At 35.1% G+C, this 1,046,862-nt stretch overlaps 1 protein-coding gene, 2 long non-coding RNA genes and 1 pseudogene across 5 annotated transcripts; 2 read left to right on the top strand and 2 right to left on the bottom strand.

Moving 5' to 3' along the window:
• The first annotated feature begins 220,859 nt into the window (after positions 1-220,859).
• LOC105499099 (leucine zipper protein 2) lies at positions 220,860-809,324 on the top strand. 3 transcript variants are annotated; one of them, XM_011771566.3, is made up of 12 exons: positions 220,860-221,789; positions 476,540-476,657; positions 478,633-478,703; positions 484,737-484,818; positions 509,645-509,707; positions 643,994-644,056; positions 653,859-653,921; positions 707,317-707,391; positions 712,744-712,911; positions 774,516-774,608; positions 799,997-800,074; positions 800,900-809,324. In XM_011771566.3, the coding sequence occupies exons 1-12, from the start codon at positions 221,344-221,346 to the stop codon at positions 801,002-801,004; spliced, it is 1,425 nt and encodes a 474-aa protein (XP_011769868.3). In that variant the 5' UTR covers positions 220,860-221,343; the 3' UTR covers positions 801,005-809,324. The 3 variants fall into 3 exon arrangements, with proteins under 3 accessions (XP_011769868.3, XP_070931057.1, XP_011769871.1); XM_011771569.3 differs by having other exon boundaries at positions 221,472-221,789; positions 476,544-476,657; XM_071074956.1 differs by lacking the exon at positions 509,645-509,707 and having other exon boundaries at positions 800,900-801,856.
• Positions 287,488-317,959, bottom strand: LOC139357489 (uncharacterized). The gene is made up of 3 exons (XR_011610754.1): positions 317,894-317,959; positions 313,257-313,454; positions 287,488-287,717 (listed from the first exon to the last, which is right to left on the bottom strand). It is a non-coding gene; the product is annotated as an uncharacterized lncRNA (long non-coding RNA).
• A 60,055-nt stretch (positions 809,325-869,379) lies between the features above and the next one.
• On the bottom strand, positions 869,380-871,088 carry LOC105499104 (N-acylneuraminate-9-phosphatase pseudogene; annotated as a pseudogene).
• Positions 871,089-951,488: 80,400 nt separating this feature from the next.
• LOC105499098 (uncharacterized) lies at positions 951,489-957,040 on the top strand. Its single transcript, XR_011610299.1, has 3 exons — positions 951,489-951,716; positions 956,230-956,286; positions 956,883-957,040. It is a non-coding gene; the product is annotated as an uncharacterized lncRNA (long non-coding RNA).
• Positions 957,041-1,046,862: the final 89,822 nt, after the last annotated feature.

Below are 1,046,862 nucleotides of genomic sequence, written 5' to 3'. Positions count from 1 at the left end.
GTGTATACATTTTTGAAAATATACCAAGCTACATAATTAAGCTTTGTGCATTTTCAGAAATTATTTAAAAATAAGTCAGCCAGGCACAGGGGTTCACGTCTGCGATCCCAGCACTTTGGGAGGCTGTGACAGGCAGATATCTTGAGCCAAGAGTTCAAGACCAGTCTGAGCAATATGGCAAAACTGTGTCTCCACCAAAAAAAGAAAAATTAGCCAGACATGGTGGCACATGCCTGTAGTCCTAGATACTCAGGAGACTGAAGGGGGAGGATGACTTATCCCTGACGGCGGAGGTTGCAGTGAGCTGAAATCATGCTGCTGAACTTCATGCTGGGTGGCAGAGCCAGACCCTGTCTCAAAAAAAAAAAAAAAAAGAAAAAAGAAAAAAAAAGTTTAATACATAAAGTTTTAAAAGTATAAATTTTCAATATGAAAACTTTTCTCAGTGCATTCAACAAACTTAACAAATAAGAGATGCATAAAAATTTGTGAAGCAAACAGAGGAGAAGCAAGTGTAAATGATTGGTAGAAAGTCATACTCTAGAAAAATTATTCTTCATATTGCTTCACAGAGCATTTATTTGCAGCAGAGCAAATATTATGTCTATGGTTTATGAAATAACTTCAGAACATCATTTATTAGAACCTAGTTCAAGTACCATTTACTGATATTGGAATACATATTTATCTGTTTAATATATTTTATTTCAGACATGTATGTCACTTTAAAATTATTTCTCGCTTATATAATTTTTCATTAACCCACAAACTTTCTGCAGTGATAGTATTAAAATGAGAACCTTTTTAGTATATATACTAACATAATTCCATTAATATGTATCAGAAAAATTCACTTAAAAAGTCTGACAGCATTTGTGCTAAGTGACAGTGAGGATGTAAATATAAAGTTAGATCCTTAAACTCTTCGTTCCTATGCTTTATTCCTTTTCAAAATTGATCTGATAACTTTAAGGAGGTCAGGATTGAGATATAGGATACAACTGGCCAATTCTATTAAATATATTTTGAAAACTCAATATTTATTCAAGTATATTTAATAAAGTAAACCTGGCTTTATTTAAAAATGTTACTTGTTAAGTGAGTTATTCAGTAAAACTTTTAAATAAGAAATTAATTTAAAATTTTTACAAGTGTAAATATAAAGCTGTGAAACAAGACAAAAATGGTAATGGTTAACTAAGATGATGCAATACATTCTAATGTGGAAAAAAATGATTTTCTTTTATTCCAGGGTTATGAATTAGAGGCCTTTAGCATGCATCAGTCACTTGGAAATAGCAAGATAGTGCATAAAGATTAATTATATGAAAAGGAAAAAGGGAACCCACCAGAATTGTTGCAGGGAAGCACAAAGAGATCCAAGAAAAGGTTAAAAATGAACACAAAGAGATTTCTAAAGCAATTCAGGAAATGACAGAAGAAATAAACATCTTAACAGAAAAGATGAGCTTCTGGAATTAAAAAGTCAGAGCTTTCTAAACTCACTTAAGAAATTTCAAAATACAAATGAAAGCTTTATCAATAGACTAGGACAGGCAGAGGAAAGAATTGCAGAGCTTGAAGATTAATCTTTCAAACTAATCTAGTTAGGGAAATATAAAGAAAAAAGCATTTTAAAAAATTAAAGTCATTGAGAAATATGAGATTATGTAAAATGAACAAATCTATGAATTACTGGCATTTCTGACAGGAGGAGGAAATTGTAAAAAAATTAGAAAACATATTTGAGGGAATCATTCAAAAAAAAAAATCTTGTTAGACAAGTATACATCCAGATACAAAAAAATCCAGAGAACACCTTTGAGATATTATATATGATGAACATCACCAAGGAATATGATCACCAGGCTGTCCAAGGTCAACACTGAAAAAAAAAATTTAAAGACATATATCAGATGATGCAAACTTTAAACCAACAATAGTAAAAAGGAACAGAGAAAGGTATTACATAATAATAAAATATTCAATTAAACAGGAAGACTTAACTATCTTAATACATACTTACCAAACACTGGAGAACCTAGATTCATAAAACAAGTACTTCTAGACCCCAGAAAAACTTAGAAAGCCATACAATAATAGTGAGGGATCTCAACACACTGATAGTGTTAAACATATTACTGAGGAAGAAAACTAACGACAAAACTCTAGACTTAAACTCAACACATGGCCAATTGCACATAATAAACATCTACAGAATACTTAACCCGTCAACTGCAGAATATATATCTTCTCATCTGCACATGGAACATACTCCAAGGTCGACCACATGGACCATAAAATAAGTCTCAATAAATTTAAAACATTGAAATTTTACCATTATATGCTCAGATCATAATGGAATTTAAATAGAAATCAATGCCAAGAAGATCTCTCAAAATCACACAATTACATGGAAATTAAACAACTTGCTTCAGAGTGACTTTTGTGTGAACAACACATTTAAGGAAGAAATACAAAAAGATTTTGAAATAAGTGAAAATAGAGAAACAACATACCAAAATCTCTGGGTTGTAGTCATAGCAGTGTTAAGAAGAAAGTTTATAGTAGTAAATACCTGTTGCAAAAAATTAGAAAGATCTCAAATTAATGATCTAAGATTGTTATGTAGAGAAACTAAAAATCAAAGATAAACCAACTCCAACGTTAGCAGAAGGAAATAAAAAAACTAAAATTAGAGAATAAGATAATGTAATTAAGACCAAAAATCCATACAAAGAGCCAATGAAATCAAAATTTCTTTTTTAAAAAGGATAAATTGACAGATCATTAGACACATTAACAAATAAAGAAGAGCCAAATAAGCACAATCAGAAACAACAAAGGTGACATTAAAACCAATCCCACAGAAATATAAAAGATCTTCAGATACTATTAACAACACCTCTATTCACACAAACTAGAAAATCTGGAGAAAAGTAAATAAATTTCTAAGATGGATTCAGATCCAAATTTTACAAGATACACACACACAAAAGAGCTGGTAACAATTCTAGTGAAACTATTTCAAAAAATTAAGGAGGAAGTATTCCTCCCAAACTCATTCTATGAAGCCAGCATCACTCTGATATGAAAACCTGGAAGAGAAATGACAAAAATAAGAAAAAAAAAAAACAAAACTAGAGCTCAATATCTCCAATGAATATGGACACGAAAATCCTCAACAAAATACTAGCAAATCAAATCCAGTAGCACATCAAAAATTATTTCAAAACAAATAGACTTTATGCCTACGGTGTAAGGTTAGTTCAACATACACAAATCAATAAATATGAGTCACCACATAAACAGAATTAATGCAAACCATGTTATCATCTCAATAGATGTGGAAAAACCTTTTGATTGAATCCAACATTTCTTGATGTTAAAAACTCTCAACAAACTAGACGTTGAAGGAACATACACCAAAATAATAAAAGCCATTTATGACAGACCCATAGCCAATATCATATTGAATGGGCAAAAGCTGGAAGCATTCCCCTCATTCACTGGAATAAGACAAGTATGTTTAATTTCACCACTTCTATTCAACACACTACTAGAATTCCTTGCCACAGCAGTCAGTCAAGAGAAATAAATAAAAGGCAACCAAATAGGAAAAGAATTCAAACTATGTTCTTCACTGATGATATGATTTAATACATAGAAAATCCTACAATCTTCACCAAAGGCTCCTGGAACTGATAAAAGACTTCAGTAAAGTTTCTGGATAAAAAATCAATGTAAAACATCAGTTCTGTATAGGAATAACTTTCAAGCTAGGAACCAAATAAAGACACACACACACACACACACACACACACACACACACACACAAAAAAAAAAAAAAAAACCTGGAAATATATCTAACCAAGGATCTACAAGAAGAGCTACAAAACACTGCTGAAAGAGATAATAGATTACACAAATAAATGGAAAAATTTTTCATGCTCATGGATTGGGAGAATCAATATCATTAAAAGGGTCATACTTTCCAAAGCAATCTACAGATTCAATTCTATTCATATCAAATTACCGATGTCATTTTTATACAATTAGGAAAAAACTATTCTAAACTTCATGTGGAATCAAAAAGAGCTCGAATAACCAAAGCCTAAGGAAAACGAACAAAACTGGAGGCTATAATATCCAAAACAGCATGGTACTGGTCCAAAAACACATCAACCAATGAAACAAAATAGAGAATCTAGAAATAAAGTTGCACACCTACAGCCATCTGATCTTCCAGAAAGTCAACAAAAATAAGCTATGTGGAAAGAGTTCTCTATTGAATAAATGATACTGGGAGAGCTGGCCCAGCTGTATACAGAAAAATGAAGCTGGATTCTTACATTTTACCGTATACAAAAATTAATTCAAGGTGGAGTAAAGATTTAAATGTAAGACCTTAAACTGTAAGAATCCTAGAAGAGAACCTAGGAAACACCATTCTGGGTATTGGCCTTGGGAAATAGGGCTAAGTTTTCAGAAGCAACTGCTATAAAGCAAGAATTGACCAGCGAAACCAAGTTAAACTAAAGAGCTTCTGCACATCAGAAGAAACAGAGCAAATAGACAATTTACAGAATGGGAGAAAATATTCACAAATTATGCATATGACAAGCGTCTAATATCCAGAATTTATTTATAAGGAACTTAAACAATTAAACAAGAAAAAAATCAACCCCATTAATTTGTGGGCAAAAGACATAAGCAGACACTTTTCAAAAGAAGACATACAAGTGACTGACAAACATATGAAGAAATTCTCCACATCACTAATCATTAGAGAAATGCAAATCAAAACCACAATGAGATAGCACCTCCTACCCATCAGAACATCTAAACCGTCAAAAAACACCAGATGCTGGCAAGGCTACAAAAGAAATGGAATGCTTATAAACTTCTGGTGGGAATGTAAATTAGCCTCTGTGGAAAGCAATTTGGAGATTTCTAAAAGAGCTTAAAATAGAACTATCACTGAACCCAGCAATCCCATTATTGAGTATATATATATATATATATATATATATATATATATATATATGAAAATAAATTATTCTACCAAAAGGACACTTGCACCCATATGTTTCTAACGGCACTGTTCACAATAGCAAAGACATGTAAACAACCTTGGTATCCACCAAAGGTGGACTCGATGAAGAAAATGTGTTTCATAACACCATGGAACACCATGCAGCCATAAAGAGAATGAAATCATGTTCTTTGCATCAACATGGATGCAGCTACAGGCCATTATCCTAAGTGTATTAACACAGGAACAGAAAACCAAATACCACATATGTTCACTTATAAGTGGGAGCTGAACATTGGGTTCTCGTGGACATAAAGTTGCTAACAATAGCCACGAGGGAGCACTAGTAGGGAGAGAAGGAAAGGACAAGGGCTTAAAAACTTCCTATCTGGTACTGTGCTCACTCCTCAGCATCACACAATATACCCATGTCAAGTGTTCCCTTTTAGTCAATGATTTATCATTCTGGGGCTTGTCAATAGAATGTGTTCACGCTTAGAATGTTGCATAATTCTGGCAGTTGCCTTATTGTGGATGCAATAACTTGAGTAATATACTAAATAAAGATCCAGAATAATAAAATTTTGGAGGATCATATAAAATATATAAGAATACACTTGTTTTCATCATTCCATAGAATTCATTTATCCTCATTAAGCTATTTTCTATCTTCGTTTATTCTCTTTGCCACCTACAAGTTTCTGCAGCAGTATGTGTCTTTTTGCTAGATAATAGTTTCAATTTTCTTTGTTCTTAACTTTAATTAGAAATTTCATTGAGATAGTTAAATGTCATTTTTTTTGCCAATTTTCCCCTGAATTCAGCTAGCCTCTACGAAGCGATACACAGAAGGATAAAGCACTTGATAATTTCCTCAATATAAGAACTGTGATCTGCTAAATACTGATAGCTATAGTGAAAATGGTAAAGACCTGTAGGACTGATTTTCAGACTTTGATGTGCGTCAGAATGCTTGAGAAGACTGAATGTTAGTTTTAGTTCTCCAAAACATCCATCCATACATCCTGTTTTCTTGCACCATTCCTTGCATTACTTGGGTTAATTAGGGTTTTCCAGTGAACTGATGTTAAAATGAAATTATAGGTACAAGATAGACATTGAAGGAAAGGGCTGTACAGATGAAGAACAGAGAGTCAAAGAGGGGCGGAAGCATTCAGACTAAGATGTAAGAGTGACCCCAGTGAGGGGTAGAGGTGAAGTATTTGATATGAAGAGTCTCAGACTGCAGCACAGTTCTAAAAATGCTTTGGCCAAAGTATTACAGTGGGCCAAAATTGCCTGTTAAAGGTCTTGCATCTTGCAGAAATCTGCCTCCTTTAGTACACCTGCTCTACTCAGTCATTGGGTAGGAGTATCTTTACGCAAAAGTGAGTCTGGATGAAAAAGCAGAACAGTTGAGGCCATCAGTTAACCTTGCTCCTACAGCAGGAGATCTGAGTGGAACATTTCCTTGGCCAACACAGCTTGTCAAAACACACATTTCTGGGCTCCACTCTGAAGAGTTCCTGATTTAGTAAGTCTGGAGGTGGGCCTTGGGATTTGCATTTTTAACAAATTGCATGTACCGCAGATCCAGAGACCATATTATGTTCAATGATTATAAAAAAAACATTCATTTGCTAAACTTACTTCTTAGGATATCTTGGGGTTGAGACTTTAATCTATATGCTAAAATAAAGTCTTTTTTGTACATAAAGTTTTTCTGGAGCTTGACCTCAGTAAAATATTGAATAGTTCAATGAGTGTGATTGTTAGTTTAGAAAAATGCATAAGTTCTGCTGAGATGAAACTGCTTTAACAGCATTTGTCTGGTGCAAAAGAAAAAACCTGGGACTCTTTTCTTGCTTTGACTTACTTCTCAGAAAAGAAAATCCAGGTTTTCTTTGTTACATTTTAATAGTTAACATCCTGTATATTGAAACAATACACTGAAAATTCAAAATGCATACAGGAACCATGGGTTGGAGTGAGATTATGCTTGGGGAAAAATTATTTAATTAATAAAATCTGCTAATCATGCAGACGAAAATTCCAATGTGTTGTGTTCACAGTTGGTAATAAATAAATAAATAAATAAAATAAAAATAAAACTCACAAGGATTCTCTTGCATAACAAAGAATTATAGGGAATAATTCAGATAATCAGTTATTATATTTAGGACTTTGGCAATAGGCAATGTAATTTTAGTCAGCAATATTGGGGTAGGAAAAATAAAGACCTAGCATCTGAGACAAGAGTGAGAACAAACAGGTTGTAAAACAATGAAACTTACCACCTATTAGGCAACACAGGTACTCAATGCTCCTCAACAGAAGATCAAGTCTCTTCTTACTGCTTAAACAAATGGAATATTAAAGCAAGTGTGCAGTCCATCCCCAGAATCAGTGGGGCACCCAGGTCCAGTAGAAGGTCCAGTAGAAGGACTTATGCTAAGAGTACTATCTCAGAACTAGAATTGAGGGAAAGAGGGAAGGAAATGTGCTAGTAACATTAATTCAACCCTGTTAACAAGCAAATCAGACAGTAAACAACGAGCAGAGGAGAAAAATCACCTGTAGAAAGTGGGCTCTTAAAAGCTTTCACTAGAAGCAAATACATAAGCAATAACTGAGACTATCCTACAATTAAGAAAAGGTTCCTAAGACTAGCAGAAAATATAATAACAAAAAGATAACCAAAAAGTACAAATTTTATTCAAGGAAAAGATGAAGCATCAACCAGATTTTATTCTATAATCACACAGTTTAAGGCTTATCATAAGATGATATTTTAATACAGAAATATAAACAAAGTAAATTCAACTGAACTCTCACCATAAAGTTTTTTAAATATTTAAATTATGAAAAGCCAAAGGCTGCTAGGAGCCATGAGTAGCTGAAGAGGAAACAGAGGATTCTTCCATAGGACTTACAGAAGGAGCTTGGCCATGCTGACACCTTGACTTAAGACTTCTAGTCTACCCTAATGTAACAGAATACACCTTTATTGTCTCAAACAATTTACTTTGTGGTACTTTGTTATGGAAACCCCAAGCAACAAATACAGATTTTGGTACCAGTCATGGGTACTATTGTAACAAATACCTAAACATGGTTAATTGGTTCTGGCATTTTGTAATAGCAAAGACTGAAAGAATTTTGAGATGCATGCTGGAAAAAGTATATATTGCCTTAAAGAAATTACTGTCAGAAATATAAGCATTGATTTATATGAACAATATATATATGAATAATATAATTTATATGAATAATATAACCAGCAATTTTGATGAGGCCTCAGTTGGAAGTGAAGATAGTAAGGAAAGCTCCGATTTTCTTAGGAACTACATACATCATCAAGAACAGTATGTCTGTAGAAATACGAACATTAAGGATGCTTCTGGTGAGTTCTCAGAAAGAAATGAGTAGCATGTTATTGGACATCGGAGAAGAGGCAATCCTTGTTAAAAACTTTCAGAAAACTTGGCAGAATTAATAGACAGTTTTGGGTAAAAATTAAAATTTGAATATTTAGTTGACAAGATTTCCAAGCAATCTGTGAAAAATATGTTCTGTTTTCTCTTTGCTGCTATTAGTAAAATGTGAGCAGAAAGAGTCAAATTGAGGAACACACTATTTTAAATAAAAAGAAACAAGAATTTGATGATTTGAAAAATCTCCAGCCTATCCATATTACAAAAGATGTTAAAGCATACTCTACAGAGAATGCCTAGAACCTTCAGAGAGAGCATAATCCTGTTACAACTTTCTTTCAGACTTAGTCCCTAACATTTAAGTCTTTAATCCATCTTGAATTAATTTTTGTATAAAGTTTAAGGAAGGGATCCAGTTTCAGCTTTCTACATATGGCTAGCCAATTTTCCCAACATCATTTATTAAATAGGGAATCCTTTCCCCATTTCTTGTTTTTGTCAGGTTTGTCAAAGATCAGATAGTTGTAGATGTGTGGTATTATTTCTGAGGGTTCTGTTCTGTTCCACTGGTCTATATCTCTGTTTTGGTACCAGTACCATGCTGTTTTGGTTACTGTAGCCTTGAAGTCAGATAGCATGATGCCTCCAGCTTTGATCTTTTGGCTTAGGATTGTCTTGGCAATGCAGGCCCTTTTTTTGGTTCCATATGAACTTTGAAGTAGCTTTTTCCAATTCTGTGAAGAAAGTCATTGGTAGTTTAATGGGGATAGCATTGAATCTATAAATTACCTTGGGCACTATGGCCATTTTCATGATACTGATTCTTCCTATCTGTGAGCATGGAATGTTCTTCCATTTGTTTTTGTCCTCTTTTATTTCTTTGAGCAGTGGTTTGTAGTTCTCCTTGAAGAGGCCCTTCATGTCCCTTGTAAGTTGGATTCCTAGGTATTTTATTCTCTTTGAAGCAATTGTGAATAGGAGTTCACTCATGATTTGGCTCTCTGTTTGTCTGTTATTGGTGTATAGGAATGCTTCAGATTTTTGCACATTAATGCCAGAAAGTAGAACAAATTATGCAACAAAATTTTCACTGTAGAAAACGTTAAGCAATCTCCAGAAAATAAGGATTAACTAAAGGAGCATACACAAACTTTTACTCTTGAAAACAAATGGCACTAACATTCTTACTAATGGTCAGCGTTAACTCTGGAGATTATTTCCTTAATCGTTGCCAAGACGCTAACAATGAGGACTATGGACTTAGAAAAAAATATGCATTGATTAATAGGACTGAAGAGAGTTTGGAAAGCATTTAGTACACAAACATTTCTCCTCTTATATTGTATATGAAAAAGCAGAAGTTTAGAAACAGTAAGTGACATATCCAAGATGCAACAGTGAATTAGGGGCATGGCAAGAAAGAAACTGAAATCCATGACTTCAAGTGAGGCCTTTCCTTTTGAATAATATACTACATTTGGAAGAACAAAAGCTTTGGAGAAAGTTGCTATCATGGGAATAGCCATCTAACATTCATAAAATAAAATGAGTATAATACTGGAGTTGAATATGACTGATTAAGAAATTAGTAATGTTTGACTAATAATAGCACTACTGCCTCTATATACAACTTTATTTCAAAGATGCCTCACATATATTCAAAGAGCTATATTTAAAATAGCAAAAACATATTTATAGAAACTTTTAGGTACATAATTGTCAACAGTATTTTAATAAGAAAATCTTGTAGAATATTTCTCTACGCCAATTTATGTGATCAAGAAAACTAACAATCTTTATTTGCATGTGGTATGCAAACAAATTTGAAATTTTACTTCATATTTGCATATGGTATGTGAATGACATAAATTGAACAAATTCTAATGAATCAAGTTAAAAATAGCCTTTAATTATGTGATACACACTACTTCCTTTGACTAGCCCATGCATGAAAAATTAAAATTTACAATAGCATTGTAAATGTCTCATTCAATGGAGTAAAATAAACAACAGTTGAATTATATAAACTGGAATCATTTCTGGAATAGAAACATATTATCATTGAAAGTTTAGGTAGAGCTAGGTAATCTATGAATGAATTTCTAGTCTGCATTGTGAGTCAAAATGATTTGGGAATCTAGAATTTCATTCGCTTTTGTCTCTTCTGGCACAATATTGAGATTCATTTTTTAACCCAAAATTTCATCCAATAAACATTTAAATATATTCAAATCTCTACTAAATTAAACATACCCTGTATAGATGCAAATGCAGGCATACAGATCTTTCTCTTGAATGTGGTTTCTGCTCGATCTCTCTCAACAGGTGGAAAGGGTGTTCATTTTATTTCCTAACTCGGTGGTAATTTGAACCTTTTTCATGGCTTTGATTGTCATCTTATATAGTAATTACTCATAAATTTGATTTCCAGAATTTACCTCTGAGTTCCACAACCAGCCATCCAAAGATTCAATTGATATTTCCACTCCAGCATCAAATATTTCCACTTCAAAGGCATGTAAATCAAATGTTGTTTAACTAAACCACCTCCGTGAAAACCTGGTTCTCTTTCACTGTTTTATGTATCACTCAATGCCACTGTACAAATTAAAAGGCCAGGAGTCGACTTTGAAATCTCCATATCTAACGCACCATAAAATATCAGATACTTTAATTATTAAACATCTATCTGATTTTTTACTCCACTACCTCATTATTTTTTTTCATTTTTTTCATCAGTTTTACAAGATTTATAGAATACTCCACTACTTTAATACAAGAACTTGTCACCTCTCACCTGGATCATGGTACTATCATATTAAATAGTCTCACTCTTTTACTCTACAGCCTAATCAGCACAATTTCCACAGCGTTGCCAGCAATTTTTTTCTTTTCACTTAATAATTGCTGTTTTTAAAAAATGTGTAAACATATATGTAATTTTATTTTAATGTGTAATTACACCATATGATTTGATGTCTATTTTTCTTTCTTCTTTGCTTTTCTGCATACTCCCTCTCTTATTACATCGAAATCCACATCATTCCACTCTACTCATGTAGCCTATGTTAAAAAAGTAGTACATATTGCACCCTTCCATGTCATTTTCCAGCAAAAGTAAATATCTATACACACAAACATTCATGCATACTTTGTAAGTATTTATATTTAATTTTAGTGTTCTTTTAAAATTTACCATATTAAATTATTTATTACATTTTTGCATTTTCCTAAATAACATGTAGGTGTTGCTACAAATTAATTCATACATCTCTAATTCATTATTCTCAATGACTACAAAACATTTCCTAGGTTAAGTGAGCAGAAATTTATTCAGGCTTTTTTATTGACACATCTTCATGTTTTTCTACTTATTATCTACATTGTGATTTTTTCAAACCTGAACCCAATTATATCTACCTGAACTCAACCTCTGACCCCCAAAACGCAAGGCCTGTGTGTTTTACCTCTACCTACCTCTGAAGCCTCATTGACTCCTATATACCTTTGTACACTTTGAGTTACAGACACACACGTGCCTACACAATTCATTCGGTATCTTCCCTTCCTAAGAATTCAGCTTTTTGTTACATATCAAGGGATCTTTTGCTTCATTTTTCTAAATAACATATTATCTAGTTAAATGTCCCCCAGAGCACCAAACATCAGAGTATTGCAATTATTATTACTTATTATTAATGTAATATTACATTAACTTGTGGTTTTTGTCATTGTCAGTCTCCTTGATAAAACTAATTTTCACAAGTCCAGGAATTTTTTTCTGCCTTTTAGTTTTACATTTATTTCAATTTCTTTGTTTGCTTTTTTTTTTTTTTTTTTGAGACAAAGTCTCACTCTGTCATCCAGCCTGGAGTGCAGTGGTGTGATCTCAGCTCACTGCAATCTCCCCTTCTTGAGTTCAAGCAATTCTCATGCTACAGTCTCCTGAGTAGCTGGGACTACAGGTGTGTGCCACCACACCCGGCTAATTTTTGTATTTTTGGTACAGATGGGTTTTCACCATGTTGGCCAGGCTGGCCCCAAACTCCTGAACTCAGGTGTTCTGCCCAACTCAGCCTCCCAAAGTCCTGGGATTACAGGCATGAGTTGCTGCGCTGGGTCCATTTTAATTTCTTTACATCTCTAGGACTTAGTACAAAACACTGAATATACTAGCAGTCAGTATATTTGATGAATAAATTATAATAAATACGGAAAATAAACACAAAATAAGAATTAAAATATGACTACTGAAAATATAAATTAATATTTGAAGAAAAGTTAGAAGAAATAGATTAGTTTCAATATTATATTGAATATTATAAGCATTTGCAATTACTAAACATAAATTAGATTTTGAAGTTTCTTAATAAAAAAGAAGCAGCTTGAAAAAAAAAATTAGTTCTTTAGACTAACCAGAGTGAACTTTGTATTATAGTACTTAGATGTAAAATAAATGTTTCTATTTCGTACTTAATGAGTTACAATTTTCTTGAAATTTTTTAACACTCTTTTGAAATTAATATCCCTTGGAAATCATGACAATAATCATAATTACAACACTTATGAATTCCTACTTGATGGCTAATATTGTTTTATGCACTTCACATATATTATATTATAAACTCTTTACATACCTCAAGGGACAAGTCTATTATTTTCATTTCAATGATAGTGATATGATGGTACATAGAAATTAATGTGGCCAACTTCCTAGAGCTAACAACTAGAGAAGGCAAAATGTTTAATCTTCCATTTAATAAAATTTTTTAAAAATTAATAATAGCATAGAAAAATCTAAAGATGATTCTCAAATGGTTTATGCTCTATTTCAAATCTCCTCACTGCATATTTATTTTTCTGCTAAGGAGTTTAAGACACTGTTTCAGTATCTACTGCTGAATCATAGATCTTCCAAAACTTAATGGCATAAAACAAAACTATTTCTCATGATTTTATGCAATGACTATGGATAGCTGAGTGGTCCTCAGTTCCTTGCTTCATCAGATGGGGTTATTAATTCAGCTGCATTAAGGTGATGGCTAGACCAGACTGAAAGGTCCAAGAAGGCTTCACTTGCAGAGCTATTCCACCTGGCCTTTCTACATGGGCGCTTTGTTTCTTTACAGCTTGTTGGTCTCAGGAAAGTTGAAGTTCTTATGTGGCAGTTGGTTTCAAAAAAAGACCAAAAGTGAAAGCTGCCAGTCCTTGTAAGAGCTGAGCATGGACCTGAAGTTTCTATTGGATGAACCGCATCACAAGGTCGGTCTGGACTGCAGGCGAAGCCAGTCCAGATCCCAGGGAAGGGAAAATGAAATTTTCCACTCGATGAAAGTGGCAATGGTTGCGTGTGGAGAGGAAGATAACTGTGTATGGCTGTCTTCGGGGACTATAGCTCAGTTATACACCTATACTTTGTAATTATTTTTCACATATTTGTTTTCCTGCTCTTTTGTGGTAGAATTGGAAATAGTAGAATGTGAAAAAGAAAGTATTATGAAAGAACAGAAGTACACGGGAGGCTGTGTACCCAAACATTAGTATTTTAATGTGGAATTTGAAATGACCCTGAAAATCCTTATTTTTCTTTAGGTTTATACAAGGGCAAGGAAGATTGAGCAACTTATGCCATAGACTAGGGGCAAGAAAGAGGAATCTATGATTTTAGAGTACTGCTTGTAAATCAATAAAGCTAAAAATAAAACAAATCAAAACAAAACAGAATCCAAGGTGCTTGATGAATATATGCAGGACAAGAATGGAAAGAAAAGGGAGGGACAAAATGTAAAGGACGTTGAATGACAGGCTGAGGATCTAAACTAGACATTTTTTGCCCAGAGCAAGCACTGGGCTTATTATATTAAACTAGTAGAGACAATATAACTAAGGGGGAATCATCCAGAGGTTACTTTGACTCACTCAGCGATGCCCAAATTTTGTCAAATGTTTAATTGTTTTTTAAACACATGTTTTTCTAACCTTGAAATATTATGACAAATGTTTTAGGCAAGGATGTTATTGATAGTGCCAGACAAAATATCTTAGTTTAAATGTTTAGAAAAGTGTCATGCTCAGGGAAAGGGATTAAATGATTTTTCTAAGACTTCTAAAAATATGTATCATTCAGTTAAAATAATATATGTAAAAATCTCTACAGAATAAATGTTATTAGTATCATTAACTAATAAAACTAATTTAGAGCCTAATATCTCTTACATGAAATCAGGATGAAACAATATTGTCCCATCCCCTATAAACACACTCAGTCAACCTAATCCTGAATAATAGCAGCAGTACATACGTCACTAAAACCAGAGAATTTGAAAGGTGAGGAATTGACTAACTTATTTGACCCAATTTTAAACTTGTTTTTCATTGCCACCTTCAAACATCTGCAGCTTCCTTACCTCTTTCAGTCTTCATAGAATTGAAGAGAGTTAGAGAGCCTTACTCTGGATTAGGCTTTGGAATGAGGGAAAGTCATTTATTAAAATTCTTATTTTTAAATTTTCATTTTTACCCTTTTAAACTTTATTTCTCTTTTGGTTGCTTATAGTCTTTTGGTATGAATGTGTGGTTATTATTATTCCCTTTTAATGAGGTCTTGTTTATTTAAATTTATTAATATATTGTAGTTAACTGTAATGTATGTATTGATATTAACTGTTTAATGTGTGATGTGACATTTTAAAAATATATTAGTTTCCATATTTATATACATATGCTATAGCACATATATTTTATGTTTTCTATATTTGTAATATGGTGTCCATATGCTTTATGATAAAATTTGTTTTGTTTTGTTTTTTTAATTCCATCCTCCCCAATTATTTTGGAGAGTAGTACATTGGTCTTTTTCATTCAACCAATGCTTACTTTTACTTGAAAGAAAGAAGAAAAAATAGAGAAATAATAAAATGGAGAAAGGCAGGTAGATAAAGAAGGAGATAAACAGGGAAAATGGAAAAGAAAGATGTTATGTTTAATACATAAACTTCTATTATTCAATTAATAAAATTAAGAAATATAACAAAATATTTTACTCCCCTCTGTAAAATTCTAGATACATCTTAATATTTAAAAATTCATAATATTTTATCAGAACTAGAATAATTATCTTCTTTTATAAACATTTGCTTAAGATGTTCTCATTTTTTCAGTCCTACATATTTGGCACAAATTATTTTTGTGACATATATCAACCTTCTTTTTACTCTCAAATGATTATTTTCTTGCTAATATTGTTTTATGTAATAGAAAATTGAAAAGGCAGCATATAGTTTCCTGGATCCCCACAGTCCACAGCTGGTATCCATCATGCTCTGGATCCCCAAGTTGAATAATTGATGATATGTGGCCTATTTGATTTTGAGGAAATTATATTCTACCTGTGGCCTATTTGCTTTTGCTTTAATCAAGCAAAGGGGGAATGTACTACAGTTTATTTGAGTTATTTGAAATATATAACTTGAATTTCTACTTATCATAATCTCTTAAAATGTATGTGTAGCCAGGCAATTTAAGCATTACCATCAATGGAGAACAGGCCTTGAATTTTAAATATCTCTAAAGGCACTATACTAAAGTTTTGTTATTATTTTGGGGTTCAGAAATCATATACCTGACAAAGAGTATCTTTAGATTTCAGAGGGTCGAAATGCAGATACTGATAAATAGGTATGATTATGAAAAGCCTAGAAATTGCCACCCACTGTGTTGAGCTAAAATTAAACAAAAGACAAATAAATCCTACTGGTCGTTGGCTAGCACAATAACATAAATTGATCATTTCAGTGATGCATGCTTTTATATAAGCATAAGAGTGACATAAGCATTTTTAAACAGCTCAAATTATTTGTCAACTGTTGAGAAATTTCAGCTAGAATTTAAAGGAGCACAACATAAGCAAATCACGGTACAGCCACACATTGGTGACAAACTGCAAATTAAATTAGCCTGGCAAAGAATTGCTTAAAATTGTTAAGTCATCAAATCATCAAATCTCTTCCCAGCAGGGATTTGCTCTGAATAACCCCATGCTTGCTATTCATTCTTCCTATTCGTAATTCTATCATTTCCTCTTTATCCTACTCCACTATCAAAAATAATTTCTACCTAGAGCACATGTATGGAAATCCATAACAAAGCAAGCAAGACACAGGGCAAAAACACAAAGCATTTTAAATTTATTCTGATTGCTCTTCTGATTACAAAGCCCATGTATCTAGTCACATTTTCATAACTATATTTAAAAGCTTTTAAAACCTTGTGTTGATATCTGAGAGTTACTTATAAATGAATCATATGTAAAAAGTTAAAATTAAAATGGCATTCTCTGGTTGTAGAAGGCAAGGAGGCCATTTTCTCTTCTCTCTTCTCACAAGGGTTTTCTTAGAGGCATAATGAATCCGAGTCCACATTTTAACATTTGGAATAGAGATACACTTCTCTAGGGACAGGGCCCATCATCAGTTTTTACAATGTAGAGATATCACTAAGGTCCAGGCCAGATGACTTCTAAAAATGTAAAAATGGACCTCTGGAATTAACTCATGAGATATACAAGTGACTGTCAACAAGGTGCAGTTCTCTGTCTCAAGAAGATAAGAAAAGTTGTGCTTTGCTTTATAAAACGTTCGGTTTTGGCTGAATTTCATAATCAGTTTCTCATACTAACTTACGTGCACATAAATCTGTTAATGCTTACTTTATCATAATTTTTGTTCTTTCTCTCTTCCATATTGGTACAGAGAGCTTTGTGTGTGGGTGTGTGTGTCTGTTGACAAGACTGTTTTATTTCCTCTGCATAGCCAAAGATGACATGACTCACAGAATTCCACATCAGTTAATTTTAAAAGTTGAACTTGGCTAGGCACGGTGGCTCACACCTGTAATCCCAGCATTTTGGGAAGCTGAAGGGGACTGATCACCTGAGGTCGGGAGTTCGAGACCAGCCTGACCAACATGGAAAACCCCATCTCTACTAAAAATACCAAAAAAATTAGCTGGGCGTGGTAGCACATGCCTGTAACCCCAGCTACTCGGGACGTTGAGGCATGAGAATTGCCTGAACCTAGGAGGCAGAGGTTGCAGTGAGTCGAAATGGCACCATTGCACTCCAGCCTGGGCAACAAGAGCAAAACTCCATCTCAAAAAAAAAAAAAAAAAAAAAAAAAAAGGTTGAACTTAAAGTTGGGTAGTACAGCAAGTCCTCAGAAATTCTTTTTTTTTTTTTTTTTTTTTTTTTTGAGACGGAGTCTCGCTGTGTCTCCCAGGCTGGAGTGCAGTGGCGTGATCTCGGCTCATTGCAAGCTCCGCCTCCCGGGTTCACGCCATTCTCCGGCCTCAGCCTCCCAAGTAGCTGAGACTACAGGCGCCCGCCACCACGCCCGGCTAGTTTTTTTGTATTTTTAGTAGAGACGGGGTTTCACCATGTTAGCCAGGATAGTCTCGATCTCCTGACCTCGTGATCCACCCGCCTCGGCCTCCCAAAGTGCTGGGATTACAGGCTTGAGCCACCGCGCCCGGCAGAAATTCTTACACAAACAATTCTGATAGATATATTGGTAGGACGCTTAGCTATAAATACATTCTAAAATAAGTCAGTAAGAAGACTATACAATCAGTCAAAACTTCAGATGGAGATTCAACATATTAAGAACATACATTCTTAAAGGCAGTTTACCTAGATGATCTGTAATCTACATTCTTACCTTCCATAATCTACTTTCTAGGAAATTTTCTCCTGAACTATGCAGCACTGTCCACAATTATTTATTGGAATTATTTATTCCTGTAACTGTCTCTTCTACATGATTCTAAAGTAGTGAAAGCCAAAATCTGTCTACCTCTACCCTCTGGATACTGAGAACCAAAACCATGCCATACTGTACATTAACATGACTTTGCTCTTCCACCATCTCCATTGACATGTCTTTGCTCTTTCCGGACTGTCCTAGTAAAGCAAGTAGTTTGGTTGTTTATTACGGGAACTTCATGAAAGGGCCGCCATCTCTTCAATGGTAAACATTAATATACAGTTTGTTTTCCACAATTCTTTGAATTGCCTCAAGATCCTTACTTTATGGTTTCCATTAATCCTGGACTGTTGTATCATAATTCTGAATCAATCCCAATCAAGCCTTTACTTTGAAAGATCCCCATTGAATGAAACTTTTTTACCTCCAATTTGCAGCTAACTTTTGACCTTACAGTTTTCTTTCCCCATGAGACGTATTGTCAAAGCTTTGTGAGATACTGTTCTCAATCTATATATCTATATCTATATTTAGATATTATATTCCTTTTCATCTGTTAAAATACATATTTGAATGGCTAGCATATCACGTTATCAAAAATGTGCATTGAACAATTTTATGCTTCATAAATGTACAATGATGATAATTATAACTATTCTGAGATCTTTCTGTTAAGTATCATGGGACAGCTGAGAAAACTACAAAAGGAACGCTTTTTTGTAGTTTCATAGTAACGTAGTAAACTTCACTATCATAGACAAGTGAAGAGTTTCTTCAAGGAAGAGCAATGTGAGTACTAAACTCATATTTACATGAGTTATAAATATATTTACATGAATTACAAATATTTTTCCAATGTAAAGGAGGAGGGACAGATCTGACTCTGACCTGAGGGGCAGGTTTGATTCAAGAACAAGTTACTTTTGTAATATAGATTTTATCAATTTTACTTCATATATGAAATGCATGTGTATTGTTGTCTTAGGTTATTTTACAATGCTCTAGAAATTATAACTGAATAAAACTGAAAGTAAAGCAAACACATTCTATATATAGATATTTAAATTCTGCCCATTAGAAATTTAATTGATACCCAACCCAAGAAAAAGTCAGTTATATGCCTATTTGCAAATTCATTTTAAAATTAAAATAAATTTAAAATTTAAGGATATTTATATACAAATATAATATAAATTATATAATGTATCGATATATCTCATATTTATATGGATATTAAATATCTATATAGTTGAGGCCGGGCGCGGTGGCTCAAGCCTGTAATCCCAGCACTTTGGGAGGCCGAGGCGGGCGGATCACAAGGTCGGGAGATCGAGACCACAGTGAAACCCCGTCTCTACTAAAAATACAAAAAATTAGCCGGGCGCGGTGGCGGGCGCCTGTAGTCCTAGCTACTCAGGAGGCTGAGGCAGGAGAATGGCGTGAACCCAGGAGGCGGAGCTTGCAGTGAGCCAAGATCGCGCCACTGCACTCCAGCCTGGGCAACAGCGTGAGACTCCGTCTCAAAAAAAAAAAAAAAAATATATATATATATATATCTATATAGTTGAATATCTAATATTAAATATAATTTTTATATAATTAGACATATCACTATATCTATATATTTATCCAATTACATCTAATGTCTAAATTTTATATCAAATATAAATTTATATAGCATGTATAAATATATAAGGATATGTATAACAATTTATATGTTATATAAACATATAACATGTTTATATGTATTATATATGCTTATATATGTAAAATTAGATCTTAGTAGATATAATTAACTTGTAATTCTCAGTTTCTGCATAAAACTCTAAGAAGTTAATTTGTCAAGATTCATTAATTAGGCTAAAAATGGAAATATCTAGGACCTACAAATGTTTTCTATATTGCCTTATTATATATAATAAATATTACATTTAGTAGTATATCTGAATGAATTGCTGCAGCATTACCAAAAATATTTATCATAAAATGTTTTCATTATATATCTATTAAACTCCATGGGCCGGGCGCGGTGGCTCAAGCCTGTAATCCCAGCACTTTGGGAGGCCGAGGCGGGCAGATCACGAGGTCAGGAGATCGAGACCATCCTGGCTGACACGGTGAAACCCCGTCTCTACTAAAAAATACAAAAAACTAGCCGGGCGAGGTGGCGGGCGTCTGTAGTCCCAGCTACTCGGGAGGCTGAGACAGGAGAATGGCGTAAACCCGGGAGGTGGAGCTTGCAGTGAGCTGAGATTCGGCCACTGCACTCCAGCCTGCGCTACAGAGCGAGACTCCGTCTCAAAAAAAAAAAAAAAAAAAAAAAAAAAAAAAAATCCCATCAAGAAACTTATGAATGTCTTATTTTTCTGCATTAGTTGTTTTGTATTCCTCATATATTTCTCAGGTTCTACAGTTATTCAGATAACTCATCTTGTTATGCAAGTATGTATACCATATACTAAATCCATCCAAGATAAAAATTATCAATAAATATCTCTCAATCTACAATCCAAGTATTTTATAATTATTGGATTCATTATCTAAAACTAAAAATATAACTATTTGAGGATATAAATTATATTTGATAAATGTTTCATTTCGTGTTTCCAAGTCAAAATTATGATAAATAAACTTGAGTTATTAAGAGAACATTCCTAGTTGAAAACTTCAGGAAAAAATTAGGAAAGACTTTTCTTCTTCTAGAACCTTGATGTACTATCTGAAGCTCGTAATTCTGATTTTCTTCATTATTTAGTAACAGAAATATTACCATAATTTTGACTAATGCCTGATATTGAGTGTTAACATTAAGTTGTATGACTATTTTTCTGTGATAGATGAATTGTCTGTGTTGTGTAGAAAAATACACATACCAGGAAGCATGTATATTGGTCCCATTGGAGCCCCTTTTGTTGGAGAGAATTCACATCTTTTCCCCATTGACCCATCATTTGGGAGCAGTATATAGTGATTGGTAGAGACAGAATCTAGAGAGGGGGCCTCATTCTTTATTTGTAGAACGTAACTGGGGAAGCATCAGCACATGCCATGATGTGGTAATAGCCATGATAAAACAGCAACGTGACATGACAGAACACTGGCTACAGCCTTAGCTGTTAACCTCAGCATTTACAATTGAAAACAGAGTCAGATTCTCTCTGGAATAATTAGGAGACAGAAAACCAAGCCTTGTGTTTGACCAAAATTGATTGCCTTAGGCATGGAGCCTGTTTTAATTAACCTTTTTAATAAGCCAAATTTTTGTTTTCTGGGAAGCCAATCTTTAGGGGACTATTCTTGGATAATTTAAATGTACCACTCCACTCAGAAATATACGTAACATGTAATGTTCATCCATTTAGAATATTTTAGAGTACCCTTTGCACAGAGTCAAATGTTTCACTTGGTATCAAATCATATTTCATTATATTAATTTAGTGACTAGTAGATTAAGCTGGCAAACTACTTCAGTTTACGGCCAAATAGTCATCTTTCACAGTGGTTACCATGCTTAAAAATTTGATGATGAGGAGAATCTTTCCACTTTTGTTTTATTCTTCTTGCAATAGGCCATTTTTGTTATAAATACCCCAAGTATTTTACAGACTGCAACCAGAGGTTCTATGTTCTATTCCTCTGGAATATATAATTGACTTAGTACTTACTAGTTCTCTTTAGCTATTGTGAATATACCTATTTATTCTTTAGTCCCTAATAACACAGAAAACAAATCTGGCAATAAGAAAGTTGAGGACTACGTTTATTTTATCTTACTGTATTTTTTTGTTCTTTTTAGTTCTCAGATATCTGTTCTTGTATTGCTAGTACACAGAAAGAAACTTTGAGCCTCTCTAAGCAGCATGTTCACTCTTTTGTTACCTCCTGAAGTGCCTCCAATTCATCATGTATATTCTGGGCCAAGTCTGTGTATAAAAAAAGATAGGAGATGGTATCAGGAAGAACAAATCACAATTCTGTAATTTATTGGTTGTGTGACATTAAATGAGTCCCTTCACCATTCTGAGCCATGGTTTTCTTACCTAAAAAGTAAAAATAAGATCTACCTCTTGGGGTTTATGTGACAATTACATAAAGTTTGTGTGTGTCTGTGAATTTCTGAGTGGAATGACTGACAGTGCTACAGTACCTTGGTGATACCAAGAAGAGTGCTTTTTTTGTTTTGTTTTGTTGTTGTTGTTGTTTCATGTATCACAAGTGCTTTTTTAATCATTTTTTTCAAGGTACCTCATATAAAGGTATAGAATTAGGGATTTTTCAGGTAAAGTAAGAAATGCAACAGCCATTATGGGAAAAAAATCCATATGCCCACTTTTCATTTTTAGCTCAGGCACATCAGAACTGACTACATTTCTAATTAAACTTCAAGAAATAATGTTCACATTAAATAAATCCATAAAACCAAAGCACTGGAAGATTGTTTAAAATATTATTCATAATACTATATTCAAAATGAAAATGTATAAGGCCAATATTTATTGTATTTTCTAAATAATGTTTTCAGGGACAGGATTTGTGCTCCTTTCATTTTGTTTTCGGGGTGAATATATTTGGAAAAATAACATGGTTTCTTATATCTAATATTTACAAACTGATAGAAATGAAAATCAAATGATTTCCCAACCAGTTGTCAATATTCTTAGAAAGTCCCTTTAAATGTATTATAAAATAAATTTTACAAGATATAAAAATATATTGTGAAATATATTTTTAATCTTCTGAATGTTCATAATACTGATAAGCTAAATAGTATATAATTGTCAAAAACATTCAAGGATATAAATTTGATTTTTTTTTTTTTTTTACTTTTCCTGCTCCATTGTAGTTAATCAAGAACCATTGAATCAAGACATATAGACACAGTACTCTAGTTTCCTGTGATTCTTAGAATATCTTCTTCAATAATTATTTGAAGTCTCTTTCTATTCTGTCTCTAACTTATTCTAGCCAAAATCCACATATAGTCACCAAAACACTCTATACTCTCATCTAGTCACCAAAACACTCTATACTCTCATCTATGTTATTATTCTATAAACTTGTTAAAATCCATGCTATTGTTTAATAATCCAAAAAGATGATAATTGCCGAGTGCAATGGCTCACACCTATAATCCCAGCACTTTGGAAGGCTGAGGCAGGAGGATCACATTGAGACCATGAGTTCCATCTGGACCAGCTTGGACAACATAGTAAGACCTTGACTTTACAAAAAAAATAATAATTATTAAGATATTAACCAGGCATAGTAGTGTACACCTGTAGCCCCAGCTTCTTGGAAGGCTGATGTGGAGGATCACGTGAGCTCAGAAGGTTGAAGCGTAAGAGAGCTATTATCATGCCACTGCACTCGACTCTTTAATTCTAATCCCCACATATCAAGTGAGGGACCTGGAGGCAGGTGACTGCATCATGGGGGTGGTTTCCCCCATGCTGTTCTTGTGGTAGTGAACGAATTCTCACAAGATCTGATAGTTTTAAAAGTGGCAGTTTACCCTGTGTTCTCTTCCTCCTGGCTCCTTGTGAAGAAGGTGCTTGCTTCCCCTTCATCTTTTGCAATGATTGTAAGTTTCCTAAGGTCTCTCTAGCCATGTGGATCTGTGAGTCAATTAAACCTCCTTTGTTATAAATTATCCAGTCCCAGGTAGTATCTTTATAGCAGTGTGAAAATTAACTAATACAGAGAATTGGTACCTGGAGTAAGATACTGCTATGAAGACAAACCAAAAATATAGAATCAATTTTGGAACTGGGTAACAGGCAGAGTTTGGAAGAGTTTGGAGGGCTTATAAGAGCATAGAAAGATGTGGGAAAGTTTGGAACTTCCTAGAGTTTTGTTAAATGGTTTTGAGCAAAATGCTGACGGTGATATGGACAGTGAAGTCCAGGCCGAGGTGGTCTCAGATGGAGATGAGGGAACTTATTGGGATCTGGAGCAAATTTCACCCTTGCTATGCTTTAGCAAAGAGACTGATCGTGCCCTAGAGATCTGTGGAATTTTGAACTTGAGAGAGATGATTTAGGATATCTGGCAGAAAAAAATGTCTAAGCAGCAAAGCATTCAAGAGGTAACCTGACTTATTCTGAAGGCATTCAGTTATATGCATGCACAAATAGGTGGTTTAAAATCAGAACTTAAGTTTAAAAGGGAAGCAGAGAATGAAAGTTTGGAAAATTTACAGCCTGGTCATGTAGTAGAAAAAAAACCCATATTTTCTGGTGAGGAATTCAAGCAGGCTGCAGAAATTTGCATAAGTAATGAGGAGCTGAATGTTAATAACCACGACTGGGGAAATTTGTGATATTTGCAAATACCAGAGATATTTGCAGCAGCTCCTCCCATCACAGGCCCAGAGGTCTAAGAGAAAAATGGTTTCGTGAGGAGGGCCCAGGGCCTCACTGCTCTGTGCACCCCTAGGACATGGTGCCCTGCATCCTAGCTGCACCAGCTGTGGCTAAAAGACGTCAAGGTACAGCTTGGGCCATTGCCTTAGAGGGTGCAAGCCCAAAACCTTGGTGGTTTCTATGTGGTGTTGGTTCTGTGGGTGCGCAGATGAGAGTTGAGCTTTTGGAACCTCCACCTAGATTTCAGAGGATGTATGGAAACACCTGGATGTCCAGGCAGAAGTCAGTTGCAGGGGTGGAGCCCTCATGGACAACCTCTACTAGAGCAGTGCGGAGAGGAAATGTGGGGTTGGAACCCACACATAGAGTCCCCACTGGGGCACTGCCTGGTGGAGCTGCAAGAAGAGGGCCACCATCCTACAGACTGCAGAAAGGTAGACCCACCGACAGCTTGTAACATATACCTGGAAAAGTCACAGGCACTCAATACCAGCCCTTGAAAGCAGTCTCAGGGACTGTACCCTGCAGAGCCACAGAAACAAATCTGCCTAAGGCCATGGGAGCCCACTACTTGCAACAGCGTGACCTGTAAAACAGGGAGTCAGAGCAAATTTGGGAGTTTGAAATTTTAATGACTCCCCAGCATATTTCAGACTTGCATGGGGCCTGTAGCCCCTTTGCTTTGGCCAATTTATCCCATTTTGAATGGGAACATTTACCTAATACTTATACCCCCATTTTATTGTGTCTGGAATTGGTTCCTTCAGTGGGTTCTTGGTCTCGCTGACTTCACGAATTAAGCCGCTGACCCTCGCGGTGAGTGTTACAGTTCTTAAAGATGGTGTGTCCAGAGTTTGTTCCTTCAGATGTTCAGATGTGTCTGGAGTTTCTTCCTTCTGGTGGGTTCGTGGTCTTGCCTGACTTCAGGAGTGAAGCTGCAGACCTTCACAGTGAGTGTTACAGCTCTTAAATGTGGCATGTCTGGAGCTGTTTGTTCCTCCAGGTGGGTCCGTGGTCTCGCTGACCTCAGGAGTGAAGTCACAGACCTTCGCAGTGAGTGTTAGAGCTCTTAAAAGTAGTGCGGACCCAAAGAGTGAGCAGCAGCAAGATTTATTGTGAAGAGCAAAAGAACAAAGCTTCCACAGCATAGAAGGGGACCCCAGCAGGTTGCCGCTGCTGGCTCAGGTGGCCAGCTTTATTCCCTTATTTGTCCCCCCACCCCACATCCTGCTGATTAGTCCATTTTACAGATTGCTGATTTGTCCGTTTTTACAGAGCGCTGATGGTACATTTACAAACCTTTAACTAGACACAGAGCGCTGATTGGTGCGTTTTCACAGAGTCCTGATTGCTGCGTTTACAAACTTTTAGCTAGACACAGAATGCTGATTGGTGTGTTTACAATCCTTTACCTAGACAGAAAAGTTCTCCAAGTCTCCACCCGACCCAGAAGCCCAACCAGCTTCACCTCTCAGTATATTGGAAGTAACTCATTTGTTTTTGATTCTTCAGACTCATAGGCAGAAGAAACTTGCCTTGTCTCAGATGATGCTTGGGACTTGGACTTTTGGGTTAATAGTGGAATGAGTAAAGACACTGGGGGACTGTTGCGAAGGCATGATTGGTTTTGAAATAGAAAAAGGACATGAGATTTTGGGCAAGGGATAGAATGATATGGTTTTGTCTGTGTTCCCACCAAAATCTAATCTCAAATTTTAATCCCCCTGTGTCAAGGTAAGGACCAGGAGGGTGGTGATTGGATCACAGGAGCAGTTTCCCCCATGCTGTTCTGGTGATAGTGAGGGAGAGCTCAGGAGACTTGATGGTTTTAAAAGTGGGAGTTTCCTCTGCACTCTCTGTCTCTTCTGGCCCCTTGTGAAGAAGTTGTTTGCCTCCCCTTCATCTTCTGCCATGATTGTAAGTTTCCTGAGGCCTCTGCTACCATGTGGAACTGGATTCAATTAAAGCTCCTTGGTTTATAAATTATCTAGTATCAGATAGTATCTTTATAGCAATGTGAAAATGGACTAATATACTTATTCACTGATTTCTCAAATATTTATCAAGTTCTTGATATGTATCAGCCTCCATGACAAGCACTATATATATATATATATATATATATATATATTCTTATTTAATCCTTATGAGAGTTCTAGAAACTGAGTTCTATTATTACTTCCTAGCATGTGCAAATTTCTCCACAGTCAGACTATTATTAAGGAAAGAAACCTTGATTTAATCAGCTGTATTTAATTATAAATCAGGAACATAAATTATGATATTGTGTTCTTAATTTACTGTTAAAAACTTGCATTATTTCACAACTGATATTCTTGCCTAAAGAAAAATAACACTAAATTTATAAAATAAATTAATGCAATCAATTTTTCATATAGCAAGATGCTTATTAAGTCTCTATATCTTGGTTAAGAGAGTAGACACTAATCTATCTTTTAACTCAAATTTTAAACTAAAGTGGCTTGGAGTCTTTCTTCCTCTCCCATTTTTTTCATCAATTGATTAATATTTAAGCTTTGTCCTAGCTCTGTTGCCACTTTCCTCTAATTAGTTGACATATACTATGTGACAGGTATCATAAAGATATGTTTTTATTTATATTTTTATTGAGTGTTCATGCAATTTTGAAAGTGCGCTATAAATCCCCATTTTTAGATGTAGGAAAAAACTGAAGCTCAGAAAATGCTAAGTGTACTTTATGCAAATTAATAAATAATGAATCTATAATTCAAATTTGTATTTCTAAAGGTCCTGGATTCCCCCACGGGACTGTGCCACAGTTGAAAATAATCACGTTATTAATAACCATTTACTATTCAAATTCTGCCCTACTAAAATCTTCTTCATATCACAGCCAATAGTTTTCATACTCAGCAGAGAACAGTGGCTATTAATCATATGTTATTCTGCCATGTATTGCACAGTATGTTATATGTGCTAACGCCAGAACAAATGCTCTTTTTAAATAAATTCTAGAGAAGAGATAATTGTCACAAAGGTTCATAAGAATTCATGTCCTTAATGTCAACTAAGGAAAATAAACTCTGTCAGATTATCTGTACTCAGAGTCAATTCCATCCCCTTTAGTTTTCTCCATTCTATCACAGGGTCGGAACTATGTTTTTCAAAATCTCTCTGCAGAGAGTTTCAAGTTAGAGTGCACCAATGATAGGCAATTTCACAAGGAAACGTGGGAAGCAGAAGTATTTCCTTTAGCAATAGCAGGCAGCCATGGGCTCTATCAGGCATGTGATTGTGGACCAGCTTCTGGGCCTTCCATGTGAATTTCATTTTCTGCAGTGTTTCAGATCACTGTGAACACTGTGGACAGCTTCTCCACCTATAACAGAAGCAACTTCCTGATTCTGTTACCAAGTTTGAGCTAGTGGTGAGATACCTTGACCACTCATCCAGCATTTTCAGTTGTTTTGCAAGTAGCTCATTTCCTGTGTGAAATCTCTCACAGTTTAGACATTCCAGAGAGGCTTTTGTTTTCCTCAGTGTACTCTGACTGATATAGGAAGACAACAAAAGTGGCAAAATATAATATGTTAGTTTCCACTTATAAGAAGAAGTTTCAAGTCTAGAGAAAGAAACGTTTAACAATATTTTTATTTATTCAGTGGGCATTATCAACTGAGAAATGCTTCCCTCATGCATTCTGAGGTGGGACTCAACCTCTCTCCACACTAGACAAAATTATGTAAATGTAACACCACCCACCATGACTTCATACCAGGACCACACAACTTAACTACTTTCTAGACTCTCCATCAATTCTTCAAAAGTTCTGTCCTCCAAGAGGTGGCAATTGTACTTTTCTTTGAATTTTTGTCACCTCTATAAATGCTACATTGAAAAAAAGAAGAAAAACATCATGTTTTAACATCACTATCTCCTGCCATTTTCTTCTCATATTTGCTTCCTTATTTTCAATTATTTACCAACAATTGCCCAGCTTATATGATAAAACATACATTCAAGGAGTAGGATACAATTATCTAAGGGCTTATCAAACTATTTATATAAAATCTCAATAAAAGACATTTGTATCAGGATAGATAAAGTGAAGAACTGTCACATTTCCCCCCAAATCTTCAAAAAGTCATTTCCAAATAATAGACATGATATATTAATTTTATTGAAGTAAATGTTTTTCTTCTAGTTATTCCTTTTTTTTTTTTTTTTTTTTTTTTTTTGAGACGGAGTCTCGCTCTGTCGCCCAGGCTGGAGTGCATTGGCCTGATCTCAGCTCACTGCAAGCTCCGCCTCCCGGGTTCACACCATTCTCCTGCCCCAGCCTCTCGAGTAGCTGGGACTACAGGCGCCCGCCACCTCGCCCGGCTAGTTTTTTGTATTTTTTAGTAGAGATGGGGTTTCACTGTGTTAGCCAGCATGGTCTTGATCTCCTGACCTCGTGATCTTTCCGTCCCGGCCTCCTAAAGTGCTGGGATTACACGCTTGAGTCACCACGCCCAGCCTCTTCTAGTTATTTCTTAAGTGAGACAGGACTTTTGGTGGTACTAATAGACAGTTCCCAGGTTTCAATATTAACTTAAAGCACTTGTAATCTGCTATTATATTATTAGTTGTTACTATCGTTATCTTTATTCTAAGGGATGTGTTTTTAATCCATTTCTAACGAAGGTTATTCTTATTCATTTTTAACTTTGAAAGAGCTTTTATAAAATAATATGCTTTGTATAGGAAAATCCAATTCAGTAGATCCTTTTCACTCTTTAATGTGATGCACTTAATTTTGATTTAATGTTGTGGAGCTTTCTATTATTTTCTCCTTACCTTCTGGGGGTAAAAACCAGGTCTGGAACTGGAAAAAATGTAGATATCTGATTACTTCTATATATTTCAAAGGAACAAGTAGGGTTACTTCTAAAGTTGCTGATGAAGGTTGTTCTGGCAAATAAGCTCTGACAGTTAATGGAACTAATGTACAAGTAAAGAGATGTGAGAAATAAATTGTTCCATATAGGAACTTTAAAATATTGGTGTCATGGAGGTGAACATCTAAAATTACTCTATCTTCATATTAGAAAATAGCCATTCAGAAAATATCATTTCTTTAAAGCTTAAGAAAAACATGTTCTATTCCTCATATAAGACTAATGGGGATGGGGAAAGAACATAATCTACTAGACTCTCCTTTGTATATCCAAGTACCTAGACAACTAGAATTCATTTAATCATATAAGCACAAAATTTAAATACCATCCTAGACATAAGGAAATAAGCAAATATGTCTGACTTGGGAATTTATTCATTGATCATATCTGTTATCTTCTTGAAATACCTTTGTTAATGGGGTTATGGGTTTATGAAAATGATAAGCAGTATTAAATAACCAAAAATGTATATTAAGGCAAGAGCCACACTTCAAGATGTCAACCTATCTAGAAATTATGAATTGAACCAAAATATATTTTGTTTCCTTCTATTTCTCTATATCCATTAAGATTGAGATTTCCAATGATTAGAACAGGGATGTTGATGATTCTAAGAAATACACTGTGAAATTATTTTTGAAAACAATTAAGTTACTGTTGGGAAGTAAAATCTCATTTAAGAAATATAAAGAAGTCCCATGTTCTATTCGCAGGATAACACAATATTAAAGAACTCCTGAAAATGGACTAAGAAGACTATGTAGTAATTTTGAAAGCTAATTTACTTATTAGATTCCTTAGTTTTTTTTTTTTTTTTTTCTTTTGAGACAAAGTCTTTCTCTGTTGCCTAGGCTAGAGTGCAGTCGTGCGATTTTGGCTCACTGCAGTCTCCACCTCCTGGGTTCAAGCTATTATCCTAACCTACCAAGTAGCTACCTACTGGAGTAACTGGGACTACTTGAGTAGTTAGGAGTCGCCTACCGAGTAGCTGGGACTACAGGCGCCCACAACCAAGCCCGGATAATTTTTGTAATTTTAATAGAGATGGGATTGGGCCATGTTGGCCAGGTTGGTCTCGAAGTGCTGACCTCAGGTGATCCGCCCCCTTCGGCCTCCCAATGTGTTGGGATTACAGGCATAAGCCATAGCACTCAGCCAAATATTTGTTAATAGGATACTTTTATCCAGTGTACTCAAAAAATTTCCAAAGGAAACTGTCTATCCACAATTGGACATACTTATCTGAAATTAATTTGATCTGATCCTCCCAAAATGATAGTATATATAAAGAGAATAAAGAGCATAAACTTGAATTTTCAAAAATATTAATGTTTTTGAAAAAATGAAATATTTTTTAATTTTAAGCACATTTTAAAGTATTCATTATTGTTATTATTGTATCTAAGTAAGTATAGATTAGTTGACCAATCTGTGGCTATTTTCTAAATTATGCAAATTTATATTTAACACCCTCCCAAAACACTTTGTTTCAATGCATTTTATGTTTAATAGCATTTATGGCACTGCTTAACACACAGATATTCTTATTCTCTGTAAATTTATATTGAAAACGATTTTGTAGAGCTATTAAAGTATTTTGTAAAAATATCTGTTGAAAAAATAGTGAGCTCTTATCATAAGAATTCAAAAACATGGTAGCCAATGACTTCTCTGAGGCACTGTAATGATGATTGGGTTGGCAGATTGAGTTCCTGAAATGGTATCCTATGCTGGCAATACATTAGAGTTATCTGGTAAGCATCTAACAAATAAATATGTCTTTCAACTCAGATCTGATGAATACAAATATGTAGGGTGCAGGTTCCACGCATATGTATTGGTAATAAACTTTTTAGCGATCTGATCTACCTGGTTTAAAAACAATACTTAAGTATCACAGGATTCAATTTTTTAAAAGACACATACGCATCAGATAGCTTTTACTCAGGTAAACAATCTACATCGAATAACTCAAGTTTCAGATGCATCACTGAGTTGCAGAATCCTGAACTGTTAAGATTAATAGGAAATATAGTCTTTCCATTTCAGCCTAGTTCTCTATAAGCTGATGAAGTGATTTGAATTCTAGCCCTTCACAAAAAAAATGAGCTCTATAGTTTCATTCTCACAATCCGATTTTCATATCTACATTCATTAAAAGTTTACTGAACACCTTCTGGGGTAAGGCAATAGTCTCTTGAACTCCTTGACAACTTAGAGTTGTTGCTCTTAAAATTCTGTCCACTACTCCTAGAATCCCCTCTACTCATCTCTTTTCTTGGCACTAAGCCTTTCAAAGAACTGATTACTTCAAGCTACCCATTTAATTTCAAAATTCCATGTTCAATGATGTGAGTTGCGGAGGAGGACAAATACACACAGGTAGCAGTTCTGCCTCTGTGAGACATCTTTTAGCATGACCTGTGACCTGGGACCTGTCCAATCACTGCACAACAGAATGCAACAAAAAACAATAGCTATTCTCAGGCTTTTTTAAAAAATAATAATATTTAATTTTTATTGAACATAGTAGGTATGTATATTTATGAGACATTTTCATACAAGCATAAATGCATAATAATCACATAAAAGGAAATAGGGTATCCAACAACTCAAGCATTTACCCTTTCTTGTGTTATAAAAAATTCAATTATGTTCTTTTAGTTATTTCTCAATTCACAATTAAAGTATTGCCTACTGTAGTCACCTTGCTTTGCTATCAAATATTAGATTTTATTTATTATATCTAATGATATTTTCATTAACCATCCCCCACTTATACCCACCCTCACCCCCAGTACTCTTCACAGCCTCTGGCAGCCATCACTCTACTCTCTAAATCCATGAGTTCAATTGTTTTAATTTTTAGCTCCCACAAATAAGTGAGAAAATGTGAAATTTGTGTTTCAGTACCTGGCTTATTTCACTTAACATAATGGACTCCAGTTACATTCATGTTGTTGCAATTGACAGAATTGCATTCTTTTTTATGGCTGAATAGTAATCCATTGTGTATGTGTACCACATTTTCTTTATCCATTCATCTGTTTATGGACACTTAGGTTGCTTCTAAATCTTATAATGAATTCTTGCTAATATGAATAGTGCTGCAATAAATACAGAAGTACAGCAATCTCTTCAGGATACTGATTTACTTTCTTTTGGGTACATAACTAACAGTGGAATATCTGTTAGTTTCTGTTAGGATCATATGGAAACTCTATTTTTAGCTTTCTGGTGAAACTGCAAATTGCTCTCCATAATGGTTGTACTAATTTGTATTTTTCGATTTGATGTTACCATAAAGGTTACAAATATATTATAACCCTTATTTTAAACTGATGGTAACATAACATTGATTGCATAAACAAAGAATTAAAGTAACAAGCAAAACTAAAACTAACAAAAACTCTACACTTTAATTCCATCCAAACCCCTGCTTTTTCCCTTTTTGTTGTTTCTACTTATATCTTATTATACTATGTCTTGAAAACTTGTATTTATTTTTGATTAGTTTATCTTTTAGCCTTTCCACCCAAGATATGAATAGTTTATATACCGCTATTACAGTGCTATAATATTCTGTGTTTTTCCATGGATTTACTATTAGCAGTGAGATTTGTACCTTCATGTTATTTTTATTGCTCATTAATACACATTTCTTTCAGATTGAATAACTCCTTTTAGTATTTATTGTGGGACAGGTCTGGGGTTGATGAAATCCTTCAGTTTTTGTTTGTCTGGTAAAGTTTTTACTTCTCTTTTGTGTTTGAAGAATATTTTGGCTGAATATGCTACTCTAGGATTAAAGTTTCTTGATTTTGTTTCTGTTTTTGTTTTTGTTTTCTCTTTCTTTGGTCCTTTAAATATGTCTTGCCACTCTCTTCTGGCCTGTAAGGTGTCACGGATATTTCTGCTGCCAAACATGTTAGACTTCCATTGTATGTTATTTATTTATTTTTTCTCTTGCTGCTTTTAGGATCCTTTCTTCTTCCTTGACCTTTGAGTGTCTGTAAAAGTTTTGAGGTAGTCATCTTTGGGTAAAATCTGCTTGGTGTTCTATTGCATTCTTATAATTGAATACTGACATATTTCTCTAGGTTTAGAAAGCTCTGTTATTATCCCTTTGAATAAGTCCCTGTCTTTCTCTACCTCCTCTTTTAGGCCAATAATGCTTAAATTTGCCCTTTTGAGGCTATTTCTAGATTTTTATAGGCTTTTTTATCTTTTATTTTTTATCTTTTATTCTTTTTTCTTTTGTCTCCTCTTACTGTTTATTTTCAAATAACCTGTCTTCAAGCTTAATAATTCTTTCATGTGTTTGATTAATTCTGCTACTAAGGGATTCTAATGCATTCTTTAGTATGTCAATCGCATTTTTCAGCTCCAGAATTTTGGTTTGATTCTAATTATTTTACTCTCTTTGGTAAATTTATCTGATAGAATTCTGAGTTCCTTCTCTGTGTTATCTTAAATTTTATTTTGTTTCCTCAAAACAGCTATTTTAAATTATCTTTCTGAAAGGTCGCATATCTCTGTTTCCCTATGATTAGTCCCTGGTGGCTTATTTAGTTCATCTGGTGAGATCATGTTTTCCTGGATGGTCTTGATGCTTGTGGATGTTTGTCAGTATCTAGGCATTGAAGAGTTAGGTATTCAATATAGTCTTCACAGTCTAGTCTTATTTGTACCTATCCTTCTTGGGATGGCTTTCTAGGTATTTGAAGGGACTTACGGGTTGTGATCTAAGATTTTGGTCACTGCAGCTATATCTTCCTAAGAGGTCCCCCAGGCCCAGTAATAATGTGGCTATTACAGACTGTTATAGATATCCTGGTGGTCTTGGATAAAATTCAGCAGAATTCTCTGGATTATCAGGTAGAGACTCTTGTTTTCTTCCCTTATTTTCTCCCAAACAAATGGATATATCTTTCTCTTTTTGTTAAGATGCCTGTAGCTGGGGGAGGGCTGACCAAAACATTCCCTTGGCTGCCCTGGTTGGTGTCTAACTGGGTTACATGCACCCCAAGTCCACTGGCTTCAAGCCCAGCATAGCACCATGACTTTCCCAGGAATTGAAGTCCTTGTGACTTAGACTGGCTTTTGGGATAATTTAGGACCCCAGTGCACTTAATAGCACAGTAGTAAGGCTTTCCAGAACTCAGTTTCCAACTGCTGACATGGGCAATTCCCCTCTAGCTAGGGCTTGTCTAAATGCTGCCTCTGGTGGGCACTGGCTGAATTCTGCCCAGTATTACCTTCCACTGTGACAGAGTAGCACTAAGTTCCAATGCAAAATCCCACAATCCTTGCACTCTCCCTTCCTCAAGTGCACAGATTGTCTCTCTGTGCCATGCAGCCCCTCCTGGGGGATGAAGGAGAGTGATGTCAGCAGTTCAATTCTCAATTGACTCTTTCAGTAACATAAAATTAAAACTAGGTACTATAATTACTATTCTAATTTTTGGCCTTATAAAAATGTGTGTGTGTGTGTGTGTGTGTGTGTGTGAGAGAGAGAATAGTTTTTCAATTTGGCATTCCTATGGGGAGGACAATCAGTGAAGGCTTCTATTTAGCCATCTTGCTCCACCTCCTTCTTTTCTCAGTCTCAGTTCAGTACTGCATCTACCTGACTTTAATGAATCTATGAAAACCATTTCCAGGTTCTTTACAGTTAGGAATATTTATGAGAAAAAAAAAATCAGAAGCATGCCAAACTACAGAGATGCTAAATCAACTAGAGAGCATTCACAATGGTTTGGTTCAGCTTCTGAGAGAAAAAAAAAAAAAAAAAAATGAAGATATGCAAAACTTAATTGAATGCTTCCTTTGTATAAATATGGTAAACCACTTTTCATTTAATCATCTTTGCCCCAACATGTTTATTATAAAACCTGCATTTTAAACAGGATTTTCTCGATTTACTAAGACTTGAGTTTATGGTAACGAAAATGAGTTCTCATAACTACCTCAACCTGGGAAAGGGAAGGTTAGAAAATCTTCGTGGAGGAGCATTGGCCTTAGTGTTTAGAGTCTGTGGAAGCTGCTATGTTCATATTTAATATGTGGTGCCTTTGGAACATCCAGATGTATGTGGCAATTAATCATTTTCTGACAGGGTAGATCTACATTTTGAGAAGCCCACTTAAAGGGAAAAATATATTACTCTGATTACAAAATTAGATACACAGGGAATACTTATAAAGAACTGTAAAAAAAGGAATAATACATTGTCAAATTTAAAGATCTGGCAAGTGTCCGATTATTTTAAAATCCCCCAAAGTAACTTTTTCTTTCTTTCTTTCTTTATTAGTATTATTATACTTTAAGTTCCAGGGTACATGTTAACAACATGCAGGTTTGTTACATATGTATACATGTGCCATGTTGGTGTGCTACACCCATTAACTCGTCTTTTACATGAGGTATATCTCCTAATGCTATCCCTTCCCCCTCCCCACCCCCACAATAGGCCCCAGTGTGTGATGTTCCCCTTCCTGAGTCCAAGTGATCTCATTGTTCAATTCCCACCTATGAGTGAGAACATGGGATGTTTGGTTTTCTGTTCTTTTGATACTTTGCTGAGAATAATGGTTTTGAGCTGCATCCATATCCCTACAAAGGACACAAACTCATCCTTTTTTAGGGCTGCATAGTATTCCATGGTGTATATGTGCCACATTTTCTTAATCTAGTCTGTCATTAATGGACATTTAGGTTGGTTCCAAGTCTTTGCTATTGTGAATACTGCCGCAATAAACATACGTGTGCATGTGTCTTTATAGCAGCATGATTTAGAATCCTTTGGGTATATACCCAGTAATGGGATGGCTGGGTCATATGGTACATCTAGTTCTAGATCCTTGAGGAATCGCCATACTGTTTTCCATAATGTTTGAACTAGTTTACAATCCCACCAACAGTGTAAAAGTGTTCCTATTTCTCCACATCCTCTCCAGCACCTGTTGTTTCCTGACTTTTGAATGATAGCCATTCTAATTGGTGTGAGATGGTATCTCATTGTGGTTTTGATTTGCATTTCTCTGATGGCCAGTGATGATGAGCATTTTTTCATGTGTCTGTTGGCTGTATGAATGTCTTCTTTTGAGAAATGTCTGTTCATATCCTTTGCCCACTTTTTGATGGGGTTGTTTGTTTTTTTCTTGTAAATTTGTTTGAGTTCTCTGTAGGTTCTGGATATTAGTCCTTTGTCAGATGAGTAGATTGCAAAAATGTTCTCCCATTCTGTAGGTTGCCTGTTCACTCTGATGGTAGTTTCTTTTGCTGTGCAGAAGCTCTTTAGTTTAATTAGATCCCATTGGTCAATTTTGGCTTTTGTTGCCATTGCTTTTGGCGTTTTAGACATGAAGTCCTTGCCCATGCCTATATCCTGAATGGTATTCCCTAGGTTTTCTACTAGGGTTTTTATAGTTTTAGGTCCAACATTTAAGTCTCTAATCCATCTTGAATTAATTTTCGTATAAGGAGTAAGGAAAGGATCCAGTTTCAGCTTTCTACTTATGACTAACCAATTTTCCCAGCACTATTTATTAAATAGGGAATCCTATCCCCATTTCTTTTTCTTTCTTTTTTTGTCAGATTTGTCAAATATCAGATGGCTGTAGATGTGTGGTATTATTTCTGAGGACTCTGTTCTGTTCCATTGGTCGATATCTCTGATTTGGTACCAGTACCATGCTGTTTTGGTTACTGTAGCCTTGTAGTATAGTTTGAAGTCAGGTAGCATGAAGCCTCCAGCTTTGCTCTTTTGGCTTAGGAATGTCTTGGCAATGCGGGATCTTTTTTGGTTACATATGGACTTTAAAGCAGTTTTTTCCAGTTCTGTGAAGAAACTCATTGGTCGCTTAATGGGGATGGCATTGAATCTATAAATTACCTTGGGCAGTATGGCCATTTTCACGATATTGATTCTTCCTATCCATGAGCATGGTATGTTCTTCCATTTGTTTGTGTCTTCTTTTATTTCACTGATTTGTAGTTCTCCTTGAAGAGGTCCTTTACATCCCTTGTAAGTTGGATTCCTAGGTATTTTATTCTCTTTGAAGCTATTGTGAATGGGAGTTCATTCGTGATTTGGCTCTCTGTTTGTCTGTTACTGGTGTATAAGAATGCTTGTGATTTTTTCACATTGATTTTGTATCCTGAGACTTTGCTGAAGTTGCTTATCAGCTTTAGGAGATTTTGGGCTGAGACTATGGGGTTTTCTAAATATTACAGTCATGTCATCTGCAAACAGGGACAATTTGACTTCTTCTTTTCCTAACTGAATACCCTTGATTTCTTTCTCTTGCCTGATTGCCCTAGCCAGAACTTCCAACACTATGTTGAATAGGAGTGGTGAGAGAGGGCATCCCTGTCTTGTGCCAGTTTTCAAAGGGAATGCTTCCAGTTTTTGCCCATTCAGTATGATATTGACTGTGGGTTTGTCATAAATAGCTCTTATTATTTTGAGATACATTCCATCAATACCAAATTTATTGAGAGCTTTTAGCATGAAGGGCTGTTGAATTTTGTCAGAGGCCTTTTCTGCATCTATTGAGATAATCATGTGGTTTTTGTCTTTGGTTCTATTTATATGTTGGATTATGTGTATTGATTGGCGTATGTTGAACCAGCCTTGCATCCCAGGGATGAAGCCCACTTGATCATGGTGGAGAAGCTTTTTGATGTGCTGCTGGATTTGATTTGCCAGTATTTTATTGAGGATTTTTGCATCGATGTTCATCAGGGATATTGGTCTAAAATTCTCTTTTTTTGTTGTGTCTCTGCCAGTTAGGGAGGATTCTCTCTTTTTCTATTGATCAGAATAGTTTCAGAAAGAATGGTGTCAGCTCCTCCTTTTACCTCTGGTAGAATTCAGCTGTGAATATGTCTGGTCCTGGACTTTTTTTGGTTGGTTGGCTATTAACTATTGCCTCAATTTCAGAGCCTGCTATTGGTCTATTCAGGGATTCAACTTCTTCCTGGATTCAACTTACTTACACTTCTCTTGGGAGAGTGTAAGTGTCCAGGAAATTATCCATTTCTTTTAGGTTTTCTAGTTTATTTGAGTAGAGGTGTTTATAGTATCCTCTGACGGTAGTTTGTATTCCTGTGGGGTCGGTGATGATATCCCATTTATCATTTTTTTATTGCATCTATTTGATTCTTCTCTCTTTTCTTCTTTATTAGTCTTGCTAGTGGTCTATCACTTTTGTTGATCTTCAAAAACCAGCTCCTGGATTCATTGATTTTTTGAAGGGTCTGTGTCTCTATCTCCTTCAGTTCTTCTCAGATCTTAGTTATTTCTTGCCTTCTGCTAGCTTTTGAATGTGTTTGCTCTTGCTTCTCTAGTTCTTTTAATTGTGATGTTAGGGTGTCAATTTTAGATCTTTCCTGCTTTCTCTTGTGGGCATTTAGTACTAAAGGTTTCCCTCTACAGACTGCTTTAAATGTGTCCCAGAGATTCTGGTACGTTGTGTCTTTGTTCTCATTTGTTTCAAAGAACATCTTTACTTCTGCCTTCATTTCGTTATGTACCCACTCGTCATTCAGTATCAGGTTGTTCCGTTTCCATGTAGTTCAGTGGTTTTGATTGAGTTTCTTTATCCTGAGTTCTAATTTAATTTCACTGTGGTCTGAGAGACAGTTTATTATAATTTCTATTCTTTTACATTTGCTGAGGAGTGCCTTACCTCCAACTAGGTGGTCAATTTTGGAATAAGTGGGAAGTGGTGCTGAGAAGAATGTATATTCTGTTGATTGGGGGTGTAGAGTCCTGTAGATGTCTATTAGGTTCGCTTGGTGCAGAGTGAGTTCTATTCCTGGATATCCTTGTTAACTTTCTGTCTCGTTGATCTGTCTAATGTTGACAGTGGGGTGTTAAAGTCTGCCATTATTATTGTATGGGAGTGTAAGTCTCTTTGTAAGTCTCTAAGGACTTGCTTTATGAATCTGGGTGCTCCTGTATTGGGCGCATATATATTTAGGATAGTTAGCTCTTCCTGATTAATTGATCCCTTTACCATTATGTAATGGCCTTCTTTGTCTCTTTTGATCTTTGATGGTTTAAAGTCTGTTTTATCAGAGACTAGTATTGCAACCCCCGCTTTTTTTTGTTCTCCATTTGCTTGGTAAATCTTCCTCCATCCCTTTATTTTGAGCCTATGTATGTCTCTGCATGTGAGATGGGTCTCCTGAATACAGCAGACTGATGGGTCTTGACTCTATCCAGTTTACCAGTCTGTGTCTTTTAATTGGAGCATTTAGTCCATTTACATTTAAGGTTAATATTGTTATATGTGAACTTGATCCTGTCATTATGATATTAGCTGGTTATTTTGCTCACTAGTTGATGCAGTTTCTTCCTAGCATTGATGGACTTTACATTTTGGCATGTTTTTGCAATGGCTGGTACCGGTTGTTCCTTTCCATGTTTAGTGCTTCCTTCAGGGTCTCTTGTAGGGCAGGCCTAGTGGTGACAAAATCTCTCAGCATTTGCTTGTCTGTAAAGGATTTTATTTCTCCTTCACTTATGAAACTTAGTTTGGCTGGATATGAAAATTCTTTTCTTTAAGAATGTTGAATATTGGCCCCCACTCTCTTCTGGCTTGTAGAGTTTCTGCCAAGAGATCTGCTGTTAGTCTGATGGGCTTCCCTTTGTGGGTAACCTGACTTTTCTCTCTGGCTGCCCTTAACAGTTTTTCCCTCATTTCACCTTTGGTGAATCTGACAATTATGTGTCTTGGAGTTGCTCTTCTCAAGGAGTATCTTTGTGGCATTCTCTGTATTTCCTGAATTTGAATGTTGGCCTGCCTTACTAGGTTGGGGAAGTTCTCCTGGATGATATCCTGCAGAGTGTTTTCCAACTTGGTTCCATTCTCCCCATCACTTTCAGGCACACCAATCAGATGTAGGTTTGGTCTTTTCACATAATCTCATATTCATTGGAGGCTTTGTTCATTTCTTTTTCTTCTTTTTTCTTTTGGTTTCTCTTCTCGCTTCATTTCATTCATTTGATCTTCAATCACTGATACTCTTTCTTCCAGCTGATCGAGTCAGTTACTGAAGCTTGTGCATTTGTCACATAGTTCTCGTGTCATGGTTTTCATCTTTATCAGTTCTTTCATGGTCTTCTCTGCACTGATTATTCTAGTTATCCATTCATCCATTCTTTTTTCAAGATTTTTAGTTTTTTTGTGCTGGGTACGTAGTTCCTCCTTTAGCTCTGAGAAGTTTGATCAACCGAAGCCGCCTTCTCTCAACTTGTCAAAGTCGTTCTCCATCCAGCTTTGTTCCATTGCCGGCGATGAGCTGCATTCCTTTGGAGGGGGAGATGTGCTCTGATTTTTTTAATTTCCAGCTTTTCTGCACTGCTTTTTCCCCATCTTTGTGGTTTTATTTGCCTTTGGTCTTTGATGGTGGTGCTGTCCTGATGGGGTTTTGGTGTGGGTGTCCTTTCTGTTTGTTAGTTTTCCTTCTAACAGTCAGGACCCTCAGCTGCAGGTCTGTTGGAGATTGCTTGAGGTCCACTCCAGACACTGTTTGCCTGGGTATCAGCAGCTGAGCCTGCAGAAGATAGAATATTGCTGAACAGCGAGTGTTGCTGTCTGATTCTTGCTCTGGAAGCTTCGTCTCAGAGGTGTACCCAGCCGTGTAAGGTGTGATGTGTTGGACTGCATCTAGTGGGGAAGTCTCCCAGTTAGGCTACTAAGGGGTCAGGGACCCACTTGAACAGGCAGTGTGTCCGTTCTCAGATCTCAACCTCCATGCTGGTAGAACCACTGCTCTCTTCAAACCTGTCAGACAGGGACATTTACATCTGCAGAGGTTTCTGCTCCTTTTTGTTTAGCTATACCCTGTCCCCAGAGGTGGAGTCTACAGAGGCAGGCAGGCCTCCTTGAGCTGCGGTGGGGTCCACCCAATTTGAGCTTCCCAGGAACTTTGTTTACCTACTTAAGCCTCAGCAATGGCAAGCACCCCTCCACCAGCCTTGCTGCCGCCTTGCAGTTAGATCTCAGACTGCTGTGCTAGCAATGAGGGAGGCTCTGTGGGCATGGGACCCTCCGGGCCAGGTGTGGGATATAATCACCTTGTGTGCCATTTGCTAAGACCCTTGGTAAAGTGCAGTATTAGAGTGGGAGTTACCCAATTTTCCAGGTGTTGAGTGTCTCAGTTTCCTTTGACTAGGAAAAGGAATTCCCTTCCCCCTTGCACTTCCCAGGTGAGGCAATGCCTCACCCTGCTTCAGCTCTCACTGGTCAGACTGCATCAGCTGATCAGCTCCGACTGTCCTACACAGCCCAGTGAGATGAACCCAGTACCTCAGTTGAAAATGCAGAAATCACCTATCTTCTGTGTCACTCACACTGGGGGCTGGAGGCTAGAGCTGCTCCTACTTGGCCGTCTTGGGCACCTTCCTCCCCCAAAGTAACTTAATTGAAGCATTTAATTAGAGGAATGACTTACCTCTATAACACTGTTTGGCTTACATTTTTAGTGGTATATTGTTAGGCCACCTCACTCACAACAATTCTGTGATAAGATTCTCTATGGAGAAGAAAGAAAGATGATCCAGTCTTTCCTCTAAGTAGTTGATTGAAATTTAATTTTTATCATTATAGTTTAGAAAAGTTGTTTTCCAAGTTCACAACCTTTTATTGAAAACTTGTCCATAGTTGTCTTTGTAGTTTCTAATGCAGGTTGTGCTTCTTGCCCAGGGAAATGTCTATGGAGCACTAGCCTTTTCTTTTCTTTTCTTTTCTTTTCTTTTTTTTTTTTTTTTTTTTTGAGAAGGAATCTCACTCTGTGGCCCAGGCTGGAGTGCAGTGGTGTGATCTCAGCTCACTGCAACCTCTGCCTCATGGGTTTAAACAATTCTCCTGCCTCAGCCTCCTGAGTAGCTGGGACTACAGGTGCTCACCACCATGCCCGGCCAATTTTTATTTTTAGTAGAGATGGGGTTTCACCATGTTGGCCAGGATGGTCTAGATCTCCTGACCTCATGATCCACCTATCTCAGCCTCCCAAAGTGCTGAGATTACAGGTGTAAGCCACCACACCCACCCAATTCTAGCCTTTTCAATTCACTTGGAATGATTCTCATTTGGCTAAACCAGAACTCCCCCACTTTTATTCTATTTCCTGAACTCCTAGAGCATGTGGAGTATAGAAAAGCAGGTCATGATGCCTGGGTTTAGTGGCTTTCAAACAGAGAGTAGAGCAGTGTCTAACATAAGCCTTTTCTGTAAGTTCAAATGTAGGTTTCAGAAGATTGATGAGATGGAATGAGGCAAGTTTTTACTGGAGCAAGGAGGGGACTGGGTGAGCAAGATTATAACAAAGATAATGCTGCCAGCTCATTAACCTTACCACAGCTGCAAAATAAGGGTAAAGAGAGAGAAGGTCTCTAGCACTCTACGTCTCTAGCATGGGGTTTGTCTAATTTTTTTTTGTTTGTTTTTCCATAAAGAACCAAATAGTAAATGTAATTTGTTTTGGTGGCCATATGATCTTTGTTGTAACTACTGAACTCTGCCAGCAACAAAGCAGCCATAGAATCAGTAAACAAATAGATGTGAGTGTGTTCCAATAAAACTTTATGAAAAAAAGAAGCATTCAACAAGATTTCACACATGAAATGTGATTTCCCAGCCCATGTTTCAGCCTGTGATTGGAGCTGGAATACTTGGCAGAGGCCCAAGCAAGAACAAGGTCTTCTAGTGGACTCTGGATCTAAGAATAGGGATGACTACTTTCCATATATGTCATATGATTCTGTTTTAGAAGAGTTGACAAGCTCATTGGGAGTATTACATACAATAACCAAATGCATATTTGCTGAGGCAGGAAGTTATACATTTTAAAAGAAAGTCACAGAGAGCATATGCTATAGAAAGGAGCAAGATATTATTATTTTATATCTAGCGGTAAAGGAAGACTATGGAGTAGATGAGGTTTTACCAATATCTTAAATCACAAATAGAATTTGTGTAAATGTAGGGAGTGAAAAATCACTTCAAGTGTGAAAAAATGTGAGCAAAGATGTGAAATTTTGAATCTAGTACCATTATTCCAAGGGACTAATAAAAAATTGGCTATTGGATGTAGTCACTGTTTATGAGGAAATTGTCTTCTAGACTACAGTTGTATAGGAAATAGAATCTGTTAAACTTTTATCTCCAAGACAAGTAGAAATGAAGGATCCTTTTTCCCTGGTGATCTATTCTGCAGACACTATAATTTACAGAATCAGAAGAAATAAGTACAAAGTCAAGTTTCCCTCTAATAAATCTGCTTGGACTATGTTGGCAGTGAAAGTTAGCACTGTTTTGTAGTGGACAGGATTTGTAACCTCCATCCCCTAAGACATTCTGCAAAATAGAGACAATTCTGCACATCCCTTGTGGGACTTTGCAATGTTGGCAGTGAAAGTTAGCACTGTTTTGTAGTGGACAGGATTTGTAACCTCCATCCCCTAAGACATTCTGCAAAATAGAGACAATTCTGCACATCCCTTGTGGGACTTTGCAATGATAATGAAGAAGAAAAAAAGTAATGTTTTGCCTCCTGCATGCCTAGCTAGATTATAAAATAAAACCCAGAGCTGCATTCACTCCCTTATCTGTATTTTCAAGCTGTTCACAAATGGTAGGCTGAATTATGCTAGGTTTGCACATTCAGTGCAGTTGTATTGAAACAGGAATAATAGTTAGCTATTCAAATATATAGTGACTATGTTCTCTCAAAACATAATTCTCTAGTAATAAGCAAAACAAAACAAAATTAACGACATTTTTTTTTTGGAAAATAAATAGCAGAATAAGTTCCAGCATAAGATTTATTCTATAAACACTGTAACTCTATCACATCATCCACAACTTTACTGGCAAGTTTTATATTCCTTCCCCATTCATTTTAAGTGATGTTTAAGTGAGAAATGTAATCTATCTCAAAGGGAAAGAATCTGTGCAGGTTGTTTTAATAGTCCAACATCTTCTCCCTAAGGACCAAAAATTTAAATATAGAACTGCTACTCAACCCAAATTCATCTAAGTCTGTCAATCTACAGTTTCTCTCTCCTATACTCTTCTTACTCTGACTGCATTGTCTAGAGAAAGAAGAACTGATCAAGAGGGCTGATATGGCTGCACTACAATTTTACCTTGATGTGTTAAAAAAAATTCTTCTGTGTTCTTTACAATAATTCAAAGGATAAACCATAAAGCAATACATTTCTGCCAAATAACCCATTTAAAGTGTTTACTTCAGCTACAACAGTAAATTTTAGCCCCTCATATGACGTAAACTTTCTTAACAGTTGCTTTTTATGAAGTGTATATCTGGACAGAGCTTTTCTTGCGTAATAAACTTTCTTCTTATACTAATTACAGCTAAGTACTAGTTGCACTTGTTATGTCAGATATTTTGCTACATTCTATATGCTTTAATTTGTCTAATTGAAATAACAACCATATGTACTACATGTTAATTTGTTCTATGTTTTATTAAACTGAAGTACGAGGAGTCTTAACAATTCAAAACCAATCCATCTGACATCAGAGCTTATGCTCTTAAACATTATTATTTTTATATACTTTTATGTACATGAATATGTTTGTTGACATCATGTATATATGAAGATATTTGTTGCACAGCATATGTTCATTAAATTGAATTATTTAAGTAAATTGAACATTTGTACTGGAAAATCAGTTCCTTGTAGAAAAGTAATTTTTCAAGTTTTTAGGAAATATTTAACCATTGATTCCATTTTCATCTCCAAAAAAACAAAAACACTAGTATTTAATCAAGTAATACTTACTAAATGCCAACTAAATGCAAATAATTTTGTAATAGGAAACCTTGGATCCCATGATTTCTGGAGGAAATAGACCCAGAACACTTAAGAGGCCCCGTGTGTGGGCTCAAAGTGGGTCAGGAACTGCCTGAAATTGCACGGAAAGTTTTGAGTGGCTACGTGTGCTTTTCTAAGTTGGGAATTCAGGCTTTTATCACATTTTCAAAGAGACATTGACAACCAAAATTAATCACCACTGTTCTGAAGGAAATGCACTAAGGGGGTCCACTTTTGAACTAGGCACTTAAGATGCCCAAGAGTCAAGAAAAATCCTCCACACATACCCGAAGAACTCACTAAAACCTGTGGTTCACACAAGAATGGAACTTTCAAATTCTATTGTGCTGCAAATAACAAGTTTTCCCATAGTCTCTGTAATATAAATGAGTATTCTAGAACCTGGGTACAACCACCTCTTTAACTCTTTCCACCTTAAAGACTCCACTAACCCAACAACTACTTGACCACGAATCACGGAGTAACAGGAAAACCACTGCCATCAACACAATTAGCACTGATATTAACTATCCTCCCTGAACCTTGTGATAAAGATTCTTCCTTCTCTACTAAAAATAATAATTAAAAAAGTTAACTGGGCATGGTGGCACGAATCTGTAGTCCCAGCTACTTGTGAGGCTGTGGCAGGAGAATCACTTGAACCCAGGAGGCAGAGGTTGCAGTGAGCCAAGATCATGCCACTGCGCTCCAGCTTGGCGACAGAGTGAGACGCCATCTCAAATATATATATATGTATGTGTGTGTGTTTGTGTGTGTGTGTGTGTGTGTGTTATTGTGGTTAAAAAGTCAAAACAATACCTATTGGATGAAAAGTTAATGAAAAATTGGAGTTTTTGGCCTCTCAATTAAATGAGTTTCTCTTCCCTCCCCCTCACAACCTTAGGTACAGCAGTTTTAAGACAAATCGATGTTAATGTGTTTGGCATTCTCTTTAAGATATTCCTTCATTTGTCATCATTCTCATGTTTATTTAGTCTGTGATTCACAGTGTGGATGAACAAGTATTCGGAAAAAAAAAAAAATTCTGCAGTTTCAGCCTGCATTCTTCACGGGTAGATGAAAAACAAAAGGATAATGCCATTTGAAAACCAGGCTTCTACATTCCACTTCCAGGTCCTAGTTCGAATGCTCTTCCCATTTCCTTCCTCCTGCTCTTTTTATGACACGGTGATCAAAGGATTTCCAGAGCAGTGGTGGTGTAAGCTTTAGCTTAAAGATATGCAAATCTTATTTAAAGGAAGTCTATTACTCCTATTGTTTGAAATGTCTCATTAGCAGCATTAAATTCACAGTTTAGCAGAATTATTTCAGGTACTTGAAGTACATGGAGTATTACACATGGCAAATGGTTGTGTACATTTTATTTAGTTGCTTGACAATTCTATTATACAGTACTTTAATACATGAAGTCTTTTGAAGAAGGTTGATAATATAAGTATTATATTGCTTTTCCTTGTAAGAAAAAGTATTCCTATTCATGTTTTGCCCTAATTTATAGCTATGTTAAAAGTAAAAATGCATATATAATATTCACTTCTTCAATAATTCATTTTAGTTTGCAAGATAATGTTCAAATTATGATAATTATAAGGCCATGGGTCCATTGCTTTGGAGGGCATCATTCCAGCTCTCTTCTGGTTACATCCTTACCCAAGTGATGAGAAATCTGTGTGGCAAAGGAGCTATAGTTTAGGAATATGTATGCGGCACCTGTTTTAGGGAGGTATGGTTTGGCTTGTGGGCCAGGGTGGCTGCAGGCATCAGTGACAGGTTTTTTATTGTGCAAGGCTGAGCTAGGTATGGCAAAAGAGGAGAGGCAGACCAAGAGGCCAGCTGTCTTCTTACTGGCATTCTGGTAAAGAAGTTTAAGAAGTTTTCTAAATTTGAGTCTATCCTGCCAGACAATTATAAAGGTATATGTCATGTCATTAACAGTTTAATTTATAACTTCTAAAACTTTAGATGTAAAGCATATAGGCATTCATGTGTCCTGTGCATGGGTAACATTTAAGAATAGGCCCACTTCCTGATCTAACATTTGACTTTATGTAGCTTCATTGCTTCCATTGTGATGGTAATTGAAAACATAAATTACTACACATAGCTTTGTGTTTCAACTTTTCGTCTTTCATCTGCCTTTCTACTTAGGCATTTCCTTTTGTACAAGGTTTTCTCCATTTACCCTGTGACCCTGTACTTTACTCTGCCTTGTCTAAAAAGCAAATACTCTTTCAAAATATAGCTCGGACGTTATGTCTTTGGTGAGTTCTTTGCTATAATGTCCCTGTCCTCCTACTCTCGCTCTCCCAGGTGATCCTTCCTTTGTGACTCCACTTGCACTGTATCTTCACGTGTGAGACTCTATTCCTGTTGTTAGTTGATAAAGATAGCTACCTTTTCTTTTTTCTGAGATATCGTTTATAACATTTCAATCTCACTCTTGCTCAACATTCCTAGGTTGATAAGTATTTCAGCTTTATGTACTAAACACAACACGTATGCATTAGTAACTATTAGGACACAGAGAATTAAAATAACAACACCCATTGAGGGGGAAAGGATAGCAGTGAATCAAGGAAAGGTTTGCTGTTAAAGTCTGTGAACCAAGTCCAGTGCCAAATAAGTTCTTGTTATACTTACTTGAGTCTTATGTTGATGCATTTAAAAAACATATTTTATATTCTTTATCATAGTGCAAGGGATAAACCACAAAAGGAAACCAATACGTGGGGGTTGACATAGGAATATATGATCTAAATTAAACAAAGTAATATTTATTTTGTGACTACCAAAGAGGTAATGTTTAAAAATATATTAATGTAGAAAGTGTTGTCTATATTCATTCTAGAATGTTGTATGTTCTCTTTAGAAAACCTACAAGCTTATTCCTTCATACTCAGCCATTACAGCATAAGCATGCTGAGACAGATCAATATAGATAAACTACATATTTAACTAGATATGACATTACTGAAACAAATAATGCTGCAAATAAAAAACATATTACTGTAGGTGAATAGATAAGTAAACAGTGTTATATCCAGATAATGGAATATTAGTCAGTGCTAGAAAGAAATGAGCTACCTACCATGTCATGGAAAGACATGGAGAGACCTTAAATAGACACTACTAAATGAAAAAAAAAAATCTGAAAAGCTGGCATACTGTATGATTCCAACTATATGACACTCTGGAGAAGGCAAAACAGTGGAGACAATGAAAAAAAATTAGTGATTGCCAGTGGATGAGAGAGAAAAGGAGGGATATATAGGCAGAACCAGAGGATTTTTAGTGTAGTGAAAATATACTGTGTGATACTATAATAATGGGTTCATGTCATTATACACTCATCCAAGGCAATAGAATCTACGACACCAACAGTGAACTCAAATATTAAACTATAGACTTTTAGTGATTATGGTGTGTCAATGTAGGTTCATCATTTGTATTATAACAAATGTGCCATTCTGTTGGGTACATGTTGATAATAGGGAAGGCTACGTATTTGTGAAATTAGGGAGTATATGGAAAATCTCTGAACCTTCCTCTAAATTTTGGTGTGAAACAAAACTGCTCTAAAAATTACCTTAACACAAGTATCAGTTTGTGCCTTATATAGTCAAAGATATAAGCATCTAATACCTAATTTTAATTGATAGAACAATGCATACAAAATTTAATCCTCTGTAAATGGTGTATTGTATAAATTTATTATCAAGTTTACAGAAAGAAAGGAATGCGGTTTCAGTCCAGGAGCTCACTAAATATATTGTGTTACCTACATATTTTTTTTCATTTTACTGCAGCAAGAGTGAAGAAATAGACAATTATATGTTATACAAGTACACTCTAAGAGTTAGATGGGAAAGTGAAGAGGTTCAAAAGGAAGATAAGCTGGATACAGTTTATTACTTTTAAATAAGTAATTTTACTACTTTTAAGTAGTAAAATGGTAACACCTGTAGGGTATGACATCTGTATATTTTATCATGCACACACACAGAGAGAGTAATCACTAAGAAATCTATAGAAGGAATATATACATCAATTGAAATGGTACTCCAAAAAATGTTCAAGTAATCCACAAGAAGCCAAAGAAAAATAAGCAGTGCAATAAGCAATAGAAGACGAAAGATAAAATAGATAATAAAATGCCAGTTTTAATCTGTAACTTATGATTACATTAAATGGTAATTATATATATTATGTATAATTACATTAGTCTAAAAACACCATTTGCAAGGTAGAGATTTCATAGAGTGGATAAAAACAGAACCCAATTCCATAATGTGTACAAAAATTAAATTCAAACATAAAAATATAGGTGGGTTGAAAGGAAAAGAAAATAGAAAAATGACAAACATTATCAAAACAATCATGAGAAGCTGTATTTATGTTACATAATGTGGGCTGCAGGCAAAGAAAATTGCAACAGACAAAAAGGTACATTACATGATGATAAAAGGATCAATACACCAAAAATCTCATTAGTTTTAAATGTCTATGCAGCAAACAACAGCTTCAAAATAAAGCAAAAATGTATAGAAATCAAAGAAGAAATAGATCCACATTTATTTTTGGCTACTTCAAAACTAGTTTTAGCAACTGACAGAACTACTAGACAGAAATGCCACAATGTTATAAAAAAATTAAATAACAAACAGGTGCTAACTGTCACTTATGGAACACTCCAACTAACAAAAATGGAATACATGTCCATTTGAAGCACTCACAGAACGTTCACCAAAATAGAGCAGAAAACCTTAACAAACTGAAAAGAATAAAAATCATACAGAGTATATTTTCTGAACATGATAGTTAGTATATGTCGGAAACAGTTAGTCAGTAGGACTGTGTTGTTCAATTTTCAAGAAGGGCTTGTTTTCATCACTGGCCTTTGGCTGGCACTTGGAACTAAACTCTTGTAATATTGTAATAATAGTGGTTTGCATACTGAGGGTCTTGACCACTCTGTACTAGTTTGTCTGAATAGTTCATATGTCCTACAGCCATATCACACTGAATCCATCCAATCTTGTCTGAATAGTTCATATGCTGCAATTTATGGTGAAAACCTCCTTTCCTTATTAGAGTCTGGAGCTTGAGCAACTGTTTTAGTGCTATGTACCTACAAGCCTAAAAACAACTACCATGAAAGTTCCTAGTAGAAAACATTTATCGGGTGTTGTCATGATTTGTTGCTGGAAGAAGTAAGTTTTTCCAAATGACTGTACTGGTGAAGACTTGGGAGTTTATGCTGGTTTCTCCTGAATCTGAGGCCACGTTTCTCATCACTGCAAATAATTTTTTAGGGAATTTTATTTTATTTTATACTTGTTTTATCAATCTCTAGCCTCATTATCATCATGTTTATGGGAACTCTGCTGGTATTGGAACAGAGGTTGGGGTCAGTAGTGGCTTTAGGAGCAATATGTAGGTTGTCATGGAGCCTAATTTTTGGAACCACATAGAATGTGTTCTGAACAGATTAAAAACTCATCTCTGAAGCAACCACCACCACCAAATTCTGGTTTGTAGTACTCACAAATGCCTGTAGTTTAAATACAGCAACCAGGACTAATTTCAGCTACCAATGTGACATCAGCGAATGTGGGTTTGGGAAGAAACATGCAGTAGCACATCATTTTAAGCTGTGCTTACATACAGATACAGATACAAAAGACATAAACAACCTCAAGAGCATATATGATGGAATCATAGATTAAAATAATTAGAAAGGGATATCTCAAGTAGTTATCTTTGCTTTTATTATATTTTATTGTAAGTTTTTGTAAAATAATAGTAACAGCTGTTCTTTTTTTTTTTTTTTATAATTGTCTCACAAAATTCCTAAAAATTGAACAATTTCCTCCTCTGGACCAGTATGAGCCAGTTCTAACATGCACCATTGTAGAATCTCATTTCATTTCTACAGAGTTGTAATTTCCAAACATTTCATTAAAGTAACACTAAAGGAATGAGAGGAGAGTAAATTAGTACTCAGTGGGTCTATAATAAAGCCCAAAGAGGTGTGCTGCAATGAGGAGCATGGGGTACAGGTCCCTGCCCTCCTGTCCCCTGCCCTTCCCCCTCCTTCCCCTTCCCTCTCCCCTCCCTCCCTCCCTCCCTCTCTCTCTCTCTTTCTTCTTTCTTTCTTTCTTTCTTTCTTTCTTTCTTTCTTTCTTTCTTTCTTTCTTTCTTTCTTTCTTTCTTTCTTTCTTTCTTTCTTTCTTTCTTTCTTTTTCTTTCTTTCTTTCTTTCTTTTTTCTTTCTTTCTTTCTTTCTTTCTTTCTTTCTTTCTTTCTTTCTTTCTTTCTTTCTTTCTTTCTTCTTTCTTTCCTTCCTTCCCTCCCTCCCTCCCTCCCTCCCTCCCTCCCTCCCTCCCTCCCTCTCTCTCTCTCTCTCTCTTTCTTTCTTTCTTTCTTTCTTTCTTTCTTTCTTTCTTTCTTTCTTTCTTTCTTTCTTTCTTTTTCTTTCTTTCTTTCTTTCTTTCTTTCTTTCTCTTTCTCTTTCTTTCTTTTTTTTCTTTTCTTTCTTTCTTCTCTCTTCCTCTTCTCCCCTTCTTTCCTTCCTTCTTTCCTTCCTTGCCGTTGCTGTCTCCTCCTCCTCCTTCTTTTTCTTCTTCTTCCTCTTCTTTTCCTTCTCCTTCTCCTTCTCCTTCTTCTTCTCCTCCTTCTCCTTCTCACTCTTTCTTTCTCTTTCCCTTCCTCCCTTACCTCCTTCCCTCCCTCCTTCCCTTCCTCACCCTTGCCTTGCCTTGCCTTACCTTGCCTTGCCTTTCTTCTGCCTCAGCTTCTTGAATAGTTGGCATAAAAGGAGTGTGCCACCACCCCAAGCTAATTTTTGTATTTTGAGTAGAGACAGGGATTCATCATGTTGACCAGGCTTGTCTCAAACTTTTGATCTCAAGTGGTCTGCCCACCTCAGCCTCGCAAATTGCTGAGAATTACAGGGATGAGCCCCCATACCTGGCCAGTATCTTAATTTATTTTGATTTTCATTCTCCCTCCCTGTCTTCCTCTTTACTGTCATTCTCGCTGTCTCCCTCCTTTCTTTCTCTCTCTAACATTCTTATAATTTTACATACTCATTCCATAATATCAATGTTGATGTTTATTTTAATGAGGAATTGCTTTATTAAAAGACAATATTTCAAATTTGCACGTCATTTTCTTGAGTGTCTTTTTAAACCAACCTTGAGAAGCACACTTTTCAATGGTCTAAAGTTTATCTATAAAATAATCAAACCATCTGAGAATTATACATTAAAACATGCATTGTTTTGCTCTTTTATATAATAGAATTGACTTAGCTGGACCCCCTGAATTGTTTTCTCTTAAGAAACAACTAGGAAATTTATTAATGTCTTTACTGTATTTATTAAGGATCGATTCCAAAACAACTCATTATGTCCACTTTTATTTTAATAACAATTAAGATTCCTCAGGTTTCAATATCAAGAATGTTTGTCATCCTCTTTATCTAACACTGAAATTATTGACAACAATTCCCCTTTGCTCTGGCAAGAAAAAAATACAAAAGCAAAAGCAAAAACAAAACAAAGAAACAACTCTGCATTTCTTTTGCTTTAGAGAAAAACAAAAACAAAACACCTGCAGTCTTGCCTTCTTCAAGACTTATACAAGCTTTTATACAGGAATTACACAATAGCATGTGTCTCACGTATATATTTTATGAGTTCATCCTTTTATACGTTATTTTTTTAGAATTTAACTTTTAATACTGTTGTATTAGATACAAACAAATCGTTTCAAATTATTTTTTAATTGAGGTAGAATTCCACACATTGGTTTTCCTAAAGTCATGCAACTAAGTACGTGCTTCCTAAACAGTTTTAAAGGGTATACGTGGTCAGAGATAAAAATAAAAACAAGTCTCTATAATAAAGTTGGAATCTCCAACACAAATATCACCATGATATAAAAAAGAATTCTGATTTTTGGAAAGCAGTGTTTCCGGTGTCAATAATGTAGGTCTGTATATTCTCTTCTTCAGATGACAGTAGAAGTTACAGAATGTTTAAAAGATAGTATGGCAATATAAACTTAGTAACACAGAGGTATCTCCAAATTGCTATCTGTTTTCCTTTTTTTTTTTTTTTCCATTTTTCACATTATTTCTTAGGAAACAAAACACTGAAGTCATCACAGAATGATTTGTTTTCAAGAAAATTGAAATAAGATAACATAAAAGGGTAGTGTTTTGTAAAAGTTTGTATTATATGCAAAATACCTACTCTAAAATTTAGTAAAATGGAAAACGGATGACAATGAACTAGTATGAATACAGGAATTTTGTTTGTAATATGGGGGTTAGTGGTTAAGTGCAAGGTTAATAGTGCCAAGGCAAAGGCATTTTCCTTCTAGATTTTACTTGCAAAGTGAAGCCACCTCTGTGGAGTCCCTCACTTCAGAGCCAGTCACAGCACTAACCAAATTAGCTTCTGCATGAATTAGTGGATAATAGACATACTAATGGTTGACACTGGATAGAACCAATAACCAAAATGAAAGATATTTTTTGCTAAAGATTTTCATCTAGAAATAGTTACTATTGAAATATTTTCTCACTATAATTAGGAATGTGCCTGTGGTGCTCACTCATACATCATAAAAAGATAATCTGTGTCTAGGAGGATTCATGCTTTCTTCCTCACCTCCCTTGCCCTTTTATTGTTAGTTGATAGTAGTAATTGTACATATTTATGGGCTAGAGAGTGGTATTTCAGTATGTGTACACAATGTATAATGATCAAATTAGCATAATTGGTATAACCATCACCTCAAACATTTATCATTTCTTTGTGCTGTGAACACTCAAAATTCTTTCTTCTAGCTCTTTGGAAGTATATAATAAATTATAGTTAACCATAGTCATCCTACAGTTCTGCAAAACATCAGACTTCATTCCTCCTATCTAGCACAATTTTTTTTTTTTTTTTTTTTTTTTTTTTTTTTTTTTTTTTTTTTTTTTGAGACATAGTCTAGCTGTCACCCAGGCTGGAGTGCAGTAGCGCAATCTCAGCTCACTGCAACCTCCTCCTCCTGGGTCCAAGCAATTCACGTGCCTCAGTCTCCCAACTATATGGGACCACAGGAATGCACCACCACACCCAGCTAATTTTTGTATTTTTTGGCGGGAGAGATGGGTTTTTATCCTATTGGCAAGGCTGGTCTCAAACTCCAGACTTGAAGTGATCTACCTGCCTCAGTCTCCCAAAGTACTAGGATTATAGGCATGAGCCACAGTGCCCAATCCTAGTGATACAGGACTAGCTGGTTTGCCTAGGCCGACTAAGAATTCCTAAGCCTAGCTGGGGAAGGTGACTCCACTTTTAAACAGGGGGCTTGTAACTCAGCTCACACCTGACCAATCAGGTAGTAAAGAGGGCGCATTAAAATACCAATTAGGCTAAAGACAGGAGGTAAAGAAACAGTCAAATCATCTATCACCTGAGAGCATAGGGGAGGGACAGTGATTGGGATATAAACCCAGGAATGTAAGCGGGCAGTGGCAACCCCTTTTGAGTCCCCTCCCATTGTATGGGAGCTCTGTTTTCACTCTATTAAATCTTGCAACTGCACACTCCTCTGGTCCATGTTTGTTCTGGCTGGAGCTGAGCTATCCCTAGCAGTCCACCACTGCTGATTGCTGCCATCGCACACCTGCCACTGACTTCCACCCTTTTGAACCCAGCAGGGTGTCTGCTGAGCTCCTGATCCAGGGAGGCGCCCATTGCCGCTCCTGATTGGGCTAGAGGCTTGCCATTGTTCCTGAGTGGCTAAGTGCCTGGGTTCGTTCCTAATGGAGCTGAACACTAGTCGCTGGGTTCCATGGTTCTCTTCTGTGACCCACTGCTTCTAATAGAGCTATACACTCACCACATGACCCAAAGTTACATTCCTTGAACTCCCTGAGGCCAAGAACCCCAGATCAGAGAACAAAGGGCTTGCCACCATCTTGTGAGAGGCCCGCCCCATCTTGGGAGCTCTAAGATGTCACTCATATGTGGGAACTCAAAAACAGTTTGGCTTCACAAAAGCAGAGAGCAGAACTGTGGGTATTAGAGACTGGGAAGGGGTAGCAGAGAGGGTAGGATACATTAGTTAGCATATCTGTTTTTCTAATCAGTTTTCATCTGCCTATATTTTACTTAAATCCTGAAAACAATTTATTTCATTTTGGTTCTATATCTTTTTTATGTATTATGAATAGTAATTGTGAAATATTTGTTCTACTTACTTCAAATGATTGCTGCATCTGAAAACCGTGTATCAGTTAGGAACCTTGAAAAAGTTATAAACATTTATAAAGCATCATTTCTGTTCTCAGATCATTAAGCTTGGTTAGCTTCCCCACCACTTCATAAAACAGCCATTATTGATTCCTGGCAATTTGTAAATCATCCTTCTAGTTCATGCCTGACCATCACCATGAAACTCAACCTTCTCAAAGCCAGATTCCTTACTGCAGATACTCAAATTATTTTGTTCTTCAGGCATCCATCAAATTATTTGCTCTCAAAATCCACTTATGAAGTTCATTTTTTTTTTCCCCTACACTTAGAAAGGGGAAGTAGGATTGCTATGTATTAAATTGGATTTGGAAGTTTTTTTAATAATAGTTTTTGTGGAAAATTTCCTATTCTGATTCTTGACTCTGCACATTTTGGGACCAGCACCCTCCAGTAAAAGTAGGGACTATGGAGAGAGATTCAGATATCAGGGAGGAAGAATTTAACAAATTCTTAAGAGAATAGAACTATTAAATTCATTTGTATGTATCTCATATTTCTCATCACCTCTTCATTTGTTCATTCTTTATTTTTAAAATGTATTTGAGTAAAAATTGGACTCAATAAAAATGTACACATTTAAAGTATAGAATTCACCAAGTTTTGAAAGGTGAATGCACTCAAGCAATCACCATCCTAATCAAGATACAACACATTTTCATCACTCTAAAATGTTCTGTCATAGCCCTTTGCTGCTTTTCCTCACCCACTAAATAAAAAAATTATTGCTCTCATTTCTGTTATTAATATCTCCTGTTGTGGAATATCATGTGAAAATGCCGTACAACGTATACTTTTTGAGTTCATCTTCCTTGGCACAGAACATTGTTTTTATTAAACAAACTATTTTGAGATACAAACATTTTGTTGCATTAAAATATCTTATTCTTTTATTTGCCGTGCCATATTCCATTGTTTGAAAGTGCCCATATTAGTCAGGGTTCTCTAAAGGGACAGAACTAATAGAATAGATGTATATAGGAAGGGGAGTTTATTGATGAGTATTGACTCACATGATCACAAGGTGAAGTGCCACAATGGGCCATCTGCAAGCTGAGGATCAGGGAAGCCAGCCCGAGTTCCAAAACCTCAAAAGTAGGGATCCCCACAGTGCTCCCTTCAGTCTGTGACCAAATACCCAAGCATCCCTGGAAAACCACTGTTGTAAGTCCAAGAATCCAAAAGCTGAAGCACTTGGAGTCTGATGTTCAAGGGCAGAAAGCGTCCAGCATGGGAGAAAGATGAAGGCTGGAAGATTCAGCAAGTCGAGTCCTTCCAAGTTCTTCTGCCTGCTTATATTCTGGCCGTGCTGGCAGCTGATTAGATGGTGTCCACCGAGATTGAGGGTGGGTCTGCCTCTTCCAGTCCACCAACTCAAATGTCAATCTCCTTTGGTAACACCCTCACAGACACACCTAGGAACAAAACTTTGCATCCTTCTATCCAATCAAGTTGACACTCAATATTAACCATCACGGTACCTAAACTTGCATATTTATTCATTTGATGATGATAATGTAGTTTGTTTCTAATATTAGATTTTTACAAATTAAAGCGCTATATTTTTGCGAAAGCATTTTGATGAAAATATATTTTTGTAGATGAATAAGACTAAGTCATGTAGTCAGTGTATGTTTAACTCCAAAAGAAACAAATTTTATCCACAGTATTCGTACAATTTTAACTCTGATAGGCAATGTATTAGACATTCCTGTTGCTTCTTAATTGTGGTTTTATTCTGTATTTCCTTAATAACTAACTGTCTTATTATCCATTTTTATGTATTCTTTTAAAAAAGACCTGTTCAAGTTTTTAAAATTATTTTTAGTTTTTGACTGGTATGTTTATCTTCTTAGATTATTCGAGTTGTAATTTTTAAATGTATTCTGGATACAAATAGCTTTTAAAATATATATACAGCAAGTGTTTTTATGACTTTGGGATTTTCATTTTATTTGCAATTACTTTGAAGATGAAGTTTTTAAAAATAAAGTTCTCATCCAGGCGCAGTGGCTCACACCTGTAATCCCAGCACTTTGTGAGGCCAAGGCAGGCTGATCATGAGGTCAGGGGTCAAAACCAGTCTGGCCCATATGGTGAAATCCCATCTCTACTAAAAATGCAAAAATTAGCCAGGTGCGGTGGTGTGTGCCTGTAATCCCAGCTACTCGAGAGGCTGATGCAGAAGAATCATTTGAATCCAGGAGGCAGAGGTGGCAGTGAGCCGAGACTACGCCACTGCGCTCCAGCCTGGGAAATAGAATGAAACTCCTTCTCAAAATAAATAAATAAATAAAGTTCTCAATCATTTTAATTATACACTTATTGATTTTGTTTGCCTTCCCCAAAATCACAATTTTTTTTCTTTTTTTTCCTAGAAAGTGTAAAATGTTACCTTTATATTGTGTTTACAGTAGATTTAGAATTTTTTTATGGCACGAGTCAAGATTTATTCCATTCACATGGATATTTAATTATCCTAGTACTATTTGTTAAACAGACTTTTCTTTTTCCACTTAATTACTTTGGCATTGTACAGTAGAGAATTAAGTACAACAGAGAAAAGGTTTCTTCTTGCCCAAAGACTCAAGGGTAACCACTAAGCACTTGGTATATACTACCAATGATAGTATCTTTGTTTACCTAGGGATACTACCTTTGTTTACCTGCAGAACTTAGATCATGCCAGATAGTCCATACAATGTGATTTATGGTGGAAGTCTTGGGACACATGATATCAAGTAGACCTTTAAAGTAATTGAAGACTAAAATCAGTCCTGCCGGTGGTCAGTCATGTATGCATAAAAAGACCTCTAATAAAATAAAATTTGTGGACATGAAGGCTTGGCTGAGCTTTTCTGTTTGACAAAACTTCATCCTGATAGAAGTAAACACAGTCTCTGTGTCTCCATTGGAAGAAGATCATGGAAAGCTTGCACTTGGAACTCTCTTGGACCCTGCCCTGTGTACCTTTTCCCATTGCTGATTTAAATCTGTGTCCTTTCATTGTCATAAACCATATTCCAATGTATAACAGTTTTGCTGGGTTCTATGGGTCCATGTAGCAAATTATTATATCTGAAGGCAGACTTGGGATCCACCCAAACTGTAAGGCACTTACTATAAATTTGGAAATTAATTGACCATAAATGCTGTCAATTGGCTTCTTTATTTTTATTGATATATTTTTTCTGTCTTCAGCTCATATTGTTTTAAGTATTATAGGATAATCTACTTTTATACCAGTAATTATAAGCCTTACATGTTTGCCTTATAAAATAGTCTTAGGTAGTCAAGCTATTTTGCATTTCCATACATATCATTATCTAGTAAAAAATCCTGCTGATATATTGAATGGGATTATGTTAAACCTAAAACCAATTTGAAGAAAATAGATATCTTAAAAATACTGAAATTTCTCATTCATGAACATGGATATCCTTCTATTTATCTAGGTCTTTTTCACTTTTTCTCACCACTATATTCTCACTTCAGACTCTTTCTAAATATGTGTCTTTCTCTTTTTAATGAAGAAGCCACCATGAGTGCTCAAACTGTATGAATACCAGACTTCTGTTGCCAGGACAAAAGAGCTCAGAACTCAGGCTAAAGGCCTGATTGATCCACTGACCAGACAAATGGGTGCCTCTGTCCAAATCCAAAGTAATTTCTCAATATAAAATTTTTTGTTAACCCCCCAGTAACCATTAAATATTAGGAAGAAGAAGAAAGAGAAACAGGAAAGGAAGAAAGGAAAGAAATCAAGAAAGAAAATGCATTTTCTCTGCCACTTCACTATAATCTTTTAGGGAATAGAGTCTGTGTGTTTTACTATTCTGTGTCAAATACAATTACACACACACACACACACACACACATACACACACACTATAAACACTCCGGAGCTATTAAATACAATCTGAAGTGAAATCACTAGTATATGTATAACTTTTATTTGTACCCTTTATTTGTCATTTGCCAGGTTTTCAGTATATTTAATATTTATATTTTTAAAGTGCTACAATCATAGCTTCAAATCATGTAACAATTTAATGTAAGTTATAGCAACGGTTACAACTCCAAGACTATGTAAAAAACATACAGAGAATGCTGAAACTGGATCCTTTCCTTACTCCTTATATGAAAATTAATTCAAGATGGATTAGAGACTTTAATGTTAGGCCTAAAACCATAAAAATCCTAGAAGAAAACCTAGGGAATACCATTCAGGACATAGGCATGGGCAAGGACTTCATGTCTAAAACGCCAAAAGCAATGGCAACAAAAGCCAAAATTGACAAATGGGATCTAATTAAACTAAAGAGCTTCTGCACAGCAAAAGAAGCTACCATCAGAATGAACAGGCAACCTACAGAATGGGAGAAAATTTTTGCACTCTACTCATCTGACAAAGGGCTAATATCCAGAACCTACAAGGAACTCAAACAGATTTACAAGAAGAAAACAACCCCATTAAAAAGTGGGCAAAGGATATGAATAGACACTTCTCAAAAGAAGACATGCATACAGCCAACAGACACATGAAAAAATGCTCATCATCACTGGCCATCAGAGAAATGCAAATCAAAACCACAATGAGATACCATCTCACACCAGTTAGAATGGCAATCATTAAAAAGTCAGGAAACAACAGGTGCTGGAGAGGATGTGGAGAAATAGGAACACTTTTACACTGTTGGTGGGATTGTAAACTAGTTCAACCATTATGGAAAACAGTGTGGCGATTCCTCAAGGATCTAGAACTAGATGTACCATATGACCCAGCCATCCCATTACTGAGTATATACCCAAAGGATTATAAATCATGCTGCTATAAAGACACATGCACATGTATGTTTATTGCAGCACTATTCACAATAGCAAAGACTTGGAATCAACCCAAATGTCCATCAGTGACAGACTGGATTAAGAAAATGTGGCACATATACACCATGGGATACTATGCAGCCATAAAAAAGGATGAGTTCATGTCCTTTGTAGGGACATGGATGAAGCTGGAAACCATCATTCTCAGCAAACTATTGTAAGAACAGAAAATGAAACACCGCATGTTCTCACTTATAGGTGGGAATTGAACAATGACATCACTTGGACACAGGAAGGGGAACATCACACACCAGGGCCTATTGTGGGGGTGGGGAGGGGGAAGGGATAGCATTAGGAGATATACCTAATGTAAAAGACTAGTTAATGGGTGCAGCACACCAACACGGCACATGTATACATATGTAACAAATCTGCACGTTGTGCACATGTACCCTAGAACATAAAGTATAATGATAATAAGGAAAAAGCTCTAGTCAGTGAAGGGCCATTGTCTAGAGAAGGAAGGACACTGGGAGCCATCAGAAGCTGACAGCAACTGGGGAATGGGCAGTGGCCGGATTTCAGCTCACTGCAAGCTCCGCCTCCCCGGTTCAGGCCATTCTCCTGCCTCAGCCTCTCGAGTAGCTGGGACTACAGGCGCCCGCCACCTCGTCCTGCTAATTTTTTTGTATTTTTAGTAGAGACAGGGTTTCACCGTGTTAGCCAGAATGGTCTCGATCTCCTGACCTCGTGATCCGCCTGCCTCAGCCTCCCAATGTGCTGGGATTACAGGCGTGAACCACCGCGCCCGGCCCAAAAGCACATTTTTAACAAATCCACCCTTATGAGCAAAGTAGGTCAAAAACATCAAGTCTATATTAAAACTTACTCTAAAAATTATCTGAGTTCTATTATATAGAAATTCATAATTTTCATTGTACTCGATAATTTTCTGACAACTGCCTGTAATGATTATCTTTTCAGAAATGAAATTTATATAAAGTATTTCATAAGATTGATAATTACATGTTAATTCAAAACACGGATTGCAAATATTTTCTAAAGCCAAAATGTTTAGTCTTATTTCTTCCCCAGAGCACCCTTCTGTTTAGTATTGTATTATCATATTTACTGTAATTATTAAAGTGAAAAATTTGAAAATAAGATTAGTTTTAGTATTAAAACTTGAGATTTTAACCATAAATGTTTAAAACACCAGTGTGTTTCTATAGACTCTTTGGGTAGGGTTGGAGACCTTGAAAACTCAGAGAAATGTTTTTCAATTTCTCCATCTCTTCCTCTACAATAACTTTCTGTTCCCTGAGTAAAGTACCACAGTAGGTCGGATAGGCAGATACAAATTATCCTGGCTGTGATTTTTTTTCTGTTGCACCATATGGCGTAAAATGGTATCTGTGAGACAGAGTGTGCACAAAAGATTCAGCTGCTATTTAATCAAATAGTTCACAGTGCAGGCCAATTAGGAGGATATTCAAAGCAATTCTGTCTACTCGGTCCACAGCATTAAAATCAGGACTTAAAGAAAATACAGTTGAGCAAAGCCAAACAAATTTTAAAACTTGTATAAGTTGAAGTCAGTGCATCCATTGGTGCATTCAGAACTGGTAATTGCACACACAAGTAGCTATTCTGTACCAATGAGCATATGCTTGCAGAAGAAAATGTTCTAGTTAATGGAAAATAAAATTGCAGAGAAATGGCAACATCTGTCAATGAAGATTTAGCTCCCAGAATTAATATAGAATAAGCCTTTTAAAACTTTCCACTGCAACCTAAGCATATTTTCTGTGTCCCAAAAATGTCCCCTACATTAAAATCTAAGTAAGAATAGCCAGGGACATGTATTATTGAGCATCTACTATAGTCTTATTTCACAGGAATGTACCTGAAGACGGTATGTATATATTTATATGTATTGTCCACCCTAAGAAAGTAACATTAGAAAGGCAAATGTATATTTATAACAATAATAAACAGATAATGAAGAGTGTTTTAGGGCAAAGGGCTCTAATGAAACGATGAGATGACTTAGAATTAGACAATCTAGGTTTGAACCTCATATTATTAGCAGTAACAAGGTAAACTCAGACACATTCTATAGACCCTCTCATGATCAGTTTCCTCACCTGTATGTTAAGCAGATAATATTACCATATTCACAAATGTCTATCAAGCATCCCTGTTGAGGGAAGTACATGAGTGAAGATCTCAGGGCTCAGAGAGACACAAATACTCCATTTATTGCAGTATGAACTTCTACCATGTCCTCTGTTTAGGAAGTATAACTGTTGTAGGGATGAAAACTCAAACCTATATCCATATGAGAAGCAAGCTCAACTACGTTATGGTTTGGCTTCCTTGCCTTCCCCAGCTTCCTAGCTATTGTGTAAGTTACAGGAGGTCAGGAATCTTTGTCTATTTTGTTCACTGAAAAGAACCAAGAACTTGACACATAGTATTATTATTTCTTAAAGGAATGGATAAAAGTGTTAGCTGATGTTAAACAGAAACCCTGTTTATCATCTTGGGCAGATTTTAGAAGTAAAGACCACACCATAGAATATTGTTTGAAACTATAATATGTTTGCAGTTTGGGAATGCAACTTATAAAACCAGGTCCGATAGGACTATTCAGGGATCCCCAAAACGAAAGGAACAGAGCTACTGCTAGATATATAAGCCTTATCGGAATGAGTAAGAATGTTGGATCCCCAGAGTAGAACTTAGGAAATACATAACAAGAGCACTGACTGTTCATCCAAAATAGGTTACTGTTGGATCAAGTAGAAGTCACATAGGGTTCAAAGTGATTAAACTGAAATTATTTGTCGTTGTTATATGTTAATTGGAATAGTACAAATCTCAAACTTTATCAGAATCCAGAAGAAGCCTAAGATTTTGGTTAGAGTTTGGATGGATAGAAGAGAAGAAAAAAAGGTTCTGATCATTTTATAACTAACAAGTCTGACTGAAGACAAAAGCCAGGATAAGCTTGATAATTTGTAAGAAACTGTAGGTAGAGCAAAAGAAGGCTGTCTCATAGCTTCTCTCCTTTACTCTGTTACTTGTGTGCTGCAGTAAAGTCTACAAAGGTGTTCTGGGCCAAATTCAGACAACGATATGGGAATGGAATTAGTGTTGGAAAAATCATTCCACAAAAGGATTGCCTTCCACAAGGGAAGTGGATACATGTGAATTAACTGAAATATCTTTATCCAGGCCCACAAATTCATAATTATTAACTGAAAACATAACTAGGCATTGAGCCATTAGGAACCACAGTGCTACTGAGGGTCATTGATCAGGGAAGTAAAATTACAAAAGCAATGTTTGATGAAGTTTAATTGATGGCGATACCCAGCAGAAACACAATAAGTTGAAGAAAATGGGGATTTAGAGAAATAAGGCATAAAGATAGGAAGGCTAGATACTCCAGGTCTGAAGAATTTAATCAAGCTGGGAGCAATAAAAAAAAATAGAATATTATGAATATAGATAGGTTTAAGAAAACACCACTACTTTCGTTATGTGACTAAATATGAAAGAAAAAAAGTATGAAAATAACTCCATTATTTTGGTTCTGAATAAAAAGAGGGTACATTTCCACTAAAGAAATTCAGAATTGAGAGAGCTGACATCCGTTACACATCTATCATCTACATGGCATTAAAGAAAACATTTTGCATTCATTGATTCATTGTTTTACTTAATACCTACAGCAGCTCTTTGAGGCACACAATTTCCCTGTTACAGATAAAGAAACAGGCTTTTAGAGTTTGGATAATTGGGCCATTTTTTAATAAGAAATACGTTTGGAGTGGCAGGATTGAAGCTCGTATCAGTCTAACTCTAAAACCCATATTTTTCTCTAATATCATGCTACAAGATATCTTTTACTACAAAAACTTAATGTAAAAAAAAGGAAAAATAATAGTCAAGTTTGAGAAAGAATATTGGCAAAGGTTATTAAACTTTTTGAAGATACAAAGTTTTCAATGTAGAATCTCATATTAAATAAGTGGGAGTTAATATACATACATATATAATAAAGTGGCAATTTGGTGGGCTGAAATTAATGGTCCTCCTACCTATCATAACATAGAGGTTGTACCAGTTAACATTCCCACCAGCAGCGTATAAGCATTCCCTTTTCACCGTATACACACCAACATCTATCATATTTTGACTATTTAATAATTACAATTCTGGCAGGAGTAAGGTGGTATCTCATTGTGGCTTTAATTTGAATTTCTCTGATGATGAGTGCTGTGGAGTATTTTTTTGTATGTTTGTTGGCCATTTGTATATCTTCTCTGGGAAATGTCTATTCATGTCATTTGCCCACTTTTTGATGGGATTTTTTTTTCTTGCTGACTTGCATTTTTTTATAGATTCCGGATATTAGTTCTGTGTCAGATTTATAGCTTGCAAATATTTTCTCCTATTCTGTGAGTTGTCTGTTTATTCTGATGATTATTTCTTTTGCTATGCAGGAGTTTTTTAAGTTTAATTAGGTCCCATTGATTTTTTGTTTCTGTTGCACTTGCTTTTGGGGTCTTAGTCATAAATTGTTTGCCTAGACCATTATCCATAGAGCTTTTCCTACGTTTTCTTCTAGAATTTATATGGTTTCAGGTCATAGATTTAAGTATTTCATTTATTGAGATGATTTTTGCAAGGTGAAATGTAGGAATCCGGGTTCATTTTTCTACATGTGGCTATCCAGTTTTCCCAGCACCATTTATTGATTCTATTGTTAACTCACAAATATTTCAGAAACAAGTTGTTTAATTTACATGTATTTCTATAGTTTTGATGATTCCTTTTTGCAATAGATTTCTAGTTGTATTTCACTATGATCTGAGAAGATATGTTATATGATTTTGATTTTTTTTTTAATGTATTGAGACTTGTTTTGTGGTCTATTATATGGCTTATCTTAGACAACATTCCATGTGCTGATCTGAAGAATGTATATTCTGCAGTAGAGTATATTCTTGGATAGAATATTTTGTAAATATCTTTTAAGTTTAAATTGTTCTAGAATACAGTTTACAGCCATTGTTTTTTTGCTGACTTTCTGCCTCGGTGATCTGTCTAGTGATACCAGTGAAGTGTTGAAGTCTCTCACTATTATTGTGTTGCTGCCTATACCTTTCTTAGGACTAGTAGTTATTTTTTATTGAATCTGGAAGCTCCAGAGTTAGGTGCACATATATTTAGGATTGTAATATATTCTTGATGGATTGATCTTTTTATTATGTAATGACCTTCTATGTCCTTTTACTTTATAATGTTTTTGCTTTAAAGTCTGGTTTATCTGATAAAAGAATAGTTACTACTGCTTGCTTTTGGTATCCATTTGCATGGTACATCATTTTCTAGTTCTGTACCTTGAGTCTGTACAAATCCCTACATGTTAGGTAAGTATGTTGAAGACAGCAGATTTTGTTTTGTGATTATTTTAATCATTTCTGTAATTCTGTATCTTTTAATTGAAGCGTGTAGATCATTTATATTCAACATTCATATTGAGATGTGAAGTACTGTTCTAGCCATTATGATGATTGCTACCTAAAAACTTTATTTTCTTCATTGTGTTATAGTTTTATCATTCCTGTGAGTTTTATTATTTCAAGATGTTCTATTCTGGTGCATATCAACCTTTTATTTTAAGATTTAGAACTTTTAAAACCATTTCTTATAATGCTAGTCTGGTAGTAACAATAACCTTCAGCATTTGCTTTTCTGAAAAATACTTTATTTTTTCTTCATTTATGAAACTTAGTATTGCTGGATACAAAATTGTTGGTTGACAGTTATTCTGCTTAAGAAGGCCAAAGATAGAACCCCAGTCCCTTCTGAGGTTGTAAAGTTTGTAAGGTTTCTGCTGAGAAATCTTCTGTTAATCTGATAGGTTTTCCTTTATATGTTACCAGATGTTTTTGTCTCACTGCTCTTAGAATTCTTTTCTTCAGGTTGACTTTAGATAGTTCAATATACTATATTGTGATGTCCTTGGAGATGTCTTTTTGCAATGAATTTCCCAGGACTTCTTTGAGTTTGTTGTATTTGGATGTCTAAATCTTGCAAGACCAGGGAAGTTTTCCTCCATTATTATCTCAGATGAGTTTTCCAAACTTTTTTTCTTTTAGGAACAGCAATGGTTCTATGGTTTGGCCATGTAACATAATCCCATGTTTTTTGGAGGCTTTGTTCATTTATTTTAATTAATTCTTTTTTCATTTTTATCTGAGTAGGTTAATTCAAAAGCCTTGTCTTTGAGCTGCGATATTCTTTCTTCTACTTTGTCTAGTGTGTTGTTCAAATTTTCCACTGCATTTTGTAACTTACTAAATGTGCCTTCCACTGTCAAGAGTTATAATTAGTTTTCCTTTAAAATATTTATCTCTTTAGAAAATTTTTTATTCATATCCTAAATTATTTTTAATTTTTTTAAGGTTGGTTTTCATACTTCTCTTGTATCTCTTTGAATAACTTAATAATCAACCTTCTGAATTCTTTATGTGGTATTACAAAGACTCCATTTTGATTTGGATCCATTGCTGGCAATCTGGTGAGATTTTTGGGGGGTGTTAGAAAACCTTGTTTTGTCATATTTTTCAAATTAATTTTCTGATTTATTCTCATTTGGATAGGCTATTTTAATTATTTTTTAATTTATTTGTGATTCATTATTTCCATTTTTTTTTCTCTTGAGGAAATGACTTTAATGTTTACTGTTTATTGTACCCTGATTTGGCTCTGGATATTTTCATAGGTGAAGACTCTGTATGAGTTCCTTCATTATAGAGAATCTTGGTATGATGGCTTTCTCAGATGATAATTGTAGTAGCAACGTGCTCAGTGTGTGAGCAGGTTCACTGTCTCCTGTGGAGTTTGACTGGCAGAAGTGTCCTGAAGCTTATCTCATTCCTCAGTGCTATGCACATTTTTATTTACTTATTTTTCCTCCAGTATTTAATTTACTAGGTTGAACAGTTCAGGATTTAGGCCGGTAAGGAAGGTGTCTACAGGTAAAGGCCAGCTGTGGCTAAAGCAGGTAGGTGGCTGAGTGCAGTGGCTCATGGTTGTAATCCTAGCACTTTGGGAGGCCAAGGCAGGCAGCTCACCTAAGGTCAGGAGTTTGAGACCAGCCTGGCCAACATGGTGAAACCCCATCACTACTAAAAATACAAAAATTAGCTGGGCATGGTGGTGAGTGCCTATAATCCCAGCTACTTGGGAGGCTGAGGCAGGAGAATTGCTTGAATCCAGGAGGCGGAGGTTGCAGTGAGCCGAGATCGTGGCACTGCACTTCGCCTGGGCGACAGAGCGAGACTCCATCTCAAAAAAAAAAAAAAAGTAGGTAAATGCAACGCTCACTGGTGGGCAGGGGTCTCATCCCTGACAGATGTGGCTTGGAAGCTCTCAGTGAAATACACTGAAGTCTTTTCAGGGAGAAGGGAGGCAACTACTACAGCTGACCTGCCAGGCCAGCAGGAAAGTGATCCACCTTCCAGTCACAGTCTTGACTCAGTGTTCCAGCCATTCAGGTTAGACAGGCACCTCTTTCCCTCTACAAGAATGCTAATGCTTGATGTAGCACTGAAACTCTACCTCTTGTACAAGCCTGAATCAGGAGGGCCCTCCTCCTGTGGGGATTCAGTCCCACTGAAGTGTTCCAGTAAGGCTGTCTACAGGTGCACCCATGCCAAGTTCCTGTGGGAGAAGTCCCAGCTCTGTCTGTACTGGTGAGTGAGGGGAAGAATAAATCCCCTTCTCCAAGACCCTTTACAAGCCTGCTTGACTGTTGGGGTAGAGCAGCAGATTTCCCTGCTGAGACTGGCACTGCACTATGCCTCTGCTGAAAGAAACCTCCCACAAGCAGAAAGTTTTGGGACTCGAGACCACACACCTGGATTCTTTGATGTGGTGCATTCCATTTTCCTTAGGAGTAGGAGTACCTGAGGGCCAGAGTACTCTGAATCCTGCTGCTCCTCTAGGTTTAGCCAGCTAGTGAAACTGCCACACTCCAGGCTGCTCCTGAGGAATGTCTCTAAGGGGTCCAGTTATGTGACTTGTCATCAAGACTCCCAGCAGTGGATACGAGCACCAGCTGTGATGGGGGTAGCAGAGGAGTAAAATAGACTCTGTGTTTCCTTGGTATAAACAGCCTTAGTGTGTGGGCTCTCTTAAATGCCAGTTATAGTAATAATGAACTATTCATGCGGACAGACTCAGGACCTCCTGGTTAGGCAGGGCGATGCAGGCAATGGTGATAGCTGAGATCATGAAAAAGTTTTCTCCTTCCTGAGCACTGTGTTATTCTGCCTGCAGATGTTGTAATGCAGTGGTCCCAACCTTTTTGGCACCAGGGACCTGTTTTATGGAAGACAACTTTTCCACAGACTGGGGACATGAATGGTTTCAGGATGAAACTATTCTGCCTCTGATCATGAGGCATTAGCTTCTCATAAGAGCATGCAACTGAGATCCCTCACATGCACAGCTCACAGTGGTGTCCGTGCTCCTGTGAGAATCTAATGCCACCACTGATCTGATAGGAGCTGGAGCTCAGGCAATAATACTTGCTCACCTCCTTCTGTGAAGTCTGGTTCCTAACAGGCCAGGGACCTGTACCAGTCCATGTCCTGGGGGTTGGGGATCTCTGTTGTAATAGACCTCATCAGTTGGACTCCATCTAGGAGGTGATGCTTCCAATAAAGCACCAGCTGTGGCGGTAGTAATGGGATTTCCGCTTGCTTTATATTACCCAAGGAAGGTGCTCTGGCGTCTCAGCCAATGAGTGGGGCCACAGAGCTCCCAGAAACTTCTGTCCTTTGTGTTTAGCTACCAGGGTGAGTAGAGGAGCGAAAGTAGGTGGGGCCTGAGCCAGGCAAGACTTTTCTCTGGCTCTTCATGTGTGGCACAAGCAGTGGCTCCAGTGGGGATTGGTGGGCAGTTCTCTGCCCACTGAGGTAATGTTTCAGAGAGGAGCAGCTCTGCCTCCGCTGAAGCAGAAGAGTCTGCATGGGTAGTAGGGGATCACAGGGGGCAGTTAGCCTCACCCAGCTTCCACACACTTGGCAAGGCAGGTGTGACATTCATCGTGTTTCACTAGCAGCACCTAGCTAAGTTCCGGGCATTCTGTAGTCAGAACTCAAAACTGCCACAGACCATAGATTTTCTTGCAGAGACAGAAACCATGGCTTTCAGGCCATGCCCCTCCCAGTCTACCAGTGAAGCAGGGGCACCCAGCTCCTGTGCCCTTGACTACAGCACACTTCTTACTTGCCCTTGAGTTCTGGCCAAGGGGGTTTGTCCCTACTCAAAATTATATTGCAAATGTTAGTTGGAAGTTTTTTTCAACCTTTGACAGCTGCCTGAGTTAGTTGGCAGACTTCTGTGAGCCCCCTGTGAGGTAAGATTGGGAGTGACTTCCTTCTATGCCTGCTGGAAACTGGGTTTGCATACAGAACATGCCCCAATGACACTCCTTCTCATATACTTCCTACCGCTAACTCAATCAACTCCAGCACTAGGTAGGGTTAAGGCCTGGATTGCCAGGTTCCCCAGTGGCAGTGTATACCCTGGAGGCAGTTTATTCCCTTCTCACATTCTGGAGTCTTACAGTTTTCTGCCTGGTTCACAGCGTAGGCTTCAGCCTATCACTTCTTTCAAAACATCTATGGTTTCCTTTGGTTTTCCTGTTGATTTTCTATGTCACTTCTTAGAAAAATGTTCACAGCATGAATCTCTACACACTATTTTGCCCTTCTAACTGGGAAAGGCATACTCACAATGTCTCCAATCCACTGTCTTGGAAAAAAACAATCAATCAACTGAACAAACAAAAACTCTGACCTTTGTTTTAACCACACTATGTGTAAAGGTTTTTCTTTCTGAGTTTTCTTTTTTTTTTTTTTTAAGTTTAGTGTGATCAGTTCAATTATCTACTTGCATTTCTATTGCATTTCTACCAATAGTAGAATCTTCCCCAGAACAATTATTGTCCCTTATACTATTATAGTCTTTCCCAATCACTGTGATAATCTTTCTAGTATATTCTTTTGTCTGTTTATAAAAATATCATTACTTTTCAAATTACTACCCCTAAATCATGGATATAACTTTTGTTATCACTGTTTATTTTTATTTTCACAGGTATTGACCTGTACTCAGGAAAACTATTAGGCCATCTTTATGTAGCTCACTAACAATCATTTTCATTTAACAGTACGTTTTTACCTTAAAATATCCTGTTGGGAGGCCAAAGCGGGCAGATGATTTGAGGTCAAGAGTTTGAAACCATCCTGGCCAACATGGTGAAACCTCATCTCTACTGAAAAAAAACAAAAATTAGCTGGGTGTGGTGGCACACGCCTGTAATCCCAGCTACTCAGAAGGCTGAGGCAGAAGACTCGCTTGAGCCCAGGAGGTGGAGGTTGTAGTGAGCAGAGACTGTGCCATTGCACTCCTGCTTGGGCAACAGACCAAAACTCCATCTCAAAAAATAAAAAATAAAATAAAAATAAAATATCCTGAGGGGTTTTTTTTTCAATGCCAATAAAACTCAACGCCTTTCTTCGTCTTCCTGGACACACAGCTAAATTCCATTACGCATCCTCTTCTGCAGTTCGGTATGGCAATGTGATTGAATTCTAAACAGTGGACTATGAGAACATTGATTGAGGCACTTACAGCCCTGGCTGGTGAAAACTTCCAAAATTGTCATATTATTCCCAATCACTAATTTAATACAAACTTATACTTTAAGAGTATAAGCCACTTAAAGACAGTGACATGACAAATTGCAGAATTGCTAGCTGAAGAATCATTTCTATTTTCTGTGAGTAAAAAATGCACATTCATGACATTTAAGTTATTATATATCTGGGGGTTGTTTTTACAGATACTGGCATTATCTTAATAGGCAACTATTATTTTACATTAAAAATAAAGCAGGCATCTTTCTTTGAAAATGAGCAGACATTTTCTTTATTATCATTATTATTATTATTATACTTTAAGTTCTAGGGTACATGTGCACAACGTGCAGGTTTGTTACATATGTACACAGGTGCCATGTTGGTGTGCTGTACCCATTAACTCGTCATTTACGTTAGGTATATCTCTCAATGCTATCCCTTCCCCTTCCCCCCACCCCATAACAGGCCCTGGTGTGTGATGTTCCCCTTCCTGTTTCTAAACAATGATAGTGTAAGTTTTATACGAATCAAGATTTAATTGGGAGACTATTTCTGTTTCATATGTTTGTGTGCACATATAAATTATGTATTCTGAATATTTATAATATATATTATATGCAGAACATATCTAATATATAATGAAGAATATAACATAATATAGTAATATATTCTGCATCATATTTTATATGTGTGATATGTGGGTATCTATATATTTTGTATATATTTTGCTAGATCTTATATGTATATGTATCTATATACAATTAAATTTTTTTTCATTAAGAAAGAGAAAGACAGAGAGAGAGAAAGCACAAGCATATGAGTACTTAAACATTGAGAAAAGGTGGTTCTACTAGAAAGTGGACAGATTAGAAGGAGTAGAGGGAATTAGCATTTTATTTAGGCATGTATTAGGTTTGGGTGTTTTAAACTTTTATATTTAATTGGTATAAGATATATTGTAGAAATATTGCAATCATATTTTGCCAATGAGAAATGCGACACTTAACATTTTTTCTTACCTGTGTGATACCACATTTTATTGATAAAATTATATTTAGAAATACTAGACAATCAGATATTAGAGAGCTGTTTAAGTCTCAAAGTAACTAAAAGTTTAAAAGATTGTTTTAATATTTTCCTGAAACCCTTGAAGATTAACTTTTTATAAAGTACTATATTGAGATCCAAACAAATCCGTATTTGTCAAACACAGATCTTTCGTCTCAAATTTATCTTTGTCACTTTAGAGGTCTTTATATTTCAATTGTTATTCATGTGCTTTTTGATAAATGACATTCAAAGGAAGTTGAAGTTTGCTCTATGTACAGGTTCCATATCAGGGACAAGGTTATAAGGGTCTTAAGAAATCGTTTGGCATCAAGACTACTATACTGTGAATAGTTAGAAAATACTTTAAGTGTAAAAGCATAGTCATATTTATATAGATCCCCAATGAATAATTTAAACAAGCTTACTAATAATTTACAGAGCTGAATCATTTAAACACATCAGAAACCATTGGACATATGCATAACTCATTTTTATGGTTATGCTTTGTTAAAAAATATCTTTTAAGTGGGAATATAATACCTCTATCTCTGTCAAATAAATTATGTATTTTAATTTAATCTTAAGATTTTCAGTAATGTGAGTATATTTCCAAAATCACATGTATCTTTACAAATTATATTATGAATATTCATTTTAAAATGAACAGAAAATGTTGAAAGTTTTCAGGTGACTGATTGCCATCTTCTGTTGTATTAGATTGGTGCAAAAATAATTTTGGTTTTTGTCATTACTTTTAAAGGTGGAAACCACAATTGCATTATGTTTGCAGCAACTGATATGGTTTGGCTGTGTCCCCACCCAAATCTCATCTTGAATTGTAACTCCCACAATTCCCACTTGCCACGGGAAGAACATAGTGGGGGTGTTTGAATTATGGGGGCACGTCTTTCCTGCGCTATTCTTCTTAGGGTGAATGAGTCTCTCAAGGTATAATGGTTTTAAAAATGGGAGTTTCCCTGCACAAGCTCTCTCTTTTCCTGCTGCCATTCATGTAAGATGTGACTTGCTCCTCCTTGCCTTCCTTCATGATTGTAAGGGCTCTCCAGTCATATGGAACTATAAGTCCAATGAACCTCAAACCTCTTTCTTTGTAAATTGCCCAGTCTCATGTATATCCTTATCAGCAGCATGAAAACAGACTAATACACCAATCTAACATTAAATCTGGGATAATTTCTCTTCAGTTTTAATACAATAAATAAATACATAAAACAAGAAACTTATTCATTTTCAAGTTCTAATCTAAAGTAACTTTCAGGAAAATACAGTAGACATGTACTTTAATATATTACTTTAACATGACTTACATTTATTTTATGAAGATAACATTAATTAATTACATATTTGTCACTCTGACTAGAATGTTGCTTCAGACAAAAATACAAGTCTTAATGAACAACTTTATGCAAAAAAAAAGGAAAATCTAAAGAAAGTAAATAAAGTATGGAAATATACAATCTACCAAAATTGAATCAAAAAGACATAGAAAACCTGAACAGATGTATAGTTAGTAACGAATTGAATCAGTAATAACTCCCCAACCCCCACAAGAAGTCCAGGATGGACCCACTGGATCCACAAGACAGGTTGAGTTCATTGCTAAATTCTACTAAACTTTCAAAGAAGCACTAGAATCAGTTCTCAAACCTTACCACAAAATTGAAAGTGAAGGGATTATTCCAAGCTCATTCTATGAGGCCATCAATGCCCTAATACCCACACCAGATAAGGATGTAATAACAACAACAAAATACAGCCAATATGCTAATGAACACAGATGAAAAATTAACAAACTACTAGCAAACCACTTCCAAAAGCACATCTAAAGTATTGATGTAATAACAACAACAAAATACAGCCAATATGTTGATGAACATAGGTGAAAAAATTAACAAGATACTAACAAACCACTTCCAACAGCACATCAAAAATATTATAAACCATAATCAAGTGGGATTTATCCCAGAGATACAAGGATGGTTTAATATATGCAGAACAATAAACATGATGCGTCACATCAATAGAATGAAGGAAAAACATATGATCATTTCAATAGATGCAGAAAAAACATTTGACAAAATTCAACATCCCTTTATAAATAACATTTTCAGTTAAGTATATATAAAAGAAACATACCTCAACACAATAAAAACCATAGATGACAAACCCACAGCTAACATCATACTGGATAGGGAAAAGCTAAAAGTTTTTACTAAAAGCTAGAACAATACAAGTATGCCTAATCTCATGACTCTTAGGCAACATGATACTAGATGTTGTAGCCAGAGCAATTAAGCAAGAAAAAGAAATAAATGGCTTCAAAGAGAAAAGGAGAAAGTCAAATTTTCTCTGTTTGCAGATGACATGATTTTTATATTTAAAAAACCTAGCCACCCCCAAAAATACTCATAGAAATGATCATTTACTAAAGTTACAAAATACAAAATCAACATTCAAAAATCAGTCATAATAATAATGAGCTAACTGAAAAAGAAATCAGAAAAGCAATTCTATCTCCACTGACTACAAAAAAAATCTAAGAATAAATTTAACAAACAAGATAAAATATTTCTACCAGGAAAACTATAAAACACTGGTAAAATAAATTGAAACAGACAAGAAAAATGGAAAGACATCTCTTGTTCATAAATTGGATGAATTAATATTGTTAAAATGACCATGCTACCCTAAGTGATCTATGGATTCAATGCCATATCTGTCAAAGTAAAAATGATATTTATCACAAGAAGAGACAAAAAGAATCTAAAATATGTTTGAAACTACAAAAAAACTGTGAATAGCCAAAACAATTTTTCATAGCAAAGGGAACAGACTGGAAAAAAAAAAAAAAAAAAAAAAAAAACTTGGGAGAAAACATTTCGAAACCTTTCATCTGAATAGACAAGAAACTCAAACAGCTCAACAGCAAAAAATCAAATAACCTAATTGAAAATGGACATATGTTCTGAATAGACAACTCTCAAAAGAAGACATGGCCAGCAGTTACATGAAAAAATGCTCAGCATCACTAATCATCATAGAAATGCAAATCAAAGTAACAATGAGATATCATCTTAACCCAGTTAGAATGGCAATTATCAAAAAGACAGAAAGTTACAAATGTAGGTTAGAATGTGGAGAAAGGAGAACTCTTAAACACCATTAGTGGAATTGTAAATCAGTAGAGTCATGATGGTATGGAGGTTCCTCGCAAAACTAAAGATAGAACTGTCATATGATTCAGAAATCCCACGAACGAGTACATATCCAAAGGAAATCAGTGTATTGAAGAGATATTTGCACTGCCATGTTTATTGTAGCACTATTCACAATACCCAAGATATGGAATCAACCTAAATGTTCATCAATAGATGAAGGGTAAAGAAAATGTGACATATATCATAATGCCAAACTGTTAGCCAAGGAAATAATGAAATCCTGTCATTCATGGAAACATGAATGATTCTGAAGGAAGTTAAGTGAAATAATTCAGGCACAGAAATATAAACAGCACATGTTCTTACTCATATGTCTGTGGAAGCTAAAACAGTTGATCTTATAGGAGTAGAGAGTAGAATAGTGCTTACTAAAGGCTGGGAAAAATATGGGGAAGAAGATAGAAAGAGGTTGGTTCATGGAAACAAAATTACAGCTAGACAGGAGGAATAAGTTCTAGTGTTCCAAAGCACTGTAGGGTGGCTATGGTTAACAATTTATAGTATATTTTCAAATAGCTAGAAGTGAGTATCTTGAATGTCACCAATACAAAGAAATGATAAATGTTTGAGGTGATGAATTTGCTAATTACGTTTATTTTATTACATGGTGTACACATGAATCAAAATACCATTTTGATGAAAGGCCAGGTGCGGTGATTCATGCCTTTAATCCCAGCATATTGGAAGCCTGAGGCAGGAGGATCACTTTAGCTCAGGAGTTCAAGACCAGACTGTTCAACATAAAGAAACCCCATTTATAAAAAATAAAATAAAATAAAAATAGCTGGGAACTGTGGCATGGGCTTGTAGTACCAGCTACTTGGGAGGCTGAGGTGAGAGAATTGCTTGAGCCAGGAGTTTGAGGCTGCAATGAACTATGATCACATCACTCCAGCCTGGGAAACAGCATGAGACCTTGTTTCTAAGAACTATTTATTAATACATATCTGTTTATTGATATATATCACACCATACCTCATAGATATGTATAATTATTATGTTTGCATTAATAAAAATTAAAATCAATTTAAAAAATCTGACTCATATATTTAACTTGTGCTATTCTAAACTTCATCATACCTTTGCCCTAATTTGAATATATGCTAAATGTTCACACTGAATAAGTGGATTGGATTCCAGTGAAAAGATTAATAAGGGCTTCCCATTCACTCAGATTAATGTTCAAGAAAAACAATATAAATTAAGTATAAGGAAAGTATCACATCTTGTAACTTACCAGCAAGCCCAAGGTAAAGTGCAGTATCATTGACTATTAAAGTAATAAATCAATATACAATTAAGCTACACAACAGTAAAAATATTAAAAAAAACCTATGATTTTTATTCTTATAATGCATATTTTATGTACAGTGTTTTATTTACTTTTAATCTTTGGAACTATCTCAAGAGAAATATAAGATTATGTTCAGGTATAAAACTTTTTTTTAAACAAATACTTATAATGCTATTGTGTACAAGTCACTATTTGTGCACTTCATAAATATGATTTTAATCTTATTGCAACCTTCTATGTAAATGTGATTGTCAACCACTTCTTGTAGATGGAATCTGAAGCTAAGGGAAAAAAAAATGCTCAAACTTTCACCATTTTAAGTGGTGGAGTAAGAATTCAAATGCAATCATCCTGGCTTTAAAGTAGGTATCAGAATGGTTAAGACATTAACCAAGGACAAGCAGTTAATAATTTAAAATAAAGAAATACTAATATGAGGTCTATTTGTAATATTGCCCTCAGACTCAGTCAAGAAAGTACCCTGTCCTGACTTCCAAATTTCACAAGGTTCTCTTATGACCCTGCTTCCGTTGTATTCTTCTCCATGGATAAATAAATCCATAGAGTAAAGGGCACATTTCACCTAGGAGCCATGCCCAAACCTCATGGATCCCCCACACCGGTACTCAGACTTACAAGGTTCTGCACACAAGGTTCATGCCTGCTTATATAGCCTGCTCAAGCCTATTCCCCAGCTCCCAAAAGTTGATCACACCTATGGTGTGCAAAACCTTAGGCCCAAGGAAATACCAAAGCTGGCTTTTGAGGGTATGCAAGTTGAACTTGAATATGCAAGCTGAAAGACTTACAAATGTCCTCTTGAGGCCATTCCCGGTCAGTATGGAATAGACAACTAGGAAGAAATGGATGGGCCATGGCTTAGAGGACTGCAATCAATTTTTCTGTTTTTCACCATGACCCTGGGAAGAACACTATGGTTTCCAGGAACTGATCATTAAAACCCAGGTCATTATGAAGACATTTGTCATGGTAGAAGGAAAGACAACATTTTATTTATTGTCTTTTCTTGCCCTGTACTTGGAAATATTGGGGGTTCATCATTTTTGACAAACACATTTCTATCCTTTATGATATACTATTTCTATAAATACAGTATAAAGTATATGGATTAAAATAACAGAACACACAATTTTAGCATTAATATAGCTGAGGAAATAAATGCTTTATCTTATCCCCTCAACTATATTTTATTTGTATTTTATTGTACAGGTATTTTATGAGTTAACGTCACGCAGGAGAGTCTCAAAGCTGATAATGGAGATGCAAGCTCATGATCAAAGAATGATGAGGTAACTCTTGTGTCATTTAGCTGGTAGTGCATCTAAAATCAGTAGATCTAACTGTAATTGACTTCTGGTTTCTCAGCCTTTCTTCACCTACTACCATTGTCTCAAACCTTTTGTTAAATGTAAGGAAACACATTGATACAAGTTTCTTTGGAAGTTTTTAATTATTGATTTGAAACTTTTCCTTCTGAAATACCCTCCATATATTTTTTGGTTTCATTATATTTTTATAAAAGGAAGCAAAAGTTTTTCTAGTGATGCCACCAGGTTAGAAATTTCTCTTATACTGTGTCTCACAGTGAAGAAACAATATAACGATTGGGCCAAAAATGCTTCCAACTTCAAAATAAGCATAACTGTTAACAAATCAATATTATATTAGTTTTTATGTTAGCAGGCAGATATGAAGACTAGGAAACAAATATACTACACTAAGACTAACCTGAAAAAATAAGAAGGAAGATGCAATCATAAAAATCATAATTTCTTACCAAAAGTAGAACTTCCAATACAAAAATAATTATTTTTTAATTAAAAGTTAAAATACTTCCATTTTAAAAACTGAGTTTTGAAAATCCTCATCATGCATGAGTATAAACAGTGTACTACTTTACAGATCCAACCAGAAGATGAATGCTGTATGCCTTGGGAAGAGGAAAAGCTAATACAGAAAAAAATTAGCAGCCTTTTATATTCCATTAAAAACTTTGCTATGTGATAATTTCTGATAGCTTTTTTATTTGAAAATCATTATTTTATAACAGTGAAATTGAAGCACTTGTCATAGCTAGCTAAGTCTCTTAAAAACATCCCAATCGTCTAGGGAGAAGCCAGACTGGAATGCTTAATCAGAATTCAACTTTTTGTGCCTTTTAAGTGCGCTTTTCAGCAAGTTGTTATTACAAGGTTCAGCTCAGCTGTCTAGTTAGAGACCACCGCATTGACATGCAAGGACACCTGTCTTCTTAAATCTCAATCTTTGTAACTCATCCTTTCTAGTAGGTCAGAAGATATTTAATTGATGATATATCTCCTCAAAAAACTCTCTGTTTTTTATCAAAAACAGGCAATGAATATTTATTGCCATTTGGCACTGCAAACAAAAAAAGAAGTAGAAAACCAACAACGGTACCTAAATAAAAATAAACTTCTGTAGGGGAAAGGGGAAACACAGTCTATCACTTCATGGCATGTGCATACAGTCCCTAGAATGAGGATGTTTAGATAAACAGAAGATGATCTGTATGTTTCAGTTTTATGTCAAGTAAAAGATGAAAGAGAACAATATATGTGGGCCATATTCAGTTATTCAAAGAAACATTTAGGAAAACAGAGAGTTGTAGAATTTTAACATCAATTTCTGAAATTCTTCTTATTTATATTGTTTTATTGTGTAAGCTGTGATTAATGGCAGAAACAATTACAAAGTAAAAAATTTCAACAAATATTTGATTTGTTGGATATAACGGTATGACTAATGTTTCACCACCACCATTACCCACCAAATGAATAAATTTGGAAACTTACTAGTTTCATCACAGCAACCTCAAAACTGATGTGGCTAAATGCTAATCAAAAGACCATTTTTGAAATGTTTGTTTTCAGTGGTCAAAATAGATTTTTCTTCCAGTGTGAGATATTACACTTCGTAGTACCATGAACACAATTTGATGGCAACATTTAGAAGGTCTATTTATATACTTGAAAAGAGAAGAATAGTTAACAGTATCAAATTTGTTTCTATAATTTTGTCAAAAATTCATTTAAAGTTTTTTGTTGTTTTTGTTGTTGTTTTGTTTTGTTTTTTTTTAGCTTCAAACAAAACTTTGATCCCATATTGGGATTTGCTAAATCTGACTCTTAAGAGAAAATGCAGTAAGAGTGCAATTTAGACAAGCTTCAAAGAGCAATTTATCAAGGAAAAAATAGGAAAAAATTAGAAATAAATGTACAAAGCAACACACTTCAAGAATCTGTATATCCTTTTTTTTTCTGGGCTATTTAGCCTTTTGGCCAATTCTTGCTAGATAGCATATTTATGAATATTAATGTCTTATTTATGTCTACACCATTCAACAAATGATATCAGGGTACACTTTCTATGAGAATGCAAATAGATATGAGAATTGATGGTGCTGGATACTGAGATAAAACAGTAAGTATAGCATAACTTATTTCTTTCCAGAAATTAACAATTTTATCTTTATATTGATGCTGTTTTGATAGAGAAACAAGTATGGGGGCACAGGATATCACCATTAAATGATACGGACTCTGTTGTGTAGGAAATATTCAGATTATGGGTTAGAGAGTCATCTCTGGACCAGGCCCATATATTTCGGTGATTTTACCTAATCACACTCAGTAAAGTTAACAATTTTATCATGGTTTCCCTTATAAGTGTGCCAACTAAGAAGATTAACAGTTGTTTTGGGTTAATTTGATGTTAGTATCAAGATTACAGAAGTGGAAAGCAGATTTTGTTCATATCTATATGTTTCTAATTCATTAGTTAACATCATCTGGTATCTTCACCTTGAGTCCAGAATTTCTAAATCTAAATGTATATTCTGTAATAATTCTTAATGTTCCATATTCTTAATTTTAATACTCATTTTGAAAAATAGCATTTATACAAGGTTTATACTGTATAACATACTGCTCTCAAAATTTGTCCCATGTTAAGTTATTAAATCCTTGTAAGATTTTATATTCTATGAGGCAGGTAGTATAATTATGTACCAATTTACAGGTGAGGTCTTTATTATTGGATTAATAAATCCCCACTTAGTTGATTATATCATTTCCTTATCTATAAATGTTTAGTATCCATTATGTTCTAGGCATTAAAATGGACAAGAGGGCACAACCCCCAATAAACCATTCTCTCTTTTCACAGAGCTTATACTCCAGTAATGTAGCAGTGAAATTAACCAACAGCTACATTGTAGTTAGTTGTAATAAGTGTATGTAGAGAGTACCTTCAGGTCACCAAAAGGGGCCATCTAAGATGACAGTGATGGTCTTGAAACACTATCTAGTGTATGGACCTCTGGTGGTTGATTGTATGTGTCAACTTCATTTTGTCATGAGATTCTCAGTTTAAATATTATTTCTGCATGTGTCTGTGAGAGTGTTTCTAAATTAGATCAGCATTTGAATCAGTGGACTCAGTAGATTGCCTTCGCCAATATGAGTAAACATCATCCAATCTGTGGAGGCCAGGAATAGAACTGAAAGGCCAAGAAAGCAGGAATTTAACTCTTCTTTCTGACTGCCTGCTTGAGCTGAGACATCAGTCTTCTGCCCTTGGACTGTAATTTACACTGTTCACTCACCTGGTTCTCAGGCCTTCAGAATCAGATTGAATCACACCACAGGCTTTCCTCCATCTCCAGCTAGCAGATTGCAGACTGTGGGACTTTTTGTCCTTTTTAATTGTGTGAGCCAATTTCTCATAATTAAATCTTTATATCTAAAATAGGATTTATACATATCTCCTCAATGAAGTAGTAGCTGTGTTGAAAAGGGTTTATTTGGGGAGCAAAAGTCATTCCAGGCAAAAGGAATACTTTCTATGAACATAATTTGATTATTTGCAAGCAGTCTTTGCCTGTAGCCATTTGAATTTTTTATTTCATTTTATTTTAATTTCTAGAACATATGTGCAGGATGTGCAGATTTGTTACATAAGTAAATGTGTGCCATGATGCTTTACAGTACCTATCAACCCATCACATAGGTATTAAGCCCAGCCTGCATTAGCTGTTTATCCTGATGCCCTCCCTCCCTCTGCTCTCACCTACAGGCTCCAGTGTGTGTTGCTCCCCTCCCTGTGTCCATGCATTCTCATTATTCAGCTCCCACTTATAAGTGAGAACATGCTGTATTTGGTTTTCTGTTTCTGTGTTAGTTTGCTGAGGATAACGGCTTCCAGATCCATCCATGTGCCTGCAAAGGACATAATTTCCATTCCTTTTTGTAGCTGCATATTATTCCATGGGGTGTATATACCATATTTTCTTTATTCAATCTATCATTGTTGGGCATTTCGGTTGATTGCATGTCTTTGCTATTGTGAATAGTGCTGCAGTGAACATATGTGTGCATGTATCATTATAATAAAATAACTTATATTCCTTTGGGATATACCCAGTAATGGGATTGCTAGGTCAAATGGTATTTCTGATTCTAGGTCTTTGAGGAATTGCCACACTTTCTTCCACAATGGTTGAACTAATTTATATTCCTACCAACAGTAAAAGCATTCCCATTTCTCCACAGCCTCACCAGCATCTGTTGATTCTTGACTTTTTAATAATCACCATTCTGACTGGTGTGAGATGTTACCTCATTGTGGTTTCAATTTGCATTTCTCTAATAATCAGTGATGAGCTTTTTCTCACATTTGTTGGCTGCATGAATGTCTTCTTCTAAGAAGTGTCTGGTTTTGTCCTTTGCACACTTTTTGATGGGATTGTTTGTTTTATCCTTGTAAATTTTCTTAAATTCTTTATAGAGTCTGGATATCAGACTTTTGTCAGTTGAATAGATTGCCAAAATTTTCTCCCATTCTGTAGGTTGTCTGTTCACTTGGATGATAGTTCCTTTTGCTGTGCAGAAGCTCTTTAGATTAATTAGAACCCATTTGTTAATTTTACTTTTGCTGGGATTGCTTTTGATATTTTCATCATGAAATATTAGCCTGTGTCTATGTCCTGAATGATATTGCCTAGATTTTCTTCTAGAAATTTTATAGCTTTGGGTTTTACATTTAAGTCTTTAATCCATCTTGAGTTAATTTTTGTATAAAGTGTAAAGAAGGGGTACAGTTTCAATTTTCTGCATATGGCTAGTCAGTTTTCCCAGCACCATTTATTAAATAAGGAATCCGCTCCCCATTACTTGTTTTTGTCAGGTTTATTAAAGATTAGATGGTTGTAGATGGGCAGTCTTATTTCTGAGTTCTCTATTCTGTTCCATTAATCTGTGTCTTTTTTGTACCAGTACTAAGCTGTTTTTCACTGTAGGCTTGTAGTATAGTTTGAAGTCAGGAAGCATGATGCCTACAGTTTTGTTCTTTTTGCTTAGGATTGTCTTGGCTATACAGACTTTTAGTTTCACATAGATTTTAAAGTAGTTTTCTTTTGTTGTTGTTGTTGTTAGTGTTTGTTTTTGAGACAAGGTGTCACTCTTGTCTCCCAGGCTATAGTGCAATGGTGTGTTCTCAGCACACTGCAACCTCCACCCTCCAGGCTCAAGTGATCCTCCCACCTCAGCCTCCTGAGTAGCAGGGATTACAGATGTGTGCTACCATGCCCAGCTAATTTTTGTATTTTAGTAGCAACTAATTTTCATATTTTAGTAGAGATGAGGTTTCACCATGTTGGACAGGCTGGAAACTTAGTCTTTTTCTAATTCAGTGAAGAATGTCAGTGGTAGTTTAATGGGAATAGCATTGAATATTTAAATTACTTTGGGAAGTATGGACATTTCCACGATATTAATTCTTCCTATCCATGAGCATGGAATGTTTTTCCAATTGTTTGTTTCTGCTCTGATTTCTGTGAGCAGTGGTTTGTAGTTCTCCTTGAAAGTGTCCTTTACTTCCCCCTTTAGCTGTATTCCTATTTTATTTTCCTCATAGCAATTGTGCATGGGAGTTTATTTATGATTTGGCTCTCTGCTTGTCTATTGTTGGTGTATAGAAATGTTTGTGACTCTTGTACATTGATTTTGTATCCTGAGACCTTGATGAAGTTGCTTATCAGCTTAAGAAGCTTTTGGGCTAAGGTGATGGGGTTTTCTAGATATAGAATTATGTCATCTGCAAACAGAGATAGTTTGACTTTGTCTCCTTCTATTTGAATTCCTCTGATTTCTTTCTCTTGCTTAATTGTTCTGCCAGAACTTCCAATATTATATTGAATAGGAGTGGTGAGAGAGGGCATCTTTGTCTTGTGTTGTTCTCTAAGGGGAACACTTCCAGTTTTTGCTTATTCAGTATGATATTGGCTATGGGTTTGTCACAAATGACTCATTATTTTGGGGTATATTCCATCAAGACCTCGTTTATTGAGAGTTTTTAATATGAACGGATGTTAAATTTTATTGAAGGCCTTTACTGCCTTTACTGAGATAATCATGTGGTTTTTGTCTTTAGTTCTGTTTATGTGATTAATTACATTTATTGATTTGGGTATGTTGAACCAGCCTTACATTCCAGGGATAAGCCAACTTGATTGTGGCAGATAAGCTTTTTGACGTGCTGCTGGATTCAGTTCGTCAGTATTTTATTGAGGATTTTGCATCAATATTCATCAGAGATATCGGCCTAAAGTTTGTTGTTGTTGTTGTTGTATCTCTGCAAAGTTTTGGTATCAGGATAATGCTGGCTTACAGAGGAGTCCCACCTTTTCAATCATTTGAAATAGTTTCAGAAGAAATGGTACTAGCTGTTTTTTGAACCTCTGGTAGAATTCAACTGTAAATTTGTCTGGTTCTGGGCTTTTTTTAGTTGGTAAGCTATTTACTACTGCCTCAATTTCAGAACTTGTTATTCGTTTATTCAGGGATTCAACTTCTTCGTGGTTCAGTCAAGGAAGGGTGTAGTGTCCAGGAATTTATCCATTTCTTTTAGATTTTCTCATTTATTTGCATAAAGGTGTTAATAGTATCCTTTAATGGTTTTTTTTTTTTTAATCTGGAGTCAGTGGTGATACATCCTTTATCATTTCTGTGTATCTATCTGATTCTTCTCTCTTTTCTTCATTAGTCTAGCTTGCAGTCTATCTATTTCATTAATTTAAAAAAAACAGCTCATGGATTTATTGATTTATTAATTTTTTTTATATCTCTATCTCCTTCAGTTCTGCTCTGATCTTAGTTGTTTCTTGTCTTCTGCTAGCTTTGGGGTTTGCTTGCTCTTGGTTTTCTAGTTCAATTTCAGATCTTTCTGGCTTTTTGGTGTGAGCATTCAGTGCTACAAATTTCCCTCTTAACACTACTTTAGCTAGATCCTAGAGATTCTGGTACATTGTCTCTTTGTTCTCATTGGTTTCAAAAAACTTATTGATTTCTACCTTAATTTCATTATTTACCCAGGAGTCATTCAGGAGCAGGTTGTTCAATTTTCATGTAGTTGTGTTGTTATGAGTGATTGTCTTAATTTTGAGTTCTAGTTTGATTCTGCTGTGGTCTGAGAGACTGTTATAATTTCAGTTACTTTGCAATGCTGAGGAGTGTTTTACTTCCAATTACGTGATCAATTGTGGAATAAGTGCCATGTGGCACTGAAGATTTCTGTAGATATCAGGTCCACTTGATCCAGAGCTGAGTTCAAGTCCTATATATCTTTGTTAATTTTCTGTCTTGATGATCTAATATTTAATGTAAGGTATTAAAATCTCCCACTATTATACTGTGAGAGTCTAAGTCTCTTTACAGGTCTCTAAGAACTTGTTTTATGAATCTGTGTTTTCCTGTATTGGAGGCATATATATTTAGAATAGTTAGCTCTTCTTGTTGAATTGAACCCTTTCCCATTAGGTAATGCCCTCCTTTGTCTTTTGTTAATCTCTGCTGGTTTAAAATCTGTTTTGTCAGAAACTAAGATTGCAACCCCTGCTTTTTTCTGCTTTTCATTTGCTTGGTAAATATTCCTCCATCCTTTTATTTTGAGCCTACGTGTGTCTTTACATGTGAAATGGGTCTCCTGAATACAGCACATGGGTGGATCTTGACTCTTTATTCAATTTGCAAGTCTGTGTATTTTAATTGGGGCATTTAGCCCATTTACTTTTAAGGTTATATTGTTATGTGTGGATTTAATCCTGTCATCATGATGCTGGCTGGCTATTTTGCAGACTTGTTGATGTAGTTCCTTTCTATTAGCATTGGTCTCTGTACTTCACTATGCTTCTGTAGTGGCTAGTAATGGTTTTTCCTACTAGTTAGTGCTTCCTTCAGGAGCTCTTTCAAGGAAGACCTGGTGGTGATAAATTCCCCTTAGCATTTGTTTATCTGGAAAGGATTTTATTTCTCCCTCACTCGTGAATCTTAGTTTGGCTGAATATGAAATTCTGGATTGAAAATTATTTTCTTCACGAATATTGAATATTGGCCCCAGTCTTTTCTGGCTTGTAGATTTTCTGCTGAGTGGTCCACTCTTAGCCTAATGGGCTTCACTTTGTAGGACCCTTCCTTTCTTTTTGGCTGCATTTAATATTTTTTCCTTCATTTCAACCTTGGGGAATCTGATGATTATGTGTCTTGGGGTTGATCTTCCTATGGAATATCTTACTGGCATTCTCTGGATTTTCTGAATTTGAATGTTGGCCTGTCTTGCTAGGTTGGGTAAGTTCTGGATGATATCCTGAAGTAAGTTTTCCCACTTGATTCCTTTCCCTCCATCTCTTTCAGTTACCCCAATCAGTCATAGGTTCAGTCTTTTTACATAATCCCAAGGTCTCAGAGGTTTTGTTTGTTCCTTTGCATTTGTTTTCATCTAATCTTCTCGGCCTGTCTAATTTGAGCAAGATAGTCTTCAAGTTTTCAATTCTGTTCTCTATTTTGTCTGTTCAGCTATTGATACTTGTGGTTGCATTGTAAAGTTGTCATGTTGTGTTTTACATCTCCATTGTCTCATTTATGTTCCTAAACTGGATTTTCCAGTTAACAATTCCAGTAATGTTTTATCTTAATTCTTAGTTTCTTTACATTTGGTTAGAAAGATGCTCCTTTACCTCAGTTAAGTTCATTATTACCCAACTTTGAAATCTATTTCTATCAGTTCATCCATCTCAGCCTCAGCCCAGTTCTGTGCCCTTTCTGGAGAGGTGTTGCAATCATTTGGAGGAGAAGAGGCACTCTGGCTTTTTGAGTTTTCAGCATTTTTTCATTTATTTTTTTTGTGATTTTGTGAGTTTATCTAGCTTCAATCTTTGAAGGTGTTGACTTTGAATGTGGTTTTTATGGGGACATTTTTGTTGATGCTGTTGTTGTTGCTTTCTGTTTGTTTTTCTTTTAACAGTCACTCCCTCTTCTGTAGAGCTGTTGCAGTTTGCTGGGGGTCCACTCAAGACCCTACTCACCTTGGTCCTTTCCATACCTGCAGTTGTCACCAGTGGAGGCTGCAGAAGAGCAAATGTGGCTGTCTGCCCCTTCCTCTGGGAGCTCTATCTCCAAAGGGCACTGACCTGATGCCAGCGGGAATGCTCCTGTATAAAGTGTCTGGAGACCCCTGTTGGGGGTCTTACCTAGTCAGGAGGCACTGGATCAGGGACCCCATTAATGAAGCACTCTGGCTGCTCCTTGGCAGAGGGGGTGTGCTGTGCTGGAGGGGAATGCCACTGGTCCGGACTGTAGAGACTCCTCACAGCCAGCAGGGGGAAAGACTAAGTCTGCTGATCTGCAGAGACCATGGCTGCTCCTCTCCGCAGGGGCTCTGTCCCTGGGAAATCAGAGTTCTGTCCATAAACCCCTAGCTCTAGGGAGTTGCTGAAATTCCTGTAGGGAGACCCCACACAGTGAGTAGAGATGGCTCTGGGTCTGGCCTAAAGAGGCAGTCTGGCAATGATCTGCCACAGCTGCTGTGCTGTGCTGTGGGGAATTCCTCCTGGGTCCAAACTTCTCAGTCTCCCTGACACCAGCAGGGGAAAATGGCAGACTGAAGCTGCAGTGATGGCAGCCAGTACTCTCCCCAGGAGCTAAGTCATCTTAGGCATCAGGCAGCCACCGTAATGGCTGCCACCCATTCTCTAGGGAGCACAGTCATCTTACCCAGCAGGCAGCTGCAGTGATGGCAGCCACCCCTCACCCTGGGAAGTCAGTAGTGTTAGGCTGTCTCCAGCATAGCATCCACTGAGAATATGCACAGCATTGTGCTTAGGACCCACGGCCTTTGTGGCATGGGCTCACGAGGGGATCTCCTGATCTGTGGGTTGCACAGATCCAAGGAAAAAGCATGGCTTCCCAAGCAGGGTAGCACAATCACTCTCTGCCTCCCTTGGTTAGAGGTGGAAACTCCTCTTGCCCCATGCAGCTCCTGGGTGGGCTCTTGTGCCACCTTGCTTTTCCTCTCTCTCTGGGGGTCACGCCAACCACCCAGTCAGTACCAGTGAGAGAACCTAGATACCTGAGTTGCCAGTGCAGGATTCTCTCACTGTTTTTGTTCTTCTCAGGGGGAGCCTCTGAGCATAGCTGTTTTTAATCAGCCATCTTGGCCAAGCCCAACCATAATTTGAATTTTTGATGAGTTAGGCATTTTAATCATATGCTCTAAAGATGGTAGAGGGAGTGGATCTTTAAACAATGAGACAGCCTAGGTAAATGACCAGCAACCAGATTTGAAAGATTTTATTTCCTGTTTAATTCACAGCAAATCTCATGACCTGATAAAAACTGTGTCTGCTTATTTTTTAAAAAAAGATATAATTAAACTTCTGTGTAAGTATATAATATTTAATTTTTGAGGGGAGAAAGAGGAAATTAGATCCTAAAGAAAGCTGGAAACACTGTAAAATGTCTCTATCAAAAAGGTCTTGCAAAATTCCCATGTTGATTGTACTCTAAACTGTTAATTTTGTAGCTTAATCCAGCTCTGTGTACATGTATGTCAATTCCCCCAAATGTCTCTTACTACTAAAATTGTTACAAATATGCTACCGAAGTTTAACAGACAGAACATGTTGTTTTGATTATGAATTTACATAATTTATTTGTGTAGTTTAATCTGTCCATGATCTTAACATTGTTTCACACCCAACACTTCAAATAGGCAAGATAGCATAGCATTTAGAGTGCTAAATCTGGAGGCAGACAAACCTTGCCTTCTCTAATTCAGGCAATGCAGGTAATCCTAACACAGCCTTACTTTCTAGGAACTATTACTAAAATGTTTGCCTTCTTGATTTATCAGGGCTGAAGGTAAATCAAGTTCCTGTTTTCATTTTTTTTCAGATGTGTGTCAGTCATCAGTTCTTGTGAGTCTCACTGTAGGAAACACATTTTACATATCTGAACTCCTTACTTCTTTAAGCCTTGTCACTAAACTTGTGGCCAGCTCCTTTATGACTCTTCCTCTTTAGAGACTTACAGCACAAAAACAGCTTTTTTTTTTTTTTTTTTGAGACTGAGTCTTGCTCTGTCGCCCAGGCTGGAGTGCAGTGGCCGGATCTCAGCTCACTGCAAGCTCCGCCTCCCGGGTTTACGCCATTCTCCTGCCTCAGCCTCCGGAGTAGCTGGGACCACAGGCGCCCGCCGCCTCACCTGGCTAGTTTTTTGTATTTTTTAGTAGAGACGGGGTTTCACCGTGTTAGCCAGGATGGTCTCGATCTCCTGACCTTGTGATCCGCCCGTCTCAGCCTCCCAAAGTGCTGGGATTACAGGCTTGAGCCACCGTGCCCGGCTAAAAACAGCTTTCTAAATAAATCTCTCACTACTATCCTTGTCTTCTGTCTTAATCCATTAATATTGTAGAAGTCGATCAAAGGATTCAAGTGGTACAAAACAGATACCCCTTCATTCTCTTTATGAAATATATATGGGGTCAGAGATTCATTGTTTTACTTTCACTTTTATATTCATAAAAAATGCAAAATGGTGGCCAGAACACCGTTCTAACATATTACCTGAGGGTTTGAAATTAAATTCAATCTCTTCAGTAGTTCTTTTGTAATATATGTTTTACATATAATTTAAAAAGTGGAAAACTAAAAGCTTTGAACCCACTTTCAAAGATTGGGATTTGTAAATATGATTCTAAAAAGATAAATTAGGTAAGAGCAAAATTTTAACAAACACTTCTGTAGCTTTCTAATATGCTAACAGTGAGCCAGAGTCTCAGATTATATATATGAACAAAATGATTTTTATATGCTCTTGATATCTCCAGCATTATATAAGTTTTTAAAGATACTATTTGAATTAATGTAATCTCTTAAGAAAAAAATTAGAAAATATTCAGCCAAGCCATGTGGACACATACTATTATTGGTTCTGGATTTTGTATTTTGGTGTATGAGTATGAAATGTGCTGCAAGTTTATTATAAGCTTATTTTTCAATACAAAACAATGATAAACAGGTATACATATTAATAGGAAACAACATAAATAAATAAGAGAATGGCATAATGAATTACGGAATATCAATAAAGAAAAATACAATATTAAAAATTACAGTTTCACAGACACAGAGGAAAGTCTTATTCATTTTATAAAACAGAAATATACAAAGTGGCTACAAATATGTAAATAGCATATGCATATGCATGTGTGTGTCTGTTTTCTATTGCTATTGTAAAACATTACCACAATGTAAGTCATCTAAAACAATATAAATTTATTACTTCCCAGTTCTGAATATCAGAATTTCTACACCAGTCTCATTGGTTTAAAAGCATGAAACCACAGGACTGTTTTCCTTACTGACATCTCTAGAGAGCATCAGCATTTCAGCTCATTCAAATTGTTGGCTGAAAACAGTTCCACATGGTTCTAGGACTAAGGTCCTCATTTCCTTGCATGCTGTTTTCTGGAGATTGTTTTCAGTCTCCAGAAGCCATCGACATTCCTTGGTTCATTGTCTCTTCTTCTCTCTTCAAAAGCAGAAACATTAATAGAGTCTTTCTCATTAACCAGAATTATAATATCTTTTAAAGCCCTATAACATTATCTGGTCAAGAGTGTATTTTATAGCTAAACAAAATAGTGAATGAAATCTTATCCAGGCAAAGAAATAAAGAGCAAGGTACTGTTTAACTACTTTCGTCTAAACTCTAATGTTCTATAAACTCTGAGAGATTAACTATAATCCTGTCACAAAACTTTGTGAAGCAACACTTACGTATGCAGAAGCGCAAAATAAAGTTCAGAGATTATGTAACATTTGTGAAAAAAACAAGGAAATCAATGAAATATAATAATGTATTTAGAAACTCATAAAGTAAAACCCTAAAGTCCCAGTGAAACTCAAAATCATATCTGGATGTCTAGTCATACTCAATGTTTCTTCCTGTATTATTTCTGCAGTTGCTAAAAAAGGTTTATTGCTATGGATGTATTTAGCATATTTTGGAAATTTTTTATCCCCAGAGGTTGTACTAGCCACACAAACCATAATTTCTAGAACTTAAATAATATAGTCCACAGATAAAAGTAAACTACCGTCTCCTAGTTAATTATGTTTTGGTGTGAGACATCCTAACAACAGATCTGTTTAAATTATCTAGTCTGAAGCCCTTTGTAAATGAGGGAGAGAGAGATTACTTCAGGGAGAGATGAGAAGTAATTGTTTACCTGAGCACATGTGACCAGACACAAAAGAGAATAAGTCAACTAGCATAGTTAATTAATTACTGTAAGACAAGATGTGAGCTGGTTAATGCAGAGTTCTTGGGCCGAAGATATAGGAGAGATTTATGTATTTTATTAAAAATGTATATATTTCTTCCCCAAAACATGCTCACAGAAAAATGAGTGGCAAGAATCCTAAGCACATATACCCCTACAACAGAGGGAAACAGCAATCACTGAAGGGGCACACAGTCCTGCTTAGATTTTTTGTTTTGTTTTGTTTTGTTTTGTTTTGTTTTGTTTTGTTTTGTTTTAAACTGTGGACCAAAGCTTCATTGTGGGATGAGAATACAGTTAGGAAAGCCAAAATCAACAGCTGATGCTGACAAGTTGGGTGTTCAGCAGTGACAATAGATAGATCAGTTTGGATGAGAGGGGTTCCGTGCAGTTGAGATAATGTATCACCTCTGTATTTGCCACCAGGACAGCCTCATTCATTATCCCATTGCACAATTACAGAATCTCCCATACTAAATTGGCTGATGTCAACTGGAGGAGTAATCTTTTCCACTTAATTATGTGGTAACTTTGCCACAATGGATGTTCTCTACTAGGAAGAGTTATGATCCAAAGATGCACATCCTTTTGGCCAACTCTCATAGATCCATTCATATGCCTCTTTCACCAGCGTTTTTGTCCCTAATCTAACTTTCCTTCTCTTTGGCTCTAGAACAATCAACAAAATCATTTTTTCCCATCCATGAATTCATATTATATCATGAACTTTAGCTACTTTTTTTCTACATGAGGTGTACAATCAATTACAGTAAACAAGTATGTCTATAGGAAGACTTTTTCCTTATTATCTTCTTTAGTATCATCCACAGTAAGAGTTTAGTGATACAGCAGCTCATTTTGGGACTTGTACCTTCGTATGGTAGATAATTCATGTCTGAACCAACTTTGGGATTTACTTCTGAAAGAGAATTATAAGAAACATCTTATTATAAAATAGGTAAGAGCTGAGGAAGAGACGTTGACCCCGGGGTTATAGGTGACATAGGGAACTGAGCAACTTGTTCATGGAACTTCCTTATGACTTGAAGATCCGTTCAAGCTCAATTTCATATGTACCACTTTTATTTTACAATCTGCTGCAGTAGGGCTGTTTAGACCTTATGAGTTGGTGGTAACAAAAGCCAGCTCATAATGGCCTATTCAGACTACATAGTCATTTGAGGTGTTAGGACAGGCACTCAATCTCTATCAAAGTACAGTCTCATACAAGAGCAACAATCCTTTTTTTCTACCTACATTTTTCCTAGATCCATTATTTTCTCCATATTTTATTAACAATCTCCAAAAAACCCTGTGGCTGAGGATACTTGGCTGCCATTCTGATCTTGCTGAATATTGCATTAATTGTACCCCATATAATGCAGTAGCTTACCGGATATAAAACTACCTAAGAGTTGAATATTCTCAAGTTTCTCTGTACACATTCTCCACCATCTGAAGTTTCAAGGTCCCACTATTTCCCTACTACTTTTCTGATTTTGCCATCTTGTATATGCCCCAACTAAGAATCCATCTTTGATACCTTGACAATCTTCCATGAGGTTGTGTTTCTGGGTTTTTAGATCTATCTTATCTGAAGCTGAAGAAGATGAGTGTGTCTTTAAATGTTACAGATGAGGCTCTCCAATTCTCACACTTTACTTTAAATTGTGAATCAGCAGGGCTGAGACTCTCATTTTCTCTTCAGTGAATTAATTGCACTTATTAAGAATCACTAAATCCTAGACTACATCATAGTTACGAATTCTCCCTTGCTTCTCAGTTTCCAGGGACAATAGCTAACCAGGCATTCCCTTAACTCTTTATATGATCTAAGCTCACTACAGGTAAACATCTTGGCAAATACATTGCTATAGCTTTCCAGGGACTTACAAAACTCCATTTACTGCCAATAATGATACCCTCATTACCACTGTTTGTTGAATGATTTACTTATTTGATCTTATCCTTAGAATCTGTTTCATGGGGCCACAAGTGGCATCAACTCTTTTATAATAAAGTTCCTAGAGACAGAGGTAAAGATCAGATTTTTTTAAAAGTTCTTTATAAATAGAGGTATCTGGGGGGTGGGAGGATTGAAAAAGAAAACCATAAGTTAGAGAGCAAAACAAAACAAGAAAGTAAAACAAACAACAACAGCAAAGAAAAAATGCTGGGAAACAATACAATGTCAGGAAATGCTTACCTTTGTCTTAATTCGCAGGGGGAGACATCTGTAAATAAATTAACCACCAGTATTGTTCTCTTTGAAGGCATGGAAGTCCCCTTTATGTACCTGTAGCAATCAATCACTGGCTCTGGGTCATTCAAAGAAAGGAGGACATTGTAACTTCCAGGGTTAGAAGCAAGAGCAAACACATTCAAAAGCTAGCAGAAGGCAAGAAATAACTAAGATCAGAACAGAACTGAAGGAGATAAAGACACAAAAAATCCTTCAAAAAATCAATGTACCCAGGAGCTGCTTTTGAAAAGAACAACAAAATTGATAGACCGCTAACAAGACCAGTAAAGAAGAAAAGAGAGAAGAATCAAATACATGCAATATAAAAAGTGATAAAGGGGATATCACCACCGATCCTACAGAAATACAAACTACCATCACAGAATACTATAAACACCTCTATGCAAATAAACTAGAAAATCTAGGAGAAATGGGTAAATTCCTGGACACATACACCCTCCCAAGATTAAACCAGGCAGAAGTTGAATCCCTGAATAGACCAATAGCAGGCTCTGAAATTGAGGCAATAGTTAATAGCCTACCAACTAAAGAAAGTCCAGGACCAGACGGATTCACAGCCGAATCGTACCAGAGGTACAAAGAGGAGCTGGTACCATTCCTTCTGAAACTATTCCAATCAATAGAAAAAGAGGAAACCCTCCCTAACTCATTTTATGAGGCCAGCATCATCCTGATACCAAAGCCTGGCGGAGACACAACAAAAAAAGAGAATTTTAGACCAATATCCCTGATGAACATCAATGTAAAAATCCTCAATAAAATACTGGCAAACCAAATCCAGCAGCACATCAAAAAGCTTATACACCATGATCAAGAGAGTTTCATCCCTGGGATGCAAGGCTGGTTCAACAAACGCAAATCAATAAACATAATCCAACATATAAATAGAACCAAAGACAAAAACCACATGATTATCTCAATAGAGTAGAAAAGGCCTTTGACAAAATTCCACAGTCCTTCATGCTAAAAACTCTCAATAAATTAGGTACTGACGGGATGTATCTCAAAATAATAAGAGCTATTTATGACAGACCCACAGCCGATATCATACTGAATGGGAAAAAAGGGAAGCATTCCTTTTGAAAACTGGCACAAGACAGGGATGCCCTCTGTCACCACTCCTATTCAACATAGTGTTGGAAGCTCTGGCCAGGGCAATCAGGCAAGAAAAAGAAATAAAGAGTATTCAATTAGAAAAAGAGGAATTCAAATTGTTCCTGTTTGCAGATGTCATGACTGTATATTTAGAAAACCCCATCATCTCAGCCCCAAATCCCCTTAAGCTGATAAGCAACTTCAGCAAAGTCTCAGGATACAAAATCAATGTGCAAGAATCGCAAGCGTTCTTATACACTAATAACAGACAGAGAGCCAAATCATGAATGAACTCTCATTCACAATAGCTTCAAAGAGAATAAAATACCTAGGAATCCAACTTACAAGGGATGTGAAGGATCTCTTCAAGGGGAACTGCAAACCACTGCTCAACAAAATAAAAGAGGACACAAACAAATGGAAGAACCTTCCATGCTCATGGATAGGAAGAATCAATATTGTGAAAATGGCCATACTGCCCAAGGTAATTTATAGATTCAATGCCTTCCCCATCAAGCTACTAATGACTTTCTTCACAGAATTGGAAAAAACTACTTTACAGTTCGTATGGAACCAAAAAAGGGCCCGCATTGCCAAATCAATCCTAAGGCAAAAGAACAAAGCTAAAGGCATCATGCTACCTGACTTCAAACTATACTACAAGACTATAGTAACCAAAACATCATGGTACTGGTACCAAAACAGAGATATAGACCAATGGAACAGAACAGAGCCGTCAGAAATAATACCACACATTTACAACCAACTGATTTTTGACAAACTTGACAAAAACAAGAAATGGGGAAAGGATTCCCTATTTAATAAATGGTGCTGGGAAAATTGGCTAGCCATTGTAGAAAGCTGAAACTGGATCCCTTCCTTACACCTTATACAAAAATTAATTCAAGATGGATTAAAGACTTAAATGTTAGACCTAAAACCACAAAAACCCTAGAAGAAAATCTAGGCAATACCATTCAGGACATAGGCATGGGCAAGGATTTCATGTCTAAAACACCAAAAGCAATAGCAACAAAAGCCAAAATTGACAAATGGGATCTAATTGAACTAAAGAGCTTCTGTACAGCAAAAGAAACTACCATCAGAGTGAACAGGCAACCTACAGAATGGGAAAAAATTTTTGCAATCTACTCATCTGATAAAGGGCTAATATCCAGGATCTACAAAGAACTCAAACAAATTTACAAGAAAAAAACAAACAACCCCATCAAAAAGTGAACAAAGGATATGAACAGACACTTCTCAAAAGAAGCCATTTATGCAGCCAACAGGCATATGATAAAATGCTCATCATCACTGGCCATCAGAGAAATGCAAATCAAAACCACAATGAGATACCATCTCACACCAGTTAGAATGGCAATCATTAAAAAGTCAGGAAACAACAGGTGCTGAAGAGGATGTGGAGAAATAGGAACAGTTTTACACTGTTGGTGGGACTGTAAACTAGTTCAACCATTGTGGAAGACAGTCTGGCGATTCCTCAAGGATCTAGAAGTAGAAATACCATTTGACCCAGCCATCCCCGTACTGGGTACATACCCAAAGGATTATAAATCATGCTGCTATAAAGACACATGCACACATATGTTTATTGCAGCACTAATCACAATAGCAAAGACTTGGAACCAACCCAAATGTCCATAAATGATAGACTGGATTAAGAAAATGCACATATACACCATGGAATACTATGCAGCCATAAAAAGGATGAGTTCTTGTCCTTTGTAGGGACATGGCTGAAACTGGAAACCATCATTCTCAGCAACCTATTGCAAGGACAAAAAAACAAACACCGCATGTTCTCACTCATAGGTGGGAATTGAACAATGAGAACACTTCGGCACAGGAAGGGGAACATCACACACCAGGGTCTGTCATGGGGTGGGGGTAGGGGAGAAGGATAGCTTTAGAAGATAAACCTAATGTAAAGGATGAGTTAATGGGTGCAGCACACCAACATGGCACATGTATACATATGTAACAAACCTGCACGTTTGTGCACATGTACCCTAGAACTTAAAGTATAACAATAATAATAATAATAATAATAATAATAATAATAATGATGAAGAAAAAGCTCTAGTCAGTGAAGGGCCATTGTCTAGAGAAGGAAGGACACTGTGAGCCATCAGAAGCTGACAGCAACTGGGGAATGGGCATGGACATGCCAGCCAGGAAGGGGACAGTTTTAGCACAGGGGTATACGTGGGCAGTATGTCTCTCTCTCTCTCTTTCTCTCTCTCTCTCTCTCTTTTTCTCTCTTTCTCTTTCTCTCTCTGTCCCTCTCTATCTCTACCCTACCCTTTTATGAAAACCGTTCACACACACACCCACAGTCTTGCTTCTTGTTTTGAATAAGAGCCAGCTATTCTTGAGGCAGTGACAAATAAAATATAAATAAAATGACAAGAACTCACTGATATACCAACTTAGTGGTTATTAAATTTTGAAGTGTCTAGGAGACAAGTTCTAAAAGTGATATAGAGAAAGACACAAGGATAAGTTTTGAAGGAAGTACAAATTTGACCTTATCCTGCCCTCACAGTGATTGACTGTCAAGAAGACTGGATCAGACAATTTAATAGACCATCTTAAACTTAATTATTAACTCTGTCTGAGAGTTCTGTGCCAGATCTCCAACAAATAAACAACAGTTCGAGGAAATCCACATAGATAAATTCCCAGTACATCCATGAGGCATTCTCGCATAAAATGGATATTTCAAAATATAGCAGTGGTGAGTTAATCACTGAAAGTAAAATGAAAGATGAGATAGATTTATCCACATAGACTAGATGCCCGTAGTCACCAAAAAGTTTAATGCTCTACTATAGGAGTCAGCAAATTACAACCATAGGTTAAGTTCAGCTCATGACCTGGTTTGTTTTTGCTTTTTTTTTCTTTTGACAGCACATGAGATAAGAATGATTTTTTACATTTCAAAAGGTCATGAAAGAAGAAACTCAATACACTGTCTAGGACAGGACTGTATATGGCTTTCAAAGCCTAAAGTATTTACTATCTGGCCTTCATAGAGAACATGTTTTGAAGCTGGTTCTGTAATTCAGGTATGATTCAGGTCTCTGTAAAAATTTCTTTCACCAAAATTTCTTTCACTGTAAGAAAGCAGAGCAAAAAACACTCTTTAGTAGCAGAACATAATCCATATCCTCAGCTTCTACTGATATTGCTTTTGGACCATGAGTAGTGAGAATAAATACTTTTGTATGTTATTCCTTCTTGAATCTGTTATGGCCACAAATGCTCAATAAAATATTACAAAAAATGTGTTACCCATAATTTCTGTATAGTTCATTGTTTGTCACACTTCTGAATGCAAAAGAATCACCTGGAATTTTTATTAAAATGTGGATTTCTAAATTATATCCCAAGAAATTTCAAATGTGTTATATATTATGTAGGTCACAAATATTGACATTTTAAGCACACCCTGGTTATCCTAATGCAGCTGGATCATAAACCACAATTTGAAGACTACACACAGAATAGAAAGAACATAGGTTTTCAAGTCAGAAAGATTTATATTTAATAGTTTACTCGTTAAGTAAAACAATAATTTGAGCCTATTGAATACTTAAACATTATGTTTCAGCTACTCTTGTAAGTGTTGAGCACTGAACAAATCCAAACAAAAAAATCTCTACTCTCATTTCACTTATATGTCAATTGGTATAAACAGATTAAAAGCACTTAAGTAAAATATATAGAATGTCAGTTAGATGAGTGCTCTGGAGTAGAATTAATCAAAGAAATGTAAAAGGAACTGCTGGGGATGAGGCTGGGGAGGGAGATCTCAGTAAATTCTCATTCTGGCAAAGGCCTGAAGAAGGTGAGAGAAACAAACATCATAGAAATACCTGGGACAAGTAAGATCCCAGGTGAGAAAATAGCCAATATGGAGTTTGGCACATTCAAGAAATAAAATGGTAAAGAAGCACTGAGGATACAAAGGAACCTCAGACTGCTGTGTGAAGAATAAACTGTAGGGACTCTGTAAGCAGAATAATGCCCCCCCACACACGTGTTACCTTAAATGGAAAAAAAAAAAATTAAAGATGCAATTAAGTTAAAGATCTTCAGATGTGGAGATTAGCCTGGATTACCCAGGTGTGTCCAATGTAATCATAAGGGTACTTATAAGTGAATGGTGGAGGCAGGAGGGTAGGAATCAAAGAGATCTGAAGATGCTATGCTGTTGGCTTTGAGAATGGAGGAGGGAGCCACAGACAAAACATGCAGGTGACATTTAGAAGTTTAAAAAGGCAAGGAACAGATTCTTCCGTAGAGCACCAGGAGAAACTGTGAGACCTGCCGATGCCATGATTTTAGCCCACTTAGACCTATTTTGACTTCTGGCCTTCAGACATGTAGGATTAAAAATTTATGTTTGTGTAAACCATGAAGTATGTGACAGTTTGCTACAGCAGCCACCGGAAGCTGGTGCAGGAAGTAAAGACATTAACATGGAAGACAAGTTTGGAGGTTATCGCATTACTTCAAAAAATAAGGATTGACACTTAACATGATAATAAACAATTGATATAACGTTATTGAATTGTAGATACTCTGCTAATTTGAATGAAGGATCAAAACGATTTGCAAATGAATTTCATGTTAGTTGTAAGAGAGAAAGATGAAGGTCAATGATGACACTGAGTAAGATACTGGAAAGAAGTTGTTGCCAATTATTGAAATGGAGAAAATGTGCAAGAAGCAGGTGGAGGACATGCCTATTAGACATCCAAATGAGTATGTCAAATAACCATTCAAATCTGTGATTGTAGGGATGATATCTGGGCTTGACAGACAAATTTGTAACCATTTTAAATAGCATTTAAGGCCAGGACAGTGAAGAAAACCATGAAATGGAGTGAGTGAAGATAGAAATGAGATCCAAAACCTGAGGTCTGGGTCATTCCAACTTTTGGATATTGTAAAAGTAGCAAAGAACTGGCGAAGTAAACTAAGAAGCAGCAACACAGGAGGTAAGATTAATGAAACAGGTGACTGTGATGACAAGCCTGGTGAAGGATCTCAGACAGCAAAAGTGAACAAGTGCATGGAATGTTCATGAGAAGTCAATGTGGGGACTGAGAATTCAATATTGGTTTTAGCAATGTGTGGGTCAATGGACCTTGGCAACGTTAATTCCCGTGAAATGTTAGAGAAAAAAAATCTGATGAGAGTGGGTGTGAGCAGCTCTTTGCTAATTTTAAACCCATGGACACATTTTTTAACCTCTATAAATGTCAGCTTCCTCCTCCATAATATGAGATAATTATTCATATGTTAAAACAATTTCTGTGAAGATTAAATGATGTAGTGCTTATAAAGTATGTCTTAAAACTTCTGGCACATAGTGCTAAAAACATGCTAGCTATTTTCCTTTCCTTTCTGTCCTCCTACTGTATTCCAGTGAAATAAATATCTTTTTTATTATGTATATTTCATAAAATGAATATGGAATAAACTGCAAATATGTATAACCCAGATAAGAGGTATATTTACTCTACACTTTAAGACATCAACATACTCAACTTATCTTCCATTGCTTGGTTTTGGAAAGTCCAGTGACCACTGAGGAATTTCTATAAATTTCCATGAGTTCACGTTTTCAGAGTTACCACTGGTCTGAATATTTAGCTGTCTCTTGATCAACTCATCCTATGGATAGTCATTCTCTGTATCAGGTATGGATGTGCTCAGCTGCTGCAGATACCTTAAAATCCAACAACTAGTATCTTAACATTAAAAAAAAAAATGTTTAACTCTCTTTTTGAGAAAATCAAGGGTAAGGAGTCTAGCCCAGTAAAGAAGTACAGTCATGACATAGGGAACCAAAGAAAAGCACACTAGACTTTAGCCTTATCATGCAGGTTTTCATTTTCAAGATTTTTACCTCATAATCACAAAATGACTGTTGTGCCTCCAGAGCCAGATATTACACAGACAGGAGAAAGCAGAGGAAAAAAGGAAAAATGAGCCTGTCAGCTGAATTTAGTATGTTTTTTACTGTTTCTTTTTATTTTTATTTGACATATAATAATTGTACATACATATTTATGGGTACAAAGTAATATTTTGATATGTATAATGTAAAGCGATTAGATCAGGATAATTAGCATATCCATCATCTCAAATATTTATCATTTCTTTGTGTTGAGAACATTCAGTATACTCCTCTGAAAATACATAGTATTATTACTGCTAACTGTAGTCATCCTGCAGTGGTATAGAACACCAGAACTTACTCCTCCAATCTAGTTTTAATTTTGCATCTTTTAAGAAAACCTCTCCCTAAAAGAACATTCTTGTAAGTAGATTTTTTTTTCCTTTCCTTTAATAACAGTTTTTCTTAAAGCTATTACCAGGGCATATAGTGCATGATGCCACAGATTGGACCAATGTTTACTAAGATGTGTTGGATGTACAACTGGGTATAAAAAAGAGATGGTTTTGCTTTTTTTATCCAACTTGCTACTCTGTGCCTTTTAGTTGAGGACCATAACTGACATATCAAATAATTATACTATGAATATGACTGCTTAAGCCTAAGCTATATAAAACCATTCATTTTAAAGACTAGTTAGTAAATAATAGTTTGAGTGGTATTTTGTAACGTTTAAACTATAAAGTTAACATGAGAATGGCTAAATCTGAGGAATATTAGGACATTCTAGATCTCCCTGGAGTCATAAGGGTGCAACCTCAGAGGTACCCTGGCCCTTACCAAGTAGGAAAGACCAGGTCTTGCAGATCCACAAAAGGGTTTACATAAGAATATGGCAGAAATGTGGAATTGAAGAAAGTGACCTGAGAATTCAGCAAAGAAGATGTAAGCTACATAACTGTTCATGGGATCCAGGGTAAAGCTTAAGTAGGGTCCCCTCTGTCCTCCCCCCAAATCCTCTGCTTCCTTCTTTTTGCACTTTTTTGAAAGATCAGTCCATCTGTGGTCAAAGGATTTCTTTCTTGTCTCTGACTAGGTATCGTGCTATTGGTTTAAAAAGCAGGGTCATGTTCTCTTTGGACCAGAATCAGGAGAGATGTCCATATAACCTGAGAGCTTGGACTTTGGTCTGGGAGGCAGAACAAAAAGTTATTTCTCCCTTCAAAAGCATCCCGGGGCTTGGTTTCAAGAACATCAATACCCTACATGCCACAGCCACTTCAAACTACTATGTTGTTCCAGACATCTTCAAATATAGTGCAATACTGGATATTAGACTTTTCTAATAATCCACTTGATAATGTCAAAAAACTTCAATGACAGTGAAATAAAATTTATTTTATTTTTTTGTATTTTATTTTTGAGACAGAGACTTACTCTGTCAACCAGGCTGGAGTGCAGTGGCACAATCTCAGCTCACTGCAGCCTCTACCTCCTGGGTTCAAGCAATTCTCATACCTCAGCCTCCCACGTGGCTGGGACGATAGGCATGCACAATCACACCCAGCGAATTTTTGTATTTTTAGTAAAGATGGGGTTTCACCATGTTTGCCATGCTGGTCTCGAACTCCTGGCCTCAAGTTATCTGCCTGCCTCAGCCTCCCAAAGTGCTGGGATTATAGGCATGAGCCACTGCATCTGGCCCAGAATTTGTTTTTAATGATGACTTCTGAAATGATGGCTCCCTTGACTAAAACCTTATATTTTCAGCTCCAAAACAAATGAGCATACATATATGTATATACATAAATATCAATATTCATGTATACACAACACAGACATACATGCACACACACACATGCACACAAACACACATGCACACACACACACATGCACACATCTTTATGTGATATCCAGAATAAAATTAATGTCGTTATTGTTTTCGACGTAGGGATTATGTAGTTGAACATACTTGGAAGCATATTGAAATTAACCAGGCTAATTGTTTTGTATAACATTCAATACAATTGTTATACAAATAAACTCATTTAGTATACTGATACTGTTTGGCTCTGTGTCCCCTCTCAGATCTCATCCCGAATTGTAATCCCCACGTGTCAAGTGAGGGACCCAGTGGGATGTGATTAGACCATAAGGATGGTTGTTCCCATGCTGTTCTTACGATAGTGAGGGAGTTATCATGCAGTCTGATGATTTTAAAAGCAGCAGTTTCCCCTGCGCTCTCTCTCTCTTCTGGGCACCTTGCGAAGAAGGTGCTTGCTGCTTCTTTGCCTTCTGCACGATTGTAAATTTCTTGAGGCCTCCCCAGTCATGCAGAACTGTGACTCAATTAAACCTCTTTCCTTTATAAATTATTCAGTCCCTGGTAGTATCTTTATAGCTGTGTGAAAACGGACTAATACATATACTCATGTAAATGTGTTGAAAGGAATATACCCTGTCTATGTTTAGAAAACAAAACAAACCAGGCATCTCTGGAAGCCTAGACTGAAGGTTTAGTTCTGTAGTTTTCCATAAGGCACAATGAAGCCCTCCACCAACTGGGGACATTTGAGAATCTCTGGAGACATACTGGTCATCACAACTGAACAGGTGTGAGGCACCACTGACGTCCAAAGGGTAGAGGCCAGGGCTTCTGTTCCCATTGTACAATGTGCAGGAACGTTTCAACAACCAAGAACTAACCTACCCAAAATATCAACAGTGTGGAAGTTAAGAAACTGCTCTAGAAGGATATTTTGGTTTTGGTCATTCAATTCAGCATCTTAGCCCCTGCGACTGCTGGCTCTAAGCAGACTTTTACAGAAAGTGATTTTGTTAAGGCTTTTGTTCTAACATCTCTTCTGATACTGTCTTTTCCAAAGTCAAACATTACAGAAATAAATTAGCTTAGTTTTCTATTTTTGATTTTCATTTTGTTTTGTTTTATATCTCATTGGCTCACAACTGAAGTCATCGCTATGGAACTAAAATGCAAATGAACCATTGCTTTGCCTAATTCAGCTTTTTGTTATTGACAGAAAATTTACTTGTTGCATTCAAGGAATCGCAACTCGGCCTGGGTGGGCTTTGAACATGTTTCTGGCGTATGTGTGTGCGTGTATGCCAGTATCTTCTGCTTGCGGATTTGGATCTGCCTCCACACTTTGCTGCCTCCCTCTCTGCCCTGGTGTGCTGATTTGCATCAATACATTCAGATTTTCTTGGAATTTCACCAATGGGATCCAAAAATGAAGTCTGTAAGGAGAAAGAGGAGTAAGGTTAATGTATTTCTTCTCCAACTCCTTCTGTATAAAGTAAACCTTCTTGAGTTACATTACTTTGAGTGTCTCATCTCTTTCCTGATAGAGGTCAGAGGAATTCAGATTTTGAGTATCTGTGTATCTTTGTGTATAGAGTGCATAGCTTTTCCTTTATATTATGCCCATCTAAATGTTCTAACATCACCACAAGAAGTAGTCCCAAAGAGAAAAAAAGAAATAAAAATACAAACAACAGTTCAAACACAATACAGCAAGAAAGATAACAGTGCATACAATCAGTTGTATAACTCTTGTAATGCAATTCTCAATTATCCTTATTGTGTTAACATGTAAGCATTTGCAATATTTTTTCAAGTTAGAAAACTAAAATTAAACACAAACTATGAATATCCCCTTGTGGTAAAATTCAGCGCTGCTATATCAAATTGCCCTTTTGTCCTATCATATACTTGGCATATGTCTCCTCCAGTCTTTTTGCACCCTGCATCTGGAATAGCAGTAGCCTTCTAATTCATGACCCAATCTTCAACATTTCCATACTATCATATTCAGCAGTAAGTTGCTATTCTAAAACATCTAGTGGATTATATATCTTCCCTGATAAAAATATTTTTTTTTCATGTTTTCCTACTGAGTACTGTAATCTCCTCAATCTGATCAGCAAGGTTTTGTGTAATCTGACCTCAAACTTCCTTTCCTTTCTTTGTCTGACACATACATGTATCTTTAGGAATATACTCTACCCACATTAGACATGACACAGTCAGTTTATAATACCTTGAGTCATGTCCACTGAACATTCAATTCTTTTTTGTTGTTGTTGAGAGGGAGTCTCATTCTGTTGTCCAGGCTGGAGTGCAGTGGTGTGATCTTGGTTCACTGCAATCTCTGCCTCCCAGGTTCAAGCAATTCTCCTGGCTCAGCCTCCCTAGTAGCTAAGACTGCAGGTGTGTGTCATCATGCTCTGCTAAGTTTTTGTATTTTTAGTAAAGACAGCGTTTCCCTGTGTTAGCCAGGCTGGTCTTGACCTGCTGACCTCGTGATCCACCCACCTCGGCCTCCCAAAGTGCTGGTGTTATAGATGTGAGCCATCGCACCCAGCCACATTCAATTTTTAATAATCATAGTTATCTGTTAATGTTTTTTTCAAGTAAAAATGTTGTGAATTTTTAGCAAGAAAATGTGGCTAGTCCAACTGGATATGTTTCCATCATAGCCTGATTTGTAATAGAAGTATTTTTTGCATACTTTGTATTTTAATACACAAGTATATATAAAAGAGTCAAGAATTAATAGGATTAATATTTTTACTGCTTCTTAAGCAAAGCATAAGTGAAGTATACCATGACTGTTAGTATAATCTGGTGCCATTATCTTGACTGAAGCTGAAGCACCAACAGTTTCCCCATTATTATATTTATATCATCAGTGGAAATATAAGCATGGACAAAAAGGTAAATAACATCTTAATATTACCAAGGAAAATTGTTTTAACTTAAAGGCCCCCTTACAAGATTCTCAGGGGTCTATTAACCATTTTTTTTAAACCCTGCTCTAAAAGCTAAATAGATATTTGATTCTTCAAGCTGCTTCCTACTGTCTCCAAAATCATGGATGGTTTCTAACAAAACATAAGAAGTTACTAGTTGAGGAAAATAAAAGTAAAACCATAAACCTTATGTTCTGGTCTTCCACCTTGTTTGCTCAGGGTTTTCATTGTGTGTCTTCAATTCCATGTGTGCATGTGGAAGTGGAGCCAAGATGTTGCTGCTCTCTGGAGCTTTAAGTTTTCCATCTGTGTTCACACAGTGTTTTACATGACATATGTGAGTTTCTGTCACACTGATTACAGCTATGCATTTGCATGTCTTTCTCCTTTGGTAGAAAGTGAGCTCCTGAAAGATAGGAAGTTTGTTTGATTCATACTTTCACCCCAATACCTAGAATTGGCACGCAGTAGATGTACAAAAATAAATAAGCAAACAAAATGTACAAAAAGATGTACAAAAATAAATAAGCAAACAAAAAATGAATTAAAAAGTTCCGAAGCATTGGGGTTTACGGCTGTGATTATGTTCTCATTGTAATTACTACAGAATGGAATAATAAAGGTAGAAATCTTCTATTGAGGACTTACTATATTTCAAGCATGGTCCTAGGTCTTTGCATGGATGTCACTTAATCTCTACATGAATTCTTTGCATTCATAAATTGTTATTCCCAAATGCTCCCCATCTGCATTTTGTAGAAACTAAAGCTGAGAATTAAAAGGTGAAGTGATTTTTTTTAAAATCATTCATTCACCCAATATTGGAGTCAGTATTCAGTGATATGGTATCTTAATGTCACAGATTTCACATGTAAGAAGAAAAGCATGCTTCTGTGTCTTCACTTGTTGGTAGATGACATCATCATGCATGTTGATCTGATAGCATTAGGTGATTTCATTCCATGCTGGCAGGGGACTGCTAAACATTAGACAGCTGTAAGTTGATTTTCATGATTTTTCTATGGCTCTGACTTGTGCTCTTGTGATTTTTATTGAAATGTGTATATATATATATATATATGTGTGTGTGTGTGTGTGTGTGTGTGTGTGTGTGTGTGTGTGTATCTGTATGAAACCACCTTTTTCCTGATCCTTTTACCCTCTTTCTGGAAAGCATGTCTAAACTTGTATCATGTAGCCTGTCTTGTAATGTTTTGTTTGGGGATCTTACAGAGTAACAGTCAGTGACCAGGGTTGAGGAAGAGAGAGAAAAAAAAACCCTAAGTGTAGCATCTCAGCTGATTAATGGGAATTACAACCTGAATGAGCTTCTCCTGCTCAGAAACTATGATGTTCTTATTCTCCACATGCAATACATTATCTTCTAGTAGTAGACTTCCCCAAAGTAAACTCATCAGAGAAACAAATAAGCCAGGATTCCACTTTTTGCTAACTGTAATGGGAATCATTCCTTCTTAATAATCATAAAATCTGAGGCCCTGATGCAGGCCATATCTTTTCATGAGGGAGATACTTAAGTGGGCAGATTTTCTATCAGACATGTATTCAGTAACCCCAAGTTATAATGGTTTGGGAATAATATTTCTCCTAAGGTCAAAGAGAATCAATCATCTTCTAGTAGACTGGCACAGAATTCCTTGCTAGCCTACAGAATACTGAGGGTTATTTGTTTGTTTGTATATTTATTAGTTTTGCTTCTTTGTTTTTTTTCCAAAAACGATATTCTCCTTACTAGAGTATTGGATTCCATGACAAAGTTTATTCTTTCTACACTACTGTCCTAAGATGACCACTCCCTCTATGTTCCCCTCACCCTACTCAGCTGAAGCAATGCTGAGGGAATATTGTATGTTGTTGAGAGTATATCTCACTAGCTTTCAAACCATACAATGGCTTTTTGACCATGGCCCACAGTATGATATACATTGTACCTCATGACCCATTTAAAACAAACTTTCACAAAGAAACTTTCTCTCTTACTAAAAGTAGTATGTTCTGGCATTCTCATCTGTGTTCTTTCTGTGGGTCCATCGAATTGATTTTGTGATTCACGAATAAGTCCTGGCTCTCAATTTGAGACAATGATCTATTCTAGGGTTGTGGCTCTCACAGTGTGGGAATTTTAATTAATAATCTAATATTCCTGAACAACAACAAAAAAACATATTTACTGTAAGAAAACCAAGAATTCAATGGTTCTAAAACTTTGTTATGCATCAGAATAACCTGGAAGACTTAAAACCCAGATTACTGGATTCTACCGCCAGAGATTTGATTCAGTATATCCTCTGAGCAACTCAATAATTTTTACTTTAAACAAGTTTTCAGGTAGTGCCGGTGCTGCTTGTTCTGGGGATACCCTTTGGGAACCACCGGTCTAAAGGGAAAAGCTTGGATTTCCTCCCACTAAGAGTTAATTTTATTAGATCATTTCTTAGAGTTCTAAGGATGCCCCCTTGTGGAAATCTAAGGTAAAAGTTAGGAAGACAATCCTCCCAAAATACCACTGAGAGACAAAGGCAGTAGATACAACACTCAAATTTGAGACATTCCCTCCATGTCCCTTAGGACAAAGAACAATGATGGTTGGCTAGCAGTAAACCATGGTGGTTAAAAGGTCAGAACTTAAAGACAGATGAACCTGGGTTCAAAGCTACCACTTTTGCGTATAATGTTGGGCCTGTTACTGAACTTCTCTAATTTAAAGCTTCATCATCTGTAAAGCAATATAATAATAGTACTTTATGCATCACATAAAATTTTAGTGAAAATTAAGTACATTATACATGAAGACTGAAACATCTGACTTATAATTTAGGATGTGAATAGCAGTCTTCTGTTTAACATTCTGAAGTGCAGCACTTGAAACCACTCAAACTCACACCCACATTGTTAGCCCTTTCACCTAGTGCATCTTTCCCTAGATTATTCAAAGATAAGTGCTTATTCATGAAAAAGAACCAGTATTGACTCAGAACTCAAATATGTCCCTTTACTATGCAGGTTTCTAAAACTTCTCCTGCCACCTGAATTTGTTTTTTTTCCGGAAAAAAACACTATGCTACATAGACCCTGACTAGTGACAGAAGCAAAGGTTGCATGAAACAGCTGCCACCACGATATTCCAAGGGATTTTATTCTACTGCTGCAGAAATGTCTGAAGTATGTAGTTAGAACTAAGTCTTGTGCCTTGGGATCTGCCACTTTCATAAATGCAGGTGCCTGCTCCAGGCTGTAAGGGTCATTGAGATTTGAGATTAAAACCACTTTCCTCTCAGTGCCGTGTTCAGCCACAGCTACATATCAGCAAGATGGGCCTGTGTCCACAGCATGCAACTCTTTAGATGCATTCAGCCAATATATTTCAGATTCACGGGAAATTGAACCAAAAACAGCCATTCAATAAAATCCAAAACTAAAAGCCACCAGAAACCAAACCAAGATAAAATCATTTTTTAAAAAATCAGTGCATATATCTTTAATTAGTAATGATTTATCCACTTTCTCACTCTCTGAAAATAATGAAAGGAAATTAAAATAGTCATTTTTTTGCCTCAAGGTGCTCACTGAGGAGATAAACATGTATTAAATGTTTTGAATTTAAGAATAGTCATTCTTTTCCACATTTGAATATTTCTAAAATCTAAATGAGATTTTCAGTGTAGTAATGTTTATTTTCTCTGAAAGTAAAACCTGTTAATAAATCAGTGCTGTTTTTACAGCTTGTGGCATATTGGAATCAAAACAAAGACAAAATTTATCATGCAATATGAGGGCTTATGTAAAGGTATGGTTGGATATTTTTAGGTTATGTATCTAATGGAAGATAATTTTGAAAAATATAAATCTTGGGAATTAAAAATGTAAAATACTTCTGTTCAAACACACACACATACAAACATGCATATTTTCAAGCATACCCAATACCACCACCATTATTACTGACACCACCACCAGCACTGTTAGCATTCAAAACTATGGGTCTTAAAGTGTTTTGATGTGGATGGTGTCTATTTTTCATCTCTAAGAACCAATCTCTTTCAAAAGTATTGTTAATAAACATAGAATAATCTTTTAAGTATTTTGAAATAGGAATATGACAATAAATCTCAGCAAAATGCTTATAAATTCTAAAATGCAACATTAAGCATGTTGAGAAAATATAAAACTTGACTCTGTACTTTTCAATATTCTGTTTCTTGATACAAATAAATAAACATCACTAACATGTGAAGTTTCAAAACTGAATTTTGAAATTTTAATTGCAGAACTGAAAATGAAAAAAAAGAGTATATATTTGGTTAGACTGAGAAGGCGAGAAAAACCAACTAAAAAGAAAAGCAAAACTTTACAAATAAGCCTTCATTTGCCTAAAAAATGATAGCAAAAAATGAATGATACTGTCTGAAAAACTCTGTCATTTGTGTACAAAGGCTGGCATCTGGACTTGCTTTCAATCAGGCAGCTCTGAACCATGCAAACTGTAGTCTTCTGTTGTGGTTTCAAATATCCATTTTCAAATGCATGCATGCTTTTAGAAATTTGCAATGATTCTCTGAAATAGATGCCCTAAATTTATCCATACATTTTCAAATCTGTTACATCTATCAGAAAAAAAATAAAACTTTGTCAGTAGAAGCATTTTCCTTTACAATGTATCTATTATTTCTATCACAATCACATTTGTGATATTAAAAATGCTTGTGAATGATGCTCAGTTTTCTATCAGAATAACTCATTCAATGTACATAAGATGCAAAATGCATTAGACCTATTTACAGAAATACAACAACGAAGAAATATAGTACAGACTGAGACTTTAGGTGTGGCATTATGAGAGCTGAGTAGGATGAGTATCACTTATTTGTGCGACTTTGCGAAATCACTTAAACCATGTAAGCCTTGGTTTTTCATCTTGAAACTGGAGATAATATCTACCTCATTAGATATTGAAAGTGTATAATTAATAATCTACGCAATATGTTGTGTATGGCACCTGTTAAAACTCAACAACTTGTAACTACAACCCTTATTATAAATATGAAAAGTGTTGTAAAAGATAGACATAGTATAAATTATGTTTTGCTTATTTTAAAAATTATGTACATAAAAATCTCTATAAATTTAAATTGCAAATGCCCAAGGAGAGTGAATCAGAAAATGATCCTTATCACTTTACAAAGTAATGCACTAAAGAATTTTTTTTTTTTTTGAGACAAAGTCTTGCTTTATCACCCAGGTTGGAGTGCAGTGGTGTGATCTCGGCTCACTGCAACATCTGCCTCCAGGATTCAAGCAATTATCCTGCCTCGGCCTGTAGCTGGGATTACAGGCACCCGCCAACACACCCAGCTAATTTTTGTATTTTTAGTAGAGATGGGATTTCACCATGTTGGCCAGGTTGGTCTTGAACTCCTGACCTCGTGATCCACCCGTCTCGACCTCTCAAAGTGCTGGGATTACAGGCGTGAACACATTTCTTGAATTCACTTCAAACCAGATTTGTAAAATTTTGCTTCGTGTGGAACTTTGCCAGAGCACACATCATATGTGTCTCTTCAAGATGCCAAAATTAGTATGTGCTATAGACCCATAAATTAAAAGTTATCTTCTAGTCTAAAAATTTCTGTGTTTTAGAAAAATTGGTTATTTTATGTAATAAAAATTGTACAGAAAATATCTATGAGATAAGTGAAATCTAGGCAAATAAGTAGCCATGTAAATGACATATATATATACACACACACATACGTTATTTATATATGTATACACACATGTATATTTGTCATTTTATATATGTATGTGTCTGTGTGTGTGTTTCTGTGTGTATATATATAGTATACGTATATATGTGTACTATATTATAAATATTAAAGTATAGTAAAAGATACACATAGTATAAATTATGTTTTGCTTATTTTAAAAATTATGTACATAAAAATCTCTATAAATTTAAATTGCAAATGCCCAAGGAGAGTGTATTAGAAAATGATCCTTATCATTTTCCAAAGAAATATATGTACTCTATATATAGTACACATATATAATATACATAATACATAATATATATTCTATAGAGAGAGTACACATATCTAATCTTGACTGTGACTGTGGGCCTGACGAGGGAGGCAGAGAAGAGAACCAGAGTGAAGAAAGCTCCCTGTCTTCTACAGATCTGCAGCATATCAGGGAATTTATAGAACTCTGGCTGGCTGAGTCTTCTGAGGGTTTCTTAGTAAGAGATACCAGGGAGATACTGAGAGTTTAAAAATATGCTTTTAATCTTATACATCATATAAGCTTTGGCCAAAACTGGAGTTGATGTGAGAGAAGAGCATGATTTTTGCAGACTCAAGAGAATCTGTTGTTTTCACTATTTTCTAGTTCTTCCTGATTTTCCTCCCCACCATTTTCCCCATCCAAGAACTTATGTCAGTGTGATCTATATGAGGAAGAGAGACACAGGGAAAGGGAGCATTAAATACATTGCTAATATATCAGTACAATAACGTGAACACAAAACCTCCTGCCTTGGGAGTCTCCTACAGACGTGTCACAGCCAGCTTTGTGTGGAAGAGCACACGTTCCACACTCAGAAGGACCTGCAACTTGATTCATTGCTCTGTCATTGCCATCTTGAAACTTTCAGTACAACTTTCTTTGAATTTGTATTTTTTTTCCCTGAAGTAGGATGAAGCAATAGGACATGCACGTGGGCAGAGGAGATATGCACGATATGTGTGACCCCCTGCCCTACTTTCTTGTTGCTTTCCTTTGCCTATGTAATTCATGATGCTCATAAGCCCGGAATTATACAAGATCCACAAGTTTTTGGGTGATACCCGAAGCCAGTTCAAAGTAAATGTGTTATGTTATACTTATGTAAGGAGTGGGGAAACTTGCTTCAAACCCAGGAAGAAAGCAATGTCATTCAAAGAAATAAGAATGACCAAATAACCCTGTCATAGCTATTTCTACTTACCTTCTTCTCCTGCATTAGACAATTAGTGGCGGAGAAATGATGACGGAAAAAGAAAAGAGAAAGATTGGGCAAAATGTGGTCTATTTTCTTTTCAGTACTTCTTTATTCATTAGTGAGCTGAAGGTAGACAGTATTGGCAAATGTGCCTTTATTGAGAATTAAAATAAAAACAGCCTAGTTAAATTTGTGCATTTCTGCTGTTCTGGTAAGAAAAAAATACATATTCATGCAGGAGCTATGAAATATCAGTTATGTAATTTCACTGATTCTGCATATAAGGTAATTGTTCTTATTTAAAACTAGTATTTGAATTTTTAACATTAAAATATCTAAAATTAAATGTAAGGCACTTAAAACTGACATTGTACAATATAAGAGTTAATGGTAAATTTCAGTACTATAATTTAAAATTTTAGTTTTTCTTTAATTAGAATACAACTAAATAGAAATTTAAAAGTGAGGGGAAAGAGAGACAATACAGAAAGAAAAACATTCCATATTTTAATATAATTAGCCACACATTTTCCTTGCTTTGTGAACTCAGAGCCCTGCATTTTCATTTTGCACCGTCTCCAACAAGTTATGTAGCCAACCCTGTACAGAATTAGTGTAAGATGTAAAGAAGAGAGAAGAGAGGGGGCATTTTACTTACATCAGCAAAGCGAGAAAAGGAGTACTATGCCATAACCAAAAACACTGTGAGAAAGCCTTTCTTATTACACCCTGGTTTAGAAAGTCTCTGGCTACTCTTACATATGGGTTCTCAAATGCAGTCTTCTGGACTATCTCATAACCTCTTCTACCTCTCACTGACATTGATTGACCTAATGGATTTCCATATCTTACTGCAGTGGTATCCCATTCTGAATGTCACTGCTGCTTCAGTCCCTGGTCTGGAGAAACACAACCTACCCTATAATGATAAGCTATTCCTTCTACTCAACTCATTACTATCAGCTGCATGTGAATCTCTGGCTGGGGTTCTTCTGGAAGAGGGCTGAGAAATTAGCTGGAGGAAAGAAATCTAGATTTAGTATCCACTTAACTCATCCTGTTATCAGTGTGAGGTTAACAAACTTAGGATACAGGTTCATTGCCTATTTGTTGTATATTATATCTAGGCCTTATTCATTATCATAATCAGTAATCTTAAATGTGTTTCTTAAATTTCAAATGTCATAAAAGGCAATGTGGAAATAACATAAGTTTGGAGGCCTCCCATCAATTGGAATCAAGATTCTACTGCTTATTGAATAAATTAACCACCCTCTGAATATGTTTCCTTATTAATACTCAGTTGGTTATATCAAATTTATATATTCATGTTATTTTTTTTTTTAAAAAGACAAAATTTGAATTGAAACAAATAATCAACAATGATGGAACAATGACAATAAAAGGAAGTAGAAAAGATAATCAACTGCTATATGGTATTTGCCATTCTTTTGGCCATCCAATCTGAGTTTCAATCCAGAATTGGATTTCTTTGTGACATATAGGAAATAGTCTAACACAAAGCCCTCTATTAAAATATGAAACATCAGATATTCACTCTCCTGGTATCCCTGGGAATAAAACCAATTAATATAACCCAGGGTCCCCCAGTCACATGTCTCCACCTCAAAATTTGAATAATATGCTGTTGATGCAAATAATTAAGAACTATCCAGAATCTTTTCTGCTGAGTCTGACATCAGCAGCCCTAGCTTTATTGGGTTCCAGAAGCAAAAGTTGTGACCATTCCAAGGGTGGCATCATGGTCTACATCAGTAGAGTTAAGTGCCGGTGTGCATGCCCAGTGGCAACAATAGTGGTGTCTACAATGGGGCCACACTGAACCATAATTTGGAGCTTTGTTCCTCTGCTGCATTTTTTCCTACCTTGGTTCTATGTCCTTCATAGAGATTCTGAGAGCTGCCTGATACCCTTTGAATAAATGTTCTATTTATATTAGCTAGAGTTGTTTCCTGTTGCTTAAACTAATAACCCTGGCTGATGCAGCAGTTAATGTATATGTTAAGCTATTCCAAGGGGTCTTGAAAAAAATGTAGAGATATTATTAATATATTTCTGAGAGAAGACTTTAATGCTTTACTTTGGAAAGGCCAACCAAACTTTAATAATGACTACACTCTGAAAAAAAAAAAAGATAGAAGTTTATTTCATATCAAGTAAAAGATACAACTAGTGAATCTGAATGTACAAAATCATCTTTAAAGGGATAAGGAGCCTAAGGGAAAGAGTGTCCTTTACTTCACATCTGTATGGATTATATAAAAATAAACATAAACTATAACATTGTTATTCCGTAAAGATGGTAACAAATCTAGGGCTAAGCTCATAGAAGACTCTCAGGAAAGATTTTTTTTTTTTTAACTCAACTCTCTAAAGCCAAGAGGAATTAAAAGGATGGTGGGATTTTAGAATATGAATTCACCATATCTCTTAATCTGTGCATCTAAAGCAGATTTATTTTAATGATACCAGGCTTGAGCATCCTAGCCATTTTGTGGAATTCATGTAACTTTCTTTCGTGCCTCCTGCTCTGGCATCTCCTCTTCTTTCAGGATGTTTCCTGAGATTTTTTGTCTCAGAATATTAGTTGGCTTGGGCTGCTATAACCAAATATTTTAGTCTCGGTAATGTATAAAAGCAGGAATTTATTGCTCATAATTCTGAAGGATGGGAAGTCTAAAATGAAGTCCCCAGCATAGTGGGTGTCTGATGAGAGCCCATTCCTCAAAGGTGGCACCTTCTGTGGCAGAGGCAAAAAGGCTTCCTGAAATCTCATTTATAAGAGCACCAATCTCATTCATGACCCAATTCACCCTCATGACTTAATTACCTCCTAAAGCTCTTAATTGTACCACAATTGGGATGAAGTTTCAACATCAGTTGTGGAGGGGACACAGTAATTCAGATTATACCACAGAGTATATGAAAATATCATTGGTATATTCTTGGTATCATATTTTGCACATCAAGAAGGCTGATTTGGCTGATTTTCTTAGAAAATAAATCAGAAAATGACATATTTGGAGCTATCAGTGCTTATAAGTCCCTCTCTAACACAAGATGATGTGTGTAGCATGGAACTTGGGCAAAAAGGCATAGAAATGATGGTGGGATTTTAAAAACAAGCCCACCCATAGCTCTTAATCCGGGCTTTTAAGGCAGATTGATTCTAAAAACACTAGGTATGAGCACCCTAGCCACTTCATGGCATTTGTTTAACCTTCTTACTTGACCCTTGTTCTGGGAGTCTTTTGGGAGGTTCTCTGAGGTTCTTTGGTTTGCCTCTTATACATAGACTCAAATGTACCCTTTGGACTTTAAGACATAGTTTTCCCTTTGCTTACAATTTTGAAATTTCTATGATTTAAGATGACACTTATTTTCCAATAATGTTTTTCTGACTTTTGCACTTTAGATTTTCACTTATTCCTCACTCAGCACTTTCTGACTAAGCTACGTATCAATCCACAGCCAATTCCCCTTTCCTTTACAAAGTACAAGGAGGGAGGGAACCAGATCCCATACTTACCAGCAAAAACCATTCAGCTGCAAGGAATACAATCTCCAACTAAAACAGTCCTGAAAAATAGATACTATATTATTGAATATGAAATCTGTATGTAGTGCATTCAGCTTCAAGGAATACAATCTCCAACTAAAATAGCCTGAAAAATAGGTGCTATATTATTGAATATGAAATCTGTATGCAGAATGTTTCAGATTTTGTGCAGTCAACTAACAGTATCAGGAATAAACTAGATACATCATATCTATCCACAGTGTGGAAAGAAGGTTGGCAATATCTTTTCTCATAATTCCAATATTTCAGTCCTATCTCCAGGCATTACAGCCTCACACGGACAGAATATCAAATAGGAAATAAGAGAACAGGGATTAAATGGACTTCTCTTTGTATGACTCTCCATTGCAAACAGGAAAGGAAATCTTTCTTAGATGTCTTAAGAAGATGTTCCTTCATCTCACTTTGTGTCCCACCCCCTCTAGAAAAATCACTAGTAAATGCCGTGGAACTGACCTCTTGGAACCCAAACGAGATCTGTATTTATTTAGCAAGAAAGACAGTGCTGATTTAAAAAAGAAGAAGAAGAAGAAGAAAGAAGAAGAAGAGGAAGAAGAAGAAGAAGAAGAAGAAGAAGAAGAAGAAGAAGAAGAAGAAGAAGAAGAAGAAGAAGAAGAAGAAGAAAGACAGAAAGACAGTGCTTATTATCTTTTGGATAGGTAGCATGACTTCCTTAAGGTTGAGAGAAGCAAATTCTTTCCAAAACAGTGCCAGAAATAGTGATAAAAGTTTGGGAACATAATTCAAATTTCAGAAAATAGGTTATATTTATTGTGACTAATGACATAAATTGTAATGATTCAATCTTGAAGGTAAAGCTCTTTAATATCTGAGATAAATGTCTTTGGTCCTGCTTCTTTTCATCATATTCAGTCCATAATATGAGGCAGGGGTTATCACAGCAGCAGCAGAGCTGAGACATCCACATGAAGGAGATGAATCATACCAGTGTATTTTTCTGCAGGCTTTTGGATCATGGCGGGTAAAGGGGTGGGCACACATGTGGAAACGAATGAGCCAAAGGCAAATATAAATGTTGCTTTGTCTGGGCCACTTTGCACTGACGAGCCTGTGGAGATGTGGCCCACAGTAATAAATGTTAAAGAAAAAGAAAGAGGGATTCAGCTGAAAACTATTCTGACTGAAACATGGAAAGTGCTGCTGACTTGCTGGGATATCTGCTAAAATAGATGGCTTCAGGATAACATCTAAAATGGAATTTACCACAGTGCAGGAAGTCCTCAGTCAATACCAATGCCCATAACATAGTTTGTAACTCATTACTTGGCAAATGGGATTGGTTGGACAGAAGTAATTCCTACCCAGTGGAAACTTCTTCGTGATATTTTACCCTTCTGGCATATTATCTGCTGCAAGAAATAATCTTAAACTTGAGTTACCAATCTTATTTTGTCTTTAATAAATACATTTGAAAAAATGTCAATGTAAAATCAACCAGCAATGTTAGTAGCAATCGATTTTTAGCAAGTATATCTGTAGCAGTATTAATAAAACACAAGAAAATATTTCATTGACATTTTATTTTCTTAACTGGGTGAAATGGCTAATAATAATATTGATCATTTTTTAACCTTGTGCTAAGGACTTTATCTCCCATGCATTACCTTTAATTTCATAAATAACTGAACTGAGGCTTATTTTACTCAGGGCTATGCTACTAGTGAGTGAGAGAGCTGGTCTTCAAATTCTGATCTGTTTCATTTAAAATAGAGTACTTTAGAGAATACAATCCCTTCATACCTATTACACTATGGGAAAATAAAAGATAGATTTTTTTTTTTCAGGATTACAGGCATACTAAAGAGGAAAGAAACAGGTATAATGATAGAATTACTACCCCTGTCCCAAATGAAGGGCAAAGAAAGAACTTGGCTTAAGGTTAATAAAATATTTCCGGGGCAGAGCAAGATGGCCGAATAGGAACAGCTCCAGTCTCCAACTCCCAGTGCGAGCGACACAGAAGACCGGTGATTTCTGCATTTTCTTTTTTTTTTTTTTTTTTTTTTGAGACGGAGTCTCACTCTGTCGCCCAGGCTGGAGTGCAGTGGCCGGATCTCACCTCACTGCAAGCTCCGCCACCCGGGTTCACGCCATTCTCCTGCCTCAGCCTCCCGAGTAGCTGGGACTACAGGCGCCCACCACCTCGCCCGGCTATTTTTTTGTATTTTTTTTTAGTAGAGACGGGGTTTCACCGTGTTAGCCAGGATGGTCTCGATCTCCTGACCTCGTGATCCACCCGTCTCGGCGTCCCAAAGTGCTGGGATTACAGGCTTGAGCCAGATTTCTGCATTTTCAACTGAGGTACTGGGTTCATCTCACTGGGGAGTGCCGGACGATCGGTGCTGGTCAGCTGCTGCAGCCCGACCAGCGAGAGCTGAAGCAGGCGAGGCATTGCCTCACCTGGGAAGCTCAAGGGGGAAGGGAATCCCTTTTCCTAGCCAGGGGAACTGAGACACACAACACCTGGAAAATCGGGTAACTCCCACCCCAATACTGCGCTTTAAGCAAACAGGCACACCAGGAGAGCATATCCCACTCCTGGCCGGGAGGGTCCCACACCCATGGAGCCTCCCTCCTTGCTAGCACAGCAGTCTGTGATCTACCGGCAAGGCAGCAACGAGGCTGGGGGAGGGGCGCCCGCCATTGCTGAGGCTTAAGTAGGTAAACAAAGCCGCAGGGAAGCTCGAACTGGGTGGAGCTCACAGCAGCTCAAGGAAACCTGCCTGTCTCTGTAGACTCCACCTCTGGGGACAGGGCACAGTAAACTATAACAAACGCAGCAGAAAACTCTGCAGACGCAAACGACTCTGTCTGACAGCTTTGAAGAGAGCAGTGGATCTCCCAACATGGAGGCTGAGATCTGAGAAGGGACAGACCCCCTGCTCAAGTGGGTCCCTGACCCCTGAGCAGCCTAACTGGGAGACATCCCCCACTAGGGGCAGTCTGACATCCCACACCTCACAGGGTGGAGTACACCCCTGAGAGGAAGCTTCCAAAGCAAGAATCAGACAGGTACACTCGCTGTTCAGAAATATTCTATCTTCTGCAGCCTCTGCTGCTGATGCCCAGGCAAACAGGGTCTGGAGTGGACCTCAAGCAATCTCCAACAGACCTACAGCTGAGGGTCCTGACTGTTAGAAGGAAAACTATCAAACAGGAAGGACACCTACACCAAAACCCCATCAGTACATCACCATCATCAAAGACCAGAGGCAGATAAAACCACAAAGATGGGGAAAAAGCAGGGCAGAAAAGCTGGAAATTCAAAAAATAAGAGCGCATCTCCCCCGGCAAAGGAGAGCAGCTCATCGTCAGCAGCGGATCAAAGCTGGACGGAGAATGACTTTGACGAGATGAGAGAAGAAGGCTTCAGTCCATCAAATTTCTCAGAGTTAAAGGAGGAATTACGTACCCAGTGCAAAGAAACTAAAAATCTTGAAAAAAAAGTGGAAGAATTGATGGCTAGAGTAATTAATGCAGAGAAGGTCATAAACGAAATGAAAGAGATGAAAACCATGACACGAGAAATACGTGACAAATGCACAAGCTTCAGTAACCGACTCGATCAACTGGAAGAAAGAGTATCAGCGATTGAGGATCAAATGAATGAAATGAAGCGGGAAGAGAAACCAAAAGAAAAAAGAAGAAAAAGAAATGAACAAAGCCTGCAAGAAGTATGGGATTATGTAAAAAGACCAAATCTACGTCTGATTGGGGTGCCTGAAAGTGAGGGGGAAAATGGAACCAAGTTGGAAAACACTCTTCAGGATATCATCCAGGAGAACTTCCCCAACCTAGTAGGGCAGGCCAACATTCAAATCCAGGAAATACAGAGAACGCCACAAAGATACTCCTCGAGAAGAGCAACTCCAAGACACATAATTGTCAGATTCACCAAAGTTGAAATGAAGGAAAAAATCTTAAGGGCAGCCAGAGAGAAAGGTCGGGTTACCCACAAAGAGAAGCCCATCAGACTAACAGCAGATCTCTCGGCAGAAATTCTCCAAGCCAGAAGAGAGTGGGGGCCAATATTCAACATTCTTAAAGAAAAGAATTTTAAACCCAGAATTTCATATCCAGCCAAACTAAGTTTCATAAGTGAAGGAGAAATAAAATCCTTTACAGATAAGCAAATGCTTAGAGATTTTGTCACCACTAGGCCTGCCTTACAAGAGATCCTGAAGGAAGCACTAAACATGGAAAGGAACAACCGGTACCAGCCATTGCAAAAACATGCCAAAATGTAAAGACCATCGAGGCTAGGAAGAAACTGCATCAACTAACGAGCAAAATAACCAGTTAATATCATAATGGCAGGATCAAGTTCACACATAACAATCTTAACCTTAAATGTAAATGGACTAAATGCTCCAATGAAAAGACACAGACTGGCAAACTGGATAAAGAGTCAAGACCCATCAGTCTGCTGTATTCAGGAGACCCATCTCACACGCAGAGACATACATAGGCTCAAAATAAAGGGATGGAGGAAGATTTACCAAGCAAATGGAGAACAAAAAAAAGCGGGGGTTGCAATACTAGTCTCTGATAAAACAGACTTTAAACCATCCAAGTTCAAAAGAGACAAAGAAGGCCATTACATAATGGTAAAGGGATCAATTCAACAGGAAGAGCTAACTATCCTAAATATATATGCACCCAATACAGGAGCACCCAGATTCATAAAGCAAGTCCTTAGAGACTTACAAAGACATTAGACTCCCATACAATAATAATGGGAGACTTCAACACTCCACTGTCAACATTAGACAGATCTACGAGACAGAAAGTTAACAAGGATATCCAGGAATTGAACTCATCTCTGCAGCAAGCAGACCTAATAGACATCTATAGAACTCTCCACCCCAAATCAACAGAATATACATTCTTCTCAGCACCACATCATACTTACTCCAAAATTGACCACATAATTGGAAGTAAAGCACTCCTCAGCAAATGTACAAGAACAGAAATTATAACAAACTGTCTCTCAGACCACAGTGCAATCAAACTAGAACTCAGGACTAAGAAACTCAATCAAAACTGCTCAACTACATGGAAACTGAACAACCTGCTCCTAAATGACTACTGGGTACATAACGAAATGAAGGCAGAAATAAAGATGTTCTTTGAAACCAATGAGAACAAAGATACAACGTACCAGAATCTCTGGGACACATTTAAAGCAGTGTGTAGAGGGAAATTTATAGCACTAAATGCCCACAAGAGAAAGCAGGAAAGATCTAAAATTGACACTCTAACATCGCAATTAAAAGAACTAGAGAAGCAAGAGCAAACACATTAGAAAGCTAGCAAAAGGCAAGAAATAACTAAGATCAGAGCAGAACTGAAGGAGATAGAAACACAAAAAACCCTCCAAAAAATCAATGAATCCAGGAGTTGGTTTTTTGAAAAGATCAACAAAATTGACAGACCGCTAGCAAGACTAATAAAGAAGAAAAGAGAGAAGAATCAAATCGACGCAATTAAAAATGATAAAGGGGATATCACCAGCGACCCCACAGAAATACAAACTACCATCAGAGAATACTATAAACACCTCTACGCAAATAAACTGGAAAATCTAGAAGAAATGGATAATTTCCTGGACACTTACACACTTCCAAGACTAAACCAGGAAGAAGTTGAATCCCTGAATAGACCAATAGCAGGCTCTGAAATTGAGGCAATAATTAATAGCCTACCAACCAAAAAAAGTCCAGGACCAGATGGATTCACAGCTGAATTCTACCAGAGGTACAAGGAGGAGTTGGTACCATTCCTTCTGAAACTATTCCAATCAATAGAAAAAGAGGGAATCCTCCCTAACTCATTTTATGAGGCCAACATCATCCTGATACCAAAGCCTGGCAGAGACACAACAAAAAAAAGAGAATTTTAGACCAATATCCCTGATGAACATCGATGCAAAAATCCTCAATAAAGTACTGGCAAACCGGATTCAGCAACACATCAAAAAGCTTATCCACCATGATCAAGTGGGCTCCATCCCTGGGATGCAAGGCTGGTTCAACATTCGCAAATCAATAAACATAATCCAGCATATAAACAGAACCAAAGACAAGAACCACATGATTATCTCAATAGATGCAGAAAAGGCTTTTGACAAAATTCAAAAGCCCTTCATGCTAAAAACGCTCAATAAATTCGGTATTGATGGAACGTACCTCAAAATCATAAGAGCTATTTATGACAAACCCACAGCCAATATCATACTGAATGGGCAAAAACTGGAAAAATTCCCTTTGAAAACTGGCACTAGACAGGGATGCCCTCTCTCACCACTCCTATTCAACATAGTGTTGGAAGTTCTGGCTAGGGCAATTAGGCAAGAGAAAGAAATCAAGGGTATTCAGTTAGGAAAAGAAGAAGTCAAATTGTCCCTGTTTGCAGATGACATGATTGTATATTTAGAAAACCCCATTGTCTTAGCCCCAAATCTCCTTAAGCTGATAAGCAACTTCAGCAAAGTCTCAGGATACAAAATTAATGTGCAAAAATCACAAGCATTCTTATACACCAGTAACAGACAAACAGAGAGCCAAATCAGGAATGAACTTCCATTCACAATTGCTTCAAAGAGAATCAAATACCTAGGAATCCAACTTACAAGGGATGTAAAGGACCTCTTCAAGGAGAACTACAAACCACTGCTCAGTGAAATAAAAGAGGACACAAACAAATGGAAGAACATACCATGCTCATGGATAGGAAGAATCAATATCGTGAAAATGGCCATACTGCCCAAGGTAATTTATAGATTCAATGCCATCCCCATCAAGCTACCAACGAGTTTCTTCACAGAATTGGAAAAAACTGCTTTAAAGTTCATATGGAACCAAAAAAGAGCCTGCATTGCCAAGACAATTCTAAGTCAAAAGAACAAAGCTGGAGGCATCACGCTACCTTACTTCAAACTATACTACAAGGCTACAGTAACCAAAACAGCATGGTACTGGTACCAAACAGAGATATAGACCAATGGAACAGAACAGAGTCCTCAGAAATAATACCACACATCTACAGCCATCTGATCTTTGACAAACCTGAGAGAAACAAGAAATGGGGAAAGGATTCCCTATTTAATAAATGGTGCAGGGAAAATTGGCTAGCCATAAGTAGAAAGCTGAAACTGGATCCTTTCCTTACTCCTTATACGAAAATTAATTCAAGATGGATTAGAGACTTAAATGTTAGACCTAATACCATAAAAACCCTAGAGGAAAACCTAGGTAGTACCATTCAGGACATAGGCATGGGCAAAGACTTCATGTCTAAAACACCAAAAGCAACGGCAGCAAAAGCCAAAATTGACAAATGGGATCTCATTAAACTAAAGAGCTTCTGCACAGCAAAAGAAACTACCATCAGAGTGAACAGGCAACCTACAGAATGGGAGAAAATTTTTGCAATCTACTCATCTGACAAAGGACTAATATCCAGAACCTACAAAGAACTCAAACAAATTTACAAGAAAAAAACAAACAACCCCATCAAAAAGTGGGCAAAGGATATGAACAGACATTTCTCAAAAGAAGACATGCATACAGCCAACAGACACATGAAAAAATGCTCATCATCACTGGCCATCAGAGAAATGCAAATCAAAACCACAATGAGATACCATCTCACACCAGTTAGAATGGCGATCATTCAAAAGTCAGGAAACAACAGGTGCTGGAGAGGATGTGGAGAAATAGGAACACTTTTACACTGTTGGTGGGATTGTAAACTAGTTCAACCATTATGGAAAACAGTATGGCGATTCCTCAAGGATCTAGAACTAGATGTACCATATGACCCAGCCATCCTATTACTGGGTATATACCCAAAGGATTATAAATTATGCTGCTATAAAGACACATGCACACGTATATTTATTGCGGCACTATTCACAATAGCAAAGTCTTGGAATCAACCCAAATGTCCATCAGTGACAGATTGGATTAAGAAAATGTGGCACATATGCACCATGGAATACTATGCAGCCATCAAAAAGGATGAGTTTGTGTCCTTTGTAGGGACATGGATGCAGCTGGAAACCATCATTCTTAGGAAACTATCACAAGAACAGAAAACCAAACACCACATGTTCTCACTCATAGGTGGGAACTGAACAATGAGATCACTTGGACTCAGGAAGGGGAACATCACACACCGGGGCCTATCATGGGGAGGGGGGAGGGGGGAGGGTGGAGGGATTGCATTGGGAGTTATACCTGATGTAAATGACGAGTTGATGGGTGCAGCACACCAACAAGGCACAAGTATACATATGTAACAAACCTGCACGTTATGCACATGTACCCTACAACTTAAAGTATATTAATAATAAATAAATTAAAAAAAAAAGAAATGGGCAGTTATCTAAAATCACAGAAATTCATAATTAAATAAATAAAATGCAGGATCACAATTCAAAAAGAAAAATAAAATAAAATATAATATTTCCTCCACAGCAGGTGTATTTCTCAGAGTTCTCCAGAGAAAAACAGAATCACTGGGATCTATCTATCTACCTACATAGACAGAAAGAGATAGATTTTAAGGGATTGGCTCCTGTGATGTGGAGGCTGGCAAATCCAAACTCTACAAGTCAGGTGGATAGACTGGAGACCCATGAAGAGTTGATGCTGCAGCTCCAGTCTGAAGGTAGTCTAGAAGCAGACATTTTTCTTTCTCAGGGACCTCAGTCTTTTTCACTGAAGGCCTTCAATGGATTGGTTGAGGCCTACATACATTATAGAGGGAAACGTTCTTTTCTCAAAGTCCAGGATTTAAATGTTTATCATATTTTTAAAAATACCTTCACGGTAACATCTAGATGTGTTTGTCCAAAAATTGGGTACCATGAGTACCATAACCTAGACAAACTGAGTCATAAAATTAACCATCACAGCAGGGAAGTGGCAACTGAAAAATGCTGCACAGAACAATGGGAAACTATAAACCAAATAAAATTAAATTATCACCTAATATTTTATTTTGCTACTAAGTCTTAATATTGGCTACTTTCACAATACTAATCCTTATCATTACATAGAGTAACATGTTCCCTCAATCAAGTTAATGTATGAAACTATCTCAGGAATATCTTTTTAGTCATCATGTATCTATTAGACATCTAACATATTCCATGCAATGTTCAAGCACATAGGCCAAAAAGAGAAAAGAAACATAGTCTCTGTCTTTGAGGGGCTTACAGTTTGATGAGGGGTGTAGGGAAACAGAGTGCTTGTATCAAAACAATTAGATTTTTGTTGTACTACTAGCTCAATTGTCAATATCAGTGCTGTCACAATATTTCTTAGAGCTGGGAAAGTCAGTCTTACCTGATATGTTGATAAAGGTAAGCATTTCACTTCCAAGAATATGTCTTCTGGTCACAGATAATTTTCTAGCACAAAAAGGAATATTATCCAAGTTTTCAGATCAAAAATGACAACTTGTTGGAATTACAGTGTGTGCTCATTAGGTATAAAGGAAATATATAATGCATTGATTTAAGAAATAGTTTCAATGGAAGTTATTATACTAATTATTTACATTAAACTTTTTAATATTAAAATTTCACTTAGGTACTACTAAAAATAATATGAACAGGGCCCTGTGTAGTGAATTAAAGTTGGTGAGCTGCTTCCATGTTCAGTGGGAAAGCAGGTACTTTTGATTCAGACCTGAGTTCAAGAAACTGTTGTCACTACCAATTGTGACCTCAGGAAATGTACTTACACTGCAGAGCTTTACATTGTTTTTCTTGGTAATAATATTAACTGGTTTTTAGATTTATAAAGAGAGTAGCAGACTCTCTTTAAGGACTATTTCCTTATTTGTATTAGATTCAAAACTTATGAGAACATGAGAGAATAGCTCATCACCTTATGATTTTATGAGACTATCTGTTGTATTTTGCATCACTCATATCAATTATTTGGTACATACATTTCTAATGTCTTGCCAAATATTACTGTTTTTGCTCTCCCTCTGCATAATTGCTGCTGACATACAGAGATATGGGCACAAGCATATGTATACACACCCACATATATCCCTCTCAGTAAAATGTGACATGCAATTCTACACTATGAAATTATCGGCCGGGCATGGTGGCTCATGCCTGTAACCCAGCACTTTGGGAGGCTGAGGTGGGTGGATCACCTGAGGTCAGGAGTTTGAGACTAGCCTTGCCAACATTGTGAAACCCCCTCTCTACTAATAATACAAAAAATTAGCTGGGCATTGTGGCGCATGTCTGTAATCCCAGCTACTTGGGAGGCTGAGTCACAAGAATCACTTGAACCCGGGAGGCAGAGGTTGTAGTGAGCCGAGATCATGTCACTGAACTCCAGCCTGAGGGACAGAGCAATACTGTGTCTCAAAAAAGAAAAAGAAAAAGGAAAAAAAGAAAGAAAGAAAGACATGATCATGGTTAGAGATGCCTACAATGATGTCTTGCTCTAACTGAAAGTTGTCTCACGTTATGCAAAAGGCAAAGTATGACTGAAATACAGTGCCTTGCACAGGAATAACTAGTAGGCCCATATATATATATTTTATATATATATAATATATACATTTTATATATATATATATGATGCTATTGAAAATACGAGACTAAGAAGATGAAGGGAATAAACATAGACATGAATTGTGAGCCTGACCTTTGCTCTAGTCACTCTCTGGCTATTCAATTTCTCCAGCTAATGAACTAAAGAAGACATTTACATCAGTACGAAATGTGGTTGGAGAACATTATGTCACCTGGAGCTATGCAATGATGGTATTTGGTTCCTTCTGGAAAGCAGGGCTTAAACATTGATAAATATTTCCATAAAACATTGCATCAACATGCAGAGAGAGTGAAAGACCGAATATCAAATTGGGAACTTTTCCAGCATACAACATAAAACTTTAGAAATGAACGAACTCTATTACCCAACTTTCTGTTTTTAAAAATATAATAATTGGAAGTCAGAGAACTTGAGTTATTTCTGAAATCAAACTGTTTTCAGAGCTAAAAGCTTAATTCTGTGTCTTTACATCTGCTGTTCATTTTATTAATTATTAATAAAGAAATTACAACTTTGCTTTTAGAAGAAATATAAAGATAAATAGTTTTGAAAGTAAAAACTGAAGCATGTAAAAAGGAAGCATGTTTTTTCATATGTACAGTACATTTTTGTGATTTCTTACTTTTTTTGTTGTTACATGGTCAAAAATCTCCAATACATAGAAATTAAGCTTCTCTTTAATTTTATGACACTGAAACACAAGTAATATTGATAAATAAAAGGTTAATTTAGATGTAATTTTTGAGCCTCCAGATTAGAAATTTCCTGAGCAAATGTATATGTCATTAAAGTATCTTTTCATTATTATAGTGTGTATTGATGCACAGATAATTTTTGATCATGTTTTAATTTTATGTATATAATTTGTTACCTTTAATTATAAAATATTATCAAAATAATATATTTACTAAGAAAACAAATTGCATCGGTGTCACTTACATATATATAAAAATATGCATAGCTATACATAATTGATACATGTTATAATTAAAAAGGCATTTGTGAGCCACTACCTAATTTAAGAAAGAATATTCCAAAAAGCACCCTGATCCCATCTTGTCCTATTGACTTCTTCATTCAGAAAGTAGTCATTATCCTGAATTTGCTTTTCACTTTTTTAATAAATCTTTTTTCTACTTAAAACAGATTTACTATACATATATGTCCATGAAAACTAAAAATCTTTTTTTCTTATTTTTAAGTCTGTACATAAACGGTTCTATATTGTATATATGAGTAGTTGTGCCTTGACGTTGTTACTCAACATTACCTGCAGTATGTTTTTAAAATTCCTCTGCAGGGATATGTTACATGATACTAAAATGTAACTTGATTAACAGCAGCACTCTTTGGTATATTTGCCAGCCAGAAGAAAAATATTTTATGAGTAATATTTTCTCTATGAAAACTAAATAAAAATCTCCAGTGTCTACTATTTCCATCTTTGTGTACATGTTTACTCATTGTTTAGCTCCCACTTATAAGTAAGTATATGTGGTATTTGGTTTTCTGCTTCTGAGTTAGTTCACTCAGGATGTTTGCCTCCAGCTCCATTTATGCTGCTTTAAAATACATGATTTCATTTTCTTTTATGGCTGTGCAGTATTTCATGGTGTATATATACCACATTTTTTTATCCAGTCAAACATTCACAAATACTTTGCTTGATTCCGTGACTTTGCTATTGTGAGTAGTGCTGCAATGAATGCACAATTGCAGGTGTCTTTCTTTCTTTCTTTCTTTCTTTCTTTCTTTCTTTCTTTCTTTCTTTCTTTCTTTCTTTCTTTCTCTCTCTCTCTCTTTCTCTCTTTCTCTCTTTCTCTCTTTCTCTCTTTCTCTCTTTCTCTCTTTCTTTCTTGCAGGTGTCTTTTTAATATAATGATTTCTTTTCTTTGGGTACATACCTAGTAAGAAGATTACTGAGTTAAATGGTAGTTATATTTTTAGTTCTTTGAGAAATCTCCATACTCTTTTCCATAGAGGTTGAACTAGTTTACATTCCAATCAACAATGTATAAGTATTTCCTTTTCTCCATATCCATACCAGTATCTGTTGTTTTATGACTCTTTAGTAATAGCCATTCTGACTGGAGCAAGGCAATATCTCATTGTGGCTTTGATATGCATTTCTCTGATGATTAGTGATGTTGAGCATTTTTCATGTGCTTCTTAGCCACTTGTATTTCTTCTTTTGAGAAATATCTGTTTATGTCATTTGTCCAGTTTTTAATAGGATTTTTTTTCTTGTTGTGTTGTTTTAGTTCTTTGTAGATTTGGTGTGTTATTCCTTTGACAGAGGCATAATTATTTTTATTATGACACCAAATGTGTGGGCAGGAAAAGTAAAAACAACAACAACAAAATTAAAAACAAAACCAGAAACAAGTGAGGCTACATCAAATTTAACTTTCATACCACAAAGGAAAGAGTAAACAAGATGAAAAGGCTACCTATGAAATGCGAGAAGCTATTTGCAAAGCATATATTATATATCTATTAAGGGGTAAAATCCCAAATATGTAGGGAATTCATAAAACTTAACAGCAAACAAAGCCAATAACCAGAATAAAAAACGAGCAAAGGATCTCAATAGACATTTTTCCAAGGAAGATTTTAAAATAGTCAATAGATATATTAAAAGGTACTCAACATCACTAATCAATGGGAAAATAAAAATCAAAACCACAACATGCATAGATATAACTCACACCTGTTATTATGGCTGTTATCAAAGAGATAAAAGATAACAAATATTGGTGAGGGTATGGAGAAAAGAGATCCCTTGCACGCTTTTGGTGGGAATGTAAATTGTTAAAACCTTTATGGAAAATAGCCTAAAAAGCTAAAAATAGAACTATCATGTCATCCAGAAATCTCATTACTTGTCATATAGACAAAGAAAGAAATCATTATCTCAAGATATATCTGAACTCCCATGTTCAATCTGGCATTATTTACAATACCCACGATATGAAAACAATGTTAAGCATCTGTTTACAGACAAATGAATAAAGGAATGGTTATTCTTACACAAAGAAATAGTATTTTGTCTTAAAAAGTAAAGGGAATTCTGTCACTTGTGACAAAATGAATGAGCCTGGAGGACATAACATGTTGTATTAAATGAAACAAAACAAACACAGAAAGACAAATACTGTATACTCTGACTGATATAAGGAATCTTAAAAAATTCAACTCAAAGAAGCAGAGAGTAGAACGATGATTTCCAGGAACTGGAGCTGGAGGAAATGGGGTAATATTGAACAAAGAGTACAGACATTCAGTTGTAAGAGGAATAAGTTCTGGGGATTCAACTTGACGCATGGTGATTATAACAAATGATACTATATTGCATACTTGAAATTTGCTAAGAGAGTAGCTCATAAGTGTTCTCAACACACACGCACACGATGTGAAGTGGTGGGTGTGTTGATTAACTTGATTTTGGTAATCATTTCACAATGTACACATGTATCAAATTATCATATTGTATACCTTTGATATATACAATATTTGTCAGTTATACCTCAATAAAGCTGAAAAATAAGTAAGCAGAAAACAATAACAATAACAGCAACAAAACAAAAAAGATGAATGATACCAAAGAATCTGAAATTGAAACACAAAAGTATGAATATCTGCTGGCAGCAAGCAGGGCTAAGATCCAGGGAGAAGATTTTTTAAATGTTTTCCAAATTTGGAAATGTTCTCTTTAGTTTCATGTGATTTGGGTCAAAAATTATATTTATTCTAAACTTTAGAATAATTTTATTTTATCACATATATACTGTGCATGCATAGAAAGTGAAGAAAATAATTGAAGCAATTTCCAAATGATTGATCTAAAAAGTTTTTTCCTGAAAACAATTAGACATTTCAAAGATTGTTATGCATGAATAGTCACTTACAAACTTCACTCTTTATTATTGTGATGCTACACTAACTAAATTTCATTCTCACTTTTGCTCTAACTACTTCACAACAACACACCTTATATTCTGATTGCCTTTTAGGTGTCAGGCACCATTATTGGAGTAAGGAATAAGCAATAATGAAGAAGGCAGAATCATCAACTGCCATTGCCCAAAATCAAGGAGATACTGGCTTACCTGGGTTTCACTGGAACTAGAAAGTTTTATCCTCAGTTTACCTAAACATTAATAAAGGATAATCTATAGTTAGATTTTTAAGCTTGAAATATAAGCCTAATAGGCAAGCCACTAGTCCTTTTGGTCTTCCTTAAAATTATACTTTTGAAAATGTGTATATGATTTATAAGCAAACGGCACACTATGTTGGGATGGTAGAGGGCATATGCTCCAGTGAAAGCCCATTGCAGGCAGAACTTAAACTACTCTTCTCTTGTCCTGAGTAATTCACCTCAGACTCCAAAATTGAAGGCCAAGAACTTATTATTTTTTTCAAAAAGTTACAATTAACCAGGCTGGCCCTCTTTTTTTTTTATTTTTCTTAATAATGTTAAACCTCTTTATACATATTGTTTAATTATCACTGTATGAGGTTGGTTCAAACTAACTGTGGTTTTTGCATTGTTGAAATTTGCCATTTGATATTGGAATACATTCTTAAATAAATGTGGTTATGTTATTCATTTTAGTGGGCATTTCCAGCTTTATGTTTCTGAGAATTACATTTTACTTGCTGTTTATTTTATGTTTATTTTAGATAATGGAAATGATGTTAGACAAAAAGCAAATTGAAGTGATTTTCTTATTCAAGGGTCGTAAAGCACCGGAGTCAACTCGCAACATCAACAACACATTTGACTCAGGAACCACTAAGGAACATACAATACAGTGGTGATTCAATAAGTTTTGCAAAGGAGATGAGAGCCTTGAAGATGAGTAGGATAGTGGCTGGCGATTGGAAGTTGACAAGGACCAAATGATATGGGAGGGGGACAGGGAAGTGCTGGGTAGGAAAAGGGGGGGGTTCCCGACCTGTTATCATGCCCAAGTGTTGCATTTTTCAAGACCACCTTGGCCCGGCATAACTCCATCCTGTGCCTATAAAAATCCCAAGACCCTAGAGGGCACAGACACAAGTGGCTGGATGTCGAGAGGAACACACCGGCAGAAGAGCACACAGGCGGCTGGACATCGAGAGGAATGGAAGAGCAGAAGGGCACACTGACAGGCCCCAGCAGACACCAGCAGGCCATCTACCAGTGGGACGATGTGGATGCCAAGAGGAACTGGCCAAGGCAGTCAGAAAAGATCCCGGCAACTAAGTGTCCCAACTGCAGAGAAAAACCAACTTCCTCCTTAATCCCCCTCTGGCTCTTCATCCATCTACTGAGAGCTCCTTCCACCATGCAATAAAACCTCACACTCATTCTCCAAGCCCATGTGCGATCCAGGTTTTCCAGCACACTAGGGGAAGAACCAGGGATACAGAAAACCCTTTGTCCTTGCTATAAAAGAGAGGGTCTAATTAAACTGATGAATACAAACTGCCTACAGAGAGCAAAAGTAAAAGAGCACACTGTAACAAACTCCCTCTGGGGCTCTAAACATTCACCCCTAGACACTGTCCTGGGGTTGGAGCCTGCAACCACAACCTGCCCGTCTGCATGCTCCCACCAGAGGTTTTAGCAGCAGGGCACCTAAGAAGCAAGCCACACCCCCACTGCATGAGCTGTGAGGGAGATAAGGGAACTTTTCCTGTTTCACAGTGGAGAGCAATTATGGAAGCTGATCCTCTTACAACTACACGAGAAGTTGCGAAGAACTCAACGTCGTCCATTCTATGGTCATTCAGCATTTGAAGCAAATTGGTAAGGTGAAAATGCTTAATAAGTGGGTGCCTCATAAGCTGAGAGAAAATCCAAAACATTGTCCTTTTGAAGTGTCAACTTCTCTTATTCTATGCAACAACAACGAACCATTTCTCAATCAGACTGTGTTGTGTGACTTAAAGTGGATTCTATACAACAACCAGCGACAGCCAGCACAGTGGTTGGACCAACAAGAAGCTCCAAAGCACTTCCCAAAGCCAAAATTACACCAAAAAATGTGGTCACTTTTTGGTGGTCAGCTGCTGGTCTCATCCACTACAGTTTTCTGAATTCCAGCAAAACCATTACATCTGAGAAGTATGTTCAGCACATCAATGAGATGCACTGAAATCTGCAATGCCTGCAGGCAGCATTGGTCAACAGAAAGGGCCCAATTCTCCTCTACAACAATGCCCGACTGCACATCCCACAACCAGTGTTTCAAAACTTGAACATATTGGGCTATGAAGTTTTCCTCATTGCCATATTCACCTGACCTCTCACCAACCTACTACTACTTCTTCAAGTATCTCTGCAACTTTTTTTGCAGGGAAAACGCTTCCACAACCAATGGATGCAGACAATGCTTTCCAAGAGTTTGTCGAGTCCCGAAGCAAGGATTTTTATGCTACAGGAATAAACAAACATTTCTTGGTGGCAAAAATGCAATGATTGTAATATTTTTATTTTCATTAATAAATATTTGAACCTATTTATAATGATTTAAAATTCATAACCTGAAGCCATAGTTACATTTGAACCAACCTAATATTATTAAGTGCAAGGCAAACATTTATTTGGATTTTTGCACTGTACTTTACCAGGCAGTTTCCACTTGGAGTGTCTATAATGTTCCTTTATTTTTCTTTTCTATTGGGCATTCAATTCATGTAATAGCAAGGATGGGCCATCTCTATTGCCCTAGACTGCCCTTTGAGCCTAAAAAGTGTGGTACAGACAGCAAACAGAATGAACTGCAGATAAAAATGAAGATACTCTGTATTTAAAGCTTGCTATTAAGAGACCAGTAAATGGTTCGAGGGACTAGTAATCTAGGCTTCAATAATACGGGCGGCTCTGTAACATAAATTCTCTTCAGAGCCAGGCTAATGCAGAGTGTGGCAGAACAAAGTCATCACATCTGTAGCTCATCAGGTTAGCACAGGGTGTGAAAACAATAAAACAAACAGGTGTCATCCGAGACCAGAAAGTGTTTATGAGGTTCCAAAAATGCAGATAACTTCTAAAAAAGAGGATAGCAATTATAGGAAACTATTCCAAATAAACTTCTCCCTGAGTTACTTCCCCAAGTAACAAATACCATTTTAAGAGATAACATTTAAAAATATGATTAATATTACTGCTATTATCAACCACTATTACAAACAATACCTTACTACCTGCATTCTTTAAGGTCCTAATATGTACCAACCTACAATGCTGACCTCCCACATGCTATTTTTTTCTAATCCATAGAACTAGTTCACAAAGTAGGTATTATTATTCCAAATTTACAGGGAAAGAAACATAATCATTTTGTTCAGTTCATAGAGCTGACTTCACATCATTCAGATATTATCTCAAAAGAAATCTGCCTTTACTCAATGACACACATTTTATGTGCGGTTCCATTATATTGTCTCATATGCTGCCTACCCAATTTTCTATATATTGCTTCCTTCCACCACATGCATCAATGTCTATCACATTATCATTTGTATTCAAAATTATTATTTTCTGAAATTATTTTTAAACTGCTCGTTATCTATCGTTTTTACACCAGAATGTAAGCTCCTTGAAGGCAAAGAGTATGTCAGTTTTGTTTGTTACTTCATGTCTACAAAATAGAGTGGCACATGGCACTTAGTTGGCCTTCAGGAAATATTTGGTGAATGAATGAACAAGTGAATATCTAATGATAATCTGGTAAGTGGCAGAACCAGGATATAAGCAAACCCAGGTTTTCAGCAGCCCACACTTACATGTTATTTCTAGTACATCTCATAACCTCTTATATCAAAGTCATCAGGTTGTACACACCAAGGCATCGAATTCCCCAATTATTACAAAGTCTTGTCTGATTGTAACAAACCCAGGCCTCCAGCTGCGAGGGAATTGCTAATAACTTCTGGCTTTTATGTTGAAGGTACAGTCACATCATTTAGGTGAGTTTTATTCTTGGCAAGCAGGGAACTTATGACCTCTTTGAAATCTATGAGTTTGTATCCCAGATTAGACAGTGCTGGAAACACAGCAAAGACACCAGTCTCCCCATTGACACTTGCAATGCAATAATTCTTGAACACTTAAGATTGGAGCTGATCAGTGATTGGCAAGTATCACCTTAAAGAGAAATATTAAAGTCATTAATGTTGTGCTGTAATTGATTATAAGCTTAATATAATTGAAAGGATAATGTAGTTATCAAAGTGGCTAACATAATTATCAGTTGCATTTAAAAAAAAAACTGTACACTTCAGAATGTTGACAACTTTCTACAGTTTGCAGAAAACATCTGGGCCACCAGACTCATTCAGTCATGTGTTCTTTCATTTCTCAAATATTTATTGAGCAAATACTATGTATTTCATAACACTCTGAACTATGTACAGTTACAAGGACCACATATCAGAAGAAATGTTAATTAATCCATATGAAAAATTTGTTTTAATTTTCTGTCCCACATAGAATTATAAGAATCACCAAACAGTCCATATTAACAAAGTACTTGCATTGTGCATTTTAGTAACTCTTTATAAGGTATCCTTTGTGTCTAATTTTGTGCGGTCGTTTATCCATGACACTGTTTGAAAGACTGACCAAAATTTCTTCCACTCTGGTTTACTGGTTTGCATATTTTTCATTTAGTTACAGAATGTAACTTAAGTCTAATTGCCCATAGCTGTTTTCTAGGCTTGGAGTTTTCCATTTAAATCTACTTGTTCAACTTCAATAACAATTTTCCAGTAGAATGGACTAAGGAATCTGGAGAAAGTTAGTCTGGCCTCACTTATTTCTAAGGTCTTTTTTATTAACCTATCTCATCTGCTCTGTAAATATAATCCCTGAGGTCCTGAATTACAATGTCACCAACAATTTGGGCTTGACCTCAACACTATCTTTACTTCTATTCTCTCCCATTATCCCCACGTATAAAAAATGTCCATTATCAAAATCAACTCAAATCCTGTCCTTTATTTCTCTTATGAGTATTAAATTAGTATTTCTAGAATTGACCTGAAGCAAGGCACCCGAGACCCTTCACAACCTGGCTCCAACGTAACTTCTCAGTTCTTTTGATGCTTTCAAAAGAAAGCATCAGTTCCTTCTTTTGATGCTTTGAAGCATACATGTGCACAGGCACACATACACAAACACACAGTTTGTGCTATCCTTAACGTGTCATTCATTTTTATCTCTCCTTAACATCATTGCCATTTTGCTTGCTTAGGACTGTCTAATGATCTCTTATTCATGCATCAAGCTTGGCACAGATGTTTCCTCAGTGAAGGGACTTTTTCTAAACTAAGTATTCTTGCGGCAATCTGTGCACTTATCTATTACAAAAGTTATCACGTTTATCATAATTGCATTTTATTTTTCCTTTGTCTTTTTTATGATACAATGTGTTTCTTTTTCTCATTCTAACTCTATAATAATTAGAAGATAGACTTGTATATATCAGACAAGAAATGTCACACAAGTGAATTAGATTTTAACACAATAATGCCATAGTTCTTTCAACTACACATTGCTTTAAAGGAATTCAATGTGAAATGAATTTTAACGTAACAGCTATCACAAATATCAAAGGGTAAATGATTTAATTTTCTTAACATACCGTCTTTGTCTTGTTTTATATTGGCAGCCAGAATAGATATTTTATTTTGGGATATTTCACCACAGAAATATCTATGTTTACCAATAAAACTTTACTTTCATATGTATCCTGTTGCTTAATAAAAAGTAAGTGCTTACTGTATGCTTATATCCAAAACAGGATTTGTTTTCAAAATCTTTGTGATAAATATATGAAGAAAAATCTATCTATCTCCATGAAGATTAATCAAATCAATGAACAGAAACAAACCATATGCCCTAGAATTTTAAAGGCTTAAATTTACAATTAAACTGTGAAAAGTAGTATAAAATTGTGAACTGATAAAGCACTCTAGATAAAGTTCCAAAGAACTTTTTGGAACAATTTGGAACTCCAGGCAAATTATAAATTTATATAACTCCATATCTATCCATGCATTTCACTAGAGAGATAAAATTGGTTTGATTGTGCTGTCCACATACTTCAAGTAAATGGTGTTCGGCGTTTGAGGCTAGACGCAGTAGCTACTCTTGCCCACCCTTAAATTCACTATAGATATACTTTTCTTCACACAATATTTGATCCTGTCACTTTCCTGATTATAGTTGCTCAGTGCCTCCTCATCAGCATATAGACATAAATGAAAACTCCTTAATGTGATATAGGAAGCCTTTCAAAAAAAGAATTCCTATCACCTATCTAAAGTCATGTCCTAGCCATCTACGACTCACATGTTATGCGTCAGCCATGTTCCACGGCATGTAGTGGCACAACTCACTATTATTTCAGACCTTCATTCCTTGGTACATGCTCTTATACCTACTAGGCCTTGCTTGTCTTCCAGCAAATCAAATTTCATATTGATCTTCTATTCCACATGAATACTTTTCTATTAAATTTATTTTAAAGTTTCACTCAAATAATAATCATTATTTTTCATTAGTTTCCACATACTACTTTTTAAAAATGAAAACCTTCTACATGCTAGCCATGACACTAGAAATAAGGGAAACAGTGATGAATAAAACGTATTCATTTATGGCCCTTGATCTTAAGACGTTCATTAGTAATTCCAGATGAACATGTGCTACATCAGGTAATGTCCCTCTAGTCGGGTTTATGAACAGGTTTGTGCACATTACTAAAGCAAACACTTCTGAGTGATTCTTTTCCACTTAGGTAATAATTTGAGAAAAGAAACTTCCATTTTTGCCTATAGAAAAAGCAGTCACTTGTGGCATCTGCCTTATAAATGTCGAGACACTGAAAAGCACCCATCTGAAAGCCAGATCATGATCATCCTTTTAGTCCTCAACGTGGCAGAATTTCTTTTAATGTTTTTTGTGACAGATGACTCTATTTTGTCAATCTATGTGGTAGAAAATGGAGCCAGCATCAGTTTAGACAGTTAAGTTTTAAACATTGGAGAGCTTTTGAATCAAACATTTTAGTATGGTCTCAGTGTGTCCCATGTCTGCCATTCACTAAAGCACTAACTCAGTGAGAGTTTATAATCTGTAAATGGGGACCAAAAATACAATGATAAATTGAATTATCCACACATTTGCAAAAATGAGCTGGAAGATGTATCCACTATCCACGAAAAGTTTTACAAAGTGTATCCAGCAGCTCTCTGGAATTGGATAAACAACCACTGAAGTAATTGTTATATATTCGTTAATTTTCTTTGCATAGCAATAGCCTTTACTACATTGTACTCTGTATCCCTAAATCACAGGGATAAAGAATACTTTATACTACCAATGACTTTTCTTTTTTAGTAATGGCGTATACCTGTTTTACTTGCAGCAAACTCAAACAAAGTTACAATCCCTCACTTCATGGCAAGCCACATTTTATCAATCTCAGATTAAGAAGTCCAGAAAAATGAAAATAGTTCAGCTTTTCGGTTTCTTAAATTAGCCACTCTACTTCTAGCTTTTATTTATAATCCCAATTTTTCTTACATAACACATTTCCTCTAAAAAAAAAATGATAAGATAAAAAAGAACAAACTTGACTTTAACTTAAACTTTGCTTGTGAAGTGTCTCAACCCTTGCAGGAAACTATAGTGAAAATCATCACTATGAAGATCAAAGCACTGTGTCCAAGCCCCTTTACATAAGAGACTAGAAAGGTGTTGCAAAAAGATCCAGAAAGAAGTTGCTATTGCAAATATCTGCAGACTTTAGTAGTAACAATCCCTTCAGTGGATACACCAATTGTATGCCAATATAGTGCATTGTAGACTAGGAACATGGACACTATCCTCAGTCTATTTCGGGAACAATTTCCAGAAGGTAATCTGTTCTGGTAGTACAAAGTTCTGGGTATCATATCCAAAGGTATAATAATACACAGTTCAATGGATGACAATAAACATTTAATTATATTTTATTGTTTCCCACATCAAGAGTGCACTGCAATATCTAAGAATGACTCTCCTGTCTACCCTACAGTCTATAGGCCTGTACATGGACAAATGCCAGTGTTTAATGACAAGACATCAGGGCACTCCAATGGCGTGCTCTGAACTTAGTCTTTTCTCTTATCAGAAGCCATTGCCACATAGCTTTGACAGATTTATCTTTCCATGTATCAAAGTTTATATTGAGAGGAACAGCATGAAATAGGCAACAGAGCAAAGGTTTTAAGTTTAAGCAGTGGGAATGTAATTCTTATTTAACCTTGGGCAACTCACTTAATTTGTTTGTGCCTTAGTTGCTACCTCTATAAATGGGAATCATAATGCCTAAGATCCCTTGAATTACAGAGAGAGTTTTATATGGTATAAAATATTTAAAATCATGACATTTGTTGATTTTACAAAATATTAAATCCCTTATCTTTTTATTACAAACCACAGTCAGAAAATGAGATCATCTGCTAATATTAGGCAAGCTCTCTGTGAAAAAGTCTTCAAATCAAATGAGAGGAATTGTGTGTGAATAGATACATTAAGATAACCATTTTTATAACTTATCTGTATGATGCACTTACTCAATTCCAGATTCCAAAGGAAAGTCCAATTCATCACTTGTGAATGTTGAGGGTAAAGGACTTTAAAGATACCCTTAAAAATCAACTTTTAAAATTATAGATAAAGAGAAAACAGCTTTGGGGAAACATGACCTCTGCTTTTAATTTTTGAATGAAAAGTGAAACTAAAAGATTGCACTTTTGATACATTTAAAAAGGCAATGACCAAAAATATATAAACTGTGAAATTATTATTTTTCAACCTTTTTATTCCAAATGTTGCTTGAATTAAGGTAGATCTGCTAAACTGGCTTTCTCCTGACTGAATTATTCTAGACTAATTATTCAAGATTTGCCATAACCATGAGAGAAACTATATCCTGATTTGCTATTACTTTAAACACACTAAATACATTTTAAATTTTTAAATATATTGATTGTTTAAAAATGTATTTTGCCAGTCTCCCGGAATTTCAAAGCAATCAGTGGTTACATTAATTGAAATACCAATATTCTTAAATGCAGTCATTCTTAAGACAATTTGAGGCTGCAGTAAATAACTTCTTTGAGCAGGAATACTTATGTGTCACATAAAATATCTCACAACTTAAAGCCAAGTCCCATAATTATCAGTCATTGACTTGATACATTAACTGTAGCAAAAATGGAAAATCAGGTTATTCAAAAGATGTTTGCCAGACTTTTCTACTCTTGTGGTGAGTAAAATTCATGACTAGCCTCTGATTTTGCTTTCTACAATCTCATTTCCCTCCATGACTTTTTACTACTAGTTGTGAGAATTTTTTCCTATCACCTTTCTCTACCTTGCCCACCTATAAAGCAGACATTTAAAAACAAAACTCTCTCTGAGAAGCAGTGCAATCTTCTCAGCTTGTCTTTCTTGCTTAAAGAAAATTTGGGACTGAAGAGTCTGTTTTGTCTAAGTGAGTTCCCAGAGTTTTTATTATGGACTCGTGATTTTTTTTTAACATAAAACTAAGTGGGTTTTGTTTGTTTATTTGTTTGTTTTTACTTTTTTTCTTGCCTTTTTACCTTGTAATTCTCTCCCCTTCTCTTATTTATTAGAGAGATGCTTTAAGACTGTCTGACATCTGTTGAACGGTTACACCCTTAATTTAATCTTTGTCTTGAGACTTCTTGACTCTCAGTTCCTCTCCATTTGATCATCTTTTAAGGGTTGCTAAGTGTCCTCATGGAAGGGTAGCCAGCTTTTCCAAAAACAAGCTGTCCAAAAGTCAAAGACAGAAAGTGCTATTGCTTTTATGGCCTCTGAAGTCACACAGCATCATTTTTGCTGTATTATAATGGTAACACATGCTGCTTCTGATTTAATGTTGGAGAGTGTGAGTACTAGATGATATGGTTTAGCTTTGTGTCCTTACCCAAATCTCATCTCAAATTGTAATCTCTGTGTGTCATGTGAGGGACCTGTAATCTCCATGTGTAGAGGGAAGGAAGTGATTGGATCATGGGAGTGGTTTCCTCCATGCTATTCTCATGATACTGAGTGAGTTCTCACCAGATCTGATGGTTTTATGAACATATAGTATTTCTCCTGCTTGAACTTCTCTCTCCTGCTGCCATGTGAAGAGGTCCTTGCTTCCTCTTTGCTTTCTGCCCTGATTGTAAGTTTCCTGAGGCCTCCTCAGCCATGTGGAAGTGTGAGTCAATTAAATCTCTTTTCTTTATAAATTACCCTATCTCAAGCAGTGTGAGAATTGACTAACCCACTAGGAGACAAGGATTATTTATGACCATTTTGTTGGCTATCATAAGGACTGATCTTGATGCTGGAAGAGTCTATTTCAAGACTGTGTCACTACAGACATAGTTTCTTTGGCAAGGTTGTTCTGCTTCAGGAACATTAGATGAGAAGGGCTCATCAAGAGTGATTTCGAAGTCAAATGTGGACAGGACTGTACCATATGCAGGAATCCACACAAGCATATCATCATCAGTAGAGTAGAAAGTGCTGGCATTAGGCATTGAATGTATCAACATGACTCAAAGTGGCAAAAACAAAGTGGGATGGAGTTACTATCAAGAACCTGGTATTTGAAGGAAAAGAGATGAGAAAGGGTAACAGCTTACTGTCCACATATAGAGAAGATGATTGTCTTGAAACCTTGACAGTTTTATAGCCAAGGACTAAGGGAATTCTAAGGGCACACATAATTAGAGTCTTTCAATTTATGTTAGTTCTGAGACATCTGCCTTTTATTAAGAAACCTGAGATTTGATAACATTTTTTATACAAATAGATTTTATACAACAGCATAGTAAAGTTCTGTATTCTCTTGATTTTATGCTTATTATAGGTGCAATGTTATAGAAAAAAATAAACTTAAATTTGTATATTTCTAGAATTATATGTTCCTACGTGAGGTAATAGAGTTGATATAATTATTAGTAACATAAGTGTCATGATGGTCACCAAAATATCATCGATCTGAGTATGATTTAAACTTTATATGAGTTGCCAATTGAGTGCTAAATGTTGGATTACTTTTTAATTCTTTATTTTAAATTCAAACAATTTTCACTGAAAGAAAGGCCTTCTGTAGAACCCATTCATAGGCAAATGGCCTGAAGCTACTGATTTCAGAAATAATTTATCTCTTATACCAAAATAAGAGGTGATAATGTGATATCAGATTATTTGTATTTTATTCTGATTCTGAGTAAAATAAAAAGTGTAAGACATATATTTTTGAAGTTCCAAACTTATAGAATTTCTAGGACACTTTCAGGATTCATGGAGAAATAGGAGAGCTATTTAAGACGGGAGATTTACCACAGAATTAAAGATATATGATGGTAGTATACTTAGAAAGAGTATTGTTGTGAAGTATCAAAATCCCATAATCATTATGATTTTATATTTATTTCAAAATATTTTAAACAAAAAATTGTAACTACTTTTAATGTCTTGAAATACATATGGGAAGTGTGTTTCTCAGATAATACAAAACATTATTTAAATACCACTTCACAGTGGTATTTGTCTTGTGATAGTTACCTCTCCAGTGACTAAAGGTGTAAGGTTTGGACACGGTGTGGAATGGGCAGAGGAACTTGGACTCCCTTGTGTACAATGTGAAAACAGTGGGCATTCATTAACAGAACAGAGAGAAAAGAATCCCAAGTTCATGGCTTTTATATCCTATCATATAATAGATCTGAAGGGCTTATTTTTTGGAGACAACTGAGAGACATCAGTGACTGTGACTGGTAGTAGAGAACACTACAAATGTACAGAATTGATTATTTACATATTACCCTGGAAAAATTATCAGAATATATTTTATTATGATAATACAGAGTGACATATTTGGTTTGGTATTTATTGAGCTATATGGCAGATGGGATATGCATTTTTGTTCCCAGACTGCACTTTTCCTTTCCCAAAAGTAACTAACACATGCTGTGACACCATTTTCTAAATACTGGCTTCTGATTACTTCCAAAAATCATGAAATATTTTTGTGTTTAAGTTATTAAAAGAAGTAATGGTATTTTTCCAAGATATGTTTTTGTAACGATTCATAATCTAGTCATTTAAGGATATTTTGTTGAAAATAGAAACTCTTCGAAGACCCCAAATGTTTCTAACATAGAGATCAGATCTGAGTACGGATTATTTATTTTAGTTAACAATTGAGCATTCAAAACCTACCTCAAATGTAGTGGCTTCATAAACCATCATTGTTGTTTTGCTTATGAGTCTTAGTTTTGAGCTGGATTCAGTGGACATAGTTTATCAGTTCTCTATGCTGTATCATTTGGGGTGGCCCAACTAGCCTAGAAGATCTCGTTCTAAGATCACTTACTCACATGACTGGTAAATCAGTGCTGGGTGTTGATTTCTTTCCATCTAAGTATCTCCCTAGATTGGATTTCTCATAGTATTGTAGACAGGTTCCAAGAGAGATTGTCCCAAAATACAGGAAAAAGAAACTACCAGTTTCATAAGAGCTTGGCCAAGAAATTGCCCTAGAATCAGTTTTATCATATTCTATTGATCAAGCAATCATACAGCCAAGGCAATAGGGGAGAAGATATAGTCCCATCTCACAATGAGAGCAATTTCAAAGAATTTGGGGGCCATAGTGTAATGCTACCACATGACTCCTTCATTTACACACTAAATTTATCATGACTATCCAGTGAATTAGTTTTTAAATATTATATAAAGCTTAATACTTCTTATTCTTAGAGTGTCTTAAAATTAATATCTCTTTGGGACCATTGGTTGAATATAGGAAGAAAAATAAAGCCTGCTATTGTATTCAACAAAATAACAGTAAATTTTGTAATAATAATTTGGCAAATTTATATCAGGATGACTCTATTCGTTTCTTATTGCTGAAAACAATGCAAGTTTTATATTTCAGAGCTCTGAAGGCCAGAAGTCAAAATCAGTCTCACTGAGCTAAAATTAAGGTATCAAGAGAGCCGCATTCCTTTTTAATGAATCTGAGAAAGAATCTGCCTCCATAACTTTGCAGCTCCTAGACGTTGCCTATATTCCCTGCCTACTACAAGGCAGAAATGTAGCAACTTCCATTCTCTCTTTGACTCTCTCTCTATGACCCCTGCTTCTGTCATCTCCAGTCCTTTTTTGACTTTGACCCTCTTGTTTTCCCTTAAAAAGACTCTTGTGATTACATTAGTTCCCTCAGTAGAATCCCCCATGCCAAGGTCTTCAACCTAATCAGATCTACAAAAATCCAATTTGCCATATAAGTTAGTACAGTGAAAGGATTTGGGGTCAAAACATGGACATTCTGTTGGGGTGGGGAGGTTAATTATACAGTCTAGCATATTGTTTTGCCCAAAACAAGTCATTAATGTAATCAGATAAAAATTATTTTAGCATATCAAACACTGAAATTAAAAGTAGAAAATAAAGATTATGTTTTATTTACTCTTAAAATTTTTTATATACAAACTTCTAATTTTTTTTTATTGTTGAGAAACATTCACAACTAAAGCCTGAAGGGAAAGGATAGCACACATAAAATATCTCAACTTTGGGATACTTTATCAAATCAGTATCAAAACACACAAAATACTAAATAAAATTAACTCATTTATTATTTTAACCAAAGTATGAAAAATGTTCAAACATAAGTCAATGTTATAGAAGATATTTGGGTCTATTTTTTATTATTCAAAATTTTGATTCTATTGAAATTTTATATTTTAATTGCTCAGTAAAACTCTCACAAATAAGCTCCTTTTAATGACATGTCTTTCATAAGTCAACAAATATTCGAACATGTATAGGCAGTCACAATTCTACACATTTTTATTTTTAATTTTATTACCAGCTTGTCTGTTGCTAAAATAAAGTTTTGGCAGAAATCAGAATGTGATATTTCCTTCTTTTATTAATTCACCTTATAGGAAGCAAATGTGGCTTTTATTTGATCTTCAGGTATTTGTATTACAATATTTTCAAAGAAATTCTAAGATCTCCAGTTGATACCAAACCTTATATTTACTATTTATTCTCCAATGCATACATACCTACGATAAAGTTTAATTTATAAATTAGACACAGTAAGAAGTTAATACAAATTAATAATAAAACAGAACAATTGTGACAATATGCTGTAAAAAATTATGTGAACATGGATCCCCTCTCTCTCTCAAAAAGTTATATGATTGTGTTATCCTTCTCTTTCTTTCAAAATATGTTATTGGTGTTTACTCACCTTTCTTCTTCTTGTTATTTGTCAATCTGATAACCAAGAGGTCTCCTAAATGACTAACAGGCAGGTAGCAACTACAGTGTGGATAGGCTGAACCAAGGGATGACTACATTGCCAGAAGAAGAGATTGGACAGTGTGAGATTTCATCGTGTTACTCAGAATAGCATGCAACTTACAACTTATGAACTGTCTATATCTGAAATTTTCCATTTAATATTTTTAGATCATAGTTGACTTTAGGTAACTGAAACTACAGAAAACAAAACCACTGATAACAAGGGAGCTACTGCACTGTCTGTCCCTAGAAAGATCTTTATCGAATTATTAATGTAGTTCATTCTAGATCATTGTCTATGAACTTGTCTGTACTCTACTTGAAATTGCTGTGTATCTGAGTACATCTATGCAGATTGAATACATGTTTCAATTAAGGCAAAATGATAATGTAGGCAGTTTTTTAATCTGCGCTACCCTCCTGACATTCTCTATCAATTTTCTTCAGAGTCCTCTGCACCCTAAAGTGTGAAAAAATCCAAGAGCTCAAATTTACATTTCTTAGATGTATTTGTGTTTTAAGATGAATCAAAAGATATCCTCTGTGGATTTTAGTAAGACAAGCAAGCACCAGCCCAACGATGTGTTAGAATGTAAGAAGTAGAGATCGGAAAGTTCTGGGTGTGAGCAGAACCCCAGTCAAGATCCAGTGCTCTTAAATCATCTTAAAGGGATTAAGACTTTAAAAAAAAGGACTCAGGCATGAGTGAATACAGTGGTTATTTTTTTCTTTCTCTTTTCTTTTCTTTTTTTTTTTTTTTTTTTTTTTTTTTTTGAGACGGAGTCTCGCTCTGTCGCCGGGGCTGGAGCGCAGTGGCCGGATCTCAGCTCACTGCAAGCTCCGCCTCCCGGGTTTACGCCATTCTCCTGCCTCAGCCTCCTGTGTAGCTGGGACTACAGGCGCCCGCCACCTCGCCCGGCTAGTTTTTTGTATTTTTTTAGTAGAGACGGGGTTTCACCGTGTTCGCCAGGATGGTCTCGATCTCCTGACCTCGTGATCCGCCCCTCTCGGCCTCCCAAAGTGCTGGGATTACAGGCTTGAGCCACCGCGCCCGGCCCTTTCTCTTTTCTTACTGTCTTTTTCGGTAGACAGGCCCAAATTTGAAGGCAGGCCCAAATTTCATAGTTGCGCAGTTGTGTGGGCAGTGAAATCTTCAAGACAAACCTTCCTTTTCTCAGCAGTAGACAGGAGAGTAAGTTCTGTAAAGCTGGAGGTGGTGGGAGAAATTCTAGTAGAAAAAAAGACTGAATAAAGAAACCCCCAGTTCTGAGTATCAGCCAGCACAAAAGCTTGGCTTACCCTTAGTTATGTCGTGGGTAGGGGACAGAGAGACCCTGAGCAGCATAGCAAATAATCCAGGACTTGTCAATGCAAAACACTTCCCATGAGTCAGAGTAAATCCTGAGTCACGTATGTGCTGGTTTGTTACCTGCTGAACAAGCAAAACAAAAAAGAAAACATAGTATATTCCAAAAGTATTAGCATACTGTAAACAGTGTCTCATGACAAAATAAAGCATCTAAGATCAAATTAAAAATTAATAGACATTTAAAAAAGTGACCAATTCTCTAAGGAATAGGAAATGAACATATCATTATCCTTAGATGATCTGAATGATAAGATTATTAGGCAAAATTTTAAAATTGCTATTATGATGTAGAAATAATAAAATAACAAATATAAGTATTTATTGTATTTTAATTCAATCATTTATTATTATTAAATATAGTAAGATAGTAAACACACTTTAAATGAGTGAAAATATAGAAGTGTTAAAAAGTGAAATATAAGAACAAACCAAATGTAACTGTAGGAATAATAAAATTACAATATCTGGGGAAAAAAATCACTGCATGTACTCATAGCAGAATAAAGATCAAAAAGTAAAAATGAAATAAAATGTAGATAAATAAAAATTATTCAATCTTATAAAGAGAAAACAACAAAGATTGAAAAGAATGTACACAGACAGCCTCGGGGATAAGTGAACCAGGTCTGGTATTTATGGTATGGCTATCGCAGATGGAGACAATAAAGAAATTGGTGCAGAAAAAACATTTGAAGTAGAAACAAAAATTTCCCCAAATCTGTAAAGTCCTATAAACTTAGGAATTCCAGAAGCTCAGGGATTCTCAAATAGGATAAATGAACACACAAAAAAATCCTAGATACATCGTAATAAACTACTGAAAACAAAAAAGAAAGGAAAATAAAACAAATCATGTAAGTATTTATGGAAAATAACATATTACATGTAGGAAAACAATGATTGAAATGACTGTCAGTTTCTCACCAGAGATGGTTGGATGTAGAAGATAGTGCTATGTCATCTTTAAAGTACTTAAAAAATATAACTTTTAATTCAGAACTCTATAACAAAAATATACTTCAGAAATTAAACTGAATAAATTTTTTTGATGAATGGAAAATAAAATAATTCTTCATCGCCAGTCCTATTGTAAAAGAAATACTAAAGGTACTTATTCAAGCAAAGGAAAATAATATCATAAGGTCTTATAGGCAGCATGGAATTGGATTTTGTATTTTCTTATTTCATTCAGTCACCCTGTTTTTTTGATTAAATAATGTAATTAATTTACATTCAAAGTAACTGTTGATGTATAAGGATTGACTAACGACATTCTGTTAATTATTTCTGTTTTTTGTCGTATCCTTCATTCCTTTGTTCCTCTTTTTCATCTTTGTGATTGGTTATTTTCCATACTGCTACTTTGGTGTCCTGCTCTTTAACATTTGTGTATCTCCTGTAGATTGTTTGCTTTGTGGTTATTATGAGGAATAAAAAGTGATGAATGAATCAAAAGCAGAGAATAGGAAAATGATATACCATGTGATTACTAACCAGAGGAAGGCTGGAGTGTCTATATTAATATCAGACAAAATAAGCTTCAAAAGAAGAAATATTGCAAGGAATGAAGAAGGCCATAATATGATGATGAAACAGATAATTCACAGAGGACATTATGATCTTAAATATGAATGCATCTAACAACAATGATTCAAAATAGATGAAAAAAATTGATAGACTTGGATGAAGAAATAGCAAAATTCACAGTATCCAACCAAATTCCCGTAAGAAAATTATATGTAAATTATGTTATATGGATATATGTTAAGTAGACATTAACGACCTAATTCAAAACTGCCTGTGGAAGAGCCATAAAGTGACACTAGACAACTTCGAAAAGAAAAAAAAAAAACTAATTTGGAAGATAAATGGAACACACTATAGAATCTACAAATAGAAGAACACAATAGATTTAATTAATTTTTGACACAGACGCAAAGGCAGTTCAATGGATAAAGGACAATTTTTTCAACAATGAAATGATGTTGAAACATTTGAATACGTTTATTCAAAAAACAACAAACCCCAACCTAAATATTGTACCTTATATTGAAATAGTAACTCAAAATAGATCATAGACATAAGTGAACAATGAACAACTGAAAAACACCTGGGAGGATACATAGAAAAAATCTTTGTGACCTTGACTCAGGCAAAAAGTTCTTAGATAAAACATCTAAATCCACTAAATTAAAAAAAAACTGATAAAGTGAACTTTATCAAAATCAAAAGCTTCTAATTTTTAAGAGACACTGTTAAGAAAAGTAAAAGACATGTAACAGACTTAGGGAAATATTGGCAAGTAAAAAGTCTCAACAAATATTTGTATCCAAAATATATAAGGAACCCACAAAGCTCAATAAGAAAACAAACAATTTAGTAAAAATTTGCAAAATATTTGACTATATAACCATACAGATAGCAAATAAGCATATGAATATATATAACTACATACCTAATAGAGTAGTTAATAAAACAAAACAAAAGAAAAAACTGGATAAACAAGTGTTGACAAGGATATGTATGTTGATGTGGGGAATAAAAAAAAAAAATCATACAGGTATCCTGAGAAACAGTTTGGTAGTTTCTTACACCGTTAAACATATACTTACCACACTTCCAAGTAATCCTATTTAGAGGTATTTACTTAATAGAATTGAAAATGTATGTTCACCCAAAAACATGGACATGAAAGTTTATATGTGTATAGATACTATATTCAAAATTACCCCAAACTGGAAACAAGCCAAATGTCACTCACTAGGGAATAGGCAAACAAAATGAGGTATATCAATAAAATAAAAGACATTTGAACTGTTTGATCCATTACACAGCAATCAAAAAGAAGAAACCATTGATGTATGCAATGGCATAGGTGGATCTCAATCATATTTTGCTAAATAAAATAAGCCAAATTCAGCGGGCTGCATGCTATATGCTTTCATTTCTATGAAATTTTGGGGAAAAAAATGATGAAATTGTGGAGAGGCAGAATCAAAAAACAGAAAATAATCAGTGGCTGCTTGGTTAAATGTGGAGGGGAGTAGTTGATTACAAAGGGGTAGCATTAGAGACTATTATTGGAAGGTGATGAAATATCTTTTTGGTTGTTTTTGGATACCAGTAGGGGTTTTTTTTCCTAGATAAAGAAAAACCTATACACTAAAAAGAGTAAATTATACTGCATGCAATTTTTTTAACTGGAAAAAATACTATGTAGGTATCTTTGGAGATAATAACATGATACTGCAACCCACATTCACTCAATCACTTCTATCCTTACCTGATCATTGCAATCACAGCCTAAAACTTAAGGGGCAAAGCAGGAATGCTTACTCTAAGTAAAGAATGACAAAGGAGGAGAATGATTAGTCCTGGGTATCAGATACTGAAAATATGGTTCCATAGATTAGAATTGGCCATAAGAAACAAACTGGGAAGGGTGAGATTCAAGTCTTTCTTAAATGATAGAGTTATCTAGGGCTTACGTATATATCTTCCAAAGTTTCTCAAACCTTGCCTTTTCAAGTTGTTATGATTCTCCTATATGCAGATTGCATTCTGACTCATATGTGCATCACTGCTTAGATTTGACATCTGTTTACTTGATTATTAAAAGCTTATTACATTTCAATTTTAAAGATCCAAATTTATGTCCTGTAATCTGACATTCTGAAATTTTGCGGTCCCAATTTTATGTTGATAGGTCCAAGAGTGCCATTTGAAACACAAGGCACTTCTGCTTTTATTTACCTTTAACCTGTTTGTGATGGGTTATGTCCTCAGCTGCCTGCTTCACTTACTCATTTTGTCCAGCCCAGTAAAGTTTATTTGTGTATTTTCTTTTAAACATGACCAAGTATGCATTTCACTAGCTTCGATCAATCATTTTGTCATTAATTCAAACTACTGTCCTCTGTTTTGGGTGGTAATTTTCAGGCTGACAACTGTCTTGGGACAAAGGTATTTTCAGCTCTGATCTATGAGAGTGATTGGCAGGAACTGAAGTCTTGCATATCTCTGTTCCTTAATCACAGCACAAGGTGCACTTGGGAATGTCATCACCATCTACAGCAATCTTATTTGAGAAAGACTGCTGCTTAGCATGTCTTGTAATGCAAAGAGTCTGAAGAAAAAAATCAATAACAAGGTACATGGTTAAATAAAGTCAATAAAACAACAGAGAACACTCCATTTTTATAAATTAAATACCTTCTGACTATAAATTAGACTATGTTTTTCTTGCCTTTGTACACAAGAGAAAGCAAATTTTTTAAGCAGAGAGGTAATATAATGTTAGAATTTAACTCTTCTTTAAGTTCTAAATAAAAGTAAATGCAACAGAAAGAGGCTTAAACAATAGAGAAAACTAACTAGTCCATGTGACTTGCATATTTAGAAGTATGATTACTGTCAGCATCAGTATGATCCAGAACTGGTGACATTTAAGAACCCAGTTTCATTCTTTCTACTGCTCTGCTTTCTTCATTGTCAGCTTGTTCCTTTTTGCTTCCATTGACAGCTCACATCAGCTGGGACAGGACATTGTTCTCTGTTCATATTCTGAGAAATTGAAAGAATCTCTTTCTTGAACAGTAAATGAAGAGTCCTGACTCCCACCCTCACTGAACAACGTAGGTGACTACTCTTAGGCCAGTCACTGTGGCAATTGATTGACTGGAGCCAGAGTTAGAAGCCCTTCCCTGAAGGACGAACAATCAAAAGGGAGAAGAGATTTTGCTGATTGGAAAGGCCAATCAGTACAATTACTGGAGCTAGGCGTAGGTTCAGCGCCACCACTTACGTTTGCTACAAAAAAAAGGTGGGTAGATGAATTGACAACTAATTGTTTACCACATCCGACGTGCACATAGTAGGTGTTAGGCAATTTTTTTTTTGTTGTTAGATGAATGAATTATTGATTATAAATTAAAGGCAATTCTAGGCTTGTCAGTGGTAACATTATGGGCAAAACTCACTACTCGACTTCTATTTCCTAATCTATAATGCAAATATATTAACTTCCATATAGAGTTGTTATGAGAATTGGAAGAGTTAATATATGCAAAAGTCCTTAGCCAAACAAAAGTACTTATTTATTTATTTATTTATTTTTATTTTTAGGGATAGGGCTTGCTATGATGCCTAGTTCTGGCTTCAAACTTCTGGGCTCAAGTCATACTTCTGTCTCAATTCAAGAATTAACTCCTATAATTCTTGAATTACAGAAATTACGGGCACACGCCATACAACTTTTGAAAGTATTTTTTTAAGTATCACATGTTTTAAGTATCAAGATACCATTTAAAAAGATAATTTTCAATATAACACAGCTTCAAATTTTGTTAAAATTGAAACATTTTCATTCAACGGATTTTACTTCTTATGACAAAACTTTTAGATCTCAATACTTGAAAGCCAAATGCTATAAAATAGAACAAAATATCAAATTAATTTTTAGAGATTTTCTCCTCAAGTACCTGGTGCACCAAAAATTCAAGAAAGTTATGGCAAGCTCTGTATATTTTTTTTTTTGTTAGAGATAAATAATTCTGGAGAAACACATCAAGAACAAATAGATCATTGTTTTTTAAAAAAATTATTGAAACTTGTATAAAATAAGCCCTTATTAAGTATTTTATTGACTCTTTCTTTGTTCTTCTAGCTAACTTTTCTTTAATTTCTAAATTCTAGATCTTAACTAAAAGTTACAACTTGCAAAAAAAAATCCTGGAAAATAAATGGTTATCTCAGATCATAGGCAAACCATTATTGTAATGGTCATTTATATTTTTTACCAGTTTAAATAATCTTTGACTACTGTACCACTGAAAATAGATGAGGTAAGATTTACTTCTACATACACTCTGTGTGTGTGTATGTGTGTATATATATATGCACACACACATATATGAGTTAACATATATAAATTATATGAGTTAATATACATAAATACAAGTGAGTTGTATATATTTCAGTTATAAATACATGTTATATAGATTTGTTATATATGACAGCTTTGTATTTGTGTGTATCCATATACATATAGAGAGATTTAAACAATCTTTAGCTAGTATTTCTTTCATCTCATCTTTTAAAAAGGATACAGCTTAATTCATTTGCTCTTTTAGAATTGTGAGAGAGCACAATGTACCACCTCACAATATGAAGTTGAGTTAAAGGCAATTTAGAAGAAGCAGCAGGTGCAGAAAAGCTCTTTGCCTTTTGTACATAGCTTTACAAGGACAAAAGGTACTCTGCCTTCATTCTCTACCAGGGAGAACAAAGGTTAACCACTGAAGACAACTGTTAGACCCTTATTGGCCTGGGGAGTTGTACCAGAGCAATCTACATGAACAATCTTTACCACCTCCTATTTCTCTGCCATTTATTTACCTTCCCACAACTTGCCGCCCCTAGAGATTTAAAGTCCATTTCCTTTGTCTTGTCACTTTTCTAAAAATGTACCTTTTTTTGTTACTATATAAATTGGAATTCAAAGCCACCTTTCTGAGAACTACTTATTTCCTGTTTCCCATTTATGTATGAAACAAACATGTTAATAAACTTCTATTTGTTTTTCTCTTGTTGATCTGTCTTTGTTTCGGGGTCTGTTACAACTTAGAACATATAAGGATTGAAAAAAAGATTTTTCTTCTGCTACAAAATCAGTTTCAAAGAAAAAAGTTGCCGTGCATATAAATCATGATATTTCAGAATGAATAGGCAATTTATTAGGTTGCTTATCCAGATAGGTTTTCCTTCAACCAACCAACCAAACAAATAAGAGTGCACTGAATATACAATAATTAAAAGCATGCTGATGTTCATTTCTCATAATTAGAATTCTAAGTTTAATTTCGCAAGAGCAGTGATTACAAATGGCTTTGAGAATAAACTTGATGAGAACGGCAGAAGCCTGATTAATTAACAAATACGGAAGTTTTTTGTTTTTTTTTTTTCCTGTGATGATGTCTGAGATACTTGAACCACTGGATAGAAAAAAAGAAAAACATGCTTTGAGAGTCCAAGAAAAAAATACTCTTGGAGGCCAAGGCTGGTGGATCATTTGAGGCCAGGAGTTTGAAACCAGCCTGGCCAACATGATGAAGCCCTGTCTCTATTAAAAATACAAAAATTAACTGGTCATGGTGGCAGGTGCCTATAATCCCAGCTACTTGGGTGCCTGAAGCATCAGCTGAGGCAGAAGAATTGCTTGAGCCCAGGAGGCGGAGGTTGCAGTGAGCAGAGATGCCACCATTGCCCTCCATCCTGAGCGACAGAGAGAGACTCTATTTGAAAAAAAAAAAGAATACAAGAAGAAATGATGTATGAAACTTAAGATAGCAAGTATATAGTAGCTCATAACTTGAAAATCCAATACTTTTGCTTTTTTAAAAAATAAAAGTATTTAAAATATCAGCAAACAACTGTATAACTGAGAACTCTTCTATTTAGCGTGATGATTGTCAAATTAATAAAGAAAAAGTTTACATCTCAGCACTAACTCTTACTAGCTATGTGAACTAGGGAAATGTGCTACTTAACCTACCTGCATTTCTGTTTTCTTGCCTAAAAATTAAAAAAAAAATCATACCTGCCCCATAACTTTGGCAGGAAAATTATATAGCATCTATAAATAATTTTGTAACTCAGGCCCTGGAATATCCTGGGTGCTTACACAAGTAGTTGTTACAATTTTAATGTTACATTAATAAACACAAATAGCAAAGTATCTTTTGGCTAAAAATTCAGAAAATCTTTAGGAAAAGGACCAAAAGAAAAAATGATCTTGCAATATCTATACCACAAGGTACGGTTCCTTAGTACATAAAAATTTCATGCTTTTTGAACTTCTGTTATGCATCAAGGCTATAGACAGTAATGGGCAATTTGAAAAGTAGTAGCGAAAAACCTCCTCCCTCAAAGCACTCAATGTAATCTATAAACTAGATTTGTTTAATATCAATATTCTAATTCACAATAATTGAAGTATTTGGTATGGAAAAATTAATTCTGATTGGAAAATTTGGTATACAAATGCTTTCAAAGCACTTAACCAGCTGGTTGAAGGGTATTTGTGATTGAACCACTCCTGTACTAAGCGCTGTGCTTTATTTACGAGAAAAATCAATACAAGAAGGCAAGTCTGTTCTTTTAAACCATTATCAAAGCTTCAGTCATCGTATTATTTAATGAGAAATATTTGTGGTAGCTTTGACTACATTTTCTATTCAACAGGGGAAAAGTACAGGAACATAGAAGACAGTTTATAACTCCAGTAAGTCCAGGCAGAACTTTAGTCTCATTCATATTATTTAAAACATTCGATCTAATTATGCTTTGAAGATATCCCATGTGGAGACGTAGCTCTTACCAATGTTGGTACGACGCATCATCTGCTGGTGCGAACACAAATTTGAAAATGCTATTTGATGTTCAGAGAAGTTGCAACACTCACATTTTATTCCAAATGTACATGATGCTGATTTCCGGAGCAAAATATTATGATTTTTGAAATAAGTACACGCTTTAAAATGACAGCAAACAAATCTTGGAAGATTAGGTAATAATTTTAGTACTTTATAGTACCAGAATGTATAGAGGTTGACATGTTTTATATATTTCAATATGAGTTTCATTTATAAGAATTACAATCATCGAATTATTCAAGTCATTCATTTTCAATCATGTGTGGCCTTGGACAAATACCAGTCTTCTTTCTATGTGTCAGTGATTCACTTATAAAATGAGGAAAATTTTGTTTTGTCTTCCTCCCTTGTGGAAGTTTTATAAAAATCAGAAGAAACTTTTGCATTAAATCAAGGTTTTCTACTGCAAATATTGTCCTCTCTTGAGTCCCAAAGTCCTGAAGAAAGTTTTCCAAGGAGATGAGTGAAAATGGAGCCTATCAATTCAGAATTTTATTATTATTTTTCTTTACTTTTTTTGTGCCACCTCAATATGATCGAAATTTTCAAAAACATTTTCTTGTAAAAGTTGAGAAGTTTTGTTCATCATATTTAGCTTATATAAGTTCTGGGATTTATTTATGAATGCTGTGTGATAGAGATGTAATTTTCCATCATGTTTTCTATTGACAAATAATTTTACTAGCACTGTTTATTAAAGTGCATTCTCTTCTGATTTGTAAGGCTACCACTTTCCTATACAAGATTCCTTATATACTAGGCTTTTTTCTAGGCTTCCTCTTCAGTTTCATCATTAAATTACTCTGTCTTTGTGCCTACCCTCATACCCTTTTAACTCTTCTAGTTTTATAATTATTCTTTTTTTTTTTTTTTTTTTTTTTTTTTTTTTTTTTTTTTGAGACGGAGTCTCGCTCTGTCACCCGGGCTGGAGTGCAGTGGCCGGATCTCAGCTCACTGCAAGCTCCGCCTCCCGGGTTCACGCCATTCTCCTGCCTCAGCCTCCCGAGTAGCTGGGACTACAGGCGCCAGCCACCTCGCCCGGCTAGCTTTTTGTATTTTTTAGTAGAGACGGGGTTTCACCGTGTTAGCCAGGATGGTCTCGATCTCCTGACCTTGTGATCCGCCCGTCTCAGCCTCCCAAAGTGCTGGGATTACAGGCTTGAGCCACCGCGCCCGGCGTTTTATAATTATTCTTAATGTTAAGCGCTGAGTCTTCTTTTTAATCTTCATTAAAACTGGTGTGGCTTTTTGGTCTTTTAAACATTTCTATGAATTCTAGAAGCAACTAGGTAAAATTTTTACTTAGAATTCCATTGAATTATTGATGAATTTGGGGAAAATCAGTTTCTTTGCCACATTAATTTATCACACATATGAAAGTTGTATATCTTTCCATTTGTTCAGATCTTTTATTTTCTCTACTCATATTTTGAACTTTTCCGCCACAAAGTTCTCTTGTATTGCTATTGACAGTGACGTATTTGCATCTTGAATATGTAATAACATATAGTTCAACAATTTATTCTGGATTTTTCCAGAACATATTATGTTCTTCACTTTTCAGTAACCATATTTATTTTGAGATTTTGGCTTCTATTAGTATATGTCAGAAATTGCTGAGATTATATCATGGCATTTAGCTTCTTTTATAATGCATTTATTTTAAATAGATAATATTTACAAAGAGTAACATAGCCATAAAACTGATAAAAGGCAAGCCATAGAGAATAAGTTTTCCTCTGATTCTGTTTTACAAGGTTGGTTTTGTTATTATTCAGTTATGGTGAGTCTACAGAACAGGAGATGACCCATATTAAAAGGCTAGTTCGTTTCTCACAGTTCTCAAGAGGAGAGGGCACATCACACCAGAAAGACTCACACAGGGAAACACCAGGGTAGGTCAAGAGGCAGAGGGAACAGGAGTAATGCATAGGCAAGAACCTTTATTGTGATTTCCATGGGAAGGAGGTGGGGTAAGCAGGTTTAGGATGGACTAGTTTGAATAATTTCGGGGGACTTTTGTGAATAAAAATTGCCCCGATTGTCCTGTACTTAACCTTGGACTACTTAGGGTAAGGGAATAGTGGCCAAGAGTATAAAAGCCCCCAAGATAAAGTAGGTAGTTGGGGCATAGGCTCTGGATTGGTTGGTTTGCATATGAAAGATGGGCTCACAGGCAAATCATTTACTGGCTCTAGGAATTAGATAGCCTTAGGAGGGGCTGTCTTTCCAGAGTCTGCAAAACCCTACATGGCAAAGCATTAGAAATACAGAAAATATAAAGGCACCATTAATATTCTATCTCCCTTCTCTAACCACACATTTCTCTTCTCAAGAGGTGAAAATTAATAATTTTACTTTCAGAAGTAATCTATACATTTTCAAGTATATGTAACTGTACGTGCATTTGCACAGTTGCATACTGTACATAATAATGCATTTCACCTTTTAGTAAACAATATATATTGAGATTTTTAAAATAGTGGTAAATCTAAATTAACTTATTCATTTTACTAGTTCTTCAGAATTCCATTAGATTGCTATATTACAATTTACTTGACCTTGATTTTTGCTGAAGAACATATAGCTTATTTAAATATTTTATCATAAATAATCCTGCTTTATTTATTTTTTGTTTATTTCATGTAATTAACACCTCTATAAGTCTTTATTGGAAAAGAGATAAAAATGCTTATTGAAGGGGTGATGCATTTGGAATAATGATATTTATTGACAAACTGTCCTCCATAAAGATTGCTCCAATTTATACTCCTAGGATGTTTGAGAATGGCAGTTTCTCTCACTATCAGGGTCCCTAAAAAGTATTTATCAAATTCTTTTTGTGTGTGTATGTATTCATAGATACAGAACACATATACATATATTAATTTCATGATAGTTATTTCCTGGGTATTTTATTTAGAATTTTTGTAATTATTATCAAAATATTTTCTATAATGTCTCTTCATCATAGTCTCCTTTTATGGTTTTGATATCAATATTCTAATCATTTCCTAAAATAGTTTTGGAAATCTCTCTTTTACATTTTTTGGAATATATAATATGAATTATTTGTTTCTTGAATATGTTGTAGAATTTGACTTAAACATTTTTGTAGCTTTTTTCTTAAATGTACAAATTAGGATTCGTAGATCTCACCTCTAATTTTTATCTATACAATTCTGCTTGTAGTGTGACTTCACAAAAGTTGTAATGATGTTGAAAGTTTAGAATTATCTAAGCAGCCAATTCATTGTATTTGTGATTTTTTAAAAAGGTGTTTAAATTAGAGAAATAAGTTCCCAATTAGAAATAGAGTGTAATTGCTTTAAAAAACAAACCTACAATCTCTTAGGTTTTTACACAAAAAATAAAGAAGATTTTGGCATTGCAAATATACTCATGGCATTAACTTCGACCTCCTAAGCATATTTTTCTTGGTGTATTCTTTCAATCTTTTTCCATTAATTTATTGGTCTTTGAGAGACGGATGACACAACTAGGGTATAGCCTCAGTCTGTTAGAAATATCTACAAGATATCAAAGAATACAACATTACAAGTAAGCATATTCTCTTTTTTTACTTTTTTTTTTTTTCTTGTTGTTGGTTGTTTTCTTTTTGAGATGGCGTCTTGCTCTGTCGCCCAGGCTGGAGTGCAGTGGTGAGATCTCGGCTCACTTCCACCTCCGCCTGCCGGGTTCAAGCAATTCTCCTGCCTCAGCCTCCTGAGTAGCTGGGACTATAGACACCCGCCACCAAGCCCAGCTAATTTTTGTATTTTTAGTGGAGATGGGGTTTTGCCATATTGCCCAGGCTGGTCTCTAATTCCTGACCTCAGGTGATCTGCCCGTCTTGGCCTCCCAAAGTGCAGGGAAGGCATACTCCTCTTAATATAGAAAAATAACTTTATAACCCTCCCTAGCTTGCTTTGGTTACTGACCTTTTTCCATTTCACCAGGGCTCAAGAGGAGCAACAAGCACCCGCATGGAATGTATTCTTTACCTCCGTTCTGTTTTGTTTTTAAACGTGAGTCCTAAATTTTGTTAATAAATGAGGGAGAAAAAAAAAAAAAAAACCCCTTTCTGCAGATGACTGAGAGCAGGAATGACGGATGTGATCCTTCATGTAACACTTTGTTCCCTGTCTTAAGTTAGCCTTCTCTTTGATACAGGTGCATTCACATAGCAATAGCTTTAACCCATAAAGCTGTCACAGAGCTTTCAAAATATTTTACACTAGATCAAAAGAAGAAAGTTTCAGGAATTGCAACAAAAAAATCTCTTAAATAATAATTTTAAAATGCCTGTACTTGCACTGTTGATATCTATTATAGTGTGATTACCAGAAGGTTAAACATTATTTGTTCTTTTAATTTTTATTTAACTTTCTTCAGATAATAATATGAGACTCCAAACGGTTTACAATGATACCATTTAAAGACTGTGCACTTTTTGACCACCATAGCAGATATTCTTCTGAGTACACCACAGTTGTGTTGGCATTATTGAACTTTTCCCCACGTGTAAGAAAACAGGGTGCTTAGCTGCATTCATAATCAAACATCAGCTGCAAAAAATGTTCTCGTTTCTGACAGTTCCATCATGAATATTACCTATGCAAACCAAGACCAGTCAAAAGGATAGCGAGAATACATCAGATATGATTAAGCTTCATATTTGAATACCTTTTTCTCAAGACTCGTTCCAGAGCATGACACTATATTTGTGGAAAGTTAATAGATACAAATTTATATTTAATGTGACATGTCATAGTTTATTTATTCTTTGATCCTGAAATTATTTTCCCTAGACAGTGTGAATTTAGTAAGATATGAAAAGCAAGCATTGGCCTTCTTTTGGAATTTAAATGGATTTAATGTGTGGTTAAACAGCGAATTAATTATATAACAATTCCAGAGATCATTAATGAATGCATTGCTAGTGTGGGAATTTTTAAAAAAGAAAAGTGCTATAGTAGTGCCAGTCAGATTTACTTAGTTTGATTTCAAAAGCTAAGTTTCAAAATAGTTTGGCCACCAAATGTTGTCTTTATGAGAACATTCTTCTGTTTGCAATTGTTTTCAGATGCCAAATTTCAAGGACTGTTTGCAGGCTCAATTTAGGGGTCAAGTACTTAATACCCAGTCTGGTTAATTGCACCCATTGTTACTTAGCCAATGAAATTATAGTAGCGTATCCGAATAAGAAAGCACTACTGAAACTGAGTCCTCATAAATTTCTCCTAGGACCTCCTACATTGAAAATGACATTACTTTTATTTTAATAAGTGGGATAAGTGGGAATTAGAATAATCTTTTCATTTTCTTCATTTCTATTAGCACAAAGATTTTTTTTTTAATGTCACAAGTAGAAGGAGCCATTTGGCTCCAATTTCAGTACCATGGGAGACCACTTCAGTGGCTTTTAACACAGAATTGGCTAGACCAGAATGAGCGAAAATGTCAATGTATTCAGATCCACTGAGCCATGAAACCAAATGTGGTGCCACTTTGCTATTAGATTACAAGGGAAAAAAAAACAAACTTTCAAATTTGTCCTTCTTTTAAAAGATTTGGTTAATATATGTTTGTAAATAACAGTTTACGTAAGTAAAAGCAAGTATTAATACTGGCTCAGAGTTTCTTAAATAAGCTACGAATATAGCATAAATTTATGTAATTTCTATTGAACAGAAATATATCTTTATAACCATTGAATCCAAACCATTTGCTTTAGAGAAATAGAAAATGAGGCTTAGAGATAGGAAGGCACTTGCCCGTTGTCAAACAACTGAGACTCTACAAGTCTCAAGTTTTGCTGCATCCTGTTTTCTGATGCTGCAGTGCAGGCCTTTGAATTCCGTCTGTAACTGCCATGCAGTTCCGTATACCTAGAGCTCACCATGTCCCTTGCACCATTGCTTTCAAATATCCTTTTAAAGGAAATTTTTCCTACCTCTACTCTAATAACAAAATGATATAATCTTTCCTTGCTCCATATTCCCATAACCCATTGTTATCGAACCTTCAGGATCTAAAATAGATTTACTTTTCTTATTGTTATATATGTGCTTGCCTTAACCCTTTTTTTTCCTACCTTCATTATGCCACAAGTTTTTTCGAGAGCTGAACATTATTTTACTTAACTTTGGTAGTCTATATAGTATTTAATATGTAATCCAGCGTGGGTGACAGAGTGAGACTCTGTCTCAAACAATAACATCAACAACAAAATTCAAATCTAAAAAGCTAAAGATCTGGAGCCTGTAGTCAGAAAGAATGCTGTCTAAAGTTGAGTCAATCTGATGGGAATATTAAGGCTATTTAATCCCCATTTAGTATATTATATTTACTCTGATACTGTATCATGTATAATGCTGTTGATTGCAAGTAATGGAAAACATATTAAAATAGCTTATTAATAAAGACATTTTATTATTTAAACAGAATTTTCTAGGCAGTGTCGTTTCATGGTTATTTAACTGAGTAGCTCAATAAGCCATTTAAAATTGCTGTTTTCCAATGTACTATTTTGCCATTCCCTTTACACTGTCCTCATGGTTGCAAAATTGGAACTGTATTTTCAGGCACTTCTTACAAAAATAACAATATATGCCAGCAAATTGAGTCTATTAATCATCAATTCTTAAAAAAGTTCTCTCACCTTTCATTGGCTAGTATTCTATCATATGCTCCTTTTAGTCTATACCTACAATGATGAATCAGAATCTTTTGGTTTGCTTAACTTTAACAGGATTTATTCCTGAATTCCTTGAGGAAAAATTGGGAATTTTTTTGCAAGAAAAAAATAAAAATAATTATTGAGAAGACAATCAACAATGTTAGAGAAAATACTAAAAACAAAACAAAACAAAACAAAACAAAAAAGCTGTTAAGGGATAAAACTTTTTATCGTAATATTCACATTTTATTATCATCAAATAATTGATTAGAATAATTCAATTTATAAGTTCTATAAGCATGTTAAACTACATATTCTTCCTAAATTTATGAGTCTTTCAAAACATATGTCCAATAATAATCTAGTTTCTACATTTAGTGAAGAGAAGACTAAGCAGTTAGGAATCTGAGAGGAAAAATCATACTCAAAAAGTTCTTTTTTGTCTTTCCTCACTCAACAGCAATTAACGCAGAAGACTTCTAGAACCAAATATGTGAAAGTTTCTCCCCATCAAAAAGCAAGCAATCAATTCTGCAGTGAACACAGCAACTGGGTATCCTTCCATTCAATTATGACCCTATCTACCTGGAGCTGGCAGCATCATATCCCACAGGCTGAGGGCTCCATCCTTCAAGATCATCTCTCACTTCTGATTCCAATCGCAAGTCCCAAGTTGGTTTATATGTGCTTCTGACCTACTGGATATAAATCTAGAATCACATGAACCCCTGTTCAGGTTTGATTAATTTGTAAGAGTGGCTCATGGAACTCAGGGAAACACGTACTTATGTTTTCTAGTTTATTGCAAAGGATATTACAAAGGATATACATAAAGATATACATAGGACTGGATTATGGAGAAGAGTGGGGAGTTTCTGTATCCACCCTGGGTGTGCTACCCTCCAGGAACCTTCACATACATGTTCAGCTATCTGGAAGCTCTCCCTGCCCTGTCCTTTTGGGGACATATGAAGGCTTTATTACTGAGGTACAATTGACAACCATGTAGAAATGTGACTAGACAAAAAGGGTACAATCGAATACTAATTGACTGAGTGGGGGAAACCCAGCAAGGCCTGTCTGTTCAGATACTTCTTTGCCACTCTGTATAGCATATCATTCTCCAGGGTTGGGGGCAGAACTTCTTCTGAAACGGAAGTCTTATGACATACAATCAGACAAGGCAGGTCAGGGAATTTGTTTATGACCAGCTCCAAGACAGAAAGGTATAAAAAGAGTCCTGCTTTGAGGACAAAAAGGAACTGGTAAAAGGCAGGCAGGAGAAGGTCAGAGAGAAGCATTCTATTTTCTGAGGCCTGATTTTCAGGTCGGAGGTACCTTAACATTATAACAAAAGACTGTAACAAGGGCTGTGGGACACTGCCCTCGTTACAAGCAAGAAACTGCATGCAAAAACTGCATGCAAAAATCAATACAAGGGGTCTTCAACAAGTTCATGGAATATGTGCCATATGAAAAAACTGCATGAATTTTATTTTTTTTTTTTTACTGCCATATAAACTCATAGTCATTTGCTATATCTGAAGAGGATCTAGTTTGAGGCACTAAAAAGCATGAGACATTAGTTTGAAAAGAGACTTTATCAGTGTATTAGTCAATTTTCACACTACTGAAAAAGACATACCTGAGACTGGGTAATTTATAAGGAAAAAGAGGACTCACATGGGGAGGCCTCACAATCACGGTGAAAGGTGAAAGGCACATCTTACATAGCGGTGGACAAAAGAGAATAAGAGAGATCCGAAAGCAGAAACCCCTTATAAAACCATCAGATCTTGTGAGACTAATCCACTACCAGGAAAACAGTATGGGGGAAACTGCCCTTATGATTCAATTATCTCCCATCAGGTTCCTCCCACAACATGTGGGAATTATGGGAGGTACAATTCAAGATGAGATTTGGGTGGGGACAAACAGCAAAACCATATCACATATTTCTGTTGCTCACACAAATCCTTTAAAATGGAAGCAAGAGCATACATAAAATTCATGGTGAAGCTTGGATGGAAGAATGGTGAAATCATTGATGCTTTACAAAAAGTGTATAAGGATAACGACCCAATGAAATCAACAGTTTACAAATGAATAACTCATCTTAAGAAGGGGAAAGACTATATCAAAGATGAAGTCCATAGCATCAGATCATCCACATCAATTTTCAAAGACAAAAAAAAATCTTGTTTATTCCCTAATTGTAGTGGACCAATGATTAATGGCACAAATCAGTTTCACACAAGAGAAGTTTCAATGGCAAATTTCAGTGAGTGGGATCAAGCTCCTGAAGTACTTCTTCAAATAATGTAATAAGACATGCAACATGACTCTAACAGTATGATCCTGAAGACAAAGCACAGTCAAAGCAATGGCTTCCAAGAGATGGAAATAATCCAGCAAAAGCAAGAGCAGAAGAGTCAAGAACAAAGGTAATGGCAACAGTTTTGGGAGGATGCTCAAGGAATTTTGCTTATTGATTTTCTGGAGGGCCAAAGAACAATAAAATCTGTTTATGAGAGTGTTTGAGAAAGTTAGCCAAAGCTTTAGCAGAAAAACATCCAAGAAAGCTTTAGTCTTCCTCCAGTACAACAATGTTCCTACTCATTAATCTCTCATCAAACAAAGGCATTTTGGTGAGATTTTTGATGGGAAATCATTAAGCTTCTATCTTACATTCTGATTTGGCTCTGACTCCTTTTCATTTCCTAATCTTAGAAAGTCTTTAAAGGGCTTCCATTTCTCTTCAGTTAGTAACGTAAAAAGATAGTATTAACATGTTTAAATTTATAGGGCCCTCAGCTCTTTAGGGCCAGACTAAATGGCTGTTGTCATCACTTAAAATTGTGTCTTGATCTTATGGAGCTTGTGTTGAAAAATATTTTTATTTTATTTAAAATATTTATTTTAATCTTTTCATTTCAATTTTCCTTGAAATCCACTAGTGTGTGTATGTATGTGTACATAAAATATTACAAGAATAATTCAGCACCCCTCCTCAACAATGACATACTTCTCTTTCCCATACCTTTCTTACCCATACCTTGTCTTTATTAGTTTGCTATACGTGCATTTCTCTGACTGTGTTATATATAATTACTTAATATATTTTCCTTTTTTTCAGATGAACTATTATATGATGTATGTTTTTGTAGTCTGCTATTTTCTTAAATAATTTTCTTAGTTCAGTTATGTTAATACATTTTATCCATGTTAATTGGTTGTTAATCCATCTGGAATTGTTATTTGTGGATAGTAAATATAAGAGTTACATTATTTTTTATGACTGATTTTCTCAAACTATTTATTAAATAAATTTTAATAATCTTAATTGTATTCCTTTGATATGTATTATTTCTCTACAGTATATAATGATAGCCATATCATATAGTATACCCATATCTACAAGAGTATTTTTAAGAACTCCCTGTTGTATTGATTTCTCCATCTCAGAGATGGTAATTTTTCAATTCATGTAGCTTTAGAATAAATCTCAATATTGACAAACAAAAGTGACTCACCTTGATTTTCTTCAAAACTGTCCTCAAGAACTAGGAAAATCAATAATTCGGTCTTCTGTAATGCCTCTGATTAATATTTAAATATTTCTTCAAAATAGTCATCCACATGTTAAATTTATTTCTAAGGATTGCATTTTTCATTGTTATTATAAACAATATATTTTATATATTTTTTTGTTTTCTTTTTTTGCTGATATAAAGTATGTAGCTGATCTGTGTGTTAATTTCACACACGGAAACTTTAAGAACTCAATAATGAATTCTAATCACTTTTCTATGGATTTTCTTATTCTATGCTATCATAGCTTCTTCACATACAGTTTTACTTGTTTTCCAATCTTTAGATATTTTGGCTCTTTTCTTGTATTACTGACCTGCTTACATCTTTGATTCATTGTTGCATTGAATCGGTGATACTGGGCTTCCTCTTTTTATTCCTGATCTAAAAGTGAAAATTTTGACTCTGTAGTTTGCATTGTTTTTTTTTTAGGATAATTCTTATGAAGTTAAGGTAGTTTCCTTTTTCTAAAAGTATTTATTATTAGTCTTAATTGATTTAAAGTTTTAAAGTTTTTATTTTACTAATTTTTTATTGAATTATGAAATTCATTTTTTAATGAATTACCACATTCATGCAATCATCACCTAAATCAAGAAACAGAACATTTAGCAATACCCATAAAAGAACCCCTTGTACTCTCTTTCCGTCACTTTATCTTTCCTTTCCCTCCTATAAAATAAAAGGTGACTATTGTAATTTTCTAAAATCATAAATCAATAATGCCTGTTTTTAATCTTTATATAAATGGTAATAATTTTTTGAATGTTTATTATATAAATATTACTATTAAATATATTTAATAATATATTAAATATATAATTAATTAATATATAATATATAAATAGGAATATGCCAGAGGTACTCTTTTGTCTTAGACTTCTGGTGCTCAGAATATATTTATGATAGCCACGTTGTTATGTGTGGTTGTAATTACTCTAATTTCATTGATAAATAATATTCAGTGTTTTAAATACTATAAATTTATCCATTCTAGTGCTGATGGATGTTTGTGATTTTCTGATTTTGCATATCATGAATAATATTCCTCTGAATACCGGTGTACTTGTATTGTTGAGAACATGTGTGCACTTGTATTGGACACATTTCTTTTTCCTTTTTTTTTTTTTTTTTTTGTTTTGAGATAGAGTCTTACTCTTGTAACCCAGCCTGTAGTGCAATGGTGTGATCATGGCTCACTTTAGCCTCAACCTCCTGGACTCAAGTGATTCTCCTGCCTCAGCCTCCCAAGTAGCCAGGAGTACAGATGAGTGCCACCATGCCCCATTAATCAATACAGTCCTAAGAATGAAAATGTTGAAACATAAAGTATGCATATTCTCAGCTTCAGTAGATATTGACAAATAATTTTTCAAAGTGGTTGCACCAAGTTACTAATCCATCAGCTCTCTATGAGAGTAAAGATTGCTCTGAATTTTCACAAAAGTTAGTATCTACGTCTGCCCAGTTATGATATTTACTGAAGATTCCTTATGCCTAAGTAATGCTTCCAGGGGAAAAGTGACTTCAGATGATCAGTTGATTTCTGTGGTACAACTCTCTCTAGACTCTAGCTCTTAGTATTTAAACTTAGAAATTCAACAGTTTTCTGATTCTGTTAAACAGAAGAGTTTAGTATTTTATCTGGCTTTTGTAGTTGTCTGCTCTCCATTCTATGTGAAAGTGGATATGGCATATTGGATTTTATACAATTATTTATGTAAATATATTTAAAAGAGCATGTGATTTTTCTTCCTTAATCTAGAGTTTCTAATGCCAAAATATATTTTTGTTACTTCAATAAACCCATTTTGATCATCATTATTATTATTTTCTTTTGAAATGGAGTCTCGCTCTGTTAGTGGTGCGATCTTGGCTCACTGCAACCTCCGACTCCCACGTTCAAGCAATACTCCTGCCTCAGCCTCCATAGTAGCTGGGATTACAGGCATGTGCCACCATGCCCAGCTAATTTTTGTATTTTTAGCAGACAGGGGTTTTCACCATGTTGGCCAGGATGGTCTTGATCTCCTGACCTCGTAATCTATCTGCCTTGGCTTCCCAAAGTGCTGGGATTACAGATGTGAGCCACTGCACCAGGCCTATCATTAATTTTTAATAAAATTTATCTTTATTTCTTCTATAATTTCTTCTATTATTTCTTCTATATTGTTTTAATTGTTTAACTTAGAATTTTGGTTGGCTAATATTTAGCTTTTCTTTCTTTCAAATATAAATATTTATATATACAAGTTTAGCTATAATCACCATTCATGTATCTCAAAGTATTAAAACTGAGTATTTGAATTAACTACAATGTTAATATTTTAATATGTATTTGAATATCTATTGTGAATAATTTTTTCAACTCACAATATTTAGAATTGTGTTTATAACTTTGAAAATATATGGGGTGTTTTGTGTATGATATTATTGAATTCTAACAAAATTGAATCATGCTTAAAAACAAGATCTTTATAATACAAGTTGTGTGAATTCTTCTGAAGTTTGTTTTTGACCTAATATTTGGTTCATTGTTTAAAAAATATTTCTTATGTGCTTGAGAAGAATATAGACTCTATATTTTGGATATGAATTTCTATATATTTCTTGCTTTGCAAATAGTGGTATTATTTAAGTCTTCCATACCTTATTATTTGTTACTCCTGAAGGCTGATTTTTTCTTTTTTTTAAATTTTCTTTGTGAGTTTGTGCTTGTTATGCTTTGTCTCTGTGTCCTCACCCAAATCTCATCTGGAATTATAATCCCTATGTGTCAGAGGAGGGGTCTGCTAGGAAGTGATTGGATCATGGGGGTGGATTTCCCCCTTGCTTGTGCTCATGATAGTGAGTGAATTCTTACAAAATCTGATTGTTTTTAAAGTGTAGCACTTCCTGCTTTACTCTCTGTCTCTCCTCTCCTGCCCCCATATAAGATGAGCCTTGCTTACCCTTTGCCTTTCACCATGATTGTAAGTTTCCTGAGGCCTCCCCAGTAATGCAGAACTGTGAATCATTTAAACTTCTTTTCTTCATAAATCACCTAGTATTGGGTAGTTCTTTATAGCAGTGTGAGAATGAACTAATACATAAAATTGGTGCCAGGAGTACGGCACTGCTATAAAGATACCTGAAAACGTGAAAGCAACTTTGGAACCAGGTAACAAACAGAGGCTGGAACAGTTTGGAGGGCTCAGAAGAAGACAGGAAGATATGGGAAAGTTTGGAACTTCCTAGAGATTTGTTGAATGGTTTTGACAATGAAGTCCAGGCTGATGGAGTCTCAAATGGAGATGAGGAACTTATTGGAAACTGGAGCAAAGGTCACTGTTGCTATGCTTTGACCAAGACTGGTGACATTGTGTACCTCCTCTTAGGATCTGTGGAAGTTTTAACTTGAGAGAGATGATTTAGGGTATCTGGTGGAAGAAATTTCTAAGCAGCCAAGCATTCAAGATATTGCCTGACTGCTCCTAACAGTGTACAGCCATATGCATTTGAAAGAAATGATCTGAAATTGGAATTTATGTTTAAAAGGGAAGCAGAGCATAAAAGTTTAGAAAATTTGCAGCCTGACCATGTGGTAGAAAAGAAAATCCCATTTTCTGTGGAGAAATTAAAACTGGTTGCAGAAATTTGTATAAGTAAAGAGGAGCCAAATATTAATATTCAAGGCAATGGGGGAAAATGACTCCAGGAAATTTCAGAGAGCTTCACAGCAACGTCTCCCATCACAGATTCAGAGACCTAGGAGGGAAAAGTGGTTTCCTGGGCTGGGCCCAGGACCCTGCTTTTCTGTGCAGCCTTGGGACATAGCACCCTGTGTCCCAGTTCTCCAACTTAAGCCATGGTTAAAAGGGGCCAAGGTACAGCTCAGGCCATTGCTTCATAGAATGCAAGCCCCAAGCCTTGTTGGCTTCCATGTGGTGTTGAGCCTTCAGGTGCACAGAAGGCAAGAGTTTGGGAACCTCTGCCTAGATTTCAGATGATGTATAGAAATGCCTGAATATCCAGACAGAACTCTGCTGCAGGGATGGAGCCCTTATGGGGAATCTGTATTAGGACAGAACAGAGGAAAAACATGGTGTTGGAGTACCCATACAGATTCCCTACTGGGACACTACCTAGTGGAGGTGTGAGAAGAGGGCCAGCATCCTCCCAGCTCTAGAATGGTAGATCCACTGACAGCTTGCACAATGCACCTGGAAAAGCCACAATCACTCAACATCAGCTTGTGAATGCAGCCACAGGAGCTGCACCCTGCAGAGCCACAGTGGTAGAGCTGCCCAAGGTCATGGGAGGTTACCCTTGCATCAGCTTTCCCTGGATATGAGACATGGAGTCAAATGAGATTACTTTGGAGCTTTAAGATTCAATGACTGCCTTGTTGGGTTTCAGACTTGCATGGTTTCTGTAGCCTTTTTGTTTTGGCCAATTTCTTCCATTTGGAATGGGAATATTTATCCACTGCCTATACCCACATTGTATCTTGGAAGAAACTAACTTTTTTTTTTTATTTTACAGGTTTCATGGATGGAAGGGGCTTGTCTTGTATCAGATGAGACTTTGGGCTTGTCTTGTATCAGATGAGACTTTTAAGTTAATGTTAGAATGAGTTAATATTTTGGGAGACTGTTGGGAAGGCATGATTAATTTTGAAGTGTGCAAGTGACATGAGATTTGAGAGGGGCAAGGGAGAGGATGATATGATTTGGCACTGTGTGCCCACTCAAATCCCATTTTAAATTACAATCCCCATGCGTCTTAGGAGGGACCTGAGGGGAGGTGATTGGATCATGGGAGCAGATTTCCCCCTTGCTGTTCTTGTAATAGTGAGTAAGTTCTCATGAGATCGGATGGTTTTAAAGTGTGGCACTTCCCACCTCACTCTCTCTGTCTCCTGCTGCCAGGTAAGACATGCCTTGCATCCCCTTTGCCTTCTGCCATGACTGTCAGATTTCTGAGGCCTCTCCAGCTGTGTGGAGCTGTGAATCAATTAAACCCCTTTTCTTTATAAATTACCCAATCTCAGGCAGTTTTTTACAGAAGTGTGAAAATAGACGAATATAGTGTTGGTCTGAGCTTTCACTGTGAGAATTTTGTAAATATAAGGTCTTATCTGAGGGTTTGTCTTTTCATACAGGGTGTGGACTGGCTTCTTTCAGAATTCAAAATGTTACTGTCAATCTGATCTTAAATTTCCAACTAAATTATTTGTATGAGACTGCATTTTTTATATTTTGCTCTGTAGCAAATTACCATCAATCAGCAATTCTAAGCAAAAAATATTTATTATAATTTATTATAACATTTGTAAATGTTGAGGTTTGTTTCTTTGTTGTGTGTCATAAATTTAGGAGCCCCTTAGCTAGGTGGTTCTGGCTCAGGATCTCTCATGAGGTTATAGATAAGCCTTTGGTCAAAGATGTAGTCTTCCAAAGGCCTTAGTGGGGCAGGATGATCTGCTTCCCTCAAATTGCTGTAAGGAGAAGACCTTGAATCCTTGCTAGCTGTTGGCAGGATGCTTCAGTTTGTCTTCATATGGACCTTTCCACAGGACTGTTTGATGTGTCCTAACAACATAGCAGGAGATTTCCCCATGATGAATGACTATGAAGAGAGAGAACAAGAAGGAAGCTGAAATGAATTTTGTGACCTAGCCTCAAAAGCCACGCCTTGCACTTCTGATATATCCTGTTCATTATGAGTGAGTCAGTAAGCCTAGCCCACAGGCAAATGAAGAGCATTAACTGCAGCTTCTAAAAAGAAGCAATATCCAATATTAGAGAGCCTATTTTAAATCCACCCCAGCAATTTTTACAGAATTTACACAGTATATAAATTAAACTTTGATGACTAATTAGGGGAGATATTTAAAAATATTTCTTAGGGGAAACTTTTTTTTCCTACTCAGCCTCAGGGTACAGACAATCTATCTTTTCTCCCTCTATAGAGGTGCAAGTATTTTATTACTTCACCCTTTTCATTGAGACCTTCAAGGAGGAGGCTATATGAAGAAACGTCAGTTCCAAATCTCCTTTATGTAACTACAAGGCTATGATTTATTCTATCCACAAGGCTTATCCAGTAAAACTAAAGCTGTTTGATCACTAAGACTGCCACATGGATTTAGGCCACCCAGCGCATTTTTGCTCTAAGTTTTAGCCTATTTTTTACATTTTATCCTCTGGGAATTTTCCTTACTTTTTTGAAAACAAAAGTATAAACTTAGAGATCTGTTTACTTTACATTAAACAGAATTTTTAGAATTTTGTTTTAAAAGATAGTACAGAGCAATCATTTACTCCTAGAAATGGAAATCTCTGAAAAGAGATTTACAGTGCAGACGTGCACTACGTTTCAACTGGATTGCTAGGTACTACCAATGTACAATAAGCTTTCACCCACCCCTCTGGTGGTGATTCTCAAAACCAATTCTATCCATTGATTCCTTTCAAGAATACGTTTCTCCTGATCTCTCTTTTGTTAATTATATTTACCTTTGGTGATGCACCTTGTTCTTTCACTGGCTTCATACTTTCTGATGCTGGCTGACTCAAGCCTTCTTATCCCACCTTGTACCCACAAAACACTTCAAGTTGTCTTCTTAAACAAACTTTCCTCATTCTCAAAGAGAAATTCTGGTGAAAGCTATTAATATAATATTTCCACTTATATAAATACATGAATTTCAGGTATCTATCAATCCATCTTTTTAGTTATTATCATTCTGATAATAAAACATTATTTCTGTTACTATTCAGCAAAACAACTTTAACTCATTAATAATTATCTGATTTTTAATATTAACTAAGCATTAAATTAGGCACTGGAAGAATAAATATAGAAAATAATCCAGCTCTGTTTTTCACAGAGCTCAAATCAGAAACAAAAACATAATAGAAAAAGACTATTGGGGGCACAATGCACTAGAATAAACATGTGAATGGAATAATGAGAAGAGGGAATGTTTTATGTAAATTGAAAAGGGAGAGGATAATTAAGAGAGAATGCTTAGTAGACACAAACTTTGAGCTAGGCCTTGAATAATGAAAAGAAGCTCTTCAGCTGAAAATGTGAGCTGGTAGTGGCAAGAGGGATGTGTGAAATGAAGCAAAGGAAAATATAGACAGAAAGGGAAAGTCTCTAGGCAGAGAAATATGAGCAAGGATGTGGAGACACACGAGCACAAGAAACATTCAGACAACAGCTGAGATTCAGATGGTTGGAATGTAGGGTGCACAGTGGTAGAATGGCAGACTGGTTTGCGATTTTAAGCTGGCTTTTATTATAGAAGGGCAGAGATAAAAAAAATACTCAAAATAGTTCTTGCATAAATTATTTTGTATTAAATAAATTCATGAAAGATCCAGAAGTTTGATTGCACAACTGATTTCTCAGCAAGGCTTTTAACTATTTCACTAGATTCATGAGTTTCCCCTCTAAATTCTAGGAAAAGAAAGTTTCTGAAATAGGATTTCTTAGACATATATCACTCTGTGAGTAAGAATTCCTATAACAAGATGTTTGTTTTTATATGGAAAGTGTCCTTGGTGTGACTCCTCTGAGGATCAATTTTTCTCTTAACTCTATCCATCTTAGTAAACTTAGCAAAGTCTACGTTGACTAAACAAAAGAAACATTCAATTGATAAGAAATAATTTCCTGACTCCAGACATTCTCCCAAGCCATGTAGTATTCATCTCTTAAGCAATCGTAAATAAAACTTCATACTTAAATTCAATTTCTTGGATCTCCCAAGAGAGCAAATGAAAGGGAGAAACAGGCTCTCATTCACATGAGTCTCAAATAATGAGAATTTGAGATATGAACTTCACATCAACTTTGTTTTAGTTTTTTCCTTTGCCATTTACTAATGCTGAAATCTTATATAAGACATTTAAATTATTTGTGCTTCAATTGCTTCACCTTATAATAAGGATGAGGGCAGGACACTTGCTTTGATTTGTTCACTGTTGTAGCTTCAACAACTAGGGCAGTATATGTTGTATAAGACCAATAATATTGAATGGATGAATGAATAATCTAACATGGTTGATTCTAGGATTGAGTGAAACAATGTGTATAAATTTGTCTTCATGCAGTAAAGTTATATTTCAGTAAAATAATAAAGCAACTGCAAAAACAGAAAACAAGTGAGAAGCCTTATAATTAGTGAATATGTAAAAACCACAGTTTGAACAGCAGCAGTAAATCTGGATGTGGGATTGTAGGAGTCTTTGAAACAGGAATTTTAAATAAAAAATGCCTCTTCTAAATCTGTTTTCTCTGAATGTTGTCTTCGTTCTATCAGACAAAATTCTCCATTATGTAAGAGAGCTGGCTGCCTAATCCCAGACATAGATAGCTGCATGATCAGAGAGGGAAAAGGTTTTTTTCTGTCAGCTCCAATATAAAATAAAAATTTAAAAAATGCTGGGGAAGTATTTTGATTGGAATGAAGGCATACATTTTTTATTATCTTAAGGAGGGCAAAGATTTTTCTGCAAAAAACAAAAAGTAAAACATTAGCCAAAAAAAAAAAAAAGAACCCCTTAAAGCAATGCTTGACACATATCAAATATTCAATATATATTAGATTATATTGCCATTGTTTCTAGTTAGCAGTGAGAACAATACAGGTTTTTGGAACTGGTAGTCAGAAAGTGTAAATTTAAATTCCAATTCTCATGGTAGAAAAACGTCCTCTGGTAAGCTGATTTTTCCCTCTGAGTCACAAATTCTTTATGTATGAGCTAAGTATGGACAACACTAGCCCCCGGGCTTTTGCTTTGGTAAAATGAGATAAAATTTGTTTCTAGTATTTACCACAGTGGCTGACTTATGGTAGATAGCCAATAAATGCCTGTTTCCTCCCCTGTCTTCTACATAAGACTATAGTTTTCTGCCAAATTCTGACATTCGCTGTTAGACCTTAGAGATTAAGGAATCCTCTCTGTAGCTCAGTTCCCCATTCATCACCTATCAAAGGTGATGACTAATTCCTTTCTGGTAAAACTGGTTTTGTTTGTTTGTTTGTTTGTTTGTTTGTTTGTTTGTTTTTTGGAGAAGAAATAAAACACTATAAATGATAAAACTCTGAGAAGTTATATTTAATATTTAGACATAGGGGATTATTAGGCTAAATTTGAAAAACATTGCGACATTTTAAAAGTTAACGATAACTCACCTATTGCCTGGGAAAAACAAAGTGAAAAAAAAAAGCATCCTAATGTCATATAACTAAGTATTATCTGACTATATTTGAAATTGATAACAAATTTTAATGTTATTATATAAATTACTTATGTTGCATAAGCCAATGGTTATCACGGTGATAGCTACTTGGTGAAGAATAAAAGTAACTAGAAGTAAGTATATCTTAAAGAAAGTCAACTGTTGCTACTTCTGCTGGACTCAGGAAAATTTGTCTCCTCAAAGTGAGATGTGTTAGTAGGTTTTTGAGTATAATCAAGTCCTTCATCCCCCTCAATGTTTCTATTCATATGGTAGATTCTTAATATGTTTCTTTTTATATGTGTATGCATGCAACTTTGAAGAATTATTCTTTCCTTAGGCTAAAAGAAAAAAAGAGCCCCCTTTTCAAAAACAAAGAATGTCCCAACTGTCACAATAAGGGGAGGTCTAGAGACAGATTAATTGAACAGTACTTGGGGTGAGGTGGGATGGGAGAATTTAACACTTTTTGTCAGAAAGAAGATCCAATTACACCCACTAAAACTTCCAGGAACTCTTACTTCTAGTCTATGACATTCCTTTTTTTATTTTATTTTATTTTATTTTATTTTATTTTATTTTATTTTATTTTATTTTTTGAGATAGAGTCTTGCTCTTGTCACCCAGGCTAGAGTGCAGTGACGTGATCTCGGCTCACTGCAACCTCTGCCTCCCGGGTTCAAATAATTCTCCTGCCTCGGCCTCCCCAGTAGCTGGAATTACAGGCGCATGCCACCATGTCCGGCTAATTTTTATATTTTTCGTGGAGATAAGATTTTACCATGTTGGCCAGGCTGTTCTTGAACTCCTGACCTCAGGTGATCTGTCTGCCTCAGCCTCCCAGAGAGCTGGGATTACAGGTGTGAGCCACTGCATCCTACCTAGTTAATGAGATTCTTAAGGTAAAATGTTTATGATCACATGTCATGATGAAGTGTTACTGAATGAGACTGTTAGTGATTTGGGATTTTGAGAATATTCTGGAAGGTGAATGAGATGCTGAAGTTCTTATTGGATGAATGATGAGACTTTGGAAAGCAACTGATACTTCACACAAAAATTTATATCCTAATTTGGTAAACCGTGGCAGAAAAATAAGGTGCATACTTTAGGTTGGATGGTTTGATTTATGATGTATTCATCCAGCCAGTTATTGCTACGCAATGACCCAATATGTCACACCACATGCCAAGCACATCACTGTTTCTGTGTGTTCGCCAGTTATGTCCCTCTACCTGGGATGCATTTCATCCCTGATTTTTGTTTTAAAGTGACTTACCCTTCAAGATTTTATTTCCCCTTCCTGTGGATCACTAAAGGACAGAAGGTCTGTCCAAATTTGGTAATAAATTCATTCTTTGCATTTCTATTTTATTTATTTGATAACTTTCTTATTTATGTTGTTTTGTAGTACTTTTGCATGGTATTTGTTTTAATTAAAATTTTTATTTTGAGATTACTGTAGATTCACATGAAGTTTTAATAAATAATGCAATGAAATTGTGTGTACCATTATCCTAGTTTCTTCCAAAAGGCAACTTCTTGAAAAACTACAACATGAAAAAGTACAATATAAAGACTAAAATACTGATATTAATACAGCAAAGATTCAGAACATTTCCATCACCAGAAAAATTCCTCGTGTTGCTCTTTGATAGCCACACTCACTTTCCTCCCACCTGCGACCCTGGAAAGCCCTTGGCAACGATAAATCTGTTCTCCATTTTGATAATCTTGTTATTTCAGTAATGTTATGTAAATAGAATCATACAACCTTTTGAAATTTGCTCTTTTCACTGTGCACTTTTTTGCAGGTTTATTCAAGATATTGTGTATATGAATATTTTTTTATACTGAGTAGTATTCCATGGTGTAGATCTTCCACAGTTTAAACATTTATCTCTTGAAAAATATCTGGTTTGTTGCCAGTTAAGTCTATTAAGAAGAAAACCCTTTCTTAAACACGTGTGCACAAGTTTTTATGTGAACATAAGTCTTCATTTATCTGGAATAAATGTCTAGAATAAATGCAACTTCTGGGCCATACAGTAGTTGAACATTGAGTTTTTTAACAACCTGCCAACTGTTTTCTAGACTCGCTATACCATTTCACATTCTCACCAGCCTGCGGTTCATGAGTGATTCATATTCTTTAAATCCTGCTAAGGGATGGTCTGAGTGCAGAGGTTTTTACAACTAACTGATCACAACCAGTTACAGATTTCTTTGTCTTTCTCCACTCCCACTGCTTCATCTGACTAGCCTTAAAGTAAAATTAGAAATACAAGTAAATATATCCTGCTAGGATTAGATTTTTGTACTTAAAAAAATTTCAACAATTCTTATACATATGTAGTAATATTTCATTATGTTTTCATTTGCATTTCTGTAATAGCCAATAATGTTGAGCATTTTTTATGTGCTTATTTGCTATCCATATATTCTAGTGGAAAAAAGGTATTTTCCTGTCTCTGGTCAATTTTCTAATTGATTTTTTTTATTGTTGAGTTTTGAGAGATCTTTAAATATACTAGATGCTAATTTGTTGTGGTACTTGCTCTGCAAATATTTTCTTGCAGTCTGTATCTTGTCTTTTCATCTTCTTAACAAAAATTTCATAAAGCAAAACTTGAAACAAAATTTTTACAAAGTCAAATTAGCCAATTTTTCATTGTATATATCATGTTATTGATTTCAAGTCTAAGAGCTCTTGACTAAATCTTAAATCCTAAAGATTTCCTATTTTTTTCAAAAAGTTCCATAGATTGTTTTATATTGAAGTCCATCATCCATTTTTAGTTAATTCTTGTGTGAGTTTTGAGACTTTGACAAGGTTTACTTTGTGTCAATAGATGCCTAATTATACCTGCATCATTTGCTGAAAAGGGTATCTTTTCAATAATTATTTAATTTTGTCAAAAATAAGTTGGGCATATTTGTGTGCATCTATGTCTGCTAAATCCATTCTGTTTTTTCAAGCTATACATTTAACTCTTCACCAACACCACACAGTCTTTATTGCTATTGCTGTATAATGAATTTTAACAACAGGTAGACGCAGTCCACCCTTTGTTGTTGTCTTTCAAAAACCTTTTAGTTCTTCTACTTTATTTACTTTTTAAATTAAATTTTTTAATAATTTTGTCTATATCTATAGAAAGCTTGCTTAGATTCTAATAGCCATTGTGTTAAACTTGAATATTAGTTTGGAAATAATTTACATCTTCACTAGATTGTGTCTTCTAGTTCCTGAACACAATATATCTTTCTATTTACTTGTATCTTCTTTGATCTGTTTCATTTCTGTTTTGTAGGTTTACGTTTTGTAGTTGAGATCTGAACTTGGGTGCTGTGGTGCAACCATCAGTTCTTAAGTACCTATACGTATATGTAATTTAAAACATAGGAAAACCAAGAAAAAAAAATCCAGAAACCCACAAAAGAGAAACACTTCACTAAAAAGGGAAAAACTATTTAAATGAAAGTGAATTTCTCATGAGAAGTTATAGCGACCTGAAAGAAGTAGAACAATATTTTTCAAGGGCTGAAATAATATCAGTGTGAACCCAGAAACTTGTATCTAGAGAAAGTACCCTTCAGAATCAAAGAGGAAATAAGGACATTCTGAAATGAAGAAAAATGAAAATTTCCTTTGCTGGTGAAATGACTAAAAGAAGCTCTTTAAATGTAAAGGAAACAATAAAGAATAGGTCTTGAAACCTTAGAAAAAAACAAAACATGCTCAACAATAATATGAATAAAAAAATAGACTCCCTTCTCCTCTTGTGTTTTCTAATTTATATTTGACAGTTGAAGCAAGATTATATCACTGTTCATGTTTCAAAATGTGGGTACAGAAAATGTTTAAGAAAATTATATATGTATGGAGAGATAGTCCTTAGTGTTACTCCTCTAAGGATCAGTTTTCTCCCTGATTCTATTCATCTTAATATTAGCAATGTCTAATTTTTTTTTTTCTCTTGTGAGGCTGCCCCTTCCTAGTCTTGTTAGGCCTTTTCCCCCTATGGTTATTGGCATTTGTGGGTTACCAACTTCTCCTGTTCCAAGTGTAGAATAAATTAGACAAAAAGAAAACCCACTGCACTCGCCAGCCAATTGTTCCTTGGGTTCTCAGGTCCCTGGTTAGTTTGCCTTCTTCTCTCCACTTTTCAGATCCTTCTTATATTTGTTTTATGTCTAATGTCTAAAATTTTTAGTTATACTTAGAGCAATAGTAAAAAAAGTATATTTTACTAATTTTTTTCAGGATAAGTGAATGGTACTTCAAATTATGTATATATATATAGGTTTTTGGAAACTGATAGTTACACCACAGCCCCTGAGTTCATTGTTGTGAAGATCTTACTGGTTTTGACAGTTTTGCCTTGCCCCTTGAGGACTGTTGACAAAGGTGTCCCTCTACAGTCACACCATTGCTGCCAGATACTGTTTGTCTAATGATGAGTAGACACCTCACTCAAGCTGGTTCATTTGAAGTCCAGTCTCTGAGAGATTTAAATAAAAGACAGGGGTATGTAAAGGGGATGAGGCCAAAGATTTACAGACAGGGATTAAAAAATGTAAAAAGATGGTTATGATCTCCTTGCATAATAAGAACTCTTTAGAACTGAGTGTGGCTATATTCTCCCATGTAGGCTGAAGAGACTGGCCATTTATCTTTCTTCTGCTTCTCTCTTGTCTCTTACTTTGTACTGACAACAGAAGAGTAGCAGAGTTATGGGTGGAGTGCTAGAAGGAGAATATTTTAGTATATTTTTCCCACAACTTTGACTCTCTAGACTGAGAATATGCTTATAAACCTGGACCACTTCTGGGAATGGCTAACAGAAAACAATACATTAAAAGGTATCCATTACTTAAAAGCAGTCGAAGAAGATTACTGTTCGTTCAGTCTGACAATAGTATTTGTCATTCACTTAAGAGTGCAATAATACTGTAGATCCTTTACAGCTATAAAATATTTACACAGAAAGGTTTCTAACTCATACTTTTAAATAGCTGCACCAGATATGTTTTGAAGGAATTTTGACATTTAGATTTTTATCATTATTTACTTCATTCAGAGAAGAGAGGTTAAAGGTGCCTTTTGAAAGTTGCAAGAAAGGGTGCTTATTCCTGCAAGTGTGATGGCTCTGTAAGATGAGAAATTGCTCTTCTGACAAAAGATTTGGGAAGAATATAGATACCAAGATCCTGGAAGTTGTAGGTAAAATAAGATTCTTAGTTAATGTGAACTTAAGTTGTTTCTTAAAATAAGAAAGTTAATTGAGCAGAGGTGCTTTTAAAGCCTGTTTAGAAAATTATCCCTGCTTCTTTTTATTGTTTTTCTCCATTTTTAACACCTCCTTAACACTTCCAGCTACATGACTAACTTACTAAAATCAATAGTGATAATATTACTGCCCTGAAAACATTCAGAAAATTAAAGCTGAGAGGTAAAAAGAATAAAACAAAACATAGGGCAAACATTATGGAACATAACTTCATTGACTCTCTATACTTTGGTTACTGTGATTTGATTTCCTTATGAAATATAGTAGGATTGGCAGAGTATTTGAAAAAGGTTTAGAAAAAATGCCTTTATCTAGAAATAAAATTGAGCGGCACTTAAAATTGTAATCCTAATGACAATACATGTCATAGATCTCGTTTATTTTAAATAAGTTCACAAGACAAAGGATATACAGATATAACTGATAGAAAAACAATAATTTATAGAATAGTAACTATGTGACTATACCGGAAAATGAGTTCTCCATATTCACTGTCTCCCCTAATCCCACCGACACCAATTGAACGTGCTAATCAGTTCATTTATGGGGCATCTAGGGGTTTGAAAGAGATTTGGTGACTTGTCCAGTTCCATATTCAGCAAGCAGCACAGTCAAGATCTGAACTCAGATCCAACAGTGAAATCTGTTTTATTAATCAAAATACTATATTGTATCTCCCTGCTTCCCCCCATTCTTAATTTTCATTCTCAACAAAGAGGGTTTTAGGAGTTAATAGGAGGGTCACTTGTTCTTTTGTTTCTCTTTAATTCCAGTATTCTGAAATTCCCTCATTGTCTTTTAGGGAAAAAAAAAAAAATTGAAGAATCAACAAAGGATAAGAAATGAGTCTAGTTGATCTTAAGTATTGATCAAGAATAAGGAGCTGAATTTATCCATAACATTTAAGCCACCATGCCATTTAAATAACTGAATCTATATATTTCTTCCTCACCCAAACTGTAATTTTTAATCATAAATGTTGAACTTCAAAAGATGCCTTCTTTACAAACCTTGTATTTTGCTTGGCTATGTAAGATATGGTAATGAAGTTAGTCCAGCTGATTGGAAAGTAAACAGTATGATTTTGCCACCTTGTTCCAGGGAAATAATTTTAACAAAGTCAATAGAAACACACTCAATTCAATTGAACACATATTAAATTTGCAAATAATATTTGTGTAACCCAAAGAAGAAAAAGACCCAGTGTATTAGTCTGTTCTCACACTGCTATAAAAAAATACCTAAGACTGAGTAGTTTATAAAGAAAAGAGATTTAATTGACTCACAGTTCTGCAGGCTGTACAGAAAGCATAGCTGCCTCTGCTTCTGTGGAAGCCTCAGGAAACTTACAGTCATGGTGGAAAGTGAAGGGGAAGCAGGCACATCTTACATGGCCAGAACAGGAGGAAGACAGAGAGCAGGGAGGTACTACTCTTTTTAAACAACCAGATCTCATGAGAACCCACTTACTATATAGTGACAAAGGGGGATGGTGCTAAACCATTCATGAGAACTCCATCCCCATGATCCAGTCACCTTCCACCAGGTCCCATCTCCAACAGTGGATATTACAATTTGACATGAGATCTGGTGATGACACAGATCCAAACCATATCACCCAGGCCTTGTCTTCCACAAGAAAAAATTCATATAGTAAATTGGGATTACATGCTATTACACCAAGTGTTACAAATAAGAAATTACCAGATTTCATAACTGAGTAAGCTCACATCTGGTGGGAAGATTGAGGAGGAAGCAAGAACGCTCCATTTAGCAGATAATCTGATGTGAGACTTGAAAAATGACTGTTTTAGTCTGTTTGAGCTGTTGTAGCAAAATACTATATACTGGGTGGTTTAAACTACAGACATTTATTTTCTCACAATTCTGGAGGCTGGAAGTCCAAGATTAGGATGCCAGTATGGTTGGGTTCGGGTAAGGACTTTTTTTAGAGTTGTAGAGTGCCAATTTCTCATTGTATCCTCACATGGCCTTTCCTCTGTGTGTGTGCATGGAGAAAGAGAGAGAAAGAAAGAGATTGCTCTTCCTCCTCTAATAAGGGCATCACACCCATTTTGAGTGTCTTGTCTTTGTGATCTAATCTAAATCTAGTTTTCTCTCAAAAGATGAACTTCCAAATACCATCACATTGTGTGTAAGGGCTTCGGCGTGTGAATTTGGGGGTGATACAAATATTCAGTTCAAAACAATGGTTGTGGTTTTAGCAAAAGTACAAGGGTTCATGGGATAATAGAAGACATTCTTGGCAGTGGGATAAACACAAGCAAAGACAGAGATATAGGAGAGGCTCCAAAATGAGGCATTGTTGACTATAGGTCTAGAGCAGGTGAACATGATGATTAGTGTGAAGTAAGGCTATGATGAATGTGAGACTGAAGTTTTTGGGTATAATTTTTCAGAAAGTGTTGAGGAATGTCTTTGGCTTTTTGTTAGTTTGGAGATGGAGTAGCTCAACATTAAAAAAGTACAGAGTCATTTCTATAGAATAAACAACACTAAACCAAGTGGGAATAATGCAACATTTTCTAGGTCCATAAAACATCAAAGAAGGTATGGTGTCTGGGGTGACACACGAGGTTCTTTGTCTTACGGCCACGGAGATCAAGTATGCAGACACACAAAGGGTGAGGTTAAGAGCAGAGAATTAATTGGTGAAAGAAAGAGAATAGCACTCTACTACAGAGAGAGGTCCCAGAAAAATGGGTTGCCGATCTGAGGTGAAATGCAGGGGTTTTTACCGATGAGCTAGTGGGGAGGAAATGCCTGATCTACATAGGGTGCAAAAAACTGGATAGGACCAGAAGTGCTATCTGCACAGGGCACAAATCTCTGCCAGTTCCCACCCCAATCTTGTATTATGCAGGCGGGTAGCTACACTATGTTGATTATTTCTTTCTTATTGTACACATGCTAACAACAACAAAAAGGAATGAGAATCCCCCATGGTGGACGTGCCTGGCACCCAGGTAGCCCTTTTCTATTGGCGCAGCTGCCAGGATCTCCCCGTGCAAGCTTCCAACTTCCTTATCTATGTTTGCTGTTCAATCTTTCAGGCTGCTCTTTGTTAGAAAAGAGATGTTTTCTTGGGCTGCTTCTTGTCAGAAGGGAAGTTCTGCCAAGGACTCTTTTGCCCTCATTATCTGCTTAAATAATTTTTTTCCATGTCCTGTATCAGCATGACCTTGACATTGATGTGGAGGGGTAAGGTATTAGGAAGAATCAATGTCAAACATTTAGGCAGCAGACAGTGAGTATCTGATTAGAGTTTATCTCAACAGAAGTGGAAAAAAGGGATATGTTCTGGAAATACTATGACGTTAGAGTCTTCAGTCTTGACAAACGATTATATGGAGAAGACAGAGTAACTAGGTGCATTCATCAGCACTCTAAAAAAGCCATGAAAAGAAAACAGTATGTGTGAAGAACCTGTTGTTCTTAGATTTTCTCCTGCAATTGAAGGTTTATCATAATAATATACAGGATGGTAAGAAAGTTTGCAATCTAACAAATCCTTTTTGATCAGGCTGGAGTGCAGTGGTGCTATCACAGCTCACAAGAAACTCAAAGTGATTCTACTGCCCGACTAACTTATTTTTTATTTCTATTTTTATTTTTTTTTAGAGACAGAGTCTTCCTATGTTGCCCAGGCTACCCTTAAACTCTTGACCTCACGTGATCCTCCCTCCTCAGCCTCTAACACACCAGGACTACAAGTGTTTGCTACCTTGTCCGTCCGAGGAACTAACATCTAACAAGACTCCAGGTATTTTCATACTTTCAGGTTTTATCAAAACCGGAATATTCACGATCCAATGCTGTGCATCAGCATTGGACCTGATGCATCAGGAAGTTGTTGATACTCATTTTAGGACTCTGATTTAACATGACACAGACATTATGTTATTGCATGTCTTAGTGCAGCTTTTATTACAGTTGCTACTGCAAGCCAATGATCCTCCGCCCAAAATTACACCAGAAAATGAGGGAATCATTTTGTACTTCACCATCTTTGCTGTCACTTTTGCCTCCCAGGCAACTAGCCAATAATATTTGTTAGATTAATTTTAGACTGAGAATAGTAGAGTCTCAAAAAATGATGACCTGAGGTAGAAATTTATTTATTTCCTGTTAAAGACATTGGGGGTAAAACAGTCTAGAAAATGTTCTAAGGAAGCGGTACTTCTCTCAGTGTGGCTTCTTTTTCCAGGGTCACATCATGGTTTTAATACTTCAGCTATTGTGTTTAAATTCCAGCCGTCAGAGGGAAGACATAAAAAAGCAATGTTTAGAAGTTTTATGAATTTTTTTTCTTCTTTTTGTTAGCCAGTACTTAGTAACTTAGTAGTGATGCTAAACTGCAAAAGAAATGTAATCATTTAATAGGGTAACAAGGTTCCTAGTTAAAAATTGAGGTTTTTTCTTTTCTTTTCTTTTTTTTCTTTTTTTAATATATGAAGGAAGAAACATAACAGATATTGGGAGGCAAATAGTACATGCTGGCTAAATTTTATAATAGCTTGGTCATCATTGTGTTAAATGTCCTCCACTGGTCCAAGATGTCGTATTTGTTGTTAAGAGGTAAGTCAGCAAAAGATGTGTATGTGCTATTCCCTCACCTAGGGATATGGCCTGGAAATTTTCCTCTGAAAAAAACTGCAGGCAAAACCGGCATCGTGATTGGTCCTCCCAGGACAGAAAGTTATTAAAGAGCAGCTTTTGGATATAGTGAGCTGAGTAGTGATGGTAAATTGATGAGATCAATTTTGTCCTCATTAAGATTTTACTGATGGTGAGGAACAACTGCCCATAATACGGTTTCTGCAGGCCAAATAAAATTACTGCAAACTAGGCTGTAATAAATATTATAATAGAAACTTGAAGATTTTGCAATCATAGTCTATTTCCCAAAGGGGACAGATGGCCTACTATGATATGTGTAGGCACAGAATTATTTGCACTTTTATTCTAGCCATAGGCCTTTCCTGCACTTTCACCCCTGAAATCATCTTTAACAAGAATCCCACATTTACTTAAAAATGGCAAATGGTATTCAGTCAGAGGGTTTTAGCCTTGTTGCTTTCCAATGCATATTTCCACTTCACAAATAATGTGATAGTGGTCAAGACCATAGCTCATCTGTGTCTTCAAATGAGCTAACAAGGAAAATGAGTTTCCTAGAGAAGAATTCAGAAGCCATTTGTTTATTTTTTATCTAGGAGCTCCTGTCAGAGAGGCTAATAATCAAGGCCTCCTAGAGTGGAGAGGTACCATCTTCTCCCATAAGATTCTCTTGGAATATGTCAAAACTTGGAAACATCATCTCCAACAAATGAGTTGGGTGAGTGCATTAGGCTATACCCAGAAAGACACAGGAGCACTTGGAAGGAATTTCAGAATATCCTGGCAGATTTACACTTGAGGATTTTTGTTTGGAATTTTATCTTTTTAATATAAATGTTACACTGTTTTTATGTTACACACACATACACACACACACACACACACAGTACATATTCATTGTGCCTTCCAAACTTCCAAACTTCTATTCATTCTGAACACAAACTATTCACTGCAGTAAGAGTGTCCAGTGATTACCATAAATGGCAACTCCTTTGTGCTTATGTTTAGGTTTATATCTATCAAATGAATAACTCAGCATGGGAATTCCTCATCTTAATTGTCAGTTAATCCAAAATCTACCCAACCTCTTGTTTTCAAAGCTCTACTTCTTTACTTTGCTGAATTTGACTTGTTGATATGTTAATTTCTTCTTGGTATTCTTATCTCTCTTATTATAAACTTTGCATGATTTACATTTTTCTTAATCTAGAGCAGGCACTTCCATACACCGGGAATATTCTCTAGTACAAATGATTCTTATTATGAATGGAAAAATTATTTTCAGTAATTTTGACAAGAAATATGATGCATTACATCTCAGCCTAAGAAATTCAAACACTTCTTTTGTAAATAGAATAATGTAACAAGCACACAATAAAAAAAGTTTATATGGGGAATAATATTACTTTATCAATATGGACAGTTGTAAAGAAGATGCAGTATAATGGAGTATAAATATTTTATTGCTCAAGAAGGAAGAAGAGAATGTGTCATTGGTGGTAGAAGCAGAATTGAGGGATAATCTATGGAATGGGCATTTTTTAATGAACAATTTTCTTTACCTGTTTTTTAAACTTGTTAGAACTAAAAATTATAATGCATTCAGACTACACTTAAAAAGAGTCATTGCATAGAAAACATTTTAGGAAAAAACAAAGGCTAAGTACAATTACACCCTTACTAATTAATTATTTACACAATAAAGTATCCAAAAAAGCTATTTCATCATCTTTGTACCTTTGTGTATGTGTACAAAGTAAACAACTTTGATTTCACCCAAACATGGTACACTTTAAATTGTTTCCACATAATGTTCTGTGACTAGACATTGCTGGGTCAGGTAGATGAATGAATATATTTTACCTAAAACTATGTCAACATACCAATTCTTACAGTATAATTATTTACTGTGTTTTGGGGTGGTTGACTTTCTTTTGATTGCCAAGACTCAACCATTCTCCATCTTCCCAGTGATTTACTGGATTCTTAGTCTTGTGTCAGAGAAGTTGGATTTAAGGTAATGAGCTAGCAGACAATGTTCTGTGCATCACAACCAGATTCTCCTAATTAAATAGTATCTCTGTTTCATTAGTCCTCTCAGGTATTGAGGTATAATTGACAAATAAAAATTGTATGTATTCAAAGTACACAATGTGATGATATGATTATACATATACACTGTATAATGATTACCATAATCAAGTCAATTAACACAGCATGACCATTCATAGTTGCTATTTGTGCATGTGTGTTTGTGTGTGAGTCTGTGTGTGGTGAAGACACTTAAAATCTCACTTATCAAATGTCAAGCAAGCAATACAGTACTGTTAACTAAAGTCACCATGCTGTACATTAGCTCTCTAGAACATATCTTGTAACTAATGCTTGCACCTTTTAACCTACATCCCCTCATTTCCATTACCCCAGCCTCTGGTAACCACCATTCTACTCTCTGTTTGTATGAGTTTGATTTTTAATATTCCATCTACAGATAAGTTTGAATTCTTAGTCTTGTGTCATGGAAGTTAGATTTAAGGTAATGAGCTGACAGACAATGATCTGTGCATCACAACCAGATTCTCCTAATTAAATAGTATCTCTGTTTCATACAAAGTATTTGCCTTTCTGTGTTTGGCTTATTTCTCTTAGCATAATGTCCTCCACATTCGTTTACATTGTCACAAAGGGTAAGATTTCCTTTTTTAATTGTGGAATCATACTATTTTGTGCACACACACACACGCACACATAAATATACCACTACACCATATTTTCTTTAACAATTTGACAGCTAGGTGTTTCCATATATTGACTATTGTGAATAATGCTGCAACAAACATGAGAGTACAGATATGTCGTCAAGATACTTACTTCAATTTCTTTGGATGTATACCTGGAAATGAGATTGCTGGGCTGCATGGTTGTTCTATTTTTAATTTTTGAGGAATCTCCATACTATTTTCCATCATGCCTGTATCTATTTACATTTCTACTAACATTGTACAAAGGTTCCATTTATCCATACTTTTACTAACACCAACTAGTGTTGGTAAAATTTCCATTGTGAAAAGGTTCCATTTCTCCACACCTTTACTAACACCTTTTCAATGTACAAAGGTTCATACATCAATGTATAAAGGTTTATATATCATGTTTAATGTACAATGTACAATCCATTTTCTTTTGGATAATAGCTATTGTAACTAGTATGAGGTAATATCTCCTTGTGATTTTAATTTGCATTTCCCTGATGATTTGTGATGTTAACCCCTTTTCACGTACCTGTTGGCCATTTTTATATTTTCTTCTGAAAATATCTTTTCAGGCCTTTGGAGCACATTTAATTGAGTTATTTGGTTTAATGTTTATTTTGTTTATTTGCTGTGCAGATGTTTTTTTTTTGTTGTTGTTGTTGTTGTTGTTGTTGTTTTAGTTTGATGCAGTATCACTTGTATATTTTGCTTTTGCTGGCTGTACATTTGTTGTTATAGCCAATAAAATATTGCCAAGACCAATATGAAGGTGTTTTTCTCTGTTTTCTGTTAGGAGTTTTATGTTTTCAGACCTTATATTTAAGTCTTTGAAGTTAATTATTGTATACAATATTAGACAAGGATTCAGTTTTATTCTTGTGCATGTGGATATTCAGTTTCCCCAGCACAATTTATTGAGAAGATTATCCTTTTCTTGTGTGTACTCTTTGTGCCCTTCTGAAAGATTAGCTGACCATATATGCGTGTATATATTTCTTAGCTCTCTACTCAGTTCCATTGAATGTGTATCATTTTTGTGCAAATACAATACAGTTTTGATTACTGTAACTTTGTAACATACTTTGAAATTAGAAAGGGTAATATCTCTAGCTTTGTTTTTCTTAAGATTACTTTCAATATTGTGTTTCATTCAACTTTTATTATTTTTAAAATTATTTCTGTAGAAACTGTTATTGGAATTTTAATAGGGATTGCATTAATGCTATGAATTGCTCCGTGCTATATGGACATTTTAAAAATATTAATTTTCCAATCTATGAACATGGGATATCTTTCCATTTATGTCTCTTCTTCATCTTTTTTCTTTGACAGCTTTCAGTGTACAGATCTTTCACCTTATTGGCTATCTGTATTCCCAATTTTTTATTATTTTGTTATTGTAAATTAGATTGCTTTCTTAATTCATTTTTTGGAAAGTTTGTTGTCAATAAAGAGAAACAAAACTGAGTTCTGTATACTGATTTTGTATCCTGCAAGCTTACTGAATCTTTTTTTTTTTTCCATTCTAACAGTTTTTTGGTGTAGTCTTTAGGGTTTTCCATAGATAAGATTATGCTATCTGCAAACAGAGGCAGTTTAAATTCTTCCTTTCCAATTTGGATGCCTTTTCTTGCTCTTTCCTTGTCTAATTGCTCAGGCTAGGACTTCCAATCCTATATAGAGGAGTAGAAATGGTGAGAGTGGGCACTCTGGTTTTGTTCTTGAACTTTGAGAAAAAGGTTGTAGCTTTGCACTGTTGAGTGTGATATCAGCTGTGGACTTTTCAAATATAATTTTTATTATATTGAAATACAGTCATGCTGTATGTAGTTTGTTAAGAAGTTTTAGCAGGAAAAAATTTGAATTTTATTAAATGCTTTTCTGCATCCATTGAAATGATCATATTATTTAAATATTTCATTCTGTTAATGTAGTGTTGTGTATCTTATTTATTGATTTGCATGTGTTGAAACATTCTTGCATCCCAAGGATAAATCCTACTTGATCATGGTAAGTGATTCTTTCATGTGCTGTTGAATTTGGTTTGCTAGTATTTTGTTGAGAATTTTTGCATTGATGTTCATCAGAGATAGTACCCTGTAATTTCCTTTGCTTACAGTGTTCTTATCCAACTTTGGTTTTAGAATAATTCTGGTCGCATAAAATGAGTTTTGATTTTTTCTTTCTCTTCAATTTTTTGAATAGTTTGAAAAAGATTGGTGTAAAATATTGTTTAAATGCTTGGCAAAATTTACCAGAAAAGCCATCTCGTCTCCAGCTTTACTTGTTTGGAGGATTTTAATTACTGATTCAATCTTCTTATGCATTATTGGTCTGTATAGATTTTCTATTTATTCATAATACAATCTTTCAAGTAGTATGTTTCTAGGACTCTATACATTTCTTTTATAATATTTGTTGGCATATAATTTTTATAGTATTCTTGAATGATGCTTTGTATTTCTGTAGGATTAGTTGAAATGTCTCTTTTCCCATTTTATTTATTTGAATCCTCTCTCTTGTATTCATGATTAGTCTAGGTAAAGGTCTATCTGTCCATTTTGGTTATATTTTTATAAAAACAGCTTTGAGTTGTTATTATATTTTCAATTATCTTTCTAATTTCTAGTTCATTTATTTCTGATCTTCATTACTTTCTTTAGTCTGCTGACTTTGGAGTTAATTTGTTTCTCTTTTCCTTGTTGCTTGAGGTGTGATTTTAGGTTGTTTATTTGAGATTTTAGTTTTTTCTTCTTTTTATTTTAATGTAGCATTCATTGCTATAAACTTTCCTCCTAGAACAGCCTTTGCTACATTTCATAAATTTTGGCATGTTATGTTTGTTTGCCTCAAAATACAGTTTTCATTTTCTATTTAAACTTTTAACCACAGGTTTTTCAGGAGTGTGCTGTTTAATTTCCACACAATTGGAAATCTCCCAGTACTCCTCTTGTTATTGATTTCTAGTTTTATACCATTATGGTCAGAAAAGATATTGAGATGATGTCTATCTTCTTAAATTTGTTAATACTTGTTTTGTGGCCCAACATGTGATTTATTCTGAAGAGTGTTCTGTGTGCACTTGAGAAAAATGTGAGTCTGCTGCTGTTGAAATAAATTTTCTGTACATCTGTTAGGTACATTTGGTCTGTGGCATTCTACAAGTCTGCTGTTTTCATTTTTATTTTCTGTCTGGATAACTATTCACTTGTGAATATGCTTCAGTGTCTCTGCTTAGTTTTTTGTTTTTGTTTTTTGAGACAGATTCTTGCTCTGTTGACAGGCTGTTCCCAAACCCCTGTCCTCAGTTAGTCCTCCTGCCTCCTGCTTCAGCCTCCCAACATGCTGGGATTATGGTTTCTGCTTAATTTTAACCCTCCCCATAGTTTTATCTATTTCTCTATTTGCCAGGCACCAAATGTAAGTGGCCCATCCTGATCAATCATTCTCATTCAGCCATGTCTAACGTAAAATATTATCTCTCTGTGTTAAAATTTAGAATAACGAATATGCATAATATATTTGGTTGGGGTCCACCCCATTGCAGTTAACAATGAGGAAGAGGATTTAAGGGTGCAGATCCAAGTATTCCAATATATAAGCCGTCCCCTTCTGAAGCCATGGAGGGAACTAAGAAGGAGAGATGGAGATGAGAAAGAAAGATCGAAATTGATTCATGAAACATTTTGTTTAGAGGTCATCTTATTTGTCAGGCTTTTGTGAGTCTAAAATCCAATAGATGTTTAATGTTTGTGTTGCATTGTGTAATGGTAGTGGCAGTTACAAATGCACTGGACTAGTGATAAAAAGGCACTGCTATTAGGTGAATTTCTGCCAATGAATAGTTCTGTGACCTTGAGCAAATCAGCTGTTCACTCAGAAACCCACTTGTCTTATCCATAAAATAGGAACATTGAGTTGAATAAAAGCTTTAAGTCTCTTCTTCATCTAAAATTCAGTAAGCTTCTTTGTGTGATATTATTCATTGGTAAAACGAGAAGGTTTGCAAGGGTGGCATACTTCACTGATGGTAAAAATATGTTTTTCAAATATATTGAGTGTTATGTAAATGCAAAGCAGTTACAGGCAAGTTTAGACAACGTTTAGTGCTTTGCTGTTAGCTTTCATAAAACCACTACAACATTTGAGTGTTATTTTTTTGCCCTATGCATATATATTATTTTTTTAAAGAACTTGGTTTATGAGCATGTGTTTCGTAGAACAGGTCTGAAACATTTGTTCACTTTTCCTGGAAATAAAGACTTTTAAAATGTAAATAAAAAGCTGATGATATGTGTCGTTCTTCTTTTAAACTTATTTCTTTTCATTTTTCTCTTTGATTTCCTGCTACCCTACTAAAGTCCTGAGGAAACATAAGACTTGCTTTTTACTTTGTGGTAGAAGCCTTCCTACCATCTAGACACTGACTTTATCGCTGCTCTTGAAAAGTTTTCTATCTCTCTTCCTTTCCATCTGCACTCTTGGTTTCAGTTCATTAGTGATATTGGAGCCCTTGAGTTGTACTTATAGGGAATAGTAAAATGGACTAAAAATTCATGGGAAACAAAATTGCAGAATTGAAAAGTTTTTTTTTTTTTTTTTTTTTTTGCAATGGTCTTGGGTTTTGGCCTAGGAATATCTAGTATTTACTGCAATATCCACCAGTAACTTCCTGTGTGATTAGACAGTTTCACAACATTTCTGAATTTCAAAGATCATGTAAGAAAAATATTTTAAACATTTACTATGTTTTTCTAAAGTTTAATAAAATAGTTATTACCTAGATTACTTGGTATATTATGTATGTGATCAATAAATATGAAGTTGTACATTAGTTCCTTCAGTCTCATGCCCCTTGTCATATTTTACTTTCACTATCAATTATTTTATACATGAGGTAAATATATATGACATATATATTTGTTTACTTTCATTTGTTGGATTCTTTCATTGAGTTTCTAGGAACATAGATATGTCTTGTTCATTGACAACATTCTAGCGTTGAGGACAGTGAATAGAGCAAACTATGATCTAGATGTACATGTTTTAAGGGAAAGCATGATCTATATTTGTATTGCAGTTATAGTTTATCAAGACTATTGCAGAAAATATCTAAATGTTAGAGTTTATGCTGACCTACATACATAAAGCAAACACACAAAAATAATGAGGATCAGAAAAAGGCACTGCTAGTTCTTGAAACACAAGCATCCCATACTCACTGGTGTTTTAAATTATAGGCCAGTTTTAGAGTTGCAATGCAGAGAAAAATCAAACTAAAATTAAAAATAGAAATATAGAGGAACAAGGCTCTTTTCCAGTTTTCCACTAGTTTTCCTCTCTAACTGTACCGATATGTAAAATTAATGAACTGTTGCATTTCATGACTGGTAGGAACCAGGAAATCTTCAAGCCGTTACAATTTTTATCAATACTGCTGAAGATTCATTTCTTGATTGAGCACTTACATCTAGTTAAACGAAGCTTGTCATAGAAAGACTGTCTCGTCTTTGTCCTCTTTCAGTTTGCACTATTATGACACACATATTTAAACATTCATTTAACTTGTGTTCATTGTGTGGTTAAAAGTCTCTTTGGGGCCGGGCTAAGTGGCTCACGCCTGTAATCCCAGCACTTTGGGAGGCTGAGGCGGGCAGATCACGAGGTGAGGAGATCGACACCATCCTGGCTAACGCGGTGCATGGTGAAACCCTGTCTCTACTAAAAATACAAAAAAATTAGCCGAGCAAGGTGGCGGGTGCCTGTAGTCCCAGCTACTCGGGACGCTGAGGCGAGAGAATGGCGTGAACCCGGGAGGAGGAGCTTGCAGTGAGCCGAGAATGCGCCACAGCACTCCAGCCTGGGAGACAGAGCAAAACTCCGTCTCAAAAGCAAGCAAACAAACAAACAAAAGTCTCTTTGGTGCCAGATATCTTGATATATGTTTGAAACATAGAGAAAGAGTTCCCAATCTGGAGGAAGTTCCAAATATGTGAACTAGCAATTATTATACAGTTTAATATAAACTATAAAAAGATACATACAAAATAATACGGAGGCAGGAATAAAGGATGCGTTTATCAGCAAAGGCATAATGGATGATATAATACATGAGCTTAATCTTTTTTTTATTATTATTATACTTTAAGTTCTAGGGTATATGTGCATAACGTGCAAGTTTGTTACATATGTATAGTTGTGCCATGTTGATGTGCTGCACCCATCAACTCATCAGCACCCATCAACTCATCATTTACATCAGGTATAACTCCCAGTGCAATCCCTCCCCCATCCCCCCTGCCCATAATAGGCCCTGGGGTGTGATGTTCCCCTTCCTGAGTCCAAGTGATCTCATTGTTCAGTTCCCACCTATTAGTGAGAACATGCAGTGTTTGGTTTTCTGTTCTTGCGATGGTTTTCTGTTCTTGCGATAGTTTTCTGAGAATGATGGTTTCCAGCTGCATCCATGTCCCTACAAAGGACACAAACTCATCCTTTTTTATGGCTGCATAGTATTCCATGGTGTATATGTGCCACATTTTCTTAATCCAGTCTGTCACTGATGGACATTTGGGTTGATTCCAAGTCTTTGCTATTGTGAATAGTGCCACAATAAACATACGTGTGCATGTGTCTTTATAGAAGCATGATTTATAATCCTTTGGGTATATACCCAGTAAAGGGATGGCTGGGTCATGTGGTACTTCTAGTTCTAGATCATTGAGGAATCGCCATACTGTTTTCCATAATGGTTGAACTAGTTTACAATCCCACCAACAGTGTAAATGTGTTCCTATTTCTCCAGCACCTGTTGTTTCCTGACTTTTTAATGATTGCCATTCTAGCTGGTGTGAGATAGTATCTCATTGTGGTTTTGATTTGCATTTCTCTGATGGCAAGTGATGACGAGTATTTTTTCATGTGTCTGTTGCCTGTATGCATGTCTTCTTTTTTGAAATGTCTGTTCATATCCTTTGCCCACTTTTTGATGGGGTTGTTTGTTTTTTTTCTTGTAAATTTGTTTGAGTTCATTGTAGGTTCTGGATATTAGCCCTTTGTCAGATGAGTAGATTGCAAAAATATTCTCCCATTCTGTAGGTTGCCTGTTCACTATGATGGTAGTTTCTTTTGCTGTGCAGAAGCTCTTTAGTTTAATTAGATCCTATTTGTCAATTTTGGCTTTTTTGCTGTTGCTTTTGGTATTTTAGACATGAAGTCCTTGCCCATGCCTATGTCCTGAATGGTATTATCTAGATTTTCTTCTAGGGTTTTTATGGTATTAGGTCTAACATTTAAGTCTCTAATCCATCTTGAATTAATTTTCATATAAGGAGTAAGGAAAGGATCCAGTTTCAGCTTTCTACTTATAGCTAGCCAATTTTCCCAGCACTATTTATTAAATAGAGAATCCTTTCCCCATTTCTTGTTTCTCTCAGGTTTGTCAAAAATCAGATGGTTGTAGATGTGTGGTATTATTTCTGAGGACTCTGTTCTGTTGCATTGGTCTATATCTCTGTTATGGTACCAGTACCATGCTGTTTTGGTTACTGTAGCCTTGTAGTATAGTTTGAAGTAAGGTAGCATGATGCCTCCAGCTTTGTTCTTTTGACTTAGGATTGTCTTGGCAATGCGGGCTCTTTTTTAGTTCCATATGAACTTTAAAGCGGTTTTTTCCAATTCTGTGAAGAAACTCATTGGTAACTTGATGGGGATGGCATTGAATCTATAAATTACCTTGGGCAGTATGGCCATTTTCACGATATTGATTCTTCCTATCCATGAGCATGGTGTGTTCTTCCATTTGTTTGTGTCCTCTTTTATTTCACTGAGCAGTGGTTTGTAGTTCTCCTTGAAGAGGTCCTTTACATCCCTTGTAAGTTGGGTTTCCAAGTATTTTATTCTTTTTGAAGCAATTGTGAATGGAAGTTCATTCATGATTTGGCTCTCTGTTTGTCTGTTACTGGTGTATAAGAATGCTTGTGATTTTTGCAATTAATTTAGTATCCTGAGACTTTGCTGAAGTTGCTTATCAGCTTAAGGAGATTTTGGGCTGAGACAATGGGATTTTCTAAATATACAATCATGTCATCTGCAAACAGGGACAATTTGACTTTTCTTTTCCTAACTGAATACCCTTGATTTCTTTCTCTTGCTTGATTTCCCTAGCCAAAACTTCCAACACTATGTTGAATAGGAGTGGTGAGAGAGGGCACCCCTGTCTTGTGCCAGTTTTCAAAGGGAATGCTTCCAGTTTTTGCTCATTCAGTATGATATTGGCTGTAGGTTTGTCATAAATAGCTCTTATGATTTTGAGATACGTTCCATCAGTACCGAATTTATTCAGAGTTTTTAGCATGAAGGGCTGTTGAATTTTGTCAAAGGCCTTTTCTGCATCTATTGAGATAATCATGTGGTTTTTGTCTTTGGTTCTGTTTATATGCTGGATTACGTTTATTGATTTGCATATGTTGAACCAGCCTTGCATCCCAGGGATGAAGCCCACTTGATCATGGTGGATAAGCTTTTTGATGTGCTGCTGGATCCGGTTTGCAGTATTTTATTGAGGATTTTTGCATCGATGTTCATCAGGGATATTGGTCTAAAATTCTCTTTTTTTGTTGTGTCTCTGCCAGGCTTTGGTATCTGGATGATGTTGGCCTCATAAATTGAGTTAGGGAGGATTCCCTCTTTTTCTACTGATTGGAATAGTTTCAGAAGGAATGGTACCAGCTCCTCCTTGTACCTCTGGTAGAATTCAGCTGTGAATCCATCTGGTCCTGGACATTTTTTGGTTGGTAGGCTATTATTTATTGCTTCAATTTCAGAGCCTGCTATTGGTATATTCAGGGATTCCCCTTCTTCCTGGATTAGTCTTGGGAGAGTGTAAGTGTCCAGGAAATTATCCATTTCTTCTAGATTTTCTAGTTTATTTGCGTAGAGGTGTTTATAGTATTCTATGGTGGTAGTTTGTATTTCTCTGGGGTCGGTGGTGATATCCCCTTTATCATTTTTTATTGCATCTCTTTGATTCTTCTCTCTTTTCTTCTTTATTAGTCTTGCTAGAGGTCTATCAATTTTGTTGATCTTTTCAAAAAACCAACTCCTGGATTCATTGATTTTTTGGAGGGTTTTTTGTGTCTCTATCTCCTTCAGTTCTGCTCTGATCTTAGTTATTTCTTGCCTTCTGCTAGCTTTTGAATGTGTTTGCTCTTGCTTCTCTAATTCTTTTAATTGTGATGTTAGAGTGTCCACTTTAGATCTTTCCAGCTTTCTCTTGTGGGCATTTAGTGCTATAAATTTCCCTCTACACACTGCTTTAAATGTGTCCCAGAGATTATGGTATGTTGTATCTTTGTTCTCATTGGTTTCAAAGAACATCTTTATTTCTGCCTTCATTTCGTTATGTACCCAGTAGTCATTCAGGAGCAGGTTGTTCAGTTTCCATGTAGTTGAGCGGTTTTGATTGAGTTTCTTAGTCCTGAGTTCTAGTTTGATTGCACTGTGGTCTGAGAGACAGTTTGTTATAATTTCTGTTCTTGTACATTTGCTGAGGAGTGCTTTACTTCCAATTATGTGGTCAGTTTTGGAATAAGTGTGATGTGGTGCTGAGAAGAATGTATATTCTGTTGATTTGGGGTGGAGAGTTCTGTAGATGTCTATTAGGTCTGCTTGCTGCAGAGCTGAGTTCAATTCCTGGATATCCTTGTTAACTTTCTGTCTCGTAGATCTGTCTAATGTTGACAGTGGAGTGTTGAAGTCTCCCATTATTATTGTATGGGAGTCTAAGTCTCTTTGTAAGTCTCTAAGGACTTGCTTTATGAATCTGGGTGCTCCTGTATTGGGTGCATATATATTTAGGATAGTTAGCTCTTCCTGTTGAATTGATCCCTTTACCATTATGTAATGGCCTTCTTTGTCTCTTTTGATCTTTGATGGTTTAAAGTCTGTTTTATCAGAGACTAGTATTGCAACCCCTGCTTTTTTTTGTTCTCCATTTGCTTGGTAGATCTTCCTCCATCCCTTTATTTTGAGCCTATGTGTGTCTCTGCATGTGAGATGGGTTTCCTGAATACAGCAAACTGATGGGTCTTGACTCTTTATCCAGTTTGCCAGTCTGTGTCTTTTAATTGGACCATTTAGCCCTTTTACATTTAAGGTTAATATTGTTATGTGTGAACTTGATCCTGTCATTATGATATTAACTGGTTATTTTGCTCGTTAGTTGATGCAGTTTCTTCCTAGCCTCGATGGTCTACATTTTGGCATGTTTTTGCAATGGCTGGTACCGGTTGTTCCTTTCCATGTTTAGTGCTTCCTTCAGGGTCTCTTGTAAGGAGGCCTGGTGGTGACAAATCTCTAAGCATTTGCTTATCTGTAAAGGATTTTATTTCTCCTTCACTTATGAAACTTAGTTTGGCTGGATATGAAATTCTGGGTTTAAAATTCTTTTCTTTAAGAATGTTGAATATTGGCCTCCACTCTCTTCTGGCTTGTAGAGTTTCTGCTGAGAGATATGCTGTTAATCTGATGGGCTTCCCTTTGTGGGTAACCTGACCTTTCTCTCTGGCTGCCCTTAAGATTTTTTCCTTCATTTCAACTTTGGAAAATCTGACAATTATGTGTCTTGGAGTTGCTCTTCTCGAGGAGTATCTTTGTGGCGTTCTCTGTATTTCCTGAATTTGAATGTTGGCTTGCCCTACTAGGTTGGGGAATTCTCCTGGATGATATCCTGAAGAGTGTTTTCCAACTTGGTTCCATTTTCCCCCTCACTTTCAGGCACCGTAATTAGATGTAGATTTGGTCTTTTTACATAATCCCATACTTCTTGAAGGCTTTGTTCATTTCTTTTTCTTCTTTTTTGTTTAGACTTCTCTTCTTGCTTCATTTCATTCATTTGATCCTCAATTGCTGATACTCTCTCTTCCAGTTGATCAAGTCGGTTACTGAAGCTTGTGCATTTGTCATGTATTTCTCGTGTCATGGTTTTCATCTCTGTCAGTTCATTTAAGGCCTTCTCTGCATTAATTTTTCTAGTTATCAATTCTTCCACTCTTTTTTCAAGATTTTTAGTTTCTTTGCGCAGAGTATGTAATTCTTCCTTTAGCTCTGAGAAATTTGATGGACTGAAGCCTTCTTCTCTCATCTTGTCAAAGTCATTCTCCATCCAGCTTTGATCCGTTGCTGGTGATGAGCTGTGTTCCTTTGGAGGAGGAGATGTGCTCTTACTTTTTGAATTTCCAGCTTTTCTGCCCTGCTTTTTCACCATCTTTGTGGTTTTATCTGCCTCTGGTCTTTGATGATGGTGATGTACTGATGGGGTTTTGGTGCAGGTGTCCTTCCTGTTTGTTAGTTTTCCTTCTAACAGTCAGGACCCTCAGCTGTAGGTCTGTTGGAGATTGCTTGAGGTCCACTCCAGACCCTGTTTGCCTGGGTATCAGCAGCAGAGGCTGCAGAAGATAGAGTACTGCTGAACAGCTAGTGTACCTGTCTAATTCTTGCTTTGGAAGCTTCCTCTCAGGGGTGTACCCCACCGTGTGAGGTGTGGGGTGTCGGTCTGCCCCTAGTGGGTGATGTCTCCCAGTTAGGCTACTCTGGGGTTGGGACCCACTTGAACAGGCAGTCTGTCCCTTCTCAGATCTCAACCTCCGTGTTGGGAGATCCACTGCTCTCTTCAAAGCTGTCAGACAGAGTCGTTTGCGTCTGCATAGGTTTCTGATGCTTTTTGTTGTTGTTGTTGTTTAGCTCTGCCCTGTCCCCAGAGGTGGAGTCTACTGAGACAGGCAGGCCTCCTTGAGCTGCTGTGGGCTCCACCCATTTCGAGCTTCCCAGCGGCTTTGTTTACCTACTTAAGCCTGAGCAATGGTGGGCACCCCTCCCCCAGCCTGGCTGCTGCCTTGCAGTTAGATTGCAGACTGCTGTGCTAGCAATGAGGGAGGCTCCGTGGGCATGGGACCCTCCTGGCCAGGTGTGGGATGTAATCTCCTGGTGTGCCTGTTTGCTAAGACCCTTGGTAAAGAGCAGTATTGGGGTGGGAGTTACCCGATTTTCCAGGTGTTGTGTGCCTCAGTTCCCCTGGCTAGGAAAAGGGATTCTCTTCCCCCTTGCCCTTCCCAGGTGAGGCGATGCCTCGCCCTGCTTCAGCTCTTGCTGGTCGGGCTGCAGCAGCTGACCAGCACCGATTGTCCAGCACTCCCTGGTGAGATGAACCCAGTACCTCAGTTGAAAATGCAGAAATCACCTGTCTTCTGTGTCACTTGCGCTGAGAGCTGGAGACTGGAGCTGTTCCTATTCGGCCATCTTGCTCTGCAAAAAATCCCATGAGCTTAATCTTAACATATATGTAAGATTTAATTAGGCTGCAAAAAAGAGAAGTGGTCAGTCAGAGAAACCTGAATATGTGAAGACAGAAAAGTTAGAGTACACATGTTGTGTTTCATGATCCACAAGTAGTTCTGTAGACCTGAGAGATATTTCATCCTGAGAGGACAGGTCATGAAGCTATAAAGGAGGACAAGATTAATAGTTTCAAGCATACAAGGTGCCAGGCTGAACTCCAGGTTTATATTTCAGACTGAGGACATGTAGGTGATAATATGATAAAACAATATAGGGGATAGAATGAAGAAGGGAAAGGCAAGTCGTTACTGGGCTAGATTTTGACAGAACGAGTAGATAATTCAAAAACTAAAACAACAGATGAAAGAACATTTACAATTGAACATAAAAATTTCAAAGACTCCATCTTGGAAGTACAATATAAACATGGTAAATGATATAATATGTTGCCAAGATCCACCTTCCAAAATGAAGATGGGTCATGACAGCTATTTGGAGCGTTGCTGGCTGACAGCTCTCAGTTGTCAACCCCCTTAGGGATTGCTCTAGTTCTGAAGTAAGCCGCTACCTTGGCTAAGATCAGGTTCCCTATCCTATGTGTCCTGCATGCAAAGACTGATTGATAGGTAGTGTATAAAAGACTCTCCTCACTCAATATTGAAAAAAGCCCTGAAAAATTTTGAAGGATCATACTATCTGTGTTTGTCTGTTTGTATTGGTATAAAGAAGTACCTTGGTATAAAGAAGCTCGGTAATTTATAAAGAAAAAAGGGTAATTTGTCTCATTGTTCTGCTAACTGTACACAAAGCATAGTGACAGCATCTGCTTCTAGTGAGGGTCCTAGAAAATTTACAATCATGGTAGAAGCTGAAGGGAGCCAGTGTGTCACATGTGAGATAGGGAGTAAGACAGCAAGCGGGGAGGTGGCAGGCCCTTTAAACACCTAAATCTCACGTGAATGCACAGAGCAAGAACTCACTTATTATCCCAGGATAGCACAAAGCCATTCAAAAGTAATTAGTCCCTATGACAAAAACACCTCCTACTAGGTCCACCTCCAACACTGAAGTCAAATTTCAACATGGGATTTGCATGGAAGAAAACATCCAAACTATATTATTTCATCCCTGCCCCCTGCCCAAATCTCATACTTTTTCTCACATTGCAGGATATAATTATCCCTTCCTAATATTTCCCAAAAGTCTTAACTCATTCCAGCGTCACTCAAAATTCTAAAGTCCAAAGTCTTATCTGACATTCAAGGCAATTTTCTTCCACCCATGAGCCTGCGAAATCAAATCAAGTTATTTACTTTCAAGATATAGTGGCAATAGAAGCACTAGGTATATATTACCTTTCCAAATAGAGAAATCAGTCAAAAGAAAGAGGCAAAAGCCCTCAGGCAAGTCCAAAACCCAGGAGCGAAGTCATTAAATTTTAAAGCTCTACGGTAATCTTGTTTGACTCCATGTCCCATATCCAGGGCACACTGGGTCAAGGGGTGAGCTTAAAAGGCATTGGGCAGCTCTGTGCTGTGGCTTTATAGGGTACAGCCACCATAGCTACTCTCACAGGTTGAAGTTGAGTGCCTGCAGCTTTTCCAGGTGCAGAGTACAAGCTGTTTCCTATTTTCAAATCTGGAAGTCAATGGCCCCATTCCCACGACTCCACTAGGCAGTGCCCTATGGGGACTCTGTATGGAGGCTCCAATTATACATTTCCCCTTGGTACTGTCTTAGGAGCATCTCACAGGGGAGGCACCCTTGTAGCAGCCTTCTGCCTGGGTGCCCAGGCTTTCTGATACATCCACTTAAATCTAGGTAGAAGTTGCCAAGAACCTCCTTTAATCTTGCATTCTGCACACCTGCAGACTTAACAGCATATGGAAATCATCAAAGCTTATAGCTTGTACCCTCAAGAACAGTGGGGCAGGCTGTACTCATGGCCCTTTGAGCCATGGTTAGAGTTGAAGTGGTGGGGATGCAGGGAGCAGTGTCTTGATGCTGTGTAGTGCAGTGAGGCCCAAGGCCTGTTCCTCAAACCATTTCTTCCTCCTAGGCCTCTGGGAAATGTGATGAGAAGTGCTGTTCTGAAGACTTCTGACATTATTTCAAAGCACTATTCTCATTGTCTTGGATATTAGCACTTGGTTCCTTTTCGTCACACAAATCTCTCTAGCAAGTGATTACTCCACAGCTCCCTGGAATTTCTCTCCTGAAAATATGTTTTCTTTCTCTACCATATGTCCATGCTGCAAATTTTTCAGATATTTACACTCTGCTTTTCTTGTTTATATAAGTTCCAACTTCAAAGTCATTTCTTTTTGCCCACATTTGATCATAAGCTGTTGTTAGAAGCAGCCATGCCATATCTTGAATGGTTTGCTGCTTAGAAATTTCCTCTGACATACACTGTAAGTAATAATTCTTCAGTTCACTCTTCCACAAAGTGCTGGGATATGGACACAATGTAGCGAAACTCTTTCCTAGGGCATAATAGAGATGACATTTACTCCAGTTCTGAATAAATTCATCATTTTCTTCTAATATTTTATCAGCCAGCCTTCACTATTCATATGTCAATCATCATTATGGTCACAACTACTTTACAAGTCTCTAAGAAGTTCCAAACTTTCTCTTATCTTCCGATGTCATCTCCTGAGACCCCCAAGCTCTTTCAACCTCTGACTCTTACCTAGTTCCAAAGCTGCTCCCATATTTTCAAGTATCTTTATAGCAACACTTCACCCCTTAGTACCAATTTTCTATGTTAGTTTGTGTTGTTATAAAGAAGTACCTGAGGGTGGGTAATTTATTAAACATTTTAAAAAGGGGTTTATTTGGCTCATGGTTATGCAAGTTGTACATGAAACATACTGCCAGCATCTGCTTCTGGTGAAGGCCTCAGGAAGCTTACAGTTATGCCAGAAGGTGAAGGGAAGCTGGTGTGTCACATTGTGAGAGGGAGTAAGAGAGCAGGGGAGGAGCTGCCAGGCTTTTTTAAACAACCAGATCTAGGCCAGGCGGGTGACTCCTGCCTGTAATCCTAGCATTTTAGGAGGCCAAAGCAGGCAGATCACCTGAGGTCAGGAGTTTTGAGACCAATCTAGCCAACACAGTGAAAACCCTTCTCAATGAAAAATACAAAAATTAGCTTGGCATGGTGGTACGTGCCTGTAATCCCAGCTACTTGAGGGGCTGAGGCAGGAGAATTGCCTGAACCCAGGAGGCGGAGGCTGTGGTGAGCCGAGATCACACCACTGCAATCCAGAGGGAAACTCTGTCTCAAAACAAACAAGCAAACAAACAAACAAACAAAACAGAAAAAAAAAAAAAAAAAAAACACAAAAACCCAACAGATCTAGTGTAAACTCACAGAGTGAGAATTTACTCACTACCATGAGGACAGTACCAAGTCATTCATGAGGGATCCACCTCAATGACCCAAACACTTCCCAGTAGGCCCACTTCCAGCACGAGAGGTCTCATTTCAACATGAGATTTGGAGGAGACAAAACATCCAAACCACGTCGGTATCTTCAAAACTCCCCACAGGGTTCCATTAAACTGCATCATGGCTCTACTTCTCCCCCTGCTGAACCATGCTCTCTCCCTTTCCTTTCATAATTTTAATTCTGAGCATACTTTTTAATCAATCTCTTGCACCCTAACTTCCATCTCAACGTTTGTATTTGGTGGTCATTTTGCTACAGTAACTTAGCATGTACCTCACATAAATCCAAACTTTGAGTTTAGGAAGCTTAAGCCCTAAAGAAAAATAAAGAATTAGTCAAGTGATTCTGAAGTAAAGCCAGAAATAAAGAGTTTATTGAAAAACTGTCATTAAGGATCTAGAATGGCATCTGTGTCTAACACCCTACTGGGTAAGGACATGTTGGTTCTCTTAGATTTTTCAATCACTGAAGGCATCTAATGAATTCCTATGTAGTATAGTATGGTGTTCTCACCTATGTACTAGGGAGAACTGAACTAGCAGTACCATTATATTAGCTATTAGAGAAAATGCTGTATAAAGAGACTCAAGCAATTTTTGCTTTTTTAGTGTATTTCAGTGTTATATATATATATATATATATATATATATATATATATATATGATTTAAGATAAATTAGATTAATGCTAAGGTTGAGAAGAATTGAAAAAATTCCTGAAAGAATTGAGGAAGACAGACTGGGCACATATATATATATATATATATATATATATTTTTTTTTTTTATATAGATAAATTAGATTAATGCTAAGGTTTAGGATAAGTACTAGGATTACTTTGATATATATATATTCTAATTTATATATATAATCTGTATATAATATATAATCTAATTTATATATATAAATATATATATATAATCTAATTTATCTATATAAATCTAATTTATCTATATAAATTAGATTAATGCTAAGGTTTAGGATAATTGCTCCCTAGGATTACTTTCCCTAGAAACAGATCTTAATTTGTTGAAGAATTTAGGCAGTAGTTCTCATTTGCTTCTGGCATCATCATAGTTTTCTAGTACAATTTTCTGTGTGGAATTTATTTATTTCTTTTGAAAGAGATAGCTACTATAGATCAGAAGGAATATGGTTCTTGTCTTGAAAATGTCTAGTTTTGTGAGAAACTAAGTGGTATCTTTAAGTCAACTTTTGACAGAAGTTTACATAAATATATGAGGTACATTAAATACTGCTTCAGATGACAGATAAGGCCCAGTAGATCTAAGCCATGACCCTGCGCTAGCCATCTGATTGCATTAGTTGTATTGAAATCATGGGTGCCTGCTTTGACCATGACTTCTAGACATCATTTGGGCAGGCTCTTCATGAGAGAAACTGATATTTCCTTTCATAATACTGTATCTTGACTCTGTTGCAGTATTGTGCAACCCTCTTCTGTCTTGAAAATATTACGCTATTTGTCGAAGGCTGTTTGACCTTTGTCAACTTTCAGACCCCATGAGGCTACATGTAATAAGAATCACTAACATACAGTAAGTAATTTTTATATGTGCAAGAGTTTTAATTATTTTATTTAACCCCCACCTCTTTATAAAGTTTATGATATTATTGTTCCTATTTTACCAATAAAGAAACAAAGGCAAAGAGAAAGGGGTGAGTAATTTACTCAAGGTTACATGGCTAATATATTTTAGAGCCAGAGTTTGATAGCAATTGGCACCAAATTGTGAGCTTTTAGCTATAATTCTATGTTTATATTGCAACTATAAAATAAGCTACAAATACAAAGTCTTTATGATCAGTGCAGTTTCTCTTTATGTACTTCCAGCTTACATGGGTGCTTAGTCAAAACTGCTCTACGAGTTTTTAGAAAGGGCCAGAGATTGTGTTACTTGACTATGCAGAAAAAGTCAAGAAAATTAATATAATACCTTGATTTTATTTTCTACACTTAGGTGTTCTGACTGAGCAGCCAACTTATACTATTTTTTGCTAAATAAATAACAGTGACATCATGCCTTTTTTTCATGTGACATCTTTTATCAAAGACTCTCAAAGAGTTCCACAAATGTTATACCATTAACTATCTCAGCACCTCTTTATTATACAATCTGGGACTGCAGTAGATAGCAAATAATTAAAGTTCAGTAGGGTTAGGTGACTTATGCAAGGTCGCAGACCCAGCCCATCATAGATCTCCCTCTCTCTCTCTCTCTCTCTCTCTCTCTCTCTCTCACACACACACACACACGCACAGATTTGAGTTAATTTATTTTCAGTTTTCTTGCCATATGATTTTATATCAGACAAGATCCCTTCTCAATTACTGTCCTTGAACCAGGGTTGTACTCTCATTTAAACAAGTCCTAAGACAAAAAGTTAGGTCCTAGTTTGGCACCTTTCTGTGTGATACAGTAATGACCAGAAAAATACTTTATAATTATGCTGTTGTTAGTAACAATTTGGTCACTTATATTGCATCATTTGATCTCCCAGAAGTCTAGAAGGTAGTATAATTATTCTCATCTTTCAAGTAAATGTACTGAGACTTAGAATAATGATTAATAGCTTAATTTAGTATTTAATACAGGAATTTTTAAAATTTGTATCTCTTTATTTCTAAAAATGAAGTAAAAAACCTTCAGGTATTAGGAACTAATAGTATCCCCATTCTACAGATCAGGAAACTGTGACTCAAGTAGTTTGCTGCAATTACAGGCAGCCTGTGTTTTCCAATACTATGCATTTAATTCCCATGCTGTGTGACCTGGGATCCTTGATAGGAATTAGTGGAGGTAACTTTAGAGTAAGTTTCATCACATCACACACACAACACTATTATCATCATTATCAGTGTCTTAGAATTCCTGAAAACAGACCCTGAGACAAAGTGTTGCATGTAGGTTTATTGGAAAGAGCTCTCAGAAGATATACCTGAAAGAATTGAGGAAGACAGACTGGGCAGGAAGAGAAGGTGACCTGCAATGCAGCTGAAGCTGAAGCCTCAGCAGGTCTTTTGGTGGGCTTTGTTGTTAAGAGATGGACCTTCAGGGTTTTCCAATTAAGTAAGAAGGTAGAGCCTTTGTATATGCACATGAGCCTCTCATTAAGAAAAACACAATCCCTAGAATGGGGAATAACTTTGCACAAGGCAGTTCTCTGTAGTAGAGGGGAGTTCCACCTGAAAGAAATCATCATCAGACAGTGGCAACTGACGTTTCCAGCAGAGATGGTGAATACGTGGGCCTTGATGAAGGGTTCTCAGCAAAGCACGCTAGCGTCCAATACCATCAATAACATTCATTAGGCATGTACCCTGTATCAGGAACTACACTTGGTACTTTACATGTATCCTCCCATTCAGCCGCTGAAACTTTAAGAGGTGAATATTAATATTGACCTCATTTTGTAATTGATTAATTTGAGTATATTTGCCCATGACTACACAAGTGTCACTTGCATTCCATCACCGTTCTATATTGCCTGTCTACACTCAACTTCCTATTCCCAAGATGAGTAAAATTGGACAAGTACCTTAATTTCTCTGAAACTTTACAGATGTAGCCTCATCTTCAAATTGGCTGTTGGACAGAATACAGAAAGCTAACTGCAACATTAAATATAGAGAATTTTATATACTGCCTGATGCATTGAATGCAGTTTATTTTTATAGTTGTCTAACTCAAAGAGATTAGTTCTAGCTGTGCCTCCTTAAAACATAGTATTTTCTTTCTAAAAAATGTAAAATGAAGATCTCCAATCAATTTAAAACAAAAAAGTGATACTCTATTAAATCAGTGACTTTGGGCATACTTCATGTTGTCTAAAACTACCAGATTACCTTTCATGCCTGAGATATAATTCTGGAAGAGGGCTTATGAATAGTAAATAGCCATTTCTCCTTTCCTAGCCTTTCTATCCTGTATAAAACTGAAATTATCTCATCCTGTATGAGCAAATAACCTAAACTCAAATTCTTTAGCACCCCTTATCCTACATTAAGAACTTTCAATGTCACTTTGAGAAAAGGATTTTTTTCTGTTATTATCAGAAGATTCTGAAATCCATTGCTTAAAATAATGTGCTATTTCTTAAATTGAAATAGAGGATGAGAGACTTTTCAACAAAGTAGGCAACTTTATTTTTCAGTTTTTTTTTTAAATGGTACTCAATACACATTAAAATTAGCAAAGGAAGAAAACAAGCAAGAGATTCTAGGCTCCATCTAGCATATGAGATGCTACGTCTTATCAATCCTTGGATTCTTCACCATACCCAACAAAATGCCTAGCAGAGCCAGTTCTCAATTACAAATAACTGGGGGATGACAATAAAAATTAGGATAATAGACTGGTATTTTATGTCCTGTATCAAAAATTCCAGATAGTTTATTAGCATCCAGGGTGACCTTGGATGTCACTTACCTCCCTGTGCTTCATTTCTTTATTCACTATAATAGTACTACTTGTTTTTATTTCTTCCATGCTTTGAGAGTTTCAGAGCACTACAACAACCAAGTTTTATTATCCAATTACATTTTTATGCAATTGTAACCAAAAACTTATGCAATCAGTTTCTTTCAAAAAGGTACATTCTCCATTTGAATCTGATTGATTTTGCAGTGAATGACTGAGATCTCAGCATAAATCCATGTTGCTGTTTATTGAGCAGCCTGATTTCCACAGACAACAGGAGAATGAAGTACAGTGGATGTGAGCTTAAGATAAATTATTAAATGAAAAAGAGAGACCTGAACCAAATACAGACTTAAATGTTACATGGATTTTACAAGTTACCTTAACATTCAGAAGCTGACGTGCTAAAATACAGGGAAGGAAAATATGCCTCAGATAATTCCAATGAGGCAATGCATAGCACAGAAATCTCAATTTTTCTAACCTTAAAACAAAAAGCAAGAAAACATAAGTGAAAGTTTAGGGAGCCAGTATGGCAAATAAATTTTAAGAGCTGTTGAAAGTGAATGTAAACAAGATCTTCCACAAAAGATGTGTCAAACCATTTGCTAACAGCAGAGGGGAACCACAACGAAATTGGCAATAACCATTACTTTTGAATGTCACAGAAGGCAGAAAAATAAAGTAAAATAAATGTTAAAATGTAGTCTGGAAAGACTAAAAAACTGATGTTTGAAATAGGCTGGTCTGTTATAAATTTATATACATGGTGTCTTTGTACTCATTATAGCCCATCCTGAAGCCAACGTTGTGATCAGAGTAAAGAATATGCTAGTTAGCAGCCTTGAGGTGCGCGCTCACTTCTGAAACTAGGACATAGTATCAGCCCAATTTATACCAAAACTGAGAAAAGACAGGTGTTTCTCCAAAGGAAAATCAATGTGTATTTACAGCAGTAGGAAAATGGAGGCAGAGCAGGCAGGCAAAACAGTAAATGTCCACTAAGTATGAAAATGATTCCAAAATTGAAATATGAATATATAATATAAACATATATATAAAATATATATAGAGACACATATATATACACACATGTATGTATCTTCACATATGGATTTATGTTTGTCTTTACATATGAATTTACATATAAACATATATGTATTATACACTCTTATATATTGCATACTTTATTTAATGAATGTAATATCTACAGTCACTTATTTCCTATTCAGAAAAAGTATTGGAGCAACACTATTTGATGGTCATTAACTCTACTCAAAATCACGTTCAGTTCAGAATTTTTGTTTTTAATTTTTGTTTTGAGATGAAGTGTCACTGTGTTGCCCAGGCTAGAGTGCAGTGGCTAGTCAAAATAGCGATCATAGCTCACTGCAGCCTCAAACTCTTCGCCTCAAGCAATCCTCCCCATCTTTACCTCCAGAGTAGCTGGAACACATGCCACTGTACCCTACCAGTGAGGTTTTAAAATGAAATTCATATTTGATTTCAGTAGTATGTAATGAGGCCTATTGTCTATCTGATTTGATGAGATGTCATATTTAGCCAAAATGACTGAGAACTGATAAAAGATTTGGTCTAGCTTTTTGGGGAAAAAAATGCCATAAACAATGGTAAAGTTCACGACTAAAAGAGTCTTATGGAAAAGAAACAAGAAAGACTGAGACAAGTAGGAAACAGGAAATTGGGAACTTCCTAGCAATAGGAAGATAAAATAGCATGCAATTTCAATACTTTGGGTTTTTCACCACTATATTTTCCCCCCAAATCATCCAAAATAGTCAGTTTTAATAAAATTGATAACAGACAGAATGGAGAAAATGCTCTGTGAATGTTTTTCACTGCAAACATTTTAATTTAGACACATTTAAATTAATTTATGACAATCAAAGCTTTTATGATACTGATTCTTCCTACCTTTCCAGTCTTATATCTCACATCCTATCACCCACTTAAACATGTTCTTCTAACCACTACTACAGTATTCTTCACTTTAGAACATAAAGTATTCATTGTTTCTTAATTATAATAGTATAATAAAGACAAAATCATTCCATTATTATCACATCTAATATTTATTGAGCACTTCCTATGTCCTTTTGTGTGAAGAAATTTAATCTTCATGGTAATTCTATGATACAGGTACTATTATTTTGTAGAGAATCATGTTAGTGTTTAAGGTCTTAAGATGGAAAAGAATAAACAGCAGTTATGGTTACTCAATCCTTGCCTGCTTCGAGGGCAAACTAGAATCATGATTTACCCTTGGCTGATGCTTGTGAATGTGGTCCTCAAATTTTCTTTATGTTGGTGATTGATGATATTATATTCTATGCCTGGGTAACAATGGGACCCGATGTACCTGCTTGTCAGGAGTGCTTAGCAAGACTTATGATGTACATCTGGCATCTAAGCTAAGGTCCTGAGTTTCACTAATCATGGCTGACTGCATAATGAAAAAAGTGCCTATATGACCAGTCTACCATAAAAGCCTTAACCCTTGAGACTCAGTGCACTTCAATAGGCAAAGATTTCTCACTTGTATTTTGTAGTTCTCTACTAGAGAGAAAGTGGGTCCTATGGGACTCTGGAGAGGGAAGGAATTGAAAGCCTTCACCTTACCCATTTTAACTTTCATCAATAAATATGTTTTTCCTGTTGCTATTACTTTTTGTTATTTGCTGTAATAAATCTTAGCCATGAATACGTAATCTACTGTGGAGGTCTGTGAGTCCTGGCAAATCAGTGAACTTGAAAATAGTCATAGAATGGACCACCAAAACAATATTTAATCCTCCTAGTTATTAAATAGTGTAAGTACTACTATTTTCCAGAAAATCAGTTGCTTCCCAAAGTCTTAGAACGAATGACAGGAAATGTGCTATTCAAATAGAAGCAGTTTGTTTCTAGAACCAGAGCTCTATTTTGTCCATGAATCAATGCTGACAGTCTATTTAGCCTAGTAAACACCCTCTTGTGTTATTTGATACATACATGTGTTACTTTTGCCAAGAAGGTCCCTTAAATCCAAAAGTGGAATAGTATCTTTCACTTGCCCTTTCATAGTAAATATACAATTATTTTGTAATATCCTGTTTACATCAATTTTAGCTTCACTAGAATCCTCTTATCATCAGTGATTAATGGAAGACAGAACAAGACCTTGTGTCTAAGAAGAAAGAAAACCAATGAAATTTTCTGAACTATTATTTAAATTACTTTGGTAGGACTATATGCATTTTATAGTTCCTCTTGGGTTATTTTTGGTAAGTTATATTTTTATTTTTTCATGAATTATTACATTTAATCCAAGTTGTCAAATATATTAGTGTAATATACCCCTACCATGTATTTAATATCTGTGAGATCTATATTACTGTCTATTATTCATGATATTGGTATTACATATTTTCTATTTTGTATCCTTAAACTTGCTATGGATTTATCAATATTATTAAATTTTCCAAAGAGCCATTTTTGGCTGTGTTTATTTTCTTTCTTTGTTTCTATTTTCTATGTTATTGATTTTTCTCTTACTCTTATTATTTCCTTCCCTGCAATTACTTTCAGTCCATTTTGCTCCTGTTTTCCAGCTTCTTATGATAAATATTAGATAAATCTTTTTAAATATCTATTATTTCTAATATAAACATTTATCTTTTAATCATCACTCTAATTGTATCATAGTTATTTACCTATTATATTGTCATTATCATCCAATTAGAAATCATTTCCAATTTCATTATGATTTCTTCTTTGATTCATTGGTTATTTAAAATATCAGGAAATTTAGACATAAAATTTTTAATATAATTCTGCTTAGGACAGAGTAAATATTTTGGAAGTTGAAATTTTTTTAAATGCATTGAGAGTTATATTATAAACATTTTATCTGTTGTAGTTAATGTTCCACTTACAACTAGAAAAATGTGTTTACTGAATTTTGGGTGAGTTAGTTTATAAATGTTAATTATATCAGATTAGTTAATAGTATTTTTCAAATATTTTATATTCTAACTATTTTGTATAATTATATATTAATTATGAAAATAACATTTTGAAATATTCATCTATGACTGCATTTATTTTTATTATTTTAATGGTCCCAAATAGTTTATTTATTATGTATTTTGAATTTTTGTGGGCATATAGTAGGTGTATATATTTATGTGGCACATGAGATGTCTTGATATAGGCATGCAATGTGAAATAAGCACATCATAGAGAATGAGGTATCCATCCCCTCAAGCATTTGTCATTTGAGTTACAAACAATCTAATTACTCTCTTTATTTAAAAATGTACAATTATCATTGACTGTAGTCACCTTGTTGTTCTGTCAGACAGTAGGTCTTATGCATTCTTTCTGCCTTTTCTTTTTTCACCCATTAACCATTCTCACCTTTCCCCACCAACCTTCCCACTACCCTACCCAGTCTCTGATAAGCATCCTTCTACTCTCTATTTCCATGAGTTTAATTATTTTGATTTTTAGATCCAACAAATAAGTGAGAACGTGCTGTGTTTGTGTTTCTGGCTGGCTTATTTCACTTAACACAATGATCTCCAGTTCCATACATGCTGTTGCAAATGACTAGATATTCTTTTGTATGACTGAGTGTAGCTATATTATGTATATCCACCACATTTTCTTTATCCAATCGTCTGTTGATGGACACTTAAGTGGCTTCCAAAACTTAGCTTTTGTAAACAGTGCTGAAATAAACATAGGAGTGCAGACATCTCTTCAATATACTGGTTTCCTTTTCATTGAATTCTCTGAGGATTTTCTTTTAAAATTTTGTTTTTAAGTATATAGACAGTTAAGATTGTATGGCTTTCTGATAATTTAACATTTTTGTCATTATAAAATGTCCCTTTTTATCACAAGTAACATTGTGTCATGAAATCTTTTTTCCACTTATAATTTATCCATTCAATCTTTCTTATGGAAAGCTGCCTTGCTTGTTTTCATATGTAAAATATATCTCATGTAGATAGACTTTAGTTGCATATTTACCTAATCTGACAGTCTCTCATTTATAATTGACACTTTAGGTTCATTTAATTTAATTATTGATATGGTTCATTTATATCTACTATTTTACCATTCACCTTCTATTTTCTTTATTCTGTTGTTCTGCTGTTCCTCTTTTCTTAGTTTGGATCAATGTGGTTTTTTTTAAATTCTTTTTTTTTCCCCTCCACTTTGGAATATTTGCTGTATGATTTTTGCAATTTGTTTTAGTGTTTACTCTAGTGAATATATTACACATTCACATTTTTCATATTCTGCCTAGGGTTCATGTTTTACAACTGTAACAGAGCAAAGATTATTTCAAGCATAATTCAATTTATTCCTATCCTTTGTGCTACTGCTGTCCTATATTAATTCTACATATTTAGTACCAATAATATAAAGTTTCTTTTTTACTTTTGTCTTTAAAAAAAGGAAAAAAGATGGCCAATATGTACTACTTTTTGAACTCCTTATTTTATTCTAGAAATTTGCATTGTCATCTATGTATCACTCGTCTTCAGCTTGAACATTAGCTATCATCTGTGCCAGGGCAAATTTGCTGTTAATAAATTCTTTCAGACTTTATTTATTGGAAATATATTTATTTTATCCTTATTCTTGGAGAATATATTTCATCAATATAAACTTCTGGATTAACAGTTTCACATTACTTTAAATATTCTATTTTATTGTCTTTTGTACTTTCTTGTTTCTGTTGAGAATCTAGTTGTCATGAAGATTGAAAGCCCCCAGTATATAATATCCTTAGTTAAGATTTTCACTTTGTCTTTTATTTTCAGCAGTTTGAGTATGATATGTTTAACTTTGAATCTGTTGTGTTCATTCCTGCTTAAGTTGGTGGAACTTCTTGAAAATGAAAATTTTTGTGTTTTAAGCATATTTGGTGTTTTTCTCAATGTTTCTTTTTATAATTTGTAAGTCCTCATATTTTCCTCTTATCCCCCTGGAAATTCAGACATGTGCTTATTAGATAAATTTATATGATATCATAGTTGATTAAATCCCTATCTATATATTTCCTCAATTATTTTCTTTTTCCTTAAGATAGGATTATTTATATTTGTTTGTCTTTAACTTCATTCTTCAGTATTCAAGCTGGGCATTTTTAATTTCATATATTGTACTCTCCAGTTCTAGAATTTTCATTTGTTTATTTTTTTCTAGTTTCAATTTCTCAGTGGTCTTTGTCTGCTAATTTAAAACTCTGTGTTACTTTGGGTTCTATTGTCATTAACTTTTTTTTAATTGATTATGAGTATAATCCATTCTTCATGTGTCTCATACTTTGATTGCATGCTTGACATTGTGCTGGGTACACTGCAGATATTTGAATATACCACTGTCTTTTAATGAATGTTGAATTCTCTTCTGTAGGCAGTTAAAATACTGAAACTTTTTTGATGTTGTCAGACTTTAAAAATAAATATTTTTATGATAAGTCTATATCATTTGTAAGCTTAGTTCTAAGATACATCTCTTACATTAAAGCATAGCTCTTATTCTAAAAGCCTGAGTTATCTCTTTTCAGTCTCAGCCAAATGCTTGAGGTGTTTGCAAAGTGTTCTTGCGGCTACTCTACTCTAGCTAAATGAGAATAACAGTATTTCATAGTAGTGGAAGAACTCTGGTACCGCTACTCTACTCTCAGCCTCACTGCAACCACAGGTTGACCAAACTAAGTCTTTCAGAGTCTTCCTTTCTGTATAGTGCAGTCTTCGGCCAGGGACTCATAGTGAACGCCCATGCATGTGTTTGTGGGGTTTCTGGAAAGTTTCTTCTTCTCTGTTACCTTTTCCCACAAATCCTGGGCACTCTAGCAGTTCAAACTTCAGACTTCTGCCTCCTCAACTCAGGAAGACTATGGTTTGCTTTGGGCTTTACTGTCTAGTACCATGGTAGTCAATAATGGTCCTGTTTAGAAAGTTGGTATAATGTATAATGTATACAAAAAAAAGCATGAGATTTTTTTCTTTTTTTTCCCCTATGACCCTGTTATTTTTATTCCCCAATTTTTGAAAACAGTCACCATTTTTTTTTCAAAATTTTTGTTTATAGAAAAAGGGCAAATCTGGCACTAATTGTTTTTATTCATGCTCAGAAACAGAAATTTTATTACTAATTATATTTGGAGCTGAATATAATGGTGGATAAGAAGTGGTCTTCGAAAATCATATGTCTAATGTCAGGTATAGTGAGCAAGAAGCAGCTATGCACTAAAAATTTTGGTTTAGTTGTAGTCCTATAATGATAAATAATTATAGAAGAGGGACTAATTTGGGTCTTAAATTTTTGTGCCAATAGATTCACTGAGATACAAACATATGTGGCAAAGGGAAGCCTACACTAAATCCCAGAAAAAAAAGAGATGTCATTAAGTTTAGAAGTTAGGTGGAATTTAACTGATCCAGTGAATGAATCAGTTGGACAGACCGGATTCGTTTGTAAATATACTGAAAAGTATGAAAATACTAAGAATGGAAAAAGAAAGGCTTGAAAACACAGGTATAAAATGATTCACTGAAATTTCAATACCCTGGTGGGTTCCCGGTATGAATGTTCTCTGAAAGCATATTTACAATGTATCTTCTGCCTCTGGATAAAAAGAAGGAGAACAATTTGTATGAAATGTCAAGAATAAGGCAAATCCATACAGATATTGCTATGTTTGCCTATTTCTTTTTCCAAGAGAATAGACCCAGTTGCAGGATACCTGACACATGATGATGTTAACAAAGAAAGAACGTAGAACTCTTTCCCCAGTAATATGTATTAAAAAAAAAAAAAAAAAAAGAGCGAGATCTTTTAGCCTATATTTCTTCCTAAAAAAGTCCCGTCCCAGAGATCTTGCATAAACTTCTAACCATCATGTAAACAGGTAGCATGACTTACAAAGAAGGTAGTAGGGAATTTAATGGGTCAAATTCTTTCAATGGAGAGAGCTCAGCTCAAAATAATTAGTGAGTACCATGTTCATGAGATCACATTTTTGTATTTCATATGTGAGTAAGAACACATTATATTTGTCCTTCTGTCCCTGGCTTATTTTACTTAACATAGTGTCCTCCAGTTTCACCTATGTTACAGAAAATGACAGGATTTTATTCATTTTTATTGCTGAATGTGTGTGTGTATCACATTTATTTTATGCATTCATCTTTTGATTGAACTTTAGTTTGATTCCATATCTTGGCTATTCTGAATAGTGCTGCAGTAAAATGGAGTTGCAGACATCTCTTCATTGAGAAAACATGAATGGAAAAGGGTTTGATTAATGTATACAAAAATACAGTTAAATGGAAGGGATAAGTTAAAGTATTAAACAGTATAATGGAGAAATTATAGTTAACAATAATTTATTTCATGTTTCAAAATAGCCAGAAGAGAAGATCTGGAATCTTCCCAATACGAAGAAATGATAAATGTTTGAGGTGATGGACATCCCAATCATCCTGCTTTGGTCATTACACATTACATGCTTATATCAAAATATTACATTTATCCCATAAATATGTACAGCTATTATTTATTAATTAAAATTAAAAATTAAAAAACCTGGAAGGTATTTTGTTTAACATTTTTTTACTTTCGTATGAAGCACAGTTACTAGTATTAGTCTATATTTATCTTTTTTCTTTTAGGAGGCAGCTGTCTTTTAAATAATGAATAATTGGCCTTACTAGAAGAAACAACCTCGTAAATAGTTTTAACCGGCAATGAGCAAACAGTGAGTATGAAAAAAGGAAACACATTTTTAACAAATCACATAAATTATCTTTTTCTGTTCTTATTCTTTAATGCCTAGATCTATAGGTATCTGAATAAAATTAATAATTATCCTAGGAAATATATAAATAAGAATATAATTTTAAATAATACCCTTACTATCTTTAGCACAAAGAAAAGTAAAAAATATCTATAGTGTGGTGGAAAACAAAAATTTACTTGCAATATAATGTTATCAGTGCAACTCAAGGCAATCCACCACAGGTCATGAAATTCAGAAAAGAAAGATCTCACCAAGTTTGTGGTGGCAGATGGACTCAAGAAAGCATTCTAGAAAGAAGTGATGTCCTTGATGAGTCTTAAATGATTAAAGTAAATATCTGACTATATTGAGTAAGACAACACTTCATAAAGAAGGAATAACATGAAAAATTATAAAGACACACCAAGGGAAACTTCCATTAATGTGTTTACAGTGCAACATGAAAGTTAAACAGAGAAAAAAGGAGGCATGTATTCGTTTTCTTATTTGAGAGTAATTTTCTAGGAGATTTAAGGTTATAAAGATATTTGCAGTTTAGATAGATTATACAAGGGGGATGGTTTTTAGGAAAATCCATCTTAAAGTAAAAAGTACACTCGGAATCAAGAGATGGTTACCTGTAATTAAAGCCCAGGTGACAGGTGTCATATAGAGGTGGGACAATTGTTATAAATAAATACTTAGTAAGTAAAATCTCTAGGACATGGTGATTGACTATATGTGGGAGAAGCTGGAGGTGAAAGTAATAAACAACTGTCAGGTTTAAACTTGTGTGACTGAGCTAATGGAAGTATAAGGAGATATACCGAAGAATGGTCAGACAGAGGAAGAATGAAGAAGTGTTCAGTGTGATTGAATTTGACTTTGAGGTATTCATATAGAACTCAGGTAAAGTCTCAGTGAGGAAGTCTAGGCTGGGGTAAATTTTAAGATTCCTACCATACTGAAGATTGTAAACACCATAAAAATAATAAGTTTAGCTTGGGAAGAAAATACAGAATTTTAAAAGAGGAGGATCAAGGATGAAACTCTAGGGGACATGAGAGTTTAGCATATGAGGGCAGAAAAGAAACAGAAATAAGAAAAAATGTATTACTGTGTGAGGAATGAAATAGGAGGGCCATTAAATTATGGAAACATAACCTTTCTAACAAATATTGCTAGGAGAACTTGATACCCACATGCAAACAATGGAGCTGAGCCCCTCCTTCACAAATATGCGAAAGTTGGATCACAGACCTATCTTTAAGATCTAAAACAGTGAAAATCTTAGAAGAAAACAAAGGCATACATATTCATAACCTAGTGTGAGGCAAAGCTGTCTTGGATACAACCTCAGGAGCATAATCCTAAAATTAAAAGGAGGTGAATTGACCTTTATCAAAATTAAAAATATTTGTGTTGCAAATGACACCAACAGGAAAGTAAAAAGACAATCCATGGATTAGGAAACATTTGCAAATCACATATCTAAGCGGGATTTATACCCATTATATAGACAGAACTCTTACTATACAAAAATAAAACTCAAAAATTAATTGAAAAAAACAATTTAATAAATGTATCTTCAAAAATGTATTTGAATAGCTGGTACACACATGAAAATATGTTGATCATGATTATCAGATAGATGCAAATAAAAACAATAAGACTTCATATCAGCTAAGATGACTATAATAATAAAATGATAGATAAATAATTGTAACTAACAAGCTTAAGGTTGTAAAGAAATCAATACTTTCATATATTACTAATGAAAATGTAGAATGGTGCAACTATCTTGAAGAAGAGTTTGGCAGTTTCTCAAAATGTTAAACATAGAGTTATTGTATGATCCAGGAATTCCACTTCTAGGTATATACCTACGAGAATTGAAAACAGATGTTCACACAGAAACTTTTATGTGAATGATCATAGCAGAGTTTTTCATAATAGCAAAAGTATGAAAACAACCATAATATACATTAACTGATGGATGGATAAACAAAATGTTGAATATCCATACAACGGAATATTATTCAGCAATAAAAAGAAATGAAGTAAAGATATATGCTATAATACAGATGAATTTTAAAATATGAATGTGAAAGAGAGTAGTCATATGAAACCAGATACAGTATGATTTAATTTATATGAAATGTCAAGATTTGGGTCCATCCATAAAGAGAGAAATTAGATTGGTGTCTGCGGAGGGTCAGGAGAAGGGATAAAGTGGGGACGAGTGAGTGATTACTCTTAGGTACAGGATTTCTTCTGGGGATGATGAAAATGTTCTGGAATTATACAATGATGATGATTTCATAATCTGTGGATGTGTATAAAAACACTAAATTACACACTTTAAAATGGTGAAGTTTTTAGTACCTGAATTAAATATAAATAAAGCTGTTTTTAAAATAGCTTCTATATCTGCTAATCCTAGCACTTTATAGAGACTCGGCACAACTGCTTGGCTTTTCTTGATATTCTTTATCAGACTTGGGTACAGTTACTACAAACAATGTTTGCTGACTCCAGTGGTAGGGCTCAGCATAGGATAAGTAGTTTAAGATAAAGAGAATAGCTCTCCGTACTGCTGTATCTTTAAAATTCATTTACCAATTCTCCAAAGCCACAAAATTTATTCTGAATTTAAGCTTTTATGTGACAATGTGGACAGAATGTCATGGGTGATGGAGATTCCTAGTGTGTAAGTTTCCTAGAAGAAAAGACTTCTGCTGAGAGACACATCTGTACTTGAATTCAAAATAATACTTCAGTTCTCTAAATCTGTGGGAGTTTCCAGAATCTCAGTTATGCTCACCTTTAAAGATGTACTTCCCTACTATATTACTCTCATGCCCTTCCAAGTTAGATGTCTTTTGGGGAGATTTTTTTTCCTTTGTGGCTTGCAGTAAATGCACAAAGGTCAACAAACTTTGTGGTTCTTTACAGATATACAATATAGATACAGTGTAAAGAAAGTTCATTCTGATTTTTAAGAAAGTTCATTCTGATTTTTTTTCATTGATATTAGGTAATTTGATTGTTTTATGCTATATGTCTAGTTGAAAGTAATAAAACTTAGGTTGGGGAAAGTTTTTTCTTACAGGTGTATAATATTTTTTTTTCTCAAATAAGAATACATTTTGAAGTACTGTAGACTGAATTTGAATGCCATCACCACTATATAAGTCTCTGAGTGACCTTGAGCAAGTTACTTAACCCCTCTGGACCTATCACCTTAACTGGAAAAGATAAAAATAATAGAAATAACTACCACGTTTGGTTTCTATGATTAGGACATAAGATAATGGTGCAAAGTTGTTATATAAAAATGTGTTCTACAAATATGAGTGTTATTTCCTGTTGTACACAGTTAAAAAAAAAAGTACCAAGTAGCCTTATGTCTTTGTTGAGTGTACAACTCAAGTAATCTCCTTCAAAGTGAGCAGGGAATCTATTGTTAGAAAACCCTGGCAGGAGCAAACTAGAGTTTACATTTTACTTGGAATCAGAGTTCTGTTTTAGAAAAGTGTGGTGTCGTTTTTTTTCTTTGTAAATGATATGCAATTCACATGTTAGTTTATTTGTATATGCCTATTTATTAGGCATATACAAGATCCAGAATGTTGTGGATCTTATTATTATTGCCCAAGGGGCTAATATTCACTTTTCAAAACTTATTACTCATCTAGTTTAGCAGCTCAAGATTTTGAAGCAAATCTATATTATATGCATGTGTTAACCTTCAATCCCATTAAAAAAAAAAAACAGTAAACTAGATGGTTAACCTTTTAGATTTGCATCCTCTTTAAAATAAAGCTTTACAGCAAACGCATTTTTCCTACAGATGTCTTCGAAAATGAGATTGAAGAGGATGTATCATCTAAATTTTTCTATAAAGAACTTGCCCCTGAAATAATTGGAATATGATCTGAACCCTTTGGATAGGAATTCCTGGACACAGCTGTCCATTATCTTTTGGGACTTTGGTGCACCTCACCCTTTACTGAACACGACTTTGTGTCAAACACCGGGCTAGGAGTGCTAGGTGTGATGTTTGAGGCATTTTTTCTTAGGACTTAGTAGAACCAATTCTTTGTTTTTGTTTTTATATATAGAGAGTCAGATTTTGATGATATTCAGTCTGCTCATATCTATAATAGTGATATTAACATCTATTTCACTAGGATGGCTCTTGTGAAGATTAAATTAAATAATGTATGAAGATTGCTTTATACACAGTTATATAACCAGGATAATATCCCGATGGAATTCTCATTCTCTCTCTCTATCTCTCTCTCTCTCTCTCTCACACACACACACACACACACACACATGCAATATCATGTTATAAAGATCCTAGAATTGAATATCTCAGTAGCAGAGATAGTAGTTCTATTTCTCAGAATTGCTTTTGCAAAATGGTTTTTTGGATTAGAATTGTGCTATTTAATTTTTCTAATTAAATTTTCTAAATAGAGCCTATTAAATATTGGATGTTTATGCTAGAACGTTTAAAAATATAGAAAACAAAATGACCTACAAAACCTCTACCTTCCAGAACCATCATTCCGAGTTGATTATTGTTAACATTTTAATGATTTTTGTCCGCTAGGTCTCCTTGATGAGTTTCACCTGAGGAAAAGGACTCCTTCAGGTGTGTGAACTTGAGCCACTAGGTCCAACCCCATTGGCAGTTGCTGGCACAGACGACTGAAATCAGAGGAAGATCAGAAATCTTCAAAACCCAGAGCAGCAGATGTCTTAACGGTCCCGAAACGTTCTTAGGTTCTTTGCAGTCAACATTCACGGGTTAAGAAGCTTGCAATGCCATGACGGGCTGAGGGTGCATTTCTGGACGCTGCTTACTCCCTCTTCCTTCCATCTGTTTCAGGCAAATCATTATGCAGTTCTAATTAGAACAATCTTCTAAACACTCTCTCCAGAGCGACATTCTTCCAAACACGGTTTAAGCAGGCGAGAGACACCTGCCTAGGACCCTAAGCGTCTGGAAGTCTCTCCCAGTGAATTGGGTCTCATCTCCTGCCGAGTACGCAAGTTCAATTATTGGCAGATTTGGTTTCTACTCTCCGCGCCCCGCCCCGCGCCATCCTGGGGAGCAGCGGGAATAAATGATCCGCCCCTGGCCGGTGCTCACCCGACTGGCCAGAGCGCAGCGCGGTGACCGAAGCGCGCGGGGCGATCGCGAGGCGCCCCCTCCCTCTCCCCGCGCCGCCTCCAGCGCGAGTGACAGCGCGCCCTCCGGGCTCCGGAGCGGCGACGCCGAACAATCCCGGGCAGGGCTCGCCTCGCCGGTGACATCACTCCTGAAGATACTCCTCGCTCCCAGCGCCTGCCTTCCCCAGGCGTCGTCCGTGTGTCCGTCTCCGCCTTTTCGCTGCCGAAGAGCGCTCATCACTGGCTGGGGACAGAGCCGGGCACCGAGGAGCGACAGGATCCCGAGGAGGAGAGAGAGCGAAGGCAGCGAGGGAAGGAGGACCCCGGCAGGCAGCAGCATGAAATTCAGCCCAGCGCACTACCTGCTGCCTCTCCTGCCCGCGCTGGTCCTCAGCACCAGGTGAGTCCAGGAGCGTGAGTGACCCGAGCCCAGGGGCGCTGCCGGGGCGAGGTTGGTCATACTGTGGGTCACCAGTGGGAGCTAAGGCACTTCAGCTGTTTGCATCTCCCGCCTAAGCAAGAGGGACGCTGTATGGTTTGGGCTCTGACATCCTTCTGAGAGAGCAGAGCCCTTTTCTAGTTATCTCAGCCCCTGGAGAAAGTCTTAGGATTGCTCTCAGTAAGGGATCAAAAGCTTTCTCTTCAGAAGGAGAGAAAAGACATTTTACCCTCCGGTCCTATTAGTAGCCAACAGATAACACGCGGTAAAAGAACAAAATAAAGAACGGAGATAGACAAGGAGGGAATTGCCACCAGGCAGTGTCTTTACATTGAAGTTGTCTTAATAGCCATAGAGCTTCTCCCTTCCCCCAAGTGTGCCTGATTTAAGGAAGTGGAAACCAGAGAAAACAGGTTAATCCTGAAAGATGCTAAGACTTGTACAAAAGTTCCTGGACTCCTAAAATGGCCTGTTTCAACGTCTTAGATAAGCCTAGTGATAGGCGTTTTCTTTTGACTGTCTTGTGAACAGGTCTAATTAAAGAGCACAGAAGGCGATTAAAAGTTAGAAGACACTCTCAGAGTGCTGATGCAGAGACCCTAGTCAGAAACAATTAAGTACTGTACTCCGTCACTGGGCATGGATGGGACTTTAAGCCCCATTACAGAGGAGCTATTTTTAGTGGAGATTTAAAATGCAGAGATTGAGAAGAGTTTTGTGACTCCCCACTGTTGATCAAGTCCCAAAGTTGTGATGGGTTTGCTTTTTTCTTCCACAAGCGCAGCACAACGGTGGACTGTTTAGTTGCCCAGGACTGAGTCTTTATTCTGCACGCCCTTAGCATCATATTGGCAGCAACCTCTTTCCCTTGGCTACTATAAAATAAAATAACGCACACAGGATGAAGATCCTTTCAAATCTACATGAATAGAAACATTATTTGATTGTGCATCTGATGGCAAATAACGTGGTCATATAGGGTTGTTTCTAATTCTGAAATGGAAAAGGATGAAGAAAACTTTCTCTTACAAACCAAGTCTGTAAAATTCTTGATTCCATTCCTCATCTACGCACCTTCTTTCAGGCCTGTGTAACCAAACTTTCCTTTTAATGTAGAGCCTAATTCATTTACCCTCAATAATTGATAAATTTAGTCTTTCCTTGCAAACAAAGCCCAGGTGACTTTTTCAGATTAAAATGAAATGTGAGCTTGATTCTTCATTTTCTCTAAGGTTTGCTTGTCACTTCAAGTCATGAAGTGCAGATGGTTTTAAAGAAAGCCAGTTTGTTCCCCAGTATTATGATTAGTTGCTCTAAATACAGAGCCCATTTTAATATTTGTGGTTAGCTCTCAACAGTTCAATACAAATTATGCATCACAGTTATTTAAATTCTTGCTATTCACTCTTACGTTTTGATTTAGTCTTCCAGAGAAAGGAAATTTTCTAACTTTGGACACTTAAGTCAATGCCGGTCAACATATGCATAAAACAGTAAATATTTAAACAATAAAAATCCAGCCCACAGTGATTTTAGACTGTGAACATCGCTAGAGTTCCAAAAGTACATTTGCTTTTTTAGGATACTATAATTATGAAAAAGCTATATAGTCTCTAGCTTCCAAAGTTTTCATGTTCATTATCTAATGCGGGGTCAAAAAGCCATTATCTTTTCCTTGCATGAAAGTGTTGATTTCGATAGGGATAAATTTCTTTAAAAATAGTTAACACACTTATTACAACAAAACCTGGAATAATCATCTAGTTCACTTTAGTTTTGAAACTTCTGCAATGCTTGTGGTATGTGAAAACTATGACTGGTTATTAAATTTTACCAGAAGAGAATGCTGGGTTTGAAAAAAGTGAAATGTTCATAATAAGTAGCATATCTTATTAGTGTGATTACTCTGTAGCAATTCATTTTACTGGATACCCAGAGTACCCTGTGATATTGAACAAATCTGAAAAGGAATACGATACTATCAGTGTCATTTTGCAAAGAAGAGAATATGTTTTAAAGATCTCTAACAGAAGGTCATTCTCTGTATAATTTATCAGTTCTTATAGGCACATGGTTAAAGTGTAGATTAGAATCTAAACTGAGCAGCTTTGCAAGGACAGTTGTGTTAGTAGGGATGAGCTTATTGTCCTGCTGGGAAAAGCTGAGTGGTTCAGCCATGGCCACCTGTGACAGTGGGTTTTCTCGCCAAAGACTTCTGTTAACTTCGTTTCTTAGTCAGTAGTCGTGTATGTGAAGCAAATGGTTTTTCACAGGTTTAGATCATGCTGGACGCATTAGCAGGGGGTGGCAATTGCTAGTTTTTCCTATAGCTTTTGAGTAATCTCACCTGCCTTTTATTGTCAAACTCTTTCCAAAGTGTAGGTAATACAGAGCAGAGACTCTTAATGCAAAAAAAGAGATTTGTTTCATTCTATCTTTCTCTGATTGTATTGCCTTAATACTTTGCTACCTTATTTCCAATAGGTCTGAAGTTCAGTTGTATTTTAAAGTAACCTGTTCACTGAAACTAACGCTGCAGGTGAAAAGGTAGTCTTTTGACTGTGTTGTGAACAGGTCTAATGGTATCTAGCCCACAGCAACTATCCTGTCTTTTAAATCGACATTTTTGAATAGAAAATAATCCTGCCTTTTTAATAGACATTTTTGAATAGCTTTCTCTTTTTCTTTGTTCCTCCTCCTCACCTTTTCTGAAGCAACTTTAGATGCTGAAGCACAAATCCCATAATTTAATCACAGCAAACATCAATGGCCCCCAATCAGACTTAATGTATTTGTCCTGAAAGAAAACGAAATGTTCACTTTACACAAAAGCCAAGTATTTTTCTCTGTTTTACTGGTAAACCCCATAGAGTTTAAAAAAGCAAAGAAAAAGAGCTGTTTAATTTCCTGGCATATGGTCTCTCCTGTTTAGAAAGTGCATATAAATTACAAAAAAATCAAGTTAATGATATGAATAATGTAACTAATACAGAAACTCATTTAAACTGTACACAAATAAATGTGGTCAAAGAAAGCAAACATGTTGGTTTAATAGCTTTGGAGAAGAATGACTGTACTTTTAAGATAGCCTTGTTGTATAGCATTAAATTGCTATTCCAAGATAGCCAGTAATTCACTTCAGAAAGAAGTAGTATAGGTATTGAAAGTAATGGTAGGGTGAAAAATTCTTTAGAAGTTCTTGGTGAAAAGGAACCCATGGAGTGCTGGAGAAGGTTTGTGCTTTATTCTGCTGAACCTCTGTTCCTTTATGCTGTGGTTATACTCTCGATGCCTTTGGATTGTTAACTTTTAAATGACTTAATAGGGAGAGAGACATGGCAGGGGAGGAGTGAAGGTCTACTGACTTCTGGTGGTTTTCCGTGAAGCAAGGACTTTGAGCAGATGATCGGTTATAGTCCTCCCAATAGGAGTCACCTTAAAGGTCTCTCCTGGGCCCTCTGATCAGCAGTCACACTACATGTTTATTTTGGAATCTTTTTAGATGACACTATATATTGAAGATGCCCCAGACTATTTGTTCCATGAATTAAACTATCCTCAAGATCAACTTGATTTGTAGAATAAAGGACAAGAATCACAATAAACACAATGAGAACACACAACAAATATTTCTACCCAAATAAATTTGATGCAAGAAGCAGTCTTACCTTAACCCTCCTGAAGTAGTTTGAGACAATATGAGTTTGTTTCCTAAGTCCTGTACACAGTGTCTGCCACACATGACATTTTATAGGATGCTACCTACATTTCTTTATTTGTGATAAAAATTGTACCTTCCATGTAAATGAGATAGAGGAATGGCTTTCTTAAGAAGATATTAACACACAAATATTCTGACTTCCCAAGTTGCAGTTTTGGACCTTAGTTGCCTATTTCCAATAGCAGTTTTAAAAAATGACTTATCTGGTTGTTATCTTTGTGGATTGAATTTTCTCCATGATTAATGATAGGGACACCTCAAATATTTGATTTGTCTGTACAGTTGTACTTAACCAAACTCCATGTAATTGAAAGGAAGAACTTGACCTTCTAACCAGGAAGTAAAGATCACTGAAACCACTGAGGAATGCGTGATTCTAATGAAATAATGTTTTCTCATGTGTGTTATAAGAAACTATGTGTGCAGCTGTTTCTCAGTGACTTCTAGAAGATTTGCTAAAATCCCTTTTACAAATGGTGCTAAATCATTTAAGTAACCTGATTAAATAGGTACTGTTTAAAATTATGGTTCCTTTTCTGAGAAATCCAAAAAGACTCTCTGAACTTGTCTTCATCCCTGTAAACATGTCTTTGATGTTTCATTATCATGCATTAAGAATGTGTCTGCTATCAGTCAGTTATCGCATGAACCATCAGGGCAACAAAACAATAGATTAGTTGTATATATCCATAATCTAGTCATATACACAAATCATTGTATGTAAAACAAAATTGGGTAAATAAAATTTTACACAAATTTCTAAGTGTGAATGAAGGAAAGAGTAATTAATGCCAATTAAGGGGTGTCCAAGGCAACTTCTACTTTCCAAGGATATTGAGAAGAAAAATATTTTGTAATCAACCTCAATATCCTGCCACACTTACTATATGTTATTAGGTAAGCTTCTTATCCTCTCTATCCAGTTTTCTGATGTAGAGCACAGACCTTCTCATAACATCTACTTGAGAAGGTAACAGCCTTCAATTGTAAGGACTGAATGAGTTCATCCATGGAAAGAGTTTAGCATATTCCCCGGAACACAGTAAATACTCAAGAGAGGTTAGCCTGTACAGTTATTATGGTGCTATTAATATTCATGAACTCTTTGTTTTTGATTTGGCCATAGCAGAAAAAAGAAAAAAATATATAGTTACAAATCAATTAGGTGACATGAAATTAACAAGAAGCATAGTCATCATCCAAAAAAAAAAAAAAAAAAGAATGATTGGTAGAGAAGAGAGGAAGTCAGAGGTGTAATGGGGGTTATTTGATTATTAGGCTAGTTCTTCTCCACAGTGTTTGTTTGTTTGTTTGTTTGTTTGTTTGTTTTTGAGATGGAGTCTTGCTCTGTCACCAGGCTGGAGTGCAGTGGCATGATCTCAGCTCACTGCAATCTCCACCTCCTGGGCTCAAGCAGTTCTCTGCCTCAACCTCCTGAGTAGCTGGGATTGCAGGCACCTACCACCATGCCCAACTGATTTTTTTGTATTTTCAGTAAAGATGGGGTTTCACCGTCTTGGCCAGACTGGTCTGGAACCCATGATCCACCCTCCTTGGCCTCCCAAAGTGCTAGGATTACAGGCATAAGCCACCATGCCTGTTCCCTCCAAAGTGTTTTTGATGGTGCTGTGCACTTTGGTGAACACCATGAAGATCTGGAATATTTAACTTAATGACTTAGAATGAGATTTAGCATAAAAGTGAATGTTTGTCCATTTGTATACCTAATTAAAATGTAATTGCTATAAATTTTGATATGAAATCCAACCTATGAGTACAAGTGTCAATGAATAAAAGTGGAAATTTTCAAACTATATAGGTAGGGTAGATTTGAAAGTTTTTATGACTTTATGTTCTACTTCTTCATTGATTTCATCATTTACCAGCAACATTTAAAAAGTACAAATGTTTAGAAAAAAATAAAGGAATAAAAGATAGTATTGACATTTTTTTCTACTATAGAGAACAAATTAAGAACCACTGATACAGAGGAAGCCCAGCTATTATAGTTTTTGAAATGACCATATTAAAGGGACCTTATACTAAGTCAGTTTTTAAATAGCTTTAGTGGTTGTTGAGCATCAACTTGTTGGTACATACATTATCATAAACTTTTCACAGTTATGTAATAAAATTCTGGCTATTACATGAAAAATATATTTCTCTTTGTTTTGCTATAGATTACTGTGTGAATGTGAATATGTTGACAATGACATCTATCAACTGAGTGGATCATAGAAAAGAGTGTACTTTACCGCTAAGAGTAGATGAAAGGTACAGATCATGTCAAGCTTGCATCAGAGAAAGTGCAAATATTTACTAAGACTTCTAAGAACTTTGCTTCATGAGTATGAAGACACAAGGTGAAGGTCACCCAAGTAAACAGTGTACTCTTAGGATTCTTTCATAAACCCTAGGAGACATAATTATGCCGTAGGTAGTGATTGCATTGCAATTATGTCTGAATTGTTTGGTGTTGCTTTCTAGTGTTTTAATCTCTTTAAGTGTACTTTAAAAAGCCTACTATTGGGAAACATACTGTGAACACAAGATTGTGTTCTAGTGCAAAGCCTTACAATTTAGAGGTGAGAAAACTGAAACCCAGGGTCACTGAGACATGCCCAAGGTCGTAAAGGGAAACAAACTAGAACCCAGAACTTTCCACTATATTCATTCTGTTCTGTTATGTGAATGTTCTCATGATATAGCTCTTCTGTAATTAAGCAACATGTGTCTAGTTGGTACCTACAAAGCATCCAGAAGTATTCTAGTTATTATGGAGTATAAAGTAACTTAAAAATAAATTACCTCACCACATACAATCATCATAGAACAACAGGCCATAAGACAAAGGGAATTACAGTAATAAGAAGTTGAACATCTTGTATTCAGTAGATTTTTGAAGAATAAGCTGGCCTAAATAAGATTCCAGGTCATTTTCAAAACTCAAAGCAGAGTCATTAATGAGTTCTCATCATTGCACATAATTTACCTCCCAAAAGATACATCTATCATGGTTCCTGCTGACCTTTCAGTTGTATTGTAAGGTGATATTTTTGGTGCCTTTTGAGATCTTTCCATTGAAAGTATTTCCTATAACTATAGTTCTCAGACATTTGCTCATATAAATCTCACTTGTTAAATCTATGCTGAAACTGTGCTATTTCTCAATGGGCAGTGTGCTAACTATCTTGGAAAGATGTGTTCCTTAATATGTTCATACCCAGCTTTAATATAAGATGACATTACATTTTCTTTGGTTTACATTTCTCTACAATTTTGTCATAGCTTATGTGAGGACGATATAGTTATAGCTATATAATATTTTTAGGTTCAGATGGTTGTAGATTATTCTACCTGCATATGTTATAAGCTCTTCAACTTTGCATATGTTCTTTAACCATTCTGAAACTTAATTTTCTCCTCTATAAAAAGTAAAATAATAACATGTAATATTTAGGGCCATTAAGATTAAATCAATTGTATTTAAGTTGTGTCTCAGGGTACATAACTGCCTTGTAGTCCCTCAGAAAATTCTAAGACATGTTTGTTGTAACTATACATAGATATGACAATTTATTTACTTTATATAGAATACCTCAAGCAATCAACATGTAATTTAATAATTGTATTAAAATTCAAAATAAATGAAGTTCTTTAATTTCATAGTTCTAGACTAATATAGCCAAAATTATAAAAGTATAATTTTGTTCTAATAAGATTCTCCTGGGGCCAGGGCAAGTAGGGAACTAACCCAATGAATGACTTTCATGAAGATGTGAAACATTACCCATTTCTGTGACAGAATGCACTTTAGAGAGTACCAAAAGAGAAAATGCTTTACTCTAATTTCTAATCCTTGCTGATAATTAAATAAGTGAAGGTCATAAGCATTTGGCATCTCATCTTCAGTTTCCTCTTTTCATTTTTCCCTTTCTTGTTTAGAAAATAAATGAGACTAAAAGTGTGCAGTGACTCACTGTCTTCCAAACTAGTTCTCAGAGACGAGTTAAGGTATCGGTAAGGGCTAAATTAGGTCCTGGGACATTCATCTCATGTCCCCTGTGAAGGATGTGACTTCTTCTGACTTCCTCCTGCCTGTCCTCCAGAGGGTTATGATGTTTCTGGCCATCAGATTCTGATTCATAACATATTACTACCATCTAGAATCACTTACTCAGTGAGTGCTGATAAATGGAGTCAGGGAGTGTAGGGGAGGAATGGAGATGACAAGAGGTGTTTGTCGTGTTGCATGAGGTTAATTCCAAAAGAATGTGAGCTTAAATGGAGACTCTGAATCAGACTTACTTGTTATATGCATTTAGAAATGTCAGTGAACATCTTTTAGCCATATTTAACAGTGCCTCCCTTATAGAAACGTCAAGAGGATTGAATAAGCTAATGTATAAAGAGTAGCATCCAGCACAGAGAAATACAGCTCACTATATTGACAGTCTTACATTATCTAATTAAAGTTTTACCCTATCAGATTGTACATGCATGTCAGCAAGAGAGATCATTGAGAAAAGCTCATGTGGCATAGGCAAGTTAGAATTGTTGATGAAGAGATTGTGGAGCTCACTCCTAACCTCCTTTATGACAAACTGAAAAACCAAATAAAATGGTGTTTTTCCTTCAAGAACATGCAGCTAATTTGGGGCTAATGTGGAAGCCAATTCTCTATTATCTTAACCAATTCCAGTTGGGAACACTAATTTAAACACCTGTAACACTTCTAAGAGAAAAAAATAAGGAAAGTCAGTATTACCTGACCTGGTTTCTATCTGGTGCCTGAAGCTCCAAATTATGTTGCTAATATGGTTAAATATTAAATATAGGTATAAAATAATTATTACAATTATATTTCCATATTCATTATTTTAAAGAGGGTTCATTGTTCAAGTTTACCTACAGGTGGCAGGACTAAATGTATAAATCATAAAACAAGGGCAGCATAACATTAACAAGACAATTGACAAGTTGAAGCTCCTGGACTTCTAAAATTAAGTAATCCTACAATGGGGTAAGTCTGGTCATGACCTGCAGAGAATGGTCCAGAAGAGGGAATAGGATGGTAGAAGGGAAGGAGACACTTAGCACGCTTGAGCTACTGGAATGTAGTGTGCTTGGAAAGAGACTATAAGAGTGGAAGGAAAAGCCCCACTCACTAGCCTTCCTGCTTGTACTTTATATATAATTTTCTCTTTTTTTAACACTTGCAGTCATTTATTGCTGGCCTTTGCAGTAAACTAAGCATTGGGCAGGAAAAGGTGGGAAAGTCTCTGAATTATAAAAGAAACAAGAAAATGTATGAAAAATTGGAGTAACATCTTAGGAAGACACAGATATGGGCTGCAACTTTATATTGTAGTTTTAGCCTTCAGATGCCACAGAGAAAACTGTGAGCTACTTCTGCATGTAAGTTCACATAAAAAGTGAGGGGAATTTTTTTTTTCTTTTTCTGACATGACAGTTTAGAAAGATATTGAAATATATCAAATCTCTTTTGTGTGTTCTCTATATATCTTTATTTCAGTTGGCCATTTTATGGAATTCCACAGGTTAGACCAAGATTTCTGAAGACTGAGCATGTCTCTAGAAGTGCTAGCTACTTTCTCTTTGTCACTTAATCCTTACCTATGACAACATATTATATTCATATATGACTCATCACTAGGGACATCTAAATTTTGCACTAATTAAATGACTATCCCATATTCCCCCAGCTAGAAATTAGTCAGATGCTAGGTTATTATTCTGAGAATGGCTTTATGAATGAAACTATAGGGCTGCCTATATAGAATCTAATCTCTGTATAAAGGTACAGGGAAGAAAAGTAATAATCAGTACTACAAATAAGAAAGCAGAAGCTAAACCATACTGGCAAATGGCTGCATATTTTCAATAGGTGAGACAGAGTACATTAAACATTTTCTTAAAATAAATCAGCTAAAATATTCATTAGTTTGAAGACCAGCCAAGTAAAGCCTTTATTATAAATACAAAAGTTTGACAGGTGATACATGTTCTCAATTTAGAGTTTCTCCAAGTATGCTCCTCATTCTAATTGAATGAGAATTACCTGTGAGGATCCTTAAAAAGACAGGTTTCAGTTCCTACCCTAGACATTGAATTTTCACTTTAATATGGAACTTGGGGTGCTTCCTATGTATATAAGAGCTTAGAAACCACAGCTCTAGTATTTCAGAACTATAAAGTCTAGTATACTTTCATCTCTTTGCCATTTACTCAACATGCAAACTGTAGCTGAAGTCAGGAGAATGGGAAGACGCTGATGTTTTGGCAAAAGTCACACTTGTACACATGTGTATAACTACGTTTAGTAAATGAGGATATCACTGTGCACCAGGCTGCTTTTATCAGTCAATTTAAACGAAAATAAATATCTGCCTCACATACCTTTCTTTAAAAGGCTGAGAAAATGCTCAAATAAATTGTGTAAAATATTTACATGGATTTATCAGGGGGCATACTGTATTTAGAAAATATATAACAAAAGGTGAAATGTCTGAGATAAACTACAAATAATTCAAACCACTTTATCTCCCTCCTTAGCTTTCATCACTGCAAGTTGTATAATAAACAGGCAAAAAAACGAGAGCTACACATGAAGCCAAATAAATGTTTGTTCTAGTCTACTTAGGACGGGAAATCTGAACTTTCAAAATGAGGAGAAGTAATATTTACCTGGCAAAAATTAAAGTTTTGATCATCTTCTCTCTACTCCCCATAAATGGTGGCTAGTTTTGCATGATGTTAAACTTTTTTTTCAGAGAAAGGTGTGCATTAAATAGAATATGCAACTATGCCAGTCACATTTCCCTAGTGACTAACCTCTGTATCATTAGTTAATTCTCCTAGAGTGAAAAAAGGCTCAAAAGGTAATATAAATAATAATATAATATTTATAATAATATAAATGAATAATACTTAGCAATTATATAATACCATCAACCAGGTTAATCTTTACAATAAACCTTGAGGTGATGATTGATGTTGCCCTAATTTTATAGCTGTAGAAACTAAGGCATATGAGATTAGATTACTTGGCCAACATTATAAATGGTAAGCAGTGGAGTCTAAATTCAAAGGCCAAGTGGCCCTAGAACATTCATTCTTAATCACTGTACTACAGTGCCTCCTACGATGTAAAGTGAAGTTCTGGAATGGCCTTAAATTTTGGTGTTGGCTTCATTTATGGGTTCTAGTTGCATGCCTTTCCACAAATAAATAAGTAGCCAACATTTTATATACAGTTAAAGAAGGAAGGCAAAATATTACTTTTTTTCAGGTAAGCTCACAACTAAAGGTGACAGAAGATCCTTTCTTTAAAGTTCTAAGTAAAATGTTTATTTTGTTTTTGTTATAAAAGAAAAATAATCATATATTAGCGTGTTAATATCTTTATGTGTGGAGGTTGTTTTCTAAAAAAATACCAGTGAACTACAGTTTTCTACTGCCTGGCTCCAGATGTCTTCCAACTGTTAATTGTGGGGCTTAGGAACAAGTGTATAGAATCAGGCTGACCTGTGGTCTAATTATAGCTTGGTATCTTCTACTTGTGTCATTCCAGGTAGCTGTCTCAATTCCTCAGACTCATAATTTAATTTTTAAAAATAATTTATAACAGTAGCTAAAAGTTACTGCTTGTTTTCCATGTGGAAGAATTGTACTACGAATTTGTCTAAGTTTACTTTATTTAATGCTTTTCAGTGCCCAATGAAGTGCTTGCCTTACAGAATGAAACATTAAGGATTACAGAAGTTAACATATCTAAGGTCATAAAATTAAAAAGGGGTAGAGATGAGACTTGAGCCCATGATTTAATAGACATAAGACTCAGAATTCTAATTCCAGATCAGAATCCTGAGACAATAAATGTTAGCAATAAAATTTTTGATGGCCAGACATTTGGGAAGTAACTCAGAAACTAAGGAGCTATTGGGACTACGTGTAGACTGATGGGACAAAAAATTTGTGTCATACACGCGTGATGTGTGCCATGAGTTCAGGGTACAGTGCACGGTAGGTTCTTGCCCCCTGTTTGCATGCTGACTGTCAAGACGTTCCATGTAGGTAACAGTATCATCTTTGGTTTTAGAGATGTGAAAAGCAACAAATTCAACATTCACATTTGGTCTGTCCTGAGAGCCTCACCATATAATAATAACACCCAGATTTTTCTTAGGAAGTTGTTTGGCTGGAACTGTTCTTCCACTGGTAATCAGAAGATGGCACTGTGAAGTATAGTATAGTCATAACTGTTCTAGAATTAACTTATTCATAGACTGATACATTCACCTTGAAATTTGTATCTAAAAAGAGTATATAATATGTACTACATGATATATATAGTATATATAACATATGGTATATATTGTATATGTGGTATAGTATATATTATGTAGTGTATATAGTATATATAATATATAGTATATATGTATTATGTAGCATATATTATATGCATATTTTAATAAATACATTTAGTACTCATAGACATCTTACATTTTTCTGAATACTTATCCTTAAAAATAGGGTTACATATAACATTTTATATGTTATATATGCATAATATATACATATATTCTGTAGTATATATAGTATGCATATTTTAATAAATATTTTAAACATATTGCTCATAGATATCTTGCATTTTTCTGAATACTTATCCTTGAAAGTAGGCTTATTTGATGACACACTATCATTAGCTTGTTCCAGTAATCACTACAGTGTTTCCTCTATGTCTACCTTTTTCTCGAAGGAGCATAGACTTGCAAGTTTAATAATGTATACATTTCCCCTATATATTCTTTTACTCAAGTGACATAACATTAAGTTAATTCTCAAAGACGGCCTTGACAGGTAGTGGGCAATGTGTGAGGGAGACATAATATCTGGCATTTTTATAGTATTTTAATTTTAATTGTTATTCATGCTCATAACTCCTCACAACATCTTATGTAGCAATTCGTAATAACCTCGTTTTATAGATGAAAAGAATTTTAGTAATGGCAGCCAGGTAGCTTAATCCCAGGGCTCTGAATTCCACATTCACAAGACCAAAGTTGCTTTGGAACCTTAAAAGTTGGGGTGCAAAGGAGGCAAAGTTACCCGATGGCTAACTCTTATGCCTTAAAGAAATAAAAGGAAAGAGCAGAGTGTACTGAGGATTCAAATTGTGATGCTACCCATTTATATATTTGGAAGATGAAGCCACAGTTACCAGCCTGGCAGGACTAAACAAGATAGTGCCTATGCAATGTTTGGCATGTTTTGCCATGTTGGCTTTGGTTCTATATTGGCTTGGGTGCATTTCAGAAGTTCCTGTAAGAAACTACCTGTAACCCTTGCCACCTTAATCAGCTGAGATTCAGGTTTTTTGGTATGCATGACAAAATCCCAAATTACAATGCCTTAAACAAGATATAAATTTATTTCTCTCACACACAAGGTATATAACAGGCAGGAAATCCAGGACTGGCTGGTTCTCCACGGTCAGCAAGTGAGCAAACAGAGCTGCATTCTAACTTTCATGGGCTTCAGGTATTTTAAACTTCATCAACCCTTACTCTGTTAAATATATATACATATACCACATCTATATTATATAACATATTGTTTTGTGACTGTGTTGATGTAAAGATTAAAATATTAATATTACATATCTACTTCAAGCTAAAATTCATTTTTTAGTTCTAATTTTAAAAAAATAAATATTTGTGGGCCAAAAAATGTATTGTAGACCATTGGCCATTGACTCTGTGCTGCTGTGCCAAGTGGATAAATCAGCCATGTCAGCAAGGACCCCAGCTCCTTCCAGCTTGTTGCTCAGTTGAGGTCTTTGCCCTCATGATCCAAGGTGGCCACGAGATCTCAAATCATCCTTCTAAAGAGCAGCATGGAGGAAGGGCACACTGCTTTCCTTTTATGAACACTCCCCGTTTGCTAGTCTTAGTAGAGTAGCTATTCCCATATAAAAGGGCGTCTGGGACTTGTAACCTTCTTACCTCTGCCGTATATTCAGTTAAGAATATATTGGAAGCTCTGTCATACGGTCTGTGCCTTCTCTTCTGATTGTTTATGTAATTCTCTGCTATGTAATTCGATTCAATTGCTCCAAAAGAAGTTGTCTTTTTTGTGTATAGTAAGTCCTTATTGAATGTCTTTCATAGATTTTTGGAAACTGTAACTTATGTGAAATGATGTGTAGCAAGTTTCCTCCAAAGTCCTTTCTGATGTTGGTGAGAAAAAATATCATTTTGTTCTACATGACAACTTACTGTACAGTGATGTGAAAGCTGGTGCCTGTCACTAGAACTTTTTAAAATAATTAAAAAATAAACAGAAAACAATACAATGGCAAGTTTTTTGGATTAGAATCATTATTTTAGCTTACAAGGATGGTAAAAGTTTGTATCAGTTGAATATTTGATAGGAGATAGGGACAGATAGGGACAGAGCTAGGGAATAGCACTTAAAAGGAGTATTTATAAGTAATAATCTTTATGTGACTAGATATTTACCAATGATAAAATAGTATCAGTAAGTGGTTAAATGTTGAACTTAGGGCATGCTTTCTGGAGGTGACTAAAGGCAAAGTTCATATGTATTTTATGATTTATATTGTGGTTTAGACATATGAAGTGCTTAACTATGTGCTTAAATATTTACCAAAGATTAAATCATACATTTTGCTTTGTTGTTCTTTCTTGACATTTTTCTGATGAGTGAAAAGAAAATACTTAAATAATACGATATAGATGATTTTTAAGAATTTAAGCGAATTATGCAAAGTCTTAGCGAAGTGTGTCTGTTATTTAGGCTAACCTCAGAATCGCACTGTGATAATATTCACTAGCATCCACATATATTTAGGTTTGGATCTTATATTATCAGAGACTAGCATTTTCCAAAATACTCTTCCTTGGAAGGAAACGTCTGTCAGGGGGATAGTGAATAAAGAAAGTTGAAGGAATTTCTCCGTATATTTTTGTCCAACTGGGAGAGGGATGCCATGATTATGATAACAGAGTGATTAATAGATGATGTATATTAGGCTGACCAGGGGAAGAAGTGAAACCGAGGTGGTGCTGGAGGCAAAGGAAGAAGTGAAGGGGCTGAAGAATGTGGTGGTGGTCACAGGCTGAAAAAACAAAAACAAATAGCGGTGGTGGTAGAATATTGGTAGTAAACCTTAAGAACGATCTTAGAATTCTAACATTTCAGATCTCAGTAAGTCTTTAATATCTACTCCAAACCTTCATTTTTTTTTTTAATAAATTGAGGCTCATAGATGTCAGATAACTCATCAAAGTGATACAAATATTTAATAGGACAACCAAGACAAGGGATAAAAAGCAAATATAATAATACATTACATGTTTTATTGCTGAAGCAGCGTCAGTCTTTCATAAAAACGGAGAGAACTTCATCACAATCAGGAAGTTACCTAACTATGTAAAACCTTTTGGAAAAATTACAAATGAAAAATTATGATGGTTTTCATTTCAAATATCTAAATCATTCTTAATGTAAATTTAAATGTTAAAGGAGTGGTTTTTTTTTCATATTTCTGAACCTAATTCCTCTTCTTTATTTTTTTATTTTTTTAATTATACTTTATGTTCTAGGGTACATGTGCACAACGTGCAGGTTTGTTACATATGTATACATGTGCCATGTTGGTGTGCTGCAGCCATGATTTTACATTGTTATTTGATCCCTAACACTTAATACAAAGTTCAACATTACTTTTTGTATACGAAATATAGTTTGGCTTGTTGAAATAGGTCTTTTAATCTCTGAATTTAATGTTTTTTTTCTTTCTTTCTTCTTTTTTTTTGGAGGCGGAGTCTTGCTGTGTCGCCCAGGCTGGAGTGCAGTGGCACAATCTCAGCTCACTGCAACCTTCTCCTCCTGTGTTCAAACACTTCTCCTTGATATTTTAATGTTTTCATAATATCTGAAAATCAGCCTCCCTCGTAGCTGGGACTACAGGCGCACACCACCACGCCCAGCTAATTTTGTTGTTGTTGTATTTTTTGTAGAGACCAGGTTTCACCATGTTGGCTAGACTGGTCTCGAACTCCTGACCTCAGGTGATCCACTTGCCTTGGCCTCCCAAAATGCTAGGATTACAGGCATGAACCATCGCACCTGGCAAATTATTTTTTTCTATATGAAAGTAAAAACATAGTTTTACTTTCAGTCTCTGTTTTTTAATTACTATTATTTTAAGAAAATAAATGGTATTGATGTTTTCAAATTATGTTTCTCTCAAATCATGGAAACAAGCTAATATCACAAATTTCTCCTAAAAATAAAATAATTAAAATTATATTTGCTAACATGCAAAATAGCTAAAAATTAAGTCCCCTTTGCCTGTTTTTGGATTCACAAAAGACTCGATCATATCTCCGCTAAAAAATCTATATTTGAAAGAAAAGCTACAGAGTCATATGATTGTTAGCCTTCATCCTTTAGCAGTCATTGGTAAGGATTTATTTCATTTTTATAATCAGTGAAGCAAGAGAATGATATAGATGAGATTTGTCGTGGGAAAATTACTATGTCTTAAACTATTTTCAGATATTATAAAAATATTAAAATATCAATAGCCACTTTAAAATTGTGTTACTATTTTGACTGTCTCTCTAAATAATTAGGAGGGTAAGTATTATTCTTTTTGAATATTCTTAGGATCTATATGATACATGATTCATATGGTTTTTCCTGTGTCTACTTTCTGACTGTCATTACTTATAGCTATAGCAAGTTTAAAGGTCATGCTTTGGGCGCTATACTCTGATTCTAAAGGCTGGGTGTACCATGGAAGATCAGTCAATGAATTCCATTAACAGCAAGCAATCACTAAATGCTGGTAGAAATGAATAAATTACTCTTTTGGGAGATCACCACCTTTTGTCTCCCTTTGACCTTTCAGAGGCTGAATGTAGACAGTCTTTATCTCAAAGAAGTGATGAAAGGTGATAGGCTGGGAAAATAGGAGTTGCCAAACAGAATGCTAAGTGGAGGACCACATAAGCATGGAACTGATTTAATGTTTTGAAGTGTCCAAGTGTAGTGCATTCTGCTAGCATAGTTAGGATTCCCTGGCTATGTTCTGTAAGAAGAAGCTGATCTGGCTGGGGACACAAGCAGACCTTTGGAAAATAAAATGTTTTAAAGATGAGTAGCGCCCCCTAAACAGTGCCCATAAACAGACACATGTGACATATGCCTGGCATTTGGCAAGGGGCTGTGGAAGAGCAGTCTTACTTGGTACATCCTCCACTGAATGCGGAGGGTAACTAGTTTGTTTTGTGTGTGTGTGTGTGTGTGTGTGTGTGTATGTGTGTTTCCTTTCTCGCAATAAAAAATTTCAAGACAAAATGGCACAGAGAAAAAGAGAGAGAGAGAGAGAGAAATAGATGGTGATGATCAGTCTTTGGTTCCTCATCCATGATGAAACTGAGAGCATTCTAGCATAAGAATGGTTTCAGAATAAGTAATTTGCTTTACAACTCAGTGACCCTGAAAAAATAAGCTGTATTCACTCTCAGAGCAGCTGAGAAGGAGAGTATCCCTGAGGGATTATAGCAAGGAATGAGGAAGGTATATTGTAGTATTAAGGGAAAACACATAATAAGATCGTGCCTCTCCTTCTGTCAAGCCTACTTGTCAATGGAATGATTATAAATTTCACTTTATGGGGAATTGCAGGGTACCATCTTCATATACAACCAACCGAATGTATGTTCTTTGTTCATGTAAATAAACTTTATTAACATAATTTTCTTAATTTATTAGTTTTTTTTTTCTTTTTGATATTTCCAAGTATGACGAAAGAAGGTTATGACAACACAGCAATAAGATTATATGAATCTATTTATCAGGGCAATTGTTAAAAGAATTCTCCCCATTGGTGTTGAGGAAAGAAATCTAGTAAGAATTAGTCCTTGAGGTGAGGGCTGTTCTGTAAAAGGGGCCTAGTTCAAGGAAAGCTAAATTCGCAAAACTGCTGGTTGATAGAGAATCAAGCTCTTTAGGGTAGGTGACTTTTTACGTGACTTTAGGTCAGCGGTCCTAACGAGCAGAGTAAATGAATTATTGTGAGTAAGACCAAAGGCTGTGATGAACAATCATTGACATTAAAACCTCTGCTGATTTGAGCTCTTAGTGTTTGCAAGTGAAGGACGCTAGAAGGTCTATTATTTACCATTTCCCCAATTTCAGGGCAGAGATTAGAACCAGAAAATTCATAATAACTTCTTGGAAATTAACCAAGTCCTCTGTCGTAGGAGTTACACATTCATCTAGAATGTTATTTTTATTTTTTCCTAAGGCAGATTATAAAACCATATACTGTGCCTAGCATGTGTGAAGTAAGTAAGAGGAGGGAAGTGGCATTCTAGGGAGACTACACATCCGCTGCGACTTACTCCCTTCCTACAGAAGTTTAGTCTCCTGAGCTGAAAGATCCCATCCTGAGCTGAAAGATCCCATCCTGAGCTGAAAGAAAAGTGTAAATAACACTTTTTACAACCAGCAAGAAGGATAACTTGGCAATTGGTTGGTTTATAGCAATTAAGGACATATACATTAATTCAATTAATATTCACTAAAAACTTGATATCTATCAGGAAATATGCCAAGAAATAATGTTAAGTGCTTGGTAGCCCAGATGCATTAATAAAATATATCCTTCATAGAAGGAGAGGTAGACAGAAGATGCAAAGAGTAAAGTTTCCCAGCTCTGGGAATAGCTGTGTAAGGTGTCACAGAAGTAATGACTTTCCTATGGGTTTCAAAACGTAGAGGGAATTTTTTAGCCAAAAATTTTTGCTTGGGAAAACAAATTCCAGGAAGAGAATAGCAATGTGAAAGGTGCTAAAATAAAATAATAATGACAGACCTAACCAGAAGTGAACAAGTACTGGCTAATATGCATGTAAAAACAGCAGGCTCTGTGCCTCAGGGTGGGTTTACCTCTGGGGTACAACCTGTGTTCCAGAGCTCCCCTAGGGACAGGGTAAAGCTATTCTTCTGCTGGGACCACTTCCTTGCTGAACTTTTTGGTTCTATCATGTTTTTTTCCCTTTCTTATGAAAGTTCTCATTTATCCCTGATAAATCAACTTTCCAAAGGAGGCCCTGATTATGCTCTGCTTCTGTGAAAACTGACCTGAGACAGAGGCTGATCCACCTGCATTTGAATCCCAGTCTTCCACATGACTATGTGATCTTGGATGGGCTGTTGAAAATTTCTTATAGTAGATAGCTTTTTTCAGTTTAATTGGGAAAATAATCAATCTTGAAGTCCTGTTTTAAAGATTAACAGATAACAGACTTTAAAGACCTGACACTTATACTTGATTAATATATGCTATTTTTCTTTACTGTTAATTTATGGAAATGAATGTAAAACCTAAAATTATTTGTATGGGTTTTGAGTAGGTCTTACATGAATATGAAATTCTATGACCACTTGTCAATCAGAAATAATTGAAATAATCAGAATCCAGTTTTAATTAGTTCATTCAAGTAAAAGTCTGGGAATAGCCACCCAGATTACAGGGACTCCAGAGAAATGGGATAAGTGCTCCGAAGCTAAAGGTTAAAGTTGTGCTTACGTAGGAAGAAAACAAAGATATAAAACAGGATTACAGCATTTTCGACACAAGGCTGATTTACGAGTAACAACAATTTAGTTGGTTAAAGTTTGTTTTCTTTTTTGTGTGGCTTGTTCTCTTTACAATTTAAAAGTGTACATTTAACATTCCATCTTAAGACAATATGACAGCATGAAGTTTTTGCGTGAAAAGGTAAGAGGGAAGTTAATCTAAAATGAAGATCAACGGTGAAGAGGAAAGAGGTCTTTCCTGGTGCTGTTTAGTCATTTGCAATATTTTACAAAACAATGTAGGTAAGGAAGAAGGCAAATCTATAATCAGAGAAACAAAAATTACAGCTTCCTAGGTTACAGCTGCCTAGGTAACAGCTGCCTGTTTATGTGACTTATGTCCCATAATCACATTCTCTTAAGGCTATAACATTTAGTTTTAACAGCTTAGATTGTGAGTTACTTATTTTTACATACCCAAGGAATAAACTCTGTGATGCAATCTATGTGCCAAGCTCTGTGTGTGGCTTTATTTCCAGGTTCGATAATTTCTTATTACCATCTGTTATTTTTCTTTTAACCTTTCCTAATACAAAATGTGAAGATTTTTATCATATTTTTTGTGTTCTAAATGGAAACATATGCATGAAAACTTATTTGAGATCTTAATTGAAGTATGAATAAGATAATCTTATATGACCTGTCCAAGAAACTACTACTAAAGGTTAAGAATATTGTAGGTACATATTAAATTTTATATAAATTTTTTATATTTAAAAAATGTTCTATTTTTTTTCCATATATCTAAATAATGACTCCAAAAACATTAATCACTTCAGTGAGGGCATCAGTCACATCACTGATTATGGTAAATTGTGGAGCCAATATCCATAATTTGCTTTCTTAAAAATCTATTTTAGAAGGTTGAATTTATCAGGTAGTCTGAAGTGTTAAATGAGAGTATAATCTTGACTTATTGAAAAATGACATCATTTTGCTTCCCATGGTTATTTTTATATTATGTCTGAAGAAAGAAAAATACTTTGGTTTCTAATGTTTATGGTATATAACAGACTCTTTTTAATTATAGAAAATTCCTGTCTTTTAATCACTGAGAAAATAATTTTCCTCCCATAAAATAATACATTTTTTCATTATTTGATTTTTAAAATGACATATTCCAGGGATTATTTTTGAAATATTGGATGCTCATCTAACACTATCCATTAAGTTTCTATTCATGTGGAAAATGAAATGGAAATGTAGGAGAAATTATTTTTTGAGAGGGAGAGGCTAAAAGGCCTATAATTCATCAGCTGTTACTAATGAATAAAATAATGTTGAATTCATACAAATAAAAAAAAATAGTTCTTATGTGTTAGGTATGACCTCAATTAAGTTAGATAATTTATATAAATGAGATAATTTAACTTATTTAAAGCTTAGCTAAGAGACTTGCTTCATCTAATCCATGAGCCAATGGTGAAATCAGAATTTAAGCTCAGAGCTGCATGAAACTAACATCTAGGTTCTTATAACATTAGCCATGTTTGTTAATCTTTGATTTTTTTTTTTTTTTAATCTGATATGCCTATTTTCCCCTTGTAGCATTGTATATTTACAGTCTGGACTAACAAGATAACTAGCTATCTGAGGGTGTATTATTCTTTCTATAAATGTTAAATGAGAAATCTCTTCCTCCTCCTTAAAACAAATGGAAGAGAAACTGTTACAAATTATTAAGGAGTATAGTTACTGAGTGTCCTTAATATATAAAGAGTTTTTAGAATGTTAAGATGATGGCTGAAATATCAGAAGATGATAGTGGGTTTTTATGCACATTTATTAGGGTTGTTTTCTTCTTGTTTTTTTTCACTGTTTGTGCCTAATTCAAAGTTAGTCAATAAGCAGAACATGTCTTTGTGACCAAAAGTTCTCTGAAAAAGAATTTGGAGGAAAGAGACTTTATTCTGGTCAACAGTTTGCAAACTGGAAGACTGCATAAAACAAAAGGGCATTCCAGAGAGCAAAGAGGGTTTGGTTTTTACAGATAAAGTTTCTATTCAAGTTCCCAATCAAGCCTGTTTATGCAAATGAAGGATTCAAACTTGCTTAGTGCTGATTGACTGACACAGCTGAGTTCCGATTATTTTGATGCAGGTAACAGTCTATTCAGTGGTTCAGGTGACGTGAACAAGGACGGTCAGCTATGAAAGTCCCAAGTTAAGTAGACATGTGGGTTTTCTGGAACTGAGTACATGTGTGAGCGCTAGGTAGCAAATGGCCTTTGGGCTCTATTTTAAACTTAGACACTGTTATCCACTCAGGATTCATGTTGAGGGATTGACTCTTTCAGGTTTACAGTTTCATTAACCAGTTTGCTCTCACAGTCATACCATCCTCCTTGTATTTTGACTACAAACCTTATTTTCTACTTTGACTTCCGACCATTAGGATTGTATGTAAGGACTTGTAACAGTACCCCTCAACCCAACTTTATCTAGAATGAGTCTTGAGCTTTGGAGACTCCTGTACATGAATGGAGAATACAGCAGGCCATCTGGAACTATCTGGGAAACTGAATGTAGTTTTAGGGAGAAGGACAGAGTTTTGAATGTAAGATTCATTCCTTGAGATTTTATTGTTTAGTTATATTTATAATATTTTGTGCTTAACTCAATTAAACAATTGAAGAAAAGAAGTATAAGATCTCCAGAAATGAAATTGTATTGTGAACACATTAGAAGAGCAGATCTACTATATCTTCCTCCAAAACTATCTTAGTGAATAGTCCTTGGGAAAGAGTTTTGCCAGTCATCCAGGATACAGCTTCAGTGAGGCAGTTCTACACATGTACTGGAATTTGCTGTCTTCTCATGTCTTGGTTAACTTGGATGTCATTTTATTTACTATTTTGATGTGAAAAATTGCACTACAGATTTTAGTAAATTATTGCCATCTCAACATAGTTGCATTCTAATGATAATATGCATTTTTTTTAAAAAAGCCTTTTTTCCAAATAATTTTGCTTCATGATTAATTTGTGATTGCACATAATTTTCATAATTTTAGTTCAGACAATCTTTAGATGTGAAGATACTTGTTGACAGCACAGTACCTTCGTTTCTCTCTAGTAACTCAGTATAACAACATCAGCAAATATTGGTATGAGTTACTATTATAAATGATTTATTTTCATTATCTGATTTCTTTTATTTCATTAGTTTCCTTGGGTTTTTATCTGATTTCAGACGCTACATAGTTTTGTGATTTTAAAATAGCATAATAAAGCATAAAATCCCTAAGACCTTTAATTTTGGAGAATTTTGAATGGGAGGATTTTGAAGATTGACCTGTGTACTCTTAAAAGGGGAAATCAGGTAGAAAGACAGCTGTCAAGATGCAATGGAATTATTACCAACAGAATTGAATAACGCACATTTTATAATAAAAGTTAATATCTACTCTAAAACTCAATAGTTGATGACCAAAAAGCAATATTTGGAAATTGAACTGTTATCAACATGAAAAACAGGGAAGGATTTAAAAAATGACTGGAATAAATACTTATATCTATAATTGCATTTGGACATCATTTTAAAGGAACCCCTTCCATAGAAACCAGATGTGATTTCTGTTTTTCTGTCTGGAGAAAGCACACATATAATAAAAAGGTTGTATAATTATTGCATTTGTACAGAAGAATCTTCTCATGTAAATTTAAATTTCAATAAGTTGCTGAATTAAACTTTAGCAACGGAAAGGAAATTGTAAAATGTGGTCTTTCATTCCCATGTTTGTGTTAGTATGTTAATTATCCTTTTTGGGGGCAGGAGAAGTACAATGATGCATAGGCCAGCATAATTGCTACTTACACAGGAATCAATACCCGAGCCAGAGTAGGCTTAGGAAACCTTAATGGTACATTTACATAGACAATTGCCATAGCAGTGAAACAGTGGAAACTTATTTTTTGTCAGTGCAAAACAGGTTTACTGATTACCAGTCCCAAGAGAGGACTCCCATTGCATGGGGAATAGCAAGGATCATCCTTAGGCCAACCACTAAAAACTCAACCAACTGTTTTCCAGGGTTGCAGTCAAGTCAAGAGAGTGGATGTGATGCCTCAGTCTGCACCATCATTAGCTCCAGAGGGAAATAGGACAATGCTTGTTTTTAGTTCCCTAGATATGTGTTTCTATACTTAAATATTTCTGTGAATGGGTGTTGCCATTTGGTGTAATCTTTTAGGAAAACAAATTGTGTGGCTGGGCGTGGTGGCTGACGCCTGTAATCCCAACACTTTGGGAGGCTGAGGCGGGCGGATCACCTGAGGTCAGAAGTTCGCGACCAGCCTGGCCAACATGGTAAAACCCCGTCTCTACTAGAAATGCAAAAATTAGTCGGGCATAGTGGCACATGCCTGTAATTCCAGCTGCTAGGGAGACTGAAGCAGGAGAATTGCTTGAACCTGGGAGGTGGAGATTGCAGTGAGCCAAGATCACACCATTGCACTTCAACCTCAGTGACAGAGCGAGACTCCATCTCAAAAAAAAAAAAAAAAAAAAAAAAAAACCTGGTAGGGGGAGAAAACAGATTGTTTTATAGTAATATAATTGTATCTGATGACCCCAGAGGAATAAAAAGAAGCAGGACTGAGTCCCTAAAGCAATGTTTCTTAGGGAGAAACATTTTAAAGACCTAGCATTTCAAGGTTAAGGAAAAAAAAACTTGGTTACAAGCTTTGTAGACTTATAGAATACCTACTTCATGAATCAATATGGCATTGCCCACTTTACTTTTCACAGGGTAATGAGACAACTTTCATAGAAGTTACCACATTTAGCTTAATTAAGAGAAAATATATTTGGGATTAGAAGTTTAATAACTAGATACAGTGAAGCAGATCACAGTAAAGGGGCAGCTCCTTTGCAATTCAAAACAGATGGTGCCTTTTTTTTTCCATTTAGATTTCCTGTTTTGAAAAAAGGCATATCCATTGAATACCAGCAATGCTATGACGTTAAGACTTCTATGTCATAAAACATGTTTATGGAGGAATGATGTTAGAAATGTTTCATAGCAAACATGCATTTTTTTCTTTGACCACTGATTTGTAACCATCACCAAGTGAAATCCTGGAAATATATATATATACATTTCTTTTGAATCAGTGGAAAGAATTAGAAACTATAGGGAAACCTGTTTTGAATAGCTTAACATTTGGTAATAACTGACCAGGAGATTCTCTAACAAATAAAAATGGATACCTTTCATAAAAGGATATATTGAGAACATACGGAGAGAAACTTAAATAAAGTACTATGGTAGAAAGCTATAGAACCGATTTGGTGTCCCTGATGCTTTTGCAGTAGGATTTACCTTCTTTGTGTCTTTTTCTTTAAATTCATAACAATATTTAGCATCTTGTGTCAGAAGACAGGCATTTGGCATAAATAGTCACATAATTTCTGAAACTAATTCTAAAAGCTACCTCTTTTTTAAGTTTCTGTCTTAGATTGCTGGTTTTTTTTCTTTTCTTTTCTTTTTGTTTTTTTGCTTTTTTGGGCATATTTTCCTGAAAGAAGCAAAATCTGTTTCATTCATCGAATTATGCAATGCAAAGATATGAATATAGCTTTGGAGTCTAAGTGCATCTGTAAGCAAGTCTTACATGTGTGAACAAACAGAGGCTTCTCAGTTAGTCTGAAAGTCCTTTGAGGACAGGATGTGAGTCTCAGGCTTCTTAGTATCCTGCATAGCTCATTGTCAAAAGCTCAGGCCATGTGCTGAATCAGTATGTAGTTTGATAAATTGTCAGGTTTTCTGCATGTGAGGTGACCTTAAAATCTTATTGCCAATCCTAAAGCACCCTATATTGGCTTTGACATAATCCACTCAGAAAAAGTGTGAAATTAAATATACAATCATCTTTTTGACAATAAGAAACCTGGTATTTTATATCAGATTTGGGGTATTGATGTTACTCAGAATGACTATGAATAAAAAAAGATTTACATAGTAAAGATATTCTATATTTATGATTTGAAGTAGTCAGTAAAAACCCTTTAAAACGTTTAATCTTTCTACTTCCAATATCTACATTCAAAAAAAAAAATACTGTTCTAACACGAACTACCCTAAACTTTTGTACCTTACCTTGTTCACTTACCCATATGGTAATAGTAATGTGAAAATCTTTCCTTAAATTTCTCTCCATGAATTCACATTTGTTGTTTCAACAATTATTTTATCTCATGGTCTCAAAAAAATAATCCTTGACAAGTTATTCCAAGATAAACCTTCCCTGACTTGCTTTCTGTTGGCATCTGGTTCTACAGTGAGAATTCTTCTGGAATGTGCTTTTATTATATCCTACCATTTAATTGTTTTTCAGGATAAGAAATCTAAATATTCTTCACATTCTTTGTCTTTATATACAATGCTTAATTTTGCCCAGTCTGCTCAAATTTGGGACTCAAAGAAGTAGCTTATTTTTATGTAAAGTTTAATGTAAAAAGAAAAATATTTATAGACAATGTAGAAAATGTTAAAAAAAATGCAAAGAAAAATCCTCTACTCAATTATACCTTTAACATTTTTGGTAAATTCTTTTTTTAAAATTATTATACTTTAAGTTCTAGGGTACATGTGCACAACGTGCAGGTTTGTTACATATGTATACATGTGCCATGTTGGTGTGCTGCACCCGTTAACTCGTCATTTACATTAGTTATATCTCCTAATGCTATCCCTCCCCCCTGCCCCCGTCCCACAACAGGCCCCGGTGTGTGATGTTCCCCTTCCTGTGTCTAAGTGTTGTCATTGTTCAGTTCTCATCTATGAGTGAGAACATGCAGTGTTTTTTTTTTTTTTTTTTTTTTTTGTCCTTGGGATAGTTTTAGTTTGTGGAGAATGATGGTTTCCAGCTTCATCCATGTCCCTGTAAAGGACATGAACTCATCCTTTTTTATGGCTGCATAGTATTCCATGGTGTATATGTGCCACATTTTCTTAATCCAGTCTATCATTGATGGACATTTGGGTTGATTCCAAGTCTTTACTATTGTGAATAGTGCCACAATAAACGTATGCGTGCATGTGTCTTTATAGCAGCATGATTTATAATCCTTTATATGTCAGAGATCATGTATAGTAAGTTTTAATTGTGTTTAGTGAATAAACTAATCCATGCTAATTCACTTAAAATATCAAGATTTTTTTTTTTACAAAAAAAGAATACTTAGTTGATTTTCTTAATTCACAAATAAGAATCTATTATATATATATTTGATAAATATATACATTGGTAATGGTTCTCATTTTGTCAGGTAGCACATTTAGATTGAATATTTAGCTCTAATCAAGATCCCAATAACAATAATCAAAGGTAAATGAACCATAGGAGATAACAATCTTATTTTAATTGAGGTCCTACCTAATCTCTCTGGATAGGTAAGGATTCTATGATCTTGGCTTTTATTACAAGCCCGCATCATTATGTTGTAATATATTAATTTTGATCCCAACAAATTATCTTTAATCTTAGGCCTTAGAGGCATTGGGGCATGAAGCATTAGATAAAAGTGAAAATGTTATTTTTATATTTAAATAAGGAGAAAATAAGGATATCTTATTATATTCTTTCTGTGTCCAGACTCTGTGAAAAACTTGAGGTCAGGTGAGGCCTAAGGGCAGTGAAAGGTTGAATTGATCTTCCCATTCATTTATCTCCTGAATGAGTCTGAGTTTAATTTACCTTAAACTAGGATGTTGAATGGATACTTGATATGGAATAAGAGTCTAGTCTTCAAATTAATTTTTTTGGATACTGGAAGTGTTTCAGAAATTGAGCTGGCCAGTTTTATCATTTTCTGATAGATGATAAAGAAGTTAAATGTTGTATTTCACTACAGAAAATAATGTATTAAAATATTTTTAATAAAATAGTTTTTATTGCCTACACATTGTAATTCAAGTCATAATCAACTGCTAGCCTCTTGCACTGGTTATCTAAAGGTGGTAAAATGTGACTAAAGTAAGAATGAATGGTCTAATTATAGGAATGACATATCCTCATGAGAATGTAAGTTTTGGTAAAACATGCTGACTGAAAATGCTTTCCTTTTTAAATAAGTGCTCTTCTTTACAAATATTCCATTACATTGACTCTGAGGCATGTAGTTGAAAAAGTTATTTTTCTTCTAATTCAGAGCTCACATTTCTTAGAGAAAGTTTAGGTAAAGACAAACCTTTCCCTGAAGTCTTTTGAAAACCGTAGAAAATTTTACTGAGCAAGAGCATCATTGTTTATAATTTAGTCCATTAACTCTTTTAGATCCCTTGACACAGTGTCTGTGACAGAAGCAACCAATAGTACAGTTCTAATGAGGTGAAATGAATCACTTAATTATGAGATATTGAATAGCAATTTTTTAAAATGAGAATAGTGTGCTAGGACACTGAGACATATTTGAATGTTCTGTCCTTGAACGTCATCTCATTTAAATTCATTCCAAATCAACTTACAGGACCAAAATCTCAGTCATTACTATTTCCACTTCCTCTCTCTAAGTTATGAATGAGGCTTAAGGGGAATGTACTACAGACGAAATGACAGAACAGTGGGACTTGGTCAGACTCTCTATCACAATCACTGCCTAAGACAGACTGTGAGTAGAAAATGCAGGGAGGGAACTGGGAAAAGAATTAGAGAAACTTAAAGAAAGTGAACAAACATATTTGCCACTAATGGATTTCTCTTTCATCAATGTTCAGGACTATGATTCTCCAATTTTTCAGATATTGTCTTGTCTCAGGGCTGGCTCTGCCTGTTGAATATTTTTCTTCACCATTATTGAGCATTTTGCTTTATTTATCATTTCTCATTATGTCCTGCTCTGTCTGAAATACTCATTTTCCATATACATATTTTTCCCTATATTTATTTTTTAAAATAGTGCCAATGGGTTAAATGCTTCATGGAGAAAAGCGTTAGGCACGTATGAAAATGATGCCACATTTTGTTTACAAAGGTACAGAAATTGCCTACTTCCCATAATCCTAGAAGGTATGTAGCAGGCTTACTTGAAAAATCTAATTTCATAATAGTTTTGTTTGAATGTATTTTTGCAGACATGACTTTAACTCTGAGCTAACTTCCAGGGAGAGAGATCAGTTTGTAACAACATTGGCTTTCATGTCTGGAAGCAAAATTAAGTTCAAATTGCTGTAGCATGAAAAAAATGTATGTTGTCACAGGGGTAGGATCAGATTAGAGGTCCTTCAATGTGATGCAGAGAAACTGGAATTTAGGTTGGTATTAGTGAAACCAGGGACAGATAATAACAATAGATTTTAATACACTGCTTTTGTATGATTTTCACACAATTAGAATAAGATTTTCTTCTGCAAATTCTCTAATATGTTCTGTATATATACACAGATATATGCACACACAGTCCTCCTAAGCATAAGATGTGTATTTGAGAAAGGCCTTTAGAAAATCCTATTTATGTTATCTTTTTTGTGACTATATTAGTTGAACATGTACAAAGTAAAAACTTGGATTTAAAAAGGAAGGAAGTGGTTGGAATACAAGCATGTAAGGGAGATGCTTTGAAACTATGAAAGCCAGTCTTACTCTTTAATTTTGCTTTTGTGATACATCTATAGAATATTCTTCTTCTTTTTTGTGATGCTATTTATTACAAATTTGGTTACTTTGATTAGTGTCGTAGAGCCACAAGGTTTAAACAAGGTAACTGAAACAGGAGATAAGACAGTGTACAAATCAGTATATATAGGGTCATTGAAGTTTATCACTGTATTTTCAACAATTCTCTTAGTGTCCAGAAAATAGCAGTTATTATAGATATTGAATATGTACAAATGAATAAGATAGGGCACTTAAACTATTTAGACTTCAGCTACAAAACCATTACTGGGGTCATGATGCATTGTTAATGGTATTAGGAGGCCCCTGTTATGATGTCTTAATACAGACAAAAATCAAAAGAAATGTTCATCACAGCACTATTTATAATAGTAAAGACATGGAATCAACCTAAATGCCTATCATTAATAGAATGGATAAAGGAAATGTTCTAGATAGATAGATAGATAGATAGATAGATAGATAGATAGATAGATAGATCTATAGAATATTCTTCTTATAATCCATGATTTTAGTGAAGAAACCAGACCAAAATAGCATACATTACCAAATACTGAGGTCATTTCAATATTTTCTACTTAAAATTTGCTTTCTTTGTTCATTCACTCTTTCTGCAGAGTATGAATGACATTTTAAGATAAATGTCTGTCTGTTATTATCTGTTTCTCTTTCTGTTTGCTAAAGCAATCATTCTGCTATGAAGTACTCCGCTATCTGCAGGGCTCCAAAGTTAATAAATCAATTAGCACCAATTAATCATTTATATAACTCATGACACTAGGGGGCAAAAAAACAAAACAAAACAAAAGCTCAAGAGTGCATGTTACTTCTGGTACTGACAAAGCATTTCTAACTGAAACCTAATTCATTCAAATTTTATTCAGTTGTGATTTATTGACCAAATGTTATGATTTTGGCACAGTTAATGATTGAAGTACAGGATCAAACTTTGGATTTGGGATGCAATTTTAATCCTACGCCCTACTCTTGTTTTTATATATCTAATGTAGTATAATGTGGAAAGGCAACTGAGATATCAATTATAATTATCAATGTTTATTTAGTCTGGATCTACGATCACAAAATTATGTTTCTTTTCATTTAAGCATGTTCCATGGGACGTTGTTAAAACATCTGATGCTTTAAGAGCATTCAGCCAGATTATTATAATATGTGCTAGTGCTTGACAGTTACTATAATATATTAAATGCTCATTTTTAACCTGAGTTTTATTTCTATTTAAGAACCTGTCAAAATTAAGTACACTATTCATTTTTTCTGTGCTAGACCTTTCTTTGATCTTGTTTTGGTCCTATTGATGCAGAAGTTTCCTTTCCACAAGGAAATTGGACCAGTCTAGAGTTTACTCTGTCCCATTGCTCTCATGACCAAGCAGAAATATTCAGAAAATGCAGAGTTCATACTCTCTGTTTGAAGGTGGTGTACTAATAGGTCTTAAACACGAACTATCCTAGCTTACTTGAAGAAGAGGGAGGTAATCCCAGAGATTTTTGCCCATAGTTAAACTCTGTGAGGAATCCAATTTTGATGCTTTTTATTATCTTTATTCCAATCCAAACAGTGAGTCAGTGGTGACCCTCCATTATAACTCATCACATTTGGGATTCTTTTAGCCAAGTTTCTTTTCTTTGACACTGGGAAGAACTAGCATAATTGCCATTCAGATAGGCTTTTAGCAATATATTTTGAAGATATTTCTTTTTTTTTCCTTTCTCAATATGGTTTATCTTCTTAAAAGAGGCACATATGTTGATGAAAAAGAACAGACAATAGTGGGAACTTTTCTGATTGTCTCCATAAATGTATAGATTGTAATGAATTTCTATAAGGGAAGTCAAAATGGCACTGATTTTGTTTGTTATAAATAGTTCAAAAGTAATTTTATTTATTAAAATATTGCAGTTCTAAGAGTCAAGAGTAAAGACATACAATCACTTTCTCTCTGACAAGTAGTTGTACATCTGGATAATGTTTTTAAATATTTCAGGCCATAGTAAGTTAATGCTAACTAAAGTGTGAGAATCTCCTTTTGGTATTGTTAAATAAGAATCTCTCTCTGTCACACACACACACACACACACACACACACACACACACACACACACAGAGTTTATTTTTTGGCATCTTCTAGTGTTCTTTCAATTTTTTTATTCTTTAGTTCCATCCCTGCTTCCCATACACAAACCCCACTTAATCCAGCCTTGAGAAAATCAGACTTTACACGGAGCATGTTCTTTCTTATAAATTGGGTCACTCAACAGTCAGCTTCTGGGCCATCGCCTCATTTTCTTTGCAAATGCTTTACTCTCCTTTAAAGCTTAAAAATTTCCCAGAGAAGTGTCCTAAAAATCTTTCAAACCCAAAGCTCAGGATACAAATGGAGCTGAATAGAGTGCGATTTATAATTGGTAGTGCTAAAGGATTTGGTTTTGTGACCATAGACATCAGCATCCTAACAAGGAGGAAACTGCAAATTCACAGGGCTGGACATCCGTTCCTGGTTAGATGTCTTTGCAGAGGTCTTTCCAAATGACTATTTTTGATAATATGGCTCAATCCTCTATTCATAGTAGATGTAGGCATTTTTTTGATGAAGTATAAAAGTTCCCTTTGATAAAATTTCATGGATAATTGAAAATACAAAAGGAAGTAAATAATTATTTATAATCAAAAGCAGATTTCCCATCATGTTTCAAGGGATACTGGGTTCAGTAGACATTAATAGGCAATCAACAAACAAAATGATCCTCTTGGGAGAAGCACTGGCTTTAAAAAAAGTTAAACAAGTTTCCTTACTGCAGGAATTTCTATAATCTTGGATATACTCATGTATAAGAGTGGATAAATTTACAAAAATCACCAAATTTGTCACCAAAGAACATCTCAGGGGAGCAGGATTATTTGGATTATATTGGATTATATTTTAGAAAGTGCTGATGTAAATGCTGATGGCACAGATACTTTTTAAAATGGTGATTCTCACCAGGAGAAGCATCTCTTTTCTGGACATAGGTAGTGACTTGTCTGAGGACATGCTCACTCTTCATTAATCCTCATCAAAATATTCCGGTTCATTTGCCTTTACCAGCTGATCATTTTCTATGGAGTGGCCATAACAAAGGAACTTGGAGATTCTTCTATTCTACAGAGACAAACTAAAATTTGTTGAGGACATCACCCACTTATTCAAACCCCTAAATGCTGACAAATTATCTTACAAGGCTTTTCTGGTTGTGCTTCTCTAGCTGCTTAAAATCATTAATTCATAATTGCTGTCAGTATAAAATCCTGAAAGATAGAAGTGTTATCTCATATTAATAATATTCTCTTTATTGAGTTTAGTGTTATTTATATATATATGTGTGTGTGTGTGTGTATATATATATATATATATGTATATATATATAGGTGATCAGTTGGTAGAATGCTGGGTTAAATCTAAATTAAGCTTCAGAACATCCTAACCAGTCTTCTTAGATTTAGCACAAAATCTATCCTCTGTCTCTTCCCTTCCAAACTTGCAATGCAAATCAGGCATTTTCTGTCCTTTTCTTTAATCATAACATAGTCATCCTCCACATCATAGAACTTATTCCAGTCTCTAAGTGTGTATTTGTTTATTGATGTGCTTCCCATCACCCTCTATTGGACAGTAAGTTGCATAAGACAGAGTCTATGTCTGTTTTGATCATTTTATCCTTATACAAAAAAACCTGGCACAGTAACAGGTGCATTGTAGCTATCAAATCATGAAAATTAATGAATAAATACATGTATCCATGTACATATTGTCTTAATCCGGGTATGTCATTCATGAGATCAACCATGTAGCAACAAACCCATGATGTATTTGTTTTCCAAGGGGAAAACGTAAGTACTAATCATGAGTACTAATCATGGTCCTCCTGAAAGTGTATGCTATAGAGAAAAAAATCTGTAAGTAGGTATTTCTGAGAAAGAGTCACATTAGAGTATAAAGACAAATATTTAGCATTCATCATTAGGAAGATATGTTATTTCTGACAATAAATTGCTTTCTTCAAACAAATGCTAATATGTACATGATCAGGGTTAGGAATCAATAAGAATAAGACATTTAAATACCTAATATTAAATTATAAGCAAATAAAAATATTTTGTTTAAGATCACTGGTGACACTCTAGCATTTCTCCCTAAGTAGTGAAATTTTCCCCCATTTAATAGAGCAAAAGAATATGATTGTTTTATTAAGTTAGCCTATAATACAAAATTAGATGTCAATCATTAAATATAGATATCCTGTCAAAAACTATATAAACAAAATTTATCAAACATTTTAAAGTTTTGGATTTTTTATCTTCTTTTTAATAATTAACAATATTTGTTTGCATATATCTAACAGGTAATATAGGTTATTAATAGACATCTCTATTTTATGTTATAACTAACAATCCCCAAAGTATTTAGGGAAGAGAAGCCAAATTTGAAGTTTTAAAGTTTGCCCTGAAAAGAAAATAAACACTTTGTTTTTAGGTTAGACTTTAGTTATTGTGGAGGCTTTGGTGGAAATGTCCTATAAAACTTGGGTATTAACATTCTTTATTTTTTGTGTTTTTCATTTCCATGTTCTGGTTGCAAATTTTCATACTAATACCTTTATTTAATTCAATCAAAAGCATTCTGTTCCTAATATTAAAATATCCAAAAATTTTTAATGCGATGTACATGATTATGAATTCACTGAGGAGATTTACATTATTCTCATTACTTTGGGGATTCAGGGAAAGTTAAATGCATAACTTCAATATTAGCATATTTGACTTGACAATTTTCTGCTTGACATCTGTAATAATTGTTAAGTTCACAATTTGATTTTTGATTAAATTATCAGAAATATGCTAAGCTGCAGACTGATCATCATATATACATATACCCACACACACTTATATATACACCTATGTATACATATATGAAATCTACATGTTTTATTATCTGTAGTAAATATAAACACCCTGCTTTAATCTCAACAGTCTGTGTAGCTATTGTCACCATTTTACAACACTAAAAATTATTGTTAAAAATGAGAATCTGTATTTGATCTTATAAACTGTATCTCTCCTTTCTTTTCTACCAACTCCAATATGGCTTGTCTCACTTTCATTATATACAATTTTCTGTTTTCAAGTTTGTCAGTTGTTTACATTTTGCCTTTTTATTTTCATTTTTTGATCTTCATATTGACATGTATCTCAGCAGTAGTTAACCTATTTGACTGATTCCTTCTTTTTCCTTTTTTTTTTTTTTTTTGGTGGAGTTTGGGGTTGACTTTCATGACTCCACACTCTCCTGGTTTTGCCCCTAAATGTCTGGCTCCTCTCGTTTCACTGCTGGTTCCTCCTTTTTCATTTGGTCTTTCAATGTCTCAGCATTTTTCTTAGTTGAATTAATCCAATGAATCCAATTACATGTCCCTTTATAACATCTGTGTTCTAATTATTTCCAAATTTAATTTTACCTGAAACTTTCCCTTAGCCACAGATGGCTTATCACCTTAGCCTCTTTTATTATTATTGTTATTATTTTGCCAATGAAATTAACTTTAATATTACCATAAAAGAGCAACTTCATAATGCAGTGTGTTTCACATTACCCTTGTTTCTCTCTCTATAAGATGAAGGGCAGTATTCACAATTTTAAAATATGATAACCTGGTAATGAAGCCTAAACAATGTGCATTCTGGTAATTGAAGTCTAATTTTATAGTTGGTCTAAAGTATGTCACTTTTATGTTAATTTTTAAGATATTTTATTATAATTATTTTAATTCACACATAAAAATTCTACATATCTGAGTACAGTGTGATATTTCAATATATGTATATAACATGTAAATAGCAAATCAAGATAATTAGCAAATATATCATCTCAAACACATCGTTTATTTGTGCTGACAACATTCAAAATTCATTCTCCTAGTTTTGAAGATATATAATAAATTGTTGTTTATCGTAGTCACCCTATAGTGCTATAGAGAACGAGAATGCATTTCTCCTATTCAGCTGTACTTGTGTCTCTATTAGCCCACCTCTGGCTAACCTCCCTTCCCTCTCACTTTCCAACTTCTAGTAATCACCATCCTACTCTTTACCTCTGTGAGTAGAACTTTTCAGCTCTCACACATGAGTGAGAACATGCAGTATGTATCTTTCTATGCTGGCTTATTTCATTTAACATACCACAACTTCTTAACATCTCAACTTGGATGCCCACAAGAAATTTCAAAATTATCATGGCCAAAATAGTGGTCCTTTCAGTAAATTGAAATGACATGTACAGATGAGCTTAAGACAAAAACTTGGAAGTCATCCTTGGTAACTTTCTTTGCCTCATTCTCACCTTTATATTTAATCCATAAATAAATCTCTTTAACCTAACTCCCCAAAATCACTCCAATACATATAGTTCTCTTAATTCCATCTGCTACCACCCTAATCCAAGCCACTGCAATTTTGTTAACTGAAGAATTCTGTTTTTAATATTGATTATGAACACTATCAAAAAATCATATCTGGAGAGAAAATAATATAATTCATTATGACCACCATTCTTTTTAATCATTATTAATATTTAGCATTTTTTAAATTTTTTCCATCATTTTCTGTGTACTACCCTTTCTTCCCCACTGCAATATTTTATACTAAAATCTAGACATACTATGATTCTAACCATTAACACTTCAGAACTTCAACAAAGCATACTGTAATTACTAATTAAAAAAAATTAACAATAATTCATTTATATTATTTAATATATGATCTGTGTTTAAGTTCCTTGATTGTCTGAGAAATATCACTAATGATTTATTTAAATCAAAGTCTAAACATTAAAATTAGCTAACATTTGTCACATATTCTTTAAACTGTAAGAGTTCCACCACAGCTCTTGGGTTTTCATAAAGATAAGCTATTGAAGAAATAACTGCCAGTGAGATGCTAAGATCCTAAAAACAATCTCAATTATATGCACCATGAACCCTTTTTCCCTCACTTCCATCCTTCATCAAAACCAAAAAAGTCACTACAACTAGTATATAGTTCTATTGCTGTATTTATATTTTATTATAACTTCTTTGCTTACATAGTAATTTTCTATAATATAGTATAAATTGCTTAGAAGGCAATTAAGGTGGGGTGGTACTTGCATGACAGGCAGTTAAAATGTAATAACTGATCTCCTATAGTTTCAAGATGAATAATAGGAGACATGACTCTGTTCTAGAAGTTAAAATAGTAAAGTTTCCTAATTATATAAATACTTCAGATTATTAAATCATGCCTTTGAATTTTTAACTATAATTATATTATCAAGTAAATTATATGATAAAACCTTTTGTCAAGAAACAACATCAGACAAATTTTGATAAATGTATATCTTAATATAGTCTTAATTATGCTGACATTTTACTTTCTTAATAAAACTATTTTCCTGAGAGCTACGTTTTCTAGTCAATTTGTTCTGTATATCTAACTTGAAAAATACTAACATCACCAGACAGAAAAGACAGTGCTATATAATCAGAGCTTTCCAGTTTAAATTCCAGAGTTCATATTACCTGTATGTGTAGAATATGTATACTCAAAGATTTTCTCCTGTCTGTGAATTTCCACTGGATACCGCCTCCCTCACACACACCAAAAGCAAGATTTTTCCCTATGGCCTTGCCAGGTTGTTAATTGTCTTTTAAGAAGCTTGATTCAATTCTGCACGTGGGAAGTTCCTCATATTTTTCTCTTGTCTTCTCAGGCATTGATCAGCCACTCTAAAAGTATTGAATCTTTTATAACTTTGCACTAAAGAGGTATATCTTACCCATTCAATTCCCTTTACTTTGCTGTAAAATTGATATTTTCATATTCACTTATTTATTTACCAAAGTAATACTTGCATGGTTGTCTTATCCTTGATTTCGCTTAAACATGGAACCTCCAAGGTCCTAAATCATTTTATTTGCCTTTCAAACTGCTTTCTTATATTGTTTTTCTGATGTACTTTCAAAAGAATATGCTTGGAATTGAAAATATTTTGTTCTCCTGATATAAAGGATGTGAAAGTAAAACTTGTCCTCGCTACTTCTGTTATATATCCTATTTATCTATTCCCTCCTTTATTCTCTTAGGGCCCCTTGCAAGAGTCTCTTTTAATACTTTGTAAAACAGTAATAATTTGCTTTTGTATGAGTTCTTGTGCTGCCACTTACCAGCTATTTGGGACAATTTATTTTAAATTATTTGTCTCATTCCCCGTGTGCACACATAAAAAATCTAGCATAATATCTTCTCTGCTGAATATTAGGATTTATTGAATAATAGATATATAACCCAGTCATTTAACATATCTGTGCCCCTCTTCTCTATCTCCCCAACATGAACCCTGTATCTTTCTGCTGCACTGTGTTGTGAAAGCCACAAGGACCATAATCACTCCTTAGGCTCCTTTAAAATAGGCACTTATTCAGATAAAATACAGCAATAAATCTTCTCTAAGTCTAAATAAATAAGCTCTGTGGAAATGATAAATAAATTGTTTCCCTTTGTATTTACAATTTGTTGAATCCAGGTCTCCAAATCTTTTCAGTGTCTTAATGCCAGGCGAGTGTTGGAGTTTTAACATCAAGTTGATGTTTAGAATAGATATATTCCTGTTTTTCCACCACTTTCTTGAACACTTCTGAGATGAAAAACAAATTAAACTATGTATACATATACATGCATATAAAGAGAGATATATATGCATAAATATGCATACATAGAGGGCACAAAAATTCATGTATATTTCCATATATAGAGAGAGCAACAAACTCTCTCTATATATGGAAATATACATGTATTTTTGTAACATATAGAAAGATTACATATACATTTCTCTACATATAGAAAGATTACATATACATTTCTCTACATATAGAAAGATTACATATACATTTCTCTAGAACGATAGAGCATAAGATATTATGTAGGTATGTACATATATAGAAAGCATATACATATAGAAAGCATGTCTATAGAGAGATGTATGTAAATATATAGAAGGCATATATAGAGAGAGTGTAAAGACTTTTAAAAGGATAAAGTAAATAGTGTCCAGTAAGAAGATAATTTAATATTGAATATGTTTCTAAAGTTTCTTGCATGTAGGAAAAATAGAGACTCCACCTAAATTCCTTAGCAGAATTACCAAAAGGAGGAACACATCATTCTCTGAAGAGGAAGAGAATTTTCTACAGCATTTAGTTAGAAAAACAATTGTCATATAAGACTTTCTTTAGTTGTTTTGAATGATGCCGTGCACAACGTCCTTAAAAAAATATTTACAATGATAATGTGACTATTTTATGGTCCTTGGCAATGCAGGTCCTTTGTTGAAACTTTTAAAACTTGAATTTCCAAGAGCCCATTTAGAAATTTTCCACCATAAACATAGAGGCCTGTCTTGGAGATATTGTGGGCTGGGTTCAGACCACTTCAATAAAATGAATATTGACATAAAGTAAATCACATGAACATTTTACTTTCCCACTACATATAGAACTTGTATTAATGCTCTACTATAGTCTATTAAGTCTGCAATATTATTATGTCTAAAATGTCTACGCTTAATTAAGAAATACTTCATTGCTAAAAAAAAAAAAAAGAAAAAGAAAAAAAAGGTAGTGATCATCTAGACTTTAGCAATTCCTAAATCCTGTTTTGCTAGTGGAAAGTTTTGCCTCAATGTTGATGGCTGTTGACTCATCAGGGTGGTGGTTGCTAAAGGTTGAGGTAGCTGTGACAATTTCTTAAAATAAAAGAACAGTAAAGTTTGTTTTGTCAGTTTACCGTTGATGTAATAAAAGATTTCTCTTTAACATGAAGTGTTATTTTATAGCATTTTACCCATAGTAAAGACTCTTTCAAAATTAGTTAACTCTCAAACTCTGCCTCTTCGTTATCAACTAAGTTATGTAATATTCTAAATCATTTACCATCATCTCAAAATACTCATAATATCTTTAACAGGAGTAGATTCCACCTCAAGAAATGGCTTGCTTTGCTCATGTATTAGAAGCAACTCTTCATTCATTCAAATTTTATCATAAAGATGCAAATTCAGTTGCATCTTTAGGCTCCACTTCTAATTTTAGTTTTCTTGCAATTTCCACCACATCTGACACATCTTCTTTCATTAAATCTCAAATTCCTCAAAGACATCCCTGAGGGTTGGAATAAACTTCTCCCAAACTCCTGTATATTTTGTATTTTACAGAATTCCTGATAATTTGACCTCCCCACTGTGAATTATAAATGTTCTTAAAGGCATCCAGAATAGTGAATCCTTTCAAGGTTTAAAATTTCCTTTGCTCATATCTATCAGAGGAATCACTGTCTATGGCAATTATAGTCTTATAAAATGTATTTATTAACTAATAAGACTCAAAAGTCAAAATTACCCCCTTGATCCATGGGTTACAGAATGAATGTTGTGTTAGCAGACATAAAAGCTATGTTAATCTCCTTGTCCATCTCCATCAGAGTTCTTGGGTGACTAAGCAGTAATATTTTGCTAGAAACCTTTTGTTCTGAACAGTAGTTCACAACGCAAGTCTTAACATATTCAGGAAATCATTCTATAAAGAGATGTGCTGTCATTTGTGTTTTATTGTTGTATTTTTAGAATGCAGGCAGAGTAGACTTAGCATACTTCTTAAGGGCCATACGATTTTTGAAAAGGTCAGTGAACACTGGCTTCAACTTAAAGTCACGTAATGTGTTATTTAGTGTAGCCACATTCATCAATGGTCTTACTTAGATCTTATGGATAACTTCCGCACCTACTCAAACAGCACTTGCTGCTTCACCTTGCACTTTTATGATAATGAAGATGGCTTCTTTCCTTAAACCTTATGAACCAACCTCTGCTAGCTTTCCTCTGAAGCTTCAGCACCTCTCTCAGCTTTCATAGAATTGAAGACAGTGGGCATTGCTATGAATTAGATTTAGATTTAATAGAACATTGTGACTGGTTTGATCTTCTCTCCAGATCATTAAAACTTTTTCCATATCAGCAATAAGGTTGTTTCACTTTCTTATCATTAGTGTATTCACTGGAGTAGCACTTTTAATTTCCTTCAAGAACATTTCTTTTGCATTCACAACTTTGCTATCTCTTTGACACAAGTAGCCTTTCAGTCTAACTAGGCTTTTGACATGCCTTCCTCACTAAGCTTGCTTATGTTTAGGTTTCAATTTAAAGTGAGATACATGGGACACTTCCTTTCATTTGAACATTTAGATGCTTTTGTTGGATTACTAGTTGGTCTAATTTCAATATTATTGCTTCTGAGGGAATAGGAAGGCTCAAGGAGGGAGAGAAAGACAAGGGAACAGCTAGTTGATCAAACAGTCAGAAACCCACGTTAGTTGATTTCGCATTCAGTTTCCTATGGTGTGGTTTGCAGCAACCCAAAATAATTACAATAGTAACATCAAAGATCACTGACTACAGATCACTATAATGGATGTAATAATCATGAATAAATTTGAAATATTGTGAGAATTAACCAAAGTGTGACACAAACAGAAGTGAGCATATACTCTTGGTAAAATGGCACTGATAGGCTTGCTTGATGCATAGTTGCTATAAACTTTCAATTTTTAAAAAATGCAACACTTGTGAAGTACAATAAAGCAAAATGAAATAAAATGAGGTTTGCCTGTATTTGAGAATAAAACTGGTATCTTTGTACAAAGCTTCTTCAAACAAGTTAATATGTTGACATATACAAGTCTACTATTTTAAATACAATAAAACACTTGAATCTCATAAGAATGTTTAGAAATTCTTGTAGTGTTTTCTAAACAAACTTGAAACTATATAATGAACTGAATTCAAGATTTCTATACTAAAATGTATGTGCTACATTTAAATAAAACACATATGTATTCAAATCAAAGGTTCTTTTATCTTTTAGAACTATAGACTAGGAATGACTAGTAGAGACCCCCTTTTTATGGCTTTTTACCATTTATGAAGCAAAACATGTGTTAAATTTTGTAAAGTTAATTTTAGAAATTAGTTTCAGTCTAGCCTGTGAAACTAAAAAGGCTTTTACACATTTTTACAGATACTTTTTGCATATATTAATTATCATGACATTTTAATGCAAGAATCTGGATATTTGCTATGACAAAAACTACCAAAAAGAGCTTTATATTTAAATAAATGTTTTACCTTTTTATGTACATATGCTATATTTTACCATCTTGCTTTCATAAAAAAAGTAAATAGGCCAAGCTCTGTTAGCTGGCAGAGTCACAGTATTGAGCTATTTGTGTTGCTTGTTTTTCTTAAGACTAATTACTTATAATCAATGAGGTTTTTATAGGGCCACTTCTTTGAAGAGAAGGTCTTTGAAGAGAAGGAACTAGTACATTTCCTCCATGAGCTCAAACTTTACACAAACACACATGCACACACCACAAGACATGAATAGGCAATTCATAGACGAAGATATTAAAGATGAAATTAAACTTATATACATAAACTTATTCAATCTATATTGACCAAATGAAAGGAATAAGGTCATAATTTTTCAACTATTAAGGTGAGAAAATTAAAATAGTAATAATGGACTACTAGATACATACCTATAAAAGAATGGATTTGGCCTATATAACACTATATTGAAAATTAGCTCCAAATGTTAATAAGCATAAATATAAGTGATAAAACTATAAAATTATAAGAAGAAAACATGGAAATAAATCTTCACGACCTTGGGTTAGGTACTGGTTTCTTAGCACATAAAAAGCATAAGTGAGAGTGACTGCTATTTGAAATGTACTTTCTTCCTGGGTGATAAAAGTTTTCTAAATATTACTATACTAATTGTATACTTTAAAAATGATACTTTTTGATATGTATATTTTATTTTAATAAAGTTGTTTGGTACGCTAAAATGAACTATTCTACAAAATTTTGAGGGACCAGAAATAAGTATGACATGGAGGGGGTAGTTTGCTAATTGATAATGTATCTTTATGTTTTATGTGTGTGTATATATATGTATTTATGTGTGTTTTATATATATGTGGGTGTATGTGTATATATATATATATAAATGTATATATATATACATGTATATATATATAAATGTATAAATATATATATACACATAAAACTTTAAAGAAATAAGTCCACTTCTGATAATTTATTTTGTAAAAGTAATTGTGAGAAAGCAAAATCACATAAGTAAAAGATTTCACAGCACTTTTAGCAAACGAAAAGAAATAGATTAAATATTCATCAGTGGAAATTGATTAAATACATGGTGTTGTTCACTTTCAAAGGACATAACAATTTCACAAAATCAGTAACTCTAAAGGTTCTCACCTAGATGGTGTTCAGGATACATATTAAAGAAAAAACAATTTGAAGATTATATATAATTTTTCATTAAAAATGAATGTATACAGTAGACATATAGACACGCACTTACCCATAATATCCAGAAGTATATGCCATAGTCTGTTAATGGCATTTATCTCAGTATAATATTAGTTTTATGAGGGGAAAATATTTTACTTTTTATGTTATATGTTCTATACATTTATGTTTTAAATGTGCACATATCTGCTTTTGTATAATTTTAAAACATTGAATCAGGAACAAAAAATGTTCTTCTCTTGTTAGAACACAAGTCTTTGCTGTTCTAGAATTGATTACTCATTTCTACCTGTAAGTCTTTTATTCCAATTATTTGTGATAATAGAACAGAGCTTTAACGGTGCTAATAACTCCTCATTGCCACAGATAATTTGAATTTATATGTGCTATCTGTTATAATTATGAATAACTCTCCATTTCACTCTCAAAATTATTTTAGTTTTGATAGTAAATTACATGGTAATGCTAATTATAATAACTAAAATCCACATCCTATCTGATCTTCTCTAAGTGCAGATGTATGAGGCAGGAGGATCAGATAGTTTAAGCAGTATCAAATCAAGCGTATGCTTTGCTTTTGTAAGTACTCTCCTCCTCCCCTTACCAATTGTGAGGAAAATATTGGCCAGGAAGTAAATATTCCTGCATCACTCTCAAAAACTCATTGAATATTATTTAAACTATCTACGGACATAAGGGGAAAAACAAGTAATCAATAGTGACAAAAGTATATATATATAGGAAGCAAGTCAATATATTTAATAGCCTACAATGCCTTTTGCTGTTACTTAAGCCACCATTTTGGGGGATAAATGATTACTTTGATCACCAGCTAAATGCCTAAACATTTAGAAACTACCTTCTGAAAATTGCTCAATTCAGATTCATTCATATAAATATGTTAAAAGCTGTATCTGACACATATTAAATGAATCAATAAATACTAGTTTCTGCTGTCACTTTCTTTCATTGTCTCAGCTTCATCTTCATCACCATTAGTATGACATGTATATATACATGTGTGTACATAGACAACATATATATATACATACATATATATATATATAAAATCATTACATGAATTCTTTAACATTTCCCAAGTTAGGGTGATGTGTATGGTTTAAAATAACTATTTAGAAAAATTTAATAGAAACCTACCATAAGTCTGAAAGTTTTATTAATATTACCATGTGTAACTTGCATTGTGGGGAAAAATATACCATTTTGGATTTTCATATTTTTAAAGGAAACATAAAAGCATATCACAGCACAAAACTAATTAAACCATGTCTCTCTTTACAATTATGACTCTTCAGATACATTAGAAGCCCACAAGTAGGGGGGTGAAATGTTATGGATTGAATGTTTGTTATGTCCCTCTCAAATTTACTTACTGAAACTCTATCCCTTTGATATGATGGTATTCGGAGATGGGACTTTTGGGAGGCAATTAGGGTTAGATAAGGTCATTAGAGGGGAATCTCTCATGATAGGATTGATACCCTAATAAGAATAGACTTTGGAGAGATCGCTTGCTCTCTCTCTGTCTGCCATGTGCAGATGCAGCAAGAACCAAGACTAAGACGCCAACAAACCAGGAAGTGCGCTCTCGCCTGGAACCAAATCAGCCTGCAGCTTGATCCTGGACCTCCCAGCATCCAGAGTTGTGAGAAAATAAATTTCTGTTGTTTGAACCACTCAATAAAATAAAATAAAATAATAGTATTTTATTATGGTAGCTTGAGCAGACTAATATAGCGTGCCAACGGTCCTTTAGAAGAATCCTAAAATAATTTTTACCTTGGTACTAATTTAACTCAGGAAAGATGGAAAATGGAGGAGGATATGCTTGCAGATTAAAATTATTCAGCCACCAGCAGTATCTTTTATATGCTGATACTTATGGAATAATGGTTATTGATAATGGATGCAGTTATGACAGACTTTTAATATAATCATATCCCTAAATAACACAAAACAAAAAAAAAATTGAAACAAAATAAACAAAACATAATTTAAATAATTGCTTAGCTATTCCAAGGAGTTAAACATGACACTTTAAGAGGTGAGGTGATGGCCGGCTGAGCGCGGTGGCTCACCTCTGTAATCCCAGAACTTTGGGAGGCTGAGGCGGGTGGATCACCTGAGGTCAGGAGTTTGAGACCAGCCTGGCCAACACGGTGAAATCCCATCTCTACTAAAAATACAAAAATTAGCCGGGTGTGGTGGCAGGCGCTGTAATCCCAGCTACTCGGGAGACTGAGGCAGGAAAATTGCTTGAACCCAGGAGGCAGAGGTTGCAGAGAGCGGAGACTGCACCTTTGCACTCCAGCCTGGGGGACAAGAGATAGACTTTGTCTCAAAAAAGAAAAAAAAAAAAAAAAAAAGTGAAGTGATGGCATCCGCCTACAGCTTCTTCAGCACAAAGGATTAGATATCACATCATTGCTGGCTGCTTGAAGGAGAAATATTAAGTAAGTACATCTTAATCATAATTTGGCACTGTGTCCCTGACAGTTAACCTGGTGACAGTTGGCATCCTATATTCTATTTAGAAACTTAATTTAGATCCACTGCGAGAACATCCTTGGGGCTGAGAAAAAGAAGTAGTCACTTTCCCATCTTTTACCATCTTCATTTTCAGTCTAAACTTTATGTTTAATGTGTCTGGGTGTTTTGTTTAATTCTCAGCTTGAGGTTTCCACATGCCTATATATTTGTTCACAAACAATTGATGTTGATTACTGAAGACATGGAAACTATGCTTTGGATGCAGGTTCGGGGGAGACTATTAAGACTAAAAGCAAAACATTTATTATTCAAATGCTTCCTTATGCCACGTAATATCAGATGTCAAGTGATCACTGATACTACAGTGACAAGAATAAGGATAAGAACTATGCTTTCAGGAAGGCAAAGCATGAAGATAAGTAAAGCCTCAAATTCCAAAAATTCTAAAATTAAGCAACATAACCACCCTTGGCATAACTTTTTACTTCTGTTTATATAAGAAAAAAACACCTGTTAGTTTGGTGCCATAATAAGAATTTCTGTTATTTGTAATCACATATTTCTGAGACAGAGTGGATTTATGTTTTATGGAATTAATAGTGTACCAAAAAGATGAATTTCTATTGAGCTTAGTGTCATAAACATGTCAGATGTCCATGCCAAAAAAATGTGTTCCTCACAGTGATGTATATTGGAAAGAGAGTCTACTAGGAAACTAGAGATAACCTGAACATAAATTAAAATTAATAAGGGAAAGAGTGAGGACAGAGAAAATTAAAGATGAGATAGAGCAAAGGAACTACAGTATTACCATCCCCACCCCCCATACACACACTGAGTGTTCTCTTTGGTAGAAGAGAAAGGTTCTGAGTTACATTTCAGAATCATGGAGGAGCCCAGCACACATCAGAGAAAGGAACATATATGACAGTCACTGCTGGATTTCAGAAGTCATGAGGTCATGAGGTTATGCCCACACCTGATGCTTTAGACAAGATCAGCCCTTAAGACACAAGAAAAAGGCAAAGAATGTCTTCAGGAATTAATTTTTTTTTGTATAACATATACCCAACTTAGTTATTACTGAATATTAAATGAATTTGGGGAATTTTCCAGTGTGTGAAAAAAAAAAAAAAAGCTACTTCTTCCTATTGTGAGGAGTATATTGGGGCAGAGACAGTAGAGTAGACCTTCAATTGTCATAATCAATGAAACAAAATAATATGGGTGAAAACTGGGGAAAAGTCTTTATTTGAATGCTAGCCATAATTACATAGACGATTTTGGCAGTATGCTAGTTTGCTAGTTTAAAAATAAATGACAATCACTTTTATTCAGAAAAATAGATGTTCTTTTATGCTTATGAATGACTGTCACTTTTTTGGTGACAATCAATGCAAAAGACTACATTTATTTATCAATGACACTCCAGAAAGTAAATCTGTAGGTATAGTTTCCAAAGTATTATGGGATTTATTTTCTTTGAAATAATGAATAAAAGAACAGTGCACACACACACACACACACACACACACAAAAAAAAAACTAGAAAAATTTAGAATGGAATTGAAGGTGAAATGAGGACATTTGAAGCACCAAGGTTTACTACAAATAAATTAAAATAAATAAAAGAAGGAATTTCTATTACCAGTGTGTTCATAACACTTTGGGGAAAATATTACGTTAAATATTGGGGGAGATTTGGTTTATTTATTTTCAGATGTGCATATGTTTAATTGCAGGATAGATAATTATAGTAGGTGGTTTCGATTTGTATATAAGAAAATGGATACTTTAAGAACCAGAAAATGTGTTTGGTGTATTTAAAATATAAATAATGCATCTGTGAAAGGTATACCTTGACTTACTCCAGATAACTCAGCAACCCTGTGATATTTCTATGGGAGAACAATTATAGAACATAGGTTCCTTGAAAGAATACTGTGCCATTTTTAAAACTGAATGCAATTTTAATTTATTCTCAAATTGGTATGATTGTGTCTATGTGACCTGCTCTCTGAAAAAAGCTGTCTCAGACTCTGTGCATTATCCCAAAACTTTATGGTGGCTTCCCAAAAGATGCAGGGCTTCTCAACATTCCATTTGAAATATGGCCATGAGCCTTACAGATAGTTTGTATTGCTATGAGCGAGCACATAGAGACAAATGGAATCAATGCCCTGCACTTTGCGAGGCTGAGGCGGACAGATCACCTGAGGTCAGGAGTTCAAGGCCCGCCTGGTCAGCATAGTGAAATTCCATCTCTACTAAAAATACAAAAATTAGCCAGGCATGGTGGGGTGTGACTGTAATCCCAGCTACTCAGTAGGCTGAGCCAGGAGAATCTCTTGAACTAAGGAGGTGGAGGTTTGCATGAGCCGAGATCGCACCATTGCACTCCAGCCTAGGTGACAGAGTAAGACTCTGTCTCAAAAAAAAAAAAAAAAAAAAAAAAAAAAAAAAAAAAAAAAAAGGATCAAGAGACTGCAATATTTCTAGGTAGCTATACTTTGGTATTGTTAAAGTGTTTCACATAAAGATGAAGATACGTCATGAGAAGTGCATCATTAAGCAGTTTGGTCATTGTATAACTGGCTCAAGTCTGACTGCTTGCCGCTCAGAGACTGAAAACCCAAGAAGTGAGGTGTGATGGAAAAAATGCAACCTTAGCCAACTGGTAGCAGTTGAGATATGGCCAGGCTCATGCCTTTAAAAGATAATTCCAACTTTTGGTGCTGAGGGAAGGGATCTAAGAAGGAAAATTTGGTGTGAGAAACAACTTGGGGTGATACAGGAGTGTACAGGTCTGTGTGTCTTGTTCCGATGACCATCTTCAGTAATTGCTTGTCTGGAAGTCCAGTTTGCATCATCCTGATTTCAGCCTGATAGTGATGGGCTAACATTCTAAATAAAAATAAACCTTTATGCTAAGTTTAGAGGTACATGTACAGGTTTGTTATGTAGGTAAACTTGTGTCATGGGGGTATGTTGTACAGATTATTTCATCACTCAGATATAATTAAGCCTAGTGCCCATTAGTCACTTTTCCTGATCCACTCTCTTCTTCCACACTCCACCTTCCAGTAGGTCCCAGCATCTGTTGTACCCTACTATGTGTCCATGAGTTCTCATCATTTAGCTCCCTAGTATAAGTAAGAATATGTGGAATTTGGTTATCTGTTCTTACGTTAATTTGCTAAGGAAAATGGCCTCCAGTTCCATCCATGTCCCTGCAAAGGACATGATCTCACTTTTTATGGCTGTGCAGTAATCGATGGTAAATACATACCATATTTCCTTTATCTAGTCTACCTCTGATAAGCATTAAGTTTGATTCCATGTCTTTGCTATTGTGAATAGTGCTGCAATAAGCACTATATTCCTGCATGTGTCTTTATGGTAGAACAATTTATATTCCTTTGGATATATAACCAGTAATGGGATTGCTAGGTCAAATGGTAGTCCTGTTTTTTAGGTCTTTAAGGAATCACCGCACTGTTTTCCTCAATGGCTGAACTAATTTACACTCCCACTAACAGTGTATAAGCGTCCCCTTTTCTCTGCAAACCCAACAGCACCTGTTATTTTTTGGCTTTTTGATAGTAGTAATTCTGACTGGTGTGAGATGATATCTCATGGTGGTTTTGATTTGCATTTCTCTAATGATCAGTGATGCTCAACATTTTTATGACTTTTGGACACATGTATGTCTTCTTTTGAAAAACGTCTTTTCATGTCCTTTGCCCACTCTAATGTTTCATTTTTTTTTTCTTGCTGATGTAAGTTTCTAATACAAGTTGGATACTAGATTAGGTCTTTGCCACGTGCATACTTTGCAAATTTTTTCTCACATTCTGTAGGTTGTCTGTTTACTCTCTTGACAGTTTCTTTTGCTGTGCAGAAGCTCTTTAATTAGATACCATTTGTCAATTTTTGCTTTTGTTGCAATTGCTTTTGAAACCTTTATCGTGAATTATTTGCTCATTTTTATTTCTGGAATGGTATTGCGTAGGTTGTCTTCCAGGGTTTCTTTGGTTTTGGTTTTACATTTAAATATTTAATCTATCTTGAGTTGATGCTTGTTTAATATGTGGTGTAAGAAAGGGGTCCAGTTTCAATCTTCTGCATATGGCTAGCCAGCAATCCCAGCATTATTTACTGAATGGGGAGTCCTTTCCTTGTTGCTTGTCTTTTTGTTTGTTTTTTTTTTTGTTTTTTTGACAGCTTTGTAAAAGATCAGATAGGTGTGCAATCTTATTTCTGGGTTCTCTATTCTGTTCCATTGTCTACATGTCTGTTTTTGTATCAGTACCATGCTGTTTTGGTTGCTGTAGCACCATAGTACAGTTTGAAGTTGGGTAGTGTAATGCATCTACTTTGTTGTTATTACTTAGGATTGCCTTTGTTATTAGGGCTCTTGTTTGGTTTCTTATGAACTTTAAAATAGTTATTTCTAATTCTATGAAGAATGTCATTGGTAGTTTGACAATGAATTAATTAGCAGTGAATTAATAAACTGCTATAGGCAGTATGATCATATTAATTGACTCTTCCTATCCATGAGCATAGATTTTTCATTTGTTTGTGTTACTTCTGATTTCTTTGAGCAGTGTTTTGCAGTTCTCCTTGTAGAGATTTTTCACGTCCCTGGTTAGCTGTACATCTAGGTATTTTATGCTTTTTGTTCAATTGTGAAATGGAACTGCATTCATGATTTGACTCTTGGCTTGACTGTTGTTGGTGTATAGGAATGTTATGATTTTTTTTTACATTAATTTTGTATCTTTAGACTTTTCTGAAGTTGTTTATCAGCTTAAGGAGCTTTTGGTCCAAGACTATGGGGTTTCTTAGATGTAGGATTATATTGTCTACAAATAAGGATAGTTTGACTTCTTCTCTTCCTACTTGGATGCCCTTTATTTCTTTATCCTGCCTGATTGCTCTGGCCAAAACTTACCAACACAATGTTGAATAAGAATGGTGAGAGAAAGAATCCTTGTCTGGTGCCAGTTTTCAAGGAAAATGCTTCCAGCTCTTCCCTGTTTAGTATGAGGATGACTGTGGGTTTGCCATAAATGACACCTATTATTTTGAAATGTGTTCCTTTTGATGACTAGTTTCTTGAGGGTTTTTAACATAAAAAAAATTGTATTTTATCAAAAGCTTTTTTTTTTTTTGCACCTATTAACATGATCTTGTGGGTTTTGTTTTTAGCTCTGTTTATGTGGTGTGAATCACATTTATTGATTTGCTTATGTTGAACCAACTTTGCATCCCAGGGATAAAGCCTACTTTACTGTGGTGAATAAGCTTTTGATATGTTGCTGGATTCAGTTTGCCAGTATTTTGTTGAAGATTTTTACGTCAATGTTCATCGAAGATATTGGCCAGAAGTTTCCTATTATTGTTGTGTCTTTGCCAGGTTTTTGTATCAGAATGATGCTGGCCTCATAGAAAGAGTTAGGGAGGAGTGTTTCCTCCTCAATTTTTTAAAATAGTTTCAGTAGGAATGGTATCTGCTCTTCTTTGTACATCTGGTATACTATTCAGTTGTGAATCTGTCTGGTCCTGTTTGTTTGTTTGTGTTTTTGTTGTTGTTGTTTTTGGTTGGTAGGCTACTTACTGCTTATTCAATTCCAGAACTCAGAATTGGTCTGTTCGGGGATTCTTCAGTTTCTTTCTTTCTTGTTCAGTCTTCAGAGAGTGTATGTGCCCAGGAATTAATCAGTTTCTTCTAGATTTCCTCCTGTGTGTTCCTAAATGTGTTCATAAGATTATCTGGTTATTTATATTTCTGTTCAAAAACATTCTTTACAGAATTAGGGGAAAAAAAAAAAACTACCCTAAAATTCACTTGGAACTAAAAAAGAGTACAAATTGCCAAAGTCCAAAATGTCAAAACAATCCTAAACAAAAAGAACAAAGCTGGAGACACTACACTACCTGACTGTACTACAAGGTAGCAGTAACTAAAACAACAAGGTACTGGTGCAAAAACAGACACATAGACCAACTGAACAGGTTAGAGAACCCAGAAATAAAGCTTTACACCTACAAACAGCTGATCTTTGACAAATCCAACAATAACAAGCAATGGGTAAAGGATTATTTATTCAATAAATGATGATGAGATAACTAGTTAGTCATATGTAAAAGATTGAAATGGGACCCCTTCCTTTTACCATATATAATACAAAAATCTACTCAAGGTGGATTAAATACTTAAATGTAAAGCCTAAAACTATTAAAAACCCTAGAAGAAAACATAGGAAATATCATTCTGGACATAGACCCTGGTAAAGCCTTCACGATAATTTCAAAAGCAATTGCAACAAAAGCAAACATTTACAAGAGAGGCCTAATTAAACTAAAGACCATTGCACAGCAAAAGAAACTATCAACAGAGTAAACTGACAACCTACAAAGCGGGAGTAAATATTTGCAAACTATGTATTTGATAAAGGTCTAATATTCAGAATCTAAAGTAACTTAAATCAATAAGCAAAAGAATAAGCTACCTTATTAAAAAATCGACAGACCCTTTTTAATAGAAGACATCTGTGTGGCCAATAAGCATATTTAAAGATTCTCAACATCACTAATCATTGGAGAAGTGCAAATTAATACCACAATGAGATATCATCTCACATAAGTCGAAAGGGCAATTATTAAAAGATCAAAAAATAATACATGCTGGCAAGGTTGCAGACAAAGGGGAATGCATATTCATTGCTGGTGGAAATGTAAATTAACTCAGCCACTGTGAAAAGCAGCCTGGAGGTTTCACAAGGAACTTAAAATAGAACTACCATTTGACCCAGCGATTTCATTACCAAGTATATCCCCAGAAGATTATAAATCATTCTACCATAAAGACACACACATGTATATGTTCATTGCAGCACTGTTCATAATAACAAATACATGGAATCAACCTAAGTGCCTATCAATAGTGGGCTGGATAAAGAAAATGTGATACATACATACCATGGAATACTATGCGGCCAACAAAAAAATGAGATCATGTCCTTTGCAGCAATGTGGATGGCACTGGAATTAATGGATGAAGAGAATTAATGCAGGAAGAGAAAACCAAGTAACACATGTTCTCACTTATAAGTGGGAGCTAAACATTGAGTACACAGGAACACAAAGAAGGGAACAATAGACATAGGTGACTACTTGAGGGTGGGAGGTGCGAGGACAGTGAGAACTGAAAAACTACCTGTCAGGTATTATGCTTATTATCTGGGTGACAAAATTATCCTAGTGCCGAACTCACAGGACACACAATTTATTCATGTAACAAACTTGACCAGTTATCCCCTCAGCCAAAAATAAAAGTAGAAATAAAAAATAAAATAAAATAAAAATAAGAAAACAACATGAAAGGAGAAGTCTTTAAAATATACTAAAATGTCTGTTAAAATTTTGTAAAATATAAAAACATGGAAAATGCCCAAAATTAAATATCAAATGATACGAGAGGTGTTTCATATTCTAGAACTAGATTTTTGCTAATTGGTTAATTTATTGTATATATTTCATGGTAAATATTTTTCTTCTCAGTTTTAAAGGCCTAAAACATTAATGTATACTGCTATATACTTTACCAGTACTTAGTACAGTACTTGTAAAGTCTATAGCAGTATATATTAAATTTATTACAAACTTTGTTCTTTGATAAGAAATTAACCTGACTTACTGTGACTTTTTTTACTGTAAACACTTTTAATTTTAATTTTTTGATTCTTTTGTTATAAAATTTAGCTTAAAACGCAACTATATTTTACAGCTGTACAGAAATTTTTTATATCCCTTATTTTATAACCTTTTCCCATTTTAAAATTTATTATGTATTACTTACATTTTAAAATTTTAAATTAAAAACAAAGACACTAACACAGCATTGGCCTAGACCCTCACTGTGTGAGGATTATCAATATCACTGTCTTGCATCTTTACGTCTTGTCCTACTGGAAGGTCTCCATGGGTGTCAGCACACACGGAGCTCCTATGATAACAATGCCTTCTTCTGGAATACCTACTGAAGGGCCTGCCTGAGGTCATTTTACTTTTGACTATTTTTTAAAAGTAAGTCTACGGAGCACAGTATAAAATAACACTAACAAGTATAATGTAGCAAATACATAAACTAGCAGCATAGTCATTTATTATCAAGTATTATGTACTATACATAACTGTACGTGCAATACTTTTATACAAGTAGAAGCAAGCAGGTGTGTTTATACCAGCCTCACCACAAACATGTAAATAATGTGTTACACCGTGAAGTTACAAAGGCTACATTTTCTCTAGACAATAGGAATTATTCAGCTCCATTGTAATCTTATGAGACCACCATCATACATTCCATCTGTTATTGGCTAAAATGTCATTTTGTTGTGAATGACTATAGATAATTTTGAATGAGACAAATTGTATAAATTTAAATATCCCCAACTTTAACTAAAGCCACCAAAATGTTCATGTTGCTTTCTATGGTCCTTTATGGACATGAATTGGAAAATTCAGTAAAATGTAAAGAAACAAAACCACTGCTCTTTAGAATGGAGAAATGAGAGGCGGCCATCATGTCCTAGGCTAGAAAAACCTTGTTAGTACATATAAACAGGAAAAAACCCACCACCCTCTTCTGAAATGGGATTCTAAAAATATGTCCTGAGTGATTATTCTTAGAAATATTCCTACAATTATGTGAAATCTTTACATGGCTTGAGATTTGAGAACATTTATGAATCTGTTATACTATTGTATAGAGTAACATGTCAATCTCACTATAATGACTCAAATGTGCTAGCTCTTCTGATACTAATTGCTATAAATGACAGTGTGTTAGAAATATTTTAAAATAGAAGCTGCCACATTTATGTATTAAAAACATAAAACTAAGGCATAATTTGAAGAATAATTTTGAAGTTTCATTTTGAACTTGAAACTATTTCAAGTTTGACTAATACAATTATAAAAGAGAGACTCTATTAACTGGATTGGTTGTTAGAACTGCTTAACAAAATATTATATTCTACAACGGTAAAAGTAATTAAATATCTTAGAGTTCAAATTTCCACCTGTTTTTTGAAGTATTTTAATGTATACCAGATGACCAGGCAGACCAATCACTTATAGAGGCGGGAAATATATTCTATTATTGAAAACTTCCAGATATTAGCAACTTGAATCTTTCTAATGGGTTAAAACAGGTCACCACTGTAGATGTCCTTCCTTAATGGACCTATTTTTGTCTTTTGGAACAGGAATGGATGTACCTTATTCTCAATGTAACATTCTTTTTTTTGTCGTTGTCTAAATGTTTACAATTGAAAGGAACATTGACCTTCCAAATGATTTAACTCTCTGCCAAAAATGCATAGTACTTGTCCAGGAACAGTGGTTTATTCCTATAATCCCAACAGTTTGAGAGGCCGAGGTAGGAGAATCAATTGAGCCCAAGAGTTCAAGGCTGCAGTGAGTTATGATAGATGGGGCCACTGCACTCCATTCTGGGCAAGACAGCAAGATCCTGTCTCAAAAACAGACAAACACACACACACACACACACAATGTATGTTTTTTATACTTTAATTACAGAATAACAGGTATGCTTGTATGTAAATTTGGAGGTCAATAAAATTTATACATTTAGAATAGAGGAAAAATATCTTCATGTACATTCAAATATTACATATGAGTATACATTTATTCCTAAGAAAACAGTGTTTTAAGCCTGTGTTTGGAAACTATAACATACGTTAAATAACTTTTAGATAAAATAAAAGTCATAAAAATTTGAAATTTTAAAACTAAATGATAAACTGTAATATATACATACTACAAAATATTATTTGTTAATTTAGAGAATAAAATACTAACGTATATTACAACATGGATGAACCTGAACACATTATGCTAAGTGAAAGAAGCTAGTAATAGAAGACAATATATTGTATTACTCATTTTTGAAAATATCTACAATAGCCAAGTCCATAAAAATATAAAAAGATGATTTGTTCAGCAGCAGTGGCTTGAGTGGGGGAAGGAGAATGGGGAATAACTGTTTAAGGGGACAGGGTATCTTTTAGTGGTGTTGAAAATATTATATCATTAGATTATGGTAATGATTGTGCAACTCTGATTATGCTAAATACTACCATTATACTTCAAATGAGTGAATACAATGGTGTGTTAAATGTATTTCAAAAATCTTTTTAAAAACCCAAATGACAAGGACAACAAAAGCAATATATATCAAAATTTGACACAGTCATAGTAACACATCATTGGAAATATATAGGAAAATCAAAGAAACAAACCTAAAATATAAAATAGTCTGGAAGAAATAAAGTAGGTAATAGCAACAACAAAATAGGTTATTTTTTTAAATTGCTAAGTTCCTACAAAAACATGCAATACTAGAATTAGCTCAAAGAGAATTAAAAATCTTGAATAAATACATTTGTAATTTTTAAAATAGGAATCACATGTGTCACCTCCCCATACCCATTAAACACACACACATACACACACACAAACAGAACAACTACGACATAAACAAAATTCAGACAACAGGCCCAACTGGCTCTACACATAAATTCTATAATACTATAGAAAAGTAATTCTTATATAAGCCCCTCCAGAGAATAGAAAAAACACAAAAACTAATCAGTTTAATTTTTGAGGCTAGTGTGATATGGTGAACAAAACATGATATAGAGACCTGAAGAAAGAAAAACCGTGGCCTATTTTCTTCCAAATGTAGATGCAGTATCTTGAATAATACATCAGCTAAACTTATAAAAAATGAGAAAGTATCACAATCCAATTAGTGTTTAACCTAGATATGTGAAACTATTTTGTCATGTAAGTATATATCATGTGCAGAAACATAATTTGATACATCTCAAAAATGTTTTAATGATAAAAATTCTCACAAAATTAAGAATAGAGGAACACTTCCTTAATTTGATAAAACTTTGTCAAAACATTCTAATAAGCATTAAATAAGCAAATATATAAGGTCACCATCATGGCTACTGTTTTATATAGCTTTAGAAGATACAGTCAAAGCTATAAATAAACAATATTATCTAGACTTTCAGTACTTTAAGAGAAGAAGCAAAGCTGTCATTATTTGCAGCTGAAAAGATCATCTACCTATAAATTCTAAAGCAATAAACTATAAGAACTACTAAATGCATTCAGCAAAGTTCGCATATACAACATCAGCTGGATATAAGAGCAATTCTCTGTAACAGCAAACATAAAATGCAATAGAAATAATAAACTGCTCTCAATGGCAACATAAACTATAATGTCTAGGAAATAAACAATCAAATAAAACAAACAAGAAAACAAAGCCTTCTGGGTAAACATTTAAATCCCTGACAAGGACCATAAATGATCTATATGCTGTCAGATAATATGACAGATGAAAAAGCCTTTTATACTAATATTCTATAAATTATATGAAATACCAATACATATGTCATTGTATTTTGAAAATTAATACTTTATTTTAAATTATAAATAAATATGAAAATGAAGAAAAATATTTTAAATTATATATAAAAGAAAAATACTTAGTTAAAATATCTAGCTACATTAAAGAAATGTGCCTTAACAGACACTAAGACATACACATACTGTAGACCTTGAAGTCACAATAATAACTGTTATGTTATTTTCACAAAGACAATTGAGTCAATGGGAAATAAGAGAGAATTTAGACAGTGTATCTGTATATATAATTATATGTATATATGTGTATGTATACACACACATTTCTGTGTGTGTTAAATAATTCAAAATACAAGAAGGGGCCAAAAACAATGTGAAAGTGATATTCTTTATAAGTTTGTTAGAAAAAGTAGCTTCCGTGAAGATAAATAACACTGAATTCCTTTCTAATACAACATAATAATTCAGAACCTACATGGATTAAAAACTAATGGGTAAAAGGTAAATGTAGAGGAGTATTTTGTAATGTAAGAGCATAAAATATTTCTTTTTTTTTAAATTTATTTATTATTATTATACTTTAAGTTGTAGGGTACATGTGCATAACGCGCAGGTTTTTTACATATGTATACTTGTGCCATGTTGGTGTGCTGCACCCATCAACTCGTCATTTACATCAGGTATAACTCCCAATGCAATCCCTCCCCCCTCCCCCCTCCCCATGATAGGCCCCGGTGTGTGATGTTCCCCTTCCTGAGTCCAAGTGATCTCATTGTTCAGTTCCCACCTATGAGTGAGAACATGCGGTGTTTGGTTTTCTGTTCTTGTGATAGTTTGCTAAGAATGATGGTTTCCAGCTGCATCCATGTCCCTACAAAGGACACAAACTCATCCTTTTTGATGGCTGCATAGTATTCCATGGTGTATATGTGCCACATTTTCTTAATCCAATCTGTCACTGATGGACATTTGGGTTGATTCCAAGTCTTTGCTATTGTGAATAGTGCTGCAATAAACATACGTGTGCATGTGTCTTTATAGCAGCATAATTTATAATCCTTTGGGTATATACCCAGTAATGGGATGGCTGGGTCATATAGTACTTCTAGTTCTAGATCCTTGAGGAATCGCCATACTGTTTTCCATAATGGTTGAACTAGTTTACAATCCCACCAACAGTGTAAAAGTGTTCCTATTTCTCCACATCCTCTCCAGCACCTGTTGTTTCCTGACTTTTGAATGATCGCCATTCTAACTGGTGTGAGATGGTATCTCATTGTGGTTTTGATTTGCATTTCTGGCGATAAAATATTTCTTTAAGAAAAGCTGAAAAAAGGCTAAACCAGTTATGAGTATTTGACAGCTGATAGAATGGAAAAAGGTATTTTGAATGTTCAAAATCAATTAGAAATGTATATCTGGAATAGAAGGGTACATATTGAATATACATTGTCAAATTAGATAAATCATAGCCACAGGACCTATGAGGAAGAATCCATATAAAGCCACTTCTCAAATGATAAGCTGATGTGTAAAATAGGACCCTTCTCTCTTCCTTCTTGAGGGTTCAATTTTTCCCTTGGAGTGAGTTTTGTTATAGACCAGAGACGCAGGAGAAAAAGCTCACTCTTGAGCCAAGCTATGGTACATATCTGTGCCCACATCATCTTTGGCATGCGTTTTTCCCTTGTATTTTTGTAATTAAAATTTTATTTTCATACATGCTTTCCATGGGCAGGACAATCTTTTTAGAGGCAACTTCCCTATTTGTGAGAAAAGACGACTAAAACGGCCATTTTCACGAGTGTCCTCGGGCTTTCTTGGAGCTAAAAAGACTTTAAAAGTATTTATCTCTAGAGTTCCGAGAAAGAATGCCTTTGTGCAGCCTACGCGAGGGCCAGGAAACGGATTTTCCTCCTGGCACATTTTCTCTCTGCTGTAAGGAAGACTGGGAGTTTGATGTTTGCTTTTCTTTGTAAATGTGAAGCTGAAAAGCCGATGGCTGAGTTTTAGCTTCCGTATCCATCTCTGGTGCTAAGAGAGAAGATGTGAAAAGCATAATTTGAAAATTGCAACTTCAGAAAACTGAAATCTCCTAGGTAGACACATTCTGATTTTCTAAGGAGCTGCTTTCTTACCTCGTTGTTCTGAGAATACATGTATGATATGATTTTAAACCTGTAGGGTACATTGCTGAACTAAAGAGAATATTGTCTTATGTGTTCAGAATAAAATGTGTAATTTTATTAAGTGTCTTTAGCATGAAAGTAATAAAATGTTAGTTTTCATATTTATACATGCTAATATTTAACATGACTTTCTGAAATATACTATGAGTTGTACCTATAATTTTAAAACTTCAATTTCGATTTTATAACATAATTATAAGAAAATTAATTTTTCCCCACTTTCAATGCAGCTCGTTGTAAAATTCTTTGCAAATAATATGTAATCTCTAGATGTTCTCTCTATCTGATAAAATTCTCAACCTTTTTGTTAAAATGTATTTCATGAGTGAATGGTCATTATTGATTAATTATATGAAACCCCACTAAGACATATGTGGTTGTATGGTAGAAGGCAGTAGACTTATCCTTGATTATTTAAGTTTTGTTTTGTTTTGTTTGGTAAGGACTACCAGATTAAAACCTAGAAAGTGTACAACAGTCTATATTGAAAATGGGCCAATTGTAAAGTTATCCCTAAAGTTTATTTCATTCAAGTCCTGTAATGGTGGTGTAAACAGTAACTCAATTAGAAAATTGGGAAGATGCAACTTTGCAAGTGGAAGGTTAGAGGAACCATCCTTATAATCTTAGTCATAAATGTAGTAAGATATCAATACAATTTGGTTTCCCAAAAAGCTGCTATGGTGTCATGAGGCATGAAGACATGAAGTACTACATTCATGTCAAGGGAAATAAAACCCCTACTTGCCTGGCCATCTATCACTGATGCACTATGTAGATCTGACTGCTTGTTTGTAAGGCTGATAACCCAAAATCGAGCCCAGTGAAGACCACCAGGCAATTTTAAACAGCTTATTTTGAGAAATATTTGATGAAAAAGTTGAGCATGTTTAGCCTAGAATATGGAAGATTTAGAAGTGATATGGAAGAAAGCTGCAAGTATTAGAAGATAGTATGCAGAAGTGGATTTTTCTCATCTGCAGAAGTGGAATAGTAAAGATACATAATTCAGGGCTTCTGTATGAAAGAAGAATGACATAAAACACTTAAAGGGTTATCATGGAATAAATCCTCAATACATACTCTTATTGTTTCTGGCTTTTATAACAAACGTACAATTTCATGAAGGAAAAATCTCTAGCAAATTTCTGCAACACCTATCAGCCATCTTTATTATACAAATATGCTGTGTTCACATTGCAGATGAAGTAATAAGCAGAAGTTTTAGAGAACTGAGCTGAACCTCTCTCTGATACCTCTGCTAACTGTCATGGACTAGTTTAGTTCTTAGCGTGTAATTACACAGAAGGACCAAACTCAGAGACATTGCATGAAATCAATACACTCAGTCCAAAGATATTCATTCAAATAACTGGCTTCAATCATTGTTCTAAGAAGTAAATGCTATCCAAGGCTGGGCATGGTGGCTTATACCTGTAATCCCAGCATGTTGGGAGGCCAGGTGGGAAGATCGCTTGAGTACAGGAGTTCAAGACCAGCTTGGGCAACGTAGTGAGACCCTGTCTCTACAAATAAAGAATAATAATTAAAAAATTAGCTGGGCATAATGGTGTATGCCTGTAGTCCCAGCTACTCAGGAGGCTAACTGGGAGGACTGCTTGAGCACAGGAGATCAAGTCTTTAGTGAGCCATGATTGTGCCACTGCACTCCAGTGTGGGCAACAGAGCAAGCTCCTGTCTCAAAAAAAAAAAAAAAAAAAAAAGCTCTCTGAATTTAGTTTCCACTACCCCCTTCTGATCCTGTTTTTATGGTTGATTCACCTACCAGTTAGTATAATGTTTTTTAGTCTCTACATGAGTGACTGATGATGCTTTTTCAACTGAAAAACATCTGTATTGTAGTTTCAGTGGCATCAGCTAAATACTAAAAATTTTGTGGATATACTTCCACTCTGCCAACTCAGACAGGATTGAAAATTGGGGAAACAATACTTCATTGTGTATATGTTTTTATTATGTTGAAAGTTTTGTGAAGAACCATGCCATTCACTTTCTTAATTTTCCATTGTGGCATATAATACTCTTACATTTAACAACTTAATGAAACTGTGTCATAAAGGATGCTAAAATTATTATCTAATTACTTTCCCTCAAAGATCTGGTCCAGTGAGAGAAGCTAGGTTTACAAATATCTGTATGTCAAGGAAGATTCTGACATATTATGTCAGTGGAAAATAACATTATAGAGATTTAGAAAAAGGAGAAACTGTATTTACTTAGTGATGAAAAAAAAAAAAAGACTTCCTGAAGGATGTGGTATATGTGAAGAAAAGAAATCAAGGAAGGTGTGGAGTAAGGCAGAGCATGAGAGGTCATTCCAGAAAGGTAGAAGAGTATATAGTATTCCCACCAAATGTTCTTCCTTGAGTAGACTACAGGTCATTTATTTGCCTGGAAAATGAATAGCACAGTGGCAATTATCAGATCTCTTCAATAATATTTAGATCATGATCATCTCTGTCCTATACATATTTTCCAAAGCCCAGAAGGGTTTTTCTCCAACCCTATTTTTTACCTCTTTTTTTCTTGCACCCTCAACACTAACATACCCAGAAACATTCAAGCATACATGACACACACATAGGCTCTTTGGCCATTGGTACTAATTTCACTTCCCTAAATCTTCCAAGATCATTTTGGCCTCTGGGCTTTTCGATGGGTTAATCTGTTACCCTGAAATGTTCAGTATTTCATCCAGGCCGTGCACTCTACCATTTATTAATTAATTTCCTCTCTTTCCATGTCTTATTCTAGCTACCACTTCTCTCAAAAAGCCTTCTCTCATGTCCTACCTAACGAATCTTCAAGTATTTCCATACTATCCTGAATTTCCACAATAGCACATTGACTCCATTGTGTTACAGTTGACTTGTCTTTATTTGCCTTCATACTGTAGGTGCTGTGATAACCTGAGTCCCATCTCTCTTGCCTCCAGAATTCAGCATTATGGTTGCTAAAAAACTAATAATAATATACATTATTGAATCAATGAATAGAAGAGTTAATATGTAATAGAGATGTCAGCATCTTGCCAAAATGTGAATTAATAGAATGTAAATATATCCTATTCAAGACCAGTGGCATAGGAGCAGGATAATTATGGTTTTGAGTAATATTATTGCCATATGTAAAGCAGTTGCTCGGTTATGATTATGCTTAGATTGACTGAATAGACATCTCTTATGAATTTCAGTCAAATAGAAGCAAATAGAAGGCAAAAATAAGTGGACAAACAATAAGTAAGTAATGCAAATGGTAGGGAAAGAGTTATTTTGTTATTTTGTATTAATAACTCTTTATTATTTTGTAAGAGTTATTTTGTATTAATAACTCGGCATAATATAATTCCGAATCTTGATCAGAAAAAGTCAAAATCAAAACCTGAGAAGAAAACAAGGCTGTCACTTTATTTTATTCCATTAGGGTATCAAATTATAACGTCTATGTCTAAGTTACATCTGATATTTATAAGTAAATTTTCAAATAAATCTGTTGCATTTTTCATGGTAGTTTGTACTGCATATTTAGATAGTGCAAGGGGTGAATCTGAATGTCAACCTTATGGGATTAGGGATATTCAGATAGCTAATAAAACACTATTATGCTTGATTCTTCAGTATGTTCTGAGCCCGTTTCTCTTCTACTGAAAGGAAAACCCAAGGCGTTTGACATTTCATTCAAATAATTAAGCTGCCCCATGTGTGTTTGTGATGGTGTTTGCAGAGGAGATTGGTGTGTGAGTTGGTAAACTTAGTGGGGGAAAATCTTCCCTCAATATGCATAGGAAACATTCAAACAGCTGGGAGTCAAGAGAACAAAAAAGCAGAGGAAGGGTGAATTGTTGCTCTCTCTTCTGGAACAGGAGTATCCTTCTCCTGCTCTTGGATGTCAAAACTCCAGGTTCGCCACCTGTTAGACTCTGGGGCTCACACCAGTGGCTCCTAGGATTCTAGGGATTTCAGCTTCAGACTGAGCCTAACACTGTCAGCTTGCTTGGTTCTGAGGCCTTTGGACTTGAGCTGAGCCATGCTATTGGCTAAGTTACCTACAAGTGATTTTTTTTTTTTATGATAAATTGCCATGATAACCTACAGTACATAAAATAGGTTTAAATACATGAGAGAAGCTATGCAATTATCTTGTGACTTTTCTGAAAAATGAATATGGAAAGTCAAAATTTTCTCCTTAGAGCAGAATAAATAAAAAGCAGAGTTACAGTGTAAGATGATAGTTGAATTTAGTGTGAGCAATGTTATGTCTCTAAACTTATGGGAAGGGATAAACATTTGGATTTTACTGTGTAAGTCACTACAAAATGCTTGGGAAACAGTGAAGAATGAGATATAGTAGTTATTTCCAAGACCAGTGTTTTTTTCAGAGAGGTAGACCAATTAGACTGACTCTTTAGGGAGGTAGATACATCACACACTGGGGCCTGTTGGGGGTGGCAGGATAGGGTACGGGTAGCATTAGGAGAAATAGCTAATATAGATCATGGGTTGATGGATGCAGCAAACCACCATGGCACGTGTATACCTATGTAATAAACCTTCCTGTTCTGCACATGCCCCCCAGTGTGATGAGTGCTATGATTAACTCTATGCAGACAGTCCTGCTGGACTACATAAAAGAAGCTCTTAACCTGGTATAGGATGATGGGCCATAGTGAAGGATGGTACAGCAGTTAGTCAAGAAATAGTTTCTGTGTTGAGTTACAATGGATGAAAAGGTTGTATGGAGGTCCAGAGAAGTGATCCAATAAAATAAGCAAAATTTCTGATTATGATTCTACTTTTAAAACATATTGTATAAAGCGAATACAAATGACGCTTGATGTGAAGGGTTAAGCTGGGGCCAAACAATTAAATATGTGACATATCATGATTTATTTTGAGAGCAAAGAACCCCATTAAAAGAATATAGAAGGAGACAAGGTGAGCTTTATACTATAGAAAACTCACTATGGTTGTGTAAAGAAAACATGAGAGGCAAGAAAAACAGGCAGCACGACAAGTCAGATTCAACTTTAGGTGCACTAAAGAACACATAGGTAGTTTGAAAAATATAGAGTTCTTCGCCCCATCCCCGGAGACTCGCTTTTAAATTGTTTGGTATAGGGTTATCTTTTAAATAGTTTGGTGTAGGATTCTGGAATAGGTATAATGAAAAGGTCTCCCATATGTTTCTCAAGCATAGCCACAGCTGAAAAATACTAATTTAAGGGAGTATTACAACAGTCTTGTTGAAAAACTGATGGTGTCCTGAACTAAGGTAACTGTAGTTAAGCTGGAGAGATCAAGACCAGTTAAGATATAGTTTGCAGCTTAATTGGTTATTGAGGATAGCATAGGAATGGAGTCCAGGATGCTAGCTTGGGCACATCTATAACTGGTAAGAGTATTCCCTGAATCACAGAAAATAGGAAGAGTGTAGAGTTGGGATATGAGCTTATTAGAACTATCTGGAGTAGAGTCATTTTTCCAAAGGAAAAAATAAACTGCACCACTCTAAAGGAAATACATTCACTTCAAATGTGACAAACAATGTTGAAAAATTCTAAAACCTTTTGTTGAAAGCCTATTATATATTTCAGGTACTGTGCTAGATTCTGGAGATATTCAGAATGATAACACACATTCCCTGACTTGAAAAGCTTATAACATTATTAGGAAAGCAGACATTAAATTAGGTCATTTTAATATGTCATGTTAATTGACAATAATTATTGCAGGTATCATATCAAAGATATTTTAAAAACTGCATTAGAGCCACAAGTTGACAAGTTTCCTTTTTTGTCCACAGTGTTCTAATAACTTATGAGAAATATTTTATTAATCATTTTATACAATTTTTATGAAATTGATATTAGAATCTCATTTCACATATAAGGAAACTGAAGCCCAGCATCTCAGTACAAGAACAGAATTCAAACTCTGCTCCTTTTCGCTCTTCTTAAGAATTACAAGTTCATGTCCTTTTCAGGGACATGGATAAAGCTGGAAACCATCATTCTCAGCAAACTAACACAAGAACAGAAAACCAAACACTGCATGTTCTCATGTTCTCACTTATAACTGGGAGTTGAACAATGAGAACACATGGACATGGGGAGAGGAACATCACACACTGGAGCCTGTCAAGGGGTGGTGGGATAGGGGAGGGATAGCATTAGGAGAAATACCTAATGTAGATGACAGGTTAATGGCTGCAGCAAACCACCATGGCACTTGTATACATATGTAACAAACCTGCATGTTCTGCACATGCACCCCAGAACTTAAAATATAACAACAACAACAACAACAACAATAATAATAATAATAAAGAATTACGCTAAGGAAAGCACTAGATGCAGATAAAAGCACTTAAAAAAATCTTAATTTTGTTTTGGAAGATGCATAAAATTTGTCAAATGAAGACAGATAGGAAAGGCAACCTAGAAGATGCAAGAAAGTAGATTTTTTTATATGAACTAATTTGAACTATGTGTGGCTGGAAAGCAATGTAAGTGGGACAATGCTCGAAAATGATGACTGGAGATGTGAGGGAATGTTAGGCGATGAAGACTTTATGTGAGGTATCTACGTTAGTTTTTGACAATGAATAATGGAAAAAGGTTTAAAAATGCAAAGATTAACAGAGTGGTACCAGAAAAAATTAAAAATATGGACAATAAATATTTTCTTGTAAGCCTTTTGAAACGCAAAGAGACATTGCCCTTATATATGTACGTTGGAAGGGCTTCCTTTATACCACAATGTAAAATATGGTAAAGAACAGAGAATTGAAACTGTAACATCTTGTCTTATGGGTCAAGATTCTAGACTGTAACTTAATGATAATTTCTGAATGAAAGTATTACTTGTTTGATAAGAAAGGCACCCCAAGAAATACAGTTCACTCTAATTTTTATTTCAATAGTAGATTCTGTTCCCAAAAATGAGTCCTAGGGAAAAAAAAAAAAAAAGAAAACCCAGGTATAAGAGAATTTCAAGACAGATGTAAGTGTATCAGGGCAAGGACCCATTAAATAGGGGCAATACAGAAAGTTTATAGGCCGGGCACGGTGGCTCATGTCTGTAATCCCAGCACTTTGGGAGGCCGAGGTGAGCAGATCACGACGTCAGCAGATCGAGACCATCCTGGTTAACACAGTGAAACCTGGTCTCTGCAAAAGAAAACAAACAAACAAACTTCAGCCAGGCATGGTGGCGGGCACCTGTAGTCACAGCTACTCGGGAGGCAGAGGCAGTAGAATGACGGGAACCCGGGAGGCAGAACTTGCAGTGAGTCGAGATCCTGCCACTAAACTCCAGCCTGGGTAACAGGACGAGACTACATCTCAAAAAAAAAAAAAAAAAGAGAAAGTTTATAATTGCTAACTGGGTCATGAGATAAGGAATGATGAAAGGATAAGATTGTAGGGCCTAGGAAGTAGGTAAGCAACTAGGCTTCTTGCATTCCTGCAAATTACTTGCAAAAATGGCTTGAATAGAAGGCGGACATATTGACTGTAGCTGATGAATCAGCTTTGAATAAAACATTTGTGTTTGGAAAAGTGAAATGTGATGAAACTACATATGCAAATGAACTAGCTTCACCCATGCAGAGGACAAGGCATTTGGAAGCTACGAACAAGAATGGGTCTAACAATTTCCTCTTTCTATTTGAAACTGGGAATCATTGACAAGTCAGAATAGCAAGTGAAGAATGTATAGCGACCACCAAAACACAATTTATAAAACATGCATTATATTAAGAACCAAGCAGTTTATTTCCATGAAAGAGGACAAAATGTTGGCTTATGTTTTATGGCATTGAGAATTTTCATGTAAAATCAATTTATTAAATATATATTAATTGATTATTACTATTTGCAAGGGTTTTTAAATTCAAAATTTAATACAAAGGCAACCTTAAGAGACCCTGCTTTCATAGATCTTGCATGTTAGTATGTTTTCATTTCCTCTATTGTTAATTAAGAATAAAATTACTATGTTATTGGATATATTAGGTAGGATTCTGTCAGATTTCGTATAGTTTAGTTACATCATGCTTTCTTTATTTTGTAGTCCCTTCTATCCTTTTGATTGTCGACACAGTCAAATGTTAACATGGATTCCTGGTAGTTATTTGATCTCAACCACAATTTTAGAGAAACTAATTCATCTTTCTTAGCATAGGAAAGTGGGAGAAGATGAGGAAAAAAAAAAATAGTATGTGAACATACAAACATTAAAAAAAAAACTAGCATAGTAATCAAGGCAAATCACTCCTGCTATATAATTTTGCTTTTCATTTTATGTCATTTTATTTTATTTTTATCACTTTATTATGTGTTTTGTAACTACACTGTAATTAGAGGGATTTTTGAAGCAGAGTAATAATTAAATGAAATACATCTTAGTCTCAAATCAACTCTACTTTTTTCTCAGAAGTTAAAATTAAAACCTAGGAAATGTAAGTTAGCTGCCTAAGGTCAGAGTTACAGTTAAAGCCAAGAAATATTTCAGTTAACTTGTCTCTTAGTTCACTGAAGTGCCCCATTACCTGCTTGACACTCTTGTGATTTTACTGCATGATTTTAAAGTGTATGGGCTTGATGTTGTTTGACTATATAATCTTCCTTCTCAAACACATGTATTCAAATAAAAACCAAGCTTTGTATTCTAGCTGTGAACTCCTTGCCATGCACTCTGAAGACTTTAAAATACAAATATCTCGGTTCTGAAAGTTTTTTTTCTACCTCTTTTATTTATTTATTTATTTTTTCTGGATAGAAATATCAAGATTTACTTATTTATTTTTTGTAAATTACTTTTTTTTAAAATTTATTTATTATTATTATACTTTAAGTTGTAAGGTACATGTGCATAACGTGCAGGTTTGTTACATATGTATACTTGTGCCATGTTGGTGTGCTGCACCCATCAACTCATCATTTACATCAGGTATAACTCCCAATGCAATCCCACCCCCTCCCCCCTCCCCATGATAGGCCCCTGTGTGTGACGTTCCCCTTCCTGAGTCCAAGTGATCTCATTGTTCAGTTCCCACCTATGAGTGAGAACATGCGGTGTTTGGTTTTCTGTTCTTGTGATAGTTTGCTAAGAATGATGGTTTCCAGCTGCATCCATGTCCCTACAAAGGACGCAAACTCATCCTTTTTGATGGCTGCATAGTATTCCATGGTGTATATGTGCCACATTTTCTTAATCCAATCTGTCACTGATGGACATTTGGGTTGATTCCAAGTCTTTGCTATTGTGAATAGTGCTGCAATAAACATACGTGTGCATGTGTCTTTATAGCAGCATAATTTATAATCCTTTGGGTATATACCCAGTAATGGGATGGCTGGGTCATATGGTACATCTAGTTCTAGATCCTTGAGGAATCGCCATACTGTTTTCCACAATGGTTGAACTAGTTTACAATCCCACCAACAGTGTAAAAGTGTTCCTATTTCTCCACATCCTCTCCAGCACCTGTTGTTTCCTGGCTTTTTAATGATCACCATTCTAACTGGTGTGAGATGGTATCTCATTGTGGTTTTGATTTGCATTTCTCTGATGGCCAGTGATGATGAGCATTTTTTCATGTGTCTGTTGGCTGTATGAATGTCTTCTTTTGAGAAATGTCTGTTCATATCCTTTGCCCACTTTTTGATGGGGTTGTTTGTTTTTTTCTTGTAAATTTGTTTGAGTTCTTTGTAGGTTCTGGATATTAGCCCTTTGTCAGATGAGTAGATTGCAAAAATTTTCTCCCATTCTGTAGGTTGCCTGTTCACTCTGATGGTAGTTTCTTTTGCTGGGCAGAAGCTCTTTAATTTAATGAGATCCCATTTGTCAATTTTGGCTTTTGCTGCCATTGCTTTTGGTGTTTTAGACATGAAGTCTTTGCCCATGCCTATGTCCTGAATGATACTACCTAGGTTTTCCTCTAGGATTTTTATGGTATTAGGTCTAACATTTAAGTCTCTAATCCATCTTGAATTAATTTTCGTATAAGGAGTAAGGAAAGGATCCAGTTTCAGCTTTCTACTTATGGCTAGCCAATTTTCCCAGCACCATTTATTAAATAGGGAATCCTTTCCCCATTTCTTGTTTCTCTCAGGTTTGTCAAAGATCAGATGGCTGTAGATGTGTAGTATTATTTCTGAGGACTCTGTTCTGTTCCATTGGTCTATATCTCTGTTTTGGTACCAGTACCATGCTGTTTTGGTTACTGTAGCCTTGTAGTATAGTTTGAAGTCAGGTAGCGTGATGCCTCCAGCTTTGTTCTTTTGACTTAGGATTGTCTTGGAGATGCGGGCTCTTTTTTGGTTCCATATGAACTTTAAAGCAGTTTTTTCCAATTCTGTGAAGAAACTCATTGGTAGCTTGATGGGGATGGCATTGAATCTATAAATTACCTTGGGCAGTATGGCCATTTTCACGATATTGATTCTTCCTATCCATGAGCATGGTATGTTCTTCCATTTGTTTGTGTCCTCTTTTATTTCACTGAGCAGTGGTTTGTAGTTCTCCTTGAAGAGGTCCTTTACATCCCTTGTAAGTTGGATTCCTAGGTATTTGATTCTCTTTGAAGCAATTGTGAATGGAAGTTCATTCCTGATTTGGCTCTCTGTTTGTCTGTTACTGGTGTATAAGAATGCTTGTGATTTTTGCACATTAATTTTGTATCCTGAGACTTTGCTGAAGTTGCTTATCAGCTTAAGGAGATTTTGGGCTGAGACAATGGGGTTTTCTAAATATACAATCATGTCATCTACAAACAGGGACAGTTTGACTTCTTCTTTTCCTAACTGAATACCCTTGATTTCTTTCTCTTGCCTAATTGCCCTAGCCAGAACTTCCAACACTATGTTGAATAGGAGTGGTGAGAGAGGGCATCCCTGTCTTGTGCCAGTTTTCAAAGGGAATTTTTCCAGTTTTTGCCCATTCAGTATGATATTGGCTGTGGGTTTGTCATAAATAGCTCTTATTATTTTGAGGTACGTTCCATCAATACCGAATTTATTGAGCGTTTTTAGCATGAAGGGCTGTTGAATTTTGTCAAAAGCCTTTTCTGCATCTATTGAGATAATCATGTGGTTCTTGTCTTTGGTTCTGTTTATATGCTGGATTATGTTTATTGATTTGCGAATGTTGAACCAGCCTTGCATCCCAGGGATGAAGCCCACTTGATCATGGTGGATAAGCTTTTTGATGTGTTGCTGAATCCGGTTTGCCAGTATTTTATTGAGGATTTTTGCATCGATGTTCATCAGGGATATTGGTCTAAAATTCTCTTTTTTTGTTGTGTCTCTGCCAGGCTTTGGTATCAGGATGATGTTGGCCTCATAAAATGAGTTAGGGAGGATTCCCTCTTTTTCTACTGATTGGAATAGTTTCAGAAGGAATGGTACCAACTCCTCCTTGTACCTCTGGTAGAATTCAGCTGTGAATCCATCTGGTCCTGGACTTTTTTTGGTTGGTAGGCTATTAATTATTGCCTCAATTTCAGAGCCTGCTATTGGTCTATTCAGGGATTCAACTTCTTCCTGGTTTAGTCTTGGAAGAGTGTAAGTGTCCAGGAAATTATCCATTTCTTCTAGATTTTCCAGTTTATTTGCGTAGAGGTGTTTATAGTATTCTCTGATGGTAGTTTGTATTTCTCTGGGGTCGGTGGTGATATCCCCTTTATCATTTTTAATTGCGTCGATTTGATTCTTCTCTCTTTTCTTCTTTATTAGTCTTGCTAGTGGTCTGTCAATTTTGTTGATCTTTTCAAAAAACCAACTCCTGGATTCATTGATTTTTTGGAGAGTTTTTTGTGTCTCTATCTCCTTCAGTTCTGCTCTGATCTTAGTTATTTCTAGCCTTCTGCTAGCTTTCGAATGTGTTTGCTCTTGCTTCTCTAGTTCTTTTAATTGAGATGTTAGAGTGTCAATTTTAGATCTTTCCTGCTTTCTCTTGTGGGCATTTAGTGCTATAAATTTCCCTCTACACACTGCTTTAAATGTGTCCCAGAGATTCTGGTATGTTGTATCTTTGTTCTCATTGGTTTCAAAGAACATCTTTATTTCTGCCTTCATTTCGTTATGTACCCAGTAGTCATTCAGGAGCAGGTTGTTCAGTTTCCATGTAGTTGAGCGGTTTTGATTGAGTTTCTTAGTCCTGAGTTCTAGTTTGATTGCACTGTGGTCTGAGAGACAGTTTGTTATAATTTCTGTTCTTGTACATTTGCTGAGGAGTGCTTTACTTCCAATTACGTGGTCGATTTTGGAGTAAGTACGATGTGGTGCTGAGAAGAATGTATATTCTGTTGATTTGGGGTGGAGAGTTCTATAGATGTCTATTAGGTCTGCTTGCTGCAGAGATGAGTTCAATTCCTGGATATCCTTGTTAACTTTCTGTCTCGTTGATCTGTCTAATGTTGACAGTGGAGTGTTGAAGTCTCCCATTATTATTGTATGGGAGTCTAAGTGTCTTTGTAAGTCTCTAAGGACTTGCTTTATGAATCTGGGTGCTCCTGTATTGGGTGCATATATATTTAGGATAGTTAGCTCTTCCTGTTGAATTGATCCCTTTACCATTATGTAATGGCCTTCTTTGTCTCTTTTGAACTTTGATGGTTTAAAGTCTGTTTTATCAGAGACTAGTATTGCAACCCCCGCTTTTTTTTGTTCTCCATTTGCTTGGTAAATCTTCCTCCATCCCTTTATTTTGAGCCTATGTATGTCTCTGCGTGTGAGATGGGTTTCCTGAATACAGCAGACTGATGGGTCTTGAATCTTTATCCAGTTTGCCAGTCTGTGTCTTTTAATTGGAGCATTTAGTCCATTTACATTTAAGGTTAAGATTGTTATGTGTGAACTTGATCCTGCCATTATGATATTAACTGGTTATTTTGCTCGTTAGTTGATGCAGTTTCTTCCTAGCCTCGATGGTCTTTACATTTTGGCATGTTTTTGCAATGGCTGGTACCGGTTGTTCCTTTCCATGTTTAGTGCTTCCTTCAGGGTCTCTTGTAAGGCAGGCCTAGTGGTGACAAAATCTCTAAGCATTTGCTTATCTGTAAAGGATTTTATTTCTCCTTCGCTTATGAAACTTAGTTTGGCTGGATATGAAATTCTGGGTTGAAAATTCTTTTCTTTAAGAATGTTGAATATTGGCCCCCACTCTCTTCTGGCTTGGAGAGTTTCTGCCGAGAGATCTGCTGTGAGTCTGATGGGCTTCCCTTTGTGGCTAACCCGACCTTTCTCTCTGGCTGCCCTTAAGATTTTTTCCTTCATTTCAACTTTGGTGAATCTGGCAATTATGTGTCTTGGAGTTGCTCTTCTCGAGGAGTATCTTTGTGGCGTTCTCTGTATTTCCTGGATTTGAATGTTGGCCTGCCCTACTAGGTTGGGGAAGTTCTCCTGGATGATATCCTGAAGAGTGTTTTCCAACTTGGTTCCATTTTCCCCCTCACTTTCAGGCACCCCAATCAGACGTAGATTTGGTCATTTTACATAATCCCATACTTCTTGCAGGCTTTGTTCATTTCTTTTTCTTCTTTTTTGTTTAGACTTCTCTTCTCGCTTCATTTCATTCATTTGATCCTCAATCGCTGATACTCTTTCTTCCAGTTGATCGAGTCGGTTACTGAAGCTTGTACATTTGTCACGTATTTCTCGTGTCATGGTTTTCATCTCTTTCATTTCGTTTATGACCTTCTCTGCATTAATTACTCTAGCCATCAATTCTTCCACTTTTTTTTCAAGATTTTTAGTTTCTTTGCGCTGGGTACGTAATTCCTCCTTTAGCTCTGAGAAATTTGATGGACTGAAGCCTTCTTCTCTCATCTCGTCAAAGTCATTCTCCATCCAGCTTTGATCCATTCCTGGCGATGAGCTGCGCTCCTTTGCCGGGGGAGATGCGCTCTTATTTTTTGAATTTCCAGCTTTTCTGCCCTGCTTTTTCCCCATCTTTGTGGTTTTATCTGCCTCTGGTCTTTGATGATGGTGATGTACTGATGGGGTTTTGGTGTAGGTGTCCTTTCTGTTTGATAGTTTTCCTTCTAACAGTCAGGACCCTCAGCTGTAGGTCTGTTGGAGATTGCTTGAGGTCCACTCCAGACCCTGTTTGCCTGGGTATCAGCAGCAGAGGCTGCAGAAGATAGAATATTTCTGAACAGCGAGTGTACCTGTCTGATTCTTGCTTTGGAAGCTTCCTCTCAGGGGTGTACTCCACCCTGTGAGGTGTGGGGTGTCAGACTGCCCCTAGTGGGGGATGTCTCCCAGTTAGGCTGCTCAGGGGTCAGGGACCCACTTGAGCAGGGAGTCTGTCCCTTCTCAGATCTCAACCTCCGTGTTGGGAGATCCACTGCTCTCTTCAAAGCTGTCAGACAGAGTCGTTTGCGTCTGCAGAGGTTTCAGCTGTGTTTGTTATTGCCCTGTCCCCAGAGGTGGAGTCTACAGAGACAGGCAGGTTTCCTTGAGCTGCTGTGAGCTCCACCCAGTTCGAGCTTCCCAGCAGCTTTGTTTACCTACTTAAGCCTCAGCAATGGCAAGCGCCCCTCCCCCAGCCTCGCTGCTGCCTTGCAGGTAGATCACAGACTGCTGTGCTAGCAATGAGGGAGGCTCCGTGGGTGTGGGACCCTCCCGGCCAGGTGTGGGATATGATCTCCTGCTGTGCCTGTTTGCTTAAAGCGCAGTATTGGGGTGGGAGTTACCCGATTTTCCAGGTGTTGTGTGTCTCAGTTCCCCTGGCTAGGAAAAGGGATTCCCTTCCCCCTTGCGCTTCCCAGGTGAGGCAATGCCTCGCCCTGCTTCAGCTCTGGCTGGTCGGGCTGCAGCAGCTGACCAGCACCCGATCGTCCGGCACTCCCCAGTGAGATGAACCCAGTACCTCAGTTGAAAATGCAGAAATCACCGGTCTTCTGTGTTGCTGGCGCTGGGAGTTGGAGACTGGAGCTGTTCCTATTCGGCCATCTTGCTCCGCCCCAGCTTTTCTACCTCTTTTAAAGAGTAAAACCGATATTGTATGACCACTGGTGATCTGGTTTTAGGATGTTAGCTCAAAATATATCACTAATACAGTTAAATTTGTTTTTAATATAACTGAAATTATAATTTAGGCTTATAGAAATAAGACAAATTACTATCACAAAAATAACATCATTCCTCTTAAACTATTAAGATAAAGCAAAAGTAATCTTAATGGAGCATACAAATTATTCATTTTTCAAGGTGATATTTTCAGGCACTTTTTGATATGGAATCTTTCACTATAGTTTTATGTAAGCCATCAAAAAGAACAGCACATTTGCATGCCCCAAGCCAGAAGCCCAAGTGAAATTGGGACAATTTTCCATAGCTGGTCAGTCTTACATTTCTAGAAGCTACTGTTGATAAAGTGTTTGAGGGGAGCAAGAGCTTTGCCTTTAGGTAACAAGCAGATCACCAATTATATTTGTAATCAGCAGAAAGTCTCTCACAGTTTTTTAAAAAATAACATTTGATCTAGTCAGCTAATAATATCCTCTGAGACTGAGTAATTAAGAGTCACTTTAAAATTTTTGTTACCACAGATAACCTTGTTAGTTGATTCTTATGAGTTTGAAAAAGTGTATATTTGAGATAAATTAGGTCTAGTAATCCAAAAAGGGATGGATCCCTTAAAGAACCCCGGAAAAACTGTACTAAAACCATCTACTTTAGTGATCCCAGATCTGGGGATAGACACAGGCATGGAGTAATTAATGGGGATATCCTTAGTGCATTAGTAAGATCAATTATTTAAATGACAAGGAATTCCACTCCTACCAAAAAACTGGGATTGTCACTGATGTACCAGGCAGATGAACATGAGGAAGGATGGATATAGTCACCCTTAGGACTTTGTTTGTAGGACTGGCTGTAAAGAAGCCTTGCTGTATATACTGGCCCCCAGAAAAGCAGATACATTAAATAGAAGAAATTGCCTCAAGACAGGAACTATTTTTGAATTGTCCTTTATATTTAGTAATACCCAAAAGAGAACCAAAACACACCTTGCAGACAGTGAGTGCAAATGAGAAAATTCTACTCAACGTCCTATGAGCATATAAGGGATATGAAGGTAAATATTTGCCTGGCAGGGACAAAACAAAGTCTAATCTGAGAAAATTTATGGTTGCTAGAAGGAACACTTGTGTTCAGTACCAAAAAAGCATCTGTTATGACCATTTATTCTTGAAAAGGGCACTAAAACAAAGGAAATAGAAAGCATTATCACATGTGTAATAAAATCTGACATTACTGAGTTAAAGCTGTGATTCCAAAAGTTTCACCGGTTGCCACATAAATATTTTTAAATGACCAAACTGGTAATATAGCTGGAAGAAGTTTTAATATCAAGAATACACAAGATTACAAATACATAGAAAAGAAAATGCCAACAGCAAGATAATACTAAAAATGACTATCACAAAACAAAAGTAAACAGAAAAGTAAACATCTTATCTTCTTATAGGTGAAGAAGCAACAATCTAATATTAGGTGGTTTCTTTATACCATTAAAACACAGAATGTTTGTAAATTATAGTTTTTAAGGTGAAGAGTTTTTAAAACAATAATTCTGTAGCTAGTGAAATTGTTCAATAACATTTTAAAAATTGTATTAATAGTACAATTCAGCTATCAGTATCCAGAAATATAATACACTTAATTGTAATGTAAATGATAGAAAATATCCAGTTTTTAGCAACAATAAAAAAAAAAATTATAAGACATGTACAAAAGGGACTAGATTATTATATTAACATGAGACAAAATAGACTTTTTAAGACAATCACTGTAACATGAGAGGAAGAATATTTAAAAATGATAAAAAATTAATCTATTAGGTAGATATAACAATGAAAAATATGTATGCACCTAAAAACAGAGCCCTAAAATTTATGAGGTAAAAATGAACAGAACTAATGGGAGAACTTTACCGTTCAGAAATATGCTGTAATGGGCAAAATAAAATAAGCATAAAATAAGAATAGGAAAATTATTATAATATAATTATTTTACCAGGATGAAAAGTATTACTCAAGCATTTACAAATAGGTTTTATTCTAAGTTATTATGCAAATGTTTCTTAAATTATTAAAAAGAAAGATTTGTAACATTTTCTGTGTCCAAAATTTAAACCTATGCAAATTCAGCTGGAGGGTAGGATGACTTTAAAGTTGTTAATTTTCTTTATTTGGTGGAGATGGTAAATAGCCATTGCTTCTTTGAAATTTTGACCTAAGAGAAATAGTAATACATATGTTTTCTTTTAAATTTAATGACAGCCATAATTAGAATTAAAAGCAATGTGTAAACCTTAAGGGAAAAATAAATAAAATCAAATATAACATGCATAGCAGTGGAGGTTTTAAAAAGACAAAACATAAGTCAAAACTTCTAAAATCAATAAACAAAATGACAGAAAAGCATTAACTATTACAATAAAAGTAAAATGGTTAAATGTCATATTAAAGGACCTTTGGGTTAAATTATTCAACCTTATGCTTTCTTTAAGGGAGCCTGTTAAAGCATGATTAAGGTTAAATGCAAAAAGGAAATCTGCTTTCATATCTATATCTACATTTAATCTATCTATATAAATACCCTGTTATACAAAATAAAACACAAAAGCAAAAATTAATTCAGCATATAGTCTTTCAAGCAGGAACTCAAAATAAAAATGATATATTAAATCCTGTTTATATTGACAAATAATCTAATGGTAATTTCTGAAATGTTATTGTTGATATAAATCACACAGATACCTTTTAAAATGTAGACTTCTATTCAGTAAGTCTAGGAAGGAGCCTGAGATCCTGTGTGTTCAGGAAGTTGCTAGGTAATGTTGATGCTGCTACTCTGACACCACATGTTGAATAGCAAACCTATAAACAATTCTTTTTCATCAGATAACTCACTTCTCCACATGCCAATGAAAACAGGAAAATAGGTAAAATAGCATATTATATAAAATGTAGCAGAAGAAAATAGTTGTTTGTAATGCTGATCATAGACATGTTTACTTATTTTCTTTTTCTAATTTCACATTCTATATCGAGACTATTAATTGCATACATATGCTGAAAAAATATTAGAATGTAGCTTATAAACAAACAATAGATGCTGAATGAGCACCTAAACTGCTGACAGAACTACTTCACTTAGAAAAAGAAAAATGGAATAGTACGGGGAATCAGTATAAATAATGACTTTTTTAAAAAATTTAAAATATTTACAAGTCATTATTTTATGGTTTTGGAAGACATCAAAATAAATGTTTTACCCTATCCATAAGTATGATATTTTACACAAATTTTCAGTGTTTCAAAATTTTCTCACATCATTTACATCCTGACAAATTACTAAAGCATAACTAAAATAACCACCCTGATACAACTCTATCTGGACACTACTACACTTCTTCACAATAAGAAGAACATAACTTTTGTTGTATTCAAATTACTCTTTATTCAGATATTTTGAAACATATCAGATAAGGAAAAACAAACTAGGGCAAAATTCCATGTATATACTTTTCTTATTGAATCATAGATGAGAAGATGGTGATGGTACATGGTTCATTCAGTAACACTGAAGGATCTATAAAAAGATGTGTTGATATTTCATAGAATTTTCTGAGATTTGAGGAGGAAAGTGCTTGTCTTCAAAGTTATCTTTTATATGCAAAAATAAATGTTTTGATTAGTCTGATATTTGCATCAGTCATAGCTCAGGTAATTGAACATGTAACATTTACTGTATTATTAAGGCATTAACCATGTATCATAGATTTATTTATTTATTTCCTGTAACAAAAGTAGCAAAATAGCCTTCATGGTAAAATAGCTTGTATATCTTGATTCCAATTTTGAAGTTGACTGATTTTTTAAATTGGGAAATTTATTGAAGACTAATCCTCCATTTCAACACACTGGGGCATGTCCAGAAGAGAGTGAGCAGAATTACAGTCATCTTTAGCAATAGCTTTAATAAACAGGTATTCCACTTTAACAAATAGTACAGAAATGTACAGATGGAAGAATATGCAGCATCCACATATTCTTATGATTTGCAGTCTCTTTTTCTATGGAGCTTTAACTTCCATAGATGTTATGTGTCTAAGACAGCTAAGGGGGAAGCCAAGAGGTGGATTTCTAAATTTTCTACCTACTTTTCATATATAAAACATTCTATGAATAAATGCTTTTAAACTTTTCTTTTCATAAATTAGAAAACTTAAGGCCAGAGAAGAAATGATTTATCTGAAATCATACAGCTAGCAGAGAAATGAAGGGTAATATGGAAAACAAATACCTATGTTCAAATATTGAAAAAGTTAACGTGAAAGTATTAGAAGTTGTTCAATGAAATATCCTAAGACAACAATGCTGTGTGGATGGAAGATGAATGTTATAGAAAAATAGACTATTATTCCATAAAAATAACCTTGCAACTTAAGCTGCCTGTAGTTCAGATGGGTTGCCACAAGAAGCAGCAATTTCTCCAGCTATAGGGATATTGAGAAAGAATCCAGAAAAGCAGTGTTGCTGGTGATGCAGAGGAGATGAAAGCACTTGATCAAAGGAAAAATGGAGTGTCTCTTAAGAACATTCCAGCTCTAAGAGGTTGTAATTTATTAGGTATAAGAAAGTGATTTTTTTCTTTTCTTTTCTTTTTTTTTTTTTTTTTTTTTTTTTTTTTTTAGTTTTTGCTTTCCTGGCTTTGGAAGATGTTGCTAAAAGCAAATTAGAATGTGTCCTTGTGCTCCTTGTCCAGACAGCTCTTTCAGGTTTTCTTCTGGTGAATATATTTTACCCTCCCACAATGTCCTAGGAAAAAGATGTACGTATCATAAATATTAGTATCTTTATATTTTCCCTGCCTAAATCTTGTGTTTCTCATAGCAACTAAATTTAACTCAAATGCCAGCTCCAAATTAGAGTTAGTGGATGCCTTGAGGGTTGTATTATTAATAATTCTCATTATTTACTCTCTTTTTGAGTTCAAAAAGAAGAGTAAAATTCCTTAATCCAGTTATTAAATATCACTGATGTAAATCAATAAAGAAATTAATAGGTAATTTGGTGTGTGGAAAAAGCAACATGGTCAAATGACTTAATCGCTTAAGAATATCTAAAATTGCCTTAGAAATGTATTTGTTTTAACTCTGTGATTTTTGAACTTTAAAATTCTCTTTTTAATTTCTTGAGAAGGGATGACTACTACGTCTATTTGTATCTTCTGATTTTTACCAGGTTTAGGTTGTCTTTCTCCACCTATTTATTTATATAGGTAAATTAAAGCTTGTGATTACTATGATATTATATAACCCCAAACTTTCCTAGTAAGATGATGTACTTCTACATTCTCTATTTGTGTTACTCTTTCCATATTTCTCTGTGAAATTGTGCAATATTATCTTATAATTTTATGTTAATAAGCTGGAAAAAAATGATGTACATTTTCACTCTGGATTCTCGAGATTTATGTGTATGTGGAGCATAAAATAATCATTGGATGAAATAAAAACCCATAATCAAGAGCAGATATATGGGATGGAAAATCAATAAATAGTGAAGTGATGATGTCAGGCCATCATGCTCACTCTGCCTAGAATAAGCATATAGTAAGATTTATTGTCAAATTCCAACTATCTTAAATAAACTGAATTATTCCAATTTTTAGAACATTGTAAACATTTATTTCTATTCTTATTAATTTATTTAAGATATAATCTACAGATTCAGTCTGTTAGTTTAGACTTTACCAACCTTCTTGCTATTTCAATCCTATTGTATAAACCATGATAGTAATACAGGTCACAAGCAATTCAGTTTATATATTTTTTTTGGTCACAGAAGATATTTTACTCTAAAGACTCATTAGAGTTTGGCTTTGCCATATCTACATATGGAGTTCATTACTCTTCATGTAAATATAGTACTACTCAATGTAGAATGGAAAAAGAGAATTCTATTTCTAATGTGACAATGCACAAACCATGGACAGCCAATTTTCTTTTCACAGTTTATCACCACATATGTAAACCTATTCTGTGTAAGGATAGTGGCATGCAAAAGCTGGAAACAAAACTGAGGGGTGAAGCCTGGGAACTGTGAGAGAGCTTGATGTCTCTCTGCATCAGGGATTTTGGATTAAAATATCCTCAGTGCCTAATCATTCATAATTTAGACTGGGTAGTTTTTAAAAAGGTCTAATTGCTCATCTGCACAATAATTTTACATTATCTAAAGACGAAATATTCTGTTTTTCAGAAACTTGTAATGTGCAGAAAATTTTATTTTATTTATTTTTTCTGAGTAAAGAAGAAAAATCTGTTTTTTTCATTCTGGATTCTGAGTGATTCAGTCCCAGAGATGCAACTGAACTTGAGGAATTCAAGTTTAGATATCACGTACAATTTTCGTAAGTAGTTAATTCTAAATGAAAGACTGTAATATTCTTTGATTTCCAGCTGATATGTAACCAGAAAACAGCATGAGACCGTGATAGGTGGGTAAAAAATAAACAGATAAATGAAGGACATTATTTCAAATAAAAAGAAACGATTTTTTTTAAGTATAGCATTTAAAGCAGGAAGATGCCAAAGTAATAAACATTGGTATATAGGAATAAAAAAGCAGTCCAATTAACACCTCATATTTTGCAAATGCTCATTCTTTCACACTTCTCCAGCACCTAAGAGTATCAAATATGCTTCTTCATGCTTCTTACAAGGATTGCAAAGCCAGTATATTAACTCAGAGCTTGTACATCACTGTCACCTGGATTTTAATTCTAGCTTTACAAATTACTAGCTCTTTGCCCGTTTCTAAACTTTTATTTAAAGTTTTAAAATGTCGATGATAATCAGGGCTTCCCAAAGTTTTCATGAGGAGTACCTTTTAAAAATGCATTTAGACTCCGTCTCAAAAAAAAAAAATGTATTTAAAGTACTTACTATGGAAAGAATACTGCAAATGGTCCTCAGCAGATATTATTATTATCTGGCAGTTGCCTATTATTATACTAATAGGAATACTAGGTTTACTCCATATTTAGAGTAGTTAAATTCTGGTACTTTACATACTCAGTGCCCAATTAGTGTGTGCTGTTAGGATTAGGAAGCATTGAGAATTTTCATTAAATAATTTAGCATAAAATAAAAGACACATGGTATAAGCCATGTAAGACAAAATAATTTTTGCTTCCTTAGGAATATTCCAAACGATACATATTCACCAGGCCTAGACACTTTAAAAGGCACACAGATTACTTATTCCAATATTTTATTACACAAGAGAATCTTTTTTAAAAATCTAATTGAATTATTGTTTTAATTTGTGCTTGAGCTCTTTTCTTTTTCTTTCCTTCTCTCCTTTGCTTATCTCTCCTTTCTTTCCTTCCTCTGTCCTTTGCTTGATCCCTTCCTTCCTTCTTCCTTTCCTTTCTCTTTCCTTCCTTCTCTCTTTCCTCCTTTCAATTTTCTCTTTCTTTCTTTGTTTCTTTCTCTTTTCTTTCTTTCTTTCTCTCTCTCTCTTTCTTTCTTTTCTTTCTTTCTCTCTCTCTCTTTCTTTCTTTCTTTCTTTCTTTTTCTTTCTTTCTTTCTTTTTCTTTCTTTCTTTCATCTCCCTTCCTTCCTTCCTTCCTTCCTTCCTTCCTTCCTTCCTTCCTTCCTTCCTTCCTTCCTTCCTTCCTTCCTTCCTTCCTTCCTTTTTATCTTTCTTTCATCTCTCTCTCTCTGGTGTGTATGTATTTGTGTGTTTGTTAGTATATTTGTGTGAGTATGTGTGTGACTCAGAAACTAAGCAAACACTTTGCTATCCAGGAAAATCAATAATGCTAAGAATAATGCAAAGAAAAATTGCACTATACAAGTTAAACAGGCAAGGGAGACTATTTAAAACTATAGCAATAGAGGAGAGACTGAACAGAACTCCCTCTAAAACAAAAGACAGGCATTTCTATTTATTTATTTATTTATTTATTTATTTATTTATTTATTTTACTTTAAGTCGTAGGGTACATGTACACAACGTGCAGGTTTGTTACATGTGTATACGTGTGCCATGTTGGTGTGCTGCACCCATTAAGTCATCATTTACATTAGGTATATCTCCTAATGCCATCCCTCCCCCCTCCCCCCACCCCACGACAGGCCCCGTTGTGTGATGTTCCCCTTCCTGTGTCCAAATGTTCTCATTGTTCAGTTCCCACCTATGAGTGAGAACATGCGATGTTTGGTTTTCTGTTCCTGTGATAGTTTGCTGAGAATTATGGTTTCCAGCTGCAACCACGTCCCTACAAAGGACATGAACTCATCCTTTTTTATGGCTGCATAGTATTTCATGGTGTATATGTGCCACATTTTCTTAATCCAGTCAAAGCCAGGCGTTTCTTAAGCACTGGGGTGAGTAAGTAAAAAAGTACTGGAGAATGTTAGCAGGGAGATTGATCAATGTAATTAAACAATATGTGTTTATTAAAGTTATCCTATCCTCTCACAGACACTGGGAGTTGGGGATTTTGTCTTTCTTGATCATTGCATTTCAAAACGACGGCTTCCAATTCTTTGGTAAAGACTTCGCTGAGTTGTAACAGCCACTAGATGCTGATAGAAAATTTATATCTTAAAAGGGTAGCGAAATAATGTTAAATTGCAAGTTTGTAAAGTAATCCTCTTAAAAAGGGGAGATCAAGTGAATATAGTGAGAAAGAAACTGATGTAATGTTTAGTCAATTTGAGAGGAGAGTTGAGGTTGTCTTGGTCACTACTTTATAGATTACTCTTTGCAAAGTAAAACAACTTGAAATATTTCTGTCATTTTCTCATAAACTTCTTTCCATTATTCTCTTACCTTTTTAAGCTTTGACCATTTCAAATTTCACTTCATTTTAAAATTCAGTTGACCAAATAGGAAACAGAATTTTATTGAAGCATGACTATATTTAAAAAGAAAGGAAGAAAAATGACAGAAGAAAAGAAGGAAGAGTACATTTTCAGGACATTTTCTTAGTCCTTTCTAATTCTGTTTTTCTTATTGCCCGTGAAGACTCTGTGTGTTTCCTTCTAGATATCTTTGGTCAGTTGTTTCTTTTCCTATATTTGCCTGGTCGCTTCCTATGTTAGAAATCATTATTTGGTCTACATATTTTAGGTGAAATTATGTGGCATTTATAACAATAAGCTCACTTAATGTGACATCATTGCCATATTTCACTGGCTTGGTCTAGATTTATTTATTCATGTTATCAGCATAGATTTAGAATGGAATGTGCATCGAGATTCATGATTCCTATGATATATTCTGCCAAATGTTAGCAATTGCTATGTGTTTTTTCTTTTTCAAACACTATATTAAGCACTTTAGCTTGATAATCTATTTAATCACTGAAGTCTTCAATGAAGCACATTCTGTTATTAGTCATACGCATGAGAAAATGAGACACTGAGATGTAAAGATCACATAGTTTCTTAATATGAGAGGCTACATTCCAGATCAGGCTTCTTTTCAACCATATACCATGCTTCTAATCACCATACAACAACCACATCTTTGCTTGTCCCACTTTTTGCCTTTCTCTCATCTCTGAAGTGCTGCCTCCCTCTTTATTTCCTTCTATTTTCCTCCATTCTTTTCTCTGTAACCTTTTTTTCTTTCCCCGTAATATTCTAGAAGTTGGAGATTTAAAGTTCATTTGGACAGATAGCCTGCATTCGAATAATTGAAAATCTTCATCTTTATTTTAGCACAATATCATATATGTAATTTGTTACATATGTATGTAACAAATCTTTAAAGATTTGTTAAAGAAAACACACATGTGTACAGGCAGTGCCTAATTGCCAATGCCAAACGTTCTGTTTTTGGAGGTAATTGACAAAGTGAAAATTTAAAAGTATTAAATTGCATTGGAAACGAGTTGTCCAAATAGACCAAGGATAATAATATTCTTTTATAATGAATTGCAGATAATTAATTTTTAGAGTGTATATGTAAAAATAGAGGAATTGATAGAACAGTTGAAATAAAAGGAAAATGTGGTAAATGCACAAAACCACCAAGTTACTTGTTATATATGAGAAATTGCTTGACATATTAGATATAAGTATTACAATAAACTTACTTTTAACTTCCATGGCTACTTATAAATATAATTGAAATAAATATAGTTTTTTAAAAGAATTGTATATTCAATTAGAAGAAATTGATGGGTCTCTTTAAAGAAAAACATCCTGTAAGCAATGAATAGATGCTTTATCTTTTCACAGAACATTTAAGTGTCCATGCTTTTGCTATTTATTTGCTTAAGTCGTTTTTACTTAAATTTGCATCTTGAAATCATTAACAATGTTACTATGGTGAATATTATAATTAACTGTTTATCTGACAAAAATCAGCTGCTGCCTAAAATGATAACACTTCTGTCCTTTCTCAGAGTCTTACACAAATCAAAGTGTTATTCATTTATAAGTATGAATTCTTACATTACTTTTATATTTTTTAAAATTATGATTTCATGAAAACTGTAGTGTGCCTTATTTAAATGCAAACATTATTTTATATCTTTAAAAATGAACAGAGATGTTGATTTGTGGTTTTTCAAGGTTGTAGAATCAGAGCAATTTCTAGAAGAAACAATTCTTTCAAGCAAATGCATTCTGTGTTCCTCCCCATATACTAGAGGCACAACATGCCTTGTAAATTCTGTATTTCATGATTAGATATATTACTAGAGTTAAAAATAAGAGAAAGATGCAACAATACAGGATTAATGCTATATTTGAATTAAATTATCATTATCTGAATGTTTACTTTGTTCTGTCAGGCATAAAATAAAAAGAGGAAAAAGAAAAAAAAAAGACCCTCACTTTTAAGTAACACATAAGAAGAAATAAATTTAAATTCTGTGACAGGCATTATAATAAGTGTCTTAATTTAATTTAATAATTATCTTAATTTAACACTTAATTTAGGAGAGCTAAATAATTAAACATGAGGCCAAAGTACATAAGAAAACGGCAGTCTTTTATTGCAAATATGCACACACTCTTGGGCGAGGTTCTCCGGTCCTCAGGTATGGGGCCAGGGAAGTTGCCCCGGGGCTCTCGGGTGAGGTTCTCCGGTCCACAAGTAGGAGGGGCCGAAGAAGTCACGCCGGCTCCTGCCGGGGGCAGACTTTTATGCATTGGTACTGAAAGGGGGAGGGCAGTGGGCAGGATAAGGGCGTGATAGGGGTATCTCCATAGGCGTGGCCGGGTAAGTTTCGATCTCTTTGGATTGACGTCACCTGGTGCATGCTCGGTTGATCTGCATCTTCCCAGGAGTGGGCTGCATTTTCCCACGCACGGGAAAGTTGGTGAGGAAGAACCCGGAAGCAACATGGATTGTGCCTTCTTGTTCACCTTCCTCCATTTTGTCCCTTCTCCCTCACCCAAACAATAAGTAATTTACTTATATGTATATATATGTTTATTCTAATTTAACCCCCCCCCCCAGATTTATGAACTAATTATTGCTATTACACCTACTTTATAGATAATGGAACTGAAATTCAGAGGTATTTTAATTCATGGGCATGCTGTGATGATACAGTTAGTGTATCAGAAATTGCATTCAGTTGCAAGTAAGAAATTTAAGAAATGATGGCTTTAACAAAAGGGGTTTTATTCTGTTCAGATGATGATAAGTCTGGAGAAGGTCATTTCAGGCCCAGGATGATGGCTTCATGATGCCACCAGCATTCTGGCCTTCTTTCTTTCTAAGAGTTCAGCCACCCCCAGCATGTGTTTTTATGCTCAGAATAAAACCTTTCATACAGTGTTTTCCTTCTAGACCAGAAGAAAGAAAATGGAAAAAGTCAAAACATAAATGCTGTTATTTTACTCCTTAATTTTAAAAAGCTTTCTCAGCTTACTTTTTAATTTTAAGCTTTTTAAAATTACTTCTTAAGGAGTAAAAATCTTCTTAAAATTAAAGAGTTTCTTACTTCTAAGAAGCTTTCTCAGAAATTCTAAGCAATATCTTCCTTTTACATCTTATTGTCCAGAAATATTTCATATGGTTCATAATATACTTTTTGTTTTCATAATTTGCTATTAGCAACAATATCATAATACTTTATGATAAAGAAAAATGTGAATGTATATTATTCTGGTAACCAGAATTCTTATCTATAGTTATTAAGAAGCAAAAGTTGGCTTTGAAACTTGGTTTGTCTAATTCCAGATGCATGCATATGTTTATTGCAGCACCACCCACAATAGCAAAGACATGGAATCACCCTAGATGCCCACTGATGGTAGCCTGGATTAAAAAAAAAAAAAGAAAGAAATCCTACACAGTCACGAAATTTGCAGCAACCTGGATGCAGCTGGAGGCCTTATCCTAAACAAATTAATGCAGAAACAGAAAACCAAATACTGTATGTTCTCATTTATAAGTGGGAGCTAAATATTGGGTACTCACTGACGTAGAGACGGCAACAATAGAAACTAGAAACTACTAGAAGGCTGAAGGAGGGAGGGGGACAAGGTTTCAAAAACTAACTATTGGGTACTATGCTCAGTAGTTTCTTGATGGGCTCAATCACACCTCAAACTTTAGCATCATGCAATATACCCAGGTAACAAACCTGCACATATACCCCTGAATCTAAAATAAAAGTTGATAATATTTAAAAAAGAAAGAAATTCGATTTGTCTGATTTCTAATCCAGAAATCTTAATCTCTATTTTATAGAAAAATTTTTTATTTTCTTGGTATATCGTGCCATTTAAAACCTTAAATATAATTAATACAGTACAGTGCCCACAAAATATTTACAATTAATTTAAACAATTAGTTTAAAAAAGATATTAACTTTTCTTGAGTTAATTGTAATTTATTATAAATAGAACCTATTTTGAAACCTTAAGAATATGAGATATATACACTATTGGTATGAGACAGTTGATTTCAGGTTTTAAATAATGTTAAATACTACTACAGCAACTTTTATTTCTGATGATTTCCATTCTACTTTTATAGAGCATAGAAGCCCACCTCTGCACAATTGCAAAGGACAAAATTGTTGTTACTACTCAAATTGCTTATAGTTTCAACATTTGATTCTTTGCTCTACAAATACCTGTTCTATAAACCAATTTACTTGACTACTGATTTATGGTAAAAATAAAATAATTCTGTGATCATGATCATATGAATTGTAGTTCTTAATCCATGTCTGAAAATCAAGTGGCTCAGATAATACACTGATGAGGTATATTGAGTAGTAGTTAAGAGTCATTTAGAAATGAGTTGGTAATTTACACAGAATACAAAGATATATACATTAAAAACCTTAAAAAATTATCAAATCGTATATTATATCTATTCATGTCCAATACTAACTGACTACATATTTTATACTAGGCAGTAGTGTTTTAACTTGATAAAGACTGTCTTTATCCCAGAAACTGCTAAAAATATTTGCTGCAAAGTATATCTAAGCAAGAACTATGGTAATTGTACTATGTTCATGGAATTTACCTTAGTGGTCAGTGTCAAACAGGGATAAAATAAGTGTGAATGAATTAGTTAACAAATTTAGTAAAATGAATTGATTAAAGACTATTTAAAAATCCAGGTTTTTTATGATTCTTAAAAGGAGTACAGGGTAGCCTTGTTGTTATTTTCTGTGTAATAGGATTAAGATATCCCTAGTTCCCTGATGTTTAAAGATGTTACAATGTAATCCACAGATGTTTATGCACACATCTGCAAGTCTTTTTTAAATTCAGTTCTGGGAGACCAGTTAACTTACTGAAAAGGAACTTTAGATTTTATTACATTCTGGTGGTGTTTAAGGACAACAATGTTTAAATCCTTTCTAATTGTTTCAAAAGTTGTAGATCAGGCAATTAGAAGTAAAACAGCTGTGTATCAGTTGCCTACAATACTGAAAACATTCCTTTTCCTTCTCTGTTGCTGTCATGTCAAATAGGCTGAGAGTTTATCTGGGATAAAGGCACTCTATTTAATACAATGGGACAGTCCTTTAATTTGAGCACCTAGCATAGTGTCAACCTAAATCTTCTGCTGATTTAATTAGCAAAAGCTCCATGTTCATCACTTTGCAATTAAACTTTTGGAGTCTCACATTGAAAAAAGTATAATCCTTTCACAAAACAATAAAAAAATGAAAACGAGCTCAATAATAAAAGTAATTTGCATTTTTTTGCAAATGTGTTAAATAGTTGATGAATTATTCAATACTTAATGTTAATTCTGCAGACTTAATGAGCCTCTCTAATTTGACTTCCATACCTCATAATAAATTGTATTCCATGTTTATGAATTGAAAAGTGTTCATTAGCAAAAGGCATTCATCAATATACTATATGTCATTAATAAGGAAAGCTCTTTTTTAATTTAGCAGGAAATTTTGTTCTAGCATTATAAACAGAATTTCTTCCACTATAAAAAGAGTTTTATCTCTATTATTCATTTTACTGCCATATATATTACGAACCAAATATAAGAAAAAAAGTAATTATTTTGTTATAATGATTTGAGATTTTTTCCTAGATTGCATTTGTTGAACAATCTCATAGAATCCAGTTATACATATTTCTTTCTTAAAGCCCTGAGGCAGTTTTGGTCCACCTCAATCTTGTACAGCATAATCTAAAGTTCTAGCAAGTTAGATCCCTATCTATACAAAGCCTAGCACCATAATATTTCTTCAAAAGAAAGAAAGAATTTCTCAATCCTTGGATGTATACTCTTTCACTGGCCAAACGAGAAAAAACCAACCAACCAAAGTTCTACCCATTTATTATTGAATAAAATTCTGTCATAAAAGGAACAAACAACAACAAAACAAAAACAGTGATCCTAGTTTGTGCATTTCCAAAACTCTACATTTCATTTAAATGGCAACAGGTACACTAATCTAATGTCAAAGGGAATATGCAAGTATTTGCTGACCTGGTGCGGTGGCTCAGGTCTGTAATCCCAGCACTTTGGGAGGCCAAGGCCAGAGGATCACTTGAGGTCAGGAGTTTGAGATCAGGCTGTCCAACATGGTGAAACACCATCTCGATTAAAAATACAAAAATTAGCCTGGTGTGGTAGTACTCTCCTGTAATCCCAGGTACTCAGGAGGCTGAGGTGGAAGGATCACTTGAACCTGGGAAGTGGAGGCATCAATGAGCCGTGGACATGCCACTGCACTCCAGCCTGGGTGACAGAGTGAGACTCTGTCTAAAATGTAAATATAAATATGAGTATAAATATAAATGTGCTGACCTTCACTGAGGATTTATTATCTACTTGATTTTATTTATATGCTTAATGCACATTTCTTATTTAACTCTCACCACAAAGTAGAAATTCTGTGCTATCATATCATCTCATTAAGAGGAAGCAGAGGCTCAGAGAGTCGATTCACATTCCCGGATAGTCATCAAGTCATTGATGGAGCAAATATTTGAGCTTTGTTCAGTTTGACTCCAAGGCCCACGTTGGTCCTCCTAAGCACTGCTGCCCTCTCTAAACCATGCTGGACATGCTTCCTTCTGTGCTGCAGCCATGATACTATTTTGAATAATTTCATTTTGGGCGATACAAAATTTGTGCCCTTCTACCACCTAATGTTAGCGAAATGGTTCATAAAGCATAAGCAACTTCTGATTTCTTCTAACTACAATCATGTGAGAATTATGTGGTTGTCTAACATTATCTGGTTATAGTTTATTTGTATGTAATAAAAATATTCTTTTTGCAAGAATCTTTTCCAGATGTGTCTGAGACAGACAGTTCTCACATTTTTTTTAAAAGCAGGAGTGTGGCTTTCTGTAACCCCTAGCTGATTTTTTTAGCTGAGGGAGACATTTGAGAACTGAATAGAAATGCAAACCTATTAAAGCCACAGCACATAGGAGGATGTATGTTACACAGTTTACTGTAAAATTTAAACTTAAGATTTTCAAAACTGAATTAGACTAATCAAAATATCTTCTACTTTCTCAACTTTATGTTTTATGTAAAGTAAAAACAAAATAACTCTTAAGAATATATCTCAAGTTTTTTCATATAATAGGAGCTCAATAAATATTATTTCCTCCTGCCCTCATTTAAAACCTTATAAATGGTACCGAGCAGCAGTGTATACAGTTCAATTATGTTTTTTCTATGAAATGTGCAACTATCACTCATCACATAGGTCTAGAAGAAATGTGTGTCTGGTTCCAGCAGGGGTTTTTTTTGGCTACAGTGGTAATGCGTAATTTAAAAATTTTTTGAACATGTGTCTCATCTTGTATGAAGAGTTATAAGTATGAAAATCAGGCTAATTATGTCTTTTTAAATGAGAGAATAAAAAGGAATATACACAACTAGGGTAGATACTGCAAGTGGATTTACATTTGGGACAAGGGTCTAGAAGAGAGAATAGGACAAATTATATGCAGCAAACTATATGCAGCCATTTCTTAGCCTAGATATTAACAAGGTGCTTTCATGGATTGTTCTGTAGTAAACCCTTCGTTAACATTCAGCCCTTTTCTTGGTCTTTCATAGAGTTTTTGTAATGAATTATGTATAGTTTTTGTAATGATTTACATATAATCATTCTAACATATACATATATATACATACACATAATATCACATATCATTATATGTAATATACAAGAATATTATATGAATATATATATTCATATTATATATATTTATATTATGGCTATTTTAACTTATTTTAGCATTCAAACAAGCCAGCAAACAATGTGATTTCTTAGCCAGTTGCCAGGAACCTACGTACACTCTGTTCCTTTATTCTCTACTAGTCCAATGGACTCTGTTCTTTTTACACAGGGATGTGGATTCTGAAAAGAAGGTCAACTTTAAGAGACAGTGTAGCTTATTGGTTAAGAGCAGGGACATTGAGAGGTGGCTGGGTTGTGTGAGGAACCTCTCAGTAAGTAAATGCTATCACTTGTTGTCATAACATAACTTTTAATATTCCAAATAACCAGACTATTTGGCACCCCATGCCCAACACACCCAAACCCTAATTCTAAATCTTGTTTCCCTCCTAAGAGAAAGTAGACACTTTTCATCTTTTTCATATTCAGTCTTGTTTAGAAGAAAAATAAAGCAGATTGTAATTTTAAGTGAAGTAACCAGGGGAGGTCAAGGTATATCTTGTTTTTAAATTGTTTTTAATTTTGTTATTTTATTCTTTCATTAATTCAAACGCATATCTATATAGAGTGCCTATCATATTCTAGACATTAATGATTAAAGATGAGTTAGTGAAAAAACAAAAGTCCTGCCGTTGTTGCAGTGGCCTTATCAAGATACCAACCTCTGCACTTGTATGGACAGACCAAATGAAGCCTGCCAGCTTCTTTGTATCTGTTCTACCCCCACGCATAAACCTCACACCCTCTGTGGTCTTCTCTTCAACCCCACCTCCACTCCACCTCAATCACTTAGTAGTCTAAATTCTGGCATAACTTCTAATTATCCTCCAGTATTGGAGATGTTTGAGAGTTGTTCTTTTTACTTAATTACCAGTTCTTGTGCTGAAATTGTCAACCATTTATTTCTGTTCACCAAAGAAATAAACAGTTGGATACTTTCCATTCTGTAATTATATATCTGATCTGTTGCTTCTCAAAGTGGTTAAATATAGATAAATGACTTCATACCTCACGTTCAGAGAGCCCTCAGTAGAGTTTTGTTGCAGTAGTGGGTTTTTCCCAGGTGTTTAGGTCTCCGAAGATAAGTTACTAAATGAAATTATCTTTATATTGGTAATTTATTGTGCTCTGGTGTGTGTGTGAATGTGAGCTCCTTGATGACAAGGTTGGTGGTGACACTAGTATCCATGGCACCTACCCTCCAACCTGCAATTACAGAAAGGTGAAAATGGCTTTAAAACAAGTACAACTTTTAAGAAAAACTTAGAGAATTCAAAACTATGATTGAGAAGACTAAGAAAGTACATAAATACTTGATCCTAACTGGCCAGTAACTTCAAAACCACATTGAGAGTTCCAGATAGAAAAATAGCGACCACTAACAGAAAACTAAAATGAGCTAAGCACTTGGGTGCCTTCCACCTACATAACCTAACTTCATTCTTCTGAAAGCTCTTTGAAGTGGATGCTATCATTCCCTTTTATCAATAAGGAATTATTTTCTCACAGTCATGACCAGAAAGTAGTAGGGCCTGGGTGTGGAGGTTGATGACTCCTGCTTTCTGTGTTCAGTACCTACATGGAACACTTAGATGTTCTCTCTGGGTATCCTCAGTGCCAAAAAATTATGATGACAGAATAAACATAGGTAAATTTATGAAAAATGGAGAAAATATGTGACTCTTTCCCTGCCTTGTCTTCTATTCAGTGTTTATTTAACTGACTTACATGCTTTTAAACATAGTAAGAGGATCTCACTATTGTTTTTAATGAAAAAGTTCTCAAGCATACATCCAATGAAGCTGCACTTGGCTGGACTTGTCCAGCTGCCATCAGCCATAATTCAGAACTGAGACTTGCTTGTAAATCAATATCTGGTGTCAAGTCCGACGTGAATTTTATATCTTTTAGTTTTGTGAATCATCACTTTGTGTTTCAGTGCATTGCTTAAACCAAAACAAAATATTTTTCCAGCTTAGCTTTTTTTTTGTCTGCTCTCATGTTTGCACTTCATATGTTGTTTTACTTATCACACTCTGTTTTAAATCAATGATACATATTTTTCTACTTTAAAATTTAAAATGTTAAAAAACAAACCAACCCACAACGAGAACAACAACAATTTCTGTTCTTTTGTGTTCCCTGGGTCTGCTGAAGAAAAAACATTTCTTAAGAGACGGACTGATGAACATAGCAGTGACATACAAGTAAGGGGAGAACAAAACTCTGAATGAGCCGCTCTCAGAAAAATCTATGCCTATTTTATTCAAGGTTTTGTCTTACTCTTACAAGAAATTAAACCAATGTAATATTATTTTAGAATGATTATTCTAACACTGAATATTAGATAGTTAATGAAGATAAAAACTAGCCAAATTATAATTAGTCTTGTTTGGGGGCAGAGAAATGAACCACAGGGAATTTATAAATGCATTTTTTGTATTGACCTATATTTTACCATGTGTATTAAATTTTCCTTTCTTTTTTTTTTAAATATGCCCCCTAATCCAACAATATTAGCTCCAATCACTTTTCTTTCTTGATTACCATTTGTGGAGATGTAAAAGAAAGGCCAAACCACAGAGAATTAACGTGAGAAGGAGGCAAAGTTTTAAAGCAGTTCTCTGTACTTTAAATGGAATAACAAGTCAACAGAAGCTATGTTCCATCATAGTCTGTAGAAGCAAAGAATCTACATTTTTCCTATTCAATTTCAAACACAAAATTACATATCACATTACCCCATCTCTCTCACCTTTGCTATCTGCTCTTGAGGCCATTATGGTTCTCTTTTAGTTTTTCATTTTGTTGTGTTTTTTAGAGTTGCATTTTTTATTTTTAGAAAATTCACATACATGTTTGCTTTCTACTAAGACACCTGAAAAGTTTAATTTTCTAAATAAATTCTAAGGAAAATATATCTTTTTCTCAGAAATAACAAGACTCTTTTTCAGATGCATTCAGATCACCTCCCAATCAACTTATTATCTTAGTTTTTGTTACCTAAATTTCAAAAAGTCATGACCATTAAAAAGTCATACATTTTAATAAAATAAATCTTGATTTTCTCATGCTTAATAAAATACAAGTGACCTTATTTTGGATTATTAAGTTTAAGCACTCCATTTTGAATTAGATGGAAAACTGCAAATGGGACAAGCATGATGCCTTTGGTGTTAAAATTCAAATGCATGAAATTTACAGACAATAATAAACCCAATTCTGTATTATCTACATAGACTGAATTACAAAAATGTTTTTGGGGTCTGTGATTTTTATATTTCTTTTCTAGAATATTATTAATGCCAGAACAGATTCTTCATTATATAATAAAACTCATTATATTAACTTAAAGACAAATTATGTGTTAGGTTTGTACTATCAAAAGTTTCTACTCTTAGGTAGGTAGCTTAAATAGAAATAAGAACATAGTTTTATTAACTGTCCCAAATAATTTTTTAAAAAATTACTAGGGAGATTTTCCTCTGTTATAAGTCAAACAATTGTTATTATGACTACTTTCCTTGCAGAAAATTGGCTAAATAGGCAACACATATACAGTCTCATTCTTTAATTTGTACCTTGTAATCCAATTAGCATAAACATAGACATTTGTAGGATCTCTACTCAGGCTCAGATGTATTTGCTCATGGCCCTGTCATTGACAGTATATACAAAATATTTTCCTAGTGAAAGGACTCAGACAGTCTTGGAGAGAGATTCAGTGGGAGGTATTAATTTGGGATTGTACAAAGGAGAATCCAGTGATGATTTCACCCAAATATCTCAATTCAGAATTCCCTATCTGTAATTATTTTTATTATTTTTGCTTGGAACAACCACTCTTCCAAGGTGAGAGATGGGGAGGGATCAACGAGCCCAAGAGAGCATGAGCACAATGTCTGGATGGAAAATTTTCTTCTTAGGTTTCTGATTCTTAGAGAAAGTTTGTGATCAACCTATGCCATGGGCTTTTCCATCTATAAGTCCTATCACTGGTGGTGATAGTCTCCTTCAGTTTCATGAAGCCAAATGTGAGATACAACAATATGAAGGTTACTGGAAATTTTTTAGAATCGTTTTGAAAACTCAAGACATCTTGTAATGACTACATATTCAATAACTATTTTTTGAGTGCCTAGTCGTTGCCTAGCACTGGGATTAACATTTGAGATATAGAAACAACTATGGCACAATCTCTGCCTTTAAGAGTTTTTCAGTCTAGACAGTTTTTTTTTTTTAAGTAAATGAAAAATATGTGTTTAAGACAAACAGCTGTGGGGAGAGAGGAAAAAAAACAAGGCATATTGTACAGATGTGTCAGAGGGGGTGGGTTTCAAAATGTTCCATGGATGCTGGACATTATAGATTCATTTTATTTTCCTTTTAGAAAATGAGGAGAGATCATCCAGTAGAGATGATCACCCCTGACAACCCCTGTTAGTTCAAGGTCTGATATGTAGAGAAACACAGAAAACTTTAGTATGGTAAGATAGAGGAAACATTTTTATTTAATTTTTAACCAATTTATTATTTTGGTATTTTTAAATTATTTACATCTTTGTTTTTTCTTGTCTTTAATTATATTTTTATTCTAGTCACTTACTTTACCTTGAAGGAAGAAAAATCACCTTATTAGATGACTCAACATTTATCCCTTAGTTTTCTGAGTCATCCTTGACTCATAGATAATGCAGTTTACACAGAAGAGAAAGTCAGGCATTATAGAAGTAAATGAGAGCCTCCTGCTTGTCAGTGAATTATAAATATTGCCATGGGCAATGGCAGTTTCTCTGAAACTGAGATTGACCACAATGCACGGGCTGAGTGGTCATTTGTGTCTTCATTTTACTAGCCCTTTGAAAGTGTCAAGAGCAATGGATTTTTTTTTTTTTTTAACTTAAAAAATGATTGCAAAGAAATGTTGATAAAGGCAAAAGTATAGGTTTGGAAGAAAGAACCTGACTTCCTAGTCTGTCTCTAATGACCTTGGATAAAACATTTAAACCATCAGGGAAATATCTCAGCCTATTACCCATCTCTAAACTCCAAGCTTAGGCTCATTTAGAAACAAACAAAGAAATAATTTTTTTCAAAAAGAGATTATATTTTAAAATAATAGTAATACTAATATGAATAATAGCTTCTTTGTGTTGAGCATTTATGGGAGTCTAGGCCCTCCTTAATAACAATTTTACTTTTCTTATTGAAGTCTTACCATTCGGTGAGGGGGCTACTCTTACAGATGAAAAACTGAGGCCTAGAGAGATTAAGTAACTTTCCTAAAGTCTCAATCATTTAAAAAAATGAAGATCCTCGCTTCATATTCCATGTTATTCTTGCTTCGAAATGCATGTAATGACTGTTTCATAGCCACCTCGGGTCTCAGCTAAGGTTCAAGTAGCAAGCAACTCTGCTTCTCTTCTTGCTGGTGGGGTATTTCCAGGCTAACCTGGATGTCAATGATCAGTTTGGCAATGTATCTATCTCATTCTGCTCTCCCACTGGGTGTGAACGAATGTATACCCCCAGCAATTTCAGAGCTCACAATGTCATAGCTATTGGACAATCCCACTGACTGCTTTCTGGGAGTGTTCTCTAGCTTTCTAATCATCTCTAGATCTCTAATTCATCACCAAAGACACCTGCATTTTCTGTTCCTGTCTTTGAGATCTCAGTCGCCCCACGTCTTCTGCTTCCTCCACTGACCTATCACAAAATACCTCCTCTGTGTGGTTTCCCTAGTTACCTTGTTCCTACCTCACAAAGTGGCTGTGAGAATAAGTGAGATGATGTGTACAAAGTGCTTTAGAAATTTAACACCCTTAATTTCCTCCTCACTGAAAGAGGTTTGAACTAGATATTCTTTAAAGTTCCTGTGGCTCCATGACTTCATTATCTTTGATTTATTAACTTGCAATTTAAGTGCAAAGTATTTCTGATATCAGACTTCTAATATCTTAGATTGTTGCTAAGGCAGATTCTAGCAGGCATTGTATAAACTGAAGGGAGCACAGAATACACTCAAAGGAATTCAAAAGACTCTAACTTACTCTCAAACTGGTGCTTAGGTTACAATTTTTTAAGGAATTCTTTTAATTTTCTTCAAACCATGTTTGGTAGATACATAATTATAGGTTAGCATTAAAGAAGTCAGGCCACTGCTTGAAATTATATATAACAGAGAAATTCTCTCTTCTCATTCTGACCTTGACCTGTTGCCTCATTTCTTTTTCTTCAATTTGGCTTATAATTGGATGTTGAACAAAGACCTTTTCAGCTCATCTGATCCCAAACGGAACATTTTCAATTCCAACACACTGAATCTTAGGCAGGAAGTGACAGCAACTATGTTCACAACTGAAGTAATTGGGGTTTGAAAAAAAAAGTTGAATGCTTTATCCCAAAGTTTAATATTACAGTTATGGTTTCAATATATGGACTATTTTTCATGTAATGTATGTGCATTTAAAATTATTCTATTTTCTCTTTTGATTCACAAGTATAAAAACTTAACGCTTCTGGTATGTGTACTTGGTATTCAACCTTTCTTCAAGACATGTCAATGTTTTATATAATATTATTACAGTAGAATCATTTCCTCACACCTTTGAATCAATACTTAAAGGTGCATAACTGTCACAGTTTCTGATTGTGACTTGTCATTCTTAATATGAAAATATAAATTATGCTTATACAAACATTTGTATTTCTCCACCAAGTATAGTGTTTTGAAATTATTTATTTACTTTTTAAATGTATACATTGCAGTTGTACATATTTATGGAGTACAGTTTGATGTCTTTGTACATATCTGTGTTGTATAATTAATCTGGGTAGTTAGTTTATCTATCACCTGATGCATTTATCAATTCTCTGCAGTGAGAACATTCAAAAGCCTCTCTGCTAGCAATTTTGTTGCATATCCTCAATTAGAAATGGGATTGCTCATTTTTATTAGTGGTTTTAATTGAACTTTATAACAATGATACTATTATCACTTTTAGAGATACAGATAAAGTATGAAGACTAATAATTTTTTACTAATCTGTAAAGATTTGTCCTCTTTCACTTTATAAAATGCTGCTTAAAAGATATCCATGGTGTTAAAAAATTAAGTGTGTTGCCTTAATACTAAATGTAGGTATCATTAAGGCAGCACTTCAAAAAGACAGCAAATCCAGAATAGGAAGTACATTAATCATTTCCACGCCTTCTAAAATCAATCTCAGGAAATATGTGGTTTTTTTTTCCCCCATGAATATCTTGTCACTACCTTCCCTTGTTTTCATCATGGATTGCACATGTAGAGTTTTGTAGTAACAACCCTCCTTTGATTTATGTACAGATATGACATGTAAGAAATATTAAACGTCACTGTTTTCTGAAAACGGATACTATTTGCCCTAGCAAATAGATTTACAAGATCCTGGCCTAGCAAGGTGGCTCACACCTGTACTCTCAGTGCTTTGGAGGCTGAGACGGGAGATCACTTGACCCCAGGAGGCTGAGGTTACAGTGAGCTACAATTGCGCCACTGCCCTACAGTGTGGGTGACAGCGCAAGCCCCAATGCCTTAAAAAATAGTGAGAATTAAATGTTTTTAAAACACAAAAACAATATCCTTTGTTCTTCATAATTGTCAGTGTTGCAATATTTTCATGTGGAAACATCCAAGTGGGTAAAAAAACAAGTTCATTAGGAAGATCACACACCAGTTGAAGGGCAGAGCCATGCCCTTGGGTGGGAGATCACTTGAGCCCAGGAGGTTGAGGTTACAGTGAGACCCTAGTCCACCCAACACCAAAGGTCAAGCTCTCCTCATATCCCACCACTGATGCCTTTTGGAAGTCAAGGATTGTGTATTGATAGTTTTGGATAACAGTGGATTCAATTATCTTCTACTTCTCTAACTTCTGAAGTTATTTTATCATAGTTATAATTGCTTTTTCTCTGCATTCCTTTGGGCAGACAAATACAAGTATCTTATGGTAGCAGAAAGCTGCAGTGAGAATGGCCTTCAGAGTCAACTTTGCTCAAAGTCTGACTTTGCCTGTTAATTTACTTCTTGAAGCAGAATAAATGTGAAATCTTTTAAAACCTAGAGCCTGGCCACAGTTTCAGATCAATTTTACGACCTTGAGCAAGTCATGTAACCTAGCAGAATTACTGTTTTGCCATCTGAAAAATTGTGATAATAATAGATAACATCTGAACACCATTCTGTGAAGTTGAATGCAGTCACCTCCATAAGGCAGGCTGTGCTCTGGGAAAGAGAGTTATGGCATTCAATAAAATGAAAAGTAATAATAACTTCTTAAAATAGGCATTTCCAAGATATTCACTACAAATATTTGGAGCAATTATTGTCCACGGTATATTGTCCTTTAATTAAAAACAAACGTCTGCCAGGTTTTATTATAGTTCATCTCAGCCAAGGATGACTTTCCTATAATAGATCTATTATATTTTGTGCAGATTAACAAAGAGCCATTGGGGAAAATGAACTGTACGGTGAGGGTGTTGGCAGGAAATGGAAAAACCCACCAGGGCACATTCTGTGTGTGGGTGCTTTTCAGATGACAGCACTTTTCACTGTGAGTTGTACTGGTTTTACTCTAAGCAAATACTAGCTACCTTAATTGGAATGTTGTTCCAGGATCTTTAGATTTCTCTGCCTGACAACTGGCATTCCTAATATGCCATGCTATAATTTTCTTCGTGTTTCATTCAATTAGATCTACTCTTTTCATGAATCTTGGTAATTAGAATTTGAGGAACATTCCACATTTGATTTGAATTTTTGATTTTTTCAGCAACCTGGTAGCAGGGGTACTGTCAGAATTAAAGTGTTTTTAATACTTTATGCAATTGTTTATTTAAAAGACGGATTGTTTATCTAAAAGACAGATTGTTTTTGCAATTGTTTATTTAAAAATGATATGAGCAAAATCAGCATGTGGCATGCTGACTAATGGAAGTTGCCTGTTACATGACATTTTTCTCGTTACATTTTCCTTAGTTCTCATAGTCTCAATATGGTTGTTTACTTTACGAATGACCTAATATATAACTAGAAGACTTTCCCCAGCCTTATTTATTTTCCCTGAATAGTCTTCTGAATGCTGAACCCTAACAGGAGATCCATTATACAGCACAGCCTGTGTGATCCTACTGATGTAATAGGTGTGTGTTGGAGAAAAGGGGAAAAAAAAAAAAAAAAACTTGTCTGAATGTCTGGGTATCACTCTCTTGATTGAAATAGAACACAACTGAAATGACATAAATTTATTGGCAGTGAAGGTATTACCTAATGTCAGGAGAGATACTAAAATATTTTATTTAAAAGTCAGAGCCATATAATTACAGGGATAGGCAATAAAAACTAAAATTACAAAGAAAAAAGGCCAGTCTTTAAGTAGAATGCTCTGTAACTGTAAGAACAGAATCCATTACAGACATCTATTGGTGATACACATAAGTTAAATAATAACTATTCCTTAATGTCTCCCTGAAGGGATACAAAATGGTTTAGTTTATTCCTCAAATAAACTTCCACTTTTATCCTGTAAGACTTAAACACTGTTGAATACGCAACTGCTTTAATAGGCTAGTTTTCTTAGTTTCAAAATGTAATGGAAAAGATAGAATAGATATGGAATTGTCTTTGGGACGGCAGGCCTGTGCAGAGTTCTAAAGGATAGCTCACACTCAGCAAGTGTCAGGGAGAGATGGTGGCGATGCTCTGCCAGTAAGACTCTGCTTCTCTCTTGGTTCCCATCCACACTATACACTGCTGTTAGAGTAACCTTTCTAAAACTGGCCTGCCTCCCAATTGCTTTCTAAATAAGGGCATTCAAGGTCTTTCGTTGTATGATTCTCAAATTAATTTACAGACTTATTTTGCAGCACCTTTATTCCTACCATATTCTTATTTATTTCGACACCTCAATTCTTTCTTTCCCCGTACACTATACCTGCAATATTTTACATTCTTTGTCTGTTCTCATTTTCCACACATTAGGCCTTTAGGAGAGTATGACTCCTCTCAAAAGCTTAGACAGTCCATTTTTGGCCCATAAGTAAAAATCAACATTTTCTCTGTTCCAAACTCCCTAACACTGTATTTCTGTCTTTAATACAGAATTTTATTACTCGCTATCTTATATGGTAAATGTCTTACATTATAAATGTAAACTTCGATCACTAATTTTTGTCATTGTGTGTCATTATTCCTGTTGTCTTTAGCTGAGTGACAAACTTCCCCAACAATAATTTATTATTAATATTACTCTTGATGATTAAATTGCATAGTACTTCCCTAAGGCCTTTCACAGGATTTCTATCAGACGTCCACTGAAGGCTGTTCAAGAGAGCCCGAGCTCACTCACATAGCTGTCAGTTGGCTGAGAACTCAGCTAAGCCTCGTGTCCAGAGTACTACAATTGGCTTTTCCTTTAGGGTGACCGATTTGTCTTGGCTTGCCCAGGACATCTCAAATTTAGCCCTCAAAATCACATGTCCTGGCAACCCTCATAGTTTGGGACACAATTTGCTGGTTAGTCACCCAATGCAGCTTAGGCTTCCCACAGCTTAGAGTTTAAGTTCCTTAGAACAGTACCTACAGTGAGGATGTTCCAAGAGGCTCTTACAGAAGCTCCAGGGCTTTTTATTACCTAAATTTAGACATGACATGGCATCTCTTCTGCTGCGTGTTATTAGGCAAACAAATTCCTAAGGCCAGCTTCAACTCAAGAGGAGAACTACAGTCCACCTTGAGGGAGTGGCAAGGTCACATTTCGGAGAGTAATTGGAATGAGAAATATTGTTGCGGCCACCTTTGGAAGACACATCCTGCCAAACCATGTATTACATAATCTTCCAGAGGGCAGGATTTAATTAACATTGCATTGCTGTGGTATATACCTGCCAGAGTACCTTGCACTTAGTAAACACTGGATAAGTGCTAAAAAATAAAGACAACAAAAATATATTTACCCTAAATGCACTATCATTTCTTACTTGGATTAAAAAAATATATATTTTGCTTGATTTGTGAAGGCTTACTGCCTAATTTACATGGTTGAAAGTGAAAAATTTGAATCAAGACAGAAAGAAAGTCAAAGGGAAAATAGCCCAGAGAAAATCCATGTTTGTTGTTCCAAGATCCGTGCTGAGCATTCAGGAATCTGTTAATGACTTCAGATCTTGGGCAGTGTTTTTATAGAATAATAGGTAGTGTTTGGAAGGGCAGTAACTAATAGCGCTCTTAAGAAACTCAGGCAGTAAACTATCTATGCATCTACAGCTATAGGAATCAATAAAAATTAGACTAACAGGGAGCCACCATTTTTGTTTTAGAATTTTGTTTCACTCTTTTGATGCCCTGCGAAAAAGCATACTCTCAAGTTATTCAGGGATCCATACTTTGATGACCCAGTAAGACATGTCATTCCTGTAGATAAACGGCTTTCCTCTGCCTTACTCAACATACATTGGATGTTATTTTTCCAAATGAACTGAAATAAATCCAAGGCCAAATTCTATAAACAAAATATTACTTAGTTGTCAATGATTCACAATTATATCATGTGTTTATGTCTCCTAAGTAAATACTCATACTGAAACGTTGACCTTGATATTTTTTTAACATAGAAAATTGGCATTCAATATAGCGATTTCTTGCTCTGTCGCCTAGGCTGGAGTGCAGTGGTGTGATCTCAGCTCACTGCAACCTCTGCCTCCCTGGTTCAAGCAATTTGCCTGCCTCAGCCTCCTGAGTAGCTGAGGTTACAGGCATGCACCACTGTGCCCAGCTAATTTTTTTGTATTTTTAGTAGAGACGGGATTTCACCATATTGGTCAGGCTGGTCTCGAACTTCTGACCTTGTGATCCGCACACCTCGGCTTTCCAAAGTGCTGGGATTACAGGCATGAGCCACCATGCCCGTTGGCTACTCTTACAGATCCTTAGAAGATATTTTTCAGGCCTGAGAATTGCTGTGCTTCTCAAATTCTTACATAGAGGCAATTTTAATCTTTGTCAATATATAAGTCCAACTATATTCGATTCTGAAAAAAAAAAAAAAGTGGAGGTCACAGTTTGCAAGCAGCTCTGATGGTTTTTATTACATGGGCCAAAGCACAGAAGTTCAGCTCTGTTGAGTATCGACATAACGTATATTTTACAGATCCAGATGCCCTCTAATTGCTTTAAAATGTCAGGTGTTCCAAGCAGGAGCAAAGGAGCACAGGCACTGGGGAACTAATTGGTATTGGGACATGAAGCTTTTCTAGGTTAGCGGTTTACATTAGTCTCAGGTCAGTAGTAACTCAAATTCATTCTCTTCAGGGGCGAAGTGCTTTATGAGAAATCAGGACTGGATGCAGTCCAGGTTCTGCTGGATGGTATGTGCACATCAAAACCAAAGTGCAACTGTCAACTTTTTTACCTTAGAGGTTATTCATCATTGAGATATTTAACTTCAGTGTTCAAATACCGCATTTTAGGAAATGAGTTTATGCCTCACAATAGCCAGTTACAAAAGCAAAATCGTGGCTATTTATAAACAAATGAAGCTAGGATCAGAACATTCCAGAGACCTCTGTAGAGATGATGCAGGACTGTAAAACAGTCATTGAAGAGATGGCAAGTGAGACTGACACTGAAATTTAAGCCAGTCAATATTTATTGCTTTTGCTTTCAAGAAGTTTACAGTCAACATAGGACAAGGCTCTGCTCCTGGGGCACCCTGGCTCCAGACGGAGATATGAAGTCAATTTGATAAGTTTGATTGTTAAGAATGTTGAGAAATGTTTAGTAACGTGTTTATCTCAGTTTATCTAAGACAGCAAGCTCCATGTGCATATGGAAGTGTTACTCATACCTCCTCCTCTACATGCCAAAGTGACTCAGCTTTATCCATTTCATGGAGAAGTTTTAGGCTACAGTAGTAGAACCTTATGGGATACTGGGAAATATCTCCCTTTTATCCATTGCAGCTTCAAATGTTACAACAGACAGGAATACAATCTCAAGGCACCAGTTTTATATTTCTCAAAGTGTCAATTCAGTAACCTCCCACCTGTCTTGCACGTTACTTTAACTCTCTATGTCAAACAATATAGTACTTTTAAAACTATTTCCTAGGTTTCTACAAATAAAGAAAGAATAAGCTGTAAAATCAGCATTCAAGTTTTGTGGGTAAATTAAGAAAAGATTAATGCTGCGGAAGAATAGGTAAAATTCATAGTGTTTCATTTGAACTAAACCTAATGAGAGATTTGTAGGACTTTTATGCAATAATAAGATCGAAGGAGGGTATTTCCAGTTTAGGGAACAGCAGCGCTGTAATCAACGATAATAGAATATAGTGAATATATAGGCAAATATACTGTTTATTACTGAGACCGAGTGGTTTATTAGCAAGTTAATGGAGTTTGGTTAAAGTAGACAGGTGCCTTATAGCAGAGTGCCTAAAATGACATCTAGACATTTAGTCAGGAATCCATAAAGACAGTGGCTGTAAGCAATAGGTTCTAAATCTGTGTTAATCAAAAACAGAATTTTTTGGTAGGATTTTAGTGCCTCAGAGAGTCTAACAAAACTACAGTTCTTGGCTCAGGAATCATCAAGGAGCAGGTGAGCTCCAAGGAGTGGAATGTAGGAACCAAAACTATATACAGTTATAGGAATGGTCTGCTATTGATTGCTACAATATGCTGCAAAAATTTAAGGTATACCTTTTCGGAGTAAGTGGAACTCCAGCAATTTTTTAATCTGTTTTTCAGCTAAAATGTCAAAATATGAAGAGGTTATGTCCAGTTGGTCTATGTGATCATGCTATGCTGTGATTAAGGAGAAATGAGACCATGGTTTATAGCTTGTTTCAGGGATGAAGTGGTAATTTCAATAAAAGAGTGTCATTATTATGAGTGCTATGAGAAAGATAAAATGGTTAGAGTCAAAAACAACACTTGTGCATTACCAAAGAGTCATTAAGGGCAGACATAAAGTGAGGTGTAAAAATATTAAATAGGTAGACTATATGTATAAGCATGTGTATAGATATATGCATAAGTCTATCTTTTTAAAATTTTAGTTATTAGCATTTGTCTTAACCGTTTATACAGTAAATTGTTCATATGTGCATTTGACTTTATGATTCAATGCATACAGGAATCTCCTGCACAGTGATACATACACTCTATTGCTATATAGTAACTCTTCCCTCAAAGTAGTTCCATATGGGATAAAACACATCTTAATTTGCTCTAATCCAAACTCTCAGTCAGCATACAGCCTATATTTTCAAAGGTTCAGTGTTGCCCAAAGTATGTTGGGTGCTGTGGTTTTAAAGATTGTTGAGTGCAGATAAGTTATACATGCAAATATGATTAGATTTTTGAAAAGAATAAGACATGATATGCTTCCAAAAGAGAATAATTACCTTTTGTGACAAAAATTAGCTAAACATCAGATTCTAGATAAATGATAAGATTGCCCTTGTAGTTCATGGTTAGATCCTATGATAAATAAAGCAATAAAAGTGCATTTTTCTTGCAGTGTTACTTAAGTGTTAAACTCCTGCATCTGTCTCCCATCGGCCTTATATGGTACCACATTAGAAATCAGTTTGCAGTGTAAGGAGTTATACTCACTTATTCTTTAGTCACATAAGAGATACTTATCACCAGCCACCATGGCTCACTCCTGTAATCCTAGCAATTTTGGAGGCCAAGGCGGGTGAAACACTTGAGGTCAGGAGTTCAAGACCAGCCTTGCCAACATGGTGAAAGCCAGTCTCTACTAAAAATACAAAAATTAGTCAGGTGTGGTGGCAGGCGCCTGTAATCCCAGCTGCTTGAGAGGCTGGGGCAGGAGAATCACTTGAACCCAGGAGGCAGAGGTTGCAGTGAGCAGAGATTACGCCATTGCACTCCAGCCTGGGTGACAGAGTAAGAGTCCATCTCAAAAAAAAAAAAAAAAAGAGAGAGAGAGAGAGATACTTATCAAGCACCTACTTTGTGCCCTGTAGATAACAAAATTGTTGGATTGTGCCCTGTAGATGACAGAATTGTTGGACCATCCCCTGAGAATGAGAAAAGGAAAATGAGAGTTATTTCCCCCAAGAAGTGAGAGACAATTACATAAATAAGACTCATTAGTAAAATATAAGCAATTGAAATGTTTTTTGTACAAGCTTCTGTACAATAAAAGAAAAGCTTCTGTACAATATAAAGAAAAATAAGAGCCTTATTTTGTCAGAAACCTTTATCTGTCGAAACTCCCTAAATGTAGGAGAGTTTTCTAAAAGTAGGGGAAGAAAAGGCAGAAGATGTAATAGATGGCTTCTATAGAAGCTGCTGCATGAATTAGATTTTTAAGCAAAATTAGATGGATAAAAAATATAAGTACATCAGCAGGTTAGGTGTAAGTGAAGATGAGGAGGGACTATGTGCAGATATCTGTATCTCACTGTGTTCAGAAAAAAACAAAAATGATACTTTCATTTGGTCCCTGAAAACAAGCTAATCATATCCAGAGAAAAGAGATATTATTAATAAAGACTCCAAGGCATATTATTATGCCATCTTCAAAAATAGAGGCTTGCAATAGTCAGGAATCAGTTTAGTTTAGTGTCTATCTAAAGCAAATCTTTATGGCAGATGGAAAGGCTGCAGCTGTTGACAGCACAATGGGACGTCTTTGCTTCCAGAAAAACAATTCCAAAGATAGGCTTGTTGCCAACACTACAAGCATGCTGACACCAGAAAGTCAGGGACAAATGAGAGGTTGGTGTAATAATTATGGAGAAATCTCTGCGTCTTTTCAAATGGCCAAATGTTGTTGTTTTTGTTGTTGTTTTCATTCTCTGAACCATTCAGTACATGTGGGAACTTTCTTCTAAGTCAGTAATCTAGGTAGATAACAGAGGGCAAAATTTCCTTGGTGCTGTACTAATTGGATTATGTACTGTATGCTTAACTGTTAAATGCTGAACCTCCGTAGGAGCTAGAAAATGTTTTCTTCATCAACAAAGTGATGAAGACATGAAGATAGTCATGTTTTAGGTCTTGAGGCACTTGGGTTTAAGAAAATATATTAACAAAGAGATTCTAAACAGAAACTACTTTTCTAGAGTCAAACCAGGAAGATGATTTGTTATAAATGTTATAGATTCTCAAGTGTGAAATGTATCATCATCCCAGTTCTGACTCAATTTGTGAGTGAATTCCCACCATACCATCACTGCCCTGAGATCATCTGACCATCATTCTTGAGAGTTTACTCTTCACTCATGCTCAAGTAGAATTCCTTCATATTTGGGCCAATTCAATTGTCAGAAAATTCTTTCTTTATTTGCAACTGACAACCCTTGTATGTATCCTCTGCATCCCCACCTATTTCCTAGTCATTGTTCTACCACATTATCTTCCTCAATTCAAGTCTAGCAATCATAGATAATCAATCACACCTGTCCAAACTAAGCAACTAATGATCAATTGACCTTATTCACGTCTGTAGTATTTTTGTTGTCATTTTGTTTATTGTCTTTTCTTTCTCCTCAGTTCTCATATATCACAGGTTTTTGTTTTGTTTTGTTTTGTTTTGTTTTTTTGCTGTGTTGCCTTTAAAATACAGAAACATCTTAGAGTCTCATCGAATAGCTGAGATATACCGAGATATTCGTCAATAATATTCTTACTATTTTGGTGAAACTAGTAAATTTGAAAAGTACATTTAAAAACAAGATTGTCTTCATTCATACGGCTTGTGTAACACTGAATTTTTCACGACTCAAAGTTCTTTGCATCTCATTTTCACACATAAGCATGGGTTACATTTTGTTGGTGGGGAACACATTTCAGTGCGCTCTTCTTTGTTTTCAAGTAAACTCATATTATTAAAAACAGCAGCTATAAAATGTTCCTTGTAAAGATATGTTGAATTCCTCACACCTGGTACCTGTGACTGTGACCTTACTTGAAAACAGTGTCTTCATGTAAATTAAGATGGGTCCTACTGAAGTAAAGTGGGCTCTTAATCCAATGACTGGTGTCTTTATTAAATGAGAGGATATATAATGCAGATTAGATCACACACACCACACACACAATGGGGTAACATCATGTGAAGTCACAGATACACACAAGGAAGAAAGCCCTGTTGCAGCCTAGGCAGAGATCAGGATTATGCAGCTGCAAGAAGAGAAACACCAAGGAATGCTGGCCACCACCACAAGTTAGGAGAGAGCTTGATTTCAGACTTCCAGCCTCCAGAACTTTGAGAGAATAAATTTCTGTTGTTTTAAGTCACCTAGTCTGTGGTACTTTATTATGGAGCAATAGGAAACTAACAGAGGGGCAAGGAAATTTACAGGTTAAAAAAGTTTCGCTGCCGTTTCTGGTTATTTTTCCAAAGAGAGGAAAGCTTGGGACTCAGAGACTACCCTAGTTCAAATTCTAGTAATTTCACTTGGAAGATTTGTACTTTTCAGCAAATTATCAAACTCTAACTAAAACTTAGCTCACTTCTGTTCGTAAAGATCATGGTTGCTTCCTAGCATTTTTAGTATTAAGTAAGATTATGTGTCTTAAAGGCCTAGTGCTTTAGCTAGGCCTAAGGAAAGTTAGTATAAATGTAAGCACAGGAGCAAAGAGAAGGATGTGCTCATGATATGCATTTGCATTACCTATTGTACCTGTTTAAAAATAAGGTAGACACTCTAGACTCAGTGAAAAAAAAATCCAAAAAGTGAAATTACTGTGGTTATACAATGTCACTGGAAGGATTTTCACCTTGGTGTTACTCATATGAATATGTTACCTGAAATGGCAAAAGAGACTTCACAAATGTAATTAAGAGTTCTAATCAGTTCAGTTTAAAAGAAAGAGATTATTTAGATGACCTGATTGAACCCAATCTAACCAAATAAACCTTTTTCTTAGGTGAAAAGCAGAGCTTTTCCTCAGGTGAAGACATAAAGGGAAGTCAGAAAGACTTAAAGTATGAGAAAAAGTGAATTTGTCATTGCTGACTTGAAAATGAAGAGGTACAAATATCAAAGACGTAGAGACCTCTGTCCTACAATCTTGAGACATCAAATTCTACCCACAAATGGAATGAATTTGGAAATAGGTCCTTCTCATACTACTCTTATTCATTTCTTATTGTTCATATTTTGAGACCCCATACAGAAATGTCAGCTGTGTGGTACTCAATTTCCAATCTATAGAATTGTAGATAACAAACGTATGTTATTTTAAGCCACTAAATTGGTGAAGTTAATAATTTTGTTAGGCAGAAGTAGAAAACTAATGCATATAACTATGTAAAGATAGAATAAAGATGATAGTTCCGATTCTCTTTATCTTTTTACTTTACCAGCTTTCTTAATTGATTAAATCCACACTTTGAGTTGATTTAAACAAATATATTTCTAATGAATTTGAATATGAAAAGTCATATATTATTTTATCAGGTAGCCTATCCAAATTAATTTGAATTTTATCTGCCCAATATATTTTATGGAAACACTATTTAAAATTTTAAATTGTTTCAGTGCCGAATATAAGCAAAAATTAAATAAATTCCATTTACTGCTGACATTTATCAGTAACCAAGATGCAACACCTCAGAATCTCTTAGAATTTCTCTGAATTAACCAAGTATATTAATTCTCGACCATGACAGCAATACAAGACTGTTTAGATGTAGTTTCTCACAAATAAACAGGTATATATATATACACACACATGCTGTATACATATGTGTATATATGTATGTATGTGTGTGTATATGTATATATATGTGTGTATATATGTGTGTATATGTGTGTGTATATACATATACATATATACATATCTCTACAAATATGGGGAAAAGAAATAAATGCACTATGGGCACATGTGATTTTTAATAAAGTTAAAATTGGACCTAATCTGAATAAATTAAAATGCTAAATGAGCATTTTCCTATTAGAAGATTTAGACTCAGAATTTTGAAAGGGGATTTTTGTCTCACAGGTGCTTTATTTCAGATATCATGTGTTGAATTTTGAGAGTGACAATTTCATTCCCCTAACCTAGAATCAAGTAAAATATATAAGCAGAAAATGCAAATATCAACTTATTTCTATTATTATTAGATTATTATTGAAAATGCCAAACTGTAAAGCACCTTGGATGTATGGGTACAATCAGGTTCTTTTTTGTTTCCTCTGTTGTCATGGTTGCTCACTGATACGGCTTCCCCTTTGATAACTTTTTTCTTTATTCCTGCAGGGAAGAAGTAAAGTGAGATTAAGGGAAGGTGGAAGTCTATTCCTGTTATTTCACAAAGAATGAAAGTTACTATTGTATGGCAGAATAACTATCTAGGGTGGAACATATAAATGTATTTATATTAAAATCTTTAACATTGGCAGAATATCTAAGTTTCATAATGTATACGTTACTGTGATTTCCAAATTTTTAAAGTGAAATGTAGTTATTATCTATTTTTGTATAGGTTCTCTATGGCTATGGCACATTCAGGTCCCAACAGTCTATAAAAAGCAGTATATTTGGTTTCAAATGATATGAGAGGTAGCTTCTTTTAGGAAAAAACAAGGTTTTGAGAATTAATGTGAAACCCCAAGATGAGGATGAAGCGGAGAGGCTATCAAGCTTTCATGAGGTAAGATTTTCCATCCTGCCATTGCATCTGAATCCACAATGTATTATTTCAAAACTTATTTCTGAATGACCCAAAAAGACTCAGCTTGACTCATTTTTTGAAGAGAAGACAATTTTCTAGGAGAAGGTTTAATTCATTAAGTTCCATGTCAAAGAAATATTTATCTAAGCCTTCCAGATGTTAATGCTCTTTTGAAATATTTGAATATCATCCAAGTGAGAACCAGAAATTTGACACAGAAATGACAACAGTAAATTCAGGAGAAATTTTATGTTTCTGAAAATACAGAACACCGTTTTTCTCATAACCATACTTTTCCAAAGAAATATTTTATAAAATGTAGAGATATAGAAGGGAAAAATTCAAATATCTAGATACATATAACTATACAATCCTGTATGTATATTTGCATTGTTGTTCTTAGCTTAATAAAATAAATGTGTGATCTAATTTACAAAATACTTTATTAGCAGAACATGTGGATAAGTATTGCCTAAGTAAAGAATTTATGTTCTTGTCCACCTTACATGTTTTTTACAAAACCTTCTTGTGAGGCAGTAAAAGAAAAAATAATAGGGGAATACAGGGTTTATAATCACGTAAAACTCATATACTGTTATTGTCATTTATTTTTATTATTGTGATATTATCCACATTACTATATTATATAGCCTCTTCAGGCCTGAGTTTTAAAAATTTTAGAGTAAGATTCAAAAGATATTATCTACAGCACATTCAATTGTGGGCATAAATTAGATCTGTATTTGCAAAATTCTGTGTAAATTACAATGCAATAATTGAATGTTAGTTTAGCTTTCCCTCCAGTTTAGGATCAAATAAAATTAGAACTATCACTCAGGCTACCCCCAGCATACAATATTCTGTGTTATTTTGCATTTTCTACCATATCTTAACAGTGTAGTCTGCTTTTTTACTAAAATGTAAGTAGAAAGCATAAATTATTTGATTCATATTTTTGTCCTTCATCGCCCACCGCATATTATCCTGCAAGCACATTACTATGTGATGGATAAATTTGTTCATTCAACAGATATTTCTTGAAGATATAATATGATCCAAGTTGTGATATGTGCTAATAATACAAGGTTAAGCAATGCAGAAGTCATTCTTTCTACTCCTGAGTTGAGAGCTTCAAGATATAATGAGACAAAAATAAATTAATGATAATATTAAAACATCTTTTAGCTTTCTCTCATAGTATGCAATTTTTTCTTCTATGGAAATATAAAATATGAATTACCTGTTATTCTATTGAGAAGGTAAAGACACTAGAAAAAAACAAAACAAAACAAAACAAAAACGGTGGCCTAGAGTGAAAGCATAGGGGACAACAGTATGATCTCTGACACTGACCGCCTGGATTTCAGTTTTAGCTCTGTCATTTACCGTTTGTTTGACTTTGTCTGGTGTATTTAACTTTACAGTCTTTTAGTTTTCTCAAAGTAATGAAATGAATGCAAACAAGGAGTAACTTAACATATTTCTCAGATTATCAGTCATGAGAATGTTCACTTGTTTGACTTTTTTCTTCAAGAATTCCATGTACTAATATTTAGAGAGATCTGCTCCAAATACCCGCTGTGATTTGGTGGAAGCAGCACCCAGTTGGTGTGCTATGTCTAATATGCAAAAGAACTATTTTATGAGATTAAAAAAATTCATATTTACCTCTTTCGAGGGGAGTGGTTTCTTTATAGAAATTCCATCACGATCAAGCTGGAAAGATCAAGATCTTCCAAATACAGCTGGATATACTGAACATCATATGTGTAATAATAATTATTATTATGAATCATCCCCCAAACCAGCCTATACATTTGTCATTGGTGCAAAGAAGAAATTAGGCCTCTTCATTGTAAAAGTTTCCTAATGAGTTCTGATTATTAATGGTGACTTTGAAATTATATTTCACAGAGAGTGGCATCAATGTTTTAGGACCATGCTGAGTTTTAGAGATTTCTGATGTAGATATTAATCTGAGCTATTTTACAGAAAGAGCTCCTTTTTAAAAGTAAACATGTTCTCTAATTAAACTCAAGAAATTAAATACAAATAAAAGAATGATAAACATTCTGAAAATATTAACTTTGTTACATAAAACTTTTGAGGATATATTATTTGGGGTATTACAATGTCCTGAATCTGAGCTCTTTAAAAAGAAAACAAAACCCCCCAAATTTGTTTCCTTTTTAAAAAATGTGACAATAAAGTTATATAACACAATGAAGATATCTCAATATTTTATTTTCTTATGTTTTTTATTTCTCTTAAGAATTATGGCATAAAATAAAAATAGTTATTTTACTGAACGGACAATGACAGTTTTCGTACAGTATTTTTCAACTTTATTGAAATAAAATTGACAAAATACAATTGTGTATATTCAAGGAATTTAAAGTGAAGTTTTGAATTTTGAATTCCTTGTAAAATGAGTTCCACAATCAAGATAATTAAAACATTTGCATACTTAAGATATTCTCTCTTAGGAAATTTCAAGTGTGCATTACATTTTTATTATCATGCAGTATATTAGGTCTCCAGAACTTATTCATCTTATAAATGCAATTGTGTACCCTTTGACCAATATCTCCCCATTTTTTTCACCCTTGACCCCTGATCCACCTTTCTACTTTCTTTTTCTGTTAATTCAAGTGTTTTAGATTGCATATTAAGTGAGGTCATGCTGTATTTGTCTATGTCTGTCTTATTCCACTTAGCATAATGTCTTCCAGTTGAATTTATATTGTCACAAATGACAGAATTCATATTTCGATAGCTGAATAATACTCTACTGTGTACATATAAGTATATGTATATATATTTATACATATATGTGCATATGTATACATATATACACACACACCACATATTTTTGTGTATGTGTATGTGGGTACACACACACATAAAGATGATCCTTGACTTATAGTGGTTCGGCTTACAATTTTTGGACTTTATGATACTGCAAAAGCAATGCCCATTCAGTAGAAGCTATACTTCAATATAGTATTATTATATATTACTATAAAATAGGCTTTGGGTTAAATGATCTTGCCCAGCTGTAGGATAATGTAAGTGTTCTGAGCACATTTAAAGTAAGCTATGCTAAGCTATGAAGTTTTGTAAAAATGCATTTTTGTCTTGGATTATTTTCAGCTTAGGATGGGTGTATCCCCATTGTAAGTTGAGGAACCTATAGGTGTGTGTGTATATATACACACAGATACTATCATATGCGTGACATTTCTTTATTCATTCATCTTTCCAAAGACACTTAGGTGTTTTCATATCTTGGCTATTTTAAATAGTGCTGCAGTGAACATGGGGGTGAGGATATCTCTGATATTTCTCTGGGATAGTGATTTTATTTCCTTTGTATATATACCCAGAAGTGGAGATGCTAGATCATATAATAGTTGTATTTTAAATTTTTGAGGAAACTTCATACTGTTTTTCATATTGATTGTACCAGTTTACACTTGCATAAACAATGTAAAAGTTCTTTTTTCTCCACATATGTCATCTTTTGACTTTTTATTAATAACCTAAGGGATGTGAGGTAATATCTCATTGACGTTTTGGCTTGCTTTTCCCTAGTGATGACTGATATTGAGTAGATATTTATATATCTATTGGCCATTTGTATGTTTTCTTACAAAAATGTGAGTTCAGGTCCTTTAATCATTCTTTATTAGGTTTTGTAGTTGTTGTTTTGGTCCTGAATTGTATGACTTCCTTATATATTTTGGATGTGAATCCCTTATCAATTAAAATATGTTTTTTTTGGTATTCTATAGGCTTACACTTTACTTTGCTGAATGTTTCCCTTACTGTACAGAAACATTTTAGTTTAATGTACTTCCAATCTCTTTTTTTTTTTTTTAATTTTCTTACCTAGGCTTTTGATGTCAAATCAAAAAAAAAAAAAAATCATTGCCAAAAACAATGTTAAGTAGTTTATCTCCTATGTTTTCTTCCAATTATTTTATAGCTCCATGTCTTATGTTTGAACCTTTAATCCATTTTCAGATGATTTTGTGTGTGGTGTAAAATGAGGATATTATTTCTTTTTTTTTTTTTTTTTTTTTTTTTTTTTTTTTTGCATGTGGATATAGTTTTTCCAGCACCATTTATTGAAGAGATTATCTTTTATCCATTATGCAGTCCTGGCACCTTTGTCAAAAATTAGTTAAACATATATGCATGGCTTTACTCTGGACTTTTTTTTTTATTCCATTGATCTATGTGTCTGCTTTTATGCCAGTGTGATACTGTTTTGATTTCTATCACATTTAAATATAACTTGAAATCACAAAGTATGGTGCCTTGACCTTTGTTATTCTTGTTAAAAATTGCTTTAAGGGCTCAGATATGTTGTGATTCCATACGAAGTTTAGGATTTTTGTGCGTGTGTGAAAAATGCCATTAGAGCTTGATAAGGATTGCATTGGATCTGTAGATTGGTTTGGGTAGTATGGATTTTTTCATAGCATTGATTCTGTTTTTTTCAAATTTCTCTTTTAATTAAAATACATCTACTTAATTCATTGTGGTACATCTGTTGGTACATCTATCTCTATTTTATTTAGTAGAGGTATTAAGGTACAGCCAGCAAATACAACGTTTAATAATCTGTGTCCTGTATTCACCTCCCAACCCAACCGCAACACCCACTTACAGAACTCATAGCATTGACTACCAATTTAACACAAAGTGAGTATAATTCTACAAGGCAGACACAGAAGGTCATCAGACACTATAAAATTATATGGCATAGAAATAGTGGTTTTAATAAAACTTTTGATTTCTGTGATGTTTAAAGTAATAATTTAACGAACCATGAATTGTAATAGTTTAGTAAATTATTTTGGGTAGACTTTTATTTCTCCTGGTAAAGATCAATGACACGAACTAAAACAATAACAAACACTCTTTAAACGTAGACAATCTTGTGAATACATTTTGAAAGACATAGAGAAGTAAGAAGAAAAAGTTAAGATTTTTAGAGTTGGGGCATGAACTGCTTCTCCAAGGAAGAGTTGGGATTGTACATTTACTCAAGGGGAAATAACCTGAAGTGAGGATGTTCAATTTACACATATGCATACACAAAAAAATTTGATTTTTTGTATACTTTTGTGAACCTTGATCAACAAACATTATAATAAAACTATAGACTTAAATTTTTTAAAAAAGTATTTCAGTATGATACAATTATCTTCCAAGTAATTAGATTATAGAATAGTAAAAATTTTGAGGAGGGAAAGCGGTCAAACTTCTTTCAGATTTTCATTTTTCAAATATATATATGTACAGGAATTCTCCAACCAAATACTTTGGGTTTAGATATCTAGTGGTATTTGCTGCCATCGATGGAAGACTTTCATAGGTGAGAGAGGAGATTATTAAAAATTCAAAGTGGAGATGACTTCTGAAATGGTAACGTAACATCCGGGTAACATCATCTAGGAGGGCTCCCTACCATCCTACCCAGCCTCGACTTGTAGGTTGGAAACTATCCCATTTGTGATAGGCTTAGTAGACGACCGAGGCACTGACCACCATAGCCTCACTTAATACGTAAGGCAGAATTTGTATGATACAAGCAAGCTTTTTTTTTTTAAAGAAAAAAACTTTTGAGAAAAACTTAAAAAAAAAAAAAAAAGGCTACCTTACCAGTCTAGTGCCCACTTGTAAAGAAGGAGTCATTCTGAGAGATGAACCCCAATCCTAGCTCTGTAGCAGTGGTGTAGTGTGTTTGCCAAGTTGACAGACTGTGAAAACAAAGAACTCTGAAACTGTCCACAATTGGAGAAGCAGCAGCTGCTTTTATTTGGAATAGTGTGGGAGGAAGGCTACAACTGAGTGCTCTAGGAAACATAAATTGTAGCAATTAATACAAGACTGGGGTGGTGGCTCATTTCTGTAATCCCAGCACTTTGGGAGGCTGAGGCAGGTGGATCACTTGAGGTTAGGAGTTCAAAACCAGCCTGGCCAACATAGTGAAAAACCCCTGTCTCTACTAAAAATACAAAAAAAATTAGTGGGATGTGGTGGCATGTGCCTGTAATCCCAGCTAGTTCGAAGGGTGAGGCACAAGAATTGCTTTAACCCAGGGAGTGGAGGTTACAATGAGCTGAGATCATGCCACTGCACTCCAGCCTGGATGACAGAGCAAGACTCTATCTCAAAAAAAAAAAAAAAAAAAAAAAAAGGCAAAAACAAAAAAAGAAAGGTGGTAGCATCGTTTGAGCAGCAAGCTAAATTGTAAACCAGCTAGAAATTCATCAGAGAACTAAGGAATATGCATGGCAAAGAGCCCATTGGAGGTCACAGCAAACCAAAAAGACTGGCATTAAAGATTATCCCTTTAAAGGGGCCCAGATTTCACTGGATCAGACTATAGAGCAATTTATGCCCCAGGAAACTAAAACCATATAATGCAATCAGCTGGCAATTAGCCAAGGCTATCACCTGGGAGTAACAACAACTGAGGCTGACAACAGAAAGATCAAGAAAGAGACAGTCAAAGAAACAATCACTCAAATAAACTCACTTGTCATTCCAACGGAACTGTGTAAATACCCAAGTCTGCACTGACTGAAGAATGGCGTTAGAAGAGGAATGTGATGGGGAAAAACAGACTTTGCTAGAATAGTCCAGCAACGTTGCTAAATGAATAGAGACACAAATAATGACTTTAATCAGTGCTGGAGGTTGTGGGGGAAAATCAGTATCCAAAGTTGCTACAGTAAATTATTTTAAACCTCTAGGACTGAACAAAACATTATGACACATGCAAAGAAACAGAAAAAGATAACTTACACAGAAAAAAAAAAAAGCTGTAGGCAGCAGAAACTGCCTTTTGAGAGGGCCCAGATGTCAGATTTAACAAAGACATTTTCCATTAAGGAAGTTTAATTAGAAAACATTGCTGAATAAGTAAGCATTTGATGAATGATTGAATGAACAAGTGAATGAAGCCATCCAGCCATGCATTTTGGCCCTACAAGATCCTTGTTTATGGTGGCTCAAAGAGAATATTCAAGAAAATAACACCCCACAGAATCCAGTGGTTCTAATTATGCTCTATGAGTGGTTCCATTTAAAGAGTAAACTTTTCTACATTCTTAGTTTTCAAGAATTTGCGGGCATGCCGCAGTGGCACATGTCTATAATCTCAGCACTTTGGGAGGGTGAGGCAGATGGTACACTTGAGGCCAGAAGTTCCAGACCAGCCTAGCCAACATGGTGAAACCCCATCTCTATTGAAAATACAAAATGAGCTGGGCTTGGGGGCAAGGACTTCTAGTCCCAGCTACTCAAGGGACTGAGGCAGAAGAATCATTTGAACCCAGGAGGTGAAGGTTGCAGTGAGTTGAGGTTGCACCATTACATTCCAGCTTGGGCCAGGAAGAATAACTTCTAATGATATTTTGGGGATTTAAGACTCCTTTTTAATATGATTAAACCAGGATTACACCTACATGATATGTTTTAGGTCTTAAATTACTATAATGTCCCTTACTTGACATAGCTTTTTTTTTTTTTTTTTGGCTATCTGAAGTAATATATGTGACTTTTATTTATATTACATGTCTAAATCTTTTGAAGTTAAAATGTTTATATTATTCATTCAAAAATATTCAACTTTTACTGTGTGCCCAGGTTGTGCTAGCTGCTAAGACTGTAATGATGCCTATATTCACCCTCAAGCAACTCAAAGCTTAAGGGAGCAAAATAATAACAAAAATCCTTCTATAGTCCACTATTCAAAGGAATGTATATATCTAATTCACTTGATCTTCATAAAATTCACTGAGATAAGTACCATTTACCTCATTATATACATACATACAGAGATATAAGATATACATATTTTGCACACTAATAAAAACATAAATACTCATGTTGCAATGTGATATACACTCTAATAGATGTAGGTGATCTCAGACAGGACTCGTTAGATTGCATGAAAGATACATTGAGTCAGAGTTTGACAATTACGGAACTATGGTGGAAAGGAAGGCAGTTACTGGAAAGTAAAAATGGAATTTATGAGACTATGGAGATATTTTTCTTCATCATAATCATTCGTCATCATCATCATCATACCTCGAATTTATTGAGCCCACCTTCAACACATGTCCTGCATATTATTAAGTGCCAGATATTAACACTTTCACTCCTCACACCCAGCCAAGATATAGCTACCACATTTATCACCATTATACAAATAAGAAAGGGGATACAAAGAGACATAACTGTAATTTATATAAACTGACTCTCACAGGAGCATGGCATATCTAGGAAGTGGTTGGAATATTAAAATAATCACAGGAGGTAATATAAATGTAGTCTTGAGTCAGACAATGTATGTTATGCCAAGAAGTTTAAACTTTGAAAAACATGTCATTGATAATTTCAGGAAGAAGCATTTTAGGATTTATGTTTTCAAAAGATCATGTACTAAAATAATGTGAGCAAGAGAGACCAATTAGGAGAAAATTATGAAATTCTAAGGAAGGAAGGGAGTTGAAATAGTGAGTAGCTATGAAGCTAGAAAGAAGTAAAGTCAAACCAATTAAATTTAGCAGAGAATTGACAGATGTAATGATCATTTAGATGGCACTGGGTTAAAGAGAAAGAAAGAGAAATTAATGTGGATTATATAGTTTTTCACTTGGACAAATTAGTGATGGGGTAGTTATCAGAGATAGAAAATGCAGTGGAGGAACAGGTTTGATGGAAGTTAACTTTAGTTTTGAAAACGTTGCATTTTAAGTATTTGTGGTATAGGAATAAAACAAAATTCTAGAGTTGACTAAAGATTTCTTTATTTGAAAAATTAGACCAAATCATGACTTTATAAATTGATACTCTTTGGAATGAAGAATCATTTTGCCATGATATGCTCCCATTAAATGTGATTTACTTTAATTTCTATTAGAATTGTGTTTATATTGAAAGTAAGCTATTGGTACCAGTTTTTTCTTTTTGAAGTATGGTTTGGACTTAGATCTCGACTTAGCTCACACACTCTTACAATTTTGTGAATAGGGCTAGCCTCACCCTACTTTTAAAGATAATTGATGATTAGCAGAATATAAATAGATGAACATTTGATTCATACGTTTTCTACTGGGTATAAAATGGATAATAACATTGTTCATAACCTAATCCATTTTCTTTACATGGTTAGTTGTGTTTAATTTCCCCTGTGCAGGCAGATTATAAGAGACACTTTAAGTCATTGTTGTAAAGATAGATAACTGTCCATTGGACACATTTCTTTAATTTTTTTCAGGGAGGTCCATCTTTTCCTTTCTCCAATAGACATCTACCCACTTTTGAAGTTCTTTCACATGATCTAGGCTTCCTGCTCTTAGGGAACCCTAGTGGTACTAACAAATGTTTAGCAAACAAGCAGTTACAACATCTTTGTGAAGAATCCACAGGAAACAAATGCCCATGCCAATTCTTATGTAGAACTTCACAATACACATTTAGAGAGAAGATCTTCTTCAGTAGCTATTTCTTCCTCTCTAACTTCCTTTTTCGTTACCTGGAAACCCTTTCCTGTATCTCAACACCAAAACAGCTACTGGATAGTGAATCTACTTGCATTGTTGGTAGTGTTTTCCTGTCCTACAGATTCTAAAGAACAAATGAAATTTCAGATACTTGGTAAAGGGGTGAATTCTATCTAACATGAAGGTGATGCTTTTATATTTGACCAGGAAAGGATGTTAAAACATACACAGATTATACTCGTGAATGCAGGTGTGTGTGGATGTGCATGGGTGCACACACACTCTCTCACACACTTCTTTCTCTCTTTCTTTTCCTACTCTATTTAAAACTACCATAAGTAATTTTAAAACCATACAATAAGAAATGACATAGGGTAAAATAAAATAATGAGTATATGCAGTTAAATTTTAAAAGTCACTACATTTAACTTTTATTATTATTATTATTTCAGCCTGGAATGTGGGAACATTTTGTAATTAATAAGTCCCAGTTCACATTCTTCTGGAAGAAATAAGACCTGGGCATGTTGAATTGGAAACGTACGAGGGAAGAAGCAACAAAAGCCTAGAATTAGCTGAATCTCCATTTCTTTGAAAAAAAAAAAAAATCCAAATATAGAAAACGTGATGATGAACAATAAGTATTAATGACTTAAAATTTTGAAAGATAACATGATGTTATTATTTTTAAAAAAGGAAGCAATGAAAGAGACATTCAAAGAGGATAATGCTCACTCACTGGACTATCATTCAAAAATATTTCTTATTCTGCCAGAATAACTAGCTGTATATTAAATCTTTCAAAAATGCCCTCTCTGCATATGCAAAACAGCTGTGCATCTTAAATATCCAATAAAAACATTTTATCAGTGAATTTAGAAGTGATCCTAATCTCCTAAGCACAGTTAACTGCCAACTCTTTGATGTGTGTTCTATTTACATTTGTGGTAAGTTTCCATCAGCTGTGTTTATGAGCTTGTTCCTCTTGCTACTCTAAACTCATTCATTGTCCAGTACCAGAGCACTTGTCATATGATTGACTTAATAACTCATAATAGATGCTTGGTGAACAGATTTTTGAATGAATTCTACCTTTAAAACTTCTTTCTTTTAAAATAACTATTATACAGCCGTCTAAAAACAAAAATGAAGGAATTATCTTTGAATCCTCCTTCTTCCTACCATCCAGTCCATTCCATTTTTGGTAAGTCTTCTCTATTCTAGAAAACATATTGGTAATCAACTTATTTCCATCTCTGCTCTTTCTTCTACTATGATTCAAACTATAACCATCTTTTTCTGAATTTCTATATTACTTTAACTGGTGCTCCCACTTTCACTCTTGAGTCACCTATAATCTTCATATATTTTGAAATATTCAATTTATAGCATTTCATTTAACCCCCTAAAAGTTATTTGAAAAGCCTTTCATTATCACTAATAGAAAAAATTAAATTTCTAAGTCTGGAAAATAGGGCTCTGCATATTCAGTATGGCTTATCTCTCAGATGTTGCCTTTTACCAATTTCTTCTGTGTTCTCTCTATTATAGCCACAGTGACCTTTCTATGTCTCAAATGCATAAAAGTTATTCCTGATTTAGATCTTTGTACTGCATTTTCCCTCTCTAGGGAAAACTCTTCCACGAGAAGGACACATAGCCCAGTCTTCTGTATTTTCAGAAAGTCATTACTTGACTCATCTTAAAGAAGATTCTCCATAAGCATCTAGAACAGTACTAATGGAATATAATCTTACTAGAGATTTTTATGTTAAACCTCTTCCAGGTTCAAGAATTAAAGTTTACAGCCTGTCATTAAGAAAGAAGGTTGAAATTTCAATTTTGAAATCACAGGTAATTTTGTTATTGATTTTAAAACACATTTTATGGATTTAGTTATTTAATTAAATCTTATTTTTAATTTTGAGGTAATTGTAAATATACATATATGCAGAAGTAATACAGAGGAATTCCATGTACCTTCACCCAGTTTCTCTAATAATGACATCTCACAAAACTATGACATCACAAGGATATTAACACTGAGACCATCAAGATACAGAACAGTTTCATCATCACAATGATCCTGTGTTGCTTTTTTATAGCCATACCCACTTACCTTACCCATTTCTTGATCCCTAGCAACCTCTAATCTCTTCTCAATGCCTACATTTTGGTCATTTAAAGAATGCTTTATAAATACAATAATAGACTATGTAAGCTTTTGAATTTGACATTGTATTTTATCCAGCGTAATTCTCTGGAGACTCATCCAAATTGTTGCTTGAATCATAGTTTATTCTTTTTGTTGCTGAGAATTTGGATGCACTAGTTTGTTTAACCATTCATCTGTTGAAAGATATATGTTTTTTAATCCAGTTTTGGAGTTATTACCAATACAAATGCTATGAACATTTCTGAACAAGTTTCTATGTGAACATAAGTTTTCACTTATTTGGGATAGATGCCCAGGAGTATGTAATTGTTGGTTGTACAGTGGTAGCATGTTTAGTTTCAGCAGAATTGTCAGGCATTTTCCAGAGCAGTTGTAATATTTTACCTTTCCATCAACAATGTATTTGTGATTCAGTTTCTGCACATCCTTGCCATTTTGAATTTATATATATATAAAAAATATGTATATTGTATATATAATATTTCAGCCATTCTGACATATAGTGATACCTCATTATGCTTCAAATTTGCATTTTCCTGATGGATAATGATGAACATTTTGTCATGTGCTTAACTGCCATCTGTATATCTTCACTAGTGAAGAGTCTTTTTGGGTCTTTCTTCTGTGCATTTCCTAGTTTGGTTGCCCTTTTTTTTCTTTTATTGTAGTGTTTTGAGAGCTCTATATACTCTTGGTACAAGTCCTTTGTGGCATATGTGGTTAGCAAATATTTTATACCAGTATATAGTTTCACCCCTCTATACCAGTATGTAGTTTTCACCCCTCTTCATCCCTTTAACAAGGTCTTTTGCAGAGGTAAAATTTTTCAATATTTGTTAAAGAGAACTTAACCTTTTTTTTCTTTTATGGATAATAGTTTTCGTGCCAATTCTTTGCCTAGCCATAGATCCAGAAGATTCCCCCTACTTTTTCCCTATGTTTTTGTTTGTTTATCCCAGCAGCTGTATTGTTTTACATATTGCACTTAGTCTGTGACCCATTGTGAGTTAATTTTTGAGTAAAGTATGGGCTTTAAGTTGACAGTTTTTAATGTTTTTTGTTGCTGTTTGGTGGTATTTTTTTTGTGTGTGTGTGTGTGTGTGTGTGTGTGTGTGTGTGTGTATGTGTGTTAATGTTTTGACCATGGATGTTAAATTCCCTCAATACCATTTCTTGAAAAGACTATCTTTCCACCATAGAAATTCATTTCCACCTTTGTCAAAATGCAGTTGGACATATTTGTTTGCATCTATTTCTGAGTTGTCTACGCTGTTACACAGATCTATGTGTCTGTACTTCTACTAATACCACACATTATTTATTACATAGCTGTATATTAAGTCTGGAAATCTGGTAGACTGATACCTCTGACCTTATTCTTATTCTTATTTTCAGTATCATTTGTTCTAGTTTACATCTCTTGCCTTTCCATATGCATGTCTACATCTATAAAAATGTTCCTCAGATTTTGATAGGGATTTTGTTAAATTGGTATATTAATTTGGAGAGAACTGAAACCTTTGGTTGAGGTTTGTTTTATGGCACACTGCATGGTAAATCTTGGTATATATTCCATGGGCACTTGAAAATAATGTATTCTGCTTTTGTTAGGTAAAGTGTCATATAAATATTGATTTGTTCCTGTTGGTTGGTTAATAGCATTGAACTATGTTATATTCTTGTAAATTTTCTGTGTACTAATTCTATCAATTGTTAAACAGAGGTAGTAAATGTTTAATCATATGCTGAGGTGTTCCTGATGTTCATGGTGAGGCTATGCTATTTTTTCATTCTGTTTTTGTGTTGTTTAAATTGGATAATTTCTATCAATCTTCATGTTCACTGATTTTTTTCCATCTGTACTTTCTATTCTGCATGAGCCTATTTGTTGAGTTTTTAACTTTGTTTTTTCTGTATATTTAGTTATAAAAATCCAATTTTTCCATATTTTTCACTTAATTTGCGGTTACCTCCTCTCTTTTCATTTGTTTAGAGTGTGTTCATCACTATTCATTGAAGCATTTTAGTGATGACTTCTTTAAAATCTTTGTGCGATATTTCTAACATCTGTTATGTTGATGTTGGCATTAATTCTTTTTCTGATTCAGTTGAGATTTCAGTGATTCTTAGTACGATAGTGATTTGGTATTAAAACTTGGGTAGTTGGGCCAGGGGCCATGGCTCATGCCTGTAATCCTAGCACTTTGGGAGGCCGAGGCGGGCGGATTGTCTGAGCTCAGGAGTTTGACACCAGCCTGGGCAACACAGTGAAACCTCATCTCTATTAAAATACAAAAATTAGCTGGGCATAGTGACGGTCACCTGTAGTTCCAGCTACCCAGGAGGCTGAGGCAGGGTAATCGCTTGAACCCAGGAGGCGGAGGTTGCAGTGCAGTGAGCAGAGATTGCGCCACTGCACTCCAGCCTGGGTGACAGAGTGAGACTCTGCCTCCAAAACAAATAAAAATAAAATAAAATAAAATAAAATAAAATAAAAACAAATACAAAAAACAAAACAACAACAACAAAAAACCCGGATATTTATATTTGGGTATTATGTTATGAAACTCTAGTCTTATTTAAGCCATCTGTTTTAACAGCCTTCCTCTGATACTGCTCTGGCAGGGTAAGAGAAAATGCCTTATTCCTACTGCCAGATAGTGGAAGAGGTACCAGTTTGCCAGCAGATTTCTGTTGACACCCTAGGGAAGAGGGGAACTCCTCATTATTGCTGGACATGTGTGAGGGTTTTCACTATCAATGTGGCCTACACTGATAACACTCAGGGGATGGGGGAATGTAACTTTTTAACCTGTGGGCAGTGGTGAAAGTCCCGAATCTCCACTAGGCCACATGTGGAAGCCACACAGCCAAGAATAGAAATGTTTCGTTAGTGCTGGATAGGATGTAAGTCCAGGCTCTCCAGAAAGTCCTCACTAACACCTTGAGGAGAGGTTATCAGTGCCTATAGGGGTGAAAGTCCCAACTCTCTACTTAGCCTTCTCTGATATCTAGGGTGCCTCATGAGAGTAGAGGTCAGACTGCCCACTGGGCCTTTGTTGGCATGAGTTGGAGTGGAGCCACCATTTTTTATTTGCTATGCTTGACTAGAGAGGTGGTTGCCTATGTTTTTGGCATTGCTAGACTTTCCTCTTGTTTCTAATCCTTTGATAGGAGACACTATGCTTCTGTTGGAGCTTCTATTTGTCTGTATATCACCAGTTTCTAAGTTGTATCTTCTCCAGCTGCAAGTCTGAGATACGTGAGACAAAAAGAAAGCTTAATCAACTACGCAGCATTTACTTCCTTGAGTTCCAGATTCATCAGTCAGTCTGCTTTCCTCCCTTCACCTTTCAGAGTTTTGTGTTTGTGTTATATATAATGTCCAGGGCTTTTAGTTGTATTTACTGGGAGAAACAGGGACAAGGACATCTATTCCAATATTTTAGAAACGGAAATACCCAATTTTATACCACTGATTATTGAGCATCCTTGGGTTATTTATGCAATTTTTCATTTCATAAAATGAAAATTTCTCCATGAAACTTGCCATCATACTTAGCTAGAAATTTTCATTATATTATTGAAAAAATTCTTATTTATTTTTGTAATTCTAACCACTTAGCATTAATTTTTTTTTTTTTTTTTTTTTTTTTTTTTTTTTTTTTTGAGATAGGTCTTGCTTTTTTACCCAAGTTGGAGTGGAATGGCATGATCATAGCTCACTGTAACCTTAAACTCCTGGGTTCAGGCTATCCCCCTGCCTCAGCTTCCTGAGTAACTGAGACTACAGATGTGCACCACCCCTTCCTGGCTAATTATTTTTTTTATTTCTTGTAGAGACAGTATCTTGCTATGTTGCCCAAGCTGGTCTCAAACTCCCACCTTCATGCAATCCTCCTGCCTCAGCCTCCCAAAATACTGGGACTGTGGGTGTATGTCACCCTGCTGGAGGCCAATTTAGCATTTTAAGTGAGATTTATTTTACATACATTTGTAGCATCTGCTGTACTGGACTCCCAGCTCCTTGAGAAAGGAGACCAGAATTTGCTTATCCTTAAAATATCTATCCCAGTGCCTTATACTTGAAAGACACTGGCACATTTGTTTTGAATAAATAAGTTATTTGGGCTTCCTGACATTTAATCTCATGAAAAGAATGCTAGCGCTTTTTAGACCACATTATACGAAAAAGTAGTAGTATAAAAATTGTAGTTAGTACAGTTGTCTCTCGGTATTTATATATGATTGGTTCCAGTACCTTCCACAGAAACCAATATCAGAGGATGCATGTAGTATTTGCATATATCTATGTATATTATCGTTTATACTTTAAATCATCCCTAGATTACATAATACCTAATACAGTATAAATATTTGTTATACTGCATTGTTTAGGGAATAATGATAAGAAAAAAAGTGTATACGTGTTCAGTACAGATGCAATTTTAAAAATTTTTTTTTAATCCTCATCTAGTTGAATCCATGGATATAGAACCTACAGATAAGGAAGGCCAACAGTGTATTCAAAATAGGTAGTAATTCTTAAAAATTGTTTAAGCATTTTGGAGCTGTACATGCTAACATAAGCATTATTTCTATTTCTATTCTTCTCTCTCTCATTTGGAAGGCTTGCCATTGTTTTCTCTAATGCCAGAGGTACTTTGTGGATTCCAGTTTCAAGCTTAATCAAATATATACATTTTAGTCAGTGAGTCTAAAGCCAAAATCTAATTATCTGTAGTTCCACAGAAAACAATCAACTGAAGTAAATTTTTTAGGATGAGAATTTCATTCCGTTATTTGTGAACTTTCCCACTGTTAGGGAATAATATTTTACAGATTTTTGCCATAAAAATTGCAATAAGAATTTTTAACTCAACAAATGAAAGATCTTTTATTTTAAAATGTTATGTTCAAGTAAACTTCTTTTTGTTTTTTCAGTACAGGAGTATCGAGCCTCATTTTAAGATTTGTCAAGGTATTATATCTTTCTACTTCTAAATTTTCTAATATTTAAGGAAGAGGTAATTCTCATCCCTGCTCCTTTTTTCTCAGTGGTAATATTTGCAACTGAGGAAAATCACCTGAAAATAATTAATAAGTTATCAGCTTCCTACACTGCTTACTTTTTTATGTTGTTCCGTAGATCAAATACTGCAAAAGTACTTTGAACATGTCAAAATCCTAAAGCATGTTGTTGAAGGGCGGTTCCTTTTTAAAATGTCATGTTGCCAGACGTGGTACAAGAATGTGGTGCCAGAATCACTAAATTCTTGTACATTTCATTTCATTATGTAGCATACACTGTTTGAACATTTGACCTATTTGTGGGTGGCTGCAAAGTAAGTCCTGTTAGGAACACCCATAAGTACATGCTCAGAAATGCACATATGCACATATGTGCATACACTCACGGTAGGAGTGCGGAGGTTGAATTGCTACAATGTAAGTAAAGCAATTAAGTCATGACTTGATTTACCAGTCAGTTCACATAAATCCAGACTTAATGTTCATTGAGAACATACAAGATTATCATTCTTGCTCCAAAATGTTAAAAAATGTCTTTACCAGTTGAAAATAGCCTTCTACATGTTGATCCTCCCTGGGCACCTTTACCCTGTCCCTGGATTTCTTCCCCTTAAAACTCCCAAGGGTTAACACATGTGTCATGAGAAGCTACCGTGAGCCTGCTGCTCCCATGCTAAGGTAGCTACTAATCTGATACTGGTGCTTTGCACTCTCTCTAAATTTTGTCATCCTTAGAGTAGGAACTGTCCCTTGAGTTTATTACACAGTGTCACAAATGAATGCATAAGCAAAATTAGTGCATTGAAGTTTAATTTGTAACAGTTTCTGTGTTTGACTCTTAACATTTTATCTTGGTTAATTCTTTGTTTTTAGAAGACAAAGGTTTGAGAGTCAGAAAAAGACACTAACCTGCCAAGGTCACATACCAATACTGCCTGTAGTTGAACTGGAGTCTGTTTAACTTTGAGGACCTATGCTTGCAGCAATATCACACTGCATTTGTAAAGACAGGTAAATCTATTCTTTCCATTAAGTCAGTGAGTACTAATGACTCACTGAGCAGGTCCTATTAATCTCTGATTTGGTTCTTTCAATTGAAGAGCTCATCTCATGAGAACACTAGCAACTAAGATTCTCTTGTGGCCCTAGCAATCAAATTCAAATGTCACTGAATTCCTAAATTCTCTCTGTCATTAGTTGAAAAGCCTGAGATTCTTACTTGTGAAAGCTTTATGATTCTGTCTTCACTTTAACTAGCTATTTTCTGAATTTATGTTATATTTTTCCCTAAAGTTTTGCTGTTTCAAGCATTTTATGATTCCCATTATTCTCATAGCAGAATTACAAATACAGTGATTTGGTATCTGCTTTCTCTTCCTCTTAATAGAACATTGTCTTCAAAACTCTTGTTCTTAAATGCCTCAATGTTGCTTAAGTTTGCAAAAAGAAAAATACATGTTAATTCATTCTGATATGTCTTGTAGTCTCCTTTTCTTATATATATATATTTTTTTTATAATTTCTCTTCTTTTTCTCTTTACATACAGGTTCTTGTCAACACCACAAAACACTCTTTTCCACACACATCTTTAAAAAAAAAAAAACAAAAACGGTCTCACTCTGTCACTGAGACTGGAGTACAGAGGCACAGTCTCAACTCACTGCAACCTCTGCCTTCTGGGCTCAAGCTATCCTTCCACCTCGGTGTCCCAAGCAGCTGGGACTGCAGGCAAGTGCCACCAGGCCCAGATAATTTTTGTATTTTTTTTTAGAGATGAGGTTTCACCATGTTTCCAAGGCTGATCTTGAATTTCAGAGCTCAAGCAGTCTGCCTGTCTCGGTCGTAGCCTCCTAAAGTGCAAGATTTACAGGCCTGAGACACCACACCAGACCCCCTCACAAACTTTAGTCAGCTAGATTTTTTAGGTTGGGAAACCACAGGGTCTTATCACAATGATAATCTCAGGGTCTTATCTCTAAGTTAAAAACTAACAAAATTCTCAGTTTAAAATCTGACTACAGTGCTTATTTACAGTTTAGCCTTGGACAATTAATTTTATCCAACTGAGCCTCCGTTTACTCATCTGGTAATAAAAATTAAGAAGAATAATACAACCCACTTCCTAGGATTGTTTTGAAGACAGAGTTTGGAAATATGTGTAATTTACTTGATCAAGTTTTTGAGAAAATAGTTATCCTCTCCACACCCACCTTTCACTTTACAAAACTACCCATCTCTGTCCTCAAATAATTTTTAGGCAAACTGTCTTTTTCACTTTCTAAATATACGTGGAACTGTTTTAAAATCAGCATTGCACTTTAGAAGAAAATAGAAGCAAAACTGTTTTGCAAAGTTTTGGTGATGCAAATGTTACATTTCATCAATTTCCATTCCGCTCCAATGGTATGGAGGAAAGAATGTTCAGGCTTCATACTGTAAATGTGCTTTAAAGAGAGAGAGAAACACATACACACACACACACACACTGAGAGAGAGAGAGAACTCCCCCCAAAACAATGTAAAATCTATTCCTTTTATTAATGAAAAGTCCCACCACATTCTCAGTATAGGCTGTACTCGTAAAAACTCATAGGAAAAGGAAAAAACAAAGTTTACAAGATTTACAGAGGATTGCAAAACTCTAAGCCAATGGTGGCTTAAAATAACAAAATCAGGATTACTTGAGGAAGAATGTCAGTAGGCTTAACTACTACTCATAGTAAAAGTATTTTTTTAAGTTTTCTTTTTGTCATTTTTTTGACATGACACAGATTCTTATAGAAGTTGAATGGAATTTTGCAGGCTTTAGTGACAAGAACACAAGGATCTACTTTGTGTAGATGGTCCACTTCCTGTGAGCTGGAAATGTTTTATCACAGCTATGTCCCCATCACTTAGAAAATTGCCAAACACGTCAGGCACAGTGGCTCACGTCTGTAATCCCAGCATTTTGGGAGGCCAAGGCAGGCAGATTATCTAAGGTCAGGAGTTGGAGACCAGCCTGGCCAACATGGTGAAACCCCCTCTCTACTAAAAATACAAAAAATTAGCCAGGAGCGGTGGCGCGTGCCTGTAGACCCAGCTACTTGGGAGGCTGAGGCAGGAAAATCGCTTGAATCCAGGAGGCGGAGGGTGCAGTGAGCCAAGATCGCGCCACTGTACTCCAGTCTGGGCGACAGAGTGAGACTCCATCTCAAAAATTAAAGAAAATTTTGAAAAACTATTTAATGTTCAATAATTACTTGTTAAACATTTGCTGTCTTACATTCATCCATATGTTTTTGCCTCTATATGATGATAGAGACAAATTTATCTAATACTAGCTGCTGATCATCTTAGAAGTATTTATTGTTCATATAGTATGCTTATAATCATGACTTGATTTCATCTTATAAATATCTTTTAAATACCCTTAATCTTAAGAATAACAATAGGGTGATATTATTTTTAATTTACAGAGAGGAAAACTGAGAATCAGATAAATAAGATGAATTTTCCAGGTTCTCTCAGCTCGTATAAGAAAAATAGTAATCACAATGCCAGAATTTCACACTTAATAACCTGATCAGTAAACATTCATTAATATGTGATGTGTATCTATTCATAACTAATAGTAAATAATGGTCATGAGTATCCTGTGTGTACTTGGTTCTGGCAATAAAAATAATAATGATTTTTTTTTGTCCTCAGAACTCATATTTTAGAGGCTTTTCAAAAATGATAGTATTATTATAATTGTGCTTATTTTTATTATTGTTATGATTAGGCTGTATTTGAGAAGTAAAATTGATAAAGTAGATGACAGACCATAGTTAAATGAAGAGATCAAGGATAGGAGGATAGGAGAAAAAGAATAAACATGAAGAAGGAGTGAGAAAGAGAGGGAGCAATTAGTACACATGCTGAGCACAGAAGGAAATCCTGTCATTCCCAAATGACACTGACATGGATGAAACTGGATGACATAATACTAAGTGAAATAAGCCACACACAGAAAGACAAATACTGCATAACCTCACTTACACATGAAAATTAAAATAATTACTCTTGTGAAAATAGAGTAGAATAGTGATTTCCAGGGGTGGGTTGGGGAAGGGGAAATGAGATTATGTTGGTCAAAGGGTACGAAATGTCACATATGCAAAATGAATACATTCTGAAGAGCTAGTGTACAGAATGGTTACTATAGTTTCAGTACTGTATTGTATACTTGAAATTTGATAAGAGGAGAGATTTTATGTGTTCTCATTTCAAAAAGAGGAAAGGAAGGAAGGAAAAGAAACAAAGGAGAGGGAGAAAGAAAATGCTAACTATATAAGGTGAAAATATGTTAATTACCTTCATTGTGGTGATTTATTATTATGTATACATATAAAAATCAATTTGTACACCTTAAATATAATTCTTTTTATTTTCAGTTATACCTCCAATAAAACCGAAAAATAAATTTAGAACTTATTTAATAAGTGGAGTATTTACAGGAAATTACAAAGTTCAAATGCGTTCTCTGTTTGTTGAGGTGAAGAAAAAAGTCCTTGAGGAAAAGTTTAAGAAATATTAGTTTGAAAAATGACTGTCTTATCTAAAAATAAAAAAAAATAAAAAAATAAATCAAAGTTTTCCTACTCCAGAAACCAGAATCAGAGCCTTCAATTGAAGTAAGGGAATAACTAGACCCACAAAAGACATTGATAAAGAAATAGAGTAGACTAGCTGAATGGCATGATATTCAAAGAATATATTTGTACAGGACGGTGGAAATGTGGTGACCAACAGGAGTCCAGCATGTTTCCAGAAAACATCTGGGAAAAAAATCAATGTTTCTAATCCATTGGTCTTAAAGTGTACGGGGAGTAGGAACATAAATAGTTATGAACTAGAGATTTGTAATATAAGGGCTGCCACTTACTAACTCTTTAACTTTAAATGATTTAATTAAGGTTTTCTGAGTCTCTGTGTCTTCTAATATAAAGTGTCAACCTCAGAGGGTTATTGTCCTGATAAATGAGTCAATTTCCATGAAATGCCAAACAGAGAAGTGAATACTGGTGAGTCATCAACAAATGGCAGCCAGCTCAACTGTCTTCTTCCAGTGAGAAAAGCTGGGAATGAAAATGGTCCTGAGAGAGAATCAGGTTTCACTAAGGCAAGGAGTATCAGGGAAGAACCTATATTGTCTCAATTGTGCCATCCTATTACCTGCAAAACAAAAATGCAAAACTATCATTGCAGCATCCTTAGCAAGCAGCAGGCTTCAAAACACCTGCTTACAATCAGGAGAAAATAAATTAAACTACTGCTCAACTGTGAAGTCTTAAAATACATTCCCAAGTGTAATTTCACAATGAATCACAATTACATTTTCCTCCTTTAGATATTCCGTCAATAGTTCCTATTGCCTTGTCTGCTCGTTGACTTTCATCAATGACAAGGTAACCTTTCAGCCAGTTGTAAGGATGAGATGGGAGACCAGCAATCAATGAAACACACAGACTTTGTAAATGACATAGCCAATTTGATAATCTCCATCTAACTGTTACTGAACTTCAGCCAATTATTTGTCAGGAAAATACTATTGTGAATCAACTCTGTGGGCTAACATAACGATGAAGGCTAATCAATGTCAAAATGACTTAAAATCAATACCGAGAAGATAGTATTATTTTTCTGAACCTGATCAACATTAAACTAATTAATAGATATTATAAAATTGAGAATCCGCTTCACTTTATAATGGCTAAAACAAAAATCAGGTCTTGCTTCATAGTCCAAGATGGTATGTCACAAAATACTACAGAAAGTACGATGCTACTCCATGTGACATTTGAAATGACATGTTCCAGTTTTCATTATATTAGGGATCTGCCAACTCCAATCTACAGGGCAAGTCTGTATGCTTTGGAATGCCTTTGGTCTTTATGCTATTAAACTAAAACAAGGAGAAAATGTTAATAAAAACTTTTGATTGAGTAGAAAGACAATAATAAATCAGCCTGTTTAAAACTCTTCTAACACAAGATGTGAGTACACAGATAATACAGGGAGATGCTCCTTTAGTACAAAAATATGTAAGATGTTTCTTTATGAGAAACACACTGTGGAATTAATATTTAATACCTCAAAGCAGACATAGGCAAAGATTTGTTAAATATATCCTAAGTCAACAAGATTTGACCATAATCAGATAATTGAATATTGGCAAAATGTACCCAGAAAAAGGAGAAGGTTTTTCAGCTCTGAAAAGAAAGCTTATTGATGGCCAGAAATGTCAGTGCTCATTCAGGCACTGTTGTGGCGGACAAGTCTTTTTATTTAGTACTAGCTTGTCTCCCCAGAGTGGCAAGTCTATTGACATACCAAAAATGGAGATCCAAATTCATTTTTTTAGAAATCAGATATTTAACTATTATAACCGACTTTCTTTCTGTGATCCTAGGAAGGCCAAGGACATTCAGATAGCAATTTGCTTTACCATGTAGAGGCAGAACACGAAATCCAGATATTCGCTTGCAGTATGTGAATAACTAGTGTTCTGTTTGCAAAACCCACCTCTGAGAGGATTCTCAACTTGAATTTTCCCTGCAAAATGGAACCTCTCTGAAGTACTGACAATTCCAGTGTTTGAAGCTGCAGGCCTGAGAGACAGCCTTTAGAATAAGGTAGCCTTACAAGGTAATGCCACATATGACACCCACTGGATGACAGGAAGTGTTTTTTGTCACTATTCAGAGCATCTCCAGCTTACTCTTCTCCAAATGTAATACGATGACACCCCTCCCTTCAATGTGTGCATATATTTAACTGACATTTACTAATTATTATCACATATTTTAAATAGGTTAATCTAATCGGAGCTAGCCAAACAAATTAGACCCTGAAATATTTACTCTCTGGGGCATTTTCAGTCTTTGGCACCATGTTGAGCTGGTGACAATTCATCCATGATGAAGCAGTTATAAAGTAAATTATTCTCTGGAAGGAGCAGGGTTGCATGGAACATTGTTTTAACTTGCATGCTTTTAACTTTTGGAACACAGATAATTCTTGTAAAATTATGACTCACTTGCATGCACACACACACACACACACACCTGGGAAACATGTCTATCTATGCCTGTAGCTTATGTTTATCATTAAAAAACATGCTGATCTTTGATCATTTATGCTGTTTTGCTTTGTTCAAAACATTGCAAAAATGTAACAATGTCCTATGAATTGCCATGGGAATGAGAATTGGTTCCTTCTCTGTTATGTATAGAGGCCCCACAGATCTAAGACTTCAAATGAGATCACAGCTTTAATCCTTAAGGTGCTTTTTTTCTTTTCCCAAGTTAGGTATAATTGAGTCCTGATTTATTAGTTTCAAAAGCATTTTCTAAGTAATTACCTCATACTGCTTGGTCCTTTATTTTATTTATTTATTTATTTTTTGAGATAGAGTCTCACTCTGTCTCCCAAACTGGAGTGCAGTGGTGCCATCTTGGCTCACTGCAATCTCCACCTTCCTGGTTTAAGTGATTCTTGTGCCTCAGCCTCCCAAGTAGCTGGGATTAAAGCAGCATGCCACCATGCCCGGCTATTTTTTTTGTATTTTTAGTAGACTTAGGGTTTCACCATGTGGCCAGGCTGTTCTGGAACTCCTGACCTCAAGTGATCCACTCATTTCACCCTCCCAAAGTGCTGGGATTACAGGCATGAGGCCTCGTGCCTGGCCTGCTTGGTCCTTTATATAGGTGAATAAAGATAAGAGAATCTGTGTGTGTGAATACGTACATATACACATATAGATATGCATGTTGCAGAATTAATGTAAAAGATTATATATATAATGTACATAATATATGGTATATTATATATTTAAAAGCAGTGTAATAAACAAGGTAGTTAATGCAAAGCTTTCTATGATAACTTTATCTTATCAGCTGATAATAGAAATTAGATATTTTTATTTGTATAAATTTATGGGATACAAGTGCAATTTTGTTACATGCTTAGATTTGTTGTGGTCAAGTCAGAGCTTTAAGGGTATCCATCAACCAAATAACACACATTGTACCCATTAAATATTTGTCATCACTCACTGCACCACTCTGTGACAATTCTGAGTCTCTATTATTTATTATTACATACTCTATGTTCATATGTACACATTATTTAGCTCCAAATTATGAATGAGAACATGCCATATGTGTCTTTCCATGTCTGAATTGTTCCACTTAAAATGATGGCATCCAGCACCATTTATATTGCTGCAAAATACATTTATTCTTTTTTATGGCTAAACAGTATTCCATTGCATATATATATACCATATTTTCTTTAATCATCCATTGATGAACACTTAGGTCGATTCTTTATCTTTGCTATTGTCAAGAGTGCTACAATAAACATAAAAGTGCAAGTATCTTTTTGATAAAATGATTTCTTTTCCTTTGGATAGATACCCAGTAGTGGGACTGCTGGGTTGAATGGTAGTTCTATTTTTAGTTCCTTGAGCAATCTTCATACTGTTTGCCACAGAGGCTGTATTAATTTATATTCCCCAAAATATGGTATAAGTGTTCCCTTTCTCCACATTCTCACTAACATCTGTTATCTTTTGTCTTTAATAATAACCTTTCTGATTTGGGTAAGATGATGTACCATTGTGGTTTTAATATGCATTTCTCTGATGAGTAGTGATGTTAAGCATGTTTTCATATACCTGTTGGCCATTTGTATGTCTTATTTTGAAAAATGTCTAATTTTTGCCCACTGTTTAATGGGATTACTTTTTGTTGTTTTTACTGAGTTGTTGAAGTTTCTTATATATTCCATATATTATCCCTTTGGTGGGTATAGATTGTAAATATTTTCTTGCATCCTGTAAGTTGTCTGTTTACTCTTTTAATTATTTATTTTTGGTACAGAAGCTTTTTAGTTGAATTAAGTCCCACTTATCTATCTTTGTCTTTGTTGTTAGCGCTTTTCAGGTCTTAGTCATTAATTCTTTGTCTTGGCCAAGGTCCAGAAAAGTTGTTCCTATGTTTTCTTCTTGGACTTTTATAATTTCAGGACTTCCATTTGTCTTTAATTCATTTTAAACTGATTTTTGTTTATGGTGAGAAATAAGGGTCCAGTTTTATTCTTCTGCATAAAGCATCCCAATATTCCTAACACCATTTATTATAAAGGGTGTCTTTTCTGCAATGTATGTTCTTACATCTGTGGACCTTGTCAAAGATTAGTTGGCTTTAAATATGTTGCTTTATTTCTGGGTGCTGTATTCTGTTTTATTAATCTATGTGTCTGCATTAATTCCAGTACCATACTGTTTAGGTTACTATAGCCTTGTAACATAATTTGAGGTTAGGTAATATGATGCCTCTAGCTTTGTTTTTTTTCCTTATAATGGCATTGGCTATTCAGACTATTTTTTTGTTGTTGTTCCATACTAACTTTAAGATTTTTTAAAATTCCATGAAAATGATATTGTTATTTTGATAGAGGTTGCACTGAATCTGTAGGTTGTTTTGAGTACTATGGTTATTTTAGTAAGATTATTTCTTCTGATCCATAAGCATGGGGTGTTTTTCATTTGTTGCTGTCACCTACAATTTTTTTCATTAGTGCTTTATAAGTTTCTTTTTGCAGAGATATTTCCTCTACTTGGTTAAATATATATCTAGGTATCTTTTTGTAGCTATTGTAAGTGGAATTGCCTTCTTAATTTCATTCTCAGCTAGATCATTATTGGTGTATAAAAGTACTACTATTTTTGTACATTGATTTTGTATCCTGCAATTTTATCAAATTCTTTCATTAAATCTAAAAAGTTTTCTGGCGCCATCTTTAGGTTTTTCTAAATATGAGGTCACATCATCAGGGAACATTGATAATCTGACTTTCTCTTCTGATTTGGAAGCTTTTCTTTGTTTCTCTTTCCTGATTGTTGTGGCTGGGATTTCCATTATTATGTTGAAAATGAGTGGTGAAAGTGGGCATTCCTGTCTTGTTCTAGATCTTAGAAAAAGTGTTTTCAGCTTTTATCCATTTACTGTGATGTTGACTGTAGGTTTGTTGTATATGGCCGTTATCATTTTGAGGTACTTTCCTTAAATGCCTAGTAGGTTCAGGTGTCCTTTTTTTAATTTTATATTTGTTGTTGTTGTTGTTGTTTTCTTTTCTTATCATGAGATGGTGCTGAATTTTATAAAATGTTTTTTTCTGTGTCTATAGAGAGATCAGATAGTTTTTATCCTTAATCATGTTTATGTGATGCATAATATTCATTCATTTACGTATGTTGAAATATCCTTGCATCCCTTCATTTTAGTGTGTTACCTTTTTGATGTGCTATTGGTTCAGTTTGCTGGTATTTTATTGAGGATTTTCACATGTATGTTCATCAGGTATATTGGTCTGTAATTGTGTGTGTGTGTGCTTGTCTGGTTGGGTCTCAGGGTGATACTAGCCTCATGGAATAAACTAGAAATAATTTTCTTTCTTGATTTTTGGGAGCCTTAGGATGCTTGGTATTAGTTATTCTTTATGTGTTTTGTAGAATGCAGCTGTAAATCTATCTAGTCCTGGCTTTTCTTTTTTGAGAAATATTTTATTACTGATTCAATCCCTCTAGTCATTAGTGGTCTGTTCAGGTTTTGGAGAATGCAAATTAATACAAGAAAGAGGGCATATGAATATAATGTACCAATTACCAAACCTGATCAAACCGCCTGCTCCTGCTGCGTATTTCTGGCATTGGAAGTGACCCAAAATAAAAATGTAATATGGATAGGCTTTTGCTTTTTACTATGGAAGTGGGGCATTTATAGGTATTTAGGATTCTATATTAATTTTCAGAATAACTGTGTAAAGTCATTTCACATTTGAGAATATGTTAATACTTACCAACTCACTAAACAACTAAAAGATAGGTATGTCACTATTAAACACAAAACTGGAGGAACTTGTGTGGGTATCAGGATGCCATTGTGTAAACTAAAATAGAATATTTATTCATATATCTGGGTATATTGAGGGACATAAAACCTAGGCATTTGATAGCATTGTGAAAGATCTTGCTGTTTTCTGATCCAATATGTATTTTTTACATAAATAATTTGAAATAATCTAGAGCAAATGTCACCTAGAAAATTGAATAGAAGTCTAATAAAGTTTGCATATAGATGAAAAGGTTTTTAATTTTTAACTAGCTTCCCCTATATTACAATTGGTGCACTGCAAGAAGTGAGTTCTATTATCAGCACAGGTATTACGAGTATGCTTTTTAATGCATGGCTTTAGGAATCTCATGTAGCAATCACAGATTTTTTCATATGTAAATGTCCATTAATTGGCATGTGAAAATTACTGTTGGCTCATCAGGGCAATCCTAACAGCATCTCCAACAAACATTTAAAATAAATGTGCCCTAAAATCTCAAGTCCTCCCTCGCATATGTGAAAAACATAAACAATTACAGTGGACTGAACTTAATCTCAAAAGGAGATTGGATTGTTCCAACATATAAGGAAATGCAAAATACTACGCAGAATATGAACGAAGCTGATGAGATAGCCTGAAGTTTTCAGATATATGTATCTTGCAGGCATTATGGGGATATTAGTACTCACCCAATCTTGTTTGAGAGAACACCATTTCAAACTCCTTTAACCAAGTAATGTATTAAGAAATGATATGTACTGCAACCAATGGATATCAAAGGAGTAAAACATGCTGAGCTCCTGTTTGTTAAGGAAAGATGGGACCTTGAAGAATGATAGGATATAGAAAGGAAATCTGAACAAAGGGAGTAAAAGATTATCTTGTTTTGACATGAATTGCCTTTTCTAGTCTGGGAGATTTTCTTGTTCCCTTGATGATGACCATATGTAAAATTACCTTCATAGGTATGTGGCATTTTTGCACATTTATTTACACTTATTTTGCACTCACATTCAAAGGTATTCAGGTATAGAGAACATGAAAAAGCATTACATCCAAAAACAATGAAACAATGAAACAGATCTGCCACAATGCTTTCAAGTATTTAAAAATAAGATGAGGATATGTTGGTTATTTTGAACCAAATCCAGATATATAAAGGTTGACTTTAGCTGCCACTTTGTTCTTAGCAAAGGATATACAAACATTTTTAAATAATTTTAGGCCAAACATTTTTAAATAATTTTCTAAAAGGTCAAGTTCACATGTGACTTACTTAGCCACTCCATGAAAATTAATAAGAATCTTTAAAAGTTTACAATAATTGAGAAAAAAAGCAGTGGAAAAAATGATGTGTTTTTCTCAGTTGCATTTTAGTATATTTTATCATTGCAAATAAATTCTTGATGGTATAAGCTCAAAATTTTAGGCAAGTAATACAATTCAGAATAAAACATATTTAAAATAATAACAATTTACTTTTATAAAAAGTTTTATAGAGAAAATATATATTGTTAATCTTGACCTATTTTATATATTGGAGTATGATGTTTTCTATCTCAAAATGAATGAATTAATATCTCAAGAGGTGGTTGCTTATATTTATACAATTATATAGCAACTACATGAATTTATTTTCTGCTCACAAAATGAACCATTTACTTTATATAAAAGATATACATTAATTACAATCTTACGCTTTGGAATCTTCAGTTTTGACATCCTTCAACTTTGAAAAAATATTAAAATTTATTTTTTATGTTACTCTAACACACGTGTGTGTGTGTATATATATAGTCTATATATATATGGTCTGTCTATTAAAGGACAATAAAGTCCAAACCTGTTTAACTATTAAAGCAAATAAGTGAAGAACTCAGACTCTGGAGATAGAATTATTTCTATAGCAATCAAACTTACTAGAAGCATGATCTTGGGCAAATTACTTAACTCTCTACTTGAGTCATCTTGTATGTAAATTTTCACTCCAGTCCGTGCGAAGGGACCACCAAACAGGCGTTGTGTGAGTAACAAGGCTGTTTATTTCACCCGTGTGCAGGAGGACCGAGTCCAAAAAGAGAGTCAGCAAAGGGAGATGGAGGTGGGGTCGTTGTATAAGATTTGGGTGAGTAGTGGGAAATTACAGTCAAAGGGGGTTGTTTTCTGGCAGGCAGGGGTGGGGGCCACAACGTGCTCAGTGGGGGAGCTTTTGAGCCAGGATGAGCCAGGAGAAGGAATTTCACAAGGTAATGTCATCAGTTAAGGCAGGAACAGGCCATTTTCACTTCTTCTGTGATTCTTCAGTTACTTCAGGCCATCTGGATGTATACGTGCAGGTCACAGGGGATATGATGGCTTAGCTTGGGCTCAGAGGCCTGACATTCCTGTCTTCTTATATTTATAAGAAAAACAAAACAAAATAGTGGTAAAGTGTTGGGGCAGCGAAAATTTTGGGGGGTGATATGGAGAGATAATGGGCGATGTCTCTCAGGGCTGCTTCGAGCGAGATTAGGGATGGCGTGGGAACCTAGAGTGGGAGAGATTAAGCTGAAGGAAGATTTTGTGGTAAGGGGTGACATTGTGGGGTTGTTAAAAGGAGCATTTGTCATATAGAATGATTGGTGATGGCCTGGATGCGGTTTTGTATGAATTGAGAGTCTAAATGGAGGACACAAGGTCTGAATAAGAGAAGGAGAAAAACAAGTATTTAAAGGACTAAGAATTGGGAGGACCCAGGACATTCAATTAGAGAGTGCCCAAGGAGATTCAGCATGGCCCTGCCAGCAAAGATTATTTATTTACTTTAAGAGTTAAGAGTGGTGGTTTGGGATAGCACCAGGAGATATCAGCTGTGATGGCTTGGAGAAACAGTGTAAGCCGGCAGTGTAAACAAGAGCAGGGCATTTATGAGTAGTTGAGAACAGTGAATAGGAGTATGACTCGACAGAAGATAGTAGGGATGACAAGTTTTTTTGGGTGCAGTCCAAGTTGGTCTGGGGCTAATAAAAGGAATGTCCATACAGGAGCTCAAATGGGCTGTACCCTGTAGCATTCCGAGGACAGGACCAAATTCTGAGAAGGGCAAGTGGTAAAAGTATTGTCCAATCCTTTTTAAGTTGGAGACTGAGTTTGGTGAGGTGTGTTTTTAAAAGACCATTCGTCCGTTCTACCTTTCCTGAAGATTGAGGATGGTAAGGGATATGAAGGTTCCACTGAATACCAAGAGCCTGAGAAACTGCTTGGGTGATTTGACTAGTAAAGGCTGGTCTATTATCAGACTGTATACATGTGGGAAGGCCAACCCGAGGAATTATGTCTGACGAAAGGGAAGAAATGACCACGGTGGCCTTCTCATACCCTGTGGGAAAGGCCTCTACCCATCCAGTGAAACTGTCTACGCAGACCAAGAGGTATTTTAGTTTCTGATTCGAGGCATGTGAGTAAAGTCAATTTGCCAGTCCTGGGTGGGGGCAAATCCCTGAGCTTGATGTGTAGGGAAGGGTGGGGGCCTGAACAACCCCTGAGGAGTAGAATAGAAGATGGAACACTGAGAAGTGATTTTTTGAGGATAGATTTCCATGATGGAAAGGAAATGAGAAATTCTAAGAGGCAGGCTAGCGGCTTGTAATCTGCATGGAAGAGGTTATGAAATGATGACAGAATAGAATGGGCCTGTGAGGCTGGAAGGAGATATTTTCCTTGGTCTAATAACCATTTGCCTTGTGTGGGAAGAGACTGATAGGTGGAAGTTTCAGTGGGGGAGTAGGTGGGAATGGCCAGATGAGAAGGAGAAAAATTGCCGTGAGGGATAGAAGTTGGAAGCTAGCTGCTTTTTTAGCTACCTTATCAGCAGAAGCATTGTCCTGAGTGATGGGATCTGATGCCTTTTGATGGCTGCTTTTTTAGCTACCTTATCAGCATAAGCATTATCCTGAGTGATGGGATCTGATGCCTTTTCATGGCTGCTTTCTTAGCTACCTTATCAGCAGAAGCATTGTCCTGAGTGATGGGATCTGATGCCTTTTGATGGCTGCTTTTTTAGCTACCTTATCAGCATAAGCATTATCCTGAGTGATGGGATCTGATGCCTTTTCATGGCTGCTTTCTTAGCTACCTTATCAGCATAAGTGTTGTCCTGAGTGATGGGATCTGATGCCTTTTCATGGCCTTTGCAGTGAATGACTCCAGCTTCCTTTGGAAGTAAAGCGGCCTTGAGAAGAGTTTTTATTAAAGAGACATTAATGATGAAGGATCCTGGCATAGTGAGGAGACCTCTGTTTGCCCATGTAACAGCATGGTGGTACAGGATATGGAAGGCATATTTAGAATCAGTGTCAATATTGACACGTAGTCCTTTTGCGAGAGTGAGGATTTGAGTTTAGGCAATGAATTCGGCTTGCTGAGAGGTAGTGGAGGGGTCAGAAAGTATATGCATCAGGTGAGGAAGAAAATAGACTTTGCAAGTTATGAGAGCTGTAGAGAGTTAGTTGAGCATAGTTTGTGATTTTTACAGCCTCTAAAAGTATTAAGGCAGTGGCAGTCACCACACGCAGACATGAGGGCTAGGCTAAAACAGCAAGGTCAAGTTGTTTGGATAAAAAGGCCACAGGGCACAGTGCCATTCCTTGTGTAAGAATTTCAACTGCACAGCCCTGTACTTGGGCTGTGTGTAATGAAAAGGGTTGGGATGAGTCAGGGAGAACTAGTGTGGGAGCAGTCTCTAAAGCTGTCTTCAAGGAATGGAAAGAGGGGTGGGGAAAGGATTTAGGATCTATGGAGTCAGCTAGGTTTCCTTTTGTGAGTTTATATAACGGTTTTGTTAGGATGGCAAAACCAGGTATCCAAAGGCGAAAGTATCCAACCATGCCTTGGAAGGAAAGGAGTTGTTGTTTTGCAGAAGGTGTTGGGGTTTGAGAGATCAGTCAGACATGATCTGCAGGGAGACCACGTGTGTTTTTGTGAAGAATTATGCCGAGGTAGGTAACGGATGGAGAAGAAATTTGAGCTTTGGAGAGGGATACCTGATATCCTTTGGAGAATAAATATTGAAGGAGCAGGAGGGTGTCTTGTTGAGAAAATTCAAAGGAGGGGCTACAAAGTAGAAGATCACCAATATATTGAATAAAGTGAGAAACAGAGGGGTGGAAAGAAAATAAATCATGAGAAAGAACTTGGCTGAAGTAATGAGGGCTGTCCCTGAAGCCTTGTGGCAGCACAGCCCAGGTAAGCTGCTGGGACTGATGGGTGTAAGGGTCAGTCCAGGTAAAAGCAATGAGAGGCTGGGATGAGGGAGGCAGGGGAATAGTGAAAAATGCATCCTTAAGATCAAGAATGGAACAGTGAGTTGTGGAGGAAGGTATTGAGGACAAAGAGTATACGGGTTGGGCACTACAGGGTGGATAAGCAAAACAATTTGGTTGATGAGGCACAGATCCTGAACTAACCTGTAAGACTTGTCCGGTTTTTGAACAGGTAAAATGGGGGAATTGTAAGGAGAGTTTATAGGTTTTAGAAGTCCATGCTGTAGCAGGCGAGTGATAACAAGCTTTAATCCTTTATAGCATGCTACGAGATTGGATATTGGTGTGAGCAGGGTAAGGGTGATTAGGTTTTGGCCGGGCTCGGTGGCTCACACTTGTAATCCCAGCACTTTGAGAGGCCGAGGCGGGCGGATCACGAGGTCAGGAGATCAAGACCATCCTGGCTAACACGGTGAAACCCTGTTTCTACTAAAAATACAAAAAATTAGCCAGGCATGGTGGCGGGCACCTGTGGTCCCAGCTACTCGAGAGGCTGAGGCAGGAGAATGGCATGAACCCAGGAGGCTGAGCTTGCAATGAGCCGAGATTACGCCACTATACTCCAGCCTGGGTGACAGCGAGACTCCATCTCAAAAAAAAAAAAAAAAAAAAAAAAAAGAATGCCTGGACATCAGGTACCTCAGACCATTTTCCCATTTTACGACAATAATTATCTAGATCTTGTAGGAGGGAAAAATCGAAAGTGCTGTTTTCTGGCTATTTGGAACCATTGTTGAGTGTGTATTGGGGTTAAGCAGCATTGCAGAAGAATATAAGGCATTTAGGTTTTAAGTCAGGTGTGAGTTGAAGAGGTTTTAAGTTCTTGAGAACACAGGCTAAGGGAGAAGAAGGAGGAGTGGAGGGTGCAAGGTTGCCTAGAGTGAAGGAGACAAGTCCAGAGAAAAGAGAGGATAGAGACACAAAGAGAAGGGGTAGGAGGTGCTTGCCCCCCAGGAAATTGGAGAAGGGCTGGGGACACAGAGAGAAGGGGTGGGAGGTGCTTGCCCCCCAGGAAAGTGGAGAAGGGGTGGGAGGTGCTTCCCCCCCCCAGGAAAGTGGAGAAGGGGTGGGAGGTGCTTCCCCCCCCCAGGAAAGTGGACAGAAGAGAGGGTAGAGACATGGAGAGAAGGGGTTGGGTGAGCAGCCCTGGGCTACAATGTGGGTGACCAGCCAAAGCAGGCATCCCCACAGTTGATTTGCCACCAAGGGAATGTGAGTGAATGACCAAGGCAGGCGTCCCTGCAGTGATCAGACACCAATGAAACGTGGGTGAATAATCAGGCAGGCGTCCGCGCATGATTAAACACCAAAGGAAGACTGTCTTCCCGAGTCCGTGACAGGTGCTGGAGTTTTGGGTCCACGGATAAAACACATCTCCTTTGTCTCTACCAGAAAAGGAAAGAAACTGAAATTAAGAGAAGGGAAAGATTGAAGTGTGATGCTGAGATTGAAAGGAGAAAGATGTTGAGGGATAGTGACAGAGGTTGGAAAAGAGAGTAAAAAGAGGCCGCTTACCGGATTTAAAAATTGGTGAGATGTTCCTTGGGCTGGTTGGTCTGAGGACCAGAGGTCATAGGTGGATCTTTCTCACAGAGGAAGGAGCAGGAGGACAGGGGATTGATCTTCCAAGGGAGGTTCCCCGATCCGAGTCACGGCACCAAATGTCATGTGCGTCCGTGTGAAGAGACCACCAAACAGGCCTTGTGTGAGCAATAAGGCTGTTTATTTCACCTGGGTGCAGGCGGGCTGAGTCCGAAAAGAGAGTCAGTGAAGGGAGATAGGGGTGGGGCCGTTTTATAGGATTTGTGTACCTAGTGGAAAATTACAGTCAAAGGGGATTGTTTTCTGAAGGGCAGGGGTGGGGGTCACAAGGTGCTCAGTCGGGGAGCTTTTGAGCCAGGATGAGCCAGGAGAAGGAATTTCACAAGGTAATGTCATCAGTTAAGGCAGGAACAGGCCATTTTCCCTTCTTTTGTGATTCTTCAGTTACTTCAGGCCATCTGGATGTATACATGCGGGTCACAGGGGATATGATGGCTTAGCTTGGACCCAGAGGCCTGACATAAATGAGTTTTTGTGAGAATTATATGAGTTCATGTATGACTTAGGAAAAAAAAAATCTAAGAACTTAAAGATAAAATATTGATGAAACATGGCAATAAAAACAGCATAATTTTCAAAATGTGGCACAGATACCCTGGAAGTGCTATGCCATATTAAAGGGTGGTAATATATACAATAATCAGATACAGACATTATGGTAGAGGTAAGCTGGTAGCTCCCATCTAGATATGCTTTGTTTGGCAATCACAGAATTGGTCCACATAGTTTATTTTAATTGATGTAGTAGCTAAAAATTACATATCAGAAGATAACCAAGATATGCCGGCTATCAATAACACAGAAAGATCAAGCATTTGCTTTCTGGTTTTTCAAGATCTCATTCCCTATTATTTCCCCCATACTATAAGTATCATCTTTAAGTTTTCCTAGTGTTTTGCATTACTACTTTTTTAAAATTTTTTTTTTCTGGATTTATAACTTCAAAAAACTAGTGAATGAACCATAAACTGATGATAGAGCTGTTTGTTTTGCAGCTGATTCTGTTTACTCGTTTGCATTAAGAGCCTGGCCAAGGCATTTGAGTTTGCAAGTGCAAGCTGAAAGAGTTTGAGTTCACAAAATTAAAGGCGGTACTGGATTTTGTTACCATTTTTTAAAAACACAACATCAAATAGAATAATTGCTTTATTTATTTATTTTTTCTTTGACTTGGAACAGATACAAGCTTCTCAGTATGAATGTAGTAAGCATGGATGACCTGTACTGGAGATTAGATGAACACACTTGTTACTCAGCTCAAAATAAATCAGTCTCTCATTTGATCTCTGTTAGTAATAATAATAACGTTAAACATAACCTGAAGATACCCTTGTTACCTTTTACCAGGAAGCTTGGGATGGGGGTGAGGGATGAGAAATTACTTAATGGGTACATTATACAATATTAACGAGATGGTTACACTAAAAGTCAAGATTTCACCACTGGTCAACATATCCATGTAACAAAACTGCACTTGTACTCCTTAAATTTATACAAATAAAAAATAATTCTAAAAGATAATGAAATAATTCTACCAATTTTACTTTTTATTTTTGTAAATAAAAAGAAATATGGCACTATTTATAATTTGTATAAGAGCATTACCAAAAAAATGCAAACACTTGATCTCATCTTGATATTAAAATGATAAAAATAATTGGCATTAAAAATTGATTTTTGAATAGTATGTAACATTTTAAACACCAAATTAGAGAAGAGTGTGGGTGTGTGTATTCACAAGCCATAAGAAATAAACTCATTTCAATCTACATTAACTTATCTTTTGTCATCAAACTAAATACAGTCAAATGTCATTTACAGTACATTTCCATGCAAAGTATGCTGTTTCTCCTTAAGTAATCAATTTAAATTAAATTAAATTAAACTAAAAATAACTTGGATAAAGATGTCAGAATACAGGCATTTCTATCTCACTGTCTTCTATAAAACAATTGAAAACAAAGTTATATATTTTAAAAACTCATCTTTAATGAAATTTGAGGAGAAGAGAAGCTGTCAGACACTGTGAAACTTGGAAGAAATCAATGCAGAGGGCCGGGTAGAACATTTGAGGCCTACAGGCAGCGCTGACTAAAAGTGGATCTCAATGCTTAAGAGACCCCACAGCAATACTTTACTTGAAATACAAGACCTGCGGTGCAGGTAGGCTTTGCAAGCCGATCTAAGCACAAGGTGACTCTGCGGAATATAGGAAAAGTGGAACTGGGGAAAAATACTGCAGACACATGCCATCCTTACATGTTATCAGTGTGGTGGCTTGAAGAAATCACACTGGGTGGCAGTCTACTCTGGAACTTCTAATTCCTGTCAGTTGAGAAAAAATAAATTGACTCAATCACCTGTAAAAAATAAATAACCTGAAAGAAGTGGGGTCTGTCTGGGAACCAGGAAGATTTTTTTGTTTGTCTAATGGGACTACACACTGTAAGAGTACACTGGTCATGATCTGCCTCATTTATGGCATGATGGCATTCTGAGTCACATCATCATCCCAAATTGGAGACAGGTTCAGCCACAGCATATTTCTCAGTTCTCTATCAATACTACTTTTCAACAAATACCTAGACTGGTAAACACATTCCCTATTCAAAAGCAATAAGTAATTACATAGAACCAACCTGGAGCTAAGGCATAGGCGGCATGCTTATGTATAATACAGAGGTTAAGAAGGTGGATTCTGAACCTAGACTGCTGAGGCTCAAATTCAGAGCAGTCTGTTATAAAGTGAGTGATTTCTCTGCACATCAGTTTTTCCCATTGATAAAATGGGGGCAAAAATTAGCTCATATCATTGTGGGAGTATAAAATGTGATAATATATGTTAAGTATTTTAAACAATGACCACCACAGGGTGTTATTCATCCTTAGTTGATTTACACACATAAATGCATATCATATTTTCCACATTGGCACAACTAATATTGTCCACAACTAACATTAATCCAGCCCACAATCTTCACTTGCCTGGCATACTTTAAAAACTATTAAAATGGTCTCTACACTTCTTGCCTATCACCCTTCAAATAATTCATCAGAGCTCAGCTTACATACACATAACCAGAGACATAAGAAAATATAGAAAATAAAGCAATATTAAAAATAAAATTGTTTACATGAGGCAACACGAAAGAACAGAGGGCAAACATACATGAAATTTCAACAAATAACATGATATAAGCCAATTTTTGCTTATAAAAAAGATGCTTCAATTGAATTTTTAAATCTAAACATTACAGAATACATATTAAAAACTATCAAAGTGTTAAGGTGATAAAATAGAAAGCTAAAAATATTGACTAATAGTTTAAAAAGGGGAAATTTTGATATTACATTAACATATAATCTTTTGGTATAAAATGCAAAATCTTAAAAATCTATAAAACAAAAATTGTAGAGGATGAACAGAGTGTTAGAAATATAAAAGTATTAATAAAATCTTGCTATTTAACTTAGCTCATGACAAAACAAAACTATATGAAAGTAACATTTTAAAAGATAGAGCTCTAATATGCAATGTATTAACTTCCGGAACCTACAATCAAATATAGACTTTCTTTAAAATTGTCAATAAAATACTTACAAATTCTCTTATAATTTATAGCCTTTAAAAAGGATTAACTTGGAAATTTAAAAAATCATGCATTTTGTTAAGAAATAGGGCATATAGTGAAAAGAAATAATTTCTGATACTGAAAGTGGAAATTAATGAGATATAAAGTAGAAATAATTAAAAATAATTTTAAAATAGGAGCTGATTGTTAAAAAAAATAAAATTAATAGATACATTAACTAGCCTAATCAATAAAACAAATCTCAATATAATATTAGGGATGAGAATGGGAAATCAATCACAGATACCAAATCAAATGAATATTAACAAAAGAAAATTAATTATAATAAATTTATGAAAAACAGATAATTTTCCCAGAAAAAAATATTTTTAATAATTAACATAAAGATTGTAAAAATCTAAACACACCAAATGCCACAAGGAAAAAGATAAAATTTTCAAAAACTTGTCAAAGACCTGTTATACTAAAAGCTCTAGACTCTTATCTTGTCTACAAATCTTCAGTCTTTTTGGACATTTCTTCATTTATTGAAATATTATGAAACTTTTTCTCTATAGCAATAAATTAATTTTCAATCATGTCACTAGTTGCTTATTTTAATTTATATATTTTCACTAAAGTAGAATCATTTTCTCTATTTGTTTTCTTGCTTTTGCATTCTACATTTTCATATTTCTTCCTGTTTTTACCTTTGCATTTCTGTGATGGGTCATAGTGATTTTCTCATTACATTTTTATAGCAACATTTTGTAATACGTTATATTTTTCTATTGTGGTGTATATTTTCCAGCTTCAATTTTTTTCAACTCATAGATATGTAGTTCTCTCTATTTTATGTTTTCTCTTATATTTTATTTACCTTTTACTTGTCTGTTTTACATTTTGTTTTGTTTGTTTGTTTGTTTGTTTTGAGATGGAGTTTCACTCTTGTTTCCAAGGCTGGAGTGCAGTGGTGAGATCTCAGCTCATGGCAACCTCCGCCTCCTGGGTTCAAGCAAGTCTCCTGCCTCAGCCTCCTGAGTAGAAGGAATTACAGGCACCGGCTACCACGCCCGGCTAATTTTGTATTTTTAGTAGAGATGGGGTTTCGCCATGTTGGTTAGGCTGGTCGCCAACTCACAACCTCAGGTGATCCGCCTTCCTCGGCCTCCCAAAGTGCTGGGATTACAGGCGTGAGCCACTGCGCCTGGCCTTATGTTTTGTTTTATATGAGCAGTTCTGCAAGAACCATCTCTTTCCTCTCCTGTAATATGTGTGCATTCTCTCTCACTGCATTTGCGCTTTCTTGAACCCTCTCTACCTTCCTCTCCTCACTATCCTATGTGTCCTTTCTTTTGCACCTTAATGCAATCAGGGAGTGGAAGAGTTCGGTTCCAGCTCTGTGAAGACTTTATTTAAAGGAATAGGTCTGCTTTTTGTTCTGATTCTATGTTAAATATCTTATTGAAAAGTTATCCATTGTTTTTGCTAATGTTGCTTATTGAAGACAGGCTCCTACCCTCCCATAGAGAAGGGGCATAAGAAAGTTATCTTTTTGACATCTGTATTTCAAAGGGATGATTCCCAAGTCCTTAAGAAAGTCACCTCCAGGTTATAAGTGTAAATCTCAAAGAGCTAAAGAAAGAATTTACAACTGGTCCTTTTCGAAAGTACATGTTCTAAAAGAAATAAAAAAGACTCCTGTATATGTTTAGTCAAGCTGGGGGGGAAGTTAAGGGTATCTTGATCGTTATTATGTAAACAAATAAATGTGCAATATTATACAGTACAACAGATGACTGGTACCAACAAGATGACTAGTTGGGGGAAGCTGTGAATTTATATAAGGGACCTCTGTCCCAAGAGAAAGACAATGACCAAACATTAAATAGATTCGGTTGTGCATCTAACATATCTGACAGTTTGGTTTGAGCACTTAGATTTTTGTGAGATTTATCTGATTAAATCGGGATTTACATGACTTTTTTCTATCTATAAAAACATGTCATGTGTACAAAAGATAAAATACTTGCATTTATTTAGATAAATATTTGACACATAAACTAAATTGTGAAAAATATCATGTTAGTTGTATCAATGGTGTAAAAGCATGTTAGAAAATCTTAGGATTACTGGGTCATATTAAAATCCTTATTGAAATTTGCTTGAGGAGTCATGGAATGTTGTGTAGATAAGCATTAGGAGTTATGACGATGACAGTAATAAACTATTAAATAACAGCACATTGTGAATTTTACTTTTTTAAAATTGCTGACATTCCTAAATTTATTTCTAGCAAAATGAAACATAGTTTACAGAATTTCCTTTTTTTATATTAAAGTACACTCTTTGTCCTAAGGAAAGCTGGTGCTTAAAAGTTTATATATATATATATAGTTTTTTTCAACTTGCCTCAGCCTCCCAAGTAGCTAGCAGTACAGGTCTGTGCCACCATGCCCAGCCATTTTTTTTTTATTTTTATTTTTTGTGAAGGTGAGCATCTTATTGTTTGGCCCAGGTTAGTCTCCAACTTCTGGCTTCAAGAGATCCTCCCACCTCAGCCTCCCGCAGTGCTAAAATTGTAGACATAAGCCACCTCACCCTACCAACGTTCTCTAATTAGATTTTTTTTCTAATGTCACCATATTTTTCTTATTAAAAAAATCACTGCCTAAACAATTCTAAAATATAATATGATATCAACAACTTGCTGTTGATATTTTTAACAATCTGAATGACATTAATTTAATCATTCTTATTGCAATGTTACCATCTTTGCATAGGGGTACACAATCCCTTCAGGCCATTAAAAGAATGTGTAGTCTCAATGAACAATTTGACTTTTAAAACTGTGTATTAATTTATGAAAAAGACAAAAATGTAGTATCTGAGATTTTTTAAAATATTACTGTTGGACATCAAAAGGTGATAAGATGCATTTAGAAAGGTACCTCATCTAAATTCGTTGAAGAATTCATTCTTCAACCCCCTTCAAATTGAATATTTACTAATTAGAGAAAACTAGTAAAGCAACATTGACATATAAAAAGACATATTTTTTAAACTTCCAGATTAGTCTAATTAAAGGCCATCTTGCTATTTCCAGCTTACAAATGCCATAAGTATTATCATTCACAATGATTTATCTTTGAAAATCTGGGTTTTCTTGAAGATACATACAAATAGCATTGAATAAATAAATTGGCATAAAATTGCAATTGCAATTGTTATCTGGGATAACACATTTCAAAATGTCAAAATCAAATAGTTCTCAAATGAATAATTCAGTAGTTTTATAATCAAATAGAAATTTTGTTGTTGTTGTTGTTGTTTAGAGACGGAGTCTCACTCTGTCACCAGGATGGAGTGCAGTGGCACGATCTTGGCTCACTGCAACCTCCTCCTCCCCCAAGTGATTCTCCTGCCTCAGCCTCCCGAGTAGCTGGGACTACAGGTGTGCACCATCACACCCAGCTAATTTTTGTATTTTTAGTAGAGACAGAGTTTCACCAGGTTGGCTAGGATGCTCTCGATCTCTTGACCTCATAATCCGCCAGCCTTGGCCTCCAAAAGTGCTGGGATTACAGGCCTGAGCCAACCTCGCCCGGCCAGAACTTAATATTTTAAGATATATGATTTTTAGCTAATAAATGTTCATCTTTAGCAGAGTTAACACTACAATTAGACTATTTTGTCACATTCTGAATTTTGTCCTGGGATCTCCTGATTTTTTTTTTCAAAAGCTGTCTATATTAAGGTTAACTCTTTACACTATAAAACTATGAGTTTTGACAAATTCACTGTATCATATGTATACCATTGTAGTATCATACTTAATATCATATCCCCCAAAATTATCCTTTGTCCTACATGTTCAGTCCTCCCCCAACCCACTAAACTTCCCAATCCTTTTTTACTTCAATAACTTATTTTACATCTAGAAAGGTTTAGAATCCATCTTGGAAAGTGGGGAAACTTACAAAATTTTATGTGAAAGCATTATATACATAGATTTGAGTTTAAATATTTCATTTGGTTTACACAGTGAGGATGTCAAAGAAAAATTATTCTGTCATTTATTAAAGAGAGTGTAAGGAGGACTTTATTAAAGGGACTACCGCAATGAAATTTTGCAATAGGGGAGACAGGCTGGGCTCAACTTTGCATATAAGAGAAAGTGGGCTTTTTTGGTCAAGTAGCAGGGTAGAAGTTATTGAATGGAAAATTACTAAGAGGAAATATCGGGGTAAGGGAGGATTCTGGATAAATCAACTTGACAAGATTCTTGCTCGAGGCAGGTCAGGATGATCTGAGTGGGAGATTCTTACTAAACTGAATTAGCAGGATTATTGTCCTGGAAGATAAGACCTAAGGAGAGAGCCTAGTTGAGAAAGCACGTAGAGGAGCCTGACTAAAGTATAGTGAAGAAGAAAGTCTCTTTCAAGAGGTAGAAAAAATTGTGAAGGCTAAACTCTAGACAAAATGTGATGAGAGCGTCAATTATGAGAGTTGAAAATAGAGATTAAGAAGAGATTAAGGCTGGGTGCAGTGGCTCATACCTGCAATCCCAGCACCTTGGGGGGCCGAGGGAGGCAGATCAATTGAGGTCAGGTGTTCAAGACCAGCCTGAGCCAACATGGTGAAACCCTGTCTGTACTAAAAGTACAAAAAAACAAAAAATTAGCTAGGCATGGTGGCACATCTGTCTGGGGGGTTGGAGGGTAGAGAAGAGATTAAGGAGTGGAAGAGTTAAGAAATACTTCAAAAGTTATACCAGGATGATTTCATGGCTGATTAAGACTGGAGAAAGCAAAATAAATATAGGAATTATTTGTAGAACAAGAACTAGGGATCAGTTCTTTCCAGAAGATCACAAAATATGGCTACTTATCCCATGTAACTATTGTTAGGGAAATGTTAATTTCCTTGCCAATGTGCAGTACAAATTTTGTTTCCCCTTTAAAACTTCTTCCTGCTTCATGCCGACTACATAAGACCTACACATCAGTTAATTGAATTTGAATTACAGTGATTAATCAATAATAAGTTGTGTTAAATTATCCTGAATGCCCTCAAGCACTTGCTTTGTAAGGCAAGTAGGAGAAGGTGGGTTAGTGGCATCATCTTTAATTAATATTTAATGCACAAATTAGTCACTACCTATTGAAAAAGAAAGATACACCAAAAATGAAATAGTTTGTACACTATCTTTATATGAGTTGCTTCATAAAGACTTCCAGTGTTGGGAAATTCCCTGTTTTCCTTGACTACGTGACTATACACTTCATTCTTGGATAATTCTAATTAATATTCTTCCTTTATTCATAATGTAATGATGTTGATACAATTAATGCCAGGTCAGCCTAAACTTGAGAGCCACACAGAACAAGTTATATTCTCTCTTTCACATGACACCACTTCCAAATATACAGGAAGTTTTCACATATATCTTCCATGACTATTAATTGCTTCTGTAGGTTGAATAATCCCCATCCTAGGACCGAGTATTCAGGTAACTAATTTTTCTCTCTGTTGTTTTCCATTGAAAGTGCTACAGTTAGTCTACCACACTTCTAGAAAGTCACACTCTTTAGCCAGCACTCTCATTATCCTGTTTGAATGGAAAGGGTGCTTGGGGTGCTTGACTCTTTCTTATGTTTCTATAATGTCAATTGCTGCCAGCTGGATCTGCATGCACACCGCTATGTTGGAGCTTTTGGTTATGGCCTACAAGAACAGCGTAATGGGGAATCCTTCAAAGTCTGCTTTCCCTACAAATCAGTACAGCCCACTCTGATGCTGTTTACAACTGTGCAATGAAGAGTACATCCTCATCTGCTTTCCTCCTGTCCATGCTGCATCAAGTAGAATGATATACACACTCTCCTTTCCAACCTCTCTTTTTTTTCACAGCTCCCCAACTATAGCTAGAATAAATGTCTAAAATAATAACAAGCTTATTTGCTGTGGATCATTTGTTTTATGCACATGTTTACCCTCCATGTAGATCACAAAGCAAATGAAAGAGCAATCAAATAGAGGACTCAAGCAGGGGCGGGTATGCAACATCAACGCTGATGCCAGTGTTGGAGGCCGCTAAGTCAACAAGTCACAGATCACAGGAAACTCAATCAGAAATGAAGACAATGGACTTCTTAACTATGTTAGCATATAGATTTCTTTAGTTTTAAAATTAGTTTGTTTTGGGTTCTTAATTTTGTTTTTTATTTGAATGGAATTTTGCTACAACTAAGTACAAAGAGAACCACAAAAGTGAAGATCATAATTGTTGGCAAAGCATTTCAAATAAAAAAACACAAGTGGGGAAAAAATACAGCACATATTTATATTTATGAGGCTGAAGTTTCAGCAGTGACTAATGTAAATCACTTTATAGACCCTGATTCTAATGCCCTTTTTGTTATTTTTCTTTATGTCTTTTTGTCTAACTTAATTTAAATGTTTATTTTATATTCCAATCCTGTTTATGTAAAATAGTAAGTTACTGTGAAACCTTCTGGCATTGTGTCTAATAATGACTTGAATTATCAGTTTGCTATCAGACTATTTTGCCTATTGCAAATTTGAGAAAGAAAGGAAATATGTTTTTAAAAAGAGAGACCAGAGACAATACAATCAGGTCTTTAACAATCCCCACCTCCCTTTCCATTGAAGAAAAAGAGAAAGAGGGAGAGAAAGATAGTTTTATTTTTATTTTTATTTTTTTATTTTTTATTTTTTATTTTTATTTTATTTTTTTTTTTTTTGAGACGGAGTCTCGCTCTGTCGCCCAGGCTGGAGTGCAGTGGCCGGATCTCAGCTCACTGCAAGCTCCGCCTCCTGGGTTTACGCCATTCTCCTGCCTCAGCCTCCCAAGTAGCTGGGACTACAGGCACCCGCCACCTTGCCCGGCTAGTTTTTTTTGTTTTTTGTTTGTTTGTTTGTTTGTTTGTTTGTTTGTTTTTGTATTTTTTAGTAGAGACGGGGTTTCACCGTGTTAGCCAGGATGGTCTCGATCTCCTGACCTCGTGATCCACCCATCTCGGCCTCCCAAAGTGCTGGGATTACAGGCTTGAGCCACCGCGCCCAGCCAGTTTTATTTTTAATATATTGTAGTCCAACTAACTCATTTGTTTAAAGGCCCTTTTCTATCAAATTAGTGCTTTGCATAATTATATGGTATTGAATTATATGGTATTGAACATGCAGTCCTGTAGCCACTCATGTTCCTTTTAAATATAGATTGTCATCAGTTTCTTGAGTATAAAAGACACTAGAATTATGCCATAGCAATGGAGAAACCACTAACTCAAGAGGAGCACTTGACAGCTGTCATCCTCATGTTCAAATGTTTCTACAAATTTTGGTTCCAAAACAAACAGAAGCATGTTGTGTCCAATTTATCTAATTAGCAGAGTACCTGCTAGTTTGCTGTTAACAATCTGCCAGTAATTTTTATCTTAAAATAGCTTTCACAAAAAATTAAACATGTATCTTACTTGGCCATTTTCAGTTTCAAATGCAGTAATATTTGGCATGTTGTTACAGTGTTATAGTTATATCCCGAGTGAGTAATTATTATGTAGACAGCTACAAAAAGTAAACTAAAATACTTAACTTGGACATATACATTAAGAGTGTGTGCATGTGTGTATCCTTAAGATGTACATAAAATCTCATTAGCTTGTTTCATCAATCCTTGTGTAATCAAATAGGTCATTCATTTTAGGAATCAAAGTCTTCTGAACAATGATAGAAATAGGGGTCCCGGAAGTTGGCAAACCTCTGTTCAAACCTCACTCTACCTCTCATGAGTTGTATGGTCTGAGGTTGGTTACAGTTCTGAATTTCAGATTCTTTATAAAATTTGAATGTTGATAACACCAGCTTCAAAGAGTTGTTAGGGTGATTATTTGACCATCTTTAAGGGCTTAACCTGACTACTCATAAGAACTCAATGAGTGTTGCTTTCTGTGTTTATGTACACTGAGCAAAAGTACAGTGTGCATGTAAAAATGAGAATGTAAAACTGATATTAGATATTTGATTTTCAAAAAATCAAATTCTTTATTTTCTACAAATGCTTATAACAGTTGTTCTTGTTCAAAATATAAGAGAATTTTAAATTTAACATCAAAGAAATTCCAGACAACAAAGTTTAACACATATGGTTTAGTTTGCCTACATAAACAAGAAGTCAGGGGAAATACTATTATTGACATTGGTTTAGTTGCTCAGTGACACTGTCAAAGACTCAGAGTTTCCTATCTTAAGAAAAAAAAGAAAAGAAAAGAACAAGAAACTTCCTACTGAATACAGACCACAAAAATGAATAGCACTGCTTTTTCGAAAAGTGTTTACCTAGACAGTACATTATCTCAAATAATTTCTGGAAATTATTTCCTTTCATGAGAAAGTAGTCTGCTCAACTTGATGAAATAAAGTGAAATGTAATTATACACTAAACATTTTACTAATTGGAAATCACTCACACATAGAGAAACAAAAATCAACACCACTTTGGGTATATGGCTTTATACTATTAGCTAACTTTCTCAAACAGAATTATTGATCTACTTCTTTTTTTGTTTAATTTATCTCAAGGTTGATAGCCCTCATCAAGATTATCTCTCATTTCTGAAATATTTGATTTTTGTTTTTGTAATTTTTACTTGCTTCAATTATTTTGTTCCTATGTTTTTATTATAGCATATTATCAAATAACTATATCCATTTTAATATCACCCTCTCTCTTTTTGAATATCCTGGTATTCAAGAGCTATATAGTACCTCCCACCCCTACCACCAATTATTTTAATGAAATAAGGTGCCTGGATGAAACTAATGATCTTACCAAGCCATTTGTACTCTTCTCTATCATTACTCACTGGAGTCTTCCCTTTGAACTTTCTTTCTTCACCTGCTGTGCTAGTCCCTGTTTTCCTCTAGCCTGACTTTAATTCTGTAAAATTTTGATCTCTTTCTAAGTGTTAGATTCATGTTCACCACTGATGCAAAAAAAAAAAAAAAAAAAAAAAACAGCTGTTTAAATACATATCCATCTTTAATTCAACATTCCTAAAGTTTGCCTTGCCTTATCTTTATAAATTAGATACCTCCCTGGCTCTTAAATTTCTATCAGCAGATCTATTCATGCAGGTATTTAAGCATACAACCTAGTAATTATAAGTATCTCATCTCTTCTGTCTATCTTGACTGCAAATTGTTTCTAGTTTCTCAGACTTCTAGCTCTTAATATCTTTTTCCCTAACCTCTCTCTTACCCCTGTCTACCCTCTCTAATATATACTGCATATTTAGGGAATTCATTGTAAAATTCACCTGCTCGGGTTTGTCTAGCCAATGGCCTCTTTTCCTACTATGCATCAAATACTTTGTGTAAACATATTTAACATCTTGTAAAACTGATACATGAGCTATTTAACACATAAATTCTGACTTACATGTTTAACCTGGGATGGAGTATTTCTTCCAGTAGGTAAAGTACAAGTGGAACTGTAAGCCACTGCACATCAATGAACCATGGCAAAGAGGTCAGATCCAAGAGTAGGAGTCCACAGTGGAGGCTGTGAATCAGAATGGAGTAATGATCCTGAGAACTGTGTGAATACTAGAAAGGAAACTATAAGGGCTATATGCATACATTTAAATGACTATGTTACTAAATTATTCTACTCTACAAACTCAGATGAGCAGGAAATATTTCACAATTTGTTTATTAGATTGGTGCAAAAGTAATTGCGGTTTGCTTTAAAAGTAACGGCAAAACCTGCAATTACTTTTGCACTAACCTAATATTTTCTTTAGTGGACCCCTCTAAATATTTTCTATCAAGTCAGTAAGGAATTAATTTTCAGTTACTGTTGGGATTTTCTTTTTCCAATAAGGGTATTCTAGTGCATGTGCTTCCCGTCCTATAACTATTCTTCCCTACAAAAAGCAAACATAAAGCCTAAACTTCTGCTTAAATTAGAGAAAGACAAAATATGGAGAAAACATGCACAATTTAATGCTTTGCCTTTTTAAAAAAGCAAAGCAAATGGAGGGCCTTACCCTCTCTATTGGAAATCATGGTCTTGGTGGGTGGCCGGAGGGAGGCTCCTCAGTAGAATCTGTCCCATAAATGTTGAAGATCTCAACTAAGTGGGTAATGGTTTTCCAGTTATCCCAAAGAAGTAAGTAGGAACAATCTGAATCTTGGCTCTTTCACCTTCTTTGTTAAACTATTTCCCTTGAAGGGGGTAATTTTTATTAGTGCTGCTCATTCAAACTTGGAACATATTTTCAGTCTGTACAAACCTCCTGAATGGTTAGGGAGTAAGGGAGGCTTTTAATCAATGAAGTCCACGTGAGTTTTAAATTTGTAATTGAAATTGGTCAGATGTGTAGGACCCCCCAGCATGAATTTTAAGTCATTTTCTCTTTCTAACAAAGTTGTCACTGAAGCACTATTTAGGAGCATTAATGACATTGAAGTCTGATCTTTTCTGGTGTTCAAAAAGTCACTAATAAATTTTGGCTTTAGGTGATTTCCATCAATACCCTTTGTACTGTGCCTTCAGTAATAGTCATAGGTGTTATAACCTCAGTCAGGAGTTTAATTTCTGGGGGCCAGGTGGTGGGACTACAGCTCCAATAAGAGACCATTTCTATCACAGGCAAAAGGCCATCCTCACATATCATCTCAAGTTGCTAATGATATTTTCAAGATGTGATAATAGGATTATTATTAATTTCTGGCTTGCTGAAATCTTGGGCCACTGTCTGTGTTTCTTCAGAATTAAGTTCATTTATTTTTAGAAATTTGTAGCATTAAAGAATTACAAAAATCACCTCTAAGCTTTATACACACACACACACACACACACAGAGAGAGAGAGAGAGAGAGAGAGAGAGAGAGAGAAATTTTGATGTTTTCTTACTTCTGCTGATCATCCTATATCTGTTCCAAGCTACTAAGGCCTTCTTGAAACAATGCAAAATTCCATCCATTCAAAATCCGCTGCTGTTCCCCAAACTGTAGTAGTGTAGATGTGGTAATGTTTCCATATACAGATAAATGCTGTACACAGATTTTTAGTCATCCCAGACAGCTTCCTCATGAACAGAAATGTGAGTCAAACATATCTGGTGATCCAAAAATATCCATATTATTTTATTTAAATTACCTAAAATCCTCCTGTAGGATCATATCCCATCAAAAACTAGCAAAATTCTAATGATTTTCTAAAGCATCAAACTACATTTCTTATACTTTTGGGTGTCTTAGCACTACACCAACATATGTGTGCACACACACAGACACACACGCATACTAATAACAGACAACTGATCAAAGTAAAGTGGACAACTATTTCATTTACATTTTAAAAGATTCCGAAGAGCCATCATAACAGTAATTGGAGGGAGATCTTCTGTGGTACAAAATTGAAGCGACAGAAGCCAGCTGTGGCAGAATCCAGATTCATGAGGCCAGAAGCAATGCATCCCACCATGATTAATGAACATTCACCAATTATCTCTTAGTGGTTTAAGAAATACTCAAATTTTCTTTGTAAAGGACTGGAATTCCTACATAACCCCATGAGATTTAGAGTTAACAAAATTTGTTTAACTGTTGAAGTAAAGTAACCTGATATTTTTGACTCATATTTCTGTTTTTGAGGAAGCTGATAAAGTGAGAGCTTGTTTCTTTGTAAGTTGGAGTTCTGGAAACTTTTGCATTAATATGCATCATAAGTTGTTCATGGACTTTTTAAATGTATTACCTTAGGCAAATTTCTGAACTTTTGTAAGTCTCAATTTCTTCATATCTTACAAAAATAAAAATAACTTGTGAAGTACCCAGCACAGTTTCTACAGGTACTTAATAACTGTTAGTGCCTTCCCCTACTTCTTGTTGTCATACACCAAAGCCATTTCACCTTCAGGCTTTGTCCTCAGTTTTTTGCCTTTGTATTAATACTTTCCTTTCCCATTCTGCTTTCCAACAATTCCAATTGTATAAGCCCAGGCAGGTTTTGCTTCATTTATTTTGTAAACTGTACTTTAGTAACATTACTCAGCTGATACTAACCAACTGGCCCATAAACTATACCCTTGAATAAGAAGCAATCATGTTCAACCTGGCATATTTTTATAGATTGTTTTTTATATGCAGCATATTAGTTCATTCCTTGAGAACTCATTAGCTAATTGACAGTAGGAATTTTATCTTCTGCTAAAGTGCCCAGCACTGAGATGAACAGTTAGCAAAGAGCTTAAACACATATGAACACAAATACACACAGATATACACACAGAGACACCAAGCAATACTTGTTGCCTAAAGGGAGAAGGGGCAGGTGATTTTTGTTGAGTGCCTGTTCTATTACCGAGCCAGATAATTTGCATATGCTTCATATTCAAATATTCCCAGTAACAAGGGAAAATAAGGTTTGAAGAAGCAGAAAACTAAAACTTTTAATTAGCTGGTAACCAAAGTCATATAGTATTTGTGATGATTAATTTTAAATATCAACTTGGCTAGGCCAGATATTTGCTCAAACATTTTTCTATATTTCCATAAAGATATTTGTAGTTGAGATGAACATTTAAATCAGTAGACTTTGAATAAAGCAGATTATTCTCCATAATGTGGGTAGGCCTCATCCAATCGGTTGAAGGCTTTAATAAAAAAAGACTGAGGTCTCCTGAGGAAGAGGAAATGCTGCCAGCAGACTGTCTTTGGACTTGAATGAGAACTCTTCCCTATGTCTTCAGCCTATAGTCTATCCTGCAAATTTTGGATGTGCCAGGCCTTTGCAATTCCCTCGATCAGTTCTTTAATATTTTTCTCTTCTCTCTCTCACTCTCTCTTTCTGTGTTTGTGTATATGTGTGTGTATGAGTGTATATATAGATATATGTGTGTACATATTGCACATGTGTGTTTATGTGTTTGTGTGTGTGTGTGTATGTATATTTCCTGTTGATTCTATTCTTCTGGAGAATGCTGACTACTAGGGTACTTTACCTGCAAAGAAGAGATTTGAACTGAAGTGTTTTTTGGAAACAAAGTTCAAGCTCTTTGCATTACACCTTCTGTCATAGAGATTCCTTTAAAACATCCCATTGTTTTCTGAGAGCTATGAATATACATAGCTATAATTTAAGAAGATACATGTTAAATACTTATCAATTTTAACAAAGGGGTCATAAGAAGAAAGGTTATTCAAAATTGGAGAATTCAGTAGAGAAGCTACAATCGTAGATGGACTATGAAGAATGTTTAGGTTCACATATATGTAGAGAGAAATAATATTTCATTTGTAGGAAAATAGTGGGAAAAGATTAAATGTGAAAATCTATAGATAACATTTAAGAAACTATGTATATGTCCTCATGCAAAGTGAAAGACAAATGAAAAAACATTTACTTTAGTAGGAAATAATGCTAGAATAATATTCAGTATTCTAGATGAAGGTCAGTTGATACCTAAACTAAGAGATTCATAATAATCTCATAAGAAACAGTTGAAGTGATTGATTTTTCATGAAAAATAATTCAGATGTCAACAATACCTTCACATTTATTCCTATATAATACATTGTAGTATATATTTATGTTTTGAATGATGCTGTATGCATTTTGACAGTTTTTATGCCTGCCACATTGATAGGTAGCAAGTAATCTAGTATCAGAAACTTTAATAAGTAATAGAGTTCAAGCCAGTTGGTGGGAAAAGAGCAAAAATATCAAAAATTTAAGTAACTTTTGTTACCATATTTTTGCTACAATAGAAATACATGTTTAATGTGGAAAATTTGGAATTCTGTCAAAGGTTGGAATTAAGGTGCTAAGTCAGAATGGCAGTAGTGGTGGGGAACAAAGTATGTGGGGCCTTAGTGACAAATAAGGAGTTGGTTTTTACTCTAAGATGGTAAGCACTTATCTGAGAATAGACTCTCAGTGGGACAAGTGAAGGAGCACAGAGGCCAGTTACGAGGTTAGAGCAATATGGCAGGCAAGAATCAGTGATGCTGGCTTGGTCCATGGTGGTAGCAGGCAATATTTGTCATGTTCTAGATGTATTTTTAAAGTGACTTTAATACTATTTTTTGCCAAATTGAATGTTGGGAGTGAGAGAAGAAAAGTCATAGGAAACTATAAAATTTCTTTTTGGGTCTGGGTAGTTAAAAAAGAAATTTTCATTTTACCCAAAAAAGGACTGTTGAGCAAAAAGCAGGCAGGTTTGGGGAAGGCAGAACATTCAGGGATTTGATTTTGGATATGTAATGTTTTGTATGTCTATAGCATATCCCCGTGTTAGGTAGGCACTTCCCTATCTAAGTCTGAATTCAGTGAAGAGATCCTATTTATACTAATTTGGGTGTCTTTAGCTTAGCTATGGCATTTATAGCCCATGAGAGTAGCTGAGATAGTCAAGAGAATAAGAGTGAACAGAATAGAGATGAATTCCTCTAGCTGATACCTGGGGCATTCCTCCTACACCTACCACTGGGTTGAGTATGTGAGAAGAAAATACAATAGAGGTTCAAAAGTAAAGCACACTGAGACAGAAAGAGGCACAAAAGTGGTCAGTTCCCATAAGGGAAGTGAAGAATTGCAAGAAGAGTCTACAAATGTGTGGGATACTGCCCACGTGTTAAGATATAACTGAAAACTGACCACTGGTGTTAGTAGTCAAGAGGTCACTAGTAACTTTAACAAAACTTATTTCAAAAGAGCAGTGTCGATAAAAGTGCAAACTATGTAAGTATAAAAGAGAGTAGGAAAAAAGTTATTGGAGTATAGATAACTCTTTGAAGAAATATTGTTGGAAAAGGAACCAGAGATACTAGACAATAGCCACATGATTATGTGAGTCCAAGAGAGTTTTTAATGACAAATATTTTATGATAAGCTTGCGTATCCAGAAAAATCTTGACATGGAAGAAATTGGATAATTAAGCTCCATAAAAACAGAACAGAATATCAGATACTAAGGCATTTACCTACTTCGTTTTGAAATGTAACTATGTTAATTGGAGTTTGAATAAAGACTTTTAAACAATTATAGTAATTTCTGGATATAATCTTATCTCTATTACTTAGTAATTATGTGTCACTGAACAAAATGTAGAAAGATATACATACAAAGAGGTCAGCACCAAGATAGAAAGCCAGAAAGTTCACACATGGTAACTGGAAGGATGACAATATAAAGATATAGAAGCCAACTGGTAAGAACTTATGAGAATCCCCTGAATTTCAGTGTCTGCTTAATATTCAATAAAATATCCCCAATATTTTATTTACATAAATAATTTCATATTTTGCCCTATTATAAAATGGTCTGTTAAATATTCTGTTAGCTGAAACTTTGTCCTCACCCTTAGTAATTTCCTAGAAGTGATGGTTTAACTTATTAAACAAACACATTTTCTTTTCTTTTTTTTTTTTTTTGTTTTGTTTTGCTTGTTTGTTCATTTTTTTTGTTTTGTTTTGCTTGTTGTCTCACTCTCTGCCCAAAGTCAAGTGCAGTGGCACGCTCTCTGCTCACTGGAGCCTTCACCCCTGGGCTCAAGTGTTTCTCCTGCCTCAGCCTCTGTTTCCCAGGCTGGAGCACAGTGGAGTGATCTCGGCTCACTGCAACCTCCACCTCCTGAATTCAAGGGATTCTTCTGCCTCAGCCTCCCACCCCCACCCCACCCACCTCTGAGTAGCTGGGATTACAGGCGTGCACCACCAGGCCTGGCTAATTTTTGTATTTTTAGTAGAGGCGGGGTTTCAAGAGGCCAGGCTGGTCTTGAGCTCCCGGCCTTAGGTGAGCCACCGCGCCCAGCCTACTTCTTTTCATAACTTTTTGAATGTTATGTGAGTGGAGAATTTCATAGAAAGATTTTTTTCCAGAAAAATAAAGATGTTCCTTGGCATTTACCCTACTTTTTTTTCTTATTTTGTTTGTATTCTTAGACTAAGTTCCTATAATAAACATAAAATGGGCCAAAAACTAAACTTTAAAAATCTAGGCCCTATATAATCTTATTGCATTGAAAGCACAGTGTGCTGCAGAAAAAATAAGGTTTATGATTCATTTGGACATCAGTTGTTTCATTGTGAAGTGACAATTAACCATGCAAAAGAAAAGATGCTTTCATTGAAACATCTTTGTTTCTATTTTACACTAGTGTAATTAAGACTTTAGGCTTATTTGTGCCAACAGGGACTTTTGTTACAAGTTAAGACAAAAATTGGTCATTTGTTAAAGATATGAAAATGATTAGAATTAGAATTATACATGGTTTTATTACTTCAAGCACCTTAAAAACCAGAAGGTTTAGAAACAGCTGTCTATTTATATCCTGATGTAGTGATGTCAAGAGTTCAGCTTTTTAAATATACAGTTTTTTTAATAACTAGAAGTGCAGGGAATATTTTGGATCATTTGGGAAATAAACTGTAACTGAGGGATGGATTGAATGGTGATTTTGAACATTCAGAGGCTAGAGATCATAATCTCTTTAGATTGTAGGTACTTAAGAGGGTATTATAAATGGTAATAACATGAAAATTGACAAAATAGTAGGTAAAATGTTGTACATTTCAGATCATAAAGAAATGCATGCAGAGTGGATTAATACCTTGCTGAGTTTATATATTACATAGGGCATCTCAAAAGAAAACAAATGTATGGTATGAAAAGCTGGAGGGAATTGTCAGTGTTTGGAATTTAGTGTCCAGCCTGTTTGTCCACTGGAGTCTGCTGTATCTAAGTGATATTTTCATCCTGTGACTTTTTACAACCCTTTACTATGTTTCTTACCAATCTATGGGATAAGGATAGAAAAACTAGCACTCTGTGAGTGCTTCCTAGATGTTAGGTATTGTGGTAAGTGAGATATGAGTATGATAGCTCTGTTTTTCCCTAACTACTTCCCTCATTAAAGATTATCCTTGTTTTACAAATGAGGTTAGTGACACTGGAATATTAAAGGGTTTGCCTACTGTTACAAAATTTCGATTTGAACAAAGTTCTGTTGGACTTCAAAGTCTTTATTCTTTTCTCTAAGGGATGAAGGCAAATATCTAAGAACTTAACATACTCGTTTGAAAGTTTCTATTATTCCTCAAAGAGAAATAGATTAAAATGAAGTTTAATCTATTAGTATCAGATTCTTAGTGCTGCTTAGGAATGTCTTAACTGTCTAGGACAAATACATTGTTAAGTATTTATTGGCTACTAGATAATGTCAAAACAAATATCTCCATTGTATCAATTTTCTATTGCTATGTAATACATTAACCCTTATTTATAGGCTTAAGAGGAAAAAAGACCCACGTGGCTCAGCAGAGTAAGTGAGGAATAAATGAGTTGGTAATCAGTTTAGATTGGTAGATAGAGGCTTGGTTACCTAAGCCATAGGCAGATAAAGGCTTGGTTACCTAAGCCCATATGGATTATTATATCGGTTTTCTATTGCTTCTGTAACAAATTACCACAAACTTAGTATCTCAAAGTAACACCAATTTGTTTTCTCACAGTTGTGAGAAAGTCTGGCACATATGTCACAGTGAGCTAAAATCAAGGTGTCGGCAGGGACTCATTCCTTCCAGGAGGCTCTGGGAAAGAATCTTCTTCCAAGCTCCTTCAGGGTTTAGGTATATTTAAGTTTTATGCTATTGTAGAACTGCGGTCCTTGTTTCCTTGATGGAAGTTGGCTGAGTGCCATTTTAAAGGGCACCTGTATTCCTCCGCTTAGGGCTCCTTTTCTCCATCTTTAAACCCAGCAACAGCAGGCCAAGTCCTCCCTGCACTCTGAGCCCCTCTGATCTCCTCCTTTGCATGTCTGCCTCATCTCTCCTCAGCCAGAGGAAGTTTTCTGCCAGTAAATGCTCATGATTAGATTGAGCTCACCCGGATAATTCAGGCTAATCTCTTTAACTTAATGTCTGTAACTTTATTGCATTTATAAAGTCCCTTTTGCCATGTAACGAGGATTAAGGCATGGAAACTAAGAGCTGGGGGGCAGGATGGAGGTAATGTTCTGATAATAAAAGTCTTTGCTCCTCAGATTTGATATCCCGGGACCTGAATTGATTTACATTATTTAGAAAGACAATCATATGTGGAGAAAAAACAAGAATAAAAGCAAGAAACCTACTTAGAAGGCTATTGTAATAGTCATGTAGAGAGATAATGGGGGAATGATTTGAAATAGATGTTAGAAATTATAGCAGGGCTTGAATTTAAGACATATTTTGAAGGGAGAGCTGACAGGACACACTGATATATTAAATGCAGATTATTAGAAAACGTAGAGGCCTAAATTTGGACTGAGAAATTGAGTAAATGGTGTACTTTTAGAACTAGGATTTAAATCTTCTTATATTCTAAACATCATTTTGGCAGCTCATTCAAGCCTATGGTACTCCTTTCACAATATATTTTTAAATACATAAAATATGCATAAGATTTTAAAAGTTGATCTATTAAAATAAAATTATTGAAATATTTTGAAAATTGTGATGTTGTAATATATGTGCTTCTTTATTAGTGTACTGCATATAATATGGTAGGAAGGATTTTAACATGGTCCCAAGATTCCTGCCCCCGATATAAACTTGTTCTCCTTGAATATGAGCAAAGTCTGTGAAATATGATGAATGTCATTCCTGTGATTAGATTAGATTAGATGGCAAATGTGAGAGGGAGTTTTGCAGTTGTGATTAGGTCCATAATCAGTTCATTGTGAGTAATCAAAAAGATCCTAGGTTGACCTGGTCTAATCAAACAAACCCTTTGAAAGAGGATCTAAAGGTCAGAGACCGGAAGCAGCAGAGACACTCTCTTGCCAGCCTTAAAGAAGGAAGCGACCACGCATTCTACAACTGCAAGAAGGTGAATTTTGCCAACACCCTACAAACTTGGAAAAGGATCCAGAGGAACCTGGTTTAATGACAACCTTGTGAGCATAGAGTCCAGTAAAAGCGTGCCAGGACATCTGACCCACATAGTTGTAAACCAATAAGTTTGTACTAAATGTATTATGTAGCAAAATAAATCAAATAATGGGGCTGACAACTTTCATGATTTTAAGGTACTGAGGAGCATAAGCTACATTTCTAGATTATCTGCTAAAACTATAATGTGATGTGAAATATTTGTGTTTTCTATTTGTAATGAAGTCACAAGAACTTTTATAATGACTTATTTCTGGCATTTTTGATGGATAAAAATACCAACTTTAGTTATGGATTAATAAAAATAATGATATAAGTTTTCTCCAACTGAATTCACTGATATCGTAAATTCTACCCATAGATTTCCTGGGGAGAGGGTCTGGATTAAAGTGAAGAACCCCTGATCATAAATGTTCTTCCAGAGTAAAGAAAGATGTGCATGAAATATTTTTAGAAAGACTTTGTACAAACTATCAGAAAATGCATTCACCATGATCCTCAGTTACCCCAAAACATTCAATTAAGCAGAGTTACTTTTAGTCAGTATGTTTTTTTTTTTTTTTTTTTTTTTTTTTTTTTTAACCTGTTGGATGTAAAAAGTGAAACAATTAGGTGATTTTTCCAAACCTTATTGTTTTTTTCCTTAGTCCACTTTCATAAAACACTGGGCTTCTTATGATAAAATATATGAAATAATACTACTTATGTAATGACTTAAATTGTACATTTATATGTTTGGGAGATGTGGGTCACAGATTTATCAGAAATCTAGACACTTAAAAGTTACATTCTTGTATCTTGAAGAAATGTATTTTCTGCATGGATGACAGCCATACATTGCTCAGTAATTTTACTCTCTCAAAAGGATTGAAGCCATATCATTATGAAAGAAGTATGTGACCTTTAGAGACAACATTGACTTTAGCTACCAATTCATATATGTAGGTGGGTTTTAAACCAGAAATATTTAACATTGTTCTTTTTACATTTTTTTTTTGAAATTTCGTGCTCTAATACTCTAAAAATACAATATGTATTTTTACCTTATGTGTTCAGAAATGTTCTTTTCTATCTATTAATACATTCAATAATAAAATGTTAAATCCCAGGAGAAATGCAACTTGAGCTATTCTGCCTCATTGCTATGTGATTGCTAGTTGGAAAAAAAATCCAATGTTGGCATACAAGGTAGAACAAAACTTGGTGAGGATTGTGCCAACTTAGAAACACACACAGCACCTGCTGCCTTTTGAAAACAATTATCATCTTCGTTAGATTCTGTGGGATCTGTTCAACGGGGTGCAGACAGATGCTTGGATCAGATGTCGCCCTTGCACAGCTGGGGCTGCAGAGTCAGCATGAACCTTTCTGCTCCATTCTTGTCTACTTGTCAGCACAGCGGTAATTTTCAGTACATTGAATTTGAGTGTTTCTAGGACCACTGAGCTCAGTTTTTCTTTGTATTGAAATCCATCTTATTCTAGATATTCTATTTCTTGGTTGATGAAATATAGGTTCAGATTTCCGTATGATTTGGGATTTAGCCATAACATTTTAAAATAAAGCTTTTACAAATCTGGTGAAATAGTAACCATTCATGAACCTAGGTAGAGGGCATTTGCAGATTCATTATACGGTTCTGAAATAAAGCTTTTATAAATATGGTCAAATAGTAACCATTCGTTAAATTAGGTAGCGAGCATTTGCAGATTCATTGCACTGTTCTGTTAACTTTTCTTTGCAGTTGGTTAATAAATTAAAAGTCATATTAATGCGCTTGAGAGAAAGAGTAATGCCTGGAGTAAACATATACCACAAAGGAGAGAGGAGGCAGCCTATTTCTAAGAGAAAACCTTAATTTATGGAATACCTGCTTTTTAATTCTCCACAGTAATTTATGCACATTTTCCACAATTACCAGATGCATTTGATAGTAAAGTGAGACAATGCCACCGATAGGCAAACAGGGAATTTCAAATACAAAAGCAAGCAGAAAACCAACCATCACCAAACATTTCTGGGAAATGAAAATAAAAATTAGAACAATATATGAGAAGCATCAACATGATAAACCAAAATATAAATACTTAAGGAGTTACTAAGCAAATAAGAGACTTTAAAACAAGCACTATTCTTGGCTTCAGAGGCATGAGAAAACATCACATCCATAAAACAAAAGTTTTCTGTGAAAAAAAAGCAACAATTGTAGACCACGAAAATTTCTTAAATCATTCTTTGAAAAGTATGTAAAGAAATATTAAAAGGCCTGCATTGAATTATATAGATTTCAAAATAAATAGATATTGTATAAAAATTTCTAAATAGCTAAAAGAATTAAAATATAATATAATTTATAAAATAATGTCCAGATTAATATCTCTCCCATTAGTTAACAAAAATGAAAAATCTTTGAGATAAGTGATGGATATTGAAATCAAAACATAATTTTATAAAGTTTTCTAGAGACAAAAAGATAATGAGGATGTAAAATAGTCCACAAATAATGTTTTTAAAATTTCCAATAATGATGAAAAACCCTAATCTTTGTAAATTAAGAATTCATACACAGCTAAGCAAGATGATGATTATGACTCATTTGTAGATAACAGGAAACATTTCTGAAAAATAAAATTATACAAAATCTTAAACATTACTGGGAAAATAAAAACAAAGTGGCTTCAGGAAAAATTAGTTAAAATTATTTGTCAAAGTGGTAATCTTTGGCAAAAGATAATGCTGAAGTGTATTCAGTGGCAAGCAAAAATTATTTTTACCTAAAATTCTAAATACATATCAAGGTACAAGTGTGAGACAGTTAATCCTTTAAATAAATACAAAAAATCCATTAAAATGATTAAGTTGCTTAGAAAAATAGGAAAGGAAAAAATCATCTAAACTAACTAAATAATAATAATATAAATAATAAAATTTTAGTTTTGCATTCCAAAGATAATCATTTTTAACATGTTGATGGATTTTATCTAACCATCTACCTATGCCCTATGCATATATTTATTATATTAGTAATTATATTTTATAGGTAATGGATATGGTTTGGATTTGTGTCCCTGCAAAAATCTCATGTTAAATTGGAGGAGGGCTCTGGTGGGAGGGGATTAGATCATGGGGGCAAATTTTCCCCTTGATGTTCTCGTGATAGTGAGTGAGTGCTCATGAGATCTGATGGTTTAAAAGTTTGTGGCACTTCCCCCTTTGTTCTCTCTTTCTCCTGCTCCATCATTGTAAGACATGTTTGCTTCCCCTTTGCTTTCCATCATGACTGCAAGTTTCCTGAGGCATCCTACCCATGCTTCCTATATAGCCTGTGGAACTGTGAGTCAATTAAACTTTTTTTCTTCATCAATTACCCAGTCCGAGGTAGTTCTTTATAGCAGTGTGAGAATGACTAATACAATAACTGTGTAGTATGACTTTCTTCTCAAGATTATATTTTTTCCCATCGTAAATGCATTTTACAATTTTTAAAAATCTTTTTTCTTTCAAATCTTTGTAACATTTAATTCTCATTTCTCTGAGTAGCTATGTAGTTGATATGATTTGGATGTGTCTCCACCCAAATCTCATCTTAAATTGTAGTTTCCATGATCCCCATGTGTCCTGGGAGGGACCCAGTGGGAAGTAATTGAATCTTAGGGGCAGTTTCCTCTATGCTATTCTCATGATAGTAAGTTCTTGGAGATCTGATGGTTTTACATGAGGTTTCCCCCTTCACTTGGCTCTCATTCGTTTCTTTCCTGATGCCTTGTGAAGAAGGACATGTTTGTTTTTCTTTCCACCATGACTGTATGTTCCTGAAGGCTTCCCCAGCCATGTGGAACTGTGAGGATATTAAACCTCTTTTCCTTATAAATTACCCAGTCTTGGGTATGTCTTCATTGCAACGTAAAAATGAAGTAATACAGTAAATTGGTACCAGGTAGCACGGTGCTGCTATAAGGATACTAAAAAATGTGGAAGTGATTTTGGAACAGGAACAGGAAGTGAAGTGAAGTAGTAACAGGCAGAGATTGGAACAGCTTGGATAACTCACAAGAACACAGGAAAATGTGGGAAAGTTTGGAACTTCCTAGAGACTTGGAGGGCTCAGAAGACAGGAAGATGTGGGAAAGTTTGGAACTTCCTAGAGACTTGTTGAATGGCTTTAGCAAAGAGACTGGCAGCACTTTGCCCCTGCCCTAGAGATCTGTAGAACTTTGAACTTGAAAGAGATGATTTAGGGTATCTTGTGTAAGAAATTTCTAAGCAGCAAAGCATTCAAGAGGAAACAGAGCATAAAAATTTGGAAAATTTGCAGCCTGACAATGAGATAAAGGACAAAAACCCATTTTCTGGGGAGAAATTCAAGCCAGCTGGAGAAATTTGAGGAGCCACATGTTATTCACCATGACAAGGAAGAAAATGTCTCCAAGGCATGCCAGAATCCTTCATGGCAGCACCCCCTCCATCACAGGTCTAAGGCCTAGGAGGGGCAAAATGGTTTTCTGGGCTGTTCCCAGGGCCCCCCTGCTCTGTGCAGCCTCTGGACATGGTGCCCTCAATCCCAGCTGCTTCAGTTCCAGCCATGGCAAAAACGGGTCAACATATAGCTTACATCATTGCCTCAGATGATAAAAGCCCTAAGCATTGGCACTTATATGTGGTGTTGGGCCTGTGGGTACACAGAAGTACAAAATTGTGTTTTGGGAACCTCCACCTAGATTTCAGAGGAGGTATGGCAATGCCTGGATGTTCAGGCAGGAGTTTGCTGCAGGGGCAGAGCCTTCAAGGAGAACCTCTGTTAGGGCAGTGCAGACGGGAAGTATGGGGTTGGAACTTCACAGAGAGTCCCCATGGGAGCACTGCCTGGCGGAACTATGAGAAGAGGCCTACCATCCTCCAGACCCCAGAATGGTACATCCACTGATAACTTGCACCATGTACCTGGAAAAGTCAAAGACACTCAACGTCAACCTGAGAAAGTAATCAGGAGCATGGCTGTATCCTGAAAAGCCCCAGGGGCAGAGCTGCTAAAGGCAGTGAGAGCCCACTTCTTGCATCAGCACGATCTGGATGTGAGATATAGAGTCAAAGGAGATCATTTTGGAACTTTAAGTTTTAATAACTGCTTCATTGGATTTTGGACTTGCATGGGGCCTGTAGCCCCTTTGTTTTGGCCAATTTCTCCCATTTGGAATGGGTGTATTTACCTATTGCCTGTACTCCATCATACCTAGAAAGTAACTAACTTGCTTTTGATTTTATAGACTCATAGGTGGAAAGGATTTTCTTGTCGCAGATGAAACTTTGGACTTGGACTTTTGAGTTAATGCTGGGATAAGTTAAGACTTTGGAAGACTGTTGAAAGGACAGGATTGTGTTTTGAAATGTGAAGACTTGAGATTTGGTAGGGGTCAGGGGCAGAATAATATACTTTGGCTATGCCTCCTCCCCAAAATAAATCTCATCTTGAATAGTAGCTCTCATAATACCCAAATGTTATAGGAGGGACCTGGTAATTGAATCATGGGTGCATTTCCCCCCATGCTATTCTCATGATAGTGAAAAATTTCTCATGAGCTCTGATGGTTTCACAAGAGGCTTCCCTCTTCGCTTTGCTCTCATTCTTCTCTCTCCTGCCACCTTGTGAAGAAGGACCTGATTGCTTTGCCTTCTGCCATGATTATAAATTTATTGAGTACCCCCGCCCCGACACCACGTGGAACTATGAGTCAATTAAACCTCTTTCCTTTATAAATTACCTAGTCTCTGGTATTTCTTTATAGCAGTGTGAAAGTGAACTAATACAGTAGTAATTCATTATAGTCTTATCATTTGTTAGTTCCTTTGCTTCCATTTTTTTACTACTACATGTATGTAATTATCATCATTATACATAATTTTTCAAGTCATTTTTAGATAGATTTCTGTGCGTAATTTTACTGATGCAGGTTGTCTGATCATTTATCAAACATTTGAAACTCAAAAAATTATTTTCCAGAAGAATTTTACTAACTTATATTCAGAGCAAGTATGAAGTATTCATACCTCACAAACAGGAGGAGCTAGAAATGGGGGAAGTCTGCTTATAAAATAAGGTGGAAGCTGAACTCAGGAGCTGAGACAATATATTATTAATAAGGAAAATTGATCAATGGGAACTATCAAAGGCTGAGAACTACAGATAGAGATGGGGAACTACAGGGAAAGAAAATCCTCTTAACCAGTGGCAGAGCACAGAAGAAATATATGGGTGCCTATAGTTAACTCCTTTCTCATTAGCTTTTAGTCATTGATTTTATAAAGAGAAAACATGAACCATTGAGGAGAAAATTATACTATATCCTTTATATTAGAGAAGTGAAAGTTTCTAAAGAAATATTTAATCATTGGAAAAGATGGAAAGAAACAAATAGAAAAGACCTCCATTGAAAATAGCTCCTGAGATTCAAACATGAAATCAGAATGAATTCAGGTGCTATTCTGAGACAATTTCATTTTCTAGCATTAAAAGCTGTGAAATTAAGAGAAAGTTATATAATTGAATCTTTTTTTTCTCACCTGGAAGAGAGGTTGCTCCAGAGATAGACTCAGACTTTAATCATGGGGAGGGCAGTACCCACAGAAAGAGAGTTCATTATTAAAAGAAGTTTTATCTTCAAAGTTTGGAAGTTAAGATGATTTTTAGTGTTATTATTAAATAGGTAATGAAGGATTGTTTTACCCCAAAACCCAAACGAAAGAAAAACCAGGATCTTGCTGAAAAATCTGGAAAAGCAGCAAAGCATGGTGGACAGAATATATCAACTGACTTATAATTCTGTTTTTATTTTTCTTATCTCCCTCCATTATTCGCTTATTCTTTTGCATTGTATATGTCACTTCACCCTCTCACCCCATCATCAGTTTTCATGTGAAATAGTTTGTGGGAATATAGTAATTTAGAGAATTGTTCCTTAATAACAGTACAGTGCTATATACATGTTAAACATTACTAATAATGGCCATGAAACCTCCTGACTTTTTATTTTATGCTCAAAATACACAGTCCTCCAACAGCCCAAATATACAATTTCTTCCTTTTTTTTTTTTTTTTTTTTTTTTTTTGAGATGGAGTCTCACTATGTCACCCAGGCTGGAATGCAGTGGCGTGATCTCAGATCATTACAACCTCCAACTCCCGGATTGAAGCGATTCTCCTGCCTCAGTCTCTCGAGTAGCTGGGACTACAGACACGTGCCACCACGCTAGGCTAATTTCTGTTGTATTTGTAGTAGAAATGGGGTTTCACCATGTTGGTCAGGCTGGTCTCGAACTCCTGACCTCATGATCCGCTGTCCTCAGCCTCCCAAACTGCTGAGATTACAGGAGTGAGCCACAGCGCCCAGCCACATGTTCTTAAATGTGTAGATTTAAACATGCAATTTGAAAGCAAATATGTTAAAGGGATTAAACTATGCACTCTGTGTAAAAGGGAGCTGAGTGGGAGAAAGCAGAGTTTGTACATTGAAAGAGCTGATGTTTATTCCTGAGATTTCTGACTTGCAATTCAGATTTCTAAGAACATTCAACTCCCCAAAACCCAAGGACAAGAGCAAATATAGCAAGCGATAAATAGGCTTAGTCAGAAATATAAAATATACCATCTGGGTAAACAGAATTTTATGGACTCTTGGAATTCAGCAACGACGTGGAGAATGCCTCTATTTGCATTGCCTTTGCAGAATTGAACCCTCAGCAATGCAAGTCCCCCAAAACTTAAGTCTTCTGACTCCTTTCAGAGACATAAATTATCTAATGCAAAAGCTAAAAGAATGAGGGTAATTATGTGATAGATCTTTTTCTCTTGGAGTTTATTGATTCACTTTTATAGAAATGAGAACTATAAAGCAGTAAAACTGGCAATAACTGATATCATCGACAGGATAGCAAGTGCTGTAATAAGGACTATAGCAGACTGGAAAGAAAATCTTGCCCTCAAAAGTTGACAGTGCAAATTTGATTGCATTATTGCATAGTGCAAAGTGAAAGTGATTGCATAGTGCATAGTGAAAATTTGAATTATTACAGAAAAAGTGTGGTTTTCTTCTTTAATCTGGTTTCACATGCTGGTACTTATCTGGAATCTTTGTTTGCAAGTAAAACAAACTAATCTCCAACACTGAAGCATAAAGGGAATTTACGAGTTTCATTGAAGATTCCAGGGTAAATGTCGGGTTTTCAGGCATGGCTAGATGCAGGATGTCAAATAATGTCCTTGGAATTTGATACATGTTTCTTTATGTGTGATCGTTCCCCATATAGTTTTATTCTCAATGTCGTTTTCTCTATATGGAGACAAATGACATGCTCAAAAGTCTAGAAATATATATTCAGAAACTAGCAACCCATGTAAAGAGAATACCATTTTACTCCACTATTGCTTGAAAAACTTTGGGATACTCTGAGTAAATTGGGACCATGTATCCATCACTGAATGAATCACTGTGGCCAAAAGTATGAAATCCTCCAAATGATCAACTTTCCACATGGCAAAGAGTCATACAAGAGTGACTTCCCTAAATAAAGAAATGTGTTTTTTTTTTTCCTAGAAGGAGAATAGATAAAAAAAAAAAAAAAAAGTCTATTACACTGCACATCCCTCGCTTTCTATTATTTATAAAGAGTTTAATTCTGAAACTCAACTTCTCTCGTAAGAAATGAAATATACAAAAAGTAGATTAGAAGAAAATGGAGGCAAGGATTGAAGTGTGGCTTTACCCAGGTAGAATCTAAGTAAATACTAGATTTTCCTGGCCATTTAAATGTTTATTATGCACCATTTTCCAAACATAGGTTTGAAAATGTTGCAGAAAATGTCAAACTTGCACTAGAATTTCTGTATTTTTCATTAAACTGCTTTTTCCTTCAACCAGAAAGTCTGGGTTTAAGCACCTAGTAAAACAAAATCTTACTAACCTGCTACTAGACAGGCAGCAGGGTGCAACACCAAAAAGGGAAATCAAAAGAACCAAGTTAAACATTCAGCTCTGACAGTAACTACCTTGTGACATTGGAAAAATGTTCTTTTTACTTTAGCTTTCTCATCAGTAAAATGAGAAAATTAGCAAAAGGAATGTGTGTGCTCCCAGGTTTATCCAGAAGTGAAATGAGCAGTTTGTTCCTTTCTACAAATGAATTATTTTTTTGTCTTCCAAATTAATTATTTATTATTCTTGTGCCTAGTTGTATTCAGTGTTACTCAAGCATACTTTATCACCCGGTACTTTTTGATCTTATTCTTGGAATAAAAAATAAATTCTGTCTGGACCTACTGAATGCTTTCTTAATTGGTATTAATGATTTGCTTTTAAATGAGCTGTGCATTTTTATAGAACAAACCTTTGGGGATTACAATTAATGCTACAATTGTTTTAAACCATTAGAGGAAACTGCCAATGAATCTTTTCTATTTGTTTTTCTTCTCTGTGTTCTGGGCTGTGAAAATGGTCACTCTCAGATATTTAAACATATTTAGATTTGTGGAGGAGAAGGTAGCACATTGTTTGGATTATTTTAAGCAGGCACAATTTGTAGAAACTTCCAGTAGCTACACTTCATTGGTTTTCTCGACAGGATGTTCACGTGCAGTATTTGAGGAACTGTGCTTTGGTACTGTGATGTAAAATAGGCACCTGGTCTCTTTCTAGGTTTTTTAAAGGTGCATTATTTTGACTTCGGTCATGAATCTTGAAAAATCTTGTCCTGAAGCAAAGAGAGGAGAAATAGAATTTCTATTCATTACCTTATGATCAAATTTCCTTTAACTATCTTTGGCTATGAACATTTCACTTCAAATAGCTAATGGTAGGACTCTACACATCTAGGGATGACAATAAATTGTATGTTTATCTGGCTATATTATAAATAAAAAAAAAAACTAAAACATATTTCACTATGGTGATATATTTCCAATGAATAACTTCAGGTAAAATCAATGTAATAAATTTACATTGAAGGAGTATAATGTAGTCTAGTTAATGCTCCTTAGGTAAGCTGCTTAATGTAGTCTTATTTTCTAGTTAAAAATAATAGTGTTCATAGAAGCAACACCTGAGCTTGGAGTGAGAACAAGACTCAAGTTGCAGCTCTGGTATTGACAGCTCTGTGACCATGGATAAGTCACTTCACTCTCGTTAGCACTGAGTATTTTTTTAAATGGCAATTATTTTATCTTCTCTTGTGTAAGGATTATTATGGTCATAATCACAGTCACAGCCACTACAAGTACCCTATAATGTTGTCATTCATCCATTTTATGAATGAAATAAAGCTTCAAATAGTTAAAGATTAGTTAGATAAGTATATAAACTTAGGCCCAGTTTACTTCAGGATGTGAGTTTTGTACCTGTCCTATTTATCACACCAAATGGCCATTCTTTTAGTTGCATTTACATCACCTACCAAATTGCTGCCTTGGAGTTCTTTCTGTATTGATATCTATATTGGTATCTATATTGATAAATTTCTAACCAGTTTCGACTTCTAGAGTTTTTAATTAATTTACAAGACATTATATTGACATATATTATTTTTTAATTCCCCAAATTTTAGATTTTCTTTTATTTCATCAGAAAACCCAATTAAGTATTCATTTTAGTTTATGTAAAGTTGGTATTTAGATTTATATTTTTCTCAAAAAGAGAAACCTTTTCTAGAATTCCTGACAAAATAATCCAGATTTCTCCTACTGATTTTTAATAAGTTAGTTTCTATGTAGCTATCTATCTGTAATTAATCTGATAATGATGTGAATGAGTGCAGTTTCATAATGCATTTTTATTTTCTTTTAAAGCTAATTTTCTTGTATTATTATTCTTTCTCAAAGATGTCCTCGGTATTGTGTATATTTCTATCCTAATGAGCATTAGAATATTTTTTTTGAATTATTTTCAAAAAGTTTGGTAATTTTTGAATTATCAAATGGTAATATCAATTCAATTTATATTATTAATTTAGGTTTGATATATAAATGACATATTTGTGAGTCTCATTCAAGAAAGAAATTTGTATTTGCATACCTTAAGAACTCTTCTATATCTGTGTAGATTTTTTCTTCCTATAGATCGTATTATTGTTTTACCTATTTATAGCAGTTTTAGCAATTTTTGTAAATTTTATCTAAAGGTTTTCTCCTTGAACTGAAAATATTCCCTTCCCACAACTTTTTAATTCCCATAGCTGCCATTTTATTCATATATTAACTTCTAAATTTTGTTCTTGCAAATAACACTGCCATGAACATATTTGCTCATTTAAACTTGAGTTTAAAATAGTTGTTATTCAAACAGCTATAACAAAATGCTGGGTGTTAAAGTCTGCAGGATTTCTCTCTCTTTCTTGGCCAAATAATCTTTCATCTAAGTATTTTTCTCACATACACACACACACTTCCACACATATTTCAGATACACACACTTCCACAAATATTTCAGATATTGGATACTGCTTACAAGTAGACTCTGATGTTCCCCCATGAATGTCTTATTCAAAATGGGATAACTTTAACAGACACCCTAGAGAGATGGCATTTTTATGCAAGAGAATCTACGAAGAGTCCCATTCCTTGAACATTACACCAACCTAGTTGAAACGTGTACTAAATCTTCCAAAACAGTATGGCCTTACCAATGGTTGTAAAATATAAAGGTAGCCCACGTCATCAATAGGCTAAATGAGTACGGGACAAATATTTTAATTTAGTTTTCAAAGTAATATTCAGGGACTTTTATTTCCTTTTCTTTTTCTTTTTGGTTGCTCTCAGTAGGAAAGAAAACACTCAATTTGCCACACATAGAGCTTATTAATAGACTGACAATAAATGTAGTGAGGGAATGGGCTCCAGCACAGCTGCATTAGCAACTGAGAGACGTCTCTCATAGTGTATGATTTATTAAATGCTGCACAACTTAGTTCTATGTAAGTATTGAACCCACTTCCACACTGCTAGGAAAAAAAAATTATATTATTGTGTATTCTGAATTGTGCTATAATCTCAACTTTTGCTTGCTTACTGAAGTAAATTTTCTACTGAAAAATTTAGTTCCTTTGGAAATAGTTACAAATTGACCAGTATTGTAAAATTAGACTCCCTGAGTACAATATAGCACTAAACATCAAAAGATACTTAAAATTGTAATTTTTTGTGTATTTAGTTTATTTGCTATTATTTTGGGAAAGTCACAGTAAATTAATTTTAATCTTTGGACAAATGAATTTATATTTATTATAAAACTACTGTGTCCATTAGCATATGCTATTATATTTAATTCATTGTATTGTATAAATTCAACAGATTAGAAAACATTTTTGAGATAAGGCTCCTTAAGATGAAAAGCGTAATCCAAGATTCTATTGAAAACCCCACTAGATACCACTAAAAGAAAAAAAAAAAACTATTGTCTTCACTTTCTGTGTTCAATGAAATATGGTCATACATCCTTAACTACGAGGATATGTTCTGAGAAATGCATTGTCATGGGAATTCGTCCTTGCGCAAAACTTGTAGACTGTACTTACACAAACATAGAAGGTATAGTCAACTACACATCTAAGCTATATGGTGTATCTTAATGGCTCCTAGGCCACAAACCTGTGTAGCATGTTGCTTTATTGAATACTTTAGGCCTCAGGTCCCCAATTCCTGGACCGCAGACCAGTACCAATACATGGCCTGTTAGGAACCAGGCTTCATGGCAGGAGGTGAGCAGTGGGTGAGTAAGAATTATTGCCTGAGCTCTGTCTCCTGTCAGATCAGCCGTGGCATTAGATTCTCATAAGAGCGTGAACCTTACTGTGAACGGCACATGCAAGGGATGCAAGGGATGCTCCTTATAAGAATCTAATACCTGCTGATCTAAGGTGATACAATTTAATACCAAAACCATCCTCCCAACACCACCCCACCACCGCTCCGTCTGTGGAAAAACTGTCTTCCATGAGACCAATCCCTGGTGCCAAAAAGGTTGGGGACCACTGCTTTAGGCAATTATAACATGATGATCAATATTTGTGAATATAAGCATAGAAAAGGCAGAGTAGAAATACAGTATTATAATATGATGGAATCACTGTCAGATATCTGGTTATATCTGGTCTGTTGTTGACCAAAATGTCATGTGGTACATGACTATATATCCTATTTTTGACTTTGTGAAGTCCAATGTGGCTTCAGAAACCAGTCCATATCCCTTCTCTACACCAGCTTTATTCCTTACATCTGGTTCTAGAAGGGCCCTCGATGGTCCTTGCAGGGTGGAGGGGTGGTGGCGGGTGTTAGGAGATTTATACTTTGATTTGTTTCTTCAGCTAAACTTTCTCTCTTCTGTATTTGTAATTTAGAAGACACCTTCATTTTCTTTGCTTCCTAAAATTGACAAACTGTCTTGAATGTTTTAGCTCAGGGTTTCCAAACTCAGCAATATTGACATTGGGTCAGATAATTATTTTTTGGGGAAGCCTGTCCAGTGCATTGCTGGATGTTTAACAGATGTGACATGTACACATGTCAGCTGTATCAAAAATGATTTAGACATTACCAAATGTCCCCTGTAGGGCAAAATTGCCCACAGTTGAGTTAAAGCAAAGGTTCTTGAAATCTAGGATTATTTTACTGTTCTCATTTTCTTAACACACATTCACTTCCTAAACCATCTAAATTTGGTTTCTATGACTATGTTAGTACTGACATTTCTCATTAACATTGCCATTTAACATCAAATGGATAAATCCCTTGAATGCCTCTGTCTTTTGAATTCTGAAGTATTTAACATTGCTAATCATCTTCCAATTAATGAAACTATTTTATATACAGCCACAGCTTATAAGATAATTTAGGAATGAGAACTGCCATTTATCATTAACTTACTATGTATTGGTTACTGTCCTGGACATTGTTTTCTATGTATTTTTAAGCTTTTTAATAACTGTGGAGTGGGAATTATTAGACTCATTTTACCATGGGCCTCTTGAAATCTACTCGACCTTTTCTCAGTTCAAATGCTTGTCATGGGTCCAGCCTCTCTGATTCCCCTCTTATTTCCCTTTGCCACTTTCAGGAGACAGCCTGTGACCTTCTGCTAGCCCCAACGTCTCTTTCATCCTTTGGATACTTTTATGCTCTGGTTACAGGATGAAATACAGTCACTTCATTTGCTCCTTCCATGAAGCTCTCCCAGACAAGTGTCCCACCTTTTCATTTTGTTACTTTACTGGGAATCACCAGGAGAATAACAACAACCAACAACATAAAAATATGGCAAAGGAAAAAACTAAAGTAAATGGGAAGTCATGGCAATTGCCATGATCTTTGTTTTCCCACTAATTTAAGATATTCACAGTGAAATTTCTTCCCTTCTATTGTCTTATTTAGTGCATATTTAAAGAAGGTCACATGTTTATATGCAACCTTTGTCCCAACCTTTATTCCCCCATATTCCTAAACAACAAAATGCTACTGCCCATGGACACAGAGGAAAAAAAAAAAGTCTGTTAGGTTTCCTATCTACATCTTTGTTCCTCCTTCTTCCTTTTTCTTCCTCTCCTGCCTCCTCCCTGCCCATTTAACAATTCCATATGTAATATGCAATGGCATTTCCTCTTATGCTATTTCCCCACAGATGGAGTTGGGTAAGAGGAATTTCAGAAATTTTAGATATCTTCACATTTTCCCAATGTGCAAGGAAACTATAATGTTGCAATTTCAACTTGAAAATCTAAACTCAGTTTTTACCTAGAAATGTTGTTTGTGTAGCACATATATCATGGCCTGACTGTACTTTTAAACTAGTTTCTAGGAAGTTAGCCAATCTTTTGAAACCTGGTTAGAAATTGTGATTCAGTCCCATTTTTACAGTAGATGTGACGTTGAAGTTTAGAAAAGTAGACTGTGGCTCAAATCAGACTGTGGTTCGGGTATGAGATAAATCAACGAACCCCTTGAAGTGGAATTGGGTTGTTTGAACACTAATTTTAAACTGGGGACAAACATCTAGGTGAAAATTAGACCCCATTTTCTCTCTAACAGACCTACAGAATCAAACACATTGGGCATTTCTCAACTTTGTAGTAGGATGCTTTTAAAATCTCTTTGCTATTAAAGGAACAGAAAAATCTCAATTTTCCTGATAATTTTTATGGCAATTTTAGAGACCACAGATGATGCTGGGTTTTTGGTACGAACTAGATGGTCAAATTTTTGCTTATTTGTTAAATTTTAGAGCTTTCACATTATGCAAAGTGTAAGTACAGAATTGCTCAACAGAAAATTAGCTTGCCATAGAGTACTTTCAAAATAGAACCATCATGGGTAAAAATGGAATATTATTTCCTTACTCAACCTCTATATTTGAATAAGATTTGCTGTGCATTTGAATAAAGTAAGCCCTACATTTGAATAAAAATGGTTCTATTAATGCTCTCTAGTGAACATCAGCGGTAACAATAAGAAAAAACAATTTCACTATTTGAATGATATATTCAAGAAAAACCTGGTTGGTCCTTATTATTACTATTAATATTTCTGCCCTACAAATCGCCTAATTATTTTTCATATTTCTTTTTTTTTTTTTTTGAGACAGGGTCTTGCTCTGTTGCCCAGGCTGGAGTGCAGTGGTGTGATCTCGGCTCACTGCAACCTCCCCCTCCTGGGTTGGAGTGATTCTCATGCCTCAGCTTCCTGAGAAGCTGGGACTACAGGTGTGTGCCACAACACCTGGCTAATTTTTGTATTTTTAGTAGAAATGGAGTTTCACCATATTGGTCAAGCTAGCCTCAAACTCCTAACCTCAAGTGATCCGCCCACCTCAGCCTCCCAAAGTGCTGGGATTACAGGCGTGAGCCACTATGCCCAACCTCATATTTCTTAAAGCATAGAAAAATCAATACAATGATAATGGCAGATTTTACTCTTCCTTATCTTATGTGGCAAAATTGAAAGAGAAGATTAGAAATCCACGAAATAATATTAGATCATGAAAAAGCTTTGAAAGAGAGGTCATGTTTATAGGCTGAAATTTTTTCTATAAAGCCCAAATGACTCCATTGATGTAGCTTCTGAAAAATCAGATGAATAATGTATACGTGGTTAATTGAAGATACCCTTCGACAGCAGGTATATTTACAAATTTCTTCTCCATATCTCAAAGCATTAGTTAGAATATAATCCAAATGTTTCCAATAAAAGCTGTTTAACACTATCATTAAAGTGCAGCAGTCCAGAGATTGTAACATAAATTAAAATGAGAAAAGTGAGAAAAATGTGAATAAACCTGGCTGTTACAAATAGGATCAGACAATTTTTATTTAATGCAGAAATGGCACTAAACTCTTCTTAGTGGTATGTAATATTCTAATATCCTTGATTAAGCCTCTCATAGTTTATTTTTGTTTGTTCGTTCGTTTTTGAGACAGAGCCTTGCTCTGTCATACAGGCTGGAACGTAGTGGTGTGATCTTGGCTCACTGCAACCTCAGCCTCCCAGGTTCAAGTGATTCTCCTGCTTCAGCCTCCCAAGTAGCTGAGACTACTTGGCACTCACTGTCATGTCTGGCTAATGTTTTTATATTTATAGTAGAGATGGGGTATCTCCATGTTGCCTAGGCTGGTCTCGAACTCCTGAACTCAGGTGATCAGCCCGCCTCGGCCTCCCAAAGTTCTGGGATTACAGGCCTGAGCCGCCATGCCCAGCCAAGCCTCTCATAGCTTTTGCAGAACTTATAACTCCACAAAAAATTCTAAATAATAAAATTTAAAAATCTCATGATGAATATAAGCAACGGACTAATAAAATGTGTAGTTTTACCTTTTCTGCCTCCTAATGTATATATCAAATATATATATATATATCAGTTTTTGTCTATTTCCACCTTGACAATTGCTATGAAAACCTTCATCTGTAGCTGCCTGGCACTACTGTAACAGTCTCCCTTATGCTTCCACTCTATTTCCTCTGAACCATTCTTCACTTGTAATCCATCAAAATCTTTGAAATAATACATTTCTCTCTATATTAACATTTTTGCACTTATAATAACAGAATAATTATGAAACGATAATGGGTACGAATAATTTTCCTTTTCTTATAAAGCCCTGCATGACCCTGTTCTTGTCTGACCTTCCAGCTCATCTTGTACTACTTCTCTCTTTCTGTAGGTATGGTAGATCTTTTAATGTCCATGAATACCCAAGATTGTTCTGATCTCAGAGCTTTTCACATATTCTCGTCCCTCTATCAGGAATTCCAAAGCTCCTACTCTTTGCAAATTAGGCATTTTCATATTCTTTGAGATTCCTTATGTCACTTTTACGCAACATCTTCCCTGACTATTCTAGGTAGGTCTGTCTATATATTTTTCTCATTGTTCTTTATCCATTTTCTTTAGATTATTTATCACAATTTGTAAATACATAGAAACATGTACATGTTACACACATTCATACATATGTGTGTATATCTTTCTCTCTATCTAAAAAGAGAAATAGAGAAAGAAAGACAGAGAGAGGGCTGGGTGTGGTGACTCACGCCGGTAATCCCAGCACTTTGGGAGGCCGAGGCGGGTGGATCACAAGGTCAGGAGAAGGAGACCATCCTGGCTAACACGGTGAAACCCTGTCTCCACTAAAAATACAGAAAATTAGCCGGGCATGGTGGCAGGCACCTGTAGTCCCAGCTACTCGGGAGTCTGAGGTAAGAGAATGGCGTGAACCTGGGAGGTGGAGCTTGCAGTGAGTGGAGGTCGCGCCACTGCACTCCAGCCTGGGTGAGAGAGCAAGACTCTATCAAAAAAAAAAAGAGAGCGACAGGGTTGGGGGAGAGAGAGAGAGAGAGGGAGAGAGAGAGAGAGAAAGAAAAGGGAGGGAAGGAGAAAGGGCAGGGGGTGGATTACTACGTAGCTATGTATATTATTTTTTGTTGTTTTTGACTTTTTTCATTTGACCATTGCTAACTCCATAAAGGCAAGGACCACACTGGATATTTTAATCACTAAAATGTATCCAGTGTCCAGGACAATCAATGGCCCATGGAAACCATTCAATACATTTTTGTATTATCTATAGATGAATGAATGAAAGGAATGAATAAAATAATGCATATTTAATTTACACCGTTAGGTGATGATAAACCAACCCTTGGGAATTTCAATCCAAACCTTTCTGCTAGGCAAGGATGGGCCACAAACCCCAGCAGAATTTCCATATCCTTGTATAGCATTTCCTTAGTCTCTCCCTTTTGCTGTGTTCCCAGTGTGCTTGTTATGTGTCCTAAATCAAATATTTAATTAGACACTCTGAATTAAACACCTGTGAAAACAAGGAAAAAAGATTGAAAACAACAACAAAAAAAACTGAGATTGTGTCTTGCGTTTTATGTTCCCAACTACTTCTAAGCTACTCAATAGCAGCCTTCGATTTTAGACATAATTTATTTTTAAGAAAAATATCCCAGGTATCTGACATAAAAGCAGGTCCTTAGGTAGATTCTCACTTTAATAAATGCCCATTAAATTTGGAATGTATCAGAAGAGAACAAGGTTGTCTCAAAGGCATGACTTTCAGTCCCCCTGGAAAGCACAGCACGTCGCCCAATGTTAATTTAAGCTTGACAAATGAGGGGTGAATTTATTTGTAAGAGAGTTCATATCATCATTGAGAAGCATTTATTCTTTCTTGAAAGGTTATTTTCTGCAAAATAAGATATAGTGCTGCGTCCAGGCATCCAAGCCTGCACCGCAAGAGAACAATCCTTGGCACTTAGACTAAGTGTTATGTCCTCTAGCTAGGAAATGAGTTGTGAGAGGTATTTTTCATTTCTAACTTCTGATTATAATAGCATTGTCAGTAAGCTTATATGGAGACAGCCACTGCTACGCAGGTTTATATTCACTGGGTCATAAAGTAAAATATGTGTAGAAATAATTCAGTTAGTTCCTTAAAGAAACTTTATGTCATAGGAATATGGTAAGCCTCATCAATGTCAAATAGATAAGAGTTCGTATCTCAGCTCTGACCTTTATTGCTTTATTTAGTCATATATTAGGGCATAACTTTCTCATAATGTGTTAAAATTTGTCATTACATGTTAGGTATTCAACACATGGTTACTTCAAGTGACAAAAATAATAATAATGTAGAGAAGTTACATTTCACAAAACACCACAGAACTGAGATATGAAAATGTAAACATTTCAGTATATTTTCTTAATTATTTTTTATTTTATTTATTGTTTACTTAAAAAATATTAACTAGACCTTACTGTATGACAGACACTAAGCTAGGTACAAATTGTTGAATAAAACCACAGCATTATTTTCCTTTTTGGAGTTTACTTTCTGTTGCTTCCACTTTAATATTTTTTAAATTAAGTATTAAAAGTCCTTTATTTTTAAAAGATGTGGTAAGATTAATATTTAACTTTTCCGATATTATCATTCTCATTCTTTTTCAAGTGTTACAATAGTTAGAATTTATCCCCTATCTTTAAGAAAATCATGGGACATGTAGGAAAAGTGTGGAATATAGGTTTCTCTCCAATGTGTTCCTGTTGGGACCTGTAATTACTCACCATAATCCTTACCTACTAAGAGTTCAATCCTTAGTTCAGTTGTATCTGCCACTAGAATATAAACTGCTAGCTATAGGAATTGTGTCTGCCTTATTTGCTGTTACATACTCATAATACACACTCATTGGATAACTATTAAATGAATGGATTGCTGTTCACTGTGCTGAGCAATGAAGTGCTATTCCTTGGATACCCTGTCTTCTACCAGAAGATGCTGACAGGAGAAAAGGGAAACTAACACCCCCATTCTTTGTAGACACTGACATTTACAAACAGTAGGTGATCAATTCGTATCTCTTGACTGGTAGTGGAGGAGCAAGGAGAAAAGGACAAAAGGTAAGGGAGAGAAAATATTAAAACGTTATATAAAAGAAAATAAAAGGAGAAAAATAGTGGCCAGTGTAAATTCTCCCCTTGAGCCATGCAAAAAGAAAGGCATAGTGTAGCTAATGTCCTTCTGGCGGAAGAGGAGCAAGGCTCATTACTTTCACACTTTCTAAAGTTGCTCCTAACTTCTCTGTGCTGCTTCTGTAGCAGCACTAGACTTGCTTAGATAGCAAACATGTCAGAAGGTTTTTACATTTTTAAAAAAAAGATTGCCCAAGGTCCTCTCCACAAAACACGATTAACAATATCCTGAATGTGCTTCCTCAGTGGGAAGGCTTTGTCTAATCCAACACAGACTTCTCAGTGTCCCAATGTCCCTTTAACCACTTCATTTCCTACAAGAGGAAAGAAATGATCAATGGACTGAAGGTAGGTGTCTCAATGTCATACAGGGAATGACAGAAACATCTTCAGTTCCTCTATTTTCTGTCTGCAGAACTGATGAGTTAGATTTCTTCATTGTGATTAGAGATCATTAGCTGGAAAAATTTTGTTGTGGGGCCAGTAATAACAGTCCTTTATACTCAATACAATTATAATGACTGGCCAGAAAATTCATACACCTGATCCCAAATATTACTAACAAATTCCTTATGAAATATATTATTATCTTCATTTTATACATATGGGAATCAAGGCTCAGAATCTAAACACAATTGACTTGCTCAAGGTCAACGGAAAATCTCCCTGACTTCAAAGTCCATATGTTTTCCATTTGTAAAGATGCGTCTCAAACTTTGGACTGTTATAACAACAGCTGTCATGAAAAATAAAGGAACTGAACTTGTACAGTCTTTATGCGTCTTTAATTTCCTTATTTCTCTAAGATCATGTTTCTAACGTTCTGTGATCTTGGGAGCCTTCTCAGATATTCATTCATAGAGACATTCTAAGAAAGACTTAGGAGGTTAATAATTACACAAGTTAGAAGTGTAAGAGGAGATATTTCTTTTGAGTTTTTCAAATCTTAGGAATTCTCACTCTCTTATGGCTGCCGTAGTTTCTATTTATAATGTCCTTACCTTTCTCTCCCCATGCACAGGAGATAGTGGTAGGAACAAACTAGATATTAGATTTTCAGTATAACATATCGTTAAATTGTCTAACATATCTGTTCTAATTGTAGTCTTAAATGTATTTTGGATTCATTGATGTCTTTCCTTCATCATAAAGAAATGAGCTATCTAGTTTACAACCAGGATAATTAGCTTCATTTTTAACACATCTTGAATTAATAGACTGGATATTTGCAATGCTTACATTAATATGAAATGTTACAAACTTCACTTTTCTCTCTTCAAAATTCAGTTTATTTTGTACTATACACTATTTACATTAGTTCAGCAAGTATCACAAATCTAATTTAATTAGATTTTATGGCATTTTTTCCAGGAATAAATTGCATTTCTGAAATTAAAAAAAAAATCACCCCAAGCTAACAGGTACTTTGGTTAAAATGCAAAACATCTACATGCATGCAGAAACATTTGTAGGTTTTCTTTAGCCAGACAGAAGCGTTATTGTACTATTACAAATTATTTCCATGGATTTTCCTTATCTACATAACATTTTAAGAAGTTTGTCTCAGAATAAGCAAAGGTGTCTATCTCAGCATATCTGAAAAACACTCTTGAGTTAATGACGATTGAGTATAGTTCTAAGATATTCCACCTTCACCAACTTTTACTGTAAATGTGGTAATGACTGTGCAACTAATACGTTAAATGTTAAAAGAGTAGAGTGAGGCCGGGCGCCGTGGTTGACACCTGTAATCCCAGCACTTTGGGAGACGTAGGTGGGCAGATCACTTGAGATCAGGAGTGTGAGATCAGCCTGGCCAACATGCTGAAACAGTGTCTCTACTAAAAATGCAAAAATTAGCCGGGTATGTTGGCAGGTGCCTGTAATCTTAGCTACTCAGGAGGCTGAGGCAGGAGAATGGCTTGGACCTGGGAGCAAAGGTTGCAGTGAGCTGAGATTGTGCCACTGCACTCCAGCCTGGGCTACAGAGTAAGACTCCACCTCGGAAAAAAACAAATAGAGCAAAAATGCAAATTTAGTAGGGTTCAGTATATGTGTGTGTGTGTATATAAAATTCATATTAAGGAAGGTGTATGATGACTAAGAACTAAGAATAAGAATGTTACTGGCTGGGTGCGATTGCTCATGCCTGTAATCCCAGCATGTTGGGAGGCCGAGGCGGGTGGATCATGAGGTCAAGAGATCGAGATCATCCTGGCCAACATGATGAAACCCTCTCTCTACTAAAAATAAAAAATTAGCTGGGCATGATGATACGTGCCTCTAGTCCCCACTACTTGGGAGGCTGAGGCAGGAGAATCGCTTGAACTCAGGAGGCACAGGTTGCAGTGAGCTGAGATCAGCTTGGGTGACAGAGTGAGACTGTCTCAAAGAAAAAAAAAAAAAAAAGAATGTTAGTGATTGTGGGAAAGCCAAGTATGTGCTCTCATTTCACATCATACCAGCTCTTAACTACTCCAGAGATGGCCGATTAAAGATTTTTCTAAGCTTTTCAGTTTTCCTAATTTGGTTTTGTAACCAATATTTACAGAATTGTCTTCTCTTACTAGAAGATGGGCCGGCAGACTAGACAAAGAGAAGTGTTGAACCTTATGCTGCTTCATTTCACTACATACTTTAGTCATTTCTAAACTTCTTGAGCAAAGACTAAATTAAAGACTGTGAGTACTTAAAGGATTATTTTGGAGTTGAATTAATGACATGATTCTCATCACACATCAGTAGGTAGTACAGAAGGTCAGCTTGACTGATTTAGGGGGCTTGTTTATTTAGGAATGTTGATTTCCTAAAAGTCCTTTGATAATCTGACAATTTACTGAAAATATGTAAATCTAATTTCACTTTGTATTTCAATATTCATTTCTACTCACTTTTACTGGTAATAATTTTAAGATGTCATTAATAAAGATTTATAAATTTGTATAATTTATTTTTCTGCTCTTTTTACATCAGTCTTCAAAATTAGATGATAGCTTCCAGACCATTCTTTACATAGCATATATAATCATGATACTCATTAATCCATCAATTCATTCATTAGAGATATTTGCCTTTAACTAGGGAGATTTGGTTTATCTGTCCTCATGGACATAATTTATATTTCTCCTCAGTGGCACCTCCACATCACCTACTCACCAGGAGTGCCTCTTGTACATACCACTGCCCCTAAACTGACTCAGCTCACTTCCTTTATTAGGTCTATTAGGATAAATCTCAGTTCATGCTGTTTGTCTGAAGGTTCAACTGGCATTGCAAACACAGAAAACCAAAACATAACCCACCATCCCTTTATTGTTACCTCCAATAAGTATGTAAGATCCCATACTGAGCTCTTGATCTCAGGGGACAGACTTACATAGCAATCATTTATTTTGCCTTATGTTCTATGTCAAAATATTAGTCAAACCTTGTGAAATATAACTGTATAATACCTCTTCTTTATTATCCTCCCCTCAATTTCTACTGCTTCAATCTCAAGTCCAATCTTCAAAACTTCTCTTTACAGTGTTTTCAATAGCCTTCTAATAAGCCTCCTAATCAGACCCCTTTTCCTTCTATTAAATTCATCACCTAATCAACAATCTGAGCTTTATGAATATTTAATTTGTTTGCATCACTTTACTCCTAAAAACTATCTTTTGATCCTAATTGCCCATAGGAAAAAAAATAAACTTTTTAACCTAGACATCTAGATGATCATTTTTCAGTCCTGTTTCATCTGAACTTTCCTTTACTTCCTTTAGCCTTCATAACAACTAATTTGCATATTGTCCCTGGTTTCTCCCAAGCTATTTCATGGATGTGCATTTGCTTCTAATGTTCCTTCTGTCCTATAGAGTTCTCCCTCTGGTTTCCTTAGGCCTAGTCCAAATTTTGTGGCTGTGGCAGATAATGTTTCTTCTGTGCCCTGAACACTTATTATTCACATACTGCACGCTGATGGTGTGCTGTAAGCTTCAGGGATTTGAGGCCATAGGAACAGTGCTCAACCAATAACAGATAAAAATTGGAGGGAAAGGTATCCTGGTTTTCTTGCCCTTATGGGAGGACAACTCTGTTGTGCCTGTTTTGCCATCCAATTGAGGTCTCCAGCTGTCTTGCTCTCCAGTTGCTCACAATGTCAATCTTCTCCTTAAGTCAACTTAATCAATTTCCTTTTCCTTCCTGTCTCACTTCCCAGCTCCCCAACTGGGAATTTATGGGATCACCACTCAAATAAATGATTCATATCAGATCCTGTATCAGGGCTAACATAAAGCAATAGTTATTCTTAAAAGTCACCTCCATGCAGCCTTCCTGGATATCAGTAGCTGGGAGTGTTTTCCCCCATTTTGGATGCTTATGTGCTTCTCTTAAAAGGGATGCTTATGTGCTTCTCTTAAAGTGTCACCACTTACTGTATTTTTTGCTCTGTGTGTGTGTGTGTGTGTGTGTGTGTGTTTTCCCTATATATCCAAGTTTTCTCTATGGGAGAGAGTTGTATAATTGTTGGGTCACTAATTGGCTACCTTTTCTCCTAGAGTCCTGGCCTCTTGTCACAGTTTCTAGGACCCATCCTTAACTTAAGCTTACATATCTTCCAAAACCAACTTTTTTTTAACCAAGGCTGCCATTGAGAAAACCAAATTTATCTGATTTTCTTTTGAAAAGCACTTTGCACATTACAAATTGATGCTGAGGATGAATTCTCGGGGCATGGCAAGTGACTACCTGCCACAAAAAACAAATGTTAAATGTTGCAGGAAGTCAGGGACACCGAACAGAGGGACCTGCTGAAGCCACGACAGAAGAACTTAAATTGTGAAGATTTCATGGACATTTATTAGTTCTCAAAATTAATACTTTTATAATTTCTTATGCCTGTCTTTTTTTTTTTTTTTTTTTTTTTTTTTGAGACAGAGTCTCGCTCTGTTGCCCAGGCTGGAGTGCAGTGGCCGGATCTCAGCCTGTCTTTATTGCAGTCTTTGAACATAAATTGTGAAGATTTCATGGACATTTATCACTTCCCCAATCAATACTCTTATAATTTCCTATGCCTGTCTTTACTTTAATCTCTTAATCCTGTCATATTCATAAACTGAGGATGCATGTCACCTCAGGACCCTGTGATGATTGCATTAACTGCACAAATTGTTTGTAAAACATGTGTGTTTGAACAACATGAAATCTGGGCATCCTAAAAAAGAACAGGATAACAGCGATTTTCAGGGAACAAGGGAGATAACCATAAGTTCTGACTGCCTGAGGGGCCGGGCAGAACAGAGTCATATTTCTCTTCTTGCAGAAAGCAAATCGGAGAAATATCGCTGAATTCTTTTCCCAGCAATGAATAACCCTGGGAAAGGAATGCATTCCCAGGGAAAGGTCTCTAGAATGGCCGCTCTGGGAGTGTCTGTCTTATGTGGTTGAAGATAAGGGATGAAATACACCCTGGTCTCCTGCAGTGCCCTCAGGCTTGCTAGGATTGAGAAATTCCAGCCTGGCAAATTCTAGTTGTCTGCTCTCGAACCCTGTTTCCTGTCAAGATGTTTATCAAGACAATGAGTGCCCAGTGGGACATGAAACCTCATCAGTAATTCTAATTTCGCCCTGGCCTTGTGATCTTTTATTGCCCTTTCAAGCATGTGATCTTTGTGACTTACTCCCTGTTCATAATCTCTAATAAATTCCTAATAGAAACTTGCTGGTTTTGCAGCTCAGGGGACATCATGGAACCTGCTGACATGTGATGTCACCCCCAGAGGCCCAGCTATAAAATTTCTGTCTTTGTATTCTTTCTCTTTATTTCTCAGACCAGCTGACACTTAGGGAAAATAGAAAAGAACCTATGTTGAAATATTGGGGGCTTGGTCCCCCAACAGTTAAAGCCCTTAGATCTTCATGATCTTGCACCTGTCTAATTATTATCTCTTCTCATCTCTTACCTCTACTCCACATACACCCTCCTCACACAGCACACTGAAATGTTAGCATGACCCTGCAAACCTGCAAATACCATGTGTTCTTCCTGCTGTTCCTCTGCATGTACTATGTCTTCTGGTTATGACAAGGTGAACATTTATTTACTCCTCTCCCACACTGTTACTAATATCAAACATTCTCCTCCTAGAAATCCCTGTAACTGCCCACCCAACAAAGCCTATATGAGAATCTACTCATTCCACTCCTGCAGTATCTGGGTTATGCCTCAATCATTGCATTTATCATGATAAATGACTTCTTGTCATGGTTTTCCCATGAAATATCATAAACTAAGAAATATTTCAGGACAGAGATTATGATGTGTTCACTAATGTGTCATTGGTGCTACAACAATTGTTTATGTTATTTATGGTAGAGAAAAATACATGCTTGTTGAATGAATAAATAAATTGTTTCCTAAGAAATCTAACTGTGAGTCTTGGCCACCTAATGTCCTTCTTTTCCTACTCCCAGATATTTTTGAAGAAGCATCAAGGCAATATTTGATCATCCTATATTTAGTTGAACTAGAAATGAGGAGTATCATGCTTGATTGACACTCTTATATAGTGTTATAATCACTCCTCCCAAATTTAAGAAGTCATTTCACTCTTCTTTCTTGAAGGACTAAGTAACTCAAACATGCTGGCAATTACTGAGACTGGGAAATCTATCTTAAGCTGTATTTTCAGTATGTAGTAAAGTACTGTGAATGGATATCTTGTAAGGCATTTATAGTCATGTTTTTGATAGAATTTGAAGGAAAAAGTGAACTATACAAAAAAAAAATTTGGCTAAGTTGCTTACTTTATCATTTGTAGTGTATTGTGGCAGTTTCTAACATTCACTCCTCTAGGTCATATTCTCCATGTCACTGTAATGACAACTAGTGCTTGGAACATGTTGCTCACAAGGCAGTGCCATGATATAAGCAATTCATAGCTATCTTTGGGATACTTCCATGCCAGTAATAGAATACAATGAAAAGGCCACCTTAAATATGTCCTCAGAAGACCCTGTCCCCCATTGGTACACTTAAACATCCCAGCAAATGCATCTTTTAAGATCACTCTCTTACTGTGTTTTTATTCTAAATGTGTAAGTATATCTGTTCAAGATTCATCTACATTTGCCATACCATTCAATCTCTTCTATGCAGCCCACCTAAATAGCTTCACATCTGTTATTTATAAAGGGAATACCGACTAATTCTTAGGAGTTTGTTTTCTCTCATGCTTGTGTCTATTTCTGTTGGCAGTAGAAATTTTCCAGTGCTAATAAGGACAGCAACTTTCAAAATTCAGCCACTTTTAGGTGAATACTATATCATTCTTATTAACTTACCTATGCTTTAACTTTCTCACCTCATGACTGCCCTTCAACATTTTATGTTAAAGGTTTGAACCTGCTCATGCTGCTTCCCCCAGAGTTGCTTGTTAACTTAACATGAAAATTTATGTTTGAAACTTCCCAGCTTACTTTTAGCAATCATTTGACCACTGGTCACCCAAAGACCACTTGGTCACGGGTGCCCCAAGGCGATCAGCAGTGTTGTGCCACATAAAATGAATTATGATTAAGATTTTAAGTGTCTGAGATATTATTAGGAAAGAAAAGAAAAACATTACACTATAGAGTTGTCCATGCAGCTAAATTTGGTCTGTTTAAAAAAAAAAAAAATCTTTACATAGAGATATCTGTTCTTACTGTAGTTTTAGGTTCCTAACATTTTGATTTAAAGTGTCCTTTTTATAGACATATGTATAAAATGATCATTGATTTTTAAATGCTGTTGTGTTACAAAATAGAAAATTATGAAACTTACACTGAGTACTAAATATACTTTTAGGGAATTGTATCGGTCTTTGAATTTCAAAAGTAGGAAAATCATTGTCACAGGCAAAAATCATTCTTGAGAAACAATGTATGAGGTAGAATTACATAGAATTTATTATGTGCTGGATCTTGTTTTAAATGTGAGGATTAAATGAATTTATTCCTTGCAATAAACCTGTGAGAGTGGTAACTTTATCAGGTCCATTTTACACACTAAGGTTTAGAGAGGTGGTGTCACTTGTCCTAGGTCACAGAGCTGCTGAGAAGCAGAGACAGAGTTTGAACTGGTAGGGTTTAACTGTGATCATGAGATCTTTGTTAAGGTAAAATGTTAAAAAGGCAGAACTTACTTGCAAACTTGGCACCCCTACTTGGAGTAATTGTGCCAGTTTAGTCTTGGTTTACCCCACTCTATTTCCTGGCATCATTGACTTTCTCCACTCATGCTCAGGCATAATGAAGACTCAGTAACATGTGAATGCCTTTTCCCCAGAGCTGGTCTGAAGGTTTAAATATATTTTAATCAATTAGATTAGTGCTTGAGATAATAAATCACTAAAAAACTGGTAAGCATTAACATATTTTTTCAAAAGAAGAGCTTACCCAAGCCTCACTTCTCTAAGCTCTCTTCCTGGGCACAGCACCCACTTAATTTTCTGCCTGGAGATAAGCTTCTGCTTGGAGACTGATTTTACTAAGTCTCCCTTTATCTCTTTCTCTCTCTCTCTCTCTCTCTCTCTCTCTCTCTCTCTCTCTCTCTCTCCTCCTCCCTCCCTCTCTCTGTCTCTGCCAAACAATGTCATTCTCCCCTTGGGCTATTCACTGGTCAAGGTCAGGTATATTCTCTTTTTAAGGAAATTAAGTTTATAATGATAATAACAAGAGAAACATTCTGAAAGATAAACAACAAAGGGCATTCAATGATGTTTACAAAGTGTCACATGCTGTCTTACACTGTCTTAATGCTTTGTATAAATAATCTCATTTAGTCTTCACAAGAACCCAGTTACCATTGTGATCGTCATTTTGCTAATAAGAGAAACAAATACAGAGAAATTAAGCACTGGACCAGTGCTATGTTGCTAGAGAATTGTATGGTCAGGATTTACCCTCAGAAAGACTGTTTTCGAAGCACTGGGCAACTACTGTGAGAAGGTCGAGAATACCATTCTATTGTTTATTCTGTGCCTCTCCTGAAAGTCTGATAATTGGAGTTCAAGTAGACATTTGAGATTCTTGTCTTTGCATTATAATTGATTTTGACAAGTGGATCTCCGTCATAAATATCGTGATAAGCAGGCTACTATCCAACTCCCACGTTATGACCTTTGCATTCACTTTTTGATGGATCTGTTAAAATCGTATTTCAGGCTCAGAAACTGGCACTTACCACTTGCTGACACTTTTACCACTATTGACTCAATGGTCTGGTAGATCACTGCATATAGTTAATACCTGCTTTCCTGCTTTGCTTATTTATTGAGAAATCTGTAGCCACATAAGAGAGTCCTAACATCATTTATATTACTGGGAGTTCATCTCTCACGTGTCATCACACCTCTTGGGTACCACTCTTTGTAGCCATTTATACAACCTGAGGTAGGCTCTGCTATCCCATTCTGAGATCTAACCCTTTTCCTAGCTAGAAGATTTAGTTAGAGATCTCAGCCCTTGCCTCCCTGTATTGTCTCACTGTAGTCAACATACTACCAGTGGTGAATCTGTACAAGTCTGTAGCAACTCAATTCTTGTCTCCTTAGAGGGAGGAATTGTGCCAAGGGGCATAAGGCAGAGGGAGAGACCAATGCAAGTTTTAGGGCAGGAGTGAACGTTTATTAAAACATTTTAGAGCAGAAATGAAAGGAAGTAAAGTACACTTAGAAGAGAGCCAAGTGTGTGACTTGAGAGATCCAAGTCCTGTCCAAACCTTGACTTGGGGACTTTTTATACAGAACTTGAGAGATCCAAGTCCTGTCCAAACCTTGACTTGGGGACTTTTGGCATGGTTCCCCCCTAATTCTTCCCTTGGAGCAGGCTGTCCACATGTGCAGTGGCCTGCAAGCATTTGGAAGGGACTGCAGGCACAGTGTATTTACTCAAGTTGTGGGCATCCTTACTTGAAGCACTTTTCTCTTACCACTTGAGCATTGAGGGTTCTATACCCATTAGATGCTGTTATTTTTTCTTTTAGTGTGTATGCCTGAGCCTGCTCACCCAGCTCCTGAGTGCTTATTGGGATGGTGCTGATAGCCAACTCCAGCAGCTTTCTATCTATTGGGAGACTGTTTTCTCCTGGCGCCAGCTGTGACCAATTTGTATTTTAGAGAGTTAATTTAACAACTACTTGACCATCACTTGATGGTTGCCTGACATTCATGAGACTGGGTGGGGTGGGGGAGGTCTCTCTTATCTTGCTCATGTCTGAATTGCTACCTACTTTAACAAACAGACCTTTATCTAACTTTATTTTTAATTTCCCCCATGTTATATACTTATAGATATATATTATTTTATCTTTAACAGTTTAGAACTGAGTTGTGTTCCTGACCCAAAATTGTTCTTTCTTAAGCATTTACTCCTTTTTCATAATGCTTTCCATTGCTACATGATTTTTAAAATATTTCTCTCTGTATCCAATGTAGACCATTCTTACTTCTAAACCCCTTGACTAATTTTCTTTCCAGAATTTTATAAACTGTAAAAATAGGGGTAGTGAGTATTCTTAGAGAATATCTAAGAATGTCTGGAAACGATGTTTAACTATTTTCTTACACATGTATTTCTCTATTTTTAGCAAGGATGCAAAGACACTGGCCTAATGGGAGAAATAGATTGGATGAGAAATCAATTATCGTATCTCTGTGATGTGGGATTCCTCTCACTATAATAACTATGTTTAATTTTTATAAGATTTTAATTTTGTAGTGCATCATCATATTACATTAAATTAATAACCACATTATTATTTTTAATTAAAATGTCAGCTACCTCAAACTTTTGAGAAAAAAAAGTCTCTTCTCCAAGAACTTGCTACAAGTCTTCAAGATATGAAGGCTTTTAATTAATAGACTCTACATACCAGGATTTATCTGTTTGTTGAAAGCAGTTTTGTTTCTAGATTTTGTTTAAATTCCACTTTTACAAAAGCTCATAGAAGGTGATGTCCAGTGAAATTAATGATATTTAAACTCTGGATCCTCCTGTTGCACAAACTTATTTTACGATCCTGAGAAGATCCTATCAATGTGTTCATATGTTCTTGGATTTTTGTAATATTTGCAAAAGTAAAATATTTAAACTTCATTTGGTTAAGATTACAATTTATTTCCACTCTGATATCCTTCAAAGTTGTTTCCTTTTGTGTCTAATACTATTTTTGTAATAGAATTTTGGTGATCCATCTAAAAGAAGTTGAGTTGAGGCTATATAATGGGATATGTGTATCTAGCTCACAGTCAATTATGTTACTCTCTACCAACTGTAGCGAGAATGGTATACTACTATCACCAACGGTACCAGCTTCTGGGGTTACAATTGAAAGGTACAAGGCTAGTAGACTAACCAGTAACTGAACATGTTCTAGATGCTCATCAGTTAAAATTTCTCATAATGGGAGAGAAATAATTTTTGAAAGATACAGCACTAGAAAATGGCCTTTGTAAGTTGTTTCATTTAAGAGCAAAAATCTTAAGATGATAATTCAGTTTTTGTCAATGCCTAGACAACATAGATGTTGTTTTCTGTTTAAAAATAATGCAGTTTTCATAATTATTAACATATCATAGACTTTCTTAAATTTTTTAAATGGGAATGTCAGGAAATAGAATTTATTAGAATTTCTATGTATTTTACAGCAAAAAATCTGTAACAATACAACAAACAACATGTGTATTGCCACATGTTCTAAGCAGTCCATTGTTTCAGATCATTTTGTTCAGTACCTGATACATTTTATCCTAAAGATATCTGGAAATCTCAGTCAAAACTGTAGAGAAATTACCTAAAATGCAAAGATATTACCTCACAAAAGTAGTGTTCCCTTAAAAAATTTACATATTCATATCTAAGCTAATATTAATAGCAAAATAGTGATATATTAGGTAATTTATTAATAAAATATTATCTACATTTATAAATTTGAAAATGCTTGTGGTTTTATTACCTTTGTAAAACTGGTGAATGATTGTTTTTCTCTTTCAAATGAATACCCATTTTTCCCTCATATGCTATTTTTTTTAATGTAACCCCTGTATTTCAATACCCACCAAATCTGAACTTGCTCCTACAATACACAGATAGGAAGGTAAATTGTCTCCTTCAGGTATATAAAGCCTAGAATTTGGAATATTTCAAGATTTTCTGGAATAAGATTTTTTTATGAGAGCAATATTATGAACAAATAAGAAAAAAGAGCAAAGAGTACCATTATATTAGAAACATGGACTGGTAGAAGGAGGCTTAACAAGTTGTTATTTGGGAACTTGTATACCTTTGGGAAAAAATATATATATTTTTTATTATTATACTTTAAGTTCTATGGTACATGTGTACAACATGCAGGTATGTTACATATGTATACATGTGTCATGTTGGTGTGCTGCACCTGTTAACTCGTCATTTATATTAAGTATATCTCCTAATGATATCCATCCGCCCCCCCCCCCCACACCCCCTGGTAGGCCCTGGTGTGTGATGTTCCCCACCCTGTGTCCAAGTGTTCTCGTTTTTCAATTCCCACCTATGAGTGAGAACATGTGGTGTTTGGTTTTCTGTCCTTGCAGGAGTTTGCTCAGAATGATGGTTTCCAGCTTCATCCATGTCCCAACAAATGACATGAACTCATGCTTTTTTATGGCTGCATAGTATTCCATGGTGTATATGTGCCACATTTTCTTAATCCAGTCTATCATTGATGGACATTTGGGTTGGTTCCAAGTCTTTGCTATTGTGAATAGTGCTGCGATAAACATACGTGTGCATGTGTCTTTATGGAAGCATGATTTATAGTCCTTCAGGTATATGCCCAGTAATGGGATGGCTGTGTCAAATGGTATTTCTAGTTCTAGATCCTTGAGGAATTGCCACACTGTCTTTCACAATGGTTGAACTAGTTGACAGTCCCCCCAACAGTGTAAAAGCGTTCCCATTTCTCCAAATCCTCTCCAGCACCTATTGTTTCCTGACTTTTTAATGATTGCCATTCTAACTGGTGTGAGATGGTATCTTATTGTGGTTTTGATTTGCATTTCTCTGATGGCCAGTGATGATGAGCATTTTTTCGTGTGTCTGTTGGCTGCATCAATGTCTTCTTTTGAGAAGTGCCTGTTCATATCCTTTGCCCACTTTTTGATGGGGTTATTTGATTTTTTTCTTGTAAATTTTTAAAATTCTTTGTAGATTCTGGATATTAGCCCTTTGTCAGATGGATAGATTGTAAAAATTTTCTCCCATTCTGTAGGTTGCCTATTCTATCTGATGGTAGTTTCTTTTGTTGTGCAGAAGCTCTTTAGTTTAATTAGATCCCATTTGTCAATTTTGGCTTTTGTTGCCATTACTTTTGGTGTTTTAGTCATGAAGTCCTTGCCCATGCCTATGACCTGAATGATATTGCCTAGGTTTTCTTCTAGAGTTTTTATTGTTTTAGGTCTAACATTTAAATTTCTAATCCATCTTGAATTAATCTTTGTATAAGGTGTAAGGAAGGGATCCAGTTTCAGCTTTCTACATATGGCTAACCAGTTTTCCCAGCACCATTTATTACATACGGAATCTTTTCCCTATTTCATGTTTTTATCAGGTTTGTCAAAGATCAGATGGTTGTAGATATGTGGTATTATTTCTGAGGGCTCTATTCTGTTCCATTGTCCTGTATCTCTGTTTTGGTACCAGTACCATGCTGTTTTGGTTACTGTAGCCTTGTAGTATAGTTTGAAGTCAGGTAGCATCATGCCTGCAGCTTTGTTGTTTTGGCTTAGTATTGTCTTAGCAATGCAGGCTCTTTTTTGGTTCCATATGAACTTTAAAGTAGTTTTTTTCCAATTCTGTGAAGAAAGTCATTGGTGGCTTGATGGGGATGGCATTGAATCTACAAATTACACTGGGCAGTATGGCCATTTTCACAATATTGATTCTTCCTATCCATGAGCATGGAATGTTCTTCCATTTGTTTGTATCCTCTTTTATTTCGTTGAGAAGTGGTTTGTAGTTCTCCCTGAAGAGGTCCTTCACATCCTTTGTAAGTTGGATTCCTAGGTATTTTATTCTCTTTGAAGCAGTTGTGAATGGGAGTTCACTCATGATTTGGCTCTCTGTTTGTCTGTTATTGGTGTATAAGAATGCTTGTGATTTTTGCACATTGATTTTGTATCCTGAGACTTTGCTGAAGTTGCTTATCAATTTAAAGAGATTTTGGGCTGAGATGATGGGGTTTTCTAAATATACAATCATGTCATCTGCAAAGAGGGACAATTTAATTTCCTCATTTCCTAGTTGAATACCCTTTATTCTTTCTCCTGCCTTATTGCCCTGGCCAGAACTTCCAACACTATGTTGAATAGGAGTGGTGAGAGAGTGCATCCCTGTCTTGTGCCAGTTTTCAAAGGGAATCTTTCCAATTTTTGCCCATTCAGTATGATATTAGCTGTGGGTTTGTCATAAATAGTTCTTATTATTTTGAGATACCTCCCATCAATACTTAGTTTATTGAGAGTTTTTAGCATGAAGGGCTGTTGAATTTTGTCAGCGGCCTTTTCTGCATCTGTCGAGATAATCATGTGGTTTTTGTCCTTGTTTCTGTTTATATGCTGGATTACATTTATTGATTTGCATATGTTGAACCAGTCTTGCATTCCAGGGTTTAAGCCAACTTGATCATGGTGGATAAGCTTTTTGATGTGCTGCTGGATTCGGTTTGCCAGTATTTTATTGAGAATTTTTACATCGATATTCATCAGGGATATTGGTCTAAAATTCTCTTTTGTTGTTGTTGTTGCGTCTCTGCCAGGCTTTGGTCTCAGGATGATGCTGGCTTCATAAAATGAATTAGGGAGGATTCCCTCTTTTTCTGTTGATTGGAATAGTTTCAGAAGGAATGGTACCAGCTCCTCTTTGTACCTCTGGTAGAACTCGGCTGTGAATCCATCTGGTCGTGGAGTTTTTTTGGTTGGTAGGCTATAAATTATTGCTTCAATTTCATAACCTGTTATTGGTCTATTCAGGGATTCAACTTCTTCCTGGTTTAGTCTTGGGAGAGCGTATGTGTCCAGGAATTCATCCATGTCTTTTGGATTTTCTAGTTTATTTGCATAGAAGTGTTTTTAGTGTTGTCTGATGGTAGTTTGTATTTCCATGGGATTGGTGGTGATATCCCCTTTATCATTTTTTATTGTGTCTATTTGATTCTTCTCTATTTTCTTCTTTATTAGTCTTGCTAGCAGTCTATCAATTTTGTTGATCTTTTCAAAAAGCAGCTTCTGGATTCATTGATTTTTTGAAGGGTTTTTTGTGTCTCTATCTCCTTCAGTTCTGCTCTGATCTTAGTTATTTCTTGCCTTCTGCTAGTTTTGAATGTGTTTGCTCTTGCTTCTCTAATTCTTTTAATTGTGTTGTTAGTGTGTCAATTTTAGATCTTTCCTGCTGTCTCTTATGGGAATTTAGTGCTATAAATTTCCCTCTACACATTGCTTTAAAGGTGTCCGAGAGATTGTGGTATGTTGCGTCTTTGTTCTAATTGGTTTCAAAGAAATTATTTCTGCCTTCTTTTCGTTATGTATACAGTAGTCATTTAGGAGCAGGTTGTTCAGTTTCCATGTAGTTGAGCGGTTTTGAGTGAGTTTCTTAATCCTGAGTTCTAGTTTGATTGCACTGTGGTCTGAGAGACAGTTTGTTATAATATCTGTTCTTTTACATTTGCCGAGGAGTGCTTTACTTCCAACTATGTGGCCGATTTTGGAATAAGTGTGATGTGGTACTGAGAAGAATGTCTATTCTGTTGATTTGGGGTGGACAGTTCTGTAAGTGTCTATTAGGTCTGGTTGGTGCAGAGCTGAGTTCAATTTCTGGATATCCTTATTAACTTTCTGTCTTGTTTATCTGTCTAATGTTGACAGTGGGGTGTTAAAGTCTCCCATTATTATTGTGTGGGAGTCTAAGTCTCTTTGTAGGTCTCTGAGGACTTGTTTTATGAATCTGGGTGCTCCTGTATTGGGTGCATATATATTTAGTATAATTAGCTCTCCTTGTTGAATTGATCCCTTTACCATTATGTAATGGCCTTCTTTGTCTCTTCTGATCTTTGTTGGTTTAAAGTCTGTTTTATCAGACTAGGATTGCAACACCTGCTTTTTTTTTGTTTTCCATTTGCTTGGTAGATCTTCCTCCATCCCCTTTTTTTGAGCCTATGTGTGTCTCTGCATGTGAGATGGGTCTCCTGAATACAGCACACTGATGGGCCTTGAATCTTTCTGCAATTGGCCTGCCCGTGTCTTTTAGCTGGAGCATTTAGCCCATTTACATTTAAGGTTAACGTGATTATGTGTGAATTTGATCCTGTCATTATGATGTTAGCTGGTTATTTTGCTTGTTAGTTGATGCAGTTTCTTCCTAGCATCGATGGTCTTTACATTTTGGGATGTTTTTGCAGTGGTTGCTACCAGTTGTTCCTTTGCATGTTTACTGCTTCCTCCAGGAGCTCTTGTAAGGCAGGCCTGGTGGTGACAAAATCTCTCAGCATTTGTTTGTCTGTAAAGGATTTTATTTCTCCTTCACTTATGACCTTAGTTTAGCTGGATATGAAATTCTGGGTTGAAAATTTTTTTATTTAAGAATGTTGAATATTGACCCCCACTCTCTTCTGGCTAGTAGAGTTTCTGCTGAGAGATCTGCTGTTACTCTGATGGGCTTCCCTTTGTGGCTAACCCGACCTTTCTCTCTGGCTGCCCTTAGGATTTTTTCCTTCATTTCAACTTTGCTGAATCTGACAATTATATGTCTTGGAGTTGCTCTTCTTGAGGAGTATCTTTGTGGCGTTCTCTGTATTTCCTGAATTTGAATGTTGGCCTGCCTCGCTAGGTTTGGGAAGTTCTCCTGGACAGTATCCTGAAGAGTGTTTTCCAGCTTGGTTCCATTCTCCCCATCACTTTCAGGTACACCAATCAGATGTAGATTTGGTCTTTTCACATAGTCCCCTGTTTCTTGGAGGCTTTGTTTGTTTCTTTTTACTCTTTTTTCTCTAAGCTTCTATTTTCACTTCATTTCATTCATTTGATCTTCAATCACTGATACCCTTTCTTTCACTTGATCAAATAGGCTACAGAAGCTTTGCATGTGTCACTTAGTTCTCGTGCCATGGTTTTCAGCTCCATCAGGTCATTTAAGGACTTGTCTATACTGTTTATTCTAGTTAGCCATTCATCTAATCTTTTTTCAAGGTTTATGGCTTCTTTGTAATGGGTTCAAACATCCTCCTTTAGCTTGGAGAATTTTGTTATTACCAATCTTCTGAAGCCTTCTTCTCTCAACTCATCAAAGTCATTCTCTCTCCAGCTTTGTTCCGTTGCTGGTGAGAAGCTGCGTTCCTTTAGAGGAGAAGAGGCGCTCTGATTTTTAGAATTTTCAGCTTTTCTGCTCTGGTTTCTCCCCATCTTTGTGGTTTTATCTACCTCTGGTCTTTGATGATGGTGACATACCAATGGGGTTTTGGTGTGGATGTCCTTTCTGTTTTTTACTGTTCATTCTAACAGTCAGGACCTTCAGTTGCAGGTCTGTTGGAGTTTGCTGGGGGTCCACTCCAGACCCTGTTTGCCTGGGTATCACCAGCAGAGGCTGCAGAATGGCAGATGTTTCTGCCTGATCCTTCCTCTGGAAGCTTCATCTCAGAGGGGCACCCAGCCATATGAGGTGTCAGTCACCCCCTACTGGGAGGTGCCTCCCAGTTAGGCTACTTGGGGGTCAGGGACCCACTTGAGGAGGCAGTCTGTCCATTCTCAGATCTCAAACTCCGTGCTGGGAGAACCCCTACTCTCTTCAAAGCTGTCAGGCAGAGTCGTTTAAGTCTGCAAAAGTTTCTGCTGCCTTTCGTTCAGCTATGCCCTGCCCCCAGAGGTGGAGTCTACAGAAGCAGGCAGGCCTCCTTGAGCTGTGATGGACTCCACTCAGTTCAAGCTTCCCGGTAGCTCTGTTTAGCTACTCAAGCCTCAGCAATGGCAGGCCCCCCTCTCCCAGCCTCACTGGCACCTTGCAGTTTGATCTCAGACTGCTGTGCTAGCAGTGAGTGAGGCTCCGTGGGCATGGGACCCTCCAAGCCAGGCGCAGGATATAATCTCCTGGTGTGCCATTTGCTAAGGCCATTGGAAAAGCACAGTATTAGAGTGGGAGTCTCCCAATTTTCCAGGCACCCTCTGTTGCAGCTACCCTTTGCTAGGAAAGGGAATTCCCCCACCCCTTGCACTTCCAGGTGAGGTGATGCCCTTCCCTGCTTTGGCTCACACTCCCTGGGCTGCACCCACAGTCTGACAAGCCCCTGTGAGATGAACCCGGTACCTCAGATGGAAATGCAACAATCACTCGTCTTCTGCATCATTCACACTGGGAGCTGCAGACTGGAGCTGTTCCTATTCGACCATCCTGGAAAAATATTTGTATGTGTGATGTCTGGCCCAGAACACTCTTTGATGTTAACTCTATGGGTAGCAACCTGTGAGCAACCAAATGGAACTCTTTTACTCATGTATTTTTTGTGACTTGGGATCATGATTCATAAGGCCAGCATTCACAAGAATAAAGAGTCCAAAGATTCATTTAGTAGATTCGTGATAAAATAGGAATATGCTTACTACATTAATTATAAAATTATTTTTATATAGGAAAAGTAACTAAAATATTATATATTTTCTAAACTTTACAGATACATATAGATTATTTCTAAGTAGGTTATATGTATGCTTACATGGCATTTTATGTTTTTTTCCTATTCTTATTTATTGATATCTGGTATCACCCACTTGTGCATTAGCTTCTTCAGGGATGGTGGAATTCCAAAGCAATCTAATATTTTACTGAGATCGAAAGAGTTTTGTTGTAAATAAATAATTGTTGTTACAGAGCTTTACAGGTTACCCAAATGGTCCCAACTCATCCTATGCAGAACCACAAAATGCTGAAAAATGGCCCTATCAGATTCTACCTTCCTGCAACTTGGTAATAAGTGCCAGCAAAACAAACAAATCACAAGCAGGTGATACAAGTAAAAACAAGGAAAGTAGTAAAGGCCATCCCAAGAATATACAGTCTTTTTAGCATGAAATTAAGCTTTTCAAACCCTAGTTTTCAAAGTAAGAAAAATTACCAAAATATGAGTTTTCAGTTCACTGTAAAAAACAAAAAAGCAAACACTTTTTTGTTACACTGTAACATTAAGTGTAGTACCAAAAAATTGAAATAAATGTGATGTCTCTGCAATATATTTAGTGGCATTATTTTACATTCAGCCCACTTTCTTCATCATAAAAGTACATAGCTAAAAAGTCAACAAGTTTTTTGAGGCACATATTGTGCCATTTGGCTACATATTGAGAAAAAAATACAAGATTTTTTTCTTATACCATACAGAAGTAAGTAAAAGTTGACCCAAATTAAACTGTTACTCTTAATTCCTAATTTAGGAGAATATTAAATTATTACCTTAAAAATCACAAACAAGGAAAATACATTTAAGGATAAAAACATATGGCATTTTCCCTTCAAATAACTGCATATGGGAGTCTATTTGATTTTCACAGCTGCTATTTCATTTTTTTTCTTTGACATTACCTCACTTTTGACTGACAGATTTTTTTTTTTTTTTGTTTCTCCCTGGATTTTGCAAACTAAGCCTAGATTATATGTTCTTCACTAAAAGTGAGCAAAAATGCATTTTTGCTACCGTAACAGATACCATTGAAATAACTGATTAAGAATTCATAGTCTTGGCTCTCTGTTATTTAGTATATTGTTTAATTTTTACAGTTTGATTTTTCTTCCAGTTTTCTTCATTCCTCTGTATTCCTGCATTCTTTATTCTTATTCAATAATATCATTTTGTTGTTGTTGTTGTTGTTGTTTTTAAGTGTGTTTTTTACACAGCATTGAGTGATTTATTGCACTACTTTGCCACTAGAATGGCAATATTTTCTGTGAATTTTAACATAATAGATCATAGAGGCAGCTGATCTTTTTCACAGGACTATCGAAGGAATAAACCTGCATAAATGATAGGATAGAGTGTTTTAAAGATGATTACTTAAGAAGAACCAATATATGGTTTAAGGGATTGAGTTACTGTTTTCCATATGTTTTATCTTAATTAAAATAAATGATTATTGCTATAAATAAAAGGAAATTAAATCTATGTTTATTAAAAAGACACAAACAGGAAGTTTTATTTTCACACAAAGAAAGTTTAAAACCAAACAACAAAATAGTGAAAGCTAAAGGTCTTTGTTTTTCATAAAAAGAAACTATGTAGTTCATTTATAAATCCTTTGAACAAAGACTTATTTTTTCTGTACTGCATATAAGCAGCTTAGACTTTAGTGGAGTGTAGAACTTATCAAAGAAAAGCAGGGACAAAAGACACAATCACTGTACTTTATACCTATAAATGTTTCAGAGTTGATGTATGAATACATTTAAAAGCTGAATAGTAAAAATATGAAAGAGGTGTTCCGATGGAGCAGATATAACAATGACCAATAATTGTACAAAATCATGCCTATCCTCTCCAATTATCAGAAAAAGGCAATGCAGAGCTATCAGATTTGAAGAAAAAAAAAAAGAAAAAATAATAAAATGATTAATAATAACCCAAATCCATTTAGGATGAGGAAAATGAGATGCTTTCATATATATCATTGGTGGACATGTAAAATGATGTAAAATTCAGAGAGCAATTTGGAAAAACATAGAGTGTCCATAAGGAAATTTCAATTATTTTTGTTTCTTTTCAAAACTTTGCAGTGGATTCAGATTTCACTCTTAGTAAAAGGCAGCGGTTTTTAAATATTCTAAAAGCTCTAAGCTTCTTGAACCTTCTGACATTTTCTCCTCCTACTTGTCCGTTGCTCACTGCTTGGCCTATGTAGATCTCTTTGATATTCTTCTAATACATTATGTGTAGTTACAGTTTAAGGATTTGTTTTGTTTTCTCAGTTTAGAATGTTCTTTCCCCATATATCTATCTGTTCAGCTAACTTCTTCACCTCCTTTGGCCTTTGCTTAAATCTTACTGTCTCAAAGAGACTTACCTTGACTACCTTACTCAACACTGTAATGTCAGGCTTTTGTGTTTGTTGTTTTCAACGATTTATCTCAGGTGTCTAGAACTCACTTTAGCAAATATTTATCAAATTAATAGATGTACTTGGAAGACAGTGTGGTGATTTCTCAAGGATCTAGAACTGGAAATATCATTTGACCCAGCAACCCCTTTACTGGGTATATACCCAAACGATTATAAATCATTCTGCTATAATGCACACATAAGCTTATTTTAGCACTATTTACAATAGCAAAGACTTAGAACAAACCCAAATGCCCTTCATTGATACACTAAATAAAGAAAATGTGGCATATATACACCATGGAATACTATGAAGCCATAAAAAAGAAAGACTTCATGTCCTTTTCAGGGGCATGGATGAAGCATGAAGCTGGAAACCTTTATCTTCAGTAAACTACCACAGGAACAGAAAACCAAACACCGCATGTTCTCACTTATCAGTGGGAGTTGACCAGTGAAATCACATGGAGACAGGGAGGGGAACATCACATACTGGGTCCTATCGGGGTGGGGTGTAGGAGGCAAGGGGAGGGAGAGCATTAGGACAAATACCTAATGCATATGGGGCTTAAAACATAGACGACAGGTTGATAAGTGCAGCAAACCAGCATGGCACATGTATACCTATGTAACAAACCTGTATGTTCAGTATATATATCCCAAAATTAAAAAAAAAAAAAGAAGTACTATGTCCAAAAAGTTTTCTCTATTTCAACATTGCTTAGCAATAAAAAAAATGTGGATACATTCTAAATGTCTATCAGTACAAGCCATTGTTATATCAATTCTAGGAAATATTATGCAAGATTTAAATAAATGTAGAACATTTATACATTCTCACATGAAATAATACCAAAGACATGTAGGTAAGTGACTAAAGCAAATTTTAGAATAAATAAAATGTGATCTTTAAATTTTGTTCTTAATTGACACATAATAATTATACATATATATGAGATACAGTGTGATGTTTTGATATATGTATACATTGGGTAATGATAAAATTATGGTATTGAGCATATCATTTACCTCAAAGATTGATTATTTCTTTGTGGTGAGAACATTTAGAATTCTCTCTTCTAATTACTTTGAAATATGCACTATAATACTGTTGACTATAATCACCTTACTGAAAACCAGAACTTATCCATCTATCTAACTGTAATTTTTTATCCATTTTCTTAATTTGTACGAAGAGATGGGAGTATCTTCCTTTCAACTTTATGCTTTCTAAAAATGTGGTCCAAATTAATGAGTCATTCATTGCCTTTTGGGACAGGAGAGAAAGTAAATATGAAGGAGAATGCATACATTATATGACTTATTTTCAATAAGAATACAAAGATGTATGATTTTTAAATGCTAAAATAAATAATAAATGAGTGATTTTGACAGGTTCAGAGGAAAGCCAAATTTCTTTGGGGTGAGATAGCGTTTGAGTGAAAATTTAAAATATCCATACACTTTTCTAAAAAATAAAGTTTTTGTGCTGGGGAAAGAATGGGAAAATAGGGCATTTAAGATAGAAGGATATATTGCAATATATGTTCAGAAGTAGAGATTACTTGGGGATCTGTATATGTATGGGTTCAACAGGGAACAGAAACTTTTTTTACTACTGTGGAGAGGTTATATCTGGGAAAAACAGTAATAGACCTTGCACACAAGGCTTAGGATTTGATATTTCAGTTTGTGTTAAAGGAAAGCCATGGGGAAAGTGGTCTTGGTATTTAAACAGGCCAGTGTCTTGCCAAATATGGTGTTTAAAGAAAATCAGACTGACCATTTGGGGAAGGACAAGGCTAAATCATTTTCCCTATTTCAACCAGATGTGGTTAGAATTTTTCAATAAAATCCTCTGACAATGATGTGTCTCTGAAGTTATTGAGTCACCAGACAGAAAGGGTTTCTTCAAACTCATTAAACAAAGATTTCTGCTCATTTGTTATTTGTCTCCTTTATAGCTTATCATACATTAATTCAATTATCTTTACAATAGAATGTGAACAAGCATAATGTTGGGAGTCAACACAATTACTTATACGTAATCAAACTCCAATGCTTTCAAAAATTGTATCCTTCCTCCCTCTCATATATAATGTTATTTCTCATTACTTCATAATAACATGCTCATCTATTTTTTTGTTTATATATTTAACAAAAATTACTGTGCACCTGCTATGAATTCTTGACTCTGGAAGAGGATTGGAATGAAATGGCAAAAAAAAAAAAAAAAAAAAAAAGTATAAATTTGGAATTCATTTGGGAAGATACAAAATGTAACAATGAAAAAACAAATCAGGTTTGATATGTGTTTTGAACAATCTGAATGCAGAAAACTAAAAAAGAAAGTTTAGATTATAAAAATTTTTATAAACAACATTAACAGGATCTTGAGAAAAAAACAAAACAAAACAAAACATGAGATTGGGTAAGTTGTAGATGATCTCTTTGATGAGATAATTCCCAAACTATTATCTAAAATATATGAGAGAACTAGCTATGCGTGGATGAAGAAAATCATTTCCAGATATATAAACAACAGTAAAGAATTTGAGTAAAAGAAAAACCTGTTACCTCGGGTTTGGTAAATATTAGTATGGCTAGAGTTACATAAACTAGGATAAATATATGGATTAAATATGAAATCAGGCAAGGTCTAAATGATTAAGCTCTGTTAAGGTCAAGGAAAAGACTTAGGTTTTGTTTTCCATGGATTGTGATACCATCATATACTATTAACAAACTAACAAAAGGAAACAAATTAACATTAACATTTCTGAAATAAATTAATCAGGCTACTTGTGAAAAATTGATTGAAGGGGGTGTCATTATCGTAAGCAGAAAAACCAGTTAGGAAGTTATGGCTTTATCGAAAGTGAATTAGAGTGTAAATAGGCCAAGTTAAGAGATCTATGTATATGAGGGAGCTTTAAAAAGTTTGTAGAAAAATGGAATGACAAGATTAAAAATAAGTATAACTTCATTTTTTAACATATGCTCCATGAAGTTCAAGACACTGAAATTTCCTTTGCAAAAATTGTTACAGTATAAAAAATCTGACATAGTGGACTCTATCTTGCCTCTAACCTCACAAGCTAACTACCTTAGCCCACTTTTAGGCCTAGGCCAAGCTAACCATGGAAGAAATTTAGTTTGTAGCTTAATCTTAAAGCAAGGATGATAATAGCTCCTTTTCAAAACTACCTCCCTCTTCATTTGGGAACCGAAACTGTCTTGGTAAAACTAATAAAAGATGACAAGATTAGAATTCTGAGAGGGGTCTGAATTCTGCTAATGCAGTTCAGCAATAACCAGCCATTGTTTCTTAGTTTGCTTACTGCTCTAGAGTCATGTGGCTGGAAGTCGTAAGATTTGTAACTTCCCTGGTTGTTCCTATAGATAACATCACTATTATAAAGACTAAGATTGGTCTTGAGATATTTCTCAGACTTTTGCATTCTGGTAAACTGAATGACACCACTTGGTGTCACGGATCAGTCTAAGGAACTGACTCAACTGGTTCTGTGACCCCCACCCAGAAGCTGACTCAGTGCACAAGGACAGTTCTGATGCTCCTGTGATTTCATCCCCAACCAATCAGGAACACTCATTCCCTAGACCCCTTCCTGCCAAATTGTCCTTAAAAAATCCTAACCTCCAAGGCTAGGGATGAAGGTAAATTTGAGAAATATCTCCTGTCCTTCCATTTGGCAGTCTTGGGATAATTAAACTCTTTCTTTGGTGCAACACTGCTGTCTCAGTGTATTGGCTTAACTGTGCAGTAGGCAAGAAGAACCAGGGGGCTGTAAAAACACTTTTGTAAGTGATAAAACCAGAAATTTAGCAGACTCTCCAAAAATGAGGGTGCTGAAATTTTATCCATATTAATGCCGTATTTTTACATTATAAATTAAATGAAATACTTTGAGCATCCCAGAAAACTGTTGCCAGGACCTTTGTTCCTAACTGATGTACTTTTTCTTTGACCTGAACACTTCAACCTTTTGGTTGCCATTGCTGTTATTGTGCTTTGTCTTCAGCATCACACTGGCAAAGCCATGATTTATCTCCTTTTACAGTTCTTCAAAAAAGTGCTTCAAGATTTTAATCTCTTTTGTTTAAAATATTCATTGAAAGCTTGGCTCTTGTCTGCAATGGTTTTGATATCCATTGCATAAAAATTTGCTCAGCTTTCAATTTTTAGTCAGAATTGTGTAAGCTAGTGTTGGCTAGTGTTTCTGCTGTATAATTGTTGGTTCTCTTCAATTAGGACACAAATAGAGAATTTTTTTCTTCTAGCAACTTGATGCAGTGGTCTGCCGCTGCCAGCTTCATCCTCAACATCATCTCATCCCTTCTTAAAACTAGTTATCCGGGCCAGGTGTGGTGGCTCACACCTGTAATCCTCTCACTTTGGAAGGCTGAGGCAGGTGAATTCCTTGAGCTCAGGACTTGAGATCAGCCTGGGAAACATGGGGAGACCCCGTCTCTACAAAAAAAATACAAAAATTAGCTGAGTGTGGTGGTGCACACCAGTAGTCCCAGTTATTTTAGAAACTGAGATGAGAGGATTGATTGAGTCTGGGAGGTCACGCTGCAACGAGCAGTGATTGCCCCATTGCACTCTATCCTGGGTGGCAGAGAAAGACAGTGTCTGAAAATAAATAAATGAAAACAAACCACACACACACATACACACACACAAAAAACAAACAAACAAACAAACAAAAAAACCATAACTATTCATTTGCAAATTGCTGATTTCTTTGAAGCATTGTCCCCTAAGCTTTCTATAAAGCATCAATGATTTAACCATTCTTCTACTCAAGTTTCACCATAAATTTTATGTGTGTTCTTGCTTCAATTTTACTAGAATTCATGTTGCTTTGATAAGGGACCTTTTCAAACTGAGGTCAACACATTTTTGGTGCAAAAACTTTTGAATTCCCTGCATAGTTGTTTTCATAATTCATAATTTTTATGAACTTTTTTAAGTTCCTTCATATTTGAAATAAATTTTGGAATTAAAATTGACAGAAATTACTGATGCATTGAATAATAAAGGTAGAAAAATGAGTATATCAGATATGAGTATCTTGTTTGAGAACTAGGAAGGTTGTTTTACTGATAAGATAAGGAAAGCACACAGAAGTTTTTTGGGGGGGCATGGTAAGTCTAAGATACAGATAAAAATGTGAAGGTAGATGGATGTATAGATATGGAGCTGAGAAGAATAGCTTTTGCTCTCTCTCTATATATAATGTATCTACACACACACCCATACATATACACATACATATATATCATATACTATATTTAGGTGCTATATATATTCATACATATAATTTATATATATATATATATATATATCATATATAAATATATAATTTGGGTGTTAATAGAACAGAGATGATATTTCATAGGAATGTATGATGCCACCAAGGGAGAAAGCAAAGGTGAAATGAAGAGTTTTGAACACAGAGGAATTATAATATACAGAGTCTGTTTGGAGTAAGAGCCAACAACAACGGAAGAGGGTAGGACCTGTCATGGAGGGAGGATAGAGCCAGGAACAATTTTACTTTTCAAATTTGTACTTGTCACTCCCTCTCCCAAGAAAACTCTTTTTCAGATTACTTTATGCCTATTTTCCTCAACTTTTTTTTTTTTTTTTTTTTTTTTTTTTTTTGAGATAGACTCCTGCTCTATAGCCTAGGCTAGAGTTTAGTGGTGCAATCTCCACTCACTGAAACCTCTGCCTCCCAGGTTCAAGCAAGTCTCTTGCCTCAGCCTCCCCAGTAGCTGTGATTACAGGCACATACCACCATTCCCGGCAAATTATTTTGTATTTTCAGTAGAGACAGGGTTTCACCATGTTGGCCAGTCTGGTCTCAAACACCTGATCTCAGGTGATGTACCCACCTCCGCCTCCCAAAGTGCTAGGATTACAGGCATGAGCCACCATGCCCAGCTTATTTTCCTGAACTTTTTAAGTCATAATTCAAGCATTAGCATCTTAGGGATACTTTCCTAGACAACTTAATTTCAAATCAACCACACTCAATAATTACACTTCCTGTGCCTTTCTCTTTCTAGCACTTAGCAAAATCTAACATATGTATTTTACTGAGTTATTTATAAAATGTTCTGCCACCATAAGAATATATGACCAAGGAAAGAAGAAATTGTGGTTTTCTTTTAAATACTATATCCCCCAAACTTAAAATCAATGCTAAATATACTGATAATGTACAGTAATTTTGTTTTTTGTGAAGCTGAATAGAGCAATTTTATTGGACTATTGGATATTGATGCAAGATTAAAATGGTTTTATGAAAGAATGGGAGCTGGGGAAATGACTGTGCATTTGGTTGGGGTTAATTCTGCCATTACAATCAGTGGAGGCACTAACTTTGACAGGAGTAATAAAATATCTTTATAATAAAAATTAGAAGATATATATATATATATATATATATATATATATATATATATATATATGAGATGAGTGTAAGGGTTGTAGATTTGACTTGAGGAAGATGAGGAATTTTCTTCATATCTTTAATTTCCTCAATGAGGCTTTCAACTTTGTGTGAGTAAAGCAAGAGTTAGGTTTGTGGTGAAAAAGAAGAAAAAAATCCGATTTACCAGTCAATCCAGTGAATAATACTTAAAAGGAAAATGTGGTACTATGACTGTATTAGTTTGTTTTTGTATTGCTATAAAGAAATACCAAAGGCTGGGTAATTTATAAAGAACAGAGATTAAATCCTGTTCCACCTGGTTATCTCCCCTCCGTGGATCTCAGGAGCTTGGTTGGCAGAAGGAATGGCAGAGACCAGGCAGTCCAGCTTTGCAAAGGCTCTTGGTGTGCTGTGACAGGCAGGCATCTGCCAATCACCATCCCTGCTGCCCATATGCCCCAGAGGAAGGTCAGTTCAGCTGAAAAGGGCAGTAAAGAAATAACTCAAGAGGAGATCTTCACGGTTGTCAGCTTAATCTGCTCCTGCAAAAGTGGAAATGAAGCCAAAAAAGGCAGCAGGAAAGGATAAATCTTTGACAAAAGAGTGTAATGGAGAAAAGGGGAAGAGCAAAGAGAAAATAGGCAAAAGTGGCTAAGAAACTAAAAAAGATTTACCAGCAGAAAACGAAGAGAGTAAAACCATGGAGAACCCAGCATCTGATGCAACCTGAGACAAAGAAACCAAGTCTGATTAATATTATACATAGTGTCTCAACAGTGTTTCCTGTATTCCTTCTTGTACAATCCAGAAGAATATTTTTATCAACTATTTTGTAAACGCAAGTTTGTTAGTAGCTCTCATTTTTAGGAAGGAGGGAATCCTGCCTCATCCCATTCTTTAAGTGATTTTTTTAAGAGGTGAAATTACTTGTCAATTGTTTACTTTTTGGTACAACCAGAAAATACTGTGAAATATTGAATTATGGGAGGCTTTGACTGTCTTAGGTGTCACCTTAACATTCCATAGAAGGGATTAGTTTTTATAACCTAATACAAAGCATACTAAATGGCAACATGGAGTCACAGTTCTGCATTTAATTGTCTTGAACATTTTAAATTACTTCTATACCCATTGTGTTTTTCAGTTGAATTGTTTCCTAAAGAAAAGCGCTCCTTAACCTTGGTTCTCCCTGTCAGAATCGTGCACCCTCTGTAACATCTTTGGTTTTGGTAGTCGTGTTTTCCTAATAATATTGTTAACGTGCTGTGAAATCTTGAAAATCTGAGTGTGTAGTGTATATACTATCCAGTTGTGAATTGTTGGTAGTTATGTAACAGTTTATCAACATGTGAAGATGTTGGAATTTGATGGTAAAGTTTGACTGCAAATTTTAACCTGGAAAATCACTGGAATAACTTTAAAAAATAATTACAATACATGGCTTTTTAGACTTTTGCTATGTGTGTTAAGAATTGTGTACAAATTGAAATGTCCGTGGACTGATCATCAACATAACCAATAAAATTTCAATTATGAATGAAGAAATAAAAAGGAAAGGAAGAGGAAAGGAAAGGAAAGGAAGAGAAAGGAAAGGAAGAGAAAGGAAAGGAAAGAGGTTTAATTAGCTCATGGTTCTTCAGGCTGCAGAGGAAACATGGCACTGGCATCTGCTCATCTTCTGGTGAGGTCCCAGTAAGCTTACTGAGGCAGAAGGCAAAGCAGGAACAGACATTGTCATGTGGTGAGAGTGGGAACCAGAGACAAAAGTGGGAGGCCCCATATACTTTTAAGCAACCAAATTTTGAAGGAACTAAATGAGTGAGGCCTCACTTATCACCAAGGGGATGGTGCTCCTACAAACTAATACCTCCCATCATGCCCCACCTCCAACATGGGTATTACATTTTAACATGAGATTTGGAAGGGACAAGCATTCAAATCATATCAATGGCCAAGCAGTGTGGATTTTCTATGTGAGTATTGTCATTTCACATTTAAAATGTGAAGAGCCAATCTGTTTATGTCAGTATTACCAATTTTGCTATGTTGCTTGAGTGCAATCAAAGAGAAGGTAATGCCTGTTCAACTAGATGGATTTTGCTAGTTAAATGGGGAAAACTTGAGGGATGTTAAAAGCATTTACATATATATCTTTTATTCACAAGTAATTTTAATGGTAAAACAAACAAACAAACAAAAAAAAAACATGGAATCTGTGTTAGTCAAGGAGTCAAGTTAAGACAGAGGAGACTGAAAGACTGAAAAAGTTATGAGTGTCAAGAATGATACCTTGCTATAAAGTCAAAGAATTGTGGCAGTGAAAAGACAAAATACATTATTTTCATGTACTGAATCTCTAGCCCTTATCTTACTGTTCATCATCTCTTTTTATCACATTCCTAAGAAGATTCCTCCTATTGGCCTCTGTATCAGTTCATAAGCTTGCAGTGTATCCAATTAACCTGGGAGTAGCCAGGCAAAACAACCAATGTTTGCAAAGTACATCTTAAATGTCTGTGCATATGTTATGGGTGGTCTGGGTAGACTCTTACTTCTGAAGGTTATTCTCAGAGACATAGCAGTTTAATATAGAATTAGAGAGAAAGTGATATGGCATTTGGAAGGGAAACATCAAGTCTGAAGAGCCTGATTTTAGATTTCATTCAGAACAGTGATGAAAAATATTACTAAAATTATTGCGGGAAGTCAGGGATCCTAAATGGAGGGAACAGCTGGAGCCGCGGCAGAGGAACATAAATTGTGAAGATTTCATGGACATTTACCAGTTCCCAAATAATACTTTCATGATTTCTTACACCTATCTTACTTTAATCTCTTAATTCTATTATCTTTGTAAGCTGAAGATGTATTTCACCTCAGGGCCACTATGATAATTGTGTTAACTGTACAAATTGATTGTAAAACATGTATGTTTGAACAATATGAAATCAGTGTACCTTGGAAAAGAACAGAATAACAGCGACTTTCAGGGAACAAGGGAAGACAACCATGAGGTCTGACTGCCTACAGGGTCGGGCAAAATAGAGCCATATTTTTCTTCTTGCAGAAAGCCTATAAATGGACGTGCCAGTAGGGAAGATATCACTAAAGTCTTTTCCTAGCAAGGAATATTAATAATTAATACCCTGGGGAAGGAATGCATTCCTGGAGGGAGGTCTATAAACGGCCGCTCTGGGAGTGTCTGTCTTATGTGGTTGAGATAGGACTGAAATACACCCTGATCTCCTAAAGTACCCTCAGGCTTACTAGGGTGGAGAAAAACCCTGCCCCAGTAAATTTGAGGTCAGACCAGTTCTCTGCTCTCAAACCCTGTTTTCTATTGTTTAAGATGTTTATCAAGACAATACATGCACCACTGAACATAGACCCTTATCAGTAATTCTGCTTTTGTTGTTTGCCTTGTGATCTTTGCTTTTGCCCTTTGCCTTGTGATCTTTGTTGGACCCTTATCAGGAGTTTCTAATTTTGCCCTTGTCCTGTTTCCTCAGAAGCATGTGATCTCTGTTCTCCTTTGTGCTCTTTGAAGCGTGTGATCTTGTGACCTACTCCCTGTTCTTGCACCCCCTCCCCTTTTGAAATTCTTAATAAAACTTGCTGGTTTTGCAGCTCAGGTGGGCATCATGTTCCTAACAATATGTGATGTCAACCCTGGTGGCCCAGCTGTGAAATTCCTCTCTTTGGACTCTTTATTACTGAGTAGGCTGAACTTATGGAAAATAGAAAGAACCTATGTTGAAATGCTGGGGGTGGGTTCCCTGATATAAAATAGACACTGTCAGGGAGTTTTCAGGCTTCATCATGCTTGAGTAAAGAATAATTCACATGGCCAAGCACAGTGGCTCATGCCTGCAATCCCAGCAGTTTGGGCGGCCAAGGCGGGTGGATCACCTGAGGTCAGGAGTTCGAGACCAGCCTGGTCAACATGGTGAGACTCTGTCTCTACTAAAAATACAAAAAAAAAAAAACTAGTTGAGTGTTGTGGTGTGTGCCTCTAATCCCACCTACTCGGGAGGCTAAGACAGGAGAATCACTTGACTCTGGAATGTGGAGGTTGCAGTGAGCCGAGTTCATGCCTCTGCACTCCAGCCTGGGCAACAGAGTGAGACTCCATCTCAAAAAAAAAAAAAAAAAAAAAAGAATGATTCACAAAATATTTTAATGTGTCTAGCTATAACTATAAAGTTAAATCCCTTGGGAAGAGCCACATAGATGTAAGTATGCTTACATAATTTGAATTATAGAAAAAAAAAGAATGATTTGATTTTCTAAACCAACTGACATTTTAGAACTAATATAAAACTTAATAAAATAAAAAATCTTAATCTAGATAAGTGTTTGTCTAATCCACCAGCAACACACATATACACATTCATTCTCTCTCTCTCTCTCTCATATGTTAACAGAAGAACACTAGATCATCAGGGATATTTCTCTGCTTTAGCATCTTTGGAGGGGAAAGGGACAACATATGAAGCAAACATGATATGGTCATTTTTGAACAAGCACAGAGTTAAACTTACATTTAACTATATTTTGCTAAAAATAGGATAATAATCAATGCAATATTGAACAATTTTCTCTTTTCTACAAATTAAAAATGTTTCTTTCCTTAGCTACTTTTTCTCTTATGTGTTAAAGCATTATCCAAATTATAGTTTCCATGTGTATCTGGACAAAGTTCCTAAACATACTAAATAAAAAAAAAGAAAAAAATGGGTTATGGAGGAGTAACATGCTTCAACATGTTTTTGTGTGTATATGTGTCATGGCATTAATTAATTTGCACTTATATTACCTTAATTAGAGTCAGGAATATGTCAGTGAGTGGAATTTAAATTCTCTCATGTATATACATATATATGCAAAAATACATATTTGAGATAACTTAAGTAAGTGTGCCGTGATATTATAACTGTTGTTACATAACCATAAGGTCAAATTCATACATATACTAACATTTCAAAAAGCTGTATTTGCAGAATTGCAGTCTATCAAATTTTATGTTGAATAGAGACACATAAGAATCATCTAATTCTGTAAACTTTCTGAAAACGAAAAGTTAAAGCTGACTCTAAAGTAGCACTCATAGTACAGATGTGACTTATCTGTAGTCCCAGGATCTTTACAAACATATTAAACTTGAAATAAAACCTTCAGGCAGATTTACTGCTTACATTGTTTGATTACCAGAGATTCCTTGGTCTCATACATCTTTAGAATGAGCAGTCATGTCTGTCTACAAATATGAACACACACACACACACACACACACACACACACACACACACACACACACATTTACTTTAACAATAAATCTTGAAAGTAAAAGCTCTCAGTGTACATCCAAGGCACTTTTGTTTTTGTTTTTGTTTTTTTTTTCGTTCCTTTTCTTCTTGAAAAAACAGTTAATTTAGTAAGAAAATCTTCACTTGAGTTCCATTACCAAAGAGTTTTTTAAAACCTACCTTCCTACAACTACATTTGTTCTCTTTATATTTTTTATTTCTAAAAGGTTCTTGTTTCTTTAAAAAAAAATCATGAAAGAGAAATGAAAAAAGAAAAAAAGAAGGAGAAAGAAAGAGGATGTGTAGGGAAACATTTCAAAATCACCTTTTATTTTCCTTTAATTTTTTCCCCAACCTTGATTATTATTTGGTAGAAAACAAAATCAATCCAGATGTTAAGATTAACAGTCAAGTAATAAGATTTGTGAAATTCCATAACAGTGTATAGTGTTCTAAGAAGATGTGAGGATGGGGGATTTGATTTCAATGCTATTGAAATTAGACTTTCCTCTGTACATTTATTGATGCACATTGATAATAAAGAAAGCAGCTGTGCCTGTTGAAAACCAATTTGAAGTAGCAATTTGGTGACACAAGATGACATGTGTATTTCCCAGGCTTCAGAACAGGAAGTTGGGGACAGAAGCTGAACAATTGCAATTACCATATTGCAAATGACCTCTGCTAGTTGGAATGCTGCCCACAGTCACTACAACTCACCTTGATGAATAAACATTTCCTACAGTGCCTGGACTGCTAAAAAGTGACATTTTACATTTTCAAGATTGGCTATTAACTTAATCTGTGTAAACATAATTCATAATCTGTGATAGACATTCCCATATTTCAAATAAAAATGACATGCAAATTGAAAATATGACAAACCAACTACTCAAAATTCCAGCAACGGAAAATATGTGCTCATAGTGCAAAAAAAAAAAAAAAAAAAAAAAAAGGTGTGTCTGAAGCTTCTCCCTGCCTATTTAGAAAGCACTGAGTGACAGCTTAAACTAGGGTTTGTAATGCCGAGGGTGAGACTACCTATGAGGGCAATGAAAAAATTTTCACCGTGAGCTGTGCAGTGACTTGTACTTGACACTTCTTTCCCAGATCAAGGAAAGAATAGTCATATTCTAAGGTGCATAATATTACCTTGAAGCTGATGCCTCCGTTTTATAATGTGCTTTTAAGAAGATAATAATGAAGATGATAATTACAATCTTTTCTCATATTTTGGCTAGGTGTGGGGGTGGATAAAAATGATGAAATTGTGTAACATTTATTGAATGCCAGGAGCTTGTTACTTATGTTGTTATAGCAGAAATGCCAGCTATGTGGGACGTGACAAGACCTCTCATCTTGTCTTTCACATGTATTTTTTAAAACGTTTTTAGTCTCTATCTCACCCTCTGGGAAGAAGCAAATCCAGTGTCTATTTCCTTTTAGTAGCACCTGCATTCCTTAAGGTCTTCCATCTCGGCTAAGAATGTTTGTTAAAATTCTTTTTTCCAACCAAATGCTGCATTCTGCCCTTGTTTCCATTCTCTCCCTGTGTGGCCTTCTCTCAGTTGTCTACTGTCTCCTGTGTAGAGAGCCCAGATTAAAGCGCAGCCTAAAACTACCACAAAATGGCTGTAGGAATTGATGGATAATGATGAGAGTGGGACACGAAGGTGCAACTTGAGATCCCGTTTAAAATGTAATACTTTAGGAGCCAGCCTTATTTTTGAACGTTTCTATCTTAATCTACTGGTAGATATTTCCCATGTCCCAAGCTTCTTTTCATTAATACCTGGTTTTCGCCATTTGCTGAGTAATATATTTCCCTCCTCAGATCTCTTTATTTTTTATTCCCTTTTCTCTCATCCCCACCATAATAACTCCTTCAGGGAACATTTGTCTTCTCCTTCTTGATTTCTGGAAATACGTAAATGGGTTAAAGTACTATTTGTTTATTTAGCACTGTGAACTGGGGTTCATCTTTACACGTCCAAATACTTAAAGCATTTGCAAAAAATGAGAGAGCTGAAGAAAAGAGAGAAGAAAAAATATATATAACTACTTACTCATTCTTCTTCTTTGTCTCATTTTACTAAAGTATTTACAACAGTCGTTTGATTTTTATATTTGAAATTTAGAAATATCTCTAAATTTCAAATATAAAAATAAGCCTCTAAGATGTTAATTATGCAACCTAAGTCACAGAGCTAGTAAGTTCCAAAGCTTATATTCAAATCTATTCTGTAAAGCCAAAGTTCACTCTCTCTCTCTCATTCTGTGTGTGTGTGTCTTTATAATATTTTAGACCAAATGCACCATGAAGACTACCAGTCTTACAGATATCAGGTGAAAAACACAGAAAAGCTTAACAGTTATCAAATGCTGTTAGATGGACAACTAAAAAAAAAAATTAGGGGGTATTAGGGTACTCCAGAGACGCCAGAACTCTTAGATATGATGAGAATTGTCTCACATGGTTCTGGTGTCTGAGAAGTCTCACAGTTTGCCATGTACAAGCTGGAGAATCAAGAAATCCAGTGGTGTAATTTAGTCTGAGTCCAAAGGCAAGACAACCAGAAGTACCAGAGTCCAAGGGCAGGAGAAGGTGGATCTCTCAGCTCAAAAAGAGAGTGAATTTGCCTTTCTGCCTTTTTGTTCTATTAGCCCTCAGTGAATTTGATGATACTCACCAACATTGGTAAGCGTTGTTATATATAAAGTTTCAGTACTGCAAAAGAAATAGCACTCAAATATAAAATTGTCTTTTTAATTCTCGGCAAGGCAAGGTACTTCTATATAGAAGAGTGCACCCTTACAGATGGAACAATGGTGAGTGCATACTTGGACAAGAGAGGGGAAGGGGTTCTTATCTCTGATGCACATGGCCCCTGCTACTGTGTCATTCCCCTATTGGCTAGGGTTAAACCACACAGGCTAAGCTAATTCCAGTTGACTAATTTGAAGAGAATGACGGGGTGAGTGCTTTGGCAGGAGTCAGGGCAGAGCAGGTAGCAGGTAATTGGAATGACTTAGGGTGGAGCAGGTGATTGGAATGTAGGGTGGAGCAGGTGATCAGAATGAGTCAGGATGGAGCAGGTGATCAGAATGAGTAAGGGTGGAGCAGGTAATCGAAAAAGGTTACTTTATGAGGAAGTTAAGTTCAAAAGTAGAAGGCAAAGAACTGGACATACTGACATACTATTTCTTTGAAAAGAAATTTGGAACTCATATCTAACAGGGTGAATCTTCTTTACTCATTCTACTGATTCAAATATTAATCTCTTCCACAAAAAAACCTCATAGTCACACCCAATGATAATGTTTCATCAGTTATCTGGACATCACTTAGCCCAGCCAAATCAACACACAAAATCAACTATTACAAAGAGTCATCTGGATTGATGAAATTCCCTTATTTATCAAAATTTTTATAATCTTTTCTCCCCACATTTTTAACAAATGCCTCTTGTATATCATCATTGCCAATGTAGCCCTGAAAAGCAGACTCTTCAGTTTTGGTTCAATTCAACTTATGCTGACAGACTCTGTGTGCCTGGGTTATACTAGGCACAGAGAGTACAGTGCAAAGGTAAAACACACTCTCACAAACCCACTTCTTGTATGCCTTTAAGAATCACCTGAAATGCTTATGAAAACCTGGATTTCTTGGTTCTTCATCACCACAAGAGATCCTTATTCAGAAGCCCTAAGTATGATTCAAGAGTTTTTATTTCTGCCAAGTTCCCAGACAAGGATGGTACTGCTGGAACTCAGAACGCATGATGAATGACAGTGCTCTAGAGGATGTTCTTTGCAATAATTAGGATGAGTTCAGATGTAATTGCCTGAAAGCCTGACAGAATTAAAATTAACAACCCTGTATAAGATCACATAACAAAAAGTCTGCATGTTGGAGCTTTTAGAGCTGGTCCACAGCCCAGCTCTATCATTAATTACCAAAGCTGTTTTCATACTTTAAATTACCCAGCTCCATCAAGCTATCACCTCTCTTAGGGATTGGTGTGTCATGTTTCTCAAATGATTGTCATATCTAGAAGTAGAAAGAGTTAAGCAAAGAAGAGGATTTTCAGGTCAGCAAAATATTTCCTTCATCTCTATTTGTGATAGAGAATAAAACATTCCTGAACACATGGGAAACTTCTTCCTATCTTTTATGGTCTGGATTTATCACATGACATGACTGTCTCCTGCTGCAATGGAAGATGAGAAATTATATATGTGGCATTTGCAAATAGTAATGTGTACAGTTTCTACCAGTAAGGGAGAAGAATAAGGCTAAAGATTAGGTTACCAACCATATTCAGAATATTATAGAAAAATAAAAAGAGAATATGTTTGTTTAAATTGGGCCTAAACATCATTCTCAAGGAGTGTGTATACAAAGACATGGGGTTATAAAAGAGTACAGAGTATTCAGAAAATGGAATAAAAGATTTTTTTTTTTTTTTTTGAGACGGAGTCTCGCTCTGTCGCCCAGGCCGGAGTGCAGTGGCCGGATCTCGGCTCACTGCAAGCTCCACCTCTGGGTTTACGCCATTCTCCTGCCTCAGCCTCCCGAGTAGCTGGGACTACAGGCGCCCGCCACCTCGCCTGGCTAGTTTTTTTATTTTTTTTATTTTTTAGTAGAGACGGGGTTTCATTGTGTTAGCCAGGATGGTCTCGATCTCCTGACCTCGTGATCTGCCCGTCTCGGCCTCCCAAAGTGCTGGGATTACAGGCTTGAGCCACCGTGCTCGGCCAAAAGATATTTTTTAAACGTGCGGATTTGATAGAACTATAGAATATATGGAAGGAAATTGTCAAGAAGCTAAAGAGAAAAGGCAAATACAATTTCTGGCAATTGTATTTATATTTTGTACTTATATGCCTATTTAGTACAAAATTACTGGGTTTTTTTTGTTTCGTTTCGTTTTGTTTTTGAGATGGAGTCTCTCTCTATGGCCCACGCTGGAGTGCAGTGGTGCCATCTAGGCTCACTGAAACCTCCGCCTCCTGGGTTCACGCCATTCTCCTGCTTCTGCCTCCGGAGTAGCTGGGACTACAGGAATCCGCCACTGCACCCGGCTAATTTTTTGCATTTTTTACTAGAGACGGGGTTTCACCGTGTTAGCCAGGATGGTCTTGATCTCCTGATCTCGTGGTCTCTCCGCCTCTCCTCCCAAAGTGCTGAGATTACAGGCATGAGCTACCGGGCCCGGCTAAAATTATTATTTAAGGCTATGATTGAGGAATTCCATTTCAAAATTTCCAAGAATAATTAGAACTCTTTTTGGATATAAACTTTATTTGCTAATGGAATCTCAATAAATAATAATTATTTGATATAGCACATAACTCTACTGATAAAAAGGTACGCATACAGCCTTTCATTGCGCCTTTATTCTTTCTGCAAGTGTCATCGTTTTCGTATTTGGGGCCTCAAAAGCAATCAAAAAAGAGAAACCAGGAATTGCAGGGATAATATAATCGGGTGGTTCTTTCTGTTCACCAGCAGTGAGTTTGTAGACAGGAGCTCATCGATGAAAAACTTACTGTGGTGTCTTCCTTTCTCAGCTGTTTATCAGATCCTTAGAACATGAGAAATTTAGATAAATATGAACCAGGATTCAATCTTCCTGTTATATGCTCCTATTTTGGAAAGTAATAGAAATGTGCTCCTCTGATGAGATCCTTTTTATTTGACCTCAACTTAACTATCATCATTTGCAGGAACCAGACCCACTTAACATTTTAATAAGCCCTTGTCAGTGTCTTTAGTAGTGGAAGTGAAAATCAGTGGGGTGGAATTTCTGAACCACGGCGACATCCTCAAAGGAAAAAAATTAACATGAATGAGAGGTGGTGATTTTATTATTCTAAAGGTGCCTCTGGAGTTGCCCTCTGTAGAATCAGAGATGTTATGTAGGTCTTAGAGCTTTTCCCCCTTGTTTTAGAGTTTTTCTCTGACTAGATATAGTTTGCAGAATGGCAGAATCTGAAACCACTCAGCATAAAAGGCTTGCAAAATCATTATAACTCCTATCAGTCACCAAGCACAAGATTCATTTCACACATCAAACAGAATGCAAAGCCATGGATTCTTGTACCCCTAGTGAAATGGGTTTCTGTACAGATATATGAAGTTAATTAGAAACCTAACACATTGATGGTATATTGACAGGGCTATTTTTCTCTGTGATTAATGGTCTCACATTCTGTGCCAATACAATAGCAAGCTCTTCTGAAATTTCCCACTACTTTCTGAAAGTAGCCTAGACACAATTTCTCTGGCATCAATTTCTTTAATCACAACAAATTTCTACGACTTCAGTTATCCATTAAGAGTATTATATATCACAACCCCCCATCCTGTAACCAATGAACTTAATACATGTCTTCAGTGTAAATGTATCACATTTTATTGAAATTATGTATTTGTTTCTATCATACTTTAAACAAAAACCTCTATGAAGTCAGGAACAATGTTTTAGTCATTTCTGATATTCAAGCATAGCTCAAAAGCTGGCAAAAAGAAATAAGAGAGAAAGAGAAAGGAAGGAAGGAAGAATGGAAGGAAGGAAGGGAGGGAGGGAGGGAGGGAGGGACGGAGGGAGGGAGGGGAGGGGAGGGGAGAGAAGGGAAGGTGGGGAGGGGAGGGAGAAACGGTGGATTTAAAGGGGGAACCGGCAATAAAATAGTTACATATCCTTTAAAGGCAAGCCGGAATTCCAATTATACTTAAATAACTGGTGGTATTTTATTTTCTTCCTAAAGAATTAGATAGTTGTTAACTTCTTCCACTTTGGTCATTAAGTAACATTCATTACATTGCAGTGAAATCATAAGCAAGGGAAACCTTTCTACTTTGTGAGCATTTAAACAATCTAGATCAAAACGGGACCATTCTCTCTTCTCCTTGGATACACTGTATCTGCATGTCACAGACTTTTAGACTCTCTGCCACTATGTTTCTGAACCTACTGTGGAAAAAATAAGTGTAAGCATTTTTTTTTTTCCTTCTATGCTAAATCATCACTGACTCCAAGAATCATTTTATATCTAAAGATAATTTGGAAAAGAAAGAGCAGCTAAAAATTCTAAATGACTCTCTCCTTTTAGAGCAGAGATTCTTTACAAGGAGACTTTAGCTTGTTAGTAAGTGTCCATATTGTCTTCAAGAGGTCTATTTCCGGCAGTGGGTTCTTGTGCCTTGTGAAATTTTATATAATTTTTTTTTTTTTTTTTTTTTTTTTTTTTTTTGAGACGGAGTCTCGCTCTGTGGCCCAGGCTGGAGTGCAGTGGCGCGATCTCGGCTCACTGCAAGCTCCGCCTTCTGGGTTCCCGCCATTCTCCTGGCTCAGCCTCCCGAGTAGCTGGGACTACAGGCGCCCGCCACCACGCCCGGCTAATTTTTTTTTGTATTTTTAGTAGAGACGGGGTTTCACCGTGGTCTCGATCTCCTGACCTTGTGATCCGCCCGCCTCGGCCTCCCAAAGTGCTGGGATTACAGGTGTGAGCCACCGCGCCCGGCTAATATTTTAAGTATATAAGTATGTGGACATTTTTCTGGGTAGAGTTTGTAATTTCATAAAAATATCACAGTGGCTGTTAACCCCCAAATGTTGAACAACTGCTACTTGTGAACTACCATAGTGAAGAGAAGCATTCAAACTCTGAAGTCAGGACGTAAGGCAAAATGTAGGCATTTTTTTCCCTTGAGTTTCCCTGAAACTTTCATAGAAATAGAATGCCTCTTTTAACTAGTTTAATAGAGATAGCTTTTTTTTCTTTATTCTCAGTTTTGGTTTCAAAAGATAACCATTTATTTGATGGATTAACCAAATTAATTTGATGTCTTGTGTTTAGAACTCTTACCATTGGATGGGGGGAGGTTGTTTTTATTTTAAAAGGCACACATAGCATGACATAATGTTTACATTGTAAGAGTCATAAAGCTTCCCATTTCACACTTCTACCAAGGCATACCCTTAATAAATGGCAGGAATAATTACTAGCACTATTAAATTCTCTCTCACGCTGTCTTTTTCCTATTTTAAAACAGTTATGGCTGGGTGCAGTGGCTCATACCTGTAATCCCAGCACTTTGGGAGACCGAGGTGGGCAGATTACGAGGTCAGTAGTTCGAGACCATCCTGGCCAACATAATGAAACCCCATCTCTACTAAAAAAATACAAAAATTAGCCAGGCTTGATGGCGCGCACCTGTAATCCCAGCTACTCAGGAGGCTGAGGCAGGAGACTCACTTGAACCCAGGAGGCAGAGGTTGTAGTAAGCTGAGATTGCACCACTGCACTGTAACCTGGGTGATAGAGCAAGACTCCATCTCAAAGAATAAATAAATAAATAAATAAATAAATAAATAAATAAATAAATAAAATTATGTGACTATTATTGGGGAAATATAATTATAAATGACATATTCTCTCAACCCAGAAAATATCTGTACAAAGATAAAAGAATAAGAAGACAATTTTATTACTAAATGGATATTGAGCCAAAATGTGACATGCATCACAGGCAATCCAGCATTAGTTTGAAAAGACAGAAAGAAACTTTACACAAATATATATATAGCCAAGCAACCCCTATCTCAGTATGTCCTCAATTTAAACGATAACTAGTCCTCAAGTAAGAGGACTTGAGGGCACCATTTGTTACACACCATAGTTTATTATAAATTTATTTGGTATTTGGGGTGACTATCTATGTTTATTATTTGGCTTTGGCTTTATCCAAACGAAAAATAAACTTCTCCTATCTTTATGACAAGAGAGTTTTGTTATATTAAATGAAGTGCCCTTGAAGTTAGGCTTTTACTGTCCCTCAGAAATAGGGAGATAGGAGTGCTATCCTCCAGCATGATTATGTTTTCAAAAAATGGATCAGAGGTCACTGAGAAAGAAATTCTTGGGTGTTAAAGTTGGCAAGAGACTTACTTAGCTTATATACATTTGTAAAATACAGAGAAAGAACTTAAAATTTTCTAAGGTAAGTACTTTAAGAAAGAGGAAAGACGATCTCTTCCCTATATTCTCAGGAAAAATGACGCCTCTTACTTTTAACTTCTATTTGACTTTACACTAAAAAAAATCTACTTTCATAAATTTTATCAATTTGTAAAATTAAATTTAATCTATTAGTTCATTGATTGTAGAACTGAAGCCTAGAAAGCTACAATGACTTTCCTGATATCTGACTAGCAGGTTAGTGGCAAAATCTGGAACTCAAATTTTAATTTTTAAATATCCTATTTAATTAATATGTTAAAACATGCATCAGCACAGTCTATTTTTTTGGAAAAAACAACAACAACAAAAAAAAAAAAACAAAAAAACACCTTTCCCACATGTTTGATACAGAAAGCATTGCTTTAATAAGGATTTTCTTTTTTAGGTATAGACATCAGGGGAGTCATGTAGTGGCTGCCTGGCTGTGAAAGATGATTATGCAGATGGAATTGTCCCGCTCAACATATCTCTTCTTGAGCATGTTTACTTTTAAAAATCGAGAAATTCCCTTTTTAGTTAATATTTAAAGTTTGTAATTTGATTTCTTTATACACACACCATCACACATACAACACGTAACTTTTTATGAAGGCAGCATAGCTTTTTCCCTTATTTGTTTGCCTTTCCCGCTCATAAATTCTCTCTATTTACAGCCCTTCTCCGCCCCCATTAAATCATTCTCTTTCAGATTTCTCTCCTTACTAACATAATTCTATATAGGCATAAACATACACAAACACAAATTTGTATACTCATAGAACCTTATTCATTATGACTAGTTTTTATAAATGCATCACACTTTTGATTCTTTTTCTTCTCTCTCAAAAGTGCCACATAGAAATTCCTCCAAGTCATGTGGTGTACTCTGATTGATGTATTATTTAACCTTAGTATACCATGCCATGTTGTCAAAGAAAATCAGAGCAGAATAGTAGTTAAAGAGGTAAAAACAAATGATATTCAGGAACTATTGAAATAGGAGAAAAGAGACCTTGTTATGAACTGTGCTTAATTTGGCTGGACTCAGTGGCTCACACCTGTAATCCAAACACTTTGGGAGGCTGAGGCAGGTGGATTGCTTGAGCTCAGGAGTTCAAGACCAGCTTGGGCAACATGGTGAGACCCCATCTCTACAAAGTTAGTCAGGCATGGTGGGATGCACTGTGGTCTCAGTTAGGAGGCGAAGGCATGAGTACAGCTTGAGCCCAGAAAGTCGAGGCTATATAACTCCACTGCACTTCAGCCTGAGTGACAGAGCAAAATCTTGTCTCAAAAAAAAAAAAAAAAAAAAAAAAAAAAAAGGTATTGAGATTAATTTCCAACACATCATCATCAAGTGAGGATTTGTAGCTAAGGAACAGGCTGAGGATCTGTGGTACAAAATTACAAGGAGAAAGCATCGGGATTAAAAGGGATTCTGGCTAACCTACCAGGGCACTTAGATATGCCCTGGGTGACGTGGGGAATAAGAAATTTGATCAGATATGGAGGGTGATCAAATATTGAGGGTGGAGGTTCTGGTTAATGACTTAGCAAGATTTTTTTTACGACTAGGAAATGCTGGCCATGGACGGATAGATTACCATATTTGGGGCGTAACTGAGAAGGGGACTTAGAGGAGCCTGACTCAAATTTGGCCAAGAAGACAGTCTTTGTCAATGTATTCAGTATAATTTATTCAAGCCTCTTATTTTCTTTCCAAATATTTTTATCTATGATTAATGCTGCTTTAAACTTATTGTATTAAGGGCTAGAACTTCTACAGATAGATTCCTAGGTATGGAATTGGTAGGGGAAGAGTTATATTTTTTTAAATTTGAAAACCATCTTGTTAAAAGTCCTCTAATGCCACAGTCTTTGACTGTACGTATGTGAGAGACCTTACTTCCCCAGTAGATACTTTTCTAGACGTCTTTACCTAGGGACACAACTAATTCTGCCACACATCTACACTGTCTCTGGGAGATTCTCTTAGTTTGCATTAGTAGACCTTGAAAGAAAAATATACAAATATCCAGGTGGTCACATTGAGTGTCGGCTTTGAAACAAAGAAATGTATCAGAAATGTATCTGAAAAAGAGTGACTTCAGATAGCACTCTTTTTTTTTTTTTTTTTGAGACGGAGTCTCACTCTGTCGCCCAGGCTGGAGTGCAGTGGCCGGATCTCAGCTCACTGCAAGCTCCGCCTCCCGGGTTCACGCCATTCTCCTGCCTCAGCCTCCCGAGTAGCTGGGACTACAGGCGCCCGCCACCTCGCCCGGCTAGTTTTTTGTACTTTTTAGTAGAGACGGGGTTTCACCGTGTTAGCCAGGATGGTCTCGATCTCCCGACCTCGTGATCTGCCCGTCTCGGCCTCCCAAAGTGCTGGGATTACAGGCTTGAGCCACCGCGCCCGGCCTTTTTTTTTTTTTTTTTTTTTTTTTTTTTTTGAGGCGGAGTCTCGCTCTGTCGCCCAGGCTGGAGTGCAGTGGCACGATCTCGGCTCACTGCAAGCTCCGCCTCCCGGGTTCCCGCCATTCTCCTGCCTCAGCCTCCCTAGTAGCTGGGACTACAGGCGCCCGCCACCACGCCCGGCTAATTTTTTTGTATTTTTAGTGGAGACGGGGTTTCATTGTGTTAGCCAGGATGGTCTTGATCTCCTGACCTCGTGATCCGCCCGTCTCGGCCTCCCAAAGTGCTGGGATTACAGGCTTGAGCCACCGCGCCCGGCCTCAGATAGCACTCTTATGGCTTTGTTCCAAGTCACAGAAATTTTGTACTTTTGTGATTTTCTTGTGGGCAGGTATTGCAAATATTTCCCAGGAAACAACTACCTTTGTCACCATTTTAATATCCTAGCGAAACCGAATTAAAATCACTCTTATTCAGTCTCCTTGATTCTAAATTAATAGGATTCTACACCTGGGAATACCTTTGTCAATTGTGGGGAGAACAATTTAAATCTTTCTTTTTGATGTGTATTCAGATTGAAAATGTGCTTACATAGTGAATCCTTCATATCTATGGGTTCAACCATCCAAAGATCAGAACTATGGCAGAAATAGAAAATAAAAATTAATACAGGCCAGATGCTGTGGCTCACTCTGCAATCCCAGCACTTTGGGAGCCCAAGTTGGAAAGATCACCTGAGGGCAGGATTTCGAGTTACAATGAACTACTATACACCACTACACTTTATCCTGGATGACAGAGTGAGAACCTGTCTTTTATATTTTTATTATTATTATTATTTTTTGAGATAGAGTCTTGCTCTACCACCCAGGCTGGAGTACAATAGCGTGATCTCCACTCACTGCAACCTCCATCTCTTGGGTTCAAGCGATTCTTCTACCTCAGCCTCCTGAGTAGCTGGGATTACAGGCGTGCAGCACGACGCCTGGCAATTTTTTTTTTTTTTTTTTTTTTTTTTTTTACTAGAGACAGGGTTTCACCATGTTGGCTAGGCTGGTCTTTAACTCCTGACCTCAGGTGATCTGCCTTCCTCTGCCTCCCAAAGTGTTGGGATTACAGGCATGAGCCACCGCACCTGGCCAAATCTGTCTTTTTTAAAAAAGAAGAAAAAATTACAACCATAAAAATCATACAAAAGTCAATACAGTATAAAAACTACTTACATAGCATTTACACATTGTATTGCATATTATAATGATGATTTAAAGTATATAAGACATATGTCAAGGGACAGGAGCAAGAGGAGGGAGCGCATTAGGACAAATACGTAATGCATACAGGGTTAAAACCTCAATGACGGGTTGATAGATGCAGCAAACCACCATGACACATGTATACTGATGTAACAAACCTGCATGTTCTGTATACCAGAACTTAAATAAAGTAAAATAAAGAAAGGAAAAAGAAAGAAAATATGCTTTTCTTTATATTTGAAGAAATACATGATTTTTGAGTTGCATTGCCTCCTCATAGCCACATGACAAAATACACCTCCAGACATCTGAATCAATTGATCTGCTTGGGGATGGTGGGAAACTGTATGCCAAGAACAAAGATTTGGTACTGAGTAATATTAAACTGCTTATTCTACCCATAATTAGAAATGGAAAACTTTGTTTTCTGAAACTCTTTCAGATAAATGATAATAAAAATCTTCATCAGCATGGGTTGCATGCACCCCCCACCCACAACCCCTACATTCATCTACAACAGCAGAAGTATGTGCATGGAGTTTATCTAAAATATTTGTAGCCGGATTTTGACATGCTCATGATTCCTCCAGTTTTCTGCCAAAATGATTCAATTATTCAAACATTAAGAGACAATCATGCAACCTAAGGGGCAGCCTGAGAAAATTGATAGGCTGGCTACTAGAGATGGAGTGCCCTTGGAGGCATCACCTTCTGCGCACAGCCCTGATGAAGTTTTAGATCTCCACCAGAGAGACTGACGCAGAAAGTTGTGCCCTTGCCATAAGATCAACAGTTTACATTAACTGTCAGAAGAGCCTAAAGAGTCTACAGGCCCCTCTGCGCACTTTAACTAAAGCCTCTCAGCCTATCAGCCTTTTGAGAAATAGAGTATCTCCTATCTTCTAAACATCTGAGAGACACAAGCAGGACCTGAGGAGTTGCTTAGGTAACTTACATTTACTTACCTCTACTGACAGTGCTGGTATATCTGTGCGTACATGGACAGGGTGAACAATGAAAAATGATGTGTAACCAATGAAAGTAAGTGCTTGAAAAAAATGCATAAATTACATGCAAATACCAGTCATTTTTATATAAAGCACGTGAGCATCTGCAGATTATGGTATCCAATCCAAGGAACAACTCTGTGTGTGTGTATGTGTGTGTGTGTGTGTGTATTTCTAAATATAGCTTGGTTGATGAAGAGCAATTCATAGAGAAATCCATATTCTGTAGAAAGTAGTTCAAATTTCTGACTATGTCCTTCAAGAGTTTTGATAATTTGAACCTCACCAACTTCTCCAGATTTTACCTTACTTAGTAGAACTCAGGGAGTATTCTATATGCAACTTAGACTATATTGCTTGCTGATTTATAATTTGCATGAACACAGCACTTTCACATTTACACTGTCATTACTTATATATTGTCATCTGTGCTTAGACTTACTTTGCCTTTGCGATATTTAATCATCCTATGCATCATTCAAGGCCCAACACAAAGATATTTTCTTCCATGAAATTTTCTGTGACTGTTTAACTTGATGGTAATTTCTTCTAACGTCTTACTCTTATCACATTTTGTCATATATTATCCTCAGTTCAATCTTTGTTCTATATTACAGAAATAAAATTTTGAGCCACTTGATTATGGATAATTCATTCCCTAATGTTTATATATATATTTCCAAAGAGCCCTCCATGAAGGAGGATCCAATAAAATATATACTACTTCATTATTTATAGAGGGACTGCATAATCTAGTATTTTTTCATCAGTGATATCTAGGGTTGAAGACTATTTTCATCATTTACTATCTCTGTCTTTGGAAAAATTACTTAAATTATGAATCTACTTTCTTGCTCGTAGAATGCCCACTACACTTATATTTCTGAATGATTATGAGAATTAAATGATATTGTAAAATGTCTACCACCTGTCTGATATATACTAGTATATATTAGATATTGTTTAAAAATAAAAAATAAAATGAAGCTATAGTTATTCTTGCTATAATAAGTAATTATTTAAAAGTAGGCAGAAATGTTGAAGACAGGCTGAATGGAAGTTTGTGTTTCTACAATTATTGTTGTTGATATTCTATTTCTTTGGGAAAACTAAATCTTGAGATGTCACGGCACTACTCCAGAGCTTTGAATTTTATGAAATTTCTATTCAAAGAAGGCATTCAACATACTCTTGGAGGATCTTTTCATTAAAAAAAAAAAAAAATTCAAATGAAATTGAAACATTGAAACACTATTCCGTGATAAGCAAGTCTATTGTATCTGCATTTAAAATAAACAGTTAGCAGGAGGCTGAGACAGGAGAATGGCCCGAACCCGGGAGGCGGAGCTTGCAGTGAGCTGAGATCCGGCCACTGCACTCCAGCCTGGGCGACAGAGCGAGACTCCGTCTCAAAAAAAAAATAAATAAATAAAATAAAAATAAAAATAAAAATAAACAGTTAGAAATATCAGTTATGGCAGGACAGACATCAAAGGAGTCAAAAGAGTCAGGAAGGATTCCAAGAATGAGGAGGACAAGTCACAGGATATAGGAGCCTGTTTTTCAATGCTTCTGCTAGTCCAAACAAGGACAATGTAAACATCAAATTAAATAGTAACTACTAGAAGCTGGGGGCGGTGGCTCACGCCTGTAATCCCAGAACTTTAGGAGGCCAAGGTGGACGGATCACCTGAGGTCAGGAGTTCGAGACCAGCCAGCCAACATGGTGAAACCCTATCTGTACTAAAAACACAAAAATGTTCTGGGCGTGATGGTGGGCACCTGTAATCCCAGCTGCTTGGGACACTGAGGCAGGAGAATCTCTTGAACCCAGGAGGCGGAGGTTGCAGTGAGCCTACATTGCGCCATTGCACTCCAGTCTGGGTGACAGAGTGAGACTACATCTAAAAAAATTTTTTTTAATATAAAATAACAATTATTACTAGAAAAAATGAAGAAGTACATGTTTTTAAAAACTCATTTTCTATAAAGGCTGTTGTGCAATCATTTTTTAAAAAGTAAAACTAATGATTAATTATAAAATAAAGTAGAGTGAATATATGACACCCTTATTAAGAAGAGACATGAACTTTATAGTTCTAGGAGGAGATTTCATGGAAGAGGTGAAATGAAGTACTTTCTCTAACTAGATTGATAAAGAGAGTAGGTAAAGGAATTCTAGGCTGATGTAACCAAGCAAAGATTAGTAGTGAAAATTTATTCTGCTAACCTACATTTATTAAGCATCTCACAATGTGCTATCAAATAAAAACAATATAGTCTTATTTTCTTTTTCTAATTTTAAAAAACTTTTCTTTTAGGTTCAGCAGTACATGTGGAGGTTTGTTACATAGATGAACTCATGCAATGGGGGTTTGTTGTACAGATTATTTAATTACCCAGGTATTAGAACGCAATAGTTATCTTTTCTATTCCTCTCCCTCCTGCCTCCCTCCACCCTCCAGCAGACCCAAATGTCCGTTTTCCCTTCTTTGTGTTCATGAGTTCTCATCATTTACCTCCCACTTATAAAGGAGAGCATGTGGTATTTGGTTTTCTGTTCCTGTGTTAGTTTGCTAAGGATAATAACTTCCAGCTCCATCCAAGTTCCCATAAAAGATATGATCTCATTCTTTTTTATGACCTCATAGTATTCTATGGTGTTTATATACCACATTTTTGTTATCCAATCTGTCATAATGTACTCTTAAGTAAGAAAATAATTTATTCAAAAAGCTGTTACAGTAGAAAGAAAATGTCAACCACACAATCTTTAAGCATCATAGACTAAAGGTTTTCTTTTATAGAGAGAAAGGAAACAGGACTATCAAGACCTGGCTGTGGGGAAAAGAGTGAGCAGGTTGTGTGGCCAAACAATTGAACAGGAAATGTTTTTAAACCATAAGCCAATTAATTAATGGTGTAAAAGCTAATCTCAGAGTGGTTGTTAAGGTGGTGTTCCATGTTCCAATACTTCCTTAAGTTCATAATGCTTGTTGAAACCCAAGGTGAGACAGCATTCACAGGCGTGAGAGAAGGTGAGAAGCTAGACCAAAAAGCTTGACCACTCTGGTCAAATGAAGCTAGCAGTCCTTTTGTGCAGATTAATCAGTGAAGCAAAAGTTTAGCTAATCATTATGAGAGGAAGAGTGGGAAGTTGGAGTGTCTGTGAGTGACATCATAACAGGTAAATAAGGATGTCATCCATGAATCTTATCCAACTCATATGGGAAGGACAGTATTTTGCAGTGTCACATTTTTGGGGACATAAAAGGTTTGGGGAATTTCTGAACCATTGGTGATTTCTGGAAGCAGAGGGCTTAGAGATACAGTTCAACATTATGAGTACAAAACACTGTGCTAGTGTCAAACAACATTTCTGCAGTCAAAGCATTCAATTTTGTGATGAGGCACATACACATAATATAATATTATAATACTAGAAAGCTTTAAAGAGAGATGGAGAATACAGAAAACCTTGACAGAAGACTAAGGATTGAAGAGACTGACTTGACGTATTTGGAGATTTTGTGCTGTGAAATCAAGTGTTAAGGCTATACAGAGTACAATGGTGTGTGGGAAGTTCTTAAATACTAGGAATAATTTAAACAAATGATTCCTCAGGGAATTCATTTTAATCTTAGATCTAGTTTATCCACAGGAATTAAAATAGTCAAAACACATTTAAATATCTTCAAGAAATTCACTTTGATAATTAATTAACTGAGTACAGGTTATGTAAGAGGAAATAGACGAAAGCTGAACAAAGGAAACTGAAGGAGAATAAAGATAGATTCAAGCCCCAGGGCAGATGGCCTTTAGCTTGACATGGCCGAAGGGGCCACTGATGTTTTGAACTGTAAGTTGATCCAGTTAGAATTTTAAGTTAAAAAGTATAATTTGAATTAAATGGATTAGAAAAGCAAAAAAAAAAAAAAAAAAAAGAAAAAGAAAATCAATTCATATAATGCTATTATATAAACATTCAAATAGTGAGAACCTGAACTAGGACAGTGAGATTGGGTAGAGTCAAATAAAAATGTTCAAATATTTAGAATTGGGAGAAGAGATGGGATTTGATTGAGTGAAGGTCTATCTTTGAGAGCAAAAGAAAATAATTAGTTAAATCATGGCCCCAAAATGTCCATCTTTAGTCAAATTGAACAAACTTGTCAGTCTTACTGCTGACCAATCTTCCTGCTGAAAGCAACAGAAAAATTTGATAAAATTCAAAATAATAATTCCTTTTAAGGCATTGGAGAACATCAATGCACAAGGTAACAAGTACTCAAATGGCCAATCGCTGAGAAATAAAATATAGAGAAGTTAACACAGCATTTGGCACTATGTAGTACATTGTTTGCAAATATGCCCATAACTATTCTCCTTATATCCATGTACACTTACTGTATGACTTTGAAGCTTTTCCCATCAAGACGTAAAGTATATTTATCTGACTCTTCAATCTGACCTGAACTTGTGACTTGCTTTGTAACTGATACTGTATGGTTGACAGGATGTTATTCTAAATCTCAGTCTAAACCTGAAAAATACTTCCTGACCTCTGCTAATTCTCTTAGATCCCTGACCAACTGGTAGATGATCCACTCTAGGCTAGCTTGCTGATACAGTGAGATCCAGCTGCTTTCACTGCTAAACTGACAGCAAGTCAACCACAGAAGTAGAGTCATTGGCTGACCAACAAAAGATCACAAATACAACAATAAGCCCAACCAAGTGAGTGGCCCAACTAAGCTCAGACTAACACACAGAATCATGAAGTAAATAAATGATAATAAAATAGACATATTCTTAAAAATTATGTAATTTATTGGCATTGAAATGGTAACAATTGGAATATTTGAATATTTATATATCTATTAAAGCATTGACTAACTAAACGATTTCCCACAAAGGATTTGCAGGCCATATTATTTTAGTTCTGAATTCTTCTCATTCAAGGAAGAAAGCTTACCAATCTTACACAAATTCTTTCAGATAATAGAAAAAAAAATACTATCCAATTTTTTTAATGAGTTAAGCATAACTTAGATATCAAGCTTTACAAGGATATGAGACATTTACAAAAGATTTTTTCTATAAAAATAAATATAAAAATGATAAACAAAATATTAGCAAACTGAATCTAGCAGAACTATACATGAAATTATTTTGATAGTGTGAGATTAATATAATGTAATCATTGATCATACATGTAAGATGGATCAATGCAATGAAGTACATTAATAGTATAAAAGAAAAATATATGTGATCACTTGAACTAATGCATTTATTAGACAAAATTTTGCTATACTGATAGTACATCACAAATTACTCCAAAAGCCTGATGACTTACAAAAACGAGCACTTATTTTTCAAGCTCATGTTGGGAGCTTACTGCAAATGTTTCTGCTTCAGAGTATGGATCAAATTCAGACCTGTTCTCTTTATTTTCTTACTGAAGAAGCCTGAGTTGAAGCAGTTACCTATGGTTATTTTTTCACATGGCCCATAGCAGGAGAACAAAAAGCTAAGAAAAATAACGTAAACAACGTTTAAAGTCTCTGATAAGTCATGTCCCCTAGCATGCCTTTGGAGCTTCACATGACCAAATGAATGACATAGGGATTTCTACTCTGCTTATATTTGCAGCATAGTAAATGTGGGAAGGGAGAAAGGAATTGTAAGCAAATAATAACACCTACCACAACGAAGCAAACAACATTTTGTAACATTCAAATTGTATTCATGATTAAATGATTAAGAAACTAGAAAGGGAACATTTTACATCTGATCATGTAAAAGAAAAAGAATAATAATATTAATTATAAAAATCCAATAGGAAATACCATATTTGGGGTGAAATATTGAAAGCTTTTCTCCTACAACCTGGAATAAGACAAAGACGTTTATATTATCAATTCTGTTGAGCACTGTAGAATAGGTTTTTAACTCTTGATAATAAATTAGGATGTAAAAGCAAAACTATCATTCTTGCAGAAAGTATTATTATGTATATAGTAAATTCAAAAGATTCTAAATGTAAGTGATGCACAAATGTAAGTGATTCACAAAGGGATTTTGCACTGAAAACGATACAATATTATTAAGATAAAATGTTACAATCTCTAAATAAATTGTAGTATATGAAATATTTATGAAGTGGAAAACTCAACATTTTTAAAATGTCAATAGAGTCGCCCAAAACCCAAAAAGGTTTTATTCTTGTTGAAATTGACAAACCAATTCTAAAATGTATATGAAAATGCATTCAACCATGAAGAGGCAAAACAATCTTGAAGAAAATAACAAAATTTAAATTTTTAGATTGTTGGATGTATATATATTTTTTATAAAGCTGTAATAAATAAGAAACAGTGACCTTAATAAAATGTTAAGCAAATATTTCAATTTGATGGGTTAAATAATATAAAAACAGATACCTTTTTATTGAGAAACTTTATAAAAATGGCATTGCAAAATATTAGGATTTAATTATATGTTCCCATGTAATATAGAATAAAACAATTCCAAGTTGTTTGCATATCTAACATGTGAACAGTGAAATAAGTGAATTAACTAACTACTTAATACATAGGCTCCTAGAAAATACAGTACGCCAGCTTACATTTCTTAAACTAGGTCTAAAAAGGACAAATCTTGATATAAATATTAATTTGGTCTATATTTGTATTATTCTGTTTTCATGCTGCTGATAAAGACATACCTGAGACTGGGTAATTTATACAGGAAAAGGGGTTTATTGGACTTACAGTTCCACAGGCTGGCGAGGCCTCACAATCATTGTGGAAGGCAAGGAGGAGCAAGTCACGTCTTACATGAATGGCAGCAGGCAAAGAAAGAGATCCATTAGATCTCATGAGACTCATTCACTATCACAAAAACAGCATGGAAAAGACCTGCCCCCATAATTCAACTACATCCCACCAGATTCCTCCCACGACATGTGGGAATCATGGGAGTTACAATTCAAGATGAGATTTGGAAGAGGACACAGCCAAACCATATCAATATTTTTATTATCAGCAACTCTTCATTAAAAGATACCATTAAGAGACTGAAAATTCAGGGCCAGGCACAGTGGTTCATGCTTGTAATCCCAGCACTTTGGGAGGCCAAGGTGGGCGAATAATTTGAGGTCAGGAATTCGAAATCAGCCTGGCCAACATGGTGAAACCCCATCTCTACTACAAATACAAAAATTGGCTGGGCGTGGGGGTTCATGCCTGTAATCCTAGCTACTTGGGAGGCTGAGGCAAGAGAATTGCATGAACCCAGGATACGGAGGTTGCAGTGAGCCCATATTATGCCACTGCACTCCAAGTTGGGCAACAGAGTTACACCTCATATCAAAAAAAAAAAAAAAGTAAATAAATAAAAATAAAAATAAATAAACAATAAAGAGAGAGACAGAGATTGAAAATTCAAGCAGCAGAATAGGAAATTATATTTTAATCCATTTTATCATAAAAGGGCTCATGTGTGGAATGTATAAATACATTAACAAGCAGCGGACAAACTAATGGAAAAAGGGCAAAAGTCATGAGCAGTCATTTTATAAAGGATATATAAAAATCACCTTTAATAACATCCTCCCTTTATGAGTCACCAACCAGGAAAATTCAAATTATAACTAAAATGAGACACTATTACACCACTACCAGAGTTACTGAATTAAAAACAAGTACTAATGACACCAGTGTAGATAAGAATATGAAGCAACTGGAATTCTCTACCTCTCCTACTCTGCAACTAATTTGAAAAATTTTTTGGCTGTTATTTGCTAAAGTAGAACATATGCGTGCTTTATGATACAGCAATTCCATTCTTAGATATATACCCAGCATAAATGTGTTTATATGTTAACCACAAAGCATATGAAATATTCATTGCAACATTACTCATAATAGTCAAAAACTGGAAAAAGACACAAGAGTATATCAACACTAGAAAAAAATTCTGTACAGCTATTCACCACTACATTATGCAGTGTTATAAATTAATAAACTGGCTGGACAAGGCAGCCCATGCCTATAATCCCAGCACTTTGGGAGACTGAGGCAGGAGAATTATTTGAAGTCCAGAGTTCAAGACCCTGCTGGGAAACATCATGAGACCACCATATCTACAAAAAAATTGTAAAAATTTAGCCCTGAGTGTGGTGATGTGTGCCTATAGTTCCAGCTACCTGGGAGGCTGAGCTGGGAGGATGGTTTGAGCCAAGAAGCAGAGGTGGCAGTGAGCCGAGATCATGTCACTGTACTCCAGCCTGGGTGGCAAAGCCAGACCCTCTCTCAAAAAATCAATCCATCAATTAATTAAATTAAATCAAGTCTAGGACAAAATAGAAGGGATTCTATCACCTCCTCTATTCAACATTGTTTTGAATGTCTTAGGTAACATGATTAGTAAACAAAAAGAAAGAAAATTGTAGCTCTTAGAAAAAGAGATGATTGGTCAACTCAAAGAAGTTATTGCTACCACTTTAAAAAGCCAACAGAATAAACTGAATAACTATGACAACTAATAAAGATGATCAATGAGGTATCTGGAATAAAAATCAACTTACAGACAGTAACTTTAAAGATGACTAGCAATATCTATTTAGACAATTAAATGGAGAAACCCATCCACAATAATAGCGAGAGGTGAAACCGGCTAGGCTTCTGGGTAGGGTGGGGACTTGGAGAACTTTTCTGTCTAGCTAAAGGATTATAAATGCTCCATTCAGCACTCTGTGTCTAGCTAAAAGTTTGTAAATGCACCAATCAGCACTCTGTAAAAACGCACCAATCAGCGCTCTGTGTCTAGCTAAAGGTTTGTAAACACACCAATCAGCGCTCTGTAAAATGGACCAGTCAGCACTCTGTAAAATGGACCGATCAGCAGGACTTGAGCAGGGACAAATAAGGGAATAAAAGCTTGCCACCCCAGCCAGTCACAGCAACCGACTTGGATCCCCTTTCACAGTATGGAAGCTTTGTTCTTTCACTCTTCACAATAAATCTTGCTGTTCCCACTTTTGGAGTCCACACTACCTTTATGAGCTGTAACGCTCACCGTGAAGGTCTGCGGCTTCATTCCGGAAGTCAGTGAGACCAAGAACCCATGGGGAAGAATGAACAACTCCCAACATGCCACCTTTAAGAGATGTAACACTCCCTGCGAAGGTCTGTGGCTTCACTCCTAAAGTCAGTCACGAACCCACTAGAAGGAAGAAACTCTGGACACATCTGAACATCTGAAGGAACAAAGTCCAGATACACCATCTTTAAGAACTATAACACTGACTGCGAGGGTAGGTGGCTTTGTTCTTGAAGTCAGCCAGACCAAGGACCCACCTTAAGGAACCAATAAGTCTAACAAAAAAGGAGTAAATGTAGAGAATTTCTGAATTATAAAAAGGTACTGGCATAATAAATGAGATTATGTTTCTGGATGGAAAAATATGTGATTGTTATCTGTGTCCCTAAATATAATTATAATGCAAATGCAATTTCAGTTAAGTTCCCTGCAGGAATTTTCAGAAAATTGACATGCTCATTTTAAAATTCATTCAGAAGAAATAAAAGAGAACATTTGCCAATGAAACTATGAACAAAAACAACGGGGGATGAATCTAAGAAGTATCAAAATGTTGTACACAGTTTTAATACTTAAATCATGATATGTCATGAAGACAGCAAATGAATCCAAATACAGAATTTAAAAACATTTAGTAAAAATAATTTGTTATATCAAAAAGTGCAATATTAAAATCAGTGGGGAATGTATTGTATCCAATTGTGTTAGGACAACCCGCTCACCATATTTAAGTTATAGTCTTATAATACATATATATTTGTATATATGTATACATGTAGATACAAAAATCAATTGGGTAATTTATTAAAAATTAAAAACTGATACATTTTTATAAATGTACATAAACTTTTAAATTACATGGGTTGGAGAAACCTGTATAAGAATAGTCCAGATGCCATAAAGAAAAAAGGATTTATCTACATAAACTGTTTAAAAGAAATTGGAGAGGGATAAATGTAAGTACCAATAAGAGGTATGAAAAAAAATTCCATATAATGACAATGAACTAAAACCCATAGTGGACAAGAGTCTTCCAAATAAATTAGGTAAATGTAATGGGTTGGAGTATATGCCCCCAAATTTGTGTGTTGAAGTCCTAATCTCTAGTACCTTAGATGTAACTTCATTTGGAGATAGTTTTTTCAGAGGTAATAAAGTTAAAATAAGGTCATTAGGACAGACTTTAAACCAATATGACTAGTGTTCTTATGTGAAGGGGGAATTTAGAACCAGAGATACACCTGGAAGGAAGATGCTGTGCAGAGACATAAGGAGAAGACAGCCATCTGCAAACCAATGAGAGGGGCCTGAGACAGATCCTTCTCTCACAGCCCTCACAGGAAACGGCCCTACAAACAACTTGATTTTGGATTTCTAGCCTCCACAATTGTGAGACAAAATATCTATTGTTTGAGCTACCTAGTCTTAGTTAATTTGTTATGGAAGCCCTAGAAAACTAATAAGTAATTAACTCAAAATTTAAATGGGCAAAAGACATAGATAATTTATAGAGAAAGAAATACAAGTGGTAATATTATGAAAATATAATCAATCTCTAATAAAGCAAATACAAATTACATCAGAAAGAGAGTACCATTTTTCACTCATGCCATTAGCAAATTTTCTTTTAAGAAAAAGGGAGAGAAGACAATGTCTGGTTTAGGTGAAGGTGTGAAGAACATAACAATATACTAAGAAAATTATAGGCTAGAATAGCCGATAGGCAATTTACCAGCACGTATTGAAACTAACACAAAATATCTCATGTACCCCGTAAATACATGTACCTACTAAATACCCACAAAAATTAAAAATTAAAATAAATAAATACAAGATATGGACACTGAAGCCAGACCTCCCACCCCGCCCCCCCAAAAAAATTAACATGTTGACTTTTAGTGAAATATTTACACTTTTAGAAACTTGTATCACAGAAGTACTCAGGGAATTCTTTTGTGCCCACAAATATACACTTTATTACTTTTTAAGAGAGAAAGAAAAACATTGGAAACACCATAAAGTCTCAGTGGTAAAAATATATTCAAGTACAACCAAAATGGATAGTAACATATATAGACATGGAAAGTGCTCTAAGACATATGAAGCCAGTTACAGAACATGAGTGTAGGAGAGTCATGTTTACTTTTCATGTATGCAAGAGAAAATTATTAGAAGATGAGCATGCACTCATTTGAAAATGGAAGAAAATCCAGTAAAATGTTAGTCAATACTTTCATTATGGTTACTTCTGCAGTATAATTTGGCTTCCTCTTACATAAGGACCTTAAATGTTTGAATCTAAACTAGTGCTGTTAATTAACAATTCTGCCAATATTTTTCTGATAATTTGTGTCCTCTTCATGGTTCCTAATGTATTTACCAGAAAATAGAGAGATTTAAATTGGTTTTGTTTTCCTCATAACATTTTTTGAAAATCAAATATGAAGATGACTTTAAATGATGTTATATATTATAAAAAAGGAAATGTTATTTATATTTAATTTAATTAAAAATAAATATAGTAAATAAAGTCAACATTTAAAACGTATCTGTGTAATAGAGAAGAAAGAAATAATATATAATAAGTTCTTGAAGGACGCAGTGAATATTTATCTGATAAACTCATAGCCAAGTCAGTATGTTCTTTCAAAATTGTGGTTAAGATATTAGGCTTTGGAGACTGACCGATGTACCACTTTCTTAATAGCATGTCCTTAGAAGTTATTTACCACTCTTGTGACTCAATTTCCATACCTATAAAATAGGGTTAATAATAGTGCTTTTCTTATGAATTTCTTCTGCAGAGTAAATGAAATGGCATACATAACACCATCTTGCATATAATATGCTGTCAATACATATAATCTACTATTATGATTTATTATGGTCACTTAAGATGATTTTGGAGATGTTTTTATTGTTCAGGAGAAACAAACGGAGGCATAAAATAAGGTTATAAAATTGGAAGAAATTAAAAATGTGACTTGCTGTTTAGTATTTAACTTTGCCAGTGAGACTGAATGGAAATTTGGGGCATTAATAATTGTCTAATTACTGGCTGATTACTGTTCATCAGTGAAATTCAGAAGGCCAACAAGAAATATTGTAGTTCTTAGCAATGGGCCATTCCAATTTCCTTTTAATGAGAAGAATGTGAAGAGTGCTAGAGACCTACATTTAGCAAATGAGAAAAAGAAAAAAAAAAAGTAATAGAAGTCTATTCTAGATGAGATGCACTTATTAATCATCACTAAGGCCATTAGGAGACTTAGTTCCTTTTTTATTTTTTTTTATTTTTTATTTTTTTAATTTATTTATTATTATTATACTTTAAGTTGTAGGGTACATGTGCATAACATGCAGGTTTGTTACATATGTATACTTGTGCCATGTTGCTGTGCTGTACCCATCAACGCGTCATTTACATCAGGTATAACTCCCAATGCAATCCCTCCCCCCTCCCCACTCCCCATGATAGGCCCCGGTGTGTGATGTTCCCCTTCCTGAGTCCAAGTGATCTCATTGTTCAGTTCCCACCTATGAGTGAGAACATGCGGTGTTTGGTTTTCTGTTCTTGTGATAGTTTGCTAAGAATGATGGATTCCAGCTGCATCCAAGTCCCTACAAAGGACTCAAACTCATCCTTTTTTATGGCTGCATAGTATTCCATGGTGTATATGTGCCACATTTTCTTAATCCAATCTGTCACTGATGGACATTTGGGTTGATTCCAAGTCTTTGCTATTGTGAATAGTGCTGCAATAAACATACGTGTGCATGTGTCTTTATAGCAGCATAATTTATAATCCTTTGGGTATATACCCAGTAATGGGATGGCTGGGTCATATGGTACATCTAGTTCTAGATCCTTGAGGAATCGCCATACTGTTTTCCATAATGGTTGAACTAGTTTACAATCCCACCAACAGTGTAAAAGTGTTCCTATTTCTCCACATCCTCTCCAGCACCTGTTGTTTCCTGACTTTTGAATGATCGCCATTCTAACTGGTGTGAGATGGTATCTCATTGTGGTTTTGATTTGCATTTCTCTGATGGCCAGTGATGATGAGCATTTTTTCATGTGTCTGTTGGCTGTATGCATGTCTTCTTTTGAGAAATGTCTGTTCATATCCTTTGCCCACTTTTTGATGGGGTTGTTTGTTTTTTTCTTGTAAATTTGTTTGAGTTCTTTGTAGGTTCTGGATATTAGCCCTTTGTCAGATGAGTAGATTGCAAAAATTTTCTCCCATTCTGTAGGTTGCCTGTTCACTCTGATGGTAGTTTCTTTTGCTGTGCAGAAGCTCTTTAGTTTAATTAGATCCCATTTGTCAATTTTGGCTTTTGCTGCCATTGCTTTTGGTGTTTTAGACATGAAGTCTTTGCCCATGCCTATGTCCTGAATGGTACTACCTAGGTTTTCCTCTAGGATTTTTATGGTATTAGGTCTAACATTTAAGTCTCTAATCCATCTTGAATTAATTTTCGTATAAGGAGTAAGGAAAGGATCCAGTTTCAGCTTTCTACTTATGGCTAGCCAATTTTCCCAGCACCATTTATTAAATAGGGAATCCTTTCCCCATTTCTTGTTTCTCTCAGGTTTGTCAAAGATCAGATGGCTGTAGATGTGTGGTATTATTTCTGAGGACTCTGTTCTGTTCCATTGGTCTATATCTCTGTTTTGGTACCAGTACCATGCTGTTTTGGTTACTGTAGCCTTGTAGTATAGTTTGAAGTCAGGTAGCGTGATGCCTCCAGCTTTGTTCTTTTGACTTAGGATTGTCTTGGAGATGCGGGCTCTTTTTTGGTTCCATATGAACTTTAAAGTAGTTTTTTCCAATTCTGTGAAGAAAGTCATTGGTAGCTTGATGGGGATCGCATTGAATCTATAAATTACCTTGGGCAGTATGGCCATTTTCACGATATTGATTCTTCCTATCCATGAGCATGGTATGTTCTTCCATTTGTTTGTGTCCTCTTTTATTTCACTGAGCAGTGGTTTGTAGTTCTCCTTGAAGAGGTCCTTTACATCCCTTGTAAGTTGGATTCCTAGGTATTTGATTCTCTTTGAAGCAATTGTGAATGGAAGTTCATTCCTGATTTGGCTCTCTGTTTGTCTGTTACTGGTGTATAAGAATGCTTGTGATTTTTGCACATTAATTTTGTAACCTGAGACTTTGCTGAAGTTGCTTATCAGCTTAAGGAGATTTTGGGCTGAGACAATGGGGTTTTCTAAATATACAATCATGTCATCTGCAAACAGGGACAATTTGACTTCTTCTTTTCCTAACTGAATGCCCTTGATTTCTTTCTCTTGCCTGATTGCCCTAGCCAGAACTTCCAACATTATGTTGAATAGGAGTGGTGAGAGAGGGCATCCCTGTCTTGTGCCAGTTTTCAAAGGGAACTTTTCCAGTTTTTGCCCATTCAGTATGATATTGGCTGTGGGTTTGTCATAAATAGCTCTTATTATTTTGAGGTACGTTCCATCAATACCGAATTTATTGAGCGTTTTTAGCATGAAGGGCTGTTGAATTTTGTCAAAAGCCTTTTCTGCATCTATTGAGATAATCATGTGGTTCTTGTCTTTGATTCTGTTTATATGCTGGATTATGTTTATTGATTTGCGAATGTTGAACCAGCCTTGCATCCCAGGGATGAAGCCCACTTGATCATGGTGGATAAGCTTTTTGATGTGTTGCTGAATCCGGTTTGCCAGTATTTTATTGAGGATTTTTGCATCGATGTTCATCAGGGATATTGGTCTAAAATTCTCTTTTTTTGTTGTGTCTCTGCCAGGCTTTGGTATCAGGATGATGTTGGCCTCATAAAATGAGTTAGGGAGGATTCCCTCTTTTTCTATTGATTGGAATAGTTTCAGAAGGAATGGTACCAACTCCTCCTTGTACCTCTGGTAGAATTCAGCTGTGAATCCATCTGGTCCTGGACTTTTTTTGGTTGGTAGGCTATTAATTGTTGCCTCAATTTCAGAGCCTGCTATTGGTCTATTCAGGGATTCAACTTGTTCCTGGTTTAGTCTTGGAAGAGTGTAAGTGTCCAGGAAATTATCCATTTCTTCTAGATTTTCCAGTTTATTTGCGTAGAGGTGTTTATAGTATTCTCTGATGGTAGTTTGTATTTCTGTGGGGTCGGTGGTGATATCCCCTTTATCATTTTTAATTGCGTCGATTTGATTCTTCTCTCTTTTCTTCTTTATTAGTCTTGCTAGTGGTCTGTCAATTTTGTTGATCTTTTCAAAAAACCAACTCCTGGATTCATTGATTTTTTGGAGGGTTTTTTGTGTCTCTATCTCCTTCAGTTCTGCTCTGATCTTAGTTATTTCTTGCCTTCTGCTAGCTTTCGAATGTGTTTGCTCTTGCTTCTCTAGTTCTTTTAATTGTGATGTTAGAGTGTCAATTTTAGATCTTTCCTGCTTTCTCTTGTGGGCAGTTAGTGCTATAAATTTCCCTCTACACACTGCTTTAAATGTGTCCCAGAGATTCTGGTATGTTGTATCTTTGTTCTCATTGGTTTCAAAGAACATCTTTATTTCTGCCTTAATTTCGTTATGTACCCAGTAGTCATTCAGGAGCAGGTTGTTCAGTTTCCATGTAGTTGAGCAGTTTTGATTGAGTTTCTTAGTCCTGAGTTCTAGTTTGATTGCACTGTGGTCTGAGAGACAGTTTGTTATAATTTCTGTTCTTGTACATTTGCTGAGGAGTGCTTTACTTCCAATTACGTTGTCAATTTTGGAGTAAGTATGATGTGGTGCTGAGAAGAATGTATATTCTGTTGATTTGGGGTGGAGAGTTCTATAGATGTCTATTAGGTCTGCTTGCTGCAGAGATGAGTTCAATTCCTGGATATCCTTGTTAACTTTCTGTCTCGTTGATCTGTCTAATGTTGACAGTGGAGGGTTGAAGTCTCCCATTATTATTGTATGGGAGTCTAAGTCTCTTTGTAAGTCTCTAAGGACTTGCTTGATGAATCTGGGTGCTCCTGTATTGGGTGCATATATATTTAGGATAGTTAGCTCTTCCTGTTGAATTGATCCCTTTACCATTATGTAATGGCCTTCTTTGTCTCTTTTGATCTTTGATGGTTTAAAGTCTGTTTTATCAGAGACTAGTATTGCAACCCCTGCTTTTTTTTGTTCTCCATTTGCTTGGTAAATCTTCCTCCATCCCTTTATTTTGAGCCTATGTATGTCTCTGCGTGTGAGATGGGTCTCCTGAATACAGCAGACTGATGGGTCTTGACTCTTTATCCAGTTTGCCAGTCTGTGTCTTTTAATTGGAGCATTTAGTCCATTTACATTTAAGGTTAAGATTGTTATGTGTGAACTTGATCCTGCCATTATGATATTCACTGGTTATTTTGCTGGTTAGTTGATGCAGTTTCTTCCTAGCCTCGATGGTCTTTACATTTTGGCATGCTTTTGCAATGGCTGGTACTGGTTGTTCCTTTCCATGTTTAGTGCTTCCTTCAGGATCTCTTGTAAGGCAGGCCTAGTGGTGACAAAATCTCTAAGCATTTGCTTATCTGTAAAGGATTTTATTTCTCCTTCACTTATGAAACTTAGTTTGGCTGGATATGAAATTCTGGGTTTAAAATTCTTTTCTTTAAGAACGTTGAATATTGGCCCCCACTCTCTTCTGGCTTGTAGAGTTTCTGCTGAGAGATCTGCTGTTAGTCTGATGGGCTTCCCTTTGTGGGTAACCCGACCTTTCTCTCTGGCTGCCCTTAAGATTTTTTCCTTCATTTCAACTTTGGTGAATCTGGCAATTATGTGTCTTGGAGTTGCCCTTCTCGAGGAGTATCTTTGTGGCGTTCTCTGTATTTCCTGGATTTGAATGTTGGCCTGCCCTACTAGGTTGGGGAAGTTCTCCTGGATGATATCCTGAAGAGTGTTTTCCAACTTGGTTCCATTTTCCCCCTCACTTTCAGGCACCCCAATCAGACGTAGATTTGGTCTTTTTACATAATCCCATACTTCTTGCAGGCTTTGTTCATTTCTTTTTCTTCGTTTTTCTTTTGGTTTCTCTTCTCGCTTCATTTCATTCATTTGATCCTCAATCGCTGATACTCTTTCTTCCAGTTGATCGAGTCGGTTACTGAAGCTTGTGCATTTGTCACGTATTTCTCGTGTCATGGTTTTCATCTCTTTCATTTCGTTTAGGACCTTCTCTGCATTAATTACTCTAGTCATCAATTCTTCTACTTTTTTTTTCAAGATTTTTAGTTTCTTTGCGCTGGGTACGTAATTCCTCCTTTAGCTCTGAGAAATTTGATGGACTGAAGCCTTCTTCTCTCATCTCGTCAAAGTCATTCTCCGTCCAGCTTTGATCCGTTGCTGGCGATGAGCTGCGCTCCTTTGCCGGGGGAGATGCGCTCTTATTTTTTGAATTTCCAGCTTTTCTGCCCTGCTTTTTCCCCATCTTTGTGGTTTTATCTGCCTCTGGTCTTTGATGATGGTGATGTACTGATGGGGTTTTGGTGTAGGTGTCCTTCCTGTTTGATAGTTTTCCTTCTAACAGTCAGGACCCTCAGCTGTAGGTCTGTTGGAGATTGCTTGAGGTCCACTCAGACCCTGTTTGCCTGGGTATCAGCAGCAGAGGCTGCAGAAGATAGAATATTTCTGAACAGCGAGTGTACCTGTCTGATTCTTGCTTTGGAAGCTTCCTCTCAGGGGTGTACTCCTCCTTGTGAGGTGTGGGGTGTCAGACTGCCCCTAGTGGGGGATGTCTCCCAGTTAGGCTACTCAGGGGTCAGGGACCCACTTGAGCAGGGAGTCTGTCCCTTCTCAGATCTCAACCTCCGTGTTGGGAGATCCACTGCTCTCTTCAAAGCTGTCAGACAGAGTCGTTTGCATCTGCAGAGGTGTCTGCTAAGTTTGTTCAGTTTACTGTGCCCTGTCCCCAGAGGTGGAGTCTACAGAGACAGGCAGGTTTCCTTGAGCTGCTGTGAGCTCCACCCAGTTCGAGCTTCCCAGCAGCTTTGTTTACCTACTTAAGCCTCAGCAATGGCGGGCGCCCCTCCCCCAGCCTCGCTGCTGCCTTGCCGGTAGATCACAGACTGCTGTGCTAGCAATGAGGGAGGCTCCGTGGGTGTGGGACCCTCCAGGCCAGGTGTGGGATATGATCTCCTGGTGTGCCTGTTTGCTTAAAGCGCAGTATTGGGGTGGGAGTTACCCGATTTTCCAGGTGTTGTGTGTCTCAGTTCCCCTGGCTAGGAAAAGGGACTCCCTTCCCCCTTGCGCTTCCCAGGTGAGGCAATGCCTCGCCCTGCTTCAGCTCTCGCTGGTCGGGCTGCAGCAGCTGACCAGCACCGATCGTCCGGCACTCCCCAGTGAGATGAACCCAGTACCTCAGTTGAAAATGCAGAAATCACCGGTCTTCTGTGGCGCTCGCGCTGGGAGTTGGAGACTGGAGCTGCTCCTATTTGGCCATCTTGCTCCGCCCCCGACTTAGTTCCTTTATATTTCTGCAGAATGACTATAAATTTATGATATTTCTTAGTTATAGAATTACATATGTATATATTTTGAATTAATTACCTGTCATGGGTTCAATGCTTTACATAAATTACTCTATTTAACACATGAAAATGTGGGTAAGTTCAATGTAAAATTTTATAGATTCTCAACCAAAGCTGAGAGAATTTGAGCCATTTTCCTACAATTTTACAATTGAACTTGTCGACCCATCTTTTACTAAAAGCACTGTTCTTCCTGACTTCCCTCTCAGTGAAGGGCTATGTCGAAAAATTTCCTAAGCCAGCAACATGGCATCATTACTAAATAGCTCCCTCCCACCCTTATTTCACAGCATGCAGGCAAAAGAATTAAATGTAAACACACACACACACACACACACACACACACACACAGATACAGATACAGACACAGTATACTATTAATTCCATTTTGTATGTTTTGCTGAAATCAATCCAAGTTTCCCTACCTCCACTGCTTCTGCTCCAGATAGGCCAGCATAATCTTTTGTCTGGACTATTGCAATGGTAACTTTCTTAACAGGCACCTGTTTTCCTGTTTTTTTTCCCTTCTCCAATTCACTCCTGAGTTTTCAGCCAGGAATAATTTTCCAAAACATAAATCTGATCTTGTCATTTACTGCCTAAAACCTCTCATTTACTTTCATTTGTCCTCAAAATAATGCCCAGATTCCTAATCATCACTTAACGGTCTTATGAAATGAGTAGTCATTTCACATTTCAGCAACAAATCTCCTACTCCCCAATTAGAACACCAAGCCTTCTGACATTTATTCACTTTTTGAAAAATTCAACATTTATTTTCATTAGTATTTGTATGAGTCCATTTCACGCTGCTGATAAAGACATACCCGAGACTGGGTAATTTACAAAGAAAAAGAGGTTTAATAGATTCACAGTTTCACGTGGCTGAGGAGGCCTCCCAATCATGGAAGGAGATGAAAGGCATGTGTTGCCTGCAGCAAGGAAGAGAGAATGAGAGCTCAGCCAAACAGAAAGCCCCTTATAAAATCATCAGATGTCATTAGTCTTATTCACTACCACAAGAACAGTATGGTGGAACCCGCTCCCAGGATTCAATTATCTCCCACGGGGATGCACCCACAACAGGTGGGAATAATGGGAACTACAATTCAAGATGAGGTTAGGGTGAGACACAGCCAGACCATATCAGTATCTACACGTGTTTTCTCTTTTCATATGACTAATTTCTATTTCTCTTTCAAAGCACTTCTTATACATTTTATATTTATTTTCCTAGAAGTCTTTCCTGGATTAGCAGCTCTGCTATGTGTCCAATTCATCATTTTAATTAATGCTTCCCCATCAGTTACAGTGTTAGGCTGCGCTGGAAATTGTCAATTTCCTCATCCTGCCACCAAACCACCTACCTCCCACTGGCCAAATACACATATACACAAAGGTGCACACACTCACTGCTTGCTAATTGTTTCTTTTAATAAGAAGGACTTTAGGGCAGTAACTTAATCTCCCAGATTATTATTTTTTTACATTTGCACAACACAAATTACAATATCTTTCTCAAATTCCTGGAAAGATGATATGAAAAAAATAGGGGAAAAAAAAAGATGTGCACATGCGTGACACAGATAATGAAGTCTTTCTTTCATGGTGCTTATTAACAAGTTTGTTCAAAATCCACTGAAATTACTGTATTTTTTTTCACTGATTGTCATAGAGATTTTGCTCCTCCTAATACCTCTTTAATAGCAATAGGGATAGGGGTTCTTAGCTAAGTTTGGAAAGTGTTGCATTTTCGATGGGCTGCCTTCTCTATAAACCAGAGAAGACGCAAACCTCTGACTTTATGTTCTAGCTCTGCCTCAAAGTTTGTTCCCCCAATATGAGAACCTATGTTTCTTAGATGTATTTTTCCAAAATATATCTCTTGCTGTAAAATTGTAAGGACCTGAGGGGAAAAGTGTGGTATCAATAAACATACCTATTTTCAAATATGTACCTGATAAACTATATTATACATACAGAAGAGGTACAATATTGTCCTGGAACCTCTCTCTGGCCTGGAGATCTATGCTGTCTCCAATGAGCCTAGATAGTCCTCATTGGGAAACAAAACTTTTGTTATAAAATGGGGTTTTCAATTTTCCCTTTTTATATGAAATCATGACAACAAAACCATCTTAGTAATTGAGGTTTTAATTTCCCTAGATTTTACTAAAACTGTGAGTGTTACTGATTATGACTGATGCCAAGTGGAACCATTTAGGGGGCTCTCATGCCTGTTCTTTCTGTGTTAGACAGGACTATGAAGAGCTAGAAAAGCAGCTGAAAGAAGTCTTTAAGGAGCGGAGCACCATTCTTCGTCAGCTGACAAAGACATCAAGAGAACTTGATGGAATTAAAGTCAACCTTCAGGTGAGATGAAAACTCATTTTCTGAGCAGTGAAAGATGAGCAGTCGTCTGATTTTCTGAGTGGATTAACATGCATTTTTAAACAGTTTTTAATGTGTTTCTGGGCTGGACCATGGTAGTTATTACTTACTATTATATGCACTTTAAACAGAAATGTCATTTGAAATATTTTCTAGGAATCTGTGTTTAACAAATACAGAAATGAGAAAATTGTGTGCTTGGCAGAGCCATCAGTTCCTCAAGCTTCTAAGATCAGTTTGACCCCTGTGCTTTTCATATTATAAAATGACAAAGTAATTATGCTCAAGAGTTAAATGAATATAGGAATGACACCTACAAGATAATTTTAAATTCCCCTCGGGATAATTCTAAAGATTCTTTAATAAATCGTATTACCAAAATAGGTAAATACTTTTAAAAGACAACTGTAAAAAAATAAAAAGTCTTAACATACTGAAATCTTCAAAAAATTCTACACGGGGTAAAAATAGTTTCATAAATATTTGGTAACATATTGCAGTATTTGACATAAACATTGCATTTATTATCTCCTGTATGCTAGAAGCTTTGTATGTATTATATGGTTTAATTCTTATAACATATCTATGAGGTGGATCCTATTGTGACATCCCTTGTTACACATGAGAGCTAATGTTTAAGAAAGATATGTTATTTTTGAATGTTACAAAAGAAGCCAGAGTTTATATGTAGACAGTCTGGCTCCAGAGACTATTAGTTACTGAACTGAATCATGTTTTTAAACCACGTGGAGTTGCTTCTGTCTACACTCTTCTCCTTAGGTTCCTAATCCCATTAAGATGATAATAATGATAATGAAGATGATGATGATGGTGGTGGTGGTGGTGGTATTAGTAACCACTGAGGCTTACTGAACATGGTCAAGGTGCAGTGCTAGATACTCTTTCTCTAATTTGTATTTAATTTTCACATGAAGACTATTTGTCACATTTCATAGTTGAGAAAACGGAGTTAGAGAAAGGTTAAGAAACTAAGAACATGCAGAGAGTCAAGGGACAGAGCTAGTATTTAAAGTCAACATCTAAGCTTTTCTTCCAGAAGATGTGTTACATGTGGAGAAGATGGAAACAAGAGCAAAAACAAACAAACAAACCAAAAACACATAGGCATAGGCAACCCAGCAGGACACAGAGATGGTAGCGGGATGATAACAGTGCGGGAATCATAGTGTTATGATGGAAGCATGCACAGAGCATCAGGGAAACAGTCACAAGGATGAAAAGAAGTGCAGATTGATTTCTGGTGAAGCCAATGCCTGACCTGTGGTTAAGTGGAAATTCACCAAGTGAATAGACTGGGAAGAATATTAAGAAACCTGCACCTTCTTAGAGGCATATAAACACTAAGGACTGAAGTAGTAAACATAACTTATTGTTAATATTCTGTCTGTAGAGACCAGTTACAGTTTCACATGGCCCAGTTTTTTTTTTTGTATGTCTTAATGCATTACTCATAAATAAGAAATCAACAAAACCTAACAGGTGCATGCCCTTTGACTGTTTTAATCTTGAATTGTGTTATTATTTCCTGGCGTATGCAGGGAGGTTTGCTATGTTCCCTAGTATTTGTAGAAGCTATACCAGACCTGGTTTAACATGCCTGCAGAGAACACAGTAAAACTTCAAAGAATGAATAGAAGATATATTTTATATTCACTTATAAATAAACATTTATTTCTTTATATTTTGATATTTGGAGAGTAGTTTCTCCCCCATCAAACCTCTAAAAGCCAAGACTGCTCAATTCCTTTCACCTATTGTGTAGTTGGTGTCATAAATTTCTGTTTACATCCTTAGAGCCGTGAGGACCATCATGAACTTATTTTTAATTCTTGTTCCAGGGCATGTGTGCAGTCCTATCTAGTATCTAAAACCAAAGTTAAAGTGAGCCTCAATTTATCATCTGAATAAAACTTCCTTTTTCCACTTTTCTTATCAGTCTTTAAAAAATGATGAGCAATCTGCCAAAACTGATGTTAAGAAACTTCTGGAATTAGGACAGCAACAAAGGTAAGACTTTTCTTTTTTATTTAGTTACTTCTACCATAGTGTCAAGCAACATTCAGAAACTTCACAAAATTTATTGATTCTAAATGCATGAACCTATTTATCTTTTCACTTATACTTAAATGTGCATGTGATTCACTTGGGAATCTTGTTCAAATGCAGATTCTTACACAACTGGGGTGGGCTTGAGATTCTGCATGTCTAACAAGCTCTTTGGTGATGGTGATGCTTTTACCTTTTGTCTGCAAATCACAGTTTGAATGTTAGGGAGCTATAATACTTTCCTCAGTTAGTAAGATGGACCCTAGTAAGTCTGCCCATCAATAGACATATTTGATAATATTGACCTCAGTGGACCATATTTAATAAAATCAAAACTTGATTATGGTAATGATGATGTGGTGGTAAGGAATGGAATAATCTTATTAACAATACAAGTAGAATCAGTACAATATTATTAGTATGGGTTTGCTTGTTTTTGAGGGAAGTATTTTATGAAATATACTTGTGTACATTATAAAAAGCCATGTGATTTTTAAATTGCTTTTCCAAGTAAAAAAAAGAAAAGTATTTTAATATAGAAACAACCTTACATCTGCCACACACTTACTAGCAGCTCTTCTAGTAGATTTGTACATATTTTCTTGTTTCATCTTCACAATAACCTTGTGAAGTGGCTATTAGTTCCATTTTGTAGATGGCAAATTGTTGCTCAGAGTGCTTAGTGGAATTGCCGAGAATCACGTTAATTGAAATTTAGATGTAAAATCTGCTCCGTCTTACCCCGCAGCCCTACCTTTCCAGTCTGGCTCACTGATCACAACGCAAAAAACTGTTTAAAAGTTTACACACAAGATAGCATGTGGAGTAGATTCTAAGTCCCTTCTCATCAGCCTATATGTCCTCCACTGACCTTGGTTCTTAATTCGAAACTCTATTATTGACATGCCTTTGGATTGAGTTGATAATATCTATTAAAAATATAAAATCAATTGTTTTACATTGACTCTTATTATTTATAGTGACGTGTTTATTATTTCTTGAATGTGAAATTCTCTTCAAAGTCTAATATTAAGAAAAACTTGAAAAAAGCAAGCCAAACACATTTCCAAAACCATATTATTTTAATGATTGTATTGGTTTGAAATAAATCATGCTCAGTATTACATAAGTATTTGTGTCTCTGTGAAGTAGTGATAGAGGACATAAGCAACATTTGGAATAGAAATAGTAGAACATTATTGAGTCAGAAAATAGAAAATCTTGTCATTTGTGACAACATGGATGAACCTGGAGGACATTATGTTAAGGAAACTAAGCCAGACACAGAAAAACAAATACCACCTGATCTCACTTTTATTTGGAATCTAAAAAAGTTGATGTAAAAGAAATGGAGATTAGAGTGGTCGTTACCAGGGTCAGAGGTAGCTGGAGAGAGTGTTGCTGGTGAAATATTGGCTAAAGAATACTAAATTTCAGTTGGAGAAGAGAAGTAAGTTAGATGAAGTGAGTACATGATTACTATAGTTAATAATATACTATATTCTTTAAAAAATAAAATTAAAAAATAACCCATCAAAAGAGACCAAGAGATGCTGAAAATGATTATTTTTATAGTCAGGTTAGGAATGGAGAATGAACAAAAGTAGAAAAACAAAAATTGATTTCTACTCAATATATGTGCAGCACCCAGTGAGAGACTGAAGACGATATAGTGAGTTTGAGAAGATTAGAAAATAGATCTGTATGTAAAGACAAAAATAAAAATGGCTAAAGGGTGGCACATACTGGGTTTCAGTGATAATAAATAGGGAACCTCTTTTTGGTAGCGCTATAAGAAATAATATAATTAAATAAATCTTTTAGGGGAAATACTGTGTTATTTCCTGGCTTTTAGAGAAATCGTTCTGTCAAAACTATTCAGAGTAGAAAGAAAACTGTAGACCAGGGCAAGAAAACACTACTTAGAGACAAGGACAGGGAGATCTCAAGAGTGAGGACCATGGAGTAAAAGAAAATAAAGTCAGCCTTTCTTTATCACTGGAGGGACACAGATAGGGAGACAGACTTGTGCATGATGTGAATGAAAACCTATTCCCTTAGTTTGCTGATATTTTCTTACAATATCTATGGCTGATTCACATGACACCAAAAACACCACAAAAATCAGGAAAAAAATGTGAATAGGTATTTAAGAATTTTAATCATCAAGTATACATGTGGTAAAGTATATAAACTACCAGATGATAGAACAAGCTTTTCAAAGAGAGGATAAAATGGAGAATATTTTGGTCTTACTAATTCATAGCTTTATCTAAAATTAAAAACTTGTTTAAAATGCCTAACTTGTATTATATATACAATCAAAGTTAGAATGGAAGACTCAATAAATTATAATAAAAGGTAACTTCTCAAAAGGATATAAGATGTGTTGCATTTGATTTTTGCTGTTTACTTAAAAAGAGAAATATAAACATTATGTGTATATTATGGTAAAAGAGACTGTGTATCTCATTTAAAAATCTGACTTATTAGTAAACATTAAAAGAGAAAAAGTATCACCTATGGTTATCAAAATTACTAATTTATTGCAAATTTAAACATCTTCTCTGAGTTTGAAAGAGTGCAGTGTGCTTACAGGTGCCATTTGGTCACATCTCCAGCTCTCAATTATTACCTTGTTTTCTGGATCCTTTGTCCTCAGATCTTTGTCATCTGGCTTCATCTGGACTAGTGATCCCTGGAAGCCATGCCTCTTTTATGTGACTCTGAAACCACTGGTCATAGCTAATGATTCAGAGGTGGCCACCCAAACAAAACGAATCAACTAGTTTCTCCCTCTGGAACTGTAATATAGAGGCAACTAATAAGTCTTTCTGTGTAGCTTGAACTAGGCTGTAAGTAAATTCAGGGGATATGCTGTGGCCACATACAACTATGTGGAGAGGCAGCAGAGTGTCTTTTGAGCAAGACAGGCAGAGAAAGGTGTGTGTGTTTGTGTGCGTGCATTTATGTGAGAGAAAGAGTGAGAAAATGAGATTTGTGTTGGCTTGAGCATCACGTTTCAGGAATATTTACACAGCTTAGATAATATTCACAAGAGAGTCCCTAGGTGGATGGAGAGATTTTAAACCATACCATGTCAGGACTGAGAATATGTAACCACAACAAGGAGAATAGGGAATAGGACAGGACACTGAAATGTCTGAAAATTTGAAAATGTCCTTGAGCAAAAGAGAATAAAACCTTTTATTCTTTAAGGTGGTGGGTTGGTAGAGATTCCCGGAAGGCAGTTTTGGACTCAGTGTACTAAAGTACTTTACAATAATGTTCTCTGAAAACTCAAAAAAAAAAAAAAAGTTGCTAGAATTGTGGCACATTCTCCATCTCTAATATAAGCAGATAGTCACTAGAAAGAAATAGCTTTCTGTAGAGTGATTAAGTTGAGAGTGTTTTTATAGATATAATTTGGGATGAAAGAGGTGTGAAATGATGGCCCTTTGAAATTCCTTGTAACACAAAATGTTACGCTAAAATATTTCAATATTGGAGCTATCTATTACAGGTGTCACTTGAGCCATGAATTTTTTAGAATTAAAGTTTCAGTTTAGTACCAAATAGAGCCCTAGAGTAGCAGATATAGATTGAGTAAATCTCAGTTGGTGTTGAGAAGTGGTGCAGAGGCAAGTCAGGAATCACCTCCCTAGGAGGATAACTTAGTAAGTCTGTGAAGCAGAAATCTATAGCTAGCTAAAGCACTAGAGCAGTGAGCATGTGACGACATAAGCTTAGAAGGAAGGCAGAAGAAATGAGATATAGAAGACAAAAAATCTACTTTACCTTTCTGCCTGATAGTGTTCTTTGGCAGGAAAATATTCAGAATTCTCTACCTTTTCCATATTTTACAATTTGTTTTTTGTTCTGTTCCCTAGATTGCCTCTAGATGTCAGAATCGGGGATTTTTTTTGGAAGAAACATATAGATAGATACCTACTCCCACACATACATTATCTATCTATCTATCTATCTAAATATATATACTCATTGTTTTTAATAAAACATACTTTATTATTTAATTTTTGTTAAGTCTTTTACGACCATCTTTTACAAATAAAAATAGGAATTTTAAATTAAAATATATTAAAAATTATTACATTGTCATTTTAATTATAACTTACTTTTCAGTAGGAAATATAATTTTATTGTGCTTCACTCAGTGCTTGTTGAAAATTTGAGTGTTTGGGATAGCATGTAGGTCCTTCCTTCCTTCCTTCCTTCCTTCCTTCTTTCCTTCCTTCCTTCCTTCCCTCCTTCCTTCCTTCCTTCCTTCCTTCATTCCTTCCTTCTCAGTAGAGATAGTATAGTAACTCTTTATAGTTTGAGCATATAGACACTAAAACACAATTTCACTACCCCTCTATACATTAGTTATCTATCATAATATGATGTCATAGTTTGGTGTGGGTTTTATAAAAGTGTCTTGCACATTGTAAGCCTACAATATATGTAGGTTTATATTATATTATATTATATTATATTATATTATATTATATTACAAACACTCTGTGGAAAATATCAGAAATAATAATGGAAGCCCAGATTTTATATGTCCATATATGGAACAAGTCTGATAAATGAAACCAGTTTGAGACAGTGATGGAAGCTGTCACTTAGAATCCACTTCAAGCACATTAAAAGCATCACCCAAGAAGCATAAATCATTTAAAAACCAAAGTGACTGTAATTATTCTATAACTTGTTCTCACTATATTTTGATTTATCAACCAAAGTCCAAAATGATTCCAAAAAACAGACAGACTTTCTTTCTAATTCTTGAAATTGGGACTGGTACATCAGTCTCAAGACTAATTAATCTGGCTGCCCCATTAAGTCCTGCTGGGTGAAAGAGCAGCTTGTGGTTGTACAGAATTTTGTGGTCAGAGAATGAACATAGGAGTGTGGAGTGGTGTCAGTGGTTATTGCCATGACCTAACATTTGTTAAGTAATTATTTTACAGGCATTGTTTTAAGCACTTTGTTTACATTATGTCATCTTAATATGAGCACAAATCTATTAGTTAGTTCTACCATTGTGCCCTTTTTTTGGATGAAGAAATTGAGTATGAGATGGTGTGTCACTTGCCCAAATATCCAGAGCTAGTCTTTTGGCGCTAGATTGGAAGTTTTAAATTAGTTTAGGTACTGGTAAGACTCAAACAGGTTTCTATTTTTTTGTACACTAGCCTTTATCTAATATCTGATCTGTTTGAGGTGATAGCTTGAGTTAAAAAAAAAATCAAGGCACAGAAAGATAATATGGTGTGTTATAAATAAATAAATATAAATAATATGATGAGTTATAAATCAATAAATCCTAAATCCTTAAGAGAAATGCAAATTTAGGGAAAGATCACTCCTTTTAAAAAGGGATACAGGATCCTTATGTACTATTGAGCTTGAGACACAATGAGTATATATGCATATGCATGCATTTTTTAATTACCTTCATTAAATGAGAGAGGCCTTAAGTTAGAAAAAGTTTCTTTTCCCTGTTTTTACAAAAGGTCTCAGGCCTTACAAAGGATGTATAAAGCACAATACTTTAGAATTAATTAATTAAGAGCATCAGAAGGGAACAGTAATTTTATCCTATCAGCAAGTCTATGGTGACTTTTTCTAACCAGCATGTTCACATCCCAGTATGCTGTTAGTGGAATTATCTTTTCAACTTGAATTATATATCGCTTTACTTTAACACATCATGTAGCTCACAGATGATTCAAACAGTGGGATATTTATAAAGCATAATAGTAAGGTAATTTTAAAAAATTTCACTTGCTTTTAGTATTTGCATGGAAGAAAAAGACTTTTATTACCAGAATCTTTAGACACATCCTGTATGCTTAACTGTGACTTTATGGAATTCTAGTTGTCTGTGTCCTAAATGTATACAGCAAAGCCTCCTTTTATAATGTACACAGAAAATAATGGAACTGTATTATTTTCTCTCTTATGCTCTGTTTTCTACTAAACTAGAGAAGAAATGAAATCTCTTCAGGAGGCCCTGCAAAATCAACTTAAAGAGACATCGGAGAAAGCAGAAAAACACCAGGCTACTGTAAGTGTGTTTCTACTTTGTGCCCTTTGCTTTAGGGCTGGGAGATTGTTACTTTCTTTTTCCAAAATCACTATGGAACAAACACACCTATAAAAATAAAAGTGAAAAGACAATAAAAGAAGCATCAGTCAATGTCATCAGAATAGTACTTGGTCAGCATTCATTTCTGGAAAAGGTTAATGTTTTATTTCATTATTAGGGGATCATCTCATTCCCAGCCTACTTTTAAGAATGAGAAATTGAAGGACAGAATGGGGTAAAGGTTCTGGTGTCAGGGCCTCATCAGTGGCTCTCAGATCGTGGGTTGTCACTGACTGGGAAGTAAATTAAGCTAAGTGATGGTTAAGTCGCACCCCACATCCACTGAATAAGGATCTCTCAGGAGCAGGGCCAAGGCGTCTGCCTATTTAATCCATCCCATGGGTTATTCTAATGCACTCCAAAATTGATGAATCAAACTCCTCTCATGACAGTGAGAACTGTGAGAAATAAACTGTGAAACAAACTTTCTCACCCGAAATGATGTTCCCTTGACCCCACCGTTTCAGCTCTTACTATGAATATTTACTATAGGCAGGAGGGATGGTGTTCCTGAGAGCCGTGTTGAAAACTGGGTTTCTACTGTATTCCCCAAAGCCACCTTATGCATCATGTATAGGGATTGGACCTTATATCTTGTTTTCAGGATCTGAGTCTGTTTTAAAATATAGTGTGTTAATTGAACGTATGAGGTATGGTAAAGTCAACAGATCAGGAAAAGACTACCGCTGAAAACATAGCTTCCTTCTCACAGTTCTAGCTGTAGACCACAGAGGGGCCACACGAGAAGGTACCCAGGCTGTTCATGAGGCAGAGGGAGAGGAGGAAACTGCGGGTAAGAGGTTTATTGTGGTTTCTGGGTCAATGAACAAGTGAGGCAGGATAAGTAGGGTTGGGATGGATAAGTGGGCTTGGGATTGGCCAGTTTGAGTGATTTTTGGCTGACTCTGGGGCATAGCAGCTGTCCTGACTTATGACCTATCCCTAAGGTGATTAGGGCAAATCCACAGTGGCCTGGGATAATAAAAGGGGGGAAATTACTAGTGTTGTTTTTTGATTGGTTGTTGTATTTGAAGTGTGTCTCTGGGAGGAGGACTTCCTTCTGACACGGTGGGAGACTCCCAGAGCTAAGGCAGGGTGGCTCAAGCATATGATTGGATTGTTCTGAACAAGGCTGATCCAGCACATCCTTGAAGAACAAATGTTAAAGCATCAAGTTTACAGACGCTAAAACCGTGGTGAAGCCTGAATCTCCATTTGGGTCAATTACCTGGAATCCTAGGCTCTCTAAACACAGTCAGCCTGCCTTTCTTTTACAAAACTTCCTTTAACAACCTTGATTGAAATGTGGAGTTTTGCTTCTGAAACTCAGGCCAGTCTGTCATCTGCAACACCGGATTTCAGGAACAGCCTTTCTAATAATGATTGCTGACTTCTCAAAGTACAGAACTGTTTCATGTTAAGGATTCACTGTTATCTGTTCTGTTCACCTGTTAGAACGGGCATGTTGGTTCATTGTTATGCCATGGCAACTCTCACTGCTCACCTGAAATGTGGTCTGAAGTCTGGCTCACTGGATACCAAATGTTACATAAAAGAATAGACATATTTTTATCATCAGCTTGTTGATTCCTCCCCCCAACACCTGACCTAGCTTACTGAATGGTCCTAATTGCAGTCACATATCTGCCATGAATAATCATATTTAATCTGGGTTTCTTCATAGCCTAATGACAAACAATGGTAGAGAAGAATAGAAGTGCTCACACAGACTATTTTCTCTGGTTCTCATAATAAAACTACATTGTTTTTTTTCTTTACTGAAAAATGGTAGCTCAAATAAGGTGTTTCTAGCTTGCATTTGCACAGCTGTAAGGCAGAGGATCTAAGGCATGAACTCATAATTATTTCAGTAGATTTTGCAAACTGTCTGAGATCCAAAAAGAAGAGAGTTACAACTTTTGAAAGAGCACAAACCAAAGTTAGAATATCTAAGTATGAAAAATGTCATGGGCAAATAACGTAGACTGAGTCACCTTTGCCTTCATCTCAGCACGCTGGCTGTGCGTTCCTTATGGCTGAAAATTGAATCTTGAGGGAAGGTTTCTGTTTTCCCCCAAAAGTCTTCACTAAACCAGAAACTTCCTAAAGAAACTCATAACTTAGTATGTGCTTCAGAGTAGGAGTGTTTGGGGTTTACATTTCCAGTAGGCCATTTACTAGTTCTGTAAATTTACTAGCTCATTACCAGACTTGATCAAGCTTTTGAACTTGTGCAAGTTTCCTCATTATCACATTTAAGGGGTTATTCACATTAAATTAATGCACATAATCTCTCTAAAATTATATCTGGCATGTAGTAGATAGTAGACATTAAACTAAAGTCATTCCCCTTCCTTCTATGCTTCCCATTTTAATTTCATCTTCATCGCTTAGCTGAGTGAATATAAGCAAGTCATTTGATTTATCTGAGGCTTTTTCATTTTAAAAAGTATGACAGTGGTACTTATATGACAGGTTATTTGGTGATTATATGAGATGATGCATACACTATTGAGCAGAAGATATAATCAATTGTGAGCAACCTCTAAATTGTATGATATAATCATCATCATCATTATTAGTATTTTTTCTTTCTAACCATTTAAAACCTTTGTTATATGGTAATATCATGGTAAGAATTATCAGAGATTACATAAGAATGCATACCTAGTAAAAGGAATATTAAATAAATCTATTCCATTGTTCATAATTTAAGATATTCTATTTCCTCACTCTGTTTACATTACTATTCAAAATAGTTTTGTTTTGCAATTTCTGGATACTGCCACATGGATTTTCAATGGCTATTCTTAAAAGCTGGCATGGAAATGTTTGATAGTGACCTCAGGTTCCCAGAGACTTACAAATGGTGTCTTTATGGGAATCAGACATATTACCTGTGTATCAGTGATCAGGGGTAACACAGTGATATTTTTCCATTATTAAAAACTACTAGATGGTGAGGTTTCTCACCAATGACTTGCATTTTCTTAATTGCAGACTATTTCTTTTTTATTAACTGTTCTTGTTAATTACTTTTTTTTTTCCATAGGTCATTAGGGTACAGATGGTATTGGTTACATGAGCAAATTCTTTAGTGGTGATTTGTGAGATTTTGGTGCACCCATCACCCGAGAAGTATACACTGCACCCTATTTGTAGTCTTTTATCCCTTGCCCCCGACTCACCCTTTCCCCCAAGTCCCCAAAGTCCATTGTATCATTCTTATGCCTTTGCGTCCTCATAGCTTAGCTCCCACATACCAGTGAGAGCATACAATGTTTGGTTTTCCATTCCTGAGTTACTTCACTTAGAATAATAGTCTGCAATCTCATCCAGGTCAATGGAAATGCTGTTAATTCATTCCTTTTTATGGATGAGTAGTATTCCATTATATACATATATATATTCATATATATATATATGAATTAACTATATATATATCTCTCTCACCATTTTTTTATCCACTTGTTGATTGATGGGCATTTGGGTTGGTTCCACAATTTTGCAATTGTGAATTGTGCACTATAAACATGAGTGTACAAGTATCTTTTTCATATAATGACTTATTTTCCTCTGGGTACATACCCAGTAGTGGGATTGATGGATCAAATGATAGTTCTACTTTTATTTATTTAAGGAATCACCACATTCTTTTCTACAGTGGCTGTACTAGCTTACATTCCCACCAACAGTGTGGAAGTGTTCCCTGATCACTGCGTTTATGCCAACATCTACTGTTTATTGATTTTTTTTATTATCGCCATTCTTGCAGGAGTAAGGTGGTATCATATTTTGATTTTGATTTACATTTCCCTGACTATTAATGCTATTGAGTGTTTTTTCATATGTTTGTTTGCAATTTGTATATCTTCTTTTGAGAATTGTCTATTCATGTTCTTAGCCCACTTTTTGATGGGATATTTTTAAACTGATTTGTTTGAGTTTGTTGTACATTCTGGATATTAGTCCTTTGTCAGATGTATAGATTATGAAGATTTTCTTCCAATCTGTGAGTTGTCTGTTTCCTCTGCCGACTGTTTCTTTTGCTGTGCAAAAGCTCTTTAGTCTAATTAAGTCCCAACTATTTATCTCTGTTTTTATTGCATTTTCTTTTGGGTTCTTTGTCAAGAGAGACTTGCCTAAGCCAATGTCAAGAAGGGTTTTTCCAATGTTATCCACTAGAATTTTTATAGTTTCAGGTCTTAGATTTAAGTCCTAATCTATCTTGAGTAGATTTTTGTATAAGGTGAGAGATGAAGATGGTTTCATTATCCTATATGTGGCTAGCCAATTATTCCAGCACCATTTGTTGAAAAGTGTGTCCTTTCTCCACTTTATATTTTTGTTTGCTTTGCCAAAGATCAGTTGGCTGTAAGTATTTGGGTTTATTTCTGGGTTCACTATTATGTTCCATTGGTCTATATGCCTATTTTTATACCAGTGCTATGCTATTTTGGTGACTATAGCCTTATAGTTTGCAATCAGATAGTGTGATACCTCCAGATTTGTTCTCTTTGCTCAGTCTTGCTTTGGCTATGTAGGCTCTTTTTTGTTTCAATATAAATTTTAGAATTGTTTTTTCTAGTTCTGTGAAGAATGATGGTGGTATTTTGATGGGGATTGTGTTGAATTTGTAGATTGCTTTTGGCAGCATGGTCATTTTCACAATATTGCTTCTACCCATTCATGAACATGAGATGTGTTTCTGTTTGTGTCATCTGTGATTTCTTTCAACAATGTTTTGTAGTTTTTCTTGTAGAAGTCTTTTGCCTCCTTGGTTAGGTGTATTCCTAAGTATGTTACTTTTTTGCAGCTATTGTAGAAGGGGTTGAATCCTTGATTTGATTCCTCACTTGGTCGCTGTTGGTGTATAGAAGAGCTACTAATTTGTGTACAGTAATCTTCTATCCAGAAACTTTACTGAATTATTTTATCAGTTCTAGGAGCTTTTCAGAGGAGTTTTCAGGGTTTTCGAGGTAAATGATAATATCATCAGCAAACAATGACAGTTTGACTTCCTCTTTACCAATTTGGATGCCATTTATTTCTTTCTCTTGTCTGATTGCTCTAGCTAGGACTTCCAGCACTATGTTGAAGAGGAGTGGTGAAAGTGGGCATCCTTTTCTTGTTCCAGTTCTCAGAGGGAATGCTTTCAACTTTTCCCCATTTAGTATTATGTTAGCTGTGGGTTTGTCATAGATAGTTTTTATTACATTGAGGTATGTGCCTTGTATGCTAATTTTGCTGAGAGCTTTAATCATAAAGGGATGCTGGGTTTTGGCAAATGCTTGTTCTGCATCTGTTGAGATGATCATGTGATTTTTGTTTTTAATTCTGTTTATGTGGTGCATCCCATTTATTGACTTGTGTATGTTAAAACATCCCTGCATCCCTGATATAAAACCCACTTGAGCATGGTAGATTATCTTTTTGATATGTTGGGTTTGGTTATTTCACATTTTGTTAAGGAGGTTAGTGTCTATGTTCATGAAGGATATTGGTCTGTAGTTTTCTTTTTGGTTATGTTCTTACCTGGTTTTGGTGTTAGGGTGATGCTGAATTCATAGAATAAATTAGGGAGGGTTCCCTCTTTTTCCATCTTGTGGAATAGTGCCAAAAGAATTGTTACCAATTCTTCTTTCAATGTCTGGTGGAATTCTGCTGTGAATCTATCTGGTCCTAGACTTTTTTTGCTAGTAATTTTTTAATTACCGTTTCAATCTCCCTGCTTGTTATTGGTCTGTTTGGGGTTTCTAGTTCTTCTTGATTTCAGTTAGGAGGGTTGTATTTTTCCAGGAATTTATCCATCTCTTCTAGGTTTTCTAGTTTATGTGCATAAAGGTATTCATAGTAGACTTGAGTCATCTTTTTGTATTTCAGTGGTGTCAGTTGTAATATCTCCTGTTTCATTTCTTGGTGAGGTTGTTTGGATTTTCTCTCTTCTTTTCTTGGTTAATCTTGCTAATATTCTATCAATTTTATTTATCTTTTCGAAGAATCAGCTTTTTGTTTCATTTAACTTTTGTATTGGTTGTTTTTTGTTTCAGTTTCACTTAGTCCTGCTCTGATCTTGGTTATTTCCTTTCTTCTTCTGGGTTTGGGTTTGGTTTGTTTTTGTTTCTCTAGTTCGTTGAGGTGTGACCTTAGAGTGTCAGTTTGTGCTCTTTCAGCCATTCTGATGTAGGCATTTAGGGCTATGAACTTTCCTCATAGCACCACCTTTGCCGTATCCCAGAGGTTTTGATAGGTTGTGTCATTATTGTCATTCAGTCTGAAGATTTTTTAAATTTCCATCTTGATTTCATTTTTGACCTAATGCTCCTTTGGGAGCAGGTTATTTAATTTCCATGTATTTGCATGGTTTTGAAGGTTTCTTATGGAGTTGATTTCCAGTTTTTTTTTTTTTTTTTCCATTGTAGTCTGAGAGAGTGTTTGATATAATTTCAAATTGTTTAAACTTGTTGAGACTCGTTTTATGGCCTATCATATGGTCTATCTTAGAGAAAGTTACATGTGCTGTTGAATAGAATGTATATTCTGTGGTTGTTGGATGAAACGTTCTGTATATATCTGTTAAGTCCATTTGTGTCAATGTATAGTTTAAATTCATTGTTTCTTTGTTGACGTTCTGTCTTGACTTTTTAGTACTGTCAGTGGAGTATTGAAGTCCCCCACTATTATTATGTTGTTGTCTATCTCATTTGTTAGGTCTATCAGTAATTATTTAAAAAATTTGAGAACTCCAGTGTTAGGTGTATATATATTTAGGATTGTGATATTTTCTTGTTGGACAAGGCCTTCTACCATTATATAATATCCCACTTTGTCTCTATTAACCACTGTTGCTTTAAAGTTTGTTTTGTCTGATATAAGAATAGCTACCGCTGCTTGCTTTTGGTGTCTATTTGAATGAAATACCTCTTTCTACCACTTTACTTTAAGTTTATGTGAGTTCTTATGTGTTAGGTGAGTCTCCTGAAAGCAGCAGATAGTTGGTTGACAAGTTTTTTGTTCTTGTTGTTTGTTTTGTTTTGAGATGGAGTCTTGCTCTGTCACTAAGGCTGGGGTGCAATGGCACAATCTTGACTCACTGCAACCTCCACCTCCTGAGTTCAAGCGATTTTCCTATCTCAGCCTCCTGAGTAGCTGGGATTACAGGCACATGTCACCACACCCGGCTAATTTTTGCATTTTTAATAGAGACGGGATTACACCATGTTGGCCAGGATGGTCTTGAACTCCTGCCCTCAGGTGATCCGCCCGCCTTGACCTCCCAAAGTGCTGGGATTACAGGCATGAGCCACTGCGCCTGGCCAGTTCTTATCCATTCTGCATTTCTGTATCTTTTAAGTGGAGCATTTAGACCCTTTACAATCAATGTTCATACTGAGATGCGAGGTACCATTTCATTCATTGTGCTATTATGTACTTGGTGTTTTTTGTTTTATGTTTTTGGTTTTTAATTTGTATTTTTGTTTTATAGGTCCTCTGTGATTTATACTTTAAAGAGATTCTGTTTTGATCGTTTTCAGGATTTGTTTCAAGATTTAACATTCCTTTTAATAGTTCTTATAGTGGTGGCTTGGTAGTGGCGAATTCACTCAGCATTTGTTTGTCCAAAAAAGACTGTATCTTTCCTTCATACATGATGCTTAGTTTTACTGGATACAAAATTCTTAGCTGATAATTGTTTTGTTTGAGGAGGCTGAAGATAGGGCCCCAATCCTTCTAGCTTGTGGGTTTCTTCTGAGAAACGTGCTGTTAAAATAATAGGTTTTCCTTTATAAGATTCCTGGTGCTTTTGTCTCACAAAAGCAAAGTTAAGATTCTTTGCTTCATCTTAACTTTAGATAACCTGATTACAATGTGTGTAGTCGATGATCTTTTTGTGATGAATTTCCCACGTGTTCTTTGTGCTTCTTGTATTTGGATGTCTAGGTCTTTAGCAAGGCTGGGGAAGTTTTCTTCAATTATTCCTCCAATTATGTTTTCCAAACTTTTAGATTTATCTTCTTTCACAGGAACACTGATTATTCTTAGGTTTGGTTGTTAACATAATCCCTGACTTCTTGGAGGCTTGGTTCATATTTTCTTATTTTTTTATTTTCTTTGACTTTGTTGGATTGAGTTAATTGGAAGACCTTTTCTTCGAACTGCGGATTTCTTTCCTCTACGTGTTCAATTCTATTGTGAGACTTTCCAGAACATTTGCATTTCTATAAGTGTGTCCAATGTTTCCTGAAGTTTTGATTGTTTTTTCTTTATGCTATCTATTTCTTGAATATTTCTCCCTTCACTTCTTGTATCGCTTTTTGAATTTCCTCGCATTGGGCTCTGCCTTTCTCTGGTGCCTTCCTGATTAGCTTAATAACTAACCGCCTGAATTCTTTTTCAGGTAAATCAGGGATGTCTTCTTGGATCCTGGTGAGCTAGTGTGATTTTTTTGGGGCGTTAAAGAGCTTTGCTTTGTCATATTACTAGTGTTGGTTTTCTGGTTCCTTCTCATTTGGTAGACTCTGTCAGAGGGAAGGTCTAGGGTTGAAAGTTGTTGTTCAGATTCTTTTGTTCCATGGGGTGTTCCCTTGATGTGGTACTCTTCTTGTTTTCCTATGGATGTGGCTTCCTATGAGCCTAGCTGCAGTTATTGTTATCTCTCTTCTGGGTCTAGCCACCCAGCAAGTCTACCCAGCTCCAGTCCGCTACTGGGGGTTGACTGTGCAGAGTCCTGTGATATAAGCCATCTATGGGTCTCCCAGCTGTGGATACCAGCACCTGTTCTGGTGGAGGGGGCAGTTGGGGGTGAAATGCACTCTGTGAGGGTTCTTAGCTCTGGTGGTTTCATGTTCCATTTTTGTACTGGTTAGCCTCCTGCCAGGACTTGGCGCTTTCCAGAGAGCATCAGCTGTGGTAGTGCCGAGAGGAACCAGTGGTGAGCAGGGCCCTAAAACTCCCAAGAGTATATGCCCTTTGTCTTCTGCTACCAGGCTACCAGGGTGGATAGGGAAGGACCCTCAGGTTGCTTCAGGGCTAGGCTTGTCTGAGTTCACATTCTCCTTGGGTGGGTCTTGTTGTGGCTGCTGTCGGATATGGGGATGTGGTTCCCAGGTCCCTGGAGTTGTGTACCTAGGAGGAATATGACTGCCTCCGCTGAGTCATGCAGGTTTTCGGGGAAGTGGGAAAAAGCCGGTAGTCACAGGCCTTGCCCAGCTTCCACGCAATCTGTAGGGCTGGTCTCACTCCCACCATGTCCCCTCTAACAGCCCTAAGTCTATTTCCAGGTGGTAGGCTAGCAGGGTTTGAGAAATTACCCCAGGCTACCCACCTTCCAGCTTCGGAAAAAAAAAAAAAGGTTTGGTTCTTCCCCTGCCTGTGAAGTCTGCAAGCTGGATTTGCACCTTTCCCTGTGTTCTGGCCAGGAGGCTTCTCACCGGATTCTAATTATTACAGAGTTCAACTGGAGACTTCCTACTTCCTGTGGTGTTTTCCGCTGACACCCCTCCTGAAGGTTCCCTGTGATGCCAGGCAGGAATGGCCTGCTTGGGAACCAAGTGAGCTCTCAGGGCCTTTCACACTGCTTCCTCTATCCCTGTATTTTACTCAGCAATCTAAATTGACTCAGCTCCAGGTAAGGTTGGAAACCTTTCCTGAAAACTGCTCCTTCAGTTTCCCCAGTCAGGGTGTGTGTTCAGTAGCCGAGGGTCTCCCTTTCCCACTTCAGCAATTTGGGTACTCACAGTATTTGGGGTGTCTCCCAGGTTATGCAGGAGCACTTTGCTTCCTTCAGAGGGTGTGTCTATTCTTGTTAACTTCCTATTTTTTTTTTTTTTTGAGACAGAGTCTTGCTCTGTTGCCAGGCTGGAGTGCAGTGGCACCATCTCAGCTCCCTGCAACCTCCACCTCCCAGGTTCAAGCAATTCTCCTTCCTCAGCCTCCCTAGTAACCTGGGACTACTGGTGTGCGCCACCATGCCCAGCTAATTTTGTATTTTTAGAAGAGACGGGGTTTCACCATGTTGGCTAGGATGGTCGTGATCTCTTGACCTTGTGATCCACACCCCTTGGACTCCCAAAGTGCTGGGATTATAGGCATGAGCCACCGCACCCGGCCAACTTCTAAAAACAATTTAAAAATCGCCTGTCAGTATATATTTATATATGTAGGTATCTATCAATATATACACATACACACACATAAGGGAATATTTGTGTATGTTTTTAGGTGAGGAAAATGAGAGAGGAAAAGAATAATAATATATCAGGAGTCTTCTTTTCCCATTATACTTTTTAGAAAATTAAAACATTTAAAAAATTACATATAATTTGTAACCCTTCAATTAGAAATGGAAATTTTGATATAAATAGTTGATATGAAGTAATACCAGAGGGCACATCTCACTCCTTTCCTGAAGTGAACAAATGTACATAGCCATACCCCCTTTGGATGATGTAGTTAGAAAATGTATGTATTACTATAGAAACAGCTTACAGTAGAGTCCAAAACTTCCAACTGACCAACTTCAAAGGTAATTGGACCTGGGCTAGCACAAGGTGCAAATCCGAAGAGACCACTTTGGTGGTCTTTGGTCTTTGCCTTAAGAAGATAAAAAAGGAGATGAGAGAATGAAGAAGGAAGAGCAGAAGCGAGCACATTTAAACAGCTTTAAAGTGAAAAGCCTTCTTTTCCCACTAGGAGTCTCTTCTTGTTATGTGGTTATAGGCCCCTGTGATGGCTAATATTAGGTGTCAACTTGATTGGATTGAAGGATACGTAGATAGCTGGTTTAAGTATTGTTTCTGGGTGTGTCTGTGAGGGTGTTGCCAGAGGAGGCTGCCATTTTAGTCAGTGGACTAGGGGAGAAAGACCTACCCTCAGTGTAGGCAGCACCATCCAATGAGCTGTCAGCATAGCTGGACCAAAGCAGGCAAAGGAAGGTAGGATAAGCTGGCTTACAGATATCTACATATATAAATATGGACTGATAAGTGATTTCAAAATTATTTTTAGAAGTTAACAGGAATAGACAGACCCTTGAGCCTTCTAGCTTTCATCTTCTCCTAGGCTGGATTCTTACTCCCTTTTCTCCTGCCCTTGGACATCAGACTGCAGGTTCTTTGGCCTTTGGACTCTTGGACTTATACCAGTGGTTCGCCGGGGGCTCTCAGGCCATCAGCCGCAGACTGAAGGCTGCACTGTCTGCTTCCCAGCTTTTGAGGCTTTTGGACTCTGACTGAGCCGCTACTGCTTCTGTCTTCCCCAGCTTGCAGATGGCCTATCATGGGAATTCGCCTTGTGATCCTGTAAGCCAATTCTCCCTAGTAAACTCCCTTTCGTATGCACATGTATCCTGTTCTGTCCCTCTGGAGAACCCTAATACAGCCTCTTAAAATAATTATCAACTTGGAATCTTCTAGACCCAGAGACTGTAAAAATTTTATCTGACTTGTCAGAATACTCTGAGTGTTATTCAGAACCTGGGAAAGTGAACATCAGAACTAGAAAATAGATTGTTATCCCTTTCTTACCCAGACGAATGCCCACTCTTCTACTTAATACTGGGTCATTTAATGAGACTTTTCTTAAAGACTTCACAGAGATCTCTTGGGTCTCCTTCTTGACTTCCAGAGACTAGGATCTTCCTAGGAGGACCTTTGTGTATGGTGGCCAAGATTGTCATGATTGCTTGACCTTGTGATCCGCCCCCTTGGCCTTCCAAAGTGCTGGGATTATAGGCATGTGCCACTGCACCCAGCCAACTTCTAAAAATAATTTAAAAATTACTTATCAGTATATATTTATATATGTAGGTATCTATAAATATACACACATACATATACATAAGGAAATATTTGTGTATGTGACACAGACATCCCCATGAATACTACATCATTTGCATTATAATTGCCTCTTTATATCTTCCAGTAGGGGAAAGAGAGAAGAATGAACTAAATTTTTAAAATTTGTTGTAGAAGCAAAATCTTTTGACCATAGTGTATCTTCATATTATAAAACACAGCTGATATTAAACAAATTTTTTAAAAAATAGAATTATCATTATAATTACTCAAATATTCTGCCAGTTGACAACTTATAATAACATATTCACAAACCAATTTGAAGACAAAATATCAAATAGGCTCACTTTGGAGTCATTCCTCGAAAAGGCTATTTAAATAAAATGTATTTTCAGGTGTTTGACAATATTTTATTATGAGTAGAAGTTAAAAATATCCCTCAACTTTCTCTTCTCTTTACTTAAGTCTTGCGTACCTACTAGAACCATGTATTGTAGAAATGTATTTTAATCACATCCAGTACAATATACACATACTTATATAAGTATATTAATGTTTCTATATACTGTCAACTGAGAAAAAGGTAAGTGACATATAGTGTTCTTGTGAATGATATGCATTCATAATTTCTACTCTAATCTATTTTTAAATGATATTCTCGACTTCCTACACTTTTATGATAAAAATTTATGGAAAGTGACCATGTTTGATGCTATGATTCTACAGAAACTTATAGCTTATCATCCATTCCATGAATACTTATTTACCCTCACTAAGAACTAGAAATTCTGGAATAAAGCATTTTCTTTTTTGACTTATCATCATCAGAATCATTTATTAAATGCATATTTGTAGAATTACTACCAAGATGACAAACTGATGCCATTGCTAACTCATTCCTCCAAAATCAACTCCAAAAAATGATAGCAGTTAAAGGAAGATATGAACTAAAGTATTAAAAAGGAAGCATGTGAAAAACCCAACAAATAAAATAATGAGCGATTCCTGGGAAGAAAGATGACTCACAGATATGAATATATATATATATATCTTGGGAAGAGGCCGTTGTTATTAGCCGAGTCAGATGGCTGCAGTACAAGGCATGCAAGACTAGGCTGAAGGTCATCTATAGATTCTGCTCTCCTTTTCTGCACTCTTCCTTGAGAGTATTACTGTCTGTCTCTTCCCCTTAGAAATCAATAGCAACAGCTCAGGCCTCTACTGTCATCATGGTAACATCAGCACAGTGCAAAAGCCCTGCTAGAGTTAGAAGTAATGGGAGTGAGGAAGGGAGGAGTCATATTCCCCACCCAATCTCCCTCAGATCCCCTAAGATCATTTTGTACTTTCAAGGTTCTCTGTCTTGGGTTTTTTTCTTTTTCTCCCCAGAGAGCAGCCATCACTGACCCTTTTCCTGCAGCCATTACCATAAAGAGCAATTAAAAATTCAAAGAAAAAAATGAGATAAGGGCCAAAATAACAAGATATTTGAGGTATAGAGCTACTAAAAAGAAAGACTACACATTGGACTACACACACATTCTGAAGCAGAATTACTGGAGTAGATAAACTAACAATTTAGTTAAACATGTTAAATATACCCAAACAGTTAACATATACATTAATAACACGTAGAAAAACAAAACAAAAAAATCATATAAAAGAGCTACTTGAAAATATTAACTGTAGACAATACCTAGTACCTGATAGGTAAAATAAAGAATATACTAAATGGTGTAAGTATAGGAAAGAAAATAGTAATAATGACAAATTTATAGAAAGCATCAGGGAACAACAAAAAAATGAGATAGAAAATATAAAATATGCATTAAAAGCTATGGAGAATTAAAGTAACATTGCCAAGTATGTGAGTCACAAAATAAAAGCACACATATAAATACATAGGAATTTTATCGTGCCATTGTGAAATTTTAAAATATCAAAAAAAAGATACAATTACAAAATTTTCCAAAGGAAAGAATAGATCACCCACAAAAGGGCAATAATCAGATAGATATCAGACTTCTTAGGAGTGTTAATGAGTTTAAGAAGACAATAAGGCAATGTTTTAGTACACTGCTTCCAAATTGTTCTATACATATATACTGGCATTCAAACGTTAAAGCCTACAAGGTATTGGAAGTGTTGCCAGAGAAAGCTCCATTTTGAAAATCCTTTTGGAGGAAATACTGTACCCGAAAAGCAGAATAAACAGCAGACTGCAAGTGATGTGGGGATTGATAGTGAACAAATACCTTGGCAAATTTAGTTTTTCCTTTAGGAAACAGAACCAAAGGAGAGAAAATACGATTGGGGTGAGGCAGTGCAAGAAGCGGACATATAGTAAATAAGCAAGGCTATTATAAATTTTCTATATTTTAACTTAGAAACAATTATGATGAGAACAAAATTAGAGTGTATAATATTGAAACTCACATGCAGAAAAACTTGATTTACTCAATTAAAAAATAAGATGGAAAAATTAATTTATACAATAGAAAGGAACAAAAGGCAAAAAAGTCAAGATGGCTAAAGTTCCAATGTATTAGAAATCAAAAATAAATTAAAATGGGTTAAATTTAATAATTTAATTCTTTAAATGGGACAGAATATCTAAAATCAAAAGAATAGGAATATATTCAAATGTTCTAAGCTTAAAAATTAAAAATATTGCCTATGTAACATAAGCAAGATGGGAAAACATATGCGAAAGAATAAGAAAGAAAGAATTGTCAACCACATTAATGTCTGCCACATAGAATTTAAGAAACAGATATAGTAAGGGAAGACATTATATACAAAATAAAATAAAGTAAAAGCATCATAAATAAGTATATACCTAACAGCGTAGCTTCAGTATTCATCAATCAATAAGCAATAGAACATTAACATAAGCAGATAAACAGAATATCTTAAAAAACAATTGATAATTTTATTTTCTGTTACATCTACCAGTTTGTTATAAAAGAGTTAATGAAGGATACTGAGGAAGAGATGACTAAGGCTAGGAATAGTGGAAGGGGCAAGAAGCTTCCATGCACTCCCCAGACATGCCACCCTCCAGGAATCTTCAGTGTTCATCCATGAAGGAACCCAGTCCTAGGTTTTTATGGAAGCTTCATGACTTCAGAATTATGCCCCCCAGGGTATAGGGCAAGATTCTCTTTAGAATGAGAGTTTTATGACCCACAAACAGCAAGACAGGGAAAGATTAGAGTCCCATTTAGTACAGGTTATTAAAATTGCTTGAGGGGCAGATGTACATGCCTTCTGTTTTACAGTACTAGGTCGGTGAATTTCCCAATCAGATACAATGCTCATTCCCATAATACAATCGGATAAAAGTGATCAAACTGCTTCACATGAAGTGTGTTCCAATATATCAACTTTTATAATCCTATCCATTTTTCCATTTTTAAGTTCTCATCCCAGGAACTTCTCTTCTTCTCCTGCAGACCATTTTACTGTCTCTTGTGCAAAAGACTTTGGGCCCTCAGCTAGGAATTAAGTAAAGGGAACCTGGCCCTGCTGTCAATCTTTATCTTCATTAATAAGTATAGCCATTACCCCAGACAATGCCAGGGATGGGTTTCTCTTTGTAATCTTTTAAAATATTCTGACTTTTTAAATTTATTCAGACTAGGGGAAAGAGAGCAAACTGGTTTGCTAATGTTGGTGGACCAGCCGAGTCTCCCTTTGGTCTACTCAGCCTTTTATTATGCTGTATTTAGACTTTTGTTTTAACCCCATTAGTTACCATTTTATTCATTCAGTATTTTAATAATCATCTAAAGATTTCCACCTTGCTGAGATGAATCCCATGACTCTCTCTTCTTTTTCTTTGTAGTTTCACCTCATCAGTGTTTTTTTTGTTTGTTTATTTTAAATTTTTTGTAGAGATGAGGTCTCACTATGTTACCCAGACTGGTCTTGAAATTCCGGCCTCAAGCAACCCTTCTATCTTGGCCGGCCAAAGTACTAGGATTACAGGTGTGAGCCATCATGCTCTGCCAATGTTTTCTTTGTTCATCTTATTTGTTAATTATTTAAAAAATTTCAACTTTATGAGATGAGTTATTTCACTCTCCCCACTACCCTTCACTGTTCTCTGGTTAATTTACCTGATGTTTTATTAGCATCTGTAGTGACCTATGAGGAGAAGTTGAGACAACAAATTTGATAAGGCTTCTCTGACTGTCTCTGTTTTGTATCAACAGCATTATATGAGGTGTTCATGAAAATGGGGCTCCCTTAACCACAGCACTTGCCGTGACCTGAGTAACAAGCATATATAGCCAGTGACTATCCCTGTCATCATAAAAGCAATCCCATATGGCTTGCATATGAAGCATATCAACTGCTTTATGTGGGGTGCTCCACTTGACACTTATAGGTGGAGTCAGACAGTCCCCTTCAGAATTTTACAGTGGCTTTTATACACCCCACTAGACTGGACATTTCTTCAGGAACAAATTCCTATGTATCTAGATGATGATATATACACATCTGCAATATTCAATAGTGAGCAGTAGATCCTGGATCAATGCAAACGTGTTCTTCTACTCTGCATCATTTAAAACGAAAGACACTGGCTGGGCGCGATGGTGTGCGATGGCTCATACCTGTAATCCCAGCACTTTGAGGGGGCGAGGTGGGTGGATCGCCTGTGGTCAGGAGTTCAAGACCAGCCCGACCAACATGGTGAAACCCTGTCCTACTAAAAATACAAAATTTAGCTGGGCATGGTGGTGGGAACCTGTAATCCCAGCTACTAGGGAGGCTGAGGCAGAAGAATCACTTGAAGCTGGGAGGCAGAGGTTGCAGTGAGCCAAGATCACCCCACTGCACTCTAGCATGGGCAACAAGAGCAAAACTCTATCTCAAAAGAAAACAAACCAACAAACAAACAGAAAAAGAAAAAACAAAGACACTACTCTCAAATTAGTTACTTTCACTATCCATTTTAGTAAAGGTTCCTCAGAGAGCTGATGATACCAATGTACAAAGTGAACCATTCCTTCATATTATACTAAGTTTCAATAGTTACTTGTTTTTGTCCTTCTCCCACATTGACCGCCTTCTTGGTGACCAAAAGTCTCAGAAGTGCTTTCTGTTTTCCTGACATAATTTTCCCCTTTGTGGGTAGCTTTGAGGCTAGTGGTCTGAGCTCAAACAGACGTGTATCTGAGCTTGGTTTAGCCTAAAGGCTTCAGCACTCTTTTTAAATTTTATTTTAGCTATTATAGATAACAATAACTAAGGGTTTGAACATGGTGCTTTTCTCTTATTAGTTTCATAAACCAAAAATGAAATTCTAAGCCCCTCAGTAGATTGAATGGACTCCCCTCTCAGCCAACAGGATTCCAAAGAAACCTGAAAAACTAGTTCAGGAAGAGGGTGACACACATGCCTCATTATACTCTCTTTCTTTTGGATTTTAATCACAACCGACTAGCATTAACATTAAAACTGAGATCTTAAGACTGAAAAAACAGATTCTTTGTAGCAATTAAGAAACAAAATTCCAGCTTGACTCTAGTGTAACATCGCATGGCATATAAAGAAGGAAATCAAATGATTTCGCATCAAAATTTGTTTTCTTACCATACTTCGAAATGGCTCTTTTTATCTGTAAAGAATCTTTATTAATATAACTCAATCTTTCCCCTTCCAAGCCTTCCAATCCTGAGGAGATTGACTGCGGCCCTGGCATATTTTAAGGCCTGATAAGAGACCTTTGCCATCTATTCTCTGTAGAGTCAGCATCTGTGGAGGCTTCATCTATATAGTAAAAACCTTGGCTTTCACCATCCCCCTTATTTTAACACCAAGCATTTCTTTTTGCTGGCTTCAATCATAGACAAAGCTTAATTGTTTTACCAATTAGCAATTTTTAATTGTTTTACCAATTGCCAATCAGCAAAATTTTAAATTCACCTGTGACCAGAAAGCCACATCTTCTCCCACCTTTGAGATATCTTACATTTTCAGACCGAACCAATGTGTATCTCACATGTATTGATTGATTCCATATGTCTTCCTAAAATGTGTAAAAGCAAGCTGTAACCCAACCACCTCAGGCATATGCTCTTAGGATCTCCTGAGACTGCGTCAAGAACCATTGTCCTCACAGTTGTCTCCAAATAAATCTTTTCAAATATTTTACGAACTTTGGCTTTTGTCGTCAACAGTTTGCATTTCCCTATGCATCCGTATCTAAATTCCACTGGTAGCTTTTACCTTGAGTAACCAAATGCAGCATAACTGCAATTATATACCATGGGGGACCATGTGGCCACCCAGGAATCAAAGGTTCTTCACCCCCTGCTCTTTTATTCTTTCTCTTCCCGAACTGTATGTTTCCCTGAGCCTAAGCAGTGCTAGCAGCTCTCATTCCCCTGACACCAATTGTTGTAGGAAATATTGTCAAACTGTGTTTTTCTTCTGCTCCCATACCACAACAATGAACACAGACCAAATGTGTGGGGATTTGTTCCACTAAGAAGTAGCAGAGACCAGCTGAGTCTCTTTCAATTTAATTCTGACACTACCTAGCTGGAGATAGTGTCAGATCCCACAGGTTGAAGGCTCAGTCACTAAGATTGCCTCTGCTGCTGAGAAACCAGTCTCAAGTCGGGGCCTATAGAGCTTCCGACCCACTGGCTTCAAGTTGAGGTTCCATAACCACCTCTTTGGTTTTGATGAGTTTTCTGAAGTGGTTTACAGAACTTGAGGAAACATCTACATTTACTAGTTTATTATAGAAGTAATGAAAAAGTATACAAAGAGATGGGTAAGGCAAGGTATAGAGGAAGGGGCATGGGGCTTCCATGCCATCCCTGGGTATGCGACCCTCCAGGAACATCTGCATGCTCAGCTCAGGAGGGCCTGAGAACAAGTGTTTGTGTGTATATCATGAAGCTCTATAATTGACAGTTTTAAACTATTAGTATATAGTGAGAAATCTCCAACAAACTGCCTATATTTTTTACCACACCCAGAAGATTTACAGAAATGATATACAAATAAAATATGTATTGAAACATAAATGAAGTTCTATAAATTCAAAAATATTAATAGCATGTTATTAAACTCTATTTTAATAAAAGTAAAAATAATTTTTATAAGCAGTCAAATAATTTATTGTTTAAAAATATGTTCTAATAACCATTGGATTAATGAGAAATGATCAAACACTGTCATACTTGGCACTTAATAATAATGAAAATCGTACATGTTAAAGTAATATTTAGTGGGTAATTATTGGCGTTAAATGCATTTTCAGGTAAATGAAAGATAGATGATATTAATTCAAGAAGTTGGTTAAAAAGCAAAAAGTCGATCTCAATGTACTAAGGAAAGAAAATTATAAAGACCAGACAACAAACAATAAACTATGAAAGAAACAAAAATCCCCTAAATCCTTAGCTCTTTGAAAAGATTATGCAAAGAGAAAAGATTATGATAAAAATTGAATAAAAGTAAAAGACTCAAGTGTTAAAACATAAAATAAAGAAGAGAAAAAGGCCATATTCACAATTTAAAGTATTATCAGCAACTGTCCACTAATTAATTTTAAATTCTTAACAGAAGTCCTAAGTTAGATTAATATGAAATTCCAAAATTTCTGCAATAGGAAATACAATACTTGAACAGACCAATGCATTTGGAATTTTATTATACTAAAAGACATCTATTTCCCCAAATTGCAAAGAAGGATTTTAATGATGACGTTTATCTAATTTTCAATGACCAATTAATTCCTAATAAATGCAAGTATTTTCTGGAAAATAAATAACTCTCATCTCATTATGTGAGCATATGCATTTATTATTGAAAATCAATTCATAACAATATGACTAAATAAACTTATAGGCGTATTTCATTAATGAATGTAGATGTAAAAATTCTGAATAAACAAATCAAAGAGTATATTAACAAAATATGCAGCATGATCAATGAATGCAAACATGTCTTATCTCTTCAGGAAAATGTGTTCTATGTTTTGAATTGAAAGAGTGATACGTTCTAAGTCAGAAACTATAAAGAGATGACAGAATCTTTAACTAATGTGGGAATGACGTGTGTGTGTGTGTATATGCATATGTGTGTGTACATGTGTTTGTGTGTATATCATGAATATTTTATTTTATAATGTGCATCTGGTTGATATTGGAATGTAGGGAAAGATTAATATCACTAGGGTCAACACTTACAAATTTTGGTAAACATTCAGATAAAATCCTTTGTAATTTTTCTCCCTATTTGAAGAGTATAGGTTAAATAAGGATTAAATTAACACATATTTATAGCCTTTTTATTGTATAAATCATCCACTAATTATTTTCACTGAAAAGAAGACTATGGTTGTAAATGAAGTTTGGATAAATAAGGGAGATTAAGATCTCAAATTAGGGCAAATTTTGGATTTGATTAGAGAAATATTGTTGTGCTATTTTAGGTTTAAAAGCAGATAATCTTATGTATTGTCTTTGGCTAAACATCAAATTACTAAGGCTTTTTTTCCATCAAAATAAGAGATTGTTTATTTATGCACATATGTTGCAAATACCCACAACATTTGGTAAGTCTATAGTAAAATGCTAAGAAACATTGATTTATTTATCATTTTTTCATTGATTCAAAATGATGATCTTTCTCACTGAATTTTTAAAAATATGAAAAAAGATATATATCTGAAAAATTAAATTAAAAAACAGTATATCTTTCTTGATCTAATTCTGTTTAAAAATACTCTTTATGGAAATACAAACATTTATGTTTACACCTAAGCAAATAATGAAATGGCAAATATTTCAAACCTGTGACCCTAATGGAAAACCCTAACAGGCAGCAATGAAGAATGAACTCTCAGGTGTGACCAGGCTAATTAAAGATTTTAATGATTATTGAATGCATTTACCTACACTTGTTAATTTTTATGGCTTAACTTGTCCTGAGACATCATTAGTCTAATGCAAGAATTTTAGCTTCAAGCTTTGAATCTCATTAAAAATAAAGAGTTGCTATGTTCTTTCAATCGTATTCACAGTAAATAGAATGTATTTTCTGTTTCTGAGAATTATTTCGTAACTATCAGTAAGAATGCTTATTGTTTCAGGGGTATGAAAAATCTGTTGGAATTCTAAACCCATGACCTAAAATGCTAATACATTTTAAATGTTCAGAATATATTTTATGTCTTGAATATTGAAGTATTGCATTCTCAAGTTTTTCTGTCCTTGTTTAACATTTAATAATTGTAGTCTTGACATGGTAATGTATTTTCATTATACTTTAATTAAAGTTAATTGTTAAGTATGAACAACATGTGCAGTACCCATATGTGGGGATTTGGGGGAAATAATGGTATCAGTGAAAGAACAGGTTATTAATATAAGTAATATGGCTTTAAATAGTTCGTGACATAACTAAAGACAAATGTGTACAAAGCAAAATTTTCTGGGGCTAATAAAATGCTTGTGTAGAAAAGAATGTAAAAGCTGTTTTGTGGGGGATACATTGTTACTCTGCATAGGTGTTTAATTTTGAATGGGGTTAAGTTCTACTTGGTGTAAATCAAGAAGTATCTGAGACAGATCTCAATCAATTTCAAAGCTTATTTCACCAAGGTTAAGGACATGCCCGTGACACAGCCTCAGGAGGGCCTGAGAACATGTGCCCATGGTGGTCGGGCTACAGCTTGATTTTTTATGTTTTAGGGAGACATAAGACGTCAGTGAATACATGTAAGATGTACATTGGCTTGGTCCAGAAAGGTAGGACAACTTGAAGTGGTGGGGAGCCAGTAGGGTGGTGGGATGTCCAACTTCCAGGTCATAGTTGATTTCAAAGATTTTCTGATTGGCAAATGGCAAAGATTTTCTGATTGGCAATTGGTTATCTAAGATTTAGAATCAATAGTAGGGAGTGTCTGGGTTAAGATAAGTAGTTGTGTTATGGAGACCAAGGTTTTTATTATGCAGATAAAGCCTCCAGGTTTCAGAGCAAATAGATTATCTTTAAGTCTCTGTTTTAATGTTATATTACCATAATGGCCTGAACTTGTGTTTCAGGTTAACTTTGGAATGTTGTTGGTGAGTGGAGGAGTCCATTCAATTGATTATGAGGACTTAGAATTTTACTTTTAGGTTCCAGTGGTGATAGCTTGGTTTTTCTATCAACTTCAACTATCTACCTAATGAACAATGAGGACTAGTGTTTTGGGGTTACTGTCAGTAGGTTCAAAATTCAAGCTTACTTTGAAAGTTAATATGGCTAAAACACTGGACATGCTAATTCTCAAGTTTCTCTTTCTGTACTATGTGTTCTTTTGCCATAAAAATTGTTTGGTTTGGGTTTTCAGTAACAACTGAGGAAATGGTAATGCCTGGAAGCTTTCACAGGCCTGAAAGAAGAAAGTGTTAACAGGTGTTGTAAAACTTCTGATGGACTTTATGGAAAGTCAAGCCCAGGAGTCAGATGTGATGAGGCTGTTGTTAGGTGGTACTGGAACTATTGCAGCTCTTGAAGATGTCAAAAAGAGGAATCCATGGATTTTCGTTCTGTAGTCCTCTAGGTAAATGACTCAGCTGGCTTCCCATTGACTTTTTCTATTTCTGTAACAACTGACTTCCTCTGCATATTATTTATGCAACACTTAACACAACCTTAATAGTACCTTATGACATCCTTAATCTATCTCAGCTGAGAACTAGCCAGTTTTCTCTGGAGGTTCCCAGTTCAAATCTCCCAAGGAAGATCCAACAGCCCAGATTTTATTTTAGAGTCAGAATTATTTAGTTATACTTATTCTTTACACTGGACTTTCCATATCCCGTGTATTAATCTGTTCTTGCGTTGTTATAAAGAAATACCTGAGACTGGGTAATTTGTAGGGAAAAAGGGTTTAATTGGCTCACGGTTCCACAGGCTGTACAGGAAGCTTGGCTGGGGAGGCCTCAGGGCGCTTTTACTCATGGCAGAAGGCAAAGCTGGAGTAGGCATCTTCACATGGGCAGAACAGGAGGAAGAGAGAGAAGGGAGAGAGATGCTACATAATTTTAAACAATCATATCTCGCAATAATTCTATTACAAAAACAGCACTAGGATGACGCTAAACCATTAGAAACCAGCCCCATGATCCAATCACCTGCCACCAGGCCCTACCTCCAGCATTAAGGATTACAGTTCAGCATGAGATGAGGGTGGGAACACAGACCCAAGACATATCATCCAGTAACTGGGAAATGAGGATAATGGGAAGAATCATTCAAAGGATGATTGCTAATGCCAGAGCTGTATCCAGGCTGTGGGCCACTCACCATTAGGCTCTAGGCTGCAGACACCTATATACAGCTCTATGACAGAAAAATCTATCTCATTTAAACCACTGTATTTAGGGATATGTCAGTTATAGTGCCTTATTCTTCACCTTAATTAATTTAGTAATTGTTTAGCTTCAACTGTGGTTACTAACTACAATAAATTAACTGGTATTACATAAAATAAAGATGAATAAATCTCATAAAGTTGATCTTCTCATAATTTAGGCAAACTTTAACATAAAGTGATAGTATTTATTTTTCATGAGAGCATACACAATAAATAAAATGTATCAAAATATGCATGAGACAAATATGTAAGTTCAGTATAGTGATTACCTAGGGGGTGGGGGGGAAGAAAGGACTAGAAGTTAGCTGAAGCTTTAATAATAAATAATGATAAATAAAAATACATTATTTATAAAAGGGTCTGAAGAAAATTGGACAAAACATTAATATCTGGTTAATGTTTAGGGTTAGCCCATAGGCATTTTACGTATTACTTCTTGTTCTTTTCTTCATGTTTGAAATGTTTCAGAACTAAATATTTTTTAAAGTGTGTATATGATAAAAATTAACCTTACTCCTAAATTTGATTTCCAACCCAAAGACTCAGTCTATCTTTAGAGACAACCTGGATCATGAGTCTCTTTTGTCATTTCAAGAAACTTCTAAGAATATATTGTTCAATGTATGAAGCTATTGAGCATTAGAAATATGACTAATCCAAACTGAGATGTTCTGTAAGTGTAAAAATCACACATTGAAATCTAAAGGCATATAACACAAAAAGAATGTAAATTATATCATGAATAATCCATTTCCAAATAATATTTTCAATATATTGAATTAAGAGTATTAGAAAAATTAAATTTACCTTGTATCATTACTTTATTAAAAACCTTGACTAAAAGAAAATTGAAAATGTGATAAATGTTTCATTCACTATCACAGTTATCTTCTTATTATAGGGCACCCTCAGTGACTATAAAGTCTCAGTGACTAGTATACTCTCAGGGATTATAAAGACTATAAATTCTATAAAAGTCTTTACCACTTACTATACTACCTTTTTTTACAAAGTACTTGGGGCAGGTAATGCTATTTTTAGGAAATACAGTTGGAATAAGTGGCATAAGGTGATAGATCGTGACAATATCTTGTTTAGAAGGAAACATCATGGTGTCTTCGGTAACCTATTTTTAATGTCCCATAGTTCTGAGGTAAGGGATATTATTATGCAATTGCTCTCAAACTTGGCCACAGGTCATAATTACCTGGAGTGTTTTAGAAATAGAGATTCCTAGGTTCAACTCTAGAATCTATTTTTTCTTTTTTTAAAGAACCACATTTTTAAAAGGAAATGAAGTTTATCCAGGTAAGAGAATCACAGTCATAAAGTGTAGGGTTTCTCAATTAAATAGTTTGTTAAATGAAAAAAGAATATTTTAATATAATCACTGAATATATGTATAAATTTAGTAATGAAGGTTCTGATTAAGGAACAGTGTAATTCTTTGTTCTTTTTCAATATTTGTTAATAAATAATGCATTGTTTTTCAAAATAATGAAAGCCATGGTAATGAGTTTGGAATGTTTCTACATAATAGTCTATTCATTTTCAGATTAATTTTTTAAAGACTGAAGTTGAAAGAAAGAGCAAAATGATCCGAGACCTCCAGAATGAGGTAAGATTTATTACATCTTAGATACATTTTATATAAATCAAATAATATACATAAATGCACATATAAATTTGCCACTAGTTACGAGTATTAAACACATGCACATATAATTTTCAGTTATAAACTGATGTAGAGAAATTGTAAGGTTAAGAATTCCAAAAAGTAGATAATCCTTACATTTATATATATTCAATAATTTCATTAGTCCAAACTTCTCTAGTTCATTTTTCTTTCTAATTATATTTTGCTTAGGATGATATTAAAAATCAATTTTCATTGAATAAATTTACTTGTTTAATAAATGACATTACAGGAACTAAAGAAGAAAGCTAGCTAGAAATTGGCTGCATGTTAGAAAGGGCCAATCTAGAATGAAAAATGTGTTTAAGGATAATCTCAAAGTAATGCAAATTTAAACATAAACAAGTTGTAATTATTTTCATGATAGCCTTTAAAATGTAAGAATCCTATTAAATACTGCGTACATTTTTCTTGTTTGATTCTTTATCTTGTTATACAGCTACTTTAATTTTTTATAATTTCTCCATTACCTATTTCCACCTTTTCATTTCCTTTTTATTAAATGCAATTAATTAAGACCATTGAGGCATGACTAATTCATGATAAGTCTTCCTTGATCAATCTCACTAATTATGGTTTCTTTTGAATCCTGATTATGATGTAAAATATCAACAGACTAGAGTTATCAGACTACTGGGTGTAATGGATAATATTTGTTTGTTGGGGTCATTTAGGGCTCAGTGAAAAAGCCAGATTGCTCAAATCAAAAAATGTTCACCTACCATTTAAAACAAGGAAAACATTTTGGACAAGATTAAAGTCAGTTTTAAAATAGGATAGGGAGTACATTTATATATGCACACGCACACCACACACACACACATACACAATCAGCATTGTGAACCCAGTTGTATGTATAAGAGACTTTCAACTTTGTATTTATCTTTATATAAGTATCATCAGTTCACTTTTAATATTAGATAACTTCTTAAAATCTAGAATTCAGCTAAGGAGAAAGTTGTTTCAAAAAACCACTAAGCTGGGCACAGTGGCTCATAACTATAATCCCAGCACTTAGGGAGGCTGAGGTGGGAGGATCGCTTGGGCCCAGGAATTCGAGACCTGTCTGGACAACGTGGGAAGATCTCATCTCTTAAAAAAAAAAAAAAATTAGCTGGGAGTGGTGGCTCAACTGTAGTCTCAGCTTTTAACAAGGCTAAGGCAAGAGGATTGCTTGAGCCTGAGAGGTCAAGGTTGCAGTGAGCAGTGATCATGTCACTGCATTTCAGCCTGGGTGACAGAGCAATACCCTGTCTCTATTAAAAATAAATTTAAAAAAATAAAAATTAAAACAACAGCAAAAACCTACTAAGCAGGCTCATGCCTGTAATCCCAGTGCTTTGGGAGACCAAGGTGGAAGGGTTGCTTAAGGCCAAGAGTTCCAAGTCAGCCTAAGCAACATAGTGAGATTCCATCTCTACCAAATAAATAAATAAATGCAAAATTATGAATTATTTATAACAAATAACAAAATACTTTGTCTTTGGAAGTTATTTTCATAGTGAAATTGTACTTTGGTAACTGCGCAGACTAGAATAATTCAGAAAGAAATACAACCCTACAGAAGTAAGATCTGCTAAATATAAGTTTTATAATTAAATTTGCTACTATTCACTTTTATACTATTGAGAACTTATGAAATGAAAGTTGATAACCAAAAAAGCTTTTGCCTTTTACAAACCCTAATGGTGAATATATATTAGCAATTCAATGTTTTCAATTTTACTCCTTTATATTATTTAATTTTTAACAAATAATCAGTATGTATGTAGAGCAGTATGTATGTAGAGATTAAGGCAGATTTATTTAACGAAATGACTGGCGTATGCACTGTACAGTGAAGTTATATGGGCACTATTTGGAAGATTTTTAGTTCAAGCATAAGAAAAAAACAGGTAAATTGATTAAACAAAATACAGTGGTGAAGGAGATAAAACAAATACAAATAAATTTCTGGAAGAAGTTTGAAATCCTCTAAGTGGTAACTTTTGAGTGAGGGAATTAGGGAAGTATCAAAAGATGAAGGCTAAGTCCCTTCTATGCCTATTTTGTTGAAGGTTTTTATCATAAGGATGCTGGATTTTATCAAATGCTTTTTCTGCATCTATTGAGATAACCCTATGGGTTTTGTTTCTAATTCTGCTTAGGTGGTCTGCCACATTTATTGACCACATATATTAAGAAATGAGATAGACAGAAGTGCAAAAATTTTTGCATTTTTCTGTAGAGAAGAGATTTCTCTATGTTGCCCAGGTGGGTCTTGCATTCTTGGGTTCAAGAGGTCCACTCACTTCAGCCTCCTAAAATGTTGGGATTACAGGTGTAAATCACCATACCTTGCCAATCAGAGTATTTCAAGCACTTTTATTTCATCTATCTCCAGCTACCTATATCTTCTCATGGGCGCCACTTTTAACCTCTGAATTGTACTGTTGTGACTTACAAAAGCTCTATTGTGATTGATGTGGTCTCTAAGTTTCAGTTTTTGGCCCTCTGCTTTTCTCTTTATATTCTTTTTTTATGAAACGTTCAAGTCAAATCTATTCTGCAACAGTGTGTATTTCTTTGCATCAAATGATCATATTAACAATTAACAAGGGGTGAAATAATGTTGGCAAAGCTTTAAAAATCATTTTGCTTTTCTTTCCAATATGTTGGGTTTTGAAGCAGTCAGGCAAAGGACTTTTCAAATTTTAAAGAAATCGTTATCAATACAAGGACATAAGAAAAAGATTGAAAACTTACGAAAGGGCTTCCTTTTAGTGGTTGTAGTGATAGGTATTGTGTTAAAACTCTTACGCTTTTTGCTAGGTAAGATATGAATACAGAAGTTTCTGTTAAGACTTTTCCTTTGCGTTGAAACAAGAGATTTATGAAAAATCTGCATCAAATATTAATTTTGATTATAGTGTGCTTTATTAGAAGTCAATTCCCTCCAGGATCTGCATCCCAAAAGAAGAACACTAAATCCTGAATATAAAGCTGCAAAGAATCAAATGACTATGATGTTTGAGATAAATGCAAAAAAAATTGTATTTACACTTTTATTAGTTTCGTTATTGTTTTTCTTAGTCTCTCTCTGTCACCCAGGCTAGAGTGCAGTGGCGCGATCTCAGCTTACTGCAACCTCCACCTCGTGGGTTCAAGTGATACCCCCGGCTCAGCCTCCTGAGTAGCTGGGACTACAGGCATGTGCCACCAAACCCAGCTAATTTTTTTATTTTTAGTACAGATGGGCTATCACTGTGTTGGCCAGGTTGGTCTGTAACTCCTGATCTCAGCTGTGATCCACCCACATCAGCCTCCCAAAGTGCTGAAATTACAGGTGTGAATCACTATACCCAGCTTGTTGGTTTTTTTTGCTCTGGTAACAATGTTACAAGTAAGTGGTCTTCCCCAATCCCATTTTCCCTCCAAAACTTATATTTTTAGTGTGTAATTTGTAGAATGTAAGATTTCCTATATGCAAAATTGGACTTATAATTGATATATCACCAGTTTTTCAGTAACTTTCTGATCTAAATCTCTAGTTCTAATCTCTCTTGTGTAATCTTTCTGTTTAAAAGGTTAACTGAGATATAGTACTATTTTCAAAGAGTTTATTTGAGCAAACAACAGTGCGTAAATTGGGCTGTTCTGAACTAGAAGTGGCTCAGGAGCTTCACTAAGGAAATATAGTGGAAGGTTTTTATGTGACTAAAATCGAAGGGAAGCAAAGAAAATATTTGTTTAGTTACAGTTAGACAGTTGCTGTATTTGGTCTATCCCATTGGAAAATCTCTAGTTATAAAATTACAAATTTGTTTCTTCTGTGTGGTTAAGCTCAAGATCTGTTTTTCTTTAATACAGGCATTTATTTACAGTGGCCCACATTAAGTTTTTCACACATTTGCAAATCAAACAACTTTAGGTCACTTACAAAGCCCAACTGGCTTTGTCTGCTCAAGGATTCTTCAGGGCTCATCTCCATTTTAATTTACTTTAAAACATGCTTGTGCTTTCAATGTTTATTTTGCATTTTGTGTTTGAATACGGTTTGGTCGCAAAAAAAAATATACAATTTTGCACCATAAAATAAATCACAACAAGGAAACAAATGAAAAATTCAACCTCCCTTCTCTAACTTCCATACATATGGCAGCTGCCTCATCATGTAGTCAATCTCGCACGCTTCAAAGTTCAGAATTTATTCTGACTTTCACTTTCAAAAAAGCCTTTCTACATTATCAATTCTTTTTTTTTTTTTTTGAATTTTATTTATTTTACCCCTAAGATAAAATCAATTTGTCTGTAATGGTCTGAGATATAAGACAGGCTCAAGAATGAGTAGCATAATATGTAAGTCTAGGAAATATTAAGCAAATCAGGCCCTGGTACAAGCATTTTTAATTGTCGAATTTTTTTTTTTTTCTTTTTTTGAGACAGGGTCTCACTCTGTCACCCAGACTGGAGTGCAGTGGTGCCATCTCAGCTCACTGCAACCTCTGCCTCCTGGGTTCAAACGATTCTCCTGCCTCAGCCTCCCAAGTAGCTGGGACTACAGGCATTATATTTTTAGTGGAGATGGGGTTTTGTCATGTTAGCCAGGCTGGTCTTAATTCCTGATCTCAGGTGATCCACCCGCTTTGGCCTCCTAAAGTGCTGGGATTACAGGCATGAGCCACTGCGCCCTGCCATAATTTTTAAATAAAGGTGCTAGTTGGATAATGTTCAGGGCTTTTTAAAGAATTATATAGCTGGAAATACTTGATGGACGCTAGTATTTAAACAGTCTATGCTCAAGGGGTTAATATTTAAAATATGTAAGAAACTCAAGCAATTAAGTAGCAAATGAATAATCTGATAAAATGGGCAAAATATCTGCATAGACATTTATCAGAAGAAGATTTACAAATGCTCAACAGATAAATAAGAAAATACCCTCAACATCACTAATCATCAGGAAAATGCCAGTTAAAGCTGTGATAAAATATCAACTTACCTCAGTTAAAATGGCTAATATCAAAAAGAGAAGTAAGGAAAGCTGGCAAGGATGTGGAGAAAGAACTGTTAGACACTAGTGATGGGACTTCAGTTAGTACAGCCATTATGAATAACAATATGAAAATTTCTCAAAAAATTAAAAATAGAACTACCATATGATCCAATAACGTAATTACTTGGTATATATCCAAAGGAAACGAAATCGATATGTTGAAGAGACGTCTACGCACTCATGTTTATTGCAGCACTATCACAATAGCTAAAACATGGAATCAATGTGTTTATAGATGAATGGATAAAAATGTGGTATATAAAACAATGAAATACTATTCAGCTATTTAAAATAGTGAAATCCTGTCATTTGTGCAAACATGGATGAACCTAGAGGACATTGTGTTAGAGGAAATTAGCCAAGCACAGAAGGACAAATACTGTATGATGTCACTCATATGAGGAATCTACAAAAGTTGATCTCAAAGAAGTAGAGAGAATAGTGGTTATCAGAAGCTGGAGAAAGTAGGGAGTAGAAGGAGATGGAAAAAGATTGGTCAACAGGTACAAAGTTAAAGTTAGGTGGGAGAATTAAGTTCTGTGTCTTATTGCACAGTAGGATCACTGTAGTCACCAATAGTGTGTTATGTATTTCAAAATAGTTAGAAAAGAGGATTTTGAATGTTCTCACCACAGGGAAATAACAAGTGTTTGAGGTGGTAGATATGTTAATTACCCTGACTTGATAATTACACAGTCTATGCATGTATTGAACATCACATTGCACCTGATAAGTATGTACAATTATGTGTCAAAAACCTAATAAACAAAAAGCTTTAAAAAATTTGAACTTGTTTTTGATAAAATAATGAAAAACACATTCTGTCTTGATTTAGTGAGTAGATAGACATGGAAGAGAAGGGAAAGATAGAAAAGATGGGGCAGATGTATTTTCCTTACTTTCTTCTATGGTATTCTGTGGTTTTTTCTTTTCTTTTTTTTTTGGATTATAATTGATTTCCTGAGACTCATTCAAGGTAAGGATGAAATAGAGAATCACACTAAATTCTCTCTCTCTCTCTCTCTTTTTTTTTTTTTTTTTTTTTTTTTTTGAGACAGAGTCTTGCTGTTTCACCCAGGCTGGAGTGCAGTGGCACGATCTTGGCTCACTGTAATCTCTGCCTCCTGGGTTCAGGTGATTCTCCTGTCTTAGCCTCCTGAGTTTCTGGGACTACAGACGTGCACCACCACTCCTGCCTACTTTTTTTGTATTTTCAGTAGAGATGGGGTTTTGCCATATTGGCCAGGCTGGTCTCGAACTCCTGACCTCAAGTGATCTGCCTGCTTCAGGCTCCCTAAGTTCTGGGATTACAGGGGTGAGCCATCGCACCTGGACACTAAATTCTCAAAGTTCAGAATTTATTCTTTCACTTCCAAAATACCCTTTCTGTACTATCATTTGCAATGTTCTTGAATTGTAATTATTTTTCTTCTAGGATAAAATCAGTTTGTCTGTAATGGTCTGAGATATAAAAGAGGCTCAGGAATGGGTAGGATAATATAAGTCTAGGAATTATTAGACAAATCAGGCACTGGAACAAATATCTTTAGTTTAAATTGGATCAGTAATCATAAAAGTGGGTTTGATTCTGCTCAGTGGTGGAAATCAGAAATTAATCCAGCTACTCTATGTTGGTGGCATCCTTTTCCTTTTATTATTTCATGTCTCTATTTTCCGCTCTTTCAGTCTCTCAGTTATCTTGCTCATCTGTTTGTTATATGGACCGTATAGTTTACCGAATTCTGGCTTATTAATACGTCTTCTTCAGCTCCTGTTATCAACTGTTTTAATGTCCTTTTATATTTTGTTTTAATGTCATTGCTATAAATGCCTGGGAGAAAAATCTTGTATAATTCAAGTCACTGGCCAATTTCTGGATTCTCAAATAGTTCCAAATAGCCATTGACACATATCCAGGAATATGATTAATAAAAAAATTGTTTTGGGGGGCAGTGAAGCAGTTATTATTCTTGGTTATGACAAAATTTGTTCTTTAGAGAAAGGAATGTATTAATTCCTATAGATACCTTACGAAATTGTTGGAAGAGCTAAAAATACAGCTTCTAGGTTGTACTTTAGAAACAACTCAACAAACACACCACTGATTTGGCTGTCTTGAAAAAGTGCTGCCTCTGCCTGAATCAGGAAGATGCCAGCCTGACTGCTGCCCTGCCACTGCAGGCTCCAGCACCACACCACCCTGGACCTTCTGCAACAGAGGATGGATAACATTTAGTCTATTTTCTCAAGTAACAGATTTCTCTATCCACGTATTGCAGGGATCATGTCTGAATAATAAAGCCTGAGTCATATCTGCCCTAGAGCCTCAATGAATTTTCAGATTTTGTTTATTTTTATTTGTCTGTTTTACTTTTTCACAGGAAATATAGATTTGATACTATAGAAAGCTTTCACATTGTAGAAAGAAGGCCTCATAAATTAGTAACCTGTGTATTAAAGGTAACTTTTCTTAATAAAGAGTTACAGTCCATGATAACCAGCTTTAGAATATAGTAGGTCGTCATTGAAGGCTATTGAATCAGTGAGAAACAAGTTCTGAGTACCAATGATGGAGTACTCAATACTGTGTGAATGTATGTTATAGTATCTTATGTATGTACATGACATCTTATCTATTCTTGTGATTTTTAACTTTGCGTTTGTATTATTTTCTTAACATGATTCAAATTCCTTGAAGTTAGAAACCTACTTTCCATACATCATAATTCATATTTTTCACAAAAACAACACAGGGCCAGGACTTTGCATATATTGGGAATGTATTAAGACCACATTCAAGTCTGTTCTTACTAGTACTAATGAATTACATGAATTAAAAAATAATAAAAAAAGACAATAGCTCCAAAATAGGAGATAAAAGCTTAAATACTGGTAAGATGTGGCTGTGTCCCTACCCAAATCTCACCTTAAATTGTAATAATCTCCATGTGTCAAGGGTGTGGGACAGGTGGAGATGATTGAATCATGAGGGCAGTTTTCCCCACTTTGTTCTCCTGGTAGTGAATAAGTCTGATGAGATCTGATGGTTTTATAAATGAGAGTTCCCCTGCACAAGCTCTTCTTGCCTGACCTGACACCATGTAAGACATGACTGTGCTCCTCATTCACCTTCCGTCATGATTGTCGGAACTTCCCAGCCATGTGGAGCTGTGAGGCAAGTAAACCTCTTTCCTTTATAAATTACCCAGTCTCAGTTATGTCTTTATTAGCAGCACGAGAAGAGGAGAATACAATTCCTAATTAGCAATTTTCCCTCATAGGGATGCTTAAAGATCCCACAATATATAAAGATTGATATCTAAGAATCACCTACCATCCTGAAATGATACCGAAAAATGGTATATGTGTGGTATTTTTCAAGGAAGAGGGTCTAGATTCTCAGAAGGAGTCCTTGATTAAACCAAAAACACAATAAAGGTCAATAACCAATGATCTAAAGTTAATAAAACTCTAAATTTTAAGAAGAAAACTCACTTTGGTTCAATTCTTGTGGTTGTAAATCTTTCTTAAATAAATTATTCTACCTTCTTGCCTCAGTAAACACACTGAAGTGAAGATGATGGGATATTTCATAACATGATAGAGTGGTTCAGGGTCACCATTCTGAAAATGAATTCTTATGCCTGTCAGCAGATGAATAGGTGTAAGAGTTTGAGTCAAATATTTACTGAGTACAGGACCCAAGAGGTTTTTAAGTCATTTAATTATAACTTTTTTTTTCACTTTATTCCTGGTGATTTGCCTCTTAAGCAATGATTTCTGTGAAATGTTGGTCAACTGATTGTTCTGGTTAATTTCATATCCAGCACGTGAAGCTTCCTATGAACTATCCATATAAGGTTCTAAGGTTACTGTTAAAAACTATAAAAAAAGTATGTGTCTTAAAACAACAGGAATTTCCTGTCTCTCAATTCTGGAGGCTACAAGTCTCAATCTACAGTGTCAACAGTGCCTCTTCTTGGCTTCTAGCATCTCCTGGCAATCCATGACGCCCTTTGGCTTGTAGTGGTATCACTCCAATCTCTGCTTCAGTATTCATATGACCTTCTTATTCATGTGTCTTTGTGTGTCTTCTCTTCTTATAACGACATCAGTTATTAGATTTTGAACACACTCTAATCCAGTATGACCTTGTTTTAACATAATTTCATGTGCAAAGACCTGATTTCCAAATAAGTTCATATTCTGAAGTTCTAGGTAGACATGAATTTTGGGGTGATACTATTAAACCACTCCACCATCTGTGGCATTTTGTATATTCCTCACAAAGAGCGTAGTTTTATGTATTTTTGGTTTTTTGGTTTTTTTTTGAAAGGCAAGCAGAAAGCATTTTATTAGGTATAAATGTATCTATGGAAGTATCCTAAAATTGCTTATTTAAATGCATATTGTAATATTTATCTGTATATTTATTTCTGGAATATATTACTTAATTCCCAATATTGTCCCAACATTGTGCTAGATTCCAGAGGCATACAAGTATTATTATTATTATTTTTTTAAAATTTATTATTATTATACTTTAAGTTGTAGGGTACATGTGCATAACGTGCAGGTTTGTTACATATGTATACTTGTGCCATGTTGCTGTGCTGCACACATCAACTCGTCATTTACATCAGGTATAACTCCCAGTGCAATCCCTCCCCCCTACCCCCTCCCCATGATAGGCCCCTGTGTGTGATGTTCCCCTTCCTGAGTCCAAGTGATCTCATTGTTCAGTTCCCACCTATGAGTGAGAACATGCGGTGTTTGGTTTTCTGTTCTTGTGATAGTTTGCTAAGAATGATGGTTTCCAGCTGCATCCATGTCCCTACAAAGGACACAAACTCATCCTTTTTTATGGCTGCATAGTATTCCATGGTGTATATGTGCCACATTTTCTTAATCCAATCTGTCACTGATGGACATTTGGGTTGATTCCAAGTCTTTGCTATTGTGAATAGTGCCGCAATAAACATACGTGTGCATGTGTCTTTATAGCAGCATAATTTATAATCCTTTGGGTATATACCCAGTAATGGGATGGCTGGGTCATATGGTACATCTAGTTCTAGATCCTTGAGGAATCGCCATACTGTTTTCCATAATGGTTGAACTAGTTTACAATCCCACCAACAGTGTAAAAGTGTTCCTATTTCTCCACATCCTCTCCAGCACCTGTTGTTTCCTGACTTTTGAATGATCGCCATTCTAACTGGTGTGAGATGGTATCTCATTGTGGTTTTGATTTGCATTTCTCTGATGGCCAGTGATGATGAGCGTTTTTAAAATCAAATTAAGTAAAACAATCTCTAACTATGAGAAATGTAAAGATTTAATGTCATACATTTAATATTGTTACTGAGAAGTACAGAAATCCTTGGTTCTTGTCTAACTTGGAAGAAAGAATTCAGCCAAGAGATGAATAGCAAACTTTAAGTAGCAAAGTTTATTGGAGGAAGATAAAGTATACTCCTAGAGAGGTGTAGAAAATAGCTCCAGGCTGGTCTAGTTGGAAAAATAGTCATAACAGTGTTTACTTACAGGTAGTACACTGTGAAGGATGAGACAGTGTGGGCTGCTCAAAAGAATGAGCTATCAGCAGCCAGAGTTGGGAGACTTACTTTATTATGAGAATATTATATAATTATTCACGAAGGGGTGTGAATTATTCATGGTTTAGGAGGTCCCTCAGGGTGCACACGTTCTGTGGTCGTACACGCTAGTACACGTCTCATGTCTCAGCAGCGTTTAAAATCTCCACCTAGAAGTATGTTCTTTAGTATTATAATCAGCAAAAGGCTACTCTCTGGTGAGTTTTGGAGGAGTGCACATGCTTGTCACAAAGGAAAATCTCTAGCATGGTTATCTCCCACTAGGGCCTGTTAAGCCCCCTTCAGTGCCTGAGGACCCTAACCACAAGGCCACCTGTAGCCAATGTAGCTGTAGCCATTGTCCTTCTTTCTGTCAGTGGGCAGCATCTGTGATGGTTAATACTGAGTGTCAACTTGATTGGATTGAAGGATACAAAGTATTGATCCTGGGTATGTCTGTGAGGATGTTGCCAAAGGAGATTAACATTTGAGCCAGTGGACTGGGAGAGGTAGACCCACCCTTAATCTGGGTGGGCACAATCGAATCAGCTGCCAGCATGGCCAGAATATAAGCAGGCAGAAAAATGTGAAAAGAGAGACTGGACTAGCCTCTCAACCTGTATCTTTCTCTCGTGCTGGATGCTTCTTGCCCTCAAACATTAGACTTCAAATTATTTGGTTTTGGAGCTCAGACTCTGCCCCTCAGCCTATAGATGGCCTATTGTGGGGCCCTGTGATTGTGTGAGTTAATGAGTTAATACTTAGTAAATTATCTCTCTCTCTCTCTCTCTCTCTCTCTATATATATATATATATACACACATAAAAAGAATATATATAGAAAAAATATATATGAAGAACATATATATAGAGAAAATATATATGAAGAATATATATAGAGAAATATATATATGAAGAATATATATAGAAAATATATATATGTCTCAGTAGCATTTAAAATCTCCACCTAGAAGTATGTTCTTTACTACTATAATCAGCAAAAGGCTACTCTCCAGTGAGTTTTGGAGGAGTGCACAGGGGGATCTTTTCCCAGGGGGATCCCTTGCCTGCTCATTTCTGGCTATCTACCTACTCTAGCAATATTACATAACTGGTGAGATATTTGCCATATAATATAAAATACAATAATAATTACTAAAATTGCACAAAACAACTACAACGAAAATCATTGAAATGAGAGTTTTATAATATAACATGGAAATGGGGAAGATGATGACAATAACCTAGAAACATGTAATGGCTACTGAAGGCTTCATCTAAGGGATAGCTTTTGAAAAGTATAAAATAATTTGAATTTATGACTATTTGCTCACTACAAAGAAAGTAAACATGAAAATGTTGATACCTCACAAGTCGCCTTGTAGGTGAAGAAATTGTTAGTTGTTTATTAATGTGCATAAAGTAGTTCATTTTGATAGTGCATTGTAGTGGAATCCAATTTCAGTCCATCTTACTTGAAAAGAAAATATCTGCAGTTCCCAAATCAATGCTGTAAGTATCTGTTATAAAAGGACATTGGGACAGCCAATCCAATTGTTACAGCCAAAGCATAATATAAAGAAACATAAATCTGAAAAGTTATCTTAGCTGATACATCAGCCAACTTTCTCCTTCTCAAAGATGTTGTAGACTTTTTACTTAGTATTCCAGTGGTAAGGCAGGATGGCTGTCTTATGGAAGTTTGCAGCCTACTTTAAATTTCATTTTATTTACTGCTTTTATTAATTAATTTCACTCAGTAATTTCCTACAGCAGAATGTTAGCTAGGATAACTACATTGCATTCAGTCTTAGACGTGACTTGGTTGAAACCATGCTCCTTATACCCCTGGTTGCATCTGGGTCACTTTTTCTGCTCTCTGATGGAGAGATAGCTAGTGTTCCCTGAACAGGCTTCAAGTAAAGGGGAAAGTTTAGCTCTTTACTCTTGTGTCTTTCCTCTTGTGTCTTTTGTAAACATTATTTTATGTACCTCAAAATGTGGTTGATTTAGTACATGAGAAAACTATGCACGTTAGACATTTAGTACATATTAAGCTGTCAACAAATGGAAGCTATCATCATCCTCCATTATTGTTACTGGGTTCTGAGGTAAAATTAGTTCATCAATAAGCAGTGTTACATACAGATAAATGTTTGCTTAGCAGTGGTTCTAAAAATCAAACAACCAGTCAAAAGCTTCTTAAGTTCTAAAAATCAATCAACAACTTTATAACTTAGAACTATAAGTTAAACTTATTAATAAAAATACCAAGATAAGACAGGACTCTATTTCTCACTTTTAGACGGTCTCATTTCGTCTCTCGAAGTATTTCTTTCCACATGTCAGACAAGAAGACTAACAACTGCGCAATTCATATTTTACTTAGAAACAATAGCCTATGGAGAAAACCTTTTCAAATTGGACTAGCAGAAAAATCCCAGAGAAGATACTGAATTGATCACATTCCTGAGTCAACCACCATGGTCAGGGAAATGGGCCGTTTAATTGCTAAACCTGAGTCACATTTCTGCTCTTATGTTGGATGAAACTTACCCTACTGAAAACACAGATTTCCCACAGGAAAGAAGAGTTCATTATAGAAGAGTACCTGGACTGATAACTAAATATATCCAGAAAACTATCAAATATTTTTACTACTCCCTGCCATTCTCAATCCTTTTCTTAATATCCTTCAGATCATAGAATGCAGTAATAATGTAATTGCTTCTGGTCCCAAGTGATATGTGATGTATTCACATTGCCATATATTTGTTAGTAATGTACCCTTGGCTATAATTCTACCATTGTTCTAAACATATTGAGGATCTTCATTCTTCATCTTTTATATTTACTTACTACATTCAGATACTCCATAAAATGGCACTAAAGAAGCTCTAGTCATATGATGGTAGGTAAATGATCATCTCCATTTCTGTACCTGGAAGGAAATGGAAGAATGGCTTTCTTTTCAGTCCTCAGAGATTCATCATTTCATTGCATGTACTTGACACCCCCCTTTGTGCTTCTTGTATCCAGCATTATGACTGGAACTTCTATGCCTATACAGCCTTCATTCCCAACAGGACATGGGTTCCATCCCCTTGGTGACACTGTAAGTAGTCTTTACTTAAGCATAGGGATTGGATTTGGGAAGTGTAAGGAGCTACAACTTGTTAAAGGTGTGAAAAAGGTAAATTCTTGGGGGGCTCCATTTAAACAAGTTGGAAAAATAGAAAGAATACTGCTTTCATGACAGACAGAGAAGAAACAAATTCAGACAATATACTTAAGACTTACTATTAAAAACTATAAAAATAAAATACACATATATTATCCTAGTGGATTCCTAATGAAAATCTAATGTATCAAAATTGGTAACTGTTTCAATGACAAAATAGTAAACATATTTATATTAATCCTAAGTATAAAAGTTATACTTTTATTTAACTTCTATATAAAATTTATACATTTTTTTTACAACTTATAGTCTTATTCTAAAAGCCATGTGTAATAGAAAAATTGAACACTTCATTTTACTTTATTTTCTTTACAGCAGTTACTAATCCTTGATATTATAGTATATAACTAATTGATATACTTGTTCATTTTCATTCTTCTCTTCTGTTTGGTTTTTAATTATTTTGTGTATGGTAATGAGCATATAACATGAAATCTCTCCTATTAGTGTATTTAAAGTACATAATACACTATACAAGCATTATTTTCTTAAAGTTACAAGAACAAAGGCTTTCTCTTTTTCTAATATTATATCTTCTCCACATTTTCTGTAACATAGTAGACACCTGATAACTATTTGTTGAGTGAATGATAAATATTCATTGAATATGTTATATTTCTATCAGTATCATATAATGGACCACTATCCATAACTCATAGAAATGAGAGTTCTCAAAATGGTGAGAAGTTTTTCTTAAATCAAATGTATAATAAGCTGGGTACAGTGGCTTTTGTCTGGAATCCCAGCACTTTTGGAAGCTGAGGTGACAGGAATGCTTGAGTCCAAGAATTTGAGACTACCTGGGCAACATAGTGAGACTTTGTCTCTGCAAAAAATAAAAAAAAAACATAAAAGATAAAAAAATCAGCTGGGCATCGTGATGCATGCCTGTAGTCCTAGCTATTTAGAGGCTGAAGTGAAGGGGTCTCTTGAGCCTAAGAGTATGAGACCACAATGAGTTGTGGTCACACCACTGCGTTCCAGCCTGGGCAACAGAGCAAGATCCTTTCTCAAAAATAAATAAATAAACAAATAAATAAAATGTATAATAACCTTAAAAATATAGAAATTAGAAAATCTCATATTGATTAGAACCAGCTAAAACTTGAATTCTTAGATTTTTACAGAAGGGGCTGAAAGGCAAGATATTTTACTCCTGGTTACTGTGACATGCTGCACTGAGAGAAAGGATAAAAGCATGTAAGAAACAAAAAATAAAAGAAGAAAGAAAGTAAATGAAGGAACATAAAAAGAAAGAAAGGAAGGAAAGATGAGAAAAGAAACTTCGCTTGGATTGAGAATGAAGAGCAGATTTCTTTCTAGCATTTAAGACTTATTTACTGTGTCATCAGGGAAAAGTCACAACTTTGGTGAATATCACTGGTAAAATAAGAGGTTTGTATAAAATGATCCCCATGATTTTTTAAATTTCACCTTCACAATTCCACAAGTATAAATAGCACATCAACTGATACCATCAGTAATACCTGAGTACCAAACTCAATGTAAATTCCAACTGAATGGTCATTAGTATTTCAAACAAGTGACTCTCAAATGTGTTTGGATTTGCCCAGAGATTTTCTGAGCATTTCAGAAATATGTGTGTATATATGTGTGTGTATTTTTAAATGTCAAAGTATGCTATTCTCTAGTACATGCCATAGAAAAATACACCATGAAGAGTTAACCAAGATTATTTGAAGAAATTTTCACCATTGCACCTATATTTATGATGGTAAAATGTTAACTTTGAAAGAAGTTGATTTTTTAAAAGTAAAACATTATTTTCTGGGTTATTTCTAGCAAGTGTGCACATTTACAAAGTGTTGGAAGTATTCTTGAAACAATCACTTAAGCAGTTATCAACTATTTTCTCCCTCAGACATAAGAAAATGCCAGTGCTTAGAAGACAAAAAGCAAATGTCATGGGTAGTAAGAAAGTTGACATAGTTTGCAAAAAATCTGTGTATCTGTACCAGTTTTTCATCACATGGGTCACACTTAACATTTGAGATACTTAAATGTTATCATTGAAATAGAAACGTCAATACTGACCAGCACAGTTGTGAGGGTAAAAAGAGATAATAATTACAAGAATAACTATCGTTGTGCCCCTCCTTGTTCTTTCATAATAAATGTAAAGTGTTAATTAATGGCCGGTCAAGGCTAAACATTACTCATGGCATATTCTTTAATCAGCTCTTCCATGGAAAATACATGTAGTAGGCTGAAAAGTAGCCCAGAGAAATCATATCCTCATTCCTGAAATGACCATGCAACCTTATAAGGCAAAAATGTATTTGTATATGTGATACAGTTAAGGATCTTGAGGTGATGAGATTATCCTGGGTAATTTCTGTAGACCCTAAATGTAATCACAAGTGTCTTTATAAGAGAAAGGCAGAGAGAGATTTGACACACACATAGGAGAGGAACTGATATGAAGACAGGGCGATAGAAATTTGAAGATGCTGACTTTGATAATGGGAGGGATGTGGATGTGGGTGTAAATCCAAGGTATTACACTAGCCGTGAGAAAATGGAAGAGGCAAGGGATATATACTCCCCCAGGACATCTGGAGGGAGCTCAACACTGCTTGCTCCTGATTCTGGGCTGGTTACTTCTGACGTTTGGCTTTCAAAATTATTAAATAATACATTTTTGTTGTTCTGCAACACTCAATTTGTGGTAATTTAATTAGGAAACTAAGACAGATGGGGAAGAAATAGGGCAGGTATTCAGGTTATCATTAGCATTAATTACTTAAGTGTGTTTTATGATGGTGGATTCCATTTCCAGGCATTAATTCTGAAACTGAACTGAAACTCTGACAAGCATTCCCTTTTGACCATTGGATAGAATTTATAGATGATTGCAAAGCACCCAAGTGTTTTATCTTCAACTGTTACTTATCACACTACTTCTGAGTCCTGAGCACCATGTTACGCAGGGAGGAAATAAGATCAATAAGATCTTCCATGCCTTGTTTTCAACCTTTGCTTTGTGTGGAAAAGACCTCTTAAACATGTAATAAACATATGGTAGTTGTACAATGTATACAAGGAGCCAAGCATCATATTCATTTACTTCACACAAAAACTATTGAGCAGGAAATTTGCTAGCACTGGAATATATTAACAACAACGTACCAATCATGATGTAGGTGATAATGACTGTTGATGATGATGATGATCGTAATAACAACAGCTAACACTTTACCAGTATCTACTCTGTGATACCAGACAGGGCCAGGCTCCATATTACCATATTACCAAGAGTTTTACATGCATTATGTCACTCAATTTGAACAACTGTTTTGTTTATCTGTTCATTTTTAATGGAATTCCTACAGGTGCACAGAATTTAATCAGTCATTATCTGTGGTTCTGTGGTTTATATCACATCTTCATCATATAATATTGGTTTTGCACAGTCTTTAATCTTTTAAAAAGTTATTTTTAAGAACACTAGTAAAGGCAGCAACTTAAATGTGAGCTAGTTAGACGTTGCCAAAAATCCCTTTTCAGCATCCTCATTCACAGTTTTTATGTGAAGAAATAGATGGAAAGAGAAATAAAAGTCATACAGTCAATCATACAGTTGGAGTGTGATGCCAGACTGTCTAACACAAGAGCTAATATTCTCTCCTTTTAACCAAATCTTGTAAAGTGGATTCAAGTTACCATGTTCAATCTTTATCACTTTGCATTAAGCCTAATTGAAGATTTAAACTTTCTACCTCTTTTTAAAAAATTTTATTATACTTTAAGTTCTAGGGTACATGTGCAGAAAGTGCAAGTTTGTTACATAGGTATACATGTGCCGTGGTGGTTTACTTTCTACCTCTTTCAAATGTATTTTCAACCATCAACTGAGACATTTCACCTTTTGTCCCCTTTTTCTTCCCCCTCTCTCCTATAAATAATCTATTCGTGTTGATATCATTAAAATAGATTGACAATATGATCTATGATAATATAATCGTAGGTTTGGTTTAACCTCAGAGATATTTCTTACTGCACTATTTACCATTATTGAAATATGTTGACTCTGCACTAGTTGGCCCCTCAAAACAGTATTAGGTCCTTTCCTACCTTATATCTGAAAGCTGCAGAAGGCAACACTAGATGGCGTAATTTTCTCCATCAGTTATGAAGACCTGTGTTTCATGATATTTTACAGCCACGGGTAAGAGAAACTTTCATTTCCATTGCCATTTTCCATTTTCTTTAAAAAAATAGACCTCATAACACATCATAGTGATATTAGAAATCTAAAACTGATATTAAGAAATTGCAAATGAGCTGCAATTTTATAGAAAGGAGGTTTTATTAATATACATTAAAGAACACTTCTGCCTCTAGAAACCACATGATATATATTTAGCATTTCACATTGACTTATAATATCTTCCTTACCCAATACATTAAAAAAAAAAAAGATGTCTGCCCCCATGATTTTGAAACTTTAATATGTATGAGAAGCACCTGGAGTTCTTACAAAAAATGAATATTCTGATTAAGAATGGGGCCTGAGAGTCTAACAAGTTCCCAAGTGATGCCAACAAAACCAATGCATATGCCACAGTTTGGATAACAAGACTCTTAAGTAAGTGCTTGTCAAATGTTGCTGAATGGGCAGGTGCTGACTGGCTACTAACAATCATTCAGAGAGCATCTTTAATATGTAGATTTCTAATAGCTGTTTAGAGATTCAGAATCAGGTGTGACTTGAGGTTGGCAATCTGCATTCCTTAAATTTAGGTAAAAGAGATTTGATTGTACAACTGAGGAGTTAACAGAAGAGTCTGGCAATCTGTTGACTGAGTAACTTTAAAGTGCTGGTGAAGGAATTTTTGAAGAGTAACCTTTGTAGCATTAGAAGTATGGTCAGAGGGCAGCTGTGAAGATATAGCACAGTCTATATTGGGCCTCATGCACATTTATTAGACAAGGAAGAGCAGGACTACTGATTAAATGGTGTGCTCAAACTCTGTACTATAAGCAAGAGATAATTTCCCAAATACTAAATTTGGGGGTGCTGCCAGGACTCAATGATGGATTGCAAAGCAACCAATGGTCCTGGTATACTATAACAGAGATTTAATTTTATAACCACAGAAAATAGAGCATCTGAAAAAAAAAATCAGATTTGGTAAGCACTGCTCTGAAACACATAAGCTCCTGGTCCCCTACTATACAACTGTCTTGCTTTAATATTTTCTCACTTTCTCCTCTTCCTCTTCCTCCTCCTTTCCCTATTTTTCCTTTTCTGTCATCACCATCACTATCATTGAGGAACACAATGCCTACCAAATAGTAGGTACTCAGCAAGTACTTGTTGACTAATTGCTAGCTTGATATATTTTTACAATAAAAATAGCTCATCAAAAAGGGAATGAAAGCTCTGCCTGTGCCATTCTTGTCCTAAAATGTTACCTGTGTAATTTCACTTCTTAATGACGAGTCTTTTATATATATATAATTTCAGTTATCTTTGCACAATTCAGTAAATCAGTCAGAACACATTCTGAAATGAAACGGAAGGAAGAGATAAAGAAAACGAAATCTTAGGGGGCTCTCCAATTTGCTTACTTGCAAAGAGCCAGACGAGACTAGAGAATGAATGAGGCACTCATATTTTCCTCTGTTTTTCAGGTGCTTTTTATTATACCTACTGTTCCCCAACCCTCATGACTATAGACTTTGAAGTAAATGTGACATCAACCACATAAATAACTCTCTTTTAATCTTTGTAACTATCACAAGCACATGTCCACTGTCTAAGTTCACTATTCTTGTCAGAGCTGCAAGAAAATAAACTTCTCTTTGTATTCTTTGTAAAGCATTTTGTGAAGTTGGATGTTACAGCTCTCATATTTCCATGCATTTCTTCTTTTCTAGATATGATTATGCCTTTGCTGAGAGAGTAGAAAACTGCGACTAGGGGCTTTCAATATAAATATTCTTTTTTTTTTTTCCTAACCAAGACAACACAATTTTATAAATTTGCTCACAACTCAAGCTTACCTGGTAAATGTATTTGCTAATTGTAATTTAAAAATTAAACCTATTTTTATTTTTAAGAGATAAAAGGTTTTTCTTAACCTCAGTTATCAATTTGTTTCTTCCAAGTAAGGTTCTAAAATTTTCCAAATTAGAGGAACATGAATTTAAATCAAAACGATTACTCTGGTATGCATTTTAAATTCTTTTACCACTAATAATTGGGTACTTGGCTACTGAAAGATAACTTGTTTAGAACAAATTTGATTTCATAAACTGTGTATCTCAAACTAATGCTTCTAGATAATCTCAGAGACTCATATATTTCATACATCTTTGAGGTTTAAGGTCACAAATATAATGTATTGTACTTTTAATGTATGTATGCCATTTACATATTGTCTGCCACTCACTGTCTTCCCTGGTCTCCAGTTGAGTTTAAAATATGTTAGCTTGATAGAAACAGCCATATGTTGACTACTGTTCATCTCCCAGTCTTCCTTTTGGTAATATAAAATGAGTTTTGGCTTGAGATTTATATCTACCTAGCTAGAGACTGTATTTACTAGCCTCCTAGTATATTTTGCAATTGGTCAGGGCTACATGATTATATTCTTGCAAATAGGTGTGGGCAAAACTCTGAGTAAGTGTCTGTACAAATCAGCAAAATTTTAGGTGCTGCATATATTTAATTATTTTCCACTAAGTTATGAATTAACTGGTAACTGATAACTAATGAACTGATGAACTATGTAACAGGTAACTGCTGTTAACATTTATTCGCTATGATTAAATATATATATTTTTTTAGTGTGGAAAATCTTTATATCCAAAATTTTTCTTTTAAGATTTGTCCCATGCCTTAAGAAGTTTTATTATCTTTATTGTTTCTTATGCTTTTGCTTAAATAAGGCAAAGTATAGCCTTCATATATGAATATCCACCCTTCAACTTTTTTGGAGCACTATGATCTTTTCTTGTAGCAACTGAAAACACCTTGTCAGAGCTAGAGAACTGACCTCTTCTGTTTGCTCCAGCAATGCGCTTCCCTTCTTATAACTCAAAAGTTATCACACTGCAATGCATTTCTCTGTTGACGAGGGGAAAGAGTACTTATTTGTTCTCTGTTTACTCCAAGTTTTAAACAGTAGTGCATGATACATAGTAAGTTGTTACTGAGTAACCAAACTAATACCTAATCTGAGTTCTCAAGGTCTATCTTTGTTGTTGTTGTTGTTGTTGTTGTTGTTGTTGGGAAATGAATGATGACACCTATTTGGGTAGAAAGGAGACTTCCTGAATTACTAAGAATTTCAATTGAACCTAGTGTCATTTGTGCAACTCCTAGGCCTTTCTTGTGTGACTTCATTAAATATACCCCTAGACACTGAGTTTGGACTATTGATGCATCACTTCATGTTCAATATCTTATGAATTAACAGAATATAGCATAACTATTATGTAAACAGATTCAGAACTTCCTTTTTTCAGTAATGTCAGAAACAAACATTTTAAGAGTTAAATCCCTTAAGTGAAAATGAAATTTATCATGTTTTTATTCTACTTTGTTTTCTTCTTATATAGCTAAGCTTAGATCTTATTTTTTATTATTAATGTTGAAAAATACTACCAACACTTACTGTACAATTAAAAATCATTAAAAATTTTTTTTGAAAAAAAATTGGTGATGATACCCAATAAATTATAAGGGTACATTGTCATCAGTGTGTTTATTTAATGGTGTTAGTTCTATTAGAAGATTTTTGTAAATCCTCTTTTCTTCCATCCTTTGGAAGCTGCTTATTGATTCTGTCACGAAAAGGTAAATCACTTACCTATTTCTTTTCAAAAACAAGATGTATTCATTGTCTAGCAATAATTACTCGAATTTCCAATCTGTTTTTGTTTTCATTTTTGTTTGTTTTGCAAGGGAAGTATGTTTCCCAAATGCTATGGAGTCCAATTCATGTTCACTCAAAGAGTGAGTCCTCCAGTAAAACAAGGCAATAGTGAGTTGGTGACAATATGAAAGGAATGCTTCTTGCTGTACATGCTGCTAACGATAGCAAGGTAGAATCTGCACGAAAGTTTAATTTTGTGTCACTCCTATTTTCTAATGTATTATTGTTGATGGGAACATATATTGTTTATGATTAGACATATAATGTATACGATATACATTTATGCACATATGTTCTATGCCTAAACACATGCTGTACATGTAAATACATGCATTCACATATATAAGTATCCAGATATTAGAATTCACTTGGGATTAGCCTTTTGGGAAACCAATTAAACTTGATCCCAATATTAATTCCACAGTCTTGTGGAAGTGTAAAGCCCCATCCACATTTCTGTGGATCCATACCTCACACATAGCTTCTTCCCTGCAGTTACACCATTTATGCTAATTCCTCTTTGAAAGACATCTCTTCTGTGATGCCTTTTCCGACCTCTCTTGCATAAGCTGATCGACTTTATCATCTGCTCCCATCATATTTAGTACACATATCTATATTGTGGCTTTCACCAGATTGCTGGCTAGTTTCTACTAATGAGGCTGTCTTATCTATTACACTCTAAGTTCTTCAGAGGAATTACTATACTCTAAGTTCTTCAGAGGAAAAAGGAGAGGAGGAAAGAAGACACTAACAATCTAAGGCTTAAATACAAAGTAACAGGTGGATTTTTTATTAATGGTGTGTTAAAAAGGTATGTCATCTTCTATTGCAAGTGTCAAAATGTGAATTACTAAATAAAGTATGGACCTTGCTTGGAAATGTTTAACTGAGTCATTTAAATAGCCTGTGACCTGTAAAGACATTGTTATTTACTTGGGAGTATTAATGGCATATTTATAGAAGAGTCTGACATTTCATTAGGAAGTTTAATGAGCTTGACAAGATGACTCTGGTAGTCAATTCCAATAATAACATGTTGTCATAATATGATTAAAATGAAGGAGAACAAAAAACCCAGTTAAGATAAATCGTTATATCAAACAATAAAATTATGGCTAGGATGCTACATATGTGCTATTATATAAACTGTTAGAGAAAGAAGAGATTTCAGACAGCATTTAACCTGCACTTCTCCTCTCACAGATGAAAAGTTCCAGGCTTCAAGAGGCTGTGCTGACTCTGGGAAATTGTTCTGTTTCTCCCTAAAAATACTTTGTTCCAAATTGGCACCAGTTATAACTAGCGGGAACTATAGATCTGACTTCCTACAAGCAGTCACCAAATGTAATTATTTGAGTTGGTACTTACAAGCTTTACATTTGACCCTTCAAGTGGTACCCAGAGTTGGGGCACAGAGTACATCAATGTATAAACTCGTCTTTGCTGGTGGGCACATTTGTCATCAGCTGGCACCTGGTATATGACTGCTTTTTTAATTTAGGCTATCACAAATCCCTCAAAGTTATGAAGGAGTTGTAAAATGTATGTTTTGGGGAAGCCTAAAACCAAGAAGCATGTTATATATTTTATAATTTTATATTTTTAGGTTAATTTCCCTTTGTAATTGCATGCATGCATGTTTGATATAAAAATTATAAAATACAGGAGCAGAGAAAATAGTATGTTTTATTATTTTACCATGGGAAAAATGTAGTCAGAATTTATGGGCATATCTAATAAATATAGTCCTGACCCTTCTGTGTAAATAATATGGGATTTTTTCTTTCCATTTACTATACATATACAAGTTTTCATGGTACCAAAAATTCTGAGTAAATATCATATTAACGGCTGCCTATTTGTAACACCTACCCCTAATGTGAATAATAAAATATGTCTATATTTGTATATATGCAAATATATAATATATAACCATGTAATTATATAATATATAAAATACATATTTGCATTATATTATATAATAGTAAATATTATAAATTATACCATTAAATATATAATAGATAAATATGTATATTATGTATTTATATACATATATATGCCATTGTTTTGTGTTGTTTTATTTTCCCACCTTTGCTTTAATGATTAAAAAGACTATCTTGTTCCAGGAATGAATTAAATAGTTGCCTATGTTTTCTTTCAGGTATTTTTATATGAAGCCAAATTTTCAATAAGAAAGTCCTGTATCGGTAAATAGAATGATGCTATCTGTGAATTCTTTAGTAGGTATTGTACACTTGAAAAATAATAACTACCACTAAAACAGCAGGATTGACAACTTTTCTTAGCCAATTCAGGCCCAGTTATCAATTTAATTGAGGAATGAGTGTTTGAGTTAATTGAATGTTTCTGTTTAGTCAAGTGACAAAGTCTCTGTTCCCTGCTCCTTGATCTCCTGAAATGATTTAAAAAGACTTTATTATTTCAACAGTTACATTTGGGTACCCTTCTGAAACACTGGACAATTAATTTCTTTAAGTTAAAATAAGCTTATTTAAATGTTTCAAATAATCAAAAGCCTGAAGCTGAACACTAAAGTATCAGTTGTATTGTGCTCATGATGTTAAAAAAGGATTGAGCTGAATGTCAACTGATTTTATAAGTTCAAAAATTTGGGGCAGAATATTCTTATTTCCTGCAGTTACAACAAAGACATAATCATAAAATCTACTACATAGATTTATTGTGAAAACTAAGAGGTCAGAATAGTCACTAGCACAGTGTTAGAATCTCATTAATGTTAGTTGCAATGACCATCATTATTATTATCATTGGTAATTAATAGTAAACTGGATAAAATTGTTTCCTATTGTCAGGTGATTGTTTTTCATTTACACCTAGTAAAGCAATCGGCAGAGGCAGTGATGGACTGTAGAATTAAACTCAATTTGTATTTCTGCTATATTTGTTTTCACTTAGTCACAGTTTTCATGATTCTACCTCCAGCACTCACCTCCATTTATTTTCTATGCAAGATTTTTTATTCTCCCACGTTAATTTTCTTTATGGTATGTTAAAAACTGACAGAAGCATCAGGTTCATATTTAATAGTCATTCTTATAATTCAAAAAACTAGGTCCTCAATGCAATATACACGATTATTATTTCTTTTTTGAAAGAAGTTACACAATGTTGACCTATGCTAGTCTTGAATTTCTGAGTTCAAGGAATCCTGCCTCAGCATCTTGAGTCACTGGGACTACAGGTCTGTGCCACTAAGCCTGGCTGTCTTATCCTTTCTTAAAGCAAGTTTTCTATTTGAAGACTGCTAATTTCTTTGGGGCATTGTCCCCATAGACTTTTTTGTAAAACATCGTTGGCTTGTGAAACTCAGATAAACATGATAATCCATCTCTATTTAAATTCATGATCAGCCGGGCGCCGTGGCTTGCACCTGTAATCCCAGCACTTTGGGAGGCCGAGGCGGGTAGATCACGAGGTCAGGAGGTCGAGACCATCCTGGCTAACACGGTGAAACCCCATCTCTACTAAAAATACAAAAAATTAGCTGGGTGTGGTGGCGGACACCTGTAATCCCATCTACTCGGGAGGCTGAGGCAGGAGAATGGTGTGAACCCGGGAGGTGGAGCTTGCAATGAGCCGAGATGGCGCCACTGCACTCCAGCCTGGGCGACAGAGCAAGACTGTCTCAAAAAACCAAAAAACAAAAAAACAAAAAGCAAAACAAAACAAAAAATTCATGATCAATAATCTTAATTGGGCCCTTACTACTTCTAAGCAATCCTGAAATTTTGTACCTTTAACAGTACCTTAATTCTCTCACTGTTACAGATGCCTATTTCTTTCTTATTTTTCTCTCTCTCTTTTTTTTTTTTTTTGAGACTGAGTCTCACTCTGTCGCTCAGGCTGGAGTGCAGTGGTGCAGTCTAGGCTCACTGCAACTCTGCCTCCCAGGTACAAGTGAGTATCCTGCCTCAGCCTCCTGAGTAGCTGGGACTACAGGTGCACGCCATCACACCCAGCTAATTTTTGTATTTGTAGTAGGGATGGGGTTTCACCATATTGGCCTGGCAGGTCTTGAACTCCTGACCTCGTGATCCACCCACCTTGGCCTCCCAAAGTGCTGGGATTACAGGCATGAGCCCCCACGCCCAGCCCAGATGCCTATTTCATACCTCCTTCTTTGTCCTCAAACTGAAAACTCTGCCTTGCCTTCTAAAGCCACACTATCAGTTGATATTCCTGTATATTAATCAGAATTATCCAGAGAAACCGAACCAACTGGAAATATATATTCATATAAATATATTATAACATTCACAACATATATGTATATATATACACACACACTATTTATTTTCAATAATTGCTTCTTTGATTTTGGAGGCTGACGATTCCATAATCTATATGGCAGGCAGGCAAGCTGAAGACCCAGAGAAAAGCTAATACGCAGTTCAGCTCTGAAGTCCATCTGCTGCTGAACTCCCTCTTGCTCTTGCTCCAGGAAGGTCTGTCTTTTATTCTATTCAGGCCTTTGAGTGCTTGGACAAGGCCCACCCACATTATGAAGGGCAATCTCTTTACTTACAAGCCACCAATTCAAATGCAAATCTCATCAAAAAACGCCCTCATAGGAACATCCAGAACAATGTTTGATCAAACATCTGGGCACTGTGGCCAGCCAAATTGATGCATAAACCTATCCATTACACCCTGCTTTTTATTTCATCAAGAAAATAGAAGGCTTCCATGCTGCATAGTGTTCATGGACCCTTTGTGGTATGCATTTCACCCATTATTACTCTGCTGTGTGCCCAGGAATTATTAGTACGATCTATGGACAACATCAATTTATTCTTCCGTCATTTGGCTTTCATTTGAGTTTCTTCAATGCTAATCTTTGGCAACAGATGGAAGAGGGCTGGTAAGTGAGGTCAGTGTACATTTATCTTCTGTATATGGTCAACTAGGGATGCCGGGATTTTCAGCCAAAGTGCATAGCTTCTCTCAAGCTATGTCTCTTTGTGTAACTTTCTTCTCTTGAATTCATGTCTATTCCCTTCATTACTTAAGTAATCCAAGCTACTGGATTACCTCTTGTAGTTTCTCTTTACTCGCTACATGTGAGCAAATAGTTTTTCAATAAAATTTGCTCAAATTGGTCTTATTTTGATTGCTTCATCTGTTTCCTGATGGAGTGCTGATTAAATCATATGAGGTAATTTTTCACATGCTTCTAGCCACATCTCCCAATCCATCAGCATTGCTACCCGTCTTAGTCTATTCAGGCTACCATAACAAAATGTTATAAACTGGGTGGCTTATAAACAACAGAAATTTATTTCTCACAGTTCTGGAAGCTGGGAATTCCAAGATCAAGATGCCAGCAGTGAGGTCTGATGTGGAGTCACTCTCTGGCTCAAAGATGTCACCTCTTGCTGTGTCCCCACATGGTGGAAGGAGCAAATGAACTTCCTTGGGATTCTTTGATAAGGGCACTATTCCCATTCATGAGGGCTCTATCCTCAGGACCTAATCATCTTTCAAAGTCTGCGCCTTCTAATACCATGACATTGTGGGGTTAGAATTTCAACATATAAATTTTGAGGGTATATAGACATTTCAACCATAGCACTACCCATTTACTGTGCTTCCTCAACTTATACTGGATGAGTTATTCATGTTCTTATCTGAAGTCAGTCTCTCCACTTGTGCTTTGAATTTATACTCCACTCATATGCAAGAATATCTAATAACCATTCCTTCTCTCGTGTATCATAAATTTCCCTCTCTTTCATAACTATATACTGTTGTAACACTCATCTTTGAAATATCAGTACTCAAGCCGACATTGCACACAGCTACTACCTTTTTCTGTGTTCCTTTTTTATAGTAAAATGCTTTGAAATACAGTATGTATTCTTATATATATTTTTATTCTCCAAATTCATATTTGCATTGAATGTGAATTTTAAAAAGAAGACTTTTTTTTCTGTTTAAGATCAGTAACTCCCTACTGCCAAGTCAAAATGATAGTTCCCAGTTTTCATGTTAAATTATTAGCAGTATTTGAAACAGTTGATTATGTTCACATTTTTTAAACACTTGCTTTACTTGTCTTTCATAACTCCATATTTCTAGGGTCTTTTCCTATCTATCTCACTGATCATTCTTCTTTAATTCTTCTTCTTTTTTTTTTTTTTTTTTCTGAGACAGAGTCTTGCTCTGTCATCCAGGCTGGAGTGCAGTGGCACGATCTCACTCACTGAAACCTCTGCCTCTGGGGTTCAAGCGATTCTCCTGCCTCAGCCTCCTGAACTGGGATTACAGGCATGTACCAGCATGCCCAGCTAATTTTTATATTTTTAGTAGAATCGGGGTTTCACCATGTTGGCTAGGTTAGTCTCATTCTCCTGACCTCAGGTGATCCACCTGCCTCGGCCTTCCAAAATGCTGGGATTACAGACGTGAGCCACCACACCCAGCTGATCCTTTTATTCATTGTCTTTGTTAGATATTTCTTAAATTTGTAGCTATTTATTGTTCAAGCGTTCCAGACCTCAGTCGTCAAACCTTTCACTTTTCTATTTATGCATACTGTAAAAGTGATCCTTTTTGTCTTAAGTTTGTGTCATTGATCAATGTATACATTTCATATGTGTGTATTCTGCTGAGACCACTCCAGATACTTATGTGGAGGTGCTTATTCAATATATCTACCTGTATGTTTAAATGATATCTCAAACTAATGACATCCAACATCAGCGTTTCTGATTCTCTCATATATGGAAGTTATTGAGACAAAACACTTTGTAATCATCGTTGACACCTTTCTTTCTCTCATACCCCACATTTGAAATTCTTCTTAATGTTACAAAAGAAATAATAAAATATTACAGATGCAAGCTATCTTGATGACTTTTTGTGCTATCTACCATTTTCATTATTGTTAATGTTAGTTGAATAAGCAAATTTTATTCAAAGTCAGATAAATCTGACCTATGCATTTGAATATCATATTTTCAACAATTTTTCCCATTATAAATTTAGCTTTAAAGTTATACCTTTTATGGAATAGGAGAACATTCTGAGTGGAGCTCTGATGGAGTGGAGTAGCTTTAGTACATATATATGATAATTTGTAGGAGTCGCTGATATATATATATATATGTAATGTTAACAATATTAAATGTTTTGTTTGTTTCAATCTGTACGACTTCTATTTAAAGTGTATGAGAGTTTAAAAGCTTTTATTCTTTTTCTGAATATAGCTACTTGCATGTCAAGTGGCTTGTATATTTTATTTTCATCTCTTCAACATGTTGTATAATTAATATAATTATAAACTAAATTTTTATTGGCTATCAAAAAGGGTTAAATTAGTTCTTTGATTATTTTGAATAAATAACTTACCAGTTATTTTCTTTTATAGAACAGAAGGAAATTATTTAAGAATTAACATTTTGATCTTTCCAAATTGTAGACCTGTTATTTACAGTTTTGCAATTATCAGAAACATTTGAACAGAAACTTTGAACTTTCTTTCTGCAGTACAAATTTCAAACAGTGAAAGCAGTAAGCAAAGTGAGCAGACTCTGATACTGTAAATGTCAAGAATTTTCTCCAGTTCCTCAGGCCCCTTTCTTAGTGAGAGTCTTTTTTTTTTTTTCCATTCAATCCAAATAGCTGTTTCTTTCTTCCTTTTCTTTTTAAACTTTGAGAGCTTTGAAATGGAATTCTTCATTTAAAAATTATCCAATCATTTCTTCCATGTATAGAAAAATGCATTTAGCTCTTGTGACCTACCTATCTTTCATTTCTATTTTCAAAGATTTACAACTATATGGTCAGGCGCGGTGGCTCACGTCTATAATCCCAGCACTTTGGGAGGTGGAGGCCAGTGGGTCACGAGGTCAGGAAATTGAAATCATGCTGCCAACATGGTGAAACCCTGTCTCTACTAAAATACAAAAAATTAGCTGGACGTGGTGGCACACACCTGTAGTCCCAGCTACTTGGGAGGCTAAGGCAGGGGAATCTCTTGAGCCCGTGAGGTAGAGATTGCAATGAGCCAAGATCACACCACTGCACTCCAGCACTCCAGCCTGGCGACAGAGTGAGACTCTGACTCAAAAAACCGAAAAAAAAAAAAAAAAAAAAAAAGTAATACAACTTTATGTAATATGATGAAACTGTTTTGTATCATTTATTGGACACGTACTCTGTGGAATGCTGTGTTAGTTTTTTTTTTTTTTTTTGCGTATATTATCACATCTCTTTATAGGAACTTAGTACAGCAATGTTATAATCTCTGACCTACAGGAAAATGTAATGAAGTTCATTGAAGTTCATATGCCTAATTTTATCCAAGTAGTAAGAAGGAGAGACTGCATTTGAGGTAAGGTTCATTGGGATTTAAAATCCAGATATACCACTAAGCAAACATCTTCTTTTGTGAATTTTTCTTATGCCCTGAATTTCCTCCCTCCCATTCACAACGAAAGCTCTACTGTTGTTGTTCTTACTCAGTCCACACCCTGGTTCTCCCTGCCTGAACTTGGTGTCAGGATTGAGATTTGTTCCTGATTCAACCAAAGATGTACACGAACTGGAATGGAAAGCTTCCCTTTAGGCAGTTTCTATGACTTGTACTTTTTATTCATTTTCCCCCATTTTCTCACCAAAAGGTCTTCTAGCTTCCTGGAAACCTGATTTATTTTCTGGATTCATTGTCTCTCTTTGCTATAACTGGTGGATTTCTGTTAGATCTGCATTTTAATTTTAACTGAGCAAATTATTAACTATGGATTTGTTTCTTCATATACTTTACTTAGATGTTTAGTAGAGAATTTAGTGTCCCATATTCATCTAATTTCCATGCTGGAACAGGTCAGGTTACCTTTTTTGGAATTTCCCTGTATGATTGCCGATGAACTAATTCTTGTTATTTCAACCTTTCCTTGTGTCAAAGTTCAGCGTTAAAATATGGCACTATTCAGCTTTGTAGATGCATCATAAATGATATGTTTATTTGATGTAGAATTTTTTGTTGTGACTTATTTCTAAACAATTCTGGGTAATCTCATGGGCCTGAGTCTGCACTCTATGGATCTTTCTTTCACAAATAAACACACTCCGTTAATGTCACCACCTGCAAACATCTGTGGATGTACTCTGCTCTCAGATGGGTTTGAAGTGAAAAGGCTTTTATGGATCCTCCTGATGCTCAGCTGTAAAGGAAAAAAGAAAAGTCTGACTAAATCTTGCCAAAGAAAAATTGCACCAGACAAAATTATACTGCTCTTTATATGAGGCTACCACAATAAGGGAGAGAGGACAGAACAAAGTTGATCTCAACTCTACTGAAACAAAAGATAGGCGGCTTTTTAGTCATGAGGGAAATATTAAGGCAGTCTTGGTCAATGTTTTTGTCTGTAAGAGACTAGCAATTACTCATAAGTCTTTTTCTGTATCATTCCCTCAATCTCACCTATTAAACCGTTCTTAGAAAACAGCAACTGCTTTAACATGCTTCTGTTAGCTGTCTTGAGAGATTTTATCTTTTTCAAAACCTACTCACAAAAGAGTTATATTTACATACATTTTTCTTTATCTTTTGTATTCTGACTAACCAATTGTTAATAGAAAGTCAGAAAAGTAATCTTTCTAATATTGAGTCTGAGAAGATACTAGGATCTATTTTCCCTAGCCTGACCTTGTGTTTCTCATTTCAAGTAACAGGTAGATAAATATAATGCCTTTAAAATGTAAAAATCTCCAACTGATCCTAAATAGAACATTAAGAATCTAACTAAAGAGCCTGGCCTTGTTAGACTTGTCAGATCTGCTTATCTAACTTATAGAGATTTTAGAAGGAAGTGCCATTAAACCTTGACCAAGCAGATAACAAAAATCCGAGGGTTCATTGCACAATGTAAGACTCCACATTTTCTACTGTGATATTCTATGTACTGCACATACTTCGCACATGGCATACTACTCTTTATGTGCAGAGATGAGTTTCTTACTTTTTAAAGTTTGTGTTCCAATAGTGGAGAATGAGTGTGTGCAGTCTCTGCTCATCTTTACTCCTAATCCCGATGGTGTCCAATAGCATGCATTTGAGAATGGCTGTGATTGCCATTCCTGTGATTGCCATTCCTTGATGTGGAATCAAGAGATATAGCAAACAAAAGGAAAATTAAAACCCCAACCTCAGACTCCTAAGCCATTAAATATTTAGCTTATTAAAACACATAAGCTAAGTATTTGTATATATTTTGATATCTGACACTTTAGAATGAGACAGAAGCTGTGGCTATATAAATTGGTTATGGATTAAAATGATTTTGTGTGCTACAAATGGACAAATGAAAGGTTTCCTTTTGCGGATTGTGTCAAGTTTGCCTTTCTTTTACATATAATACAAATAATATTTTCTAATTTATTTTCTCATAAGTTTCTTTCAAGACTGAAATGAAGTGTGTACTTGCAAATAAAAGATATAAGATACCATATCATCAGTCAAATAGAAGAATAAATATGACATTCAAAATAACCTTGTTAACAAGGTAGTTAATTTTAAGAATTATAAGCTTTCATGTTTAAGTGAATTTGAGATCATTTGGCCATGAATAACATCTTAATTTGGTATTTATTTGTGTTGAAGGTAGAGGGCAGATGGAAGTTAAATACTGTTAAAACTCACTTGCAGAGTAGAATTCAAACATAGTTCCTTAACTTCTTAACCCACTTCACTTTCCAAAATGTTCTATTTTACTGATAAGACAGCTCATAATTATTTATGTTTGTTTCATAACCACTAACATAGTAATCATATGGACAATATACATGTATTGATTAAAACATTATTTTATTTTATTTTATTTTATTTTATTTTATTTTTTGAGACGGAGTCTCGCTCTGTCGCCCAGGCTGGAGTGCAGTGGCGCGATCTCGGCTCACTGCAAGCTCCGCCTCCCGGGTTCACGCCATTCTCCTGCCTCAGCCTCCCGAGTAGCTGGGACTACAGGCGCCCACAACCGCGCCCGGCTAATTTTTTGTATTTTTAGTAGAGACGGGGTTTCACCGTGGTCTCGATCTCCTGACCTTGTGATCCGCCCGCCTCGGCCTCCCAAAGTGCTGGGATTACAGGCGTGAGCCACCGCGCCCGGCGATTAAAACATTATTAATGACCTTTTTCATTTTGTACAATTTGTCATTATTCTTATTATATATCAATGATTTTAGATCTTCAGAAACACTTTTTTTCCTTTCTGTTTACTTTTTACTCCACCTAGAGAAAAACTGGCAAATTGTCAACATTGCAATATTTATCTTCATGTTTGGAAAGTTCACTATTTATTCACTGACTATATCTGATTCCTACAGCATTAAAACAGTATAAGAAATAAAAAGAAAAGGAAAATAGCAATAATAATGAACAACTGTGAAGGGAATGCATTTTAGAGTATTTTAATGAGTTTTATTACATATGATTCTCCTAATATCCATGCAAAAATTAAGGTACTGGGCTCATTTCACTGATGAAGAAACAAAGGCCCTGAGAATTTATGGAAATTAGTACAAATCTCACAACTAAAGCAGATGTAACTCCCAAACCTGAGCGTTTTACAAGGTTCTCCTCTGTTGCTTTGTTAGCATGTCAGTATCCCACAGTTCCTCTCTTCTGTTTTTAGAGTGTGTTTGTGTAATTTGGGTTTAGTCTTGAGATTAGAGAGCTAAAGGAAAACACAGAACCCTAGTTTATAGTAAGATGATATGACTTGCTATCAATCTCTTGTTTCCAAGTACTTCACTGTTGTGCACCTCACTGAGATGTGCACTTGCCTGCTAATCCTAGCTGTCAATAGCGAGCACTGGTGTGTAGTAACTGTGATCTTGTTTCAGTGACTGTAAGTGATTATGAACCAAACTCCCTACTCCACTGTCCAAGAACTTCTCAGGTGATCCGTTTCCTTCCACAGATGACAGTTTCATCTTTAGATACTGTATAAACTTATTTTGAGTGTTCTCAAATGTAGCATAAATTAATAATAAATAAATAAATAAACAATCAACTTTGCTTTTTGAGTGCAAATTTGAATTTTGGACCCAGCCGGAATTTATCTGAAGCACAGTTTGGTGAATAACCTGCTGAACAAGCAAGGGTATATGTTTTAGGGGTAAAATTGCTCTGGGGCTTTCAAGACCTTAAGCAAATGGCATATGCAGAGCAAGTTCTGTTCTTCTGAAATCACATGGGTTAGTCCTATTGAATAACCTGATTAGAGTTTTCTATGTTTAGCATGTTCTACTTTCCTCTATTCTCCGCCACTCTTCCAACTATAGTGTGTTCTTGGTTTTGTTGGCAAGAGGCGTAACATTATTATTAACCACAAACAACTTGTAATTGCCTTTTCAATTTATATAGGTTGCTCATAAAAAAGTCATATAAACTACAATTATAATTTTGTGTTGTAATAATAATCTCCGTGTGTGTGTGTGTGTGTGTGTGCGCGCGCGCGCATGTGTATGTATGCCGGAGCAAGGGATAGAGGAAAAAGCCAAAGAGAAAACAATAATAAAGTGAGAGAAGAGGTTCAGAAGGTTTATACCAGGGCTGGCTTGTGATAAGACTACTGGTGAACTCTGGTCAGATTCAATGTTCTTATGGTCTAATTGGACTGAACGTCTTTAAAAATTAAAAATGCAGATCATATAATAAGTTTTTTTTTTGTCTTTTTTTTTTTTTTTTTTTTTCCTTTTTGTGGAGAACGGGGTCTCGCTATATTACCCAGGCAGGTCTCGAACTCCTGGGCTCAAGCTATCCTCCCGCCTCTGCCTCCCTGAGAGCTGGGATTACAGGCATGAGCCACCGCGCCCGGCCCATATAATACATTTTTAAGTGAAGTATTGCTTCACTCTTGGTGTAATTTAGATAGTACACAAGTTTTTTGTTGGTTTTGAAGTACAAATTTAGCAAAGCTTAGCTTAATGTATTACGTGGATACACAGATAAAATAAATCGCCCTTATTAACAGTGGAAACTCTCTGCATATTCATGTTTTATTTTGTTCAGTGAACAATCCCTATATTAAGGAAGGAGGGCTAGGTTTGGAGACAACAAAGCAAGGTGGACAGGGGTTCAGGCTTTCCAGTCAGAACATCTATGTTCAAATTTTGGCTCATCATTCCCTAGCTGTGTGACCTTGTGCAAGTAATTCAAATACTGCCAGCGTCAATCCTGCATGAATAACAGGGAGAAAGTAAGAGTGCTAAATCTGTAGGGTTGTGGTCAGAATTAAATGAATTAATATGTATCAAACACATAAGATAGTAAGAACTGAATAACTGTTAGCCCTTATCACTATCACATTATGATATGTAATAGAGAAGCATTCTGAATAGTCAAACACATGATATCCTGCAATAAGAGTGATTTGACTCAGGATTTATAATTAGGTTTGATTATCCAAGGGTGGTAGAAATTCTGAAAACCACAATTGATGTGATGTCAGGAAGATGATGATGGCAATAACCTTTTCTGGAATACCTAATGTTTGGCAAACACTATGAATTTGCTTTTATGTCAATAATCTCATTTTCCTAGAAACAATTTTGCAAGGGACATAATTATCCCTCCCATTTTACATGTGGAGAAACTGTAACTCAAGGACTTTAAGAATGATGTACAAGGTCACAGAGCAAATGAGTATCTAAGCCAGATTCAGACCACAGAAAACCTGCCTCCTGGTGATACACCTGCCAGTCTACAATAAAGATGCTCCCCATCTATTCATACAGGATAGCTTAGGGAAAAACACTTTGTCACTAGCATCTCCATTTCCTATTGCTAAGATAACAACTTTTAGGATTCACGCCAGAAAAATCTATGAAACAGCTGACATAGTTTAGGAGTTCTATTTATTGACAAAGTTCTTTTATAAATCTGCTGGCAAGATGCTAATGTGGGTTATGGACAGAAGTTGAGTACACTTTACCAAGCTGCAATTTCTCCTCATTTACTGTTTTCAAGGAATTTTAAAACCTTCACTATTTGTGAGAGAAAATAATTAGAGGCCATGTCTGACGTGATACTAAGAAAAATACAAGGAAACATTTTTTCTTGAAATTTTTTTTTTCTTGAAATTCTTTTTCTTGAAAGTTTTCAAGAAAAGGAAAAATTTTCCAAATATATAATGATCGAGTTTGGTTTTAATTTTCTTTTGTTTTGTGTTTTAAAAAAGAAGTCCTTTTTTTGGCTCTTATGCTCTGTAAAATGCACAATACTATGTTTTGTGTGCTTGGTTTCTTATGTATTTATTTTAAATTTGAAATATAATTAGCTGCTTTCTTTCAAGCTAGGGACATCTTATATTTCATGTTTTTTTTGTTTTTGTTTTTTTTCCAATGTATTTATCTGTTGGAAGGTGGGGTCTCACTCTTTTGCCCAAGTTGGAGTTCAGTGGTAAGATCATAGCTCACTGCAGTCTTGATTCCTCCACCTCATTCCGAAGTAGTTGGGACTACAAGTACACACCACCATGCCAAGTTATGTTTTTATTGCTTTTAGAGATAGAGAAGCACTATTGTTGCTCAGCATGATCTCTAATTCCTGGCCTCAGGCCATCTTCCTACCTCAGCCTCCCAAGTCTTTGGGATTACAGGCGTGAGCCACTACAATCCTTTTATATTAGGTTAATTTGAAAAACTAGCAATATATTTTTGCCACAAGGGGGAGGAGCCCACTAAGTTCCCATCTGCCTTGTGTGCAATACCAAATCAGAGTGCATAAGGGGCATTTAATCTAGAGACATCAGATGGAAAGCGCAGAATTATCTTTGCAGAATAGGCGTATAGGCTGTAGGAGACTAGGACTGTCTATCTTGCATGCTCAACTTCCTGCTTCCCCTTGCTTGCCATTAAGAGAGGAGAAGGGATTCCCTAGAGCCAGTGGGAGAGTTGACATACGGGAAAGGAGCAGCCGCAGGTCTGGCTTTTGGAGTGAACTCAAGATGTATTTCCTGCAGAAACAATGCTGTGTGCATTGGGCAATGGTGGCCAAAGCAGTGCCACCAGCGCAAAGAGTTCACAGAATAGTTGGATTTCTTTTGGCTGGGTGAGCTTCCTTACTGTGTATTCAACATTGGTACTAAGAGAAAAGGAGTTTTTGAGGCACACAAAATTTACAAGCTCAGTTTTATTACGGTAGTGGAAGCTTCACTCACTGTAGAGAAAGCTGTTTGATACTAGAAGCACTGTGTCTCACTGTCATTTTCTCTTTCTGCTCCTCCATTATCATTGTCATCATCTGAACATAAGTGACGCTAAATAAAAGTTTTGATGTTCTAGGCCAGGCGCGGTGACTCACGCCTGTAATCTCCGCACTTTGGGAGGCCGAGGCGGGTGGATCACGAGGTCAGGAGATCGAGACCATCCCGGCTAACACGGTGAAATCCCGTCTCTACTAAAAATAGAAAAAAATTAGCCGGGCGAGGTGGGGAGCAACTGTGGTCCCAGATGCTCGGGAGGTTGAGGCAAGAGAATGGCGTGAACCCGGGAGGCGGAGCTTGCAGTGAGCCCAGATGCTGCCACTGCACTCCAACCTGGGGGACAGAGTGAGACTCCTTCTCAAAAAACAAACAAACAAGAAAACCTTTTGATGTTCTAGCACATTATTCATTATGTGCTGATGAATAGACATGCACTCATTCCGTTATCAAAGGATTCCCATGGGTAAGAAAGTACTACCTTAATATGTAGAGAAAACTGAGTAACACATAGGAGGAAGAAACCAGTACAACTTCTACAGCTATTAAATTCAAACGGGCTGGGCGTGGTGGCTTATGCCTGTAATCCCTTTGGGAGTCCGAGACAGGGGGATCACGAGGTCAGGAGTTCGAGACCAGCCTGGCCAATATGGTGAAACCCCATCCCTACTAAAAAATAAAAATAAAAATAAATTAGCCAGGCGTGGTGGCAGGCACCTGTAATCCCAGCTACTTGGAGGCTGAGGCAGGAGAATTGCTTGAACTTGGGAGACGGAGGTTGTAGTGAGCCGAGGCCGCACCATTGCAGTCCAGTCCGGGTGACAGGGCGAGACTCCGTCTCAAAAAAAAAAAAAAAAAAAAAAAAAGGCAAACCAGGACATCTGACTTCACATTTTTTCCCTGGAGAGGTTCTAGCTCTTTGTTCTAGGTCTGGCAAAAGTGAGTTCATGTGTTAGGTCTGCTAAACAGCAACTTCATAACTAGCGTAAACTCACCTAGCATCTTGAGCTTCAGTTTCCTCATCTGAAAAAGGTGATAAATAATAATAGCTATCTCCTAGTAATGTTGTAGATATTAAGTCAAATATGGGGAAATGATTTTAGTTCCTGGCAGTGGAAATTACTACTAGAATAGAAAAGTAATACTTCAGTAGTAGTAATATTTTTTCTATCAGAAAAATAATTAATCACAATTAATATTCCCTTAAGTTTAGGCATTGAGAATATCTTGCTGATTGATTGCTGCAATAAATGATAATTTTAATAAAAGTGCTTAATTCTTTTAGCTAAAGGACAAAACAATCCTAAACATCATTGGAAGTAAAGCAAGGCAAAGTGTAGATTTGATCTCTTTAATTACATTTTAGAGCATTTCAGCAGCTCTCTCAGTCCTTTGTCTTCCTCCCCATAATTTGCTATTCACCCACCCCTACCCTTGTCTTTTTAGGCTTGGATGCTGGGAAGAGAGAATATTTCATTTTCCTTCTCCTATACACTCTCTATACACACAAGTGATTATCTGAAGGTGATAATGGACAAGCTTTTTCTCTTGCAGAATTCTTGGCGAGACTTAGTTGGGAGAGTCTCGTGAAAAACGCTGTGGCCCTCTCCTCCTGCCTTGCCATGCTAGACTGTGTGTCACATTGTGTAGGACTGTGGTGTCAGTGATATAGCTTAGCACGAACTTGAAACTTGATACAGTCAACAAAACCACCTGGGTATATGAAATTGTCACTATTGAGAATTGCAAAACAGATTAGATGCAGGACAACAGTTTGAGCAGAGTTTACTGAGTTCCCTGTATAAGCATGTGCAGAGATATAGTGAATGTCAGGTCAACCTCCCGCATTACATTCACATGGGTATCATTTAACTCAAAAAAAAAAAAATACCATAAAACTCAGGGAGGGCGAAATGCTTTCCAGGTCATATCCTCACTCATCTTCCTCATGCATCTCTAATTTGTTGTGTCTAATGGGAGACTGAGCAGCGCTGGGCGAGATTTTTTTCTCTGGAACTTTATTTAAAACACACTAGGAAAATCATGTAAATTTTGCTATAAGGTCAGGTTGAAAGTTAAGAAAGCATAAGAAAGATAAACAAATTCCTCCTTCGCATTTACTTGCCCTAGAATTTTTTCTAAAACCCTGCAAATGGCATTTTTTTTGTTTGTTTTGTTTGTTTTGTTTCATTGGAACCTATTTTATTTGTACACTTTTGTGGCAAATATATGTCCAAAAGTTATTATGTTCCATTTGAGTTTTCCACCAGAACAAACTATTTTAATTTGTAGCGAAAGTGCAAAGTAGATTAACCTCCCTAAACTTCTTCCATTTCATGTTACATCATGAAGTCTGTTTTTGTTTCAGTCTTAATTGTGCCTAGCTCAAAAGTGGAAATTTGCTAAGATGACATTAATTTTGAAAACAATTTTCCCTGAGGGTTCAAGTAGGATGGGGGAATGCGGATCCTGCTGAATCAACGTATAACCCATCACTTTAAAGAGGTGCCAATAAAATAATTTCTACAAATATTCTCAGCAGGGGTAAACTTAAAAATCATTGTCGGTGAGGGAATATCATCTCCTTTTTCTGGGAATCAAGCTGCCTGACTCTGCAACCCCAACATTCAATTCATTCTCAAAGCTTTCTGAGTGCTCCATTAAAGACATGTTTTATTCAGGTTTTCCAGTGGTCAGATGTTCGCTAATAATTGTAATTTCCAGGTTTTGGTGATATATTGTGTTCGGAGGAAATAGTGTTAATCATTTTAAAGATATTTATTTATATGAATGCTATAATATTATGAAATACATGACATTACTACTACTTTATTGTGATTATTATTTTATAAACGAAGCTTAGTATTGATCCAAAGAAACAAAGTTAATGAAAAAGAGATCTAAGAAAATTCTTATCATGACTCCATATTGCTTCACTAAGGAGATTAGGAAAATGCTAACTTGAATGTTTGTTAAAAGAAATTTATAAGGATTTAGACAATAATAGTCTGACAGTATTATCATTTAGACAATAATAGTCTAGTGTGGGATGTAGGCAAAAGTTTCCTAACTTTATTTATTGTTTTTTCTTAATATAAGGAAGAGTGTAATCTAATGACAGCATCCTAGATTTTAGATACACACCTGGCTCTACCACTTAATAGCTGTCCCAATTTTGAAAAATTACTGAACAGTTATGAGCTTGTTCTCTCATTTGCAAGTGGGCTTAATAACATCTATCCCAAAATTTTTAAACTGATTTTTTGAATAAAACATGTATGTATGAAGAGTATGCATATGTACATATGTTTAATGATTTTCTGAAACTGAGGACATTCATGTAATGTGCATATATTCCAAACGTTACTACATTACCAAAATAAGACATCTCCCTAATCCTCCCTTCAGCCATTACCCATCAAAGGTAACCACTATCTTTACTTCTAACAGTATAGGTTAATTTTGCCTATTTCAAATTTTATTTAATTAGACTCATACAATATGCAGTACTTTATATCTGGCTCTTTTCACTCAGCATTTATATTTGTGTGATCCAGCCATATGGTTAGCTATGATATAGTTTGCTTGTTCTCCTTGCTGCATAGCATTTTATCCTGTGTGTATACCATATTTACCCATTCCTCTATTGATAGGTATTTGGGTAGCTTCCAGTTTGGGACTATGAAAGATACTGCCATGAAGAACATTCTACTACATGAGTTTTGGTGACTGTATAGACACATTTATGTTGGATTTCTATGGTCTGTTTTAACAGATATCACTGCCACTTTTTTTTTTTAATTTAAAAAATTTGCTAAAATACACATAAGATAAAATTTACCTTGTATATCATTTTTAATTGCACAGTTCATAAATATTAAATATACTCATAATGTTGTGAACCCATCACAACCATTCATTTTCATCATTTCTTACATGTTGCAAAACCGAAACTCTAAGCGTATTAACAGTAACTCCCCATTCCCCGTCTCCCCTAGGTCCCTGGCAACCACCACTCTTCTATTTGTCTCTATGATTTTGACTATTGTATGTACCTTGCTATGGCTTGAATGTGTGAGTCTGTAAAATTCACATGTTGAAACTTAATACCCAGTATGATAGTTTTAAGAGTTGGGGCCTTTTGGACAGTGATTAAGTTGTGAGTACTCCTCCTCCATTAATGGGATCATCCTCATCCTTTTTCCTTCTTCTACCAGACACTGAATCTCCCAGATCCTTTACCTTAGACTTCCCAGCTTTTAGAACTCTGAGGAATAACTTTCTATCATTTATAAATTACCCAGTCTGTGGTATTTGTTATAGCATCAAAAACAGACTAAGACATATCACATATAAGACAATATCATCAGAGTAAAAAAGTAACCCACAGAATGGGAGAAAATATTGGCAAATTATATATTTGACAAGGGATTAATATCTAGAATATAAAGAACTCTCTAAACTCAAACAACCAAAATCTGATTTAAAAATAGGCAAAAGACATGAATTGATATTTCCCCAAATAAGATATATAATGGCTAAGTAGCTAGCTGGTGAGAAGATGCTTATCATTATGGGAACGCAAATCAAAATGAGATACTACTTCACACCCATTAGCCATCCCTTAGGATGGCTACTACCAAAAACAAAAAGGAACAACAGAAAACACATAAAATAACAAGTTTTAGCCAAGATGTGGAGAAACTGGAGTCCTTGCACACTCTAAAGTGGTACAGCTGCTGTGGAAAATATTCTAAAAATAGAGTTTCCAAATGATCCAAATTTTCTTCAAGCAGAGTCTCAAAAAGATATTCATACACCAACGTTTATAGCACATTATTCACAGCAGCTACATGTGAAAACAACCCAAGTGTCCACTGACAGATGAACGGATAAACAAAATGTGGCATATCATACAGTGGAATATTATCCAGCCTTAAGAAGAAAAGAAATTCTGACATATGCTGCAGCATGATGAACTTAGAGAACATTATGCTAAGTTAAATAAGCCAGTTATGAAAAGACAAACCCAGTATGATCCCAAACTTTTCATATGCACTAAATTAAATAATATATGGAAGACTGACACACTGTATGGTAACTTGTCAGTAAGTGGCACAATAACTGGATTTATATAAAAGTATTTCTTTCTTATGTTGAAGGTGAATTGGAAGAACTTATGGTAAGTGAGTTTTTCTTAGATAGTGATCAAACCGGAAACATCAAGAGATTAGAATAAGACAGTGAGGCTTTGAAGTACAAACAAGCAAGCGCCAGAAAGGAAACAAAACAAAACAAAACTAGGAATAACTGTTTCTTTACTCCTAACACTTGCGAAACCAAATATATGGGGTTTCCACTAGCAATTTTCTAATTTTCTGTGGACACTAAGTGTCTACAATTTATTTCAATGTTCACACTAATTTATCTCTTAGATGCTCTGTGCCAGGAATCAGGCACAAAGACCAAATACATTTTTCTTATTATATCACAAATTCACTGAGACAAAAAAACAGGCTAAATATTTGCAAATTGAGGAGGCAGTAGCCATCTAGGAAATTCAGATAAAGCCTACATTTCTAGTTACTCCATCAAAGGTAGGAATGTTATAGAAATTTCAGGGGAGAAAACATATCTTTTCCTAACCCATCCTGAAGTTCATGGAAGGTACTCCTATAATAAAAGACATATTAACAAGAGAAAAACACACCAATTTATTTAATAAGTTTTACTGACACAGGAACCTTCATAAACAAAGAACCAAAGAAAAAGAGAGGTTTGTTTACTTGTATAGACAGCCCTGCAGAAGTATGATTGGAAGACAAATATAGATGATCTAATGGTAACAAATTGGAATAAACTTAGACAGGCCTGTTTGTTCAGATTCACCTTAGCATCTCCGTATCTTAGAGAATAAAGATGTTCATTTCCTCCAGATATAGGAGGGTTACTTCTGAAATGAGTCTCATGCCCTGTTTTAGAGAAAGGTCAGAAAATTCTTTTATAGCCTGCTTCAGGGGAGAAGGGAGGGTGAAGGTCAGAGGGACCTTCTTGCTTCTGCTGTCTCTTCAGATGCCATGAGATATATTTTGGGGTAGCATGTCCTGAATCTTCTGAGAAGAACCTTCTTTATTTATTTACTTATTTTTGAGATGGAGTCTCACTTTGTTGCCCAGGCTGGAGTGCAATGGTGCAATCTTGGCTCACTGCAACTCCTCTGCCTCCTGGGTTCAATCAATTGTCCTGCTTCAGGCTGCTGAGTAGCTGGGATTACAGGCATGTGCCACCACACCCAACTAATTTTATTTATTTTTATTTTTTTAAAGTAGAGACAGGGTATATTAGTCTGTTTTCATGCTGCTGATAAAGACACATCCAATATTGGGAAGAAAAAGAGTTTAATTGACTTACAGTTCCACATGGCTAGAGAGGCCTCACGATCATGGCAGAAGGCAGGGAGGAGCAAGTCACATCTTACATGGATGGTGGCAGGCAAAGAAAGAGAGCTTGTGCAGGCGAACTCTGATTTTTAAAGTCATAAGATCTAGTGAGACTTATTCATTATCACGAGAACAGCACGGGAAAGACCCACCCCCATGACTCAATTACTTCTCACCGGGTTCCTCCCACAACACGTGGGAACTGTGGGAGTTACAATTCAATATGAGATTTGGGTGGGGAAACAGCCAAACCATATCACAGGGTTTCACCGTGTTGGCCAGGCTGGTCTCAAAGTCCTAACCTCAAGTGATCTGCCTGCCTCAGCCTCCTAAAGTGCTGGGATTACAGGCGTAAGCCATTGTGCCTGGCCAGAAGCACCCTCTTTACTTCATACTCTTTCCTTGGCCATCATTCTCTTGGATTTGCCCTAAAAGTTTGTTCAGCAGAAATCTGTGTGTTGACTTACATAAGCTAAGCATCATAAATGGTACTGGAGGTTTTCAGCCTGAAAATGTCAGAAATATCACTGGAAGTATTTTAATCTTTGAAAATTAGAGCCCTGCGTGGTCATTGAGATTTACTAGCCCATCGTTTTCTCAACTGTTTGTTTTAGGTTGGATTTCACCTGAGACAAAAAATTCAAACTAAGTAGTTTGGGAAAAGGAATTCACGGCAGCGGAGTAATGGAGAAGTAAAACAAGAAAGGGAAGGCAGCCAATTAAGGATGATGGAGGTTAATCATCCTACAGAAATTTTTGGATGACATTGTAAGACTCCTCTTAAATATTGGCCAAAGGCTTATTGCAGGAGTTTTGGTTCCACATTTCTGTCCTGCAACATAAGCAAGAAAAGTGTGTCTTGGCAGAAAGCCTGTTGCAAAGAAATGCAGGAGCTAGATGTTGGCCTGGCTTGCTTTGAAATACTAGTGTTGGAAGACATGAAGAGACCAGGAATATTACTTGTAAAAGTATATTGTATTGATGTTAGTCTATAAAAAGTATTTAATGGTCAAAAATCTTGGGGATAAAAAGTCAGGTTACATTCCAGGACTTTTCTTATTTTATCATTGGTAAATGTGTAGCTTCAGGGTAGGAACATACAGTGATGTGTTGAAGTTGGCTTTTACCACTCGGTAAATGTTAATTGTTAAATATTTGGGAATTTTGTGAATCAGTTGTTAAGTTGATGGTAGCTTGAAATTCGGCATTATAATATTTACATCACGGAATTTGATATATGTTACTAATCAGCCTTCACCATTGCCAGTTTGTTTATGACTTCATCATCAACGTTGTGCACATTTTTGTAAACTGTACTCACCATTTTTGTAAACTATACTCACCATCAACCCTTAAATTACTGAAGCATTTTATAGGATCAGTGCTCTATGTGGGATTCACCAATAAAACTCAATTGCTTATTTTTACAAATGAGGAGCATTCAGTTCATGTTGGTAGTAAATTTATAAAAATAAAATTCTCACTGTAAAGAAAAAGGAGATTGGGAAGGTAAACTTGGAATTTGTATGTGAAAAGAGGTAAGTCAAAGTGGACTCAAATAGTTAGTTCCCAGTTATTTACAATCCTGTTGATAAAGTTCTCCTGTTATTTCTATCAGTTATTCCAAGAGTTTTTATTCTTTTTGCTTCCTGAAACAAGACTTTTGAATAGAGAAGAGTTTACCTCAGACAGTCTTTAACTATTAAAAGCCTTAGTTCTCTCCTCAGAGGGATAACTCTGATAAAATAATCTCCTTTTACCGACTTCTATGGAATCACATATAAGTTGGTTGGAGAAGAGGGGTTGCCAACAAAAAAAAAATCAAAAAATCAGAAAATGAAGTAGAAAGGGTTAGTTTATTAACAGTTTTATCAATCACATCAGAGGGCAAACCAATTTATTTACTATCCCTCAAAGAACATCCACAAAAAAAAAAAAAAAAAAAAAAAAGAGCAATATGGTCTAGATACTTCAGACCATGGCACCCTCTGATTATAGGTCGTTACAATGGGAGGAAAAAGTAATATATTTTCCTCACTCATTGTAAGGATCATGGCTGATTTTTAAAAAAACTGGTTAAGGCCGGTTGCAGTAGTTCACACCTGTAATCCCAACACTTTGGGAGGCCAAGGCAGGCGTATCACCTGAAGTGAGGAGTTTGAGACCAGCCTGACTAACATGGTGAAACACCGTCTCTACTAAAAATACAAATGAGCCAGGCATAGTGGCAGGCACCTGTAATCCCAGCTACTTGGGGAGCTGGGGCTGGAGAGTCACTTGAACCCGGGAGGCAGAGGTTGCAGTGAGCTGAGATCGCACCATTGCAGTCCAGCTTGGGTGACAGAGCTAGACTCCATGTCAAGAAAAAAAAGAAAAGGCAGGTCAAACAAATTATTTAACAAAGTTTTACATAGCACAAGAGGCTACAGAAATAAAGATCCAGGGACAGCTGTTTTTGTGCTCGGGTTTGACAAAGAATGGATAGTTGTGTAGAAATGTGATTGGACAAAAAAGAAAGGGTAGTTTATGATAATGAATTATGGGTGTGTGGAGAGATTCAGCAAGTCCTGTTCATTCAGATTCATACTGGCCTCTCTGTGTAGCATTAAGTCTTTCCAAGTAAGGGAAAGAACTCCTCTAGAATGAGGGTCTTATGACCTACTTTCAGGCAAGCTAGGTCAGAGAATTTTTTTTATGACCATGCTTCCCATAAAAAAGTGGAGGAAGGTCAGGGAGACCATCTTGCTCTTTGGCTTTCTCAGTTGCCATAGTAACATATTTTGGGGATATTGTACTCTGTGCTGTGATAGAACTGAGATCAGAAGAGAAATAAAAGCATCACTGTCAAATAGAATCCAAGTCATTTCTTAATTATTTTGGGGTGTGATTCTGTTGGAGACTTACATTCTGCATTGTCAGATTGCTAGGAATTGTGAAACATTGATCACAATGGAAATAAAATGTAAATAATAGTAATAGAAATAAAAACAATAAGGTATATTTTAGAGTTTATACAGCACTTTGACTTATAAGATTACTTACAATTTTAAATTGATGAGTTAGTTGTTAATTTAAATAATTAATTTAAGCAGATCATAACAATATAGGTGCTACCATCATGTCCTTAAGCCCAACAACTTCAAATAATATTTTGGGTTTTAGACAGTGTAAATTCTAATAAAGTTTAGCTCATGCTTCTGTGAAGGTCACTAACATGTTTTCTTTTATTTGTTTAAGCTTCTGACTGGATTTGCAATGAACTCGATTCTGAAGGTTGGCAAATTCCAATACTTACACAACCTTTCCTGTAGATGTTCTCTGATAAAATGGGGCTGAGAAAATTTAATCTTTTCTCTGCCAATCTGTAGAACTGAAGAAACAAGTTTTTGAATCCAACTTCATATTCCAAAGCCCAATGTTATATTCTCCAGTATAGATAAACTATAAGATTCAAAGTTAAAATTTTTATACTTTGATTTATTTAAAGTTCTTATATAGAATTATTTTATAGTGCACATTGCAGGAATAAATCTATCTGGCCCATAGGCTAATTGTAAAATTTAATTATGTTTACTGTACAAGTTGGTCTCTACCTTTTGCACTACGCAACATGTAGTTAAATATCTATAGTCCTTAACCCCTGGTGTACTACAGTCACATGTAACAAATCCCAGCTATCAACTCTAAAATTAGGAAAAATATTTTTAGCTTAAATTCTATGTGTGTGTTTCAAGATTAGGTAACTCATTATATAAAATGACAATAGTTATAATATAACCAATTCATCAAATACTATTAAAATATAAAAACAAATAGTTTATATCAATTTAGAATTACTGTGGCTTAAATTAGAGTTAAACATTTAAATAACTTATAGTTATTTAATTTTCTTTTGGAAGATAGGTGAAGTCAGTTCGTTTGGAAAACAAGAATTGTTAATATGCTATTAATATGTGTTCACTGTCATATTTTCATATTAAGAACATATGACATGGCTCACCTGGCAATATGGAAATGTATAATATATAACAAAAGAGATCTGTATTCCAATGTGAGCTCTATAATTGATTAAATGTATGATTCTAAAACTGTTTCATATCACTTTGCCAAAATAAATAATATAAATGAACAAATAGTATAAGTTAACAAATGAATAAATAATAAATACAATGTATATTAGCTTGGGTAATTTTATTAATCTCAAGTTATTCACATGTGGAGTGGGAAGAGATAACCTTATCTTGCAGAATTCCTGCAGAAACAAACTTGTTGAAATGTCACAGATGATCATTGAGTTAGTTTCCTTTTTACTGCATGCTCGTTCAGCATCCCATTCTATTCTCATTTCAGCATCTCACCTAAATCTGTCACCTCAGATTCCAAGGACATGTTTCCTCCTTCATCATACCTCCTATAAGTGCAAGTCTCACTTTGCCTTAGTGTGAACATTCTTTAAGTCTGTGGAGAAATAGACTTCATAAGAATGGCATAGCCAAGTCTTAAGGTATATAGGGAAGGAGTGGGTAATGGAAGAGAAGTGTGTGAGAATGAACTTTCTGAAAATGAGGGAGTTTTTAAACCCTAATTTAAACAAGGTTTTTAAATAACTTTTTTTCTCTATTTTCACCTATAAAAAGGGATAGATTTTTTTTCCTTATGCATTTGTGTGTGTGTGTGTGTGTGCACATGTGTGTGTGTGTTCTATTAGGAAGTGGTTGGATTTGCTTAGGAGACCACTATATAAATGAATTATGATGATACAAAGGAATAAATGAAAAACTTTACTCACTACTGAAAAATACTTGGCACATTATCTAGAATTTTCTTTATATAGTTTTATAATAGGTAAATATAGCTATTAAATAATTATCTTCTCATAATGCTACAGAAGTGTAGTGAAATCCAGAGCTGTGTTTTCCCCACTAAAAGAGTGAGAAACAGCATTCAACCTGCATGTAGCTGCAGAGGAATGGTTAGGTTTATGAGTAGTTGTGGTCCAGGTAGTTAACAGCCTTCTTTTTGTTTGTTTTACTGAAGTTACTGGTATCCATTTAGTTTGTGGATTTCAGAATTTGGAACTATAGTTGTAAACCTGAGGAAGTCAAAGAAGAAATGAAATCAGTATACCCAGACACACATATACATACATACGCACACACACAGGTAAATTTTATACACATATTTACCCAGATTACTATGCATTTTTCCTGTCATATTTAGCATATAAGTTGAGCCATAGAATATTGCCATTTTTGTAGGTTAGAAAGAATAAAAGATTAACAATTACATATGGCTCAACCTAATTGAAGAAATAAACACATCTGTTGTCAAGGATCTGTATAGAGATAATAGCCACTCTTTCTGGAAGGTATTCTACATAACCGGGTTAAAAAAAATTAAAATATTAGGCCATTTTATTTAATTGCAAAACTGGAATTTGTCCATTCAGTCCGGCAAATATTATTGTCTATCATGTGAAACAATATTTAACAGCACAGTTAATGTACCTGCTCTCATAAAGCTTACTTCCTCATGGGTGAGATAGAAGTTAAGATACACAAGTAAGATAGGTATATAGTGTGTTGTAAGATAAAAGGTGGTATGGACAAAAATAAAGCAGGGAAAAATGATTTACTGTCAAGAGCAGAGTTACAATTTTAAAAGATAATCTGGGAATTCCTTAAAAGAATAAATAAGTTCATAAAGGAAGTGAAAGGTAAGCCGTGAGACCGTCTGTAGAAAAACAGCCACCATTATGCTCTGAAGAGGTACCAAGTGTTGCTGTTACAGTGTATGCTCAGTGTCACTGATTTGCCCTCATCCTTTGGAGATACGTCAGTAACAAGGTTGTAGCTCCTACAGCTCCCATTAGGTCTTCTCTTTAACTTCTCTGAGTCCTCAACTGAGAGTTGATGACGAACTGTTGAGGTTACGGAAAATAAGAAATAAACTTGGGCCTCAGTTTGTCCCCATGTCTTCTAGTTTGTTTTCATAGATTTCAGGTTGTTATTGAAGATTCTATCTTATTCTTGCTTCACTCTGTTTTGCTTCCAGTTTTTCTTACTGACTGCCAGCCCTTCTGCCCTACTGTGATTTGAGGTTAGCCACCGAATTTAGAAGTGATAGACTTCCATAGATGTCTCCACCAGCCCTCAGAATCCTGAAAAGCTTAATCCACACAATTCATTCCATATTCCATATCACTTGTACTGGTTTTGCTCTTTAAATTCAATATGATACACTAATCCTCACCTTTAATAGCCTCTGAAATGTAACATATCCAAACTGAGTTTCTGATATCGCTTCTAGCACGGATTTGCTAATCGCAGTCTTATCTGACACAGTTAATGTCAACTTTATCTTCCTTCTTTTTCAGCCAAAAATCATGGAGTAATCCTTTTTTTTTCCTTTTCTGTTTCTTTTTTTTTGCTTTTATTTTTAGTTTCAGGAGTACATGTGCAAGTTTGTTACATAGATAAATTATGTGTTGCAGAGGTTTGATGTATAGATTATTTTGTCGCTGAGGTAATAAACATAGTATCTGATAGGTAGTTTTTTCAATCTTGCTGGTTATCTGAGGCACATCCCATATTCTATCTTTCTGGAAATTCTGCTGTTCTACCTTTAAAATACATTCAGTATGCAGCATTCCAAGGCATTTCACTCTAGCCCAAACTATCTTGTCCTGCCTAGATTAGATAAGATATCATGTCCTTCCTAGATTAGATTAGATAAGATTATCTGTAGGAAGTAAGTATAGATAAAACAGAGAAGAAATCCAAGGGCTACCCTAGTTTTCAAAGGTCAGCCAATGGAGCCAAGGAAACTGAGAAGGAATAGCCAGAGGGTAGGAAGAAATTCAAGTGAGTTTGGGAACCTGAGAAACTATGTAAAACTAACAAACAAAAAAGGTGGTTGAAGGAAGACAAAGTGATCATTTGCCATCTCACCCTAAGATTGAAAAATTATTTCATCAACAATATGGGCTGTTGCGTTTCATCAGAATTTCTCACCTGGGTATAAAAATCAATATATATTAGACCCTTTCCCTATGGTATTTGATGGTAGAAATGTATAAAATATTTTTTTGTGTGTTATGAGGATGCGTTGCAGAATGATATTTGATGTAAACATAAAATTTTACACAACAAACATTTTCAACCATATTTCTATGAATACCCCAATGATGTTCAATATCACCTTGAGATCCTTATTTATTGAAAACACAGATCAGTTGAAAAGCTAACAGTGAATTAAGAAACACATGGGCCTATCTTGTAAAAAAAAAAAAAAAACAAAAAAACTTCTTCAATTCCACTTCCGCTTCTCAGCTCACTGTTTACTAGTAAATATATATTCTAACAACTCAAGCCACCTGAAACATCAATAACAATTTGCCAGTTGCTCTATACATAAAGAACTGAGTTTCGACTAAGCTTTTCTTTCCAGATTCCCCAGAAGAGCCACTTAACCTCTCTTTGCCCTTTAAAAATAGGGCTAAATTATTCTTTAGCACATACCATAATGTAAATATTGGTAAGATAGCATAAATAAAGCTATTTAAATGTCTTAGAAAAAGATGAAAATAGATTCTTCCTGTGAGTTTGCAAGGATTAGGTATGAAGGGAGATATTATGTGTGTTTTGCTTTGTGTTTTTTGTTTGTTTGTTTTATTTCTTGGACTGCAAAAGAGAACCAAATGATATATTGTTGCCTAACCAAGGAATTAAGGAAAGTGGCAGCCACTGTCACAGAAATGTCTAGTACACAGATGATGCTTTCATTCAGGCTCACTAGGCATATTCACATCTTAAAGATGCACATGGAATTCTTAAGTGCAGAAAACCTGAGGATCTGGCTCCTGGGAAAACAACTTTCATTTTTGCCCTGGTTTGTGGTGCACTTAATACCATGCCACTCATGCCGTATGCATGGGGGTCATACTCTAGTCTTTTCCCTCTTTACTCATCACATTCAGTCTTTCTCTAAAATTTATCCGCTCTTCCTCTTAAGAATCTTGGTAATTACTTTTGTCCACATTGATACTGTTTTATTTCAGACTGACACCATTCTCTCATGTTAAATTAAGTGATCATCTCCTATCTGATCTCTTGAACAAGAGTCTTATAATTTCCTGTTCTTTCCTCATTATGCACAGAATACAAATTCCTTCTTGTCTGGTACTTCTCTCTTCTCTTCAGTTATATTCCTGCCACTTCCTAAATAGAGCCTGTATTAGGCTGTTGTTGCATTGCTGTAAAGAACTATCTGAAATGAGGTAACTTATAAAGAAAAGAGGTTTAATTGGCTCATGGTTCTGCAGCCTGTACAGAAAGCATAGTGGCATCTGCTTCTGGGGAGGCCTCAGGAAGCTTCCAGTCATGGCAGAAGGCAAAGGGGGAGCAGGCGCATCACATGGCAAGAATGGAGCATAGAGAGAGAGAGACAGAAAGAGAGAAAAAGAGAGTCGGGGGTCGTGCCACACACTTTGAAACAACCAGATCTCGTGTGAACTCAGAGCAAGAGCTCACTTATCAACAAGAGGATGGCCCAAGCCATTCATGAGGGATCCACCCCCATGATCCAAACAACTCCCACCAGGTCCCACCTCCAAGATTGGAGATACATTTCAATAGGAGATTTGGGTGAGGACAAATATCCAAACTATATCAGAGTCTTTGTTCCAGACATGCTAAATTACTCAATGTGGTGATGTACCTCTAGCTTTTGAATGTTTGTTGTCTGAGATGCCCCTCCCTTCTCTACCTGGGAGGCAGGATAGAATAGTGATCAATGATCACACAAGCTTATGTTCAAACCCTAACCATCTGGTACATGATGATGAGCAAAGTTCAGAACTTCCCTGTGCCTCATTTTGTCATGTGCAAACTGGAAATAATAACAACACCCTTCTTCAGTGGCTGTTATGAGAATTAAGTGAGATTATTAATGTTTGTAAAGCACTTAACACAGTGCCTTGTACACAGTGAGCAACTGGTAGTGTTAGCAATCATTATTATATTTGCCTAATTCCAATTTATACATTGTGTAAGTTAAAACTTGCTTATTTTCTGTAGAAACTTTCCCACCATCTTTCTCTTCTTATCTTCAGGAGAATTAATAACTTCCTCTTTTGCCCTATCTTTTCCATTGTAGAAAATAATTCTGACACATAATAGAAATTATTTGTTTATGTATCTGCCTTGTTCACTGACTGTGAAAAATTATTTCTTCATCCTTGTTTTTCCTGTGTAGATCCTAGAACACAAGAGGTACTTCATGAATATGTATTGAAGGGATGAATGACAAGTGAGATCAAGTGGTTTCTACCATTAAAAAAAAGAAAGATAAAAGAGAAGCCTTCATCTTTATTCCTAGAGAGTATGTATGTGGTCCTTGAGGGCTTTATGAAAGAGTTTTCCGTCTGATATATGTAAATGCTTTCTTTCCTTGTGCTGTGAAACGCATTTTCTATGGAGAACAGCTCTTTTTCTTTAAGTTTTACTTCTAGAGAAAGTCCTCCCTCTCTTGCAAATGGTTTCTTTATTGACCCACAGAGCTAAAGTCCCAGATGGCTTATGGTAGTTACAGCTTAGTATGCTCACAAGAAGAGATTTAAATCCTAGTGTGCTAGGAGTTTCTCAGTGTTATTAAAGACTCAATATGAAAGTAAAATTGATTATTATTATATTATTATTAAGTAGAATGTCCTATACTGTATTGATTTGCTAGGTTGAGAATGGGAAACTGAATCTGTGTCGTAAAAATGTTGGCTTTAATTTAAAGTAGAAAGGTGTTTAATTCTTCATAATTAAACCCCCATACACAAATTTTCCTATAAATGAATCTGTATCTTTATTTTTGTAATGTAATTGCAAAATGCAAATTTATTACAAATTTAAATAATAGTACTGTGAATGAATCATCTATTTTAATTCTTATATACAATATTGATCTTAATCTTTCTAAAATGTTTTTATGTTTTTATATTGACTGTGATGCATACCAAAAGAAATTACAAATTAAATCTCAGATGATAATCAAAAGCTTAGATAAGGAGTTTAGATTTAGGCATTTTGAAAAGTGGCTATGGAATTGGTTGTTTTAATACCTAATACTTGTCTTTAGTGAGGAATTTTAAGATGTTACCAATAAAAACCATTTACCGTAATAACTCTCCAAGCCACTGGGGACATATAAATAAGAGTTGAAAGTAGACGGATTCTAGAAGATACTTGCTTTTTCCTGACCAGCCTTTAGCAGCTTAAAGCAGTAGGATCTCTCCTGAAGTAAGAACAGACGGGTCAGGTTTGTTTTCAGACTCCAGACCTCTCAACCTCCACTTTGCTCAGAGAATCAACTTCCTCGGAAAGCTGACGTATCTCTTCATCGTGGGTTTTCAAGAGTAAAATGCTCTGAGTGTCATTAAAGTAGCTTGTCAAAATGTTCCTTATGAAAGAGAGTAGTGATCTCAGTCTCCATCCCAGAATGAGCAACAATCAGGGCCACAGGATGAAGTTCAGATGTACTTAAACTGTTTAATCACTGAATGAAATGCAACAGAGCATGTGCCAGGTGGGAATACTGAAGTCTTGATTCAGGAGTGGGTTTGGTTTGTATTAGTGCATCTCTTTCATCTCTTATCTTCTTTTTTTAAAAAAACAAATAATGACTTTTATGACCCTGCCATTTTTTCATGGTTGGTAACTCAAGTAAACTTTATAAGCCTTAGTTTTCTTTATATAAGAAGGACATTATATTTAGCTTTTATAATGATAAAAATAATTTTGTGAATCTCCTAGTCCCATGCCTGGCTTGCAGTAAGCACATCCCACATGGTAGTTAGAATGATCTGAACAAATCATTTTTCTCAACGAGACTTTTCTTCCTCTGTAATATGGTGACTAGACCATCTTATCTCTAAAACCTCTTTTTTTTTCAGCTTTAATATTCTGTATCTCTCTGATAGTGTCACCTCAACAGTAAAAGTTTAGATTATAGCAATGCATGATAAATTAGGTGGTAAAAAGTGTTTTTAAGCTCCTTAAAGCACAATTAGGATGTGAAAAAATATAGTCATGCTTATCCAGGATAAGAGCTCAATTGAGATTTAGTGGCACTTACAGAATTGAGATGTTGGAAAAATATTTTGATATCATTTAACAATACTAATTACATATACAAATATATTAATATATAATCTTGCCCCAGAAAAATATTTATTTTGATTGATTCTATAAGGTCAGATATCTGGATTCAGGATTTTCTTTGTCATTCAGTAATCTGGTAAGCACCATGTTAAGTGATTTAAAAACATTAGTGATTTCACTTAATTCTCATGCCAGCCACTGAGGTAGGTACAATTATTGTTTCCATTTTGCAGATGACAAGTGACATACTAGACACATAGGTAACACAGTTTTTGGAGTGATGTTCACATTCTTTTTCTGGGCGGTATATTTCAAACTTTTTTTTAGTATTTGATATTCAGTTTATTTACATTTTGGCCAAAACTAAGTAAGAAAGAATTCATTTTTTCATGTTCCATTTCATATTTTAAGACATAACTCATGACCCTCAGGGATTCAATTTAGAAGGATAAATTCTTAAAATGAATAATTTGAGAACAGTAAATTCAGTGGTTTTGTCCTGTGGAGTCAGACATCTGGATTCAGAGTAGGCATCGTTCTTTGGTAATTTGATCATTAACAATGTTCCTCTAAGGATCATTTTCATCATCAGTAAAATGGAAATAATAATAATATATCAATTGCACCTGCTTTATTATGAGCAATAAATGAATGCTATCATTAGTAACAACAAACATGTATCTAGAGATGCATCAAAGTGTAATAATAACTAAGATATTTCAGACCAGGTGTTAGAAAGATTTATGCACAAACTCTAATTTGTATACTACTCTTGAAACTTACACCAAAAGCATATAGTATTTCTAGTTGGCTCATGAATGAGTTGATGTTGAAGGTATATAACATCCCTAATTTACAAATGAGGAGCAGTCTCAGAGAGATACAAAAGCCCAGTGAAAATTATACAATTGATGAATGAGTTGGAATCTGAAATCTGAATTTCAACAGATCTGTTGGACTTCAATGGCCACATATTTTCCAAATAATCTACAAAAATGAGGAATACAAGTTTTTGAAAAACAGAATTAATTTTCCAAATTCTCTGATAGTGAGAATTTACTTTCCTCAAAGTAGATGAATGAAAAGAGGGATCGGTATTTTTTTCTAATCTATGGTTCAAGATGCAGATCTGTCCTCAGCCAAGACAAGACATGACAGTCATGTCCAATTGCACAGTGAAATGCAGTAAAAATAATTGTTCGGGAAATGGAATTACCAAGTGTATCACAATTTCTTGTACCAGTTACTCTTCTCTTTCCCAGGGGTAGCCCGTCATACACTGTGTAATATTTTCCTGTGTTATAAATATATCTTCCAGCTCATTTTTGCAAATATGTAGATAATACAATTTATTAGTTTTTTTTTATTGCCACTGGCAGATTACATGTGCTTATGAATTAGTTCTTTAGAAATATAGCAGGCATGGGCTGTCTTATAATCAAATAAAATATTTAGATACTAGGCTAGAAAATTCTCCAAGCTCTTTGAGTTGCAGCAACTTGATTTTTTTAAAAACAACTTTGGTTCTGTATCTTTAAATAGATTGGCAAAATAAAGTAAGCTGTCAGTGGAAATGTTTTCAAAAAATATCTTTGCAGATGGATCACAAGATGGATGATCTGTCTTTTAGGTAGATGATGTTTAGGTTTCTTGCATCGAGAAGGAAGACAACAAAAATGATTTCCTCTGTAAGAAGGTTTAAATAGGAAAATTTTCTTTGCTTTTATGAGAATGTCTAATTATTAGCCCAGTTGAAAACTGCTGGGCACATTTTGTTTCTGTACCGTAGCTAAGAAATTGGTTTTTAGACATTGGCATGGTCCTGGAAACTTGACATGTCACTTATTCTTCTGACGTTAATAAGCAGTGTCCTAGAGGTGGAATGTGAAGCATGGCAGGGCTGCAATTCTAATAAATTATCTATGTTGAAAGCATGTGTATTAATCTTTACAAGCAAAAATAGGAGGCTTTAAACTTTAAATTTCTTTAAAAATATATCAGAAGTTTGCAGAAATTATATGAAAAATTATGGGTAGTTTTACTTTGTCATTTGTTTGTTCAACAAATATTTACTGTGAGATTATTATATATAATGTTCTGTGTTATGCAAAGGACATTTCTTCTGCCTATCTATACAGGTTCAACTTAAACACCACTTTCACAGAGAAGCCTTCATGACCCCTTACTTGTCTTGATCCCGTGCAATATATTTTTATATATTTTTAACTCTTAATTATACATTGCATTGTTGTTACTTACATAATGTCCATCTTATCCAATTGTCTGTAAATTTGCAGAGACCAAAAGCCATACCTATTCTGCTAATTACTTTAACTACAATGTTCATAGAAGGAGCTCAATATTTTTTGAATACATTAAACAGGCATCCATGAAAATGATTTTTTAAAAACTTGAAATATTATTAATCTTATGGTTAATGATATTTTGTTTAAAAGTATAATAGATATACAGGGAAGACATAATCTGGGTGCCTGGGAATATCAAGACTTCATGGGGTTGGTGACTCTGAGAAAGCATTTGTTTGTTACTGAGAAGAAAAGGGAAGGGAGGCAAATATAATGGGAAGTGAAAGAAAGTCACCTAGCACAGCATGTTTGGAAAATTGCAAGCTGTAACAGAGAGTGAGGTATAGCTTGCCAGGAAATAATTTTAGACAAGTGTTAGGAACCAGCTTTTGAAAAGCCCTCCGTCATACCTAAGGGATTTTCATTTGTGTTTTGTTGATGGGAAGATATTGAGGAATCGTAAGCAAGAGAATGATACGATTTAATTTCCATGTGAGGAAAAACACTAGTAGTAGACCTTTGAGTGAACAGTTACTTGTAGCCTCAAATATCCACGTTATATGCCTGGGATATTTGGATGACTTAGTGATTTAGACATTTCTGTTGACATATATGCCCAGAAATCTGTATAGGAATATACATTTATAATTATGCCTGAAGTTTAAAACTTTTCTGTTTTTTGAAATGTATTTTTTTACTGCTTTATCAATTCACCATTCTGAATTAGTTTTCACATTTTACATTTTAAAGACCATAAAACATTCATGGTATACAGTATGATTCCATCTGTTAATCAAATTTGTATCACCTGCCTGAAGGCTGGGTTTTCCACTCACACCTTCATCAAAGAATTTTTTTTCTCACAATAACTTATAATAGGCTAGTTATTTTTTAGGAAGCAATAGTATACATTGGAGAGTTAAGTTTTACAGTTGTGTACATTTAAATGTTTCTATAGTAATAATTTTTCTCACAATGAGGCTCTTCATTTTATGAGAAAAGACACTAGGCACAGAAAATGAAAGTGACAATTCCTTACTTTATGTTATAGGCATTAAATTTCAATTATTCATGCATTTTATTCATTGGAGAGGAAAGCTGTATGAAGGAGTCATGGCAGTTGAGAGTGAGAGTGAATCTAATTCACTCTTTGACATTTACTGAGTGTTTGATATACACAAGAAAAGTAACAATCTGTATGTACTCTCAAGGAATTTTTAGCCTAGTGAGACAAAGGGAAAAATATTTGAAATAACGTGTGGAAATTGTTATAATAGATGAATGCATACAGTGACAAAAGAGCATTTAGTCTGTGGACTTTAGATAACATTTCCTTAGGGAGGTGGCACTGGTGCCATGTCAAAGGCACTCATAGGATCTCATTATTCAGAGCCTGAAAGGAAACAACAGAGAAGAGCATGTTTGACACTATGGGCAAGTGAAAATCCATGTCACTTTTAAGGAAGCTTTGAGGATGTATTTGTGTGGATGTGTATGGTGGGGAAAGACACCGGTTCAAGGAGTCTCAGGAAAGAAATAAGAAATGAGAACACGGAGTTAATTTTGAGCCAGAGTTTATGTAAATCCACCAGACATTTCAGCATAAAGGATGCCCTTGTTTAGATTTATTTTAGAAAGGGTAATTTCATACTCATGTGGAATAAGGGGAAAAGAAACTACTGATGAGACCTGAAAAATGATAAATGTAGATAACTGACAGTAGGATTAGTGAAAAATATAAGGACTTGAAAGTCATGTCCAAGACTACTTTAATGACTCTCTGGAAAAGGAAATGTGGAAAATGGGGGCAAAAATGATTCAGAGATTGCTCAAATCTTTGGATTTGGGTGGTATGGTGTTATGTCACAATCGAAGACCCTAGGAAGCATATTAAGATGAGCCTGCCTGATGATGTGGAAGGCATAGTATAAGAAGAAGACTTGGAAGTCACTTAGACAGGTCTCCTCTTCACATGCTGTAGTCTATTCCATGATAGAGAGACTTTTTTGAGGTTCAACAATTAGTGGTGACATCAGTGGATGATTTGAGCGTGGGCAACATATGTGAACAGTCAGAATCATGTTTCACATTGCAGATAATCAATGGATCTGAAAAACAACAAATTGGAATATAGAATATTTTGGAATGTCTTTTTCAAGAGTGTAATTTGGAAAAATGATTTATCAAAATCACTGTCTCATATTTTAAGAATATGCAGTCTTAAAAATTAGTAAAATTTAAAATGCAACTATAACACAGATAGCATATAGTTTGCTTTATATAACTGTCTGCTTGTGGGGTAAGGAGCTATATACCAAATATTTAGCTAGTTTAATTGTCCTGTTAATTAGCATTTTTGTGATATGTGGTACCCACAAATATACACATTCCTCAACTTTAGACTAGTGCCTGGAACACAGTGCATATTCAATTACTACCTGTAGAATGAATGGATGCATGTATAAAGGAGTAAGTACATTCAGTTCTCCAGATGCTATCTTCAAATCAGTTAGTCAATAGCATTTTGAGTTCTAAACATTAACACCTTATTAATTTAAGATATATATCTGTTAACTATTTTACCCACTTCATTATAGCTTCAGCTGATAGTGAGCTTGTACATTACCTTCTTATCACATTATTCTCTAACCCATCTTGACCCTAGATCTTGCCTCATGCTGTTAAGTAAGATTCATGTTAGTAAACATAACTTTGAGTAGTTTTTATGTGGAAATAGCTGATTTCTGTCTTCTATCAGTTACTGGCCTCCTTGGGGGTAAAAGTACTTTCAGTGCAGACTTTCTTCTTGCACAGTTTAAAAAACATGATGAAAGGTTTAAAAAAAAGAACATATTTTCAGATACTTTGAATATGTAAATGAAAAACAGTTAAGAAAATGATGGGAACTGTAGATGAGGTATAAAAAGGTATAGTAAACTGCAGTCCTTCCAAACCTTTTTCACTAGATGATACATATTTAAAATGATGACATTATATGCCAGAAATATTAATATATATATAGAAAAGCTTTTGATATATTAATAATAGAAAAATAGAATATGAATTCTGTAGTAAAACTAACTTCTGTTCATAACCTGGTATAGTGGTGATTTCGTTGTGTTACTTTTGACAGTTTACTTAATATTATGCAGGGTTTTCTTTTGGCCTTTGAATCATTGGGTTAGGATATGTTCTTTATGAAACTGTCATGAGAATTAAATGTAAAAGCATTGTACAGATGCCTTGTGCAGTGTAGCATAGAGTGAATCTTCAGTGGATAATATTTCTCTACTGAAAGATTATTTCCCCTACTGTAGAAGTCTAAAGTCAAATGATAGTCTTTTTTATTCTATTTTTCATTTCTGTGATCTGCTAATATTTATCACTGACTGTCATTTTCTCTTCCATCCTGAGCTGAATGGATCCTTTCGTTGCTACTTTTAGCCTTCTGAGCACCAGATATCCCATAAGTAGGTGAACCATTCTCTTAGATTTCCCGCTTTGCATATTTTGCATATATCCTTTTGTGACGTATTCTCATCACTGGCGTGTGGGTGTGGATGTGTGTTCATTGTGTGTGAACATTAGGTGAAAGACCTTCTTTAAATGACATTCATTTTACTTAAGAGTGTTAGCTTTTACTTTGTTTTATAAGAATGTCATTTACACATTTCCCCATTCTTTGTGATGGTTATTGTTCTTTTAGGGTCTTAAATTGCAGGAATCCAGTGCTGCCTTCTCTTCCTTAATGACGTTTATTTGTGGATGACATTTTTGGTCCAGGGTCTCAGCATTTCTGCCTCCCTGACTTGTTTACCTAGTGTTTGGATTTCCATCTAGGGTAGTATGCTTTTCATTCATTTTGAGATTTAATTCTGTAATATGTTTTAAAAAATAAATTCCTATATTTAGGTGAATGATGTTTTCAGTAGCACTAATGGTGGTTAATATGACATTCGTAATTATTGTTTGCCTATATGCAAGCTTTAAAATTTATACCACAAAATTCATTTTCTTCATTTTTTCTATAAGTGAAGAAAACTTGAAATTAAACATTACTCGTTTGTTGCACGAATGTAGTAATAATCATTCACATATTCAGCAAATATTTGTATGTATTTCCAGTATGTATCAGGCACTATTATGGAACTGGAAATACAATGAAGAACTAGCCAGACAATGTCTCTGTTCTCATGGGGCTTATATTATAACAGGAATTTCAGGTGTTGATAAATGCAATGAGGTTAATACAGTAAGGTTATGTGATACACAATAGTCAGTGGGACCAGTGGTTGTAGCAGGTTTCTCTAAAATGCAGCAACATTTTAGCTGAATCCCAAATAATGAAAAGTAGGTAAACATATTGAAATTTGTGGCATGAGAGTTTCAGGAAGAATTAAAAGCAAGTCCAAAGGCACTGAGTTTTCAAGTCTTGGTGTGTTTTAGGAATGTCTTTGTGATTGGAGAGTAGTGGACAAAAAGGGAATAGGAAATAAATTAATTCAGAGAAAAAAAAAAAGATTTAGGTCATAGAAGGCCTTGGAGGTCATAGAAAGAAATTTTGCCTTATATTGAGTGTAATATAATGTATTCAAGAATTGTTAGGAGGCCTGTACTATAATCAGATTTACATTAACAAAATGATTCACTTCATTTGTGAAGAATGGATTATGGAGGGGCAGTAGGGGAAGCAATAGGTCCAAGTTGGTGACTTCAGCAATATTCCAGGTGAGAAAGACTGTGCCTTAGGCTATGTGAGCCATAGTGAAGATGAAGAAAACTGGCAATATTATTGAGATCGAATCCATAGTTATAATGCAGATATTGAAGGGATATATAAAATAAATTAACGATTTTCACTAAGTTTGTAGGCTTAGAAAATGAATGGTACCTGGGCCGGGTGCGGTGGATCACGCCTGTAATCCCAGCACTTTGGGAGGCCAAGGTGGGCGGATCACCTGAGGTCAGGAGTTCGAGACCAGCCTGACCAACATGGAGAAACCCTATCTCTACTAAAAATACAAAAAAAAAAAAAAAAAAAGCTGGGCATGGTGGCACATGTCTGTAATCCCAGCTACTAGGGAGGCTGAGGCAGGAGAACTGCTTGAACCCGGGAGATGGAGGTTGCGGTGAGCCCAGATCATGCCATTGCACTGCAGCCTCGGCAACAAGAGCAAAACTCTGTCTCAAAAAAAAAAAAAAAAAAAAAATGAGTGGTACCATTTACTGTGATAGGAAGAACTTGGAGGTACTTTTCTTAGGGAAAATATGTAATATTTGAGAAGGAACCATCAAGACAACTAGGAAGATATTAGTTATGGTTCTTATTCTGTCTTAATAAACAGTGAGCTAAGAAGTAAGTCACAAAAGTATACTGACCTTAGTTTCATTATGTGAACTTGTTTACATGGTTGTGGAATTTGCTTCCAAATCTAAAGTCTTATAATATTAAAAAATTGAATAAATTACAAATTCCCCTAATAAAGCCCTACAAATATTTATTTTATATAATCATCCATTTCTTAGAAATTAAAAATATGCTTTTTCTGATATTTTAATGCATGAGTTGTGTGCTTTCAAAAATCTCATTTTGTGTTCATGCATGGTAGCGTGTTATTGAACAATACATCACTATCAAAATTAACTAAAATTTTGACAAAATAAATTACAATCTGTTTTACATTTTTATGCCAAATAGAATTTTTGCTTACTATATATTAACCATCTGTTAATGAAACTATAGGCTCTATATTTCACATGAGTTTTATCTAGTGAAACAATGTTAGATCTGATGCTTGGAAAATATAAACACAAACATATATGCAAATCTACATTTGTGCATACAAATGTGTATACACACACCCACTTCAAGGCAGAATGTTTATGTTTATTAATTTTATCCAAGATATTTAGTCTAAGGTGACATCTAGTGTTTCAATGTATTAAATTCTAATGTAAATACTCAGTTTTTAAAAAAATTATGTTTCTATGAACTGTCTGTTAAAAAGAGTGTGAGAAACTGTATATTCTTACTCCATTAAAGGTAACAATTTAGTAAGAAAACTTGTATTGTTACAATATTGCTTTCCCAAGATTATCCCAATATCAATATCAACTCTCCCAAATTGAAAGCCCAATCACTTTCTATTCCATTTTCCTCCCTTCCCCATTTTCCCATCTTCTGATTCTCTCTCCTCCTGCTTTCCCCACTTGCTCCCTCAGAAAACTGCATTTACTTTGGTCTTCAGTGTCTTTGTACACAATGATCTTTTTATAAACACGCTAGACTTGACAATGTTCTTGATCTTGAAATAACATTAGTCAAAACTATTTCGGATAAAGTAAGTAGAGTCTCAAGGTGAAAGAAAGTAGACTTTTATCTAGTTCAAAAAATAAGCAGAATATTTAAGAAAAACTATAAATTTGTCTTGGGTGAGGACTTTTTGACTTTTTCCATGCTCATGAAGTTTAAAATATGATAGTTTTTTTATTTACTTATTTCACAGAAATCCCGCAAGATTCCCTCATTTCCTGATTTTTCTCCCTCTTGAATGGGATCGATATTTTGGAAGACTGCTACATATTTTCGAATAGATTCCATTTTCCTTATTGATTAGAAAAATAGTTTGCAAGTTTGCAACTCCACTATTAGTAAAGTGAATTTTTAAAAATTATAAAGAAGTTAATTTTAGGGAACAGTTTAGGACTTTTGGATCTTTCATTACATCTTGCTTGTGTTACTAAACTGATGCTCTGTAATTATTGTCTTATAGATCTTGACTGTGATATGGTAGTTGTGCCTCTGAGACTCAGGGATGGCTTAAAAGAAAATGAAACCAAATTGACCATCGGTGAATTGGGAGATTATCCTACTTCTATTCTATCAAATGTCATACAGAAGACACACACTATGTCAGACCTTCCTCAGAGTTGTAAATTCACAGAACACTAGAAAGCTCTTCTTCTTAGAGAGTATTAAACTTCTTTTCTTCCCCCTAATTTCACTGCCCTTCCAAAACAGTGTTAACAGCACCCTCACCAGATGACTGGTATATCAGCAGCAACTTAAATAATAAAGCAAGACAAACCAATTTGCCACTGCAATATTCACGGTTTTGAATTCACTCTAAACACTTCCCTGCCCACAAATGGAAAGCTCTAGAGTTTCACTGAAGATATACTGCAGTGAATAGACCCAACTCTTAAATAATTGAACAGTAAAAAGTATTCTAAGGTGGTAAATGAAAAATCTTTTCTGAGAAGTTTACCTTGTTTATTTTAAAATTAAAGGCAAAATAATACAGCCTGATTTAAAGTAGAACTAAAGAAAGCTGCAGTATTCTCAGTCCTAGGCCACCAAGATTTCTCATGCTGGTGTTTAAATGAGGAGTTCATAATATGCAACACAGATTGATTAAAAACATCCGGACGTAAAAACAAACAAACAAACAAACAATCAACATCTCATAGAATCCTTCACATTAAAATTTTAATGGCATTGGGTTTTCAATAAAAAAAATAAGACAGATAAAAATCTCCAATAACGACACAGCTATGCAAAAGAAATACATAGTATGGGTTTTGTTACTTTCTACAACCAATTATGTATAAGATTGAATGGCCAATTTTAAGTCTATGCAGTATGGCATATTCAGTTGAGGGACCTTGGATTTGTAGCATTTATTACCAATGAGTGTAACTTTGCTAGGAGTTACAGTTACTTGTCAAACCAGAGTGGGTCAGAATTCAGGGATTATCCCTAGGAACAAGGCATATTTCTTCTTTCTTCAGGCACAAGATAACTTATAATATCTTTTCAAAGTCTTATTTGTAGATAAACTACAAAAAGATTACTAAGGAATCTTAAGCAATATTCTTTTTTATTATTAATTTATTACCAACATTTATTGAACACTGATGACACAATGAGGAGGGCAAAATTTCTACCTGAAAGGTCACTGCAATCTTGCAGTGAAATCAGATGTTAACTAAATAATAACATACCATGCTATTCTTAAGGAACAGCACATTCAAAGGTCTTGAAACCTGAGGGAACATTTTAAGTGAAAAGAATTATAGCAGGACAATATGACTAAAATAGAAGGGAAGTGGGGGCATGATGGAAGTTGAGGCTGAAGAGGTAGGTGGAGAGTCGACCAGGCAAGGGCTTGAGGTCATATTGTCAACTCTGTCTTTGAATCAGTAATCTCTGAGGATGAGACCTGGGGCTCTGCATTTATGAAAACATTCCAGTGGTTCTTAAGCATATTAATGTTTGAGAGTACTGGCCTATGAACAACTCTTAGTGACTGTCTTTAGAAGCCCAGGATTCATTGTGGATAACCCATGATCATAAGGCACAACCAGAGAGGGATGGAAATGAATGTCACTCTAGACAACAGAAAATTTCCACAGAGATACATGCATTAGACTAGACCAAGCTGAATAATATTTAGAGTTGGCTGTAGATCTGCAACTTACAGGTTTTATCCCAGCTCCACAAACTTTAGGAGACACACACACACACACACACACACACACGAAGAAAAAAGAATTAAAGAAGGAAAATATAGAAAAAACAATGGAAGATGGGTAAGTGAGGGATATTCTGGTGACTTATTTTGAAGACGTCGAAGGATAAAACTTACCAAAAGGCCAGAATTTAATACTGACTTTTTCACTTTGGCTTTTCTATGAGATCACATTTCCTTTTAATCTCTCACAGTGATAGGGTATTTGGGTCTTAACACATAAATATTACTGAAATGACTGATTTCATTAATGTTCAAAGACAGAAGCAACTTAGAGCCCACTTTAGATAGTTTAAACCTATTTTAAATTGCATTTGTAAAAATTCACTATATTTACTACCCATTGAACATGCAAAAATTCCTATGCAAAGATATTTAGAATTAAAAAGTATAATAAAATTCTGAGTTAGTGATTGAAAAAAAATCACAGATATCCCAGTTATTGATCTCCTGCACTACAGATTCGTTGCACAGCTACTACCCCTGTGGCAGAAAAAAAAAAAAAAAACCCACAAAAAAACATATCTACTAATATTACCCGTATTGCTCAGTGGATTCTTTTTTTTAATCAACTTCTGAATGATATGTCATAACCTGGGTGAATGACAAGGCAAAATTTCGAAACTGTGATGTCTCAGTGCTGGCCCAGTCTTATATTCTGTAAGCTGGCAGTGGAGGAGTGGCAGCTTCTCAGAGACCTTCAAGCTGGGCTGGAAAAAATGTGGACAGGCATCAAAGTCAAGAGGGCCACAAAGAAAAGTCAATTTGCTTTTAGTTTCTTCTTAGTTGGCTGTGTGCAGTTTTAACTTAGGATTTCCAAAGAGCCACAAGCAGGAGAGACATGGAACTCTGAGATCTCTGCAGGTAGGAGAGAGACCAGGGAGTGACCCTGGGTTCCAGCTTTAAATCACAGAGAGAGGACAAGGACGTTGAAATGTCCTCCTGTGCCTTTTTCAAATGGAGGCATTGGCATGATGAAACTCTGTTAGTTTCCTTCAGGAAAAACTAGCCAACTGCTGAGAGAAGAACAGTTCTGCTGCCAACTATTTTATTCCCTCTGAAAAAATAAACAGGAGGAGGCAGATATGCCTGAATAACCTGCTTCAGAGGACAAACAAAAAAGAAATGAAGGAATGCCAAAGGAGAGAAGGGACTGAAGTAAGACAGATGAAGGGAAGAGAGAATGCTTAACAAGACCTTAGCCAAAAATAAAGAGTTTTGGGTATGGGCAGGGATCATTACAAAATGAAGTCAGAAGAGAAGTAAATGAAAAACTCCAGAGTAGGAAAGTGTGCATGCACACACAAACACACACACACACACAGAAGATGAAGCACAGCTTTCTGCAAACACACATAGAACTTTACTTTCAGAAGTTAGTATTTTGAAATTGCTCATCTTGTAGTGATATGTAACAAGTGCTCAAAGATTGTGGGAGAAATATATATGATTATATATGTATATACGCATGTATACATCTTAACATTAATTGGCTATAGCCATTGCTGCATTGCTGTGATAAGGGTGCTGGAATAAATGTGTATCTATCAAGGTAAATTGTTGATAAATTGCACAAATAAAATGGAAGGAAAATGTTAAATTGATGTCTTTTTTAAATTTTCCAGAGAGAAACTTGAGTATGTTGTGAGGTTCTATAAAGTATGTGTGTTACTAGACTGGGAAGTTGACTTTGAAAAGATTATTTCCTGATTTCTAAGTGACTGTGATTTGATAAGTCCAGGGTTAACAGCTGACAATGCCTTCTTGCAAAACATGATTGTGGATAAAAGAAACTTGTATCTACTTTTAAGTATTTTTACTCATAGTATTCCCTGCTATCTGTGTTGCTCCATCCATGAAAGATAGGGTAACAATGATGTTTAATGCGAAGTAGATTTAAAGACTTAGTGAAATAGTTACAAACACAAGGGAAGAAAATCTTGTTTGTCAAGGATTATTGACACTACTTAAATAATTGAAATACAAATTTTGTCAGAGGAAAAAAATAACACTTAAAGCCTTCATAATCGCTTTAGTTTCTAAATTACTACCTAAACTACCAGAACTAGTATCTGTATCGAAAATACCATCACATAAACTTTCGAGTTATATTTCACATTTAAAGCACTTTGGTTCATCCTTCAGGTCACATATCAGTTGTCACTTCTTTCTCAAAAATTTCCTGGTAGCCAACTTACCTCCCCGTTTTTCAGCTAAGTTTCCTTCTTTTATATCTTTATTATCTATATAATTCTCCTCATATACAATATGCCCTATCAGGTTGTAAGCAGCTGTTTATTTGCTTATAATGCCAACTTACCTGAAGGCCAGAAGCCAACTAGGCCTCACTGGTCTGTCTCCAAAACGTGGCACCATGAGTGACACACAAAAGACACACAAAAAATATTTAATGAATGGCAATAGCTAATATGGATAGAAAGCCTATTAAATGTCAGATATTAATATGAGATATTTAGATATATTAAATTACTTAATACAAGAAGTCTATAAAATAGGTAGTATTATTACCCCAATTTTAGAGATGAAAAAGTAGAATTTAGTGATTTTTTAGAATCTTGCTGTTTGTAAGAAGCAAGACTAAGAGTCAAACTCAAGAGTTCTGCTTCCAGATGAGTGTTCCTAACGATTAAGTTGTACCATCTCTCAAATGAAAAACACAAACAGCTGACTATCTAGCAGTTATCGTATTACATTGACCTTGTTTATGTATCATCTCTAGCAGTAGAAACTTTTCAAGAACAATATCTTGTTCATATCTCTTGTTCCATTGGAGCACAATGTGTAGCTCATGATTTGAGCTCTTTACGTCAAAGAGTAGAGATAGTCAACCATACACTTTGTCCAGGGAAGTTTTACAGAGAGATACAGGCAACTCATGTAATCAGTATGTAGTCACTGCTGTAGGCCTTCTTCTTGAAAAAGATTAGGGTCTTACATTAACATTTTGGAAGCAGAAGCTCTCTTTAGAAAATCAGAATGAGATGCTTTTAAAGGAGCTTTGAAAGAAGGCACAGGCAATATAGTACAAATAATCTTTAGAAAAGAAAGAAAAGAAAAGAAAACATATGAAATATATTATGAATGATCTTCACTATTCTAGAAACTTACAGTTACTAACTGTCTCTTAAAATTACATATAATGAAGAGCTTAAGAATAGGAGTCAAACACAAACTTGATTGCTATGAACGTTGTAGCATGCCATTTAATGAATATCAGAAAGTGTTTAATTTATGTAGACTTAAAATCATCTTTTAAACAAAGAAAGCAAAGCACACCAGCAGTAGTGAGAAGAGAAAATCTTTTAAAATCTTGGAAAGGTCAAAGTAAAAGGGACAATTTCTGTTTTCTTTTTTTTCCTGTCTGCTAAAGGACTATTTGTAATAAATAAATCTCTCATACAAATGTGTGTGTGTTTTGTGATGCTGATCTCTAGGATTCAAGGAAGAGACCAAGAGATCTCCAGTGGAAGATAGTCTTCATGAGGACCATGTCAATATACTTATTGATATATCTCTAGTATCTAGAATAGTGGCAGATTTATATTAGATACAAAATAAATATGTGTAGAATTAATAAATGAATTCAAGAGTAAAATATGAAAGTATCTATCCCCCCAAACTTTTACTTCTATAGAATTGTATATAATAAAGCAGGGTACTTGCTATAATGGAAGAAAAGAGAAATCAAATCTATCTGTAAAATAATGAAATCCATTATTGAGAAAATGGACCTTGAAAAATGAATAGAACAAAATATGAGAAGAGATTTCATACTGAAAAATTTTAATGTTATCACTTGACTTGGCCTATATTTATTAAATGATTACATTATCTTCTGTAACAGCCCTGATCATGGAGCAAGAAAGAAATAAAATAAAATAATAGTCTTGCCTGCTTACAGGGGACTGATATGGTTTTAAGGTAATAAAATAGATATTATTATAAATATAACAGGTTTTATTTTTCCAAGTGGGTGTATTTTATTTCAACAAAGTTGCTTTATAAATATAAAATATATTATTACATACCAGAATGTAGTTTTCTATAATATATTGTTAATGATCCATTCTTTTGTCATTCTGAAACTATAGAATAAAACTTAGAAAATATGCAAAAATTACAAATCATGCAAAAATCACTAGTACCCTTAGTAACTAAAGTTTGAGACATACTTTAACAAAATTATGTGTGTGTGTATATGTGTATATATATATATATATATAAAAATGTAGTTAGAAATAAAAAAAATTAGAATACTTTTGTGTCTTTGAAAATGCCTTACTGTAATTTCTAAGAGAAGTTTTTAAATATTCACAATAACATTAATGTCAGAGCTGAAGGAAGACAACATTTAATGGAATATATATTTTACTTCATATTTTTATTATAAATAAATAATAAATAAATGGATGGATAGATAAAATGGATACTTTCTACTTTAGTCCCCTGTATAATGAGCATGATTTATTACATAACTTGGAGATCAGAGGTCTGGATTTCAATTCCATGTTTAGTCTGACAAACTTTGTGGGTACTTTTGGACTAATCACCCAACCTCTTTGGGCTTCCCTGACTTTAAAATGATGTAAAATTAAGCAGTTGATGAAGGGTTTCCTGAATGACATTCTGTAAAAATCTACTTTGATTTTGTATTTACAACCATAGTCAGCAAGAGAGGAATGCATGCAATGGCATAGAATACTTTGAAACAAATTATAGTTACTTAAAATAGAAAAGCAATAAAAGACATACTGTCTAGAATGGTAATAACTGAACTCTGCTGTAAACTGATTTCTATCTCTGTAACAATTTTTCAAATTGGAGAACTGGGAAACACTCAGTAATGGTAGAACTCTGAAAGATAACATTCACAAAAACCATTGGGATTGCTAAAATCAGAACATCACCAGTATTAATTTTGCTGAGAAATAAATTGGTTTCTCATAAGTGTTATTGTTTGTTGAGAAAAATATGTGTGCCTTTTCTCTCTTGGGGCTTTGCAACATTGTAAGAATTCCCCTCAGGCTGAGACTCTTAGTCAGGATTACAAGTTAGACATACCCAAGGAGAGATCTTTAGCTGTAACCCAGAGGTTCTCAACCTTGGCTGTCAATCAGAATTATCAGGTCAAATTTTATTTAAAAATGCTCATTCTTGAGCTCCACTCACATTAATTGAATCAGAATTTCAGTGTAGTGGAGCTCAGATACCCATAGATTTTACACACATTATGTCCCCCACCCCCACCACCACACACACATACACACACACACACATACACACTTGATTCCATTGTGCAGACAAATAGAAAAAACTGCAAACTTATTGCCTCCTCCTCATGTAAGCATTTAATGTATTCAGAGGAAAAGGTTAAATTTAGGTATAAATTGACCCATCTCACTTCCTTCCCCAAACCCAGGAAGGTGGAGACAGCTATTGTGTTCTACCTTAGCATTTCCTTGTGGTGAGAAACATAGGAAAATGTCTGGCTTATTATCCAATAAAGAAGGAAATCTCATTATTTGCATTAATAATGCACATTTATAATTCTTAAGAGAGCCACCTCTTTCATAATTACTAAACTGTTACATTTTATTGAAAGTTGGATTTTTTTTTTGTATTTTCTATATGGTATTTTTTTTTCTTTAAGTTCCAGTACACATGTGCAGAATGTGCAGGTTTGTTACATAAGTATACATGTGCCATGGTGGTTTGCTGCACCTGTCAACCTGTCATCAAGGTTCGAAGTACCGCATGCATTAGTTATTTGTCCTAATGCTCTCCCTCCCCTTGCCCCTCACCCCCCAACAGGCCCAGGGGTGTGTTGTTGCCTTCTCTGTGTAGGTGTGTTCTCATTGTTCAATTCCCACTTAATGAGAGAGAATATGCAATGCTTGGTTTTCTGTTCCTGTGTTTGCTGAGAATGATGGTTTCCAGCTCCATCCATGTCCCTGCAAAGGACATGATCTCATTCTTTTTTATGGCTGCATAGTATTCCATGGTGTATATGTGCCACATTTTCTTTATCCAGTCTATCACTGACATGCATTTGGGTTGGTTTGAAGTCTTTGCTATTGTAAATAGTGCTACAATAAGACAAAAAGATACACACATGTGCGTGTGTCTTTATAGTAGAATGATTTATAATCCTTTAGGAATATACCCAACAATGGGATTGCTGGGTCAAATGGTATTTCTGGTTATAGATCCTTGAGAAATTGCCACACTGTCTCCCACAATGGTTGAACTAATTTGCACTCCCACCAACAGTGCAAAAGCATTCCTATTTCTCTACAGCCTTGCCAGCATCTACTGTTTTCTGACTTTCATAATTGCCATTCTGACTGACATGAGATGGTATCTCACTGTGGTTTTGATTTGCATTTCTCTAATGACCAGTGATGATGAACTTTTTGTCATATGTTTGTTGGCCGCACAAATGTCTTCTTTTGAGAAGTGTCTGTTCAGATCCTTTGCCCACTTTTTGACGGTGTTGTTTGTTTTTTTTCTTACAAATTTGTTTAAGTTCCTTGTAGATTCTGGATATTAGACACCTGTCAGATGGTCAGATTGCAAAAATTTTCTCCCATTCTGTAGGTTGCTTGTTCACTCTATACTACAGGGCTACAGTAACTAAAACAGCATGATACTGGTTCCAAAACAGATATATAGACCAATGGAATAGAACAGAGAACAGAGACCTCAGAAATAACACCACACATTTATAACCATCTGATCTTCCACAAACCTGACAAAAACAAGGAATAAGTAAAGAATTCCTTGTTTAATAAATGGTGCTGAGAAAACTAGCCAGCCATATGCAGAATACAGAAACTGGACCCTTTCCTTATACCTTGTACAAAAACTAATTCAAGATAGATTAAAGACTTAATGAAAAGCCCCAAACCATAAAAACCCTAGATGAAAACCTTGGCAATACCATTCAGGACGTAGGCATGGGCAAAGAATTCATGACTAAAATACCAAAAGAAATTGTAACAAAAGCCAAAATTGACAAATGGGATCTAATTAAACTAAAGAGCTTCTGCGCAGCAAAAGAAACTAGCATCAGAATGAACAGGCAACCTACAGAAAAGTTGGATTTTTAAAGCTACAGTATACTCTCATAATCTATTTCAAATATTTCAGATTACAGATAAGATAATCAAGGATTAGAGGAAAAAATGGCTTGTTTAATGTAAGAGACAAAAATAGACAGAGCTAGATGAAATTTCAAGTTTCCTGATGCCTATTTCATTTCATATTGTATTCTTGGCATAGAAGGGGATGAGAAATGTTGTAATTATTAAGAAATTTGGTATTAGCAATCTCAGTCTCCTTAATTCCTCAATATAGAATGTATATTCTTATAATATGTCTACATATTGAACTGCCAAAGTAATGTTTAATTTGTTGATGTTTATTTCTTTTAAGCTATCATAAATCGTACCATTTTGTGTTTGTCAAGCATTTTCATGAGTTATCAAGAAACTACTCGTAAAAAATTTTTGCTGCAAAATTCTGAAGGAAGATAAACAAATTTAATCAAGTCATACTGATTTCCTGATGGAAATGCAGATGCCATATGGTACCCAGTATTTCAGTGGTTAATAGCATAGACTATGGAGTCAAAGTGAGAAAAAATTCTGACTGTTTCACTTTCAAAGTTTGGGCTATAATGATCATGCATAAATCTCTTGACCTGAATTTTCTCATTAGCACATGCACAGTAATGATAGTGATAGCAATGACAGCAACAATATCTGATTTGAGCAAGTGAGAAAAATTCATAGATAAAAAATTCATAGCAAGAGCCTAGCTCTTTTTCAAGAATAGAGCAAGTACTCATTAAGTCATCACTGTTTTTAATACTATCAATTTTTATCAAGTATTTAAAATTTGCTTATCCCAAATGGGATTTAAAGGAATATTAAACACATTGAAAATGTAGTTATTTAAAAAAAAAACCTGATTTTCCAACTAGAGAAATTGAAATATATCACACTTGGTAGAAATAAAGGAGGTTGAAGCTGGTTATACCAATTCAGCATATGAATATTGGAGGAGACACATTTAGTTTATAACAACCAATAAGGGGATAGATAAAAATCATGTGCCATTTGATAGCATACAGTGAGAAAAACACAGAATGATCTCTCTGGTATTTATCTCAAAGTTGCATAACTTGAACCTTATCAAGAAGATACATCACAGCAGCCAAAGATAAGAGATACTATACAAATGAACTGATTTGGAATCTTCAAAAATATCAAGGTTATGAAAACCACACACACACAAGGGCTTAGAATGACTGAGGGAGACTAAAGAATCTTGACAACCAAAAGCAAAATATAGCTCTAGTCTGGAACATTTAACAATAATAAACATTATTGAGACACATGAAAAGTTGAATAGAGTCCAAGTTTAGCTGGTAGCACTGTATCAGTGTTGATTTCTTGATTTTGATGCTTTCAATAAAATCAAAGTATTAAAGTTGAGGAGATCCTCATTAGCATGTTAACAAATCTCAAGTGGCTCAAGAAAAATAAAAATTTCTTTTAATTCTACTTGTTAATTTTCCTCACCCTTTAAAGTCTCAGTCAGTAATAACAAAAACAACAAAAACACGAGCTATTGACAACCTTGGAACTGTTCAAGAATGGTCAGTAGAATTTATGTCCTTCAATGTTCATCCCATGTAATTTCCTCTGTGTCCTACCCTTTTACCCTTTTCTCTGTCATTTCTGACATATATTAGAAGATATGTGGTAATTTATATGTCCTATTCAATATTTTTTGTACTTTCCTTTTACAGGAATAAACATATAAAACTCCAATTCATGGACTTGTTAAACGACGTTAAATAAGAGATTGATGTCTAAGAACACAAAACAGATTTGAAGGTTTACTTGGACAAGAGGTAGTTACTCAAGATGAATAGGGTGTTGTCTAAAGCCTCTGAACAGGCCGGGCGCGGTGGCTCAAGCCTGTAATCCCAGCACTTTGGGAGGCCGAGACGGGCGGATCACGAGGTCAGGAGATCGAGAGACGATCCCGGCTAACACGGTGAAACCCCGTCTCTACTAAAAAATAAAAAAAAAATAGCCGGGCGAGGTGGCGGGCGCCTGTAGTCCCAGCTACTCGGGAGGCTGAGGCAGGAGAATGGCGTAAAACCCGGGAGGCGGAGCTTGCAGTGAGCTGGGGTCCGGCCACTGCACTCCAGCCTGGGTGACAGAGCAAGACTCCGTCTCAAAAAAAAAAAAAAATAAAAAAAAAAAAAATAAAGCCTCTGAACAGATAGAACCCAACATGAACCTCCATTTTTTTTTTTTTTTTTTTTCCCACTGATTGAGCCCTGAAGAAGCTTCTGAATAGTGGGATCTTTAACTAAAGGGATTCAGAATCCAGAAAACACTAAATTTTATGAGATAGTAATTATGGCTAGAGATAAAATGTATCAGAATGACAACTGTTCTGCATTTTTAAAATGACTTGTGGAAAAGTAATATCTAATTCAGGAAAAACAATCGACGTGGAAAACATGCAGTGGTTTCTTTCACATTGGATAGAATCGGCTTTGAGGACAGAAAGACAGACTTATGAAGATTAGATTGATAAAGTTGTTTCACTTGTCATCATTATGATGTCCTTCTCTGTAAAATGGATATATATGTATATATTTGGCATTGTTTTAAGGCTAAAAGACTTAGCGTGTGGAATCATTTTGGAATTTGTGGTTCTACATGCTTAATATACTATAATTCCCTTTACTATCCCCCATCTTAGTATTGTACTTTCTAGTTATCACTGTGACTGAGTTGGATCTTCACAATACTCTTGTGAGTAGAAACCTGACTTCTCCCAGATAAACAAATTATATTTCACATATGGTCGCATGATGGTTCTGTATTAGGACAATCTAATAACAGTTAATATGTATTAAACATGTGTATATATATCAGGCATTGTTGTTAGCCCTTCGTATTCTACAACTCTATTTGTTGTATGTTACTATTTTTCTCATTTAATATGTGGTCCAACTAAGGCCTAGAAGAAAGTCTAAGTAATTTTCCCAGGATCACATTGCTGATATGTAGTACAGCCAAGATAAAATTACATTTATCTGATACCCACAAATCAAGGAAATATTACACACTACTGGCTTTACTGTAAATACATGGGTATATTTTGCCATTAATAGTCATAGCAATAATTCCTATTTTACTGCATCTAGTCTTTTAATAAAATATTCACATATGTTCTCTTTTTGTATACTTAACAACCTTGTGAAGGAGATGTGTCTCAGTTTATCTTAACTTTGTTTTCTAAAGATACACTTAGACTCAAATAAGTCACTTGTTGATGATTATAGATTAGCTGGGAAACAGAAAAGTTTGTCTGACTCTAAACACAGCGTTCTTTACATTGCACTTTTCTCTCTGCATATATTGATTATCAATGTTTTTCTTGCTAAAACCTCACATATTGTACGCTGTGGGAGTAATAACATCGCATTTGACCATTGTCCTTAGGGAACAATCTAAGAGCATTTCAGTTCATTTCTGTCTCTAATAATTTTAAGCTTTATTTGGCCTTCAGATGTTTTTAAAAAAGATTTTCTCCAAGTTATGATATTAAACAGTTTAAGTATGTACTTATTTTCTATTTTCAACTGCATTCATATAGTATCATGAGATAGCATATCAAGGAATTTTTAATATTTTGGGACCACTGGCACTTTGAGCATGATGAAAGATTTGGACTCTCTCGTTGAAAAATACTATATATGGAAAAAAATGGATTTTATACATACTCAGGCATTTTGAAGTCTTAATTCATGGATTTTGAATACTCCATGAAGCTCACGTTTCATTCCCAAGTTAAGAACCACTTTCCTTTCACAACCTTATCACTGTTGCTGCCACTAACTGTTAGCATTTACATTCCAGGAACTTTATACTTGGCATTTTATTCTAATAACAGCCATATGAGATTGTTATAATTATAAATTCAAATTTATATATGAGGAAATAAAGTTGTAGGTTGTATACTCATGAGCATTTTTCCCAAAATTACAATATCTGCATTCTCTCTGTAATAGTTTTTCACGTTTTGTACATATTGTTTCATATAATTTTTTAAAAAGTTGACCCCAATTAGTCTAGAAATAATACTCTAGGAACCCCATATGTGTATTTTCCTACCCATGGAAAAGTCTCCTTTATTGCAAGTCTGGTTTTCAATCATTAATCTGATTTCACTGATAGTGTGCTAGTTTTAGAACTAGGTCCATGTCAATGGTTAAATCTCTTTGTTCTTTTTTTTTAAATCATTTTTGTTAGAAAACAATCTATTTTGTGTAGAGGTTAAAACTTCTAGATTGTAATGACTGAGAAAGCATAAAAATAGTGCTAAATATAATCAAGTCAATTTATCACATATTATCCAAAATTGCATGTGCTACTGAATTTAGTACTTTAATACAATTCAATATTGATGAGGAGAAAAATCCCTAGCCTTTTATTTTTATGGAATCCTTTGTCACTGCTAAAGGATCATTGCAAATGTTCCTAAAGAAAGCCTGATGACTTATCTGCTCATGGGCATCTTACTGTTAAAACACATTTCCTTTCGAAGAATATAGAAAACCATGAAAATAGCAAAATAGTTAAGATACAGAACACTCTCGGGGTGCATTTGTCAAAGTGAAGTTATAGCTGTCTCAGTTTATTCTTATCTGGTCTTTCATAATCCACAGGAACTAATCAAAATGATAGTGAGTCAGAATATAAGTGGAAATAAGGCTTAACTTTCACTCTTGATACTGATATGCAGTCTGGTAATGAAATTAGAATATTCCTGCACATAAGTAATACCCTAACATTTCTGTATTGATTATTGGCTCACATATCATGGCATCCAGCCCTGGTCATATTTTGCCATGAAGAGGAAAAGTGGTTTGCTGCTCCCCTTTAATAATACCAATTAATTGGTAAAGAATACAAAAGTTTTTAAATTTTATTTAAGAGCACCTTGTGTGGGGACAAATTCTCTGTATTTAAATGGCAATCTTATTTTTAAGCATCAAGTGCTAAGAGCTCAGGGGCTGTAGACTGTGTGCTTACTGATTATTTTAAACTCAATTAATACCTTCCTTTCTTATTCTCCTCAACCCTTTCTTCTTATGTCTACACCTCCCACTCTTAGGCTTAAAATATAGTAACATTTATCCTAGTTTAAGACTAATGTCAGCAGGTTCTGCAACAGAAATACACTAGAAAAAGGCATAGCCTTATAAAGGAAACATTTGACAGGTTCCAGATGGTTCTTTGACATCAGATAATCTCTTATTCTGATCTTTGTTCATATTATAAAACATCTGCAAGGACTGGAAATAAATCTTCATATACCATGCTTATGGTCCTCTTTTGTAGATGGGAAAGCACTACATAAGTTTCTTAAGTCTGTAGTTTTAAGTCTTGCACAAAAGAATAATTTGTGAAACTTGTACATATATGTATACTCAGCACTCTCCCATAGAGATTCTGATCCATAACTCTACTGAAAAAATGAATTGCAATATCTGGAGATAGGGGCTTTAGAATTATTTTTTAAGATCCACAAGTGATTCAAATGGGTAAAGTTAAGCCGATAGCGTTAAGTAACTTTCCAAGGTTACCAAAGTATTACATAAATGACAATACAGAAAGTATGTCTCCATATTTAGGGCACTAGATACTTAGGTCAAGGCTCATTTTATGTTATTTTAATGCATTGAGTTATCAGCATCATTCTTTCTAAGAAGAGCCACAAATTTACCATCTAAAATGTGCAATGCTAGCAAAAAGGCTCAACATTTCTCCAACTTTATAAGAGGCGTTATATAACCTGAATATGATTGTTGAAATAAATAGAAGTGTATGGATTACTTATTTAGAATTAATCATTTAATTTAATATGCCATTGTATGTTCTCATTGTTAACCATGTAGTATGCAGTAATGAAATAACTTTGGGGTGATGTTATAGACTACATGTTTCTGTCCCCCAAAATTCATATGTTAAAACCCTAATGTCCAATGGGATGGTATTAGGAGGTGAGGCCTTTGGGAGGTAATTAGGTCTAGTTGGAGTAGTGAGGGTGAAGCTTCCATGGTGGAATTAGTGCCCTAATAAGAAGAAAAAGAGGCTAAAAAGCCCTTTTCCTTTCTCTGCCATGTGAGGATAGAGCTAGAAGGTGGCTGCCTACGAGCAAAAAGAAGGGCCCTTTCTAGACAGTGATCTGTAAGAACTCTGATCTTGGACTTTTCAGCCTCCAGAACAGTGAGAAATAAATGTTTGTTGCTTACGCCACCTAGTCTATGGTATTTTTGTTATACCAGCCCAAACTAGGGCAGGTGGTAAGGATCTTTATATGGAGCAGGTATGGTAGGTAAGAAGAATTCAAAGAAAGGTAAAGTGGTAGTGGTAGAATTCTACTTCTTGCTGAGTGACAAGTTATATATGCAATAAAATTTTCTCAATACATTTAAATTTTCAGAAATTATACACATATAGCTTTAAATGCTTTCCAATTTCTCAAAAAAGAAAATCAATTCCAAAGGGCAAAGAAATAATTGAAATAAAATTGTTAAGTGAACTTAAAGTCAAGTATATCCTAGGAGAAAATGCCACACACAAGATTAACTGGCACATAGATATTCTTGGCCTTGGGCCCTAGCAAGTTAGAGTTGCTAAATTTAACTCCCTGCCAAAACGATCTGTACTCATGGTGCAAGTATATAGACTGACAGCGAGCAAAGGGACAAATAAGACATTTTTTTCTGCCTCCACAGTGTCTCTGGATTACAACAAATGTTATAATAATAATAATAAAAATGTCTCCCATAAGATTTTGTAGCATATAAATATTAGCATAGTATGAGAAAACTCACATACATCACAATGAGTGTAAATAGACCAAAACATCCATTTTAATTATCTAAGGTATTGTTAGTTCAGTTTAAAAATTAGCATAGTATGAGAAAACTCACATACATCACAATGAGTGTAAAGAGAACAAAACATCCATTTTAATTATCTAAGGTATTTTTAGTTCAATTTGAAAACAAAAATACATAAATATGCAAAAATATTGAAAGTAAAAATATGAATTGAAGATATACTGACACTTATTTTTAAAAGTCATGGTAATGTATTAATATTAGACAAAATAATATTTAAGACAAAAATTATTATTAACACAGTGGAGCATTATTTAATATAAAAACTTTCAATTATATTTATATTATTAGTTCATAATTTAAATATGTTCTATATTATAAAGAATATGTTATATAATACATAATATATAATTTATTAAATAATTTATATAGTAAATTAAATATATTGCCTCCCAAGATGATGTAATAGTTCTAAACATACATGAATTAATAAGATAGTTTTGAGATTTATGAAGCAGAACAGCTATTGGAGCTTGAGAAGCATCATGTGAACCTAAGTATTTAATAGGTCAGTCAGCGAAAAAAATCTTTACCATTGTACACTATATAATTACACAACCAACAAGGTTAATTCAGTAAGCAAATGTTGACTTCTGAACTCAACAATTATACAATACATCCTCTTTTAAACTACAAAATAAAACTGATAGCCTGCTGACAATGTTCTCTGACCCTTAAGCTAGAAATCAATAATATTTCTTTTTCTTGTGGTTTAGAAGCAAATACTTCTAAATAACTCTTTGGTCAAGGAAGAAATAATAATAAAAATTTTAATTACCTAAACTTAACTGTAATGAAAATACTACTTTAAGATTATATGTAAGTCTTATTATATATAATGTACTTAAAATGACAATTCAGTGGAAAAGTGACTTTACATTCTTATATGAAAAAGAACAGCTAAAGTATTAATGATCCAAGGATCTGAATTCAAAAGGAAAGAAAAGCAAATTAAACCCAAGCAAAGAAGTAATAGAGAAAAAAATAAATTGTTGAAACAGAAAGCAAGGAAAATAAGCATCAATAAATTTAAAAGCTTAATAAAGTATATTCTGAATCTATTGAACAAAAGAAAAATGACTAAAATAAGTAATATTATAAATGAAAAAGAGGATGTAAGTACAAATGTCGAAATATATTTAAAATATAAAACAAGAGAATACTGTGAAAAAACTGTATGATAATATATCTTACAACTTATACAAACATATATATATATTCATATAATTACCAAAACTGACTAAATAATACAATTATTTAACTGAGCCATTAAAGAAACAGAGTTATTAGTTAGAATGCTCCCAAAGATAAAAAACAAAACAAAACAGGGGCATTTGATTTTAGAAGTATGTGTTACCAAAACGTATTATGACAAACCTACAGCAAAACCCATAACCTAAATGGGGAAGGTGTAAAGCCATCTCTCTATGAACCTGAACAAGAAAATGATGCCAATTCTCACCACACTTCTTTTTTGGCTACTTAGTTTTTTTTATTTTTATTTAAAAATATTATTAAAAATTTGTTTCTGTGACAGGATACTCCTTTGATATATCTATTTTATTATATTTAAGTTCTGGTATATATGTGCAGACGTGCAGCTTTGTTACATATATATACACCTGCCATTGTGGTTTGCTGCACCCATCAACCTGTCAAATACATTAGGTATTTCTCCTAATGCTATCCCTCCCCTAGTCCTCCAGCTCTCAACAGGCCCTGGTGTGTGATGTTCCCCTCCCTGTGTCCATGTGTCGTTCTCATTGTTCAACTCTCACTTATGAGTGAAAACATGTGGTGTTTGGTTTTCTATTCCTGTGTTAGTTTGCTGAGAATAATGGTTTCCAGCTTCATCCATGTCCCTGCAGAGGACATGAACTTGTCCTTTTATGTATTTGTGTATTTATAGTATTTATATTATTTATGTATTTATAGTATTCCATGGTGTATATGTGCTACATTTTCTTTATACAGTCTATCATTCATGGGCATTTGGGTTGATTCCAAGTCTTTGCTATTGCGAGCAATGCTGCAATAAACATACATGTGCATGCGTCTTTATAGTAGAATGATTTATAATCCTTTGGGTATATACCCAGTAATGGGATGCTGGGTAAAATGGTATTTCTTGTTCTAGATCCTTGAGGAATTACCACACTGTCTTCCACAATGTTTGATGTAATTTACACTCCCATCAACAGTGTAAAAGTGATCCTATTTCTCCTTATCCTCTCCAGCATCTGTTGTTTCCTGACTTTTTAATGATCATCATTTTAACTGACGATGTAAGATGGTATCTCATTGCGGTTTTCATTTGCATTTCTCTAATGACCAGTGATGCTGAGCTTTTTTTCATATGTTTATTGACTGCATTAGTGTCTTCTTTTGAAAAGTGTCTGTTTATATCCTTTGCCCACTTTTTGATAGGGTTGTTTGTTTTTTTCTTGTAAATTTGTTTTAGTTCTTCGTAGATTCTGGATATTAGCCCTTTGTTAGATAGATTGCAAAATTTTCCTCCCATTCTGTAAGTTGCCTGTACACTTTGATGATAGGGTCTTTTGCTGTGCAGAAGCTCTTTAGTTTAATTAGATCCCATTTGTCAATGTTGGCTTTTGCTGCCATTGCTTTTAGTGTTTAATTCATGAAGTCGTTGCCCATGCCTATGTCCTGAATGGTATTGCCTAGGTTTTCTAGGAGGAGTTTTATGGTTTTAGGTCTTACGTTTAAGTGTTTATTCCATTTCCAGTTAATTTTTGTATAAGGTGTAAGGAAGGGGTCCAGTTTCAGTTTTCTGCGTGTGACTAGGCAGTTTTTCCAGCACCATTCATTAAATAGAGAATCCATTCCCCATTGCTTGTGTTTGTCAGGTTTGTCAAAGATCTGATGGTTGTAGATTTTTAGAGTTATTTCTGAGGCCCTGTTCTGTTCCATTGGTGTATATATCTGTTTTGGTTACTGTACCATGCTGTTTTGGTTACTGTAGCCTTGTAGTATAGTTAGAAGTCAGGTAACATGATGCCTCCAGCTTTGTTCTTTTTTCTTAGGATTGTCTTGGCGATATGGGCTCTTTTTTCATTCCATATGAAATTTAAAGTAGTTTTTTCTAATTCTGTGAAGAAATTCAATGGTGGCTTGATGGAGATAGCCTTGAATCTATAAATTATTGTGGGCCCTATGTCCATTGTCACAATATTGATTCTTCCTATCCATGAGCATGGAATATTCTTCCATTTGTTTGTGTCTTCTCTTATTTCCTTGAGCAGTGGTTTGTAGTTCTCCTGAAAGAGGTTCTTCACATACCTTGTAAGTTGTATTCCTAGGTATTTTAATCTCTTTGTAGCAAATGTGAATGGGAGTTCACTCATGATTTGGCTCTCTGTCTATTAATGGTATATAGAAACACTTGTGATTTTTGCACATTGATTTTTTTTATCCGTAGACTTTGCTGAAGTTGCTTATCAGCTTAAGGACATTTTGGACTGAGACAATGGGGTTTTCTAAATATACAGTCGTCATCTGCAAACAGAGACAATTTGACTTACTCTAATTGCCCTGGCCAGAACTTCCAATATTGTGTTGAATAGAAGTGGTGAGAGAGGGCATCCTTGTCTTGTGCCAGTTTTCAAAGGGAATGCTTCCAGTTTCTGCTCATTCAGTATGGTGTTGGCTGTGGGTTTGTAATAAATAACTCTTATTATTTTGATATATGTTCCATCAATACCTACTTTATTGAGAGTTATTATCCTTGTGTTTTAATTGAAGGCCTTTTCTGCATCTATTGAGATAATCATGTGGTTTCTGTCATTGCTTCTTTTATGTGATGGATTACATTTATTGATTTGCATATATTAAAGCAGCCTTGCATCCCAGGGATAAAGCCAACTTGATCATGGTGGATAAGCTTTTTGATATGCTGCTGGATTCAGTTTGCCAATATTTTATTGAGGATTTTTGCATTAATGTTCATCAGGGATATTGGCCTGAAATTTTCTCTTTGTTGTTGTTGTTGTGTCTTTGACAGGTTTTGGTGTCAGTACGATACTAGCCTCATAAAATGAGTTAGGGAGGAGTCCCTCTTTTTCTATTGTGTGGAATAGTTTCAGAAAAAAATGGTACCAGCTCCTCTTTGTACCTCTGATAGAATTTGGCTGTGAATCCATCTTGTCGTGAGCTTTTTTTGGTTGGTAGGCTATTAATTACTGCCTCAATTTCAGAACTTCTTATTGGTCTCTTCAGGGATTCAACTTCTTCCTCGTGTAGTCTTGGGAGGGTGTAAGTGTCCAGGAATTTATCCATTTCTTTTAGATTTTCTAGTTTATTTGCGTAGAGGTGTTTATAGTATTATCTGAAGGTAGTTTATATTTCTGTGGGATCAGTGGTGATGTCTCCTTCATCATTTTTTATTGTTTCTATTTGATTCTTCTCTCTTTTCTTCTTTATTAGTCTGGCTAATGGTATGTCTATCTTGTTAATCTTTTCAAAACCAGCTTCTGGATTCACTGATTTTTTAAAAGATTTTTCATGTTGCTATCTCCTTCAGTTCTGCTCTTAGTTATTTCTTAGTTATTTCTTACCTTCTGCTAGCTTTTGAGTTTGTTTGCCCTTGCTTCTCTAGTTCTTTTAATTGTGATGTTAGGGTGTCAATTTTAGCTCTTTCCCACTTTCTCCTGTGGGCATTTAGTGATATAAATTTCCCTCTATACACTGCTTTAGCTGTGTTCCAGAGATTCCGGTATGTTGTGTCTTTGTTCTCATTGGTTTCAAATAACTTATTTATTTCTGCCTTCACTTCGTTATTTACCCAGTAGTCATTCAGGAGCAGGTTGTTCAGTTTCCACGTATTTGTGCAGTTTTGAGTGAGTTTCTTCATCCTGAGTTCTAATTTTATTGCACTGTGGTCTGAGAGACGGTTTGTTACGATTTCCATTCTTTTGCATTTGCTGAGGAGTGTTTTACTTCCAATTATGTGGTCAATTTTAGAATAAGTTCAATGTGGTGCTGAGAAGAATGTATATTCTGTTGATGTGGGGTGGAGAGTTCTGTAGATATCTATGAGGTCTACTTGGTCCAGAGCTGAGTTCAAGTCCTGAATATCTTTGTTAATTTTCTGTTTTGTTGATCTCTCTATTATTGTTTGGGAGTCTAAGTCTTTTTGTAGGTCTCTAAGAACTTGCTTTATTAATTTGGGTGCTCCTGTGTTGGGTGCAAATATATTTAGGATAGTTAGCTCTTTTTGTTGCATTGATCCCTTTACCATTTTGTAATGCCCTTCTTTGTCTTTTTTGGTCTTTATTGGATTAAAATCTTTTATCAGAGACTAGGATTGCAGACTCCTGCTTTTTTTTTTTTTTTCCTTTCCATTTGCTTGGTAAATATTCCTCCATCCCTTTATTTTGAACCTCTGTGTGTCTTTGCATGTGAGATGGGTCTCCTGAATATAGCACACCGATGGGTCTTGACTATCCAATTTGGCAGTCTATGTCTTTTAATTGGGGCATTTATCCCACTTACATTTAAGGTTAAGATTGTTATGTGTGAATTTGATCCTGTCATTATGATGCTGGCTGGTTATTTTGCCCGTTAGTTGATCAGTTTCTTCATAGTGTTGATGGTCTTTACAATTTGATATGTTTCTACAGTGGCTGGCACCGGTTTTTCCTTTCCATATTTAGTGCTCCCTTCAGGAGCTCTTGTAACACTGGCCTGGTGGTGTTACAAAATCTCTCTGCATTTGCTTTTCTGTAAAGGATTTAGTTTTTCCTTTACCTATGAAGCTTAGTTTGGCTGGATATAAAAATTCTGGATTGAAAATTCTTTTTTTTTTTTTTTTTAGAATATTAAATATTGACCCCCAATCTCTTCTGGCTTGTAGGGTTTCTGCAGAGATCCACTGTTAGTCTTATCAGCTTTCCTTTGTGGGTAACACAACCTTTCTCTCTGGCTGCCCTTAACATTTTTTCCTACATTTCAATCTTGGTGAATCTGATGATTATGTGTCTTGGGGTTGCTATTCTCAAGGAGTATCTTCGTGGTATTCTCTGTGTTTTCTGAATTTGAATATTGGCCTGTCTTGCTAGGTTGGGGAAGTTCTCCTGGATAATATCCTGAAGAGTGTATTCCAACTTGGTTCCATTCTCCCCGTCACTTTCAGGTACACCAATCAAATGTAAGTTTGGTCTTTTCATTTAGTCCCATATTTCCTATCCATTCTTTCTCCTCTAACCTTGTCTTCATGCTTTATTTCCTTAAGTTGATTTTCAATTGCTGATGTCCTTTCTTCTGCTTAATCAGTTCAGCTATTGATAGTTGTGTATGCTTCCCAAAGTTCTTGTGCTGTGTTTTTCAGCTCTATCAGGTTATTTATGTTCTTCTATACATTGGTTACTTTAGTTAACAGTTCTTCTAACCTTTTTTCAAGGTGCTTAGCTTCCTTGCATTGGGTTACAACATGCTCCTTTAGCTTTGAGGAGTTTGTTATTACCCACCTTCTGAAGCCTACTTCTTTCAATTTGTCAAACTCATTCTGTGTTCAGTTTTGTTCCCTTGCTGGTAAGGAGTTGGGATCCTTTGGAGGAGAAGAGGCTTTCTAGTTTTTGGAATTTTTAGCCTTTTTGCTCTATGTTTTCCTCATCTTCATGGATTTATCTACCTTTGGTCTTTGATGTTGGTGACCTTCGGATGGGGTTTTGGTGTGGACATCCTTGTGTTGATGTTGATGCTATTCCTTTCTGTTTGTTAGTTTTCCTTCTAACAGTCAAGCCCCTCAGCTACGGGTCTGTTGGAGTTTACTGGACATGCACTCCAGAGCCTTTTCGCCTGGATATCACCAGCAGAGGCTGCAGAACAGCAAAGATTGCTGCGTGTTCCTCCCTCTGCAAGCTTTGTCTCAGAGGGGTACCTGCCAGATGCCAGCCAGAGCTCTCCTTTATGAGATGTCTGTTGACCCCTGCTGGAAGATATCTCCCAGTCAGGAGTCATGGGTATCAGGAACCCATTTGAGGAGGCAGTCTGTCCCTTGGTAGAGCTCAAGCACTGTGCTGAGATCCGATGCCCTGCCCAGAGAGGAGGAATCTAAAGAGGCAGTCTGGCTACAGCAGCTGTGCTGAGCTGTGGTGGACTCCACTCAGTTCAAACTTCCCAGCAGCTTTATTTACACTGTGAGGGGAAAACCACCTACTCAAGCCTCAGTAATGGTGGACGCCCCTTCCATCAAGCTCAAGGATACCAGGTTGTCTTCAGACTGCTGTGCTGGCAGCGAGAATTTCAAGCCAGTGGATCTTAGCTTGCTGGGCTCCATAGGGGTGGGATCCACTGAGCTAGGCCATTTGGCTCCCTGGCTTCAGTCCCCTTTCCAGGGCAGTGAATGATTCTGTCTTGCTGGCATTCCAGGTGTCACTGGGGTATGAAAAACAATCAAACAAACAAACAAAAAAATTCCTGCAGCTAGCTTGGAATCTGCCCAAATGGCCACCCACTTTTGCGTTTGAAACCCAGTGCCCTGGTGGTATAGGCACCTGGGGGAATCTCTGGGTCTGCAGGTTGCAAAGCCCATGAGAAAAACATAATATCCAGGCTGGAATGCACTGTTCCTCATGGCACAGTCCCTCACAGCTTCCCTTGGTTAGGGGCAGGAGTTTCTTGACCCCTTTCACTTCCCAGGTGAGACAATGCTCCATCCTGCTTTGGCTCACCCTCTGTGAGCCACACCCACTGTCTAACCAGTCCCAATGAGATGAGCTGGGTACCTCAGCTGGAAATGGAGAAATCACCCACCTTCTGTGTTGATCTTGCTTGGAGCTATAGACCGGAGCTGTTGCTATTCGGCCATCTTCCATTCTTACTACTCTTATTCAATATGCTACTGAAAGTCCTAGCCAGAGCAATCAGACAAGAGAAAGAAATAAAAGGGATCTAAATTAGAAAAGAGGAAGTCAAATTTTCTCTGTTTTCTGTGAAATTAAACCTAGGAAACTCTAGAGACTTTTCCAAAAGACTCCTAGATGTGATCAATGAATTGAGTAAAATTTCAGGATACAAAAAAAACCTGCAAAAATCAGTGGCATTTCTATACACCAATAACAAACAAGCTGAGAAACAACTCAAGAAAGCAATTCCATTTATAATACCTACAAAAAATATCTAGGAATATATTTAACCCAGGAAGTGAAATATCTCTGTAAGGAAACTACAAAACTAATGAAAGAAATTGTAGATTATGCAAACAAATGGGAAAGCATTTCAAGCTCATGGACAGGAAGAATCAAATTGTTAAAATAGCAATAGTGTCCAAAGTAATTTACAGATTCAATACTATTTTTATCAAACTACCAAGATTATTCTTCACAGAATTAGAAAATACTATTTTAATATTCATATGGAACCTAAAGGAAGAGTTGGCCCAAGAAGGACAAAGTGGAAGACATCACATTACCTGATCTCAAATTACAATACAAGGCTATAGTAATTTAAACAGCATGGTACTGGTGTACAAATAGACACATAAATCAATGGAGAAGAGAAAACTCAGAAATAAAGCCACATATCTACAGCAAACTAATCTTTGACAAAGTAATTTAGAGCATACACAGGAGAAAGGACAACCTTTTCAATAAATGCTGCTGGGAAAATTGGATTGTCATACGTAGAAAAATGAAACTATGTATCTTATCATATACAAAAATTGACTCAAAATAGACTAAAGACTTAAATATAAAACCTGTAACTATTAAAATCCTAGGAAGCCGGGCGCGGTGGCTCACCCCTGTAATCCCAGCACTTTGGGCTGCTGAGGCAGGTGGATCACGAGGTCAGGAGATCAAGACCATCCTGGATAACACGATGAAACCCTGTCTCTACTAAAAATACAAAAAAATTAGCCGGATGTGGTGGTGGGCACCTGTAGTCCAGGCTACTCGGGAGGCTGAGGCAAGAGAATGGCATGAATCCGGGAGACAGAGGTTGCAGTGATCTGAGGTTGCGCCACTGCACTCCAGCCTGGGTGACAGAGCGAGACTCTGTCTCAAAAAAATAAAATAAAATAAAATCCTAGGAAAGAAATCTAGGAAAACTCTTTTGGATATTGGCGTAGGCAAATAATTCATGACTAAGACTCAAAAGCACAAGTAAGAAAAACAAAAACTGACAAATGGAAATTAATTTAACTAAAAGCTTTTGCACAGAAAAGAAAAAAAAAAAAACCCTAAGCAGTGACAGACACCTGCAGAATGAAAGAAAATATTTGCAAACTATGCATCTAACAGGGACTAATATCTAGAATTTACAAGGAACTTAACAACAACAAGAAACAACTCCATTTAAAAGGGAGCAAATGATATGAATAGATGTTTTTCAAAGAAGACATACAAATGTACGAAAAGCATATGAAAAAATGTTCAACATTACTAAACATCAAGAAATGTGAATTTAAACCAAAATGAGATACCATCTCATGCCAGTCAGAATGGCTATTATTAAAAAGTCAATAAAAGTTATTGGCAGGGATGTAGAGAAAAGGTAATGCTTACATGCTTTTATTGGGAATGTAAATTAGTATACCCTCTATAGAAAACTTAAAATATTTTGCAAAGAATTGAAAATAGAACTGTCATTCGATCCAGCTACACTTGGATATCTACCCAAAGGGAATAAATCATTATATCAAAAAGATACTTGTACTCGTGTGTTTATCATAGTACTATTCACAATAGCAAAGATATGGATCAATAGAAGTGTCCATCAATGGATAATTGTATAAAGAAAATGTGTTATGTACACACCATGGAATACATAATGTCTTATCTTAAACCACAAATATAATGAAATTATGTCTTTTGCAGCAACATTAATGGAACTAGAGGAAATAAGTTACCTGAAATAAGTCAGAAACAGAAAGTTGTATACTGCATGTTCTCACTTATAAGTGGGAGCTAAACAATGTATACACATGGACACAGAGTGTGGAACAATAGTAGAGACTCAGAAGGGTGGGAGGGTGAGAGGGGGTTGAGGAATGAGAAATTGCTTAGTGGTTACAACATTCATTATTCAGGTGATGGTTACACAAAAGCTAGACCTCACCACTATGCAATATATCGACATAACAAACTGCCCTTGTACCTCTTACGTTTATACAAATAATTAAAAGGACCATCCATTCTAAGCAGATTCTCATATTGAAACCATAATTAGTTACCACTGCAATTTGTTTGTTTTCTTCATTGGAGGTAACAAGGTTGTTCATTATTTTTCATATTCCTTACTTGTTTATGGTCCACATATCCCCACCAGATGAATATAAGGTTCACAGGGTTATATACATACACACACACACACACACACACATATATATAATATATGTTTTTCACAAAATTATGTCAAGTACTGAGTATAGTGGAAGATACATTATAGACATGTAATAAACATTTTTATATAAATAACATTCATTTGTTATTTAATTTAATTATACATAGATTCACAGTGCCACAATATTTTAGTCTCTTTAACTCAAATTCTTTTGCTCGGAATCCTAGCAAAGCCCTTTTTCAGGTGCATATCCAAAATAAGTCTTTTTTTAAAATTATTTTTAGAATTTCTGTGAATGTTAAATCAGTGCTAATATATGTAAAACACTTAGAGTAGTACCTGGTACAGTGTGAACACTAGAAAAAGTGAGCCATGGTTGTTTACCATCTTGATCTGCAGTCAGAGGGTGAACTTAACTTTCATTCCATTTAGCAGGTTTTTATCTTTTAAAACTATTTTAGCATGCTCCCAGCCACCTCCACCCCCGATTCCTACTCCTTCACTATAAGTCTGACATTTTTTAAGCTAAGGTTTTCAATATACTTCACTGATTTTCATGTAATCTTGCTTAGATGCAGTAATATTACAGTTATCTTCATTAGGGTGCACTCAGTTCATGTATTTTGAATCTAGAATTCACACATGGAATTCAAATGATTTCTTCAGCCCCTATAGTTATATGCATATTTTTTTGTGCAGCTTCTTTATTTTAATTTTTTAATCTGGGATGGGGACTCTGATAGCTATTGTCACACTTACTAGGGTGTCTTTGGCATCCAATGACCAGAATTGTCCACCCCCTCAAAATAAAGCACAAACGTTCACATACGCTGTGTCTAAAGTAGCTTCAGCAAACCCTCTGAGGACTCATTCTTCAGGAATAATTGTTAAGCATATTTGTAAGAGCCTTTCCTTAATAAAGCATCTTTTTCTGGACTTCCTGAAACTTAATTTTGTGATCTAAGCCTTGTTCTCATCACAGAATAGAAAACATAATTATTTTTCTGTTTTTCTTCTTTTTTCCTGATAAATTGTAGCCACTATATTGAGATATGCTATTTCTCTTTAAAGATAAAACTATTCTATTCCAACAACACAGTGGTTTCCAAGGCAACCCAAGTAACTTACTTGAACACAGTTGTTCTTCTTTCTCACTGGGAGAGAAAGTTTCTAAGCAGTTGCTAACATGACACCTAGAGAAAATGGAATGTAAAATAATGTTACGTTTCTCTGCATTTCTACCGGTGTTGAGTCTTTCAGCAGGAGCATTTGGGACAATAAAAGAACTATTGCCAAAGAAACCTAGTGATCCATAAAGAGTTAGAAAATATTGCTATATCATTGCCTTCTGAATGATAAGTCTATGAACAATGTAGTTCTTTAGTACAGAAGAACATTTATATGCAAAGCAGGATAAGGTGTAGTTTCAGTGGTGCTGAGCTGGCACTATTTGAAGAAAGGGTGCAAATAACCAACAGCAACAGCCACAAATACAAGAAATAAACAAATCCTTGCAAGATAGGCTCTGCTAAAATCTTCATATTTATATTTGGGGATTATTCTTTAGTCCCACCTCCACTTTGAAATCCAGTGTTCTTCAGAGATATAACACATTTAATCAATCATAACAGCTGAACTCAATCACATTTCCACAGTTTGTTATCATTTACTGATATATTGTATCTACCTCTGCTCCAAGTCCACAAATTAGCCAGTATAGGGCAGGAAAGATTTGTTTACTCATCCATTATTAGGTTAGTGGCTGAGGCACTCAAAACAAAAGAGAAATTAATAGAAGAAGATGACTTAATGTAAGTTATGTGACAATATAGGAACAGTGTAGTATAACAATAGTTATATTGTCACATACAACTTACATTAAGTCATCTTATTTTATTAATTCAAATTATTCAAATTTTAATAAGTTCATTAAGCATAAAATAATATTGAAAGAGTAAGAAATTGAGCTTGTCCTGACTTATTGTAGTAGCTCATCATTATTTATGAAGCCCAAATTTGTCATTCATCCTACACTGAAAAGAGCCACCACATTTCATCCAGTTAGACCATATACAAATATTGAGTCACAATGAATCACAGATGTAAATGTAAGATCTAAAACTATATAATTTTAAAAATGGAGTAAATATTTGTGAATTTTGTTGAGTCAACAGTTTCTTAGTTACATCACTAAAAGCACAATTGATAAAAGAAAAATAGACAAACTGGAGGGGTGGGGCCAAAATGGCAACTAGAAGCATGGTGCTCGGAGGCTTCCATTGAAAAAACCATAACAAGTGCGGGAATCCTTCACTGGCAATCAAGGTATCCAGGTTCTCTCATCAAAATGAACTAAGAAGGCTACTATGACCCAAGGAGAGAAGGAAGAGCAGTGTGGTACCGCAGCCCACCTGTGAGCCACAAGGGACAGGGGAACCCCCTCCCCCAAGTCAAGGGAGGCGATGAGTGAGCACACTACCCAGCCGGGAAACTGTGCTTTTTCCACTGAACTATGCAACCCATGGATCGGAAGATCCCACTCGTAAACCCAAGCCACTGGGGCCCTGTGTCCCAACCCTAGAACATGGAGTCTTAAGCCTCTCAGCTGGAAACTGATTTAGCCTACTCACCTCCCAGAGCGAAGGGCAACAAGAAATAGCTGCGGCTACCTACTGTCCAAGTCATTTAAGCTCCTAGGGCAGGGGTAGCAACCAGCACTGGGACTCACAACTGCCTAAATCCCCATGTAGGGGAAGGGCAGCACCCATCTCTATAGCTCCAGGCTGTACTTTTCCCCTGCTGGAGCCAGGGAGGCAGAAAGGCTTAGTCCCAAGACTTGTCCTCACAGTCCAACATACTGGCTGTCGTCGTCTGTGACCAGAGTGCCTCATCAGGCCAGACCCTGTCCCATCTTTCCTCACTGGGTGGGGCTTCCCTGCAGGAACTCCAATAACTCCAGGCAGAGGTTCAGGGACAGAATCTGATCTCCCTGGGTCTGAGCTCCTAGTGAGAGTGGTGGCTACAGCCTCTGCAGACCAGCAGACTTAACCTCTTCTACTGGTAGTTCTGAGGAATTTGGGCAGCCCAGGCGAGTGGATTTTCCCCCCAGTGAAGCACAGCCCCACCACTGAAGGACAAAGTGCTTCATTAAATGGGTCCTGTTCCCTGTGGCACCAAACTATGTGAGAACCTCCAACAGCGGTTGTCAGACACCTTATACAGGGACGATCCTACTGGCAACAGGATGGTGCCCTTCAGGATCAGAGGTCTCAAAAGAAGGAGGAGGAACCCATCTTTGCTACTCTCCAGCCTCTTTTAGTAACCTCTCTAGGTGTGGGAGTGAATCAGATGAATAGGACCTGAAGTGAACCCGCAGGAAGTTGCAGCAGCCATACAAAAGAAGGACCTGACTATTGAAAGAAAGACAAACAGGCAGAAAAAAACAACAACAGCATCAACAATGACAACAAAAGGACCCTGCAAAAACCCCATCCAAGGGTCAGCAGCCTCAAAGACTGAAGCTAGACAAACTCTCAAAGATAAGAAAGAATCAATTTTTAAAATGCTGGAAACCCAAAAGGCTGGAGTGAGTTTTCTCCTCCAAATGATCACAACATTTCACCAGCAAGGGTGCAGAACTGGACAGAGGATCAGATGGACGAATTAACAGAAGTAGGCTTCAGAAGATGGGTAACAAAAAGCTATGCTGAGCTAAAGGAGCGTGTTCTAACCCAATGAAAAGAAGCTAAGAACATCAATAAAAGGTTAGAGGAATTGCTAACTAGAATAACTAGTTTAGAGAGGAACATAAATGATCTGATGGATCTGAAAAACACAGCACGAGAACTTCATGAAGCATATACAAGTATCAACAGTCAAATCAACCAGGCGGAAGAAAAGATATCAGAGTTTGAAGACCACCTTGCTGAAATAAGATATGCAGACAAGAATAGGGAAAAAAGAATGAAAAGGAATGAACAAAGCCTTCAAGAAAGATAGGACTTCATGAAAGGACCAAACCTACAATTGATCAGAGTACCAGAAGGAGATGGGGAGAATGTAAACAAGCTAGAAAATGTAAGGATGTAAGAATGTAAGGAAATGTAAGACTGGAAACAAGCTAGCAAACACACTTCAGGATATTATTCAGGGGACCTTCCCCAACCTAGCAAGACAGGCCAACTTGCCAATTCAGAAAATACAGAGAACAGCATTAAGCTACTCCATGAGATGATCAACCCCAAGACACATAATTGCTGGGTCTGTCCCGCAGACCCTGGCTGAGCAACGGATGAAAGGAGTACTCAGACACAGGTATGCAGTGTAAGAGCAGCTAGGGGACTGCCCGCCACTAGTGGCCAAAGAATGAGCAGTCTCAAACAGTTGGAGCTACTTGCTTTTACTCAGTACAGGCATAATGCTGCAAGTCTGGAGCAAACACAGTCTGTGGGTAATTAACATTATTGTTTCCCTTTCAGGGAGCAGTCACAATAGGATTGCTCCTGTATAGGGTGTCTGACAACCCTGTTGGAGGTTCTCGCATAGTTTGGTGCCACAGGGAACAGGACCCATGATCAAAGGTCAGCTTCTGGTCAACATAAGTAAACAAGCCTGTTTATGATAAATTCCCCTACACTTCCTTGTACCTACTCCTTGCCCTCTGCCTCAGGGTCAGAGAACAGCTGCCTTCAGCTTATTCTCCCCCGAAGCTATTCAGCAGCTTCTGACCTTTCAGAAGGCCTGCTCTTTTCCCTATAGTTTCTCCCATCACTCTGACCGATTTCCTACACATAATCATCAGATTCTCCAAGGTCAAAATGAAGGAAAAGCTGTTAAGTTCAGCTAGAGATAGAGGCCACATCACCTACAAAGGGAAGCCCATCAGACTAATAGCAGACCTCTCAGCAGAAACTCTACAAGCCAGAAGAGATTGGGGGCCAAAATTCAACATTCTTAAAGAAAAGAATTTTCAACCCAGAATTTTATATCCAGCCAAAATAAGCTTCATAAGCAAAAGAGAAATAAAATCCTATCCAGACAAGCAAATGCTGAGGCATTTCATTACCACCAGGCATGCCCTGCAAGAGCTCCTGAAGGAAGCACTAAATATGAAAGAAAAAACTGGTATCAGCCACTGCAAAAACACACCAAAATATAAACATCAATGACACTATGAAGAAAGTGCATCAACTAGAGTGCAAAATAACCAAATAGCATCATGATAAAAGGATCAAATTCACACAAAACAATACTAGACTTAAATATAAATGGGCTAAATGTCTCAACTGAAAGACACAGACTGGCAAATTGGATAGAGTCAAGATCCATTGGTGTGCTGTATTCAGGAGACCCATCTTCAATGCAAAGACACATATAGGCTCAAAATTATGGGATGGAGGAAAATTTAAGAAATAGAGAGAAAAATAAACTGGATTTCATCAGAAGTAAATTTTATCTTTAAAGGAAACATAAAGTAGGAAGACAACCTGCCAAATGGAATAAACTATTTCAAATTGTATCCAATAAAGAACTTGAATTCAGAATATATAAAGAAATCTTCCAATCCAAAAATACAAATAACCAAAATAGCAATGGGCAATAAATAAGGCTTTCTTCGAATAAGATTTTTTAAGAAAACAATTGATAAGCACAAGGAAAGGTGCTAATATAATTTTCAATAGAGAAATGAAGATTGAAGCCACATTGAGAAACCACTTTACACTCACAGGGAGAGCTGAGATTAGAAAGACAAACAATACTAGCTGTAGGTAAGGATGTGAGGAAGTAGGAACCCTCATTTATTGCTGATGGAAATTTAAACTGGTTCAGCTGATTTGGAGAATAGTTTATCAGTTCCTCAAAATGTTAAACTTAGAATGACCATAAGGCCCAACAACTCTATTCCTAAATATATATGCAAAATAAATCAAAACCCATTTCCATACCAAAACTTGTACATGAATTATTCATGGTGGCATTTTTCAAAATAGCCTAAAAGTGGAAGACAACAAAATGTCCAACAACAGATAAATAGGCAAGAAAAATGTTGTTTGTCCATAAAATGAAATAGTATTCAACAATAAAAAAGAAAAGAAAAAAACTAGACTTGCTACAATATGGATGAACCTTGAAAACATGATCCAAGTGAAGGAATCCATCCATATAAGACAATATATTTTATTACTCCATTCATATGAAATCTCCAGAGTAGTCAAGTGCATACAGACAAAAAGTATATTTGAAGTTTCCAAATACTGGGGGGAAAGGAAGAATAGGAAATGACTGCTGATGAATACAGAGATTTTTTGGTGGGAGAGGCAGTGATAAAACAATTCTAAAAGTAGATAATGATGAAAATTGTTTAATTGCAAATATACTAAAACCTGCTGAATTGTACTCTTTAAATGATTAAACTTCATGTTATATAAATGACATCTAAATAAAGCTGTTATAAAAACATGTCCCAAGAAAAATTGGAGAAAAACATTGATGTCCATTCTTCACTCAACCTCAGCAGCCTGATATTGCTAGTCATTTTTGCACATAAAAGACTGAGTGCCTTGAAGATTATTTATCTGTCATAATTGAGATTCATAATGATACCTCACATCTGAATTGTTGAATATTCTTTTAAGACAATCAAACAAATTGTAATTATAACAGGATTATTTTCTGAAATTTTTAAGTATATTTTAGTGGAAAAAATAATCAAAATTAGTGTACAATGGGTAACTTAGAGAGTGTCGAAGTAAGAAATAATGGCGTATCACAAAATAATGATTTCACTTTAATTTCTCTATACTGTAATTAAGAAAATTAATAATTTTCAAATGTTTGTTCCCCAATAATGATAATAGTGCTACTAATAATAAGCATAATTATAGTGTACTTATGTGTTGGTTATTACACTAAGCCTGATACACACATGTTTGAAGTACCTATGAAGTAGACTCCATAATGTCTTCATCAGGATGGAGGATTATTGACATGGAACAATATTTAATGAAAAGCCAAATTAATAATCGATGACAAAGACATTCTAGAATGTTGAGCTCAAAGAGAAATCAGGGATTTTTTGTGCCTATATAATTATAGTATTTACAGTATTTATAATTGTGGCAAAACATTCTAACAGACTCAGAAATAAATAAAGGCTGTGATAATCAACTTCAGGCAATAGATTTGTTGTTAAGTTAATCTAGGCATATAGCTCAATAATCACATTTGAACTGGTTTCTCTCTTTCATTGCTGGACTTGGCTTTCTGTGTGGTGACTCCATTTTCAAACAGGCTGTGTTGCAAGTTGTTTGATCAGATACGTTAGGTGATTATTTTACATTCCATGTTAGCGAAAAAGAACAAAGGCCATTATTTATAAAGTCTGGAAATTCACACGAATGATGAGTTTGCTCATAAATCTATGATTCTATCCATGGCAATGTGGTATGTGAATTGGTTTATGCTGATTCATAAGTCCCACTCCTCAAGATAGGGAGAACTAAGAGTCATAAAGATGTGATGCCACAATCTAAAATTGGAGCTGCTTCCACAGGAAAGGGAGTTGAATATGGGATCCATAAACAACAAATGTTGACTCTCCTTTATTTAAAAAGTTGATATTCTCAGAATTGTGGATTTATTCAGCATCCCACAGTTGCATATTGGTAGAACAAGAACTTGAATACAGCACTTTGCACCCCTGTCTTGTCTACTTCCTCTTATTCTACATTTATTACTGTGAAGTATTGATGCTGGTAGATATGGTCACGATGAGTGCTGAGGCAAACGTCACACTAAGGTTAGTTTATAGCATGAGATTAAAAAGTCAATTTTCAGAGTCAGAACAAGTTGAGTTTGAAAAACAGCTGTGCCATGTACTACTTTAGTGGCTTCAAAAATGTGGCTTATCCCCTCTTAGGTAATGTCAGCTGAAAACTAATGTTTCATGCTTAGCATGATTCATAGAATTTGGAAAGTGCTTAGTAAATGTTAACCACTTTTTTGTGTGTTTGTTAATACTATTGCCTCAGTTTTCTTATGTACAAGTGGGATAATTGAATCTATCTAAATATTTGTTGAGAAGTTCAAGTAGTCTTGTACAGATAAATCCTTGTCCTGGTTAATTTGCCTATGGCAAAGATTTAGTAAATGATTTCTTAAGATTGAAATTTAAAGAGGCCAAGTTTTGTGTTGCTTCTTTTCAGTCCTTTTAAAAATCCCTGGCTTGCCTATCCAGCACAGGCTATGTGAGCATAGCAGGAATGGCATGGGTTAGCATTATGGGATTACCAAAGTCATCTCCTGCTGCTAGTGTCTGTCTCACTCCCTCTTTCGTTTTTCCCTCAGATGGTTATTTGACAGCATTCCCCTTAAATGTCTTCACCAAATACATATGTGTGTGTGTGTTGTGTGTATATGTTATGTTTGTATGTATATATGTGTGTCTACACATATATATATTCATATGTGTATATATGTGTGTGTGTATGATTTATGTATTTATTTATTTTTGAGATGGAGTCTCACTCTGTTGCCCAGGCTGGAGTGCAGTGGCGCAATCTTGGCTCACTGCAACCTCTGCCTCCCGGGTTCAAGCAATTCTCCTGCCGCAGCCTCTGGAGTAGCTAAAACTAAAGATGTGCACCACCTTGCCCAGCTAATTTTTGTATTTTTAGTAGAGACGGGGTTTCTTCATGTTGGCCAGGTTGGTCTTGAACTCTTGACCTCAAGTGATCCATCCGCCTCAGCTTCCCAAAGCTCTGGGATTACAGGTGTGAGCCACTGCAGGCCATATATGAAATGGCCTGCATTTCATATATATGTATATGTGTGTGTGTGTATACATATAATGATACACACGTATATATTTCATTTCTTTTTAATTGTCCCTAATATTCTTCTCTACAAATAGTCATGAACATTCCTTAGTCTACTTATCTCCACTGATATCTTTATAAAATGATAACTAAAGAGCTCAACATAGTATCTATGAGTATGGCTGACAGAAAAAGACTGAATAATCTCATGGGCATAATTTTCTGTATAACTACCCCATCAGGGAGGAAAACTGAACACATATCTTGTTGAAATCCACAGTGACTATCTCAATATTCTTTGACCACGACAACCAGACTGCAATAAGATTTTCTAAGGGGAAATTGCTCAAGTTTCCTTCAGAAACAAAATGACATCTGCAAATTTACTGACACATTTAGTAACATATATAAAACTCTTTTTTTTTTTTTGTAATATAGCAATCCTATTTGAAAAAGGAAATGTGGTAGAAAAAGGTGATCAAATACTATAATGTGCAAAGCACTGTGCTACATGCAGAGAGGAACAGAAAAAAAAAAAAACCCTACTATCTCTCTTTAACATATATAGCAGATTGGTCTGCCAACATAGTACGCAGCATGATAAACTTAAGAAAGTTGTTTGGAACTTTGAAAATACAGAAAGACTTCATAAAAATGGTGACATTTGTGCTAGACTTTGCAGACTTGGTAGGATTTTAATTAGTGCTGAAGTGTAGAATGGGAGGAAATGGCAAAAATGTAATCACCAGGCTTGAGAAATATTCAGATTAATCAGAAAATGAGATAGTCACCATAACAGGAGTTCAGTGGGAAATGAGTCTGGAGAAAGACTGAGGCCATGCAGAGGTAAGCAGGGACTGCTAAAGGCGTCCATTCCAGTCTTAAAAGCTGTTTCCCAGGAAAGCAGGACATTGATAAAAGCTGAGTAATTCAACTTGACTTCAAAAGGCCTTTTGAAGCATTAGCAGGCAACCCAATTAAGTGATAGGGTATAAATTATGGACCAGAGTCTTTCTTCTTTTTCTTCAAGAGATAAATTAATAAAAGGGTGTACTCCCACCAGAGCAAGGAGGAAGGATTCCTTTCATGATCCCACAGTAACTCCTTGTATTCTCATCTTATGGTAAGACAAGACTCCAGAGTAGGATTTTACGTTTGGAGCCCTCCAGGGATATACAAGGCATAATTTTTACCTGCATGGTGGTCTGGGTTAATAGTTGTGCTTAAACTTTGCCATGTTTTTCCTTTGGCAACGTTTCAAAAAGGCATTAAGTTTAATGTGTATCTTGCCTCTGAAGTTGCTTCTCTGGCTGTCTTTCTCTCCCTTCTCTTTCTCCCAGTCATTTTGCTATTGATCACACTCTGCCTCTGGTTCTCTTGTTCAGAAACTGCTGCAGTTGGCCTACCCTTGCCATTGATGTTTAAGTTTATTTTAAGTGTGGCTTCAGGCTGCAAGTTCCTTGGAGTTCCTTCTCATGGAGACCTACAAATGCTTTTGTTATTTTCAGATGTCCTATGAAACAGGGTCTCACTGCTTCTGATTATCCTTATGTTTGCTTGTCAAGAAACTTGGAACAAGTTCACAGTGGAAAGTTCCCAGAAATTTGATGTTTTTGTACTCAGAAGTTGTTTTCACACTTATACTTAGAGGGAGGAAAGGCATCATTTGTTTCTCTACTTACCGGTATCAGTAGTTGTCAAACTATGGTGCAAATGAATCCACTTAAGAGTTCTTTTTAAGACATAAATTTTTTCCAATATTTCCTAATATTACAAATCGTGAGTACTGATGTAAAAATTTAGTTGAATATCAGTGTAAACAAAAACCTGGATGATTTTTTAAAGGTGATGTATTTTGAGAAATACATACATAGAATGTAAGTTTTCTTGTTCTGATCTGTGACCAGCATCTTCACAGTTTTCATTAGACCTTGTTCAACCATCTCTTGAAAAACACATTTCTTATTGTACCCCTACTACATCTCTGAGACCACTGAAGAAAACCAGCATTTTTCACCTCAAAATATGACTTGTTGACATAAATATTGCTAAGGTGGAAACAATTAAGAAGCAGTAGAGGAAGGGCTGTTTCTATCCTCACCTTCCTTTCCTGTGTAAAGACAGAGATACAAATTCTTCCTTACTGGAGACAACTCTTAGCTGTGATATGGCACAAAAGAAACAAACCTCACCTCATTAGTTCATTCCTGTGTATTTACCTTCCTACAATTTTCTGATTTTGGAAGCATAAGACTGCATTCCTTATTCTTGTCACCTCTCTAAAATATATTGTTCTTTGTCAAAGACGCTATATAAGCCCAAGTTATGAGTCGCTACTTTTGAGTCATCCATCATTAATTTTTTTCCTGTGTGATGTGCACTGCATGTGCTAATAAACTTGCTTGCTTTTCTCTTGTTAGTCTGTCTTTCGTTGCAGGAGTCTGTCCAAACTACAAACTTACAAGGGCTAAGAAGAAATCATATTTCCTCCCTGACACCATCCTCATAATTTAACAAAACAAAATAATCTATAGTGAAATACTAAAGATATTGTGGCATCATGAGTACCTGCTTTAGGCCATGTGTAGCAATTTTAACATAAATTAAAAATCTCCCCCAAAAGGATTTTATGCTTTAGTATTACTTGTGACAGAGAGTTACAAGCCACATTTAAACCTCTCTGCCTCCAACTCTTGCTATATGAGGACTCATCCCAAGCATATTTACATAATCCATATCAAAGACAATCAGGTATTAAAAATCATGACTTCCTAATCAAAGATTCTTCCTATATGTAACCAATAGTATGGAAGAGCAACAAAATAGAATTGTAGAGAGAGAACAAGCAGACTTCCAAGAATATTCGCATTGTAATGAATATATTTTGGCTATGTATCTTTTGGATCTTTGTCAGGCATTTTTGGAACTTACCAGCCTCAGAGAAGGGAGAGATTTTTCATTCTGTGACAGAGTCTTCCTTCAGGGGTTTTGAGAGCCAGTGGGATGACTTGAGCAGATATACAATGAAAAACACTCTGCTTGATATATACCAGCAAAGCAAATGAGAAGACATTTTAGATCACAGAAAGAGAAATGGTATTGATGCTGAACAGGAGCAAATAATTAGACAGAGTGTTTGAAGCAGAAGAGTACAGACATAGCCTCGTTTTATTGCACTTAGCTTCATTGAGCTTCACAGATACTGCATTTTTAAGAAATTGAAGGTTTGTGGAAACCTTGTGTCTGATAAGTATTTTAGCACCACTTTTTCAACAGCATTTGCTCACTTTATATCCCTGTGTCACATTTTGGGAATCCTCACATTATTTCAAAGTTTTCCATTATTATTATTATTATTATTATTATTATTATTATTATTTAGATGGAGTCTCGCTCTGTTACCCAGACTGGAGTGCAGTGGCATGAATTCGGCTCACTGTAACCTCTGCTTCCCGGATTCAAGTGATTCTCCTGCCTCAGCCTCCCAAATAGCTGGGATTACAGCCTCCATTATTGTTATATCTGTTATACTGATCTGTGATTAGTGAACTTTGATGATATTATTGTAACTGTTTTGGGAAGCCATGAATTGTACACAGAGAAGATGGCAAACAATAAATAACGTTGTCCGTGATGGCCACTGCCCCATCTCTCTCCCTCTCATCAGGGGTCCCTATTACCAGAGACACAACAATACTGAAATTAAGCCAATTATAGTAATACCCTATGATGAAAGAAAGAGTTGCAAGTCTCTTACTTTAAATCAAAAGCTAGGAATGATTAAGCTTAGTGGGAAAATGAAGACAAAAGCTGAGATAGGCTAAAAGCTAGACTTCTTGCATTAAATAGGTAGCCAAGTTGTGAATGTAAAGGAAAAGCTCTTAAAGAAAATTAAAAGTGCTACTACAGCATGAATGATAAGAAAGTTGAAACAGCCTTATTGCTGATACGGAGAAATTTTTAGTGGTCTGTGTAGAAGATCTAACTCACCAAAAATTCCCTTAAGCCAAAGCCTACTCTAAATTAAGGCCCTAACTCTCTTCAATTCTGTAAAGACTAAGAAAGAGAATGAAACTGTAAAGGAAAAGTTTGAGCTATCAGAGGTGAATTCATGAGGTGAAGGAAAGCTGAGAGAGTTCCAAAATTTCTGTCCCTTTTCCTCTTGCACAACCACATTGCCTAAGCCTCCCAATCATACATTTTTTGCCAGAATTCTGAATGCTTAAGAAATGTTTTGGAGGACCCATTAATAGCAGCTTCAGTGTAATCCTAAGTATTGTTTCTCTGCCCAGCCTCCTGAGTTTCCATGAGTCCTTCCTGTTTTCCAATCCTGGTTCTCCAGTCATTCTGTACATATTGAAATCTATGAGCACACCAGTTCCTACACACACAAACACACACACACTTTCTTGTGAGACTGACAGCATTATTTCTATTACTTGTGACAAAGAAATCTGTCTCTTAAATGTGTAATTCCCAGGTTTTAGAGTAAGGACTTGAGTAAAGAAACTTGCAATAAATCCTGCAAAAGTATCCTAAAGTCTCTGGGCTTCTGATGCTGCTAGCTTGAAAATTACTCAAGAAATTTGGCCTATTTTTCTTTCTGCCACAGACTATTACTTATATAAAAGCCTTAAGGGGGTTTCTCCTGGCTAAATATTTTATTGAAAACACAAGATTCATTCTACTATGATCTTCATCCTAATCATTTTGTTGTAAGAAATCCAGGAGCTGTTGTTCTCTACTGACGTCCCAGATCATAAGCTAAATGTAAGGAGAACAGTGAGGATATAAAATGTCCATTGGGAGAATGTTTATATATTCAGTTAACCACTTTTTTGGTAGAACATATTTTTGCTTCCATATTTTGAAGTAGTATAAAATACTTCATAACATTTTTCTGGAATTCTTGCTTTCTACATTATATTAAGGTCCATTCTTAAGAAGTGGTAACTCTGAGCTATCTGAGGGCAATTCAAAATATTTAAATATGTTGTAAAATTATTTTCCAAAAGGTTTATACAGATTTATAATTTTTTAGTGGTGTTTAAAAAATTCATTTCAATATCCCATCACTTTTCCTGTATATTTACTTGATTTTTTAAAAATGAATTTGGTATAACTTTGTATCTCTTTGAATTTGAATTACTTTTATCACTAATGAAGTTGTCAACCATCACAATTTCCTCTATGGAAATGGTTAATTAATGATCTTAAATCACTAAGATAGTTTTCCTTCATCTGGTTTTCCAATCCTAGTTTTTCCAATTCTATAATCTCTCCTACCAACTTGCTACCATCAGCCAGTTATCACGTTTACATGATTCCAGAAATCCCTCTTCTGTACATTTTGCTGTAAACCTGAATTCTTCCCCCCTGACCACTTCAGTCTTGATTTAATTGAGAAAGGCTTTTCCGGGGACTGTGAGTCCTATTATAAGTTACACAACTTCTGGTCTGCCTCTGAAGACTCATCAGGCTGTCTTTAAGTCAAGTTCTGAGATATCCTTCAGCAAAGAGCAAGGGTCCCCAAATGTATTTAATCACAGAATTGTTTGTGATGTTATTTCTATGAATCTTTCATAGAGCCAGTATTCTCTATAACCTACAGTAAAAAAAAAAATGTTTACCAGCATCTGGAGAAAAATCTTTAATACCAAATTTGATAAAGTCAGTGTAAAAACATTTCTCTAAGAACGACTGACCCACATTTGGAATGAGCCATATGTACAACATGCCATGCAGTTACCTTAGGAAATAATTTCCCCAAACCATAATAGTATACAGTGATGTCTGAATAAGATTATCTTTCCAATTGTAATCTAACCTTGCTAAGGAACTAATGTAAAATATTAGTTCCATTTGACTCTGGTCATATATGGTTATCTTCTTTTACGTGTCTCTCATTCCCTCTATTTTCATCCCCACACCACCTGTTATCCCCATTCTCTGACTTCTCCCTACATGTTAAGTATATGTTGTTCTGATTTCCTTGTATGTGTCAGACACTATCCTTCTCAGTATCTCTCTACATTGGGCTATCCATTTCTTATATTAGTTACTCTTATTTTTGAACTTTTCTCAGTCTTTACTTATAATTACTGCAAACTCACCTTATATACCAGTGCTAGTCTAATTCAGTAGTGTGCTGAAGGAGATTTGTTCCTCTAATATGCTCTGCGCAGTGTTTGCTACTAATTATGGGTACTTATATCCATCTGGAATGATTTCACGCTGTATTTGCCTGCTCTATTTGCTGCAATCTCAGCTGTATTCGCTAATCTAAAAGCTTTGTTCCCCGCCCTGGTTATAGCCGCTCAGTAGTACAACTATTAAACCATTCAAGGGGATTAAAACATTTTGGAAGATTAAAGAGCATATTTAAAATGTTAATTACCTATCAATTCTTCAATAGTCCTCTCTTCCTGTGTGTTTTCATCCACCATTTTAAACTCAACAAAATGGAGAGCAATTTAGGCATATGGAAGGAGTAGAAGCACATATGGATTTTTTTAAAAGCAAGTGACAAACCTAATATTTTTAGGAAAATCCTGCACCTTGTGGGTTTTAGTTTAAATTCCAATATCAGTGACATATGACTATATGGCATATGAAAAATTTTGCTTTCTGCTTTATTTACAAAGCATTTGCACATTCTTTGTTTCCTCTTATTCCCACAGCAACATAGTCAAGAAGCATACATTGCAGATGGAGAAACCAAGGCTTGGAAATGTCACGGTACAGATATGCCCATGGTGACAGCTTGTAAATGGGAGACTTTAGACTAGAACATACATCTTGTGAATTCTATTTTACATTTTACCCTCTATAACACTCTATCAAACAAAAATTGAAAATGCCTTGATTTTGACTGTAAGGAGAAACACTATTAGAAAAAAATATTTCTCTTGCTCTTGTCTAATCAGCAATGTACAGGTGCACACCACAGGAGCAGATGGAAATGCAATTAAGACAGATGTGATAACAACGCATTCACAGACTCTAATGCTTTCAAACCCCAGGGCTAGCCTAAAAGCACAGATCACAGCAGGCATACACAAGAAGAATCAAATGTGGTCACAAGAATTCAGCAAGTTGTAAGTCTTGCAGAACTTTGAAAGTGAAATGGTATTTAGTCATTTCCAAATCCTATATCTATCATGAATTCCTTATGTAGTAAATATTTTTTTAATTTTTGAAATAATTAGAAGAAAATTCATTCAGGATCACAGATCATTTATACATAATAAGCCCAGCATAAGTCAGAATGGTAGGGTGACAAAAATGTTGCTCTTTGGAGTCTCTGTGAATTGTTGCATTGGCATTATATGAAAAGCCTTACTCAGTGTTTGGAGCAGTCATTTGCTAAGTATGCTTTTCCTCTCTTTTTCCTTTGGATAACCCTTTGACTTCAGATATTATTTGATTCATTAAAAATAGCTTAGTGGACCTTCTCTGATAAATTGCAGGCACTGAGGAGAAACGTGTCAAAATAAACATCCTCATGGGTCAGAGGTGGCCAGCTGAAACTGAATGCTGGAGGCCATGCTCTCACACTCCTTATTATTTGGGAGGCAATTGCAAGAAGATGAGAAAGAGCGCAGGGCCTTGGTTTAGATAATGATCTGCATTTTATCTCTGCCTTTGAAAAGCTGTGTGACATTGAACAAGTCCCTTGACTTCTCTGAGTGTCAGTTTAGTTAATTTGTTTGTTAAATAGAAAAACTACCTCTTGCTAGCTTTCTTGCAGGGCTGTTAAGAAGATTGTATAAGATAGTAACTGTGAAAGCTTAACTGGTTTTAATGATTCTGTAGATCTTCCTCTTGAGCTCTAATACCTGATAGGGATCAGCAACCATAGAAAAAAAAAAAAAAGATCAACCAACCTGCACATACTGTAGAATAACTATTAATGGGAAGAGATACAGTAAGATAGACTCTGAGATAATTAATTTTTCTCCATTTATTCTTCCAGCTTTACAGTAGTTTTAAAGCTTGTGTGTGCATAAGACTCATCTGGGAACAATGCTAAAATGAAGGTTTTGGGGCTTCATGGCTAGAGATTCTCATTTGCCCAATCTGGCCTGGGACCAAGATTCTGATTTATTAACAAGTACCTTAGTTGCTTCCTGGGAAGGTGATTTGGGGGCCCCTGTCAGTTTCCAGTCTGAACTGGGGTCCAAGGGGAGTTGGTAGATGGGTGGTGGGTAGTTGAATGAACACTCAGGGGGTGGTAGGCAGGTGAGACATGGCTTTATTATATGCTACCTCTCACAGTATCGGTGATACATTTATGGACCTCACAGGCAATAGTGGCTCAGAGTCAGGTGATGAGCCCACCCATAACATGGTTACATAACTGACTATATAATGCACGGGACTGTGCGCCTGCACCCCAATCCTGCTGTGCCATGCCGCACTGGATGTTTACCTCAGCCTATACTTGACTGCAGCACAGCCATTTCCCTAACAGAACCAGAATAAGAAATATTGACTAAGTCCTTCATCTGTGATACAAGTACTTTCTCATCACATGGATAAGTGCCTTGGAAGCAACACAAGAGTTCTTAACTGATTCCTTGCAGGCTCATGGAGTGTGGGGCACTTGTTGAACTAATGTTAGCTGCTGAAAAAGATGCTTCTCATGCATTCTGCTAATTAACGTTATTACTGAAAATTTGTTATTTACCCCTTTTCATTTTCTATTTTAAGAGTTAAGATCCAGGTCCCGAATTGGGATGAGAAAAAAGAGATGAACTGTGGCAAAGATTGATTTTTTCCCAAAATAGCTCTTCTCTCTATTCTAAAAAGATATTTTACTTTTTTTCTGAGCAAATTATCATCCATGATAAATATTTCCCAGCTTCCTTTGAAGCTTGCTGGTGCCATGTTCCTAAGTTCTGGCTACTGATATATAAACATACGAGACTCTAGCCCCTTCTAGTTTGTATCCATAAAGAAAAAGCATTTACACTCCTCTTTTTCTTTTCTCCCTCCCTGATAGTAGAGCATGGACATAGAGATGAGGGTATCATGGACCCAACAGGAAAGGACAACATCACAGAGGTAGCAATGCATCAGTTGAGAAGGGGTTCTTAACATCTTCAAGTAACAGAGTCACAACGCCTGGCTTTTATGTCAGAAATTCAGAGAAAGAAAGAAAGTCCTATTTAGTGTAACACTCTGCTGTTTGGAGTTTGGAGTTTCTATCACACATAGCTAAATCCATTTCATTCTAACTAATAAAAGCATCAAATAAACATCCAGGATTAGATATATGCAATACTATAATGTGAAGTGCAGAGCCCTAGCTATCATATTTGCAAAATGATCATTGTACTATCTCTTTCTTAAGATATTTAGAAGAAGTACAAGGGATAAATATGCATGAAAATTGTCTGATAAAAATTCCTGCAACTTTTCAAGTAAACAGTCTTGTATTTATTTATATTACTAGTGAGTATTTTATAAATCATTATTCATGAGAGTAGTCATTAACTCTCTGATAAAGATCTTTTTATATCCTAAGGTATGTAGAGGAAGTTGTGTAAGAAAAAAGTCAACCTCCAACTCTAAGCTTTAAGCGAGACTCTTAAAAACATGTACTTTTTCACTTTATGTTTTAAATTTTTATGAGTACATAGTAAGTATATACATTTATAGGGTGCACAAAATGTTTTAATAGAGTCATGCAACGTAAATTAATCACATCATGGAGAATGGAGTATCCACCTCCTCAAGCATTTGTCCTTTGTGTTACAAACAAACCAATTGTACTCTTAGTTATTTGAAAGTATACAATTATTTTATTATTGATCATAGTCACCCCATTGTGCTATCAAATATTAAGTCTCATTCAATTTTTCTAACTATATTTTTGTGCTTATTAACCATCCCGCCTCCCTCTCACATCACTCCCCCATCCCTAACTACTCTTCTCAGGCTGTGGTAAGCATCCTTTTACTGTCAATCTCCATGAGTTCAATTGTTTTGATTTTTAGTTCTCACAAATAAATGAGAACATGTGATATTTGTCTTTCAGTGCCTGGCTTATTTTACTTAATATAGTGACTTCCAGTACCATCCATGTTGCTGCAAATAACAGGATCTCATATTTTTTATGGCTAAACAGTACTCCATTGTGTATACCTACCACATTTTCATTATCTCTTCATCTGTTGATGGACACTTAAGTTGTAATTTATCTTTTAGTCTTTCTACCTGATAAGAGTAACTTACACATAATAGTTACAGTGTTATAATATTCTATGTGTTTTTTTTTTTGTTTTTTTTTTTTGGTGAACTTAGAATTACCAGTCAGTTTTGTACTTTCAGGTAATTATTGTACATTAATGCCCTTTTCTTTCAAATTGAACAACTCTCTTTAGCATTTCTTGTAGGACAGGTCTGGTGTTGATGAAATCCCTCAGCTTTTATTTGTCTGGGAAAGTCTTTATTTTCCCTTCATGTTTGAAAGATATTTTTCACTGGGTATATTTTCTAGGGTAGAAAGTTATGTTCTCTCAGCTCTTTAAGTACGTCATACCACTCTCTCCTATCCTGTAAGGTTTACCCTGAAAAATCTGCCACCAGATTTATTGGAGCTCCTTTGTATATTATTTGCTTCTTTTCTCTTGCTGCTTTTAGGATCCTTTGAATTTTCCTTGACCTTTGGGAGTTTGATTATTAAATACATTGTGATAGTCTTCTTCGGGTTTACTTTACACGGTGTTCTATAACCTTCTTGTACTTAGCTATTGATATCTTTCCTTATGTTTGCGCAGTTCTCTGTTATTATCCCTTTTATTTTTTATTTTATTTTATTTTTAGTTTTTATTTTAGTTTCAGTTCCGGGACACATGTGCAGAAAGTACAGGTTTGTTACATAGGTATATCTGTGCCATGGTGCTTTGCTGCACCTATTGACCCATCCTCTAAGTTCCCTCCTTTTGCCCCCCACACCCTAACAGGCTCTGGTGTGTGTTGTTCCCCTCCCTCTGTCCATGTGTTCTCATTGTTCAACTACCAATTTTGAGTGAGAACGTGTCGTGTTTGGTTTTCCATTCCTGTGTTAGTTTGCTGAGGATGATAGCTTGCAGTTTCATCCATGTCCTTGCAAAGGACATGATCTTATTTATTTATTTATATTTTTATTTATTTATTTATTTTTGAGACAGAGTTTTGCTCTGTCACCCAGGCTGGAATGCAGTGGTACAGTCTCGGCTCATTGTAAGCTCCTCCTCCTGGGTTCACGCCGTTCTCCTGCCTCAGCTTCCCAAGTAGCTGGGACTACAGGTGCCCAAGACCATGCCCAGCTGATTTTTTGTATTTTTAGTAGAGATGGGGTTTCGCCATGTTAGCCAGGATGGTCTCGATCTCCTGACCTTGTCAACCGCCTTGACCTCCAAAAGTACTGGAATTACAGGTGTCAGACACTATGCCTGGCCGATCTCATTTATTTTTATGGCTGTGTAGTATTCCATGGTGTATATGTACCATGTCTTCTTTATCCATTCTATCATTGATTGGCATTTTAGTTGATTCCATGACTTTGCTATTGTAAACAGTGCTGCAATAAATATGCATGTACATATGTCTTTATAGTAGAATGATTTATATTCATTTCACTATATACTCAATAATGGGATTGTTGTGCCAAATGGTATTTCTGGTTCTGGATCCTTGAGGAATCCCCACACTGTATTCCACAATAGTTGAACTAATTTGCATTCCCACCAACAATGTAAAAGCATTCCTATTTCTCCACAGCCTCACCAGCATCTATTGTTTCCTGACTTTTTAATAATTGCCATTCTGATTGGCATGAGATGGTATCTTATTCTGGTTTTGATTTGCATTTCTCTAATGATTAGTGATGTTGAGCTTTTTTTTTCATATGTTTGTTGGTCATGACTATGTCTTCTTTTGAGAAGTGTTTGTTCACATCCTTTGCCCACTTTTTGGTGGGACTGGAAAGGGAGCCTCACAATTTTTACTGGTGCCCTCTTCTGAGCTTGTATCCAAGTTGCAAGACAAAGTCCTATTTAATCTACCCTTTCCTCTCCTCTCCTCATACAGAAGGAAGGGTCTCTTTTCAACTCCTGAACTGTGAAGCCTGTGGTTGAGAGAGGAATGGTACAAGCACTTTCTCAGCTACCCCAGCTGGTGTCTCAGTATGTCACATGCTCCCCATGTCCACTGTCTCTGAGTCCAGCTCAGCAATAGGGCTCACCTAGGAGTTGTAGTCCTTGTGCCCCAGACTTCCTTCCCAATTTATTTAGAGCTCCGAAGGGCTTTAGCCCATGGTGGTGATGCCTGACAAAACTCAAGGTTAGACTGCTGGCATAGGCAATTCCCCTCTGGCTAGGAGTGGTTTAATATTTCCCCCTTGGGTGAACATCTGCTGAGTTCAGCCCAGTATTGCTTTCTGCTGTGACAGGGCAGCACTGAGTTCAGTGCATTGTCTTACAATTGCTGCGTCATCCCTCTCCCAAGTTTACAGACTCTCTCCACGCCATGAGGCTGCTGCCAGGGAATGGGAGAGGGGTGGCATAGGTAATTCAACACTGTTTTTCCTACTTCATTGCCGCTTTCAGTGATATGAAGTTAAAACTAGGTTCTGTGAATGCTCACCTGATTTTTGGTAAGAAAGTGAATTTCTGTGTAAGAGAGTTGCTAAACTGGTGTCCTTGTTAGGGGGACAGTTGGTGGAGCATCCTGTTTGGCTATCTTGCTCTGTCCCTTTTCTAGAACTTGCATTTCTGAGTACTGAGGTGATACTTATGCTATTTGCCCAGAGAACACATTTTGAGATCCACTGGCTTACAGGAAGAAACTCTCTGTAGAATTTATTAGATAAGCAAACTTGCTGTGGGTTAAGATATCTTTAAGGCTGTAGGCTGTCTCCAATTCTCTTCACATGTGTTAGATTATAAATTCCTAGATGGCAAAGAGTGTGTGTGTGTGTGTGTGTGTGTGTGTATGTGTGTGTGTATGTGTGTTTGTGTTTTGGAACTTGGATGTTTTACCCAATGCAGCTATTAGCTGCTTCAAATTTACTTATTTATTTATTTTATTTTCTTCTTCTTCCCTCTGGAACTATTGCAGGCAGTAATATGTCCTTTCAAATGTATCTGTACTATGGAAAGCACTTTGTAGACTCATAGCATGGCAATAATTGCTGCATAGATGCAATTTTGGGTAGAAGATAAGAATTCAATTTGTATGAACCTGGGCCTTGGAGACAGAAGGTCTGATGTGGGTCGAGAACAGGGTTTGAAATTTGGCTTTGTTTTTTGGTTGCCATGTAAGCTTAAGAGATTCACTTTATCTTTCTATGTTATATGAGTTTAATTATTTGAAGTAATCATAACGTATTAGGTTATTTCAAGTTTTAACAAGCCAGTGCATATAAAGTGAAATTATATTATTTTTCACTCAACTGAGAGACCTTTGGTTTAGTTGAAGGAAAGTAGAGTCATGCTTGATAAAGATATTTTAATAAAAAAGAGAGACTGAGTAATTGCCAAAAGAAAATAGAGACAGAACATTCATCTTAGCAAGAGAAGTTTGATAATGAAATAGAGAGAAAGTTAGGTCTGAGTATTTCTCTGCATCTGCAAGGATGGATGAATCATGTCTAAAGGGGGACAATAGATGTATGCCTTTTCATGAGATCTTTATGCTCAAAGTTAAGGCTCATGACTTTGTCTACCTGAGATGTAAATGATGAATAGTCACTCGAATAATCAGAGGAAGTTGAAAGTATTCTGATTACTCAAATATTCAGAGAAAAGTAACATTTACTCATCAGTTCTTGCTGGGAACACAATGTTAGTAGTAGAAGTCCAAATGTTGGATCATATAATGCAAATAATCATCAAAAATTTCAATAGAAATACAAATTCAAATGGAATAAAGTGTTTGTTAATAATCATGATATTTTCAATAAAACAAAATATTTTTGCAAGCATAATATTAAAATTGCTGTGAATAGATTTTATAAACATTTTCTAAAGACCAAAAAAGAAAAATACAATCATATAAATTTTACTTTTTAAAAATATATATACTTGTAAAAATATGTGCATATAAAATATCACTTCTAATAACCTATTTATTTAATGTGTTTATTTGTTTTATTATAGCAAACAACAAAATGAATATTCATAGCTTTATTTGTGATCTGTTACTCGATTCATTATTTAATTAGATCTTAAATTCTCAGCCATGAATCTGCCCTTTTAGGAGCTTTCAGATAGTTCTCATTGGTATGAGGTCACTTCATGTAATTAAAGGTAGTTTTATTATAATTTTTTAAAAATATTTTTATTAATATCCACCTCTATATTCAGTCATAGTGATATCACTTCTCAATGAATACATATTTTACATGAGAGGTCCAACATACTTTAAATAGTGAATAGGTTGTCTATTGTTCTGTAGATTTTGAGATGAGAATTTTTTAAAGTTCACAAGGTTTGTATATTTATTTTTAGTAATCTTTTAAAAACATTTTTGGAGCAGTTTTAGGTTCACAGAAAAATCAAGTACGGAGTTCTTATATGCTCCTTTCTGTCACACACTCACATCTTCTTCACTCAACATCCCACACCAGAGTGGTACATGTGTTACAATCAATAAATCAATATTGAAACGTCATTATCACCCGAAAACCATAGTTTACATTAGGATATGCTCTTGGTGTTCTACATTCTGTACATCCTGTGTGTTTGGATTAATGTATAACGACATGTATCCATCATTGTAGTAGTATGCATAGTAGTTTCACTAACATAAAAATTCCTTGCTATATCTATTCCTTCTCCCTCTTAATCTTTGGTAAGTTTTGCTGTTTTCAAAATGTTGTATAGTTAGATTATTATAAGCATGTACCCTTTCAGATTGGCTTCTTTCACTTAGTAATATGCATTTATAATCCATCCATGTCTTCTCATAACTAGGTAACTCTGCTTTTTAGTGCAATGGGAGGAAGGAAGAAAGGAAGGAAGGGAGGGAGGGAGGGAATGAGAAGGGGGAGAGAGAGAAACAAGGAGAAAAGGAGGAAAGAAAAGAGAAAGAAAGAAGAGAAAGAAAGAAAGAGAAAGAGAGAAAGAGAAAGAAAAAAGAAAGAAAAGAAAAGAAAGAAAGAAAAAGAAAGAAAGAAAAAGAGAAAAAAGAAAGAAAGAGAAAAGAAAGAAAAAGAAAGAAAGAAAGAAAGAAAGAAGGAAAGAAGGAAAGAAGGAAAGAAGGAAAGAAGGAAGGAAGGAGGGAGGGAGGGAGGGAAGGAAGGAAGGAGGGAAGGAAAGGAGAAAGAAAGGGAAGAAAGAGAAAATATGTCTTCTAAGACAAGTGGGAAAATATCTCAAGAATGATCAACTGTGTCAAATGCTGATGGCAAGACAAGAAACACAAGAACCAAGGATTTCCCCTGGATTTAACAATGAGGTCATTATTCAAAGTTAGCAAACATTTTTTAAAAGTACGTTTTGTTTTTTACGGATACATACATGCGCAGAATCTCATACTAAATGTAGGCTAAGAACGTATGAAACAAATTTTGTCTCTTTTTTCACTGTGACAAGACATGCCCCTTATTAGTGGAGTCAGATTTATGATAACAATAAAATGTTTATTCTATCAATGCCCCAGTCAACTCAAAATGACTATCAGCAGGGATAACTTACCTGCACTTGGAACAAAAAGCAAATCATGAGCATATTCTTCTTTCTGCCACTCCATGGGAATTTTCTAATGATCCTGGGATTAAAAAAACAACAACAACAAGTATTAAAGAAATTATCTTTCTTTGAAATTTATAGCAGCTAAACTTTATTGTTTGGCTTGAACTGCAATATGAAATTTTCATTAGCAATAATTTAAGAAGAAGTTTCTCACTACAGTCAATATTTGGCAAGCTTCAATTAATTCATAAGCAAGAAGTTAGGTCTAAATTTATTCTTATAAGAAAGCATTTATGTCTTTCAGTCATTATGTATGTTTTATTTACTGACTAGCAAACATTGAATGAAACAGTTTTTAAAGTTAATAGCGTTTGTCTTAAATGACAACTCTGCTATGTCTTATGTACCTGTAGAACTTATAGTTGAATTTGGAAATATGTAGAACTCTTTTATATCCTGTACCTAAAGAATGTTAACACACACTTGGGTGAAACTCCATAAGTAGAATTTGGTTCTGTCACGAAGTGGAAAAAAGTGGGAGATCTGCTCTTAATTACTGTAGTCCCTCAACTGTGTTTCTAGAATCAAGTGGCTTTATTGATGCTGGCAATTCCCAGTAGAATTGCAAAGAGAGAGTGGCAGGTGTTCAAGCCTTAGCTGGGTAGATCAGGGTGAGAATATCCTTAGGAGTAATTACAGGTGAATTAACTGATCTTTCCTAATGATTTTATAGCAAATTTATTTTGCGCAGTTGGAACTCTAAGGGAAAAGCTATTTTATAAACCATAAATTATTTTCTTGCCTGGTGGTATTGGACTGGCTGTTGAAATGTACATGTATCTGGGATTAGACACTCAAAGCCAAATTTTATGTGTATGCATATTTTGACCATAAACAGATTAAATAAAGGAAACTACAAGTCTGTCATTTCTAAAATGGAGCTGGTTAAGAAATTTGCCTTATGGTACTGCATTGAGGATTTAATGAATTCATTTATATAAAGTATACTGTAGAATACCTGACACAAGGTAAACACTCCATAAATGCTAGTTGAAACAGACATACATTTGACACCTAGTCATTTTTTCTCCCTATAAAATATTGCCTAAAACTAAACTCACTTACCCTATATTGGAGTGAACTTTTCATAATTCATGTGAATTACATAACACATCTTATGGTCCTATATGGCTGGTCTCAATGCGTCTTTTGAGTTTAATCTCTCATCGTTCATCAGTCCCTTATGCATGATTTCATTGAATATCTTGTAGAACTACAAGAACTAGAACTACTAGAACTAGTACAAACTTTTCCCTCTCTTGCCATTTCCTATGATTTGCCCAGCTCCTTTACACAACTAAAGACAGCTCAGTGTCACTTCTTGAATAAGTGCCTCTCCAGAGATGTTTAGTGTTACTGTCAGGCTCCTTCATAGATTGTGAACTCCTTGAAGAAACGGGTTGTTTTTGCCCCATTCCCAGAACATAGAAGGTGTTTATAAATGTTGACAGGAATATTAGTATTTTTCTCACAAAATTGATTTTAGGGTGATTATTATTCCATATCTTTAGCCACATTATTAACCTATCAGAATTAGAGCTCTCTGATAAAGGGGGAGGGGGAATTATTAATAACAGAAGAAGCAGATTCTATTTTGAAGAGAAGTGCCTGTTTTAGAGGAAGAACAAATCAGACAGAGAGAAGTATCGTCATGTGAAATGACTTTTATGATAAACTCTTCTTTATAAGAGAAATTAGAGGACTCATTAATAGAAACTTGCCTGCAGTCTACTAAAATATTAATGCCTTATAAATTGTGATGTCAAAGCCCTCAACCTTCTTGAGAAGTTGTCCTAATCATCAAAAAAGATGACTCTTCTTTATTGTTACAAAATGAAGTGAATTTTATTGTAATAATAAGAGCTAAAATTTATTGAGTGTTTACATTGTGGCAGCTTCTGATATACATGTTTTACTTGTTTAATACAACCACCCCTTGAAGTTGGTCATATTTTCCTCATTTTATGAAAGAGAAAACAGGGGCACAGGATGTTAAAAAATGAGTTGAAAGTCATAGAGATTATAGGAAATCATACCTAAGTCTAGTTGTCCTGATCCAAGAAGCCAGCCACTGTGCTGGATTATATGCCTACTATTTGGAAAGTGATATTGTATGGGTGAGATGAGACTAATTAACACACACAGAATATCTAATCAGTTTACTCAGTGTATTGAAATATGTTGCAATTTTATCCTACCTGACATCAGGGAAAGTTGTGATCTCATGTTTCTCATGCTCCTAAATGGTAGTACAATAATCATGAAGCTGTAAGTAGTCTAAGAGATTATCTAAACATGTTCCATTTTTTCACACACATGGAGGCTGAGTGTCTATGGGAGACAAGGAACTAACACTAGATATTTGAGCTGGTTTGATTCTAAGCGAAGAAACCTCATAAAGCATGCTTAAAATTTCCTATAAAACAGAACCAAGTTCATATTCTATTCCCTGTCTGAGATAACTTCATTAAACAAATATTTGAGCAGCTGTAAAACTTTTGTTACATCTGCAACCAATTTAAAATTTAAGTTGGCAAGGTCTACACTCAACTGGGACATCTGCCACCAGTAGGATAATGTGATGGCTGTCTGGTGGTGGCTTTAGTTAATATTTATAGAATTAAATTATTATTCATGTGTGCTCAATTCTATATCTTTCTGTAAAAATATGACTATTAAAGTAGAAAATAATCTGTATTTGTATTAAAAACATAATTTGTTAAAACAAAGGAATGATTTGAAAAATAATTTTTAGTAAAAATATTTGGTTTCAACTAATTATCTTTCTCATAACTTACATATTATGTTTTTCTATAATTTTAAAGATAATATATTTTAGTCTTTGACCAAAGGCATTTCAGTTGTCAAAAGCTCTGAACGTATTCTAGATGGCTGATTCAGCTTGGTCTTTTTCTCTATTATTAACTCGAAACAATTCTATAGATAATTTAAGCTCCTTTCATGTTGGAAGTCTACTTTTTATTTTGATGTAGCTAAGAAAATACAGAAATGCCATGTATATGTTTCTCATTTTTCCCCTAGTTTGTCTACTGCCAATCCCTTCTAGCTGGGAGAAAAAAATATTTTCATTGTTTTACCTTTTTGCCTTTTATTTTGTGAGGACATTCTTTAAATTATGAGGATATATCAATTTTAAAATGCATTAGTCTGATTTATTAAATTTCTTAAGGGGAAGAAACCGTAAATACTAAAAGAAATATATGTAAGTCTGGAGAACACATCCTGATTCCTGAAACATTAAAAAGTAAAAAATTGTGCATCTAAGAATTGTTGAAATAAACACACATGTTTTAGATTTAGTCTAGAATGCCATCCATTTTCCTAAGATTTCTTTAGTAAGGGATGCTTTAACCTGAAAGTTTGTGTTCTCTTAAAATTCACATGTAGAAACCTAACCACCAGTGTGAGGGTATTAGGAGGCAGGGAACTTTGAGAGATGATTAGGTCACTAATGGAAAATGAAGGGGTGCTGAATGTGGGTGTTTAGTGTCTCTTTAACAGAAAACTTCTTTTACCTCTTGGATGTCCTAATGCATATTTCCCTGACCTGTGACCAGGGGTTTCCTCCCATGGGAGCTGGTTATACTAGCAGGTGCCCTGTTGGCTCTTCTCTGAACTGTTTATGGCTTCCTGACCTCCTTTACTGTGCTGCTGGGAACCCTATGGACCTTGTGTTTTCCTGGCGTCCTGGGGAAAACCCAGCCTGGGAAGCCCCTAGTTTATTTTATTTTATTTTTCTTATTTTTTCAGAAGGAAGGCACAAATATAACACACCATCAAAGCATAAACAATTCAAAAGATTTTCTACTTACATATCCTTGACAGGGATGTGCAATGAGTTTGGAGGACAATCTTCTGTTTCTAGGTCAAGACAGGAATGAAAGGTCAGACAGAGAGCAAGCACATGGCAACTGGCACTAATGCATATACAAGCACGTGGCAACAGGTACTAATGTATATATAAGGGAATAAGGTGTGGGTCATTTTAAGTTTGTTGGCAATGAATGATCTCTTTAAAGGAGGTAGTAGAAAAGCAGGCAGCCCAGTCTGCTGGGCAAAATGGTGCCTATAAGTTGTTATCTCTGGCCACTGATTTGAACCATTTGGGTGGCGTATAGAACTGGAAATTGTGCCAAAGGTAATGGAGCCCTAGTTCTGATATGAGAAAGTTAAACTTCTATTCAAAATGGATGCAGAGGCAGCATAAAATTATAAGAATTCACTACCTTCTAAATCCTATTGCTCTCTTTAGTACAGGATATAAGATTTCCCATTGTAAAATGATATATTTAAAAGGGCAAATTCATTTTCTAGTCATTTAAAAAACACATTTAAACTGAAACAAATGTGGACCTCAAGCAGTCATATAAAGTGGTGCACAGTCAGTTTTAGGAAGTTCTAAAATAGTAGATGCTTTCCACAGTGAGACACAGTGATCTCTGGTTTTATTTTGGGTACTGCTGCAGGTGTTTTTTCTCTTGGTTTAAATTTAATTGCACTTTGGACAAATGAATGCATGTTTTCAGCTGCCTGGCCACAATGGTATATTTTATTTAAGTCTACAAAATGTAATTAAGCACATTTACATACTTTATTGTATTTGGCAATTTTAAATGGTCCCAGATCATTACTTTCACCTTGAAAAATCATTGAGGCCTTATCATTCCACTTTATAATTAAGCACAGTGATTTACAGCCTTCATTCAGTTGTCATAAGAACTGTATTCCCATCTTATGACTGCAGATGCCTCCCCCTACTTGGTTCTTGCCTATTTTCTGAGCCTTATTCATAGGCTTTTACTTTATTCTGTACAAAGTTCTTCCAATAAATTTATTTACCCATGATTTTGTCATTATTGGGTATGATTATATTCCAGTTAATATATAGTAAGATTATGAAAGTATGCTGGATTTATTATCTTTTAGGTTTTACAGTTAAAAGGTTTTTGTTTTTGGATTTGAGCTAATGTGTAAGCTATGCTGCAAATATGATATTTGAAGTTTCCAGTCAAAAATCAAAATGAGATTAAGAGGATAAAATTATATTAAATATTTTGTCATTCTCTGACTTAAATTTGGGTTTTATCGCACATGCAGTGGGAAATATTACACGACATTTTAAGGCAGATCTGACACATACGCATGCTGAGTTCCCTAGAAGTTGTAGGAATATTTGTTTTTAAACTACCCAACACCTGAACACCATTTGTCATTGTTAGGCTTTGTGTCCCCCCCCCCCCCGCAACAAATCTCATCTTGAATTGTAATCCCCATAATCCCCACGTGTCAAGGGAGAGACCAGGTGGAGGTAATTGAACCATGGGGGATGGTTTCCCCCATGTTGTTCTCATTATGGTAAGTTCTCACGAGATCTGATGGTTTTGTAAGGGGCTCTTCCCACTTCACTCAGCACTGCTCCTTCCTGGCGCCTTGTTAAGAAGGTGCCTTGCTTCCTCTCCATCTTCAGCCATGATTGTAAGTCTCTGAGGCCTCGCCAGCCATGCTGAACTGTAAGTCAGTTAAAACTCTTTCCTTTAAAAATTACCCAGTCTCAGACAGTTCTTTGTAGCATCATGAAAACAGACTAATACACCATCCATTTGAGAGGTATTCCCTAAATAGGTGGTATGCAGGGTCTACCTTCCACTTACAGAAGCTAAAAGGGGGTGGATATTTTCTCACTCACACCCTGGTAAAATATGGCATTAGCCTAAAATATAAGTTTAGTTACTTGAATGTTCTTCTTTGCTGTTCTTAACCATAAGAAAGCGACAAAACTATGTGATTATGTATAACATGTGGGTGGGGGGCAAAAATATTTAAGCATGATTATCAATCACATACTGGAGGCATATAACTAAAGAAACTAGGCTATACTAGCACTAAGACAAGGCTTTATCAAGGTGAGGAGGTGAGGCAAACATCATTACCAGATTCCAAATTTTTCTCTACATATTCAGGTCTTCTTTTTCTAAAATCTATTCTCATATAAACTATGTGATTTGTTTCAATACCTAAGTAATGTCAAATGATAATTGTTTCAGAAATAAGAATGATCACGTATTGTAAGTGAAAAGGTTAAATTGGTAAATTGTTTGAGGATCAGAATTCCCTTTGCAGTGTCTGGTGCCATCATGTTTATGAAGAACATGCCATCTGAGAACAATTTCAGTATGGTCTTTGGGGAGAGTCTCCCCTGTGCCCCACAGTTGGCTCAGCTGAGGCCGCTTGTAATTAATTATCCCCAGATTCTGGACACATTTCAAAATACTGAAATGTTCTAATTTTTAAACTCTGGCAATGACATTTAGCTTTATGGAAACATTTCTTTACACTGTTGCCCAGAATTACCAACTGCCAGAATAAATTATGGACACACATTATAATCACTGCCCATTTATGGATGGCCACAAAGATATCTATGTTGTGGAGTGACAGTCTTTCCTATGCTCATCCAGGTGCATTGTGGAAGTATATCATAAATGTTTTAAGTAAAATGATGTTCATTTCTCTGCTTTAACACCTTAGCATTGGACAGAATAAACAAAAGGAAATTCAAGTGAAATTTTCTTTGCTATAATGAAGAAATAGTTGTTCTCCCCTACCCCCATGGAAATCAATATATTCAGATAGAGATTAGATTACATGATACACAAATTTCCCTCTGAGAAGTGTATAATACAATTGTGAATTAATACATGAGCAAATATATTATAAAAATTGTAACCAAGCATATACTCAGGGAGAAAAGATATGGAGTCTCAAATTCTGTTAATACAGAGGTGATAACAAACTAATTATATGTAGTTATCAAAATAATTATTCTACTGTTGATCAAACTTAATTACAAGACAAAAAGAAGCACGTGACAATAATGACATGATTAATGCAAATTCTAGCAGAACCTTTAAAAAATCTAGAATATAGATGTTTTCAGATATTCTGGCAGTATTCAGCTATGCAGATACAATCTCTTAAACAAGTGATATCACCGTTTAAAACTAGTTATTTGCTTGGGGTAACTGACTAGCAGTCATTGACCCTAATCAATCTTGTAGGCGTGATTTATGAATAAGAATTTTGTAGCTGTGAAAGCTGAAGTTAAGGAGGTGGGGAAGCATTAAAGAGGATCATCCAAAGCTGTCATACGTGAATTCCTAATGTATTAGGAACTCTACTTACTGGCATCGTAAAATGAATTGGTTCTTTGAGATAGTCACATAATCTGGATTTATTCATCTTTATCCTGAAATACATTATTTCATAGATGGTAAGATTCACATGTTTAATAATACATAATGACAAATTGTGCAAATAGGAAAATATAGGTACATATTGATATGAATATGCTAACAGAAATTTCTAAAATCACATAGAGAAAAATATAAAGTATTTTGGGGCCATTTACAGGAGTAGTGAAAGTTCTTACAACTGTTATACCCAATGATGTCTCGATTAGTACCTATTATAAAAATAAAATTTATAATAGAATGTTTATACCATCCAGAAAAAGTTAAAATACATTAAGAATAGCCTATTTCTCTTTAATAAAGCATATATATAAAACTCTATTTGCTAATAGTTCTATTCTCTAAAACATTCTGTTTATAGATAAGTCCTCTGCTATTTCTAGTCAAATGCTAATCTTTTGAATGAAGCTGAATTAGGTAGACAACTACTGGATGTATCCTGAGAAACAAGTAATGTGTATATTTCATTTATTTTATAAGTAAGAGCTATGGACTGAGGTCACAATCTTTTCAAGGGTTATTAAATTCATTATTTTAACTAACACTTTTGAACATCTACCTTATGTTGTTAATTGAGGACATTTCTGAGTATATAACAACATAAGAATGATCGTTTTTAAACTTGAAAGAGATGACAGGTTATTGAGTAAAGGAGAAATATGAAATATCACAGAATTCCTTGACACTAAATGATGTTTTGCAAATACTGAACAGAATGATGTTTGTAAACTTTCTACTGGTTTTCAGGAGTCCCAAGACTATAGGAAAATGTACATCACCTAATTTTGTCACATATGAATAATTGTTTTTCCTTTTTGTTTCCAAGAAGCACAATGTAGACCAAGAGGTAGAAAAAATATTTTTAAAGATACATATTTAAGATGTTCAGCTTTTGTCAAATGAAGCAGTAGGTCACAATAATGTCACAGAGACAATGAATTTCCAGCTTAATCCTCAGCAATAACATAATACTCATTATCAGGCATACATTCATTTATTCATTCATGAATGTTACTCATTCACATTCATTAAAAACTACAAGTTGAATGATGTTTTCAGCACTGGACGCACAGAAAAGTCAGATTCATTTTTTTATTTAGATGAAGAAGAAGGAACAGAATATAAATAGCAAAAAAAAAAAAAATCAAAACACAGAAAAAAACAAAAGTAGCAAAACTCAGTACTCAGAAATTCTGCAGAGTATTTATATACACATGCACACATACACACTCACATTCACACCTTATAATACCACTTTTATTATGCTATTTTGCATAGAAAACTCTTTAGGAATATTACATTTTATTAAAATAACAACGGAGATCCTTGGAGAAGATTACACATAATACATCACCTAATAGCATGAAGGTTTTTATCTGCTTATCTTGTCTCCAAGTTTTAAATATACACATTTAAGCTTTACACATTTAGACTCACAATATGGGTAACATTTTATTTTCCATATTTTCAGTTAATATTACAATACTTCTTTAAAGGCTTGGCATGTATTTTTCTCACTGCCATCCAATTTCATGCTGACATACAAACACATGAACAAACACACACACGCACACACACGGATTATTACTTTTTAAAATTTTGGCCATAGTTTTAGACATTTCCCTGCAAATTGTTTTCCTCTAAGAACAATTTAATATGCACATCCGTCCAGGAGACTAATTATAAATCTGCTTTACAATTAGTAGAGATTTTTGATAGCTATATACTTTTCATTGTACATTCTGTGTTTCAATTGTTTATTTTCGTATCTGTAGCCCACTCTAACTCAGAAGGTGAGCTCTTCAAAAGCAGATAACTCCTGTTTTATGTTTGTATTCTCAAGATTTAACACTGAGTCTAGCACAGAGAAGTCAATGAATATCTGTGAGTGAATAGAATATGCACAAATAAATGAACATTTTTAATGAATCTTTAAAAAAATCATTCCTTTTTGTGTGTGTGTATATGTGACAAAGTTTCATTCTTGTGCCCAGGCTGGAGTGCAATGACATGGTATTGACTCACTACAACCTCTGCCTCCTAGGTTCAAGCAATTCTCCTGCCTCAGCCTCCTGAGTAGCTGGGATTACAGGTGCCTGCCACCATGCCTGGCTAATTTTTGTATTTTTAGTAGAGATGGTGTTTCACCATGGTAGTCAGCCTTGTATGGAATTCCTCACCTCAGGTGATTCACCCACTTTGGCCTCCCAAAGTGCTGGGATTACAGGCATAAGCCACTTCACCCAGCCAAGTAATTTCAACTTTTATTATAGATTAAAGGGTATATGTGCAGATTTGTTATATGGGTATATTGTGTGATGCTGAAGTTGAGCATAGTACCCAGTATTTTTTTTTTCAGCCCATGCCTCACTCTCTGCCTACCCTATCTAATAGTCCCTGGTCTCTATTTTCCTTATCTTTATGTCCATGTGTATTCAATGTTTAACTCCCCCTCATACATGAGAACATGTGACATTTGGTTTCCTGTTCCATTTAGCCACTGTGGAAAGCAGTTTGGAGCTTTCTGAAGAATGAATCTTTTCATTAAAAAAAATTATACTCTCTAGACTTTACATACGATAGAGGTTAACTGGGGACAATTGAGAATGGGATGTCAATTAGAGTAAGTAGGAAGATTACAAAAAACTTTCAGAAGCAAACAGTCACTACAATCAAAATAGTTATTGGACACATAGAACATGAGGAGGAGAAAACACAAACCAGGATAATGGCTGGGTGAAGTCAAGTTCTTGGGACTTAGGAAAAAATAACCAATCTATCTTGGTTGCAGCAAAGCGTTTATATAGGTAAGACAGAAGACTGGTGAGAGATTCTCAAATTTTTAATCCGTTGAAAGTCAGTCTGTTTGTAATGTATAAAACTCCATGAGAGATTTTCAGTGGGGTGGCGTAAGATTCTCACCAGATTTTAGGAAGTTGAGGAAGATTATCCTGAAATAAATGTGTTAAGTAGGTTGAGTTACAGTGAACCTTAGAGTAGGCTAGAAAATTAGCTCTTCAAAGAACCCAGCAAGTGGGAGTCAAGCTAGAGGAAGAACAAGAGGATAAAAACTTTACGAATGATAATATATATTAAAAAAAAACTGCAAGAAAAACAAACAGATTTTATTTTTTTAAAATGTATCCTTTTTTTAACTTTTATTTTAGAATCAGGGGGTGCAGGTGTAGGTTTGTTTCCTGTATAGACTGCATGATTCTGAGGTTTGGAGCATGAATGATCCTATCACCCAGGTACTGAGCATAGTACCTAAGAGTTTTTAAACCCTTGCCTGCCTCCCTCGCTCCTCACTCTTGTAGTCCTCATTTTCCATTGTTGCCATCTTCTATCCATGAGTACCCAATATTTGGCTCCCATTTATAAGTGAGAACATGTGGTATTTGATTTTCTGTTCATGTGTTAATTTGTTTAGGATAACAATCTCCAGTTGCATCTATGTTGCTGCAAAGGACTAACTTTCCTCCTTTTTATGGCTGGATAGTATTCCATGGTATATATGTACCACATTTTTTCTTTATTCAATCCACCGTTGTTGGGCACCTAAGATGATGCCATGTCTTTGCTAATGTGCTGCAAATGAACATGTGAGTGCATGTGCCTTTTGGTAGAAAGATTTGTTTTCTTTTGGATCTTTGGCCAGTAATGGGATTGCTGAGTCAAATAGTAGTTCTCTTTTAAGTTCTTTGAGAAATCTTCAAACTGCTTTCCACAGTGGCTTCACCAATTTACATTCCCACCAATATTGTATAGGTGTTCCCTTTTCTCCACACCCTCATCAGCATCTGTTGTTTTTGACTATTTAACTATAGCCACTCTGACTGGTGTGAAATGAGATCTCATTGTGATTTTGATTTGCATTTCTCTGAAGATTAGTGATGTTGAACATTTTCTCCATATGATTGTTGGTTGCTTGTATGACTTCTTTAGAAAATTATTTGCTTATGTTTTTGTCCATTTTTTAATGGGGTTATTTATTTTTTGCTTGTTTAATTGTTTTTCTTATAGATTCTCAAACAGATTTTACATCTTTGTCCCCTTCCTTTTGCCTTGCCTTTAACATGGATTCCTCCCCTTTTTGAAAGAGAATGACATAGTGAAATTTGCAGTTCAAAAAAAGAAAAAATACATTGGCAATTGAAATTTGTGTAACACTCTATGATATGCATTTATATATAAATATGTTCAGTTTTAACAGATGCCTATTAACATATAGTTGAATGGATCTAGGAGATTCTGCTATTGAGAAAAAAAAAAAAACCGAAATGTATTTTCAAAATTGTACAACTCCTATTCATACTATTTTATACTTGACATATCTATGAGAAAATATCCATGAAGAGAAATGTAAGAGCTTACATAAATTGAAAGAGTCAAGCATATCTAAGACATCCAGTTTACTTATGAGTGACAATTATAAAAAAAAAAATTCAAGTAAGTATGTCAGATCCTTGGATCTGCTTTCAGGTACTCTGGCCAAATAGCAGTAACATCATCTTTAAAAACTGAATTTAAGGCTGGATGTGGTGTCTCTTGCCTACAATTCCAGCACTTCGGGAGGCCGAGGTGGGCGGATCACGAGGTCAGGAGATCAAGACCATCCTGGCTAACACGGTGAAACCCCGTCTCTACTAAAAATACAAAAAATTAGCCAGGCATGGTGGCGGGAGCCTGTAGTCCCAGCTACTCGGGCAGGAGAATGGCGTGAACCCGGGAGGTGGAGCTTGCAGTGAACCGAGATCTTGCCACTGCACTCCAGCCTGGGCGACAGAGCTAGACTCCATCTCAAAAAAAAAAAAAAAAAAAATAGGAAAAAAGAATTGAAAACCAGGATGGGTCAGAGGGATGCACATATACCCATGAAACATGACAATTTCTTGTGTAAAAAGTAAGCTTTTAAAAACACATTTCCAGTCTCCTATGAAAACTACAAATTTTTATTTGCCAGCGTTTTTGGGGTGAAACCCAAAAACCCTTGTGAGGTACTTGGAAATGGACTGGAATTCTGAAAACAGTAGGTGGAAAATGAAGGCAAAATAGTACAGTTTTCTATTAGATGGGACCAATGTTAAACTCTGAGTCAGGAGACATTTATCACATCATTTCCTGAAACAGAATAAAAACAAACAAACCAAAGATTGTCTTTTCTACCTGTTTAAGAGATTGGTAGTTTTATTAACTTATTTTTCTCTGAAAATAACATACACACATTGGCAATTTTCTTTCACTTTCTCTAAACTAGATACAGTGATGTAATAAGAAATTTATCAAATTTTCATACTTTGAAAGATTGAAAAGTTTAGAAATGTCTAAACTTATTCACTTGCATTTATAGATCCCTCATCAGGGATACCTTTTTTTTTATTCATTTACTCCAAATTATGTATGTATCCATTATAATTTTATAATTGTTCACTCATCTTCAGATTTATTATATATCTTATAGCATGTGATTTAGTAATTATGTATGACTGAGTGTGATCTTTTGTTTCAAATGTAGACTATTTGAATTGATATTATGCCACTTCTACATTTGAAGTGGTACAATATCAATTCTAAATAGACTTCTAAATATACTAAATAGAGGCTAGAAAAACAAGAAGGTGAAAGAAAAACAAATTGTGAGATTGTAAACAAAACCTGGCTCTATATATTGATTATATTAAATTTCATGTAAATACTTTGAGAGAAAGCTATTGCCAGACTGTATAAAAATATACAATCAAATTATACTTGACAATTATTAAAATGCACTTTAAATACAAAGACACAAGAAAGATGAAAGTAAAATATGAAAATATATGCTATGCAAACTCCAAGAGAAAAGACTTTAGCAAGTCTAATATCAGATAAATTAGCCATGACAAAACAAATTGCCAGAGAAAAAGAGAGGCATATTATAATGTTAAAAGGGGCAATCTTTTATTCTAAAAGATGTAACAATTCTTAAATTTGTAAGCACCTAAAAAAGCTTCAGATTTCATGAAGCAATAATTGACAGACTTAAACAAAGGAATAGACAAATCCACAATGACTTTTGGATATTTTAATATTCCTTTCAAGCTAATAGATAGAACAAAGAGAAAATTCCGTGAAGATGTAGAAATTGGAAATCTAATGACTTTCAAGTTCTTTATATGTCAATGCTGAAAATGAAAGTCTCTTTTGTAATATATACTTAATGTTATTTCTTTTTTTTTTTTTTTTTTTTTTTGGAGACGTAGTCTCACTCTGTCGCCCAGGCTGGAGTGCAGTGGCCGGATCTCGGCTCACTGCAAGCTCTGCCTCCCGGGTTTATGCCATTCTTCTGCCTCAGCCTCCCGAGTAGCTGGGACTACAGGCGCCCGCCACCTCGCCCGGCTAGTCTTTTTGTATTTTTTAGTAGAGACGAGGTTTCACCGTGTTAGCCAGGATGGTCTCGATCTCCTGACCTCGTGATCCGCCCGCCTGGGCCTCCCAAAGTGCTGGGATTACAGGCTTAAGCCACCGCGCCCGGCCACTTAATGTTATTTCTAAATGAACTTCACCATCTTTGCCAATGATAGCTATTTCTATTGACTGATTTCCTCCTCCTCTGTCTTAAGGCTCTCATTTTCCTGATTCTTATGTTTAATGATTTTGACTGAATGCTGAATTATAAATGTTACATTATTCGGCACCTGGATTTTGTTATCTTCTAAGAGTATTACAGTTTATTCTAGTAGATACTAATTGTTTAGGTTGGTTATTTTGAGTTTTGTTTTTAAGCTTTATAAGTTTGGTCTAAATGAGCCTTTACAGGACTGTTCTGACCCTGCTTGTAAGACAGATCTTTCTAAGGTTTTTACTAAATATCGTAGTGGTTAAGTCTTTCTATTCTGACTTGTTGGAAATTGAATGTCTAGGTGAGCTCTAGTAATTTTTCACCTTGCAGTTCTTTTCTGGTGATTCTTTAGCTGGCCTTGCAGCATGTTTGCTTATGCATATGCAGATTTCCATTCATCTGAAGACATAAGGGAACACCCCTGAAAATCCTCTGTACTCTTTTTCTACATTGCATTCTTAAATTAAGTTTAGCCCAAAGTTGCCTTCTTACACATTTTAAGTTTGGCCTAAAGGTTTCTCTATACATAGTGAAGTATAACCTAACTTATATGTTAAGCAGAATGTAACCTACACTTGTGCCAGCCACTGAGTTTTTGCCAATCAAGAGAAGCCGACTGTTAAAACCATGTTCAAACACAGCAAACACCAAGCTGTAACCAATGCATGGCTGTTTTTGTATCTCGCTTTCATTTTCTGTATGTCATTTTGCTTTTTCTGTGCATAAATCTTTGATCACATAGCTGCATTGGAGTGTCTCTGAACTTATTCTGGTTAAGGGGTTGCCTGATTTGCAAATCATTCTTTGCTCAAACTGTTAAATTTAATTTGTCTAAGGTTTTCCTTTTAACAGCTTCAAAGCCTCTGCTGTTTTGTAACATAAATTCTACCTGATCATCTTCCCCTAATCTTAAACTCTTCTCCACTAACCAAAACTTCTGCATTTTGCTTGGGTTTTTCTTCTGTATGATACTTCATAAATTGCCTCCAGAGAAAAACAAACAAACAAACAAACAAAAAAACCCAGACAAACAAAGGAGAGCAACTGCAGGGATTTCTTGCCTACTTCTCCTCTCTTTAGTACGATAGTCTGGCAGTAGTGGTTGTCTACTGTCTTAAACATTTGTTTTATTATATTCTGTCTAGTTATCTTGTTCTTTATGGCAAGAGGGCTTGTCTGAGGCCAGGTGCTTCATATTGGCTAAAAGAGTTATTTTCTCAATTGATTTTTGACAAAGGCTCTTATATATTTCAATGTACAAAGGAGCACTTCTTCAACAATTGGTGCACAAGCAACTGGATGTTTGCAATAAAAACTAAAAGTGAACCTTGACCCTTACCTCACTTCATTTAAAAAAAAAAAAAAAAAAGGTAACTTGAAGAAGATTACACAAAAGAGTATACCCCAAAACTATAAAACTTTAAGAAAACTATTTGAGAAAAAATTCTTCATGACTTTGAAGTAAACAAACATTTCTTAGGGCACAGAAAGCACTATTCCCAAAGACTTCTCGACCAAACTTTAGAAAGACTCCTCTGAGTTCGCTTATAAAATGGGCCTTGTCCTCAAGTCTTGTTTTAGACTCTTGTAGTCCAATGGTAGCAGGGATCCTGCTAAGTCAGTTTTGGGAGACTCCCTTCATCCTTGATATCTAAATCTGATCAAATGGCTTTCAGCAAGGATTCTATTAGGCAGCTTTAGCAAGAATCCCTCTACCCATGATCGCTCCTATTAGTAATTGTCTATCCATTGACCTCCATAATTCTGCTCGTCGGCTAGAAATCCCCAGCTGTCTTTGCTGTATTTTTGCTATTTTTAGAGTTGAGCCCTATCTCTCTCCCTTACTTCAATAGCCTTGACATTTTTTCAAAAGTCCTGAATCAAACCTTGCTTATCATTTTACTAGTGAACATGAAAAATAGAACTTCAGTAGAATATAGTAGTGTAATATTTTGGTCTCCCTTAATAAAATCAAACATAGATTAATACTTGCAGCTTTATTTCTCAAATTCTAGTAACGAGATAAGTTATTTAGTCCAAAATGTTTTATTGTCAATCAAATTTAGGAAAACCATTTATATTAAACACAATTTTATTATTATTAAAACATCTAATAATAGTAATTAAGTTCAGGAGTACATGTTCAGGGGTACATGTGCAGGTTTTTATAAAAGTAAACTGATAAACTCATGTCATAGAGGTTTGTTGTACAGATTATTTTGGCACCCAGGTACTAACACTTGTACCCAATAGTTATTTATATATTTTTTTTTGATCCTCTCCCTCCTCCTACCCTCAACCCTCAGGTAGACCCCAGTGTCTCTTTTTCCCCTCTTTGTGTCCATGAAGCACAATATTCTAATAAAAGACTCTGAGAAGTCCAGAGAAAATAAATCTTTTTAACATCGTTCAACTCATATTATCATAGCATTAATCTTTTAGGGGAGAGTGAAGAGTAAATATTATTGAAGAAAGTTAAATGGTTCTATGGAACGTCTTTGTCAAAACTCTAGCTTCACTAATGGTGTGGAATGTTTAGCACTGCTTGCTATTCTATAAACTTGACAGACACATCCTGATCATTGAAAAGCCTACTCCAAGTAATTAAGGAATAATCTATTCTGAGAAATCAGTGTGATAAGCAGAGATAACAGGTCACTGAAATAAACAGTATGCTAAAAAATCTTGTGTTGTATATATTAGTTAACAGGTATGTTTCCTTCTCAGAAAATAATATAAAATAATATCATTTTTGAAGGGTAATAATATTTGTTTAATTTATATCATTCAGATCAACATTCAAAATTTCCCGAGTGTTAGCAGCATTAATAAATGAACAAATAATAATAAAAATAAATGAATATAAACATAGATACATATATGAACAGAAGAAAAAATAGCTTTAAGTGGAGATGCAAATTTTAAATAGTATATACTACAGACACCAACTTTTAAATGTGCTATTTATTAATTTATAGTTAATTCTAATAATGTTTCTCAGTTGTGAGTGGTTTTTGGTAGGACATAAATACTCCTATCCAATGTACATCCCCTATTTTGTCTCCATTTTAAAGAGTTTTATTTTGCTACAATCTGAGCAACACTGCAGAGCCAGAACATATCAGTACACATCCCTTTATTAGGGATACACATCTCTTCAAATATGAAATTAATGTATATCAGATTCGCTTTACAAAAAGAACCCTAATATTGTACCTTGTATGATCAGTGCAAATATTTGCAAAAAGACATTACTTGAATAAATCAGAATAACTTCCTCCCATTTGTGTAAAACATTTCATGGTATTGAAATTCTAACTGAGCTTTTTAGATTTCCAAATTTTAGCTAAACAGGAAAAATCCAAGTATTCTTTCAAACTGGAACAACTGTACCCCCTCGCTCCATGATAGGAAAACAAAATAAAAAACCCTGTTCAAAATTAGCTTGGAATTCTAAGTGAGGAACTCTTAAACTTGATGTATTTGTTCATTCGCTCTGCGTTAAATGCTCATTTTGCTCCTGGTGCTTATCCAGTTGGCCCTCCTTAGAGTCATCATGTATAATATGTACTTGTACCAAGACATTGTCTACTCCTAGAGAGTCAGTATGATGTCTGAATCCTGTGGGTTTTACAGTTATCTGCTCTCCTTTAGTCTGCCCAACTAAAGACAGTCCACATTCTTCAGTTATTGGGGTAAAAGACAGAAAAGCCTGAGTGCAATAAACCAGATACAATTAAATAGCCATGAGGAGTTAGACTCAGATGTTTAAGAAGTGTCAGAGGAACAAGCATTTGTCTTTGAATTATGTCAATTATGAGATATTTAAAGGGTAACAGATCTGTATGTACTCACCACGGAAAGAGTATACCTCTCAGACCTGGAAGAAGAAATGGCTTCTGAGAATCAAGGAGTTCAACATACTGATTTCATTTATTTGTTTTTATATAACCAGTAATGGGATTGCTGGATTACATAGTAACCCATTTTTAATTTTTTGATACACTTCCATACTGTTTTCCATAATGGCTGTACCAATTTACATTCCCAGCACCTGTACATAAAAGTTCCCCTTTCTCCGCATCCTCATTAGTACTTGTTATTTTTTGTCTTTTTGATAATAAGCATCCTAACCTGAGTGCGGTAGTATTTCATTGCTTCATTGCACTTTCCTGATGATTAGTAATGTTTAACATTTTTAGTATATCTATTGGCAGTTATTTGTCTTCCTTTGAGAAATGTTTATTCAGATATATTGCTAATTTTTTTTTTTTTTTTTTTTTTTTTTTTGAGATGGAATCTCGCTCTGCCAACCAGGCTGGAGTGCAGTGGTGCGATCTCGGCTCACTGCAAACTCCATCTCCTGGGTTCACACCATTCTCCTGCCTCAGCCTCCCAAGTAGCTGGGACTACAGGCACACGCCACCAGGCCTGGCTAACTTTTTTGTATTTTTAGTAGAGATGGGGTTTCACTGTGTTAGCCAGGATGGTTTCGATCTCCTGACCTTGTGATATCTCACCTCGGCCTCCCAAAGTGCTGGAATTACAGGCATGAGCCACAGCATCTGGCCTATTTTGCCAATTTTTAGTAAGTCATATTATTGGATTTTTGCTTTTGATTTGTGTTCTTGGTTTGTTCTAGATAGTAACCCTTTGTCAGCTGAGTAGTTTACAAATACTTTCTCCCATCCTTCAGGTTGTCTCTTCACTGTATTTTCTTCTGCTGTGCAGAAGTAGTAAATCCTTACCTATCAATAGTAACCTTGACTATAAATAAACTAAATAATATAATTAAAGTATATAAAGTGGTTAAATGGACTAAAAAAAGACTCAAATATATGCTGCTTATAAGAAACTTACTTCACCTATAAAGACATGCACAGGCTAAAAGTGAATGAATGGAAAAAGATATTCCATGCAAATGGAAACCAAAGCAGATTAGAAGTAGCTATACTTACATCAGACAAAATAGACTTTCAGTAAAAAAAAAAGATATAAAAAATGACAAATAAGGCCATTATATAATGATAACAGAGTCATTACAGTAGGAGGATATAGCAATTGCAATTACATATGCATCCTACACTGGAGCATCTTTATGTGTATATATAATAACAGATCTAAATGGAGATATTTATTGTGATGTAAGAATAGTAAGGTACTTTAATACCCCACTTTCATACCTAGACATATTATCCAAACAAAAAGTCAACAAAGAAACATCAGAGTAAGGCCAGGTGCGGTGGCTGATACCTGTAATCCCAGCACTTCGGGAGGCCAAGGCAGGCAGATCACCTGAGGTCAGAGTTCAAGACCAGCCTGGTCAACATGGTGAAACCTCATCTCTACTTAAAATACAAAAAATTTGTATTTTAACAGGCATGGTGCCAGGCATGGTGATGCATATCTGTAATCCCAGCTACCTGAGAGGCTGAGGCAGGAGAATAACTTCAACCCTGGGAGGCAGAGGTTGCAGGGATCTGAGATTGTACCATTGCACTCCAGTCTGGACAATGGAGTGAGACTCCATCTCAAAAAACATAAATAAAAAGAAAGAAACATCAGAGTTTAGCTGTACTCTAGACCAAACTCTAGTTAAACTTCATGGACGTTGACAGAACATTTTGCCCAACAGTTATAGCATACACATGGAATGTTCTCCAGGATAGACTGTATTTTAGGTCACAAATATATATATATAAATAACATTTTTTAAAAAATAAAATTACATCGATTCTCTTTTCTGCCCACAATAGAATAAAACTGGAAATTACCTTTTTAAATGAATGTGTTAATGCTAATATGCCAAATTTTAATTGAATATAAAACAATCTTTTACATTACAGATTTGATTCAGTTTTACACCAATCCATTACATTTTACATTATGAAGGTCTAATTTTGGGACAGAACATAAAGCAGTAGTGCTGACATAATTGAAGAAATCCTTAATATTTTGTCTCTTCTTTGCAATAAAACTATGTTTTCTTCCTCAGAATAAAAGCTTGAAAAACAAACTCTTGTCAGGAAACAAGCTCTGTGGCATTCATGCAGAAGAGGTGAGTACATTTTTGCTTCTTCTAACTTTAACCGGATAAAAACAGTATTATTGCCAGTTTTTTGTTCAACTCAGACATCTGGTAACTCTTTTTCCTCCTAATACAAATGCAAATTTTTAAATAGAAAAAATATATTTTAAACCTTTGAGTATCTTTGTGTTTTAACATTGCAATAACCAAAAGGGGAAAAAAAAATTAACAAAGGTAGGTAATGGTCACTTTTGTAGATTTTTTTTTTTTTTTCTGGATTTCTTCCTTATCTGGACTATCAGAATTTCCTTAATAGCAAATTACTGGAAGTCCATAAAATTTCCCTTTTTGTTTCCTCTCTTGTACCTTCTATGTGATGTCTATAAAGTTTTGCGGTGGCAATTGACTGTCAGAGTGAAGATTCTGGGGTTGACCATAAACCATACGAAATAAATACATTCATTGGTTCTATTTGCTGTGTAGGCTGTGTAGTAAAATCATCTCATATATTTCTCAGGGGGACATATGTCATTCTGCTTAATATAGATTTAACTAAAATAATCAATTTTCTATATTTCTCATCTCCAAATCTATTCTTATATCTCTGTAATGTGAAAATGTAGCTCATATAAACCTTAGTAATAGCAATGAAATAGTAATGATACTGTCATGCTAAATAATTGTTGATGCCTCAAGGAGAGGAGACAAGATTCACTGTTTTAGTTGCATCCTCCAAGAAGCACACACAAAGATATATTAAATGTGTAAGAAATCTATTCAAGAAATAGCCTATGAATGATAAGAGACAGTCATGAGTGGCTTCATATCATGACGAATGTCTTATACCTATGAAGCAGAGGGAAGGAAGGAAGTTTAGATGCAATGAGAAAAGTTGCTTACACAAGTTAAGACAAGTTTGCCCTTTGTCTCAGAGTTGTCTAGAAGTAAGGCAAAGAGCTTCTAAAACAGCTCTATTGTCTTTAAATTATGGAACAACCCTTGGTTCAAAAATATCTTTTTCTGCCACTATCCTCTTCCAGCAGGAGGGAAAGGGAAGATAACCTGGTGAAGCACGAGCATTGCTTTTCAGGAGTCCACCCAGGAAATAGTCTCTTCTATCTCATTGGACCCTATTTGCTAACACTAGGTCACATGCTGAGCTAAGTCGAAGAGATTCTGGAAAATGTCACTAGGTCAGTAGTCCTGTGTTCACCCCAAACTGAGATTTGTTAAATAAAGTGAAAACTCTCCTTGAAAAACAAGAAAAAATCATTAACACAAATACAAACATTCAAGTCTAACATGCAATATAACAATCAATTTTATAATATCTTTCCTATAGTATTATATATGGCATTATTAGAAATGTTTAATACAGAAAAACTAAAAGATGATGTTACAGAAGATGAAAAACTAGCCTAAATGGTTTGTAGATCTAATCTAGTGTAATGTTTCATTTCTTTGTATTTTTCTATTTGAACACAAATAGACTTGTACATTGTTTATATTTTAGGTTTTAGAAATAATATAAATGTGGTTTGTGCAGGTTGTATTACAAGAGGGTAACCAGGTGGAATGATGTTTTGAAAAAGAAATATCTAGATTGAAGTTATATTGAGATAATTTATATGTGTTCAGGATTCGCATGACATTCATGTATGTGAAAGAGAGGAAGCTCCTGTGAGAAATATCTGTGGTGCACGGAAGTAAAAATGGGCTTACCTTTATTGTTTAGTCTGTCAATTCAAGAATAATTCATATTTTTTCTTCATCTCAATGCCTTGGGGAATATATTATCCCTGAATTGTTAGATACTTCACGTATTAGTGTTGCCTAATGTTGAAATGTATTGTAATAGGTTCATTGCAATTTATTTGCTATATGTCATTATGTATTTATAGAATAAATTTAGAGCTTAACATTCTTGGTAATGGGGCAGGCGTGTGTTTTTGTCTGTCACAATACAACTTCAAAACAATATGGTGGCAAATTTAATTATTTGATTCACCATCACTACCAAAAACAAAATACGAATATATTGTCTTGGTTAGGAGCTAACATGGAGATTGCCTGTTAGATCAGTGACCCTCAACTGTTAGTGTTCATAGAAGAATAAAATATCTAAATCCCGTTGACACCCAGAAGATTGCCATTGTTTTCATTTGCCAGAGGATAACATTAACAAGAGAAGCTACTATAAACACCATCTACCAAAATCATCATTCCTATTTCATCGAAGAAATGCTGTTTGAACATGAAATTATAGGAAGCAAAAATCTCAGTCTGAAAGATAATCCCCTAAATGGGATAAAAAAACTGAGATAAAATATCCTATCATGGCTGCCTACTTTTTCATCTTCCTTGTCATTTTATTACAGACAACATTATCATTATTAGCAACTTTAATTTTGCTGTGAAATCTTATGAAAACTTTGACTCACAGGCACCAACATCTGGAACTGTATATAAAATCACTAATTGTTTGAAGATTCTCCTTTTGATAATTTTAACTTTTCAAAATGTTGCTAACAAGGTAAATAAAAGTCTAAGTTTTAGCTGGGTTTTGAATTAATATACATTATAAAAAAGAGATGTACCCACTCAGAATGCATTTATTCTTTGCGTAATCTTGCCTGAAATCCTCAGAATTTTTTTTTTTTTTTTTTTTTTTTTTTTTTTTTGAGATGGAGTCTTGCTCTGTCTCCGAGGCTGGAGTGCAGTGGCACCATCTAGGCTCACCGCAAGCTCCACCTCCCGGGTTCACCCCGTTCTCCTGCCTCAGCCACCTGAGTAGCTGGGACTACAGGCACCCACCACCACGCCCGGCTAATTTTTTGTATTTTTAGTAGAGACGGGGTTTCACCTTGTTAGCCAGGATGGTCTCGATCTCCTCACCTTGTGAGATGCCCACCTTGGCCTCCCAAAGTGCTGGGATTACAGGCATGAGCCACCGCATCCAGCAAGGATTTTGCTTTTTAACTGAAAATTACCAGAGTGCTGGAAACAAAGAGATGAATAACTGTGAGGAAAACTCCTAAAACATATTTTTAATATATATATTATGATAGCAAAGCTCAAAAAATCTAGTCATTCAAGGCCATCAAATGCAGAAGGTTTTATTGCAGTTCCTGAATGAATCATTGAATAATTGATGTTTTGATAATAATTCTAACTTATGTGGAAAATTTTAAATGATATTCTGTACATTCAGAATATGCACTTTAATTATGTTTTAAAAATGAACACCTCAAAGAGCTAAAAGGCAACCATTCTGACACTTGAAAGAGAGCATCAATTATGTGGAAGAATTGACATGCAATTTGCCAAATCACGTGCACCATGTGTGGTAGTAATCTCCCACTCTCCATTGACATTCACCAACTTTAGTATGAGGGGGAAAAAAAAAAGAAGAAAGTCTGTTTTCCTGAGAAACCTGGTTGCAAATGAGTCCTGGACAGCAGATTGGAACAGCAGGCAGAAAATGCCAATCAACTGTGCATTTGAAATTGTGAGAGATATCATAAATTATTCTTTACTCAAGTCAGCAGCACGAAATGATGATGACCATGTAAAGCAGAATTATCTTAGAGGGCCTCCCCAGCCATGTGGAATTGTGAGTCAATTAAGCTCTTACCTTTGTAAATTGCACAGTCTCAGGTATTTCTTTGTAGCAGTGTGAGATCAGACTAATACAGTAAATTGGCACCACAGGGAATGGGGTGCTGCTGTAAAGATACCTGAAAATGTGGAAGTGACTTTGGAACTGGGTAGCAGGCAGAGGTTGGAACACTTTGGAGAGCTCAGAAAAAAACAGGAAGATGTGGGGTGGTTTGGAACCTCCTAGAGACTTGTCAAATGGTTTCGATCAAAATGCTGATAATGATATGGACAGTGAAGTCCAGGCTGAGGTAGTCTCAGATGGAGATGAGGAACTTGTTGGGAACTAGAGCAAAGGTGACTCTTGCTATGTTATAGAAAAGAGACTGTCAGCATTTTGCCCCTGCCCTAGAATTCTGTGGAACTTTGAACTTGAGAGAGATAATTTAGGGTATCTGGTGGAAGAAATTCCTAAGCAGCAAAGTGTTCAAGAGGAAGTGGAGCATGAAAGTTTGGAAAATTTGAAGACTGACAATGCAATTAAAAAAAAAAAAAAAATTCTGAAGAGAAATTCAAGCCAAAGGCAGAAATTTGCATAAATAATGAGGAGCCCAACGTTAATCACCAAGACAATAGGGAAAATGTCTGCAAGAGATGTGGAGACTTTCATGGCAGCCCCTCCCATCATATGCCCAGAGGCCTAGGAGGGAAAAATGGTGTCATGGTCTGGGTCCAGGGCCTCCCAGATCTGTGCGGTCTCTGGACATGGTGCCCTGAATCCCAGCTGCTTCAGCTCCAGCTGTGGCTTAAAGGGGCCAAGGAACAGCTCAGACCATTACTTCAGAGTGTGCAAGCTCCAAGCCTTGGTGGCTTCCATGTGGTTTTGAGCCTGTGGGTGCACAGAAGTCAAGAATTGAGGTTTGGGAACCTCCGCCTATATTTCAGAGGATGTATGGAAATGCCTGGATGTCCAGGCAGAAATTGCCTGCAGAGGCAGAATCTACATGGATAGTCTCTTCTAGGGAAGAGCAGAAGGGAAATGTGAGTTTGGAGCTCCACACAGAGTCACCACTGCATCACTGCGTAGTGGATCTGTGAGAAGAGAGTCACCATCCCCCAGACCCCAGAATGGTAGATCAACGGCCAGCTTGCACTGTGCACCTGGAAAAGGCATGGGCACTCAATGCTAGCCCATGAAAGCAGCCAGGAGGGGGGCTGTACCTTGCAAATCCACAGGGTGGCGCTGTGCAAGGCTATGGGAGTCCACCTTTCATATCAGCGTGACCTGGATGTGAGACATGGAGTCAAAGGAGATCATTTTGTAACTTTAAGGTTTAATGACTGCCCTATTGACTTTCAGAATTGCATGCAGCCTGTGGCCCCTTTGTTTTGGCCAATTTCTTCCATTTGTAATGGGTATATTTACCGAATGCCTGTACCCCCATTGTATCTAGGAAGTAACTAACTTGCTTTTGGTTTTACAGGCTCATAGGCAGAAGGGAATTGTGTTGTCTCAGATGAGATGTTGGACTTGGACTTTTGGGTTAATGCTGGAATGAGTTAAGACTTTTGGGGTCTGTTGGAAGGGCATGGTTGTTTTGAAATGTGAGGACATGAGATTTGGGAGGGGCTGGGGCAGAATGGTATGGTTTGACTTTTTGTTCCTACCCATATCTCACCTTGAATTGTAATACCATAATCTGCACATTTCATAGGAGGGACCTGGTGGGAGGTAATTGCATTATGGAGGCAGTTTCTCCCATGCTGTTCTCTTGATAGTGCGTCCTCAGGAGATCCAATGGTTTTATAAGCATCTGGCATTTCCCTTGCTGGCACTCACTTTCTCTTCTGCTGCCCTGTGAAGAGGTGCCTTCCACCATGATTGTAAGTGTCCTGAGGCCTCCCCAGCCATGCAGAACTGAATCAATTAAGCTTCTTTCCTTTATAAATTACACAGTCTCAGCTATTTCTTTATAGCAGTGTGAGAACAGACTAATACAGAGAGTAAATTAACATAATAAGACATAGATGCTGTACTTGAAATATTGTCTTGAGTCACATGGGAAGCTGTGTGAGGACAGACAATGATGTAATAAATGTGATTCTGAAGTAGAAGAATAAAGTCAAGGTACTGAGGGCTCAATGTGAGTTTGCATTCATAAAAGCCATTAACAAGTAGATATACTAAATCATGTCTTTTTGTTGTTCTTATGCATCATGCATTTCACCTTCACTATCCATATAAAAAGAAAGGTGACTTTCTGTGGAAATGAAAAAAATCAACTACCCTGTGAGAAACCATAAATTCTTGCTGCTGCTTTGTACAGAGTTAAGTGATACAGAATTATTAACATATCTCACTCTCACTCTTAACTTACCCTCCCTCCTTCCCTCCTTTCTTTCCTTCACTGCCCTTCCCTTCCCTTCCCTTTCCTCTCTTCCTTCCTCTCTTTCCTCCCCTTTCCTTCTTTTCCTCTCTCCCACTTCCTCTTTACCTCCCCCTTTCCCTTTCCTTCTCTTCCTGTCTCCTTTTCTTTTCTAAATTTTATTTCATTTTGCTTTTTTTGTTCTTTCTTATTAACTTCCTGATTCAATAGATCACTAAATGCAGCTGACTTATAATAGAAATATCTGTGAAAAACTGTGTTTCTGATATTAGAACCTTGTAGTAGTGTATCATTGACAACACATTCAAGTTTCCACTTAAATCAGTCGTACTTATAGCATTGAACAAAAATTGAAAAATTATTGTGCCATTATAACACAGCTACCACTTCACAAATCAAGTACATTGCGTAATTAGAAATATTCTGGGCCTGGGTGTTGTGGCTCACCTCTGTAATCCAAGCACTTTGGGATGCCAAGGTGGACAGATTACCTGAGCTCAGGAGTTTGAGACAAGCCTGGACAACACAGTAAAACCCCGTCCTACGAAAATACAAAAAATTAGCCTGACATGGTGGTGTGCGCCTGTAGTCCCAGCTACTCAGGAGGCTGAGGCAGGAGAATTGATTGAACCCAGGAGGCGGAGTTTGCAGTGAGCTGAGAATGTGCCCCTGCGCCCCAGCCTAGGCAACAGAACAAGACTCCATCTCAAAAAAAAAAAAAATTCTGAATATTTTAGAAAACCAAATTACAATAAACTTGCAGTTGGTTTAGTGGACAACTCATATTCCATTGTAAGCTTGGAAAATTATATTTCTACAGTATAGGCAGATGTTCTTTATTAAAGAGGACTTTTATATCAACACAGTTTACTAGGATGTAATAGTGACATAAGGATCATGGGTTCATTACCTACCATAGCCAGCTTCTTTTAAAATTTAATTTTATTGAGATATAATTTACAGTACAATATAATTTATCTAGTTTAAGTGTACAGTTTGATGGATTTGACCAATGTATAGATTCAAAACATACAATTTTTTCATTACCCTCCAAAATGTCTTCTTGTTATATTACGCTGAATCTTTACCCCAACTCTTAGTCCATGTCAACTACTAAACTGATTTCTATCACTGTTTGTTTGCCTTCTGGAATGTTATCCAAATTGAATTATACAAAATATAGCTTCTAGTTACTGGATTCTTTCACATTGTATAATGCTTTTGAAATTTGTCTGAGTTGTTCCATGATTCAGTACTTCATTCCTTTTCAGTTGCTCAACAGTATTCTAGTACTCCATGTCATGGATATCCTACAATTTATCTCTTCATTGCTTATTAAACATATGTGCTCTTTCTAGCTTTTGGCTATTATGAATAAACATGGCTTAAGTATTTTTGTATATGTTATAGTTCCTCTTGGGTAATTACCTAGGACATATTGCAGTGTAATGCAGTGTACATATGTTTAATTTTATCAGAAAATGCCACATTCCCCAAGTGATGATACTAATTTATAATTCCACTCAAATACATTTTAATTATTAATTTTTCCTTCTCGTGATCATGCTAATTTATTTGTGTGTGTGTGTGTGTGTGTGTGTGTGTGTGTTATTGGTTATTGGTGGTGGTGGTTTGCTTTTTTTGTTTGTTTTTTGCCTGAGTAAAGAATCAGAACCTATAATTTTAGGTATAGAAATACAATAATCTGAAGTCCTTATATTATAATTTTAGTAATTGGGACTGTCCTGAAAAATTCAAAATACATGATCATCATTCAGTGACTTAAGGGAACATAATTAAATGTGGTAGTCAAAGCATACTACTGAGAAAGATTTTCTTTTTAAGTATTTTCCTATTTGCGATGGCCCTCTTAAAAAGTGTATTACTCTAAAGTGCAAACAACATTCAGCTCAGCATTAGTATTGTAGCAACTTTTCTTGCTTCCAGTCACATTTGCTTCTACTTTGGACATATATCAAATTCAAATTTACTCCCATTTAATTTAAAAAAAGTAATTGAAAATAAGTAGTAAAAAATGAGGCATACATATGCACAGATGTAATTAGCATCTACAATTAGAGTGTTGGTCATGCCTGGGTGATAGAAATTCTGTGTGTTTAGTTGTGGATTGGGGGAAGAACAATACTCAACTTTCTTTAAATAACATATTTTAAACAAGCTCTGGTTTGTCTCTTTCTGCCTAGGATGTCTGGAGGTCTGACTCTCAAAGTTAAGGTTTAACTCACCAATAACCAATAACAACACACACACACACACACACACAAATAACATGATCACATGAAGGAAAAATTGATAATTAAAATGTATTTGAACAGAACAGAGCCCTAAGAAATAATACCACACATCTACAACCATCTGATCTTTGACAAACCTGACAAAAACAAGAAATGGGGAAAGGATTCCCTATTTAATAAATGGTGCTAGGAAAACTGGCTAGCCACATGTAGAAAGCTGAAACGGGATCTCTTCCTTACCCCTTATACGAAAATTAATTCAAGATGGATTAGAGACTTAAATGTTAGACCTAAAACCATAAAAACTCTGGAAGAAAACCTAGGTAATACCATTCAGGACATAGGTATGGGCAAGGACTTAATGTCTAAAATACCAAAAGCAACAAAAGCCAAAACTGACAAATGGGATCTAATTAAACTAAAGAGCTTCTGCACAACAAAGGAAACTACCATCAGAGTGAACAGGCAACCTACAGAATGGGAGAAAATTTTTGCAATCTACTCATCTGACAAAGGGCTAATATCCAGAGCCTACAAAGAACTCAAACAAATTTACAAGATAAAACAACCCCACCAAAAAGTGGGTGAAGGATGAGGACAGACACTTCTCAAAAGAAGACATTTATGCAGCCAACAGACACATGAAAAAATGCTCATCATCACTGGCCATCAGAGAAATGCAAATCAAAACCACAATGAGATACCATCTCACACCAGTTAGAATGGTGATCATTAAAAAGTCAGGAAACAACAGATGCTGGAGAGGATGTGGAGAAATAGGAACACTTTTACACTGTTGGTGGGACTGTGAACTAGTTCAACCATTGTGGAAGACAGTGTGGCTGTCTTCTCAAGGATCTAGAACTAGAAATACCATTTGACCCAGCCATCCCATTACTGGATATATACCCAAAGGACTGTAAATCATTCTACTGTAAAGACACATGCACACGTATGTTTATTGTGGCACTATTCACAATAACAAAGACTTGGAACCAACCCAAATGTCCATCAATGATAGACTGGATTAAGAAAATGTGTCACATATACACCATGGAATACTATTCAGCCATAAAAAAGCATGAGTTCATGTCCTTTGTAGGGATATGGATGCAGCTGGAAACCATCATTCTCAGCAAACTGTCTCAAGAACAGAAAACCAGACACCACTTGTTCTCACTCATAGGTGGGAACTGAACAATGAGAACACTTGGACACAGGAAGGGGAACATCACACACAGGGGCCTGTCGTGGGGTCAGGGGAGGGGGGAGGGATAGCATTAGGAGATATACCTAATGTAAATGACGAGTCAATGAATGCAGCACACCAACATGGCACGTGTATACATATGTAACAAACCTGCACAATGTGCACATGTACCCTAGAACTTAAAGTATAATAAAATTTTTTAAAAAATATATTTGAGTGGAATTTAACTCTCAGAGTTAAGGTTTTCTGTTTTACTTCAAAACTAGTTGGACTGTACTTTGCTTGGCTGCAAAATGTATTCCTGTGAAGTCTGAAAGTATTTTAATCTTCAAGTTTGAAAATACAAATGAGTTACACAACCTATCCATGTTTTTGTCTTACAGTCCAAAAAAATCCAAGCCCAGCTGAAGGAGCTTCGTTATGGGAAGAAGGATTTATTATTTAAGGTGAGAATCTTTTCTCTTTTCCCTGAAACTTTCTATCCCAATACCAAAAATCTCAAGAACATTATTTAGCTTAAATTTGATTTCTGGAATTTCTCATGAATTTGAGTTGCATTTGACTGCTTTAGAAATACTTTTATTTTCTTGCCTACTTAGAGATAAGTGGAAATATTATTTCCTACTTTCATTCTTAATCAAAAGCATGCCTCATTCCAGCAGGTTAGGAGTCTATAAAACAAATCCTGCTTCCCCAGAGTTCATGAGTTGCAGATATTAAGCTGAGAGACTTATGTGAAGTACATCATACAAGGACTTTTGAATCTTTTAAATTTATTTTTCAGATCAGAGTTTTAGAAATAAATGTTAGTGGAAGACAACAGACAGTTCAGCAATATTCAGTGTTTTACTTCTATGTAATATACCAGTTGAATATAGATTAGTAAAACGTCAACTTTCAGATATTACCAAGATCAGGACTTGTTGAAAATTTTTATGACTTAAAATATGAGATATATTATATGTAAACCTTGTTATTTCATGTCATTTTACATTTTATGAAATCAGGAGACCTGAATACAAACAGACTATGAAGTTGCATGAATTAGAATTCCTTTAGCATATACAATACCCCCAAAAACTGTTCCACCGTAGGACTTTTATTAATTCAAATAACAAAAGGCCCAGAAGCATGACAATGTTATAGTTTATTTCATAGCTCAACAATGTCAACAAGACTCAGGTTTGTTTTGCATTGTCCTCCACATCACTCCATGTGACAACCCTCAACTTAAAGATTTATTCTAAGTCTTGGTTCCTCATAGAATCATGATGGTCACTAAAGATATATATATATCTGTGATAAGATATCACTATATATATATATAGTGTCTTCATCCAACTATGTACACAGTCAAAGCAGAAAAAGGAGGCGTTTGTCCTCCAAAGTCATTATTTTTTCTGAAGGAGGAGAGTTTTTTGAGAAAGTTCTCCAAACTAGGTTATGCATCCAGGCAAAGGTAAAACCTTAGCATTTTTAGATTCTATTGTGAAAGACTGTTTCTTTTGCAGATAAGTAATAGAAAGGGAGTTGCTGTGGGAGGCAGCCAAGGTTTCTGCTGTAATGTATTCATGCACTCATCCTGATGGCAGCACACTTATCTGATTTACCTGCTAATATATCAGTAGTGCACGGTTTAAGTCTTGAATAAACATATGTTGATGATTGATAAATAGATAGACAGACAGATAGATAGATGTGTCAAGGAAGTAGACAGTAGAAACTCAACTATTAGGTTGGTGCAAGAGTAACTGAGGTTCTTGCCATTAAAAAAAAAAAAAGGCAAAAACCACCATTACTCTTGCACCAACCTGATAGCACTGAAGTACCTGTTACCACAGACATTCACCCATGCACCTTTGAAAAGGAGTCTACGAACTGGTGAGCCCTGAGATGAGTAGTAGATTCTATTTCAGGTACTTTCCTCTTAGGAAATGTTCAATTTTGAATAGATTTGATTTTTTTTTTTTTAAAGTAAATGTAGACTTTGAAGAAGTAATGCTTGCTGTCAAAGCATTTACATCTCATCCTAAAAATAATGACACATGCTGGCAATTGCAGAGCATAATGATGAATTTGGTGCCCTTATTAATGCTTGAGAGCTGCTTTTAACTTGGGGGAGGCTGCTAGCTGAAGTAGAAATCCTCCACTAAAGATAGAAGTGAGGCCTAACTGACTGTTACTTGCCCAGAGACTTGAGTTACTTTATATCCTCCTTGATTCCACTTGGAGCTGATATATTCTCTAGAATACCTAATCTCCATTTTAGTGCTCTTTTTAGATTTGACAAATGTACTTCTTTAAAAAAAAAAACCTAAGTATTACTTATTCATTGAAGAAAAATTTCAAAACAGTGTCAAAAAATATAAAGCCAAAGGAAAACTTAAAATCCCATCACTCAGAACAAATGCAAACAATATTTTGACATACTTCATATTTCTGTCTAAATCCCTTTGTATGAATTATATCTGCCTGGTGATTGATATATATGCACATATATCTCAGTTACAATACATCTCTCTCTCTATATATATATATATATCCTTTATATATATTCATAATTTGTAATTTAAAAACACAAAGATAGCTTTTAATCTTTATTGTTTTATCTAAATTTAAATGAATAATCTATTATATAGATATGCCAAAGATTACTTAACTTTTCACTTATGTGCAGGTATGCATATACATACATATATATAATGATTTAAATTTACATTATGATGAAAAATACTTTCTTATTTTTAACTTGAGTTAGTTTTTTAAAACATATCTATCAAGTAGTTCATGAAAATTGTTTTAAAATATTAATTATTGCTACCTAGTACAGATGATTTTCAAAAGAGATATAACAGTTTACTCTCCCATCAGTACAATAATAACAAGAAAAATGTTGAATTTAAGAATCATTTTGTTCTGGATGATTTATTAAACAAACAAAAATAAATAAGTTGGTTAGCTACGAAATTATGTGAATGAATAATGGCTACACAACAGTAACAAATTTTGTTGCTTTAAGAGATTATAAAGTAAAATGATTATTTTGATTATAATTTTTATTATTGGATGGTTTAAAGATTTAAGTCATTTAATTTTCTTTGCTTACTTTTATGGGGAGGTGGAGGTAAATTAAAAACAATGTATAATACTCCCAAATCACTAAAAATTCAGTCTATCAATTTCTCTATTGAGATAGATAATGGCAGACATTTTGATAGCTTTGTGATTGTTTTTGTTGTTTATTGAATAAAAACAATTTTAAAATACTACATGTCATTCAATGTTTCAAATAAAATGGTGGCTTAGTTAAACTACTGCTTAAGGGAGTTGGTAGTCCAGTTATTAAAAATATACTATAGTGGTACATTTGGCCCTGTGTATTGGTGGTTTCTGTATCCATACAACTGTGAATCAAAAATATTTGAAGAAAATTTCATTCAGCAATCTCACTATTGTGTCTCTACTCCCCAAAAAAGAAATAATTAAATGAAAAGTTATCTGCACTCATAGGTTTCACGGTACTATTCACAGTACGAAATACACAGAACCAATTGTAATATTCATCAACAGATAATTAGATAAAGAAAATGTGGCGTATGCACACATATGGAATGCTATTCAACTATAAAAAATAATATCATGTCTTCTGCAGCAATATGGGTGGAGCTGGAGTCCATTATCTTAATTAAGTGAAACAACCCAGATACAGAAAAAAAAAAACCCTGCATGTTCTCACTTACAAATGGAAGTTAAATAATGTGTACACATGGACATAGAGTATGGAATGATAGATAATGAATCATTATCTATTCCATAGAGTATGGAATGATAGATAATGAATACTCAGAAGGGTTGTGGGGAAGGAAGGGACTGGAAGATGAGAACGTATTTAATATGCATCATGAACATTATTTGACTGATGGATACACTGAAAGCCCAGACATCACCACAATGCAATATATTCATGTAACAAAATTGCACTTGCACCCCTTAAATGTATACAAATAAAAAAAGAAAATAGTTTTAAAAACCCATAAAAATGATATATCCATTGAAAATAATACAGTAAAAAGACAATAGTTACATAGCACTTACATTGTATTAGGTATTGATATGGCTTTGATGACTGGAGGAACACCAGGGTTCTTGGTCTCGCACTGATAGGATTAACGCCATGGACACAGGTGGAGTGGTTTTACGAATGAAAAGTTTAATAGGCAAGAAAGAAGAAAGAAGAAAACAGTTCCCCCATACAGAGACAGAGGGAGGGGGGCTCAGAACAAAGAGGAACCCCATGTGCGGCAGAAAAGTGGTTGCTTATATTGGGATGCTGGAGGAGGCGGTGTTTGGTTTGCACAGGGCCCAGGGGATTGGTTTGACCAGGTATGTCATTTACGTAGCTTCCAGAAACCTGACCCTCCCACCTTAGTCCTTTAATATGCAAATGAGGGTCGCTATGATGTTCCGAACACCTGGTGTTATCTGGAGGTAGCCATTACACTTGGCACAGGTGGTGACCAGGAGAAGATGGCGGGAATTGCCGTGTTGACCATGTTGAGTGGACCTAGTTTCTAATCGTCAGCATTTGCATATTAAAGCTTGCCAGCCTGGCTTTTAAAGCTGACTTTTTGTTAGAAAAGAAATGGTTTGGGAGTTGCCTTTTATTACAGGAAAATTTCCACTGAGAACCTTTACCCTTACTTTCTCCCTAAAACGTATTCCTTAATAAGTCCTATATTAGTAGTATATTCAATCTAGACATTAAAACATATACAGGAAGATGTGCATATATTAAATGCATATAATACATCATTTTAAATATGAGATTTGAATGTCTACAGATTCTGCTGTCCATGGAGTTCCTGGAATCAATTCCCTGTGGAACCAAAGGAGCACTGTATATATTTAGTGTTTTTACTTTATTCAGGTCTATAATGTGTCACTTCATTTGACCCTCACCACAACCCCTATGAGACAGGAAAATTTGTGTGATCTCTTTCACAATGAAAGAATTGAAATCTAAAGAAATTTGATATTTGTGGCCACCAAAATGTTTACCTGTAAAGCATTTTTACTAGTAGAGTGAAGTTATTGCCATGGATATTAATTATATATATTTTTAAGTAGAGCTGACCCGTTGGGGCATCATGAATTAAGTACATTTGCAGGGTTTTATAGTTTTTCCTTTGATAACTATCCCTATAGCATATGTTTAGATCATTGGATCAAAATGCTGACTTAATTTCTGGAATGTGTGGTGATAGACTTGATGTACTCATTCCTGCTGAAATTCAGATACCACAGTGGCTTGTTATCGTTATTATTTTCTCTAAATCTAGATGTATTTAACTTGGTACCTCTATTGTCATCTGCTCTTGAAGAGAGGGGCATTGCAACCGGAATTTCCATGTATGTATAACAGAGTGTCAGATTATTTCCTGATGATTCCAGGTATCTATAAGGGAATTTTGTAAATTTGTTTCTCCTTAATTTTTAAACTCTTAAGTAATTTAATTTTTGTGCATCTGTCTCATTAATTTAAAATTATGTCATCCACATGTTAAACTAATTTTTAATGAGCAAAATGCTTTTCAGTGCCATTTACTTGTATTTGGTGCCAAAATGTAGGCATCTTACAAAAGCGGTATGAGGGGTTAAAAATATTATTTTCTTGCATGATTCCAGAAGCTGTAAGCTTGTCAAATCACATTCATTTGTGCCTCAAAATAATTATATGAGTCAGACAGGGAAGATAATATTGTTCTCTTATGAATTAGAAAACCAAGACCCAGAGAAGTTATAAGAGTTTTCTGAAATTACGGGACTAGTAAGTGGCACAGTTATATCTTAATAGAAGTATTTTAATTCCACGATATCACATTTTTCCCAGCTGTATTTCTACTTTGTATTTTGAGGTGATTTACAGATTATATCTTTTAGAAGTCATTTCTTCTAATGTACTCAAACATCTGTAAAAGAAAAATCAAAATCTTCGGTCCCCAAACTCAACTTGCCAAAGGAGAAAGTCAAACTTGAAAACTGAGTCACTCCAAACTGCCTCCCATTTTGTCTTGAAGCGATAGCTACAAAGACAGGAGATGGCTGGGTGCGGTGGCTCAGTGGCTCACGCCTGTAATCCTGGCACTTTGGGAGGTCGAGGCGCGGGGATGACTTGAGGTCAGGAGATTGAGACCATCCTGGTCAACATGGTGAAACCTCGTCTCTATTAAAAATACAAAAATTAGCTGGGCATGGTGGCGCACGCCTGTAGTCCCAACTACTTGGGAGGCTGAGGCAGGAGAATCACTTGAATCCAGGAGGTAGAGGTTGCAGTGAGCCGACTTCGTGCCACTGCACTCCAGCCTGGCACAGATAGAGACTCCGTCTCAAAAGAAAAAAAAAAAAAAAAAAAAGCTGCAAACTTCCTCAGGGGATTCCCTCACAATGTGCTGACAAGATAATTCCTTGTGGGCCCCAAGGTCTTTATCCTAAAATGGTTGAAATTCACTCTGACAATGTAAATGAATAGCTTATCTTCACAGGTAAGGGACAAAAATAAGACTGGGAGTCATCTCTCAGCTCACTTGAGATGAATTCATATTTTGCTGCTTCCTCCACTCTGTGTTTACTTTATCTTAAATAAAAATGCAGGTTCACTAAGGAAGTGAATACCTCATTAACTGTTATTCTACCCTCTCTGTCTTCATATAAAATATGGATTCAATGAGGGCTGATCAAAGCCTCAAAACAATGCAACTGCTTGCCCCCACCCCACCCCGACTCCCCTGGCTTTTTTTTTTTTTTTTTGTCACCAGGCTGGAGTGCAGTGGTGAGATCTCGGCTCACTGCAACCTCCGCCTCCCGGGTTCAAGTGATTCTCCTGCCTCAGTCTCCCGAGTAGCTGGGACTACAGGCAGGCGCCACCACGGCCATCGAATTTTTGTATTTTTAGTAGAGATGGGGTTTCACCATTTTGGCAGGGATGGTCTTGATCTGCTGACCTCAGGTGAGCCACCCACCTCCGCCTCCCAAAGTGCTAGGATTACAGGCATGAATCACTGCACCCAGCCTGCTTGCCTCTTTTATTTACTCTCCCCTTTTTACTTTCTTCTTTATCTATTGCTCGTTCCTGCCCTTAGAATGCTGAAATCCCCCAAATGCTGTTTGGAAAAAGCACAGATCACAGACGTTCCTGTGATTTTATGATCCTTTTTCTTGGACCTGTACTCAACCTTGGCAAAATCCACCTGTACGTCAAAAAGTATATGAGACTGGTTTCAATTAATTTAGAAGTTAATTTTGCCAAGGTTAAGGACATACCTGTGACACAGCCTCAGAAAATCCTGAGAATGTATGCTCAAGGTGGTTGGGCTACAGCTTGGTTTTATACATTTTAAGGAGATATAATACACTGATGTAAGATGTTCATTGGTTCAGTTCAGAAAGGTGGAACAGGTTGAAGCTTAGGCTAGGGAGATGATAGGTGGATTTAAAGATTTCCTGATTGGCAGTTGGTTAAAAGAGTTTATCTAAAGACCTGGAATCAACAGAAGTCAGTGTCAAGGTTAAGATAAGGGGTTGTGGATACTAAATTTTTTAATATGCAGTTGAAGGCTCTATGTAGCAGGATTCAGAGAGAATAGATTGTAAAAGTCTATCAGACTTATGGTGCCAAACTCTTAGTTAATTCTCTCCTGGCTCAGAAAAAAAACCTGGAAAAGGAAAAGGATTCTTTACAGAATATAGATTTTTCCCACAATAGACAGCTTTGCATGGCCATTTCAAAATATTTCAAATAAATACATTTTGTGGTAAAATATTTTAATTTATTTCAGGGCCACCTATTTATCATGTTGGTATCTTTTATTGCTACAAAGAGTCTGCTTTGCCAGTCTTAAGGCTTCTATTTTAGTGGTAAATGCTCGACAGCTGTGCCTGGATTTCAACAGGAAGAGAGGATAATGAGACATGTCTGACCCCCACCTTCTCATCTTGGTCTGAACTAGTTTTTCAGGTTCATTTAGGAATGTCCTTGGCCAAAAGGAAAAGTCCATTCAGTTGGTCAGGGGACTTAGAGTTTTATTTTTGGCTCCTATGCTCTACCAGTTTAATAGAACCAACAGCTTAGAAGTAAATTCTGTGCATAAGAAACAAGAGAAAGTAAATTGCCTTGTCAAAATCGACCCGACTTTGTAGCCTTATTCCTTGTATGCTTAAAGCACAAAATCCTACTATTCTTACTTATTTTTTTCATTATTTGCTAGCTAATGGAGAAGAGATGCAGGTTTTAAAAGATCACACATTTCTTATCAGAAAAAATGACAAATTAAATTCTAATAAACATGAATTTTTTCTCCAAAATGTGAGGATTTTTCAAACAGAATCACTGAAAGTATCAAAATTTATTTTTAAATTATTTTAATTATTATTATTATTATTTTTTTCAATAGGATTTTGAGGATCAGATGGTGTTTGGTTATATGAACTAGTTTGTTAGTAGTGATTTCTGAGATTTTGGTGCACCCATCACACAAGCAGAGTACACTGTACCCAGTGTGTTGTCATTTATTCCTCACCTCCCTCCCACTTTTGAGTCCCCAAAGTCCATTGTATTATTCTTATGCATTTGCATCCTCCTAGCTTAGCTCCCACTTATGAGTGAGAATATATGATGTTTGGTTTCCATTCCTGAGTTACTTCACTTAGAATAATGATCTCCAAATCCATCCAGGTTGCTGCAAATGCCATTATTTTGTTCCTTTTTATGGCTGATGAGTATCCCATGGTGTGTGTATACACACATATGGAACCAGCCCAAAGGCCCATAAATCAATAAGTAGATAAAATGTGATATATATGTGTATATATATGTGTGTGTGTGTATATATATGCATTTGCATCGCATATGTGTGTGTATGTTGCTGCTGTAAACATATGTGTGCAAGTATCTTTTTTGCATAATGACTTCTTTTCCTGTGGTTAGATACCCAGGGGTGGGATTGCTGGATCAAATGGTAGATCTACATTTAGTTCCTTTAAGGAATCTCCACACTGTTTCTCATAGTGGTTGTAGTAGTTTACATTCCCACCAGCAGTGTAAAAAGTGTTCCCTTTTCACCACATTCACACCAACATCTATTATTATTTTTTTTATTTGTTTGATTATGACCATTCTTGCAGGAATAAGGTAGTATCACAGTATCACGTTATGGTTTTAATTTATATTTATCTGGTTTTTAGAAATGTTGAGTATTTTCTTATATGTTTGTTGGCCATTTGTATATCTCCTTTTGAGAATTTTCTATTCATGTTCTTAGTCAAATTTTTATGGGATCTTTGTTTTTTCTTTTTTCTTGTTGATTTGCTTGAGTTCTTCATAGATTCTGCATATTAATCCTTTGTCAAAAATATAGATGGTGAAGATATTTTCTTACTCTGTGGGTTATCTGTTTGCTAATTGTTTCTTTTGCTGTGCTGAAGCTTTTTATTTGAATTAAGTTCTATCTATTTATCTTTGTTTTTGTTGTATTTGCTTTTGGTTTCTGGGTCATGAAGTCTTTGCCTAAACCAGTGTCTAGAAGGGTTTGTCCAATGTTATCCTCTAGAATTTTTATGGCTTCAGGTCTTAGATTTAACTATTTGATCCATCTCGAGTTGATTCTTGTATAGAGTGAGAAGAGTATCTAGTTTCATTCTTCTGTGTGTGGCTTATTTGTCTATTAGGGTGTCCTTTACCCACTTTATGTTTTGTTTGTTTTGTCAAAGGTCAGTTGGCTGTAAGTATTTGGCTTTATTTCTTAGTTTTCTGTTCTGTTCCATTGGTCTACATGACTATTTTTATACCAGTACTATGTTGTTTTGGTGACTATGGCCTTAGAGTGTAGTTTGAAGTCAGGTAATGTGGTGCCTCCAGATTTGTTCTTTTTGCTTAGTCTTGCTTTGGGTATGTAGGCTACTTTTGGTTCCGTATAAATTCCAGAAATGTTTTGTCTACTTTTGTGAAGAATAATGGCAGTATTTTGATGAGAAATTACACTGAATTTGTAATTTGCTTTTGGCGGTATAGTCATTTTCACAATATTGATTCTACCCATTCATGAGCATGGGATGTGTTTTCATTTGTTTGTCTTGTCTATGATTTCTTTCAGCACTGCTTTGTAGTTTTCCTTGTAAAGACCTTTCACCTCCTTGGTTAGGTATATTCCTAAGTATTTCATTTTTCTCGCAGATATTGTAAAAGAAGTTGAGTTCTTGATTTGTTTATCAGTTTGATCACTGTTGATGTATGGCAGAGCTACTGATTTGTGTACATTAATTTTGTATCCTGAAACTTTGCTGAATTTAATTATCTATCTAACTTTTTGGAGGAGTCCTTAGGGTTTTTTATAAAATCATATCATCAGCAAACAGAAACAGTTTGACTTCCTCTTTACCAATTTGGATGCCCTCTATTTCTTTCTCTTGTCTGATTGCCCTAGCTAGAACTTCCAGTACTATGTTCAATAGAAATGGTGAAAGTGGACATCCTTGTTTTGTTCCAGTTCTCAGGGGGAATGCTTTCAACTTCTCCTTGTTCAGTATAATACTGATTGTGTGTTCGTTGTCATAGATGACTTTTATTACATTAAGGTATGTTCCTTCTATGCTGATTTTGCCTAGGGTTATAATCATAAAGGGATACTGGATTTTGTCAAATGCTTTTTCTGTGTCTATTAAGATGATCATGTAATTTCAAAAAAAATTCTCCCTGTGTACTTTATCACATTTATTAACTTGCATGTGTTAAACCATCCCTGCATCCCTGGTATGAAACCCAGTTTGTCATGGTGAGTTATCTTTTTGATACGCTGTTGGATTTGGTTAGCTAGTATTTTGTTAAGGATTTTTGCATTTGTGTTCATCAAGGATTTTGGTCTGTAGCTTTTTAAATTTTATGTCCTTTGCTGGTTGTGGTAGTACTGTGATACTAGCTTCATAAAATGGTTTAGGGTAGATTTCTTCTTTCTTAATCTTTTGGAATAGTGCAAATAAGATTGGTACCAATTCTTTGAATGTCTAATAGAATTCAGCTGTGAATCTGTCTGGATTTTGTTGTGTTGTTTGCAATATTTTATTACAATTTCAGTTTCACTGCTTGTTATTGGTGTCTTCAGAGATTCTATTTTTTCCCGATTTAAACTCAGAAGGTTGTATATTTCCAGAAATTTAAGTATCTCCTGTAGGTTTTCTAGTTTATGCATGTCAAGGTGTTCATAGTAGCCTAGAATGAATGATCTTTTGTATTTCTGTGGTATCAGTTATAATATATCCCGTTTCATTTCTAATTAAGCTTATTTGAATTGTCTCTCTTCTTGGTTAACCTCACTAATGGTCTATCAATTTTATTTATCTTTTCAAAGAATCAGCTTTTTGTTTTATTTATCTTTTGTATTGTTTGTTTGTTTTAATTTCATTTAATTCCATTTTGTTCTTTGTTATTTCTTTTCTTCTGCTGGATGCGAGTTTTATTTGTTCTTGTTTCTCTAGTTCCTTGAGGTGTGACCTTAGATTATCTATTTGTGCTTTTTCAAACTTTTTAATGTAAGCATTTAATGCTGTGAACTTTGCTCTTATCACTGCCTTTGCTGTATCCCAGATGGTTTTTTTTTTTTTTTTTTTTTTTTTTTTTTTTGAGACGGAGTCTTGCTCTGTAGCCTGGGCTGGAGTGCAGTGGCCGGATCTCAGCTCACTGCAAGCTCCGCCTCCCGGGTTTAGGCCATTCTCCTGACTCAGCCTCCGGAGTAGCTGGGACTACAGGCGCCCGCCACCTCGCCCGGCTAGTTTTTTGTATTTTTAGTAGAGACGGGGTTTCACGGTGTTAGCCAGGGTGGTCTCGATCTCCTGACCTCGTGATCCGCCCGTCTCGGCCTCCCAAAGTGCTGGGATTACAGGCTTGAGCCACCGTGTATCCCAGATGTTTTTGTTGGTTGTATTCTATTATCATTCAGTTCAAAGAATGTTTTAATTTCCATCTTGATATCATTGTTTACCCAGTGATCATTGAGGAGCAGGTTATTTATTTTCCTTGTAATCGTATAGTATTGAGGGTTCCTTCTGGAGTTGATTTCCAATTTCATTCCGCTGTTGTCTGAGAGAGTATTTGACATAATTTTGATTTTCTTAAATTGATTGACACTTGTTTTGTGGTCCGTCATATGGTCTATCTTGGAGAATGTTCCATGTGCCACCGAATAGAGTATATATTCTACAGTGGTTTGATACAATGTTCTGTAAATACCTGTTAAGTCCATTTGTTCTAGGGTATAGTTTAAGTTTATTTGTTATTTGTTGACTTTCTCTCCTGATAAGCTGTCTAGTGCTGTCAGTGGGGTATTGAAGTCCTCTGCTATTATTTTGATGCTGTCTATATTATTTCTGAGGCATAATACTTATCAGTAGTTATTATCTTATAAATTTTGGTAGCTCCAGTGTTAGGTGCATATATATTTAGAATTGTGATATTTCCCTGTAAGGCAAGTCTTTTTATCATGAGATGATGTCTGTCTTTGACTTTTTTCATTGCTGTTACTTTAAAGTTTGTTTTGTCTGATATAAGAATAGCTACTGCTGTTCACTTTTGGTGTTCATTTGCATGGAATATCTTATTCCACCTCCTTACCTTAAGTTTATTTGAGTCTTTTTTGTGTTGGGTGAGTCTCTTGAAAATAGTAGATACTAGGTTGGTGAATGATTGTGCATTCTGCCATTCTATGTCTTTTAAGTGAAGCATTTAGGCCATTTACATTCGACGTTACTATGGAGATGTGAGGTACTATTGTAGTCATCATGCTATTTGTCGCCCGAATACCTTTTTTTTTTTTCATTGTGTTATTGTTTTATGAGTCCTGTGAAATTTATGCTTTAAGGAGGTTCTATTTTGATGTATTCTGAGTATTTATTTCAAGGTTTAGAACTTCTTTTAGCAATTCTTATAGAGCTGGCTTGGCATTGGCAAAATCACTCAGTATTGTTTGTCTGAAAAAGATTCATCTTTTATTCACTTATGAAGCTTAGTTTCGCTGGATACAAAAGTCTTGTTTGATAATTGTTTTGTTTAAGGAGGCTAAAGATAGGACCCCAATCCTTTCTAGGTTGTAGGGTTTCTGCTAAGAAATCTATTGTTAATCTGGTAGGTTTTCTTTTGTAGGTTACCTGATGCTTTTGCCTCATAGCTCCTAAAATACTTTCCTTCATCTCGACTTTAGATAACTTGGTGACTATGTGCCTAGGTGATCATCTTTTTGCAATGAGTTTCCCGGGTGTTCTTTGAGCTTCTTGTATTTGGATATCTAGATCTCTAGCAAGGTTGGGGAAATTTTCCTCAATTATTCTCTTAAATATATATTTTCTAAACTTATAGATTTATTTTCTTCCTCAGGAACACTACTTATTCTTAAGTTTGGCCATTTAATATAATCCCAAACTTCTTGGAAGCTTTGTTCATTTTTAAAAAATTCATGATTGGGCACAGTGGCTCATGCCTGTAATCCCAGCACTTTGGAAAGCCAAGGTGGGTGGATCATGAGGTCAGGAGATCAAGACCATCCTGGCCAACATGGTCAAAAGCCATCTCTACTAAAACTACAAAAATTAGCTGAGCATGGTGGCACGTGCCTGTAATCCCAGCTACTTGGGAGGCTGAGAATCGCTTGAACACAGGAGGCAGAGGTTGCAGGGAGCCGAGATCATGCCACTGCACTCCAGCCTGATGACAGAGTGAGACTCTGTCTCAAAATAAAATTAAATAAAATAAAAAATTCTTTTTTATTTATCTTTTTTGGATGATTAATTCAAAAGCCTTTACTTTGAGCTCTGAAGTGCTTTCTTCTTCTTGTTTGATTCTATTCCTGAGACTTTCTAGTGTCTTTTGTATTTCTCTAAGTGTGTCCTTCACTTCCAGAAGTTGTGGTTATTTGTATTTGTGCTATCTTTTTCTCTGGAGATTTCTTTGCCCATATCCTGAAACTTGTTGTTGTTGTTGTTGTTTTAAATTTCTTTAAGTTGGTGTTCACCTCTCTGGTACTTCCTTGAGTAGCTTAACAATTGACCTTCTGAATTCTTTTTCTGGCAATTAAGAGATTTTTGTCTTGGTTTGGATCCATTGCTGGTGAGCTAGTGTGGACTTTTGATGGTGTTACAGAAACTTGCTTTGTCATATTACTGGAGTTGTTTACCTGTTTTGTTTGTTTGTTTGTTTTTCTTGTTTTTCTCATTTGGATATACTATATCAGAGAGAAGATCTGGGGCTCAAGGGTTACTGTTCAGATTGTTTTGTTCCATGGGGTACTCCCTTGATGGGGTGCTCCCTTGATGTGGTGCTCATCTCTTCCCATAGGGATGTGGCTTCCTGAGAGCTGAGCTGCAGTGATTGTTATTTCTCTTCGGGTCTAGCCACCCACCAGAGCTACTGAGCTCCTGTCTGCTGTTAGGGAGTGTCTGTAAAGAGTCCTGTGATGTGATCCATCTTCGGCTCTCTGAGTCAATGGATACCAGCACCTTCTCCAATGGAGGTAGCGTGAAGTGAAGTGAATTCTGTGAGGGTTCTTAGTTATAGTTTTGTTTATTACACTGCTTTTGTGTTGATCGGCAGCCAGCCAGGAGATGGCACATTCAAGAGAACATCAGCTGCAGTAGTATATGGAGGATACAAGCTTGCCCTAGGGTGTCCTGGAGAATATTTGGGTGTCTCAGGCAGTGGGTGGGGCCATAGCACTCCCACGAGATTATGTACTTTGGCTACCACAGTGGGTAGAGAAAGACCTTCAGGTGGGGGGCAGGGTTGGGCATGTTTGAGCTCTGGCTCTTCTTGGGTGATTCTTGCTGCAGCTGCTATAAGGGATAGGGGTGTGATTATCAGACCAATTGAATTATGTTCCCAGAAGAATTATAGCTGCCTCTGCTGTCATGCAGGCTGCCAGGGAAATGGGGAAAAGTCGGCAGTGAAACCAGCCTCACCCAACTCCCACACAGCTCAAAAGGCTACTCTCACTCCCACCATGCCTCCTCAACATCACCAAATTTATATCCAGGCAGCAAGTAAGCAGGACTGCCCCAGGCTACTGGCCTCCCCACTGAAAAGGCAATCAGGACTTTCAGGTTTCATGCCTCCCTGCCTGCTGCAGCTTCTGTGTTGTGGCTGCACTTGCTGTTTGCCCCTCTCTAGGGTTCTTCTAGGAAAGTTTGTATTCAGTCAAAATTGTACAAAGTACAGCTGGAAGTTTCCTTCTCCCTGTGGTCTTTTCCCAATTCCTTTGGCAGACCTCCCCAAGGACCCCTGTGAGACCATGTCAGAAATGGCTTCCCTGGGGACTGAGTGTGCCCACAGAGCTCTTCCTGCTGCTTCCCCTACCCCTATATTTCACTCAGTTCACTAAATTTGTCTCAGCTCCAGGTAAGGTCAAATCATTCTCCCATGATCTAGACCTCCTCCAGTCAGGATGTATGTTTGGGGGTGCACAATCCCCCTTTCATACTTTCACACTTTGGGCACTCATAGTTTTTTGACTGTCTCTTGGAGCCTGCAGGAATGATGGGCTTCCTTCAAAGCATCTATGGATTCTCTTCACTTTCCTGTTATGTTCCTGTGGCAGTTTGTGGAGGAAAATTGCGTGATATGAGTCTCCACACGGAGCTCTGATCGTCTGAGTGGGAGCTGCAAGTTCATCCTGCCTCCTATCCACCATTTTCTCTGGAATCTCAAAGTATTGAAATTTTAAAAAGAATTTGGGTAAAGAACCTAAGCTCAGAATTGTAAAATAACTTATTTATGACTACAAAGCTTCAATATAAGTCTCCTGACTTCAGGTTTATTCATTTGCTCAAAAGTATTTATTGTGCATGTATTATCTACCAGGCACTGAGAAAAGTGTTTTTTCTATTTGACCACAATGCCTTCCTGCTTTAGGAAGGGCTTCAGAGTCAATGGATGCATTTCAGGAAGATATTAATTCTTCAGAATTTGTTCATAATATTTATAGGTTTACATAAGGCATTTTTAGGAGAAGAGTTTGTAAAATGTTTCAGATATTTAAACGGCTTTCATACTGTCATGCACGTCCGTGTGAAGAGACCACAAACAGGCTTTGTGTGAGCAATAAATCTTTTTAATCACCTGGGTGCAAGCGGACTGAGTCCGAAAAGAGGGTCAGCAAAGGGTGGTGGGATTATCACTAGTTCTGATAGGTTTGGGATAGGTGGAGGAATTAGGAGCAATTTTTTGTGGGCAGGGGGTGGATCTTACAAAGTACATTCTCAAGTGGGGAGAATATTACAAAGTACCTTCTTAAGGGTGGGAGGTTGGGAGGATATTACAATGTACCTTCTCAAGGGTGGGGAGGGTGTATTGTACCAAGTACATTCATAAGGGTGGGGGAATATCACAGAGTACATTATCCTTAGGGCAGAGAGGGTATATTGTTACAAAGTCGATTGATGAGTTAGGGTGGGGCAGGAACAAATCACAATGGTGGAATGTCATCAGTTAAGGCAGGAACTGCCTATTTTCACTTCTTTTGTGGATATTCAGTTGCTTCAGGCCATCTGGGTGTATACATGCAGGTCACAAGGGATATGATGGCGTAGCTTGGGCTACCTTTCTTACTCTGTTCATTTACTTGAAAACTGAATGTGTTCTGTAACTGCCAGGCTTGTGGTTTAGGTTTAGTACTAATTTTAAGAAAATATTTTTATAACTTTAATAACATATTTAAATTTTACCTTTCTTATTTTAAGTTTTTCCATTCTCACCAAATTTTACCATTAAATCAGGATTTGAAAAACATGTTGTGACATATTACATAAGAAAACAAAACATTTAAAATGTTACGTGCCAGGACTTGTAAATACATTTAAAATTATGAATATATTTGTGTGTCCCCAATCTGACACCCTGTGCCTATTTCAGTCCTTGCTAATAGGTTATATGATGCTCTACACCTTTGTTTCGATCTAGCCTCAAACTCTTTCTCATTCTCATATTTGAAGTAGATCCTAAAAGTCTGTCAGCGTTGGTAATCAAGATACAACCTATTGGCCTTCTGAATGAGTTTTTAAATATTTAGCCTGTGGCCAGTCTTCAACCTCCAGAAAGCTACTCCACCAGAATTTGTTTACTATTGTCTTACTATGGCAGTGAATGCTATTTGTTATTTTTGAAAAAAACTTTGTAGAGCAGTATATGTAAGCTAAATAATGTATGAGAATAAGGCACAAGTCAGGATGCTTGTGTAGAAAATCAAAACAGAGTAATTCTAGAACATTTCTCCTTGTTTCTGAGAGGGTGTGTTGAGCATTGGATTGCTGACCTTCTTGACATATTCTTTTCTTATGCATCATGTCGTACAGGTTGTGCATGTGTGTCTTGGCTTAGCAAGCTGTACTCACAGTGAGAGGGGCCCTTAACCTTATTCTAGGAAGAGCTGATTTGCATATTTGCTTGCTTAAAGTAAATATAGAACAGTGATGCAGTCATGAGTCCTTTGGGGAAAATCATTCCCTTTGTGAAATTGCGTGGGCTACTGATATTTCAGTGAACCGGTTTATTGAAATACTAACTAGTTTGTTATTGAGTACCTTTTTAAAAAATACTTTTTCAGTTTTGAGATGTTTGTTTCTTCTGAGCACAAAGAAAGTATAACACATGTTTCTGATCAGATGACATTTTAGGTTATAAAATTATGGATTAAAAATTATGGATTTTGGTAAAATTGTATTTGAGTGCCCTGGAATTACTTCTCAGGGATTTACTACATCTTCAAGTAGCTCTCATCTCTATTAAAATATAAAGCAGTTACAGTAGTATTGTTCTTCTAAAAAAAATTTCATTATGAAAGTAAGATAAAAAAAGAAAGATTAGTGAAAAAAAAGTAATTCACTAATATATTTACAAGTCCTGATGTAGATAATATTAAATGTTTTATGTAACATATCATAACATTTTTATAAAATCATGAGTTAATGATAAAATTTGGAAAGAATGGTAAAATGGTTACCAAGTTATAAAATGTTATAATTTTTAAAAGTACCTTTTTGTATCTTTTATCCTAATGGTGATGCCAATATAATTTTAGAGGACAAGAGCAAATTATTATTCTCTTTTGAATACTTCTTCTTTGGGCAACATGTTTAGATGTTCTCTTTTTGTCATGAACGGAGACATTTCCAAAGGATATTTGTGAATTTATTTGATTTATTTCACTTTATTTCATTACTGTTATTGAGTTACAAGGGTTTTGGTTAACCTAATCAAAGAGAAGAAGACGTTTAACTTTTATGATACTGAATAGAAAGTTGCTACAATAGATACAGTTCAGAACAACTTTGTAAAAACTTAACAAATTTTATAGTTTATGAAAAGAAATGTACAGCTCATGGAATCAAGGGCTGATCTCGTAAGTGGTATAAACTTGTGGAGTTTTTTTTTACCAGTGACAACACTACCAATTAAATCATTATACTTGTACATATATTTTAAATAAAAGATTTATGGTATCTTAGTGCCTACCATTGTCATTTGGACACAGCAAATCCCATTTGAGGAACAAGTCAGATTAATTTATTATATAAAGTTTCAAGGACTTAGAACCTTCACATTGGAAAGCTGGCAAATAGCTGCAATTTCAGTCTCTTACTCAACAGAGGCTTATCTCCTCAACAACATTGCCTCTGATTGTAAATATTCAGTGTTTAAGGTTCACAAAAGACTAAGGCATTTTTTTTTTTCCTTATACAATAATGACTGTTGGAGAACTCCCCCCTCACTCCTGATTGTAGCTGTTTTATATACTACCTGCTTCCCACAGAGATGCCAGCCCTCAGTCTATAAAGCAATGTGTGTTTTCCCCCCACGGTCCTCTTGTATTTGTTTTTCCTATAGTCTTTGTTTCTATCTGTGTGGTGCAGGATTAGAGTGGGCAATGAAATCATTTCAGTACTCTGAACTCGTGCAATTTAGTCAGAGGCCAAAATTTACAATCACCAACATATAGTTTTAATTTTTCATTCCAATTTAATAATCTCGCCTCTTGTCAAGCTCACACCTAGCATATCTTCCCGCCCTGCTTCTGTTGGAACCGAACTGTCGATTCCTTCCTGGGCAGGGGTCGCCGCGAAGGATCACCGACACGAGTTTCACAGCAGAGAGTTGTTTATTACTAGCGCGCTAGGGTCCCAAGCTCTAAGTTGGCCCTGGGACCCCGAGTGCTTGTTACAGGTTGTTTATATAGGCAAACACAAGTTCAAACACAGCTTAGGGCGCGAAATTCAAACAAAGCTTTAGGCGCGTGGTAATTGGGTCTGTCTATGGCCTGAGCAAGGTATCTTGTTCTGATTGGTTGGGGTGGGACCTTAGGAGGTTCTTTCCTGGAATTGCTGATTCCGGGAACATCGGGGACATTGAGTCAGGGTGGGACCCCATGAGGTTATCAGGGTGGGACCTCATGAGGCTATCAGGGTGGGACCTCATGAGGGTATTTCCCGGAATTGTCTTTCTGTTTGGGTTCTGGGAACATCGGGGGGCTATCCGTGGCCATCTGGGGTTTAAGTTTCATGATGGCCAAGCTTTCTAAATTTTATGAGGCTTAGGAATTATGAGGCCTAGTTTCACTTTAATCATTGCTACTACTCCTCCACAAATGGAAGTATAAAACTTCAATAAGTTTGCAAATACCTATATGGTATATACATTATATCATGTATGAAAACTGCTTTCGTATTTTTGGTAAATCCTTTTGTTCCATCAGTGTCTCCTGCAATGAGAAACATACACACACAGACACGAATACAAATCAGAAGCACTTACCATGGGGTCTAGGACTGCATTACATGCTTCAAGGGACAAAGAAAAGCAATTCTAAGACAAACTGTTTTACAACTTTGATTAATTGACATATAAAAGTTATTATTTATATTAAACAGAAGCATTGTCTACTGAATATTTTGTTCATTCCTTCTTGCTTAGTAGATGTAGCTTGATGTGGTAAAAATAAAATGTAGTCGAAAAGAGGGGATCTAATTTATTTAGTAAGTCTTTCACTTACCTGGAAACTAAGTTCGAGGAAAGTCACTTTATTTGTTGGATATCAACTCCTGTCAGTAAAATATGAATGAGATGAAAAAAACACACACTTTCAAGTTATGTAGCAGAATCAAATGAGATTGCAGATGCAAATAGATTGTACAAAGTATTTTAGACACACTGAATTATCAATGAATTGTTTTATTTTTTCCTCAGGGAAATTTACTTAACAAAGAATTACCAGCTTATTTTTTTAGAGTCTAAACAATTATTGGTGTTAGTCTCATTTAAGAAATACATCATATGTTCTTAACTCAGGCCTTCATAGTTTCTGTCTTCTGAGATACCTAAAGCTACATTGCACGCCTTTTCTTCTTCTTCAAGGTATGTAACCACTTTGGAAACCAGGGGAAAATCAGTTTATCTTTTTCATTTTAGGCAAATTTATTTGTTTAATTTATTTATTAATAAGAACAAAAAAATCTCAAGAACATTCTTGAGAAAACACAGGTTCTAATTTTTAGTATTTTTGTGGGAATCAAGGACTAAAGGCATAATATCATTTTTAGAAATGAATTATTGGGATATATATATTTTTTAATAAAGTTGTTTAATCGATTTTTTAATTAAAGAAAAGAAATAAATGCAGACGCCAATAGCTAAATATCATTTCTTAACACAATTGCAGTTGACCATTTGTCTGGAAACAGAGATCTGAAAGAGTACATTGTCCTTCTCAACTGCCTTTAGCATATATATTATTTGTGGGAATAATAGTCAGAAATTCTCTTTAATCTTAGATGCATCAGATACCTTTGCTATAATAATTTGGTTTTATACTTTATTCTATCTTGGGCAAATTTGATATGCTGATATACTGATAATTTATTCATTAAAATATGTAAAGTCTAAAATAATATTGAAAATAGCTCTGTGGATTTTTTTTTCTAATTGAGCAGAAACTGTGTTAACTCAATGTTACACCACTTCCTCCTCCTTCATGTATTAAATTTGTTTTTAATTTAGGTGGATTGAGGAAAATGATGAGACCATATTAATATTTTCACTTGTTTTAACCCTTTTATTTGCTTGTGGCTTGGATTTTAATGTTAGTCTGCAAGAGTACAGTAGCAATCTAACAGTCTTACGGGTTGCCTGTTCAATTCTGACTGTTTTAATAACAGTACTTAGCTTTAGCTACTTGGAATGAAGATGCTTTGTTGGTGTTTGACAATTTTAATATGTGTAGGAAGCACCTGTATATCTTGTTGAAGGGAAATGCTGATTTAGTAGGTCTGGGAGAGGGCTTGAGATTCTACATTTCAAACAAGCCCCACCAAGGTGCCGAGTCTAATGGTCTAGCCACACTTTAAATTGGAAGGCCTAGCAATCTGATTAATCAGATTTGAAAGGATTTTTTTCTTTTCTCTCTCTGTCTTTTTTTTTTTTTTTGAAACGGAGTCTCACTCTGTTGCCCAGGCTGGAGTGTAGTGGCACGATCTCGACTCACTGCAAACTCTGCCTCCAGGGTTCATGCCATTCTCCTGTCTCAGCCTCCCAAGTAGCTGGGACTACAGGTGCCTGACAGGCACCTGCCACCACGCCTGGCTAATGTTTTGTATTTTTAGTAGAGACAGAGTTTCACCATGTTGGCTAGGATGGTCTCGATCTCTTTGTTTTTTTTTTTGTTCGTTTGTTTGTTTTTAATTTTAAAATTCTATAGACATTGGTGTGGTAGGAAGAACCAGCATTTGGAAATCAAATTATCTCAGTTCTCTTTTAGTCATTTCACTAGCTTCCTAGTATTTCTAATAGAAATATAGAAGTATATGGACTTCTAAGAAAGGGCACTTGTACTTGTTTAACTTTTTTTGTTCACTCAACACACACAGTTGACATTTTCTGGTAGGCGCAGGAAAAACAAAGTTGAATGACAAATTTTCAGATTCTCGGTCTAGTAAGGGAGAGGGACTAGTTTGCAATCAATCTGAATACAACATGGTAAGTGTTTTACAAGTATTTAGCTACCACTCTTGGGGGAAGGGATCATTGAGGGGAGGATCAAAGTTCAGTAAACCTATTAGTATCTTCCTGCTAGATTTATGGAAGACTGAGTTGGATTAGACCTTGAAGTCATTGCACCAGTGTTTGGTAGGTATTTACTAAATATTTGTGGGAAGGAAGGAAGAAAAAATCCAGAGATTAAGTGAGGAATGCAGTATTTGTTAATAAAATAGTCTAACCAAATGGACTGGCATTCAGACATGAATCACTATTCAATAAATTGTCATAGGAACTTGCTGAAATATGTGGTACCTATGGAGAGAGGCAAGAGAAGAGACTGGGGAGATTAGGCTGTTGTCAAATCATGAGAGTCAATGATGGTGATATTAACAAGGTTTGGAAAAAAGTGCCTGTAATTTTATATATAGTGCTTCTTTTTGTTGGTCGGGAAAAAATGTTCAAGCTCCTGTTAGCTTGTAAATATGAACATCAGCTTTCTTTTCAGATTTGCCCTTCTCCTCCTGTGCTTCCTGGGCATGATTTACCCTTTCAGCCAATGAGGCCTGGCCAGTGACAACTTGGTATCATGGAGGTGCTTCTGACTGATCAGCAGGTCCACCGGTTCTGGGTCCTATTTTTATTTTTATTTTTTTCTTTTACTAGTTACCACCTTAAATGTCTTTTGACTTTAAGGTGAATATAGAAAAAAAAAAAAAAAAAGAAAAAAGAAAAAAGGAGAAAGAATGGGAGGCTAATGATACAGATAGTATTTTATCCAGAAAACAGAGTCCCCCACAAAAAACACACACACATTGAAATCTACTACTTTCATATTTTTCTTTAATAAGCAATTTAATGAGAATGGAAACTATATTGCTGCTTAATGGAGTATAAAACTTTTTTAATATAAAGTTATCTAATTGGCTGTGACGGGCAAAGTAGACTCACATATTCTTGGTAGTGAGGAAAAAAATGGGAGCACTTTGATGGTTCTTCCATATTTTAGACACTCATTAAGCCTGCGTTTTATTCACAACTGGGCTCATTCTCTTTATCTTCAACCCATATAAAAGGCAGGAAGGTGTAGCATTTAAAAGTAGAGATTCTGGATCCAAGCCTGCTGTGTTTAATACTTTGTCAATTACAATATTAATTTGAGCAAGGTAAGTAAACCTTATGTTTCTTTTTTTTCTCATTTGTAAGATGAAATTAATGATAGCTTCTATGTTATACAGTCATTTTGCAAATTTAATGTGTTAATACAAATAAATTATCAACTTATAATAGCTTCTGGCACATATTAAGTGCACAGTAATATTAGCTATTATTGTTCAAACAAAGGAGACAGTTTTACTTTCTTTTGATTTTAATATTGCTAACCAATTCTTTTGGGTTCTGATAAAATCTTGAACTCAATCTAAACTTTTCCTATTCTTGAGTGAGCTGCATAACCTCTGAGCTATTTTCCCAATTGCAAAATAGAAATAATCACTACTCTACAGAAGTGGTGTGTGTAGAGATAAGGTATGTGAATCTATAACCTAAAAGGCCCTCATCCAATGTAGTTGCCTTCAACTTCTCTTTCACTTTTGTTTTGTTTTGTTTTGCATATTTAGCATATGCAGACAGAAATAGGAAAATAAAATATTTTTCCCTCTTTTTCATTTTGTTCTTAGGCAAGCTGGAAATAGGATTAGATTTACTGTTGCATTTAGATAGAAGGGGCGTGAATAGAATTCTCGGGGTAATACACTGGGCATAGCCATCATGAGTCCCCTCATTATCTAGAAAGTGTGGAAAGTCAATTTCTTTTCAGCATGCAAATATGAAGGTGCTGTGGCATCTAAAGGTTTTGGCTATCAATGCTTTATACTTCGTAACTCTAACACACCTTAACTCATTTCATAGTTGGGTTTCACTTCTTTTTAATACTAAGTATATTTTTCCAAAACATAGTAGATTTTTGTTGAAAGTTTTATAAAATATACCATGTCATCATTGTTTGTTTATGCTTCACCTCTTTAATGTGTCCATTTAGAGAATAATATATAAATCACAAACTTTAAATACACAAATATAAAAAAGCAAAATTATTCTGCAAGTTAGAGTTTATCAGTTGGGTCAAACAAATCAATTCATTCAACAGATGAATTCAACAGATGACACAACTTCAATGTGTCAGACACTGTGTTGGATGCCGTTCATATATCAAGAAGCAATTCAAATATAACAACACTTTCTACAGGGCATTTATAGTCTAATGTAGCTAGGTAGAAACTTTGAATAGTTTGGGTGGTGTCCCACTCTCCAAAGCACCATCACTGGCACTCTATGTTTTCATAGTCTAACATCTCACATAATCTGAATCCCCATCAGGAAGAAAAAAATTAATGTATTTAAATTGAATGTATTTAAAAATTTAATGTATTTATTGTCAGCTATATTTAAGTATAATTTATGTTCAATAAAATTCATCATTTTAGTTGGACAATTTATTGAGTTTTGATTAATATATATAGTGTGTTACTGTCACCACAATCAAGATATATAACTATGCCATCATTTAAAAAAATTGACCATGGAGCACTTTGCAGTCAATTCCCTCTCCATGCCCTGCTTTCTTTTACTGTTGTTTTGCCTCTTCTAGAACATCATGAAATAAAAACACTTAGCATAATATGCTTGAGTTCATATATATTGTTTGATGTGTCATTTTTTTCCCTTTTTAATGCTAATTTCATTTCATAGATAGAGACACCACAGTTTTTTTCCCTACTAGCTAGTCGATTGGCATTTTCTTCCTTTAGGTTTGGGACTGTTATAAATAATGCTGCTATGAACGCTCACATAGAGATCTTTGTATAAACACAAATTTTTATTTTGTTCTGGGGAAAAACTAAAAGTAGAATAGTTAGAGCACATGTAATTTTTTAAAATTTTATAAAAAATTGCCAATTATCATTTAATTGAATGTACCATTGCATTCCCACCAGCAATGTATGAAAAATTCACATATTCCGCTTTCCTGGCAATACTTGGTTTGGTCAGTCCTGAGTTTCAGTCTTTCCAGTGCATGAGTCGTGACGAGTGTATGGTTATATCCTATATTTTCCTAAGAATAATGTTGTTGAATACTTTTCATGTGCCTGGTTTTCATCTGAGTATCCTCTTTGTTGAAGTGACTGTTCACATGTTTTGCTCCTTAATGAGAACATGTGGTTTATTTTTATATTGGATTTTTTATTTTCTAATAACTAAGTTATAATCATCCTTCATGTGTTCTAAATACTAGTTCTTTATGAGATATATATTTCACAAATATTTTTTGCCAATGTGTGGCTTGGCTGTTCATTTTCTTAAATGTAGCTTTCAAAGGGAAAAAAAAACTTTTGATAAAGTCGAAATGATAACTGTTTCTTTGATGTTAGAACTTTCTGTGTCTATTTAAAGATCTTCTAACACAAGGTCATAAAGTTTGTTCTTGAGTTTTCTTTTGGATGTTTTATGTGTTGGCTATTGTGTTTGCATCTATGATTTACCTGAATTTATGTTTTATATAAAATATGAGTTGATGGTTTCAAATTTTTTTATATTAATACTTAATGAAGTCAGTTACATCATAATTTATTTTTAACATAGTAATAATTGAGCTGAAACGACCAAATGATGGTATAGTAAAATATCCTGAACTGTGTACAACTTCTTATGCTATCTATTTCATGGATTTCTGCATGAGAAGTCCATATAAAGTTGCTTTGATTGGAGGTGTGTGGTGATTCTTTGTTTTTGCAATTCAGGACAATATTTAAGCACTCTGAATATGACATGTAAAAAGTCAAAAATTTATTCTGGGTTTGCCACTGAATAGAGTAATTTTTGAGCAAATTTTTCAAATTCAGGGTTTCAGCTTCTTCATCTTAGATTGGGGTAATTCATAGTTTTGTGCAAAGCTAGCAGAGAAGCAAATGCTTTATAAATGTAAGCCCTTGTTACTGTTTTTTTTTTTTTTTTTTTTTTTTTTCTCTCTCTCTCTCTGTCTCCCTTTCATTTTCTTCATTAGCTCTTTGGTTCTATTAGGAAAAAACTGTATTTGCTCAATTAATTCTTCTCTGTACTGCCATAGTGCTCTGAGCTTAGTGTCCCATGTTGGGATCTACTGTGGTTATCTGAATGTCAGTCTCCTTTTCCTATAGGACTATAAGCTGCTATTATGGGGGAAGTCCATCTAATAATAATTTATTCTAACTTATTTTACCAGTAAAATATTCATGGCTGGGTACGGTGGCTCATGCCCGTAATCCTAGCACTTTGGGAGGCCTAGGCGGGTAGATCACTTGAGGTCAGTAGTTCGAGACCAGCCTGGCCAACATGGTGAAACTTCGTCTCTGCTAAAAATACAAAAATTGGCTGGGTGTCATGGTGCATGCCTGTAATCTCAGCTACTTGGGAGGCTGAGGCATGAGAATCGCTTGAACCCAGGAGGCAGAGGTTGTCGTGAGCCGAGATTGGACCACAACACTCCAGCCTGGGTGATAGAGCGAGACTCCATCTCAAAAAAAAAAAAGAAAAGAAAATTCATTAAGTGCCACAGTCTATTAAGTATCTTACTTGTGCACTGTGGACAAAATATAAGTAAGGTATGGTATGGTTTCTGCTTTCAAGAAGTCTACAAATATTAATGTCAAGTATTATTTTAAATGTACGTAGTCAGGCAATGTGCTGCTAACACACACACACGATCACCTTTAATACTCACCATAACTATTTAAAGCAATGGTATCTGCATTTGTCTGCATTTTAGAATCATCGGAAGATCTTTAAAAAGTTTTGAAACCCAGGCAACACCCCAGACCAATTAGATAAAAATGTCTGAGAAGAGGTCAAAGGCATAAACATTTTTTGAAGCTCCTCAGTTAACCTAATGTGCAACAGTTTTGGGAACCACCACTCTAAGGTCAGTTGTAATATTACCAACCCCAGTATTCCGATGAGGTAACCATGGCTCTGAGAGGTTAAGGCACTCTGACTCTAGGACCCCATGCTCCCAAACAATACATTATAAAACTTTCAATTAAATAAAAATTCTAAACATATGCATATAATTTTTGTATGCACAAATATATATTTACACATAAAACATATTCATAAAATATGCAGAGAAAAAGAGAGACTGGAAATATGTGTGAGAATTGATACCCAGTTAAGAGCAGAAAAAAATGGAAAACCTATATAACTTTTGGAGGTATTTGGGGACATGGTGGTGTTGTTGGGTTACTTAAGAAATATTTTGAAGACGAGTTGAGATTTGAACTCAGTTTGGAAAGAGAAGTAGCAATGAAGTAGCAAGGATTGGGGAAGGTTCTTTGGGAGCAGATGGAGTAGCATGGTCAAACAACTCAAGACATGAGAGAGCATGGGGAGTTTCAGTTTGACAAATAGTGGAAGGAACTAGTGGTGACCTGGCAACAGCTGAGACCTGGAGTCAGAGCTGAAAGATATGCCTAAGTCAAGTATTAGAATGCCTTCTATTGCAGGATAAAGGCTTTAAACTGTGCTAGTTTTTAAAAGGTGTGGTGAATTTAATTAAAGATTATTATGAATAAATTTATCTTCAATGAACATTATATGCTCATACATACATTTATGCATAATTTTGAGTTTGAATACATTGAGGTAGAGTAGTGAGTGCCAATTCTCTTTAAATCTGTGCAGCGAAATTGTAAGTTCTTTGCAAGCTGGAAACCACATTTCATCATTAATTGCCAGATGCTACTGGCAAGAAGCGCATTTCCCTGAATAGACTCCTATTTGCCAGTTCCAGAGATTAGCAATATAATTGGATGTCAAAATGCATCCTTTCTGCATCTTTCTCTGCTCCTCCCTGCTGTTTTCATAATGGCAAAACCTGAAAAAAGTAAAGTAGGTGATCTTACTTATTCTGGAACTCAGAAGCCCACAATAAGATACAGAGAGATGTTTCCAAAAGGAATGCACATTTATTTATAACCACACAGCAAAGTGATTGTGACATTTTTCTTCTAAATATTTTCTACATTCTTACATTCATTGTGTTAACTCAGGCTCTCTTCACCTCTTCTGAATCACGCACAGGGCTCCCTGAATTCAGTCTTCTCCTCCAAGCTGTCTTCCACACTATCAAAAGAAGCATTGCCTGTTTAAATTTCAAATTTGCCTGTTTGTTTTTTTTTTTTTTTCCTACTCCTACCTTTATCTTTATCATCTTTCCAGTATTTATAGAAATAGTTTCAACCTCCCTAGTATAGCTTACTAGGCTCTCTATGAACAACCTCTGTCTATATCTTCAGTCTTATCAACATTGAACACTGGATAATAGAGGTCTTACATTTCTCATAGTTTTCCATTTCTCATCTCTGTTGTTTCCTAATATTTGTGTTTTCTTTTTTCTCCCATGTCTTTACGAGTGTTCTTCACATTGCTAGTTCTTACTGTTTTAAATAAGTTTTATTGAGATATACTTTATATAACATAAAATCAATTCATTTAAAATGTACAATTCTAAGTTTTAATTATATCACAGGCTTGCACAACCATCACTAGAAGTCAATTTTAGAAAATTGTCTTCATCACAAGAAGATGTTCATATTCATTAGCAGTCACTGCCTGTTCCCGTTTTTCCCTAGAACCAGGGACTTTTCATTTATAAGTAGAAACATACAATATTGGCATTTTGTGACTAGCTTCTTGCACTTAGGGTAATATTTTCAAAGTTCATTCATGTTATATATTAATACTTCATTTGGTTTAAATGTCATATAATATTAAATTGGGTGGATGTACACATCTTGTTTATCCGTTTGTTAGAATATGAACATTAGGTTGCCTCTACTTTTTAGATATAAATAGATATAAATAGTGCCAAGACAAATATCATTGAGTTTTGTTGTATTCGGTCTGATAATTGCTGCTTCCTGATTGTTTAGCCCATTCACATTTGATGCAATTATTGCTATAATTAGATTTGTGTGTCGTTTTTCTTTTTGATATATCTCATGACTGTTTTGTTCCCCCGATGCTCGTTTATTGTCTTTTTTTGTATAATGTGATGCTTTATAACATTTTTAATTTTTTTTTTTGAGACGGAGTCTCACTCTGTCACCCAGGCTGGAGTGCAGTGGGGCGATCTCCGCTCACTGCAAGCTCTGCCTGCCGGGTTCACGCCATTCGCCTGCCTCAACCTCCTAGCAGCTGGGACTACAGGCGCCTGCCACCTCGTCCAGCTAATTTTTTTTTTCTTTTTTTTTTTTTTTAAGTAGAGAGGAGGTTTCACCGTGTTAGCCAGGATGGTCTCGATCTCTTGACCTCGTGATCCACCCGCCTTGGCCTCCCAAAGTGCTGGGATTACAGATGTGAGCCATTGTGCCCAGCCTTAATTCTTTTTAATTATATGTTTTGAGCTGTGTTCTTATTGCTTCCTCTAAGGCTTATAATAAACTTCTTAAATTGTTAGATTCTACTTCAGATTTGTACTAATTTATTTCTAGTGAAGAATAGAAATTTTATACCTATATAGCTTCTTTGCCCCAACCCTTCTTTTTTTCCTAATATTTTATACATACCATGACCACGTATGTTGTCTTTTGTCTTCTAATGAAGCTGAGAAAATATAGAGTAAGTACATAATTTTAGAATGTGCTCTATTAACCTCATTTACAATTTCTGCTTCTATTTCTTCCTGTGAATTCAAATGACAAATTATTGTCATTTTGTTACTCCAATTTAGCTACTTTTCTGTCTTCTGTGTGCTATTGTCAAATATATTAGATTTCTATATATCACAATTACATATATATCTATATATTCATACATGCATACTTATGCATGTATAATTTGATGCAGTTATTTTTAAAGCAGACAGCAGGAGAGATATACAATTACAGTTAACCCTTGAACAATGTGGAAGATAGGGGCCCCGATCCCATGGATGGTCAAAAATCCGCATATAACTTTTGGCTCCCCAAGTAGTTACTAGTAATAACCTATTGACTGAAAGCCTTACCAATAATATAAACAGTCAATTAATATATATTTTGTATATTACATGTATTAAAGACTGTATTTTTCTAATAAAGTAATTTAGAAAAATGAACATATTATTAAGAAAGTCAGGGAAGAGAAAATATAGTTACCCTTATTCATTAAGTGGAAGTGAATCATCACAAAGGTCTTTCTCCTCGTCCTCTTCACATTGAATAGGATGAGTAGGTGGAGAATGAGGAGCGGTTGGTCTTCCTATCTCCTAGAGGCAGAGATGGAAGAGGAGGAAGAGGTAGAAGGGGAGGCAGTAGAGACAGACACATTGATTAGCTTACATTAGAAAAATATCCGCATAGAAGTGAACCTGTGAAGTTCAAACCAATGTTGTTCAAGTGTTAACTGTATAATCTTGTATATATTACTTATTTTATTACTTTCGCTCGTGCTCTTTTTTTCCCCAAGTGTATTTGAATTATTGTCTTTCATCACTTGGTTTAGTCTAAATAAATTATTTTAATGTTTCTTGTGAGGCAGACCTGCTCATAACAAATTCTCAGTGTTTGTTCATCTGGGAATATCTTTTCTTTGGCCTCGATTTTTGAAAAATTTGCCGGATATAAAATCGTTGGGTGACATCTGCTTTATCCTTCAATACTTTTTTTTTTAATAAATAAAGTTTATTGAGTTTCTTAGATCTATATGTTTATGTTCTTCAACAAATCTGGAAAAATTTTGGCCATATTTCTTCAAACTTTGTTCCTGTCCTCTCTTCTCTCTCATCTTGGAGACCACATTTACATTTAGAACAGCTGTCTTCTCATGATAAACAATGGAGAGCAGAAGGTAGTGTGTTAAGATATTCAAAGTATTGAAGGATAAATACTTTGAATATCTTAACACACTACCTTCTGCTCTCCATTGTTTATCATGAGAAGGCAGCTGTTGTTACTCTTGGTGTGGTCTCTTGTCCATGCTGAGTTGTTTTCCTCTTGCTGCTTTCTAAAAGTTCTTTTAATGATTGCCTTTCAACACTTTGACTGTGATATGTCTGAGCATCAATTCTTTGCATTTCTCTTATGTGAAGATTGTTGATCTTGTTGGATATGTGTGAATTTTTCAGCTATTATTTCTTAAAATATTTTCTGTTCCTTTCTTTCGATATTCCATAATTCTTAAGTTAGTGTGCTTAACAGTGTCCCCAAATTTTTTGAGGCATTGCTCATTTTTCTTAATTCTTTTTTCTCTGTTTCCTCAATTGCGTTATCTCTATTCATCTATTATTAATTTTCCATATTATTTTTTCCTCCAGGTCAAATATAGTGTTGAGCATCATTAGTAATTTTTTTTTCATTTGGTTATTGTACTTTTAACTCCAAAATTTTCATAGTGTCCTTTTCAGTAATGACAACTTCTTTATTGCTGTTCTCTATTTGCTAAGACATTGTCATCATACCTTCATTTAATTACATAAACATTATTTTCTTTAGTACTTTGAACATATTTATAATAACTCTTTTAAATTCTTTATTTTCAATATCCACCACGGGGCTTTCTCAAAGGTAATTTATATGCCCTGCTACAATGTCAGCTATATCTTAAACACGTATAGAGTCTGAAAAGCAGGGCAGGGTTAGCACCAGAATTGTTTCTTAAAGGCAGGCCCTGGGCCCTCATTTCCCTAAAGCACGCTATTCACAGGCTAAAGTTATTGTTGTTGTTATTTGAAAATATATGATATGACAACAGGAAACACTTCTTGATCCTGCTGAATATAGATAATATAACTCACGGGATTTTAGAACCTTGTGAATCCACCGCTTATAAAATTTCCTCTTCTCTGAATGAAAAACAGGGGCATGGAGATCCAGAAGTATTTCTTCCACATTGTTGACTCTTGGAGAATGAAGTAGCAACTTCCTCTTGAAACTCTATCTATCTACCTATCTAGCTAGCTAGCTAGCTAGCTAGCTATCCATCCATCCATCCATCCATCTAGATATATTTAGATAGATCAGCAGAACCATATAAACAGAGCCAATAGAAAATATATGTTTACATAAAAGCCAGTGGTGTAATTCCACCCCATAAATATATACACCTACTATGTACCCACAAAAATTAAAATAATTAAAACTAGAAAACAAACAAAAAAGCAACTTGAAGAAAACTCAGTGTTGTATTTCCAGTGTGAATCCAAACATCTGAAAACCAGGAGAGCCAGTGGTTTAAATCCCAGTGAAATGGCAGGAAAAGACATAGATTTTAGCTCAGAAGCCAGGCAAGATGCAAAAAGGGTAAATTCCTCTTTTCCCATCTTTGTTTTGTTTAGGTCTTAATGGATTGGATGATGTCTACCTGCATCCTCTATTTCTTCCTACCTATTAGTTATCTCTATCTATCTATCTATCTATCTATCTATCTATCTATCTATCTATCTATCTATCTATCTATGATCTAAATGATTTAAACCTAAATGATTTCTATGACATACATAATTTCAAATTGTATTTTTATTCTCTTCACTAACACCATTGGTTGCATTAGTTTAATTTAAGCAAGTAATTTAAGCAAGAAAATTTATAAAACATTTTGAGTATACTTATTTTGACTTTTCTTTTGTTCTTGGAATATATGGAGTGTGTACTATTTGCTATGCATAAATGAACATGTGTGTATTCTCTTGAGTCATGTCAGAGTAAACATTATCTTCAATAAAAACTATACTGTGTGCTTCCTCAGAGGCACTGGTTCGTAATACTGGATTTGCATGAAATTTTATATATAGATATTTTGAAACACTGAAGCCAGGCTAAGTCACTTGAGATTCTGTCTCAGAAGGTTCGAGTTGGAGAGTGGATATTTTCACACACAGTGACAATGATATAAGGATTAATGATTGAAATGTGTAGAAACACACAGGCGAAAAACGATCAGAACTCTTTGGCATTAGTTTGCAAACTTTTTTGAATTCTCTGACAAAGAAGAAATCAAGCTTTTTTTCTTTCTTGCCTGAGGTAAGCTTAATGTAACTCTTCTTTGTAACTCAAATGTCCACTTTTTTTTTTTTTTTTTTTTTTTTTTTTTTTTTTTCCTGAGATGGAGTCTTTAAGCTATTTGGCCAGCTTACTAGGAGGGGCAGTAATGGGTCGATACCCATGATGGATGGGTAAATGGAGGGAGAGATGAATGGATGGAAAGGTAGATAAGTAGGCAGATGTATGAGTAAGTAAGTGGAGGAATGCATGGATAATAGAATGTGGGGTAGTGAGTAGACAGATCAATGATGAATGGATGCATTGACTAGGAGCTAGATTGATGAATGGTGAAGTAAATAAATGAATGGATGGATGAAGGAATAAAAGACATACAAAAAAGAGGGAAACTAAATGTTAACACCTTGCAATGTTTAATCTACCAAATTAACCCCCAAAAATGATTTCCTGTGTTCAGTAAAAAAAATGTGTAGTTTAGAAGAGATTTAATTTATTTATTATCCAGTTGTGAATTCTTCATAATTAGGTCATAGGAATATACACTAAGCCCTGTGGGGGCTAGGTAGAAGAAGCAAAGTGACAGCTCCAAGCCAGGTGAAATAAATATTTGACCTCTATTTTCACAGATACAATTATAAGGCATGCAATCTCTCTAACCGTAAGGATAAGCTAGTGACATGTGAGACAGACCAACAGAAATTTAGCAGTTCTTTTTGTCTTTAGAGAAGCAATACAGCTAATGAATTGCATTATAAGGACTTTTTTTTTTTTTCTGAAACAAAAGTTATAGCTCAAACTTCCCAATAATTACCCCAAATTAAAAAAAAAAGTATGCGTCAGTTCTTTTTTTTTTGCTGTTGTTTTTATTATTTTGCATTTATTGCCTCATTTAAGTTTGAGAACAACCCTTTGCCATAGTGAAATATTTTAGTACTTTTTTTAGAAGGAAATCTCAGTGAGGAATTAGGTTAATTATCTTTCTAAGGTTTCTAAGATGATGATACATCTGTCACATGAAAAATCCATTAATCAAGACATTGATAAGAACATTTTTTAGTTTCTTTTTGTGTTATATGTGGTAGCTTCTTAAAATATCTCAACTGAAATCCTCAATTTGTCTTTCAACATTTTTTGTTCATTTTTGTCTTTCTTCAATAAGAGAGGGAAGATACAAGTTTCATGTCTCATTTGAGTTTACTCTCATTTGGGAGGCAATGAAGCCCTGAGCAGCATAATAACTGGGAATAAAATGTGCATTATCTTATTCAGATTTGCAGGAGTAGACTTGATTAGTGAAAGCTGGGTATCAGGTGTATGGGTACCAACTGCCAAATACTATTAAAGCAACGTTGGGTCACACAGACTCTTTAGCCTTTTCAAGTTTCTCTTGCCTTCTTTGTTAAATTATTATAACAGTATTAATTATTACTGCAGATAATACACTCAAATGTCAGCACAATTCTTGGCATGTGATAAATATTTCATAAACTTACAATGATACTATTATTCCTATTTTGTTGCAGTTGAAAAACTGAAGATTTGAGAAAATAAGGACCTTGTCCATTGGCTTAAAGCTAATAAATAGAAAAAGAAAAATACTTTTAAGTTATATTTTAGGGTTCTTTTTCTAATACCCCTCATTATAAGAATTTAATTAATTATAAGCATTTAAGATTGTATACATAAGTTAACAAAGTTTATGTGGTTGTTCCATGTTTGTGCTTAGGAGCCAATTATATTTTATCCGCACTTGTGGCTTTAGTCATTATCCCAATTAGCTAAAGTAAAATACATTTAAGCATATATAAAAAAATGTGCTACTAGAGATCAGTAGGTTTTCAATTAGCCTTTCCCTTCCAGTTGTACATTGAGAGGCAGATTTTTGTTGAAGAGAAAGAAAATCTACATCCTTCTTGCCACTCTAAATGTAATAAAAGTATGTCAAAGTTGAAAACTCTTGCAAAAACTTGACACCATCCTTGATCATAGCACATATTCTATTTACAATGGAAAATAATGGTTCATTATATTCTCCAATGCAGCATACATCCTTGGAGGATGAGGTCTCTATTTTGTGTGTCTTTATCACTATCACAATTTGCATATTGACTGGCACATGGTAGATAATTGATACATATTTTTGGAATCAACATAAATTGATTTGAATACGAGTCATTATTTTGCTAACAATTCAACAGATGTATTTATTGGCAACTGAGGTTGGGGGGAATCATAGATCTGGTAATAAGATGAACAAATATTAAATAATGTGAAAGCAGCCTTATTATAAAAAAAGAACATCTTTCTTTAATTATAATATAAATTTTTGTTGTTATTGTCATTATTATTATCTTTCCACCATCTATGTATCTTGATCACATTTAAAAGTGTTTCTAAATCATATTATAATATAAAAATGATATATTCAACCAACATTTTTTAGAGAATATAATGTTGACGCATGTTTTTGCAGGCACCTATATGATTTATCAGTAACCAAAAGTTCCCTACTTTGGTAGAATTTATATCGAAGTGAATGGGATGAGCAATATTCAATAAATAGAAAAAGAATATATGTAGTATATTAGAAAGTTAAATGTTATAGGAAAAAGAATATGTAGAAAGGAATGGGGAACTGGGATTTCCAGGTGGGAAATGAGGCAATTTACAAAGCTAAGAGTCTAGAATGGACCTCTTTAAATGAGCAACAGGAGCCAAGAATTGAAAGAGGTGACGAGTTTGAGAAGTGAGAGATTCCAAAATGTGGTCTTGAAGTCATCAGTACCTGAGTTTTACTTTTATTTCCTTTAGTTACGTGTATATATGTTTCTTTGACTTGGTAGACTTTTGTTTGCACACCTAATAAGTAAGGAAAATAATACTTTTTGTCCTACTGTTTGACTTTTATAAATTGATCAGAACTTGCTGTGTAACACTAATTGTTATTTAATGCACGTTAAGAATACAATGTGCTAAGAAATATATTGACATGGGTTGAAGAGCTCTTTGGCCCATCTTTGTGGGCCTCACATTTCTAGGGCTTCAATATTTCTTAGAGTTTTGCTTTCTCCTGTAAGCAACTTTACCAGATTCTGTGCCATTTGGCTCCACTTATGCATTCAAATGAAAATAACAAAAAAGTATGTTGAGAAATAGACTACGGAAATGCATTAAACATCTCTACTAAAGTGCATTAAAATAAATTTAAGAAAAAAATACACATTTAGAGTAGTAGGGAATTAACAAGCTGATATGTAGATGTTTCACTATCTGCTGCTTTCAACAAAGTTCAGTTAGTAGAAAACAATTTTTGAAAGGATTTTTGGAATAAGCATCTAGTGCAGCTGCTGTACTTTGACAGTAACAAAATTAAACACTTGGTTTAATCCAGCCTTCAAATGGCAGAAAGATTGGCACAAATAGCCCTAGGGGACCATAATATTCAAGCAGATTCACACAGGAAAAATAAATACCTGTGGGAAATATTTCCACTGACTTAATCCTGACATCTACAAAATTTTATGCTGGATTGTATCCACTGTCTTCTCAGCACACTTGTCATTAAAATTAATAAACCACCAATTCCTGTGCCTGTTGGAAGGAAATGCAGCCATTGTCTGTCATGTCAATTAACTGTCAGAAAAAAGAGATTTAGAGGATGGACTGAAAAGGCTCCTAAAGTAACACTTCTTAGACTTTAAAAGAGAGGACTTGAAACCTCAAAACATTAAAGATATAGAGTACTTGTAAATACAGAGACTTTTCAGTACAAATCCAGGAACAAAAACTTAAAGTGCTTTGGAAGAATATAAGAATCCCGTTTTCTTTGTACAGTATGTGGAACCTACATCAAACTCATTCACTTGCTAATTTGTTCATCCAATGTTGATTTAGAATCCACTATATACCTGACACTATTCTGGTAATTATTTATTCAATGACTGGCAAAACAGATGTAAATCCCTATTGTCTAGTGAGGGAATGAGATATTAAACAGACAAATAGATAAATGACAACTATAATAAGTAGGAATGGAAGTTAAACAGTATTTATTAATATAACCGTAAGAATAAATGGTTGTGTAATCCCAGCACTTTGGGAGGCCAAGATGGGTGGATCACGAGGTCAGGAGATCGAGACCATCCTGGCTAACATGGTGAAATCCCGTCTCTAGTAAAAAAAAAAAAAAAAAAAAAAAAACACAAAAAAACTAGCCGTGCGAGGTGGCGGGCGCCTGTAGTCCCAGCTACTTGGGAGGCTGAGGCAGGAGAATGGCATGAACCTGGGAGGCGGAGCTTGCAGTGAGCTGAGATCGGGCCACTGCACTCCAGTCTGGGCGACAGAGCGAGACTCCGTCTTAAAAAAAAAAAAAAAAAAAAAAAAAAAAAGAATAAATGGTTGAACTGTTAAAGCACTACTGTACCAACTGGTAAAGAACCATCGTTTTTTTCTTCCTGGCCCATCTCTTGGAACCTTTCATTTTTCCCTGCCACTCTGTAATACATGGCAAACACCTGTTACAGCACAATGGCTTTGCCATAACACTCTGATAACCTTGCAGGACTCCACATAGGTCAATAGCAAGGATAACCTCTACTTTAACACAAGTCTTTGTACAGTGTTCTGTGATCCTCCAGGAAAAAAAAGGAGGACAGGTATTTTGTTATGAGATGTTACAAGACTGTTTTTCTTCTACCTCCCTGTCTCGCAGGAGGTTGCCATGAAGCAATATTTTATCTGTCTACTGTACCAGTGAAGCATGAGACTTTCCACAGTGCACTTCTTCCCCTTCTTGGGCACAGCTATAGACTGAAATTGTTTGGTTGTAATTTAGAGTTTGATCCAGAATGCCAGAGAGACCTACCACTTGTGTTGTCTGTCATCTGGCACCCCTGGTCTGATGTCATCCAGAGACTGGGAGTGTGAATTGCCAACACCATGCTGATCTTCCTTATGCAGTCATTGTGAGTAATAAACTGTCCAAATATATTTGGACTCATTGCCTCCTTTCTGGCTGAATCTATGAGACTGTGTCAAGTCAGCTTAGGAGCTTCCACCGTGCTGCTGCTTGGGGACTGCTTAACTGCTTGAAGCCTGCCAAAGCAGGAATCTGACAGGACCCTGCTCCAGCATTCAGGGAAGAGTAGGATTCTATTGGTGTACATCCACACCATACCAATCATTGTATATTTTGAATATCACAATGTGTGCAAGTACTAGGAAGAAAAATATGATATTCCTCAAGATAATATGACATAGATGCTAAAATTATATTTGTAGTGAAAAATGAATTTGTGGGAATTAGCATTTCAGCTAGGATCTGAGGAAGGAGTAGGAATGGACCAGAAAGAATAGGATAGCACATAATTTTCCACAACTCTAGGAAGAAAGATCAGGTACATGTGAAGATGGTGAGGAATGTAAGAATATGTCTCATTCAGTGAACTATAAAGAAAATCAAAGAGAAATTATACTGCACACGTGGGTCAAAATATCTCCCTGACAACTTAGCAAAACACCAGTACTTACACCCATAAAGACAGAATTTTGAGGCTTCCTAAATAGAATGCCCATATAATTTTGTTGTCTCATTATTTAAGAGATATATTGATAGTCTTAGGAATACAAAAAATATTTGAAGACCATTTTGTCTATAAGTTTCATAAAGATAGGGATGTTGCTTTATGTTGAATTGCATTTGTAACTGATTTTATACTGAGTGTTAAAATCATCTGGTAAATGAAGATGTGAGAGAAAGAAAGAAGGAAACAAGTAACTCAAAGAGGAAGGAAAAGAAAAAGAGAGAAGGAGGTCTTTTATTTTAGAGGAGTATAAAATTGATAAAATGGCTGGGATTTATTAGGCCTGCAGTAAATACCTTTCAAAAGATCAAATGAGAGAGGAGAAAGGTGTAATAAACATTTCATGTAATGAAAAATAAAATAAAAATAATTTATAGTCTTAAATAATTAACCCTGATAATATATAAATTCCAAAGTACCAACACGCACTTGTGATATGACTTGACACAATCCTCCTGGAATAATTCATCTCTTGTTGGCTTGCTCAGGGGAATTTGAACAAAGAACGTGGGTGCATTCTACACTAATTTCATGACCAGGAATATAAAGCAACATTATTATTGGCATACCTTGGGTGGTGTGGATTGTGTAGACAGACAAACATAATGACCTCTAAAGATGATATTGTGACAAACTATGTAAAATCTCAAACTGAAGATAAGGGAGTTTGCGTTTTACTGTAAAGACAATAAGAAATCACTAAAGTTGTTTTGTCAAGAGGAAATGTGTTAAAATAAAGTTTCATGAAAAACAAATATGTTGGATCATGCAGAATGACTTTGTGAAGGGGAAAGGAGAGACAGAGAGAGAGAAAATGCACAAAACTCTAAGAGATAGTTGCAGCAATCTAGGCAAGGGTGGAAACAGAGACCTAACTTTATGTTAGTCTTAAAAACAGCAAAGAAGAAACAAATGGAATTTATGACTGAATGGACATGAGCATAAAACTACTTTTGACGTTAGAATAGAGATCACGTGTGTGGGACACACAAGAATGACGCCTGAGAGCTGTCCACATTCTAATTCCTAGAACATGTGAATATGTTATTGGGTCATTGCAAGCAGAGGTGGAATAATGTGGCCACAAGCAAGGAATGCAGGCAGCCACTATAAGTTGGGAAAGGCAAGGAGTAGATTTTTCCCTGGAACTTCCAGAAGGAACCAGGATTGCCAACACCTTGACTTTAGCCCAGTAAGATATATTTTGGATTTCTGACTTCTAGAATTTTAAGGCAACACATTTTCAATGTTTTAAGCCAGTAAGCTTGACGATTTGTTACAGCAGCCATAGGAAACTAATATAATCTGCTATTGATAGTAACATCAAGAGTGAGAAAGACCTGACTTCAATTTTATACATGCTGCCTTGGAGGAATCAGAAACACGTGATGAGTGAAAATATTTTTCAAAAAATAAAACAATGGAGTTCTGTTCATGGAAAAAATGCAGATAACACTGATAAATAAGTCATAGGTGTAACCGGAAATAAAGATTTTGGTGATTTCTTATGTTTGGGTAGAAAACAAGAAAGAAGAATAAGAGAAGGCTGGGGAGTAGTGAGAAAAAGATGAACAGAGATGAAAAATGAAAGAAGGTGGGATTTGGTTGAGAAATCTTAATGGGAAAATTACCAGAAGAGTTGATGATCAGCTATTTCACATGCTACACAAATTTCCAGGGTGGTGAGGCCTGTGGTTTTTCCATACTTGAAGAAGTTCTAGTTTAAAGTGATTTCCAATTCATGGAATTAAAAAAAAAAATAGAACACAAACGCCAACATTTTTGCTAAAGTAATATTCCACAGAAGTCAGAAAAATAATTCTTCCTTGGGGTAAGGTAGCATTACAATGGGAGACAATGTAAAGATGTTAGAAGTGTGCCATGGACTGAAGTTGTTTAATTCGTAGGTATACTAAAGGCCCATCTTGTTGTCTTGTTCAACTTGGCTTTTAAACCATTGGAGTGAAAGTAGCCTGGTATAGTAAGTTTGGATTCAGATAAATGTGGTACCAAAACCCAGCTGTTATCTTTTGCTTATTCTCTTTGATCCTAATTCTTTTTTAAATTGCAAATTGGCAAATTATAGTTGTATATATGTATGAGATACAAAGTCATGTTAGTATTTATGAATGCAATGTAGAATAATTAAATCAGGTTAGTTGACATATCAGTTTCTCTAAATATTTATCATTTTTTATAGTAAGAACATTTGAAATTACTTTTAGCAAATTTGATGTGTATCATAATATTTACCACATTCATCATATTGTGCAACAGACCTCCCAGAAAAAAAAAAATCATATTCCTTCTAATTGAGGCTTTGTATCCTTTGATTTCATCTCTCCATCCCCTCTATGCTTCCCAGCCTGTTTACTGCCCTCCAACTCTCTGCTTTGTTTCAGAGACTACATATAAGTGAGAACATGTGGTATTTGACTTTCTTACCCAGCTTATTTCACTTAGCATAATGCTCTCCAATTCCATCCATGTTGTTACAAATGACAAAATTTATTTCTTTTTAAAGGCTGAATAATATTTCGTTGTTTATATATAACACATTTTCTTTATTTGATGGTGAACACAGGTTGATTTCTTAACTTGACTACTGTAAATAGTGCTTCAATAAACATGGGAATGCAGATATCTGTTGGGCATACTGATTTCAAATCTCTTGGATAAATGCCCAGAAGCAGGATTGCTGGATCACACAGGAATTCTATTTTCAGTGTTTTGAGAAACCTCCATATGTGTTTCTTCAGTGGCTGTACTAATTTACTCTACTACCAACGGTGTGCCAGGATTCCCTTTTCACCGCATTCCTGCCAATGTTTGTTATCTGTCAAATGAGGATAATTACTTATCTCTTAGGATTAATGAGAATATTTAGATGTTAATTCATGGTAACTGGCACATTTACCTGCTACATGCTGGTAATTACAGAATGGTGGTGATTATTTTATATAATCTCAGCAAAAGAGGCAGAGAAAATGAGAATAAAAGTCAAGTTAAAAGCATTATTAGATAACAGAATGTATGTGGGAAAACCATAGATGTAGTAATATAGAAACAGCAAGATTTTCACTTTATTTATACCCAACCCAACATTAGTTAAGGCAGTATTAATTTTCATAATTGATCAGCACACTACCTATGTAGTTTGCAGGACCACATCTCATCCAGGATTTTAAAAGATGCATATGTATATTGAGCTGATAATATCTGCCTAAGTGAGGAACAATCAGATAATCTTCATTTCTTCCAAATCTCTTTCAAACTACAGGGTATATTATACTATGAGGCTATTCCTCCAAGCAATTACTACCTCCTAGAACACTTGAAGTAGACAAAGGCAAAATGGATTAATGGTAACTTTCGATAGAATTTTGTCCTCGTGAAGTCAATAAATTCTATAGTAAAGAAATATTAGATGCTTCTAGATTATATCTCAAAGCATCTTTTTTTTCCCCCCACTGTATTTCTTTACCTAGATAGTCAATCCAGGTTCAAATATATCACAGAAATTTCTTGTTATCAATGCACAGTATAAAAGGAAATGCCTGATATCCATTTTCATGAAGACAAACATATTTTTAATTATAGAGTAAGTAAAAGTTTCAGACATTTTCAGAAAGTACATTTCTAGATGTGTAGTTCAGTGTCTAGAACCTATTTATTAAGATTTAAAAGCTATGTAGATTATCAGTAAAGTAGCTGAGAAGTCCCATTAAGATTCCCAAGACTAATATAAGGAACAAAAGTCTGTATAGGAAGACGTCTAAACAAAATAATTCTCAAAGAACAATCATCTAATTTCTAATCATAAAGAGCGGACGTGTGAAAATTGTCATTCTTCCTTTCTGTTGGCATAATTTTCACCATTTTTCTTTGTTTTGAATTCTAGACATGTAATTCAAGTTTTTATGAATTGCATACTAAATGTTTGGTGAAATTCACCTGGCCTAAAAGTAAATTTTAAAGAGGTAGTTTTCTGCTGAAAGCTCCATTTCTTCAGTTTTCTCCACAGAAAACTCTCTCTGCCAACGAATCTCTTGATTCATATTCAAAGCGTCTCTGGAATATCTCTGTTTACAAAGAAAGGATATCAACAAAATTCGATAGCCATTGAAATCAATATGTTTGTGCTTTAATAATTCACAAAAAGGCTGAATAAATTATTTGTTTTTAAAACATTCTTTGGATGAAATATAAAACATGAGATTATAAGCTTTGAAAGCAATTTTGAAGAAAAGTTATAGGTTAATAAAATTTAAAAAGTGTCTAGTCATTAAAATGATTAATAAACTAGTATAATTTTACATATAATTTTTTAAATTAACACCTACTGTTTTGAAGAGAAGTTTAACAAGAGAGTTTAAAGAAGGAACGATATTAAATGCATGTAGAATATTAAATGGCTCATTTAAAACATAAATATTAGGAAATAAAATCACATGTTATTGTGTCTACTCTGGTACATTAACTGGATGTGTCTATTACTATAGAAAACATCCGAGGAGTTATAAATTCCTTTAGATAGAGCATTTAAAAATCATCTACTCAAAAATTCTTACTTTGCACACAGGGAATTTGAGATCAAACAGTAAGTCGCAAAGATCATGCAGTAACTGTGACTCATGGATCATTAATCTCTCCTGGAGTAATTTTTAGATATTCTTAAAGATAAATCAAGATAGTACATTTAGGTCTTCTAGTGGAAGTGGTGTTTTATTATTGTTTTACTTGCTTTATCTGATAAGTAATTACATTGAACATATTTTCATGAGCATTTTTGTATTTTGAATATAGCCATTTTATGTATGAATAAACCACTTTTCATTTATTCAATTATTTGACCAATTTTTTAAAAATGTGGTTGTTTGTATTTTTAATTTATTTACTACCTAAGTCTATTTAACTTTTTTAATGGTTGTCTTCTTATTGTTGAACTGTAAGTTTCATTTGTATATTTTGGATTCTAGTTCTTTCACTGATACATATTTTCTCTTGTTTATGACTTGGCTTTTCATTCTCTCTGCAGTGTCTATTGAAGAACAACATTTTATATATAATAAATTATATTTATATTTTTCTAATGTTTGGGCTTTTTTGTCTAAGAAATATTTATCTCAAAGTCACAGCGATTTTCTTCTAGAGGATTTGTGTTTGAGCTTTTACACTTAGGTCTATAATTCATTTCTCATTTTTGTTTGTGAATAGTGTGAGGAAAAGATCAGGGTTGATTTTACTCATGCACACACACATTATGTTTATATATAATAGATTATATATTATATATAAGATATATAATGTATATTTTATACACTATAAAATATACATTTATATACATATATACATATACAATGTGTGTGCATGTGCAAAATATATATTTTATACTATATGTTGTATATACATAGTGAATATAATATATTCCTTATATCAATTGGATATATCCATTATATAATGTAAAAATATATATTTATATTATATAGTGGATATAATGGATGTATACATATATAATGTGCATGCATGTATAAAGTATGTATAACATATATATTTATATATATGATAAAATCTCCAATTGCTTTCTCACTATTTATTAAATTTAGTATTTTTATACATTGAATTATACTTTGACTTTCTCAACAATCAAATAACTATGTATGTTTTCAACTGACCATATATTTGGGTCAATTTCCAGATTCTGTCCTGATCCTTTGTCATATATGTCTATGCTTATACCAATGACACACTGCCATTAATGTAGCTTTAGAGTTAGTCTTAAAATCAAATAGTGTTAGTCCTACAGCTAGTGCTTTTCTAAAGATTTTGGATACACATTTCAGAAATAGCTTGGCAAATTTACCAAAAATTATCCTGTGGGAATTACAGTCTGTTTGTATTTTATCTGTATATTAATTTAGGGAGACCAGACATCATAAGAATAGTAAATATCTCATTCAATTGCAAACAATATTTTAATTCATAATCATTGGACATCTTTCTGTTTATTTAAAATTTTTGTTATTAGTCTTAGTAATGTTTTGGAATTTTCAGCACAAATGTTTTTCACATTCTTCATTAATTTTTTTCCTAACAATTCGAAATTCATTTTTTCTCTTTTTTCACACTCTTTTCTTTCTAGTATTCCAATATACATATATTAAAGTGTTTAATATTATTCTGAGCATTTTTGAGACCCTGTTCATCTTTCTTCAAGCTTTTTTCTCTTCACCATTCTCCAGAATGAATCGTTTCTATTAATATCACGTCATATTTACTGACTCTTTTTCTGTCATCTTCATTTTTTAATGTGCATCCAATTCATTTTTCTTTTTAGAATTTTCATTTGCTTTTTAAAATAATGGTATGCAACTTTTATGTTAAGATTTCCTCTTTTATCAAGAACATATTAGCTATAAGTTCTTAATCCTATTTTTAATAGCTGCCTTAAAGTGTTTTTCTGCTATATTCAACATATAGACTATCTAGATATTGGTTATAATTCTTTACTCTTGTGTGTGACTTTGGAACATATATATATATATTATATTAATAACTAGTGAGATTTTATGTTACGATGGAGATTTTGGTTGATATATTATAGAGACTCTGGATTTTATCTTGTGAATATTTTCAATTTTTTTTTCTAGAATGTTGTTAAAGTACTGGTAATCAACTTGATTCATGTAGGGTTTGTTTTATACTTTGCCTAGTGCCAGTACTTAAAAAGTGCAAGGTAGTACCCAAGCTCCTCTAATTTAATTGAGCTAAACCTCCAAAGATGTGTCCCCACCCCTCCAAAATCCTGTCCAGGTTTGATTTACATTTTTTTAAGGTATGTTCGAAATAAGCCTTATTCTAGGGCAGGGATCAAAAAACATTTGCTGTAGGTGAACACACAGTAAATATTTTAGTCTGAACAGTAAATATTTTAGTCTGAACAGGCCATATAGTTAACTACTGAATTCCACCATTGTAGCACAAAAACAACTAGACAATAGTTAAACAAATAAAGGTGGTTGTGTTTTAATAAAACTTATATACAAAATCAGTCAGTAAGCAAGATTTTGACTGTGGACTGTAGTTTGCCAACAACTCTTTAGTGTTTAGCTATTAATCTAAAGATGGCTGTTTTGATTGCCTGTGGTGTTAAGAGTTTATGGGTGTCTTTGGAGCTCTTATCCTTCTACAGTGCTTAACCTTGAGTTTTTCTCCTCTCCTCTCAGCCGTGTAGAATTTGTTCTATTATTGCCTTTGTATAATTTATTACCCTGGTATGTGTAGACCAACTCTCAGCCAAGGATGTCCAGGAACACTCCTCCATTACCCAAGCTGATTTTTGGGAGCCCCACCCCTGCTCACTTCATACTTCTCTGATGCCCTGTACCACATGTTGTAGCCATTTGATCTGTTCTAAACTCTGCTTTCCACCTCAATAGCTCAGTACAATTACAGTGATCTTCTTGGGCCATTGCTCTTTGCACTTTGGTTAAGAAATTTTCATCAGGCAGAAAGCTGATGCAGTCATGGGTCTTACCTAGTCAGTTTCCTATATTTCAAGGTTCATTGCCTGGCACAATTGTTCATAGTTGTTTATAGGAGGAGAGCTAGTCCAATATTGATCACCTGTCATCTCTGTCATGTCTAGAGGCAGATAATTTGAATCCTTTTTTTAAAGTTATATTTTAGGTTTGAGAGTACATGTGAATGTATGTTTCATGGGTAAACCCTTGTTGTCCTGGGTGTTTGTTGCACATATTATTTTCTCACCCAGGTATTAATCCCAGTACCCACTAGTTATCTTTTCTGCTCCTTTCCCTCCTTTCTACTCCTCCTCCCCACTCAAGTAGACTCTAGTGTCTGTTGTTTCCTTCTTTGTGTTCCTAAGTTCTTATCATTTAGCTCCCACTTATAAGTGAGAACATGCAGTATTTGGTTTTCTGTTCTTGTTTTAGTTTGCTAAGGATAATAGCCTAATCTTTCTTTAAATATCAGGAAATATAAATATCTAACTCGAATTTAAGAAAAAAAAATTTCTTTACATTAACTGAAAATGCAAGGTTCACTTATTTCAGGCACAGTTTGAATGAGTTTTTCATGTCACCAAAGCCTGCTCTATATGTATTTCTTATTTTTTTGTTTTATTTTATTCTATAGGACAGTATAGCCTCCTGCTGTTCTCTTTTATTCTAGCAATAATGTATATTTGAGTTTAGGCCTAAACATCTTCATATTACTCTGCAAAGAGAAATAATATACTGTATCTTCCCTTAGATGAAGAAAAGAGACAATTTTTATTCCAGAAAACATCAGTAAATATATTCTAGTTTCTGCATAAAGTCATTTAAGTGCCTAAATATAATTTCAATTATTTAACTGGAAAGTTAAGAATTGAGATAGAGTGATTGCTTTAAGAAATTACATCTCCATCTTTGCAACTGAGCACTGAGATCTCCCCTGGCATGTATGGCTGCAAAAGAATGTGAGGCAGAATGGATGAGAAAGAGTGGAGTTATTACTCATGTCTTAGGAGGCAAGTTCATCTTATGACTTGTTCATCTGGTTTTCTGTGTTTTTGTGGGAACACACACACACACACACACACTTTCTCTTTCTTGAGGAATTCTAGGAATTATCTTAGGAATTAAGATGAACCATGCATTTGTACTTTATGTTCTTAGCGCCTTAAAAATGGTGTGCTGAGTTGCACTATAAAATCTGTTAGAAGTTTATTTTAGAACCTACTACTCGGAAAACTTCTGAATCTTCTGTGTCTCTGGTAGGTTTACTATCTTTGATAATGAGAATTTTGGAGCCAAGAGCATTACTTTTTACAAGTGGCTGCCAGAAGTCTGGGAACAAAATTTTCAGCTCAGCCAAAACTCAGCCAAGACAGATAGAAGTTTCATGGCTCCACTATCAGTGCTTTTCTCTGCTGTTGCATCCCCTACCCTACCTTTGCATCACATTCATGCAGCATATTATCATATATTTTTTCCATAAACCTGATATGATTTACTTGTCTTTAAGATTTTATTACTTTTAATGTGAAATTGTCTCACATCCTTTTTAGAGGAGAGCAAGGTGTAGTTTTATATTCTATAAACCTCAGTGAGATTTATCAGAAAAAATAAAGACAACTGGATAATTTTACCTGCAGGGAAAGAGGTGAAGGAATAATGTTTAAAAATTTTATCAATAAAAAGTTATTTCAGAATTTTTGAATTACAAATCTTATGTATGACTGATGAGTTAGAACTTCGCAAATTTAGCTAGTTGCCAAAATTTTATAAAATGATTCACTGAAATTTCAGATAAAATGTAATCATCTAGCATCAAATCCCTTTTCTTTTCTGCTTCATCCAACACAGTTATACCTTAATGTTTCCTAGAAGAAAACAGAGTTTATGCACCGAACACATTACTGGTGCTATCCTTTAGAATCTAGCCCTACTTAAGGTCCATTCTGAGAAAAAATAACAAGTAACACTCCCTTGGAGCACTACACTTAGTGTAACTGAGCCAGAAACAAAACCAAGCTCCAGCTTTTTATGGTCTATAAAAACTTGAGGTTCTACATTTTCATAATTGTTAAAAAGTATATTAAGAATTTACATTAAGAATGTGGTACATATACACCACGGAATAATAGGCAGCCATAAAAAGAATGAAATTATGTCCTTTGCAGCAACATGGATGAAAATGGAGGCCATAATCCTAAGCACATTAATACAGGAACATAAAACTAAATGCTACATGTTCTCACTTATAAGAAAGAGATAAGCATGGAATACACATAGACATAAATATGGAAACAGTGGACACTGTCGTCTACTAAAGCAATTATCCTCAACCTGTGTGGTACCAGTGACCAGTATCATGGAAGACCATTTTTCCACGTACCTGAGATGGGCCCAGAGAGTGGTTTCATGATTATTCAAGTGCATTACATTTGTCATTAGATTCTCATAAAGAGCACACAGCTGAGATCCCTTGCATGCACAGTTCACAATAGGGTTCATGCCCCTATGAAAATCTAATGCTGCTGCTGACCTGACAGGAGGTAGAGTTCCGCTTTGCCCACTTGCCAGCTGCTTACCTCCTGCTGTGCTGCCCAGTTCCTAACAAACCACAGAGCAGTACCAGTCTGTGGCATAGGGGCTGAGGACCACCGTACTAGAGGGTGGAAGGAGGGTGTTGGGTTGAAAAACTATATACTGGGTACTATAGTCACTATTGGCATGATGGTATCTATATTGCAAACCTCAGCATCATGCAATAGCCCCATATAACAAATCTTCATATGTACTCTCTGTATCTAAAATAAGAGTTGAAATATTTTTAAAAAATTATGAAAAAAAATTATGACTACTCTGTATGATTTAATCCAGTATCCTTTCCAAACTAGGATCAAAGTATTACAATATGGGATGATATCTGCAAGTCCTTTTATTACTTTTTCTTACCCTTTTTTTTTCAACTCTGGTTTCCTAACATCTCTTGGCTGGATTTTTACCAGGTTGAATGACTTCCTAGAAAAGGTAAATTATTAAAACCCTGGGCATGGCCGGGTGTGGTGGCTTATGCTTGTAATTCCAGCACTTTGGGAGGCTGAGGCAGGCAGATCGTCTGAGGTCACAAGATCGAGACTAGCCTGATCACAATGGCAAGACTCTATTTTTACTAAAACAATACAAAAATTAGCTGGGTGTGGTGGCATGCACCTGTAATCCCAACTACTTGGGAGGCTGAGGCACGAGAATCACTTGAACCCAGGTGGCAGAGGTTGCAGTGAGCCAAGATCACGCCACTGCACTCCAGCCTGAGTGACAGCAAAGTGAGACTCCTTAAAAAAACAAACAAACAAACAAACCTGGGCATGAATGGCAATAAAACTTTCAAATGCAAATTTGCTATTTTTCTTGGAATTTCTTCTTTCTGCCCTGATACAAGTTTCCTGAATTGTTATTTTTATTACCTTTATGATGAATTTATGGCAGGTAATATAGACTATATTATCATATAGTCATGTATTACTATTGACCTGGTACTACTATAAATATTTTAAAGATATTGACTAATTTAATTCCCCCAATAAGCCTATATGTTAAGTACTATTATTCATCTTTAAAGAAGAGGAAACTGAAACATGGGAATATTAAATATTTAAGTGTTGAAAATTAGTAAGGGGTAAAAACTAGTACTCCAGTTTCAGTGTGAGCTCCAAAGTTCATCTCCTACCATCTTTGTTCTGCTGTCTCTCTAAAGCGAAAGACAACAGCATTGTCCTTATTATTTTTAAGTATGTTCCCTCAATACCTAGTTTAATGAGAGTGTTGAACATGAAGGGATGCTGAATTATATCAAAGGCCTTTTCTGTGCCTATTGAGATAATCATGTGGATTTTTTTCTTTAGTTCTGTTTATGTGATGAATAACATTTATTGATTTGCGTATGTTGAACCAGACTTGCATTCTGGGTGTAAATCCAACTTGATTGTGGTGGATAAACTTTTTGATATGCTTCTGGATTCGGTCTGCCAGCATTTTATTGAGGGTTTTTGCATTGATGTTCATCAAGGATATTTGCCTAAAGTTTTCTTTTTGTTGTTGTTGTATGTCTGCCAGGTTTTGGTGTCAGAATGATGCTGACCTCATAAAATGCATTGGGGAGGAGTCCTTACTTTTCAACTGTTTGTAATAGTTTTAGTAAAAATGGTCCCAGCTCTTCTTTGTACCTCTGGTATATTTCAGCTGTAAGTCTGTCTGATCCTGGGCTTTTCTGGTTGGTAGGCTATTTATTACTGCTTCAATTTTAGAACACATTATTGGACTATTTATGGATTCAGTTTCTTCCTGGTTCAGTCTTGGGAGGCTGTTTGTTTCCAAGAACTTACTCATTTCTTCTATATTTTCTAGTTTATGTGTATAGAAGTGTTTATAGTATTCTCTGATTTTTTTTTTTTTTTGTATTCCTGTGATGGTCAATGGCGATATCTCCATGATCATTTCTGATTGTGTCTATTTGTGTCTTCTCTCTTTTCTTCTTTATTAGTCTAGCTAGCATTCTGTATATTTATTAGTTTTTTTCAGAAAAACAGCTCCTGTGTTCATTGATTTTTTGTAGGTTATTTTGTGTTCAGCTCTGATATGGTTATTTCTTGCCTTTTGCTAGATTTGGGGTTTGCTCTTGATTCTCTAGTTCTTTAAGTTGTGTTGTTAGGTTGTTAATTTGAGATTCTTCTAGTTTTTTGATGTGGGTTTTTGGTGCTATAAATTTCCTTCTTAACACTGTTTTAGCTGCATCCCAGAGATTTTGGTATGTTGTCTCTTTGTTCTCATTAGTTTTAAATAACTTCTTCATTTTTGTCTTAATTTTATTATTCAGCCAGAAGTCATTCAGCAGCAGGTTGTTCAATTTCCATGTACTTTTGTGGTTTTGAATGAATTTCTTAGTCTTCAATTTGGGAGACTGTTTGTTATGATTTTAGTTCCTTTGCATTTACCGAGGAGTGTTTTACTTCCAATTATGTGATCAATTTTAGAGTGAAAGCCATGCAGCAATGAGAAGAATGTATCTTACGTTGTTTTTTGATGGAGAGTTCTGTAGATATCTATCAGGTCTGCTTGATCCAGAGTTGAGTTAAGTTCCTAATTATCTTTGTTTGGCTAATATTGTCCATGGGGTCTTAACATCTCTCACTATTATCGTGTGGGAGTATAAGTCTCTTTGTAGGTCTCTAAGGACTTACTTTAAGAATCTGGGACCTCCTGTATTGGGTGCATATATATTTAGAATAGTTAGCTCTTCTTGTTGAATTGAACCCTTTACCATTATGTAATGCCGCCCTTTGTCTTTTTTGATCTTTGTTGATTTAATGTCTATTTTGTCAGAAACTAGGATTGTGACCTCTGCTTTTTTGTGTTTTTCATTTGCTTGGTAAATTTTCCTCCATCCTTTTATTTTGAACCTATGTGTGTCTTTGCACATGAGATGGATCTCTTGAAGATAGCATACAGACGGGTCTTGACTCTATCAACCTTGGCATTCTGTTTCTTTTAATTGGGGCATTTAGTCCATTTACCTTTAAGATTAATATTGTTATATGTGAATTTGATTCTGTCATGATGCTGGAACTAGCATTTTCTTACACACATTAAAAAAGGGAATTTTACATAAGTAGTTCTATGTGTTTATGACAGATAATGTTTCTACCAATACAATGAAATACATGTGATTTAAATATAAAATTTATAAATTCTTATTTCTTTGAGCGTCTGAGTTTGGGTTTCTGTTTCACAATAGTAGCTAATTAACCCGTATAGATTTGAGTTATCAGGAATACTGTTACGATTAAATAAATTTTAGCAGATATCTAAATGATGAGAAGAAGAAAATCATGCTAGGAATTTTTAAGACCTTGCAATATAGATAAACTTAGCACTTTTGAGGTAAAATAAGGCCAGTATATCAAGAAAGATTGAGAAGGAGAAAATAATGTAGTGCATTGTTATGGTAAAACATATTATTTTTAAATCAACGAATAAATAGGTAAAATGTTCATATGTGAGTTTCCTGGGGCCAGTGATCTTGGCTGGACTGAAGTATTATTCTAGGGATCTGCCAGCAGTTTGACTGTAAGCTGGGTTTATTGTAACTATTTACAATATTAATATGTTGATTAATGTAACCTCTCACTCTATTCCTTTTTTTAGCTTCATTTTCTTTGTAGAAACTGTCACTATCTGATTTTATATATGTATATTCTGTGTCTTTTTAAAGACAAGGGTTTCTTTTTCTTCATTCTACAATTAGTTCAGAGAATAGTTTTTGATTTATATTAAAACATATGTAATATTTGCTGAATTACACAATTATTGAATGAATTTTGATACCTAATAAAATGGCAGCTTTCATATAGAAAATTAAATGCATTTTATTTTTCTTGCTCTCAACAGATACCACAATCAACTGTAAGATGTAAACAATTTAAAAATATAAGTTTGTAGGTTATTTAGAGAAAATATTTGTTATGGCTGTTGTTGTTGTGGTTGTGGTTGTTGTTTTAACTAATCTCAGCAATTCTCATGGCCCAGCACCAAGCCTGAAATAGTGGAGAACGCAGAGATTAATCAAAGGATGAATGGGTAAATGGAACAATAATGGAATAAAGCAAGGCGGTGCAAATGCTATATGTATGCAGATAATGGAACTTCCAATTCTTCATATTCCTAATTTGAGCCTGGCTAGTGTGGTGTAGAATAAGTATTGCCATTTCCAGTTTAGAAAAGTCAAGGGCTTTGCCAAAGATCACATAGCTGGGAAATGGTAGAGGCAAGATTTGAATATATAACTTTCAAATCTGAGGGTACTGCTTTTCTCTTCTAATAGCACAATAATGACACTTGTAATGGTATAGAGATATGGTAGGATAGAGTAGTGTATGGGATTAAAAAACAAAAAATAATAATAAAACTAGAGTACATACTAGCACATTTGTCTACTTGGGCTGCCATAATAAAATACCATTGACTAAGTGTCTTAAACAATAAAAATCTATTATCTCACAGTTCTGCATGCTAGAAGTCCCAGAGCGAGGTGTCCATATGTTTAATTTCTGACGAAGGCTCTTCCTGGCTTGTAGACTGTGCCTTCTCTGTGTGTCTTCACTTGGCCCATACCTGTGAGCACAAAGAAGTATCTCTGTTGTTTTTTCCCTCTGTTTACATTAACATGTGTCCTATGGAACTAGGGCCTCACTCTTGTGACTTCATTTAATTTAAATTAACCCCAGAGTGCTCTGTCTCCAAATACAGTGAGAATAAGGGGTTGAGGCTTCAACATATACATTTTGGGGGGATAAAATTCAGTCTATACTAACTAGAAATATAAGTGATGGATTTAAATCACAAGTATTCCTAGAGACTTGAATTGGGTCCTTGAAACTAGATGTTTTGGTCTAGTGAAGCATTTAGTGCATATTCATCCAGAACTACTATTTTCTGCATATTCTTCACATCAAATTATCATGATATATAGTATTTTTAACCTGAATTCTAAATGAATCTTATAGGACACTGTTTTTTTTTCTCTCTTCTCTCTTTTTACAATTTTTTGGTGATATATGACAGATGCCTAAAATACATAGGGAAATTGCAGAATTTATCTAGAAGGTTTATCTCTTATTTTACAGGCGCAGCAGCTTACTGATCTGGAACAAAAATTAGCTGTAGCCAAAAATGAACTGGAGAAAGCAGCTCTTGACAGGGTAAGTCTACATTCATGAACCATTAAAACTTTAGTTTTAGCAAAAAAAAAAAAAAAAAAAAAAGTTAAAGTATGTCCATTGCTTTTCTTGATTTATTAATGTGATTCCAGATGCTGTGTATATAAGATAGTTACAGAATTCAGGAAGGTTTGATATCTTCTTTGGAATCCAATTATTTATTTGTTTTGCTGCTACAGTAAATTGACTGATGGTTCAGTCTTTGTGAGTTCGTGGCTCCATTTTTCACCTCACTAGTATGTTTATTCCATAATACCATGAATAAACATGCTTTAAAACATCAACTAAGGCACTATATATTAACTCTGGGTGATGAGTTATGAAGCAAAAGGAACTAATTATTGGCATCAAATTGTTATAACCAGTTTTTGAATGTGTATATCTTATCATTTGTATTTATCTATATTTGCTTGGAAACATGAACAATAACACTGAGTACAGCAATGTTTATATTAATAATAAATGGAAGTAATTTAACTGTTTACTGTAGGATAATTAATGCACCTATTTTTATATATTTTCTATACTCAAATTTGGAAATAGTAATTAAAACATAATATTAACAAATATACATAAATGGATGCACAATCGCTGCAATATGGTTTAAATCCTAGAAGATCATTAGATTCCCATGATTCTGAAGCAGGCTGGTCTTCTCTGAGTTGTTACCCTCTCTGACTCTTGGAATAGTCTTCATGATATTAGATGTTTTCCCATTTGACTTCACATAATCCTTTTAGTCAATCAATGACTAAGTAGTTTTGAAGTGCCTTTTTTGTTGTGGCCATCCTATGCTAGGTACAATGGAAAATAGAAAATATATGAGACAAGGTCTTGGGTCCCATATCTCTCACAATTTTGTTTAGCACTAACAATTAGGAAATAATTGTATGCTAGGACATGAGGCAACAGAAGCACAGAGAATACATATGTATTCTGTAAGTACCTGTGGGTCATAGGGCATGGTATAGTCACAAAACACTTTATTTTGCAACTAGAATTTGGCCTGAGTCACAGAGCTCGGGGTTATTGTAGAGTTGTTCCTCCATCTTTAGTTGTACATATTCTTACCCATTCGATGCTCTTCTCCTCCCAATTCCACCTCCTAACCCCTGTCATTATGTCCCTAAATTTCAGGATGAGAGCCTCATGTTGCAGTGGTTAAATAATGGTCTCCAGAGATAGTTTACTTGTGTTCAAATCATGACTCTTTGACTGAATGGTCATGTTCAAATTCCTCAAAAATCTTCATGTCTCACTGGGAATAACAATAAACTGTATTTATAATGGTGATGAGAAAATTACACATAGTCAAAAATTACAGTACTAGGTACAATGCCTGGAAAACATTCAGTAAGTGAACTTAGAAGTTATTATTGTTACTGAGTGAGATCACAGATGACTTCTCTGTGATAAAAATTCCCTCTTTAACCTTGAGATCTTGTCACACCTTTTGGTAAATGTAAATGCCTTTTATATTACTGGAGGCTGATTTTGACAAATCACATGTAAGATACATATGAGGCTCATAAACTGTAGCCATAAAGTCAGATAGAAATGCTAGCTGACTTCAAAAGGGATAAAAACTACAGTTTAATGAAATGGATTTTCACCTCTCTCCATCATCTTTATATGAGGTTTTTAAAATACTCTTAGAGTATCTAGTTCCCAAGAACATAATATCTGGAATTCAAATAATCTTAACTACTTCATACATATTATGAAAAACTCTTAACACTTCAACTTGATTCGTATGACATATTTAATGAAAGAAGTCTCAGTTTAGTATCTCAGTATAAACAATAATATTATCAAGAGCTAAGAATCAACCTTGAGTTTCCAATCAATTATTTATTTGGCAATATCTTATGAATTATATATGGTTGGCCTCAGCTACTGGAATATAAAAGAAGCCTTATGCTAAGAAAATCTCTCAAACTTTTACATTAAAAGTATTTGTATAGTTTCTGTCCCATACAAAATTTCACCCAGGAAAGCATACATTATTACATCCATATTACAGATGACATAGGTAAAATAGGTGACCTGCATAGACTCCAATGACTGAGTAATAACAGAATGAGAAATCTTTTTGCCACCACACAGTGTCTGGCACATCACAGGAATATAACAAATACTTCTTAATTAAAAATAAAGACCTGACCTAAATGAATAAGCGTTCTACTCATCCTACATACACGGGACCTGAATATCACTGGAGCAGAGGTCCCAAAATATTGAATGACTTTCCCAGGCTCTCTGAGCTGATTTCATGGCAGAAATAAAGTTAGGGAGAAAACGTTTGGCCTCACAGCCTCTCATGGTCTTTCCAAAGCCTGCAGTTGAGGACTTTGGTGTCTGTATGCAAAAGAATTAAGGTGACATGAAAAATATCTTGTAAAGTTTCATTTGGGCAGAGATTAGATATTAGGGGCACAGTTGTCTTTGCAATGTATATCTTCTTGTCCCCAGACAAAATGCATTTTCTTCTGAGAAAAGTACTAACACACACCCCCCTCCAAAAAAAAAAAAAAAAAAAAACAACTGTCTCTTAAATCTTCCACCATCTTAGGATCACATATGAGAAATGATTTCTTATAAACTTTTCATATTATACAGTGTAAGTGGTAGTATTTTTTAATATATGAAATAAGTTTATTTTCTAATATACAAGATAAAATGAGAAATAGTTCATTATTTTCTCTTGTAACAGAGCACTAACCTATATTCTCTGGAGGGTTTGTTTAATTTTTTATATAAAAACATGTGTTGTGTTAGAAACTGATGATGCCACAAAAAGGATATAAGCCTTCAAAAAAGTTTGTTAAAAGTGAACATTAAACATATAAACAACAAGATAATTTGAAATGATGGTAAGGATTCAATGAGATATAAAATTAGAAAATGTAATAACAATTTTAAGAAAGACGCATTCCTGGAAAGGGTGACAGGGGCTGTTTCCATGAAAATAGTGTGTGAGCTGATACATATAGTTTAAGTGGTAGTTTCTATATGGGTATTTGGAAGAAGGGTTCTGCAAGCAGAGGAAGCAGCATTTGTAAAGGCTGTAATATGGAAATGAGTTTGGGATGCTTGAGGGTCTATATACAAAGGATATTGTGATAAACAGGGCATTTTAGTTAAGGAACTTGCATTTTACTATCACATTTTGAAACAAGTGGGAAAAGTGGTGTGCTGCAGGGAGTGGAAAGACAGAGCAAAAACAAGACTGGCTGTACATGGTTTATATCAGATTTCATTAGGTGACAGCTTGTTTTAGCAAACTTCAAAGTGAACAGTAGCCTGCAGTTTAAAACAAATGACACCTAACAGTATAAATAAAAATGTAATGCCATCGTGGTATAAAATCATCCTCTGGGTTTTGCTCATGGAACTGAGTCAAGCCAAACCTGAGTATGAGTAATAGGCTCTGTTAAGTTAAAGGAACTTAATAGGCATTAGGTAAGTGGTGGGCAATTCGGACCTGAGGGTTTCTTCGATTTTTAGGCCATATAGGGTAACTTTGTGACCTTGTCATGGCATTTGTAAAATGTCATGGTTCAGGTGGGGGTGTCTTTTAGCATGCTAATGCATTATAATTAGTATATAATGAGCAGTGAGGATGAGCAGCGGTCACCCTCATTGCCTTCTTGGTTTGGGGGGTTTTGGCTGGATTCTTGACTGTAATCTGTTTTATCAGCAAGGTCTTTATGACCTGTATCTTGTGTTGACCTCCTGTCTCACCCTGTGACTTTTAATGCCTAATCCGGGAATGCAGCCCAGTAGGTCTAAGCCCAGCCCCTATTCAAAATGGAGTTGCTCTGGTTCAAACGCCCCTGACACTATTATCTAACAAGGCCCATAGGAATTGAGAGTTTTATCAGAGACAAATTTGTTTTTTCCATTATGTGGGGAAATCAAGTAGAGGTATAGGCTAATCTGAGAAACGTAAGAATCTACATTGCTATGGCAATGATTCTAAATATAGAAAGTAGATGCAGAAAGAAAGATGGCAAGTTTCATCAACAGAATAAACAGACAACCTATAGAATAGGTAGAAATATTTGCAAATTATGCATCTGACAAAGGTCTAATATCTAGCATATATAAGGAACTTAAATTTATAAGAGAAAAACAACCTCATTAAAAAGTAGGTGAAGGACATGAATAGACACTTTTCAAAAGAAGACATACATGTGGCCAACAAGCATATGAAAAAAGCTCAATATCACTAATTATTAGAAAAATGCAAATCAAAATCACAATGAGATACCATCTCACACTAGTCAAAATGACTGTTATTAAAACGTTAAAAAATAACAGATGGTTGTGAGGTTGCAGAGAAAAGGGAAGACTTATGTAGTTAGTGGGAGTGTAAATTAGTTCATCCATCGTGGAAAGCAGTATAGCAATTCCTCAAAGAACTAAAAGCAGAACAATAATTTGACCCAGCTGTCCCATTACTGGGTACACACCAAGAGTAATAAACATTTTTCTTCCATAAAGACACATGCATATGAGTGTTCATTGCAGCAATATTCACAATAACAAAGGTATAGAATCAACCTAAATACACTTCAATGACAGATTGGATAAATAATGTGTGATACATGTACACTATGGAATAGTATCCAGTCATAAAAAAGAATGAGATCATATCTTTTGCAGGAACATGGATGGAGCTAGAGGCTATTATCCTTAGAAAGCTAATGCAAGTACAGAAAACTAAATACCCACCACTCCCACAAGGGAGCTAAATGATGAAAACTTAGGAACACAAAGAAGAAAACAACAGATACTGGGGTCTACTTGAGGGTGGAGGATGGGAGAAAGGAGAAGAGTAGAGAGGAGTAGAAAGGATAACTGCTGGGTACTGGGCTGAAGACCTGGGAGATGAAATAATCTGTATAACAAACCCTCATGACACACATTTACCTATTTAACGAACCTTCATATGTGCCCCCAAACCTAAAATAAAAGTTAAATAAAGATGGTAACTTTCAAAAAATGATATTTTCTACATCAGAGTAACCTAGAGTATATTTCCTTTCCTGCAAACTATCGTGATGGAAATCATGTTAGTTCAAGAGAAAGTAGTAAGATACATCTTTGTATTTTGGTGTTCAAAATACGTCATGAAATGCATTAGCTCCTAGAAACAGACCGAGTGTGGATATAAAAGTATGTCATAATGAAATTTATATATTAGGCAATTACATTTGAAAACCGATATATATTTTTGTGGGGAGTCTAGGCTAAGAGGAAAGGGAGAACGCAAACAGATAATCGATGAGCATAGCTAAATGTAAATATGTTAATGCCTATTTTTTGTAGGAGTCACAGATGAAAGCAATGAAAGAGACTGTGCAGCTCTGCTTGACATCCGTTTTCCGTGATCAGCCTCCTCCCCCTTTAAGTTTAATTGCGTCAAATCCCACTCAGATGTTACTCCCACCCAGGAATATTGCCTCTAAGCTTCCAGATGCAGGGGCCAAAAGCAAGGTACCTACCTTTTATTTGTGCTTTGTAAAGTAACAGCAAGTAATGTGTTGTCTTTTAAGTCCAGTGTATATAATCACCAGAGTGGATTCAAGTATGATAACAAATCTATTGAAAGATTAGGAGGAAAATGGAAGGTAGTAACCCAGCTTGTAAAATTTCCAGTCACTAGAAGACTGTTGGAAGGGAACTTTTCTTTCATAGAGAACCTAGCTGTTTCTTAGGCAGAATCATCTAACTGTTTAATACAAAACAAAAACTAATAATGTTGGAGTAAGTTAAAAGAAAATATCTTGTATTACATTGCAATAAACATAACAGGTTTGATATGGAGAATATTTTCTTCTGGGGTATAAGTATCTTCAGAAAAGTATTTATTTTTTTCTTAAGTTCACAACTCTCAACACTGGCTGCACATTAGAATCTTAGTGTAAATATTTTTTTGAAGTGTGCTTAGGTGTATTTACATTTAAAAAGCCTGACTCCTGGGATTTTTTTCCTCAGACCTATTAAATTAGATTTTTTTGGGGGGGGGGGTTTAGACTCCAGTTATCAGTAATTTTTCAAAGTCCCAGGGGACTTTAAGGTGCATTTAACAAATTTGAACAAATCTTCCTCCAAATTCAACTCATTTGAACAAATCTTCCTCCAAATTCCCTCCACCAACCTAGTTTAGACAAAACAAAGACTATTTAATGGTGCTTTTGTTTCAATCTTCAAAAACTTAAATTTGTAGGTCCTACACTGAAATAAATCCTGACAGCCAGAAATCATCTTTGGAGAAAGGAGTTTTGTTTTGGGCACTATGTTGGAAAGATCTAGTTCTCTGATCACTTGTCTGAGCATCACTTGTTATTTAAATGAGTGCTATGGATACCAGCCTGACTTCTAAACGCAAATCTCAAGGGTTGAGCGCAGAAAAACTTAAGAACCACTAATGCAAATACCTAATGATGTGTTACATCTGACTTTCTTACTGCTTATTTCTGAGATTTCCTATTTTTGAATTAAAGTGGGTCGATTAGGGAAATGCTACTTTCAGGATGGAGAGTCAGAAATAAGTAGAATGAAATAAATCTTCTGACGTACTGTTTTTATCTGTAACTAGTCAACTTATGAACTACAAAGATTTAATCTGTGTGAGATCCTTATGTAATATTAATGTTTCTCTTTTAAAAATTATTCAAAACAACATAATTTAACTTTATTATAGTATTGTCTGTGTTTTTATATGTACTGAAGGACCTCTAAGAATTTCAAAGCCAATATTTTTCTCATTAGTTTTGTTCTGCCTTTTCACTGAAAAGTAGAGATTCAAAGTGTTTGTTTACCTAACAAAACTCAGGCAAAATAAGTACATGATAATGTAGTTTTTAAATGTTCGTCATGAAACATTCCGGGTAAGTTCTTTGAAACTGGTCATTGGTGAAATGCACAGCTGCAGACAGCCTTACCCATCTGTCAGGAAACCACACCCTTAGTCCACTTAGTGTTAAACCTCCAAAGGATGAGGAAAGGTTCAGTCTCATTAAGACTCATGACTTTGGACAAAACAGCTTTGTAATTCTATGGGCACATTATATTTGTTTCCAACTCAAAATATATCTGTTTAAAGTCATTATTAAAACTAGACTGTTTTTGACCCTGAATGTGTGGAGGAAATTACCAGTTGTTGCTATAACTGGTTTTCTATGAATAAATGTATGCCTTGTCTTTGAAATAAATAATAAATTTTTATTATTTATCTTGGCTTATCACAGAAAAAAAGATAGAAAATCATTTAGAAGACCATAGTTTGGTGATTGCCTATTTTTAAAAAATAACAAGAAAGTCAATTGTTTAAGATAGAATTTAGTAAGTCTAATTTAATGTACTATAGAATGTTCTGTTTTACAAAGATGTCCATTAAAAGTTTGGATGCTGTTTAAGTTTTGCTCATATTATTTATCTTTTTAATAGTGGTAAAATTGTAATTTTTGTATGCTTGGGACTTAATCCCTAAGCAGTACCCTCACAAATAATATTTTTAAAATCTTGAATAATATAATGTGATACAGGTGTGTATAATAAAACAAACATTTCAGCCATGGAATAATTATTCTCTATATCCAAAAAGACGACTCGTAAATGAGGATATTTGACTGGTTTCAAGTTCTTCAGAATTGGCTAAAAATAGCCACAGTGATATGCAGTGCCTGGTGAGAGTTGTAAGACAATCCTATCACAGGACCTCTTGGTGCCTCAGTTTCCTTAATGCCAAACTCAGTGTTATTGTGATGTGAGTACTCAGAATAATAATTCTTCTAATTTTCCATAATATCTGGCCATCTTCATCTAATTTCATTTGATTTTTACTTAGAGAGGTCTTATTTTTTCCTAATATAAATCCTTACATTTCCCAGTATGCAGTTTTAAGCAATTTTCAGCTCACGTATAGAAAGACAACATAGTGACCAAAATATGTTATTCGTTTTTTCTTCTAGGAGATTGGGTAATGCAGCCAAATTTTTTATTCCTGAGCATGAATGAGTCAATATTTATATGTGTGTGTTTGTGTCTATATATTTATATATGTACATATATATGCAAATATTTTATATATAATTTTATATAATATATTATGATATATATTTGATATGTATGATATATTTTATATTATATCTAATATATTATTATATTATACATAATATAATATAGATAATATATTTAATTAATATATAATTATATATTTATATAATATATTATATATTATATACAAAATATATAATATAAAATATGTTTTATATAATATATTACATATACTATATAATTTTATATAACATATATGTAAAGTATGTTATATATCAAATATATATTTATAGTATATATTATATACATACTATATTATGTATTGTAAATATAATACATATAAATATATATTTGATTATATATAAAATTATATAATATACATATATATATAATGTGAATTTTAAAAGTCACAGGTTCAAGAAGGGAGGAGTACAAAATTGCAAGGGTTTATTAGAAAAAGGTTAAAAATAATTAATGTCTTAGTACCCACACCATTTAAATTTATTGTTTTTATTGTGGTGCATACCTGTTACATTCACTGTTAGAACTACAGCTTAAGTTTCTGCGGAGAATCTTCAACCAAGCCCATCAGATACCCTTTCATCATTGCCCTTTGTAAAATCGAGGTGCCGGTTTCTCTCTAATTGGAGTGAATTATTTCTTACCCTCCCAGTTAGAATTATTTTTTCTTTCCTCAGTGCTTGCTTTGACAGCTGAGTGTTTCCTACTCTTGGCCCTTGGTCATCCCTTGAATGTTATGTCTGCATATGTCTTCCTTCTTCAGAGAGATGACTGTGCTGAGCTCGTTGATCTGTTTAACATTATTTAGTGTCCAGAATGATGTTTCTAGAATATTCATTTGAAATACTTGTGGTATGCCCTTCTTCTTCTTATAAATTGTCTTATAAATTTCAAATGACACTTGTTATATGCCCTTCTTCTTATAAATTTTCTTATAAATTCTTCTTAGAAATTTTACTTATTTGGAATTTAGAAAATTATATATTATTGTTTGTTTAGTGCTTCGTATTCAACTACATTGTTTTTCTTCTATGTACCAGTACTCTGCTGGTAACTAAGACAGCAAGCACATTTGAAGTGACACAGCCCTCAACTTTTGGAGATTGTAGCCTAATTTTCTGTAAGAGACAACAAGAAAACTGCAGGATTTATTCTTAGTAGTAGATCAGGTTATTTTTTGTTCGTTTCCTTTTTTGTTTTCTAGATACCTGGATACAAATACACAGGAGATGATGTATCTTTTATGTCTTTGTTATGATAATATATGTTTGTTATGTAGAAAATAATATTCTTTCAAATATATAAAATGCCAAGATAGAAACCAGGGGATCCAATGTGCATTTTGCATGAAATGACCCCAACTAAAGTAGAAACAAACAAACCATGTGACAATCTTGTAATCTATGTAGGAGAGGATGGTGACCTACTTTATGTCGCCGACACTGGAAATAGGATTCAAAATGTTATTGAGTCATAAAATTGTCATGACCTAGTGACTAAATGGAAAGCATGAAGGGAGGAAATCAAGAATAATAGTCCTTGCATTCATTCACTGTGATGTAAAAGGCAAGAGGGGGGTTTAAAAGGGAAACCAAACTGATTTGTTTTTAACCTGCTGTGTTTTGAGTTTCTGTCATAATACCAAGAGCCCATATCCAGTAGATGATTATGTATTTAAATCTGGAAGTGAGGTAAGACATCTGAATAAAGATATAAGATTAGATATCATCACAATGAATAGGGTTAAATATTGGAAATAAATAAAATTACCTGAAAAGACGGTATGGAGTGAAAAGAGGTGAGGGCTGCAAAGATACTCAGCATAAGAAATAACATGAGTATGGATTTATGTGTAAGCTAACAGATGGAATGTTTATGACAAAAGTGCATTTATTCCCATTATTTTGCTGAGATACTCTCTAATGTATATTTAAACTGAGAGTCATGATTTTTCTATGCCTATTTTGCTAGTGCAAAAAATAGAGCATGCATGTGTATATTTAGAATGATAAATACTCCAGTGGTCTGTTGGAGGTGGCTCATACGTGCTTGCAAATGTTGACTGTTAAATTTACAGAATTTGTACTATTCAACTGTTTAATACAGTCATTATTAAATGTTATATATACTTACAATTAAATAAATTCTACCAATGGCAGTGTGGTAAATACCAAAGCTACTACGTAGTACTATAATCTATGCTGTTAAGGATATTGTATATTTTGGATCTGTATAGTGGAAATACTATATAATAGTATATTACTGCATATCTCTTTGCAATTTGTGTTCAATGACATCATGTTAGTAGATTCAAATTCGTAGTATTTATACTGTAGAAATTGACAAACACTATAAATTGGGATCCTCCTAACCCACAGAGCTAGTGAATAGCATGCCTGTGTGTGTGTGTGTGTGTGTGTGTGTGTGTGTGTGTCTTTGTGTAACATTTAAGACAGGATTAATTGGAATTATAAATAATATACAAAAAAAAAGTGACTAACATTTTTTCTACTGCTGTGTGGTAGAGCTAGATGCATAGCAGTGCTCAGAAAAGGCAAATTAATAAACAAAAAGCTTGTGTAATTAATGGCATTCTGAAAAAACTCATTTTGTGTAACTATTACAATACTTAATTATATTCATTTTTTATAAAATATATACTTTATAGAATTTGGAAAAAAATCAATATAGGAGGAAGAACAGAAAACATATCACCAAGAATCCTACCACTTTTAGTTTAAAAAATATGAATTAATACACAGTAATATGTTTGGTGTTTATATTTGCATAATGGAATGTTTAAGAGGTAGGATTCATTAGTCAGACTAAGTAAAAATCTCTTTTCTGCTACTTTTTAATTTTAATGCCTCGATCAGATTACTTAACTTTTCTGAGACTCATCTTTCAGGTCTATTAAATGGAGATAATTACAACACCAACCTGAGAAAGTTGTCGAGGAGATCAAATACAAAAATTCACATAAAACATTAGCATATGTTGTGGTGCCTGACATATATAAAGCAGTCAATAAATATGTGAAACAAGTATTAGGATCTCTTAAAGCCAAGATAACATGAAAACACTTGAAGAAAATTTTTAGTAGGATGTTACTTTAACTTTAAATAAAGTTACACTGTTTACATTGTATTATTTTTCAAGTGTTAGAATACATTAATTCAAATAAGTGTAGCTTCAATTTTTAGCATAAAAGTATAGCAGAATCCTTACAATCCATTTAGTGTCAGGGATCATAACAGTACATGTCATAAAGAAAGGAGAATGTTTAAAGACACCAGAAATGGAAAGCAATTCAGATAAGCAATGCAGACAAACAGCAATAAAACTGTGCTACGAAAACCCATATATCACCCCATCCCAGGCTATTACCGTTTCTTTTCTTTTTCTTTTCAACTCACTGCCTTAGTTGCAGTTTATATCGTTGAAGGTCATAACTGTGAGGTCTACTTAATTGGAAAAGGATGATTTATTAGTTTTTGTTTAAATTTGTTGGAAATGCCGAAGTCATTCCAGGGCAGCAGGATGTAGCTCTCTTTAGGAGCTTAAAGACATGCAAGTGAAAGCTGAATTTTTCTTAGTGTCTGGAAGTTTAGATAGGTCAAGGTACATTTTTCTTTTCCTCTTTTCTGCCAAAAATCTGTTACAAAGTAGTTTTTAAGAAACCTCAAAACAATGCACCTGGAATCATCATAAGCCAAGGTTCTGAGCCTAGGCTGCATCTTCAAATGATTATGGGCTTCAAAAATGCTTACACCTGGGTGTCAATACTCCCAATTCTGATACAATTTAGCAGGCATTTAGGCTAGTTTTGGAGACTTTTTAAAAACCTCAGATGATTCTAATTTACAGCCAAGCTTGAACATGAGTAAGATCCTTAGTTTAGAAATGAGAGAGGACTCTAAGAAGTAAGCTTGCCCCATCTCTCTAGTTCTCTGCTTCTAGAAGAGATTTCTCAGGTAATACAGAGGTGATCAATTTTAAACAGTTCTCTTTTTCCACCTGCTGTCTGTCAATAGCTAACCATTTAGTTATCTCCAATATTTACCACCTGTTGACATTCTTTCAGTGCTACAAATGTATATTTTATATCTTCATTGATCAGAATTATTGTGAAGATAAAAGTAAAGGTGTCAGTCTAAAACATTTTTGCAAAATAACATTACATTTGAGAAATTTTGTTTGTATTTTCTTTGAGGCCTTGGAAGTTTGAATGCCTGGTTTAATTACTCCCTAATATATGTGGCATTTCCATGGCAATTAAAATTTTAAGTAGAAATGTGTAATATTTTACATGTTGCTATATAAAAATGTATATTATATGTGCACATAAGTATTTGTATTCTTATATTATGAATTATAAAAATATATTTAAACTGGTAAATACAAAAATTGAGCTCATGAGGACTCTATTGTTTTATATTTAGTAATGGTATACAGGTTTGTATCTAGGAATGGTCTGAAATAACCTTCTAAGTTTTCATTTACTCATCATTCCTGATACATATTTAATTTTTAAAAAAAGCTAGTCATGGAACTTGATTACATGCATATATCTATGAATGTCTTCCAAAGACATTTGTTAGAGAACTGAGGATACAATTTATTTAATCCTTCTAAAATTAAAATAAATTTAAACAAAACATTCTTGGTGGGAATGTTATTTTATGTAAGTCTAGGAAGTCATATTTATAATTCAGAGAAAATGTCATTACTTGCTATCTTCTATGTCACAAAACAATGTTCACCAGGTTCTATTTTTATTTCCCATATTTTTGTTAGAATCTCCTGGACACTCATCAAGTAGCAATTACTTTTATGGTACGTCCATTGTAACAAAGATTAAGTTTTTTTTAAATGTATTTTATTTACTACTTGTATTCATAGGTAAGAAGCCCAACATCCCTTCCATTAATTATCAGTAAAAGCAGCATTTTGGTTTTGACACTAGAAATTCTTACTCAACTCTTCTTTTTGTCTCTTCAAATGTAAATGTTCTGAACCTGAAAAACTCCATCTACAGCAGATGTATTTCCTTTTATACTTGCAAAAAAAGTCTATAAGAAATTTAATAAACTTAATATTGTCATTGTAAATTTTCAGTATTTCTTTTCTCTCCAGATACCTACTTTTTAAATTTTTGTATATTGAAGCTACTAAGAATCTACTAAAATTCTTTAAACAATGAAAGGCTGACAAGATTAAAGTTTTAAGAAGATAAATCCAGCAGTATATAGAGAAAAGGGCTAGGTGAACAGCATCTATAAACAAACACAATTTGGGGGAAAGTAGTATATTCTTGGTGAGAGACAGTGAGTGGCAGTGGGGAAGGAGAGAGAAATGCAAATGACATGAAATTTGGAGATATTTGTGAGGAAGTGGAGATAAGAAAACTGCATTTTTTTTTTTCTTTTGAGATGGAGTCTTGCTGTCACCCAGGCTGAAGTGCCGTGGAGCGATCTTGGCTCAATGCAACCTCTGTCTCCTGGGTTCAAGAGATACTCCTGTCTCAGCCTCCTGGGTACCTGGGACTAGGTGCCACCATGCCCAGCTATTTTATTTTATTTTATTTTATTTTATTTTATTTTATTTTAGTAGAGATGGGGTTTCACCATATTGGCCAGGCTGGTCTCAAACTCCTGACCCTGTGATCCACCCACCTCTGCCTCCCCAAGTGCTGGGATTACAGCCGTGAGGCACGACACCCAGCCAGAAAACTGCATAATTGTTTTTAAGGAAATTGGCTATGAAGAGAAGAGTGGGAAAATGCAGTGGGGGAGGTTCTTTGTAGAATGGAAAGAGATTTGAGTATAATTTTAGAAATAAAGGTAATGAATAAAAAAATATATTGACCATATTGAAGGCGTAAAATAGAGATATATGATAAGGATGCAAATTTTCAGAAGCAGCAGCAAGAAATATGAAGAGTATAAGATGATGGCTGGGTGCGGAGGCTCACACCTGTAATCCCAGCACTTTGGGAGGCCGAGGTGTGTGAATCAGCTGAGGTCAGGAATTCGAGACCACCCTGAAAAACCCCGTCTCTACTAAAAATACAAAAATTCGCTGGGCGTGGTGGTGCATGCCTGTAGTCCCAGCTACTCAGGAGGCTGAGGAAGGAGAATGTCTTGAATCTGGGAAGCAGAGGTTGCAGTGAGCTGTGATTGCATCACTACACTCTAGCCTGGGCAACAGAGCGAGACTCTGTCTAAAAAAGAAAATAAAAAAGTATAAGGTGAGGAGTTGGACATCAAAAAGAGTAGGGACATATCAACTTTTGAGATGAAGACAAGTTGGTAAAGATGAATGAAGATACAGAGAGATTTAGATGCAGATGGAGGAAAGGTCTAAATGATACCACATGACCTGTAGTTTATCGGTCAACATTAGGCTTTTCCTGACTCTGGAGAAGAAACCTGACATGCTCCACAAATGTCTTTGCAAACCTTGATTTCTCTCTGTCACATTCACCCTAATCCAATTTCTAAATCCCCTCTATAGCGTGCCTATGAGCATCCTGCTTTGTTCTGCAATCCAAGGAGGAGGGGGTAGGAATATGAGAACATACATTCCCTCAACTGCTTCAAGAGATGGGCTTAGGAGACATGAGATCCAATCAAATGAAGGGTTGCTTCAAACAAAATTTACCAAAAGAAAAGCAAAAAAATATACAAAATGATGATATGGATTAAAACTTAAAAATAATTTCAAAACACAGTTAATACATTCATGTATGTTTAAGGAAATTTAAATTTGTAAACAAAATTAACTATGGGATTGAACTCACATATAGTTCAGTAGTGCCTCATATTCCAAAACTATCTTCGTAAAGACAGGGGTAGGCTCTGATCTTTTCTGCCTTATAGGATTGTAGCAGATGTAGAGAGAAGCTGAAAATACTTCTTTCAGTTATTGGTTTATGCTGATTTCGTTGTTTTTTTTTTTTCTGTTAGTATGTATTACTTTTTAATTTTTTTTAATTTTTATTTTTTTACGATACTTTATGTTCTAGGGTACATGTGCACAACGTGCAGGTTTGTTACATATGTATACATGTGCCATGTTGGTGTGCTGCACCCATTAACTCGTTATTTACATTAGGTATATCTCCTAATGCCATCCCTCCCTCTTCTCCTACCCCACAACAGGCCCTGGTGTGTGATGTTCCCCTTCCTGTGTCCAAGTGTTCTCATTGTTCAGTTCCCACCTATGAGTGAGAACATGCAGTGTTTGATTTTCTGTTTTTGCGATAGTTTGCTGAGAATGATGGTTTCCAGCTGCATCCATGTCCCTACAAAGGACATGAACTCATCCTTTTTTATGGCTGTATAGTATTCCATGGTGTGTATGTGCCACATTTCTTAATCCAGTCTGTCAATGATGGACATTTGAGTTGATTCCAAATCTTTGCTATTGTGAATAGTGCTGCAATAAACACACATGTGCATGTGTCTTTATAGCAGCATGGTTTATAATCCTTTGGGCATATACCCAGTAATGGGATGGCTGGGTCAAATGGTATTTCTAGTTCCAGATCCTTGAGGAATCACCACACTGTCTTCCACAATGGTTGAAGTAGTTTACAGTCCCACCAACAGTGTAAAAGTGTTCCTATTTCTCCACATCCTCTCCAGCACCTGCTGTTTCCTGACTTTTTAATGATCACCATTCTAACTGGTATGAGATGGTATCTCATGGTGGTTTTGATTTGCATTTCTCTGATGGCCAGTGATGATGAGCATTTTATTACGTGTCTGTTGGCTGCATAAATGTCTTCTTTTGAGAAGTGTCTGTTCATATCCTTTGCCCACTTTTTTGATGGGGTTGTTTGTTATTTTTCTTGTAAATTTGTTTGAGTTCTTTGTAGGTTCTGGATATTAGCCCTTTGTCAGATGAGAAAACAGAGATATAGACTAATGGAACAGAACAAAGCCCTCAGAAATAATACCACACATCTACCAAAACAGAGATATGGTACTGGCTTATGCTGATTTCCAATGGTCCTTGTGAGGTATTAGCAAGTGCCATTAGGTGGGCACCCTGAGTATGTTGGGTTCCCTCTTTAACACCACTGTCTTGGAGAACTGTGTTAAAATCTGTTGCAAAATATCTGATACCCAGTGCCAAGAATTATTTGTAGGAGCACTAATTTGGATTTCAGCAGACCAGTTGCAAATCCTGATTTCTGCTAATTATTCAATACACATATGATGCCTTGAACAATTGTACTAGAAATTTTGATTATTCATTTGTGGAACAGAGCAAGCAATACAAAACAGTGAGCCTAAGAAACCAAAATGAATGTGTGCTAAATTTATAGTATGATTGAAGATATGTAGTATGTCCAGCATTTAAGAGCATAGACTCTAAGGGCAAACTGCCTGAGTTTGAACCTGTACTCTGCCACTCATCAGCTGTGTAAAAGGGGAAATTTTTGAACCAGTTCCTCACCAGTAATGTGGGGATAATACCGTTTTTCTCAAAGTGCTCTTATGAGGATGAACTGAATATTATTATTTTGGACTTATTTGGCTTAATACTATATGATTATGTGATCATCTCTAGGGAAGTGTCATCAAAAAGATCTAAATAAAGTTTGACAATAAGAAAATAATTTGAACTTTCACCCAAATAATTTTCATAGCCAGGCGCGGAGGCTCATGCCTGTAATCTCAGCACTTTGGGAGCCTGAGAGAGGTGGATCATCTGAGGTCAGGAGTTCGAGACCAGCCTGACCAACATGGTGAAACCCTGTCTTTTAAAAATGCCAAATTAGCTGGGCACGGTGGTGCCTGCCTGTAATCCCAGCAACTCGCAAGGCTGAGGCAGGAGAATCGCTTGAACCCGGGAGGTGGAGAGGTTGCAGTGAGCCGAGATCGCGCCATTGCACTCCAGCCTGGGTAACAGGAGCAAAACTCTATCTCATTTAAAAAAAAAAAAAATTGAATTTTCATAAAAGAACTTCCAAAAACAATTGGAAACATATGGAAACATAAGATCTTTATAGTTTCTAAAAAGGAATAATATCATTTATACTATAACTGATGAAAGACCAGATAATTCTTTATTATATTGATCCACTCTCAGTGTACTATGAGTTGGATTTAAATGTTTCAGAGAAAATTGGAAGCAGTAGCCTTGCTTTCATCACCATATGGAACATATTGATATTTAGAAATTTGTGAAATCACAACAGTGTGTGTGAGTCTTCTACGGTGCTGGTATTAGGCTTTCCTATGACGTATGTGGTTCTCTTTGATCTCCACTTTATAAAAACAAGAATATTCTGAGTTTTTGTAGCTACCTAACCTAAGAATGTATCCACATCTATTATAATCTAAAAGCAAACTTTTCTCTTTTTCAGGATATTGTTCAGTTTTTTTTTTTAAGAACTGAGATATAGGCATACAATTTTAAGTTTCTCACTGTTTTTTATTGTCGTACGATAAGAGAGGAGGATAGATAGATGATTTATATATAGATAAATAGGAAGACAATTTAATGTAACATTCATAACAGGCTGTCAGCATATAGTCACTCATAGAATAATCAATTATAATCTATTTACAATTGCTCTGATACGAATTTAGAAGGATTCTCTTTTTCCAGTATCTCGCGGAAGTAATTAGTGATTTATTTATTTTTTATGTAACTCTAGCATATGGTTTATCAGATTGGTTATAAAGACTGAACAACTTGAACTTTTAAAAAACTGACTATTCAACTCAATATGCCAAATATTGAGCAGAATGCCTGAAACACATAGTAGGTATGTGAGAGGACTATTCCAGACATATGCCAAGGGAAGGACAAATGCAAAGAAATTCAACTATAAACTTGTTCAAAAAACCAGTTAGTCATGATTTAAGACTACACATCTCATCTCATAAGTAAGATTGATTTCAGGATAAAAAAGTTATCTTGGAGAATTTGAAGAGCCTAATTAACTAGATTTCAAATACATTCTTGGATTATCTGTTGTGTTTTTTTTTTTTTTTTTTAAGTGCAAGCAATATTTTTAGAATGTTAATACCATATATTCTTACATACACTTTGTATTTTATAGTTTATCTCTTCCCAATTGCTCAATAACAATAATAATATATACCATTTACATAGTTTTTTGTGAAAATTGCTATGTGATGTTTTGTATCATCACAGTGTACCCAGCAGGTCTTACTCTAATGATTTTAATTAAATAAGAAACTAGAACTGAGTGCAGGTTTCTTTCCTTTTTTTTTTTTTTTTTTTTTTGAGATGGAATCTCTCCTGCCTCAGCCTCCCAAGTAGCTGAGACAACAGGTGTGCACCACCGCACCTGGCTAATTTTTTTTGTATTTTTAGTAGAGACAGGGTTTCACCATGTTAGCCAGGATGGTCTCAGTCTCCTGACCTTGTGATCTGCCTGCCTTGGCCTCCCAAAGTGCTGGGATTACTGGTGTGAGCCACCGCGCACAGTCGAGCCCAGGTTTCTTATTCCGGGTCAGGTACAACAAATCACTCTCAAAATTAATATTAATTAGACTCTCAAAAATTTCCTAATCAAATGGAGTGAACACAAATATGCAGTGTTTCTTACACTCTCATAACACTGTTAAAATTTATAGAGCACTTATTTTATGCCTTGCTCACTGCTAATGGCTTTGCACAAGTTTTCTCAGTTAAAATCAAGAACATTGGGAGATAACACTGATAGTACTCTGACAGTATAAGCAAGAAAACCAAGGCTTACAGAAGCTAAAATCCACACTAGCTCTCAAAACAAGATGAATGGCAACTTAACTCTTGGAGTCAGATATATCTGGCTTTGGAATCTAAGCATCTAATCATCACTTCATGTCTTCTGATGTGGTTCCTACATCAACTCACTTGTGCTTGGAAAGACATGTGAAACACATTAGAACATTTTTCTTTAGTATTCATTCCATTACAATTGTCTCCAAAAATAAGTAATCACAATTTTAAAAGGTAACATTTATTTTAACTCCAAGAAAGTACTAACCAAGAGAACAGAGTACATCTCCAAATTCTTCAAGGGTTTAAGGGTCAAAGTTAATTATACAAATCTGCTTCATTTTTTTTTTTTTTTTTTTTTTTTTTTTTTTTGAGACGGAGTCTCACGCTGTTGCCCAGGCGGGAGTGCAGTGGCGCGATCTCGGCTCACTGCAAGCTCCGCCTCCTGGGTTCACGCCATTCTCCTGCCTCAGCCTCCTGAGTAGCTAGGACTACAGGCACCCGCCACCGCGCCCGGCTAATTTTTTGTATTTTTAGTAGAGACGGGGTTTCACTGTGATCTCGATCTCCTTACCTTGTGATCCGCCCGCCTCGGCCTCCCAAAGTGCTGGGATTACAGGCTTGAGCCACCGCGCCCGGCCATCTGCTTCATTTTTTAACATCCCCTGAACTATCCTCCATGTGAAAGGATACATGAGGGAGGTAAGATCTCACAGTGTGTGTTAAAGCCAATATTTCTTCTTCAACCTCCTTTTAATAGGCAAAGTTTATAATATGATTCTGGAAGAAAGAACATGAATAGTATTCGAAGGTAACATTTTTATTCAATGGGAAACAAGGGAGTCTATGTCTAGATATCCCTAATCAAACTCTATTTCCTAGGTTTCTGCAAAGGAAGTTGTAGTTCAGAGATAAAATCATGTTTTCTCACAACTTTATAAAGGCCTCACAGCCAATGTTCTTGTTAGTTTATTAAAAGACATGTTACCGAATGATAGAAGAATCCATGGATGCAAAATCCCCATGACTATATGCAAAGAGTAATTTAATTAACTATATAAAATATGACTCTGTAATGTGGTCCTTTATGAAATAGGTTAAAAAGGACACGATTATGCATTTTATTATCATAAGATTCTCTTTACAACCCTGATAAGCATCAGCATGGCCTTAAACTTGAATATGTTTTTCCTGAATCATACATTTAATAACTATATATTAAGTACTTTGAGTATACAAACCATTGCTTAGGGATTTGTGTGCTATATTTCTTTTAGTTATTGTAACTGTCTGTAAGGATAATATCTTTTTACATCCAAGAAGCTGGATAGCAGAGTTTTAGAAGTTATCTTCTAGGCTTTTTGTATTGTGTTGTGTCCTCCAAGAAGACACAAAATAGAATTAGATTTGTAAGAGGTTTATTTGGGAAAATGCCTGTGAGAGAAAATAGGGAGGCAGACATAGGAGGCTGGAAGAGCCATAAGGTCCCAGTGCAGATCTAATCACTCTGGAGCAGTGAGGGAAGAAAGAGGGTCTGGATATGAGAAGGCTTAGATTCCTGTGCAGTTAACAAAAAAAAAAAAAAAAAGAAAGAAAGAAAAAGAAAAGAAAAACAACTTTGGCAAATGTCAATGGGAAGTCATTGAATAAAAGCCACCCATCAGAAGAGTCCCCATATTTTATGGGAATGGGCTACCTTACTAGCCCCGTTACATCACATGCTGGGGAAGTCACAGCTTAGCAAATGAGGCTTTCAGTCAATTATGTTCCCTGAAGTGGGAAATCTGAGAGGTTCCGTGTTGGTGGACCGTATTTTGCTCATTATGCTGGAACAAATCTCACATTCCTCAAGACTGTCAGTTTCTTGCTAAACTATGGCTTCTAAATCTCAGGGAAATTTAGGATATCTTCCTAGGATGTCTTTCAAATTTAGGATATCTTCATTATTTATTTTATTTAATAGCTGAAGAAGCTAATGTTATGGGAGACTAACAGAATAGTAAAACTCTGACGCTCATGATATCAATCCAAAGGTGTAGCATTAACTGCAGACAGTATAGCTTGCTTCCTGTGTGGAGATACAACAGACAAATATGGACTCTGTGAAAGCCATCCTGATGCTGACACTTTTTTCCTATATCTTTCAGTCAGGAACAAAGCAGAATGAATTATATGAACAACTGGGATACGGTGAAACTGAGCTTCTCAAATTTCTAGATGTCCAGCATTTAGGTTATATTAAAAGAGATACGCTGGCCCATTTGTTCAAGTCACTAAGCTAAACAATGTAAGGTTAAGATATTTGACTTATGTCATCCAACTAATAGAAAACAAGATTTAAACTAAGGTCTGGTAGTTATAAAATCAGTTTTTTTTTTTTTCTAGTATTGCTAATCATATGTGATATATACACAACTATGTCTGGTGATACTCAACCTAGTTACTCTGATGTCTTCAAAATGTAGAGTTTGGTCCTCTAGAAAATGCAGGCTTTCAGCTCTTTATCAAAAGGAAGAATAATTGTTAGGCTTTAGAATTGTGTTCTTTTCTCCATTCCTCCCTCAGTTTCACTTTTCTTCCCCTTTTTCAATATTTATCAGGTGTCACCATGTGTAAGACACATGGGAAAAAAGGGAAGAAAATGTTACAAATCATATGCAATCCATAAAAATATATATATCTCTCTATAATCCTTTCAATAATTTTATCTATGTACATATATGAAACAAAATATATATTTATATTTTAATAAAATTCTGAAATATTTTCTATTTTAGTACAAATACATTTAAAATAATGTATTTTTTCAAATGTGAGACATTTGAATGACTGCAAAGAATTCTTCTCAATATTCATATTTTTATGTGAACATAGACTTCTCTTCCTGTAGTTTTTATCTCACATACCTATCTTTGCCCTGGGGTGCATGTACTTTGACATCTTTATATCAGTAAAAAAATTATAGTAGATAATGAAGCAGATAGAGAGAAAGTGTGACAGCCTTAATTAAAATTGCTTGGAAATGTAACAGTCTCTGTGTATTAGTCTGTTCTCATGCTGCTAATAAAGACATACCTGAGACTCGGTAATTTATAAAGAAAAGAGGTTTAATAGTCTCCCAGTTTCACGTGGCTGAGGAGGCCTCACATTCATGGCAGAAGATGAAGGAAGAACAAAGGGATGTCTTACATAGTGGCAGGCAAGAGAGTGTGTGCAGGGGAGCTCCCTTTTATGAAACCATCAGATCTCCTGAGACTTACTCACTGTCATGAGAACAGCATAGGAAAGACCTGTCCCCATGATTCAATTACTTCTCACCAGTTCCCTCTCATGACACGTGGGAATTAAGGGAGCTACAATTCAAGATGAGATATGGGACACAACCAAACCATATCATCCCACTCCTGGCTCCTCCCAAATCTCATGTCCTCACATTGCAAAACCAATCATGCCTTCCCAACAGTCCCCCAAAGTCTTAACTCATTTCAGCATTAGCTCAAAGGTCCATGGTCCAAAGTCTCATCTGAGACAAAGCAAGTCCCTTCCACCTATAAGCCTGTAAAACGAAAACATGTTAGATACTTTCTAGATACAAAAGGGATACATACATTTGGTAAATATACCCATTCCAAATGGGACAAATTGGCCAAAATGAATCAGATACAGGCCCCATGCAAGTCCAAAATTCAGCAGGGCAGTCAAATCTTAAAGCTCCAAAATGATCTCCTTTGAATCCATGTCTCATGTTCAGGTCACACTGATGCAAGAGGTGGACTGCCATGGCCTTGGGCAGCTCTACCCTGGTGAATTTGCCACCCTCCTAGCTGCTTTAACAGCTGGCGTTGAGTGTCTGTGACTTTTCCATGTGCACAGTGCAAGCTGCTGATGGATCTACCATTCTGGGGCCTGGAGGATGGTGGCCCTCTTCTCACAGCTCTACTATACAGTACCCCAGAGGGGACTCTGTGTCCCCCCTGGGGGACACATTTTCCTTCCACACTGCACTGGCATAGATTCTCCATGAGGGCCCCTCCCCTGCAAGAAACTTCTGCCTGGACATTGAAGCATTTCCAAATACCCTCTGAAATCTAGGTGGAGGTTCCCAAAATTCATTTTTTACTTCTATGTACCCACAGGCCTAACACCACATGGAAGCCACCACGGTATGAGACTTCACCATCTGAGGCAATGACCTGAGCTATACGTTGGCCCCTTTTAGCCATAGCTGGAGCTGAAATAGCTGGGAGGCAGGGCACCATGTTCAGAGGCTGCAAAGAGCAGGGGACCCTGAGACTGGCCCATGAAACCATTTTTCCCTCCTAGGCCTCCAGGCCTGTGATGGGAGGGGCTGCCACGAAGGTGTCTGACATGCCCTGTAGACATTTTCCTCTTTGTCTTGGTGATTAACATTTGGTCCTTCATTATTTATGCAAATTTCTACAGCCAGCTTGAATTTCTCCTCAGAAAATGGGATTTTCTTTGCTATTGCATTGTCAGGCTGTAATTTTTTCAAAATTTTATGCTGTGTCATCTCTTGAATACTTTGCTGCTTAGAAATTTTTTCCACCAGATACCCCAAATCATCTCTCTCAGGTTCAAAATTCCACATCTATCTAGGGCAGGGGCAAAATGCCACCAGTCTCTTTGCATAGCCAGAGTGACCTTTACTCCACTTCACAACAAGTTTCTCATCTCCATCTGAGACTACCTCAGCCTGGATTTTATCGTCCATATTACTATCAGCATTTTGGTCAAAGCCACTCAACAAGTGTCTAGGAAGTTCCAAACTTTCCCACATCTTCCTATCTTCTGAGCCCTCCAAACTGTTCCAACTTCTACCAGTTCCAAAGTCACTTTCACATTTTTGAGTATCTTTAGAGTAGTGCCTCACTACTTGGTATTGATTTATTGTATTAGTCCATTTTCACACTGTTATTAAAGACATACTTCAGACTGGATAATTTATAAAAGAAGGAAGTTTAATTGACTCAGTTCCACATGGCTGGGGAAGTCTTACAATCATGGCTGAAGATGAAAGAGGATCAAAGTCACATTTTAAATGGTGGCAGGCAAAGAGAGCATGTGCATGGGAACTCGCCGCCATATAAAATCATCAGATGTTTTGAGACTGATTCATTATCACAAAAACAGCATGGGAAAAACCCGCCACCATGATTAAATTACCTCCCACCAAATCCCTCCCACAACATGTGGGAATTATGGGAGTCACAATTCAAGATGAAATTTGAGTGAGGACACAACCAAACCATGTTTCCATAATGTACTTTATGAGGTTTTTGACTCTAATGAGGGTTAATCTATTATAAAAAAGCATATTAACATATATTTGTATGCAAGTATATTCATTAGAAAATTATAAGAACAAATAGCTAATAATCAAGCATTTGTCTAATTAAAAAGGTATATTTGCACAGTGGAATTCCAGGAGATATTTTTTAAAAGGCTTTAAAAAGATTTCTAAGGGCATGAAGATATGCTAAAAAATTAACTATATAGAAGAACATAGATTCCTACTAAACAGGATGTAGATATGATGACATTCTTGGCATATCTATAATACTGCAAAAAACTCATTTTTAAATTCTTCTCATTTATTAATGAAAATTATGTTGTTTTATTATATAGTAGAAAATATTTTATAATATTCTTCATTGATTTAAAATTGACATTGTTACACCAAAGTTTGGTAAGTATTACCAGTTTCCCCCCAAAAAAACACTCAAAGTTTTTTTTTTATCATATTAAAATGAACTATAATTCATGTACATTGGAATTCAAAATCATGTTTCTCTTTTTTATTATGTTGTTACTTCTTGAAACTATTATTTTTGAATTATTGAATTTATGTTTTTGAAAATACAAAGCTCTGGTCATAAGAAATGAATTCAGTAAAGATTTCCATTAATTTCCTGATAAATATTATTTTGTAGATATTCTGTGATGTGCAACTGGAAATTAAGGACAGTCACAAATAACTCAGAACACAAAATATTTTAACAAATTAATGTGAACAAAAATTGTTTGTGTCTCTAAATGTCCATAATCACCTTATTTCAAATTTTGCTATTGTCTGTATAAAGAAGATGATAAGTTATATTGCTGTTTTTGTATTTATTAAGCAAGAAATCAATGACTCCTACTATGTGAAAGGAACTATTTCAAGCTCTCTAGGGAACCAAAGGTAATTGAATCACTGTCACATATCTCCTCTAATTGTTGAGCTTCAAAGTCAGGTCCACTAGAATACATTGAACAAGTCAAACAAAACCAATGTTGGATCCAATTATTAGTAGAATGCATTAACTTTTTCATCATTATGAATATTTTACCACTTGAAGGGAAAGTGCTAAATGTTAAATATGGATGTATCCCATTTATTTATCCAACATCTTTTTTTTAGGGACTACCCATTAACCTCATTTTACAGCAGAAAATCTCAGGCTTATTTCTTTACATAAACTTTTCTGGGTTACAGGGTTGGTTATTGGTAAAGCCAGGATCTTCTAATTACCCAGAAACTATACCTTGGATGTTGTTGATTTTTTCCCCTCCAACAACCATGTTAAAACTGTATCCCTTCTGCAACAGTATTAAGAGATGTGGTATTTTGGAGGTAATCTAGTCCTGACAGCTACCATCTCATGGATAGGATTAAGTGTCCTCTGAAAAGGGCTTAACAAAGTGAGTTTTTCACTTTCCATCCCTTTTGTCATGTGAAGATACAGCATTCCTCCCTTTCAAAGGGTGAAGCAACAAGGCACCGTCTTGGAAGCAGAGAGACCAGGTCCTCTCCAGCTGGTGCCTTGATCTTAGAATTCTCAACCTCCAGAACTCAGCGAAATAAGTTTTATTATTTATACATTACCCAGTCTGTGTTATATTTATATCAGCGCAAATGTACTTAGACATCAGTTCTGGTTTTCTATGTTGTGTCACAAACAACCCCATATTTACAGGTATAAAAAAATTAATATACTGAAGGATTCTGAAGGTTAGGAATTTGAACTTGGCTTGTCTTTAATCCACAGTGACTAGGGCCCTGGTTAGGAAGACTTGAATGACTGACTGGTAGCTGGAATTATCTGGAGGTTTCTTCATTTACATGTGTGGTGACTGGGCTGAGATGACCCAAAGACTAGACTTTCTGGGGCTATTGACTAGGACACTTTCACCGATACTCTCTATGCAACCTGGACTTAGTCACATAATAACATCCTCAGGTTAGTCAGACTACTTTTATGACAAACTCATGGTTCCAAAAGGGATATTTCAGAAAACAGGCATCAATGGCATGGCATGTACTTTTACTACTTTTTCTTAAAAGTCAGGTAGTGTCCCTTTTATTATTTCTAATGGTCAAAATTACCACAAACTTGCCCAGATTGAAAGAAAGGGGACATAGACCCCATATATTGATGGACGAATATCAGAGAACGTGTGGCAATATTTTAAATGATCTCATCTAAAAGTAGGATTAAATGGAGACAGATGACAATTGCAATTTAGGTGCCCATTGATTAGGAACTGATAGAGAAATAATGAATCAATTTAGTTTGTATATTTATAAAACTACTATGGCTACATTCCTCCAAGTTTACTTTTATTGACATCTCCTTTGGCAGAAATATAATTCAGAATATTGTCAGTAGAAATCACTATATGTTGGCTTCAATTCATCAGATATTTTGACCTTTACAACATGATGACAACAGTATATAATTATCTGACAATCCTAGCAAAATTACAGATTGTTCATCTCCTATAAACCTAAATGAATGCACTCAAAGTTTGCTCCCTCTTTTGAGGTGGTTCAGGTTGCTAATGTCTAGCATGACTCAGAAAACTATTGAATAGATTATCCTGAAGTTTTCCAACTGTTTAAACATGCACACACATACACATACAAACATATATCCTATAAATTAAATATGCTTAGATCTTTATAATGTTTGTATATGTTTTATAAATTTTATATGTAAAATTTAAACTTACTCCATTTTGTTTTTTCAGCAAAGGTTAATTTGAGTCAAGAACAAATCTCTATATTTTGAACATAATCTTTTCTTACTGATAGGGAAAATACATGACTAAACATTGGTAATATATGGTTCAAATATTTACTATTTGTATATAGTGCAAAATGATGAATTGAAAGGTAAGGCCGGGCACAGTGGCTCACGCCTGTAATCCCAGCACTCTGGGAGGTCAAGGCGGGCAGATTACAAGGTCAGGAGATCCAGACCATCCTGGCTAACAAGGTGAAATCCTGTCTCTAATAAAAATACAAAAAATTAGCCTGATGTGGTGGTGGGTGCCTGTAGTCCCAACTACTGGGGAGGCTGAGGCAGCAGAACGGCGTGAACCCAGGAGGCGGAGCTTGCAGTGAGCTGAGATCGCGCCACTGCACTCCAATCTAGGAGACAGAGCGAGACTCTGTCTCAAAAAAAAAAAAAAAAAAAAAAGGGTAAATGCAATGATGAAGACTGCAAAACCATTTATATGGGATTTCTTCGTTAATCCCATGGAAAGATTACAAAACTTCCATTAAAACAGCAATTGGTGAGAATATAAAAGCTGAAAGGAATAAATAGAGTTGGCACATATTTGGTGATCTTATTAGACAACCTGAGAGTTCAAGATTTTAAAAGACTCATTCGAGTTGGAAGTATAAAAAATCTAAATAAAAGTCAAGAATGTATATTTTTCAAATCCTTGCATAATTCTAGCCTTTTTATTCTATGTGTATTTTTTACTCCCACCCAAGTGTCACCCATAATACTGGTGAACGTCTACACCCCTTTCATGGGTTCATCTCAAATGTCAACGTTTTTTGACTACTTTCTTGAGTTCCTATTGTGTATAAGCATTTATTTTATTTATTTTTCCTTTTTTAATTTTTTATTTCCATAGGTTATTGGGGAACAGGTGGTGTTTGGTTACATGAGTAAGTTCTTTAGTGATTTGTGAGATTTTGGTGCCCCTATCAACCAAGCAGTATACACTGCACACTATTTGTAGTCTTTTATCTTTTACCAGCTTCCTACCCTTTCTACCTCAGTCCCCAAAGTCCTTTGTGTCATTCATATGCCTTTGCATCCTCATAGTTTAACTCCCACTCATGAATGAGAACATATGATGTTTGGTTTTCCATTCCTGAGTTACTTCACTTAGAATGACAGTCTCCATTCTCAGTCAGGTTGCTGCAAATGCCATTAATTTATTCCTTTTTATGGCTGAGTTATATTCCATCATATATATATATATATATATATATATATATATATATATATATATATATATATATCACAGTTTCTTTATCCACTTGTTGATTGATGGGAATTTGGGTTAGTTCCACAGCTTGCAACTGCAAATTATTCTTCTATAAACATGCGTGTGTAAGTATGTTTTGTTTAGTGACTTTTTTCCTCTGTGTAGGTAGCCAGTAATGGAATTGCTGGATCGAATTATAGTTCTACTTTTAGTTCTTTAAGGAATCTCCACACTGTTTTCCATAGTGATTGTAGTAGTTTACATTCTCGCCAGCAGTGTAGAAGTGTTCCCTGTTCACTGCAACCATACCAACATCTATTATTTTTTGATTTTTTGATTATGGCCATTCTTGCAGAAGTAAGTTGGTATTGCATTGTGGTTTTGATTCACACTTCCCTGATCATTAGTGATGTTGAGCATTTTTTCATGTTTGTTGGCCATTTGTATATCTTCTTTTGAGAATTGTCTATTTATGTTCTTAACCCACTTTTTGATGGGATGGTTTTTTTTTTTCTTCTTGCTAATTTGTTTGAGTTCATTGTAGAGTCTGGATATTAGTCCTTTGTCAGATTTATAGATTGTGAAGATTAGCTCCCACTTTGTGAGTTGTCTATTTACTCTGCTGACTGTTCCTTTTGTGGTGCAAAAGCTCTTATCTATTGTGTTTAAGCATTTTTATTGTATTTATATGGCATTTGTGAAAAACTTAACCTTGAGACTCTGCCCTAAATTCCCTGGCTAGCCTGTGAGCTCCTCATAAATACATACACTGGCAAGTTTCCATTGCATCACCAATATTCCAAAAACAGGCTCTAAGAAAATCACTCTTAATGATTTGTAACTTGAATTGAACTACTAGAATTGGTGAACTAGTCCAGAAAACAGTAGGCAAACATTTATTGTCCTCTATTTTGGAAAAGATAATTGTATGTGTATGTGTCTGTGTTTATGTGTGATGGGGGATGGGTGAACCATTTTACCATGATTTTCTTAGGATTGTAAATATGATAAAATACAATAAGGTGGTATTGGTTGCTGGCTGTTTTAATGGAATTAAATTGAATTACCTGAGGCATAAGCTCCATGAAAATAGGCAACTAAGTTTCTTTTTCTCATTAATATATAGCAAACTTTCAAAACTATGTGATATACAGAAACTGTTCAATTAATATTTGTTGAATGAATGAATTATTTAAAAGGACATGTCAGAGTTACTTCCAGGTGTCATTGCTCACAATACATTTTCCAACTGAAATACAAGTATTTCTTTATTTTCCCTGTCATCTGCATTTATAATTTATTTTGATGTATAATATTGCTTCCAAGACATTGTGACATACAAATTGTACTATCTATTTGATGACTTCCCTATTGAATTTCTTGCATATCTGTATTATTACATTTTTTGTGAAGTAAAGCACAAATTTAAGCATGTTTAATTTAAGTATACATAATGCCAGTTCACAGTTCTGGAGCTTCTTTCTCCTTTATCCAGAAATCTTTTCACTATTTGAATTTGAAAATTACCTCAAGTGAAAAAATTCAAAATATATAATTACCTTTTAAGTTTCAAGGAAAATTCTCTGCTTCAGAACAAGATTTTATTTATATTTACAACCAATTGAACTCAATATTCTGTTGATGGATAAATTATCTGAATTTTCAGGGAAATTAGACTCTTGCTAAAAGTTAGAAATATGATAAATTGTAAAGTTAGAATTTGGTATTAGCATTATCTGTCTGGAAATCTACAGTTCTTGTCTCTATGCCCCACTACATTGACTTATCTGGCCTGAAAACTTAGGTGATATATAATAGGAGAAAATCAATCCCAGTAAATCTGTTTTACTTTGTTTTCATTTATAAGGAAATTAGCAACTATTACATAAAAAAGAAAAGGTTAAAATGTCATAATGTAAGCAGTCAGTACCAAAACCCTATCAATGTCATCATTTGGGTTATTTGCATCTTTCCTCTAGGTATTCTTCCTCTTGGGAAGAAGTAGTTTAATCTATTAGGGAAATCATAGTTACTGCCAGTCTTGTTTTGTCTTTTAATAAAACATACTCTCATTTGCTTTTGTATCTTCCAGTTATTATTAGGTAGATAAAACTGTATGATTAGTCACATACATGATTAGAAATATTATGTATTCTTAATGAATTCACCCTTTACCATTATGCGATGACTTTTTTGTGGCTTTTAATGTTTCTTGTCCTGATATCTATTTTGCCTGATTTTACAATAGCCACACCAGTTTTTACATCAATAATACTACATCCTTTTCAAATTATTATATTTTATTTTTAAGCTATGTCTTTGTGCAAATATTTTCTTCCATTCTGTGGGTTGTACTTTTACTGTATTGAAGATTTCATTTGCAGCACAGAAGACAAAAGTTTTTAAATTTGATAAGGTCCAATATATTTTCCACTTCTGTTTTTTGGGAGGGAGTGGGATAGAGTCTTGCTCTGTTGTCCAGGCTGGAGTGCAGTGTCGCCATCTCAGGCTGGAGTACAGTGTCGCCATCTCTGCTCACTGCAATCTCCGCCTCCCGGGTTCAAGTGATTCTCCTGCCTCAGCCTCCTCAGTAGCTGGGATTACAATCACGTGCCACCACTCCCGGCTAATTTTTGTATTTTTAGTTAAGACAGGGTTTCACCATGTTGGTCAGTCTGGTCTCGAACTCCTGACCTCGTGATCTGCCTGCCTTGGCCTCCCAAAATTCTGGGATTACAGGCTTGAACCACTGTGCCCAGCCCATTTTTTCCCTTTTTTTGGCACTTGTGATATTGCTATGTTTAATAAGGCTTTGCCTAGTGTGAGGTCATAAAGATTATCTCCTATGTTTTCTATTCAGAGACTTAATCTTAACTCTTGCATTTAGGCATATGATTTAATTTGAGTTCACTTCTATATGTGGTATTTGGTAGTGATCAAACTTCATTTGTCTGCATGTGGCATCTTGTTGTTTAAACAACATTTGTTGAAAAGACTTGTTTTATTTCACTGAATTGACATGATGCCCTGTCTAAATACAGTTGACCATGATGCAAGGGACTGGACTCTCAATTCAGTTCCATGAATCTATATGCCTATCTATCTGACAGTGTTTGCAGTGACAATGGTAGATTTGTAGTGTATTTTAAAATAAGGAAGTGAATTCCTCCAGCTTTGTTCTTTGTATTTAAAGTTTGCTTTGGCTATTCTTGGTCATTGCATTTTTCAAATAAATTTTAGAATTACCTTTTCAATTTCTAAAATAACAAATAAGGCTGAGATTTTAAAGGGATGACATTGAATCTTTAGATAACTTAGGGACTGTTATCGTCTTAACAGTATTAAATCTTTGAATATTCTATTATTTTCACAGTGGTAATTTAATCTTTCAAATGTCATTGCTAGTGTATACAAATACAATTCTTATCACATTTTTAATAAATTGAATATATTGCTTTTCATTTCATCTACACTGTCATTGTCATTCCTCTATGTAATATTCTATTTTCTAGGTGTCGTTCTAGGATTTCCCAATAAACACCTTTGGCTTAGCACAATCTACTTTGAAATTATATTATACTGTTATACATTACACAAATGAGAGTACCATAATACATTTTATTTTCATTTTTCATTGTCATACATTTCAATTGTATAACTGTTATAACCACAAAAGACGCTGATATAGGTTTTGCTTTTAAAAACGGATTACAAGCTGGATGTGGTGGCTCACATCTGTAATTTCAGCACTTTGGAAGGCTGAGGTAGATGAGCCTCATCCTTGAGCTCAAGAGTTTGAGACCAGCCTGGGCAATATGGCTCAATCCCATGTCTACACAAAATACAGAAATTAGCTGGGCGTGGTGGTGCATGCCTATAGTCCCAGCTACTCAGGAGGCTGAGTTAGAAGGATGGCTTCAGCAAGAGGGGCAGAGATTGCAGTGAGCAGAGATTGCACCGCTGCACTCCAGCCTGGGTGACAGAGCAAGACCTTGTCCCCAAAAAGTAAAAATAAAAAGCTAATAATATTATGTATATGCAATTGAAAAAAAAATACCCTTTTAAAGGGACTCATATTTATCATTTCTGGACTCATCTTTCATCAGTATAAATTTAACTTCCCATATTGCCTCATTTTTTATACTTGAAAATATTTAATTTTACTTTTTAAAGTTTTTTTTTCTGAATTTAGTAAGATAGGTTGACAGATTTTTAAACTTAGCACATTAAAAATGTCACCCCATTGTCTTGTAGCTGGCATAGCTCTGACAATAAATTACATGATTATCTTTTCCTTTTTACCTTATATTTAATGTGTATTTTTTCACTGAATGCTTTAAATTTTGTTTTCTTTTCTTGATGGTTATCAGCGTGCTCTAAATTCAGCTCATAATTGAAAGCTCAATGGTTTGGTTTTCACTTGCTTTTTAGTTGTTTCCAGAATTTTCTAGAAAGTCAATTCCAACTCTGGTAAAGGAGAAAAAAAATCATTCTAAATTCAGTATTAGTGCTACATGACTAATTTTTTTTCTGCATTACTTATTATTTAAAAATCCAGTAAAATTTTTGTATAATTGAGTTTTAATATTATATTCTTCTATCTATTGGTTCTATTTTATTATTTTTTATATATTTTATTTCTCTTTTTAATTTGTTCTTGGTTTCCTCTGAATGTTGACTATAAAAATATTATCTGTTGCAATATATTTAACTACAAATTTTATATCTGAGTTTTTTTCAGGTCATATTTTATGGAGTGACTGTTCTCCCGGTTATCAATCATATTTTTCTTCTTCTTGACATGTTTCATGTTTTTTTCTTGTCATTATTTTATTTAAACCTGGATTTCATTGTTTTCCATTAAATAAATAATACGTTTCTCTCTCTCCCTGTTCATATTTCCACTATCTTTCTCTCTAATTAACTACTTGCAAAACAGATTCAACTGTCAAGGCATATTTTTAAATTTTCTAGAATGGATCTAATATGGCCTTCACTTCATGAGAAATTCTTACATTCTATTAAATTATGAACTTTCTGGGGTTTCCACAAAATTCCACAGATTAGAATTAAGGATTTTCCATTGTAATTGTCTTCCCACCTGTGCAACTTCTAAAAATTCACACCTTACAATTATTCAGATATTGTTTTTCTAGTTTTGTGGAGTTCCATGTATTTCTATACAACATGATATTCAGCAAAAACTTACTGAAATAAAAATCAGACTTTGGAAATCTTTCTGCTTAATCCTCTGCTTTTCAGAAATATTCCACAAGAGTCAGTGGTTCAGCTTTTTTGAAATCCTGTCTACCTATAGCCAACTTAATAGGATTTCTGCGCTCTCTTTCAGGTATTCAAACCTGGATTTTCAGCCAAAGAACTGCCTCCAGGCATAAAATCTTGATGATAATAAGACTCACCTTTCAGGGTTTTTTTTTGTTTTTTTTTTTTGTTTTTTTTTTTTTCCCCCTTATCTCAGGGATCACAATACTGTCATGCCTGTAGTTGATATCTAAAAACGGTTACTTCATAAATTTTGTGTGATTTTTTAAACTATTTTTTTGTGTGAAATTTACTTTCTGCTAGAAGTCATCACCACCATTTTCTTTCAGGTTATTACTAGCTCGACAAAGGACTTTAATCTCTTAACTGCCTCATCATATATAATGATTTAATGCAACACATGGCCATTGAGCCTTTATCACATTTCATTTAGTGATGCTCAAAATTTGAATGTTACATGTCATTTAATGATGTTCAAAATTTGAATGTCTCACACCTAAGAATTTTCACTTTATATAGCCTCCAACTCTACTTCTGAATAATTACATTTAGTTCTTTACAGACCTTCAATTATAGTTCTAAAAACCAGGAGTAATGTTAATATCCAGATTTATAGTAAACCATGGGCAGATATAGATATTACAATGAGAGAAGGGAAGAAAAAGGGGAAGAAGAGGAAAAAGAAAAAGGAGGAAGAGGATGAAGGAGGAGCACGAGGAGGAAGAAGGACGAAGAAGGAGGAGGAGGAGGAGGAAGGAGATGGAGCAGGCAAAGAAGAAGAAGAGGAAGAGGAGAGAAGAAGAAGAAGAGGAGGAGGAAGAGAAGATAAGGAAGAGTGGTAACACTCTTTCTAGTGTAGTTTTACCATGTTGACCAGGATGGTCTGAATCCCTTGACTTCATGATCCACCCATCTCAGCCTCCCAAAGTGCTGGGATTACAGGCATGAGCCACTGTGCCCGAAATAGTAGCTACATTTTAAGTGACACATGCAATGTTATATATATTTGTAAGCACTGCTCACAAATAAATTTTTTTAAACTCACAACCTTGTTAATTAAGTCCTATTATTGTTATTCTAAAAATTATTGAAACAACCAAAACAACAAAGAACCTGAAATCCTATACAAGTTGTACAACTATTAAATGTGCCAGATTTGGTGACTCACACCTGTAATCCCAGCACTTTGGGAGACTGAGGTGGGCAAATCACTTGAGGTCAGGAGTTCAAGACCAGCCTGGCTAACATAGTGAAACCCCATCTCTACTAAAAATACAAAAATAAGCTGGTCATGGTGGCATTTGCCTGTAATCCCAGCTACTCAGGAGGCTGAGGTAGGAGAATCACTTGAACCCGGAAGGTGAAGGTTGCAGTGGGCCAAGTTCACATCATTATACTCTATCCTGGTTAACAAAGCAAGACTTCATCTCAAGAAAACAAAACAAAACAAAACAATTAAATGGTGAATCCAGGGTTTGAATCTGTAATCTGGTTTCAGAGTTGGTGTTTACTGTTATCATAAACTAATCCTCAAACATACCTACATCTGTAATCTGGTTTCAGAGTTGGTGTTTACTGTTATCATAAACTAATCCTCAAACATACCTACATCTGTAATCTGGTTTCAGAGTTGGTGTTTACTGTTATCATAAACTAATCCACAAACATACCTACATTGTTTAATTAGGAAGGGCAATGTTTACTATTATATACATATATATTTACTGCAAGGTATGGACTTAATCATGAATATATAAAATATGATTATTAAAATTTTGGTATGAAATATTTAAAAAGTACTATAAGTTGGTACAACTAAAATTGGTCAGAAACTACTATAATTTATGTTATAACTAATTTGCCCTAATAATGACTTGTAAATAGAAACAGTTTCTTTGGAATATCCAATGATGCTGGATAATTAATACAGGTCTTCACATCTATAATAATTTAATAAATGTTCATTTAAATAGAAATGACACAGGATCCTTTTGGTGCCGCTTTGCAAACTGGAAATCTCTGTGACCAGTAGTGCCCTTACCTGGGCTTTTCTCAGTTCTGGGTTCACTACTGAGCTTGCTCTGCCCACTCGGCCTATTGGGCTGCACTCAGCTCATGCTAGTGGTCTGGATTCTGCATGTGTACAGGGACTCTGTGTCCAGTCTGCGGCTAAGATGGGTGTGCTGCAGGTGGTCTTCCTGTTGGTCACTGGTGGGTAGACGAGGGGAAAGTGGTGGCACCCCAAAACTCAGCCCCAAGGTGTGTTACTGCTTTTGCTTGGGCAGTCCCAAGGCCTGAGACCCCAAGAAATAACATCTCTCTTTCCTTCCCACCACCCACAGTGGGGCAACTGGAATGTGGGGGAGAGGGAGTGTGTGTTACAGCTTGTTTGTGTTAGAGTTTGTTTGTTCCCCCGACCTGCAGTGCAGCGAACGATAGCATATCACAGCTCATTTGGTTCCTCCATTCGCAGCTTGGTGAACTGGGGCATGTGGCGCTCCAGCAGCTGTTTCTTCCCTGTTGCTCAGCAAGTGGGAGGGAGGGTTACAGTGTTACATATCTTTTTGCAGCTGCTGTTTGTCGGGTTCCAGGTTCCTGGGGACAAAGAAGAAAGGTTATGTGGACATGAGAGAAAGTAAGGCAATGAAGAAGTTTATTGAGTCAGAGAAAAGCTCCCCACCATGAGAAGGGAAGCCCTCTTTGGGAAACCCTCTTGTTAGGGGGCCCAGAATCAGGAAGCCCAACGTGTGACTGAGTCCAGGGTATTTATGGGCTTAGAATGGGGGACTGTGTGCTGATTGGTCTATGGGCGAGCTTGGGAAAAACATCATTCAGTTGGCTAAAAGGCATCAAGGAAGTTCTCATTCTGGTAGTAGGGTCTACTGGAATTGACTGCTCAAGTTTTCAGGCTTTAAATTGTCTTTGGCTTGAAAGTGGGATTTCACTGGGGATCACCCCTTTGTCTGCATAGGAATTTATCTGCCTCTTGGCACTATCATAAACACTAATATAGAAAATGGTAAAACCTTTTCAGTCTTTGCCTTAATGTGAAAGTCCAGAATAATTTGTCCAAATACCATTTTAAGACTGTGTACATTCCAACAATTTTGAGGAGGGAGGAACAGAGGACATTGTTATGTTAAAGTGTCCTTATAGCTCATCATAATTTATTTGTTTGTGATTACATACAAACCAGAAAGAAAGTGAGATATGTGCTTTAAATGACCTTTTCTTTAACTTCAACAAAAATATTGTCATTTTTTAAATTCTCTAAAATTAAATGATAGTTTCTATGACCCTTGACTATGAGTTTTGTCCATTATTAATTATTTGCATTGCATATATATTGTGGTAATATGCTCTCAAATATCTAATCAATGTGTAATAAATTAAAATATGTATTTATTGGAATATTAGTGTTAGTACTTCATAATTTCATAGTAACTTTTATCCAGTAACTAAGGAAAACATAGGAGTATCAATTTTATGGAGTTTTATTTTCTTTTAAATATGTATAGGAAGGGATCACCATGTCATTATAACTCACTAGAGATTAGAGACACTCAAATAATTTTTTAAAAACTTTCTATTTTCCCTTTTACCTCATTTTGAGATTATCTGAAATGTCTATGACTCATCAAAGGCATTATGATTTTAACACATGCTCTGCATTTAAGAGTCAAGTATTTGAGATTTGATGAAAATAAAATGAATGTTTTATCTTCATGCAATAAAAATAACATGATGTTAGTGTCTCCGTCTCTGATAAATTGGTCGATTAACTTAGTAGTTAGTACTACTCCTTGTTTTCTTCATCCTCACATATGATCTTTCCCTTCCCCTTCATCTTTTCTTTCACTTTGAGCCAATTAAGGACATTTTGATCTACTTTGGCTTAAAATTTTTTTTTAAATTTCTTCCTCAAATATTATTGGAACAATATTGAAAATACAGTAAAGTGTGATTTTTAAAGTACATTAGTTTGTTAACATTCCTCTTTGGCAATCCCCATGTGGTGCCATTCCAGATTTCCTAGCTTACACTGTTTATTAAAACTGTCCGGCAGACTAGCATAGTTAAGACCAATAATTTCTATTCAGATAACACTAAGTTCAAGCATCTGCTGCTATTTCCTAGTGATACAATCATTGGTAAGTATTTTAACATCTTTAAGAATCTATGCTCTCCAAAATAGGTGTATTAATAACATTACAGGCCAGGTGCAGAGGCTCATGACTGTAATCCCAGCACTTTGGGAGGCTGAGGCAGGCGGATCCCTCGAGGTCAGGAGTTTGAGACCAGCCTGGCCAATATGGTGAAACCCTGTCTCTACTAAAAACTACAAAATTGGCCAAGGGGATTCACCTGTCATCCCAGCTGCTCAGGAAGCTGAGGCAGGAGAGTCACTTGAACCAGGGAGGCAGAGGTTACAGTGACCTAAGATCATAGCAATGCACTCCAACCTGGATGACAGATCAAGAGTTCATCTCAGTAATAATAATAACAATAAGGCCAGGAGTGGTGGCTCACACTTGTAATCACAGCACTTTGGGAGGCTGAGGGAGGTGGATTGCTTGAGGCCCAGTAGTTCAAGACCAGCCTGGCCAACATGGTGAAACCCTGTCTCTACTAAAAATACAAAACTTAGCCAGGCATGAGGGGGCACACCTGTAGTCCCAGCTACTCAGGTGGCTGAGGTGGGAGCATCGCTTGAACTTGGGACGTGGAGGTTGCAGTGAGCCGATATCGCACCATTGCCTTCCAGCCTGGGTGACAGAGTGAGATTCCATCCAAATAACAACAACAACAACAACAACAACAACAACATTGCAAAGCGGTAGGAAGAATGAAATAATACATGTTCAGCAAAGTCACAAGTACTCAATAGGAGCTTCTTATACATAGATAGATAAGTGAATATCAATTGAGCCTGTCTTTCCATTAGAGGCTAAAATTAGAGTCACTGATGTTTCTGGGGATCCAATATTGATGTCATCAGACAGACACTTCATAGTTAATGGGTTAATCCTGAACAGCAAACCTCAAGGTCATGGGGCATCTATTTTTTATTTTGGTTTCCTTAATTTTTAGCACAATAGATTGTGACTATCAGTTAATGCTCAATGAATGAACAAATTACTAAGTTAATGAATGAATGATCTGAGAAAAGGAATGGCTTCACAGTAGACAAATTATAATGTGTACATGAGCATCTGTATCTCTGTTTATATCCATAAACTTATTCTATCACGTTGAGTAAACATATTCATTATAGTGACAGCATGGCTTTGAACTTTCGCATTAGACACAAGAACATTTTTATGTTCTTCCCATATTTCATCACTAGTCATGTATATGCTATGAATTTCAGTGCCCATAATAGGGACAGCTTTGCTTTAATCCATCCTCCTACTCTTGTAAGTTATCCCCTCTAAGACTAGACTACAGTGAATAGAAAAGTGAACATAAGGTTCAGGCCATTTAGTTTTCTGTAGGGTATGTACAATATTCTAATTTTTATATTAAAGCAAGACATAAAATTCATGAAATTCTATAAGTGCCTTTTTATGGAAGGTGGTACAATTACTATATTTAAATAATTGAAGACACACCAAACAGTTTTCAATTTTGTTTTAATTTATTTTTTATTAATGCATAATATTTTACATATTTCTGAGGCACATGTGATATTTTGTTGCAAACATAGATTGTGTAATGATCAAGTCAGTGTATTCGGAACATTTTTCACCTTGTATATTTATTATTTATATCTGTTGGGAATATTTCAAGTTCTCTCTTCTAGAGAGAGAATATATATGTTTTTATTTTAAAATTTAAATATATATATATTTTAATAACTTTAGCAAAATTATCTAGACCTTGATTAAAATACAGAATGGGGATGGTTAATAACAGGAAAGTTTTCTGAAGGCTTATGTATGGACACAAAGGGCTGCATTTCCTACCCTTTTCGAACAAAATGGGCCATTTATAGGACACACATACACCTATTTTTGTTGGTTAGCAATGTGTTTCCTATTATTATTAGAATTAGGTCATTCTAATTAGCGGCCTTGAATGGTAATCTGCTTTGCTGAGCATTTAATAAACACGGAGTGACACTTTCCCAGGTCTCTCACTTAGGCAAAATATAATATCCTCTTACTCTCTACACCTTTATGAGTCGCTGACGTGAATAACCAGGTAGTATAAATAATCAAGATGCTTTTATTATTAAACTGCTGCCTGTAAAACTAACTTCCATCTCCCTGACTTAAATCTCTTTCTCCCAAACTGCCCACACTGTTTCCCAAGTATGGCTAAACATGCCAAACCCATTAGACATTGTAAATATTGGACTTCTATCTACATCTATTCTTTAGAACTCAGAAGGTGTTCCTATCTCCCTGATGCATTTTCACTTCCTTCTTTGCCCTTTTGCTGATGCTGCTGAAGTCCTCAAAACCCATTAAAGTCCTAAATTTGATGACACCATTAACTACTGAGGCAGTCAGAAGCATGCCCTTAGTCTTATTAAGCTTTTATTTCAACAGCATTATGAAAAAAAATGCTCAACATTATTAATGATCAGAGAAATGCAAATGTGAACTCCAAGGAGATATCATCTTATGCCAGTCAGAATGACTATTATGAAAAAGACAAAAAATAACTAATAGATGTTGGTGAGGATGTAGAGAAAAGGTAATTCATATATTGTTAGTGGGAATGTGAACTATTACATCCGCTGTGAAGACACTAAGGAGACTTCTCAAAAAACTAAAAGTAGAATTACCCTTCAATACAGTCATCCCACTACTGGGTATCTACCCAAAAGAAAAGGAAGAGATATATCAAATGGATACCTGTACTCAGATGTGTATGCAGCACTCTTCACAATAGCAAATATATGGAATCAACCTAAGTGTCCATCAATGGATGAGTGGATCAAGAAAATGTACTTTGTATACCTAAATGGAATACTCTACAGGTACAAACAAAAATGAAACAATGTCATTTTCAGCAACATGGATGGAACCAGTTGTCATTATCTTAAGTGAAATAAGCCAGGCACTAAAAGTCAAATATTTCGTGACCTCACTTATATGTGGGAGCTAAAACTTTGATGACAGGGAAGTAGAGAGTGGATAAACAGAATGTGAAGGCTGAGTGGTGGGAGGGGAGGAGGATGAAGAGAAGTGGGTTAATGGGTACAAACATACACTTAACATAAAAAAAAAAAAGAATGTTTACCAGCAGAGTAGGGTAACTGTAGTTACACAAAAGTGTAGTGTACTTGGGTGAGGAATAAATTCTCACAAAATGCTAAAAGAAAGAAACATTATTATCCTAATTTTTAAAAATAAACTTTTATTTTGGAATGCTTCTACACTTACAAAATGTTACGATAGTACAGAGAATTCCTGTATAACATTCACTCAGCTTCCCCTAATGTTAACGTCTTATATAATCATGCTACATATATCAAAACAAAGAAGTTAGCATTTGTACAATACTATTACCAGACTACAGCCCCTATTTGGGTTTTATCAGTTTTTTTTTTTTTTTACTAATATCCTTTTCCTATTTTAGTATCTAACCCAGGATTCCACATTGTGTTAAGTCATCCTGTCTCCTTAGTCTCCTCGCATCTTTGACAGTTTTTAGATTTTTCCTTGTTTTTCATGGCCTGATACATTTGAGGGGTAGTAGTGAGATATTTTATAGAGCATTCCTAATACAGGTCTGTTAAATGGGTTTTCATGCTTGGACTGGAGTTATAGATTTTTGTAAATAACACTACAGAGGTGTGGTATCATCCAACCAGAAATACATGATATCTATATGCATTCCTACATGGGTCTGTTAAACCTCATCTCTTGGTTAAGATAGTGTCTACTGAAAATTTATTCACAAAGTTACTATTATGCTTGTCCAGTTATTTTTCATTTACTATGTATTCAATAGTTTTAGGGATATAAGTTGGTTTTGGTTACATGAATGAATTGTATAGTAGTGAAGTGTGAAATTTTAATGCCCCTATCATTCAAGCTGTATATATTTTACCCAACATATAATTGCTTATCCCTCACCCTTCTTCCAACCTTCCCCCTTCTGAGTCTCTAATCTCCATTATACCACTCTCTATGGCTTTGTGTACTCATAGATTAGCTCTCAGCTACAATTGAGAACCTAAGGTATTTGGTTTTCCATTCCTGGGGTACTTCACTTAGAGTAATGACCTCCAGTTTCACCCAAGTTGCTGCAAAATATGTTATTCTATTCTTTTTAAGGCTGGGTAGTATTCCATGATATATATATATACACACACACATGTGTATATATACACATAGATACCATGGTGTGGGTGTACATATATATGGTGGTATATGTGTATATATACACAAACGTGTTACATATGTGTATGTGTTTGTGTGTGTGTGTACCACATTTTCTTTATCCACTTGTCAGTTGATGTTCACTTAGTTTGGTTCCATAGCTTTGGAATTGTGAATTGTGCTGCTATAAACATACATATGCGTGTGTCTTTTTCATATGATGACTTTATTTCCCATGAGTAGATAAACGGTAATGAGATTGCTGGATTGAATGGTATATCTACTTTTAGTTCTCTGAGAAATTTTCACACTGTTTTTCATAGAGGTTATATTAATTTTCATTCCCACCAGCAATGTATAAGCATTCCCTTTTCATCACATCCATGCCAACATCTTTTTTTTTTTTTGACTTTTTAATAATGGGCATTATGGCTGTGGTAAGGTGGTATCTCACTGTGGTTTTAATTTGCATTTCCCTAATGATTAGTGATGTTGAGCATTTCTACATATGTTTGTTGACCATTTGTATATCTTATTTTAAGAACTATCTGTTCGTGCCACTTGCCCACTTTTCACAGGGATTATTTGTTTTTTCTTGCTCATTTGTTTAAGTTCCTTGTAGATTCTGGATATTAGTCTTATGACAGAGGCATAGTTTATAAATATTTCTCCCACTGTTTGGGTTTTATGTTTACTCTGATGATGATTTATTTTTCTACGAACAAGCTTTTTTAGTTTACTTATATCTCATTTATTTATTTATTTTTGTTCTTGTTGCATTTGCCTTTGGGGTCTTAGTCATAAACAATTTGCCTACAATGTCCAGAAGAGTTTTTCCTAGATTTTCTTTTAGTGTCTTTATGGTTTTAGGTTTAAGTCTTTAATTTATCTTGAGTCGAATTTTGTATTTGGTGAGAGATAAGGAATCAGTATCATTCTTCTACTTGTGGCTATCCAGTTTTCTTAGCACCATTTATTGAATAGGGTGTTGTTTCCCCAGTTTGTTTTCATATGCTTTTTTGAAGATTAGTTGGTTTTACATATTTGTCTCTATTTCTGGATTCTCTATTCTGTTTCCTTCATTTATGTATCTTTTATACCAGTACCAGGATGTTTTGGTGACTATAGCCTTATAGCATAATTTGAAGTCAGGTCTTGTGTTACCTCCAGGTTTGTTTATTGTTGTTGTTGCTGTTGTTGTTGTTGTGTGTGTGTGTTTTGCTTAGGACTGCTTTGGCTATTCTGGCTCTATTTTTGTTCCATGTGAATTTTAGGATTGTTTTTCCTAATCGTATAAAAAATGATGTGGTACCTTGATAGGAATTGCACTGCATCTGTAAATTGTTTTGGAAAGTATGGTTATCTTCGTGATAATGATTCTTCCAATACATGAGGATGGAATGTGTTTCCATTAGCTTGTGTCATTCATAATTTCTTTCAGAATTGTTTTGTAGTTCTCCTTGTAGAGATTTTTTACCTTCTTGGTTAAGTATATCCCTGGGTAGTTTTTTTGTTTTTGTGTGTGTGTGTGTGTGTGTGTGTGTTTTTCTTTTCAGCTATTTTAAAAGGGATTGAGTTCTTGACCTCTTGATTTGATGTTCAGCTTTGTGGCTGTTGGTATATGGCATTGCTACTGATTTGTGTACATTGATTCTTGAGACTTCACAAATTCATTGATCAAACCTAGGAGTCTTTTGGAGGCATCGTTAGGATATTCTAGGTAAGAAATCATGGCACTGACAAACAGGTAGTTTGACTTCCTCTTTTCCAATTTAGATGCCCTCTATTTATTTTTCTTGCTTGATTGTTCTAGCTAGGACTTCCTCCTTTCCAAACTTTATTCTTTGGAACAGAATTACTAAGTTCAGCCTATAATCAAGGGAAAATAATTTAAGCTCCACTTTCTGAAAAACGGAGTGTCAGCATGCATTATTCAGAATTCTCTTATAAGGAATATTTATCTCTTCTCCTCCATTTATTTATTATTTATTCAATCGTTTATTCTCCTCCATTCATTTATTCAACACATATTAGCATGGACTTATAGTTACTTTTACTTTAGTCTTTGAGCTGTAATACAATACTATCATTATTAATTCCTTTTTCCTTTTTTTTTTTTTTTTTTTTGAGACACTCTCACTCTGTTGCCCAGACTGGAGTACAGGGCCATGATCTCAGCTCACTGTAATCTCCACCTCCTGAGTTCAAGTGATTCTCATGCCTCAGCCCCTCAAGTAGCTGGGACTACAGGCGCATGCCACCATGCCTGGCTAAGTTTCGTATTTTTAGTAGAGGAGGAGTTTTGCCATGTTGGCCAGGCTTGTCTTGAACTTGTGGACTCAAGTGATCTGCCTGTCTCGGCCACCCAAAATGCTCGGATTACAGAAGTAAGCCAGTAAGTCAGGCCTTATCTTCCCTTTAAATGACTTTATTTTTTAGAACAGTTTTAGACTTACAGCAAAACTGAGCAAAAAGTAAAGAGAGTTATCAAAATTTTGCTGCCCTCCTCCCAACATGCAGCCTCCCACATTATCAACATCTTGCGCCAGAGTGGCACGTTTGTTACACTCAATGAACTACCTTGACACATCACTATGGTGATGAAAGTCTATATTTCACATTAGCATTTGCTCTTGGTGTTGTACATTGTATGACTTTTGATAATTTTGACATGTGTCCCACATTATAGCATCATATAGAATTTATCTTCATTTTACATGACAGTAAACTGAATCTATCATATAGAATTCTATCACATGAATCTATCATATAGAATATCATACATCATCTAACATATAGAATTTGCCTTCATTTTGCATGAGAGTAAACTGAATCATAGAAATAATAAGTTGCTCACAAAAGGTGATACAGTTTATTAACTTTTTGTGAATGATATAATGCATTTCTATAAATTAATTATAAATTTGATTTGAACTATTTCATATAACATTGTCTTAATTTGAAGTCAGGTCTTGGGTTACCTCCAGGTTTGTTTATATATATATATTATAATATATATTATATATATTATATATATTATATATTATAATATATATAATAGACATATATTATAAGCAATTTATCTATTTATGCAATTTTAGTTATTATATATTTAAATGAGTACAGTTTGGTTGATTTAAACATCTGTCTTATACTCCACCAAAACAATAAAATCTGCAAAGAAAACCTGTTTCTTTATTTTTATGTCCTCTTTTCTTCCTCATTGATCCATTCCACTCAATAGCATTTAATATATTACTTTTACTAGCAGAATAGATGATGGATTATTGTTTGCTGAAAGAATGATTATCTAATATGTTATTGAGCTTAAGGTTTTGTCACGCACACTATTTAAGCTGTCGTTATGGGAGCCTAACTTCTGAGGTTTCTTGAGGCCACGGTCAGAGGCAGGAATGTGAGTAGGATGGCGTATTGTTTTGATCTTGTGTCATATACTTTATCTTCTTAAAAATGACTCTAGATTTTCACATCCTGGATTGTGTTTTGGTATAATATTTAAAGCCTCCTAAGATTTTGAGAGAATTTATAGGTTCCACGTTAGCAACTCTGTGCAGCAAACACATGATCAAGGTTCTAGATACTTGAAAATTTAACATATTTTTATAAGTTTATCATTTTAACATCTAAAAATGAGAATGACTCCACAGTAAGCTCTACAGTAACCTTCAGAAAGTCACAGAAAGGAGCAATAACAAAAAAAAGAATGATTTGACTTTGGGGAAAATTATGGTCTAATACCACATATACTATTTTGTCTAGTGCTACTAATATCATTTGCTAGACCTTTTTTTTTTTTAATAAGAAATGTCTAAGAAAGACCATCTTCCATTTGACATGTGTCCCACATTATAGCATCATATAGAATTTATCTTCATTTTACATGACAGTAAACTGAATCTATCATATAGAATTCTATCACATGAATCTATCATATAGAATATCATACATCATCTAACATATAGAATTTATCTTCATTTTACATGAGAGTTTACTAATACATTTATGTATTTACTAATAAATTGTGATCATTCATCTCCCCATTTACCCTGTTGTCTTCCAGAAAAGCCAGCTACACCCTAGCCTATTTTGTGAAGCTAGACTTGTAGCTTATTTCAGCATGGACTGCATCTGAATGAAGATTTTAGGACAAAGCTCCATTCTTCTTAATTTGAGGAATCATTCATTCATTCTTGCAGCACTATGCATCCTCTTATGTTTCACTAGTCACATCTTTCTGTTGTCATTTTTGTAGAGTTATATTCTTGGTGTCATTGTATATAGCAATAAATTGATTCTGTTCAGCTTTGATTCTACATTTAATCACCTGAAAACACTATTTGCTTTCCTGCTACTCCAGCACAAAATTATCTCTTAAGAATAATTTGAATTTTTAGATTTTTTTTGATGCCTCGTACATCTCTGTAAAATATTAGGGTCCTCTAATAAATAATTTTACTTGGGGTCTAATTTTAATAACTTTTAAAATTATTCAATTGATTGTATTCTGCTATCTATGATAGATAAAAGTTGTAATAGGCACATGATAATGTATATTCAAGATGATAATTTGGAAAGTTATTAAATTAGAAATGCACACATTTTATAATTATGAGGGGGCATTCTGGGTACAGCAGAACAGAAAGATGAAAAGTTCCTCCATTCTGGTGACATTGTTGAATTGCAAAATTAAACAACTCCAGAGCTCCTCTGCTTGAAGATTTTATATGTGAGATGATAAACACTTTGTGTTCAACCTCTTCTTAGTTGGGACTGATATAACTTGCAGCTAAATAGTTTCTAACCGTTAAAGATGTTTTGTCACAGTAGGAAAAAATATAACTAAACTGATTAAAAATAAATGATAACCATGACAAAATCTATGAAAGCACAAAAGGTGAAGAGAATCTTGATGGGCGAGCATTCTATGAGAGGCTTATTAATGCAGGTTATATTCAAATGGTGTTTTCAGGGATAATTGGGAATTTGTCAGAAAAAAAAAAGGATGTTTTGGGAAATAGAAGAGATAGTCATGCTCAGAAAAACAAGATCAGGAAGAAACTGTTATAAGTAGTGCAGGACACAAAAATATTGTCATGCATGTGCACACAGGTGTATGTGTGTGTGTGTGTACACATGCAGGTGAGAAAGAATGAGAGGGAGAGGAAGAGGTAGAAAAACACACACAGAGAAACATAGACAAAGACATAGGGACAGTAGGTGTTTGAGATCATGATTAGCATGTGTTTGAGGTGTTAATGGTGAGAAGAATAATTGAGCTACTGGGCAGGGATAGAAAGAGAGATTACAGAGAAAGTTTTGAAACAGCTTCTGTTCCAAGACTCGGGAATTTTCATGTTAACTGAATGTGGAAGGGAGCCAGTATAGGAAGAGTATCATGAACAGCTTTAGTTGTATCTTTTATTATGTTGTTCTGTCAGCATTTGAAGAATGCAGTATAGAGGAATATCGAGAGTGTGAAGGGCAGTGACAGAAGAATGATGGAACTGGAGGCCATGGAGATCAGATATGAAGCTACTGCTCTCTAATGTGAATGACTCTGGGGTAGGACTAAAATTCAAAGTGAAGAGAGATGATTAAGGAGGCATTAATGAGACATTCACGTCTTCCACTCCAACTGTATTTTTCACCACTCTTCATCCTTCTCCAGGCATATTGCCATCTTTTGGGTCATTAACTTTAGAAATGTTTCCCCTCCTCAGTCCAGAACCTATTCTTCTCTTTCATCCTGGAATGCTCTCCCTGGACTCCTTATCTACGAAACAAATGCTTATCTACTGGGTCTCATTTTTAATGCCCTTGTTTGGGGGAAACTTGGCCCCAGATGGGTCAGCTAACTGTATTAATATGCTGTGTCCTCAGAGTATTGTAAAATGTTCTTTCATTAGAATTATTCAAGTTGTATCTAAATAAAGCTTTATGAACGTACCTCTTTTACATGTAGTTCATCCACTAGACTGGGTATTCCATGAACACATGGACCATGTCTGTTTTGTCACCTGCCATGTTCTGACCATATCATGCTTACAATAAGTAGTTTGTGAAAAAGTAAACAAATAAATGTAACATTTGTTACTAGCCTGAAATGTAAAAGTATGTATAAAGCATTAGGGTTGTGGAAATACTTAAATAGGGAATGTGATTTACATGCATTGTCCTTCATCATTTGGGATTTTGCAGACTAATAATTTTATAAAAGCAACGGGATCTCTTCACCAAAAAAATCTGTAATTTAGTATCAGTTAACATCAGTTTAAGAAATCTCATTTTAAAGACTATTATTATTAGAAAATTATCCAATCATGTTTAGAGTGTGGGAAGATAAAAGTTATCTAGGAAATCTATGTTCCTAAATAAATAGTACTGGACAGAGGATTACAGATTCTCTATATTTCTATTAAAATAAGATGAGAGGCCCATTCAGTATGATATTGGCTGTGGGTTTGTCACAAATAGCTCTTATTATTTTGAGATATGTCCCATCAATACCTAGTTTATTGAGAGTTTTTAGCATGAAGGGCAGTTGAATTTTGTTGAAGGCCTTTTCTGTATCTATTGAGATAATCATGTGGTTTCTGTCTTTGGTTCTGTTTACATGATGGATTACGTTTATTGATTTGCACATGTTGAACCAGCCTTGCATCCCAGGGATGAAGCCCACTTGATCGTGGTGGATAAGCTTTTTGATGTGCTGCTGGATTCGGTTTGCCAGTATTTTATTGAGGATATTTGCATCGATGTTCATCAGGGATATTGGTCTTAAATTCTCTTTTTTTTGGTGTGTCTCTGCCAGGCTTTGGTATCAGAATGATGCTGGCCTCATAAAATGAGTTAGGGAGGATTCCCTCTTTTTCTATTGATTGGAATAATTTCAGAAGGAATGGTACCAGCTCCTCTGTGAATCTGTCTAGTCCTGGATTTTTTTTTCGTTGGTAGGCTATTATTGCCTCAATTTCAGAACCTGTTATTGGTTTATTCAGGGATTCAACTTCTACCTGATTTAGTCTTTGGAAGGTGTATGTGTCCAGGAATTTATCCATTTCTTCTAGATTCTCTAGTTTATTTGCATAGAGGTGTTTATAGTATTCTCTGATAGTAGTTTGTATTTCTGTGGGATTGGTGGTGATATCCCCTTTATCATTTTTTATTGCATCTATTTGATTCTTCTCTCTTTTCTTCTTTATTAATCTTGCTATTAATCTTGCTAAATAAAATCTTGCTTCATTTTATTATGTACTGAGTAGTCACTCAGGAGCAGGTTGTCCAGTTTCCATGTAGTTGAGTGGTTTTGAGTGAGTTTCTTAATCTAGAGTTCTAGTTTGATTGTGCTGTGGTCTGAGAGAGAGAGTGTTAAAATTTATGTTCTTTTACATTTGCTGAGGAGTGTTTTACTGCCAACTATGTGTTCAATTTTGGAATAAGTGTGATGTGGTGCTGAAAAGAATTTATATTCTGTTGATTTGGGGTGAAGACTTCTGTAGATGCCTATTAGGTCCACTTGGTGCAGAGCGGAGTTCAATTCCCGGATATCCTTGTTAACTTTCCATCTCGTTGATCTGCATTTCCTTTGAAAACTGGCACAAGACAGGGATGCCCTCTCCCACCACTCCTATTCAACATAGTGTTGGAAGTTCTGGCCAGGGCAATCAGGCAGGAGAAAGAAACAAAGGATATTCAGTTAGGAAAAGAAGAAGTCAAATTGTCCCTGTTTGCATATGACATGATTGTCTATTTAGAAAACCCCATTGTCTCAGCCCAAAATCTCCATAAGCTGATAAGCAACTTCAGCAAAGTCTCAGCATACAAAATCAATGTGCAAAAATCATAAGCATTCTTATACACCAATAACAGACAGACAGAGAGCCAAATAATAGGTGAAATCCCATTCACAATTGCTTCAAAGAGATAAAATATCTAGGAATCCAGCTTACAAGGGATATGAAGACCTCTTCAAGGAGAACTACAAACCACTGTTCAACAAAATAAAAGAGAACAAAAACAAATGGAAGAACATTCCATGCTCATGGATAGGAAAAATCAATATTGTGAAAATGTCCATACTGCCCAAGGTAATTTACAGATTCAATGCCATTCGCATCAAGCTACCAAGGTCTTTCTTCACAGAATCGGAAAAAAACTACTTTAAAGTTCACATGGAACCAAAAAAGAGCCTACATTGCCAATACAATCCTAAGCCAAAAGAACAAAGCTGGAGGCATCATGCTACCTGACTTCAAACTATACTACAAGGCTACAGTAACCAAAACAGGATGGTACTGGTACAGGAACCAAAACAGAGATATAGATCAATGGAACAGAACAGAGCCCTCAGAAATAATACCACACATCTACAACCATCTGATCTTTGACAAACCTGACAAAAACAAGAAATGGAGAGAGGATTCCCTATTTAATGAATGGTGCTGGGAAAACCAGCTAACCATATGTAGAAAGCTGAAACTGGATCTCTTCCTTATACCTTATACAAAAATTAAATCAAGATGGATTAAAGACTTAAATGTTAGACCTAAAAGCATAAAAACCCTAGAAGAAAACCTAGACAATACCATTCAGGTCATACGCTGGGGCAAGGACTTCATGTCTAAAACACCAAAAGCAAAGGCAACAAAAGCCAAAATTGACAAATGGGATCTAATTAAACCAAAGAGCTTCTGCACAGCAAAAGTAACTACCATCAGAGTGAACAGGCAACCTACAGAATGAGAGAAAATTTTTACAATCTACCCATCTGACAAAGGGCTAATATCCAGAATCTACAAATAATTTAAACAAATTTACAAGAAAAAAATCAAACAACCCCATCAAAAAGTGGGCAAAGGATATGAACAGACACTTCTCAAAAGAAGACATTTATGCAGCCAACAGACACATGAAAAAATGCTCATCATCACTGGCCATCAGAGAAATGCAAATCAAAACCACAATGAGATACCATCTCACACCAATTAGATGGCAATCATTAAAAAGTCAGGAAACAACAGGTGCTGGAGAAGATGTGGAGAAATAGAAACACTTTTACACTGTTGGTGGAACTGTAAACTAGTTCAACCATTGTGGAAGACAGTGTTGCAATTCCTCAAGGATCTAGAACTAGAAATACCATTTGATCCAGCCATCCCATTACTGAGTATATACTGAAAGGATTTTAAATCATGCTGCTATAAACACACATGAACACATATATTTATTGCGGCACTATTCACAATAGCAAAGACTTGGAACCAATCCAAATGTCCATCAGTGATGGACTGGCTTAAGACAATGTGGGACATATACACTGTGGAATACTATGCAGCCATAAAAAAGGATAAGTTTGTGACTTTTGCAGGGACATGGATGAAGCTGGAAACCATCATTCAGAGCAAACTTTCGGAAGGACAGAAAACCAAACACCGCATGTTCTCACTCATAGGTGGGAATTGAAAAATGAGAACACTTGGACACAGGGTGAACATCACACACCAGGGCCTGTCATGGTTTGGGAGGAGGGGGGAGGGATAGCATTAGGAGATATATCTAATGTAAATGACAAGTTAATGGGTGTTACATATGTAACAAACCTGCACGTTGTGTACGTGTGCCCTAGAACTTAAAGTATAATAAAAAATAAAAGTAAAGTTAAATAAGATGAGAGGCAATCACTTGAAGTTATAACAGAACATTTTAGAATATGTATGAAAATTGAATGCTTAACATTTGGTATTTACAAACTATCCTCTAGAGATAAATTATTACATTGTGAATACTGTTCTTTCTTATATGCTTCATAGATGCTGTGTTTGGAAAGTAGAGTGTAAGAAATGTAGGTTAAAAGAACTTAACCTTATTGCCTTAAAATGTGATTTTTTTTTTCTAATTAATTTTTACCAATGTCCAGTGTTAACATTGACTAATTAAGGGGTGCTTATTTGAATGGGCTCTACTATTTACTTGCTTTGTTAAATTTGGACAAATTTCTTAAACTCTGGGTTGTAGTTCCCTCATTTTTAAAAGGTAGCATGATTGGTTGCTATGATACAGTGTACATAATGAACTTATATTTTTCTGACACATGACAAGAGTTCTGTATGTAACAGCTATCATTGCCATCTGCCCTATCCCCCGAGAAAAGAAGAAAAAGTAATTCAGAGGATTTTTGTACTATTTCACCTTTTTAAACCAGTAAAATTTTGACCCTCTCCTAAATTAAATTCACTGTCCCAGATTTTAATTAAACATTTGCCTGTGTTCTTCCATTTGCAAATAATTCACCTATGAATACAGATCACAACCATCCACAAACATACTATCAACTGAGTTCCTTAATTATTATAGGATCTTAAGTTTTTTAACAATACCATTGTATACAAGCAATATATTTACTGATCATTTCTCAGAGATTATTAGCAAAAAAAAAATAAATTATTGCTAAATTAGCTCCTGTAATGTAAGCAAGGATTTATGTTATTTTGAAATATTAATATATACATTTATTAATAATAGGGTAATTATTAATACAGCTTAATACAGTGATATTTATCTTCAAAACACTTTGGGAGTGCTAATATTCTATTTCTCATGATTAATTTAGAATAATTCTCCTCTTGAATAAATAATATGTGTCATCAGTTACATTATTTATACTTTATTTATTATCAACTTTATGTTAGTTAAAAATTAAGTTTAGAAGCACCCATGAAGTTCTTAATTGTTCTTTTCTTTGTCTTCATAGTTTTTATTTTTAGTCTATATAAAATTTTAACTGAATCATCTGGCAATTACTGAAGTTATCAGTATTAACTCTATAAGTTATTATTTCTATAGCTGTTGCAAAGTTAAAAATTAGCATTTAGGCTGGGCGCAGTGGCTTATGCCTGTAATCCCAGCACTTTGGAAAGCCAAGGCAGGTGGATCCCGAGGTCAGGAATTCAAGATCAGCCTGACCAAGACTGTGAAAGCCCATCTCTACTAAAAAATACAAAAAAATTAGCTGGGCATGGTGGTGGGTGCCTGCAATCCCAGCGACTCGGGAGGCTGAGGCAGAGAATTGCTTGAACCCAGGAGGCAGAGGTTGTAGTGAGCTGAGATCACGCCACTCACTCCAGCCTGGGCGATAGAACAAAATTCCGTCTCAAAAAAAAAAAAAAAAAAAAGTGTTTAGATTTAGGTACTATCAGTGTTTTCCATTGGTTAGTGGATAAAATCTAAGTTCCTCAGTTTGGAGGTCAAATCTATCAACTAGTGTTTGATATAATATACTTTCCTTCTATTGGAACTTGCTACTTGGAGAATATTCATATCCTAGTTTTAATTTTTAACTTCTTTTTAATTATTTTTTTAAATTTTTGGGTTCTAGTAGGTGTGTATACTTACAGGTTATACGAGACATTTTGATACAAGCATACAATGCTTAATAATCACATCAGGGTAAATGGAGTATTCATCATTTCAAGCATTTATCATTTCTTAGTGTTATTAACATTCAAGTTATACTCTTTCATTTATTTTTAAATGTCCAATAAATTATTGTCGACCATAATTACGCTGTTGTGCTGTCAAATACTAGCTCTTATTCATTATATCTGACTATATTGTTGTACCCATTACTCTTCCCCGCTCCCTCTGTCCATTACCCTTCCCTCCTTATGGTAACCATCATTCTGAGTGTCCATCAACAGACAAATGGATAAAGACAATGTGGTGTATATAATAATGAAGGATCATTCAGCCATAAAAAAGAATGAGATTTTTTCATCTGTAACAACATAGAACTGCAGAATATTATATTAAGTGAAATAAGCTGGGCACAGAAAGACAAACTTTGCATGTTCTCATTTATTTCTGGGAGCTAATAATTAAAATAATTGAACTCTATGTGCTGTTTTTAATTAAAAAGTAGAATCATGTACCATTTTTTTTTTAAATTTCAGTAGAGTAGAATTATGTACCATTTTTAATTTACATTATTTTCTTTTTTTTTTTTTCCCCACTTTCTCTCCATTTTATATTAAGTGAGATCTGTCTCATTTGAAAATCCAGTTCATCCATAAGATAGTCCTAGGGTCTAGTTTCTAGCCTCAATTCCTCTGTCATATTCCTAAAATTTTTCTTGACTAGAATTAGTCTTGTTCTTACACACAGTATTTTATATTTTTTAAATCATTTTTCTTATTTGGAAACAAACTATACCATATCAGGCAAAAACTAAACAAAAGGCAACAAAGAACTTAAAAGATCATTAAGTGAAATAAGCCAGGCAAGGAAAGACAAAGATCACATGTTCTCACATATTTGTGGGATCTAAAAATGAAACAATTGAACTCATGGACATAAGAGTAGAAAAATGGTTACCAGAGGCTGGGAAGGGTAATGGGGACTTGGGGAGTAGGTGGAGACCGTTAATGGCTACAAAAAGAAAATAGAAAGAATAAATAAGACCTTCTATTTGATAGCACAAGACGGTGATAATACTCAATCATAACTTAATTGTACATCTTTAAATAATAACTTAAAGAGTGTAAGGGGATTCTTTGTTATTCGAAGGATAAATGCTTGAGGAGATGGAAACCGCATTTGTCATGATGTGATTAGTACACATTGCATACCTGAATCAAAACATCTCATCTACCCCATAAATGTGTACACCTACTATGTACTCACACAATTTTAAAAAATAAGAAGAAATAAAAAACAATACTTCAAATGTGAACGCTTAAAATAAAAAGAAATAAAGAATGTATAATCAGCTGGGTGCGGAGGCTCACACGTGTAATCCCAGCACTTTGGGAGGAGAGGCAGGCAGATCACTAGAGATCAGTAGTTCGAAACCAGCCTGGCCAATATGGTGAAACCCCATCTGTACTAAATTTACAAAAATTAGCCTTGCATGGTGGCGGGTACCTGTAATCCCAGCTACTTGGGAGGCTGAGGCAGGAGAATCATTTGAACCCAGGAGACGGAGGTTGCAGTGAGCCAAGATTTAGCCACTGCCTTCCAACCTGGATGACAGAGAGAGATTCTGTCAAAAAAAAAAAAAAAAAAGTGTAATTATTTCAAGAAGGAAAAAAGTATCTTATATTTCATTTTTTCTCTCATAAAATTTGCTTTACATACACACATTTTTACAGGATACTATTGTGTATGTTGTTTTGTGATACATTTTATTTTATAGAAGTATAAATAATTGCCATTTTGTAACTACGAAGTATTTTTTGTTTTGTTTTGTTTTTGTGTAAGGTGTGTACATAATACAATAATAAAACAAGCACACATAGATTTACCAACGAACACAACCCCGTTGGGGCATTACCAAGATTACTGACATTAGTTGGGAATTCATGCGAAATGCTTGTCCTAAATTTTGTGTTTATCATTCCCAACCCTTGTGTGTTTGTGTATTTGTGTGCATTTTCTCCCATGTATGTTTGTCTTTAAGAAATATAGCTAGTATTGATTATCCTGAATTTTATAGAATCAGTAATATTCTCTAATTTTTGGAACTCACATTTTTCACTGAATATTTATTTCAAGGATATCTTTGTTACTTGTAGTTGTAGTTCAATTAAGTCTCATTAACAAATTCAAGTATGAGATAATACTATAATTTATTTCTCTCTATTCTCCTATTGATAGAAAGGATAATTCAGCTTTTGCTCTTATTAACAAAGGACCTAAAAGTGTTATATTTCATATCTCTACAGAGATAGCCTAGAATATATAACTAGAAGTGAGTTGTAAGATCCAAGACCATATGTCTATCAATGTTAAAGAAAATTGTCAATTTTTTTCCAAAAATATTTAAAATTTATCTATGTAAATATTGTGGATGATCACTCTTATTCCATTCCACATACTCAACAATACTTGTTATTTTAAGCCTTAAATTTTGCTTAATTTTGATCTGCTATAACATGGTAGCTCACTGGGTCTTAAGTTGCACGTTCTCAATTACATAAGAGATAAAGGTGGTGATTGCTCTGGGCAAATAGCATTGATAAAATTCATGATTATAGTCAGGAAAGAAAGCAAATTGGAAGAGAAATATCAAATTGAATAAAAGCACAGAAAGGATGGTGTAGGGTTTATTCAGGAAATCATAAATTCCCATAGTTGGTTGCAAGGGGGCCTTATACAATACATTAATTTATGATAATTTTGATGGTACTTATCTTACTATATACCACTATTTATCCTGAAGTTAGACCAAAGAAAAAATTGAGAAAAATCCAAGATTTTGCTAAGAATCAAGACAGCTATTCAACTTTTCGGGAATTATTTGTTGTCTTATTCAACTTTTCGGGAATTATTTGTTGTCTCTAATTTAGAAATAACTCTATTAGTGAGCTCATTAGGAGGTAAGGGGACACTGGCTTTTTGAATTTCCAGAGTCCTTGCTCTGACTATTTCACTTCTAGAACAACTGGTATTTCTTTAACTGTGGTGTCAATTGAATATAGTCAGTTGGCTTTATTTCTGGAAGCTTTCATAGGGCTAAAGCTCTGTACAGAGTCTTTGCTGCTGAATTCTTGCTCTTGGTTTTGCAGGGAGTAGAATTAGTAAAGTGTTTTTTGGTGTTATATTTGGACTGTAATCAAATAGATGATACTTGAGAGCAATGGGTGGTTGATACGCTCTTAGCTGCACAGCATCTTTGCATATCCTCGCATTCGCAGCTGTGTTCTGTGGTGTAAATGGGAGAGAGGTGACCCCCTCACCAGGTCCACTCCTTGGTCTTGAGGTTTGAGAAAGACACCTCTGGTCACTAGAAATGTGCTTGCAATTTTTGTTATTGTTGTTGTTAGGTTTTTCAGGCCATGGGGCTCCCTTGGGGATTGGACCTGAGCTGGTGGCCACAGCCCTGGGGTTCTAGGATCTGTTTGCAGCTCCCTTCTTTGGATACTTGAGGTTGAATTTTGGGTGCACTGGGGGATCCAAAGGGCTTTCAGGTTGCCAAAACGCAGTCAGGTGGAGCAAAGGACCCAGGGTGTGCTGTTGAGGTTGCACTGTGTACATGCACCTTGGGATACAGTTGAGGTTGCACTGTGTACATGCACCTTGGGATAGCCAAGCAGAGGCCCTAGGTGGTCCTGGTAGGCAGGTAGGCCTATAGGACTGATGGGCCCCAGTCCTGCAGGGAATCAGGCCCTGTTTTACCCCTGGCAGTTAGCTGGGGCTAAAGCCTCTCAGAGGGAGATAGGAGCTCTGGTGGGAGGGGACTTATGGCCCAGCTCTGCCGGTGCTGACCCATACTGAAAGGTCCCCAAATCCATGTGTGCTGCAGTTCCATCTCTGTCTCATCTCTGGGGAGATCCCCCTGCCAGCTCACATGTCCATGGGGGTATGGGGACTCCTGCAATTAAGATCCTAGAGGTCCACAGTGAGGTGAGTAGTCCCCCAGTTCCTTCACTCCTATCTTCCCCAGGCACCATTCAGAGTTGAAACAGTTTTTTTTTTTTTTTGTAATTAAAAAAAAAAATTTATTGTAGCAAATCTCTATTCCCTGAGAATAGAGAGACAGGTAGAGCAAGGACAAGTATTGTCCCTTTTTTTTTTTTTTCAAACTCTGTAGGTCATTTTTTTTCAAAAAAAATATTTTTAGATATCACTACAGATGCTTTCTCTGATCACACTTTTTCTCACTTTATGTGCATGAATTAAAGTCAAAGAAGGGATGATTTTGGGAGGATCATGGGTGGACCACATTCATAACCCCTCTATATGACTTAATTTTATCTAGTAACAACCTATAAATATATAAAACTAACAGAAATTTCTAGAAGACCAAAATTAGTAAATCTATAGGAGAATCAAATAATATATTTGGCAAACTTAATTCGATAAATGCATATGAGCATATGCATTCTCCACACAGGACTTGATTTTCATGCCCATTAAATGTGTGTTTTATATTCTCAAAGCAATTACTTACTTGGCCATAAAGCAAGCTTTAATAAAATTAAAGTATATGTTAGCAAACTGTACTCTATATGCATAGTTCTCTGTAGAGAGCCACTTTTCTTTCTTTTCCAATTTTTTTTTTTTTTTCTGCTAATAGCACAGAATACCCTGGGGAAGTCATTACATAAATCTGATTTCAAGAGGGAACTTAGGGTGAACAGTAACAAACTCTGTCAACCAGACAAGTAGAAAATCACAGTACCTGGTAAGGTGCAAGTCAAAGAACAAATAGATCGGAATCTGACAGCATGGGTTCAATAATTAGCTGTATAATCCAAATGTATTTGATTTTCCTCACTCGGTGGACCTCTCAGTCTGTTTTTATACCCTGAATATGGAGCTAATAATACCTGTCTCATAGAGTTCAGTTGCAATATCCCAAGAGTTCTGTGATGTTTTAAGCATCTTCTTTTTGTCAACCTTAATGCTCAATGTGATGAGTTGTAGAGACGTAAGGGGCATTCTCTTTGCCTTTAAAAAAGTTCATCATCTCATTTCTGTCAGGGCTCCAGGAAATTAAATGAAGTCAGTTAAACAAAATGACTATTCCAATCATTTCATTCATCTGCATGATCCTTGCTATAGCCCATGGTTTGACTTCTGAAGAGTCCATTCCATTTGTGGACTTTGGAAGAATTGTATTGCTACCAAAGTTGGTCTTTGGTACCCATCATTTCTCACTGTTTTAGCTCTTGACTGCCCTCATTCTGGCATCTAGTTGCTACAGGCTATGTGCCCTTCATTTGTGTCCTTTCTCTCTGGAACCACTGTTCCTCCTTGCCTGTTGTCAGTTTTCTTAATACCATCGTTTATATTTTGTTCATTTTTTTCATGGTTTCAGGTGAAACAGAACAGTAGTCTCTCCTATCTGCAGGGGATATTTTCCAAGATCTCAACTGGATACCTGAATAGTACTGAATCCTCTATACACTGTATTTTTTCTATACATACTTATGATAAAGTTTAACTTATAAATTAAGCACAATAAGATATTAACAGCAACAATTAATAATAAAATAGAACAATTAATATACTATAATAAAAGTTAAGTGAATGTGGTCTTTCTCCTTCTTTCTCTCTCTCTCTTAAAATATCTCAATATTTTCAAAACTTCGTTGACCTCAGGTGAATGAAATCATAAAAAGTGAAACCACATATAAAGGGTATTACTGTAAATGTGATTATTGTAACTTCATCTTGGTCAGAAATAGAATCCATCTCATTCTGTTTTAAGACAATTAAATAAAATGTTGCATTTAAAGTGCTTACCAATCAGGTGAAATATACAAATTGATTATATATGTATATAAAGTGATATATATCTTATATATGTAATATGTATTGTTTTATACACACACACACACACACACACACACAAAATTTATTATCACTTTGAAGACCCCTGTGGGTCCAGGATCAAAAAATTTTTCTCTGTTAGCCGCTTTTACTCTCCTTGAGTATTCTTCAGTGCAGGGGTTCCCAGCCATGGACCAGTACTGTTTCGTGGCCTGTTAGGAAGCTGGCTGCACAGCAAGAGGTGAGCAGCAGGTGAGCAAGCATTAACACCTGAGCTCTGCCTCCTGTCAGATCAGCGGCAGCATTAGATTCTCACAGGAGGGGAACCCCTATTGTGAACTGTACATGCAAGGGGTCTGGGTTATGTGCTTTTTATGAAAATCTAATTCCTAATGATGTGAAGTGGAACAGTTCCATCCCGAAATCATCATCTCCCCATTCCTGGAAAAATCGTCTTCCACAAAACCAGTCCCTGGTGCCAAATGGTTGGGGACCACCACTTGAGTATATTTGCACCGCTAAGGAAAAAAACTTCATATATCAGTTTTTAAAAATGTCCCCATGTTATATATTAAAAATATGCACAGACTATAGAAAAAACTCAAGTTAAATTAGAAAAAAAGCCACTTATGTAATATGCATGCTATTTTTTTTTAATGGCACAAGTAAAAGACTAATATATTTCATTTATTCTGGAATTCTGGATTTTACAGTTATCCTCTTAGGGATTTTTATTTCATCCATTTACAGAACAGTTAATTTAATTGAAGTTTTCATAGTGTTTAATGTGAATTCTGAGTACTATTTAAAAGATGTAGGCTTCAAACTTTTTATCAGAAAAGGTAAGAGAAAGTTTGGATATTTTAGTGAGGGAATATGAAAGTATTTTGCCTTGCATAGGATTATGAAATATAATCAAGAGCTAGGAAAATGAGTCTCTAGTACATTAGAAATTACTGAAAGAAGTAGTTGTTTTAGTTTTGTATTGCTATTGCAACAAATACCACAAACTTGCTGACTTAAAACAACAGAAATATTTTCTCTCACATATCTAAAGGCTAGAAATGTGAAATCTGGCAGGACTAGACTTCCTCTAGAGGTTCTAGAGGATAATCCCTTCTATGCCGCTCACAGCTTCTGGTGGTTGTCTGGGGATACCTGGGCTTGTGGCTGTCTATATCTGCCCCATTACCACCTTGCCTTCTATTCTATGTTTCTGTGTGAAATCTCCCTCTTCTTCCGTCTTATAAGGACACTTGTGATAGCATTTAGGGCCAACATAATAATCCAGGATCCTATGGAGTAAAATCTGTTCTCTCAAAATTAATACGGTGAAGCTATAACCAACACGGTATAGGGCCTTTGTGAAAGTAATTAATGTTAAATGAATCATAATGGTGGGAGCATGATCTGGTAGAATTAGTGTTCTTGTAAGAAACTAAACCAGAGAACATATTTCCTCTGTGCTGTGGGGATAGTTCTAAGATGGCCATCTGCAGGCTCGGAGGAGAGTCTTCATGAGAAACTGATCCTGCTGGACCTCAATTCGGGGTTTCTAGCTTTCAGAACTGGGAGAAAATAGATTTCTGTTGTTTTAAGTCACCTTGTCTGATTTTTGTGTGGTAGACCAAGCTGACTAATACAAAGGGTATTCTATTCATCTTAATAGCCTTAATGTCATCTATCCTTTGCCATATAAAGTAGAACATTGACATATCTTTTGGGGGCCTCCACATTCTACCATTTAACCCACTACAGTGGTCAATCTCTTTTTATCCACACCTCCCTAGAGTAGAGTCAAGTAAATGGTACATCTTCAAATGAAAGCTGTGTAACAGATGCCAGACGCTACTTCATATTCAATTTCTCCCTTCCTAAAAACAAACAAATAACAACAACAAAAGCAAAAAGCACTCTGCAATTTAGCTACTTTTTACATCATGTGACAGACCTGCAGAAAACAGAGGTTCTGCAAATATATCTCTCTCTCTCTCTGAGACAATGTATATATGTATAAATATATATATATCAGACTGCATATAATATTTATCATGTATATATATATTTTTCACATGATGTAAAAAGTACATAAATTGCAGTGTGCTTTTTGCTTTTGTTGTTGTTGTCATTTGATTGGTTTTGTAAAATGGGTTTCAGAGTATGTATATGTGTATAGTCTATATATCAGATATATAGACAAAATATATGGTCAGAGATAAAATCCATCTCATTCTGTGTTAAGACAATTAAATAAAATGTTACATTTAAAGTGCTTACCAATCAGCTGAAATATACAAATTGATTATATATGTATATAAAGTGATATATATCTTATATATGTAATATGTATTGTTTTATACACACACACAATTTATTATCACTTTGAAGACCCCTGTGGGTCCAGGATATATATGTATCAATATATATATTGTTAAGCCTATTATTGCTCTTTTGAGCTTTCCTAACTGGTTTAGGTTTTCCTTCTGGAAGGTTTTATGGTGAAACACTATCTCAGAACTTTTGTTGTCAGTTTCACTTTAGTGATTTGATTCCCTGTATCATCCAGGCCTCTGTGGTTATATACAAAAAATACTGATCTTTACCAATTTTAGTAAAGGGGATTTCTTGGTTGATCATCATAACTCATAGTATTAGCAAGAAGGTGGGAGAAACAAGCCTGGGCACAGGCAGAAATAAACTTTGCTTCATTAGATTGGGACACATGAATCACAAAAATGGTTTTATTGTAGAAACAGCCTGTAGAAGACACCCTGCTGAAATTAACAGATTATATGTTAACAGTCTATATGTATATATGTATAGTCTATATATCTCTGATATATAGATTAACAATCTATATGTATTATCTATATGATATATAGATTAACAATCTATAGATCAGATATATAGACTATACATATATACATATAGACTGTTAACATATAATCTGTTGATTTATATATCAGATATATAGAGAGACTATACATATAAACACTGTATATATAGTCTGAGGCTGTATATGTACTATATATATTCTCTCTGTAGATAGATATCTATATATCTATATATCTATATAGAGAGTCGATAGATATAGATAGTCTGAGGCATATTTTATTTAAATACTGATCCAGAATTGAAATCCACATTCCTTTGACTCCAAAATACATCATCTTTCCCTAAATTCAGTTCTCATTCTGGTGTTAATCAGTTTCAATAAAGCTTCTTTCCACAAGGAGCCATCTCACTGATGGCAAAGGCATGTATGAAGGATGGTATTTATCATTTTTGAAAACAAGCAGTTAATTAATTAAATATTAGGTTTTTGAATGAGAAAAATTAACTTTTATGCTTTGGTGCTCACACTGGTGAAGAAATGTGTATTTTCTTCCTATTGTTAAAAGTAATTAATGTATGTACATGATTTAAAGCAAAATTAAGTGAGATAACATTAGTATTTATAAAAAAAGTAGTAAACCAGACAATCCAGTTTTCTGATAGATGAACACAAGGGCAGCCTTTCATTAATTTATGGAATAGGAAAGTTACATTGTCATTCTTTTCTGCTTGCTCTTTATGAACTTAATAGTGAATGAAGCCCCTTTTGTCTTCCATCTAAAATATCAAAGACCCACAAGAATAAATTATAGGTAGATGATAATTAATTTATTTTCAATATATTATTTGCCTCAGCCTTACCTTCAGAATCTGGGCACATTTTAATAAATGCACAATATTTGCATGAGAAAACATAATTAAATGAGCATGAAAAGAATCCATCTGCTACATAGTTTTATTTTTAAGAATTTATTGAATACCTATGCTAAAATAAAATTTCCATCATTGTTGAGCCTGTTATTACTCTTTCGAGCTTTCCTAACTGGTTTAGGTTTTCCTTCTGGAAGTTTTTATGGTGAAACACTGTCTCAGAACTTGTGTTGTCAGTTTCACTTAAGTGATTTGATTCCCTGTATCATCCAGGCCTCTGTGGTTATATACAAAAAATACTGATCTTTACCAATTTAATAAAGGGGATTTCTTGGTTGACTATCATAACTCATGGTATTAGCAAGAAGATGGGAGAAACAAGCCTGGGCACAGGCAGAAATAAACTTTGCTTCATTAGATTGGGACACATGAATCACAAAAATGGTTTTATTGTAGAAACAACCTGTAGAAGACACCCTGCTGAAATTAACATATCTAACCATTGGTAGCCCGCCTTGAATCTGGTCAGCTAAGTTTCAAGGCTTCTAATGACCTAACTTGGATTATGTATGTGCCCATATCTTGAATTGGTCAGGAAATTAGATGCACGAAACAATGCTTGGTATGTGCCATACCATGAGAGAAAAGTAATCCTCCAAAAAAAAAAAAAAAAAATGAGTCAAGGATTATAAGGAAAATAGAAGGAAAGATGAGCAGCTACTGAGGAGCAAATGGGAGCTCTTTGAGATACAGAGCTGTTTCAAATATTTGATTCCATTCTAAACATAATACTGTTGTACAGCAGATGCATAATAAATGTTTGTTTATTCATATTGGGAAACACAATTTAAATTGCTACCTTTTAGAAAGATTTCTCTCACAATAAACATGCCCACTACCCTTGCTTCACTACGGACCCTAATTTTTACCTTCTCTTAATCCTAAAAGAAATCGTAAATAAATGGTGAAAAGGAAAAAGAAAAAAACAAAAAATTATGAATAAAAAATAGGTACTAACTCCCAAGATGCAACAATGAATAACACATGATATCTTCCTTTAAGGAGCCCGAAGCCTAGGATAGCCTGATGTTTGGATCAGTGATTAGAATGATAGGAGTTATGCAGGCTGGTACCAGGAACGTTAATGTTCACCAAAATATTATCTATAAAACTCCAAACAGAAAATTTCAAAAATCTTCAACTATAATACACATTTAAAAAAAAAAAAACCTTATAATTTTTTAGACCTGTAAAGTATAGCTACAAATCATATATACCATCATTTCATGTTATATGTCACAGCAGAATAAAAATGGCATGGACCCAATTGTGACTGTGTAAGATATTCATGCATGTGGATATTAACAACTCTGGGAGGGTTACAGGAATAAAAGTAGATTTGCTAGAATAATGGATGTGTTTTATTTTTTAATTTCCTTTAATGCCACTATATGTGAAAGGAAATTTACAAGGAAATTATGGGACTATTTCTTCTGTCATCTGATTGTTTAGAAACAAAATACATTGAAAATGTCCCCTGCCTGTTAGTGTGATTCAATCCATTCTTCACGATTTTGCAGCTGTGGTTCTGGCTGTGACTGCCAGGGGAGACTTCCAGTATTATTATTTATTACTCTTGCTCTTTTTAACCTGTTTCCTCAAAGCATCTGCAAGTTGGTGGTTATGGGAAGACAGGTGGTGGATGTTCAGTATATCTTAGCTAGAATAAATAGCTGTTTTGACTCTTGTTAAGGATAGTATTGTTTTTAACACTGATATCCAATAACACTTACCTATTTAGGAGTTGCAAGTGCTTTAAACTCTTGATTAGGAATATAAAATCGCCCTTCTTGCTAAAGACATACATTTTCTTCAGTTTCTATATTTCAGAATTCTGTATTACGTAGAATTCTTCAAATGGCATATGTTCTAACCCTTGTTCAGAACATATGATTACTATTCAATCTCTTCTATCACCAGGATTGACATCTCGGTTCAGCTGTTGTTGCCATATACCTGGTCATTTTAATTGCTTCTGTATTAGTTTCCCCACTCTCATGTTCTTCTGTTTCATTTTGCCTATGTACTGTTGCCATATCATTCTGACAGGGGCTCTAGCCACATCATACCTCTGATTTGAAATATCCAAGGGACCCCCCCACCCCCACTTTGTGTGTGTGTGTGTGTTTTTTTTTTTTTAAGTTGGAGTCTATGCCAAGCAAGAATGCAGTGACACAATTACAGCTCACTGTAGCCTAGAATTTCCGGACTCAAGCCATCTTCCAGCCTCAGCCTCCTCATTAACTAGGATTATAGGTGTAAACTACCACATTAAAAAAAAAATGTAGAGACAGGAGAGTCATGGTGTTCTCCAGGCTAGTCTTGCACTCCTGACCTCAAGAGATCCTCCTGCCTCTGTCTCCCAATGTGCTGGAAATACAGGCCTGAGGCAATGCACCGAGCCCTCCTTTGGCTGCTAAATTAAGTATAAATTTTGTAGCTCAATTTTGGGATCTCCTCTCTACTTTTTAGTATTTTTAATCATGCTTATTGCCCCTTCTGCCCTATAGAACAACAAATAAACAACTGAGTCTCATTCTGTTTGTTTGCTTAAATGTTTTCCTTCACCTGGATGTCCTCCGTCATTCTTGCCGTAGTTATTCAGCAACCCACTTTAAAAATAACCCTCTTCACTAGAACTTTTCTTATTACCCCAAATGGAATTGACCATCATTCTTTTAAAATATATACAAGTCTGTTCTGCCTCCCTGTGTTTAATAAGTTTTATATTGGAGTTATGTGACTAACAATCAGATTAGGTGAATTCTATGAAGACCCATATGCTACTTTTGTCATCTTTGTATTTACTAAAGGCATCTGACACAGAACACTGGCTTGTTCATTGGCTTGATTTAAAGGGCAACTCCAAAGCTTATTGAATAAATTTTAATAGGATTAGAAAGAAGAACTTTTGTTTTCCTGTTTAATTTTTTTTTTAATCCTAGAGAAGTTAGAGGGGAGGTCAGACGTAGGATTCCTAAACAAAGGAAAGATAGGAAAGAAAAAGGGAGTATGGGAGGTGGAAAACACTAAATGCCTTCTGGATTTCACCCAATGAAGTTAAACTTCTTTAGGTATAAATAAAGAAGAATGTATTTACTTTTTATTTATTTATTTATTGTTATGCCCAGAGCCCAGCATTTGGGTGACTTTATATAGGATCAATTTTAGTGAACTTAGTTACTTTATTTTCTACTGTTTTTCTAATATTCTATTTGCTTTATTCATGTTCTTTTTTACATTTAATATTCTATCAGCTTTGTTAACTATTCTTGGATTTTAATTTTATAAAGATACTGTTTTTGTAAAAATGTTCTCCTGCTAAAGAATGTACTTGCCTGTGAAAAACCAGGAGAGTGCTGTGTAGAAAGTAGTACAGGTAAAAAAAACCTGGGTGAAATTTGAGTACTCTCTCCCGACTGTGTCTTAGTTTTCCTTCACTCCTAATGGTTGGAAACCCAATTTCTTCCTCTCCTGTGATGTATTGTGATCAAAGTCTCAGACTCAGGCAAATTAGCATTTACTAGTTTATTTTTTGTGCCCTAAAACAGTACCCTCATGGATTGAGGAGCTGAGTGTAATGCTAATATTCAAATCAGCTCTTCCCAAGAAACACATGCACGTTTGAATGGATAATCTTAAACCTACCTATAGTGGTACTTATATACAGCAATTAGGACATACCCTTCTCTGACCAGAAGTAGGAAACAGCTTTTTCTTTTCTTTTCTTTAATTTTCTTTTCTTCTTCTCTTTTCAATTGCGTTTCTAGAGAGATGAATTCCACAATAATATTTAGAGTTTCCAGAAATATAAAGTAGAGTTTGATTAGTTAGTAAAGAATTTGAGTTAATATAATCCACTATGTAAATTATGAAGTGTTACGAGTCATTTTCTTCCTATCGAGAAAAACAGGTTATTTTCATTCTCATGTATTATTTCTGCGTATCCTGGGGGTTAAAATAAAAAGAAAGGACAGGATATATACTTTGTGAGGGACTAGAATCCTTAAAATAAAATCTTACCATGGAAGAAATAAATATTTTCAGTAAGAAAATAATCCCAATGGACATCACTAATGCAAAATTAAATATAATTTATTTAATTTCAAAGTTGAGAATTTTTCAAGGTATATTTTATGGTCTCTGATATATACAAATTTCCATTTTATTGTTTTATTTTGATTGCAATGTTACTACAATATTATATCATGTGTTACAATAATGATTTGGATCTATTTGTTCAAACTATTTCTCTTGTATTTAATGATCTCTTTCTTTCTATCTCCTTTCGTCTCTTCTAAGCCTCAACAAAGTGCTTCTGGAAACAATGAGAGCTCTCAAGTTGAGTCAACAAAGGAAGGAAATCCGCGTACCACTGCCTGTGACTCTCAAGATGTAAGAAAAACTTAAGATGGTTTTTACAGTATTAGACATGAGAACAAAGCATAAGCATTTTAAGAATTCTAATCCATGCTACCATGAAACTTACTACTTATATGTAATATCTACTATCTAAGGATTGTACTTTTAAATTTAAGAAAGTAAATGTTCTTTTGGTCTGAATCAAGTAGGTGTTCCAGTAAGCATTGCAACCAGATTCTTAGGACAACTATGAATATGAGTTGTTAGAGAGGTAAGAGGATGACCACAGGCTAAGCAAGGTGGTCATTCCCACAGTTACATGATAGAAAGCTGTTAAAATGTAAAAAACAAAAACCAACAAAAAAAACTTATAGGATGTATTTCTCCATGTAAAGCAAATACACTCAGCATACAGAGACATCATGGTAGAGGAAGGGAGATTCATTTCCTTCAAATGATAGGAAATATGGAATTTGTTCAATGAGTCTTTTCACTCATTAAAAGTGCGATGGAATTTTATTTGTTTTGAACTTTGGCAAAATTAAGCTAATGGATCTATTATATTTAGATTTGAGAACCAGCAAATGACAGCAATTGTGTTGAACAGATTCAAAATTAGGCTTCAATCCAACTTGAAAAGTGTCTGATGAAACTATTTATGCTTGAAAGAAATCAGGCTCCAGCTAAAAATATATGATAATGATAAGGAGGAACAGAAAAGTAAGTTAAACAAGTGATCTCTGGCTGCCAACGTGGATTAAGAAAAATTAGTTACTCAACAGTTTTACCTTCAGTTCTTTGTTTATTTAAACATGTATCCAAACCGTACAATTTAGAAAATAAAGTTAATAAGAAGTATAAACAAAATGCTTGAATTTTACTTCCAAAGGAGGAGAGAGTCAAAAAGGCTTTGGGCAGGAAGGAAGATTTTTACTGTAGTTTGAAGCATGGATAGGTCTTTGACAGTGAGCAAATTTGCAGAGGTAGGAAAATATCACAGCAGTATGGCTAAAAAAACATAGTACCCAAAATGGTGGGATATGTGCCTACAATCACTGAAGACTAGAGAGTGAGGGGCCTTGGATTCCCAAGCTGAGATTGATTTGGACTAGGGAGCTAGTTCAGGTTTTCAAATGCTTGTATTCAATCGAGTGATAAGACCATGATGTTAATTTTAAGGATGGTATTTTTATTTCTTGATATATATTCCTGAAACTCCATAAAAACATGTTCTCACTGGAGGCAAAATGGAAAATTTATGTGTGGTTTGCTAGGATTCCCCAAAGCAACATTCTGGTCTACTTTTCTTACTGAAGCCTGCTTCAATTCATAAATTGTTTTATTCATACATTATTTGTTTCTCTCTTCTACTTTTGTTGTTCTCCTTTGTCAGTGATAATTCTTCTGTCCTCAGTAAGTTCCAGAAGCAGCTACTGTCTTGTTCTGGTCTCAGTCTGGATCTGGAGCTCTTCGAAAAGCTGCCTCCACCAACACAAACATAAATGTTCTTTCACTAACCTGACTTCTGTCCTCTAGACTTGTGTTATTGGAGTCTCTACTCCTAAGAAGCTACACCTTTTAGTACATAGAGTGTTCAGTATTCAGAGCCTGCAGATTCAATTATAGATAATAAAGAAGAAAGTAATACAATGAGTGACATAAACCAGGTGTGAGTAATAGGAATTAGTGGGACATGCATGAGCATCAGTTTTCAAGTTCTAGACCAGTACTTCTTAGCTCTGTCTCCAGAATAGTATCAAGTGAAGAGTACTTACAAAATACTAATGCCCACGACCCATTGCAGAAAAATTACCTCAGCACCTCAGTGGGTAAGGTCTAGACATTAGTTGTGTCGTTCCTCCAGATGATTCAAAGATATAGGTTATTTTTCACTAATAATAGATTTACCCGTTCATAAGAACCATCTGGGGAGCTTTTAGAAAGTCAGATTCTGAGCAATTAATCTGGACATTTTAAATAAATAAAACTAGAGAGACTTTATTTTTTACCTTGTCTAAATTTAGCCATAATATTCTGATTTGCATTAAATATCGTGAAATGTATTGCTTCCATTTAATGTAGCAATATAAAAATACTGACTCTACCAACCTAGAGACTTAAGCTCCAATTTGGGTTGCTTTATTGAATGTTCAAACTGAATAAGAAAGCAGAACTTAATTTCATTTTTCAAAATCACAAAATAAAATTATTTATCATATTCCTACCTTTATATTTTATTTTGGGGTGTGTTTAGAATCTTAGCCTATGCCTTTATGTGACTTTCCTTTAATCAGATATTGAATGAATGCTATTTAGTTTTATACAAAGACAAAAAGTAGGATATAATGTAGTTTTACTTTGTTTTTAATGTCCTTACTTAATAATTAATTGATAGTAGCTTTATTCCTATTTCTTGTTTTAATTCGATTTTCAGTTGTAATGAATTCAGAAATCCAAAAACCACTGAATTAGCAAATTTTAAAAATAATTAAAGTGAGATTAAATAGGAACCTGAATTTAGACAATCAAGGGAACAACTGGGAGCAAGCAATGAAAAGTCTATTTCAAAGAGAGAGCCACAGGATTCTGTGATCAAATGAAGATATAGGTAACATGAGCCCCAAATATATGTTTTATTGACTGAAATAATTGCATCATCATTATCAAGAAAGAAAACTGGAGTAGGTGATATTTTTGGTTAATATTTTTCTGTTTACTTCTGAACAGAAGAGATGGGTACTCTGTTAATAATTAGAATGGGTAAAAGGCACAATGAAGCTAACTGTTTTTGAAAAATATAATTTTAAAAATAGCTTTATTGAGATATAACTTACATACCATAAAAATTCACCCATATAAGTGCATGTTTCAATCATTCATCACATTTGCTGAGTCCAGGACTGTAATCCAGTTTCAGAACATTTTCATCTCCCTAATATGATCCCACATGCCTTTTTTTTTTTTTTTTTTTAAACAATGAGTCCCTGTCCCTACTAAGCCTCAGGCAACCACAAACACAGTTTCTTTTTGTCTTTGTTTGTACCTTTTTATTGCTGAAAAACATTTTATTGTATGGTGTACCACAGTTCTTTATCCATTCACCAGTTGATGTATTTTGGCTTTTTTAAATTTGTAGCTATTATGAAAAAATGATGCTATGAACATTTGCATAAACCACTTTGTATATGTTTTAATCTCTGTTGAGTAGACACCTAGATGTAGAATTGCTGGATTTGATTATAAGTTTATGCTTATACTGAAAAATGGGTACATTCTTTCCCCCTTTGAACAAACACAAGTGGTGCTTCTCTATTCTCGCATCTTCACTATTAAAACCTCATGGTTCTCCGAAAGGTAAAATTCTCAGTAGTGAGGGTTCACCCTACCTTAAACTAAGCCTCTAGGAGTTTTTATATTTCATGGTAGTCCATACATGGCCTCCAGAAATTTATTAAAGGTATTACAGCAATGTTCCCATCAACTACTGGCTCCAGCAGCTTTCACTCAGGTAGCTTGTCTCCCCAGTTTTTGGGGTAGTAGTTTTTCTGCAACATTAACTCTTTGATACATCTAAGAAAAGTTATTATCAGACTGTTCAGCCTTTTGCTTGTTGTGAAGGTGCAAGTGGAGACTTCCAAGACCTTTATGTGTCAGAGCAGTACCTGAAGTCCTAATTCGTGTCTTCTGAAACACAGAAGATTTAATTTCAATAAATTTCAATTTGTCATTTTATTCTTCATGTTTTTGATATATCTAAAGAATTATTTACCTATTTAAGCACACAGGTTTTTTTTTTGTTGTTGTTTTCTCTTGGTTTCTTATATAATGTGTTTGCTTTTATTTCTTATATTTAGATCAATATTCTACTTCAATTTGTGTGTGTGTGTGTGTGTGTGTGTGTGTGTGTGTGTGTGTGTGTGGATGGTGATGGTGTTAGGTAAGGTTTTGCATTTATTATTTGCATGTTGTAATTCAGTTGTCCCCGTCTTTATAACATGTTTTTAAGGAATACCTTTTTTTTTAATTGAACTTCTCTAACATCTTTGTCCAAAAATAACTGACCACAACATTTCACCATGTTGGCCAGGATGGTCTCGATCTCTTGACCTTGTGATCCACCCGCCTTGGCCTCCCAAAGTGCTGGAATTACAGGCATAAGCCACTGCGCCTGGCCTACTCTAATCTTTTAAAATTTCTTTCGGCAATGTTTGATAGTTTTTCAGGGTGCAAGTCTTGCATTTCTTTTGTCTTTATTTTTCTGAAGTACTTTTCTCTTTCTCATACTATTGCAAATGTAGTATTTTAATTGCATTTCCAGATTGTTAACTGCTAGTATATATAAATGCAAGTAATTTGTGTATATTGATCCATCAGAATGAGGAGTTTTAAGTGACTGTGAGCTCTGAGTAAAACTGTGATGAGATTTGCACATCACCTATAGGTAGTTGCAGTGTTGATTTTAAGCAGTTATGATGCTACATCCAGAATAAAGGAGACATATCTCTTATCAAATTTTGCTTATCAGTCTACACTGATAAATTCTGTCCCATTTTAGAAGTAACACTTTGAGGTTCAATAATGATGAATGGAAAGTGTTTTCTAATGCTTGAGGTAGAAGGCGGAAGAAAAAAATTAGAATTGAAGGTTTGTGTTAATTTATGTTTCAACCAGTTTCCAGCAGTGTAATCATGAATATTTAACCCTTTTAAGACTGCTTTTTCTCCTCTGAAAAAGAGAGATGAATATCTGTTGCTTAATATAGCTCGTCCAAAGGATCCAGTGAGATAGCACAGCTTAACAATTAGCATATGACTAGCTTAGCAAGCTCTCAATAATTACTACTTTCCATTCCCTTATGCAAAGCTATACCTCTCACACAAAACCTCAATAAATATTTTGAATTATGTACTTTAATTAATTTATCAAATGAAAAAACTTAAAATATGACCAAAGCAATCTTAAATACTGTAATTGTATTTGCAATGTATTTGTAATGAGTAGCCTTATTCAGTGCTACTGTACACAGCAGAACCAGATGCAGTTAGTAGGAACAGCTATAGGAAGAATAACATTTTAGTCAGATATAAAAATGAACTCTTTATGAAAAGTATCTGAAACTAGAATTAGCAGTTGGCAGAAGTATCATCATACGTGATAGAATAATGAAAAACAGCCATTCTGGAATATAGTCAGGAATTGAGGCATTAGTGTGGAAGAATAGACTGATCATGTTAGCATCTCTTTCAATTTCAGGATTCTATAATTATCAGCAACCTCACTTCCCTGACAGCTGATAGGACCCCATGCAGTCTCTCAGTAAATAGATAAGAAAGATTATGCATTTTGATTCCTGTTGGTCATACCTGAGACTGAATAACATAGAAGATAAGGCATGGGAACTACATAAAATCTAGATGTGGATGCTGACTTTGCTGTTTCCTAACATTGTTGCTCTGGGAAGGGACTTTGTATTCAGATCCCTTTATCAATATTAGGTAGATGAAGATTTTTCAAATTTTAGCATACTAAGAATCACCAAGTCAACTGGTAAAACTGCTTATGCTCAAGATCCATTCCCATGTATTATTAATCCATTGGTCAGGGAAAGAGCCCAGGAATGTGTATTATTGTAATAATCCCACATAGATTTTCTTCTGTCAATATTTTTTAATGTTAAACACTTTGAGAAATTACCAGGCACCATGGCTTATGCCTGTAATTCCGGTGCTTTGGGAAGCCAAGGTGAGCGGATCACAAGGTCAGGATAGAGACCATCCTGGCTAATATGGTGAAACCCCGTCTCTTTTTGTATTTTTGTAAAAATACAAAAAATTAGCTGGCCGTGGTGGCAGCGCCTGTAATCCCAGCTACTCGGGAGGCTGAGGCAGGGCAGTCGCTTGAACCTGGGAGGCAGAGGTTGCAGTCAGCTGAGATTGTGATACTGTAATTTGAGAAATTTTGTTATTCATTTATTACAGGTTTATTATGATTATTATATAAATATATAGATATTAAATATGTCATGTTCAACCACATCATAGATATCCTTATTAGTTCCTTTTAAGAAGTAGCTCTGAAGTTTTAATACTCAAAGTCTCAAAATATTCTGTGGCCAAAGAATCAAACTTGAAATGATAAAACATGCTTATTTTTAGATATCTTTGTTGCTTTGTTCCACTTCCTGCCTATGCCCTATGTAAACCAGGCAGGGTCACTTAGGAAATGGCCCTCAGATTCCTTGTTCCTTTTTAAAGAAGACTTAAGAAACTTGAAATGGATCACTAAATTCTTAGCAGCGTATTTGACTATCAGTTTGGGGTATGTACAAGTTACTCTAAAAGCTGCTTTATTTAAATTATAATATTGGAGTCACATTGAGAAAGCAAAGGATGTATCTACTCCATCCCATTTTCCTGCAGCTTGCAAATGTGCCTCATATTGTTTAATAGCATATCAAGAATTAAAGACATTGAACATTGTATTTTAATTTTCCTTTAGGAATTAAGAGTTAATACTCAATGTAAATGTGTTTTGCAATATTTCTGACTTCTATAAGTAGCAAACATTTAATTTTTCTTACTGTGCTGAGGAAATGAAAAACAAGGATGGCTTATGTTTAGCACTGGGAGCACTAGCTCAATTTCCTGCCGTTACATCTGCTTGCAAGTCCCTTACCAAAGAGAGTCTATTCAACAGAAAAATATTGCCTAGGGAAATGAGAGGATAAAATGTGCAGAAAATAAATTCTAGAGCTGCAAGTAGAAAATTATGCCAGCTTTTTCATGTTAAAACAATTTTGGCTGAGATATAAGAAATCTAGTTCGCTATTATATCCAACATGCATTTTGCAGCATTTGATGGTCTGGATGAGTTGTTGGTGGATCCAATGCTTGGTTAACATAATTTTCTAGGCAAGTCATGCCCTGCTGTAATTGGACTTAGAGACCACACACCATTGTTATTCTGGGCTACATTCCATCAGACCATCTGAAGAGGTTGGCTTCTTTAAAAGCATTTTTTATTGTCCTACTGTGCTATTTTTTTCAAGAAGCAGCAGGAATCCCTCCAAATAGTATAGGAATGATAGATAGCTTCCAATGGTCTTTGGAAAAATGTTATATTTTATTCATATAAATCTCCATGTTTACTTTTCTATAACACTTTAATTTAAGCATCCAAACATGTTAACCTAATTTGGTATATTTCCATAAATAGTATGGAAAGCTTAAGAAAAATGGTTAATCTATTAATATGGTAAATGAAAATAACCCAGTAACCATGTTAATATTTATTATAAAAATCACTGGCCAAACAATAACGTGAAAACACAAAGCATAATCTGATAAATAATTATTTTACCCCTCCCATTTACCTATGAGACACATAAGGACTTCCTTCTCTGGGTTTCAGTCATCCTTGCTGGATGAATGTATTTTGTCCATTATCACAGTACACCTTGTATTTTGATTATTTGTATAAGGTTCTCATTTTGAATTAGATAATAAGTAATTTGAGGGCAAAGGCTATAATAATATTTGTATTGTAAATTAAGGTTCAGAGAGGGAGTGTGACTTGCCGAGAGGCACCTGCTTGGGGGACATTGATGTCAGAACTTGCCTCGCTTCCAGTCGACCACTCCTACCATTGGCTCCATCAACTGAATGTGCAGTCATTGTCTTGATTTAATGTTACATTCTTAATCTTTTGACTTCTTGCTTTTCCGTTTAATATTAACTTATAAATATTAAACCAGCACTAAAATATTTTTCTGTAATGAATGTAAAAAATCAATTTCCTACATAAATTGGCATCACAGAAAAATTCAGCCAAAACACATTGGTGTCTCTAATATTGAGTAGCATGGTACTCAATTTTACTTTTTTTCTCTTTTGTAATATTATAAAAATTTTGCTTACTTTTAGCCTATAGCTTGTCCCGTCTCTTATTTAAATATGGAGAATGAACTGGATTTTTGTATTTGTCAAAAATAGTTTTTGTTGGTATAATTTCAAGTTTACCAGTTGTATATTTGCATTAATTATTCTGAGTTATTTTAATCTTTTAGAGTAAGAGCATAAGAGATATGACTAATCTCTTTAGTGAAGTAAAAAGAAGTGTTTAATAACTATAACAAAGTCATAGCAATTGGCAAGGTCAGCGATACAAAGTAAATGAAAATTTGACAATGAATTTCTGAAAACATATTCCATCTACTTTAATTCTTAAAGTTTTATTCTTTATTTCTGAGGGCAGGAATAGAGTATAATTAAAAATAAAAATAAAAAATAAAATAAAGCAAAAGAGAACATTATCTTTTTGTAATCATTTCAGTGATTGTAAATTCAGTCATCATGACCTTTTGAAAAAGTCATTCTAAATATACTACTTTATTTCCATAAATAATTCCCAAATGGGATATCTGCACTGAAGGCAAACACATACATGTATCATAATGAAAACCTTCTGAAGCATTTGAATGCCATAGTTAAATTAGATGGGCTGACTGAGCTGATGTTTCTGCTTTCAGTGGGGAAAAAAAGAATAAAAGTCATCTTTCAAGGTAAAAGTTACTCAAGGCAGGATGAATGCTTGGTTACTGACACGATTTTCTTACCCTGTTAAATCATAAACACAAATGGAGGAGAGGAAGAGAAACAGAGAACTGGGGGGAAAAACTCCAGCAATAAATTCTTTGGCAATATCAAGATTTTGTAATGATCAGAATTAATACGTTGACCACAGAAGTGTAAACTTAAGTGAATATCAGTTCCTTCTAAGATAGGAATCAAACTTACTGCCAATATAGAGAAATTTTGATTGAAGGAAGGGAAAACTGAAAAAGGGAGATGAAAGATAGAACCTAAATTGAGCACCTAATATATGCAAGATATTCCATTAGGAACCTTGGCATGTTTTTTTAAAAATGTAATCAACTCTTCTAGCATCTGATTGAGGTGGGTATTATTTTGTCTAGCTTACAGATAAAAAATCAGAACCTCAGTAAGTTGAAATAACTTTCCCAAGTTCATACAATAAATGAAGGTAAAAATAATTTGTCTTCATTCATTAGAGTTGCTATAACAAAATACCATAGACTGGGTGGTTTATAAACAATAGAAAATTTATTTCTCGCAGTTCTAGAGGCTAGGAAATTTGCATTCAAGGCACTGACAGATTTGGTGTTCGGTAAGGCCCACTTGCTTAGGGAAAGCCATCTTCTCACTGTAATTTCACGTGGCAGAAGAGGTGAGATGATGTCTCCGAAGCCACTTTTGTAAGGGCGCTAGTACCATTCATGAGGCTCTACCCTCATGACCTAATCACCTCCCCAGGGCTCCAGTGCCTTATCCCGTCACCTTGTGAGTTAGGATCTCAACATATAAATTTTGGGGGGACATAAGTATTCAGATAGTAGCAAATTTTAACCTAATATGGACTATCTCTTTATTCACATTGCTGTGATTACCTTTATTATCTCATTTCACTGTGATAAAAACATTTTGAAGGTAACTATCATTATCATCATCTAACAAATGAGATAAAATGAGATTAAATTGGTATTTCTCACTTTGCCATAGGCAAATGCTGTTCTGTGATGAAGTTTTCAACAGTATAAATAAAAAGAAAAATGATATAGACTAAAAAGCCAAATAACTAACATATTAGTGGATTTACCATTAATCTTTTATCTTCTATCTTATCCTCATCCTCCTCTTTTTCCCATTCCTCTTCTTGTTTCTTCCTCTTCTTTTTTCTATTTCTCCCTCACTCTATCTCAGGATGATTTATTTTGTCATTGGATGTTTTGTCTGTTTTGCAAATTAAACTTTTTATCTGAAATATTGCTGAAATATAGTAATCTATTTTTTGTTGATTTATTTTCTGCAATGTCAAAATTTGACTTTTTCTATTTCATTGTTATTGGTATCTAATTTTATTTTCCAATAAGATACCAATGTTCATGAACTTACCCACATTATCACAAATAGTAGGAAATAGAGTTTGGACTCAAGTTCATTTGTCCATGACTCCAAAGCTTATTCTTGCTGCCTTACTGTGACTAGAGACATCACAGGATTAGAGTCTCTTGCACTACGTTGTGATTGTGTGTTCGTTTTCACACACAGAGATTATGTAATTAGCAAAGTTTGTCTCAACTACATACTTTTGTTGTTACAATGATTGCTTTTGTGGTTATATGATAATATTGTGTCCGTTGGCAGTTTATTGCCAGAAATCACAGAAACAAACAGGTTATTCTACAGGTGTTGGTGAAGATGTGTATCTGAGAGGCAGTGTTTAATCATTTTAATAGATGTATTTGTGGCTTATCCCACTTTATAATTTACAGACCCAGCTGTGTTTCTCCCTAGGTCTCCTGTATAATTGAATGGGTGAACTGCATATTGAAGCAGTTGAATTTGTGCGTGCTTTCCTGATTAATTTTCATATTTTATTACTTGAATTTCCAGATCTTAGGTACTTTACTAATTAGGTTGAATTTTACTTAATTGAGATGATGAAGGTATGTTGAAGACTTATACTACTCTTTGTATTGTTTTAAATAATTCTCCGGACTAATATTTGATATTTTTTTCTTTTTTTAGACAGAAAATGATTCTTTTGAATAATTTATCCATAATTCACTACAACTTATTACATCTCTATCCATTCTTTCCCAAGTAAAATTATATTCTTTAATTATACATGCATAAAGAGAAATGATATCTGAACTTTTGCTTTAGTTCAAGAAAAAGAATTTGAGTTTGAAATGGATATGGAATGAAGACCTTAAGTTTTTAGGCTCTTTTCAAATTTAAATGTTATATTTTTATGAACCTGTATATTACCCCATATGCCAGCTGTACACAGATATGCAGTTATTATTATAGATGGTAATATATCATTGGAAAGTGACATATCAGTCATGCCCCTCAAGAAAAGGGAAAAAGAAGAAAGGAAAAACAAAAAAAAAGAAAAACAGAGGGATGGGAGAAGAAAAAGGAGGGAGACAGGAGAAAGGAAGGGAAAAAGGGATGGGGAAGAAGGGAGAGGAGGGGGAAGAAGGGAGAGGAGGAGGAAGGGAAAGAGGGAGAGGTAGTAATAGTGGATATAGAAATGATAAAGATAGACATAGACAGTTACAAGAATGGCCAAACAGATAGGTAGGCTTTATGTGTTATTTTGAAACCAACCTCCAGGGCCAAGCACGGTGGCTCATAACTGTAATTCCAGCACTCTGGGAGGCCTAGGTAGGCAGATCACTTGAGTACAGGAGTTTGAGACCAGCCTGGGAAACATGTTGAAGCATTGCCTCTATAATACAAAAAAAAAAAAAAAAATTATCTGCATGTGGTGGCATTTGCCAGAACTCCCAGATACCTGAAGGGCTGAGGTGGGAGGATCACTGGAGCCGGGGAGGTTGAGGCTAGAGTGAGCTATCATCACACCAGTGCACTCCAGCCTGTGTGACAGAGCAAGACCTTGAAAAAAAAAAAAAAAAAGAAAGGAATAAAGAAAGAAAGAAAGAAAGAAAGAAAAGAAAAGAAAAGAAAAGAAAACCAACAAAAAAGTCAAAGCACACCAATAAAGTTGTGTGCCTTTCCCTCTCCAACTTTATCATTGTGCTATGACATTTGACAATACTGAGTTTAATGTATTTTATTTTTGTCAGTCTTATATACATTTCTTGCTTTGTATTAGTGTAATATTTTCTATATAATTTCATATTATATGATACCAGATTAAGCATTTTTATATTAATAAACATTCTAAAAACATTGTCTTCATGACCACAAAATATTTTATCATTATTTAATCAGCATATTTTTATTTGACCAATATCTTGTTTTATTTCTGTTATACAAATCCCCATAATGAATACTTCTTTGTGCTCAGTTTATTTTCTTTTTTTGTTTGTTCATTTAGTTTTGTTTTAAATTTTGTTTTTTTTTTTTTTTTGACCCCAAATTAAAATAAAATTGGCCTTCTGTTTGCCTGGGTTTTACATCTGTGGATTTAACCAACCATGAATCAAAAATATTTGGAAAAACATACAATAGAAAACAAAACAAATAAAATGTAGTATACCAACTATTTACATCACATTCCTGTTATATTAGATGTTATAATTAATCGAGAGATGATTTAAGGTATATATATAGGAAGGCATGTGTAGATTATATATAAATATAACATCTTTTTATTTAAGGGACTTGAGCATCCATGGATGTTGGTATCTGTCTGGGATGATGAAAGAAATCCCCAGATATATTGAGGGATGACTGTACACTGAATTGTGAAAATATTTAAAGCCATTTATCAGTTTTCCAAAATATCTACGTGAATATATTTTCACACCAACATAGTAAAAGAGAGAAAGGGAAAGAGAAGAGAGAGGAGTCTCCTTCAGCACGTTATAGCCAACAGTAATATATAGTTATTGTTTATTTATATGTTTTATAAGAAAAATAGTTTATCATTTTAATTATTATTTATATTTGTGTACAATTTGATCATATCATTTTATTCAGTGTCATGTGGATGGCATTGCATTAATGCAAATACATCTGAGTAAGTTAATGTAGAACAGCATTTCTTCCAAAACTGAATGGACCACATTAATCGTTATATAAACAATCACCACTTGTTCAATATATAATTTCAGAGAGTGTTCCATGATAATAAAAATACATATGATTTATTGAACATGTAATGTGTATCTGGAGCTTTATTCCAGGTTGTCTTTATTTAACCCTCACAAAAATTCCATGAATACAATTCCCTTTCCCTATTAAATAAATGATAAACATGAAGGACAGTCAGACAAAGAACAGGTGAAGAAACCAGATTCAATATTAAACTTTCTTAATGCAGATCCTGTACCTCTCACTGCCTAGGGACTCAATTTATCTTCAAATATCTTGTAAGATGAACATTATTACTTCAACTTTATATATCTTAAACATGAAGAAAATGTAGCCTGAATATACTCCCATGTCTCCCTGTTTACAAAGCACATGTTCTTTCCACTAGGTTATACATTTTCAATTCACATACCATATAGTTTATTTTATTGTTTCTTACCATGCCACCTGTATTGATTTCCTTGATGAAAAAGAAACATATACAATTATTATTTCCTGATAATATCTATATTGGCATTCGTATGTAAAACACCATTAATATTATGCACCCTACAGAATTGTGTTGACATTTAAATAGATGGTGTATATTAAATTATGTATCTACTGCTTTATAATTACTTGTTAAATACAGATTTCCTGTGTGATTAATTTTATTATCTCTTTATGTGTTAATGATGACTCTTAAAAAACATGAGCAGCATGTAAACTTCGTTATTCAAATTTTCAACAACTTCTCATGTAGACTTAAAAAATAAAGCATCATTGTCAAGCATTAGAAAATATACTTAACTTGTGAAACTTGAACACTAAATTGGCATACCTACTCTATTTCATAAAATCTCATGGAATTTCAAATTTGGTGTAGGTCTCAGAGGTGACTGAACCCATCCATTTCATGAAAATAGCCTAAGATTGTGGCTGTTTTGGTTTAATATCAACATTTCCAGTTCATTTTATTTTGGACTGTCTCTCAATTTAAGACATGTTGTTCTTTCCATTGTCCCAGTCTGACCTCTCTCTTGTCCTAGGCACATCATTCAAGGAATAGATATGCCTAGCCCTTCTCCCTGCATGATAGCCCTTGAAACATTTGATAGTACATCTTAATTCTCCATTTGTTGAAATTTATGACCTCACAAATTTCTAATGTTCATCTGAAAGATAAAAATCTCAAAATCTCTAGATATTGAGATTTAATATATTAGCATTTAAAACCATAATCATAACCAACTACTCAGACCAATCTCTAAATCAGTGCTTTGTTTGGAGATAACATTGACAGGCATACTAACAAAGAGAAACATGTTCTGACTTCCTACAAAACATAATTCACTTAGTGAATTTTTTCTTAAATATTTGAGATCAAAATATGTGTCTTAAACTATGGGAAAGCTGCTTGAAAGAGCCAAATGTTCTTGTCGTCAGTGATGATTTTGGTCTGCATTGTCTCTGGGTTGTTCTCTACCATGTACCTGGGTCCCACAAAGCACCTGGCACACAGTCATCACCTGGTACATCTTTATTAAGGGCAAAGTGAATGAACCTTGTTAACATGCCTGCTGCTGTCATTATTGCCTATATATTGATCCTTATGTTCATCATTATCATTGCTGCTACAATATCTAATACAGATCACAGTGGGTTGAGTGGCACTGAGATAGGTGCTTTAAATATATTTCCTCATTTATTCCTTACAAATATTGATGAGCAAACTTGTTCCTCGTTTTAAAAATATGAAAATTGAGATTAAGGAAAATTGAGTCATCCAAGGCCACAAAGCTAGTAGATTTAAGAATTTAAATATTGACTAAACATAGATTCCTTCACCCATGGGTTTTAACCTTATTCTTCTTTGTCATGAAATCTCTTATGTGAAACAGCACTATTTATCTCTTTCCAAGAGTCACAATTCCATTTCAGGTTTTGCCAGGAAGAATTAAAAGAACAAAATTTCAATAATTAATCCAGGAAGAGGAATGAGGCAAAGAATACATCAGTGTGATAAAACTTTTTGTGTTTGTGTATGTATTTGACAACCATAGTCAAAAGATTATCTATGAGTCAGAGAAGGTGACAAGCAAAGATTCATTATTTTCATGCTCACTCATACACCTTCACTATGATTCATCAAAGTTAATCTGTTGACCACGTTCTATGACACATCTTATTTGTTTAAGAAAACAGTCTCCAGCCTTCTAATTTCATCTATCTTCTCTGTCTGCCTCTTCATTTGTCATGCTTAGCACACAAATAGTAAGAGGAACAACAATGAAAATTTGGCAGAATCTGCTTTTTTATAGTAACCATAAAAACCTTCCAGATTTCCAAATGAGCATTTGTTGGAAGGAGGATTTCTAGGGAAGCTAGTTCAGAATGTTATACAACATTTTGTCTTCTTGGGGGATGTTATTTCTTTTATTTTGTGGCTGGAAAATCTCCCAGCTCTTCCTATTAGTTATACATAACCAAAAGGCTATTTGAAGATGAGTCAAATTTTCATTCACTCTGGCATTGTCCAGTGATGTTCTCAGTGGAAAAGGGAGGCAGGAGAATTGGGAGTATAAAATAATTGCATAGAGCTTTTCAACACAAGATTTATCATCTTTGGGGATTTATAACTTGAACTGCTTATTAAATGATACTTGGGAGTTTAGAAAATAATGTTTTATGATCATTTGGGGGCAAAAAGAAGCCTGAGCAAAGATTTAAAGTTATCCACTTGCTCATCAAGTTTGAAGAATAAGTAAAAACCTGTGACAATGACATTTGCTAAGGGACTCTAAGTGTAGCCACATTATGAATGATCTTGAGTACTATTTAACTAAATTCATGCTTTATTCTATAGGCAATGGGAAGTCACATATTTGTGTGTGGGAGATATTTTTTCTTGTTTGTTTCAATTGATTTTTATGCAGTGAGTTAGAATGATAAAATCCATTTTAGGAAGACATTTCTGATGGCTGATCTGTTTGGGTTGGAAAAAGATGAGGTTAGAGAGAGTTTAAAGTCTAATTCAACGTTAGAGAGAGTTTAAAGTCTAATTCAACAATCCAGCAATGAAATAAAGGGGTAAATGCCATTATCTTTGAAAGAGAAAGGGAGACTATGACGTGCTGAATTGTGTTCATGAAAAATTGTTTACAGCTTACCCACAAAAAGGTTGTCTGTTTCTATCATCTGCAAGTTTCGTTTTCAAAGCTGAGATACCATAATCCTCAAAATCCTCTGAGTTGAGATATTGAACCTACATATGGCAATTAAAAGTACAAAAGGTATTGTCCTTGTTGTTGTTTCTGGTGAGTACATGTAAAGGGAAAACTCTGAACGTCTATTATCCTTTGGGTTGAGATTCATTATCATTAAGTAATAAAATTATGTTTTTGGTATGGGAAGTTAATTATATTCTGATTACATGTAGTTTTAGGCACAGAGAGACTGAGTCATTTTAAAAAGGAACTTGAGAGAAATGTCTGTTCATATCCTTTGCCCACTTTTTGATGAGGTTATTTTTTTCTTGTAAATGTGTTAAGTTCTTTTTAGATTCTGGATATTAGCCCTTTGTCAGATGAATAGATTGCAAAAATTTTCTCCCATTCTGTCAATTACCTGTTCACTCTGATGGTAGTTTATTTTGCTCTGCAGAAGCTCTTTAGTTTAATTAGGTCCCATTTGTCAATTTTGGCTTTTGTTGTCATTGTTTTTGGTGTTTTAGTCATGAAGTCTTTGTCCATGCCTAAGTCCCGAATGGTATGGCCTTGGTTTTCTTCTAGGGTTTTTATGGTTTTAGGTCTTATGTTTAAGTTTTTAATCCAATAAGACATTTATGTGGCCAACAAACATAGGAAAAAAAGCTCATCACCATTGGTCATTAGAGAAATGCAAATGAAAACCACAATGAGATGCCATCTCACACCAGTTAGAATGGTGATCATGAGAAAGTCAGGAAACAACAAATGCTGGAGAGGATGTGGAGAAATAGGAACAATTTTACACTGTTGGTGGGACTCTAAATTAGTTCAACTATTGTGAAAGACAGTGTGGAGATTCCTTAAGGATCTAGAACCAGAAATAAAATTTGACCAAGCAATCTCATTACTGAGTATATCCCCAAAGGATTATAAATCATTCTACTGTAAAGACACATGCACGAGTATGTTTATTTCAGCACTGTTCACAATAGCAAAGTATTGGAACCAACCCGAGCGCCCATCAATGATAGACAGGATAAAGAAAATGTGACACATATACACCATGGAATACTATACAGCCATAAAAGGATGAGTTCATATCCTTTGCAGGAACATGGATGAAGTTGGAAGCTATCATTCTTAGCAAATTATCACAAGGACAGAAAATCAAAAACCACATGTTCTCACTCATAAGTGGAAGTTGAGCAATGAGAACACATGGACACAGGGAGGGGAATATCACACACTGGACCTGTTGTGGGGTGGCATCTATGGGAGGGATAGCATTAGGAGAAATACCCAATGTAGATGACGAATTTATGGGTGCAGCAAACCACTATGGCACGTGTATACCTGTCTAACACACCTGGACAGTCTGTACATGTATCCCAGAAGTTATAGTATGATAAAAAATAAAGGAACTTTTATGCATTTTTCTTTCAGTTTTGTAATTTAATTTAGTAATAGAGTCATGAAATAATCTTGAGAACTCTAACTCCAAATATTTGAGTATTAAAACCTAACTTCTAGCAAAAGTAGCCAAGTTTCAACTTCTTGTCAGCCATGTGGGAAAAGAAAAATGATGCCACCTTGACAAGATCTGGAAGTCAGAGAGGGATACTTAAAAAAATCATATAGATTACAAATCTTTCGCTGGAGGAAGAGAGTCGTACTGATGACAAGTTTGGACAAGTATTGTATGTAATGATCACTGTAGAGTGCTGTTCATAAATCTCTTTAGATTCCAACATAGAGAAAGCATTGACTTCTTAGAAACATAGGCATGTTACTGCAGGATATTTACAATGTAATTGTCACTTAATGTCTGCCAGATTCAGTATAAATATTGCTGCTTGAGCTGCCTCAGAGTTCCTAAACTGTACCTACTCTAATCATCTCAGTATTTCCCATTTCAGCTTACCTCAAAATTGCTACCTTTCATGCATCCCCCTCACTTACAGAATGTTTACTTCTGCTTTTTTGTCCTCATGACTTTACCTCAAAAAACTTTATTCATCACTCAAGCCTCAGTTCCTCCTTCATGAAGAAATCAATGATTGTCCTAATTAGCCATGAGTGATATTGTCTTCTTTTCTGGATAATACATCTCAGTGATTCATCAGGCCCAAATGTGTACCAACCATTTACTTAGGGATCTTGGTAGAATATTGCAAAAGTATATTATGAGAAACATTTTTTGGTTTTGTCACAAACTGTCTTGTTACCTGAGACTGCAACCTGTGAGGTGCTGTCAAAATCTAAAATATTGTATAGTTAAATAATAAAATGGGAGAAAGAAAATATGAATCTTTGCAAGATCCCAAATTTGCAGCAAGAGACTTTGCCTCAATTGTAACAGCAATAGCTTTATGACTTTGAGGATGTTATGTAGCTCTGTTGATCTTGTTGTCCTCATGTGTAAAAAAGACAAAAATATCTGAGTATTGTTATGAGGATTAAATCACATGAAATATATATCAAATCAATTACAGCATCTGGTACATAACAGATACCTGATAAGTTATACTGTACTAATTCATAAATTAACATTTATTTATTTTCAATTTTCATACTCCAGCTACACATGCAACACCTGGAAATAATAACAATTTTGATCACTTGAGCATGCTATCCCAGTGGGTAATACACAATATATGTATTTTATGTATATATTAGTTTATACACCCACACACACAGTATGTCAGGCAATTATAAATTATAAATCACCTGGCAGTATGTGTGTGTGGGTGTATAAACTAATATATACATAAAATAGCAGAAAATATATATTCTGAAAAAAATTAACAAAGGAAAATAAAAAGTGATGGTATACATGTCTATATGTCAATATCTAAAATCTAAAATAATATCTAATATCTAAAATCTAAAATTGCATACCTATGCAAACATCCAAATGGGAATCTACTCATTTAATGATTCAGTTGAATGAGAACTAAAGTGATTAGATAATAAAACATTAAGAGAAGAGCATTAAGAAACACAGAATTTTAAGAAATGAAAGAGCCAGCAGTATATGTAGCAAAAAGAAGTTAAGGAGAAAGACAAATGAGGAAAAGATTAACTTATCCTTTCACCTAAATTTATCTATATATTATGTTCACAAAATTATTTAAATATTACCTATCTCCCAGAAGTGTATTTGTTTACAAAATTATCCAGTGTCCACCTTCAAAAAATGTGGAGCCAGTAAATAGATTGCAGTTTAATAATCAAAGCAAAGGCAAAGCAAAAATAAGATATTTATTATCTTTCTAGGTTCAACTGACAAACCAAGTACATCTAGATAATCTCCATTTCTATTAAAATGCCAACCAACTACCTGATCACAGGAGTTATATATACCATCATATTCATAGGGTCTGCCTGTGAGAACCTTTGAAGAGGAGGGTGTTATATAATGTTTGCACACCAGCGGATGAGAAACATGGGGACTATCTTAGAATCCTGCCTGTCAAAATATCCCAGTTAAGTCCATAACTAGCATTTGAAATTTTTAGAATATGTGTTGTAAAATAATTGTTTTTCCATAGATTAAACAATTTAAAGATCATATGTTTCAGATATGTAATTTCATATATAAGTTTGATAATAATGGCGTTGTGAGTGACTATGAATGGTGTGTGTGTATGTGGGTGTGTGTGTGTTACTGAAGACTAAAGTTATAAATTGCCTGACAAAATAAAAAAGAATAAACTTTCCTACTGCCCTTCAAACTTTTCTATTTCCCTTCAAACTTTCCTATTGCCCTTCAGTTCACATCATGGAAAGTTTCCCTTCCTTTGAATCACTTTTAGCTGTGACCTTAAAGTTTTTTCTTGTGGCAGGGTCCAAAAATTCCACTGATGAGACACAGAGCCCTATTCATGTAAACTGACACTGAACCATTCAGGTAAAACAGATGTGTATATCTTACATTTTCAGCACAATTAACAATGGCCATGTCATGCAATTTTATAAGTTATGAACCTACTGAAGTATGATCAATGTGTTTTATGAAACATACCTCTTTTGTATCCTGATATCACTTGACACAGTTACAATCTATAGTAAATATGTAAACAGCAATTAAGTTGAAACAGAATTATCATCCTTAATTTACTTCACATATATTTATGTGTCTATTTTACATGTTAGATCACACATGATGGAAAAGCATATAAACGTAAAAGCAATGGAAAGAAAAAAATGTAACTGGTTTTAGGCACCTGAAATAATTAAACAAATGATTCTTATGCATCTAAAATATGTCACGCAAATACACTAACATATTGAATTTATGTTTAAAATGTATAGAAATTGTCTGTGAGGTATATTAATATCCCTATTTTCAGTTGATGAAATTAAAGTCCAAGGAGGTTGCAGAACTTCCCCCAATAAATAATTAGTAGGTGAAAGAACTGGAGCTTGAACATAGATATGCCTGACCTCAAAGCCTGTGCTCTCATCTTACAGAGGTTACCTGCAGGCATCTTCCAACATTATACTTAAATCTCTCTGATACTCTCTTTTATATATTCTTGTTTATGTATGTATTTGTGCTTTCTCCACTAGAATATAACCTCCACTGACATCAAAGTCCTTGACTGTTTTTATTGTTCTATTTTCTGTCAGTGCCTGACTCATAATAGAAACTCAGTAAATGTTTGTGGAATGAATGATTAAAGTATAGAACCATTTTAGAAGCTCAATTTGACTGTCAGTGTTGAGGTAATTTAAGGATAACAAAGATAATTTATTAGATTGTCTAGGTTTCATTTGTGTGGCCATAAAGGGAAAAACAAAATTATATTTGCATAAGCAAAAGTTATTGCAATAGTTGTCTAAAAAATTATATTTACTCTTTAGATAACATTGGCTACTCTCTTTGGATCTTAGCTATAGTTGCAGTAAATGCCTGTTTTCTCTCAGTGACCCCACCTCGTACTGTGTAATGTAGTGTAGCTTTTTTGAATGAAGAGGTTTTCTTTTAAGAATTAAATTCTGTTGTTTCCAAGGGAACTTCCCTAGAAGTAAGTCCATTGGTTTAATTCTATATTCAATGATTCACATTGTAACTCTAAACCCATGTTTTATTGGATAAATCTTTAAATATATAAACACAATTTGGTATCATCTTGAAACCTATATTTTCTCAAACATTTTTTCTTTCCAAAGCAAAACATTAGTATCAAAAATTTGTTGCAGAATCAGGAGGATCAGAGAGACCTTGGGATACAGCAGGATCTTTATTGAGTGCACTCAGACCCAGTAGATTTAACATACAAACACTAGGCCCAGAACAAAGACAGCACTTGACTTTTATACACACTTTAAAAAGAGGGTGGGCTAACTTGAAGCAAGCTTACAGTTACAGTTGAGCAAAAACAAGGATACAGACGCAGAACAATTAATTAAATTGTGACAAGTTCATAACTTAGGATTACACATGACCATTGCCAAGCAAACCAGATGTCTGTTATCTAGGTTTTGCTTTAAAGAGCCTTGCACTGGTTTATCTTATAACCTTCACTATGGTGCCTAGACAGCTGTAGTTCAGGCCTGCTCAGGCTTCATGTGACATTCTCTGTACTTTTTATATAAAACAAAATACTTGAAGTTACTAGTTACAGAGAACAAGAATCTATAAACTCATATTATAAAACAAAGGAAAATTTGTTTTTCTTCTCGCTATGTTGAGAGAGTGCTGGGAGAGTCTCCAGAGCACTTACCTTTGTGTCCTGGCTTCTTAGATAGTATTATCAAGACGTTCCCTGGGTCTGGGCTGTGCCCGTTGCTGTGTCTCAAACAAGTTAGCCTAATACAGGAAAGCTTATTTCTCTTTTTAATTTTGTTTTTTTTTTCTTTCTTTAATTTCCCACCTAATTATTTTTTGTTATATTTTACCTTCATTGTTAAAGAGAAGCATTAGTAAGAAATGTTTTTCAGTACCTCTACTCAGCACTTTCTTTATTTCCTTTCCTTCTCTCTACCTTTCCTCTTATTTTTCTATATTTGGTAATTGCATCGCTGTTGTTTCTGTGACATAAAATAATGTCAGTATCAACTGATCATAAGTATTGTTTTGTAATCATTAATGATAGTGATAACAATAATCAAATGAGGAGAAAGAAAAAAAAGGAGTGATTACTATTTGTTAATCTATGCTGAATACTTGTTTATGTTTTCTAATTTTACCCTTAAATCAACTCCATAAAGAAATAGATCCATTTTACAGCCAAAGAACCTGAAGCCCAGAGAAAAATAACTTGGTCATCAGTGGATAAGTATCAGAGCTAAAACATAAACCAAAGTCTACTTCACTCCAAAGCACTTTTAACCAATAGTCAAAACTACTTTTATACTACAGTGTTGGTAATAGGCCAAATTTGTCCTGCCTTCCTTCACAACAGTTCTCTGGAATTTTTGATATCCCAGGTCCTGTTTGCAACAGAGTGAGGGAACTCTATGAGAAACCCACCCTTTGTGTCTCACCAAATTGAGCTCTATTTCAGCAAAGGTTTAAGTGTAGTAAAAGGCTTTATTAAAGCACAAAACCTATGCAGTATAGTACTGTGGCCTTATCTCTGGTGTGTCTCTGAGACTCACTAACAATTTTATGAACCATCTTATGAAATTTCCACAATGCCTGTGAAGCACAGAAAGAGTAAATTTAAAGATACTATTCATTATGAGATAAAAGTATCAAAAAAGCTACAGCTGTCTTCTAGCCACAAAATATTTTCTTTAATGTTGAAATGTAGTAGGTTTTCATTGTTCAGATGATCAAAGACTTATCTCAAATAGTTGGTTGTGCTAACATTAATGAAATATATTCCATAGCAAATCCCATAGTGTCTTCCTCATGACAATGACCTCAGTGAAGCTTTATACATAAAGAATTTTAAGTCAAAGATATTCAAGAAATATGTACATTATATCTCCTTCTTAGAGATTTATAACATATTGTGCATTATGAAGTGAAAATCAAATTTCATAGGTATATTTGAATTGCTAGCATGCCGATTAAAAATGCAAACCCCATATTTGTAGGACAGAATTATCACCCTGGAGTGTTTTTTTAGCAGCCACCTCCTGTGATTATGTGATCAGATCATTCAAGATCAAAACTTTAAGATATTGTATGTTGAGGTTTCTGAGAAGAACTACAATAAATACAACTGTTTAATGTTGAAATCAATTTTTCTCTAAACTTAAATGACATAAACTCCAATCTTACCAAGTGCATTTTGGGAAATCCTACACTATTCAAATGACTTTCTCTATGAACTACATTTTTTGAGCTTGATTTCTTACAATTAGTTAATTTTCCAAAGGGTAAATGCAAGAATAATAAAAACAACAGCCAGTTGGTTTATTACAGCAAAACAGAGTAATTATAATATTCCCAGAGAAATGTGAGGCTCCAGTTATAAATTATACCATACCACAAGAAAAGATAAAAATATTTTTCCTTAGGCAGGGTAGAAGACTCCTCTATGTATATAAAGGAATACATAGTATTTAGAATACTTAAAAAATATTTAGAATTAGGTAGTTAAAAAGTATTTAGAATAAGCTAGTTAAGAATTCAGCTATTTTTAGTCTAATCGTGACAATCTCACTTTTTCTGTATACTGTAGGCTTATTTAGAAGAACCAATTGTGTATAAAATGTGCCTAAATATGGCCAAAGAAAGCAGGCATTTGTGAAAATTGCTGCAGCACACCAACATGGCACATGTATACATATGTAACAAACCTGCATGTTGTGCACATGTACCGTAGAACGTAAAGTATAATAAAAAAAAGAAAATTCTAAAGTATTGAACTATTACATCGCCAATATTTTAAAATTATTTATTATTTATTTAGAGATTACATATTGACCACTTTTTGGTAGGCATCTAGCTGTGATCTAGTGGCGATAAATGTTGTCTCTGTCTTAAAGTTATTCACAATATATTGGGGAGGCAGGCATGATTACATATATAAAAACAAAGGTAAGTGCTAAAGTTGTTATAAGCATTACTTTTAGAGCCCAGAAGGGTGACTGAGTCTGTCTAGCAGTAGAAAAGATGAAATATGGCAGAAATGAGTAGTTGGTTTTCAGGGGCCTGCAGTGAAGGAAGTGGGGTAGCACACACATGGGCAAAGAAATGTACAGATACATGGTTTGTGTTCAATTAAGAGCAATATAATATGAGAATAGAGGGAGCATGTAAAATAACCTTTAAAATCTGAATTAGAGTAGGTTTAATCTCCTCTAGGCCTTTTTATCTTCTACTCAGAATTTTCAGAGTTTAAAGTCAATTTAGCTCTCTATCCCCTGGTTCATTGCTTGGAAAGAAACTTATTTTTTTGATATCAGTGGGCCAGTGGTCTTGAATTTTATGTATAATTATATATATATATATTCTTTTTTGATACATCGTAGCCCAGGTTGGAGTGCAGTGGCATGATCACAGCTCATTGCAGCCTCAACCTCCCAGGCAGAGGTGATCTTCCCCCTTCAGCCTCCCAAGTAGCTGGGACCACAGGCATGTGCCACCACCACACCCAGCTGCTTTTGTTTTTGTTTTTGGAAAGAGGACGTTTCACCATGTTGCCCAGGCTGGTCTCAAACTCCCGGGCTTAAGCAGTCCACCCACCTCAGCCTTGCAAAGTGCTGCGATTACAAGTGTGAGCCATTTCACCTGGCCTAGTGTTCACAAATTATTAAACTGTTAGGCTCTGTCTTGCACATGGAAAAGATTATGAGAAATCTAACACACACACACACACACACACACACACACAAATGCAGATTCTTACACCACGTATGTTGCTGTTAATTTAAAAGTATGTATATAATAAAGAAGAAGAAAGACAGGAAGAGAGGAAGGAGGAAAATTATCAGTAAGTGAAAAAAAGAAAGAGAGGAAGGAAGAGAGGAGGGAGGGAGGGAGGGAGGGAGGGAGGATTGAATATTTTAACCCTGGTTAAAATGGAAGTGAAGCCCAAGTGGATCTTTTTTTTTTTTTTTTTTTTTTTATTGCTAACACTTCATCTTCCTTTAAACTGTTGAAGCTAATAAGTAAGATCAGATATTCTGGCCAGTAAAATTCCTGGGATCTTAGTTCCAGAAATACTATCTTTCAAAAAAGATGATGAGGATTTTATGCAAGACAGATTGGTGGTCATATTAGTTACATTGCTTCCTAGCTTGCAATACTGATGTTCCTGCAGGCACTCAAATAATTGACATGTATGAATCACAGAGTCTGGATTCATTGCAGATATAGTAGTTTTGTAATATTTTACTTCTTTTTAAATGTTTTCCAGGGAAATAATTTTCCATTGGAATCGTACTTCTTTGTCGTAGCTGACTGCCATAAGCACCATTGTGATCCCCACACCAGCCAGGAATATTTGATCTCTCCTTGAAATCCCACTGCTGTGGTGAAGATTTTTGTCCGTAGCTTTTGATTTTTCAGTATGGATCAAAGTGATAGAATCTTCTCAACAGGAAGAATTCAAGAGAGTGTTTTTACCCCCCCCGCTTTCTTTATTTAACTTCACTGATGTATTTTCAATTACTATTTTTGTAGGAAGGCAGAACCTGTTCAATGACGCACAAAGAAAGTCCTCCAAGTAATGCCACTGCAGAAACTGAGCCTATCCCACAGGTATGTGTTTGTTTCATTTTGATTATGTCAAAAAGCACTTCTTGAATCCATTGTATTTAACACTCTTCTCTCTTGCTCTAGCTGGGGCAGGATGTTGTACTTGCTAATACTATATAGCTAATACTATATACTATATAGTGTCTTCACCTGGGGGCTTTTCCAAGGCTGCTCTGCTTTCTACTAAGCTTTTGGCTTGACTATGTGAGGCCTTCAGAAGGTCAAGGGAGAAGGGAGTTCTCCCTCACTTGCACCCTCCCTCTCACAGACCAGGAAATAAAACAAAACAAAAATAAACAGGGATGATCAAACAGGCATATATTTCTTTTTGGACAAAGTAGATTAAAGAGGATTTGAGGAAGCAGACGAGGTGAAAAGAAGTACATATTGCTTACAAAAGCAAACAAAATAAACACAAGTCTAGAGCTTAATTCTGAATTTTTATTTGTAATTTATTATACTTGACCAAAAATATTATATCATTGACATTCTTAATATTTATTTCACTTAATACTAAAATGTTGAGTTAGATTTAACTTATTCTCAAACTTTGAATTAGATTAAAACAGAATTGAATGGTTTGGGCAAAGTTTTCTCAAAATAGTTTTTGAAACATTTTGCTCTTTTTAGACAAAATATTGTTTTGTAGTTTTATGAAATATAATTAACATCTTTACATTTGTTTCATTTCTGTCCAGTGTTCATTTTCTCTAAGATATTTGTTGAGATCTATGAATTTTCATTCTTATTCTGTTAGACTTTTCAATTTTTACCTTAACATGTATTTATTTTGATTCTTTTAATTGTCTTTTCTGTATTGTTTAACAGAAATTGCAAATGCCTCCTTGTTCTGAATGTGAGGTGAAAAAAGCCCCAGAGAAACCATTGACCAGCTTTGAAGGGATGGCAGCTAGAGAAGAAAAAATACTGTAAATACTAAGAAACTGTGTTAAAAACGTCCATTTGCTATTGTCTTCATACTCTTTTTAGACCACAAGCTTGATAGAAATACTGTTTCTAAAGCATGCAACTTTTTCACAATTTTATGTAACTTTATAAAGTAGTCTACAAATTTTCAAAGATTCCAGACCAATTATGATCCTTAAGCAATAACCTAATTGAAATGAATATCCACAGTCATAAAAATTTTGTTGTCATCGGTAAATTGCCCCATATAAATTGGTCTGGTTTAACTCAAATGCTATCTAACATGTAATTCTCCTGGTTCGTTTGGATATCTAGTACTTCTATGATGTAGTTGTCAAAATCAACTGGAGGATAATAAAATATTGTGGGTTCTCAGCATTCTTAGAATCCAAATTACAATCATATCTATAAGGGTTTAGTCCACATGAGCCAACTGAAGTCACTTTCCTCAAGGTTGGAATTTGTGCCAACCTAAATACGTTGTTTCTTTGATGGTGTTTATTGCTATTGGTATTATTTTGAACTACTAACAATCATTTTGTCTAAACAATGCTAAGACAATTCTGGGTCAAGAATTTTGTCAGCTAACATAATTCATTAAGTATTTTTGGCATCATATAGACAAAATATTTGGATGAATGACTAAATTTCTGACACGATTAAATATTTTGGCATTCTATAGACACATCTCTTATGTATGTCTACTGCAATTACTCCAAGTTAATAACCAAGTTGTCTGAAATACTTGGCAGGATTTTTGGTATGAAGTTGGGTAGTGGAGTAGGGAATGAAGAGTGAGTTCTAAAATACAAATATGAAAGCAGGTAATACCTATTACAAAGCAGGGGTTTGATGAAAGTACAATAGCCATGTTGATTCAATAAACCCAGTTGCATATTTTTTGAAAACAAATGTGTTATTGAAATAAATCAATGGCAGTGTTAATCCTTAAGAGTTCTGATTTTCTATAGGAATATCACTAATCAAATAAATGCACTCATGAATAATTGGAAAGTAGCTCACAAGCAAGTGGAATTGACCCTTGAATAATTATCTGGTTAATAGGTTTCATAGGACATTCAAAGTTGCAGACTCAGTTAATGACTACAGTTAAGTTGTCTGAACTGAAAAATCATTTCTTTTGTTTAGAACCTTTTTGCAACTGTAGAATGTATATTAAACCATTGGTTTTACAGGATGGATCTGTCAAACCACAATATATACATTTGGATCAGTGTATCCTAGAAGATAATTAATAAAAATATATTAAAGGAAATGTGTAATCAATAGATGAACTTAGATTCTGAGATTTAATGGCATACCTCTGATCAAAATGGCATATTGAAATAAATTTAAAGTTTTGGAGAATTGGAAAATATCATTAGCTGTAAAAGTAACATTATCATGTATTTATGTAGCAATTCTATTTTCAGAATGGTTCAGTGTCATTTATTAGCACAGACAGATGCCAACCACAGTGGTTCAACTTAACGATTTTTTGATGATTCCGTGAAAACTTCATAATTTCTACATACTTTCAATTTTGAATTTTTTTTGTTTGTTTTTTTGGAGGGCTAGTGATACATGGTCCACAAGATATTCAACATTTTATTATAAAATAGGGTTTGTGTTAGACAATTTGCCCAACTGTAGGATGAGGTATATGTTCTGAGCACATTTAAGCAGGTTTAAGTTAGGGTGGGCTATGATTTTCCATAGGTTAGGTATCTTAAATGCATTTTAGACTTACAATGTTTTCAACTTTGGATTTGTTTATCTGTATGTAACCCTATTGTAAATCAAGGGGCATTTACATTTTTCATAAAACCAGCTACCCAAGAAAAAAAGATAATTAGCTTTATGGATGATCTATAGAGCTTTCAGATGAAGTCACTAGGATAAAATAAAAGATCAAGGTCTGAAGTTTCTGCTGACTCCTTCATATTTCTAAAAATAATTTAATTATAGAAACTAGAATACTGCTAGTCTCGCAAGTCCTGTTCCTTGTAATTTTCCCACTGTGCTCAGTGGCCCTAACCATCTCCATAGTTTCATGACAGGGAAGCAGATCATTTATTTTTAATTTATATTCAGTCTCCCACCTCCACCCTGGGGCCCAACTTCCCTTGTAGGCCCTGTGGGTCCTATGGAAAGTTATTCACCATGTCATCTAGCACAGCATGTTTTGAAGCATCTTTGGAATGAAAAAAAAGGAGAATCAGGCTGTTATTTTCTGAAATTGTCATGAGAGATAACATGTTGAACGGTAAGAACTCAGGTTGATATTAATCACGTTTTTATCAAGCTTCATTTTAAAGTTGTTTATTTTCTCTATGTTCTAAATTTCTTTTATTAATTCCTGGCTTGATCAAGTGGGCTTTGGATCCATATGATTTTTTTTTTTTTTGAAATGAAGTCTCGCTCTTGTTACCCAGGCTGGACCGCAATGGTGCGATCTCGGCTCACTGCAACCTCTGACTCCCGGGTTCAAGTGATTCTCCTGCCTCAGCCTCCCGAGTAGCTGGGATTACAGGTACCTGCCACCATGCCTGGCTAATTTTTATGTTTTTAGTAGAGACGGGGTTTCACCACGTTGGCCAGGCTGGTCTTGAACTCCTGACCTCAGGCGATCCACCTGCCTCAACCTCCTCCCAAAGGGCTGGGATTATAGGTGTGAGCCACCGCACCCGGCCAATGTATTTTTTCCCTTTAAATATATATGGCATTATACATCCAGCAAAGTTTACTATGTTATATTCATTGCATCATTTGTTTTAAAAAACAAAAAGAAACTTGTAGCACGAGACCTTTAAAAATATTTTTAGGAGTTCCTTTTAATAGCTAAGTTTGAGATTCTTTTTTAGTATATTCTATGACTGTACCTTAATGAATACATTTTATTTATCTCAGTTTCTAATTGCTTTAAAATATAATCAGATAAGTTAAAAATGTTTCTCTTACATTTGTGAATTTGTGTATGAGAAAGGGGCCATTTGTTACATCTTTTAATTAACAACTGAATAAACAGATGTTGTTTTAAAGGAATTAACACTTAAATCCCAACCGTCCTTATATGGGATAAAATATCAACCTAAATGTTGATTATAGAGAGTATAATTCTATTATGTACCTGTAATGATAAGCAGTGAAAGATTACTTACATTTTGAAAAATATGGAATTGATTCTTATTAAGCAAAAAGATATTTTCCAATGGAATAACTCGCTTTAATAGAGATACAACCAGAACCAACAATTGTATTTCTCTATAGTTATTTTAAAATAGTAATCAATGCTATGTATTTGATGTATTTGTTTCCAAATTAGAAATTTCTTTTGGCTTTGTGTTTTCTTTTATGTGCATTAAATATGTAAACTGAACCTGTTCCTAAAATGCATTAAACTTAAATGAGTGCTGTGTCTTATCCAATGCCAAAATTCTCAGAAGAAAAGTGAATAATTCAGTCATTCATCTGGATGTGGTTTTCTGTGTAATCTCAAGTATCTGAATATTGAAAAAACTAGGTGGCTAACTTTTTTTCATTCCTTATGCAGATGTTTAGCATCATAGCGCTGTTTCAGATACAGATCTGTTTCATAAAATATCCTCAATTACAAGTCTAAGACAGTTATATGTAAAGAAAATGTACTATTTTAGATGAGCAATGTGGATTACCGAACTAAAACAATATTTGTGAACTTTGCTATAATGAAATCTTTTATTTTTATAGCTCAGGTATTGTAATTAGCACTAATTGCAGCAGAGGCTGAAATAATTATTGACACCATAGCGTACCATAGAATAGGTTGAACTGGCCAGACCTAGAGAGTGAAGAAAACACATACTGTTTACTTAGGAGACATTTTCTTAGTCGTGTGTATAGTCCTAAACTTCCCCAAACTATGTGTTCATTTGGATTGTGTTATATAATATTAACAGTCGAATGATGAAGAATAAAAGATGCTGAAAGATGGCCTATTTTTTTCAATAAAGATTGTTACAAGAATACAATGTATATTATCTTACATAAACTAATTGAAAAAGCAGATATGAACATTAAAAATGGTACTTGCTTCTGTGTATCAGGATCTAAGAACTTTTCTTAAATAGCATCTTAAAATTTTCTTTAATCTTTCTTTTCCGGTGCCCCAAAAATCTTTTATTTTGCATGTGCTTTCTTTAAAAAATATAGAGTTCCATGGTGACAGGGATTTTGTCTTTTTTTAATTTAAATTTTTATTTTTAATTTATGAATTATTATTGTGATATGTAATAGGTACAATGTGATGTATTTCTATATATGAACACACAAGTAGTGGAATGATTATATCAAGTTAATTAACATATCCATCACCTCACAAATTAATCTCAAGTGCTTAGAGCTAGCTGCCTCATAGAAGATGCTCAAACATTTGTTGAATAAATTAATTTAGATGCTGAAACAGCAAGGGAACAAGCAGGCGAGCAGCAAGGGAGCATGTATTGGCATGAGAACAAAGAACCATAAGAAACAAAAATAAGCATTTTGTTTTGTTTGTTGTGTTGTTTTGTTCTTAGATTATCTTTTTTTTTAACTTTTTTTTTTTTTTTTTTGTTTCCTGAAAGATTTAGCAATAGGCCTGTGGCTGGGACTTTCTAAGCAGAGTAGATAAGGCACTCCTGGGTAAATTTTGAAATGTAGGTCAATGCAATCGAAATATTTCACGTGGACTTTATGAGTCTTTAATTGACACCCACTTCTGACACACACTTGGACATGCACAGGTTACTTCTTTTAGCATTCGTTTCCTAACCTATTGGGTCTTAAGCAATTGGCTTAAAACAGAGATTTTCTTCTACTTTCTGAAGAGACCTAGCCCTAACTCTTTAGTAGAAATAACTCTAGGGCTGCCGAGAGGTAAATGAATATCAAGAGGATAGGACTCTGGATTTTTTTTTTTTTTTTTTTTTTTTTTTGAGACGGAGTCTCGCTCTGTCGCCCAGACTGGAGTGCAGTGGCGCGATCTTGGCTTACCACAAGCTCTGCCTCCCGGGTTCATGCCATTCTCCTGCCTCAGCCCCCCAAGTAGCTGGGACTACAGGCGCCTGCCACCATGCCCATTTTTTGTATTTTTAGTAGAGACGGGGTTTCACCTTGTTAGCCAGGATGGTCTCGATCTCCTGATCTGGTGATCTGCCCATCTCGGCCTTTCGAAGTGCTGGGATTACAGGCGTGAGCCACCGCACCCAGCCCAGGACTATGGATTCTATAATCCCTTCATCTTCAACTAAAATATTTATTATTTTACGTAATTTATTTGTTGGGCTTATATAATGTGCATATACTTTTATTGGAGAAAGGGTGTCCAAGTCTAAAGTAATTTGAAAGTCACAGATCAAGAGGATCTCTATGATCCCTCCTTCCTATTTGTTCATTCAGTCAGCCATTCAATCATTCAATAAATATTCTTTGAGATTCTGATATGTGCCTGGCATTCTACTTGTTACTGAGGATCCAAATGTAAGCAAAAGTAATAGTTATGGATACCAGTATGTTTCAGTTACACCATTCATTCTTTTAGGTGATTTAAAAAAATGTATTAAATATTCTCAGGATTCTTTGAAATAGACATTACAGTTATTATTATTTCACAGTTGAGGAAATTGAGATAGAGAAGTAGCAATTAAATTACCCCAAATCATACAGCTAGCAAGAGGAAGAGGGGAGATATGGACCTGGAAATGAGTTACTGGAATCCATGCATTTAACAACTTCAACATGCAGGCTCTCCCGGGGCCCTGCCCTGATGGAATTTCAAGTTTTAAAAAAGAGAGACAATGATTAATGAAGGAAGCATACAGATAAATGCATTGCTGCAACAAATACAAACGTGAGTTCTCTTTATAGCATACCATAGCATAGAGTCAGGACTATCTGAATGTCTTAGCTGTGTACAGGCTTGATGGAGAAAATGATATTAAGCTAATTTTAATAAAAATAGGATATTTGTATGGATGTTCCAACCTTCAAAAAGGAAATTTTCTGGTATTAGATACTAGCTAACAATATTTGAAAGTGCAAACTTGAATTCACATAATTAGATATTTGCTAATTAGTGCTGTGCAAAAAAAGGAAAGCATCATATGGTAGAATCATTGCTTCCTATTTCCTGCAAGCTATAATATCTGGCTCTATTAGGTATAAATGATCCTGAAATGTAGGATTCTTCCATAAACCTTAATTTCTAGGGCTTAAACTTGTAGTATTCTCTCTCCCTGTCTTTGAAAAGCCCTGAGTTTAATATTAAAATTATTGATTGAAGTTGTCTGTGGAGTGGTTACAGCATTTGCATCATCAATCAGTGTGGTGTGAATGCATTTCCCTTTTCTCCCTTTCTTAGCACTCTCCCACTCGTAAATTCCTTAGTTATTTAGAGAACACCATTTCCTTTCTTGGCTTGTAGACACAGTAGCATCTTGGGAAAAACATAGAATGTATTTGTTCACAGAAAATGCAGGATGATTTGAATGAAGCTCCTGGAAGAAGCGGTTGACCTCTATACCTGGTTAACTGCGGAATGAGCATGCCTTCCTGGGCCACATCTCTATCCAGGATGATCACAAAAGAAGGCACCCTGTAGTGGGTCATGAGTAAAATGTGATGCTGACACTCTGCACATAAGAACCACTAAGAATGACAAGTCTGGGTGATTTTGACAGATCTTGCTGAAGTAGATGGGTCATAAATAAAAATGAATTATTTACTAGATGTGTTTCCAGTCATTACTCATTGACCATGTAGGTGCTCTAATGAATATTAGCCGAATTAATAACTACAAGTTTGAAAAAGTATGAGATAGATGATAAATGTTCTTCAAATCATCAGAACTTGAGATCAGCTAGGTGTGTCCAAAAAGTAAATTAGATTATTAAGTTGACATAATTAATTCTAATACCCTTGAAAGAGAATACGCCTTCTCACATTTTATTCTCTTTGGAGGAAAAACAGCCTGTTTGTAAGTATTCGACTTAATATGAGTAAGGGAATAAGAAGGTGGTTGAGGTTTGGGGCAGTATAAACACTGAGATACCCTCACTTTCCACAATGAATACATAGACTGGTTTTTGAATGAGGAATTAGAGCAGATCTTTCTCTACAACATTAAAAAAAAAACAAAAAAAAAAACACTGTCATTTCCTCTTTCATTATCACTTCATTTAGGGAGTTTGCACCTAAAGGCTTTTTGGTATTTGAGTCTCCAAATAAGTTTTAGATATTCCTATGATGCATTTGTTTTACCCATTGACATGGCATCTATTAACTGAAACCTAATAACTTTTCATGTATGTTCCTATGGACAAATATGTGCATTGTTTGTGCTTGTGCATATTCTTGTTTGTATAGGCCTGTTGTAGGCATTATTATAGGAATTCCATACACATTTGTGCTCTCTGGCATTTGTACACATTCTTATTTGTGGATGGGTAAATTTAGCATATAAATAACCTCATATGTTCACATCTCTCCACATGGATGTACATGCCTTCATGATGTTCATTAATATTAATTCATCAAAATATACACTATATGTATATTTATGATATGTTATATGTGTTGAATACATTTCATATATAGATCAGTTGAGTACCTTTTTATACCCTGATTCCATTTACATGTTTCATAGTATTTGAACATAGGAATTCTAAGAGCATAGTAGATAACTGCATATTTATAGTTAAGTGAGAGTCCAATGCTGTTGCAGTGAGCACACTGTGCTAATTCATGCTGTGGAAGTGAACACACTAAATTAGCATACCACTTCAGTTATTTGATAGGGTAGCCATCCTCAGTTCTCAAGTACAAAGGCTTGGTTCATATGCCTCTTTATGTTTTCTCATTCATCTACACTTAGACCTAGACCAGAGAGTTATATTTGGAACTATTTGCTGGATGCACTAAAGCAGGGGATTCCTTTTGGCATGGTTCTGCATGCATGTAACCTCAAATGGATTTTGGAGATGATCTTCATTGTTACCAAAACATTTTTTATTTGAGGAAAATTTTGCAAGTATTTACACTAGATAATATCCACTGTGACTATACTGGAACAAAGGTATTCTGATAGAGAAAAAAAAGAATGTAATCATAAGATCCAGGAAAGAGAGGTATTTTATTTATCTTAACTGATAAGAAGAGAATGTTCTAATGACAGGTATTTGCTGTAGAAGTTTCTAGGCATAGCTTACCCTGAAATCAATACACTTTTGAAAATGTCTGTTTATGAGGAAATACATTGCTAAGGTTTTGTCTTATTGTCTTTATAAAAAATAAAATTATGTTACTTTGTTTTCTGTGTTTTATTTGAAATTTGGGTTAATTACAATAAAATCCATGTTTATTATGTACAGAATAAAACACTAATTAATCCATGGTGGAATTGCTAAGGTTAATGGGCTTTTACTTAAGATGTGATGTGCTTTATATAATTTTATTTTCACAGATAAACAGAAGATAGATATGTCTGTTTGATTCAAATTATCTATTTTCTATCAACTTCAACTTTACCAGGTGACCTGGTACATAATTCTTTTTTTCCAACACATCGTAAGATTTAATATCTCCTACTAGTCCATGAAATATGAATAAACAATGCAAACTCACAAATTATTTTTTCTAAAGGTTGATGCATGTACTTAGGCCAAAGGCTAGAGTAGATATTGTGGTGGTAGACTTTTAAATGAAATACTCAGAAGACTTCCTGAACTTGGCTCTCAATTCTGTGTCTTGAAATACACTATTTTAGGCCAGATTTTCTAAAGGTTACTTTGCTGCATACATGTGTCTCAACCTTGAGGAGTGTACACATAACTGTCCATAGAAGTGGTAAAATATGTTTATAAGCAAATGCTTTGGAGGTAGACTGTTAGCATTACATTTTTAAATCAGTTTTTTATGTTTGTGTTCTCAATTAGCTAGTCTCTGTGTGTTTCAGTGCTTCCATCAGTAGATTGGGAATAATAAGATAGCATACCTCAAGATAATAACTATTTCATTTAAATATTAAATGAGATTATATGAATAAGACACACAGTAAACATTTAATAAATGATAATTATTTATGTTTTAAGGGTATTTACACATATAGAAATGCATTTGCAAATGCATAATAAGGAAATTATCATGCATTTGGAATTGGATATGTGTTCAGTCTGTCTCTGTGTGTGTGTGTGTGTGTGTGTGTGTGTGTTGGAGGGTGTCTATATGTAGTGAGCAGGAGATATGATGTGTCTTATTTCTAAAGAAACTATATTAATGTTATTATCTAAAGTAAAAGACTGGAGTTATCTAGTTATACTTATGTTGAACTCATATTTCTTAAGAGTAAAGAGCTTAGATATGGTGATAATCTTCTTAAAATCCCTGAGTAGTAGCATGAAGTGACTCTCCATCTTATATACTCAATATTGTCACACTTTTTTTTTCTTCTAAAAACATCTAATTTTGTCTCCTGTTGTGAGTCACAAATACTAATTAGGAGAACAGAATTCTGTTTACTTCTTTCCCAAGATTTTATAAGAATGTTTCATTTCCTTTACCTTCCGGCATAAATTATTTTCTAAATTTTGTTTTCTTATCTAATCTTAAGTGATAATAAATAACATCTGTGGAAAAATGACAAATTGATTTATCCTTATTTGCAATGATATAATTTTAGTAAGATGTAGTATAGGCTATAATCTAAAGTGATTTGCAACAGTTCATTCTAGAAATTGAGTAGATATAGAAATAAAAATGTTATAAGATTTAATGATATTTTTATTAATAGAAAATTCCAAATTGTTTTTTTGCTTTTCCAAGTTTTAAACATGCATTGATCTAGTATTAATTCTACAGAGACCTTTAAAACACTAATAAAACATTAATCAAAACCAAGCTTCATTTCAGGTTTTATGGTGGAAATAATTTTACACACATTCATTACTTTTTGAAATGAGATTCTGATTCTCAATAGGGAAATAGAAGCATCAATTTTCCTTTTCAATCTTTCTTCATCCCTACTTCAAAGCCTCATGGACTTCTTTATGCTTTCCCTTTTTCCCATTTTTTCTTTATTAAAGAAAAATGTGTGAAAAGACTTCCGGATATGCCCGGAAATTCTTTTTGAGAGTGTAAATGAGATGAGGTCTTTGTGGAACTGAAAGGCCCCAGAAAGTTTGAGATTTATATATCCAATATACTTTTTAAATACAAAGTTTTTACACTTTTGAACTACCCTAATATTCTGCTCAACTGTCATTCTGTGACACCTTTGTCCACGCAGTCTATTCACCACATGGTGTCCATACTGATTCAAAAAAAAAAAAAAAGTTATATCATGACAATCCACTGTTTAAAATTATCAAATGGTTTCTAATCTCATGAGAACTATGCTTAAAATAATGAAATCCTCATCATGGCCTACCAGGCCATACTGTGCTTGACTTCTCTCTCTGCCTCATTTTCCGCCACTCTCCCAGTGGTTTATTTTCCTCTAAGTACACTGGCCTCCTTGCTGTACCTTACATTTGCTGAAAAGCTCTTATTTCAGGGTCTTAGTACTTGCACACTGACTGGGATGCTGTTTCTTTAAATATTTATGCAGCTTACCCTTCTCTGTTCTCTACTGAAATGTCACTGCATTAGAAGGATTATTCTTGATTATTTAAAATGGTACCATTATCCCCACCACTCTGCCCTTACTTTGTTTAAAATTACTTTGTGGCATTATGTCATATATAATGACATGGCAACTTTTAGCAAAATAAATTTATTTTTACAGTAGATTGGTTTGCCAGATTAAGAATGCAATCACCCCAATACTTTAGGTGACTTATCCAAAGTACATGATACCAGAACTGGGATACAAATTTGGAAGACAGTGCATCCTTACTCATCTAGTGTTTAGTGTATACCCTGAACCTTATCTTAGCAGGGTTAGGATAACAACAATAGAGTTCCTGGACCATGCGCTAGAATCACTAAAACAGATTTTCTCATATTGGATCAAAGGAGTCTACTTTTTATAAGAATTAAGATGAACCTACACAAACTTAGGTTTAAAAGCACTGAAGAATGCCTGACTTACTGCTTATATAACTACTATTAACATCTATAGCTGTCCAATTCTTCTCTTATATGAAATCTACCTCATGAGGCAAATTTTCCGTGTTCCAATGTTCCTCATTATACTACACAGATATTATGACAGATTTTTCTACCACATCCCAAATACTGCAGCTTTTCAGCCTGTAGTGAAGCAAAGATGCTTTTTTCCCCATTTCTGACTATTTCTTATACAGCAATCAGCATGTCAGACCAGAATCTCTCACTAAATTGGCAAGGTAATGGCTTTGTTTTCCCTCTCCACTGGATGTATTAATATAATGAACATGGTAATTGGTGGCTAATAATACTTATAATTACTCTAACAATAATTATGTAAGTGACTGTCATGCAGACTGATGGTAATAGGAACTCTATAATTTTAATTTCCTTTAAAAGTAATGGCAAAAAACACAATTACTTTTGTACCAAACCTAATAGCCCCTTTTGGAAGCTATTGGTTTCATTATTTTTATGCCATTGTTCCATTTCTTTTGAATTGTAATTTTATCTCGCTGCCTATCAGGATAAGGTGCTTTCGAGTTTGGTGATAGATTTTCGATGTGACTGGAACCTTCATACATCTTTTAGTAGAGAAACAAATCTATGGTGATAGGAAAAGAGGGATAAAGGAGCTAGAAACTATTGGAGCTAGAACTTTGCCTCCACCATCATCCGATAAATGATGTGAAGTAACAAGTTGGTTATTATCAATGATTTTAAAAGAGGTTATAAAGTAATAATTTTCAACAAGTTTGCTCCTGGGTAGGTCATTAAGGAACCTGAACTTACCCATATCTCGAATATATTATAGTGTTAGCCTCAGGCCGTTACATGCTTTCAAAGATCACAGAGTAAAGTTGGCCTGATTCAGGGAAGCTGCTATTTTGCATCCCTCAACAAGCAGCAAGAATTCAAGTATTTACTTTTATTTATTTTTTCTATGTAGTCTCTAAGTCAAGATAATAGCTTAAATTTTTAATAAGGAGATGGGAGCTAAGGGAATTAAATGCAAATCAGAAAATTTCACTCTTTGTTCTCAACTTTTCCATTACTTAGTCTCTAAACTGCTCACCAAGGTTCGCAATGCCATACATGATCTGGCTTCTGGCTCAACAGCTGTGTATCAGGTACAAAGATTCAAAAGTAAAATAACATCAATTCTGCACAATTTCAGAAAAGGGGCAGAACCATTTGCCAAGTCATTTTATGAGGCCGTTACAACACTAATTCAATAACAAGATGAAAACAATACAAAAAAGCCAATTACAAACAAATGTCCCAAATTATTATACCCAAAAACCCCTAAAATATGGAAACAAATAAAATGTAACAATATATACAGACAAGAATATACCATATTCAAATGGAATTTACCTCAGATATACAGTGACGATTGAATATAAGAAAAGCAGCCAATTTAATATTGTATAATAAAGTCTAAAAAGAAAAAAAAAGATTATATCAATTGATACATAAAAGACATTTCACAAAATACAATATCTATTTATGATAAAACTCTCAGCAACTGGGAAGACAAGGAAACGATTATTTTATAGATAAATGTCATCTACAAAATGCTACAACTAACATCACACTTAATAATTAAGAAGTGAATTGTTTATTCTAAATTTGGGAGCAAGAGAAGAATGTCCATATTTACCACTCTAACATTATACTGGAAATCTTCACGAGTCAAATAAAACAAAACAACAACAAAGTTAAGCAGATTAAAAAGAAAAAAATGATAGTAACTCTATTTACAGATATTATGAGTGTCTGTGTAGGCAATTCAAACCAAATGAAAGAACAACAAAAAATCTCCCAGTAATAAGTGAAAATTATAGAAAACAATGTCAACACAGAAAAGTTAATTTTATTTTTGTATATGTAAATGGAAATAGAATGTTTAAAACAACATTTCCAATGAAACCAAGATAAATTGGGCAAAAATCTAAGTATGTACAGGATTTCTATGCTGAAAAATGTAATGTCAAGAAAGAAATTAAATAGCATTGAAGTACACAGAGAAACATACTCTGTTCAATCGCAAATCTCAATATAATATAAATATCAATTTTCTCCAAATTCATTTATAGATCCATATTTGTGGCTACCACAGTATCCATGACCAAATGAATTAGCTTCTTTCCCTGTTCAAATGCAGCAGCTAGAAATCCTATTTCCTTTCAAAACACAGAGGGATACAAACGTAACCTGAATGCATGGCAATGTCATGCCAGAGCTCACTAGTGCTTACAAAAATGCTATAACCTGATAAAATTAGCCTTCTCTTAGACAAATGTAGATTTATTATACCCTCTAACATTCTGATAGTCAACTCAAACTTCCTCTGAATTCCAAAATGTTTTTGTTTCAACTTCCTTTCAGCTCTCCACATATCCAATATATGTGTCCTATCTTCCATATTGTCTTTATAATACACAATTCCCTTCTTGTATTTATTCCCAAGAGTAGCTTAAGAATTTTAAGAGTATGTAAGAAGATGTGATATTAGTTGCTTATCGAAATAATTCTTTTTTAAGTATATTTTTATAAATTCACCCAGTGAAGGCAAGGGCACTATTTGGCATGTAATATTCATTAACCATATGTTGGATGAAAGAGTGAATTAATATATATTTTGTGACTACTGACTCCATAGAAAGGTAAATTTATTATGCAGCAACTCTTATGGGTCAAGCATCATTGATACTATTCACATTATAATTATGTTTTATTATTTATATTTGTAGATATTATATTTCAACATTAATATCCTTAAAAATATTTGAAATGCATAGAGAGTAACTAACTTGTCCAATGTCACAATACCTGTAAATGACAGGACAGTAACTTGAATGCAGAACATCTTGTTCCAATTTTCAGTTTAGTTTTAACGCAACTCACAGTTTAACTGTGCATGTATTATTGTCTGCTGTTCTTCCAATTCATGTGTATAATAAAATTTTATATCTTAAGAAAAACTTTTAATACTTAAATTCTACTTGGAAAGTGATATGATGATTTAGTATGGAATCGTGGGGCTGGTACACATTGCTATGTTGTGATTAAGGGTTATGTTAGAATGAGGGTCTTGAATCATGATAATTCCCCAAAAAGGAGACTGAATTTCCTGAAACTGAAGGTCTAATAAGCGGGAGATGCTATAAATGTCATTTCACAGGTGAGCCAATAAAAAAGGCAGGTAATGGTTAAACTCTGTATTTTTAAAATTATGCTTAAGCTAATTTGTTGCAAATTATAGTCACTTCTTCTGAGAACTATTTTTAAGGAACTCATTCTTTTGAAAATTGCAGCTGAGAAAATGGCATATGTGTGACATTACATTATCCATTTTTAAATTGAAGTTTTAAAGATGAATATTATTTGGGAAGAAAGTCATTAAAAGAAAATTGTTCTTCAGAGTAATTTCAGCCTGAATTTCATAGGCATTTCAAAAGCAAATGTTACTTCTGGATTGGACAACCTGAGGCAAATAGGGTGCAGGCAAACAGAATCGTAATGATTTATATTTATTAAGTGAGTTTCATTTACTTATTAATGTATTTCCTTGACTCTACATATTCAGGATTTCTCGTAAGGTACATACTTCAAATTCACAGACCAGATCACCTAGGGAAATAAATGTGGGTAAATTACTAGGCCACAGATCAATAAAACGAAGTTCTGGGGAGATACTGCCTTATACTCAGTAGCTTTGGGTGCTCAGAGAACTAAAGATTTTTGGCAGCTGTCTAGTGCCCCATATTTGGTAGGTCAGCATCAACCAGGCAACTGCGTGTCATAGAAGCTCTGTGAGTGAATCTATCAGAAAGACGCTACTCTGCCCACACAAGAAAAATAAGCGAGGAGTTTATTTCTTACCTTATCAGCAAACAGAAGGAAAAAGAGGTGCTAACTCAGCAGCTAATTTCCTAAAGTGATGATACAAAAATCGCCCCAATGATAATAATGAATAAATAATATAAAATGCTATCTGTGTCCTTGGCACATTGCAATCATAACATCTCCGTGACGGGGTGCATTATTTTCCAAATTTTATGTATAATAGAAATAAGGGCACGGTGTACCTGACAATATTGAACATTACCTGAACCCTATTCTTCTGAAAAATGATAGTTATGAAATCCCCCACCATTGTGTGTTTCAGGAAATAGCTCTCCAGATGATTTATACAACAGGTGGACACACTTTCTCATGACTCTTATAAGATTCACAAATGACTCCACTGTTTACCTGTGACAAGACAGAACAGACTTTTCCCATTTTGCCTGATCTGATAAATACAGCCAGCTGAATCAGCTGAACACAGCAATAAATGTTTTCTCTTTAGTGACTGACTGAAATTTCTCCTGCGCATCACTCTTCCTTTAACTTGTACACTCATTTCTATAAAAGCATAAGGCGAAACCACCCCCAGAAACACTGTTTCAGATATTGGATCCTCACCCTATTGCAATAGCCATAATAAAGTCAATTCCCTTAGGTTTTTTGTTTGTTTTTGTCTTTGACATGCTATATTAATCTGTTCTCACATTGCTATAAAGAACTACCTGACACTGGGTAATTTATAAAAATAAGAGGTTTAATTGACTCACAGTTCAACCGACTTAACAGAAATCATGACGGGAAGGCCTACAGGAAACTTACAATCATGATGGAATGTGAAGGGGAAGCAAGAAACTTCTTTGTAGGCAAGAGGAGAGAGAGTGAACAGGGACGTGCCATACACTTTTAAACCATCAGATGTCCTGAGAACTCACTCACTATCATGAGAACGCCCACAATTCAATTACCTCCCACGAGGTCCCTCCTCCAACTCAACATGATATTTGGGCAGGGACGCAAATCCAAATCATATCACATATCTAATGTTATTTTTCACTTTGATATGAATTATAATTCTATCTGCAGTTCTGTAGTATATCTCATTTAAGCCTTAAGTTACTCATTCTAAAGTCACAGAAACTGGGTGATCTGGTTTGGCTATGTCCCCACCAAAATCTCAATCTTGAATTGTAGTGTCCATAATCCCCAGGTGTTGTGGGAGGGAGCTGGTGGGAGATAATTGAATCAGCAGGGAGATTACTCTAATGGTTTTCTGCTGATGGTGAGTGAGTTCTCATGAGATCTGATGGTTTTATAAGGGATTTCTGCTTCAATCAGCTCTCATTCTTCTCTCTTCTGCCACCTTGTGAAGGTGGATGTGTTTGCTTCCTTTTCCACCAGGATTGTAAGTTTCCTGATGCTTCTCTAGCCCTGCAAAACTGTGAGTCATTTAATCCTCTTTCCTTTATAAATTACCCAGTTTCAGGTATTTCTTCAGAGCAGCATGAGAACAGAATAATACACTGGGTTCAAAGAAGTTCTGTACTTGTGGAAAAGTATTTCTCATTTCTAATAACTGCACAGAATTTTTTTTTCTGAAATATGTTTGAGGAGATTCCCAAGCCTTATCCCATCTGTAGATTGGTTCATTTCTCTAAAAACAGAGGCTATTAACTTCAAATCTAACTTATGCATGAAAAAGAACAAAACCTCTTAATTTTCAGATTTTGAATGCTTGGTTAGTTGTCACAGAAATGGCAGATTTGAGTGGTGTGAAGGATTTTTATTAGCGGTTCAATTGTTCATCAGAATCTATCATTATTACTTATAGGGTGTGGTTTAAGAATAATTACAGTCTTTATGTTTGGCCAACTGGCTTGAGTAAATTTATATGTTGTGTTTAGCAATACATATAATGGTATCTGTTTTATTCTGCATTAATAATTCAGTGTAAAATAAGAAGTTCATCTTGGCTTGTGACCTAGGATAGACTACATCCTGCATGTCATGGAGGAGGGATAGGACCATGCTCTGTGAGATTTACACTTTAATTATTGTGAACTAGGTAAAAGAAATATCAATAAATTACAATTTAGTCTCTTTAAGAGAGCAGACACTTTTCACAAGGGTTTCTCTTTAACTGGCACAGAACCAGAACTTAGAACATCTCATAAGTAGTAGTTTTGGCACGTAATGAAATCTTAATGTAACACCTTATTTCTTAGGACCCGTAGAAATCAAGCTACTGAATCAGGTGAGTACCTTAATTATAAAACACCAGGAATGTGTAGAAGAAATGACAATTTTAATGGCAATGTCTTTAAAAAGTGTATTATTACACAACACAGAATACCAACACATTCTTACTATATTTTAATACCATGATATATATTTAAGATACTAATTATTAATTCAATTAAAAATATTTTTTCTAATGTTAAATGTAGGCTTCATCAAGGATCACTGGTGCAAGACCATTTTTAAATTAAACAGGCAGCTGATTCCTATCTCATAAAGTTGCATATGTATCAGAGGTATAAAGTGGTTATAATATTACAAAATGATAGGTTTTTATTATTACTTTCCCTTATAAATTATTTATTTAAAATTTTTAAATTCCAGGTTAACCTAATTCATTTTCTTCCATTAACTTATTTCAAATAGCAATATGTAATATAGCCAAAATGAGCTTATTATTCAGCATACTGAAGCATAACAGAAATACTTTAAAATGTTAATTAATTTATTCACATACCTTCCATTGGTTCATTCAACATCTACCTAACACTTGATAAATGCAAGTCATACAAGACACTGCTAACTGGGTATACACTAATGGAAATAATAGTCACAATCTTTTGATGTCAATGGTTTCATGGAGTTTACAATCTTTGGTGAATGTTAAGAAATAGGGAGGAACACACAGCAAGTACGTAAGTTAAAAATAGCAGCTCAAACAGTGGTAAGCAATATGTGGAAACTGAAGTTGGAAATGCAGATAGGAAGTATGGGGGTGGAATTTGATACAGTAGAATGAGTGAGTTGGAGAGCCGTAAAGATAAGAGTCCAAGACTATGATGAGTGCAATAATGCATGGCCACATAGGCTGTTTATTATGACTTTTGGTCTTTTATTCTGAGTGAAATAGAAAACTGTAGATGTTTTTGAGCAAAGGGTTGCATGATATAACTACATTTAAAAGCATTACTTTGATTGCCTTCTCATTCTGTTATTTTCTTTACTGTGCAGAAGTTTTAAAGTTGGATCTGGTCCTACTTGTCTATTTGGTATTTTGAGAAGGCTATTGTAATAATCTAAGTGGTAGATTATAGTGAAACTTAATCCAATCAGTAGTAAAAACTGTCAACACCTTTCATTCTTTATTTTTAAAATATGTATATATATAATTATAAATATATATGTTATAAATGTATAAACATATAAGTTCTTTATATAAAATCAATAATAAAACTTTTTGAGAAGTATACTCTTTCATGTTGAATATTTTTAAACAATAGAAGTCATCCAGATATATCCAACTATATTAAGATATGTGATCAAGCTGAATAAAATATAAAACAGGAAAATAAGAACTACTATGAGTTAATGAATACAGTGCCCATACACATACATATGTACACACACACACACACACACATATATATATATATATATGTTTTTTTTCTTTTTTTGGAAACAGGGTCTCACTCTTGTCATCCATGATGGAGTGCAATAGTGTGATCATAGCTCACTGTAACCTCAAATTCCAGAGATCCTCCTACCTCAGTCTCCAAAGTAGCTAGGACTACAGGTGTATGCCACCACGCTTAGCTAATATTCTAATATGTTATATTTGTTGCTGAGATGGGGTTTCCCTGTGTTTACCGTTATGGTCTTGAACTCCTGGCCTCAAGAGATCCTCCTTCCTCAGTCTCCCAAAGTACTGAGATTACAAGTATGAGCCACCATGCCTGGCCAGTGCCCATATCGTTTAGTGGCCAATTTGCAAAATAATTTTAAAAGATTGAAAAAATAGATTTGTGAATATAATTTTGCTACATTAGATTAAAATATGAAATACATCTTTATAATCATAGTTGTTTAAAATTAACTCTGATCACAATAATGTAATTTGTAATGAAAGTACATAGAAAGTTATGGCTATGGACTGAATGTTCATGTCTCTCCAAAATTCATATGTTGAAATCTAATCCCCAACTTCATTGTGTTTAGAGGTAGGGCCTTTGAAAGGCAGTTTCTCTCCCTGTCTTTATATAGAGAATATGTGTGTGTGTGTGTGTGTGTGTGTGTGTGTATAATATAACATATAGCAAATGTATATTTATTTCTTTATGATACACATACAAATATATATTCTGTACTAGAAAATGGAAACATTTGCCAAGAGCAGAGAACAACATATGCTTTCTATGACAACAAATACAACCAAAAACATTTACCAACCAATTTGTTAATAGATTTAAATGAATGCAGAGGCATATTTCTCAGCAATACCACTGAAAACACATCCTACTTTCCTTACCTCTTGCACAGATCCACTCTAATTCTGTTCCACTACTCTAGTGCATTTTTTAAAATGTCACCTCCACAAGACGTTCAAAAGAAGGGAGCAGAGTAATTTTGGTGGGATCTTTCTTTAAAGAACTAAAATTAGTTTGTGTGCATGTGTGTGATATGTTTGTTTTTTTCCCTTTGAAGTATGTTAGTAGAGAACAAATATGAGCACCTACATTTAATCCTGGCTCTCAGAGTAGACACTTAGAACTTGTTACAGTGTTTCTTGGCACTATCCATTTTTATGTGAAGAAGAAATCACTTTTTCCTACTGTTTTCTGTAGTATGAACTTATTATAATTAAATGGACGAGTTAGGGAATTCAATTTGCAATATCTCTGCCAATATTAATTAAAGTACAATCTGAGTGATATTAAAGCTTTCAGAGATACCTAATATATATCAGGAACAAAACAGTTGTACTCTTTTTGTAGCTTTATGCTTTCTTTGCTTTGACAGTGAGTGATAAAATATTAAGAATGTTTAAACATATGCCAACAAAACCGTAATGGTGATAGGAAAGTAACAGTAATTATTCTTATACAAAAGCTGGATGCAACCAAAATCTGTATAATGCAAGGTGTGGTTAGGTATTATAAATGTCCATTAAAAACATTTTTATTATGAAGTACTTGAATCACTGTGAGATCCATAATGTCTCTATAGCAGGGATGTTCTCAGGGACATGGATCTATTTAGGAGAATTATTTTGTCTATCTTTTACAGAATAAATTTACTACATTTGATTAAGTCATAGTTTTAATTAGGATAAACTGGCAAGAAACCTGATGGAGATGGAAAAGTAAAAGCCTCCTGAGGTCACGCTTTGCTGCAGCCTGTGACATGTGGAAAAAATAATATAATTATTGTAATACTCCAAAGCTTTACAGGTTTCAAAAACTCACATGACTTCAGCTGCTTTAGTGATAGAATACATGTGTAAATTTATGAGGGTTAAATTCAACAAGAAATAGTGAGTACTTCAGGTAACGGAATATTATGCACTCTAAGGAGTAAAAGTTAGTGGTTAAGAGAAACTTTTGTTAACAAATGAGCACTCAATAAAAACTATGTTAAATATTATTTTTTTTTTACAAAATATTGTGAGAAAAAAAGTAAAATATGTTTATTAGATTTGCCAGATAGAATTTAGTCAATCATGCATTCTTTCTAATCTGCAATCTCTAAATAAACTGTTTCAACAACATAGTATTTGTTTGTGCCAGCAAGAGTGAGCCTGTGTGCGTGTGTATTTGTATGTATATAGTTTGAAACCCGATGATTGTGTGATAAATTTTATACCTTCATACAGAAGTATATTTTAAAAATGTATTTGTGCTTTAGTTCTGATACTTGTTTTAAAAATATTTTAAATTTTCTAGGTTAGTACTTATTTTTCTTTAGTGATTGATGAATATGTCATTGACAAGTTTACCTGTTATGAACTTTATATCAAGCTTGTCCAACACACCGCCCAGGACTGCTTTTAATGCAGTCCAACACAAATTTGTAAACTTTCTTAAAATGTTATGAGAGTTTTGAGATTTCTTTTTTCACGTTAGCTCATCAGCTATCATTAGCGTTAGTGTATTCTATGTGTGGCCGAAGACAATTCTTCAATGTCGCACAGGGAAGACAAGAGATTGAACATGCCTGCTTTAGATTGCTTCTAATTTCCTTTATCTTTTTCTAAAATTGAAATGCTAATACACCTTATGATACACGTGTCTTGCCTAATCGTTTGTTTTGTACAGATTTCTAGAAATGAGATTTCAAATCATAGCATACACATTTTCAAAATTTTGAAAGATTTTACTGAATTATCTACTAATATGTCTGCACTAATTTATATTTCCAATATATTTTTATGTATTTTCTGTCCTGTTATCCCAAAAGGATGTGAATCAGTAAAACTACTGATAATTTCATGGAAAATATTAGATTATTTGAATTTATATATATAAATTATTCATGATAGTTAAAAAAATTTTATAATTTTATTGGACTTCTTGCTTGTGTACTTCCTCTTACATGAATAATATAATTTAGTTATTTTTTTCATTTTTTGCCATGAAGAGTTTGAAAATGTATTCCTTCTTTGATTTAAGGACTTTCTTGGTGAACATTGAGCATATAATTTGCCATTTAGTTTGATTCTTGTAATCTTTAAACATGCTCATCCATGTAAAGTGTAGAAACAACTTATGTAAAGTAATAATAAAACTTAAGAAAACTAATCATAAGAATTAGTATACTCAACTACATTTCACACATAGTTTTAATTGGAATGTTCTGATATATATAAAACATAGGCGGGGTGTGGTGACTCATGTCTGTAATCTCAGCTCTTTGGGAGGCCCAAGAAGGAGGATTGCTTAAGGCCAGGAGTTCTAGACCAGTCTGGGCAACATGGTGAGACATCATCTCTGAAAAATAAAAATAAAAAAGTAGTAGTGCATAGTGGAGCTTGCCTGTAGTCCTAGCTACTGGAGAAGCTGAAGCAGAAGGATCACTCGAACCCAGGTGCTACAGTGAGCTATGTACTCCAGCCTAAGCAACAGAGTGAGAACCTATCTCTAAAATAATAAATTAACTTAAAAATAAAAATAAAACAGACCAGGCACAGTGGCTCACACCTGTAATACCAGAACTTTTGGAGATCAAGGCAGGACAATCTCTTGAGCCCGGGAGTTCCAGACCAGCTTGGCAACGTGGCAAAACTCCATCTCAAAAAATAAGTGAAATAAAGTAAATAGTAAAATGTAAACTATTTCCATTCTGTAATAAGGATATAACTGACATATTTCTATATAGATCTTTCAAATTTTATCAACTATATTCATAGATGTTTTATAATTTTGTTCTTTTGAATTCAGGCATTCTCCTTTTATGTTTTGAATATATTTATTTGAGATATTTACTGTTCATTAATGACTTCACAGTTTTGCAATTGTCTTTCTTGACTAGTTAGGGCAAGTGTACATTCTATAACTCATTATCTCATTTCCAATGTTACATAATTCATTTTTGTTGTTGTTGTTGCGTTATTTAAAACCTTTAAAATACAGGTGAGAAGGGCTGATATAAAAGTCATTTTTCTGTTACTTTTCTTTGTTGGTACTTTCTTTACTAGATAGACTTTTAATGTGTTTACTCTCTTTTCTAGTTAACATTTTGTTTTAGAAGTTATAATCTATCATATATTATTAAATGTATAAATGATACCTTGCTTTCAATATTATAATTCATATGATTGATATTAAATATCTATAAAAATTAATAATCTGCTATTAATATATAGCAGATAATATTTATGGTTGAACTATAAGTCATTTTACTCTCATAATTTAATAGGAAAAGTATTGTGTTTCTTGTTCAGTTATGTGTGTTTGCATTTCTGAAGTAATTTCTAATGTCAAATTTTGTGTTTTTAACAGATTTAACTGAGATATAATTCATATACCATACAATTCACTCATTTAAACTGTAATTCAATGGTTTTTGGTATATTCACAGATAAATGTAGCAGTAACATCATCAATTCTAGAACACTTAATCACCTTAAAAAACAAAGGACTTTATTTCGTTTAACTATTATAATTTTCCCTTCACCCCCATCTTGTACTTCAGCTTCAAGCAGACATCTATTTCCTGTCTCCTTAGATTTTCCTATAGAGGATATTTTATATAAAGGTAATCATACAGTATGTAGTCTTTTGTGATTGGTTTCCTTTGACTTAACAATGTTTTCAAGGATCATCCATGTTGTAGAATGTATCCATACTTTATTTTCTTTTTATGGCCAAATAATATTCCATTTTAGGGTTATACTACATTTTATTTATCCATTAATCAGCTGATGGACATGACATTTATTTCTATCTTTGGCTTTTATGTATCACGCAGCTTTAACATTTATATACAAGTGATAGTACAAGAATGTTTTCTTTTCCCTTGGGCATGTATATATGAGTAGAATTGCTGGGTCATATTTTGATAGAGCATAATTGCTCTGTCATATTTTGAGTACCTCAGAGACTCTTCTCCAAATTGTCTAGCATTTTGAATTCCCATCAGCAGTGATCAAGGGCTGTAATGTCCCCATATCATTATCAATCTGTTTAGTTTTGTTTTACTATCACTCATTCTAGTGAGTGTGAAGTGGTATCTCACTGAGGTGTGAGTTGTATTTCCATCCAGGTTAATGACGTTAAGCTTTTTTTCTCATGTGTGTCTGAGTGTTGTTGCTGTTTTTCATTTCATATCTTCTTTGAGAAATGCGTGTTTAGATTCTTGGTCCATTGTTTAAAAATTGGGTTGTCTTTTTAGCATTCAGTTTTAAGTATTCTTTATATATTCTGAACAAAAGTCCTCTATCATACATTTTACAGTATTTTCACCCATTCTGTAGGTTATCTTTTCATTTTCTTGATACTGCCTCTGAGCATAGATTTTAATTTTAATTTTGATATTTATATAGACACTAAAGTTTTCTCATGCGAATTATTTGTATAATACATATAATAATACATACATTTTTTCTTCTTACTCTTAACTTACCCTCGAATTTATATTCAAGTGCCTCTCTCTTAGACAACATATAGTTGCGTTACATTTTTATTCAGTTTGTTGTTACAGGTTGCTAATGCATCCTTTCCAAAATTCAGGCATTGCCAATATGGTAGTGTTAAGAAGTGAGGTCTTTAAGAAGTGATTAAGCCATAAGGACTCCTCGGTTGTAAATGGGATTAGGTACGCTTTGAAAAGAACTTCACTGAAGAAGATAATCTATTTTGCTCTACCACCTTCTTCAATGTGAGGAAACAGGGCTCCTCCTCTCAGAGGATGCAGCATCAAGGCACCATCTAGGAAGCAGATTACTGCCCTCAGTAGACAACTACATCTGCTGGCACCCTGACCTTGCACTTCGCAGGCATCAGAACTGTGAGAAATACATTTCTGTTCTTTTTAAATTTTCCAGTCGTAGGTATTCTGTTATAGCAGCACAGAAACATATGTTGTGTTTAGACAACTTAGAATTACTATAAATATTGATTTTGTTTAAATCTTAGTCCCGTTATTTGTTTTTTAAATTCATCTCGTTTGTTTTTTTCCCATTTCTTCTAATTTTGAATTAATTGCATCAATCGAGAATTTTTATCTTTCTTCTACCCTCTCTATTAGTTTATTAGCTATAAATTTTATGCTATTGTCCAGCTCTTTCTCTAGGATTTAAATAAAACATCCACCTTTATCTTACCACAGCCTACTTTTAAACTACATTACACCATTTAATGTATGATGTAAGAACCGAATAATATAGTTAATTTATTTTATCTTTTCATCCTTTGAGTAAGATTTATCAAACTTCTAAATTCCGTATGACATAAATTCTCAAAAATATTTATATTAATTTGAAATGGTTGCATTATATTTTGAATACATTTAATGAAATAAAAATATACATATTTAAATTGTTATATGTTTTTCTATTTCCAGTGTTAAATTTCTTAATTCCTTTACATACATTAATGGTTACAACTGATTTATATTTTGCAGTCTGAGATTCTTTATTTAAAATCTATTAATGTGCAAATCTTATAGCAACATATTCCCTCAGCAGTGTTTAAATTAGTATTTTTCAACTTTATTTGTGAATGCTATTTTTAATTGGAGAAAAATTCCATACTGACATTTTTCTTCTTTCAGCAAGTTAAAGAAATTTTGTTTCATTTCCCCTTGCATTGCTTTACATATGTGAGCAATAATTCTTACATTGGTCCCCTTGAACATAATTTACTTTTTTGATCTTATGATATTCTTTTTATGATTGGATTCTAACGATCTAATATTTTTGGCTTGTGTATTAGTCTGTTCTTGCATTGCTGTAAAGAACTACCTAAGAGTGAGTAATTTATTTTTTTTAATTATTTTTTATTATTATACTTTAAGTTCTAGGGTACATGTGCATAACGTGCAGGTTTGTTACATATGTATACTTGTGCCATGTTGCTGTGCTGCACCCATCAACTCGTCAGCACCCATCAACTCGTCATTTACATAAGGTATAACTCCCATTGCAATCCCTCCCCCCTCCCCCCCCCCCCATGATAGGCCCTGGTGTGTGATGTTCCCCTTCCCGAGTCCAAGTGATCTCATTGTTCAGTTCCCACCTATGAATGAGAACATGCGGTGTTTGGTTTTCTGTTCTTGTGATAGTTTGCTAAGAATGATGGTTTCCAGCTGCATCCATGTCCCTACAAAGGACACAAACTCATCCTTTTTGATGGCTGCATAGTATTCCATGGTGTATATGTGCCACATTTTCTTAATCCAATCTGTCACTGATGGACATTTGGGTTGATTCCAAGTCTTTCCTATTGTGAATAGTGCTGCAATAAAAATACGTGTGCATGTGTCTTTATAGCAGCATAATTTATAATCCTTTGGGTATATACCCAGTAATGGGATGGCTGGGTCATGTGGTACATCTAGTTCTAGATCCTTGAGGAATCGCCATACTGTTTTCCATAATGGTTGAACTAGTTTACAATCCCACCGACAGTATAAAAGTGTTCCTGTTTCTCCACATCCTCTCCAGCACCTGTTGTTTCCTGACTTTTTAATGATTGCCATTCTAACTGGTGTGAGATGGTATCTCATTGTGGTTTTGATTTGCATTTCTCTGATGGCCAGTGATGATGAGCATTTTTTCATGTGTCTGTTGGCTGTATGAATGTCCTCTTTTGAGAAATGTCTGTTCATAGCCTTTGCCCACTTTTTGATGGGGTTGTTTGTTTCTTTCTTGTAAATTTGTTTGAGTTCTTTGTAGGTTCTGGATATTAGCCCTTTGTCAGATGAGTAGATTGCAAACATTTTCTCCCGTTCTGTAGGTTGCCTGTTCACTCTGATGGTAGTTTCTTTTGCAGTGCAGAAGCTCTTTAGTTTAATGAGATCCCATTTGTCAATTTTGGCTTTTGCTGCCGTTGCTTTTGGTGTTTTAGACAAGAAGTCTTTGCCCATGCCTATGTCCTGAATGGTACTACCTAGGTTTTCCTCTAGGGTTTTTATGGTATTAGGTCTAACATTTAAGTCTCTAATCCATCTTGAATTAATTTTCGTATAAGGAGTAAGGAAAGGATCAAGTTTCAGCTTTCTACTTATGGCTAGCCAATTTTCCCAGCACAATTAATTAAATAGGGAATCCTTTCCCCATTTCTTGTTTCTCTCAGGTTTGTCAAAGATCAGATGGCTGTAGATGTGTGGTATTATTTCTGAGGACTCTGTTCTGTTCCATTGGTCTATATCTCTGTTTTGGTACCAGTACCATGCTGTTTTGGTTACTGTAGCCTTGTAGTATAGTTTGAAGTCAGGTAGCGTGATGCCTCCAGCTTTGTTCTTTTGACTTAGGATTGTCTTGGAGATGCGGGCTCTTTTTTGGTTCCATATGAACTTTAAAGCAGTTTTTTCCAATTCTGTGAAGAAACTCGTTGGTAGCTTGATGGGGATGGCATTGAATCTATAAATAACCTTGGGCAGTATCGCCATTTTCACGATATTGATTCTTCCTATCCATGAGCATGGTATGTTCTTCCATTTGTTTGTGTCCTCTTTGATTTCACTGAGCAGTGGTTTGTAGTTCTCCTTGAAGAGGTCCTTTACATCCCTTGTAAGTTGGATTCCTAGGTATTTTATTCTCTTTGAAGCAATTGTGAATGGAAGTTCATTCCTGATTTGGCTCTCTGTTTGTCTGTTACTGGTGTATAAGAATGCTTGTGATTTTTGCACATTGATTTTGTATCCTGAGACTTTGCTGAGGTTGCTTATCAGCTTAAGGAGAATTTGGGCTGAGACAATGGGATTTTCTAAATATACAATCATGTCATCTGCAAAGAGGGACAATTTGACTTCTTCTTTTCCTAACTGAATACCCTTGATTTCTTTCTCTTGCCTAATTACCCTAGTCAGAACTTCCAACACTATGTTGAATAGGAGTGGTGAGAGAGGGAATCCCTGTCTTGTGCCAGTTTTCAAAGAGAATTTTTCCAGTTTTTGCCCATTCAGTATGATATTGGCTGTGGGTTTGTCATAAATAGCTCTTATGATTTTGAGGTACGTTCCATCAATACCGAATTTATTGAGCGTTTTTAGCATGAAGGGCTGTTGAATTTTGTCAAAAGCCTTTTGTGCATCTATTGAGATAATCATGTGGTTCTTGTCTTTGGTTCTGTTTATATGCTGGATTATGTTTATTGATTTGCGAATGTTGAACCAGCCTTGCATCCCAGGGATGAAGCCCACTTGATCATGGTGGATAAGCTTTTTGATGTGCTGCTGAATCTGGTTTGCCAGTATTTTATTGAGGATTTTTGCATCAATGTTCATCAGGGATATTGGTCTAAAATTCTCTTTTGTTGTTGTGTCTCTGCCAGGCTTTGGTATCAGGATGATGTTGGCCTCATAAAATGAGTTAGGGAGGATTCCCTCTTTTTCTATTGATTGGAATAGTTTCAGAAGGAATGGTACCAGCTCCTCCTTGTACCTCTGGTAGAATTCAGCTGTGAATCCATCTGGTCCTGGACTTTTTTTGGTTGGTAGGCTATTAATTATTGCCTCAATTTCAGAGCCTGCTATTGGTCTATTCAGGGATTCAACTTCTTCCTGGTTTAGTCTTGGAAGAGTGTAAGTGTCCAGGAAATTATCCATTTCTTCTAGATTTTCTAGTTTATTTGCGTAGAAGTGTTTATAGTATTCTCTGATGGTAGTTTGTATTTCTGTGGGGTCGGTGGTGATATCCCCTTTATCATTTTTTATTGCGTCTATTTGATTCTTCTCTCTTTTTTTCTTTATTAGTCTTGCTAGCGGTCTGTCAATTTTTTTGATCTTCTCAAAAAACCAACTCCTAGATTCATTGATTTTTTGGAGGGTTTTTTGTGTCTCTATCTCCTTCAGTTCTGCTCTGATCTTAGTTATTTCTTGCCTTCTGCTAGCTTTCGAATGTGTTTGCTCTTGCTTCTCTAGTTCTTTTAATTGTGATGTTAGAGTGTCAATTTTAGATCTTTCCTGCTTTCTCTTGTGGGCATTTAGTGCTATAAATTTCCCTCTACACACTGCTTTAAATGTGTCCCAGAGATTCTGGTATGTTGTATCTTTGTTCTCATTGGTTTCAAAGAACATCTTTATTTCTGCCTTCATTTCGTTATGTACCCAGTAGTCATTCAGGAGCAGGTTGTTCAGTTTCCATGTAGTTGAGTGGTTTTGATTGAGTTTCTTAGTCCTGAGTTCTAGTTTGATTGCACTGTGGTCTGAAAGACAGTTTGTTACAATTTCTGTTCTTGTACATTTGCTGAGGAGTGCTTTACTTCCAATTATGTGGTCAATTTTGGAATAAGTGCGATGTGGTGCTGAGAAGAATGTATATTCTGTTGATTTGGGGTGGAGAGTTCTATAGATGTCTATTAGGTCTGCTTGCTGCAGAGTTGAGTTCAATTCCTGGATATCCTTGTTAACTTTCTGTCGCGTTGATCTGTCTAATGTTGACAGTGGAGTGCTGAAGTCTCCCATTATTATTGTATGGGAGTCTAAGTCTCTTTGTAAGTCTCTAAGGACTTGCTTTATGAATCTGGGTACTCCTGTATTGGGTGCATGTGTATTTAGCATAGTTAGCTCTTCCTGTTGAATTGATCCTTTTACCGTTATGTAATGGCCTTCTTTGTCTCTTTTGATCTTTGATGGTTTAAAGTCTGTTTTATCAGAGACTAGTATTGCAACCCCTGCTTTTTTTTGTTCTCCATTTGCTTGGTAAATCTTCCTCCATCCCTTTATTTTGAGCCTATGTATATCTCTGCATGTGAGATGGGTCTCCTGAATACAGCAGACTGATGGGTCTTGACTCTTTATCCAGTTTGCCAGTCTGTGTCTTTTAATTGGAGCATTTAGTCCATTTACATTTAAGGTTAAGATTGTTATGTGTGAACTTGATCCTGCCATTACGATATTAACTGGTTATTTTGATCGTTAGTTGATGCAGTTTCTTCCTAGCCTCGATGGTCTTTACATTTTGGCATGTTTTTGCAATGGCTGGTACCAGTTGTTCCTTTCCATGTTTAGTGCTTCCTTCAGGGTCTCTTGTAAGGCAGGCCTAGTGGTGACAAAATCTCTAAGCATTTGCTTATCTGTAAAGGATTTTACTTCTCCTTCACTTATGAAACTTAGTTTGGCTGGATATGAAATTCTGGGTTTAAAATTCTTTTCTTTAAGAATGTTGAATATTGGCCCCCATTCTCTTCTGGCTTGTAGAGTTTCTGCTGAGAGATCTGCTGTTAGTCTGATGGGCTTCCTTTTGTGGGTAACCCGACCTTTCTCTCTGGCTGCCCTTAAGATTTTTTCCTTCATTTCAACTTTGGTGAATCTGGCAATTATGTGTCTTGGAGTTGCTCTTCTCGAGGAGTATCTTTGTGGCGTTCTCTGTATTTCCTGGATTTGAATGTAGGCCTGCCCTACTAGGTTGGGGAAGTTCTCCTGGATGATATCCTGAAGAGTGTTTTCCAACTTGGTTCCATTTTCCCCCTCACTTTCAGGCACCCCAATCAGACGTAGATTTGGTCTTTTTACATAATCCCATACTTCTTGCAGGCTTTGTTCATTTCTTTTTCTTCTTTTTTCTTTTGGTTTCTCTTCTCGCTTCATTTCCTTCATTTGATCCTCAATCGCTGATACTCTTTCTTCCAGTTGATCGAGTTAGTTACTGAAGCTTATGCATTTGTCATGTATTTCTCGTGTCATGGTTTTCATCTCTTTCATTTCGTTTATGACCTTCTCTGCAATAATTACTCTAGCCATCAATTCTTCCACTTTTTTTTCAAGATTTTTAGTTTCTTTGTGCTGGGTACCTAATTCCTCCTTTAGCTCTGAGAAGTTTGATGGACTGAAGCCTTCTTCTCTCATCTCGTCAAAGTCATTCTCCGTCCAGCTTTGATCCGTTGCTGGTGATGAGCTGTGCTCCTTTGCTGGGGGAGATGCGCTCTTATTTTTTGAATTTCCAGCTTTTCTGCCCTGCTTTTTCCCCATCTTTGTGGTTTTATCTGCCTCTGGTCTTTGATGATGATGGTGATGTACTGATGGGGTTTTGGTGTAGGTGTCCTTCCTGTTTGATAGTTTTCCTTCTAACAGTCAGGACCCTCAGCTGTAGGTCTGTTGGAGATTGCTTGAGGTCCACTCCAGACCCTGTTTGCCTGGGTGTCAGCAGCAGATGCTGCAGAAGATAGAATATTGCTGAACAGCGAGTGTACCTGTCTGATTCTTGCTTTGGAGGCTTCCTCTCAGGGGTGTACTCCACCCTGTGAGGTGTGGGATGTCAGACTGCCCCTAGTGGGGGATGTCTCCCAGTTAGGCTACTCAGGGGTCAGGGACCCACTTGAGCAGGGAGTCTGTCCCTTCTCAGATCTCAACCTCCGTGTTGGGAGATCCACTGCTCTCTTCAAAGCTGTCAGACAGAGTCATTTGTGTCTGCAGAGGTGTCTGCTGCTTTTGGATTTTGTTGTTGTTTTTTACTGTGCCCTGTCCCCAGAGGTGGAGTCTACAGAGACAGGCAGGTTTCCTTGAGCTGCTGTGAGCTCCACCCAGTTCGAGCTTCCCAGCGGCTTTGTTTACCTACTTAAGCCTCAGCAATGGCGGGCGCCCCTCCCCCAGCCTTGCTGCTGCCTTGCCGCGAGATCGCATACTGCTGTGCTAGCAATGAGGGAGGCTCCGTGGGCATGGGACCCTCCCAGCCAGGTGTGGGATATAATCTCCTGGTGTGCCTGTTTGCTTAAAGCGCAGTATTGGGGTGGGAGTTACCCGATTTTCCAGGTGTTGTGTGTCTCAGTTCCCCTGGCTAGGAAAAGGTATTCCCTTTCCCCTTGCGCTTCCCAGGTGAGGCGATGCCTCGCCCTACTTCAGCTCTCGCTGCTCGGGCTGCAGCGGCTGACCAGCACCAATTGTCTGGCACTCCCTAGTGAGATTAACCCAGTACCTCAGTTGAAAATGCAGAAATCACTGGTCTTCTGTGTCGCTGGCGCTGGGAGTTGGAGACTGGAGCTGTTCCTATTCGGCCATCTTGCTCCGCCCCCCCCAGAGTGAGTAATTTATAAAGAAAAATGATTTAATTGACTCACAGTTCCACAGGCTGCATAGGAATCATGGCTGGGGAAGACTCAGGGAAGTTAAAATCATGGTAGAAGGCAAAAGGGAAGCAGGAACATCTTTACCTGGCACAGCAGGAGACAGACTGTGAAGGGGGAAGTGCTATACACTTTTAAACAACCAGATACTGTGAGAACCCACTCACTCAGTATCATGATAACAGCAAGGGAGAAGTTTACTCCCATGATCCAATCACCTCCCAGCAGGTCCCTTCTCCAACATTTGAGATTACAGTTTGACATGTAATTTGTGGGAGGACACAGAGACAAACCATGTTATTCCATCCCTGGACCCTCCCAAATCTCATGTCCTTTTCACATTTTGAAACACAATCATGCCTTCCCAACAGTCCCCCAACATCTTAACTCATTCCAGCATTAACTCAAAAGTGCAAAGATCAGTCTTATCTGAGACAAGGCAAGTTCCTTCTACCTGTGAGCCTATAAAGTCGAAAACAATTTAGTTACTTCTACGATACCATGGGAGTACAGGAATTGGCTAAATACACCCATTTTACAGGTGAAAAATCAGCAAAAACAGAAGGACTACAGGCACCACACAACTATAAAACCCAGGAGGGCAGTCATTAAATCTTAAAGCTCTGAAATACTCTCCTTTGACTCCATGTTTCACATTCAGGTCACACTGATGAAAAGGGTGGGCCCTCAAGGCCTTGAGTACCTCTGGCCCATGGCTCTATAGGGTATAGCTCACTTGGCTGTTACACGGACTGGCATTAAGTGCTTGTGGCTTTTTCAGGTGCATAGTGCAAGCTATTGATGGATATATGATTCTGGGGTCTGGAGAATGGTGGCAGTCTTCTCAAAGCTCCACTAGGAAGTGCCTCAGTGGGAACTCTGTGTGGAGGCTCCAACCCCACATTTCCTATCCACACTGCACTAGCAGAAATTTTCCATGAGGTCTCCATCCTTGCAGAAGACTGCTGCCTGGACATCTAGGCATTTCCATACATCCTCTGAAATCTAGATGGAGTCTTCCAAGCCTCAATTCTTGCCCTGGTATAATTGACTCACAGTTCCACAGGCTGCATAGGAATCATGGCTGGGGAAGCCTCAGGGAACTTATAATCATGATAGAAGGCAAAGGGGAAGCAGGCACATCTTTAGCACAGCAGGAGACAGACTGCTGACACACCCACAGGCTTAACACCACAGGAAACCTGCCAAGACTTCTGGCTTGCACCCCCTGGGACAGCGGCCTGATATGAATTTAGGGCCCTTTTAGCCGTGGCTGGAGCTGGAAGGGACACAGGGAGCTGTGTCCTAAGGCTTCACAAGACGGCAGGGCCCTGAGTCTGGCCAAAAAAAAGAAAATATTTTTTTTTCCTCCTAGATCTTTGGGCCTATGATGAGAGGGGCTGCCTTGAAGGTCTCTGAAATGGCTTTGAGGCATTTTCCCTACTGTCTTGGCTATTAATATTTGGCTTCTCTGTACTTTTGCACATTTTTACAGCTGGCTTGAATTATTGCTCTGAAAATGAGTTTTTCTTTTCTTTCATGACCAGTCTGCAAATTTTCCACACTTTTATGCCCTGCTTCTCTTTTTTTTTTTTTTTTTTTTTTTTTTTTGACAGAGTCTTGCTCTGTCACCCAGGCTGGAGTGCAGTGGCCAGATCTCAGCTCACTGCAAGCTCCGCCTCCCAGGTTTACACCATTCTCCTGCCTCAGCCTCCTGAGTAGATGGGACTACAGGCACCTGCCACCTCGCCCGGCTAGTTTTTTGTATTTTTTAGTAGAGAAGGGGTTTCACCATGTTAGCCAGGATGGTCTTGATCTCCTGACCTCGTGATCCGCCCATCTTAGCCTCCCAAAGTGCTGGGATTACAGACTTGAGCCACCGCGCCGGGCCGTCCTGCTTCTCTTTTAATTTAAGTTCCAGTTTCAGAGCATATCTTTGCTCATGCATACGACCATATGCTGTTAGAAGCATCCAGGTAAATTCTTGAATGCTTTGCGACATAGAAATTTCTTCCATCAGATACTCTAAATTATCACTCTCAAGTTCAAAGTTCCACAGATCCTACAGCAGGGGCACCATGCCACCAGTCTCTTTGCTAAAGCATAGCAAGAGTGACCTTTACTCCAGTTCCCAATAAGCTCCTCTTCTCCATCTGAGACCACTTCAGCCTGGGCTTCATTGTCCTTATCACTATCAACATTTTGATTACAATAATTTAGCAAGTCTCTAGGAAGTTTGAAACTTTCCTTCATCTTGCTGTCTTCTTCTGAACCCTCCAAACTGTTCCTACCTCTGCCCATTACCCAGTTCCAAAGGTGCTTCCATATTTTTAGGTATCTTTATACCAATACTCCTCTCCCGGTACTATTTTCTGTATTAGCTCATTCTCATATTACTATAAATAACTACCTGAGACTGGGTAATTTATGAAGCAAAAACAATTTAATTGGCTCATAGTTATGCAGACTATACAGGAATCATGTCTGCTAAAGCCTCAGGAAAATTAAAATCATGGTGGAAAGCGAAGAGGAAACTGGCACATCTTCACGTGGTGGAACAGGTAAGCAAAGGTTAAGGGGAAAGTGCTACACACTTTAAAAAAAAAAAAATCTCATGATAACTCACTCAGTATTACGAGACCAGCAAAAGTGAGGTCCACTGCTCTGATGCAATCACCTCCCACCAGACCCCTCCTCCAGCAATGGGGTTTATAATTTAATATGCAATTTGGACAGGGACATGGAGTCAAACCATATCACCCTGCTTCAATTTGTTGAATATTTTTAGATTTGCGATTTTATAGTTTTGATCAAATTTGAAAAAAAAGTAAATGAATGTTATTTTTTCATTTTTTTGTTATTCTTACTCTGTCATATCCTTCTGTGACTCCAGTTACCTATGTTTTATAGGGCTTAATATTACCTGACAATTGTTTGTTTATTTTTTAATCTTTGAATTCACTAATCTTTTGTTCTGCAGGTTTCTATTCATTGGTAAGAACATCCAGTGAATAAAAACATGCATTTTTAAAGTAATTTCTTTTAGTATTTGTTCCCTTTCTGCATATTATGTTTCTCTTCTTTGTATCTTCATGTATTTATTTGCATTCTTGAGCAAATTTATGGCATTTGTTTTAAAAGATATGAACTAGTTGAGCCCTATAATCAAGATGTGACCATTCTGGGGTTTGGACCACCACTTTACCTACATGAGATGTGAACATCTTCTAGCCTTGTATATTCTAAGAATTGGTCATTTTAGAGGAATCTAGTAGTTGATATTTGATTGGCCTTGTGTAATCTTAATCTATAAGTGTGTAATGTATAATTCAGCTAAAACTCAAGAGATATCATGAAAATATTTGGAGTTATTTTTCCCTGAAGCTTCCTCCTCTTAGTATTTTCTCTACAAATTCTAGTGCCCTTGAATGTTAGTTTGTCACCTTACTTCAGCAAGACTGCCAAACTAATGTACCTCCCACTGAATAACAAAATGCCTACATTCAGAAAGACAGTGATAATAAACATCAGATAATTTAATTTCACTCAATACTTTCTCTTGTCTAATGCCTAAACAATGAACATTTTCTATATTTTGCCTGTTTATTTCAATTGTTTAAGATGGGTGTATATGTCCTGCATTTGATATTTCTTCATAACTGATGTTTTGAAATCGTGCACAGGGCCTTGTTTATTTATATTAGAGTAACTCTAAATTTTGTTTCTTTCTTCTGAACAGGGTTGGTTTTGTGATGATATGCAGTTCTTTTACTGGCTGATCACCTTGAGCTTGTGTATACTTGATTTTCAGTTTTGTTATCATACATTTCTAGAAGCCTAGATTATTATCCAAGGCCCTCTATCTTGGGAAGATTCAACATGCAAATTCTAGTTCTCCTTGGACCTTTTAAGAGTTTGGTATTATTGTCCAATTTATTAAAATCTTTGTCTCATTTCTCATTTTTTATACAGTTTTGTGGGCACTTATAATGGGAGGGCTACTTCACTATCAATGGTTGCAGGCTGAGCACAGTAACTCATATCTGTAATCCTAGTATTTTGGAAAGCCAAGGCAGGAGAATCCTTTAAACTCAGGAGTTCAAGACCATCCTAGGCAACATGGTGAGACCCTGTATCTATGAAAAGTGAAAATAATACTAAAATACAATTTTTAAAAGTTTAATATCAACAGTTCCATCATAGACAGAAATATAAATTAAGGCATAGGGTTTTGTGGTGGTTTGTTATTCAGTATTATTTTAGCAAGAGTGAACTAATTTCAGTTCCCATCCTATGTACTATCACAATACAATATATTTTGTGTACCAGAGTATAAATTATATTACATTGTAACCAATTGTTGTGTTAGTGTATGATCCCTACTAGACTTTACAGTCTAAGCGGGCAGATGTTCTGTTTAAATTGCTCTCTATTACACCTCTACCAATTAGCACATTTATTGACACAAAAATAAATCCTTAGATACATGTGTTTTAATATTAATTGAGAAATTAAAATATTTTTGTCAGTTTAGGCAAAGAGTAGCAACCAAAATCTTACAATTATATCTCCCATAAGAGCACAGAATGCTTTAAATATTAGATTATTGAAAAAGAAGTCAGTGCTGACAGTTAACCTCACTGTTCTCCTTTATGAACAAAAGGAATTTATCTTTCTCAGCCTTAGACCCTTTCTAATTTGCATAAATCAAAAACAGTATATTTAACACTTGCTATTTCTAAAATAAAATCTCAACTTTTATATCCGTTATTCAGAAAATGTAAAATAAGTCCTAAACCAAGCTGGACAGATAGAATATCTATTGACTTACAAAATTTGGACAAGGAAAGGACACGATGAAAATCTTTGGAAAGCATTATTATAATAGAAATATTATTTTGCATGATATGACAGGCCAACATTTCTAATGTCCATCTAGGTACATTAGTAAACCTTTTCTGAGTGTGTTTCTTTTCTGCAAATTCAAAGTGATTGAGATGACATACAAGGTTCCTTTCACCTCTAAAATGCTGTGACTATTAAGACAGTTTAATTTATTACTAGTAACACATAGCTAACCCTTTGGCTAAATAATTCATTCTTATTAGAACATATCTTGAGGTTAGACTTTTTGCACTTGGCCTAAGCATGCTTTCTTATAAAGATCATATTCAGGCTCCCTTTAGAGTAGAAATTATTTTCTAATTCAATGTTTATACTTTTTTTAAAAAATTTAAACTTTTATTTTAGATACAGGAAGTAACATGCAGATTTGTTACATAGGAATATTGCTTGATACTAAGGTTTGGAATATAGATCGCATCATCAAGTTAGTAAGCATATTACCCAACAGATAGATTTTTTAGCCCACCTTCATCTCCCTTCACCCTCTAATAGTCCACAGTGTCTACTGTTCCCACAGAACATGATTTCATTATTTTTATGCCTTTATAATATTTCACGGTATATATATGCTACATTTTCTTTATCCAATCTACCACTCATGGACACCTGGGGTTGATTCCATGTCTTTGCTATTGTGAATCGTGCTGTGATGAACATGCAAGCGTGTGTGTCTTTTTGGTAGAAGGATTTATTTCCTTTGGGGTATATATTCAGTAATGGGACCGTTGTATCAAATGGTAGCTCTGTTTTTAAGTCCTTTGCAGAATCTCCAGACTGCTTTATATAGTGGCTGGACTAATTTACATTTCTACCAACAGTGTGTAAGCATTCCCTTTTCTCCTCAGCCTCACCAGCATCTGCTGTTTTTTGACGTTTTAGTAATCATCGTTCTGAGAGGTGTGAGATGATATCTCATTGCGGTTTTGATTTGCATTTCTCTAATGATGAGTAATGCTGAATATTTTTTCATGTTTGTTGAACACTTGTATATCTTCTCTTGAAAAGTGTCTGTTCATGTCCTTTTCCCATTTTTTAATGGGATTATCTGTTTTTCACATTTTGATGTGTTTAACCTGTCTACAGATTCTGGAAATTCGGCCTTTGTCAGATGAGTTAGGATATTTTCTCCCATTTTATATTTCTCACAAATACCAGTATAAACATTAAAGAAGAAAATACTTTTTACTCTGTTGATAGTTTCTTTGGTTGTGAAGAAGTTCTTTAGTTTAAATAGGTCCCACTTATCTATTTTGTGTTGCTTTTGGAGACTTAGCCAAACATTATTTTCCAAGACTGATGTCAAGAAGAGTATTTCCTAGGTTGTCTTCTAGGACTTTTGAAGTTTGAGGTCTTACATTTAAATCTCTAGTCCGTTTTGAGTGTATTTTTGTATATGGTGAAAAATAGTGGTCCAGCTTCAATCTTCTGAATATGGCTATCCAGTAATCCCAGCATAATTTATTGAATTGGGAGTCCCTCCCCCATTGTTTCTTTGAGTTGGCGTTGTCAAAGATCAGAGGTTTGTAGGTGTGGCTTTATTTCCAAATTTTCTATTCTGTTCCATTAATCTATTTGTCTACTTTTCTACCAGTAGCAAGCTGTATTGATTGCTGTGGCTTTATAGTATAGTTTGAGGTGAGGTAATGTGCTGCCTCCAGCTTTGCTCTTTTTGCTTAGGATTGTTTTGGTTGTTTTGGCTCTTTTTTGGTTCCATACGAATTTTATATATATTTTTTCTAATTCTATTATAAATGCTATTAGTAGTTTGATAAAAATAATACTGAATCTATAAACTGCTTGGGCAATATGGCCATTTTTATAATACTGATTCTTTTGATACATGAGCATTAAGTGTTTTTCAATTTATTTGTGTCACATCTGATTTCTATCGGAAGTGTTTTGTGGTTTTTGTTCTACAAATCTTTCTCCTACTTGGTTAGCTGTATTCCTAGCTACTTCATTTTCTTTGGGGTTATTGTAAGTGTTATCATGTTCTTGATTACTCTCTGCCTGGACATTGTTGGTATATAGAAGTTCTACTAATTTTTGTACATTAATTTTGTGTCCTGAAACTTTACTAAAGTTATTTTTCAATTCTACGAGCCTTTTGGCAGAGTCTCCAGGATGTTCTAGGTAAAGAATCATATTTTCAGCAAAGAGAGATAGTTTGACTTCTTTTTTTTTTTCCCTCCTATTTGGAGGCGTTTTATTTTTTTCTCTTCCCTGATTGCTCTAGCAGTGAATTCTGGTACTACGTTGAATAGGAGTGGTGAGAGTGGACACCCTTGTATTGTCCTAGTTCTCAAGGAGGATGGTTTGAGCTTTTGCCCATTCAATATAATATTGGTTTTGGGTTTGTCATATATGGCTCTTATTTATTTTGAGGTATGTTCCTTTGACGGACAGTATGTTGAGAGTTTTTGTCATGAGGGGATGTCGCGTATACTAGTATTTTTAAATTAATTTTATTATTCCTTACGAAACCATTGTGGATGTCAAGTAATTCATCCTAAATAAAATTTACCACACACCAATTGTTCGAGAAGAATATGAAAATCTTATCGAGAAAAATGTTTTCCCAGTGCTTTTATAGTTCTTAAATATCACACACCATTAAAAATTATATCACTAGCACAATATTTGTATTTTGCAAATCTAAAATTGAGCAGATTTTGATTGCTTGCAAAATAGCATTTTTTCTAATTAAAAGTTTGAGAAAATGACTCATGTTATCTAAATTAATCAATATATGTCTGATAAATATATTAGTGGTAGAATTCTTGAAATAAGCAGTTTATTTCCAGTTTATTTGACTTTCTTGGTCCTTAGTATATTTTATTCTAACTTTGTAATGAATGTAAAAAATGACATTATCCCTGGAAACTTCCTTAAATAGGAAAAAATAATTTGATATAAATCTATATAACTACTTTTAATGTTACATTTTGAGATGATCTTAGCTAAAAGGAGATAGAGATAATAAAAATTTGCACTACTGTGATATATATGCTAATGATTTTTTTAGACAGAGGCAAATAATAATTTAATATACAAAATGCATTATAAATTCAAACCCTCTCTGAAAATATACTTTGTTTTTTTATTGTATCTAAACATTGTGCACCAGTACTACTTTGCCTTTATCTCTCTTTATCAATAATATACTCACATGCATATATCTAATCAATTAACATTTTAATTCATAATTTAATACTGTGTATTATGACTTTGTTTCTATTAGGTTAACTATTGTTTGCATCTAAAAACTACAAAGACCACAAAATGACAATTTTTTTTATTTTAAAATAATTCAAACTTACAAAAAAGGTACAAAAAATAGCTTAAATATTACATCTTACATAAGCATAGAATAATTATCAAAAGCAGATAACTATTGCTGACACAATACTATTAACACATCCACAGGCCTCATTCAAATTTTACTAATTATCCCATTCATGTCATTTTTCTGGTCCAGGATTTTATTCAAGGTCCCACTCCTTAAGTATAGTTATTTGTGTCTCTAGCTTCCTCCTATGTAGGGAAGTTTGTAATTTTTTAATCTATCTTTACCTTGAAACTTTTGAAAAATGCTGGTCTAACATGTCTTAGAATGCCTCTCAGTTTGAGTTTTTCTGGTGGTTATCCATGTTGAAATGTGTATTTGGCAAAAAATGTCACAAAATATATTGTGAGGCCTTAGTGCATCTTATCTGAAGGTACATAGTGCTGATATATCTCATAACAGAGGAAATCACCATCAATTACTTGGTTGAGTTGATGGCTTCTAGGATTTTGAATTGTAAACTTAAAATTTCTATTTATGATCAAAAAGTATTTTATGAGAATATACTTGAAGAATATGTGGTTATCCTGTATATTAAGGTAATTTTTTTCTATCTTTCAAAGAGGTGTTTTGTAAATTGTGAATTTCTATATTAATCATTTCACCTAACTTTATTAGTTAGAATTCTATGAAAAACTATCTTTTCTCTCAATTTATTTATTATTTATTTGTTTATATCATTCTGTACTATTTATTTTTTATGTTTCATAATTTGTTATTATAGTTAACATTAATTTTATTTCTCAGTTTATTCCAGATAGGCATGGATCTCTTCTCAATTGGTTAACATGCTCCATTGACACCTTTTTTGTTTGTTTGTTTGTTTGTTTTTGTTTTTGTTTTTTTTAAAGCATGTTTTTACATTTCTAGTTCTAGGAGAGCTTCTAGGATAATCTTTTCATTTTCCTTCTCAGGTCTTGCAGTCAACAATTTCTTTAAGGAAATCATCTGTTTAGAAAGTACTTTTTTAAAATGACTGATATTTAGAAAACAGTATCTATGTCCTAACTCTGCTTGTTCATTGATACTGGTGTCTGTCTTTACTTTGAATCTCTCTCAGAAGAGAGTAGGAGAGAACATATGTGTGAATAGACAGACACAAATATATATATTCTTCTATATCAGCATGTGTATGTATTTTAAACCTTGTTTTCATACTGATACTTCCAATTTAAATTCAACACTATACAGTTTACTAACCTGCTCTTCCTATGTGTAACTCTTCTCCAATAGTGAGAAATATGACTTTTATTATTTATGATATTTAATTTGCTCAATCCTAGAATAAACATATATTAGTTTTAGAACTGAAGATCAATATTTCTGTGATAAACAAATTTCCAACTAGAGTACAATATTTGTATAGTTTTTTTCTTATATGTTAGAATTTATAGCCAAAATACTCTTTTGCATGATGAAAGAAAGCTTATCTTGTAAAAAAAAATTTTAGCTGAAACCTGTAAGATAAATAGTTAATGTATGAAAAGAGAAGACAGTGTTCCAGGCAAGGGGAAAATATGAGGTGGAGATGAACTTTGTGAGTTTCAGAAACAGACAAACGGTCAGTATAGACTTTGTGAATCTTTTTGCAGTTCAATAAAATATATGCCCTGTAGAGACAGGATCTCCTCATAATACAGGTAGAAGTGTGACAGTGATATTAAGGTCACAGACATTGTTTTATTTGAGGAGTTACAAATCATTTCAGCTTCTTTCTCTTATAGACATTTCTAAAGTAGAAATACTGTGAACATTGAAAGAACATTGCCAGTCTGTAACTGGGAAAAGCCAGTGGAACACCTTCAAAATAGAAAAAACAAATCTACCTACAAAATAGATGTTGTATTTCTCCACATTTCTTCCATACTCATTATCATCACCTTAATATCAATTTTTCAAGTGATCTTCCTGTTGCCTATGATGCTATTCTGCTACCCTCAGACCTAGATAATTAGAAGAGTAGAATTTAACTCCCTGATGCTTTTCCTTGTCATAAGCATGTCTTTTTATCAAACCATGTTTTACATTATGATATTTATTTACTTATGAGACATGTGAGACTAAACATTATTTGAAGCATCTATAATAATAGGTTGAAATGCTTGAGAAAAATCGAATTATAATTCTATTTAAGGGCAGGAAGAGAAAATAATCAACTTTTAGATAGTAACTAACAAGTAATTAAAATAAACACATTAATAAACTTGAATTCCTCTTGTTAAAAAAAATTGTGATCAAGTAAATTTCTACTTTTTAGTAAGTTTTTAACATAAAAGTAAATGATGTGTGGCTTTTGTATTCCTTTGTTCCTACTCCTCTACCAACTCTATCCCTGAGTTAAATTCATTATCACTACTTTGTTGTAAACTATCATGTGTTGAGCCCAGATCTCCTTTAATTGCTTCATCTTTTATACTAAATTCTGGTTTTCCTCTCATTGACAGGTAGGCATGTTGATTCTAATTTTAAGAAGTAAGATTGAAGAAAAGGTTTTGAATTCAAGGATTTAGAGTAAATTATGCAAAACATTTTTTTTTTTTTTTTTTTTTTTTTTTTTTTTTTTTTTGAGACGGAGTCTCGCTCTGTCGCCGGGGCTGGAGCGCAGTGGCCGGATCTCAGCTCACTGCAAGCTCCGCCTCCCGGGTTTACGCCATTCTCCTGCCTCAGCCTCCTGTGTAGCTGGGACTACAGGCGCCCGCCACCTCGCCCGGCTAGTTTTTTTTTTTTTTGTATTTTTTTAGTAGAGACGGGGTTTCACCGTGTTCGCCAGGATGGTCTCGATCTCCTGACCTCGTGATCCGCCCGTCTCGGCCTCCCAAAGTGCTGGGATTACAGGCTTGAGCCACCGCGCCCGGCCAGCAAAACATTTTTTATAAATTCTGAGTGAAATAGGAGTGTGAACAAACATTGGAATGAATGATGGCCAGTAATATTATTTTATGAAACACCGTGTTCTCAGCACTATGTAGAGAATGCCTCTCAACAGGAAATAAGACAGATTCCTTACAACCAAGCATCGTTGACAGTTTCTGGATATCGTGGTGTTTGAATCACCTGTGCTTGTTTTTCTTTCCTTGCCTTTCTAATTTCTTACTTAAACAGAGTAATTACTGGTACTAGCTATGGCCATTTTAGTTTGCTGTCTTAGTTATGCTTTGGAGAAGTAAAAGTATAATTAACTGGAAAAAATGTTAATGTTCATATTTTCCATGCCAAAATTTGGGGTGCAAGGACAAAGCCAATGGAAATGTCCAACTACTGCATAAACTGAGTATAGTCCAAGGACCTCAAAACAAAGTGTGTTCTTTATTAACCCTGCAGATAGATCTTTGTACAGTGAAGGTAAACACGCTCTTCTTAAAAGCTCTCTACTGGAAAGGAAGCTGTGTGTGTGTGTGTGAGAGAGAGAGAGAGAGAGAGAGACAGAGAGACAGAGAGAGACAGAGAGAGACAGAGAGAGTTGTGAATTGTGAGTTTTCTTGGGAGGGTGTAAAGGTAGATAATATGCGGGCATGTATTTGGTAAAAGGAAGTCTTCCTTTTTATCTGTAAAGAAGGGGATCTCTCCTTAAGAGTCTCTCTTTTGTCAAAAACTGTGGGCACTACCTAGACTAAGAAAAATGGGGCTGAACGACATCTTAAATTGTTCCCAGAAGGCCTTGAGATGGCTTGTTCAAGCATCTTTGGGACCCTCCAGACTCTTGTTACAAATGGAAATAAAAACCCTTCAGAGAATTTGCTGGTTGCTCCACAATTCCCTTTTTTCCCCGTAAAATTGCTGATTATATTGGTTTAAAGAACTTGCTTAGAGAAAAATATTAATAACTGAATAAAAATGAAATTCTGTGGATTTTGATTTTACTGAATGGCGCATAGAGATTATTTATTCTTTAAAAATGTGTCAATAGGCACTTCAGTTAATATATGGAAAGTATATATTTTGTAAGTGAATTTGCAATTACACAATTAGCAAACACATTGTAATGTAGTCCTTAATACATCAGATACGTTTTTGTATTTCTTCATATTTTTCAATAGTTCATCTAATGTATTCTAAATTTATTATTGCTTTCATCAAGTTGAAAATAATTTTGAGTAAGCCCTTCTTTGCCCAAGTAAATTGTAGGTCCTTGAACATTAAAATGACAATTGAAATAAAATAAAACTAGGCATTTAATATCTTTTGTTTCAATTTTCTGACTCAATCATGAAAGAAATATAATAACTTACATTTACATTTTTTAGATAGCGTTTAAATTTACAGTTTGCAAACCAACATAGAGGCAGTGTCATATAGAGAAGAGAATACTGAATTTGGAGTCAGAGTTGATTTACAAACCATCTCTACCATTTACTGCCTTTGGATAAGTTACTTACTTAAATTCTTTGGGTGACAGATTCTCCTTTTGCAAAATGGCAATACTCACTATTGCACAGGATTATTGTGGCAAGCAATGACAGTGCACCTGAAAACATATTAGAAAACTTTTTAATGCTGTCAGAAAGTGGTAAAAGGACTTCATTGTTTTTCAGTGTATGCAATCTTTAGGAAAGCTGTAACATAGATACATTCTAAGCTTTTTAAGCATGGTAGGTAAAAATGAATGAGCAGGACTGGAATTTCTGCTTTATTTATTGGGGGATTCTAAAGTAAGAAACAATATGGTCAACTCTACTTGTAAGTGCTAATGGCAAATGTCATGGCAGTCACAAATGGTCTATGCTACCAAAAGGGTTCACATCTATGAAATATTTTAATCAGGTGATATCTGGTTCATCTTAGATAACTGAATGCTACAAAAACAATCAAATGAATAAAAATATATTTAAAATCTGAGGCATTCAAACTATTTAAATTTCAAAGTAAAAATGGTTCTATTTCATTATTTCATCCCCCAAATATTTTCTGAGGATTTGGCTTATTTTCTAAGGATAACTCCATTATTATCATTGTTGGTGCTGTTAATCAGGATAGAGTGTCACATAAGAAAGACATTTATGGATAAAAATTATTGAGATGTGGGTGAGGACACAGCCAAACCATATCACAGACATTGAGAGTAAGCATTTAAACACTCATATAGCAACTTGACATTTCCTTAATAACCAAGTTTGTGAATCCACCTTGTTGGACAGGAAATAGACAAGTGTGGTACCATCAGACTCAGTGGTGGGTCACTTGTGACATGAGTGTGTATGACTCGTGAGAAATTGTACAGCATTTAAAAATTTGGTATCTTAATGTTATTTTGTCAACTACAGTCCAACTGTGCATAAACATCTGAAATTCCCATATTACCTGCTTGTAAAATAATAACAAATAATTATGAAATTTGCAGGATAACTTGTTGGAAATAGTTATTGATGATTTATGAAAATAAAATTTGAAAACAAGGAAAAAAATTACCTTAATTAAGCAGTGGTACCATGGAACAAATGAATCCCTGTAGGGATTATGTAGGTAATTCCATACTTGAAATACTCCTGTATTATGAAGAAGCTTGGTTTCTGCTTTGTTCCTGTTTTATGTCTTTAGTGTATTTTTTGTTAGTTCTCCACTTTTTAAATTATAGCTCTTATTTCATCTTTATATGCTCTGAGTAGGGGGAAAATCATATCACATACATTCTGGAATTGTTGTTCAAATCCTGCCTCTGTCACTGACTAGCTGGGAGACACTGGTCAATTCTTTCAACCTTGCTGGGATTCAATGTTCTCATCTGTGTGAATAGAAGGTTTGAGTCAATAATCTTCCCAGGACTGCCAGAGCCAAAGTGATTATTACCTCTGTTTCACTGCAGTTGAAACTGATGCTCAAGAATAAAGTTATTCATCCACTAGCCCATTTACTTTCCAACAGTGGAACTTAGGGAGACCTGTAACAGCTTTTTGTATTTCCCTTTTGATGTCTGTATCGGCATCTTTTTTGAATGTTAACAAAAATATGAGCTCATATGGAGATTCTTATTAGCTTTGTTTATGTAACTGTTTCAATGAAAACATTCTTGCAAAATAGAAAATGAATTATCATTATTTCAAATAATTAAGTTTATGAAACATTTCATATATATTGTAATTAAGCAAGGTAGGTGGTTTTGTTCTCATCTTGAAAATGAAAGAAAATAATTTTCAAGAGTTGTTAGGTTGTGTTTATTTTACTAGAATGAAAAAATCGTTAGTTGTCCCCAATATCAAAGTATTGGAAGATACATGTAAGACTTCAACCGAGATCTGTATGGTGGTTATGTATATATTGTATCATAAAATGTCTCCTAAGAAATTAGGTCAATAATAAGTTCCCTAAACTATGACTGTAATTTGTAGTTGGATTTTAGGAGAAATCCCATCCCATCCATCTCCCTCATTTGCCCCTGAGTTTTCTACTTTATATCATGTATTACTTTTTTCATCTTCTGGGGACCTTGTGTCAGCCATATAATGCCTAGTAGAAACAAAAAAGAACTACTTGACATACCTAGTAATCACTAAAATGTAGTGAAACATGGAATTTCAGAGTGGTTAAGTGCAACGAAGCTGGTATTTTTGCATTTGAATCTAGGTTCCAAGGCTTATATAGGTTTGTGGTCTTTACAAATTAGGTCAACTCTCTATGCCTTAATTACCTTGCTTGTACAGTGTTGATAATAAGAGTAGCATCAGACTTCACGTTTTGATGGTTTGGTGAAATTAGTTAACTTTTCATGGGAAAGCATTAGATACAAACAGCTAGGTAAAAATCTCAGGCATTCTTGTATCACTGGAAGCATAAGTCTTTAAAATCTTTCACCTAATTTGAGCTTTCCATATTTATCTTAATAACAATTTATGCATTTGATGATTCATACGATTTCTAAATTCTTCCCCTTCTTTTAGTTTACTGACTTTGACTTTCTCTGATACCATAGCCATACTTTAAACACTGATCTCAAAATCTCTAATCTCAAATGGTAATCAGACCTATACTTGCATTGATTCACTTTATAGCATGAGTTTGGAGATCTTAATGTCTGGACTATATCCAATATCTTACTGACCTGGCCATGATTGCCGTGAAAGAAATGCTTGAGTCATTTCCTTTATACCATTTAGTTTTATCATTATTGATTCCATGTATAACTGCACAGAACTCTAGAAAACTGGGCCTGTGTGTTTACAGTTGGATGAGAGAGATTGGAAGTAAAATCCAGGACAAAGGTTACTTCTCAGGCGATATCCTGAACCATTGTTCAAAATGTTGGGAATGAAAGTACAATCTGCTGAGTTAATGGGAATTTCATCCACAAGATGGTTCACAGTGCTTATCTTTGTCAGTTTGCCATCTAGAATAAAAATATTAGATGTTGTATTTTCACTGAATGAATATAATAATAGCTTTGTTAAATGACTTATTTAATGTCATGTGTTGTAATCTGTCATATTTTGTGTTTCAAACTTGATTATGTTTTGGACATTTAGTGTCATGTGCGTGTGTGTGTGTGTATTCAGTTCTACAGTATAAGCATCTAACCCATATTACAAAGAAAATATAGACTTGCAAAATTGGAGGAGAAGATGAGTGACATATATACTATAAGAAAAAATGACTACTGTCTTTCTGTGAGCATTTTGCCACAAGTAGAACAACAAGGATGTATGTTGACTATTGTGAAACACTCATTCAGTATAAAGGAATATGGGTTACTTTGTATATTCTTCATATGCTTAATTTATAATTAGGTCTGTTGAATAAACAGGGTGTGCACCTTGTGTTTCGTCTGCAGTGCTCTCACAAGCTTTCTGTATGTTCTCTTCACAGTTATCATTTAGATGTGATTGACAACCTAGATTAGAACAGCAGTAGCTACAGTTGAAGACAGGTTAGAGACATAAGTGTTATAGGCTTCAAGTGCAAAGAGTGTATATGATGCAGCAGGAATAGCAACCATAGAAATGCAGCCAGTGGCTAATGTATGTGGGACCTGCTCAAACATGATCTCATTTATACCACTTTCATTAGGTCAAATATTGCTGGGCACTGTGCAACATAACATCTTCATAGATCAGATGTCACCTGCTTAGACATCTCAAGTCACGTGATAACTTAATGGACCATGGAAAGCTTTCCATCCTTGCCTAAGTCCAGATAAGCCAGAAACTGCTGCTCCATAGAATAGATATCTGTAAAGAATGACATAGAATTTCTCCAAAATCCTGTGCTGTTATTACTCAATACAGTCCTGGGAAAAGTTCCACACAACACTCCTATTAATCATAGACCCTTCAAAAGCCATTATTGCCTCCTGGGTCAATATGGTTCATGTACTGGAATAGCTTACCCAGAAGCCAGGACCTATTACTAAGAATTTTCTCGCTTTGAGCCCTGCTTATATGTGACAGTCTTTTGGGTTTCTTGGCAAATGGGTTTGAATAGCATGCTCAAATAGGGTATACAGTCCTTCAAATTTGAAAAGGTTTACTAAGCATGGTGCTGTTTTTCACCTTAGATGATATATCTATAAAATACATGTATAATATTTATATATGACATATATATACAGGCATGTGTTTTTTGAGAAATTTTATCAATGTGGAAAAACCATTAATTTTCTCTGTATTTATTTTCCACCCTTCAGTACACACATGTCTTATCAATATATCTAGACTGGTTATTACTTCTGTTTATCAGCACTAATATATATGAAATAATCAATCTAATGAGTACATATAATATGAGGAATGGAAAAGGGATCAATTCCCTGTGGGACAGATTATGACGTAGTTAGCTAATACAGCTCTTTGGTAAGAAAATGAAACTGTATTACTGGATCTGCCAGAAACATGCAAACTGTTTCTGGTGTCCTTACTAAAGTGCAGAAAATAAAAAAGAACACATTGCCAGATCAATACCCGAATATCAGGTGCCAGGGTATGTGTTCATTTGTTCCATCAAAGAAATTACATCTGGAGCAGCAGTTGAAATTGAGGTTACCACAGGATTAAGTTTACAATAACCCACTTTCTTTAAGACCCATTTCTCTTTGGCACAAGAAAATAAGCAAGTGGAATTGGGGTGTGATTGGAATCACTAACCCTGCATAATTCAAGCGTGTGATTGTGGAACTAATCTCCTAGTCTTTCTAAGAAAGCAACATGTCCTTTGTTGACATACAGTTTCTTTATTTCGCTGTCAGATAGCCAGTGTGGGGTGTCTGCCAGTTGTTGGGTTTGTCTCTTTCAACTATGCATGTAAGAATTGAGAAAATAATTATACCAAGTGTTTGGAGTTTCGCTATTCCCACTGTGAGATGGACCTGAGGCAACTCCATTAATTACGTGACTCTCATTACACCCTGCACTGAGGTTGGACCACAGTGGCAATTTTATTTTCAGGAATTAGTGTTAGTTCAGGTATATGTAAAATAATCTCTGAAGCTCTGGTTCAATTTTCCCTTTACCAATTCAAAATAACTCTACTATATAATGAAGATTCACTGGGGGAAAAACTAGAAGGAAGATTTATAAAATATACTTTTGACAGGATTTCTCCACACTTTTTTCTGAAGGGAATCATCCTCCCTTTTTTAGTAAGGGTTATGACTATGTAAACTTATTCAAGCCTGGAAAATAATCAACAGTCCAGAAGTCTCTACCCTGGCCATTAAAATAAGACTTGTGTTCATTAGACCATGCATTTCCAAGTTAAAAAAAAAAAATAATAGACTGATCACTGATTTCAGTCCCAAGGACACCATCATAAATTAGCCAGAATCAAAAATCTCTGTAGTTCTATGCTGCCAGTTACAGTAAACATTACAAAATTTGTATTTGGCAGTTAAATGCAAGCTACCTTCCTCCTCCAACTCCAGGAATTCATTTGATGACAACCATTTCTACTGTCAATCCTGGCCTTACACCCATTGCAGAGTTCTTTAAGAATGCTAGTGATCCACTTATCACTGTATGCTTTAAAGCTTCAGTGAAAAGATTGTCCTCCTCCAAGAGACAAAGTTAGGGGTTGAGTAAGCAGATGTTTCCTAATATATTAATGTATTAATCCATTCTCATGCTGCTATAAAAAAATACCCAAGCCTGGGTAATTATAAAAGAAAGAGGTTTAATTGACTCAGAGTTCTGCATTGCTGGGGAGGCTTCAAGAAACTTACAATCATGGTGGAAGGCAAAGGAGAAGCAAGGCAGCAAAATGGAGAGTGCAAGCAGGGGAAATACCAGACACTTATAAAACCATCAGATCTCCTGATACTCACTCATTATCACAAGAACAGCATGGGGGGAAACCACCCCATGATTCAATTACCTCCACCTTGTCCCTCCTTTGACATGTGGGGTTAGGGGTATTACAATTCAAGGTGAGATTTAGTTGGGGACACAAGGTCAAACCATATCAATCCATCTCAGGATCTCGATCTCAATATGCCTGTGGATCCTTTCCTCTAAAATAGGACTGTCCAAAAGAACTTCTTGCAATGATGGAGTTATTTTATATCTATGTTACTGTGGTGACCACTAGTTAGAAAAGACTTGTAAGTCCTTATAATATGGCTAGTACACTAAACAAATGAATTTAACTTAATTTAACCCTAATTAATTCAAATAACCATATATATCCAATACCATCACTTTGAAAAGCACAGATATATAAGTTAGTAAGATAGTTCTGGCATCACAACTTCATTTGGCATCAATTATATTTTTTCTGTGTTTTAGGCAGCCAACCAAGCAAACTGCTATAGGTCACCCAGCTACTTGAGCAAACACATGGAATCAGACACTGATAGTGCAATTATATCAACAACATTAGTTTGATTTAAGATTATATTACTACTGATCCAGCACTCTTAGAATCTATTATGTCTTTGAATCTGGTTAAACCAAGAAGCCAATTCCAGATTCCAGTAACTGAAGTTCTATTTTCTGGGGAGCACTTCTGCAGTTACAATAACATTTTTTTTCTTTTTTCTTTTTTTTTTTTTAAGATGGAGTCTTGCACTGTCGCCCAGGCTGGAGTGTGGCGCCATCTCGGCTCACTGCAAGCTCCGCCTCCCAGGTTCATGCCATTCTCTTGCCTCAACCTCCTGAGTAGCTGGGACTACAGGTACCCACCACCACACCTGGCTAATTTTTTGTATTTTTAGTAGAGACGGGGTTTCACCAATAATAACTGTTTTAGTCAAACTCCAGTCAGGGAGCCAGGATCACAGGGTCACTGTGAGTGTTACATAATGACACATTTACTTATAAAAATTAGTTTTTACAAAATTGTTTAAAGAGCTCTGGAAGGAGAAGTTGGAGATTCAGAAAAGAGTAAGTAACCTGACTGCCTTGAGCACAGGCTTGGATTGACAGAACTTCCCAGGAAATCTAATCAGCTAAGCTAATTCAGCTAATGAAATGGGACTGGATGGGTGGACTTTGGAAAGGTGTATGAGAAGATGTTGACTTTGGCTAACTCCACCTCTGTGGATCTGCATGCAAATGTCTGGTTGTGGAATTGGGGCCATTGTTCATCAATAAGGCCAACAAATGGGTAGATGAGCTGTACATCAGCACAGAAGAGAAAGGATAGGCTACGACCTGGTGGGAGCCCTTAGCATCTGCCTGTCATGACATCTGGTGGTGAAAACCTGAGATTATTGGCCACTGCTTTATTTGTATCTTCCACGTCTTATGGTAGCTTCTATTTTGGCCAACTACAAAATGAGAACATACAGGGTAGTTATTCTGGAACATACAATTCCAAGCTTAACCAAGCTGACATTGGTAAAATACAGCCCACTTCCCAATTTGATTACATACTTCTCAGATTAGCAACGATGTATCAGAAACAATATCTGTCCCAGAGTTTGGATGAGTAATTGATGGTAGTGACAGAATTTGAGGAAGGATCATGAGAATGCAGTGGTAAAAACACAAGATCAGGTTTTTCTTTAAGTACATTGATATGGCACAGCTCTCTGCTCCCTGCTATGATGAGGGAGACAACACACAGACTCTGTGTTGAAGAATTATGCCACACTAATGGCGCCTGCTAATACAATAATAGCACTAGTCTGAAAATATTTTACAAACTCATGATTATAGAAATCACCTCCTATAGCCATATTTTTACTCAATAAACTCTTATTATAGCTTATTGGATTAGGTATGTACCCTAAGTCTAGTTAGGCCAATGGCAGTCTGTCTTCTGGGACTGCAATTAGGACCGAGAGAGGATGCTTAATTTTCCCTGTGAATTGAAAACTCAAGAGCTGTTAGACATCATGATTTGTCCTGTGGACCAGAATAGCAAAGTAAATCAATCCAGCCTAAGTATCAGAAAAATAGGTCTAAAACTGATTTGTTGTGAGATGTGATGTCTAGAGAAAAAGAAATATTTTTCATCACTTATTCTCTAACATCATTTTTTTGAGGTTTATTTCTGCTCTGACTTCATGCAAAACTCCTTTTTTGTTGTTTTCTGTTTTTATTTTTCAAAGAACTTCCCTGATATGCTTAAGCTAGCTTGAATCTATTTATATTAAAATTGTCCTGAATAATATTAGACCCATATTTGAATTGCTTCAGATAGCAATACACCCTAGGAAGTAACCAGGAAGTAATTCATCAACTTATTTCTTTTCTAGTAGGTAGGACAACAATACCTATTTCCCAGGATTGCCTGTGTATTATGGCTTCATGAAGATGGGTGATAAATATTAAATACCAAAAAGAGCAGGATTAAAATATTCCATGTCAGTGAGTCAAAGTAATGTAGTGGATGAAACAGCCCATTTTAGAGACAGATGGGTTTTGTCCACATCCTAATTCCTCCTTATGATATGTAAAACCTTAGACAACTAATCTTTGGTTCTTATGTCTCTTATATGTAAAATGAGAATGATAATAGCACTAATATGATACGGTGGTTGCTTCAATTGCTTGAGTTAATATATGTAACATATAAAATATATACTTCAACATTTTGTTAAATAGTATAATTCCTATCAATTATAGAAAACTGTACCCCCAATATGAGTATTTTTCATATTTGGTGGAATAAATTTACTAATTTTGATATAGCACCATTATTAGAAAACTGTATATGCATGGGGTTTCAGGCTCAGTATTTTGCGAGAGATGATGGCATTTCTCCAGATGGACAAAAGCTACTTTTTAATATTTCTTGTGCTGGTTGCCAGTAATTTTCCAGCAAAGATACAATCATAAATCCCCTCCTGGATCATGAGTCCAAATTATGCTGACACAAAAGTATTTGAAGATGGGAAAATATTAACAATCATTTTCCAGTTTGTTTACTGGACCAACCATGTTCCTTTGTTATCAAGTATTATTGATATGATACTTGAAACCTTTGATATTATCAAGTAAATTGGAGCAGATGGAAATACAGAAGGATTAGCACCTAACCCTAAAGAGAGAGAGAGAGAGAGCAGTTTATTTCAAAGATGTGACATAGTAGATGTCAAAGGAGAATGATGTTGAATCAGACTATGATCTTTGGGTAGTTACATAAAAGTCACATGTATGCAGAATAAACAGAAGCAATGAAATACTCAAGACAATATAGTTACATATTTGCATTGCTTGCAAAATAATATCTGTCCTATATCTCAAGTGATTTGACAGTTTGTTTTTAATTCTCTCTAGCCTAGAAACCAGTGATGCTTCTAAATTCAATGATACACGATCATTTTTCCGTAACTCAATTTTCCCATAAACTAGTAATGTAGGTATGCCATATGTCTGTAAACACTTCTAATATAGACTGATTTACTCAACAAAAGGCTTTTGCTGTTTGTTGTAGTTCTACATTTCTATGTGCTTCTACAAACCCTATATTTTTAGTATGGCTTTGTCAGTAACTCCATTTAAGTACTTAGCCCTCTTCTCTCTAGAAATGATAAAGTCTGAGAGACCTTACGAAAGGAAAGAACAGATTATCTCAGAATTATATATTTCAATAGTTTTCTAGAATCTCTAAAAGCAATGATGTACTTTTCGTCTCCACAATACACCTTTTGCAAGACTCTTTTCCCATATGGGTCCTAGAATCAATTTCCAGAAGTAGAAGGAGCTTTAGAGTTTGGATTAAAACCTGAGGCTGGAGTTTGGACCTGATTTAACACAAATCAGAAAGCTGAGACTAACCCCAGGCTTCTAGTTCCCATTCTGTGCCCTATATTGTCACTGTTATTCATTTTATTGCCTTCTCAATAAGTAACCACATTTGTTCACTTGTGATGGTATATTTAGAAGGATAAAATAAAGAAAAAATATTCATTGATAATATGCTGCTACTAAGTTTTCATTTAAATTGATGAGCTCATGGCTGCTTAATGCTGAAGGCTAGAAGTTCAGGATCAAGCTGTTAACAATGTTTATATCAATCAGAGACATCTGTCCTTGATTTATAGATGACCATCTTTCATTTTATTTTATTTTATTTTATTTTATTTTATTTTATTTTATTTTATTTTATTTTATTTTATTTTCATCAGATGCTCCAGATGCTCTTTCCTCCATATTGATCTCTGTTCTAATCTCTTTTTCTTATAAGGACAATAGCTGTCTTAGGACCCACTTTAGCAACTCCATTTAAACTTTACCTTGTAAAAATCTATGTTCAAATATGGTTACATTCTGAGGTACTAGGGGTTAGAATTCAATGTATACATTTTGAAGAACACAGTCTGGTATGATCTTCCCTTTAAAGAAATTCCTTCATTGTTGCACATAGCAGTGATACTTACATTCTATTGATTAGAATTTAGTCATATACGCATGTAGTCATGTGACTTACTATACAGATTTCTATTTCAAAGAAAGAGTAAACAGTTATTAAAGTATGAACAAAAATCTCAATCATACATGTTCTCATTAGTTCAATGTGCCACAAGTTGGATTGATCTGACCCACGGTTTTCAATGTATTCAACATTCAAATTTCCAGATTAAAAATTCTGATTATATAGAACATGACAGACATCTATGTCTAAGTGAAGGGATGGCTGGAGACATTGAGAGAAGTAATACAAATGAATGCAATAATGGGTTATATAAGAAAACAAGGATTATTAATACAAAATCACTATACAAATTATTCTGTCACCTGGGGCCTGGGATAGAGGCAATGGATGCTGGATAGGAACAAATACAAACTTACAAAAATCACCACCCAAATCTAGAGATTTCAAAGTGTGTATCTCTATAAATATGAGATAACGAAATACTAAATCAAAATGTAAATGACTCTAATACTATGCAGCCATAAAAAATGAGTTCATGTCCTTTGCAGGGACATGGATGAAGCTGGAAACCATCATTCTCAGCAAACTAACACAGAAACACAAAACCAAACACTGCATGTTCTCACTCATAAGTGCAAGTTGAACAATGAGAACACATGGACACAGGGAGGGGAACGTCGCACACTGGGGGCCTGTCGGAGGTTTGGGGAATAGGGGAGGGATAGCATTAGGAGAAATACCTAATGTAGATGATGGGTTAATGGGTGCAGCAAACCACCATGACACGTGTATGCCTATGTAACAAACCTATACGTTCTGCACATGTATCCCAGAACTTAAAGTATAATTTTTAAAAAATGAGAAATGAAGCTGATGAGAAAAGGAATTTAAACTTTGATCTGAAACTAATGAATGGGAACTAGATGCAAGAAAATAAAAATTATATTACATGAATTTATAATTAAGTTACTTATTTAAATCAAAGCATGCAAAATAAAGTACACTAATCAAATATATCAGTTAAAATAATTTGAAAATTATAAATATAATTAAATGCGTAGTGTTGAGTCAAAGAGATTATTTCTAAGAGATATAAAACTTAAAAAATAAAAATAAGTGGATTTACAGTGTAAAAATAGAAAAATCTATACAGTGAACAAATTATGTATTCTGACCTCATTACAATTTTCTCTGACAAATCTATAGTTTGTTTTTTCCAGAGGTCAAGTTTTATTTTATTTTTCTTTACAATTTTATAATTTTTGATATTTTTCAACATTTTAATTTTTTGTTTTCTTTTTTTTTTTTTTTAACTATTTTATATCACTCAAAATCTGTGATTATGTTAGTATTCAGTCTTGGTGTCATGTATTCTATGCATTTGGACAAATGCATCTTATGTGTCCACAGTTATAGTATCACACACAGAATTTTCATTGCCCTAAAGTCTACTGTACTCTGCCTGTTCATCCCTTACTACCCCCTAATCTCTGGCACCACTGATCTTTTTACTGTCTCCATAGTTGTACCTTTTCCTGAGTGTCAATAGTTGGAATAATATAGTATGTAGCTATTTCAAATTGTCTTTCTTAACTTAATAATATGTATTTAAGTTGTCTCCATGTCTTTTTATGTCTTCATATCCCATTTCTTTTTAGCATTGGATAATATGATTACATTTATACACTATCGTTTATTTATCCAGTCATCAACTGAGAACATGTTGGTTGATTCCAAGTGATGGCAATTATGAATAAAGCTGCTATAAGCATCCATGTGCTAATTTTTGTGTGGACATACATTTTCAACTCTTTTGGTTAAATACCAAGGAACATAACTCTTGGTTTATATGTAAAAGTATGTTTACTTTTGTAAGGGATCAAGTTAACTACCAACGTGGCCGGGCTATTGTGCATTCTGACCAGTAATAAATGAGAATTCCTGCTACTCCATATCCTTAACAGCATTTGGCATTGTCATTGGTCTGAATTTTGGCCTTTCTAAATGGTGCATAGTGGTATCTCACTGTTTTAATCTTAATTTCTCTGATATCATATGTCATGGAACATCTTTTCATATGCTTACTTGCCATCTGTATATCTTCTCTGGTGAGGTGTTTTAAGGACTGCGGCCCATTTTTTAATCAGATTGTGATCTTATTTAATTTTAGGAGAGTTTTTTTCATATTTTGGATAACAGTTGTTTACTACATATATCTTTTGTAAATATTTTCTCCTAGTTTGTGACTTCTCTTTGATTCATTTGACATTGTCTTTTGAAGAGAAGAAAATTTTGATTTGAATGAAATCCAGCTTACAAATATTTCTTCCATGAATCCTGTCTTTGGTGTCATATGCAAAAAGTCATCATTAAACCCAAGGTTATCTAGATTTTCTTTTATGTTATTTTCTAGGAATTTTATAGGTTTACATTTTAAATTTAGGTCTGCCTTCTGTTTTGTATGTATATATGTGTGTGTGTGTTTAAGTATATAAAGTCCGTGTTTAAACTCTTTTTTTTTTTTTGCATGTTAATATCTAGTAGTTCCAGTGCCATTTTTGAAAAGACTATCTTTTCTCTGTTTTGTTGCCTTTGCTTTTTTTGTCAAAGATCATTTGGCGATATTTATGTTTGTTTATTTAGGGACCCTTTATTCTTTTCTATTCATCAATTTGTCCACACTTTCACCAATATCAGAGTCTTGACTTACTGTTTTTTCTGAGACGGAGTCTCGCTCCATTGCACAGGCTGGAATGCAGTGGCGCGATCTCTGCTCACTGCAAGCTCTGCCTCCCGGGTTCACGCCATTCTCCTGCCTCAGCCTCCTGAGTAGCTGCGACTACAGGCGCCTGCCACCACGCCCGGCTAATTTTTTGTATTTTTAGTAGAGATGGGTTTCACCCTGTTAGCTAGGATGATCTCTATCTCTTGACCTCGTGACCCACCCGCCTCGGCCTCCCAAAGTGCTGGGATTACAGGCGTGAGCCACCGCACCCAGCGACTACTGTTCTTTTTTAGACATTCTTAAAGTTGAGTAATATCAGTATTCCAACTTTGTTCTTCCTTTCTAATAATGTGTTGGCTATTCTGGGTATATTTCCTATCTATATATTTAATTCCCAATACCTGCACTAATATTTTGTTGTGCATTTCACTATGTCATGGCATATAATTCTTTTTATACATTGTTAGATTTAATTTGCTAATATTTTGTTGAGAAGTTTTGCATCTATGTTCATGAGTGATATTGATCTGTAGTTTTCTTTATACATACTGTCTTTGTCTGATTTTTATATAAAAGCAATGCTGGACTCACAGAATACATCTGAAAGTATTGTCTCAGATTCTATCTTCTGAAAATGTTTGTAAAGAATTTGTATAATTTCTTTCTTACAACTACTTGGTAGAATTCACAAGTGGACCCAACTAGGCCTGCTACTTTCCATTTCGAAGGTTAATCATTTAATAGACATAGGTCTATTCAGATTGTCTATTTCTTCTTATGTTAATTTTGGCAGATCATTTCTTTGAAGGAATTAGTCAATTTTATCTAGGTAACACATTGGTAGGCATAGCACTGTTTAGAGTGTTCTTTTATTGTCATTGCATTGTAATATCCATAGTATCTGTAGTGATGTTCCCTCTTTTATTTCTAATATTAATAATTGTGTCTACACTGTTTTTTCTTTGTTAGCATGCCTAGAGTTTTATCAATTTATGTATCTTCTTGAAGAACCAGCTTTTGGTTCTATTGATTTTCTTTATTAATTTCCTGTTTTCAATTTTATTGATTTCTGCTTTAATTTTTATTCTTCTAATTACTTTGGATTTAATTTGCTTTTCTTTTTGTCATTTCCCAATGTGAAAGCTTAGTTTATATATATTATAGATACTTATTTTTAATATATGCATTTGACGCTATAAGTTTCTTGTAAATATTGCTTTCACTGCATTGACAAATTTTAATCATGTTTTCATTTTCATTTTGTTTAAAATATATTTTACATTTGTCTTCATATTTCTTATTTGATCTCCATATTTTGTTCAGAAATATATTGTTTACTCTCCACATCTTTTGGATTTTTTTATTTTTAGTGCATAGAAATACTTGCAATTTTATTTTATTTTATTTTTAATTTAATTTTAAGTTCTGGGATACATGTGTAGGATGTGCAGGTTTGTTACATAGGTAAAAGTGTGCCTTGGTGGTTTGCTGAACCTATCAACCCATCACCTAGGTATTAAGCTCCAAATGCATTAGCTATTTATCCTGAAGGTGTTAGTTTGCTGAGGATAATGCCTTCCTTTGGATTTTTCAATTACCTTTTTGTTATTGTTACCTAGTTTAATTCCACTGAGATCTGAGGGCACACATCATATGATTTTTATTGTTTAAAATGTGTTAAGGTGTATTTTATGGCACAGAATAAGATCATCATTTTTCTCTCACCCAGTCCCTGGCAACAACCATATGACTTTTTGTCTCTATGATTTTGAAAACTCTAATTACCTCATAAAAATGCAATCATACGTTAATTGTCCTTTTTGACTAGCTTATTTCATTCAATGTAACGTCCTCAAGATTCATTCATTTTGTAGCATATGTCAATTTTTTTTTCATTTTCAAGGATGAATAATATTTAATTGTACATGCACATTGCAATTCGCTTATCCATTTTTCTGTTGATGGACACTTGAGTTCCTTCCACGTTTTTGCTATTGTGAATAATGCAGCTATAAACATGGATGAATGGAAATCTCTTCAAGACCGAGTTTTCAATTCATAGGATATACATTTAGAACTGGAGTTGCTGCATCACGTAGAAATGTATTTTTAATATTTTAAGGAACATTTTCATGGTTTTTTTTTCTGGAAGTTATACTATTTTACATTTTCACCAATAATGCATAAGTTCCAATTTCTCTACATCCTTAAAAATTCTTGTTATTTTTTGATTGTTCTTATATTAGCAATCCTAGTGGGTGAGAGGTTATAGATCATTGTAATTTTGATTTACATTTCTCTATTGATTGGTAATATTGAGCATCTTTTCACATGTTTATTGGTCTTTTGTGTATATTCTTTGAAGAAATGTCTATTCAAGTCTTTTACCCAATGTTTAATAAGGTGGTTTGTTTTATTGTTGTTGAGTTTCAATTCTCCATATATTCTGGATATCAATCCTTTACTAGATACATGATTTGCAAACATTTCACTCATTCTTTGCGTTCCCTTTTTACTTTGTTGATATCTTTAGATGCAAATTTTATAAAAATGTTCAAGAAGTCCAATCTGTCTATTCTTTCTTTCATTGCTTGTACCTGTGGTGTCATATCTAAGAAATCACTGCCAAATCCAAAGTCCCGTAGCTTTTGCCATATATTGTCTTCTAAGAGATTTATAGTTTTATATCTTATATTTTGGTTTTTGATCCACTTTAATTTTTATATATGATGTTAGGGCAGGATCCAATGTTGTTCTTTTACATATGGATATGCTGTTTTCCCAACACCATTTGTTGAAAAGGTTATTATTTTTCTTCTCCATTGAATGCTATTTTCAGTCTTGTCAAAATCATTTGACCATATATGTAAGGTTTTACTTTTGAGATTTCTATTCTATTTCATTGATCTATATGTCTGTATTTATGTATTTATGCAATTACCACATTTTTTTATTACTCTAGCTTTCAGTAAGTTTTGAATTCAGGACGTGTTAGTCTTTCAGCTTTACGTTTTTTCAAGATAGTATTGGCCCTTTGAGATTCCACATAAATGTTAGAAAAGCCTTTTCCATTTCTGCAGAATATGTCTTTGGGAATTTTATAAATATTTCATTGAAACTGTAGATCTCTTTGATTAGTATTGCCATCTTATTATTGTCACTCAATCCATGAACATGGGGTGTTTTTCCAATTATTTATGCCTTCATTAATTTCTTTCAGCAATGTTTTATAGTTTTTATTGTGCAAGTCTTCAGTTCACTGGTTAAGATAATTTACAAATATTTTATTTTTGGGATGCCATTGTAGATGGAATTGTTATCATAAATTCCATTTCAACATTATTAGTTGTTACTATATAAAATGCAACTGAATCCTGCTACTTTGCTGAATACACTTATAATATTTTTTGCATGTGTGTATGTATACTCAATAGCTTTTGTACATACAAGATCAGAAATAATTTTATTCCATTCTTTCCAATTTGGTTGCCTTTTATTTCTTTTTCTTGCCAAACTGCTCAGCTAATACTTCCAATACTATGTTAAATAGAAGTAGCAAAATAAGCGTTATTGCCTTATCTCTGATCTTAGGGAAAAAACTTTGATTCATTCACCAATGTGTATGATGTTCACTACGTGATTTTTATATACTATTTTTATTTTGTTCAGGTAGTTTCCTTCTATTCCTAATTTGATGAGAGTTTTTATTATGAAGAATGTCAACTTTTTCCAAGTACCTTTTCTGCATTAATTAAAATAAGCTTCTTAAAATCTTGTTAATATTGTGTATTACATTAATTTATTTTTATAACTTCAACCATTCTTGCATCCTAAGAATAAATTTCACACTGTCATGGTGTATATTCCTGTTAATATGGCGTTGAATTTGGTTTGTTAGTATTTTGAATTTGTATTTCATTTTATTTATTTATTTTAATTGGCAAATAATTATTGTGTATGTTTATGGGGTATCATGTGATGCTTTCATCTATACATACATTGTAGAAAGCACAGGGTGCTAGTTTTATGGATAATTTTGGATTTATGTTAACCAAGGGCATTGGACTGTGTTTTTATTTTCTTGTAGTGCTTTTATTTGGCTTTGGTATCAGGACAAAGCTAACCTTATAAATACATTTGAAAACATTATCTTTTCTTCAATTATTTGGAAGGCTTTGAGAAAGAAAGACTGATGTGTATTTTTTAAATGCTGGGGAAAATTCAACAGTGAAGTAATCAGATTCAGGGCTTTTCTTTATTGTGAGATTTTTGGGTTTTGAATCAGTCTCCTTCCAGTTACAGGTCTATACTTATCTAAGTAGGTTTCTTTTTTATTTTTATTTTTATTTTTTCTTCGAGACAGAGTATCCTGTCACTCAGCCTGGAGTGCAATGGCACGATCACGGCTCACTGCAACCTCCACTTCTCAGGTTCAAGTGACTCTCCTGCCTCAGCCTCCCAAGTAGCTGTGATTACAGGCATACCCCACTATGCTCAGCAAATTTTTGTATTTTTAGTAGAGACAAGGTTTCACCATGTTGGCCAGGCTGGTCTCCAACTCCTGCCCTGAGGTGATATCCTCTTTACTTTGGCCTCCCAAAGTACTGGGATTACAGGTGTGAGTCACCATATCTAAGTACGTTTCTCGAGTCTGGAAATGTGTCTGTTTATGTAGGTTAACCAGGTTTTTGGCAAACGATTTTCTATAGGAGTTTAGTATATTCCTTTTTATTCCTATAGAATTGGGATTAGTCACCACTTTGATTTCTGATTTCAGGAATTTGAGTCTTCTCTTTTTTGTTTGATCATCTAGTTAAAAATGTGCCAATTTTGTTTATATTTTTAAATAACCAACTTTTATTTCCATTAATATTCATTAATCTCTGCTCTGCTCTGGTTTTTGTTAATTTCTTCTTTCTTCTAGCCTTGTGTGTAGTTTGCTATCCTCTTTCTAATTCTTTAAGTTGTAAATTTAAATTGTTAATTTGGGATCTTTCTTGTTTTCTAAGGTGTTTATGATTATAAATTTCTGCTAAGTACTGATTTGCTACATCTCATAACTTTTACGTTGTGTTTTTGTTTTCAGTCATCTTTAAGTATTTTTAAATTTTTCTTTGATTTCTATTTTAATTCATTGATTGGTTAAGCGTGTATGGCTTAATTTTCACAAATCATTGATTTTTGTGGTTTTGCTTCTGTTGTTGTTTTCTGACCTTATTTATTGGGGTTGAACAAGATACTTTTCCTAATACCTATCTTCTTACATTTACTGAGTCTTAATTTGTAGCCTGACATATGGTCCCTCCTGGAAAATGTTCCATGTACACTTGAAAATAATAAGTATAGTGTTATTTGGGATATAATGCTGTTAGGTACCTCTGTTCAGTTACTAATAAGCTCATCAAATTTTTTGTTATTGTTTCTGTTACAGTATTTTTTGTTTTTGTTTTTGTTTTGTTTTTTATTTCTAGCATTTCTTCTTATTGCATTCTTAGTATTTCCACCTCTCTTCTTACATTGCACATCTATTTCTTCATACTGATGATTCATTAGGTACCTTAGTATATTAATCATACTGTTTTCTATCATTTGTCAGATATTTCCAATATCCTTGGGTTATAGGGTTTGGCTGTGTCCCCACTGAAATCTTATCTTGAATTGTAGCTCCCATAATCCCCAAGTGTTGGGGAAGGACCTGGTGGTAGGTAATTGAATAATGGGGGCAGTTACCTCCATGTTGTTCTCATGATAGTGAGTGCATTCTCATGAGATCTGATGATTTTATAAAGAGCATTTCCCCTGTACGTATTATCTTGCCTGCCACCATGTAAGATGTGCCTTTTCTCCTCCTTTGCCTTCCATCATGATTGTGAGGCCTCCCTAGCCATACGAATCTGTGAGTCCATTAAATCTCTTTTTCTTTATAAATTACCCAGTCTCAGGTATGTTCTTATAGCAGCATGAGAATGAACTAATACAGTAAACTGATACTTGAAGTGGGATGCTGCTGTACATATACCTGAAAATGTGGAAGTGACTTTGGAACTAGGTAACAGGGAGAGGTTGGAACAGTTTGGAGGGATCCGAAGAAGAAAGAAAAATAGGGGAAAGTTTGGAACTTCGTAGAGACTTGTTGAATGGCTTTGACAAAAATGCTGACAGTGATATGAACAGTGAAGTACAGACTGAGGTGGTCTCAGATGGATATGAGAAGCTTGTTGGGAACTGGAATTCTGGAATGTGTCAAAATGATTCCTTCCTCCTACCATTTGTTAGAAGGAGATGGGAATTTTTCTCCCATATTTACTGTGAGTACTTGGTCAAGCTCTTGAATATGACTCTGTCCTCCTACAGTTTTTAACTCTCAGACTTGTCCAACCTTTCCTCCAGTAATTTGACAATTACATTTAAAACTTTTCTACCCTGGTACTGATTCTTCTGGAGGTGTCTACTCTGGTATGTGATAATTCTCTTTTATCTACATGGTGAGCATCTCGAATTTTTGTGCTTCCAGTTTGCCCTGTGACATCACTTCTCTTGTGGATTTTTATAAAACATATTGATTTCTTGACTTTGTTTGCCTTTTTCCTTTTTATAAGGATGAAGAGGCAAAATTGAAGCTGTTCCCATGAGGAATTGAAAATAAGAACTCAGTTCTATAATTTTTAAGAGTAAATAGCTAGCAGAAAAAATAGCCAAAAATTTATATCATCCTACATTTTATCCTATGTAAAATTACAAACTCCATATTTCTCAGGCTATTGAATATAGATATTCAACTTGTATTTGGTACCAGTTATATAACAACCTATAGTTGTTCCCCAGGGCCAAGTCTGAGGAGGCTTTGCTATTTGCATTGAGCATTAGGTATAGTTCTAAGTAAGCCATTCTGCCTTCTGAGTGTCACCTTTTTAACAGCAGTCTCTACCTTTTAGTTAGTCCTAAGCAGTAAAAACAGAGATCAGGCATGCTTTGCAATGGATGTTAGGTTGAGTAAAATGAATTAATTACAGGCTAATGCTGAATTTAAAACATTTTTGAGATAACAGACTTTTAAAATATAAAGTGGAGACATAACAATAAACTGATGTTTAAGTGTGTCATTATTGTATTTGATCCAAACACAAGTAACACAGGATTTCGATCAAAAATATAAGTTGTGTTACCCCTGAATAATTTAATATTTTGACTGGCATTGAGTACCAATACTTGGCCAATCTCTACATTCTGCTTTTTAACTTTTTAATTAAAAATCAAGTTAATAATTCCTACTATCTATTCACAAACACATTTGTGTACATATATGTGTGTGTGTGTGTTTAACAGCAGTCCCTACCTTTCAGTTCGTCTTAAGCAATACAAACAGGCACCAGGCAAGCTGTGCAATGGGTGTCATGCATTGCAAACATTTAAAACAAATGTTTTAAATTCAGGCGTGTGTGTGTGTGTGTATACATGTGGGTATACATGTATATATGGATGAATGTATGTGTCTGTGTTTATGTTTTTATATATATATATATATATAAACACATACACACACAGTCATACATCACTTAATGAAGGGGATGTATGGTAAGAAATGTGAGATATTTTTGCCATTTTATGAACATTATAGAGTGTACCTACACAACCCTTGATTATATAGCCTACTACACATCTAGGCTATCCTTGAGTAGCATGTTACTGTACTGACTACCGTAAGCAACTGTAACACAAGGGTAAGTATTTTTGTATCTAAACAGATTTATCATAGCAAAAGATATAGTAAAAATAGGAGACTATAATACAATGGGGCCATAATTGAATATGTGGTCCATTGTTGGCCAAAATGTCATTATGTGGCACATGACCATATGTATATATGGAAATACAGTCTTATTCATTTTTCAGAATATCTATGTTTTTTTCTCTTGTTTCTTTGAAAATTATTTTCCCAAGCTTTATAATAAGGCTTAAACCGGTTCTGCTACAAAATCTGTTTTTGAGGGACTATTGTGTGCTTCTGATTCACAAGCCTGGTCTCTGATTGGTCATCTAAAATGGTTTTGTGGCAGTATCCTTCTAAAGCATGCAAATAAATAGATGAGATTATGCAACACTATTTATTTACTAAGATTCCATTTCCACTGATTGACAGCTGAACCTATAGGAAATATGGTTTTATTTTCTGCCAACACGGCGAGTTAAGTCTGTCACCTACATTCTCCCAAGTCAAATATCCTTTTTATCATATCAAAAGTAGGAAAATGATTTTCATTAATCAGAGCAGGGAGCCTAAAGCTTAATTCCTTGCTTCAATTTATCATGATTTGTATGTAGTTGAAAGGCAGCCGATTAATGTACTTTCTCTTTTTGCTCTTATTAATTGGTAGACATGCTGAAAACTTCTGTCAGAATTAAAATCTTTCTTAGATTATTTTTCTCCTTTTAACTTTCTGGAAATAATGGTAGAGATTTTTTCTTTGAAGTTACCTGGAATTGTCAGCTTGTATACTAGCACCAACAGTCAAAAACTGCACTATAGAAATAAAAACTTCCATCAAGTATTATTTGAAGTCTTAGTACTGAGAACGAAAAAATAATTGGTTGTTATGTCTATTCTCTGTCAGGTTTAGAAAACTATTTTAAGTGTTTATTTTTTATTCCTTGATGTTCCTTCTATAAAGGTAAAATAAACAACTAAAATCAATCATGTAGAGGAAAGAACAACCATTAATTTTCTTGAGGGAACTCAAATATATAATTATGACCAAACTAAGTAATGTTTAAAATTTTCCATGTTTAAAGGAAGATATTGTGCCCAGACATTTTTATCCTGAAGATTTATACAAGTCAGCTGCCATCTATAGCCAAGCGTTTGAAGTTTTAATTGGTCCTTATTATATTTGGATCATAAAAGTAAAAAATAAAAATCTCAGTGAAAGACTTTGGGTGTTAAAAATATTTGAGCCTTTCAGCTGTCACATGCAATTTTCTGTAATCCATATGAAAATTCAGCATGTCTCTAATGCAAATACATTGGTAAATGGTTTCACTTACAACAATATTAAAGAATTTAATAGAGGACTAATGGAAAATAAAAGAATACTGCTACATGACTAGGAACAGGTTATATTAACCTTTTTTGGGGAGTCATAAACCTCAATATAAAAGGCAGAAATTATGTAGGATGTGTGTTAACATATAATGAGCTGGAGATTTCCTCCTCTTCAAACAAGGCAATCATTTTCACTGGTTGACTCCTTAAAAGCTACTCTTTTTCTATTTTTATTTTAAAATCAGGGTGAGAAGGAAGTGAGATAATCATTAATCATATAGGAGCTTTGTTTATAGCATGCTCAGATGCTATTAGACAATATTAGACATACATTAGACAATACAGTATCAGGGCTGAAAGAAAATTTGTTTCTTGATTCAAGATACAAATAAGTATATTGAATAGCTCTACAAACTTGCTGTTCTAACTTTGGGCAATTGACCAGCAAAGTGGACATCACCTAGGAGCTTGTTACAAGTGTAAAGTTGGCCAGGCATGGTGGCTCATGCCTGTAATCCTAGTACTTTGGGAGGCCGAGATGGGTAAATCACTTGAGGTCAGGAGTTCAAAACCAGCCTGGCTAACATGATGAAACTCTGTCTCTACTAAAAATACAAAAAAATAATAATAATAATTAACAGGACTTGGTGGCATGCACCTGGAATCCCAGCTGCTCAGGAGGCTGAGGCAGGAGAATCCCTTGAACCTGGCAGGCAGAGGTTGCAGTGAGCCGAGATCATGCCACTGCACTCCAGCCTGTATGACAGAGCGAGACTCCATCTCAAAAAAAAAAAAAAAAAAAAAAAAAAAGGTAAAATTATATAACCTACTCTCATAAGTTTTCAGAATCTTCATTTAAACAAGATCTTCAGGTGATACATGCACATATTGGAGTCTGAAAATTCTGTCCTGACAACATCTCCCCTAAATGCTAATCCAGGTCCAACATCTTCAGTTACTGGGTAATTAATAAGGGTAAGCTATATTATAGTGGATAACTTCAATGTTTGTGATCTTCCTCATAAGAAGGGGAAAATCTGCTTCTTGCATCCAATTAGACCAAATTCTTGTCCTAGGGCCAATCAAAGTGAGTTTTATTCCTTTTTCAGAATAGTCTACTACATACTTCAAAACTTGTTCTACATTCTTACTCTTCTCTTCCTCCAATTCCTTTTGTCAGTCCTCAATTTATAAAGGAATTATTCTTCTATGTTGGATGTTCTATCTAAACCCCATTCTGATGATTGGGAATCAGATATAATTTCTCAATTTGAAATGTGATATTCCAGTAATGAAAGCAGAATTGAGTGGCATCATTGTCTCTCACATTCTGCACATACTTTCTCTATTCTGCCTAAAGATTACATTTATCATACTTGAGAGAGTGGGGACATTACATGAAGTGGGGGACTCATATTGAGTCTGTAATTTTCCGAGGTTATGTCTCCATTTTTAATTCTTTTAATTCAATATGTGTATGTCAAATCAATTCTTTGATGCCCAAAACATAACTCTAAAAAGTTGAATATGCATTGCTACACACATTTTTTAAATATCTGAAGCAATTTTCCTCTAAATTTACCATATTAGAGTGCATCCATGTGTAAGCAATCCTGCTTTGTATCATGGAGCCAAGATACTAAAAGATTAATAAAATAATTTGTAAAAGCTCCATTCACAGACTAACAAATAATATATTTCCTCAAATGTTCTGGAATATACTACTGGCTTGTATTAATGTATTCTGAATTTTCAGAAATAAATACCAGTCAATGGTTTGTCGTTACAACTTAAAAGGAATCTGGTTGGGAAGACCTTCAAAATATTGGTCATTAAATCATAAATAAAATTTTTCTTACAACTGGACCTTGGTAAGTGGAGTGTCTTAACTTTTCTTAGTTCAAACTCTGCAAATTAACTCTCACGTTTATAATCATGCTCTTTTATGTGATTTAAGCAGAGATGCTGTTGGTCTATACTTTGTAAGAGAACAGGTAACTCTAGCACAGAAGAAACTATATAACATGGAACTGGGTAGGACTTCAATGGCACTACTCCATTTTTATTGATCCAGACTGTTGCTTTCAACCCTGCTTTCAATCCCCAGGTTGTACTCTGATAGGATTGCAGCAGTAATAAAACATGGACGGTACTGGCTTCTCCTCCCTCTGTTTTCCACCTACAACAGTGTCGAAGTAGGACTCACAGCCACAAGCCTCAGTCTTCTCCCTCTGAGTCCGTCTGTCCCCATTCGTCAATAGAAGTAGGAGGACCTCCTTTTGAAGTTCAGTGAACACGGCTTTGACATCTTCTGCTAGTGTCATATGCTGTCACCTTTTAGATTTCCAAAGGAAGTAGCATTCTTCAGCCGATTTTCTACTGGCTGCACCACCTTTTGTTTCCGGGATTGCTTTTTCCCAATGTGAAGTCCTTAGATCACTAATGCATGTATGTAAGGATGAACCCTTCCTTGCTGAGTTTAACTTGAACTTTATCATAGTTGGTGTTAGCCTCTTCCTTTTAATGGTATTTTAATTGTAGAAGCTTTATCATCTTCAGCACACTTCTTTGGCTCGCCCAGGTGGTGTCGATGGGCGTGTTGTCCAGGTCAGAGTAAACGGCCTGCAGGCGGCTCAGCCCCTTAACACCACATGCGCTGGGCTGGTGACCCCTGAATTTACTTAAAACAAACAAACAAACTTTGCATTCCAATCACCTAACTTATTTAATTGAGATATAAAGCATTATAAAGGCCTAAAACACTACATGAACTGACCTCATTACCTTTTAACTTCATCTTCTATTTTTCTAACTTTCCCTCATATCCTCTTTACTCAAAAACTCTCTTATAAATAATGGCTGCTCTGACCACCCAGATGTTTACCAACTCGATTTTCTTATTATTTATTTATTCAAATCTCTTAACTTCCTCTAGTTACTAAACTTTACTTGCTTTCTTCATTTATTGCATGCCCCCCACCGCCACCCCCATACAGTCAAATGCATGCTTGTGTGTTTTTTTCACATATTATTCCCATAATTGAGACTGCTGCATGGCACTCTGCAGGCAGTCAAAAATGTTTGCCGGCTGAATGAATATGTAACCTGTTTTCACTTTAAACCCATCCGAGCGCGTTTATAGACTGAGAAAAACAGCACTTACTTTATAGGATGTTGGTATGTGTGAAGTTCCCAGTCCCAAGTAAACCCTAACTATAGCTGCTTAAATGATTTAGAACACATTTTTCTTCAGTCCACAATTCCCAATAGAACAAATTTTTGAAGATTATTAAACAAAGCTCATAATCTTTTTTGTCTTATTTCTTTTCAATAGTACCATTGCCAATAGTTACAACAAGTATTAGAGTTTTTCTAACTTAAATAAATATTTGTTAGATTTTGTCTTTTTTCTCTGTTTACCAGAAGTCATATTTGAATTGATTGTTTTTGGCTCACATGTTAATGACTAGAAGGTGATGAGAAATAGTGCTAGCTCTTACCTGGAGGAGTAATGAGCCTTGGAAAAATCTGCAGACACGAATGTAACAGCTTTTGATAGGACGTCTGCTCACTAGCTTTCCCTATGTAGTCAATGATATTTACCTGAAAACATTGCCTGTCATGTACCAAAACAAACCAAAAGAAGAAAAAAGTGGGGAGGGGAGTTAATTTATATGTGAATGTAGATCTAGAAACTGTATTAGAAAAAAAGAAGAAAAAACTTCTATTGGGTGTCTTGCATTTAAACAATCCCTTGTGTATCATGCAAAATCGATGGTTATCTGCATTTTTTCTCTGCTAACTCCAGACTAAAATGACAGCCAATGAAAGTGAACTCCTCCCTTAGAAATAGCTAGAGGTTATACCTATCTATAATGTTTAATACTTATTATTTTAGTTATACTGCCAGTGTTCATCTCCAAGACACCAATTGTATCTTAGAAAATTTAGTAAAAAGTGAGCATGTATAAGAAAAAAGTTTGGTACAATAATCCATTCAAAAAGGAGATAGGTGTTAATAACAGGTTTATAAATAGGTATATCTATTTATAATAGGCATAGATATACCTATTTATAAACCTGTTATTAACAGGAAGGAAGGAAGGAAGGAAGGAAGGAAGGAAGGAAGGAAGGAAGGAAGGAAGGAAGGAAGAAAGGAAGAAAGGAAGAAAGGAAGAAAGGAAGAAAGGAAGAAAGGAAGAAAGGGAGAAAGGGAGAAAGGGAGAAAGAGAGAAAGAGAGAAAGAGAGAAAGAGAGAAAGAGAGAAAGAGAGAAAGAGAGAAAGAGAGAAAGAGAGAAAGAGAGAAAGAGAGAAAGAGAGAAAGAGAGAAAGAGAGAAAGAGAGAAAGAGAGAAAGAGAGAAAGAGAGAAAGAGAGAAAGAGAGAAAGAGAGAAAGAGAGAAAGAGAAAGAAAGAAAGAAAGAGAAAGAAAGAAAGAAAGAGAAAGAAAGAGAGAAAGGAAGGAAGGAAGGAAGGAAGAAAGGAAGGAAGGAAGGAAGGAAGGAAGGAAGGAAGGAAGGAAGGAAGGAAGAAAGGAAGAAAGAAAGGAAGAAAGGGAGGGAGGGAGGGAGGGAGGGAGGGAGGAAGGAAGGAAGGAAGGAAGGAAGGAAGGAAGGAAGGAAGGAAGGAAGGAAGGAAGGAAGGAAGGAAAAAAGGGAGGGAGGGAGGGAGGGAGGAAGAAGTTGGAAGGGAAGGAAGGAGGGAGGGAAGGAAGGAAGAAAGGAGGGAAAAAAGAAAGCGGGAAAAGAAGGAAGGAGGGAAGGAGGGAGGCAGAGAGGGGAAGGAGGGAAGGGCATGACGAGAAGGGAAAGGATGGAGGGAGGAGACTGTTAAAGCAAAACATATAACCATTGTATTCATTACTTGCAAAGGGGATGTCTGAATATTCATTTCTGTGAATGTATTTATATTTATAAAGGTTTTTTGTGTATCTGCGGGCTTCCAAACACTAGAAACAAGAGTTAACCACTGCAGTGTCAAACTTCTGTTTCCATAGTAAGCCAAAATTGTTAATAACATTTTGTTTTCTTTGTTTCTCATCTTGTAGTACATTTTTGTACTGTGTTAGAGATTTTCATATTTTCTCATGTATGCCAGATATTCAGAATATTTATATTTCCCATCACTGAATTATCAAAAGAAGAAAAAAATATTTTTAGTGTCATGGCTAATGAGGATGAGTGTGGTAGTGGGAGAGAAGATCGAAAGGAGGTAACTCAAAAGGTGATGAAAATGTCTAAATTTAAAGGTCATTTTCAGGTACTAGTTTTACTTGAGCAAATACTCCTACCAATTATTGCATTTTCATCCTTATTGAAAAAAAAGCTTTATGTCTTTTCCTGACAAAAATTATGTTGTTTTTGTTTCTATTTTCTTTTTTTTCATTTTTAAACAAACGGACAGTTTATTTGCAGATTCTTCTTTGATAGATAGTATAGTAAAACAAAATTGATAGACCTGGTCATTTTGTTTCTGTACTATATTTCTTTTAGGGAAGTCTATTTTTCAACATTGTGATACATATATGAAATTTAAACCTGGCACCAATATGATGTGTACTGATAGGGAGTGAATAATTCAGGGACAAGCAGCATCAGCATCAAGAAACTTGCTAGAAACTCAAGTTACCAGCATCCCTTCAGATGCACAGAATCACACTCTTTGTGAATGAGGTTATCCAATATCTTCCAGACAATCCTTAGGCATAATAATATCTGAAAACAACTCCTCTAAACAGAGAATCTTAGACTTCAACATCCGTGAAAAACAGCTGGGGTTCTAAGAAGAAATTCACAGTTGGGGGCATAAATCCTAAAGCATTGAATGTACTAAACTTGGTCTAGTACCCAGCAATCTGCATCACTTCTACGTTACTCTAAAGTCTATAGTCTGAAAACTAAGCTGGAGTTGCTCAAGATTAATCTTTAGTTATAGCAGCTATTCGCACTGGAGTTTCCCTAAAGTCCTGCATCTTTATTTCCATAAGTTGATCCTGATCAGAGCAAAACACAAGCAAACTAACAAGCAAACAACACTCTTACCTTACAGAAGAATGTTCAAAGTCTTCACAGTGGCATGGTCCTCCTATCACAGTCTGTTCCCAGCTTACCTAACTAACCTCATCTTCAGCCACTTCTTGTAAACTGTGTGTGTTCTCACCATTGTGTTACGTGCTTTCTTCACCTTCGTATATTTGTTTATATTTCTTTTGCACAGAATGGTCTTCTTCCCTAATCTTCCTGTTAAATATCTGTGTACTACTCAAATGTCACCATTTTTTTTTCAAATAATTCCCTGAATATTTATTTTGTGGCATAAATGATTATTTATTCCCAGATCACTTTATGTATATATATATATTTCCGAAACTATATGGATAAATATTTCATATTGTGTTGTAAGTAATTTTTCATATCACATCTTTTTGGAAACACTAAGAAAACTCCATTAGACTATGTTGGTAGGAACTTTTTGACAACTAGATACAGGTCTCACTTATCATTCTGGCTACCCATCATAACTTCTATTACATATGAGAGTCACAATAAATACTTTCCCAGGCCGGGCGTGGTGGCTCAAGCCTGTAATCCCAGCACTTTGAGAGGCCGAGATGGGCGGATCACAAGGTCAGGAGATCGAGACCATTCTGGCTAACATGGTGAAACCCCGTCTCTACTAAAAATACAAAAAATTAGCTGGGCGTGGTGGCGGGCACCTGTAGTCCCAGCTACTCGGGAGGCTGAGGCAGGAGAATGGTGTAAACCCGGGAGGCGGAGCTTGCAGTGAGCTGAGATCTGGCCACTGCACTCCAGCCTGGGTGACAGAGTGAGACTCCATCTCAAAAAAAAAATAAATAAATAAAAAATAAAAAATAAATAAAAAATAAAAAATAAATAAAAAATTAAAAAAAACTTTTCCAAATGTTTTGTTCAACTTTGTTTCAGTAGAAAAAGTGAAATCACATATATATAGAAAACATTTGAATAGCTGAAGATTCTGAGTTGAGGTTCAACCTCAATTTGCCAACTAAGGGACTTTGAGTAAGTTCTAAGCCTCTCTGGTCTTTATATCACTCATCTGGTTAAAGAAAAGACCAGAATACAGTAAGTTTCCATCATTAAAAAATATAAAAATAAGTATTTTTTTCTTCTTTAAAGGTAATCTTACGTGAACCTTACTTGAAATTCTATCACATAATATAATAAAAGCTAAGCTACTCCATTTGAAGAGGGAGATTGAGGAGGAGGACAAAAACCTTCCAGGAAAAAAATGAAAGGATATGTACCCTAAATTAATATATGTTTGATTATTTCTATGGGTATTATGAGAAGCAAAACTCTAGTATGTGTTATAAAATCAGGATTAAGCGTCGTATTTCTACCATGTGTATCTTATATTAATATAACCTTTTTATTTTATAATATGTCACTACATTTTTAATGTTTAGAAAGTTGGGAGGAGACTGATTTGAGGGAAAACTCAATCTCCCACGTGGAATGGTCTTGCAACAATTAAATTCTTTCTTTACTGCAATACCATGGTCTCAGTGAATTGGCTTTGTCTGTGCAATGGGCAAGAAGAACCCATTGTATAATTACAAATTTGAGGGCTTATCTTGGATTTGCCCTTTCAGGTGCCTACCCACAGTTTCTCAGCCCCCGACTGGTACAACAGATCTGGAGGTAAACTCTGGTGGCCACTTACTGTTTTTGAGAGACTCTTCTGGCACCATCTCTATTGGTGAGATGCTGTTAAGTCATAGTGCCTGGGCCTACTTGCGATGGAGAAATATTTTTTAAAAATGTTCATCTTAGCAGATATGAGGTGATATCTCATTGCAGTTTTGATTTGCATTTTCCTCATGATTAGTGTTTCAAGAATATTTTATATACATGCTGGCAATTTGTATGTCTTATTTTAGAGAAATATTTCTTCAAGTTCTTTACCCATTTTTTTTTTTTTAAATCAGGTAGGTCTTTCATTAAAGTCTTGAACTCATTTTGAGTTTATTTTTGTACATGGCATAAGATACAGGCTTAATTATATTCCTTTGCATGCGAATATCTGGTTTTCCCAACATTATTTGTAAAAGAAACTATATATTCACAATTATGTAGTCTTGGCTCCCATGTTGAATATTATTTGATCAACCCTTTCCTTTCTCAGGAAGAAGTTAGGAGTAGGAGGTTATCTCCTACTTGTTTCATGCTGAGCCAGGGAGAAGGACTATGAAAGTGAGTGCTCTACACTATGACCTTTGTTCTCAGTGGCCATCAACAGGTATACTTCCTGTTAATGCTTAGATTCAGGCAAGACAAAAATCATTTTATTGGGAAATGCTTCAAAAAGTCTTAATATTGGAAACATATTTTAATCTCCTCTTTTCCTTCCTGGGAAAAAGAGATGGGCTAGGAATTTTCCTCTAATTGCAGTAGACTTAGTTGGAGGGAGGAACTATGATAAGTGATTGCCATAATTTTTTTACAGGCTTTGATGTTGCTAATTTTTTGTTTGTTTGTTTTTTGAGACAAGGTCTTACCTTGTCACTCAGTCTGGAAAGCAGTGGTGTGATCTTAGCTGCCTGTAGCCTGGACATTCCCAAGCTCAGTTGATCCTCCCACCTCAGCCTCCCAAGTAGCTGGGACTACAGGCACACACCACCATCCACACTCAGCTTTTTTTTTTTTTTTTTTTTTTTTTAAGATGGGGGTTTGCAATGTTGCCCAGGCTGCTCTTGAACTCCTGGGCTCAAGCCATCTGCCTGCCTTGGTCTCCTAAAGTGCTAGACTTACAGGCATGAGCCACCATGCCCAGCCTGATATTGTGATTTTATGTTCACCTGAGGTACATAAGCTTCTTAACTTTTTTCAGGATTTTGTATAGATAAAATTGGTTCTTGTATTAATGTTGAGTTTGTGCCTCTATGGGGAGTGGAGGGTTTCAGGCATCTTGTTCTGTCTTCTTACTGCTGTGATTTTTATAATAGAAACACTCATTCACCTTCACTCCACATTAGTATTCATTAAAGTGTTAATTATTTTAGTTAATTAGTTCTTTATATACATAAAGTTTGTTACCCGGTGATTATGGTCACTGAGCCACTAAAGCTAGCAGGGTCACTCTATCCCTGCACTTTTGCACTAATGGACTAGGTTGTTTTCAAAAATGTATATGCTATTTATGCTCTTTGCTGTAATTATATAATTAATTTAAATATAATATTTTTGTGAAAATTTTATTGTGAAAAGAAAGTTCTACTATAATACAAAAAAAGATGCTAAAATAATTTTGTTTGGTTGTAGAAAATACAATTTTATAATTTTAAAATTATGAAAATACACATTTTTTTCTGTAGAAATATCACTATTTTATTTCATTATTTGATTTATTTTATTATTTTACTTGATTTTGTATAGATTCTGTGTGGATTTTTGTACAAATCCATAATATGTACACATGTTTATAGCATACATGTAATATTCTGATAAAATTATACACTGTGTAATGACCAAATCAGAGTATTTATGATATTCATCATCTTAAATATTTACGGTTTATTTGTGTTTGGATCATTTTAAATCTTCTCTTCTAGCTATTTTGAAATATAAAATAAATTATTGTGAACTATATTCACCACAATCAGTTATAAAATGCTAGAACTTATTTCTTCTAATTGTATGTTTGTACCCATTAACCAGCCTCTCTCCATGCCTATCCCATCCTAAATCCTTTAAAACTTTGAACAACCACCATTCTGCTTTTTACCCCCATGATGTCAACATTTTTGTCTGCCACATAGAAGTGAGAACATGCAACATTTGTCTTTCTGTGCCTGGCTTATTTCACTTACCATAATGACTTCCAGTTTCATTCGTGTTCCTACAAATGATAGAATTATATTATTTTTGTCTGAATATTATTTTATTGTGTATATAGACCACAGTTTAAAAGAATATGTATATTCATTGATGAACATTTAGGTTGATTCCATATCTTGGCTATTGAGACTGGTGCTATAATAAAGATGGGGGTGTAGATATCTCTCTGATAAATTGATTTTCTCTCCTTTCGATAAATGCCTAGTAGAAGGACTGCTGGATCATATAGTAGTTCTATTTTTAGTTCTCTGAGAAACCTTCATATTATTTTTCATAATGGCTGTACTAATTTATATTCTCATCAATGGTGTATAAGAGTTTACTTTTTGCCACATCTTTACCAACATTTATTGTTTGTCTTTGTGATAACAGCCATTCTAACTGGGATAAGAGATATCTCATTGTAGTTTTGAGTTGCATGTCCCTGATGATTAGTATTGTTGTGCTTTTCTGTTGCACATGCAGATTTCTTCTTAATATGTTTAAATTATTCATTAAGAACTCAAAGGTACATTTATTGTGATAGAAAATCTCAATTAGTACACTTACTTGAAAAATCTTTTGTCTAAATCAAACCAAATAAGTGTAAAATAAATGTACCTCTGTATATTAAAAGTTAAAATAAAATGTTATCTATCTATAGATACATATATCTTCTGTAGATAGATAAAATATATCCCTATGTATCTATATATAAAAGAGATAAATGTGTCTGTTTATTTATGTTTTGAAATGATTCTCTATGATAAATGACTTTTCCTATTAACTGCCTTACTACTTGTCCTAGTGACATTTGATAAAAATCCTCTGTGGTATATTAAATGAGGGGCGTCTTTAAACCACTAAGTGTTAATCATGAAACCAAAAAAATGTAACTCACTGTCATTCATTATACAACTAAATCAGGGGAGAAAAAATAGATATCACTTGATTTAGATAACAATAACTCATTTTTAAGGAAGTTACATAAATTAGATAAATTGGTATATAGAGCCACATGTAATGTTAGTAAAATTTAAAATTTTAAATGATATCAATTGGGCTAACAGTCAATTTTAGTAGAAAGTTTCACATTTTTTAGAGGATGTCTGGGTTTGCAAAATGTTTTCATGAATGATTCACTGTAGATGCAAAGAGAGCAGTGTCTATTCAAGAAATAAAGATAGCAATTAATTTGTTCAGAACAGAAAAATAATATATAAGGAGTTCTTTTTCTTATTTTTTAAATTTAAATTTTTGTGGGTTCATAGTAGGTATATTGATTTGTGGGATACATGAGATATTTTGAAATAAGCATGCAATGTCAAATAGTCACATCATGAATAACTGGGTATCCATTCCTTCAAGTATTTATTATTTCTGTTACAAACAATCCAATTAAACTCTTTTAGTTATTATTTTTTATTCTCCAACATTTATTTTAAGTTCCAGGGTACATGTGCAGGATGTGCAGGTTTGTTACATAGGTAAATGTGTGCCATGGTGGTTTGCCACACAGATCAACCCATCACCTCAGTATGAAGCCCAGCGTGCATTAGCTATTCTACCTGATGCTCTCTCTACCCCAACAGGACCCACTGTGTGTTGCTCCCCGCAGCTCTGTCCATATCTTCTCACTACTTAGCTTGTAATTACATGCGAGAGAATGTGTTGTTTGGTGTTCTACTCCTGCATAAGTTTGCTGAGGATATTGGCGTCCAGCTCCATTCACATCACTGCAAAGAAACATGATCTTGTTCCTTTTCATGACTGCATAGTATTTCATGGCATATATGTGTCACATTTTCTTTATCATTGATGGACATGCTATCATTGATGAGCATTTGGGTTGATTCCATGTCTTTACTATTGTGAATCATGCTACAATGAGCATATGTGTGCATGTATTTTTATAATAGAATGATTTATAATCTTTTGGGTATATACCAACTAGTGAGATTGCTGGGCCAAATGGTATTTCTGCTTCTAGATATTTGAAGAATTGCCACACTATCTTCCACAATGGTTGAACTGATTCACACTCCCATCAAAAGTGTAACAATGTTACTTTTTCTTCACAACCTCCCCAGCATCAGTTGTTTCTTGACTTTTTAATAATTGCCATTCTGACTGGCATGATATGATATCTCCCTGTAGTTTTTATTTGCATTTCTGTAATGATCAGTGCTGTTGAACTTTTTTTCATATTTGTTGGCTGCATGAGTGTCGTCTTTTTTTTTTTTTTTTTTTTTTTTTGACTGTTCTATATCTTTTTATTTTAGGTTCAGGAATACATGTAAAGGTTTGTTACATAGGTAAACTCATGTCACAGGGATATGTTGTACAGATTATTTCATCACGTAGGTATTAAACTCAGTACTCAATAGTTATCTTTTCTTATGGGGCATATAATACTTAGTCATGACAGGACAAAGCTCTAACTGGGGAATCCCATGAAATGTCTGGGTCCTACCTGAACTTTGAGGATAAGAGTCTAAGAGCAATCCTAAAGTCTATTCCGTTTGATCATGGATTTTCTATACAGTATAGACCTAATATCTGAAAGTGAAGAAAATCATGGCATGAGTTTTGTTCTACAATTCCCTGTTTAACTATAAAATTAAGCAACATAAGCATACAGGCCACAGAAAATAAGATAATTTTTATCCTTTACTTTTTTGGTATAAAACTTCATTCCTCTTTGTAGAATGTTATAAAGCAGAATTTCTAGAAGGCAGAGTGTCTTCTTTTGAGAAGTATCTGTTCATGTTTTTAGCCCACTTTTTAATGGGGTTGCTTTTTCTTGTAAATTTGTTTAAGTTCCTTGTACACTCTAAATATTAGACCTTTGTCAGATGGATAGATTGCAAAAATTTTCTCCCATTGTAGGTTGTCTATTAGCTCTGATTGTTCTTTAGTTTAATTGGATCCCATTTGTCAATGTTTGCTTTTATTGCAATTGCTTTCGGCGAGTTCATCATAAAATCTTTGCCTGTGCCTGTCCTGAATGACATTGTACAGCACAATTTTAGTTATTTTAAAGTGTACAATGAAGTTGTTATTGACTGCAGTCACTATTGTGCAATCAAGTAGTATGTCTTAGTTGTTATATTTTTTGTACCCATTAACCATTCTCACCTCCCCCTAATTCCCCTACTACTCTTCCCAGCCTCTGATAACCATTCTTCTACTCTCTATTCCCATGAGTTAAATTATTTTAATATTTAGATCCCACAAATAAGTAAGAGCATGTGATGTTTGTCTTTCTGTGCCTGACTTATTTCACTTAACATAATGATCTCCAGTTCCATGCATGTTGTTACAAATGAAAGCATCTCATTCTTTTTTTTTTTTTCAATCTGAATAGTATTCCCTTGTGTATATGTACCACATTTTCTTTATTCATTTATCTGCTTATGGACACTTATATTGCTTCCAAATCTCAGCTATTGTAAACAGTGCTGCAAAAAAATAGGACAGTACGGATTTTTTTTCACTATACTGATTTTCTTTCTTTTGGGTGTATACCCAGGTGTAGAATTGCTGCATCATATGGTAGCTATATTTTTTGTTTTTAGAGGGACTACCAAACTGTTCTCCGTAGTGTTTGTACTAATTAACCTTTCCCCAAACAGGGCATGAGGGTTCTATTTTTCTCCACATACTTATCAGCTTTCATTAATACTTGTCTTTTGGATATAAGCCATTCTAACTGGGATGAAATGTTATCTCATTATAGTTTTGATTTGCCTAATTTATCTGATGATCAGCGATGTTGGGAACCTTTTGATATGCCTTTTTGCCATTTGTGTGTCTTCTTTTGAGAAATGTCTATTCAAATGTTTTGCCCATTTTTTAATCGGATTATTAATTTTTATAGAGTGGTTTGGGGTCCTTATATATTCTGGTTATTAATCCCTTGTCACATGTTTAGCTTGCACATATTTCCTCCCGTCCTGTGGGTTGCCTCTTCACTTTACTGATTGTTTTCCTTTGCTGTGCAGAAGCTTTTTAACTTGATATAATACCATGTGCCCATTTTTTTCTTGGTTGCCTGTGCGTATAGAGTATTGCTCAAGAAACTTTTGCCCAGACAAATATCCTGGAGATTTTTCCCAATGTTTTCTTGTAGTAGTTTCACAGTCTGAGGTCTTAAAGACTGTAATAAATTTTGATTTGATTTTTGTAGATGGTGAGAGGTAGAGGTCTAGTTTCATCATTCTTCTGCATATGAATATCCAGTTTTCCCAGCACCATTTATTGAAGAGACTCTTATTTTCCCAGCATATGTTTCTGGAAACTTTGTTGAAAATGAGGTTAGTATAGGTATGTAGATTTGTTTCTGGGTTCTCTATTCTGTTGCACTGATCTATGTGTCTGTTTTCATGCTGGTACCATACTGTCTTGGTTACTGTAGCTCTGAAGTATAATTTGAAGTCAGGTAGTGTGATTGCTCTAGTTCTGTTCTTCTTGCTTATGATATCTTTGGCTATTCTGTGTCTTTTGTGGTTCCATATAAATTTTAGGATTTTATTTTCTATTTTTGTAAAGAATGTCATTGGAATTTTTTAGGGATTAAATTGTATCTGTAGATTGCTTTGGGTAATATGGACATTTTAACAATATTGATTCTTCCTATCCATGCACATAGAGTATTTTTACATTGTTTGGTGTCCTATTCCATTTTTTCATCAATGTTTTATAATTTCATTATAGAGATCTTTCACTTCTTTGGTTAATTTCTAGTTATTTAATTTTATGTGTGGCTATTGTAAATGGAATTACCTTAATTTTTCCTGATTTTTAACATGTTTTACTTAAAATTGTTATATTTTCTTGCTAAATTGACCCTTTTATCTTTATACAGTGACCTTTGTCTCTTCTTAGAGTCTTTGTCTTTTGTCTAAGTATAGTGACTCTCGCTTTTTTTTGTTTGTTTGTTTCCAATGGCGTGAGGTATCTTTTTCCATCCCTTAATTTTTAGTCTCTGTGTGTTTTAGATGTGAAACGTGTTTTCTTGTAGGTGACAGATCAATGGATCTTCTTTTGTTTATTCATTTAGCCACTCTGTGTTTTGATTGGAGAGTTTACTCCACTTACCTTCAATGTTGTTATTAACAACTAAGGACTTACTCCTGACATTTTGTTATTTGTTTTCTTGTTGTTTTGTGGTGTTCTCCTCTTAATTTTTTTTCCTGTCTTTCCATAGTGAAGGTAATTTTACCCTGTGATATAGTTTAGTTACCTGCTTTTTAAATTTTTGTTTATCTAGTGTATGTTTTTTGGTTTGAAGTTACCATGAGGCTTACAAAAACTATTATTTGCAAAATAACCCATTATTTTCACCCAATAAAAACCTAACACTTTTTGAATAAACAAATAAACAAAAAGAAATCTAAGAAAATTATATACCTTAACTTCATCCTCTCACTTTTTTTATTTTTTGTTGTTTCTATTTATGTATTATTGTGTTGTGTATATCTTGAAAAGTTGTTGTAGTTACTATTTTTGATTGGTCCATTGATTACTCTTTTTACTTAGGATAAGAGTAGTTTACACACCACAGTTATAGTGTTATCATATTCTGTGTTTTTCTGTGTACTTACTATTACCAGTGAGTTTTGTACCTTTGACTTGATTACTTATTGCTCATTAAAATTTTTTCTTTCTCACTGAAGTACTCTTTTTTAGCATATCTTGTAGGACAGGTCTGGTGTTGATAAAATCCCACAGCTTTTGTTTGTCTAGTAAAGTCTTTTTTTCCTCCATGTTTGAAGGATATTTTCCAGATATACTATTCTAGGGTAAAAGTTGTTTCCTTCAGCATCTTAAATATGTCGTGCCACTGTCTCCTGGCCTGTAAGGTTTCCACTGAAAAGTCTGCTGTGAGATGTATTGGAGCTCCATTGTATGTTATTTGTTTCTTTTCTCTTTCTGCTTTTAGGATCTTTTCTTTATTCTTGACCTTTGAGAGTTTTATTATTAAATGCCTTGAGGTAGTCTTCTTCGGGGTAACTCTGCTTGGTGTTCTGTAACCTTCTTGTACTTGGTTATTGATAGCTTTCACTAAGTTTAGAAAGTTATTATCCATTATTATCTTTTTGAATAACAACATAACCACATCTTTTTCTGCACCTCCTCTTTAAGGCAAACAACTCAGATTTGTCTTTTGGAGGCTGTTTTCTAGACCCTACAGATGTGCATCATTGTTTTCTTTTCTTTTATGTTTTGTCTCCTCTAGCTCTATATTTTCTAGTAGCCTGTGTTCAAGCCCAGTAAATCTTTCTTCTGCTTTATTAATTATATTAAAGGACCCTGATGCATTCTTCAATTTGCCAATTGCATTTTTCAGCTCCAGCATGCCTGTTTGATTCTTTTTATTTCAATCTCTTTATCAAATTTATCTGATATAATTGTGAATTTCTTCTCTGTGTTATCTTAATTTTCTGTGTGTTTTTCCTCAACACAGCTATTTTGAGTTCTCTGTCTGGAAGGACACATAACTGTTTCTGCAGGATTTGTCCTTGTTTCTTATTTAGTTCATTTGATGAGGTCATGTTTTCCCGGATGGTGCTGATGCTACTTGATGTTCTTTGGTGTCTGGGCATTGCATATTTTGGCATTTATTGTAGTCTTTATTTTCTGAGCTTGTTTGTACCTGTTCTTCTTGGGAATGCTTTCCAGATATTTGAAAGGATTTGGGGGTTGTTATCTAAGCTGTGTCTGCTTTAGGAAGTGCAGTAATGCTGCAGTTCTTGCAAACTCTTAGAGATAACTTCTTGATGGTCTTGGACAAAATCCAGCTGAATTCTCTGGATTACTGAGTGAAGATTCTTACTCTGTTCTCTTACCTTATCCCCTCAAGACAGTCTTTCTCTCTGTTCTGAGTCACCTAAATCTGAGAGTGGAGTGACACAAGCACTCCTGTGACCACCACCACTATGACAGCACTGGGTTAGCCCTGAAACCAGCACAGCCCTGGGTCTTGCCCAAGGCCTGCTGTAACCACTCCCTGGCTACTGCCTATGTTCACTCAAGTCCCCTGGGCTCTAGATCAGCAGCTGGCAAATCTAGCCAGGCTGTTTCCTTCACTTCAGGGTGATGAGATCCCTCACTCCTGCATGGAGCCTGAAATGCCATCCAGGAACTAGGGACTAGAGTCAAAATCCTTAAAATTGCCCCTGATGTTTTGTTGTACTGCAGCTGAACTGGCACTTAAATCACAAGATGGAGTCCTTCTCACTCTTTCCTCTTTTCTAAAGGCAGAGGAGCCTTACTCCATAACCATCACCACAGGTCCATGTGGAGTTCTGACAGACTACCATTTATGTTCTCTCATGGCCCAAGGTCTGTTACGTCAGCTTGTGATGAATGCTGCCCAGTTTAAATCTCACCCTTTAATGTAGTAGGCAGGTCTAGAGTTGTTAGTCAAGAGTGAAGTCCCGAAACCAGTGACTCCAAAGGCCTGCTTGGTGCTCTACCTCACCCTGTGGACATCTTAAAGTACCTAAAGTGAAGACAAGACAATGTCCCCTTTACTTTTCCCTCTGCTTTTCTCAAGCAGAAGGAATTTTACCCCATAGCCACCACACTGATAATGTCCTGAGTCACACTTGAAGCCAACAAGTTACATAGGCTTACACAAGGCCCTCAACATAGTACTCAGGTACCATTGTTGGTTATTCAGGGCTCAAGGGTTCTTCAGGTAGCAGGTAATGAAAGCTGCCAAGAAAGCAGGTCTTTGCTTTGAAGGCACTGAAGGCAGTGGGTTCTCTTCTGGCCCAGGGTATGTCTAGGAATGTTGCCTTGGAGCTATGGTCTGGAATAAGGCCTCACAACTCTGACCAGTATCCTATCCTCTTTGGCTGAGCTCATATCCAAGATGCAATACAAAGTCCTCTCTACTCTTCCCTTTCCTCTCCTCAAGTAGAAAGAAGGTGTCTCTTTTGGAGCCACAATCTGTGCCACCTGGAGTTAGGAGAGGGGTGATGCCAGCACTTTCTTAGCTTCCCCAGCTGATGTCTTAGTGGGTCACTTGCACCCCACTCCCCACCCCCTTCCAGTATATTTTTTCTAGGCCCCATTCAACCATGGACTCCACTAAGATTTTCAGTCCTTATGGCCTAGATTGCCTTTCAAGTTTACTTAGAGACCCAGATCCAGAGCAGGTTGGCCTTTGGTGGGGAGGTTTGCAGGAACTCAAGTTCATACTTGGTTTCAGCAATTCACCTTTGGCTGTAGCTGGGTTAAATGCTCCCTCTTTGGGTGAGCCTCAGGTGAGTTTGTTCTGTTTGCTTGTTTGTTTTCTTTGTTTGTTTGTTTGTTTGTTTGTTTGTTTTCCTGCTAACAGGACAGCACTGAGTTCAATGTCTCATAATTGCTATGTTCTCCTTCGCCCAGCAAACAGAGATGCTCTTCCCACCATGAGGGGGTGACTGGGGGATGGCAATGGCAATTAAACACTGTTTTATTTAAGTGAAAGCAAGTTTATTAAGAAAGTAAAGGAATAAAAGAATAGGTACTCCATGGGCTGAGTAGCCAATTAAAGACTAGTGTTTTTTTAATCTTTTCATTTCCTCTTTCAGTGACACTTTGTTGAAACCAGATACTATGAGGGTTCACCTGATTTTTGTTTCTCATGGAGGTGTTTCTTCTTTGTAGATTGTTGTTAAATTTGTGGGTTTTTATGGGTGGTGAAGGGACAATCAGTGAGGCCTTCTATTTTTGCCATCTTGCTCCATCTCTATAAGCAGTTTTGTTTTATTTTTTGAGACAGCATCCCACTCTATCGCCCAGGCTGGAGTGCAGTGGCACGATCTCGGCTCACTGCAACCTCTGCCTCCCAGGTTCAAGCGATTCTCCTGCCTCAGCCTCCCGAGTAGCTGGAACTACAGGCGCGTGCCACCACCCTCGGCTAATTTTTTGTATTTTTAGTAGAGATGGGGTTTCACCATGTTAGCCTGGATGGTCTCGATCTCCTGACCGCGTGATCTGCCTGCCTTAGCCTCCCAAAGTGCTTGGGATTACAGGTGTGAGCCAGCACGCCTGGCCAAGCAGTTCTTTAAATAAGGATTTAAACAACATGTCATTTGTCTTTTAAAAATGTTTTTCAAGTAAGAGAACTAATAAAATAGGAAAATAGTTTGAAAAATGTTCATATGATGAAATCTGCTTAAAGAAAATACTAAAAATAATTATTTATATGCAATTAAAACAAACCTTAAAACATTTTGATATTTATATACCTAACAATTTTTTTCTGGCCAGTGTTAGAAATGTAGTCCCTCTAGGAAATTATTATTTAGTTAAGATCTAAAAACAGTTGACAGACATTTCAGATTAAAATATGCTTTTTCCAATGTGGTTTGTTAAATTATGATTTATATCCACCAGAAATTCAAATAATGTAGTGCTAAAGGAAAGAGTCTGATTTTGAGTCTCTCTCCACAGAACTTACTGTATTTCTATATATGAAAAATGAAGTAAAAGATTTTAAGTACCCCAAATTTTGCCTAGTATTTGGTAGATTTCAATCCCTTACAAGTATTTCTCTTCATACACAATGCACTTAACATTCAAATGTTTAGGCTTGAATAACTCTTTAATTTCTGTAGCCATGATAAAACAATAATGTATGTGTTTGTGTGTTTGTGTTTGATTTTAATATTCATTGATGAAACATAAATGTATGTCAAAGTCTGCTACTTTTTTTTATTGCCCGGCCGGTAACAGCCAATCTCTTAGAAAGATTTGAGGCTGGGCGCTGTGGCTCACACCTGTAATCCCAACACTTTGGGAGGCTGAGGCCAGTGGATCATGAGGTCAGGAGATCAAGACCATCCTGGCTTACACGGTGAAACCCCGTCTCTACTAAAAATACAAAAAATTAGCCGGGCATGGTGGCGGGCGCCTGTAGTCCCAGCTATTCGGGAGGTTGAGGTAGGAGAATGTTGTGAACCTGGGAGGCAGAGCTTGCAGTGAGCTGAGATCCTACCACTGCACTCCAACCTGGGTGACAGAGCAAGACTCCATCACAAAAAAAAAAAAAAGAAACATTTGAATGCCAGGTTCTTGATTTTTAAATCATATTAGAATTGTTTAAGTGGTTTTAATATTTAGCAAAAACATTAACCTTTTGTGAAAGAAAAATTACTACAGTAAGCTTTTTTGTTTTTGCTTTGACTTCCCTTTTTACTAAAGTGACATCTCCTCTTCTATTTCTTAATGATAATTTAGGTTTTATATCTTGTTGAATTAATAAAGGAAATGATTCTTAAGTGATCTTCAAGCTGTCCTTTAAGAGAGGCAGTCTGCCTGCACAGTCCCTCTTGCTTGGAAATGAGGGCACTGAGACCCAGAGTCAACACGGAGTTTCCTACAAGTTCTTTATTGTCTGAGATTGAAACCCAAATAAAGCAAGGAATTCTTTATTTCTTGTCTCAGCAACTCTCATAATAAGAGAGGCTTTCTGAAAACTCTTTGGTACATAAAATATAAATAAAAACAAAAATGTAAGCATTCTATCTAGTTATGCAAATTATCAATAAAGATTGACAGTAATTTATTTTTCTTAAAAAATGGGAATTGCGAGGGGGCGGAGCAAGATGGCCGAATAGGAACAGCTCCAGTCTCCAACTCCCAGCTCGAGCAACACAGAAGACCAGTGATTTCTGCATTTTCAGCTGAGGTACTGGGTTCATCTCACTGGGGAGTGCCGGACGATCGGTGCTGGTCAGCTGCTGCAGCCCGACCAGCAAGAGCTGAAGCAGGGCGAGGCATTGCCTCACCTGGGAAGCGCAAGGGGGAAGGGAATCCCTTTTCCTAGCCAGGGGAACTGAGACAAACAACACCTGGAAAATCGGGTAACTCCCACCCCAATACTGCGCTTTAAGCAGACAGGCACACCAGGAGATCATATCCCACACCTGGCCGGGAGGGTCCCACACCCACGGAGCCTCCCTCATTGCTAGCACAGCAGTCTGTGATCTTGCGGCAAGGCAGCAGCGAGGCTGGGGGAGGGGCGCCCGCCATTGCCAAGGCTTCAGTAGGTAAACAAAGCTGCTGGGAAGCTCGAACTGGGTGGAGCTCACAGCAGCTCAAGGAAACCTGCCTGTCTCTGTAGACTCCACCTCTGGGGACAGGGCAATAACAAACACAGCCGAAACCTCTGCACACCCAAACGACTCTGTCTGACAGCTTTGAAGAGAGCAGTGGATCTCCCAACACGGAGGTTGAGATCTGAGAAGGGACAGACACCCTGCTCAAGTGGGTCCCTGACCCCTGAGTAGCCTAACTGGGAGACATCCCCCACTAGGGGCAGTCTGACACCCCACACCTCACAGGGTGGAGTACACCCCTGAGAGGAAGCTTCCAAAGCAAGAATCAGACAGGTACACTCGCTGTTCAGAAATATTCTATCTTCTGCAGCCTCTGCTGCTGATACCCAGGCAAACAGGGTCTGGAGTGGACCTCAAGCAATCTCCAACAGACCTACAGCTGAGGGTCCTGACTGTTAGAAGGAAAACTATCAAACAGGAAGGACACCTACACCAAAACCCCATCAGTACGTCACCATCATCAAAGACCAGAGGCAGATAAAACCACAAAGATGGGGAAAAAGCAGGGCAGAAAAGCTGGAAATTCAAAAAATAAGAGCACATCTCCCCCGGCAAAGGAGCGCAGCTCATCGCCAGCAACGGATCAAAGCTGGACGGAGAATGACTTTGACGAGATGAGAGAAGAAGGCTTCAGTCCATCAAATTTCTCAGAGCTAAAGGAGGAATTACGTACCCAGCGCAAAGAAACTAAAAATCTTAAAAAAAAAGTGGAAGAATTGATGGCTAGAGTAATTAATGCAGAGAAGGTCATAAACGAAATGAAAGAGATGAAAACCATGACACGAGAAATACGTGACAAATGCACAAGCTTCAGTAACCGACTCGATCAATTGGAAGAAAGAGTATCTGCGATTGAGGATCAAATGAATGAAATGAAGCGAGAAGAGAAACCAAAAGAAAAAAGAAGAAAAAGAAATGAACAAAGCCTGCAAGAAGTATGGGATTATGTAAAAAGACCAAATCTACGTCTGATTGGGGTGCCTGAAAGTGAGGGGGAAAATGGAACCAAGTTGGAAAACACTCTTCAGGATATCATCCAGGAGAACTTCCCCAACCTAGTAGGGCAGGCCAACATTCAAATGCAGGAAATACAGAGAACGCCACAAAGATACTCCTCGAGAAGAGCAACTCCAAGACACATAATTGCCAGATTCACCAAGTTGAAATGAAGGAAAAAATCTTAAGGGCAGCCAGAGAGAAAGGTCGGGTTACCCACAAAGGGAAGTCCATCAGACTAACAGCAGATCTCTCGGCAGAAACTCTCCAAGCTAGAAGAGAGTGGGGGCCAATATTCAACATTCTTAAAGAAAAGAATTTTCAACCCAGAATTTCATATCCAGCCAAACTAAGTTTCATAAGTGAAGGAGAAATAAAATCCTTTACAGATAAGCAAATGCTTAGAGATTTTGTCACCACTAGGCCTGCCTTACAAGAGACCCTGAAGGAAGCACTAAACATGGAAAGGAACAACCGGTACCAGCCATTGCAAAAACATGCCAAAATGTAAAGACCATCGAGGCTAGGAAGAAACTGCATCAACTAACGAGCAAAATAACCAGTTAATATCATAATGGCAGGATCAAGTTCACACATAACAATCTTAACCTTAAATGTAAATGGACTAAATGCTCCAATTAAAAGACACAGACTGGCAAACTGGATAAAGAGTCAAGACCCATCAGTCTGCTGTATTCAGGAGACCCATCTCACACGCAGAGACATACATAGGCTCAAAATAAAGGGACGGAGGAAGATTTACCAAGCAAATGGAGAACAAAAAAAAGCGGGGGTTGCAATACTAGTCTCTCATAAAACAGACTTTAAACCATCAAAGATCAAAAGAGACAAAGAAGGCCATTACATAATGGTAAAGGGATCAATTCAACAGGAAGAGCTAACTATCCTAAATATATATGCACCCAATACAGGAGCACCCAGATTCATCAAGCAAGTCCTTAGAGACTTACAAAGAGACTTAGACTCCCATACAATAATAATGGGAGACTTCAACACTCCACTGTCAACATTAGACAGATCAAGGAGACAGAAAGTTAACAAGGATATCCAGGAATTGAACTCATCTCTGCAGCAAGCAGACCTAATAGACATCTATAGAACTCTCCACCCCAAATCAACAGAATATACATTCTTCTCAGCACCACATCGTACTTACTCCAAAATTGACCACGTAATTGGAAGTAAAGCACTCCTCAGCAAATGTACAAGAACAGAAATTATAACAAACTGTCTCTCAGACCACAGTGCAATCAAACTAGAACTCAGGACTAAGAAACTCAATCAAAACCGCTCAACTACATGGAAACTGAACAATCTGCTCCTGAATGACTACTGGGTACACAACGAAATGAAGGCAGAAATAAAGATGTTCTTTGAAACCAATGAGAACAAAGATAAAACATACCAGAATCTCTGGGACACATTTAAAGCAGTGTGTAGAGGGAAATTTATAGCACTAAATGCCCACAAGAGAAAGCAGGAAAGATCTAAAATTGACACTCTAACATCACAATTAAAAGAACTAGAGAAGCATGAGCAAACACATTCGAAAGCCATCAGAAGGCTAGAAATAACTAAGATCAGAGCAGAACTGAAGGAGATAGAGACACAAAAAACTCTCCAAAAAATCAATGAATCCAGGAGTTGGTTTTTTGAAAAGATCAACAAAATTGACAGACCACTAGCAAGACTAATAAAGAAGAAAAGAGAGAAGAATCAAATCGACGCAATTAAAAATGATAAAGGGGATATCACCACCGACCCCACAGAAATACAAACTACCATCAGAGAATACTATAAACACCTCTACGCAAATAAACTGGAAAATCTAGAAGAAATGGATAATTTCCTGGACACTTACACTCTTCCAAGACTAAACCAGGAAGAAGTTGAATCCCTGAATAGACCAATAGCAGGCTCTGAAATTGAGGCAATAATTAATAGCCTACCAACCAAAAAAAGTCCAGGACCAGATGGATTCACAGCTGAATTCTACCAGAGGTACAAGGAGGAGTTGGTACCATTCCTTCTGAAACTATTCCAATCAATAGAAAAAGAGGGAATCCTCCCTAACTCATTTTATGAGGCCAACATCATCCTGATACCAAAGCCTGGCAGAGACACAACAAAAAAAGAGAATTTTAGACCAATATCCCTGATGAACATCGATGCAAAAATCCTCAATAAAATACTGGCAAACCGGATTCAGCAACACATCCAAAAGCTTATCCACCATGATCAAGTGGGCTTCATCCCTGGGATGCAAGGCTGGTTCAACATTTGCAAATCAATAAACATAATCCAGCATAGAAACAGAACCAAAGACAAGAACCACATGATTATCTCCATAGATGCAGAAAAGGCTTTTGACAAAATTCAACAGCCCTTCATGCTAAAAACACTCAATAAATTCGGTATTGATGGAATGTACCTCAAAATTATAACAGCTATTTATGACAAACCCACAGCCAATATCATACTGAATGGGCAAAAACTGGAAAAATTCCCTTTGAAAACTGGCACAAGACAGGGATGCCCTCTCTCACCACTCCTATTCAACATAGTGTTGGAAGTTCTGGCTAGGGCAATCAGGCAAGAGAAAGAAATCAAGGGTATTCAGTTAGGAAAAGAAGAAGTCAAACTGTCCCTGTTTGCAGATGACATGATTGTATATTTAGAAAACCCCATTTTCTCAGCCCAAAATCTCCTTAAGCTGATAAGCAACTTCAGCAAAGTCTCAGGATACAAAATTAATGTGCAAAAATCACAAGCATTCTTATACACCAGTAACAGACAAACAGAGAGCCAAATCAGGAATGAACTTCCATTCACAATTGCTTCAAAGAGAATCAAATACCTAGGAATCCAACTTACAAGGGATGTAAAGGACCTCTTCAAGGAGAACTACAAACCACTGCTCAATGAAATAAAAGAGGACACAAACAAATGGAAGAACATACCATGCTCATGGATAGGAAGAATCAATATCGTGAAAATGGCCATACTGCCCAAGGTAATTTATAGATTCAATGCCATCCCCATCAAGCTACCAATGACTTTCTTCACAGAATTGGAAAAAACTGCTTTAAAGTTCATATGGAACCAAAAAAGAGCCCGTATCTCCAAGACAATCCTAAGTCAAAAGAACAAAGCTGGAGGCATCACGCTACCTGACTTCAAACTATACTACAAGGCTACAGTAACCCAAACAGCATGGTACTGGTACCAAAACAGAGATATAGACCAATGGAACAGAACAGAGTCCTCAGAAATAATACCACACATCTACAGCCATCTGATCTTTGACAAACCTGAGAGAAACAAGAAATGGGGAGAGGATTCCCCATTTAATAAATGGTGCTGGGAAAATTGGCTAGCCATAAGTAGAAAGCTGAAACTGGATCCTTTCCTTACTCCTTATACGAAAATTAATTCAAGATGGATTAGAGACTTAAATGTTAGACCTAATACCATAAAAATCCTAGAGGAAAACCTAGGTAGTACCATTCAGGACATAGGCATGGGCAAAGATTTCATGTCTAAAACACCAAAAGCAACGGCAGCAAAAGCCAAAATTGACAAATGGGATCTCATTAAATTAAAGAGCTTCTGCACAGCAAAAGAAACTACCATCAGAGTGAACAGGCAACCTACAGAATGGGAGAAAATTTTTGCAATCTACTCATCTGACAAAGGGCTAATATCCAGAACCTACAAAGAACTCAAACAAATTTACAAGAAAAAAACAAACAACCCCATCAAAAAGTGGGCAAAGGATATGAACAGACATTTCTCAAAAGAAGACATTCATACAGCCAACAGACACATGAAAAAATGCTCATCATCACTGGCCATCAGAGAAATGCAAATCAAAAGCACAATGAGATACCATCTCACACCAGTTAGAATGGCGATCATTCAAAAGTCAGGAAACAACAGGTGCTGGAGAGGATGTGGAGAAATAGTAACACTTTTACACTGTTGGTGGGATTGTAAACTAGTTCAACCATTATGGAAAACAGTATGGCGATTCCTCAAGGATCTAGAACTAGATGTACCATATGACCCAGCCATCCCATTCCTGGGTATATACCCAAAGGATTATAAATTATGCTGCTATAAAGACACATGCACACGTATGTTTATTGCAGCACTATTCACAATAGCAAAGACTTGGAATCAACCCAAATGTCCATCAGTGACAGATTGGATTAAGAAAATGTGGCACATATACACCATGGAATACTATGCAGCCATAAAAAAGGATGAGTTTGTGTCCTTTGTAGGGACATGGATGCAGCTGGAAACCATCATTCTTAGCAAACTATCACAAGAACAGAAAACCAAACACCGCATGTTCTCACTCATAGGTGGGAACTGAACAATGAGATCACTTGGACTCAGGAAGGGGAACATCACACACCGGGGCCTATCATGGGGAGGGGGGAGGGGGGACGGATTGCATTGGGAGTTATACCTGATGTAAATGATGAGTTGATGGGTGCAGCACACCAACATGGCACAAGCATACATATGTAACAAACCTGCACGTTATGCACATGTACCCTACAACTTAAAGTACAATAATAATAAATAAATTTTAAAAAAAATGGGAATTGCTGGAAGATAATATAAAATAACACTAGCATTTTCTCTCCCGTATTTTTGTTTAACTCCTAAGCAATAGTTTTGTGTACTAAAATGTACTTACTGTATTAGAGAAATATTCCTTGAGAATTAGGATAGTTTACATGTGTTTCCAGGCCTTGGTCAACTGCAGTTGACTCTGAAAGCCAGAACCAATCCCATTCATTCTTTCATTCATTCATTCCAAGAGAGGCTCTCACTCTGTCGCCAGGCTGGAGTGCAGTGGCATGATTATAGCTCATTGCAGTGTCAAACGGGCTCAAATGATTCTCCCACCTCAGCCTCTTGAGTAGCTAGGTTTACAGGTACAATGCCACCCATGGCTAATTTTACTAGTTTTAACTTTTTGTAGAGACAAGGTTTTGCTGTGTTGACCAGGCTGGTCTTAAACTCCTGGCCTCAAGTGATCCTCCCATCTCAGCATCTCAAAGATCTGGGATTACAGGCATGAGCAACTCTATCTGGACCAGAATACTCTTAATGTGATACAAAAGTTTTATTTCTAAATTTGAAGGACTGTGGTTCAGACTATGGATTGCAGTAAAATCACAGCAATGTTGTTAGAACAATTTTCTTCTCCGTCCAAGTTTTGCTTTGACTTTGAATCAGTGTGAACCACATCGTAGTTATTGGCTTGCATTACCTTCATGCAGACTCTAATACAGCTGTGCGCATAGCAATTGCTTGGAAATTTTGATTTGGCTATCTTTGGAACTGCTTTTTTAAGTATTTCTTAGTAGCTTTCCTTAGATGAAAAATATGTTAATGTATGAATATCAATGATATTCTGACTACAAAACAGACTGGAGAGACTTGTTTTGTAAGACTTAGATTTAAATATTTGCTCTATGATAAGCCAGTAGTACACCTTTCAAAAGTCACTTTCCTGAGCCTTTTTTCGTTCATCAGTATAATGCCAACAATATTGTACTTCTCATTTCATATAGTTACTGTGAAGATTAAATAATCTGTAATTATATCAATTATGAAGTATTGATGGAGCACATGTAAATCTCACAATACCTCTATGGGAGGAGTATTACATGCTTTTTGTTTGTACAAATTTATGGAATACAAGAAAAATTTTGTAACATCTATATAGCACATACTAAGTAAGGAGATTTAGGATGTCCATCACGAGGTACAATATATTTTTTTAAGTGTAGCCATCCTACACTGCTATTGTGTTAGTCAGGGTTCTCTAGAGGGACAGAAATAATAGTATATCTATGTTAAGTTTATTAAGAAGTATTAACTCACACGATCACAAGGTCCCACAAGAGGCTGTCTGCAAGCTAAGGAGCAAGGAAGCCAGTTCAAATGTCAAAGCTGAAGAACGTGGAGTCAAATGTTTGAGCACAGGAAGCACTTAGCACAGGAGAAAGATGTAGGCTGGGAGGCTAAGCCAGTCTAATCTTTTCACATTCTTCTGCCTGTTTTTAATTCTGGCTGCACTGGCAGCTGATTCGATTGTGCCCACCCAGATTAAGGGTGGGTCTGCTTTTCCAGTCCACTGACCCAAATGTTAATCTCCTTTGGCAACACCCTCACAGACACACCCAGGATCAATATTTTGAATCCTTCAATCCAATCAAGTTGGTACTCAGTATCAACCATCACAGCTATCAAACATTAAACTCATTTTTTCCTAACTCTCTGTGTATTTGTGCCCTTTAACTCACTTATCTTTATCTTGCCCTCTCCCCAAGACTCATCCTTCCAAGTCTCTGTTATCTGTTTCCACTCTCTACCTCCACGTGTTCAAAACATTTGGCTCCCACATACAAGTGAGAACATTCAATATCCATCTTTTTACACCTGAATTATTTCACTTAAGATAATGGCCTTCGGTTTCATCCATGTTGCTGCAAGCAAAATTATTCCACTATTTTATGGCAGACTAGTATTCCACTGTGTATATATACTGCATTTTTAATCTATTTATTCATTGATGAACACTTAGGCTGATTTCATATCTTTGCTCTTGTGAATAGTGCTGCAATAAACATGCAAGTGCAGGTATCCGTGTGATATATTGATTTCTTTTCCTTGGGGAAGATACCTAGTGTTGGGCTCCTGGATCTATTAGTACTTCTGTGTTCAGTTTTTTGAGAAATCTCCATACTGTTTTCCATAGTGGCTGTAATACCTGACATTCCCAACAACAGTGTATAAAAATTCCCCTTCTCTGCATTATAGTCAACATCTGTTACTTTTAGTCTCTTTAACTATAGTGATCCTGATGGAGGAAAATGATATCTCTGTGGGTTTGATTTGCATATCTCTTATTGCTGATGTTGAGCATTTTTTTATATACCTGATGGCTGTTTTTTGTCATCTTTTGAGAAATGTCTACTCACGTCCCTTGGCCACGTTTTAATGGGATCTTTATTTTTTTCTTCCTTTTGAGTTGTTTGAGCTCCTTATATATTCTGGATATTAGTCCCCTGTTGCATATATCGTTTACAACTATGTTCTCCCATTCAACAGGTTTTCTGTTTACTGTTGATTATTTCTTTGGTCCACAGTAGCTTTTCGGTTTCAGTCCCATTTGTCTGTTTTTGTTTTTGTTACCTGTCTTTTGAGGTTTTAGTCATAAGTTAATTGCCCATATCAATATCCATGAGAATTTTCCCTAGGTTTTTTTCTAATATTTTAAACTTTAGGTCCTACATTTGAGTCTGTAATCCATTTTGGATGGATTGTAATATATGGTGAGCGACAGGGCTTCAGTTTCATTCTTCCACATATGGCTATCCAAGTTTCCTGGCACCATTTATTACAGAAGCAGTTCTTTTTCTAAAGTAAGTTCTTGTCAGCTTTGTAGAAGATCAGTTGGCTGTGGGTTTATTTCTTGGTTCTGTATTCTGTTCTATCGGTCTATGTGTCTATTTTTGCTCCAATGCCATTCTGTAGTGGTAACGATAGCCTTGTATTATATTTTGAAATCAGATAACGTGATGCCCCCGGCTTTGTTCTTTTTATGTGTGTGTGTAGTTTATTTTTATTTTCTTCTATTTTTATTTTAAGTTCAGGGGTACATGTGCAGGGTTGTTATATAGGTAAACTGCATGTCATGTAGGTTTGGTGTACAGATAGATTATTTTGTCACTCAGGTAATAAGCACAGTACCTAATAGGTATTTTTAAAAAAAAATCTCTGCTCCTCCCACCCTCCACCCTAAAGTATGCCCTGATGTCTCTTGTTCTCCTCTTTGTGTGCATATGTTCTCATTGTTTAGCTACCATTCATAAGTGAGAACATGTAGCATTTGGCTTTCTGTTCTTGTGTTTGCTTAGGATAATGGCCTCTAGTTCCATTCAAGTTGCTGTAAAGTACATGATCCTAGTTCTATTTTATGGCTCTGTAGTACTCCATGGTGTAGAGGTACCATTTTTTAAAAATCCAGTCTGTCATTGATGGGCATTTAGGATGATTTCATGTCTTGTTATTGTGAATAGTGCTACAATGAATATTCTTGGGCATTAGTCTTTATGGTAGAGTAATTTGTATTATTCTGGGTATATAGCCAGTAGTGGGATTGCTGAGTTGTAATGCTTATAGCTATTTGAGGAATTGTCATACTGTTTTCCCTAATGGTTGAACTAATTTACACTCACACCAATAGTGTATAAGCATTCCCTTTCCTGTGTAACCTCACCAGTATCTGTTATTTTTGACTTTTTAATAATAATAGACATTCTGATCAGTGTGAAATTGTATCTAATTGTGGTTTTAATTTCCATTTCTCTAACAATTAGTGATGTAAAACATTTTTCATATACTTCTTGGCCACATATATGTCTTTTTTGAAGTGTCTGTTCATGTTTTTTGCCCATTTTTTAATGAGATTGCTTGTTTTTTGCTTGTAAATTTGTTTAAGTGTCTTGTAGATTCTGGATATTAGATCTTTGTCAGATGCATAGTTTGCAGACATTTTCTTCTATTCTGCAGGATGTATGATTCCTCTGTTGATAGTTTTTTGTTTTTTTTGTTTTTTTGTTTTTTTTAAATGCAGAAGCTCTTTAGTTTAAACGGATTTTACTTCTCAATTTTTGTTTTTGTTGCAATTACTTTTGGAATCTTTGTCATAAAACATTTACAGAGTCCTATGTCCAGAATGGTATTTCCTAGGTTTTCTTACAGCGTATTTTTGTAGTTTTATGACTCACATTTAAGTCATTAAAACATCTTGATTTTTGTGGTGTAAGGAAGGAGTCCAGCTTCAATCTTCTGCATATAGCCAGCCAGTTATCCCATCACCATTTGTGGAATAGGGACTCCCTTCCCAATTGCTTGTTTTTGTCAGCTTTGTTGGAGATTAGATGGTTGTTGGTATGATTATTTCTGGGCTCTCTATCCTGTTCCATAGGTCTATGTGTCTGTTTGTGTACCATTAACATGCTGTTTTGGTTAGTGCATCCTTGTAATACAGTTTGAAGTCAGGTAATGTGATACCTCCAGCTTTATTTTAACAATGTTAATTCTTCCTATCCATGAGTGTGGAATACCTTTCCATTCGTTTTTGTCATCTCTGATTTCTTTGAGCAGTGTTTTTAATTCTCCTTGTAGAGATATTTTAACTCATTGGTTAGCTATATTCCTAGATACTTTTTTACTTTTTGTGGCAATTGTGAATGGGATTGTGTTCCTGATTTGGCTTTGAGCTTAGACATTGTTGGTATATAGGAATGCTGCTGATTTTTATACTTTTATTTTGTTTAATGAAACTTTTCTCTAGCTTCAGATTAAGGAGATTTTAGGCAGACTATGAGATGTTCTAAATACAGGATCATGTCATATGCAAACAAAGATCATTTGAGTTTCTCTCTTCCAATTTGGATGCCTTTTATTTCTCTCTCTTATCTGATTGCTCTGGCCAGGACTTCCAGTACTATGTTGAATAGGACGGGTGAGAGAAGGCATCCTTGTCTTGTTCCACTTTTCAAAAGGAATGCTTCCAGCTTTTGCACATTCTGTATGATGTTGGCTGTGAGTTTTTCATAGATGTCTCTCATTATTTTGAAGTATGTTCCTTCAATGCCAGGAAAAATCTCATCTACCATAATCAAGTTGGCTTTATCCCTGGAATGCAAGGTTGTTTCCACTTACACAAATCAATAGATGTGATTAATTATATAAACAGAATTAAAAACAACACATACCTATCTTGATAGATGCAGAAAAGGCTTTTGATAAATTTCAACATCTGTTAATGTTAAAAACCCTCAAACAACTAAGCAGCTTTCTTCTTTTGATCAGGATTTATTTGGCTATTGAAGTTCTTTTTTCGTTCCCTATGAATTTTAGAATAAGTTTATCTAATTCTGTGAAAAACTGCATTGGTATTTTGATAAATATTAAATTGAATCCTTAGATTGTTTTGAACAACACTGTCCTTTTTATTATGTCAATATTTCTATTCCATGAGCTGAATTTTATCAAATGATTTTTCTGCATCTATTGAGATAATCATATTTTTTTCTTTATTCTGTTTATGTGATATATCATATTATTGATTGTGTATGTTAAACTCTCCTTGAGTCCATGGTACAAATCCTACCTGATCATGGTGTATTATCCTCTGATGTGCCATTTGATTTGGTTTGCTAGTCGTTTGTTTAGGATTTTTGTGTTTCTGTTGATCAGGGATATGGGCCTGTAGTTTTCTTTTTTGTTGTGTCCTCATCCAGGTTTGGTATCTAGGATAATGCTGACTTTGTTAAATAAGTTAGGGAGAATTCCCTCCTCTTTTATTTTTGAAAATAGTTTCAGGAGGCTTGTTATTAATTCTTAGTTGTATTTTTGATATAATTTGTGAATTCATCTGGTCTTGGGTTTTTCTTTGTTGTGAGACTTTTTATTGCTGTTTCAACTCACTAGTCATTACCGGTTTTTTCATGTTTTCTATTTATTCTTCATCTAATCTTGTTAAGTTGTATGGTTCCAGGAATGGATCCATTTCTTCTAGATTTTCCAGTTGTATAATTGTTAATAATAGTTTCACATAATCTTTTGCATTTCTGAAGTATCAGTTGTAATGTCTCCTTTTTCATTTAGGATTTTATTTGGATCTTCTTTTCTTGCTAAGTCTGGTGAGTGCTTTATCAGTTTGTTTAATGTTCTTGAAAAACCAGCTTTTTATTTTATTGATCTTTTGTCTTGAATTTACTTTATATTTTATATAGTTATGCTCAGATTATTATTTCTTTTCTTTTGGTAATTTTGTGATAAGTTTGCTCTTGCTTTTCTAGGCTCTTGAGATATTTTGTTAGATTGTTAATTTGTAAACGTCCCCTTTTCATGTAAGCATTTATTGCTATAAATGTCCCTCTTAGCACTGTTTTTACTTTATCTTACATGTTTTTGTATGTTGTGTTTTCATTGTCATTTGTTTCAAAGAACATTTTTATTTTCATCTCAGTTTGTTCATTGTCACAATGGTCATTCAGGAACATGTTGTTTATATATATATACACACACACACACACACCCATATATATATAAATATGTACCTATATATAAAATATATACCTATATATAAATATATACCTATATATAAAATATATACCTATATATACCTATATATAAAACCATATATAATATATAACCATATATATAAAACCATATATATATTTATTTTCCAAAGTTTTTACCAGTATTAATTTTTAGTTTTATTTTATTATAGGCTGAGATGATAGTTGATTCACTTATAATTTTTAAAAATCCTCTTAGAGTTGTTTGGTGACCAAACATATGGGCTATCCTGGAGAATATGTCATGTTCTGATTTAATGAATGTATATGAACATGACACATTTTCCAGGATAGCCCATATATTAGGCATATGGGCTATAATATGGACTAGCATATGTATGAATGCATGCGGTTTTTAGATAGAATGTTTCATAACGTTTCTTAGATCCATTTGATCTAAAGTAAGTTTATAACCATTTTTTTATTAATTTACTGACTCTATGATTTGTCTAAGGCTGAAAATGGGATGGTGAAATCCCCCACTAGTTGATTTCAGTATCATTACGTAATGACTACTTTTTTGCTATTCTTAGGTTAAAATCTATATATCCAATGCAAGGATAGCTACTCCTGCTCACTTTTGGTTTCCATTTTCATGCAATATCTTCTTCCATCCCTTTCTTTCACTCTATATGTATTTTCACTGGTAAAGTGACTTTGTTTTTTGTAAGGAGCATATAGTTGTAGGGTTTTTTTAAAATCCATTTTGCTGTTCCATATCTTTTAAGTACATAATTTAACTTGTTTACATTCAACATTATTATTGATATGTAAGACTTTGTTTCTGTTATGTTATTAATTATCTTGTTTGTTTTGTATATTCTTTATTCCTGTCATTTTTTTTCTAATGTTTGATGATTGTGGTTTGTTGTATTCCTGTAGTGGTATCACTTGAGTAGCTTATATTCCTCATTTGTGTGATTGCTTTTGTAGTGTCGTTTGTACACTTGCTTTCATGAGGATAAATGTCATCTTTTTGCTGCTAGGTTTAGGACTCTTTTGAACATTTCTTTTAGGACCAGTCTAGTGGTAATGAATTCCCTCAACATTTCGTCATCTGGGAATCATTTTATTTTTCCTTCATTTATGAAGAAGAATTTTGTTGGATGTAGTATACATTGGGGATAGTTCTTTTATTTTAGGACTTTGAATATATTATTCCATTCTCTTATGGACTGTGAGGTTTCTGCTGCGAAATTTGCTGTTAGACTGATAAGATTTCTTTTATAGGTAATTAGGCACCTTTCTTTTGTTGATTTTAGGATGCGTTCTTTATCTTTGACTTTACACAGTCTTATTGTAATGTGCTCTGCAGAAGACATTTTTGCTTTGTATCTACCTGGGGGTCATTGAGCCTTCTGTATGTGAATGTCTAAATCTCACCTCTTGCTAGACTTGGGAAGTTCTCATCTATTATTTCACTGATTAGGTTTTCTAATCACTTCTTTGTTTCCACTTCCTTGAGACACCAATAATTGATAAATTTGGTCACTTTATGTTATCTCAAATGTCAAAAAGATTTTGCTCTCCCTTCCCTTCCCTTCCCTTCCCTTCCCTTCCCTTCCCTTCCCTTCCCTTCCCTTCCCATTTTCATTTCTTTTCATTTCTTTTCTTTTCTTTTTATGGAGTTTCACTCTTGTTGCCCAGGCTGGAATGCAATGGTGAAATCTTGTCTCACTGAAACCTTCGCCTCCCAGATTTCCTGCCTCAGCTTCTTGAGTAGCTGGGAGTACAGGCACCTGCCACCATAACTGGCTACTTCTTGTATTTTCAGTAGAGACGGGGTTTCACCATGTTGGCCAGGCTGGTCTCGAACTCCTGAGCTCAGGTGATCTGCCCGCCTCGGCCTCCCAAAGTGCTGGGATTACAGATATGAGCCATCGCGCCAGGCCTCTTTATTTTTATCTGACTGAATTGTTTCAGTCAGAACCTGTCTTCAAGTTCTGAGATTTGTTTTTCTATCTAATCCAGTTTATTATTAAAGCTTTTAAGCCTCTTCTCGTTTAGAAAAAAAAGAGTACAATTCACTGCCAGTACTCATTAAATTTTACATAAACATACTCTTTGAGGCTGAAGCAAATCCAGCTGATTTTCAATGTCAAAATAAAATATAAAAACTGTTCTCGGAGTTATTTCATCAGAATCTCTCTTTTTTTTCTTTTTTTTAAATTTTATTTATTTTATGTTATTTTATTTTATTTTTAGATGGAGTCTGGCTTGTTGCCCAGGCTGGAGTGCAGTGGCCGGATCTCAGCTCACTGCAAGCTCCGCCTCCCAGGTTTACGCCATTCTCCTGCTTTTGACAGAGTCTTGTCTGTTACCCAGGCTATAGTGCAGTGGTACCATCTCAGCTCACTACAACCTCTACCTCACAGGTTCAAGCGATTCTCATGTCTCAACCTCCAGATTAGCTGGGTTTACAGGTGTGCAACACCACACCCAGCTACTTTTTACATTTTTAGTAGACAGGGTTTTCACCATGTAGGCCAGGCTGGTCTCGAACTCATGAACTCAAGTGATCTGACTGCCTTCATCTCCCAAAGTGCTGGGATTACAGGTGTGAGCCACCACACCCTGTCCTCTGATTGTTTTTTAAACTACCTTTCTTTTTATTAGATTTCTCAGTCATATCCTAAATTAGTTTTCTATTTTTCTGTATTTTTCCTCATAATTATCTTGTATCTCACTGAGTTTTAAAAAATAAATATTTTGAATTCTTTATCCTGGATTTTGAAAGTGTGTTTTGTTTAAGATATATTGCTGGATAATTATTTCTTTGGAAGTGTCATAATTTTCTGCTTCTTAACGTTTTCTATTTCTTAACATTGATATCTTCACATCTGATGTAGTAGTCATTTCTTTCTGTTTTTGAATTTTCCCTCATAGGGAAAGCCTTTTTCTTTTTTATTCTTACTTATTTATTTATTTTACTTTAAGTTCCAGGACACATGTGCAGAATGTGCAGTTTTGTTAGATACGTAAACATGATGTGCCATGGTGGTTTGCTTCACCTATCAACCGGTCACTGAGGTATTAAGCCCTACAAGCATCAGCTATTTGTCCTGAGGCTCTCCCTCCCCTTGCCCCCCGATGGGCCGCAGTGTGTGTTGTTCCCCTCCCTATGTCTATGTGTTCTCATTGCTCAGCTCTGACTTATGAGAACACGCAGTGTTTGGTCTAATATCCAGAATTTGCAAGGAACTTAAACAAATTTATAAGAAAAAAACAAAAACAACCTCATCAAAAAGTGGGCAAAGAAAGTGATCAGATATTTCTCAAAAGAAGACTTTTCTTTGAAGATTTGTCTGTGCTGATGCTTAAGTGGGATACTTGACTTTGATTCTGTGTGTGTGCAATAGTGTAATCTCTATCATTTTGTTGGCTGAAAATAGCATTAGTAGTCTCTGTGATTTTCTCAGTGTGCAAGGGTCTGGTTAATACTGGAGGCTGTTTTAAAGTTGTGCTGGGGACTGGGATGTCAGGTAGGCCAGTCTGCAGTCCTCAGTTGTGGCAGAGGTGGGCTGTGTATGCCTATCTTTGTACCACAGGACAATATACACTGGCACTGGTATTGGTTGTTAGTAGTGGGCTGATTCTTGGGCCTTCTGGTGGCTTTCTTGGATGCTTGTAGTGAAAGTGGTAGATCTAGTGAGCCAGTGGTTCTCATGTCCTTCTGCACCCAGTGTAGCATGGGTGATAGCAGTAGCAGTGATGGGATGATTCTATAGGTTTCAAATGTTGTATATTGATATTTGCAATGACTGCTGTGAGTGGGGTGGGCATGTGTTTAGGCCTGCAGTTGCTACTTATAAGTAATTGCCAGCTGAGGTATAGCAGCTAGGTGCTTAGGTTTAACCTCAGGCCCCTCAGAGGAGTGCTTATGTGCCTATGATTATGGATTTGGTTGGGCAATTCCCAGGACCTCAGACTATGTGCTCTGTTTTGGAGGGAAGGTCAAAGCCAGTCTGGGCAGACTAGGCCTCAGGCACCCTAATGATAAGAGCAGGTTCCAACCCCAGTAGACAGGAGATGGGTGATTCTCAGGCCCCAGCAGAGGGCCCAGGTGAAGGGCAGTAGCCGCCATGAAGAAGCCCTATTACTGGAGAAGGTGGGACCATCCACCTTTGCCACAGCCTGAGATATGGGTGGGGAACATATTTTTCCTTTATATTTCAGTCTCTCAGTCTGGTGATGGTAGCCTGCACCTAACTTTTACACCCAAAGTTGCAGGATCCTCTGCCTGACTCATAACCAAGTCGCAGCAGCAACTCACATCCTCATCTCAAATTCCAGCAGCACTTGCTTCCTGGCACTGGCCAGTGTTGCCCATGTCTCTCTTGCTTCCTAGCCCTGGCTGCAGAATGCTGCTAGCTCATTCCAAGTTGTTCTTCTGTCTCAACAATTGACAGCACAACTTTTCGTATTGCCCCTATCACAGTGACACTGGATCCCAGGACAGCATGTAGTTTGCCAAAGGCTAGATTTGAAAATGATGTTTTGCTTTACCTGCTTTGGTCTGGTCTCAGAATGGATGTAGGGACCATTACAAGCTCCCTCTCTGGGGAAGTTCTGTCCCACAATCTCCTGGCAGCTTTCTATTTTAGTTTCAGAGGTTGGGAGGTTCAAGCAGTTTTCCTGCAGCCAAGATTGCATGATTCCATGGTGGGATATGAGTAAGCATTACTCATGTTTTCAGTTTATAGTAAGGGAATTGAGAGAATATTTAGAATGCCCAGGATCACACAGTGGCTAATTCAGAGACTTAGGCTTTGAAGATGGGACGTCTGGTTTTATATTCTGTTCTCTTAACCCCTATGCTATACAAATTGCCCAGCACAGAGTTCATGACCATTAAATACTTAAAACTCTCTCTTCCACTGACTTGGATGATATACTAGACAACAGATTAATTTTAGGATGCATATTTAAAAATTCTTGTCACTGGTTTTAATAATCTGTGATCCCTTCTTGCTAATTAAAATCCAAAGCTGTTTAGCTTTCTGGTTATGGTATAAATCACCTCCTTTACTATTTTTCATCAAATTTTTCTCTCTTCTTCTACAGAAGCCATCCCTGGGTGATTTTAGTCTTTTTTCCACATCTTGTTGGAATGCTTTAAATATTTATAATTTTGCTTTTACTTTAAAATTTAAAGTAACTTTTTTTCCTCTTTGCTCTCATGATAATACATTCTCCCAGTTTTATTTCTATCTCTATTATGAGGTTTTACTTTTTGTTTTCCTGACCCCTACTGCACTGGCCCTCTGAATGTTGAAGTTTTTCCACCTGGACTAGACCTGTACATGTCTACATATTCATTTGCATTACATCAGGAAAGCCAGTATTTATCCTGATAAAAACACATATAACCAGAATTGGAACCACTGTTATTTCAGGACACAGTAGATTTAAGGACTTACTGCTGAAGCAATCACCCCCTTATATTGCATGCCTTCTCTTTCCTTGTATGTTTTATTCTCAATGATGTTTACACATTCGCCTTCCTGTGGTTACCAGCTCTCTATATATACACACCTTTTTTTTATAGTCTCTTAGCTTCATTTTTTACTACTCCCACGCTAAAGGATCATTTTTTTTGAGTTACCTAGTTCAGATTTTTAAGACAGTAAACATTTATGTTATGTGACACTTTCTATGAACTGGCAGCTCCCTCCATCTATAGCCTCATTTTGAGCCATGTACACCCAGGCTTACTGTATTCTATCACATTGCCGCACTTTCTGGTACTAAAATGCCTCCAGACTTATCCCACCTCAGTTCCTCTGTTCCTGTTGTGTTTTGTTTTGTTTTTTTTTCTTCTGGAATAGCCTCTGCTCTAATTTTGCATGGATAACACTTTCTCATCTAAAATAATACATTTCTTGACCATTTGATCTACTAAACCCTTTCAAAGACATTTCAAATTCTTTTAGTTTATATACAGCATTTATGATTATCAAAATGTGTGTTAACTGTTCATTTATTTGATTTCCTTTTTAGTACATATTTCCTCCCATCAATATCAGAGCTCAAAGGTCTTGGCAAGAAAGACAGATGTTTTCTTTCATGATTATATCTGCAACACATTCTGCTCAATATTTGACCAAGTTATTTTATGTTTAACATAAGTTAGCACTATTTAAATAAGATATTAAACTAGACACATCTCCAAATTTTTAAATTATTTTAGTAAAAGTAAATATATATTTTTTGTCTGTAAAATGCTTCCACTTAAATTTCTGTGAGCTGGGAAGATACAGAAATTTCCTGTTCATATCTGCCTTCAGGGAAGATTAGTTATCAGTATTTTGAAAACTGTCCTCATTTGTAGAGGGCCACTTTATCCAAGGCAATACTCTTCTCAAGACAACCCACATTTGGTAATCAAGGTGTGATGTTAAAGATGCCTGGCCATTTCTTGATTTTCTCTTCTTTCATTCTCAAGTATTGGTCCCTAATAGATAACTTACACTACTTCTCCTTTCTAAAGCTGAAAGAGTTGGTATAGGAAGTAGTTCAAGATGAAATTTCAGAGTAGAATCATTCACCTCTAGCTTGGCATTAAGGAACATATCACTGGTGGTAGGTAGTTCCAAGTTGAATTCAAATTGTTAAAATAATGTGGTGATGAATTGAAATTATCCCAGTAGGAGAAAATGCACAAGTAAATGTAATAGTTCAGGCACTGAAGAGTTATATAAACAAACAAACAAAAAGGCAATAAATTAACTGATTAAGTGACTACTAGCAAGCATCAATGATGCTCTACAGAAGATATAAAACATACAAGGGCAAGAAACAGGCAATTGAAAGCCAGGCGTAGAAAAAATCATCATTTAGTTGCCTGTGAAGAAACCTAATCTCCTGCAGAGAACAAATAGAGAAGGCCAAAAGTCAAATATAGGAATTTGTATTCTGAAAAAATAAACATGAGATAAAATTAAATGCCCAACAAAGTCAGCTTTAATATTCCAAGCTCATGACCTTCTTGGGGAAATGCTAGGCTATTGAATATGACATAGAGATATAGAGAATAGCCCTGAAAATTTTGACTCCTTAAATTTTTAACCTACAAAGTCTTAATTCTTCTCTAGTGAAAGCCAGCACGTTTTCCTTGTTAGTTAACAATATAGACAATTTTCTTTCACAAAGAAATAACTGAACACATACCCTCTCCATTCCTGGTCACAAGTCAGGTCAATAAATGTTATGTAGCATTAGGCCCTGGCATGGAGTGGACTGGTTCTGATAGTAAAGTTAAAAAACTGTACCTCAAAAAAGCCAATGCAATACACATGATGATATATTCTCAAAATGCTTGATCAAGGGAGTTGGAACATAACATTAGATGAGAAGATTATTGATTTGGTTACACTGTCCCAAGATTCCCTAGATTCTGGCAAGAAACCTAGAAAATGGTGTGAATCTATTATTAGGATCATTTCTAGAATGGAACAAGTGACTTATACTGAGAAAAGATGAAAGTTTGGAATATCCATTAGTGGAGCAGAAAGCTAATGGAGGTACTTATATTGGAATAAATGTACTATGCATGTTCTGGAAGAACTAATAGATGTTGTATTCCATGACAAGTCCTAGGTTATACATTATTTACCAAAACCATTTAATATGTTGGTGAGAAGGCACAAGCGTCAGTAGGAATTCAGTGATGTTTCTCTTCTGTAGGTCAGGACTAATGGGTTTAGGAGCTATTAGATAAGTTGGCTTACTGAGAGCAATGGAGGTAATAGAATCAAGCTCTCTCTCAATAGAGGGCAGGGGCCATCACTTAATCACATACTTCAGGTGAATACAATTATTACAATTTCCAGGAAGGTGAGAGTGACAGTCAAGAGGCCGTGGACCACAGAGAATTACAGAGAAATATAATGGACACAGCCTCCTGAGGGGAAAATAAATTGGTAGCATTAAGTGTATTACTCTTATTGAGCCAGTAAAAAAAAATCAAGTATTAATAACCAAAAGCTTGATAGTAGTTAACTCAATTAGAATGATCTTAATATAGTCATTGGATCTTGGGTCTAAAGAACCAGCTCAATCTGAATAAGTATTGGACCCAAGATCAATGATGGAAATATGTCTATGTCCCCAGGAGATAGAAATTTGTTAGACTAAGTATACATTATAATGAATTTCTCAGTTATTTCTCCAAGGAATTTATGATCATTTATCAGCTAATTGCACAAAGGGGAAGAGGGAATATTTAGACATTGTAAGTAATGTTGGATGTGAGGACAGAGTTGAATTTGAAACTCAGAAACTCAGAGTGTCAACATGGTATCTCTCTGAAAGTAGAGTCATGTGAGATTCAGGTAATAAATGGAATCCTAGACAAGGTATGCTTTGTAAAGGGTTTACTGGGTTTGTAAACCCACCTATTGGCCATTTTCCTCATCCATAAATGTACAATTTGTTTTGACATATTTGGTAGGTGGTGCAACCCAAACATTGCTCTCTTTTTCTTTTGGAAAAGATCTATCATAGCAGGGAAGGGCAAATAAAAGGCTCTGAAACTACTTCCTCTAACCAAGGTAGCATTTCAAATGCAATCTTTTATCTCTCAGAGCATGGCAGAGTTGGTATTACTCTTAAAGGTGTTAGCCATATCTTGACTCAAATACTCAAGTGTGTAGGAAAGAAACCATAATGATATATTTAGGAGCCTAAAAGTTCAGAGGCATGTCAGAACATCCCATCCAAATGACAGACATGTTTGTGTTATTTGTATTTTAGCATTTTACACCTTCTACTACAAAAAAGAACGCACAATGCTTGTTAGAGTTTTTTAGGTTTTGTGGAAAATATATTCCACATATTTGCATATTACTGTGGCCTATATACTGGGTAAAATAAAAGGCTTCCAACTTTGGATGTGGCCTGGAAAAATAAAATCATATTCAGTAGCTCCAGGCTGTGATGCAAGTAGTCCTGAATGTAGTCCATACAGTCTGACAGATAACATATAATTCAATATATTCCATGTGGAGTTTGTGGTAAGTGCCTATGAGAAAATTATAATTCTGACCCATGGGGTTCTAGACAAAGCCATGCCATCTGGAGTGAAGAATAATACTTTTTTTTTCTTTCTGGCAGAACAATTCCTGTTATGCTATAAAGTGCTGACAGAGACTTAACTTCCGAAACACCAAATGACTTTGTGGCCATAACCACTCACAAACTTTTGTGGCTGAGCTACTAACTATTGTAAGAAGGAGACATTATACCTGAGATTGTGTACACATATGACCAGAAGGTTTCAGCAAACTATATGAGCAACTAACCCGGACCCCCATAGGACTCACCACTCTTACCAATGTTCATTCCTCAATCTATACTTATAATTTATAGGTAATCTCAAATATCCCCCTGGTGGAAATAATCCTGAACTAATTTTATAGATAAGTCAATTCCATACATGAGTGCAAACTGAAAAACACATATCACACTCAAGGAGGTCTTGAAAGACCGTGAAAAGGAAAATTCTTCCCAATGGGCAAAAGTTCAAACATTGTATGTGTCTTTCAGCGTTGTGTGAAAAGAGAAAGTTACCCAAATTTAGAATATATGCTCACTCATATGCATGGAAAATAACTAGCTTGGCTAGTCAGGGGACTAAACAAAAATATTTGAAGATTATAAACAAGTAGGTGCAGGAAATTGGTATATGGATAGATATATGGGCTTGGGCACAAAGTATAAAAATCTTTGTATCCTATATGAATGCCCATAATAGAGCATCTCCTGTGAAAGAGGCACTAAATACCCAAGTAGATAGAATGATCTGTCCTGGTGATATCAGCCACAGTGCCCATGGCCATTCCAGTAATAGCATAATAGGAAACTGAACCAACTGACCAAAATGGCGGAGATTGAAGAGATACATGAGCCTAAAAGCATGAATTCCTATTGTCAAGGCTAATTTAATTACTGCTGCTTCCACATGTCTAAACTACTGGCTATAGATGCCAATGCTGAACTTCTGATATAGAACTTCTCTTTGATATGACTAATCAATCACTTGGTGTCAAGTTGATTATATGGGTCTCTTAATAGTTCTGATAAATCCAGAGTTTTTCTTTTTCCTCAGGAGTAGACATGTATTCCATATATGATTATAACTTTCCTTCTCGTGGGCTTCTAGGTAGCACCACTATCTGAAGATTTATTTAGTCTTTGATCCACTAGCATGAGATCTGATATAATATTGCTCCAGACCAAGATGGCATTTTACAGCAAAGGGGATCTGTGAGAGAGTCCCTGATCATGGGATCTCTTGGTCATATCCCATGTCAACCAAAACCAGATGACCTGATAAAACACTGTAACAACCTGCTAAAGTCAAAACTCAACCACAATATCAGAGGCAGTACTTTTTAAGGATGGATTGACACTACATAACATGTGTATACACATTAAAGGAAAGATATAGGGTGCTGTTTCCCCAGTGCAGAAAATATATGGATTCTGGAACCACCAGGTGTTTGTAGTAATGCCCCACACTCCATAATTTCCTGTGAACTATTTGGGATCATGGGACTCCCATCCCTGCAACTCTGGTTGTATAATACTAGAAATGTCATTCCCTAATGAAAGAAGAATTTTGCTAGAGGCTATGTGTAAACCTGGATTATAATCTATGGGTCCTGCTTGGACATTTTGCATCAATGGATTAGCCAGCAAGACAAGAAACTACTGTTTAGTAAAGGAAATAGATTTTAATAATTAGAAGGAAGCAGGGCTGCAACTTCATAGTAGGGGCAAGGAGGAACACGTGTGTGAGACTCACCCATTGCTGTCTCTTTATACCTTTATATTCATTCATGACTGTAAATGAACAGGTACAATCATGCCAGCTTGAGAAGTGTGTGGTAGACAGGGCTTTAAATACCTTGAGGATAAAGAACTTCAAAAGGTGTTTGCCAACTAAGGGGGATCTAAAATGGAGAATACAAGAGAGAAATCTGTGTGTCAACTGAAGCACTGAGAAAAATTCTAGTCCCCTTTATATAACCTTTTTTTTTTTCATGTTTTCTCTCAGGAAGAGGACCAAAAACCCTAAAGGATAAGATATTCAAATATATAGAGAAAAGTGGATTTGAGTAGACTTTCTTATGCTGACCATATCCATCTTCAAGAAAGTAGTTGCTGTCCAAGGGTGGGGAGAAAAGTAAGCAGACAGTATACAGGTGTGTGCTCCCCAGGGTCATTCTATTCAGGAGATAATCACTTCCCTCAATGTCATGTAATTCTCAGGGGAGCTTGCAGACAGTGATTTAGAGAGGCAGAGGTATAAAGCCCTGCCATTCAGCCTGTCTCAGGACAACTCTAACAGGCAGTATTCACTCCAGAAATCCCTTCGTGGTTTTTGAAGGCTTGGTTTAATCTATTTCAAAACTGAACTTCTTCTTGTTTGATCCTGTTTTCACACCATTTGTGGATTCAGTGTCTAATAGCATCGTATAGCCAATCTCCATCTCATGGTTAGATTCTGGAAAAAACAACTTGCAATAGTATGCTACTTCTTTTGGATAAATTGGATGACTAGGCTTCTGCTAAAAGAAACAAAAAGATGTCTCTTTACATAAGAGGTTATTAAATTTGAGATCATGGTTGGATCTTAGAAGGCCATGGAATTCTAACCTATTTCAGTTAAGTGGTGTATAGATTTATGTGGTGGTGATTTACCTGCGTTTATTGCATGTTAATTTTTTCCAAGAATAGAGAGCACATATATCTACAAGAAGGAATACATAATTTTTACTCCATTGCCAAACTGTATGTGATTAAAAGAAGTTTGATTTACTGCCATATATGCAAAAAGTATATTTTTTCATGATCTTAGGTATCTAACTGCTTCAGAGTTGACAGATAATAATTTAAACAGTTGAACATTTGTTCTATATATGTTCCAATAAATTAATAACATGTTTATTAACACTATGTGCAGATATAGAATTGAGGATAAAATGTTCATGGGCCGGGGGAAATGTAAGAAAAGAAGATGAATAAAGCTCTTTCAGAAACTTCCAGTAGAGATGTTTACCATATGATTTTATTTAAATTATTTTATCTGTGGGGTAAACAACATTTTTTTGACAAATTAAGAAAAAGATGTGCTTTCTGATGTAGCCAGGAACCATTTTGGAAGCATTTTCTGGCTTATAATGCCAAAATTGAATTTGCTTCATATATTTGAGAATACCAGAAGATAATTTCTTGGTAATTTTATTAACAAGCTATAGAATGTAAATTATATTCATTATGTTATTGAAGCTATTTCAAGATGTCTGAGGGTTTGGCAGTTACTTTCATACTCTGTAGCTTCGTGGACTTAGTAATTAATCAGCTTTGACTGCTCCAGATGTAACTGACTTTGAACAATAATCTCACAAAAGATCACATGCACACAAATGCATTAGTTGTTTAGCATTATTGTTTTTAAGATTTAAATAATCTTAGGGTCTTCATTTAAATTATTAAAATAAATATAAATGTATTTTTATCAAAGATTAGAATTTGCATAAGGATTAGAATTTCTTTGTTCAGTCCACTATTTTCCAATAGAAAGTAATAGTCACCTTATACTAATATGAATAGCATTTTTAATTAACATGCAAAGAATGCTAGAATTAATTTCAGTGATGCAGCACTGTAATGACATTCAATAAAAGAAGCAAACAAGGAAACTACTGAAGATTAGAGGTACATATTTTCCAATTATTCTGACCATCTTCTATTCTTTCAAAAGAGGTGTGCTTCACTGATACTTGAATATAAATAGCTATGTTTAAATTCAAGAAATTTCTGGAAATCCTGTCAGGAAAGAAAGCGTGTCCTAAGAAAATAAATATAACCCAAACATACATAACATTGAGTGAAATAAATCCAAACTTTCAAAAATAGTAAAAAATATCTAGTGATGGGGTCCTGACACATGGTTATCTTCTCCCTTTGTCATAGAGAGACAAATAAAATCACCTCAAAAAAGTCAATTTTTATAGTAAAAAAAACAGTCTGTCAGTAGAATGTTATTCTAGCTGTAGAGGAAACACAGTGAATTTTCAAAGAACTGATTATGGAATTTCCACAATATGGTGTGGGCTACCTCACATACAGGGCAGCCTGTATGTGAATCACGAGTTGACATCATTGAAAAGAATGTATTCTCCTAAGGCAAAACAAAACATATCTTTGTATACTGGGATGCCCTCACTTTATCTTCATAACATCTTCAGTTGGAAATAGCAGGAAAGAGAAAGTAATAAAAGGTAATGACTCACACATTTAACACTACTTTACAGTTGAGAAGCCTGAGACTTCTTGAGCAGATGAGTTGACCCAGTGCAGCATTGTATTCCAACCAGGCAAGTCAATGGCAAAGGCAAGACAATAGCCCAGCTTCCAGCATTCTGTCTTAACCAGAGTCCTAACCAATTCTTTTCTCCTCTAGTATCCACCATCAAAAATACTAATTATGTCTCTAGTTTTTAAAATCTATTTTATATTGTGAAATGTTTAATTTTATTCTGTATTGTGTGTAATGTTAGATGCTTTCACATGTTGTATTTCATCACTATGAGATCCTTAATAACTTATGGTTATTGTCCCTATTACTCAGACAAGAAACAAATAGACAAACAAAAGTTAGATCCGCAGCCAGAAAAGTCTTATTTTTAGAAGTATAGGGATGGCATACAGATCTGACTCAGGGTCTTTTTTTCCTGAATATAAAAATCTGCCACTTTACATCCATTTATATATATAAATTTAAGGATACTCATTTTGAATTGCTATCTTTTCCTGGGAAATTAAACATTATAAACATTGTAAAATGATCTAATTCTAGTAATGATTTTTACACAAAGGCCTATTTTATCCTCTATTAAATAGTGTGTGTGCATGTGTGTGTGTGCATATTTGCATGCTATATTATTATTATTATTATTGACAGAGTCTGTCACCTAGGCTGGAGTGCAGTGACATGATCTTGGCTCACTGCAACCTCTGCCTCCCGGGCCCAAGCAATTCTCCTGCCTCAGCTTTCCAGGTAGCTGGGATGATAGGCACAACCACCATGCCCAGCTAATTTTTGTATTTTGAGTAAAGATGGGATTTCAGAGTGTTGGCAAGGTTGGTGTGATCCATCTGGTTTGGCCTCCCACAGTGCTGGGATTACAGGTGTATGCCACTGTGCCCAGCTGCTATATTATTTCTTTATTTCAATTTCGGCATTTATCCATCCTTATATTTCAACTGACTGTGTCTCTTTTAATCTATATAGCATTTTTTTTATGCATTTAACGTTCTTTATTTGTAATTGGAACATTTAGATGACTTAACTAAATTTAATCACTGATATACCCTTTTCCATCTTTTTTGATGCACCACTTAAAAGACATATTACATTTTCACTGCATTTCTTTTAAAGTTACATACTTATTTACTGTTTTTTTCTGGTGGTTACACAAAGGTTCAAACTTGTATCTTTATCTTATGAAACTCTAATGTTGAGTGATATTATCCTCTTCTTCCTGCACAAGAAAAATATTTTTACCTACTTTCTAACATCTATGCTATTTTTCATATAATTTATATCTATAGTATTTAAACCCTAGTAGATATTACTATTAATATTATATATAGTCAATAGTCATTCAGATTTTCCCATATATTTAGCCTTTCATTGATGTTATATTATTTTCTGTATCTCTGAAATTTCATTTGAAATTACAATCCAATCCTGGAGAAATATCCTTTATTAGTTCCCTTGGTGCAAGTTTGCTGGTTGCAAAATCTCTAGTTTTTTCTTAACATTTCTAAAACAGTATTTTGTTCTTGATGTACATTTGCATTAAATGTGAAATTCTAGGCTAGCAGTTTTGTTTTTTAAGCACTTGAAAGGTATCATGGCATTATCTATTGGACTCCACCAATTATGTTATAAAGTCATCTGCAACTCTACTCATTGCTCTTAGAAATGTATTATCCACTTATTTTATCATTACTTTTGACGATTTTTCTTTGTCCTTATGCTCACTAATATATGATAATGTTGTGTTTTAATGTGGATTTATTTTTATTTATAATTTGCCTTAGGTTTCTTTATTTTGTGGATTCTGTCTTATATCAGATTCTGAAAGTCTCTTGCAATGTTTTCTATCTTCATAATCACTTTCCCCTCTTTCCAGGACTCAAATTGCTTATGTTGGATACATTCATTGTGTACAACTCTCTAATCATTACTCATCTAATTAAAACACAGTAGTAAATGAGCGAGAAAGAAACTCTACCATTATTTTCACACTACTTGAAAATTGATACGTCATTAGACCTTTAATTTTCTTACCACAAACAAATGAAAGTATATGAGGTGATTGGTATATTACTTTCATTTAATTATTTTGCAATATATCAAAATATCATCAAATATATCAAAATATGTTGTACACCATAAATATGTACAATTATAATTGTGGTATACCTTAGTGAAGCTTGGGAAGAAAAAGTGTTGCTAAAAATGTGGACCTCTTTGAGGATCAATAAAATTAACAGCCTCCTAGAAGATTCCTTCTTAGTTTTTAACTTTTTGGTTTTCTTTATTTTTGATAGATCAAATATCATGGAACTAAGTGATGTTAAAAACAGGTTGATTAAACTCTTTAATTATCTGATGAGAAAAAAATTCTAGCAAGATCAAATGGGATGGGAAATGCTTTCTAAGAATTTCATGAAGAAGCTGGAGTTTGAGGTTCAATCTCTACAGTGATAAGCTCTAATCCAGTAATTATCTAAAATCCCACGTGCTTTCCTAAATACTTATTTTGAATTTATAGACCTGAAGATCACCTTGGTAAGACAAGATTTTGAGCCTCTTTGGATTCAGTTTCTGCCTTTATATTTGCAATCAGTTAACTAGTTAGCATTTATTAATTGTCTTTTGTTTGTACCAGAGTCTTTTCTAGGTTTATAATGTTTGTTGGTGATTATCTAAGCTTAGAGTAGAACAAATAAAAAGAGTGTGTCCTCTGGATATAAATACAGTAGTATCACCAAATATGTTTGGCAGAATTCCCAGAAATTGAAAAGTTTAAATGTGAAAGTGTTGAAGGCTTTGAAATCTTGTCTGGGTGTTCATAATTCAAAGCATAGAAAAATAGTGACTTAATCCTCCAGTAGTGGGGCTTTGTTTTTCAGATTTTAGTTAGGTATTTTCACATTTAAAATTTATTACTACATTTAATAATTTTTACTGAGTGCCTACTCTCTGCCAGACAACAAATGAAGAAATATCTATTTTCTTACTGTTAACATATTAATAGATTTTACATATCAAAAATGAAAGGGCCTTTTCTAACCACTTTTACTAATTTTCTGATGAGAAATAAAGGTCTCTGTAGGCATTGATGCAATGGATAAGGCTTTCAGAATTCTTGAAAGGGCTCTATTAGGTATGGTTATGTTATAGCTTGACCTATTTTTCCACTTCTTTCTCTTCACAAAGCCCTTTTATTTTCTGCATTTGATTGCAACAAGGTTGTAACTTTGATAATATCCTTTACTTGATTTATTCTTTGTCAGAAATACTAAAGAGGTTGTAGCTCTTAGTTACCTGCTGATATCCAAAAAGGTGTCAAGTTCCTGTAATTAATTACTTACCCACTGTGGCACATACAAAGGAAAGTTTTTTGTTTTTTTTGTTTTTTTTTTTTTTTAAATGATCAGAGAAAGTGCATAGAAATAACCCATTTAAAATAAAGGTTAAGAAGTCAGGTGGGCTCTTTATTACGCCATAAGGAGGCTAAAGGCTTTCTTTAGATACATCAAGAAAAATATAAAGCAGATGTAAAGCTGGGAATCTAGTTCAGCAAATTGATCATTTCCTTAAAGATGTCAAGGACAAATGTTGCCAGATTTTTTGACATGCTTAACCAACTCTTTTGGCTTATTAAATTTATGTTTGTTTATTTATTAAGAGATAGCCAGAATACTAGTAATTTGAAGAGTTAATTGAGGCCAGAATAACCACAGTGCTAAGGCTTAGAAAACTTACAGTCTAATTATGAAGTTTACAATGAATGTTAATGATTGGTAATAGTTATGGTCATACAAGTTAGAAGACTGAAAAAAAAAAAAAAAGAAAAGGAAAGGAAAGAAAACAGAAAAGGCTTTTGTGAAGAAGCTACAATTGCCAAAATATTGGTTACATTTTTATTGACCAAAATAGTGAGAGGTATCTGATAATATGAATTAAATGTAGCTCCTACTTTCAAGTGTAATATAATAGATTAGGTTGATAAGCAGCCATAACTGATATCATGGCACTAATAATCAAATAACACTGAGGTTGTAACTAATAATGACACACATTCTCATGTAATTGTCACAATTACTCTGTAGAACAAGTATCATTATGGTCTATACTGTGGGAATCCTGCACAAAATGCATTTCCCTTTCGTGTGGCCTCCCTATGTAATGGAAAAAGATTGTTAAATCCAATCTCAACAACTATGTTTCTTGATTTAGTATTGGCCATGTGACTAAGTTCTCAACAATGATATCTAACTGTAAATCAGTTAGTAAGTGTGGGTTCGAGTCTTGAAAAGTTTTGTTTTCCTGATAAAAGGGCAGAGCCATCGCTAGTACCTGTAACCCTCACGTGAAAATCTGGAGATTCAGCAGCCATCTTGTGACTGTTAAAGGACAAAAGGAGGACAAATGCCGGTTCACTAAGGATGGTGGGGAAAAAATAAAGACACAGGCTGTATTTCTTCTGGCACCATAGGGCATTTGAATAAACAATGGCAAATATTCATAATGAGAAAAATGCATCTACATTTGTTTAAGCAGCTGTTAGACATTTTGTTACTTGTAGCTAAATATATTTCTGACAAACAATGATTTGTCTCACTTTTGATGTTATATTGTTTACTATGGCCTTCAGTGGAGGCTATAATAATTTAGCCTCTAAGGTTGTTCCCGTCTTGATTTTCTTTAGATCTACTTTTTCGTTTAGTTTAAATGGAAACCTCGTTTTGTTGGAGTTAATGTGTCAGGAGTTTGGGGATGATAATCTTGTCTCCTTCCATTAAGACCCTTTTTTTCATTTGTTTACATTTATTTCTGGGTTTCTACATGGTAGTCTTTAAGATTTTTAGAATGTAAAAACAATCAAAAAATTTAATCTCAGGCTTTTGGCTAACTATATTTTTAATGTGTATGTGTGTATTTCATATACTTTTATTTCGTAGCCTAAAGAATTTGAAACTTTTATTTATTTATTTATTTTTAGATGGAGTTTTGCTCTTGTTGCCCAGGCTGGAGTGCAATGGTACAATCTCATCTCACTGTTACCCCTGCCTCCCTGGCTCAAAGGATTCTCCTGCCTCAGCCTCCCGAGTAGCTCAGATTACAGGCAGGAGCCACCACGCCTGGCTAATTTTGTATTTTTAGTAGAGAAGGAACTTCTCCATGTTGGTCAGGCTGGTCTTGAACTCCCGACCTCAGGTGATCCACCCGCCTAGGTCTCCCAAATTGCTGGGATTATAGGCGTGAGCCACCATGCCTGGCCTGAGACTATTTAAAAGAAATATATTCGGTAAAAAACACAAATACAAATGTAAAGTACAAAATTAGGAGCCTAGAGAGTTATAGGTGGGTTGTAGAGAATAAACGGCAAATGTGCAAGCCACATGTTTACAAAAAGTTCTTAACATTGAGCTATAAATATGGTTTTCGTAGATAGTATTTATTGAATGCCTACTATGTACCAGGCATTTGTACTATAGAATGTAGCCCAGCTTACTTTATTCCAAAACACACATGAGCAGTCCAGTTTCCAAGAGACAGTTCATTCTTAGATTCAGCCGGTGCTAGGAAACTGACCATATCACAGTTAATTTTCCACTTCAAATTAGAAGTTTATTTCAATTTAACCATAATTTAGGTCATGTGTGATCTCTTGGGAAGTATTCAAGTGGATTAAAAGTTATGGGTAGCTGGTATGTATTCTATACATCAATATGTGTGTGTGTGTGTGTGTGTGTGTGTGTGTGTAAAATCTATTCAGTAGGTCTCTAAATCTCCATTTTACAGTGTTATCAGGAAAAAGATTCTGGTTTTGTCTGGCCTGGATTCCTCTTTCACATAACGCTGACGTTCTTTTTGGTTGCTCAAAATTCAGTCTCTATACCACCTGTGCAAAGATTCTTAAAATTCTTGTATCAGAAATGCTATCGCTATTTGCTTTATCAAAAATTTTGAAAACAGGCAGTGTAAACCCTACAATGTCTTCTTTTCTAAAGTGTTTTATTTTAGGTCTTTAACATTTCAGCATAACTTTTATAATTGGCTGAGAAATTACTAAAACATAATCTGTAGGGAATTAATTGATATTGACTTGAACTATGAATAAATTTGAGCAAATTTACATATTAACAACATTTAGTCACCCGATGTAAGAACACATTATTTAGTTTTAAAAAATGTCTTCTGCTAATGTTCTATAGATTACCATGTACAGAAAACATATACTTATTGTCACATATATTTTGAAGTGTTTCACATTTGGAAGAACTATACTTAGAAGTTATTAAAATTAATATTTCTGGATGTTTCATTAGTGTTATAAAAATGCAATGAAATTTTAAATTAAAATATTTTTGTTACTAAAAAAATAAATTTCTTGATGTAAAACCATAAAGCACAAAATACTTTTTAAAGTGCTAATAACTATTCTCCCTCAGAAGTCATTGTGATGTATAACATTCTATACATATAAGATCTAAATGTGCTTTTCCAAGAAAATTCTCATACTATGCATAGTAATTTTTAGTCTCCTGTTTAAAATTTGTAGTTCTGTAATCTTGAATATTATATGTTATCTATTTGTTTAATTGTTATATACTTGCAATTAACATTTATATATCTGCCTTGTGTAAGTCAAACTTGGTAAACTCATGATAATTTGGGTAGTTTTGCAGAATTTATCACATTTTTTACAAAGATGACCAAAACCTCAAGAATAAAGCATGTTACCTCTTTATTTCCAATTTGTAGAACTTTCATTTCTTGTATTTACCTTATAATAAAAACTAGAAAATGCATTACAATATAAAAAGAAGTTGCAAGCTTAGGGCAGACGTTTTTCCCTTCTAATCTTAAGGGAAAAAGCATTTAGTTTTTCACTATTTAGTTTGATGTAAGTTGTAGAGTTTTTAACTATATGCCCTGTGCAAGCCTCTTGATATTCTCAACTATTCGTAATTTTCTGATAATTTTTATGAACAACAGATGTTAAATTTGTCAAATTCCTTTTCTGTATATACTGAGGCAATCATGCAGGTTTAAAAAAAATTTTGTTAGTTAATGAAATAAATTATTTTGGTTATATTTTTATGTTAAAACAATCTTTCCATCCAGGGATAGACCTAATTTGGTCATTATATATGTATGCTAAAGAATTTATCTAATTGTTGGAATTAGATAAATTGTATCCAACAATTGAATAAATTAGTATACATTAGTAATTTACTTAGTATATATACATCTCCTCACAAGATGGAGAGAGAGGACTCATTGTAGATGCTTCTAGTCCTCTCTCTCCATCTTGATATTGGAAATTTTTCTTTTCTAACATTTTTGTCCCTGATGAGTCTGGTGGCTAGAGAATAATAAATTTTATTAATTTTTCAAATAAAATGCTTTTGCTATCATAAAGTGTCTTCTATGATTGTCTTCCTGTCTTCTACTTTATTGCTTTATCACCTCATCTTTATCAATTATTTTATTCTACTAGCTTTGGATTTCAACTGCTGTTTTTCTGGTTTCTTAATAAAGAAGCTTAGTTTATTAAGTTGACAAATTTCTTCTTTTATAATACAGGTAATAGTTATTGAATGCCATAAATGTTTCCATTTTCATTATTTTGCTGAATCAAACAAATTTTATATGTAATTTTAAAAATTTCTGTTTATCATAAAATAATTCCAAATATTCCCCTTCTATTAACCCATGGTTTATTAGAAGTGTGTTGCTTAGTTACAATGTGTTGGTATTTTCCAAATACTTTTCTATTACTGTTTTTTTATTTAATTTTACCGTGGTCACAAAATATACTTTGTGTTAGTGAAATCAGTTTACATTTATTTTACTTATTTTGTGGTCCAGAATATTGCCTATCTTATTAAAAGTTTTATGTTAACTTGATAAAAATGGGTATTCTGCCATTTTGAGGGTGGTGTTCTATAAATGTCAGTTATATCACATTGTTGACAGATTTTTCAATATTTTGTATCCTTTTAAATTTGCTGTCTATCTTTTTACCAATTTGTAGAAGCACTGAAATCTCTCGAAATGATTAAGAGAATACTTGCAAATATTCTATTGTCTATTCTTAAAATTATCTATTTGTTTTTCATTCTGCAGGTTTTTCAGTTCTGTCAGTTTTTTACTTAAGTGTTTTAAGTTCAGTGCTTCTCTTAAAAGTATTAAAAATAGAAAATTCTATTGTCTAGTCTTATAATTGTCTATTATTTGATTTAGTTCCATAAGTTTTTCACTTCTGTAAGTTTATTCATGTTCTGTAAAGCTCTGTTATGTAGAAGTGTTGTGTCCTTGAACTATCAAAGCCTTTAGTAATGTGTAACAACTCTCTTTGACCTTGGTATAATTCCTTTCTCTGTCGTCTACTTCTTCTGATATTGATATAATTACTCCAACTATTTTGCTTAGTGTTAGCATGGTATACTATTTCCCATCATTTTATTTTTAAATCCTTTACTTTCTCTTTTAATCAGGTTTCTTATCAGCAACATATAGTTAGATTTTGTTTTTTAAATAAGCTCTCAATTTATGATTTTTAAGTGGGGATATAGAACAGTTACATTAATTCGATTAGGTATAAGGCCTGGTATAAATGTATTTTCTTGTTTTCTAATTGTCCCATTTCTGCTTTGTTAAATTTTCTTTCCTTTTTTTTTTTTTTTTGCTTCATTTTCATTATTTAAGTATTCTTATATTTTATCTTCTTTATTAGCCTACCAGTTATATTCGTTTGTTTTGCTAGTGTTTACCTTAGCATTTCTAATGAAAATCTTTATCATAGTTTTTATTCTATAATATTAACCCGTTTCACATAGAGTACAAGAATAGTCATCTTCTTCTCCTAGTTTTTATTATCATTATTATATATTCTAATTCTATATGTCTTAATAAACCTCACACTACATTGTTATTATTTTTGCCATTAATAATTATCTGTTAAAGAGACTTACATAGTACAACAATTAGATTTACTGCAATAACAGTTTCCAGTACTCTTCATTTATTTACATAGATCCAAGTTTCTATCTTGTATAAATTCCCTTCTGCCTAAAAGACTATATTATTTTTTAAAATCTAGTTCTGGTGATGATTTTGTTTATCTTTTGCATGTCTGAAAAACTCATTAATTGAATTGTTGGGTTTGAAATAAAATTTCCTTTGGTATGAAAGTCTTAGTTGACTCTTTCAGCAATTTAATGATATTAATGTATTCCTTTTTGGAATGTATTATTTTATTCAATAAATCTGTCATTATTATCTTTGTTTCTCTGCACATAATAAATCATTCATTGTAGCTGTTTTAAAGACATTTTTAAAGCATCACTGGTTTCAATTCATTTGATTAAGATGTCCTGAGACATAGTTTTTATCATTTTTATGAAATTGGTGGGTTATTTTAGCTTATATAATCTGTGAATTTATAGTTTTATCAAGTTTGAAAAATGTTCAACCAGTATTTTTTTTAATTTTTTTTCTATCTCCTGTCTCTTTCCTATTTTGAACATTCCAATTTCATGCTTATTAGGTTGCTTAAAATTATCCTACAACTTAAGACAATATTGTTTGTTAGTTTTTTTAATCTTATGGCTCTTTATATCGCCTGTTGCTGTTTCAAGTTCATTAAAGATATTTTATTCTGCAATGTCTAACCTGTTGTAATTTTTAGTATTCCACACATTTGTTTAATGCATACATTCTATTTTCTTGTATAATACTTCAATTGGAGTTTTTTGTTTTTTCACTTTCTGTCTTAGTTCATTTGGGCTTCTATAACAAAATACCATAAACTGAGTGGTTTATAGACAACAAAACTTTATTTCTCATAGTTCTGGAAGTTGGGAAGTCTAAGGTTAAGATGCTGACAAATGTAGTGTCTGGTGGAGATTTCTTTTCTTACTTATAGTTGGCTCCTTCTAACTGTGCTCTCCCATTGTAGAAGAGAGGGGCTTGGACCTCTTTTAATTCCATTCATGAGGGTTCTGCCTCCATGACCGAATCACGTCTGAAAGCTCCCACTTCCTAATTTAGTCACATTTGGCATTAAGGCTTCAACTTACGAATTTTGGGGAAACAAACATTCAGAGTATAGTATTCAGAAATATAGCAAATTCTATATTTCTCTTTGTCACACTTATGCTTTTATCTACCTTCTTGAATATATTGATTATAATTATATCAGCTGTTCTAGTACTATTTTCTATTAAATCTATCATTTATTATGTCCTTGGTTCTGCTGACATTTTTTTTCTCATTATGCCTCACAATTTTCTGATTCTTACTGTGTCTTATAATTTTTGATTATATGTCAAGTCTTATGATGTTTACCTTTTTAGGTACTAGATAACATTTTTATCCACCTTTAAATGTTTGCAGTCCTTTTTATGCGATGGTGTCAAGTTATTTATTCATAGTAAAATTAACATTAATACAGCAATGTAAGCATGAATTATCAAAGGCAAGGTAAGAAGAAAACAGATTGCTGATTAGATGACTATATTCTAGAAGTCAATAACAGTTAAGACTCACAAACATAGCTAGAAAAATGTCTGAGAAACAGAGAGAAAAGGAAAAAAAATAATAATAAAACATTGTTAGGAGTAAGAATGTCTGAAGGAATAGCAGGATATAAAATGTTGATTTTATATTATTTGTATCTGTAATGCTACATATGACTTATTAATTACAAAATTATACCTATAACAGCAGTATCTAAATTCCTCAATAAAATACAAAAACCACACTTTCTTTGATGTGATGGCATTTGTGGTTATTATAAGAAAGTATACATTCTGGTTGATATCAGTCAGAGACAACAGTAAATACATAGGTATCAAGATAGAATAATTTCCAAAATGTGAAAGTAACAAAATTGAACATAGATTTGACTATTCTTTTGAAGTCTGAACTTCTCATAAAATGTGGAAGCAGTTTTCAAGAGTTATACAGTAAAGGGAATAGCAATTCCCAAAGACAAGAAAACTTGAGGGCAGGAAAAGTAGAGACACAAAGATAACAATTTTAAAGATAAGAAAAATATCTGTAGGAAAACACTTTGCACAAACTCTGATGAGCTATATATAAAATTCCATAGTATAATATGTAGGAACCAGAAGATGGAGGTTCTATTTCTTTTCCTGATATCAGTTTACTACATGATTAGAAAAATGATTTAGTTTCATATCTATAAATGTAGTATGTTCAATTTTCCGCCATACTCTAAAATGTTATGAATATAAACACTAGAAAATAGTTACCAACTATGGAATAGGAAAGCACAGAAAGATAAATTATGATGATCTCTATTTTTTCAGTAATTTATAAATTTATTTCTAGGTCTGGTCTAATATATACGAAGCCAGTAGTAGAAAATTATAACTTCCTAGTTAGATGCTAAAATAGTTAAAAATTAATTTTAACAATTGTGATCACCTACTGAAAATCTGCTAGTACTGTTACGTAATACATTTATCCTCAGTTGATCTTTAACATAATATTTTTGATCTGTGTTAACTGTACAGATAACAAAATGGTTCTGTGAAAGCTTGCAGTCAGGTAGACTAGCTGTTTAGTGTATATGTCATAAGAAACAGAAGCATAAGCATAAACTTCATAATTTTACTCACAAATTGCAATAAAACCAAACACAAGAAGGCAAAAATGAATGACTAGTATTGTCTAAAGAGTCATTTGGTGCTCTTTTGACTTCTTTTCCCCAGAGCTCCTTATTACAAGTCATTTGGCAGCATTTTTATTTCCTTGGCTAGGAACAACTTGAAATGAAGTGACAGCAACTCTTAAGAGAATTGCCTGTGTGTTTTGCTGAAATTTAAATATAATGCTACTTAACTTTTCAGGTATCCTGGGAATATTCCTAACTGTTACTCCATATTTCTACTTGCTTCAATCAGTACTTTATTAGGTATAATGATTTTGTGGAGCTCAGTCATAAAATTTGATTTCTAGGTTTTCCATCATGCTGCATCATTAAAAGACAAAGAGCCACTTTACACAACTTACTAGAAAACATTAGGCAAAAATTTACTTTTATGATAGAGAATGAAGTCAGTCTTGCAAATCTTGCTAGATATTGTCTAATATTAACTTTAATGAAAAGCAATTCTCATCACCACTAGTAGATCATCCAGGATCTCTTATGGGTTTAGTTGAGCTTGCTCAAAGAGAAGCTCTTGACAGTATTGCATAAATTTTGATATGCTTAAGCTGCAAAGATCATATTTAGAAAGCAAGGTGAAGTATGATTAAAAGCAGCTAAGTACTATTCAGTAAATTGGTCTTGGGTCTATGCAAAATAATTCATTAGAATGTATGTGGTTTAGAGAGATATGGAGGCAGATAGTATTTTGATTTCAGACTGATACTTCAAACTTACTGGAAGTTACAAATGATCTAAGAAATAATATCATATGAAATGTATTTTTACTGAAAATTTAAATTGAATCTTCCCAATAAAGAGTTTGAGGAAATTTATAAAAGGACATACTCAGTAAGATGGATAAACTAGAAACAAAATTCAGTGTACAGAGGATAAGAGGGTTATTATCTCCAAAAACTAGACCCATGTGGTGACTAGAAACAGCATTGATTTTATTCCTGATCTCTTTTCAAGTCAAGGTTAAATAAAATATATATAGAATTTATATATATAACGCCACATCATATGATATATTTATATTTCATTTTATACATGCACATATTTTTGTACGCATACTAATTTTTCTCTTTATAGTTACAAAAGTTGTGATTTATTTGTTGTTTAATATTTTAATATTTACTAAGCATAGTCAGGTCATTATGTTCTCATTGGATTCTCAGAACAAACCTGTGTGTTAGGTACTCTCTGTTTTATAGTAAAACAAATAGAGCTTTCAAGAAGTTGAAGAAAATTGCCCAAAATCATACAGTTGTATATTCCACAAATAGGTCACAAATTTAGATGTGTCTAACTCCATAATTTGAGTATAATTTTGTCAGAAGATAAGAGCCAGCAGCCCCTAGGGCTTAATGATATGATGACTCTGTAAAACGTCATTGAATTACATAATTGGCTACGGTTACAACAATTTTATTGCAATTATTTTATTTTGGGCAAGATGATTTTCGACAACTAGTGGTATAAATTTCAAATGTTTAAGTCTTGTGTTTACTAACATTGCAATTACATATATAACACCAATTTTATGTACATGAAAGTGAAACAAAATGCACAGATTACTGTAAACCTCAGTGTCCACATATTTAAAACTATAATAATAATAATTAACTTCGTGTGTTTTGGAATGTTTACAGAAGAAAATACGTGTAAATCTTCTAACATAGTTACTGATATACTCTGATGTTCAGTAAATAACTAGATCTCTTTCCAGTTTCCTCCACTATTTATGAATAAAGAAATTGCTTGCGTGAAAAGCATTCCCCGAGTTAGTCCACAACATAGGCCAGAAATGATTCACCACACCTGACTTTATTGATAGTGTTGATTTTATCCATCATAAATTTCTAATAAACAACTGTCTCAGTGGTGTTATGTATCTTTGTATGCTAAAACTACATTTTCTAGGACCACTTTTCCTGTATATTTGCAGATTAGAAGTGGGAAAAAGAAGAACCAGGATTAGATTAGAAAAACCCAAGAAAAACAGCAGTCATTGCTATTGGAAGCTAATCACAATCAGAGACAGTTATAATCTCAGTTATTTTCCATAGATCCTAGCTCTCCTCCCACCTCCACCATATATATAATATAAAAAGGATATTTGAGATGAATGTGGTAGCTCATGCCTGTAATCCCAGCACTGTGGGATGCTAAGGCAGGAGGATCACTTAAGTTCAATAGTTTGAAACCAGCCTAAGCAACACAGTGAGACCCTGTCTCTACAAATTAAAAACAAAATAAAAATAGCTGGACACCTACTCAGAAGGCTGGTGAGGAAGGAGGATTCCTTAATCCCTAAAGTTTGAGACTACAGTGAACTATGATGGCACACTGCACTCCAGGCTGGGTGACAGAGCGATACTCAGATTCTTTAAAAATAAATAAATAAACAAATAAAGGATATTTTGAGGAGGAGTTCTTTATTTCCCCAAAATATGAACCAATATGAATATTTCCTTTAGGTATTGAACTGGTTACAAGAGAGACAAAAGAGAAAAATAAACATAATTTATAGGTATAAATTTCCTGCAAGGTGAGCCATTCATCAATAGATGAATTTACCAGGAATGAGTCACATCTTATTAATAAGAACCTATATTTGTGCTTTTAAATTATTTCTTTTTAATGATGGTGAACATTTTAAGAAAACCAATGAGAAATTAAAGACTGGGGCAGAAAATTTCTATTTCAAAGAGGAAGAGGAAAAATGATTCTGTTTTCTAGAAGGCATTCAGTTTACTTTTTCTTATTTGTACATTATGTTTCATAGTATTTTATATAGGTAAATAACATCATAGTGTATCATAATAGAATTGATATATAGGGCTGAGATTTGTAAGTCTATGTTCTCTTAAAGTGCAGAATTCCTGTTTTCCTGAACCACATAAAATATAGTTTATTAATGAAATGTAATCTGAGTGGCTCAGGAAAGCATGGTGAATTTCTGATATTTGAAAGGTTGGCTTTTAGAAGGAGAGGTAATTTATTATGTCTATGTGACTTCATTAATAGCATAAATGACTCTTTCCCATATATCTTCTCTTAACCCCTACTCTGATTCATATATAGCATGAAGTGTCAGGTGAAATTTTAGATGTGACAAGAAGAAAGGAAGAAAGGAAGAGAGGAAGGAAGGAAGGAAGGAAGGAAGGAAGGAAGGAAGGAAGGAAGGAAGGAAGGAAGGAAGGAAGGAAGGAAGGAGAGAAAAAGAAAGGAGAAAGAAGAAAGAAAGAGAAAGAAAGAAGGAAAAGGGAAAGGAAAGGAAAAGAAAAGAAAGGAAAGGAAGGGGGAGGGAGGGAGGAAGAAATGGAGGAAGGGAGGAAGAGAGGGAGGGAGGAAAGAAGGAAGGAAAACAGGCAGCCAAGAAAGAAGGAAAGGGAAGGGAAGGAGAAGGAGAAGGAGAAGGAGAAGGAAAGGAGAAGGAAAGGAGAAGGAAGGAAAGGAAAGAGAAAGAAAATGAAAGAGAAAGGAAAGGAAAGAGAAAGGAAAGGAAAGGAAAGAGAAAAGAGAGAAAGGAAAGAAAGGAAAGGAAAGGGAAGGAAGGAAAGGAACGGAAAGGAAGGAAAGGAAAGGGAAAGGAAAGGAAGGAAGAGAGAGAGAAGGAGGGAGGAAGGGAAGGAGGGAGAGAGGGAAGAAAGGGGAAGGAAGGGAGCGAAAAAGTAAAGAAAATGCAGGAAAGCAGGAAGGAAGGAAGGAAAGAAGGAAGGGAGGAAGGGAGGAGGAAGAGAGAGAAAATATTTAGTCTTGAAATTAGTTTAAGGATGCTGTATACCTGATAGTATGGAATTCATACTGGTGGTGTTTGAAACATATTTATTTATCCTAAGATATTCAGCTAATTCAAGTAGTTAAGATTGTCTACAAAGGTGAAGTGATGCAGTTGTATGATTTGAGGTTTTAAAAGAATCATTCACCTAGCCTTGGCCTTAGAATATCAAGTTTGGCTGATCTCTATTTGCAAGTGAATGAAAGGTTTGTGAAACAATCAGCAGAGACAGGGCTAGGGTGCTTTCTTAGGGTGCTAATTTAGCAAAATTAGAAGAAAAATTTTTTGAATAGGAAAATCTTATTTTCTCCTATATGCTCGTGGGTGATCAGGAAACATTTTAGGAAATAATAAATCCTTGGGATATAAGTGCTATTTTGTTTTAGACAATCAATGGAACAAAACAGATACGGCCAAAGTGAAGGGTCCCGTATAATTTTTTTCCCCAAAATGTGACTCTTATTATCCAAACTCTACCAGCTCCACTAGCACTCTACTCCCACCCCAGGGGTCCGCAAATACAGCATGAGAGAAATCCTACCTCTGCTTTAATAGTAATATATGGGAAAAGATTGAGACAAAGATATTTGCAGATGGAGACTGATTACCATTCAGGAAGGGTTTGGGAATCTTGCAATACAAAGGATGAGGTGGAACTCCAACAAGATTTTTTTAAAAAAGAAAAAGAGTTGCCTATTTATCCTAGTTTATCTGGGACGGAATGTTTCTGATATTTGGGATCTTCAGTACTTAAAGGAGAAAATTGTCAGGCCAATTGAGATTACTGGTTACCCTAACAGGGATAGATGGAGAAAAACTAAAATACACAATAGTTTCATTTAAGCCACCTGCTGAAGTCTTAAATAGTTTTGAGTTAGGCTCAAGAATTTTAGAAATTAAGGCCATCACTCATATTTAGGAGTTAAAATACAGATAAAGAACACAGTCCCTCCCCAACTACCTTACCAAATTTTCTGTCACACAGACTGGAGTGCAGGGGCTTGATCATGGTTCACTGCAACCTCCACCTCCTGGGTTCAAGCGATTCTCCTGCCTCAGCCTCCCAAGTAGCTGGGACTACAGGCATGTGCCACCACACCCAGCTTATTATTATTATTATTATTATTATTATTATTATTATTATTTTGGTATTTTTAGTAGAGACAGGGTTTCACCATGATGGTCAGGCTGGTCTCGAACTCCTGACCTCAGGTGATCTGCCAGCCTTGGGCTCCCAAAGTGCTAGGATTACAAGAGTGAGCCAACACGTCCAACCTGAACAAAAACTTGTTTATCAATAACTCCTTACACTTTTTTAGGTTCCCACTATGTATTTGCTTTGAGAAAACCTGTATGTATGAACATGTAATAATTATAGAAATATAATTATATTTTGTTATTTTATGGAACTTTACAAAATCTTCCCTTATCCATACTTCATTTTAATAGTAAATATACATTTAATAGCTATGTAAATGTCAATGAAATTAATATAACTCTTCAACATAATTTTTCTTTTCAGTTATATCCAGTCTTACGTGTTTTTTATTTTTAATAATAGATGATTCAGTAATAAATATCTTCTTACAACTTAGCATGTTGTGTCTGTTCAGTTATAATCCACAATAAATTTCTGGGGTTGGATCACAATGTATTTACACATGTATGTCTTTATGTCTACATTACAGTGACTTTCTACTTTGCTGCTTTCAAAAGTTTATACCAGTTTCAAATGCTAACTTATGATTCAACTGAATTTGTAATTCAATTTTACTGAAACTTTGTTAGTAATGCATACTTTGATATTTTTACTAAAAATGTTCCTAGTGCAAAAGTAGAACCTCAAGGTTATTTTAATAAACATTCTTCGATCACTCCCAAGAGTGAACAGTTCTTAATGTGTATCTACATTTTGGTTTTTTGTAACTGTTTCTTTGCATGTATTTAAGTTTTAAAATTGCCATACCAAATGTGAAAGGTTACATTCAGGCATTGTATTTTTTTTTATAGTTATGCATTTAATGCAAGGCTAAAAGAGAAAAAAAATGTTTGGCATTTCTACTTGTCACACTATTACAGTCATTGGGATAAATGGCACATCATGTCACAGTGAGTGATATTTGATAAATGATGGGGACAGTTGGAGAACAAAACTATTTAAATTGTGTTTACAGCTTCAATGATGCCAGATACTCATTTTCTAAAGCTCTCTTATTGACTAAATTTGAAATGACTAGCAGGCAAAATAAAATTAAAGAGAAAAGGTATGATAAATGAGCATTTAAAAGGCGAAGTCAAGGATATAAACATGCAACGATTCCCTTGAAACATTCCTTTTAAATAGACAGAATGTAATTCTCCTGAACTTCATAATATAAGTAATATAGAATTTGGCTTTAGAGTGTAATTGATTGCACTGTTTACAGGAAAACATGAATTAAGAGAGAAGAAAATAAGAATGAGACATAAAAAAGGAGCAGAATTACAGAATTATGGTATAAGAATGATAAAGAGAGACATCGAGCTGTTAGGAATATTCCCATCCATTTATAATTTCTCCTTGTTTTTCTAGATTGTGAGAGCAAAAGTGACTAATACTTATATGGGAATTAATAAATAGCATATCTGGATTAGGAATGCCTAAGAATTGACTAGTGTGCAGTATAATTTTTATTTGGCCAAAATTAAATGCCCTCTTTCTCTTCAATTAAGTAGAAGGCAATATAACAGAAGGCAAATGCAGAAGAAATATTCTGAAGGAGTGGGCCAGTTATGTCCCCCCGGTTATGTTTCCTAGTTGGGTGGATTCAACACCCCTTGTAAAGTCCTGCGTTGAGGCCAATTCATTGTACTTAATACTTTGGAACTATCTCCACCTGTGCAGAAAAGTTTTGTCTTCTAGCTAATATGGATGAAGGTATTTCTTTTGTCACCTGGCCTGGCAAATCACTTTTAATACATTTTTGTATAGTCGGAAAAAAACAGTTCTAAATATTAGTAAGTGTGTGTCCTGACACCTTTTGCTTGTGATGATTTTCAAGGCTGAGTGGAGACTGATGTTATGAGAACTCAGTTATCCTTCTAGATGATCTAAACTTTCAACCTATTGTAGTCATGAAGAACCAACTTCAAATCTCAACTTCACCATCTCCCAGTTGGTGTGTATTCTTAAAAGTGGCTTAGTATTTCTGGGTCTCTTTTTCCCCATATATAAAACTTGCATAAAATATTGTGTGCCATCAATAGGAGGATAAAAATGATTTTTCTGTTAGAAATATTTTTGGGAATAAAGCTTGATTTCTGGGAGAAAAGTAGCTCCTGTAATGTAGTGTTTTGTTTCCTTGAATTTACGTTGCTTTAAGTGGTGGTAGTGGTGGAGGTGGTGTATGTTCTGAGGACAGTTGCTCTCTGTGGATATGTACTGTAGTATCAAAAAGTTCTTTCCTTAGTGTGAGGCTCATAGTGTTTTAGAAAAGTATGAAAAACAGCAGATGCAACCTTTTACTGCATAGATAAAGAGATGGAAGACCAGGGACAGAAAAGATTTCCCATAGATAACAATTAAGTGAGGTCCAAACTCAGTTATTCTGATTTTCCAAGGATACATGTATACTCTCAAAATTCCTTCTTGTCAGTCAATTCTACCATTGCTAGTTACAGAATGAGGTACTTCAGGTAATCAACATTTAGTGTTCAAAATATTTCATCTGCTCTTATAATTTATCTGTATTTTCTGGATGATTGCCTTAATGTTCAATTTACTTTGACTATGCGATTATACCTACATTTGGAAGGTTAGTTAATGATTCCAACAAATTCTGGAAACAATCTTAACAATAGGCTAGTCCACTGGAGGTCAAACATCGCTAAACATAATGCAAGGAGAGAATGACAGATATATACATATTTCCTATATATATGTATTTTTTTTGAGAGAGAAAGGCATATATAAGTTTATATGTATATGCCCCAACATAAATGAACTCAGAATATGAATTCACATACAAACATGTTTAGTATTGCAATCTGATTTTCATTTGCAATTCTGATTCATGAAAATTCCCAGATTTCTATTTATTTAGTTTTTTTAAAAAATTATTTTATTTTAAGTTCCAGGATACATGTTCAGGATATGCAGGTTTGTTACTTAGGTAAACATGTATCATGGTAGTTTGCAGCACCTACCAACCCCAGATTCTTCAACTATTCTTGAAAAATACCTGTAATGTTTGTAGAATTAAGCATTTTAATGTATCATATTAAGAATTTGTTGTTGTCGTACATTTTTATTTCTCCTAAATTTCATGATTAAAATTAACATCTGAAGGAAGATGGCTTCATATAAATTTCAATAATATTTTTTAAAATTGCATATGTGTTGCCTTTTTAGGATAAATTTATAGGAGAATTATCCTATCTACGTATAGAACTTTGTTAGGATATCATAATAGACACATTGTCAAAATGGTAAACTACATCTAAATACAGCACACAGAGATGTATTAATAAAAAGTAAATAATATTTTGAAAGTAACTAGCTTAAATACCATAAAATATTTTATTTTCTGAGTTCTATTACTATCAGAATAAAATGCACAATTCTAAACATAATGCAGACATGTATTACCTGAGTTATCTGGATAAATTCAATATAATCACGAGGGTTCATATAAGACTGAGGCAGAAGGGTCAGAGTCATGAGATATGATTACAGAAGCAGAGGTCAGAGAGAGAGAGAGAGAGAGAAAGTTGACAATGGTACATTGCTAGTTTTGAAAATGTAAGATGGGGCTATAAGCAAAGTAATGCAGATGCCCTCTAAACCTAGAAATGGCAAGAAAATAGATTTCCCTCAGAAGCCTCCAGAAGCAATGCAGTCCTGCTGACACCTTAATTTGAATTCTGTAAGACTCATTTTAGATTTCTGATTTCAAGAAATTTATTATAATAAACATGTTATTTTAAGCCATTACATTTGTGCTACTTTGTCAAAGCACTAATATAAAACTCATAAAAAATACTTATTTAAATATTATGTTTTATATATTTAGTATAAATATATATAACATAGTATATACACTCTCCTTGGAATGAAAGAACGTACAGATAGGCATAGGTAGATGAATAGATGGATAGAAAAATGTAGATACATAGATATGCACAGATAGTCACACATTTATACAGATATATGTGTTTATATATAAAAGATATATTGATAATTAGAATGTTATTAACAAAACCTCAACTTTCTTTGGCATGGCCACATGCTCACTTATAGAACTATGTACTTGCTATTCATCCTTGCCGTATATCCATGTGATTATATTACAGACTATATGATACAGTTTGCCTGTGTCCCCACCCAAATCTCATTTGAATTGTAACTCCCACAATTCCCATGTGTCATGGGAGGAACCCAATAGGAGGTGATTGAATTATAGGTGTGGGTCTTTTCTGCACTGTTGTTGTAATAGTAAATGAATCTCATGAGATCTGATGGTTTTAAAAATGGGAGTTTCCCTGCAAAGCTCTTTCTTTGCCTCCTGCCTATAATACATGCCTTGCTCTTCTTTGCCTTCCACCATGATTATGAGGCCTCTCAGCCATGTGGAACTGTAAGTCCATTAAACCTCTTTTCTATATAAATTGTTCAGTCTTGGATATGTCTTTATCAGTGGAGTTAAACTGGACTAATACAGTACATTGGTACCAGGAGTGGGGTGTTGCTGAAAAGATACCAGAAAATGTGGAAGCGACTTTGGAACTGGCTAACAGGCAGAGATTGGAACAGTTTGGAGGCTCATAAGAAGACAGACAAGAATGTGGGAAAGTTTGAAACTTTCTAGGTACTTGTTGCATGGCTTTGACAAAAATGCTGATAGCGATATGAACAATAAGGTCCACACTGAGGTGGTCTCAGATGGAGATGAGGAATTTGTTGGGAACTGGAGCAAAAATAACTCTTGTTATGTTTTAGCAAAGAGACTGGTGGCACTTTGTCCCCACCGTAGAGATTTGTGAAACTTTGAACTTTAGAGAATTGATTTAGGGTATCTGGTGGAAGAAATTCCTAAGCAGCAAAGCATTCAAGATGTGACTTGGGTGCTATTAAAGGCATTCAGTTTTATAAGGGAACACAATAGAGAGCACAAAGATAAAACCATATATCTACAGCCAACTGATCTTTGACAAAGTCAACAAAAACATACACTGAGGAAAGACACCTTATTCAATAAATGCTGCTGAAATACTGGATAGCCATATGCAGAGTAAAACTAGACCCCTATCTCTTACCACACACAAAAATGAACTCAGGATTGATTAAAGACTTAACTATAGGACCTGAAACTACAAAAATACTAGAAGAAAACCTAGAAAAAAATGATTCTGAACACCCTAAGCAAAGAATTTATTACTAAGATCTCAAAAACAAATGAAACAAAAACAAAAATAGACAAATGGGACTTAAACCAAAATTCTTCTTCATAGCCAAAAATAATAAACAACAGAATGAGCACATAATATGTGAATAGGAGAAAATATTTGCAAACTGCATCCAACAAAGGAATAACACCAAGAACTACAAGGATTTCAAACAACTCAACACCAAAAAATAAATAACCCTATTAAAAAGTGGGCAAAGGACATGAACAGACCTTTTACAAAAAAAGACAAATGGCCATTAAACATGTGAAAAAAATTATCAACATCATTAATCATCAGAGAAATGCACATTAAAACCACAGTTAGATAATGAGATACCATCTTACATCACTCAGAATGGCTATTATTAAAAATTCAAAAAGTAACAGATGTGGGTGAGAATGCAGAGAAAAGAAAACACACTATTGGTGGGAATATGCATTATTGCAGCCTCTACGGAAAACAGTATAGAGATTTCTCAGATAACTAAAGTAGAACTACTATTTAATCCAGAAATCCCACTAGTAGCTTTATACACAATAGCAAAGACATGGAATCTGTGTCCATTAAAATATAATTGGATTAAAAATGTGGTAGATATATACAGTAGAACACTATTTAGCCATTAAAAATATGTATTTTGTAGCAACGTGGATAATACTGGAGGCCATTATCTTAAGTGTAATAACTCAAAAACAAAAAGCAAAACACTACATGTTTAATTTTATAAGTGGAAACTAAAAAACATGTACACATGGTCATAGAGAATGTAATAATAGACAGTGGAGACTCAGAAGAGTGGAAGCAAGAGAAGGGAGAAGGGTGAGGAATGAGGAATGACTTAATGGCTACACGGTGCACTATTCGGATGTTGGCTATACTGAACACCCAGTCTTTAGCACTATGTAATATGTCCATGTAAAAAATGACATTTGGGCCCCCTACATCTCTAACAACTAAATAAGATACCAAGACAGAAGCTGAAAGTTAACATGTCAAAATTCTACCAATGATTACCTCTTGATTATATAAAAATTTGTTCTTTAAAAAATATTTTTATACATTTTATACAGTGAAAAATTATATCATCCTGTCCCTAGAGCCAAGTCAGACTGACCTTCCATCTTTTTATTCAAATATGCCCAACACTCTCTCATCTCAGTGAATTTTTCCCCATTTCCTAGAAGAAAATTCTTCTAGGTTTTCACATGGATGACTTCTCTGTGTTCTTTATCTTAGCTCAAGACTATATTTGGGCATGTAGAAATCTTCCTAGAGCTCTGCTCATCTGATAGAGCCTACATTTTCTCCATCTCCTTTCAGAAACCCTCTGTTAATTCACAGTTATATTTGCTTCATGGCACTTAGTACAATTGAAAGTTAGTCTACATGTTTATTATGTTTCTCACTATTAGAGTCAAAACTTCATCAGAGTATGTTTATCAGTTTTGTCCATTACTGCATCACCACACCTAGAACAATACATCTGGTACACTGTAATTACTCATAAAAATAACAATTTAAAGGTAATAATAAATGTATGGAGCAACATCATCTGCTCAAATAGCTATTACAGCAGGACATGTAGAGCCGAACTTACATATATGCATCTCAGAACCATCTAGATAAGGCACTTACAGGAAATGAGGTTTAGTTTCCCTATGTTCATAATTGAATTTTTCTTATGGTTGCTAACTTGCTCAAAGGGAAATTATTCTATTAAATAAATACATGTTCTTACATTATAATTTTTGAAAGTCAAGATATCATCTAATCAATAAATTTATGTGATGTACAATTATTCCTTGTTTTCACAAAGCCAGTATTAAACTAGTGGTTCATCGAAAATGCAATGCTGAAAAATATCTGAAGAAATATTGTACACAATGAAATCAAACAGAAGAGTAGCATAAGCCAGCTTCCCCTTATATCCAAAGCTAAAAAAAAAAAAAAAAATCGTCGTGATATCTGGGTTGCAGCTTGAGTAAAAGTCCAGTGCTTGACGGAAGATTTTCCAGTATTATGCATTTTGTACGGTGGTCCTTTCTGGTGTATCCACATCCACATTATATTTTTCAGAACTAAGAGCTATTTATAACTCTATTTTTATACTTATGTGACTTCTCAAGCATTTGCTTGAAAAGTCGCCAATCTGATTGTTATCACATGTTTATTAAGAGTACCTGTTTATAGTCTAGATTATGACCAGAAGTGTAAAGATAATTGAGAAAAAACACAAATTACCATAAAAAAGTGTTACATCTACTCATTTTTTAAAAATAGTATTCCCTAGAAAAATTGCTTCCTTCTGAAAATACACGTGGTCACAATCATAGGACATCAATTGTTAGTTCTGCTATTTCTCCAATTTTTTTGTTTTTCAGAATTATGATAGTCATGTAATTAAAATTTATCTGAGTGTATTTCGTATATTTTTAATTTGATACAGCTTGCATTTTTGTAGTTAAAGACTATGTGTATGTGTGTTTGTGTGTGTGCATATTTGCATATATGAACGAGTATTTCTTTAAATATATGTCTATTTGATGTCCACAATAGGGAAGAAAACCCAGCATATGCATTCTTTGAAATTCTGATGATAATATCATTATCTTGTTATTTTTTATATTTCAGAATGTTCTTTACTAGTTGATCTGTATATCACATTGTTTCATATCTACATATTTCATAATAGTCAGAATTAAATTTTCCATCACATTTATACTTAAAGTTTAAAGGGACCAGATACCTGAGATATACATCAAATTGTATATTTAAAAATACAATTTGAATTATTTCTCTTTTCAACTAATCAAATTTTAACAGCCTCTGACCTAAACTAAAATTATTCTATTTTGGCTTATTTTCTGTTTTAGATTATTATTAGCTATTATATTTTCAAATATTTCTATAACTAATATATGAGAGTATTGTTTTATCTCCATCTCTAACATTAATCAGGATTTAAGGTTCTTTTGATTTTGCTAGAATTCATAAAATATTTTATATTGTTGTCATTTTAATTGACATGTTCCTATCTACTTTTAATGTGGCTTTCAGATGTTGGACTTTTCTTTGAATAATCTTCCCATATTCTTTTCCCATTTTTCAATTGAGCCATCTGTTTTCTCTTCTTAACATTGGTGTTCTCTCTGTATCATTGCAAATACACCTTTTTCTATCAACAAGAATACAAAGTTTTCTGGGCTTATTATTTATCTATGTACTATATTTATTTTTTGCCAAATGAATACATACAATTTTAATCGTTATATTGGCCTGACTTTTCTTTTATATTTTCTAGATTTCTTATTCTAATAAGCAATAAAACTCAAAGTAAGGCATTCTATTTGGTTAATGTTCTATTATTTATTTATTTTTAGTTCTGATGTCACAGAAGGAGGAATATTTGACCTGCATTTGGGAATATAAGTAGATTTTTCAGAGACACCCCAGGAAATTGAAGCAATTCTTTCAAAAACACTGAAATATTAACAAATATGGAAAAATCTCATACTTCCATGCCTTCATTCATATCATATACTTAGTCTAATAACTTTCAAAGATTCAGACCAGGTGTTGTCAACTAAACCATGCCTTTTCTATGGCTCTAGGTAGGAATAAAACCATTTGTCTAGTTTGAGCTGGTAAAATATACAAATATTTATCCAGGCTCTCCACATGTGATGTTTTGATATTATGTGCTTGTTTCTACCACCACCTTTACTACTCCCAAACAACTCAATTTCCAGTAGGTTGCAGTTCATTGAAAGCAGGGGTATTAACTTATTTATCTTTGTCTTTCTATAATTAAACACAGGGGCATATCATAGGTAGTCATTCAATGCTATTTGAAACAAATTGATGATAGTATATTTATGGAATTTATACTAAATTAAATCATAATGTAAGAGACAGGCTGAATGGACCTGTTACTAAGGGCCCTGGCTTCCATTCTAAGGAATTTAGGTTTGATCTCGCAGACAATCTGAAGATGTGGAACGCCGTATGGGTACAGGATTATAATGATTAAATCTGCTTTTCCAGATCGTAACTCTCATCATAACAAAGCTTGAAAGATGGGGAGATAGAGAGATTCAAAAGTGGTCTAATTTGCCCTCATTGGACTATTTCCCACTTGTTCCCCATGTACTAGTTAAATCTATCTTGGAACAGGTTCTCCTATGTGTGGAAGCCACAGTGGCCTTTGCCTATGACATCCTGTGTTTTTTCATTAGGCCAAGTTTAGCCCTCCTCAGATATTTGATTAATATTAATTTACTGATTACTTCTACCTGTTTATACTCCAAGTAAAATTAGTCTTTATTTTGGGCTCTTACAACAGCTTGAACTTCTCATCTTTAATACTCAATTATCTATATGTATGTGTGTGTGTGTGTATATATATATACACACACACACATAAAATTATGTATAACCTTTGTGTATATACAAATTTACAAAAATATGTCTACATATACTGTTTTCTTCACTATGAAATAGTATCTGACAATTATATAATTGAATGTATAAATGGTGAGAGCCAAATAAAGACACCTGGAAAGAGATAGTACTTTCAATTAGGTATAAATAAGTATATTTAACATAGTTATTGGTTATCTCCTGCAAAACAGCAGGTACTGGTATGTAGAATGACCTGTGTGGTTTTTTTTTTTTTTTTTTTTTTGAATAGGATATAATTTGATGAAGGCACCAGAAAGAGGGTTGGAAGTCATTTAAGTGTCAAAAATTATTAGAATTTACCTTATTTTCTACACATAAGTGCTGTCTGTCACTGGGAGCATTCGGAGTCTGAAATGTGTCCTCCCTGGTGAAGGCACTTTCATCAGATATGAATTGATATTCATATTCATCAGATATGAATATGCCAAATGATACATTTGGCAACCATCCCTATGTTTCAGAATCTCTGGTACTAGAAATTACTAGTCTATAAAATCTCTTGATGAATTTCTGATTTGATACCAAACATAGAAGATGATTCTGTTTGGAAGTGTCAGAAAAGGGGAGAGCTGGGAAGTATATGTCTGTAAACAAATGTATTACCTGAATATCTTCCTATGATGTTATGTGGTCAATTTTTGCCCAAAGAATTTGATAACTTCTGTTTGACTAGGGATTATAAAATCCCCGGGAAAGAAGTTGGATAAAGTAAAAGAGCCCAATTTGATTTGCTGTTCAATATGAAGGCCTAATTTTTCTAGCTTTTCCAATTAATACCTAGGCAGCTAAAGGCTTGCAGAGTCATAAAGTGAATAATTTGGATCTTGAATATCCTATTCTACTTCTTAAGTCTTAGACTTAAGTCTTTGATCTATCTTGAGTTGATTTTTTAATCAAATGAGAGATGAAGATCTAGTTTCACTCTTCTACATGTGACTTGCCAATTATCCCAGCACCATTTGTTGAATAGGGTGTCCTTTCTCCGCTTTTTGTTTTTGTTTGCTTTGTCAATAATCAGTTGACTCTAAGTATTTGTCTTTATTTCTGGGTCCTTTATTCTGTTCCATTGCCTGTTTTCATACCAGTATCATTCTGTTTTGGTGACTATAGCCCTATAATAGAGTTTGAACCAGGTAATGTAATGTCTCCAGATTTGTTCTTTTTGCTGAGTCTTGGTTTGGCTCTGGAGGCTCTTTTTTATTTTTATTTATTTATTTATTTATTTTGTATATGAATTTTGGGATTTTTTTTTCTAGATCTGCAAAGAATGATGGTGGAATTTTGATGGGAATTACATTGAATTTGTAGATTGTTTTCTGCAGTATGGTCATTTTCACAATATTGATTTTACCCATCCATGAGCGTGGGATGTGTTTCCAATTGTTTGTGATGTTTATGATTTCTTTCAGCAGTGTTTTGTAGTTTTCTTTCTTTTTTTTTTTTTTTTTTTTTTTTTTTTTGAGACGGAGTCTTGCTCTGTCCCCCAGGCTGGAGTGCAGTGGCCAGATCTCAGCTCACTGCAAGCTCCGCCTCCCAGGTTCACGCCATTCTCCTGCCTCAGCCTCCTGAGTAGCTGGGACTACAGACGCCTGCTACCGCGCCCGGCTAATTTTTGTATTTTTTTAGTAGAGACGGGGTTTCACTGTGTTAGCCAGGATGGTCTCGATCTCCTGACCTCGTGATCCGCCCGTCTCGGCCTCCCAAAGTGCTGGGATTACAGGCTTGAGCCACCGCGCCCGGCCCTGTAGTTTTCTTTCTAGAGTTCTTTTACCTTTTTGGTTAAGTATATTTCTAAGTATTTTATTTTATTTTATTGCAGCTGTTATAAAAGGAACTCAGTTCTTGTTTTGATTCTCATCTTGGTCACTGTTGGTATATAGCAGGACTACTAACTTGTGTTCTAGAACTTTGCTGAATTAATTTACCAGTTCTAGGAGCTTATGGATGAGTCTTTAGGATTTTCTTGTTATATGATCATTTCATAAGGAAACAGTGACAGTTCTAATTCTTCTTTACTGATTTGGATGACCTTTATTTCTTTTTCTTGTTTTGTTCTGATCTTGTTTTTTTCTTGTTGTTGTTGTTGTTTCTGCTGATGGGTTTGAGGTGTTTTGTTTGTTTGTTTCTCTAGTTCCTTGGGGTGTGACCTTAGATTGTCCATTTCTCCTCTTTTACTTTTTGATGTAGGCATTTAATGCTATGAGCTTTCCTCTTCTCACTGGCTTTGCTTTATCTCAGAGGTTTTGATAGTTTGTGTCACTATTTTTTTTTTAATGGAGAAAATAATATTAGGTTTATTTATATTATCAGTGGAGAACAAAGCTTTAATAACACTAGATATTTTAATTTGTATTTTATTCACTGGTTATCATTCCTTTAAAGTTGTCGGGTGTCGATAGGTTAATCGTTTTTATTGTTTTTTTTTTAAATTTATTTATTATTATTTAAGTTGTAGGGTACATGTGCATAACGTGCAGGTTTGTTACAAATGTATACTTGTGCCATGTTGCTGTGCTGCACCCATCAACTCGTCATTTACATCAGGTATAACTCCCAATGCAATCCCTCCCCCCTCCCCCCTCCCCATGATAGGCCCCGGTGGGTGATGTTCCCCTTCCTGAGTCCAAGTGATCTCATTGTTCAGTTCCCACCTATGAGTGAGAACATGCGGTGTTTGGTTTTCTGTTCTTGTGATAGTTTGCTAAGAATGATGGATTCCAGCTGCATCCAAGTCCCTACAAAGGACTCAAACTCATCCTTTTTTATGGCTGCATAGTATTCCATGGTGTATATGTGCCACATTTTCTTAATCCAATCTGTCACTGATGGACATTTGGGTTGATTCCAAGTCTTTGCTATTGTGAATAGTGCTGCAATAAACATACGTGTGCATGTGTCTTTATAGCAGCATAATTTATAATCCTTTGGGTATATACCCAGTAATGGGATGGCTGGGTCATATGGTACATCTAGTTCTAGATCCTTGAGGAATCGCCATACTGTTTTCCGTAATGGTTGAACTAGTTTACAATCCCACCAACAGTGTAAAAGTGTTCCTATTTCTCCACATCCTCTCCAGCACCTGTTGTTTCCTGACTTTTGAATGATCGCCGTTCTAACTGGTGTGAGATGGTATCTCATTGTGGTTTTGATTTGCATTTCACTGATGGCCAGTGATGATGAGCATTTTTTCACGTGTCTGTTGGCTGTATGAATGTCTTCTTTTGAGAAATGTCTGTTCATATCCTTTGCCCACTTTTTGATGGGGTTGTTTGTTTTTTTCTTGTAAATTTGAGTTATTTGTAGGTTCTGGATATTAGCCCTTTGTCAGATGAGTAGATTGCAAACATTTTCTCCCATTCTGTAGGTTGCCTGTTCACTCTGATGGTAGTTTCTTTTGCTGTGCAGAAGCTCTTTAGTTTAATGAGATCCCATTTGTCAATTTTGGCTTTTGCTGCCATTGCTTTTGGTGTTTTAGACATGAAGTCTTTGCCCATGCCTATGTCCTGAATGGTACTACCTAGGTTTTCCTCTAGGATTTTTATGGTATTAGGTCTAACATTTAAGTCTCTAATCCATCTTGAATTAATTTTCGTATAAGGAGTAAGGAAAGGATCCAGTTTCAGCTTTCTACTTATGGCTAGCCAATTTTCCCAGCACCATTTATTCAATAGGGAATCCTTTCCCCATTTCTTGTTTCTCTCAGGTTTGTCAAAGATCAGATGGCTGTAGATGTGTGGTATTATTTCTGACGACTCGGTTCTGTTACATTGGTATATATCTCTGTTTTGGTACCAGTACCATGCTGTTTTGGTTACTGTAGCCTTGTAGTATAGTTTGAAGTCAGGTCGCATGATGCCTCCAGCTTTGTTCTTTTGACTTAGGATTGTCTTGGAGATGCGGGCTCTTTTTTGGTTCCATATGAACTTTAAAGCAGTTTTTTCCAATTCTGTGAAGAAACTCATTGGTAGCTTGATGGGGATGGCATTGAATCTATAAATTACCTTGGGCAGTATGGCCATTTTCACGATATTGATTCTTCCTATCCATGAGCATGGTATGTTCTTCCATTTGTTTGTGTCCTCTTTTATTTCACTGAGCAGTGGTTTGTAGTTGTCCTTGAAGAGGTCCTTTACATCCCTTGTAAGTTGGATTCCTAGGTATTTGATTCTCTTTGAAGCAATTGTGAATGGAAGTTCATTCCTGATTTGGCTCTCTGTTTGTCTGTTACTGGTGTATAAGAATGCTTCTGATTTTTGCACATTAATTTTGTATCCTGAGACGTTGCTGAAGTTGCTTATCAGATAAAGAAGATTTTGGGCTGAGACAATGGGGTTTTCTAAATATACAATCATGTCATCTGCAAACAGGGACAATTTGACTTCTTCTTTTCCTAACTGAATACCCTTGATTTCTTTCTCCTGCCTGATTGCCCTAGCCAGAACTTCCAACACTATGTTGAATAGGAGTGGTGAGAGAGGGCATCCCTGTCTTGTGCCAGTTTTCAAAGGGAATTTTTCCAGTTTTTGCCCATTTAGTATCATATTGGCTGTGGGTTTGTCATAAATAGCTCTTATGATTTTGAGGTACGTTCCATCAATACCGAATTTATTGAGCGTTTTTAGCATGAAGGGCTGTTGAATTTTGTCAAAAGCCTTTTCTGCATCAATTGAGATAATCATGTGGTTCTTGTCTTTGGTTCTGTTTCTATGCTGGATTATGTTTATTGATTTGCGAATGTTGAACCAGCCTTGCATCCCAGGGATGAAGCCCACTTGATCATGGTGGATAAGCTTTTTGATGTGATGCTGAATCCGGTTTGACAGTATTTTATTGAGGATTTTTGCATCAATGTTCATCAGGGATATTGGTCTAAAATTCTCTTTTTTTGTTGTGTCTCTGCCAGGCTTTGGTATCAGGATGATGTTGGTCTCATAAAATGAGTTAGGGAGGATTCCCTCTTTTTCTATTGATTGGAATAGTTTCAGAAGGAATGGTACCAACTCCTCCTTGTACCTCTGGTAGAATTCAGCTGTGAATCCATCTGGTCCTGGACTTTTTTTGGTTGGTAGGCTATTATTGCCTCAATTTCAGAGCCTGCTATTGGTCTATTCAGGGATTCAACTTCTTCCTGGTTTAGTCTTGGAAGAGTGTAAGTGTCCAGGAAATTATCCATTTCTTCTAGATTTTCCAGTTTATTTGCGTAGAGGTGTTTATAGTATTCTCTGATGGTAGTTTGTATTTATGTGAGGTCGGTGGTGATATCCCCTTTATCATTTTTAATTGCGTCGATTTGATTCTTCTCTCTTTTCTTCTTTATTAGTCTTGCTAGCGGTCTGTCAATTTTGTTGATCTTTTCAAAAAAACAACTCCTGGATTCATTGATTTTTTGGAGGGTTTTTTGTGTCTCTATCTCCTTCAGTTCTGCTCTGATCTTAGTTATTTCTTGCCTTCTGCTTGCTTTTGGATGTGTTTGCTCTTGCTTCTCTAGTTCTTTTAATTGCGATGTTAGAGTGTCAATTTTAGATCTTTCCTGCTTTCTCTTGTGGGCATTTAGTGCTATAAATTTCCCTCTACACACTGCTTTAAATGTGTCCCAGAGATTCTGGTATGTTGTATCTTTGTTCTCATTGGTTTCAAAGAACATCTTTATTTCTGCCTTCATTTCGTTATGTACCCAGTAGTCATTTAGGAGCAGGTTGTTCAGTTTCCATGTAGTTGAGCGGTTTTGATTGAGTTTCTTAGTCCTGAGTTCTAGTTTGATTGCACTGTGGTCTGAGAGACAGTTTGTTATAATTTCTGTTCTTGTACATTTGCTGAGGAGTGCTTTACTTCCAATTACGTGGTCGATTTTGGAGTAAGTACGATGTGGTGCTGAGAAGAATGTATATTCTGTTGATTTGGGGTGGAGAGTTCTATAGATGTCTATTAGGTCTGCTTGCTGCAGAGATGAGTTCAATTCCTGGATATCCTTGTTAACTTTCTGTCTCGTAGATCTGTCTAATGTTGACAGTGGAGTGTTGAAGTCTCCCATTATTATTGTATGGGAGTCTAAGTCTCTTTGTAAGTCTCTAAGGACTTGCTTGATGAATCTGGGTGCTCCTGTATTGGGTGCATATATATTATTATTTATATATAGTTAGCTCTTCCTGTTGAATTGATCCCTTTACCATTATGTAATGGCCTTCTTTGTCTCTTTTGATCTTTGATGGTTTAAAGTCTGTTTTATCAGAGACTAGTATTGCAACCCCTGCTTTTTTTTGTTCTCCATTTGCTTGGCAGATCTTCCTCCATCCCTTTATTTTGAGCCTATGTATGTCTCTGCGTGTGAGATGGGTCTCCTGAATACAGCAGACTGATGGGTCTTGACTCTTTATCTAGTTTGCCAGTCTGTGTCTTTTAATTGGAGCATTTAGTGCATTTACATTTAAGGTTAAGATTGTTATGTCTGAACTTGATCCTGCCATTATGATATTAACTGGTTATTTTGCTCGTTAGTTGATGCAGTTTCTTCCTAGCCTCGATGGTCTTTACATTTTGGCATGTTTTTGCAATGGCTGGTACCGGTTGTTCCTTTCCATGCTTAGTGCTTCCTTCAGGGTCTCTTGTAAGGCAGACCTAGTGGTGACAAAATCTCTAAGCATTTGCTTATCTGTAAAGGATTTTATTTCTCCTTCACTTATGAAACTGAGTTTGGCTAGATATGAAATTCTGGCTTTAAAATTCTTTTCTTTAAGAATGTTGAATATTGGCCCCCACTCTCTTCTGGCTTGTAGAGTTTCTGCTGAGAGATCTGCTGTTAGTCTGATGGGCTTCCCTTTGTGGGTAACCCGACCTTTCTCTCTGGCTGCCCTTAAGATTTTTTCCTTCATTTCAACTTTGGTGAATCTGGCAATTATGTGTCTTGGAGTTGCTCTTCTCGAGGAGTATCTTTGTGGCGTTCTCTGTATTTCCTGGATTTGAATGTTGGCCTGCCCTACTAGGTTGGGGAAGTTCTCCTGGATGATATCCTGAAGAGTGTTTTCCAACTTGGTTCCATTTTCCCCCTCACTTTCAGGCACCCCAATCAGACGTAGATTTGGTCTTTTTACATAATCCCATACTTCTTGCAGGCTTTGTTCATTTCTTTTTCTTCTTTTTTCTTTTGGTTTCTCTTCTCGCTTCATTTCATTCATTTGATCCTCAATCGCAGATACTCTTTCTTCCAGTTGATCGAGTCGGTTACTGAAGCTTGTGCATTTGTCACGTATTTCTCGTGTCATGGTTTTCATCTCTTTCATTTCGTTTAGGACCTTCTCTGCATTAATTACTCTAGCCATCAATTCTTCCACTTTTTTTTCAAGATTTTTAGTTTCTTTGCACTGGGTACGTAATTCCTCCTTTAACTCTGAGAAATTTGATGGACTGAAGCCTTCTTCTCTCATCTCGTCAAAGTCATTCTCCGTCCAGCTTTGATCCGTTGCTGGCGATGAGCTGCGCTCCTTTGCCGGGGGAGATGCACTCTTATTTTTTGAATTTCCAGCTTTTCTGCCCTGCTTTTTCCCCATCTTTGTGGTTTTATCTGCCTCTGGTCTTTGATGATGGTGATGTACTGATGGGGTTTTGGTGTAGGTGTCCTTCCTGTTTGATAGTTTTCCTTCTAACAGTCAGGACCCTCAGCTGTAGGTCTGTTGGAGATTGCTTGAGGTCCACTCCAGACCCTGTTTGCCTGGGTATCAGCAGCAGAGGCTGCAGAAGATAGAATATTTCTGAACAGCGAGTGTACCTGTCTGATTCTTGCTTTGGAAGCTTCCTCTCAGGGGTGTACTCCTCCCTGTGAGGTGTGGGGTGTCAGATTGCCCCTAGTGGGGGATGTCTCCCAGTTAGGCTAGTCAGGGGTCAGGGACCCACTTGAGCAGGGAGTCTGTCCCTTCTCAGATCTCAACCTCCGTGTTGGGAGATCCACTGCTCTCTTCAAAGCTGTCAGACAGAGTCATTTGCGTCTGCAGAGGTGTCTGCTGCGTTTGTTTAGTTTAATGTGCCCTGTCCCCAGAGGTGGAGTCTACAGAGACAGGCAGGTTTCCTTGAGCTGCTGTGAGCTCCACCCAGTTCGAGCTTCCCAGCAGCTTTGTTTACCTACTTAAGCCTCAGCAATGGCGGGCGCCCCTCCCCCAGCCTCGCTGCTGCCTTGCCGGTAGATCACAGACTGCTGCACTAGCAATGAAGGAGGCTCCGTGGGTGTGGGACCCTCCTGGCCAGGTGTGGGATATGATCTCCTGGTGTGCCTGTTTGCTTAAAGTGCAGTATTGGGGTGGGAGTTACCTGATTTTCCAGGTGTTGTGTGTCTGAGTTCCCCTGGCTAGGAAAAGGGACTCCCTTCTCCCTTGCACTTCCCAGGTGAGGCGATGCCTTGCCCTGCTTCAGCTCTCGCTGGTCAGGCTGCAGCAGCTGACCAGCACCGATCGTCCGGCACTCCCCAGTGAGATGAACCCAGTACCTCAGTTGAAAATGCAGAAATCACCGGTCTTCTGTGTCGCTCGCGCTGGGAGTTGGAGACTGGAGCTGCTCCTATTCGGCCATCTTGCTCCGCCCCCCGTGTCACTATTATTCAATTTGAAGAATTTTTAAATTTTCATCTTGATTTCATTGTTGACCCAATGATTACTCATTATCAGATTATTTAATTTCTATGTATTTGAATGCTTTTGAGGGTTCCTTTTGGAGTTGTTTTCCAATTTTGTTCCACTGTGGTCTGAGAGACTACTTGCTATAATTTCAATTTTTTAAATTTGTTGACATTTGTTTTGTGCCCTATCATATGGTCTATGTTGGATAATGTTCCACATGCTGAAGAATACATTGTATAATCTGTAGTTGTTAGGTAGAATGTTCTGTTAAGTCCATTCTGTAGAATATCTACTAAGTCCATTTGTTCTAGGGTATAGTTTAAACGCATTGTTTCTTTGTTGACTTTCTGTCTTGATGACCTGTCTAGTACTATCAGTAGAGTACTGAAATCTTCCACTATTATTGTGTTGCTGTCTGTCTCATATATATGTATGTATGTATCATATATGTATCATATATATCATATATATGATATGTATATGTATACTACATATATATTTAGTATTATGATATTTTCCTATTGAACTAGTCCTTTTATCATTACGTCATGTCTCTCTTTGTCTTTTTAAACTGCTGTTGCTTTGAAGTTTGTTTTGTTTGATATAAGAAGACCTACTCCTGTGTGCTTTTGGTGTCCATTTGCTTGGAATATCTTCTTTTCTCCTCTTTATCTTAAGTTTATGTGAGTCCATATGTATCAGATGAGTCTCTTGAAGACAACAAATACTTGGTTGGTTCATTGCTATCCATTCTGCCATTCTGTATCTTTTAAGTAGAGCCATTAGGCCATTTGTATTCAATGTTAGTATTGAGATTTGAGGTGCTATTCTATACATCATTCTATTTGTTGCCTGAATACCTTGGTATTTTTTATTGTGTTTTTGTTTTATATGTCCTGTGAGATTTATGATTTCAGGAGGTTCTATTCTGGTGTATTTTCAGGATGCGTTTCAAGATTCAGAGCTCCTTTTAGCATTTCTTGTAGTGCTGGCTTGGTAGTGGCGAAATCTCTCAGCATTTGCTTGTCTGAAAAAGAGTATTTTTCCTTCATTTATGAAGCTTAGTTTTGCTGGAAAAAATATTGGTTGGTAATTATTTTGTTTAAGGATGCTAAACATAGCCACACAGGCTCTTCTAGCTTGTTGGGTTTTTGGTAAGAAATCTGCTGTTAATCTGGTAGGTTTTCCTTTATAGGTTACCCGATGCTTTTTCATCACAGCTCTTAAGATTCTTTCCTTCATTTTGACTTTAAGTAACCTGGTGACTATGTGCCTAGATTGATGATCTTTTTGAAAGGTGTTCTTCGAGCTTCTTGTATTTGGATGTCTAGATCTCTAGTGAGGCTGGGAAAGTTTTCCTCAATTATTCCCCCAAATGTGCCTTCTAAACTTTTAGATTTTTCTTCTTCCTTGAGAACACCAGTGATTCTTAGGTTTTGTCATTTAACATAATCTCAAACTTCTTGGAGGCTTTGTTCTAAGTCTTTTTCCTTGTCTTTGTCAGATTGGGTTAATTTGAAAGCCTGTCTTTAAGCTCTAAATTATTTCTTCTGCTTGTTCAAATCTGTTGGTGAGAATTTGTAGTGCACTTTGAAATTCTCTAAGTATATCCTTCATTTCCAGAAGTTGTGATTTTTTTTTTATGTATGCTATCTATTTCACTAGATATTTTTCCATTCATATCCTGTGTCATTTATTTTATTTTTTTAAGTCGAACTTTTTCTTCTGTGCCTCCTTGATTGGCTTAATAGTCAACCTTCTGAATTCTTTTTCTGGTGATTCAGATACTGGCTTAGTTTGGATCCATCACTAGTGAGCTATTGTGAGCTTTTGGGGGTGTTAAGAAGCTTTCTTATGTCGTATGCCAGAATTGTTTTTCTGATTTCATCTCATTAGGGTAGACTATGTCTCACGGAAAATCTGAGACCCAAGGACTGCTGTTCAGGTTCTTTTGTCCCATGGGGAGCTCCCTTGATGTGGTGCTTTCCCCTTTCCCCTAGGGATGTGGCTTCCTGAGAGCCAAATTGCAGTGATTGTTATTTCTTTTCTGAATCTAATCACCCCGTGGAGCTTATAGACTCCAGGCTGGCACTGGGGAGTGTCTGCAAAGAGTCCTGTGATGTGACCTGTCTTCAGTCCTCTCGGCCATGGATACCAGCACCTGCTCTGGGAGAGGTAGCAGGGAAGTGAAGTGAACTCTATGAGGGTCCTTTGTTGTATTTTTGTTAAGTGTGCTTGTTTCGTGTTGGTTGGCCTCCAGCTGGGTAGTGGCATTTTCAAGAGTACATAAACTGTGGTAGTATAGGGAGGATCAGACGGTGGGTGGGACTATAGAGCTCCTGAAATTATGTCCTTTTTCTTCAGCTACCAGGGTAAAGACCACCAGTTGGGGGCAGGGTTAGGTGTGTCTGAGCTCAGGCTCACCTTGGGTGGGGCTTAATGGAGCTGCTGTGTGGTATGAGGTTTTGTTCCCAGGCCAACGGAGTTATGTTTCCAGGGAGATTATGGCTGCCACTTGTGTATCACACAGGTCGCCAGGGAAGTGGTGGAAGGCCAGCAGTCACAGGTCTCACCCAGTTCTCAAGCAGTTCACAGCCTGAAAGACTGGTCTCCCTTCCACCACGCCCCTACAATATCACCAAGTTTATTTTCAGGCAGCAGTTGAGCAGGGCTGAGAATGTGCCCCAGGCTACAAACTTCTGAGTCAAGAAAGCAAGCTGACTCACAGTTCCTTGGCTATCCCACAAAGGCTGTGGCAATACACCTACTTCAAAGGGTCTGTGGATTTTCTCAGCTTTCCTGGTATGTTCCCGCAGAATTGTCTGGAGCAAAAGTTCACAATGTGGGTCTCCAAACACAGTTCTGTTAGTCCAAGTGGGAAGCGCAGTTAGTCTTACCTCCTATTTGCCATTTTCCCTTACTATCACCTCCATAGAAATTTTATTCAAAATCCAGTTCTGCTGTGATTTTTGTTATTTTTTTTTTCTTCTGCTAGCTTTGGGGTTTGTTCTTGTTTTTTTAATTCCCCTAGTTAATTTAGTTCCCCATTAATTTGCTATCATTCTAAATTTTTGAGATAGGCATTTAGTGCTATAAACTTTTCCCATAAGACTGCTTTTGCTGCCTCTTTTAGATTTTGGTATGCTGTGTTTCTGTTTTCTTTTATGTCAAAGATTTTTTTATTTCTACCTTCATTTTGTTGTCTACCCCAGTCATTCAGGTCAAGTTGTTTAGTCTTCATGCATTTGTGTATGGGATATATTATTGATATTAATTCCTGTTTATTCCATTATGGTCCAAGAATATGTTTAGTTATCGGTACACCAAAATCTCAGAAATCACTACTAAAGAACATATCCATGTAACCAAAAATCACTTGTACCCCAAAAACTATTGAAATGAAAAAAGAGAATAAGTCAGAGAAAAATAAAAGATGTTTATCATCTCTTCATTTTCTGGATTGCTTTGGAAGTTTGTGTTGATTTTCAATGTTGTGTTGAATCCTGTGGAGCTTCCTTACAATCCATGCTTTGAATACTTCTTTTTTTTTTTTTTTTTTTTTTTTTTTTGAGACGGAGTCTGGCTTTGTTGCCCGGGCTGGAGTGCAGTGGCCGGATCTCAGCTCACTGCAAGCTCCGCCTCCCGGGTTTACGCCATTCTCCTGTCTCAGCCTCCCGAGTACCTGGGACTACAGGCGCCGCCACCTCGCCCGGCTAGTTTTTTGTATTTTTAGTAGAGACAGGGTTTCACCGTGTTAGCCAGGATGGTCTCGATCTCCTGACCTCGTGATTCGCCCGTCTCAGCCTCCCAAAGTGCTGGGATTACAGGCTTGAGCCACCGCGCCCGGCCTTTGAATACTTTATCTGTCGTTTCTGAGTTTCCATTTTTGTAGAGACCGTTGCTGGAGAGCTAGTGTAATCCTTTTGTGGTGCCACTACATTCAAATTTTTACGAGCAGAATTCTTGTGTTCTTATGTAATAGGGCTTCACTCACTTTTATCAACCAGATACTGTCACAAGGACTGTTTGTTCATGCTTTTCTCCCTGGAATCTGGAATATCCTTCAAAATTTTGGTGGATTGCTGTTTTCCTTCTGAATTAAAGCCCACAGAGTTGATCTTTATGCACCGTCTTGCTATTTCCAAGTGGCTGAGGCATGCTAAAAGCCTCTTATCTGCCATCTTGGAACAAAACAATAACAACATGTTTTTTCTTTATCAAATTCAGAAAATAGAATGATGCAGCTAAAGAAAATATTTAAAATGTCCTTGTCCCACTGTTGCTACAATGTGCACTACATGTGAGTAAATGTGAGGGTTTTTTTTTTTTTTTTTTTGAGATTATGTCTGATTCATTTTTATAATGCCAGTGCCTAAAATAGCATCCAACACATACTGATTTTAAAAAATCAGTATGTGATAAATCACTGAAAGACCACTGAATTGAGAGGCAGGACATCAAGGTCAAAATTAGGAAGGCAGAAGCTTAATGTACTGGAAGATCACTGTTCTTGAAATGAAGAAAAACGTACTCTAATTGAAGGTGTACTCTAAGTTTCCTTTGTCTCATTATTTTCAATTCTATTTATTTATCAGTTCCTTTCATCTGAGCAAATGTCACAAGATAATCTAATAATTGTTTCTTTTTGATCATGAAAATACATGTAATTACTACTGAAAAAGTATTCTTTTTAAGTATAGCTGCTGCTAATGGTTTGGCTCTGTGTCCCTACCCACATATCACTTTGAATTGTAATAATCCCCATGTGTCAAGGGTGGGACAAGGTGGAGGTAATTGAATCATGGGGGCGGTTGCCCCCACGCTGTTCTCCTGACAGTGAGTTCTCATGAAGTTGTGTAGTTTTATAAGCATCTCGCATTTTCCCTGCTGGCACTCATTCTCTCTCCTGTCGCCCCATGAAGAAGTGCCTTCTGCCATGATTGTAAGTTTCCTGAGGCCTCCCCAGCCATGTGGAACTGTGAGTCAAATAACCTCTTTTCTTCACAGATTACCCAGTCTTAGGTATGTCTTCACAGCAGTGTGAGAACAGACTAATTCAGCCACATAACCCCAGTGTATTAGCCACAGGAGAGACAAGTGGATGAACCACAAGTAGGAGATAACTTTTACCACCTAAAACCTGTATCAATATTGAGTTACCTGTGTGTGCTTCCTCTCACCTTTGAGGTAGGATGGGTGGAGGAAAATCATTAGGCCTACCACTTAAATTAAGAGATGTGGTCAACAAAGACTTTAAATGCTCAGAGAATGGAATAGATGCGTTGTCAAAGCCATTTCAATGGTCAGTAAGACTTTATGTTGCTGATCACTCCAAAATTTTTCTCTTGTTTTATTGTCCTCCAGTGGTATAATATTCTTTGATTTTCTTTAAACATATGAAACATGAGCAGCCTCCTTCCAGGTGTTTTAGTCTGCCTGTAAAGCCTGCTCTTGAATATTCATACAGCAAACTCCCTCATCTCACTCAAGACTTTTACTTCATGAATTTTACTTGGCCGTTACATTCAGAAATTAGCCAAGGAACTAGTTTGAAGGTTTGATTCCAAATATCTCTAATTCAATATTTACTGTTGTTAATCATAAGGAATGGAATTAGGACAGAATACATTTTAAACAATAGTGGACCCTCAAGCTAATGCTATTCATATTATCAAAAAAAGCCTCAGGAGAATTTAAAGGATCTAAAGAAAAATTTCCCTTCCCCTTCCCCTTCCCCTTCCCCTTCCCCTTCCCCTTCCCCTTCCCCTTCCCCTTCCCCTTCCCCTTCCCCTTCCTCTTCCCCTTCCCCTTCCCCTCCCTTCCCTTCCCCTTCCCCTTCCCTTTCCCCTTCCCCTTCCCCTTCCCCTTCCCCTTCCCCTTCCCCTCCCCTCCCCTCCCCTCCCCTCCCCTGCCTTCCCTTCCCCTCTGCTCCCCTCCCCTTTCTTTCTCTTCCCTTTCTTTCTTTCCTTTTCTTTCCCTGTGTCTCACTGTATGAAAGTAAAAAAAAAGAAACACATTAGGCCGTTCACATTAGGCTGTGTGTTATGGCCCAAAATATTTGTCATTCTGTCAGGCCAGTTGCATTTCCATACTAAGGGTAAAACCATACCCAAAAATGACAGAAATTTTGCTAGAGAAATTTAGAAAAATATGTCTGCTTAACAAATGATGCAGTGGTTTGTCTGTAAATAGTAATATAATTAATACCAAGAAATGAACTAAGAAAAAGCTTCTGAAAGTGTGGAGGTAACAACAAACGTGCCATCCAATACTCCCATAATTTATTTACACTAATAATAAAATGAAAGCAGTTGCCCAGGTAAATATCTCAGAAGAGTAACCAAAACTCATTAACTTCCAACCCAAGTATGCTCCTTCATTGAGGATGGATCACTCCTATCTAGTTCAGGAAAAGAAGAAAAAATATCAGGCTGGTTGTCTAGCATTAGCCACAGAAGACTTGTGTTGAAAAAAATAATTATAAGACTATAGCAAAACTTGCATGAAATCATTCAAAGAAAAATAATAAACTATCTTCTGACATGAATAGTTAGCATATATCCTAAGACTAAGCCTGATTTTAACGTAGAGTGAGAACAAAAGGCAACTTTATGTCTTGCAAGTTTTGGCATTTTTTTTTCTCATTTTCAAGCACAGAAATTGTCTATTTTAAATATATATATATATAATATGAATTGTATTCTGCTCCCTCTAAAGAATATGAATTTATTCATAGAAGCATTGATGACATCTTTGACAGGGCTAGATGTTTCAGCTTCTAGCATAAAAGAAAAAACCTGAGAGAGAAACAGTGACCGTTGCCTTCCCCAGCCCACTAATTGTGTTTTTCAGAGGCACTTTTTAACTTTGATATCACCTGGGACAATCCTGTTTTTGCATAATGACTCTGTCTCTTTCATTTTTATGTTCTAAAATCCCACTCTGTTTGTGCGCTTAAAATATCTATGCCCTTTGTTTTCAATGAACAGTGAAGAATTCATCTGGGTTCACCACAATGCTTAGCAATTCATTCGGTTTGCCTTTCAAAGATGAGGTGATGTATACACTTTGTACTGACAACAGTATTAGAGAATCCAACCTAATGAATGAATTTTCAGCGGTAGGTAAGGATTATTATGATCCAAAGCCCATCTATTGGGCTGCAGCCCTCATGTACAGCTGTCAGGAAATTCTCCAAACCATAGCATTCTTATCTTGTGAAAAAACAGAAAACCCTTCTGAAATATTTATCTTTATAATACATTCTAGAATGCATTATGTTCCAGTTATTTTACCTTTCTCTCATATAATTTAGGGATCTTCAGCAAGAATAATAAGAAGAGATGCACAGAGAACAAAAAGAAAAGCTGAGGTAAATGGAAACAAATGGTAGAATTTGTAGATTGTTGCTTTTGCAAGGTAATTTGAAAGAAATAAGGGAAGCTGAGCAAAACAAACTCGGACGATGAATATGTTCTTGTACCCTGAAGAAGAGGAGATTGAGAACTGCTGAAGAGAGACTGAGTGGAGTCATTCATCCATTCATCTATTTGTCCTCCCAGAAATGCTTATTATAATTCTATTATGAGTCAGGCACCTATTAAACATGAGTAGATAAATCTGAGTGCTATAATCTCTAACCTCATGGAGTTTAGACTAGTTAAAATACATGGACATCACATAAATAATTAAACAAATAGTAATATAAATGCAATCGTAACCAAGTGATTCAGTTCCAAGCATTTCCAGCATGTGCTGATGCATTCTGAGATAGAGTTATCTTTGATGGGGCTGGTATAACAGTCCATGTTTTAGAGACTAATTGGGATAGCTACCTTATGCTCACATGTGATTTCCCTCTGGTGCAACTTTGCTGATAGATTACTTTGTTAGGCATTTTGACACTGAATATTCACATTTATTCATTTCTTTCTGAACTGAATTCATTCATTTCTTTCCAAACTACAGAGTGAAAAATTTTAGAGCTACCACAAAAGAAGAGGATTGAAAACCCTCTACATTATACTGAAGAATAATAACTAATTGTACTTTTAATTCATAGTCTTCATTAAGGCTAGCACCAGTCTAGTAATTTTGTGACATTCTTTAAAACCTAGCATTAAAATCTTTTTCCACAGATTTATATTGATTTAATGAACCGATGCTCCAATATTTAAATGTATTCAATTTGATTTCAATTATTCTGAGAGTCAAAAATTTATCACCAAGTTAAATTATATTATGTATGAGAAACAGAGAAAGATTAGATAAATTTGTAAAGCATAAAATGATCACTATTCTAATTTAAAAGTGATCTTCTACTAGTGACAAAACTAAAACAAAAGGGAGCATTTCTAGTTTGTATTGGAAACCCACGTGGAGGGACACATTCGTTTTTAAATGGAACTGTGTATATTATGAAGGTGAGTCCTGTCTATGAAGACTTTTACTTGGAAATTCTCATATGTAAGTGGTAGGATTTCTGGAGTGTTCAGCTAGCATAACATTTTTAATAATGCTCAAAACTGTGTAAAGGAGCCTATAACTGCTAGAGTGAGTGAGCTGAGCCAAAGCTGAACAGCTCTGGATTTCATTGCCAAACAGTTGTAGAGAGATGACAAGCACTGAATTTATAAGTGACTCTTTGCCATGATAGTGCTATTTGGCTGGTTATCTATTATAAAATTATGTTTCAAAATAAGTTTATTTTGAACAAATGATGACATGAAATGATAATAAACATCATACATTTGAACAAAATGGAAATCCAAAATTTAACTGAAATAAATTAAATAATACATAATTTAAAAAGAAAAAGATTGTCTAATATTAGAAATCACCTTTTAAGTCTCAACTTTATGTGTGAAAAGGGGGCAAAATCTGTCCTGTTTGGAGCCTTATGTTTTCAACTACTGTATACCTCCCCTTACTCCAGACATAATAATGACCATTACTGAGCACCTACTATGTGCCAGGTCATTTCTATGTTTTATATACTGATACGTTAAATACTTATAGAAATCCTAGGGAGTGCATACTATTATTGTTTCCATTTCGTAGATAAGAGGGCTGCATTATAGAGAGGTGAATAACTGGGGCAAGGTTGTACAACTGCCAAGAAGCCACTGAATGCTTATGTACCTGTGCTTTCCGGCTCTAGAAGCTGTATTTTTAGCTACCCTTCTAGTCTGAATATCTTCTCATTGCCATACCTTTACCAATGGATTTATCCCTGAATCTGTCTCTAGGTACTGCATGGACACATTACAAGTTTCAATTCAGACGTAATATCTCCCATAAATTTTCTTACATTTTTCCCACTCTTAACTGGGTAAGACCACGCATATGTGCCACTGCAGAACTCAGGGTTAATAGCACTCATCACACTAGATTTTTAATTACCCTTTTCACCTCTTCGTCTTTCCTACTAGCTTGAGATACTTAAGGGAAGACTTCTTGTGTTCCCAATAAATGTTTACTGAATGTATAAATAAGTATTAAAGAATTATCAGTGAAAATTTTGTGAAACTACTTTTAAAACTGTAAATATCCTAGATTATGATTTAATTTCTTGATAAGTGTATTCTATGGCAAAATAGCATCTCACAGAGGGTTAGTTTTTCAATATAAATAAAATGGTGAAATAAAAACAGAAAATGGAAAAAAAATTATTCAAAAAGGCAGACACTGATTTATGATTACTGCAGGATATTTTTAAAATTGAAAATGGCATTTATGAAACAAAGGGCAGAAAAAAATTGAATTTTACTTGCACCAAAGTATAATACTCTTGATTTTTACAATTGAAAGCATTGACAGTGACTTATCTTGACTTGACAAGGAATAATTGAAGAAATCTTAAAGAAGCATGACAACTCTCTTTGATGGTATTAAAATCAAAATTGTTATGAGTGGCACTCAGTATAAGAACACATGACATAATACTAAAAATACAGGAAATAGGTCTCAAATGAATAAATTTTTATGGCAAAGAATATTATGTCATATATGGAAGAAGTTTCTGATTAAAAAATAAAGAGTGGGCTGGACGCGGGAGCTCAGGCCTGTAAACCCAACACTTTGGGAGGCAGAGACAGGCAGAACACAGTGAAACCCCGTCTCTACTAAAAATACAAAAAATTAACTCAGTGTGGTAGCGCGCACCTGTAATCCTAGCTGTTCGGGAAACTGAGGCAGGAGAATCGCTTGAACTTGGAAGGCTGCAGAGGTTCCAGTGAGCCGAAAGTGCACCACTGAATTCCAGCCTAGGCAACAGAGCAAGATTACATCTCACCAAAAAAAAAAAAAAAAAAAAAAAAAAAAAAAGAAAAACAGAAAAGTGATACTACAGGACAAATCAATTATATTTGTATTTCTGAAGGTGATGAATGGTTAATTCCTTGCTTGGATCTATGTGTTAGAGAGAAATACCTGTGTTCCTAGAAGTGCACAGGAGCATGCAAAGAGAATTGACAAGGCCTCATTCCAAAGACAAATGGATTAATTAGTTGTGATTGCATCTAAATTACTATTAAGAATCAAGAGGCCATGTAAAAAAGCATAGCATACTAAAAACTGTTTTTTTTTTTTTTCGTCAAATAAGACAGCCTAAATATGGATCCACCTCCTTACTGACAGAATACCCTAACACTGGTTATTGAACAGCCCCCTAATTTTCATCATGCAGGTAGTTGCAACCTCCTAATACAATTATCATGGAAATTGAAGGAAACCAGGTATGTCGAGTTGCACATCAGACATACATAATAGACATCTTCAGTAAGCTTATTACAGCTATTATTAATTGCATAACAATGAGGATGATCTCAAGTCTTAAAAAGTCAAAATGTCAATTATTTCATTTTCTAACTAGGCAAATGTATTTACCATATATATAGATACATAAAAAATGATTGATTATAAGGAATTGGTTCACATGATTGTGGAGGTTGACAAGTCCCAAATTTTGCAGTGTTAGCAATCTGGAGACCAAGAAGAGCTGGTAGTTTAGCTCCAGTTTGCATCCAAAGACCTGAGAATTAGGAGAGCTGTTGGTGCTGTTTCAGTTGAAAGATCTTGGAGGCACAAGACCCAGGAAGAGTCATTGTTTCAGTTTGCGTTTGATGGTAGGAAAATGCCCATGTCCCAGCCAAATACCGTCAGGCAGGAAGAATTTTCTTGTTCAGGGTAGAGTCAACCTTATGTTCTATTCAGACCTTCCACTGATCAGATGAGGCCCATCCACATTAGAGAGGGTTATATAGTTTGGATATATGTCCTCACCCAAATCTTATGTTAAAATGCAATCCCCAATGTGGAGGTGGAGCCTGGTGGGAGATATTTGGGTCATGAGAGTGGATTCCTCATGGATTGGTGCTGTCCTAATGATAGTTAGTGAGTTCTCTTAAGATCAGGTTATTGTAAAATGTGGCACCTCCCCTTTCTCTTGCTCCTGCTCTTGCCATGTGAGATGCCTGCGCCCCCTTAATATTTTGCTGTGATTGTAAGCCTCCTGAGGCCCTCAGAAGAAGCCAAGCAGATGACAATGCCATGCTTCCTATACAGCCTGCAGAACCATGAGCCAATTAAATCTCTTTTCTTTACAAATGACAAATCACCTAATCTTAGATATTTCTCCATAGCAGTGCAAGAACAACCTAACACAGAGGTCAATCTGCTTTGCTCACTCTACAGATTTCAATATTAATCTCATCCAAACACCTCAGGAAAACACCTACAGTAATGTTTCACCAATTATCTGGGTACAGTGTGACCCAGTCAACTTGACACACATAATTAGTCATCATAGCAAATATCATGATTTTCCTTAGGACCATGTGTAGTATCTTAGGTTTTTACTCACAGGAACAATAAGCCTATCTTAAAGCAATTACTCTGAAGCGAAGCATTTATGACATACACAAAAGGCTATCTTTGTCTTTGTCTCTTTTTTTTCATGTTTATCTTTTTCCTGATAATATGGTTATCATAAAACATTTCTAGGAAGAAAACTGGAAAGGGAAAAAGTTTCTACTGCTGTTATTTTAAACAATATTTTACATGCAGATTCTGGGAGGATTAATCATCACAAATGTCAAATCATCTAAAAATAGCATTTCCCTTTTTAAAAGGCATTATACTTCACAATTTATTGTGTCAAAATGTATGCTCAACTCTCTTGCAATATTATCTCAGATAACCTTCAGTGTCCCTCCTAACCATTATCATGGTTAGAAAATGAGGCTGCCAGGATTCAAGCTCTGATTTACAAACTTAAAAGTATTTCTTGTCCTTTTCAAAAGATCTAACTTCTTTCTTAACTATAATCAAATATCATTTCAGTTTTCACTGATTACAAATTGCATATATTACAAAATAAGGTTGACTTTACAGCATGTTCTAATCAATTTTTGATACTTGGCTATACTAATGCAATCATTATCATTGTTACCTAAGATAAGGTTATAATTTGTCTCAGCAGGTGATTAAGTATGCAGTTGTTTTAGCCTTGATTCTCATCGCTAATTTTTTGAATCATCAAATACCCCAAACAATAGAATATTAACTATTCTCTGTGAATCATAAAATCTTGTTTCCTAACAAATTTATTTAATTCAAATTAAACTTTTACAAATTTACAGATTTGAGATGGACTGGGGAGAACAGAATAACTATTTTCAATGATGTTCACTCTCAATTTTAACAGTGATCAAAAACTTTATAACAAAAGCACCTACCCTAAGGAGCACCGGCACCTAATACCTGGGTACCCATAGTGAAAATCATCCTGCTTACTAAGAGAGGTATATTGGATAAATAGTCTACATCGTTGAATGTTATGGTTCAATTAAAAGGCAGTGTATTTATGAGTGACATTGAGATAACTGAGAAGCATAAAGTGAAATGTTTATTATTCATTCTTTGTCAATGTATCAATATAGATATCAAAGGAAGATTTTTTAAAATTCCTTAGAGAATAATCTAGGTTCAGAGAGGATTTAATGCTTTGACCAAAGAAATGCATAACTGAGAAAAGTCTTAAAGTGTTCAAATGCCTATCAAGAAAAGAAAAAAAACAATAACAATAATCACCAGGTTTAGCTGTTGGAGACACAGAAATGAACATGAAAAATTTCTTGATTTCACAGAGCTTAGATTTTGATGAGGAAGGTAAGAAATAAAAAAGAGAACACATACATAACTGTAATACTTCACACTGATAGATATCATAAAGTAAATAAATCAGCAATATAGGAGAGAGTATGATGAAGATAGTGCTTGTAATTTAAATAGTTAAGTCGTATGTTTCACAAGTGACATTTAAACATTAACTAAATTAGGTTAAAGAGCATGCCATGAAAATGACTGGGAAAGGTCATTTAGACTAAGCTCCTATATTGGAAATGAGCTGGAGATATTCAAGGAATTGCAAGAAGAAAAGTGTGGCTGGACCAGAATGTGCAAGAGGAGGAGAGACAGCATACGAAGTCAGAGAAAGAGGCTGTCATCTGATCATACCTGGTCTTGGAGGAATTTCAGAGTGAGCTGGAGTATGACATAATATGATTTAAGTTGTTAAAGCATTGCTGTTAATATAGTCTGAAGAATAGATTCACACTTAGAACAGGGAAAAAAACACAATTTTCATTTTTTTGTTTTTCTTTGGTTGGGCTAACAGGTTTTATTTTTTAAATTTAACATACTTCATGTGTTTTAAGTAATTTTATACATGCATGTTTAATCAGTTTTAATGAGTTTGTATGCATAAATTTAAAATATCTGTTTAAATTTGTTTAGGAATATAAAAAATACTACTTTCACTGGCATTTTAGACGGTAGGAAGCCATAGATACACGGTAGTAACACACATTCAGAAAAAAAAAACACCCACTAGATCTTCTGGTTTCTAGATAGTCTTTTTAGTCTGACAGTATTTTATTTTCTATTTTGCAGTCAATATCAATCACTCAGGTAAGTAGAATGACTGCCTCTTCTGTAACTTGGGTTAGCAGAAGGTATGAGAAATATCACATGACCATGACTATCTTTTGTAGTGGAAGGGTTTAGCTCTAGAGCAGTGGGTCTTCTAAACTCAAATAGCTCATCTTATAAGAACAAGTAGCAACATTTCTTAAATGAATAGTGGCAATGACTACTCCCACATCCACATCTTGACTTGTGCATATGTATTAGTAGCTACAGGAGAGACTATGCCATATATAGTCTATATATTTAAGTCATATGCCCTATTCTATTGAAGAGTTTGGTCTTCTTAGACAACTCCTTCCATTTCTGGTCTGAGCCATGCAAGATATAGCCCTCCTTAAGGATTTGGTGATAATGAGAGATGAAGAGAAATATATCTCTGTTAATAAAATGTATGGGTTTTGGAAGCAATATTTTCAATCATGTATTTCTCAAAGCCCCATTTCATTTCTCAGTAGCCAACTCTTTCCTCACCTTTGCTATATTTTAGTAAGATAACTATAAATTGTGAGCACTTAATTGGTTCTGCAATCCTAATACCTTTATTTTCAGGCCTTTGGCCTACCAAGATATATCTTCTCTGTAACTGCAGAAAATAGGAGACTTTTAAAAACCTGTTACACAGACCTTTTTATTTTCCTCCGTGTCTTGAGTTGGATAGTAAATATTTTATTTATCTTCTGTGTTGTGTGCATTTTCTATTTTTTTTAAATAGAAGCCACACCCAATGCTACTTTTCTCTTTAATATCAATTTCCTCGTTTCCCAGATCCTTGACTTCTACTCACACCACTTTTTATCCATGCCCAGGGAAAATGTGTGTAATCATAGTGCCACTACAAACTCTGGTTTATCAGGTACTCAGTTCATCTAATAGGAAAGATACACATGAACTCATCAATAGTATGATCAACCCAATCCCAGGTTTCTATTTTTAAAATTTATTCTTTAGATTACCTCCCAGAGCCAATTACCATGTCAATTAGGATCCTTCCATCAAAAAAAAAAAATAATTGTGCATGCAAGAAAATAATAGAAGAGAGTTTAATCAGGAGACTTTATAAAGGGAAAAATGGGACTAGAAAATCTAAAAGATATGTTAAATCACTGAAGCCAACAGGAATGGGAAGCAGCTACCCTCACAAGGTCTGAAGAGGAAAAAAAAAAAAAAACATGAATTGTTAAGAACTATTAGCAGAACCTACTGTGGAATCTCTAGCTAGAGACAAGGACCAGCAGGTAGCAGTTTTGTCCATCAGTAAACAAATTCATCCCCCGCCAACCCACTTCCCAGAATGGGCAGCACCAGGGACATAAATACCTCCATCTCTTCTTTCCATCTCTTCAATGTTCCAACACTCTTCTATGGCCTCCCATTAGATAAAGCCTAAACAAAAGACAGAGTGCAATTAATCCCATGTAATATGTGTCAAAAAAATTATACTCCTGGGGCGGAAGAAGATAGAGAATAATAGAGAAAACAATCCAAAATGTTCTCAACAAAAAACTCCCAGATTGAATTCAACAGCACATATAAAAGCTAATCCACGATGATCAAGTAGGCTTTATACCTACGATGCAAGATTGGGCTTAATATACACAAATTAATAAATGTAATTTATCATATATGCAGAAGTACAAACAAAGACCACATGATCGTCTGAATAGATGCAGAAAAGGCTTTCGGTAAAATTCAACATCATTTTATGTTGAAAACCCTCAACAAACTGGGTATTGAAGGAACATATCTCCAAATAATAAGAGACATCAACGACAAACCCACAGCCAGCATGATACCGAATAGGATAAAGCAGAAAGAATTACCCTTAAGAACAGAAAGAAGACAAGGCTGCTCACTCTTACCAGTCGTATTCAACATAGTACTGGAAGTCTTAACCAGAGCAATCAGGAAAGATAAATAAAAGACAACCTAACAGGAAGAGAGGAAGTCAAACTATCTCTCATGGCATGCAATATGATTCTATACCTAGAAAATCCCATAGTCTCTCCTCAAAGTCTCCTGGAATTGATTTTTTAAAACTTCAGTAGTTTCAGGGTACAAATTCAATGTACAAAAGCCAGTAGCGCCAATAACATCCAAGTTGAGAGCCAAATTAAGAATGCAATTCCATTTGTAATAGCCGCAAAAAGAAACAAAGTACCTAAGAATACAGCTAACAGGGGGGAAAAGCTCTACAATGAAAATTAGAAAGCACTCCTGAAAAAAATCAAAGACAACAAGAACAAATGCAAAAACATTTGATGTTCATGAATATGAAGAATCAATGTTAAAATGGCCATACTGCTCCAAACAATTTATAGATTCCCTGTTATCCTGTCAAATAACCAATGGAATTTTTCACAAAATTAGAAAAAGCTATTCTAAAATGTACATAGAACCAAAAAGGAGCTTAAATAGCTAAAGCAAATCCTATGAAAAAAAAAAAAAAAAGCCAGAGGCATCACACTACATGACTTCAAACTGTAAGACTTCAGTAACCAAAACAACGTCATGCTAGTAAAAAAGCAGACACATAGACCAATGATACAAAACAGAGAACTCAGAAATAATTCCACATGCCTACAATTATCTAATCTTCAACAAAGTCATTAATAAAATGCAATGGGAAAAGAGTTCTCTGTTCAATACATGGTGCTGGGATAACTGGCTAGTCATATGCAGAAGATTGCAACTGGACACCTTCATTTTACCATACACAAAAATCAACTCAAGATGGATTAAAGGCTGAAGTATAATACATAAAACTATAAAAACCCTGGAAGAAAACCTAGGAATACCATTCTGGTCATAGGCCTTGGCAAAGATTTCATGGCAAAACCTCCAAAAGCAATTACAACAAAACCAAAAATGGACAAGTGGGATCTAATTAAACTAAAAAGATTCTGCACTGAAAAAGAAACTGTCAACAGAGTAAACAGACAACTTGCAGAATGGGATAAAATGTTTGCAAACTATGCCTCTGACTTTACTTCTTCTTTTGCCATTGACTTTTATTATTTATGTTTCTTGTCTAACTGCTCTAGCTATAACGTCCATGATTATGTTTAGTCAAGGTGGGAAGAGTGAGAATCCTTGTTTTACTCCTAATGTTAGAAGACAAGCATTTAGTTTTTCACCGTGGAGTATGTTGTTAGCTGTGAGATTTTTATACATGGCTCTTCTTTTAAAGTAGTTTCCTTCTACATCTAGTTTGTCGAGAGTTTTTGTCACGAAATGGTGTTAAATTTTGTTAAGTGCTGCTTCTGATCTATTGAGATAATAATACAAGTTTTACTTTTCTTTCTGCTAATGTAATGCATTCATTGATTGATTTTTAGAAGTTGAACCACCTTTGTGCCAAAAGAATTAATCACACTTGGTAATTGTACATAATCCTTAAAATCTGCTGTTCAATTCAATTTGCTAGTATTTTGCTGAAGATTTTTGCATCTATATTAACCAGGAGTATTGGACCAAAGTCTTATTTTCCTTCAATACTTTTGCCTGGCTTTAGTATCAAGTAAATGCTGTCCTTATAAAATCACTTTTAAATCATTCTTTATTTTTTAAAGAGACTTTATCTCTTCATTTTTGAAGAACAGTTTGCTATATATTGTATAATTGGTAAGTTTGTTGGCAGTTTTTTTAAAAATATATGTTTTCATCATCTCGAATATACTTCCTGTGGCCTGTAAGCTTTCTTTTATAAATTCACTAATAATCTGATAAGACTTTTCTTTCACGTGGCAAGCTGTTTTTCTCTTGTGGCTTTCAAAATTATCTCTTTTCCTTTGATTTTTTACAATTTGATTAGAATGTGTCTCATTGGGGATTCCTTTAGGCTTATTTTATTTTGTGCCCTTTAGGCTTCTAGCATCTGGATTTCCATTTCTTCCACTAGATTTGGAAAATTTGTATTATTTCCTTGAATATGTTTTCTAGTCCTTTCTCTTATCTCCTACTATAAATTCCATTATGCATAGATTGATCTACTTTATGATGTTCTATAATTCTTTTAACATTTTTTTCACTCTATTTCTATTTTTGTCCCTCTTATTATTTTTAGATACATATCTTTGAGTTTACTGATTCTTTTTCTACTTGATCTAGTTTGCTGTTGAACATCTCTAGTGAATTTTCAGTTGAATTATTTTGATCTTCAGGTGCATTTCTTTTGGTACTTTTATACTATTTTTTATCTCCTTCATTAAATTCGGACTTTGTTTATATATTGTTTCCCAGACCTTAGTGAGCATTTTCATGATGTTTATTTTGAATCCTTTTCAAATAAATAAATTATATCCATTTCATTAGGGTAAGTTTCTGAATATTTATCTTATTCCTTTGTTTGGAACATATTTGCCTATTTCTTCTTCCATTACTCTCTGTGCTGATGTTTGAATATTATCTAATTCATCCACCTCTCCCAATCTTTACAAACTTGTTTTGTAAAGAAAAGACCAGTCAGCTTGGCCAGAGACATTACAGGCCTCTCAACCCTTCATCCTAGTCCAATCTACTTTGTCTTTTTGCAGCCCACCTAGATCTCTAAAGTATGCCAAATCCTTTCACTGCACTAGTGAAAATGATAATGAAGCTAGCTCTGTGGCTGCTACAAAAGTTGGGCTAAAGGATGCTCCATCCATCACTTTTACTCTTTAGAGAGAAGTTGGGAGCTAGTTTTTCCTTTTTTTTCCTTAAATTGCATACTCTGTATTGGTCTGGGCAGAGGGGCTGTCGATTGTAAGCTAAATTAGCCTCCAAATGATTAGATTATTCCAAGTGTCATCAGCACTTTGAGACTAGTTGAGACTAATACAGAAACTAATTCCTTGGGCAGTCCTCAGTAAAGTTGAGGGCTTATAAATGCAGAAACTCTCTTCCTCTTTCAAGGGAGAAGATGGTTGCTGAAATGTTTCCTCTGCTGAGTAGTCAGAAGTAGTTATGGTGACTACTAACCCAAGACATTGTCTTTGTTCTCTTCAAGGCAATTTTATGGTGCTGACCAAGTTATTGTTCTAAGACTGGCAAGTCAGACGCCAGTAGTCTGGGGAGCACATGCAGAAGAGTTGAGTTTCTGGACACATGGGTCAACTCTGTCCATCCCTTAGGAGAATCTGGGAGCCTTAAAGTCTCTTCTCAATTATATGACACTATGTCAATGGCAGGGATTCTGGATAGAAGCTGTTCTGAGTCACTCTACTGGCTTTAATAAGTCTGGTTTTATGTTTTTCTGGGGTGCAGATTCTTTCCTTTCAATCCTTTACTGGATTTCTCACAAAGGGAATTTATTCCTAATTTGTTGCTGAATCAGTGTATTTATGGGAGAAAGTAAGTTTAGGGCTTTCTACTGCACTGTTTTGCTGATATGCCTCAAAATAAAATATTTATAAAGAGTCCACAATCTAGTAATAATATCAATTAATTCATAATTACCTATATGTCTCCTTTTGTTTGCCTAACACTGTTCTCATCCAACTTTTAATGTATGGAAACTCTTACATATGTCACTTAAAGAAAAAGTTTTAACTGACTTTCAAAATATTTAGGAAAAAATATTGGTTTCTAAATCTGTCATGTGTTGCACTGGCTAACAAAAAGGTCCCACACTAACTAATTGTATCATTCTATTTTCGTATTGCTATGAAGAAATACATGAGACTGGGTATTTTATCAACAAAAAGAGGTTTAATGGACTCACAGTTACATATGGCTGGGGAGGCCTCACAATCATGGCAGAAGGCAAAGAGGGAGCAAAGGCACATCTTATATGGCAGCAGGGAAGAGCGTGTGCCTCTTATGGTTTTATATTTTTATGGGAATTGCCCTTTATAAAACCATCAGATCTCATGAGACTCATTCTCTGTCAAAAGAACATCATGGGAAAAACTTACCCTCATGATTCAATTACCTCCCACCAGGTCCCTCTGATGACACAAGGGGATTATGGGAGGTACAATTCAAGGTGAGATTTGGGTGGGGACACAGCCAGAACATATCACTAGTTTAAACAGCAAAAGACTTTTTAAAGAGTACATAAGATAGTATGCCATATTTTTTGGTGGTCAAGGTGCAGCCATAGAAGTTCTCAAATTAAACCTTGCAAATATTGCTGCAAAGATCCCATTCAACCACTCAAGGTAGAGATGCAGCAGCTCATAACAGGCACTGGGCATGAACATCTCTGCCATACTATATCCTAAAGTGAAATATCTTCTCTACCACCTTCACTAAAGGAATGAATTAAATAAAAACCCTAGTTTTTACATTGTTACTTCACGAAGATAAGGTGAGTAAGAATTACAGAAATAAGATTTTATATTCAAGCCATTTGATTACAAAAATTTCAGTGCTTGAAGTGACAGAAGTATTTAGATGTGTTTAGAGATTGTATATGTTGAAAAAGTACAGAAGCTACATCTCCTTTTTCCTCTAGGAGTACAAAGTATTTTAAATTGAGTATAAATTCCTTCTTACATTAATAAGTCCTAAAGTAAGAGGATACAGAGACTGCAGCCTTGGGGGCAGATTAAAAGCTACAGAAGTCATCTAACACAATAGGTGGTGCTTAGCAATGAAAAACAAGGCTAACACAAACAGTAGTTAGTATTTAAGAAGACATATAGTAAATCAGCCATGTTTCTTAACTGGAGATCTTATTAAAATAAAGATTCTTGGCTGGGTGTAGTAGCTCACACCTGTAATCCCAGCACTTTGGAAGGCCGAGGCGGGCGGATCACGAGGTCAGGAGATCGAGACCATCCTGGCTAACACACTGAAACCCCATCTCTACTAAAAATACAAAAAATTAGCCGGGTGAGGTGGTGGGTGCCTGTAGTCCCAGCTACTCAGGAGGCTGAGGCAAGAGAATGGCATGAGCCTGGGAGGCGGAGCTTGCAGTGAGCTGAGATAGAGCCACTGCACTCCAACTTGGGCAAAAGAGCAAGACTCTGCCTCAAAATAAAATAAAATAAAATAAAATAAAATGAAGATTCTGATAGAGTAGACCTGCAATGGAACCTAAGACATACATTTCTAACTAGATTCCAGGTGACGGGTTTGCTGCAGTCTCTCAAAACACACATTGAGTAGTATGCTTTTATAGTACAGTCATGCACAGCATAATGACATTTTGTTAAATTAAGGGCCACATCTACAATGGTGATCCCATAGGATTATAATGGAGCTGCCTTATACAGATACACTATTTCATATTTTTATACTGTATTTGACTCTACTATTTCTGTGTTTAGACTCACAAATACTTACCGATGTGTATTGCAACTGCCTACAGTATTTAGTACAATAACATGTTGTATAAGTTTGTAACCTAGGAGCAATAGTCTATACAATAGAGCCTAGGTATACAGTAGGTTATATCATCTAGGTTTGTGTAAGTACACTGTAGGATGTTTACACAATGATGAAATTATCTAAGGACACATTTCTCAGAGCATGTTCCTACTGTTAAGGAAAACATGAATTTATGCATTACTAAAATGTGATAATCTAGAAATAAGTGATTCAACTGTTAAGTCGATTTGTAAAACTTTCGTTTAAAGTTCACCAAAAAGACTTAATTCTTACAGATTTCTCAGAGCCTTTAATCTTTAATAAGCTAAGACACATAGAGATGTCTCAGAGCATGGAGTAAAGGAGGGAAGTTTTTTGCAGTGTATGTAAGTTTACCTTTACAGCTTCACTATATGTATACATATATGTATGTTTGCATATATATGTGTGTGTGTGTGTGCATATGTGTGTGTGTGTGTGTGTAGAGAGAGAGAGAGAGAAGAAAAAGAGAGATTTATTATAAAATATGATATATGCAATTAAGGAAACTAACAAGTCCCAAAATCTGCAAGGTGAGATAATAAGGAGAGCTGGTGATATAGTTCCAATTTGAAGGCTGGAAACTCAGGAAGAACCAACATTTCTGTGTGAATCCAAAGGCAAAAAAAAGCATATTTCCTGGTTTGCAGGCCGTGAGTAAGAAGAAATTCCCCTTACTTCCTTTTCTTTTATTCTAGGCCTTTGACTACTTGCATAAGGCTCACCTATTTTAGGGAGGGCCATCTGCTTTACCCAGTCTACCAGCTTAAATGTTAACCTTATACAAAAACCCCCTCACAGAAACACCCAGAATAATATTTAACCAAATATTTGTGCTGCCCAGGACATAGTCAAATTGAAACATAAAATTAACCATTCGAGTTTTCATACCAATTAGTTGTGCAACTGTGGGCAACCATTACATACATTTGAGCATAATTTTCTATGTTGTGTAACAACAGAGATGGAATAAATGATAATTACAATTTCCTCTCTTAACCTATGCTTTTCAATGTTGTCAAAATAAGATCGTGAGCAATTTGAAGGAAGCTGAGTACAAATCAAGTGACCCATAAGATTATTTTGCCATATTTTCCCACAGCTCCATTGTTGAAATTTACAGTGTAAAACTTTAGTGAAATTTTATATACTCATTTTACATGTTTCATCTTTTCACTCCTATAGGAGAAAATAAATCAGAATTTCATGGCACAGATTTTATTTTTCATCTTACATAGGAGGAAGCTGAAGACCCAGTTGTATAAGGAATCTCTCCAAACTATAAAAGATGTAGTGCAGACTACACTTTCAATTTATAACATCCTGACCTAGTACAGGCAGGTTGCCATTTCTGTGAAGTTTTCAAAAAATTGAATTATCTCTCAATGATTCTCTTTGATCTATTACTTAGAAAAAAATAATTTGCCTTTCTTTGTTAGTCCTACTTTTATCTTTTTATTTTCTTTACTGTTTTGTGCAAACCTACAGACATTTTTGTTTTCTTTATTCTGTTTTATTCCTTTTCAAAGTAATTTTGTTGTTCTAGATGATATGAACACCAAGCAAAACGTAATTATAAATGTTTCAAATAACATCCTGGAAACTTTTGGCATTAGTAATTCACTCTTCATCTATTTTTCCCCAATACTACGTAAATTTTTATAAATATGTCAATAATTGTGAAGGATAGCACTTCTTATTAGTTGTAGTAAAATATTTTTAAAAGCTCTAGTGCAAGAGTGTGTTAGTGTCAAGTAGGACTATTTTCCAGCCCAAATGGAGACCCTACCTGTGAGACAAGACAATTTATTCATAATGCTAAGAGGCAGCAATAAGAATATAACACCTAGTCTGATACACATCACAACTTGCAAAGTCTTCATAAAAAATAAGTGCAAATTATCAGCATGCTGAAATTAACAGGACTGACAGATGTAACAAATTTTACAAACATTGAAAACTCACTAATTGAAATAAAAATGGAAAGTTTTCACCTTTGCAAAATAAGCCTATGGGTATGTTTTTTTCATTTCAGTTTGATGAGTTTCAAACACTCTAATGTTGGCCTAAGTTGACCATTGTTTGTATGGTTATTTATAAGATAATTAGGTTCAGCTTTGAACATGTAAAACAATAAATGCCTACTGAAGCAGAGATCAAAATTTGCTTCTGCAGGTTAGCTGCTTTTGAGCTTAGAGTTTTCAACATGAATTTATTTTTTTAACATATATTTTTGTAACTTTCTCAGTTCAAGTGCTTATAAGTTTTGCAAATTTAAACTTTTTACAAAGGAATAATATGGGAATGACTGTGAAAGGATATGAGGCTGATTTGAAATGCTGTACTTTAGAATTTTGCTCTAACTTTGCCATCTGAGAACATGTCCCACATCAAAGTCAACAGTACTCAAGATCAATCCATTTTTTGATATACTTATCTCATTTCCTGTCATAATTTATTATCCTCAAAGTCTCCTTCCTGTTAAGAAATTTCTTCAAATTACAAAAAAAAAATGCACTGCAGAATACACTTTTGACTTATACTATTCTGACATAGTCCAAACAGTCTTAACCAGTTAAAGGAAAGTGTAAAAGACTTTATCAAGGGTAAAATTCATTTGTTCATTTATTTAATGAATACTTATTGAGAACCTTCTTTACGCCAGGCCTTCAAAGAAACAGATAAATATGTGAATTCTCATGATGTTTCTTGAACAATACTTTTCAAACTTTACTGTGCACATTAATAAACTAGGGATCTTGTTAAAATGAAGATATTGATTCCGTAGATATAGGTGGTTTTGTGATTCTGATTTTCTTACTGGATGTCAGAAGTTAACGTAAAATTCTAGAGAAACAAGACAACAAATACACATAAACGAATTATATATAAACTATAGTTATACAATAGAGATATGTATTTGGAGAACAATCAATCAGGAAATTATGATGATGGGTTTCGGATAGAGATGATGAAGTTTTAAACAGAGTAACTCAAGGTTGGCTTCAATCATAACGTGACATTTGGGTAAAACCTGAAGTGAGAGTTTGGAGTAATGTAAATCAATACTTTGGAGAAGAGAACTTTGGAGTGGAGAAAATTGTAAAGTGCTTAATTGAGACCTGTCTGCTATGTTTGCGGGACAGCAACAAATCCTGTGCCACTCAAGTTGGACAAATGTGGGGAAGAATAGTAGCAGGGGTCTGAGGTTAATTGGAGCCAGATTTTGTGGACTCTCAAGACTTTAACTTTTTTTTTGAATGAGATGGAAAAATATGGATAGGTTTTGCATGTACGATTGACACAATTATGATTCATAATTTAAGTGGCTTGGCCAGGGGCGGTGGCTCACGCCTGTAATTCCAGCACTTTGGGTGGCGGAGGTGGGCAGATCATGAGGTCAGGAGATCGAGACTATCCTGGCTAACACGGTGAAACCCCGCCTCTACTAAAAGTCCAAAAAAAAAAAAAAAAAATAGCCGGGTGTGGTGGCAGGCACCTGTAGTCCCAGCTACTCAGGAAGTTGAGGCAGGAGAATGGTGTGAACCCGGGAGGCGGAGCTTGCAGTGAGCCGAGATCACGCCACTGCACTCCAGTCTAGGCAACAAAGTGACACTCCCTCAAAAAATATATATAAAAAGGGAAAAATTAAGTGGCTCACTTTGGCTGTTCTATCAAGAATAACCCTCAAAAAGCTGATGGGGAAGCAGAGAAAATACTTAGGAAGCCATTGCAGTAATGAAGGTGAAGGTGCTAGTGCTTGAACAGGATGATAGCAGGGAGGTGAAGAGCAGCACTCAAGAGTCATATTCTGGATATACTTTAATGACACAGAGACAGAACTTTCTGGTGGGTTGAAAGTGGCATTTAAGAAAAAGACAAAAATAAAAAATAACTTGAAGTGTTATTAGAAGAAAGGAATTGCTTTTCCTAACTGAATACCCTTGATTTCTTTCTCTTGCCTGATTGCCCTAGCCAGAACTTCCAACACTATGTTGAATAGGAGTGGTGAGAGAGGGCATCCTTGTCTTGTGCCAGTTTTCAAAGGGAATGTTTCCAGTTTTTGCCCATTCAGTATGATATTGGCTGTGGGTTTGTCATAAATAGTTCTTATTATTTTGAGGTATGTTCCATCAATACCGAATTTATTGAGCGTTTTTAGCATGAAGGGTTGTTGAATTTTGTCAAAAGCCTTTTCTGCATCTATTGAGATAATCATGTGGTTCTTGTCTTTGGTTCTGTTTATATGCTGGATTATGTTTATTGATTTGCAAATGTTGAACCAGCCTTGCATCCCAGGGATGAAGCCCACTTGATCATGAGGGATAAGTTTTTTGATGTGTTGCTGAATCCGGTTTGCCAGTATTTTATTGAGGATTTTTGCATTGATGTTCATGAGGGATATTGGTCTAAAATTCTCTTTTTTTGTTGTGTCTCTGCCAGGCTTTGGTGTCAGGATGATGTTGGCCTCATAAAATGAGTTAGGGAGGATTCCCTCTTTTTCTATTGATTGGAATAGTTTCAGAAGGAATGGTACCAGCTCCTCCTTGTACCTCTGGTAGAATTCAGCTGTGAATCCATCTGGTCCTGGACTTTTTTTGGTCGGTAGGCTATTAATTATTGCCTCAATTTCAGAGTCTGCTATTGGTCTATTCAGGGATTCAACTTCTTCCTGGTTTAGTCTTGGAAGAGTGTAAGTGTCCAGGAAAATATCCATTTCTTCTAGATTTTCCAGTTTATTTGCATAGAGGTGTTTATAGTATTCTCTGATGGTAGTTTGTATTTCTGTGGGGTCGGTGGTGATATCCCCTTTATCATTATTTTATTGCGTCAATTTGATTCTTCTCTCTTTTCTTCTTTATTAGTCTTGCTAGCGGTCTGTCAATTTTGTTGATCTTTTCAAAAAACCAACTCCTGGATTCATTGATTTTTTGGAGGGTTTTTTGTGTCTCTATCTCCTTCAGTTCTGCTCTGATCTTAGTTATTTCTTGCCTTCTGCTAGCTTTCGAATGTGTTTGCTCTTGCTTCTCTAGTTCTTTTAATTGCGATGTTAGAGTGTCAATTTTAGATCTTTCCTGCTTTCTCTTGTGGGCATTTAGTGCTATAAATTTCCCTCTACACACTGCTTTAAATGTGTCCCAGAGATTTGGTATTGATGGAACGTATCTCAAAATAATAAGAGCTATTTATGACAAACCCACAGCCAATATGATACTAAATGGGCAAAAACTGGAAAAAATTCCCTTTGAAAACTGGCACAAGACAACGATGCCCTCTCTCACCACTCCTACTCAACATAGTGTTGGAAGTTCTGGCTAGGGCAATCAGGCAAGAGAAAGAAATCAAGGGTATTCAGTTAGGAAAAGAAGAAGTCAAATTGTCCCTCTTTGCAGATGACATGATTGTATATTTAGAAAACCCCATTGTCTCAGCCCAAAATCTCCTTAAGCTGATAAGCAACTTCAGCAAAGTCTCAGGATACAAAATTAATGTGCAAAAATCACAAGCATTCTTATACACCAGTAACAGACAAACAGAGAGCCAAATCAGGAATGAACTTCCATTCACAATTGCTTCAAAGAGAATCAAATACCTAGGAATCCAACTTACAAGGGATGTAAAGGACCTCTTCAAGGAGAACTACAAACCACTGCTCAGTGAAATCAAAGAGGACACAAACAAATGGAAGAACATACCATGCTCATGGATAGGAAGAATCAATATTGTGAAGATGGCCATACTGCCCAAGGTAATTTATAGATTCAATGCCATCCCCATCAAGCTACCAATGAGTTTCTTCACAGAATTGGAAAAAACTGCTTTAAAGTTCATATGGAACCAAAAAAGAGCCTGCATCTCCAAGACAATCCTAAGTCAAAAGAACAAAGCTGGAGGCATCACGCTACCTGACTTCAAACTATACTACAAGGCTACAGTAACCAAAACAGCATGGTACTGGTACCAAAACAGAGATATAGACCAATGGAACAGAACAGAGTCCTCAGAAATAATACCACACATCTACAGGCATCTGATCTTTGACAAACCTGAGAGAAACAAGAAATGGGTAAAGGATTCCCTATTTAATAAATGGTGCAGGGAAAATTGGCTAGCCATAAGTAGAAAGCTGAAACTGGATCCTTTCCTTACTCCTTAAATGAAAATTAATTCAAGATGGATTAGAGACTTAAATGTTAGACCTAATACCATAAAAATCCTAGAGGAAAACCTAGGTAGTACCATTCAGGACATAGACATGGGCAAAGACTTCATGTCTAAAACACCAAAAGCAACGGCAGCAAAAGCCAAAATTGACAAATGGGATCTCATTAAACTAAAGAGCTTCTGCACAGCAAAAGAAACTACCATCAGAGTGAACAGGCAACCTACAGAATGGGAGAAAATGTTTGCAATCTACTCATCTGACAAAGGGCTAATATCCAGAACCTACAAAGAACTCAAAGAAATTTACAAGAAAAAAACAAACAACCCCATCAAAAAGTGGGCAAAGGATATGAACAGACATTTCTCAAAAGAAGACATTCATACAGCCAACAGACACATGAAAAAATGCTCATCATCACTGGCCATCAGAGAAATGCAAATCAAAACCACAATGAGATACCATCTCACACCAGTTAGAATGGCGATCATTAAAAAGTCAGGAAACAACAGGTGCTGGAGAGGATGTGGAGAAATAGGAACACTTTTACACTGTTGGTGGGATTGTAAACTAGTTCAACCATTATGGAAAACAGTATGGCGATTCCTCAAGGATCCAGAACTAGATGTACCATATGACCCAGCCATCCCATTACTGGGTATATACCCAAAGGATTATAAATCATGCTGCTATAAAGACACATGCACACATATGTTTATTGCGGCACTATTCACAATAGCAAAGACTTGGAATCAACCCAAATGTCCATCAGTGACAGACTGGATTAAGAAAATGTGGCACATATACACCATGGAATACTATGCAGCCATAAAAAAGGATGAGTTTGTGTCCTTTGTAGGGACATGGATGCAGCTGGAAACCATCATTCTTAGCAAACTATCACAAGAACACAAAACCAAACACCACATGTTCTCACTCATAGGTGGGAACTGAACAATGAGATCACTTGGACTCGGGAAGGGGAACATCACACACCGGGGCCTATCATGGGGAGGGGGGAAGGAGGAGGGATTGCATTGGGAGTTATACCTGATGTAAATGACGAGTTGATGGGTGCTGACGAGTTGATGGTTGCAGCACAGCAACATGGCACAAGTATACATATGTAACAAACCTGCACGTTATGCACATGTACCCTAGAACTCAAAGTATAATAATAATAAAAAAAAAAAGAAGAAGAAAGGAATTGCTACAGTTATGAGGAGGTTGAAGGTGAAGCATATTTAAAAGGAGGATGAGAATTCCATGTCTAACAAGTTAAGTTTCATCAGACTAGTAGACCATGCAGTTGAGGTAATTGGTAATCATGTGGTTATATGGGTCTAGTATTTAGAGAATAGATAAATTGTAATGGATAAATATATAGTTACACGGACAGGTAGATAGATGACGGTCATTACCTATAGATGAGTTTTAAAACTGTGACAACATAAGGTACTAATGGAGTCAGTATAGTTTAAAAAGAGAAGAGTTCCCAAAATTATATTCCAAAAACCTCCATTTGTCCAAGTCCAAAAAGATGAAGACAAATCAGCAAAAGAGAATGAATGGTGTCAGAGTGAGAAGAAAAAACAAAACCAAACAAAACCCAAGAGTATCATGTTTTGGAGCATAAAAAGACATTTCAAGGAGGAAGGCTTACTTGAATGCTTTATTTTTCTGGTGATATTTTAAGCATAGTGTAGGGTGATAATTCAGAATTTTAACTAACAAGAGAGAAGACTTTGAGATTCTGGACAGCAGTAAGTACAGTAGACTAGAAGCCTGATTAAGATAGGTAAAACATAGGATCCAAGGGGAGAAATCGGAATATTGGGATGTGTGTCTATATCAGTGTATGTACCTAACTATCTATGTATCTGTCTGTCATCTATCTGTCTATCGGCAATACAGACAACTCTTTTGGGGAGGACATTTACTGTGAATGTTATGTTACTTAAAACTCACTGCCCTAAACAAGGGAGCTAATCTGAATTGTTTCCTTACTTTAGTCCAACCCCACAAAATTAATCTGCTGAACATAACTATTTTTGAAGACCATGTATTCCTCAAAAACTACAAATGTTTCTACATTGTCTTTATTAAAAAGCCCAAACATACTGAAGGAACATTTTGAACATCTTACAAGCAACACAGTCTACTTTTCTAGATGTATCATCTATCAATTCTATTCAAGTACTTAAAGTTTCCGCAGCACCAAACCTCTTCATTGATACAAACTGTATTTCTAATACCCATAATCCTCCTGTTATTCCCTTCCACAGTGTTGTTCTCACTGGTATTTCCACCTCCAAAAACCCAACTTTATCCTTCAAATGCTACATTCTTCACTGAAACCATCTCCTTCTGCCCAGAAGAAAACCAACATGCCCCTTCTCTGTTTACCCCAAATGCTTTGTTTCCCTGTTACGAAATAATCACTGCCTCTAGAGACCAAGCATATTGTAAGTTAAAGGAAACAGATATGTATTACAGGAAATAGATAAGTTCTGGCATATAAAAAGCATTTTTTATTGTTTGTTGATTTGTTTTTTTATATTTAGCTGAAGTCCCTTGATTCTTCCATTCAAGGATACACTAAAAGCAGGACTAGGGCAGCATATCAAGGTGTGACTCAAAAAATCTCTAAGATATTCCCAGACTTACATTTTCATCATCCCAACTAGAGCCCTTTCTTTTTTTTAATTTTTATCAATACAAAATTGTTGCAGATAGGTATGGGGGTACATGTGATATTTTGATATATGCATACAATGTGTAATGATAAAATCAGGGTTATTTGGATATTTATCATCTCAAATATTTATCATTTCTTTGTGTTGGGAATATATCAGATTTTCTCATCTACATTTTTAAAGATACATAATAAATTCTTGGTACTTATAGTTTCCTTACTGTGCTATCCAAAATTCAAAATTATTTTTTCCATCTAACTGTTTTATACTCACTAACCAACCTCTCTTTGTCCCCGTTCAGCTTCTAGTAACCACCATTTTGCTTACTACCTCAATGAGACACACTCACTTTTTTAACTCCCACATGTAAGAGAGAGGATGGAATACTTGTCTTTCTGTGCCTGGCTTATTTCACTTAATGTGATGTCCTCCAGTTATGTCCATGTTTCAGCGAATGACAGGATTTTATTCTTTTTATGGCTGAATAATATTCTACATATATATATATAGAGAGTATATATATATGTATATATATGCATATACATATACATATATATATGTATACACTTTTAAAAAATTTATTCTTCTGCTGATGGACACTTAGGTTGATTCCATACTTTAGCTATTGTGAGTAGTGCTATAATAAACATGGAAGCGCAGATACCTCTTGGATATATTAGATACATTATTTTTCTTTTTCTTTTTTTTTTTTTTTTGAAATTTATGCTCAACAGTGAGATTGCTGGATTACATGAAAGTTTTACTTTTAGGCTTTTTTTTTTTTTTTTTTTTTTTGAGAAACTACCATATTGTTTTCCAAGATGGCTGTGCTAATTTACATTCCTACAACAGTGTACTAGCATTCACCTTTCTCTGAATTCTTCACAACTTCTGTTATTTTCTGTCTTTTTGATAATAGTCATTTAATCTGGGATGAGATGGTATTTCATTGTAATTTTGACTTGCACTTACCTGATGATTAGTGATTTTGAGCATTTTTTGTATGCCTGTCAGCCATTAATATTTCTTCTTTTAAGAAATGTCCATTCAGCTCATTTGTCATTTTAAATCAGATTACTGTGCTTTATTGTCTTTTTTGTTTTTTGTTTTTTGGGTTTTTTTTTTTTTTTTTGCTATTGAGTTGTTTCAGTTCCTTATATACCCTGGTTATTAATCCTTTGTCAGATGAATATTCTTCTCCAATTCAGTAGGTTGTCTCTTTATGTTGTTGACTTCTTCCTTTGCTGTGTATAAGCATTTTAGCTTGATGTAATTCCATTTGACTATTTTTGCTTTAGTTGTCTGTACTTTTGAGGTCTTATTCAAAAAACCTTTTGTCAGATTAATGTTCTAAAGCATTTTTCCAATGTTTTCTTCTAGTAGTTTATAGTTTCAGGTCTTACATGTACGTAATTTCTGAGTGGCATAGGCTATGTGGATTCAAATTGTCTTAAGACTTCATTTTTAGAAGTCATATTGCATTTTTTTTAGGAGTTGTGCAAATTTTAATTAAAATGTATATCCATTGTATATAGTGACTTGTAAGAAGAAAATTATGTACAATACAGTGCTGAATGCAAAATACAGAATACTGAAAATAACAGTATCATGCTTTAATGAATTAGTCCATTGCTACGATATGGTCTACAACTTATAAGCTCCAGCATTTAGGTATCAGATGACATTATAACATAAATCTCTTCGTTTGCAAACCTCAAAAAATAATCCACTTTACTTCCAGCACTATGTCCTTTAGAATATCACATCCATGAATTAGGTTATTGTTTACAACCATAGGTTTTGCTTGTGCCAACATATGTGCCATTCTATTTTCATATTTTGAGCATTCTGACTAAGAAGTCATATTGCATTTTAATAGGGACTAAATTTTCTGTTGAAAATTATTATTAGCATCTTTTAAGGGAACTGCAGAGCAACAAGATATCAAAGTAGTCAATTAGAATAATGAATCAAATCAAAAAGTAGCAATTAAACCTTTATTAGTTTACAGTAACTGTATAAGCAAGATGTAAAAAGATGCCTCGGCTCTACAGTTTTCTGTATTTCTCATGGAAAGACATCTGGTAAGGTCAGGTAAAGAGGAACACATGAAGGAAATGATGGACCCAACATAATCTGTAGGTCAAGAATGCCCTGGGCTATTTCCTGGAAGGATCTGGTCCTAGGCAGTAGTTTTAGCATTGGTCAGGGTCTTGCAGGTGAGACAGTTTTTCCTGTTTCAGTGTTTTCTAATGGCAATGGCAATCCACATGTGTAGGCCCAGTCTAGGATGATGTCTGAATCTCTAGGAGTCTTCCTCCTGTGAATCTAATAATTAATTAGTTGCACATATGTTTGATCTGGAATTGAAGACAATTCAGTCTTCACATTTAGCTGACAAGAGTGTTCTCTTCTTCTATTTTGTTCTCCTTCTGGTAAGTATTCACATGCGTAACTAAGAGCCTTTCAGAAGCAGAGCTATTTTTTAACTAAGTGCCTCATCTCCATTGGTGGGGGGGCTTGGTTTATAAGCCAGTCCAAGGCTTGCCATTGGAAGAAGTAAACAACCAGACCTTTAGCCATAGTCCATAAGTCAATGAAAATGTAATACAGCTCACTGCTGGGTGGCCTGGGTAGTCATTCATACCATATGAAGCTCTGCCTATTATATTGAACATCTTTACTGTGCTCTGTAAGGGACAGGTCTATCTGAGGTTGGATTACTTTGAGTAGTCAGTAGCATTAGACACCATTAGTCAGACTGCTTCATGGTACTCTACATACCCTACCAAAATTACCCTAAATTAAAGCAATTTCCACAGGACATGGGAGTAAAGGCAAGCAGAACTGCACATATGCAAGGCATCCAATGCAGCCATTTATTCAGTAGTGGGGGACATAACAATGGGGGTTTGTAGGGGCCCAAAGGAATTAATTCATATCTGGTCTCAGTAAGATTCTAGGTTGTGGTAGCTTCAGATGTAACGCTGGAGAGTAGTATCTGTTTTAACCTCTTCCTGGTGCCAGGGGATGGGGGAACACAGTCAACCATGTACTGGCATCCAACAAGCTCAAGAAATGCAGTTCTTTCCTATATCCCCCTTGAACCCTGACCTTGACATAGGGACTTTGGTATTACCTGGGGACAAAGGAACACTGGTCTAGTCTTATTAATGATTTTAGTCTTATTAATTTTTAAGAGTTGAAAGGTCTGGGTAAAAGTTGACAGAGTTCTCTGATTCATCTCCAAACTCATTTGGAGTGGTGTAGGGAATAGCACTGAGACAGCCATAGAGCCATCATCCCGAGGACTCTAGAGTGACTTCTCTTGGGATATATAAGTTAGAAGTGTGTGTGTGTATGTGTGTGTGTGTGTGTAAAGGGCATGATGGGGAACAGGGAGCAAATGAAGGCAGGTGTGGAAATCACAAGAAAAGGATTCTAAGAAGCCTGTGGTAGCATGAATAAAGACTGACATTTTTACATAGATGTGGGCATGCACAAAGAAATAGGCTCAGTATGTATAGCAAAGATATTTTTTCTTTGGACAGAAGCTACCCTAAGGACATTGTCAAGCTGTGATGCAAACATTACTGTTGTGAACTTTACATACTAATACATTTAAAGTTTAATAAACCTTTGATATGTGAAAACAGGCATAAAATAAATGAAAATGGGCTCTGAACTTTGGGAGATATCACAGAATTAGTCAGAAGCTTTTGAATACTATGTAGAGACAAGTAGAAATATCTAAAAGCCTTCTTCCCTGCTTCTGATGAAACTGTCTCTGTTGTTTTACAATTTGCAAATTTATCATAGTCTTTTGAAACATATTGAAACATTTACAAATTAGTCTTCATTATAGAGCTGGACACTTTTATCAATCAAAATCTGTATCCTTGTCTGGAGCCATCCTCTGAGACTTTCTTGACACAAATAATATAGCCACAGTTAAAGTGAGAACTCTACCACTCTCCTCCAGTGATTGATCTTTCAAAATCTTCTCTGAAGACTTAATTTTTTCTAGCTCCATGTCCATTAGAGCTTAGTCAACTTTGCTGTGATATTTACTATTTCAGTAATGATGACTCAGTGAATGCACAAATGAATGGAATTTACATTTTATATGGCTATAAAAGTTTTCATTTTTATTATTGCCTGTATAAGATGTAATCAATTCTTTGTCAAACCATCCATTTGAATTTGAGGTCACTACACTTAGAGATTAATTTTTCCAGTATGCCTTAGCATCAAAGGGCAGTTAACTTATTAACAATTTTGCCCCCTTTATTTAGTTTTTTGAAGACAACACATGCTCTAATCTGTTCATGTTATTGTTGCCCAAACCGGTTTGCATGTCCAGCTATGAAGGATGATAACCCGGTGATATATGATATTGCAGATATGAGATACACTTATGCTAATAAAAATTGAGTTATAAATGCTTTTACTCTATCAGAATATTAAGATTGCCACACAGGTTTCACTTATTTTGTTACTTCTGGTAAATGCAGTCCAGCAAAATGTTTTGGAACCATAAACAATATATATTGACAAGCTGAGTCAAGGATGGTGGCAAATTTCATTATTTGCAAGCATTCATTTTGACCATTAATCATTTATTTTCTTTTGCAATTACCTAAAATATTCAGTATTTACTCCAAATATTGGCAAGATTCTAAACTCTGGGCACAGGGGCAAATGTTTGAAAAGAACATGAAAATAAAACAACAATATGGGTGATAATACTGTCCTGAACATTCTTTTATGATCTTGGGAAGACAGTAGTTCTCAATAAATATTTGAAATATTGGAGTTGGAAGCCAGAGAAAATGTCTCATTATTTTGTTTAAATTTTGGAGATGAGGTCTCTCTATGTTGTTTGGACTAGCCTCAAACTCCTGAGCTCAAGGGATTCACCTTCCTGAGCCTCCCATATAGTTGGGATTGCAAGTGCACACCTCCATATCCAGATGAACATCCTAAATATTTGAAGACAGTATTTCCCAAAATCTATAGATGGAAAAAAATCTAAAACACAGTTTCCTAGAATGTAGTTTTATGAGCCCCACTTGAGCACTTTTAAACTAGATATTCTTGGGAATTGTAGTCAGGGAAGTCTACACTTTTTATTGAGGTCATCTGGAAAGTTTCTGTAACCTCCAAATTGAGGAACACTGTCCACGTTAAGTTATACTGGGAGATTCACTCTAGTCAGATACCTTGAGAGGAAAGTTAATAGCTGTGGATCTGCTCTGATTGAGGGGCGAGTTTGGAAGTCAGAGTGTGACCTACTCAGCCACCTCCTCAGTTCATGGTGCCCTTACCTAGCCCTTAAGGATCCTTAGGGCACACTTGGTAAAGCACTACTCATCTCCCTCAATTATTCTATATTTCGGTACAATCACCATAAGTTTTATATATATATATATAAAAACTAGTTTATATATATACATATATAAATTTATATAAATATAAATTTTATAGAAGTTTATATATATATATAAAACTAGTGTGTCAGATGGTGACTTGTGTTAGGGCTAAAAACAAATCAGGAAGAGAAATTGGGAATTTTGGAATTGGAAGCGTGCACTGCAAATAGGCTAGACTTTGTAGAGTTTACCTTCAAAATGCTTTGATTTTCTCAACTAGTTAGAGAGAAAGGTCATCAGCTGAGAATGATGGGGATGGCGGCTGTTGCTGGAAGTTGGAGAAGGAGGAGAAATCAGAAACAGTCATCTAGGAGAATAGGAGAGAAAGCAGAAATGGCACTTACTGCATGGTCACTGGGCAGCATAACAGCACATTTGAGGTTAGTGATCATAGATTTAAAGTGCAGCTCATCGGTATTGTTTTCCAGACGTGTTCAGCTGCAGTGTTGCAATCTCCAAATATAGAAAGAATTTGATTTTACGAGTATTGTCATTTTGCCAGGGGATTGAAAAAAATAATAATTTAGGATGAAATGTAAATGTTTGTTGGGGTTTTAGCTGGAGATAGTGTATAGCAGGGATATACACTGCATAACTAAGTATAGGCTTCTCATTTATCTGAAGTTCGTAAGCACAGATGTTCTTGAAATACATCTTTTACTCATTTTTTTTTTTGAGAAAAGTAACAGTTTTGTTTCTTTAAAATGTAGAATGCCATATCTGCTTTGTTCCCCCATAAGAGTCAGCATACATCTCTATCAATGCAATCACAGCATCATTTTAGTTAATTATCCCTGTGCCTGTCTCCCCGACCCCAATAACCTGCCGAGAAATAAAAGGCAAGGCAATTGTCTTCTTCCTCAGGCACAGAGCCTAGTACATAATAAGGACTCAATCATAAAATATTTTGATTTTACTTGCTTTGAACAATGTTACCATCTTGTAAACCTTAAAATATTGCCCTTGTATGTTTTGAAATTGCACATTATACTTAATAATGTGATTACTTTCTGACCTTTATGAACTGATTGAAATTAATAGATTAAAAACAGGAACTTACCTGGAAATATTAATTTTGCATATCTCTTCTTTAATATCTGTCCACATAAGTAATATTTTGGTTATCTTTTCAGGTTGCTTTTTCAAAATTTTGGTGTCAAGGGAAATAAATATTGAAATTTTCATAAATTAAGAAGAGAATATTTACTATAGGCAATGATTATATATCATAAAAATTAAGGAACGGAGTATAAAATATAGTTAACTTTTTGTTTTTCCAATTGAAAAGCCATCAGAATCCAAGCTAGTTTCTTAACCTTATATGAACAGGGAGTTCTTTTCTTTCTGCTTCTCACTGCCATTATTTTTCACAGTACTTCCTCAGCATATTAAGTGTTTTGGTTTTGCTTTTACATATTTTTACTATCTCTTTTCTCAAATAGGTTGTCGTTTTTATTTTTGATTTCATTGTTCTAAATAACCCCACTCCATCATCCAGATTCCTTTCTGTCAACAGGCTCTATGTTTTGATTGACTCTTCATTTGGTGAGTTTTCCACACCTAAATGAATGAGCTGGAAAGTGAGTCAAGACCTGTGGGTCGATGTTATCAAAATAAATTATGACTTCTTTTAAGAAATGACTATTCAGATCTTTTGCTTATTGTTTGATCTAGGGGCTGGAAGGAGGTGAGGATGGTTAATGGGTACAAAAATAGAAAAAAAATGAATAAGACCTACTGTTTGACAGTGTAAGAGGGTAACAATAGTCAATAACAACTTAATTGTATGTTTTAAAATAACTTAAAGAGTGTAATGGGACTGTTTGTAACTCGAAGGAGAAATGTGAAAACACCTTATGTACTCCATAAATATATGCACCCTCCATGTACCCACAACAATTAAAAATAATAATAAAAAAAGAAATTATGATTAAGAGAGTCATTAAGTGACATCTTTTAATCATGCTTTCAAATGATAATGTATCATTGACTGACAAATATCATTCCACAGCTACCTCTGAATTTATTTGTTGTACCTCTGAATTACTGCAGCAAATAAAATGCAAGATGTTTCTATAAAAAGTTCTGGAGACTTATAATTAAACTTGGAGCATCACAAAGTATTTATCATAAATGCACTATTTCATTTACTAAATCTACTATATATCAGACCCTCTGCTAGGTACCTTTCACAAATTTTATTTTTATTTACAGTAGGATTTGTTCTATTCAAGACTTTGTTTACAATATTTAATGGGCTTAGGTGGGGCTAAGAACAGTGGGCATGACATAAATAATGGATACAATAGCTGGCCTCAATAAATGTAATTTTGATAATTCAATCGAATGTTATAATACTGATTACTGAAAAAATAAGATGATAGAGCAATAGAAGGCAAATACTAAATTCAATTATACACTCTTTTATTGCCTATGATTAATATAAATCTCCACCAATGGAGTTCCTAATCATGTTATACTTGTGCTGAAGAGGTGAAAGATGTGAGAAGGATGTACTAGATGGAGCAATTGAGCAGAGACAAAAACATGGAGGTGGGAATGAATGTTATACAGCAGAATAACATGATGATGAAGACATCATTGTGATCCAACTATTTTCATGTTATCTACTCAATTCTTGGTAGAAAATTTCAGATGGAAGTTACAACAGCAAAGGTGCAAATAAACACGGGAGAATATGACAGCAATCTGTTTCACAATCTGCATTTCTTTTGTAACTAAATTTGAATACCTTGTAAAACAATTGCTTTTGTAAATCTCAAATCTGAAGAAATGCCATGTAAATGAATAGTTGTAAAATGTGGACACTGATGATGAAGGGTAAAACATGGCTGGATTTTATTTATTAATTTCCGTGATTCAAATTATCATCAGGAACATTGCATTGAATTTACAATTGGTGTTTTATTTCAAATAGTGTAATACTGAATAATGAGTTTAATCTCACATTTCTTCCAATGTGGGTGCAAATGTGATCAACTTAATGGCAAAATTCAAATAATTATTGAATTTGTAAAAAATATCAATATGCTAATTGCTCCAATTTTGACATTCATTAGGCACATCAATTTTTGGAATAATAGTCTTCATAATTGTGCATAATGATTCTATTTGTCAGAAATAAATACACTACTGGAAAATTATGCATCCTTTGCTTCTATTTTAGTCTTTTATCTAACACCTTTTTTATAGACCCAAGAGAAGCATGCTTTATTTGTAATTTTAAATATATGTTGCTTCTGATGGGTCTGAGATCATCTATAGATAGATCATTTGACTGCCAGAAATAAATACTAGAAAAACACATGCTGGGATTTTGCTTTAGTCTTTTATGAGTAGCCTTTCTCCTAAACCGAGGAGAAGCATGTTTTCTTTATAATTTTAAATATATATTGCAGAGGATGAATCTGAGGTCATTTATACATACTTTTCGTTTGTGTTCTGAAGCATAGAAGAGATAGCTGTTCTTTGAAACCTGAGAATTATTACTGAAAAAAAAATCTGAATATTAACCAGAATTTCTTATTCCTAACTCCATTTTCATGGGAAATTAAGGTGAAAAGAAATATGAGTAAGAGATGGCATTGGAAAGAAGAGTATAACACAGGGGTTTATGTGCAAATTTGCCTACTTTTTCAAAAATGGAAATGTAATAGATAGAAGAAAAATAATGATTAAAATGTATTTCCACTTATAAAGTTGTTTTGTATTGGAAAACAGAGTCTGAAAGTCCCATCCTACTTACTAAAATAATCTTCAATAAGCATCTTTGGAATTGATTGAACTAATAATTGAGTATTTCTATAATGAAAACATGGCCAATAAATATCATTTTAAATATGACCGCTACTGCTGTCTCTGTGGTTAAAAAAAAAAAAATATTTTAAACCATATATATCACAATAAGAAACATACTTTGAGAAAATGGTCTCTGTTTCAGATACTACAGTATTTTACTAAAAATGTGTTTGTATGTTAAGGTGTTTTTTAGTTGTTGTTTTGTTTTGTTATGCCAAAGCACTACTTATGCCTAGGTCATGGTCCTAGGGTAAGGATTTTGTAGAAAGCCTGTCCGTCATTTTCAGTTTAAATTATCTAAATATAAAAATGAAGTATTAACTGTTTTAGAAGCTAGTACTAAAATATCTAGTCCTGAGTGGAAACTGAGAGAATAGGGCTCACTGGGGAATGATGCACCTCATTGTGTAAGAGGTAATCTGGGCATTTGTAACCAGTCTATGGCTCTGTAATGCCAGTTAATTACAATCAGTGTATTGACTTTCACTGGAACTAGTCAAGTAATTATTAAAAAGTTGAAATATTTATGGAATTATGAGGCTCAAAAGAGTTAAAAAATCTTTTTGATCTGTTTTTATAACATACTATGCTTTCCATGAGCATATTATATAAATAAAGCCTGTCAAGATATGGTACTAAAAAGGAATTTATTTTGTTAAAATAGATGACGCTAGTATCAAACTATGCACTTTCTTAACTTGCAGTATTTACAGAAAGTCACGTGAAAAGCAAAGAACAATAAAATCCCTGCCAAGGTATGGCTGGCATAATTGTGCTCCCAACCCCTACCCCCCACAACACATACACTCAGAAAGATGCCTTTATGTTTGAGATGCCATAGTTTTGTATTAAGACCATAGTGACATAGTGATTTAGGGTGTTGAAGAAACATTTTCAGAATTAGCAGTAAGCCATTGACAGGCCTTGGGTTTTTTCAGTTTGCAGAGTGTGAGAGAATCTCAAATCCCAATATTTCTGACCACACTCCGCTTCCCGATAAGTACCCTACTTTCTCTACTGCCGGCCATGAGTAAGCAGTACAGGACACCACAGCGAGCACTCCCTATACACTGACAGCTCCAGATATGTCAAGAAAACAGCACTCCAATATTGAAAAGACATCTGCACTCACATGCATATCGCATTACTACTATTCACAATAGCAGAAACGTGGAATAAAACTAAATGCCCATTAAGAGATGAATGAATAAAGAAAATGTGGTATATATGCACAAAGGAATATTATTAAGCCATAAAAACAATGAAATTTCATCATCTGGAGCAATATGGATGAAAATGGAAGTAATTATCAGATCTTACATTTATACCAATCTGATTAACATCTATTGATCACTTGCTCTGAATCAAAAGAGACAAACATCTCTCTCTCTCAATTATATATATATATTAGTGAGAATGGTATCATTCTCAAGGATATCTATAGATATTACTGAGATATATCAAGACAGGATAATATAGGGAGTAGAGCAGTAGTGTCTCGAAGAAGACAAACCAGTGAATTCTGTTTGGGTTTAAAGAAATAACAAAACCTGTAAATGGGTGGTTGTATCAATCACAGTCATGACAGAAAACAAATTACACACTCAAATTAGGCAATTCACAGAGAGTCGGTATCAAAAATATACATATATTTTCAAAGGTGTATGAAGGAGAAAGGAAAACCACAAGGGCTATTCACTACATCAGGGCCAGTATCAGCATGAGGTAGATACCATTACAGCTCCTGTGGGTAAAGGAGGAAGCCGTTATCTGCATGGACATTTAGATCTGTGGGTAGAAGGATTGTAGTCTTTGAGTATAGAAATACAGCTTCCTGAGGAGATCCAACAGGGGAGGAAGCTGTGGGAATAAATAAACTGGCTTTGTTATTTTCACTTAGTTCTAGCTATTGTTATTTCTCTCCATGGTCAAAGCAAACAGAACCAGAAGCCTGCAAGCGATTAGTGTCATCCACACTAGGCACCAAGCAGAGCAGAAAAGGGTAGAAGGTTTATCTGAAAAGATAATAGAAGATACCCAATCCAGGGCTCAACTTCTGCCGTTAGGATTTATTGCCTACATTGAAGTTGAAAATTGCTCCATCATCTACTTTTTTTCTAGAAATATATTAACAATAAATTCATAAAATACTGGAGGTAGTATATGCATATATTTTCATATGCCATAAAAATATCAGAAGACATGTACATTTGTTTATTCATTTATCACAGAAGCAAAACAAACTAATTGAAACTCTCCCAGGGTTTCATGGACCCAACTTTGGAATCAACTCATTCTATTCTTATCACTCAGTTATTAGGCCCCTTTCAAATTACAAGGTACCAAATTTTCTATAAACAGACCACTTCCTACTACTTATATAAACAGTAATCATTACTGGCATAGTTCTATGTTTTACAGGAATATGAAACATAAAATGCCAAGAAAATAATGTGAAATTTCTTTAGTCATAATCTCATCTAAATCATGAATATTACATTTTATATGCTTTAGACACAGCAGTATCAAAAACCGTAGAAAACTTGTGTTCAAATGTTATTAGTTACTTAGTGCCACAAGTACCTCAGTGACTTATGATAGGAGAAAGCAAAGCAATCATTTGTCAGAAGTTGTACGACCTAGAAAGCCTTTGCTATGAAAATGTAATTTCACAAGATGTCTATGGCCACAAATGTTAGGAACCTCTTTTGTCAACATGAGTTTTGATACAAAGAATTCATCCAAGAAAATAATTTGGTCATTTCTTGAATCTGTCATGAATTATTGTCATGAATTATGATAATTATCATGAATTATTCTGGGTTATGTATTACAGTTGATTTGAACAAAAGCTACACACACAAGGAAATATATGGGGCCCATAGTGTAAGCAATTTTTAAAGAGTTCATTTTTCTTTGTATTATTGCTAAAATAATAATCATTATTAATAATAATAAAGGATATATATTCAAATAATATATTTATTTTTAATATTTAAATAGGCTGTTTTTAAGTTTTTAAGTATATAGGTATTGAACCAGAGGCCATGCTGTAGAGAGAATTTAGGAGAGAGAAGCTCAGGTTTCTGGATGTATAAAGGACAAATTGCTTTGGGAATCATTAAATTCCCAAAATTTTCTGGTTCTCTAGTAATATGATACGTATAAAATGTTTTGAATTGCTAGATTTTTTATCATAGACAAACTCAGTAATAATTGTAATTCTAGAACTAAGAAGAAACAGTATGGTGTAATGAGGCATGTATTGACCTGAGAGTCAGGGAGATGTAATCTAATTTCTGTAAACATCAGGTGGTTTAACTTCAGAGTGTCTCAAAACCTTGTGGAAACAACCACCCAAGTGTCAATCAGTGGATAAGTGGATTAAAATTATACGGTATATATACACAGTTGAATACTATTAATATTCAGCTTTAAATGCCGTCGTTTGCAACAACACAGATATACCTCGAGGACATTATATTAAGTGAAATAAGCCAGGCACAAAGAGACAAATACCATCTGATTCCATATGTGGAATCTAAAACTATCAACCTCACAGAAGTAGAGAGTAGAATGGTGGTTAATATAGGATGGGAGTGGGAGTAGATGGGGAAAGAGGGGATCTTGGTCAACAAGTACAAAGTTACATTGAGGAGGAATAAGTTATGGTACTTTTTTTTTTTTTTTTTTTTTTTTTTGAGACAGAGTCTCGCTCTGTCGCCCAGGCTGGAGTGCAGTGGCCTGATCTCGGCTCACTGCAAGCTCCGCCTCCCGGGTTCACGCCGTTCTCCTGCCTCAGCCTCCCAAGTAGCTGGGACTACAGGCGCCCGCCACCACGCCCGGCTAATTTTTTTGTATTTTTAGTAGAGACGGGGTTTCAGTGTGTTAGCCAGGATGGTCTCGATCTCCTGACCTCGTGATCCGCCCGCCTCGACTTCCCAAAGTGCTGGGATTACAGGTGTGAGCCACCGCGCCCGGCCTAAGCTACGGTATTCTATGGCACAACGAAGGGACTGTTGTTAACAAGAATATACTGAATTTTTCAAAACAGCTAAAAGGGAGGATTTTAAATATTCTTACCACAAAGAAATGATAAACAGTTGAGAAAATGGATATGCTAATTCTGATTTGATCATTCCACAAGATATATACCTGTATCAAAATACCACTTTGTATGCTGAAATATATACATATTATTTGTCAATTAAAAATAAACTTTGTAGAAAAACTGTGAAAAAAGGACAATGTTACAGACCTCCCTGGGCCTCAGGTCTGTCAAGGATATGTGCTAATTAATCTATAATATCTAACATTCTAGCCCTAGAAATCATGTGATTATCTTGTAAAGACATCCCTATACATCTGTGTGTAAATCTTTTTTGTTCTTGAAGAAAATGTTTTTTTAAGGGGAAATTTAAAAGAAAAGATTGTAGATAAAATTTTACCTTTGTAAAGGAATTTTAGTACTATATTTGAAGCTAGAAACCAAGCATATATATATATTGTCTCACCTCTTTGTACTGTATCCTCCTACAATTCAGCAAGCCCAAACCACATATCCCATGTCAGATCATCTTATTTCCAAATTCCAATTTTATTTCACCCTATTGTGCTTTTCACTCAACAACTACTACCATTGCATTTTGATTTTTTTAATTAGTAAATTTCCAGTATCCATATATTTTTACTCCAATTAGCAAGTACATAACTTAAGTGGAAACATATGAAAGCAGAATCAACAGGTTGCATCCATACTTTACTATGTGATCACTCATATGAGCCTTAAAGCAATTTAAGGAGACAGGGAAGTAATTCAGGTATGATTATCTTACTTTTTCTGATATGGAAAAGCTGTTCACAGAACTGGCTAAAGGAAATGCTACCTCTCAGACTTATTATTATTTTGATTTTTACATTGTATTCTTATTATTCCCATTAAATTATACTATCTTGAGTGGAAAGAATTTTAAAAGTTGGTGAGTTCATTCTGACACAGTGACAAAAGGCATTTTATATAAATGCAAAACACCTAATATAATTAAAATATATGTATTAAATTCTTATCTTGTACCACACACTGTTGTAAAAGCTTTATATTTATTATCATATCTAATACTTACAACAACTCTATAAAGTTGATTTTATCACTACGTTTATTCACCAATTTGCAAATATTTCTATAGTTAAAGCACCTTGGAATGAGTATATGTATTCTAAATGATTTATCCAAAATAATAAGGAATAAGGAAATAAGGTTATTTAAATTCCTTCTACATCTTTAAGATAATTATACATTATAAATCATGGAAATGTACAGTGTTAAAATTATTTTAATTACCTTAGGGAATCATAGGATTTGTCTATGTAATACATTAAATTATAAAATGTGTCAATAAAAGTCATTTTTTATTTTTTAATTAAGAAATTATTACTTTGCTAGCAGTATCTTTATAGATTTTAAAATAAGCAATATTTTCATTTTAATAATAATTTAATAATTATTAATTTAATAATTTTAATCCTTATGATTGTGTCACATTGATACTTAGGTATTTTAACTTTCATGTATACTCCTGAGACAGAGTCATGCAAGGTACATTAAATTATAATATTTTTAAAAAGGATGGGCAATAATGGATTCATTTGCGACTTGTTTCTTTTTCAAATTTAGGATTATCAAGAAAACAATCCACATAGGAGATAGTTATAGAACTAGTAACATAAGCAAGGATTTAGTTTTCTGGATACTTACTTGTACAACAGAAACACCACTTAAAAATTAACTTTTATTGAACACCTCCCAGTATGGCACTTCAGAATTAATCAGTGTTAAAGAGAAAGGAGATTTGGGATTTGAAGGCACTTTAGTCTGCTATTTCATATTCTCAAACTGTGTTCATATACTAGAAGTTCAAAACTTACGAATATAATCAATTACCATTGCTTCCAATATTGCCTCTTCAGACTAAACCTTCATTTATAGCCTGGAATACTGAAATAGACTCCTAAAAATCGTCCTGCTTCACCGTTTGATCTTCTTTAGTAAATAATTTAAACTTCACCCAGATACATAAAATTTAAATTAAATTACGTTCAAAATCATCCAAAGATTCCACTTCACAATGAATGATTTCACATCTGTCCCTTGATTTCACTCTATACCACTTCTTTTCTGAATAGTCACACAAACCTCTCAGAAATTTAAATTAGACAGAGTCCCGTCTTCTTTCTGAGCAATTTTTTTTTTTTGAGACGGAGTCTCGCTTTGTGGCCCAGGCTGGAGTGCAGTGGCCGGATCTCAGCTCACTGCAAGCTCTGCCTCCCGGGTTCACGCCATTCTCCTGCCTCAGCCTCCCGAGTAACTGGGACTACAGGCGCCCGCCACCTCGCCCGGCTAGTTTTTTGTATTTTTTAGTAAAGACGGGGTTTTACCGTGTTAGCCAGGATAGTCTCCATCTCCTGACCTCGTGATCCGCCCGTCTCGGCCTCCCAAAGTGCTGGGATTACAGGCTTGAGCCACCGCGCCCGGCCCTTTCTGAGCAATTTATATGACTGGAATATTGTTTCCTTGAATAGTCACATGGGTTATTTGCAGTTTTACGTATATCTCTTCAAACGTCACGTTTATGGAGGCATTGGTATAGAATAAGCCAGAAATATGGGCAAATAGAATTTTGGGACAATCTCTTTAGTTTTCTGAGATTACTTCCTTTTTCCAGCAACTATAAATGCTGTGACTCAATACCCTTGCTGTGGTTCTGTAATGCCAGTGAGTTATAGTCAGTATGCTTACTTTCACTGTAATAGTTAAGTAATGATTAAAAATGGAAATATTTATGGTATTGCGACGCTCAAAAGAGTAGGAAAATCTGTTTATATAATGTACTGTGTTCTCCATGAGCATATTATATAAGTAAAATATGTTACTAAAAAGAATTCATGTCGTCAAAATAAATAAAACTATGCACTCTTAACTTATAGTATTTAAAGAAATTCATATAAGTATTGCTTGTGTAATTGTGTTCCCCCACCCATACACACTCAGAAAGATGTCTTTATATTTGATGTGCCGTAGTTTTATACTAAGACCACAGTGACTTAGGATTTTGAAGAAACTTCATTTTCAGCATGAGCAGTAAGCCATTTACAGGCCTTGGGTTTGGTCAGTTTGGAGAATGTGAGAGAATCTCGGATTTGAGGATTTCTGCACGCATTCAGCTTCCTGATAAGTACCCTCCTCTCTCCACTGCCAGCCATAGGTACGTACAGGGCTTAAACAGTAGATTGCTTCCTCTCAACACTGAGCTTTAAACTTTCTAAATATCAACTTTTCTTTTTCTTTTTTTCAACTTTTATTTTATTTGGGTGGTGTACATGTGTAGTTTTTTACATGGGTAAATTTCGTATCATTGAGGTTTGGTGTACAAATGATCTTGTTACCCATGTAGTGAGCACAGTACCCCATAGGTAGTTTTTCAACTCTTGCCTCCTCTCTACCTTCTTCACCTCTAGTAATCCCTGATCTTTTGTTCTCATCTTTATTTCCATGTATACCCAATGTGTAGCTCCCTCTTACAGTGAGAACATGCAGTATTTGTTTTCCTGTTCCTGCATTAATTTGTTTAGGACAATGGCCTCCAGTTGTGTCCATTTTGCTGCAAAGGATATGATTTTGTTATTTTTTTAACGGTTACATTTCATTCTATGGTGTATGTACGCCACATTTTCTTTATCCAGTTCACTGTTGATGAACATCTGGGTTGAATCCATGTCTTTGCTGTTGTAGATAGTGTGTCAATGAACCTATGAGTGCATGTATGTTTTTGGGTAGAACAATTTATATTCCTTTGGGTATACACTCAGTAGCAGGATTGCTGGGTTGAATGGTAGTTTACCAGTTTATAATTATCTTTGCGAAAATCTAGAAGATAATTTGTAGTTATCACACTTGTTTCATTCAGACTTTTATTGTACTTTTTCCAACAATAACAAACAAAACTCACAAATTTCAAGGCAAAACTATCTCTACATTCATGAAGAATAACCTGAAATTCACTGTGAGAAAGAAGATTGATTTATAAAAGGTGTCTGTGGCCTCTTTCTCCTCCTTCCTCTCCTCCTTATCTTCTTTTTGTGTAATACAGAAGTGAGCTGGTAAACTAGGTCTCCTCCAGCATATGTTTAAAGTACACTTTAAATGAAGGTGTACCGCCTTCATTTAAAATCTCATCATTTCTACTCAGATTGATATAATTATATTTATGTTTCTATGTTAATAATCCATTATCTGAATGTCCAATTTAGTAATATGTTTTCCATTGGGATTTTTGTTTTTAAGACTGAGGAACCAAAAACTAGTTCAAAGAAGAAATGAAAATTTCCCATATTCCTAATCTTAGAATCAACGGCCTAATATCTTTTGAAAAGAATACAATAAAAATGTATGAATACAATAGCTTTCTTTAAAAATAATGGCTTATTACAAGCAAAGCTAAACATATCTTTTGACTATTACTGGCTCAATATTGTTTCTTTACTTAGTACTTGTCAGAGGCAAATCCAAACCCTTTAGGTAAAACAAAGTACTAATCAACTTGCATCACTTAAATGCATTTTTTTTGCATTGTGAAGAAGTGTAGAGACTTTTTCTTGTTTTTGTTTGTAGCTTTCAAACCCAGCAAGGCACTGGGCCTTAGCTAGGTCTTCATACTTTTAATTGTACCAAAGTAGACAAAATGAGGTAATGAGTTCCAAAGTACAAGGAATGAAATTATCAAGAGTTTCCAAATTAGTATTTATTAACTTTTATTTTATGAAATATTTTTAGATCAAATAATATGCAGTGGGAGTTTAAAAGGGGAAAAAAAATGTTCTTAGTTTTCCTCTGATGTTTAACAAATTTAGTTGCTTTCCTGAAACTAAAAAAACTTGCCTTCCTGAAGTAAAACATTTGTTCCAGAGGTGAGATTTAAGTTTTAACATTAAAAAAATATTATATTGGACAAAATGAGATTTTAGCAATTTTTTCAAGTACATAAACAAGTTTTGAAACAAATATCTGTCCTTACAGGAAGAAGAAATAATCAATGAATTATATATTTCTGAAAAAAAATTTGGCAGTTTATAGTTCTGAAGTAATTTTTCAAACCTTTGATTAAATTATGCAATTTTGTTTGTTGTTTTCAGTTTTATAAAGCTTAAAATCTTTAAGTTTCACTAAATTGCAGGTAAACTCAATTTATTGATAGGCAATCAATGTATGCTTAATTTATACTTAGAAATCAATCTGCACAATTTTCAAACAACCATGTTTCTAGGATTATTTTGGATTGGCATTGGAAAAACCTTCAGAAAGTATCAATTATTAATAATGCTATAGTAATTTAATTCCATGAAGAAGATTGATATCAACACAGGAAAAGTAAAAGAAGGTACTGTTAGTTAATTTGTGTTCATAACTCTTCAGAATTAACTAACTTATGCTCATATATCAACTAGATAAAGATTGAAGAAAAGAAATCAGTTAGTTTCAAACAAAGCAGGGTAACAGAAATTTTATTTGGCATACACATATATGTTTGTATGGAAGTAGTGGTTGAAGTACTTTGGGATAGACCAAAACCATCTCACCAACTGCAAAGCTGCCCTGCAGATTTGCAGCTGACCAGAAATCTAGGTCTTACGCTCAGTTAAATCAAGGAAATGTTAAGTTTCCTTGAAGATTGATATGGCTATATTACTTCTTGGATCTTCAGCACTTTAAATGACAAAAGTAATCTTACTGAAATTGCCTTGTGGTATCATTTTGATTGAAAGTTCTTCAGCATTTCAATGTGTTACAGCCTTGCCAGTTACAACCTAACTGGATACGGATTAATCTAGAAGAAAAAGCCTAAGCAGAAACATCTAATCCAGATAGGAGAACTTTGATGAAATGTGTCCCAAGGATAGAATTGTTTGGTGCCTCTTAAATGGCAGTATTAATAGAAAAAAGGAAATCTATTAAATTGGATGAGATAAATTAATAGTGGTGTCTATTGTATTTTGCTATACAACAAGTGAACATAGAATTCTCACAGGCTTACAATACACGTTTACTTTTACCTCCTGGATCTTTGGATTAGTTGAGGTGTGATTGAGACAGACTATGGTTCTCTTTCAGGCTGTGGGTTGAATTCAGATTTTCTTAATATATCTTATGCATTTGAGCAGACCAAAAGCAGCTAAGACATATTCTTCTCATGGCAGATTGGGACACCAAAGCTAAGCACATTTTGGGCCCCTATTTCTGTCAGTTTCTCTAACATTCTCTTGGCCATAGCATATTACATGAACAAAGCCAACATAAATGAAGTGGGGAAGTAAAACTTTACTCACAAAGGAAGGGCAAATAAGTGAATATTTGTTGAACAATAATACACGTCATCATATTTATTAAGCAAATGAACTCAAAATAGTAAAATAGCTTTCTTCAATGTCAAATTATACAAAAACCTAAATCTACACTAGCTTCACTGCTCCTCTTGGGACTACTGCTGCATATAAAGAATATTTCAGTGTAAGATGAGAAAGGTAAGAGAAGGTGTTAATGAGTCACTAAAGAGAAATTGCTTCTGATTTCACAAAAATGAATTTATGACAAGTATAAGTTAATTCTGTTCATAATTACTGATTCTATTCAATTACTATGAATATTATTATTGATGTTACTGTGGAGAAAACTACTAGATAGTAGAGAAATATTCAGTATTTTCTCTAAGAATAATAAAAGCTGAAATTAATGCATGGGAACACAGCATACCAGAATAAAGACTACATTTCCCAACACCCCTTGCTGATAGGTTTATTCAAGTATCAAGTTCTTGTCAATGAAGTGTAAGCAGTAAAGATTGGAGGAATTTCTCAGAAAGTTCCTGAAAATTTAGCAGACACATACAAGGCACAACATCCATAAATGAGAGCCCAAAGCAGGATGAAATGATTGGATTCATCATAAAGGTTATATTATAAATAAAACACAGGAACAGAATCTGTTTTTTATGGTTGTTCTTCTTGTTTTGTTTTGCTTTAAACTTGATATTAGATACTTGAGAAACTAATGCTGTCCTGATTTTACGAACAGGGAAACACACTCAAAATGATATGGTATAGGCTGGATGCGGTGGCTCACACCTGTGTAATCACACTTTGGGAGGCTGAGGTGGGCAGGTCACTTGAGGTCAGGAGTTGAGACCTTCTCCCAAAGGCTTTATAATCTAACCAGGAAACACTGTCCATAGTTGTAACTAAAAATCATGAGATACAAACTCATCCTAGTTCCACATTATTAGAAGATTTAATCAATTTAAGCTGAAATCATTGTTTAGGGCTTTATTGTAGATTTGGAGAGATAACAGGAATTAAAAGCATTCACAATTAACAGTAATATAAATATGTAACTGACTCTGACATAGTTAAACAGTGCTAGATCAGCTGGGAGGAGCATAAGATTTAGTTTCTAAACAATCACTTAAGACCCATTATCTTATATTATTTGTTACACACCTCAGTATCTATATTTGCAATAAGATAATATTACACAGAAAAATTCATAGGAAAGCAAGCAGTAAACTATTAGTCTAAAATTTATAATTCGCCAAAAGGCATATTTTATTTAGAATATAAAATTTTAGCCATGTTTAAATAGTTAACATCTACTGTCAAAAGTTTTATTAAAAAAACCTAAAGGTATGTGCTCTTGAATTTAGCATCATTCTTTGAATTTTTATGATTCACCAATTATAGGAATGTTTATTTATATAGCTCATTAATGTTCAACAAAAAGCCTAACTCTTAGTAAGATCTTGAAAGAAATCAACAGTCATACACTACCCAAACACATTCAAAAACAAAGCAAGAAAAGAACAGGATAAACACATTACTGAAAGAAAGTGTACAATGTATATTAAAAACTTGATTGTTTTTTCCTACATTATATTTCTAGAGAAGTGGGGTTAGGTTCCATATGTGAAGCATGGCATGTAGTTTATATTTCAATAAACACATATACATGCATATATATACATCCATTATATACACATATAAGTATTCATACATACAAACAAATTCATTTAATTCTGAAAAGAAGGCTTTGAGATCGTTGTTCCCATTCTGTAAATTAGAAAGTCTAAACATAAGTTAAACTGTGGCATTACTTGCCCAGGATAGAAGCAGGATATAACTTTGGCAGCTTGACTCCATCCAGTGACCTAGCACATACCTAATATAGTACAATTTACAATGTCGAGGCATAGTAAAATGTCTCTTAATCCCTATAACAATAAAAAATTCCTCCTATATAAAATAATGATTGTCAGACTAAAAGCAAACAAAGCATGTTATTTGTGGATCAGCTCTAGTATAGAGGGAATATAAACTTTAGATATAGAATAAGACAATCTACATTTAAAATCTAATTTTACTACTTATTAACATTGTGGCATCAGGGTGATTTACTGAACAGCAAAACCTAGCATTTTGTGAGAGTTTGCCACTTGTGAAATTCCAGTTTAAGATTTATATCTGTCATATTATGTAATCCTCATTGAAAAAATCTGAAGTTGTTAGTACTGTTATTTTCATTTTATCCATGAGAAAACTGAGAGTAAGACAAAAAAAGAACTTTCAAGGTGACCCTAGGGAGTGGCGGGGACAAGATTTAAACCTTGCTCCAGAGACACAGCTTTTAGCTACTCTGACAGAGTTTCTCATCTTGGCGTGTGGATCTCATTTCTCTCTCACGTTAAATAAGTATCAGAATCTCTACATTTATGATTGTTATGAAGCTCAATGGATAGACTTAAGATACTGCATTCTAAATACATAATGTGGCATGAGAGATCTTGCAGGTTAAAAGCTCTGCAAAGGAACCTACATTCTTGCCTGCCGCTAGTTCTGCATAATTGCTTATTCCTTGAATTGGAAACAGAACTGAAGTTCTCATTATCCAAAGTGTAGAGAAAAGGCCCTGGGATGGCAGGGCTACTTTTTACAAGACATTGTTGCAGAACCTCACTGGCCTTTCTCTGAATTTACTGTAAATCTAATTGAAGACTAGCCAAACTGTTCAGAAATTAACCAACTGAAAAAGCACATTCGTCTGTATTTCAAGTCATGTCTGTACTTAGAGAGCTGCACTTTAGTCTTGAAGAAATATTTTGCATGAGAGCAACTAGGCTAGATGTAATTTGTAGTATTTGCTCAAAGTAACACAGAATACTAACGCATTGCTAGAACATCATGACTAAGTCATCAACAGCCTGAGTTTCACAAGATAACCAACTTTGGGTATGTTAAAATATAACAACGTATGTGTATCTATGCATATACTACTGCATATATATTAAAAATACATAGGTATAGAAACAAGACTATTAGTTTTCAGGTAATATGAAAGTATTAGAAACATCCACCAGGTTCTGTATTTACTCAGGAACTTCTTACAACCTCCAAGGGGATGATATGGGAATTGTCAGAGCCATGGGTTAACAGCATGGGCTTTGGAATTCCAGAAAGTGGAGAAATGATTCTCAGTTTGGGCAGTTATCAGTTACTTAACCTTCTAATCTTTATAGTTCCTGCAGCAAATTCATATAAGCAATGTCTATTTCATAGAGTTGCTGGAGAAGTTGTGATATAAAAATTGACATATGTGAATAACATATACCAGTCATTTAATTTTGTACTTGATTTTGGTTAGTGCACAATAAATAGTATATTTTATTATTAGAAGTTTTTTATATAGGAATATCAATTCTTTTAAAAGTAAAAATGGTAGAATTACATTAATGTATTTGAATTAATAAAAATTAAAAGAAATAGTAATGCATTGTTGAATAGTGGGTACTTTTTGTAATTGCACTTATGATCTGATGTTTTTAATCCAATGTTTGTGATAAGTTGGGTCTAACACCAATTCTGAGATCATAGGCTAATTAATAGTAAGAATAACTTATCAGTCATTTGAAGCAAAATTAATAAGCCACAGTCACATCTGCATTTTGAAATTATTAGACATAGTTAATAGAAAGTCTTCAATTTAGTCTTGGCTCAAATTTTCAATGAGAAGAAATAGACATAATTATAATATTACTCAATTTTTTTAACTCAGGTAAACATTCTGATTATCCTTTAGGAGAGAGCAGCTTAAACAGGAATATTCATGGTCCTTTCTCTAAACATAAAGTTGCCACATGTAAGTATCACATGAAATCAAAATGTGTTGTCACTATTTTGTCATATATTTAAAAGGTCAACTTACTGGCCAGTAATGTTGGTTCTGCTGAGGCACTGTGTTATAGGGTTTAAGTGCACTGGCTCTAGAGATTCACCTCTCTAATGCGGGTGATTACAACTGCCTCTTAGAGTTTATATTCCAGCATACAATAAACACTCAAAAATGATAGCCGCTGTAAACTTTAAAGTCATCTTTAACCCTTTTCATTCTTTCACACCCCATCATGATTCCATTAGCACATTTATCAACTACAGTTTCAAAATATAGCACATCATTGAATCCATCTCATCACACCCATTGCTATCACTCTATCTAATTTATGTTTCTCTCTCACCTTGACTACTACTAATTGGACAGCTAATTAGTCTTCCTGCTGCTGCTCTTAGTTCTAAAGTCTATTTCCACACAGTAATTATAATAGTAGTTCAATATATGAATCAAATTATCTGATTTCAATACTAAACTCCCTTCTAGACAACCTGTTTAAAAAATCTAACATTTTTACATGTGATGGTTCTCTATGGTCTTCCCCTTGCCCAATCTTTTCCAGGTTCATTGACCCTTAAATCTGTCCAGCACAGTCTCTTTCCATAGACTCTTCTGAAGGCTTCTTTGCCTAAGCATATATAATGCTCATCTCCTCACTACCATTTAGTGATTTCTCTTTCTTTATTTTGCTTTTATTTAAAGGGTTCAGTTCATCACTACTTGTATTTCACTATGTATTTTTCTGCTATCTTTGCCTCCAGGATAAACACTCCATGGAGCCAGCAAGTTTATTTTGATGATCAATGTCCTACCTATACCTAGAGATGTGCCTGGCAAATTGTCTATTATATACAAGCATCAAATGAGTGGGTGGTCATGAGCTAGACACCATGCTAGGTGATCTGACTATATTATCTTACTTAATCTTCAAAATAATCCTAAAAGGTGGTCTCATTCTTGTCAACATAACATCTTACAAAATTGAGCCAAGAAAAGCAAATTAATTTCTGGGAGGCATGTAACACCTTACTGTGACTCAGAATATGAACCCAAATCTTAATGCCTCCAGAGTGTCCACTATTTTCATTTTGCTGTGCTTCTTTTCTAATCTTTCTGAGTATATAGAAGTCAAGGAAATGTATGACAAGCCATTATTTTACATCAGAACACCTGGGTCAGTGTTATGGTTCAGATCTCCATTAGGCAGCATTTATAGTTTTACAAGGAGTTCATCATCTAGCCATTAATATCAAAAGACAGTACTGTTTGGTTTTGATAATATGGCATCTATCTTATTCACTCCACTGAAATATGCAATGTAAATACTTCTTTTAAAAAATCGTGTGCAAATGTTGAGTCTGAGAACTTTAGTGTTCATATTTTTCCATAACCTTATGAACCTGGAGGCTGACTCAGTACTCTAGGGTTTTTCTTCAGATAAAACTGAGAGTTTGAAATATCCTGTTGAAATATGGCCACCATTGCCTTTGCCCCCGTGAGTATAAAGGTACTTCTTCTTTAGTTTTTGTCATTATATTCCATAAAGTCTTTTCATTCAAAACCAAATCAGGACACAGTATTGTGACTTTCTTAACAGCTGATTGCTTCACAGTAGACTTATTTTCAGAAACATCCAAGTGTGTAATCCTCTATTATTGAATGAGCACTTTTATTTTAAGATAATAGTTATGTAGTGTGAGAAATGTTGACGTGGTTTGATAAAAAATTAGCACTCCCCTAGGAAATGAGTTGTGAAGCTAATGTGAATGCTTCACAGGACTGGTATATCCATAGACATGATTTTCCATTATTTTCTACTGAAACTTGTAGTAAGATAACTAATTTAAATATGTTTCACTGAAACTAGAATTTGTAAACATCCATTGTGTGGAGGATTGGTTTTCATAAATTAATTTCTGTAAACTTTTGAGAAATTTAGCTGATGTTCAGTACTATGGGAATATACATTACTTATTTGCACAGTGTATTTTTATAAGGTCAAACGACTCTTTCCTAAGCAAGTGATTATTGAATTTGGAGGAAATGAGTTCTAATATAGAAGAAGTTTGATTGATTATGGAATTGTGAGAAACTGTCATTTAATATATGTGAACAATAATTGTACAGTCAAAATCTGAATATTTTACTATAAAGAATCTAATGAGTAATGTGAAGATTAGAGATCAAAAGTCATTTTGATCAAAGGGAAAAAATCAGTATAATTAAAGTTAAATGTCAGTCCAAAAATTATTTTAGATTTGTGTCTAATTATTCTGTTTATAAATAGAACAAATTCCACTGACCCCTGTATTTAGGCTAGATACAGGCTTGAACTTTTACTAAGTGAATAAGAGTTTTTTTTTGTTTTGTTTTTTTTTTTTAGTTTTTAAAGTTGGAACTAGAAAAATATGCCATATTGACTTCTGATTGCAAAGTATGTAATCATTTTTTTAAGTTGGATGGGCTATAACCATTATACATTCTAAGAAAACTCATAATATGTTCTTCAAACTACTTGCACAGCCTCATGATGAACTGCTGCAAAGAAATCATGTAATCTTTCAAAATTTATGTAAACAAGGAAATAATGAAATATTACATACAATCTCTTAAATTAATAAATCTTACACATTTGCAATAAAATAACCAAATGAAACTGCAAAAGGCATATATCACTATGAAAATAACATATACTCTACATTTTGACAATAACAGCCATCATAATTTCACATAATTAAAGAATATCTATTGCTTTCGATCATAATAAATGCAGTATGAACAAAATTTTCAATGTATACTTTTCACAAGATAGTAAATTAGTTAAATAGTTTTTTTCATAATGAGTTGTGGTACAGTGGTGTGAATCAACTCGAAACAGTTAAAAATTCAGCAGTTATTCCCCAGTAATTATAAACTAAGCTTTGCCTATGGCTTCCAGAGAGAGTAGACAAAATAGTTCTGAACTAAACATCCATGAAGTAGTGGCAATGAACCCAGTAACCAGTATGAAACTTTGGAATGTAAGGTTTTTTGTTTTTTGTTTTTCCCCAGCCATATATAAATACATACTCTGTCTCCCCCTCTCTCTCTCTCTCCCTCCCCCCGACCCCCATGGGCTGAGAGCTACTATCAAAGCCTATTCTTGCCAGAATATTGGATTCTAAAAGCTTATAGGTTTAGCAAGGTGGTGACTGGCTGGTTTGTTTACACTGGTCTAAGACAAATGATAATTAGGAACTTCTTCCAAGGTAAGAATTCCCCCATCTAGACTGTAACTAAGGCTGTTCAAGTGAAGAAAAGCAATGGTGGTTGGTAGGTGCTGGTGCTGGCTTGATTTTTCCTGAAGTCCCAAACTCACCGGAATCTTAAAAAAGTTTAAGTGTTTTTTTGTTTGTTTGTTTTTGTTTTATTTGCATCACAACTGCCGTGTTGTGAATATTTTCAAGAGGAAATCTAAAAGGGTCAGCTAGCTTCAGCAAACCTATTTAAGAGGATTAAAAAAGAAACTTAGATTATCTACCTCTAAGATCCTTTCCAACTTGGAACTGAATTCTATAGAGCTAACCCAAATAAAGGCTCCACAATTTTCTATCAGTATATCTTAAATAACAGAAAGGCACTGCTGAATATGTAATTAAGTGTTTCCTAAACAAGATTGTACAGAGATTTGTTGAAACACGCTGTTGCTCCAGCCTCAAAGCCAGAAATTTCTTGTTCAATAATTGTTCGATGAGGCTAAAGAATGTCTTTTTTTTTTTTTTTGTATTCTCTAGACAAATATTTCAATCAAGTAAACTTGGAAAGGATTAATCTAAGCTATATATAATAGCCATGAGACTACTGAAATTCAAAAGATTTGCCTACAGTATCATCCTTTTAATATAGTTTTGTGTCAGCCTTTAAGGGGTAAAAGCGGGCTCATATAAAAGAAGAAAATATTGTTTGCATGAATGTTTATTTGGTAATATGATCTTTGTATATAGAAGGTAAAACTTGGATGATGATACAGGGGGAGGGAGGGCATGTGAAAGAAAGCACATTTTGTCTGTAATCAGAAGTTAACAGAAAATTTCGATGAGAGCCAAAACACAACAAAGATACCTAGTTTTAGGTGATAAAATATAAATGGAGAAAATGAAGTATTCTGAAACACTAAGCCAGCATTGTGGTGACTATTTTTAAGGTATATGTCATGAAAATTTTATGTTTTATAAACAAAACCTTTTAAAAGACTGTGTGCTATTTTTAATTAATAAGAGTTAATAAGTATAGAAAATTCACCTGGTCCAGGTAATTTGATGAATTGGGTAGTGAGGTGAGTTAGTAAAGATCAAATAGGTTGAGTTTAAAGAAAATGGCAGATAAGGGCAAATAAACAACTAGAACATTTTCTTTCAAGTTCAGAATATAAATTATCCTGAAAATTCTCTTCAGAGGCACTAATATAGGTTGTTTCTTTTTCTCTTTTTAATGCCTTGTATTCTGCTGGGGACATAAGCACATTTAAATCACAGATGGCTCCCCTCTTCCAACATAAATTTATAAGTATAATGAAATGAGGGAAAGAGAGTGCTCCCCCAAATTTGCAGGCAACACCATGTCAAAAATGAAAATAAAAATGAGAGAAACTGTGATGTGTAAGTTGACTTTAAGTGGAGTATAGGCTATTTAAAGGATACTGTTTATATTTCCCATTGCATGTATTTGCATTTAGAAGCAATCACTAAAACAAATGTACTTTAATACACATTTGTAAAAACGTTTTAGTAACAATAAATAAATATAGATTTCCGGCTAGCACGCATTCTCTAACTTAATGAAAACAAATTTCTTCACTGGTTGAAAACACGTAAAATAGACCAAATTTTGTTTGTCTATACCAATGTTGCATTTTTTCTATAAATTTCCAAATATCTTAACGCTGTGCATCGAGCAATAATTGTTTTTAAAATAAAATAAGTGATTGAATTAATGAATTAGTAGATTTAATAATGTTCAAATTATGAATAATTCAATTTTCTTTATTATGAAACTTTACATAAACAGTAAGACATTTTGTAATTTTTTAGTTTTATTTTTAATTGGCACATAATAATTGTACATATTTGTGGGAGTAAATGTGGTGTTTCCACACACGTGAACACCATTTAATGATCAAATCACAGTAATTAGCAAATCCATTATCTCAAATATTTATCATTTTTCTGTAGTGAGAACATTTAAAACGTTCTCTTTTAGGCTACTTTGAAGTATACAATACATTATCATTAACTATGCTGAACTTACTGTGCAGTAGAATACCAGAATTGATTCCTCCTAGCTAACCATAACTTTGTACATGTAGGTTGATCAACTTCTTCAACTTTCTCTCCCTTCCTTACCATTCCCAGATTCTAGTAACCAATATTCTACCTCTACTGCTCTGAGATAAACTTTTTTGGATTCCACATATGAGGAAAATCATGTGGTGTTTGTCTTTCTGTATCTGGTTGATTTCACATAACATATGTTCTATAGGTTAATCCATGCCTTTGCGAATGACAGGATTTCCTTCTCCTTTATGGCTGAATAATATTCTCTTTTGTATACATGCAATGGAATACTATTTTTCTTATGTATTTATTTGTTGTTGGACACTTAAATTGAGTCCTATGTCTCTCTGTCATAACATGTATCACACAAAATTGTAATTTTATTTTATATGTGTATTTGTACCTCTCTAATATACTTTTTAAAAATTTTGAGCATCTATGCTATGGCTTGCACTGTGTCAAGTCCTGAAGATTTCATAGTAATAAATATTAATGTGGTTCCTGGCTTTACTGAACCAGGAGGCTAAACACACGTCACACATGTGACGTGTGTTTCGAAAAGGGACGTATACAATGTTAAGGATGTTTTGGACTCACAGGATACAGGTTAGGTCTGTTGTGTGTATGTGTGTGCGTGTATTATGTATTACGATCTAGTACATTTTCTGTCATATAAAGAATAATTTGACAATATTTTAATAAATGAATGCAAAACTCAAAGCCTATCTCTCCCTACCCTTTTTTTCCATGAATATTTTCTCTTAAATAAATTTCTGAAGCAAACCTGTATTGAATATCCTTAGCTTTTGCCACTTTTTTCAATTAAAAAATAGCTAATTAACATTCATAAACCATATGTCTAAGGTCTTTTAAACCCCCTGAATTATAAATAGAGAATGTTTTTACAAAGCTCTATACATTTTCCTGAGTTAAAATTCCCCCAAAAGTCTCTAATGTGATACCATAGATACACACCACAAATTAACTCTTTTTAACTATAACTATATATTTTTTTCTTATTCTGTAGGCAATTTTCATATTGCCTGGTTGCTTATTGAAACAGCTGCACAATATCTTTTCTGACATGGCCATCTCTTACAAAAGAAATATTTTTGTTATTCTGGGTTTAACGATAAGTAGAGGAAAAATAAATAGAACACACTATCATATTGGGAATAAAATCTGGCCTTGACTGCAAGCTGTTACTCATGCTATTTAATATAGGCCTCTGTAAGTCACAAATTAAAGATAAAAAAAATTTGAGAAATTAATTTTAAAAAACTGAAATGTCTAATATATTAGAAACCATGAGAGTTAAGTTTGTGAATTCTGAAGCTTACTGTGCTCATGTGCTTTCTTCTCATTAGGATTTATGAGAGTAACAATTTAGATATTCAGACCATTACTATAGAAATAGGATGCTACAATAGAAATAAGAAAGTATTTTAAGACTAAAAGGTACACTCTACTTCAAACCCAAACATTTATAATTATTATAAAATCACTTATTTCCTCTGGGTCTTAGCTTTCTCATGCATTAAATGAGTACAATAGTTATTGTTGTGTCTTGTTATTTACTGACTTTCAGTACTGGCTAGTGCTTGATTCAATATTATTATAGAAATAAGGGTTATCAATAGAACACATGTTGGAGTTGTGATAAATAATTTAGATAGATTGTTTCTACTTAATCTTCTAGTGTCTCCTTGTGTGTTTGGTATTCATTTGTGGAGTGATTGTGTTTGGTAGGTAGCCTGTAGACACAAAATAGAAGGACACAATATTGTCACCTAGAGATGGGCTTACACCAGCATTTACCAGAGCCATAAAATTGATTGGGTCTTGATAGGGACAGTCAGAAACTGAAATTTCTTTTTATTTAAAGAAAAAAAATTGATTTGGGGTCTCGCTAGGTTGCCAAGGCTGGTCTAGAACTCCTGAGCTAAACGATCCTCCCACCTCAGCCTCTCAAAGTGTTGGGATTACAGGTGTGAGCCACTGCGGTTGGCCAGAAACTGAAATTTCTTAAAAATATCTATCAAGGATTTTACTAACCTTAAACCATCTTTTACATGCCAGGCATTCTTACAGATATCAAAGGATTCACCATCTATTTGCAGGGACAACCATGCCCACATAGAATGTCCATGTCATTTACTCTGTGTATAATAGATTTGTGAATAAAGTGATGATACTACACTGGATGGAATAATAAGTTCTGCTAGAAGAAGAGAAAAATGGTATCAGGGCAGATTTTACAGAGGAGGAGGCGTCTGAACAAAATCCTTAAAAATGAGAAGACTTTTGCCGGAAAGTTAAAGCAGACAGGAGGAAGGATATTCGACAGAAAGCAACAGCATAAGTGAATTCAGAGATGTATGAAGAAGCATGATAAAGTTGGGGAAAAAATTGTCCCAGAATCCTCCAGAGTTAGTCAACCATTCACCCAAATGCCTAAAGCACTTTGTTCCTATAACCATGAAGCTAATTCTGGCCATCAGCCTTTTAGGGTCTTCAAGGCTGGGGCAATTGCTGATAAAACTAGCTCTGAATCCGGCCGATGGTATATATTCAACAGGAAATTGTTGAATCAAAGTATAAGAAAAAAAAAATGTATTTAAACTGTGCTTTGTGTGGGACAAGTTGAGCCAAAATGTGATGGGCTTTAAGTATTAGTGAGCAGTTTGTCTTTTATTTAAATCTGGAAAGAGAAGCCAGCCCTCAAGGAAATTTAGGGGGAACAACACAGGTTCAATGTTCTTGAGTTTCAAAAGTTGAAGAGACTTTTTCTCTAGCCTCATAACAAGACCAATTCATCCCAGTAAAATAAATGAGAGGTTTTTTGGGGGTTTTTTTTGTTTTTGTTTTTTTTGTAAAAACGAAAAACCAAACAAACTTAAACTGGTCTTGTACAGATACCAAATTCTTTAATAAATATTGTTAGCTTTCTACAGTTAGAAGTAAGTAAATACTACAAGTCTTTTCCCCACAACCTTCTACCAGTTTATTTTGAAACCAAATCTATGACCAAATTCTGCTACAAATTCAGTCATTTATTAAAACAAAACAAACAGGAATAAATGTTTTTAAATGACAGCATAAAACAATGCTTCATTTTCTGTAAACTTGGTGAAGCTCCACCTCTCTGCCCTTTTATGCATTCCATCAGCACCTTGTGTAAAACATTTACCAGAAGTAAACACAATAATAGTCTAGAGGCAGAATTCAATTAGTCACCTACCTGCAGTCAGGCTTCCAAGTAGCATCTGAATTAGCAAGTGAAAGATGACTTAATAGAATCTAAGTTTAGAAAGTCTTTCTTAGGAGTATAAAATCTGACTTTCCTAGATTTTTATATCCTGTTCATGTAAGACAGGAATGCCTTTCTATGTTTTTAGTAAATATATATTTTTCAAATACTACTATTTTTACCAGTGGAAAAAAGATCATTTTTGTCAGCCATTTCTAATTAACAAACCATTTGATGCAGACTTGAAATAAACAGGGCTTATCCCTTGTTATAGTTGCCTCTGGAGTGTTGAGTTTTGATTGATACTAATTCCTGTCTACCTCGCTAATCTTCCTCTATTTCCCATAAAAAAATCCAACTTTCAATGCATATTCTTGTTAACAATAATTGACCCGTCCTCTGAAGGTGTGGTTGTGAACAAATACATGCACACTAACTTGTCGCATTGTCTTTTTCGAAGTAGTAGATTATAGACGACAGAATAGTAAATACCTTTTTTTTCTGCTCATGACTGTGCTAATTACTCTTCATATCTATGTGAAATCTCTGTTCTCTTATCCTCAGGAAAATTCCTTATTTTGTCTAGTCACTTCCATGCATTTTAACAATTCATCATGGATTAAATATTAGAAAGTATCTATCATTAAAACTGTAATATTTCATTGAATTTAAAGCTGTTCCTTTTTGCCTAACTGAAGATTGATCTCTCAATTTAGAGCTGTTGCAAAGATGGAAGGAGGGGTCGGGGGATAAATTGTTACTTCATCAGACCATCACCTTGCTTCTTTCACTTTCTCTTTTCTAGACTTTATGTTTTTCTGTCTCTTTCAGAGTTAGCAGGGAGTGGGCAGAGTATGAGCAAAATAAGACAAGAAGCCACTGTCTAACTACGTGTAGTGTTATGACCTGACACTGGTGTGGCCAATATTTACATACAATTAGTCTCTCTCTCTCTCTCTCTCTCTCTCTCTCTCTCTCTCTCTCTTTCTCTGTCTCTCTTTCCTTTCTCCCCCTCCTTTCATATTTACAAAACAAAACAAAACAAAACAAAAAACACTTTAATTCCATTACTTGGAAACTCCTCTTACTTCTCAATTCTGCACATGCCCTTTGGGGATTTTGCATTATGCTATTCACTGGGATGGGTAATACAGCTTCCAACTGGCTTTGAACAACTCTTCTGAGACTCCTGACATATGTCTCATATATACCTCTTTAGTGTATGTTTGTTTTTTCTTAGGGGAGGAATCCCATTTGACCATGGTCATTTTAAATTTCCCTCTAACTTGCAGAAAAAATGGTATTCTTGCCTCTCCAAATCTCAAAAGGATAAGCAGCTAAGTTTCCACTCAAACTCTCCCTTTGCTTTGCATTTAGTGGCATTTACTTCTATATTTTGTATGTATAGCTTGTTCATTAAAAACCAAAAGTATCTATCATGAACACTAAAAATAAAACTAGGTACCCCTTTCTCCTACAACTTAGTGTATTAATTGAGATGATTTTTGTATTCTTCTGTCTTATTGTCATAACTTTTCAGTTCTTGGAGACTCTTGTCCAGGTGCCTTGCTAATTATGTCCAGCTAATTATGGTGATTTCTCGAAAGATTCACCAATTTCTTAATAGAGAGCCTTAACACAGCATGTGTGCTCTAACACTTTTCTGAATCCAAAATCTTAAAACCTATACTTCGATATTTCCATCAATCTTCACCAACTGAAAAATAGCCTTTGATATCTAGACTCTGTCCTGGTAATATCAGAGAGAATTTGCTGTTTTCCTACTGAACATAAACATCTATGCAGAACATCACTTTCATAAAAGACCATTCTGTCACCAGGATGGATTAAGACAAAACAAGACCAACTTGGAACATGTCTGAAAAGAAACAAAAACATGAACGTTATTCAAACCACAAAATACTATATATTTCCCTTCCTCAGTTAAACTGAATAGCTGCCATTTCTTTATCAATTATAGTTTTAATTTCAGTCTACGCTCTCTTCCTATAAAAGATTATTGAAATACTCATTTGCATAATTACCCTTACTACCTGAAATCCTCCAATCCAGAACAAAGCTCCTCTTCCTCAAATTCTTCCACAAATAACCTAAGACCAGCCCAAACCTTGTAATAAATCATTTCTAACATCCTCTTGTTGAGAAACCCCATGGTTCCTCATGGTGTATGTGCTGCCTCTCACATAATTGACTCAACTTGTGCAATTACAAGTTTGTTTTTTCTGATCTTTGCCTACAAGGTTGTGGCATTGTTATATCTTTACTCTTTTCCATCCAAATACGGCTCCGCCCCACAGTCCACCCCCACAGCTTACACCACAAACCCTTATATTGAAAGGACTGTCTTAAACTAAATTTCAAATTCTCAATAAATTCAAATCTTACCTTTCTACCTCTGTGACATGATCGGAGCTAGAGCAAAGTGGTGTTCTCCATGTAAACAATACATTCAGCTTTCTATTATCTACAGGTTGTGTAGTGGGTATGTAACCCCCTTCTATAACAGGTATTCTGGTAGGCCCATAAGAAAACTAATACATATAATTTAAGGAGAATGGAGTAAGATCTAGTTAACACTTTATCTCAAACATTTCTGTTGTGTGATCATGTTTGTTTATAGAAATGGACAATTGTTAAATTTACATATATAATATTTATAAAAACACAATTCAAGTTTTTAGAATTAATATTCTTCCACAGAGCAGTCTAACGATCTAAATTGCTCACGTCATGGGCATTTTTTTTTTTTTTTTTTTTTTTTTTTGACGGAGTCTCGCTCTGTCGCCCAGGCTGGAATGCAGTGTCACAATCTTCGCTCACTGCAAGCTCTGCCTCCCGGGTTCACGCCATTCTCCTGCCTCAGTCTCCCGAGTAGCTGGGACTACAGGCGCCTGCTACCATGCCCGGTTAATTTTTTGTATTTCACCGTGTTAGCCAGGATGGTCTCGATCTTCTGACCTCATGATCTGCCCGTCTCGGCCTCTCAAAGTGACAGAATTACAGGCATGAGCCACCATGCTCGGCTGTCATGGGCATTTTTAAAACCTTACAATGGCTTCCTATTGCACTTAAAATAGAATCCTATTTCTTACTTTGGTCTACAAGACTGTAAATGATGTGACACTTTCCTGTCAATTCTCACCTCTTGACATTTCTTTCTGAGTTTGGTCTCACTGGCCATCTTTTGTCTCCTAACGCATATAAAATTTAGTCCTTCCCTCATCTCTGGCACATGCTACTTCCTCTTCATGAAAATCTCCTCCCCAAAATTGTTTTATAGATTTTTTTTTTAATGCAGGATGTTTAGTGTACTTTTCTGTCTTCCTGTAATACTGGTATGCAAATATTACCTTGGGGATTTTGTTTAATTAGCATATTTTGCCACTTATTTCATTTTTTAAAAACTTTTAAGCACATTAATAAAAACTATAAAAATTATCTCACCGGGCTTCTGTAAAGTTATATTGTAAGCTAATATGACAGTCGGATCAAATTTAGCAAACCATGTACCCAGAGAGCCTTGGTGAAGACCAAGGTTAAAAGTTGATTTTGAGGCAGGGCATGGTGGTTCACACCTGTAATCCCAGCACTTTGGGAGGCTGAGGAGGGCAGATCACTTGAGGTAAGGAATTTGAGACCAGCCTGGCCAACATGGTAAAATCCCGTCTCTAGTAAAAATACAAAAAATAACTGGTTCTGGTGGCATGCACCTGTAATCCCGGCTACTTGGGAGGCTGAGGTAGGAGAATTGCTTGAACTCAGAAGGTGGAAGTTGCATGAGCTGAGATCATGCTACTGCACTCCAGCCTGGGCAACAGAGACTCTGTCTCAAAAAAAAAAAAAAAGTTGAGTTTTATTTGTAACATCTGCCTTCAATCTTAATTTCTTTACATGTTAAAAAATAATGAAGTAAAGATATGTTCAGAGAAACTGCAATTCTTCAATTTTATTTACCTTTTAAAATCAATTTTTATGTGATAACTTAGATATTACCATAAAAATTTATCGTAAGTGATTTTTGATTGAGAAGAAATTAACAAATTAAATCTGGTGACATAACTGTGAAATAGGTTTAGTCAGTTATTTTTTTTTCTGTTAAAATATAGTCTTATATTACAGATCTAATATTTTATAAATTTCTAAAGTACACATTTGAACATCTAGATTATACTTAAGACATACTTATTTCTGGGTGGTCCATGTGGTGTAACATAAAAGTAGAATAAAAATGATGATAAAAATGCTGTCTTTTCTTCCTTTTTATACAATCGCTCCTTATGAAACAAGCTGTGTGCCACTTCTCTTGAAAAGCATTGATTAGAATATTATATAGAGTATATAAATTATCACTCCAAGGAAATAATCAAAACAATTTTTGCTGATCTGTCTGTCTCTTCATTAGTATGATTTTCTAAAACTTGGAAGTTATTGAGTGTCATTTTATTCTGTACAAGATAGAAAACTATTAATGAAGATCAATAGTTGATAATAACATTTTCATTTTAAGTTTTGTATAAAGCAAGGGAATGTTTGTCATGGGACACTGAATGTCTATTTTCCTGTTTCAACTATAATAAAGCTATTTCATAAAGAAAACAAAGGACACGATGAAACAATGTTTTAGGAGGGCTGGAATTTTGAAAGGTTATTTAAAACATTGTAGACACATATTTATTTCCAAGATTATTGCACGATTCTTAATGCTCTTGAGTGAAAGTCCGAGTATGATGAATATTTGATTTCTAAGTGATCATAAATTTCAATTTTTATGTCATGGAATTGTTGACTAAATTGTTATAGTTATAATTTTCTGTCAACATTTTATTATTTATCTTGGTGCATTTCCTTGCCTGCTTAAATAATTCATCTGCATTAAAATTGTTTAGATTTGTGAGTTTCCATATGGATTACATTAAACAAAAATTAAAGAGAGAAGAGATTTAGGCATATGTTTGGGCATTGCCACTAACTTGTAGTGTAATCTTTGGGATACTAATTCACTTATTTTGGCTGTAGTCTCCTAATCTGTACATAAGAATGTTAAGCTTGCACTAGTTCTAATATTCTATGTAAATTGTTGTTTCAAAATGGCACCTAGTAATGATAATATGTGTAATGATTACTTGATAAGTTAATATTTTAAATATTTATTTACATATAGACTAGTAATTTGAGTTTCAGTTAAAAATAAAATAGTAACAATGGCTAACACACATAATCCTATAAAGATTAAGATATTTTTAAGCACAATAGCATTGTAAAGATTCTGATGTGTAGGTACCATATGACCTCTGTTTCATAGGTGACATGTTAACTTGGTTAAAATCCCTCAGTTAGTAAGTGATAGGCTTGGTGTTTGGAACCAATGATCAATGCTGTCAACTGAAATATGATATTATTTTATTCATTTAATATGTGTTTATGGTTTAACCTCTTATGATACAAGGCATTGCACCAAGGATAGCAGTGAATAAAATAGACAAAGTTCCTTCCTTTGTGTAGCTTACAATATAATACAGGGAGCACACAGGTTATAAGTACTCAGTAATATTTAGCTCTTCCCCTATCCTGGCATTTTGAAGACTGCACTGACTAGGTGCTTTGGAGCTGAGCCCAATATGTGACTGGCTCTGGTGAAGGAAATAAAAAATAAGAAGTGTTGTACATGCCTTCTTAGGCAGCAAAAAGCTTTAAGGTTTCTACAGGCTCTTCCTTTTTGTGTCAAGTTGATCGAGGGGGCTTTTTGTTACAGATTTTACATCTTAAAAGGGATATTTACATCTTAAAAGGGATAGTCTGTACCACCTTGGGTCTATGAGTGGTCATCTGAATGAGAGCTCTCCCAAAGGCCCCTCAAGCCACAATGAATATGTGATATGGGTGAGAAATATGCTTTTACAGACACTGAGATTTTATGATACTGATTATTGTCACATTATCTAGACAGTCTAGACAAAACAACAGAGATTAAAGAATTGATGAGTATTGTTAATGGGGCTAAGAACCTAGAGTTTGTTTTCTGAAGAAATTGTGTTTAAAACGAGACCTGAATTACAAATAGAAGTTAGCTTAACAAATGGGAAAAGTAAGTATAGATTTGTGTGCCAGGTGAAGGAAAATTAAATGGGTAAATCATCGAGACAAGAGTAGGGTAAAATAAAAATAAGATAGGCATTGACAAATATTACTCTACTAGCAATGTGGGAAATGGATTGCAGAGAGAAAATCTCGATGAACTATATCAATTAAATTACATCAGTACTTCAAGTAGGAAATTATTAGGCTAGTACAACTATGCAATCAGTGAACAGGAATAAAAGCTGAGAGATTTGATAAATATTTGACAGATCAAAGAAAGAACATTTGGTTATTGGTGGGTTCGAAAGTTTTTGAGGGAGAAGGATTTATACAAAGGTGATGTTCAAATTTCTAGTTAGGGCAACTGGTTGTTTTTTGGAAAAGTTTACCTAAAATAAATTAACACGGGAGGAAGGAAGTTTAGTAATATGAAGTAGAGAAGTATGTTCCAAATTGTGGCCCATTGAGTGACATCCAAGCGAAGACTTTAAAGCATTGTGCTTTGTTTTGCTTTGAATTTTCATAATGGGAAGAAGTTAAATATGTTTAGATTCTAATGGAGATGAATCCAATAGTGAAAACAAATTTTGAAAAACTGGAAGAGGGACAAAAAATATGATAATTCCCAATATCCTAGTAATATAAAGTATGCTGATCAACTCTATTATATTGTCACACTTCTCTGAAAGATGTTGAGGCATCTCCACAATTATGTTTCTCTATAATTAATTATAAGAGAATACCCATAATGTATCTTCTTTGGTCATTAATCATCAGAGAAAACAGTTTATTTCTGTCCTAAAATACATAATATTTTTTAATCTTTCCTGAATCAAAGCAAAATGTCTTCTCTGTTGTTTTATAATCACCTTTTAATCCACCTTAATCTTCATGGGTTCAAATATTTCAGCACACCATAGTCTCTCTTTTCTAAATTTCAATCCCAGTATTTTTATTCCTTTGGCCATAAGTTCCTAGAATTCATATCCAATTATTGTTAAACTTTTTCTTGTCCAAGATTCATTGCCTTGCAGTTTGCGTCTTATAGATGATCTTTGTTCTTACAACCTCAAAAGGTTTACCATATGAGTCCTAAACTAAATTATGATGAGCATGAAAATGATCTCATAAAATGAAGTCAACTGTTTTAATTCAGCCAACTGTTATGGAAACAACATATGCCCTTCCTCATGCTGTTTATAAATTAGAGATATGCATGTGCATTCAACATAAGGATGATTCAACAATAAGACAAAACAGAACATCCTAGTTGCTATGCCATATGTAAAAGCTGCCACGGAAATATAGGTGAGAATAACTGGTATTTATAAAGAAGAATAAACTTTGGCCCTAGAAGACCATATGCTCTTAAATTAAGACTACTATTTTTGGGACGCTGGGCAAGTTTTGTTATTGTTGATGTTTTATTGTTGTTTTTTGTCTGTTTTGTATTATTAATTATGTCTATGTTTTAATTTCATATTAGATAGGAACAATGATAAATAATACATATTTCAATCAAAGTGAAAATCTAGTAAAATAATTACGCAAAACTGGATACATTACATATAAAAACTGCAAATTGCTTTACAAATGTTGTAATTTTAATTCATGTGGCAGAACACAGTTCATAAAAGAAAAAGATTCTGAGACGTAGAGATAAGGAAAGTGTCTGAAATGATGGCAGCCCCTGACTTTAAAAATATGTGTCCTTGGTAAAGGTTATTGAGGAATTGGTCAAGGCATGGTTGTATAGTGCCAACACTTACACAGGTGGGTCAGTTGACGTGGTGTGTGTGATGCACAAATGGACCACAGTATATGAGAAATATATCACATTTATTAAGTGAACTTAAGATTATCCTTATCTTTTTAACCAGTGACTCCATAATTGTTCTAAGTTTGTTGTTGTTATTGTTGATGTTCTACATCAGGTAGAATTGAGTGGAACTCCAATTTGACTCTTAATATATTGCAGGTACAAAGTCATATACTAGTCCAATCCAATGGCATTTTCTTGGTAATTATCTTCCTTAAGAATATTATCTGTTTAATTCAAATAAAGTTATAAAAAGATTAAATAAAAATCCCTACCCTTCTGGCCATTATATGTATTACATTATGTGCTAAAGTGTTAGAGATCAAACATAATTTTGAAAAGTTTTCAATTCTCCCGGAATTTAGCATCTATTGGTAAAAACAAAGATATGTACAAATAATTATAGGACAATATGGAAAATGCTTAAACATCAAGGAATATACAAAATTCATAAGAAGTATATAGAAGAGATGCGTTCTTACAAAGATTATCTCCGTCCAGTGCACTTAATGAGAACTTTACAAAAGATGAAGATTGATAATTGAGTTCTGAATAAAATAGTAATTCAGCAAACAATGCAGGGGAGACAAAATCATAAGTTTCCTGCCTTTCTGTATATCCTCTGTCCTGTTTATTGTTATTGATACTGTGTGTGATGTTGTGCTTATTTACTATTTATTAAGCCATTTTTTTTTGCAAGAGTTAGTGCACTGAGTGCTTTCCAGTTCTTGCATTGAACCCTCACCCCTCACCATAGTCCTATAATTACTCACTTTGTTATTAAGCAAAATGAGGTTAAAAAATTAAACACCTTTTGATCAGATAATTGGAAAGAAAAAGATTAAACTTCAGTTTAACAGAATAGTTAGCAGACAATTAGATTTTGTTTGTGCAGTATGTCTTTAGGGCTCCGAAGTTGCAATCTTTATTCTTTGTTCTGTTATGATTTTCCAAAGTCCTCTTTCTTTATTTCGGATACTTTGCAAACTTTTGCCAGGACAATCTTTTTTCTTCAGAAGGATAATATAGTGATGTTCAAACTTCTGGATAAGAACACTTAATGGACAGCAGAAGATAATGTTATTTATTTTGTTTCCTTTATCATTAAAACTGAATAGTCTGGAAAACTTAATATACTCCTAACAGAATATAGGCTCAGAAACAAAGAACACACATTGTATTCTTAGACAAACTAAATAGCATTTTGAAAAAATGAATATTCTGTTAACATTCTCATGTAGTGCAAGCACCTGATATATTTTGTCTTCCAGTTTTCAGTTTTCCTGGAATCTAATGTCTAAAACTCATGGAAAAATATAAGCCAACATTTTATTTTATAGATTCGAATGTAAGAGAATGAGATCTCATTTAAGAAGATGTGTAAAATTGTTTCAGCTCTGAACATCTCTATAATATTAATTGAAAACATGAAAAGGGAAACAATATTTTAGATAATAACTGAAAAATAGGTACTATCCAAAATCATAATCTAAAAAGAAGAATTTACCCAGTAGTGTAAAAAAAGTGTCTATTATCAAGAGAAGAAGCCCAAAAGCAAAGTCAAGTACACATAAGAGATGCATGACTGACCAGACTGATTTCTGGATGGTCTGGAATGAATATATATCCATAAAGTAATATATTGGTGAAAATAAGTACAGTTATAATGAAACACAAAAGTTAATCCAAGATTCTTTGTATATTTGGTACCATTTCTGTTCTCATTTTCTACTTCATTTAAAACAAAAAAATGAGGCATAACATACATAAAGTGCACCAATATTAAATGTACAGTCTGCTGCTTTATTTTATTTTATTTTATTTTATTTTTGAGACAAAATATTGCTCTGTCCCCCAGGCTGGAGTGCAATGGCACGGTCTTAGCTCACTGAAACCTCCGCTGCCTCCTGGGTTCAAGCCATTGTCCTGCCTCAGCTTCCTGAGTAGCTGGGATTATAGGCGACAGCCACCACACCGGGCTAATTTTTGTATTTTTAGTAGAGACGGGGTTTCACCACGTTGGACAGACTTGTCTCAAACTCCTGACCTCGTGATCTGCCCACCTCAGCCTCCCAAAGTGCTGGGATTACAGGCGTGAGCCACCACGCCTGGCCTCCTAACTTTTAACGTTTGAATACAGTTGTGTGATTATCATCTAAATCAAGATACAGCATAATTACTTTGTGTAACAATTACATTCTTGTGTCAATTTGACTGGACCATGGGTTGCCCAGATATTTTGAGAATATTATTCTAGGTGAATCTTTGAAGGTTTTTCTGGATGAGATTAACATTCTAATTAATAATCTAAATAAAGCAGATTGCCTTCCCCAATGTGGAATACTTCATTTAATTGAAGTTCTCTGAAGGCATGAATACAGCAAATAGGCTAAGTCGGGAGAATTTTCTCTCTCTGCTTGACTGTGTTAGAGATATAACATTATTCCTGTTAGACTTAACTAACTACACTCGTAGACTCAGACTGAAATTTATATCATTGGCTCTCATGGTTCTCAGCCCTGGAAATATATTTCCTCGGTCTGCATCTTGCCAATAACAGACCTTGGGATATGTCAGATTTCATATTAATGGGAGCCAATTCCTTATAATATATTATATATGTTATTTTATTTATTTATTTTGAGATGATGTCTCTCTCTGTTACCCAGGCTGGTGTGCAGTGGCGCGATCTTTGTTCACTGCAACCTTCGTCTGCTGGGTTCAAGTGATTCTTCTGCTTCAGCCTCCCTGACTAGCTTGGACTACTGGCATGCACCACCATGCCCAGCTAATTTCTTTTGTATTTTTAGTAGAGATGAGGTTTCACCATGCCTCCCAGGCTAGTCTCGAACTCTTGACCTCAGGTGATCTGCTCTCCTCGACCTCCCAAAGTGCTGGGATTACAGGCATGAACCATCGCATCTGGCCACATAGATGTTATTTTTATTATGTCATTAACGCTTTGAAAGTTATAGATTATATTTTTATATTAGTGTTAGTCTTAAATTTTAATGTTAATATTGAATATCTAAAATTTGTCTGTGTTTCTACCTTCCTTCACAATATATTTTAAGACTTTTAAAATGTGTTGACTTCAATCACTTCCTGGTATTTCATGTATGTTGCCTTTCAATATTTTGCTTTCCCCTTAGTGAGTTTTTCTTCTACTTTTTTTTGACATCATCATCGTCATCAACATGATCATCTTCATCATGATTTCTGTTTGCAATTTGTTAAGATTTAAACGCATGCCTTTCTGATGCCAGAAATGAAACTCTTAACCTATACTCTTCATTCTCTCTCTGGGTACATAGAGACAGAAGAGAGATCACAAATATTTGGAAAGAGAATCCTGCTTTAATGTGGATTTACTATCTGAGAGATGAAGTGGATGCAGGTTCAAGAGAACGAAGAGTTTAGGGTAACTGTAGAGAAAATAATGAGTTGCAGAAAAAAAACAACTCAATATAGGGTTTGTATGTACCATTGCAATGGGGCTGTATGCTTAAAGAATGGGTTCAAGGCGAGGTACTGTGGCTCACACCTGTAATCCCAGTATTTTGGAAGGCTAAATCAGAAGATTACTTAAGCTCAGGAGTTTGAGGCCAGTTTGAGTAACACAGCGAGACCCCATCTCTACAAAACTAAAAATGATTAGCTATTAGAGCTGATGCACTCCTGTAGTCCTAGCTACTTAGGAGACTGAGGTAGGAGGATAGCCTGAGCCCAAGAGGTTGAGGATGCAGTGAGCCACGATCACACAACTGCACTCCAGCGTTAGTAAAAGAGACCCTGTCTCAAAAATAAAAATAAAAAAATGGGGCTTGAGCCGTTGGGATAATCTTTTTCAGTGTATGTGCACACCTCAGAGATATGGTAGGCATGGTTCAAGACCACGACAATAACGCAAATATCACAATAAAGTGAATCATATGATTTTTTTATATTTCCAGTTTACATAAAAATTATGTTTACACTATCCTCCAGTTTATTAAGAATTTAATAGCATTATGCCTGAAAAAAATGTACATGCCATAATTAAAAACTGTGTATTGCTAAAAAATATTAGTAATCATCTTCCCCTACAGCAAATTATAAGTATCTTGCTAGTGGTGGGTCTCGCCTCAATGTAGTTGGATGTAGACTGATCTTGGTGGTGGTTGCTGAAGGTTAGGGTGGCTGTGGCAATTTCTTAAGATGAGACAATAATGAAGCTTGCTGCACTAACTCTTCATTTCACAAAAAGAATTATCTGTGATGCTGTCTGATAGCATTTTACCCACAGTAGAACTTATTTCAAAATTGGAGTCAATCATCCCAAATTTTGCTGCTGCTTTGTCAACTAAGTTTATGTAATATTCTAAACCATTTGTTCTCATTTCAACAATAGTCACAGCATCTTCACCAGCGGAAGATTTTATATCAAGAAACCACATTTTGTGCACATCCTTATCTATTTAAGTTTAGTCATGATATTCCATCGCTTACATCTTCAAACTCATCTTCTAATTTTAATTCTCTTGCTATTTCCACCACATCTGTGGTGACTTCCTCCACTGAAATCTTGAATCCCTCAAATTCATCCATGAGGTATGAAATCAATTTTATTTTAACTCTTGTTAATATTAGCATTTTTACTTGCTCCCATGAATCAGTGATGTTCTTAATGGCATCTAGAATGATGATTTTTTTCCTCAAGGTTTTCAATAGACTTGCCCAAATTCATCAGAGGAATCACTATCTAGAGTAGCTGTAGCCTTATGGAATGTATTATAATAAGAATTGTAAGTCAAAATGACTCCTTGATATGTGGGCTGCAGAATGGATGTGGGGTTAGCAGGTATAAAAACAACATTAGTATCCTTGAACATTTCTATCACAGTTCTTGGGTTGCATTGTTAATAAACAGTCATATTTTGAAAATAATATATATTTTTGAGCAGTAGGTCTCCACAGTGGGCCTAAAGTATTCAGTAAATCATGCTAGAAAAGAGGTGCTGTCATTCAGGCTTTGCTTTTCCATGTATAGGGCACAAACAGAGGACATTTAGCATAATTCATAAGGGCTTTGGGCTTTTTTGGAGCGGCAAATGAGTACTGGCTTCAATTTAATGTCACCAGCTGCATTTAGCCCCTAACAAGAGAGTCACCTTGTCCTTTGAAGCTTTGAAGCCAGACAGGGACTTTGCCTCTCTCAAAATGCACATACCAGATGGCCTCTTCTTCCAATAGAAAGCTGTTTTGTCTCATTAAAAATCTATTGTTCAATGTAGCAACCTCCATCCATTAGCTAGAGTTCTTGGATAACTTACTGTAGCTTCTATATCAGAACTTGCTACTTCACCTTGCACTTTTATGTTATAGAGATAGCTTCTTTCCTTAAACCTCATGAACCAACTTCTGCCACATTCAAATTTTCCTTTTGCAGCTTATTCACCTCTCTCAGCCTTCACAGAAACAAAGAGAATTATGGCCTTGCTCTGGAATAGGCTTTGGCTTAAGGTAATGCTGAGTATGATTTGATCTTCTATTTGAACCACTAGAACTTTCAAGGTATTAGCAGTAGGCAGTTTCTGATTATTTGTGTGTTCACTGAAGTAATACTTTTAATTCCCTTCAATAACTTTTTATTCTACATTCACAACTTGGCTAAATGTTTGGTGCAAGAGGCCTAGCTTTCAGCCTATTTTGGCTTTAGATACACCTTCCTCACTAAGCTTAATTATTTCTAGCTTTTGGTATAAGGTGAAAGACATGCAATTCTTTCTTTCACTTGAACAAGTAGGGGCCATCGTAGCATTCTAAACTGATCTAATTTTAATATTGCTGTGTCTCAGAGAATAGGAACGGCCAAGGAGAGGAAGAGAATTGGGGAAATGACTGGTTGGTGGAGTGTGTGTTGGTGGAACACACACAATTTACTTTACCAATTAACTTCACGACCTTATAAGGTCATGGTCCATGGTGCCTCAAAACAATTACAATAGTAACAGAGATCACTAATTAAAGATCACCATAATAGGTATTATAATAGCAAAAAAAATTTGAAATATTGTTAGAATAACCAAGTGTATTTGTAAGAAGTGCCTATATAAGTGAAGCTCAATAAAGTGAAGCATAATAAAACAAGGTATGCCTGCAATTTGTACCATAGTCATTAATTTTTATTTTAATTTTTATTGATGCATAATAGATGCACAATTTGGTGGGTACATGTGATAATTTGACACATCTATATAATTTGTAGAGATCAAATCGATATAATTTCATATAACAACATTATATAATTATAAAGATCAAATCAACATAATTTGTAATTTACATTCTCCATCACAGTACACCTTAAATCCTTGCCTTTTCTTAAATTAGAAACATTTAAATTATTATCTTCTGACTATCTTGAAACTTACAATATATTATTGTTAACTACAGTCACCCTGTTGGTTCATCAGGCACTAGGTTTTATTTCATCTGTGAAACTGTATGTTTGTACCCATTAATCAACCTGTCTTCTCTTCTTTCCCCTACCTTTCCTGGCCTCTGGCAACCATCATTCTACTGTTTATCTTCAAGAGATCTACATTTTTAGCTTCCTCATAAGAGTGAGAACATGTCTGCGCTTGGCTTTTCAGGCTTAATGAAATCCAGTTTCTACATGTTTCTGCAAATAACAGGGTTTCATTGTTTCTTTAAGGCTGACTAATATTCCATTGTATATTCCATTTTCATTATCCATTCATCCATTGATGAACTCTAAGGTTAACTCCATATTTTGGCTAATCTAAATAGTACTGCAATAAACATAGAAGTTCAGGTATGTATTCAATATACTGATTTCATTTATTTTAGGTGTATACCAGGCAGTTGGATTGCGAATCATATGGTAGTTCTATTTTTAGGTTTATGAGGAACTCCATAAAATTGTCCATAGTGGTTATACTAATTTACATAACCCACCATAGTACAAAGGTTTTCCTTTCTCCAAATTCTCACTTGTTATTTCCATTCTTTTTGATAAAGGCAATTTTAACTGAGGTAAGTTCATATCTTATTGTGGTTATGATTTGCATTTCTCTAATGTTTAGTGACATTGATGCTTTCATATACCTGGTAGCCTTTCGTATATCTGCTTTTGAGAAATGTCTTTTCAGATTATTTGCCCATATTTTAATTAGATTTTTGTGCTTTTATTTTTTACTATTGAGTTGTTTCAATTGCTTTATATATTTCTTATTAATCCCTTGTCAGATGAATAGCTTGAATTTTTTTTTTCCTCATTCTATAGGTTGTCTTTCTAGTTTGTTGATTTTCTGTGCAGAAGATTTTTAGCTTGATGCAATTTCATTTCATTTCTGTTTTTGTTCCCTATGTTTTTCAGGTCTTATTCAAAAAATGTTTTGCTAGACAAATGTCTTGCAGCATTTCTCTAATGTTTTCTTCTAGCAGTTTCATAGTTTCTGATCTTACATGTAAGCTGTTTCAGAAGAGTCTGTCTTGAGGCCATGTGGATTCAAACTGTCCCAAAGCATTATTTTTAGGAGAAGTAATATTAAGAGTGACTAGATTTTCTGATGAAACTATTAGAAAGATTATTAGAAAACTATTAGAAACTAAAGAAATGATTATTCTTATCATCTTTCCGGGGAACCGTGGAACCACAAGATGTCAAAGTGATCAGTTAGGACAATGAACAAAATCAAAAATTGCAATCAAACCTTTATGTATTTAAAGCCAAAGTATAAGCAAGATGCAATAAAGAAGCTTCAGCTTTGCAATTTTTTATATCTCCCATGGAACTGCATCTGGTGGGGTCAGGAAAACAGCAACACCTGGGGGAAATAATAGACCAAACATGATCTATAGTCCAAGAATGTCCTGGACTCTTTGCTGGAAGTATCAGATCCTAGGCAGTATTTTTAGCATTAGTCAAGGTCTGACAGGTAAGACAATTTTTCATCCTGTTTCAGCATTTTCTAATGGTAATGGCAATCATGTGTGTAGGTCCAGTCTAGGTAGTGTCTGAATCCTTAGGAGAGTTCTTCTTGCTGATCTAGAATTAATTAGTTGCACATATGCTTGATCTGGGATGGAAAACAATTCAGTTTCTGTATTTTACTGACAAGAGTGTTCTGTTATTTGGTTTTGTTCCTTTTCATCAGTGTAGGGGCTTTTTCTGGTAGGTATTCACAGGGTAACAAAAAGCTTATCAGGAGCAGAACCATTTTTTATTTAAATGCCTCATCCCAATGGAGTGGCTTGATTTATAGTCAGTCTGAGGCTTGCCCCTGTATCTACTAAACAGTCAGAGCATGAGCCTTGGTCCACGAATTAGTGGAAATGCAGCATGGCTCACTGTAGGGTGGCTTGGATAGTCATTCATATCATGTGAAGCTCTGCTTATTGTTTTGAACATGCTTTACTGTGCTCTGTAAGCGACAGATCTGTCTCAAGTAGGATACTTTTGAGAAGAGAATAGTACTAGGTAACATTAGTCAGGATGCTTCATGGTATTCCACATTCCCTATTAATACAGCCCTAAATTATAGCAATTCTCTCAGGACTTGGAGGCAAGATTATTACTATTATTACTGTTGTTTACTATTGAGTTATTAGAGCTCCCTATATATTCTTGTTATTATTCCTACATAAACCAGATTGGTAGTTTATAAATATCTTCTCCCAGTTTGCATGTTGTCTCTTAATTTTGTTGATTATTTCCTTTGTTGTGTGGAAGTTTTTTATCTCGATGTAATCCCAATTTGTCTATTTTTAATTTAGTTACTTGTGTTTTGAAGTCACACTCAAAAGATCTTTGCCGAGAATAATATCCTACATTATTTCCCCAATGTTGTATTCTAGTAATTTCATAGTTTCAGGTCTTATATTTATTTATTTAATTCAATTTCATTTGATTTTTTTGTATATGGTAAGAGGCAGAGATCTAGTTTCATTCTTCTGCAACTGGTTACCCAGTTTTACCAAGAACATTTATTGAAGAGGATATCTTTTCCCCATTATATATCCTTGGAACCTGTGCCAAAAGTGAGTTTACTATAAATGTGTGGATTTATTTCTGAGTTCTACATTAATTTCCATTGGCGTATGTGTCTGTCTTTATGACAGTACCATGCAATTTGGTTACTGTAGCTTTGTAGTATATTTTAAAATCACTTAGTTTGATGTGTTCAGCTTTGTTCTCTTCGCTCAGAATTGTTTTGGCTATCTAGTCTTTTGTAGTTCCATATACATTTTAGAAGTTATTTTTCCACTTCTGCAAAAATTGTCATTGATATTTTGCTAGAAATTGCATTGAATCTATAAATTTAATTTGGCAGAATTGTCACTTTAACAATATTAATTATTTCAGTTTATAAGCCTGTAATATCTCTTCTTTTTTGGTATTCTTTTCAATTTCTCTCATCAGTGTTTTATAGTTTTGCTTATGTAGATCTTTCATTTCTTTGGTTAAATGGATTCCTAGGCATTTTATATTCTTTGTGGCTACCGTACATGAGATTACTTACTTGATTCCTTTTACAAATTGTTCACTGTTGACATATCTAAATGCTACTGATTTTTGTGTGTTGCTTTCATATTCTGCAAATTTAATGAAATTTGTTTATCAGAGCAAACAGATTTTGTATGTGTGTTTTTTATGGAGTCTTCAAGTTTTTCTAAGTATAAGATACATGTCATTTGCAAAAAGGGCTAATTTGGCTTCTTTCCTTGCAATTTGGATGCCTTTATTTCTTTCTCTTGCTTAATTGCTCTGGCCAGGACTTCCAGTAGTATGTTGCAGAAATGTGATAAAAGTGAACATCATTGCCTTGTTCCAGATCTTGGAGAAAAGGAATTCAGTTTTTTGTTGTTGTTGTTGTTGTTGCTTTCCTGCTCAATGTGATATTAGCCATGGCTTTGTCATATATGGTCTTTATTATTGTGAGGTATTTCCTTCTATTAGCCCAGCTTGTCGAAAAAAATTTTTTAATCACAAAGGGATGTTGAATTTTATCCAATGTTTTCACAGCTTCTGTTGAAATAAGTATAAATTTTTTGTTCTCAAACCTGTTAACATGATGTGTCATGTTTATTGGTTTGCGTATGTTGAACAATCCTTACATTCCTGGGATGAATCTCGCTTGATCACAGCGAATGACATTTTTAATGTGCTATTGAATTCCATTTGCTATTGTTTTGTTGAGAATTTCTGCAGCTATTTTTATCATTGATATTAATCTGCAGTTTTCTTTTTTTGTTGTTGCATCACTGTCTGGTTTTGACATCAGGCTAGCCTCATAGAATGTATTTGAAAGCATTTCTTGTTCTTTATTTTTTTTCCAATAATTTTAATAGAATTGATAATAGTTTTTAAAAAATATTTGGCAGATTTTAGCAGTGAAGCCATCATGTCCTGGGCTTTTCTTTGATGGAAGACTTTTTATTTGTGCTTTTATTTCATTATTCATTCCTGGTTTATGGAAGTTTTTTTTTTTTTTAAATGTCCCTGCTATTATTATATTATAGTTTATCTATTCCTTTAAATCTATTAATGTTTGTTTTATATACTTGGGAGCTCCAGTATTGTGTCCGTAGATATTTATTATTGTTATATTCTCATGATAAATTGACTGCTTTGTCTTTACGTAGTGACATTCTTTGTCTCTATTTTCAGTATTTTTATTTGCAGTCTTTTATCTGATATAAGTATAGCTACTTCTGATTTTTCTGGTCTCCATTTACATGGAGTATCTTTTTCTGTCCCTTCACTTCCTTTTTCTGGGTGTCTCTGTGGGTGATGTCAGTTTCTCATAGGCACTATATAGTTGGGTCTTGTTTCTTCATTCAGCTACTTTATCTCTTTTAATTGAATAATTGAGTACAATTATATTCAGTGTCATTATTGATGAGGAAAAACATACTACTGCTGTTTTGTTGCCACTTATCTGAATGTTTCATAGCTTCTCTCTTTCTTCCTATTTTTCAGTCTTACATTTGCCTAATTTTTATGGTAGTATGTTTTATTTCATTACATTTTTATTTGTAGTGAATCTATTATATTTTTGCACTGGGGTTACCATGAGTCTTACAAAAAAAATCATTTAGATATAACAAGTTATTTTAAAGGATTATAACTTCTCTTAGATTGCAAAGAAAATAGAAACAAATGACAGTAGAATAAAAGAAAAAAAAAAAACCTCTACATTTTAACTCCATCCCCTCCACTATGTTTTGACTTTTTGTTGTCTCAATTTACACATTTTCATATTGCGCATTGCTTCTCGGTTTGTTCTAGGTATTTTTTTTTTTCATAGATTTGTGTTTTGAACTTCATACGAGGATCATGAATGGATTTCACACCACAATTACAGTGTTAGAGTATTCTGGGTTTTCTGTGTATATTTTACCGATGGGTTTTATACCATATGCTTTCTTTTTGCATGCTAGTGGTTCTTTTTCATCAAATTGAAGAAATTCACTTAGAATTTCTTATAAGACAGAGCTGGTGTTAGTGAATTCTCTCAGGTGGTTGTTGTTGTTGTTGTTCTGGGAAATAGTTTATATCTCCGTATTTGAAGAATAGCTCTGCTGAAAACAGCATGCCTGGAAGGCATTTTTTTTTCTTTCAGTACCTTAAAAATGTTGTTCCATTCTCTTCTGACCTGTGTACTTTCTATTTAGAAGTCTCTTGCCAAATAAGTTAGAGCTCCTTTACATGTTGTTTGTTTATTTTCTCCTGCTGCTTTTAGGATCCTCTCTTTGCCATTGGCCTTGTAGAGTTTGATCATTGTGTCTTGCGTTGGTCTTATTGAGGTTGAAACTGTTGTGTGTTTTCTGACTTTCCTGTACCTACGTATTTATCTTTCTCGAGTTTTTGATAGTTTTCTGTTATTGTTTGTTTCAATAAGCTTTATATTTCTTATTTACTCTTGTTGTACTCACTTTTAAACAACAATAATTTTTAGATTTCATCTTTTGAGGTAATTTTTTGTATCTTGTAGATAATCCTTGTATCTTTTCATTCTTTTTTCTTTTTCCTTCTCTGATTACATTTTCAAATAGCCTGTCTTTGAGGTCATTAATTATTTCCTCTCGATCCAGTCTGCTGTTGTCTCTAATGCATTTTTCAGTTTGTCAAAACTATTTATTTCAAGATGCCTGTTTAATTTTTTAAAATTATTTCAATCTTTTCATTAATTTTTATGATTATTAGTTTCTGAATTGCTTCTCTGTGTTATCTTCAAGGTCACTGAGTTTCCTTAAAACTGCTATTTTGGATTCTTCATCAGGGAGCTAATAACATATTGCTGTCTTGTTAGGGTCTGTTACTGTTTCTAGCTTTGTCAGTTTAAGTAGGAGAAACACGGTTTTCTGTTTGCATTGTTTCTTGTTAATTTACATCTAGTCTTTGCATTGAAAGTCTTTGCATTAGTTATTTATTCTAGTCTTCTCTATCTGGCTTGTTTTGAGTTTCTTTTCTTTTTTTTTTTTTTTGATATATTTGCTTGGAGATCCTTTTTTATTTACCTGTTGGTTACTTTTTTCTATTATATCACTACCTCCTCACTGGCATTTGATGATGCTTTAGGCCGAACTATGCCTCAGTTCTAGCAAAACAAAACAAAACAAAAAAAAAAATCAGAGTGTTATCTGTCCCAACTGGAGATGTCTCAAAGGGGATATCACAGTAGTGTGGGAGGGCTGACTAGGGGTTTGTGGCCAGGGGACCTGTGGAACACACTTTCTACAGCGTGATGCTGCTTTGGCATCTTCTTTCCCTAAGTTACAGAGTAGTGTTTCCGGGACTGGGGATGGTGGTCTTCCTTTCCCTTTTGTCTCTGGATATCCTCAAGGATATTTATCTCTGTAGGTACTCCCAATGCTTCCCTTGGGTGAAGATAAGGATAGGTCTGCTGCCAGGGAACTCAAAATTGTGGGGAAGTTGCTTGTCCACCTCAATCTGACTTTTATTTAGTGTAGAAACTAAGAGTCAGGGAAAAATTTTCCAGGTCCTTGGTGCTGCACATATTGGGGACAGGGACATCGTGGATATAGAAGTCCAATTTTCTTATGATTTGCTTAGAGACTTTTCACTTCTCTATGGCTCAGGAACCTCTGCCATCCTCATGTTTGAGTTCTGGGATATGGCTGGTCATAATCTCACCACTGTATGTTTGTTTCTGATTTCCCGTTAGTGTGGGTGATACCAATCCTTTCTGGCCGACATTTTTTAACTGTACGTCCCAATAATTTCTTCATATCTAACTTACTCTATGTTCTCAAATAACTTTTATGCATATTTCTATGATCAATGTTACTAATTTATACAAATTGTTCTAATTAAACATTCTGTTTTGTGGCAAGAGAGAAACTTGGTTCATGTTTTAACATTAAAAAAAGAAAGTCCCCAAAGAAAAGTCAAAGACACACGTAAAGGAAATCAGCATAAATACTTTTTGATAAATGAAAATAGTTTTATAGTATGGCTATAAAGCTCCTTCAAATACTCTAAAGAGAAGTGTTTACAAGGAAAAATTAATCGGAATATTCTCAATTAAAACTAAATAGCTTAAGTTTAGTAAGTTATTTATTCTCTTTTAGAGGATAGTTATAGTATGATTTTGATATTCTTGGATATTACATGTAGTAAATTCTGTAGCTGGGAATAGAATTGTTAAATAAATGTACAGAAAAGAGGTATTTTATGTCACTATACAAACATACAAAATTTAGTTTTAAAAGTCTAAGCAGCTATAAAATAAATTATACATCACAACCTGAGTATTTTTCCATAGCCTTTAACAGCTTAATCATTAAAGAAAATAAAATTTCTCAATTACCACTGTTGAGAAGTTTCTAAAGAAAGTTCCTAGAAAAAAGAATAGATCATTTCTGCAGCTGGAGTGTAATTCATGCTGTTTAGAAATATTTTCTTAGTTTTAATTTTTTAAACTAAGTATTGAAGTATTGTTTTAATCCACATACCTCTGTTAGAAACCCAGAATAGTAATAACCATTCCCTTCCAATTGTACGCACCAGATTCTCATCTTCAAATACAATAGTAAGAACAATACATCTTAATAATCTTTGATTAAGAAGTTGCTCTTTGCCTGCCAGAGCTGTAGCTTATTTAGCTCTCACGATGACCCAGTTAGAGGTATTCTGCTCATGGAGATAAGAACTGAAGCACAGTTAACAAACTGAGAAATAGTTAATGAGATTAGTGAAATGAACCATTGATAAAGGTAAAGGTTTACTTGTACCATAAAAATAACTTGGATTCCAGAAGGTTGGTGTGAACATTTAATTAATTGTTTAAAATGTGATTGATACACTTTTAAGTACCAGCCATATGTAAGTGATTATTTGTTAACAGCAGTAATTTTACAAGTAATAATGAAAATAGTAATGCCAGTAGATCCTTAACAATGTAAACATTTCTAATTTTCTTGCGCAGGCTTTTTGTATTGCTCTATTTTAACCTGAGAGAAACATTAATTTTGTTGTCATAGATATACTTTTTTTCACATTTTATAGTGTAGTTGTTATATTCTTGACAAGGTCATTAGCTGACTTTTAAGTCAGGTGTGGTATGTCTATGGCAAGAAAACAGCATTTCAATGGATGAATTTAAGCCAAAAATTTTGGGGGAGGTCCAAAATAAAAAGACTTCATCAATTGAACTGACTAGTTCAACAGCTTTTTTTTTTTTTTTTTTAAATTCCCAAGTCACTGCTGTTTATAAAGACATCTGTAACCTACCTGACCTTGCTCCATTACCGATGTTTGGACTCCTACACACTGGAAAGGCATCAAATCACTAGGGAAAAATGCTCTGCAAGTGTGGCCATTGTTCTCACACTTCTCAACTCCCAGGTACACATACATACTATTTAAATAGAGCCTTATCCAGGGTGCCACTTACTATAAATGGCTTTCTAGTTAGGCAGGGATAGCAGACCCACAGCTCTGCTCATTAAACCACAACAATCACAGTCAGATCCTATCAGAGGACGTGACTCAAAATTTTCACACGGACCGGTAGCCAATTCTAAGAGTTTCATGAAGTTAAATTTCTTATTTAAAATCCATTATTTCTTAGAAGCCCCCAGTGTTTCTTGAACATAAATTTATTTTAGCTTGAATTACTATTTCTTGAGCCTCCTTAATCTAAAGTGGAAGAAACAAAACAGATTAGTCAGTCTCATTGCCTATAAGAATGTGGCTCATAATTAACTGCTTCTGGTAGGATAACATTTTAGAGAAAATAGATTTATTTTTCTACCATTGTGTGCCATTGGTATGAGTTGATTCTGTTTGTTACTCGCTATGATCTATCAGTTAGTACTTACTCCGTAACTTTATCAAGTCTGATTAAGTTTTACAAATATTTTAATGTGAATGGTATTAACTCATCATGTTTCTGATGTCATGTGGCGAATTATCAAATGTGTATTAATTAATAAGCTTAAGTAAGTGAATTTATTAAATATTACCTAAACCAATAATTAATATTCTTCTTCAGAGTGGAAACAATGAATTCTCTCTCATTGTCTTATTATCTTTCAAAGATCCATTGTGTCAATCTGTGTCCTCCATGAAGGAGATGCTAAAACAGATTTAGATTTACAGGACATTTATTAAAAGGTAACAGCTGTGAAAGATCGTGGAGAAAGCAGTATAAGTGGAAAAGCTTTCAAACAGCAATGATAATCTGATGAGAGTGAAAGAAGTCAGGGAGAAAGCATGATCAGGAAGAACAATCCTCACCGTGCTGTGCAACACAGAGAAACTTTCAGTCACACTAATGGCAAGCTCTAGCCTAAAAATTGCCCCTACAGGAGTCTCACCTTGAGCATAATGGCCGGACCTGTTGCTCCATGTACTCTTGTGGTAGGCAGATAATGATTCCCCAAATATACCCACATCCTAATTCTCAAAACTTGTGAACATGTCATGTTACATAGTAAAGGAAAATTAAAATTGCTGGTGGAATTAAAGATTTTAATCAAGTCACCTAAAAATAGGCAGATTATTTTCAATTATCTGAGTGTTCACAATATAACCACAATTGTCCTTAAAAGGAGGCTCCAGAAAAGTAGAAAACTCTCAAGTATAAGATTGTCAATATGTAGGAACAACGCTCTTGTTCAGAATTAATTTTGGAAATTTTAAGCAGCAGGTTTATGTACATTATCTTGTTTCTACTCTCTCACCAAAATGTAGAAACATTAATGTTCTATTTTTCAGAAATGATTAAAAATGTTCATTTATTAAATATTCTTTGGGTTATACTATAGACAGGGCTATTTTTGAATGTCTACTTAATGCATCCTAGAATAGAGTAATTACTTAGATTAGAAGGATTCAAAATCAGACAGGATCTAGTAGGTAACAGTGTGAGAAACAGGACATTAGAATTTCAGATTAAATGCTAGGAAAATATTTGACTTAGGAGAAGGTCTAATCCGGAATTTGTAAATACTGACGCTTCTAAAATTTGAGGGCATTGTATCAATACAATTGTTAATATAAATTTAGGTAACTTAATTTGGAATAAGAAATACATCTCTACAAATTACCAATGGCAAAATCTTGGCAAATACTACTAGCATAGAAACATTTAGGAAAATGACAATGTTTTATTAATTAACTCTATTACTGATGCATTCTCAATACGTTACACTGATTTTTTAATGATTTTTCTTCAGAGAGAAGAAAAAGAAGTATATTTTTCTCTAGCATGATGAGCCAATATTTGCTGGATTTTGTTGTTGATGTATAAGAAAACTATCACATACATGACTAGTTTTTAGAAATTCTGTGTAGATGATTGGATTGTTATTAATGTTGGAAATTCTCTACCTAGTTTCTTTTGTAAATGAGTTGTACTTATTTAGAAGAATTTTTGGCAAACTAACTTTTGCCTCCTGATTTTTGAAAGCTGCTTTGTTTTTGTTTTACCATCTTAGTCCTTGCAGTATTGGGCACTGATGTTTATTTCCTATAAACCTTCTTTCCTGCAACCTTGTGTCCCAAAGTGGATAACCTGACCCAGTGAATGGTTGGCAATGCTGTTCTGAGAAACCATTAATACATGAGAGGAGCAATTAATAACTTAGTTACACATGGATAGAAGTGTTAGCCATATAATTATTTCTCAGACTCAAACTAAATGTTCATTCCTAAATCACCATGCACAAGACATTTAACAGAAAACATCAGTCAATGTAAAAAGAGTCATCTGGGCCGGGCGCGGTGGCTCAAGCCTGTAATCCCAGCACTTTGGGAGGCCGAGACGGGCGGATCACGAGGTCAGGAGATCGAGACCATCCTGGCTAACACGGTGAAACCCCGTCTCTACTAAAAAATACAAAAAAATTAGCCGGGCGAGGTGGTGGGCGCCTGGAGTCCCAGCTACTCAGGAGGCTGAGGGAGGAGAATGGAGTAAACCCGGGAGGCGGAGCTTGCAGTGAGCTGAGATCCGGCCACTGCACTCCAGCCCCGGCGACAGAGCGAGACTCCATCTCAAAAAAAAAAAAAAAAAAAAAAAGAGTCATCTGTCTAAAACAGTTATTACTATAGACTGAATGTCTTTCCATAATTCATATGTTGAAACTCTAAAGTCCATTGCGATGACATCTGGAGATGGGGCCTTTGGAAGATGATTAGATTGTGAACATGGAGCTTCTTGATGGGATTCATATTATTATAACTCGAGACAGGAGAGAGCTTACTTCTTCTCTGCTCTCTGCCATGTGAAAATACAATAAGAAGACAGCCATAAAAAAACCAGAAAGACCCTCACCAAATATCGAATCTGCTACCAGTTTTATTCTGGACTTCTAGCCTCTACAACTACAAGAAATAAATGCTTGCTGTCTAAGCCATCAAGTATATGGTATATGTGTTATAATAGCCTGAAGTAAGACAATTATAACACCTATTTAAAAATTTTACGAAAATATGTGACAATGTCGATAATTGCTAAGACCCTTTCAAGTGTCTTAGAAACAGCTCATAGAAGTGGGAGGCCTTGGAACTTAAATTCAAAATATTTCAATTGAAGTGAATTATTTATTGAATTTTAAGACTACAGTTAAAAAGTCACTGCTTAGGCAATACTATTTCTCGTATTCTTAATTTTCTCTTACAACATTCCATACTACATGTCCTCAGAAACATATGCAGTGACAGATATATTATTTATGGTAAAAAAAAAAAAAAAAAAAAAAAAAAAAAAAAAAAAGGCTGATTTCAAATCTGTCTCTGGTATTCTTTTTTTTTTTCAACTTTTTAAAAAACATTCAAACATATAGGGAAGTTAATATAATATTATATTTGTATATATGTGACCACAAGTATTTTATGATTATACTCTTCACTTAGATTTATAATTAACATTTTAGTAAACAATTTATCTCATCTCTTTATGAATCCATCAAATATAATCAAGTATATTGAAAAGAAAAATTGAGATATTAGTATATTCTCTTGATGCACATCACTAATTAGAATTCATTATGTTTCATAGTTTTTTTTAAAGACCAAATTTACTTAAGTTGGAATGAAGAAATTAACATTTCTATTGACGGGATTTGACAACAGCATACACTGAACTCAAACGATTATCAAAATAAGAATGTTGTATCACCCTAAATAGTTCTCTCTTGTCCCTACTTAGACAGTCTCCATCCTTAGTCTTTAAGGCTAACCATTTTCATTTTTTTGTGTGTGATTATTTTTCTGCTATGAATTAGTTTTGCCTAATGGAAATGCCAATACACAATGTGTACTTTTTGTTTGTGATTGCACTTAGCATATATTTTTGAAATTTATTTTTGTTGTTTCATGTGCAATGAGCTCCTTTTAATTGCTCAGTAAATACAATATTATGGCCTTTAACAAACTCATAATAACAAATAGTTGAGAGAATATGAAACAACAGCAATTCTTATACAGTAACATTCTACTGTAAATATATATCACTGTTTACATATCAATTATCTTGTTGATTAACAGCAACATTATTTTTGCTTTGTGATTACTATAAGTAAAGCTACTATCAACATTTTCGTACAAGTTTTTACTTAACCACATATTTTAATTTATGTTAAGTAAATACCTACTCATGGATTTGCTGGTTCATAGGAAAAATGTATGTTTACTTTTATAATGAACTGCTAGGCTACTTCTCAAACTATGTACATTTATCTTTCCAATAGTAATGTTTAAGAATTGCTGTTGTTTTATATTCTCTCAAGTATTTGTTACTATGAGTTTGTTAAAGGCCCTGATAGGGTATATCATTGTGTAACATGATGATTTAATGTGCAATCCCTGAAGTCTAATAATGTTGAGTACTTTTTTATTTGAATAATGACCATTTAGATTTATTATAATTTGTTAGTTCAATTTTTGCCCATTGTATTGAGCTTTCCCTATATGATTTAATTATAGAAGTTTATAGATACTTTTATACATCCTCGATATTAATCCTTTGTGATATATGTTTTGTAAGTATTTTGCCTACCTATTAGTCATGAAAGTATTTTCCACTGTTTTCCACTACAAACCTTATACAATTATCTTTTATATTTAGACTCATGAACCATTTTTAAACATCTCATTAAAAAGTAAAAAAGTGGGCAAAGGATATGAATAGACATTTTGCAAAAACAGACATACAAAGTCTAATGAATATATGAAAAAGATGTCAAATGGGACTGTATTAAACCAAAAAGCATCAGCTCAGCAAAGAATAAAACCAAAAGAGTGAATAGACAACCTGTTGCATGGAAGAAAATGTTTGCAAACTATTAATCCAACATAAAGCTAATATTCATAATTTATAAGAAACTCAATTAACTCAACAACAATTTCTTAAAATCTCATTAAAAAGTAAAAAGTGGGCAAAGGATATGAATAGACATTCCTCAGAAACAGACATATAAAGAGGCTAACGAGTATATGAAAAATGTTCAATATTGTCAATCATCATAAAACAAAACAAAACCACAGTGAGATAATATCTTTCTCTGTCAGAATGGGTATTATTAAAAAGATGAAAAATAACAGATGCTGGCAAGGATGCAGAGAAAGGGAAATGCTTATACGTTGTTGGTGGTAATGTAAGTTAGTATAGTCAGTATGGAGAACACATGGAGATTCCTCAAAAACTAAAAATTGAATTATTATACAATCCAGCAATCTCATTGCTAGTTGTTTGTGAAAGAAAGAAAAAGAGAGAAAGAGAAAGAGAGAAAGAAAGAAGGAAAGAAAGAGAGAGAAAGAAAGAAAGAAAGAAAGAAAGAAAGAAAGAAAGAAAGAAAGAAAGAAAGAGAAAGAAAAGAAAGAAAGAAAAGAAAGAAAAGAAAGAAGAAAGAGAAGGAAAGGGAAGGAAGGAAGGGAGGGAGAGAAGGAGGAAAGTAAGGAAAGAAGGAAGGAAGGAAGGAAGGAAGGAAGGAAGGAAGGAAGGAAGGAAGGAAGGAAGGAAGGAAGGAAGGAAGGAGAGAGAAAGAAAGAAAGAGAAAGAAAAAAGAAAGAACACATGAAGGAAAGGAGAAAGAAAGAAAGAAAGAAAGAAAGAAAGAAAGAAAGAAAGAAAGAAAGAAAGAAAGAAAGAAAGAAAGAAAGAAAGAAAGAAAGAAAGAAAGAAAGAAAGAAAGAAAGAAAGAAAGAAAGAAAGAGAGAGAGAGAAAAGAAGAAGAAGAAAGAAAGAAGAGAAAGAAAAAGAAAGAAAAAAGAAAAAGAAGAAAAAGAGAAAAAGAAAAAGAAAGAGAGGGAAGGAGGGAGGGAGGGAGGAAGGAAGGAAGGAAGGAAGGAAGGAAGGAAGGAAGGAAGGAAGGGGTCAGTATTTCAAATAGTTACCTGCATTGCATGTTTGTTTCAGCACTATTCACAATAGGAAAGATATGTAATTAAGTGTTCATCATCAGACAACTAGGCAAAGAAAATGTGGTATATATACACAATGGAATACTATTTAACCATAAAAAGTGAAATCATGTCATTCTGAGGTGGAACTAAAGGTCATTACATGAAGTGAAAGTAGCCAGGCACAAAAACAAATATTTCAATATTTTAACTTCTATGTGGGATCTAAAAAAGTTGATCTCATGTAGATTAAAAAAAAAAATGGAATAAAAATTACCAGAGGTTGGGAAGGGTGATGAGTGGAAGAAGGCATGAAGAAAGAATAGGTAACTTGCAAAAAAAAACCAAAAAAAAAAAATTAGAACTTGTATCTTCTAATGGTTGGGACCACAGTAGGGTGATTACAGTTGGCAGCAATGTATTATATGTTTCTAAGTAGCTAAAAGAAGGAACTTGAAATGTTTCCAACTCATAGAAATGATAAACCCTCAAGGTGATGGAAACCTCAAATACCCTGACTTGGTCATTACACACATGCACATGGGTATGCAACGAATACTCATATGTAACCCATACATATGTATAACATTACGTATCAATTTAAAAAATTATTGGTTACAAGTATTATGTCATACCCTGGTCCCAGCAATGAAGATACAGTGGGGAAGCTAAATAGGCTAGATCCCCTCCCTCTGGGAGTTACAGTTTAATAGAGAAAAAAAGCATTTTCCAAATAAAGACATAGCCAACTAGTGACTTATAACTGTGAGGTATCATTCATACTGTGATAAAATGAAATATATTGTAAAATAAAAATACGAAGATTACTTTGAATACTCTAGATCCTTTAAATTTTTACATTTGTTTTAAGAGTTGTCCATTTTTATAAAAAGCAATCTTGGATTATGATTGGGATTGCATTGAATCCATAGATAAATTAAAACTAGTGAACCTCGTGATCCAGAAAAAAATGGCATGTTTCTCATTCTGTTTACATGTTGTTTGGTTTCTTCTAAGCAGTGTTTTTCAGTGTGAAGGTCTTGGATGTATTGATGAATTTATTCCATGTTAACAATTTTACAAGTACCGTATTATATTTTTTAAGTTAGTTTTCCAAGTTTTGTGTTTTAATGCACAAATTGCCATTCATTTTTGTATATTTATCTTACATTTGTCACCTTACTAACTTCACTCATTAGTTCTATTAGTATTTTGTGAATTCCAGAAGATTTTCCAAAAACTAAATTTTGGCATCTGCAAATTTAAATATTTTTGCATTGTCCTTCCTGATTTTTCTATTTTAATCAATTATTTTTTCTGCTTTATTGCAAAAAAGAAAGTTCCTAGAACAATTCTCGGCTGCAATATTTAATTCCCACAGTGCAACAAAATTAAGTATGACTATATGTAGGCTTGTCATGTTTTTACATTATCTGTTTAAGAACATCTTTCTTATATATCTAGTTAGCAACTAACTTGTATTATAAATAGATTTTGATCATTATAAAATGTTTTCTGTATTTATCGAGCATCTGATTTTTAAAAATTCTGTTAGTATAGTATAGTATAGGTTTGTGAATGTTACAAAAACTGTGCATTCTTGGAATAAATACAATTTTGCAATGAAATATTCATATGTAGTGGTGCAATCAATTTGCTAATATACTTACAACCTTTTGTTTCTGTGTTCATGAGGAAAATTTTAAAATTTATCTTACTTTAATTTATATTTTTTTGGTAATATCTAAACCTATGTTCTTCTGGTATTTTCAGAAAGATACTTTTGTAAGATTTGTTCTGTCTTTCTTGTTTAATAGAATTTCCTAATAAAACTATCTGAGCTTTTGGCTTTTTATAGGAATGTTGTCATAATTGATTCAAATTTTAAATAGATGTAAGATCAATTTTTTTCTGCTTCATCTTGTGTCTGATTCAGTAAGTTGTACTTTTTAAGGATTTTTCTCCTTAAATGGAGAAACTTAATGACAACTTAAATGTTGTCAAATTTATAGGTTTTAAGTTGTAACTATTATTTCCTTATGACTGTTTTATTTTCCATATTATCTATAATGATGATTCCTCTTTATGCCTCTTGACATTGGTAGTCTGTTTCATTTTTCACTTTTTAATTTCTTCTCTAATTTAGCAAGGTGTTTATCAATATTGTTGATTTTTTTTCACAGTACCAATTTTTGGACTTTGCTAATATTTTTATTGTTTTTTACTTTATTAATTTATGTTTTATCTTTGTTATTTTTTCCTAATGCTTACATTTGGCATATTTTGATATTGTTTTTAAAATCTAAATGCAGAATTTTAGTTTATTGTATATCTGTCTGTTCTAACACAAGCATTTAAAGCTATATATTTCCTCAAATCATAGCTTTCACCACATTCCACAGATTTTGATATATTTTATATTTATTGTTTTCAGTTTAAAATCTATACTTTTATTTGTAATTTACTAGTTGATTTATGATTTATTTAGAAATTTGTTGTTTATCAAATACAGGAAGGCTCTCTACATATGTTTGTAAATTTTAATTTAAGTCTATTGAGATGAGAGAATATATTCTGCTTGATTTCAAAGATTTTACATTTAATAAGATTTGTTTTAAGGACCACTGTATAATATACATGTGAGCATACTGTTTACATTTCAGAATAATATGTACTCTGGTGTTGCTGGGTAAATATAGAGCTGAATGGTTATCATGTAGGTCAAGGTAGTTGACTTTACTAATATTTCGTCTGATTATTTTAATAATTATAGTGAAACAAGTGTAAAACTTCTATTATTTGTAAATTTCCTCTCCATATGAATTCCACATTTTTGCTTCATATTTCTTGAAGCTCTTTTATTAGACCAGTTTGTTGCTTTTTATGTCACTGTGATAAATTGATCTTTTTAATTGTTGAGAAATGGACATCTTTTTCTTTAGCAATATAGTTTTCTCAAAGTCTATATTATCTGATATTAATATGCCATTCTATCATTTGATTATTGACCTTTGCATTGTAAAATATTTTCAAATGACAATATTATTATTGTTAAATTACACATCTTTTAGATAGCATTGAGGTTGACCTTTGCTTTTCTTTTAAACTTATGTTGACAAACTCTATCGTTAGGTGGAATGTTTTGTCCCATAATATTTACTGTACTCAGTTGTGATTATTAATTTTCTGTAATCATTTGGCTAAGTTCTGGTACCCAGTTATTTAAGTAAACACTAATCTGTGTGTTGCAGCAAAGATATTTTTAGATGTGTTTAACACCAACTATGACTTGACTTAAGAAAGAGTTTAGGGTTGAAATTATGGTTGGGCTCATTCAATCAGTTGAAGTCCTTAAGAACAAAAACTGAAATTTTGTTGAGAAGAAATTCTACCTTAAAATGGCATTTCTTGGGAGGGCCGAGGCAGGCAGTTCATGAGGTCAGGAGTTCGAGACCAGCCTGACCAACACAGTGAAATCACATGTCTACTAAAAAATACAAAAATTTGCCCAGTGTGGTGGTGTGCACCTGTAATCCCAGCTACTCAGGAGGTGGAGACAGTATAATCACTTGAACCCAGGAAGCAGAGATGGCAGTGAGCTGAGATCGTGCCACTGTACTCTACCCTGGACAGAGTAAGACTCTGTCTCAAAAAAAAAAAAAAAGGCATCTCAACTTTTACCAGTTTCCAGCCCGTGGGCCTACCCAATGGATTTTGTACTTGCCAGCCCCCACAATTGCATGACTAATATTTTAAAATGAATTAACTTTATATCTATTAACATCATTATATAAGTATAGAGAGCTATAAGTAGATACAAATACATATATATTCTATTTGGCTCTGTTTCTCTGAAGAACTATATTTATATGGTTACATTAAAATTTACCATTTTATTACTGGTTTTATTTTTTACTCTTTAAAATTGTTCTTTTTTTTGAACCTTAGATTATTCAAATATTTTCTAGAATTTAATGTAATTCGTACATTGAGTATTTAGCTATAAGTTTTGGAAAGTTGTTTACTGGTTTCTCTGGGGACATATATTTTATTAATATTTACAGCTTATTTATAATGAATGTTCTATTATTTCATATAAAATATTGGAACTTTGGCTGTATATAGGCCCTTTTACAGTCATACCATGTTATGTTGTAATGTTTATATGTACCATATCTAATAATACTATTCCTTACAATTTTACAGTGTAATTTTCGCTTTGCTTCAAAATTCAAATGTATTTTTAAAGAAATTAAGATGGAAAATAGTATTTTATATTTACTCAGATTTATATGTCATGTTCAATATCTTTGTTTCTTAATATTTATGCTTAGCATTCCATTATTGGGAACACAATCTTCTGGTATCCATATTCTCTAATAAGCATCGGACATTCGCTGGATTTGTTTCCCAAATGTAACACATCATCTTTTTTTAGTTGGATTTCAAAATATTTTATTGTCTTATTTTCAGCAGTTTGACTATGGCATGTACTATCCTTCTTATAATTTTCCTGTCTTGTAGAATGTGTAAACATCTACCTTTCTCCATATTGGGGAAATTTTGAGCTGCAATGTCTTCAGACATACGTTATTATTTTCCAGTCTCTCTGCTCTCTCCTTCTGACACTCCAATTACAGATATGTAAGAACTTTTGATATTGTCTCACAGATCCATGAGGTTCTGTTCATTATTTTTAATCTTGTTATCTCCTGCAGAGAAAATGGTGAGGCATTCTCAGCAGATGCAGCAGTTTGTAACAAATAAGGCACAGAAACACAAATGAAGATTGCGTGTCAAGGGTACATGAAGTAAATAAGCCTCTATGCCTGGTGCGTAGGCTGCATGAACTAGGCTTAGAGCCTTATTTATTCTAAATTAGAGTAACCGGAGAGGAAGCCAAAGAGGTGGGAAAGGACTGGGTCACTAATGGTCTTCATGTCGGAATACAATTTTTATAAGAGTCACTGAATCATTACAGGCAGAGCATTTCCAAGTTCAATTATCTCGCTCCAAATCTATTTCTTACTCCTTTGCTTCAGTATTCTCCAAAGCTCTTTTTGCCAGAGTCATTTTAATGTGTAAAAGTCTTTATAATTCTTGCTAATCTTTTGTATATATGCTTGTTGATTCATAAAATGACACTGAAAGCTATCATTTGCAATACTTCCAGATTATAGTTTCATAACTATCTTTACTACTTGTCATATATTGTTTTTTTGTTAAGCGAATTTCTCCCAAATTCCATGATGCCTAATTTAAAATACAGTATCCTTAAATATTATTATTATTTTCTATTTTCATTTTTTTATTTTTTGAGGTGGAGTTTTACTCTTGTTACCCAGGTTGGAGTATAGTGAAGCCATCTTGGCTCACTGCAACCTCCACCTCCGAGGTTCAAGCCATTCTCCTACCTCAACCTCCTAAGTAGCTGGGATTACAGACACGTGCCCACCACATCTGGCTAATTTTGTATTTTTGATAGAGACAGGGTTTCACCTTTGTGCCAGACTAGTCTCAAGCTCCTGATCTCAGGTGATCCACCCACCTTGGCCTCCCAAAGTGCCGGGATTAGCGGTGTGAGCCACTGTGCCCAGCTCGTCCTTTAATATTAATTCAATTTTTAAAAATTTTCCATATGTTTGGTCAGTTTCTTTAAAAGCAGGTATTGGGTCAGTGATTTTAGTGTAAGGGATTTCTTGAAGGGGTGCTCTCAAGAGAAAGGGGATGAGGGAAGCAGGAGAGGGCAAGGAACAGAGTTAAGCAATATGGGACCTCAGCTAGTGTCTTATCCCATTGGCAAGTCTTGAGCTTTAATTGCACCACAGGTTTGACCACATCTTCAGATAAGGAGGTTGGAAATTTTACTTTATCATATTCAGTTATTGACCATGGGATGCTAACATTTCTGGAATAGGAAACAAATGAAAGTCAGCTGTGTACACTCACCGCATCTGCGAAGTAGATATACTCTTTCGCTAGCAGAAATCTAAGGCAGAAAACAACCTGTGTCGATGACTCTCTAATATATCCTGAAAATCAAATGACTGAAAATTATATAATAGTCTCATTTTATTATGTTACAATCTCTGTTTTTATCAGATATATTCTTAGATTGAGAAAGTTCTTTTTTAAAAATAACATTCCTGACCATATGATCCAGCAATAGCATGCCTTACTTGTTATCCAAATAACTTAAAAAGAGACCATAAATGCATATTACTAAGTGAAATAAGACAATTGAAAGGGTATATTCTGTATTATTCCAACGACTGACAAAACTATAGATATTAAAAGAAGCAGTGTTTTCCAGAGGTTAAGGAAGAGGGAGAAAAGAATAGTTGAACCACAGAGGATTTTTAGGGCACCTTAATGATAGATACACCACCAAGACTGAATCCTAGTGCAAACTATGGGCATTGGCTGAAAGTTATGTATAAATTATGTATAAATTTCATAGATTGTAACAATGGTATCACTCTGGTACCATTACGTTGATAGTTGGCAAAGCTGTGCATATGTGGTGGCAGGGAGTATTGGGGAAATATCTATACCTTCTACTCAATTTTAGCGTGAATAACCTAAAACTGCTAAAAAATAAAGCAATTTATTATTTAAAAGCAATACTTAAATTTATTTTATATATTTATATATTAAATTTTAATAATATATGTTTATATTATATTTAATAACATATAATATTTAATAATAATATTTATATAATATTTAATAATAATTTATATATTTAATAATAAATTTAAATAATATATAAATATATCTTTATATATTAAATTTATTTTGTATATAATATATATTTATATATTAAATTTATTTTATATATAATAAATATTTATATATTAAATTTATTTTATATATAATATATATTACATTTATTTTAT

The sequence above is a fragment of the Macaca nemestrina genome, chromosome 12 (assembly GCF_043159975.1).
Source record: "Macaca nemestrina isolate mMacNem1 chromosome 12, mMacNem.hap1, whole genome shotgun sequence".
Classification (NCBI taxonomy): Eukaryota; Metazoa; Chordata; class Mammalia; order Primates; family Cercopithecidae; genus Macaca; species Macaca nemestrina.
Note: the sequence above shows the minus strand (reverse complement) of the source record. Positions and strands in the feature narration are given on the sequence as shown.

Bases quoted from the DNA above. Each gene is read 5' to 3' on its own strand.
- LOC105499099 (XM_011771566.3), top strand. From the start codon at position 221,344: ATGATCCGCCCCTGGCCGGTGCTCACCCGACTGGCCAGAGCGCAGCGC. The intron at 478,704-484,736 runs GTAAGACTTTTC...CTACTAAACTAG, and splicing joins GAATTAGGACAGCAACAAAG to AGAAGAAATGAAATCTCTTC. The intron at 653,922-707,316 runs GTGAGAATCTTT...CTTATTTTACAG, and splicing joins AGAAGGATTTATTATTTAAG to GCGCAGCAGCTTACTGATCT.